The sequence below is a fragment of the Mobula birostris genome, chromosome 5 (assembly GCF_030028105.1).
Source record: "Mobula birostris isolate sMobBir1 chromosome 5, sMobBir1.hap1, whole genome shotgun sequence".
Taxonomy (NCBI): domain Eukaryota; kingdom Metazoa; phylum Chordata; class Chondrichthyes; order Myliobatiformes; family Myliobatidae; genus Mobula; species Mobula birostris.
In genome coordinates, this window is record NC_092374.1 from 125,232,947 (window position 1) to 126,386,379 (window position 1,153,433).

At 41.1% G+C, this 1,153,433-nt stretch overlaps 4 protein-coding genes across 14 annotated transcripts; 3 read left to right on the forward strand and 1 right to left on the reverse strand.

Moving 5' to 3' along the window:
• The first annotated feature begins 432,388 nt into the window (after positions 1-432,388).
• acvr2aa (activin A receptor type 2Aa) lies at positions 432,389-579,266 on the forward strand. Its single transcript, XM_072258626.1, has 11 exons — positions 432,389-432,855; positions 514,167-514,374; positions 517,904-518,013; positions 527,104-527,258; positions 548,835-548,978; positions 549,114-549,257; positions 552,482-552,627; positions 553,294-553,408; positions 557,839-557,977; positions 568,871-569,001; positions 573,463-579,266. Exons 1-11 carry the CDS (start codon positions 432,801-432,803, stop codon positions 573,655-573,657), a joined length of 1,542 nt encoding a protein of 513 aa, XP_072114727.1. The 5' UTR covers positions 432,389-432,800; the 3' UTR covers positions 573,658-579,266.
• An 18,210-nt stretch (positions 579,267-597,476) lies between these two features.
• Positions 597,477-727,807, reverse strand: orc4 (origin recognition complex, subunit 4). 4 transcript variants are annotated; one of them, XM_072258628.1, is made up of 15 exons: positions 727,730-727,802; positions 727,156-727,274; positions 707,185-707,260; positions 689,835-689,908; positions 667,859-667,949; positions 656,148-656,223; positions 650,351-650,436; positions 647,270-647,318; positions 635,077-635,228; positions 621,419-621,592; positions 617,128-617,214; positions 614,496-614,604; positions 608,830-608,925; positions 605,335-605,402; positions 597,477-597,771 (listed from the first exon to the last, which is right to left on the reverse strand). In XM_072258628.1, the coding sequence occupies exons 3-15, from the start codon at positions 707,239-707,241 to the stop codon at positions 597,589-597,591; spliced, it is 1,302 nt and encodes a 433-aa protein (XP_072114729.1). In that variant the 5' UTR covers positions 707,242-707,260; positions 727,156-727,274; positions 727,730-727,802; the 3' UTR covers positions 597,477-597,588. The 4 variants fall into 4 exon arrangements, with proteins under 4 accessions (XP_072114729.1, XP_072114730.1, XP_072114728.1 ...); XM_072258629.1 differs by having other exon boundaries at positions 727,156-727,277; XM_072258627.1 differs by lacking the exon at positions 727,156-727,274 and having other exon boundaries at positions 727,730-727,807.
• A 127-nt stretch (positions 727,808-727,934) lies between these two features.
• mbd5 (methyl-CpG binding domain protein 5) lies at positions 727,935-961,678 on the forward strand. 5 transcript variants are annotated; one of them, XM_072258631.1, is made up of 12 exons: positions 727,935-728,245; positions 752,902-753,134; positions 769,595-769,679; positions 866,105-866,797; positions 878,449-878,551; positions 881,515-881,695; positions 884,252-886,351; positions 887,538-887,609; positions 899,163-900,158; positions 916,556-916,770; positions 921,991-923,211; positions 960,484-961,678. In XM_072258631.1, the coding sequence occupies exons 4-12, from the start codon at positions 866,691-866,693 to the stop codon at positions 960,553-960,555; spliced, it is 5,067 nt and encodes a 1,688-aa protein (XP_072114732.1). In that variant the 5' UTR covers positions 727,935-728,245; positions 752,902-753,134; positions 769,595-769,679; positions 866,105-866,690; the 3' UTR covers positions 960,556-961,678. The 5 variants fall into 5 exon arrangements, with proteins under 5 accessions (XP_072114732.1, XP_072114736.1, XP_072114737.1 ...); XM_072258635.1 differs by having other exon boundaries at positions 921,991-923,199; XM_072258636.1 differs by lacking the exon at positions 887,538-887,609.
• A 68,886-nt stretch (positions 961,679-1,030,564) lies between these two features.
• Positions 1,030,565-1,091,983, forward strand: epc2 (enhancer of polycomb homolog 2 (Drosophila)). 4 transcript variants are annotated; one of them, XM_072258639.1, is made up of 15 exons: positions 1,030,974-1,031,061; positions 1,052,876-1,052,999; positions 1,054,566-1,054,725; positions 1,056,725-1,056,870; positions 1,060,777-1,060,983; positions 1,061,701-1,061,849; positions 1,061,989-1,062,124; positions 1,064,866-1,065,066; positions 1,065,805-1,065,894; positions 1,071,997-1,072,145; positions 1,074,133-1,074,473; positions 1,075,007-1,075,125; positions 1,083,429-1,083,591; positions 1,088,940-1,089,273; positions 1,091,062-1,091,983. In XM_072258639.1, the coding sequence occupies exons 3-15, from the start codon at positions 1,054,626-1,054,628 to the stop codon at positions 1,091,129-1,091,131; spliced, it is 2,205 nt and encodes a 734-aa protein (XP_072114740.1). In that variant the 5' UTR covers positions 1,030,974-1,031,061; positions 1,052,876-1,052,999; positions 1,054,566-1,054,625; the 3' UTR covers positions 1,091,132-1,091,983. The 4 variants fall into 4 exon arrangements, with proteins under 4 accessions (XP_072114738.1, XP_072114739.1, XP_072114741.1 ...); XM_072258637.1 differs by lacking the exon at positions 1,052,876-1,052,999 and having other exon boundaries at positions 1,030,565-1,031,061; XM_072258638.1 differs by lacking the exon at positions 1,052,876-1,052,999 and having other exon boundaries at positions 1,030,565-1,031,061; positions 1,064,869-1,065,066.
• The last annotated feature ends 61,450 nt before the right edge of the window (positions 1,091,984-1,153,433 follow it).

A 1,153,433-nucleotide genomic window follows, 5' to 3' on the forward strand; every position in this document is an offset into this window, starting at 1 on the left:
CAGGATAAAAAGGTTGGGGGAGGGAAAGGAGGATAGCTAGAAGGTTAGAGGTGAAGCCAGGTTGGTGGGAAAGGTAAAGGGATAGACAGGAAGGGATCTGATAGGAGAGGATAGCGGAGAAAGGGACGGAGGAGGGGTACTGTGAGAGAGGGGATAGGCAGGTGAAAAGAGGTAAGAGGCACGAGTGGGGAGTAGAAGAAGAAGGGAGGGGGAGGGAGTAATTGATATTCATGCCATCAGGTTGGAGGTTACCCATATGGAATACAAGTTGCTGCTCCTCCACCCTGAGGCTGGCCTCATCTTTGCACAAGAGGAAGCCATGGACTGACAAGTCGGAACGAGAATGGGAATTGGAATTAAAATACTGGTCCATCAGGATGTTTTGCTATTGGTGGATGGAGCAGAGGTGCTCGACGAAGCAGTCCAAAGTCTGATGGCTCAACAACTAATGACATGTCAATTGTGCAGCAATTTATTTTGGAGATATTTTTAAAAGTAGATTTGGAGATATACAAATAATATTCCAGAAGAAATTTAAGATGGACCAAAACTATTTAGGGAGAGGAATTTAAAAGAGGGTGAGAAATTTGAAGTAATAGCATTGCTTAAAACTGGAAGCCATTCTGTGCCAGTCAACACAAGGATGGTGATTAAACAAGGTGAACTGTGAGTCAGCACCTGAGGAATTATGGGTAATTTTGAGTACACAGAGGCTTGAGACTCTCCAATGGTCAGGGTCAACCATGGATGTTGTGACCCAGCTGTCTATGTGATACTCAGACCAGGGCAATACAATACAGAGAGCAAGCTGTCGCCCATGCAGCAGGCTCCCCCTCTCCACTCAGGTGATGAGCCCAAAGGAATGGCAGAGTCTGATATAGCTTGGCACCAGTGGTGTTGCAGGAGTTACCAGTCAGTGTTGAACCCAACTTCAAACTGCCTTAGGGACTCCAGCTCCAGGATTTTTCCTTGGGGTTTACTCCCGAAGCCTTCCATATGAGTGAGTATAGCAACAAGGCAGCGGAGGTTTGAGATCAGAGTTTTCCTTCTCCTAGATGAGCTGCCAACTACAGCTGATAAGCCCCTTCTGCCTGAAGCGACTGGTTTTAAGGCACCAGTCACCTGCCTTTGCCCTTCCCCCGTCTGCAGAAATAGTTCCACCAAGCTTAGCAGCTAAGCCACACATGAAGGCCAGGAGCTGGACTTGGTCGTCAGAAGCTATTTGAGACACTTGCCATTGGCAGCATTTAATAGGTAGTGGGAGCTTATCCCCAGCACCTCCCCCGGCTTTGACAACCTTAAGGCACCTCGCAGAGGCTAAAACTAGGAAATCCAAACAGAACTACCTTATAGGAGGCAACCCTGATGTTAACAAGAATACATATGTTAAAACAGTAGATGAACTGAGGTATGCAGAGTCCAGCAATGTTATGTGCAAGAGATTTTTCAGTGACAGTACAGAATATCTTTTGATCTTATATACCTCTCTCAAGTCACCACTCAACCTCTTAAAGTGAACAGGATAAAATCCTAGTCTGGATGAAGCTAAAATAGGATTTATCAGGATTGCAGTGGAGTAAATGGAATTACAGAGACATGAGAGGAGCTGGCCAAAAGTGATTGGAAGGGAACATTATTATAGATGGTAGCAGAGCCACAACGGCTGGTGTTTCTGGGGGAAACTTGGAAGGTGTAGGGCAGATACAACCCAAAGATGAAGAAGAATTCTAAAGGGAGGATGAGACAACTATATCTGACAAGGGAAGTCAAAGATTGCATAAAAACAAAAGAGAGAGCATATAATATTTGTAAAAATTAGTGGGATGATAGAGGACTGGGAAGCTTTTAAAAACCAAGAGAAGGTAATTAAAAAAGCCATAAAGAGAGAAAAGATGAAATATGAAGGTAAGCTAGCCAATAATATAAAAGAGGTTACAAAAAGATTTTTTAGAAACAGAAATAGTAAAAGAGAGATGAGAGTGGATATCTGACCCCTAGAAAATGACACTGGAGAGTTAGTAATGGGCACAAAGTTATTCAGAGGAATTCAGTAACTAATTTGTAACAGTCTTCACTGTGGAAGACAGTAGCAGAATGCCAGAAATTCAAGAGTGTCAGGGAGCAAAAGTGAGTGTCATTGCAATTACTAAGGAGAAGGTGTTTGGGAAGCTGAAAAGTCTGCAGTAGATAAGTCACCTGGACCATATGGACTACACCCCGGAGCTCTGAAGGAACTAGCTGAAGAGATTGCAGAGGCATTAGTGATGATTTTTCATGAATCACTAGATTCTGGAATGGCTCTTGAGGATTGAAAAATTGGAAATGTCACTCCACTCTTTAAGATAGGAGAGAGGCAGAAGAAAGGAAATTATAGACCAGTTAGCCTGACTTCAGTGGTTGAAAAGATGTTGGAGTCTCTGATTAAGAATGAGGTTTTAGGGTACCTGGAGGCACATGATAAAATAGGTAAAGTCAGCATGGGTTTCTCAATTGGAAACCTTGCCTGAAAAATTTGTTGGAGTACTTTGAGGAAATAACAGGCAAGATAGACAAAGGAGAGTCAGTGGATGGTCTCGGACCGAAACGTCGACTGTACCTCTTCCTAGAGATGCTGCCTAGTCTACTGTGTTCACCAGCAACTTTGATGTGTGTTGCTTGAATTTCCAGCATCTGCAGAGTTCCTCGCGTCAGTGGATGTTGTTTTCTTTGGGATTTTCAGAAAGCTTTTGACAAGGTGCCACACAGAGGCTGCTTAATAAGAAAGAGACCATAGTATTACAAGAAAGGCAGCTTCAGAAAAAGTGCCGGGAGCAACATCAGGACCTATTTATGGCCTTTGTCGACCTCTCCAAAGCATTCGACATTGTGCAAAGAGAGCTCTGATGGGATGTCCTCCTTAGGTTTGGTTGTCCCAATAAATTTGTTAACATCCTCCGCCAGTTCCACGATGGGATGATTGCCCAGGTGACCATAGGAGGACAAGAGTCCGAGCCCTTCCTTGTAGACACAGGGGTGAGGCAGGGGTGTGTAATAGCACCAGTGCTCTTTAACATCTTCCTCTTGTGTGTTACCAAGCTTCTCCACAATGAGATTGAAGACAGCAGCAGTGTGGCAGTGGATGTCAGATTAGATGGCAACCTCTTTGACATCAGGAGGCTCCACGCAACCACCAAACTCCGTAGGGGGCGGGTCCTGGAACTACAGTATACAGACGACTGTGCTTTTGTGGCCCATACTCCGGAGGATCTTCAGACTGTCCTTGCTGTGACGGTGAGAGTGTACAGCAGGATGGGGCTGACTGTCAATACCACCAAGACAGAAGTGGTTTGCCAATGGAGTACCAGCGTCCCACCCACTCTACCTGCCTTCATTGTTGGTGATGAAAAGCTGTCAGTAGTGCCATCTTTCAAATATCTGGGGAGCATTCTCTCTGAGGATAGCGGCATTGACAACGACATCCAGAGCCGCATTAAACAGGCATCAGCTGCCTTTGGGAGACTTTGGCGTAGAGTCTTTCAGAACAGGAGCCTTCGCCCCTCCACAAAGGTCGCCGTATACCAAGCCGTCTGTGTCACCACCCTCCTTTATAGCTGTGAAGCTTGGGTAACCTACAGCCGTCACATCAAGTCCTTGGAGCGCTTCCACATAAGCTGCCTTCAGTGCATCCTGGGAATTACCTGGCATGAGCGGGTGCCTCACACTGAAATACTTGTAAAGACCAACTGCAGAAGTATTGAGACCATGATCACCCAGTGTCAGCTGTAGTGGCTGGGGCACATGATAAGGATGCCCCCATGTTGGCTACCCCGTAGAGTGTTATACGGTCAGCTACATCATGGTCGAAGCTCAGCTGGAAGGCCGAAGAAGCACTGTAAGGATCAGGTGAAGAATGCTTTAAGGAAGTGCAAAATCAGGCCCGAAGACCTGGAACAGGTTGCTGCTGATCGTACCACTTGGCGACAGTTGTGTAGGGATGGGGTTTGTATTCTGGAGATGGAAAGAACAACCAGGAGACAGCAGAAGAGATCCAGGAGAAATGCAGCCATGGTTGCCACCACTACCACATATACATGTCCCATCTGCAATAGAGTTTGTGAGTCCAGGATAGGACTGTATAGTCATCAAAGATCTCACCGTTAAAGGAGTGGACATCGTTATCAGATTTCGATAGGCAACTGAAGAGAGAGACTAGCACGGATAGATTGGCTGACTAGCAGTCGGCAAACGGTGGGAATAAAAGGGGTTTTTTTCTAGTTGACTGCCAGCAGTGGCCAACGTCTTTCCAACCACTGAAGTCAGGCTTACTGGACAAGTGATGTGCAGCAAGGGTTACTGTTTGGACTGCTCTGTTTCTCATCCTATATCAGTGCTTTGGATGAAGAAATGGATGGTTTTGTGGCCAAGTTTGCAGATGATACAAAGTTAGGTGGAGTGGCAGGTAGTGTTGAGGAAGCAGGGGGTCCGCAGCAGGACTTGGACAGATTGGGGGTATGGGCAAAGAGGTGGCCGATGGAACATAGTGTAGGGAACTGCATGGGCAAGCACTTCGGTGAAAGGAATAAAGGTGTGGACTATATTCTAAATGGGAAAAAAAATCAAAACTCACAATTGCCAAGGGGTTCCTTGAAGGTTAACTTGAAGGTTGAATCAGTGGTAGGGAAGGCAAATGCAATGTTGGCATTCATTTCGAGAAGGCTAGAATATAAGAGCAAGGATGTAATGCTGAGGCTTTATAAGCCATTGGTCAAAGCACACTTGGAATATTGTGAACAATGTTTTACTCCTTATCTAAGAAAAGATGTGCTGGCATTGGAGATGATCCAGAGGAGGGTCCCAGAAATGATTCCGGGAATGAAAGCATTAATATATGAGGAGTATTTGATGACTCTGGGCCTGTACTCACCGGAGTTTAGAAGGGGGGATATAATTGAAACCTATTGAATATTGAAAGGCCTAGGTAGCATGGATGTGGAGAGGATGTTTCCTATAGTGGGTTTAGAACCAGAGGGCATAGCCCCAGAGTTGAGGGACATACATTTAGAGATGAGGAAAATTTTCTTTAGCCAGAGGGTGGTGAATCTGTGAAATTCTTTACCGCAGACAGCTGTGGAGGTCAAGTCATTGAGTATATCTATGGCAGAGGTTAATAGGTTCTTGATTAGTCAGTCATCAAAAGTTACAGAGAGAAGACAGAAGAATACGGTTGAGAGGGATAATAAATCAGCCATGATGGGATAGCAGAGCAGACTCAAAGGGCCGAATGGCCTAATTCTTCTCCTATGTCTTATGGTCTTATGATGTAAATATTCTCTCCTTGTAACTCAGGCTCCCAAGTCCAGACAACACCCTGGTAAATATTGCTGTTCTGTCTCTAGTTGACTAGCGTCTTTCCTATAATAGTGTGACCAAAACTGTACACCATACTCCAAGTGCAACCTCCTCTATGTCTTATCTAACTGAATCTTAACTTATCAGTCTATCTACCTGTGGCCCTGCTTTCAGTGTACTATGCTCTAGTGCCCCTAGGTTCCCTTGTTCCATAACATTCTCCACGAGTCTGATTTTCTCTGTACAAATCCTACCCTGGTTTGATTTCCCAAAATGCAATATCTCACATTTATCTGGATTGAATGCTATTTGCCAATACTCAGCCTACATAGCGAGCTGATCAAAATCTCCCTGTAATTTTTCATAACCTTCTATACTATATCAACTGCTACTAAAGTAATATCCGCAAGCTTACTTACCATTCCTTATACATTCACATCCAAATTGTTTATATAAATTACGAACAGCAAAGGCCTCAATATTGACCCCTGTGGCATGCCACTAGGCACAGTCTTCCAGTCTGAGAAGCAACACTCAACCATCAAACTCTGCTTCCAATCATTAAGCTAATTATGAATCCAGTCCACTATTTCCCCATGGATCCCATGCAATCTAACCTTTCAGACTAGTCTGCCATGGGGAACCTGGTAATGGCCTTGCTGATGTCCATTTAGACCATACCCTAATCTACCTTCTTCACTATCTCCTCATAGATCTCCTATCAATTTGTCAGACACAACTTCCCAGGCACAAAGCTGAGCTGCCTGTTCCAAATCCGACCAGTGTCTCCAAATGTTGTCCATTTTGCCCCTCAGAAATACCTCTGGAAATTTATCCACTACCAATGCCAGATTTACCAGCCTGTAGTCTCCTGACTTGTTTTTGCAATGGTATGGTAATAGCCACTCTTCAGTCATCCAGAATCTCACCTGTGGCCAGAGATGAAGCAAGGACCTCTGCAATTTCTTCTCTAGCTTCCAGCATTGTAATTTCGCCATGGACAGTCCCAAGCCTGGCTGCAAAAGGAGGAGGGTTGGGAATGGGGCTAGCAAACTCCATGTCATAAAAACCTAGTACCACAAAAATACCAACAGAAGCTCCAAAGATCTCATCCATGGGAGATGAAGGATCTTTGCCTAGAACATGCATGGGGTCATGTGATGAAAGCCACGTCCATAGAAGCCACAGGGCCAATCATCATTCCTTCATTCACAACCACCACCACTGGAAAATGGAACGTAAAGATCTTTTATGAAAGTGGAAAGACAGCGCAAGTGGGCGCTGAAATGAAGAACAAAAAATCTGAACTAGCACGGCACTGTGCAAAAATCTATCCAACCTTGTCTTAAATATATTTACTGAGGTAGCCTCCACTACTTCATTGGGCAGAGAATTCCACAGATTCACCACTGTCTGGGATAAGCAGTTCCTCCTCATCTCTGTCCTAAATTTACTCCCCCGAATCTTGAGGCTCTGTTCCCTAGATCTAGTCTCAACTACCTGTGGAAACAACTTTCCTGCCTCTATCTTATCTATCCTTTTCATAATTTTATATGTTTCTATAAGATCTCCTCTCATTCTTCTGAATTCCAGCGAGTACTGTCCCAGCTGACTCAATCTCTCCTCATAGTCTAATCCCCTCATCTCTGGAATCAACCTGGCAAACCTTCTCTGCACCGCCTCCAAAGCCAGTATATTGTTCTTCAAGTAAGGAGACCAGAACTGCATGCAGTACTGCAGGTGCAGTCTCACCAGCACCCTGTACAGTTGCAGCATAACCCCCCTGCTCTTAAATTCAATCCCTCTAGCAATGAAGGCCAACATTCCATCTGCCTTCTTGATAGCCTGCTGCACCTGCAAACCAACCTTTTGTGATTCAGGCACAAGCACTCCCAAGTCCCTCTGCACAGCAGCATGCTGTGATTTTTTACTATTTAAATAATAACCTGCTTTCATTTTCCCTTCCAAATTGGATGACCTTGAATTCATATGAACACCTAACAGAGAACGAAGTAGACCACTTCTGTATATTTAAGAAATTCAGGAGATCACTTCAAGATGTCAGAGTGAGGAGAGCAGCAGACCATTATTTCTTGGTTGCAAAGCTAAAACTCAAACTGAAAGAAAATTGAAGAAAAATTGGATGCAAATCAGTATCAACAAGGCAGAGATTCAATGTCAACCTTAACCTTCGAAGACACACAGACCCATTCAAAATTGGTCCTCAGCAACTTGTTCCAAATGCTACAGGAAATGCACGATGAAGAGGATCTACACAATGAATAGCAGAAAGTTGAGGAGACGACAGTCTCAGCATGTCCACAAGTACCAGGTGCCAAAAAGAACCAGCAGGAAGAATGGATCTCAGCTGAAACATTACGCTAGATCAAGGTGAGGAGGTCGAAGAAAGCAACCATGAATAACGGCAGGACTGAGCAGGAAAGACGAAAGCATGGGAAGAGCATGCGGCAGCTCAAAGGGCAGTGAAGAAGAGTGTAAAGCTGACGAGTGCAGTTATATAGACAGCCTCACAGAAGAAGCAGTAGGCTGTGGCAACATGAGGAAGCTGCATGACACCTCCAAGAAACTGTCCAGCAAATACAGACGGGCTTAGACACTTTGAAGATCTACTGAGCAAACCCCCACCTTTCCAACCCTGAATAAGGATCTTGGCCTGAAACGTCGACTATTTACTTATTCCCATAGATGATGCCTAACCCGCTGAGTTCCTCCAGCATTTTGTGTGTGTTGCTCTCAAGCGAAGTGGGAAGTCCACTTGAGTAGGTAGAAGCCATTACCTCCCTGGAAAGTGTCTGTGACAGACAAGGTGGCACTGATGCGGATGTCCAAACAAGGATCAGTTCAGCTGGGGCAGCCTTCATCCAGCTCAAGGACATCTGGTGCTCCAAGGAGCTGTCACAGCGCACTAAGATCAGGCTGTTCACGTCCAGCGTGAAGTCAGTTCTTCTGTACAGGGCAGAGACTTGGAGGACCCCACAAGGGCTATCATTAGGAAAGTGCAGACCTTTATTAATAGCTGACTGAGTAAAATCCTCTGGCTCCACTAACCAGAAATCATCAGTAACACCAATGTATGGCAGAGAACATACCAGCTAACTGCAAAAGAAGAATTAAGAAAAAGAAGGCGGGGATGGATAGGACACAAATACCAACATCGCTAGGCAAGCGCTCATGTGGAATCCCTAGGGAAAGTGAAAGAGAAACCAGCCAAAGAACACCTGGTTATGCGACCCTGAAGCTGACACCAAGAAGATGGGCTACACCTGGGAACAACTTGAAAGACCAGCCCAGGACAGAGGACTCTGGCAAGCTGCTGTCAGCGGCCTGTAGGGGTGATCGGCTTAACTTAACTAACTTCCCACAATGACCAAGAATGCACAAGATCAGGCCCTGGGGATTTATCCACCTTCATGAACTTTAAGGCCTCCAATACCTCCATGCTGCTTAATTGTATGTGGTCCAAGACAATGTCACTCATTTCCCATACCCACAGTAAAAACTGAAGAGAAATACTCATTAAAATCTCAACAATTTCCCCTGGTTCCACACATAGAAGGCCACGCTGACCTTCAAGGGGACTTACTTCTATTTATTTTATTTAGTTATTTAGTGATACAGCTCGGAGTCAGCTCTTCTGTCTCTTCAAGCCACACCACCCCAGCAACCCCCCGATTAACCCTAACCTAATCACGTGACAATTTACAATGATCAGTTAACCTACCCGTCTGCCTCAGGAATGTGGGAGGAAATCGGAGCCGCTGGGCAAAACCACACGTTCCACAGGGAGGGCATACAAAGACTCTTTACAGAATGGCGCTGGAATTGAACTCCAAGCTCCAGAATGCCCTGAGATGTAATAGCGGCGTGCTAACCGGTATGCTACCATTCTCTCCCTAGCCACCCCTTTTACTCTTATTATACCTATAGAATTCAGCCACTACAGTTGGATTAGTAACGTCAATCAATTGTCTTACTTTTGAATGGAGATCTTGCCAACTTTGAATTGACTGTTTTATTTTCAGCACTATAACAGCAGCTAAGTCGAACTTTAGAAATACTTCCTCATGATGTCATGAATTTTTAAAGAGGACCATAAAAGACTTCTTGATTTCTTGTTTACTGAATAGAATCGTATGCACTGTTGATAATTTTTTTCAGGTTTCCATGTAGAATTTTAACATAGTTGACAAGAACACAATTGTTACCTTAAAGAAGGGGTTCCCACCCTGGGGTCCACAGACTCCTTGCTTAATGGTATTGGTTCGTGGCATTAAAAAGCTTGGGGACCCCTGCCTTAAAAATAATGGGTGATGACTTCACAATCAGAGCCCAAAAAATCCTTCTGAAACGAGTCTGTGAGCCTCCTGCCAAACCTTGACAATTCAGATAAGACTCCAAATGTTCATGTGTAACCATTTTATAATTGAAGATTCACATTGTCCACTAATTAAGGATGCATGAAGTGAAAGCACAAAATAGTCATACAGAATGTGCTGAGATAGCAAATCTTGACTGAATTCTATTCAGCACATACCAGATTGTATAGATGAAGTAGAATAACAGAAGCTTTGTATATTGGCCAGCTAATGACTGCCCTCTCACAACTTGTCTAGAGCGTTAAACAAAAACCACTATAGACACTCGTGTGAACGTGGGATTGGTCAGCAGAACCATTTAACAGAATTAATTTTTTTCCCAGAAATGTTACAACTTTCTCAACCTTATCAATGTCTTTCTAAATGGATTAATTTCAACATGTGAGAAAAGCATAATCACAGAACAATTTTTTTTGTGCTTTCAGATTTAGGGTTCGAATAATGGACCTTGGTTTACATCAGATAAATGAGCATTTCATGAGGTTATATGGTATTAAGTATTCATTAATTGATCCATACCAACAGAGTTGTGGGAAAGTCTGTATGGATTGTAAAGGAGGGCTCAGCGGGGTATGCTTCCCAAGGTTGTTTGAGCCAAACTATGAATCATCGTTCAACTAAATGGTTATTCAAGTATTTTCAAGTGCCATGATCTACCACAAGATTCACTCCATCAAAAATTGCCATTTTTTTTTAAATTTGAGATTAAAACAGTACAACCTGAGGGAAGAGTGCCGGCACAGTGGATGAAACAAAATCTACATCAGATTTGCATCTCCTTGGGAACAGGGCGAGAGAAGCAGTTCAGCAGAACCAGAATCAGGTTTCTTGTCGCCTACATAAGTCATTAAATTTGTTGTTTTGTGGCAGCAGTAATGTGCAGAAATAACAATTAACTATAAGTTTTAATAAAAAATAAGTAGTGCAAAGGAGATAATCTTCGTGAGTTCTTGAGCTGTTCAGAAACCTGATGGCAGAGTGGTAAAAACTGTTGCTAAAGCATTGAGTGCTGGTCTCCAGGCTCCTGTACCTCCTACCGGATGGCAGCAATGAGAAGAAGGCATGTCCCAATGGTGATGGACCTGCATGATGGATGCCACCTTCTCGAGGCACCACCTTTTGAAGATGTTCTCGATGGTGGGGAGACTTGTGTCGGTGATGGAACTGACTAAGTCTACCGCACTCTGAAGCTTCTTATGAATTAGTGCTTTGGAGCCTCCATACCATTCAGAATGCTTTCCACAGAACCTTTGCAGAAACTTACTAGAGTCTTTGGTCTCATACCAAATCTCGTCAAACTCCTAATGAACTATTAGGAGGCACTGGCATGCATCTTTTGTGAAAAGAAATAAACCAGAGCTTACTTATGAAAGATGTGACAATGAACATGTACAAAGTGTGGATCTAGAACCAATTGCTGATGAGGAGAAATAAAGAAACCATGAATTAAGTCAGGATGTTACAAATGGTTCAGATCAAGAAATAACAACACTGTCAGAAAGCCTAGGTCCAAGAGTCTGAGAAAGTCAATTACAGACTAGACCTATAATTTCTATACAGATGTTAAATATCTATTAAAAGAGGAAAATCTTTGTCATATATTTGAAAACACATTTCAATGAGTCAAACGTGCTTATGAACATAGTGATGTTATCATGTGTGTAACATAAGTACAGATAACAATTCTGTTCTGTCCACTATAACATAAAATTGTAAAGTTCATGGTGTCTCCCAGAGAACTTTATGGGCAAGTCTTATCAGTTTTACAAGCCTGGCTCACACATCACAACCAAAGACATGACAGGGTGCTGTACAAAAGGCAAACTCAATCATTTCAATTGGATCACTAGCTGTGAAAAGAAAAGATAAATGCCGTGTCATCTCAGTCAGCCCTACAGATCCAGAAAAACAAGGCCAGGCAGCCAAGATCCACAAGCAGGGAGGCTGGGCAATCAGCCAAAATACAGGATGATCTGGACTAACATTCTCCACTTGTTTTTTTTTGAAGGAGATGTGATGGGCACCCTAAAGAATATAAAGAGTAATTTTCCAAGATTTTAACTAGATTGATCATTTTGTTTACAGAAGAAACGTATACTTATGTAACACAAGGAAGTGCAGCCTTTTAATTCAGGTAATCAGACACTGATTTCATATTTCTGACTTTAACCCTATCTCTAACTCTCTCTTCTCTTTAATTGACTTCATTTTTTTTATTGATCTCCAAATTCTGACCCCTTTCCAGGCTCCAATTTTGCTTAATTAGTATCCTTTACAGACATCTTTCAAATTTCACCAACTATATCTTTCAATCTCTTCTGGGATAGCATAGAGCACCTGGAAGATGTTCTGCCTAACAACACCAGAATCCTGGTTTCAAGTCTCACCTCCAATGTTGTCAGTATGGAGCTTGCACATTCTCATAAAAGCCTTATGAATTTCCCCAGCCACTCTAGTTTCCTGCCACAGTCCAAAGACATACAGGCTGATTGGCTAACTGGCTACTGAAAAATTGCCCTTAGTCTCTTGATGAATAGTAGAATTATAGGCAGAATAAGTTGCAGGAAAAATTTGAGGGGATTTTGAATTGGAATTGACTGCATGGGTTGAAATAGCCTCATTGGCATTTTAAATTCAAGAGATTACGCAGATGCTGGAAATCCAGAGTAACATATTAAAAATGCTCAAGGAACTCAGCAGGTCAGACAGAGAGGAATGAAGAGTTGATATTTCAGTCTGTGATTCTTCATCAGGTAAATGTAGATTCTTTTATCCTTTTGATAGATGCTGCCTGACCTGCTGAGTTCCTCTAGCATTTTGTATATGTTACTCTTCTATATTGTAACAATTTTCCCTTTTGCTCTCTCTCTTCAGCTTAAAAATTTGTTTTAACCCTACATTTTTCCAGTCATTGTGGAAGGTCATTGACTTGAAAGATTAACGCTACACAGCTGCCGCTTGATCTGCTAAGTATTTCCAACATTTCCCTTATAATTTAAACTATTTCACTATTTTATACGTATACACCAGTTGGACTTTCACCAGGTTGTTATTGAAAAGGCTCACATAAGACTGAATGCCAGTATAACTGAGTCATGATTACAAATTGTAACTGACTCCAAAAATACATCAAAGCATAGATTTCAAATGTGATTGGTGACAGGCAAACAAGGAGTCTTTGAACATATTAAATGATTTCAATACACTGTAAATCCTATGTTTGGCAGAGCTCCTCCACAGACCTATCAAAGTTCAACAATTTGATTACTGCTGGTCATACTCTGAGGAATTTACAGATGATTGATCTATCCTTCAAATTTAGACTTCTGGTGATAGAACTTCCATTAGTTTTCTCTCGGTCATTTATACAGCAATTTTTTGCATTTTTTGAGGCTTCAGTTGTTTGCTGTCATTTAACAAAACAGACAAAAGCAAAAATATTGTTGAACTGTAGATGAATCTTCGGCATTGTGTGAGAGAAGAAAGATTTGTGTGACTAGTTGATGAAAATAATTGTTTTACACATTACCTGATATCCTTTTCTATTGACAGATTACATAAAATAGGTATTTAGGGAACAAAATGAAATGCTATCAAATCAAATACCGAGAAGAGATTTGATAGAGGTATAAAAAATTATGAAGGGTATAGACAGGATAAATGCAAGCAGGCTTTTTGCACTGAAGTTGGTTGGGACTACAACCAGAAGTCATCATTTGACGGTGAAAGGGAAACATGAGAGTGTGGAAGGAGCTGCCAGCACAAGTGGTGGCGGTGAGCTTGATTTCAACTTTTCGGAAAAGTTTGGATACAGACATGAATGGTAGGGGTATGGAGGGCTGTGGTCTTGGTGAAGGTCGATTGGAATAGGCAGTTTAAATGGTTCAGCATGGTCTAGATGGGCCAAAGGGTTTGGTTCTGTGCTGCACTTTTCTCTGGATCAATGGACACCAGGAAATAAATTATGGAATATGGAAGAATCTTACTTAATCACAAACTGAACAGAATTTCAAACTGGCTACCACATGAAAGGTGAACATCGGTGTTAATATTAGAGGGTTAATGTAGGGGGAGCAATTAAAAGGCCAAGACAGAGGATAGGTGGAGAAGATGTTCCCTGTACTGGGGAGTCTAGGAGCAGAGGGCACAGCTTCAGAATAGAAGGACATCCCTTCAAAACATAGTTGAGATGAAATTTCTTCAGCCAGATTGTGGTGAATTTGTGGAATTCAATGCCACAAATGGCCTTGGAGTCCAGGTCACTGGGTATATTTAAAGTGGAGGCTCACACATTCCTGCTTAGCAAGGGCATCACGGGTTCCAGGGAGAAGGCAGGAGAATGGGATTGAGAGGGATAATAAATTGCAGACAGGCTCAATGGGCCGAATGGCCTAATTCTGCTCCTGTGGCTTATGGTCTCATCTTGCCTATGTTTAAGTGGGCACCAGATAAATATGAGGTGCAATGTCATGTTAAATACCAATCTGTAAACATTTTTTTTCCTTCAATGCTATCATTCCTTCAATAATTATTTTATTTCCCTAAGTGTTGACAGTACTTTGGGTGAAAAAGGTTCCAAAAGGATGCTGTTTCTAGAAAGAAACTGGGAGGATGCTGATTGGCCCATGACCTCTTTCATGCATAAAGTACTAGTATCTTAGAGGATAAGTAAGCTGAAATAAGTCTGTAAGAAGTGCTGGTTAAAGAGATTGTGAAATTTAAACACAGTGCCGAAATCAGAATGCTGAACACCAGTCTGGACTCTCCCAGCTGTGGTCACAAATTGAGATGTGGTGAGAGGCAGTGAGCCATGCAAGTCCATTCAGGAAGTATACAATAAGGGAATAAGGGCACCTGAGATGCTGCCTTTCCAGGCTAGAAAAGTGCAGCATATATTGTTTGAATGTACCTACAAGATGCATCTAATTTCCAAATTGAGATCTTTGGGACAGACACAGCTTAATTATTTATTTTTATTTACTTATTGAGATACAGTGTAGAGTAGCCCTTCAAACCACGCTGCCCAGAAATTCCCTCAATGAATCCTAGCCTAATCACAGGACAATTACAAGCCTAATACAATGACCAATTAACTTACCAACAGGTATCTCTTTGGACTGTGTGAGGATACCGGAGCTCCTGGAGGAAACCCATGCGGTCACAGGGAAGACATGCAAACTCCATACAGAGGGCGACAGGAATTGAACCTGGGTCACCTGTATTGTAAAGCATTGTGCTGCTCCAAACATGGGAAGCTTGTTAGGATATCACTGCCATCGTAATGTATATGTGTCCATTTGACTTTCTGAAAGGCATTAGACTTACTGATATTACTAAAAGATTTTTTTGGGGGGGGGGGCCAAATTTACTTGGTACTCTTCCTATCTCTTTGCTCCACACTCCAACTCAGTTGATGGCGGTCTGCCAAACACCATTGAACTTTACAAGAAAACTTGTATAAAGAATGGTGAGAGTTCACACTTCATGTGGAGTTGGCAACAGCAGATAAACCAGAGCAGACAAAGGGTAAAGATGTTACTGCACCTTATTGTTCAGAAAGGAAGAACTGTGATACCATAAATTCCTCAAATGGGCCCCAGAGAATGCATTAAGTGCATGAGTAGCACATTATAACCCACCTGAAAATGAAACCATTCAACGTTACGGGTGCTTTATCAAGCAGAGAACAGACTGAATACTTTTACAATTTATTGTCTGAGCGAAGATTGTTAGTAAATAATTTTATAAATCTGCTGGACAGACTGAGAGATGAGATTCTTCATGGCATCTGGGAGTGCAACTAAAGGAAAAGGACCCTACACTAAACACAATTAATAGATCAATTGCAGATCTATCGAGAACTAGACCAAAAAAATCAATAACTATCAAAAGGAAGGGCATACATTAAAGTGAAAGATAGTTTGCAGAACAGAAAATGTTCTCCAAGATGTGTGAGATGTTTCAGGTATTTTGAATGGAACAGGACATTGAATAAATGAAGGATCTCATCCAGAAATATGGACTGTTCGTTGCATTCCATAGATGCTACCTGACCTACTGGATACCTCCAGCATTTTGCATGTGCTGCTCTAGATTTCCATCATCTACAGAATCTCATGTGATTGAAAAATTGGGAAGCACTGTGCAGGAGTGGAGAAAGGATTTAGAACACCTGTTGAAAACAATTTACCTGGTGCTAGATTCTATGGAAGGAATACCTACCTGAACAATTGGTGCAAGGGCAACTTAAGATGGTTTAGCATGATTTGGGGCTGCATCCAGTCATATTTATCCATAAAATCAGTGTAGTGCTGCAGGTGTGGCTGGCTCAGGAGCACCATGACAGAATCATAATGATCAATTCCACAGGTGCCAATGCAAATATGTTACTCTCCCTACCTCCCACAGAACAAGGAAACTTTGCCTTCAAGAAAACATCTTATTGCACTGGACAGCACATTTGCTTCCTCAGAGTTTTTTTTTGTTTACGATAGACTGCTTGAAGCTAAACACAAATATAATCTTAAAACTACTTGTATTACGTAGGAAATAACTGGAATATAATGGTGCTGATGCTTTGTAATAGTTCAACTAGGTTAAAAACACTTTGTTGATGCTTTTCATTTGATTCAGTGTCTGAGGCTTCTCACTTAAGTGTCCAACAATAATCAGCCAGCATTAATAGGTTCCAATTGCCCTGATATCCATGTTCTGGTGAAACCTTTCACTGTGCTCATCACTGGCAGCTTTACAGGGAAGAAGTCTAAATAGGAATGCAGAAAAGTTCATCTTTAGTGACATGTTGCATTTCATGGTTTTGTATACTTGAAGCATGTTGTCAACCAGCTGCACATAGTTTACCATAAGACCATAAGGTATAGGAGCAGAATTAGGCCTTTTGGCCCTTTGAGTCTGCTTCACAATTTCATCATGGCTGATCCAATTTTCCTCTCAGCCCCAATCCCCTGCCTTCTCTCCACATCCCTTCATGCCATGACCAATCAAGTATCTATCAACCTCTGCCTTAAATATACATAAAGACTTGGCCTCCACAACTGCCTGTAGCAAAGAATTCCAGTTTCACCACTCTCTGGCTAAAGACATTCCTCCTCATCTCGATTCTAAAAGGACACCTCTCTATTCTGCAGCAATCCCTTTTAGTCTTAGACTCTCCCATCACGGGAAACATCTTCACAACATCCACTCTGTTGAGGTCTTTCACCATTCAGTAGGTTTCAATGAGGTCATCCCTCATTCTAGTGAATACAGGACTAGACCCTTCAAATGCTCGTCATATGACAAGCCATTCAATCAAGAAATTATTTTTGTGGACCTCCTTTGAATCATTTCCAGTTTCAGCACATCCCTTTTAAAATAAAAGGCCCAAACCTGCGCACAATACTGCAAGTGAGGCCTCACTCGTGCTTTTATAATGTTTCAACAATACATCCTTGCTTTTATATTCTAATCCTCTTCAAATAAATGCTAACATTGCAAATGCTTTCCTAACCACAGACTCAACCTGCAAATTAACCTTTAGGGAATCCTGCACAAAGATTCCTAAGTCACGTTGCAACTCAATTTTTTGTATTTTCTCTCCATTTAGAAAATAATCAACACTTTCATTTCTTCTACCAAAGTGCATGACCATACATTCCCCATCACTGTGTTCCATTTACAATTTCTTTACCCTAAGTCCTTCTGTAGCCTCTTTACTTCCTCAAAACTACATGCCTCCCCACCTATCTTCATATCATCTTAAACACGAAGAATTCTGCAGATGCTGGAAATTCAAGCAACACACTTCAAGGGTGCTGGTGAACACAGCAGGCCAGGCAGCATCTCTAGGAAGAGGTACAGTCCACGTTTCAGGCCGAGACCCTTCGTCAGGACTAACTGAAGGAAGAGTGAGTAAGAGATATGAACCTGTACCTCTTCCTAGAGGTGCTGCCTGACCTGCTGCGTTCACCAGCAACTTTGATGTGTTTTGCTTCATATCATCTGCAAACTTTGCAACAAAGCCATCAATTCCATTATCCAAATCATTCTCATATTAACATAAAAAGAATCGGTCTCAACACTGACCCTTATGGAACACCACTAGTCACTGGCAGTCAGTCAGAAAAGGTTCCCTTTATTCCCATTCTTTCCCTCCTGCCAATCAACCAATGGTTTATCCATGCTAGGATCTTTCTTGTAATACCATGGGCTCATAGCTTGTTAAGCAGCTTCATGTGTGACATCTTGTCAAAGGCCTTCTGAAAATCTAAGTACACAACATCAACCGATTCTCCATTGTCTATTCTGCTTTTTACTTCTTCAGAGAATTCCAGCAGATTTGACAGACAAGATTTTCCCTTCAGGAAACCATGCCAAGTACATACTATTTTATCATGAGCCTCCAAGTGCCCTAAGACTTCATCCTTAACAATTGACTCTAAGATCTTCACAACCACTGAGGAAAGACTAACTGGCCGGTAGTTTCCATTCTTCTGCCTCTCCTTCTTGGAATGACATTTACAATTTGTCAGTCTTCCTGAACCATTCCAGAATCTAGTGATTCTTGAAAGATCATTACTAATACCCCCACAACCTCTTCAGCCACCTCTTTCAAAACTCTGTGGTGTACATCATCTGGTCCAGGTGACTTATCTAGTTTCAGGCCTTTCAGTTTTCCAAGAACCTTCTCCCTAGTAATGGTAACTTCATATATTTCATGACCCCTGACACCTGGAACTTCCACCATACTGCTTGTGTCTTCCACAGTGAAGACTGATGCAAAATACTTATTCAGTTTGTCTGCTATTTTGTAGTACCCCATTACTACCTCTCCAACATCACTTTCTAGCATCCAGTAAACACACTTGCCTCTCTTTTACACTTTATGTATCTGAAGAAACTTATGGTATCCTCTTTAATATTATTGGCTAGCTTACTTTCATATTTCATCTTTACCTTCTTAATTACTTTTTGAGTTTCCTTCTGTTGGTTTTTAAAAGTGCTTCAAATTCTCTAACTTCCCACTAATTTTTGCTCTATTATATGTCCTCTCTTTGACCTTTATGTTGACTATCACTTCTATTGTTAGCCACTGTTGTGTCACATTTCCTTTAGAATACTTCTTCCTCTTTGGATATACATGTCTTGTGCCTTCCGAATTGCTTCGAGAAATTCCAAGCATTGCTGCTGTGCCGTCATCCCTGCCAGTGTTCTTTTCCAATCAATTTTGGCCATTTCCTCTCCCATACCTCTATAATTCCCTTTATTCCACTGTAATACTGATACATCTGACTTTAGCTTCTCCTTCTCAAATTTCAGGGTGAATTTGACATATTATGATCATTTGCCCCTAAGGATCCTTTTACTTTAACCTCTCTAATCAATTTTGGTTCATTGCACAACAATCAGTTGAGAATAGCTGATCCTCTAGTGACCTCAACTACAAGCTGCTCTAAAAATCCATCTCTTAGGAACCCTAGAAATTCTTGACATTGGCATGATGCAGAGCTGGGCTGAAAAGTGGCAGAGTTCAATTTGGGAAAGCATGAAGTGATTCACTTTGGAAAGGCAAACTTGAAGGCAAAATAAAGGATTCATGGCAGCATTCTTAGCGGCGTAGACGAACAATAAGATCTTGGGGTCCACTTCCATTGATTGTCAAAGATGTCATGCAAGTTGATCGGGTCAAATCTATGAACAAACAAGTCTTTGGACGTGGGAGGATGCTGAACACCCAGAGGAATACCACATGGTTACAAGGAGTAAGTGCAAACTCCACATATTCACCAAGGTCAGGATTGAACCTGGGTCTCTAGCGTTTTGAGGCAGCAGCTCGAATTGTGCCACTGAGCCATTTAGACTATTATCTAGCAACACACATCAAAGTTGCTGGTGAACGCAGCAGGCCAGGCAGCATCTCTAGGAACAGGTACAGTCGACGTCTCAGGCCGAGACCCTTCGTCAGGACTAACTGAAAGAAGAGCTAGTAAGAGATTTGAAAGTGGGAGGGGGAGGGGGAGATCCGTAATGATAGGAGAAGACAGGAGGGGGAGGAATGGAGCCAAGAGCTGGACAGGTGATTGGCAAAGGGGATATGAGAGGATCATGGGACAGGAGGTCCGGGGAGAAAGACAAGGGGGGGGGGAGCAGAGAATGGGCAAAGGGTATAGTCAGAGGGACAGAGGGAGAAAAAGGAGAGTGAGAGAAAGAATGTGTGTATAAAAATAAATAACGGATGGGGTACGAGGGGGAGGTGGGGCATTAGCAAAAGTTAGAGAAGTTGATGTTCATGCCATCAGGTTGGAGGCTACCCAGACGGAATATAAGGTGTGGCTCCTCCAACCTGAGTGTGGCTTCATCTTTACAGTAGAGGAGGCCGTGGATAGACATGTCAGAATGGGAATGGGATGTGGAATTAAAATGTGTGGCCACTGGCGGACAGAGCGTAGGCATTCAGCAAAGCGGTCTCTCAGTCTGCGTCGGGTCTCGCCAATATATATAGAAGGCCACATCGGGAGCACCAGACACAGTATATCACCCCAGTCGACTCACAGGTGAAGTGTCGCCTCACCTGGAAGAACTGTCTGGGGCCCTGAATGGTGGTAAGGGAGGAAGTGTAAGGTCATGTGTAGCACTTGTTCCGCTTAAACGGATAAGTGCCAAGAGGGAGATCAGTGGGGAGGGATGGGGGGGACGACGAATGGACAAGGGAGTTGCGTAGGGAGCGATCCCTGCAGAAAGCAGAGAGAGGGGGGAGGGAAAGATGTGTTTAGTGGTGGGATCCCGTTGGAGGTGGCGGAAGTTACGGAGAATAATATGTTGGACCCGGAGGCTGGTGGGGTGGTAGGTGAGGACCAGGGGAACCCCATTCCTAGTGGGGTGGCGGGAGGATGGAGTGAGAGCAGATGTGCGTGAAATGGGGGAGATGCGTTTGAGAGCAGAGTTGATAGTGGAGGAAGGGAAGCCTCTTTCTTTAAAAAAGGAGGACATCTCCCTCGTCCTAGAATGAAAAGCCTCATCCTGAGAGCAGGTGCGGCAGAGACGGAGGAATTGCGAGAAGGGGATGGCATTTTTGCAAGAGACAGAGTGAGAAGAGGAATAATCCAGATAGCTGTGAGAGTCAGTAGGCTTATAGTAGACATCAGTGGATAAGCTGTCTCCAGAGACAGAGACAGAAAGACCTAGAAAGGGGTGGGAGGTGTCGGAAATGGACCAGGTAAACTTGAGGGCAGGGTGAAAGTTGGAGGCAAAGTTAATAAAGTCAACGAGCTCAGAATGCGTGCAGGAAGCAGCGCCAACGCAGTCGTCGATGTAGCGAAGGAAAAGTGGGGGACAGATACCAGAATAGGCACGGAACATAGATTGTTCCACAAAGCCAACCAAAAGGCAGGCATAGCTAGGACCCATACGGGTGCCCATAGCTACACCTTTAGTTTGGAGGAAGTGGGAGGAGCCAAAGGAGAAATCATTAAGAGTAAGGACTAATTCCACTAGACGGAGCAGAGTGGTGGTAGAGGGGAACTGATTGGGTCTGGAATCCAAAAAGAAGCGGAGAGCTTTGAGACCTTCCTGATGGGGGATGGAAGTATAAAGGGACTGGACATCCATGGTGAAAATAAAGCGGTGGGGGCCAGGGGACTTAAAATCATCGAAAAGTTTAAAAGCGTGAGAAGTGTCACGAACATAGGTAGGAAGGGATTGAACAAGGGGGGGTAAAACCGTGTCAAGGTATGCAGAAACGAGTTCGGTGGGGCAGGAGCAAGCTGAGACAATAGGTCTGCCAGGACAGGCAGGTTTGTGGATCTTGGGTAGGAGGTAGAAACGGGAAGTGCGAGGTGTGGGAACTGTAACGTTGGTAGCAGTGGATGGGAGATCCCCTGAGCGGATAAAGTCGGTGATGGTGTGGGAGACAAGGGCCTGGTGCTCCTTAGTGGGGTCACGATCGAGGGGTAAATAAGAGGAGGTATCCGCGAGTTGTCGCTGTGCCTCGGCAAGGTAGAGGTCAGTACGCCAGACTACAACAGCACCCCCCTTATCGGCGGGTTTAATAATAAGGTTAGGATTAGTGCGGAGGGAGTGGAGAGCAGAGCGTTCCGAAGGAGTAAGGTTGGAATGGGGACAAGGTGCGGTGAAGTCGAGACGGTTGATGTCCCGTCGGCAATTAGCGATAAAGAGATCCAGAGCAGGCAGAAGACCAGAGCTGGGTGTCCATGAAGAAGAGGAGGGTTGAAGACGGGAGAAGGGGTCATCGGTGGGGGTGGAAGTCCGGTGGAGGAGCCGGCACAAGTCGCCAACCACTCGACCACGGCCCCGGCCACTGAAACCTACAGAGTGTTGAAAAGACTAGATAAGGTGGATGTGGAGAAGATGTTTCCTATGGTGGTGATATTCAGAACTAGAGGGCACAACCTCAAAATTGAAGTGCGACCTTTTAGAACAGAGGAAAGAAGGAACTTCTTTAGCCAGAGAGTAGTGAATCTGTGGAATGCTCTGCCACAGACTGTGGGAGAGCCCTAGTCCATGGGTATACTTAAGGCGGAAGTTGTTCGTTTCTTGATGAGTCAGGGCATCAAAGGATAAGGCAAGAAGGCAGGTGAATGGTGTTGAGTGAGGTCTGGGAGTAGCCATGATGGAATGGCACAGCAGCCGCAATGGGCTGAATGGCCTAATTCTGCTCCTATGTCTTATGGCCTTATAATCCTACCACTAATAAAACATGGATACCAGATGACAGAGAACGCTGTGTTCATGCAAAATTCTCACAGGTTACAGGAAATCACTACTGTTAAAGTTCTCCATGTGGCACCGAAGAGGGTGTAGCGTGAATATTAGGTGGATGCAGGTGTACAGTATAAAGATTGTAATGAATGAGGAGCATTTAACGTCTCTAGGCCCGTACTTGCTGGAGTTTAGAAGAATGAAGGGGGATCTCAATTAAGCCTATCGAATGTTGAAAAGCCTTAACGGAGCGGCCAGTGAAAGAATTTTTCCAATAGTGTGCGAGTCTAAGACCAGAGTGCACAGCCTTTCCGATAGAACAGTATTGAGAAGGAATTTCTTTAGCCAGAGGGTGGTGAATCATTGTAATTCATTGCAACAGATGCCTGTGGAGGCCAAATCATTGAGTATATTTAAGGCAGAGGTTGATAGGTTCTTGATTAGTCAGGGCATCAAAGATTACATGGAGCAGGCAGGAGAATGGGGTTGCGAGGAATAAAAAAATCAGTCATGATGAAATGGCAGAGCAACCTCAATGGGCTGAATGGCCTAATTCTGCTCCTATGTCTTATAGTCTAACTGGCCAAAACACCATTATCCTCTTCTATCAGATTACTTCATCTTGAACCCTTTACCTTTCCCATCCACTTGCCTTTACCTATCACATTCTAGCTATCCTCCTTTTCCCTTCCCCCCCACTTTTTTATTCTGGCATCTTCCCCCTTCCTTCCCAGTCTTGAAGAAACGTCAGCCACAAGTGTCATTTCCATAGATGCTGCCTAACCTGCTGAATTCTTCGAGAATTCTGTGTGTGTAGCTCTGGATTTTCAGCATCTGCAGCAGCTCTTGTGTTTGTAATTTGCTGTTCTACTTTCTCACCTATTGATGTACAAGATTTGGGAAACTACTAAATAAAATGATACAGAGTAAGATCTGAAGCAAAGAATTGCATCAAGGAAAAGGAGCTAAGACTTACCCATGAGAAGTTGGTTTTACACTCATGGTGCCCTGACCTTCAGTGATAAACTGTAATTGATTCAAAGCTACATCACAACAAGATGCTCATCCACAAATTTCTATGGGTGTTCTTGCAACCCTGATATAATTGAAAACCCATGGATGAATTCAAAGAGAAAGTAAATGGCAAGAGATAGTTTCAAATAAAATACTCACAAAGCCCCAAAAATTTAGCAATCACAGAAGTCCAACATTAAGAATTAATTTAGACTTTATTCAACACAAATCTATATCTTCCAAACATTATTCTTAATGTAACTATTTTTGCATCATTATCATTGACTGGACCTGGATTAAACTATGCCCAAGTCCCTCTTGCTACAAATTGCACAGAACTATGCATTCAGCTAAAACAAAAGGAAAATAAATACATATATGGGGAAAATCCAAATCCAAGTACTATCGAATGTTGAAAGGCCTTAACGGACATATCCACTTGGCAAAAGAAGAAAGGACTTGTAATTTTTATTGTGTCTCAGAATCCCAGACACTGGAAAATATTTCAAAGTTAATGAGTTACTCCTGAGATTTCTTTGCTGTGAACAAGCGTCATTCATCCATTCACTTATTCTGTTCAGACATAGCAAGGGCTAATAAGGCTTAAGACTTGTTGCAGATTTCATCTAGGAATTTTCCATTTTTGATGGTGATCTGGCCAGTATAATACTAAAGGGACCTTACAAAACTTATCATGCTGTTGGGTGTATTCAAGAGAAAAATCCTGCAGTGGCCAAAGATCACAATGGTGAGAAGTCAATCACTGCCACAGTTCTTGAGATCAAAAACACCTTTGCTCTAGTATATACAACTGTTTCATCAGTAAGCTTCAGCTTAATAGGAAAGCCAGGACACTTTGCTGATCTGATTTTGTATTCTATCCACAACAATCAAATGGACCATTTCATCTAAAAATATTCCGATAGCTGATAGCATTATGTTATGACATCTTGTGGACACAGTAGATGTGAAGTTTAGCTGAATCAACACAGCACTTGTAAAAGCAAATCTAAATCTAGGCATACCAGGTTAGCCAAGCTTCCTCCTGAAATTTCATTGCCTCGTCAACAACTACGGTATATGATACACAGACAGGAAGGTTTAGCACTCCCCCTGGGTCTAAGCAATCATCATCTTCATTATGTGCCCATGTTGTATGACATGGGCGATTGTGGTCTTTCCATCACCATGGTTGTTCTTGGTAAATTTTTCTACAGAACTGTTTTGTCACTGCCTTCTTCTGGGTGACCTCAGCTGCTATCAATACTCTTCAGAGAGTGTCTGTCTGGCATCAGTGGTCACATAACCAGGACTTGTGATATGCACCAGCTGTTCATATGACCATTCGCCACCTGCTCCCATGGCTTCAAGTGGCCCTGATTGGATTGGGTGGCAAAACAGGTACTACATCTTGCCCAAGGGTGACTGAAGTCTAGCAGAGGGAAAGAGCACTTCACATCTCCTTCAATACAGGCGCATCTCCACCCCGCCCCTCTAAGGAGTACAGCTTTGAAAATAATATTATCGACAAGACAAAGTCTATGTAAGTGTTACTCCACTCTCTGTACTATTTCCTTATGCTATCCTTCTGAAAATCAGCAAAACTAATTTAATAGCCCATTAGGTACAGCCGCAATGTTGAGGTGTAGTTTGTGAAATACAGTATACCCTTAAGGAAATGGCACGGACCAGAAACTCAGCTGAGCCAGTCTCACTGCTGCTGCTGCTACCACGAGAGCAGGTCAAGGCTAGGCATCTTCCAGCTGGTTATTCACTTCGTGAGTTTGATGGAATTCTCTGTAATCAACAGGAAACTGAACTGGTCTATCCATATAAACACCATGGCTCCCAGAGCAGGTCAAAGGCTAGGAACACTGTGGCATGTAACTCACCTCCTGACTCCCCAAAGCCTGTCCACCATCTACAAGACTCAGGTCAGGAGTGTAATGGAATACTCGCCACTCGCCTGGATGAATGCAGCTCCATCAACAACTAGTGCAAGGCAGCCCACTTGATTGGTACCCCTTCCACAAGCATCCTATCCCTCCACCATCGACAAACAGTTGCAGCAGAGTGTACTATCTACAAGATGCACAGCAACAGCACACCAAAGTTCCAAAGGCAGCACCTTCCAGACCCACGACCACTACCAGCAAGAACAGCAGATACCTGGGAACACCACCATCTGGAAATACCCCTCTGAGTCACTCACCATCCTGGCTTGGAAACATCGCTGTTCCTTCATTGTCGCTGGGTCAAAATCATGGAATTCCCTCCCTAACAGCACTGTGGGTGTACCCTCACCTCAGGGACTGCAGCGGTTCAAGAAGGCAGCTCATCACCACCTTCTCAAGGGCAGATAGGGATGGGCAATAAATGCTGGCTTAGCTGGTGATGCCCACATACCGTAATGAATATTTTTTTTAAAAAGCTGTTCAACAGCAGCTCCAGCAAACCTCAAAAAGCCAAAATGTTTGAAAACAAAACAATTCGTATTATTAGTATCCCACCCACCAATCTGACCATTCACGCTCTCCACCATCATTGTCAGCATTGTCCACCATCGACAAAATTCACCACAGTTACTTGCCAATTTATGTTATCAGTAACCCTGACAGATCTTAACATCAAGGACAATGGAACACCTATCACCCAGGACATGCCATCTCCTCATTGACACCATCATGGAGGTGGTACAGGAACCTGAAGACAAACACTCAACGCTTTATGAACAGTTTCTTCCCCATTGCAATCAGATTTCTGAACCCATGTACTCTAACATACTATCTTTTCACTTTTCTGTTGCTCTGTTTTTGCACTTCTCACTTAGTTTAATTTTTTAATGTATTTATATTTCTTTTTGTTTTATTACAAGTTGCACTGTACTGCTGCTGTAAAACAACCTATTTTATGACATATGCCAGTGGTATTAAACCTGATTCTGAAAGATCTCTCAAAGTTGCAGTCCAAGCTGAGAAGGTGGGTACGAAGGCATATAGTGTGTTGGCCTCCATTAATCAGGGAATTGAGGATAAGAGCTGGAAGGTAATGTTGCAGCTCTATAATACTCCGGTTTGACCACAGTTGGAATACTGTATTCATTTCTGGTCATCCCATTATAGGAAGGGTGTGGAAGCTTTAGAGAGGATGCAGGGGAGACTTACCAGGATGTTGACTGGATTAGAATGCATGTCTTATGAGGACAAGACATGTGCGTAGAGCTTCTTTTTCTTTAGAGTAGAAGAGGATGCGGGGTGACTGGATAGAAGTGTAAAGATGATAAGAGACAGAGATAAAGTGGACAGCCAGAGAGTTATTTCCAGTGCAGAAATGGCTAATGCAAGGAGGCATAACTTGAAGGTGTTGGGAGGAAAGTTTAGGGAAGATGTCAGAGGTAGTTTCCTCTTTTACACTGAGTAATGGGTGTGTAGAACTTGCATCCCAGAGTAGTGATAGAGGCAGATCCATTTAAGAGACTCTTAGATAGGCACATGGATGAAAGAAAAATTCAGATTCAGATTTATTTATCATATGTACATTGAAACACACAGTGAAATATGCCATTTGCATCAACAATGAACACACCCAAAGGTGTGCTGAGTGCTGCACACAAGTGTTTCCATACATTCATGTACCAATATAGCATGCCCACAAAATGGAGGGCTGTACATCAGGGAATGGCTATTTGATGTTCGAGTAGTTTTAAAGAGTTCGCACAATAATGTGGGCTGAAAAGCCTGTACTGCACTGTACTGGTTGTTCTATGTTCTACTACTAGATCTAAATCCTGACACCTTTGGAGGAGTACTTACACCAGCTGCAATTCTAGAAGCCAGCACATCACCACCACCACTTGAAAAATGGCAATAGTTTACTTGGATTTACTGAATAATGCTTACATTCAGTAAATCCAAACAAAAGAACAATCAATGAACAACTCCAACTCATGTGACTCCTGCATCATAACAGCTCAGCCATGCGTGTCCTTGTTACCCAAACTGCTATTGCTGTTTTCCTGCTGTCACAAAGCAATGATGCAAACTGGCACTCAAGAGAATCTCACCCAACCTAAAATAAAATAAGCAGTTTCAAGCAATTGCCTCAGACGTGTGAAGCAAGCAGGGCATGACCTGCTCTGGCAGCTACCCAAATGAAGTCAGAAGAGTAAAGAGGAAGAGTTTGTTAAGTGTGTCCAGGACGGATTCCTGTCACAGTAGGTTGACAGGCTGACTAGAGGGAATGCTGTACTAGATCTAGTATTAGGTAACGAACCAGGTCGGGTCACAGACCTCTCAATGGGTGAGCATCTGGAGGACAGTGACCACCGCTCCCTGGCCTTTAGCATTATCATGGAAAAGGATAGAATCAGAGAGAACAGAAAAATTTTTAATTGGGGAAGGGCAAATTATGAGGCTATAAGGCTAGAACTTGCGGGTGTGAATTGGGATGATGTTTTTGCAGGGAAGTGTACTGTGGACATGTATTCGATGTTTAGAGATCTCTTGCAGGATGTTAGGGATAAATTTGTCCCAGTGAGGAAGATAAAGAATGGTAGGGTGAAGGAACCATGGGTGACAAGTGAGGTGGAAAATCTAGTCAGGTGGAAGAAGGGAGCATACATGAGGCTTAGGAAGCAAGGATCAGATGGGTCTATTGAGGAATATAGGGTAGCAAGAAAGGAGCTTAAGAAGGGGCTGAGAAGAGCAAGAAGGGGGCATGAGAAGGCCTTGGTGAGTAGGGTAAAGGAAAACCACAAGGCATTCTTCAATTATGTGAAGAACAAAAAGATGACAGGAGTGAAGGTAGGACCGGTTAGAGATAAAGGTGGGAAGATGTGCCTGGAGGCTGTGGGAGTGAACAAGGTCCTCAATGAATACTTCTGTTTGGTATTCACCAGTGAGAGGGAACTTGATGACGGTGAGGACAATATGAGTGAGGTTGATGTTCTGGAGCATGTTGATATTAAGGGAGATGAGGTGTTGGAGTTGTTAAAATACATCAGGACGGATAAGTCCCCAGGGCCTGACGAAATATTCTCCAGGCTGCTCCACCAGGTGAGGGAAGAGATTGCTGAGCCTCTGACAAGGATCTTTATGTCCTCGTTGTCCACGGGAATGGTACCGGAGGATTGGAGGGAGGCGAATGTGGTCCCCTTTTTCAAAAAAGGTAGTAGGGATAGTCCGGGTAATTATAGACTAGTGAGCCTTACGTCTGTGGTGGGAAAGCTGTTGGAAAGGATTCTTAGAGATAGGACCTATGGGCATTTAGAGAATCATGGTCTGATCAGGGACAGTCAGCACGGCTTTGTGAAGGGTAGATCGTGTCTAACAAGACTGATAGAGCTCTTTGTGGAGGTGACCAGGTATAAAGATGAGGGTAGTGCAGTGGATGTGATCTACATGGATTTTAGTAAGGCATTTGACAAGGTTCCACATGGTAGGCTTATTCAGAAAGTCAGAAGGCATGGGATCCAGGGAAGTTTGGCCAGGTGGATTCAGAATTGGTTTGCCTGCAGAAGGCAGAGAGTCGTGGTGGAGGGAGTACATTCAGATTGGAGGATTGTGACTAGTCGTGTCCCACAAGGATCTGTTCTGGGACCTCTACCTTTCGTGATTTTTATTCATGACCTGGATGTGGGGGTAGAAGGGTGGGTTGGCAAGTTTGCAGATGACACAAAGGTTGGTGGTGTTGTAGATAGTGTAGAGGATTATCAAAGATTGCAGAGAGGCATTGATAGGATGCAGAAGTGGGCTGAGAAGTGGCAGATGGAGTTCAACCCGGAGAAGTGTGAGGTGGTACACTTTGGAAGGACAAACTCCAAGGCAGAGTACAAAGTAAATGGCAGGATACTTGGTAGTGTAGAGAAGCAGAGGGATCTGGGGGTACATGTCCACAGATCCCTGAAAGTTGCCTCACAGGTAGATAGGGTAGTTAAGAAAGCTTATGGGGTGTTAGCTTAAATAAGTCGAGGGATAGAGTTTAAGAGTCGCGATGTAATGATGCAGCTCTATAAAACTCTGGTTAGGCCACACTTGGAGTACTGTGTCCAGTTCTGGTCACCTCACTATAGGAAGGATGTGGAAGCATTGGAAAGGGTACAGAGGAGATTTACCAGGATGCTGCCTGGTTTAGAAAGTATGCATTATGATCAGAGATTAAGGGAGCTAGGGCTTTACTCTTTGGAGAGAAGGAGGATGAGAGGAGACATGATAGAGGTGTACAAGATAATAAGAGGAATAGATAGAGTGGATAGCCAGCGCCTCTTCCCTAGGGCACCACTGCTCAATACAAGAGGACAAGGCTTTAAGGTAAGGGGTGGGAAGTTCAAGGGGGATATTAGAGGAAGGTTTTTTACTCAGAGAGTGGTTGGTGCGTGGAATGCACTGCCTGAGTCAGTGGTGGAGGCAGATACACTAGTGAAATTTAAGAGACTATTAGGCAGATATATGGAGGAATTTAAGGTGGGGGGTTATATGGGAGGCAGGGTTTGAGGGTCGGCACAACATTGTGGGCCGAAGGGCCTGTACTGTGCTCTACAGTTCTATGTTCTATGTTCTAAAAGCATGGTGAAAGGGATGGTGGTGTGGTGGTTAGCACAAGACTTTACAGGATCAGCAACCTGGGTTCCATTCCTGCTGCTGTCTGTAAGGAGTTTGTACGTTCTCCCCATGACCACATGAGTTTCCTCTGGGTGTTTCCGTTTCATCCCACAGTCTAAAGATTTACTGGCTGGTACGTTAATTGGTCATTGTAAATTGTCCCATGATCAGGTTAGGATTAAATCGGGGGTTGCTTGGCGGCACGGTTTGAAGGCCAGAAGGGCCTGTTCCATGCTGTATCTCAATAAGTAAAATAAATAAATATATCTGTGGAATTTGTTGCCATAGATCAGGTCATTGGGTGTATTTAAAGCAGAGGATGATTGATTCTTGATTAACCAGGCATCAAAAAGTTATGGGAATAAGGCAGGAGAAAAGGGGTTGAGAGGGATAATAGGTCAGTCATGATGAAATGGTGGATCAGACTTGATGAGCTGAATGGTCTAATTCTGCTCCTACGTCTTATGCTCTCTTCTCAACACTGCTATCAATGAGGAGGTAAAGAAAGCTGAAAACCTAAACTCAATATTTTAGGAATAGCATCTTCCACTCCACCATCAGATTTCTGGGCCATCCATGAACACTGCCTCACTATTCCTCTTTTGCACAATTTACTGTATTTGTTTATTTCTGTTGTAACTTTATAATAATTTGTTATGCCTGCAGTTTATGCTGATGTGAAACAACATACTTCCTGACTTACAGTAGTAGTAATAAATCTGATCTGGATTCGGAGGAGGGAAAGGGCACATAGTAAATAGGTGGAAGCAGATAAGTGAGTGATGATGAGCAGATGAAACCAGGCAGAGGAGGGGATAGGAAAATGAAACAAGGGAGTAAAAACCCTAGGTGGATAGCTATGTGAGTAATGGACAAAGAGAACCAGGGCAGGGAAAGAAAATAAATAAAGAAGCACATGCAATTTGAGAAATGAAATTAGAGCTATTGCAGAGAAACAAAAACCAAGAGGAGGATGTTAGGAATGTCCAGTAGATCTGATAGCAACTATGGAGAGAGAAAAAAAAAACAGGGTTAACATTACAGCAGAATTAGCCAGTTTATAGCAGAAAAAGGAACTCTGAAATTATATTTCATAATTATGGCCAATTTACAGTTTTCAGGAAGACTCAGAGCAAGATATCAGAGTAAAAGTTAGATGGGGAATTAAAGTAGCGGTCACTAATCTTTTTAAGTCCAAGGTCCCCTACCTCAACCTCAGTGAAAGGCAAGATCTACCTACTAAATCGTTTAGAGAAAAAACAGCTCAGGTTGTACTTCCAATTTGAGGCCTTTTATTTGGATGAACTGTATTTGAATTACACAAAATACTTTTGTCAAACTTTCAAATTAATTCAAACAAGAAAACACTGTAACTAGCATATCAAACAGGCCATAGCTGTCTTTCTTTAAGAATATTACAATACTTCACACCTTTAATTCTAAGTTTCATTATTTAATTTTATTTCAACACGAAAAATAAATGAATAAAAATTGACTGTTGCACTCAGTGTGATGACTGGGGCTGAATACTTTCTGCTAGTTCCCTGAAATTTGGCGTTTAACTACAGACAGCCTGTCTGAGACAGTCTGTGAGGTGTAGGGTTGTCAACTGCCCCGTATTACTCCGCTAAGGTAGAACGTTCCTATGAAACCTTTCGTGCCGAAATGCTTTACGCCGAAGAAGCAATTACTATTAATTTATATGGAAAAAAATTTTGAGCGTTCCCAGACCCAAAAAATTAACCTACCAAATCATACCAAATAACACATAAAACCTAAAATAACACTAACATATAGTAAAAGCAGGAATGATATGATAAATGAGTCAAAGTGTGGACCTAACATGACAAAGTCAAAAAAACGGCGATTGCAGGCGTGAATCCGATGGAGGATGAAATAACGGGTAGGACAATTACAGACGGCGAAGCCTCTCAATTTGGACCTTCTGAGGATCCCAGGTACTCACATTTTATTGATTCTGCCTCTCGTCGCTTCTCCCATCAAGCTCTGAAGGCGACTCTCTCCGCCATGAGGAGGTAATTGGTGTCCCTATCCCAGACCCTTCCACACCTTCGGGACACCTTCTTCGCTGTTTGTAATGGTCCTACCCGTTATTTCATCCTCCGTCGGATTCACACCTGCAATCGCCGTTTTTTTGATTTTGTCATGTTAGGAGCTGAACATCTACGCTCTGTCCGCCAGAGAAAACAGGATCTCCCAGTGGCCACACATTTTAATTCCACATCCCATTCCCATTCTGACATGTCTATCCACGGCCTCCTCTACTGTAAAAATGAAGCCACACTCAGGTTGGAGGAACAACACCTTATATTCCGTCTGGGTAGCCTCCAACCTGATGGCATGAACATCGACTTCTCTAACTTCCGCTAATGCCCCACCTCCCCCTCGTACCCCATCTGTTACTTATTTTTATACACATAGTCTTTCTCTCACTCTCCTTTTTCTCCCTCTGTCCCTCTGAATATACCCCTTGCCCATCCTCTGGGTCCCCCCCCCCTTACCTTTCTTCCCGGACCTCCTGTCCCATGATCCTCTCCTATCACTTTTGCCTATCACCTGTCCAGCTCTTGGCCCTCCCCCTCCTGTCTTCCCCTATCATTTTGGATCTCCCCCTCCCCCTCCAACTTTCAAATTCCTTACTCACTCTTCCTTCAGTTAGTCTTGACGAAGGGTCTTGGCCTGAAACGTCGACTGCACCTCTTCCCAGAGATTCTGCCTGGCCTGCTGCGTTCAGCAGCAACTTTTATGTGTGTTGCATAATATGATAAATACACAGCCTATATAAAGTAGAAATAAAGAAAATTAAGCCAAAACTTATTCGTGGGGTAAAAAAAAATTGGCACGTATGAGCATGCGCACACAGGTGCCCGCGCAAGACTTCATGGTCACGGTAGTCTTTCTCGGGGTAAACACAAATGTCCCAGGATTTTACTGCTACTTTTGTCCATTATTTGGGAGTGAGAAATTTGGCAACCCTAGTGAGGTGTCTGTCAGTAAGTCAGCTCTTGTACTTAGATTTAATAATTTTAATAAGTTGACCCGAAGTAGGCACTGACCTTTAGTCGTATAAAACCAACGCGCACACCGCGCATTGCTCGGCCCCATCAGTAGTAATTGCCACCAGTTTATGAATGGGGATGTCATTTTCACGGACATATTTTTTTAAACTCATTGTAAATATCCTCACCTCTCATTCTTTCCTTTAATTACAAAAGAGTGAGGAAGTCCTCCTTTGTTGTAAAATCCTGGAAAGCCATTCTGACAAATACAACAAGCTGAGCTGTTTGCATTACATCCAGAGATTCATCGAACTGTAGTGAAAAATATTTACGTCCTCTGACGGTGACTCTACCCTCCTTGTCAGTGTTGTAGGGCCAAGCAGTATATTACGTATTGCGGTTGTGATGCCGTTTTTGTTTTTAAAGTCATTAAAAACAGTCTCTGCGGTAATGACCATTTCTTCCTTGAATAAATCGTCATCTGTAAAAGGCTTCTTGTGTTCAGCCAAAAGGTGCTTACACGAAATGATGCTTCAATAGCAGCCTTATTTTGAGCAGCATGTTTTGTGGAAAACGATTGCTGGGCCTTCAACCCCGATTTCAGCTCAACTTTCCAGGCACAAATTGCGGTCTTTGGGAGGTAGGTGTCTTTAAATTCCTGGTGGTTAGTGTTGTGGTGCCGTGCTAGATCCCCTCTTTTAGTCAGTGCTTGTGTTTGGTGGCACAACATGCATACACACTTGTCCTTCACCAAGGTAAATAGAAATTCCTCTTCCCATTCTGGATGGAATTTGTATGTTTTCGCCTTCTTTCGTGGAGCCTCCACTATGCTACCAGGATATCACGAGCGATTGCCGATTGCGTCGCCTCTGATCTGAGCCGACATTTACGTGCCAGGCGGCACCTAATTAATTAGCTTGTTTATTTTGGCTTTTTTTCTTAAAGATGTGCTGGGTGCATCCTGACTACCGCTGCACCACTGCATGCTTCGCGGCCCGGAGGTTGATGTTTGCAACAGTCTGTACTCTTATCTAATCTCATTGGTCACTTTGATGCAGCACAGGCTACGCTGAAAACGCGGTGTATGGTGGGGGAACTACACACATGCGCACTGGGCAGAAAGAACGGAACTAAACCCCCGCAACCCAGAAACAATCTCTCTTTACAAACAGCTTTTTAGCGAAAATATTGCCATATTACCATTATCCTAATTAGTATTACTTACTTTTATAATGCTCACATTACAACAGTATTTGTGTATTTATTTTTGATTTTTCTTCAGGATCTACAGGGAAAGCCTCAAAGATCGACTGGTCAATCACGATCGACGGGTTGGCGACCCCTAACTAAAGTGAAAGCCAAATTTAATCGCCCTTGTTAAGTGAATGAAGATGCTTGATAAAATGCTTACTCAATCTGCATCTGGTTTCTCATGATGTACAGTAGATTGGAGGCAATATACATTACTGTGCAGAAGTCTTAGGCACCTTAGCTTTATATATGTGCGTAAAATGTTTGCATAGTACTGTACCAAAGGCCATATACTAGATTGGAAGAAGTGCAAGTACATCTTTGCTTCATTTCAAAAGACTTTTTGGGAACCTGGATGAGATTCAAAGAGAAGTTACTGGATCTCCTGTAATCGTTTGTTTGTTCTTACATTATGTGCCATTATGTGATGTGGGCAATCATAGTCTTTCTATGACCATGATTATTCTTGGCAATTTTTTTCTACAGAAATAGTTTTCCATTGCCTTCTTATGGGCAGTGTCTTTACATGACAGGTGACCCCAGCCATTATCAATACTCTTCAGAGATTGTCTGCCTGTTGTCAGTGGTCGCATAGCCAGGACTTGTGATATGCTCATACGACCACCGGCCACCTGCTCCCATGGCTTCACATGACCCTGATCAGGGGGGCTAAGTAGGTGCTGCACCTTGCCTAGGGATGACCTGCAGGCTAGTGGAGAGAAGGAGCTCCTTACCCCTCCTTTGGTAGTGACATATCTCCACCCTTCTGTAACAGCAAGGGCAAATGCCCAAAAAGGAGAAATGGTTGGCCAGCACACAAGTGCCATTACCAAGAAGGCATGGCAGCATCTCTACTTCCGTAGGTGGTTGCGCAGATTTGGCACGTCATATAAAACTTTGACAAATTTCTATAGATGCACCGTGGAGAGTATCCTGACTGGTTGCATCACATTCTGGAATGAAAACACCAATACCCAGGAATGGAAAATGCTACAGATAGTAGTGGATGCAGCCTAGTTGATCACAGGAAAAGTCCTCTCCACCACCGTGCACATCTAAAGGAGCATTGCCATAATGAAACAGCATCTGTCATCAAGGACCCCGATCCAGGTCTTGATCTCTTCTTGCTGCTGCCAACTGGAAGGTGGTACAGGAGCCACAGGTCCAATACCTCCAGGTTCAGGAATAGTTTTACCTTTCAACCATCAGTCTCTTGAACCAGTGCGGATAACTCACGTCAACACTGAACTATACCTACAACCTATGGACTCACTTTCAAGACTCTACAACTCATGTTCTCAGTGTTATTCATTTACATATTTATTTATTACTATCATTATAATTTCTGTGTTTGCTCAATTTGTGTTCTTTTGCACATTGGTTGTTTCTCCATCTTTGTGCAGTTCTTCATTACTTTTTGTATTTCTTTGTTCTACCCTGAATGCCTGCAAGAAAATGAATCTCAAAGTTGTATATGGTGACATATATGTACTTCAATAATAAATTTACTTTGAAATTTGTGAAAGAAGAGTAGAACAGAGAGTTGTAGAGGTAATGTTCCCTTCAGAGTGCTATAAGTATTGAGAAAACAGAAGATCTATCAAGGTGCTGGAAAGAGCAAAGGGTAATGCATTGAATGCAAAGGCTGGTAGAATGAAAGAGGCATATGTTAGGTCCTAGGCCTGGAAGGAGAGGGGCTAAGAACAGAAATAGACGAAATGTAGTCAAGGGCCCTGTCAACATGGTGGACAGGAAACCATGGTTCGGAAAGGAAGATATCAGGAGGCACCTCTGTGGCAAATCTCATCTATAAGCAAATTGAAAGCTGTCAAAGTGGAGGAGAAACCTAGTGCTGTCAAAGATGTAAGCTAAAAGGAACTCAGCAAGGAAGAAAAGAGAAGAAGAAGAAGAAGAAGAAGAAGGTATAAGTTTGGCACGGAAACAGAAAGAATCGACAGTAAGGGATCTGTCTGGAACCTTGCTGTAAATCTAAATCTAAATCTAAACACTCCATTCCATTCCACTCTCCCAGTTCCTCTCTTTCCATTATATCTGCCATCTCCAGTACTTTCTCATGGATGGCTCCTACCATTAACTGCTGATAGATAGCACTATGGAATCAAGTTTAGCTAAGACATGTAAGTCGGCAGGAGGGGCTTTTATAATAAGGGCATTTGGACAAGTAGGTTAAGTGAGTGGCTGAAACTCTTTGATGAGGAATCTAAAGCCTATCTGATATCTAAAGGAAGAATCATTGGTAAATTGGTTAATTGTCTCATGTGGCAAGTTACATTGAAAATTTAGTTTTGTATGCTATCTATATGGGTAATTTCATCACATCAGTACATTAAGGTACAGTGGTTCAAGGGAAAAGCCATAAGAAAATGCAGAATAAAGTATTACATTTACAGAGAAAGTGCAATACAGGCAGACAATAAGATGCAAGGCCATGACAAGGTGGATTATAAGGTCAAGAGTCTGTCTTATTGTACAATTGTCTTATAATAGGGGGAGAAAAGTGAAACCTGAACCTGGCAGTACATGCTTTCAGGATTTAGTATCTTTCTCCCAGTAGGAAGAGGGAGAAGAGAGAATGTCCTGGGTGGGCAGGGCAATTGATTATGTTGCCTGCTTTTTAAAGATGAAAGTAACACAAATGAATCAAAATGTTTGTATGTACATTATTCAATATGCAAGCAGGTACAAAGTAGTTACAAAGATAGATGGCATATTGGACTTTATTTTAAAAAAGTTGGAGTTTCACAGTAGGGAGGTAGTGTTCTAATTTATTTAGGGAGCAGTGCCTGAGAAAGGCAGTGCCATTATTAAGGACCTCCAGTACCCAGGGCATGCCCTTTTCTCACTGCTACCATCAGGTAGGAGGTACAGAAGCCTGAAGGCACAAACTCAGCAATTCAGGAACAGCTTTTTCCCCTCTGCCATTCAATTCCTAAATGGACATTGAAGCTTTGGACACCACCTCACTTTTTATAACATACAGTATTTCTGTTTTTGCACATTCTTTTAACTCTATTCAATATAGCTAATTGGTTTACTTGTTTATTTATTATTATGTTTTATTTTATTTATTATTTTTTACTCTCTCTGCTGGATTATGTATTGCATTGAACTGCTGCTGCTAAGTTAACAAATCTCATGTCACACACCGGTGACAATAAACCTGATTCTGATTCTGATTCTGAATGTCTTACTTGCATTGCCAAAGTAATTCACGTGGCTAATTCCTGGAATGAGAAATAAGTACTATCACAAGCAGCTGAAGAAATTCAGTCACTACTCTTCGTAGTTGATAAGAATAAAGGGTTATAATACAAGATCCTGAGTGAGCACGACAGGCTCGATGTCAGGTTGTCTATATGATCAGAGAATCCAAATGACGGGACATAATTACAAGATTCAGGAGGGAGAATAGTCATTTAAAACAGAAGTACACAGGAGCTTTTTCTTACTAGGGTGGTTGATGTCCTATTCTGAAAGGTTGTTGAGCCTAGATTATTGTGATATTTAAAAAGGTAGCAGACAAATTTTGGAAATATCAGGGATCTGAGGACTATGTAGAATTGACACAATAATCAGCCTCAGCTTTAGTCATAGTCATAGTAGTCTTAGTCATATTTTATTAATCCTGAGGGAAATTGGTTTTCGTTACAGTTGCGCCAACCAAGAATACAGTATAAATATAGCAATATAAAACCATAAATAACTAAATAGCAATATGTAAGTTATGCAATGAAATAAGTCCAGGACCAGTCTATCGGCTCAGGGTGTCTGACCCTCCAAGGGAGGAGTTGTAAAGTTTGATGGCCACAGGCAGGAATGACTTCCTATGACGCTCTGTGTTGCATCTCGGTGGAATGAGTCTCTGGCTGAATGTACTTCTGTGCCCAACCAGTACATTATGTAGTGGATGGGAGACATTGTCCAAGATGGCATGCGACTTGGACAGCATCCTCTTTTCAGACACCACCGTCAGAGAGTTTATTACAACTTACATGAACCACAAGTTGTTTTGCATTAGCAGTTCTGTGCAGGAAGTATAAAGTTATTATAAATTATGAAAATAGTGCCAAAAGGAATAATGAGAAGAGCTCATGGACCACAGGGAAATCTAATGGTAGAGAGGAAGAGGCTGCTCCTGAACTGTTAGCTGTGGGTTTTCAGGCTCCTTACTGGCGGGAGTAGTAAGAGGGAAGCACGTCCTGAATGTTGATAGTGATGGATGCTCACTTCTTGAGGTGCTGCCTCCTGCACATGTCCTAGATGGTGGAGAGATGAGCCCTGAGACAGGTCAGTGATCATCTGACTCCTAACTAACACATTTCTCCCAGCTGAATGTTCTGTGCCAATTCATTATGTGATATACTAGAGTTATAGAGCATTATAGAGTACTACAGTATAGAAACAGTCCCTTTGGCTCATCTAGTGCATGCCGAACTATTAATCTGCCTATTCCCACTGGCTTCTACTTGGACCATAGCCCTCCATACTCCTCCTATCCATGTACTTATCCAAATTCCTCTTAATTGTTGAAATCGAACCTCCATCTACCAATTGCTGCTTGTTCTACGCTATCACCAGCCTTCATCTTCCCTTTAAACTTTTTACTTTTCACCCTTAACCCATGACCCATGACTGAGAAGGCAATAAAACATGCAAGACTCAATTTGACAGCTGCACTAACATATGTCTGCTCCCACTTTCTATGAAATCACCCCTAACTGCTCTACTTCAAACTACTGTTGCCATGTTTTGCACTGCAGCTCTTCAAAACATTGTCACCCCTACCTGTTTCGAATGGTGCATACAGGCTCAAAAGTGGTAGAAATACTGAACAATTAGATACTGTACGAAAGACAAAATCATCAGAATTCTTTTTAATTTGGATCAGTAAACAGCCACAAACCACCCACATCCTCAACAGTGGAAATAGTTCCAATTTAGCATTCTCTTCTGCATATTTTCCGTAAGTGCGGAAGCATTTTATGAACAAACAAGAATTCTTTGAAGAGATTAATGTATTTTAAATACAAAAAGAGTAGGAGTCAAGCATTCTCTTCAGCTTTGCAGATCAGTTATATTGAATTAAACCTCAATGAAGCCATCAATTTATGATTTAAAGTCTACACCAGCTGGAGCCAAACCTCAATTAAAGCTTCAATTTATGATTAAAGCTCGGTATACCTAAGAGAACTCTAACCAGTGTAGTCTATAATTCACCAGACAAAGCTGGCTTGATATCAAGTCCATCTTTGTCTGAAATATGTACTATTTGGGACAAACAACAGTAAGTTACAATTATAGAAGCAGGACTTAAATGATATATCCAAATATCATTTTGATTCTGACTTACTTGCTATATATTTCAAACAATATTTTAATTATTTAAACCCATATCAATCTGGAAAATGACCTTTTTGCATTTGCACATCTTAACTTAGTTACGTATGCCCATTATGCCACTGGTGTTTAGGGCCCTCCATCTCTGTCCATACTGGCGCACGTAGGTAGAGAAGGATTCTTCATTAATGTTTCCGTAACAAATTTTTTCGACCAGTCGTGCTTGTAAGCCCTGAGTTGAACCCTCCAAACCTGGAGGTCTGGTGGAAAACTCTTAGTTTGGCCTCTACCCTTTGACCTGTTTGGCATGAGTGATCCTAGCAAGAGCTGAAGTGCAAGGCCCTGATGCTAGCCAACATAGCTCTCTGGATCATTGAGGCATGCAAACCTCCAAACCCTATGATAAGGTTGTGATCCTCTTGGAGGATGTGTTCACCAGATGGGTTCTTATTACAACTACACGTCTTCCTTCTGCTTCAAGATTACAGAATCACAAAGGCATAGGAGGAGGCATTTGACCCATCAAGTCAAATTTGCAAAAAAGCAATAAGCTTCCCTTAGTTTTTTCTCAGCCTGCTCTTTCAAATACCTTTCAAGTTCCTTTTCGAAGGTGTAAATTGATTGCTCCACTAATGCTGGCAAAGGGTTCCTGTTCAGGTGGAATGAGGCAATAGTATTAGTAAGACAGGGGTTCCCAACTAGGGGTCCATAGACGAATTGGCTAATGGCATGGGTCATAGAACTTCGAATATAGAACAGGACAGCACAGGAACAGGCCCTTTGTCCCACAGTGCTGTGCCAAACTAGCTAAAAGATAAATCAAATCCCTCAAAAACTAATCCCTCCAACCAATACAAAGTCCATATCCTTCCATCTTCCTCACATTCATGTGCCCATCTAGATGTTTCTTAAAAGCCTCTAATGCATCTGCCTCTAACACCATACCAGGCAGCGCATTCCAGGCATCCACCACGCTCACTCACATCCCCTATGAAACAGCCTCTCACGTGGCTGGGAACCCCTTCAGTAAGAGGTCACTGATGGAAGTAGTATATCGGCCCAATAACATTTACTTTGTTGTAGAAGAGAGTCTACATCAAACATATGGTGGCATGTACAACAGATACAATGATGATAATCATTGGCAATGTTAATTATCATAACATTTGGAAATATCAAAGTAGTAGGAGTTGAGGCAAGATCATAGAGAATATGCAGGATGGTTTCTTGGAGCGTAGCACTGAGGAACTCAGGAGAGAGTGGGCTTAATTACTTCTGATATTGTGCAATGAGACAAGGTTAATTAATAATCTCATAGCAATGAATCCCTGAGGAAAGAGAGATCATGGATTGGTAAAATGTCAAATTCAGTTCAACAGGGAGAAACTTGGATCTGAAACCACTGCTTTAAATTTAAATACAGTCAATTACAAATGTATGAAGACATAATTGGGTAAAATGGAATGAGAATACAGATTGAAGGACAAGACTGTAGTGGTAGACATTTGAGAAGACATTTTAAATATCTCAGCTAAGTCATACTGCAGTGAGGAAGAACAAGAAGGAACTATCTCTGATAAGCTAAATATATTAAGGATGGAGTCATATTGAAAGAAAAATCATGCAATATATACACCAACTCATACAAGAGTGGGAAGCCCGAGGATTGTGTAATTTTTAGAAACCAGCAGAGAATGACTCAAAATATCATAAAGAGGGAGAAGTCAGAGTCTGAGAAGAAACTAGCAAATAATATAAAAATAGACACTGAAACATTCCAATGATAATAGAAAATCAAAGGGATGTAGAGGGAGGTAAGAACTTAAAACAATCTCTATTTCTGTTAACAGAAGTTCCAGGCAAACTAATGGCCCATAAGGCCAACAAGCCTCCTACTGCCACGATGAGGCACACTTAGGTTGAAGGAGCAACATTTTTTGTTCTGTCTGAGTAGCCTTCAACCCGATGGCATGAACATCAATTTCTCTAACTTCTGGTAATTGCCCCCTCTTTACCATTCCCGCCTGTTTCCTTATCTTCTGACCTAGCCATCATCTCCCTCTGATGCTCCTCCCCCTTCCCTTTCTTCCATGGTCTTCTACCCTCTCCTATCTAATTCCCCCTTCTCCAGCCCATTACCTCTTTCACCAAGCAACTCCCAGCTCCTTACTTCACCCCTTCCTCTTCTCTTAGTTTCACTTATCACTTACCACTTGTACTTCTTCCTCCCCTCATCCCTCATCCTTCTCACTCTGACTTCTCCCCTTCCTTTCCAGTCTTGATGAAGGGTCTCAGCCCAAACCGTTGACTGGTTACACTTTTCCATAGATACTGCCTGGCCTACAGAGTTCCTCCAGTAATTTATGTGTGTCACTTGGAATTCTGGCATCTCCAGATTTTGTTGTGTTTGAGGCAAACAAATCTCTCAGATTAAGTGCCTTAAACCCTATGGTCTGAAAAGTAGTGGCTGCAAAGAATGTAGATGCTTTGACTGTAAAGTATTAAAATTCTCTGGATTCTGGAAAGATTCCAGAGGAGCAAAAACCTGCAAACAAAATATAAATATTCAAGAAAAGCAGGGGCAGAAAGCTGGAAGCTATAGGCCTGTTGCGTGGCATTTGTTATCAGAGGAAAGGCTGTACTCTATCATTAAACAGCTAATAGAAGCATGTTTCAAAATCAAAAAATGGTTTTATGAAATGGAAAATTATGTTCACCAAATTTGCTAGAGTTCATTGAGAATATCATCATCATCATCATCATCATCATCATCATCAGGTGCCATGCCCAGTTTGAGCTTTGACTGCCAAGGCCCACATACTCCTGTTTCGGGTCAAGTGGATCAATTCATTGGTATTCATTTCCAGTTCTCTGGCTGCTGTCTCCATCATCATTTGTCTTTTCCTTCCTCTTGCTTTCTTCCCTTCAATCTTTCCCATAATTACCTTGCATTCTAACTCCTCTTTCCTAATCACATGTCCAATGAAGTTACGTTGCCTTTTCATGATCTCATACATTATTTCTCTTGTTGTGTTTGCTCTGTTCATGACATCCTCGTTAGATATTCGTTTCGTCCATGATATTCTTTGCATCCTCCTCAAAAACCACATCTCTGCTGCTACAATTCGTTTCCTCATGTTACTAGATATTGTCCAACATTCTGAGCCATATAACATAACTGGATAATTGTAACATTTCAGTACTCTGAGGCAGGTTGTCATGCCTAGTTTAGTACTGGTCACTATTCTCTTCATTCTCGTAAAGGTGTCTTTTGCCATCCCTATTCTTCTTTTGATGTCCATGTCACACCTGCCATCTGATGTCACCCAGCATCCTAAGTAGCAAAAGTTCTGTACTTGTTTTATGTCTTCCCCATTTATTCTCAGCCTGTAGATAGGATTCTCCTTCTTTTTGGATATCACCATACATTCTGTCTTTTTGCAATTGATTGAAGACCCATTTTTGCAATTTCTTCAACAATTATATCAATTAAGTTTTGTAGTTCTTCCTCCGTACTTGCAATTAACACAGTGTCATCTGCATATCTGAAATTACTGATGTTTTCACCGCCAACTTTGATTCTGAAGGTGTCTTTTATTTTTTGTAATATTGTTTCACTGTACACATTAAGTAAATCAGGGGAGAAAACAAGCCCTTGTCTAACACCTCTCTTGATTTTCGTAAACTGACTCACTTCTCCATCTATTCTTACAGCGGCAGTTTGTTCCCAGTACAGATTTCTGATTAGGCGGAGGTCTTTCGAATCTAGATCTAGAGTTTCCTGTAATATTTCAAATAACCTATTGTGCTTCACCTTATCAAATGCTTTTGTGTAGTCGATGAAACAAGTAAACAAATCTTTTTGCACTTGAATAGATCATTCTGATAGTATCCTTAATATCAATATTGTGTTTCTTGTACCTTTATCTTTCACAAAACCACATTGTTCTTTACCTATTTCAGCTTGTATCTTACTTTTAGCTCTTGTCATCAAAATTAGAATTAGACTTATGATCTTTAGTCTTTCCATTTCATTTATCACATTGTCCAATCTTCCTGCTTGATGTAGGGTTCCTCCATTCCAAGTGGTAATAATTTTCTTTTGTGTTACTTGAATTTTATGAGCAGTAGCTTGATGATGGTCAGGGATCCCCTGCTGACCAGAATCAACCCTACCGAGCGAAGCATCTTCAGAATTGTCTTGAAGATCCTCTTGACGCTGTTGTTGTGTGATACATTTTGTGAGTTTGACCATGGTTTTCTTAGCAAATAGATTCTAGGAAACCTAGTACCTAGCAACAGTGGTTTGCTATTGTCTTCCATTGGGTGAACTGAAGGAATCACCATTTCTCTTCCCAAATATTCATCCACCTGTACTATAGCCATTGACATTTGAGGTCCTAGCTCATCTGCCTTCTCTGTCATAAGTTCAGTTACTGAACCTGCCGAATCTGCTGTTGGCCCTCGCTCGTATCCTGAGCAGAAACCTTTGCAGGTGCTACTGTTCCAGGTCAGAACGGCCCTGGGAGCAATGAATGAATGACTATGGGGTAACTCCACTTTCCCCAAAGCTCTGAAAGTCCCCAATCAGAGCCTCATCACCGGTTGCAGTTTAGAGTCCTACCCAGGGCTAATTGAGAATATCACAGAATGGATAAAGGGGAATTAACAACTGTAGTATACTTGGATTTACAGAGAACTTTCTATAAAATGCCATAGAAAAGACAACATCACAACCTCAATAGGGGAACAGCTAAATAACAAAAGATGTAAAGTTAGGATGACTGTCTATGGAGATCAGTGCTGGGGCCTCAAATATTCACTATCTGTATTAATGACTTACTTCAAATGACTGAGCATAACGTAGCCTGTTTTGCTAATAATACAAAGATAAGTGCATCATCAGGTTGCAAGGAGAACAAAAAAGTTCAAAAGTTCAAAGTAAATTTATTGTCAAGGTACATATATGTCACCATTTATTACACTGAGATTCATTTTCTTGAGGGCATGCACAGTAAATCCAAGAAACACAAAAGAATCAGTGAAAGACAGCACTCAACAGAACAAACAATCTACGTGCAAATACAAAATATAATAAATAAATAAATAAACAAACAAACAAACAAATAAACAAACAAACAAACTATAGATATCAAGAATATGAGATGAGGAGTCCTTGAAAGTGTCCACAGTTTGTGGAAACAGTTCAACGATGGGGCAAGCGAAGTTGGTTCTTGGTTTAGGACCCTGATGCTTGAGGGGTGATAACTGTTCCTGAACCTGGTTCTTGTACATTCTTCTTGATGGCAGCAGCAAGAGAGTATGACCTGGGTGGTGAGGTTCCCTAATGATAGATGCTGATTTCCTGCAACAGTGTTTCATGCAGATCTGCTCAACAGTGGGAGGGCTTTACCCAGGATGGATTGGTCTGTATCCACTACTGTTTGTAGGATTTTCCATTCAAGGGCATTGGTGTTTCCATACCAGGCCGTAATGCAGCCACTCAATATACTCTCCACTACACATCTATAAAAGCTTGTTAAAGTTTTAAATGTCATGCCAAATCTTTGTAAACTTCGAAGAAAGTAGAGGTGCTGCCATGCTTCTTCATAATGGCACTTATGTGCTGGGCCCAAGACAAATCCTCTGAAATAACAACACCAAGGAACATAAATTTGATGAATTTCTCCATCTCTGATCTCCTGATGAGGACTGGCTCATGAACCTTCAGTTTCCTCGTACTGAACTCAATAATCAGCTCCTTGGTCTTGCTGACACTGATTGAGAGGTTGTTATTGTAGCACCACTCAGCCACATTTTCAGTCTCCTCTTCTATATGCTGGTTTGACCGATGACAGTGGCTTTGCAGCTGTGCTTAGCCACACAGTTGTAAGTATGAAGTGAGTAGAGCAGGGGGCTAAGCAATTTCGTAATGGTGCACCTGTGCTGATGGAGATCGGGGAGGAGATGTTGGTGCTAATCCAAACTGACTGGTGCCTGCAGATGAGGGGATTGAGGATCCAATTACACAAGGAGATATTGTAGCCAATGACTTCAAGCTTATTGATTAGTTTTGAGGGGATGATAGCAGACATTCCACCCTGCAAAAAACTCATTTCAGGGAGGTAGAACCCCTACCCCCCCCCCCCCCGGTCAACCTCCAAGGGTGTATGTAATACTTTGCTTAGTGATTTTGTCTAATCTGTAAACCAAGTTGGGTATATGCAGAAAATGTGACATTAAAATATGTACTTATATTATATTATCATGTTTATTCTATTACAACTTTAAGCAAGTCTACAGGGAGTTTGGCCTCATCATGTAGGACATCAATAGCATAGCTCCTTGGCAGCTAGCCAGCTAGTTTAAATCAGGGGTTAAGCTAAAAGGTTGGCACGTAAATGTCAGCCCAGATCAGAGGCGACGATCTGGGCTGACACTTACGTGCCGGGCAGTACCTAATTAATTAGCTTGTTTATTTTGGCTTTTTTATTAAAGATGTGCTGGGTGCGTTCCAGCCACCGCTGTATTCTTCGCGGCTTGGAGGTTGGGGACCACTGAATTGACCACTTATAAGTCAAGAGCATCATAACATTTTAAGTAACGTTTGGATATTAAACACACAGCGCATATTTTCCTCGTATGAACATATAAAATCATTGCAACACATCAATATTGCTGAATCAGTGGGAGCCCTGGGCTTGTTTTCCTGCAACAACACGATCCTATCAAGGGGTGATGGGAGACAGCGATACTCGAAGGGGGTTCCTTATGTCCAGCCTATTCCACAATTTTGTTTTCGTTGCATTCATTGCAAAAAACTCCGCTTCACAGCAATATGATGTTGGAAATGGAAGCAACGTTTTCAGTGCTTTCGTGGCTATCTCAGCATATTCAGCCTTGACTTTGATCCAGCATGCCAGCAGATATGTTATGTCAAACATACTTTTCAGCCCGCCGTCATTTGCAAGCTCGAGGAGTTGATCTTTTTCCTGCGCTGACGTGGATGATTCACCGGGGACATTCACAAATGGGTCAGAGACCCATTCCTTTGCACGTCTTGGGTCACTGATGACCTCGCGTGCGTTAAAATTCAACAGTGCGTGACAGGGAATGAGGAAAGGTGCAGCTGACTCATATCATTTCATATCGCCAAATCATATTGTTTCCTCGCGGCCTGGTGTTTGGGGACCACTCTTAGCACAAAAAGAGACCAATCAGGATGCTCGCTCTCCCTCTCCCTCTTCCTCTCAAAAAAATCAATTTCCTTGATATTGTATATAATTTCCGGGCGCCAGGGAGCCACTATCGATATGCGGGAGACTCCCAGAACTTCCGGGAGAGGTGGGATATCTGTGATAGTATTGAATGCTGGGCTGTAGTCAATAGAGAGCATCCTAATGTATGTGTCTTTGCTGTCCATATATTCCAGATTTGAGCGAAGACCCAATGAAATGGTATTTGTTGTGCAACTGTTGTGCAAATTGGAGTGAATTCAAGGCACTTCTCAGGCAGGAATTGATATAGGAGCAGAGCGAAGTCAAGATGGTGCTAAACAGTGACTGCTTGGCTTGCATTTTCGGAAACAGCTCTACTTCTGTCTTTGATATTTCTTTTTTTGCCTTTTCCAGGTTCTTTTGAGGACCCTGACTTGGAGTTACACTCTGACTTTGGTTCTTTGCAGGAATGGGACCCGCTCTCAGGGTCTCATGACCGACTGCTTTTTGATATCACAAGGACGTGGCCTGGAAAGCGAGTGCACCTTCAGGGTTCTGGATTTTCAAAGCTCTGGAGATGGGCTGATTCTAGGCCAGTGCCCCAGCTGAATCGTCACAGGAGAACACAAACATTGGGAGCAGCGGGTTGGCTGCCAGGGATTGTGAGTCCAGAGAGCTGCGCCTTTCTGGGGCCGACTCTCTGGGCACAGAGCTCAGAAGTGGGACCCGCTCAGAAAAGGCAACGCAACAGACTTCTAACATCGTAAATCAGTGAGTTGTTTGTTATGTTTCCGCTCTCACTGTGAAACAGCAACACCTCTTTTTCCCTTAATAGGAAGAGAGAGCCTGTGGTATATCAAACGAGTAGTTTTTGGAGTACTGCAAGTCTGTGTCTTTATTGATGCTTGCTGCCCCCTTGAGTGCACAATGGAGCACGTTAGCTGTTCGTGCTTTTTTGCTGGTCGGGGAGGCGGGAGGGTTGTTGCCTTGCTGCTGTTTGTGTGTGGGAGGGGGGAGCTGGGAGGGCCTTTGGGGTTCTAATGTTTAACTGTCATGCATTCTTTGGGGCACTTCTCTGTTTCTGTGGATGTTTGCAAAGAAAAAGAATTTCAGGATGTATATTGTACATACATCTCTGACATTAAATGTACCTATTGAAACCAGCCTCTCAAAGCACTTCATCACAGTAAACGTAAGTGCTACTGGATGATAGTCATTGAGGCAGGTTACCACGTTCTTATAACACACTGGTATAATTGCAGCCTGCTTGAAGCATGTGGGTACCTCAGACTGCTGAGGTGAGTGGTTAAAGATATGGGTTAACAGTCCAGCCAGTTGATCAGCACAGGTCTTTAGTAGTTATGTAGGTACCCCGCCTGGGCCAGATGCTTTCCATGGGTTCACCCTGTTGAAGGATGCTCTTACCTCAGCCTCAGAGACTGAAATCACAGGCTTTTCAGGGGCTGTGCGAGTTTGTGAAGGTTCCTTCATGTTTTGACGGTCAAAGCAAGCACAGAAGGCATTTAGCTCATCTGGAAGCGAAGACTTGTTGTCAGTTATGTCACTTGGTTTTACTTTGTGATAACATTCAAGCCCTGACACAGCTGTAGAGCATCCTCCAGTGATGGTCCAGAATTGCCACATCACTCATCAGATGGCTTTCTGGAGATCTTACCTGGACCTCTTGTATCTTACTTGGTCGCCAGACAAGAATACCATTGATCCGGTCCTCAGCGGAGTGCGGTTCTCCAGCAAGAACCTGCAAAGGGATTGCAAATAAATCCTATCCCATCTAAAAAATTGTGAAATGAGATAGAATGTTAGTAATTGAGAAGATGTTCATTTTGGAAAAAAATGTGTAATTACTTTATAATTCTCACAGAATGAGACTACAAAGTGTTGTGCCACAAGGGCAACTGAGGTTCTAATACAAGAAACAAGAATTTAGCATTTGCATTTGCTGCAAGTTTATTAAGGAGAATAAAATGTTGGCTTGAATTGTAAGGGAGTATGCAGTATGAATGTAGGGAAGTATTAATGCAACATTGCTGGGAAAAAACAATACTGATACTACTGCATATACTTTTAGTCTCCATATTTAAGGAAGATGCAGAGAATGCTCACTCAGATGATTCCTGAATGAAATGGGTTAATGTTCAAAGAGAGTTTGAGCATATTTGGAGTTTGGAAGTCATTACAGTTCAAAAGAATAAGAGGGGATCTTAGTGAAACAAAACATACTGAGGGGTATTGATAAGATGAATACTTAAAGAATAGTTATTCTCCTTGGGGCATCTGAAGCTTGGGGCATAGTTTCAGAAAATGCCTTTCCACTTCAGGCAAAGGGGAAAAATTTCCTCTTTCCATGGGTCGTAAATCTTTGGGTTTCTATATCCCAGGGAGCTATGGAGGCAGATTCATTGAAAGCATTCAAAACAGAAATTGATTGACAGAGCATTCAGCTACAAAAGAATCAAGAGGCATGGAAAAACAGCACTAAATGAGGTCACACTTGCATTAGCCATGATCTCATTAAATGTAGAATGCTCAAGGGGTTGATTGTCCTACTCATGTTCTTACATCTAATGTTCTTAAGTAGATCACTGTGTAAAAAACCTTCCTCATGTTCCTTTTTTTTTATCTTTTGTCCAAAACTTTAAACCCACTTCTCCTAATTCTTGAAATATCTGCCTCAGAAAAAAATTTTACTTCTTTAATTTATCCTATCAGAATCTTCTTTAATTATAAGATTTGGGATATTAACATAAAGTTTTATTGTAGAATAGGTTTTGTTGCTATTATTTAAAGCTTTTCTATTTTTTGTGATTTGTTTTTTTTGACTGTCAGAAGTTTATGTTGCATGTACATAGACAAGACATTCAGTCTAACTGTGTTCGTGCTATGCTCTGCAGGTCTTGTAATCTAACCTTTTTGTATATCAGTTTGCATTGCTTTCTCCTAGACACTAGACACTAGAATACTACGGCACAGTACAGGCCCTTCAGCCCTCAATGACCCATATATTCCTTAAAAGATAAGTACTAAACCCACACTACCCTGTAACCCTTTATTTTTCTTTCATCCATGTGCCTGTCCAAGAGGCTCTTAAATACCCCTAATGTTTTAGCCTCCACCACCATCCCTGGCAAGTCATTCCAGGCACCCACAACACTCTGTGTAAAAAAAACTTACCCCTGGTGTCTCCCCTAAACTTCCCTCCCTTTTTCCTACATTCATTTTCCTTCTAAATGCATCTATGTTACACATTCTTTCACTGCTGATAGCATGTTCCATTCCCAGGCATTCTATCAGTAAAGAAGCTTCTCCTGAATCCTTGACTGGATTTATTAGAATCTATTTCATATTCTTGAAGAAGAAATAAAATCATTATAGAAGGTAATAAAATTGAATTGCTTAGTGTGCAGGAGCAGGCAGAGGCAACTAAATTTTGTGCTGATTGACTGCATCCAGTCTATGATTTACCATCTATTAGACTCTGATTAATTATTAATATTGCTCTTCACATTTTCCTTTTAATACTGCGCACTGCATTATGAATTGGCTATTGCTCTGGCTGCTGTACAGTAACAATGGAGCCACCATTATGAATACATTAACAAATTGAAAACAGCTTTCAAAATAGAAAGTGTGAACAAAGGACTTAATTTACGTAGATAGATTGGAGAAGATGGAATTGCTCTCCATAAGGCTGAGAGAGCAGGAAGTGAATTTGGCAGTGGTGTTCAAAATCTCTACAAAGTGAATTAAGAGAAACAATTTTCATTTGTGGAAGGATCAAGATGCAGGAGTCTTAAGTCCGACACTAATAGGCTCATGAGCAGTTGTTGCCAGACAACCAGCATCGATGGTTTCACTCCCGTCAGCACTGAACTAACTACACAGCCCGTAGACTCACTTTCAAGGACTCTGTCTTTGTTGTATAAGGTTTCTCATGGATTCTATTTTATTTCTTTAATTTTCCTGTGACTGCTTGCAAGGAAATGAATCTCAGGGTAGTACATGGTATACACACTTTGATAATAAATTTACTTTGAATTTTGAACAAAAAGCACAAGCTTAAGGTGATTGGCAGATTAATCAAGAGTGGGAAGTATCTATTTAATGTTTCAGTAATATTGTATATCTATTGTTTGATTAAGCATTCTTGTTTGTTTAAATAATTTATTACAGTTTATATATGTAAATAGATTAAATGCATACATCATCATGTTACCATGTGATACATGCACCTCGCTTAAACACAAAGTTAGACTCACATTTCAAAGGTTCAAAGGTTAAATTTGATGTCAGAGAAATGTAGACAATATACATCCTGAAATGCTTTTTCTCCGCAAGCATTTCAGACTTCCGTGTCTTCCATCAAATTAGTTTAATGCTTTGAAGTTACAAAACATAACAGTGGCGACGAGATATTTTTAAAACAAACCTAAGATGGCTATGGACCTGTTTAAGCACAGCGAGGAATGACGAGTAAAAAACAGCGCAGCCCAGCATGTGCAGAGAATATCAATTTAAAACAAAAGGCGGAAAATAGATGAATTCACAGGTTCATAAATAGTGAATACTGGGTGATAATAATCATTTTCAAAATCAGAAATGGCTGGCTACATTAGAAAGATTGACGTGTTTCAAGACACAATGGATAACTGGCTCATGTATACTAAGTTAATTGAACAGTATTTTGAAGCAAATGACATAGCAAATGAGAAACAAGTACCAATTTTGCTGAATGTATTGTGTTGAACGGCATACAGTTTACTTTAAAGTTAAACTGTTCCAGCCAAACCAGCAGAAATGAGCTTTGTTGATAATGTCAAAGTAATGTAGGAATATTTAGAACCAAAATTATTGTTGATTGCAGAACATTTTAGGTTTCATAAGTGGAATCAAAAGGGAGTCCAATTCATCATAAATGACTGAATTGAAGAGATTGTCTGAGCATTGTCAGTTCAGTGATGGGCTTAATGATGCACTGGGAGATCATTTAATTTGTGGAATCTTACAATAAAGTATTTAAAAACAGCTCCCAACTGAAGCACAACTTACATTTATAAGAGCAGTTGAAATTGCTGTATCAATGGAAACAACAGACAGAGATGCAATTGAGTTGCAGTCAGGAATGGAAGTGAGTGTGAACAAAATTACAACACCTAAACAGAAACCTACCTGGATGAGCAAATTGTGTTACCATTGTGTCGGTGGTTCAACTACACCAGACCAATGCACACTTAAAGACAGTTTTAAATGCAACAAAGTAGGACGCATAAAAATAGCATGTTGGGCAGACAAAAGTAAAAGGACTACACAAGAAGAAAAAAAGTTTAAAAAGTTGCAGTTTCAAAAAGATCACTAATCTGCACACTGTTGATGAAAAATCTGATGATGATGAGAGTGACAGAAGATCTTGTAGCCTTGAGATTTGCGAAGTGAAAATCAGCAATAGACAAGCAATATGTCTTACACCAGAAATGAATGGCAAATTAATTAGAATGGAATTAGACATTGGTTCAGCTGTTTCATTCATTCCACAAGATAAGTTTGAGAGACATTTCAAAGATACTAAACTGAAGTCTGCAGATATGCAATTAAGAACTTATACTGGAGTAAAGATAACTCCTGTAAGAATGACGTTCATAACAATGAAATACAACCAATAAGTCACATTGAGTTTGTATGTGGTAAAAACTGGAGGACCAGCATTGTGGGGTCATGAATGGCTGAGATACCAACAATTTGATTGGAGATCCACCCAGAATTTGCATGTCAAATCCCCAAAAAAAAGCCAACTGAAAGCGAATTCAGAAAGTACTGGATGATGCCACAACTGTCTCCATGCTGTACACTATGAACCACTGGCCAACAGAGGACAAACAGGTTAAATGTATAAAGACATGAACTACATACGTCATCATGCTACCACATGATACGTGTCCACCTGCTTAAAGTAAACATGAAGCTAGACTTACTTGTCTGCCTTCAAATTAGTTTAATGCTTTGAAGTTACAAAAGAAAACAATAAGAGATGTAACGCTCAGCTATATTGGCTGCTATTTATCTAGGGGAAACACCGTCCGCCGCCCAACCTTGTCTCCCGGTTACATTGGTTGCTGTGCAATGCCACCTGATTCGGCCTCAAACATCAATCATCAGCCAGCACACAATGTACATTTTACAGATCACACTTTATAAATCTCACTAGGACTATGAGATTAATAGAGGTACAATACAAAAGAGAATGAAAAAGGCGCCAGACTTATCAAAGTTCAATTTCTTCATGCACACAGTTGGAGCTCGGGACCGTCTTTCTTCACCCTGCGATCCACTCCGACCCCCTCGACTCGCAGCTAGGGACCACCCGTAGTGATTGACCAGCGCACTCCCAGCATGTCCGTCGTCCTCCCGGTCTCCCCTCCAACTCCCCGCCAAAATCCCCGTTTCCCAGCCATATGAGACAGAATATCACCCCAGGAAAGAATAACATGGACACCCATTGGTTCATTAGCTCTCTTATCAATAAGATAACCCAAACAAGCTGCAGCAAGAGAACCTTCTCAGCATTTACCATAACAAAGAAGCCATTTTGATTAACATACGCAGTAACATAAAAGAAGAAACCCCTTACAGAGGAAAAAGCATTCATGTAACAATTTTGTCATGAATTGAAATTCACTGTCTTTCAAGATGGTGGAAGCAAATTTAGTTAGTGCTTTCAAATTGGAATTGGATGAGAATTTGAAGGACAAATGTTGCCAGGATATGCGGAAGAAGCTAAGGAATTGGGGCTAAGACAGTGTGCCTGGCTCAGTGGGCTGAATTGCCTTCTTCTGGGCCGTAACAATTGTATGACCCCATAAAATATAACCAAGAACTTTAAGTTCTGAGAATGAGAACAGTGCCTCACATCACTTATTAATATGCTGCAGAAGAAATACAAATGTGACAACCTCAATACATTTTCATTAATTTAGCAAGGCCCGTCATGATTCAGACCTTACCTGTTCCAGTTAATTTCCAAGCTCTCGACGTCTGGCATAATTTATGTGAAAGGAATTCTTAACGCAAGCTCATTAATGCAACAACACAGGGAACACTTAGAAATTCTCAGAAAAGGCAGTTCCATCAGCCTTCACATAATAGAACAAATGGGCACAGAAGAACAAGGATATTTAAAAGTTTGTCTCTCTCAGTTATTCATCACATAAAAGTCTTTTAAGAAAGAAGGTAATCTAAAAGCAGGGAGAGAAATTCTCCCATTAATGACAACTCTGGAAAACTGTAAGCTGCATTATTTGCTGCCTGTAGAGTCAGGAGCAGAATCAGAGTACAGCAGAGAAACAGGCCTTTTGGCCCAAATAATCCCTGCTGGCCACAGCATCTGCTCTGCTAGTCCCAATTACTGGAGAATGGCCTATAACCCTTCAAGCTCCATCCCTCCATGTACCTATCTAAATGCTTCTTAAATGTTGTAACTGTACCTCCCTTAACAGTTTCCTCTAGCAACTCATTCCAGGTACTGATTACCGGCTGTGTAAAGAAGTTGCCTCTCAGATCTCTTTTAAATCTCCCCCATCTTATCTTGCATCTGTGCCCTCAAGTTTTGGACTCTCCAACCCTGAGGAAAAAGACTACAGCTATGACTGTGATCTTTATCCACATTCCTCATGATTTCTACAAGGTCTCCACTCACTCTTTTGTGCTCCTGGGAATAAAGATCAAACATGGCCAACCACTCCTTATAAATTGTGTCCTCTAGTCTAGTCTTTTCTGCACTCTCTCCAGTTTAACAATGTCTTTCCTATAACAGAGTGATGAAAGGCGTAGACTATCTCCCCCTGAACCACATGCAATCTAACCTTACAGACTAGCCTGCCATGAGGGACCTTGTCAAAAGCCTTACTAAAATCTATAGAGGCCACATCGCTGTCCTACCTTCATCTATCTCCTTAGTTATCACTTTGAAAAACTCCAGAAGGTTCATTGGTTATGAACCTCCCGCAAACAAAAGCATGCCAACAATTCCTGATCAGGCCTTGACCATTCAAGAGATGGTAAATATTCTCCCAAAGAATTCCCTCCAATAATACCCCTTGCCCATCCTCTGGGTCCCTCCCCCCCGCTTGTCTTTCTTCCCGGACCTCCTGTCCCATGATCCTCTCTTATCCCTTTTGCCTATCACCTGTCCAGCTCTTGGCTCCATTCCTCCCCCTCCTGTCTTCTCCTATCATTTTTATCTCCCCCTCCCCCTCCAACTTTCAAATCCCTTACTCACTCTTCCTTCAGTTAGTCCTGACGAAGGGTCTCGGCCTGAAACGTCAACTGCACCTCTTCCTAGAGATGCTGCCTGGCCTGCTGCGTTCACCAGCAACTTTTATGTGTGTTCCTACAACTGTGTTAGGCTCACCAGCCTGTCACTTCCTAGCCTGTCCTCGCTACTCTTCTTAAACAATATTAACCACCCTCTCATATTTTGGAACTTCACCAGTGGCTAATGATGAAGCAAATATCCACAATTTTTTTACCTGCCTTCTCGTAAATCCAGGGATGCACTTGGGCCTTGGGGATGTGCTTAAGGCTACAAATACCTCCTTCATTATGAAATGCGGGTGTTCCAAAACTTTACTACTATTACCCTCATTTCTTTGGCACCTATGATATTCTCTCTGGTAAACACTGAAGAGAAATATACATTAAAAATTTAAAGGCAATCTCCTATGATTCCACACAGAGGTAGCCCTGATGGTCTTTAAGAAGAGTTAGAATTCCTGGTCACACTTTTACTGTTAACTTATTTAGCCTATCTGTCAAATCTATCTTGTATCCTCTTTTTGCCCTCCAGATTTCCCTCTTTATCCGGCTCTTAAAAAGGCATCCATTAGTCTTGCGAGACCATCAATCTGCACCTGGAAAGTCTTCACCCTCCAGGGAGCAAGTCTGGGCAAGGTTGTATGGAAGACCGGCAGTTGCCCATGCTGCAAGTCTCCCCTCTCCATGACACCGATGTTGTCCAACGGAAGGGCAAGGGCCGATACAGCTTGGTAGCAGTGGATAAGTGCCTTGCTCAAGGGACCAACACACTGCCTCGGCTGGGGCTCGAACTCATGACCTTCAGGTCGCTAGTCGAATGCCTTAACCACTTAGCCACGTGCCCACACAGCTTTTAATATTAAGATAAAGTGCAACACTTCATTAAGGTGTCACGTGACCGGCAACAATGAATATAGAAATGAGTCAGGTTTTATAAACAAATAAACATTTATTAAACTCTGCTCAACATTAGTAAAAAGATAAACAAACGAAAACCTTAACCGGAAGTAAACTGCTATGATACATTTAACAAACCGCCAATCTCAGTACTAGTTCTTAAAGCGGTAAATGCGAACACAGTATTAAAGTGGCAAATTGGAACATAGTTCTTAGAATGGTAAATTTTAAAATCCAAGAGATTTATACAGTCAATTAGGAGATACTTTCCTGAAGTAAAGAATTGCTTGAAGACTTGACATTACTGCTGATCCCAGCCGGATACTGCTTTGTCCGCAGGATTCACGACGACAGAAATAAAACGGTTTAAAGGAACTGACCTTTTCCTCTGTAGAATAGACACTGCACAACCTTTTCTGCTTTAGCAGAGGTTATTTCATGCAGATCACTCTTTCTTGAACGAAGATTCAATAATGGTCGATCCTCTCCAATACCGCCGAACGATATCAGCTTTACTCGACTCCTTCAGGTTCCATACCTTAGTAATGTCTTCACTCTCCAATACTACTGAAAAGGTACACCAACAAAGCTGGCAGCTGTTGGTGAAACTGCCGGCCCAACACTTTTGTACCTTACAATAGAAAGTAAAGCTCTATTTTAAAACTAAACTGTGTCATGGGACGAATACACAGCATAGCGGAGTATCTGACTGACAATCTAACTGAAAAACTAACTGCGTCACCAGGGGTCTCCCCTTTATAACCGTGGTGGACATGTTATCACGTGACCTCACATCGGTGGGAAAATTACATCCGGTGACCTCCAAAAGACCATTACCTCATGCTCATCAGCTACTCAATTACGTCATGGTCATAGGACAGTCACATGAGGTATGTAACGTAGATTTTTTCAACACTAGTTCTAAAATCTGTAAGCCACCACCATGAGGACCCAGTGGTTCAGTAAGAGTGCTCATCCCCACTTTCTGAAGAGCAGTTCGATATAGTCACTGTATGTGGACAAAGATGTTCATACCACCTGCATGACTACAGTGTAACTGAAATTCTCGGAAATTGTATTTTCTAATAAATTGGTTCTGAAATGCACCCATGTTTCACCTTCAATGACAAAGTTTGACATAAGCTGATAAATCTCAATAACCTAATGATCCACATCTCTGTAATGGCTATAGAGATAGTACTGGTACAGGTTTTCTAGTGTCAAATACATCAAGACACATTGAAAAGCTTGCCTTCCATATTGTTCATACAGATCAAATCCTTACCCAGTGCATTGAGGCAGGACGAGGTAAAACAATAACAATGCAGAATAAAGTAAAAGCTAAAGAGAAAATGCAATGTAGGCAAACAACAATGTGCAAGATCATATTCAGGTAGATTGCGAGGTCAAGAGTCCACTTATTGCACAAGAAGTCCATTCAAGTGTTTAGTAACAGCAGGATCTTTGCCTCCACATTGCTGCCTGACTTACTGAGTTCTTCCAGCAGTTTGTTCTTAGCAACCACGTTAATATCATGGCTGCAAAATCAGGACTGAGGCTGGTTATAGGAGCCTACAATACAGAAACAGGCTCTTCAGACAATAAGGTCATGCCACCCAAGATGCCCATCCCAACCCAAGATGTCATCCCATATCCTGTGCCAAGTGACCTACTCTACCAACACCCCAAGACATATCCACTATTTCTACTTAAGTAGAGGATCACAACTAAGCCTTCAAGCACAGAATGGATACAATCTCTCAGAAGTTTGCATAACCTCTTTGCCAAATGTTGGGCTATGACTCCAACTGATAACACTGATGGATGCAAATGTGATTCCCTACCTTTTTCTTTCCTTCTACACTCTGTGTTTTACATATCTTTACACAGTGTTTAGATAGCAGCTATATTTCATTAGGCGTTTGAGGAGATTAGGAATGCTACCTAAAACACTCAAGAATTTCTACAGATGTACTGCGGAGAACGTTCTAACTAGTTTGCCATCTGGTATGGGGGTGGGGCTACTGCTCAGGATCGAAGTAAGCTGCAGAGAGTTGTGAAATTACTCAGCTCCATCAAGGGCACTAGCTTCTGTATTATCCAAGACATCTTCAAGGAGCAGTGCCTCAAAAAGGCAGCATGCATTGTTAAGGACCCCCACCACCCAGGACATGCCCTCTTCTCATCATTACCAACAGCAAGAAGGTGTGGAAGCCTGAAGGCACACACTCAGTGACTCAGGAACAGCTTCTTTCCCCTCGGCTATCTGACTTCTGAATGGACATTGAAACCATGAACACTACCTCGCTTTTTTTAATTTATGGTTTGGCACTACTTACTTAATTTAACTATTTGATTTACATATATATAATGTAATCCAGTTTTTTCTCTATATTATCACGTACTGCTGCCACAAAGTTAACAGATTTCACGACATATGCCAGTGATATTAAACCTGATTCTGATTTCAACTCTTGTGGTATTCTTGTCTTTGAGTCCAAAGATTCAGGATTGAAATCCCAGCCTGAGCATTAAAGCCTAGACTGTTGTGCAGAGTGGTACTGAGAGATTGTTACTCTAATGGAGGTGCCATGTTTTACTTCAGACATCCTCTCTTTCAGACAGCTGTAATAGATGCCTTGGCATTACTTTAAAGAGCACAAGACCAGTTTCATACTGGGCTCATCAGGATTTACCCCAGAGCCAAATTGATTTTTAAAAAAATCACATAATTAGGTTACTTAAACATTGTAGGTTGCCCGGGTTTGCCGTGCACAAATTGACTGTTACATCTCCCATAATTCAGCAAAGATTACAACTGGGAAATGGTTAAGGAATGTGAAAAGCTTTGGACAAAGCTAAGTCTTTTTCATTCATTGCCAGTTTTATTTACAACAGATGTGCTGACAATGAACATTTGCATAACAAGACAAATTCCAGAAATCGAAACCATCACCTATTGCATTAGTGTTAAAGGCGCTACCTGAAACAGATGTTGAAACCAGTTTACAAAATCAAATCTATACTCTCTGTATTTATTTACATCTCATTATGCACTTCCTATGCAACCTTCAGGGTGATCATCCCTTAAAAAAGGGACATATCGGGTGATAATGCACATCTAATATTAAAGTGCACACATTTGCTTAAATAATCAAAAACTTCTATTTCATACATTTATTTCATATGTGTTACCAGGGAAAGAGATTCACTACTGGCAATGCTAAGCTTGAAAACAACACATTTAATTTTGTTGAATCACGGACAAGCGGAGATCTGCAAATGCTGGAAATCAAAGTAATACACGCAAATTGGCTACCTGGAGAAAAATCTCGAGTTGTATACTTTGATAGTAAATGATCCTTTGAAAGCGCTGGCGGAGCTCAGCAGGCCAGGCAGCATCTATGGAAAAGAGTAAACAGTCAACGTTTCAGGCTGAGACCCTTCATCAGGTCTTATTTACTCTTTTCCATAGATGCTGCCTGGCCTGCTGATTTCCTCCAGCATTTTGTGTGTTACAGTTAATTTTGTTATGGTGTTGAAAACAACCCAGCACTTTGCTTGATTTTAAAAGCAGCAGAGAATCCCTGACATTATCTGGGCCTTTGTATCAAATGAGTACATTGTGTTGCAATACATAATTCAACCACCATCACAGGAATTTGTTTAAACATCTTGTATCAAGGTACAGGGTAATCAGTTTGATTAAAACAGTTCTAAGCCATTTTCCTTGTGAATTCTGCTTCCAGTTCCAATCAGCCAATCTGTATTGAATATATTAGACAGAAGCTTGAAAAGAGTTATTTATCCATGAGGTAATCAGTCCACAGCACAGTAGCATAGTAGTTAGCACAATGGTTTACCGTACCAGCGACCTGGGTTCAATATCTGCGGCTGCCTGTGAGGATTTTCTACATTCACCCATGCCCAAACGGGTTTCCTTCAGATGCTCCGGCTTCCTCAAACATTCCAGAGGTGTTTCAGTTAGTGGGTTAATTGGTCATTGTAAATTGTCTGCGATTAGGCTAGGATTAAATCAGGGGCTGCTGGGCGGCATGGCCTGAAGGGCCTGAGGGACTTATTCCACTTTGTATCTCAAAAAATAAACAAGCGCTTTACATTGCTTCTGTGCAAGAAAGCAAAAAAAGTGTAAATAAATGAACTATGAGCATTGGAGCATTTTAAGACGATAAGATATAAGAGCAGAGTTCGCCCATTTGGCCTATCAATCATGGCTAATTTACTATCTCTCTCAACCACATTCTCCTGTCTTCTCCCCATAACCTTTGACACCCTGACTAATCCTCCAACCCCAACATCTCTTGACGGAAGGCGGCATGGTAGTGTAGCAGCGGGTGTCATGCTTTACAGTTCCATTGATCAGGGTTCAATTCCCACCACTGTCTGTAAGGAGTTTGTACGTTCTCTCCATTACCACGTGGGTTTCATCCGGTGCTCCAGTTCCCTCCCACCCTCCAAAGACGTCTGGATTAGTGAGGCTCAGTAAGCTGTGGGCACGCTGCACTGGTTCAGGAAGCATTGTGGCACTTGCAGACTCCATTGGTCTTTGACAGCAATGACGCATTTCACCATATGTTTTGATGTTTCGACGTACATGTGACAAATAAAGCTAATCTTTCGTCTTTAACTCAGTGGCTGGCTGAGCTATTTCACAGTCAACCATATAGTTGGGGTCTGGAGTCATACTTGCGCAAGCTTTGAATGCCACATATTCTCCTTAAAAGAACACTCTCGAGCCAATTTTACAGCAGTAGGGAAATGTGTGCTCATCATTGATATTGAAAGACTATTAAAGCCTAGAGCTACCCATGGTGGGATTTGAAATGCAGGTCTTCTGTAATGTAGCCCTACTGTATTGTAGTCTTGCACGTGTTCTGGCATGGAATAGTCCATAGAATGTTGCTTATATTGATCTATTACATCAGGGGTTCCCAACTTTTTTTTTTGCCATGGACCAATACCATTAACCAAGGAGTCCATGGACCCCAGGTTGAGAACGCCTATACTACATGATCAATATCATTGTATATTGTTACTCAGTTTTCATCAATTCAATGTTTAACAATTGTTATTACTTATCTGCAAGTAATTCCTGACAACATGAGCTCTTAAAATAGCCTGCTATCCATTGGCAAACGGAGCATATCAAACCAACTACTCATCATATACAATGCAAGCAAGAGAGCACAGTTTTCTTTAGCTCTCTCTCCTTCAAAAACTGAATAAATGATTACACAAAAACACAGATGCTGGAAATCCAGAATAACACACAAAAAGTTCTGGAGGAACCTCAGCAGGTCAGGCAGCATCTACGGAAAGAAATAAAGAGTCAACGTTTCAGGCCGAAATACTTGGTCGGGACTTCATCATGATCATTCAATCAACTTTAGCAGATAAAGTTACTGTTATTTGCTTGAAGCCAAGAAACAGATGTTGCCCAAGTTACAACAGTGACATTAATTTCTTCCAGACTAAATTGTGAATTCAAAGTTGAAACCTGCATCACCTAGTTACTCTCAAACAGTGTGTGATGGAGAGTTAGAATTCATAGCCCAGGAACAGTGTACTGCTCATATTTTAAGAACATGAGTCACATTGAATGAGAGTACAGGTCTTTTAAATTATAAATACTTTGACGATCGTGGTACCTTTTATTGAAAGTCATGGTTGTCTATAGAAGACCTGATGTAGTAGTAGCAGTCTTACATCAGAGTTAGCAGGATTCATAATAACCTCAGATTTAAACAAATTTAAACATCACCTGTCGTGGTTTAGTTTAACTTATCTAACTTACTTAAATCTCAGTGGAGGTTCTTTGCATCTCTCCCGCATCAACTAACCCAGCCCACTACTCCCACGCGCCCCCCCCCACCATTTTTGTGTTGACTTCTGACCTGGAAATGTAATAATTTGGTTATTCGTACACATCATAGATAAATATTGTAAATAGTTGGTCAAGGAATGATAACTGCAGAATGTCAATAGTCACTACCTTCAGAACATAGACTCCTCTATTCAGTTGTTGGTCTGCCCACCAGTTCTCAATCTATGCCTGGATCTCACCCCGAAGACATGAAGTTTAAATTCTGTAACTGAAATCTTATGTGGGATCTTATCAAAAGCCTTCACTAATTACAAATACAGCATATCGACGTGATCTTTCTTATTTATCCTACTTGTTATATCCTCGAAAAAACTTTTGTAGAACAGTTAAGCATGATATCCCTTTCATAAACTCACATGGACATTGTCCAATCCTGTTAATGCTTTCCATTGTAACATTGCTTATAATAATTGTCCAGCCTGCTGAAGTTAGACTTATCTGTAAATCTGTGTATGGCCCTCCTTGTCTTTTTAAACATTGAGATTATATTTGTTACCATGTAGAGTAGGAATTGATTTCCTTTATTTTCTCTCTCTCTGGACCTTTGATTACCTAATTAGGATATTATCTGTACCCTCCTTTGTGAAGACAGACTCAAATAAATGGTCAGTTATTCTCTCTTTCCTTTGTTGATTGTGGATTACAGGAGGAATGGAGACAGGCTAGCCCCTATTGACATCGATGGGACTGTAGTTGAGAGAGTGAGTAGCTTCAAGTTCCTCAGTATATACATCATTGAGGATCTCACCTGGACTGTACATAACAGCTGTGCAGTGAAAAAAAGCACAACAGTGCCTCATTCACCTCAGACGACTGAAGAAGTTCGGTGTGAGTCCCCAGATCCTCAGGACTCTCTACAGATGCACCTTCGAGAGTATCCTAATTGGCTGTGTCACAGCCTGGTACAGGAACCGTACTAGCCTCGATCGCAGGGCACTGCAGAGATTGGTGCGGACAACCCAGCACATCTGTGGATGTGAACTTCCCTCTATTTAGGACATATTCAGGTGCGTAAAAAGGGCCTGGGGGATCATCAGGGACTCCAGCCACCCCAACCACAGACTGTCTCAGCTGCTTCAGTCTGGCAGCATTAAGGCCAGGACCAATAGGCTTCATGACAGCTTCTTTCACTAGGCCATCAGGTTAATCAATACACATAGATCTGATTCCATAACTGCCTACATGGTATCTGACTGTACATACATGTATACAAAACAATTCTGTATATAATCCTAGTGTTTGGGCAGTATCCTCTCACATTTCCCTTCCTGGGGAAACATTCACAGTCAGTTTTTATGCTCCTTGCAAGTTTATTCTCTTTGCAAGTTGAGGCTCTATAAGGCACTAGTAAGACCTCACTTGGAGTACTGTGGGCAGTTTTGGGCTCCTTATTTAAGAAAGGATGTGCTGATGTTGGAGCGGGTACAGAGAAGATTCACTAGAATGATTCCGGGAATCAGAGGGTTAACATATGAAGAACATTTGTCCGCTCCTGGACTGTATTCCTTGGAGTTTAGAAGAATGAGGGGGGACCTCACAGAAACATTTCCAATGTTGAAAGGCATGGACAGAGTGGATGTGGCAAAGTTGTTTCCCATGATGGGGGAGTCTAGTATGAGAAGGCATGACTTTAGGATTGAAGGGTGCTCATTCAGAACAGAGATGCGAAGAAATTTTTTTAGCCAGAGGGTGGTGAATCTGTGGAATTTATTGCCACGGGCGGCAGTGAAGGCCAAGTCATTGGGTGTATTTAAGGCAGAGATTGATAAGTATCTGAGTATAACCATATAAACATATAACAATTACAGCACAGAAACAGGTCATCTCGGTCCTCCTAGTCCGTGCCGAACTCTTACTCTCATCTAGTCCCAACAACCTGCACTCAGCCCATAACCCTACATACCTTTCCTGTCCATATAGCTATCCAATTTAACTTTAAATGACAACATCGAACCTGCCTCAACCACTTCTGCTGGAAGCTCGTTCCACACAGCTACCACTATCTGAGTAAAGAAGTTCCCCCTCATGTTACCTCTAAACTTTTGCCCTTTAATTCTCAACTCATGTCCTCTTGTTTGAATCTCCCCCACTCTCAATAGAAAAAGCCTATCCACGTCAACTCTATCTATCCCTTTCATTATTTTAAATACCTTTATCAAGTCCCCCCTCAATCTTCTACATTCCAAAGAATAAAGACCTAACTTGTTCAATCTTTCTCTGTAACTTAGGTGATGAAACCCAGCCCAGGTAACATTCTAGTAAATCTTCTCTGTACTCTCTCTATTTTGTTGACATCTTTCCTATAATTCAGTGACCAAAACTGTACACAATACTCCAAATTTGCCCTCACCAATGCCTTGTACAATTTTAACATTACATCCCAATTTCTATACTCAATGCTCTGATTTATGAGGGCTAGCATACCAAAAGTTTTCTTCACCACCCTATCCACATGAGATTCCACCTTCAGGGAACTACGCACCATTGTTCCTAGATCCCTCTGTTCTACTGAATTCTTCAAGCCAGGGCATCAAAGGTTACGGTGAGAAGGCGGGGGAGTGGGACTAAATGGGAGAATGGATCAGCTCATGATAAAATGGCGGAGCAGACTCGATGAGCCAAATGGCCAACTTCCGCTCCTTTGTCTTATGGTCTCATATTACATCATCCTCTTCTTAGTCTTTTTCTTTTTCTTTGCTGAATTCTAAACTGCTTCCACTCCTCAGGCCCATAGCAATTTCTGTTTTTTTTATGTTTCTTTATCAGATCTAACACTATTCCTAATATGCTTTGTCAGCTGCCATTAAATATTATACAGAGCTAAATATTTATGTAGCATCGACCTATTTAGAAAAGTTTCCTGTACTACAATAGCCAGCTCCCTCTTCGTACTATTGTAATGTCCACTGTCCAGAATCAGGACCCTAGTGTGTGATTCTACTTCTTCATTCTCTGCCTAATGAAGAATCAGAATCAGGTTTAATATCACTGGCAAACGTTGTGAGATTTGTTGTTAACTTTGAAATAGCAGTACAATGAAATCCATGATAAATAAATATAAAAGAAACTATTACAGTAAGTATATACTGTATATATGTTTATTAACTAGTTAGGTTAAATAAGTAGTGCAAAAAAAACAAAAAGTAGTGAGGTAGTGTTCATGGGTTCAATGTTCATTGAGATATTGGATGATCAGATAGAATCATACAATATTATAATCACTCTTCCCAAAAGGACCACACACTGAAGAATTGTTAATTATTCCTTTCTCATCACACAATACCCTGTCAAAAATAGACAATTCCTCATTATTAATTTAAAAAACACACCATGTACACATTTCTGAAGATCCTTCTCCGCAATATTAATTATTGTTAATATGGTTTCACTAATCTATATGAGATTAAATTCACCCATGAGGATCCCAATTGCAAACATTTCTGACCTCCTGTTTAACTCCATCCTCGAGAACTCCAGTCCTGTTTGGGGGAGACCTTTAGACAACCCCCATAATGTTTTCTACACTTTCAAAGTTCCGAAGTTCAAAGTAAATTAATTCTAAAGTTCAGTACTGTGCAAAGTCTTAGGTACCCTAGATTCTTATATAAATTTTGGTTTTTTTAAGTCTTCTGTATTAGGGTGTCAATAGAAAAGCGCAAATTTTAGATTTCCAAACATTCGCTTTCCCCAAAAAATTTGGAATAATATATTATACATCTTTGTAGTATAATATTTTGGTATATGTCCTGTTTGTGATATATGTTGTGTGAATACACTGTGGTCTGGAGGAATGTTGTTTCATTTGGTTGTATATATGTACAGTCAAATAACAATAAACTTGAACTTAAATTAAAATTCAAATCCAGCACAACTTTTGTGGAATTGTTGATATACTTATATTGTATTCAAAGCAGTTCATTCTGAAGTTTTTAAAAGCCTTTATATTTTAATTGAAATGAAGTTAAATTTGGTCCGACATCAACTTTGTCTCTTTCATGCGTGATTACAAACTACTGCTACAAGACTATTTAATTTGTAAATTAAGATGCTACTAAAATTATCCTTTCTTACTAATCTTCTCTCTGTTTTGGTGGCTTTAGAATTAACTTAAACTTTTTGACAGCTATGTGGATCATGAACTGTAGCTCAGGAATACAAAGTTAGTGACCAATAAAGACAGAATAATGAATCAGAGATATGCAATTTTGCTGACCCAATCTTCAGATAAAATAAATCTAACCTCAAGTGCAATTATTCTTAAACCATTCTACAATTTACCTTGAATTTATATTCCCAAGTTAATGGCCTTCTCTGCTAAGCAAATCAGAAAAAAGTGCTATTTACACAATCTAGATTTATCCTTTCCTGTGCCTGATGTTCTTTTCACAAGATCACAAGACAAAGGAGCAGAAGTAGGCCATTCGGCCCATCGAGTCTGCTCTGCCACTCCACCATGAGCTAAACTATTCTCCCACCTAGTTCCAATTTCTGGTTACCCTTGATACCCTAACTAATTAGATACCTATCAAATCTCCTCCTTAAAACACCCTCAATGACCAGGTATTTTTTAGCCATGTTCGTTATTAAGAGTACATAACTTCAAAAGTTCACCTTAAATCATAGCTATTTCTCTCCGTCCCATATGTCTCCTTGAATATATTAATTATCTATATTGTTTCCTTTAGGCACTTTGTTTTAACACTCCCTCTTTTAACTCCCTCTTGTTTTAACATTTTAAATCTCTCCCTCTCCCAGTGTAGAGTGCCCTCCTGCTTCAAAACATCCACCATTGTTCCTGTACCAAAAAAGACCAAGGTAACAAGTCTGAACGACTGACGTCCTGTTGCGCTCACTTCAATAATAAGCAAATGATTTGAGATGCTGATCAAGGACTACATCTGCAGCTTCCTACCACCCACATGGGACTCCCTACAATGCACCTACTGACACAACCAATCAACAGAAGACACAATAGCCACAGCTCTACACACTGTCCTTACACATCTGGAGAAGAGGGATACTTATATGAGAATGCTGTTGTTGGACTACAGTTCAGCATTCAACACCATTAATTCCCTCTGGGCTTGACAAGAAGCTCAGAGACTTCAGCTTTCACCCTGCCTTGTGCAGTTGGATCCTGAACTTCTTGTCAGATCGCTGGCAGGTGGTAAGAGTTGGCTCCCTCACCTCTACCCTTGACCCTCAACACAGGAGGCCCCAAGAGCTGCGTCCTAAGCCCCCTCCTTTACTCTCTGTATACCCATGACTGTGTTGTCGCCCACAGCTCCAATCTGATAATTAAATTTGCAGATGATACTACATTGATTGGCCTTATTTCAAATAATAACGAGGCAGCCTACAGAGAAGAAGTCATCTCCCTGACTGAGTGGTGACAAGAAAACAACTTCTCCCTCAATGTCATAAAAACAAAGCAGCTGGTTGTGGACTACAGGAGGAATGGAGATCGGCTCACCCTTATTGACATCAATGGGTCTGGGGTTGAGAGGGTGAACAGCTTTAAGTTCCTTGGTATACACATCACCAAGGACCTCACTTGGTCTGTACATACCAGCTATGTGGTGAAAAAAGCACATCAGCGTCTCTTTCACCTCAGACAGTTGAAGAAGTTCGGCAGGAATCCCCAAATCCTAAGGACTTGTTGGAAAGTGTATTGTCATGCACTTTGGTGGGAGAAATAAACGAGCAGACTATTATTTAGATGGGAAAGAATTCAAAATGCCGAGATGCAAAGGGACTTGGGAGTCCTTGTGCAGGATACCCTAAAGTTTGCAGGATACCTCCAGGTTGAGTTGGTGGTGAAGAAGGCAAATGCAATGTTGGCATTCAGTTCCAGAGGTATTGAATAGGGATGTGATGTTGAGGCTCTATAAGGCACCCATGAGACCACACTTGGAGTATTGTGTGCAGTTTTGGGCTCCTTATTTTAGAAAGGCTATACTGACATTGGAGAGGATTCAGAGAAGATTCACGAGAATTATTCCAGGAGTGAAAGAGTTACCATATGAGGAATGTTTGGCAGCTCTTAGGCTGTATTCCCTGAAGTTCAGGAGAACAAGGAGGGATCTCATAGAAACATACCGAATGTTAAAAAGACTGAACAGATCAGATATGGCAAAGTTATTTCCCATGGTAGGGGAGCCTAGGACAAGAGGGAACGACTTCAGGATTGAAGGACATCCTTTTAGAACAGAAATGCAGAGAAATTATTTTAGTCAGAGGGTGGTAAATCTGTGGAATTAGTTGCCACGAGTGGCTGTGGAGGCCAAGCCATTGGGTGCATTTAAGGCAGAGATAGATAGGTTCTTGATTAGCCAGGGCATCAAAGGGTATGAGAGAAAGGCAGGGAAGGCTGTCAAACACCCAGTGTGCAGAGAGGGAAAAAACAAATTGTGCAAACAATAAAAGTAAGCAAATAGCATTCAGAATTCAGACATGAAGCCCAGTGTAGCGGAAGCAGGCCACTGAACATCAAATTCTGAATCAACTTTGGATCAACATTGTCATTTTTCTTTTGCTCTCATGAGCTATTTATCTAACGAGTTTGCCACTTGGAATCTTTTTAAATCTCTTGCTATGACCTGTGACAACTGCAAGACATGCTATCTCCCCAAACCTTTTTGCTACCTTCTCAAAAACAGTCAGAGGCTCAGAGCCTTCTCTCTGCTGTCTGCATTGACAGTCACTGATTGTCTAACCTTTTAGTATTTATACAGTATACTGTGGTCATCATAGTGAAGAATGCTAAACAGTCGCAAGTGCCCAGAATTATCAAAAACTGAGAAACATTGTAAGAAAGGCAATGTACTGAGGCAACAACATGCCTCCGCACCATAGCTTTCCTCTCTGCCATCATTCCCTAAGTGTCTTTCCCAGGTCAAATCAGATAACTGAATCAACACAGAACCCAGGATCGAGATCAAGGTATTGCTGATGGTGATTTCAAATTGAACATGCATTGCCAAAACCACAACTACAAATCGCATCACAGTTTGGCATGACAATTCTAATGCACAGGAACACTACAAGCTTCAGAGTGTGGCTGATAGAGCCCAGCTCCTCATGAAAACAGGCCTCACCCACCATTGAAAGCATCTACATGAAGTGTCGCATCAAGAAGGTGACGAAGTGTGGCATCAATGATCCCTATCTTTTAGACTATGCCACTTTTAGCTCCTATCATCAGGTAGGGGTTCAGAAACCTGAAGTCCCACACCACCAAATGCAAGGACAGCTACTTCCCTACAACCATCATGTTGCTGACTGACCTGCACAAACCTAATCCTACCTCAGCAACGGAGCATCATGGACCAGCTCTTGCATTACCATGGTTTTGTCTCCGATGTATTTTCCTTTGTACTGATGTTTTGTTTTACACAATCTTTTCTTATATAAATAATACACCAACTATTTTCTGAACAGTACATGCCTGGGATGCCATTGCAAGCAAGTTTTTCCATTCTATCTACATCTCCACATATTTGTGCATGTGACAATAAACTCAAGTTGATTTGAAACTACCTTCTTTACCTATCAACTGCATACTTTTAAAACAGTAATTAAATTAATGCTTAGGTTTTGTTGTTGCACGTGCCTGCAGTAGTCCTATAAATCAAAAACAGTTTCTGAAACTGAATCAAAATTTATTATCAAGGTACTTCTCTGTCACAATATACAACCCTGAGATTCATTTTCTTGCAGGTGTACTCAATAAATCCAACAACCGTATTGGAGTCAATGAAAGACTGCACCAGCAGAGTGGTAAACCAACGTACAAGAGACAGCAAACTGTGCAAGTGCAAAAAGAAGCAAATAATAATAAGTAAATAAGCAATAAATATTGAGAACATGAGATGAAACATCCTTCAAAGTGAGTCGATAGTTTGTGGGAACAGTTCAACGATATGGCAAGTGAAGTTGAGTGAAATTATGCCCTCTGGTTCAAGAGTCCGATGGTTGAGGGGTAATAAATGTTCCTGAAATTGGTGGTGTGATTTCTGTGGCACTTGCATCTTCGTCCTAATGGAGCAGCAGGCAAAGAACATGACCTGGATGGTGGGGGCCCCAGGTGATGGATGCTGCTTTGTTGCGACAATGCTCCATGTAGATGTGCTCAGTTAAATGGGGAGGGCTTTACCCGGGATGGACTGGGCCATATCCACTACTTTTTTTAGGATGCTCCATTCAGATTTGCTGTATGGAACGGTCTAAAGTAGTTCTGGTGTAAAACAGGGGAAATGTTTAGGTCAGTCTGAAGTTATACCTACCAACCCTTAGAAATACCACAGATGTCTTTCCAAACAAAACCAAAGTTGCCAGACCTCTGCTTTACTGATTATATTTGTCTAATTTCCAGAAACAGGAAAATTGCAGCAAAGACTTTCGTTTACTTCCCTAATCAAGACAGCTCTCCGATCAGCTCATTCTAAGGTGTAAAATTCGAAAATGTGCTTTTACAGCTCTTCTTAAAAATCACTGCACCAGATGGGCTGTTAAAAATCAATCCTAAATTTTTTAGAAAAAAAGCTAAAATAAATAACACCCAATAAAATAAATACATTGCTCATATAAAGAATCATTGAAGACCAATAAAATGAGCATCATTTAAATCATCATTACGTTAACTGGTATGCAAGCTACTTTTCCTGTGTAATAGGCATAATAAGAAAAGTTATGATTAATGCAAGACAACTAACCCACTCCACCATGAATTCAAACATAACTATTATGTACTGGGTTTAACAAGTTTAGTAATTTGTAGGATAACAGCGGATAATATAATCATAAAAGTTTTCTGTTTTTTGAAAACTCGTCTGCACCTTAAATGACATTCTGGCTGTTCAAATGGCCACCTCAGCCAACAGGCAGGCTCTAATCCACACCAAGTGATTGGTTCATATTGCACTGTCAAAGAGCCTTTAAATTTTATTAACGACTGCTAGGAGGAAGTCTCAGGGCAGCTACCAAAGAGAAAAGACGGATGTACGGTAAATCCAGTCTTGTCAGCTGCAACCATATACCAAGAATACTCATTTTTAAAATAGATTTCAAATCTGTTACTGCTACTAAATGGAAGACTCATGTGTCATACCAACTTCGCCATCAAAAATTCTTAGCAAAACCATCACCAACTCTGGAAAATGGCAGAAAGTACACCCACCACCTAAAGGGGAGGTATCAACTAATACAGGAAACAAAATCCCAACCATTAATCCCTACGTTAGGTTTTTTTCCTAGCCCTGGTTTCAACTACTCTTGGATACACTGCCCAGTTCTCAAAGGAGTCTGCAAGTAGTTGATCTTAGACTGCCCAAAGCATGGGCTCCCAATCTTGTTATGCCTTGGAACAGTACTATTAAGCAAGGGGTTTGTGGACCCCTGGCCTAACGTGTTAGCTTGGCCACATGCCCCAAACCTTAGACAACCTACCTTTGAAGATCTATTGCAGGAGACGCCTCATTTCTCCAGTGGCATATCTGCAGGTAGATTGAAAGACTGAACATCTGAGAGAGACTATTTTCATGTCATGTAAAAGAATCATATGAATACTTAGTCACAGATATGGAGTCATTGTTGGACATACAGCTTCTATCTCCAACTACACCAATTGCCAATTAAATTTTATAAGAATACAGAGCTGTTGGTGAAGTTGTGTGTTCACTAACTGAGCTTTTGGGCTCCCACTTTCATATCCAAAGGAGCAATAACAATTTTGGGCAGAATCTGTAAAAATATTTTCAACCGGCTAATATGTGATTGGTAACAGTTTGCAAAGGTGTGGGTTTAAAGCAAAAAGAATGAAAGGAGAGCCAATAGGTGTGGAAAAAAGATAAGTTGCAAGAGTATAGGGAAATGAAGAGGTGAAATGGGACTAGAGGCATCGCTTCACTGAGAACTGACAGGGGTCGTGGCCTTCACCTGTCAGATAAAGACAACAAACCAACTGATTGAAGAAGAGTTAATAGTTTAAAAATACTTGGCTAAATAGCATTGCCTGTGAGCTAACTACTTGTTGAAGACCATGTGAACTTATTTAAAAAGTATCTGGCTGTGTAGCATTGCCTGTGAGCTAACTACCTCTTGAAGACCATGCTGAGCTTATTTAAGATAGATTTTCTCTGTTGTTTATTTTCCACTTTGCTCAGCTCACATTTTTTTCTGAATGAAAGCACAATGATCTTTTTCATTTAATATCAGCTTGAAAGGACACTCAGGAGAATCACGGTGAATCATTTGGTCGGCTAAATAATTCATGAAGGTGCCACAAAGCTCGACAGATCTGGCAGCTTCCCTGCTGTCAATGTCCATACGTGGGCATTTGTAGATGGTGGTAGCATCACAGGATATAACCAGGTGCCTCATTTTAATATAGCCATCTCTGAACTGCTTGGCAGAATGCTCCCAACATTGCAACTGCTCATGTTTCCATGGATTACATGAATACTGTATTCACGTATTGTACTTCAATGAATACTGCTCCAATTTGAATAGAATAAAGAAAAAGGCAAGTTAACCATTAAAGAAAGACCAAATCCTACATGGGAAGAAGCTTCCTTATAAAATCAGAAATAAATTTATGGTTATTTTAAACAATTCGCACAGACAGAAATTTGCAATCAGAGATTATATTTGCCCTTAACTTTGATTTTACTGGGAAGGATTCCAGTGTGAGTTTTGAAACACAAGATCATTTAATATTGGAGATTATAGAATGGAACTGCATTCCAGTTAATGATGAAACCGGACACCACGGAGTGGTCACAACTACATCCGTATAAATGATCAAATTCCTCCATTTTTCTTCCTTTAAAAACATGTAATGGCTCATTTGCCACTACATTATTAACATATCTAAGACCTACAAAATTAAATTATGTCAGTGAATACCTAAAAATTTAAGCTCATTCCAATAAATCTGTTTACCAGGGAACCATAGTAGATCCATCAGATATAAGCATCTTCTTGAAGGATAAAATTAATTGAATGCCCATATGGGAGAGACATTAATCAAAATTCTTTGCTCCTCATTGTGACTGAAGTGCAATCAGGAATGTTTCCTCATTCAAAAGTGGCATTTCTTCCATTTAGTGAGACCAGTGAAATGCATTGTTAAATGAGCTCCCTGGACAGCAATCTACTTAAGTCCAACATTTAATATCTGAAAGTCTGGTATTCTATATATATATAAAATCAGGATTTGACTTGGGATTCTCTCACATCATCTCTTGTCAGCCTTTTCAATGTAACCTAAATTCCCACTTCATTACTGGATGTAGGTTAACATTTTAGACCTGATATAGATTAGAGCATAAGATTATAAGAAATAGGAGTAAAATTCTGTCATTTGGCCCATGGAGTCTGCTCCACCATTCCATCATGGCTGATTTATTTTCCCTCTCAACCCCATTCTCCTGCCTTCTTCCTGTAACCTTTGATGCCTTTGCTCCTCAAGAACCTACCAACATCTGCATTAATTATGCCTAATGATTGGGCACCCACAGGCAATGAATGCCACAGATTCACCACCATCCGGCTAAAGAAATTCCTCTTCATATTCTATTCTAAAGGAACATCCTTCTATTCTGAGGCTGTGCCCTCTGTTCCTAGACTCCCCCACTACAGGAAACATCCTCTCCGTATCCACGCTTTCTTGGCCTTTCAATATTCGATATGTTATGATGAGATCCCCACTCATTCTTCTAAACTCCAGCAAGTCGAGATCTAGAGCCACCAAACATTCCTCATATGTTAACCCTTTCATGCCTGGCATCATTCTGGTGACCATTCTCTGGACACTCTCCAAAGCCAGCACATCCTTTCTTAGATAAGAGGGCCAAAACTGCTCACAATACTTCAAGTATGGTCTGTCCAAAACCTAAGCATTACATCCTGGTTTTTTGTATTCTAGTCCTCTGAAAATGAATACTGACATTGCTTTTGCCTTCCTTATCACCAACTTAACCTCCAATTAAACTTTCAGGAATTCTGCACAAGGACTCCCAGGTCCCTTTGCACTACTGATTTCTGAATTTACTCTCCATTTAGAAAACAGTCTTTGCCTTTATTCTTTCTACCAATGTGCAATGTAATACACAAGGTGGAGCATTTTGATAAACAAGCTTGATGTTACCACGTCATTCATTATTCCGAAATAGTTTTACATTTATATTAGTGCTTTTTGTGATGTTTCACCCAGCCAATTACCTGATTCCCCTACCTCACTTCTATTAGTCTTAAGATCCATAATCACTTCTTCAGCTTTCTGCTTTAAAAAAGCACTTGCAAGCTTTGCAAATAGGCTCCATATTTTGAAGACACTCTGTCAGTATAGACTCACTGCGTTATTATTGCTTAAGTGCAGACTATGAGACAATGGGCTGTTTAACTTCAGTTGTTTTAAACAGACAAGCTGACTCTTAAGTTGCTTAGTTCAAAGTAACTTGCAGAACCAGGTGGATAATATCATTTAGCATATCATTGGAAGAGTTTTATGTACTCAGATGTTAGCTTTACAGCATTGATGATAACTAGCTGAGATCTGCATCTCCAAAAATGTTTTCAAACCATTTGTGTTGAAAGGATATCTGAGGAGATATCACAACTTTGTGAAGTCACCCATGTGCTGGAAAGGGTATAAATGTTTACGTCTCCGTGGATGTCACCTTGTCATGATGGAGAAGCTTGTGTGGTCCTGTGGTCCCGAGAGCAATGCCGTCTGGAGCTATGCTCCTGGTAGAGTCACCTATGGCAGTATTGTCGAGGGTGAGGTCCCTGACAAAGAACAATCCAACCAAGACCTCAACGGTGGAACAGGCGGACGAAGTTACTTTGACCTCAATGACTGTGAAGGCAGATGAAGGCTGCAACAAATCCATCAGCTCCAATCATCATGGTTTCCATGCCATTGGAATCAGTTGGTTGACTTGTGCAGTATCGTGTGCTTCTTGGAGTGAAACATCAAGTACATGCTAAACAAATACACACACAGGTGTTTTCACTCGGTGGGCCACTTCTTCAGAATAAAGACCATCATCCTCAACCTCGAGGGATAGCCACGACGATAACAATAAATGTGTAGAGTAGTTCAGACTTATTAGGAATGGGGTTAAGGGACATCAAGAAACAGGGAAGAAATGGAATCCATTCCTCTAGCTTCAGTTTCTGTGATGGATGACCTGTTTGTCCACACATCTTTGGTACCTCTTTCTAGTTTATAGGAATTGTACCTGTGTTTTGGAAATCCTTAATCCTTTTACGCTTGAGAAATGCTTTGTGCTTTGGAAATTATTCATGTTTTAGAAATGGTTTGTAATTGGGAAATGTTTAAGATAGAAACCCTCTGAGTTTTAAATGTGTTGTGTTATTTAAATGAGTATTACTGAAAATAATTGAACTGCATTTCAAACTAATTTGTTAGTTATAAGTATCTTCTCCTTGGCAGGGAGTGGGGACCCATCACTCGAATAGTGGATCTTGGCAGCTAAGCTCACTGGAGAGTAAAGAAGGAAGTGAACCAATCTTTGTACATCGGGTAGTAACAGTGTTATTTCCCTTTAGTGGAAGTACACATGGCTATCTATATTAGATAGAGCAGATGCCAAGTTTTCAAGCTTACCAGTGGGAGGTGGTGCTTTAGCACTGCTGGCCCACTACCTCGAGGGAGTCTTGATCATAAGCGGGCCGAAACTCCTGAAGACAGGTGGCAGATTAACTGATGATCCCACTGGTGATAGCACAGGACAGTTAACATCTTAGTCCATGTGTATTTTGTAACTCTAGGGTTTAAAGTCTTCAATCACAAACAAGAGAAGATCTACAAGTGCTGGAAATCCAAACCACACACATAAAATGCTGAAGGAACTCAGAAAGTCAGGCAGCATCTATGGAAAAGAGTACAGTCAACGTTTTAGGCAGAGACCCCTCTGCGGGACTCGAGAAAAGAAAGACAAGGACTCAGAGTTAGAGGGTCGGGGGGAGGGAAGGGAGAAACACAAGGTGAAAGTGACACCATGGGGGGGAGGGAGGGATGAAGTAAAGAGCTGGGAGATTGATTGGTGAAAGAGACGAAGGGCTGGAGAAGGGGGAATCTAATAGGAAAGGACAGAAGGCCATGGAAGAAAGAAAAGGGGGGAGTGGGAGGAGCACCAGAGGGAGGCGATAGGCAGGCAGGGAGATAAGGTCAGAGAGGGAAAAGGGGATGGGCAATGGTGAAGGAGAAGTGGGGAGGCATTACCAGAAGTTCGAGTAATCGATGTACGTGCCACGAGGTTGGAGGCTACCTAGACGGAACACAAGGTGTTGTGCTTCCAACCTGAATGTGGCCTCATCGTAGCAGTAGAGGAGACTATTGATTGACATGTCAGAATGGGAAGTGGCATTGAAATGGGTGGCCACTGGGAGATCCCACATTTTCCGGTGGACGGAGCATAGATGCTCAGCAGAGCAGTCTCCCAATCTACGTTGGGTCTCACTGATACACAGGAGACTACACCTGGAGCACTGAACACAGTAAATGACCCTAACAGACTCACAGGTGAAGTGTCGCCTCACGTAGAAGGACTGTTTAGGGCCCTGAATAGCTGTGAGAGAGGAGGTGTAAGGCAGGTGTAGCACTTGTTCCGCTTGCAAGGATAATTGCCAGGAGGGAGATCAGTGAGGAGGGATGAGTGGACAAGGGAGTCGCTTGGGGGTGATTCCTGTGGAAAGCAGGAGGGGGTGTGAAGGATGTGCTTGGTGGCAGGATCCTGTTGGAGATGGCGGAAGTTATGGAGAATTATGTGCTGGAGGGAGGTTTGGAAATGGACCAGGTAAAATTGAGAGAGAGGAAGGATTTACCTGGTCCATTTCCTACACCTCCCTCCCTTTTCTCAATCTCTCTGTCTCTGGAGACAGCTTATCCACTGATGTCTATTACAAACCTACTGACTCCCACAACCACTTGAACTATAACTCTTCCCACCAAGTTATTTGTAAAAATGCCATTCCCTTCTCTCAATTCCTCCATCTCCACCACATCTGCTCTCAGGATGAGGCTTTTCATTCCAGAATGAAGGGATTTCCCTTAATCACCATCAACGCTGCCCTCAACTGCATCTCTTGCATTTTGTGCACATCTGCCCTCAGTACATCCTCCTATGACCCCACTAAAGATAGCGTTCCTCTTGTCCTCACCTACCACCCTACCAGCCTCCGAGTCCAGCATATAATTCTCCGTAACTTCCATCCCACTTCCAGGAGAGGCAACACTTCACCTGTGAGACTGTTGGGATCATTTACCATGTTCGGTGCTCCCAGCGTAGCCTCCTGTATATCAGTGAGACCCAATGTAGGTTGGGAGACCGTTTCGCTGAACACCTACACTCTGTCTGCCAGAAAAAGCAGGATCTCCCAGTGGCCAACCATTTTAATTCCACTTCTGATTCCCATTCTGACATGTCAATCCGTGGCCTCCTCTACTGTTCTGATGAGGCCACATCCAGGTTGGAGGAGCAACACCTTATATTCTGTCTGGGTCGCCTCCAACCTGATGACATGAACATCAATTTCTCGAACTTCTGGTAATGGCCACCCCCCCCCCACCCCACTACCTTCCTTCACCATTTGCCATCCTCTTTTTCCTCTCTCACCTGATCTCCTTGCCTGCCCATCATCTCCCTCTGGTGCTTCTCCCCCTTTTTCTTTCTTCCATGGCTTTCTGTCCTCTTCTATTAGATTCCCCTTTCTCCACCCCTGTATCCTTTTCAGCTATCAACCTCCCAGCTCTTTACTTCACCCCTCCTCCCCTCAAGATTTCACCTATTTCCTTGTGTTTCTCCCTTCCCCCTCCCTCCGCTTTCTAACTCGGACTCCTCATCTTTTTTTCTCCAGTCCTGCTGAAAGGTCTCAGCCCAAAACGTCGATTGTTTACTCTTTTCGGTAGATGCTACCTGGCCTGCTGAGTTCCTCCAGCATTCTGTGTGTGTTGCTTAAAGTCTTCATTTGAGATTAGAACTTTGCGGTCAGCAAACCAAAGATCATCACATTGCCTCTGACAGAATTCCCAACCCATACCCAGATTATGGCCTGATCCCTCCTATTCTCTGGAGGTCCATAAAGTTACCTAACTAACTTGCTCTGCCAACTTCACACAAGAGGGAAGCAACAAAGGCAAAAATTTTGTGATTCACTAATAGGTGAGTCTCAGACAAGAGAATATGGTTGCATGATTAATTATTCATTTAAAACTGAGGAAAAATGTGGTGAATCTGCAGAAATCTCTACTCCTGAATTGTTTGGAAGGGTATTGAAAGAGGAAGTTGATGCATGTTTGAAAGATCGGGAATTTGAGGGTTCAGGGGAATTTACACAGAAGAGCAAGTGGGACTAGGAGACAGGATCACACTGAATTGTGGGACAGGCTTGAGGAGCCAGGTGACTTACTCATTCTATTCTCTTATGTAAAGTGTGCAAGGATTGTTCTTGGATAAAATTACACAATCAACAAGGGTAGCCCCCTTTTGTCGGACTGCATCATAATCCAAGTACAATATCTAGCATTTGTGCACATACCCACTTCTACCTTGAAGCGTGGGCTAAAACAAAAATGATGCATTAATCTCATGAAGCTTGTGTAAGGCAAAGGAGTTGGAACTGGTTGATATCGATTCAGCAATACCTACAGCACAGTTTTCACAAAAGGCTTCAGTCAGAAATGTTTTACAATTCAGAATCTGTCAGGTTGTACAAACATAAAGTGCAAAATATATACTTCACAGTGCATTTTCATCTTTTTTGATAAATTGCAAACTAAATATATTCCTCATTATTGTGACAGAATTATATTTTTCTACCAGCTCCCAATCATGATGATTCTAGTTAAATTTAACTAACAATATTTGGCAACAGTTTGCTGTTTGTATGATTATTATTCGAACTAAGATACTCTTTGACTATCATGTGGTCGTACCTAATTCCATGACATGCTAGAAAAAGTCATTGTGTTCTGATGTCTGTCTGTCATTCTTACCAATTACATTGTTACCAAGAGCAGATTGATTTGTCAAACAGAAATTGATCAAAACCCCAAATTATGCATGTATACAGATTCAGCCCAAGGTGATAGCAGAAACTCCAGCATAATCTAAATCAGAATGTATTCGTGCTGAGACAAGACAGCAAATGATTCTGAGCAACAAATAAAAACTTATTAGATAGAACAGTACAGCACAGTATGGGTTCTATAGCCCATAAAGTTCAGCCTACCTACCCCACAATCAATCCAACCCTTCCTTCATACGCAGTCCATGTGCCTATCTAAGAGATTCTTAAATGCTTTTATTGTACCTGCCTCTACCACCACCTGTGGCAGTGCATTCTTTGTGTAAAAAAATACCTTTGACATCTCTCCTAAATTTTCCTCTGCTCATCTTATTTATTTATTTATTTATTTACTGGGCTGCAACACAGAATAGGCCCTTCCATCCCACTGAGCTACACCGCCCAGCAATCCCTGGACTTAATTTTAGCCTCATCATGGGACAATTTACAATGACCAATTAACCTACTAACCCATATGTCTTTGGACCGTGGGAGGAAACCAGAGCACCTGGAGGAAACTCACACGGTCTCAGCAAGAACACACAAACTCCCTACAGTCAGAAGTGGGAATTGAACCTGGGTCGCTGGTAATGTAAAGCATTGTGCTAGCCACTATGCTACAGTGCCACCTTTAAACTGATGACCTCTGCTATTAGTTGTTCCTTCCCCTGGGAAAAGGGCACTGGCTGCCTATTCCGTCTATGCCTCTCATAATCTTATACGTCTCTATCAACTCACCTCTTATCCTCCTTTCCTCCAAATAGAAAATAAAACAGCTCGCTCAACCTTTCCTCATTAAGCATACTCTCTAATGCAGGCAGCATCCTGATAAATATCCTCTTCACTCTTGCTAAAGCTTCTAGATCCTTCCTATAATGAAGTGACCAGAATTAAACAGAATACTCCAAGTGTGGTCTAAGCAGAATTTTATAGAACTGCAACATTACCTCATGACTCTAGAACTAAATCCCCTGACATATGTCTACGTAACCACCTTGCATGTTTGAAGAACTTATGCAGCACTTTTGAAGGCTCTATGGACTTAGGCCCTAACATCCCTCTGTTCCACCACACAAATAAGAATCATACCATTAACCTTCTACTCCATCTTCCGAAATGCATCCCTTCACACCTTTCTGGACTGAACTGCATCTGCCACTTCTCTGCCCAGCTCTGCATCCTGCATAGATCTCACTGTGACCTACAACAGCTTCTTACACTATCCACGACACCACCAATCTTGATGTTGATACTATCCCTGATTAGCAATACCTCTCCCTGACACATCTCTTTTATCTTCTTTCCTATCCATTTTGAAGCATCTACACCCTGGAGCCAGTCCTGCCCTTCAAACAGCCTCTGTAATGGCTACAATATCATAATTCCATGTACCAATCAATACTTTCTTCATTACCTTTATTCTTAATACTTCTTGCATTAAAGTAAACACATTTCAACACATCCAACTGGCTGCATTTATGCCCGACATTGCCTGCCCTTCTTCACAGTCTCTCTGCAAATTGTATCTGCCTTTATGGCAAACAGGCATCATTTTAACTTAATTACTCTGTTTTGGTTAATGACACCTGAAGCAGTATCAATATCATCCTAACACTTGAATTTTATTATGTTTACAGCAATTAAGTTACTAACTGTACTTTTTTTTTGATGTGGAAACAGGGGTGTTTAAGCCAGTTCAGACGCTGTTAGTCCTAAAAAGTTAGTTGAGTGGTTTATTAACATTTGTCTGCAACAAGTATCACTGAAAACTAGAGCTGCAGTTTTCCATCTGGTGCAGCAAAATCTGACTGGCGACTTTACTGTTTTCTCTGTCTTTGGCTGATCCAAAGTATAACACACATTAGGCTTCACTCTCCATCCATACACTTGATGTCTATCTATTACATTTATTATTTTATTTTTATTTATTCAATGCAGAATAGGCCCTTCATGCTGCTGTCCAGGAATCCCCAATTTTACCCTTGGCTAATCACGACACAATTTACAATGACCTATTAACCTACCAACCAGTACGTCTTTTGACTGTGGGAAGAAACCAGAGAAGCCAGAGGAAACCCACGCGGTCATGGGCAAAAGGTAGAAACTCTTTACAGGGAGTGACGGGAATTGAATTCAGGTTGTTATCACTGTAAAGCGTTGTGCTATCCACTACGCTACAGTGCTACCCTGATGTACTTCAGTAACTTGTACCTGCTCTTGATATGCATGAAATTTCCTTAACCATAATAATAAAAATAATTGCTAAATACTATAGTAAAGGAACTATTATTTAACCACGGGAACGAATCTCAAGTAAAAACAGAAAATGTTCGATATGCTCAACAGGTCAGCCCTCACCTGTGTGAAGAGAAACGAAGTTAATGCTTCCAAGCGCAGATCGCTTTGCAGAACACCTGTATTCAATTTGCAGGTACACCCTTAAGTTCCCAGTGCCTATCACTTTAATTCTCCAATCCACTCCCACTCTGACCTATCAGGCCATACTGCTACAATGAGGCCCAATCTAAGCTTAAGCAACAGCAACTTGTGAGTGTTGCAGCCTTCAAAACTTAATATTGAATTCTTTCCTGATTACAGTACAGCATCTTGATATCCCTTTCAATTGTCCCTTTGTGATATTGGCTTAGTTCATTTTTCCCTCCTCCTTTTATCCTTCTCGCCCCCCCCACCCTTTCTGGAAGTAGCCAATATGCCCAGCTACACATGCCAATTGTGAATACCTGGCCTACAATTTCACAGCTTCTGCAATCTTTAGTCCATTCTCTTGTCTGCTCATTCATTTATTGACCAGTTAACCTTATTTAACAGTTATTTATTTTGTTCATTTAGAGATGCAGCATGTTAACAAGCCTGCACCACCTATTTCCAACCATGTGACCAATTAACCGACTGCTTAACAGGGTAGAGGGTAGTGGGTAGTGGCTCGTGGCTCCATATGTCACTACTACAGGGTGTGACGACCCTGCCTTACACAAGTCCTGGGCTCAGCTGGCTCCGGGTGACAGTACCCGGTACGGGTCCCTATCCAGGGTTATGGATCCCACTGCCTTGTGGGTATCTTTGAGAGAAGGCTAAGGAGTAAACCCAACACAAATCCGGAGTGGAGCCCCTAAGGCGGTTGGATGATGTATCACGTCACCTCACCTCCCAGCAGCTCCTGCAGCCAAGCTGATGCCAAACGTACCGCTTCGCTTCCTTTGGACCACATTATATATATATTTAAAAAATAGGTCTTTGGGCTGTGGGAGGAAACCGATTACCCTGAGAAAACTCGCACAGTCACAGGGAGAATGTACAATCTCTGTACAGACAACAGCGGGAATGGAACCTGGATCACTGGCACTTCAATAGCATTATGCAAACCATTATGCTCTGCGTCATCCCACACTCTCTCCAGTTTTACACTGTTAATGATGTCATCCCTCTGCAGTTTAAAAAACTGCTTTTATCTTCTTCCCAGCTCTGATGAAACAACCCTGACCAGAAGCTTAAACTCAGTTTCTCTTCCCACAGATACAACCTGACCTATGAAATATTTCCAGCAGTTTCTATCTTTATTTTAGATTCCTAGTGTCGGCCATTTTTTAAAATCTTCATTCAATGCTTGTACCTGCCAGTCTATTGGTCCAGAAACTAGACTGTGCAAGGGTAGAATTTACAATCCTAGCCCTAATAGGTCAGATCACAACCTGGTGCATCTAAAACCCTGCTATGTGCCTCTGGTGAAGAGTAAACCTGCAACCTCGAGGACAGTGAGAAAATGGTCGGAGGAGGCTTATGAGGCACTCCAGGGTTGTTTTGAGGTGACAGACTGGTAGGCACTCTGTGAGCCACATGGAGAGGATATTGATGGGCTCACAGAATGCATCACTGATTACATCAACTTCTGTGTGGACTGCAATGTTCCCACAAAAACTGTCCTTTGTTACTCAAATAACAAGCCATGGGTGACAAAGGACATTAAGGACATCCTGAACGCTAAAAAGAGGGTGTTTAGAGATGGAAATAGGGAGGAGCTGAGGGCAATACAGAGGGACCTGAAAGCCAGGATCAGGGAGGCTAAAGACAGGTACAGGAGGAAGCTTGAGTGGAAAATCCAGCAGAACAACATGAGAGAGGTCTGGAGGGGGATGATGACCATCACTGGGTTCCAGCAAACTAGCAACAGAGGAGCTGAAGGCAGTGTGGACAGGGCCAATGAACTTAACCTGTTCTTTAACAGATTTGTCATTGTGGCCCCTGCCCATCCCCCACATGAGCCATCTGTTGTCAGCCCCCAACCAACACATATTCCACTCTCCCCTCCTACCCCTCCTCACAGTGCCCCACCCTGCTCTCATGACTATACCCCTTCCCCACATGAAACCACCACAGTGGGCTTCACAGCTGAACAGGTGAGAAGACAGCTGAAACGTCTCAACCCAAGCAAGGCTGCAGGACCAGATGGTGTCAGTACCAGGGTGCTCAAAGCCTGTGCCCCTCAGCTATGTGGAGTACTTCGCCATGTATTCAACCTGTGCCTGAGGCTCCGGAGGGTTCCTGTACTGTGGAAGACGTCCTGCCTCGTCTCTGTGCCGAAGACGCTGCGCCCCAGCGGCCTCAATGACTACAGACCGGTGGCATTGACCTCCCACATCACGAAGACCCTGGAGAAACTTGTTCTGGAGCTGCTCCGGCCTATGGTCAGGCCACACTTAGATCCCCTCCAGTTCACCTACCAGCCCCGACTAGGAGTTGAGGATGCCATCATCTTCCTGCTGAACCGTGTCTACACCCACCTGGACAAGCCAGCGAGCACTGTGAAGGTCATGTTTTTTGACTTCTCCAGTGCATTCAACACCATCTGCCCTGCTCTGCTGGGGGAGAAGCTGACAGCGATGCAGGTGGATGCTTCCCTGGTATCATGGATTCTTGACTACCTGACTGGCAGACCACAGTACATGTGCTTGCAACACTGTGTGTCCGACAGAGTAATCAGCAGCACTGGGGCTCCACAGGGGACTGTCTTGTCTCCCTTTCTCTTCACCATTTACAACTTGGACGTCAACTACTGCACAGAGTCTTGTCATCTTCAGAAGTTTTCTGATGACTCTGCCATAGTTGGATGCATCAGCAAGGGAGATGAGGCTGAGTACAGGGCTACGGTAAGAAACTTTGTCACATGGTGTGAGCAGAATTATCTGCAGCTTAATGTGAAAAAGACTAAGGAGCTGGTGGTGGACCTGAGGAGAGCTAAGGTACCGGTGACCCCTGTTTCCATCCAGGGGATCAGTGTGGACATGGTGGAGGATTACAAATACCTGGGGATATGAATTGACAATAAACTGGACTGGTCAAAGAACACTGAGGCTGTCTACAAGAAAGGTCAGAGCCGTCTCTATTTCCTGAGGAGACTGAGGTCCTTTAACATCTGCCGGACGATGCTGAGGATGTTCTACGAGTCTGTGGTGGCCAGTGCTATCATGTTTGCTGTTGTGTGCTGGGGTAGTAGGCTGAGGATAGCAGACACCAACAGAATCAACAAACGCATTCGTAAGGCCAATGATGTTGTGGGGATGGAACTGGACTCTCTTATGGTGGTGTCTGAAAAGAGGGTGCTGTCCAAGTCACATGCCATCTTGGTCAGTGTCTCCCATCCACTACATAATGTACTGGGTGGGCACAGGAGTACATTCAGCCAGAGACTCATTCCACCGGGATGCAGCACAGAGCATCATAGGAAGTCATTCCTGCCTGTGGCCGTCAAACTTTACAACTCCTCCCTTGGAGGGTCAGACACCCTGAGCCAATAGGCTGGTCCTGGACTTATTTCATAATTTACTGGCATAATTTACATATTACTATTTAACTATTTATGTTTCTATTACTATTTATTATTTATGGTGTAACTGTAACGAAAAACAATTTCCCCCGGGATCAATAAAGTATGACTATGACTATGACTAATAACGTTAACGTAAGCTTAATCAAGAACTGAATTTTAAAAGTATGAAAGACATAAAAATTTATGTTTAGTGGGTCACACTTACGTTTTCTGAAGTGACAGGAAAAGTGCTGTAAAAGTTCAATGTTCAAAGTTCAAAGTACAAAGTACATATAAATTATGCAACTTGAGATTCAGCTGCTTACAGGCAGCCACAAAACGAGAATCCCAAATTACCCAATTTAAAAGAAGTCCAACACCCAATGCACAGAGAGAGAGAGAGAGAGAACAACAAACTGTGCAAACAATAAAAGTGGATGCCACAAACGCCAAGAACATCATTATGCCCCTAGTCAACACACCCCAATATGGTTTCAGCAGATTTCCCCTCAAAGTTAAATGACCAAAAATACTGGGGGGAGAAATCCAGCAGAGTAAGAAATGAGGAGATCAAATCAGAAAGGAGTACAATCATAGTCATAGTCATACTTTACCGATCCCAAGGGAAATTGGGTTTCGTTACAGTTGCACCGACCAAGAATAGAGTATAAATATAGCAATATAAAACCATAAAAAATTAAATAATAATATGTAAATTATGCTAGGAAATAAGTCCAGGACCAGCCTATTGGCTCAGGGTGTCTGATCCTCCAGGGGAGGAGTTGTAAAGTTTGATGGCCACAGGCAGGAATGAATTCCTATGACGCTCAGTGTTGCATCTCGGTGGAATGAGTCTCTGGCTGAATGTACTCCTGTGCCCACCCAGTACATTATGTAGTGGATGGGAGACATTGTCGAAGATGGTATGCAACTTGGACAGCATCCTTTTTTCAGACACCACCGTCAGAGAGTCCAGTTCCATCCCAACAACATCACTGGCCTTACGAATGAGTTTGTTGGTTCTGTTGGTGTCTGCTACCCTCAGCCTGCTGCCCCAGCACACAACAGCAAACATGATAGTACAGGCCACCACAGACTCATAGAACATCCTCAGCATCGTCCAACAGATGTTAAAAGACCTCAGTCTCCTCAGGAAATAGAGATGGCTCTGACCCTTCTTGTAGACAGCCTCAGTGTTCTTTGACCAGTCCAGTTTATTGTCAATTCGTATCCCCAGGTATTTGTAACTCTCCACCATGTCCTCACTGATCCCCTGGATGGAAACAGGGGTCACCGGTACCTTAGCCTTCCTCAGATCCACCACCAGCTCTTTAGTCTTTCTCACATTAAGCTGCAGATAATTCTGCTCACACCATGTGACAAAGTTTCCAACCGTAGCCCTGTACTCAGTCTCATCTCCCTTGCTGATGCATCCAACTATGGCAGGGTCATCAGAAAACTTCTGAAGATGACAAGACTCTGTGCAGTAGTTGAAGTCCAAGTTGTAAATAGTGAAGAGAAAGGGAGACAAGACAGTCCCCTGTGGAGCCCCAGTGCTGCTGATCACTCTGTTGGGCACACAGTGTTGCAAGTACACGTACTGTGGTTTGCCAGTCAGGTAATCAATAATCAATCAGTAAACAGAGAATAGGTAGGTACTTGTGCGAGTTAGTACTTATGGTTTTCGTAGAAACATCAAAATGCAAACAGATGGTAAGAGTCTGTATTGTAACCTTGTCTCCATAATAGCCGAAAAATTGTAGGTTTTATTGCAGTGTGATCCTTTATGACCACACACAAGTTCATGGATGTGAGGAAATGCTGTGACAACAAAGGAAATTTAACTCTCCTGCCTGCTGTCCCTGAAATTGAATAATGCTACACAAGGAAGCAATGTTTTAGAATATGTGCTAATAAATTTTATTATGTTTTCTTACTTTATTTAAATGACATAAAAGTAGGATGAATGCACTTTTAATAGAAAAGAACATGCCGATGAGTTTCCGGAGAATGACATGCTATGGTTCAAATTACACGTACTACTACATTACCGGGATGGCGGGGTGCAGACACTGCTATACCAAGGGAGGTGTAAGGTGCTCCTTTCCTCTTCTAGACTGTAGGTCATCCCTGAGTGAGGAGTAGCACCTGCTTAGCCCCCTCACCCCGATCAGGGTCACGTGAAGTCATGGGAGCAGGTGTCGGATGGTCTTATGAGCAGTTGGAGCATATCACAAGTCCTGGTTATGCGACCACTGATATCAGGCAGACAATCTCTAAAGAGTATTGATAATGGCTGGGGTCACCCATCTTGGAAAGACACTGCCCAGAAGAAGGCAATGTCAAACCACTTACGTTGAAAAATTTATCAAGAACAATCATGGTCACTAAAAGACCATGATTGCCCATGTCACACGACATGACTCATTACAAATGCACAAACTCTATTACTACTAACAGCATACAGACAGATTAAAGAATGTGAAAGTAGGCATGTCACTCTATTAGGATGAGAATGTTTATGCCTGGAATGTATCTATATTGTCTGCTCATTTTAGAATTGCACATTTATATTACCTCACTAATTTTGTCTAACCAAGACTTAAGACTGTTAGAATTAACTCTTAACAGCCCATTCCATTGGCTTTTTTTAGACCATAAGACATAACAAGTCCATGCAGGCTTTCCTTAATTATTCAGTCCCTAGTTTTTTCTGAAACTTTGTCTTGACTGCTTAGTAGGTGCTCAGTTCTTCCGGATATTTTTTATTGATCAAGGGTGTAATACTTACAATTTTCCAGTCCTTGACCACACTCTGAAATTAATATGTGGGGGGAGAAAAGGTCTGGGCCTCTGCAATTTCCCCATTTATTTCTTCCGGTAAACATGTGACATGGATCAGTAACTTTAAATTCCTGGGTGTTACTATCTCAGAGGACTTATCCTGGACCCATTATATAAATGTAATTGCACCGAGACCACAACAACACCTCTATTTCCTTAGGAATCTCTGGAGATTTGGCATGACTTCAAAAACTTTGACAAACTTCTATAGATGTGTGGTGAAAAGTGTATTGACTGGCTGCATTATGGCCCGGTAAGGGAATACCAATGCCTTTGAATAGAAAATTCTAAAAAAAGTAGTGGATTCAGCCCAGTATATCTCTGGAAAGGCCCTCCCAACCATTGAGCATCTCTACATGAAACACTTTGCAGGAAAGTAACATCCATCAACTAAGATCCTCACCAGCCAGGCCATGCTCTCTTCTCACTGTTGCCATCAGGTGGAAGGTACAAGTCCCTCAGGACTCGCACCGCCAGGTTCAAGATCAGTGACTACCCCTCAACCATCAGGACCTTGAACAAAAATGATACTTGTTCCTCTTTTATTTACACTCATCTATTGAAATGATCTCACTTTAAGGACTCTTGATCTTGTTGTTTCATGCTTTTGTTATTTATTCCTACTTGTTTACATTCGCATTGCACAGTTTGTTGTCTTCCAGGCTCCACTTGATCTTTCACTGATCCTGTTTACAGTTACTATTCTATGGATTAGCTGAGTATGCTGCAGGAAAATACATCTCAGGGTTGTATGTGGTGACATGTATGTTGAGGCATCAATTAGTCTTGTGAGACCATGGATCTGCAGCTGGAAAGTCATCACTCTCCAGGGCGCAGGCCTTGGCAAGGTTGTATGGAAGACCGGCAGTTGCCAATGCTGCAAGTCTCCCCTCTCCACGACACCGATGTTGTCTAAGGGAAGGGCAAGGGCTGATACAGCTTGGCACCAGTGTCGTCGCAGAGCACTGTGTGGTTAAGTGCCTTGCTCAAGGACACAACACACTGCCTTGGCTGGGGCTCGAACTCACGACCTTCAGATCGATAGTCAAATGCCTTAACCACTTGGCCACGTGCCCACACGACATGTAGCCTGATAATAAAACAAACTTTGAATGTGTGCTTTGCATTCCATTTGCACCAGTTGATCTATTCATTTTATGTGTAACTATCCTTTCAAATTATCGTCCTTGAAGATTATGGAATTGAAAAACTTACTGATTTAATCAATGACATTTATGGAACTGGAATAATACCAGAAGAGATGAAAAAAATCAGTATTTATCACTCTTCCTAAGAAACCTGGAGCAATAGAATGTGAATTACATAGTACCATAAGTTTAATGAGTCATGTCACTAAGACACTGCTAAGAATTTTGATGACAAGAGCTAAAAGTAAGCTACAAGCTGAAATAGGTAAAGGACAATGTGGTTTTGTGAAAGACAAAGGTACAAGAAACGTGATATTGATGTTAAGGATACTAACAGAATGAGCTATTCAAGTGCAAAAAGATTTGTTTGTTTTATCGACTATACAAAAGCATTTGATAAAGTGAAGCACAATAATTTATTCAAAATATTACAGAAAACTCTAGATCTAGTTTCGAAAGACCTCTGCCTAATCAGAAATCTGTACTGGGAACAAACTGCCGCTAAAAGAATAGATGGAGAAGTCAGTCAGTTTATGAAAATCAAGAGAGGCATTAGACAAGGGTATGTTTTCTCCCCTGATTTATTTAATATGTATAGTGAAACAATATTACAAAAAAATAAGAGACATCTTGGGTATGAAAGTTGGTGGTGAAAACATCAATAATTTTAGATATGTGGATGACACTGTGTTAATTGCAAGTACGGAGGAAGAACTACAAAACTTAATTGATATAGTTGTTGAAGAAAGTGCAAAAATGGGTCTATCTAACAATTGCAAAAAGACAATGTATGGTGATATCCAGAAAGAAGAATAATCCTATCTGCAGGCTGAGAATAAATGAGGAAGACATAAAACAAGTACAGAACTTTTGCTACTTAGGAAGCTGGGTGACATCAGATGGCAGGTGCAACATGACCATCAAAAGAAGAATAGGCTTGGCAAAAGACACCTTTACGAGAATGAAGACTATACTGACCAACACTAAACTAGGTATGACAACCCACCTCAGAGCACTGAAATGTTACGTTTATCCAGTTATGTTATTTGGCTCAGAATGTTGGACAATATCTAGTAACATGAGGAAACGAATTGAAGCAGCAGAGATGTGGTTGTTGAGGAGGATGTAAAGAATATCATGGATGAAATAAATATCTAAAGAGGATGTCATGAACAGAGCAAACACAAAAAGAGAAATAATGAAAAGGCAATGTGACTTCATTGGACATGTGATTAGGAAAGAGGAGTTAGAATGCATGGTAATTATGTGAAAGATTGAAGGGAAGAAAGCAAGAGAAAGACAAAGACAAATGATGATGGAGACAGCAGCCAGAGAACTGGAAATGAATACCAATGAATTGATCCACTTGACCCAAAACAGGAGTGTGTGGGCCTTGGCAGTCAAAGCTCAAACTGGGCATGGCACCTGATGATGATGATGATGATGATGATGATCCTTTCTGATCCTTTCTAGATCCTCCTCTTCAAAAATTTCTAAAAAAAATCTCAATTACATCATCCTTCTCTAAGATGTCAGTAATATTATCTTCCTGGATTTCATTTATTACCTCAGCCATGCTTCTGTGAGTAAATTTCCTTTTTTTTCTCTGATCCCTTACAATTCTTTTTCCTGACAGCCCTTTGTCTTCTCGCATAGGCAAATTTTTGAATTCATGTTTATGTTTTCTCCCTATCTTTCTCTTGCACATATTTTGCCTCCCTTGTTTCCTTTCCCACTTTTCATCTGAAATTGGTTCTCATTTGAATTAATGACATGGTCTCTTTCTTTTTCTCTGCCGTTTTACTGATATACACAGAGGTCTTTCTCATTCTCACACATGGAAATGCATTTGGACAGTAACTGAAGGTATCTCCAACTTAAAAGCTGCTGATTATTCAATTACATTTTTGTCTGACAAACTGTCATTTCATTTTACCTGGGCCAAATGTTTTCATTAAACCTGGCCCTTCTCCAGTTAACTAATTTTACCTTAGAGTGGTCTACGTTCTTTTCCTCTTATTCTAAACGTATGATGTGTAAAGGAGAACCACGATTAAAATGAATTCTGTTACATGCAACCTCAAACATTGTTTTTCTTTTACCCTTTAAGTTCAAATTTATATTAAAATGGGACATATGTTCTTCTTATTACTTGTATCTCATAGAAATTAATTATTTCACTGAGATGATCTCCACGGTCCTCTTTACCCTTTTCTGTTTTATAATAGGAGCATAATTTATACTTGCATCAAGGACATTTTTTAGCCCAATGAAAATCAGAGTCTTTATCATGCTAACATAGTGTGTAAGTATATTGAATCTTCATGTAGTGACGTGGGCTCTTGAGTTAAACTGAAGCACCCAATTCTTCAATCAGTTGCTTCAGTCCACAGGAAAATACTTAAAGGAATAAATCAAGCTTGCTTAACATCTCAATGGATTTACAGGCATAAAGTGTTTTCTCTAACATGGAGTATGTTAATCATGTCCTGCACAAACTTAACCATGCAGAGAAAGCACCACTTATAAGCTCCTACTGCATATCAGTTCTATAAAAACCTCAACCAATTCTTTATTTAATACATTAAGCCATAATATTTGAAAACAATAGATTTTCAAATGAATTTATGGATTATGCTTACAGACAACTGGATCCGCTAGCTCAACGCTATTACAGTTCAGGGCGGAGTTCAGAGTTCAATTCCAGCATCTTCTGTAAGGAGTTTCTATGTCCTCCCTGTGGAATGCTTGGGTTTCCTCTGGCTACTCCTGTTTCCTCCCAGAGTCCAAAGACATACTAGTAGGTAGTTTAATTAGTTATTGAAAATTGTCCTGTGAATAAGCTAAGGTTAAATTGTTGGTTGTTGGACAGAGTGACTGCAAGGGCCAGAAGGGGCCTATTCTGCACTGTGTCTGTAACTAAATCTTTACTCTAACTAATTAAATAAATCTTTACTCAACCTGGGCAGAAGTACAAATATCAAATAAAAGTTAGCAGTTTTAACCTTACCTCCTTCAAGCTTCAACGTTAGGGCTGCAAGATTACAGGATATGTAAATTCAATTTGGCCTATTCTGATTTCACCACAATGTATTTTAATATTACCACTCTAGAAGGTGATTCAATGTTCACCAGAGCACTCAAACACTCCACAATGGAGGAAGGAAGGTGTGGGGGTGGAGTCTGTGAATTCCTGCTGACCTTTTCTGTTAAAGCAGTCTCACACTGAATGTACATAGGACTCTCTATAATCTTCTTTGTGCTCTTTAAACTTACCCAAAACTGATTTAAATGCTTGAAGCATGCGTGCACGTCATCGAAATATTTAAAATTCAGCATTCAGGAGAGAATTCTGGACAAGTGTATTGCAATTGAAGATATGCATTATAAATGAGAAATTGCCTTGGTGGAATCAATACTTCAACTACTGATTTTCAAAGAAGTCTGAAGTACAAAAGTACAGCAACTTCACTGATTCAACCCCTTTAAAGGAGAATTATGCAACATCTGAAGCTATCCCCAGACATCCCTTGTCCTTCTTCAACCCCGTTTCTTTCTTTTTTTTTAAGATTTAAAGATTCAACCTGGTCCGATGGAAGATCCCCAGTTCTGATGCAAAATTCCCCGCACTGGATGCAGAAATCCCTGGTCCTGTTGCAAGATTTCCTGGTTGTTTTTATACCTAAGCTTGATATAAACGCACAAGTAATTTCAATCAGATCAAGTTAGGCCAGTAAGATTCTTTGCTCATTTGTAATTAAGCTTCTCTGTTGATATTGACACGATCACACTTGATGCTTAGACAGCCGGTGGTGTAGTGGCATCCACACCAGACTTGAAGGAGAGTGGTCCTGGGCTTGAATCTGGCCGGCTCCTTGCACGCTTACCATCTGTGCAAGGTTAAGCGTTGAGCTAGCAACTGGGCCTTGTAAAAAAAAAGACATGTGAAGAAGTGGAAAGGTTGCCACCTTGATGCACTACAAGGCCTGGAAAGGAACAGCACTTGGCGCTTGTTTAAGTATAGCCATTGTCTACAGTAGAATATTGGCAAATTTTGGAAACATAATATGATACATTCAACTAACATTTTGTTCCCTTCTATTTCAGGCTATTTAAAGCAAATTCAGTGAATGGCTCCACCACAGAAGAAGATCTAAAACAAGTCATTAAACATTCATACATACAAGAGATTCTGCAGATGCCAGAAATCCAGAGTAACATATAGAACATGGTGGAGGAAATCAGCAGGTCTGGCATCAACTATGGAAATGAATGAACAGTCAATGTTTCAGGCTGATATTGTTCATCAGGACTCAAATATTAAACATTTATAACTAATTTTTAAACTCTTATATTAGAGGTTCACTGGTATCACAGTTATGGTTCATTTTAAATTTGTTTTATTAGCCTACAGTCGGTAACAACCTTATTCCTAAGTGCCAAGAATTAATTAGCTCTGCTCTCAAAATTCTGGTGAGTGACAGAGAGTGAATTTATGTCCTCAATTTGGAAATGCTCACCCGCATACAGTACTATGCAAAAGTCTTGGGTGCATATATATATATAGCTATGGTGCCTTAGACTTTTGTAGAGTACTATATTAACTTTATAAATTGCACTGCAGTGTTGCAAAAAAAAAACTAATTTCATAACATATCTAAGTGATGACAAACCTGTTTCTGATATGAGTCTATTGGGAAAGGGGCAGGGAGAGGGAAAACATGGTTGGGAAAGGGTAAGGGAGAGGGGAGGGAGCGGGTAGCGGCAGAGACATTCTGTAGTGATCAGTAAGCTAATTGTTTGGAATCAAATGACCTTGCCTGGTGTCTCATGACTGGGTACGCCTACACCCGTACCACCTCCTGCCCCCGGCACTCCTTCTCTGCCACCTGTCCCACACCCCTCCTGCAGTGCTCCGCTCTTGCCATTCCCAACATCCTTTGTTCCCGCCGGATTTACAAACTTACTCTCTCCGCTCCACATTGACAAATACAGTACTGTGCAAAAGTCCTAGGTTCCCAGCTAGATATACATGCCTAGACTTTTGCACAGTACTGCGTATTTATATAATTATGGATTATTCTGGAGTTACAAAATTAGGTGAATATAGCCGATATTAATTCAAACAAGAACCTGTCTTCATTTCTTCAGGCCTAAGACTTTTACAAAGTACTGCATTTCCAGAGAAATTATTGGAAAGCATTGTTGTTATTTCTGCCAAATAATCTACTCTTTAAATAGACTCAGTTAAGAGCAAATTGCCTGTGGCTGTGAGCCTGGATATATGACCTATCCTGTAGCCAACTCATTTGCTAATATTGGTTTAACTACTGGAGAATGCTGTTATAATGACCGTAGCCGTGAAGGTCAGAGAGCCAATGTCACCATAATGGATAGTACGAAGTCTCTCAGCAGATCAGCATGGCCCAAATGTCATTTTGCATTTTTGGGCTCACTTGTTGTAACTCTCAGGGCGAAGGAGAATCCGCATCATGTTAATGGCGATGGCAGTGTAATAGAGCAGGGGAGGACGCCGCTCTGACATTACAAAGGCAAACATGGAGAGTGATCATAGCTTGGACATGGGAATAGAGAAGTTGTAGTGAGTAAAGTTGTGTGTTGAGTAATCTGGACCCTCAGGAGCTTAGTTGGAGGACTGAAGAAGGGAAAAAAAGGAATCAATATTTCAGAGAGTGGGTGGAGAGTTAGAAACCAGAGCAGATGCGTGCAGAGTGATATGCTGGTATGTGTGGCCTAGGGTCAGGATTTGTGGAGTCTTTGAAAGGGGACAGGAGTCTAAATGGTTTGATGAGCCAGGACAAACATATTGATCAGGAGTTGGAAGGAGTGGTCAGTAGTCGGGGAGCTGGAACCTGGAGCAAAAGGTTTGGAGTGTAGAAAGCAGGGTGATGGGTTCTGGAATGAATGCTGTAGACTTTTTCTTGATCGCTACCTTTCTTGCCCATTGAGGAAGAAGGCATTGCTGGATTTGGTTTGGGGAAATTCTATCCCGGATCAATCCAGTAGCAAAACATCCAAGAATATCTGCTGATAATAACATTAGGTATAGAATAGCAATAGAAAAGGACACAGAATAAAGTTAACATGCTTGTTTAGAATAGGATAAATTTCAATATAATGAAAACATTGGATCATGCACCCTGGGTTCCCTCCTCCCTCCCCGTCTCCTATAATCCACTTTCCTCTCCGATGAGATTCATTCCTCTCCAGCCCTTTATCTTTCCCACTCATCTGGCTTCACCCATCACCTTCTAGCTATCCTCCTTCCCCTCACACCACCTTTTTATTCTGACGTCCCCACCCAAACCTGAAGCTGAGTCTCAGCCCAAAACGCTGACTGTTCATTCGTTTCTATTGATGCTGAGTGACCTTTTCATTTCCTCCAGCATTTTGTGTGCATTTCATTGGAAATTCAAGCTTAGTAAGTGAAACTGTAATTGAACAGTGGAGACCTTTAAAAAGGTAAAACTGTTTTAGCTGCTATCTAAGTACATTTCCATGAGGCAGTGAGAAGGAAAATTGAATCTTGAACTCTGTAAGTGATCAAAACAAAGAGAGTAAAACAGAGCCGAGAAAAAGGCATAACAGTTCCAAGAGAATGTAAAAAAGAAAATGAGGAAGGCAAAGAGGGTGTTGTTATGTTTATTTTGCATGCATGTAAATTATGTGTAATTTATGTTAATTTAAGTTAATTTATGCACTTCCTCAACTTTTAATGTACTGTGCTGCTGCTGCAAAGCACTGATTTTCACGGCATTAATGACTTGAAAATTCTGGTGAAAAACAGAAAAAGGAATTCAAAAGTGCTCTGGAGACTTGTGAATAGGCAAACTGTTGGAAGAGAAGAAGTGGCAATGATCAGACATCTCAAAGGAAATCAACTTTTGGAAGTAGAGGGCAAAGCTGAGCTATTAAATAAGTACTTGATTAGATTCACAAAGGATAGAGTTCCAGCAATGTAATTGAGATCCTAGATGGGTTATAGGGCAACACAGTAGCGTAGTGGTTAGCGCAACACTTTACAGTACTGGCACCCATGTTCAATTCCCACCACTGCCTGTAAGGAGTTTGTACGTTCTCCCTGTGACTATGTGGATTTCCTCCGGGAGCTCCAGTTTCCTCCCACAGTCCAAAGATGTACGGATTGGTCATTCTAAATTGTCACATGATTAGGCCAGGGTTAAGACAGGGGATTGCTGGGCATTGTTCAGTTCAAAGTGCTGGAAGGATCTATTCTGTGCTGTATCTCAACAAATAAATAAATAAAACTTGTTAAGGAGAAGGTGCTTGAATGACAATAATGAGCCTGAAGTGGATGAATCAGCTGGGATACATCCAAAGTTATTGAGAGAAGTCAGCAAGGAAATTGCAAAGTTCGTGGTCATAATCTTCCAAACAGCTATATCTTCAGAGTGGTGGACTGCAAGCACTACATCCTTCAACTAAAAAAATGTGTAGAGATACACCCAGTGACAACAGAGCAGTCAGTTTAACCTCAGAAGTGAGGAAAGTTCTAGAAACAATATTCAAGGAAAGATTGATGATACATGATCATGGATTGATTAGGGAAAGCTGGCATAGATTCATTAAATATCAATCATGTTTAATAAACCTTAGTTTTTTTTATAAATAGAAAGTTTAATAAGGAAAATATATTTGATATTGTAAATATGGATTTCCAGGAAGCATTTGACAAAGTATCACAAAGCAGGCCTCTGTCAAGGTTGAAGACTTTGGAATAGGAGAGGCAGTAACAGATTAGCAGGATCTAAATACACTATCATAAGGTGAAACTAGATCTATAATAGAATATAGAGTATGGCACAAAAGCCTTAGGCATATATACATTTGTATTTTGCTAGGATGCCTAAGACTTTTGCAGAATAATGTATTTATCGATGTGGAATGGAGAGTGAGTTTGTAAAAATCTGGCAGGAGCAAAGGATGTTGAGAATGATGAGGGTGGAGCCACGGAGGTGTGGTACAGGTGACAGAGAAGGTGTGCCGGGGCAGGGGGTGGCGAAGGTACAGACGCACCCAGCCATGAGACACCAGGCAAGGCCATCTGATTCCAAACAGTTGCTTTGTTGATCATTATAGAATATCTCTCTGGTGCTTCCTGTTCCTTCCCCTCTCCCTTCCCCTTTTCCCAACCTGAATTCCCCTCTCCCTGCCCCTTTCCAATTCTCAGTCCACTATAGAGACCGACAAAAGATGTGGGGTTCTTTTGTGGCAGCAGTACCGTGCATTACATAAAAGCCACAGTACTGTGCAAAAGTCTTAGGTGAAATTTATACATGCCTGAGACTTCTACACAGAATTGTTGAACATAGAAGCATACAGCACAGTACAGACTCATTGGCCCACCATGTTTTGCCAACTTAACCTACTCCAAGGTCTATCTAACACTTTCCTCGCATAGAGTCCTCCATTACCCTTTCATCCATGTGCATACTCAAGTCAATTTTTCACTACATGCTGTATAAGCCATTTTAGATCATGATATCTCACTTAATCACAGACCTTCCATTAAAGGTTGTTCTAGAAAGATAATTCAATTTCCCATGTCGTGCTGCATGGAAGTGGCCAATGGAGTGTGGTTATCATCATCAACACTATGTGCCGTGTCATATGACATGGGCAAGCATGGTCTCATGACCATGATTGCTAGTGGCAAATTTTTCCGCAGTAATTCTTTTTCTGGGCAGTGTCTTTACAAGGCGAGTGACACCAGCCACTATCAATACTCTTCAGAGATTGTCTGACTGGTGCCGGTGGTCGCTTAACCAGGACTTGTGATATGCACCACCTGCACCCATGGCTTCACTTGACCCTGACTGGTAGGGCCAAGCAAGTGCTACACCTCACCCAAGGGTGACCTGCAGGCTAATGGAGGGAAGGAGCACCTTACATCTCTTTTGGTAGAGACATATCTCCACCCAACCACCCAAAGAGTGTGGTATATCCCAAGATAAATGAACTCATTATTGTTACTATGGAAGGGACTCCAATTTAAGGAAAGCCCTCCTAACCATTGCATCCAGATCTGACTCCTTAAAATCTGATTGCAGGACATTATCCCATTTTCTACCGATGTCACTAGTACCAGTGCAACGTGAATCACAACTTCAAGTTGTTAACCTTCTCCCCATCCAGAATCTTCTGCAGCTTTTCAGTGAAATCCTTAACCTTGGCAGATGCAACCTAACATCTTATATTAACATCTGTAATCTTCTCTCCGAGATTCAGAATCCCCTATTCACTCAAGGATATAAGCTTCGCAGGTTGAGCCACCAATGGCCCGTCCCGAACTGACCTAGGGAAGGTTGTGGTGAGCTGACCTTGGATGGCTGCAGACCTTGAACTGTGGATGTACCTACAATGCTCTTCAGCTAAGTTCCACGACTTTCTGCCAATGACAGTGAAGGAACTGCAATAGTGTTCCAAGTCAGCATGGTGTGCGACTTGGAGGGAAATTTAATCCTCCTGCTGAGACTGCGGGCAGTGGGAAAACTATCCCCCTTGTGTTTCTTGATCTCCTCACTGGAGATTCAGTGTTACTCAACCCTGCCTTTTGGATCTGGCTCACATCTTTATTAACTTGGTCCAACACTTGCCTTTATTGGGACCTTCTAGTCGGCGGGAGGAGAAGATGGCGGCGCGACGCAGCGCGCGTAGCCTCTCCGGTGAAATGATATCGTATTTGTTAAATAGGGTACCGTGCACAATTCTGATTTGATGGAGAAAGCCGTGAGAAGCACGGAGGAACATCTGGAGTAACTTCTGAAATGCCCGGCTCGCTGCCGCTGCTTCTGTGCGTTCAAGAATCTCCGGAGGGAAGGCCACAAAATCCTTGGCTTTGCCTGCTGCTGACGGCGGGGGCTGGGGTCGAAGCGCTTTGCAGAGATGGTGCTCGGTGCTCGGTGCTCGGTGTCGGAGGGCTAGTCGGAGCTTGAAGTTTTCAGAGGACTCAGAGTCGAACTGTGGTCGGGCATGGCAGGGAGAGTTTTCTTCCTTCTCCCATCTGCATGAGATGTGGGACTTTCGAGAGACTTTGAACTTTTTTACCGTGCTCATGGCCTGTTCTTCATCAAGTTACGGTATTGCTTGCACTGTTGTAACTATATGTTATAATTACGTGGTTTTTGTCAGTTTTTCAGTCTTGGTCTGTCCTGTGTTTCTATGATATCACACCGGAGGAATATTGTATCATTTCTTAATGCATGCACTACTAAATGACACTAAAAGAGGACTGCGTGTCCTCATAATCTAATCTAATCTTTACATCCATTTTAAGATTTAGGGCTATGAATATGCTAAGCACTAGTGGGGGTGGTGGGCTTGTTACATATGGTTGGTTTGGGAAGGGTGTTGAATTGTCGGGAATGTACGCTCAGATTTGGTGGATGTCAGACAGGGATCAAGGGGGCGTGTGGAGAGGCTGGTGGAGAGAGGGGTATGGATGTAAGGGTTTGGGAGTCCAGTTGGGAGGTGAGGGAATAGTGGGAAGAGAGAGAGAGGATTCTGGTGGGGAGAGGGAGGGGACCTGGCAGGAAGAGATGTAATCTTGCTACATTCCCCAGGAGAAATCTCTGCCCTATCAGTGCATAGAGAACAAGATATAGTCATCTCAGCAAACCCCTGCCCTCTTTTGTCAGTCTGGCAATCATTTCCAAATTAAACAAGTTGTTAAGTGCTTGAAACAATTGTTAATATATCCAGAGTAGAGTGACATCAATGAGCACCAGATTTTCTTTATCCCTGGGCCATGTTTTCATGAAGAATGCATCTTAAAATCTTGTGAACTCATGCTTTGAAATGATTTATTTTGACTGCTGTTTGTATAATGTAACTTATCATTAACTCAAAGATCTCAAAGACAATGTAGGACATGGCAGTTTAAATGACAATCTCATCATCACATTTTCTTATTATGTCTTTGATGATGTGATGGTAGATTGTGCACAACAAATTTACTGTGAAGAAAAGTCATACAATTTTGAAGAACTTTCAGCAGTGATACTGGATTATGACTCATCGGCATTATGAATTTGTTCAAAGTCCAGTATTATTGTAAGAAAACTAGCCCAGCATTGGGAATGACACTTTATAATTTAACATCCAATACACTAGATGTCAAACAGAATTCCTTCTTGTTGGGCATTGCATTCCACATTAAACACTTTGAACAGATTTGGGAAATGTAAAGACAGATATGTCAAACAACTGAATTAAAAACATTGCATAACAAGATGCAAGGAACAGTCTGTGTGACTTGTTTTCCAGCAGAGATCAACACATTTTAGATGCATTCACCACTCAAGCTGAGATAACACTATTTCCAATAAACAAGACCTGCTCAGAAATCAGTTGAATTTGCACAAATCCACCATGTCAACAATGAAAGGTTAAAATTCAAACAGGAGCTAATTAATGCAGCATCACATCTTCACAGCAATCATCATCATCATCATCAGGTGCCGTGCCCAGTTTGAGCTTTGACTGCCATGGCCCACACACTCCTGTTTCGGGTCAAGTGGATCAATTCATTGGTATTCATTTCCAGTTCTCTGGCTGCTGTCTCCATCATCATTTCTCTTTGTCTTCCTCTTGCTTTCTTCCCTTCAATCTTTCCCATAATTACTGTGCATTCTAACTCCTTTTTCCTAATCACATGTCCAATGAAGTTACGTTGCCTTTTCATGATCTCATACATTATTTCTCTTATTGTGTTTGCTCTGTTCATGACATCCTCGTTAGATATTTGTTTCGTCCATGATATTCTTTGCATCCTCCTCAAAAACCACATCTCTGCTGCTTCAATTCGTTTCCTCATGTTACTAGATATTGTCCAACATTCTGAGCCATATAACATAACTGAATAAACGTAACATTTCAGTACTCTGAAGCGAGTTGTCATGCCTAGTCTAGTATTGGTCAGTATGCTCCTCATTCTCGTAAAGGTGTGTGTCCATGTCGCACCTGCCATCTGATGTCACCCAGCTTCCTAAGTAGCAAAAGTTCTGTACTTGTTTTATGTCTTCCCCTTTTATTCCCAGCCTGCAGATAGGATTCTCCTTCTTTTTGGATATCACCATACGTTGTCTTTTTGCAATAGAGATGGCTAATGTGCAGAATAAAGATTCCACACATAGCTTGTTTTTAATGGCACCAGTTACCACAATCCATGGTAGACCGCTTCAGAAGATTTGAAGGAATGGAATATGGGGGGGTGGGGGGCATGCAGAATGGATCAATAATTGACACAATCAAATGAAGGAACAGTAGTTGTACGTCAACATGAGAAAGTCTGCAGTTGCTGGAAATCCAAAGCAACTCATACAAAATGCTAAAAGAACTCAGCAGGTCAGGCAGTGTCTATGGAAATGAAGAAGCAGTTGACATTTTGGCCTGAGGCCCTCCTTCAGGACTGGAAAGGACAAGGGAGGACGCCAGAATGAAAAGGTGGGGATTGGGGTTGGGGTTGGGGAAAGATGACAGCTAGAAAGTAATAGGTGAAGCCAGATGGGTAGGACAGATAAAGGGCTGGAGAGGAAGTAATATGATAGGAGAGGAGAGTGAAGCAAAGGAGAAAGGGAATGACAAGGTGACCCAGGGGCAGGTGATAGGCAGGTGAGAAGAGGCAAGAGGCTAAAGTGGTTAATAGAGGAAGAGGGAAGTGGGAGGGAATTTTTTTTTACCAGAAGGAGAAATCAATATTCATGCCATCGTTGGAGGCTACCTATACACAATATAAGATGTTGCTCCTCCACCCAAAGGATGACCTCATCTCGGCATAAGAGCAGGCCAAGGATGGACACATGGGAATGGGATTGAGAATCAGAATTAAAATGTTTCGCTTTTGGTCAAGGGAGCAATGGTGCTTAATGAAGCAGACCCTCAATTTACAATGGGTCTCACCAATGTGGAGGAGGCTGCACCAAGATGTTTTAGATGTAGTTCTATGTTTTCTATGTATCTGTACTAGAGTTGAATAATTCAATGAGCAGGAAAGTGCTTGAGACTTTATTATTTACACTGCATGTTAATAGCTTCAAAGTGGGGACGAAAGCTCTGTGTGTTTGAAGATAATGCAAGTAACAAGAGACAACTGAACCAAGCACAGCTGGATTTGAATAGGCTGGTGAATAGTGCTAGCATATTATTTGGCATGGAATACTAGACTAGTGCAAGTGTCAAGAAGGGGAATAAGACAGTAACCAGCATTACTTGTAACAATGGGTGGATAAACATAAAGAAATCATTTGTCATTCTGACATGTTATTCATAATATGCATTTCTTTATCCATAGAAAGGAAAAAAGGTGTAGAGTATTTTCCAAACAGCAAAACAAAAACAGAAATCAAAGGTGCAAAGAGAATTGGGAGTCCTCAAGTAGGATTTCCTAAAGGTTAACTTGCAGTTGAGTCAGTTGTAAGGAGGGCAAATGCAATATTAGCATTTATTTGCAGAGGACCAAAAGATAAAATGCTGAGTCTTTATAAGGCATTGGCCAGACCACACTTGGAGTATTGTGAGTAGGTTTGGGCTCATTATCTAAGAAAGGATGTGGTGGCAGAGGAGGTTTATGAGAAAGATCTGGGAATTACAGGGTTAATGTTTGAAGAGCATTTGATGGTTCTGGGAGATCTCATTGAAATCTATCGAACATGGACAGGCCTAGATAGAGTGGGTATGGAGAGGATGTTTCCTATACTGTAGTTAGGAGAGTCTAAGCCCAGAGGACACAGGCTCAGAATAGAAGGATAACACTGTAAAACAGAGATGAGGAGGAATTTCTTTAGCCAGAGAGTTGTGAATCGCTAGAATTAAGTGCCACAGATGGCTGTGGAGGCCAAGTCATTGGGTATATTTAAAGCGAATTTTGAGGTTTTCTTAACTAGTCAGAGTATCAAAGGTTACAGGTTAGGTGAATGGGGTTGAGAGGGATAATAAATCAGCCATGGTGGAATAGTGGAGCAGACCCGATGGGCCAAGTGGCCTAATTCGGCTCCTGTGTCTTATCAACAGAATATGGGTTTTGTGTTACAATGCAAACATATTAAATCATGCTCGTGTAAAGTTTTTCCAACTGAGGTTCACTGAGCAAAAGAATTCAAAATTTAAGTGAACTTTGGAGCCACTTTGAAGAGAATGAGGAAGATTTCTGGACCTGTTACTGCGAATTAACAAAGTGTCCATGGAAAATAAATAATATTCACTTTCCTAAGGTCTTTAAACATCTCTCTTTATCAAGTTTATTAACATTTCCCTTCCTATCTATCACCACTGGCTCTCTATTTCTCAGTGCAGTGGCATTAATAAGTTAGAGTAATTTATTTAGCAATACAGCGCTGAATAGGCCCTTCCCGCCGTTCGAGCCATGCCACAGCAGCCCCTGACAGCCCCGATTAACCCTAAACTAATCACAGGACAACTTTCAATGACCAATTGATTGACCTGATACACCATTGGACTATGGGAGGAAACCAGAGTACCCGAGGAAAACCCACGCATTCCACACGGAAAACCTCCGTACAGATGGCAATGGAATTGAACTCCGAACTCCAACGCTCCCTGCTGTAATAGAGTCACACTCACTGCTATGCTACCACAGCACCCACAGTGCAGAAGAGCCAGAGCCATTTAACAAATTTACAGGATTCACTTCCTACGGAGAAGCTAGAAGCGCTGGACAGTGGACCTGCAAAATATAAAGCGCCTTGGAGCAAGTGATAAAGATCCGCAATTTAATTTAGGACACAATTAAGATTAACTTGACCATGATGTGGGAGACACAGACCTTGCCAACCTGATCATTGTGGCTTCCCTAAAGGTCATAGCTGACGAGAGAAAGCAACCAGAATGATTGTTCTTGTGGAAGACCAAAATATGGGGAGTTTTAATCTTTCATGTCTTCTTCTTCTTAGGCCCTTAGCTCCCAGTGGAGCGTAGGCCATTACTGACCTCCCATCTCCATTATCCAAAGTCAATGGTATGACAGGAGTTCATCAACGTTTCTGTGATCCATTGTACCCACTCTACAGGGGATTGGCCTATACAGCTTCACCAGAGCCCTGTTGGCAGGCCTTACCTGTTTCTACCTCTCACGACGGAGACGTAGGTTTGGACGTTGAGAGGCAAGAACTTACATAGATTGGGAAGGATTAGAAGATGAGCAAGCTCAGCATCTGGCCAAAACGGCCTGATCACAAACAGAGATTCTGCAGATACATTGTTTGAATCGGTACGAGGGAAATGGAAGCTACACAGCAAGCATGAGCCATATCCAAAGAGGAAGGGAGCCAATGAATTGGTAAAGTTAGAATATATAAGTAAAGAGTATTTTAAACTAGCAAGGAATGAGGTGGGGATATCAAATCAGCCAGAAAGAGTAAAGAAGAAAAGGCAGGATTTTCTACAAGCTAAAGCTAAATTAGTGAATATACAGTAAATCCAACTAAACTGCAGAGGCATAAAATCAGATTAATTGCAAACAGTCAAGTTTTAGCATGCAAAATAATCTAGAGTAAATAAATTATGTTAATATAAGTGGGAGATGAACAGAGGGCATTCAAAGCAAAGAAGTCATGCGAAGGTGTGCGGTAGGATTGTGCTGCAGTCCTGCAGAGAGTGGCCAATGAGCTGCAGTACACACGCATCAGCAAACTCTGAAATCCCACAGCAGCAGACCGCAGCGCGGGGAAGGAGCATGATGGAGATCCTTTGCAGGCACAACTAATCACTTACTCTACATCTACTATATACTTTAGTCAGGATGAACGAAATGGACTAGCAGCAAGGCAGCTCGGTAGCAAATCGCTTGAACAAAAGAATACATCTCCACTCATCTATTGAGATGTTTACACAACCAATGATCTCACTTTAAGGACTCTTTTTCTTGTTATTCCATGCTCTTATTATTTATTGCTAGTTATTTAGATTCATATTTGAACATTTTGTTGTCTTCTGTGCTGTTGCTCTTTCATTAATCCTATTACAGTTACTATTCTATAGATTTGCTGAGTATGCTAGCAGGAAAAACAATCTCAGGGCTGTATGTGGTGACGTGTATGTACTCTGATATAAGTTTCACTTTGAACTTTAATATCAGTGACAGGAGAAACTTACAATGCATTCATTAAGCAAATAGGTTTAGGGGTTCCCAACCTGGAGTCCACAGACCCCTCGGCTAATGGTAGAGGTTCATGGCATAGAAAGTTTGGGAACACTTGCTTTAGACAGAGTTGATAGAGTGAGAAGTCAAAGATTTTAAAAAACATTTCTTATTTTGTTTAGCAACACACACAGACTGCTGGAGGAACTTAGTTGGTCAGGTAGTATTTATAAAGGAGAATAAACAGTTGATATTTCAGGCAGAGACCCTTCATCCGCACTGGAAAGGAAGGGGGCAGAGGCCAGAACAAGGAGATAGAAGTTTTGTTTCTACCCCTTCTTCAGCTATTCCAACTTCTATCCCTTTCCTTTCTAGTCCTGATGAAGTGTCTCTGCCCAAAAATGTCGACTGTTTATTCCATTCCAGAGATGACACCTGACCTGCTATGTTCCTCCATTATTCTGTGTGTGATGTTTAGGATTTCCAGCATTTGCAGAATCTCTTGTGCTTTTTATTTTATTTAGTTGTACTACAGATACATTAATTGTGGAAAAGAAATTAAAGAGATCTTGAAATACCTTTGTAAGGAATGAAGGACATTGCAACAGATTTCTTGTATTGTTTTGGTGCTTTGAACAGGGATGGAATAAGAGAAAAGACAGAATGGAATGTCATTAATATTTTGGAAGACACCTTAACCAAGATGGTTAGATGCATCAGTTAAACTGTATCATTAGGATGCTGCCCTCAACTGCATCTCCTCCATTTCCTGAACACCTGCACTCACCTCATCTTCCTGCCCCCTTAACAGTGATAGAATTCCTCTTGTCCTTACCTACCACCCCACGAGTCTCCATATCCCACACATCATCCACCGCAACTTCCACCATCTCCAAAGGAATCCTGCCACTAAACATATCCTTACCTCCCGCCCCTCCCCTCCACTTTCCGCTGGGTTCACTCCCTCCATTATTCCCTTGTCCACTTGTCCCTCCCCACTAATCTCACCCCCAGCCCTGAACCCTGCAAGCAGTTTAGATGCCCATTCACCTCCTCCCTCACTCCATTCAGGTCCCCAAAACAGTCCTTCCAGGTGAGGCAACATTTACCTGCAAATCTGCTAAGGTCATCCCCCTTTCCCATTCAAATATGTTGGTCAATTGCCTCCTCTTGCGTCAACATGAGGCTAACCTCAGGGTGGAGGAGCAACACCTTATATTTCGTCTGGATATCCTCCACCCTAATGGTACAAATATTTATTTCTCCTTCTAGTAAAAAATAATTCTCTCCCCCCCCCCCATCTTCTTCTATTCCCCATTCTGACTTTATACCGCTACTCACCTACCTATCACCTCCCCTTGGGTACCCTCCTCCTTCACTTTCTCCTATGGTGCACTCTCCTCTCCTATCAGATTCCTTCTTCTCCAGCCCTTTACTTTTCCTACCTACTTGGCTTCACCTATCACCTTCCAGCTAGCCTCCTTCCCCTCTCCCTGTATTTTTACTCTGGCATCTTCCCCCTTCCTCTGCAGTCCTGAAGAAAGATCTTGGTCTGAAACGTTGACTGTTTACTCTCTTCCATAGATGCTGCCTGACTGCTGAGTGCCTCCAGCATTTTATACGTGGCTGCTTTGGATTTCCAACATCTGCAGACTTTCTCTAGTTTGTCAAACTCCTTTGAACCTGCTCTATATTTACACATATAATCATCACTCTAACATTGCAAGGATTAGATTATTGATGCAGAGACATGAATTGGAATCCCACTGTGTGTAATTAAACAACTACAGGCATGAAGCCACCAGACAATTGCTTAAAAACCCATCCAAGTCGCTAATGTCCATCACAGAAGAAAATCTGCCATCTTTATCCAGTCTGCCCTGTACATGACTCTAGAGTCTTCCTTGTAGTTGAGTTTTAATTGCAACTTCATTTCATGGACAATTAATGTTGACATCTCCAGCAGCATTCAAATTCCATGCAAGAAGGTCAAAAACTACGGTATCTTTATTGTCGCCAAACTAGAGCCTACAATCATCACAGCCATATTTGATTCTGCACTTCGCGCTCCCTGGATTACAAATCAACAGTAAATATTAAAAATTTAAATCATAAATCATAAACAGAAAATAGAAAAGGGAAAGTGAGGTAGTGCAAAAAAAAACCAAGAGGCAGGTCCGGAAATTTGGAGGGTATGGCCCAGATCCGGGTCAGGATCCGCTCAGTAGTCTTATCACAGTTGGAAAAAAGCTGTTCCCAAATCTGGCCGTACGAGTCTTCAAGCTCCTGAGCCTTCTCCCCGAGGGAAGAGGGATGAAGAGGGTTGTCCACTGGAATGGTACAGAGGATTGGAGGGAGGCCAATGTTGTTCCCTTGTTCAAAAAAGGTAGTAGGGATTGTCTGGGTAATTATAGACCTGCGAGCCTTACATCCGTGGTGGGAAAGCTGTTGGAAAAGATTCTTAGAGATAGGATCTATGGGCATTTAGAGAATCATGGTCTGATCAGGGACAGTCAGCATGGCTTTGTGAAGGGCGGATCATGTCTAACAAGCCTGATAGAGTTCTTTGAGGAGGTGACCAGGCATATAGATGAGGGTAGTGCAGTGGATGTAATCTATATGGATTTTAGTAAGGCATTTGACAAGGTTCCACACAGTAGACTTATTCAGAAAGTCAGAAGGCATGGGATCCAGGGAAGTTTGGCCAGGTGGATTCAGAATTGGCTTGCCTGCAGAAGGCAGAGCGTCATGGTGGAGAAAGTACATTCAGATTGGAGGATTGTGACTAGTGGTGTCCCACAAGGATCTGTTTTGGGACCTCTACTTTCGTGATTTTTATTAACGGCCCGGATGTGGGGGCAGAAGGGTGTGTTGGCAAGTTTGCAGATGACAGAAAGGTTGGTGGTGTTGTAGATAGTGTAGAGGATTGTCAAAGATTGCAGAGAGACATTGATAGGATACAGAAGTGGGCTGAGAAGTGGCTGATGGAGTTCAACCCGGAAAAGTGTGAGGTGGTACACTTTGGAAGGACAAACTCCAAGGCAGAGTACAAAGTAAATGGCAGGATACTTGGTAGTGTGGAGGAGCAGAGGAATCTGGGGGTACATGTCCACAGATCCCTGAAAGTTGCCTCACAGGTAGATAAGGTAGTTAAGAAAGCTTATGGGATGTTAGCTTTCATAAGTTGAGGGATAGAGTTTAAGAGTTGCGATGTAATGATGGAGCTCTATAAAACTCTGGTTAGGCCACACTTGGAGTACCGTGTCCATTTCTGGTCGCCTCACTATAGGAAGGATGTGGAAGCATTGGAAAGGGTACAGAGGAGATTTACCAGGATGCTGCCTGGTTTAGAGAGTATGCATTATGATCAGAGATTAAGGGAGCTAGGGCTTTACTCTGTTACCTACCCCATAACTGGATTGCCAAACCAGCAGAAATGGACCACTTAGTTGGAGTCTGGATTACTAGTACTCTAATAGTAAGGATATAAATGCAACAGGTTAGCAATGAATAAACACACATGTACACAGAACTAGGATAATAGGATCAATCAAGCTCTATCGCAGTCTGGGGGTAAAATGATCAGTCTCAAGTGACGCAGAGTTCAGTTCAGTTTCAGTTCGCAGTAATCGCCGTCGTGCTGTTGGGGCGAGAGAGAGAGAGAGAGAGAGAGAGAGAGAGAGAGAGCGAATGCTGATATTCAAATCGGATTCAACAGACCTTTGATATTCCTTACAGTTAGCTTTCGGCGCGAGCCCTTTTTAATGTCTTCTGAGGTCACCGACTGTGACACCTCCGTTCCGGATACAGTCGTTCTTCTGCAGTGAACCCGACACCCAGTCAAGGGTGGACACACACACCAGGTTCCCGCCGATCGTCCCGTCTCACCCTGTGCGTCTAGGGTTGGTCCCACGACCAGACCTCCAAAACTCCCAACAACTTGTGGGGGCACACCACACTTCCAGGTTCTCGTTGTCTCGTGGTGTCGTGGTGTGTCTTAGCGAACTTGTCCCTTTTATCCCCCTGCTGGGGTATCGCCTGTCCATCAAACTTCAAACAGTTCAGGTTCAAAACAACCGGTCTTGACAATACTCGGAACTGTGTCTCCTTTTCGTTAATCTCTCTCGTCCCCCATTAACATTTCTGAATGTTCCCCCATTGTCCTCTTATCGGCATCAATCTTCTGATAATTTGGTCTGTTGTCACACCCCTATCCTTCAAGGATTTTTACCTGGGTGAAAATTATAGTCATGAATACACTATTAGATACACACAGATATACATGTTTATCAGCTATTTGGCTAATACAGAGAATTTTAAGTTGTCAACACCTGACAGACAGTCAGCAATCACATTTTCCGTTCCTTTTATATGTGTTATTTTAATAATCCTCTAAAACCAGGCTCCAACTTAGCAGACTTCATAGTGGCCGAAAACACTAATGAGTTGTGATCAGTGTAACTTCTCAGTGGTTTTCGTCCCGGACACAGATAACAAGGGTCGTCCCATACCAACTTAGCATTCTTTGGCAAGCACTTAGTAAGAGGGTGGGTAATATCCACAAAGTTCTTGCAAAACTTCCTATAGTACCCCCCCCCCCCATCTCCAAGAACGTTCTCAGGGCTCTCTTGTCTGTCGGGCTTGGGACGTCAGAGATAGCCCGCACCTTAACTTGCATCGGTGCCAGCTGCCCCTGTCTTACCACAAATCCCAGATAAGTGATTTTTCCGTGGCTGAATTCACTTTTTGTGAAGTTCACTGTCAGGCTGGCTTTAGACAGCCGTTTAAACAGTGCCACAATGTGCTCTTCCCACGTGTCACTCCAGACCACTACATCGCCAATATACACTTCTGTGTTCTTTAGCCCTTCTGTCACTGAATTAATCATTCTATAGGGGTGTTGCTCACTAGGTTGACCTGATGTGACAACAACTCCATGTCCCAGCTCTTGCATCGCCTCGGGACATCTGGACCTACGTGTGTGTGCCGTTTAATTAGCTCTCTTAACAGGTTGCTTTGTTCGGGGATTAAGGGAGAGACCTTATCAGCAAAACTGGTCAAAACAATAGACATCTCCCATCTGGTCAGCCCCATACTTATCTTTTCAAAATGGGTCCTCCCCTTATCAGGTGGCACCCTAGCCTCATTAATTTTCATGATATCACCAGCTAGATCTGTTTTCTGATCGTGGTGAGCTTTTAACATGTTAATAGCCTCTAACTGTGTTAACTCACGTCTACAATAGTCAATAACATCCTTCCTCCTGGGTGGCCAGTAAAACTCTTTCATGATTCCACCGACTGTTTTCCTCCCCCGAAAATGTCCACCGAGGGATATCTTGTGGGCCAGGTTAAGAATCTCATCCCCATAAATTTTTGGCATCATCCCCCATTCCTCATCTGCGGGTACGGTACTTGGTCTCCCTTTCTTCCTTAGCACTCCCTCCTCCACACAATAGCCTACTGGCTCCCTTTTTAATTCTGCTTCAGAGAGAGATGTCTCCGCCGAAACCCGCAGCTCCTCATCTCGCTTCTGCGCCTGTGCAAATTCCTTCCTGGCTAATGCTAAGTCTGCCTCAGCTCCCTCACTTCCTCCTGTTCCACTACACTCCTTCTTTTCACTTTCTACCTCCCCCTGGTACAAGGCCGGTAAAAACATCTCAGCCAATTCTTTATTTACGTCGGCAGCCTTTCTAGACATACGCCGAGTCACTGCGCAAACGGGATGAACCTGTGAGTCCATGGACGGGGCCTCAATGCTGGCAGGCTGGCTTGTCAGTTTTACTGCTGAGAACACATTTCCGCCGGTGAGGTCATTACCGAGTAAGACTTCCACGCCTTTCATCGGTAGTTCGGGCCTCACCCCAATCGTGACTGGTCCAGAGACCAAGTCGCTTTTTAGGTGTATCTGGTGCAAAGGTACTGCCTCAGTCCCTTTCTCAATGCCTTTTATGACCGACTTTTCCAGTCTCGGTCTCCGAACTAAAGTCTAACACACTCTTTAATATCAATGACTGACACGTTCCCGTGTCTCTCCAGATCCGTACTGGAACTGGGTTTAACCCCTCCTTCACTGACACCCATCCGGCCGAGATAAACCTCTCGCGCCCTTCCTGAACTTTGTCAGACCTCTTCTCTCCTAGCAGTTTGCTTACCAACTCAATACAGCCAGTCGGAACCGCCGTTTTTCCTTTCCCCGTCTCCTTCTTTGGGGCAAAGCACCTGGACGTAAAATGTCCGACTTTCCCACAATTATAACATACGACCCCAGGAGACTTCCTACCAAACTGCTCCCGGTCTACCTTATCCTTCTCACTAGCCCCCGGCTTACTTTCTGACTTTTCTGGCGGACTCTCCCCGCCGTCCTGACTACCCTTCTGGTAGCCTTTACTCGGGGCAAACTTCGTTTTATGTGTCAACGCGTACTCATCCGCTAACTTAGCAGTTGCGGCTAAAGTGTCTGCCTCTTTCTCATCTAGGTAGGGTCTCATACCTTCAGGGACACAACCTTTAAACTGCTCGATCAGGATTAGCTGTAGCAGTCTGTCATAATCCCCATTGACCACTTTCGAGGCACACCAACGCTCACAATATGTCTGCAGCTCCTGGGCAAACTCTAAATACGTGCGGCCCCACTGCTTCCTCGCATTCCGGAACCTCTGCCGGTATGCCTCCGGGACCAACTCATAAATCCTGAGTATGGCCTCTTTCACCACCTCATACCTCTGGGCATCTTCTGCGGACAAAGTCGAGTAAGCTTGTTGGGCTTTTCCTTTAAGTACACTCTGAAGCAAAACAGCCCACTTATACCTCGGCCAGTCCTGACTTGCAGCAACTTTTTCGAAATGGAGGAAGTACCGATCAACATCGGTATCATCAAATGGGGGAACCAGCCTAACCTCCTGGGTTGCCCTGAACCCTCCACCTTGGTTCGGCATGGGCTCCTGCGCTGCCGTCATCTTTAACCTCTCCAGCTCAAGTTCCCTTTCCCTCTGTTTCTCTTCTCTCTCCAACTGCCTCTCTCTCTCTTGCCATTCTAACTGTCTCTCTCTCTCTCTCTTCTCATTGTCGTTCTAACTGTTTCTCTTCATGTTCTAGCTGTCTTACCCGGAACTCGTGCTCGAGTCTCAATTTTTCAAGCTGCATCTGTACTGCGTCTCCACCAGGTTTTCCAATAGACATCACCACCAGCTCCCCTTGGGGAAACACACCTTTAGACACATAATGCTCTATGATAGCTCTGTGTATCTCCTCTCTCCTTATTGTCAACTTCCCCTTAACAAGATTCAACCATTTTACCACAGCTGCCAATTCCGCTTTCCTGGCATCCTCTAATGCCTCCAAGGTCGGCGCCTTTAGAAATTCCTCAATCTCCATTTCTGCCGTTTGCTTTTTCTTTCTTTCAGGAATTTTAACCCAATCAATTTACCCCGTCCCAAATTTAGCACTCAAAATCCCGGACGAGCCCCCACTTATGTTACGTACCCCGTAACTGGGTTGCCAAACCAGCAGAAATGGACCACTTAGTTGGAGTCTGGATTATTGGAACTAAGAAAGTTTTATTAAAGAAATAAGTAACACAGTACTCTAATAGTAAGGATATAAATGCAACGGGTTAGCAATGATAAAACACACATGTACACAGAATTAGGATAATAGGATCAATCAAGCTCTATCGCAGTCTAGGGGTAAAATGATCAGTCTCAAGTGATACAGAGTTCAGTTCAGTTTCAGTTCGCAGTAATTGCCGTCATGCCGTTGGGGAGAGAGAGAGAGAGGGAGAGAGAGGGAGAGAGAGGGAGAGAGAGGGAGAGAGAGGGAGAGAGAGGGAGAGAGAGGGAGAGAGAGGGAGAGAGAGGGAGAGAGAGGGAGAGAGAGGGAGAGAGAGGGAGAGAGAGGGAGAGAGAGGGAGAGAGAGGGAGAGAGAGAGAGAGAGAGAGAGAGAGAGAGAGAGAGAGAGAGAGAGAGAATGCTGATATTCAAATCGGCTTCAACAGACCTTTGATATTCCTCACAGTTAGCTTTTGGTGCGAGCCCTTTTTAATGTCTTCTGAGGTCACCGACTGACCGACTGTGACCCCTCCATTCCGGATTCAATCGTTCTTCTGCGGTGAACCCGGCACCCAGTCAAGGGTGGACACACACACCATGTTCCCGCCGATCGTACCGTCTCAGCCTGTGCGTCTATGGTTGGTCCCACGACCAGACCTCCAAAACTTCCACCAACTTGTGGGGGCACACCGCACTTCCAGGTTCTCGTTGTCTCGTGGTGTCGTGGTGTGTCTTAGCAAACTTGTCCCTTTTATCCCCCTGCTGGGGTATCGCCTGTCCATCAAACTTCAAACAGTTCAGGTTCAAAGCAACCGGTCTTGACAATACTCGGAACTGTGTCTCCTTTTCGTTAATCTCTCTTGTCCCCCATTAACATTTCTGAATGTTCCCCCATTGTCCTCTTATCGGCATCAATCTTCCGATAATTTGGTCTGTTGTCACAACTCTTTGGAGAGAACGAGGATGAGAGGAGACGTGATAGAGGTGTACAAGATAATAAGAGGAATCGATAGAGTGGATAGCCAGCGCCTCTTCCCCAGGGCACCACTGCTCAATACAAGAGGACATGGCTTTAAGGTAAGGGGTGGGAAGTTCAAGGGGGATATTAGAGGAAGGTTTTTTACTCAGAGAATGGTTGGTGCATGGAAAGCACTGCCTGAGTCAGTGGTGGCGGCAGATACACTCGTGAAGTTTAAGAGACTACTAGACAGGTATATGGAGGAATTTAAGGTGGGGGCTTATATGGGAGGCAGGGTTTGAGGGTCGGCACAACATTGTGGACCGAAGGGCCTGTACTGTGCTGTACTATTCTATGTTCTATGTTTTATGTTCTATAAAAGTGTGTTGGCTGGGTGGGTCGTGTCCTTGATTATCCTGGCAGCACTACTCCGACAGCGTGCGGTGTAAAGTGAGTCCAAGGACAGAAGATTGGTTTGTGTGATGTGCTGCGCTGTGTTCATGTTCTTCTGCAGCTTCTTCCGGTCTTGGACAGGACAACTTCCATACCAGGTTGTGATGCACCCTGGAAGAATGCTTTCTATGGTGTATCTATAAAAATTAGTGAGGGTTTTAGGGGACAGGCCAAATTTGTTTAGTTTTCTCAGGAAGTAAAGGCGCTGGTGGGCCTTCTTGGCAGTGGACTCTGCTTGGTTGGACCAAGTCAAGTCTTTTGTGATATTGACCCCGAGGAACATAAAGCTTTTGACCTGTTCCACTTGCACACCACCGATGTAAATTGGGTCGTGCGGTTCGCTACTCCTTCTGAAGTCAACAACCAATTTCTTCATCTTGCTGACGTTAAGGGATAGGTTATTGTCTTTGCACCATGCCACCAGGTTCTTAATTTCCTCTCTGTACGCAAACTCATCATTACCCGAAATACAGTCGACAATTGTTGTGTCATCTGCAAACTTATATATTGAGTTCGATGGAAACTTGGCTACACAATCATGGGTGTACAGTGAGTACAGCAGGGGGCTGAATACACAGCCTTGTGGGGCACCGGTGTTCAGAGTGATTGTAGAGGAGAGTTTGTCCCCTATTTTTACAGCCTGGGTCCTGTCTGTGAGGAAGTTGAAGATCCAGCTGCTGATGTGAGTGCTAAGGCCCAGGTTCCGGAGCTTAGGAATCAGTTTATTTGGAATGATGGTATTAAAGGCAGAGCTGTAGTCAATGAAAAGGAGCCTTACGTATGCATTTTTATTCTCCAGGTGTTCTAAGGAGGAATGTAGGGCCAGAGAGATGGCATCTGCCCTTGACTTGTTGCTCCAGTCGGTGAATTGCAAAGCGTCGAGGTTGACCAGTAGGCTGTGGTTGATGTGTGCCATAACCAATCGCTCAAAGCACTTCATAGCAATTGATATCAGAGCCACAGGTCGATAGTCATTCAGGCATGCCACCTTGCTCTTCTTCGGCACCGGGATTATCGATGCCTTCGTAAAACATGAAGGGATCTTAGACTGAAGCAAGGAGCAGTTGAAAATGTCAGCAAACACTCCAACTAGCTTGCTTGCACAGGCCCGGAGAACCCGTCCCAGGACACCATCTGGGCCTGTCGCCTTCCTTGGATTTATCTTCAGGAAGGCCCTTCTAATGTCCTCCTCCGTGACGATGAATCTCGATGCCAGCAGGTTCGGTTCATCCAGAGGGAGCGGGACGCTCCTCTTCTGTTTGAATCTTGCGTAGAATACGTTAAGTTCGTCAGGAAGAGAATCTGATTATTTACTACAAATCCACAGTCGTGCCCAGCCCCCATATCCTTTGGGTCTCCAAATTCTATTCACCTTAATCTTAGATTGTCAGAGTGTTCACTGCATCATGGTGGTGATTTCCAAACGTTCACCACTTTCACATTGTCTCAATCTGAAAATTCCGAGATTTTATTCTCAGCTCTAGACTCCTGAGCTCGAAAAAGCATCTTCACTGCATCTGTCCTGTCAACCCCTGCTGGTGTTTTGCAAGCTCAGTGTTTGTCCTCATTCTTCCAGCACTAGAGAATACAAACCTGCATCTTCAGCTTGTAGTAAACCACTTGAGTTTCTCATTTTCCCTTTGTATATTACTTCATCTAACCTTCCTTTGTCTCCTTGAAAGAACACAGGAAAATAGGAGTAGGCCATCTGGCCCCTCAATCCTGCCATGCCTTTCAATGTGACTATGGTTGATCTCCTCCAAGTCTCACTCTTCCTATCAACACATCAAAGTTGCTGGTGAACGCAGCAGGCCAGGCAGCAACTCTAGGAAGAGGTACAGTTGACGCTTTGGGCCGAGACCCTTCGTCAGGACTCTCACTCTTCCTATCTTTGGTGGGATGTTCGTATCCCGCCAAGAATTGAGAAAGAAACTTGATATCTTTGAATTGCTTTCCCTTTCTAGTTGTCAGCAGAAATTCTTTCATTGGAAACAAGGACTATTAAGTTTCAAATGTATCTATATATCAGGCTAAATAAAAACAGTTATGAAACATGAACACATGAACATTCAGCTAGCTGAACAGTGACAAAAACACTATAAACCTAAGAACGTGCTCTGATATCAGATAAAACCAAGAATATAAACCTTCATTTGGAATCTATGGGATACATCCAGATTTGCATGGAAACAGTTGTCAGGTTACATCCAGCATAAAATGTACAATAATAATTAAGTTCTGGATAATGTGGATTATTTCTTCACTTCCAGCTCCACTCTTCCCACAGCAACGCTCACAAAATGCAGGAGGAAATCAGCAAATCAGGTAGCATCCATGGAAAGAAATAAAAAGTCAACATTTCAGGCAAACACCTTCATCAGGGTCAACTGATTTCAACTCTTACTATCTTCTATAGTCTTGGTAGGCAACTTGACTTAAAATCAGTGAGCCTTCTGTCACAGTGCAAATGGCCTACCCTTTATTTCTGAGGTTTTAATCACTGTCTGGATCCTAGGCTCCTCAGTACAACCTATTCTACATCATATGTCTGCAACAACAAAGTGTTACAAGTAAGATGGCAACCTGATAGCACGAATATCGATTACTCCTCCCAGTCAAAAAAATCCCTCCCCCTCCCCTCTTCTTCCATTCCCCACTTTGGCCTCTTACCTCTTCTGTCACCTCCCCCTGTGTTCCCTCCTCCTTTCATTTCTCCTATGGTCCACTCTCCTCTCCTATCAGATTCCTTCTTCTCCAACACTTTATCTTTCTAACCCACCTGGTTCCACCTATCACCTTCCAGCTATCCTCCTTCCCCTTCCCTGCTTTTTTATCCTGCTGACTTCCTCCTTCCTTCTCAGTCCTGAAGGGTCTCAATCCAAAACATCAACTGTTTATTCATTCCCATGGATGCTGCCTCACTTGCTGAGTTCCTCCAGCATCTGCAGACTTTCTCATGTTTATTACAAGCAAGCTGTCTCTCCCAAGCAGGCAGTGTCCTCAATAATCTACGCCCATGAAAGCCCTTTGTCATATGCTCCATGTAGGACTGTTTCAACCTTTTCTCTCAGAAAAAAATTGACTTGAGGACACGAAACCTCGCATGAGAGAACCAAACCACCATCTGTGCTCATTGGTCATGGGTTTCAATGGCTGTGTGAGGCGGATCTCAGGCCACAAGGTCAGAGACCATATTTTCTGGCAAATGATGTCTCCTATGGCAATCCTGAAGCAGAGAAAGACCTAATGTTAAGAACTTCAGTATTCAAGATGACAATTGGGAAGTCACTGCCCAAATCAGATAAGACTGAAGGAGTTGGGCCAAGGCTAGTGTTAAGAACATAGACAGCCCTCTTCTGAGACCAGCAAGTTAGTCAGGAAGCAGTGTGCTCTCCAACCTCTGTCTGGAAAATAGGATTTCATACTTGTACTGCAAACTCTTCTCCCACACCAGTGGTATGTTGAACGTCCTTATATTCACCTTCCAAAGGATATTTTTGATGGGATTTCAAAGAGAACAATAACAATTCTGAGGTTAGCACATTTCAACGGAATGATTTATAATTTCTGAAGAACTGCCCAGATTGATATACTTTGCATTGATAATTAACACTGTCATTGTCAAAAGGATGAAAATAATCGATGGTACACATTCAAGGGGGTTGTTTAATCCAGGATATGAGTAATGGTGACATGCTTTGATCTGTGCTGTACAGCTATGTTTAAATATATGATTGACTTTTTAAAATTGATGGGCACTTTCTATTTTCAATATTGAAATGCCAGAAAGGCTGGCAGTTAACATGATGCCAGTCTAGGCAACAAAATACTTGGAACATCAAAAAGTACACTGTACCACTGTATCATCTCGCATTTAGGTTTAGACCAAAAGAAAGTCATAAAATTTTGAATTCACAAATTAACGATGAGGAAAGCAGCATTTGACAAAACACTTATTTTGTTTTATTGCATATTAAATCTGAATGTGTTAGGGAGATAATAACATAATTAACAAGTTCCAAGTAAGATTAGATTTTAAAATGTTTTCTATAGAAATGTGAATATGAAATTAATTATGTAGGAAAGGTTATACTAATGATATGTTGAAAATGCTATACAATGCAGCAGTTCCAATTCTATAAAATACATTATTAAAAGATGGTGTTGAAATTTAACATGATTTATCTTTGAAAGTGGAGGCTAAGAATTAGCCTTTTTTTTACGAATTCACCATCAAGATATTCATTTTGTTGGCCAGAAGCTAATATGTAAAAAAAAGACAGTCTTTTATTTCTTGACCATCTTTTATGAGCTTGGGATATTCTAAGTGCTCGACAACAAATGATGTACTTTTGAAGTGTAGTTACAGTTGTCATGTTTAAAATATTATTCTATACAATGCCACATTTGTTACAGGAGAATATTATATTATCCATGGCGAATAAACCAGGCTTTAATGGTGAGATGGCATTTTCTCACTCAGAGCACTTGCATTTTTAGTTAGTTGCAAACTTTCAGTGCGAGTTACTTCTTTCAAAGGACAAATTTTTCTGATTGTGTTTTGCTTTTGCTGCCACTTTCAATTCAACAATCCTTTATTGCAATCCTATTGAATCTTCTTTAATAATTTTCTGTTCCATTGGAGAAACAGACCACCAAAACTTCCCAGGGTCACATCTAACACTTGAGCAAGAAACTAAAGTAGCAACTGCCAATTGCAGAAAAATACAGCAAAGCAAAATGATGACTGTACGAATATGGAGCATTATGGAGAGGATTAAGAAAATAACAAAGCTTCCTCCTCTGGCAGGCCAATTAATTCTACAGCAAATATATGGTTTTCTTCAAACATGTAACTTTGTTCTGGCATTCAGAATTTATTATAAATGACAGAATCTGTCGCAATGAACTGATACATTACAAATGACCATCTAATCATAAATCATCCACCTTCACTTCTTTAACTAAAGGCCTTTGTTTTCAAACCAACTCATAATTTCAAAGTCATTCACACTTCACCGCATAAAGTGTTAATCCCATTATTAAAAAAAAACATTCCTACCTGAAAGGGCTCCCATTTACAAATATTGCTATGAAAGAAATTTGGAAGTAGACCTCAAGCATCAATTCTGAGATATCAAACTTCGCTATGAAATAAAGCATCAAGAAGTTCATCACCTCATAATGCCAGCTCCACCATTTTGAATATAAAACAGCCTGTCTAGGCAGATGGTTGGCGTGATGTCAGCCGAGCTAAAGCATTCAAAGGGAAGTATGTCACAAGTCATTTGCATTCAGAGATAAGAAACTTGTAAAATGGTGAACTTATGAATTATTCAATACTTGAGTGTGCACTGCACAGAGCATATCCACGTTATTTTATTTCCAATAGCATAAATCAATTGTAGCAAGAATTCCCAGTTGAACAACTTCAATCTAATGATTTGTTTATGCATATCATTTTTAAAATTTTTAATATTGATTTTAGACTTCAGGTAAAGTATGGATGAAAGCCTGAAATATAACTGTCAATCATGTTTGACACTGAATATGACCCTAGGAAGAGAAAAAAAAGGTAGCAATCAATTACCATTTTGTATTATTGTTCTGGGAGTCTTTGGTCTTTAAGATTTAAGATTTCGGCTTTCATGGAAATGATTAAGGCAGGGAAAATTTTTAAAAAATGGCAAATGACAGCTCTTCTGTTGAAAGCTAACATCTAGCAACAGAGACAAACACAAGATTAACTCATGCACAATGCTGAAGGAACTCATTAGGTCAGGTGGCATTTATGGTTTCGAGTCGATGTTTCGGGCCGAGACCCTTCATCAAGACTGGAAAGGAAGGGGGAAGATGCCAAAATAAGAAGGTTGGGGGAGGGGGGAATGAAGGGAATGAAGGAGGATAAGCTAGATGTTGTTAGGTGAAACCAGGTGGGTGGGCGAGAGGTGAAATAAGAAGCTGGGAGATGATAGGTGGAAAAGGTAAAGGACTGGAGAACAAGGAATCTGATAGGAGAGCAGAGAAAGGAGAGGAGGAGGGGCACTGGGGAAGGTGATAGGCAGGTCAGGAGAAGAGGTAAGAGGCCAGAGTTGAGAAGAAGGAAAGGGGTGTGAGAAAACTACTGTAAGTTGGAGAATGCAATGTTCATACCATCAGGTTGAAGGCTGGCTAAATGGAATATGAGGAGTTGCTCCTCCAACCCAAGAGTGGCCTCATCATGGAGGAAGAGGAGGTCATGGAACAACATGTTGAAATGGGAATGGGGATTGGAATTAAAAAGGTTGGCCACTAAAAAATCCTGGCTTCTTTTCTTGCACAGATGGAGCAAAGTTGCTCAAAGTGGTCCCCCAATTTAAATACAAGATTGCCGGGTCTTTTCCTATATATCATATAAAAAATGCATCTTCTGCATGTTTTAGGAAAGTCTTTACTGATCCTGAGTTCTAGTATCCTTTTGGGTAATGAAATCTGGATAGCATTGTTGGTAATATTCCAGATTCCTTCTCACCAATATACAGTAGAGGTTAGCTACATTAGCAATATTTGTATGCTCGATATAAGTCCCCAGAATAGATACACCATTCCAAGCTCTGTCATTAGTACAGGTGAATAGAAGGACAGCTTAAATGATATGCCCAAACCTTCCATGGAGAAATGTAACTTGATATAACACTTGGGAATCCATAGCCTGCAGCTACTGAAAGTTGGGAAGGAAAATTCCTTCACCCTATCAGCCATCAACTGTCTCAACTGCAAAAGTTTGCTATGTTTATCTCCATATACACTTCATTAACTACCTCTTAACAAACAAAAACAGAATGGAAATCAGTCATCTGCTCCAACAGGGAGAGTAGTTTCCTATTTCTGTTAGTTAATTATTTAGAGATAAGGTAACTAATGGGACAGTACTCCAATATTCCCATACAAAAAGATCTTCAATGAGAACATTAAATGCGAGGAAACTTAAATTCCTGGGCCATGTCATCAGAAAGGGAGAAATAGAATGCCTTACATTACAAGGCCATATGCCTGGGAAATGCAGAAGAGGAAGGCAAAGAAGAAAATATATGGACACTGTGAAAGAACTAACAGATGTGCGAGATATCATTGACGCTGCGAGGGATCATTTGATGTGGAGTGCCATGATCGCCCAAGCATGTAATGCACAAGGCACATAATGAAGAAGATTCTTCAGAAATATTCAGAAAATTCTAAAGAGTAATATTTACATTCTTGAATTGAAAAAGCAAACAATTAAACAAACTGCAGCTTTTGACATCAAAGCATAAACTAGACCAGTTTATCAAATGATGCAAACACTCTAGAGGTCATTTCATTACTTCCATGCTGAGTAATGAAAAATATTTTTATTTATTTTGCAGAATGTCTACTTTAAGATACAGTGAATATGTTACACTCCCAATTTACTATCTCAATTGGCTTCAGCTCATTCAATTCTACTGTCTTTACATGATACTCTATCAAAGTCTTAATCCGGCCACACATCAGGCTATAGAGTGTCTTCAGTGGGAAGGTAGGATCATCAACCATCATCAACCCTCCAACGTTCAAAGTAAATTTACTATCAAAGTAAGTATATGTCACCTTATACTCCTCTGAGATCCATCTTCTTTCAGGTATACACAGCAGAACAGGGACTCCCAACCTGGGGTCCACAGACTCCTTGCTTAATATATTGTTCCATGGCAAAAAAAAGGTTGGGAACCTCTACAGTAGAACAAAAAAATACGATAGAGTCAATGAAAAACTACACACAAGACTGACAAACAACCGATGTGCAAATGATAAACTGCAAGTACCAAAAAAATGAATAAATATTACTGAGAACACGAGTGTAGAAACCTTGAAAGCAAGTCCATAGATTGTGGAATCAGTTCAGCATCGAGGTGATTGAAGTTATCTATGTAGGTTCTGAAGCCTGATGGTTGAAGGGTATGGGCCTTAATTCTCCTTCCCACTGGAAGCAGTGAGAAGGGAGCATGGCCTGGATGGAGGGGGTCCTTGATGAAGGATGCTGCTTTCTTGTGGCAGAATTGAGACTGTTCACTAATAACTGTGCATTCAATTCTGTTCAGCAAATGAAGCAGTACATTCACGCGGGACAACTTACACACATTCAATCAGGAGCTGAAATAGTCATACACATGGGTATGAAAAGCCATCCTCTACTTTTGAGGAGTTACTGGTTTCTTTGTTGAATGTTTAGTACATTGCAGTATTAGTTTAGAAATTGACTCATGAAGTTGATTGTTACCCATTCTTTGTTAATAAGAAGATTGCATGTCATCAAATGACAACTTCCAAATACCAAGAGTGGGTGACAATGGTTCTCTGTTCAACCTTTCAGTGATACTACTTGTATAGAAAGTGTAATGGCAGAAAAGTGGCAGACAGCCTTACTATCATGAGCTGTCACCAGAAGTAATTTGATAAAGACTAGACAATCCAGTGAGGAGGTGCTGAAGAGACTTACCTAGATGATAACTGGATCAGATGGTATGTGCTATAAGGAGAGGTTAGACAAACTTGGGTTATATTCTTTGGAGCAGTGGAGGCTGAGGAGAAACCTCAATGAAGCTTGTATGTGTAATGCCCTGGTTCACATCTTTACTGTTATGCTGTAGGTTTTTCATTTAGCAGCTCTGTAAGAGCTGTTTATTCTGCGTTCAGCCTGTTTGGGTTATTGTTGAAGATAAGGGATGATGTGGAATGTATGCCATCCAATTAGCAGAAGGTTTTCTTAGTGAGGGACAATAAAGTCGGTCTTGGGTTTTTGTTCAGTGGGAGATGAAGAGAGAAGACGCTGGGGAGAACTGGTCGTAGCATATGATCCCTGGGAGATGCTTTAATTCGAGATGGGTTGTGAGCAACGGGTGGAAGGTGGTGTGTGCTTTCACGCTGACCGAGGGCCCAGAATGTGAGTGACAGAAGTTCAAGATGAGCTTCAACTTGTGCACGTTTGACTGTTTAATTAGAAACACAGAAGACATACAGCATAATACAGGCCCTTCAGCCCACAAAGCTGTGCCAAACACGTCCTTAATTTAGAAATTACCTAGGGCTACCCATAGCCCTCTATTTTTCTAAGCTCCATGTATCCATCCAGGAGTCCCTTAAAAGACCCAATCGTATCCGCCTCCACCACCATCGCCAGCAACCCATTCCACGCACTCACCACTCTCTGTAAAGAACTTACCCCTGACATCTCCTCTGTACCTACTTCCAAGCACCTTAACACTGTGCCCTTGCGTGCTAGCCATTTCAGCCCTGGGGAAAAGCCTCTGACTATCCACATGATCAATGCCTCTCATCATCTTATACACCTCTATCAGGTCACCTCTTATCCTCCATCGCTCCAAGGAGAAAAGGCCGAGTTCACTCAACCTGTTTTCATAAGGCATGCTCCCCAATCCAGGCAACATCCCTGTAAATCTCCTCTGCACCCTTTCTATGCTTTCCTTACTAGCCCTTCAGTTAAGTTCAGATTCATAAATATAATTCTTTTTATTGTATGCCATGTACTGTGTTACTTTGTGGCACTAATTTGTAACAGGGTAGCAAATTATACAGCATCCATACAAACCAGGGTTTGGAGTGGGATCGAGCAAACCCCAATCTCAGGAGTTTGGCAGGGCCGGAGGTTGTCTTCCCTAGACTTACACAGACAAGGAAACCAGGAAGTTTCATATGATTATGAGAGGCATAGAGAAGAGCTAGTATCCTTTATCCCCCAGAATCAAAACATCTCATACTAGAAAGCATTCACTTAAGAAGAGGGGTAAATTCGTGTTTTCCACACTGAGTGATGGGTGCATGGAATGCATTGCTAGGGGTGGTAGTGGAGACAAAAATATGAGTGGTATATAAGAGGCTCTTAGATGAGTATATTAATTTGCAGAGAATGGAGGAATACGGGCCTTACAGGACTAGTTCAGTTAGGTATTTAATTACTAATCTAATTAGTTTGGCACATCAGGGGCCAAAGAGCTATTCCTGTGCTGCAGTGTTCTAACCTATGATAATGTGGAATGAAAGGTATTTGGAAATAAATCAACAGCCCTTCTTCAAAACTCGTTTTGATTCATTTATGGCAGCGTGGGCATTGCTAACAAGACAAGGATTAATTGCCCACAATCATGTGCAAGAAGACAACTGTGAATGTGACTCATCTTCTCAAATCACTGCAAATCAAGATACTCACACAGTGCAGTTGGATAGGATAAAGCAGGATTTATACCTAGTGATAGCGATATTAAATACATTGGTGATGGTGATAGCAATATTAAAATCTGCAGTACTGTGCAGTACTGAAGCTCATATCTAGGGAGCCCAAGATTTTCGCTCATTACTGTAGTAATTTTATGTATTGCACTGTACTACTGCCGCACAAAAGAAAATACCTTTAACACATATATGAGTGATGATAAACCTGATTCTGATATGGGTCTCTACTGTGGACTGAGAGTGGGAAGGAGGCAGGGAAAGGGGAACCATGGTTGGGAAAGGGGGGGGTGGGGAGAAAGAGGGGAGGGAGCGGAAAGCACCAGAGGCATTCTATAATGATCAATAAACTAATTGTTCAGAATCAAGTGACCTTGCCTGGTGTCTCAGGGCTTGGGGTGTCTGCACCCACAACACTTCCCACACCCCCAACATCCCTTCTTTGCCACCTGTCCCACACCCCTCCCACAGCACTCCACCCTCACCATTCCATATATATATATATATATATACACACACACATATATACCCATGACATTTGCTCAGTACAGTAAATTAAACAAATTACATATAATTCTTTTTAACAAGAAATAACAATTAAAACAAAAAAAAACTTTAGTGCATAGTGAACAAAGTGCTCATTGTGTTGCTAAATTTCAGAGATTTGTGGTTGGTTCAAGACTGAGTGGGTGAAGAAAATTATCTGTTCTTGAACCTGATGGTGTGGAAACTCATGTATATGTACCACTTTCCATAAAAAGGCTGCAAACAGTTTCGGAGGGTAGATGAAGTCCAACACACTATCTTGGAAGTCTAATGTCACATTTATGCAGATGTATTACCATTTATAATAGATTATCAGCAGATATAAATATATTTTTAGATATTTTATCATCACCTGTTTCCCAGCTGGGATATGAACTCACAACTTTAGAATGTCAACTTAATACTTTACTAGTCCATGCAGCATAACCAATAAACCCAGTGCTCTTTATGTTGTCCCAGAGGATCTGTTATAAGAAGCTGAAAATTCTTCGCTTATCATTATTATCTATTACCTTATCCACAAAGTGACACCATTACAATACAAGTTGAAAACTATACTGACCAGCACAAGTTTTTCATATTCAACCCAGTTAATCTAAGTTATTGTCAGGACACTGGAGCAGAAATCCAATCGCAGACCCAGAACTGTGTACACAGTGATATTAATTGAGTAACAAATCCTGAGGTGCAAATAAAGTCAGCGTCAAAGTTCAGGCAGAGATCAAAACATCCAGAGAAGTCCAAACACCAGAACTGGGAAACAGGCAGAGTCAATATTCAGATGGACAAAATACAGATACAAATGCTGGAAAGGCTCAGGAAAATTCATTGGCACAATCCAGCAACAAACAGGTGAAAACACAGGACTAGAATACACTGAGCAATAAACAAAGAAGCAGGTGATGGGTGGAGCACAATGAGACAGAAGTGGCAGCTAAACAGGTAATAATGAGAAATAGGAGAGAGGCAGAGTACTCAGTAATACAGGGGCCGGAGTAGAGCAGGAGCGGGGACAGGAGCACATGGGGCATGAAAACAAACAAGAGCACATGGCAATACAAAACCATAGACTGACGGCTGGGGGAAAACACACAAAAAGACAAAGTTCAACTGGAGGTACTGACAGTTATTTATTTATTTATTAAGCTACAGAGTAGAATAGGCCCTTCAAGCCACACCACCCAGTGATCCCCCAATTTAATCCTTGCCTAATCAAACTGGAGCACCCAGAGCAAACCCATGTGGTCACAGGAAACTCCTTACAGGCAGCAGCTGGAATTGAACCCTGGTTGTAGAGAGTTGTGCTAATCACTATGCCACCGTGCCACCCAGATTCCGGCCTTGAGTTAACTGCTGCTGGTTTCTCTCAGCTCCACCGGCTTGTCTTTCCTCTCCCACATTTCCGACCTCCACACCCCCTTCCCTCCCCTCAGGAACGGACATCCTCATTATTGCTGACTGGAGCTACCTTACCTTAATGACCTCTTTGGCTCTCTTTAGTTGATAACCACTTACAAACATTTTCTAATCAATGCCTCTGCTCACAGCCCTACCATCAGCTGACTTCTCCCATGAAGGTTGTTAGTTGCCCATCCCTCACATCTGTTGCTTTTTCATCGTTCACTGAACAATTGTGAAAGACTATTCAATTATTCCAAGCTGCAGCCTACATCCATTCATGCCCCCTCCATCCATTGAACAGGCTATTTAATTGTCTGTCAGATCAGGGAGCTTTGAGCCATTGAAAACCAGGGAAATCATTTTAGCAGCAACAAAAACCTATTTTATCTGTTGGCTTTAACTTCATTTCTAACGCAGTTGCCTATTGTAAGTGATCATATAATAAATGCTTTGCACTGCCTCGGGTAATGTTGAAGGATTCACACTGTAACTCCATGCAATGTTTAACACATAAGAAAAACACATTTTGACTAGAGTTGGAATGAGTTGGCTGGGTTTAAGTTATCAATCACCAACAAAAGTTTGACATTTAGGAGAGGTAGGGAAAATTGCAATTCCTGGCATGTTTTGAATATCCAGTCTTCTTGTTGATCATGAAAAACAATCTTGCAAGCACGTACAAATGCATAATCTATGTGTTATGCATGAACCACCTTCAGGAGATAATAGTAAGTTTATTAAGTAGCATAAACTCACAGCAATACAAGAAAAAGGGAGCCTTTTCTGGTTGGCTGCCGGTGACCAGTGGTATTCCACAGGAGTCTGTTAGGACCACTTCTTTTCAAGTTATATGTCAATGATTTAGATGATAGAATTGATAGTTTTGTCTGAAATTTTGCAGACGATACAAAGTTAGGTGGAGGGGCAGGTAGTTTTGAGGAAGTAGAGATGTTACAGAAGGTCTTGGACAGTTTAGGAGAATGTTCAAGTAACTGGCAGATTGAATACAGTGATTGAAAGTGTATGGTCATGCAGTTTAAGAGAAGAAATAAAAGGGTAGACTATCTTCTAAATGCAGAAAAAATTCAAAGTTCTCAGGTGCAAACAGTCTTGGGAGTCTTCTGCAAGATTCCCTAAAGATTGATTTGCAGGTTGAGTCAGTGGTGAGAAAGGCACATGCAATGTTAGCATTAATTTCAAGAGGACTAAAATATTAAAGTAAGGATGTAACGATACAGCTTTTTAAAGCACTGATGAGACCTCACTTGGAGAATTGTGAGCAGTTTTGAGCCCGTTATCTTAGAAAGGATTTGCTAAAAACTGGAGGAGGTTCAAAGGAGGTTCATCAAAAATAATTCCATGATTGAATGGCTTGTCATATGAAAAGCATTTGATGGCTCTGGGCAGAAGAATGCAGGGTGGACTCATTGAAACCTACAGAATGTTGAAAGGCCTCAATAGAATGGATGTGGAGAGTATGTTTCCTATGGTGGCAGAGTTGAAGACCAGAGCACACAGTCTCAGAACAGAGGGGCGTCCTTTTAGAACAGTGATGAGCAGGAAGTTATTTAGCCAGAGAGTGGTGAACCTGCGAAATTCTTTGCCACAGACAGCTGTGAGGTGAAATCACTGGGTATATTTAAAGCGGAGGTTGATAGATTCTTGATTGGTCGGGGCACAAAGGGATATGGAGGGAAGGTCGGAAATTGTGGCTGAGAGAGAAAATGGTTCAGCCATGAAGAAGTTTGACTCAGTGGGACAAATGACTTAATTCTGCTCCTATATCTTATGGTCTCATGTTCTAAAATAGGATCAGGCATAGACCACAAGCTGATCAAGCCTGCCCTGCTAATCTAGCGTCCCTTGAGAAACTTTCTCCTTGGAGCGACGGAGGATGAGAAGTGACCTGATAGAGGTGTATAGGATGATGAGAGGCATTGATCATGTGGATAGGCAGAGGCTTTATCCCAAGGCTGAAATGGCTGCCACAAGAGCACATAGGTTTAAGGTGCTTGGGAGTAGGTACGGAGGAGATGTCAGGGGTAAGTTTTTTTTAACACAGAGAGTGGTGTGTGTGTGAAATGGGCTGCTGGCAATGGTGGTGGAGGCGGATACAATAGGGTCTTTTAAGAGACATTTAGATAGGTACATGGAGCTTAGAAAAATAGAGGACTATGGGTAACCCTAGTAATTTCTAAGGTTGGGACATGTTCGGCACAACCTTATGGGCCAAAGGGCCTGTATTGTGCTGTAGGCTTTCTATGTTTCTATAACATTCCAGTGTTTCCGAAATTATTACATACCTCAGTTTAACATTACTAATTGCTTATTTTGTAGATGTGTTCCTTTTGTTCATCGCTACTCTACTAATCGCCACATCTATAGGTTCCACTAGTTTTCAATAGGTGCACTTAATGTCAGAGGAATGTATACAACATACATCCTGAAATTCTTTTTCTTCGCAGACATCCATGAAAACAGAGGCTGGCCCCAAAGAATGAATGACAGTTCAACGTTAGGACACCAAACCCCACCCCCTATCTCCCCCTCCCACGCACAAGCAGCAGTAAGGCAACAACCCCACCCACCCCCACTAGCAAAAAAGCATCAGCCCCCTCCACCAAGCACTCAAGCGTGCAGCAAAGCATCAATAAAGACACAGATTTGCAGTACCCCAGAAGCTACTTGTTCACCCAATAATTTGAAATACCACAGACTCTCTCTCTCTCCCCCAATAAGAAAAAAAAGGTGTCCCCGTTTCACAGCAAAAGGTGAGACAAAACAAGCAACTGATTTATGATGCTAATAGTCTATTGCGTTGCTTTTTCCGAGCTCTGCCCGCAGAGAGATGGCACCAAAGTGCAGGTCTCTGGGTACACAACACCCAGCAGCTAACCCAATGTTCCGTGTTCTCCTGCAACACTTCAGTCAGGGGCATCGGCCTAGAATCAGCACGTCCCCTGAGCCACAAAATATCTCAAAACCCTGAAGGCGCTCGTCTGTATCACTGTCTGGTATGGGGGGGCTGCTACAGCACAGGACCAAAAGAAGTTGCAAAGGGTTATAAATTTAGTCATCCCCATCTTGGGTACTAGCCTACAAAGTACCCAGGACATCTTTAGGGAACGGTGTCTCTGCATCCATTATTAAGAACCTCCAGCACCCAGGGCATGCCCTTTTCTCACTGTTACCCTCAGGTAGGAGATACAGAAGCCAGATAGCACACACTCAGCGATTCAGGAACAGCTTCTTCCTCTCTGCCATCCAATTCCTAAATGGACATTGACATTGGACATTGAATCCTTGAACACTACGTCACTTTTTTAATATATATTATTTCTGTTTCTTTGCACGATTTTTCATCTATTCAATATACATATACTATAATTGATTTACTTATTATTTTTGTTTCTTCTATATTATGTATTACATTGAACTGCTGCTAAGTTAACAAATTTCATATCACATGCTGGTGATAATAAACCTGATTCTGATTCTTCCAGGAGGTGGCCTTGGGATATCAAAAAGTGGTCAGTCATGAGGCCTGAAAGAGGGTCCCATTCCCGCAAAGAACCAAAGTCAGAGAGTAGCTCCAGGTCAGGGTCTTCAAAAGAACCCCCCACACCCTGAAAAGGTAAAAAGGAGATCTCAAAGGTAGAAATAAAGCTGCTTCCAAAGATGCAAGCAAAGGAGTTGTCATTTAGCACCATCTTATCTTCGCCCTACCTTCCAACTACACCACTTTCCTCCACTTCACATCTATATCTACATTTACTCAACATCCTCTCCACTTTCCTCCACTTTAGCAACTCAGCATCTCAACATCTCCTCTCACTTTAGCTACTCTATATCTCAGCATCTCCTCCCATCTTAGCTACCAGTATATTTGAATAAGTTCATCCTCCATTCTATAAATTCAAAAGAATGCAGGCTCAAACTATCTAGCCTCTCTTGATTGGACAACCACACTCATTGCAGGAATTAGTCAAGTGAATTTCCTTTGGACTGACCCCAATGCTATTTTATCCTTTGTTTTAATTAACAGGACCAAAACTAGGTACAGTATTCCAGTTATGGTCTGAAAAACTCTGAGCAGAAATGTAACAAAATCTCCCTACACTTAAACTCCAACCTGAATGCAATACAGACCAAAATGTCATTTGTCTTCTTCACTACTTATTGGACCTACTTGTGATCTATGCACTGGAACAGTTAGATCCCTTTAAACCTCAATCATTTCCAGTTTCTCTCCACTTAGATAATAGCTTTGCCTTTTGATTCCTCTTACTAAATTACATGATCTCACACTAACTCATATTAAATATCATTTGCAAGGTTGTTACTCAATCTATATACTGTTGCAACTTGACAATGTCCTAATCACATCCTCCTCCTTTACACCTTGTAGCATTTCAATGGCAAGCTTATGTGAAGCTCTGGAAAGTATTGGGCCACAAGGTTTTCAAAGCATCATAAATAGTTAATTGCTATTTAATGAGATTGCTAATCATTTAGAGTTCCTTGTGCCTTTTCTCGGTTGACTCACCCTTTGTAATGAGGTCTCCAGGTGTTTCCTATTTAAACTTGATAAGTTTATTTTGATAGGCTCAGGGATTCTATGTTACTTGTGTTATTTAAGCAGATGTCCGATTAGAACTAATTGTGGGGTTCTAGTTTTGAGAATGTCATATCTCATGGTGTTGGTCTGCTGAGCCACTGATATTCTGTGGGAATTCTTATAAATAAACTCCAGTCACTGCCTCTCATCAGAGGGCAGCTAATAGTTAGCCACATTGCAGTGTGTCTGGGAACATGTAGGCCAGGCCAGATAGGAATAACAGATATCCTTCCCTATTAGTGAACCAGATGGAAGTGGTGCACTCTCAACAGAGTGAGAGCGGGAGTTTGTAGGACGGGAGACAATATGGTGAAGTGGGGTTTAAAGACCAGCGAATCCTGTGAGGGTGGCAAAAGGGTGCAAAACGTTGAACACGTTCTGTGCAACTGCCCACTCTCACCTGATTTAGCTGACACTGACCTGCTCAACATCAACCAAACAGCACTAGAGTGGCTGGCTGTCTGGTGTGACAAGCTATGATGATGAGTGAACCAGGTACAGTAGGTCTGTATATCAATTGACCATCATTGCCGTGATTATCACTAGACTTCTTAATTTCAGAAATTAAGTTCAAATTTATCACCATCAGCTATGGTGGGATTTTTACCCAGGTCCCCTCGATTTGCCTAAATATCAGGAATATCAATGATAATACCCCTGGCCACTGTTCCTTCTGAGCTGCTCAGGTACACGGCCACGCAGTAACTGAAAAGCTCCCACACACATAGACGTCTTGTCACGCAGCTGGAATTTTCTTATATATACAATGAAAGCATTGTCTCAGAAATATCGCAGCAATACTGTGATTTCAATTTTGTCATTTCTGAGAAAGTTAAGACCGGATCAATTAATACATTCACTGATATGTTGAACTACATGCTTAGAAATAAAGAATTTGAAGAACTGTCAATCCTTGTTGACATCATTGGAATATTTCAAGTTTCCAGTGCTGACTGCAAACGTGGATTTAGTCTTATGAGTTCAATGAAATGCAAATCCAGAAACAGACCAGAAGTGGAACATATGGATGACCTAATGAGGATTAAGACGTATCTTTCATCTGGATACGGAATTAATCTGGACAGTGTTTATAGGCAATGGATATACGTATAATAAAGACAGACAAGAAAAAGTTTCCAAAACATGGAAGATTTTCTTTGTTGTGCTGTATTTCATTATACCCTTCAATTAATAAATAAAATCAAAAGTACGTGACTTTTAAAAAATTTTCATTCTAAATATTCATAGAATGCATATTATATTTTTAAAAAATTTAAAGTGTGTGCAGTTTTCAGGCAATGTACAAATTTCCTGCTCAGAGCAATGGTTGGTCTTTGCGGCTCTAAAAAAAAATTAAAGGGAATATTGCAGGAGACATCTGCTGCTGGAAAATATTACAAATCTTGGGTAGAGCAAAGGATTCTGTATTATCTGTGCTGAAGACTAAAGATCACTGATAGGTGAATTGACCTATTTTTGGGATGGATTTTAGACAAATTAGGTGCTATGGTGACATCGGCACAGTGCAGGCACTTTGGTGAAGGTTGGACCCAGATGGGGATGAAGATCAGGAAATAGTGAAACATTTAGAAATGAGTGGTTCCATTAGACAGATGCAGCATGGATTCAGAAAGAGCAGGTCCGTTTGACAAACTTACTGGAGTTCTTTGAGGACATAATGAGTGCAGTGGATAGAGGGGAACAGATGGATGTTGTATACCTGGATTTCCAGAAGGCGTTTGATAAGGTGCCGCACAAGAGACTTATAAATAAGATACGAATACGTGGAGTCGGAGGAAGTGTATTGGCATGGATAGTGGATTGGTTAACCAATAGAAGGCAGAGAGTTGGTATAAATGGGTGTTTCTCTGGTTGGCAGTCAGTGGTGAGTGAGGTACTGCAGCTGCTGATGCTGGGCCCACAGCTGTTTATCATTTACATTGATGATTTAGAAGAGGGAACTGAATGTAGCGTGGCAAAATTTGCTGATGACACTAAACGGAGTGGAAAAGCAAATTGTACAGGGGATGTGGAGAGTCTGCAGAGGGATATAGATAGGTTAAGTGAGTGGGCTAAGTTCTGGCAGATGGAATACAACGTTGGTAAATGTGAGATCATCCACTTTGGAAGGAATAATAGAAGAGCAGATTAATATTTAAATGGTGAAAGATTGCAGCATGCTGCTGTGCAGAGGGACTTGGGAGTGCTTGTGCGTGAATTGCAAAATGTTGGCTTGCAGGTACAACAGGTTATTAAGAAGGCAAACAGAATGTTGGCCTTCATTGCTATAGGGATTGAATTCAAGAGCAGGGAGGTCATGCTGCAACTATACAGGGTACTGGTGAGGCCGCACCTGGAGTACTATGTGCAGTTCTGCTCTCCATACTTGAGGAAGGATTTTCTGTCTTTGGAGGCAGTGCAGAGGAGGTTCACTAGGTTGATTCCAGAGATAACGGGATTAACCTATGAAGATAGATTGAGTCACCTGAGACTATACTCTCTGGAATTCAGAAGAATGAGAGGGGATCTTATAGAAACATACAAAATTTTGAAAGGGATAGATAAGATAGAAGTTAGAAAGTTGTTTCCATTGGTAGATGAGACTAGAACAAGGGGACATTGCCTCAAGATTTAGGGAAGAAGATTTAGGACAGAGATGAGGAGAAACTGTTTTTCCCAGAGAGTGGTGAATCTGTGGAATTCTCTGCCCAGGGAAGCATTTGAGGCTTCTTCACTAAATATATTTAAGATACAGTTAGATAGCTTTTTATATAGTAAGGGAATTAAGGGTTATGGGGAAAAGGCAGGTAGATGGAGCTGAGTTTGTGGACAGATCAGCCATGATCTTATTGAATGGCGGGGAAAGCTCGACGGGCCATATGGCCTACTCCTGCTCCTATTTCCTATGTTCTTATGATTGTTTGAAGTGTTGAAAGTCCAAGTTAATATATTATCAAAGTACATATATATCACTATATATTACCATGAGATTCATTTTCTTGCAGGCATTTATAGGAAAATAAAGAAATAGAATATTATTTATGAAAGAACTGTATATACACAAAAGCAGACAAGCCATCACTGATGTCTGCAGTGACAAACAAAAACCCAGGGTTGAAACTTCCTTATGTATTTGCAGTCCACTCTGCAGCTGTTCACAAGAGGTCAATTAGTGCCATGAATGACTGGAAAAATATTTTGAGCTTACATCTTTACATGCTGAATAAATAATCAAGCAATAGCTCCAATAAAGCTTTTTAAGATCACTAACTTTTTGTGACCAGTGGTTGACTTTTAAAAAACAGGGATCCATTGTGACACAGATTGGGGAAGTTAAAATCATTTTCTAGTACTTTTGTTGATAAGTGGTTTCCTTCGATTTTTGGAGTGGATAACATCCCACCAAGTTAGAGCTTCTTCTGAAACTCAAATGATTATAACAGGCCAGTCTCTGTGCAAATAATATTTGTTCAAGGTGCAGCTTCAAGATCTCAATCACAATAATGCTGAAATACTGTGAATATAGGCCAGCAACTGACAACTTGAACCAACTGCTTATTAGTGATAAAAGTGATGGCAGGATGTGGAAAGTTGTCCAAAATGCTCTTCTTTATTCATAGTAATAGGATCATGTTAATTAAGGAAATAGAACACCAACTGCACAGTTTGGATTAATCAGGCTACTCAGAGTTATTTAAACCATCAGGCCCCATGAGTTCATTCTCCCGTACAATTTCTCAAAGTCGAGTCTATTGTCATATGCACAAGAGAAAAACTTATTTGAAGCAGCATCACAGGAACATAGCATCATATAAGCAACATCATCAGGGAAACAAATTATACCCAATTTTTACAAGAATGGATACAATTAGAACAAAAAGAGAAAGACCATTTCAGTGTAAAGTGACCAAAGGTGTCATAGTGTTGCTGAACTGGAGTGATTAGGGTTGGTTTAAGAACCAAATGGTTGAAGGGTAGTAGCTGTTCTTAAACCTGGTCTGGAGCAACAAACTTCTGTACCTCCTGATGAAGGGTCTTGGCCTGAAATATCGACTGTTTATTCCTCTCTGTAGATTCTCCTGGCCCACTGAGTTCCTTCAGTGGTTTAGGTTTTCAATTGGAGCTGACATCCACATCTGTAGACATTTGTTGGAGTCATTGGTGACATACCAAATCTCTTTAATCTCCTCAAACTCAAAGTTCAAGGTAAATTAATTTTCAAAGTATATGTATATCACTGTATACTACCTGGAGGTTCATTTTCTTGCAGGCATTCACAGTAAATACAAAAAAACACACTAGAGTTAATGAAAAACTCTACAGAACAAAGATGGACAAACAACCAATGTGCAAAATACAACATATATAAATACAGAAAGGCACAAAATAATAACAATAAATATTGAGAATATGAATTGTAGAATCCTTGAAAGTGAGTTCCTAGGTTGTGGAAACAGTTTAGTGTTGGAGTGAGTGAAGTAATCCACTCTGGTTCAAGAGCTTGACAGTTGAGGGGTAATAACTGTTCCTGAACGTGGTGGTGTGGGACCTAAGGCTGCTGTGCCTCCTTCCTAATGGCAGCAGAGAAAAGAAATTATAACCTGGATGGTGGAGATCCTTGATGATGGATGCCTCTTTCCTGCGAAAGTACTCCTTGTAGATGTGCTCAGAGATGGGGAGGGCTTTACCTGTGATGAACTGAGTTGTATTCACAACTTCTTGTAGGACTTGTCTGTCCAAGAGCATTGGCGTTTCCATACCAGGTCATACTACAAACAGTCAGTATACTCTCCACTGCTCTTCTATAGAAGTTTGTCAAAGTGTTAGATGTTATCTTCACAAATTTTTAAGAAAGTAGAGGCAATTCTATGCCTTCTTTGTAATGGCACTTCCATGCTGAACTCAGGACAGATCCTCTGAAATGATAACACTGAGGAATTTAAAGTTACTGACCCTCTCCACCTCTGATCTTCGGATAAGGACTGGCTCGTGGATGTCCAGTTTTCTTCTACTATAGTCAATAATCAGTTTTTTGGTTTTGCTGACATTGAGTGTTGATTCATCACCACCTTTGATTTAGCCTAAAACAGTGGTGTTTGTTGAAGCATCATTCAGCCAGATTTTTAATCTCCCTCCTGCAGCATATGCTGGTTCATCAACACCTTTGATTGTTCAAACAACAGCGGTGTCATCAGCAAACTTAAATATGGCAATGAAGCTGTACTTAGCCTCCTAGTGATAAGTATAAAGCGATTAGTACAGGGAGATATGCACACAGCCTTGTGGAGTACCTTTGCAGCTGATGATTGTGAAGAAGATTTTGTTGCCAATCCAAACTGACTGCGGTCTATAAGTGAGGAAATCAAGGATCCAGTTGCACAAGAGATATTGAGGCCTAGGCCTTGAAGCTTATTGATTAGTTTTGAGGGGATGATAGTGTTGAATGCTGATCTGTAGTCAATGAAGAGCATCCTGACGTATGCATCTTCACTATTCAGATGCAATATAGCCTTCTAATGAAATACAGTCACTGGCATGCCCTCTTCATAATTGCATCATTATGTTGGGCCCAGGAGAGATCTTCAGAGATGGAGACGTCCAGGACTCTGTGCTACACACAAAGAACATTGGGGACGATTTACAGTGGCAAATTAACCCACCGAACTAGCGAGTGTAGGTGCTGGAAATCTGGAGCGACACACAAGGTCAGGCAACATCTATAACTTTTCAGGTTAAGACACATTGTCTGGACTCTCCTTTCAATACTCGCTAACTCTCCTCTTTCCATTCCAGTTCAGGTGAAGGGTCTCAGCCTGAAATGGTGACTGTTAATTACTCTCCATGAATGTCACTTGCCCTGCTGAGTTCTTCCTGTGTGTTGAACCTACAAGCTATGTGTCTTTGGGTGTGGGATAAGACCGGACCTGCTGGAGGAAACCCACGTGGTCATAGAGAGAAGGTGGAAACTCATCACTGACAGCACAGGAGGTCAGGACTGACCCAGGTTGCGGGAGCCATGAGGCAGCAACTCTCCTATTGTACCTCTGTGTAGAGCAATACAGCTTGCAGTTTTTAATCCTTGAACCACTGCCAATGGAAGATGAATAAAAACAAGAGTTTGTCCTTAATCCAATATTAATTCTCAGCTCGTACACATAATTTCTCCTTGCGCAATGAATCAGTTGTCAGCAAACAGGGGAGCAAATTACATCAGACTTAACTGATTAAGGGAGGAATCTGGTATGTCATTCCAGAGCTTACCCTTGAGCATGCAAGAGCTAATTAGCACTTTGGACGAGGATTATTAAAAGTGATTTGGCTCAGGAGGTACAGTCTTTAAGTAGGGTGGAAGGCAGGATTGAACAAGTATTTAAATGTAGTTAATCATAAGAAACGTAGGTATTTTTGAGAATCGAAGGTCATTACAATCAAAGAAAATGTCAGGTTAGCTTTCACAAACAATATCAACCAAGTATTTGTTGCCAGCCATTTGCATTCCAGACCAATAGAAAAAAAGATCCCAATAATTAAGGAGGTTGAATATTTCCTTGTAGTCATCACTACCAAGAAAATAAGGAGCATCTCTCTTCCCGTGTGAGTGCAGGAGCTCAGGGTTAAAGGGTTTATTTAGCAGAATCATTCAGTTCAGTTTGTTTAATACTGTTACCACTCAGCTGTGCGGGTGTGCAGCCACACGGTAACTGAAATGCTCCCCTGCACATAGCCTCTGTGGCCACACAGCTGGAATTTTCTTTCTATATTTTTGTTGTTGTTCCTTTCTGCGCCTGGTGGTGCATCAGGCAGCAACCTTGCGATTTTTGTTTGGATCTTCGTCTGTTATTTACAAGGTTCACTCAACACTCAACCCAGAACAGACAGAAAGCATGCAAGAGATTCGAACATGGGATCACTCGCCTTGAAGTGATGCCACTACACCACCAGCTTGCTATTCTTTTATATAATATTTTATTAAAGTGCTGCAAAGTTTTCAGGCCATCTAAGAATTTCCTGCTCCAAGCAATGGGTAGTCCACACAGCTGTAAAAGTGTAAGAGGGAACATTGACTGTGACATCACCTTTTCATGCACTCCCACTTTTGCAAACACATCTTTTCTTCATTAAGAAGATCAGATTTGTACACATTATTTTTGTTGTGCCAGATTCAATGCAAATGAAGTAAGGTGTCCTGACCTTTGCACTCAAACTTTCTTGCAATAATGGCCAACTTACTGTTTGAAATTTTTATTACTTGCCTACTATTTGTGTGCAAGAATATACAGATCCTTTTAAACATTAATATCTTTCAATTTCTCACCTGCAGAAAAAACTACTCTCATTTTTTTTATTTCCAAATGGATGATCTAGCTTTTCTATATTATGTCCAATGCTAGGTCCTTGATCATTCACTTAGCCTGCCCTTCTCTCTTCATCTTATGGACCTCCTCTTTATTTTATCTTACCCATTTACTCGACTATATCCTCCCTCTGTGCAACACTGACAGCATTCTATTGTATTGACAAAACAAAGACAGTGGGCACATTCAATAACTCCGCCCAGCACCATCTCCCCGCCACTTCCCAACCACCACAAGACAATTATATAGATTAGAACCTCTGTTGGATAAGCAGGACTCTATATCATACCCTTTTCTGACAGCTTGGAAGTGGTAAAAGGGCTCTGAGGTGTCAGAAGGTAAGTCTTCATTAGACCCTGACTTACTTATATATTCACAATATCACACACAAAATGCTGGAGGAACTCAGCAGGTCAGGCAGCATCTATGGAAATTAATAAACAGCCAATGATTCTGACTGAGGCCCATCACCAGAACTGGAAAAGAAGGGGAAGTTGCCAGAATAAGAAGGTGGGGGGTAGGGGAAAGAGTTCAAGCTAGAAGGAGATATGTGAGCCCAAATGGGTGGGTTAGGGGAAATTATCACCTACCAGCTTCATTGTCACTCCCCCACCTATCTTCACCTACCTCCCTCCCATTTTGTACTCCTTTCCCTCCACTGCCTTCTTATTCTGGAATCTCCCCCCTAGCTGTCCAGATCGCATGACGAGCCTTAGCCCGAAACGATGACTGTGTATTCATTTCCATAAATTCTAACTGACCTGCTGAGTTCCTTCAGCGTTTTATGTGTGTTGCTCTGGATTTCCAGCATCCACAGAATCTCCTGTATTTATATATTCATAGCATTTATGGAGCTGAAGTTAACATTATTGGATATCAAGTAGAGGTAGTTAAATTTCCTTTTGTTGAGACTCTTGCTGGTAATTTTTTGAGGATGTAACTAGTAGAGTGGATAGGGGAGAACCAGTGGATGTGGTATATTTGGATTTTCAAAAGGCTTTTGACAAGGTCCCACACAGGAGATTAGTGTGCAAACATAAAGCACACAGTATTGGGGGTATGGTATTGACGTGGATAGAGAATTGGTTGGCAGACAGGAAGCAAAGAGTGGGAATAAAAGGGACCTTTTCAGAATGGCAGGCAGTGATTAGTGAGGTACCGCAAGGCTCAGTGCTGGGACCCCAGTTGTTTACAATATATATTAATGACTTAGACGAGGGAATTAAATGCAGCATCTCCAAGTTTGCGGATGACACGAAGCTGGGCGGCAGTGTTATCTGTGAGGAGGATGCTAAGAGGATGCAGGGTGACTTGGATAGGTTAGGTGAGTGGGCAAATTCATGGTAGATGCAATTTAATGTGGATAAACGTGAGACTATCCACTTTGGTGGCAAGAACAGGAAAACAAATTATTATCTGAATGGTGGCCAATTAGGAAAAGGGGAGATGCAACGAGACCTGGGTGTCATTGTACACCAGTCATTGAAAGTTGGCATGCAGGTACAGCAGGCGGTGAAAAAGGCGAATGGTATGCTGGCATTCATAGCAAGAGGATTCGAGTACAGGAGCAGGGAGGTTCTACTGCAGTTGTACAAAGCCTTGGTGAGACCACACCTGGAGTATTGTGTGCAGTTTTGGTCCCCTAATCTGAGGAAGGGCATTCTTGCCATAGAGGGGGTACAAAGAAGGTTCACCAGATTGATTCTTGGATGGCAGGACTTTCTTATGATGAAAGATTGGATCGACCAGGCTTATACTCTCTCGAATTTAGAAGATTGAGGGGGGATCTGATTGAAACGTATAAAATTCTAAAGGGATTGGACAGGCTAGGTGCAGGAAGATTGTTCCCGATTTTGGGGAAGTCCAGAACGAGGGGTCACAGTTTGAGGATAAAGGGGAAGCCTTTTAGGACTGAGATGAGGAAAAACTTCTTCACACAGAGAGTGGTGAATCTGTGGAATTGTCTGCCACTGGAAACAGCTGAGGCCAGTTCATTGGCTATATTTAAGAGGGAGTTAGATAAGGCCTTTGTGGCTAAAGGGATCGGGGGTATGGAGGGAAGGCAGGTATAGGGTTCTGAGTTGGATGATCAGCCATGATCGTAATGAATGGCAGGGCAGGCTCAAAGGGCCAAAAGGCCTACTCCTACACCTATTTTCTATGTTTCTATGATCACATTAGTTTGAATAGAACCTTACTTAAGTTTTTGCATTTTTAAATTTACTGACAACACCACTATTGTTGGCCAATTCAAAGGTCGTCATGAATTGGCAAATAGGAGGGAGATGGAAAATTTGGTGAATGATTCCACAATAACAACCTCTCTCTTAATGTCAGAAAGATCAAAGATCTTACTATCAACTTCAGGAGGAAAGAAGCTGGCAGTCCGTGATGCAGTCTTCATTAGGGGATCAGAGGTGGAGAGGGTCAGTAGCTTTAAATTCCTTTGCATTAATTTATCAGAAGACTTTTTTCTGGGACGAAAACATCATTACCATCACAAAGAAGGCACAATTTCTTAGAAGTTTGAGTAGATCTGACATGTCACCAAAAACATTGACCAACTTCTACAAATGCACAGTGGACAGCATTCTAACTGTGAACACAAAAAAAAGTCCACAGTTGCTGGAAGTTCGAAGCAAAACACACAAAATGGTGGAGGAACTCATGAATAAACTGCTGATGTATTGGGCCAAAACCCTTCTTCAGGACTGAGAAGGAAGGGGTAGGATGCCTGGATAAAAAGATGGGGAGAGGATAAGGGAGCTAGCTGGGAGGTGACAGGTGAAGCCAGATGGATGTGAAAGGTAAAGAGCTGGAGATGCAGGAATCTGATAAGAGAGGAGAATGGATCATACCAGAAAGGAAGGAGGAGAAGACCCAGGAAGAAGTGATAGGTAAATGAGAAGAGGTAAAAGATACCCTTCCCCATCCTCTCTTCCTCTATTCACCACTGATCTTTCCTTGTTTTTTTTTTATTTGCACAGTTTGTCATCTTTTGCACAATGGTTATCTGTCAGTCTTTACATATGGTTTTTCATAGATACTATTGTATCTCTTTATTTTTACTGTATGTGTCTGCAAGAAAATGCATCTCTAGATAATATATGGTATCATATATGTAATGTCCTGGGTAAGATTTCTACTGCTATGCTGTGAGGTATTTTTATTTTAGCAGTTCTCTATAAAGCAGTGTGTTCTGCTAGTCCTGACAAAAGGGCCTCGGCCCGAAATGTTGACCGTACCTCTTCCTGTAGATGCTGCCTGGCCTGCTGCATTCACCAGCATTTTGTGTGTGTTGCTTGAATTTCCAGCATCTGCAGATTTCCTCGTGTTTGTGTGTTCTGCTGGTAAGAATGTTTGGACTTCGGCTAAAAATGAGGAGCTATGTTGCCCAACTTATGAATGTTGTGTCAGCCAATCGGGATTGTCTGGGTATGTGTTGTAACTTTCTGCTCAGTGGGACGTGAAGGAAGGTTCTAGGGAGCTGGACAGGATGAGATTTCTGAAGGACAGTAGTCTGGTTTGGGGTCTTTTGGCAGGAGGTGTGGAGAGAAGAGCACCAGAGAAGATGGCTGGAGGACCCCATCGGAAGGGTAGACCCTAATGCAAGGAGTGCTTTGTGAGACGTTCTACCTGTGGTTGGTGATGGGAATTCAGCATTGTGAGTAAAGCAATGCACCCAGCTACTACAGAAACAAGCACCGTTTACATGCACATTTAGAATGGTGAACTGCAATGGGCCCTTTTAATTTTTTTCTTTCTTTTCCTATTAATCATTTGATGAAAATTGGTAAATATATTTTCTTTGTAATTTTATACTGGTGTATGATCTGTTATTTCTTGACAACCAATAATTGTGTATGGGCAGTATTTACCCAGCATTCGCTACAATCAATGTTCCTTAATTGGAACATCCCAACCTTCCAGCTTGGTTGAACCCCAAATCATACCGACCCTAGACGTATCTTGCTTACATAAAGTGGCCTTCTCACCGCTGAGTCACATGACTGTTAGCAGAGTTAGCCAATGAGCCAAGTTAGTATATGAGCCCTGGAGAGAGGATTGCAAATACATACTTGGATAATAAATGTACTTTGAACTTTGATTATGTGAATGGAACTGTGCAATCATGAACAAGCATCCATTATCACGAAATATTCAAGGTGATAAAGGTCACTGTTGAAACAGATTTCAATGGTTAGGCACAGGAAATTAGTCAGGTGAACTCTCTTAGTCCTGGGAGTTTGAACTCTAGCTTCTGACAAGTACAGCCATCTATCCTTGGGCTTGCTATAAGTCAATATAGTGTGAAGTTTTCCCCTTGATTTGATTCAATTGTTTTATCAGGACCCATTGATGTTATACCCCATCAGGTACTGCTTGACTAGCCATCACTCTCACTTCTCCTCAGTCCTGAAGATAAGTAGTTCTGAGGGAAACCCCAACTGAAAGCCAGGAAGCAAATCACTGCTGAATAAAAGCTTTGCCGAAGGATTGGTTGAGTTGTAGAAAGCGTAAAGGACTATCAGAGAATGCAGCAAGATATAGATCATTTACACCAGGGGCTCCAACCTTTATTATGCCATGGACCCCTACCATTAACCAAGGGGTCTGTGGACTGCAGGTTGGGAACCCTTGACTGCAGATATTGTGATGATATTGGGTTTGCTGGCCATGAAGACCTAAACTTAAATGAAGAATTTAAGCCCTATCGGATATAAAGAGCCATGAGTACTCTCACTAAAGGCAGATTATACTGTAACTTCCCAATCTTCAAAACCTGTTTTACTTCCCTGTTTATTCTCCACGGTGAGCTTAGCTACCAATGTCCATTACTTGAGTGGTGTGTTCCCTCTCCCTACCAAGCAGAAGGTACAACAAACAAAGTAGTTTAAAACACAGTTCATTTATTTACAGTGATGCATGTTTAAATCCACACATTCTTTAAACACATTTAAAACTCAGAGGGTTTCTATCTTATCATATATCATTGTACCATTACCTTGAATTTTGAATCTTTATAAAATAATACAAACACAGAAAATTCCAAAACAGAGAACATTTCTTAAGCACAGAGCATTAAGCATTAAGGACTTACAAAACACAAGTACAATTCCTATAACCTAAAAAGACACACCGAAGTTGAAGGAATGGATTCACATTCTTCTATGTTTCTTCTTGATGTTCTGTACTGCATTCCTATTAGGCCTGAACTGCTCTCTACATTTATACCCTTTTCTCCCACTTGGGTGCGTATGATATTTCCTCAGGAATCCTTTTAACACAAACTATGTATAGGTCCGTGGAAAGATAGTTCTTCAGCTAATGCTCTAAAGCCAACTTCCTTGAAAACATAAAACTCCCAACTATGAACATAGCAGTTATTGAGATATTACATGACATTAACCATCTGTCAACATGCTTCCTTGGACTAAGCAACTTAAGCGTTAGCTAGTCCCTTTGAAACAACCAAATTAAACTGCCATTTTCTTATACTCTACTATCAGCAGTAGTAAAGCAGGTGCAGTGACTAGCATCTGTTACTCACAGACAAAGTGCCTGCAAAATACAGAGATTGTTTACAAAGCTGTGTTTAACTTCAAGCCGATGACTGCTTTCCATTTACATTTTAAGAACTGAAGACTGACTTCCATTTTATGACAAGAAACTAAACAAACTGGTAATTGTAAGTTTATTTACATCTCAATCTGATTTTTCAAATTGCAGCTGTTATTTAAAAAACAAGCTTAGCAAAAAAAAACAGAAAACAAGAAAGATAGAAACATAGAAACATAGAAAATAGGTGCAGGAGTAGGCCATTCGGCCCTTCGAGCCTGCACCGCCATTTATTATGATCATGGCTGATCATCCAACTCAGAACCCCGCCCCAGCCTTCCCCCCATACCCCCTGATCCCCGTAGCCACAAGGGCCATATCTAACTCCCTCTTAAATATAGCCAATGAACTGGCCTCAACTGTTTCCTGTGGCAGAGAATTCCACAGATTCACCACTCTCTGTGTGAAGAAGTTTTTCCTAATCTCGGTCCTAAAAGGCTTCCCCTCTATCCTCAAACTGTGGCCCCTCGTTCTGGACTTCCCCAACATCGGGAACAATCTTCCTGCATCTAGCCTGTCCAATCCCTTTAGGATCTTATACGTTTCAATCAGATCCCCCCTCAATCTTCTAAATTCCAACGAGTACAAGCCCAGTTCATCCAGTCTTTCTTCATATGAAAGTCCTGCCATCCCAGGAATCAATCTGGTCAACCTTCTTTGTACTCCCTCTATGGCAAGGATGTCTTTCCTCAGATTAGGGGACCAAAACTGCACACAATACTCCAGGTGTGGTCTCACCAAGGCCTTGTACAACTGCAGTAGTACCTCCCTGCTCCTGTACTCGAATCCTCTCGCTATAAATGCCAGCATACCATTCGCCTTTTTCACCGCCTGCTGTACCTGCATGCCCACTTTCAATGACTGGTGTATAATGACACCCAGGTCTCGTTGCACCTCCCCTTTTCCTAATCGGCCACCATTCAGATAATAATCTGTTTTCCTATTTTTGCCACCAAAGTGGATAACTTCACATTTATCCACATTAAATTGCATCTGCCATAAATTTGCCCACTCACCCAACCTATCCAAGTCACCCTGCATCCTCTTAGCATCCTCCTCACAGCTAACACTGCCCCCAGCTTCGTGTCATCCGCAAACTTGGAGATGCTGCATTTAATTCCCTCATCCAAGTCATTAATATATATTGTAAACAACTGGGGTCCCAGCACTGAGCCTTGCGGTACCCAACTAGTCACCGCCTGCCATTCTGAAAAGGTCCCGTTTATTCCCACTCTTTGCTTCCTGTCTGCTAACCAACTCTCCACCCGCATCAATACCTTACCCGCAATACCGTGTGCTTTAAGTTTGCATACTAATCTCCTGTGTGGGACCTTGTCAAAAGCCTTTTGAAAATCCAAATATACCACATCCACTGGTTCTCCCCTATCCACTCTACTGGTTACATCCTCAAAAAATTCTATGAGATTCGTCAGACATGATTTTCCTTTCACAAATCCATGCTGACTTTGTCCGATCATTTCACCGCTTTCCAAATGTGCTGTTATCACATCCTTGATAACTGACTCCAGCAGTTTCCCCACCACCGACGTTAGGCTAACCGGTCTATAATTCCCCGGTTTCTCTCTCCCTCCTTTTTTAAAAAGTGGAGTTACATTAGCCACCCTCCAATCCTCAGGAACTAGTCCAGAATCTAACGAGTTTTGAAAAATTATCACTAATGCATCCACTATTTCTTGGGCTACTTCCTTAAGCACCCTGGGATGCAGACCATCTGGCCCTGGGGATTTATCTGCCTTCAATCCCTTCAATTTACCTAACACCACTTCCCTACTAACATGTATTTCACTCAGTTCCTCCATCTCACTGGACCCTCTGTCCCCTACTATTTCTGGAAGATTATTTATGTCCTCCTTAGTGAAGACAGAACCAAAGTAATTATTCAATTGGTCTGCCATGTCCTTGCTCCCCATAATCAATTCACCTGTTTCTGTCTGCAGGGGACCTACATTTGTCTTTACCAGTCTTTTCCTTTTTACATATCTATAAAAGCTTTTACAGTCCGTTTTTATGTTCCCTGCCAGTTTTCTCTCATAATCTTTTTTCCCCTTCCTAATTAAGCCCTTTGTCCTCCTCTGCTGAACTCTGAATTTCTCCCAGTCCTCAAGTGAGCCACTTTCTCTGGCTAATTTGTATGCTTCTTCTTTGGAATTGATAGATGCCCACTGGTCTACAATATGGGCTGAGAAGAAGTAGGTGGAGTTTAATCCAGGCAAGTGTGAGGTGTTTCACTTTGGGAAGCCAAATGAAAACAGAAGGTATACAGTAAATGGTAGACACTTTAATAATATTGAAGCACAGAGAAAGACTGGGCTCTAGGTCCATAGTTCATAATTCTAGGTCCAAAGTGGCTACATAAGTGGATAAGATAATAAAGAATGCATATGGCTTGCTTGGCTTTATTGGTAGGGTTTTTGAGTACTAGGATTAAAAAAAAATCATGCAACAGCTATATAAAACTTTAGCCAGCTCACATGGAGTACTGCATGCATTTCTGGTCATCCCATTACAGGAAGGATGTGGAGACTTTGGAGAGGATGCAGAAGAGGTTTACCAGAATGCTGCCTGGATTAGAGGGCAGGAGCTATATGGAAGGTTTGTTATCCTTGGAGTGTTAGAGGCTGAGGGGGTACTTGATAGGGGCACAGACAGAATCAGTTCCTGGGTAGAAATGTCAAACACCAGAGGATATGCTTTTAAGTTTAGAGGGGGAAAGATAAAAGGTGATGTGAGAGGTAAGTGTTTTTTTAATTATACAGAGAGTGGTAGATTCATGGAATAGGTTACCAGAGGTACTAGTGGAATCAGGCTGTCTGGGGATTTTAAGGGACTTGTAGATTGACACATGAGTATGAAGAGGATGGAGGGATATGGATGTTACACAGGAGGCAGATATCTAGCATATGTTGCATCAAGATTCGCACATCATTGGCTGAATGGCCAGTCCAGTGATGTACTGTTCTATGTTCTATGCTTAGGCAGGAGAGGGCTGTAATAGGGAGATGCAAGTGCAGGAGCTGTTGGCTGGATGGGAAAAAACCTTGAGCAATTTTCCATATTGTCAGATGAATATCTGTGCCCTAACTATACGAAAACAAATTAGTCAGAGACTCAGCCAATTTTGGAGCACAAGACTTCAAGCCAAAGTTTTGTTTGGGCCCATAGACTTTTTTAGATCAAATATTACACCAGCAACATGAAGGCGAACAGTAATATAGAAAAAAAGTTAATGTTAGACCCAAATGGTAGATTAGAGGTGCAGTAGCATAGTGATTAGCGCAACGCTTTACAGTACTAGTGACCTGGGCTCACTTCAGGGAGTTTGTATGTTCTCCCTGTGACCGCGTGGGTTTCCTGTGGGTGCCCCAACATTCCAAAGACCTACTGGTTAGTAGGTTAATTGGTGATTATAAATTGTTCTGTGATTAGTCTACGGTTAAATAGTTAGGTTGCTGGGCAGTGCGGCCCAAAGGGCTGGAAGGGCCTATTCCACGCCATATCTCAATAAGTAAAATAAACAGAATCTCTTTGGTTACTGAGGCACAATGAAAGCAGTAAAGCCTTTGTTTATAGTCTTCAGTGTAGCCATCGTTAAACCAATGTTAAAGTAGTATACCTACTCGTTGTGCTTCGAAACATGGGAAACAACAATCCATGGTCTGCCTTTTCAAAGTATTATTATTCATCAGAAAGTTACAGTTCATCTGAAGGTCAAATACTTCTGCCAAGAACTGCTTATACCCTCATTAATCTACAGAGATGTATAAACAGAAATAATTAATGTGCAACAATTATTTTGCTTCACACAATTCATAGCTTTTCAGTGTGCAGTTGAACCAGCACAGTGGTAACAGCAGAACAGCAGACTGCAGTGAGTTGTTTGTGCGTTAATGCATGATTAACTCATTAACGGAAAATCCTAGCATTTCAACCACCCAGTCCTGATGTACTGGGGGCACATAAGTGTTAAAGGGGTATGTACCTGGCACTGTCAACTATTAAAATAGTGTTTTAAAGTTAACACAGAAGAGGGAAACAGAAGACCTGTAGTAATACACACAAAATGGTGGAGGAACTCAGCAGGACAGGCAAAAAAATACAGTTGTCATTTCAGACCAAGCTCCTGCAGCATTTTGCGTATGTTGTTCGGTTTTCCAGCATCTGCAGATATTCTCTTGTTTGAGACCTGTAGCAGGGAAGGGGGGGTGAGGAAAGGGAGGGAACGCCGAGTCAGACCATGAGAGGCCTGCGTCGGGCATTATCATGCCTTACAAGGTGCACATTGGAAGTCTGTGTGGGGCGACACTCCTCGCACAGACACTAGAGCAATTTGTCGTTAAGTGCCTTGCTCAAGGACACAAACACACTGCCACAGCTGAGGCTCAAACTACGACCTTCAGATCACTAGATGAACGCCTTAACCACTTGGCCACGTGCCCAACACACCTGTAGCAAGATACGCATAAAATGGCTTCAACCGAATATAATGCGCCTGCCACTGAAACAGATCTATGGCAGGCATCACCACACTGGCCTTATACTTACCTTTGAAGCTTCTGTTAGCCTGTTGTTTATTAACTGCAGCTCTACCTTCAATACTATGATTCCAGAACAAACGCACCTGCAAGCTCCTCAGCGTGGGACTAAGCACCTCCCTTTGTAACAGGATCATTTACTTCCTGACCACAATCAGAAAGGATAGGTGGCAACACCTCTGCCATGATCATTGTCAATGCTGTGCCCCACAGAGCTGTGGTTTTAGCTCCCTAACGTAGTCTGTATATACTCACGACTGTGTGGCCAGAATCTGCTCTAACAAGTTTCCAGATGACACCAACATAGTGAGCCAAATCTCAGATAACAATGGATCAGCGTACTAGAGGGAGACAGGGAACTCAGTAACATGATGTCATGACAACAGCCTCTCCCTCAGTGTCAGCAAAACAAAAAAACTGGCCATTGGCTTCAGAAAGGGGGTCAGTGCACATCTTCTTGACACATCAATGGTGCCAAGTCAAGAGGATTAAGAGCGTTAAGGTCCTCGTCACAAGCATCATCAACATGTCCTGGTGCAACCATATGGTTGTCATGGTCAGGAAAGCTCTCCAACACCTCTTTTTCCTCAGAAGGCTAAAGAAATTTGACATGTCCTCTTCGAACCTCAGTAATTTTGACGGATGCACCACAGAATACATCCTATCCAGATCAACACACACAAAGTGCTGGAAAAACTCAGTGGGTCAGGTGGCATCTATGGAAGTGAATAAACAGTTGATGTTTTGGGTTGAGACTATTCTTTAAGACTGGAAAGGAAGGGGGAAGGTGCCAAAATAAGAAGGTGATAGGTGAAGCCAGGTGTATGGGAGAGGGGGGTGAAGTATGAAGCTGGGAGGTGATAGGTGGAAAAGGCAAAGGACTGGAAAAGAAGGAATCGGAGAAGCGAGTGGACTATTAGAGAAAGGGAAGGATGAGGAGCACCAGAGGCAGATGAGAAGAAATGATAAGAGGCCAGAGTGGGCAATAGAAAAAAGTGGGGGAGGGGGAAGAGAAATTACCGGAAGGTGGAGAAATCGATGTTCATGCCATCAGGTTGGAGGCTAACTAGACAGAATATGAAGTGTTGCTCCTTCAACCTGAGAGTGGCCTCACCTTGCCAGAAGACGTAATGAACTAACATATCAGAGTGGGAATGGGAATAGGAATTAAAATGGTTGACCACCAGGAAATTATGCTTTTACAGATGGAATGGAGTTTCTCTACAAAGTGGTCCCTAATTTACGTCAGGTCTCACCAATATTGAGAAGGCTGCATTGGGAGCACCTGGTACAATAGATGATTCCAACAGATTCGTAGGTGAACTGCTGCCTCACTTGGAAGGGAGGCGTGGGGGCCTCAATGGAAGTGTGGAAGGAGATGAATGGCAAGTGCAGCATTTTTGTTACTTGCAGGGATACCTGCCAGAGGAGCGAATACTGGGGAGGGATGAATGGACAACCATATCACAGAGCGAGCAACCCCTGCAGAAAGCAGAAAGTGGGGGGGGGGGAGGTAACGATATATTTGGTGGTAGGGTCTTGTTGAGGGTGGCAGAAGGAGCAGCGAATGATGTGTTGGATGCGGAGGCTCATGGGGTTGTAGTACAGGACAAGAGGAAGGAAGTGCAAAGAGTTCTAAACACAGCACAGTACCTCATGGAAATCAGTCGCTCCTCCATGGACTCTGCCTACACTTCTCCCTGCCTTGGAAAAGCAGTTAACGTAACCAAAGACCTTCAGCCACCCTAGACGTTCTCCCTTTTCCCCCTCTCATTGTGCAGAAGTTACAGAAGTCTGAAAGCACATACCACCAAGCTCAAGGATAGATTCTCTCTTGTAGTTCCAAAACTATGAAAGTCTCCAAGATGGACTGTTGACCTCACAATCTGCCTTGTTATCCTTCGCACCACATTGTATTCCTGCACTGCACATTCTCTGTAACTGTAATATTTTATTCTGCATTCTGGTTTTAACTCAATGCACTGAAGTGACGAAATGATCTGTATGGCTGGCGTGCAAAACAAGTTTTCCACTGTAGATCACCGCCTGTTACTGTAATAAACCAATTTACATTTTTATGCAACTCAAGTTAGAACAGGTTTGTTCAAGGATGGAATTAAATATATTTTATAGCAGAATATCCCAGTGAAAAGTGCAGTAATTTTGTAGCTGAGGTTGCAGAAGCACAGCATGCATTTATATCATAGTTCACAATAATTTATCTGACACACATTTCAACATAAGCTACATAATGAGTAAGTAAAGAATGCAAGCAAAAGTTTAGTCAAAGAGATTTTAACAAAGAAGAGGTAAAGAGGCAGAGGGAGGAGATTCCAGTGCTTGGCCAGTAACAAAGATCTGAAAATTATAGTTGTGGAAAAGGCCAGAAAATCAAAAACAAAGGAAAGTAAAGGTCATTACAGAGAGAGGAGTGAAGCTAGGGGATAGAAAGGGTTAAACTAATCCAGCTGGAGTTTGGGCACAAAGAAAGTGAAAAAATACAGAGGTCAAAGTATGACAGACATGGAGGCAAGAGAGAAGGGGGAAGTTGCACTATTGATTAGACAGGATCTCCTGGGTGTAACATCAAATGAGGCCATATTGATAGAATTTGGAAATAAGAAAGGAGCAAGAGGAGGAAATATTTAGGGAGATCATAGACAGCTGTAGGAAAAATAGAGTTGTAACAGCAGGGCATTTTATCTTCCCAAATATTGATTAGGACTGTCCTATTGCTAAGGGATTAGATGGGACAGAACTTATTGAGCTCAGCAGAGTATTCTGAGGCAATATCTAGACATGGTGAACATTTGCTTCCTGGGCCAGAGGTCCTCTTGTTTTTGCCAAGCTTCACTTTCTAAACAGAGCAGCTGCTTATTGTAAAGATCAAACAGTTGTAAATTAAACTTCCAACTGTATTCATTGCTTAGCTTCTGGTTGTAAACAGGAGCCAGTCTGCAGTCCTCAATGTAAATGAAAGACAGTAATCAGTTTGAAGTTAAAACACATCTTTGCAAATAGCCACTGCTTATAGCACCTGTTTCACTGCTAAAGAGGTGCAATTTTAGACAAAGGGTTATTTAATTGGGCTTGTTTCAAACAGGCAATGCCAGTTAAGTTGATTATTTCAATGAAGCTCACAGACCAGAAGGAGCACATCAATAACTGGTCAATTAATAAGTCAGAAGATTTGCATGTATACTCAAGGAAGTTAGCTTCACGGCATTAATTATGGGTAGCTGGGAACTGTGTTTGCAAAAAGCTTTTAGGCCATTTGTATTAATAGAGTATTTGAGGAAATATCAAATCGTGTGAAGTGGCAAAGAAACTACATAAATGAAGAGAGTAATTTAAGCTTATTTGGAATGGAATAAGGAATATCAAGAAACATGAAAGAAACACACAGTGAACTAGAGGTCCATTCCTCTACCTTTGATTTTTTGCAACAGACAACTGGTTTGGCTGCAACTAGGGGATATGTCTTTTTAGCTTTAATGAATTGTAGCTGTGCTTTGGAAATTCTTCGTGTTTTAGAAGTAGCTTGTAATTTGGAAGTCTTTTAGAGTCATAGGATTATAAAACACTACAATGCAAGAACAGGTCCTTTGGCCTATCTAGTCTGTGCTGAACCAGTAATCTGCGTGGTCCCATTGACATGCACCCGGACCATAGCCCTCCATACCCCTCCTATCCATGTACCTATCCAAATTTCTCTTAAATGTTGAAATTGTCCCCACATCCACAGCTTGCACTCTCACCACCTCTAGGTGAAGATGTTCCCTGATAGTCCGCTTAAAGGACCTTGCTAAAGTTCATGTAGACAACATCCACTGCCTTGCCTTCATCAACCTTCCTGGCAATTTCCTCAAAAAACATTAAATTTAGTTAGACACAAATTATCATGAACAAACCCATGTTGATTATCCCTAAGCAGTCCTTGTTTCTCCAAATTTTTATATATCCATTCCTTTAGAATACCTTCCAATAGCTTTCCCACCGTTGATGTCAGGATCGCCAGTCTATAATTTCCTGGATTATTCTTAGATCTTTTCTTAAACAACGGAAAAGTATTAACTGTCCTCCAATCCTCCTGCACCTCACCCATGGTTAAGGCTGTTTTAAGAGTTTCTGCTAAGGCCCCTGCATTTTCTACACTAGCCTCCCATAGGGTTCAAGGGAACACCTTGTCAGACTGGGGATGTATCCACGTTAATTTGCCTCCAAGGCAGCAAACACCTCCTCCTCTGTAATCTGTACAGTGTCCATGACCTTGTTACTGCAATTTCTCACATCTTTAGACTCTAGGCTTGTCTCCCAAGTAAATGCAGAGGCAAAAAAATTCATTTAAAATCTCCTCCATCTCTTTCAGCTCCAGGCATGGATTACCACTCTAATCTTCCAGAGGGCCAATTTTGCCCCTTGCTGTCATTTTGCTTTTAATATTTCTTTAGAAGTCCTCAGGATTATTCTTCACCTTGTCTGCTGGAGCAACTTCATGTCTTCTTATAGCCCCCAGATATCCATCTTAAATGTTCTCTTGCATTTCTTGTACTCCTCAAGTACCTCATTTGTTCCTATCTGCCTATATCTGCTATGTACATCATTCTTTTTCTTAACTAGGGCTTCAATATCTCTCAAAAAGCAAAGATTCAGAAACCTGTAATCCTTGCCTTTTATTCTGACAGGAACATACAAATTCTCAAATTTCACTTTTGAAGATCTCCCATTTACCAAGTTCATCTTTCCCAGAAAACAACCTATCCCATTCCACGCTTACCAGATCCTTTTCAATACCATCAAAATTGGCCTTTCTCTAATTTAGAGTCTCAATCTGAAAAGAAGACCTATCCTTTTCCATAACTACCTTGGAACGAATAGCATTACGATCACCAGGTAGAAAGTACACAAACTTCTGTCATCTGCCCTGTCTCATTTCCAAATAGAAGATTTAGTATTGCACTCTGTCTAATTGGGACTTCTATGTACTAATTAAGGAAGCTTTGCTGAACACATTTGAGAAACTCTTTCCCATCCAGCCCTTTTAAAGAATTGTAGTCTCAGTCAATATGTAGAAAGTTAAAATCACCTACTATCATGACCTTATGTTTCTTGCAAAAGTATGCAATCTCTCTGCAAACTTGCTCCTCTAAATCCCACGGACTGTTGTTTGGTCTATAATATAATTGCATTACTATGGTCATACCTTGGTTATTTCACAGTTCTACCCATAAAGCCTCACTAGACAAGCTCTTCAGTCTGCCCTGACTGTTCACTGCCATGACATTTTCCCTGACTAGTAATGTCATTCCTCCTCCTTTAATCCCTCCTGTTCTATCAAGTCCAAAGCAATGGAACCCTTGAATATTGAGCTGCCAGTTATGTCCCTCCTGCAACCAAGTCTCACCAATGGTTACAATGGCAGAAGTCAACATGCTGATCCATGACCTAAGCTCATTCACCTTTCCTACAATACTCCTTGCTTTGAAATATACGGAGCTCAAAACATTAGTCCCACTATTTTCATCATTTTGATTCTTGACCTTGTATGTAGACTTGACAACATCTTTCCCCACAACCGCTTCACTATCTTAAAAACGCAAACAACAGGAATTCACTATCTGTTCTGGAGCTCTGATTCTCATTCCCCGACAACTTTAATTTAAACCCCCCCCCCACCCCACCCCCCCCCCCCCCCCGTGTAGCACCAGCAAACCTTCCTGCTAGAATACTAGTCCCCCTCCAGATCAGGTGCAAACCATCTCTTCTGTATGGGTCTCACTTTCCCTGGAAGAGAGTCCAATGCTCCAAAGACTGAAGCCTTCTATCCTGCACCAACTCCTTAGCCATATGTTAAACTGTATGATCTTCCTATTTCTGACCTCACTAGCATGTGGTACAGGTAGCAATCCTGAGATCAACTCTGGAGGTCCTGTCCTGTAACTAAGCACCTAACTCCCTGAACTCACTTTGCAGAACCTCATCACCCATCCTACCCACGTCATTGGTACTGTCGTGAACTATGGCTGCTCATCCTACCACTTATGAATGCTGTGGAATTGATCCAAGATGCCCATGACCTTGGCACCTGGGAGGCAGCAAACCATCCAGAAATCCCATTCTCATCCATAGAACCTCCTTTCTGTTCCCCTAACCAACAAATCCCCAATCACTATGGATTACCTCTTCTCCACCCTTCCCTTCTGAGCCTCAGAGCTAGACTCATTGCCAGAGACTTGCTCACTGTGACTTCTCCCTGATAGGTCATTTCCACCCCCCCCCCCACCCGCCTTAACACAGTCTCTAAGGAGATGCAGTTCGGTGCAGCTCATGTAGATGTAGTTATCAGGAAGATTGGAGGTATCCCAAAATTCACACATCTCACACAAGGAACATACCATGAAATCTGGACCCATTGTCAGTGCAATAACTATATACAGACAGAAAAAAAAACTTGCTGGAAACTTACAGAGAACTTCCACCTGTGCTTGCCAAAGCCTGTTCTCGCCAAACCTATTGACTCAAAGCCAGACCACTTTATCACTGCACTCCAACAATAACTACTCCTTTATTTTTATTGTCTTAAATAAGACTCACTCCTGATGAAACTTGCAGTTTTCAAATGACTTCCATCCTGCAAGTTGTCGCTCTCTCACTCGCTACTTCAAAGAGTGACTTAAGCTTTTATAAGGTAGAAATCCTTAGATTTAAATGTGTACCACTGAAAGTAAATGAACTGTGTTTAAATTACTTTGTTAGCTGAAAGCATCTTTGCCTTGGTAGGGACCGGGGAGAGCTACTACTCATATAGTGGATGTTAGTAGCTAAACTCACTGTGAAGAATAACAGGGAAGTGAACTAGCTTTTGAAGATTGGGTAATGACTGTAAAACCTCTTTTTAGTGAGAGTACTTGTGACTACTTATATTGAATATGTCTTAAGGTCTTTGTTTGAGTTTAGAACTTAGCAGTCAGCAAACCCAATACCATCACACACTAATGGAGGAGCAGCTTAACTTGACATCCTCTTAGGAAATGAGGCTGAGCAAATTGTCAATATGTCAATAGAAGAGAACTTTGAAACCAATTATATTAATTCTATACGTTTGAGAATAATTATGAGGAAGTATAGGAATAGTTGTTGTTAAATTTATAAATTTGGGGAAGACAAGGTTCAAATGCATCTAACAGAAACTCACAAAAGAGTTTTCCCTCCCTTGAGTTTTTTATTTCTTCATCCTTCCCCCTTCTTTTCCAGTCCTGAAGAAGGGTCTCGGTCCAAAACATTGAATGTCAATTCATTTCCATAGATGCTGCCTGACCTGCTGAGTTCCCCTTGCATTTTGTGTGCATTGTTCTGGGAGGGGCTGTTTGCAGTTGAAGGTGTGCCAGGAATGTAGGAGACTTTTAAAAGTGTGTTAGAAGGATTTCAGGGCTGGGAAGGTTAGGGGCCATGGCTGACCAGAGACATTGAGCATCTGGTCAGAGAAAAGAAGAAGGAATCAGACTTATTATCTTTAAGGTGGTAAGATATAGGTTAAACAAAGAAGTGTCAGTGGATGTTATTTACTTGGAATCTTAGAGGGCATTTGACAAGGTGGCAAAAAGATTACGAGAGAAAACTGGCAGGGAACATAAAAACTGACTGTAAAAGCTTTTATAGGTATGTAAAAAGGAAAAGACTGGTAAAGACAAATGTAGGTACCCTACAGACAGAAACAGGTGAATTGATTATGGGGAGCAAGGACATGGCAGACCAATTGAATAATTACTTTGGTTCTGTCTTCACTAAGGAGGACATAAATAATCTTCCAGAAATAGTAGGGGACAGAGGGTCCAGTGAGATGGAGGAACTGAGTGAAATACTTGTTAGTAGGGAAGTGGTGTTAGGTAAACTGAAGGGATTGAAGGCAGATAATCCCCAGGGCCAGATGGTCTGCATCCTAGAGTGCTTAAGGAAGTAGCCCAAGAAATAGTGGATGCATTAGTGATAATTTTTCAAAACTCGTTAGATTCTGGACTAGTTCCTGAGGATTGGAGGGTGGCTAATGTAACCCCACTTTTTAAAAAAGGAGGGAGAGAGAAACCGAGGAATTATGGACCGGTTAGCCTAACATCGGTGGTGGGGAAACTGCTGGAGTCAGTTATCAAAGATGTGATAACAGCACATTTGGAAAGTGGTGAAATGATCGGACAAAGTCAGCATGGATTTGTGAAGGGAAAATCATGTCTGACGAATCTCATTGAATTTTTTGAGGATGTAACAAGTAGAGTGGATAGGGGAGAACCAGTGGATGTGGTATATTTGGATTTTCAAAAGGCTTTTGACAAGGTCCCACACAGGAGATTAGTGTGCAAACTTAAAGCACATGGTATTGCGGGTAAGGTATTGATGTGGATGGAGAATTGGTTGGCAGACAGGAAGCAAAGAGTGGGAATAAACGGGACCTTTTCAGAATGGCAGGCGGTGACTAGTGGGGTACCGCAAGGCTCAGTGCTGGGACCCCAGTTGTTTACAATATATATTAATGACTTGGATGAGGGAATTAAATGCAACATCTCCAAGTTTGCGGATGACACGAAGCTGGGTGGCAGTGTTAGCTGTGAGGAGGATGCTAAGAAGATGCAGAGTGACTTGGGTAGGTTGGGTGAGTGGGCAAATTCATGGCAGATGCAATTTAATGTGGATAAATGTGAAGTTATCCACTTTGGTAGCAAAAATAGGAAAACGGATTATTATCTGAATGGTGGCCGATTAGGAAAAGAGGAGGTGCAATGAGACCTGGGTGTCATTATACACCAGTCATTGAAAGTGGGCATGCAGGTACAGCAGGTGGTGAAAAAGGCGAATGGTATGCTGGCATTTATAGCGAGAGGATTTGAGTACAGGAGCAGGGAGGTACTACTGCAGTTGTACAAGGCCTTGGTGAGACCACACCTGGAGTATTGTGTGCAGTTTTGGTCCCCTAATCTGAGGAAAGACATCCTTGCCATAGAGGGAGTACAAAGAAGGTTCACCAGATTGATTCCTGGGATGGCAGGACTTTCATATGAAGAAAGACTGGATGAACTGGGCTTGTACTCGTCGGAATTTAGAAGATTGAGGGGGGATCTGATTGAAACGTATAAAATCCTAAAGGGATTGGACAGGCTAGATGCAGGAAGATTGTTCCCGATGTTGGAGAAGTCCAGAACAAGGGGTCACAGCTTGAGGATAAAGAGGAAGCCTTTTAGGACTGAGATTAGGAAAAACTTCTTCACTCAGAGAGTGTTGAATCTGTGGAATTCTCTGCCACAGGAAGCAGTTGAGGCCAGTACATTGGCTATATTTAAGAGGGAGTTAGATATGGCCCTTGTGGTTACGGGGATCAGGGGGTATGGAGGGAAGGCTGGGGCGGGGTTCTGAGTTGGATGATCAGCCATGATCATAATAAATGGCGGTGCAGGCTTGAAGGGCCGAATGGCCTACTCCTGCACCTATTTTCTATGTAAAACACAGATGGGCTTCAAATGGCACAAAAGTTGGTGGCATTGAAAGAGGTTGTCATATGTTATAGTGGGACATTGACAGGATGCAAAGATGGGCTGAGAAGTAACAAATGGAGTTCAACCCAGAGATTTTTGAAGAGATTCACCTTGTAAGGTCGAATTTGAAAGCAGAATATAGGGTTAATGACAGAATTATTAACAGTGCAGAAGAACAGAGGGACCTTGGGGTCCACATCCATCAATCTCTCAAACTTGCTGCACAAGTTGAGAGGGGTGTTATGAAGGTGTAGCCAGGGGATTGATTTCAGGAACTATGAAGTAATGTTGCAGCTGTCTATAATACATGTTGGACCACACTTGGTATATTGTGCTCACTTCTGGTTACCACATTATAGAAAGGATGTAGAAGCTTTAAAGAGGGTCCAGGGTAGATCTACCAGGTTGTTGCCTGGATTAGAGAGCATTCCTTATGAGGAGAGGTTGAGTGAGTTAGGGCTTTTGTCTTTGGAGCAAAGGAGGATGAGAGGTAATTTGATTGAGGTGTGCAAGGTGAAAAGAGGCATAGATCGAGTGGATAGGCAAAGACTTTTTCCCAGCGCAGAAATGGCTAATACCAGGGAGAATACTTTTAAAGTGATTGGAGGAAAGTATAGCAGGGATGTCAAAGGTAAGTTTTTATACAGAGAGTGATGTATGCACGAAACAGCTTGCCAGATGTGGGGGTAGAGGCTGATACATTCGGGACATTTAAGAAAATCTTCAGATAGGCACATGAATAATTGAAAACTGGAGGGCTCTGTAGGAGGGAAGAGTTAGATTGATCTTTGGTAGATTCAAATGTAGGCACAACATCGTGGGCTGAAGGGCCTGTACCGTGTTGTACTGTTCTATGTTCTATTATGATCAATTTGTGTCCCCTTTTTGAAGGAAAGGTATATTGACCTTGGAGAGGATCCATACGAGGTTCACAAGAAGGATCCCAGAAATAAAGGCTGAACATATGAGGAGTGACAGATGTCTCTTTGACTACACTTGATGGCGTCCAGAAAGATGAGGGAGGACCTCATTGAAACCAACCAGATAATAAAGGCCTGGATGCAACAGATGTGGGGAAGATTTTTCCATTATTAGGAGAACCTCAGAATTAATGGGTGTCCCTTTAAAACTGAGACGAGGAGGGATTTCTTCAGGCAGTGTAGCAAAGCTGTGGAATTCATTGGCACAGAGATGGTATATGGCAGTGATAATAAACCTGATTCATTCTATTATTGTGGCACATACGTTGACTTTATACACAATGTCATGCTTCAATTCACAGCAAACAAGTTTTCCCTTGAAAATGGATTTTTTTCTCACCAGGGAAAACTGGAATGCATTTTGCTTTTAGTTTGTAATAGAACCTTTCAATATGGATGGAAGATTCTAAGTTACTGATGAAACGTCATGATTGTTTTACCAAAAAAGGCATTTTACGACATAACTAATCTAATAGTTTAATAAAGGGCAAATCTGCTGGAAATATGCATCAAGTCGGGCTGCATCTGTGAGCCAGATCCTGCTCAGTGCTTACTGTTGGCCAAGGGATAATCCCATACTGGAACCTGTCTTTTTGCAGCAACTTTATGATATGCACTGTTGGAGGCTTCTCTCCCATGAAGTTCGAAGGCCAGTAGTTCGAAAGGCCAGCAATGTGGACATGGGACAAAAAACATTCGGAGTCCAGGCTGCCACTTCGCATTCGAAGGCCAGCAATGTGGATATGGGGACAAAGGACATTTGTGGTTGTCAGTCTGCCACAAGTTGGTGCATGTTCGTGCAAGCTGGCAGCGCAAGAAAAGCATGAGGGTTAGTCAACAATCGAATCCTGAAGGTCAATCAGAAGTCTGAACGTCATAGCCCAAACGACGAAAGCTGGAGGCCCTGGACCAGCTGGAGTGTGAGTGTGTGAGTGTGTGTGTGTGTGTGTGTGTGTGTGTGTGTGTGTGTGTGTGTGTGTGTGTGTGTGTGTGTGTTGTGGAAGAGGAAGGGGACTTGTTTTGCTGTTGTTGTTTTGTTGTTTGTTTGTTTTGCTGTTGTTGTCTTGTTGTTTGTTGTGTCCTGCCTTGTGTTGTTTTGCTGAGCGTTGTGACCATCCTAACTTGGCACTGAAACGTGTGGCAGCATTTGTGGGCTGCTCCCAGCACATCCCCAGCAGCGCTGTTTGGTAACACACATAACACATTTCACTGTATTTTCCGACGTATCCGTGATAAATAAATCTGAAGTTAAATCTAAATCTGAGAAATGCTGTAAAAGGTGACTAGCTCATGGTGGTGGAAGCTGAGGCTATATCTTCCTGATCATTGGTAGATCGCTCATGCTCAAAGATAGTTCAAAGGAATTTAAATGGATTCAAATAATAATTTAAATAACAAAAAGTGAATAACAACTAGTTTAATAGTTTAATTGAAAACACATCATTAGATGTTAATTAATTAATTACAAAGGTTAATGCTGAGTGAAATAAAGAGAAAAGCATAGTTGGCCTTGTCCTTTTAATGGATACAGCAACCCTATTCAGATGACTGGTGAGTTTGTTAGAACGGATAGCTTAGTTACATCACAACACTTAATTAACATTCATCGTCATCATTATGTGCCATGCCATATGATATGGGTGATCATGCTTTTGACCATGATTACTTTTGGCAAATTTTTCTACAGAAATGTTTTGCCATTATCATTCTTCTGGGCCGTGTCTTTGCAAGACAGGTGACCCCAGCTATTATCAATACTCTTCAGAGATTGTCTTCCTGGCATCAGTGGTTGCATAACCAGGGCATGTGATATGCACCAGCTACTCATATGACCATCCACCACCTGCTCCCTTGGTTTCACGTGACCCTGATAGGGGGCCTAAGCAGGTGCTACACCTTGCCCAAGGGTGACCCGCAGGCTAGCAGAGGGAAGGAGCAGCATACACCTCCTTTGGTACAGATGTATCTCTACCCCACCACTCATTACTTTGCATTAGTTTTATAAGTCTATCCATAAATAACTTAGGTTTGGTGCTTAGTCAGCCATGGCCATCAAAAAGTTGAGAGGCAAGAGGAAGGAAATTCTACTCCTCAGCTCAGTAAACTCGAGAGTTACTGCTGGGCTCAGAAGTATAACTTCCAGGTGAGACGTCAATAAGTACGAATAAGATTTATCATTCATTAACAACCACACTTATCAGGAGGTAGAAACGAGTCCTCAGTCACATGTGCTAAATTGCATGAGAGAAAACTTGCATTGTGTTTTGCTCCATTTGCATTGATTTTGGCTTATTATTGTCCCATGTTCTATGATACAGCAAAAAGCTTCACTTGTATACTGTTTATGCAGATCAAATTATTATACTGTGCGTTGAGTGGAAATAAGATAAAACAACAGCAATGCAGAATAAAGTGTAAAAGCTACAGAGAAAGTGCAGTGCGGGTAAACGATAAAAGTGCGAGATAATAACAAGGTAGATTGTGAGATCAGAATCTATCTTATACAAGAAGTCCCTGCAAGAGTCTGATAACAGTGGGATAGAAGCTGTTCTTCAGGCTGGTGGTACATGCTTTCATTCTATTGTATCTTGTTCTCAATGGGAGAGGGAATGTCTGATGTGAATGGGGTCTGTGATTACGCATGCTGCTTTATTACTTCACTGAGGCAGTGACAAGTACAGACAGAGTCCAAAGAGGGGAGGCTAGTTCATAGAAACATAGAAACATAGAAAACCTACAGCACAATACAGGCCCTTCGGCCCACAAAGTCGTACCGAACATGTTCCTAACTTAGAAATTACTAGGCTTACCTATAGCCCTCTATTTTACTAAGCTTCACGTACCTATCTAAAAGTCTCTTAAAAGACCCTATCATATCCGCCTCCACCACCGCTGCCAGCAGCCCATTCCACGCACTCACCACTCTCTAAGTAAAAAACTTACCCCTGACATCTCCTCTGTAGCTACCCCCCAGCACCTTAAACCTGTGTCCTCTTGTGGCAGCCATTTCAGCCCTGGGAAAAAGCCTCTGACTATCCACACGATCAATGCCTCTCAACCTGTGATGTGCTGAACTATATCCACAACTCTCTGCAGTTTCTTAGAGTCACTTGCAGAGCAGTTGGCATAACCAGGTATTATACATCCAGGCAGAATGCTTTCTATAGGGCATCAATAAAAATTAATAGGAGTCACCTTTGTAATTGCAGTGGGTCTTTTACTAGAAATGTTAACTCTGTCTCTCTTTCCACAGATGCTGCTTGAACTGTACTGTATTTCCAGCATTTTCTGATGTTATTTCCATTTCCAGTAGCTGTGTTTTCTTTTCTTTTATTTTCAGTTAACTTTTTGCCTGGACAGGAACAACCAAGGTAAACAATCCTTCTTACCACAACATTCTCTCTTCCTCCCTCTTCCATCAGGCCGAAGATACAAAAGCCTGAAAGCATGTACCACCATACTCAAGGACACTGTCATAAGACAATTAAATAGTTCCCTTGTACGATAACTTGGATATTTACCTCACAATCTACATCCTTTTCATCTTGCGCCTTATTGTTTACCTGAACTGCACTTTTTCTGTCGTTGTTACATATTATTATATATTATTGTTTTACAATGTTCTACCTGCCCTAGACCCATCATATAAATAAAATTGCAAAGAAAGCATGACAGTGCCTTTACTTCCCCAGGAGTCTGTGGAGATTCAGCATGTTATCAAAAACCTTGGGGAGCTTCTATAGATGTGTGATGGAAAGTGTGCTGACTGGCTGCATTATGGCATGGGATGGGAACACCAAAGCCTTTGAGTGGAAAATCCTACAGAAGGTAGTGGATTCAGCCCAGTACATCACAGGTAAAGCCTAGCAAACACTGAGCACATCTACATGAAATGTTGCCATATCATCCATCATCAAAGATCCTCACCACTCAGGCCATGCTTTTTTCTCGCTGCTGCGACTAGGTAGAATGTATAAGTCCTCAGGGCTCGCACCACCAGCTCCAAGAATAGGTACTGAATCTCAACCATCAGGCTCTTGAACAAAAGGGGTTAACTATCACTCATTCTTTTTCTGGTGTTCCCACAACCAATGGTCTCATTTTAAAGACTTTTTATCTTGTTATTTCATGCTCTTGTTATTTATTGCTATTTATTTATATTTGCATTTGCACAGTTTGTTGTTCATTGATCCTGTTTACAGTTACTGTTCTATAGATTTGCTAAGTATGCCTGCATGAAAAAGAACTTCAGGGTTGTATGTGGTGACATGTATGTACTCTGACAATAAATTTTACTTTGACTTTACCTCAATGATCTGCTCTGTATGAACAGTATGCAATACAATGTTTAACCCTCTCTTGCCCTTTGTGACAAGAATAAGGGTCGTGGTGGAGGGAGTACATTCAGATTGGAGGATTGTGACTAGTGGTGTCCCACAAGGATCGGTTCTGGGACCTCTACTTTTCGTGATTTTTATTAATGACCTGCATGTCGGGGTAGAAGGGTGGGTTGGCAAGTTTGCAGATGACACAAAGGTTGGTGGTGTTGTAGACAGTGCAGAGGATTGTCGAAGATTGCAGAGAGACATTGATAGGATGCAGAAGTGGGCTGAGAAGTGACAGATGGAGTTCAATCCGGAGAAGTGTGAGGTGGTACACTTTGGAAGGACAAACTCCAAGGCAGAGTACAAAGTGAATGGCAGGATACTTGGTAGTGTGGAGGAGCAGAGGGATCAGGGGGTACATGTCCACAGATCCCTGAAAGTTGCCTCACGGGTAGATAGGGTAGTTAAGAAAGCTTATGGATTGTTAGCTTTCATAAGTCGAGGGATAGAATTTAAGAGTTACAAGGTAATGGTGCAGCTCTATAAAACTCTGGTTAGGCCACACTTGGAGTACTGTGTCCAGTTCTGGTCGCCACAATATAGGAAGGATGTGGAAACATTGAAAAGGGTACAGAGGAGATTTACCAGGATACTGCCTGGTTTAGAGCGTATGCATTATGATCAAAGATTAATGGAGCTAGGGCTTTACTCTTTGGAGAGAAGGAGAATGAGAGGAGACATGATAGAGGTATACAAGATATTAAGAGGAATAGATAGAGTGGACAGCCAGTGCCTCTTCCCCAGGGCACCACTGCTCAATACAAGAGGACATGGCTTTAAGGTAAGGGGTGGGAAGTTCAAGGGGGATATTAGAGGAAGGTTTTTTGAGAGTGGTTGGTGCGTGGAATGCACTGCCTGAGTCAGCAGTGGAGGCAGATACACTAGTGAAATTTAAGAGACTACTAGACAGGTATATGGAGGAATTTAAGTTGGGGGGTTATATGGGAAGGCAGGGTTTAAGAGTCGGCACAACATTGTGGATCAAAGGGCCTGTACTGTGCTGTACTATTCTATGTTCTATGTTCCAAACCAATTTCATTGCCAATACAAAGATGGTTAAATTCCCGTACATAGAAGGACCAATGTGTGGTCTGCTGGAAATGCTGGTGAACTGTCAACTACTCCCAATGATTTGTGCTAATTGGTGTTGCCATAAAATACTTGGTTGACATTATACCTTTGGTTGGTCCCAAAGCCAAAAGAGATAAACTTCTTGATAAACTTGGCTCCACTTGTAAAATCGGAAATAATAAGCCTGGCTGTTATCTTTGATTCAGATTTGATTTTAAATCCCACATTTTTAAAAAAGTGACCAGAACAAAATTTCTACACTTTTTAAGAAATATTGCAAAGGTACACCCATTTCTGTCACGTAATGATGCTGAAAAACTGACTCACGCCTTTATATCGAATAGACTAGATTACTGCAATGCACTTTTTACTGGCCTTCCAAATCAATCTATTGACAAATTTCAATTTAATCAGAATGCCGCTGCTAGACTTTTTACCAAAACCAGGATAAGGGAATGTATCACTCCCATACTAGCTACTCTGCAATGGCTTTCTGTATCTTTTAGAATTGATTTTAAGGCTCTCTTACTTGTTTTTAAAGCTCTAAATGGTCTGAGACTGGAGTACACCACAGAAACATTTTCATTTTATAATCTTGCTCAACTTCACAAATCTTCATCCACTAGTATTTTAAATTTAAACAATCTCCCTCAAAAGATAATTGGCGGGTCAGCTTTTTCGAACTATGCACCTAAACTGTAGAACTCAATAGCTAAAACTATAAGGGATGCAGTCTCAGTTGAGACTTTTAAACACCAGCTCAGAACCTCACTAACATCTTTTTGTCTTTCATTTTCATGTTTATTTTTGTTATTATTTTATTTCATGTTTGTACATTTCTCCCATTGTAACACACTTTAAACTACATCGTCTGTATGAAAAGTGCTCTGTCAATAAAGTTATCATTATTACTATGATGAGTTTGGGAACAGCAGTCATGGTTGCTGAGAGATCACAATAAAACTCAGACTGAATGGAGTCAATATTAAGTTGGGAATGCAAATTAGAAAGTGATAGATTTCACTTTCGAAGCAGAAAACTGGACTCGTCTTGTTTTGGATATCATGAGTGTACATTTGTTTATGCTATGTAGCTGGATGTGATCCAGGGAACATACCCCAGACACATTACAATTATACTTGTTTTCTGTAATTTAATTTAACACTTTGAGCATGTTCCAAATCTACCACTTCTTGCCATACCCTGGCTCTTTACCTTTTATCCTTAATTTATCAGTTTCTGTCATTAGCTTAGTACCTTCGACAGCCCCGGGCTTTCGGTTAGCTGTTCATTGCCAATATCCTTAGCCTTAATTATTAAGTAGTCTCTCTGGCAGTGATAGTAGTCTTGTAGTTTCCAGACTGACGCTTGCTGTTTGAAGTAGTCATCACCTTTAGTGGAAGGTTTCAGATGGCAGGCAGTGAGGTATGAACAATTCTTCGGGGTTAAATGAGTTGCCTACCGTACCCTTCAAAACACTGTCAGCCAATTATCAAAGGCCTTCCCTCAGTCACACCCATGTTAATAGGACCAAAAAAAGTGGCTGCCGAGGATTTATGAGTCAGATGTAAATGCACGTAATGAGCCACAAGGGAGGGTTGAGTATCAGGGGAAAATCAACCATTTAGCAACAGCAGTATACAACAGGATCAGCTTTCAGTTTTCAGGTCTACAGCGATGTTATGCACAAAGAAAGAGAGGGTCCTTTACAGGGTTTCTTTGAAGTAAAAACCTAAAGCTACAGTTGTTATTTATTTTAAAAACACTTGGGCTAGGTATGGCTGTTGTGTTACACTGTGTCTGCATTTGTACTACACATAGATTTGATTTTCATATCAGGATGCTTAATGAATTTGTTTCTAAGATGAACACCTACATCAGAGTGCAATGCATAATAATGACTGCCACAGTAGCTTAGCTGTAGGAGTGATGCTGGGCAATGGGGTTCAGATTTCAATCCCAGCATCCTCTGTAAGGAGTTTGTATGTCCTTCCCAGGAGCACGTGGGTTTCTTCTGCATGCTCCGGTATCCTCCCACAATCTAAAGACATTCTGGTTAGTAAGTTAATTGGTCATTGTAAATTCCCCTGCGATTAGGCTCGGGTTAAAGAAGTGGATTGCTGGGCAGAGTGGCTTATTGGGCTGGAAGAGCTTGTTCCTCGTTGCACCTCTAAATAAATAAACAAACAAACCAATTGGAGAGGTGCTTACCCACCTTAAGGAAATGCAAAGGTAAAAAGACCCTGTAGGGAGTCATACACAGCAGCCAGATTTTGGGGTACAAATTATAATAAGAGAAAGTAAAGGCGTGTAAAAAGGGCAATGTTATGATAGTCATGCTGGATTTCAACACGCAGGTAAATTGGGAAAATCAGGTTAGTGCTGGATCCCAACAGAAGGTATTAGCAGAATGCCTATAAGATAGCTTTTTATAGTAGCTTTTTGAGACCATTAGAGAAAAGGCAATTCTGGATTGGATGTTATGTAATGAAACAGATTTGATTAGGGAGCTTAAGGTAAGGGAACACTTAGGAGACAATTATCATAATATGATAGAATTCACCCTGCAATTTGAGAAAGTGAAACTAAAATAGGATGTATCAGTTCCAAAGAAGAAGCATGCTAGAGTGAGTTTGAAACAGCTGTAGCTGACAAGAGAATTCAAAACCAGCATAATAGCAAAAGAGAGGGCATGCAATATATCAAAAAATAGTGGGAAGCTAGAGAATCGAGAAGCTTTTAAACACAAACAAAAGGCAAGTAAAAAAGCCATAAGGAGAGAAAAGATGAAATATGAAGGTAAGCTAGCCATTAATATTAAAGAAGATACCCAAAGTATTTTTCAGATATATAAAGAGTAGAAGAGAAGCAATAGTGGATATCAGGCCACCGGAAAATGACACTGGAGAGGTAGTAGTGGAGAACAAAGAAATGGTGGGCAAACTAAATAAGTGTTTTGAGTTAATCTTCACTGTGGAAGACAACAGCAGTAAGCCAGAAGTTCAAGAGTGTCAGTGGGCAGGAGTAAGTGTAGTTGCTATGACTAAAGAGAAGGTGCTTGGGAAGCTGAAAGGTCTGAAGGTAGATAAGTCAGTTGGACCAGATGGACTACATCCCAGGGTTCTGAAAGAGGTAGTTAAGAGATTGTGGAGATATTAGTAGTGATCTTTCAACAATTACTAGATTCCAGAATGGCTCTGGAGAAGTGGACAAGCACAATGTCACTCCACTCTTTAAGAAGAGATGAAGGAAAAAAAAAACAGGAAATTATAGACCAGTTGACAACATATTAATTATTACTATTAAGGATTATTATTCATTATTAAGGATGAGGTTTCAAGATTTTTGGAGACACACGGCAAAATGGGCCAAAGTCAGAATGGTTTCCTTCAGGGGAAATCTTGCCTGACAAATTTGTTGGAATTCTCTGAGGTATTAACAGGCAGGATAGACAAAGAAGAGTCAGCAGATGTAGTCAGCTTGGATTTTCAGAAGGCCTTTGACCAGATGCTGCACATGAAGCTGCTAAACAACGTAACAGCCTATGGTATTACAGGAAGGATACTAGTATGGAAAGCAGATTGCCTAGCAGAAGGCAAATAATGTGAATAAAGAGAGCCTTTTCTTATTAGCTACTGGTGACTAGTGGTATTCCACAGGGGTTTGTGTTGGATCTGCTAATTTTCACATTATCTGTTTATCATCTAGATGACAGAATAGATTGCCTTATGGCCAAGTTTGCAGATGATAGAAGGATACACGGAGGGGTATGTAGTGTTGAGGAAGCAGGGGGTCTGCAGAAGGACTTGGACAGATTAGGAGAATTGATAAAGAAGTATCAGATAGAATACAGTATATGAGACTGTATGCTTCTGCACTTTGGTAGAAGGAATAAAAGTGTAGACTATCTTCTTAAAGGGGAGTGAATTCAGAAATTGGAGGTACAAAAGGACTTGGTGCAGGGTTCCCTAAATGTTAACTTGCATGTTGAATTGGTTGTAAGGATTGTAAATGCAATGTTATTCATTTCAGTTGGACTGGAATATAAAACCAAGGATATAATGCTGAGGTTTTATAAGGCATTGGTCAGATCATATTTGGAGTATTGTAAACAATTTTGGGCCGTATATCTAAGAAATAAATGTTGGCAGTAGAGAGGGGCCAGAGGAGCCTCACGAGAATGATTCTGGGAATGACAGAGATAATGTATGAGGCATATTAAATGGCTCTAGTCTGTACTCATTGAAATTTAGTAGAATAAGGGGGGGATCTAATTGAAGTCTACCAAATATTGAAAGGCTTAGATTGAATAGATGCGGAGAGGATGTTTCCACTGGGGGAGAGTCTTGGACCAGGGAGAACAGACTCAAGCAGAAAGATGTCCCTTTAGAACAGAGATGAGAAAGAATTTCATTAGACAGGGGCGTTGAATCCGGAAAATACATTGCCAGATATGGCTGTTGATGCCAAGTCATTGGGTATATTTAAAGCAGAGATTGATTAGTGAGGCTGTGTCAAGTTATGGAGAGAAGGCAGGAAAATAGGCTTGAGAAGGAAAATAATAAGCCATGACGACATACCAAATCTCCTCAAACTGCTAATAAAGCATAGCTGTTAGCGTGCTTTCACATTCCATCAATATGTTGGACCCATGGTAGATCCTCAGAGATATTGACACCCAGGAACTTGAGATTGCTCACCTTTTCCACCGCTAATCCCTTGATGATGACTGGTGTGTGTTCCCTCAACTTCCCCTTCCTGAAGCTCATAATCGATTCCTTAATCTTTCTGACGTTGAGTGCAAGGTTGCTGTTGTGACATTACTCAACCAGCTGATCAATCTTTCTCCTGTCTTCCTCCTCGTTGCCATGTTGCATCAATATGTTGGACTCAGGATATATCCTCTGAGGCAGGAGAGGCAGAATTCAAACCAGGCTGAAGCACAGGGGGATGCGGCCTCCTCTGCGTACCATCTTGTTGGTAAAAATACAGTCACTTGAAAATAAGATTGATGATCTCAGGGCAAGGCTGCGGTATCGGAGGCAGATGAGGCAGATCTCAATTGTTTGTTGCATTGAGACTTGGTTAACGACGAACATGTCGGACGCAGCTATCCAACCAGAGGGTTTTTTCGATTTTCAGAATGGATCAACCTCGAATACTGGTAAGAAAAAAAGGTGGCTTTTTAGTCGAATCTTGTTGGAGCACAGATACTGGGGTTACGTCGACTTCTTGTTCCCCTGACTTAGAACAACTAACGATTAAATGTAGACCATTCTACTTGCCTCGAGAGTTTTCATCCGTGATTCTGACTGTAGTTTACATACCACCAACGGCCGATTATAAGCAAGCACTTGCAAAACTGTATGATGCTGTCTGTAAACAAGAATTAGTCCATCCCGACACATTTCAAATTATAGTTGGAATCTTTAACCAGACCTGTTTGAAGAAAACCTTGTCCTATTATTACCAGCATGTAACCTGTTGCATCAGAGGTCCCCACACACTAGACCACTGCTACACTACGATAAGGGATGCCTAACGTTCCTTCCCGAGATCATATTTTGGCAAGTTGCCTCATTTGGCTGTACTCCTACTACTTGCATACAGACAGAGCTTACAGAGCAAGGCTCCAGAGATCAAGACAACTAAGAGGTAGTCACGGGAGGCTGCGGAACGGTTACAGGATTGCCCTGAGTCAGTGGACTGATCTGTGTTCAAGGACTCATCTGAGGACCTGAATGACTACACCAGGGTCATTACAGACTTTATTAAAACAGCTGTGGGTGATTGTGTCCCTACAAAATCATTCAGGGTTTCTCCCAGCCAATGGATGAACAATGAAATCCATAATCTGCTGAGGGCCGCATCAGAGGCATTCAAGTCTGGAGTTCAAAAATGCTACAAGAGGTGCAGGTATGATGTCCAGAAAGCCATTTCTCAGACAAAGTGGAGATTCTGGACTAGACTGGAATCAATGAGGGACGCTCAAAAGTTTGACTGCCATAACCTCCTATGAAGTTAAATCTTGTGACATAGGGGACAGCAGAGCTTCACTTCCGGATGAGCTCAGTGTCTTCTATGTTTGCTTTGATCATCAGAACAGGAAGGAGCCATCGCACACCACATGTGTCCCAATGACATACGGGCTGCCTTGAAGAGATTGAATCCAAGGAAAGCATTTAGTTCAGAAAGAGTACCTGGCCAAGTACTAAAGACCTGTGCTGTCCAATGTCAGTTGTATTCACAGATATCCTTAACTTCTCAGTCTGGGGGTGTGTGGTACCCACCTGATTCAAGCAGGCTTCAATTATACTGGTGCCCAAGAAGAGCGTGGTAACTTGTGTAAATGACTATTGCCAGTGGCACATCCATTCACAGTGATGAAGTATTTTGAGAGGCTGGTGCTGAAGCATACCAGCTCCTGTCTGAATAGCGACTTGGATCTGCTGTATCGAAACAACGGGTCTACAGCAGATGCCATTTCGTTGGCTCTTCACACAACTCTTGAGCATCTGAAGAGCAAAGGTACGTACATCAGGATGCTCTTTATTGATTACAGCTCAGCATTTAACACCATCGTCCTCTCAAAACTAATTAGTGAAGTCCAAGAATTGGGCCTCAGTACCTACTTGTGCAATTGGATCCTGGGTTTCCTCACTGAAGACCCCAAAATCATCTCCTCCACAATCTCCATCAGCACAAGAGCACGATAGTGGTGTGTACTTAGTCCTCTGATCTACCAGTGACTGTGTGTCTAAGTACAGCTCCAACACCATATACAAGTTTGCTGATGACATCACTATTGCGGGCTGTATCAAAGGGACTGATGAATCAGTGTATGGGGGGGTGGTGGGAGATTGGAAACTTGGCTCAGTGGTGTAATAACAACAACTTCTCACTCAGTCTCAGTAAGACCAAGGAACTGATTGTAGACTTCAGGAGAAGGAAACCAGAGGTCCATGAGCCAGTAATCATCGGAGGGTCAGGGCCGGAGAGGGTCAGTAACTTTAAATTCCTGAGTGTCACTATCTCAGAGGATCTGTCCAGGACACGTCATATAAACATGATTGGGAAGAAAGCATGACAGTGCCTCTGCTTCGTCAGGAGTCTGCAGAGGCTTGGCATGTTGTTGAAAACCTTGGCAAACTTCTGTAGGTATGTGGTGGAAAGAGTGCTGACTGGCTGCATTACAGCCTGGTACGGGAACACCAATGCCTTTGAGCGGGAAATTCTACAAAAAGTAGTGGATTCAGCCCAGTACATCACAGGTAAACCCTCCCAACCACTAAGCACATGGAGCATTGCAGTAGAAAAGTAGCATCCATCATCAAAGATTCTCACCACCCAGGCCATGTTCTTTGCTCACTGCTGTCATCAGGTAGAAAGCACAGGTGCCTCAGGACTTGTACCACCAGGTTCAAGAACTGTTACTACCCCTCAACTATCAGGCTCTTGAACAAAAAGGAATAGCTACACTCATTTAACACCTCATTTAGGACTCTGATGTATTGTTATTTCGTGCTCGTTATTTATTGCTATTTATTTATTCCTTCGGAGGGGAAGGACCTGAATCCTCGGCTTTTCCTGTTGCTTGGCGGCCAGGGTTGGGGCCGAAGCGCTCAGCAAAGATGGTGCTCGGCGCTCGGTGCTCGGTTTTGGAGGGCTGGTCGGAGGCTCGAAGTTTTCGGATGGACTCAGAGTCGGCTGTAGCCGGGTGCTTCCAGGGTGCTGCATCGGCAAGTTTGCGGCACTGGAGGTCCATGGCAGGGAGAGTTTTTCTTCTTTCTACCGTCTGCATGAGATGATGGGGCTATTGGGACTTTGAGACTTTTTTTTACTGTGCCCATGGTCTGTTTTTTATCAAATTACGGTATTGCTTTGCATTGTTGTAACAATATGTTATAATTATGTGGTTTTGTCAGTTTTAGTCTTGTTCTGTCTTGTGTTTCTGTGATATCATACTGGAGGAACATTGTATCATTTCTTAATGCGTGCATTACTGAATGACAATAAACGAGGACTGAGTGTCCTCATAATCTAATCTAATATCTAATATCTAATAGTGTTAATAGAGAGACACCATCACCTGTTTTCATTAACAGTTCTGACCCTGCACAACATTTTGAGGAAGGCATATGGACACACTGGGAATAACATAAGTTATAAATTTCTACAGACATAATATTTGCACTCTTTATTTGTTTTTTTTAATTGTAAGTCATAGCTATCTTTTCTGTTTTGCACTGTACTGCTACCACAAAACAACAAACAAGCATATATAAGACAGAAAAGATTTAAAACATCTTAAAGGTGCCACAATAGTGTAGCGGTTAGCGTGACCCTATTACAGCTTGCAGTATTCCCAAGTACAGAGTTCATTTCCAGCACTGTTCAGTAAGGAGTTTGTACGTTCTCCCCATGGAATGTGTGGATTTTTCCTGGGTGTTCCAGTTTCCTCCCACAGTCTAAAGACATTCCAGTTTCGCCATCAGCTCTGTAGATTATGGCACCAAGGACTTTTAGGATGTTGGATCAATTGGCAATCTGTCCTCATAGAAACATTGAAACATAGAAAACCTACAGCACAATACAGGCCCTTCGGCCCACAATGCTGTGCCGAACATGTATTTACTTTAAAAATTACCTCAGGTTACCCGTACCTATTTTTCTAAGCTCCATGTACCTATCCAGGAGTCTCTTAAAAGACCTTATCATTTCTGCCTCCACCACCATCGCCGGCAGCCCATTCCATACACTCACCACTCTCTGCGTAAAAAGCATACCCGTGACATCTCCTCTGTACCTACTTCCAAGCACCTTAAGAACTGTGCCCTCTTGTGTTAGCCACTTCAGCCCTGGTAAAAAGCCTCCGACTAACCATACGATCAATGCCTCTCATCATCTTATACACCTCTATCAGGTCACTCCTCATCGATTGATGAAGGCCAATGCACTGTATCTCTTCTTAACCACAGAGTCAACCTGCGCAGCAGCTTTGAGTGTCCTATGGACTCAGACCCCAAGATCTCTCAGATCCTCCACACTGCCAAGAGTCTTACCATTAGTACTATATTCTGTCTTCAAATTTGGTCCTGTATAGCTGTAACATTACCTCTCGGCTCTTGAACTCAATCTCATGGTTGATGAAGGCCAATGCACTGTTTGCCTTCTTAAACATACAGTCCACCTGAATGTCTATGATTACTCAGGGGAATGGCAATTTACCAGAAAGCTACAATCTTCACTCAAGAAAACAGTGTTCAATCTACCACCTCTGAATCCACCCACCAGAGGCTTTGCTACTGATAACCTAGGCTATGATTGCTCATGCAGATATGTGTTGGATTAGACTGTTTAATTACTATTTTTGTTGCAGCTTAACAATTAATTACCTGCTTGTATTTTATAAAACTACTCGTATACATGTAACTGCTTGGTATGTTCCCTGCAGATCACAGTATGTATATGCAATTGTTCAACATATCCTCTAGTGGTTACATTTGTATTATTCTGGAAGCTTCTCGGGTGTTGCATTATTTGAACAGGGGCCAACTGGGATCGGTTAACAAATTTAAATGGAATGTTTCTTGTCTATGGGGGATAAGAAAGGTTGACCATACTGGTCCACCATCTTTTTAGTCTCTCTGTTCTGAACTGCTAGACTTCTCCATCTCTACATTTCCAATTCTCTTTTCCCTCTTTGCCTTAATAAAACAATTGCAAAGCAACAAGTTTTGTGCTTATTTCCTGACTTCCAAAAGAACATTAGATTAAAAACAGTTTGTAACTTCAAAACATTAAGCTAAAAAGGGAGACGTGGGGAGTCCAGGATTGCAGTTCTGACTTCAGCTTTTACTTTAAGCACGATGTGCACGTCTCACGAATGCTAGTGTGATGATGTACGCAATTCATGTTTATTTTACATACTGTATAACCCATTATTTAAACAAACATGAATACTTCACTAAACAATATATATACAAAATTACACAAATACTGTTGAAATGTCAAATACACAACACATCAGAATTCAACAAATTACACAGTCTTTTAGATCTAGAGTTCCTTCAAGTCATTCTCCTGGGTCAAAAGTAGTCACCTGCAATAAAAGCCAGCAACCCTTAAACAATATTCAGCTGTTACCAGAATAGCACTCTGTTGATGCCTTGGACAACCAAAGGCATACAGAAGACAGGGGCCATGGGAACAGTTACTCGGCTTCTGAATGTGACAAGTTTTCATTTAGAAATATGATTTGGAAAGTTTATTTTTGAGGTGACTTTGTGTGTTATGGCTAAATGACAACCTTTATAATCAGGTGACAGAGGCAAGGTCAGTGAGGAACTTCTGGTGAATTGGAACTGGGATTAGAATTGGTTTGTTGTTTTCATAGGCACCAAGATACAGTGAAAAGCTTGTCTTGCATACTGATCACATAGATCAAATCATTACAAAATCCATTAAAGTAGAACAGGCTAAAACAATAACAGAATGCTGAAATGAATTATGAATGAGGTGTTAAGGTAGTTATTACGTTGCACACTCCGTTAAGTTCATTATGGAAAGTCCAAATAGACAGAGGCGGGCCTAACTTGTCTTAATACTTTCCACTCTTCCCTCCATGATTTTAGTGTCCCTCTTCCTTACCCGCTCATTGTGCAACTGACAGTAAGGGCTTTCTCATCGCCACAGTGAGATCTTGTTCCATACTGCAATGCTCCTCCAAAAATTCTCTGTCAGAGGAATCACCTTTGCACTAACCCCAATGCACGTGGCTGTTATGTTTTGTAACTTCAAAATATTAAACTAATTCAAAGGAAGACACAAGAGTCTGAAATGCAGGTCTTACTTCGAGTTTACTTTATGTGAGGCGCACAAGTATCACATGGTAGCCTGATGACATATGCAGTGCACATATTTATGCATATAATCCATAATCAATTATTTAAAGGAACAATAATGATTAATCAAATATATATAGATACAGGATTACTCAAATATTATTTAATATTAAATACACAACAGTGGCAGCATGACGTAATTTGCATGTAGCATTGAATTCTTAGGCCAAATTACACAATACCATAAAAGTTAGCACAATCACTTTACAACACCAGCAACCACTAAATGGGTTTAATTCCTGCTGCTGTCTGTAAGGAGTTTGTACCTTCTGCCCGTAGCGGTGTGGGTTTCCTCCGGGTGCTCCAGTTTACATCCACATTCCAAATTTGTATGGTTAGGGTTTGGATTAGGGAGTTGTGGGCATGCTATGTCAGTGCCAAAACTTGGTGACTCTTGTAGGCTTCCCTCAGCGCAATCCTCATTGACACAAGAAGAAGCATTTTTTCAAAGTATGCTTCACAGTATGTACATATGATAAATAAAGCTAATCTTTAAATCATGAATAAATTTACCCTTAGCACACAGTGGCCAAACAATGGTTAGTACTCTTTGTTTAATTGTAGCTGTCACTCCCGTAAGACAGAGGAGCAGAATTAAGTCTTCAAGCCCATTGAGCTTGCTCTGCCATTCCAACATGGCTGGTTTATTATCCTGTTCTCCTGCGAACGAAGTCACTTGGTTGCTGCCAGCACACCAGACAATGACATGTGTATCCATGGTAATTCACAAGCTGACCCAAGGGAGCAGAGTCTTTCTTGGTTCCAGTACAGAGCAGTGGTAACAAATCAGGCTCAGAAAGAAAAATGTGGACAGTTAATGGAACTTTGTGCTACAAGAAATCCTGCAGTCTCAGAGAATTCATATACATAAGACCATAAGATACCGGAGGAGAATTAGGCCATTTGGCCCATTGACTCTGTTCCACCATTTCATCATGGCTGATCCATTTCCCTCTCAGCCCCAGTCTCCTGTCTTCTCCCTGTAACCCTTCATGCCCTGCCTAATCAAGAATCTATCAACTTCTGCCGTTAGTATACTCAATGACTTGGCCTCCACAGCCGCCTGTGGCAACAAATCCCACAGATTCACCTCTTTCTGACTAAGGAAATTCTTTCTCATCTTCTTTCTAAAAGGATGCCCCTCTGTTCAGAGGCTGTGCCCTCTGGTCTTAGACCACCACTACAGGAAACATCCTCTCCACATCCACTCTATCGAAGCTTTTCAACAATCAATAGGTTAAAGGAAGTCCCCCCTCACTCATGGAAGAATACAGCGCAAAATGGGCCCTTTGGCCCTTGATGTTGTACTGACCTATTAACCTACCCCACGAAAAATGAGCAAGATACACTCTGCCCATCAAAAGAGCATGAGACATAACAAGCACTGCATAATAAAGTTTGTCAAGTCAAGTCAAGTGAAGTTTATATTCATTTAACTATATACATGTATATAACGTATATAACCATATAATGTAAATAGAAATGAGACAATGTTTCTTCAAACCAAGGTGTAACGCATATAACACATGATAACTTATGAAGTTAAGGGTAAAATCTACAGATGAATCACACATAAATAACAAACTAAAATGCATTAATATTAAATATTGTAAGCTACGGAACAGATTAACCAGTGACACTTCGAATACAGTGCGGCCAGGAGTTCAGAAGCCTAATGACCTGGGAGATGTTTCTTATCCTGACCGTTCTTGCTTACATGCATTGTAGTCTCCTGCCTGATGGTAGAAAGTCAAAGAGGATGCTAGATGGATGGGCAAGAGATCCCTGTGGTTTGATTCACGACTAATCCCATATCAGATGGAGATGCAACTTGTCAGGATGCTCTCAGTGGTGCGCCTGCAAAATACAGTTAAGTTGGGCGTGGGGGGAATGGATGAGAGCCTTGTTTGCCTCAATCTTCTTAGAAAGTGGAGGGACTGCTGTGTCTTCTTATTCAAGGAGGTGACATTAAGGGACCAGGTGAGGTCATCTGTGACGTGAACTCCCAGGACCTTGGTGCACTTAACTCTCTGTACGGAGGAGCCATGTATTGGCAGAGAAGAATGGTTCGTCTGCGCCTTTCAGAGGTCCACAATCATTTCCTTTGTCTTCTCATGTCCAATCCCCTATGAGAAATCATCTTGAAACAATTGCCCCCAACTCATTCCTTGCTGTGTTCTGAAATTGCAAGAATGACTACACAACATGACAGAGTTCAATAGGAGTATGAGTACTTACTGGTCAGCAGGGTCGGTGTTGAGCTGCTGAGCCTGTTGAAAGCAGAGATAAATATGCCTTGAATATCCTATAAATTCTACTATTGAGGTCCTAACAGCCACCTCAGCTTCTCCATGTCTTGCAACCTCCAGGGCGCAGGCCTGGGCAAGATTGTATGGAAGACCGGCAGTTGCCTATGCAGCGTCTCCCCTCTCCACGACACCAATGTTGTCCAAGGGAAGGGCAAGGGCCGATACAGCTTGGCACCAGTGTCGTCGCAGGAGTTGTCAGAACAAGGTTGAAGGCAACGTTGGACTACCTTTGGGACTCCAGCTCTGGATTTGAGACCATTTAGTAAGTAGTTGATTTATCACAAGTTTGTCTTCTTTTGCACATTGGTTGTTTGTCAGTCTTTATTTGTGTGTAGTTCTTCATTGATTCTATTGTATTTCTCTGTTCTATTGTAAACGACCAAAAGAAAATGAATCTCAAGATAGTATATGGTGACATGTACCTACAGTCCTGTGATAATAAATCTACTTTGAACTTTGAATAAGAGACCGCAGATACTGGAATCTGGGGCAAAAGCAAACGACTGGAAGAACTCAGAGTCATAGATCATTACAGCAGGGAAACAGGCCCTTCAGCCCATATTGTCCATGCCAAACTATTAATCTGCCTAGTCCCATCGATCTGCATACACGCAATAGCCCTCCATGCCCCTCCCATGCATGCACCTATCCAAATTTCTGTTAAGTGTTTAAATTAAACCCGCCACCACCACTTCTACTGGCAGATCGTTCCAAACTCTCCCACTCTCTGAGTGAAGAAGATCCCCCTCATTTTCCCCTTAAACATTTCATCTTCCACCCTTAACCTATGACCCCTAGTTGTAGTCTCACTTAAACTCAGTGGGAAAAGCCTGCCTGCATTTACCTTATCTACCTGTCTGTCTAGGTACCACATCCGATGCGGACTTTGGTGACCATGGTTTTCCATATAGATCTATCCTTTGTTTTTGGATGACTTCCATTTCCTCGATGTGTAGCCACCTGGCTATGCTTTTGATGTACATAAGCCGAGATCTTCCTCTAGGTTTACTCCCCTCAATCTTTCCAGAGAGTATGAGTTTTTCGAGTTCATCTTTCCACATGGTGTATCCTAGGAATCTGAGTTGTCTTTCTCTTATTGTTAGTATGAATGATCGAACTGCTTGGGCTCTTCTGAGAACTTCTTCATTTGATGTGTGTGTGGTCCATGATATTTTTAACATTCTCCTGTAGAACCATAATTCAGCTGCTTCTCGTCTCTTTTCCATTGCTAGAGAAATGGTCCAGCATTCGCTTCCATAAGTCAGGATAGAATAAATGTAGCACTGCAGTATTCTGTTTTTAGTGTACTTGCTCATCTTTCTGCCTGTTAATATGGTCTTCGTTTTTTGGAAAGCTTCTTTCACCATTGCTATTCTGTATTTGATATCTGTGTTGCACCTGCCATTACTTGTTATTAGGCTGCCAAGATATTTGAATTTGTTGACTTGTTTGATGTTTGTATTTCCGATCTTGAGCACACATTGTGGGATGTTTGTCTTTCTGGAGATGACCATGCTTTCTGTCTTCTTGGTGTTGATTGAGGGGCCTCTGTGATTACTTTCTGCTGCCACTATAGTGAGTAGTTCTTGAAGTTTTGTTTCCTAGTCAGCTATTAGTACGATGTCATCAGCATATCTGATGTTATTTATATTATGGCCTCCAATTGTGAATCCTTTGATGTCTTTGATACTTCTCAAGATATTTTCACTATACAGGTTGAATAAGTCTGGTGAAAAGACACAACCTTGCCTGACTCCTCTCATGATATTCACATACTCACTCACTTCTCCTTCTATTCTGATGGATGCTGTCTGCTCCCAGTATAAGTTTCTTAAGAAACATATATCTTTCCCATCTATGTCAAGATCTTGAAGCATTTCCAGAAGATCTTGCTGTCTGACTGTGTCAAAAGCTTTTGTATAGTCAATGAAACATAGTTAGATGTCTTTTTGTACCTGGGTGGCTCATTCACAGATCATCCGTAGCATGAAAATTGCATTTCTGGTTCCAGTGTTTTCCACAAAGCCGCATTGTTCTTTACTGATTCCTGGTTTTATACAGCGTCTTGCTCTCATCATGATTACTCTGGGAATAATTTTTGCCATGTGGCTCATCAGGCTTATGGTACGATGTAACTCACATTCTGTTGCTCCCTCTTTCTTTGGAAGTGTGATGAACACTGATTTACTTAAATCATCATGTATCTCCCCATGATCATAGATTTCATTTATTATGAGGGGTATAGGTAGGGTAAATATAATCAGACTTTTGAGGGGTTAAGCAGCATCTGTGCAGAGTACGGAACTGTTCTTAGACCTAAAGCCCATGCCAAAAGAGAATGTCTCCCCCATGTAACAGGCCCAATAAATTCACCGCTCAATCAATCGGTCGCATGCGACATTTCAGGTCGATGCCCTGCACCAGGTCTGATGCAGTGTCATGACTTGAAATGCTGGCAATTTTTTTCACCCCATAGAAACCTCTTAACCTGTTTGCTTTTTGGAAATAGTTGATAGTTCCTTTAAATACCCCTGATAAATGTTGAGCTGTGCAAGGGCATTAGCTGAAGATTTCCACTCCAAAATAGCAACAGTCATATCAAAACAGCATTTTGTGTTGATTGACTTCAAGAATTGTTATGTCGACATACTTCAAGTGCAATTTTGCTAAAGCTCCTATCATTAAGGCACACTTGACATATAAATGTATAACACATTTTTGACACCATCCCATTGCTTGAAGTGCTTTCAGAGTGCTAGAAGGAATTGTTGTCAGAAAGCTCAATTCAACCTCCAAAATACACGCTTCATAAGTTCTAAATTACCTGTTGCCATTAGAAGTCTTGGTAGCGCAAAATTGTTTTTTTGTGTTTACTGCTTTGTATGCACGGAGAAAGAATGACAATGGAATGGTAGGATTACAGTTTTTACTGAGTGATATTAGTCATGGTGCTTGCTTGGAATCTTACAGTGTGGGAGCTACAATTTCAGCATGCCAAGATGAAAAAATATACGCGCTCGAAAACCCGCGCCAAAAGAGAGTGCCTCCCTTGTGTAGGAGGCCCAATTGGTTCACCATGTAACCATTCAGCTGCGTGCACACCCACAATCAATCTGATACTGTTCATTTGCTAATATTCAAATACAGAAATGTATTAATGTGGCCATTACATACGTGGAAAACCAGTGAAATGAAATATTTTCTATTTAGCCCTTTTAGAAAACTAGGGATCACTTTGCTGTTAGTGCATGTTATATCCTTATCAGGTCACCTTTACTTTTAATGACAGCCTTAATCTTTCTGCACATAGCTGGTGCATGATTCTTCCATACATTAGATAATATGCCATACTAGTCTGCAGTCAACTAATCCACTAGCTTGTGCAATGAATGTTAGCTCAAAGACTTGGCTCAGATCCACCTTTCAAGGACACACCACTGAAACTTAATGAAATTGTATCTGTGGAGGGCAACGTTATCATGCCAGACAGTTGAATTCTTTCTGTACAGTTCAAACTTCTGTTGATGAATGACAGAGGAACCTACATTTTTTTATGAAAGTTATGGCTGAATTCTGAATTCTTTAGAAATGTCTAAAACCTTACATAAAGTTTTTAGTATTGCCACATCTTGTTTCATAACATCATTGTCATTCAAGTTATAATAAAAATTATGAAGTAATCTCACAATAAATAGCAAGGGCACTGTTGTGAACTTATTAAGTTGCTAGCACATATCTTAAGGTGTTTTGTAATTTCACAATTCCTTCTGTGTTAAACGTTTCAATGAACTATCAATTACTAATTCTCCCTTAAAGTTTTGATGCTCAGTCCCATAGCTACACTGGAAGGCTCTGGCACCTTTTCAAGCAAAGTGAAGGTTGTAGAGATGCAGAGCTAGTGCGAACATCCAGAGAGTTAGAGTATCTTGAGATGTGACCATGCATTTAAATACTAGATGAACATCAATCACTGCATATTAATATGCAGTTTCAGCAAGTAATTAGGAGAGTACAAAGTATATTGACCTTTATTGTAAGAAGATCTGTATTACAAGAGTGGAAACATTTTCCTCCAATTATATAGAGCCTATGTGGAGCTCTGGTGCTATCACATATGGAATATTGTGCACACAAGAGATTGTGCGTAAATCTTTTACTTGCACTTAAGTTAAACTTATTTACTTACACTTTATTTAGCTATAATTAAAAGACGTAGTTGCAAGTCTTGTGTTAGGAAGAAAGAACTTAAAAAGCCTTTCTGTTGATCTTAGTTTTATAGTGTCCTTGATGGTATATTCATCTGGTTATTGGCTTAACATCTCACCTTTTCTCTGGCATTCCCTACTAATGTCTATATCTGAATCATGCTGTGCTCAAAGCCACGTTGCTATGGCAGAAGCTGAAAGGGATGAGTGAGCTAATTATTAAAGTGGCTATTGCTTGATTGCATATTGATCACCTTACTGACAGCTGTGAGGATGCTGATTGGTCAGCAACTGGCCAGAACAGAAACATTCAACATCTTTTTTTAATAGCAGTTACTAATATCTTTTTCAATGCCTCAGAAAAACGCTGATGACAATAAAGTCATGAAATTATTTGGCTGATTCTATTGTGAAGATATTCAACAACACAGATGGAATGTTATTGGTGTTCTTAGACTCAATGACATCAACACTGTGCAGTTTGATATGATATTTCAAACAGAGATTCACGGATCATCTCCTTTCAGTCAGTAAATGTAATCCTGACCGTGCAGATGCCTATCACTTGAATCATTGACCAGCTCCAACTTCTGGAGATTCCTTCCCCCTCCCTCATTTCTCTTTCTCTATTTCCCACTCTGGTTACCTCTCACCACTTTTCTTCTCCTCGCCTCCCTCTGGTTCCCCTCCTCCTTCCCTTTCTTCCATGGTCCACTGTCCTCTCTTATTAGATTCTTTCTTCATTTTTCCCCACCCTTTCACTTTCCTAGCTTCTGACTTCATCCTCCTTCTCCCACTCACCTACCTTCCCCTTCACCTGGTTCCAGCTTGTACTCCATCCCTTTCCTTCACCTTCTTCTCCCCCCTTCCTTTCCAGTCCTGATGTAGAGTCTTGGCCTGAAATTTCACCTGTTTATTCCCCTCCATAGATGCTGCCTGACTTGATGAGATCTTCCAGCATTTTATGTTTTGCTCAAAAATCTCATGTGTCCCATGACAATCTCACTGGTTTCGGCCTCTTACACTGTTACAGCTAAATACAAGCATGAGCAATGAAACTTTGTCATCTGACTGTCACATTAGAGTGTACGATATTGAATCAGCACTCAAAAAGCTGGAATAACTTAGCAGGTCAAGCAGCATCTGTAGAGGGAAATGGATAGTCAGGAATTCAGGTGGACAGCCTTCATGAGGACTGAACGCTGAGTTCAACAATTTCACAGAGTTAGGAACTCCAGGTTTGTGCTTCACCTGCTCAGCATTCATTGTCCTTTTTCCCCTCTTTTCTGCAATAACTTCACATATCTGTTCATCTTCTCTCCTCCAGGCCCATCTTTTGTTATTCAGCAATGCCTTCACTACCATCTTCATCTGGCTCTAGAATACATATGGCATCAGTGCCTCTAGCTTTCCACACAACTGCAGAACATCTGTGATGGTGTTGGGTTTGCTGACCACTAAGTTCTAAATGAAGCCCTATCCAATATAAATAGCTTTTATAAAACACTTCTGAAACTCAGAGAGGGTTTTCTTTCTTAAAAATCATTTCCAAATTACAAACAATGTCTAACATACAAAGGATTTCCAAAACACTAGTACAATTCCTTTAACCATTCCTACTAAGTCTGAACTGCTCTCTAAGTTTATGCTTTTTTTTCTGTCACTTAGGTGACTTCACACGTACAGCATATGATATTTCTTCGATACACTTTTTATACAAATGGTCTAAATGCTTCTTGGAGACACCGTTCCCAGTTTCCCACAATTAATGCTGTGAAGCTGACTCTGAGCATACAAACTTCCTAACTATTAACAGATCAGCTATTTGATATACCAAGTGACATTATCCATCTGGTCTGCAAGTTTCCTTGAACTAAATTACTTAACCACTGTCCTCTGATTTGAAACAAGCCAGATTAAATCACCTTTTGTCTTAGACGGCCTCCCCTACCACCCCCCCCCCCCTGCCCACCCCGGCCTGGCCCAGGAAGCAAATATCCATCTTATCCCCCTCTTGTTAAGTGAAGATTTCTAACCCAGATCCTCCCTATGGACCAGTTTTGAGATCAGACTCCTGCAAAGACTCCCTTTGAGAGTAGACTAACACTCTATCAGCCAGTCCAGTAGGTTAGAAGTGCTAGGAAACTCTCTTCAATCTGATGTTCAAATAACTCATTGAGTATTTCCTAGTGTATGAGGTTTCTGTGTAATTTTCATGTTAGAGCACTCACTCCGTTTATCTCAGCTCTACACATTTGTGAAACCTCAAAAGATTGTTACATTTATAACCTTCCCATAAACATGTGACAATAGTGCATCAACATCCATTTTATAAGTCCATTTAAGCCCATCTTTAAGATTTTCTCCTTCACAAACAGTTCTTGCTGTTTCCTTGAGGCAAGTGATGACTGTCTTTCTTAATGTTATGTCATCAGGTCAGTTAGCAATGTCTTTCACTGAGCTGGAGATAGTTAATTTCCTTCACAGGGGGTGTTCACATTGCTTTCAAAACCATGCACAATATTATTCAGGTTTTCTGAAAATGAGTCTTTTAAACAAGTTACTGATTGTGTATTGTTATGCATCTTCTTTTCTCTAAGGATTAGCAATATTACATTTTTATTATAGAAAATTATATTCATCAGCTACATGGTTTCACGATTTGACTACCAGGCAACAGGTCCGCTATAGGTGCCACCTCACTGGCTCTTCACTCAACACTTGACCATCTGGACAGCAATTATGCCTACATCAGGATGATCTTTATCGACTACAGCTCAGCATTCAATACCATCATCCTCCCTGTCCAGTTGGATCCACAATTTCCTCACTTGCAGACCCCAGTCAGTCGAGATTGGCAACAACAACTCCCCCACAATCTCCAACAGCACTGGTACATTGCAAGTCTGTGTGCTTAGCCCACTGCTCTACTCACTTTACACTTATGTCAAGTTTGCTAATGACGCCACTATCATAGGGCGAATCAAAGGTAATGACAACTCAGCATAGAAGGGAGATCAAAAATCTCGCTGAGTGGTGCTATAATGACTCCTCTTACACAATGTCAGCAAGATCAAGGAGCTGATTATTGACATCAGAAGGAGGAAATCGGAGGTCCATGATCCAGCCCTCATTGGGTGATCAGAGGTGGAGAGGGTCAGCAACTTTAAGTTCCTCAGTGTTATCATTTTAGAGGATCAGTCCTGGGCCCAGCACATAGTGCAATTACTTCCTTAAGAGTTTGCAAAGATTCAGCATGACATCTAAAACTTCGACAAACTTCCATAGATATGTAGTGGATAGTATATTGACTGGCCGCATCACAGCCTGGTATGGGAACACCAATGCCTTTGAATAGAAAATCCTATAAAAAGTAGTGGATACAGCTCAGTGCATCATGGGTAAAGCCCTGCCCACCATTGAGCACAGCTACATGAAGCATTGTCACAGGAAATCAGCATCTAACATCAGGGAACCACCACCCCCACCACCCAGGACATGCTCTCTTCTCTCTGCTGCCATCAGGAAGAAGATACATGAGCCTCAGGACTCACACCACCAGATTCAGAGACAGTTATTACCCCTCGATCATCAAGCTCTTGAACCAAAGGGGAAAACTTCACTCAACAAGTAACTGCCATTACATAGAAGGCATGGCAGGACCTCTAATTTCTTAAAAGTTTGTGCAGATTCAGCATATAATCTAAAACTTTGACAAACTTCTATAGGTGCACGGTGGAGAGTATGTGCACTGGTTGCATCATGGGATGGGAACACCAATGCCCTTGAATGGAAAAGAACTACATGAAGTAGCAGATCTGGCCCAGTCCATCACGTAAACCCCTTCCCCCCCATGGAGCACCGTTATAAGGAGCACTGTTGTAGGAAAGCAGCAACCATCATCAAGGACCCCCACAATTCTGGGTATGCACTCTTCCTATTACTGTGATTAGGAAGGAGGTAAAGGACCCTTAACTCACTGGGTAGTAAACCATATTGATACGTTCATTATTGGGGCACCGCAGTAGTGTAGCAGTTAGCACGACATTGTTACAGCTTGGGCCGTTGGCGTTTCAGAGTTCTATTCTTGCACCCTCTGTAAGAAAGTTTGTGCATTCTTCCCGTGTGCAAGCGATTTTCTTCTGGTGCTCCACAGTCCAAAGACGTACAAGTTAATAGGTTAATTGGTCATTGTAAATTGTCCTGTGATTAGGCTGGGGTGAAATCAGTGGGTTACTGGGCAGTGCAGCCCAGAGGGTCAGAAGGGCCTATTCTGCACTGTATCTCTGAATACTGAATACTGAACTTCACTCTCCCCATCATTGAACAGCTCCCACAATCCATAGACACACATTTAAGGATTCTTCATCTCATGCTTCGATATTTATTGCTCATTTATTCATTATTATTACTACTTTCTTCTTGTGTTTGCTCAGTTTGTTGTCTTTTACACACTGGTTAAATGCTCAAGTTGGTGTGGTCTTTCATTTAAGCTATTGTGGTGGTTCGCCCACGCGGCAAGCGAACCAGCTCCAGCAGTCACGGGCGAGTCCGCAGCCAGCGGCAACCGGAGAGCTCTGAGTGTCCAAAAGCCGACGTCACTTCCGCCCCGCAAAGACTGGGGGATGCTGGGAGCAGGCACTTAAGCGCACGCGGATTGAAACAGTAAACAGATTCAACCAGACCCTGCTCGACTCAGTGTGTTGCTTTCACTCATTGCGTATCAGCGTGACCACACTATTATGGTTATTAGATTTATTGAGTATGCCCACAAGAAAATGAATCTCAGTGTTGGATGGTGACATATGTGTACTTTGATAAGATATTTACTTTGAACTTTGAACTTTTAACCTCTTCCCCTAGATGATAATGTATATATGTGTAACACTTTGACCGGGTTCATATACAGACTTGGCTCGATAGCTAACACTGCTAACAGCCACGTGACTCAGCAGTGAGAAGGCCACCTTTCATAAACAATATATGTCTAGGGTTGGAATGATTTGAGGTTTGACCAAACAGGGACATTGTGATGTTCTGATTAAAGGAACCTCGATTTGAGCAAATGCTGTGTAAATACTGCCCGTACACAGTTATCAGTAGCCAAGAAATGACAGATCGCACACCACATAAAATTATAAAGAAAGATTATTTACCAAATTTGCAACTTTAACAAACAGTTACGGAAAAAGAAAAGAAAAATAAAAGAGCCTATTAAAGTTAAACCAGTTCAATACTGGAATATTCAGGGAGCTCATACTGGAATATTCAGGGTGTACCTCTTTACTCACATGCTCGACACATATTCTACATAAAAGCACCCATCATATTCCAAACTGCTATTGAAGACCATCTTAGACAAACTAGCACTCAATGGAGCATCGGCCTTTCCTGCTTTGAGCCATTCATCTGCACAAAGCACTTCTTGCAACTGGGACTCTCCTTCCAACAGCATTCTGCAGCATCTTTCCTTGTGCCCCCAGTCTGCAGCTCTCGATGAAAGACCCCAAACCAGACTACTACCCTTCAGAAAACTCTGCTCCACAGCTCTCCAGAACTTCCACTCGATCCCACCAACCTGATTGGCTGACACAACATTCCTAAGTTGAACAACATGTCTCCTCTGCCTTAGCTGAAATCAAAACATTCTACCAGCAGGACACACCGCTTCTACAGAAACTACTAAAGTGAAATACCTGGAAATATAAGGATGGAGTTAAAGGGAAAGTGAGAATAAGAAAAGTTAAGAAAGACAACAGAATCAATGGAGCAGAAAGCTCAAGAAGGGATCGTACAGTATGGCCAAGTGAAACAGGAATTAATATGGGAGGTGAGGGGAGTAATGAATTAAAAGTATTATACATGAATGCACGGAGTATATGAAATAAAGTGGATGAGCTTGAGGCACAGTTGGAAATTGGTAAGTGTGATGTTGTGGGAATAACAGAGACATGGCTTCAAGTGGACAGGGCCTGGGAAGTGAATATTCAAGGGTATACGTCCTATCGAAAGGACAGACTGATGGGCAGAGGGGGTGGGGTGGCTCTGTTGGTGAGGAATGATATTCAGTCCCTTGCAAGGGGGGACATAGAATCAGGAGACGTAGAGTCAGTATGGATAGAACTGAGAAATTCTAATGGTAGAAAGACCCCAATAGGAGTTACCTACAGGCCCCCAAACAGTATTCTGGATGTAGGGTGTAAGTTGAATCAAGAGTTAAAATTGACATGTCGCAAAGGTAATGCTACAGTTGTTATGGGGGATTTCAACATGCAGGTAGACTGGAAAAATCAGGTTGGTACTGAACCCCAAGAAAGGAAGTTTGTGGAGTGCCTCTGAGATGGATTCTTAGAACACCTTGTACTGGAGCCTACCAGAGAGAGGGCAATTCTAGATTTATGTTGTGCAATGAACCAGATTTGATCAGGGACCTCGAGGTAAAGGAACCATTAAGGACGTAGTGACCATAATATGGTAAGTTTTAATCTACAAATTGAGAGGGGGAAAGGAAAATCGGAAGTGTCAGTATTACAGTTGAACAAAGGGAACTATGGTGCTATGAGGGAGGAGCTGGCCAAAGTTCAATGGAACAATACCCCAGCAGGGATGACAGTGGAACAACAATGGCAGGTATTTCTGGGAATAATGCAGAAGGTGCAGGATCAGTTCATTCCAAAGAGGAAGAAGGATCCTAGGGGAAGTAAGGGGAGGCCGTGGCTGACAAGGGAAGTAAGGGACAGTATAAAAATAAAAGAGAGGAAGTATTACATAACAAAGGTGAGTGGGAAGCCGGAGGATTGGGAATCTTTTAAAGAGCAACAGAAGATAACTAAAAAGGCAATACACCGAGAAAAAATGAGGTACGAGGGTAAACTAGCCAAGAATATAAAGGAGAATAGTAAAAGCTTCTTTAGGTATGTGAAAAGGACCAAAATTGGGCCCTTGAAGACAGAAACGGGTGAATTTATTATGGGGAACAAGGAAATGGCAAACGAGTTGAACGGGTACTTTGGATCTGTCTTCACTAGGGAAGACACAAACAATCTCCCAGATATAATAGTGGCCAAAGGACCTAGGGTAATGGATGAACTGAAGGAAATTTATATTAGGCAGGAAATGGTGTTGGATAGACTGTTGGGTCTGAATGCTGATAAGTCCCCGGGACCTGATGGTCTGCATTCCAGGGTACTTAAGTAGGTGGCTTTAGAAATCGTGGACGCATTGGTAATCATTTTCCAATGTTCTACAGATTCGGGATCAGTTCCTGTAGATTGGAGGGTGGCTAATATTGTCCCACTTTTCAAGAAAGGAGGGAGAGAGAAAACGGAATTATAGACCAGTTAGCCTGACGTCAGTGGTGGGAAAGATGCTGGAGTCAATTATAAAAGATGAAATTACAACACATTTGGGTAGCAGTAACAGGACAGGTCTGAGTCAGCATGGATTTATGAAGGGGAAATCGTGCTCAACTAATTACTTGGAACTTTTTGAGGATGTATCTATGAAAATGGACAAGGGAGAGCCAGTGGATGTAGTGTACCTGGACTTTCAGAAAGCCTTTGATGAAGTCCCACATAGGAAATTAGTGGGCAAAATTAGGGCACATGGTATTGGGGGCAGAGTACTGACATGGATTGAAAATTGGCTGGCTGACAGAAAACAAAGAGTAGCGATTAACGGGTCCCTTTCTGAATGGCAGGCGGTGACCAGTGGGGTACCGCAGGGTTCAGTGCTGGGACCGCAGCTGTTTACAATATACATTATTGATTTAGATGAAGGGATTAAAAGTAACATTAGCAAATTTGCAGATGACAGAAAGCTGGGTTGCAGTGTGAAATGTGAGGAGGATGTTATGAGAATGCAGGGTGACTTGGACAGGCTGGGTGAGTAGGTGGATGGATGGCAGATGCAGTTTAATGTGGATAAATGTGAGTTTATCCACTTTGCTGGTAAGAACAGGAAGGTAGATTATTATCTAAATGGAGTCAAGTTAGGAAAAGGGGAAGCACAACAAGATCTAGGTGTTCTTATACATCAGTCACTGAAAGCAAGCATGCAAGTATAGCAGGCAGTGAAGAAAGCTAATGGCATGCTGGCCTTCATAACAAGGGGAATTAAGTATAAGAGCAAAGAGGTCCTTCTGCAGCTGTACAGGGCCCTGGTGAGACCACACCTGGAGTATTATGTGCAGTTTTGGTCTCCAAATTTGAGGAAGGACATTTTTGCTATTGAGGGAGTGCAGCGTAGGTTCACAAGGTTAATTCTCAGGATGGCGGGACTGTCATATGTTGAAAGATTGGAGTGACTGGGCTTGTATACACTGGAATTTAAAAGGATGAGAGGGGATCTGATTGAAACATATAAGATTATTAAGGGATTGGACACGCTGGAGGCAGGAAGCATGTTCCCGCTGATGGGTGAGTCCAGAACCAGAGGCCACAGTTTAAGAATTAGGGGTAGGCCATTTAGAACGGAGTTGAGGAAAAACTTTTTCACCCAGAGAGTGGTGGATATGTGGAATGCTCTGCCCCAGAAGGCTGTGGAGGCCAAGTCTCTGGATGCTTTCAAGAAAGAGATGGATAGAGCTCTTAAAGATAGTGGAATCCAAGGTTATGGGAATAAGGCAGGAACTGATTGTGGATGATCAGTCATGATCACAGTGAATGGCGGTGCTGGTTCGAAGGGCCAAATGGCCTACTCCTGCACCTATTGTCTATTGTCTATTGTCTATTGTCACAGCATTGCAGTAGAACTCTTAACCAGGGCATTACATATGGAATGAGCAGCCAGAGGAAAATGGTTGAAGCAGGTACAATAAAAACATTTAAAAGACATTTGAAGATTCAAATATTCAAATTGCATTTATTATCAAAGTATGCATATGAAGGGTGATTGATAAGTTCATGGCCTAAGGTAGAAGGAGTCAATTTTAAAAAACCTAGCACTTTATTGTCAACGTAGTCCCCTCCTGCATTTACACACTTAGTCCAGAGGTCGTGGAGCATACGGATCCCTTCTTTGTAGAAGTCGGTGACTTGGATCTCCAGAAAGTGGTCCACAGTAGGGGTGATTGATAAGTTTGTGGCCTGAGGTAGAAGGAGATGAGTTACACAGCTCTCGTTACATGCACGTGCAGTTCAACTCTTTGAGTGATTATGCAGAAAGTTTGAAGTTAATAACTCATCTCCTTCTACCTTAGGCCACGAACTTATCAATCATCCCTCGTACAACTCTGAGGTTCATCTTCCCCACAGATGGCCATGGAACAAAGACGACCATGGAACCTGTTCAAATAAAACAGCAACTGCACCCTACCCATGTGCAAAAAAAATTGCACAACTGTCAGCAAAAGAAGAGTGAAAAAACACACAATATATAACACATGAAAACGAAAGAGTCCAGGGATATTCAGTTCAGTTCAGCCACTGCAGGCCACTCTGATTCCAAGTCACCCCAAATACTTACAAAAAAAAGGAGTGACCAGAAACCAGAAACACATCATAATGTGAACTACAGAATCCAGTCCTCAAACTGCTCGTACATATCAGAAAGGTTTAGGGCAGGAGTTCCTAACCTTTTTTATGCATGGACCCCTACTATTAACCAAAGGGTCAGTGGACTGTTGTTAGAGGGATATAGGCAAAACACAGGCAAATGAAGCTAGCTTTGATGGCCATCTTTATCAGCACAGTTGAGTTGGAAAGAGTTGAGTCATTGGACTCAAAAATGGAGTTGAGACCTGTACTGTATCACTGTATGACTCTAACTCTGAGACTTACCTGAAACAGTCCCTTCAGAATAGAAAATTGTTCAGATCTTAAAAGTCATAACAATCCATTAGGTATAAAGAGGTTCATTCTGTAGTAGAAACCGTGGCGATTGCAAGATCCAAACCTCATTAAAAGTATGTTTTGCAAAAGCTTAGTGACAGTCTGAACAATGCTGTACCTCTCCTGAGCTTCGGTCCTTAGCTAATGTACTCCCACACGAAGGCTGCAGAACCAGATCCCTGAAAAGTACTTATTGGAATAAAGCTGTCGGTACTGAATGCTGTAAAAAAAAAGCAAGAGCATGTGATCAATATTCCTCCAAAATGGGAAAGTGGGGTGAGTGTAAGTGGATACGATGGCAGCTTGGAGCTTGTGGGCTCACCGATCTGCTTCCATATTGAATAACTCAGCAACTGTCGTGTTAGGGAACATTAACAGGCATAACTTTGCTGTACTTTTATTTGCAAGAGAACTTTTCCAATCCATGATTCAAGATGGGATGCGTAAGGAATATTTGTTCTTCCAGTATTTGCCTCAGTGATTGATATGAAATTCGGGAATCACATATCACGCATGAGTAAGGCAGTCCTGACATCCTTAAAGTAAATTTATGATCAAGGTACATATACTACCCTGAGACTCCTTTTCTTGCAGGCATTCACAGTAAGTACAAAGAATCACACTAGAATCAGTGAAAAAATGCATAACAAGATGGACAAACGGCCAATGTGCAAAAGGAAACAAACTGTGCAAATACAAGAAGAAGAAAGAAAAAAGCAAAATAATAATTTTGTTGTTCATTGTTGATATTCCGATTCTACTCCAACATCAGACGCCCCATTGTGCCTGTCAGCAACATCCTCCTTCCTGCTGGGAAGTCTGCCCACTGGAATCTGCCAGGCTTAATTTGATGTGGGTTCAATGACATTATACATGTTAATGGTGAGGAAGTATTTTGAGAAAGATAGAGAGAGGTAGAGGTCGAGATAGCAATAGAGATAGAGAGATAGAGATAGAGGGAGAGAGGGAGAAAAAGAGAGATTGCCAATAACTGGCATTTTCATTTAATTTAAGTAAATTGAATATATTTAATAATTCTCAATGTTTTCATGTCTTTATAAGTATTTTATTTCTTCAATTATGTTTTTTCATTTGAATAGTATTGTGAGGACCTGAGAGAGCGTGGTCGACAGCCCGCCCCTACATTTCTAATGACCAGTACTGTTTATTGTTCTTGTGTTAAAATGCTTTTGTGGGATTATGGTGGGAAGTACCAGTTCATTTATTGTTACATTTTAGCTTGGTTTATGCAGTTATTCACTTGTGTATTTGTGGGTCACCCTAACTGTAACCGGGTGTGTGATGGTCACTTCCCCCGTCTGTATGAGATTGGTTGGGTTCACTTTTCGGGTCATGGTGCCCGATCTGTTTTGAGTTTATCGCAATAGAACAGTTGCTGACTTAACGGGCTTCCTCGTCTGTCATTATGGACCAAATGATTGCCACAGTATCTATTTATTATAAGTTCACAGGATTTCATGTGGCAGAACCATATCTCCTCCATTAAAAAAATGCTCAGCAGAGGATGTACTGTTTGCAGTACTTGGTAAAATTCCACCTTCCCCAGAACATCCTGGAGCAATTCTACACTGCCTTCATAGAGAGCATCCTCGTGTTGGCCATTACCGTCTGGTTTCTTCTCATAATTTAAGAAAACTACAGTGAACTGTCAGGACAGCAGAAAAGGTCATTCTCTGCAGTCTACCATTACTGTAGAATTTGTATGTGTCCAAAATAAAGAAGCAGATGGAAAAAAATATCATTGCAGACATTACCCATCCAGCAAACTGCACCCAAAAGCTAATTTCTGGAAAGTGCCAGAGCTATTAGAACAAGAAAAATCACGCTATTTAAAAAGTTTCTTCCCTAAGGCAGTTAATCTGATCAACCATTCTAGTTAGCCACCCTCCCCCATCCTCTCTATCTATTACCTCAGTCACTCTAAAGCAGATTGTAAATGCATTCTGGTACATATGTAGTAATGCACATTGTAATTCATATCTGCACTTCTAACTTTATTTTTTATTCTTTATTCTCTATAATTGTTGGATTTCTTTTTGTTTCTTGCAGCATCAACACACAACAGCAATTTTCTAATACATGTAAATGTATTTTGCAAATAAGACCATAAGACCTTAAGATCATAAGACATAAAAGCTGGCCAGGAAGTCCAAGATGACAATGACTTTCACCTCCACATTCAGAGAAGTCACACATGAGTGAGTGAATTTAGATCTAGTAATAGTAATTCATAAGACCCCATTACAACTCTGTCTCACTAGTAAAATGAAAGAACTGATGGTGAACTTCAGAAGGTGTAAGATGAGGAACACTCACCAGTCCTCGAGGGATCAGAAGTGGAAAGAGTGAGTAATTTCAAGCTCCTGGGTGTTACTATCTCTGAGCATCTACCCTACACCCAACATATCCATGCAGCTACAAAGGAGGCACCACAGCAGCTATTAGGAGCGTTAGGAGTTTGAGGAGATTTGCTATGTCCCCCACAACACTCGAAAATTTCTATGGATGATCCGTGGAGAGCATTCTAACTGGCTGTATCACTGTCTCCTATGGAAGGGGTGGGTGGGGGTTGGGGGTGAACGCTACTGCAGAGGGTCGGAATAAGTTGCAGAGAGTTGTAAACTTAGTCAGCTCCATCTTGAGCTCTAGCCTCCAAAGTATCAAGGAAATCTTTGAGGAGCAATGAATCAAAAAGGTGCCATCCATCATTTAGAACCCCCATCACCCCAGGTCATGCCCTCTTCTCATTACTACCATCAGACAGGAGGTACAGGAGCCTGAAGGCCACACATTCAATGATGCAGGAATAGCTTTTTCCCTCTGCCATCAGACTTCTGAATGGACATTGAACCCATGAACACTACATCACTACTTCTTTTTAAATTTTATTTATGCATTATTTATGTAACTCAGCTATTTTATATATTTACTGTAATTCATAGGCTTTTTTTCTCTATTATTATGTATTGCATTGTACTGCTACTGCAAGGGCAACAAATTTCACAACATATGCAGGTGATTTTAAATTTGATTCTGATTCTGAACTGATTTAGAAATTTAATCTTTTGGATATATGAGCCTTCAGAGAACTGGAGAACTGGAGAATGGCTCCCTGACCATTCTCAGAGTTCACAATCATATAGGTGTGAGAACTTATCTTCTTTTCCATTGGGATGTCTGGGCATGCCCGCCCCCTCTCCAGCAGTTGCTTGGCAGCCGTAGTTCATACAGAATAGTCAGCAAGACTATCAAAGAAGTGGAGTGGTAAGTGGAGAAATGGCAGTGTGCCTCATCACCTTAACATGAAGCGGCCATCCAGTCGGGCATCAGAGGTGGCTACAGCAAAATAGAAGTAAAGGCTTATTATTCTTCTGAACAACATAACTGCAGTGAATTGGTGCTTTCAGAGCATCATCTCCAACAGTGTGATGGATACCCACTTTCCAGGCCCCAAAGGAGCTGGAAGTAGAGCGGCAAAACTAATCCTCAATCAAAACCGAAAACAATTGTCACTTGTGTGCGACCGTACGGACTGATACATTTGCATGACACACTCACAGATCCTATGGATGCTCCAAAAGTCAAATCCTTTATTTACAATTATCAAACATACAATTAAACACTGTTGAGCATTATCTCAGGGGTCAGCAAAAGATCTGACCTCCGCCGGTCCCAAACTGTAACGAAATATGTAAGAATCTGTAATTTATTCCCTTCGCTGTTACCACGTCCATCCACATGCCTAGTTACCATAATAAACATAATAAGTGTGCAATGCAGACAGAGAACAGATGCAAGGTCCCTGCAGAACTGGTTGCCAAACTCAGCTTTTTAGCACAGCAGCATGGGGTCCTCATTGACACAGACTTTAATCAAAGACAAATAATGGGGTCCACTAATTAAACATTGCATTCACTTGGCCTCATGAAGAGAATCAGAATTAACTTTAATACCACTGGCATTTGTTGTGAAATTTGTTATTATGTGGCAGCTGTACATTACAATACATAATAAAAACTGTAAATTACAGTAAGTGTATATACATTTACAGTTATTTACAGATTTTTATTATGCATTGCAATGTACTGCTGCAACATAAGTTTATGTTAATATATTGTGTGTGTGTGTGTGTATATATACACATACACTTAATTATATTTAAAAGTTAAATTAAGAAAGAAAAAAGAGAAAAAAAATAGTGAAGTAGTGCTCATGGGTTCCGTGTCCATTCAGAAATGAGATGGCAGAGGGGAAGAAGCTGTTTCTGAATCATTGAGTGTGAGCAGTCCGGTTCCTGTACCTTCTTCCTGATGCTAGCAATGAGAAGAAGGCAAGTCCTGGCTGGGCGATGGAGGTCCTTAATGGTGGGTGTCACCTTTTCGAGGTATCACTTCTTGAAGATGTTTTGGAAACTGGGGAAGCTACAGCAAAAGGTGGAGCTGAATGAGTTTACAACTTTCTGCAGCTTATTTTGATCCTGTGCAGTGTCCCCCTTCCCCAATACCAGATGGTGATGCAGCCAGTTAGAATGTTCTCCATGGTACATCTGTAGAAATTTGCGAGTGTCTTTGGTGACATACCAAATCTCCTCAAACTCGTAATGAAATATAGCCATTGTTGTGCCTCCTTTGGAGGAAAAAGGAAGTTGCCTTTTAAGTTCACGAGAGAGCATAGGCCATCAACTTTTTGCTGTTGATGTTTCTGTAGCAGGCAATTTCTTTTTTACGAGGTCGAGTTGCTAGCTTGACGCTCAACTCAGCACGGATGGAAAGCGTGCCAGGGAAGCCGGCTGGGTTCGAACTCGGGAGCCTTCGCTTCAAAGTCCAGCACTGACGCCACTACGCCACCAGCCAGCTGTGCCTTCTTTGTAACTGCATCAATATGTTGGGCTCAGGATAGATCCTCAGAGATGTTGACACCCAGGAGCCTGAAATTGTTCAATCTTTCCACTTCTGATCCTTTAATGAGGACTTACTCGTCTTACCCTTTCTGAAGTCATCAATATAACTAAAAATCTTCACATGCAGCTAATGTCAACCAACAGAAAAACAGTATAATATTTGTAAGTAGGCAAGATTGTGAGGAATGACAGAGAGAAGGAATGAGAATGCAAGAAGATTTGGAAGCCATTCCTCAGTCTTGGGTTTCTGTGACAGAGAACACTTTTGTCTGCAACTTGTTGTTATGTCTTTATAGTTTGTAAGAACAGTACTTGTGTTTGGAAATTCCTTGTAAGTTAGAATCCTCTGTGGGTTAGAAAACTTTTGTAAGTTTGGAATCTACTTGTCAAAATTAACGATGTCACTAAATTAAAGTAAGCTGTGTTTAAATTACTTAGTTAACTGGAAGTATATCCTCTTTAGTAGGGAGGAAGACCCACTATTTGAAATAGTAATTATTGATAGTTAGACCTTTCTAAAACAGTGAGGTAAACTAGCTCTTGAACCGTAAATTGGTACAGTATAATCTCCAATAGTAAGAGCGTTTGCATACACTTGTATCAGATAGGGCTTAAAGTCTTAATTTAAGTTTTGAGCTTAAGTTAAGCTCAAAATACTTTTGATGGTGCACCTAATATGATCACAAGAGCAGTCAACAGTCTTTCTAAAGGAAAAAATGTTTAGCTCTCCAAACAAACATGACATCATCCCCCCTCCCCCATCCAAGCCCTCACTTAGGATAGCAACTTAATAGTTCTGGCCCCAATTTCGTGAACAGCTTGGTTTAGACACAAAAACATGACAGTTCAATAGCACAAAAAAACTAAACAATCCAATTTCTAGGCCTTTATGTCTTTTGCAAAATTTAATTTTGAAAATAATCTTCTGTTGAGAAATAATGCCTGGTATTTCATTTCTTTGCAAGCTAGCTATCAGCACATGACAGAAGTGATAACAAAAGCAGCCAGTGAGTAAAGTGACAGGAATGAGAAGCAAAGCTTTAATTCAGGTTTTAAGTCCATATTAAATCTAATTACAAACCACTGAAAAATAACTTTTTAACACTTATTTCAGCATGTGCGGTGTCAGCTATCTGCTAGATCAAGCTCCCTCGCTGTTTTGTTGATTACACACCAACTGTCAGCATTTGATACCGAGAGTCAGCGCTTTGCAGACTCACTTTGCTGACACAAATCAACACAGCTAGACCACCTGTGCTTCACCAGCACAATCCTCCTCAATCCCTGCTGTCTCAGGATGGAAAGGAGTACTGAGCAGGAACAGGGCCTTTGACTATCATGTCTGTGCCAGCCGCGATGTCAGCTTTAAACTAATCCCATCTTGTTGCACGCAGTCTACGTCCCTCTCTCCCCTGCTTGTTCTCTAAATGTCTCTTAAACATCACTATCAGCTTCTGTCTCCTTCTCGGATGGTACTTTTCAGGCACCAGAAACACTTTGTGTTAAAGAACTTTCCCTTTAGACTTCAACCTCTCTAAACTTTCCCCCTCTTCCCTTACGTCTACAGTACTGGGCAGAAGTCCGACGCACATATATGTAGCTAGGGCGCCTAAGACTTTTGCACAGTTCTGTATTTGTCAATATGGAGCAGAGAGCGAGTTTGTAAATCTGGTGGGAGCGAAGGATGTTGGGAATGATGTGGGTGGAGTATTGTAGGAGGGATGTGGGCAGGTGGTAGAGAAGGAATGCCAGGGGCGCAGGCGTGGCACAGGTGCTGACCCAGCCCTAAGACACCTGGCAACGGCATTTGATTCCAGACGTTTGGTTCATACATCATTCAGAACGTCTCTTTAGTGCTACCCACTCCCCCCCTTCTCCTTCCCCTTTTCCAAACCATGACTCCTCTCTCCCTGCTCCTTTCCCACACTCAGTCCACAATAGAGACGATATCAGAATCAGGTTTATCGTTACCTACATATGCCATGAAATTTGTTTTTTGTGCAGCAGCAGCAACAGTACAGTGCGATGTATAAAATTACTACAGTACTATGCAAAAGTCTTCAGCACTCTTGTGTTAGGCTATATATATATGTGTGTGTGTGTGTGTGTGTGTGTGTGTGTGTGTGTGTGTCCAAGACTTTTGAACAGTACTGCATGTGTTCTAGTAACAGACCTTTCCAACATGGGAGAAAGATTCCAACAATCTACACTATATCTCTCATAATTTTATACTCTTCAATTCTGTCACCCCTCATCTTCTGATGTGCCAGAGAAAACAATTAAAATTTGCCCAAACTCTCCTTATAGCTACTGAACTCCATTTCAGGCAACATTCTTCCTAACCACTTCTGCACCCTCTTGAAAGCCACGACATCCTTCCTAGAGTGTTCAGACCTGCACATAACATTCTACATGTGACCTACAAAAAGTTTATGTACAGAGCTGCAATATGACTTCCTGACTTTTGTTATCAATGTTTCTAATGCTGGATCTATACACCTTCTTACCACCCTGTCCAATTGTGTTCCCACCTTCATAAGACCATATGACATAGAATTAGGCCATTAGCCCATTGATTCAAATTCAATCATGGCTTGTCCTTTTTTCCCCTCCTCAGCTCCACTCCCCGGCCTTCTCTCTGTAACCTTTGATAACATAACCAATCAAGAACCTATCAATCGCTGCCTTAAATACACCCAACGACCTGGCCTCCACAGATTGCATGTGGTAACAAATTCCACAGATTCACCTCCCACTGGCTAAAGAAATTTCTCTACTTCTCTGTATAATATGGATGCCCCTCTATCCTGAGGCTATGCCCTCTTGTCTCAGACTCACCCACCATGGGCAACATTCTTTCCACATCTACTCTATCTAAGCCTTACAATATTCAAAGGGTTTCAATGAGATCCCCTTTCATACTTCTAAAGTACAGCGAGTACATACCCAGAGCCATGAAATGTTCCTCGTATGATACCCTTTTCATTCCCAGAATCATCCTTGTGAACCTCCACTAAACCCTCTCCAATGCCAGCACATCGTTTCTTAGATGAGGAGCCCAAAACTGTTCACAATGCTCAAGGTGAGGCCTCACCAGTGCCTTATAAAGCCTCAGCATCACATCCCTGCTCTTGTATTCTAGACCTCTTGAAATGAATGCTAACATTGCATTTGTTCATCATTGACTCGACCTGCAAGTTAACGTCTAGAGTGTTCTGTACAAGGACTCCCAAGTACCTATGCATCTCAAATTTTTGGATTTTCTCCTCATTTAGAAAATAGTCTGCACATTTATTTCTACTACCAAAGTGCATGACCAGCCATTTTCCAACATTGTATTTCACTTGCCACTTTCTTGCCCGTCCTTCTAATCTGTCTAAGTCCTTCTGCGGCCTACCTGTTTCCTCAAAACTACCTGCCCTGTCACCAATCTTTGTATCATCTGCAAAATTGACAACAAAGCCATCTATTTCATCATCTATTTTAAATCATTGATATACAGCATAAAAATAAGTGGTCCCAACACCGACCCCTGTGGAATACCACTAGTCAACCAGTAAAGGATCCTTTTATTCCTACTCTCGACCTCCTACCAATCAGCCAATGCTCTAACCATGCCAGTAACTTTCCTGTAATACCATGGGCTCTTGACTTGGTCAGCAGACTCATGTGTGGCACCTTGTCAAAGGCCTTCTGAAAATCCAAATATACAGCATCCACTGCATCCCTTTTATCTATCCTACTTGTAATATCTTTAAAGAATTCCAACAGGTTCATCAAGTAAGATTTTCCCTGAAGAAAACCATGCTGACTCTGTCCTATCTTGTCCTATGTCACCAAGTACTCCATTACATCATCCTTAACCATTAACTCCAACAACTTCCCAATCACTGAGGTCAGGCTAACTGGTCTATAATTTCCCTTCTGCTGCCTTCTTTCTTTCTTAAAGAGTGGAGTGGCATTTGCAATTTTCCAGTGCTTTGGCCCTATACCAGAATCCAATGGTTTTTGAAAGATCATTCTTAATGCCTCCACAATCTCTACCGCTACCTCTTTCAGAACCCAAGGGTGCAGTTCATCTGGTCCAGGTAAGTTATTAATCCTTCAGTCTTTCAGCTTTTTGAGCACTTTCTCCCTTGAAATGGTAATTGCACTCATTTCTCTTCCCTCATACCCTTCAATATCTGGCAGACTGCTGGTGTTTTCCACAGTGAAGACTGATGCAAAATATTCATTTAGGCATCTGCCATCTCCTTGTCCCCCCTGTTATTATTTCTCTGGTCTTATTTTCTAGTGGTCCTATATCCACACTCATCGCACTTTTATTTTTTACATACTTCAAAAAGCTTTTACTATCCACTTTGATATTGTTTGCTAACTTGCTTTCATATTTCACCTTTTTCCTCCTAATGATACTTTTAATTGCTCTCTGTAGGTTTTTAAAAATTTCCTAACACTCTACCTTCCCACTAATTTGTTATATGCCAACTCTCTTGCTTTTACATTAGCTTTGACTTCCCTTGTCAACCATGGTTGTACTATTTTGCCAGCTGAGTATTTCTTTGTTTTTGGAATACATCTATCCTGCACCTTCCTAATTTTTCCCAGAAACTCATGCCATTGCTGTTCTGCTGTCACCCCTGCCCGCATCTCCTTCCAATTTACTTTGGCCAACTCCTCTCTCATATCACTGTAATTTTCTTTACTCCACTGAAATACTGCTACATCAGATTTTAATTTCTCCCTATCAAATTTCAAGTTGAACTCTTATCATATTGTGATCACTGTCTTCCAAGGGTTCTTCTACCTTAAGTTCCCTAATCACCTCCTGTTCATTACATAATACCCAATCCAGTATAGCTGATCTCCTAGTCGGCTTAACGATAAACTGCTCTAATAAGCCTTCTCATAGACATTAACAAACTCACTCTCTTGAGTTCCATTACCAACCTAATCTTTCCAACCAACCTGCATGTTAAAATCTCCCATGACTATCATACCATTGTCCTTTTGATGCGCCTTTTCTATTTCCCATTATAGTCTGCAGTCCACATCCCAGCTACTGTTGGGAGGCCTGTATATAGCTGTCATCAGGGTCCTTTTACCCTTGCAGTTTTGTAACTCAACCCACAAGTATTCTACACATTCCCATCCTATGTCACTTCTTTCTAATGATTTGATGCCATTCTTCTCCTGCAGAGTCGTGCCACCCCCTCTGCCTACCTTCCTATCCCTCTGATACAATGTCTTACCTTGGACATTCAGTTCCCAACTACAACCATCCTTCAGCTATGATTCAGTGATGGCCACAACATAATACCCAACAATCTGTAAAAGTGCAACAAGATCATCCACTTTATTTCTTATACTCCATGCACGGAGATATAACACTTTGAGTACTGTATTTGCTATCTTTTTTGATTCTGCATCCCTAATGCACTGATGCTCACCCTGCTGGCTGCAATTTTGCCCTCTCATCTGCCTGTCCTTCCTGACAGTCTAACTGCAGGCTATCTTTGCTTTTTCACCATCCATTCTATCCTGAGTTCCTTCACTCCAGTTCCCACCCACCCTTTAAATTAGTTTAAACCCTCCCCAACAGTTCCAACAAACCTGCCTGTGAGAATATTGGTCCACCTTGGGTTCAGGTGCAACCTGTCACTTTTGTACAGGTCATACCTCCCCCAGAAGAGATCTCAATGATCCAAGAACCTAAAACCCTCCCATCTGCACCAGTTTTCAGCACGCATTTACCTGCCAGATCATCCTGTTTCTACCCTCACTGGTGCCTGGCACAGGTAGTAATTCAGAAATTACTACTCTGGAAGTCTTGCTTCTGAACTTTCTACCCAGCTCTCTAAATTCTCTCTTCAGGACGTCATTGTTTTTTCTTCCTATGCCATTGGTACCAATATGTACCAAGACATCTGGCTGCTCTTCCTACCTTTCCAAAATGCTGTGGATTCAATCCAAGACATCCTTAACATATCATCCAGGTGTCCCGTTTATATCCACAGAAGCTCCTGTCTGTTCCCCTGACTATTGAGTCCCCTATCACTATTGCTCCCCTTTTCTCCCTCTTTCCCTTCTGCACCACGGACCCATGCTCAGCATCAGTAACCTAGTCTCCGTGGCATTCCCCTGGGAGATCATCCCCTGCAACAGTATCCTAAACTGTATACTTATTGTTGAGGGGAATGGCCACAGGGATGCTCTGTGCAAACTGCCTATTCATTCACATTTCCATTTCTCCTGACCGTCACCCAGCTACTCACCTCCTGCAACTTCGGGGTGACTACTTCCCTTTAACTCTGATTGATTATCTCCTCACTTTCCCGTACAAGCCGAAGGTCATCCAGCTGCTGCTCCAGAATCCTAACATGGTCTTCAAGGAGCTGCAGCTGGATATAATTCACACAGATGCAGTTCCCAGGGTGACTCTGGGTCTCCCAGGATTCCAACATCCAGCATGAAGAACACACAATTGCCATTTACGATGCTATGTTCGGCAAGAGAGAAAATAAAAGGGGACCTTAACAGAAACTTACCCAGAGCCAATGCCTCTTTTGAGCCAAAGTCTGACACGCCTACCCTCAACAATGGCCTACTCCCAACAATGGCCACCCCGCTTGTCCCTTCTTTACTTTTATTTAATTCACTCTGCTCTGCTCCTGCTGCTGATTTGATCGCCAGAATAAGCCCGAACACCCGTGAGGCTCTCCTTTTAAACAAGCGTTGCCAGCCTGTGAGAAACATCCTGCAGCTGATTGGGCCACCGGATACATTCCCCATGATCCCCCTGCAGATCAATGCTCCTAACAGACATTCCACTTATTGTGTACTTTCCTTATGCAGTTGACCTCCCAAACTGCCACAGCAGGACTTGTATGGATTAAGTTCCATCTGACATTTCTCTACACAAATTTACACCTGATTTATATTCCACTATATTGTTTACCAGTCTTATTCACTATCCACAGAACAATATTTGTGTTGTCTACAAACATTCTAATCAGACCAGCTACATTTTCATCCAGATAATATAAGGCCCCAGCAGTGATGCCTGCTATGCACCACTGATCACAACCTCCAGTCAAAGAAATACCCTCCACCACTTCCTTTTGCCTTCTATGATCAAGACGCCTCACCATGGATCCAAATGTGCCTTAGCCCTCTGGATTAGCCACCAATGAGGTAGCTTGTCAAATGCTCTACTGTAGACAACATCCACTGCCCTAGCCTCATCAACCATTTTCAACACTTTCTCAAAATAAACTCAGTCAAATCTGACAGCCAGGACCTCCCCCATACAAGTTCATCCTGATTTCTCTATGTTGCTGCTTTTCCAAATGCAAGTCCCAAAACCTCAGCAAAATTTTCCCTACCATTGCAATAAAGTTCAACAGCCTATAATTTTCCAGTCTGTCCCTGTTACCTTCTGAAACAAAGGAACAACATTTGCTATCCTCCAGTTTTCTAGGGACTTGCCTGGGCTAAAGATGATACAAAGTTCTCTCTCCCTGCTTTAGCAATCTCTTTCATTGCCTCTCTCAGTATCCTGGGATAGATTCCAACAGGCCCTGGGGACTTATTAACATTAACATTAGCACCTTTATGTTTCTCAATGCATTGGGTGTATCAGTACAACTCTCCCTAATCTTATTATCACCTGTGGCCTTCTCCTTGGCAAATACTGATATGAAGGACTTCATCCACTTCCTCTGACACCAGGCGTAAATCTCATCCATTGGCACCTATCCTTTCATTAGCTACCCTCTTACTCCTAATATCTATAAATGCTTTAGGGTTCTCCTACGCACTACTTGCCAAGGACATTTCTTAAATTCTTTTGGACTCTTACTTCCTTGCTAGGTTCTTTCCTGTTTTTCCTACATTATTGCATGAGTTAAGATAGCCAAGATTGAAACACAGCAGGCTGGAATATTCATAAAAATTAGAGGTCCAGCGTAAACCACACAGAAAGGCCAATTTTAATGAGAGCAATACAGATGAATTCTTCCAATTGTTAATTATTCCGAGGAAAGAATGGAAAGGAAATGGGTGGTTAAAGGAAACAGAAGTGAGTGGAAGCCAGTGCGAGTGAAGTTATCCATGCTGGTTGAGGAGCTTAATGGCATCCTGTAAGAAAGACTTTGCGGGAGAAGCCAGAGAGTGGTCATAGAGGGTTTCCTCTCTGACTGGAGACCTGTGGTTAGCAGTGTGCCATAGGGATTGGTGCTGGGTCCTTTATTGTTTGTCATCTGTATCAATGATCTGACTGATAATGTGGTTAACTTGATTAGCAAATTTTCAGATGACACCACGATTGGAGGTGTAATGGACTATGAAGAAGGCTATCATGGCTTGCGGAGGGATCTACATTAGCTAGAGAAATGGGCTGAAGAACGGCAGATGGAATTTAATGCACTTTAGTACTTTGGTAGCCCCAATGGTAGGGCACTGAGGAGTGTGGTAGAACAAAAAGATCTGGGAATACGGGTACATAATTTGTTGGAAGTGGTGTTACAGGTAGATAGGGTCATAAAGAAAGCTTTTGGCACATTGACCTTCATAAATCAATGTATTCAGTACAGAAGATGGGATGTTGATGAGGCTTAATTTGGAATATTGTGTGCACTTTTGGCCACCTACCGACAGGAAAGATGTAAGCAAAGTTGAAAGAGTGCAGAGAAAATTTACAAGGATGTTATCAGGTCTGGAGAACCTGAGTTATAAGGAAAGATTGAAAAAATTAGGATGGTGTTCTTTAGAACGTAGAAGATTGAAAGGAGATTTGATAGAGGTATACAAAATTATGAGGGGTATAGAAAGGGTAAACACAAGCAGGCTTTTTCCACTGAGATTGGGTGAGACGACAACAAGAGGTCACGGCTTAAGGGTGAAGGGTGAGAAGCTTAAAGGGAACATGAGGGGAAACTTCTTCATTCAGAGGGTCATGGGTGTGTGGAATGAGCTGCCAGCACAAGTGGTCCATGCGAGCTCAATTTCAATGTTTAAGAGAAGTTTGGACAGGTACACAGATGGTAGGGGTATGGAGGGCTATGGTTCCGGTGCAGGTTGATAGCAGTCGGTAGTTTGAGTGGTGTTCAGCATGGACTAGATGTGTCAAAAGGCTTGTTTCTCTGCTGTCCTTCTCTTTGACTTTCTATGACTCTGAAGATATGCAAAACAAAACTTATTTCTGTATCTCAGTACCTGAGATAATAATAAATCAATTACCAACTATCGCCAGGTTCAAACTCACAGACAACAAGTTAACCACATTACAGATACAAGAAAGTTCTCTTTCAGCCCTTGAATACCACGAACCAAAGCTGCTTAGACAGTTTTGTTTTGTTTTCCACAGAAGCATGAAGTCGGTTTCCTGGGTTCACTAATGATCCAGGAATGTGCTTATTCCTTACATAAACTGTTTAGCTAAGCACAAGTCATGGCACTTCCATTTAGGTATGGGAGTTCTCCAGATCAGCCATGTTCTAACTGCTGGGCAAAATAGTTTCAAGGTGAGTGTATGATCTGCCTCTATCTGTATCCTTAAGCGCCCATGCAAAAAGGGACTGTTCCACAAGCTAGCAACCTGTGCATGTCAAAGGTAGATGCTCCACCTTACTCATTTTTAATATCTTCTCATTACAGGATATGAATGACCCTAAAATATTACCCTAAACTTCTTTTTGTTTCTGACTTAGCTCCTCCATCCTACTCCCATGTCGTCCTGGGCTTCATCCACAGTTTCATCAAAGCCCAACGTGAGCTCAAGGACCAGTATGTTTTCTAACACATTACACGTTAATTACCTTCTCTGGCACAATGAGTTTTCTCATTTTCACTCCAATATTAAATATTGGAGTGAAATATTAAATATTAAAAAGGGAGGGTTTGTCCTCTTCATTTTGTGAACAATACTTTGAAATCTATAATCCTTTCATGTGGAACACAACAACAGAATAAGGAAGAAATTAGCATTTATATATCTTTCTCATGCTCAGGATGTTCCAAAGTAGTTTGCAGCCAGTGAATTAACATTAAATTGCAATTGCTCTTGCACAGAAGGTAAAGAAAGGCAGACAGTTGGCATACAGTTTATTTTACAAATTGTAGTAAAGTTAATGACTAATTAGTCTATTCAGTGGTGTTTGTTAAGGGGTGAATGAAGATGCAGATCCTGTTAAACTTCCTTTTTAAATGGTGCTGCTGAACACTTGTGACAGCTCACTGGTAGTTCAAAAGCCTGGAAATTTGACTAAAAACATTACTAATAACGTATTTTCTTAAGTAAATTGTCATAAATTACCATCGCAAAGAAGAGGCGATGAGAAACATAGCAACATAGAAACGTAGAAAATAGGTGCAGGAGTAGGCCATTCGGCCCTTCAAGCCTGCACCGCCATTTATTATGATCATGGCTGATCATCCAACTCAGAACCCCGCCCCAGCCTTCCCTCCATACCCCCTGATCCCCATAGCCACAAGGGCCATATCTAACTCCCTCTTAAATATAGCCAATGAACTGGCCTCAACTGTTTCCTGTGGCAGAGAATTCCACAGATTCACCACTCTCTGTGTGAAGAGGTTTTTCCTAATCTCGGTCCTAAAAGGCTTCCCCTTTATCCTCAAACTGTGACCCCTTGTTCTGGACTTCCCCAACATCGGGAACAATCTTCCTGCATCTAGCCTGTCCAATCCCTTTAGGATTTTATACGTTTCAATCAGATCCCCCCTCAATCTTCTAAATTCCAACGAGTACAAGCCCAGTTCATCCAGTCTTTCTTCATATGAAAGTCCTGCCATCCCAGGAATCAATCTGGTGAACCTTCTTTGTACTCCCTCTATGGCAAGGATGTCTTTCCTCAGATTAGGGGACCAAAACTGCACACAATACTCCAGGTGTGGTCTCCCCAAGGCCTTGTACAACTGCAGTAGTACCTCCCTGCTCCTGTACTCGAATCCTCTCGCTATAAATGCCAGCATACCATTCGCCTTTTTCACCACCTGCTGTACCTGCATGCCCACTTTCAATGACTGGTGTATAATGACACCCAGGTCTCGTTGCACCTCCCCTTTTCCTAATCGGCCACCATTCAGATAATAATCTGTTTTCCTATTTTTGCCACCAAAGTGGATAACTTCACATTTATCCACATTAAATTGCATCTGCCATGAATTTGCCCACTCACCTAACCTATCCAAGTCACTCTGCATCCTCTTAGCATCCTCCTCACAGATAACACTGCCACCCAGCTTCGTGTCATCCGCAAACTTGGAGATGCTGCATTTAATTCCCTCATCTAAGTCATTAATATATATTGTAAACAACTGGGGTCCCAGCATTGAGCCTTGCGGTACCCCACTAGTCACCACCTGCCATTCTGAAAAGGTCCCGTTTATTCCCACTCTTTGCTTCCTGTCTGCTAACCAATTCTCTATCCACATCAATACCTTACCCCCAATACCGTGTGCTTTAAGTTTGCACACTAATCTTTTTTGTGGGACCTTGTCAAAAGCCTTTTGAAAATCCAAATATACCACATCCACTGGTTCTCCCCTATCCACTCTACTAGTTACATCCTCAAAAAATTCTATGAGATTTGTCAGACATGATTTTCCTTTCACAAATCCATGCTGACTTTGTCCGATGATTTCACCGCTTTCCAAATGTGCTGTTATCACACCTTTGATAACTGACTCCAGCAGTTTCCCCACCACCGACGTTAGGCTAACCGGTGAAGGCAAGGTGAATTCGAGGGATGAATTCTGTTTCTGTTTCATAGCAAGAGGAGAGACATAGCAAACAACTCACTGGTTTACCATGTTAAAAGTCCATTGTGTCACTTTTTCCGAGCTCTGTACCCAAAGATCTCGGGTCTCTGGGCACACAGCCAGAGATCTTCCGTCTCCAATGACACACCGATTTCCTGCAGAAGAACCAACCTCCAATCCCCCTGTCTCCAGAGCCACGAGATCCCAGGCCTCCGAAGGCAAGCAGAGCTCTTAGGCCGAGCCCCAGGCATGCCAAACAATGGCAGGTTGTGAGACCCTGAGAACGGGTCCCATTCCCGCAAAGGACCGTAGTCAGCGTGTAACCCCAGGTCAGGGTCTTCAAAAGAGCCCTGAAAGGGAAAAATAGAGATATTAAAGATGGAAACAGAGCTGTTTCTGAAGATGCAAGCAAAGGAGTCACTGTTAGGTACTATTAACCCTCCTAAGCTACAAAAGTTGGCTGGTGGTGCAGTGGTATCTGCATCAAACTTCGAGGTGAGTAATCCCAGGTTCGAATCCAGACGGTTCCTTGCATGCTTTCCATCCGTACTGGGTGAAACGTCAAACTAGCAATTCAGCTTCATTAAAAAAAAGACAAAAATGCTAAAGAGATGGCAAGTTTGCCGCCCGATGCGCCACAAGGTGCGGAAAGGAACAACAACAACAACAATAACATTACAAAGCCATTATAAGAGTAACATCAACATCAGCCAAGCTAACATATCCAAAAAACTTGCAAGAACTCTCTTGGCTACAATAGCAGATAAACTAATGTTAGTTTAAAATACAAGACCAAAATGTATTCTCAATATATTGAATTGATTAGTATTTATATCATCATTGCATCCATGAATAAAAAATGCAGCTACAAAAATAGAAAATGACAATATTTATTATTATATACAATTACATCTAATTCCAGTGCCATAAGTTACCAGCTATTTCAAATCAATAACTTCTTCACTCACACATATAGTGATGCCACTATTATTATTGTTTCATTGGTCTGATTCCTAACAGTCAAAAACATAGCTTTGTTAATAACAGTAATTTTAGTGCAGGTAATTATAGCCCTGTCAGCCTAAATCGTTGAATTTTATTTACAATATTCATTTATTTGTTCAATCCATTTCCTAGAATTTATTGAGGTGCTTTTTTCTCAACTATATTTTACTGCAGAGGTATCGCAGCATATCATGTTTGCATGAAGTCAAAGCATAGTGGTTAGCACAACGCTTTACAGTTCCAGCGGCCCAGGTTCAATTCCCGCCACTGCCTGTAAGGAGTTTGAATGTTCTCCCTGTGGTTGCATGGGTTTCCTCCAGCAGCTCCAGTTTCATACCACAATCCAAAGGCATACCAGTCGGTTGGTTAATTGGTCATAATAAATTGTCCTCTGATTAGGCTAGGGTTAAATCGGCGGATTGAAGGACCAGAAGGGCCTATTCATGCTGTATCTCAATAAATAAACAAGCAAACAAACAAAGCTGTCAGCTTGGGGCTATGAAAATGAACCCCTGAAGGTTTAATTAGAGATGGACAATAAATGCTGTTGTTGTCAGCACGGCCCAAATCCTGAAAATAAATTAAAATAGAAAAAATAAGAAGTCTACTTTCCATTCATTGTAAGTGTGACTGTTGATTGAAAAGAGATTGCCTTTTTCTTTATTTAGATCACCTACGGCTGTGATTCTGTCTTGTGTGGAACTGGGTTGGCAAGGAATGGGAGGTGGTTCTTAGACCTATTTGAATTCCTCATGGATTAGGGATTAAGTTTTAGATTATTATACTGTCTCTAAAGATTGGACTTTCATCTTTATAACAATGTAGAAGAAGGTCATCTGGTCAATGCCAGCTCAAAGATCATTCCCACTTCCCCATTATTTTTTTCTTTACTTGCCATATTCCTCTAGATCCTGTCACTCACCTACACACAATGGGCAATTCAGAATGGATAACTCACTGCCAACCTGTCAATCTTTAGGTCATTGAAAAAAACCATAGCCCCTGGGAAAGACACAAGGAGTCATAGGTAGAATGTGCAAATTCCACACAAAACATGTCAGAGGTCAGGATTAAATCCAGATGTGAAGCTGGAGTGGTGGAGGCCCTGCCATATTCACACATACATGAATAATCTCTTCAATAATCTCTCATTTGATTCCTCCCACTCCCCGCAGGTAGAACACAGAACAGTACAGCACAGTATGCTCACTTTACTCCATAAAACCTTTCTCCATAATGAACTTTACTATTCCCTCCTACACAGCCCATAACCCTCTATTTTTCTTACATCCATATGCCTATCCAAGAGTCCCCGAAATGCCCTGTTGTATCAGCCTCAACCACCACCCCAGCAGTGTGTTCCGGGTACTTTCCACTCTCTGTAGTGACCACTCTCCGGTCACTACCCCTGACATCTCCCCTATACTTTCCTTCACTCACCTTAAGCAGATGTCCTCTGGTGTTGGCCCTCACTGTCCTAGGAAAAAGGCGCTGACTGTCCACTCTATCTTCTGTATAACTCTCGAAGGTGAGGCCATGGACCCTTGCATGAACCCTAACTACGCATGCCTTTGGTTGGCCGCAAGGAGGACTTTGTGTTCCAAGTCTATTTCAGCACAAACCTCCTCCCCCCAGACCTTTTCTCCACTACCCTGATGACTGTATTCGTGATGCGAGCTGAACTTGTGCACAAATCATTAACCTTTGAAACTTTCTTCCAGCCTACCTGCAAATTCACCTGAACTGACTGTAAAACCTATTCTTCTGGATCTCTTTGCCTCCAACTCAAGAGGTAGACTGCCACTGAGAGCTTCCATGAAGCCACTACTTCCCACGGCACATCTTCCCACCCAGCCTCCTGTCAGAATGCTATTCCTTTATCTTAGTTTCTCCGTCTCTGCTGTGTCTCTTCTCAAGATAAGATCTTCTACTGTTGGGCTTCTGTAATGTTCTCTTTCTGGTAATGTGGTTTCTCCTCTGCCACGGATAATGAAGCTCTCACACAATTCCCCTCCATTTCCCATACATCTGCTCTCATCTCCCAAACTCATCAAGCAGAGCAGAGCCAGAATTCCCATAGTCCTTGCCTTCTGCCCACTGGCCTTTGCATCTTGTGTATAATTTTCTCCATGACCCTTCCCCGTCCTGCCGAAGGGTTTCAGCCCGAAACATCAATTGTACTCTATTCCATAGCTGCTGCCTGGCCTGCTGAGTTCCTCTGGCATTTTGTATGTGTTGCTCCTTCCCTGTCCTTGGGCACTTCAATTGCGAATATAGAATGTGGAGCACCTGAATCTTCTCCTCCATCCTCAATACCATTCTAAGATCTAAACATCTCTTCCAAGTGGAATTTTCCCTGCACCTCTTCCAATCTCTTCTACTGCATTCAAAGTGGCCTAGGTGGCATTCTCTACATTGAAGACACCAAACAGAGCTCTGTCCATAACAGCAATGATAAACATCAGGTTGAATTTACTTTAACTCTCCTTCCCACTATCATACCAACATGCCTACCCTGGGCCTTCGCCGTTGCTATGGATATGCCAAGCACAAAGTAGAAGAGAGATATCTCATATTGCACTTGGGTGGGCTGGAAGCCAAAGAAATGAATATTGTGTTTTCCATTATCAGGTAATCCACTCCTTTAGTGTATTCTCCTAGACTCACTCATCCATCCAAAACATACAAAATGCAAATGTTACACCACTACTTAAGAAGGGTGGGAGGCAGCAGAAAGGAAACTATAGACCTGTTAGCCTGACAGCAGTGGTTGGGAAGTTGTTGGAATCGATTGTTAGAGATGAGATTACGGAGTTCCTGGAGGCACATGACAAGATAGGCCAAAGCCAGCATGGTTTCCTGAAAGGAAAGTCCTGCCTGACTAACCTACTGAATTTTTTGAGGAAATTACAAGCAGGATAGACAAAGGAGATGCAGTGGATGTGGTTTACTTGGATTTTCAGAAGGCCTTTGACAAGGTGCCGCATGTGAGCAACACTCACAACACGCTGGAGGAATTCAGCAGGTCAGGCAACATCCGTGGAAACAATCAGTCAACGTTTCAAGTCGGAACCCTTCATCAGGACAGGAGAAAGAAGGGGCAGAGGTCCTATAAAGAAGGTGGGGGGAGGGTGGGAAGGAGAAGGCTGGTAGGTTCCAGGTGAAAAACCAGTGGGGGAAGATAAAGGGGTGGGGAGGGGAGGCAGGGAGGTGATAGGCAGGAAAGGTGAAGAAGGAATAGGGGAAAACACAATGGGTAGTAGAAGGAGGTGGAACCATGAGGGAGGTGATAGGCAGCTGGGGGCAGAGTGAAATAGCGATAGGGGAAGGGAGGGGGAGGGAATTACTGGAAGTTGGAGAATTCTATGTTCATATCAAGGGGCTGGAGACTACACCGCACATGAGGCTGCTTAGTAAGATAAGAGCCCATGGAATTACAGGGAAGTTACTAGCATGGGTGGAGCATTGACTGATCAGCAGAAAACAGAGATTATGAATAAAGGGATCCTATTCTGGCTGGTTGCTGGTTACCAGTGGAGTTCCACAGGGGTCAGTGTTGGGACCGCTGCTTTTTACGATGTATGTCAATGATTTGGACTATGGTATTAATGGATTTGTGGCTAAATTTGCCGATGATACAAAGATAGGTGGAGGAGTGGGTAGGGTTGAGGAAACAGAGAGCCTGCAGACAGATTTAGATAGTTTAGGGGAATGGGCAAAGAAATGGCAAATGAAATATAATGTTACCAGGTTCGGATATGGCCCAAGTGCGGAGTGACAGACACTGAAGCAGGTCGATAGTTCACAAACTTTAATGTGAACAGTGTTAAAGGGAAAATAAACAATAAGCGCTAGGCTAAGTAAGGCCGTTAACTAAAACTCTCAAATGGGAAATGAAGCCTACACTGCAGCTGAAAAAAAAATCTAAACGTTAAACAAATACCGCTAGTCTTCAGAGTCAGTTGACTCAAAAGTTCAATTTGTCAGGGATGGCCAAAAGCAAACAGGCAGCGAAGCGTTACCATGCTCTGTCCAAGGCTCGACAAGCAGTACAAACACAAGTATGGAGTTAAATACTACCACAATTAAATAATAATTCACTGACACGTGCAAATTCACAAGCGCAATTGCCGTATCTACTGCGCTGCTGAATCCGTGGTAGTGACAAATACAATGTTGGAAAGTGTATGGTCATGGTGGAAGAAACAAACAGGCAGACTATTATTTAGATGGGAAAGAATTCAAAATGCAGAGATGCAAGGGGACTTGGGAGTCCTTGTACAGGATACCCTAAAGGTTGCAGGATACCTCCAGGTTGAGTCAATGCTGAAGAAGGCGAATGCAATGTTGGCATTTATTTCAAGAGGTATAGAATATAAGAGCAAGGATGTGATGTTGAGGCTCTATAAGACACTCATGAGACCACACTTGGAGTATTGTGTGCAGTTTTGGACTCCATATTTTAGAAAGCATATATTTACATTGGAGAGGGTTCAGAGAAGATTCACGAGAATGTTTCCAGGAATGAAAGGCTTACCGTATAAGGAACATCTGAAAGCTCTTGGGCTGTATACCCTGGAGTTCAGGAGAATGGGGGGGTGGGATCTCATAGAAACATTCCAAATGTTAAAAGGCCTAAGTAGATTAGATATGGCAAAGTTATTTCCCATGGTAGGGGAGTCTAGGACAAGAGGGCACGGCTTCAGGATTGAAAGACGCCCATTTAGAACAGAGATGGGGATAAATTACTCTAGTCTGAGGGTGGTAAATCTGTGGAATTTGTTGCCACAAGTGGTTGTGGAGGCCAAGTCATTGGGTGCATTTAAGGCAGATAGGTTCTTGATTAGACAAGGCATCAAAGGGTATGGGGAGAAGGCAGGGGAGTGGGAATGACTGGAAGAATTGGATCAGCCCCTGACTGACTGGTGGAGCAGACTCAATGGGCCGAATGGCCTATTTCTGTTCCTATAACTTGTGGTCTTATGGCCTAAAATGTTGAAAGAATTCAACCAGTCAGGCAGCACCAATGGATGGGAATAAACAATTGTCATTTTAGGTCAAGTGATGAAACATCTTGTCTCAAAATGCAAACTGTTTGTTTAACTCTACAGATGCTGCCTGACTTACAGAGTTCCTTCAGCATTTTGTATGTGTTGCTCAAGATTTTCAACATCTGCCGAATCTCTTGCATTCATTCATCCATCCACCTAGTTTTCTTCTCACTTCTATCATCTCTTCCATCTTCCTCCCCCCACCTGGTTCCATCTGCCATCATACCCTCCCCATGTCCTCATCAACTTTTATCCACCACCCCTACCCCAGCTACCACCCCTACCCCCCACACACACTGCCATACACTGACAGACATTCATCCTTCTTCTCAGTCCCGATGCAAAGTCTCAACATGAAATGTTCACTTCTTCAATATTTAATATTCAAGTTTGTTTAATGTAATTTCCTGTACACAAGTGTAAAGGAGAACTCAATAATTGTTACTCCAGATCCAATGCGGCACAAAAAGAGCACAATACTATATTTAAAAAACACAATAAAATTTAAAAAGACATAATAAATATAAAAGCATAAGTAAGTAAAGTAAAGGCATCAGTTAGTCTTGTGAGACCGTGGATCTACACCTGGAAAGACTTCACTCTCCAGGGCGCAGGCCTGGGCAGGGTTGTATGGAAGATGAGCAGTTGCCCATGCTGCAAGTCTCCCCTCCCCACGACACCAATGTTGTCCAAGAGAAGGGCATTAGGACCCATACAGTTGACACCAGTGTCGTCGCAGAGCAATGTGTGATTAAGTGCCTTGCTCAAGGACACAACACGTTCCCTCGGCTGGGGCTCAAACTCACAACCTTCAGGTCGCTAGTCCGGTGCCTTAACTACTTGGCCACGTGCCCACCATATATAAGACAGCTTATATACATAAATTGATTGTATGTTTATAAAGTGACGCTAGGCACGGAAAAGTCTGTACAAAAGGTGACTGACAAAAAAGGATAAAGTAGAGGTGGTCGTGATTGGGAGGTGTGGGTTAGTGTTGATCAGCCTTATGGCTTGGGGAAGTAACTCAACCTTACTGTTTGGGGAAGAGTCTGGTGGTCCTGGCATGATGCTACATACTGTAGTTCCTCCAAGATGGAAGTGGGACAAACAGTCCATGAGCATTTCTGTGCTTTTGTTATACATCCCAATGATTTAACAGTGAAGGTGACAGATAATGTCTAAAAGCTGCCTTAAAATGCCACAAAATTGAATATAAAATTGCATACATGGTTAACCCATGGCCTTTGATTGCTTCTCAGGCACTGGGCCAATTTGGTGTTTGCTCATTTTAATGATTTCTGCATCTGTCCCACACTAACCACATTTCCATTGCCTGTATTCAGTATTGTAACTTGCCCTCAGCAGTTGAGTTCAAGGCTCTCATATGCCCCTTAAAGGAAAGGCACAGAGGGGCCAGTATAGCTGCAGTTAACTCCTCCCACCCCCCGATGTTCCCTCCCCTAACTCAGCAAGTGAAATTGAGCCAGGAGCAGTGAGCAGTGACATGAGGTGGGTGGTGGGGAACTCCAAAGCTTTTGGATACCACACCTGAATTCTTGATGGAGTTGGTGAAAAGAAGGCGAGAGCTCTTGCGGTTAATGGAAGAGTCAAATAGGGGTCAATGCCTGAAGTCAACTCACATGATCAAGGATGCCGCATCACAAAACGTTCAATGATCTCATGTGAGGCTTCAAGGCTAATGAATATATCAAAGACCAAACCCTAGCAGCTATATCAAAATAGAAAATCACACATCTAAACTCAAGTTTATTATTCAGGCCTCATACCTATTATGTTCGAGTGGCGGGGTGGAGATACATCTCTACCATTACTATTACTACTACTCAGGCCTAGGGGGCCGCCGTTGGGCACGATGACAGACTCTCCACTTCTCCCTCTCCCTCATCGGTGTGTTCAGTTCATCTACATTTGCTGTGCCGCTGTCTTCTAGGAGCATGTTGACCATAGTCTTGGGAGAGGGCCCAGGGTTCATCCTGCCATATGATGACTAGGCTGGCAGGTAGCTCAGGGTGGCGTAGACAGTGCCCAGCTAGTTGCAGTCTTCTCACCTCGATTTTAGTGGTGAGCATCGGTAGGTCATCATAGAGCTCAATGTTTGTCATGTGCTATTGCCAATTCATGTCAAGAGCCATCCAGAGCATTCGTGTATAGCAACCATCTAGAGACTTTCGCATAGTCTTGATGAGTGTCCACGTCTCACATCCATACGTGAGAATGGACTCTATGACTGCTATGAAGATCCTCTTTTTAAGCCTCCTGGTCAAGTTCGACTTCCAGATTTCCTTCATGTCGTTCATAGCCCTCCACGCCAGTGCCTTCCGTATCTTTATGTCCTTCTCCGAACTCATCATTCTTGACCCGAGGTACTTGTAGTCAAAGACTTTCTTAATAGTATCATTCTTTACGGTCTAGAGAGTACCTTCGTCGCAGTTAAGCACAATGTACTCTGTCTTTTTAGCGTTTAGGTGAAGTCCAACTTTATTGCACTCAATTTCCACTTTTGTCAGTAGCTGCTGTGCTTCCTCCATCTGGTCAGGAATATCCAGCAGGACTATGTCATCTGCAAAATCGAGATCTGTGAGCGTAACTGGTCTGACCCTTTTGGTTCGCCCTGGTTTTATGGTAAAACCAAGCTTGTCATGATCTTTGGTAGCTTGACGCAGAGCGTAATCAAGGACGATTATAAAGATGTAGGGTGCCAAAGGAGGTGTAAGCCACTTCTTCCCTCTGCGAGCCTGTAAGTCATTCTTGGGCAAGGTGTAGTATCTACTTACCCCTCCCACCCCACTCCCAATCAGAGTCACGTGAAGCCATATGGATGGTCGTATGAGCAGCTGCTCCATATCTCAAGTCCTAGTTATGCAACCACTGACACCAGGCAATCTCTAAAGAGTATTGGTTACGACTGGGGTCTCCAAACTTGTAAAGACACTGCCAAGAAGAAGGCAATGGCAAAGCACCATTGTAGAAAAATTTGCCAAGAACATTATGGTCATACAGCCCATCAGCATCCACGTCATATGACACGTCACATAGCAATGATGATGATAACACAAAATACTCTGCAGATGCTGGGGTCAAAGCAACACTCACAAGACACTAGAGAAACTCAGCAGGTCAGGCATCATCCGTGGAAACAATCAGTCAATGTTTCCACGGATGCTGCCCGACCTGCTGAGTTCCTCCAGCGTGTTGTGAGTGTTGCAATGATGATGATGACCTATTGTATAAATATTGCATATTAAGAAGTAACAGGAAGTAACCTGTCCACTTGAATGATTGTAATTAGACAATGAGCCAGTCGTCATCAGGGGGTCAGAATAGGATAGGATCAGCAGGTTTAAATTCTTCACTATTACCACTTTTAATCAGAAGATGTAGAATCCTTGTGGGTAGAGTAAAGAAACTGAATTTTGGATATCGGGGAAATGACACTGGAAAGGTAGTAAGCGGGGACAAAGAAATGGCAGACAAGCATAATAAGTATTTTGCAACAGTCTTCACAGAAATGTGAAAGTGTCAGGGGGCAGAAGTGAGTGCCATTACTATTACTGAGGAGAAGGTGCTTAGGAAGCTGAAAAGTCAGAACGTTGAAAAATCAGCTGTACCAGATGGATTGCACCCCAGGGTTCTGAGAGAGGTAGCTGAAGGCATTAGTAATGGCCCTTCAAGAATCACTCGATTCTGGAGGTATTCCAGTGGACTGGAAAATTGCAAATGTCACTCCACTCTTCAAGAAGGGGGGAGGCAGAAGAAAGAAAATTATAGGCCAGTTATAGGTATTGAGCTCATCTGAAAGTGAAGCCCTGTTGTCGCCTATGGCATTTGATTTTACTACGTATGTAAGAGGTCCTGACGCAACCACCAAGCATCATTCGTCGATTCAAATTTAGCCCAGAATTGCCACTTCACCCATAAGATGACTTTCCGGAGATTGAACGTGGATCTCTTGGAACTTTCTTGGTCGCCAGACTTGAACACCTCTCATCTGGCCCTATGCAGATTGTGGATCTCATAGTTCATTCAGGGCTTCTGGTTGAGGAAGACTTTGAGTGATTTTGTGGAAACTCACTTGTCTACTTGTTTGTATAAAGTCCATGACAACCATGGTATGTTCATTCAGATCCACAAATGAGTCATTGGAATGCAGTCCAGTTCAACAACTTGAAGCAATCTCATAGCCACTCCTCTGCCTCCCATGATCTCCTCTTTGTTGTCCTAATCTCTGGAGCTTTGCTTTTTACGCCTTGCCTGTCTACAGGCAGGAGTAGGACAGCCAAATGATCGGATTTCCTGAAATGTGGTCTGGGCATGTAACAGCAGGTATTCCTTATCATAGTATGACAGTGGTCTAATATGTTGGGACCTCAAGTGCTACAGGTTATGTGCTGGGCAGGGTTTTCTGGTTGAAGTTTCCGATTATGATTTGAAATGTGTCAGGATGGGCTGCTTCTCGTTTGGAAACAGCATTATGCAGTATCTGAAGCGCTTGATTATAGTCAGCCAGTGGTATGTAAACTCTGGTGAGGATCATGGATATGGACTCCCTCGGCAAATAGAATAGGCAGCATTTGATAGCTAAGTGTTCAAGATCAGGGGAACACAAGTTCAATAAAACTGGCACATTGGAGTACCACTGAGAGTTTATCACGAAACACACACCTTCACCTTTTGCCTTTTCCAAAACATATGTTTGGTCCATCCTGTGAATCAGGAAGCCTTCGGGTCATATTGCTGTATCTGGAGTGCTGGGAGTGGGCAAACATGTCTCAAACGTAACAACTTCTCATTTCCCTCTGATACAGCAACCTCAGGTCCTCAACTTTGTTCTCCAGCAACTGTACATTTCTTAACAAGATGCTGAAAGAGGGGGTCTCATTCCTATGTGTTTCAGCCTGGCTTGGTGTCCCCCCCATCTCCTGCCTTGCTTCCTGCCATGGCAATAAACCTTCATCCACTTGAAGGTGCTGTACTTGCCTGAGTTAAGTCCATTGAGTCCTTTCAGAAGATCATGAAATCCGTACTTCATTAAGTCGACTTAAAAGTGCTTTGCTTAAAGGAAAATTACATGCTGCAGATTGAAGTGAGGGTAATTCAAAAGAGCTATATTTAGAAGTATTGCACGTAGCCTGCAGAATGTCGCTGTGGTTCACTGGCCCCATCTTATTCAATGTTCAAAGGTTCCAGAGCAGAGCATTTATTTTCTTTGTGGACTCCAATTTATGCATGAAAAATCAAACTGATCTTCTATTCAAGTACAAATTATGGAACTACTAAAATTATGGAAAATAGAATTTTGATTCCATCTTGAAAGAAAATCCATTCACTATCAATGTGTAAAATTTAATTCTAATTGACACAGAAAATATTACATTTCAGTTCTATCCAGCCAAATGTATACAATCATCCCTTGAAGCAATGTTGTTTTTTATCCTTTGATGATATCAAGGTCATGCAAACTGGTTTACAAGAGAATATTCATTTGCATGCAGAGCTGGAGAATGACTCAATACAACTTCTTCAAACAAATGATTAATAATAGCAATTTATTTCTGTGCAGTTGTTCTGCATGAGTATTGTCAGTTGAGATAAATCAAACAATGCATTTTTCTTCAAAACATCAAACATTTATTAAATTAAAAACTGAGAATCTAAAACAAAGAAAAAAATAAAATATTACTGGTCCGATGCAGCGGATTAGACCGAAATCAGGTTTTGCCAAGTGACCTTAACTAAATTAATCCAAATAGCTACAGTATGGACTCTTCAAGTATTTTGTCTCTAGATTATAAAATGGACAAATAAATGTATAAATTGCATTTGGTGTAAGTCAGTAACACAAGGAGAGCAATGCCACCAGGTTGTCCATATCATCTGTCTTTTTTCTGACAACTTTTGAGAAACCTGCTCGTATCTCTGATGAATCTTGCAACAAAATGTAATCTATCATGTTTATGGTAAAGAGAAGTTGTTACTTCAAGTCCTCCAAAGGCAAACGTGGGAAATTTGCGGGTGATTCTCTACTGAATCTCCTATGACACAAACTGGATAATCCGACTTACAGTGGAAATCCAAATTTTTCACTTGATAGTAATGAAGAGTCAGGCAGCTTTTTGTCAAATTCAGTTACTCTTTGTAACATAGAACACCGCAGCCTTTCATCCCATAACGTCTGCACTAAGTATGATGGGGAATTAAATCTCTTCTGCCTGTAGATGAGCCAATCCTTCCATTCTCTGTTTATCTAATAGCCGCTTAAACACCATTACTGCATTTGCTTCCACCATTCATTTACCCCCCCCACCCCACCCTCAGCAGCCAAGACACCTACCTCTTTGTGTAAAAAAAAGCTGCCCCACGTACTCCCTTTCACTTTAAATGCAAGACCTTTCATACTTGTACTTGATATTCCTACACTGGGATAAAGATTCTGCCTACCCTGTCTGCGCCTGTCCTAATCTTATGAACTTCTGTCCGTTCTCCCCTCAGCCTCCAATGTTCTAGAGAAAATAACCTAACTTCTTTTTATAGTTCATACCCTCCAAACTTCTCCCTCTGAATCATATCCTCTAAATTTAACCTAAAGTAAACCAAATTATAACTACATTCTACAAGTTACAAACTTATGTTGAAGACGTGTGTTAACTACCCACCCCTCCCAGTGAATTCAAAATACGTTTCAAACAATAAACAGTTCCTGCGGTTTTACACATAATTTGTGTGTTCTCTTTGATACAATCCCCATTCTGTCTCCAAGGTAATTGGAATTGTAATAGAAATTGTACCAAGATACAGTGAAAAGTTTGCCTTGGATGCTGTTCATACAGAATCAAATCATTACACAATGCATTGATGTAGAAAACAATAACAATGAGCAATAAAGTGTAACAACTACAGAAAAAGGGCAGTGCAGGTAAATAATAAGATGTAAGATCTTAACGAGTAGACTGTGAGGTCAAAAATCCATTTTATAAAACCACAAGACCATGAGATATAGGAGCAGAATTAGGCCATATGGCCCATCAAGTCTGCTCCACCATTTCATCAAGACTGATCCATTATCCCTCTCAACCCCAATCTCCTGCTTTTTCCCGGTAACCCTTCACGCCCTGACTAATCAAGAATCTCTCAGCCTTTGACTTTAATACATTCAACTACTTGACCTCCACAGCTACCTGTGGCAATGAATTCTACAGGTACATCACTCTCTGGCTAAAGAAATTCCTCCTCATCTTCATTTTAAAAAGATGCCACTCTATTCTGTGGCTCTGTCCTGTAGTCTTAGACTCCCCCATCATAGGAAACATCCTCTCCACATCTACTCTATCGAGCCCTTTCAAAATTCAACAGTTTTCAATGAGATCACCCCTCATTCTTCTGAATTCCAGTGAGTACAGCCATCAAACACTCTTCATATGAAAAGACTTTCAATTATGGAATCATTTTCATGAAACTCCTTGGAACTCTCTCTAATGTTAGCACATCCTTTTTTAGATAAGGAGCACAAAACTGCTCGCAATACTCCAAGTGAGGCCTCACCAGTGCTTTGAAAAGCCTCAACATTACATCCTTGCTTTTATATTCTAGTCCTCTTGAAATGAATGTGAACATCGTAATTGCCTTCCACACCACAGACACGACCTGCAAAGTAACCTTTAAGGAACCCTGCACAAGGGCTCCCAAGGCCCTTTGCACCTCAGATTTCAGAAATTATTCTACCCTTTTATTTCTTCTATCAAAGTCCATGACCATACACTTCCCAACACTGCATTCCATCTGCCACTTCTTTTCCCATTCTCCTAATCTGTCTAAGTCCTTTTGTAGCCTCTCTACTTCATCAAAATTGCCTGCCCCTCCACCTATCTTCCTATCATCACAAACTTTGCCACAACACCATCAATTCCATTATCTAAGTCATTGACATATAACATAAAAAGGAGTCCCAACACGGACCCCTGAGCAACACCACTCACTAACGGCAGCCAACAAGAAAAGGCTCCTTTATTCCCATTCCTGCCAATCAGCCACTGCTTTAACATGCTAGTATTTTTCCTGTAGTACCATGGGCTCTTCACTTGTCAAGCAGCCTTATGTGTGGCATCTTATCAAAGATGTTCTGAAAATCCAAGTACTCAACATCAACTGATTCACCTTTGTCTATCCTGCTTGTTATTTCTACAAAAAATTCCGACAGATTTGTCAGGAAAGATTTTCCCTTGAGGAAACTATGCTTACTAAGCCCTATTTTATCATGTGCCTCCAAGTATCCTGAGACATCATCCTTAACTATCAACTCCAACATCTTCCCAACCACTAAGGTCAGAGTCATTGGCCTATAGCTTCCTTCTTTCTGCCTTTCTCCCTTCTTGAGGAGTGGAGTGACATTTGCAATTTTCCATTCCTCCAGAACCATACCAGCTTCAAATGATTTCTGAAAGATCATGACTACTACCTCCACAATTTTTTCAAGCACCTTTTTCAGAACCCTGTGGTGTATACCATCTGGTCCAGGTGACTTATATACTTTCAGACCTTTCAGTTTCCCAATAAACTTCTCCCTAGCAATGGCAACTTCACATGTTTTTGCCGTCTGACACACTTGACCTTCCGGCATACTGCTAGTGTCTTCCACGTCAAAGATTGATGCAAAATACTTATTCAGCTTGTCTGCCATTTCCTTGTCCCCCATTACTACCACTCCAGCATTGTGTTCCCATGGTCTGATATATTACTTTCACCTTTCTTTTACCCTTTTTGCATCTGAAAAATCTCCTGGTATCCCCTTTAATATTATTGGCTAGCTTACCTCTGTAGTCCATCTTTTCTTTCTTAATTACTTTTTTAGTTGCCTTCTGTTGGTTTTTAAAAGTTTCCCAATCCACTGACTCCCCACAAATTTTTGCTCTATTACATGCCCTTTCTTTGGCTTTTATGTTGGCTTTGACTTCTCTTGTCAGCGAAGGTTATGTCATCTTTCCTTTAGAATACTTCTTCTTTGGGATGCATATATCTTGTGCCTTCTGAATAGTTATATTATAAGAGCGAGGTAGAGGCTATCCTTGAGCCTGGTGGCCTATGCTTTCAAGCTTATTGTGTCTTCCTCATTATGGAGGGGAGCCTGGTTTCCATTCTGTGCTGAGCTGTGTTCACAACTCTCTGCAGTTTCTTGTGGTCACAAGCCAAGCCATTGCCATAACAAGCTATTATGCTTCCAAACAGAATGCTTTCAATTGCTCATTGATAAAAATTAGTAAAGGCCAACGGGAAGATGGAAAATCTCTTGCGCCTCCTGAAGCAGTAGAGGCATTGGTGAATTTTCTTGGTCATGACGTTGGACTCAGACAGGCTAATGGTGATATTCAGTCCTAGGAACTTGAAGCTCTCAACCCTCTCAGCCTCAACGACATTGATATAACCAGGAGGACCATGAGCTCCATACCCTTTCTGATGTCAATGACCAGCCCTTTGGCTTTGCTGGCATCGAAGGAAAGTTATTGTCATCACACCAAGTTATTAAGCACTGTGACTTCTTCCTGTATGCCAACTACTTATTATTTCAGATACAGCTCACTATGTTGGTATCATCTGAAAACTTGCTGATGAAGTTACAGCTGAATCTGGACACGCAGTTCTGAGTGGACAGAGAATAGTGCACAAACCTCACTGAATTCAATTATGTGATGTGAGTTTCAATGCTGTGGCTGTAAGGTTTAGGACTGTTCTGTGGGTCATTAAAAGTCAAGTTGCAGTGAGTCTAGAGTAATATATAGACCAGATCAGGTAAAGAAACCAGATTTCCTTTCATGAATACCAATAATCAACAGTATGCATATTTTGTAGTGACAAATACTGAAGCAATTTTAGTATTCCAGATTTACATAATTAACTGAAGCTCAATGAATATGAATCGTGGAATGTCATAGGCTCATAGAGATAGACACAAGCAACAAGCCTTTAGGCCCAATTTGACGAGGCTAATCAAGCTGATCGAAATCTCCAGACTTCTAGATTTGTAAGAAAACTCCAGGGGTGTGCCACTTTCCCTCTTTTGTCCTACCTACGTAGAACTAGTTCATTCTTTACCTCAAGTTATGACCAGATTTAGGGTGGCATGCACAAAAAATCGATTTGATAACAAGCTTATAAGCAAGTTGATTAAGCAAATCAAGGAAAGGGGAGTTGATTCTTATTCTGCAGGCATTCTTCAGGTCCTGAGGTATAGTTCTTATATTTTCTACCTTTATTTTAAGTTTTCTACTTTCCCTTACTTTATTTTTCTTTCCTGATCTCCCAAGCATCTCCCTTGCCAAATGCTGCAAATTGAAATCTGCATATTGGTGGTATAGGAGTTGTCAATGAGTGCAGCTGGGTCCACTGAAATGTGGAGAGAACAAAACAAATGGTAAGTTGTCCAAAAGAAACATCTAAAGAAATCTAAATAGAACCAAAATCTATCCATTTGGAAAGATTTTTGATTTGAAATATCTAGAACAAGATTGCTATTATGGCTTCCTAGTAGGAAATATCAGGAATTCTGCAGGCACCAAAAACTCCTTGGAAATGCAGTAATGTAGTAACAAATAAAGTAACTTCAGTTGTGGTTAAAGGAAGTTAGGAAAGCTACAGCAAAGGTGTAGTAAATTAAACGGGAACAAAGAGCCGTGCCAGGTAACCAGTCGATAGATAATCTGTTTGCCATGTTTTAAAGGGAGAATGGAACTATACAGCTTTAGTATCTTTGGTAAAAAGACAATGAAACCTGTATTTTAGGTACAAACCAAAAACGCATTTGAAAACATCTGCAAATTGAAGATATCATAAAGAGTTGTCAGCACAAATTTTAAAAAAGGTCATCCTGATGCAAAGTAATTTAATTCTTACAAAGAGTAACAAAAAAAAGTTAATATATTTCAATTTTCAGAAGGTCTTCAATAAGTCATCTCATCATGAAATCAAGATTAACATCAGAACACACAGAGTCAAAACCAGATAACAGTACGGATTAGTACGCTGGTGTTAGTGCACCTGTCCTTCCAGCTGATCCTCAAAATCTTTCATAAGGATCCTTGATGGTATAGTTCCAGGGATTTCGGATGTCTACTGTAGATGGCTCATGATTCAGTTCCATTCAGTAATGCAGGAAGGATGATTGCTCTATAGACCAAAGTTTTATTTGGATATATAGGTCATGATCTTCAAAGATTCTTTTCCTTAATCCTGTGTAGGCTCCACTTGCACTACTTAGGCTGTGGATGATCCCTGAGTCAATATCTGCTTTTGAGGAGAGAATGATGTCAAGGTAGGGAAAGAGGTCTACATCATTAGGGGCGATATCACCAACTTTTATGGAGGTCCAGAATAGTACAGATTCAACAGTACTATTCTCAGCACGTCAGGGAGCAGTGAAAAACATTTAGGGTTTCAGTTTGATTGCCTTTCATCAGAACTGGAAAAAGTTGACGATAGACAATATCTACCCAATCTTACAGTTTTCTCAAGCAGCATACCAAGAAAGTTGACAAAGGTGATGGACATTGTCTACTTGGACTTTAGTGAAGCCTCTGATAAACTTCCACATCGTAACCTCATCCTGAAGAATAAGTCACTTGGCACTCGGGATGAAATAGCCAGTTGGATGCAACATTGGTTTAGCAGGAGAAGCTAGTGAGTTGTCTCTGATTGGAGGCTTGTAACTAGTGTGCCACAAGGACCATTGCTGGGTCTGTTGTTGTTTATCATCTATATTAATAAGTTAGATGATAAAGTGGTAAACTGCATCAGCAAATTTGCAGATGACACCAAGATTGAGGGTGAACCACACAGGAAATTCTGGAGGAACTCAGCAGCTCAGGCAGCATCTATGGAAAGGAATAAACAGTCAACGCTTTGGACAAAGACCCTTTATCAGGTCTTGGCTTAGAGCGTCAACTGTTAATTCCTTTCCATAGATGCTGCCTGAGCTTCTGAGATCCTCCAGCATTTTCTATGTGTTATGCTGGATTTCCGGCATCTACAGAATCTCATGTTTAAGATTGAGGGTATAGAGGACAGTGAGGTAAGCTATCGACACTTGCAGCGTGATCTTGACCAACTGGGAAAACGGAAGATGGAATTTAATGCAGAAAAGTGCAAGGAGTTGCATTTTGGGAAGACAAATCAGGTTAAGACTTACAATGTGAATGGTAGGGCTCTGAGATGTATGGTAGAACATTTGATCCTGGGAATACAGGTCTATAGTTCCTCAAAAGTGGTAGATAGGGTTACAAAAAGAGCTTTTGGCATATTGGCCTTCATAAATCAGTGCATTGAGTACTGGAGTTAGGATGTTGTGTCGAGGTTGTATAAGACCTTGGTGAATTTGGACTATTATGTATAGTTTGGGTAACCTACAGTACCTACAGGAAAGATATTAATAAGCTTAGAAGGGAGCAGAGAAAATTCATGATGATTTTGCTGGTAGTTAAGAGCCAGGGTTTTAGGAATGATTGAATAGGTTAGGACATTATTCCTTGGAGTGCAGGAGAATGGGAGGAGATCATATAGAGGTATACAAAATTATGAGGGGTGTAGATACAGTGAATGAATGCAGAATTTTTCCACTCAGGGTGAGTGAGACTAGACTAAAAATCATAGGCTCAAGGTAAAAGGTGAAATATGTAAGGGGAAACTGAGGGGGAGCTTCTTCACTCAATGTGTGGTGCGAGTGTGGAACGCGTTGCCACCAGAAGTGGTAGATGTGTCATGGTCCGGATCGGGGTCCCTTTAAATTTAGCTTGTTTATGTTACGATCCGGACCATTGATTCCTTATTTTCCCGTGTTCCGCGACTTTGGTGATTAGAGGCAATTAACACTCGGCTGAACCGGTAGTTTATAATCTCCGGCTTTCAGCTGTTCGGTGCAGGAGCGTCTGCAAAGTCACGGTGTGCCAATGTCATCTGGCTGGAGCAAGCCTTGTCTCCACTTGAAGCGAGTGCCGGTAATTCGCCTCTTCTCACTGGAGCAACCCTGTCCAGTTACCTCGCCGAAGCGAGCCTGCAAAGTTTCCTCATCAAGGTGGGTCCGTCAGTTAACCCGCCGGACAGAATCAAGAGCCGCTGTCTACCGTTCCCAGGCTGAGTCGAGAGCTCGGCACTACCCGGAGGTTCCAAGCACCACGTCCTGGCTCCGGCAGCATCCAAGTACCATGTTCATGTCTTGGCTCTGCGGCATCCAAGTACCATGTCAAGTCCTGTCCTCGGCAGCGTCCAAGTACCACATCCATGTCCTGGCTCCGGTGGCGTCCAAGTACCATGTCAAGTCCTGGCTCCGGTGGTGTCCAAGTACCATGTCAAGTTCTGGCCCCGGCAACGTTCAAGTACCATGTCAAGTCCTGGCCCTGGCGGCATTCAAGTGCCATGTCAAGTCCTGGCCCTGGCGGCATTCAAGTGCCATGTCAAGTCCTGGCCCTGGCGGCGTTCAAGTGCCATGTCAAGTCCTGGCCCTGGCGGCATTCAAGTACCATGTCAAGTCCTGGCCCTGGCGGCGTTCAAGTACCATGTCAAGTCCTGTCCCTGGTGGCGTTCAAGTACCATGTCAAGTCCTGTCCCTGGTGGCTTCCCAGTTCTGAGTCAAGTCCTGGCCCTGGCGGTCTGTGATTCCTGTCCTACCCCCTTGTCTGAATCCCTTCTCTGCCCCTCTCACCTCTAGCCCTCGTCTGCAGCCCCCACCTGCACTTCGGTCTAGTTCCATCACCGGAGCTAGATAGGTACTGTCTGGTGTTCATTCGTGTTGGTCTTGTCTTGTCCTCGCCTTCGTGGGGTAAGTCTGGCCGTCTTGCCATTGCCCCACGGGGGGTCATGTTCTGTCTTGTCTTGTCCTCGCTTCCGTGGAGTAAGTCAGGCTGTCTTGCCGTTGCCCCGCGGAGGGTCATGAGTCCCGGCCCTATGTCCTGTACCCAAGGAGGGGTCCCGGCTCTCTGTTCTGTGTGCGAGTCCTGGCCCTATGTCCTGTACCCAAGGAGGGGTCCCGGCTCTCTGTTCTGTGTGTGAGTCCCGACCCTATGTCCTATGTCCCAGCTCTCTGTTCTGTGTATGTGTCCATGGTTCCATGTACCTGCTCTCCCGAGACCGAGGCTCTGTTTTCCATGTTCTTCCTCTCCCTAGCCCATGTCATTGTCATGCCTGGTTCAGGGGTCCGAGCCCAAGGCAAGACCCAGGTACTGGGTCCTTGCCCAGTCTTGGGCTCGGAGTCCATACCCTAGCCTCTTCATGTCTCCTCTAGTTCCGGGAGCCGATTCTGAGTCCTAGCCTAGACCCTTGGTTCCAGCCGAGTCGTAGTCCTCAGCCCTTGTCTAGTTCGCTATTCCTACTCCTGCCTTGCTCTCCTAGTTTCCAACAATAAACTAAATTTAAGTAACCTCACAAGATGTGTCTTGCATTTGGGTCCACCCGAGCTCCCAATGCCCTGCCATTGTGACAGGATGCAAGTTCAATTGTAACATATAAGAGAAGTTTGGATAGGTACATGGATGGGGAGTTTTGACTGAATATGTTCTGGGTGCAGGTAGGTGGGACTAGGCAGAAGATCAGGTCGGCATGGACTAAATGGCCCAAAGGGTCTGCTTCTGTGCTCCAGCGCTCTACAGCTCAATGAACAATGTTTAAGGTTTACATACAGAAAGGGACAGAGGGAATAGAAAGCAATATCTATAATGGGGCAGTGAGCAGGAGTTTAAATAATGAATGGAATAACAGGGACAAGAGACAAAATATAATGATGCCTTTAATGAACAACAAAAGGTGGGTCCAGAAAATATGGGAATATGAGATGAATAACTCAATGAAACTACCATTGGGGAAAAAGACTAAATAATAAAAATGAATCAGAATCAGAATTAATGTCCTGGCAAACGTTGTGAAACTTGTTGTTTTGCAGCACCGGTACAGTGCAATATGTAACAGTTAAAGCTATAAGTTACAATAAGAAATACTGTATATATAAAAAAGAAAATTAGATTAAATAAGTAGTGCAAAAAGAGAGGGAAAAATACTGAGGTAGTGTTCATAGGCTCATTGTCCATTCAGAAATCCGATGGCCGAGGGGAAGAAGCTGTTCCTGAAACATTGAGTGTATGTCTTTGGGTTCCTATACCTCCTCCTTGAGGGTAGTAATGAGAAGAGGGCATGTCCTAGATGATGGCAGTCCTTAATGATGGATACCTCCTTTTTGAGGCTTCACCTGTTAAAGGCGTCCTGGATGCTGGGGAGGTTAGTGCCCATGATGGATCTGTCTAAGTTTACAACTCTCTGATACTGTGCAGAGGCCCCTCCATACAAGAAGATGATACACCCAGCTAGAATGTTCTTCACAGTGCATCTGTAGAAACCTGCGAGTATCTTTACCAATTCTCCTCAAACACCCAATGAAATGTACCCACTGTCAGACCTTCTTTGTAATTGCATCAATATGTTGGGCCCATGGCAAATCCTCAGAGATGTTGACACCTAAGAACTTAAAACTGCTCCCCCTTTCACTTCTGATCCCTTAATGAAGAATGGAGTGTGTTATATGTCCATGATTTAGATGATGGAATTGATGGCTTTGTTGCAAAGTTTGTAGACAATATGAAAATAGGTAGAGGGGCAGGCAGTTTTGAGGAAATGGAGAGGCAGATTAGGAGAATGGGCAAAGAAATGGCAGATGGAATGCAGTGGAAAGAAATGGAAGGGTTAACGATTTTCTAAATGGAGAGAAAATACAAAAAAAAATGAGGTACAAAGGGACTCAGAATAGAGGGAAGTCTTTTTAGAACGGAGGTGAGGAGGAATTTCTTTAGCCAAAGAGTAGTGAATCTGTGGAACTTTTTGACACAGGCAGCAGTGGAGGCCAAGTCTTTATGTATATTTAAGGCAGAGGTTGATAGATTCTTAACTGGTCAGGGCATAAAGGGATGGGGCTGAGAAGAAAATTGGATCAGCCATGATGAAATGACGAAGCAGATGTGTTGGTCCAAATGGCCTAGTTCTGTTCCTATATCTTATGGCCTTGTGGTCTTATGGTAGAAATTCACTGTGTCTGAAAACTCCTGTAGCTTCAAAGCAACTGCGTTGGCCAACATGTGTAATAACTCCGAAATCATCCTAGAGCATTGGGTAACCAATGTAGCTTTCCGCAAATAAAATGAAGTGAGGCATTTTATGTCTAATGAAACTCATAACACATTTGTTTGAACTCCAAAACCTACACAACAAAAGCATACTAAAACCTTTTATGTAATAACATCATCAGTTCAGACCAGCCTCTTAAAGTGAAACCCCAACTCAACATTGTTGGTGGTGAATTATATACATTTCTCCCAGTAACATTACTCTACAACCTGAATCACTCACAATACACAGAAGAACTTGATCAGAGTTTCACCAAACAAGGAACCACAATGACCAAGCAAAGAGGATCTGGCATGCAGCCCTACCGCTCCCCCCCACCCCGAAATACATCCTGGAGCAAGGAGGAGTGTAAGACATTGAAAATACCATGCTAATTAAATTATCCCAAATTGAATGAAAGTGATAAAGATAAAGTACACTTCAAAATCCCCATGATACCAAATGAGACGCCTGCAAAACAAAGTGAAAAACCAGAGCTGGTCCAAAGACAAACAATCAAACATAAAAGGTAAACAACCCAAGGAACACTTAATATCCATGAGGTGACACTGAGAAAATACAGCCCACATCCTAAATGAAAAAAAACTCTTCTTTTTCCTTAAAAATAATCACCCCTGGTTGTGACAGGCCTCTTGCTGACATAGGTTCACTGGGCCAAAGGGTCTGTTTTATGCTGCATTGCTCTTTGACTCCAGGAGAGCATGAGAAGCTCCTTAGCCCATTTCCAGGAGAATGCAAAGGGGTGAGAAGGGAAGTGTGGGAAATGGAACAGACAAAGGTGAGAGCCCCGTGAATGATGGTGAAGAAGGATGAGAGAGAAGGAGGACTTATGCAAGCACAGCTGATAGTATTGTCAGGAGAATGTTACAGAGACGGAGGAACTGAGACAATGGAATATTGTTCCTTAAAGAAAAAAAAATAGGAAATGAGGCTGTGGAGAAAATATTTGAAAATGGAAAGCTGAGATAGCACTAGCTAGTCAGAAAGACAAATTGGAAAGGAGCCGGTGTTCCATCACTACCAAGTACTAAACATTTATTGCATCAAATTCATGATGTAATCGTGTGACACAAAGTATGAATCATAATAGAAAAACATGTATAATTTTACAGAAAAGGAAAGCAACTGGCAAAACAATTTCAATGTAAAAGATTTTGAAGTGAAATATTTTGGAAGGAAAGATAAAGAGGCAACTGTATTGCTTGATTTATGAGTCTACTTGGGTTGGAGCAGAAAATACTTCAGAACATACATTCACAAGCCACCAAAAGTTAAAGTATTACACACATAACAGGTGCAAGTCAAGCACTGGAATTCAATCCTGCAGGGATAGAATAGGAAAATTGCCAAGCAAACTGACCTTACTTTGAACCTTAATGAGGCAATGCTTGGAGTCTAGTAATCTGTTCTGGTCTCCATGTTTGTGAGCCAAAATTCTATAACTCATTACCTATCAACGTTATGAAAACATATTTACTCTTCAATCATAGCTTGTTAAAAAGGATACTCACTGCCACATTTTCAAGAGAAGCTAAGGTGTAACAATAAGTGGGCAATGGACAAAATACCACAGAAGATTCAGATCCACAGTATTACACTCAAGATCTAATATTGGCAGGAAAGATTGAAAAGGCAGAGGCTTCTTGCCTTTAAAAAGACTGAAGAGTAATTGAGAGAGCTTTTCTAGATAAGAATGGATTTGATACAGTAGGTTACAAAAAATGTACAAAAAGTGCAAGAAAATACTTAAGAAAGAAATCAGGAGGGCTAAAAGAAGACATGAGGTTGCCTTGGCAGTCAAAGTGAAGGATAATCCAAAGAGCTTTTACGGGTATATTAAGAGCAAAAGGAATGTAAGGGATAAAATTGGTCCTCTTGAAGATCAGAGTGGTCGGCTATGTGTGGAACCAAAGGAAATGGGGGAGATCTTAAATAGGTTTTTTGCGTCTGTATTTACTAAGGAAACTGGCATGAAGTCTATGGAATTAAGGGAAACAAGTAGTGAGATCATGGAAACTGTACAGATTGAAAAGGAGGAGGTGCTTGCTGTCTTGAGGAAAATTAAAGTGGGTAAATCCCCGGGACCTGACAGGGTGTTCCCTCAGACCTTGAAGGAGACTAGTGTTGAAATTGCAGGGGCCCTGGCAGAAATATTTAAAATGTCGCTGTCTACAAGTGAGGTGCCGGAGGATCGGAGAGTGGCTCATGTTGTTCCGTTGTTTAAAAAAGGATTGAAAAGTAATCCGGGAAATTATAGGCTGGTAAGTTTAACGTCGGTAGTAGGTAAGTTATTGGAGGGAGTACTAAGAGACAGAATCTACAAACATTTGGATAGACAGGGACTTATTAGGGAGAGTCGACATGGCTTTGTGCATGGTAGGTCATGTTTGACCAATCTATTGGAGTTTTTCGAGGAGGTTACCAGGAAAGTGGATGAAGGGAAGGCAGTGGATGTTGTCTACATGGACTTCAGTAAGGCCTTTGACAAGGTCCTGCATGGGAGGTTAGTTAGGAAAATTCAGTCGCTAGGTATACATGGAGAGGTGGTAAATTGGATTAGACATTGGCTCAATGGAAGAAGCCAAAGAGTGGTAGTAGAGAATTGCTTCTCCGAGTGGAGGCCTGTGACTAGTGGTGTGCCACAGGGATCAGTGCTGGGTCCATTGTTATTTGTCATCTACATCAATGATCTGGATGATAATGTGATAAATTGGATCAGCAAATTTGCTGATGATACAAAGATTGGAGGTGTAGTAGACAGTGAGGAAGGTTTTCAGAGCCTGCAGAGGGACTTGGACCAGCTGGAAAAATGGGCTGAAAAATGGAAGATGGAGTTTAATACAGACAAGTGTGAGGTATTGCACGTTGGAAGGACAAACCAAGGTAGAACATACAGGGTTAATGGTAAGGCACTGAAGAGTGCAGTAGAACAGAGGGATCTGGGAATACAGATACAAAATTCCCTAAAAGTGGCGTCACAGGTAGATAGGGTTGTAAAGAGAGCTTTTGGTACATTGGCCTTTATTAATCAAAGTATTGAGTATAAGAGCTGGAATGTTATGATGAGGTTGTATAAGGCATTGGTGAGGCTGAATCTGGAGTATTGTGTTCAGATTTGGTCACCAAATTACAGGAAGGATATAAATAAGGTTGAAAGAGTGCAGAGAAGGTTTACAAGGATGTTGCCGGGACTTGAGAAACTCAGTTACAGAGAAAGGTTGAATAGGTTAGGACTTGATTCCCTGGAGTGTAGAAGAATGAGGGGAGATTTGATAGAGGTATATCAAATTATGATGGGTATAGATAGAGTGAATGCAAGCAGGCTTTTTCCACTGAGGCAAGGGGAGAAAAAAACCAGAGGACATGGGTTAAGGGTGAGGGGGGAAAAGTTTAAAGGGAACATTACGGGGGACTTCTTCACACAGAGAGTGGTGGGAGTATGGAATGAGCTGCCAGACGAGGTGGTAAATGCAGGTTCTTTATTAACATTTAAGAATAAATTGGACAGATACATGGATGGGAAGTGTATGGAGGGATATGGTCCGTGTGCAGGTCAGTGGGACTAGGCAGAAAATGGTTCGGCACAGCCAAGAAGGGCCAAAAGGCCTGTTTCTGTGCTGTAGTTTTTCTATGGTTTTCTATGGTTTTCTATTTAGAATAGTTGAGACATGACATAAAGTGATGATGATCTAAACAAAGTTTTCTAAACTTTGGGAAAACCACATAGCATGTTTCCATTGGTTTAAGCTAGACATGGTTAACTGTGTTACATTGGGAGGATTATTCTATAAATTATATTTGAAATTCTCACTTTGCATAAGAGGAACATTACAAGAGTAAAGGTATAGATGGGAAGAGGGTCTATTGCCTTTTGGTTTCACTTTTTTCTATAAATCAATTTAAAATCCCTCATTGTTCATTTTCAGGAAGGATGGACCCCTGGCAAAGCTAAAATTTATTGCCTCACCCAAATCAAAATGGAAAATCTGCCTAATTCTGTTCCTATGTCTTATGGTCTTATATGATAAAATGGGTTGTAGTCAACATGGTTTTCTTAAGGAAAAGTCTTGCCTGACAAATCTGTTGAAATTCTTTGAAGACATAACAAACAGGATAGACAAAGGAGAACTGGTGGATGTTATGTGCTTGGATTTTACAAAGGCATTTGACAAAGCAAAGAATAGGACTAAATAGAGTCTTTTCTGGTTGGCTGCTGGTGACAAATGGTGTTCCAAAGGTGTTTGTGTTGGGATCATTTCTGTTTGTGTTACATGTAAATGAATTGGATGACGGAATTAAACCAAAAGAAACTGTATGGGAGCAGAATTAGTCATTTGGCCCATCGAGTCTGTTCCATAATTCCATCACGGCTGACTCATTTTTTCCTCTCAGCCCCAATCTCCTGCCTTCCCCCTGTAACCCCTCAAGCCCTGGTCAATCAAGAATCCATCGAGCTCTACCTTAAATATTCATAAAGATTTGGGCTGCACAGCTGCCTGTGGCAATGAATGGCACTGATTCACCACTCGCCAACTAATGAAATTTCTTCTCATCTCCATTCTAAAAACGCACCACTCTACTTTGAGGCTGTGTCCTCTGCTCTTAGACACTCCGACCACAGGGAACATCCTCTCCACATCCACTCTATCAAGGCCTTTCACCATTTAATAGATTTCAATTAGATCACCCCTTAGTCTTCTAAATTCCAGTGAACACAGGCCCAGAGCCATCAAATATGCTTCACATGGCAAGCCATTCAATCCTGGAATCATTTTTGTGAGCCTCCATTGAACCCTCTCCAGTTTCAGTGCATCTTTTCTAAGATAAGAGGTCCAAAACTGCTCACAGTCTCCAAGTGAGGCCCCACCAGTGCTTTATAAAGTTTCAACATTACATCCTTGCTTTTATATTCTAGCCCTCTTGAAGTAAATGCTAGCATCACATTTGCCTTCCTCACCACAGACTCAACCTGCAAATTAACTTTGAGTGAATCCTGCACAAAGACTCCCAAATCTCTTTGCGCCTCAGATTTGTACATTTTCTCTCCACTTAGAAAATAGTCAACCATCCACCCTTTCATTTCTTCTACCAAAGTGCATGACCACACACTTCCCAGCATTGTATTCCATTTATCACTTCTTTGCCCATTCTCTTAATCTATCTAAATCCTTCTGTGGCCTCTCTATTTCTTCAAAACTACCTACCCCTCCACCTACCTTTTTATCATCTGCAAACTTTGCAACAAATCCATCAATTCCGTCATCCAAATCATTGACATATAACGTAAAAAGAATCGGTTGCAACGCAGATCCCTGTGGAACACCACTAGTCACCAGGAGGCATTCAGAAAAGGCTCACTTTATTCTCACTCTTTGCCTCCTGACAATGAGCCACTGCTTTATCCATGCTAGAATCTTTCCTGTAACACCACAGACTCATAGCTTGCTCAGCTGCCTTATGTTTGGCACCTTGTCAAAGGACTTCTGAAAATCCAAGTACATAACATCAGCCAATTCTACTTCGTCTATCCTGGCTGTTATTTCTTCAAATAATTCCAACAGTTTTGTCAGGCAAGGTTTTCTCTTGCCTTTTTTATCATGTGATTCCAAGTACCCTGAAACCACATCCTTAACAATCAACTCCAACACTTTTACAACCACTGAAGACAAACTAACTAGCTTATAATTTCCTTTCTTCTGCCTCCGTCCCTTCTTGAAGAGTGGGGTGACATTTGCAATTTTCCAGTCTTCCTGGTCCATTCCAGAACCTAGTGATCCTTGAAGGATCATTTAATAATGTCTCCACAATCTCTTCACCCACCTCTTTATGAACTCGGGTGTGTACATCATGTGGTCCAGGTGACTTATCTACTTTCAGACCTCTCTGTTTCCCAGGAGCCTGCTCTCTAGTAATGGTAGCTTCGCACACTTCATGACTCCTGATGTCTGGGACTTCCACCACACTGCTAGTGTCTTCCACAGTGAAGACTGATGCAAATCAGTTCATCCACCATTTCCTTATCCCCCATTACTACCTCTCCAGCATCATTTTCTAGGGGTCTGATATCTGCTCTTGCCTCTTTTTTACACCATGTATTTGAAGAAACTTTTGATATCCTCTTCAATATTATTGGCTAGCTTCCTTTTGTATTCTATCTTTACCTTCTTAATAATTTTTTGGTTGCCCTCTGTTAAAATTTAAAAACATCCCAGCCCCTTAACTTCCAGCTAATTTTTGCCCTATTATATGTCCTCTCTTTGATTTTGACTTCCCTTGTTAGACACAGTTGTGTCCTCTTTCCTTTAGAATACTTCTCCCTCTTTGGGGTGTATGTATCCTGTGCCTTCTGAATTGCTTCCAGAAATTCCAGCCACTGATGTTCTGCTGACATCCAGCCAGTGTTCTCTTCCTATTAATTCTGGCCAACTCCTCTCTCATGCCTCTGCAATTTCCTTTAATCCACTGTAATACTGATACATTTGACTTTATCTTCTCCTTATCAAATTCAGAGTGAATTTGATCATATAATGATCACTTTCCCTTAAGAGTTTTTTTTTTACCTTAAGCTCCCTGATCTATTCTGGTTCATTGCTCAACACCCAATCCAGAGTAACTGATCCTCTCGTGGGCTCAACCATGAGCTGCTCTGAAAAACCATCTCGTAGGCAGTCTAGAAAATCCTCCTCTTGGAATCACGCACCAACCTGATTTTCTCGATCTACCTGCATATTGAAATCCCCATGACAATTGTAATATTGCCCTTTTGGCATGCATTTTCTATATCCCATAGTAACTAGTAGACCACATCCTTACCACTGTTTATAACTCCTATCAGGGTCTTTTTACCCTCACAGTTCCTTAGCTCTATCCATAATGTTTCAACACCTTCTGATCTTATGTCACCTCTTTCTAATGATTTAATTTCATTTTTTACCAACAGATCCACGCCTCCCCCTCTGCCTTCCTGCTTACCTTTTGATACAGTGTGGATTGGTGGCTTTGTTGCAAGGTTGCAGATGATAGGAAGATAGGTGGACGGGCAGCTAGTTTTGAGGAAGTAGGGAGGCTACAATAGGACCTAAACAGATTAGGAGAATGAGGAAAGAAATGGCAGATGGAATGCAGTGTTGGGAAGTGTATGGTCATGGACTTTGGTAGAAGGAATAAAAGGGTGGACTATTTTCTAAATGGAGATAAAATTCAAAAATCTGAGGTCCTTCTACAGGATGCTCCAGAGGTAAAATTGCAGATTGAGTTGGTGGTGAGGAAGGCAAATGCAGTGTTAGCATTCATTTCAAGAGGACAAGAATATAAAAGCAAGGGTGTAATTTTGAGGCTTTACAAAGCACTGGTGAGGCCTCACTTGGAGTATTGTGAGCAGTTTTGAGCTCCTTACCTAAGAAAGGATGTGCTGACATTGGAGAGGGTCCAGAAGAGGTTCATGAAAATGATTCTGGGATTGAAAGGCTTGTCATATGAGAAGGGTTTGATGGCTCTGGCCCTGTACTCACTGGAATTCAGAAAAGTGAGGGGGTGAAATCCCATTTAAACCTATTGAATGCAGAAAGGCCTTGATAGAGTGGACGTGGAAAGGATGTTTCCTATGGTGAGGGAATCTAGGACCAGAGGACACAGCCTCAGAATAGAAGGAGGTCCATTTAGAACAGAGATGAGGAGGAATTTCTTTAGCCAGGGAGTGGTGAATCTGTGGAATTGGCAGCTATGGTGGCCAAGTCATTGAGTATATTTAAGGCAGAGGTTGATAGATTCTTGATTAGTCAGGGCATGAAGGGATACAGGGAGAAGGCAGGAGTCATAATGAAACAGAAGAGCAGGCTTGACGGGTCAAATGCCTAATTCTGCTTCTATATGTTACGATCTTATGGTATTAAGTAAAATACCTGGACAGGTGGTAACCCTGAAGTTATTTTTACAGTGTTAAGGTTTCAGAGTAATAACCATACTCTACAGTAAATGTTGACCATCCCCAATGGGACGAAGTATTCTTCAGCCAGAGCTGCTTTACAAAATAGGCAATAAGTATTTTGTGAGCATAAAAATAAATATCATGTGGTTTCCATATGTCAGTTAGTTATCATTTAGAGAATGAATTCTAAACCAACCATAATCTGGGGGCATGCCCAGATGAGTGCTTGATATTTATAATAATATTGATTTTCTGTTACAGGAAAACATTGCCTCAATGATTTTATCTTTTAATAACTTTGTTAATTGTGCTCTGCCTGTACTAGGAATATAATGGTTACACTCTGTTGTGCAGCAGTAGCATAACAGCAGTGACAACTTATTGAATAAATAATTCTTCACATTATTGGTAATGCCAAAGGGGTCTATTCAGAGCATGGACAAATATACTTGAAACCCGATAATGATTTTAATTATACTGGACAGTTAAGAGTTTGCTTCTTGAATACTTTTGGGTGTACCTTATGGATTTTGGGCTGCTGATCATGAAAATCAGCATGAAATTTCCCAAACATGGCATATTCTTTTTTTTCTCATGTTTATAAAAAATATTTGAGGATCGATTATATTATAATCGATCCTCGCTTCTTGCCTAGTGTTAAGAATTGTGAATATGACGCTATTGCTATATCTGATCATGTGCCCCTGAGTTTGTCTTTCGAATTTGATGATATCATTCTTGCCCGCCCACCATGGCGCATGTCTCAGACATTATTGCAGAACTCTGACTTTGTCAGCTTCATTGAAACCCAGATAAAAGATTTTTTTCTTTTTAATGATATAGGGGGTACATCTAAATTAATCATATGGGATACACTTAAAGCATTTTTACATGGTCAGATCATTTCTTATTCAGCTAAGCTTAAAAAACAGACTAAAGTAGAATTAGATAAGATTTCAAAGCAAATTAAAGACTTGGATAATATTTATGCAATCTCCCCTAATATTGATTTATTCAAACAAGGGGTGAAACTTCAATCACAATATAATCTATTATTAACTCATCCTATTGAAGGCTACTTGCTTAAGCTAAAGAGCCAATTTTATATGTTTGGAGATAAAAATAACAAACTGCTTGCATCTCAATTAAAAACGGCCAGAACCAAAAGGCAAATTTTGAAAATCCGTAGGAAAGATGGTACCCTGGCTTGAGAATATGAAGAAATTAATAAGATTTTTCAAGATTTTTATACTGAACTTTATAAATCTCAATGTCCAGTAGATTCTTCTAAAATAAATGCTTTCTTACAAAAGATTATTTTTCCTCAAATTTCTGTTGAGGATCAAAAAACCCTTGATGCCCAAATTACTGAAGCTGAAATTCATAAAGCTATTTTTTCAATGCAATCTGGTAAAGCCCCTGGACTTGATGGCTATCCTGTAGAATTTTATAAAAAATTTGAAAAATTGCTTTCTCCATATATGTTGAAAATGTTTAAGGATTCTTTTGTGAAAGGTGATTTACCCTCTACTTTTTATGAGGCTTCTATTTCTTTAATTCTTTAAAAGGATAAAGATCCTACTGATTGTGCCTCACATAGACCTATTTCATTATTGAATGTCGATGCTAAGATTCTGTCAAAGATAATGGCCAATCGGTTGGAGAATATTTTGGGTAAAATTATTTTTAAAGATCAAACAGGTTTTATAAAGTGTCATTATTCTTTTTCAAATGTTCAGAGATTATTTAACATTATATATTTGTCCTCTTTTAAAACTCCATAATGCATCGTCTCTTTGGATGCTGAAAAATCGTTCGATCGAGTCGAATGGAAATATTTATTTAATGTTTTAGAGAAATTTGGCTTTGGTGTTAATTTTAATAATTGGATTAGAATGATATGTAAAACCCCTATTGCTACTGTTATTACTAATAACTGTAGATCCCCTTTTTTCAGCTTTCACAGGGGACAAGACAAGGTTCTCCATTAAGTCCTTTGTTATTTAATTTAATACTAGAACTCCTTGCTATTGCTCTTCGTGAAGCTAAAGGTATTTATGGGGTTTTTATGAATGAGACCATTCATAAGATTTCTCTTTACGCTGATGATTTACTGGTTTATATATCCAAACCCGAGGAATCTATTCCTGCCTTACTAAAATTATTTAATGAATTTGGAGATTTTTGAGACTATAAAATAAATTTTAGTAAAAGTGAACTGCTTCCTTTAAATGAAGCTGTTTCTATATATGATAATACTCCTTTCAAAGTCACGGATTCCTTTAGATATTTAGGTGTTATAATCACTGAAAATTGTAAGGACCTTTATAAAGCTAATTTTTTCCCTTGGTAGATTCTATGAAGTATTTATTTAGTAGATGGAACCCACTTACATTTTCACTTGTTGGTCGCATCAAAATGATGATTTTGTCAAAATGATGATTTTACCAAAATTTTTATATTTATTTCAAAATATCCCTGTTTTTCTGACTAAGAAGTTTTTAGATCAGATTGATTTTATTATTTTATCTTTTATTTGGAATAATAAAAGACCAAGAATTACTAAATGTCACTTACAAAAGTTGAAAAAAGATGGAGGTCTCGCTTTGCCTAATTTGAGAATGTATTACTGGGCTGTTAATGCGCGATATGTGTTCTTTTGGTTACATTGGGTTGATAAAAATGATCGGCCAATTTGGGTAGATTTGGAATTGAAAGCTGTGAAACAGTTTTATTTAACCTCGTTATTGGGAGCTGCTTTACCTATACAATTAGCTGAAGTTGCTAATTTAAATTTATACCCTGTGATTAAGCATTCCTTACAAACTTGGCTCCAGTTCCATAATTTTTTTAATCTTAAAAAATTTAAACTTTGTAGTTTAAATTTAAATTAAGTAATTTTCCTTACATATTGGATGTCGACCTGTTAGATACTATTATGAGTATGAACCTTTTGATGAAGGGTTCCATTGGAAGAATTTATAATTTACTATTACAATGGGATAAGCATCCTTTATTTAAGATTAAACAAGATTGGGAAAAGGAACTTAATTTGACTTTTATACTGGAAGACTGGATGCGGATTCTGAAGTTGGTTAACTCTTCTTCAATCTGTGCTAGTCATTCACTGATTCAATTTAAAATTGTACATCGTTACTATTTGATGAAGGAGAGACTACCTAATGTTGATAGTTATTGTGATAGATGTAAAGCTAAGACAGCTAAACTGACACATATGTTTTGGTCCTGTTCTATACTGGAACAGTTCTGGAAGTCAGTTTTTTCAACAATTTCTAAGGCACTTAAAATTAATTTACAACTTAACAAATTAACTGTGCTTTTTGGAATAATTCCTCAAAATATCCACGGTATATATTTTTGTCTGACCAGCATGTTATTGTATTTGTTACATTGATAGCTAGGAGGGCCATTTTGTTGAAGGGGACGGATACGTCGGCTCCCATTTTGTCACAATGGTTCTCTCAAGTGATGTTATGCCTTAGTTTGGAGAAAATTAGAAGTCGAACCTTTGAATCTTTGTTTGATTTTGAGAAAAGATGGGATTCATTTGCTCGTTAATATCATTTGAGTTAATTGATAGATTTCCTCCACGATCTAATTGTAAATTTTTGGTTTTTTTTCTTGCTGGCAGTTTGATGTTTATCTTTAGAAGCTTTTTGTGTGACACATGCCTTCGGGGTTGAACACCTAATAGGGTTTTTTTTCTCACTTTTTCTTGCTTAGTAGGGGTTTTTTTTTTCTTTTTTTGTCACCAAAATTTTTTCAGTCTTTAAAACAATGTTTTTTTTCTTGAGACATTGTAAGTGTTGCCTACTTCAATGTACTCTTGTTAATTTCGGATAATAATAGTAATAAAAAGATTTGAAAAGAAAGAAATTTCCCAAACATGCACCATTTTTTGAAATCACCTATATTTGTTCTTTCAATTCATAATCCAAGTCAGAATAACTGATGCCAAGATTAAGGAAGGTATATTTTTTGTTGGTCCACAAATCAAGCAGGTCATCAATGACAGGTAATTCAAAGAACTTCTAGTTAGACTGGAGAAAATCGCTCGGAAGGTATTCAATTATATTGTTGAAAATTTTCTTGGCAACTACAGAGCACCGAACTGTCACTAAAGATACATTTGTCACTAAAGATACATTTTCTGCATTCCCATTTAGACTTCTTCCCTGCAAATCTTGGTGATGTCAGTGACGAACAGGGTAAAAGGTTTCACCAGGACATTGCAGTTGTGGAGAAATGGCGTCAGGGCAACTTCAATCTGGCTGATTATTGTTGGACACTAAAGCAAGAAGCCTCAGACACTGAGTACAAATGGAAATTATCAACAAAACATTTTTAGCTTACTTAAACTACTGCAAAGCATCAGCACCAATATGTAATTAAACAAATGAAAAAGTTAATTTCTTTCTTGTTTCTCCAAGTTCCTACATGATACAAGTAGTCTGAAATTATATTTGTGTTCAGTTTCAAGGGGTCTACCATGAGCAAAAAAAAAATTCAGAGGAAGCAACATTTTCGAATGTATTTGTTGGCCAGTGTTATTCCACGTTTGTGAGGGCAGTAGAAAAATGATGTGTTAAAAAGGCATGCACCTTAACTCCGTTGTATAGGATCACCATTGAGAGCATCCTGACAAGTTGCATCTCCATCTGATATGGGAGCAGCTGAGCATCAGACTGGAAGTCTCTACAAACCACTGTTAGAACAGCTGAGAGAATCATAGGGGTCTCCTTACCATTCATCGGGAACATTTATCAGAATCGCTGCGTATGGGGGCCTTAGTATTATTAAGGATTCCACTCATCCATCCAGCATCCTCTTTGACTTTCTACCATCTGGCATGAGACTTTGATTCATAAAAATAAGAACGGTCAGGATGGGAAACAGTTTCTTCCCTCAGGCCTTTGAGCTTCTCAGCTCCTTGCCACATCTCCTATGATGTGACACTGGTTAATCCGGTCCGTACCTTACAATATTTATTTATGCACTTTAGTTTGTTCTTTAAGCAGAATTCATCTGTAGATTTTATCCTTACCTTCATAAGTTTTTATGTCTTATGTGTGTTATGTGTACTATTGTGCTTTACACACTGGTTCAGAGAAACATTGTCTCGTTTCTACATGCATTACATGGTTATATACATTATATACATGTGTATAGTTAACTGACAATAAACCTGACTTGATGATAAGAATGTAAAGGGAAATGTAGAAGGGGAGAGCTACAGGCTGTCAAAGATAACTGTTGCAATCTCTACTCTTGGAATCTATGTAAAAGACGAAGACACTCCAGCTTCCCAAACAGATCAATAAGACTACTGAAAACTAGGGGAATAGAGCATTCAGCACTAATTGTCTGTGATTTTTGTAACCTATTTAACCTTGAGTGTTGAACATATCTCTGTAAAATTTATGAGAAGTTCAGATGCTAAAATCTCTATTGGTGTAAAATGAATCAAGCAGAAGCAAGCAATTTAATGTAACTCACTGCGTGTGAGCATCAGGGGGTATACATGTGAATCACAAATGGCTGATGAAAATGACTAAGTTATTCAAAGGTTAATTTATCATCAAAGCTCTGAAATTCTTCTTCTCCAGATAGCCACAAAACCAAGAAAAAAAAGTGCACGGCAACATGATCATCAACCCCTAAATTCCCCCTCCTCGCACAAGACACCACAAGAACATTGGCCTCCAAATCTCCCTCCCCCGCACAGAAAATGAGAAAGAATGGGTGAAAAACACACTGTATAAAAAAATCTATAAGACTGACAAAAAAAGTTCATAGTCAATAGTTCAAAATCATATCCATATCCATATCCACAACACAGAAAACCTCTACAACATTCTCCTTGCACAGTAGCAGGCCACATAGTCTCCCCTCACCAGCAGCAGAGCGAACCCACCAGCGATCAAAAGGCAGGCAGCTGGCGATCACCTTCCACATTCGCCTCAATGGCTCAATCTCCCTCGTCGCTTTAACTGGAGAACAATGGAAGCTTTATTCGGCTCGCATCCCCCACAGCCTCCTCACCGTGAGGCTCACGCTCATCCACCTTCCGGAATCCTATCAGAGACAGCATAGCGCTGGATCACCCAAACGATCTTCAAACTGCAAATCACGCGCTCCGACAGTCGCAGAAACACATTCAAGATGAAAAGCAGATGTAAAAGACATAAAAGAAGTGGAATAAATAGTTTTGCGGTCTATCCAGAAGATGTCGACCGTAAATTTCGAGAATGTGTTTGACCAAAGCCATTTGACCGCAAACCTATCCAGGATGCACACCCAGAAGTTAATATTTCAGACTTACACATTGGACAAAGGAAACTTATATTTTTAACGCAAGGTATGGTGCATCTGCTGAGCTGGTGTTTGTTTTCCTGGACCAGCCTTTAGCAGAACAAAAACACTCTTTGCACAGAATTTAAATTCCATTGCATGGTAAATCACTTGACTCACTTGATTCAGGCAAGTGGTTTAAGAAAAGTCCAAGCAAGGGTCCCAGTATACTTTCAAACCTTGCATTCTATTATTACACTGCCTGACAGCTAGTCCTTTTCAAACTATGAGCCTCTGTGACCAGCCTATCATCCTTTGTCATTTTCGCCAGCTGCAACCACCATCCACATCTTCTCCTTCCTCCTCCTCTCCACATTCTGCAGAGCCTGCTCCTTCTGTGATTCCTGAGTCCACTCATCTCTCCCCGAACCCTGCTGCTTTCTCCTGCAGTTGCAGGAGGTGTAATGCTTGTCCTTTCATCTCCTCTCCCACCACCATCCGGGGACATAAGCGGCTCTTCCAGGTGAGACACCACTTCCAACCTCACCTATTGCATTTGCCGATCACTATGTGGTATTCTCTACTTCAGTGAGAACACATGCTGACAGGGTGACCATTTTGCAGAGCACCTACACTCAGTCACGGTGGCTATCCTGAGTTTCCATTTGTATGCCACTTCAGGTCCCCTTCCCACTCCCACACTAATCTGATCCTAGGCCTTCTCCACTGCTGTGGTGAGGCCCAACTCAAACTGGGGGAAAAACACCTCATAATTTTGCCCAGGTAGTTCGCAATCTGATGGCATGAACATTGCTTATGCCATTCCTCAGGTGGGCTCTTGCCTCCGGTTCTAATTCCCATTCCTTCTCATCACCTTCTGCTCTACATGGATTGGTAATGTAATCTTGCGTTTTCCCGTTTATCCCATCTTCCAGCTGTCTCCACACCATCTTCCCCAAACTTGCTTCACCTGCCTTTCACTTCTCTCTTTCTCTGCCCTCATCTACCATTGACGTGCCACTGCTGTTTGCGCCACCCGTTCTCCTCCCCCATCGGTGTAACGTGCCCATCATCTTTCACCCTTCTGCATTCCACCAATCACCTTGTACTCTGTCTCACCACTTCCCTCCTCCTCTTGATATTGGCTCCTTTGCCTCTCTACTCAGTCATGCTGCAGGGTTTTGAACTGAAATGTTGACAATTCATTTCCTTCTTTAGATATTGCTGGACCTGTTGAGTTCATCCTGCATGCTGTTTGTTACTTACCATCACTCCAACCTCCTGTTTAAACTATCAAAATATTGAAATCTTCTACAGGTTCCATATCACCTCATACATTCTTCTTTTGCTATTCTCCTCTTGGTGATTGTGCAATAAACCTGTGCCCAGATCTCTATAGTTAATTCAGTGTACTAACTTGGCCAGTCTGACATAAAAAGCAGACGTTAGCCTTATCGGTCTTCTGTCCTGAAGAAGGTTCTCAGCCCAAAGTATTCATTTCTTTTGATGCTGCCTGACCTGCTGAGTTCCTCCAGCATTTAGTGTGTGTTACTTCAACTAGGTCAGTAGTTGTTGATGAACTGTGACAGTAATTGGACCAGTAGACAGCTCTGAAAAAGGTTATTATTGAAACCAATTGGATAACAACCATGTTCAAATTAAGCCAGGCTTTTATCCAAATGCACAGAAGTATTGCTTCATATCCTCAGAGTTGAAGCATGAAATAAAACAATGGGTTAATAATATTTGGTTCTGCTTTGTAGAGAAAAATATTCACACCTTTTTAATTCTTGGCATTCTGAAACACTTGGACTTGTCAGATTGTCTTAAAAATTTGAATAATTAGAAATCAATATTTCTCACTTTAATTTGCAGTCAAAGAAAAAGTCTCAGCATGCTGCCAGCCAACAAAACAAGCAGTATGTTCAGTATAAACCTTAAACCAGTTATACAAATAATAACACTCTTCATGTTCCGGGCTTCATACCAGTTCCATGTAAACAAGATGTTTAAAACTTCCCTTAAGTTAAACTAGAATTATTTAATATATCTCGTTCACACAAGTATATTGGAGAATATATTGAATTACCCATAAAAGGCTATGGAAAGTACTGGTTCATGTCTTTCCAAGAAGTATATTTCCAGAATTCCATTTTCTTTTACAATCTGGAGGGAAAGGTGCATATCCATATGTGCTTTATTCTCACCTTTCCAATCCTGGAGAAGGGTCTCAGCCAAAACATCAACTGTTTATTCCTCTCCATAGATGCTGCCTGACTTGTTGAGTTCCCTCAGTATTTTGTGTGTGTGTTACTCTGGACTTCCAGCATCTGTAGAATTTATTGTTATCATTTTGTTTTTTTTTCTCTTTTTTTTGTATTTGCACAGTTTGTCATCTTTTGCTCATTGGTTGTTTGTCAGTCTTTTATTGTGTGTGGTTTTTGATTGATTCTGTTGTATTTCTTTGTATGCGTACAAGAAAATGCAACTCAGGGTCGTATATGGTGAGATACTGTATATGTACTTTGACAATAAATTTTACTTTGAAATTTGTAATACCATGACCTCTTGTGTTCTTTAGCACTTCTTCCCCCCTGACACTTTCGAATTCCTGGCATGCTGCAGGCATCTTCCTCAGTGAAGACTGACACAAAGTACTTATTTCATTCATCTGATATTTCTTTGTTTCCCATAACTACGTCTCCAGTGCTATGTTCTAGCAGCCGAATGCCCATTCTTGCCTCTCTTTTACTCTTTATATATCTGAAAAATGCTGGGTAGATTCTAGATCATGGAGCGTATTTGACAAAAAGAAGCAGATTTTTTCTTGTAGGTCAGGGGGTTGAGAGCTACAGGGTCCAGAGGAGAGGGTGAGACTTGAGGCAGGTCAGTCATAACCATATTGAAATGCATAGCAGACATAATTGCCAAGTAGTTTATTCCTGATCCTATTTTCTCATGTTTTTCTGGAGTGGAAGATTGCAGTACTGCACTACATTTTATATAAGATGGCGCCGGTAACTGGCGACTCACACTACACCGCACGCTGTTGGAGCAGTGCTGCCAGGATAATCAAGGACAAGACCCACCCAGCCAACACAATTTTCATCCCTCTTCCTTCCGGGAGAAGGCTCAGGAGCTTGAAGACTCGTATGGACAGATTTAGAAACAGCTTCTTTTCAACTGTGATAAGACTGCTGAACGGATCCTGTCCTGGATCTGGGCCGTACCCTCCAAATATCTAGACCTGCATCTCAGTTTTTTTGCACTACCTTACTTTCTATTTTTCTATTTTCTATTTATGATTTATAATTTAAATTTCTAATATTTACTATCGATTTGTAATCCAGGGAGCGGGAAGCGCAGAATCAAATATCGCTGTGATGATTGTACATTCTAGTATCAATTGTTTGGCAACAATAAAGTATAAAGTATAATAGTCAGGCCCACCACTGTAGTTAGGTGATGTACTGCTGGGGAGACCATTTCTTGAATTCTAATCCCAACTACCTTCTGCTGTCTTACCAGTGAGCTTTCTTCCACTCCTCCACCATCGGAAACATCTTCTCCACATCCACTCTATTGAGGCCTTTCAACTTCCGATAGGATTCAGTGAGATCGCCCCTCATTCTTCTAAGTTCCAGCAAGTAGAGGCCCAGAACCATCAAACAGCCTTCATAAGCCTTCTGGTTGCAGAGTCATTTTCATAAACCTCCCTTGAATCCTCTCCACTGTCAGCACATTAAGTAGTCACAGTTTAGAAAATTAACGTCACTTTTTCTCTCAAGACGTTGAAGTAATAATTATTAGGGTAATTGAGGTTGGAGTGAATTTATGTCAAAGCAAAGGGAATCTCAGAGCATTACTCGTCCTTTATCTGATTTTCACAACAGGTGGCAAACTTACATAGTTATCGGTCATCACCTCATGAAGCATTACTATTTTATTACAAAACATCTGTGGTAAAGGACAAAACCGCATATTATTCTGCTGTGCATGACTTCACAGGAAATTGAGAAGTACAGCTAACATGGACTTCCCCATTTAAAAAAAAAGCTATATATTTATCCAATTCACTTCTACGAGAGACTCATTCTTTGCTATGGCTTCCACAGTAGAAATTTCTGTGCATTGTAACAGCTGTTTAGCAGTAGAATATTCAGCACCCTATCTATACAGGTGTTTTATATTATTCAGTCATGTGGACATTTCTGACATTTATTGCCTTTTCCCCATTGAGATAATCTGAGGAGTCAACTGCATTACTGGATCTAGAATTACATTTAGTCCATACTGAGGAAGGCTGATGGATTTTCTCCTCTGAAGGTCATCAATGAACCACACAGGTTTTGATGACAATCTGTAGTCTCATGGGTTCTCTTGATTACCAGCTCCTGACTTCTCAGCTTTGTTAAATTATGCAAATTTAAATTCCCCAGTGTCTGAGTGAGATCAGTAGTCTGCACCCCTGATATTTGGCCAGGTCCAGTAACTTAACTGTTCTGCTGCTGAGCACCATCGTATTCATTTATAAATTTTCAGAAACTTTCATTGCTACATCTCGAGTAGATGCTTAAATGAGATACAATACTGTGCAAAAGTCTTACTCACACTAGATATTTTATATGGTTTCAGATGGCATGGTCTCCACAGAGCCCAGATCGCAACATCATCAAAGCTGTCTGGGATTACCTGGAGAGACAGAAGCAAGCAAGACAGCCAAAGTCTGAAGAACTGTGGCAAGTTCGCCAAGATACTTAGACAATATACCAGCTGATTTCCTTATAAACAGCTCAACAGTGTACTTAAGGGAATTGATGTAATTTTAAAGTACACCAAATATTGATTTGATTTTGCCCTTTTTTTACTGTACACTGCTCTTTATAGAAAATATTTTGATATTTAGAAACTTATCATTTCATTATTTTTGAAAGCATCTTCACTCTATAGAATTTGACTTAGATGTGCCTAAGATTTTTGTACAGTACTGTATTAACTATCTCAGATATGTAAAGGGGAACATATGCCAGTGGAGAAGTCATTTTGAAAAGATGCTCCCAGTGAATGGCACAGATATACTGTAGGGGATGACACTTCCAGGAATTTGTCAGTGACACCAATGACTGCCTCTCAAATGTACCAAGCTGCCAAAAATGATATGGCTACAGTATAGCTATGGAATGGGAGGGATATCCATTTCCATAGGAGTCATAATCTTCTTGCCCTTCCACATATTGTCTATATTAATAGGTAATGGTGTAGTTTTAAGTATTATAGTCATCAATATGATGTGGGCATACATGATCTTGACCATGATTGTTCTTAGCAAATTTTTCTACAAAAGAGGTTTGCCATTGCCTTCCTCTGGGCAGTGTCTTTATAAGATGGGTGATCCCAGGCATTATCAATACTTTTCAGAGATGGTCTGCCTGGTATCAGTGGTCGCATAACCAGGACTTGTGATAAGCGCCATCATACGACCATCCACCACCTGCTCCCATGGTTTCATGAAACCCTGATCAGGGGGTCGGAGGGAAGGAGCGCCTTACACCTCCTCTTGTAGAGATGTATCTCCACCCTGCCACCCAGCTTTAGGTATAAACAATCAAAAGCTGTATATTTTCACCTTCATTGTGCAATGTGCAGAGCGATAAGAAATTGCAACTAAGTAATTCCTACATTGTTTACTCCTGTGCCTGCTTTCAATGTAGGTGGAAACAGTCTGACTGGCCTCTTTCAAAGAGAATAATTAAAACAGATATAGTTTGCTAAAATCAGATACAAAGGAATGGGGTTCTCTTTGTGGTGACTGCAGTAAGAATATAACATGTTTTAGATATTTAATTCATATAGGAAAACTTCAGTTATTTGTGCTAAAAACCTTTTCTCCAGTGTACATGAAACATTAAACAATTTGTAAAAGTTTCTGTCTTTAACTTTCAAGATTATTTCCCACTGTACCTCTTCAGACCCACAATATATCAAAGTGATGTGAGGGAAAAAAAATAAAATGATTGTTAATCTTTGGTGGTAACAAATCTGTGGTTTCTTGAATCCTGATCACCAGCACAACCATTGCTAAACTAATATAATCCTTCCCTAAACCATCTTTCATATTCCAATATATTTAAGTTTAAATAAAACTGAGTAATGCCCGCCAATGATGTAGTGGCATCTGCACCGCACTTTGAGGTGAATGGTCCTGGGTTCAAATCCGGTCAGCAACTTACACACTTCCCATACGTGCTGGGTTGAGCATCGAGCTCACTACTCAGCCTTATAAAAAAAAGACAAATGCTAAAGAGAAGACAAGGTTGCCACCCAATACGCCACAAGGCTGGAAAGGAATTCAATCAATAACTGAATAGTAGATAAATCCCAATTTCTAGATATTTCTATAAATTTCTAAATGTAAAGTCATTTTCTTAAAATAGCCAACACTTCATGATTGCAGGACCCTGTATTTAATGAGAATGATTTTATTTGTCTGCAATGTTCATACTTGTGCAGCTTATATCATAATTGAGCTCAGATGAGGTGAAAAATCCACTTCATGGTGATTTAGTTCCATGATCTACTCTGGATCCAAAATAGTTATATACTGTACATCTAGCTTTAACTAATTGAACACTAACAGAAGCACATGATGAATACCTAGAGAATATGATTTTGTTTTACACACTGCATTCAACCTCATTGCTCATTGCTGGTAGTCTAGCTCACTTATGGAGTATAAATCCAATCTGTGTCTCCTCATCATAAAACAATTCATTTTTGTTCCAGTCCTGCTCTTAAAAACATTATAGCAGAATGATTTTCCAATTTTCTTTTGGTTGGATAAATCACTATGTGTTTGTTTGTGTCAAGCTCAAAAATATTCAGAGATGAGCTTGGGATATCATGGGAAATAATGGCAAGAAACATGAATGAAAAGTGCCGTTTACTATTCTCTTCCAAATAACACAAATAAAGCCAGATTCCATAGCACTTCTCATTGCTCCATTTTTGTGATTAGTCTCTGATAAAAGCTTTCACAAACTTTGGAATATCACACCTCATAACTTCATATGGATACTTGTCATCTTAAATGAATACCTCAAGTTTTTTTTCTTGATGAATATTTATTTGTTTTAGAAAAACAGATTGTCGATTTTTCTCCTTTGCATTCCATGGAATCATATTGAGTGCAAATAGCCTGCTACAGTAAATGAAATTACATCCAAACTGGATTTCAAAGTCATTTAATAAAGTGTGAATCACTTCGCAACATCACAGACACATAAAAGTGCAAGACTTTTGTTTTTTTCTACTTCAAATGCATTTACACCAGAGCTGATGAAAAAATGGTGTGTAAATCTTTTTATGACTAATGTTGTAATGCAATTTAGACTTTTCACTCCACATTCAACACCATTTTCAAAATATTTATATTGTTGTGATGTGAAAAAAGTCACCTGAGAGACACGGAAGCTAGTGGATATAGAAGAGGCAGGAAATACTGGAAGATCGCCAGGCGAAATCTCGCGTACAAGTTGCCTTTATTCATATACCATGAAATGAACTGATTGTGTAGAGTTGACATTCTTTTTCTTGGCTTACTTGAGGGAATGGAGAGTAAGATTTCATTTTATGTAAAAATTCGTTCACTACTGGGTCCTCAGAATGTAATTTGACTGATTAATCACAATAATATATTCTGATAATCACTTCCACTTATGCATAAAGCTATTAGGGTTAAAAGGTAAAGATTTTATGTACCTTTGTTTCAAGATCTGTACACCACTAGCAAGGTCACATTTATTGCCCTTCTCTCCTCAAAGTTCAAAGTAAATTTATTATCAATGTGCATATTTAGAGATTCATTTTTTGTGGACATTCATAATAGGACAATGAAATACAACAGAATCTATGAAAAAAGTACACGTAAAGATTGAAAAGCAGTCAATGTACAAAAGAAGACAAACTGCAAATACAAAAATAATAAATAATAATAACAGACACAAATGAAGAAGTAAATAAATAATGTTGAGAACATGAGTTGCAGAGTCCTTAAAAATGAGTCCATTGTCATGCTTTTTATTTATTTATTAAGATACAGCGCGAAGTAGGCCATTCTGGCCTTCAAGCCATGTGCACTGGGCAATCCCCAATTTAATCCCAGTTTAATCATGGCATAATTCAGAAAGACTAATTAACCTACCAACCGGTACATCTTTGGACTGTGGAGGGAAACCAAAACACCTGAAGAAAACACGTGGTCACAGGAAAGACATACAAACTCCTTACAGACAGCGACGGGAATTGAACCCAGGTCACCTGTACTGTAAAGCCTTGTGCTAATCACAATGTTACCCTGCTTGACCTCCATGGTCCTTGAATTGAGCAACTGAGCATCAACCACATAAGGAGGATCTGCAATCATATTTAGGGCATCAGGAAAGTATGGCACATTTCCATCTTCAAGGACTTAGGTGACCCAGATGAAGTTTTACAAAAGTTCAGTAGGTTGTGGTCATCTTACAATGGTATTTTTGTTCTAAACTCTAGAATAACTGAACTTAAATTCCACAGCTGTCATTTATGGAAATTAACTAGGGTCACTGGATTAGTACATGTAGACTAATAATTTAACCATTGGACCACCACCTTACTTTCAGAGATTAAACATCTTAATTAGCTTTATTCGTCACCTGTACGTCAAAACATTGAAACATACAAATGAAATATGTCATTTGCTTCATCACAACTCTGTCACAATTTGTGTTGGGGGCAGCCCATTGGTGTCACCGTGCTTCTGACACCAACATTGCATGCTTACAACTTCATGGCCATAACCCTAACCATAGTTCTTTGGAATGTGGAAGGAAACCAAACCACTCAGAGAAAACCCATGCAGTCATGGGGAGATTTAAAAATTTCTTACAGAGAGCAACGGGAATTGAACCCCAGTCGCTGTAATAGCACACACTAACTGCTACACTGTCATGCTTTCCAATTTAGGAACCAATTTGAGCAATTGCTGTGTACACTCTATGCAGTTCTTTTGAAATATATTGCAGTTACATCAAACTTACATGCACTGTGAATCCCAGGATCTGTGCAACAAGAAATCTGCTGGAGGAACTCAGTGAGTCAAACAGCACCAGTGGGACAAAAGGAATTATTGACACTCCACGTCAGGATTGATACAGGATTTCAACCCAATAATTCAACAATTTTTCCCCAACTCCCCAGCACAGAGGCTGATCAATCCACTGAAATCCCCCAAAGGATTGATTGAACTTGCTAATTTATAGCAGCACATTCAAATCAAGCTGATAATTTAAAGAGTAAAATGTTGTATAATCTAAAGGCTTCCTCCTAAGAGCAAGATGACATTCTTGGCCTTTAATGATGGGTGATGTTTGCAGAATTAATTTTAAGACATCAAATCCTGTGACAGAATAGCAATTTTGTTTTAATGATTAGCTCTCAGTAGTAAGCTTGTTGGCATTTGCCAGCTTGGTGTTATTTCTATCTGCTGTACTGTGTTTCATTATTCTGCCATTGGATGTGGGATTTGCTGCCAACACAGAATGAATGGCAATCAATTAATGAATAACGGAATGGCAACAGCATAACGAGAGGCCATTGGGACCATCAAATCTGTATCATTTCCATGGAAAAGCAGTCCAGCTTATCCCATTCAGTGTAATAAGCTCTTCAGGCCTGTGAGGGGTGCTGGAGAGCACTGAGTGCCAAGGTTTTTAAAGCACCTGAGTTGGGCAATTGTTGTTTAATAAGAGTCGTTAGTCCATAAACATTCCTTGTGTTCTTCTCGATTGACTCGCTCTTTATATTGTAGTCTCCTGTCCTTTCTGTTTAAACTTGGTAAGTTTATTTTGATAGTCTTGGGGATTCCATGTTCCTTGTATTATTTAAGCAGACGCCCAATTAGCACTAATCATGGGGAGCTACTATTGAGAATGTTACTTCTCACAGTTTTGCTCAGCCGAGCCACTGATATTCTTTTGGAATTATTATGAATAAACTCAGATCAGGTCCACAACATTCTAAAGGGGAAGGTTAAGAAGCCAGAAGTCTTTGTACATAATGGAACCAATGATAAAGGGAGGGAAAACAAGGAGGTCCTGAAGAGAGAATTTAGGGAGCTAGGTAGAAAGCTGAAAAGCAGGAAGCTGAAATTGCCACCTCCAGGGTAGCAATCTTTAGATTGCTGCCTCTGCCACGTGCCATTGAGTGTAAGAATAGGATGATTTGGCAGATGAATGTATGGCTGAATAATTGGTGCTGGAGGGAGATTGTTCAAATTTCTGGATTATTGGGATCTTTTCTGGGGAAGATATGACCTGAACCCAAGGGAAACCAATACCCTTGCAGGCAGGTTTGCTAGAGCTGTTGAGGAGGGTTTAAACTAATTTCGCAGGGAGATAGGAACTGGAGAGATTGGGCTGAGGATGGGGCAGTTGGTATACAAGTAGATATAGTGTGTAGTGAGAATGTAAGGAAAGACAGGCAGATGATAGGGCAAAATTGCAGCCAGTGGGTTGAGTTAAAGTGCAACAGGGGGCGAAAATCATAAATAAGTGAATAAAACAAGACTGAAGGTGTTATATTTTACTAAGATAGACGATCTTGTAGAACATTTAGAGATTAGCAGTTTGAAGTTGTGGGCATCTCCAACTCGTGGCTGAAAGAAGATCACTGTTGGGAGCCTGGTATCCAAGGATACACGTTGTATCAAAAGGACAGGCAGGGAGGCAGAAGGGGATGGGGCAACTCCATTGGTAAAGAATGAAATCAAACCCTTAGATAAAGGTGACATTCTGTAGGGCCAGAGGATGGAGAATCCTTGTGGGTAGAGTTAAGAAACTGCAAGGGTAAAAAGACATTGATTGGAATTATATAAGGGTGTCCGAACCGTATCCAAGATGTGGGCTACCATTTACAGTGGGAGATAGAAAAGGCATATAAAAAGGTCAATATTGCAATAATCATGGGGGTTTTCACTATGCAGGTAGATTGTGAAAATCAGGTTGGTGATGGATCCCAAGAGAGAGAATTTGTAGAATGCCTATTGGAGTTTCTGGGGGATAGATACATCCCAAAGAAGAAGTAGTATTCTAAAGGGAGGTTGAGACAACAATGGCTGACCAGGGAAATCAAAGACAGCATAAAGGCAAAGAAAGGTTGTATAATATTGCAAATATTATGGGGATGGTAGAGGATTGGGAAAGCCAACAGAAGGCAACTAAAAAAGCAATAACTAGAGAAATCATGAAAGATGAAGGTAAGCTAGTCAATAATATTAAAGAAGGAACAAAAGATATTTTAGATGTAGGAGTAAAACAGAGAAGAAAGTAGATATTGGACCATTAGAAAATGATGCTGGAGAGGTAGTAATGGGGGATAAAGAAATGGCAGATGAACTGAAGAGGTATTTTGTGTCAGTCTTCACTATGGAAAACACTAGCAGAATGCCAGAAATGCGATGGTGTCAGGGGGGCAGAAATGAGTGTAAATGCTAATACTAGAGAGAAGTATTATGTTTTGTAACTCCAGAAATAAATTGGAAAAAAAAAAAGCCGGGATAACATGTCCTTAGTTCATTTTACTTTAATGGGTTGCACATTTATGACATGGTGGCATAATGACGTATGCCATTTACGTACTTTTACATATAACCTGTAATTAATTACATGAAGAACAAAGAATAGTTTATCAAATAATATATTTACAAACCGACAAAGTACCAAAGGTGTTTGGGAAGCTGAAAAGTCTGAAGGTAGATAAGTCATCTGGACCAAATGGACTATACCCCAGGGTTCTGAAAGAGGTAACTGAAGAGGCTTTAATAATGATCTTTGAAGAATCACCAGATTCTGGAATGGTTGCTGAGGACTGAGAAATGGCAAATGTCATTCCACACTTTAAGGGAGGAAGGCAGAAGAAAAGAAATTATAGACCAGTTAGTCTGACTTTAGTGGTTGGAAAGATGTTGCAGAATATTATTAAGGATGAGGTTTTGGGGTACTTGGAGACATGTGATAAAATAGGCCAAAGTCAGCATCTAAAGTTGAAATATTGCCTGACAAATCTGTTGGAATTATTTGAGGGGACAACAGACATGTTAGACAAAGGAGAGCCATTGTATGTTGTTAATTTGGATTTTCAGAAGGCCTTTGACAAGGTGCCACACATGAGGCTGTTTTAACAAAATAAGAGCCCATTGTATTATGGGACAGGTACTGCGCAGGCGCATGATGTAACAGGACAGCAAGGAGAGTTTAAAAAGGAAGGTTACTTCCAGTGGCTTTCTTCTGGATCGGGACTACAGAGCGGCGTGGGAGCTGGATTCTGAAGGAAGGCAGTTTTTTTAAAAACTTCTTTGAGTGTAAGAAGGACGAGACTGCGCAGGTGCGTGACGTGACAGGAAAGCGCAGAGAGTTTAAAAAGGAGACCACCCTATACAACGGGCAGCTGTCGGAGTGGGCAGTGGAGTGAATGGTAGCAGAGTGTAGGGCTTTGGCTTCAACGGGCTTCGGCAGTGAACAGGAAGAGGCGAGAGCGAGGCACCAATTTTTTTTTCTCCCCTCCCCCCTTCGCTAATCGGCCCGGACAGACAGGAGCAGCAGGGCTCTCACAGCTAACGGTACAAGCTAACGGTTTTAAAGTTCGTCTGTTTGGTGAGGTAAGTGGGTGAGTAGACTTACTCTTCCTGTTTCATTCCTGTAGAATTAGATAGCATGCCTACAGGGTTAGTGCTTTGTTCAGGGTGTCAGATGTGGGAATCCTGGGAGAACTCCAGCCTCCCTGATGGCCATATCTGCGCAAGGTGCACCGAGATGCAGCTCCTCAGAGACCGTATTAGGGATCTGGAGCTGCAGCTTGATGACCTACTGCTTATCAGGGAAAGTGATAGACAGGAGCTACAGGGATGTAGTCATCCCTAGGCTACAGGGGTCAGAAAACTGGGTCACTGTCAAGAGAGGGAAGAGAAATGGCCGGATAGTGGAGAGCACAACTGTGGCTGTCCCGCTCAGCAACAAATATCTTGTTCTAGATGCTGTTGAGGGGGATGACCTGACAGGGGACGCCCACAGTGACCGGGTCTCTGGCACTGAGCCTGGCGCTGTTGTGCAGAAGGGAAGGAGGGAGAAGAGGAATGTGGTAGTCATAAGGGATTCCATAGTCAGGGGAATGGACAGGAGATTCTTTGAGTCTGATAGAGACACCCGCATGGTGTGTTGCCTCCCAGGTGTCAGGGTACGGGATGTCTCGGATCGGGTCCAGAATATTCTGAAGGGGGAGGGTGAGCAGCCAGTTGTCTTGGTACATGTTGGTACCAATGACATAGATAGGACAAGGGAGGAGGTCCTGAAGAGAGATTTCTGGGAGTTAGGAAGGAAGCTGAGAAGCAGGACCTCCAGGGTAGTAATCTCAGGATTGCTACCTGTGCCACGTGCTAGCGAGGGCAAGAATAGTAGGATCAGGCAGATGAATGTGTGGCTGAGAGACTGGTGCAGGGGGCAGGGCTTCAGATTCTTGGATAATTGGGATCTCTTCTGGGGGAAGTATGACCTGTTCAAAATGGACAGGTTACAGCTGAACCCGAAGGGGACCAATATCCTGGCGGGAAGGTTTAATAGAGCTGTTAGGGAGGGTTTAAGCTAATTTGGCAGGGGGATGGGAACCGGAATGATAGAGTGGAGGAAGGGGAAAGCAGAAATAAATCTAAGATAGTGAGCAGTAAAGATGTCAGGAAAGACAGGCAGGTGATGGGGCAAATTTGTAGCCATTGGGATGAGTTGCAGTGCAATAAAGTTGCAGTGAAATCAAAGCAAAAAGTACCAAATACTGGTCTTAAGGTGTTATACTTAAATGCACGCAGCATAAGGAATAAGGTGGATGATCTTGTCGTACAGCTACAGATTGGCAGGTATGATATTGTGGCCATCACTGAGACCTGGCTAAAGGATGCACGTCTCTGGGAGCTGAACATCCAAGGGTACATGGTGTATCGGAAGGATAGGAAGGTAGGCAGAGGGGGAGGCGTGGCTTTATTCGTAAGAAATGATATTAAATCATTAGGGAGAGGTGATATAGGATCGGAAGGTGCAAAATCATTATGGGTTGAGCTAAGAAATTGCAGGAGTAAAAGGACCCTGATGGCAGTTACTTATAGGCCTCCAAACAGCTGCAGTGACGTGGACTACAAATTACAACAGGAAATAGAAAAAGCTTGTCAGAAGGGCAGTGTTATGATAATTGTGGGGGATTTTAACATGCGAGTGGATTGGGAAAATCAGGTCAGCACTGGATCTCAAGAGAGAGAATTTGTAGAATGTCTGCGAGATGGCTTTTTAGGACAGCTTGTTATTGAGCCCACTAGGGGATCGGCTGTACTGGATTGGGTATTGTGTAATGAACCGGAGGTGATTAGAGAGATTGAGGTGAAGGAACCCTTAGGAGACAGTGATCATAACATGATTGAGTTCACTGTGAAATTTGAAAAAGAGAAGCCGAAATCTGATGTGTCAGTATTTCGGTGGAGTAAAGGAAATTACAGTGGCATGAGAGAGGAACTGGCCAAAGTTGACTGGAAAGGGACACTGGCGGGAAAGACGGCAAAGCAGCAGTGGCTGGAGTTTATGCGAGAAGCGAGGAAGGTGCAAGACAGGTATATTCTAAAAAAGAATAAATTTCCGAATGGAAAAAGGATGCAACCGTGGTTGACAAGAGAAGTCAAAGCCAAAGTTAAAGCAAAGGAGAAGGCATACAAGGAAGCAAAAATTAGTGGGAAGACAGAGGATTGGGAAGTTTTTAAAAGCTTACAAAAGGAAACTAAAAAGGTCATTAAGTAGGAAAAGATTAACTATGAAAGGAAGCTAGCAAATAATATCAAAGAGGATACTAAAAGCTTTTTCAAGTATATAAAGAGTAAAAGACAGGTGAGAGTAGATATAGGACCGATAGAAAATGATGCTGGAGAAGTTGTAACGGTAGATAAGGAGATGGCGGAGGAACTGAACGAGTACTTTGCATCAGTTTTCACTGAGGAAAACATCAGCAGTATACCGGACACTCAAGGGTGGCAGGGAAGAGAAGTGTGCGCAGTCACAGTTACGACAGAGAAAGTACTCAGGAAGCTGAATAGGCTAAAGGTCGATAAATCTCCTGGACCAGATGGAATGCACCCTCAAGTTCTGAAGGAAGTAGCTGTGGAGATTGCGGAGGCATTAGTGATGATCTTTCAAAAGTCGATAGATACTGGCATGGTTCCGGAGGACTGGAAGATTGCAAATGTCACTCTGCTATTTAAGAAGGGGGCAAGGAAGCAAAAAGGAAATTATAGACCTGTTAGCTTGACATCGGTGGTTGGGAAGTTGTTGGAGTCGATTCTCAAGGATGAGGTTACAGAGTACCTGGAGGCATATGACAAGATAGGCAGAACTCAGCATGGATTCCTTAAAGGAAAATCCTGCTGACAAACCTATTACAATTTTTTTGAGGAAATTACAAGTAGGCTAGACAAGGGAGACGCAGTGGATATTGTATATTTGGATTTTCAGAAGGCCTTTGACAAGGTGCCACACATGAGGGTACTTAACAAGATAAGAGCCCATGGAATTACAGGAAAGTTACATACGTGGATAGAGCGTTGGCTGATTGGCAGGAAACAGAGAGTGGGAATAAAGGGATCCTATTCTGTTTGGCTGCTGGTTACCAGTTGTTTTCCACAGGGGTCTGTGTTGGGGCTGCTTCTTTTTACATTGTACGTCAACGATTTGGATTTTGGAATAGATGGCTTTGTGGCTTTGCTGACAATACGAAGATAGGTGGAGGGGCCAGTAGTGCTGAGGAAACAGAGAGTCTGCAGAGAGACTTGGATAGATAGGAAGAATGGACAAGGAAGTGGCAAATGAAATACAATGTTGGAAAGTGTATGGTTATGCACTTTGGCAGAAGAAATAAATCGGCAGACTATTATTTAAATGGGGAAAGAATTCAAAGTTCTGAGATGCAATGGGACTTGGGAGTCCTCGTACAGGATACCCTTAAGGTTAACCTCCAGGTTGAGTCAGTGGTGAAGAAGGCGAATGCAATGTTGGCATTCATTTCTAGAGGAATAGGGTTTCGGAGCAGGGATGTGACGTTGAGGCTGTATAAGGTGCTGGTAAGACCTCACTTGGAGAACTGTGGGCAGTTTTGGGCTCCTTATTTAGGAAAGGATGTGCTGATTTTGGAGAGGGTACAGAGAAAATTCACTAGAATGATTCCGGGAATGAGAGGGTTAACATATGAGGAACGTTTGTCCGCTCTTGGACTGTATTTCTTGGAGTTTAGAAGAATGAGGGGAGACCTCATAGAAACATTTCGAATGTTGAAAGGCATGGACAGAGTGGATGTGGCAAAGTTGTTTCCCATGATGGGGGAAGTCTAGTACGAGAGGGCATGACTTAAGGAGTGAAGGGCACCCATTCAGAACAGAAATGCGAAGAAATTTTTTTAGCCAGAGGGTGGTGAATCTATGGAATTTGTTGCCAAGGGCAGCAGTGAAGGCCAAATCATTGGGTGTATTTAAGGCAGAGGTTGATAGGTATCTGAGTAGCCAGGGCATCAAAGATTATTGGTGAGAAGGCGGGGGAGTGGGACTAAATGGGAGAATGGATCAGCTCATGATAAAATGGTGGAGCAGACTCAATGGGCCGAATGGTCGACTTCTGTTCCTTTGTCTTATGGTCTTATGGTCTAATAGATAGAAAATTGGCTAACTGGCAGGAGGCAAAGAAGGCCTTTTCTAATTGGCTGCCAGTGACTAATGGTGTTCCACAGGGGTCAGTGTTGGGTCCTGCTTCATTTCACATTGGAAGAAGTAATTGATGGCTTTGTGGCCAAGTCTGCTGGTTATACAAAGATAGGTGGAAGGGCAGGTAGTGTTGAAGAAGCAGGTTGTCTGCAGAAGGACTTGGACGGATTGAAGGAATGGGCAAAGAAGTGGCAGATGGAATATAATGTCGGGAGCTACATGGTCATGCAATTTGGCAGAAGAAATAATGGCATGGACTATTTGGTAAATGGGGAGAAAATTCAAAAATCAGAGGTGCAGAGGGACCTGGATGTCCTCGTGCAGGATTCCCTAAAGGTTAATTTGCAAGCTGAGTTGGTGGTAAGGATGGTAAATACAATGTTAACGTTCAATTCAAGTGGACTAGAATAAAAAAGCAAGGATGTGGTGCTGAGGCTTTGTAGGGCATTGGTCAGACCACACAGAGTATTGTGAGCAGTCTGGGGCCTCTGATCTACGAAAAGATTTAGCAAAAGGGTTGTGAATTTGTGGAATTTGTTGCCACATGCAGCTGTGGAGGCTGGGTTGCTGGATGTATTTAGGGCAGAGATTGGTAGGTTGATGATTGGACATGACATCAAAGGTTACAGGGGGAAGGCCTGGAATGGGGTTGAGGAGGAGACAGAAAAAAAGGATCAGCCATGATTGAATGGCGGAGCAGACTCAATGGGCCAGATGGCCTAATTCTGCACCTATGTCTTATGGTCTTATGGTCTACAAAATATGCTGGCATTGGAAAGAGTCCAGAAGAAGTACAGGAGAATTATCCCAGGAATGAAAGGGTTAACATATGAGGACTGTTTGATCGTCTGGGCCTGTACGTGGTGGACTTTGGAAGAATGAGGAGGATCTCATTCAAACCTTTCGAATATTGAAAGGTCTAGATAGAGTGGATGTGGAGAGTACGTTTCCTATAGTGGGGAGTCTAGGACCAGGGGGCACAGCCTCAGAATTGAGGGACATCCGTTTAGAACAGAGATGAGGAAACAATTTGCTTAGTCAGAGGTTGGTGAATTTATGGTACTGATTGCCAGAAACAGCTGTGCAGGTAAGTCATTGAGTGTACTTAAGGAGGAGTTTGATAGGTTCTTGATTAATCAGAGCAGCAAAGGTTACGCGGAGAAGACAGGAATATGGGTTTGAGAGGGTAATAAATCAGGCATGGTGGAATGGTGGAGCAGACTCGATGGGTCGAATGGCCTAATTCAGCTCCAGATCTTATGGTCTTATGGACATGAAGTTGGTATTGTCGTTGTTAGTGAGGAAGATCAACTTTGGCTACAGAGCAATACTGGTGCATTGTTAGGAAGGGCAGACTAATGACAGATAGGACGTACTCCTGAAAACAGAGTGGTCTTACTCTTCACAGGAGGAGTCACAGGGATCGGATTCACTGCACACAACGAAGACCCGAGGAGGTACAGAAAAACAGAGGACGTTAATGCACACATCCAAAGATCCTAAAAGCCAGCAGCACAGCTTGAGAAGGTGGTGAAAAATGCTTCTGGGATGCTCGCATCCTGTTAGTTAAGGATAGATTACAGGAGCAGGGAGGCCACAGTTCAAGAATATAAATCAGGCCCCGTTTGAAGACATATAGAAGGATGTGATTGCACTGAAGAGGGTGCAGAGGAGATTTACCAGGTGATTTTCAGCTATGAAGAGAGACTAATTATGCCAAGTTTGATTTCCTAGTAACAAAGAAGGATGAGGATTGATAAAATTGAAAGTAGGTTCAAATTTCAAAGTAAATATTATTACCAAAGAACATACATATCACCATATGCAACCTGAGATTCATTTTCCTGCGGGCATGCTCAACAAATCTATAGAATAGTAACTATAACAGTATCAATGAAAGATAACCAGAGTGCAGAAGACAACAAACTAAATAGCAATAAATACTGAGAACATGAGATAGAGTGAAATCATTGGTTGTGGGAATATTTTAATGATAACGCAAGTGAGTATAGTTATGCCTTGATGTACAAGAACCAGACGACTGTGGGGTAGTAACTGTTCTTGAATCAGGTAGTGCGAGTCCTGAGGCTCTTGCACCTTCTACTTAATTAATACAAAGTAATGTCATGCACAACTAAAATAGATTGTGAGGAAAATTTGTCCTTGGTGAGAGTATCAATTACCAAAGGACATAAGTTTAAAGTTCTGGATAGGAGGTGATTTGAGGGAGAATTTTCCAGAGTGGTTAACTCTGGAACACAATACCCAAGGGGATGATGAAGATAGGTAATCCCACAAAAGTGAAGAAGCACTTCAATAAGTAATTAGAATACCTTGGCAGGGAAGGTTAAAGGCCAAATGCTAAAAATTGAGATTAGAGTACTTGATGGCCAGCATGGACATGCTGGGGCTGATTGGCCTCTTTACTATTTGAACAATTCTATAGCACAATGTTCTGCAATAATCTTTCATATATCATCATAATAATTATCAGAGGATAATTTTGTATTTGCTACAGTGGTAACTTTAGCATGAAAAATATAAAGTTAACAGTTATAGGAGGGACATGACTCCAGAGATAAAAGAACCAGTCTCACAAAATTGCGCCGCTAATGCCACACATACATGAGGATAACTCATTTGAAAATCACAGCCATGCAGCTAATGACTTTCCAGCCATTCATTTCCATGTACTTTCTCAAGAAGTGATTCTTGTGAACTCCAATCATCTAGAGAGGGGCGAGTAAATATTCTCAAAGGTTTGAATTGAAAAAGCACCCCAGAAGGAATATGCAGTTTTAAAATCTAGTGAATGTATATTGAACAGCATCATTTGCCAAGAGGATGCAGGTAAAGTCCCACAAATGATAAGCACACGTGAGGAACAAGAAGAGAGTTAAGACTCCAACAGACTCCAAGCAGGAGACAGCATTATAAGTGCAAGACAACAAGTATAAATCCTCTCTGAAGAGAGACCGGTTAATTGGGCACTTATAAACACTAAGTAGTCAGCAAGACCCCGCCAATGGTTAGTACAAACCAATTGCTGAATAATTATCCGGATAAATAAAACAAGGCAGGTGCCAGATGATCTATAACTCAAGCCCTCTGGTCTAGCAGCATTATCATAAATCTCAGGATCAGAATCAGGTTTAACATCACTGACATATGTGGTAAAATTTGCTGCATCCTCACCAGACTGACAATGTCTTTCCTATAACTGGGTGACCAAAACTGTACATAACACTCCCACACAGAGCCTTATCAATGACTTACGTACTTAACTACATAACGTCCCTACTCCTGAACCCAATGGCTTGAATGCTAAATGTTTTCTTCACCACCCTGTCAATGTACTTACTGCTCGTTATGCCTGCTGCCATTTACAGCAGCACTGAAGGCCCTTCATCTGTCTGTCCTTGGCCAAACCATCACACATAGATGTAGAAGGATGTAGAACAATGCTTCATTGTTGTTTCCATAACAGTTTTGCTTTACCACTTCGGGTCGGTAGCCATGCTGAACAGGTCAAAGGTTAGAGGCCAGACTAATAGTGGTCCACCGCTCCCCCAGGTTCAGGAGTTCAGCTCAGGGCTAACAACCCTGACTGGTAAAACAAAACTGTTATGGAAACAGCAATGAAGAATCCTTTTACATCTGAGTGTGACGGTATTCCTGAGCCTCCACCCGGGACTAGGCTGACTGACAGTAGTGAAAACTGAGAGGAAGCTGTTGACATAATGATGGAAGCTTTGAACACCGTCAGAGATGGAGGGCCTTGATTGCTGCCCTAAACACCGGCGGCATAACGGCAGTATGTAAGTTTAGTTTTGTTGCTGTTATTGTGTTGTGTGGTTGTTCTGCTAAACTCGTGGGCGTGTTATGTTAACGCCCAAATATGTGGTGACACTTGTGGGCTTTCCCCAGTACATTCTCAGACACGTCGGTTGTTAACGCAAATGGCACATTTCAGTGTATGCTTCAATGTACGTCTGGTAAATAAATGAATCTGAACGTGCATCTTATGACAAGAGATGCCACTTCACCCATGCCTGCTCTTGGAGAATTCTCAGTGCCCCAGTAGTGTTCCCTGGAACCCTACATTCATATCGACACTATCCCGGAATCTGCCACTCAGCTACACACTAGCAGTGATTTTCAGTCACCACAGCTGGCAGGTCCTTGGGATGTGAGGAAGAACTGTCGGGGAGGGGGAGGGGGAGTGGAATCTATGTAGTCATAGGGAGGGGATGCAAATTCCACCACCGTCTGGTACTCAGGGGTCACCACACGGGGTCAGGAAAAGCTGCAGAGAGTAGTAAACTCAGCCAGCTCCATCACAGGCACTGAGCTCCCCGCCATCAAGGACATCTCCAACAGGTGAGGCCTCCTAAAGGTGGCATCCATCATTAAGACCCTCTCCATCCAGGACATGCTTCCTTCTCTGTACTACCATCAGAGAGAAGTACAGGAAGATGAAGACACACTCTCATTATTTCAGGACCAGCTTCTTCCTCTCCACCATCAGATTTCTGAATGGACAATAAATCCATGAAAGCAACTCACTATTTTTCTTCTTTTTTGGGGTTTATATATATATTCATTTCATATTTCTTACTATAATTTATAGTATATTTTATGTATTGCACTGTACTGCTGCTGCAGAACAGGTTTTATAACCTGCAGTGAGTCAGTGATAATAAACCGGATTCTGATTCTGATTCTGACATTTAACCGGGTTCAGGATTGAAACCAGATCACTGGAGATGTGAGGTCTGTTGAAATCTAATGCTCAAGCTCCAGAAGGCCACCCGGAGAAAGTCTTGAAGCGGGGTGGAATTACTAAATGCATCCTAGAGAGGTACAGGCGGGGAAGGCAATTAAAAGCCAGCATTAGCAGGGGTATAGAATATAACAGCAAGGAACTTAAGATAAAACAAAGCAGGTTATAAGGCAGGTTCTGCAAAATGGAACTGGTATATAGGTGCATTCAGTGGTCAGCATGAAAAGGGTGGGCTGAATGGCCTGTGCTGAAAGTTTCTAAGGCTTTAATAATTTTACAACTTAAAAATGCCAATTCCGTGATGGGAATGATCAGCAGAAATTCAAATGAGGAAGGCTGCAAAACCTCACAGATGGAAAACTGGACCCTGGTGAAAAGCATATTTCAATTCCTGACATTTATTCCTGTCACTGGGGGTGTGGAGGAGGTGCCGCAGTGAAATTCAGTCAGAATATTTACCCATATAAATGATTACTGTTCAGGATTTGTGGTGTAAGTGCTGATGTGCTCTTCACTGCTTTATCACAAAGAACTTAATCCTTCCCTGCATCCTTTCAACAACCCTCTCTCTCCACTCTGAACAAATCCTGAGTTAGATATTGAAGTATCAGGCAACTGGACAAATTGAGCAGGTTATTCCAATATATTCCAATAAACAACTTTCTTCTTTACAGAGAAATTGAGGTACACCCAGGGTTCCCAGGATGTGACATTAAAGAAGTATAAGAGGAGGAAGAAATATTACTGAAAATGTTTTAAACTTCAAGGAATTGTGTGAATTTTATTCGGTAAACACCTTTTCAAGCACAGCAAACTATGTTTTTAAAATGATTATAATCCTTTCTGGAAGAGTATCAAATTTCTCTGAAGCAAATTAACAGAGTGCATACTGTATAACTGTAAACTAAAAGCGCTCAGAGACTAATTACGGGGTTGACTTCATATGACGTGCTGTAAAATAACAAAGTTCTACGTCGAAGAAAGTACGTTCAATCCTTTATTAAGAAGCCAGCAAAGACGAAAAATCTTGTAATGATATAAAACTAACGAAATAAAAACTAGCGATGTAACGAAATAAGTGGTCTAAGAGTATGTAAGCATACTTAAGCATTCCAATTAGCATTAATAGAGAAATTAACGTTCTCAGGCAACAGGGGTCAACAAAAAATATCGTTACCCCAGCTCACTCCTTGCTCTAACCAGACTAAACCGACCTAAGACAACACGCGAACATACAGCTATACGCCTTGCCTCTATCATGTAGCAAATTATCCATAATAAACACACAACACAAACTACAATCCAGGCAGACAGAAAATAAATACACAGCTCCTACACATGGGTTTACTTCACAGTTCCAGCATGTCTTATGCAGAGAAGGAGAACAGTTGCACTGCAAAGCTCAGGAGCGATGGCAGACTGGACACAAATGGCACATGTCAGAAAATTTAGAAGTTATGATGACAGGAATCATTTAGAAACAACTTAGAAAGAATCTATATTCCTCACAGGTAATGACTTGCTGAATTGACAAAAGAGGTCAGAATTCAGCAAAATGTGACTATAGGAAACTCATTCCCTTGGGGAATGTTGGGTCAGGTATCTAGTCAACACTAGTTAACTCTTTGACATCACACAGTGTGAAGTTGGTGCCCCACTTGACAATGCTGTTGAATCATTCATGGCTCATGTTAATCCAGTAACATCTTCTAAATGTTCTAAATTATAAATCAGATGCTCACAATCAGAGCCTAGGAACCAGAGCCTATACAGAATTGGAAGGAAAAAATGTGCGAAACGGTGAAATTTTAGCGTTCATGGACTGCATGTCCTGAGACCTTGTGTGCCAGTTAATGGGCAGGTTCAGCCAAGTGTAAAACTTTAATATGCCCGAACTCATCTTTGATAAGCTGAGTCAGGTTGTCATGGTGATGGCATCATAAAATGGAACAAAGCCTCATCGGTTCAGAACACAGACCTGTGGCCATTCTGCAAAACATAAGGGGTAGTGCTTATTCTTCTTCTTCTTAAGTCCATTACCCCTACTGGGACATGGGCCACCAACAGCAGCTCCGTGTCCTGGCTCAGTCTTTCAAATTATCCCCAGGTGTAGCCCACCTTCTTAGATATTTCATCTCCCAGGGATGAGGTCTTTGGGGAGCCTGTTGGTGTTTCTGTAGCACTGAGATTTTTACCAATGGGGATGTTACCCCTATGTCCAACCCTCTTCTTTGCACAGCTTGACTTGGAACTGTCCATGGTGGAGCTGGCAGAATTTATGAAGATTTGCAGCATAAGGATTAGCTTTATTTGTCACATGTGCATCAATACATTCGTAGCAGCGACCAACACAATCCGAGGATGTGCTGAAGGCAGCCCACAAATTTCACCACGCTTCCAGTGCCAACGCAGCATTTGCAGCAACTTCCTAACCCTCACCAACTAAGCTGTGTGTCTTTGGGATGGTGTGATTTTGTTCTCACACTCAGCATGAATATTTGCTAATTAATTTGATGACAAAAAAAATTAATTGACATGATACACGCATGATACATCATTCATCAACTTTAACTATTTTTTTAAAGATTAGATGTATTTGCCACATGTCCATTGACTTATTTGAAATGTACACTGAAATACATTGTTTGCTCAACAAACAGCACAACCCGAGGATGAGCTGGGCACAGCCCACATGTGTCACCATCCTTTCAGTGCCAACAGCATGCCCACAACTCACTAACCCTAACTGGTACAGCCTTGGATGTGGAAGGAAACTGAAGCACCCGGAGGAAACCCACAAATCACAGAGAGATGGGACAAGCTCCTTGCTGGTGACATTGTCCTCTTCATCTGGCCTCAGACCCCTAAGAATGTAAAGGAATTTCATCAGCAAAATCACAGGTCACAGGACCGTGAAAGGTGGAAAACTTATTGCCAGTGTCAGTGTATTCATGCAGACGTCTGTCAACACACTATCCCAGGTGTGGCTATAATTTGTTAGGATAGTGATGGCACTGGTGCAATGGCTTAAATAGAATTTTAGAAAGGACATACTGACATTGGAGAGGGTTCAGAGAAGATTCACGAGAATGATTCCAGGAATGAAAGGGTTACTGCATGAGGAACGTCTGGCAGCTCTTGGGCTGTATTCCCTGGAGTTCAGGAGAATGTGGGGGGATCTCATAGAAACATTCCAAATGTTAAAAGGTCTAAACCTATTAGATATGGCAAAGTTATTTCCCATGGTAGGGGAGTCTAGGACAAGAGAGCATGAGTTCAGGATTAAAGAGTGTCCTTTTAGAACAGAGATGCGGAGAAATTACTTTAGTCAGAGGGTGGTAAATCTGTGGAATTTGTTGCCATGAGTGGCTGTGGAGGCCAAGTCATTGGGTGCAATTAAGGCAGAAATAGATATGTTCTTGATTAGCCAGGGCATCAAAGGGTAAGGGGAGAAGGCAGGGGAGTGGGGATGACTGGAAGAATTGGATCAGCCTACAATTGAATGGCAGAACAGACTCGATGGGCTGAATGGCCTACTTCTGCTCCTATATCTTATGCTCTTATGGTCTAAGTACTAGGCTGGTAATACAGAGGCCTAGAATATCTGCAGCGAATTCACCAGAGGTTTGATTGAAAGTTTTGAGTCTACTCTTTTAGCAACCAATATGAGGAGTGGAGGTACAATATGGCTATTTAGTAAAAATTGGAGTAACGCCACAGGGAGAGTTGCTGTAAGACACAGGAAAATCATATTTCCACCATCTCCCAGCTTCACAAATCCGCTCATTTCTATGGCAACACACACAAAATGCTGCAGGAACTCAACAAGTCACACAGCATCAGTGGACGTGACCCTTCTTCAGGACTGCAAAAGAAGGGAGAAGATGCCAGAATAAAAAGGTGGGAAGAGGGGAAGGTAGCTTCTGCTCTTGACCTTTCCCACCCACCTGGCTTTACCTATCACCTTCCAGCTAGACTCTTTCCACTCCCCATCTCCTCCTTCCTCTCCAGTCCTGATGAAGTGTCTCAGCCTGAAAGGTTGACCGTTTACCGTTCTCCATAGATGCTGCCTGACCTGTTGACTTTTTCCAGCATTTTGTGTGCGTTAGCTGGACAGTGATAGTGAAGATTGCGAGACTGCAGAAATGTTCACAGTGATATTTGAAGGAAAAAATAAATGGGTCAGGATGATATTCTCCAAATTGGTCAAATGTTTCTTCAGAGTTAATCAGGGTACTGAATCCTCTGAACTCTGATCAGATTTGAGTATTCATGCTCAAAATCACAAGAGGCCTGGTTGTGAAAATGAGCTTTCGATGTGGAATATCTAATGCTGCAGGCAAGGGACTGCAGATGGTGGAATTTAGAGAAACAATCTGTAGGGGAAAGGGAATTGTTGATGTATTTGGTCAAAACTGTATCAGGACGTGTATATCTCATGCTCCAATGTTTTTATATTTAGCCTGCCTTCTTTCGTTCTCCAACCATTTACATGCTGGATAACCACAGGATCATCTTTTAAACACAAGTGAGAACAAGAAAGCCATGAACCAGTTTTCAATATCCATGTCTCTCCACTGCACAATAAACAGAAGACACAACTGAATGACATATTTTAATTCATTCAGTAATTATGATTCTATTATTGCTTAAGCACACTGCACCATATTTAGCAGTAAGCCATGAACCAAAAAAACTCATATGCACCAAAGTGATTCAAACCCACACCATGCTGATATGAAATCAAACCCTTAGCTAATAGCTCACAACAGTATGTGATCATTTGCAAAGTTCAAAGTAAATTTATTATCAAAATACAGTACATATATGTCACCATATACCACCCTGAAATTCATTTTCTTGCAGAGGTACTCAATGAATCCATAATAAAGTAATTGCCATAATAGAATCAATGACAGACCACGTTAACTTGGGCATTCAACCAGTGAGCAAAGGACAGCAAACTGTGCAAATACAAAGAGAAATAAATAATAATAATAACAAAAAAATCAGCAATAAATATTGAGAACATGAGGTGAAGCATCCTGGAAAGTGAGTCCATAGGTTGTGGGTATATTTCAATGATGGGGCAAGTGAAGTTATCCCCTTTGGCTCAGCAAAACAATGTTAATTAAGAATGTAAGAAATAGGAGCATAGACTATTTAGCCCCTCAAGCCTGCTCTGCCATTCCAGAAGAACATACAGGAGTTAATCTTCCATTTCAATGCATACTGTATGCCTGTCCTGCACTCCTGGTCTTTCATTCTTCTAATATATAGAAGTCTATCAATGCTAATTTCCAATTCTTATTTACCACTCTTTGAAGAAATTTCTCATTTTATTTTTAAGTGACATACTTATTTTGATATTATGATCTATTGTACTAAACTCTGCCACCGGGGTACAATTATCTTCCCCATGCAGAGTCACAGACATACAGATTAGAAACAGGTTCTATAGCTTAATAACTACACAATATGAACATTCATTTACATAAATCCTACTTTAATCCCTCTTTATATTCTTCCCCCATGGAAATGATTCAGAAGATGTATAGCTCAGGTGGTTGATGGTTGGGTTGAGTTGTTTTCCAATCTTGGCAAGTTGCTTGCAAATTGCCAGGATCAGAGAACAACTCAACCCAATTCTCCTCCATATTCTCATCAACTACACCCCAACCCACACACACAGATTTTACCACACATCCAAACACTAAGGATTGGCCAATTAACCTACCAAACTGCACATGGTTTGAAGTGTAGGAGGAAACTAGAGCACCCAGTTTCCCATGTGGTCACAGGGAGAATGTCTAAACTCCAGCAAAATAGAACTTGAAGGCAAGATTGAACTGATTGAAAGCTACCTTATTGAGCCTTTCAGTGAAACGTTAATAGCCAAATAATCCACCCAACCCACAATGCACATAGTCCATTCTGGTATTATATTTCATATCTTGCTTTTCTCCATCCTTGTTTTCTTTCTTTATTACTCAATTTTCCCTGCAATTACTTTTGATGCATTTATCTTTTGACTTCCATTTCTGTTTAATAAGTTATGCTTGCACTTTAATCCTTTGCAAGTCTATTTAGATCTTATTCCTATCCCTTTCATTATCTCAGCTATCATATCTTTATTTTACATTTTACTCTATTTTTAATTTGCAGAATTTCCTTTCCCTCTTTTATTTATATCTGTCCTTTGAAACCTATCCTCTTTCCCTACTCAAGGACTCAATTCATCACTGAGCCATCCTTCCTTCTTGCATTTCATGAAATGCGTAAACTGGCAAAAGCTAAAGTTCATATTTACCTATGGATTATATTATTTAAAGCTATCATGACAGATCTGCGTCATATTTTTGCCATTAACCACCGCAATATATAATCTCACAGACATCAAGATCATTCCAAGGTATGATTTCAATAAACCTAAACTTAATACACTCAGTGGCCACTTTATTAGATACCTAAAAGTGGCCACTGAAAATGAATTCCCTGTCTTCTGCTGCTATAGTCCTTCCACTTCAAGGATTGTCATGTTGAGTGTCTTCTACGCACCACCGTTGTAACACTTGGTTATTTTAGTTACTGTCACCTTCTTGTAAGTTTGAACCAGTCTGGCCCTGATGAGTCTCATTAACAAGGCATTTTTACCACAGAAATGCTGCTCACTGGATTTTTTTCTGTTCTTTTCACCATTTTCTGTAAGCTCTAGAAACTGTGATGTGTGGGAAATCCCAGGAGATCAGCAGTTTCTGAGATAATCAAACCACCCTGGCTGGCACCAACAATCATTCCTTAGTCAAAGTCACTTAGATCACATTCCTTCCCCATTCTGATGTTTGGTTTGAACAGCAACTGAACCTTTTAATCATGTCTGCACGCTTTGAGTTGCTGCCACATGATTGGCTGATTAGATATTTCCATTATCAAGCAGGTGTACAGGTGTATCTAATAAAGTGGCCATTGAATGTACTTGCATCGGGAACAGTTCACCAGACAAAGTTCTGGAATGAAGGCGTTATAAAGAATGAGAAGTGACCTCACTGAAATAGAAGATTCTGAATTGTAAGACCAGGAGAAATACTACTGAGCAAGAATTTAGAACAGGATATCACCCACTTAAGATAAACATGAAGGAAAGTTTTTTATAGAGAGTGATGATCTTTAATTTTTTTTTTTGATTTCTCAACCCCAGGGATTTAAGGAGACTGAGCTATTGAATATTCAAGAATGATGTAGATTTTAGATTACGGAGCTGTCGGGAATTCTGGGAAACAGGAAAGGAAGTTGAGATCAGATCATCCACAACTTCATTCACTAGCTCACAAGCACCCCTGAGACTAGTGTTCAATGCATTCGGATTTTCCACCGCACTCTAGTTAACAATTGTTCTACTGAGTCTGCATCAGTCAAAACCCTATTCAAGTGATTATGAGATATTTGCATCTGGGTAAAAGCCAGTCATTATTTCAAAGTTCAAAATTCAAAGTAAATGTATTATCAAAATACATATGCAGCACTATATACAAAACCTGAGGTTCATTTTCTTGTGGGCATACACAGTAAATCCAAGAAACACAATAGAATCAATGAAAGACCACACCCAACTGAATGGACAACATGCACAAGTCAACAACTTGTGCAAATACAAAAGAAAAAATTAATAAATAACTAATAAATATTGAGAACATGAGATGAAGAGTCCTTGAAAGAGAGTCCATAGGTTGTGGGACATAGGATGCGGCAAGTGAAGTTATTCCTCTGGTTCAAGAGCCTAATGGTTGAGGGGTAATAACTGTTCCTGAACCGGTTTGGGTCCTGAGGCTCCTGTACCTTCTCCCTGGTGGCAGCAACGTGAAGAGTGCATGACATATTGTTTGCTTATTATTTGCTATTTCCATTAGTTTTAATTGATTTTAATGCATAGTTGCTAAAAATTACAGTAGTAAAAAAACAAAATGCACAAAAACAATCTATGCATTAAAAATCAACTGAGGACATTGAAACTAAAAAATAAATAATAAGATTTTTTAACATTACTAAGTATTAATGACACAAAAACTTTTGACAGGGAGAGGGTCATTCTGGGAGAGGGATCTCACTGGCAGTGTATAAGATTTCTCTGAGCTCAGGTTTTGCCTGTGCTGAGATGCCATCTCTGTTGTCCAGGGTCGCGGTGAAGTGCTGTATCCAAGCTCCCAATGGAAATTAGGCTCAGATGCCATGCTGAAGCAGGTAGAGAGGCCAATAACTTCAGAGTATTCTGGCCTGGTGTTTCATGAATAAACTTGCATTGTTGATTTGCCTCAGCATCATAATCAAGTCAAATATGTTCTGTCAAGCACAAAAAATGTGACTGGATAATTCCCTTAGAATACAGCAAGTGGCGTGCTGCAGTGTACCTGGTCAACGAGATACTGGAGAGGCTGCAGTGACATAGTGGTGAAACTTAGTTGGTAGGTGTGTCATTTACAATAGCACGTAAAAGACACCTGGAGAGAAACATTAATAGGAATGGTTTAGAGGGATAAAAGAACAAGCTTAGATAGGAATCTTGGTCCATAAGGACAAGTTGGGTCAAAGGTCCCATCTCCATGGCAAATTGCTCTATGACTCTAAATGGTTTCATAATATATCACTCAGAGTAAGTTCCATTCAACCAATGAAAGCATTACAAGTGACATCGTAACACAATGGTCAAAGTGCATTCAATATAGTAAGGATTAGGGAGTCTGATGATAAGCCAATTATAGCACCACTCTTCCTTGTCAAATCATGTTAGTACAGCTATGACTTTTATCAAGCAATATGGGATTAGTAATTTACTGCCTTATTGGCCAAGAACTAGTAAAAAGATGGGAGGAATCACCAGTTTGCTCTTATCACCGGGACTTTGCTCCCCAGTTCATATTTCATTAGAGGTACTCAGTTCCAAAACCCATCCTGACTTGGAGGCTTTAATTTAACTGTGAATATATGTGAAAAAATAAAAAAACACAAAACGCAAGAGCCCCTTATCTTAGAAAGGATGTGCTGACATTGGAAACGGTTCAAAGGAAGTTCACGAAAATGGATTGAATGGCTTGCCATATGAGGAGTATTTGACGGCTCTGGGCTTGAATTCAGTAGAATTCAGAAGAATGAGAGGTGACCTTATTCTTCTATTGAATCCTCCTCCTCTTTAGTTCTTTAATTCTTTAGTTCTTGATGATCCAGTCCTGGCTAAAAGGCGATGTGCATTCATTGTGTCCTTCATTTTATGATAAGCTCACCTATCATTCTCCTACACTTCAGTGAAAAGAGTCACAACCTGCTGGCAGTTAAGGTCAAGGCCCATTTTTGTATGACCCTGTACAGCAGCGGGGCCCTGTACAGCATAATACTGTAGAGTGGGCAGGTTAGAACAACCCTTGCTTATAAAATGGCTGAAATAAATCCATGCTGCCAAATTTAGCAACTGTTAAAGCTGTTGAGGATTTTGAATGTGTAACACATGTTAACTAAGCAAAATCCATGAAGCCATTAAAAATTATTTTTAAAAATTAACATGTTAAAATATATAAAAAATTAAAAGACAAAGCTTATAATACTGTACATATAGAACATAGAACACTACAGCACAGTACAGGCCCTTTGGCCCTTGATGTTGTGCTGAACTTTTAACCCACTCAAAAATTGATTTAACCCATCTGTCCTACATTGCCTTTTATTTTTCTATCACCCATGCACCTATCTAAGAGATTTTTAAATGCCACTAACGTACCTGCCTCTACCAACACCCTGGCAAGGTATTCTTCACATTCACCATTCTTTGTGGAAAAAGATATACCTCTGACATCCTCCACACCTTCTTGCGATAGCCTTAAAATTATGTCCCCCCTCATATTATCCAGTTCATCTCTAGGAAAGAACTCTCAGGCTGTCCACTCAGTCTACGCCTATCATCATCTTGTGCACTGCTATCAAGTGACCTCTCATCCTCCCTCTCTCCAGAGAGAAAAACCCTCACTCATTCAATCTGCCCTCACAAGACATGCTCTCTAACCTAAGCAGCATCCTGGAAAGTCTCCTCTGCACTGCACCTTCTCTGAACTCTTAAGCAATTAAAAACATCAAAGTAGTTTTAACTCAACTTAATTAGTTTATACCCATCAACCCCCCACCCTGACAGCTGTTTCTATCTATTCAAATGAATGTGCTGTCTGTCCCCGTTGCAAGTTGGGTGAAGATTCTCCAATAACAGGTATGCTGCACTCATGAACTTCATGTTTTCTGCAGCCAGGAAACTGTTGTTAGAGACCTCAAGTGGAAATCGACACTTGCGAATACTTGCAGTGAATAAATGTTTGAAGCTCCTCATGGAAATTCCAGGCAAGTTCCAGCCAATGAGTTACATCCTCCTACTTGCAAGTAACTGCTTCCAGCAACGTTGCATTCCTTCAGGATCATAGGTCACCTCCATAATAGGCATTATCCAATTTTATGGCTCCAGCTGAACGCTACCAAAAGATAGATTGGTTGTCACAACTAGCAAAGCTGCTGTTTCACTGCCCCAACAGCCTGCTTCAATCATCACCTCCACTGCCTTCTGTATGGAGAGTATATAATTTCCCTGTCATGATGGTGTTTACCTCTGGATGCTCCTGAAGAAATGTGGATTGGAAGATAAATTGGCGACAGTATATTGCCCCTTGGGTGAGTTGTAGGATCTTGGGAGAATTAACGAGAATAAATTAGGATTTGTGTTGGATTAGGATTGATATGCATGTGATTCACCGAAGAGCATGTTTCCTTGCTGCCTGACTTTATCAAATCTCAGGACTGCAAACAGTTGAGATAAATTGGCATTTTCCATTGATTAATCTTGCAAAAAATTCAAATTTAGTCATAATGAGTGTGCAATATTACAGACTAGACTCTGACACTGGGTGCCATAGCAGTGTAGCAGTTAGTGAGATGTTACTACAGCTCAGGGTGTCGGACGTTCGGAGTTCAATCCCACACTTTCCCATAAGGAGTCTCTGTACGTCCTCCACATGGATTGTGTGGGTTTCCTCTGGGTGCTCCAGTTTCCTGCCACAGTCCAAAGACGTACCAGTTATGTTAATTGGCCATTGTAAGTTGTCCCATCATAAGGTTACAGTTAAATCAGGGTTGTCAGGGCTTGCTGGGCGCACTGGCTTGACACAAAATGCTGGAGGAACTCAGCAAGTCAGGCAGCATCTATGGAAATAAATAGACAGTCAACATTTCGGGCCAAGACCCTTCTCAGGACTGAGAAGGAAGGGGGAAGATGCCAGAATTAAACAGTGAGGGGAGGGAAAGGAAGCTAGCTGGAAGGCGATAGGTCAAGCCGAAGCCAGGTGGATAAGAAAGGGCTGGAGAAGAAGGAATCCAATAAGAGAGGAAAGTGGACCATGGGAGAAAGGGAAGGAGGAGGGGACCCAGGGGGACGAGATAGGCAGGTGAGATGAAGTAAAAGGTCAGATTGGGGAATAGAGGAAAGGGCATAGAACTCCAAAACCTAAACTCAGAAGCACACTAAAAATCCTTACAGTGGTTGTGAATTATGTACATTTTTCCCAGTTATGTTGTATTATAAGCCCAATCATCTGAATGTGGTTGCCATATCAACTGAGAAGCTAAATGATGACAATTGATCCTTCTTAACTTTAATTTAACTAATATGAATGTTTAATTCATCTGTCTATTAAAACACTGTTATTAATATTTCATTATGTGTAAATGATTTGATTATTTAACAACTTACTGTAATCCCTGCTCATTGGCAAGGTTTAGGAACATTGCCAAATAATAACCTGCTGGAGGAATCTGGGGAGGCAAAGAGATGGTCGGTGAATTGGATCCTGGATTTCGTCTCTTGTAGACCCCAGTCAGCATCATCACAAGTGCGCCACAGGGCTGTGTGCTAAGCCCCTGCTCTTCTCACTTTACACTCATGACTAAAAGGCTAAGTGCAGTTCCAACACCATATTCAAGTTTGCTGACAACACCACTGTTGTGGGCCAAATCAAAGGTGGTGACGAATCAGCATACAGGAGGGAGATTGAAAATCCGGCTGAGTGGTGTCATAACAACCTCTCACTCAATATCAGCAAGATGAAGGAACTGATTGTAGACTTCAGGAAAGGGAATCCAGAGGTCCATGAGCCAGTCCTCATCAAAGGATCTGAGGTGGAGAGGGTTAGCAACTTTAAATTCCTGGGTGTTACTATTTCAGCTGAACTAGCTTGAACCCAGTACGTAAGTGCAATTACGAATAAAGCACGGCAGCACCTCTATTTCCTGAGGAGTTTGCAGAGATTTGGCATGGCATCTAAAACGTTGACAAACTTCTATAGACGTGTAATGGAAAGTGTTTTGATGGCCTGCATCACAGCCTGGTGTAGAAACACCAATGCCTTTGAATGGAAAATCCTATGAAAGGTAGTAGGTTCGGCCTAGTACATCACAGGTAAAGCCCTCCGAACCATTGAGCACATCTACATGAAACGATATCGTAGGAAAGCAGCATCCATCATCAGAGATCACCAACAGGTAGAAAATACAAGACTCACACCATCAGGTTCAAGAACAGTTACTACCCCACAACCATCAGGCCCTTGAAAATGGGGATAACTACACTCAATAGCCCATCCATTGAGACGTTCCAACAACCAGTGACATCACTTTAAGAATTCTTTTATCTCATGAGCTCATGTTCTCATTATTTATTTCTATTTATTTATTATTTCTGGTTGATATTTCATTTATCCTGTTATAGCTACTATTCTACAGATTTGTGGAGTATGCCCACAGGAAAATGAATCTCAGTTGAATATGGTGACATATATGTACTTTGATAATAAATTTACTAGGATGGAGGGTCTCATCTCAGCCACTCTTTTCACTTATCCTACATGGATACTATTTTACTTTCCTCAATTCCCATGAACTCCCCTCAGGTTCTGCCACTCGCCTGCACACTAGGGAAAATTCAGTGGCCAGCTGCCGTACCCTTCAGGACGTGTGAGGAAACCAGAGCACTTAGGGATAACTCACACGGTCACAGGGAGAATGCACAATATCCGTACAGGGTCCGGATTGAGCCTGGGTCTCTGGCACTGCAAGGCAGTGGTTCTACTGGTTGCATTACTGTTCTATCAAAAAGAAATGTCTCGAAGTCTGTTTGCTGTACATTGGAATTCAAAGGCTCTTGTAATAGATATATTACCAGACCTGGCTACACCTGCTTTGATTGCTATTTTGCCACACCTTGACCAGGGCACTTCAACACAGGCCTGCCATCAATGGATGACACAGCGCTAAATTGAACTGAACTGAATTGAATATTCCTCGACTGTTTCAAGAACTCTGTGGTTTGATGTTTGATATTCTGTGTGCTTCTCACTTGCTTTTTGCATTTGTGCGATGTCCTTTTTTTTAATGTTGGGTGTTTGATGTTTACTCTGAACGGATTCTATGGTGTTTCTTTGTTTCATGGCTGGCTGCAGGAGGATCAATCTCAAGGTTGTATAATAGGCATCCATTAGTCTCATGAGACCATGGATTTGCGCCTTTGAAGGTTTCCATGGGCAGTTGCCCATGCTGCAAGTCTCCCCTCTCCACGCCACCAATGTTGTCCAAGGGAAGTGCACTAGGGCCGATACAGCTTGGCATCGGTGTCGTCACAGAGCAATGTGTGGTTGAGTGCCTTGCTCAAGGACATAACATGCTGCCTCAGTTGAGGCTCGAACTAGCGACCTTCAGATCACTAGACCAACGCCTTAGCCATTTGGCCATGCGCCAACACTCAAGGTTGTATACTGCATACATATTTCGATAATAAATGTACTTTGAATCTTTTAATGTTATTTTATCAAATTCTATTTAACCATCCAGACCTCTTATACTTGGATCACCATTTATTCAAAATACTGCAAGGTGGTGGGGTGGAGATACGTGTCTATCAAAGGAGATGCAAAGGGTTCCATCCCTCTGCTAACCTGTAGGTCACCACTGGACAAGGTGTAGCACCTGCTTAGCTGCTGGATCAGGGTCACATGATGCCATGGGAGCAGATGGTGGAATGTCGTATGAGCAGCTGGTGCATATCATAAGTTCTGGTTATGCAACCACTGACGCTAGGCAGACAATCAATGACCATGATCACCTATGTCATACGACACAGCACATAATGATGATGTCATACGACACAGCACATAATGATGATGTCATATGACACAGCACATAATGATGATGTCATATGACACAGCACATAATGATGACTGCAGCACAACATCTGGATTTTTTTCCCATTTGCTAAGATTGGAAGAGAGGAAAATTTACATTCAAAATGACTTATTGCAACCAAATTGCAAAGACAGCATGGCCTCAGCTGGATTGAACGGTAACACATAATGATTGATATACCCAGAGAAGTATTGTCCATGGTGAATAATAAAATGCATTTTCACTTGCCACACGCTGGCAAGCTGTTGTTTAGTGTGCACGGGAGAATTATTGAATTACAGAACTGCATCAAAAATAAGAAAAGTTGTCATGATGAGCTGCAGAAAGTGATGGCTAGTTCACAATCACAATAAACAAATAAAAGTGACTGTGGCAATATATCTATCGTGTTTTACATGGATGTTATTTCCTACAAAATTTAATAATAACATTCATAATACCACAAAAGCTAACAATGCTTGTGAGGAATAGGTCAATAATATTAACATTTATCAGAACTAGAAGAAACAATCAGACTGCTACCATTCATTGAAATAACTTATTCAGTAGAATGGAATTATTCAAGATGCTGTCAGTGCAGTGAAAGAAGCAAGTAAACAGATACAACAATTGAATATACAACCTGAAATTCTTACTCTTCACGGGCATGAAGAACTCCATAGAATGAATGATAGAAACATTGAAGCTCCTGAAGCCCCTCTCTTTTCGCACAAGCAGAGGCAAAAACATCAACCCCCCTCACCCCCGCCAGCAGAAGCACTTACCCCCTCCCCCTCCCCCTGCCCAGCCCCATCATGCAAGCAACAGCAAAAGCCCCCATAGAGATCCCATTCCAGAATCCATCAAAACTACAATCCATAACCCAGCACTCTGGTATCTCAGATAAGCTCATCGACAGAGAGAGAGAGGTCGCTCTTGCAACGAGAGTGGAGACCAGCAGCTCGCCATTTCACTCTTGGTTCTATTTAACTTTTTTGAATATGATGTGCTCCTTCCCATTTCTGAAATGTCTACAAATTAGACTGTTTTGCACAAATAAAGCATTTTATGGATGTCTCCAATGTGATGAGGAAGAATTAATACCATCTATAAGATGACCAAAAACTGGCCAATGATGTAGTGGCATCAGCACCCGAATGGTTCCGGGTTCCAATCAGTTGGTTGCATAACCAGAACTTGTGATATGCACCAGCTTCTTGCACACTTTCCATCAGTGCTGGGTTGAGCGACAAGCTAACAACTCGGCCTTGTGAAAAAACAGATAAATATGCTAAAGAAATGGCAAGGTTGCCCCCTGATGCACCACAAGGTGCGGAAAAGAACAGCAACAATAAAATGGCAAACTACTCCTAATCCGTTCTCTATGGGTGTAACTTGGTTTATTTAAACAATTGATGTATGAATAGAATGCCTTGGAATTCTCTTTAAACCTGTTTGCCAAGGACTTGCAGAACAGACTTGATTGGCAGAATGACCGAATTCTGCTCCTAGGTCTTATGGTCTTATGGACATTCATGGCACCTCCTGGCTTTCCTATTTCAATTTGTTGTAGTCGGCAGGCAACAGGGAGGCTGAGCCTAACCCCAATGTGCAGTGGCACAGCTAGTGAAGCTTCTGCCTCTCAGCAACATCAGATGTGAGAACTGGACACGAGCTGAATGTGTGTATAATCTGTGCATTCTTCCTGTGGCGATGTGGACTTTCTCCAGGTGTTCCGTTTCCCTCCTCTATACCAAAATATGGAACATAGAACTGCACAGGACAGGAAGGTCCCACAATGTTATGCTCAATAAACTAACCCCTTCTTCCCATACAATGTCCAAATGGTTCCATTTCCTGTACTGTTGAACACCTCCTTCATATCTGCCTCCATCACCACCACAGACAGCACATTCCAAGCACCCACCACACACTGTGTAAAAACCTCACCCCTCTCATCTTAAATGCTCTCTGGTATTAGATATTTCAACCCTGGAAAATGGATACCACTTCCTCACGTTCAACTTCAGGCTTATTGCCATGCAGCAATTTACATATATACTGCCAAACTAGACAATGTTCCTCGGGGCCAAGTTGCACAACACAGTACAAATAAATTCCAGACGATTGGCATTTAGTGCAAGGTACATATGCGACATAAGTTAAAAAATAATAATCAGAATAACACAGCTGCTGTTTCATATGTGATGAGACCTGGATGGTGGCAGGGAGTTCCATAGTCTCACCACCTGGGGGAAGAAGTTGCTTCCCACCCCAACAGTTCTTGTTCTGATGCTACTGTTCCTCCTGCCTGATGGTAGGGGGTCAAAGATTGTGGGACATATGGTAGGGATCATTGGCAAAGCTAGGGCCCATGTATGCACAGCACTCCTGATAAATATCTCTAATGGGTGGAAGAAAGACCGCAGTGGTTCTCTCATCAGTAATCATAATCCTATGTCTGATGAATCTCATAGAATTTTTTGAGGATGTAACTAGTAGAGTGGATAGGGGAGAACCAGTGGATGTGGTATATTTGGATTTTCAGAAGGCTTTTGACAAGGTCCCACAGAGGAGATTAGTGTGCAAACTTAAAGCACACGGTATTGGGGGTAAGGTATTGGTGTGGGTGGAGAGTTGGTTAGCAGACAGGAAGCAAAGAGTGGGAATAAACGGGACCTTTTCAGAATGGCAGGCGGTGACTAGTGTGGTACCGCAAGGCTCAGTGCTGGGACCCCAGTTGTTTACAATATATATTAATGACTTGGATGAGGGAATTAAATGCAGCATCTCCAAGTTTGCGGATGACACGAAGCTGGGTGACAGTGTTAGCTGTGAGGAGGATGCTAAGAGGATGCAGAGTGACTTGGATAGGTTGGGTGAGTGGGCAAATTCATGGCAGATGCAATTTAATGTGGATAAATGTGAAGTTGTCCACTTTGGTGGCAAAAATAGGAAAACAGATTATTATCTGAATGGTGGCCGATTAGGAAAAGGGGAGGTGCAACGAGACCTGGGTGTCATTATACACCAGTCATTGAAAGTGGGCATGCAGGTACAGCAGGCGGTGAAAAAGGCGAATGGTATGCTGGCATTTATAGCGAGAGGATTCGAGTACAGGAGCAGGGAGGTACTACTGCAGTTGTACAAGGCCTTGGTAAGACCACACCTGGAGTATTGTGTGCAGTTTTGGTCCCCTAATCTGAGGAAAGACATCCTTGCCATAGAGGGAGTACAAAGAAGGTTCATCAGATTGATTCCTGGGATGGCAGGACTTTCATATGAAGAAAGACTGGATGAACTGGGCTTGTACTCGTTGGAATTTAGAAGATTGAGGGGGGATCTGATTGAAACGTATAAGATCCTAAAGGGATTGGACAGGCTAGATGCAGGAAGATTGTTCCCGATGTTGGGGAAGTCCAGAACGAGGGGCCACAGTTTGAGGATAGAGGGGAAGCCTTTTAGGACCGAGATTAGGAAAAACTTCTTCACACAGAGAGTGGTGAATCTGTGGAATTCTCTGCCACAGGAAACAGTTGAGGCCAGTTCATTGTTTATATTTAAGAGGGAGTTAGATATGGCCCTTGTGGCTACGGGGGTCATGGGGTATGGAGGGAAGGCTGGGGCGGGGTTCTGAGTTGGATGATCAGCCATGATCATAATAAATGGCGGTGCAGGTTCGAAGGGCCGAATGGCCTACTCCTGCACCTATTTTCTATGTTTCTATGTTTCTATTCAGTCAGATGCCTTACAGTTCCCATTTCAGATGGTGACGCAGCTTGTCAGGAGACCCAATGGCGCCCCCGTAAAAATTGGCTAGAATGTGGAGGGGGGGCCTCACTTACCTTAATCTCCTCAGAAAGTTGAGAATCTGTTGAGCTTTCTTGACTAAAGAGGTGGTGTTGAAGGACCAGGTGAGATTGTCCATTATGTGGACTCCCAGAAACTTGGTGCCCTAACCCTCTCCACGGAGGAGCCATGGATGTGCAATGAGGAGTGGTCAGACTGCTCCTTCCTAAAGTCCACAATCATCTCCTTGGTCTTGTCCACATTGAGGCTCAAGTTGTTATGCTCGCACCATTCTACAAGCTGCTCTATCTCCTCTCTGTACACAACTTGTCACCATTGTTGATGAGACCAACCACTCTTGTGTCATCAGCAAATTTGACGATTCACTTTGAGCTTGATTCTTGCAGAGGAGACATATGTCAGCAGTGCAAACAGCAACAGACTGTGCACGTAGCCCTAGGTGGTGGTGGGGGGGTGGGGGGGTGGGGGATGCTGGTGATCAACGTGATGGAGCTAGAGATGTTGCTGCCAACAAGGACTGTCTGTGGTCTTTCTGTCAATAGACAATAGGTGCAGGAGTAGGCCATTCGACCCTTCGAGCCAGCCCCGCCATTCACTGTGATCATGGCTGATCATCCACTATCAGTATCCAGTTCCTGCCTTATCCCCATAACCTTTGATTCCACTATCTTTAAGAGCTCTATCCATCTCTTTCTTGAGAGCATCCAGAGACTTGGCCTCCACAGCCTTCTGGGGCAGAGTATTCCATATATCCACCACTCTCTGTGTGAAAAAGTTTTTCCTCAACTCCGTTCTAAATGGCCTACCCCTAATTCTTAAACTGTGGCCTCTGGTTCTGGACTCACCCATCAGCGGGAACATGCATCCTGCCTGTAGCGTGTCCAATCCCCTAATAATCTTATATGTTTCAATAAGATCCCCTCTCAGCCTTCTAAATTCCAGAGTATACAAGACTAGTCGCTCCAATCTTTCAACATACGATAGTCCCGCCATCCCGGGAATTAACCTTGTGAACCTACGCTGCACTCCCTCAATGGCAAGAATGTCCTTCCTCAAATTTGGAGACCAAAACTGCACACAGTACTCCAGGTGTGGTCTCACCAGGGCCCTGGTCCTGGTCAAGATCCAGTTACAGAGAAAGGTGTTGAGACCCAATGAGAACCACTTACCCACCAGCTTCTGAGGGATGATCATATTTAGTGATGAGCTGAAGTCGATAAACAGCATCTTGGTGTATGAGGCACCATTTTCCAGGTGGGACAGGATGGAGTGGAGGACAGAAGCTATGGTATCATCAGTGGACTGATTTGAGCAATAAGCGAAAAAGAAGGGGTCCAATGCAGCAGGAAGATGCAATTTAATGCGATCCATAGCCAACATTTCAAAGCACCTCATTATTGTTGAGGTCAGACGTCATTAAGGCAGATTACCATCACCCTCCTGGGCACCAGGATGATGGTGGTGGTGGTGGTCTGCCTCTCATAATCTTACAAGCATCTATCAGATCTCCCCTCAGCCTCTGCAGCTCCAGAGAAAACAACCCAAGTTTGTTCAACCTCTCCTTATAATACATGCCCTCTAATCCAGGCAGCATCCTGGAAAACCTCTTCTACACCTCTCCAAAGCCTACACGTCCTTCCTATAATCGGCTGACTAGAACTGAATGCATAATTAAAAGTCTTTTAAAACTATAGAATAACATCCAGACTCAAACTCAATTTCTTGACTAATAAAGAATGTGCCATCTTTGCCACCATATCAAGCTGTGTAGCAATTTTCAGGGAACCGATGGAGTTAAACCCTCTGCACTTCAACACTGTTCAGAATCTTAACAGTTGAAGTTAAGGCTCTTCATTAAGGATGTTAAGGATATCAGCAGTGTACTGTCTTTTTACAATTGAAGTCCAAAAATACATTTCACATTTGGTTAGGTTAATTTCTACCTGCCATGTCTCCACCCTTATCTGAAACTGATCTACACTATATCCAACTGTATCCTTTGCCAATCTTCTACAATATCAACTAGCTTCTATGGGCAAGCCAATTCTGAATTTAAATGGCCAATTCACCTTGGATTTCATACATCTTAATCTTCTGGATGAGCCCCCATTTGATCAAACACTTTACTGAAATCCATGTAGACAACAGCCACAGCTCTAACTCCATTGTACATCTTCATTACCTCCTCAAAAACCTCAATCAAGTTAGTAAAACATAAAATGCCCCACACAAAGTCATGCTGACTGTCCTTAATTAGGCCATGGTTTTCCAAATGTGTGTAAATCCTATCCCTAAGAATCCTCTTCAGTATCTTCCCTACCACTGACATTAGACTCAACAGTCTATAGTTTCCAGATATATCCCTGGTTCCCTCCTTGAATAAAGGAACAACATTAGCTACTCACCAGACCTCATCTGCAGCAGAGAGGACACGAATTGAAGATATTGCTAAAATCCATAACAATCTCATCTCTTGCCTCCCTCAATAACTGGGAGCATATCCCATCAGACTCTATTGACTTATCCACCTTAATTTTCTTTAAGAGACCCTACACTGCTTTTTTTTCTAATTTTTAAGAGATACAGCACCAATACAGGTTCTTACAGTTCAACAATTCCACACCACCCGATTACACCTATGTGACCAATTAACCTACTAACCCATGCGTCTTTGGAATATGGGGAAAACCCTGGAGCAATCAGAGGAAACTCATGTGATCACAAACAGAATATACAAACTCCTTACAAGCTGTGGCAGGAATCACACCTGGATCTCCTGGTGCTGTAATAGTGTTAATCTAACCATTACTTCTTTATTTCATGGATGTTCTACGCTAATCTGCTTCTCCTACTGTGTAAAGTACTCATTTTTGACTTTTTCCTCCAAGCACATGGTCCCCCCTTTATCCCTGAGTGGTCCTATCCATGTCATTGTTAGAATCTTGCTTTTGATGTATGTATAGAATGCCTTGGAATTCTCTTTAAGCCTGTTTGCCAAGGACTTGCAAAACAGACTTGATTGGCTGAATGACCGAATTCTGCTCCTAGGTCTTATGGACTTTCATGGCACCTCCTGGCTTTCCTATTTCAATTTTTGAGTTATTTTCCTGGTTTCCTTATAATCCTCAGGAAGAGGAAGAGGCTATTTGCCTGGCAGTAGGCCTCAAGCTCTTCCACCTCGTCTCTGTATGCTGCTTCATCATTGTTGGTGATAGTCCTCACCACTGTCGTCTCATTGATGAGTTTGGCAATATAGTTACTCAATTGTTTAGTCATGTGTGAGCAGAGTGTACAGCAGTGGGCTCAACACACATCCCTGGGGCACCAATGTTGAAGACAATGGAAAGGGTAGGGTAGTTGCACATCCTGACCATTGAGGTCTGTTGGTTAGGAAGTCCATCACCCTGTTACAGAGGGGTGGACTCAGACCAAGGAGTAGGAGCTTAAGGTATCTAGAGAAATCTTAAAATGTAAGGAGTTGTGGTCACAGTTCCTAAAAAGGTGTGTGGGTTGGTAGATTAATTGGGCATGTAACTTGAAATTTAGTGAGTGGGTGAATCTAGGAGAGTTGATGGGAATGTGGGAAGAATATTAACAAATGAGATAAGTGTTAAATGGGTGCTTTATTGGACGTTGACTCAGAGGGCCAAATCAATTCTTTCTGTGCTGTATAACTGACATGAGCTCACCAAAACCTATTTATATACAAATTATGATTTGAATAGAGCAGGTTTAGTATTTTACTGAAACAATTAATTAAAAGACTGGAAGATTATGGTTTTCAACATCTGGCCATAAAACGAAAGAAACAACTATACTGACTATATAAATGATTAACAACTCATAAATCTCAGGGAATACAAAGTCCCCAAATTTATTGTTAGAAACAAGCCATCTATATCCATTGCTAACCACTGAAAAATGTTCAGGCTTAATTTGTGGTGTTCCCCCAGTAGGAACCTGCAATCCATAACTGTCTTGATCCTTCACAGCAAAGTTTGCATGTTTCAGGCCTTCTCCTGCTGACAACTCCCAGCCAGCACAATTAGTCTCCACCCAGTGAATGGGATTCACCTGCCACTCATTCCAGACTTACCTCTTGCAGCCTATTCACAGCCACTCATCAAACTAGCCAGCCTCAACCAGTTGCTCCTAGCTTTCACTCTCCCTGCCTAGGTTTATCTTGTTGCCTGTTTTGCTCAGTTTCTGTTTTCTCTTGTTTTGTGGCCCCTCATGGCTTGGTATTTTGTGGTCTATTATAAAAGTTATTGTTCACCGCTGACTAAAAGGTTGGAGATTCAGCCCAGTACTTGGCAGCCACTGAGCACATCTACATGAAGCACTGTCGTAGGAAAGCCGCATCCATCGTCAGAGATCCTCACTGCTCTGGTCATGCTCTCTTCTTGCTGCTGCCATCAGGTAGCCTCCGGACTTAGAACCCCAGGTTCAAGAACAATCGCTCCCTCACAACCAACAGACTCTTGAATAAAAGGAGATAACTACACTCACTTACCTCATCATTGAAATATTCCCACAAACAATAATCTCACTTTAAGGACTCTTTATCTCATGTTTTCATTACTTATTGCTATCTATTTTCATTTTCATTTGCATTTGCACAGTTTGTTGTCCTCTGCACTCTGGTTGCTCCTTCATTGATCCTGTTATAGTTATTATTCTATAGATTTGCTGGGTATGCCCACAGGAAGCTGGATCTCAGGACTGTATATGGTAGCATATATGTACTTTGACAGTAACGTTTCCTCTTACACTTCCTGACAGCATGATGATAAGACTTCCTGCAATGTAATGGGAACACATTGATGAAATGACAAAACAGCCACACACCATAAAATATTTACAAAAGACTTTGCAAGCTCAAGACAAAAATCCTGATGATGTTAATAATTACACGAGGAAATTGTGGAAATGTTATTGATTATTCAAGTTAACCACATCACTAACCAGCAACATTCAACGGTTGGAACTTTTAGCAATAAAATGAGTCATTTCAGAAAAAATGTAAATATAACTGAACATGGCATATTGGAGCAATATTATTTGAACTTCAAATATGAGATAGATTATTAATTGATATATACCACAGAAAAAAAAATCTGATGAGCAACATCTCCTTTTTAAAAATGTTATCTGAACTTAGTAGGCTTGCCAAGATTGATTTTTCAATGGTGAGGTGATGCCGGAGCCATAAACTAAATTAATTCATTGACCTCAATAGAAGCAAACTATGGAAGAAAAGTTCAAAGTTCCTAAGCTGATTCACTGCATGCTTAGGTTGTATCCCATGGCATTTTATCAAAGATTATTGATTCAAAACATTAGCTCTCTCAGATGCTATCTGACTTTTTTTTAGGTATTTCCTGTATTCTTTTATTTCTCATTGTGAAATTTACAATACCTTTCTGCTGCTTCATAGTTTCCTTGGATACTTCTTGCCTATTAAACAAATTGAAAATGGTTGATTGTGTTGACCTAGTGAAAAGGGATGAAAATCCCAAATTCTTTTCTGTTTTTTTTTGATGAAGGTCATCTACAACTGAAAGCTGTCACTAAGTTCATAATAAATCACTGCCATGAAATGTAATATAAGATGTGTATAGTTTCTATTATATGCATGAAGGTTTAAAGCAGATGAACTGCTTCTAAAATTGCTGAAGATGAATACATTAAATTCTGATCCTGATGCATTAAGGACATTTATAGGAATCATTGTTTTGAATTTTTAATGATAGCCTTGGAGATTAAATATTCTTGACAACTGCAGGTGTGCGCAGACTTGGAAAGGGTGCCAAGAAACTGCAACTGTAGCATTTAAGCACTTTTATTCTTCTGCTGGGAATCGAGAAGATTGACACAATGTCCAAATTTCACTGGTCTTTATATTACAGGTGTGTGTGTGTGTGTGTGTGTGTGTGTGTGTGTGTGTGTGTGTGTGTGTGTGTGTGTGTGTGTGTGTGTGTGTGAGAGAGAGAGAGAGAGAGAGAGAGTGATAGAATCATAGAGTCTTAGAAAAGTGCAGGACAGAAACAGGCCCTTCAGCCTATCAAGTCCATGCCAAACCATTTAAACTGCCGACTCCCATCGAGCTGCACCGGGACCATAGCCCTCCATTCCCCTACTGTCCATGTACCTATCCAAACTTCTCTTAAACGTTGAAATCGAGCTTGCATGCGCCACTTGTGCTGGCAGCTCATTCCACACTCACACAACCCTCTGAGTGAAGAAGTTTCCCTTCATGTTTCCCTTAAATCTAATAAGAAGAAAAACATAAGAAATAGGAGCAGGAGTAGGCCATCCGGCCCATCGAGCCTGCCCCACCATTTAATAAGATCATGGCTGATTTGTCCATAAACTCAGCTCCATCTACCTGCCTTTTCCCCATAACCCCCTACTATGTAAAAACCTACCTAACTGTATCTTAAATGTGAAGAAGTGTCTACTGCTTCCCTGGGCAGAGAATTCCACAGATTCACCGCTCTCTGGGAAAAACAGTTTCTTCTCATCTCCATCCTAAATCTTGTCCCCTGAATCTTGAGGCAATGTCCCATAGTTCTAGTCTCACCTACCAATGGAAACAACTTTCCTACTTCTATCTTATCTACCCTTTTCAAAATTTTGTATGTTTCTATAAGGTCCCCTCTCATTCTTCTGAATTCCATAGAGTGTAATCCCAGGTGACTCAATCTCTCCTCATAATCTTTCACCTTTCACACTTAACCCATGACCTCTGGTTGTCATCCCAACCTGTGTATGTGTGTTCCTATCAGAAGTTCAATAAGAAGAAGCTCATGTTTGTCAACCCATCGATTGCAAGGCAGATTTTGTAAAGATATACTTTAATATGCCACAAATTTTCTGTAATTTCCCTGTAAATTGTTTGTCCAGTAATTTGTTTATTTCACATTCCAATCTGCTTGCTTCATTTATAATCACAAAAAACAATCCGCTCCTTAAAGGAGAGCACTCTCTCTCATCCCATCTTATCATTTTAATACCCAACTGTGCAGCACAATCATGGATTACTTGACCTTAAGACCACATAAGCCACTCAGTCCATCGAGTCTGTTCCACCATTCCATCATGGCTGATTTATTATCCTTCACAACCCCGTTCTCCTGCCTTCTTCTTGTAACCTCTGATGCCCTGACTAATCAAGAACCTATCAACCTCCACTTTAAATATACCCAATGACTTGGCTACCACAGCCATCTGAATTCCACAAGTTCATCACCCTCTGGCTAAAGAAATTCCTCTTCATCTCTGTTCTAAAGGGAGGTCCTTCTGTCCCGAGACTGTGTTCGTCCAGTTCTAGACTCTCTCACGATAAGAAACATCCTCTCCACGTCCAGTCTATTCAGGTCTTTTAATATCCCCTTGCATTCTTCTAAACTCCTGTGAGTACAGGCCCAGCCATCAAATGCTCCTCATACATTAACCCTTTCATTCCTGAAATCACCCTTGTGAACCTCCTCTGGACCCTCTCCAATGCCAGCTCGTCCTTTCTCAAATAAGGGGCACAAAACTGCTTACAAATCTCCAAGTGTGGTCTGGCCCATGCCTCATAAAGCCTCAGAATTGAGTGCATCATGTGACTTGACTTCTAACACATTGTTGCACCAATCAGTTCCGTTGGTTGGAAGTTGACTGCCTTCAATAAAGGAAGTTTTGTTGCAAGTTTCATCTCAGGATCAGAATCAGAATCCAGTTTAATATCACTGGCATAGGTCATGAAATTTGTTGTTATGCAGCAGCAGTACATTCCACATATACTTTTTTTTTCTCATCCCTTGTGGGTGGTGTGTATGAGTATTTTTCCTTCAATCTACCAGAAGCCTGGAGCTTGAAGCTTTGGCACAGTATCCTTGCTGTTCCAAGTAGTGTGATCTACTGGACACAGATCTCAGCTGTCGTTCCCGGGATTTGTTGGAGCCACTCTCCCAGTCCAGGTGTCTCAGATGCAAGTGCTCCTGTCGGGATTACTCTGGCTTTAACCTTCCATATTCTTTCCACCTGCTCTGTCAAGTCCTGGCATTTCTCCAGCATCTCATATTCTTTCCTCCTGATGTTACCATCATCCGAGGTTACCACATCTATTACCATTGCTTTCTTCTGATCCTTGTCCAGTATTACTACATCTGACAGTTTACCTACTGACATATTTTACAAACTTGCAGCTACAGTTCCTGGTCTAAACTTATAAACATGACATCTGCTTCTCTCAGTTCCTCTGTCTTTGCTTTATCTGATCTCAGGGTGAGGCTTTTCATTCTCGAACTAATGATATGTCCTCCTTCCTCAAAGAAAGGGGCTTCCCTTCCTCCACCATCAACGCTACCCTCAACCGCATCTCTTCCATTTGGCACACGACTGCCCTCACTCCATCCTCCAGCCACCCTATCAGGGATGGGGTTCCTCTTGTCCTCATCCACCACCCTAGTAGCCTCCATGTCCAGCACATGATTCTCCGTAACTTCCACCATCTCCAACAGGATCCCTCCAGCAAACACATCATTCCCTCCCCCCCCACACTTTTCTCCTTCCACTGGGATCCTGATGTCACTCCCTTGTCCATTTTCCCTCCCCACTGATCTCCCTCTTGGCATTTATCCTTGTAAGCGGAACAAGTGCCACATCTGCCCCTACACCTCCTCCCTCACTACCATTCAGGGCCCCAAACAGTCCTTCCAGGCGAGGTGACACTTCGCCTGTGAGTCTGTTGGGGTCATCTACTCCAGCGGTCCCCAACCACTGGGCCGCAAGGCATGTGCTACTGGGCTGCAAGGAAACGATATGAGTCAGCTGCACCTTTCCTCATTCCGTCACGCACTGTTGAACTTGAACATAGGTTTGCCAACTGTCTCGTATTTGCTGGGACATCCCGGATATCGTGCTAAATTGGTTTGTCCCATACGGGACCGCCCTTGTCCCATATTTCCCCCACTAAGGTAGAGCGTTCCTATGAAACTGTTCGTGCCGAAATGGCATAAAGCGAAGAAGCAATTACCATTAATTTATATGGGAAAAATTTTGGAGCGTTTCCAGACCCAAAAAAAAACCTACCAAATCATACCAAATAACACATAAAACCTAAAATAACTCCAACATATAGTAAAAGCAGGAATAATATGATGAATACACAGCCTATATAAAGTAGAAATTATGTATGTACAGTGTAGTCGGGAAGATTAAGGCAAAACTGATGTGTGGAAAAAAATTGGCACGTACGCACATGTGCACGTCACATATGGGCACGTCACGCATGCGCACACAGGTGCTCATGCAAGGCTCCATGGTCATGGTAGTCTTTCCTGGGGTAAACTCAAGTGTCCTGAGATTTGACTGCTACATTTGTCCCTTATTTGGGAGTGAGAAAGTTGGCAACCCTAACTGTTGAGGTGAGATTAACCCTACTTGAACATGCCCACCCCCCCCCCCCCCGGTGGACGGTCCACAAGAATATTGTCAATATTAAACCCGACCACGGTGCAAAAAAAGTTGGGGACCCCTGATCTACTCTATCCAGTACTCCCAATGTGGCACCTGTATATCGGTGAGACCCGATGCAGTTTGGGAGACTGCTTCACCGAGGAACCTACATTCCGTCCGCCAGAGGGATCATTGCCAACAATAGTCCTTCCAGGTGAGGTAACATTTCACCTGTGAGTCTGTTGGGGTCATGTACTGTATCCAGTACTCCCAATGTGGCCTCCTGTATATAGGTGAGACCCAATGTAGATTGGGAGACCACTTTGCCAAGCACCTATGCTCCATCGGCCAGAAAATACAGGATCTCACTGTGGTCACCCATTTCAATTCTACTTCCCATTCCTATTCCGACATGTCAGTCCATGGCCTCCTCTACTGCCGCGATGAGCCCACACTCAGATTGGAAGAGCAGCATATCTGTGTAGCCGTTAAACTGATGGCATGAACATAGATTTCTCGAATTGCTGGTAATTGCCCCTACCCACTTCACCATTCCCATTTCAGTTACCCTCTCTTACCCCAGTTCCTTACTTGTCCATCACCTCCCTCTGGTGCTCCTGCCTCTTCCTTTTCTTCTGAGGTCATTTACACTCTCTTATCGGATTCCCCCTTGTCCAGCCCTTTATCACTTTCACCTGTCAGCTTCCCAGCCCTGTCCTTCAGCCCTTCCCCTCTCCCGGTTTCACCTATCATCTATCACCTTGTACTTCATCCTCCCCTCACCTCACCTTCTTGATCTAACTTCTCGTCTTTTTTTTCCGGTGCTGGTGAAGGGTCTCGGCCTGAAACATTGACTGTTTACTCTTTTCCGTAGGTGCTGCCTGGCCTGCTGAGTTCCTCCAGCATTTCCTGGGTGTTGCTTGGATTTCCAGCATCTGCAGATTTTTTCGTCTTATTACTATGTCTGGTTAGTTGACCGAAACCTGCTTATCAGTGTATATTTGGAAGTCCCACAGGATCTTATCTCTGTCATTCTCCACTGCTTTCTCAGGTGTTTCCCATCGGACTTGTGTCCAATCCATACTCAGCGCAGATGTTCCCGCACACAATTCCTGCAACTTGGTTCAGTGTATGCTGTCCCTGCCTGCATCCCACAGCCTGCTACTAAGTGCTGGATGGTTTCAGCGATTCCTCGCAGAGTCTGCATCTTGGGTAATGTCTGGTGTGATAGACCTCCACTTCTATTGCTCTTGTGCTCAGCGCCTGTTCCTGTGCAGCCATGAACAGTGCCTCTGTACTGTCCTTCAGCCCTGCCACTTCCAGCCACCAGTTGGACTTTCTTATGTCAGCCACCTCTGATATCTGGCGATGGTACATCCCCTGCAGGGGCTTGTCCTGCCACGGCTCTGGTCCTCTGGCTCTCCACCCACCTCCATTTCCATATCCCCTGCCTGCTGTCTGAGGTATTTTCCTAGCAGGTTGTCCCCAGGGGCCATCCTCCTGACATATTAGATTATGAGGACACCAAGTCCTCGTTTATTTGTCATTTAGAAATGCATGCATTAAAAAATGATACAACTTTCATCCAGAATGATATCACAAGAAGACACAGGACAAACCAAGACTAAAACTGACAAAACCACATAATTATAACATATAGTTACAACAGTGCAAAGCAATATCATAATTTGATAAAGAGTAGACCATGGGCATGGTAAAAAAAAAGTCTCAAAGTCCCGATAGACTCATCATTTCACACAGGCGGCAGAAGGGAGGAACTCTCCCCGCCATGAACCTCCAAGCGCTGCCAACTTGCCGATGCAGCACCATTGGAAGCACCCAACCGCAGCGGACTCTGAGTCCGTCCAAAAACGTCGAGTCTCCAATCAGCCCCCCTGACACAGCCTCTCTGAGCACCATCCTCTGCCAAGCGCTTCGACCCTGCCCCGGCCGCCAAGCAACAAGCAAAGCTGAGGACTCGGGGCCTTCTCCTCCGTAGATTCTGGACCACACAGTAGCAGCATCAGCGAAGCAGGCATTTCAGAAGTTTCTTCAGATGTTACTCTGTGCTCTCACGTCCGTCTCCATCAAATCAGCATTGTGCACGGCACTCTACTTGACAAATAATAGACATCACCACCGGAGTGGCCACTGCGAGCTGCGTCGCTCTGCCATCTTCCCCTCCCTCCATGGAGAAACATTCATGGATGTTTTATATTTCTTCTAGGACTGTGGCCTTTCTTCCAGGGGGCTTACAGCCACTTGATGTTCTGGGTCTTGCAGCCAGTTAGAATGCTCTCTATGATTCATCTGTAGAAATTTGCGAGCGTCTTTGGTGACATACCAAATCTCCTCAAGCTCCTAAAGAAGTATAGTTGTTGCCTTGCCTTATTGCCGCTGCATCGATATGTTGGATTTAGGATAGATCCTCAGAATATTGACACCCAGGGACTTGAAATTGCTCACTCTTTCCACTTCTGATCCCTCTATGAGGTCTGGTGTGTGTTCCCTCATCTTACCCTTCTGAAGCCCACAATCAGTTCTTTGGTCTTACCGATGATGAGTGCAAGGTTGTTTTCGTGACACCTCTCAACCACCTGATCTATCTCGCTACAGTACAGCTCCTCATCACCATCTGAAATTCTGCCAACAATGGTTGTGTCGTCAGCAAATTTATAGATGGGATTTTGTGCTGTGCCTTGTCACATAGTCATGGGTACAGAGAGAGTAGAGCAGTGGGCTAAGCACACATCCTTGAGAAAAATATTAAGAACAGAATATTGCAGCTAATCACAGCATGAGAAGGGTGATACCCATGTGAGTAGTAGCGATGGAGATATCTCTGGATCTGTTAGTGAACTAGGAACAAGATCTCTTGAGCAGATATGTAACATTCTGAAGAGACATTTTAATCCAGCGCTTTCAGAGATTTTCATGAGTTGTAAGTTTCGGCTCTTCAACCAGCGACACAGTACATAATGATGATGATGATGATGTCAATGGAGATACATGGGCCCAATGGCCTATATTTATCCTAGGGTTTGTGGTGTGGCCAGTAATCATTGGCATAAATTACATTGATCACTTGGTTTGAGGGAGTGTGTGTTTCAGAGAGCTATAGCTTTTGGCAAAGAAAAGATCCAGGAGCCACTTGGAATATACTGATCCCAAACAGAAATGTTTGAGAGAAACTAAGACATCTAGAGCTTACAAACCCTGGCAAAGCGGCTCACGGGCTGTAACTCCATCGAACCATCGTGAACAATGTAATCTAATCATCATACCATTGTAGTGAGGGAGAGTACTGTACATCTCTATGAAGACAGGTGTGGTGGTCAAAGCTCAGGCACCATTGGAGATGGAATCTTGCAATGGTCCATATGAAGAAGAAAGTGAATACATGATCTGTTTTGTTAAGATGTAAAAGAAAGGGCAGCTCAGTAGCGTAGTGGTGAGCTCAACACATTACAGTAATAGTGACCATGATCAGGGTTCAATTCCCTCTGCTGCCTTTAAGGAGTTTGTACGCTCTTCCCATTATCGCATGTGTTTCCACCAGGTGCTCCTGTTTCCTCCTACATTCCAAAGTCGAACAATCAGATTTTAGGTTAGTAAGTTGAGGCCTGCTATGTTGGCGACCAAAGCAGAGCGACACTTGAAGTTGCCCCCATCACAATCCTCAGACTGTGTTGGACGTTTGATGCAAACAACGAGCTCCACCGTATGTTCCAATGTTTTGATACCGTTCGTTCATTTTGTGCTGTATCGCATGACGTGGGCCACCATGGTCCATCCGTTATCATGATAGTTCCTTGCAAAATTTTCTGAAGAAGCGATTTGCCATTTCCTTCTTTTGGGCAGTGTCTTTACAAGACCAGTGAGCCCAGCCATTATCAATACTCTTCAAAGATTATCTGACTGGTGTCAGTGGTCACATAACCAGAACTTGGTGATACGCATCAACTGTTCATACAGCCATCCACCACTGGCTCCCATGCCTTCACATGATCTTGATTGAGAAGCTAAGTAGGTGCGCACCTTACCCAAGGGTGACCTGCAGGCTAGCAGAGGGAAGGGGTGACTTACAGCTCCTTTGGTAGAGATATATCTGCACCCCGCCACTCATGTTTCAATATACATGTGACAAATAAAGCTAATTTCTTTTTAAAGATTTCATAGGCAATGCTGGACTTTTGCAAGAAGCAATGCACACAAGATGCTGGAGGAACTCAGCAAGTCAGGCAGCAATCTATGGAAATGAAAAAGGAGTCAACATTTCAGGCTGAGGCCCCTCCTCTGGACTGCAAAGGAAAGGGGAGGGCGCCAGAATGCCGAAGTGGGGGGAATGGTAGGTGGCTAGCTAGAAGTTGATATGTGAAGCCTTGTGGAGGCGGGGTAGGAAAGGGGCTGGAGAAGAAGGAATCTTATAGGAGAGGTGAGTGGACCATAGGAGAAGGGGAAGGAGGAGGGAACCCAGGGGAAAGTGGTAGGCAAGCGAGAAGAGGTAAAAGGCCAGAGTGGGAATAGAAGAAGAGGGCAGGGAGACGGATAAAGTTTTTTTTACCGGAAGGAGGAATCAATAGGGATCCTTCCACTAAACATGTCTTTGCCTGCCACCCCATTTTCTGCAGGGATCACTCCCTCAGCGATCCCTTAGTCTGTTTGTCCCTCCCCACTGGTCTCTCTCCAGGCACTTAACCCTGCAAGCAGCTGAAGAGCTACACTTGTCCACTCACCTCCCTTCAGGGCCCCAAACTATCCATCCAGGTGAGACAACATTTCACCTGCAAATTTACTGGGGTTGTCTATTGCGTCCGGTGCTCCGGACGCGGGCTCCTCTACCTTGGTGAGACCTGACGTAAACTGAGGGACTGAAAACTTGCATTTGCCGCAAGTGGAGCTTCCTGGTGGCCAAACATTTTAATTCCGACATGGCCTCCTCTTGCACTGGGAAGGAGAAACGCTCGCTTGGGGTGGAGAAGCAACAACTATATTCCATCTGGGAGGCCTCCAGCGGGGTGGTACGAGTATAGATTTCTCCTTCCAGTAAAAAAATCTTTCTTGCTTAGTCCCCTAGAGTGAGGATGATTCGCATCTACACTAGTTCCACGTGTTCTGAGGTAGCTGATGAAGCTTACATGAGATCTACAGTTTAGCAGAAGTTGAAGAATACAGAATGGTGTACTGAAGGGAGGTAAATTCATTTCTGTCTATCACACACAACATGTTGCACAAGATGAGACCTAGGGAGTTCTGATTCAGTGCTTTGATTGTTTACGAAGTTACCGGTTGGTCTCAATAAAGTGAAGACTGAGCTGCATGCCTTAAGAGAGGACTGTGTTCCAATGTCCTCCACAACATTCCCGTAGTCTGGAGGTTTGTGTGCCTCAATGACCCAGCCAGCTCTGCTGGCTGGAGTCAGGGCTTCATGCTTTGGTGCTTATTAGGGTCACCCCATGCCAAACAGGTCAAAGTGCAGAGGCCAGACTAAAAATTGTCTACTGATCCTCGACGTTGGGGGGTTCAGCTCAGGGCCGCAAGCTTGACTGGTCAAACAAAACTATTAAAGAAACAGCAACGATGAATCCTTCTGAGAGAGGAGAAGATGGCGGCGTGACGCAGCTCACAGCGACCACTCCGGTGAATGATATCTGTTATCTGTCAAGTAGGGTACCATTCACAATCCTGATTTGATGGAGACAGACATGAGAGCACGGAGAAACATGCGGTGAAACTCCTGGAATGCCTGTTTTGCTGCTGCTGCTACTGTGTGATCCTGAATCTCCAGAGGAGAAGGTTCCGAGTCCTCGGCTTTGCTTGTTGCTCGGCGGCCGGGGCGGGGTCGAAGCACTCAGCAGAGATGGTGCTCGGTGTCAGAGGGCTGGTCGGAGGCTTGAAGTTTTCAGACAACTCAGAGTCGGCTGCGGTCAGGTGCTTCCAATGCATCAGCAAGTTTGCGGCACTTCCGTCTGCGTGAGATGATGAGGCTATCGGGACTTGAGACTTTTCTTTACCGTGCCCATGGTCTGCTCTTTATCAAATTATGGCAACTATATGTTATAATTATGTGGTTTTGTCAGTTTTAGTCCTGGTTTGTCCTATGTTTCTGTGATATCTTTCTGGAGGAACATTGTATCCATTTTTTAATGCATGTATTTCTAAATGACAATAAACGAGGACTGAGTGTCCTCATAATCTAATAATCTAATCTGTGTGTAATGGTATTCATGAGTCTCTGCCCAGGACTTGCGTGACTGATTGTAAATCGAGAAGAAGCTACTGACACATTAAAGGAAGCCATGAGCGCCGTCAGAGATGGAGGACCTTTATTGCTGCCCTAAGTGCCAAAGGGGTAACGGGAAAAAGAAGAAGAAGAATGTTCCAACATGGAAGCTGTTCAACATCTCCAAGAATCCTATGAGATATGCCACGGTAGGAATGGACTTACTGTCAAGTCCAAAGAGAATATCAAAGTAGTCATGGCAGAAATGCCAGTGTTGAAGTCAATCTAAAAAGGTGAATCCTGAAGAGCTGATTTCATGACTCCAAAAGAGACAGCAGGAAGGAGGAAAAGTCCAAATTGTACAAGGAGTCAAAGTGCAAGTCCTGGCGGAGGCAGAGCTGAATCACAAAAATGGAGTGCCCTTATGAAACAACCAAAGCTTTTACAGTTAACTTTATGGTGTCGAATAATGTACCAATGTTGGGCAATCAATTGGCAGTTGGAATGTAACCCTGGAAAGTACAAGATAATGCATTTTGAGAAGTCAGATAGGGGTAGCACATCTCAAGTAAATGGCAGAGTGTGAAAGAAAATTGCAAAACAGAGGGACCTTGCGGTTCAAGTCTATAATTCAAGTGGCAACACAGGAAGGTAGGATGATGAAAAATCATATGGCATTCTGATTTTCATAGAGCAGAACATAAAATATAGGAATTAGGATATTACAATACTGTGCAAAAGTCTTAGGCACATATATGTAGCTTTTGGACAGTTCTGTATTTGTCAACGTGGAGCAGAGAGCAAGTTTGTAAATCTGGCTGGAGCAAAGGATGTTGGGAATGGTGAGGGTGCAGCATCGCATGAGGGGCGTAGGACAGGTGGCAGAGGAGTGCCGTGGACAAGGGGTGATGCAGGTGCAGACACACCCAGCCCTGAGACACCAGCAAGGTCATTAGACTCCAAACAATTGGTTTATTAATCAATACACAATGTCTCTCTGGTGCTTCCTGCTCCCTCCCCTCTCCCTTCTCTTTTTCCCAATAATGATCTCTCCTGTCCCAGTCACAAGAGAGACCCATACCAGAATCAGGTTTATCATCACTCACGTATGTCATGAAATTTTCTTTTTTTGTGGCAGCAGTACAGAGCATGATATATAAAATAGATTTCTTTTTTTCCTGAAGCGAGGTAGCCTGAGGGATGATTTGATAGAGGTTTATAAAATTATCAGCAGCTTCTACAGGACAGATATATGCAATCTTATTCCCGTGGCAAGGGTATTAGACAAGTGGTTTATGTGAGAGGAAGGAGCTTTCATGGGGATTTGTGGGAAAGGGTTTTACAGACGATGATTGATATTTGGCACTTGCTATCAGAGGAGTTGAGGGACTCAGAGATGATCGGTACGTTTAAGGGGCAGTACTTACATAGGCAAGGCACAGAAGGACCAATGACTTCAGCAGAGGTGAGTAAGAAGGTCAGCAGACACGGTGAGCAGACAGTCGAGTTTCAGTATTGTCAAAATCCATGACTCAATGGTCCCATTATCAACGGTTGCAGCCAATGTGTTATTAGCTAGCCTGTATTAAATTTACAATTAGCATTTTATTTTTAGAAAATATTTATAATTATTCAGATATGCAGACAGTTACATCAAAGTAACATTTGAAAAGTAGGACATATGATCAGAGGCACATGAAGCCTAAACTAGTAATTAGAATCCCTAGTGCCTTGGTGGGTATTTAGAAATATTAAGTATGGTCCACAAGAGAAGAGTTTTGTAGCTGGAAAATAGTTGTTTGTATAGATTTATATCTGTGCCACTGTGTACTCTCAAAGGACTGGATCCAAGTGCGGAGGAATGGCAAGCTCTCGACTCGACCCAGGAGCGGAGGATCAGTAGATTCCCCAAGTGGTTAGACATGGGAAAACCAACACCCCCACCTCCTCTGACAGCAAGTGCCAAATATCAACCACTCTCATCCTCGGGAGAACGACTGGGCAACATCACAAAACAATTCATTCTCTTCAACACAACGACTCTACTAAGTGACTAAACAGGAGTCGTCTTTAAATAATCATAGAATGCAGGAAACCTGTGCCAGTCACAATTAATTTGACAAGATTAAATCAAAAGTAAAACGGCTTAAAATAATGATTGGTAAATACAGTTGCTTGAGAACTCTTAGAAGTTCAATGCTAAGGCAAGCCACTGAGACCACAAAGCTCATGACAAACTGTATATGACATATGCATATATTCTGTGAAAGTTATTGTCATAGAACATGCAGTGCAGAAACAGGTCTTTCAGCCTCTCTATTCCATGCTGAACTGTTATTCAGCTGAATCCCATCAACCCACACTTGAACCATATCCCTTCATACCCTCCACCCATCTATGTACTTACCCAAATTTCTCTAAAACAATCGAATTGCATCCACCAATGGTAAAAACCACTGCTATAATGTAATGTATGAAAATAAAAACTGGCTTACATGCATATTATTTCGGTTAATGCATGTTAGAGTGTTCTTAAAAGTGGAGTGTACTGTACTGTATGGTAGGACAATCACTGACATTAGTTGGGGGTTGGTTGTCTTCCATTAAGAGTTCTTTTTGGTGGCTCTATCTCTGTCCTCTGCCTAAGTAAGCAATAATAGTGAAGAGATTACAGATGGTACTGTACATGTAGCAGGCTTAAAGATAAAGTAGGGCATTGAATTACTCCATTTTCTACCTATTCAACCTTACGACTTTTAAGCCTGCCTGCGGATTTGTTGAATAAAAAACTTGCTCAATTTTTTGAGGTGCACCCAATATGTTCCATTTACTAAACCTATTACCCACTCTCCAGTTGTTCGCACCAGCTCTTGACAACCGTGGTACAATAAGTAGGCCTTTTACCTCTGAATAAGTCTGTGTGTTTAAAACCACTCTAGAGATTTAAGCACAAAAGTCTAGGTTAAAGCTGCAATGCAGTGTTGAAGGACTTGAAATGAGATCTCAGGTTTAAATGTTCCAATGGCACAGTTCAAATATGAGAGAATACCAGCAAGGATTTTTAAAATAGAGAAAAAAATATACTCAAGAATTAGTCAGCAGGTTTTTGGACAAAGAGGCAATCAAGGAAAGTGGTAAGAAGAACATGGTAATCTGCCTTAATGACAGTTGTTCAGTAGCACTTATCTCCACTGTGAAGGTATGCTTTGGGAGGTTGGTGACAACTCGTGTCAGCTCATGCTTGAGTAGTGACTTGGATCTGCTCCAATATGCCTACTGTCACAACAGGTACATAGTAGATGCAATTTCATTAGCTCCACACTCAATCCTGGAACATCTGGACAGCAACATCTCCTCCACAATCTCCATCTGCATAGATGCACCACAATGCTAATGCTGTGTGCTCAGCCGCCTACTGTACTCAATTTATACTTATGACTGTGAGGCTAAGCACAGCTTCAAAGCCATATTTATGTTTGCTGATGACACTACTATCTTTAGTCAAATCAAAGATGGTGACGGATCAGCACATAGGAGGGAGATTGAAAATCTGGCTGAATTCAAAGTAAAATATACCATCAGAGCACATATATGTCACCCAATACAACCATGAGATTTGTTTTACTGCAGGCATACTTAGCAAATCTATAGAATGGTAATTGTAAACAGGATCAATGAAAGAACAAGAGCATAGAAGACAACAAACTGTGCAAATGCAAATATAATAAATAGCAATAAATAAAATGAGCATGAAATAACAAGGTAAAGAGTCTTTAAAGTGAAATCATTGATTATGGGAACATCTCAATAGGTGACTTCAGCTATTGTCTTTTGTTCAAGTGCCTGACCGTTGAGGGGTAGTAACTGTTAGAACATAGAATAGTACAGCACAGTACAGGCCCTTCGGCCCACAATGTTGTGCCGACCCTTAAACCCTGCCTCCCATATAACCTCCCACCTTAAATTCCTCCATATACCTGTCTAACAGTCTCCTAAATTTCCCTAGTGTATCTGCCTCCACCACTGACTCAGGCAGTGCATTCCACACACCAACCACTTTACGAGTAAAAAACCTTCCTCTAATATCCCCCTTGAACTTTCCACCCCTTACCTTAAAGCTATGTCCTCTTGTACTGAGCAATGGTGCCCTGGGGAAGAGGCGCTGGCTGTCCACTCTATCTATTCCTCTTAATATCTTGTATACCTCTATCATGTCTCCTCTCATCCTCTTCCTCTCCAAAGAGTACAGCCCTAGCTCCCTTAATCTCTGATCATAATGCACACTCTCTAAACCAGGCAGCATCCTGGTAAATCTCCTCTGTACCCTTTCCAATGCTTCTACATCCTTCCTATAGTGAGGTGACCAGAACTGGACACAGTACTCCAAGTGTGGCCTAACCAGGGTTTTATAGAGCTGCATCATTACCCTGCGATTCTTAAACTCTATCCCTCAACTTATAAAAGCTAACACCTCATAAACTTTCTTAACTACCCTATCTACCTGTGAGGCAACTTTCAGGGATCTATGGACATGTACCCCCTGATCCCTCTGCTCCTCCACACTACCAAGTATCCTGCCATTTATTTTGGAGTTTGTCCTTCCAAAGTGTACCACCTCACACTTCTCTGGGTTGAACTCCATCTGCCACTTCTCAGCCCATTTCTGCATCCTATCAATGTATCTCTGCAATCTTCGACAATCCTCTACACTACCTACAACACCACCAACCTTTGTGTCATCTGCAAACTTGCCAACCCACCCTTGTACCCCCACATCCAGGTCGTTAATATCATGAAAAGTAGAGGTCCCAGAACCGATCCTTGTGGGACACCACTAGTCACAACCCTCCAATTCGAATGTACTCCCTCCACCACAAGCCAATTCTGAATCCAACTGGCCAAACCTGTTCTTGAACTTGGTGGTGTGAATCCTATGGCATTTGTACCTTCGACCTGATGTCAGTAGCGAGAAAAGAGCATGGTCTGAGTGATGAGGATCTTTGATGATGGATGCTGCTTTCCTACAACAGCATTTCATGTAGATGCGATCAATGGTTGGGAGGGCTTTACCCATGATGCATTAGGCTCAATCGTACCTTTGTAGGATTTTCCACTCAAGGGCATTGGTGTTCCCATACCAGGTCATAATGCAGCCAATCAGTACACTTCCCACAAAAAATATAAGTTTGTCAAAGTTTTGATGTCATGCAAATCTCCATAGACTCCTTAAGGAAGTAAAGGCGCTATTATGCTTTCTTTGTACTTATATTTATATGATTGGTCCAGGACAGCTCCTCTGAGATAGTGACACCCAAGAATTCAAAGTTACCGACCCTTCCACCTCTGATCATCCAATGTTTACTGTCTCATGGAACTCTGGTTTCCTTCTCCTGAAGTCTACAATCATTTCCTTCGTCTTGCTGGCGTTGAATGAGAGATTGCTGCTATGACACCACTCAGCCGAATTTTCAATCTCCCTCCTGAAAGATGATTCATCACCACCTTTGTTTCGACCCACAACAGTGGTGTCATCAACACACCCGAATACGGTGTTGGAGCTGTACTTAGCCACACAGTCATAGGTGTAAAGCGAGTTGCACAGGGGGCTAAGTGCACATCCCTGTGGTGCTCCTGCACTGATAGAGATTGCAGAGGATATGTTTTTGCCAATCCAAACTGACTGGGGTCTGAAAATGAGGAAATCCAGGATCTAATTGCACAAGGGGGTGTTGAGGCCAGGTCTTGGAATTTACTGATCAGTTTTGAGGGATTGATGGTATTAAATACCAAACTGTAATTGATAAAGGGTATCCTGATGTCTGTAGCCTTTGCTGTTCAGATGTTCCAGGGTTGAGTGAAGAGCTAATGAGATGGCACCTGCTGTTACCCGGTCAGCAAATTGGAGCGGATCTAAATGGCCAATCAGACAGGAGCTGATACGTTTCATCATCAGCCTCTCAAAACATTTCATCACCGTGGATGTAAGTACCACTAGGCAATAGTCATTTAGACAGATTACTATGCTCTTCTTGGGTACTGGTACGATTGAAGCCTGCTTGAAGCAGTTGGGTACCACTCACTGCCAGAGCAAGAGGTTGAAAATGTCCGTGAATACACCAGCCAGTTAGTTAGCACAGGTCTTCAGTACTCAACCAGGTACTCCATCTGGACCAGATGCTTTCCTTGGATTCACCCTCTTGAAAGCAGCCCATGTGCCATCTTCAGATACTGAGACCAAAGGATCATCGGGAGACGTGGGGGTGCACGATTGTTCCTCCTTGTTCTGGTGATCAAAGTGAGCATAGAAGGCACTGAGCTCACCTGGAAGCGAAGTTCTGCTGTCCCTTATGTCGCAAGATTTAACTTTGTGGGAGGTTATGGCAGTCAAACCCTGCCACGGCCGTCCAGCATCCCTCGTTGATCCCAGTCTAGTCCGGAATTTCCACTTCATCTGTGAGATGGCTTTCTGCAGATCATACCTGCACCTCTGTAGCACTCCAGATTTGACTGCCTCTGATCTGGCTTTCAGCAGGTTCTGGATTTCATTGTTCATTCAGGGCTTCTGATTGGGAAAAACCCTGAACGATTCTGTAGGGACACAATCATCCACAGCTGTTTTAATAAGGTCTGTAACAACCCTGGTGTAGTCATTCAGATCCTCAGATGAGTGCTTGAACACAGATTAGTCTACTGACTCAGGGCAATCCTGTAACTGTTCCGCAGCCTCCCGTGACTACCTCTTAGTTGTCTTGATCTCTGGAGCCTTGCTCTATAGGTTCTGTCTGTATGCAGGTAGTAGGAGTACAGCCAAATGATCTGACTTGCCAAACTGCAGCCTCAGGAAGGAATGACAGACATTCCTTTTCGTAGTGTAGCAGTGGTCTAGTGTGATGAAACCTCTGGTGCAACCAGTTACATGCTGGTGATAATTGGGCAGGGTTTTCTTCAAACAGGCCTGGTTGAAGTCACTGACTATAATTTTAAACGTGTCCGGATGGGCTGCTTCTTACCTGCAGACAACATCATACAGTGCCGCAGGTGCTAGCTTATAGTCTGCAACTGGTAGCATATAAACTGCTGCCAGGAACGCGAATGAGAACTCCCAAGGCAAAAAGAATGGTCTACATTTAATCATTAAGTGTTCCACTGTAAGTCAGGAGAACAAGAGGTTGACATAACCCCCATGTCTGAACACCAAAGAAAATTGATGTAAAAGCACACGCCACCATCCTTTTCCCTACCAGAGTTCACTGTTCGATCCATTCTGAAAATCGTAAAACCTTCTGGTCTTACTGCTGCCTCTGACATGTCCACTGATAGACAAGTTGCGGTGCAGCAAACAACTAAGATCTGCCTCATCTGCCTCTGATACAACAATCTTGCCCTGATATCGTCAATCTCATTTTCCAGCGACTGCACATTTGCCAACAAGATGCTGGGTAGAGGAGATCTCATCTCTCTGTGCTTCAGTCTAACTTGAATCCTACCTCTCCTGCCGTATTTTCAGCCATGGCAAAGACCCTTAAAGGTGCCATGCTTAACTGCTCCGCTGGAGCTCATGGCTTCTGTTCTGCATTCAATCATCGATCATGAGATCCGAACGCCACTGGTGTAATTTCAAATCCATTGTTAAGAGGAAATTTACATGCTGCAGATTGCAGTGAAAGTAATTCAAAAGAAGTATACTTAAGAGGAAAACTGATAGAATTTTCCGTAGCCCACAGAGAGTCACCGATGAACTCCGGGACCATTCAACCTCTCTCTCAGTGTTAGCAAGACCAAGGAGCTGATTATCGACTTCGGGAGGAGGAAACTGGAGGTCCATGAGCCAGTCCTCATTGGGGGATCAGAGATGGGGAGAGTCATCAACTTCAAATTCCTCTGCGTTATCATTTCAGAGGATCTGTCCTGGATCCAACATGTAAGAGTCATTACTTAGAAACTTGCGAAGATTTGGCATGTTACCTAAAACTTTGACAAACTTCTATATGTGTGGTGGTGAATATATGGACTCGTTGCATCATGGTCTGATGCCCTTCAACGGAAAAGCCTACAAAAGTAGTGGATATGGCCCAGTCCATCACGGATAAAGACTTCCCCAGTATTTATCACATTTACATGCAGCACTGTTGCAGGAAAGCCGCATCCACTATCCAGACCATGCTCTCTTCTCTCTGCCGCCATCAGGAAGAAGTTACAGGAGCCACAGGACTCACACCAGCAGGTTCAGGAACAGATTTTACCCCTCAGCCATCAGGCTCTTGAACCAGAGGGGATAACTTCACTCAACTTCACTTGCCCATCATTGAACTGTTCCCAAAACCTTTGGACAAATTATCAATGTCTCTCCAACATAAATTCTTGATATTTATTGCTTATTTATTATTAATATTACTATTATTATTGTATTTTTATGTTTTTCTCAGCTCAGGCTGATAAACACTGAGCTACAGGCATAGCCAATTACACTCATTTCTCAATTGTGAGGAACTTTCGGACAATTCTAGTGATATTTAGTAAACATAGAAACATAGAAAACCTACAGCGCAATACAGATACAGACGCTTCGGCCCACAAAGCTGTGCCGAACGTGTCCCTACCTTAGAACTACCTAGGCTTTACCCATAGCCCTCTATTTTTCTAAGCTCCATGTAGCCATCCAGGAGTCTGTTAAAAGACCCAATCATTTCCACCTTCACCACCACTGCCGGCAGCCCAATCCACACACTCAGCACTCTCTGCATAAAAAACTTGCCCCTAATATCTCCTCTGTACTTCCAAGCACCTAAAACTATGCCCTCTCGTGCTAGCCCTTCAGCCCTGGGAAAAGCCTCTGACTATCCATACAATCAGTGCCTCTCATTATCTTGTACACCTCTATCAGGTCACCTCTCATCCGCCGTCGCTCCAAGAAGAAAAGGCCAAGTTCACTCAACCTATTCTCACAAGACATGCTCCCCAATCCAGGCAACATCCTTGTAAATCTCTTCTGCACTCTTTGTATAGTTTCCTATTGTGGCTTCATGACGATTTTGTTAAATATTGCTGTGTAGGCCAAATTATTTAATGCTATTGTGTAGTACCTTTGAGATAATACCAGTTGTAGACATTACTATTGGGACAATCTATAACCTGTTCATGTTCTATAGTCTTTCAATCTCAGCATATTCACTTATTGATTTCTGTATGTTATGTGTATTTGAAATGTCTATATTTATTAAGTAAGTTATTTTTGCTTCTTTGTCCTGTAATATTATATCCAGGTGGTTATTATGGATTGTCCTATCTGTAATAAAGGATCAGTTGTAATATAATTTGTAGGACTCTGACTCTAAAACTTGTATTTATAGTAAGGTATTTTATGAGTTTGGATTTTAAAGCAAGATTTTGGTGAATGATGTTGGCCACTTGATTGTGTCTGTGTAAGTAATCAGATTGAGTTAAATTGCTGCAGGATCCTGTAATGTGTTGGATTGTTTCTGGTTTCTCTTGGCATTTTCTGCATTTATCATCTTGAATTTGTTGGTCTTTTATTATGTATTTTTGACTATTTGTATGTTAACCACCTGGAACAGTGTAGCCACAAGGAATCCTTCTGTTTCTGGGCAGAGGTCTTCAACTCTGACCCAGGCATTCAACGCCTCCTTGTCGACATCTAATCTGCTCAGATTGTGGGGATGTCTTCCATGGAGGGTCATGCTCCTCCATTGGTTAACTTTTTCTTCAATAATGATAATTTCATTTTTCTGGGTTGTGCTTTCATTTAATTTTAGTGGTGTGTACTTCTTATCAGAATTGCGTATGCTCACATGGAGTGCTGAACCCTGTTTTTGTTAATGAAAATATATCCTTAGAAGGTTTATCTGAGTGTTGTGTAAGTTTTGATGTTTATTATTCTTCTTCCTCCTTCTGTCCAAGGTAGTGTCAATCTAAGCATATTCAAGTATATGTAGTTTTTCTAAAATTTGTCATTCCAGTTCTTATTTTTCTTTATAAATTTTCTAGATCAGTTTTGGACCAAGATATCATGCCACAAGAATCCGTTAATATAGGTTTAGCGAAGGTGTTTATTGCCTTTGTTATATTTTTACTATTGAGCTCTGTATGACAGATTTTCTGAAGCCTTGAAGTAAATTCTATCAAAAGTTTTTTCCTTTATCGCACTATGATTTATTTTCTTTGCTTGTTGATATCCCAGATACATATACTGTGTGTTTCATATCCATCCATCAGTTAGATTGTACCCTGCTGCTGTTTTGTATTCTATCAGATCTATTGCACCTTTATTGTATTTAAGGTTCTGCACTCATCTCATCCAAAGTTCATATATATATCTTTTGAAAATTATTCTACGATTTCAATTAATTCCTTTAATTTTGCTGATGAAAGAGCATATGATTTCAAATCATCCATGTATAGAAGATGTGTCAAGGTATAGCTCATTTAATTATTTCTGATTTAATACCAAATTTTCATCTGATTCAGTAAATTAGAGAGTGGGTTTGTTAATCAAAACCATAGTGAGCTTTGAGAGTTGCCCTGTAAAATACCTCATTTTATTTTGAAAATGGTATTTTTTTGGATGTTAATAGATAGGGTGACTATAGTACCCTATTAATACCCTAATTATAATTATTATACTAATTATAATAATTTGTACCCTAATTATTATTATAATTTTTTTTCTCGCTGGTAAGACCTGAGGTACAGGCATAGCCAACCAGACTCATTTGTCAATTGTTAGGAACTTTCAGACTATTCTAATGGTATTTAGTGTTGTGGCTTTTTGAAGATTTACATAGATATTTTTATATAGTCCTAATTGTCTAATGCTATTGGGTCGAGCCTTTGGGATAACATCAGTTGTAGATATTACTATCTGGACAATATATACCTTGTTCATGTTCCAAAGTCTTACAATTTCCTCTTTTAATTCAGCATATTTCTGGTATTTTTCATTTATTGATTTCTGTAAGTTAAGTGTGTTTGGAATTATCTATTAAATAAATTGTTCTTGCTCATTTATCCTGTATTATTTTATTTGGACAGATATTATGAATTCTTATCTGTAATAACTGATGGGTCATAATATAGTTTGTGATATTCTGACTCTAAAGCTGGATCAGGCTTGTAAGGTGTGATTTCATTTATGAGTTTGTATTTTAAAGCAAGATTTTGATGAAGGATGTTTGCCACTTGATTGTGCCTGTGTAAGTAATTAAGTTAAACTGATACTATTATTTTTTTTCTTTTTAGAATTTACAGTTTGTTGCCTTTTGCACGTTGGTTGTTTGTCCAACCTGTTGGATGCGGTCTTTCATTGATTCTATTGTGTTTTTTGTATTTGCTGTGAGTGCCTGAAAGAAAATGAATCTCAGGGTTGTACATGGAGTCATGTGTACTTTGATAATAAATTTACTTTCAACTTTGTACTTTGAGAATTGAGCAGGAATGTGGCGATTAACAGGAACTGTTGACCAATCTCAAAGGTCTTTTTTGGCTTCTATTACCGTTTATGGGACCCTGTAATATACAAATTACAGCTTCTATATTTCAACAGTGACAACGGTTCAAATGAACTCTTTGAATATAAAGTACCTTAGGGCATCCTGCGGCAATAAAAGTCAGTATAAAAAATATATAGAACACCTTAGGAATTTTACGTGCTTGCTACTTACTTCATTTAAAAACAAACCTCTTAGCCTCTCTGAAAAACAATTTTACCTAAGAAATAACTATTTTCTAATTTTTCTGAGACACCAGAAAGAAAGCTAACTTAAATAAAAGGATAAAATCTAATTTGGATCCTTTTCAGGCACTAAAGTGTGTTATCATCCAAATGTCAATTAGAAGACGAAGACTGGATTCTCAGTCAAAGTTGGGCTTTCACTCAGTATAAACATACCATGCGTTGGCATGGATCTGGTGAATAGGTCCCACCACAGAAGACACAAAGACACAATATCATTTTAGATAGCAGGTGTGAGTGATGAATCCATCATTTTTGTCACTGGTTTCTCTCTGGAAATCTGACTAAGACAGGCAAATCAGAATGCACAATCCTAGTAGTGTTGTGGACATATCTGGGTGCTCTTGACAGGCAAGATTAACTGCTGCAGTATTATAAAATAGAACATAGACATTAGAACACTGTACAAGCTCTTTGGCCCAAGATGTTGGGCTGAATTTTTAATCTACTCTAAGATCAATCTGACCTTTCCTTCCTACATATTCCTCCATTTTTCTATCATCCACGAGCCTACCTAAGAGTTTCTTAAATGGCCCCAATGTATCTGCCTTGAACACGGCCCCTGGAAGGGCATTCCACATACCCACACCATCTGTGTAAAGAACTTACCTCTGGCATTCCTCCCTATACTTTGCTCCAAACACTTTAAAATTATTCCCCCTTGTATTAGTCATTTCTGTCCTGGCAATAATGTTATCATGTTGTACATCTCTATCATGTCACTTCCCATCCTCCTTGGCTCAAAGCCCCAGCTTGCTTGGACTAATTTCATTTGATGTTCCCTCTAGTCCATGCAGCATTCTGACAAATCTCCTCTGCACCCACTCTAAAGCTTCCAACTTCTTCCTATCATGAAGTGACCAGAACTGAACACAATATGATCTAATCAGGGTTTTATAGAGCTGTAACATTACTTCATTGCTATTGAATGCAACCCCATGACCAAGGAAGGCCAACACACCCATAGGTCTTCATAAAAACACTATCAATTTGTGTGACAACTTTGAGGGGTTTATAGACGTGGATCCCAGGATCCCTTGGTTCCTCTACACTGCTAAGAACCCTGCCATTAACCATGTAATTGCCTTCAAATTCAACCTTCGAAAATGAATCTCTTCACATTTTTCCGGGTTGAACTCTATCTGCCACTTCTCAACCAGACTCTCCATCTTGTTAATATCCCATTGCAACTTAAAAACCTGCACACTACACAGAACTCCAACAACCTTGGTGCCATCAGCAAACTTACTAACCCACCCTTCCACTTCCTCATCCAAGTCATTTATAAAAATCAGAAAGAGCAGGAGTGCCAGAACAGATTCCTGCAGAACATAACTGGTCACTGACCTCCAGGCAGAATATGCTCTACCTACAACAACCATCTATGAGCCAGCAAATTCTGAATCCACACAGAAAAGTTTCCCTGGATACCATGCCTCATGACTTTCTGAATGAACCTGCCACAAGGAACCTTATCAAACGCCTAACAAAAATTCATAGACACCACACTCACTGCTCTGCCTTCCTCAATGTGCTTTATCATATCTTCAAAGAATTCAACCATGAGGCACGTCCGTCACAGGGCTATGCTGACTATCCCCAATCACACTATGCTTCACCAAATACTCACAAATTCTGATTCTGAGGATCTTCTGCAATAATTTAGATTATGAGAACACTCAGTCCTCGTTTATTGTCATTTAGAAATGCATACATGCATTAAGAAATGATACGATGTTCCTCCAGAGTGATATCACAGAAAAACAGGACAAACCAAAGACTAACACTGACATAACCACATAATTATAACATATTGTCACAGCAGTGCAAAGCAATACCATAATTTGATAAAGAACAGACCATGGGCATGGTAAAAAAAAGTTTCAAGTCCTGATCAACTCCCGAGTCCCCGATAGCATGCGGCAAAAGGGAGAAACTCCCTGTCATAAACCTCCAGGCACCGACGACTGCCGATGCATTGGAGTCCATCCATCCGAAAACTTCGAGCCTCCGACCAGCCCCTCCGATACATTCCGAGCCTCCGACCAGCCCCTCCGATACATTCCGAGCGCCATCCTCTGCCGAGCGCCTTCGACCTCGCCCCGGCTGCCGAAACAAGCAAAGCCAAGGATTTGGGGCCTTCTACTCCGGAGATTCTGGACCACACAGTAGCAGCGGCAGCGAAGCAGGCATTTCAGAAGTTTCTCCAGATGTTCCTCCGTACTCTCACGTCTGTCTCCGTCAAATCAGAATTGTGCACAGTACCCTACTTGGTAGATTACAGATATCATTCACCGGAGAGGCCGCGCACGCGCTGTGTCACGCCGCCATCTTCTCCTGAAGTAAGACTTGCCGGTCTATAATTTGCTGGGTGATCTTGATTTTTTTCTTGAACAAAGGAATAACATTTGTCACTCTCCTATCATATGGTGCTAAAATCCTAGTTGTTAAATACAAATAGATGCTGGAAGCATTTGGCAGTTTAGCAGCATCTGTGGAAAGAAGAACAGTTCATATTCAAATCCAGAACTGTTCAGCCAAAAGATTCTGGGCCTGTAAATTAAGTTTTCCACAAATATTTCCAGCATTTTATGTTTTTAATTTAGATTTAATTTAACTTAGTTTTGTTAACTGCCCATTTCTTTCCGCAGATACTGGCTGACCCACAAAGCTCATCCAACTTTTGCTCCAGATTCCTGTATCTCCGGTCTCCGGTCTCTTGAGTCTTCATCTACAGCTTTTTGATTGTCATTGATTAGTGTAGTGTTAATTTCCTTATCTTATATTTTTCTAATACCCAGAATTATTTTTTAGCTGCAAATTCTATTTCAAACTGACATTGTTGTTATAGGTGAAAAACATTTTCTGTGTCATAAATGTGTCTGTGTTTCAATAATGTATGTCCCACAAACAGCTTGAGAACTTTTCCTATTAATGAATTTAGCAGATATGGGAAATGCTGACTAAAACACTGGAAGAGCATTTTCCTCTTTATAATGGACCCTGTAGATCATTCATTTTCATCTGAAATACTGCAATATGGAGACAAAGATTTAGAATAATATTATATATATAAATAATATAAACTTACTTTCTTCATTATATCTCGTTAGATGTGAGATGACATTTTTCCCAGTTGTCTTCAATTTACAAGGAAAAAACAGGGGGAAAATTACCACTTTCATAGGTCTTCTGTCATGATCCCTGTGGGTCTCTGCAGCTTGCTGTAGAACATTGGGCTTCTGGGTTTCTCAAGTACCCGTATTTACTAATTGTTAGAGCTGTTAAGCCCTGATGCTTTCTGTTTAATGGTTTCTGAAACACACTGATACCTCGGCTGCGTAAGTCTTGGGAAGACGACCTCCGGCCCACCAAACCCATGAGATTGAGGCACACTCCCACCCCAAACCCCAGTTTGTGTGGATGCTGTGTAATTCACTGCCCTGCTACAAATCAGTGCCACGAAATTACAGACAGTACACTGTATAAGACTAAAGGAATTATGAAGAGTTAGTAAAGAATAACAAAAAGAAAAGGGCCCATCCTAATCAAACAGTCAAATGTGCACAGGTTGGAGCTCATCTTGAAGTTCTCTGTCACTCACGCGCTGGGCCCTTGGTCAACATGAAAGCACACGCCACCTTCCGAATGTCACTCGTAATCCATCTCGAATAAACGGGTCTCCCACCGGACCGTATACTACGACCAGTTCTCCCCAGCATCATCTCCTGTCTAACCAAAGCCCCAAGCCCAACCTTCGTGTCCCTCACCAGAGAAACCTCCCCTTAATCCAACCATTCTAACTGGATGGCACACATTTCCCCGTATCTCTTATCTTCAACAATAAACCAAACAAGCATGAAAACAGAACAGGCTGCTCTTACAGAACTGCCAAAATGAAATACATACAGCACAACAGTAAAAGTATGAACATGTCAAATTAATTGTGACTGGCATGGGTTTCCAACATTCTATGGGGAGTTCTTGTTAAGTGCTGTTGTGAAGTCCTTGTGTGCTTATGGAGAATGAACTGTCTCGTGCCACTGATGCTCTGTTGGTATTCCTACGTCTAACTCTCTTCATGGTGAGTCTGCCGTTCCTTCTGGGTCAAGTCCTTGCCAGTGCTCACCGTGACAGGCTGTCGTTCCTCTGCTCCTGGTTGAGTTGCTACCAGCTCCCACTGTGACAGAGTTTGCCCTTCCTCCACACCTGCGTCCAGTCCTGTGAGTGTACTCTGTGGCATTTTCAGAATGAGTCCATTGCATTTTTATTACCCATTCCAAACCTTTGCAACCCGAGGACAAAGCTTCATTGTAATACTGCACCAAATAATTCACCAGCACTGTTCCACATTGTCAGGTAAGACTGCGCCCTTAAATCTCAGAGCTTGATTTAAATTGACAATATTCCCACTGGCAGTAAAAGTGCTACCAATTGAATCAACAATCAGAGGGAATGAAGCACAAAGAAAATTAGATCTAAGGTCCTGAAATTACTCTCAAGTGACCTTTTGTATGTAGTTATGGGATCCTAATGGCAGAGGCTTCTATTAACCACTATTTCTCAACCATTGTGCAGAAAATTCACTTAATGGAGAATATAAAATAATTTTAAACTCTTCAAATGAAAATGACAAACCTCTATGATACAATTTTCATAAAACTGGTATTTTGTCTGAAAGGGATGATTACTTGTGAATTTTTTTGCTCTGTTTTTGCACTACTTATTTAATTTAGTTTTATATATACTTATTGTAATTTATAGCTTTTTTTAATATTACATACAGTATTGCAACATACCACTTCCACAAAACAACAGATTTCTTCATATGTGGTATTAAACTTGATTCAGAGCAACACACACAAAATGCTGGAGGAACTCAGCAGGTCAGGTGGCATCTATGGAAGTCTTTTCCATGGATGCTGCCTGACCTGCTGAGTTGCTCCAGCATTTTGTGTGTGTTGCTTTGGATTTCCAGCCTCTACAGATTTCCTCATGTTTGTGAAACCTGATTCCGAATCGGAATCCTATACAGCAAATTAATAAAAACAGTTCTTTTATTATGATGTACCGTATTGCATTGTACTGCTGGCACAAAACAACACATTTCACGACATGTGCTAGTGATATTAAACCTGATTATGATTCTGAATCCAATGCAGCAAATTAATTTAAATAATTACACCAATATCCCGTAATTTGCATATAAACGCATTAAGACGTCATTGTGACAAATGGCATGCTGTTGTGGTAAATATGATGTACAGTTCTGCTTGTTTATTTGCCTTTCCAAACAAATCTGAAGCATTTTGCCAAACAGATTTTCAGAAGGATTCTGCTCCTTTTACTTCAATGAATTACTATTTGTGACAGTTCTATCTATAGACACAGAGCTTGGGGCAATTTACTATTTACTAACATTGGATTCCTATAATGTTGTCTTGAGCTCTGTCACTGTCATAATCCCTAATGACAGTACATAATCCGTTTCAAGTTGATCCACCCGTCACTTTAACTGACATGGCTCACTGAGTGCTGGCTGTAGCTATTTTTGTCTGCAGACCCAGTTTGCAGCACAGGCAGTGGATCATTCTTTTATCAGTGATTAAAGTGCTGTACTACCACCGCTTTGCAAAGATGCACGAGGAATAGATACAGATCACTTGTATTGTTAAAGAAATGGAAGAACTCAATCAATGCCTGAAGACCTGTAGCAAAACTTACTATTGCAGTAACCTCACTGGCCTGACCAGACCTCCCACAGCATTGGTCAGAGCAGGAAGAAAGACAACTCGGGTATCACGATTGTAAGCTCTGTTGACTAAGAAATGAGTCAAAAACATGGACAGGAGTCATAAAGCTACTCATGATTTTCCTGTTGAACTTCTCTTTATTAGTTCATCTGGGTCACAGTGATGTCAAAAATAAGCAAAATAGTATTTCATTTCTGTTAAATAGAACACTCCTATTGGGTTCCCCGGTATTGGGGTGGAGATATGTCTCTACCAAAGGAGGTGTGAGGCGCTCCCTCCTTCTGCTAGCCTGCAGGTTACCTTGAGCAAAGTGTAGCACCTCCTGATCTGGGTCACGTGAAGCCATGGGAGCAGGTGGTAGGTGGTCATATGAGCAGCTGGTGCATCTTGTAAAGCCACCGCCCAGAAGAAGACACTGGCAAAGAACAATCATGGTCATGGAAAGACCATGATCGTCTATGTCATATGACACAGCACACAATGAACAAATGGGCGATATTGGGTTCATTTGTCCCTTCCTTATCTGTGATTTCACTCCTTATTTCCCTCGCACACCTTTCTCTTTCTCTGTGCTCTCCCATTTCTAAGCTCTTTCATTTGATTTTGTTTCTGTCTCCACTATCAGTTTTTTAATGAATAGCTCTTAAACCAGAGGGAATAACTTCACTCAACTTCTCTCACCCCATCACTGAACTGTTCCCACAACCTATGGACCCACTTTCAAGAATTCTTCATCTCATCTTCTCGATATTTATTGATCATTAATTTCTTTGAGGCCTCCACTGGTCAGGGTCAACCATGGATATTGCAACCTAGCCATCGAGATATGCAGGCCAGGGTAGTACAATATGGAGAGCAAGCTGTTGCCCATGTAACAAGTTCCCCCTCTCCATGCACCTGATGAGCCGAAAGGAACAGCAGAGACTGATACAGTTTGGTACCAGAAGCACTGCAGGAATAGTCAGTCAGTGTTGAACACAATGTAAGACTGCCTTAGGGACTCCAGCTCCAGATTTTCCCATTGGCGTTTTCTCCCAGAGCCTTCCCCAGGAATGGGTATGGCCACAAGGTAGTGGAGATTTGAGATCAGAGTTTTCCTTCTCTTAGATGAGCTGCCAACCACGGCTGACAAGCCCCATCTGCCTGAAGCAACTGGTTTTAAAGTGCCAGTAACACGACTTTGCCCCTGCTCCTGTCAGTAGAAATGGTTCCACCAGGCTTAGTAGCTAAGCCACATGGGAAGGCCAGGAGCTGGACTTGCTTGTCAGGTTATTGGACACACACACCATTGGGAGCATTTAACAGGTAGTGGGAGCTTGTTCTCACGACTACCCCGGCTATAACAATCTTAAGGAACCCCTTATTTATTTATTATTATATTTCTCTTTTTTTATTTTTTTTTTGCAGTTGCACTGTGTGTTCTCTTTTGGACATTGGTTGTTCATCCGGCTTGCTCGGTGTGGTCTTTCATTGAAGCTGTTGTGTTTCTTGTCATTTCTGTGAATGCCCAAAAGAAAATGAATCTCAGGGTTGTATATGGTGTGGTATATGTACTTTGATAGTAAATTTGCTTTGAACTTTTAAGTTTGTACTTTGATTTTCGTTCGCCACTCTGTTTGAGTGACATGGTTGCTAGGTGTAAAAACATGAAGGATGCCTGGATTGAGGTGGGAGAGTGGAGCAGTGACATATCTAGTTCAATTACCCCCCCTCACCACACCAGTGACCTGGTTTCAACCCTAATCTCCGGTGTGCTGTCTTTGCAGATTTTTACTCATTCTCCTTGCAACCGTGGGGGGGTTTTCCAGGTGCTCCAGTTTTCTCTCACATTTCAATTGGCCGCTATAAGTTGCCCTTTTTGTGTATGTGAGTGGTATAATCAGAGACAGTTATTGGAACATGGGGAGACTATACTAATCTTGCACTAATCCCATTTTAAAGAGGTGCATGCTGATTATCGCATATTCAGTGAACTGAAGTGCCCATTTCAGTGTTCTGTGAAACCAAGTGCAACCTCCATGATTACCTGCATAAAACATCCAACATATCATCTATCTTAATAAAACAAAATTCAAGACAACTAGTCTAAGCTTAAATCTCTGCCTTCACAATTTTAACATGTTACATGGCACAGAGGTCACTCAAGCATGGTTCCAATGGTACAACATCATTATGTTCCACAAGATTTTAGATCCACATTGTTTATTATTCAAAGTCAAGGTAAGTACATCTTTGTCACTGTACATTACCCTTGAGATTCATTTTCTTGCAGACATTTACAGGAAAATAAAGAAATGCAATAGAATTATATATAGCAAAAACTAACAAATAGAAGCTGCTGGTGTGCAAAAGACAAATTATTCAAATAAACAAAAAAAATGAATAATTCTAATGGCATGAGTTGGAGAGTCCCTGAAAGTGAGCATGCAGGTTGTGGAATCAGTTCAGCATTGAGGTGAAAGAAATTATCCATGGTAGTACAGGAGCCGGATGTTTGAAAGGTATTAACTGTTCCTAAAGCTGCTGGTGTGGGACCCAAGGCTCCAGTACCACCTGCCCCATGGTAGTAGTGAGAGGAGTGTGTGGGGGCCCTTGATGTTGGATGCTGCTTTCTTGTGGAAGTACTCCTTGTAAATTTGCTCAATGGTGAAGATGATAGGCATCCGTTAGTCTCGTGAGACCATGGATTTGCGCCTTGGAAGGTTTCCAGGGCGCAGGCCTGGGCAAGGTTGTATGGAACACCAGCAGTTGCCCATGCTACAAGTCTCCCCTCGCCACACCACCGATGTAGTCCAAGGGAACAGAGCAAACTGTGGTTAAGTGCCTTGCTCAAGGACACAACACGCTGCCTCAGCCAAGGCTCAAACTAGCGACCTTCAGATCACTAGACGAACACCTTAACCACTTGGCCATGCGCCAACACATGGTGAAGATTATTAGCTTTATAATCATCAATCCAGTTGTTAGTAGTCTACTTCATTATTATGTAAAAGATAGAGCATTCAAGTATCAAATGTTTAATTCCAATATCAAATTATAAAATATAATGTCTGTATATATCTTAAGTGAATAGCAATATTTTTTAATATTTCAAGTGGTAGATGTTTGCAGTATATAATGTCATTCCATTGCAGTAAACATCAACTAACAGTTTTCTCTTGTGAAAAATAAGTGCTGAATGCAAAATACTGTTTTATAAAGTACATCAAACTTAAGCCATTAATCAGCTTCTAGAAATGTAGATTATTTAGATTTCATTTGGGAATCACAGAATTAAACTGAGTTGTTTTTAATATGAATTCATCAATTTCATCATGTTTGTTCATCCTAAAAATAATGATTGTAATTAAATGTGAAAGCTTTTACAAAAATCAGTGCATGGAAGTGAACTGACATGAAAATATTCAGAGCATCTCATGAAAAGATGCCAAACAGTAAGCACATCAACTGTATTATGCAGTATTCTCATTTCTTCAACCTGTGGTGTAAGAATTACCACAGGAGCACTGTCACAAGAAAGCAGTATGCATCATCAAGGACACTCAGCATCAGGAGCAAGCTCTCCATACAGAATACAAAGGAATCCACACTGATAGGTGTTCTGTCAGGAATACACCTAACTCGAGGTTCAGCTATCACTTCTGCGTGTAGTACTACTGGATGTTTATGCAAGGCTAGGTATGCAGCCTGGTGAAGAAAAGCTGAAATGGTTACTCAGCTAGCACTTCGCAATCTTTTATGGAAATGGCTCTCACGAATACTGTCTGTCAAGCAGAGATCATTCGACAGCAAAGGAATCATCGAAAGACTGCAGATTCTGGACATTTGAAACAAGAAGAGAAAGTGCAGGATACACTTCGCAAGTTGAGCAGCACCAGTAGGAAGCGAGACAGTCAATGATTCTGATCTAAGCCCCATCATCAGAAGTAGGAAAGAGAAAGCAAGTTAGTTCTCAGCAGCAGAAAAGGTGGGAGGGGGATAGCCAGAGCCAAAAGCATAGATCTGACAGGTTGAGACCAGATCACTTAATGTACAGTAGCAATGGGGCAAGCATTCTGGGATGATGCCTCTTTGCTTGTACAGTGTGCTGCTAATAACAAGGTGTGGGAACTGTCCAGCGATTCCTTACGGTTGTTACAGCTGGGGGTGATAGTGGGGATGAGCTCCCACTACATATTAAATAGTCCTAATGGCCTCTGACAACCAAGTCCAGCTCCTGGCCTTCACGTGTGGCTCAGTTACTAAGTCCGGTGGAACCATTTCTACTAACGGGAGAAGGGGCAAAGGCGGGTTACTGACGCCTTAAAACTGGTTGCTTTGGGCAGATGAGACTCGTCTGCTGTAGTTGGCAGCTCATCTGGGAGAAGCAAAATTCTGATCTCAAACCTTCATGGCCTTGTGCTGTACCCACTCATGGGGAAGGCTTCAGAAATAAACCCGGAGGGAAAATCCAGAGCTGGAGTCCCTAACGCAGTCCTACTTTGAGTTCAGCGTTGACTGGCAGCCCCTGAAATGCCACTGCATCGGTCTCTGCCGTTCCTTTGGATTCAATCGGCTGCATTGAGAGGGGCAGGCCTGCTACATGGGCAATAGGTTGCTCTCATATCGTACTGTCCTGCCTTCCACACTCGCTAGTACATCATGTCGACAGTTAGGATGCAACAGTCAGGGTTGACCCCCATGACCAACGGAGGGTCCCACAGGGACCTATCCAGCAGGCTTCTCTGTACTAAGAGGGAAGAGTAAGCCTCAGAATTACAATGGCAGGTAGGAAGCGTGACTTACCTCAGCATCGAGATTCAATGTTGATTCCAGAAGGTTGTAAAGTGCCCCCAGAGAGAAAATGTGGCACTGTTCCTCCAACGGAGCCTCCCAACGGTACAGGAGGTGAAACATGGAAAGGACAGTGAGGGAGTGGAATGACGAATGAGTTGGTAGACAACTGGAAGTTTAGGGTCGCACCTACGGATTAGCCAGAGGTGCTCCACATGCACCCAATCTGCAGCTGATTTCTCCAGTGTACAGGAGAACACACACACACACCTGGAGAAACTCAGCAGGTCAGGCAGCATCTATGGAGAGAAATAAAGAACTGACATTTTGGGCTGAGAAGTTACATTGGCCTGAAATATTAGCTCTTTATTTTTTTTTTTCCATAGGTGCTGCCTGACCTGCTGAATCCCTTCAGCATTTTGTGTGTGTTACTCTGGATTTCCAACATCTGCAGAATTTCTTGTGTTTAGATTGGAAGAAGTGCAAGTGATTTATTGCTTCATCTGAAAAACTTTGATTCCCTGGAAGGAGTGAAAAGGAGAAGGGAAATGGAAGGATTTTCATCTCCTGCAGTTGCATAGGAAATTATCAGGGTCACATAAAGCCATGGATGTCATAACAGGGGCACTGGGAGCAGACCCAAATGCAAGACACAGACACTGAAGTATTAGGAACAGGACTTGACTAGAGAGCTGGGACAAGAACATAGGCTTGGTCTAGGGCATTGGCTAGGCAAGCAGGACCAGGACAAGGGATTGGGAACTAAGAGCCTGGGCTTGGACTCTGAGCCAGAGACTGGACAAGGACCCAAACCCTTGGTCTTGACTCAGGCTCAGGCCCCAGAACTAAGTGAGGACATGATGTGGCTACAGGACTGGACATGGCTTGGGTATGATGAGGCTTGGGTTCCTCGAGGCAAGGATATGACAAGGCTTGGGTTCCTCGAGGCGAGGACATGACAAGGCTTGGGTTCTGACTCTGAGCCAGAGGCTGGACAAGGACCCAGAACCTGGGTCTTGACTCGGGCTTGAACTCCAGAACTAGGCAAAGACATGATGTGGCCTTGGGAGACAGGAAATGCAGAACACAAAGCCAGAAGCCTTGACTCAGTCTTGGAGAGGACAGGAACACAGATCCTTGGTCTAGAGCATGGGAAGACAGAGCCTTGGACTTCAGAGACAGGAATATGGAACACAGAGCCAGGACCCCTCCTTCAGAACAGGACTTGGGGCCAGGGCTCTACACAGAATGCTGAACACAACAAGACAGTTCCCAACACTAGGCAGCGGTAAACAGCCAGACCTACCTAGCAAAGGTGTGGACACAAAGACAGTTCCTAACTCAAGGTAGCAGCAAATGGCTGGACCTACCTAGTGAAGGCATGGACTCAGAGACAGTTCAAAACAACAATAGATAGTTCTTTATCTTGCTCCAGCAGTTGAACTTGACAGCAGCGCAGGCAAGGGTTACAGGCAAGGCAAGGCAAGGCAAGGCAAGGCAAGGCACGGCACGGCACGGCACGGCACGGCACGGCACGGCACAGATTGTAGGACAAGACTTCAGGCAGAAGGGGCAGAGAAGGGATTCAGTCTGGGGGTTTGGACAGGAACAATCCACCAAGTGAAGCTGACCCAAGGAGCTATTTATGTAGCCAGCCCAAAATGTGAATCAGCTGCTTCAATTAGAGCACCCAACAGAAAAAGGGAAAACCAGAAAACCTGGAATAAGAAATGATGGACCTGACCATGAACCGGAATCAGGACTTCATGAACCGGAATCAGGACTTCATGGACCAGACTATGACAATGGGAGCAGGTGGCAGGAGGTCAAATGAGCAGCTGGTGCACATCACAAGTCCTGGTTATGCGACCACTGCCACCAGACAGACAATCTCTGAAAAGTATTGATAATGGCTGGGGTCACACATCTCATAAAGACACTGCCCAGAAGAAGGCAATGGCAAACGACTTCTGAAGAAAAAGTTGCCAAGAACAATCATGGTCGTGGAAAAACTATGATCGCCTACATGATGCAACATAGCATGCAATGAACAACCTTTATGTTGCTATGACATACATGTAATATAGAACTCACCAAGCAATTGTTAAATCCACCAGTTCAGCATTGATCAAAAGAGCAGCTAGTTGTAATTCAAATAAATGCCTTGCTACACAAATTCCAACAAGCTAATTTTCACCCATCAGGTTATATTTAATCATCAGCACAGTGATGAAGAAGCCGTTAATGGCGTCATCAGCAGCACTTAGTAAACTGACAAGCTTTTCACATTTCCTGTCCACTTGACTCTGACTCTATTGCTCCAAAAAAGATTGTGCTGAATTTCATGCATAAAACAAATATTAGTGTTTGTTGGAGGCCATTACAGGAAAGACCATTTTTGCTTGCTTCACCATAGCCTTTCCTTGTCTCACAAGTGTAGTGGCTTGCTGACGACTGCATTATGTTTAGTCTTACTGAGTTCTGTGAGCAAAAATGCCTTATTAATAAGATAGATCAAAGGAGAATGGCCAGACTGGTTTAAGCTGACAGGAAGGTGACAGTCACTCAGATAGCTACTCGTTACAACAGCGGTGAGCAGACGAGCATCTCAGAATGCGCAACACATCAATACTGAAAGTATTTCTTCCCTCAGACATTTGGCTTCTGAACTCTCTTCTGCGTCGCATTCAAAGTGTCACCGGATTATTTATCCTGGACCTCACAATTTTGATGAAGCAACAGTCCTGAAGAAGAGTCTTGTCCCAAAATGTCAACTGTTTACTTTGTTCCACAGATGCTGCCCGACCTGCTGAGTTCCAGCAGCATCTTGTCTGTTGCTTTGGATTTCCAGAATCTGCAGATTTTCTTGTATTTGATTTATGCACTTTACTTTGTTTATTTATGTGTAAATCATCTGTAGATTTCATCCTTACTTTTCTAAGTTATTGTGTGTTATATGTGTGTTATGTGTACTATTGTGCTTTACACCCTGGTTCGGAGAAACGTTGTCTCATTTGACGGTATATATGTATATACTGTAGTTAAACGGCAATAATCTTGCCTTGACACTAGTGCACAATGTCAAATTAATCTAAGACCAAGTATAACAAAATTATATGTACATATACTGTATAAGTTTCCCCCGCCATCCGAAGGTAGAGAGTTCCCATGAAACGGTTCGTAAGCCAGAATGTCATAAAGCGAAGAAGCAATTACCATTTATTTATATGGGAAAAATTTGTGAGCATTCGCAGACCCAGAAATAACCTACCAAATCATGCCAAATAACACATAAAACCTAAAATAACAGTAACATATAGCAAAAGTAGAAATGATATGATAAATACACAGCCTATATAAATTAGAAATACTTCTCTACAATGATTGCCTGCACTGTTCCCATAGCGAAAATCTCACACAAGCGCTCTCAGCAAAACACTCTCTCCAGTAACCTTTAAGTTATGAAGCTGCCAAATCATACCAAATAACACGTAAAAATACACAGCCTATATAAAGTAGAAATAATATATGTACAGTGTAGTATCACTTGCCGGAATTGGGACAGCACAGAGCACACTGATGACGTGTTAGGCTAAGTCATCGCAGACTGGGGTGGTGCAGTGGCCCCCACCCTCCAGGCAGCGACCCGATACCAATCTTCGAAGCATGCAGCGGTACAGTGATAGTCGGGATGCACACAGCACATCTTTAAGAAAAAAGCCAAAACAAACCAGCACCTAATTAATTAGCATGTTTATTTTGGCTTTTTTCTTAAAGATGTGCTGTGTGCCTCCTGGCTACTGCTGCATTCTTCGCAAATCGGTATCAGTCCGCGGCCTGGGGGTTGGGGTGGTGGGACACTGAGGTGTCATCTCATCACCGTCTGTTTCCATTAGGGCAGGCAGCTCATCTTCTTCTATGTCTGCCCGCCTCGATGTCGAAGGTCAAGGTTCGTCATCTGCTGTGGCTAATGTGGAAGGCTTGCTTAACTGCTTAGCCTCGCACATTTTTCTATCATACAGTTCTTTGTAAGCACTCAAACTATCTTGCAAGTATGCCCTAAACTGACGTACCCTTTCAAAATTAAAGTCGTACTTTATCATTGCAGTGAAAATCTCGCACAGTTGCTTCACGTTCAGTTCCTGGACAACTTTACGTTCGCTACTACATTCGGTTTTGATTGTTATACTTTCCTCTTCCAATTGCATCAGCTCTTCGTTTATCAGTTCTTGGTCATGAGATGCCAAAACCTCTTCAACATCATCTTCGTTAACTTCCACAAGCCAAACTCACTTTGTCCTTACTTCACAAACAACAGGAATTCTGCAGATGCTGGAAATTCAAGCAACACACATAAAAGTTGCTGGTGAACGCAGCAGGCCAGGCAGCATCTCTAGGAAGAGGTGCAGTCGACGTTTCAGGCTGAGACCCTGCGTCAGTCCTGACGAAGGGTCTTGGCCTGAAACGTCGACTGCACCTCTTCCTAGAGATGTTGCCTGGCCTGCTGCGTTCACCAGCAACTTTTATGTGTGTTGCTTGTCCTTACTTCATTCACCACGATCGAAACGCTTAATTATGTCTAGTTTTACGCTAAGTGTAACACCCTTACGAGCTCTTTTAGGCTTTTCTGATACCTTAGAACTCATCTTGCTAACGGCTGCTCACAGGCGCGTGTTTAAGCAATGCCGGCTAGAATGCTGTTCCGAATCTGGGGGAGATGCGGCTGCTCGGGGCGCGCGCTGCCTTTTTTTGCGCACTGATTTTTTTTCACATGCTGCTTTTTTTCGTAACAGTGAAAACACCCTCTGTTAGCAAAAACAGGGAACTAATGTAGATCTGTCGTAACAGTGAGGTTTCATAAAGCGAACGTTCAAAAAGCAGAGGACACCTGTATAACGAAGGGTAATTCTATTAATCTACCATACCTTCAGGATGGGGACATGGGGAGATCGTGCAGACTCCTCTCAAACAGTAAATCAGGTCAGCATCCCTGTATCTGTGAGGTAGCAGCATTAACTGTTTCACCTATCATGCTGCCTACTCTTAACAATAGCAGGAACAAATCCTCAGAAAGCAGAAACAAGAGTTCATAAAGGATTTTATGATTTAGCTAAATTTAGTAAGATTGTGACATTAGTTGTTACTGATCCATGTGCTTCTCATTTTATCACCCAGTGATACTAGAATCAAGGGACCAGAGGACTATATTCAAACACGATTTTAGAAAATATAATGTCCTTTATCAGATATATAATAAGCAAAATAAGTACAATTTTAAACAAATTTCCTCTTTTAGCTCGATGAGGCCATTCTCGTGGTGGAAGAGAAACACCTCATATTCCATCTAGGTAGCTTCCAACCCGATGGCATAAACATCGATTTCTCTTTCCGGAGATTATTTTACCTCCACCTTCCCTCTTCTTTTATTCCCTTCTCTAGTCTTTTGTCTCTTCCCTCAGCTACTGATCACCTGCCCCTGGTGTCCCTCCTTCTTCTCCCTAGTCCATTCACCTCTCCTATTAGATTCCTTCTTCTCCATCCCTTGAGATTTCCCATCCACCTGGCTTCACCTTCACCCATCACCTTCTAGCCAGATCTCTTTTCCCTCCCCCCACCTTCTTATTCTGGCATCTTCCACCTTCCTTTCCAGTCTTGGCCTGAAGTGTCACCTATTTATTCATTTCCAGCTATGCTGCCTGATCTGTTGAGCTCCTCCAGCATTTTGTGTGTGATGCTCTGCATTTCTAGCATCTACAGAATTTTCTAGGCATCCGTTAGTCTCATGAGACCATGGATTTGCGCCTTGGAAGGTTTCCAGGGCGCAGGCCTGGGCAAGGTTGTATGGAAGACCAGCAGTTGCCCATGCTGCAAGTCTCCCCTCTCCACGCCACCAATGTTGTCCAAGAGAAGGGCATTAGGACCCATACAGCTTGGTACTGGTGTCGTCACAGAGCAATGCGTGGTTAAGTCCCTTGCTCAAGGACACTCACACTGCCTCAGCCAAGGCTCGAAACTAGTGACCTTCATATCACTAGACGAATGCCGTAACCATTTGGCCATGCGCCAACACAAGGAGCTGATTATTGACTTCAGGAGGAGGGAACCAGACGTCCATGAGTCAGTCCTCATCAGGGGATATAAGGTTGGAGAGGGCCAGCAACTTTAAATTCCTTGGTTATCATTTCAGAGGAGTTGTCTTGCGCCCAGCATGCAAGTCCAATTATGAAGAAAGCATGGCAGTGCCTCTACTTCCTTAGGAGTTTGAGAAAATTTGGCATGACATTAAAAACTTGGACAAACTTCTATAGATGTGTTCTGGGCAGTACAATGACTGGTTGCATCACAGCCTGGTATGGAAATACCAGTACCCTTGAAAATAAAATCCTACAAAAAGTAGCTGATTCAACCCCTTCATCGTACACCATTGTAGGCATCCGTTAGTCTCGTGAGACCATGGATTTGCGCCTTGGAAGGTTTCCAGGGTGCAGGCCTGGGCAAGTTTGTATGGAAGACCAGCAGTTGCCCATGCTGCAAGTCTCCCCTCTCCACGGCACTGATGTTGTCCAAGGGAAGGGCATCAGGACCCATACAGCTTGGCACCGGTGTCGTCGCAGAGCAATGTGTGGTTAAGTGCCTTGCTCAAGGACACTCACGCTGCCTCAGCCAAGGCTCGAACTAGTGACTTTAAAATCACTAGACAACTGCCTTAACCACTTGGTCACGCGCCAACACATGCAGAACTTATTGTATTTAAAATGTCACAGGAGCTGTGTTTCTAGCCAGGCTTAATAACTTGCAAGGAAGCAGTGAAATAAATCAAAATGAAGTGAAGTTATAAATATATTTTGTATGAATGATGCAGTCCTCATGTAGAGTCTTGAGCTGAAATGCCAACCATCACTCTGTCTCCACAGATGCTGCCGCACCCGCAGTGTTCTTCCAGCGCTTTGGATTTGTACTCCATATTACAGCATCTGACTCCTCTTGTGTGTCCTAGGGCTCAGGGCTCCCAAGCTGCTGTCCACACACTCCTTTGTTAACGGTAAGGCTCCATGGCATAAAGAAGGTTGGGAACCCCTGATCTAGATCATATATTAGTTCTTAGACTTCATTATTCTATTATTCCAATCTATGAAAGGAACGATTAATTTTACGCAGAATTAGATAAAACATCAAAGCAATTTGTTTGTGTAACATAAACACAAGAAAGTCTGTAGATGCTGGAAATCCAGAACAACAAACACAGAATGCTGGAGGAACTCAGCACGTCAGGCGGCATCGATGGAGATGATCAAACAGTCGACGTTTCGAGCTGAGACCATTCATCAGGACTAGAAAGAAAGGGGGAAGATGCCAGAATAAAAAGGTGGGGAGAGGGGAAGGAGGTTAGCGAGAAGATGGTAGGTGAGTCAGAGGGGTAGGAAAGATTAAAGGGCTAGAGAGGAAGGAATCTGATAGGAGAGGACAGAGGATAGGAGGAAGGGAAGGAGGAGGCGACCCAGGGGGAGGTGATCAGCAGGTGAGTAAGAGGTAGGAGGCCAGAGTGGGGAATAGAAGAACAGGTTAGAGGCCTTCCAGGCAGAATATATGATGTTGCTACCCAGACAGAATATACCCTCCCCAAATTCCCTACCTTGAGAAGGTATTTGTTGGACATTATAATGTAAAAGATGAGGAGAAAATCATGAATTAAGAATTAAACTAAATTTCTGAATTGTGTTTCAAGGATAGAATTAGGAGAGCACTGTGATGTGAAGGTGTGTTATGATGCCATGAGATTTGAAAGCAGTAGGGGGAAAATAATTACCAGCATGACATGACCACACTAGGTGAGACAAAGAGTAGAATGGAAGATTTTCAGGCAAACAATATCACTTAAGCCTTCAGCATTAGCAGCAGTATTTTTTCAGAATTATATTTTCAGATATTCTCTGATAAAATTTAGAAAAAGCCATACATATACCTATCTGATTCAATCAGGATTAACTGTGCTTTACTAAATTCTCATGTTAGACAGTTTATACTATTAATAGGATACCTGTGCTTCAGTTTAACTGCTTTACAATTCTGGCTCTGATAATAAAACAGCTACAAAATAAAGCCCCTAAGGTTTGGCAATAAACAGTATGTACGTACCTCGTAAGGCTTGATCAGATTAAAGGAGTTTATCATATTGTGGAAAGAATATGTCACCTCTAAGGGCTATTGCCAGCAGCTGTTGAGATTATCATTTCAGAAGCATGACTATTTTTTTCTATTGGTCTTATATAATATTAAGAAGTATTCATTTTTTATAGATAAACAATGATTCATTATCCACAATATGAAAGGTAAGATGCAAGTCTATATTTTATCACTGAAGTTAAGATCTTAATGCCTTTGTTAGAATACTGAAATATTACTCTCCACAATAGCAAATAAAATTGTTTTATGTTAAATAGATTTGAGTTGAATTTGTAATTTTGATATGTATCATTTAAAAGACAAAAAAGAGCAAAAGTAGATTATTTCATCCATGGCAGAGAGTTTTGATTTATTCTTAATTTTATTTGAGATTCTATCCACAGATCAGCTTGCTATTGATCAGCAACTATAATGCATCAGATAGCTCGTACAGAGTTGCCTGTCAGTAACAATATGTGACCCTGCTGAGGCTAAACAGATTAAAAGATCAATGAAAATACTGAATCAGAGCTTTTGCTAAATCATTAGTACATCATAGTGAAGCGAGCAAGAGATCAGTGAAACCTTTGCCAGTGGACAGATTAATGAATTCAAGTGCTCCAGAGATTAGGGATATGAATGAAATCCCACTTCCCCAATCAGATATATAAATAGCAGGGTACTATGCACAAATGCTTAATGTAAATACAAGCCTAGATGTTTAAAGAAGGTCAAAAATCTTCATCCTCAAATGATTACACAATAATTTTCCACTTAAGCTCGAAGGTTTGCTCCTGAAAATTGCAGTTCTAAGAAATACACTATTAACTAAATACATTTTCCCAAAAAGAATAATGGATAAGCTAGAGATATGACTTGTAGTATATTCCTTGCTAGAAAGATACTCATATGAAATACTGTACATTTGTAGAAAAGTGTATTTCTAAAGTAAGTAATATTTAATTAAGTAAATCTATAAATACAAAAAGATAAGTAACGCTCGCCAATGATGGCTGTAGGGATATTTGGTTTCTAGGGGTAGGGTAGAGGGACTTCTTCATGTTTCTTTTGAATCATGTATGAAAATGAAGCACTCTCCAGCATTTAAATCTTTTTTTTCTTTTCAATCGCCTTAAAGTTTTATCCACGGACCGTGGGGCAGCTTTTATTTTCCCTTTAAGTTGACCAAGCTATTCATAACAGTTAACTTCCCTGCTTGTGTTGGAATTGCCTTCTCCCCTCAGGCCATCGTTTTAGTCCGGCGTCTTCCTTCTGCCGTTCCAGTCTGGAAGAAGGGTCTCAGCCCGAAACGTCGACTCTTTATTCCTTTCCACAGATGCTGCTTGACCTGCTGAGTTCCTCCAGCATTTTGTGCATGTTGTTTTATCTTTGGTGAAGATTTACTTTGTATTTTCAACAGTTTGAGTAATTTTTGACAAAATATTTTTTGTTGACATTTATACAGGTGCAGTTTCAACAAGGTGCTTTTCTTTTTCGACTCACTGTCTTCCTGGTTCTATTAAATAATTCAACAATTCTTCTCTGTAGAATTAAATCAATTTGATCACATCAGACTCATCTACTTAGACCATAAGTCCTAAGAGCAGAATTAGGCCACTTGGCCCATCGAGTCTGCTCCATCATTCTACCATGGCTGATTTATTATCCCTCTCAACACATTCTCCTGCCTTCTCCCCCCACCCTATGACACCCTTACTAATCAAGGGCCTATCAATTTTTGTGTTAAATATACTCAATGACTTTGCCTCCACAGCTGTCCGTGGATATAAAATCCACAAATTCAGTACTATTTGCCTAAAGAAATTCCTCCTCATCTCTGATCTAATGGTCATCCCTCTATTCTGAGGCTGTGCCCTCTGGCCCTAGTCTCACCCATGACAGGAAATATTCACTCCACATCCACTCTATCTAGGCCTTTCAAAATTCGATAGGTTTCAATGAGATCCTCCCTCATTCTTCTCAACTCCAGTGAGTACAGGCCCAGAGCCATCAATAGCTCCTCAAATGTTAACCTTTTCATTGTCGCATCATTCTTATGAACCTCCCCGGACTGTCTCCAATGCTTGCACATCTTTTTCTTAGATAAGGAGCCCAAAACTCCTCACAATACTCCAAGTGTAGTCTGATCAATACCTTATAAAGCCCCAGTATTACATCTTTGCTCTTATATTTTAGTCCTTTTTAAATGAATACTAACATTAAATTTGCCTTCCTTACCACCAACTCAAACTTCAGGGAATCCTACAGAAAGACTCCCAAGTCCCTTGGTACTTCTAATTTTTGAATTTTCTTCTCCTTTAAAAAATAGTCTACACCCTCATTTCTTTTACCAAGGTGCATGACCACACGCTTCCCTGCACTATATTCCATCTGCCACTTCTTTGCCCATTTTCCCAATCTGTCTAAGTCCTTATGCAGGCTCATTGCTCCCTCTATACTACCCGCCCCTCCATCTTTCTTTGTACTATCTGCATACTTAGTCAAAAGTCCAATTCCACATGCAAATCATAGACATATACTGTAATGTGAAAAGAAGCAGTACTAATACCGATTGCTGCAGAAAACCACTAGTCACAGGCAGCCAACCAGAACAGCCCCCTGCCCACTTTATTCCCATTCTTTGCCTCCTGCCTGTCAGCCAATATTCTATCCATGCTAGTAACTTTCCTGTAATACCATAGGCTCTTAATTTGTTAAACAGCCTCATGTGCTGTACTTTGTTAAAGACCTTCTGAAAATCCAAGTAAGCAATATCCACAAACTCTCCTTTTTCTATCCTGCCTTTTCTATCTTCAACTCCAAAACAGTTGAGGCCAGTTCATTGGGTATATTTAAGAGGGAGTTAGATATGGCCCTTGTGGCTAAAGGGATCAGGGGGTATAGAGAGAACGCAGGTACGGGGTTCTGAGTTGGATGATCAGCCATGATCGTACTGAATGGCGATGCAGGCTCGAAGGGCTGAATGGCCTATTCCTGCACCTATTTTCTATGTTTCTATGTTTCTATATCAGACAAGATTTCCCCTCAAGGAAACCACAATGACTTTGGCCTACTTTATCATATGTCTGCAAGTACCCTAAAACCTCATCCTGAAGTTGGGCTAATTGGCCTACAATTACCTTTCTTCTGCCTTCCTCCCTTCTAAAAGAGTGGAGATCTGTTTGCAGTTTTCCAGTCCTCCAGAACCATTCCAGAATCTAGTGATTCTTGAAAGATCAATACTGAAGTCTCTCTTTAGCCACCTCTTTCAGAACCCTGGAATGCAGTCCAGCTGGTCCAGAACCTTAGACCTGGATCCTTATCTACCTTCAGACCTTTCAGCTTCCCAAGCACCTTCTCCTTAGTGATAGCATCAACACTCATTTCTGCCCCCAACACTCTCGAATCTCTGACGTACTACTCGTGAAAACTGATGCAAAGTACTCTTTAAAGTCATCTGCCATTTCTTTGCCCCTCCCCCCATTACTACCTCTCCAAAATCATTTTCCAGCAATCCAATATTTGCTCTCACCTCTTTCACTCTTTATATATCTATGCTCCGTACCCGCTAAAATGATGAACTGATACCAAGGCTGCTCTGGGGTTCGGATCTAAGGACTCGTTTTGGTTCCGAATGTTGTTGCTCACTTATATTGTTTGCATGATTTCTGTGGGGGTTTTTTTCCCCTTTCTTTGTGAAATATTTTTATTTTAACTGGGTTCTTTTGGGTTTCTTGTTTTGTGACTGCCTGTAAGCAAACAAATCTCTAGGTTTTATAATTTATGCATTCTTTGATAATAAGTATACTTTGAATCTTTGAATATATCTGAAAAAACTTCTTTATATTAATGGATAGCTTGCCTTCATTTTTCATCTTTTCTCTCCTTATTGCTTTTTTAGTTGCCTTCATTATGTTTTATAACTCCAAAACATAAAATCAATCGATAGATAAATACGGGAGCCCAAGATAAGCGTGTACTCTTGGTCTTTACTTTTCACGAGGCCTGCACTTATGATATGCCAGATGCTATTCACGTACTTTTACATATAGCCTGTAATTAAATATTTAAACAAACAAAGGATATTTAATTAAACAACAGTTACAACATTGCTCAAATATTACTGATATATTAAATACACAATACTCCTCCCTGCTTAGCTACAAACTCGAACTCCATATACACAGTATACTATATAATACAACAATTATACAGACATCCACAGCATAGTAAATTTTAAATTTTCCCATTCAGGCCTTAAGATTTAATGGCTGTGAAGAATTTCTTACTCTTGTGGGATTACATCTTTCCTGAGGGGGTGCTGGAGGGGGATCACTCTGCTTGGCAGATGAGACGTGTGGTTATGAAACAATCTTATGTTCTGGGGCCTCCTCCATGGTGGATGTAGGAATTGGCTTTGGGACTGTAGTCAATGTTTCTGACAGCTCAGGACACCTTTCTTCTCCAACCATTGACTTTGCCCTCCTGAACTGATCAATGTGTTGTCAGACACAATCTCCACTGTGTAGGAGAGTGATCCAGATCTGTCCTTAAACAGTCCAAGCACCCACTTTTGATCATCTTTGTAGTCCCTCACCAGGACTGCTTGTCAAGGAGTGAAACATCAAACCTCCTTGTTTGAGGAGCCCTCAGTTTGTCCTGGCTGTTTGTCCTGCATACTCCTTCTGTGACTGGGTTTGAGAAGATACAAGCATGAACGTAAGGAATGACCCAGGACCAGCTTGACTGGTGTGTTGTTTGTTGTGGAAAGTGCTGTTTTGTGATATGCAAAGGGGAAGATTCTGATTCAGTGTCAGTGTAGTGTGCTTTGCTGACATTGCTCACGATGCATTCTTTAGACTCTGGACAAACATTTCCACCAGGTGGTACGGGGCTGATGCAATATGGAACACCAGTCCTTGAGAAGAGGTTTATCAACACATCAACAGTGTTCAAGACAACAGTGGAGGCAATTGGGAACACTCCTGGCCATTTTATAGCTGCATCCACTGCTACCAAGGAACTTGTGTCCATGAAAGGTCCAGCAAAATCCACAAGAATCCTATGCCAGGGAAATGCAGGATGTAGCCAGCTATTTTGCTGGGTTTTTTTTTACTTATGATAATTATCAGCCGGTACTCACTGCTTATAAACCCATGAATTCTGCCCATTTTCAGCCTTTATTTTAACTTGACCATCTTTTTCTTCCCCTTGCGAAGAAACAAATATGTTGCACGTTTTTTTTTTAAACTCTTGCATCCTGCTGCACGTCAACAGTAATGGTCATCTCAGGTTTGTTTTAAAACTTGCTCATCACCGCTGTGCAGTTTTGTAACTCCAGAAACTAAGTGAAAGAAAATCATGGGGAGGCCAGGGATAAACACATGTAACGTGTTTTTTACTTTAGCATGGTGCGCACTTACGACGTGGTGATATAATGGTGATATGCATTTTTACATATAACCCATAATAAGTTATTTAAACAAAGAATGCTTAATCAAACAATATATTCACAATATTTCTCAAATATTACTGATATATTAAATACACAACAGCCTTCTGTTGGTTTTTTAAAGCTCCCCAATCCTCTAACTTCCTTTCTTTGTTTTTTTGTATGCCCACACTTCCGCTTTTATGTTATATTTGACTTCCCTTGTCAGCCATGGTTACTTCAGCCTCCCTTTAGAATACATCTTTATCTATCCTGCGCCTTCCAAAATACGCCCAGGAACTCCAGTCATTGTTGTTCTGCCGTCATTCCTGCTAACGTCCACTTCCAATCATCTTTGGCCAGCTCTACTCTCATGCCTCTGTAATCCCCTTTTCTCCACTGTACTATTGATTCAACTGACTTTATCTCCTTCTTCTCAAACTGCAGGGTAAATTATGATCACTGCCTCCTAAGAGTTCCTTTTCCTTAATCTCATTAATCAAATCTGGCTCATTATACAACACCCAATCCCGAATTTCCTTTCCCCTAGTAAAAGAAAATTTTCTTGATTAATTTGATGATTTCACATTGAACTTTTGTACAAGTTACCAGGTTCTTAGAAACCGTGGACATATCCAAGCCACGTGCTGACATAACTTCAACCCGCTGATCAACGATATTGTTGCTATCTCTCAGGATATTATACTAGAAACATAGAAACATAGAAAATAGGTGCAGGAGTAGGCCATTCGGCCCTTCGAGCCTGCACCGCCATTTATTATGATCATGGCTGATCATCCAACTCAGAACACCGCCCCAGCCTTCCCTCCATACCCCCTGACCCCCGTAGCCACAAGGGCCATATCTAACTCCCTCTTAAATATAGCCAATGAACTGGCCTCAACTGTTTCCTGTGGCAGAGAATTCCACAGATTCACCACTCTCTGTGTGAAGAAGTTTTTCCTAATCTCAGTCCTAAAAGGCTTCCCCTCTATCCTCAAACTGTGACCCCTCGTTCTGGACTTCCCCAACATCGGGAACAATCTTCCTGCATCTAGACTGTCCAATCCCTTTAGGATCTTATACGTTTCAATCAGATCCCCCCTCAATCTTCTAAATTCCAACGAGTACAAGCCCAGTTCATCCATTCTTTCTTCATATGAAAGTCCTGCCATCCCAGGAATCAATCTGGTGAACCTTCTCTGTACTCCCTCTATGGCAAGGATGTCTTTCCTCAGATTAGGGGACCAAAACTGCACACAATACTCCAGGTGCGGTCTCACCAAGGCCTTGTACAACTGCAGTAGTACCTCCCTGCTCCTGTACTCAAATCCTCTCGCTATAAATGCCAGCATACCATTCGCCTTTTTCACCGCCTGCTGTACCTGCATGCCCACTTTCAATGACTGGTGTATAATGACACCCAGGTCACGTTGCACCTCCCCTTTTCCTAATCGGCCACCATTCAGATAATAATCCGTTTTCCTATTTTTGCCACCAAAGTGGATAACTTCACATTTATCCACATTAAATTGCATCTGCCATGAATTTGCCCACTCACCCAACCTATCCAAGTCACTCTGCATCCTCTTAGCATCCTCCTCACAGCTAACACTGCCACCCAGCTTCGTGTCATCCGCAAACTTGGAGATGCTGCATTTAATTCCCTCATCCAAGTCATTAATATATATTGTAAACAACTGGGGTCCCAGCACTGAGCCTTGCGGTACCCCACTAGTCACCGCCTGCCATTCTGAAAAGGTCCCGTTTATTCCCACTCTTTGCTTCCTGTCTGCTAACCAACTCTCCACCCACACCAATACCTTACCCCCAATACCGTGTGCTTTAAGTTTGCACACTAATCTCCTGTGTGGGGCCTTGTCAAAAGCCTTCTGAAAATCCAAATATACCACATCCACTGGTTCTCCCCTATCCACTCTACTAGTTACATCCTCAAAAAATTCTGTGAGATTCGTCAGACATGATTTTCCTTTCACAAATCCATGCTGACTTTGTCCGATCATTTCACCGCTTTCCAAATGTGCTGTTATCACATCCTTGATAACTGACTCCAGCAGTTTCCCCACCACCAACGTTAGGCTAACCGGTCTATAATTCCCCGGTTTCTCTCTCCCTCCTTTTTTAAAAAGTGGAGTTACATTAGCCACCCTCCAATTCTCAGGAACGAGTCCAGAATCTAACGAGTTTTGAAAAATTATCACTAATGCATCCACTATTTCTTGGGCTACTTCCTTAAGCACCCTGGGATGCAGACCATCTGGCCCTGGGGATTTATCTGCCTTCAATCCCTTCAATTTACCTAACACCACTTCCCTACTAACATGTATTTCCCTCAGTTCCTCCATCTCACTGGACCCTCTGTCCCCTACTATTTCTGGAAGATTATTTATGTCCTCCTTAGTGAAGACAGAACCAAAGTAATTATTCAATTTGTCTGCCATGTCCTTGCTCCCCATAATCAACTCACCTGTTTCTGCCTGCAGGGGACCTACATTTGTCTTTACTAGTCTTTTCCTTTTTACATATCTATAAAAGCTTTTACAGTCCGTTTTTATGTTGCGTGCCAGTTTTCTCTCATAATCTTTGTTCCCCTTCCTAATTAAGCCCTTTGTCCTCCTCTGCTGAACTCTGAATTTCTCCCAGTCCTCAGGTGAGCCACTTTCTCTGGCTAATTTGTATGCTGCTTCTTTGGAATTGATACTATCCCTAATTTCTCTTGTCAGCCACGGGTGCACTACCTTCCTTGATTTATTCTTTTGCCAAACAGGGATGAACATTTGTTGCAGTTCATCCATGCAACCTTTAAATGCTTGCCATTGCATATCCACCGTCAATCCTTTAAGTGTCATTTGCCAGTCTATCTTAGCTAATTCACGTCTCATACCTTCAAAGTTACCCCTCTTTAAGTTCAGAACCTTTGTTTCTGAATTAACTATGTCACTCTCCATCTTAATGAAGAATTCCACCATATTATGGTCACTCTTACCCAAGGGGCCTCTCACAACAAGATCGCTAATTAACCCTTCTTCATTGCTCAAAACCCAGTCCAGAATAGCCTGCTCTCTAGTCGGTTCCTCGACATGTTGGTTCAAAAAACCATCCCGCATACATTCCAAGAAATCCTCTTCCTCAGCACCATTACCAATTTGGTTCACCCAATCTACATGTAGATTGAAGTCACCCATTATAACTGCTGTTCCTTTATTGCACACATTTCTAATTTCCTGTTTAATACCATCTCCGACCTCACTACTACTGTTAGGTGGCCTGTACACAACTCCCAGCAGCGTCTTCTGCCCCTTAGTGTTACGCAGCTCTACCCATATCGATTCCACATCTTCCCGGCTTATGTCCTTCCTTTCTATTGCGTTAATCTCTTCTTTAGTAATACTCTTACTAAAATTTTGGATTTTCACCATTTGTTTCCTTGATCGGCTGGGAGAAGATAAAACATGAATATTAAGCCTTCAACATATCTTGATCTATTATATAGGCACAGTCAATGAAAGACTTAATTACAGGAGCATCACAGGCAAATAGCATCCGATGCACAACATCCACAAGAAAGCCATAAACTATACAAAAAGTATACGAGGAAGAACAAAAAAAAGCAAAGTCCATTGCTATGCAAAGTGTTCAAAGTGATCATAATGTTGCTACACAGAGATAGTGATTACGGTTGTGCAATTTAGTTCAAGAATCAAATGGTTGAAGGGAAGTAGCTATTCTTGTGGCTTCCAGTCTTTCTGCTTGATGGTAGCTGTGAGAAAATGGCATGGCCTGGATGGTGGAGATCTTTGAGGATAAATGTTGCCACATGTACAGTATTGTGCAAAAGCTGTACACAAATATACAGTACTATGCAAAAGTCTTGGCACATATATGGTTAGGGTGCCTAAAACTTTTGCACAGTACTGTAGTAATTTTATGTATTGCACTGTATCTGATTTGGATATGGGTCCCTATTGTGGACTGAGAGTGGGAAGCAGGCAGGGAGAATGGAATCATGATTGGGAAAGGGGGAGAGGAGAGAGGAGGGAGTGGGAAACACCAGAAAGACATTCGGTAATGGTCAATAAACCAGCTGTTTGGAATCAAATCATTTTGTCTAGTGACTCAGGGCTGGGTGTGTCTGTACCTGCTCCCCCATCCCAGGTACTCCTCCGCCTCCCATCCCACAGCCGTCTCACTGCACTCCACTCTCACCATTCTCTACATCCTTTGCTCCCACCAGATTCATAAATTCACTCTCCACTCACAGTCACGAATACAGGACTGTGCACCCTAGCTACATATATTCCTAAGACTTCTGCACAGATCTTTCTTGAAGCAGCACCTCATCAAACAATGAAGATGTTTTAGGTGTTAGTAAAGCAGGGATGTATGGGGTGTCAGGGAGGGGTAGCACCTCTGGTGGGGGAACATGTTGCGTCCTTTTCAAGGCAGTTAGTCCGCCTTTTGTCCCCACCTGGCCCTCAGCTCTCACCTGTGGCTCCCCGTAGCTGTTTGCATGCGACAGTGGCCACACCCCGGGCAACAACTTCGACAAGCTGGCTAAACCAGGTGAGGGTAGCCGATGAGATCAGGAGTTGTCCATCCCAGCATGTGAAGACAGACTCCGGCAAATTGAGCGGATGAGACCAATGGAAGGTCCAACTGTCAAGAAGGCGGTCTCTGCAAGCATCGTGGAACGTGTAGAGCAGGACAAGACACAGAAGACATCCTGGTCATCCACTGCGCCTAGTCCATCTCCAACTGTCTTGACTCTGTCTTGCCACTGGATCCAAATGGGAATTGGGAAGACAGAGTGAGGTTGACGCTGCACAGCTCTCCCTCACTTAAATCCAAATCACGCGCTAGTCTGGACACCATCATAATGGTGTCGAGGTCCTCATTGACATCAACGATGGACAAACAACAACAAAGCAGCCTTAACTTCTACTGATGCATCAGAGTTCAAAAGTTGAAAGCAATTGTTAAAAATTAAATCAAATAAATGGTTATTTTGCTTAATTTATTAAGTTATTACTAACTAATTACAAAGTCAATAAAATATTTAATTGCAAAAGCATCAAGGCACATAGCAGCAGATGCACAACATTCAACAAAGGAGCTGAATTAGGCCATTCAGCCCATTGAGTCTGCTCCAGCATTCCATCATGGCTGATTTATTATTCTTTTCAAACCCATTCTCCAGCCTTCTTCCCGTAACCTTTGACGCCCTTACTAATCAGGAACCTATTGACCTTTGCTTGAATATATCTAATGAATACTCACAAGAAAAACTTAAATCCTACAAAAATTATACGAGGAACAGCAAACAAAAAACAAGTCCGTTGCATTGCAAAGTGGTCATAGTGTTGCTGTACTGGGAAGTTGGGCAGGTGAATTTCTTCTTCCATAAACTTCAACTAAGATAGAAGTTTTCCAACAGCTTCAACATCATAACTAGTAGAGCTTAAGCAAGTGCACTGGAGAATATAATCAAGGAACTCGAAGTGTGCAGTTCAGGGGTCAAAGTTCAAAGTTCAGTCCTGGCACCCTCTGTAAGCAGTCTCTATGTCTTCCCCATGGATTACGCAGGTTTCCTCCAGGTACTCCAATTTCATCCCACAGTCCAAAGATGTACCGGTTAGTAGGTTAATTGGTCATTGTAAGTTTTCCTGTGATTAGGCTAGGCTTAAATCGTGGGAGGGTAGCATAACGCAAAGGGCCGGTAAGGACTATTCATGTTGTATCTCAAACAATAAATAAACAAATAATTGTCACTCATCATTTACAAGCTATGTAAGCTACGTAATCTCTTAAAATAGAGAAATCGCACTGAAAATTATGATTGTGAGCTGTCACTCTATTCATACCATGCTTTCATAACCATTTTTCAGCCTTGGCTCAAATGACCATCTGTGTTCAAAATGACAAAGAATTTTTCTATAGTTTCCATATTTTCCCATGTTGTTTCTTCTGGTGCAACTTTCGTACCTAAAGTTGTGCAATATGAATGTATTGTTTGATTTTGTCAAAGTAATAACAAATTGTTCTTACGAATGTAGAAGTATGCCTAAGTGCTCTTCCAATGTAAACTGCTCATTTTCCAGCAGCAAAACCTTTTACACTTTCTCATCTAATTCGTAAAGTAATTGTTTACCATGCTTTCCTGTTAACAGCCTCACCAACATCACTTACAAGTCATTTCTCACTGATGTTTATCAGGATTGCAATAAAAGTTGTCAGTCTTGTGCTTCACAAATGATCATAGCCCAGTGACACGAGAGATTCTGGAGATGCTGGAAATCCAGAGCAACAGACAAAATTCTGGAGGAATTCAGCAGATCAGACAGCATCTATGGAGAGGGCTGAGATGACTCTTCAGGACTGGAAAGTAGTGGGAAAGTTGCCAGAGTAAAAAGGTGGGGGGATGGAAGGAGATACCTCAAAAGTGGTAGGTGAAGCCAGGTAGGTTGGATAAATATAAAGGGCTGGAGAGGAAGGAATCTGATATGAGACAAGTGTGGACGATAGGAGGAGGGGACCCAGGGGCAAATGATTGGCTGGACAGAAGAGGTCAGAGGCCAGAGTGGGGAATAGAGAAGAGGGGAGGAGGAAAGAAAACATTTTTTACTGGATGGAGAAATCGATAGTCCTGCCATCAGGTTGGAGGCAACCCGGATGGAATATAAGTTGCTGCACCCAGACACAAAGACTAAGAAATGGTAGGGATGCTGTATTGGGGTACAACATCTACAAATTCAAAGTTCAGAGATCAAAGTAAGTTTATTATCAATATATTAATCAATACTACCCTGATACTCAATTTCTTGCAAGCATTCACATCTCCACATCCACACAAAAGTAAGTTTGTATTCTGCTATGATGCACTGTTGAATGTCATGGTAGTGAACATTATGACATTAAAAGAACATACTATAGAGTACTGTGCAAAAGGCTTCAGCCACATACATGTATACAGTAACTAGGGTGTCTGAGACTTTTGCACAGTACTGTAGTAATTTTATGTATTGTACTGTACTGCTAACACAAAAAAAGTCATGACACATGTGAGTAATGATAGACCTGATTCTGATGTGGGTTGCTAGTGTGGAATGAGAGTGGAAAGGGGGTGGGGAGAGGGGAATCATGGTTGGGAAAAGGGGAAGACAGCAAGACATTCTGTAATGATCAATAAACCAACTGTTAGGAATCAAACAACCTTGCCTGGTGCCTCATGGCTGGCTGTGTCAGCACCCTTACCATTCCCACCCCCACCCCCACACCATCCTGGCTCTCCTTCTCTGTCACCTGTCTGCAGTGCTCCACCCTTGCCATTCCCACAATCCTTTCCTCCTGCCAGATTTATAAATTCACCCTCCGTGGATGATTATTGTACATTTGTACAATATTTGTGCAAATATCTTAGGCACCCTAGTTATATATATGTATGACTAAGAACTTTGTACAGTACTGTATGTTCCCTAATATGCCAATTTAACATAATAAAATTGACTGAATCATGAACAGGTAAGAGTTTACAGTGTAAACAATATTTCACAATGTTTTAAACCAAAAACTGAGAAGCTAATAAAACACTTTACTCTGCAATTTCTGTATAAAAGCAAATAAGTGCTGGAAATACATTTCCATTAATGTCTGTCAGAGAAAAGGTAACATCATATTTCAGATGTACAGATGTATTATTTTGATCTCCAGTATTTGCAGGATTTCAATTCCCTTTCCTTTTAATACTCTTTCTGCTTTTCTATTTATTGCATAAATGGTCTGTATAAACCTCTGGAAAAGAAATTATACAGTTTCAAAGGTACTGGTCTAATTAGCAACGGTGATTAAATGTTGTGCAATGTTATAATTATGTGAGTAACATGAAGTAACAACAGATGGTAGATAAGCAATGAAGTAATTAGATTTTAACAGTTTTTTTTAATCTGTGGGTCTTACGCAAGGGAATGGATTACTTTCAGTTTTCAAGCGCTAGCACAGAAACAAAATTCCGAGCTGCCTCTGACCTCAGTGCTCATTCCCAATGCTGTTTTTAACTTGGAACCTGGAACACATGCTCCGGTATCACTAACTCCACTCCAGCCTGTTGGAGGTGGGGTGCAAGCTCTGTCATGAGAAAGATTGCGAAATGTCTCGGGACAAATAGGCAGCCTTGCCTAGCACAAGCCCGAGCCAAGGTTGTGGACCTGTTGGTTCAGATTTCAGCATATATGTCATCAATGCAGCAGATGTAAGATGAAAATAAATTTCTATTGGCAATCTAATTTGAGAAGACACATACCTTCATGATTGATACCGTCAAGCGTGTTGTGTCAAAATCAACAGATTGATTTTGCTCTCTCGTTTCCGATGAAGACATGCATGCCACCATCTTGACCAGCAGGTCCACAAAAGACAAAATCTCATTTGTGAAGCAAAGGACCCAAACAACTATTTTCCCCAGGAGAGAGAGCCAGGAAACTAGAGTTGTCACAACTAAGTTCATTTCCTTTCTTGCAGATGAACTTGCACCTTCAGGGTTCCCTGGAATATCCTCCTCTTCCCAGACATGGAGGTGAGGAGCGTTTTGAAGAACTCCTCAACCATAACTTCTTGAGCAACACACGTGGAATGCTGAAGGAATTCAGCAGGTCATGCTGCCTCTGCAGAAAGGAATAAAGAGCCAATGTTTCAGGCCAAGACCCTCTATCAGGACCCATTACTTCTCTCCTTGATTCAAGCTCTTTCACTTCCATCCCTCAAGCAAATTATCTGATCTGGCATCACTGTCCCCTGAGATGAACAAGAATTTCAAAGTTCATAGTTCAACTGAAAAACAATAATCCTCGGGATCAGTTGGAGTCTCTGTCTGAGATTTATAACTTAACAGAGAGCTTCAGAATCTTTTCAAACTTTCTTTTCCTTACAACAAATTACCATCTTAGAGCAATTTTTATTCTTTGAAGCCTTGTCCACAAGGGACAGGATTAAGGCTAGATCAAATTCAGTTTGCGCTAACCTCTTGCAACCATCAGGGATAACATATGTTCATCTCATCAGTGTAGGTTGAATTCACAGGCAGGGTTCAGAGTAAAAGAAATGTTTTGCTGCAGCACTTAGTCAGGAAAGTTACACCACACACGACAAGCTGAAGGAGGGAGCAGGAGCTGCAATTCCAGCAAAATCAAAACACTGACTTCTCTGTCACCACTTCACATGGGTGTTTGTGTTCCTGCTGAGTCTTAAGTGTTGGCAAAGGCAGTTTAGATAATTGTGTAAAATGACAATTCTCCTTTGTTTAAGGCCCACTGCAAAGCATGCTACTATCCTGTACGTGAATTATTGATGAATGCAATATCTCCTATTTCCCAATTCTGAAATACTTACGATATTTCAAAAGGATGGCACAGCAGTGTAGTAGTTAGCGCAATTCTTTACAGCACCAGTGATCACTGATCAGGGTTACATTCCCACTGCCGACTCGAAGAAGCCTGCAGGAGCTCCCCGTGACTGCGTGGGTTTCCTCCAGGTGCTCTGGTTTCCTCCTACATTCCAAAGACTCACGGCTATGGTTAAGGTTGTTCATTTGGCACCAGATGCATGGAGACACTTGCTGATTGCCCCCACAATTCTCGTTGATTTGAGCTGACGCAAAACTCTGCAACTCACGGTATGTCTTGATGTTTCAATGTACCTACATAAGTAAATCATTAAAGGAAAACATTTCTATAGGTTTCAATAAGTTTCAATAGGTAACATTTAACGTCAGGGAAATCAGACAATATACATTCTGAAATCCTTTTTCTTCGCAAACATCAACAAGAACAGGTGAGTGTCCCAAAGAATGAATGACAGTTAAACGTTAGAAACCCAAAGCAACCCCCCAAGCTCCCCCTCCCACGCACAAGCAACAGCAAGGCAATGACCCCCCCACCAGTAAAAAAATCATCAGTGCAGCAAAACAGCAAAACATCAATAAAGACACAGACTCGCAGTACCCCAAAGACTACTTGTTCACCCAGTAATTTGAAATACCACTGGCTCTCTCTCTCTCTCCCTAAAAAGGGGAAAAGAGGTGTCCCTGTTTCACAGCAAGAGGGGAGACATAACAAACAACTCACTGACTTACACTGTTCAAAGTCTGTTCCGTCGCTTTTTCCGACATTTGCACCCAGAGAGTCAGCCCCAGAGCTCAGGTCTCTGGACACACAGCCCACGGCAGCTAACCCGCTGCCCCTGATGTTCCGTGTTCTCCCGCGATGCCTCAGTCAGGGACACTGACCTTGAATCAGCCTGTCTCCAGAGCGACAAAAATCCGGCACCCTGAACGTGCATGAGTCTTCCAGGCTGCGTCCTTGGGATATCGAAAAGCGGCTGGTCATGAGGCCCTGAGAGCCGGTCCCATTCCCACAAACAACCGAAGTCAGAATGTAACTCCAGGTCAGGGTCTTCAAAAGAACCTTGAAAAGGAAAAAAAAGACTTATGAAAGATAGAAATAGAGCTGTTTCCGAAGATGCAAGCAAAGGAATCACCATTTAGCGCCATCATTTATTTATTTGAAAGAAATATTCGACTATTATAAACACAAGAAACTCTGCAGATGCTGGAAATCCAAAGCAGCACACACAGAATGCTGGAGGAACTCAGCAGGTCAGGCAGCATCTATGGAAATAAATAAACAGTCAACATTTCAGGCTGAGACCCTTCTTTAGAACTCAGAGGGAAGGGTGCCTCAGATGCCTTAATTAAATGGTGAGGGGTGGGGAAGCAGGCCAACTGGTTAGTGATAGGTGAAGCCAGGTGGATGGCAAAGGCCAAGAGCTGGAGAACAAAGAATCCGATAGGAAAGGAGAGAAGACAATAGGAGAAAGAAAAAGAAAAGCGGAGACCCGGGGGGAGTAATAGACAGGTAAGAAGAAGCAAAAGTTCAGATTGGAGAATAGAGCAAGAGGTTGGGGACGGAAATTTAGTTCACCAGAAGGAGAAATTGATATTCATGCCATCAGGTTGGAGGCTACCCAGATGGAATATAGGGTGTTGCTCCTCCACCCTAAGGGTAGCCTCACCTTAACAAAGAGGACACTATGGATCAATACGTCAGAACAGCAATGGGAATCAGAATTAAAATGTTTGGCCACTGGGAAGTCCCGCTTGTGGCAGATAGTGCAGTGGTACTCGATGAAGCGGTCCCTCAGTTTATGATGGGTCTCACCAGTGTAGAGGTGGCGACATTGGGAGCACTGGACACAACGGGCTACCCCAACAGACCTGCAGGGGTGAAGTGTTGTCTCACTTGGAAGGACTGTTTGGGGCCCTGAGTGGAGGTGCAGAAGATGGTGAATGGACGGGAGTTGCAGTTGGGCCACTTGAAGGGATAAGTGCCTGAAGCGAGATTCGTGAGGAGAGACAAATGGACCAGGGAATCGTGGAGGGAGGGATTCCCATGGAAAGTGGGTGGGGGTAGGTAAAGATATGTTTACTAGTAGAGTCTCTTTGGAGGTAGTGGATGTTGCAAAGGATAATGTGTTGGATGCAGAAGCTGATGGGGTGATAGGTAAGGACAAGAGGGACTCTATCACTACTATGACAGCGGGAAGATGGGGTGAGTGTAGACGTATGGGACATGGAGGAGATGTAGGTGAAGGCAGCAGCAATGGTGGAGGAAGTGAGACCTCATTCTTTAAAGAAGGAGGACATCTCTGATGTCCTGGAATGGAAAGCTGCACCCTGAGAAGAGATGCGGTGGGTTCACTATTGTATCTAGCATTTGCTAATCCAAAAATAGAATTAATTATATAGTAATAATTCCACCTTCCAGTGAACATTTTCCATACTCCTACGATAGTTCACTTACTTTATCTCTTTACATGCTCTTTGTATTTCAGTAAATATTTCATTCCATGCAATTATTATCTATGTGTGGCAATTTATACAAAATTAGGTTAATCATCTTTTACATAGAGTTACAAGCTAAGTGTAATCCAAAGACTATTCAGCCCAACTAATTTGTGGCAAAGCTTTAAGTCTACACATGCCCTCCTGACCTTACATAATCTAATTCCTTAAGCTCATCATTCCTTTTCTATTTTCCTTATGTTGTTTTCTTGATTTTCCTCAAATACAACGACTCCAAAAACTTTATCTGAGTCATTACCTGATCCCTCAAGTCATCACAAGTTCCACATTCTGAAACTCCTTCCAGACAAGAAGGTAGCATCAAAGATAACTAGAACCGTAATACGTAGGAGCCACAAGGTTGGGTCAAGTTTGCAAGTTTTCTCATATTTTGTGTTCACTACACTGGAAAGACAAGTTTAGAAGTCCGATGATGAAACCTTGGGAATGTGCCTCCAGGCATTTTCCATTTCACTCTATAAATCTAATGGAGTTTTCAAATTCTGATTTTGTCTTTTCCTTTGTTTATTTTGGGGATCTTGTCACTGACAAGGCCAGATTTAGTGCTGGTCACTGACAATAAATCCCGAGGAAGTGGTAGTGAGCTGCATTCTTGAGTTGCTGCAGTCCCGATAGTTAACGTACTTCCATGAGTAGTGCCAGAACTTAGTCCCATTGACAATGGAGGGTCAGGGTCATGTTTGGGTGGGTCTCAGTGTTGTAACTGTGGTGGAACAGCTTGGATTGAAACACAGGTAGTCTGAAGCATAGGCCCTCAGTACCACATCTGGTAAGCTATCTGATCCCAAAGCATTGTTTATGCCATCAAAGTATGAGGTGTTGCTCTTCCACCTGGAGAATGGCCTCATCATGGCAAAAGAGAAGGCCATGGACCAACATATCAGAATGGAAATGGGGATAGAAATTAAAATGGTTGGACGCCAGGAAAATCCGCTTTTGGCGGATGGAGCAGAGGGCTCATCAAAGCGGATCCCCAATTTACATCAAAACGGACCAACATAGAGCAGGCCACATCAGGAGCACTGGATACAATAGGCAACCCCGGCAGTGAAGTGTTGCCTCACCTGGAAGAAGTGTTTGGGGCCCTGAATGGTGGCTACGGCAGGTGTAACATTTCTGTCACTTTCAGGGATACGCAACAGAAGGGTGATTCGTGGGGAGGAAGGAATGGACAAGGGAATCATGGAGGGAGCAGCGATCCCTACAGAAAGAAGAGAGTGGGGGAAAGGTAAAGATGTGTTTGGTGGTAGGATCCCATTGAAGATGGCAGAAGTTACGTATGCAGAGACTCATGGGGTGGCAGGTGAAGACAAGAGGAATTATATTCCTGTTAAGGTGGCCAAAAGTTGGAATGAGCACAGATGTCCGTGAAATGGAGGAGATGTGGGTGAGAGCAGCATGAATGGTGGAGGAGGGGAAGAAGGAGGACATCTCTGAGTTCAGGAAAGGACAGCCTCATCCTGGGAACAAATGCGATGGAGACAATGGAAATGAGAAAAGGGAATAGCATTTTTAAGGGAGTCAGAGTGGGAAGAGGTCTAATCAATATAGCTGTGGGAATCAGTAGGACTGTTCCACATGGCCAGTGAAAAGACCGACATAGCTACAGTTCTTGCAAGTGCTCTTGGCTATATCTTTGATTTGTAGAAAGTGAGTGGAGTAAAATGGAAACTGCACAGGATAATAGTAAGTTCAGCCCAAGTGGATGACTGTGAAAGGGAATTATTGGAGAGATGTGGAGAGCCCTTAGACCTTCCTGATGGGGAATGGGGATATTTTCAATCTGAATTGTTTGCAGATGGGATAAGTGATAATTTCCCTATAAGTACAGTAAATGTTTCCAGATGTTTCACCACAGATAATAGGGAAATGATAGATGACCCTCATCCTACCCTAACCCTCTGTTTGTTTACTTTATAGCAAAATCACAGAAGTAGCTCTTAGAAATAGGATAAATGACATTGTTTTTGTCCAAAAATATTGCAGTAAACCCACACTTCCTCAGTTGAAATGAAGTTCTCCAACTCAGAGCACATCCGGAATGAAATGTGCTAACTTGTATGGTGCTCTCCAACATAACACTATACACAAGGCCACCAGCAAGCCGAGAAAAAGCCATGGACCAACATATCGGAACAGGAATGGGAACGGGAATTAAAATGTTTGGCCACTGGGAATTCCCACTTTTGCCAGATGGAGAGGTGGTGCTCAATATCTGATATTGTCACAAAGATGCCTTAAGTAAAAACATGCATTAGGCAATTAAGTTTTTGAAATCTAAGAGCAAGTGACTGTTTTCCTTGCGTGCATTTAAATTTCGATCCCTATTTGATTCACATTCAAAGCAGAAGAATCAATAGCTCTGGATCTGCTATGCTTTTGTAAGTGAATAGATAATATTAGTATTGTAAAAAATGTGTCAAACTATGTATTAATATCACAAAATTGGATTACAAAGCTGTACTAAAATCCTTTCTCACAAATCCACAGGATAAGAATTAACTTTACTGCATTAATTAGATATTTCCCTTTTACTTAGTGTGCAAATGTTGTGATTACTTAAGAGCCTCCCTTCATACCTTGCTACTGGAATACATATGAGTCAAAGACTCAGTCTTTGAAAGTTTCTGTTGAAGTATACTGCTCCAAGACATACACCTAATACTTAGGGTATGCCAGAATAATGCTCTGTAGAATGCATGAATAATGCTCTCCAAAGAAGCTGCAGGAGGTTGTAAATCTACTCACCATCTTGGGCACTAGCCTACAAAGTACCCAGGACATCTTTAGGGAACGGTGTCTCAGAAAGGCAACATCCTTTATTAAAGACATCTAGCACCCAGGGCATGCCCTTTTCTCATTGTTACCATCAGGTAGGAGATACAGAAGCCTGAAGGCACACACTCAGCGATTCAGGAACAGCTTCTTACCCTCTGTCATCCAATTCCTGAATGGACTTTGAAGCTTTGGACACTACCTCACTTTTTTTAATATACAGTATTTCTGTTTTTGCACATTTTTTAACAATCTATTCAATATACATAATTGATTTACTTGTTTATTTATTATTATGTTTTATTTTATTTATTCTCTCTCTCTCTCTCTCTCTCTCTCTCTCTCTCTCTCTTTCTCTCTCTCTCTCTCTCTCTCTCTCTCTGCTAGATTATGAACTGCTGCTGCTAAGTTAACAAATTTCATGACACATGCCGGTGATAATAAACCTGATTCTGATTCTGAATGAGACAGACAACATTCACAAAACTACAGCACAGAAAAAGGCGCTTCAACCATCCAGCTCTTGCCGGACCATTTAAACTGCCCAGTCCCATCGACCTGCACCTGGACCATAGTCCTCCATCCATGTACCTACCCAAACTTCTCTTAAACATTGGAATCGAAATCGCATCCGCTACCTGCAGCTTGGTCCGCACTCTCACCACCCTCTGAGTGAAGAAGTTTCCCATCATGTTCCCCTGAAATATTTCACGTTTTATTTACAAGCCTGGTTCTTTTTCCTTCGCACCTTATGAAAAATACCATTTGATGAACAGTGCTGCTTGGGTATTTTTAAGTTTAGAATACAGTCTTGCTTTATCAAAGGGACATGGTTAGAAATTACATGGAACGATTCTTTTTTGAGAGGCGCTCCAAAGAGAAGATTACGTTTTTGGTATTTTGACACTTGAGCATCTTTAACCATTGTCATGGAGCCAAATACACAATTAAGTTAGTCTTAATAAACAATCTGCTACACTGTTAATAATAATAAGGTTTCACAGCATTTCACCCTTCTATCTTCCAGATACAATACACTTTCTATCATACGCTAGAACTTACATTTTGTAGAGCAAGTTTTAGAAAGCACGAAGTCTGAGCCTCATTAAAGGAGAGATTTTAATGAGAGATCAACTAGCCATGGGGGTGAAACTGGTGATACATACATAACTCTCAAAACCAGATACAAGCCAACTATAAAATATTTGTCATAGCTAGCGTAGTAACAAGTGTCTCACTGAGAATAAAGTCCATTTATTTTCCTTTCCTTCATCTTTAATAAAAATATTCCAAAACTTATAATTATGCATTTGCATTTCTTATATTATAAGTGAGGTACAATAACAATGCTGTTTGAAATTGTTATTTTACAATTGTCTTTTTAAAAGATTAATATTAATAATTTTTGAACAGCTGTTCTAATATTATTCACTTATTGCAATCTGTCTCTGCTATACTTTTATTAATAGCAAAACAATGAATATATGCAAATAAGCCACTGGCCTCACCCATCCTTTTTCCTTAAAAACATCTGTGTTTACAGTGCTGTTAGCAACTGGTTAATTGGCAATAATTTCTGCTCAGTATTACCATGGTACACAAGACGATTTTTAAGAAACTTATCGCCTGCAATGTAATTTTGCAGCTCTTTAAAACCCTGGTTTGGCCACACTTGGATTATTGTGTATTTCTGGCCGCCTCATTATATGAAGGATGTGAAAGTTTTAGAGAGGGTGCTGAGGAGATTTGTTTGGATGCTACCTAGATTAGAGAGAATATCTTATGAGGATAGGTTGAGTGAGGTAGGGCTTCTCTTTGGAGCAAAGGAGGATGAGAGATGGCTTGATAGAGGAGCATAAGATATGAGGCATTGATCGAATGGACAGCTAGCACCTTTTGCCCAGGGTGGAAATCGCTAACACAAGAGATCATAATTTTAAGGTGATTGGAGGAAAGTATAGCAAGGGAGAGGATATCAGAGGTAGGTTTTTCACACAGAGAGTAGTAGGTGCATGAAACGCACTGTTGGGGTGTTGGTAGAGACAGGTATATTAGATACATTGAAGAGTGTCTTAAATAAGCACATAGATGAAAGTTAGACCTTCCTGACTGCACTGTAGTCCTGGTCCTTTCTTGACACAGCTCAAGTTTGTAGCAATTCCACAAAACTGACAGTGGGGAAATCTTTCCAATGAATATATGCCAGATTAGACCTGGTGCAAGAACTGCAAATCCTTCCTTCTAAATAACAAAGAATATGAGTGGAGGGAACCATATTTTTGAATACATTTAATTAAAATTAATGCTGTTATTTTCTTTCAAGTATTATTAAGATGTTTCAAATACTCTATTTCTTCAATGTTTTACGAAAAATTATTTATCATTGCCTTTTAATTTTTTAGGTGTAGGTAAAATGGTATATTTTGACAAATAGCGACAGTAGATTTTCAATGTTTCTGTTTTATATATATATATAAAATACACAGGGAGAAATGTCCTCAGGAGGTTTTCATTCCTTAGATTAGGTTCGCTGTGGATATGGTAAGAATGAGACCAATTCGGTCTATTACTTGGATACCTTGTAACTGACTTGATTGCTCTAGGAAGCTAGGAAAGGATTACCTAGCAACTTTCTTTGAAACTACACTCAATTTTCTTGAAATTTAATTTGGCTTCCCAGGGGTTAGCAGCATTTTTAGTTAGAGGGTAAAAGAAAGGTAGGTTTTGTAAAGCTACTTTCAAAACCTGAGTAATAACCACTACAATAGAGAGAACACAGCAAGCTCCCAAAGATCTATATGATAAAGCATGTTAAATAGATTTAGTGAGATTGATTAAGAGGGGAACACTGATTGATACATGAATGATCACCACAGCTTGAAGTTGTGCCTGGATTTTTTTCATCCCATTTTAGAGAGCAGACAGGTCGAGGTCTCACTTCAAAGGCAAGACTTCTGACAGGACGGCACTGCTTAAATTCTCTGCTGAATTGTTTATGCTCGGTCTTCCTGATTGGAACTTGAATCTACAACAACCGAACTCAAAGTTCAAAGTAAACTTATAATCAGAGTGCATATATATCATCATATACAACCTTGAGATTAATTTTCTTGTGGGAACACTCAACAAATCCAAGCTAGAATAAAAACCATAATAGAATCAATGGAAAACCGCACCAACGTGGGCATTCAACCAGTGTGCAACAGTGTGCAAACTGTGCTAATACAAAAAGAAAGAAATAATAATATTAAATAAATAAGCAATAAATATTGAGAACATGAGATGAAGTGTCCTTGAAAGTGAGTTTGTTGGTTGTGGAAACATTTCAATAATGGGGCAAATGGGGCGAGTGAAGTTATCCCTTTTGGTACCAGAGCCTGATGGTTGTGGGGTAATAACTGCTCCTGATGCAGCAGTGAGAGAAGATCATGACTCAAGCATAAGAGTGCTGAGGCACAGAAATATGATGTTTAAAATATCACTGAATTTTTGGTAGTATGAACATTAATAGGTCAATTATTGTCCTCACCTCTCTCTGGAATATTTTTCTGGTGCATCTTTTCATAAGCAGAACCTTTTCACAATGTTTCAACTTTTGGAATTCACCACTTGACTGCAAATTAAACTTATTCATGCTATTAATGTATATATGTAATAACTGAGATATGTCAAATGGAAACAGATCTGACAAATTTAATGTAATTAAATCAGAATCAGTTTCAGGTTTATTATTACTGATGTACAGTATGTCATGAAATTTGTTCTTTTGCTGCAGCAGTACAATGCTGAGGAAGGTCTAAAGCCACTGGGGCACCAATGGTTTCAAATTCCAAATCGTTGTGAGGAAAAAGATACAACTGGTTTGAAAATAAATAATTTTGCTGGTATCAGGCCATATGAAATTCTTGCATATCAATGAATCCATTGGAATTTTCCATTACACACCAAAGTCTCTGGACAGTCAAATGATCTTCCAATTACTTTGAAAAAAAGCTAGGCATACTTTGTGAGTGAGTACAAGCCAGTTAATTCCTATTACTCTGGAACTGGGGGTACAATTACAAAAGAATGCGAGAATGCAAAATTAGGAACAGGAAAATGGCTTGCAGAACCCACTGGCCCTTATCACGTTTGATCTACAGTACTGAGCAAAAGTCTTGGACACAGAGACGATATAGCTAGGGTGCCTAAGACTTTTGCACAACACTGTATTTGTCAATGTGGAGTGGAAAGTGTTACGTACCCCGTAACTGGGTTGCCAAACCAGCAGAAATGGATCACTCAGTTGGAGTCTGGATTACTAGAACTAAGAAAGTTTTATTAAAGAAACAAGCAACACAGTACTCTAATCAAAAGGATAATGAATGCAACAGTTCAGCAATGATAAACATACATGTACACAGAATTCAGATAACAGGATCAATCAAGCTCTATCGTTGTCTAGGGGCAAATGACCAGTTTCAAAGTGACGCAAAGTTCAGTTCAGTTCGCAGTAATCGCTGCCGTGGGAGATGGACAGCGTGGGGGAAGGAGAGAGAGAGCAAAACGAATGAATATTCAAACGGCTTCCACACACAGACCTTCACAGTCAGCTTTCGGGCGAGTCCTTTGTGATGTCGTCTGAGGTCACCGACCGTGACCCCTCCGTTTCCAGATACGATCGTTTCCCTGTGCTGAACCTGGCACCCAGGCAAGGGTGGACACACACCAGGTTCCCGCTGATCGTGCCTTTCCACCCTGTGCATTTATAGCCCGATACTTCCCACTGACTTGTGAGAGACGCACCGCTTCCAGGGTCTTGTTACCTCGGGTGTCGTGTGTGTCCTGCCTTAGCAAACCTGTCCCTTTTTATCCCCCTGCTGGGGTATCGCCTGTCCATCACTTCAAACAGTTCAAGGTTCAAAGGGGGAGCCGCTCTTGACAGCTCTCCTTCCTTCATTAACATCACCACATGCTGCTCCATTGTTTTCCTTATCTCTCTCTCTCTCCTGAAGACAGGTGGCAGACCAACTGCTGATTCCACAGGACAGCTAACATCTTAATCTATGTGTATTCTTGTCACAAGAGCAAGATTGTAAATCTGGCAGGAGCAAAGGGCATTGGAAATGACGAAGGTGGAGGGGTGGGGGACAGGTGCTAGAGAAGGAACGTCGGGTGATTCAAAACAATTGGTTTATTGATTATTACCGAATATCTCTCTGGTACTTCCAGCTCCCTCCCCTCTCCCTTCCCCTTTTCACAGCCATGAGTCGCCTCTCCCTACCTCCCTCCCACTCTCAGTCCGCAATAGAGACCAATATCAGAATCGGGTTTATCATCACTCACATGACATGGAATGTGCTTTTTTTGCAGCAGCAGCAGCAGCAGTATAGTGTAATATCTAAAATTACTACAATACTGTGCAAATTCATAGGCACTTAAAGACTTTTTCACAGTATCGTCCCTCAGTGTAATTTCTTACAGTATTTTTTATTTCAGGTGATACAAACCTTGGCATAACTTGTTCTTATATAAAATAAATAAGAACTGAAATCAATAGATGTTACAGAGTGGCATGATGACATAACAATTGTTACCACTGCCTCCCAACTTGAGGAGCTAAGATGCATATCTAATCTGAGGTGCTATTTGTGTGGAGTTTACATGTTCGCTCAGTAACTACAGGCATTTCCCCTGGGTCCTCCAGAATGGATGAAATGATGGGCATATGAGAGGGAATAAGTTACAGTAAAGTAATTGGGAGGCATTTAAGGAATTGCTCTGAGAACTGACATAGGATTGAGAGGCCTAATAACCTCTGTCAGTGCTGTGTGAAATATTAAATGTCTCAGAATATCATTACAAAAGGAATGTGAATGTAAGTGAAACCTGCCCAACTTGATTTGGACAGGTTTCACGTGATGAGATACATTTTCAAAACAATTTTTTCAAGGAGGTAATAGTCATGATATTTTCCGTACATGTTGCAATGAGAGTATGAGCTTTATTTATTACTGGATGGAACAAATAACCTTAAATGTTAGATTGGAACTTAATATGTTTTTATAATGGAATCTTATGATATTAATTACTTATCATATTTAAAATTAAATCCATTTTAGGATGAATTTTGGCTTGGAAATTAAGTGTTAATTCAAAATGTTTGTTTCACCTGACATAGAGAGATTGTATTTATCCTAAAATCAACTTGCACATATACTCTGTGGCCACTTTGTTAGGTACACCTGTACACCTGCTCGTTAATGCAAATATCTAATCAGCCAATCATATGGCTGCAACCCAATTCATAAAAGCATGCTAATATTGTCAAGAGGTTCAGTTATTGTTCAGACCAATCAGGAGAAATCTGATCTGAGTGACTTTGATCGTGGAATGTTTGCTGGTGCCAGACGGGGTGGTTTGAATATTTCAGAAACTGCTGATCTCCTGGGATTTTCACATATAACAGCCCCTAGAGTTTACAGAGAATAGTGTGAAAAACAAAAAAATAAAATCCAGTGAGCAGCAGTTCTGTGAGGATAATGCCTTGTTAATGAGAGAGGTCAGGAGAATGGCCAAACTGGCTCAAGTTGGCAGGAAGAAGATAGCATCTCCAACTGCCACACATTACAACAGTGCTATGCAGAATAGCATGCCTGAATGCACAACACGCCAAACCTTGAAGTGGATGCGCTCTCTGACTGGGTAGAGATTACACTTATCCTAAAATCAACATACATATTTCCTGTAGATCTACAAACTGTACATTAAAAGTAAACAGGAGTTAATTATTTGCAAAAAAAATTTTAAACTGATTAGCATTTCATCAAGGAGGTGTGTTATTAGAGACAAAAATATTTTATTTGTCATGCAAACTTATTTTCTACAATTCCAAAACTCACATTATTGTACATTTGATTGACATATGGTTAAGTACAATTCATTTCCTGCAAGAACAGCCTTAGGCTTGTTTATAGCCTGAACTCGTTTTGATTTTCGAGCTCATATTTGTACCCACTACTAAATGAACTTTGTCATATCAGAAACCATAGCAAAAATGTACAAGGAATGGAGGAATTTATTGAAAATGAATAAAAATTTTGGCCTACTCCTGCACCTATTGTCCATTGTCTATAAAACTCTATCCATTCTATCCACAGCATGCAATTTGTATACACTTGAATTTTCTCCTTTTTGGCAACTAACCTGCACAATTTTAAGAGCTTAGTATTGAGGTAGTTTTTATTTGCCAAAATCTGGAATGAGTTTACAATGCTGGGCTGAGGGAGTGCTGTGCCATTGAATGCAATACATTTAGTCCTGATATTAGACTGACATATCTTTCCTTACAGGTGGATGCAAAAGCTGTAACAATAAAGATTTTAAAGGGGCATAACAATTAGAGTCATGGAATTACAGAGTACTAGGACACAGAAGGAAGACCTTCAGCCCATCTAATCCATGCCGAATTGTTACTTTGCCGAGTCCCATTGACTACCACCTGGACCATGGCCCTCTGCACCCCTCCATCCATGTACTTAACCAAGTTCCTCTTCAAAGTTGAAATTGGACCGCACCTATCATTCGTTCCACATTCTCACCACCATTCAGTGAAGGAGTTTTCCCTCAATTCCTCTTAAATATTTCACCTTTCACCTTAACCTATGACCTCCAGTAGATTGCATTTGAATGTTGCAAAAGTAAATAGTTTTAGTCTCACCCAACCTCAGTGGAAAAAGCCTGCATGCATTTACCCTATGCATACTCTCTCATAATTTTGTATACTTCTATCAAGTCTCCTTTCATTTTCCTACAGTCCAGCAATGTCATAAGGGGAGCATTGGGAGCGGACCCAAATGCAAGACACAGACACTGAAGTACTAGGAGCAGGACTTGACTAGAGAGCTGGGACAAGAGCACAGACTTGGGCTAGGACATTGGCTAGGCAAGCAGGACCAGGACTAGGAACCATGAACTAGGAGCCTGGGCTTGGACTCTGAGTCAAAGACTGGACAAGGACCCAGAACCTAGGTCTTGACTTGGGCTCGGACCCCATAACTAAGCAAGGACATGACGTGGCTACAGGACTGGACATGGCTTGGGTACTTCAAGGCGGGGACATGACGAGGCTTGGGTTTGGACTCCAAGCCAGAGACTCGACAAGGACTCAGAACCTGGGTCTTGACTCGGGCTCAGACTCCGGAACTAGGCGAAGACATGACGTGGTCTTGGGAGACAGGACTAGGCGAGGCTACAGGACAGAACAAGAGACTCCTGGGCAAGATGAGGGAACCCCAGCACAGGATGAAGCACAAGGACAGGATGAGGCACATGGACAGGACGAGAACACGAAGCCATAACTTGGTACTCACGAACGGCCGAGCCTTGGACTTGGGATGACAGGAACCTCGGAACCTTGGACTTGGGAGACGGGAACGCAGAACACAGAGCCTTGGTCTACAGCACGGGAACACGGGGCCTTGGACTTGAGAGACAGAAACACAGGAACATGGAACACAGAGCCAGGACCCCTCCTTGGGAACAGGACTTAGGGCCGGGACTCGTACACAGAATACAGAGCCAGGACTCCTCATTGGGAACAGGACTTGGGGTCGGGGCTCTACACAGAATGTTGAGCACGACGAGACATTTCCCAACACTAGGTAGCAGCAAACGGCTGGACCTACCTAGCAAAGGGGTGGACACAGAGATAGTTCCAACTCAACAATAGACAGTTCCTTATCTTGACACAGCAAGGCTCCAGTCTCGCTCCGGTGGTAAAACTTGACAAGGTTGCAGGGCAAGGCTCCAGACACAGGTTGCAGGCAAGGCTCCAGAAGGAAGGGGAAGGGAAGGGAAAGTCCAGCCTCAGGGTAATAGCAAAGATGGCCTGGCTTACCCAACAGAGGCAAGAATGGGATACTGACAAGATAAACCAGCAACCACACTCAAACCCAGGGCCACTTATATTCCCAGCCCCAAGACGAGCATCAGGTGCCTATAATTAAGCCAACTGAAACAACGGACAGTCGGAGGACAGTCTGGAGTCCACGGACCAGACCATGAACCAGAACGCGGACTTCACGGACCAGACCATTGACAAGGGATTAACGTCCTAGCCTGTTCAATTTTTCCCTATAATTCAGGTCTCGGCAACATCCTTGTACATTTTCCTGATACACTTTAAATCTTATTGTTATCTATCCTGTAGGATGGTAATGACCAGAATGGCACATAATACTTCAAATTAGGCCTTAACAAAGTATTATGCAACTTCAACATAACATCCCATCCCCTGCACTTAATACTTTGACTTATGACGGCTAATGAGCCAAATCCTTGTCATAAATAACACAAGCTTTCGTACCTACAAAGATTTGCTTGATCTATATGCTAGCCATATTACAGTATAAATATATGTGGTTACTGGTAATAGCCACAGCATTTCTTCACCTGCTTCTCTGTGATGAAGAATGATAATTTACCCTATTTGCTCATCATCCAATGTGCACCACTGCCTAAGCAATGTCTCAATTTTAAAATTAGCCTCACTATTAACAAGTTCCCTAATGGCCTCTTCACTTTTTGTATCTGTAAACTCTTCCAACCCTGCAGTCTTCTGGGACATCTGCACTCCTTCACTTCAACCTCTTAATCAGACCTAAATTTAGTCAGTCCACAGTTGATGTCGTACCTAATTATCTTCAAGAAGCGATGCCTCTAAAAGGCCGCATCCATCACTAGAGACCCCCATCACCCAGGACATGACCTCTCCTCATTGCTACCATCAGGATGGAGGTACAGAAGCCTGAAGACACACATTCAATGATTCAGGAACAGCTTCTTCCCCTCTGCCATCAGATTTTTGAATGGACATTGAACCTTTCTTTTAGAGCAATAACTCCCCTTAGCACTACGTATGCACTGATAACCTATGTATGTGCATTGATCTTCTCGCTCTCTCTCATAGGTGCCCTGTGAAAACAACCTCAGGTTCTGGGGCCTCCTCCATGGTGGTTGTGGGAGTTGATTCTGGGACTGCGGGAAGTCCTGACAAAGAGTCTCGGCCTGAAACGTCGACTGTACCTCTTCCTAGAGATGCTGCCTGGCCTGCTGCATTCATCAGCAACTTTGATGTGTGTTGCTTGAATTTCCAGCATCTGCAGAATTCCTGTTGTTTTAGTCCTTCTATTGCTCCCTTTCCAATCTGATCTCTTCTCTTGGCTTCTTCATCCACAACATCATATGATGAACCCTCTGCTTCCGTATCTCATTGACTCCTTTCTATTTGGCCTTCCATTCAACCACCTGTGCTTTGGTCTTTCCATCTACCTTTACAAGCAGCTTTCTGTCCCTCACTTGAAGTTCTTGCAATAACCATAATACGTGCAGAGAGGTTTCTAGTTCCATATACTCACAAAAACTGAATGCTTGCAAATTTCCTGAAGCTCCTTGAACTCTCTTCTAACTGAAAACCAAGCCACATTTTGCAATCAAGTGCCTGATTAACATATCAGAAGCTTTCTCAAAAATGTTGTCCACAAAAATACAAAAGCCATTGTAGTCAGACCACTGCTTTCATCATTTTCATGATCCCTCTGATCCTTTTCCAATATTGCTTTCCAACCAGAGGCACAGAGGTTGGAACCAATACCTACTTATGCTCTGTTGAGCAGTGGTTTATGGTTTACAGCATGAAGGTAGTTGTGGTATCATCTAATACCTTTTTTAATTAGCTTTGAGTTGACTCTGTTGCAGGGGATGTGGATGGATCTCTTCATCAGCAGCATTCAGATTAGTGCCCCTTTTGAAACTGCAACTTGAATTTTTAGTTTTTTCTCTTCCCTGTGCAATCCATTCATTTTCATTTGCCCGACATGTGTCCTACTTTGGTACATATTCTGCATGTTTTTAAATCTGAATTTTTTGGTGTATGTGGGACCCTGCCACAATGGTAATACAATTTGTTCAGCCTGACTAGTTTCTGTTCATATTTTGGAATTTGTTCATGCTCACTTTCATACATGACTAAAACTCAATTGTTTGTCTGTCTGCTGTTTCCATTGATACAGCTATTTCAACTGTTCTTTTAAATGTAAGATGTGCTACAGTTAAGAGCTGTTTTGATTGCTTTCTTGCAAGATTCCACAAGCTAAATAATCTCTCAGGACATCATTAAGCTCATTACTGAACTACCAATGCCAATGCTCAGACAACTTCTTCAATTCAGCCACATATGCTGAAATGGACACCCCTTCCTTTATATTCCACTTAAGATACCTAAGGTGTTCTGCAATTATCAATGGTTTGGGTTCTAAATGTTCTTGCATTACTTTCTAGATAGCATCAAAACTCACTTCAGCTAGTTTGGTTGGAGCAGCCAGATTTTTAAGCAAACTATATGCCTTTAAATCCAACGCACTCAGCAAAAAAAAGGCACCCTTCTCATCAGCTATTTCATTTGCTTCAAAATAATGCTCAATTTACTCAGTATACATATTCCAGTTATCTGTTGTGTAATCAAATGTGTCAATCTTTCTGATGCAGCTAGCCATTTTTGCTCTTTTTTATAATTATTTGCACCAGTTTATGAACCAGTGAGTTTGTCCATTTTCTGCCTTTTTTTTAACTCAACAGTCTATGCCCATTCCTGAAGAAGTACATGCTGCATTGTTTTCTTTTAAGTGAACCATTTTTCACTGTGTGTACTTTTAATATGAATGTCTCGCTGTACTTCAACAGGTACATAGTCGTCTTGGATTTATTATAAAACTTCCTGGCCAGCACTGTTATGTTTTGTAACTCTGAACCATTAAACTAATTAAAAGGAAAAGATGAAGAGTTCGAAATGTCAGTCTAGCTTAGTTTTTACTTGTAGCAAGGCACTCGCGTAACACATGATGGCGTGATGACGTATGTCATAGATATACTTTTACAGATAACCTGCAAAACATTATGTACACAATAAAGAATGCTTAATCAAATGATATATTTCCAATAGTACTCAAACATTAGTGAAATATTTATACTGAAATCAACATATAGGAGGGAGATTGTAAATCTGGCTAAGTGGTGCTACAACCACATCATACATGATGTCAGCAAGACCAAAGAGCTGATTATTGATTTCAGGAGGAGGAAACTAGAAGCCCATGAGCCAGTCCTCATTGAAGAATCAGAGGTGGAAAGGGTCAGCAACTTTAAGTTCCTTAGTGTTGTCATTTCAAAGGACCTGTTCTGAGCCCAGCTACATCACAGCCTGCTATGGAAACACCAATGCCCCTGAATGGAAAATCCTACAAAAAGTCATGGATAAAGCCCAGTCCATCACAGGTAAAGCCTCCCCACCACTGAGCACATTTACAGGAAGTGTTGTCACAGGAAAGCAGCTTTCATTATCAGGAACTCCCTCCACCCAGGTCATGCTTCCTTCTTGCTGCTGTTATCAGAAAGGTACAGGGGCCTCAGGACTCACACCATCAGGGTCAGGACCAGTTATTACCCCTCAACCATCAGGCACTTAAACCAAAGGGAATAACTTCACTCAACTTCACTTGGCCCATCATTGAAATGTTCCCACAATTTATGGATTCACTTTCAAGGACTCTTCATATCATGTTCTTGATATTCATTGCTTATTTATTTATTTATTTATTATTATTATTTCTTTCTTTTTGCATGTGTACACTTTTGCACACTGGTTGAACGCCGAAGTTGGTGTGATCTTTCATAGATTATATTATGGATTTTTTGAGCATGTCCACAAGAAAATGAATCACAGGGTTGTATATAGTGACATATATGCACTTTGATAATAAATTTACTTTGAACTTTGAACTACACAACAGAGGACATCTTCAAGAATGCGGCATCCATCATTAAGGCTGCTCACCATCCAGGACATGCCCTCTTCTCATGATTGATATCGGAAAGGAGGTACAGGAGCCTGAGGGTGCACCATCAACATTATAGGAACAGTGTTTCCCCTTTGTCATCAGATTTCTGAACTGTCCACGAATCCATGAAAACTACCTCACTATTTTGCTTTCTATTTGCACTATTTATATTTTTCTTATTGTAAATTACAGTAATTCTTTCACGCAATGCACCGTACAGTTACTGCAAAGCAACAAGTTTCACAGCATACAGCGCATCAGTGATAATCAACCTGATTCTGCTTCTAAGCAATGCTTTAGAAATTAGTGAGGTGCCCTTCAATGTACAGTTAAGTTGTAGACCAGAGAAACTGGATGAATGTCAATTCTGCTGATTTCAAACATGATATGCTCATAAACTGACCATACTGCCTGGAACAGGAGTACAGAGAAAAGGCACGGCTTTAAGGGAAAAAAACTGACAGATCAGCTGTTCGTGTTTCTGTGCAGTGTTTAATGGTCAGTAACAAAGGTCAGTGGTAGCGTACGAGGGAATTACCTTGCTGCCTGCTTTTCCACATAAAAGAATTGCAAATGAAACAGGCAGGGAACTAAAGGAGAGCAGAAACATAGATACTAAGGTCAGAAATTTCAGTATCTGTCCAACTCTATATACCCTCCACCTGTGCATTCTATATGAATAAAATTACATTAATTCGCATTAGTAGGGATGATTTAAATCACTTAGAAATCCTTTAAGTTTCCAAACTTAAGATGTAAACATCTACTACTCTTGACATTAGTAAGTAATTTGAAATAAACAATATCAACAAACTAATTAATCTTGGTTTTTGGTTCCATTTTCCTACTTCAGTCCTTTTATTTTACTTCTGATCAGAATGTGCCTTGTGTTATGTGAATCTCTATCACTTTTCCTCAGTGAAATATTTCAAAGCCTTCATTAGCACTCTAAGCCACCTCATCTGCCTCTCTCTACCCAAAGTTTTTATCTGCTAATTTATGTCAACAGTACAACTATCAGAAAATTTCAATTTGCCCTCTTTGAGGGTACATGTCAGATTGTTCCAAGCTGAGATCCTGCTTTTTTTCCATAGTAAAAATATTTTCACTGTCTCTCAATATGTCAGCCCAAGAACTAATTCTTCAACTAAATCTCTCAGGACTCTCTTTCAGAAAGTATTGAGTGCTCCATAGGATATCCTCTTAAAAGTTATACCATAAAAGCTCAAAAGATGAAGGTGCCTTTTGAAATGCATTGTAGCTTTCTGCATTGGCAGTTCTAAAACTTCCAGGTATTAACAGGTAAAAACAAACTGTTTAATGTAGAAAAATGACAGGTTTGCACAGTTTGGATTACCATGTGCCACTTTAGAAAAGTAAGAGAATGTTGATGTATTCTTTGGGAACATAATTTTGGATTGAAATATGGGAACGTAGGAAATGAAAGTAGGAGAAGGCAGTATGACCTTTAAACCAGCTGATCTTGTACATTATCTACTTTGCTGCTCAGTAGCCACTTCCCTTGATTTGGTCTATGTTAAAAATGCTATCAATCTCTTTTAATATACTCAACAATGGAACATCTACAACCATTGGGTGCAGAGAATTCCAAAGATTTATAATCTTCTGCTTAAAAGAAGTCTCTTCTTTTTGCAATTTTAAATGTCACCACCACCCCAACCAATAAATCTTAATACTGAATTGCTCGGTTTGAGTCAGCCACTCGGGGAAGTAGAGCACGATAATTTCTCCCATACCTGACTGGATGGTTTACTCCATCTATCTTCTGATTCTCAGATACAGGTTTTACAAGAAAAGCATTAAATGCCAGTTACTCTTGCAAAAGATCAACATCCTGAAACATCGACTTTGTGTTTTGCTCCACAAATGCTGCCTGTCACCAATATTTTTTGTTACTTCAGATCTCTCTACTTTGCAGAACTTTTTCTTTTCAACCACTTTGATATGAGTTTGCAATTAAAATAGTCCTAGTATATCACCATCATTGTCATTGTTATGTGCCATGTCATATGACGTAGGCGATCACAGTCTTTCCATGAACATCGGTAGTCACAAGACAAAGGAGCAGAAGTAGGCCATTTGGTCCATCGAGTCTGCTCCGCAGCTCCCCTATGAGCTAAACTATTCACCAATCTAGTTCCAATTTTCAGCTTTTTCCCCATATCCCTTGACACCCTGGCTAATTAGATACCTGTCAATCTCCTCCTTAATGATCGGGCCTCCACAGCTGTATGTGGCAACGAATTCCACAAATCCATGACCCCCTGGCTAAAAAAATTTCTCTTCATCTCTGTTTTAACTGGATACCCTCTAATTCTAAGACTATGGCCTCTTCTCCTGGACACACCCACCAAGGGAAACAACCTTTCCACATCTACTCTGTCCAACCCTTTCAACATTCAAGATATTTCTATGAGACCCCTTCTCATTCTTCTATACTCTAATGAATACAATCCAAGAGCCGACAAACGCTTCTCATATGTTAGCCCCTGCATTCCAGGAATCATCCTCATAAATCTTCTCTGAACTCTCTCCAACATCAGTACATCCTTTCTAAGATAGGGGGCCCATAACTGCACACAGTATTCCAAATGAGGTCTCACCAGTGCCTCATAGAGCCTCATCAACACCTCCTTACTCTTATACACTATTCCTCTTGAAATGAATGCCAACATAGCATTCGCTTTCCTTACCGCCGATCCAACTTGGTGGTTAAACTAACAAAAATAATGTAGCGATAATGATACAGGTGAAACAAGCAGAATAAGTGAAGTTAACATAACCAGATTAGTGATATAGCGAAATAACAAAGTATTCTTGGGAATTTTTTTCGCCAGAAGTGGTTTGCCATTGCGTTCTTCTGGGCAGTGTGCTTACAAGATTGTTAACCCCTGCCATTATCAATACTCTTTAGAGATTGTCTGTGTAGGACTTGTGATGTGCACCATATGACCATCCAACACCTGCTCCCTTGGCTTCACATGACCCTGATATCGGTGGGGGGGGAGGGGGGCGCTGGGAGCTAAGCAGGTCCTACACCTTGCCCATAGGTGATCTGCAAGCTAACAGAGGGAAGGAGCACCTTACACCTCCTTTGGTAGAGACATACTGCCACCCTGTTACCTATATATATATATATAAAACCACCAACATAAAAAAAATTCAGTCAATAGTGATTAATGTCTGGTTTAAGCATTCCATCAAGTTAATAAACCTGAACATTTCTGCATCGCTGAAAGCACCTTGGACTCTATGATTTCTCAACAGCTTTGTTTTTTTTTCCTTTTAAATTGAAAGCATCTGTTTGCTCTTCGAAAAGTATAATCACATTAAGCACATAAGTAGCATTATTATTTCTTCTGTGGGAAGTGCTCTAGGAACTTGTAAGAATCACAGTATCAGCATTACTAAAAGCAAATTTCTTTATTTAATTTTCTTTCTATCTTTCTGACTTGATTTTTAGTCTTACAGAAGCTTGATATACACAGTAGGAGCTATGTATCTATTTTCTGTCTGTATTGTATTTTGTGTTGTGCGTTTTTTATGGGTAATTTGTCATGTGGGTTGGGGCATGGTAGAGGCAAATGAGTATAATCACCCTTGGTGCCATTAGCTTTTAGTTATTAGTCAGCCAGGGAAATGGATATTATTTTGTTGACCACTATATTGCTAATCTCATTGCATTAATTTTGCTTATTTTGTTATTTCGCTATATCATTAACCTGGTTATGTTAACTTCACTCATTCTGCTTGTTTCACCTATATCATGGTCGCTACAATATTTTTGTTAGTTTTTATATCATTAAATAAAATCATTCATCTTTGCTGGTGTCATAACAAAGGATCAAACGTACTTTTTCCAAATTGGGTCTCAGTTATTTAGAAGCATGTCATACAGTGTCATGTCCCTCACTCAGTGTCTCACAGAACATAGAAATCTACAGCACATTACAGGCCCTTCGGCCCACAATGTTCAGTCGACCATGTAACCTACTCTAGAAACTGCCTAGAATTTCCCTAGCACATGGCCCTCTATTTTTCTATCTCCAAGTACCTATCTAAGAGGCTATTATAAAACCCTATTGTATCTGCTTCCACCACCGTCACCGGCCGTTCATTCCACACACCCACCACTCTCTGTGTGAAAAACTTACCCCTGACATCCCCTCAGTACCTACTTCCAAGCACCTTAAAACTATGCCCCCTCATGTTAGCCATTTCAGCCCTGAGAAAAAGCCTCTGACTATCCACACGTTCAATGCCTCTCATCATCTTATACACCTCTATCAGGTCACCTCTCATCCACTGTTGCTCCAAGAAGAAAAGGCCAAGTTCACTCAACCTATTCACATAAGGTATGCTCCCCAATCCAGGCAACATCCTTGTAAATCTCCTCTGTACTCTCTCTATAGTATCCACATCCTTCCTGTAGTGAAGTGACCAGAAATGAACACAGTACTCCGGGTGGGGTCTGAACCTAGTCTTATATAGCTGTAACATTACCTCATGGCTTTTGAACTCAATCCCATGGCTGATGAATACCAGCACACCATACGCCTTCTTAAGAACACTGTCAATCTGCGCAGCAGCTTTGAGTGTCCTATCGACACGGACCCCAAGATCTCTCAGATCTTCCACACTGCTTAGAGTTTTACCATTAATGTTATATTCTTTCTTCAAATTTGACCTATCAAAATGAACCACTATCACACTAATCTGGGTTGAAGTCCATCTGCCACTTCTCAGCCCACTTCTGCATCCTATCGATATCCTGTTGCAAACTCTGACAACCTCTGACAAAACTCTCAGGAGTTTTGGCTTATTGTTCAAGTGACCACTCCATACACATTCTCACAACTATTCTCCACTTTTGCATAATTTCTTTCAATGATATGATATTGTTTGTTCTATATTTAATTTATATAAGCAAATGTGAAAGCAAGATTAAAAGTTATTCATCTTTGGTCTTTGCATTTAATGAACATTTTTTCAGCTTTCTGCATATGACATTGAAATATATGTTTGCATGAAATTTATCAGTCCAAAACTGATATACTTCTATATTTACATAATGTTTAATTTGACAATGACACCTAAATCAAACTTCCAATGTATCAGCGTATTTGCCTTCTACTCAGAGGATCATGGACTACGTGACCACCCAGAAAACATGAGAATATTAAGCAACACACACAAAATGTTGGAGGAACTCAGCAGACCAGCAGCACCTTTGGAGATGAATAATCAGTCAAAAACCATCATCAGCAATGGCCGATGCATCGACTGTCTATTCCTCTCCTTGACCTGCTGAGTTCCTCCAGCATTTTGTGTGCGTTACTCTGCACTTCCAGCATCTGCAGAATCTCTGGCGTTTATGAGAATATAAATAGAGGATAATTCACTGTCACACTGGTGTATTTTCAGAGATGTCGACTTTCATATAAGACACTAAGACAAGTGTCATTTGTTTTCAAAAGTAACGCACCCAAAATGCTGGAGGAAATCTGCACTAATTATTCCAGGTAAACAACTCCAATGCATGACTGCTCTATTGAAAGAAATGTTGGGAAAATTCCTGACATCCTAGCCAATATTTGTCTCTCATTTAACAGCACTTAAAAATCACATTACTCTTTGTAGGATATTGCTATGCGCTGCTTGCCCGCCACATGCTCATATGTTACAATAATGACAATTCAAATTTATTTTTGGAGCTGAAATTGTGAAAGCTATCAGGTAAAATATGAAGCAACACACACAAAAAGTGCTGGAGGAAATCAGCAGGGCAGGCAGCGTGGAAGTGAATAAGCAGTCAATGTTTTGGGCCAAGAACCTTCTTCAGGACTGGAAAGGAGGGAGCGAAGATGCCAGAATAAAAAGGTGAGGGGAGGGGAAGGGGGCTAAATGGAAGATAATAGGTGAAGCCAGACCGTTGGGAAAGGAAACGGGCTGGAGAGAAAGGAATCTGATGGGAGAGGAGAATGAGCCATAGGAGAAAGGAGAGGAGGAGGGAACCCAGGAGGAGGTGATAGGCAAGTGAGAAGAGGGAAGAGGCCAGAATGGGGAACAGAAGAAGATGGGAGGAGGAGGGAAAAGTTTTTTACTGGAAGGAGAAATCGATATTCATGCCAACAAATTGGAGGCTACCCAGAGAGAATATAAGGTGTTGTTTTTTTTTATCCTGAGGGTGGCCTCATCTTGGCACAAGAGGAGGCCAGGGACCAACATGTGTGCTGTTTCTTCCTTCTTTCAAGATCTATGGATGTGAATTTGAATCTTATGTAGGAACTTAAGATTCAAAAATGAGGTCCATATTCCAATAAATCAGGAATAATTTGTTTTACATTCAGAGTTATTGTATACCAGATTTAGATTTTGTTCTGTACTTTACACGCCCCAAGTGGCCAGTCCTTATCATACCTCAAGATTTTTAATGCCAGTACAAAGAGTCATCTTTAACACTTCAACTCTGGTTGGTTACACTGAATGAACAAAGGGCAAGATCATGTGAATCTGGTCTGCTGCCCAAACTCACCAGCCTCACTGCCCACCCACATCAAACTCTTACCGTTGGAGAGTATAATCCCAGATCTTCCACAACCGAGAGTCCTCTGGCAAAGTGAAGTGGTCTGTGAACAGTATCCAGGCCTCAGACAACAGAACTTAAGGCCCTGTCCCAATACCATACGAACTGTCATTTAACATCTCTCTCAAAGATAGTTAAAGAGAACTCATGTCTTCTTTTTATTTAAAAGACTGTTGTGTATGTGGCCTGGTTACACACAATGTTATTAATAAAAACACTGGAGATGGGAGCTAAGTTTCATGGTTCTTTACTGGCATAATCCGAACTCAGCACACACGTACAGATCAATACGCGTCTAATAGTGCATGCTCAATATGTGCCTAATAGTGCATTCAACGATGTGTTACTGAAACATAAAGTAGTCCCTTATTATACTGTAGGCTATATGGTACACTCCTCCCCTCTTATTTTAATAGTTTATCAACTGTTTTTTTAAACTGGGAGACTATGCTAAACAAATATGTTTACCCTTAACATATAAACGCCTACCATTTGTTCACTTAGTAACTTAATAATATCAAACTATAACAAGACTTTGTTTTTTACTTTTGGTCTAAGCCCCATTTATAACTCAAGTCTCTTGGGGGGGGGGGGGGGCTTCTCAAGATTGTCCGGCGCTGAAGTAAATAGGTCTTCACTCTATTGTCTGGAATAAATTAAACAATCCACGAATTGGCAGGTTCCAGCCATAAAGAGTAGTCACCTCCTCTTGCAAAGATGGTGAAAGCAAAGTGAAATCTGTGAAACGGTGAATGTTATTCTTAAAAATATGTACAATCCTCAAAACTGAGATGGCATTGGAAAATGTCTTCAAATAGTGTGTTCTTCAGTCTGTCAATAAACTTGTTTGTTTTAATACAGATTTCCATATAAAAGTCATGAACAGTTGACCTCTGAGCATAAGGAGTTAAAAAGATGTGTGCCTCCAACATGCTAAGAGTTCTAGGTAGCAGATCGCCTCCATATAATGAAGACTCCTCTGTGCAGCTGTCCCAGATATATACGCATCTTTGTGCTATCACTTGTCTTCCTTACCCATATCTCATTTGTTCCAACTGAGCTAATTACATAGCCAATCTTCGTATTCTCCTTAGATTCCAAATAGATAGCCTGACCTTTATGATACCATCTCTTATCATAATATAACTTTCCATCTTCTATTCATGCTTCATATTTTTGTGCTGGTGATTCATCAGGAATGCTGGGAAAATGCTCAGGAGAAGATGGAGGTTCTGGTCCTTTCAGAGATTTAAGCTTATTGAGAGTTTGCAGATTTTCCATTATCTGTTCATCTGTTAAGAAGTAATTTAACTGTGTAGGTGCAGGTTTTCATCTTTTGTCTGTAATTGGAACAGGGTCATTAGGTCTCCTCCTTAGTTTCCTAGTTATTATTGGCTTTACCTCCATAGAGCCTCCTGTGAGTTCCATTGTTAGCCTTTCATTCTCAATAATCTTTTTCTTTTCTTCTAACTCCATCTTTTTACCTTCAGATTCCTTCACTGCTGCTTTCTTCTCTTTAACATAATTCCTTTCCACTTGTTCTGTCTCCAGTTGCAGAAAAAGCTCTGCATTTCATATTTTCCTTGTATTGTTGATCTAGTTTCTTCATCCTTTTCTGATACTCCTGCAAAGTGCCTTCCTGTAACTGTTGTAGCTGTCTTTCCAGAGATGTCAATTTCTCCTGGTACATCTGCTCTTTTACTTCCAGGTAGTCTTCATCGTCCTGCTTATTGGCAATATCTGTCTCCCTTTCATCCTCTGTATCTTCATCCGAGTCGTGCCCATGGATACTGCATTCATCTTCATCGTCGACGCTGTCTAGCTCCTCCTCATCATTGTAATAGTCGACAATTGGTGAGAGGAGAGCTGCAGACATCTTCCCCGCCGAGCTGCCCTCTTTTGTTGACACATCTAGTGCCTCGATGGTGTACCAATCCAACTGGATTTTCCTGAGCCATTCACGTCCCAGCAACAGTGGTCCTCCATTTTTCAGTACATAGAGATTCAGCTGCTGTATTTTGTCTCCAGAGGTCACTGTCACTTTAATTTTTCCTTTGGGACACACTTTCTGTCCTGTGTAAGTCTTTGGCAGGAGTTTAGTTCGTTTCAGAGGTATGTGAGAAAACAGTCATTTGTAGTCGTGTACAGAGATCACTGTTAAAGCTGAGCCTGTATCCAACTCCATTTTCAGTCTCACTCCCGGCACTTGTGGAGTGATTCATATTACTCTTCGATCATCTGTCTCTTTCACGCTGTGAAGTTGCCGACAAAATAATTCACTTTCATCAGTCGTTTTCATCAGAACTGCTTTCATCAGAACTGCCATCTTCCATTTTGTGCACATTGTTGTATTTTCCTTTCTGGGGTTTCTTGTTGCTCTGTATTTTGTCCTTTTTCTGCTGTTTACTAGCTTTGCATACTCTGCCAGTGTGGCCCTGTTTGCCACAGTTTCTGCATTCTTTGTCTTTAAACCAACAGTCATCAGGGTCATGTGACATGTTCCCACAACAGTACCAATTCCTTCATTCCTGTTCAGTGACATTTTATTTGTAGCATATTCCAGAGATTTTTGTTGTATCTCTGAAGCACCCCGTGCTGCTGTTTCCATTGATATTGCAATGTTCAGCACCTTCTCTAATGTCAGGTCTTTTTCACCCAGGAGCTTCTTCTGTGTGGTTTCACAGTACATGCCACACACTAACCTGTCCCACAATGTGTCCGATAGACCAGCTCCAAATTGACAATGTTCTAATAATTTGCGCATTCAGCACAATATTCAGAAATGCTTTCATTTTTGCTCTGATTCCGTTTGTGAAATTTAAATCTTTCTGTAATGACCAGCGGTTTGGGGTTTAAATGCTGTTGGAGAGTGTCTACTATTTGCTTGAATGTTTTGTCAGCTGGCTTTTCAGGGGTTAACAAGCTCCGTGGCAGCATGTATGTTTTTGCTCTCATAATACTGAGTAAGACGCTGGCTTTCTTTTCATACTTAACACTGTTACCTTCGCAATATAACTCCACTCTTTCAATGTAAGTTGCCCAGTCTTCAATGCCACTATCAAATACTGTAATGGTTCCAATCATCACCATCTTTGTTATATTAATTTAGCCCCATTTTCCCCTTGTTTTCTTTTTTTTGACTCACGTGTCCTTTTTGCTAGCACCACGAGCACACTCCATCTAGATGTGTGTGTGTCGCTCCTTTTTATCTCCCTTCTGGGGCAGGCAGACCCTCACTCCCGGGGGGTCAGCGCCAGCCGTGGTTTCGGCTGGACGTGCTGCGACTCCAACCGTGTCTCTTGGTCTCCAGGGGTGCAGTGCTGCCAGAGCTCACTGGAACACCGCTCCAGCACCTCTGTAAAAAAAAAGTCAAAATAAGCAAGCATGAAATTTAACAGCGGCCACATATTAAATAGAGGGAATTTTACAGAAGCGGGGGTTGGGGAGAGGGGGTGGTGACTGGTGGGAAAAATACCGCTAATAACATTAGGATATTTGATTGTTATTGTTGAAATCCTGGAGCTGTGACTGTTTTTTATTTAGGTATTTGTGAAATTCCTCCTCGCTCGACCCGTTGTCCCACCATACCCTGCAGTAGCTTCCCGCCATTTCACAGATCCTCAGTCTCTCTCCGGTACTCGTTGTTTGAGCATTGTTTGCCAAGAAAATATAAATCTTAGATCTTTTGAAAAGTGGCATGTTGCTTGCCGAAGTGGGCCGTAAGGTCAGTAAGAACGAATCGAGCATTCGCACAATAAAGCAGAAAGAAGCTGAAATTCGTGGAAGTGATAGTGCTACCCTTACAATGGTAAAAATGGTCTCTCTAGTTCGTGATAAAGTGCTCGCAAAGACTGAGAAAGCATTAAGTGTGTGGCTAGAGGACATGTCACAGAAGCATATCCCTGTTGATGGCAAAATTATGCGTGAAAAAGCACTTAGCCTCTATGAGCACTACTGTGAGGGGGTTGAGGAGAGCGAGAGGAAGGAGTTTAAGGCTAGTAATGGATGGCTGGCTAGCTATGTAAAGCGCTACAGCCTCAAGAACTTAAAGATCACGGGAGAATCAGCATTGGCATCAATACTGATTGCATCAGCATTAGTGAGTGCAACCGTGCAATACTTTGTCATATTATTAAATTAAGTATTATATGTTTTATTGTACCAGTTATACACTGAAATGTAGTGATAAGCTATAATCTTGTTAATGTCTTAATTATCACTATATTTCTGTGGAGCTCCGGAATTCATATATTTCTCTCATCTTAGTTTAGTGCTTGACTTTATAAGAAACCCTAGTACCCCCGTTGCTCTGCCGACGTTCCCAACCCCGGCTGTGCTCCCACTTCCTTTCAGACTCACGGCCTCACTCTGCCTCCTTCTCCCGCTCCTTGGCTCGTTCCTTGTGCTCTTCCTTCACATGTCATTATCAACTAAAACACAGCATTCCAATACAATGTAGGTTCATTAACCTCCTCGCCAATTTGTTGTGTATGTGGCCTGGTTACACGACAATGCTATTAATAAAAACGCTGGAGACAGGAGCTAAATTTCATGGTTCTTTACTGGCATAATCCGAACTCAGCGCACACGTACAGATCAATACGTGCCTAACAGTGCATTCAACGACTTGTTACCAAAACATAAAGTAGTCCCTTATTATACTGTAGGCTATATGGTACAAAGACAAGAGGCAAAAATAGGAACAGATGACTTACCTGCACTTACCATTCTAATTAGCTTGTCATCCATTTCATTATTTTCGGTGGGATTTGCTGACAAGGAATCCTGCCACATTTTTAAAATATCTGGATGAAAAATAGACATGGAAAATGCTGAAATATCTAAATGCTGGAACAGAGATTAGTATAGATATGCTTCTCATGGTCAGAATAAACATAGTGACTCAAAATCTGTTTTTGTTCTCTATAACTATTTAACTAGGCAGAATTGTGCACCTTCCAAACTCTAACCTATGGTTCCTAAGGTTTCTTCTATAAGACTTTAAGATAATAGACAATAGGTGCAGGAGTAGGCCATTCAGCCCTTCGAGCCAGCACCACCATTCACTGTGATCGTGGCTGCTCATCCACAATCAGTACCCTTTTCCTGCCTTCTCCATATATCCCTTCACTCCACTATCTTTAAGAGCTCTATCTAACTCTTTTCTGAAAGAATCCAGAGAATTGGCCTCCACTGCCTTCTGAGGCAGAGCATTCTACAGAACCACAACCCTCTGTGTGAAAAAGTTTTTCCTCAACTCCGTTCTAAATTGTCTACTCCTTATTCTTAAACTGTGGCCTCTGGTTCTGCACTCCCCCAATATTGGGAACATGTCTCCTGCCTCTAGCGTGTCCAATCCCTTAATAAGCTTATATACTTCAATCAGATCCCCTCTCATCCTTCTAAATTCAAGATTTATATGAGATTATCAGACTTATAAAACGTGTACACAAACTCCACAACGCTTTGTTCCACTGTGTGATGAACGAAGGCTGAGGCTGTGACTTGCTCCCGATGTTCCGGGTTTAATGTCTATGGACTCACTTTCATTTTGAATATTGTTACTTGTTTTTCCCTCTCTTTGCCCTTTGTGGGGGGGGGGCCGCATTTGTTGGTCTTTTTAAATGAGTTCTTTTTGGGCTTCTTGTTTAGTGGCTGCCTGTAAGGAGACAAATCTCAGGGTTGTATGTGTAACATGCTGTAAGGTTTCACTGCTAATGTAATGACCTCTCTGTAATGTTTCACTGCTAAGGCGAAGGTAATGGTTTCTCTGTAGCAGCAATATTTGGGTTATGACTAGAGATAGCGGCGACATTGGAATGTATGTTAGCCAATTCTTTCCTGTGGGGGTCTGGAAGAGGGATTTTCGCGGTCTTTTGCTGGCGAGAGAGGAAGAAGGAAGACGCGTGTGGAGAGAGCTGGTAGACCGCCATACGGAGTGAACCGGAAATGAGGCTCGAAGGTCAGTGACGCTCGGAGAGAGGTCAATGGTTGACGAATGGCCGTATCAGTGAGCTCTAACGTGCACTTCTGACTTTTTCCTTAAAATGGGCCCTTTATCTTTTTATTTTCTTTACTAACCCTATATTCAGGTTAAGGTTTGTAAAGTTAATCCGTTTAATCGCATACGGTGTACTGTCTGATATTTTGCGGTGCGGATTTGTAACCAGGCAACACATCACACAGCATCCACACAAATGAGATTTCTCAGTTTGATGGGGGCCAGAGGGTGGTCTTCCCCTAGACGAACACGTGCTGGCCGAGCCCGAGGGTTACGTATGATATATACATACTGTGATAATAAATGTACTTTGAACAATGAACTTTGAACTGTAAGACATAGGAGCAGAATTAGGCCAATCAGGCCCATCGAGACACTGCTCCACCATTTCATCATGGCTGATCTATTAATTCTGTTAACCCCATTCTCCTGCAATCTGCCTGTAATCTTTGAACACCTGACTAATCAAGAGCCTTTCAACCTCCACTTTAAGCATACTCAATGATTTGGCTTCGAGAGCCATCCATGTCAACGAATGTTAAATAAATCCCTCCTCATTTCTGTTCTAAATGAATATCTCTCTTTTCTGAGGCTGTGGACTTTAGTCCTAGACTTACCCACTATAGGAAACATCCTCCCCACATCAACCCCTTGCAATATTCAATAGGTTTCAGTGAGATCACCCCTCATTCTTCTAAACTCCAGTGAGTACAGGCTGCTGAAGAAATAAAGGTACTGGCTTGCTTTGAACTATAGGCATCTTTCCAGTTCCTTGGGAGATTTTTTTTCCCAAAGCCCTAATGGAAACATCTCTATCTGTGGGTTCAATCAAACTTCTCCCCTCTCTTTTAGCAGCTTCTCCCTCTCCTTGTGCTTCCTGCTTATTCTGCTGGGATTGCTGCAAGTCCAAAAAGACTCCCTATTAATGTATTCATGTCTGTGAACAACGGATTTGTATCGGAGGCCTGGAAGTTAACAGGAATTTCTTAGACACCTGGTACACCACTCCCTGGTGACTTTGGCTCCATTGACAATCATTAGGAGGCAGCAAAATACTTGCGGAGTTATAGAAATAACAAATAAAAATTGAACTGCCTGTGATTGGACCAAGCATCAAGGGTTGGATTAGTAATGTGGGCCAGCTGATGTGGTTTCTCATTTCAAACTTATGAAATGTGCAGAGCTCATGTTGAGGAAGCACATGCAACATAACATGTGATGGGAACAACACTGAGAAATGTGGCACTATCTGGGTCAGCTCAAGACATAGATAAGAGCATTGTCCAGAGCTACAGGGACAGTAGTGTAGACCATTGTGAAATGCTAAAGGGCTGTCTCTGCAAGAAACCAGCAACTCAGATGGACTGGAAAGATTGGTCACAGAGTTGTACAAGTCAGAAGGCCCCTCTGCTGACGTCAGGGAGATCACTCAGCCTAAATTTGTCCACTCAAAACAGCCCATTGCTACAATTGTGATAAAGTGGGATATCTTGCATAAACTGGAAAGACCAGCTGGAATGTTAAAAGCATTGAAACTTTTTGCCTATGTCTCATTAGCAGAGAGGTACAGGTAAAGATTTGCAAACTCAGTGGGGTGTCGTGGATGCATTAGAAATTAATAACAAAAATAAAGGAATATATGTCACTGTACTGAAACAGTACTCTGGCGTGTAAATACTGCTCCAACTTCAAATCATTATCATTAAAAATGGTCAGTGTTTTGAAACAGACAACAATACTACAGCAGAACAGTAATGTTTGTTTAATCCATAAAGTTCCTTCCCCTAACTTGTTTGATGATCTGAACTGGTTGGTATGTCTCTAAAACTCTACTTACATAAAACACAAGTTTCATTTTGTAGAGAGCATGAATTCCCATGTATATTTGAGAGTAATTGGACTTTTACCTACAAAAGCATGGTCCCCTGAAGCTGTACTGTATGAGCTTTGCCAAGCTTTTATTGCACACACTTTTCCAAAACAGGTATGGGAGAAAATTTAGAAGAAACCCAAGTTCTAAGCAATGCTTCATGGACAATTGGTCAACTTGCAGTGTCTGTGTTTCTTTTTGGTATATTAAAATCCATTGTGCATGAGGGCCCTTTAATTTGAAGACAAACTGGGCAGGGCAGCACAGTAGTGTAGTGGTTAGCACAAAGCTTTACAGTACCAGTGGCCAGCGTTCAATTCCCATCACTGTTTGTAAGGAGTTTGTACATTCTCCCCATCACCGCGTGAGTTTCTTCCCACAATCCAAAGATGTACCGGTTGGTAGGTTAATTGGTCATTGTAAGTTGTCCCATGATTAGGCTAGGGTTAAATCGGGGGATTGCTGGACAGCACAGTTCAAAGGGCCAGAAGGGTTTATTCCACACTGTATCTCAATAAACAAATAAAATAGATCAGACAGAGAAGGTACAATTTACCTACCAATCACAACTTCAGCTCTAGCCTGCTGACAAGATACATTACATAACTATACACATACTCAGCAAGTGTGTTCAGACAGAACTTAGAACATAGAACAGTACAGCACAGTACAGGCCATTCAACCCACCATGTTATGCTGGCCTTTTAACCTTCTCCAAGATCAGTATAACCCTTCCCTCCTACATTTTTCTTTCATCTATGCCCCTGTCTAAGGGTCTCTTAAATGTCCCTATGTATCCACCTCTACCACCATCTCTGGGACTGATTTCCATGCACACACCACTCTCCGTATAATAAAAGCTACCTTAGACATCCCCCTTTACTCTGCTCCAATCATTTTAAAAGTATGTCCTCTCATATGTGCTGGCTGTCCATTGTGTCTATGCCTGTTTACCATCATATACATTTGTATCAAGTCACCACACATCTTCCTTAGCTCCAAAGAGAAAAACCCTAGCTTGCTCAACCTTTCGTCATAGGACATGCTCTCTAATCCAGTAGAGGAAGATGAGGTGCACTGTTGCATAAGTGGGCAGGGAAATTGATTTGCTTATACCCTTGGTAACTAAGCCTAGGTACCAACAATACTAGGAAGGACAGAATGAAAGCAACTGAGGCAATTGCAAGCACCATTCCCAATGAGGAATAAGGGGCAAGGATGTAAACAGGTTAGTCCTGTTTACTTCAGTAGCACCCACTCCTCCTTTGATTATAGAAAGGAAAAAGACAGAGAAATAGTGACTCTTCACTCCAAGGTGAGCCATCGGGGTGGAGTGGAGACACTCTTCTCCACAAGATCACCCAACATGGTTAGAGTTGAGTCAGCCTTTGCCCCAAGGTCACCCACCGGAGCCAGTGGGGAGTCAGTGTAGAATCACCCACAGGGTGAATCACCAGGTCCATGCAACCGATTACTACTAGAAGGACCAGCAGTGGGGAAGTCAAGAAAATGCACAGTGAATCAGAGGTCAGGGACTGCCACCTATGTCACAGAGCATTGCAGAACCTGTTAAAGGTGCCTGAGAGCTTACAAAGAAACAACTGATAGAAAGGCTGTGTGAATTGAAGGGTCGTGATATGGAAATAATGAGAAGAGCTACAAGACAGAGAAAGCAGATCATATGAAGCTACGCAGAACTTGAAGAACATGGAGCCCTGAGCATTGCCCCAGTACCTGAGTGTTGTGTATTTAATATTTCAGTAATATTTGAGTCATCATAGGCATCCATTAGTCTCACGAGACCATGGATTTATGCCTTGGAAGGTTTCCAGGGTGCAGGCCTGGGCAAGGTTGTATGGAAGACCGGCAGTTGCCCATGCTGCAAGTCTCCCCTCTCCACGCCACCGATGTTGTCCAAGGGAAGGACATTAGGACCCATACAGCTTGGTACCAGTGTCGCCGCAGAGCAATGTGTGGTTAAGTGCCTTGCTCAAGGACACGCACGTTGCCTCAGCCAAGGCTCAAACTAGCGACTGTCAAATCACTAGACGAATGCCTTAACCACTCGGCCACGCGCCAACACAATATTTGAGTAATCTTGTGTGTATATTGGTTGATTAAGCATTCTTTTTTGTTTAAATAATTCACTATGGGTTATATGTATAAATACATGAATTGCTTATGTCATCGCACTACTATGTGATACATGTGGGCCTCTCTTAAAGTAAAACTTGAAGTTAGACTCACATTTCGGACTCCTGTGTCTTCCTTTGAATCAGTTTAATGTTTTGAAGTTACAGAACATAACATGGAGGAAAGGGTGTCATAGTCACAATAGAACATAAATGTTACAGAGAGTCAATAACTGTAATAACAATTTAAAATCAATCTTGAAAGAAAGAAGGGAACAGGTAGCCATAATTTGTAAGTACTCATTGGGTATCAGGGTAAAAGAGAAGGGTTCAAAGAGGTAAAGAAAGTGATAAACAATATAAGAGCACAAGAAACAGGAACCAGAATAGGTCCTTCGAACCCTCTACGCAGCTCTGTCATTTGGTAAATTCATGGGCCAGCCAATCTTGACCATAGCACCACTTTTCCTATTACCTTTAATTCCTGGTTGTGTTTTATTGCTATGTCCAATGATTGACTCCACACCTCTGTCATAAAGAGACTTCCATAGATTCATATCCCTTTGAAAGAAGAAATTCCTCCCCATCACCATGTGAAATGAGCAAAACCTTTTTATGAAACTATGACAGCAGCTCTAGGGGAACATTTTCTCATCACCCATTATGTCCATCTCCTATGATCTTATACATTCAGTGGCTACTGAGTCTATGTTCCTGGTCTTCAGCTGCTGAGGCCTATCCACTTCATGGTACGACGCGCTGGGTGTTCAGAGATGCTATTCTGCATACTACTGTTGTAGCATCTCTATCTATACAACACAGATAGAACATAGGACAGTACAGCACAGAAACAGGCCTCTTTGACCCACAATCTTGTGCTGAACCAGCTAAAAAATAAATCAAAAGCATCCAAAGACTAATCTCTTCTACCTACACAATGTCCATATCCCTCCATCTTCCTCATATTGTATTTGACTTGTATTGTAGCCTCTGATGTACTCGCCTCTTATTTTTCAATTTAATTGAATTGACTTTATTTCTTATATCCTTCATATACATGAGGAGTAAAAATCCTTACATTACGTTTCCATCTAAATGTGCAATGTGCAATTTATAGTAATTTAGTACAACGTGACAGTCACTATGACATAGAAATTACCATTGAATCAGTCTGATGGCCTGGTGGAAGAAGCTGTCCCAGAGCCTGTTGGTCCTGGCTTTTATGCTGCGGCACCGTTTCCCAGATGGTAGCAGCTGGAACAGTTTGTGCTCGGGGTGACTCAGGTTCCCAATGATCCTTCGGCTCTTTTTACACACCTCTCCTTGTAAATACCCTGAATAGTGGGAAGTTCACGTCTACAAATGCTCTGGGCTGTCCGAACCACTCTTTGCAGAGTCCTGTGATTGAGGGAAGTACAGTTCCCATACCAGGCAGTGATGCAGCCAGTCAGGATGCTCTCAATTGTGCCCCTATAGAAAGTTCTTAGGATCTGGGAGCCCATACCAAACTTCCTCAACCTTCTGAGGTGAAAGAGGCACTGTTATGCCTTTTTCACCATACTGCCGGTATGCACAGACCACGTGAGATCCTTCGTGATGTTTATGCCAAGGAACTTAAAGTTGTTCACCCTCTCAACCTACCACCATATCAGGCAGCACATTCCAGACATCCACCGCTCTTTGAATAAAAAACTTACCCCTCACATCCCCTTTGAACCTACCCCCTCTCACTTTCAATACATGCCCTCTGGTATTAGACATTTCTATCCTGGGAAAAGATACTGTCTGCCTGCTTTATCTATACCTTTCATAATCTTATGAACCTCTATCAGATCTCCCCTTAGCGTCCACCACTCCAAAGAAAATAATCCAGCCTCTCATGATAACACATGCCCTCTAAACCAGGCAGCATCCCGGTGAACCTCTTCTGCACCCTCTCCAAAGCATCAACATCCTTCCTATGGTGGGGTGACCAGAACGGTACACAATACTCCAGATGTGGCCTAACCAGCGTTTTATAAGTTTGCAATTTAACCTCTTGACTTGTGAACTCAGTGCCTCGAATAACAAAAGCAAGCATTCCATAAGCCTTCTTAACCAGTCCATCAGTCTATTCTAATAAATATTTGCTCTTGAATTCTTCCCTCCTATAGGATATTTTACCATGAGATCCTTAACCTGCAATTATGGCTATACAATGTGATACTGAGTTTGCGAAGTGATGAAAATTTATAGAATGTACTTGGATTCTGTCATAGAAATAAATGGAGATATGGAGTCAACTTCACCACGACATCAACAATAAAAAAATTCTCTTAGTGGGAAATAGAACAGAGGATAATCCTGGAACCCAAGGATATAAATGGAGGAGCCTGTGCTCACTGGAGTTCAGAAGAATGAGAGGAAATCTGGAGTGATCTGACAAGTTGCAATTCCATCTGGTATGGGAGCAGTCAAACATCAGACTAGAAGTCCCTACAAAAGACTGTGAGAACAGCTGAGAGGATCCTTGGGGTCTCCCTACCATCCACCAGGAACATTTATCAGGAACACTGCATAAGCAGGACCCTTAGTTTTATTGACGATCCCTCCCATCCACCTAGCATCATCTTTCACTTTCTACCAGCAGGCAGGAGACTACGATGCATAAAACAAGAATGGTCAGGATGGGAAACAGTTTCTTCCTCCAGGCCATTAGGTTTTTGACCTCCCTGCCGCATCGTACTCGAAGTGTCACTGGTTAGTCTGCCTGTACCTTACAATATTTAATACTAATGCACTTTAGTTTGTTATTTACGTGTGATTATGTAGATTTTATCCTTATCTTCATAAGTTATTGTCCGTAGATTGTCACCTTGTCATGGTGGAGAAGCTTGTGTGGTCCTGTAATCCCGAGAGCAATGCCGTCTGGAGCTATGCTCCTGGTAGGGTCACCCATGGTAGTAAGGCCGAGGGTGAGGTCCCTGACAAAGAACAATCCAACCAAGACCTCAACGGTGGAACAGGCGGACAAAGTTACTTTGTACTCAACAACTGTGAAGACAGATGAAGGCTGCAACAAATTCATCAGCTCTAATCGTCGTGGTTTCCATGCCATTGGAATCAGTTGGTTGATTTGTGAAGTATTGTGTGCTTCTTGGAGTGCAACATCAAGTACACGTTAAACAAATACACACACAGGCGCCTTTGCTCTGTGGACCACTTCTTCGGAATGAAGACCATCATCCTCGACCTCGAGGGATAGCCGCAACGATGACGATCATGTATTAATGCATGTTATGTGTAGTACTGTGCTTTACACCCTAGTTTGCAAATACATTGTCTCATTTCTACAAACGTATATACATTATATGGTTATATATGTCATTGGTCCCCAACTACCAAAGCATGTGCTACCGGGCCGCAAAGAAACAATATGATTTAACGATATGAGTCAGCTGCACCTTTCCTCAATCCTTGTCACGCCTACTGTTGGAACTTGAACACACGTGAGGTCATTACATAAGGAGCCTTCTTCAAGTATCATTGTCTCCCATCACCCCTCGATGGGACTGTCTTGTTGCAGGTAAACAAGCCCAGGGCTCCCACTGATTCAGTGATATTGGTGTGTTGCAATGATTTTATATGTTCATGCGGGGAAAATATGCACTGTGTGTTTACTAGCCAAACGTTACTTAAATGTTATGATGGTATTGACTTATAAAAGTGACTTATAATTAACTTATCACTATATTCATGCGAGGAAAATATACGCTGTGTGTTTAATATTAAATTTGTTAGATAAACCCTTTTAGAAACAAAATTGAGTGTATTAGTCACTTATAAGTGACTTATAGTTGACTCATCACCTATATTCTGGTCGTGATTAACACACCTCCCCCCGTCGGCCAGTCCGCAAGAATATTGTCAATATTAAACCGGTCCACGGTGCAAAAGAGGTTGGGGACCCCTGATATATGTTCTTTTTTTGAGGATACTTCCTATAGTGGGGGAATCTACGACTAAAGGCCACATCCTCAAAATATAGGGGTCCACTTAGAACAGAGATGAGGAGCTATTTCTTCAGCCATTGAGTGGTGAATCTACAGAATTCCTTGCCGCAGGCTGCTGTGGGGACCAAATCATTGAGTATGTTTCTTTTTTTTTTGGCGTATGCCTGCGTGCGTACGAGTCTGTGCATGTGCGTCTGCATGTGCATGCGTCCATGATGATGTCTTTTTCATGGCTCTTACAAGGCGCGGAGCGAGAGAGAGACTGTGTGGCACGCTACTCCCCGCACAGATATTTTCGCAGTATTTTTCCCCTTTTTATTTTACGAGGTCCAGTTGCGATCTCGACACTCAACCCAGCACGGATGGAAAATGTACTTGGGAGCGGACCCGACTGGCTTCGAACCCAGGAACATCCGTTCCCGGGTCTGGCGCCGATGTCATTGCGCCACCAGCCAGCCCCATTGAGTATGTTTCAAGCAGAAGTTGATAGGGAGAAGGCAGGAGAAAGGTTACAGGGAGGAGGCAGGAGAATGGGCTGAGAAGCTTAGTAAGTCAGCTATGATGGTATGGCGGAACAGACACAATATGCCAAATGGCTTAATATTGTTCCTATGTCTAATGGGCTTATGGAAGCTGCAGAGGTAACTCCCTGGATTTGGTGAGGTAAAGATTACTCCAACAAGAAAGTCTTCAGGTGTTCTTGCTCTTCCAAGGAGGATGAAGAGAGTCCAAAAGAGACTCAAGATTTCATAACCCTAAATGACCTGACCTGTCATGTATAATTTCTTTGTGTAATTATGTTTATCTTTGACTGTAGTGTCTTTGCATTTATTTCATATTAGTTCAGTACATCTATTTTGATTTCTAAAGGTCTACAAAAGAATGTAGCAATACTGTATCCTGGTACATGTGGCAATAATAACCCAATTCTAATTCCAATTCCATTTACTGTAACTAAAGGTTTAAATAAAGTAACAAAGTCAAATATTTTAAGCAATTATGTCATCTATGTCACATAACAGACAATTGCAACACTGTATGCATCCCGCCTCAGTGTCAGTCCAAAGCTGGTTATTAAAATAAAGAGATTAGTGCCTCCAGTGTGTGAATCAAAGTCACAGAGAAGGGTTGTCAGAGTAAGTGGTGGAAATAAGCAGAGTTACAACACTTAAAAGACATTTGGACAGTCACATGGACAAGCAAGGTTTAGAGTAGGGGTTCCCAAGCCGCGGTCCACAGACCACTCGGTTAATGGTAGGTGTCCATGGCATATAAAAGGTTGGGAACCCCTGTTGCAAAGGGTTATGGAACAAATCTGAGACTAGCTCAGATCAGCACACTGCTGTCATGAATGAGTTGTTCCAAAAGCCCTATTTCAATACGGTGTGACTCTATATAGATAAATGCTCCGTAGTACTTAAGACAACTTCAAGGAGCATGACTCAGAAAGGCAACATCCATTATTAAGGACCACCATCACCCAGGACATGCCCTCTTCTCGTTGTTACCATCAGGAAGGAGGTACAAAAGCTTGAAGGCACACACTCAGTGATTCAGGAACAGCTTCTTCCCCTCTGCCATCCGATTCTTAAATGGACATTGAACCCATGAACACTACCTCACTTTTTTATTATTTCTGTTTTTGCACTATTTTTAATTTAACTATTTGACATCCATATACTGTATTATAGGCATCCGTTAGTCTCATGAGACCATGGATTTGCACCTTTTAAGGTTTCTAGGGCGCAGGCCTGGGCAAGGTTGTATGGAAGACTGGCAGTTGCCCATGCTGCAAGTCTCCCCTCTCCACAGCACTGATGTTGTCCTAGGGAAGGACATTAGGATCCATACAGCTTGGCACCGGTGTCATCGCAGAGCAATGTGTGGTTAAGTGCCTTGCTCAAGGACACACTCGCTGTCTCAGCCAAGGCTCAAACTAGCGACCTTCAGATCACTAGATGAACGCCTTAACAACTTGGCCGCGCACCAACATATACTGTATATACTTACTGTAATTGATTTACTTTTTTCAATATTATCATGTATTGCAGGGGTCCCCAAGCATCTTTGCACCGCGGACCGGTTTAATATTGACAATATTCTTGCGGACCAGCCGACCGGGAGGGGGATGTTCAAGTAGGGTTAAACTCACCTCAACATGTCTTTTGACGTTAGGGTTGCCAACTTTCTCACTCCCAAATAAGGGACAAAAGTAGCAGTCAAATCCGGTACAGTGTTTACCCCGAGAAAGACTACCATGACCATGAAGCCTTGCGCGGGCACCTGTGTGCTCATTCGTGACATGCGCATATGAGCCGTGCGCATGCGCATACGTGCCAGTTTTTATCCACAAATCTGTTTTTGACAATCTTCCCGCTACACTGTGTATATGTTATTTTGACTTTATATCTACTGTGCATACATTATTTCTACTTTAATAAGGCTGTGTATTTATCATATCATTCCTGCTCTTACTATATGTTAGTGTTATTTTAGGTTTTATGTGTTATTTGGTATGATTTGGTAGGTTGTTTTTTGGGTCTGGGAACGCTCAAAAAATTTTCCCATATAAATTAATAGTAATTGCTTCTTCGCTTCACGCCATTTCAGCACAAAAGGTTTCATAGGAACGGCCTACCTTAGCAGGGGAAATACGGGACAAGGGCGGTCCTGTATGGGACAAGCCAATTTAGCCCAATATACAGGATGTCCCGGCAAATACAGGACAGTTGGCAACCCTATGTTCAAGTTCAACAGTGCGTGACAGGGAATGAGGAAAGGTGCAGCTGACTCATATCGTTTCCTCATGGCACAGCAGCACATGCTTTGCGGCCTGGTACCGGTCCATGTCCCGGTGGTTGGGGACCGCTGATGTATTGCATTGTACTGCTGCCGCTAAGTCAACAAATTTCACAACATATGCAGGTGATTTTAAACCTGATTCTGATTCCCAACTATCAGTTTATGTTATATTGCACAGTGCAGTATATATGTTATATTGCACAGTGCAAATATACTACAACTTGCAGTTAGTTTGTGATCACTTTAAGTAACGCTAGTGTGCAGTCCATCCTGCAGCTGAACAAGTGGGCTCTCATGAATGAGGTCAATTAGCATTAAATGTAGTGTTCTAATTGGCAGCAATAGCATCACATCGGTGATGCATTCTGATCAATATCATGATCTGTCTACTCTTCAAACATCCAGCAGGAGTTAACAGAGTTGAATACGACATTTATTGAAAAGATAAGTTCACCGAATCTGCATTCCCTGACCACAACTTGGAATGAAATATCAGTCTGCAAATTGTACTTAATTATTACCAAAATCTACATCTTGTCTTGTTGGTCCATCATCGTCGTCGATGAAGACCTCGACACTATTGACGATGTCGAGACTAGCGCATGATTTGGATTTAAGTGAGGGAGAGTTGCGCAGCATCAGCCTCACTTTCTCTTCCCAATTCCCGTCTGGATCCAGTGGCAAGACAGAATCGAGACGGCTGGAGATGGGACTAAGCGCAGTGGATGGCCAGGACATCTTCTGTGTCTTCTATGTATGGGGTGTCAGGGAGGGATAGCACCTCTGGTGGGGGAACATGTCACATCCTTTTCAAGGCGGTTAGTCCACCTTTGGTCCCACCTGGCACTCAGCTCCCACCTGTGACTCCTTGTAGTTGTTTGCATGTGACAGCGGCCATACCACAGGCAATGGCTTCGACAAGCTGGCTAAACCAGGTGAGGGCAGCTGACGGGTCTCAACCCCTCGGTGAGATAGGGAGATGTCTATCCCAGCATGTGGAGACAGACCTCAGCAGATTGAACGAATGAGACCAATGGAAGGTCCAACGGTCAAGAAGGTAGTCTCTGCAAGCTCGTGGAACGTGTAGAGCAGGACAAGACACAGAAGACGTCCCGGTCAAAATCTACATATAGTGTCAAGGAATCCAGGTTATGGTTTCCTTCTATCAGGGTCTCGTGGATATCTGATAGAAGGTGGCTTCTAGAAGATGAATACAGATGCATAATTCCTTGAAAGTGGTGTCACAGCTGGATAGGGCTGTAAAGAGACCTTTTAGCACATTGGCCTTCATAAACCAAAGTATCGAGTACAGGAGTTGGAATGTTCTGGTGAAGTTTCATAAGATGTTGGCGAGGCCTAATTTGGAATATTGTGTCACCTACCAACAAAAAAGTTATCAATAAGATTGAAAGAGTGCAGAGAAAGATTATAAGGATACTGCCAGATCTGGAGGATATGAGCTATGGGGAGAGGTTGACTAGTTAGGACTTTATTCCCTGGAGCACAGGAGAGAATGAAGAGAGATTTGATAGAGGTCTATAACATTATGAGGGGTAGTTATAGGGTAAATACAATGAAGCTTTTTCCCCTGAGGTTGGGTGAAACTGGAACTAGAGGTTATGGGTTAAGGATGAAAGATGAAAAGTATAAGGGAAACATGAGAGGAAATTCTTCACTCAGAGGGTACATGAAAGTGTGGAAGGAGCTTCCAGGGAAAGAGATGAATGTGAGTTTCAAAATACAGGAGAAGTATGGGTAAGTACATAGATGGGAGGAGTATGGAGAGCCATATTTCAGATGCATGTCTGTGGAACCATGCAGAATAATAGTTTGGCATGGGCTAGATGGGCTGAAGGGCCTGCTTTTATGCTGTAGTGCCCTAAGAACCTATGGATTCTAGAAAGTGCACAATTGACATGATTCACACCAGATCCTTTGTCAAAAAGTGGTGAGGATTCTTCAAAAACAAACCCCTATAACTCAGACACAGGCTTACGGCATGAGCCAGTGATAATTACAAAACAAAGCCAAGGAGAACAATGGTTGTCCTTGGAACAGCAGGAGGACAATCGGGTGCAGCAGGCACCAGTAGTAAGTCAAACAAGCAGCCATACAGCCAGATGCATGAGGATGTATCGCCTGGTATTTTGCCATGTTCGATAAGCTATGCAGTTGGTCAGTACAACAGACCAACATTTGAGATTGACAACTTTCCTTCTGCTTAGATTTCAAACATGAACTGGACAAAATGAGTTTACCTTATCTTTGGATTAGTATCATTTTTCTGCATAATGTATGAAAATCAAAACATTTTAATAAAACAATTTCTTACTAAATTCAAAAACTGGTTCAATGTTCTTATCTCCCATTGAGGAAAATTTATTCAGGATTCCCAGGTCAATGAATTAGGGCTCCAAAACTGACCAAATCTTGGACCAAAGCTCTGACCTTTCTCTTCCCCACACCTACCTATTACTTCCCCCTGGGTCCCCTCCTCCTTCCCTTTCTCCTATTGTCTAATCTTCTCTCCTTTCAGATTCTTTCTTCTCCAGCTCTTGACCTTGCCCATCCACCTGGATTCACCTATCACCTTCTTCCCTTTGCCCCCACCTTTTTATTCTGGCATCTTCCCCCTTCCTTCTCAGTTCTGAAGAAGGGTCTCGGCCCAAAATATCAACTGCTTATTTATTTCATTAAATGCTGCCTGGCCTGCTGAGTTCCTGCAGAATTTTGTGTATGCTGATTTATATTGAAAATAGTTTCTTTATTTGATTTACAAACACTCACTTACTTTCAAATTGTAGTTCCAGAATAAAACTCTTATTTGATTTACAAACACTCACTTACTTTCAAATTGTAGTTCCAGAATAAAACTCTTATTCTGGGTTCGAGGCAAGCATGGACCACCCTTGCCATAAATAGCAAACAGCAATTTCTTTGCAGGATGAGTTCCATAACAATATTTGGCTTGAATAAATAAGACAAGCTACCTGCTTTCATTGATCTATTAAACTAAATTAAAACCTTGACAAAACTTTTCTGCAAACTTTGACAAGATATGTTGAATATTGCCTTTTTTGCATGGATATTTAAATAGTTGCCCCATTAATATTTAAACTTATTAACTTCCTTTAAAAACATGCAGTGGCAAGAATCAATAAAAGTTATCGGCCTCTGAGATACCTAATAAAGACAAATAATGTTGAAGCAGAGTGATAATACCAACTCTGCTGACATAACTTCTGAACATTACTCAACAGAACCAAAGTCAAACCTGTGATTTTAGTCAGAATCAGGCTTAATATCATTGGCATACATCATAAAAATTTGCTGTTATGCAGCAGTAATTACAATATTACTATATGTAATAATAAAAACTGTAAATTATAGTACAGTACAGATTGAAGTCTGGACTCTGACTTAGCCACTCCAGGACATAACTTCGTTGTTTTTAAGCCATCCCTGTGTAGCTTTTGCTTTATGCTTGGGGTCAATGTCTTGCTGGAAAACAAATTTTCTCCCAAGTTGCAGTTCTCTTGCAGACTGCATCAGGTTTTCCTCAGGGTTTCCCTGTATTTTGCTGCATTGATTTTACCCTCTACCTTCACTAGCTTTCCAGGGTCTACTGCTGTGAAGCATCTACACAGCATGATGCAGCCAACATCATGCTTCATGGTAGGGATGGTGTGTTTTTTGGTGATGTGCAGTTTTTGGCTTACACCAAACATAGCATTTAGTCTGATGGCCAAAAAGCTTGATTTTGGATTCATCAAGCCGTAGAACTTTCTTCCAGCTAACTTCAGAGTCTCCCACATGCCTTCTGGCAAACTCAAGCTGAGATTTCACATGAGTTTTTCTTTTCAACAGTGGCTTTCTCTTTGCCACTCTCCCAATAAGTTGCAACTGGTGAAGCACCTGGATGACAGTTGTTGTATGCACGGTCTCTCACATCTCAGCCACTGAAGCATGTAACTCCTCCAGAGTTATCATCAGTCTCTTGCACAGTCACTCAGTTTTGAGGACAGCCTGCTCTAGGCAGGTTTATAGCTGTGCCATATTCTTCCATTTCTTGATCATTGACTTAACCCTACTCCAAGGGCTATTCAGTGACTTGGAAATGTTCTATATCCATCTCCTGACTTGTGCTTTTCAAGAACCTTTTCGCAGAGTTGCTTAAAGTGTTTGTTTGTCTTCAAGGTGTCGTTGTTGCCAGGATACTGGCTCACCAGCAGCTGGCCCTTCCCGATACAGGTATATTCTTACTACAATCAATTGAAGCACCCTAACTGCACACAGGTGATCTCCACTTCACTAATTACACGACTTTGAAAACCAATTGGCAGCACCAGTGATGATTTGATGTGTCATATTAAAGGGAGTGAATACTTATGCAATCAATTATTTTGTGTTTTATATTTGTAATTAATTTGGATCACTTTGTTTTCACTTTGACACGAAAGAGTCTTTTTCTGTTGATCAGTGTAAAAAAAGCAAATTAAATGTGATTCAATGTTGTAAAAGAATAAAACAGGAAAACTTACAAGGGGGAGAATATTTTTTATAGGCACTGTCTATATATTTAAAATGTTAAGTTCAATAAGTAGTGCAAGAAGAGAAAGGAAAAAATATAGTGAGGTGGTATTTATGAGTTCAACATCCATTCAGGAATCGGATGGCAGAGGGTAAGAAGCTATTCCTGAATCCTCCCTCATGGTAGCAATGTGAAGTGGGTATGTCTGGGTGATGGGGGCCCTTAATGATGGATTCTGCCTTTCTAAGTCATCGCTTCTTGAAGATGTCCTGGATACTGGGGGAGGGTAGTGCCCATGACAGAGCTGTCTGACTTTACAACTTCCTGCAGTTTATTTTAACCCTGTGCAGTGCCACCCCGCCCATAACTGGACTGTGATGCAGCCAATTGGAAGGCTCTCCATAGCATGCAACGTTTTGGCAATGGCTTAACTGGAATGAAAGTTAAACACAGTAATTGTAAAACATGAATTGGTAAGTAAACAATGACATGATGTAGAAAGTACATATGACATTTATAATCTTGGAAATGATCCTAAAAAAAGTTCAGCATTAACTGATCTAATAACAACCATTTGCAAATACACAGTCGAAGGGGCTTTCTCATGCATGAAACTACATGGAATGCTGCAAGCCTTAACAGATTATATACTCAACACACACACTTAAACTATCATCCATGTGACTTAGCATTACAAGAATTGATCATCTATTCATCATGCATGTGTTTCATGCATGAAAACGGCTATCAATACAAGGTTTACTTAAGTAACAAATGAATTTTTTTTCTATTCTATATTCAAAATAAAATAGTTTCTGACAATTGTATAAATGTGGGGACATTCCTCCTCCTTGTGCACAGGTTGAAAGGAGACTGCAGATGCTGGCATATTGAACAAAAATAGAACACAGTAAGAACTCAATGGGTCAAACCGCACCTGTAGAGACAAGTGCGTAAATTGCCATTTTAGGATGAGGATTGGAAGATTCAAAGTACAATTATTAACAAAGTATGTGTGCGGTATACAACCCGGAGATTTGCCTTCCCACAGACAGCTGCAAAACAACGAAATATCATGGAACCCATTCAAAGAAAACATCAAACACCCAACATGCAAAAGAAAGAGCAGATCACGCAAATGGCAAAATAAGAGCGAAACACACAGAACATAAAAAATCAAAGCACAGAGTCATTGAAACAATCTAGGAAAGTTCAGTTCAGTTTGATTTAGTGCTGTGTCGTTTGCTACCTGTGGGCTGCAGAGCCAGTCCACCCCAATCAAAATCACACAATAGGAGGATTGCAAGAGAAAAAGGAATGTGGTAAGGAGGAGTGGGACAGAGGTTAGTAGGTGACAAATGGAAACAGACAGCAGGGAAAAGGATTACATCTACAGTGTTTTTCTCTCACACATTGACCTGCCCACCTGTTTCTCTTCTCCATTTGTTTTACCTTTCCCATCCCCTCCTTCCTCTCACCCTCCCCCAACACATTCCCACTTTCCCTCTGCCCATCATCCAGCCTCTGTCCCACCCTCTCCTTGAACTGATGCATTATGGCAATCTTTCCTTCAGTCCTGGTGCAGAATCTCAACCCAAAACTTTGATTTAAAGCTTTTGTCTCCTCAGAGGCTGCTTGACTCGCTGGGTTCTTCTGGTGCTCTGACTTTTGTTTCTCCTCCATTTGTTCTTGCTTCTACCGTCAGCAAACTTGGCCACAAAGCCATCAATTCCATCATCAAAATCATTGATATATAATATGAAAAGAAGCAGTCCCTACACCAACCCCTGTGAACACCGCTAGACAGCAGCAGGCAGCCAAAAAAGGATACTTTATTCCCACTTTTTGCCTCCTGCCAGCCAGCCAATCTTCTTATCTATGCAACTATCAATCCTACAGGTCCCTGGGCTCTTATCTTGTTATAGAGCCCTTGTGTGTGGCACCTTGTCAAAGGCCTTCTGAAAAGCTAAACTCATAATGTCCACTGACTTTCCTTTGTCTACCCTGCATGTTAATTCCTTAAAGAATTCCAACAGACCTGTCAGGCAAGATTTCCCCTTAAGGAAATTATTCTGACTTTGAACAACAGGAATTCTGCAGATGCTGGAAATTGAAGCAACACACATAAAAGTTGCTGGTGAACGCAGCAGGCCAGGCAGCATCTGTAGGAAGAGGTACAGTTGACGTTTCAGGCCGAGACCCTTCGTCAGGACTAACTGAAGGAAGAGTGAGTAAGGGATTTGAAAGTTGGAGGGGGAGGGGGAGATCGGAAATGATAGGAGAAGACAGGAGGGGGAGGGATGGAGCCAAGAGCTGGACAGGTGATAGGCAAAAGGGATACGAGAGGATCATGGGACAGGAGGTTCGGGGAGAAAGACAAGGGGGGGGGTGACCCAGAGGATGGGCAAGGGTATATTCAGAGAGACAGAGGGAGAAAAAGTAGAGTGAGAGAAAGAATGTGTGTATAAAAATAAGTAACAGATGGGGTACAACGGGGAGGTGGGGCATTAGCGGAAGTTAGAGAAGTCGATGTTCATGCCATCAGGTTGGAGGCTACCCAGACGGAATATAAGGTGTTGTTCCTCCAACCTGAGTGTGGCTTCATCTTTACAGTAGAGGAGGCCATGGATAGACATGTCAGAATGGGAATGGGATGTGGAATTAAAATGTGTGGCCACTGGGAGATCCTGCTTTCTCTGGCGGACAGAGCGTAGATGTTCAGCAAAGCGGTCTCCCAGTCTGCGTCGGGTCTCGCCAATATATAAAAGGCCACATCGGGAGCACCGGATGCAGTATATCACCCCAGCCGACTCACAGGTGAAGTGTTGCCTCACCTGGAAGGACTGTTTGGGGCCCTGAATGGTGGTAAGGGAGGAAGTGTAAGGGCATGTGTAGCACTTGTTCCGCTTACACGGATAAGTGCCAGGAGGGAGATCAGTGGGGAGGGATGGGGGGGCGAATGGACAAGGGAGTTGCGTAGGGAGCGATCCCTGCGGAATGCAAGGGGGGGGAGGGAAAGATGTGCTTAGTGGTGGGATCCCGTTGGAGGTGGCGGAAGTTACGGAGAATAATATGTTGGACCCGGAGGCTGGTGGGGTGGTAGGTGAGGACCAGGGGAACCCTATTCCTAGTGGGGTTGGCGGGAGGATGGAGTGAGAGCAGATGTACGTGAAATGGGGGAGATGCGTTTAAGAGCAGAGTTGATAGTGGAGGAAGGGAAGCCCCTTTCTTTAAAAAAGGAAGACATCTCCCTCGTCCTAGAATGAAAAGCCTCATCCTGAGAGCAGATGCGGCGGAGACGGAGGAATTGCGAGAAGGGGATGGCGTTTTTGCAAGAGACAGGGTGAGAAGAGGAATAGTCCAGATAGCTGTGAGAGTCAGTAGGCTTATAGTAGACATCAGTGAATAAGCTGTCTCCAGAGACAGAGACAGAAAGATCTAGAAAGGGGAGGGAGGTGTCGGAAATGGACCAGGTAAACTTGAGGGCAGGGTGAAAGTTGGAGGCAAAGTTAATAAAGTCAACAAGGTCAGCATGCATGCAGGAAGCAGCGCCAATGCAGTCGTCGATGTAGCGAAGGAAAAGTGGGGGACAGATACCAGAATAGGCACGGAACATAGATTGTTCCACAAAGCCAACAAAAAGGCAGGCATAGCTAGGACCCATACGGGTGCCCATAGCTACACCTTTAGTTTGGAGGAAGTGGGAGGAGCCAAAGGAGAAATTATTACGAGTAAGGACTAATTCCGCTAGACGGAGCAGAGTGGTGGTAGAGGGGAACTGATTAGGTCTGGAATCCAAAAAGAAGCGTAGAGCTTTGAGACCTTCCTGATGGGGGATGGAAGTATATAGGGACTGGACATCCATGGTGAAAATAAAGCGGTGAGGGCCAGGGAACTTAAAATCATCAAAAAGTTTAAGAGCGTGAGAAGTGTCACGAACATAGGTCGGAAGGGATTAAACAAGGGGGGATAAAACCATGTCGAGGTATGCTGAAATGAGTTCGGTGGGGCAGGAGCAAGCTGAGACAATAGGTCTGCCAGGACAGGCAGGTTTGTGGATCTTGGGTAGGAGGTAGAAACGGGAAGTGCGAGGTGTGGGAACTATAACGTTGGTAGCAGTGGATGGGAGATCCCCTGAGCGGATAAAGTCGGTGATGGTGTGGGAGACAATGGCCTGGTGCTTCTTAGTGGGGTCACGATCGAGGGGTAAATAAGAGGAGGTATCCGCGAGCTGTCGCTGTGCCTCGGCAAGGTAGAGGTCAGTACGCCAGACTACAACAGCACCCCCCTTATCGGCGGGTTTAATAATAAGGTTAGGATTAGTGCGGAGGGAGTGGAGAGCAGAGCGTTCCGAAGGAGTGAGGTTGGAATGGGGGCAAGGTGCGGTGAAGTCGAGACGGTTGATGTCCTGTCGGCAGTTAGCGATAAGGAGATCCAGAGCAGGCAGAAGACCAGAGCAGGGTGTCCATGAAGAAGAGGAGGGTTGAAGACTGAAGAAGAGGAGGGTTGAAGACGGGAGAAGGGGTCATCGGTGGGGGTGGAAGAGTCCTTGCCAAAGAAGTAGGCTCAGAGACGGAGACGGCGGAAGAAAAGTTCCGCATCATGGCGAACACGGAACTCGCTGAGGTGTGGGCGAAGGGGGACAAAGGTGAGGCCCTTACTGAGGACAGAGCGTTCTGCCTCCGACAGTTGAAGGTCGAAGGGGATGGTAAAGACCCGGCACGGATGAGAGCTGGGATCAGAAGGGGGAGGGGGGAGGCTGGAGGTGTCAGTGGAGAGGGGAGGGTTGGGGTGAGAGGAAGATGGAGCCTCTGAGGGCCCAGGAGCTGACGGTGGGATCTGAGGGAGATGGGATTGCAGAGTATTGGTGGGGGAAGGGGAGACGGGAGTCACAATAGCAGCACATAAAGACCCGGCCTGGAGTTCAAGGCTGGAATCTTGAGAGCTGGGATCAGAGGCGGGAGGGGGGAGGCTGGGGGTGTCAGTGGAGAGGGGAGGGTTGGGGTGAGAGGAAGATGGAGCCTCTGAGGGCCCAGGAGTTCACGGTGGGATCTGAGGGAGACGGAGTTGCAGAGTGGTAGTGGGGGAAGAGGAGACAGGAGTCACAATAGCAGCACATAAAGACCCGGCCTGGAGTTCAAGGCTGGTGTCGCAGTTGGTGGTTGCACAATCGCTGTGAAGGTGTCCATGGTCGTTGCTGGAGTCCGGGTTTTGAATATGCCCTGAGGTGTTGGAGCCGGTGAGATCAATGGCAGGAGCCGCAATCTGAAGTTCATGCCTGCTAGTTTCATGGCCAACGGGCTCTGGAGTCTGTAGATGTAGGATCTTGCGATCTTTACCTAACATGACAAAGTCAAAAAAACGGCGATTGCAGGCGTGAATCCGACGGAGGATGAAATAACGGGTAGGACCATTACAGACGGCGAAGAAAGTGTCCCGAAGGTGTGGAAGGGTCTGAGATAGGGACACCAATTACCTCCTCATGGCGGAGAGAGTCGCCTTCAGAGCTTGACGGGAGAAGCGGCGAGAGGCAGAGTCAATAAAATGTGAGTACCTGGGATCCTCAGAAGGTCCAAATTAAGAGGCTTGGAAACGAATCCTAAAGCCAACTGGAGTAAGTTGGCGACGGAGGCACGTTCCAAGAAAGGATATATGGCTGTGATAGCGAGTCTGAGTCAAAGTGTGGTTGAAACGTTGAAGAGCCTTTTTTAAAGAAAGGGGCTTCCCTTCCTCCACTATCAACTCTGCTCTTAAACGCATCTCCCCCATTTCACGTACATCTGCTCTCACTCCATCCTCCCGCCAACCCCACTAGGAATAGGGTTCCCCTGGTCCTCACCTACCACCCCACCAGCCTCCGGGTCCAACATATTATTCTCCGTAACTTCCGCCACCTCCAACGGGATCCCACCACTAAGCACATCTTTCCCTCCTCCCCCCTCTGCATTCCGCAGGGATCGCTCCCTACGCAACTCCCTTGTCCCTTCATCCCCCCCATCCCTCCCCACTGATCTCCCTCCTGGCACTTATCCGTGTAAGCGGAACAAGTGCTACACATGCCCTTAAGCTTCCTCCCTTACCACCATTCAGGGCCCCAAACAGTCCTTCCAGGTGAGGCAACACTTCACCTGTGAATTGGCTGGGGTGATATACTGCATCCGATGCTCCCGATGTGGCCTTTTATATATTGGCGAGACCCAACGCAGACTGGGAGACCGCTTTGCTGAACGTCTACGCTCTGTCTGCCAGAGAAAGCAGGATCTCCCAGTGGCCACACATTTTAATTCCACATCCCATTCCCATTCTGACATGTCTATCCACGGCCTCCTCTACTGTAAAGATGAAGCCATACTCAGGTTGGAGGAACAACACCTTATATTCCGTCTGGGTAGCCTCCAACCTGATGGCATGAACATCGACTTCTCTAACTTCCGCTAATGCCCCACCTCCCTCTCGTACCCCATCTGTTACTTATTTTTATACACACATTCTTTCTCTCACTCTCCTTTTTCTCCCTCTGTCCCTCTGAATATACCCTTGCCCATCCTCTGGGCCCCCCCCTTGTCTTTCTCCCCGGACCTCCTGTCCCATGATCCTCTCGTATCCCCTTTTGCCTATCACCTGTCCAGCTCTTGGCTCCATCCCTCCCCCTCCTGTCTTCTCCTATCATTTTGGATCTCCCCCTCCCCCTCCAACTTTCAAATCCCTTACTCACTCTTCCTTCAGTTAGTCCTGACGAAGGGTCTTGGCCTGAAATGTCGACTACACCTCTTCCTAGAGATGCTGCCTGGCCTGCTGCGTTCACCAGCAACTTTTATGTGTATTCTGACTTTGGCCTCCAGGTACACCAAACCCTGTCCTTAATAATGGACTCCAACATCTTTCCAACGACTGAGGTCAGACTAATTTCCTTTCTTCAGCCTCCCTCCCTCCCTTCTTAAAGACTGGAGTGACATTTGCAATTTTCCATCCTCCAGAATCATTCCAAAATCTAGTGATTCTTGAAATATCATTACCAATGCCTCCATAATCTGTTCAGACACTTCTTTCAGAGCCCTGGGGTTGAGTCCATTATCTGGTCCGGGTGAATAATCTAACTTCGGACCATTCAGCTTCCCAAGCATGTTCTCCATCGTAATAGCATCTGCTCTCACTTCTGCCCCCAGACACTCTCACATTTCCAGAATACTGCTAGTATCTTCCACAGTGAAGACTATCCCGGTTCATCTGCCTTTTCTTTGTCCTTCATTACTACCATTCAAGTATCATTTTCCAGTGGTCTGATATCCACTCTTGCATCTCTTTTACTCTTTATATATCTGAAAAACCTTTGGGTATCCTTCTGTTATATTATTGGCCAGCTTATCTTCAGATTTCAACTTCTCCCTTAATATGACTTTTTAATTGCTTTCTGTTGGTTTTAAAAGCTTTCCAATCCTCTAACTTCCTTCTAATTTTTCCTGTATTAGAGGTAGGTTCAAAGGGGATATGACAGGTAAATTTTTTACTCAGAGAGGGCTTGGGTGCCTGGTATGGTGATAGAGGCAAATGCAATGGATGATTTAAAGAGGCATTTAGATAGGCACATGAATATGAGGAAGATGGAGAGATATGGACTATGGACATTTTATAGGTAGGAGGGATTAGTTTTAGGATTTTTCAATTTACTTTTTAGCTGGTTTGGTACAACATTGTAAGCCAAGGAGCCTGCTGTTGTACTGTACTGTTCTATGTTCTATGTCTTGTTTTTATGCTGTCTTTTACATCCCTTGTCAGCAATGGTTACATCATCCTCCCTTTAGAATACTTCTTCATCTTTGAGAAGTATCTATCCTGTGCCTTCAGAATTGCTCCCAGAAACTCCGCCATTATTATTCTGCCATCATCCATGCTAGTGTCCCCTTCCAATCAACTTTGGCAAGCTCCTCTCTCATGCTTCTGTAATTCCTTTTACCCCAGTGTAATACCAATATATTTAACTTTAACTTCTCCCTAACAAACTACAGGGTGAATTCTATCATATTATGGTTACTGGCTCCTAGCTGTTCGTTTACCTTAAGCTCCCTAATCAAACCTGGTTCAATACATAACACCCAATATGTCCTTGCTACTGAACCACTAGAAATGCTGCTTTAGAATGTGAATTATCTTTTCTGTGATGACTCTTCTCCCTGAGAAATTTTGGATTGGCAAAAGTGAGTGGGAAACTAAAGCAGATTCTTTCAAATGTAACATTAAACTTTGCAGCTGAGTCTGCATGTAGATATAAAATATTCCATGAATTCACCTCATGGCTTGATCAACATTTATTTTCTCATCAATACTATTAAAACACATGAATTGTTAATCAATTTCACTGATAGGAGATTTTCTCTGAAAACTATATTGTGATATTTCTCTACATAACAAGAGTGAGTACTCGTCGATGTACTTCATTGACCTTGCAGTGCTTTGAGATGAGGATATGATAGATGTTGTATTATTGCAAATTTCTTTTGAAAAATTAGTTCTCTCCCTTTTTATTAAGCATACAGTCCAGAAGTTGGCTCTACAACCCACCAAGTCCACACCACCCATTGAATACCTATCCAAAGTCGTCCCTTGCAGCAGCAGATTCATAACCTTCTCTGCCATATTGTTTTAAGTGCCCATGGATATACTCTTAATTCGTGTGAGTGTACCTGCCACGATCAGCCCTCAAAATGCATTGCACTCATCCTCTGGATAAAAAAAACTTTTTCAAATCCCTTCTAAGTCATGTACCCCTTTACTTCAACCTATATCTCTAGTTTCAGACATCTCAGTGAAAGGGAAAAGTTTCTCACATCTATCCTATCTATGCACATCATAAATTTATATACCTCAGGCATGTCTGTCCTTAGCTTTCTCTGTTCCCAGCTAAACATAACCAGTCCTCACAGCTGAAATGCTCCATCCCAGTGCCCTCTCCCACTTAATTCATTCTCTCGAGTGTCAACCAGAACTGTACCCATTTCTCCACCTATGCCTGAACTAAAGCTTTGTAGAGCTGTACCACCCTGCTCAAGTATATCCCAGCAAACAAAGGCAAGTATCCCATCAATCTTCTGAACAACTTGAATTACCCATGCTGTTTCCTGCTGGTTGTCGTCTCCGTGTTCCAGTTCCAGGCTCCGAGTCCAAGTCAAGTTCAAATCTGTCTCTGTGTCAAGTCTCCATGCCTGTGTCCTGCACTTGGGTTCTCCTCAGTCACTCCATGCAACAATGAATACTTTTACACTAGTGGCAGATGGAAAGTTTGTTATGCAAAGGGACCTTGGTGTTTTTCATATTACTGAAACCAACCTACAGACACAACAAACATTTAGAAAGGAAAATAAACACAAGAGCTTCTGCAGGTGTTGGAAATCCAGAGCAACACAAATCCTGATGAAGGGTGTCAGCCCAAAATGTCGACTGTTTATTCCTCTCCATAGATGCTTCCTGACCGGCTGAGTTTCTCTAGCATTTTGTGTGTGTGTGTTGCTCCAGAAGGAAATTGGTAATATTTGTCATCTTCAACAAGTTCCAGCACAGACGCTTCTTCTCTCCTCTCCTGTTTCACCATTCCAGTGGGAACACTTCGTCGAAAATTCATTCTTCCAACTTCACTAATCACTTCCCATTTCAAAGCATTTTCTTTCCCATATATCCGTAGGAAATGCAATATCTCAGAATCGGAATCAGAATCAGGTTTAATATCACTGGCATATGTCATGCAATTCGTTGTTTTGTGGCAGCAGTACATTGTAAGTTAAATAAAGTAGCACAAAAAGAGAGGGAAAAATCCTGAGGAAGTGTTCATGGGTTCATTGCCCATTCATAAATCTGATGGAAAGAGCTTCTCCTGAAGTGGTGAGTGTGTGTCTCTAGAGTCCTGTTCCTCCTCCTTGATGGTAGCAATGAGAAGAAGACATGTCCTGGGTGATGGGATCCCCTAATGATGGATGCCACCTTTCTGAGGCATGGTCTTTTGAAGATGTCCTTGATGCTGGGGAGCTTAGTGCCCATGATGGAGCTGGTAGAATTGAAAACTTCCTGCAGCTTTTTCCAATCCTGTGCAGTGGCCCATGCATACCAGATGGTGATACAAGAAGTTAAAATGCTCTTCGTGGCACATCTGTAGAAATTTGCTGGAGGCTTTGGTGACATACCATTGCTCCTCGAACTCCCAACAAATATAGCATCTGTCTTACCTTCCTTGTATTTGCATCAATATGTTGGGCTCAGGATAGATCCTCAGAAAAACCTTCCCTTCCAACTCTTCCCTGTCTACTGCCCAGAAGCCCAAACAGACCTCCCATTTGAAGCAGTAATTCACTTGTACTTCTTTCAAATGTATGTGTTGGTTACAATGTGGCCTCTTGACCTGACAGTCTATGTCATTATAATCTTGCACCTTATTGTCTACTTGCATTGCTCTTTTTCTGTAGCTGCTATGCTTTGTTCTGCATTCTGTTATTGTTTTACCTTGCACTACCTCAATGCACTTTGTAATGATTTTGATCTGTATAAACAGTATGTAAGACAAACTTTACACTTTATCTCGGTAGATGTGGCAATAATAAACCATTTCTCATTCCAAAGTACATTGGGAAAACCAAATACAGATTGGGCAACTGCTTTACAGAATTAACTCCAATCAGTCTGCAAGGAGGAACCTGTTACCTGTCATCTTAATTCTTCACTGTATTTCACTTTGACTTCTGTGTCTTTCAGCATCTTATACTTCTCAAATGATCCTCAATGAAAGCACCTCAAATTCCTTCTCGGCATGTTGTTGCCTTCAGGACTCATTGCTAAATTCAACAATTTTAGGCAGCTGATCTTCCTTTTTCATGTCATGGTTGGCTGGCACTGGTGTAAGACCATCCACCTGTGGCACAAACTTGTTTATCCTTTTTCCCCACAGAGGCTGCTGGATCTACTAGGTACTTCCCTATTTAATTCCCTTCAAATTTCCAGCAGTTGTCATGAGGATCCATATGTTGCTTTTCTCTTTCACCACCAGCATTAAAAGTAATTGTGACCTTAACGTGTATTTCTAGCTATTCTCCCCATCTCTAAAAGCACATCAATCTCCCCTTTTGAGTTCTGACGGAGAGTCGCTGACCTAAAACATTCATTTTGTTTCTCTCTCCCCAGATGGTGCCTTACCTGCTGAATATTCCTAGTATTTTCTATTGCTGTTTCAGATTTCCAGCATCTGTAATTTCATGCTTCAATGTAAGTGCTCTGTTCATGTTTATTATGAGAAGAGTTGATTTTAATAGTAAAGGCACCCTGCTGAAAAAAAAACATGGGAGCCTGGTGAGACTACAGTTGGAATATTGTGAGGAGAGGTTAAGCGGACTGAGCCTATATACTCCAGAGTTTAGAAAAACACGAAACTCTGAGAGATAATCTCAATTGAATTGTATAAATTTCTTACTGGGCTTGAAAAGATAGGTTCAGAGATAATGTGTTTCCTAGCTGAGACAACTAGAACCAAGGATCACCATCTCAAAATGATGGATCTGCTATTCAGGACAAAGATGAAGGAAATTCATTCACCTAGAAGTCATTGGAACCTTGTAGAGGCAAAGCTAAACTCATAAGAAAATTGGAGTGGAGACTAAATCACTCGACGTTCAACATGATTATTGAGTCACAGAGAACAGAAACTGCCTCATCAACCCAGTGGCTCTACTTCTTCAGGACCTGCCCTGGACCCATCATATAAATGCAATTGCAAAGAAAGCATGACAGCGCCTCTACTTCCTCAGGAGTCTGTGGAGATTTGGCATGTCATCAGAAACCTTGGAAAGTGTGCTGATTGGCTGCACTATGGCCTGGTATGGGAATACTCCTGCGTTTGAGGTGAAAATCCTACAAAAGGTAGTGCATTCAGCCCAGTACATCATGGGTACTGGGCATGTGTTGGGCACGTGGCCAAGTGGTTAAGACGTTTGTCTAGTGATCTAAAGGTCACTAGTTCGAGCCTCAGTTGTGGCAGTGTGTTTGTGTCCTTGAGTAAGGTACTTAACCACACATTGCTCTAGTGTCTGTGTGAGGAGTGGTGCCCCACACAGACTTCCAATCTGCACCTTGTAAGGCATGAAAATGCCCAACGCAGGCCTCTCATGGTCTGAGTCGACGTTCCCTCACCCCCACTCTCCACATCATGGGTAAAGTCCTCCCAACTATTGGACATATCTACGTGAAAAGCTGTCATAGAAAAGCAGCATCCATCATCAAAGATCCTCACCATCCAGACCATGCTCTTTTCTTACTGCTGCCATCAAGTAGAAGGTGCAAATGCCTCAAGACTCGCACCACCAGGTTCAAGAACAACTACTACCCCTGAAGTATCTGGCTCATGAACAAAAGGGGATAACTACACTCATTCTACTTCTGATGTTCCCATAACCAATGGTTGCACTTTAAGGCCACTTTATCTTGTTATTTTATGCCCGTTATTTATTTCATTATATTAGCCATCCCTCCCCACCATGGATCAGAGTCATGTGAACCCATGTGAGTAGGTGGTAGATGGTCTTATGAGCAGATGGTGCATATCACAAGTCCTAGTTATGCGACCACTGATGCCAGGCAGGCAATCTCTGAAGAATATCGATTCACAGCTGGTGTCACTTGTCTTGTAAAGACACTGTCCAGAAGAAGGCAATGGCAAACCACCTCTGTCGAAAACCATCATGTTCATGGAAAGACCATGATCACCCACATCACATGACACAGCACATAATGAACAAACGAGGCTCTTTACACAGAGTTTGGTAAGTGCCTGGAATGCACTGCCAGGGATGGTGGAAAAGGTTTATATAAAAGGGTAATTTAAGAGACTCTTAGATAGGCACATGGATTTTAAATCCGACGTAGATTGGGAGACCGCTTTGCCAAGAACCTACGCTCCATCTGCCAGAAAAAGTAGCATCTCCCAGTGGCCACCCATTTTAATTCCACTCCCATTCTGACGTGTCAGTCCATGGTCTCCTCGACTGTCACAAAGAGGCCGCTCTCAGGTTGGAGGAGCAACACCGTCTGGGTAGCCTCCAACCTGATGGCATGGACATCGATTTCTCAAACTTCCAGTAATGACCTCCCCCCTTCAGCATTCCTATTCACATTTCCCTCTCTCACCTTATCTCCTTATCTGCCCATCACCTCCCTTTGGTGCTCCTCCCCCTTTTCTTTCTTCCATGGCCTTCTGTCCTCTCCTATCAGATTCCCCCTTCTCCAGCCCTGTATCTCTTTCACCAATCAACTTCCCAGATCGTTACTTCAACCCCTCCCTCCCCTCCCAGTTTCACCCATCACCTTATGTATTTTCCTCCCCTTCCCTCCCCCACCTTCTTATCCTGACTCCTCATCTCTTTTTCTCCAGTCCTGATGAAAGGTCTCAGCCCGAAATGTCAACTGTACTCTTTTCTATTGATGGTCCCTGGGCTACTGAGTTCCTCCAGCATTTTGTGTGTGTTTCTTGGATTTCCAGAATCAGCAGATTTTCTCTTGTTTGTGTTTTAAGGTCTTGACTGAGCTTTGGAACATCTGGACAATGGAGATGCATACATCAGGATGCTCTTCACTGACTAGAGCTCAGCATTCAACACTATCATCATTCCCTCAAAGTTAATCAATAAGTTCCAAGACCTAGGCCTCAATATCTCCCTGCAAAACTGAATTCTCGATTTCCTCACTTTCAGACCCCAGATTAGCAACAACATCTCCTCCACAATCACCATCAGCACAGTTATACCACAAGGCTGTGGGCTTAGGCCTGTACTCTACTCAATTTATAGCTGAGATTGTGAGCCAATGCCACATTTAAGTTTGCTGATGACACCACTGTTGCTGGCCAGGTCAAAAGGTGGTGATGAATTAGCATTTAGGAGGGAAACTGAAAACCTTTCCTGGGAACAGGACAATCACAGAGAAGGTATGACCACACCTCTACTTTAATTTGCATAGATCCAGCATGTCATCTAAAACTTTGACAACCTTGTATAGATGCACAGTGGCGAGTTTCCTGACGGGTTGCATCGTGGCCTGAGATGGAAACTCCGATGCCAGGGAATGGAAATGTCTACGAAAAGTGGTGGATACGGCCCAGTCCATCACAGGAAACCCCTCTCCATCATTGAGGAGATTTACGAGGATGCCACAAGAAAGCAGCAGCCATCTTCAAGGACATAAGTATCCAGGGCATACTGTTTTCTCAATACTACCATGGGGCAAGAGGTAGAGAAGCCTTAGGTCCCACACCCTTCAGGTTCAGGAACAGACGTCCGGCTCTTGAACCAGCGTGAATAACTTCATTCACCTCAAAGCAGAACTGACTCCACAATCCAGATACTCACTTTCAAGGACTCTACAGCTCTAGTATTTTTTATCATTTGCATGCTTTGTCTTCTGTTTAACATTGTTAATCTTTGTTTATGCATAGTCTTTCATAAATTATATTGTATTTATTTTTTTTCCTCTCAACGCCTGATAGAAAATTTATCTCAAGGTGATGCGTGGTGACATATACAGTACATATTTTGATAATAATACACCAAATAGCACAGCAGTTAGTGCGACACTATTACACCTTGGGGCGTTCCGGAGATTGGAGTTCAATTCCGGTGCTGTTAGGTAAGGGTTCTCTGTATGTCCTCCCCCTAGAATGTGTGGGTTTTGTCCAAGTCTTTCGGTTTCCTGCAACAGTCCAAAGACGAACCCGATGGGTTAATTGGTCATTGTAAAGCGTCCCATGATTAGATTAGGGTTAAGATGGCACCAAGTGTCTGCCTCTTCGAGTTCGTGTGCAGAAACAGCTTAAATTCCTCTCGTTAGTGTCCCTTTTTTCTTCATTTCAAGGTGGTTGAGGTGCTGACCTGCAAGTGGCACTCAGACTGCAGTTTTTATTTACGGCGGATGAGCTCCCGTTCCCGGAGCACACTGGGCGGCCATTTTCCAACATTCTCTGGGCGCGGCTCGGAAGATAGCGCCTCTGGGGTGCATCCCTGTGCAGCCTTATGGATGACCAATTCCGGGCCGGATTGTGCCGACTGAGGCATCGCGGGAGACGGAACATCAGGGTTTTGCTGCGGCGGATGTACGGAAAAGCGACGCGACAGACTGTAATATCGTAACAGCGACTGTGAAAGTGGGTGATATCTCTCTGTCAGCTGTGAGTGAGAGAGAGAGAGGGGGTGAGCTGTTGGACAAACAGTTTTGTTGATTGCAGATCATGGTCTCTCTTTGGGCACTGCTGTTGCCTGGTGGGTGGTGGGCACTGACGCCTTTTTGGTGAAACGAGCAGCGGGGAAGGGGAGAGGCTGATGCCTGCTGCTTGCACAGGGGAGAGTGGAGAGGGGGCTTTGGGGTGCTAACGTTTTTCTGCCATTTATTCTTTTGGGCTTCTGTTTTTCGGTGACGTCTGTGAAGAGTAAGTATTTCAGGTTGTATTCTGTATAAATTCTCTGATAATAAACGGAACCACTTGAACCAAGTTTTTCAGAGTTTGCTGGGGTGGCGAGGCTCGAAGGACTGGAACAGCCTACTCCGTGCTGTATCTCTAAATAAATAAATAAATTTACTTTGATTGTGAAGTTCAAAGAGATTCTCCGGAGTTTCTTCAAGAGAGATAAATTTTCCAGAATGACTGCTCGTCATGTTGAATAAACCTTCCTGGAAAGTTGTGTTCACCACCATCTTGTTCCACATGGCTTTCAGCTCTTTTTTCAGATCTCTCAGTCTGGATCCCAGGTACTAGTAATTGATTGGTTGGCTGCTTCCACTTGCCTCTTCTCACTTGCCTACCACCTCACCCTGGGTCCCCTCCTCCTTCCCTTTCTCCCATGGTCCACTCTCCTCTCCTATCAGATTCCTTCCTCTCCAACCCTTTACCTTTCCCACCCACCTGGCTGCACCTATCACTTTCTAGTTAGCCTCCTTCCCCTTCCCTCACCTTTTCAGTCTTGCGTCTTCCCCCTTCCTTCTCAGTCCTGAAGGGTCTCGGCCCAAAGCACCAACTGTTTGATCATTTCCACAGTTGCTGCCTGGCTTGCTGAGTTCCTCCAGCATTCTGTACGTGTTGTCATTTTTTTTTTAAGTTCTCAGTTATAATCTCTTTTTGGTTCATTCACAGTCCCAAGGCCAAAGAACCTATGCTCTCTTCTGTCTCATGGAAGGATTAGGATGTTGAGGACTTTTGTTTTACAGTGGTGGAGGCAGAAACCTTCAAAATATTTTAAAAATTGTAACTTCCAAGGTTATAGACCAAATTTTAGGAACATTTTCTTTTTAGCCAACATCGTGAGAGGCTGAATGGTCTCTTCATATACTGTCCTGGAATTCCAAGATTCTAGTGGAGCTTTCCGACTTTTGATATGGATTGATAATCTTATAATGTAATTCTTGAAAGGGATTTAAGCAGGTCTAATTCAGAGGAATGCTAGCAACACACATCAAAGTTGCTGGTGAACGCAGCAGGCCAGACAGCATCTCTAGGAAGAGGTACAGTCAACGTTTCGGGCCGAGACCCTTCGTCAGGACTAACTGAAAGAAGAGCTAGTAAGAGATTTGAAAGTGGGAGGGGGAGGGGGAGATCCGAAATGATAGGAGAAGACAGGAGGGGGAGGGATGGAGCCAAGAGCTGGACAGTTGATTGGCAAAAGGGATATGAGAGGATCATGGGACAGGAGGCCCAGGGACAAAGGAAAGGGGAGGGGGGGAAAACCCAGAGGATGGGCAAGGGGTATAGTGAGTGGGACAGAGGGAGAAAAAGGAGAGAGAGAAAAAGAATGTGTGTATATAAATAAATAACGGATCGAAGCAGCTTATGGACAAATTGCTATGAAACAAAAGCTTTAAGATATTTTCCATTTATTCTGAAGAGATGATAATCCACCATAGCTGATGACCAGCTACTGGGTTTGGTTTTGACCTCTGGACTGCTTGCGTAGACTTTGCATGGTCTTTCTGCAATTGAGTTGCTTTCTCTTGTTGTCCAGTTTCCTCCATATCCAGGGGATGTGATAGCTGTTGGATAAATCAGCTGCTGCAAATTACCTCAGGTCTGAGCTTTCATGGGAAATTTAGGGTGGTGTTAATGGGCCTATGTGAAAGAAAGATTTGCAGGGAAACGAATGGGCGGATGGATTTACTCTTAGCACTGAATCAATAGGCTGAGTGAACTCTTTCTATAAGTAAATGTAATCACAGACGTGTCCTTAAAGACTACTATTGTCACAAGGTTTTTTGAGCAGACCTTGAAGTTACAAGCTCTAAGTGCAGCAGCAAGCACAAAGAGTGAATCAGTGTCAAATCTCATATCTGAATTCAAGCCCAATATAAATTACTTAAAAGAATTTCCTTAACTTTTACTTAAATGTTCTTTATTTCCTCTTCCTTGAAACTGGAAATTGTGTAAAACTAGGCTCTTTTCAGAAAGCGGGGACACCAGAATGCCTGACGAGAATCACTCTCAGAAACCAATTTTCAAAGGACTGCCAAGTGCAGCATTCAATGTCTATGTGTAACAACAAGGTGCTCGTTATGTCCTTTAAATTATGACATTTTACTCTCAGGGATAACCCACAGCAAGAATGGCTATAGCTGAGGTTTTGAACCTACGCTTCTGTTGGAAATGACAGAAGTTAATTGCAGGAATGCATCCTCAGTGTCAGCAGCATTCTACTGAGACAAGTGTCAGTAGAACATCTGAAGATATCATTTTAGCCTTGGGCATTAAGGGACTGGAGAATAGTGATTCTGGTGTTTGGAATTTATGCTGTGCTCCACCTCCTTCATGAATATTCGAAAGCCTTCCATTTTTTTTGTGTTTCCCTTCAGTGCTTAAGCACCTACACTTCTGCCATTACCATTTGTGCTTCAAGAAGACTGAACCTGATCCATTTTGTTCAATTTCTGCAGCAAGATGGCTGACTGATATCCTTCAAGCAAGTAGAAGACATCAAATTTGCAAAGCACTGCAGCAAGAATTGTCTTGAACATTTGAAAACACCCAGTGGTCATCAGCTGAAGTGAAGGATTACCTCTTCACAGTAAAAGGCAAGACAGTATTATCAGCTCCGCAAAGAAACAGATTAGACATTCAGCAATGCCTCTCGGACATTTCAGTAGTGCCTGTCAGGACTCAGTTAAAGAATGTGACAATTATATCTTAATGCTACTGGGTAACTGCTAATAAAGCCTCATCCACTGCAGTCCCTCTCTGGATTTCTCTTTCCTCTGGTCAATTTCTGCCAGTTCTATCTAATCATCATGATATTCGCTATGTCTCTCCCACCTGTTAGTTCATCTGTCAAGTAACATCCTGCATCATTCTGCGGTGCATGAAGTACCCTCTGAATGATGCAAAAACGGGAATATTGTCTTCCCAGGGATATCAAATTGTTGAGGAATAAGATCTGCTTTAGATGCAAGCTTCATTGCAGACACCATCCAGTCATGAGCTGAGGTGTAAGAGGATAACCAGGTGTATCCAGCACTGAACCTTCCAGCTTGTCCTTTCTCTCAAAGCTTTAGACAATGTCGAATATAAGAGTGATTAGGAATTCTGGATATTTTGCATTAACTTGGCTGTTGCACCAAGACCAAACACCAGATTATTAACTGGAGCATGTAAAATAGAGAGTACCGCCTAAGGGATTTAAACCCATTAAGCATTCATGCACTGAACAGTTAAAGAAGAAAGCAATGTGTTTAATTACTTCCACATTATTTAGAATTTATTTCTGCCGCTAGATACCAGAAAGCACATTCTTTGAGTGTATCAGTTTCAGCATGATACATTGACTGGGACTGGGACCAGCACTTAGGTCACAACAATTTTCTAAAGGCCGCTGAAGTCTCACTTTCAATCAGGTAGTTAATGATCTGATTAATGAAGTTCTGACACAAACAGCTGCAATAGGTATTTAAAGAAACGTGCTGTGGTTGTCACTATAATGGAATTGGTGGGGAAGTAGTTCAGCATTCCAGCTGTCCTCCCCATTCCCACACCAGTCTGTCTGTCCTCAGATTCCTCCACTGTCAGACTGAAGCCAAATGCACACTTAATGAACAGCGTTTCATATTCTGCCTGGAAATACAAACCAAAGGTATGAAAATTGACTTCTCCAATTTGGTTTAAGATGGCGCTGGTGAAATACAGTGACGACTTGCCGGCAGCAAACACAACTACTTTATTAAGCATACATTTTCTGGTGAATGATCGCTGCAATCAATGGTCTGTAACTTCCCCGTTGGAGTTGAGCTTCTGAACCGCACATCTGACTCGGCATTTTTGCAGTGTGAAGTCTCGAAGGTGCAGGATGGGTGGGGTGTGGCCATGGTATGGCCATTGCTGGAGCAGATTTGGAACCAATTCAAAGCAGCAGAACAGAGGTGAGGCAAGGCAGAGTTGAGACGACAGGGCCCATTTCCGCGAGTGAGGTTTGACCCGCTGTTTGGCTGATGTAAGCACTGGGCCAGACTGAAAAGATCTGGGTGATGCGGCTAGAGGAGAGGAATGGGGCAGTATTCAGCTTGCTGCTCGTGAAGTTTACGCATCTCTGCGCTGAACTGAAGCTGTGGCCTGCAACTAACAGGCTCCTGGATTGGCTGGGGACTCACTTCTGTGAACTTCAGTTCTTAATTTTATTTGCTTGTGTTTATTGTTTGCATGATTTATTTTTTATTTCTGCACATTGGGTGTTCAATGGTCTTTTTTTAATGGGTTCTATTTGGGTTTCTGTGTTTTGTGGCTGCCTGTAAGGAGATTAATCTCAAGATTGTATACAGTATAGGTCATCATCATCCTCATTATGTGTCATGTAATTTGATGTGGGCGATCATGGTCTTTCCATAACCATGATTGTTCTTGGCAAATTGTTCTACAGAAGTGGTTTGCCATTGCTGCCTTCTGGGCAGTATCCTTACAAGATAGGTGACCCCAGCCTTTATCAAAACTCTTCAGAGACTGCCTGGCGTCAGTGGTCACATAACCAGGACTTGTGATATGCACCCGGTGCTGATACAACCATCTCCCACCTGCTATTGGTGGCTTCACATGACTGATTGGGGTGAGGGGGGAGTTAAGCAGGTGCTACACCTTGCCCGAGGGTGACCTGCAGGCTAGCGGAGGGAAGGAGCACCTTACACCTCCTTAGGTCAAGGTGTATCGCCACCCTGCCACCCAATGGTGTACATACTCTGAAAAAAATAAACTTTGAATTTCTTTTCTCTCTCTCTTTGATTCACCTGGATCCTCTACACATCCAGTTCTTTCCAAATCCCACCCCCCCACCAGTCCCCTGTTTACCCTGTCTCTTTCCCCTCCCCCTCTGGATTCCATCTACCTGTCACCAACTCAACCCACTGGATCTGCTACCCTCCACCACTGTTCCCATCTGCCTCACGTCCCTCCTTGATCTCATTCCACTCACAGAAAAGGAACAATATTGAGTAGGATGGAGGTACGTACAGTATGTGCACATATTGTCAAAGGTAGAATAACAAGTCAAAAGATGGCTGAAGAGGCTTCCACATGCTATCCTTTGTTAGTGATATACGATCAGGGAGATTGTGCTAGAACCATATAATAGCTGTAATAGTATAATTAGATTGATTTGCTCTAAATACTTTATCTCATTTTCACATTAAGTTGATTTGGCCTTCTAAATACTTTATCTCATGACCTTGATTTTCCTTTTTGTTGTTGCTGATCGCTCCTGATTGAGTAAACAATACTGAATGAAAAATAAATCCAGGTGATATTTCACCCCATTTGTGGATTTTAAGAATCAAAGTGAAAAATAGGCGACCCTCACATTATAGAGGGCTGCGTCCTAAGCAAACAGTCCATATTGTGATTTTTCCATAATGTAAGGCCATGTCATCAAGAAACACATGCTTAAAAAATTAATGTTGTGATTATTTATTTATTTTTTAACTCACTGGACGTTTTCTCTTTGGAGTGAAGGAGGGTGAGAGTTGACTTGATTGAGGTGTACAAAATGATAAGAAGTATAGATCAGGCAGAGAGCCAGAGATTTTTCCCCAGGGCAGAAATGGCTAATACAAGTGGTCATAACTCTAAAGTGTTTGGAGGAAAGTCCGGGGGGGATGTCAGAAGTAAGTTTTTGGAGAGTGGAGAGTGGTAGGGGTATGGAACACACTGCCAATGGTGGTGGTAGAGGCAGATTCATTAGAGACATTTAGGAGACACCTAGATAGGCATGTGGATGACAGAAAAATGTAGGGAAATATGGGAGAGAAGGATTAGATTGATTTAGAGGTAGGTTAAAGGTTGGTACAATATTCTGAGCCGAAGTACTGTTCTGTGCCGTGCTATGCTGTTTTAAATTCTATGAATTTCACGACTTACTTATTTACTTCCAGTCCATTTCGCCACTGGCTCTTAGGGAAGCTATAAAGGTCCTCCAGCTTCATTGCTGTTTCCGTAACGATTTGTTTTACTAGTCAGGGTTGTTGGCCCTGAGCTGAACCCCCAAACCTGGAAGACCAGTGGACCACTCTTAGTCTGGCCTCTACCTTTTGACCTGTTTGGCATGGGTGACCCCAAAAAGAATCAGAGAACAAGGCCCTGACTCTAGCCGACATAGCTTTCTGGGTTATTGGGGTGTGCAAGCCTCCAAACCCTACAGCCAGGTTGTGGTCCTCTTGCAGGATACATTACATGAGTGCAAGGTTTGTCCTGGATCTCACCATTTTGTGTAGTGATTTGTAAATTCTGCAAGGGCAGGTTTCCATTATGTGAACAGTCGTAACGTGGAGCACAGAAACATGCCCTTTACTCAGCTGTATGAATTTTAAAAATCTGTACTTTCCAGTTTAATGTGATTCTGGCATCTTGACAAACTTCCTCTTCTACGTGTTCCTTCCCACAAGAGAATTGTCTGCAGCTGCATCAGTAATCATGTTAATATATAGTTTTGCATCACACAAAGGGGCAACATGGGTGGCAATACTGTTCTGTACAAACCGCAGGATGTGTTCGCACTGTAAGTGTATAGAACCAATAACACCATTATGTATGTATGTATGTATAGACTAAAAAATATCCCGGATGTAAAGTAAGCCGTACATTGTTTTTATCTATTCTTCTTCAGTATATATTTCTAAAAATAAAATTTATTTTGAAATAATCATGTTGATATTCTGATTATGAATTCTTATTCTAATTTTGAAAACTACTGGTTTTCTTTTATTACCACTAATGGCATACGAGTGGTGGCATCCGTTAGCCTCACGAGACCATGGATCTGCGCCTGGAAAGTCTTGCTTCAGGAGTGTCCTCTCCAGGGCACAGGCCTGGGCAAGGTTGTATGGAAGACCGACAGTTGCCCAAGCTGAAAGTCTTCCCTCTCCACGACACCGATGTTGTCCAAGGGAAGGGCAAGGGCTGATACAGCTTGGCACCGGTGTTGTCGCAGGAGTCGCTAGAATGAAGTTGAAGGCAACGTCAGACTGCCTTAGGGACTCCAGCTCAGGAATTGTCCTCAGGGTTTACTCCCAAAGCCTTTCCCATCAGTGGGTATGGCCGCGAGGCAGCAGAGGTTTGAAATCAGAGTTTTCCCTCTCTTAGATGGACTGCCTTCCCAGGCTGACGAGCTCCATCTACCCAAATGGCATACAACCTATATGTTTTCCATTATCCGTTCAACGCTTCGTATTGCTTCATTCCCTGTTCTCGTTGCTGGCCATCAGGAAGGAGGTACAGGATCCTGAAGGTAATGATTCAGGAACAGCTTCCTCCCCCTCTGCCATTCGGTTTCTGAATGGACATTGAATCCATGAATACGACCTCACTACTTTTCATTTTATTTTTGTTTTTGCACTTATTTAATTTAACTACTTAGTGTATATATATTACAATATATATATTTACTGTAATTCATGCTTTCTCTATTATTATGTATTGTATTGTACTGCTGCTGCAAAGACAACAAATTTCATGATATATTCTGGTGATATTAAACCTTATTCTGATTCTATGGCTTTCTACTGTAATTATTCCCTTCCCATTAGAACATTTTTTGAACACAGGCCAATCCTCATCAATGCGTCAGCAATAAAAACGGTGAGCAGCTTCAAGTTCTTGGGCATTGTCATCTCTGTAGATCTACCATGGGCCCGACAAATTTGATGCAATTACAAAGAAAGCACATCAGCGGCCATATTTCATTGGGAATCTGAGGAGATTTGATATGTCACCGAAGACTCCAGCAAGTTTCTACAGTGGAGAGCATTCTGACTGGTTGCATTACCATCTAGCACAGAATCAGAAAACCCTGCAGAGGGTTTAAGTTCAGCCAACTCCATCATTGGGACTAGCTGCCCCACCATTGAGGATGTCTTCTATAGGCAACGCCTCGAGAAGTTGCCATTCATCATGAAAGACCCTCACCGTCCAGGACATGCCTTCTTCTCATGGGAGAGGTACAGGAGCCTGAAGGCACAGTTTCTCCACTCCACCATCAGCTTGCTGAATGGAGCATGAAGCCATGAAAGCTACCTCATTTTTTGCTCTCTTTATGCACTATTTTTTTAAATTTCGTATTGTAACTCGTGGTAAACTTTTATGCCTTGCACTGTCTTGCTGCCACAAAGCAACTAATTTCTCAACATATGCTGGTGATAATGAACCTGCTGTGGCAGGCTTAATTGACTCTGTTCAGATTTGTATACAGCAACTGTGTACTCTTGCCTCTTATAAGTAATATATCTGTTAGAACTGGTACACCTGTGTTGAGTGATTGCCACAGCAAAAGCAACAGAGCTTCTCACCAGACCAATATGACCTGGGCTTGATGTTGGAGTTCTTGACACTAATCATCAATGGTTTGAGATATCCATATTACCTCTTTGACATTGAAAGAGGCCATGTCAGCCCACTGAACCAAAACTATTTTACAAAGTAATCCCACCTAATTTTCCCATAAAATATTCTCTCCACTTTCCCATCAAGTTCCCCTGATTTTATCACTCACATACACACTAGGGGCAATTTACAACAGCAATTAGCCTACCAACCTACACGAGTGTGAGCTGTGGGAGGATCTGGAGACCTGAGAGAAATCAGTCAAGGGGGATTGTTCAACCACCTCACACATGGTACTGAAGGTCATAGCTGATCCTGGTCTGTTGGCTGCCCCACCAACTATACCACCAGTCTCATTCTCCCATGGCTTCTATCACTGTATCTCTGCAAACTCACATATTCATTAGCCCGTTAGATTCTTTTGCCACTTAACAGTTGGTTAAACGGCCAGCAAGTCTTTGGGATGTGTGAGGAGACCAGAGTTCTTGGGAGAAAACCTTGAGATTAAGGGTGGAGTGTACAAATTCCACACCAAAAGCACCCAAGGTCAGGAATGAATCCAGGTCTGCTGAACTAATAGGTGGCTGAGCTAATTACCATGTCACAAATGATTTTGTAACTGCTTTAAATAAGACACTGATAAAGCCAGATGTGGGCCCGGCCCTTGTCAATCCACTAGTGTTAAGTATGTGCTACTTTCACCTGCATGAGGAGGTGAACACCCATGGCTGGAGTGTGCCCAACAATGTGGGTGTTCCTGGCTTGGTTAGAAAGATAGGCCTGTGTGTTTAAACAGTGCAGTATGGGTGTGAGTGCTGCAAAAGTGAGAAACATATGCAGGTGTCATGGGGACATAAATATTGGACTTTAATCATAATCTGAAAAGTTTGTTGTTAGGTGAACAACAAGGGCGGAACAGAGTTTGAGTTGATTTTGGGAGATGGAATTTGTTGATTTTATTTTAGTTATTTTGTGATACAGTATGGAGTAGGCCCTTCCAGCCCTTTGAGCCAGCAACCCCACAACTCTGATTAACCCTAACCTGGTCACGGGACAAATCACCTACCCAGTATGTCTTTGGACAGTGGTGGGAGCCTGGATCGCCCAGGGGAAGATGTACACAGACCCCTTATAGAATGACACTGGAATTGAACTCTGAACGCCAGAATATCCGCGCTGTAATAGCATCGTACTAACCGCCACACTACCATGGCTTCCCTAACTTTGAATTTGTGAGAAATCATTCAGCTTTCTTGAGCACTCAGAGTGCTTCGTTCAAAGTTCAAAGTAAATTTATTTCCAAAGTACATATATGTCACCTTATACAACCCTGACAACATTTTCTTGCGGGCATACTCAATAAATACACTATGGAATAATAACCATAACCAATGAAAGGCCACGCCAATTTGGGCATTCAACCAATGTGCAAAAGACAACAAACAGTGCAAATACAAAAAGAAAGAAATAATAATAATAATAAATAAATAAGCAATAAATATCAAGAACACAAGATGAAGAGTCCTTAAAAGTGAGTCCATAGGTTATGGGAACATTTCAAGGCAGGGTGAATGAAGTTATCCCCTTTGCTTCAAGAGCCTGATGGTTGAGGGATAATAACTATTTATGAACCTGATAGTGTGAGTCATCTGCAGATTATGATTTGAAATACATCAGGATGGACTATTTCCTTTTTTTTCTTTTCTTCTTTCTTTCATCCATGACATCCTGTCGTCAGCAACATCAATGGCTTCCAAGGCCCCTGGGCTGAGAGGACCTGCACCTGGCAATTGCCCCCCATACCCCTCCCATCCCCTTCCCATCCATGTATTTATCCAAGCTTCTCTTAAACGTGCAGTTGATCGCACATCCACCACTTACACTGGCAGCTCACTCCACACTCTCATGACCCTCTGAGTGAAGACGTTCTCCCTCTGGTCCCTATTAAATATTTGACCTTTCACTCTTAACCTGTGACCTCCAGCTCTAGTCTCACCGAACTTAAGTGGGAAACGCCTGCTCGTATTTACCCCTCGGAATGTTTGTAAGATATGATAAGGTCACAGTGGTGTTGAAATATTAAGCTGGCTGTTCTCTAACCTTTTTTCATTTTTACTCTTTAAACCTATGTCAAAACTTCTAGCTGTTTTTGGAACAATGAATACCCACTCCCCTTTAAAGCTACAGATGTGGATTCAATAAACAACAGTCTTATATGGTGCAAGCTATTCGCAAAATGACACCCAATGGATAAGTGCTAATGGGAATAATAACAGAACAGTGGCTGCTGGTTTCACACTAACTATCTTGAGAGTGAGCTGAAATAGTTGTATTATGTACAACCTGCACTGGGTCAATCAGACACAAGTGATTCACACATTGCAATTCCTATATAAATTTCCCAGCATTTTCAGTTTTTTCTCCAAGATCTCCAAAGGGTTACAGCAAAAAAACACAATTAGAAAAAGCTATTATGCAAAGCACAAAAATATTGGTAATACAGGGGAATTCTAAAAGCCTGCCTCACGCCAGAAATTTGTCTCAGAGGTTGCTTTCAGAGTCAGAATCAGGTTGAATATCATTGGCATATGTCATGAAATTTGTTGACTTAGCGGCACCAGCACAATGCAATACATGATAAATATAGATTGAAAAGTATGAATTACAGTAAGTATATATATGTATATTAAGTATCTAAATTAAATAAGCAGTGCAAAAACAGAAATTTTAAGGTAGTGTTCATGGGCTCAATGTCTATTTAGACGCCCAATGGCAGAGGAGCAGAAACTGTTCCTGGATCGTTGAGTGTGTGTCTTCAGGCTTTGTGCCTCCTTCTTGATGGTAACAGTGAGATCAGGGCATGTCCTGGGTGGTGGAGGTCCTTAGTGATGGACACCACCTTTCTGAGACACCGCTCCTTGAAGATGTCTTGGTTACTACGGAGGCTAGTACCAATGATGGAGCTGACTAATTTTACATCTCTCTGCAGCAAACTTCAGTGCTATGCAGTAGCCCCCCCTCCCCACCCCAGCCCCAGATCGGATGGTGATGCAGCCAATCAGAATGTCAGAATCTCTTAGAATGAGCAAAATACCAGCTCACTTTCAAGTTAAGCAACAGAAATTCACTTTGGGATTCTTTTAAAATTTCTAGAATGCTAGAATAATGCTTCCTTTTCAGCTAGGCCTACATTGTAGTAGTAATTAAAAGTCTGATTGATATAATTTCACTGATGTGTACACTTCAGTGTAAGAGTAGTAGCTTCCTCCCCTCCTCCATCGGATTCCTGAATGGTCCATGAACACCATCCCACTATTTTGCTTCCTTTTCAAAATTTTGGAGTTCAAAGTAAACTTATTATGAAAGTATGTATATGTCACCATATACTACCCTGAGGTTCATTTTCTTGCAGGTATTCACTGGGGAACAAAGAATCAGTGAAAAACTGTACACTAAGACTGACAAGCAACCAATCTACAAAGGAAGACAAACTGTGCAAATATAAAACAGAGAATAATAAATAAATAAACAAACAAACAAACAAACGGATAGATAGATTGTGTGACTATATGGAACATAACTGCTGAAAATAAAACCACACTAACAATTTAAAAACCATAAGGCTATATAATCAGTAAATCTTTCAAATATTTATTGCAATTTGTTCTTTGTAATAATTAAACAAAAATCACTAACCAGCTCCAAAATAAATATCATAACTTTTGTTATATTTCTAGTGATATAACTCTAACACTATCTACCATTGTTAGCTTTAACAATTGACGTTCAGCAATTCTGCTTCATATCTATGGGCCTCTCAATTTAATCATGTAGCACTTCTCTTTTCAGTGCCGTGAGTATGATGGTGGCTTTTTTTTTTCTGGAGCAGTAAGTGATTATGATTTTTAGGACAAACTGAATCACTCTGAAAATGTAAATTGGCACTTCTCATTATGAATCTGTTTCTGCTGCTAGCTGTGCACCTGGCTATGAAGTGTGCCTCTGATAGGCGATGTTTACGATGCCAAATACCCGAGTGCATTTCAGTTTAAAGGAGATTTACATGGTAAGATTTTTTTTTACACACAGAGAGTGGTGGCTGCCTGGAATGTGCAGCCAAGAGGAATGGCAAAAGCAAATGTAATGGCGACACTAAGGAGGGATTTAGATAGGCACATGAACAGGCAAGAAATGCAGGATATAAACCATGGGCAGGCAGAGGGAACATATTTGGATTGGCATAAGGTTGGCGCAGACTTTGTGGGCTGAAGGCTCCGTTTTTGTATTCACTCACCAACAACCAATCACAGGCTCGTGAGTCACCCTATCCAACCCCAACTATCAGTTGTAGTGACCATGTAGTGATCAATAACCCCCTAACACCAATAATAGATTCCCCTCCACCAATCACAGATCTCTGATTTGTTCCTCTGACCTCTGGAATGAGATCCATACCGATCTCTCCATCTTGGCCTTCCTCCTCTGTGCCCCAGCTAGATTACCTGTGTTCCTGTAAATGCTCTGCATTGCCACACAAAATGAAGGGATTAGAATCAGGATCAGGTTCATTATCACTGGCATGTGCTGTGAAGTATGTTGTCTTTCGGCAGCAGTACACCGCAATACATAAAAAATTACTGTAAGTTACAATAAGAATTATTTAAAAATAAGCAGTGCAAAGAGATCAAAATGTGAGATAATGTTCATGGGTTCATGCACAATACAGAACTCTGATGGTGGAGGGGAAGAATCTGTTCCTATGACATTACAGTCCATCACGGGTCAAGCTCTCCCCACCATTGAGCACATCTACATGAAACGTTGTTGCAGGAAAGCAGAGTCCATCATCGGGGACCCCCACAACACAGGACATGCTCTCTTCTCACTGCTGCCATCAGGAAGAAGGTACAGGAGCCTCAGAACTCACAACATCAGGTTCAGGAACAGTTATGACGCCCAGCCACTGGGCTCTTGGACAAAACAGGACCAAAGGGGATAACTTCACTCAACATCACTTCCTGCATTACTGAAATGTTCCCACAACCTGTAGATTCACTTTCGAGGGCTCTTCATCTCATATTCTCAACATGTACCGTTTATTTATTGATTTGCACAGTATGTTGTCTTTTGCACAGTGGTTGGATGCCATGTTGGTGTGATCTTTCATTGTTTATGTTATGGTGATTATTCAACGGATTTATTGAGTATGCTCACAAGAAAATGAATCTCAAGATTGTATATAGTCACATATATGTACTTAGATAATAAATTTCCTTTGAACTTTGAGCGTGCGTCTTCAGCCATCTGATTGCGAGGGTCCTTAATGATGGATGCAGCTTTCTTGCGAAATTGCCTATTACAGATGTCCTTGATGGCAGAGAGGCTAGGGTAGGGCCCATGATGGAACTGGCTGAGTCTACAGCCTCTGTAATATCTTCGATCCTGCGCATTGTTGTATCCATACCATACACTGATGCAACCAGTCAGAATTAAAAGTTTGTATTATTGTGGAAGGCCATTTTAATAGCACCTGACTTCTTGTATTCAGACTGCAGCGTGCAGCTGATTAACTTACCCAACTGGATGCCAATAATTTTCAATGCCATGTTACCTTGCGAACAACTTGTCGGTTTTAAATGACACGTTGTACAATTTTCTGTTCACGCGTTCCATTCAGTTAAATGTTCAGCTATTTTTATATACTCTGTTTGACGTATCTGTTGAAAATTAGGATAAATTAACACAAAAAACAAAGGTTGCTAAAATGCAATTAAGATTCTAATTAGCAATTTGTGGCGTCCCGAAGAAATCCTTTTGTAAAAAATCATTAGTTCTTTAACATATTCATGTGTTTGGTCTAATGTTAGTGGAACGTTTGGTGCAATCGTTCATATGAGACAAACTTTAGAAAAAGGTCAGAACACACAAAATTGAGGGCAACATACATATTTGCCACGTGTTGGTTAATTAATAGTAAACAAATAGTAGGAATAAATATTAGATGATTTCCATCGGAGCTGCTTGCAAGGGTTGCCTTCTTAATGGTGCCATCAGAAGTCTGTTCAGAAGGGGTTAAGTGAGGGGACACACACAGTCCTCAAGGAGGGATCAGCAGTGGAAAGAGCGAGCAGTTTCAAGTTCCTGCGTGTCAACATCTCTAAGGATGTATACTGGACCCAACATATCGATGCAGCTACAAATAAGGCATGACAGTGACTATGTTTCATTTTGAATCTGAGGAGATTTTGTATGACACCAATGACACCTGTAAAGTCCTACAGATGTACCATACAGAGCATTCTAACTGGCTGCATCACCATCTGGTATGAGGGGGCACTGCACAGGATCAAAATAAGCTGCAGGAAGTTGTAAACTCAGTCAGCTCCATCATGGGCACTAGCCTCCCCAGCATCCAGGACATCTTCAAGGAGCAAAGTGTCGAAAAGGCAGCATCCATCATTAAGGACCAATCAACAGATGACGCAATAGCCACAGCTCTATACACTGTCCTTACACATCTGGAGAAAAAGGATGCTTATGTGAGAATGCTTTTCCTGGACTACAGTTCAGCATTCAACACCATAATTCCCTCCAGGCTTGACAAGAAGCTCAATCTCAGCCTTCACCTGGATCCTGGAGTTCCTGTCAGATCGCTGGCAGATGGTAAGATTGGGCTCCCTCACCTCTGCCCCTCTGACCCTCAACAGAGGAGCCCCCGAGGGCTGTGTCCTAAGCCCCTTCCTTTATTCGCTGTATACCCATGATTGTATCACCACCCACAGCTCCAATCTACTAGTTAAATTTGCTAACGATGGTACACTATTGGCCTAATCTCAGCCTACAGAGAAGAGGCCATCACCTTGACATAGTGGTGTCAAGAAAACAATCTCTCCCTCAATGTCGCAAAGACAAAGGAGCTGGTTGTGGACTAAAGGAGGAATGGAGACAGGCTCACCCCTATTGACATCAATGTATCTGGAGTTGAGAGGGTGAACAGCTTTAAGTTCCTTGGCATACACATCATCAAGGATCTCATGTGGTCTATACATATTGGCTGTGTGGTGAAAAAGGCACAACAGCACCTCTTTCACCTCAGATGGTTGAGGAAGTTTGGTATGGGCCCCCAAATCCTAAGAACTTTCTACAGGGGCATAATTAAGAGCATCCTGACTGGCTGCATCACTGCCTGCTATGGAAATTGTACCTCCCTTAATCGCAGGACTCTACAGAAAGTGATGCGGACAGCCCAGCACATCTGTAGATGTAAACTTCCCACTATTCAGGACATTTACAAAGACAGGTGTGTAAAAAGGGCCCAAAGGATCATTGGGGACCTGAGTCACCCCAACCACAAACTGTTCCAACTGTACCATCTGGGAAATGGTACCACAGCATAAAAGCCAAGACCAACGGGCTCCGGGCCAACTTCTTCCACCAGACCATCAGAGTGCTTAATTCATGCTGACGCAACTGTAAATCTATGTTATATTGACTATCCTGTTGTACATACTACTTATCATAAATTACTATAAATTGCACAATGCACATTTAGACAGAGACGTAATGTAAAGATTTTTACTCCTCATGTATGTGAAGGATGTAAGTAATAAAGTTAATTCAATTACCCGGGACTTACCCTCTTCTTATTGCTACCATCAGGGTGGAGTTACAGGAGCCTGAAGGCACATGCTCAATGATTCCACCCTTCTGCCATCAGATTTCTGAATGGACATTGAACCCATGAACATTACCTCACTAATTTTTTTCTCTTTTTGTATTACTTATTTAATTTAACTTTGAAAATATATGTATGCTTCTTACTGTAATTTACAGTGTTTAAAATGATGTATTGTAATGTACTGCTGCCACATATCAACAATTTTCACAACATATTGCAGCAATATTAAACCTAATTCTTAATAAATGTGCCCTTTTCACACTGGCAGGCTGTGATTAATACATCATCACAGGGATCAGTGCTTGAGCACTAAATATTCAAAATCTTTAATAACAATTTGACTGAGAGGATCAAATGTAATAATTCCAGGTTTTATGATGACACAAAAACTACATGGGTAGCAATGAGGATGCAAAAAAAGTCTTTCAACTGGCCTTACCTATGGTTAAATTTGGTAACTTCAATTAGTTTGCATTGGGGTTGCATAGGCAATGAAAATAAAATAATTTCTTTGATACTGATATAAAGCAGCCCACGATACACTGTCTTAAATTAGGACAGCTTCGAAATACTAAATCCAGCCTTATGCTCCTGCCTGAGAGTAAGAGGGAAAAAGTATCAATGTTTCCGGCTCCTGATGATCATTTGTAATCTTGAAATAAAAGCACCTTTGACATAAAAGCAGCAATGTTTGGCTTGGGACTTGTGGTAAGGCATATTAAAGGATAGAGAGGGTAAATTCAAAGGGAATGTGCAGGACAATTTATTCAGACAGTGCTGGGTGCCTGGAGTGCACAGTCATGGGCAAATAGGAGGGATATTTAAGGGGCTTGTAGAAATGCAGCAATGGGGGGGGAGTGGTGTGGATGTAGACATTGTGTAAACAGAATCTATTCTGATGAAGTGCTTTGAGAGGTTGGTCTTGGCCAGAATCAACCCCTGCCTAAGTAAGGACCTGGACCCACTGCAATTTGCCACAAAAATTGAACTGAATTGGAATGGAATAGAATAGAATTGATCTGACTTTACATGCTTCACATACATGAGGACTAAAAATCTTTATGTTACATCTCCGTCTAAATGTGCATTGTGCAATTTATAGTAATTTATGATAAATAGTATGTACAACAGGATAGTCAATATAACATAGATTTACCGTTGCGTCAGCATGAATTAATCAGTCTGATGGTCTGGTGGAAGAAGCTGTCCCGGAGCCTGTTGGTCCTGGCTTTTATGCTACGGTACCGTTTCCTGGATGGTAGCAACTGGAACAGCTTGTGGTTGGAGTGAATTGGGTCCCCAATGATCCTTCAGGCCCGTTTTACACACCTGTCTCTGTAAATGTCCTGAATAGACCATAACTATAAGACATAGGAGCAGAATTAGGCCATTTGGCCCATCGAGTCTGCTCCATATTCAATCATGGCTGATCCTTTTATTTCTCCTCCTCAATCCTATTTCCCAGCCTTCCCAGGCGAAGACGTGGCGAGATTTGGGTTCCTGGAGACCAGGTGAAGGCGTGGCAAGGCTTGGGTCCCTGGAGACCAGGCGAAGACGTGGCGAGATTTGGGTTCCTGGAGACCAGGCGAAGACGTGGCGAGATTTGGGTTCCTGGAGACCAGGCGACCAGGTTCTTCGAGGCTAGACGAGGACATGACAGGGCAAGGGTACTTCGAGGGGACTCCTGGGCAGGGCGCGGGACTCCACCCCACAGAGGCAAGGACGGAGAGGGATAGGCCCAACCGCAGGGTAACGGCAAACGGCCTGGCTTACCCGACGGAGGCAAGGGACAGGACCAACCGCAGGGTAACAGCAAATGGCCTGGCTTACCCGACGGAGGCAAGGGACAGAATCAACCACAGGGTAATAGCAACCAGCTTGGCTTACGCGATAGAGGCAAGGGACAGGAAGGGACAGAACCTACCGCAGGGTAACAGCAAACAACCTGGCTTACCCGACGGAGGCAAAGGACAGGAAGGGAGCTAGGTCCAGTGTGGATCCAAGCCTCAAGGCAGCCAGTAACCTTGGCAGGCTATGGAGCAGCCAAATCCATATCTCGATGACTGCACTAGCCTTCCACTGGTTGGTTGCTGCAAGGGGAGAATGACAAGACAACCCAGCAACCACACATGATTCCAGGGCCACTTATATTCCCAGCCCCAAGATGAGCATCAGGTGCTTATGGTTAAGTCCAACTGAAACAAAGGACAGCCGGAACACCCACGGACCGGACCGTGAACTGGAATATGGACTTTGGACTGGACCATGACAAGAAATTTCTCTACATCTCTGTTTTGAATAGACGCCCCCTCTATCCTGAGGCTGTGCTCTCTTGTTCTAGACCCTCCCACCATGGGAAGCATCCTTTCCACACCTACTCTGTCTAGGTCTTTCAACATTCGAAAGATTTCAATGAGATCCCCACACATCCTTCTAAATTCCAGTGAGTACAGACCCAGAGCCATCAAACATTCCTCATATGATAACCCCTTCATTCCTGGAATCATCCTTGTGAACCTCCTCTGGACCCTCTCCCATTCCATCACATCTCTTCTAAGATGAGGAGCCTAAAACTCTACTCAATACTCAAGGTGAGGCTTCACCAGTGTCTTATAAAGCCTCAGCATCACATCCCTGCTCTTGTATTCAAGACCTCTTGAAATGAATGCTAACATTGCATTTGCCTTCCTCACCACTGACTCAACCTGCAAGTTAACCTTTAGGGTGTTCTGCACAAGGACTCCCAAGTCCCTTTGCATCTCAGATTTTTGGATTTTCTCCCATTTAGAAAATAGTTCGGACAGTTATTTCTACTACCAAAGTGCATAACCATGCATTTTCCAACATTATATTTCATTTGCCACTTTCTTGCTCAAACTCCTAATCTGTCTAAGTCCTTTTGCATCCTACCTGTTTCTTCAACACTACCTGCCCCTCCACCAATCTTCATATCATCTGCAAACTTGGCAACAAAGCTATCTATTTCATCCTCTAAATCATTTATATACAGCATAAAACGAAGTGGTCCCAACACCAACCCCTATGGAACACTACTAGTCGCTGGCAGCCAACCAGAGAAGGATCCTTTTATTCCCACTCACTGCCTTCTTCCAGTCAGCCAATGCTCTAGCCATGTTAGTAACTTTCCTGTAATACCATGGGCTCTTAACTTGGTAGGCAGCCTCATGTGTGGCACCTTGTCAAAGGCCTTCTGAAAGTCCAAATATACAACAACCACTGCATCCTTTATCTATCCTACTTTCAACAGGTTCGTCGGGCAGGACTTTCCCTGAAGGAAACAATGCTGACTTTGTCCTATCTTGTCCTGTATCACCAAGTACTCCATTACGTCATCTTTAACAATTGATTCTAACATCTTCCCAACCACTGAGGTCAGGCTAACTGGGCTATAATTTCCTTTCTGCTGCCTTCCTCCTTTCTTAAAAAGTGGAGTGACATTTGCAAATTTCCAGTCCTTTGGCACCATGCCAGAGTCCAATGATTTTTCAAAGATCATTTCTAATGCCGTCACAATCTCTAAAGCTACCTTCTGTCCAAGACCTCTTTCAGAGTCGATGCCTCCAGAAGACACGGTACATCATTAAAGACCCCTCACACCCTCTCCATGAATTGTTTGTTCTTCTGCCATCAGGCAAACGTTACAGGAGCATCAAAACTAAAACCACAAGGCTACTAAACAGCTTCCTCCCACAGGCAGTCCGACTGCTAAATAGCTGCTCCATCTGACTCTGCTTTGAACACTTTTAACTTGCACTGGACACTTATAACTGATTTTAACTGACATGTGGCAGTTGTGTTTTACTAAATATTGTTAGGTTCGTTATTTAAAGTTGCATTTATTATGTTATGATTGCACTGCCCCTGAGAAACGCTGTCTCATTCTGCCCTGCACAGCTGATGGATGGTTAGAATGACAATAAAGTTTTCTGAATCTTGAACCTTGCAGAACCCTAGAGTGCAGTTCATCTGGTGTGGGTGACTTATGTACTTATAGATCTTTCAGCTTTTTGAGTACCTTCTCCCTTGTAATAGTAACTGCACCCACTTCTCTTCCTTCACACATTACAACATCTGGCACACTGCTGGTGTCTTCCACAGTGAAGACTGATACAAAATACTCACTTAGTTCATCTGCTATCTTCTTGTCCCCTATTATTATTTCTCCTGCCTCATTTTCTAGAAATCTTATATCTACTCTCATCTCTCTTTTATTTTTTACATATTTGAAAAAGCTTTTACTGTCAACTTTATTGTTTGCTAGCTTGCTTTCATATTTCATCTTTTCCCTTCTAATGATTCTTTTAGTTGCTCCCCGTAGGTTTTTTAAAAACTACACAATTCTCTACCTTCCCACTAATTTTTGCTTTGTTGTATGCCCTCTCTTTTGTTTCCACATTAGCTTTGACTTCCCTCATCAGCCATGGTTGTACTATTTTGCCATTTGAGTATTTCTTCATTTTTGGAATACACATGTCCGGCACATTCCTCATTCTTCCCAGAAATATACGCCATTGCTGCTCTGCTGTCAAGCTGCCAGCAACTCCTTCCAATTTACTTTGGCCAATTTCTCTCTCATACCACAGTAATTTCCCTTACTCCATTGAAATACTGCTACGTCAGTCTTTAATTTCTCTCTGTCAAACTTCGAATTGAACTCAATCATATTGTAATCACTGTTCCTAAGGGTTCTTTTACCTTAACTTAATCGCCTCTGGTTCATTACATAACACCCAATCCAGTATAGCTAATCCCCTAGCAGGCTCAATGAAAAACTGCTCTAAAACGCCATCTCTTAGGCATTCAACAAACTCACTCTCTTGAGATCAATTACCAAGCTGATTTTCCCAATCGATCTGCATGTTAAAATATTCCATGACTATCATAACATTGCCCTTTTAACATGCCTGACACCAAATGTTGTTGCGTGAATGAAATCTCCGGATAGAGTTACTAGTAGATATGAAGCAGCTTCTTGATTCGACAAAACAAGGCATCATATGGAGACGTATTCGGTGGAAAGGTCTGCTGGCCCAGCGCAGGGCTCAGTATTTATTTGCTAAACACAAAGGACAATTCCATATTTACTAAGTGTAGATAATGCTTTCTTTGAAACTACATGCAAACTTCACACCTACTGATTCACATTCATCCCACAGAAGCCAGCATCATCTGTGGACTGAGATTAACAGCTTTTAGGAAATGCATTGTTCCAAATTAAATCCCCAATACATTTTCAAAGAACAGAAGACTGGTAGCCAAAGCCATTCTATTTCCTGTTGTAATCTGTGGTCCACCTCCTAGTTACTGTTGGGAGGCCTGTATATAACTGCCATCAGAGACCTTTTACCCTGCTTTTTATTAACTCAACCCACAAGGATTCAACATCTTCCAATCCTATGTCACATGCTTCTACAGATTTGATGTTATTCTTTACCAGTAGAGCCACACTCCCCCTCTGCCTACCTTCCTATACCACCGATACAACTTGTAATCTTGGACATTCAGCTCCCAACTACAACCATCCTTCAGCCACAATTCAGTGATGGCCACAACATCATACCTGAAGAGTGGGAAGTTCACATCTACAGATGCGCTGGTCTGTCCGCACCACTCTCTGTAGAGTCCTGCAATTGAGAGAAGCACAGTTCCCATACCAGGCAGTGATGCAGCTCGTCAGGATGCTCTCAATTGTGCTCCTGTAGAAATTTCTTAGGATTTGGGGACCCACATCAAACTTCTTCAACTGCCTGAGATGAAAGAGGTACTGTTGTGTTTTTTTTCACCACACAGCCAGTATGTACTTGAGGTCTACAGTGAATGCAATCATGTGTTATTGGGTTAGTAATAATCCATAGCATTGCATGGCCTGCTAGATCAACACTTATTTCCATTTATTCAACATCTATTTCCATCTTTAATATCTCTATTTTTCCCTTTCAGTGTTCTTTTGAAGATCCTGACCTGGAGCTACATGCTGACTACGGTTCTTTGTGGGAATAGGACCCACTCTCGGGGTTTCACAACTAGCTGTTGTTCGGCACGCCAAGGGCTCGGCCTAAGAGTTTAGCTTGCCTTTGGAGGCGTAGGATCTTGGGGCTCTGGAGACAGGCAGATCGAAAGTCAGTGTCACGGCAGGAGATCCGTGTGTCATCAGGGGAGTCGTAATATCTAAGGCTGTATGCCCAGAGACCCGAGATCTTTGGAGACAGAGCTTGAAAAAAGCAACAAAACGGACTTTTAACATCGTAAACCAATGGGTTGTTTGTCACGTCTCCCTGCTTGCTGGGAAAACGGGGACATCTGTTTTTTGGTAGAAATGGTTAAAACTAGTGACTGATGGGATATTTGACCATTCTGGGACAGTTGGGTTTAAGATTGCTGATGCATGTCGAGAATAACCTTGGATGATAAACACAGTACCAGGAACTCCAATTAATAAGATACCAGGCCCCTGGAACCGGGAGGGAGGATGCGTCTGGGGGTAAGTTATGAGCCCTGGTAACAGGGAACAAAGAAGACTGTTAGACTCGCGTTGAGAGAATAATTGACATGTCTTTTAAATGATTGATCTTGTACTGACCATGGGATACCAAACAAGGTTATGTGAAGTTGTTTGTCTTGCTGTATAAATATGAGCTCCGTACAACCTAAAATTGAAGTTCTGGTGGTGGTGGAGACTGCTGCAGACTCTCCATGATATCATGTTAATAAACTCTTGAAACAAAACTTGAAATCACGCTGGTGTTCTTAGTTAGTGTTTCCACGACATCTTTCTCCCTTATTAGGGAGAGAGAGAGCCTGTGGTATGTCGAATTCCGGGTGAACAATGTAGTCTTTGGGGTAACTGTAAGTGCTATTGCTTTGCTCACGCTTGAGTGCTCGGTAGCAGGTGCTGATGCTTTTTTTTGCCAGTGGGGAGAGGGGAAATTGTTGCTTGCTGCCGCTTATGCGTGGGACGGAGGGGAGCTGGGGGGGGCTTTGGGGTTCTAACATTTAACTGTCATTCTTTCTTTGGGGCACTCCTCTGTTTTTGTGGATGGTTGCGAAGAAAAAGAATTTCAGGATGTATATTGTATACATTTCTCTGACATTGAATATACCTATGAAACCTTTTACAGTATCTGTGACTTTGATAGCTATTTAGATTTTCAGAACCATGCGGATTAATCTTATTTTGCAAGAAACACGATGGAGAAAACAAAGTTACAAAGTACTCTCATGATTGTTTCTGAAACAAAATATAGATAGATAGGTAAACAAACAAACAAGAGATACATTAGCTGTCCCTTCCAGCCCAACTAGCCAGCATCACTTAATAACCTACTAACTGGTACGTCTTTGGACTGTGGGAGGAAACCAGAGCACCCAGAGGAAACCCACGCGGTCACGGGGAGAATTGTACAAACTCCTAAAAGAAAACAGCAGGAATCGATCGCTGGTCATTTGCGCAGTAATAACGTTATGTTAAGAGCAACTCTACCAAACTGCAAAATCCAGTATCACACAGATTACACTAACAAACAAATTTTCAAACTTTCCAATGATCTTATGAATGTGAAAAGTAACCAATGAGGTCTATAATCTATAGCGGTTCACAGATACAGGGACGTTTCTCCGTTCTCCTGGGAATTACACAACTACTGTAGGGTGGTGTCAGATAGCAACTGGAGGCGTTACGTGGAGCAACACTGCCTTTGAAGTGTAAAACGCTGAGGATGAGTGCAACAAAAGAACAATGATAACCCCGTTGGCCAACACTCATTTATTCCTCCATGAGGCTTTTCCCATGGTGGTTGCTCACATGTCCAGGCGCTGTGCCATCTAAGAGTCTAACCAGCTAGACTGCCTGCCTCTGTTCCAGATGTCCTCTCGGGAAGCACACGCTAATGGAGGAATTGGAGTGCATCGTCATCGATATCCAGCATAACACCTTAATACATTTTACGTTTTATTTTAGAAACTGCAGTGCAGAAAAAAAGGAACACTGTTCCAAACCTGTGCCTCTACACAGACTGAAATAATCTCTCCCATTCACTCCGTCAAAGAGTACAGTACCAGACCCGGGTAAACTGAGGAAATGGCTCCCTCTCAGGGATTCTAATTTATCTCCCCCATCACACGCACCCGTTCTCTTTGTTCAACAGACCTAGAGTCGGATCGCTTCCTAACACTTAAACCCGTGGTAAGCATTTTCGTTAAATATCTGTTTACGAGCTTTGAGAAATGTGTCCATAATTTCTCACCTGCACGGATCCTAACCAGCTATATTGATGTTTGGCTTTCAATTGCTCTCGGTACCCTTTGCTTCGAATTTTAAGAGCAGAAAATAAACTCAGAAGTTTGTGTTTGCATAAAAAAGCCGCAAAAACCTACAAACCTACCTAACCGGTGTATGGGAAATTTCGAGCTGGAGGTAGAAAATAGTAACGTATAACCTTCTGGTTACATCCTGCGCCAGAATGTCCAGTCTTGAAATCTAATAAAAATATTTTAAAACTCGGTCTGCTTTTCAATGTATATATTATTCTCGAACCCTTTCCTTCGTAAAGGAAAGCAACGTGTTGCGTTTAAAGCCAATGTACTGGCATTGAAAAAAATATACCGTATTTCGACAAGAGACAGCTAGTCGAGGAATCTTATTACTCTGAATGTTGATTTGGCTCAGCTCCTGACTCGGCAGGATGACAAAAATGTAACGTAGGAATAAACAGAACGCTAGCTATTGTGTTTTCAGGCTGGTCTAATAATAACCACGATGCAATAACTTTAACGATCTTTATTGCTAATACTTTGGAAAAAGTAGCAACTTCTTGATATTACGTTTGAGTAACAACAACACTTTCTTGAGGTAGCAACATTCCAATGTTCAGCACCAATCCCAAACATGTTTTGCAATCATTTCCTTCCAGTCATCAGATTCCTTTAATATTATCTTTATCGTAAATCTGGCATTTCCCGGCCCTCTCGCTCAGCCAATCCACTTCCACGAGTGTAAATCACAGTTCCCTGTGAAGGGATCACGTGAATGTCAATCACATTCACGGCTATCAAGTTCGGTTGAATTTGTCCGGTTAACATGACGACGCGGGGACACACACACACACACACACACACACACACACACACACACACACACACACACACACACACACACAAAGCCCCTCCCCATTATTGCCGGAAGGTGATTGGTCCGCTTCCAATAATAAACGCGCCTTTTGTCGACGATCTCGGGACGGAGCGAGCATGTCAATCAGAGTGACGTAAGGCGCAAGCAAGTCATTGAATGGTTTGATGCGAGTGTCAATCAAGACCACGGCCCCTTCTCTGATTGGGAGGCGAGCCTCCCTTCGTTAAAAAAAATCTCCAGGGTGAGTGTAAAGGGGGTGGGGGGAGGAAACAAAAACAAGTCAACGCCATTTTGGACTTAGGCCTACTTTGCTAATTATGAATTCCGGGAGACTTCGAGTACACCATTCCCATGAAAGGAGCTGAGGATTTGTACCGTGGCTTTTCTTCCATCCTTCCTCATCCATTTATACGAATTGCGTTTTTTTTTTGTTTTCACGGTGTTTGATCGACGCAACTAATTCTGTTGATTTTTTAAAAAAAAGAATAACCAAAGTGTGAGCTGCTCAAATTCCTATCTTTTGTGAATGAAGTTGCCCACTGAGGAAGAAAAAGGTGGATCGCAGCCAGTAACTAGTCAGGAGACGTGGTGGAGTCGCAAAGAATTTTCTCTGCTTTGGAAGCGAAACAGCGAACGTTGTTATTTCAATTAGTCTATTTTCTTAAAGCTGTCCAAAAACTCGAACCATGGGAGCTGGTACCAAGCTTGCGTTTGTTGTATTTTTGATATCGTGCTCTTCGGGTAAGTAGTTTGGACTGGTGGAGATTTCATTTTAATTAATCGGTTGCTTATAAATGTTACAAATAAGGGATTTTATCCCTTTTGGTTGCTAATATCAATGTCCTAGTTTTAGTGCAACGTGATTGCTGTTCAATGAGTAAATTCTGTCAAATTGTGGCGTACATGTGCGAGTTTTTGAAGCGCGGTGTTTGTGTGTTTTAATGATATGCATCCTCTATAGCTCAAAATGACTGTTCGTTGCCGGCAAATTTACTAAATGAGCACTGATATTTCGGTTATGCCAAATATATCTGAGAATAGTTGTTCTTATTCACAAAACGGTTCTGTTTTTGGTCATTGCCGTATTATCCATAAGAATACCCACCGTGCTTTCATAACCTGCTAAAGACAAATCTTTTTCCCATCACGCTGTCATCGATCTTCCTGATGGGTCTCATTGCAGAGTGAAGCATTTGATTTTTAATATCCAACATGCATTCTCATTTGATAAGGAACGCATTCGATCAGTTCTGTTTCATTGGTTATCAACATCTTCTTGCTTAATATTGGACTATCTACGGTTATAACCATTTCCTCTCCTTATTGAAACCCTATTCTGAAAAGTTTATATTTTTCCAGCCCCCCCCCCCGAGTGTAATCATTTTATGATTACTCGAGTTGTAAAATTTGATTGAGAGGAAGTGTTACAAAGCGTTTAGAGCTCCTCCTAGAAACTGCACTTTTACTAAAACCACATTAAAAATGTTATAATTATTTTAAATAAGTTAGTCTTCGGTATATTAGATGGTTTCTTCTTTTCATTAAAGGGATTTGTGCTGTTGTTCAAAGAAAGCTTCTCACGACCCGCATTGCAACTGGTCAGAATTAATTCATTGTTAATTTTAATATTTCAATAATTTTGCTTTGTAAATATCGCACTTTTTTCTGCTTAAAACGTGTGTTATGGTCTCGATCTGTCGTAGCGTAAACAGTCAAGGTTTTTTGTTGAATTTTATTAGGTCAGTGCTGAATGGGTGCAATGCCCCATTTGTATCAACATGTTTCATGTGTACATTAAATGCAAAAGAAATTGATGAGACGAAAGTCAGTATCAATACGCCGTTTAATGTTATATTCCCGGTACTTTTTTTTTGCTTCTCTGTAGTCCATTTGATCACTATTTGGAAGTACTTTTGAATCCCTAATTGTAAGACGATAGCCATAAATCCTTAAGAATTCCAGTTCCTGGCGTCTGCCAAAGAGATGAAGCCTCTGCAGTGTTTAGGGACGGGTCCACGCTCGGAAGAAAGCGTGGTTAAAACTAATTGTAGATGCTGACAGCGCACAAAATATCGCACGGATGCAATATTACAATATTTTAACTTTTAAAAATGGGCGTATCTGACTGCAACAGCTATTGAAGATTATTCCATTATTTGCGTGAGATCTAGAACATTTTTTGAAATACAAAGATAAATGTAAAATCACTACAAAACGAGGGGAGCCAAGTTTTTAGCGATCTGGATTTGCTTGCAATTCCAGTAGATTATTTGATTTATGGAAGTAACAATATCGTGTCCAGGTTGTCAGACCAAAACGATGATGATTTCCACACTTGTAGTTATTGAACTGAACAAAAAATTTACATTGGAAGTTTATGTTAATTATTATCTGTTTCATTCCACTTTTTAATGTTGGAGAACAGTTGTAACTTTTCGAGGTGGCGTATGCATAAATACTGTTTCGATTTAGGCCCTTCTGTTATACCTGGACAGTTTAAATATATAGCTTTTCGCTTGAGTAACGAAAATAGTAGGCCGCAGTTTTGATTTTAACTGAAAATTTGAAACGGAATATTCTGTGTAATTGATAATAAAGTTTGCATTATGTAGGGAGGGAGGGAAAGCAGGTCAGAGACATTTTAGTGCTTATGAAACGGATTCATTGCGTTGCATCATTTAATCTGGTTTACTTCGATAGCACTCTAAATCTGATCGACGAGTTAAGTGTCCGTGATTTACACTTTATGTAGATATTGTTTATCAGTGTTTAAATTGCTGTTAAACTTCTATGCATGTGCATTACATCCAGTTATTTTTAACTTGATTTAGTTGGCGTCTGGTGTTTTCCTGTATCATGTACCAGTTTTGAAAGATTCTTTGGCTCTGCTCTTGAATGAACGTGGAAATTTTAACTAAAGTTAGTCAGGTATATGAATGCAATTATGATATTGTGGTACCTTCGTGCAAATTTTCGTGTGAGTAATTAAAATCAGATCAAACTATATCCATCATGTTTATCTTTGTAATGAATGGCATTCTGTTTTAAAGCAACTTTAGTTACTGAAACTTCAAACTACACAGTTGAAATGGTGTCAAATTATGGCTCGCCAAGTAATGAAAGATGTGTTTGCACACTTTTCTATCTGTTGCAATTTATTGTATTACAAAACTCATAATGTTTTAAACTAAACTGATTAAGTACTTGTTTTGCCTCGGCATCTAATTTGTTTGAGTGGGAGAATGGGTAGCGTGTTGTGAAATTCTTATCAATGTAATTACAACAGTTGTCATAAGGAGTTAGACTAACAGATCTATAACTATCCATGGTAGTAGATACTTGTGTTCATCAAACATTGTTTGCTACCAGTTCCATTGCACGTATTAGTAATTTGCCTTTAGGGTTGGCTTTAGTTATGTCCTTGAAAAAGAGCTGTGTTTAGACTATAGTAGATTACCGTTAATCAGGGCAGCCACTTATTTCAGACAACTTTAAAGAACAAAAACTAATTGAGAAAATAGCCAGGATTCCCTTTGTTTATTTGGGACACTGTGTTGCTTAATTGGGACAGATACTGTTGCTGAAACAGTAGAAACAGTTAGAAAACTAGTGTCAGTCGCATGCCTGTGTGGCTAGTGGACACTACGCAGTGCTTAGAGCAAGCAGTTTCTAAGTAGAGATAGTTGCTTGTGTTTCTGTTCAAAAAGCAGTGATTTTTGTCACTGATAGTCAGCAAGAAATGAGCAGTAAGACAATTCAGAACTGTTCTTGCTCACTGCGGTTTCAAGCATTGAGGCTTGGAGGTGCCAGAAACTGCTGGGAGTGAAAATGAAACAATGTCACTATTTCAAGTTAGGAACTACAAAGAATTTGAAGGTATCAACAATCATCTCGAATGTTACAATGAAAATTAAGATTTGGACGATGCATTCGTTGAAAGCATTATATGAAGAGAGTCTGTACTAGATGTCTGTGCCTGTTCATTTACAGTTAACCAAAAGAACACTGTAGTGTGCTCACCTTCTATAACTGTTATGAATTAATACAATTTTATAGTACTGTAGTAGTATTGGTACTGTTCTAATTTGTTCTATATTTCATTTAATTACCTAGTTTGTTACTCATTTAAATGGTAGGTTGTCTTTTTTTATATGCTTTTTAAACTATTTCAATGAAACTTTGGCTAATTTGGGTAGCTGCTTAATTGGTCCAAAATTGTAGTGGTCCCCATGTGTCCCAATTAACTAGAATCCACTGTATTTAATGTTTACTTGTGAAATCTGAATTCAAATCATCCTAGTAAACTTCTTTTTTGCCCCTGCAGTCTGAGAGGTTTCCCAACTGCATTAGTAAAGTAACACACAAAAGTGCTGGAGGAACTCAGCAAGCCAGGTAGCATTTAAGGAAAAAAGTATAGTCCACTGTACTTTATTCCATAGCTGCTGCCTGGCCTGCTGAGTTCCTTCAGCATTTTGTGCATGTGTTGCTTGGATTTCTAGCATCTGTAGTTTCTCTCTTGTTTGCATTCATAAAGTATTCAATATAAAATCCAAAAATATCCCATATTTGATATGAAGTCAGAAATAAAAGTATGTAATCCACTGTTATAGAATTACATGATGAAATTCAAATTATAAACTTTTTTAGAAAAAAACAAAACTCGTAAAAAGTGTAGTCAGTGGAGAATTGCAGTGATCTTGCAGTGCCGCTGTCTGAACTGTGATGGAAACCTATACCAATTCTGTCTGCCTTCCTTTATTGTGGAGAGGTCCTATAATGTGTCAAAGGATTAAAATTGAGAGAGAATCTGTCACTAATTTAGAATGATGTATTCACAATTCAGTGGAAGTTCTTAATAAAAATGCACTTCTAAACTTTAAAGGTTGTGGCTTGCAGTTTCAATTTTTTAAATTAAAGATCTAGTTTCTCTTTTTTATGTATATTTTCAATTTTGACACTCTTCTCCAAAATGAGTTTCTTCCTAATCAATACTCATTAGTCCAACTAGACATTGCATACAATTCAAATTGTCCATGTGGAGGTTTTTGTGTGGGATACAACTTTTGACATCAGAAATGGCAAACTCTGTCCAGAACAAACGTGCAATATTAATGCAGAACAAGCTGAATTACAACAATGACTGCGCTTCAAAAAAAATTTGCATATGCTCTGAAACATATTGCAGTGACCGAAGCCCATGAAAGGTACTACTTAAGTGTAAAATAATAGTGATGGCAATTAAAACATTTTGTTGACTGTAAAGGCTCAAGGTTCTAGAATTTCAAAAACCCTTGTCTCTAGTCACAATGTCAAGAAGCTTTGAGAATTTTGTCACAAGACTGTGACTGTATAAACCTAATCTTTTAGTATTGACTGGCCTTGATTTCAAACTTGCCTTTCTCTCCTGTGTCCTTTCAGGCCCTTTCAGCTCGTCTGTAAGATCCACCTATCGCTTTGAGCTGCTTACGACTGAAATATTGAAGTTGCATCTTTCTATGATTTAGCAGCTTTCTATGATTCTTATGAACTGATATTAGTAGTGCTTGTCTCTCTTAAATCCTGTTGCTGCTGCTTGCATAACTCTTCAGGCCTTCATTCTACTAGCCCATTTTCAAACTCCCATCTGTAGGCCTTGAACATGTAACCTCCAACATTTCCTCTACTACAGCAGTATGGGAACTGCTCCAAAGTAAACCAGTAATGGCATCCTGTATGATTGTGATGAAATTAATTTATCCCTGCACTTTCTAAGACAATATCAATTTCCTCTGGTACAGCAAAATAGGATTTCACTTGTCTATTAGCATGGTTGTCATAGCTGGCATCTTTTCACAAGCTGTCATTATTAGCTCTGGTGCCCTAAAGAATTTGACTGTGGTCGGCTTTCTTATGTACACGCACTGTCAGCAGTATTATCCAAAAGTATATTTTTCATGTGTGCTAATGGTACCCAGATTTAACCTTCAATTGTTTCTCATGACCCTTCTGCAATCTTTCCAAATTATCAGACTGCTTGCTTATTAAATTCAGCACAGGATTTTGGACATGTCTTTCAAAGGAACACTGAGTATATTAAAATAGGGGTTTTTTGCCCCCGGAACAAACTTTGTGCCCTAAACACTGACTTGCTCCATCCCTATGAATGCAAAAGAGCCGGTGTGTTCACAACCTTGGTGTTAATTTAACACCAAGTTGTTTCAAAGCTAACACCTGTGCCATCACTAAGAGTATGTTTACCATCAGTATAACGTTGCCTGGTCCTGCTCTGAGTATCTTTTCCTGAATCGCTTTCCATGCCTTTGCTTCTAGCCTTGCTTATTCAAAAATTGCCCCCTTTCTATGCTTTTATAGCTTCATAGCTTCCCTCATTCAAAATCCAAAACCAGTGCTTTCAATCGCACCAAATTCCCCCATCAACTCAATGCCTTGGTTGTAAAATGACCATTCCTGTTTTCAGATCAAGTCATTGGCTCTTTGTCACTTTCAGATCTGTAGGTAGCTGTGGTCCTTTAATTTGATTTCTGTTTATAATAGCCAAGTCTTCTGTGCAAAGCTTTTTATGTGTTCCAACATCTTTAGTGGCTTATCACTTTTTTTTGTTAGCTAATACTGCTTTGTTCCTTGAACGCCGTATGCATGTTGAACGGTTTGCTCAATAGTTAAATATTGTTGAAAAATGCTATACAAGTACAGATCTATTTTCTCTATTGCCTTTGGTATAAATCCAGCAGAGTAAACAATTGATTGCAATAGAACATTCTAGAAAATCCTCAAACCCAAAATGATTTGCATTTAAACTACTAACATGCACAGTATATAGGTTAAATTCCCTCCTTCATGAATTTTAGGAATGGAATTTTATGTTTCAGTAGCAACTTGTATTTTAGATAGTCTAAGCTGCAAAAGTAAAGGTGTTTTTTTTCCCACCCTATTGTGTTACTTGGTGATCTTGTTTCACAACTGTAGGTGAGCATTAGCTCATGGTGGAAGTGGCTAAAGGAGCAAGTATCAAATAATGTTGACCATTTTGTAAATGAAAGAGGAACAGCAGCTGCTAGTAACTGAAAATGTTAGAACTTTCGGCAGGCCAGGTAGGATTTGAGGGAAGAAAAACAATTAAACTTTGAAGTAGAGGAACTTTCTCTTTCTGCAAATGTGTTTTTGGAACATTTTTCTTACGCTGGCAGTTCTTGTCGCATCTACTGAGATACAGAAGAAAAACTTTGTTTTGCATGTAATCCTTGCAGGTAATTTTAAAATGTATACATTGAGGTAATAATGTAGTGGAATGCAGAATGTAGTGCTACAATTAGAGAGAAATTGACATGCAGGTAGACAGTAAAGTGCAAGGACCATATCCAGTTAGATTATGAGGTCAAATGTTCAGAATCAGATTTATTATCATTGAAATGTCATGAAATTTGATTTGCAGTAGTGTGTGCAAGACACAAAACTTATGATAATCTACAAGTATAATTAGTGCAAAAGAGGAATAACAAAGTAATGTTCATTGGTTCATGGACTGTTCAGAAATCTGACGGTGGAGTGGAAGAAGTGGTTCCTAAAGCATTGAGTGTGGATCCTCGGGCTCTTGTACCTCCTCCCCAGTAGTAGTAGCGAGAAGGTATGTCCCATATAGTGAGGGTCCTTAGTAATGGGTGCCACATTCTTGAGACACTGTCTTTTCAAGATGTCCTCAGTGGAGGGGAGGGTGTTCTCATGATGGAGATGGCAGAATTTATAACCCTCTACAGCATCTTTTGATCCTGCATGTTGGATGTTTCATAGTAGGCAGTGATGTAGCCAATTAGAATACTCTCCACCATACATCTGTAGAAATCTACATGAATCTTTGATGACATACTGAATCTCGTTAAACTGCTCATGAAGTAGAGCTGCTGCTGTGCTACCTTTGTGATTATATCAATGTCTTGGGCCCAAGATGGTCCTCTGTGATGTTGATACCCAGGAACTTGAAGCTGCTCACCTTTTCCACCACAGATCCTTCAAGGAAGACTGTTGTGTGTTCTCCCAACTTCTTGAAATTCAGAATCGTATCTTGGGTCTTGCTGATTTTGAGTGTAAGCTTGTGGCAATACCATTTAACCAGCCAGTCTATTTCACTTGTTGTCATCTCTTCTTCAACAACGTTGATGAATTATACATGGTGTTTGTGCTGTGAGTTTAGAGAATGTAGAGTAGTGGCATAACAATATAACCTTGAAATGTGTCAGTGAGGAGAAAATGCTATTACTGATCTTCAGTGTGCAACAGTCTTATAAAAGTGGGATAGAAGCTGGACGTACATGCTTTAGGCTTTTGTATCTTCTGCTCAGTGGAAGGGGGAGCAGATAGAATGTATGGCGTGGAAGGAATCTACTGCCCTGAGGTACATTGCATACAAAGCCAAGTTGGGAATTGAATTCCTTCTCAAATATCACCTGAGCATCGGAAGCTTTCTTCTGGAGTTTTAAGGATTTTTCATGAGATACTTTGTGAAACTTCAGAAAGTTAAGTAAAATACAGATTAAATTCAATACAGAATCATGTCAAGCCTGAATATACCAATTATTGATTATTCTCATGATCAGCGTTAAACAAGTTGAGACACACATGCAACATTCTATAGTCATGGACTAGAGTGAAAAAGGGGCGCAACATTAGCCTAATAATGATAAACATAATACTTCCTTTATTTACATCTACCAAATATTTACCGATATTAAGATAACTTAAAACTCACAGGTATTGCTGTTTCAAGGGCAAATAAAGAGTGGATGGAGATGGATGTCTTTCTACTGTGTTTGCTTCAAGTCAAAATCCAAATTGACCCGTGCAGGGAATGATGTGGGGTGGAGAAGCTTACAAACAGCAAGTGATGTTTGCGCAAAATAAACTACATACAACATGAACGGCACCTCTAGAAGCAGAACGCTCTCTGCTTGACGTCTGTGATGTCAAACTCAACTACTGAAACTAAATATCAAATCCTCATTTCATTAAGTCTGTGGGAAAAGAATGGATGGTTTCAGAGACTGGTCTAAAAAAAAGTCTTACTATGCCATCTTTAATGTTCTCTCTTCAATTTTCCTAATTTTCCCATCTTCACTCGAAGATTTGTGTGACTAACCCTAATAGTTTTCCCATTTTCTCCGACTCTGGAGATTGGTAATGTTCTCTCTCCACCACTTTAGCCAAAGGGTTTTGGCCAAACTCTGGACCTCCCTCCCTTCCTGTCTGTATTGGTTAGCATTGTTAAAGTGACCTAGCGCAACAGGAGGAGCAGAGCAGGCATCAATATATGATGCTCGTCTGGATATGTACAGACTGAAGTTTACAGTAGCTGTAACCTCAGCCATGAAGGTTGTCAGGATTTAGCATGTGAGCTTCAAAGGCCCACTTTAAGGAGCATTGCATTGAAAATCCGACATGTGATGCTAGTTGTCCTTTCCTAAGAATCATCCTCTATGTGAAACTAGGTGGGGTGGGGGGGGGGTTTGAAAATCCATGTTTGACTTTGATTGGAAAGATAGTTACTCACATAGTTGTCTTTGCAGCATATGGGATCAATTTGAAGCTCTCTACCAGCTCCAGTGAAATTGGTCCCATGGTCAGACCTTAACTGCGTCACTGGTCCCCTGATTGTGAAGAGACAGCAGAGGGCATTGATGAAGCTGAATGAGTCCATTTATTTGATCACTTTGATGCGAATAGCGTGTGTGCTCGTGCATGTAAAAATAACAGCCCAATGTTTAGAATTTGCATGACCCTCGTGTTTTCTGTGAATTGATGGACTATGGGCCAAACACCTCTAAACTCACATGCTTAAACGCTGGGTCTGTGTTCAAATGAACCTTATGTTCCTGCTGTCTACCTCACAGCTTGTGATGTGTCACACAAATGTAGCCTAGGCTACTGATTGTTTGCTTTCCTCCAACAATCCGTAAACCTGCTGCTCTTACAGCTCCTTAGTAAAATGTCGGCCATGATGACATTCTTTTCCATGGTAAAATCTGATGGGCCAAAAGGTTACATGATGCTTACCCAAGATGATGAATGAATGAGTTTCCTCAGAAGTGAGTTGTGCCTTCTTAATATGTCCTCCAATGCACTGTAGCCCCTCAGATCCAATAAAGGGACAACATTTGCCAAGGAGACTTTGCTTTGTGAGAAGTTCCTGCTTTGTGATTTCTTTTCATACACCTGTCTTCGAACAAGAAGAATTCTAACCTCTAGCAATTCAAGCACTCTGTGCTGAGAGGTTGCCTACAAATGTGCCGAGCTCTGAAATGACTTAGGTGCCCATCCTTCAGGACGTTAGTCTTAAATGCAATGATAGTGGTCTGATGAGCACCGTCGTGGCAGGCTGTGATCCAACCCAGGTCCAGTCATTGGGCATAAGGTGTGTCGTGCTGACTGTTGTGCTGTTCACATACCTTATGTGCGCAGATAGTGTCTCTGCCCAGCAACAGGAGAATCTCAGTGGAAGAGTGAAGTAAGGGGATTTTGTCAACGATGTCCTTCAGATGTGAACAACTGTGTGCGGCTTAATGGGTTGGGATTTCATCCCTGTTGTTGGGACTACAATTGAAGTCAATGAGAGTCGGCAGGGGTAAGCAGACAACACACATCAAAGTTGCTGGTGAACGCAGCAGGCCAGGCAGCATCTGTAGGAAGAGGTGCAGTCGACGTTTCAGGCCGAGACACTTCGTCAGGACAGCAGACCTCCACTTTATTGACTCCGCAACAAATCTATTGGCTTTGTTTCCAGTAACTTCTGAAGTTTCTTTGGAACGTACGGGGAAGTATCTATATCTGATGGATGCTCAGCTTGGTCCCCGCGTGTTCTGCGGATGTGCTGGAACCAGTAGCCCAAGGTGTTGGCCCTGAATTTACAGCTGTATCTGGGTCTAGTTCTTCCGGTGTGTCAATAGTTTCTTGGCTCGGTTTCCTGGAGACCACCGCTGCTTGCTGCACTGTGTGCCCATCCTTGTTCTGCAAGATATTGTTACTGTTCTCCAGTTCTCCTTGCCACCTGTACAGATTCTCCACCGCTATACGGATGATTGTCAAGTCCACAAGTGGACTGACTCTGCCTCAGGGTTTCTCTGGTCAGACTTAGCATCTCACTCAAATTATTGTCCAACAGCGATTTATCACCACAGCCTGGTGCAGCGAGGGAGGGCTGTGCAGTTGGTTCTGTGGTAGCTTCTGTGGAAAGATGAACTACTGATGCATTCCGTGCACTGTTCAGTGCTCTTATTAAGTGGTGAACACCTGTGTATTTTCAAATTGGGTGATTTTAAACACGTCTCACTTTCCACCTTAAATGATGGTTCATTTTTCTTTAGGTTTGAATCTGAAGCAGAGGATGCAAGTTCAGGAGGAGAACTGGGTGAAGATCTGATGTGAAGCATCACAGGAAACTGGTTCTTATCTTTGGTACTTTGATTTCATCCTCTGTTGAGCAGCCATGTCATATTAGAGGGCTTGCACCATTGGTCAGTTCTTCAGTCACCTTCTCAGAGATGACCACCATTGTCTAAGGCTGCTGCTTCATACACCTTTGACTCTGCTACGGGCAGCCTCAGCTTCGTGCTCCTCCTTGAGTGCATTCAGTGTAGCCTCTGTACGTGCTTTCTCCATTAGCATTTCGATTTCATGCTTGGCATGTGATGCTCTTAATTTTTGCCACTTCAGCCTTGGCACAGAGTCTGGCCCTGTAGCTCAGAAGGGTAGGGCAAGGAAGAGGAGGGCAGTTGTGATAGGGAACTCGATAGTAAGGGGGTCAGATAGGCGATTCTGTGGACGCAGTCCAAAGACCCGGATGGTAGTTTGCCTCCCTGGTGCCAGGGTCCGGGATATTTCTGATCGTGTCCAAGATATCCTGAAGTGGGAGGGTGAAGAGCCAGAGGTCGTGGTACATATAGGTACCAATGACATAGGTAGGAAAAGGGATGAGGTCCTGAAAGGAGAATATAGGGAGCTAGGAAGGGAGTTGAGAAAAAGGACCGCAAAGGTAGTAATCTCGGGATTACTGCCTGTGCCGCGCGACAGTGAGAGTAGGAATGCGATGAGGTGGAGGATAAATGCGTGGTTGAGGGATTGGAGCAGGGGGCAGGGATTCAAGTTTTTGGATCATTGGGACCTCTTTTGGCGCAGGTGTGACCTGTACAAGAAGGACGGGTTACACTTGAATCCTAGGGGGACCAATATCCTGGCAGGGAGATTAGCGAGGGCTGCTGAGGTGACTTTAAACTAGGATGGTTGGGGGGTGGGAATCAAATTAAAGAGGCTAGGCGAGAGGAGGTTAGTTCACAACAGGGGGATGGGAACGAGTGCAGAGAGACAGAGGGGTGTAAAGTGAGGATGGAAGCAAAAAGTACTAAGGAGAAAAGTAAAAGTGGCAGGCCGACAAATCCAGGGCAAGCATTAAAAAGGGCCACTTTTCAACATAATTGTGTAAGGGCTAAGAGAGTTGTAAAAGAGCGCCTGAAGGCTTTGTGTGTCAATGCAAGGAGCATTCGTAACAAGGTGGATGAATTGAAAGTGCAGATTGTTATTAATGATTATGATATAGTTGGGATCACAGAGACATGGCTCCAGGGTGACCAAGGATGGGAGCTCAACGTTCAGGGATATTCAATATTCAGGAGGGATAGACATGAAAGAAAAGGAGGTGGGGTGGCGTTGCTGGTTAAAGATGAGATTAACGCAATAGAAAGGAAGGACATAAGCCGGGAAGATGTGGAATCGATATGGGTAGAGCTGCGTAACACTAAGGGGCAGAAAACGCTGGTGGGAGTTGTGTACAGGCCACCTAACAGTAGTAGTGAGGTCGGAGATGGTATTAAACAGGAAATTAGAAACGTGTGCAATAAAGGAACAGCAGTTATAATGGGTGACTTCAATCTACATGTAGATTGGGTGAACCAAATTGGTAAAGGTGCTGAGGAAGAGGATTTCTTGGAATGTATGCGGGATGGTTTTTTGAACCAACATGTGGAGGAACCAACTAGAGAGCAGGCTATTCTGGACTGGGTTTTGAGCAATGAGGAAGGGTTAATTAGCAATCTTGTCGTGAGAGGCCCCTTGGGTAAGAGTGACCATAATATGGTGGAATTCTTCATTAAGATGGAGAGTGACATAGTTAATTCAGAAACAAAGGTTCTGAACTTAAAGAGGGGTAACTTTGAAGGTATGAGACGTGAATTAGCTAAGATAGACTGGCAAATGACACTTAAAGGATTGACGGTGGATATGCAATGGCAAGCATTTAAAGATTGCATGGATGAACTACAACAATTGTTCATCCCAGTTTGGCAAAAGAATAAATCAAGGAAGATAGTGCACCCGTGGCTGACAAGAGAAATTAGGGATCGTATCAATTCCATAGAAGAAGCATACAAATTAGCCAGAAAAAGTGGCTCACCTGAGGACTGGGAGAAATTCAGAGTTCAGCAGAGGAGGACGAAGGGCTTAATTAGGAAGGGGAAAAAAGATTATGAGAGAAAACTGGCAGGGAACATAAAAACTGACTGTAAAAGCTTTTATAGATATGTAAAAAGAAAAAGACTGGTAAAGACAAATGTAGGTCCCCTACAGACAGAAACAGGTGAATTGATTATGGGGAGCAAGGACATGGCAGACCAATTGAATAATTACTTTGGTTCTGTCTTCACTAAGGAGGACATAAATAATCTTCCAGAAATAGTAGGGGACAGAGAGTCCAGTGAGATGGAGGAACTGAGCGAAATACATGTTAGTAGGAAAGTGGTGTTAGGTAAATTGAAGGGATTGAAGGCAGATAAATCCCCAGGGCCAGATGGTCTGCATCCCAGAGTGCTTAAGGAAGTAGCCCAAGAAATAGTGGATGCATTAGTGATAATTTTTCAACTCTCGTTAGATTCTGGACTAGTTCCTGAGGATTGGAGGGTGGCTAATGTAACCCCACTTTTTAAAAAAGGAGAGAGAGAGAAACCGGGGAATTATAGACTGGTTAGCCTAACGTCGGTGGTGGGGAAACTGCTGGAGTCAGTTATCAAAGATGTGATAACAGCACATTTGGAAAGCGGTGAAATCATCGGACAAAGTCAGCATGGATTTGTGAAAGGAAAGTCATGTCTGACGAATCTCATAGAATTTTTTGAGGATGTAACTAGTAGAGTGGATAGGGGAGAACCAGTGGATGTGGTATATTTGGATTTTCAGAAGGCTTTTGACAAGGTCCCACACAGGAGATTAGTGTGCAAACTTAAAGCACACGGTATTGGGGGTAAGGTATTGGTGTGGGTGGAGAGTTGGTTAGCAGACAGGAAGCAAAGAGTGGGAATAAACGAGACCTTTTCAGAATGGCAGGCGGTGACTAGTGGGGTACCGCAAGGCTCAGTGCTGGGACCCCAGTTGTTTACAATATGTATTAATGACTTGGATGAGGGAATTAAATGCAGCATCTCCAAGTTTGCGGATGACACGAAGCTGGGTGGCAGTGTTAGCTGTGAGGAGGATGCTAAGAGGATGCAGAGTGACTTGGATAGGTTGGGTGAGTGGGCAAATTCATGGCAGATGCAATTTAATGTGGATAAATGTGAAGTTATCCACTTTGGTGGCAAAAATAGGAAAACGGATTATTATCTGAATGGTGGCCGATTAGGAAAAGGGGAGGTGCAACGAGACCTGGGTGTCATTATACACCAGTCATTGAAAGTGACGAAAAAGGCGAATGATATGCTGGCATTTATAGCGAGAGGATTCGAGTACAGGAGCAGGGAGGTACTACTGCAGTTGTACAAGGCCTTGGTGAGACCACACCTGGAGTATTGTGTGCAGTTTTGGTCCCCTAATCTGAGGAAAGACATCCTTGCCATAGAGGGTGTACAAAGAAGGTTCACCAGATTGATTCCTGGGATGGCAGGACTTTCATATGAAGAAAGACTGGATGAACTGGGCTTGTACTTGTTGGAATTTAGAAGATTGAGGGGGGATCTGATTGAAACGTATAAAATCCTAAAGGGATTGGACAGGCTAGATGCAGGAAGGTTGTTCTCGATGTTGGGGAAGTCCAGAACAAGGGGTCACAGTTTGAGGATAAAGGGGAAGCCTTTTAGGACCGCGATTAGGAAAAACTTCTTCACACAGAGAGTGGTGAATCTGTGGAATTCTCTGCCACAGGAAACAGTTGAAGCCAGTTCATTGGCTAAATTTAAGAGGGAGTTAGATATGGCCCTTGTGGCTACGGGGATCAGGGGGTATGGAGGGAAGGCTGGGGCAGGGTCCTGAGTTGGATGATCAGCCATGATCATAATAAATGGCGGTGCAGGCTCGAAGGGCCGAATGGCCTACTCCTGCACCTATTTTCTATGTTTCTGTGACGAGTGTGTACTGTAGCTATGCTATTTGTAATTTTGCTAGAGTGCAACGAAGATGCGATGATGTGCCATATTCTGACCCGACTTCCAGGGTTCAGCAATCATTGAAGCTGATATTGTGGCGTATGGGTGACATGTCTCTAGTCCATGGACAATGCGTTTGAAGATTAGTTATCTTTTCACTCTACTGCCCTCAGAGTGCATTGCATACAAAGCTAGGCAGGGAGTTAAACACCTTTTCAAAAATCACCCAAGCCAGAAGCTTTCTTCAGGGTTTCTAATGAGAAAACTTGTGAAACTTGTGAAAAGGTTAAGTAAAATAACATGTTAAATTCAATACAGAAACATTGCATGAGTTAATATACTAATATTTTTGATTATTATCATGATCAGTGTTAAACAAGCTAATACCTGCACCTTTCTACAGCTATGTCATGGACTGGAGTGAATTCTTGCCACAACGATAGCTTAACAGTGATGAATAATAAACTTCCTTCAAAGTATATCTACCGAATGTTTACCAAAATTAAGAAAGCTGTAAGTTGCACATATGTTGCCTGTTTCAAGGGCAAATAAAAAGTGCATGTAGATAGATGTCTTTCAAGTTGAAATCCAAATTAACCTATGTGGATAGTTTACGAACCGGAAGTGACGTTGGTACAAAACAAACTGCATATAAAACAAACAGTACCTTTAGAGGCAGAATGAGGGATCTTTGATATTTTTGGCTACCTTTCTGTGGCAGCGGGAAGTGTAAACAGAGTCCATGGAGGGATGGCTGGTTTTCATAACACAACATATGATACGAATTATTTAGCCGTCAAAATATATTTGACATAAATAGGTATATGAGTTGAATTTAATTAATTACAAACCAGCACCATCAAAATCTGTTTTCTTAAACTCATTTAGTGAATACTGTCACGGGTACAGCTTCATGGGATATTGAGAACGGGAAACTATTCGAATGTATAGTTTGAAGTGAGCTCATTTTTTTAAAAAAAAAGTTCTTGTTATCATTCAGTTACAGATGTGACATTTGTATAAATTTCTGCTTCATTGCAAACAAAGTGTAATTTATTAGTTTAAAATTTTCTACATTTTAAATGTATTTCTGTGCATTTTCGTTAACTTGGCATGTTCTTATTGAAGACAGGAGTGAGAATATATGGCATTGGTAAAATACCAAATGTCTTGCCTATGGTTGATTTCTTCCTGTATATATTTAAAAGAATGTCATTGTTCTACAAGAAAGCCACATATTTTAGAAAGTATAATTGATAATTACTTTAAGATTTCCTTTGGAGAAAAAATATATGAACTGCTTTTAAATATAATTTTGATCCAGTTTGCAGTGTTTTTGGGAAGATTTAATACTTGGGGAAAATTGTACCACGGGTATTAATCAAACTAAATTTACAATTTTGATTTATTTTTGTTTGGTGTATCTGTATAATGTCTTCAGTTAGAACTTGATATCCTCACTATTTAGAACTTTCATTTGGCAGTGTCTTAGTGTTCCTGAAGACTGGGATACTTTATGTTGAATCTATTTTGATAAGTGTGAGGTGTTGCACTTTGGAAAATTAAATCCAGGTTGGACTTTAACATGGAACTGCAGGGTCCTAGGGATTGTTGTAGAATAGAGGAAATCTGGTGTACAAGTACATGATTCTCTGAAAGTAGAGTCACAGGTAGACTTTGTGGTGAAGAAGGCCTTCAAAGTCAGGGCATTGATTATTGAAGTTGGGAGGTAATCATGTGGTTGTACAGGACATTGGCGAGGCTGCACTTGAAGTATTGTGTTTAGGTTTGGTCACACTGCGAAAGGAAAGATGTTGTTTAAACTGGAAAGAATGGAGCAAAGATTTACAGGGATACTGCCAGGACTTGAGACACTAGGTTATATTATAGGGAGAAGTTGGACAGGCTAGGACTTTATTCCTTCAGTGTAGGGTACTGGGAGGTGATTTCATACAGATGTATAAATTCACGAGGAGCATAGGTAAGGTAACATAGAAACATAGAAAACCTACAGCACAATACAGGCCCTCAGCGCACAAAGCTGTGCCGAATATGTCCTTACCTTTAGAAATTACCTAAGGTTACCCATAGCCCTCTACTTTTCTGAGCTCCATGTACCTGTCCAGGAATCTCTTAAAAGACCCTATCATATCCACCTCCACCACCGCTGCTGGCAGCCCATTCCATGCACTCACCACTGTCTGCGTTTTGGGGGAAAAAAACAAAGCAATAACAATAAAAAAACGAACTTACCCTTGACATCTCCTCTGTACCTACTTACAAGCACCTTAAAACTGTGCCCCCTTGTGCTAGCCATTTCAGCCCTGGGAAAAAGCCTCTGACTATCCACCCGATCAATGCCTCTCATCATCTTATATACCTCTATCAAGTCACCTCTCATCCTCTGTCACTCCAAGGAAAAAAGGCAGAGTTCATTCAACCTGTTCTCACAAGGTATGCTCCCCAATCCAGGCAACATCCTTGTAAATCTCCTCTGCACCCTTTCTATGGTTTCCACATCCTTCCTGTAGTGAGGCAACCAGAACTTAACACAGTACTCCAAGTGGGGTCTGACCAGGGTCCTATATAGCTGCAGCATTAGCTCTTGGCTCCTAAACTCAGTCCTACAGTTGATGAAGGCCAATGCACTGTATGCTTTCTTAACCACAGAATCAACCTGCGCAGCAGTTTTTCAAATACCACAATGCACGTCAGTAATTTATGTCACCTCACCTATCCTGGTCTGGTTTGTACAGCTGTATCACGGCAGCTGCCATGTTTGGCAGACAGTGTTCCTATTGTAAAGTTTACAAAGGTCTGTTTCAAATCCTGTACATAGCTTACTAAATTTTTATTGGAAAAAATATCGATTCACTATGTCGAATTCAAAAGAAGTGAAGGGCGTGAAGCGCAAAAGAACTGCAAATTTGTTTGAAGTTGAATGGCTTAACAAAATAGTAGAAATTGTTATACCGAAAGCTCATGAAGTCATGAACGTTCAACTACGAGAAATATTTATGTATGATTCGGAAATTGGAGTTACCTGTTTGTATTGTTATGATGCAAAAGTTGCTGGAGAATTTGCTAGTGGAAAGAAGTGGGATGATATTTGGAACTTTGACTTTTTGAAGCATCATTTGGCAAGTAAATCATATTTGGACGGTGTGCAAAAGTTCAGGCGACAGAACCCACCATTACCCGTTACACGAGTGGGACGCATGTTACGGTTGAGTGCAGATGAGAGAGAGCAAAAACTGTCAAACCCAGAGGAGATCAAAGTTGAGGTACAAGAATGGTCAGCTTTTGATTTCTCCACGTTTGCAGATTGTGACTTCACATTTGGCGATGAACAAGTTAATGCCTTATGTCTAAAATATCATGATTTTCTAGCTGAAAATATTGTAATAGTTAGACAGTTTAATGATTTCAAATTTTCCGTGCAAGAAAAAATTAAATCCAAACCGATTTCAAACTTTGCTCAAATGGTGGCATTTGTATTTCAAAATGAACAGTTTTGCGACCTTGCACAGTTGGTGGACATTGGGGGAACCTTACATCTAGTGCGGACTGTGAACGAGGTTTTAGTCTAATCAATCAACTCAAAAACAAGCTGAGAAACTGTTTAGGTGAATGTTATTTGGATATGTTAATGAGAATGAAAAGCTATCAATAGGATGGAAGTTCTATTGGTCAAGATAGAGTTTACAAAGAACGAGTAAATGCCAAAGACAGGAGAGAGGAAAAAATAACTGAGTGACTTAAATATGATAAAAAAAAATTAAATATCTCCAATCTGATGGCATAAACATTGACTTTAACTTCTGTTAATGCCCCTCCTCCCCTTTGTACCCCATCCCTTATTTATTTATTCATTATTATTATTTTTTTTCTCTTTTCTCCCTCTGTCCCCCTCACTATAACTCCTTGCCCATCGTCTGGGCTCCCCCCCTTCCTTTTTCCCTAGGCCTCTGTCCCATGATCCTCTCCTTTCTCCAGCCTCGTATCCCTTTTGCCAAAACTTTCCAGCTCTTAGCTCCATCCCTCCCCCTCCTGTCTTCTCCTATCATTTTGGATCTCCCTCTCCCCCTCCCACTTTCAAATCTCTTACTAGCTCTTCTTTCAGTTAGTCCTGACGAAGGGTCTCTGCCAGAAACGTCGACTGTACCTCTTCCTAGAGATGCTGCCTGGCCTGCTGTGTTCACCAGCATTTTTTGTGTGTGTGACTTAAATATGTATGTTATTTTGTTGTTCAGTGCAGTTTTATTTTGTAAACCTACATAAACTGTCCCATGTGTGCATTCAGTGCGTACATGCTTTTGTGACAGGAAAAAAATTTGCACAAAAGATTTTTGCGCACACTGACTGCTAAAAATTAGAGGGAACATTGACAGCACTCCTGATAAGTGGCCCTGATGGATGGTAGGGAGACCTCTATGATTCTCTCAGCTGTTCTCATAGTCCTTTGTGGAGACTTCCGATGTGTTGCTCGACTGTTCCCTGGCTACCAGATGAAGATGCAACCAGGACACTCTCAATGGTCTTCCTGTAAAATACAGTTAAGGTGGAGGGGGGGCGGTTGTAGGGAATGGTAGTATGGGGTAGTTTAGCCAAAAGGTTTATTCTCAGTAAATTTTGGCAGAGAAAATTAAGCAGAAGGATTATTTGCAGCAAGAACAATGCATTCACAAATTAAATGAGGAAATAAAACTGTATCTTCTTGAAAAAGACAGTGTTTGGTGTTTAGCAAACTAGCATTAATGCTCCCCACCCCCCCCCCCCCAAACAATTGAGTGCCTTAGTAGTTGAAAACCACTTTGCACGTTTTATATTGAGAGGTCTGTGTTCACAGCAGGAAGTGGTATAGGCTTGGGGTTATTGATGTAATTTTGAGAAGCCCTATTAGAAGGCCTGTTATAAATGTTATGAATTTGTTTCTGGTTGGAATGAAATACAAATATCAGCTCATACATTTGTTTTGGTATGTATTTAAAACAAAAAAAATTATAGTAAGCATCTGCTTTATAGATTTATTTTCATTAAGTGCTTTTAAATGCTATTCAAGAATCATAATGCTTTAGTGATAGTGTAATATTTAGAAACAAGGTTAAATATTTCTGAATTGCATTATATAATCATTATAAGCAACAGAATTGCACTGATTAAGAACTGTGATAGCATTCTGTTTTTAGGTAAAATTATTTGACAGAGGCTTGACAGAGTATTGCTGGCCATTATTGTTCACCATAAACAGTAGAAGGGAGAGGCAAGTATTAGTTGACAGACATGTGTTGATTACTAAAGTACTATATTCAAAGTAGAACAATGTTAGCTCTCACTTAAGCAACCAACAGTGTTGGTTATGCACTCTGAAAGCAGTCCTCTGACCCAGCTCATCCAGACTAACCAAGCTGTCTGTTTTAGGTTGAGTCCTGATGAAGGTTCTCAGCGCAAAACATTGACTGTTGGCCTGCTGAGTTCCTGCAGCATTTTGTGTGTTTTGCCTTGAATTTCAAGCGTCTACTGATTTTCTCGTGTTTGTCTGTCTAAGTTAATCCCATTTGCCTGGGTTTCAACCAATTCCATCTAAACCTTTCCTATCCAAGTACCTGACTGAATGTTCTTTGCCATATTGTACCTCCCTTTATGACCTCCTGTGACTGCTCTTTCCACATGTCTACCAACCTCCCTGTAGGGAAAAAAAATTGCAGCTGCAGTCCCCATACAGTTTTCTGTAATGCTGTCCTCTGCTTTATAATGTATCTATTATATCTTTGATACTTTAAATTGTTTTATGTTAAAGATTATTTCAGAACAGTTAGTTTTGTAGTTTTCCCTACACTCTAAGTTATTTATAAAGCTTGTTGGATGCTATGCAGCATTCCCCTTCCATATGAATGGTCAGGCAGTGTTGTTACATTTGTACTGAATCAGAGCGGGGGTCTGCGAGTGGGGCAACATAAATATTATTTCTTCCCCCACCCCCATTTTATATTTGTAATATCAGCCCAATATCTGATCATTGCACAATATCTTACCAGTTCACCCTTTATCTGGTATAATGTGGGAGTTTGGCATTTGTAAATCGTGATACAAGGAGCAAAATTGCAATGCGATCCATTTGAAAAGCATTTAATTGGATTTGTTTTATGTCATTAGTGCAAAAAAAAAGTATAATCTAAGTTTAGCACACTGCCTGGTTATTTTTCAACTACAAATACTAAGAGATGAGCTTGAACACTGAAATTTCACATTAATCTGCAGAAATTGCTTTGAAAATCTATTGTAATATGTTGTATTGCATAATGTAGTTTCAGCTCGGTTATTGAGCATGTTACATTCTCCAAAATGATACTGGAACAATGTTAAAGGAGCACCTGGGCCGATGTTGTAAACTAGCATATTTGATTAACTTGTACCTGTTATATCTGACAATTTCTAATAACTGGGTTTTGCTGCAGTTAAATGTGATTTAAAAAAAATAGGAAATGTTTATTCCACCTAAAAAGATGAATTGTTGACTCTGGGAGTGTAAGCTGTTTGATCCCATTTCATGTCAGCTTAGTTTATTCCAGCAGGCCAAGCAGCATCTGTAGGAAGAGGTGCAGTCGACGTTTCAGGCCGAGACCCTTCGTCAGGACTGCTGCGTTCACCAGCAACTTTGATGTGTGTTGCTTGAATTTCCAGCATCTGCAGAATTCCTGTTGTTTTAGTTTATTCCATGTAGTTTTAATTCTCAATTTCAAAGATCTCAGTTAAAATATATGCTTGGAGACTAAAAAGATACTGGGTAATGAAATCTGAAGTAACAAACAATCTGCTGGAGGGACCCAGAGCTTCAAACAGCGTCTGTGGGAGGAAGAGAATTGTCTTTGTTTTAGGCCAAACCCCTACATTGGGATCTTAAATATTGTACGAATATCTACCTGAGGCAGAAATTTGTATAACATTTAATAGTACTAAATGAGCACTTGAAGAGTGGCATAGAAGGTTATATTGGGGAAATGAGATTAATATAAGGGAGTGGCCTGTATGGACAAGATGGGCCAAGGAATCTATTTCTGTGCTATGTTACTTTATGACTGTATGTTTCAAATGAAAGCATACAATGAGAAATGTGGAATTATAGTATGGTTAGGGCACAGAACTAGGCTATTTGGTTGCGCCTGCTTTTTTTCCTAAGTGATTCAGCAGTTTTACCCATGCCCCTATCTCCATAAGCTTGTAAATCGTTCTTCACTGTATGTTAGTCCACTTTCACAAGGGAACCTGGCACCACACAACTTCAGATTACAACGTGTGGTTAAATTTTAAAATCTTCAGGATGCTTTTAATTCTCTTTACAGCTTTGTCTTCCATGCAGTGATTCCTCAACCAAAGGGACAGCCTCCCAATATCTAATTTTCTGCACCTCTCATCAACTTTGTATGCTTTTTATTTGAAATCCCCACTCCCACTGTTTTCTCTTTAGCCATTCTTAATTTATCCATGTGATTATAGTTGTTTATTTCAGGAACCATTTTCTTGTAACTTTTTTGGATGCTCTAATGCCTTTACATACATCCTGTACGTGGTAACTTGGGGGGGGGGGTGTGAGTAAAAGCTCCAGTTGAGGCCAGCCAGTGTTTTATAAAAGATGAATAAAACTTTTCTGCATTCATACTTTGTCTGTGATAACGTTTAGAACTGTTTCCTCTATCTGTTCTGCTATTTTCAATGATTTGTGTCCCCAAATCTCAAGCCTTTCTGCTTTAACGTTCCTTTTAGAATAGTACCCTTTATTCTATATTGCCTGTCTTCATTTTTACCACCAAAATGTACATCGTCTAATTTCTCCACATTGAACTTCATCTACTTCACAGTGCATTGCATTTACTTTGTTAACACTGTACATAGATTTTAATCTATTTAGTTCTATCTTGTTGCAGAGAACTTTCTCCCTTGACATTTGTTTCTGTGTTCAATTTGCTGCCAAAATAGTTATTCCCAAAATATCATGAACAGACTTGACTGTTTCACAGCTAGTCATCATTCTTTGACATCTGAAAATTTTAGTCCATAATACATTTTGCCCAAATTTTACTGAACCGGCATCTGTGATCTTGCTGGTGAATGTTAGTTCTAATGCTTCTGCATACCAAATTTAAAACTCCTTTATGTTTGTGTTGAAATTGAACTTATTCCAAAATCACTTTTAAGGACTCTACAACTTGTGTTCTCAATATTTATTGCTTTTTTTTGTATTTGTATAGTTTCTTGCCTTTTACACATTGGTTTTGTCCATTTTTGTCATGTGTTTTTCATTGATTTTATTGCGTTTCTTTGCATCTAATGTGAATGCCTGCAAGAAAATGAATCTCATGGTTGTATATGGTGAGATGTATGTCCGTTGATAATAAATTTACTCAGAACTTTGAACTTTTCAAAGCTATGGACATTCGAAGCCTCATTATAGCATATTTCATCTAAAAAAAAATCCAATTCTTGAGCTTCCCTTCACTTTGGTCATTCGGTTACAAATCTTAAATCTACTATTCTCTCTATCTTTACCCAGCCCAAGACCTTTAAAGACGACATCTTTACCAGGTTTTGATTGCCCTCTTGGCATAGTGTTCATTTTCTAACTATACCTTTCATGTTACTGCATTGTTGGGAGTTGCTGCAGCCATGGCTGGCTCACTGTTGTATCCCTCTGCCATTACTCCACTTCCACTAACCATGAGCCCACCTGGCAAATGCCTACCACACCACCTTTTTTCCATGAAGCCCAATCCTCAAATCCAATCCCTTCTCCTGAAATCCCCACTTATAAAACTTGTCCTAATCCACAAGCTTTTTGGGCCAGGTGGGCCCTGAATTCACATGACCTTGGACTGAAAACAGCTTGGAAAAGGTAGGATATAGCTGTGATGCCATTCCAATCAATAACCAAATTTTATTGCCCCACAGTATTGAATGACTAAAAATAAAAGTTAGCAAACTATTGTTTCTTTTGCAGCAGCCTTGCATGTTGTTTGAGTGTAATGTTGTCCTCAGCTGTTAAATAATGACGGAGGGTCTCCCTGTCATCACAAATAAAATGGTTTGATGTAAGAGAGAAATATCCTGGAAGAATGCATGTCTGTTTACAAAATGGATTCAATAGAAAAAAGAGGATTTGTATTACAGAAAATTGTAATACAGAAGGATGTCTTGGAATACAATCCCTCATAATGTGCATGTTGCCTTTACAACATTCACCATTTAAGAAAATGATTCAAGTGTTTCTGAAAGGGAATTGTGCCTTCTTTAAAAATAAATACTGGCACTTCTTGTGAATTAGTACTGTACATAATGCTGCCAATATCTGAGTAGACTGGCCATAAAACCTCGGTTGTGTATTGGAACTGTGATGTTAAGATGGTTTGAATCCAAATATATTCAGTCATTATGGTGAACGTATGTGGTGTGCTTGCACTGTTTCTGTAGAACACAGTGCCTCTATATAGTAGGCTGTGTCTAGTATTCATAAGGTTAATAATTCATAAGACTTTTGTCAATGATGGTGAAATTCCATTGAAGAAACATGGGAATGAAGGGAAAAACAACATTTTCAAGCCAGAAAAGGTTTACAAACCACTGTCTCTTTGCAATGCATCACTCATTTACAACAAAGCAAGCAACTTGAAAACCTGAAATATCAGAATTAAGGAAAATCGAGATATCCACATTAAGAAAATGTCTGAACATAAGGTAGACAATTTTTGCAATCAGTGAAGAGATTTACTGAACGCACAAACTAGTTTGTGGTTTTTATCTACATGAAAATGTTTGATTGAAGAATTTACTGAGAACTATATTGCAGAATCGGCTGCAATTTTAGATCCAAATAACAAAAGTATTAAAACTAATTCTAATTTTGCATCTCATTACAAAAAGGTCTATCTCCCAAATCCATGCTGGTTTGAATTGAATTGACTTTATTACCTACAGCCTTCATATACATGAGGAGTAAAAATCTTTACGTTAGGTCTCCGTCTAAATGTGCAATTTATAGTAATTTATAATAGTATGTACAAAAGGATAGTCAGTATAACATAGAAATACAGTTGTGTCAGCATGAGTTAAGCAGCCTCATGGCTTGGTGGAAGAAGCATGTTGGTCCTGGCTTTTATGCTGCAGTACCGTTTCCCGGATTAGCAGCTGAAACAGTTGTGGTTGGGGTGACTCGGGTCCCCAATGATCCTTCGGGCCCTTTTTGCACACCTGTCTTTGTAAATGTCCTGAATAGTGGAAAGTTCATATCTACAGATGTGCTGGGCTGTCCGCACCACTCTCTGCAGAATCCTGCGATTGAGGGAAGTAGAATTCCCATACCAGGCAATGATGCAACCAGTCAGGATGCTCTCAATTGTGCCCCTGTAGAAAGTTCTTTGAATTTGGAGCCCCACACCAAACTTCTTCAACCATCTGGTGTGAAAGAGGCACTGTTGTGCCTTTTTCACCACACAGCTGGTATGCACAGACCAAGTACGATCCTCAGTGATATTTATGCCGAGGAACTTGAATCTGTTCACTCTTTCAACCCCAGATCCATTGATCTCTATAGGGGCGAGCCTATCTCCATTCCTCCTGTAGTCCACAACCAGCTCCTTTGTTTTTGCGACATTGAGGGAGAGGTTGTTTTCTTGATATCACTGTGTCAAGGTGATGACTTTTTCCCTGGCTGCATTATTATTCTTTGAGGTTAGGCCAATCAGTGTAGGATGCAGTGTAGGTTTGCAAGTAGGATGCCGTGGTCTCGAAGTCTACAAGCACAGTGACTTTCATGTTATGACTTACTCTTTTTCAAAACTGCTGAACTTTATTCAAAAACAAAAGGCAGCCCATGGTAGTGAGGTACTAAATGGTATTTCCCAACACTATGCCAAGTACAATGTGTGACTGTATATAACCATTTCAAAATTCTAATGGATAGCTGACAAATGAGCTCCTGAAACACAGTCCAAAATATTCAGTATTTCTTTTATCATCCATGAGCATTTTTAGGTAGATGCTTGGAGTGCGTAACTTAGGAAAACCCAAACAAAAGCTGTAATTTTCAGTCACATGGAAATGCTGATCATCAGTTCAGTAAACTTATGAAAGTGGAACTGAAGACAAATCTAAAGGACTCTCAGAATGTTTGCTGTAGGATTGTTATTCTTTAAATTGGCTTTTGTGAAAGTGTTTACTTTCTATTAAGAATAAGAAATATAGTATTAATGGTAAGGCTCTAGGCAGTGTTGAGGATCAGGGGGATCTTGGGGTCCAAGCCCGTAGGACACTCAAGGCTGCTGTGCGGGTTGACTCTGTGGTTAAGAAAGCATACGGTGCATTGGCCTTCATCAATCGTGGGATTAAGTTTAGGAGCTGAGAGGTAATCTTGCAGCTATATAGGACCCTGGTCAGACCCAGTTTGGAGTACTGTGCTCAGTTCTGGTTGCCTCATTATAGGAAGGATGTGGAAACCATAGAAAGGGTGCAGAGGAGATTTACAAGGATGTTGCCTGGATTGGGGAGCATGCCTTATGAGAATAGGTTGAGTTAACTCAGCCTTTTTTCCTTGGAGCGACAGAGGATGAGAGGTGACCTGATAGAGTTGTATAAGGTGATAAGAGGTATTGATCGTGTGGATAGTCAGAGGTTTTTTTTCCCCCAGGATTCAAATGGCTAGCACGAGAGGGCGTAGTTTTAAGATGCTTGGAAGTAGGTACAGAGGAGATATCAGGGGTAAGTTTTTTACGCAGAGGGTGGTGAGTGTGTGGAATGGGTTGCCAGCAATGTTGGTGGAAGCGGATACGATAGGGTCCTTTAAGAGACTCCTGGACGGGTATATGGAGCTCAGAAAAATAGAGGGAATGGGTAATCCTAGGTAACTTCTCACTTAAGGACATGGTTGGCACAGCTTTGTGGCTGAAGGGCCTGTATTGTGCTGTAGGTTTTCTATGTTTCTATGAAAAGGCTAATCTAGCCTGCAAAAGAACAATAGGTGCTGGATTTCTTTTCCACAAATGGACTCTTCAGGCTATTTGAAATGCAAAGGAAGTTGTAGTTTACATCTAACCTTATTGGTTGTTGGTCCAAATGAGTTAAAACAACTTCTGCAATCACAAATGTAAATTACCAAGAGCTAGACTTGGTTATCAGAGGCTATTTGAAATGCATGCTTTTGGGAGCATTTAATAGGTAGTGGGAGGTTATCCCCACTACTACTTCCCCCTCCCCCCCCAAAGGCCCTAAGGCTGTGACGGCCTTAAGGAGCTACAGTAGAAGTGGAATTGTTGGATTACAAAAGGACAAGTCAGTACTTAGTCGATGCACCTTTGGCAGCAATTATAGCCTTGAGTTTATGGGGGTTGTTCTATCAGCTTTACAAATCTGGACAGTGTAACTTTTTCCCCATTCTTTACAATATTGCTTAAACTCTGCCAGATTACATGGGGATCATGCGTGAACAGCCCTTTTCAAGTCCAGCCACAAGTTCTCAATTGGATTGAGGTCTGGACCCTGACTTAGCCACTCCAGGACATAACTTTGTTGTTTTTAAGGCATTCCTGTGTAGCTTTGGCTTTATTCTTGTGGTCATTGTCTTGCTGGAAAACGAATCTTCTCCTAAGTGGCAGTTCTCTTGCAGACAGTATCAGGTTTTCCTCCAGGATTTCCCTGTATTTTGCTGCATTCATTTTACACTCTACCTTCACAAGCTTTCCAGGGCCCGCTGTAGTGAAGCATCCCCATAACATGATGCAGCTACCACTATTCTTCACGGTAGGGATGATATGTTTTTTTATGATGTGCAGTGTTTGCCAACCACTGTGTTTAGTCTGGTCAAAAAACTCAATTTTGGTTTCATCAGACCATAGAACCTTCTCCCACATGCCTTCTTGCAAACTCTAGCTGAGGTTTCACATGAGTTGTTTTTCCAACAGTTGCCTTCTCCTTGCAACTCTCTCATAAAGCTGCAACTGGTGAAGCACCCAAGCAACAGTTGTTAGTATGCGCAGTCTCTCCCTTCTCAGCCACTGAAGCTTGTTACTCCTCCAGAATTGTCATGGGTCTCTTGGTGGCCTCCCTCACTAGTCCCCTTCATGCACAGTCACTCAGTTTTTGAGGACAGCCTGATCTCAGTAGATTTACAGCTGTGCCATATTTTTTCCATTGCTTCATGTTTGACTTAACTGTACTCTAATGGATATTCAGTGACTTGGGAAATTTTCTTGCATCCATCTCCTGACTTGTGATTTTCAATTACCTTTTCGCGGAGTTGCTTGGAGAGTATTTTGTCTTCATAATTTAGTTTTTTCCAGGATACTGACTCACCAACAGTTGGACCTTCCAGATAACAGGTGTATTTTTACTACAATCAATAGAACCCTTGACAACACACAGGTCTCCAAAAACATCTCCATTTAACTAATTATTTGATTTCTAAAACCAATTGGCTGCACCAGTGATGATTTGGTGTGTCATATTAAAGGGGGTGAATACTTGTGCAATCAATTATGTGTTTTATATTTGTAATTAATTTAGATCACTTTGTAGAGATCTATTTTTACTTTGACACGAGAGTCCTTTTCTGTTGATCTGTGTCAAAAAAGCCAAATTAAATCCACTGTGATTCAATGTTGTAAAACAATAAAACATGAAAACTTCCAAGGGGGGAGGGGTGAATACTTTTTATAGGTGCAGTATGCAGCTCTTGCATAAGTTGAGCTGTGACCAAGCTCTTCTGCGTCACAAGTTAGTTTTCCAATTACCTAGAACCAGAGCAGTGACCCCAACTCTATTGTTTTTCTAAGGTGGACTATGAGCAATGAAAATGTGTCCTACTGCACCATTCATTTGAAGGCTGTTGTATGTAATTCTAAGGCTCAGTACATTTAGATTTTCTTGGTTTCTAAAATTACCTACTCTGCAAAGATGTAAGATAGTCCAAAATACAAATGTTTCTTGGGTTCTTTCTTGGTTTTGAGCTGCCCTGTTACATTGGCAGGAAAGCTCGTTTCTTGGGTTAAATGATATTTGTTCCAGATTAGTTTGATATGTTTGAATACATGCATTCTTTTGAAAATGGGTCTTTATGATTGGTCTGTTCAGCTAGATGTAGCAAATGGAGATTCAGGTTAGCAGTAGTTAATGCTTGGGTGTTTGAAAGCAGTCTAATGGGATGTCTTCTAATGTGGCAGAGTTCTGACTTAAAATTACAATGGCAGTGTAAACACCTTTGTGGTTGTATTTGTCATTATTTAATGTAAAACATAAATGGGTATATCTATATCTCAAAATAACCTATTCTGCTGTTTGAAAAGATTGTTACCTTAATTAGATTTGTTGCTCATTTGGGAAAACAAGTAATTTGCGAGCAAGTTTTGAAAAACTTTCTGATGCATTTTTCAGCCAAAAAAAAATTTAAGAAAAATACGTGATGACTTATGGTTGCATGCTTGTTTGTTCCAGACACAGTCATACAGAAAATTGTGTTTGTAGTGTTTGGTTTCGGTATCTTTATTATTAACTATTTGAATTTGTTTTTAAACTCCATTGGAGTGAAATTTAAGCATATTCATTTTAATTGTATTTATTTGAACACACTTTTTTCCCAGGCGTCTCAGGAAATGGCTCGTTAGCCCTCACTGGCAGTCTCCCAACTCAGCACTGGGAAACCCACTATTCTATGGCCTCGTATGTCTAGGATATACACATTCTGGTTCCACCAAATCCATAAGATTGGGAGGTCTCTCCCATCCAAGCCTTGATTTGTGTGAATGCTGTGTGATTTGCTGCCCTGTTACAGCTCATTGGCAGGAAATAACAGACCACACACTGTATATAATTAAAGGAAGTATATTTATGAATATTAACTTAACTATAGAGTTAGTAAAGAAAAGGGGGGGGGGGAATGAAAAGGACCTATTATAATTAAACAGTCAAATGTGCGCAGTTTGGAGCTCAAATCTTCCAAAATGCATTTTCACCAATCCTCAGTAGATTCCCACACCTTGCTCCATCAAATCATGGTCCCCATTGGGTTGAATCCTATGACTGGTTCTTTCTACCGTCTACTCTCCATCTCCTGCCCAACCAAGAGCAAGGCTCACACTTGTGTCAGGCACAAAAACCCCCATTCCCCCAGCCTTCTCACCTGATTGGATGACCCACATTACTAAGCACCCGTTATCTCTAACACTTCTACAGAAAGTGTGAGGTGGTACACTTTGGAAGGACAAACTCCAAGGCAGAGTACAAAGTAAATGGCAGGATACTTGGTAGTGTGGAGGAGCAGAGGGATCTCGGGGTACATGTCCACAGATCCCTGAAAGTTGCCTCACAGGTGGATAGGGTAGTTAAGAAAGCTTATGGGGTGTTAGCTTTCATAAGTCGAGGGATAGAGTTTAAGAGTCGCGATGTAATGATGCAACTCTATAAAACTCTGGTTAGGCCACACTTGGAGTACTGTGTCCAGTTGTGGTTGCCTCACTATAGGAAGGATGTGGAAGCATTGGAAAGGGTACAGAGGAGATTTACCAGGATGCTGCCTGGTTTAGAGAGTATGCATTATGATCAGAGATTAAAGGAGCTAGGGCTTTACTCTTTGGAGAGAAGGAGGATGAGAGGAGACATGATAGAGGTGTACAAGATAGTAAGAGGAATAGATAAGAATGGATAGCCAGCGCCTCTTCCCCAGGGCACCACTGCTCAATACAAAAGGACATGGCTTTAAGGTGAGGGATGGGAAGTTCAAGGGGGATATTAGAGGAAGGTTTTTCAGTCAGTGGTTGGTGCGTGGAATGCACTGCCTGAGTCAGTGGTGGAGGCAGATACACTAGTGAAGTTTAAGAGACTACTAGACAGGTATATGGAGGAATTTAAGGTGGGGGCTTGTATGGGAGGCAGGGTTTAAGGGTTGGCACAACATTGTGGGCCGAAGAGCCTATACTGTGCTGTACTGTTCTATGTTCTATGAAACACTCTACTACGTTAGCAGTGAAACCTTTGCCACGCCGTTATATATTGTATTATTCCTTTTGATTACGTGGTATGATCAGAAATATTTCAAATGTGTGAAGGTCCTAGTAGTGTGTCCTTGTGTCACACATTACCAAATGAGTTTGATTTGGTTTTAGCATGGATCTACAACTGTTAACTTGAGAACTGAACTTTAAAGAAAGAAAATTATGGTACTACATCATGAAAACTTAACACATGCAGTAGAACAAGAAAGTTTGTGAACCCTGTAGAATTGTCTCTATTTCTACATAAATATGACCTAAAATGTGATCAGATCTTCACGCAAGTACTAAAACTAGATAAAAGAGAACCCAATTAAATAAATAACACAAAACATTATATTTGTTCATTTATTTATTGAGAAAAATGATCCAATATTACATGTTTTTCTTGGAAAAAGTATGTGAACCTTCGCTTTCAGTAACTGATGTGACCCGCTTGGAGTAATTTTAGGCCATTCCTCCTTACAGAACGGCTTCAACTCTGCGATGCTGCTGGATTTCCTTACATGAACTGCTTGCTACAGGTCCTTCCACAGCATTTCTATAGGATTAAAGTCAGGACTTTGACTCGGCCATTCCAAAGCAGGATCTTTTTTCTTTTGAAACCATCCTGTTGTTGATTTACTCTTGTGTTTCAGATCATTGTCTTGCATTATCCAACTTCTGCTTAGCTTCAGGTGATGGACTGCTACCCTGACATTCTCCTGTAAAATGTCTTGATAAAGTTTTGCATTTGTTGTTCCCTCAATGATTGCAAGCTGTCCAGGCCCAGAAGCAGCAAAGCAGCCATGAACTATGCTGCTCCTTCCACCATGCTTCACAGTCAGGATGAAGTTTTCATGTTGGTGTGCAGTGCCCTTTTTCCTCCAAGCATAGCACTGTGCATTTAGATTAGATTAGATTATGAGGACACTCAGTCCTCATTTATTCTCATTTAGAAATGCATGCATTAAAAAATAATACAACGTTCCTCCAGAATGATATCACAGAAACACAAGACAGACCAAGACTAAAACTGACAAAACCATGTAATTATAACATATAGTTTCAACAGTGCAAAGCAATACCGTAATTTGATAAAGAGCAGACCATGGGCACGGTTAAAAAAAAAAGTCTCCAGTCCCTATAGCCCCATCATCTCACGTAGAAGGGAGAAACTCTCCCTGCCACGAACCTCCAAGCGCTGCAAACTTGCAAATGCATTGGAAGCACCTGACAGCAGCCGACTCTTGAGTCCATCCGAAAACTTCGAGCCTCCAACCAGCCCTCCGATACCAAGCACCGAGCACCATCCTCTGCCGAGCGCTTTCGACCTCGCCCCGGCCGCTGAGCAACAAGCAAAGTCGAGGACTCAGGGCCTTCCCCACCGGAGATTCTGGATCACACAGTAGCAGTGGCAGCGAAGCAGGCACTCATCTGGTGAAACTTCTGTTCCTCCGTGCTCTCACGTGTGTCTCCATCAAATCAGCATTGTGCACGGCACCCTACTTGACAGATAACAGATATCTCCAATGGAGTGGCCGCTGCAAGCTGTGTCGCGTCACCATCTTCTCCTCCCAAAAAGTTCCAACTTTTATCTCATCTGTCCACAGAACATTGTTTCAGAAGCATTGTAGAACATCAAGGGGTCTTTTGCAACTTGAGACATTAACAATGCTTTTTTGAAGAGCAGTGGTATCCTTTATGGTGTCCTTCCATGAACACCATTCTTTTTCAGTGTATTTATTAGAGTGAACACATGAACAGACACTTTAGCAAGTTCTAGAGATTTCTGCAGGTCTTTTGTTGTTACCCTTGGGTTCTTTTTCACCTCCTTCAACATTGTACATTGTGCTCTTGGAGTGATCTTTGCAGGACACACACTGCTAGCAAGAGTAACAACAGTACTGATTTTCCTTCATTTGTAGACATTTTTCTTACTGTGGACTGATGAACTCTTAGGTCTTTAGAAATGCTTTGGTAATCTTTTCCAGCTTGATGTATCTCTACTATTCTTTTTCTGAGGTCCTCTGAAAGTTGTTTTGATCGAGGCACGGTGCACCTAAACAGAAATGTCTTGAAGAGCAGGTTGTCAGTAACCTGACTTTGTGTGTCTTTTTTTTATATCGGTCAGGGCACCTCTACAACCCACACTTCCAATCTCATCTCATTGATAGGAACACCTAACTCCTAAGAGCTTTTGTAGAAGGTATTATCCTAGAGGTTCACATACTTTTTTTTCCAAAAAGTAAGTGTAATATTGGGTCATTTTTCTCAATAAGTAAATGAACAAGTATAGTGCTTTTGTGTGATTTATTTAATTGGGTTCTCTTTATCTAATTTTATGAAGATCTGATCACAGTTTTGGTCATATTTATGCAGAATTAGAGAAAATCCTGCAGATTTCACAAACCTTCTAGCACCACTGTACCTATATTTTTAACTTTTTTATTTTCATACTTAATATAATTTGGGATAAGTAAATGCCATGAAGTATAATATCAGAACATGAAACATTAAATCATACACTCGTATCATTGAACCCTTATAAATAAATCATCCTTACAGGCACAAAGATGTCCCCACAGATTGGTAGAGAGTTGATTTCCTATTTGTAGGCTTTCTTAAAAGGGATAATTTATTTGTCTATTTTTTAATGTAGATTATACATCTGCAACACTGACCTTATTTGCTAAGCCCTTTCAAGCAGCTGTTATTGGAGAAAGAATATTGGAAAAGCTGCTTAGTTAGTTGTGAAAGCCAATACGTTATAACAGCATTTTCCAAGGCTCTAATGCATGGATTGTATTGAGTACCCCAGATATTTGAAATTCATTAGGTACAATTTATATTCTGGATTTTGAAATTCTGTAAATAGTTGCTTGCTTACCTTCTCTTTCGGCTTTGAAAAGGAAAGGTGTTTAAATTGTTTTGGAAAATCAAGATGATGACTCTGAAATCCTGGCCAAGCTCGTACTTGGTTATCAAGTTGTAATTCCTGTGGTTATGATCAATAATGTACCATTCAATGTAACAGACTAATTATGCTAAATCAGTAGGAAAATCCAATAGATTACATGCCTGAATCTTTGATCTGCAATGCTGCTGAACAAGGTTCCCCTGCAGAATTAGAGTTCAAATTTATTATCGAAATAAGTACACCATATGTAATCTTGCGATTAATCTTGCGATTCATCTTGCAGGCACTCATAAAACAAAGAAATGCAATTCAATTCTCTAAAAACACACACATATTCAATTTGCAAAAGAGGACAAGTTGCACAAATAGTTAAAAAAAAACAAAAGGAATACGAGCTGCAGAGCCCCTGAAAGTGAGTCCACAGCACAGAGCCATTTCAACGCTGAGGCGAGTTAACCCCATCCAAGAACCTTACGGCTGCTGGGAATAATTGCTCCCAAACTTAGTGTGTGGGAACCAAGACTCCTGCACCTCCCACCTGATGTATTAACAAGAAAAAGGAGAGACATGTCAAACAACACTGAGCACGAACAAGATGCTAGCAGTCCAAGCCACACATACAAAATGCTGGAGGAACTCAGCAGGCCAAGCAGCATCTATGGGAAAGAGTACAGTCAACGTTTTGAACCGAGACCATTCATCAGGTGCTAAGCACCTGTTTGTTTTCCGCTCTGGGGCCTTGACTATTTTAATATTGCTCATGCTTTAATTGGCACAAAGTAATGGAGCTGACCACGGGTCCATTGTCCGCTATCAGGTCTCAGCTTAGCATCCACCCACAGAAATGGCTGCCCCGGCCATACTTGCACTTTCAAGAATCTAGTTCACCAAATCCCCTGGAGATCGCAAAAGCACCAAGTCGTTTAGTTGTTTCAGAAGTACATCCTTAAAAGAGAAATTACAGGCTGCAGACTGCAGCGATCATAGTTCAGAAGAAGATTAGTATCTAGTAGTTTAGTGAGTCATCTGAAAAACATCAGCATTGGTTGCTGGTACCATTTTGGCAAGTATATAACTTTGGAGATGACTTTATTTGTTTCAACCGTATACTTTTTGAAATAGTAAACAAATTACAATACTATTTTCTGATTTCAAACCTATTCAATATTATTCCATTAATATATTCATAATTATATTATGGATCAATATAATTCTATCTCCCCGATTCCTTGTGTCTTAATGTTAACCAGACTGAGAGTTCTCCTGCTGCCAACTTCCTTCCATTATAATTTTACTGAGGTCAAATGTAGTCTTGAGTTATTTTATTTGACAGGAAAGTTGTTAATGCATATTACTAGTAATCTATTTAAATTCATTTCTAGTCTTGTGTCTAGAATTTATCATATTGCTTGCTTGATGTACAGAAAGTTTAGGAGGAAAAATCATTTTTGCTTTGTTTCTTGATGGGAGCACCTGGCATCTTGGTTAAGAAACTCAACCTATAACTAGCATCAGTTTGAACTTGATTACTTGTGTGTGCAATATAGAATGAAGCAATAAAATAATTAGAAATAATGAGATAGTTTTAACAACAATGCTTTTGTTTGATGTTGTTGTGGTGTTTGCTGACCCTGGCATTTAGCTTGCAGGTGTTTCATCACCAGTCGAGGTGACATCCTCAGTGCACATTTGTTTGTGTTTCTCTCTGGGAGTGCTGTTATTTTAAATAAGCCCCAGTTCGCTTGCTTCAGTCCTGATTGGCTTCCCACTCAGTTGACTTTTGAATTCTATAGCCCGCGGTTTTTTGGGGTTTGTAGATAGCATCATCCCGATCTACCAATGTTCAACACCATCCTCATGTTTTTGTTACAACTATATAGGCATCCGTTAGTCTCATGAGACCATGGATTTGTGCCTTGGAAGACCAGCAGTTGCCCATGCTGCAAGTCTCCCCTCTCCACGCCACCGATGTTATCCAAGGGAAGGGCATTAGGACCCATACAGCTTGGCACCAGTGTCGTCACAGAGCAATGTGTGGTTAAGTGCCTTGCTCAAGGACACACTCGCTGCCTCAGCCAAGGCTCGAACTAGCGACCTTCAAATCACTAGACGAACGCCTTATCCACTTGGCCACGCGCAACTATACATTACAACTATAGTGCATAGACAAAAGTAATAGTTGCATTTTCACTTGTATTCTTTCAAGCTTCTAGTTTATTGGTCTTCCAACTAATATTACACATAGTCTAATCAGATCCAATATTACCCATCATCTGTGTTTTACAATTCAAAAGACAAGCTTTCTGGTATCTCTGCACTTATGTTGCGGTCGAAGTGATCTGGATACAATATCATCGCTGATAAAATTTGGGGAATTTTGGGCATTTTAATGCCTGTAAATTATCTCTTGTAAGTGAATTTACCAAACCTTCTATTAAGTCACACATCCACCCGTAAAGCTGACTGTAATTGTCCAAAGATCTCTCAAAATTTTGTTCAGAGTTTTAGGTACATACATAAGAAAACTTTCTTTCTGGGCTTATAATATTTGTTTCTATTTTTTTAACTTAAGAACATAAGAAATAGGAGCAGGAGTAGGCCATCCGGCCCATTGAGCCTGCCCCGCCATTCAATAAGTTCATGGTTGATTTGTCCATAAACTCAGCTTCATCTACCTGCCTTTTTCCCATAACCCTTAATTCCCTTACTATGTAAAAACCTATCTAACTGTTTCTTAAATATATTTAGTGAGGAAGCCTCAACTGCTTCCCTGGGCAGAGAATTCCACAGATTCACCACTCTGGGGGAAAAACAATTTCTCCTCATCTCCGTCCTAAATCTTCTCCCCTGAATCTTGAGACAATGTCCCCTAGCTCTAGTCTCACCTACCAAAGGAAACAACTTTCCTACTTCTACCTTATCTATCCCTTTCAAAATTTTGTATGTTTCTGTAAGATCCCATCTCATTCTTCTGAACTCCAGAGAACATTAGAGAGACTACTCAGATTGCAAGTTCCTGAAATTGGTGCGTGTAATATTTAAAGTAAAACCAAAACCCAGCTAGTTCATTAGCAATGAATCCTGTCTGGGCTACATGCTTATGTAGTCCAGTTAACTGTGGATGATCTAGCTAATGGCCTTACCAGCCATTCCATTGTAAATAAATAAATAAATAGCAGCAGACCTACCAAGATCAAAACTAATACAAATGTCATCAATGGGTTAAGCATTATGCCAGTTCGCAAGTGAGGTTAGCATAATCTAGTTCATTCTAGAAGGTTTTATTGTCAACATTTCAACATGAAATGCTGCTTATGATCTCAGCCAACTTCCTGGAACCATCTTTGTCTCTCCTTGTCAAAGTAATAAGATGGAACTAAAAGTGAGGATGGAGCTCTACATTGGGTCATGTTGGAAGAGTCCTTATCTCTGAGCCTATATATGCCATTGAAAATCATCTGCTACTTGTTGTCTTTGTGCCATCATTATCTTTGAGTTTCGTATAGCATGGCCCAGGAGGACAGCTACAAGTCTGGCTGTTTGGGAGTTGGGGTTGGATCGATCTTCGTCTGGCATCTCATCCACAGCAGTTCCAACATAGGTGGGTCTGAGTTGGCATAGCCTGATGGAGTCCTTGAAGCATGCAAGCCTCTGTACGACATCAACGTATTGATCCTGGTTGTGGAGGATCATATTTGAGTTGGCCATGCAAAGTTCGTCTTTGCATGGAAAGCTAAAATAAAGAAGTAATTCATTTATTTGGCTCTCTCATCTTCTCTGTAAACATCACTAAGTCTTCCTCTTAGAATTCACTGCCCTGTGGAAGCAACACTGGAAGCATGCAATCAGTTTCTGAAAGATGGAAATAAATGCCTGCATTTTCAGTGTCACCTGCCTTCCAATGCATGAATTTGGGTAGAAATACAAAGAAATTAATGATTGTTCAAAGTAAATTTATTATCAAAGTGCATGTATGTCACCATGTACAACGCTGAGATTTGTTTTCTTGTCGGCATACTCAGTACATCCAGGAACCAATGAAAAATCAATGAAAAGCCACACCCTACAGGCTAGACAAAACAAACGGTGTGCAAAAGACGACAAATTGTGGAAATCCAAAAGAGGAAATAATAAATAACTAAGCAATAAAATATTGAGGACATGAAAGTGAGTCCATAGATTGTGAGAGCAGTTCAGTGATGGGATGAGTGAAGTTACTCCCACTAGCTCAAGAGCCTGATGGTTGAGGGGTAGTAACTGGTCCTGAATCTAGTAGCGGGAGTCCTGAGGACCCTGCACCACCTTTCTGATGGCAGCAGCAAGAAGAGAGTGTGACCTAGGTGGCAGGAGTCTCCGATGATAGATGTTGCTTTCCTGCACCAATGCTCTGTGTCGATGTGCTCAATAGTGGGGAGGGCTTTACCCTTCGTGGACTGGGTTGAATCGGCTACTTTTTGTAGGATTTTACTTTCAAGGGTACTGGTGTTTCCCTAGTAGGCTGTGATGCAACCAGTTGTTGTACTGTCCAGAACACATCTACAGAAGTTTGTCCAAGTTTTTAATGTCGTGGCAAATTTTCACAAACTCCCAAGGAAGTAGAGGCACTGCCATGCTTTCTTCATAATTGGACTTGCATGCTGGGCGCAGGACAACTCCTCTGAAGTGATAACCAAGGAATTTAAAGTTGCTGGCCCTCTCCAACCTTGTATCCCCTGATGAGGACTGACTCATGGATGTCTGGTTCCCTCCTCCTGAAGTCAATAATCAGCTCCTTGTGTTGGCGCATGGCCAAATGGTTAAGGCGTTCGTCTAGTGATTTGAAGGTCGCTAGTTCGAGCCTTGGCTGGGGCAGCGTGAATGTCTTTGAGCAAGGCACTTAACCACATATTGCTCTGCAACGACACCGGTGCCAAGCTGTATGGGTCCTAATGCCCTTCCCTTGGACAATATCGGTGGCATGGAGAGGGGAGACTTGCAGCATGGGCAACTGTTGGTCTTCCATACGACCTTGCCCAGGCCTGCGCCCTGGAAACCTTCCAAGGTGCAAATCTATGGTCTCATGAGACTAATGGATGTCTATATTAAGGTCCTGCTGAGTGAAAGGTTGTTGTGGCACCACTCAGCTAGATTTTTAATCTTCCTCCTCTATGCTGATTCAAAACCACCTTTGATTTGGCCTACAGTGGTGGTATTGTCAGCAAACTCAAGTAAGCCATTGAAGCTGTGCTTAGCTACACAGACATAAGTGTAAAGTGAGTAGAGGACGGGATTAAGCACACAGTCTTGTGGTGCATCTGTACTAATGGAGATTGTGGAGGAGATGTTGCCAATCCAAACTGACTGGTGTTTGCAAGTGAGGAAATTGTGGGTCATGTAGAACATGAGTTAGGATTTAGATGCAATGGCTAAGGAGTTTAAATTTGGCTAAATTAATAAACTGAAATTAAAAATAAAATCTTTGAAAGCAGCAGAATAAATTTACAAGGGTTTAATTGAGGATGTGTCTTAAATCATGATGTGGTTTCCTGTTTATGCTGGGGCAACCACATGCTGATTGGGTGACTGCTTTGCAGAGTGCTTCTGTTCATTCCATAAGAGTAACCCTATGTTTCCACGGAAAAGAATATAGTCGACTCAGGATGAAGGGTCTCAGCCTGAAACGTTGACTGTACTCTTTTCCATAGATGCTGCCTGTCCTACTGAGTTCCTCCAGCATTTTGTGTGAGTTTCTCTTGTCTATGTTTCCAGTTGTCTGTCACCTGTAATTGCCATCCCACTCTCACTCTGATCTCTATCTTTGGCCTTTATACTGTAACAATGAAATTCATTGTAAGCTTTATAACTACATATTTACTGGCACATTATAGTCTTCAGCCATCTATTACAATTTCAGATAAATAACCATCCCCAGTACTGTACCACAGATTGCCAGTATGGTTTGTTTCTGCCTCTCCTGTGACACTTAGACTTCATTTATCATCGCCTACATTCATCTTCAGATAGGCCTTTAGTCATTCAGTTATCTTTAATGCCAACTTTCAGTTACGTGTCATTTAATCTCTCTTGATTTCCACTGACCTTTTTTTTTCCCTCCAGTATTCCCCTCCCCTTTGCAACTGGTTGCATTTTTGACATTTTCTCAGTTCTGACAGAAGATCATTGGCCTGAAATCTTCTGTTTCCTAACCTGACTGTTTACAGCAGTTTCCGGTTTTACTTCAGGTAAGCAAGCTGTTGTTGTTTTTTTTGCATGAGTCTATGATGAAAATGCTTGGGGTAGGCAATAATTGTAAAGTAAGAAACTGCATTCGTATTTCTGGTTGATGATTGTATATTGCTGACTTTTATCAGTCTGAAGCAAGAACAGAAACAGGAGGAGGGGTAATAGCAAATAAAATAGAGAACGTAAGAGGTGGTCTGTTGTGCAGTGAAAGGCAAATTCAACACAGGAATTTAAAATAAGATTGAAGAATTGAATGTGTGGTTAAATGATTATGGTAGTATTGATTTACAGTTCCTTGGTGCATTATTACCTGTACCAGAGGAAAAAGAAAGTTGTTCTTCTAGAATAGATTCTGCTGGAATTAGGCTGGGACAAATGTACAGAACTAGTATTGTGCAGATTCACTTTTATAGATGCACAATGGAGAGTTTACTGACTGGTTGCATCATGGCCTGACATGAAAACATCAATGCCCAAAATGGGGAAAAATCTACAAAAAATGGTGGATACAGCCCAATCCATTGTAGGGAAAGCCCTTCGCACCGTTGAGCGTTGGCACAAGAAAGCAGCGTCCATCATTAAGGATTCACACCATGCTCTCTTCTTACTGCTGCCATCAGGAAGAAGGATACAGGAGCCTTGGGTCCCACGCCACTGGGTTTAGGAACAGTTATTACCCTTCAACTATCAGGCTCCTTAGCCAGTGTGGATAACAATGTGTAACTTTACAGTTTACAGTTACTGTTCTATAGATTTGCTAAGTATGCCCAAATAAAAGAATGTCAGGATTGTATGTGGTGACAAGTATGTACTCTGATGATAAATTTTACTTTGAACTTCACTCCCCCCAACCCTGTACTAATTCCACAACCTATGGACTCACTTTCAAGGGTTCAATGGCTCGTGCTGGAGGTGTTATAGTAGATACATTCATCATCATCATCATCATCTTCATTTGCCAGTATACATGCGTACAGTTGAATGGCAGTAAACTGAATTTGAATTAGATTAAGTTTTCTGTTGATTTTTTTTAAAAAAAAAGCTTTGATGATGAAAAGATATTTGAAGACAATAAAAATAGCCTAATGACCAACCACTAATGGAGTATACATATTCACAGAGATCTACAGGCCTTTCAGCCTATCTGCACTGACTATCATGCACTCATTTACACTAATCCTAGCCATATCATTTTCTCTCCACACTCCTAGGAGCTTCTCCAAAGTACATGCGTAGAGACTACTTAAACTACGTAGAGATCAATTAAACTACAGCTTGCGAGTTGTGAGGATGTTGATAAAGATGAGAGCAATTGAAGACCTTCCTGGTCACATGGAAGATGTGCAAATGCCACATAGATAGCACCAGAAATTCTGATCAAGCCTTTGTCACTGAAACTGTAAGCCAATGTGCTGCCCATGTGTGTAGCAATGTGGTTATCCCCCTAGGTTGAAAACAATTTAAAAAAATGTAGAGTGTTCTTTTTAATGATTAAAATGTGTTGGTCTTCAACACAACCTGGGTATTGTTGGCCCTAAATGTTAGCATGCAGATTTGACAATTTTTGCATATCAAGGAAATTTGAGGAGTATGAGTTAGTACAGGAAAATGGCACTCTGGTGACAAAATGGTGTGGGCATTGGGGTGGGGTGAGGTTGTGAAGTTTGAATGGCCAATGTGCTTTCCGCGTAGTTCTTGGTGGTGTTAAATGGTAGCCATAAGTGCTAACACAGCTGGGTGTTAGTGAAACAACAAAAGAACCAAAAAAATGTCTCAGTGATCTGTGAGTTGCAACTGCAAAACCATTACCAGTGCCAGCAGGCTGAAAAACAGTGGTTGTGAAGACCAGGTATATTTAAAGATTAGATTCGCCACATTTTGTTTTACTTTCTGCAGTCCTAGAGGGAACCTGGTGAACCATTTAGTATGAAACTAACTGTGTGTAGATCTTGTAATTTGATGTCAGTTTGGAGGTGTTAATTATCACTTTTCTAATGCTTTTTCCACTATGTTTCAAGCAACAACATGCACTGTTCTTCAGGAGACTGGTACTGATCTGCTCATGAGAGTGGCTCTGATGCAAGTTTTCAGTCCTTTTTTAGCTGTGCTGCACCAAAGGTTCCCAGACTGGGGTCCATGGACCCCTTGCTTGATGGTATTGGTCCACGGCATAAAGGTTGGGAACCCCTTTTGGAGTATATTCTTGCTTTACATTGATCTTATAGATTCTACAGATATTTGCAGTACAGAAGGAAACCGTTTGGCACTCTGTTTCCATGTTAACCAAAAAAACCATCTGAGTTAATCTCACTTCCCAGTTTTTGGTCAATGGACTTGTGGTTTATGTTTGGTGGAATAGTGGTCCACGTACTTTTGAAATGTTAGCGATTCTGTCTCAAGTTCCAAATCCTTTTGAAAGTTATTAAATGCATTGCTACCATGAGATGGAAAATTATTTTCATCACTAACTTATGGGGGGGAGAAAGGTGGGATAAGTAAGTCATTCAAGCTATCCACCCCTTGTAGTTTAGCTACACCCTCACTGAGTCAGTTGACCTTTGGAGAGGATAGAACCATGCATCCTTCATCCATTAAGTCTCTCTGCTAGCATTTAGTGCCTGGTCTTGCACATCAGCAATATTTCAGACTTAGCAAATTATTAAGAAATGCTGCAAATTTGATCTCTGTCAAATGTATTTTGGGATGTATTTAGAAATCCATTGAAAAGCAGAATGATGTGCATTTGGAGATGCAGAGCCAAAGCAAAAGAAACTTGATTTTAAGGAAGCTCATTTTAGTAGATGACCAAGGATACTCTAGAATAAATACTTGTACCAAAAATTGGACAGTCATTCATAATAATGATACCATGTAGGGAAGACTAAATTTGTATTTTTTTCTTTACATCTCCATCCAACTTGCAGTATCTGCAATGAACAAGTAGGATTTGTTATTTATTAAACAATCTAAATCCTGATTGGTTACATAGCTTTGTTTTGCATGCTTTATAGTATTGAAATTTTGTTCATAGAACATAGAATAGAACAGCGCAGGAACAGGCCCTTTGACTTACAATGTTATGCTATCAAAGGCATCCATTGGTCTCATGAGACCATGGATTTGCGCCTTGGAAGGATTCCAGGGCGCAGGCCTGAGCAAGGTTGTATGGAAGACCGGCAGTTGCCCATGCTGCAAGTCTCCCCTCGCCACGCTACGATGTTGTCCAAGGGAAGGGCATTAGGACCCATACAGCTTGGCACCGGTGTCGTTGCAGAGCAATGTGTAGTTAAGTGCCTTGCCCAAAGACACAATTGCTGCCTCAGCCAAGGCTCGAACTAGCGACCTTCAAATCACTAGGCGAATGCCTTACCAAACCAATTAAATTAATAATTAAATGGCCAACTAAACTCTTTGCTTACACAATGTCCATATCCCTCCAATTTCCTCACAGTCATGTGCCTATCAAAACATCTTAAAAGCCCCTAATGTATCTGCCTCTAACACCACGCCAGGCAGTGCTTTCCAGGCACCTACCACTCTGTCTATATTGGGGGAAAAGCTTTGTCCCTCATACCCCCTGACCTTAAATGAACGCCCTCTGGAGACCATGGAGACTGTTTTATTTATTTCTGCACATTGATCAATAAGCCTTTGCAAGCCCAATATATATTCTAATGTTACAGCGGTTTGAAAATTCCTTTGTGGACTCTTGTTACTTTTCATTTTATAATATAATAGCATTAGTCAAGATATTCTGTTTAACACTGCTGCTGCCAAAATTGATCCTCTTCCAATATGTGCAGATGGTGTGCTATACAGGGGATTTATGTGAATAATCAGTAACGTAGCTCCCAGTCTCTGAATGCACAGGCCAACACACAGTTCAAAGGAAGGCTTCTCATCCCACAACTCTAATCACATCAGAATCGTCATTCGCAGCATGTATTAAGTGGCCAGTTAATACGTGAATGGTAAATCAAACCTATGAATGTGGAGGTCAAGAACAAAGGATGTACCATATGATTACAAGTAGCATGAGTGTAAACCCCGCTCCGCCTTCTGAAAAGGTTGTCTTCTATCATATAAAATTAGAATAAGATTTATTATCACTGATGTATGTTATGAAATTGTTGTTTTGTGGCAGCAGTACACTGCAAGACATAAATTACTCTAAGTTTTATTAAGAAATAAAGTAAATAGTGGAAAAGAGGAACGTGAGGTAGTGTTCATGGATTATAAGTAGATTTATAAGTCTTGCAAGATTTCTTCCCCCATTGGTACTTGCCATTTGCATTTTAAATAAAATGTTAACTATATCTATAAACAGTGACTGCTTCATGATACCTTGCCATAAGTATTTATCACCTCAGAATTTTGGTCATGACTTTCTCAAATGAGTTAGAGCTCATTTAGAGTTTTTTAATGCTTCTTATCCATTGTAGTAATAGCTCCAAAAAAAAATGCAAGCCAACAGATTGATTTTTAAAAGACATTCCTTTCAATTCAAATTCAATAAAAAGTTGTCAGCTGTAGTTTGCCAAATACTGATATCAGCCAACTCAGTTTCTCACACTGAGCATGGCCTTTTAGCTCAGTTCAGTATAGAGATTAGTTGCTGTGGTGTTTTGTTGCATTATAGAATTGTCTGCTGCTCAAAAGAACTTAATTGGGTTATGAAATGATTTAGGGTGTTCAAGGTTGTGAAAGGGATTACACAAATGTGTTATTTCTTGCTCATTTGAAGTTGGACAGAATAAGATAGAACTGAATAAATGTTAATTTTCAAAAATTAGCTTGCATTCCTTGCAGAATTTAATCACCATAGTCCTTGAATGTGAAGTTAGATCACTAGTCAGCCATGATCTCTTTGAATTTGAGACTGGTCTGCTGAGGTAAACAGGTTACCATTTCTATATTCTTTATGTAATTAAAATGTAAAGTTAAGAAAACATCAGTCTATGTAATTCTGTCTATGCGTTGTAATGATTTCTCTATATACAAGTTTGATGGGCATCTTTTCTCTGTCATTGTAGACTTAAGAATAACAGAATGGCTACTCAGTGGAAGGAGAGCATTTGGCCTATCACGTCCTAACAAAATCTAATTCCACTTGTGCCAATGTCCTCCCATACATTTTTCTGCGAAATCCCAACGGATCTTTTCTATTTACATAATTATTTCAATAATCTGTGGCTGCCTGTAATGAAATGAATCTCAAGGTGTGTAATTTATACATTCTTGGTTAATAAATGTACAAACTGTACTTTGAATCCATTTCCTTTTAAACACTTCAAGTAAATCTGCTTCCATTTTTGCTCCTACCAGTGCATTTTGGACCCTTGCCAACTGTCATGTTAAAATTCATCATTTTTGCTTATGTCACTCTTAACACTCAATCAATAGGACTGTTTGCCATCTATTCTGTGATTTTTTTTTTAAGTCCCATGCAATTCCTTTGTTGCAACATGCTCCCTTGTTTCTTCAGTCTCTCTATAGATCTCAAGTTCTTCATATCTGGGATTACTCTGGGAATCCCTTCTACATCCTCGCTAATATGTTTCCATCTTTTCTTTTAGAGCGGCATCCAGGACTGGAAACAGTGCTGCTGTTGTGTCTGAATGATTATCAGGGTTGTTCATAATTTCCTTGCTCTTGCACTCTATATCCTTTTTTGTAAAGGCCAGAATTCTTTTGCTTTTATCTTTAATTACTTTCTTGATCTTCCCTGCCACTGCTCATGAACCTTGCACATTCACCTTCTGATTCTTTTCTTGAATCCTTTTTAGAATAGTACAACATTTTGTATTGTCTGTTACTCTCCTTGCCAAATTATAACTATTGTATTGACAATGAAATTCAAGCAGCTGCCAGTCAGTCCTTCTCACCAGCACGTGTTTTTCTCCTTGAAGTCACTTTCCATCTTCCTCATGATTGACTTCAGGTTCAAATTTTGTGTGATCTGTGCTCAAAAATTGTGTGGTCTGAAAAATTTAGCCTTCTACACTATTTCAGATTATTAGTATGTATTTAAAATGAAACAGTGGTCTTAAGAACTGACTCCTGGATAATTGTGCTGTTTATTTATTTAGAGATACAGCATGGAACAGGCCCTTCTGAACTAACAAGCCTTGCCAATCCAGCAAATCACCAATTTAACCCTAGCCTAATCACAGGACAATTACAATGACCAATTAGCCTGCTAACTGATATACCTTTGGACTGTGGGAGGAAACCAGAGCACCGTGAGGATGTTCATGTGGGGAACGTAAAAACTCCTTATAGATGGTACTAGAATTGAACTCCAGCCTCACCTTCAGCGCCCCAAGCTGTAATAGTGTCGTGTTAATCTTATACTTCTCTCCATTCTGAAAATCCATTGTTCACTTCTTCTTGTAACTGTCAGTTTTCTGTTTACACTGGCAGTGGCTTTATTCCATACACTTCCATCTTAACAACAAGCTCATTTTATGATCCTTTGTCAAAAATCTTGTTGGAAATTCTTACGTAGCACAACGACTGCATTTCCCTCATCAAATCTTTGTTAGTTTGTCAAAAAATACTCCCAAGTTAGTGATGATTTGGTTTAGCAAATGTACTGGTAAGTTCCAATTTGTCCAGATGGCTACTGATTCTGTTTTTGATAGTTTGTAGAACTTAATCCGGCATTGAGGTGAAACTGACTGACTTGTATCAATTTCTGGCTACGCTCTCGTGTTGGATGGCATGTCGAAGATCCTTCTCTACCAAAAGAGGTGTAAGGCACTCCTTCCTTCTGCTAGCCTGCAGGTCACCCTTGGGCAAGGTGTAGCATCTGCTTAGTTCCCCCCCCCCCCACAAACCCCCTCCCCAACCTCCTCCCAAAAAAAATCAGGATCACGTGTAGCCATGGAAGCAGGTGGTGGATAGTCGTATGAGCAGCTGGTGCATATCACAAGTCCTGGTTATGCCATTACTGATGCCAGGCAGATAATCTCTGAGTAATTATAATAGCTGAGGTTACTTGTCGTGTAAAGGCACTGCCCAGAAGAAGGCAATGGCAAACAACTTATGTAGATAAAAATTTGCCAAGAACAATTAAGGTCGTGAAAAGACCATGATTGTTCATGTCATATGACACGGCACATAACAAATGTACACACTCATGAACAAGGACTTAATATGTGCAGTATTGTAACTTTTTGACAGCATCCTTAAATTTAATTGTAGAGGCTTTGAATATATTCTTCCAATTTCCTCTCTTCAGGAATCTGGACCAAGTGATCTATCCACTTAAGTGTAACTCACCATTGCACTGCCTTTTCTCAGCCACCTCTTCCTTTTTTTGTTTGATAGTTAGCATTTTCCCTGAAGAGGACTGATGTAAAGAACTTAATAGTTATTCTGCTTTAATTGGATGATTAATCCCACCTCTCCTTGGAGAAATCCGGCATGTTCCATTGAAAATGAACAGGGAAGTTAGAGAAAGTAATTAAAGAAAACCAAAAGAATTACGTTTTCTGTGAATAAAGTTACACAGAAATGGACATTACTAACTGTGATAATTTAATGGTCAGGCCACAACTGGAGTACTGTACTGTGTTTGCATTAATGAAAAAAGATATAAAGACATTACCAAGGGTGCAGAAGAGATTCATCAAAATCTCTTCTTTGGCTATTTCTGTGGGGTTATTCTAAGCCATTTGGTGTTATGATTTCTGTTTCTTGGATGCTGTCCCGCTGATGCATGTTCCAGCCAGATGAACTCATTTCCCAGAATTATGTTCTTCAATTCTCTCTTCCTTGTTGGGTTCAAAACATGCTAATCATGGCCATTTTCCTGAGTGCATCTGACAAATTCCTCACCTTTTCTCTTTTTTGTTATTGGTATCCCAGTTCATATTTGGATAACTCTTCAATTATCACTACTTTAGTGGTGAGCAGAAATAGTTCCCCTGCAGGTTTTCTCAATATATTTCCCCCCTATTGGCAATCTGTAGAATAGTCCCAGTACTGTAACTGACACTCTCCTTAAATAAATGGAATCTGTCTTTGATTATTCCAACTCATTCTCTGACTCACTGCAATTCTAGCCTTTTGGCTGACTTCCCACCTCATTATTCTCCCCTGTCCTTTTATTCAGAAATAGTGAGAATTTGTTATTGTGGGGTTGTTTTAAACTAAGCCTCTCTTATGGCCAGAATATGGTTAATTGCACTTCTGACTCACCAATGTTAAGCATGCACCTTGTGGGGGTTACAAAGACATCTTAGACTTTGTGTATTTTATTGAGTTGGTACTGACTTTTAACAAGAATTATATTTTTTTAAACTTAGATCAGTTTATTTTCCCAATTCTTTTGGCATCTTTTATCTTCCGACTTCCTGTGCTCATCCCTTTGACAAACTGGATTTAAAATTCTCTAAACAGCACAAATATTAAATACATTTGCACTGTCGTCAGCTGTGTAGCAATAAGCAAACCAAAAGTAAATTTGTTAATCCTTTCGTTTCCTTTTGAATATGGGGTTGAAATGCTTGGGTTGTACTGATTGTCGGCAAAACTGATCAACATTTTTTGCCAGGAAGCTGCTTCAGGCTTGGGCAACAGATTAACTTTAATGACAATGTAAGATTTTGAAGATTTTGGAGTAGATTGGACAATGTGGATAGGAGAAGAAGAGGGCATGGTAAAACGATATGTTTAGTTGCAGCTTGTGGACTTGTCTGTATTGATGCATTATAATAAATGTTTGAGAATTTAACATTTAGAAATTGGGTTTAGCTGAGCATGTACATTAAACTAAACTCTATGGGAATTGTTCACCTCCACGAGGAGTCCAAATGTATTTTCACTTTAGTAAATATTTACTACTACTTGGGCAGGCCGGTAGTGCAGTGGCATCAGCACTGGACTTCGAGGCGGATGGTCCTGAGTTCGAATCCAGCTGGGTCCCACCCTGGGTAGCAGCAGTATCTGCATGGAGGAAAAGCCTAGCAATCTAGTTCCAGATCTTGCCATGAAAACCCTATGTGGACAGTAGTTTGACAACACTCAACAACAATAACAACAGCAAGTACTTACAAAAAAAAGAATGAGATGAGAAGGCAGCAAAAATGGATAAATGGAATGCAAAATTTAAAAAAAACAGAATTACTCTTTACATCAAAGTTGGCAGTAGAGAATGGTTGCATCAAAAGCAAATTTGTACTGACATACTGTGGACAGCACTCTGACTGGTTATTTAACAGCCTGGTATGGAGCTTCCAGTGCGGAGGATTGAAGAGGCTTCAGAGAGTTGTAAACTCATCCAGCTCTATCAGGGGCTCAGCCCTCCCTGCCATCAAGAATATCTTCAGAATGCAGTGCCCCAGGAAGGTGACGTCCATCATTAAAGTCCCTTGCATTCTGGTACATGCCCTCTCCCCATTACTACCATCGGGGAGGTGGTACAGGAGCCTGAAGACATACTTAATATTTCAGGAACAGCGTCCTCTACTCCATCAGATTTCTGAATGGTCCATGAACCCACAGACACTTTATAATACATTTTGTGTATTGCAGGTTTTTTTTTTGTAACCTATAGTAATTTTAAGGCTTGCATTGTACTGGCACCACAAAACAACAAATTTCATATGTCAGTAATAATAAGCCTGATTCTGATTCCAGAGCCTGATATTGTAGATTGTAGACTGGTGCTTGGAGTGGAAATCATTTTCTTTGAAGTATAGTTGAATGGTCTACTCACATATTGCATTTCATCATTGTTCTACATAGATGCATTATCGACATTTCCTTCAATTTAGCTGCAGTGGTATAATCTCTGGACTCATCTTTTTGTTTCAATACTAGTCCCAGTAGCACCTTTTTTTAACCATGCCCTTTGCTCTTCCTAACCTCCTTCCACTCCCCCAGTCCTGGCTTTTCATTTACTTAAGCTTCTTGTTGGAGTGAACAAGTCTTATCTACCACATGTTGCATAGTCTGTTGAAAGGTCATTGTCCTGCAATAGCTCTTCTATGTGATAAGTGCTGCTTGCTCATGCAAGTGCTTCTAGCATTTTTAAGTTTTTAAAAAAAAGTAAGATTGATAATGCTCCTCATTTTGTTAACTATTCATATGGCCATACAAATTCACATCCTAGAAGACTGTTCTGCCCCTTAAATGTATGACAGGTTTCCTTTATTCCTGCTTTCAGTGTATTGCTGTGGGTTACCATACTTCAATTGTTCATTCATGGAACTTTAAAAGATCTGTGGAATTCATTGCCACAGGTGGCCAAGTCATTGGATGTATTTAAGGCAGAGGTTGATAGAATCTTGGTCAGTCAGGGCATAAAGGGATATGAAGAGAAGGCCGGAGACAAGAACATAACATAAGAAATAGGAGTAAGCCATCTGGCCCGTAGAGCCTGTTACGCCATTCAATAAGATCATGGCTAATCTGGTCACGGGCTCATCTCCACCTACCTGCCTTTTCCTCAGAACCCTGAATTCCCCTACTATCCAAAAATCTATCCAACCTTGTCTTAAATCTATTTACTAAGCTAACCTCTACTGCTTCAAATTGGGCTGAGAGAGAGAATGAATCAGCCACGATAAAATAGCAGAGCAGACTCACTTGGCGGAATGATGTAATTCTGCTCCTATATCTTATGGTCTTAATTTTGGTTATTTTAAATCTGTGCCCCTCCCCCCACTTCTTGACCTCATTGTTAAAGAGGATTGAGTTCTTCCTATATAAACTTCTCAACATTTTATATACTTGAATTAAGTTTATCTTTTGCTTTCTGTTATTGTAAACAACCCCCAGCTTACCCATACTCATAACTAAAATGTAAAATAACAAATAACATCCTATTAATATCTACTGTGCCTTCTCTGGTTCATTTACTTCCTGTGGCATGGTAAGTTCCAGATGCCATACTGTGGCTGATTCCTGATAAGTGTTCTGCACACTTCAACATGAACAGTCAGCTCTTAATTCTGTCTTGACAGTAAGGATGACTATCCTATTTGCCACTTCAGCTTCAACCACATTCACTTTCTCCTGCTGTCTTCAGGGATTTATGATCATGCATTCCAGCATGGAGCAGCAGAGGGATCTTATTCAGCATCTTGCATATTATATATTTCCTTACCTTTCCCTTCGAAACCTTTCTGGGTCAAATTATATTTGCCATTTTATTGTGCACCTGAATCTTTCTCAATCATTTGCAACCTCTTGTATCTCCTACAACTTCCTTGTTTTTAAGTAGAATGCCACTTTAGGTGTCACTGGCAAAACTTAATTATGGTCCCTACATTTGTACGACCCTACAGTATTATAAGGTAAGATTACAAGATCATCTTTATTTGTCACATGTATATTGAAACATACAGTGAATTGTGTCATTTGTGTCAGTGACCAATACATCCAAGTATGTGCCGAGCATAGCCCATACGTCTTACCATGTCTGCTGTGGAGACCTTCAGATTTCTGGGTGTCACAATCTCCCAGGACCTGAAGTGGACACCCAACGTGGACACTCTTATCAAAAGGGCTCAGCAGAGGTTGTATTTCCTACGTCAACTCATGAAGTACAACCTGCCTCAGGAGCTGCTGATTCAATTCTATTCAGGAATAATCCAGTCTGTTCTCTGTTTCTCCATCACTGTCTGGTTTGGATCAGCTACCAAACAAGACCAGAATAGACTCCAAAGAACCGTCAGGGCTGCGGAAAGGATTATTAGTGTGAAGCTGCCCTCGATCCAGGACTTATTTGCATCTCGAGTCAGGAAGCGAGCAAGCAGCATCATTGTAGACCCATCACACCCTGGACATCACCTGTTTCAACTCCTTCCTTCTGGTAGGCACTTTAGATCACTGTATGCCAGGACAAATAGGTACAAGAACAGTTTCTTTCCATATGCCATCAGTCTTATGAACACTTGAATTTTAGTCTATTATAAACCAAGGCCACCTGTACATACATTGGTATACCTCATTGTATATAGTTCACAATTATTTATACTATTGTTTTGTTTGCTTTTTGATTCCGTACAAAGAGAGCTCAGGGAAACTGACATCAAATTCCCTGTATGTATCCACATACTTGGCGATAATAAAGGATTTTGATTCTGATTCTGACTTACTAACCCTAACCCTTTGGAATGTGGGAGGAAACCAGAACACCTGAAAGAAACTTGCCCTGTCTTGAGGAGAGTGTATGAACTTCCTGTAGATAGTGGTAAGAACTGAACCCTGATCACTAGCACTGTAAAGCGTTACACTAATGGTTACTCTACCTTGGCGCCTCACTGTGGCGTACGAGTGACACTGGCTGAACATCAGTGAAGTACGGTTGAGATTCGTTCTCTGGCAGGTCTAACCTAGCCGTGAAGGTGATGTTCCATCAGTATGCTACTAGACTAGATCTGTAGTAGGATCATGGCTGGCTAAGTCAAGGAGGTATGCATGCTTTTGCTACTTTGTAGGTTATGCCTCTTCAGGCAAAGGCTGCACCCAATGAGGATGCTGGCAGCAGGGCATCTGATGGTGTCTGTGGCAGATGGTCAACGGTACAGCCACCTTGGTGGCATGCGGAGGAACCAGAGTGCTGGACAATGGACGGCATCACTAGACTAGTTAGTTGTCACTGTGCGGTAGCTTCCTTATCAGCTAAGTCTGTTACTCTCCTGTGTACCGCTGAGCATCAGATTTGGAAGCCCAGGGAGACTGTATGGTGGGGGCATGACACGGTCTGTCTTATTAATGTGCAAGGCGTGTTACAGTCAATATCGAAATCGATGGACAGTCGAAGAAGAGAATGGTTACTCTATAGTGCTGCCCATATTACTGTGCGATTGACACTTGGGCTGAAGGAACTCAATTGCTTCTAGCCTTCATGTCATGGAAATTCCTGCCCAGCTTTATCTTTACTTTCCTGCCTCTGAGCTAATTTGTGATCCAGCTCTAGATCACCTGGCCTTTTTACTCTTACTCTTCTAATTAGTCTGTCATACGGATACTTGTGCCAAGACAAATATAGACTACGCTGCACAGTAGTTCAAGTGGTGTTTGTAAGGCTGACTGCTGTGGAATCTGGTTTAATTCCTTTGGATTCACCTGCACTTGATTATACAGTATGTGAGCTTGCATTGCACAGATGTGAGTAGTGATTTTTTTTAATTGTTAGCTTCTAGATATCATTTTTGATTGTCAGTGTTATTTGCCAATTTCTGAACATGTCAGACATGAAGTTCTCAAATGACCAAAAAGGGAAGATTATTAATGAAAAACATGCTGCTAGCTCATTTCAGAAGTTCTACTGAGAGATACAATTAGTTTGACTCTTCTCTAAGTGGCCTCCAACAAACGTTTTTACATTTTCATGGGGCTATCCAAGAAAATACAACCGCAACATTAACCGAAGGCCTCAAAGCTCTCAGTTTCTTTCTGGACACCAAACCCAACCACTTCCCCTCCACCACCACTCTCCTTCACTTAGTGAAATTTGTCCTCCCTCTAAATAATTTCGCCTTTGGCTCCACCCACTTCTTTCAAACAAAAGGTGTAGCCGTTGGGCACTCGCATGGGTCCCAGCTATGCCTGCCTGCTTGTCGACTACATGGAACAGTATATGTTCCAAGCCTACACTGGTGACCATTCCGCACTTCTCCCATGCTACATCGACTGCATCGGTGCTGCTTTCTGCGCCCATTTGGAACTCATCACTTCATCCACTTTGCCTTCAACTTCCACCCTGCCCTCAAATTTGCCTGGTCCATTTCCGACACCTCCATCCCCTTTCTCAATCTCTTTGTCTGGAGACAGCTTGTCTACTGATGTCTATTACAAACCCATGGACTCTCACAGCTACTTGGACTATACCTTCTCACACTCTGTTACTTGTAAAAATGCCATCCCCTTCTTTCAATTCCTCCATCTCCACCTAATCTGTGCTCAGGATGAAGCTTTTCATTCCAGAACAAAGGAGATGTCCTCCTCCTTCGAATAAAGGGGCTACCCTTCCTCCACCATCAATGCTGCCCTCAACCATATCTCTTCCATTTCAATCATGTCTGCTCCCACCCCATCCTGCTGTCACCCTACCAGGGATAGGTTTCCTCTTGTCCTTGACTACCACCCCACCAGGCTCCACATCCAGCACACCGTCCAGCATCTCTGCAACCAAGCACGTCTTTCCCTCTTCCAATCCTCCCGCCCCCCCCTCCCCCTCACCTTTTGCTTTATCTCCCTTTTGGCAATTATCCTTGCAAGCGGTGTCCCTATACCTCCACCCTCACTACCATTCAGGGCCCCAAACAGGACCCCACTAAGAAACACCAGGTCATTCTCTCCCACACCATCAGCAACCTTATTGACGCTGGGGATCTCCCATCCACGGCCACCAAGGTCATTATTCCCACACGCCACAACTCCCGTTTCTACCTCCTACCCAAGATTCACAAACCCGCTTGTCCAGGTAAACCCAGTTTCAGCTTGTTTCTGCCCCACTGAACTCCTATCTGCATAACTCAACTCTGTTTTATTTGCCCCCCCGCCTCCCCAGTTCAGTCCCTTCCTATCTACATCTGTGACACTTAACATGCCCTGGATCTTTTCAATGATTTCAGGTTCCCTGGCCCCCATCTTATTTTTACTATGGATGTCCAGTCGCTATACACCTTCATCCCCCATCAGGAAGGCCTCAAAGCTCTCCGTTTCTTCCTAGACACCAGACCCAACCAGTTCCTCTCCACCACCGCTCTCCCCTGTCTAGCAAAACTTGTCCTCACTCTAAATAATTTCTCCTTTGGGTCCTCCCACTTCCTTCACACAAAAGGTGTAGCTGTGTCACTCATATGGGTCTCCAGCTTTGCCTGCCTGTTTGTCGGCTGTGTGGAGCAGTCTATGTTCCAGGTGTACACTAGTGACCTTCCTGCACTTCTGCTACACTCCATTGATGACTGCATTGGTGCTGCTTCCTGCACCCATGCGGAACTTGTCGACTTCTTTAACTTTGCCTCCAACTTCCACCCTGCGCTCAAATTTATCTGGTCCATTTCCTACACCCCCCTCCCTTTTCTTGATCTTACTGTCTATATCTCTGGAGAGAGCTTATTTACTGATGTCTATTATAAACCCAGGGACTCTCACAGCTACCTAGACCATACCTCCTCCCACCCTGTTACTTGGAAAAATACCATCCCCACCTCTTAGTTCCTTCGTCCCTGCTGCACCTGCTCCCAGGATGAAGCTTTTCATTCCAGAACAAAAGAGATATCTTCCTCCTTCAAATAAAGTGACCTCCCTTCCTCCACCGTCAACGCTACCATCCACTGCACTTGTTCCGTTTCATACACTTCTGTTCTCACCCCACCCACCCGCCACCGTACCAGGGATAGGGTTCCTCTTGTCCTCACCTACCACCCCACCAGCCTCCATGTCCAGCACATCATTTTACCAAAGCTTCCACCATCTCCAATGGATCCCACTACCAAACATATATTTCCCTTCCCCCACCCCCACTTTCTGCTTTCCTCAGGGATCACTCCCTACGTGACACCCTTGTCCATTTGTCCCTCCCAGCTGATCTCCTTCCTGGCACTTCTCCTTGCAAGCTGAATAAATGCTACACCTGCCCCTACACCTCCTCCCTCACTACCATTCAGAGGCCCAAACAGTCCTTCCAGGTGAGGTGACACCTCACCTCTGAGTCTGTTGGTGTCATATCCTGTGTCCGGTACTCCTGGTGTGGCCTCCTGTCTATCGGTGAGACCCAACATAGATTGGGAGACCACTTCACTGAGTGCCTATGCTCCGTGTGCCAGAAAAAGCAGAATCTCCAAGTGGCCACAAATTTTAATTGTATTTCCCATTTCGTTATGTCATCCATGGCCTCCTCCACTGTCATGATGAGGCCACATTTGGGTTGGAGGAATAACACCTTGTATTCTGTCTGGGTAGCCTCCAACCTGATGGCATGAACATTGATTTCTCAAACATCCAGTAATACCACTCCGCCCCCCACCATTCCCCATCCCCTTCTCCCTCTCTCACTTTATCTCCTTGTCTGCTCATCGTCTCCCTCGAGTGCTCCTTCACCTCCTTTCCTTTCTTCCATGGTCTTCTGTCTCTTCTATCAGACTCCAGCCTTGTATTTCTTTGACCAATCAACTTTCCAGCTCTTTACTTTATTCTTCCCCTCCCACCCACCCCCTTTCAAACCTACTCCTCAGCTTTTTTTTCCCTCTCTAGTCCTGATGAAGGGTCTCAGCCTAAAACATTGACTGTAATTTTTTCCTTCGATACTGCCTGGCCTGCTGAGTTCCTCTAGCATTTTGTGTGTGTTGCTTGGGTTTCCAGCATCTACAGATTTTCTCTTGTTTGTTAACAATTCAGTTTTTTTTTGTAAGGTGATCTGAAATTAAGTAATGTGGAGTTTGTAATAACTGCTATCATGTAAACTTCATAACTATTCCCTTTTCTCAGTTTGTTAGCCTCCGCCACATCTGTTCCTGGAATGTAACTTTCCAGTCAAGGATATCAGCGATGTCCTCCTTTAAGGAATGGGGTTCCCCTTCCTCCAGCATTGATGCTGCACTCACCCCATCTTCCTGCTGCCATAATAGTGATAGGGTCCCTCATGTCCTTACCCAACATCCCATCAGCTTCTGCATTCAACTTCACAACCACTAAACATATCTTTACTCCCCAGCCTCCCCTTTCCGCAGGGATCGCTCTTCTTCTCCATTTGTCCCTCCCCACTGATCTCCTGCCAGACGCTTATTCCTGCAAGTGGCCCAAAATGTTCCACGTGCCCCTTCACCTCTTTCCTCACCTCCATTCTGGGACCTAAACAGTCTTTCCAGGTGAGGCAGCACTTAACTTATGAATCTGTTAGGGTCATCTATTGTGTCCAGTACTCACGATGCAGCCTCCTCTATAGTGGTGAGACCCACTGTAAATTGGGGGACCGCTTTGTCGAGGATCTCTGCACCATCCTCCGCAAGCAGGACTTCCCGGTGGATAAACATTTTATTTCTGATTCCCATTCCGACGCGTTGAACCATGGGCTCCTCATGTACCAAGATGAGGCCACCCTCGGGGTGAAAGAGCAACAACTTGTATTCTGTCTGGATAGCTTCCAACCTGATGATATGATTTTGATGATACCGATTTCTCCTTCTGGTGAACTGAGTTTACCTATTCCCCACTCAGACTTTTTACTACTTCTCGCCTGTCTATTACTTCCCCTGGCTCCCCTCCTCCTTTCCTTTATCCTATTGTCCACTCTCCTCTCCTATCAGGTTCTTTCTTCTCCAGCCCTTGACCTTTCCCACCCACCAGCTTCACTTGTTATCTTCCAGCCAGCCTCTTATCCCTATTCCCACCATTTAATTCAGGTATCTTCCCCCCTTCCCTCTCAGTCCTGAAGAAGGGTTTCAGCCCAGAATGTCAAATGTGTACTCTTTTTTTCCTATAGATGCTGCTGTGCCTGCTGAGTTCCTCCACCATTTGTGTGTATTGCTTTAGATTTCCAATATCTGCAGATTTTCTTGTGTTCATTAACAATTTAGTGTTTTTTTAATAAGGTGATCTGAAATTAAGTAAAGTGGAGTTTGTAATGACTTGTGTCACATAAACTTCATAACTGCAATAGAATGAGATAAGAATGTGAATCTAGACTAGTGAAGTACAAAGTCCATGAGCAGTGATTTTTGAATCTGGCAAGATTATCAGCTAGTTCAGTGAAGGTGGAGTAGAGCACAGTAGCTTAACATAAATTAAACAAAGTTATTTTACTAAGAAGTGAGTTGATCTGTTTAAAGAGTGGAGAGGCAGAAATTACAATTAAAATGCAGTGAGTGAAGGATAATCATGCACAAATTATGTTTAATTAGTTATGGTTTCATTACAGTGCAGCCACCTGGTTTGATAATGAAATTAATCAAATGTCTTCATTGTGTCTGGTAATATTGTTGCACTGCATGCAGTCTTTCATTAACATGATTTTGATTGAATAGGAAAGAATATTATATCTACTATGGATCCTTATTCAAAGTTCATGATGTCTTACTCTCTCTTGTTTTGTGTATTAAATCTTCATTTTGTAATCCTGTTATAGAAGAAGTAGAAATTCAGGTCAACTAGATCAGCGGTCCCCAACCTCCAGGCCGTGAGGAAACGATATGAGCCAGCTGCACCTTTCCTCATCCCTGTCACGCACTGTTGAACTTGAACATAGGGTTGCCAACTGTCCCGTATATTGGGCTAAATTGTTTTCTCCCATACGGGATTGCCCTTGTCCCGTATTTCCCCTGCTAAGGTAGAGCATTCCTATGAAACCTTCCGTGCTGAAATGGCGTAAAGCGAAGAAGCAATTACCATTAATTTATATGGGAAAAATTTTTGAGCGTTTCCAGACCCAAAAAATAACCTACCAAATCACACCAAATGACGTATAAAACTTAAAATAACACTAACATATAGTAAAAGCAGGAACGATATGATAAATACACAGCCTATATAAAGTAGAAATAATGTATGTACAGTATAGTTGGGAAGCCAAAACCGATTTGTGGAAAAAAAAATCGGCATGTATGCGCATGCGCACGTCAAGTCACGCAAGGCTTCATGGTCATGGTAGTCTTTCTCGGGGTAAACCCAGGTGTCCCGTATTTGACTGTTACTTTTGTCCCTTATTTGAGAGTGAGAAAGTTGGCAACCCTAACTGTAAAAGATGTTGAGGTGAGTTTAACCCTACTTGAACACCCTCCCCCCCGGAATATTGTCAATATTAAACCGGTCCGCGGTGACTGAGCTAGATGACTTCTCAAGCCTGTTCCACAATACAGCATATTTTTACAGATCAGGCTATCCCCATATTTCTTCAGAGCTCAAAAATCAAGTCAGTAATCTTAAAAATACTTAAATGGTTACCCTCAGCCTTCTGTGGAAGAACATTCTAAAGATGCCTGTTGGGATGATGCATATAAAAGGGTCATAAATTTTAACATTGCCCTTGTACTGGACCCTTTTATGTGAATACAGAAAATTGGAAAACCATGCCACAACATAATAAAGACACAAGAAAGTGCAGTTGCTGGCAGCTGGAGAAACAAACAATCTGAACCCAGGAGGCTGAGCAGCATCTTTGGGAGGAAATAAATTGTCATTGTTTTGGGTTGAAATCTTGAGATCCGAAAATTTCTTCCCTTCCACAGATGATACTTGATCTGGAGTTGTTTGTTGCTCAACAATCTAATGAAATGGTTGGCATTGGCAGCTTCTGTTTAGTATCACAACCCACCACATCTGATGATTTTGTCTTGGAAAGACTGTGAAGCTTTCCACTTTAGGTAGTAACATTCTTTATTGCCTTTGGGTCTAGATCCCGAGCTCCAGTGCGAGTGCCTTCTCATATAGTTTTGCAGCAGTTTCAGAAATGGGTCAGCTATCGCCTTCTCAGGGACAGGCAAAAATGCCACACCCTAAACAAAGAAATTAAAAAAAACAATTAAAAAAACATTTTACATTTTTAAAAAGTCTAACGTTATAGTAACTTAAATATCTTAAGTAGGTCACGTATTGTCTTTATGGTTTAATCTTCCTGCCTGTGAAATTTCTGCTTGTTTTGTGGTCATAATCCTTATACATTGAGGCTGGTACATAAAGGTGCAGTTTCAACTATGCTTGTCTTTAAAAAAAATTACTCATAGATAAAGCTATTTATAGAGCTTTCAATTCCAGTGTATTTGCCATAGTTGAGCTAAACTTTATTATCAGCTTATATCAAAATTCTTTGCTGCGTTCTAATTATATCAACAAGTATTTTTCTGCTATTTGTTTGCAAGTTCTGCCTTTGGTATTGCAATGAAGTGTTAAGTACTTCAGCAACTCAAACAGGGGAAGAAAGACCCATCTGGAGTCAGAAACCACACTCATTGCCTCCAGTGCATATTTAATTATATTGGGGTCAAAAGGCTTTTGATGACACTTTTTTTGAGTATTTGTTCCACACATCCATTAACCCATGTTTTTTTTCATCTCTAACTTTGTTCTTTGCTCCAGAATGAAAATGAATCTAAAACTTTTTTTACTTGTCACTGCTTGTTTCGACAAATATGGTTAAACCTATCAAGATCAGACCTGAACATTGATTAGTTAAGTTTTTACAGTTTTATGTACTTGATTTGCGTTGGTTCCCTGTTGCATGGCATGACAAAGAACTACTACATATTAGAAAGAGCATGTAAAATTGCTAGTCCTAGCAAATTTACAAATTAATTTATTGGATATTTCCTAACAATATTGACAATTGTATGGACTGTTTCAAGTTGAACTCTTGGATTGAATTGATCTGTGGGATATTTGGCTTGGAAGTTCTGAAAGTTATTTACAAAGTCGGCAGTGCTTTCTGATACAACAATTTTATTTGGAATTGTGATTACATTAACCTCCTTTCATTTCTAATTTAAGGTAAATCCTGTTTTGTGTGTCAAGTATAGTGTGCAGTAGAACATCTTTTGTATGTTTAATCTAAAAAATTATAATTAATACTTCAGAATATGATATATTTTTAAGACTGGAAGATTAGAATCATAGGACCAGTTTTTGGTTATATACCTTTGAACCAAATACCTTAAGATAATGTTTTATAAGGAAGAAAATGGTAAGGATGCGAAGATTTAATCTGATTACAATGTAAATCATCTTGCTAAATGCCTTTGGAAAAAGTTTTGATCTTCCCAAATTTTCTTCAAAACATTTTTGTATACAAACTTGTTTATTATATTTACAAATCTTTGTACAGAAATTTCTGAAGAAAGGTACAGTTATAGATCATTGACCTTTGGTTAAAATTAGGGTTAGATTGATCATATTTATTTATTTTTTAAGTATGACAAATATTTCACATAGGATGCCTAGTTCAGGGAAGGAACAGACATCGTATGTCACCCACATCATACCATTTCTCCTGATCCTCCTTGAACATCTGTAGCTTTTAACAGAGTTAATAATTATTGCTCATTAATACAGTCAAACAATTTGTAACTAATCTTGATATTTAAACACTTCATTTGCATCAATAGTTTTAAATACACAGAAGAGTAAGGAAATTTGCATTCATATGCAAATTAATGTAGGTTACTCTGTTTAGACTTCAATTTTAACATTATAAAGACCCCTTTGATAGCCTCATTTACTAATGTGGTTTAGGAAGATTCAGAGTAGGTTTTAGGACCTGCTGCTTTTAAAAATCTTAAAGAAATTCTCAGAAGATTGAAATAGCCATAACGAGAATTTGGTAATGTGGATATACAGGTCAACGTTCACTAATCCGACTACCTGTAATCTAGTTCCTTCGATAATCCGGCACTGATTTCAAGTTTTCCACGCAACTGTAATTTCAAATTTTCCGGGCCACCATACCAACCTGCTGCGCATTGTTTTGGTTGCGCTGGATCTGTTCACGTGTTGGCACGCGCTTGTAAGCACAGACAGGCGATTCCTGCTTGTTTTCCTGCATTTATTAATATCATTTGCGTGAGGGGCGGCTGCCCAGCACCCACCTGTCTCATCCGCCAGCGGCGAGGGAGCTGGCACATGCTGGGTCGGTCCGCCTTCTCGCCCGCCTGCCGGCCGGCAGTCACACACTACCCTCCAGCGTCACCCGGCTGGCACTCCGTTCTCTTCTGCCTACAATCTCAGATCAGACATGGTGGCCCACTGAATTTAAGCATATTGCTAAGCGGGGGAAAAGAAACTTAACGAGCATTCCCTCAGTAACTGCGAGTGCAGTGTAGTCTTTGGGGTAACTGCAAGTCTGTCTTTGCTATCGCTTAGCTCACGCTTGAGTGCTGGTAGTGGGTGCGCTTTATTTTTTGCCGGTGAGGAGAGGGGATTGTTGCTCGCTGGTGCTTTCGCTTGGGGGGGGGGGGGAGACGTTGGGGTTCTAATATTTAACTGTCGTTCATTCTTTGGGGCACTCCTCTGTTTTCGTAGATGGTTGTGAAGAAAAAGCATTTCAGGATGTATATTGTATACATTTCTCTGACATTAAATGAACCTTTGAATCCTTTGATATTTTAAAGTTATGATGAGGCAGTTAGCTATTGCTTAATATGATCCTTCTGTAATTCGGCATTTTCACTAATCCGGCACTCCTCAGGCCCCAGTGGTGCCGGATTATAGAAGGTTGACCTGTATAACTATGTAAATTAATACTGAGTAGTGTTTCCAACAACAGAATTAAAAATTTAAAAGTGTGGAATAAAATTGAAGTATTTTTAAAATACTGGGGCCAGGATATATTGGATGTATTACAACAGTATAATAAATGCCATGAAAGGAATTTATCAGACCAAAGATGAGTAGTGTTAAGGGTAGATATGCTGGATTTTTTGTTTTATTTGCTTACTAGAACATAGTTTAATTCTTTTGAAATTTTTAAATGGATTAGGTGAAGTTGATGGTACTAAATTGTATGAAGTCTGGTAATTGATGATGGAAAGAGTCGCTGACTAGTTTTGAATTATTCATATTGTGTTGGCTGATTTCCTGTAGTTTTATTTTCAAAGAATCAATTCTTTTTCATTTCATAAACCCTGTAGGAGGAGGTCCAGCTTAATAAAAGAAGTAGTACTATGTTTCCCCTCTGTCATTTTAAAATAGGACTATTCAAATGGAGGCTATTGTATAAGCTTATATGGTTTTTAGCAGTAATGTGTGAAGCACATTACAGCATGGACTGCATATTTAGGAAGGGTATGGATGACTACCACGTGGAATAGAAAATGGCAGGAAATGCAGGAATCACCTTTGCTCTTTCTCTTGTACTTTCAATACTGAAGAGGGAGAGGAGTGCTCTTGTGCACAGGAAAGGTGGTAGACTGTAGTGATAAGGAATTCAATGGCCATGTGAACAGATGGGCATTCCTAAACTAGCAAATGAGACTTCAGGATTGCATGTTGCCTCCCTGATGCTAGTGTTAAGGATGTCTTGGAATAGCTGTAGGTTGTCCTGGTGGGGAGGATGAACAACTAGTTAGGTTGTGATACCTTTGGTATCATTAAAATACCTAAGACAAAAGTATTGGTGTCCTACCATTTGAATATAGGTAGTTGAGCCAGTGGCTCTACTTAGTTAGGAGTTTGAGGAGATTACCTATGTCACCAAAGACTCTTACAAATTGCTATAGATCAAAGGTACTCGGCATTCTGACTGGTATGGAGGTTCAAATGTACAGGACCGCAAGAGACTGCAGAAGGTTATAGACTGAGCCACCTCCAGAATAGGCATAATCCTCTCCGCCATCATGAATATTTTCAAGAGGCAGTCTTGAAAACTCACTGATGGATGAGGCAGTGAAAAGGTGGCATCCATCACTGAGGACTCTACTACCAGTGGGTACAGGAGCCTGAGATTCGCACTCTGTGAATCAAGAACAACTTCTTCCCCTCTATCATCAGATTTCCTTGGGTCCATGAGCACCACCTCGATATTTTTCCTTGTACTTTTATTTTTGTGATTCATGGTAATTTTGTGTCTTTGCACTGTACTGCTGCTGCTAAATAACAAATTTCATCAATTAAGCTGGTGATAATAAATTTCATTCTGATTCTAAGAGGGAACTTTAAAAAGTAAGATCGTAAAGATATTAATCAGGATCACATTAAGGCCATATGCCAGTGGGAACATAACAAATGATGAACAAGATGAATTAATTATATTGCTTAGGAGTAAGGGAGGGGATTCCAACGGTACATCGGATCTGAGAGACAGAGAGAGAGAGAACTAGTACAAACTGGGCACATTATATCTGAGTGAGACTGAGGCCCAAGTCCTTGTAGGGGCATTTGCTACTGCTATATGAGACAGTTTAAATTAAATGGCAGGAAAGAAAGTCTTGAATTTGGAAGCAGGAAGGGAAAAGCAGACAAATAAAAGATTACTGAGCAAGGCAGAGAACTTGGATGAGAGGCAAATTGGGCCAGATGCAATAAAAAAAATTAGGACTAATATTGTTTCAAAAATTATTCTAAAGGCATTATGCTTTAATGCACAGAGCATTTGCAATAAGATAGATGAATGAACAGCACAGGTAGAGACTTAACAGTCACAATATTCTCACTATTGCACATTTAGAATGAGTAATGATGGGTGCTGAACATTAAGAGGTATTTAGGCAGGATGGGCAAAAGAACAAGAGTGTTATGAAGGAGAAAATCAATGCGATGGTGAGGAAGGACATTAGCTTGGAAATTCATCATATGGAATCTGAGCAGGTGAAACCAAGATACAGCAAGGGATATAAAATTTCCCAAATAATTGTGGGAATGCAGGAGATGGAATTAAACAGGAAATTAGAGATGCATGCAAGAAGGTTACAAATGTAAACGTGGGTGACTTTATGTAAGTTTAGATTGGCTGAATCAAATCAGTGATAGGGAGGAGCAAATCCTGGTGTGTGTCGATTTTTGTTTTTGGGCAAACACATTGAGGAATGAGCTGGAGAATAGACTATACTGGACTGGGTATTGTGCAAATGAGAAAGAATTAATTAACAATTCTTGTGCATGGTTCTCGAGGAAAGGCCAATCATAAGATTAAAGTATTCTTCGTTAAGATGGAGGTTGAAGCAGTAGAATTAGAAACTGGGGTTCTGGATCTGAACAAAACATACCACAAGGAGGTGAGGTCCAAATTGGTCATGAAAGCAAGGAGCTTGACTTGAGTTTATGGTGGAAAGGCAATGCGTAAACAGGTTGCATGCCCTTCTACAAGAAGCTTTGGGCCAAAAGTGTTTCAGATTTTGGATTTTTTTAAATTTTGGAATATATAATAAAATAGTTTTGGATCACCATTAATTTCTGACTGAATTTATGTGCTAGCAGTAAGCAGTCTTTGTCTTACACCCGTTCATCACACATATATACTTAACAGTAAAAATTATTACACACCATAAATATAATGTCAGTACGGTAACAAAAGCAGCACAGCAACATCGGGAGAATGCCTGAGTCAACTGTTCAACAACAACAAACTCAGTCTCCACCTACGATGCCGTGTTTTGATTAAACGTTTACAGCACTTTGTATTTGTATTTTACTTTGTTTTAATACCTTATATAAAACCTAAAAAATCAGCATTGTAGATTTGTTCTGGTGTTAGATTTTCACCAGCAACGATCTTCACAAATTTATCAATGAATTTCTCTGCCGTTTCCTGACTGGCAGTTTGCTTTATCTTGAAAAAAATTAAATCTTTAAAAATTTAATGATGTGCCTTTTCTTAAACTTCTGCAACCAGCCTGCTGAATATTCATAATTACATTCAATTTTCAGTTCGTCGTGATAGATCCTGGCTTGTTTCATGATCAGCATATCATTAAGCGGCATATGTTCACACCGCTGACATTCACGCTTTCAATACATGATCGAAATCTTCATTTTTCACTTTATGCAGTGCTTTTCTATTAACTTCTGTTTATTACATTTGTGAGGTCACTCCTCAGAAATGTCTGTTGTGTGCAGAACCTTCCCAGCACCTTGTAGAATTTTGCATTTGTGACTTCATGTCAGTGCTCAAAAAAAATTCAGTTTCGGAGGTTTTCAGATTTTGGGATTTCGGATAAGGTATAATCATTCTGTACTTAAATAATGCATATTAAATTATAAAAAATAATTAGTGGTCTCTGCCACAAAAATAAGTCATAAAGGAAGATTTGTGATAATATTTGATACAAGGGGATGTATAAAATTGTCAGTGAAAGCTACAAATCTAAGAATTGGAAACAGTTTAGAATTCGGCATAGAAGGGCAATCAGGAAAGATGAAATACAAAAGTAAAGTTGCAAAGGACATTTAAAAAAAAACGGAAAGTTTCTATGGAAGTGTGAAGGTAAAATGTTATTGAAAGCAGATGTAGTGTCCTCTAGCCAGAAATGGGAGAAAAGTAGGAACAAAGAAGTGACAGAACAATAAACACTTGGCCTCCTTTGTAAAGACAGAACCACAAATAACCTCCGTGGATGTTTGCAAACCAAGGTTCCAGGGAGGTGGAACTGAAGAAAACCAGTAACAGTAAAGAAACAGTGATAAGTAAAGTAATGAAGTTAAATGCTGACAAATCCTCGGATCATGATAATCTATGTTTCAGGGTAGAAATAACCTTGGAATTAGTGGTTGCATTAGCAATCAAATTGCAGAATTCTTCAGACCCTGAAGCAGTTCCTACAGACACAATGGAACCTCACTAATTTAAAAAAAATCAGAAAGAGGAAAAAGTGAGGAATTACAGACCAATAATTCAAGCATCACTCATGGAGAAGATCTTAGAATCTATAACTGAAGTGACAGTGTTTGGAAAAAAATACGCTAAAAGATTAAACTGTCCTTCATTGAAATAATCGTTCACCTTCTTTAGGGTTACTGGGCCAGAATGAATCTGAGCTGTCCTGTAGTTAAGATTGACTGAGAAATGCAGCTCAAACAGACTAATTATGTTTTATTGTGTAAATAAAATTTGCAGAAACTATTTAACATGATGAGTCTACTGGCCTAGGATCATCACATGAAATTGATACCTGCAGTTCTCTGGTCTGGATCCAGAGAGCTAATCTCACTTCTCTGAAATATCCTGACCTTCATAGGCATGGCCTGTGAACAACACCAGAGGTAAATGGCATCTTGAAATCTTTTCAGAGCCAGCAAAGTCCTTCCCCCTTTTTGCTAATTGTGAAAGCTGTGATGCTTTAATAATAGCAACACACATCAAAGTTGCTGGTGAACGCAGCAGGCCAGGCAGCATCTCTAGGAAGAGGTGCAGTCGACATTTCAGGCCGAGACTCTTCGTCAGGACTAACTTTGGATTCTGACACAACAAAAATCAAGCCAATATGTGTGATCCATCTGTTTAATTCCTTATAAATGATTTTGATTTCAAGAAAGAAGGTGAGAATGTGGGTCTAATGTCAAACCCAGAAACATAACGCATGAATACAAGAAGTTCTGAAATGCTAATTCGCTAATAAACAACAGTATGGTAGATGCATTTTCAAATTGAGCTAGGGATTTAGATTTCATGGAAGTGATTTTGCAAACTGGGGAGGTAAGTGAATAAAAGTCAGTTTTCAGATGCAAGGAAGCTGTGGATTTATTCATGCAATAGTTACAACATAGTAGTTCTTTGCTTTTAGTTTGTTTTTGTTGGGCTAACTTTTTAATTGGATTATTTAGTTCTTGTTTAGTTGCTCCACCCAAGGAAAGATGCACTCTGTTTCAGTAATTGTCAGGATAGTCTCCCAGAAATGAAAGTGACAGTAGAATTGACAGAGAAAGTGGTCATTATAGCATTTCGCATGTGCATCACTGATACTGCTGCTATGCTAGGGACCTCATGCAACTCCCTGTCCTGCCTGCTGCTTTGCTGAGAGCCAAATTGAGGGCCTAGCTCTCTGCTGGCATTACAGCAAAGATAAAACAATTGAAATGTTTTCACTGGATTAAGAGTTGCACAGAGTGAACCATCAAGAATGCCTACCGTGCTATTTCACGCCCTCACTTCGGGAAGTCTGATCACCTAGCTGTACTTCTACTCCCTGAGTACAGGCAGAGACTAAAGTCTGCAGCATCAGCAGTAAGGACCAAGAAGGTATGGACAAGGGAAGCACAGGAGCACCTACAGAACTGCTTTGAATCGGTGGACAGGACTGTATTGAGGAATTCATCTTCAAACCTGGATGAGTATGCTGCAGTTGTTACCGACTTCATTAAAACCTGTGTGGATGAGTGTGTGCCCATGCTGAAGGCTACATCTGTGCATTCAAGTCTGGCTCCCAGGCCTGTACCAGAAAACCAGGTATGATTTGCGGAGGGCTATTTCAAGGGTGAAGAGACAATTTCAAACAAGGTTGGAGGTGACATCAGATGCACAGCAACTCTGGCAGGGTCTGCGAGACATTACTTCCTACAAAGCGAAACCCAATAACATGAATGGCAGCGATGCTTCACTACCAGATGAACTCAATGCCTTCTATGCACGCTTTGAAAGGGAGAACACAACTACAGCTGTGAAGATCCCTGCTGCACCTGATGACCCTGTGATCTCCATCTCAGAGGCCGATGTTAGGCTGTCTTTAAAGAGAGTGAACCCGCGCAAGGAGGAAGGTCCCGATGGAGTACCTAGTAAGGCTCTGAAAACGTGCCCACTGATATTTTCAACTTCTCACTGCTACGGGTGGAAGTTCCCACTTGCTTCAAAAAGGCAACAATTATGCCCGTGCCTAAGAATAATAATGTGGGCTGCTTAAATGACTCTCACCCAGTAGCACTGACATCAACAGTTTTGAAATGCTTTGAGAGGTTGATCATGACTAGACTGAACTCCTGCCTCAGCAAGGACCTGGACCCATTGCAATTTGCCTATCGCCACAATAGGTCAATGGCAGACGCAATCTCAGTGGCTCTCCACACGGCTTTAGACCACCTGGACAACACGAACACCTACGTCAGGATGCTGTTCATCAGCTATAGCTCAGCATTTAACACCATCATTCCCACAATCCTGATTGAGAAGTTGCAGAACCCGGGCCTCTGTACCTCCCTCTGCAATTGGATCCTCGACTTCCTAACCAGAAGACCACAATCTCTCCAGATTGGTGATAAAATATCCCCCTTGCTGACGATCGACACTGGTGCACCTCAGGGGTGTGTGCGTAGCCCACTGTTCTACTCTCTATATACACATGACTGTGTGGCTAGGCATAGCTCAAATACCAGCTATAAATTTGCTGACGATATAACCATTGTTGGTAGAATCTCAAGTGATGACGAGAGGGCGTTCAGGAGTGAGATATGCCAACTAGTGGAGTGGTGCTGCAGCAACAACCTGGCACTCAATGTTAGTAAGATGAAAGAGCTGATTGTGGACTTCAGGAAGAGTAAGACGAAGGAACACATACCAATCCTCAGAGTGGGATCTGAAGTGGAGAGAGTGAGCAGCATCAAGATGTCTGAGGAGCTAACCTGGTCTCAACATAGCGATGTAGTTATAAAGAAGGCAAGACAGCGGCTATACATTATTAGAAATTTGAGGAGATTTGGCATGTCAACAAATACTCAAAAAGTTCTATATTTGTACCGTGGAGAGCATTCTGACAGGCTGCATCACTGTCTGGTATGGAGGGGCTACTGCACAGGACTGAAAGAAGCTACAGAAGGTTGTAAATCTAGTCAGCTCCATCTTGGGTACTAACCTACAAAGTACCCAGGACATCTTCAGGGCGTGTCTCAGAAAGGCAGCGTCCATTATTAAGGACCTCCAGCACCCAGGGCATGCCCTTTTCTCACTGTTACCATCAGGTTGGAGGTACAGAAGCCTGAAGGTACACACTCAGTGATTCAGGACCAACTTCTTCCTCTCTGCCGTTCGATTCCTAAATGGACATTGAATCTTTGGACACTGCCTCACTTTTTTAAATATACAGTATTTCTGTTTTTGCACATTTTCAAAAATCTATTCACTATACGTAATTGATTTACTTGTTTATTATTTTTTATTTTATTATTTTTTCTCTCTGCTAGATTATGTATTGCATTGAACTGATGCTGCTAAGTTAACAAATTTCACATCACATGCCATTGATAATAAACCTGCTTCTGATTCTGTTGAAAGAATTTGCATTCAATTTGCATTCATGAGGCTTGGGTGACTGTGACAACATACAGCTACTTGGAGCTTGGGTGCAAGCATAGGGCTGCTCCCAGAGTGACACAGTGAGTGTGGGCCATTACAAACGATTAGCAGTGGCTGCTCCTTGTGTTGACAGACCAGATGCTGTGGTCTCTGTCATCACCTACTTTTTGATGTGATGGAAGCTGCAATGAGATCACTGTTTCATTGCTGTGAAAGTGCGAGTAGAAGCAAGAGCTTGTGCCAGATTCCTGGTATGTCTTTTTTAAACTGTAGCAGTCATATTTGAATTTAAAGACCAAATGCACTGCAATCGTGCTCTGCAGGATAGTGCAAAAATATATTGGCATTGAAGAAAGTGCAGCAAGGTTCACAAGATCAAGAGGATTTAGCAGAGTTAAGCGACTGAGTGAGTTTCCCAGTTCTGTTTTGGTTTTGAGAAGGCTCAGCATGTTAAATTGAGATATCTGTGCTTTTGGGTGGCCTATGCTGAACTGTTCATTTAAAATGCAAATCAAAGATGCCTCAGGCATGCAGTCACTTGGTATATTACACTAAGCAGTATGCGACATCAGTTTGAATTGCTCCCTGGAGCATAGAAGATTGAGGGGAGATTTGCTAAAGGTGTACAAAATTATGAGTGGTATAGATGGGGTAAATGCAAGCAGGCTTTTTCCACTGAGGTGGGTGAGACTACAGTTAGAGGTCATGGGTTAAGGGTGAAAAGTGAAATGTTTCTGGGGGGGCACAAGGGGGAATTTCTTCATTCAGAGGGTGGTGAGAGTGTGGAATGAGCTGCCAGTGGGAAGTGGTGGAGAGAAATTTGGATAGATACATGATTGGATGGGAGGAGTATGGAGGGCAGTGGTTTGGGTGCAGGTCAATGGGACTAGCAGATTAATAGCTTGGCATAGGCTAGATGGGCCAAAGGGCCTGTTTCTGTGCTGTAGTGTTGTTTGATTCTATTTAGTGTTTTTTTTTCCATTAGTGCACATGAAATGAAAGCCATTTGTTCCAAATTTTGCACTAGGTGTTTGTTTTTCCTGCAACAGAAAATTCTGAATCATACGATAATGACTAAGTGCAACTTAAATCATGTTTCAAATAGTAATCAGTATTTTTGAACTAGGAAAAGTAGTGGTATCTTATTATTTGCTTGAGGGCTGTGGGAACACTGATGGGGATTAGGAAATGCTGTGAGAAATAGAAACTGGGTACCAGGCTAAATGTTGTAGGTGTCTCTGTCTCTTGTGTAATGGAATGCTAGACGACTTCGGCACCCTCCCATATCCATTACTTGAAGTTTTAAACTAAATGTAATTGAGTACTGCAGGTGAAGACTGCCCTGAGCTAGGGGAATAATTTCCGGTAAGATTTTATCTGGCATTTTCAAATTTCCAGAACAGAAAATCAGTTGCATTCATAAACATTTAGTCTATGATCATGTTTTCATAAGGGTGTATACTTCTGACTGTAGAAGAAGCATTTGCTGAGGAATTTCCCCTTTCTAGTCTGATACCATGCAATGTTTACCAGGTATATCCAGTCAAAAGTCCATTGAACATAACACTTCAGAAATTTGCAGCACAGAAGAAACCCATTTAGCCAATTATATCTACGTTGTGTGGTTGGGTGTAGAAAGGTAGGTGGCAGGGTGAAAGAGATGTGATTCTTGGCCTTCACCCTTGAAGTTCAAGGTGTTTAAAGTGTTCATAGAACAGTACAGCACATGATGGGCCAATTAGCCCACAATATTGAAGATTATGTTGATATCCTTCTGTATATCATCCATATCACTCCATTCCTTTCATATTTATATGTCCATCGAAAACCCTCTTAAACTTCACTAAACTGACTGCTTCCAGTATACTACAGTAAGCTATTCCAAGCACCCACTCTGTGTTTCTAGAAAAAAACTAAAGGTATCCCCTCTAACCTGAAAAGAATGTCCTCTGGTTCTGATACTTACTCCCTGGGGAACAGATTCTGACTGTCTGATCTATCTATTGCCTTTATAATTTTGAAAACCTCTATCAGGTCTCCCTTTAGCCTCTCTTCCAAGGAGAACAACCCAAGGTTGTCCAACCTGCCTTTGTAGCTCATATCATCTTCCTTGGGCAGCATCCCAAACTCTTGTGCACGTTCTCCACATCCTTCCTATAATGGGATGACCAGAACTGGATACAATATTCCAAGTGCATGCTGACTAGAGTTTAACTCCAGCATGACTTCCTTATTCTTATAGCAACACTCCCATCAATGGAGGCAAGTATTTACGACCTTCTAGTTGTGTAGCCACTTTTAGCGAACTATGGACCTGGACCTCGACCTCAAGATCCTTCTTTACCTCAGTGATGTTAAGGAGTCTATCATTAACTGTCTACTTTCTCCTTTCATTTGATCTCCCAAAGTGCAACACTTAACACATGCCCAGATTATATTCCATCTGCCCATATCTGTAACTGATACGTATTCGACTGTATTTTTTGATGGTTCTTAACACTGTCCACAACTCCACCAGTTTTGGTGTCATCCGCAAACTTGCACATCCACAGCTTCATCCAAGTCTTTGATGTATATCACAAACAACAGAGGTTGCAGCACTGATCCTAATGGAACAGCACTGATCACAGTCTTCCAGCCAGCATAACAACCTTCCAAACCTATTCGCTGTCTTCTATAAGTCATTTCTGAGTTCAAACTTGCAATGCATACTTCATCTTTTGAATCAACCTACCATGAAGGATCTTATCAAATGACTTATTGAAATCTATGTAGATAACATCCACTGTTTTGGCTTCATCAAACTCTTTTGTCACCTTGCAGATACTTTTTAAATGTACTGAGGGGTTTTGATTCTACCATCTGTTTAAGCATTTAGTTTCAGGATCCTGTCTTCTAATCTAATCTGTCTATGGAGGGAAATGAACAGTTGAGCTCTAGGGCCAAGACTTCATCAGAAATGGAAATGAAGGGGACAGAAGCCAGAATAAAATTGTGGGTAGGAGCACAGGCTGGTAGGTGATAGGGAAAGGTAGATGTGTGTGGGAGTGGTGATGAAAGGAAATGATGTGACTTGTTAGAAGATGATAGATGTAAGATGTAAAGAGCTGAAGAAGGAGGATTCTGATAGGAGAGGGCAGTAGACCATGGAATAAGAGGGAAGGATGTGGGAGCCAGAGGGAAGTGATGGGCAGGTCATGGGGGGGGAGGGGAAGAAAAAGAATAAGAGGGCCTCTGTAACGAGGGGGAAATAAAGGGGGGTTCAGGGGAATGATAACCTTTCATTTCCTTCCATAGCTGCTACCTGACCTGCTGAGTTCCTCCCCTCCAGCATTTTGTGTATTGTTCAAGATTTCCAGCATCTGCAGAATCTCATGTGTCTTCTAATCCTTTTACCAGTTTCCTTGTTATATAGGGACAAGGAACAATACATAGAACAGCTATTGCAGTATTGCTAGAGTTGGATCCCTAGTCCTTACAAGTGCTTTGCACTAATTGAACCAAAAAAGGAAAACCATAACAAATTATAACTACATTCCTGTCTGTTGTATAGAGATTAGCTTGTCCTGGTTAATCAAATAACTTGTAGTAGTGGCATATAAGACATAAATCATTATTAAAGGCAGCTTCTTCCTGTATCCTATAAAGAACCGGTTTTCACAGGCTGATTTTTTTCTAGGCAGATAGTACCTGAAGTACTGAACTGGTGCATACTAAGAATATTGAGTTGAAATCCATCACAAGAGCATTAATTTTTGTTTTAAAATTATGTTCTCCAATTCATAGTGGAACTTGTGGACAAGTCAGTATTGTTCCATTAAAGCTTTACAAGTAACAAGTTGTATGCGAATAAACCAAAAAAATAGTTCATCCAGAATTTAAATTTCCTGATGAAGCGGTGACTGAGCAATTAGATTTGTGATGCATGTTTTATGTTACAATCCTATCCTTGATATCAGCAGGTGACATGAGAGTTTAAAATCAATTTCATTTTGTTTAGATGCTAATTGTTAACCACTTCCCACTTTTTAAATGGCTCAGCCATTAGGTTATTTTGTCTTGTTAATGGTTGCTCAATTATTTAGTGTTTGATTAAGTTATTTTAGTTATCTATCAATTCTAACATTATCTTTGTGCAGAAACAAAATCATTTTGGGCTAGGCATATCTGCAACTCATATTTTCAGTATTTATTATTATTTTGTTTTTCTCTTTTTTTGTACTTGCACAGTTTATTGTCTTTTGCAGATAGGTTGTCTGTCTTTGTGTGTAGTTTCTCATTGATTCTGTTGTGTTTCTCTGTTTTGCTGTGAATGCCTACAAGAAAATGAATTTCTAGATAGAATATGGTGATGTATATGTACTTTGTTAATAATTTTACTTTGAACTTTGAGGCATTTTTAGTATGTCTTGTTGAGTATGCAATCTTTTAAATTTGGTTATAGCCATCAACCATTGCAAAGATTATGTTAGTTAAACTCCGGATTTGAACATATGTTTTATAGATTTTATCTGCATCCATGCTTAAGTGCTTTGTTTTACAAAGATCACCATTGGTGGCTCATCTCTCATTGCTTGAACAACACTGGTTTCCAAAGCTTGCTTTTCTACAATAAAAAAAAGGAACATGTTTGGAGACAGTCTTTGAACACAAGTCAGTATTAAAATGAGAAAGCATTCCTGAGAGTCTATTTTTAATATACGTTTGTATTTGGCAAAAAATGGCCGTTGGATAATTGACTTGTACATTTTATCCTTTGTATTTGGTCTTGTCAAAACCATTGTGGCTTGCTTTTAATTCATTGCATCTTTAATGGGAGGGGATTGATTACCTTCTGGCTTACAACAATGTGAAAGTTAAAAACTGTCTGACAGGAATTTTCAAATAAATGCTCTTTAGGAATTTAACCCCTTCTTTAACGAAATGAGATTTGTAGATTCACTATCTTGTATTTTCCTCTCTTAGGAACATCCTGCAGGTTTAACTGTTCCCTTCCTTAGACCTTGCCTCTTAATATAGTTCATGCTTGCACCCATCTTGATTCTATTCTTTGGAAATCCATTTCTGTGCAGAAATGTCCTCCGTAAGTTCTAAAAATCATCATATATCTGTACCATAACTTGATGCAATGATTTTTCATTTGTAGCTCTGCAGTCTCTTGAATGTAATCATTATTAAATAACCTTACTTTGTTTTAGCTGCTCATTCTAATCATCTTCAATGTTGTTTATTGATTCATTTGTACAGCGCAGAGCAGGCCCTTCTGGCCCAAACAAGCCGTGCTGCCCAGCAATCCGCCTATTTAACCCTAGCCCATTCACAGTGTAATTTACGATAACCAAATAACCTACTAATCAGTACATCTTTAGAAGGTGGGAGGAAACTGGAGCACCTAGGGGAAACTCATCGGAAAGATGTACAAACTACTGACAGGCAGCATAGGAACTGAACTCTGAACTTCGATAACTTGAGTTGTACTACAGGGGTCCCCAACCTTTTTTGCATTGCGGACCGGTTTAATATTGACAATATTCCTGCGGACCGGCCGACCGGGGGCGGGGGGGGGGGGGGGTAGGGTTGCCAACGGACAAGAGTAGCAGTCAAATACGTTGTTTACCAGAAAGACTACAATGACCATGAAGCCTTGCGCGGGCACCAGTGTGCATGTGCATCGTGACCCGCCGATTCCACCCCCCCCCCCCCCCCAGCAAATCCTTTTTGGCGATTCTGTTTGTGGGGATGGGTGTTAATCACTACTGGAATATAGGCAATAAGTGGGTAATACACTTAATTTTGTATCTAAAAGGGTTTATCTAACGAATTTAATATTAAACACACAGCGCATATTTTCCTCGCATGAATACAGTGATAAGTCAATTATCAGGGGAGGACAGGGGAGCTTGAAGTAAGTGTTGAACAAACTTCCAGTAGAAGTGGTAGAGGCAGGTTCGATATTATCATTTAAGGAAAAATTGGATAGGTACATGGACAGGAAAGGAATGGAGGGTTATGGGCTGTGTGCAGGTCGGCGGGAGTTGGTGAGAGTAGCGTTCGGCACGGACTAGAAGGGCCGAGATGGCCTGTTTCCGTGCTGTAATTGTTATACAGTCACTTATAAGTCAATAGCATCATAACATTTTAAGTAACATTTGGATATTAAACACACAGCACATATTTTCCCCGTATAAATATATAAAATTATTGCAACACACAATATCGCTGAATCAGTGGGAGCCCTGGGCTTGTTTCCCTGCAACAACACGGTCCTATTGAGGGGTGATAGGAGACAGCGATACTCGAACTGGGTTCCTTATGTCCAGTCTATTCCGCAGTTTAGTTTTCGTTGCATTCATTGCAGAAAACTCCGCTTCGCAGAAAAATGTTGGAAATGAAAGCAACGTTTTCAGTGCTTTCGTGGCTATCTCAGGATATTTAGCCTTGACTTTGATCCAAAATGCTGACAGAGATGTTATGTCAAACATATTTTTCAGCCCGTCGTTATTTGCAAGCTCGAGGAGTTGATCTCCTTCCCACCCTGACACGGATGACGCGTGGGTCATGACCTCGCATGCGTAATGGCTGATCAGTGGCCGTGACAGGGAATGAGGAGAGGTGCAGCTGACTCATATCGCCGACTCATATCGCCAAATCATATCGCTTCCTCGCGGCCCGGTAGCGCATGCTCTGCGGCCTGGTAGCGGTCCGCGGCCCGGTGGTTGGGAACCGCTGTTGTACTACACTGCTTTGGCACACTGTATGGTGATTGAATTAGTACAGAAGACATTAATATTCCTGTATATTGAAAATAATTGAATTTTGGTATCTGTTGCGAAGCTATATGTATTTGTTTAATACTTGTTTCAGTAGCATTGGTGCATTAATATTGGCTCTGCCTTTTTGATCTTGGCACACAGAATTAGACATACTCTAAAGTTACAGATGCATCAGCTAAACAAAGCAGCAACAATGAAAATTTTGGGAATGAAATGTTAAGTGGTTTAAACCAGAATGTAGCAGTAAAAACAAATACTAAAAAAGAAGGAAAGGCTTGCAGTTTTATACAGTGTATTCAGTCTTGTGACATTCCAAATCCCTTGCAGCCAGTGAATTGCTAGATAAGTGCTGTCACTTGAAATGTAGGAACTACGGCATTGAATCTTTCCACAGCAACTCATAAACAGTGATACAGTAATGGTCAAGTAGTCTAGGGTAATAATTATTGAAGGATAGTTATGCCTCATTGTCTTGTCCAAAAGCCGGCATTAATGTGATGTATTACTTTTTGTGCTCAATTATCTAGAGTGGGTCTTGAATCCACAATTATTATTTCAGATTAACATATTTAACAAGCAATGCAGTTAAATTTTATCTACTGAGATCTAATTAATACTGATTAATAAATGCTAACATTAAAGTATTTGGGATCCCATTAAATATCTGGTATAGGATTAGGAATGAAGGGATTTCCTATAGCAGTAACCAAAGGGCAACTGTTTTATTTCCTTCCACAATATGCATTGCCATCTGAGGGTATGCAGCCTGAATGATTAATAGAAGCAGATTGAATAATAACTTAGGACAATTAATTTAATATTTCTCGGAATTTGCCTTTCAATTTAAGGGAATGTGGGGGAAATGTAGAATTATAACGACAGAGAATGAATGTAGGTTATATTGAACATGTGATTCCTACACATCAAGAAAGTTGGTTCCAATTTTTAAGCAGATTCTATAGAGGATGTAATTAAATACAAAATATAATCATGACTGTCTGAAAACAGTTTCTGTCTGGATGATTTATGTATGCTGCGAGTTGCACAACCAGTCTCTCTATCCTAAATGAAAATAAGTTCTTGTGCAATATATTGAAAGTTTGGTTGTGTTCCTGTGTTCTGTGACTAGCATCATGATGCCAATTACAGAATGGCTCCCATGCAATTTACATTCTAATGTGTTTTTTATTATTTTACAATAATCAATGCAGTTCTGCTTATCCCCTAGTTCATCTTTTCTGCTGCTGGGTCTATCACTCAATCTTCATTATTAGTAGATTTGACTGTTTTTAATACATATTTCCACTTGGTTTCACATATTCGTACTCATTCAATATCTTGAGTTTCTTCAAAGAATTTGGTTCTTGTGACTTGCTGCACCCATATGCTCATGAGCTTGCGAGTTGTTTTACGGTATACTTTGATGCTTTTTCAATGCTTGTTCTCTTTTCCAGATATCTCTTTGGCCTTCTTCCTCCCTGTTTACTTAATCATGTTCCTCATATTATAGGTTTTGCCATTCCTTCATTTACCTCTTTCTTAGATCTGTCCCTTCAATACATTTGCCCAGAAACCTCATTCTCTAGCACTTAGATTTTAGAATCTAGAACATAGAACAATATAGCACAGGAGCGGGCTCTTCGGTCCATTATATTATGCCAAACTAGTTAAACTGGTAATTCAATGCATAACTAAATTAATCCCTTCTGCTACGTTATATTCATAACCTTCAATTCTTGAAAGGTCGAGATGGAATGGGTATGGAGGGTGTTTCAGTTAGTGTGTGAGAGGGCACAGCCTCAGAATAGAATAGAAGGACATTCCTTCAGAACAGAGACAAGAAGGAATTGCTGTACCAAACCATAAGACAACCAATCAGGATACTTTGAACATTAAGTTATCTGTCGAAGTTTGTTGATGATGTGCCCAAACTACTTAACCCATTAAGAAAGTAAGGATACTCATGCTCCTTTAGGGTAGTGAATATATAAAAGATTGAAGGTTATGGAAAGAGGCTATCTGAGACTAGCCACGATCATACAAAGAATGGTGGGTGAGTGGAATGCACTGCCAGCGAAGGTAGAGGCAGATACAATAGGGTCTTTTAAGAGACTGTAGGAAGCTTGTCGAGTAGGTTACATGGTGGGCACAGCATTATGGGCCGAAGGGCCTGTAATGTTCTGTAGATTTTCTGTGTTCTATGGGGCAACCTTTGGGGTCCTTGAGGAATTGAGGATATAAAAAAAATCATCTTGAACCTCTGTAACCTCTGTCTAAAAGAATAATTGGGACTGAATAGGAATTTTTGAACTGAAGTAAACTCTGTCTTCAGCAGTGAGCTAAAACAAGCTCATTACCAGTTCTCTTTGGTTTGCAGAGAGACATTAAGAGTTAGATTATATTGTACATTGTACCGTCATTTGAGTGGGGGAGGAGGGCTCACCGATAAGGACAGGAATGAACATCCATCTGTAATTAAGTCAGGGCCTAGCAAAAGGAATAACTGATAAGAACTGGACAGCACATCCATCTGTCATTAAGCCTTGATTTGGCAGACTCTCTTATCTAAGAAATTAAGTTTTGCACCAACAGACTTGGGCGTACCAGTTCAAATGACATCCTGCAACAGTAACGTATGGGGCTTACTATGTATAAATATATCGCTGTAACCTGACTAAGGGAGCCCACTTGTTGGATGGTGGCAGTACTTATGTGCCTTCCCTTCGACAACTGGGTTTCAAACTCCTGCAGGAGGGTGCGCAATAAACTGTTGTCACTATAAGAAGCTGGTCTCCTGCGTTTTATTCAGATTCAGCTTTAACATCCTGGTGGCCTACTTCTATTTTCTTCAGTGTTTCAAGGCCACTTTTTTTTTGTCTTTGTTAATTGATAAGTGAAATTGCTTGTACTTGTCTGGACTTGACCACAACCACTGTAAATAAACACGAAATACCTGAATTTGTTGTCTGAACTGCATGATTTCCTGCCTACAGCCCACCGTTAGCACTTAGGACCCTGCTGAATTTCTGTGGTAAATTATGATCATCAACCTGTAATGTTAACTCTTTTTCTCTGCAATCATACTCTGCCTGCTTTTAGCATTTCCAGCAATTTTTCCTGCCTTGTTTCATTACAAAGTCATTTGCAGCTGGTAAAGACTAGGCCAAAGCTTCAATGACAACAGCTTTTTTTCCCCCCTCACTTTTCTTCTGTCCTAAATCCTGCACCCTGTCTATCAGCACTTTGTTGCATAAGACCCCACCACTTTACAAAGCCTCTATATTGTGGATGAAACTGTACCTACCTTTAAATTCACGGTGAGAGTAAGCAATCGGCAAGGCTCATGCATTTTCTATATATTATCTGTGAACTTCAATGACACCTCTTTTGACAAGCTGTGGTGTGCAGTGCTTCTATTGTGCCTGGAAGCAGTAGGCAGGTATATACACATTTCCAATTTATTCATTCGGATGGTGTTAGAAATGCCATAAAAGGAACATAATCAGAATCAGGTTTATTATTGGTGACTAGCGTGACATGAAGTTTGTTTTGTGGCAGAAGAACAGTAAAGAGACACAAATTTACTATAAATTAAAAAAACGATATTGTGGGGGGAGAAAAAAGGATTAATAACAAGCTAGTGTTCTTGGGTTAGTGGACCATTCAGAAACCTAATGTTGGAGGGGGAAGAAACTGGTTTTGAATCACTGAGTATGGGCCTTCAGGCTCCTCGACAACCAGTAGTGAGAAGAGGGTATGTCCCAGATGATGAGGATTCTTTGTAGTGAATGCTGCCTTCTTGAATCTTTGCCTCTTGTAGATGTCCTCAGTGGTGAGAAGGGTTGTGCCTACGGCGATTGAGTCTGTAATCTACCATAGTCTCTTGGAGTTCCAGGAGAATCTATTTTGGGCCCAACACAATGATATAATTGTGAAGCCTTTGGTATGTCTCCAAAGATTTGCAGATTTCGGCAGCAGTGGAGAACATTCTGGCTTGTTGCATCACTGCCTGCTATGGAGGCTCCATGTGTACATGCTGTACCAATAAAGACTGAGATCGCATAATATAATGTTGTTTGTTGTTTTTTTTTTACAATTTTGTATCAAAGAATCATTCCCAGTTCATTTGGGTTTCCAGTCTGATATATGTGCCCGATAGATTTTTTTTCTAGGCACTTAGCTTACTGTCAAATTACTTGCATATCTCTATCATTCTTGCTTTTTGCATAATTATGCATTTAACAGGGGTTCTATGTAAAAAAAGAGTGGTTTGTAGATCTCCTTTCCTAATAAAAAGAACGATTGCTGCAAGTCCTCAGTTGTTGCCATACCAAGGTGGGGAGTTCATATTTGAATTAATATCTTGTTTTGAGTAATATAAATAATGAACCACTTGGGGTGCACCAGAAATAGGAATTCCGTTTACACAAAAACACAGCCTGTCCTGGTCCAACCAGGATAATCAAAGGTGCCACTCACCCCGAGCATTCTCTTTTATACTCCCTCCCACCAGGCAAAACATGCAAAACCCTGAAAGGATGCATCACCAGACTCAGATGGCTACTGTCTTGCTGTTTTGACTACTTACTGAATGTTTCCTTGGTAGATAAAATAGATTCTTGACCTGCACTGCAGTCTCTCGGTATTGTAACAATTCATTCTGCACTCTGGTATTGTTTTTACGATGCGCTACCTCAGTCCACCATTGTAATGAATTGATCTTTATGGACAGTATATGAAAGACAAATTTTTCTGAGAACCTCGGTACATGTGATAATAATAAATCAATTTACCACAGCATTGATTAACTATATTTGCTTTTGTAAATGTTAGTGTACTGTATTCAGTTTTTTCCATCATTGTTATTTATGCTTAATCATTCCATATGTTTTAATTGTGTAATCAATCTGAGTGGAAAAATACTGTACCTAGTGTGCACGCTTTTTTTTTACCTGAATTGTCATAGATTTAGACAGTATTTGGTGCAATATGCTATTGATATGATTTTTTTATATAAATGTTTAAATTGGATTTTTTCAATTTATCATAATAAATCCAACCAAAATTTTCTTTAAGGTGCTATACTTGGTCGATCCGAGAAGCAAGTATGCATTATCTATAATGCCAGTAGGGATAAAGATCGAGCAAATAACACTGCGATTGAGAACTGCGTTGAAGAAAAGGATAAACGGGGACACTGTTATGCCACCTGGAAGAACAACTCTGGTTCAGTAGAAATTGTAAAAGGAGGCTGCTGGCTGGATGATTGGAACTGCTATGACAAGTAGGCAAAAAATTGTTACTCCTATCTTTTTTTCACAGAATCCTCTAAATTTTCTGTGGTTATGTAAAAAGGAAAAAACTAAAAGTTAATATGGATACCTTCCAGACTGATACTGAAGAAATTGTATTGGGGAATAAAGAAATGGTATAGAAATTAAATGAATATATTGTATCAGTCACAGAAGAAAGCACAAATAATCTGGAAATGGTGGAGAAAGAAACAAATTTAGAGAGGATGGCAAGCTGAAAGAAATTACAATTGGTTTTAAAAAATTGTATCAGAGAAAATAATGGGACTGAGTGAGAAATCCCCAAGAGCTTATAATTTCCATTACAAGCTTTTGAAAGGGGAGGGGGACAATAAAAATAGAAGGTACATGGGTTATCATCTTCAAAAATTACAGATTTCTGGAATGGATTAACAAGGTAGTAAACATAATCACTCTATATCCCTCTATTTAAGAAGAGGGATTTAAAAAAACTCAGAACTATGTGCCAGTTAGCTTGACATCAGAAGTAGGGAAATTGTTGAAATCAATTAATACTGGAGTAGTAACAGGACACTTTTTTTTAAAACAGAAATTGTAATAGGGCTAGACAAAGTCAATATGAATTGGTGAAAAGTCAGTAATGTTCAGCGTGCATGCACACACAAAAAAATTCTACAATGCCGGAAATCCAGATTAACTCATACAAGATGCTGGAGGAACTCAGCAGGGCAGGCAGTGTCTGTGGAGAGGGATTAAACAGTCTGACATTTCATATCAGGACTGGAAAGGAAGAAAGAAGTCGTCAGACCAAGGTGGAGGAAGGGGAAGAAGTACAAGCTGGCAGGTGATAGTTGGAGACCAGGTGAGGGGGAAGGTGGGTGGGGGAGTAGAGATGAAGTAAGAAGCTGGGGGGTAATAGGTGGAAAAGGTAAAGGGCCGATGGAGGAGGAATCTGATCGGAGAGGAGAGTGGACCATGGGAGAAAGGGAAGGAGAAGGAGCACTAGAGGGAGGTGATAGGCAGGTGAGCAGAAGTGAAGAGGTTGGAGGGGAACCAGAATAGAGAATGGAGAAAGGGAGGCAGAAGAAATTACTGTAAGTTAGTGAAGTTGATGCTTATGCCATCAGGTTGGAGGCTACCCAGATGGAATATAAGGTGTTGCTCCTCGAATGGGAAAGTGGCGTCATTGTGACCATGGACCAACATGCCAGAGTGGGATACTGTACTGATGTGAATAATGGATTAATTGTTGGTTAGAAATAATCAGTGGTGGAAAATAGGTCTTCTGGGTTGGAGAGTTCGTATTCATGATATGTAGCAAATCTTGGTACAGAACCTCAGGCTATTGACCATCTCTATCTTTGTGATAAAGGAGACCACAAAACTAATTCATCTGAATTCATGAACATCGATGGCATGAACCTCAATTGCTCAAACATCCAGTAATGCCTCCTGCCCTCCTTGCAGCATTTCCCATCCCCTTGTCCCCCTGTCAAGTTACCTCCTTGCCTGCCCATCACCTCACTCTGGTGCTCCTTTTTTCTTTTTTCTGCCCCTTTTTTCTTTCTTCCATGGCCTTCTGTCTTTTTCACTAGTCAACTTCCTAGCTCCTTGCTTCATCCCTCCCCCTTTAAGTTTCACCTATCACCTGGCATTTCTCTCTTACCCCCCCCCCCCAAACTCCTTTGGCATTTCAAATCTACTTTTCAGCATTTTTTTCTCTAGTGCTGCCAAAGGGTTTCAGCCGAAACGTTGACTACTTTTTTTTCATAGATGTTGCCTGGCCTGCTGAGTTCCTCCAGCATTTTGTGTGTGTTGCTCATCAAGATTCTGATCTAGACTAATGATAAAAAGATTGGTGACAGTATGAGATGAGAGGAAGATGTGCAGGAACTTCAGTGGGATATAGGAAGGGTGAGTGAATGTGAGAGCACAGCAAATGGAATTTAATGTGAAAAATAAAGTTACCAGTTTTGATGGAGAGAAAAGGGAAAGATGGAGCATTTTGAAATGGTGAGCAATTGAGGGGTGATTGATATTTGAAGAGATCTGAGTATCCATATGCACCAAACACTGAAACTTAGTGTTCAGGTACAGCAAAACAGCAGAAAAACTTCAGAGCAGAGTTTCCCACCTTTTTTTTTAAAATGCCGTGGACCAATACCATTAAGCAAGGGGTCTGTGGACCCCAGGTTGGGAACCCCTGCTTTAGAGTGAGAAAGAGTAGGCTAGTTAGCCCCTTGGACCTAATTAATTATTCAATAAGAGCATGGCTGATCCAGTCTCCCCTCACATAACCCATGACTGCTAGTTATATGCACTACAACATCCATGCCACAGAAGTGTCGCGGGAAAAGTCATCTCTCATAAAAGAGAATCCAACCAACTACCTTTGACATTCAATGGTATTGTCATTTGCAAAACTCCCGCCACCAGTATCTTGGTGGTGACAATTATGCAGAAGTGCAGGATCAGCTATTTAAATGGTCTGGCATCAAGAGCAGACCAGAATTTGCATTGAGTAACTCACCTCCTGACATCTCTGCTCCTTTCCATAATCTACAAGGCACAACTCAGGAGCATGATGGAATACCCTCCTGTCACATAGATGACTGCAGTTCCAGATTTCTCAAAGAAGCTTGACAGCATGCAAGTCAAAGTAGCTGATTGGTTGGTGCATTATCCATCTCCCTGAACATTCATTCTCTCCAATACCACTGCGCTGTGGTGGCAGTCCATACCTACTACAAAATGCACTGCAGTTACTTGCCCAAATGCTCCAACACCACCTTCCAAGTATACCACTTCTACCATCAAGAAGTGTGCGCAAGAGCAAAATGTGCATGGTAATACCACAACCTGCATGTCCCATCGAAGTTGTACACAGTGCATTTTTCCAATAAGAAATTAAGCTGGCTGGACCTATGCTCTCAGGTTTAGAAGAATGAGAAGTTATTTCGCTAAAGCCTGTAGAATTTTTATTGACAGAGTAAATACAGGGATGGTTATACTCTGATTGTGGAGGTTCCATCACGGAGTATATTGAAGATAGAGATTGATGGAATGATTGATTGATATAGCTGGGCCTATGCATTTGTTCCCTGTAGTACCTAATTAGTTACAGTTTGCCAACCTGAGAAAGATCTAGTTATTCCCAATCTTTGCTTTCTGTCTGTTTAAAACAATTCTCAGCTCATGCCAGTAGATAACCCCCATTTCCAAGTACCTTTGTGTAAATTCTTTAAAGTCTGCTGGAAAAAGTAGATGCATCATATTAATTTATTCTCCCCTATCTTTGGTCATGTACTCAAAGAATTTATTCAGTTAGTCAAATGTGATAACCCTTTCACATATTCCTGATTACTGTACTCAGTCTTATTAAATATATAGCTTCTGTTTCTTAAACCCTTTTGTGCACTTGAATTTTGAAAGGTTTAAATCATACTTCACCATTTAAATTTAAGGTCCATTGTAACTTCTTGACTGAACATATATCAAGCATTCCATATAATTTTGTCTCCATATAACTTTATTTTATAGAGGTGAATGTATCGAAACAAAAGAGAGCCCTGAGGTGTTTTTCTGTTGTTGTGAAGGAAGCAAGTGTAATGAGAAGATTTTTTACGTTCCGATCATTCAGGATGTACCATGTAAGTTTTGACTTGTTTGATTTTTATATTTAAGTGTCCTAAAATTTTTTGCAATAGATTGGTTTTTATCAAGAAATAATAAAATAATGGAAATTGTCTATTTCTGTGTAACTGGATATTTTGGAGTCTATGCTACATATTTGAATGCTATTAAATTAATAGTTTTACAAGGAGGCTGATGAAGCAAAGGTAGTCAACGTCGTCTACATGGGCTTTAGCAAGGCTTTTGACAAAGTCCTGCAAGGGAGGTTGATCAAGAAGGTTCAGTGGCTTGGCATTCAGAATAAAGTAGTAAATTGGATTCAACGTTGGCTTCGTGGGAGAATCCAGAGTGGTACTAGGTGATGTCTCTCTGACAGGAGGCCTTGGCTAGCTATATACCGCAGGGATTGGTGCTGGGTTTTTTGTTGTTTGTCATCTATATCAACGATCTGGATGATAAAATGGTAAACTGGATCAGCATATTTGCAAGTAACACTAAGATTGGGCATAGTGGATAGTGAGGAAGGTTGTGAAAGCTTACAGCGTGATCTGGAATAGCTGGTGAAATGGGCTGAAAAAATGGCAGATGGAATTTAATGCAGGCAAGTATAAAGTGTTGCACTTTGGGAGGATAAGACTTGCACAGTGAATGAATGGTAGGGCACTGAGGAGTGCAGTAGAACAGAGGGATCTGGGAATACATATTTATAATTCCTCAGAGGTGATGTCACAGATAGGTAGGGTCATAAAAAGAACTTTTGGTGCATTGGCCTTCATAAGTCAAAGTATTGAGTACAAGAGTTGGATGTTATGTTGAAGTTTTGTAAGATGTTGGAAAGATTAAATTTGGAATATTGTATGCAGTTCTCATTACTACAGAAAATATATCAAGAAAATTGAAAGGGCACAGAGAAAATTTACAAAGGTGTTGCCAGGATTTGAGAATCTGAGTTAGAGGGAAAGGTTGAATAGGCTAGTACATTATTCTCTGGAACATAGGAGAACGAGAGGGGTGGTTTGATAGAGGTATATAAAAATAATGCAAGATATGAATAGGGTTAATGCAAGCAGGCTTTTTCCACTGAGGTTGGTTGAGACTCGAACTAGAGGTTATAGGTTAAGGGTGAAAGGTGAAATATATAAGGGCAACCTGAAGGTGGTGCGAGTGTGGAATGAGCTGCCACAAAAGTGGTGGATACAGGTTCAATTGCCACATTTAAGAGAAGATTGGATGAGTACATGAACGGGCGGTGGGGGTACGGAGGGCCATGATCCAGGTGTTGGTTTATGGGACAAGGCAGAATAACAGTTCCAGATCAGTGTGTTGTGTGAATCTGACTCTACTAAACTTGTATGTAAAAGATGCAAATAATGGTGCTTTTCACAGTGCCTCTTGGATGTAACTTCAGTTCGCACTTCATTTACAGAGGTTTTAATAACTTTGATTTGAGCATTATGGGGTAGAAATGTTTTTTACTATATGGAAATGTGGCAGCAAATTTTAATATGGCAAACTCCCTTTATCAGGTAAGTTCAATAATCAGAAATATCTACCAATATCAGTTTTGTTTTTTTTGCAAAGGCATAGAATCTTTTGCTTCTTTTTTCTTCAAGTTGTGTTATAAGACCTCTTCTGGGTGGATGGAGGAAATAAGGATAGATGGTTGCTTCAGCTTCTCATTCATAGGCAGAACCATTAACTGTTGAGCATTCCCTTAGATGTAAGACTACAACTAGCAAACCAAATGAGAATATTCCCTCTTTGGAATTTACACATATCGAATGTGTCCCTCATCCTTGGTATTAACAATGTGGATAAAATGATGGAGACATGTAGGACAATCAGAGGTTTGAGAATAGTAGTAGGAGATTCAATTTCCCCGGTATTAACTGACATTACCTCAGCATGAAAGGCCTGAGTAGTATGTTTATAACAGTATGTTTAAAGGGTATCCATGAGAACTTTTTGAGCCAGTGTTACTTGAAGAGGCAGTATTGGATCTAATATTTAAAGCATATAGCCAAGGAAATGGATGGAATGTTGATTGGTGAGTGTTCTGGCAAAAGTAACAATAATTTTAAATTTCAAGATGATGATTGAAATGGATGAGGAAGGCTAGATCAGAATTTAAAGTCATGAACTGGGGAAAGGCTGATTTCAATATTGCAAGCTCAGGCCTGACAAAAATGCACTAGGGTCAGCCAGTTGCTCTTAAGCCACATCCAACAAATCCAACAAGAGTGAGAATTCAGGGCTTGAGGTGTTACCATAAGTGTGAATGGCAAGGACCAGAAGTCTAAGGAATAGTAGGTGTGGAGTGATGCTGGTGTTTGGGAGGAAAAAAGCAAGCATATGGAAATATTTGAGGCATAACATTATTGAGTAAACATAGTAAGGAACTAGTTAAGAAGAAATTGGGAAGGCAAAGAGAAATTGACTGGCAGATAAGATTAAGGAAAATCCCAAAGCAAATAATCATGTAAGTGTGGCTCTATGAGGGACCACAAGAACAATCTGTCGCAGAGCCAGAGGTCACAAATGAAGTCTTTATTATGATTGTAGTTTGACAATTTAGGATGGTGGAGAGTAAAAAATATTTTTTATTATAAATGTGTTATTAGATGTCTTAGATTTAAAAATTAGATCTGATGAAATGTATCCAAGCTGCTATGGAAAGCAGAGACAGATTTTTAAATCCTTGCTGCACTTGAGGTACCAGAGAGCTGGAAAGCAACAAACGTGGCAAAAGGAAATAGATAAGTTGAGATTGTTATCATAAGCAGAAGACAGATACAGTAGTGTCACAAAATGTAAATTCATATAAGCAGTATTCATATAAACATTATACAATTTTTGCAAGAAAATGCAATTTGAACAAAATAAAAACAAAGTCAATTTTTGGTGCAAAGTGGTCCTTGTGTTGCCAAACTGTAGTAATTTGGGTTTTGCCAATTCCTTCGAGAATCAAATAGTTGAAGGGAATTACCTGTACAGTACTAGAACCTGGTGGTGTGAGACATCAGGTTTTTCTATTTCTTACTCAATGGTAGTTGTGAAAAGGTGGCATGGCTTGGATGGTGGGGTAATTTTGATAGATGTTCCCTTCTTGAGACAGCGCTTCCTGTAGATGGTGCAGAATAATGTGTCCGTGATATACCCATTGGACTTGCTTTCCTGAGCATTTGAGTTGCTGTAGCAGACTGATGCAACCAGTCAGAATACGTTCAACGGTACATCTGTGAAAGATTGTTAAGAGCGATGACAATCCGAATCTCCTTAACCTCTTATGGAAGTAAAGACTCTAGTGCACTTTCCTTATGATTGCATCTCTGTGCAAGGCCCAGGACTGGTCATCTGATATGGAACAGCCAGGAATCTAAAGCTGCTGACCATCCACTGCTGATCTGCCCAATTTAGATTGGTGTATGTAGATCCCTTCCCTTCCTGAAATCAACAATCAAGTCTTCAGTTTTGGTGGCATTGAATGAGAGGTTATTTTTGCAGAACCAATCGACTATCTCACTCCAGTAAGCTGATTCATCACCACCTGTGATTTGTCCAACAACAGTATTATCATCAACAAATTTGAAGACTGCATTGGAGCTGTGTGTAATAGTGACCAAGGGGCTAAGCACACAGGCCTGATTTGCACCTGTTTTGAAGGTCGGTGAGGGATAATTGTGTTGAATGCTGAGCTGTAGTCAACAACCAGCAGCCTGACCTATGAATTCCTATTTCCCTGATGGTCCAGAGCAGGGAGAAGACACAGAGAAATCATGTCTGCTGTTGACCTGTTGTGGTGGTAGGCAAATGTGAGACAGACATTAATTTGTGCTCTAACCAACCTCTTTTTAAAAAAAAAAGTTCAAAATACATTTATTGTCAAAGTATGCATGTATGCTATATATACAACCATGAGAGTCATTGCTTTACAAACTGCCACAAAACAAAGAAACCCTATGGAACCTGTTTTTTTTTAAAATAGTCTATCAAACACCCAACGTGCAGAAAAAAAATAAGTAGTGCCAACAATAAAAGTAAGGAAATAACTTTCAGAACTGGCGTTCACAAAAGTGAGTCCACAGCCACGAAGCTAGTCATCACTGAAGCCAATCCAGGTGCCTGTTAGTTGTAGGCTATAGTCTCAGTTCAGCACAGAGACAAGTAAATCTCACAGAGCAGCGAGCTGAGCACTGACCCATCCTTTGCCTCCAGCCAGCACCCTGATCTTTACAATCTGGCCAGGTGCTTAAATCGTGCAAACCTTGTTGTTCCTCGCTCTCAATCCTGGGCCCTGCCACTTTGATATACCCTTGGACCCAGTGTTTAAATCGATCAAACCTCTAGTCTTTCTTTGTTCTTGGGCCCAGGCTCTGCCGTCATGACTCTGCATCACCTCACCTCTCCTCAGTTCTGCTACACCAAATTGTTTCTAAACGTCTGCTCCAGCGATGGCCAAACATTGGATCAATCATCGCTCTCATGTCCAAGCCTTGCCGCCTCAATTCAGCCCGTACGTGCTGCATCACAACCATCCTACACCTTCAAGACCAGTTCACACTGCAAAAATGCCAGGTCATACAGGCAGTGCAACAGCTCAGCTCCAAAAGGGAAGTTGCAGGCTATTGATTACAGTGATCATATCCAAGAAAAAGTGTGATTAATACAGTAATTCGAAGGGTCTCGGTCCGAAGCGTCGACTGTACCTCTTCCTAGAGATGCTGCCTGGCCTGCTGCATTCACCAGCAACTTTGATGTGTGTTGCTTGAATTTCTAGCACCTGCAGAATTCCCCGTGTTTACAGTAATTTTTTTTGTTTTGTTTGCTACCAGCAAGTGGTTGATGTGCCAGGACCATCTTAAACCGGAAGGTTTTAAAGCACCTCTTGGGAAATGAGCCTGACTAGGTGCTGATGATTCAGTACTTACAGTTCAGGTATTAAAATGGTTATGAATACGGATAAGTCTGAACATGGAGGGAGCATTAAGATAGGTTATGGCAAATTGTGGCATCTCACTTCCAGCAAGTCTCTTAATGTAGTAAACAAACAAGGAAACTTCGAATTTCAATGCCTTTAGTTTCAAATTAACATGAATGTAATTTCAATCATTGAGCTGCAGGATGCAGATGATGCTGAGCTTTGTGCATGCTTGCAGGCTGAATTTCATTTACATAATACTGAAACACATGAGAGAATGAATACTGTATTAAATACAAGACAACACAGAATCTGCACCAGCTTCCTCATCCTTAAACAAGAAAGATCATAGGCAAGATGTTAGTAAATGTGGATTTCATCCCAAATCTTGGAAATCGTATTTCACCATTGGCAAGATTCACAGAATTCACCACTGCGTCCAGTGTGCCAGCACTTTCTTCAGTCATCTGAGCTGCAGCTACCTCGAATGTTCTCAGAACCTCGTGGGGAAATAATTATACCATGCCCATTGACTTGTATCCTGTGATCACTCAAAATATTGAAGTGTCTGGAAGACAGGTTGTAAAGTTTATTCAGGAGTATATGAAGTGTAGAAACTCCCAACTCTCTGCACCATCTGCGTGAGCTTTTGCAGATTTTGCGTAATACATAATGGCTACAGAGGTGGAGTCGGCCTAGCAAGAAGAACCAGCGATTCTGAGAAACAGTTGAAGTGGTTAATACAATCAAGCTACCTATGGAAACCTCAGATTCAGAAATGTATGGTGCACCACTGGAAAAACTGTGCGCTGGTTAGTTTTAATATGATTATGTGTGTTTGGCATCATTTTCTTCTCCAAAATATTTGGATATGCTTTGTCATATAATGAAGTGCTAGTTTAATCTAGGTTTGGATTGTGCATTTTGGTTTGTGGATTTGATAACATTGTCAACAGTGCTGTTGCTATGGATGCTTCATGATGGTAAGATTAAAACCTGCATATTTTTCTTGTAGTGCAACTTGTAGGAAATTACTAGGGAAAACAGAATGTATATTTTTATTTACTAAGTGTCACAAAGGCATTGTCAGTCTGTTTGTGAGTGACCTTTCTATTTTCAAAGGAGTAAATGGTATGAGAAAATTCTACACTTTTTCTAAAAGGGAAGGAGCTCTTTTCTCTTTTACAAGGGAAACCATTTAAGATGATTCTGGAACAATTCTTTTTGAAGTGAAAATAGAGTATCTTGGGGGAAAAAAAATAAGCAGTCCAAGGTCTTCTATATGTACCTGTTAGGCTGTGTTGGATTCTTATTTATTCGAATTTCAGAGTGATTAAGTATAGGGCATGTATATACATTTCAATTGTTAGGTTAATATTGAGAATTAGGTGATGTTATCCATAAGATTGGAAGTACAAGATGCAGAATATTGATTGGTCATTTGCTTGTATTATGGGCTGTTTGAGAAAGGATGTAGCATGAATAATTAATAACTTCTCAGACAGCTTGGTAACAACTGATCCTGAATCACTTGGGGTTACAATTATTTTTTTCAGAATCTAGAATTCTAAATTCTAACTTTGCCAGGTGTGACTTGAATGTGCAAACTACTCAGTACTTCAGATGTTCTGTTCTACTTTTAGTTTTGTCTGCAGTGATCTCTTTTTTTGGTGCTGTAAAATAATGTCAAATGTTTTGCAGTAAGTTTATGTAATATCATTATAGTTGTTTCCCAGAGAGTCCAGGATCTTGTGTTCTTTTTGGAATAGTGTATTCAAATTTTTTCTTCTTTCATTACATAATTCATAGAGAGAATTGATACTGTACAATTGTAGACCCAGTATTTGGGTCTTTTATTTCTCACTCTGTTCCAAGCAAAAAGCAAATGCAAGTGGATTCTGAGGGATGATGTAAGCTGTAGAAAGGTGCAGATTAAGGAAGGATAGGTAATCTTGGATTTGTTAAAGGTGGCTGAAGTGATTGTGGAGACATTAATAATGATCTTTCAAGAATCACTAGATTTTGGAATGGTTCCAGAAGACTGCAAGATTGCAAATGTCACTCCACGCTTCAAGAAGGGAGAGAAGCAGAAGAAAAGAAAACTAGGCCAGTTAGTCTGACCTCAGTGGTTGGGAAGATGTAGAGTTGATCATTAAGGATGAGGTCTCAGGGTACTTGGAGGCACATGATAAAACAGGCCACAGTCAACATGGTTTTCTCAAGGGAAAATCTTGCCTGACAAATCTGTTGGAATTCTTTGAAGAAATAACAAGCAAGATAGGCAAAGGAGAATTTGTTAATGTTGTGTACTTAGATTTTCTGAAGGCCTTTGACAAGGTGCTACACATGAGGCTGATTAACAAGCTATGAGCCCATGGTATGGCAGGAAATATTCTAGCATGGATAAAGTAGTGGCTGATTGGCAGGAAGCAAAGAGTAGGAATAAAGGGAGCCTTTTCTGGTTGGCTGCAGTGACTAGGGGTGTTCCACAGGTGTCTGTGTTGGGAGCGATTCTTTTTATGTTATATGTCAAATATTTGGATAATGGAATTGATGGCTTGGGTACAAAGTTTGCAGACAATATGAAGGTAGGTGGTGAAGCAGCTAGTTTTGAGGAAATAGGTTACAGAAGGACTTGGACAGATTCAGAGAATGGACAAAGAAGTGGCAGATGGAGTGCAGTGTCAGGAAGTGTATGTTCATGCACTTTGGTAGAAGAAATGAAAGTGTAGACTATTTTCTGAGTGGTGAGAAAATGCGAAAAACTGAGATGCAAAGGGACTTGGGAGTCCTTGAGGAGGATTCCCTAAAGGTTAATTTGTAGGTTGAGTCTGTGGTGAGGAAGATAAATGTGATGTTGGCATTCATTTCAAAAGGACTAGAATATAAATGCAAGGATGTAATGTTGAAACTTTATAAAGCACTGGTGGGGCTTCACTTCGAGTATTGTGAGCAAGTTTGGGCCCCTTAGAAAAGATGTGCTGAAACTGAAGCCGGTTCAAAGGAGGTTCACGAAAATGATTCCAGGATTGAATGGCTTGCCATATCAAGAGCATTTGATGGCTCTGGCCTGTATTCACTAGAACTCAGAAGAATAAGGGGTGACCTAATTGAAACTTAACGAATGGAGAAAGGCCTCGATAAGGTGTGGAGAACAAGTCTTTATGTAAATTTAAGGCAGAGGTTGATAGATTTTTGATTGGTCAGGGCATGATGGATACAGGGGGAAGGCAGGAGATTGGGGCTGAGAGGAACATTGGATCAGGCATGATAAAGTGGCAGAGCAGACTCAATGGGCCAAATGGCATAATTCAGCTCTTGTGGTCTTATGGAATACTTACGACCTTCCACAGATGTGCATTGTTACATGTTGCATCACTGGATGGTACAGAAACTGCACTGTGTTGGACAGGAAGGCTTTATAATGGGTAGTTAGAACTGCCCAATGCATCACCAGCAGAAGCCTACTGCCATCAATGTGATGAAGAACCTCACTCACCCTGCTCATGGACTGTTTGTCCGACGCCCATCAGGAGGAAGGCTGTGTAACATCCACATTAGGACCACCTGACTTAAAAACAGTTACTTTCCCCAAGCAGTAAAGTTAATCAACACCCCTCCAATCAATCCATGTACCTGTCCAAATTCTCTTAAATGTTAAAATCTGCCCCGTATCCACCACTTGCATTGGCAGCTTGCTCCACGCTCTCACCATCCTCTGAGTTTAGAAGATGCCCCTCATGTTCCTCATTAACATTTGATCTTTCACCCAAAGCTGGTATTCATGGATTATTGATTATTGTTCATTTACAATCAATAAAAATGTATGAATTCCTCAATTGATTACTATTAGGTGCTAATACACAGTTTTATAGTACTATAGTAATATTGGTAATGTTCTAATTTGTTCTGTATTTAATATACATATATAATTTGTTAATGATCTGTTTCTATGAAACTTCGGCTAATTGAGAAAGCCAGTTAATTGGGCCAAAATGTACTGGTCCCGACATGTCCTAATTAATCGGAATTATGTGTGTCTTTTATTTCTGAGTAGCTTTGAATCTAATTTATTCTAGTGCTGAGAGCTCTTGAAAGTAATCAAATCATTAGAACTTTCTTTGTGAGCATGGCTATGATGTAAATTGCATCCCACAAAACCCTTAATTATTTTCTCTTTTCTCCACAGCAACGTTAAATCCCTTTACAACAAGGCAACCACTCTTCAATACTTTGCTTTATTCACTAGTGCCCATTATGGGATTTGCTGTGGTTGTGTTGTTCTCTTTCTGGATGTACAGGCATCACAAGTTGGCATATCCACCAGTACTTGTACCAACACAGGTATGGTTCCAAACTTATTTGTTTAATATTTATATTTTTGCATGCTCTGATTGACAGAGGCTGTAAGTATACCTTAAGTAATTTTATGCATTAGTGCAACTGACTTGAATTGGTGTCTGATTAAATTATCTATCAGCAATTCTTGTGTATATCTTCCGTCACTAACAGAGACAGAAATCAATGGCATGCTGAATTGCTTTTCAAATTCACGATCAAATACTTTGAAGTACATTTCTGCACTAGAATTAATATTCTTGAAATCAATACCCAAACCCATTTTGAATTTCTGTTCTGTAATATGTAGTCTTTTGCTTTCTTTTGACCATTCTTTACTGTAGCTGTAATGAGGGTTGAGAGCTATTTAAGGATATAGATGCAAGTTAACATGAAGTTGAGGTCATAAGTTTATTGCACTGTAAAACTAGGTCAGAGTGCCAAATGGCTACTCTTGTCTAGTATTACCGCATGTACCTTCATTATTATCATATCATCATCATCGTCGTCAGCTGTGTCATATGACATGGGTGATCATGGTTTTATCCATGACCATGATTGTTCTTGGCAATTTTTTTCTATTGAAGTGGTTTGCCATTGCATTCTTCTGGGCAGCGCCACAAGACGCGTGACTGCCTCTCCCCCCCAACCATTATCGAACTCTTCAGAGATTGTCTGCCTGGCATCAGTGGTCACATAAGCAGGACCTGTAATGTGCACCAGCTGCTCATACGACCATCCACCACGTGCTCCTATAGCTTCACATGACCCTGATCGTGGGGGCTAAGCAAGTGTTACACCTTGGGTGACCTGCAGGCCGGCAGAGGGAAGGAGTACCTTACACCTCCTTTGGTGGAAAATGCTGAAAAACATGAGGTCAGGTAGCGTGTAGAACATAGAATAGGGGTGGATGGGTGTGTTTTTTAACATGTGATGAAGAGTCCTTAAAAGAGAGTCCAAAGGCTCTGGGAACAGTTCAGTGATGAGGGTAAGTACAGTTCAGTGAAGTTAACCCCACTAATTAAGAGCCTGATGGTTGAGGTGTAATAACTTCCTGAACCTGGTGGTGTGGTTCCTGTGTTGTCTTCCTGGTGGCAGCAGTGAGAGGAGAGCATGACCTGGGTGGTGGGGTCCTTGATAATGGATGTTGCTTTCCTGCAGCAACGCTCTGTATAGATGTGCTCAATGGTGGGGAGGGTTTTACCAGTGCTAGACCACACCATATCCACTACTTTTTGTAGCATTTTCTATTTAAGGGCATTGGTGGTTTCTATAGCAAGCCGTGATGCAATCAGTCAATATACTCTTCACCACACATCTATAGAGATTTGTCAAAGTATTAGGTGTCATGCCAAATTTTCACAAACTTCTAAGGAAGTAGAGGTGCTGCCATGCTTTCTTCGTAATTGTACTTAACACACTGGGTCAATGACAGATCCTGTGAAACAAAAACACCAAGGAATTTAAAGTTGCTGATCCTCTCCACCCCAATTCTCTGGATTAAGACTTGCTTATGGACCTTCAGTTTCTTCCTCCTGAAATCAATAATCAGATCCTTTGGTCTTGCTGAAATTGAAAATCTGGCTAAGTGGTGCCAGACTCAATCTCCCTCCTATTTGCTGATTCGTCACCACCTTTGATTTGGCCAATGACAGTGGTGTCGTCAGCAAACATAAGTATGGGATTGGGGCTGTGCTTAGCCTCACGGTCATAAGTATACTGCAAGTAGAGCAGGGGGCTAAGCACACAGCCTTGTGGTGTACCTGTGTTGATGGAGATCATATAACCAATGCAACTGACTGGGGTCTGCAAGTGGGAAATCAAGGATCCAATTGCAGAAGGAAGTACTGAGACCAAGGTTTTGCAGCTTATTGATTAGTTCTGAGGGATGATAGTATTGAATGCCAAGCTGAAGAGCATCCTGATGTATGCATTTTTGCTGTCCAGATTTTCCAGGGTTGAGTGAAGAGCAAATGAAATAGCATCTGCTGTAGACCTGTTATGATGGTAGGCAAATTGGAGTGGATCCAAGTCACTTCTTAGGCAGGATTTGATATGTTTCATCATCCACCTCTCAGAGCACTTCATCGCAGTGGATGTAAGTGCTTCTGGACGATAGTCATTGAGATTGGTTACCACGTTCTTCTTGGGCACCAGTATAATTGAAGCCTGCTTGAAGCAGGTATGTACCTCAAACTGCCGAAGCAAGAGGTTTAACATATCAGTGAACACTCCTGCCAGTTAATCAGCACAGGTATCCCATCTGGGCGGGATGCTTTCCATGGATTCACCCTCATGAAGGATACACTCATGTTCTCCTCAGATACTGAAATCAGAGTCATCAAGGGCTGTGGGAGTTCATGTTTCAACAGTTAAAGTGAGCATTGAGGTCATCTGATAGCAAAGCCTTGTTGTCACCTTTGTCACTTGATTTTACTTTATAAGAAGTGATAGCATTCAAGCCCCGCCACAACTATTGAGCTTCCTTCCGTAATTCAAGTTTAGTCCAGAGTTTATGCCTGCAAGATATCTTTACACAGATCGTATCTGAATGACTTAAATCTTGCGTGGTCACCAGACCTGAATGCCACTAATCTGGTTTTCAGTAAATTGTGGATCTTATGATTTATCGAGGGCTTTTGGTTGAGGAAAGCACCGAATGATTTTTGTGGCAATACATTCATCCACGACTGTTTGTATAAAGACCATGACAACTGTAGTGTATTCATTCAGATCCTCTGAGCCCTTGAACACGCCCCAGTCTACCATCTTGAAGCAATCCCATTACCGCTTCTCTGCCTCGCACGACCACCTCTTTGTTGTTCGAATCAAAGTACCTTTCCTCTTTAGCATCTGCCTGTATGCGGGTAGGAGAAGGACAGCCTAATGATCAGATTTCTGAAATGTGGTCTGGGCATTAGGGCATGGAATGGTTGGCATTCCTTAATGTAATATAGCATGTTATAACGTGTTAGAACCCCTGGTGCTGCAGGTTGTATGAAAATGGTATATAGGCAGAGATTTCTTCAGAAAAGCCTAATTGAAGTCCCCAACTATGATTTAAAATGTATTGGGGTGGACTGTTTTTTGTTTGGTGATGCCAAAGCTACAATCAGGATTACGGAGCAGAACTCTCTTGGTAAGTAGAATGGTTGGCACTTAATCATTAGATGTTTTTGAGGTTGGGGGAACAGAAGCACAACAAAACCACCACATGGCGAGCATCACGGAGAATTTATCATGAAACTCAGATGCCTCACCTCTTGTCCTCTTTGAAACAGCAGTTTGAGCCATCCTGTGTATTGAAAAGCTTTTGGATCTTGCCAGTGCATCTGGAGTGTTCATAGTAAGCCATGTCTCAGCAAAACACAAACTCAGCAATTTCTCATTTTCCTCTGATACAGCAATTTTACCCTTGTATTCTCCAGTGACTGTGCATTTGCTAACAAGATGCTGGGCAGAGGGTTCTCATTCCTCTGCATTTCATCCTGGCTTGGAGTTCATCTCTCTTGCCTCTTTCAGCTGTGGTGATTACTTTCGTCATCTTAAAGGTGTTATACCTGCAGGATTGAGAGTTAAGTCCACCGAATCCTTCTGAAGACTGTGAAATCAGTAGTTCAGTAAGACGTGTTAAAAGTACATTCCTTAAAGGGAAACTATATGCTGCAGATTGCGGTGAGATTAAATCAAAAGAATTATATTTAGAAGTTTTGTAAGCAGCCTGCAGCACATCGCTGTAGTTTACCAGCACTATCTTGACCACTCTATCTATGCCTCTTTTACACCTTCATCAAGTTGCCTCTCATCTTCTTTTGTTCCAAAGAACAAAGCCCTAGCTCACTCAACTCTTCTACATAAGTTGTGTTCTCTAATCCAAGGAGCATCCTGATAAATCCAGTTTAAAACCCCTCTCTAAAGCTTCCACATCCTTCCTATAATGAAGTGACCAGAACTGAACACAATACTCCAAGTGTGGTCTAACCAGAGTTTTATAGAACTGCAACGTTACCCTGCAGATCTTGAACTCAATCCCCTGAATAATGAAGGTCAGTACACCATATGTCTTCTCAGCATCCTATCAATTTGTGTGGCAGCTTGTGGGATCTATGGACTTGGACCCCAAGATCCTTCTGTTCCACTGCACTTCTAAAAATCCTTCCGTAAAACTTTGTATTTTGTCTTCAAGTGCGACCTTCCAAACTGTGTAACTTTGTCTATTTCTTGTAACCTATTTCAAACTCCTACACGATCCACAACTCCACTGACCTCTGTTTACTCTGCAGACTTACTAACCCACCCTTCCACTGCCTCATCCAAGGTCATTTACAAAAAGCACAGAGCAGGGGCCCCAGAACAGATAGCTGCAGACCACCACTATCTCCAAGCTGAATGTACACTCCATCTACTATGATCTTCTGCTTTCTGTGAGCTAGCCAGTTCTGAATCCACACTGCCAAGTTCTATGGATCCCATGTCTCATGACTCTCTGGATGAGCCTTCCATGGAGACATGGCAAGCGTCTTACTAACATCCATGTACACCACATCCACCACTCTACCTTCATTAATTTATTTTGTTGCCTTTTAAAAGTCATAAGTTTCATGAAGCATGATTTGCCCCTCCCAAAGACACACTGACTGTTTCTAATAAGACTCTGCTTTTCCAAATGCTAGTGAAATAATTTGGATGATGAGTTATAAGGAACACAGATAAAGGATGGGAAGAGCTATGAAGTGAGGACATTTGGAGAAAGATCTGAATCAAAGAAACCATGTAGTCAAATACAGAACGATGGGAAATGCCCAGTACCACATGCTGCGCTAATGTTCTGGAGGGAGAAGTGGGGAAGCAGACCCAAATTTGGTTCTGATTTCACAGAAAAAGTGAGTTGCCTGATGTAGGTATCGAGTCCAGAAGGCTGCGATGTACGTAAATGATCGATAAGGTGCTGTTCCTCCAGTGCACATTGCACCTTGTTATTACAGTGTAGGAGACCAGAACACAGGAATCGGAGTAGATCGGACAATTAAAGTGACAGGCAACAAGAAGCTCTGGGCCTTACAGTGCAGCTGCTATGCAAAGCACTCATCCATTCTGCTTTTTGTTTCTGTAATATTGTGTTCAGCAAATGTCATACACGATATGGGAAGAAGTAGAGGCAAATTGCTGTTACCTGGAAGGATTATTTGGGTCCCCAGAAGGAAACTGTATCACCTAATGCTTTTTCATGGGCAAACACTGTGGGAAGGGGAATAGTTGATGGAGGTAGCAGGGCAAACCGAGGAATCTAAAAGAATGAAGACTTTGGAATGCTAGAGGGGAAGATGCATCTGGTAGTGGAATCTCACGGAATTGTTTGAAATTATATTGAAATGGTTAATAACCATTCTGCTGATCTCAAAAAAACACTCATCAGTCAAAAGCTAAATTTATTTCTTCCCAAAATCTAGAGCAGAAAGGACATTTTTTTGGTAATAATAGGTTGTCTGGCACAGGTAAACATTAATGTGTTCATATACTAGACCTACATATTCATCATTTTTCTTGTCTTTTAACTCTTGTTTGCTCCTTTATGGGATCTGTGCCATGTAAATCATAATTATGGTACTTGTGCCACTAAAAAGCAAAGACAGCAGAACTGATACTGATTCATTTAAAAATTGGAAATGGAGATCCGAATTTCAACTTAAATTTGAATAGTAGGTTTTTTGGCAGTTCTAAAAGAAAGTTCTATCAATGTTTTGTTGGAAGCTTTTGAAATGGATGGATAAAATGTAATCTTAAAATGATAGATGCTTTTGTGTTTACCTTGTGTCAAATTCCCAGAATGTGGTCACTAATGTGCAAATTAAGATTAACATTGCAAGGTGTTACTGCCATCTGCTGTTCATAAGGGTATATTTATTTGACTTAGACCACAGACCATAAAACATAGAAGCAGAATTAGGCCATTCAGCCCATTGAGTCTGCTTCACCATTCCATCAAGGCTGATCCTGGATTCCACTCAATCCCATACACCTGCTTTCTCGCCATAACCTTTGATGCCCTAACCAATCAGGAAAACTATCAATTTTTGCTTTAAATATACCTATGGACTTGGCCTCCACAGCTTTCTGTGACAGAGCATACCACAGATTCACTACTCTCTGGCTAAATAAGTTCTTCCTTACCTATGTTCTAAAGGGTCACCCTCAATTTTGATGCTGTGCCCTCTAGTTCTGACGCCTCCACCATAGGAAACATCCTCTACACATCCACCTTATCTAGGCCTTTCATCATTCAGCAGGTTTCAGTGAGATCACCCTGCACCCCCACCACCACATTCTTCTAAATTCCAGTGGGTCCAGGCCCAAAACTGCTAAACGTTCCTCGTATGCTAACCCCTTTATTGCTGGAATCACCTCGTGAACCTCATCTGTCAAATGATAGCACATCCTTTTTGCGATATGGAGCCCAAAACTATTGACAGTACTCCAAGTGCGGCCTGACCAGTGTCTTATAAAGCCTCAGCATTATCTCCTTGTTTTTATATGCTATTCCCCTCGAAATGAATGGCAACATTATGTTTGCCGCCTTGATCACAGACTAAACCTATAAATTAACCTTCTGGGAGTCTTGCATGAGAATTCCGAAGTCCCTCTGCATCTCTGATGTTTGAATTTTCTCTCCATTTAGATAACAGCCTGTACTTTTGTTCCTTTTACCAAAATACGTCGTCATACATTTCCCAATATTGTATTCCATCTGCCGATATTTTGCCCATTCTTCCAATTTTTCTAAGTCCTTCTGCTATCACATTGCTTCCTCAGCACTACTGACCCTTCCACTTATCTTCGTATCATCTGCAAACATTGCCATAGAGCTATCAATTCCACTTTCTAAATCACAACAATGTGAAAAGTAGCAGTCCCAGTACTGACCTCAGAGGAACATCAGTAGTCACCAGCATCCAGCCAGAAAAGGCCCCTTTTATTCCCACTTGCTGCCTTCTACCTGTCAGCCATTCTGCTGTCCATGCCAGTATAGAACATAGAATAGTACAGCATAGTACAGGCCCTTTGGCCCACATTGTTGTGCTGACCCTGAAACACTGCCTCCTATATAACCCCCCCCACCTTAAATTCCTCCATATACCTGTCTAGTAGTCTCTTAAATTTCACTCGTGTATCTGCCTCCACCACTGATTTAGGCAGTGCATTCCATGCACCAACCACTCCCTGAGTAAGAAAACCTTCCTCTAATATCCCCCCTTGAACTTCCCACCCCTTACCTTAAAGGCATGTCCCTTTGTGTTGAGCAGTGGTGCCCTGGGGAAGAGGTGCTGGCTATCCACGCTATCTATTCCTCTTAATATCTTGTATACCTCTATCATGTCTCCTCTCATCCTTCTTCTCTCCAAAGAGTAAAGCCCTAGCTCCTTTAATCTCTGATCATAATCCATACTCTCTAAACCAGGCAGCATCCTGGTAAATCTCCTCTGTACCCTTTCCAATGCTTCCACATCCTTCCTATAGTCACACCACCAGAACTAGACACAGTACTCCAAGTGTGGCCTAACCAGAGTTTTATAGAGCCGCATCTTTACCTCGCGACTCTTAAACTCTATTCCTCGACTTATGAATGCTGACACCCCATAAGCTTTCTTAACTACCCTATCTACCTGTGAGGCAACTTTCAGAGATCTATGGCCATGTACCCCCAGATCCCTCTGCTCCTCCACACTACCAAGTATCCTGCCATTTACTTTGTACTCTGCATTGGAGTTTGTCTTCCAAAGTGTACCACCTCACACTTCTCCAGGTTGAACTCCGTCTGCCACTTCTCAGCCCACTTCTGCAACCTATCAATGTCTATGTCTCTCTGCAGTCTTTGACAATCCTCTACACTAACTACAACACCACCAACCTTTGCGTCGTCTGCAAACTTGCCAACCCACCCTTCTACCCCTACATCCAGGTCGTTAATAAAAATCACGAAAAGTACAGGTCCCAGAACAGATCCTTGTGGGACACCACTAGTCACAACCCTCCAATCTGAATGTACTCCCTCCACCACGACCCTCTGCCTTCTGCAGGCAAGCCAATTCTGAATCCTCCTGGCCAAACTTCCCTGGATCCCATCTCTTCTGACTTTCTGAATAAGTCTGCCGTGTGGAACCTTGTCAAGTGCCTTACTAAAATCCATGTAGATCACGACCACTGCACTACCCTCATCTATATGAGCGGTCCCCAACCACCGGGCCGCAGATCATGCGCTACCGGGCCGCGAGGAAGCGATATGATTTGGTCAGCTGCACCTTTTCTCATTCCCTGTCATGGCCACTGATCAGCCATTACGCATACGAGGTCATGACCCGTGCGTCATCCGTGTCAGAGCGGGAAGGCGATGAACTCCTCGAGCTTGCAAATGACGACGGGCTGAAAAGTATGTTTGACATCACATCTCCGTCGGCATTTTGGATCAAAGTCAAGGCTGAATATCCTGAGATAGCCACGAAAGCACTGAAAACGTTGCTTTCATTTCCAACATTTTTCTGCTAAGCGGAGTTTTCTGAAATGAATGCAACGAAAACTATATTGCGGAATAGACTGGACATAAGGAACACCCTTCGAGTATCGATGTCTCCCATCACCCCTCGATAGGACGGTGTTGTTGCAGGGAAACAAGCCCAGGGCTCCCACTGATTCAGCGATATTGTGTGTTGCAATGATTTTATATATTCATACGGGGAAAATATGTGCTGTGCGTTCAATATCCAAATATTACTTAAAATGTTATGATGCTATTGACTTATAAGTGACCTATATAACCATATAACAATTACAGCATGGAAACGGACGATCTCTGCCCTTCTAGTCCGTGCCGAACGCTACTCTCACCTAGTCCCGCCGACCTGCACTCAGCCCATAACCCTCCATTCCTTTCCTGTCCATATACCTATTCAATTTTTCTTTAATGATAATATCAAACCTGCCTCTACCACTTCTACTGGAAGTTCGTTCAACACTTCAAGCTCCCCTGATAATTGACTTATCACTGTACTCATGCGAGGAAAATATGCGCTGTGTGTTTAATATTAAATTCGTTAGATAAACCCTTTTAGAAACAAAATTGAGTGTATTACCTACTTATCACCTATATTCCGGTAGTGACTAACACCCACTCCCACGAACAGAATCGCCAAAAAGGATTTGCTTGGGGGGAGGGGGGGAAATCGGCAGGTCACGACGGGCATGAGCATTTGTGCCCGCGCAAGGCTTCATGGTCATTGTAGTCTTTTGGGTAAACAACATATTTGACTGCTACTCTTGTTCGTTGGCAACCCTACGCCGCCCGCCCCCCCGGTCGGCCGGTCCGCAAGAATATTGTCAATATTAAACCGGACTGCAGTGCAAAAAAGGTTGGGGACCCCTGATCTACATGCCTGATCACCTCCTCAAAGAACTCTTATCAGGCTTGTTAGACACGATCTGCCCTTCACAAAGCCATGCTGACTGTCCCTGATCAGACCATGATTTTCTAAATGCCCATAGATCCTATCTCTAAGAACCTTTTCCAGCAGCTTTCCCAGCACAGACGTAAGGCTCACTGGTCTATAATTACCCGGACTAACCCTACTACCTTTTTTGAACAAAGGGACAACATTCGCCTCCCTCCAATCCTCCAGTACCATTCCTGTGGACAACGAGGACATAAAGATCCTAGCCAGAGGCTCAGCAGTCTCTTCCCTCGCCTCGTGGAGCAGCCTGGGGAATATTCCGTCAGGCCCCGGGGACTTATCCGTCCTAATGTATTTTAACAACTCCAACACCACCTCTCCCTTAATATCAACATGTTCCAGAACATCAACCTCACTCATATTGTCCTCATCATCATCAAGTTCCCTCTCATTGGTGAATACCGAAGAGAAGTATTCATTGAGGACCTCGCTCACTTCCACAGCCACCAGGCACATCTTCCCATCTTTATCTCTAATTGGTCCTATCTTTACTCCTGTCATCCTTTTGTTCTTCACATAATAGAAGAATGCCTTGGGATTTTCCTTTACCCTACTTGCCAAGGCCTTCTCATGCCCCCTTCTTGCTCTCCTTGGCCCCTTCTTAAGCTCCTTTCCTGCTACCCTATATTCCTCGAAAGACCCATCTGATCCTTGCTTCCTAAACCTCATGTATGCTGCCTTCTTCCACCTGACTAGATTTTCCACCTCACTTGTCACCCATGGTTCCTTCACCCTATCATTCTTTATCTTCCTCACCGGGACAAATATATCCCTAACATCCTGCAAGAAATCCCTAAACATCGGCCACATGTCTGTAGTACGTTTCCCTGCAACATCATCATCCCAATTCACAGCTGCAAGTTCTAGCCTTATAGCCTCATAATTTGCCCTTCCCCAATTAAAAATTTTCCTGTCCTCTCTGATTCTGTCCTTTTCCATGATGATGCTGAAGGCCAGGGAGGGGTGATCACTGTCCCCCAGATGTTCACCCACTGAGAGATCTGTGACCTGACCCAGTTCGTTACCTAATACTAGATCTAGTATGGCATTCCTCTTAGTCGGCCTGTCAACATACTGTGACAGGAATCCATCCTGGACCCACTTAACAAACTCTGCCCCATCCAAACTCTTGGAACTAATCAGGTGCCAATCAATATTAGGGAAGTTAAAGTCACCCATGATAACAACCCTGTTATTTTTGCACCTTTCCAAAATCTGCCTCCCAGTCTGCTCCTCTGTGTCTCTGCTGCTACTGGGGGGGGGGGGGGGGGGGCCTATGGAATACTCCCAATAGAGTAATTGCTCCCTTTCTGTTCCTGACTTCTACCCATACTGACTCAAAAGAGGATCCTACTACATTACCCACCCTTTCTGTAGCTGTAATAGCAGGCATCCCACTCTGCAAAAACTCATTTCAGTGAGGTAGCACCATCAATTTGCGGGAGACTCCCGGAACTTCCGGGAGAGTTGGGATGTCTGCAATAGAGTAGCTCCTTAGCTGCTAGCCAGCTAGTTTAAATAACGTTAGCTATGCTAATGAATGAATGACACCTGTTAAACTCACCTCAACATGTCTTTTACAGTCTTAACCCACCGTGGGCAATAGAAAAGTCACTGTTGCAAACAGTGCAGCGAGCAACACTGTCATTATTTTTGATCCCTATTAGGCAGGGGTACACTTTAGGGTAGTCTGGGGTGACGTACGTTTTATATTTTCTTTTTTTGGAACACTCTGCCATGACGTGCGCGCTCTCGCTCTCTCGTGGTCGCTCTTGCGCGCTCTCTCACTCTCTCCCTCTCTCTCGCACTCTCAAAAAAATTGGTTTCCAGGACATTGTATATAATTTGCTGGCATCAGGGAGCCGCTATTAATATGCGGGAGACTCCCAGAACTTCCGGGAGAGGTTGGATGTCTGTAATAGTATCCCTGACCAGTAATGCCACCCCTCCTCCCCTTTTACCCCCTCTCTATCCCTTTTAAAACACTGAAATCCAGGAATATTCAGAATCCATTCCTGCCCTGGTGCCAGCCAAGGCTCTGTAATGGCCACTACATCATAATTCCATGTATGTATCCAAGCTCTCAGTTCATCACCTTTGTTCCTGATGCTTCTTGCATTGAAGTACACGCACTTTAGCCCTTCTACCTTCCTACCTTTACACCCTTTATTCTGCTTCTCTTTCCTCAAAGCCTCTTTATATGTTAGATCTGGCTTTACTCCATGCACTTCTTTCGCTGCTCTATCGCTCCGGATCCCGAGTTTAAACCCTCCCGAGCCTAAACCCTCCCGAGCCATGCTAGCAAACCTACCTGCAAGGATATTGCTCCCCCTTGAGTTCAGGTGCAACCCATCCAATCTGTACAGGTCCCAGCTTCCCCAGAAGAGATCCAAATGATCCAAAAATCTAAAACCCTGCTCCCTGCACCAACTCCTCAGCCACGCATTCAACTGCCATCTCTTCCAATTCTTACCATCACTGTCATGTAGCACTGGCAGCAATCCTGAGAGCGCCACCGTTGAGGTCCTGTTCTTCAGCCTTCTGCCTAGTTCTTGAAACTCACACTTCAGGACCTCATCTCTCTTCCTGCCTCTTCCAACATGTATCCTTCCTGTAACACCATAGGCTTTTATCTTCTTAAGCAGTCTCTTGTGGCACCTTATCAAGTGCCTTCTGAAAACCCAAGTAAATGACATCCACTTCCTCTCCTTTGTCCAACCTACACTTCCTCAAAGAACTCTAACAGATTTGTCGGGCAAGGTTTCCCTTTACAGAAACTATGCTGACTTTCACTTATTTTATCATTGGTCTCCAAGTACCTCAAAACTTCATCCATAATAATGGACTCCAACATTTTCCCAACCACTGAGGTTAGGCTAACTGGCCTATAATTTCCTTTTGTCTTCTTCGCTTCTTACTGAGTGGAGTGATATTTGCAATTGTCCAGTCCTCTTAAACCGTGCCAGAATGAAGTGATTCTTGAAAGATCATAACCAATGCATCTGCTATCTCTTCAGCAACCTACAAACGTATTTCAGAACTCTAGGATGTAGTCCATCTGGTCCAGGTGACTTATCCAGCTCCGTGGCCAAATCAGCCATGATATTATTGAACAGTAGAGCAAGCTTGACGAGCTATATGGCCTTCTACTCCTATTGCTCATGTTCTTATGTTCTTCAGCCCTTTGAATTTGCCTTGCACTTTTTCCTTTGTAATAGGATGGCACTCAGTCCTGATCCCTGATGCTCACAGACGTCTGGCGCACTGCTGGTGTCTTCCACAGTGGAGACTGATGCAAAGTATTTAATAAATTCATCTGCCATTTCCTTTCTTCCCCATTACTATCTCACCAGTATCATTTTCCAGTGGTCCAATATCAACTGTCACCTCCCTTTTACTCTTTATATAATTGAAAACACTTCTGGTATCCTGCTTTATATTATTGGCTAGTTTGCCCTTGTATTTCATCTTTTCCCTTGTGGCTTTTTTTAGTTGCTTTTTGTTGGATTTTTAAAAACTTCCCAATCATCCAACTTCCCACTCCCTTTTGCTACATTACATGCTCTTTCCTTGGTTTTTATGCAGTCTTTAACTTCCCTTGTCAGCTATGGTTGCCTACCCCTACCATTTGAGAACTACTTCTGTGGGATATGACTATCCTGTGCATTGTAAATTATTCCCAGAAACTTCAGCCATCTCTGCTCTACTGTAATCCCCTTTATTCCATAGCGATACTAATACATCTGACGTACTTCTCTCTCTTAAATTGCAGTATGAATTCAATCATATTATGATCAGTCTCATAAGGGTCCCTTTACCTTAAGCCCCCAATAATATCTGGATTATTACACAACGCACAATCTAAGATGGTTTTTCCCCAATTATGCTCAAGCACAAGCTGCTCTAAAAAGCCATCTCGTAGACATTTAACAAATTCCCTCTCTTGCGATCTGACACCAACCTGACTTTCCATTGCATATTGAAGTCTCCCATTACAATTGTGACATTACCCTTATTAAATGCCCTTTCCAGCTCCCTTTGCAATCTCAACCCCACATCTTGGCCGCTGTTTAGAGGCCTATATATGATTCCCAAAATGTTGTTTTTTAACCTTACAGTTTCATAATTCCACCCACAAAGATTCAACATTTTCTGACCTTATGTCACCTCTTTCTAAGGATGTAGTTCCACCTCTTGCCAACAGAGGCACACCACTGCCTATGCCTTCCTGCCTGTCCTTTCGATACAAAATATATCCTTTGGCTTAAAGCTCCCAACTTTGACCTTCTTTCAGCCACGACTCAGTGGTGCTCAGAACGCCATACCAACCAGTCTTCAATTGTGCCACAAGTTCATCCACCTTATTCTGAATACAGGTCCACAATCAAGTCCCTTATTTAACCTGTCTGAGTGCGGTGGACTTTAGGACCCGGCGGAGCTCCGGACCTGCGCACATCCTCCTCTATACTTTAAATCATCTCTAGGTTACTCATAATACCTAATACAATGTAAATGCTATGTAAATAGTTGTTATACTGTATTGTTTAGGGAATAATGACAAGAAAAAAATTTATTTCCAACAAAAACATAAAAATATACAGCTTCAAACGAACCGAATCAAACACATGGTAAATGATTTATTGGAATAAATGTAGAACGTTGTTGTCACTATAAAACTCCAGTAACTTGTCTTTCTGTTTATTTAAATCATATACAGTGGTAGTCCCAACACTATTTTCTTCAGTAAGACGCCGCACAGACACACCACGATCAAGCTTCTGCAATAACTCCACTTTCTGCATTATTGATAATGATAGATGCTTCCTTCTCTTTTTCTCACTGTAGCCCATAGGGGTATCTGCAGCTTTTTTTGACATTTTCACAGTGAAATTAAACACAAAGTCAACAGTGAACACAAAATATCAGCGAACAGCAAATGCACGTGTAACCAGTACGAGCGCTGAGCCACAACTGACGTCTGGCGGCCTCTGCTAGTGCTGCCACGTCACACCTGAGTGTCGTCAGCTGTTGGCAAAAAAGACTTCGGTTTTCAAAGCTTTTTGGATTTCAGAACTTCGGATAAAGGAATGTGCACTTGTACTATGTATTTAAATACAGTACTTAAGTCTTGCATTCTTCGCCCTTTTGAATTTTGCCTCAGTGGTACAATTTAACTCTTTGCTCTGTCTGCATTTGTACCCAATCATTGGCTTGTCCTTCCTTACATTCACATTACACCCATCATCTGCTTGTAAACCTGCTGGCTCACCCTCAGCTCTACCATACTGGTTCCCATCCCTCCCCCTATTACTTTTTTTAACCACTCCCAACAACTATGAAACCTGCCCAAAGGATATTGGTCCCCCTCGGATTCAAGTGCAATCCGTCCCTTTTGTACAGGTCACACCTGCCCCAGAAGTGGTCCCAATGATCCAAAAATCTGAATGCCTGCCCCTTACTCCAATTCTTCAGCCAGGCAGTTAAGTGCCACCTCATTCTATTGCTATCCTCATTGTCATGTGGCACAGACAACAATTCCAAGATTACTACCCTTGAAGTCTTGCTTCTCAACTTCCTTCCTAACTCCCTGTATTCTGTTTTCAAGACATCCTCCCTTTTTCTACCTATGTCTTTGGTACCACTATGTACCACATCTTCTGGGTGCTCACCCTCCCTTTGCTTAGAGCTATATTTGCAAAACAAGTTTATCATACAGTTTGGATTACTATGGGGTTTGGTTCTTTCCTTTAATTTGCAATGCCTCAATTTGCTTTAAAACAAAATCCTATATTATTTAATATTACCATAAAATTTTCTTCCAGCTAACTTTGTGTAACATTCATCTAAAGTTGTTATAGCTTAGATTTTCCTCTTGGTTATTTTTTATTCAATCAATTTGTATATGATTTGTTTTGAAGTGTTCATTTTTCAAATTGAATGTCATAGACTTTAATTTCAACTTAAGCTGCTAAATTGGACAGGATGAGCCATTTACCTTTAATATTAGACAGTGATCAACTACTGCCATTCCAAAGAAACCAATTTGTTTGCATACACATTTAGAGGATTTTTGTTGGTGTTATTCTATGAGTAGAAGATAGCTAGTGTGATTGGTGGAAGTATTGATGGATTCTTAAATAAATCTGGTATTTCTTCAGCATAGAGAAAAGGGTAAGGTTAGTACTATTAAGCATGGAAGGGGCATGGGTGATGCAAGAAAGGCACGACTTTGCTTGAGTTTGGAGCCAGTCAGGATTACAAGACTGCTGGGAAAAGTCATTGATGCATTACAGCATGGTAGGACTTCTCTTAAAAGTGAAATAGAAAGTAACAAAAACTTGAAATCTCACTTATAATTTTGGTTGTATCTTTTAAAATAAGGTGACTTTTTGATTGGGATCCGCCCTTGCCTTAGTTTACCGTCATAGAGCAAAGTACAACAGGCCCTTGGGTCATGGCCTGCCAAATTTAATGAAGCTGATCTGCTCTGCGTGTACATGATATATATTCCTCCATATACAGTATTTACATAGATATAATTACATAAATATTTGTGGTTTCTACTAATATTGGGAAGATGAACCTGAAACCATGTATGAAAGAAATAATGTCCAATTCATATCATTCACAACCACACCTCCAGTTGTGCTATGATACGTTGGACAGTCTGTGTACATACTATGTAGATACTGCTTGGCATAAGCAGGCATCAAAGAAAGATCTAAAGTTTGATAAGACCATAAGGCATAGGAGGAGAGTTAAGACGTTCAGCCCATCGAGTCCACTTTAATTATACCCAATGACTTGGCCTCCACAGATGCCTGTGGCAATGAAGTCTACAGATTCACCACTCTCTGGCTAAAGAAATTCTTCTTCATTCTCTTCTAAAGGGACGTCCTTCTATTCTGAGGCTGTGCCCTCTGGTCTAAGATTCCCCCACTACAAGAAGCTTCCTCTCTATGGCTACTCTATCTAGGCTTTTCAGTATTTGATAGGTTTCAATGAGATTCCCATCCCAGGGGCTCCTACACTTACAAATCCTGTGCTTTCTCTGCCTGTTGTGTTTTGGTAATCCATTAAATAGGTGAGATATGCCCTATTGGATACCGATGACACTTACATATATTAAAAGGATATTTGTAGCTGAATGATGTACAGACATTTGTAGATTGGACCTGAAATGTTATTCTCAGTGACTCAGTTCAAACTGCAAAGTACACCCACAACTGCAAGTTCTGCATTGGCATTTCTTCGGAGTTTTAGGGTGAAGATAAAATCAGCTCTCTTAAATATCATATAGTTAAACCCATTTATTGCCTGAGTTATTGTGCCTTGAGAAGCACTAGCCTTTGGCTGTGTACACCCTGTCCTTCCGCAAGTAAGTGTGATGCAAATATCCTGTTCAAGAAGTAACTGTAAATAATCCAACTGCAAGCAGGGATAAAAGTTGTAATTCTTTCACACTTTACAAATTTTCCAAAAAATATTGGACAGAGAAATACTCTTAAGAAAGATGACCCAAAAACATCTATAGCACAAAGTCATTTAAGAAGAACTAAATTTAGTATTAATTAGTTGGTGAGGAAAAATCCAGGCAAATATCTATCTCCAGCCCTGAGGCACACAGAGCTAGAGCACCAAAGGTTCACCAGCCTCTGGCTGAAGAGATCCTTCTTATCCTGGTTCTAAAGGGAGGCCCTTCTATTCTAAGGCTGTGTCTCTGGTCCTCAACTTGCCCACTACAGGAAACATCCTCTCCACATCCACTCTGTCTAGGCCTTTCAGTATTTGATAGGTTTCAATAAAATTCACTATAATTCTTCAAAGTTACAGTGAGTACAGGCCCAGAGCCATCAAACACTCCTCATTCACTTACCATTTCATTCTTGGGATCATTCTCGTGAACCTCCTCTGGACCCTCTCCAATGCTAACACACCCTTTCTTGGATAAGGGGTCCAAAATTGCTCACGGTACTCCCAAGTGCAGTCTGACCAATGTCTTGTAAAGCCTCAGCATTATATCTTTAACCTCATTATTACATTTTCTAGTCCTTTTGAAATGAATGCCAACATTGCACTTGCTTTCCTTACAACCAACTCAATCTGCAAGTTAACCTTTTGGGAATCATGCATAAGGACTTCCAAGTCCCTTTGCACCTCTGATTTTTGAATTTTCTCCCTGTTTAGTAAATAGTCTTTGCCTTTATTCCTTCTACCAAAGTGTATGACATACACTTCCCTACACTATATTCCATCTGCCACTTCTTTGCCCATTCGCTTAACCTGTCTAAATCATTCTGCAGACTACCTCACTACTCCCTGTCCCTCCACCTGCCTTTGTATCATCCACAAACGGCCGCAAAGCCATCAGATCTATGATCCAAATCATTGACATGTAATATCAACATTTGTTGACTATGTTTTAATAATGCGGTCGTAGAGCAGAGAAACATAACTCCCTTCAGCTCATCATTTTCCTGGTAATAATCAATACCTATCCATGTTCCAACTCTCAGTGATTTAAGTACCCATCCAGGTACTTAAATATTATAAGAGTGTTGCACTCCATTCCCCTCTAAAGTAGTGCATTCCAGATTATAGCCACTCCCTGAGTCAAAAAATAATCTTCTTTGGGTCACCTCTAAACTTCCTACCCTTTGCTTTGTATCTGTACCCTCTTTTAGATGACCTTGCTTTGGAGAAAAGCTTCTTAAAATACACCATACCTATATCCTTCAATCAGGTCCCCACTCTGAGTTTGTTTTCCATGGTGCAGAGAAAACGATCTTATCTAGTCATTCTTTATAACTGAAATATTCCACCTCAGGAAGCACCCCGGTGAATTTCTTCTGCACTCTGAAATTCTCTCTCATCAGCAAAGTAACAAAATGTCATCAACTCTACTACCAAGTGGCACTTCCCTGGTAGCCCTTGCCTTGTCAGAATTTTACCAGGACCAAGAAGTTGAATTCCAGAGGATGTTAAGTTAACAGGATGTCATAGTCATTGTCATAGTCATACTTTATTGTTCCCGAGGGAAATTGGTTAAATTGTTAAGACTGTTTATGACATCAGGAAGCCTTGGTCAAACTAAATGAGTGAGTCGTGTTCTCATGATTAACACAAAGGAAGATGGTTGTGGATGTTAGTGTCCATTGACCAGTCCTCAAGACATTGCAGCAGGTAGTATCTCAGGCCCAGTGATCTCCAGCTGTTTCATTGAATTGAATGATCTTTATTGTCATTATGCATAGGTACAATGAAACTCTGTTTGGCTTCCTCTCAGGCAATTAAATAAAGCAGTGGATAAAAACAAGACAGTAATAGAAAAACAGTATTAAATAGATAAGTAGCAGAAAATAAGTTGCAGCAGCACCAGAATATCACAGTAATGCACAAAGTGCCAATTCCACGTCAAGGTCAAAAGTAGGGACATTAGCTGATGATTGTACAATATAGAATTTCATTTTCAGCCCCTTAGGAGTAAAACAACGCGGATCTGCATTTAATGGAACCTCATGACTCTTTCTGATCTATTGTGGCATTTAAAAAAAACATAATTCGGCACTATTGTATAAGATAATGACCATCTCTAATGAGAGGCTAATGAGAAAGCCATCATCGTGTTCTCTGCCATCTTCATGTTAGAGCAGGGGTTCCCAACCTTTTTTATGCCATAGACCAATACTATTAAGTAGAGGGTCCCCGGTCCCCAGGCTGGGAGGTCCTTCCTAATGTTTGAAACTTTAGGAATGACATCTTCCAACCAGGGTCATTCCAACATCCATGGTATGTTGGTTCTGTAGCACAGCTATATGAGCATTTGAATTCCATCTCGTTTGGCATCAGTAAAAGTGACTAAGTGGATTGTAATAAAAACAATGTTAGGTCTTTAATCTTCTTACAGTTATCCTAATTTGGCCTGTTCTACATGTTCACACCAGGATGGTTGGCATTCAACTGGTGTTTGAAGGGATCTTTTAATTAGCAATTTAAAATCAAGATTGCTGGAAGATTGCAATAAATTTTGTCCGCACCAACAATATTCAGGTTGTGAGAGCGGTTGATATAAAAATGTTGGTTGCAATCAATTGACAAATTCTTTAAGAGAAATCTGTTACTAAGTCAGGCTAGTTGAAATTGGTTGCTGAAATACCAACTTTGCATTCCAACTAATTGTGTGAAGACACATCAGAAATATACATTAGTTTCTTAAAGATAAAGGACTAGCACCAGTCAGTTAATAAAGTGTTACAGGATCTCTCAACATGAAGGTTTTGACCTGGGCTTCCTTTTTGTATGCTCTTTAAATTTTGTGAGCACTTAGATCATTTTGTTTTTGCTCATGTCATTTCCACTGAGATGGTTTTCACTCACAACTGTGACTATTAATCTGGCAACCACTTGTTTGTGCCAGTAATTCAGTTGCACATTTTACTTTTGGAGTCACCAAAAAAAAGTGTAGTTATCACTTGTGAATCATTTCATGAAATTTAAACAGTATGAAATCAGCATTACTAAATTTCCAATACAGTCACAATTTAGAGCTGCAATTTTATTTCTGTTTGGGTAAAGTTTAATTTGTTTAACTATTTCAACCTTAAAATCTGCTAGTAAAGCAAACTTCCAGAAATGATTAGGTACTTCTGTTAATTCTGGCACTTCAGAGAGTGTTTCTGTCCACTATAGTACGTAATACTGGGGCAGCTTTTAACAATATTATAGCATGATTAGAAGTTAAAAATATTTAAAATGGGTCTGCATATTTGCTTGTGCCAGGTACTGAATCTAAATAGGCATTGATAGTAAGCATATCAATATCACATGGCCATCCAGAACATTCATCATTTGCTCAAACTACTTTTATCTGTTTCAGCTTCATGCTTTCTCCAAATGGTAATTTCTTTTGCTTTTCTTTTCTCAAGCATGCCTTTCATATAGAGATAGAGGTAAGGTAACTTGGAGCCATTGCAGCATTCACTTTTTATATCTCACTAATTTTTTTAAAAGGTAGTTCTGCATGAACCCATTCTCTGCATGAAATGCTAATATGGATTTTAATAAAGAAAAAAATAGTATTTAATAAACTTGTTTATAATGTTGCAATGTTTCTTTCTGAAACTGTTTACAGCAGCTGAATTACATACACTTTAACCTCTACTACAGTTTTGAAAACATTTTTGATTGTTTAATTAGTAAATATTAATTTAACAGTTGCAATAATTAATGCCATACTAGACAGAAATTAGAGCATGCAATAAAATGCTGTGCATTGCCCATATTTTTTTTAAAAGTTTCTGCCATGCGCAAATTACTTTAGTCATATTTTGCTGAGTTTTTTTCCAACTTTTCTGCATTGACCATAACATGTTGAACATGTTAGAGAATACAATAATTTGTTATGTTTGATTTTAATTGATTAGATCTTTGAGATTTGTTGTAAAGCTTTCTATTAAGTTGAATTATTGGATTGTTCTGCAATAAAGTTTAAATTGTATAATAATTCCTTCTGTTCTGGTTGGCTCACTTTTAATGAGATAGCCAAAGTCCTGAAAACTGCTTAACAGGTTTTGTGTGGATATTTTCCAGTACATTCATTCAGGTTTTTACTGTAAAATACTATCTCATATCTTTAGCTTCATTCCTCAAAATAAATACAGCATGGAAAATTTCTAGTCTGTTTTATAATTTCTTAGGACCAATTTAATGTACTGTGGTGAACCCTTGATTTCTGAAAATAATAAAATTGCATAATATTTTAAGTATTTGCAGTTTAAAATGTCACTTTTAGTTCAGTTCTTGAATGTAATCTTCACTAGAGAAAACACAATGTAAGTTAGATGAACTGTAGTAAATATTAATTGCTAGCATGACCTTGTTGAACCGAAAATATTTACATTGGATTTCTGTTTAAAAAAATCAGTGCGGTATTCATAATTATTAAATGTTATTTTTTCACATTCAAATAATATGAAGCAGAAATCTGAAATTTATTAGATGAATTTTCATGTTTGTTTTTCTCAGCTCTAATGCTTTCAGGTGAAATCTGCTGCTCAAACTATATTGAAATCTTACTTTGTAGGACCCGGGGCCAATACCACCCTCTCCACTGCTTGGTTTAAAGCCTTTGCAGTTACTAGAGGTCAAGGCTAGAGGGCGCTTTGGTTGTGTCTGGAAGGCTCAGCTGCTTAATGAGTATGTGGCAGTTAAAATATTCCCAGCTCAGGTACAGTGCTTTTATTATTCACTTCCCGCATATTAGGGAGATGGGCAATCATTTTTCAGCAATATTTACCTTTTGCTTGTTTGATTAATTTCTCAGCAATATTTTGTAATGCTATGGTGTTTCTGTTTATTGTAGGATAGACAGTCCTGGCAAAATGAATATGAAATATACTCTCTACCGGGAATGAACCATGAAAATATTTTGCACTTCATTGGGGCAGAGAAAAGAGGTTCAAATATTGATGTGGAGTTGTGGTTAATAACATCATTTCATGAAAAGGTAAAGTTTTATGTTTAAGGAAACTTCTTTTGTCTGATTCTTCAGAATTTGAATTTTTTTGGGCTGAATCACCACTAAAATATCCTTACCCCTTCCAGCACTAGTACTGAATTTGTTCTGGACAAAACAGTGATTTTAAAATAGATGAACATCTTTATTCGGCTTATTCTTGTTTGCTCGAGTAAGCTGGTGATTTGATGCATTAAAAGTGGTGATGGATTATTCTGATCATATTAGCTCTTTTAAAGATTGCTTTCAACAAAGTGAATAAAGATCTACAGCAAAATCAATTTGAAGATTCAGATTAAAATAGATGAGTTTATTTAAATCAGCAACATTTTTTACTGTTTGATTTAATTATGTTGTTATTTCCATGACTAAATGAATCTTGGCACTGAGTTGTTATTTTTCTTAATCATGAGTTTCATTTCATTATTCTGATAAGTGAGCTGTAATCAAGCCTAAACTTCAAAAACCTCAAATATGATTAAGAGAAATGCACAGTTAATGAGAATGAAGTACATGTAGGATATTGTGCCTTGGGATTTGGTGCTATTTTGCAGTGGTACTTATGAAATTTGATTTTGTCTGCTTAGCCACCACAAAAATAATTTTAACCTTACCAGCACCATTGCTGTATTTACTCCAGACAATATAAAATAGATCAGGGTGCTTGCCAAGTTGGTCAGAACAAAGTTGGTAACGGATAAAACTTCCCATATACATATCTTAAAAGCTCGTCAATTTTACAATTAACTGATGGAAAACGCTAAACAAAAAATAGTAACATAGAACATAGAATAGTACAGCATAGTACAGGCCTTTCAGCCCACAATGTTGTGCCGACCCTCAAACCCTGCCTCCCATATAACCCCCCACCTTAAATTCCTCCATATACCTTTCACTAGTGTATCTGCCTCCACCACTGATTCAGGCAGTGCATTCCAAGCACCAACCACTCTCTGAGTAAAAATCCTTCCTCTAATATCCCCCTTGAACTTCTCACCCCTTACCTTAAAGCCATGTCTTCTTGTATTGAGCAGTGGTGCCCTGGGGAAGAGGCGCTGGTTATCCACGCTATCTATTCCTCTTAATATCTTGTATACCTCTATCATGTCTCCTCTCATCCTCCTTCTCTCCAAAGAGTAAAGCCCTAGCTCCCTTAATCTCTGATCATAATGCATACTCTCTAAACCAGGCAGCATCCTGGTAAATCTCCTCTGTACCCTTTCCAATGTTTCCACATCCTTACTATAGTGAGGCGACCAGAAATGGACACAGTACTCCCAAGTGTTGCCTAACCAGAGTTTTATAGAGCTGCATCATTACCTCACGACTCTTAAATTCTATCCCTCGACTTATGAAAGCTAACACCTCATAAGCTTTCTTAACTACCCTATCTACCTGTGAGGCAACTTTCAGGGATCTGTGGACATGTACCCCGAGATCCCTCTGCTCCTCCACACTACCAAGTATCCTGCCATTTACTTTGTACTCTGCCTTGGAGTTTGTCCTTCCAAAGTGTACCACCTCACACTTGTCCGGGTTGAATTCCATCTGCACTTCTCAGCCCACTTCTGTATCCTATCATTTCCTATGAAATCCTATAGATTTGGCTTCTGGATCATATTTTAATAGGCAGGTGGCCATGTTTAAAATATAGCTCAGGAAGAATAAGTTTCTTTTCAGATGTTCCTAGTTGTTCCTAGGTTGAAATTATACAAGTATAGTAAACACTTCAAAAGTTTGCAAAATTTGAAGTGCAAGCTGTCTCGGTTACAAAGGCAAGTTTCTGTTCAGTCTGTTAGAAGCCCAGGTGAAAAGTTGTTAAAATTCAACACTTTTTAAAATGAGGGCATTAATGGTCACATTTGGCAAGATTTAACATTTACTAAGAAATTAACTTTTCCAGTAAAGCTAGTGTAGTTCCTCATATATTCTTTGTTCAGTTCTTTGTATTACTCACACTGGCATTGTTACCACATTTACATATATCAAGGAATATATTTGAAAGCAAAGAGATAATATAAACTGATTTTATTTCATTGATCTATGGAAGATTTTAAGTGTGTGCAAATGAATTTGAACGCCAAACTTAACCTAAACCTGACTTTGCAGAATGTGTACAGTGGCACGTGTTGTCTTTTGCATCCAAATCTGAAGCTCTCCTTGATGTTCAACTTGTGTGATTTATTATTTATTTTGAATTTCCTTCCTCTACCTTTTTATCAATAGTGATCTAATATTATGGAAACACTGTAACCCCAACACTTGTGGGCTTGCGTCTTATGTTTAATGTTTAATGGTGTGTCTGCTGGAAGTAAGATATTTTCTATTGGAAGGAGAGTTGCTCTGGAGCTAAACTAGAATAGTTGTTTCATGAATGATTGAGATCTTTTATCATACATGCATAGAAAGTAGTCTGTATGGCTTGGGTATACTTTTCGATCACTGATGGAGAGTGAGGTGATTAATTTTTTACACAAAATTTGGAAATTTATATTTGATTATAAGGCAGAATTGGATAAACTTAGTAGTTAGCTTTTGGCCTGTGAACATAGGAATGATTCTGTTATGGGAAACCTAAATAGGGAGGTGCTGAGAACTTTTTTAAGTTGGATTCACAAAAATGTCACTGGGTTTAGGGAATTTGAGTTATAAGAAGAGGCTAGATGGGCTGGGACTTCTCTTTCCTGGAGCATACGAGGCTGAGGAGTGACAATGGAAGTATATAAAATCATAAAAGGTACAGTTAAGGTGAATGGCCTCAGTCTGTTTCCCAGACCAGGGAAGAGAATTAAAAAGGGATCCGAGGGGCAGGTTTTTAAAAGGGTATAGTTAAAACATTTAAAAGACATTTATACAGATAAATGGATAAAGTTTAATTGGAATATGGGCCAACTTAAGACAAGAGGGGCAAACTCAGGTAGACAAATTGGTCAGCACAGACTAATTGTTTCAATGCTGTGTGATTCTTTATCTCTATTAATGGCACACACATTTTACTCGTTCTGAGTGACTGACTGAAATGTTAACTTCTGGTTCTCTCTCCACAGATATAGCCAGAGTACTTCCAGAATATTTAGTTTTGTTTCAGATTTCCAATACTTGAGTTAAGGAAACAAAATAACACATTTCCTGCTAGTTTCATAATTCTATTTATAGTTCTTAAATTCCTTTTATGTGGATCCTTCCAAAATTGTTTTTCCTCATCTTCCTTTCAGGGTTCTCTGACAGACTATCTGAAGGCCAATGTAGTTTCCTGGAATGAACTGTGTCATATTGCTGAGAGCATGGCAAGAGGACTAGCTTATCTTCACGAAGATAAACCTGGTTTAAAAGATGGACATAAGCCAGCCATTGCTCATAGGTATGATCCATGGAAGTTTATATAACTTCTTTTAAGGTTCATTAAATAAGCAGTTGAATTTAGACTCTGGTCCAGAATGGAAAATTCTGACAATTTAAGATGCATTTAGATAGCCACATAGAGAGGAAGGGTTTGGCAGATTATGGACTGAACACAGGCAACTGGGACGAGCAGGAAGAATGCTGTGATTGGCATGAACCATTTCGGCCAGCGGGCCTGTTCCTGTGCTGAGTGATATATGAAATTTTGTTCTTGTTGAGCTGCCATTATTCTTTACCTGTTTTTCTATCTAGCTGCATGTTTACCTCTGAGTTACAAGCTTATATTTCCAAATGTTGCAGATTTTGACCATAGATCTAGATTTTCTATTTTATAATCGCGTTATCATTAACTGACACAGTACAAAAAAGGCCCTTTAGAACTGATTCTAAAAGGTTTAGGACCTAGATGGACATTATGGCATTACTCAAAAGTAATTCTGGCTAACATTTGTTTTCCAAAAAAAAACAAACTTCAGCTGGTCATTGATTTTGCAGTGTATGAAATGGCTGCTTCAGTTACCAGTGCAAGTTACTAATTTTTTTTTAAATTATGCATTGTAAATGAACTGACTTAGATCTATGATCTGTATCTATATTGAGGAGTGTGTATTTCTTGTCTGAACAGGGACTTCAAGAGTAAAAATGTGCTGCTGAAAAACAATCTCACTGCCTGTATAGGAGATTTTGGTTTAGCTTTGAGATTTGAAGCTGGGAAGTCAGCAGGTGATACACATGGCCAGGTATGAGTTGCTAAAGCATGATTTAGTCAAGATTTTCTCTTGATATATTTTTTAAAAAGCTATTTTGTGTGTGTTACTTGTACCTTAGATATTCTTAAAGGAATTACAAATACGATGAATTTGGTACAAAATACCACGCACATGCATACCAGCCTGCATCACAGCCTGGTATGGAAATACCAATGCCCTTCAATGGAAAATCCTACAAAAAGTAGTTGATATGGCCCAGTCCATCACAAGCAAAGGCCTCCCCATGGTTGAACACATCTACACTGAGTGTTGTCGTAGGAAAGCAGAATCCATCATCGGGGTCCCCACAATCCAGGTCATGCTCTCTTCTCACTGTTGCCATCAGGAAGGTGCAGGAGCCTCAAGACTCACACCACCAGGTTCAGGAACAATTACTACCCCACAACCATCAGGCTCTTGAACTAAAGGGGATAACCTCAGTCAATTTCACTTGCCCTATCACTGAAATATTCCCACAACCTATGGACTCACGTTCAAGGACTTATTTATTTAATGCTTATTGATTTATTAGTATTATTTTGTTCTTTTTTCTATTTGCAGTTTGTTGTCTTTTGTACACTGCTTGTACTCCCAGTTGGTGTGGTCTTTCATTGATTCTGTTATGGTTATTGGATTTATTGAGTATACCCACAAGGTAATGAACCTCAGGGGTCATATGGTGACATATATGTACTTTGATAATAAATTTGCTTTGAACTTTGAAATCTTAAATTTCAGTTTAAGATCTTAATTTCAGTTTAAAATCATAAATTTTTGGTTAAAGATGTCACTTGTAACAAGGTACAGTACAAAATTTTTGTTTAGTATGCAATTATATAGACCATTCCATTTCATTGAGGTTGTACAACGGAAAGCAATGACGAAGTGCAGAATAAATTGTTGAGTTACAAATGAAGTGCAGTGCAGGCAGGCAGTTTGGTGCAAGGTTTTACTTTACTAGGTTGATAATGAGGTCAAAAGTGCATCTTATCGTATTAGGGGCTGTTCTCACAATTACAGAATAGAAGTTGTCCTAGAGCCTGGTGGTATGTACCTAATGGGAGGTGAATTTGATTCATAATCAGAATCACCTTTAATATCACTGGCTTATGCCGTGAAATTTGTTTTGTAGCGGCAGTATAGTGCAATACATAATTTTAAAAAAACTATAAATTACATTAAAAATACAGTATTGTGCAGAAATCTTGGGCACATATATATGTAGCTAGGGTGCCTGAGACTTTTAGACAGTGCTGTATTTGTTAATATGAAACTGAGAGCGAGTTTGCGAATCTGGCAGGAGCAAAGGATGTTGGGAATGGTGAGGGTGGTACGCATTAGGAGGGGTGTGGAACAGGTGGCAGAAAAGGAGTGCCAGGACAGGGATGGCACAGGTGTACATACCAGCCCTAGGACTCCAGGCAAGGTCATCTGATTCCAAAAAACTGATTTATTAATCATTACAGAACGTCTCTCTAGTGCTTCCTGATCCCCTTCCCTCTCCCCTCCCCTTTTCTCTGTCTTCTTTCCCACTCTGAGTCCACAATAGAGACCCATATCAGAATCAGGTTTATCATCACTCACATATGTCATGACTTTTTTTGTGACGGCAGTACAGTGCAATACATAAAATTACTGCAGTACTGTACAAAAGTGTTGGGCATCCTATATGTGCCTAAGACTTTTACACAGCTCTCTATGTATGTGTGTCTACATTTACAGAATAGGTAATGTAAAAAGAGAACAAAAAAAAATGGTGAGGTAGTGTACATGGCTTCATTGTCCATTCAGAAATGGAAGGTGAAAAAGCTGTTCCTGCAACATTGTGTGTGTCTTCAGGCTCTATATCTCCTCCCTGATGTAGACATTTCAGTGGAAATGATGCAAGCCCTAGAAGATCTGGGCATAGGTATTCTTTTTGAACTGTTTAATGGCATTTATGAGTCTGGTGTATTGCCTGGCAATCTCTTGAAATCAGTGTTTATAACTCTGCCAAAAATTCCTGGAACTATTGACTGTGAAAATTCTAGAACAATCAGTCTTATGAGTCACATAATAAAGATTTTGTTCAGAATTGTTCTGAGTCAAATTAAAAATAAGTTAAGGCCAGAAACTTCTAAACTGCAATATGGGTTTATTGAGGATAGAGGAACTAGGAACGCAATTTTCATACTACGAATGCTTTCAGAAAGAGCAATTCAATATCAAAATGATGTCTTTTTATGTTTTATTAATTTCACTAAAGCATTCAACAAAATGCAACGTGAAGAATTATTTCAAATTCTCACTAAACTAAACATAGACAGAAGGGACCAAGAACTGCTTCAAAATTTATATTGGAATCAAACGGTGGCGGTAAAAATTGATGATAATATAAGCTGTTGGACTAAAATTCAAAGCGGAGTTAGATAGGATGCATTACCTCACCGGAATTATTTAATAGCTAGAGCGAAATGATTCTCAGAGAAATAGAAGATCTAGATTGTTAACGTCAACAATATAAGATGTGCAGACAATACCACCCGAATAGCAAGTGCTGCAGAAGACCCTACAAATCCTCCTAGACAAAGTAGTACAAACAAGTGCAGATTTTGGTCTAACCATCAACTGTTATAGATAAAAAAAAATATGGTAATATCTAAACAGCAGGATACTCCCAACTGCCAATTGTACATCGGTAACCAAGTGATTGAACAAAAGACCAGCTTTAATTACCTTGGTAGTTTTATATTACAAGATGCTAGAAGTAAAGTAGAAATAAAAAGAAGAATTGCCATTGCCAAAACCAACTTCCAAAAAGTGAAACCCATTTTTACCAACAGACACATTTCTATGACAACAAGGCTGAGGCTACTAAAATATTACATCTGGTCAATCTTGCTGTATGCTTCTGAAACATGGACTATAACACCAGAACTCCAAAGAAACTTAGAAGCAACAGAAATGTGGTTTCTTAGGAGAATGCTGAAAATACCATATAGAGATAGGGTAACTAATGAGACAGTATTCCAACGTGCCCATACAAAAAGATCTTTAATGAGAACATTAAATGAGAGGAAACTTAAATTTCCTGGGCAATGTCATCAGAAAGGGAGAAATAGAATGCCTTACATTACAAGGCCATATGCCTGGGAAACGCGATAGAGGAAGGCAAAAAAGAAAATATATGGACACTGTGAAAGAACTAACAGATCTAAATGTGCGAGATATCATTGACGCTGCAAGGGATCATTCGATGTGGAGAGCCATGATCACCCAAGCATGTAACACGCAAGGCACATAAAGAAGAAGAAGAAAATGTAGTAATAAGAAGTCCTGGGTGATGGGAGTCCTTAATGATGGGTACCACCTTTCCGAGGCATCACCTTTTGGAGATGTCCTCGATGTAAAGGAGTCTAATGGCCATGATGGAGTTGGCTGAGTGTATAATTTTTGCAGCTTTTTCTGATCCCGTGCAGTAGTCCCTCCATACCAGACAGGGTGGATGGGGCAGTTGGTTATGTTGATTGCTTTACTGGCGCAGTAAGAAATGTTGAGAGTCCATGGAGGGAAGGTTGGTTTTGTGATGTGTTGAGCTGTGTCCACAACTATCAGAATCAGCTTTATTATTACTGACTTATGTAGCATGAGATGTATTGCTTTGTAGAGCAGTACAGTGCAGAAAAAAATTACTATGCATTACAAACTTAATTAATGCAAAAAAAAGGAATGGAGGATATGGACTATTCAGAAATCTGATGGCAGAAGGAGAGCAGCTGTTCCTAAATTGCTGAGTGAGGGTCTTCCAGCTCCTGTAACTGTCTCTCCAATGGTAGTAATAAGAGAGCATGTCCCAATTGGTGAGGATCCTTACTAATGATGCTGCTTTCTTAAGGCATCGTCTTTTAAAGAGGTCTTCAGTGGTGGTGAGGGTTGTATCCTTGATGGAGCTGCCTGAGACTACCTATCTCTTCAGCCTCTTGCGATACTGGGGATTTAAGCTTCCATACCAGGTTGTGATGCATCCAGTCAGAATGCTCTCCACTGCACATCAATAGAAATTTACAACAAAAACTTACAAAATTTCAAGGCTCAGCATGTTGATCAGCATCTGCAAGGGTGGGGAGGGGGAAAGGAATTGCAGAGATTGAGTGCAGATCTATCTATCTTTTATCTCCCATTGAACTAAGAACCTACCATAGAACATTAGGTCTATATTTTGCATTTGGACAAATGTTCATAACATAGCTCCTTATTGGAATAATGATGTGGCTGGTTTAGCTGTTACATTTGCTACAATATTATGATTACATTTAAAAGCAAATGGAGAGCTTTGTGAATGCTGAAAGGTCTTGAGAAGCTATGTAAGACACATTACTCTTTCTTCAACAAAAATTGTATATTTAAGATTTTTAAATACATGTACTTCTGCTTCTTTCAAGGTTGGCACCAGAAGGTACATGGCTCCAGAGGTCTTGGAAGGTGCCATTAACTTTCAACGTGATGCATTCCTCAGGATAGATATGTATTCAGTGGGTCTTGTGCTCTGGGAATTGGCATCAAGGTGCACAGCTACTGATGGTAAGTGTGGCTTTAATCATAACAATTGTGAAAAGGTACGTGGTTGCCTCTCAATACAGTTAAAATTTACAAGTGGCAATTTACAATAAGCTTTTTATTTTGCTGGAACTTTGGAAATCTAATGCTGGTTTGGTGGTTGTCTTAAAAACTATTATTTTGAACTTAGTGCATGGAACTGAGCTGTTCTCATCTGATCTTTGCTGCAGCTTGCACTTATCCCATCAACAGCTGTGCCTTCCACCACATCTAGTTTTACAATTTATTTCCCTGGGTTTGGCCAGCTGTCTTTCAAGTTCTTCCATTCTATTAAGCACAACTGCTTCCTGTGTCAAAAATGCCTTTCTCTCAAAAAAAAGAGATAAGATCTGACTGCATGGAAATGGCTTTAACATTAACCATAAAGCATCCATCTATACTAATAATATTTTAAACTTTTTGCATCTTCATCTACGTACTTTGGGCAATCATACAGACTCCCTTGATGCTCAATTGGAAACTCACTCACGTGTCAAAAATGTTGAGGTTTCAAATCTCACTGAAGAGCCTTGAACACCAGGGTTGAGTTTGAGGCCAGTTCTCCATTATGATGATGAGGAAGTACTGCACTGATAATTGTTTTACTGATTGAGTCATGTTTGTTCCACTTAGATGAAGTAGGGCAATTATTCCTGGCTAATATTTAGTATTCAATTGTTCTTAAAAAAAATGACTGTCATTACTTGGTGAGTATCAAAAGTCAGCAGAAGGTTGTCATATAGAAATTCATAGTCATATATATTATGTTTCCAAAAATGATTGCATGTTAACAGCGAATGCACTTAAGAATGTAGTTTTATTAGCTACAGTGCACATTGGGATAATTAAGGGTTGTGAAATAAGCAAGAGTAATGGAAATTTTTCTTTCTTGGCTCAAGCCCATGTCAACAGAATGTTCCTGCACAGAAAGCTACTAGGACAGCACTGCAATTAACTTGGCGTATTCATCAAAATATTGAAAAACAGACAGTCAGTTTCACAGTTTATCTCTTATTCAGCAAGTTCTTTCACTTCCTTCACAGAATTATACAGCTTGAAGAGCCATCCAACAAGCAAATAGTTTCCCTACCCCCATCCCAACCACTATCTAAGAATTTAAGAATTATTGCTAAACACAACCTTCTGTATTAGGTAATGAAAGTTGTTCAGTTTAGTTATTGGTATCCCAAGTTACGTTCGTTCTTTTGCTTGTCATCATGTTTAAACTTGAAGCATTTTTGTAAATTGTCTTAAGTGTGAGCTGTTGTTGACCTGTGAAATATACCAAGTACTACCATTTGACAACAATAATATAGCATGCTTGAGGTCAATTTCATGTTAAAGTAATCACATCTCTAGTGCATTTACCTTTGTAAGCAGTTTCTCACCAGTTAGTTTTGGAAAGCAAGCTGGAGAGGCTCATGACTGAGGTCATTTTATGACCTTGGAAAGGCATAGGTAGAGTAAACATGGGTCCTGTAATGGGAGAGTCGAGGGCCCGAGGGCACAGCCTCAGATATCCCCTTAGAACAGAAATGAGGAATTTCTTTAGCGGAAAGGTGGTGAATCTTTGCAGTTCATTGTTACAGACAGCTGTGGAGCCCAGCTCATTACGTATATTTAAAGTGGAGGTTGATAAGTTCTTGATTAGTAAGAACGCCAAGGAGAGAAAGCAGGAGAATGAGGTTGAGAGGGATAATAGTAAGCCATGATAGAATGATGGAACAGACTCGATGGGCCAAATGGCCTAATTCTGCTCTTGTGTCTTATGCCTTGTGGTCTTATTCCAGCAAGAAAGAAAAATTCCTTCAGAGTAGAGTTTTTTTAATATACGGACTCTGTCATCAATTATCACTTCATTACTTCCTTGATTTTAGCTGTGCATTTTCCAGAGTATAAATAGGAAGTTATCAATTAATGTGTTTTGAAAGGAGAATTATACTGTTTACTTTTTAACTTGTTTTGTAAATGCACCTTATTATTTATTAGTATAATTTATTTGTTGTGATATTATTTTGTGTTGTGTGGGTGAGTTATATCTACTGTCTGGTGCACCTTGGTCCGGAGGAACAGTGTTTTGTTTGGCGGTATACATGTATATGGTTGAATGGCAATGCACTGAACTTGAGCTAGTACTATTATTTTAGATTTCCAATTATCTACAAATACTCAGTAAGCAAGCATTCAAGAAATTTGTGGCATCTTTTGTAAGTATACCTCTTTGAACTTGATGAAGACAGGTCAAAATAGCATAACTGCTTTATTTCCCAACTTGTTGAGCAAATGAACCTCGGTTGTGACTAGATTCAGTAAGCTCACTTAGTACAAACATCTAATCAAAGTAAAATGCAAAATCTGTGAAAATAATCAGGTTTCAAAATGCTTTGACAGTGATTTGAATACTGGTCACCAAGAAGCTGGAGGAATGATGCAGCAGCAGTGAGAAAGGAAATAACAATAAATTTTCAAGGGAAATGGCAAGTGACTTGGAAGATGCTTGCAGGTGATCCAAGGTGATCTGTCCAATTGGATGCAAAATCAGCATAAAGTTAGACAGAGGATAGTTGTGGAGGGATGTCTTTCCGGTTGAACATATATGACCATTGGTTTTGTAACTCCAAAACATTAAACTAATTCAAAGGTAGACACAGGAGTCTGATATGCGAGTCTCACTTTGTGTTTATTTTAAGCAAGGTGTGCATGTTTCGGATGCTAATGCGATAACGTATGTAAGTCATGTATTTATACATATAACCTGTAATGAATTGCTTAAACAATGCTTAATAAATATATATCTCACACACACACACACACACACACACACACACACACACACACACACACACACACGACAATAAACTGGACTGGTCAAAGTACACTGAAGCTGTCCACAAGAAGGGTCAGAGCTGACTCTATTTCCTGAGGAGACTGAGGTCCTTTAACATCAGTTGGACGATGCTGAAGATGTTCACGAGTCTGATGGCCAGTGCTATCATGTTTGCTGTTGTGTGCTGGGGCAGCAGGCTGAGGATAGCAGACACCAACAGAATCAACAAACTCATTCATAAGGCCAGTGATGCTGTGGGGATGGAACTGGACTCTCTGACGGTGGTGTCTGAAAAGAGGATGCTGTCCAAGTTGCATGCCATCCTGGACAACGTCTCCCATCCACAACATAATGTACTGGGTCGGGCACAGGAGTACCATTCCACCGAGATGCAACACAGAGCGTCATAGGAAGTCATTCCTGCCTGTGGCCATCAAACTTTACAACTCCTCTCTTGGAGGGTCAGTCACTCTGAGCCAATAGGCTGGTCCTGGACTTATTTCCTGGAAAAATTTACATATTACTATATAATTATTTATGGTGCAACTGTAATGAAAACCTATTTCCCCCAGGATCAATAAAGTATGACTATGACACACACACACACACACACACACACACACACACACACACACACACACACACACACCCCTTACTCATAATACTGAAATATTAAATGCACAACAGTATAAAAAGGGATTGTCGTTGAGACCTTTTGTTGTTTGTGACGGTGGATATGCAATGGCAAGCGTTTAAAGATCACATGGATGAACTACAACAATTGTTCATCCCAGTTTGGCAAAAGAATAAATCAAGGAAGGTAGTGCACCCGTGGCTGACAAGGGAAATTAGGGATAGTATCATTTCCAAAGGAGAAGCATACAAATTAGCCAGAGAAAGCAGCTCACCTGAGGACTGGGAGAAATTCAGAGTCCAGCAGAGGAGGACAAAGGACTTAATTAGGAAAGGGAAAAAAGATTATGAGAGAAAACTGGCAGGGAACATAAAAACTGACTGTAAAAGCTTTATAGATATGTGAAAAGAAAAAGATTGGTTAAGACAAATGTAGGTCCCCTACAGACAGAAACAGGTGAATTGATTATGGGGAACAAGGACATGGCAGACCAATTGAATAACTATTTTGGTTCTGTCTTCACTAAGGAGAACATAAATAATCTTCCGGAAATAGTAGGGGACAGAGGGTCTAGTGAGGTGGTGGAACTGAGGGAAATATGTTAGTAGGGAAGTGGTATTAGGTAAATTGAGGAGATTAAAGGCAGATAAATCCTCAGGGCCAGATGGTCTGCATCCCAGAGTGCTTAAGGAAGTAGCCCAAGAAATAGTGGATGCATTAGTGATAATTTTTCAAAACTCTTTAGATTCTGGACTAGTTCCCGAGGATTGGAGGGTGGCTAATGTAACCCCGCTTTTAAAAACAGAGGGAGAGAGAAACCAGGGAATTATAGACCGGTTAGCCTAACATCGGTGGTGGGGAAAATGCTGGAGTCAGTTATCAAAGATGTGATAACAGCGCATTTGGAAAGCGGTGAAATCATCGGACAAAATCATATGGATTTGTGAAAGGAAAATCATGTCTGACAAATCTCATAAAATTTTTTGAGGATGTAACTAGTAGAGTGGATAGGGGAGAACCAGTGGATGTGGTATATTTGGATTTTCAAAAGGCCTTTGACGAGGTCCCACACAGGAGATTAGTGTGCAAACTTAAAGCACACGGTATTGGGGGTAAGGTATTGATGTGGATAGAGAATTGGTTGGCAGACAGGAAACGAAGAGTGGGAATAAACGGGACCTTTTCAGAATGGCAGGCAGTGACTAGTGGGTACCGCAAGGCTCAGTGCTGGGACCCCAGTTGTTTACAATATATATTAATGACTTGGATGAGGGAATTAAATGCAGCATCTCCAAGTTTGCGGATGACACGAAGCTGGGCGGCAGTGTTAGCTGTAAGGAGGATGCTAAGAGGATGCAGGGTGACTTAGATAGAAACATAGAAAATAGGTGCAGGAGTAGGCCATTTGGCCCTTCGAGCCTGCACCGCCATTTATTATGATCATGGCTGATCATCCAACTCAGAACCCCACCCCAGCCTTCCCTCCATACCCCCTGATCCCCATAGCCACAAGGGCCATATCTAACTCCCTCTTAAATATAGCCAATGAACTGGCCTCAACTGTTTCCTGTGGCAGAGAATTCCACAGATTCACCACTCTCTGTGTGAAGAAGTTTTTCCTAATCTCGGTCCTAAAAGGCTTCTCATTTGTCCTCAAACTGTGACCCCTTGTTCTGGACTTCCCCAACATCGGCAACAATCTTCCTGCATCTAGCCTGTCCAATCCCTTTAGGATTTTATACGTTTCAATCAGATCCCCCCTCAGTCTTCTAAATTCCAACGAGTACAAGCCCAGTTCATCCAGTCTTTCTTCATATGAAAGTCCTGCCATCCAGGAATCAATCTGGTGAACCTTCTTTGTACTCCCTCTATGGCAAGGATGTCTTTCCTCAGATTAGGGGACCAAAACTGCACACAATACTCCAGGTGTGGTCTCCTCAAGGCCTTGTACAACTGCAGTAGTACCTCCCTGCTCCTGTACTCGAATCCTCTCGCTATAAATGCCAGCATACCATTCGCCTTTTTCACCACCTGCTGTACCTGCATGCCCACTTTCAATGACTGGTGTATAATGACACCCAGGTCTCGTTGCACCTCCCCTTTTCCTAATCGGCCACCATTCAGATAATCTGTTTTCCTATTTTTGCCACCAAAGTGGATAACTTCACATTTATCCACATTAAATTGCATCTGCCATGAATTTGCCCACTCACCCAACCTATCCAAGTCACTCTGCATCCTCTTAGCATCCTCCTCACAGCTAACACTGCCACCCAGCTTCGTGTCATTCGCAAACTTGGAGATGCTGCATTTAATTCCCTCATCCAAGTCATTAATATATATTGTAAACAACTGGGGTCCCAGCACTGAGCCTTGCGGTACCCCACTAAGTCACCGCCTGCCATTCTGAAAAGGTCCCGTTTATTCCCACTCTTTGCTTCCTGTCTGCTAACCAATTCTCCATCCACATCAATACCTTACCCCCAATACCGTGTGCTTTAAGTTTGCACACTAATCTCCTGTGTGGGACCTTGTCAAAAGCCTTTTGAAAATCCAAATATACCACATCCACTGGTTCTCCCCTATCCACTCTACTAGTTACATCCTCAAAAAATTCTATGAGATTCATCAGACATGATTTTCCTTTCACAAATCCATGTTGACTTTGTCCGATGATTTCACCGCTTTCCAAATGTGCTGTTATCACATCTTTGATAACTGACTCCAGCAGTTTCCCCACCACTGACGTTAGGTTAGGTGAGTGGGCAAATTCATGGCAGATGCAATTTAATGTGGATAAATGTGAGGTTATCCACTTTGGTGGCAAAAACAGGAAAACAGATTATTATCTGAATGGTGGCTGATTAGGAAAAGGGGAGGTGCAACGAGACCTGGGTGTCATTATACACCAGTCATTGAAAGTGGGCATGCAGGTACAGCAGGCGGTGAAAAAGGCGAATGGTATGCTGGCATTTATAGCAAGAGGATTCGAGTACAGGAGCAGGGAGGTACTACTGCAGTTGTACAAGGCTTTGGTGAGACCACACCTGGAGTATTGTGTGCAGTTTTGGTCCCCTAATCTGAGGAAAGACATCCTTGCCATAGAGGGAGTACAAAGAAGGTTCACCAGATTGATTCCTGGGAAGGCAGGACTTTCATATGATGAAAGACTGGATCGACTTAGGCTTATACTCATTGGAATTTAGAAGATTGAGGGGGGATCTGATTGAAACGTATAAGATTCTAAAGGGATTGGACAGGCTAGATGCAGGAAGATTGTTCCTGATGTTGGGGAAGTCCAGGACAAGGGTCACAGTTTGAGGATAAATGAGAAGCCTTTTAGGACCGAGATTAGGAAAAACTTCTTCACACACAGAGTGGTGAATCTGTGGAATTCTCTGCCACAGGAAACAGTTGAGGCCAGTTCATTGGCTATATTTAAGAGGGAGTTAGATATGGCCCTTGTGGCTACGGGGGTCAGGGGGTATGGAGGGAAGGCTGGTGCAGGGTTCTGAGTTGGATGATGAGCCATGATCATAATAAATGGCGGTGCAGGCTCGAAGGGCCGAATGGCCTATTCCTGCACCTATTTTCTATGTTTCTATATTATCAACTTAAACTTGAGTGCAGGAGATGTGGTTAGTACGTTTTGTGAATGATCCAAAAATTGTTGGTGTTACAGATAGCAAGAACGGTTGTCTTAAGGCAATAAGATATACCTTGTATAGGATAACAGGATATAGATCAGGTGAAAAATGGCTGGAGAATAGGCTGAAGTAATTTTTAGCCTACCAGTGTACAGTGATACATTTTCCAATGTCAAATATGGGTAGAACATGCACACTAAATGATAGGACACGAGGTGATGAACAATGATATATGCATGCTAGTCTTCATAGGTTAGGGCACAGAATGTGAATTGAGATATTATATGGCAACTTTACTAAATACTGGTTATGCTGTACTTGTAGTATTGTGTGTAGCTTTGGCTGCTACACGATAGGAATAATGTGTTTGTGCTGGAGAGAGAGGCAGAGAAGACTTAGCAGGGCGTTGTGAGTAAAGGAGGTTAAGAGTGAGCTGCCAGAAAATTATCAGAAGCATAAATAAGGTAGCTAAGGAGGTTCCTATGGTAGGTAGTGCAGCAAAATGCTTTACCATCCACCGGGGTTCAATTCCCACCACTGACTGTAAGGAATTTGTATATTCTCCCCTGACCATGTCTGTTTCCTCCAAGTGCTCCAGTTTCCTCCCACGGTCCAAAGACATACTGGTTGGTAGGGTAATCAGCCATCGTGAATTGTCCCATAAGTAGGCTAAGGTTAGATTGGGGGACTGCTGGGCAATGCGGCTCTAAGGGCCAGAAGGACCTATTCCGTGCTGTCTCTCAGTAACTAAATAGATAAGCAAACAAACAAAGCTATCAAAAAATTAGAGCACAGATGAGAAGATTTTTTAAATGGGATCTGAGGGGAATATTTTTACACAGTGGTTGATGCCTGGCACTTGGTGCTGGAGGATTATGGTGGAGTTGGATTGAATGTTTGAGGCATTTACACCGGCAAAGAAGGACCCAAACCTAATGCAAATGGGTCAAAGCAGCGGGTATGAATGTGGTGTGTCAAAGCTGTGTTAGTTGTTGTTAGAGCTTTATTGTCATTGTGAGGACAATGAGATTGCAGTGCTCCTCCATTCAGTGTAAAATAGCATACTGGCAATTCAATTACTAAAAACACAATGACTGCATTTAAACTAAGGTCAGAGTTATTTAGCATGACATCTAAGTTACAACTGAATTAAAAGCAAACAATTCTAAAATTAACAGCAACAGAAGCTGCCAGTTTTGAGTATTGCACATGCCCATGTTATAAAATGCAATGATTAAATATGAAATAGCATCAGGAATTAAAGCTGATATTTAAAAAAGTTCTGAAATCAAAGGAAGGTAGCTGCCACATTAAATCTAAATATCGCACATACACCTATATTGTGCTTTCAAATTGTTCGTAGTGCCTTGAACTATCCATGGTTGGGGGACGGCATTGTTCAGTTGCATGGCTATCATTGGGGAAAAAGCTGTTTTTCAATCTGCATATCTGCAGAGGTATTTCTGTCAATCCTGCCAGATGGTAGAAGATTGAATAAGGCTCGTTTCTATGCTGTGTATCTGTCCCTTTAGTGATAGACTCATTAAGTATACGATAGCCTTCTCTGTCCTGGTTGTAGAGGTAGCTGGTCAGAGATGTTGAAGTCTTGATAGATTACTCCAATAGGTCTTGTGAATGATATACGTTTTATCCAAATGCCAGTTCTGGGTAGTGGTATGGTGTTGAAGTTAGTTGGGTAAATTGAGTTATTCTCTCACAGTCTGTAGATGCTGAAGAGGCCTCCTGAAATGGCAGCTGCCTTACACAGTGCCGAAAGTGCAGGCTCGGAGCAGTTGACACAGTATTTATGGTTATTATGACTGACACCCACCTTAGCTGATTGGCAAGGCACTCTATAATGATGCAGGGTGCAGTGAAGGAACAACAGTTAAGTTGCCCTGAGTAGTAGCCCAGAGGCCAGGGTCCAAGTCTCTGGCCTGGGGGAAATTTAAATTCCTCAGTTGCAGCTGAAGAATTTAAATTATTTAATAATATAGAATTTTGCAAAGCAATGTCTCATTCTGATCGCCACACAACAACAAAGATGTGATATCACCGGAGAGGTTACAGAGGAGATTCACCAGGATGTTGCCCTGAATGGAGCATTTTGGTTGTGCGAGGCTGCAGAGGCCAGGTCAATTTTCCCCAGAGCAGCGGAGGTTAAGAGGAGTTGTAATTAATGTATACATTAGTTATGAGGGGGTATAGAAAGGATGGACTGCAGGAAATCACAGTAGATAAAGCTAGAGGACATTGGAATTGGTTTATTATTGTCACATGTACAGAGTTAAAGAGAAAACCTTGTCTTATAGGGCAAGAGTTAGGAAATTTAGAAAGGATCTGAGGGAGATCCCAGAACGTCCTGGGATGCACTGCTTAAGAGTTCAAAGTAAATTTATTAATCAAAGTACATGTATGCTATGATATACTACCTTGAGATTCATTTTCTTTAAGGCATTTACAGGAAAAATAAAAGAATACAATAGAATTAACACAAAGCAATAGATAAACAAAGACTAACAAACAACCAATGTGCAAAAGAAAACAAACTGCAGATAAAAAAATAATGCTGAGAACATGAGTTATGAAGAGGAGATGTTCTCTGTTTTCGGAAAAATGCACAGTCAAAGGGCTGCCTGAAAATTGAATCTAATGAGTGAAGTTTTCCAAAGTGCCCCCAGCTTGTATTGCCTGTATAGGAAATATCAAGGGTCTGACAGGTTAGAATCCCTTGACCAACTGACAGAGCAGAATTGAGCAAGAAGGTGAGGGGAGGGATGGGGAAAGGCATGGCAAAAGTGAAAAAGAAAAATCAACTCTAACAAGTCATTGACATAAATGCAACCTTCATAATGTCACAGAAAAAAAATCAGATCCATGAAACTGCAGTATTTACTTTGGGTAGGTAAATATTAAAGGATAAAGGGTAGTGCAGCTGGTAGAGCTGCTGCCCGGTAGTTCCACTGACCTAGGTTTGATTCCAACCTACAGATTGTGTATTTTTGTTGTGACTATGTGTTTCATCCAGTTGCTCCTGTTTCCTCCACATCTCGAATGTGAGTGGGTTGCTAGGTTGAGTGGCCATCATAAATTGCCCCTATTGTAGCTGGATGATAGAATCTGGGGACAGTTGATGGAAAAATGTGGAGAGAATAAAAAATGGGATTAGTAGAAATGCATGCTTAATGGTTGATGTTGGCTCAGGGTAGATGGGTCTGTTTCCATGCTGGGTATTTTCTCACTTGTAGTTGATATTTCCCTTTTCATTTTTTGCCATGTCTGCCTTTTGCTCAATTTTGTCCTTTCAGTTGTTCAGAGGATATTAAGCTGTCAGTACCTGTGTATTTACCCACAAACACATAACTACATTTTGCTTATTAGCAAGTTATGCATACTTTATATATATTTTGCATCTTGGTATTTTTTGCTTGAGTATATTCAAATCTGATATTAGCAGTCATGATTTTCAAATTCAGGCTTAAAACCTCCTCATGATTGCTAAGTAGTTTTTTTGTTAAAAGTGCTAAATACATTCTTGGATTCACTTAAAAATATTTCCTTTGCAAGTTCATTATGATAAGGATTTTTCAGGACATCATCTTCATTTATCCAGAGATATTCTATTTTGAAGTTTGCTAAATGGTTTCAAGATCTGGTTAAGTATTACTGCATTACTTTAATTACTATATTACTAATCCTTAAACCAGCATAAATGTAATCCTGCTTTCATTTAGAACTATCAATGAACGTACTTCTTATTTGACCCTTAGGGCCAGTAGATGAATATATGTTGCCATTTGAAGAAGAAGTGGGACAGCATCCATCCCTTGAAGATATGCAAGAGGTGGTTGTGCACAAGAAGATGAGGCCTGTTTTTAGAGAATATTGGCAAAAGCATGCTGTAAGTGTATTTATCTGTAGATCATCAGAATCAGGTTTAACATCACTGGCATAAGTTGTTGCTTTTGTGGCGACAGTACAATGCAATACATAATAGAAAATAGCGCAAATTACAGTAAATATATATATTACAAAAATAGAAATAAAAATTGGTGAGCTACTGTTCAAGGGTTCAATGTCCATTCCAAAACTGGATGGCAGAAGCTGTTTCTGAATCGCTGAGTGTGTGCCTTCGGGCTTTTGTACCTCCTCCCTGATGATAGCAATGAGAAGAGGGTATGTCATGGATGGATGGGGCCCTTAATGATGGATGCCGTCTTTTTGAGGCATTACTCCTTGAAGCTGCCCTGGATACTACGGAGCCCAGTCCCATGATGGATCTTACTAGTTTACAACTTTCTGCAGCTTATTTCAATCCTAAGCAGTAGCCCCCCAACTCCCCTCTGTAGATGCTGCTTGACTTGCTAAGGTCCTCCAACATTTTGTGTTGTCTCATATGCCTCAAAAATTTTAAGTGCTGCAGCACTCATAAGTCTTGTTCCCTGCCATTTAAAAGAAGCTCAGTCTGAATATTTTTAGTTGTATGTTTTGGAAGTAATAGGCAGCATTATGGAAGATGAGCTGATGCTATTTAATAATGTCTTAGCGCTGTCTGCAGTCCTGGACAAATATTCATGAGACATGAGTTCAGTTCCCTCCATGACAGCTAGAGAGTCAAAACTCTGTTAATTAAATCATTTTGGATACCAAGGTGTTGTGTTTTGTATTCCAAAACACAAAACTAATTGAAAGATAACATGGAACCAGGAATAACAACATATGTATTCTAGTTTCATTTTTACTTTAGCAAGGCGTGCACTTGTGATGTGGAGACATGATGATGTATGCCATTCATGTACTTTTACATATAACCCATAAAGAATTATGTAAACAACAGAGTGCTTAATCAAACAATATATTTACTATGTTACTGAAATATTGAATACACAGCACTCCTCCCTGCCTAACTATAAACTCCAACAAAATATAGATTGCATCACAATTTGTATACATATATAACATATACAGAATACTATAAAATACAACTACTATTAAGGCATCTACGGTATAGTAAACTTTAAGTTGTCCTATTCTGGCCTAAAGATTAAATTGCTGTGGAGGGTGTCTTCCTCTTGTGAGATGTCTTCTTTTGTGATAAGGGGGTCAATCTGCTTGGCAGGTGAGAGTTGTGTCTGTGAAACAATCTTGGGCACTAGTTTCCTCTGTAGTGGTTGTAGGAGTTGACTCTGGAACTGCAGAAAGTGATTCTGACAGTTCTGGATGTTTTGGCATCCCAAACAGTGCATTGCAAACTCCTCCATTTGCTAATCTGTCCCAGGCCACTAGACAAACTTTTGAGCCAATGCTTTCATTTTGCCCACACCTAGATGACTGGCATGTAGCTCCTCCAACACTTTAGCTCTCAGTTTGGATGGTACAATAACACTCAATCCCCACATAATGCAACACCCGACTAGGTCAAGTTCCTTCTGACACTGGTAAAAATGGGGGAACTGTAATTTCTGTTGTACATTCCAACTGTTTCGAGTTGCTATGTGCACCTGAGACAGTGTGGACTCTTTTCTGTTTCCCTTTGGATCATCTCTGCTGTAATAGGGAGACTATCAACTTGCATTAGAGAGAATACATCAGAGGAGTGTCGTCTTAAGTAAATTTTTCAGGTATTTCCTTTTCCAAAGGTAAATGGGACAATCCACCAGCATTTCTATGATTGGTTGCCCTTTTGAATTCCATCTTGTTATTCCCACTTGTTTCCTCACGCTGTAAGCCATAATCGTCAAATCTTTTTCACGCTGTCTTGAGATTTTGGAGATGTTTCTTGCCACCCTTAACGATAACAATGAACACCAAGCGCCTGGGCCAATATCTACTTTGCCGAAGTGTTTCTCTCCAGAAAAGTTTGCATAGACAGCCTCAATCCTGGGCTATTTTCAGTACTGGGTTGATGGTGACCCTGAAAATCACTACAGATCATGACAGATCTATTCTTCTTGGCTACTTGGAACCACTGGTGTTGCCCATGGGCACCACTCAATTTTGGAAAGAATTCATTCAGCCTCCATACAATCTAGCTCACTGGCTACTCTATCATGGATGATATAAGGAAGTGCATAGGCTTTGTATTTGTAAAACTTGGGTATTTTATTTTCATTTAGCACTATTTTACCCTTGATATGTTTGAGTTTTCCAAAGCCATCTTTGCACACTGCTGTGGCATCATCCAGTACCTTTCTTAATTCACTTTCAATTGACTCTATTGCAGAGGATACGAATAGTGGATGGATCTCCAGTTAAGTTGTAGTTGTTTCAGCCAGTCACAGCCCCACAATGCTGGCCCTCCTGTTTTACCGCATACAAACTTGTTTTGTGTTTATTTCGCTGTTATGAATGTCATTCCCACAGGCGTTACCTTTTCTCTAGTATAAGTTCTTAGTTGGATATGTGCAGGCTTCAGTTCAGTATCTTTGAAATACTGTTCAAATACATTTTGTGGAATAACTGAAATAGCCGAGCCAGTGTCCATTCCATTATAATTAACTTGCTGTTCACTTCTGTTGTAAGCCATACTGCTTGTCACATGCAGATTCTCATATTGTAAATCTCAAGGCTACTCAGTTCTGTGTCACTCTCATCATTATCAGACTTTTCATCAATTCCATGCAGATTAGTGCTCTTTTTCTTTTCCCCGTGCAGCCTATTTATCTTTGTCTACCTGACATACTGTTTGTATGTGTCACTGTTTTGTTGCACTTTCTGCAATTTTCACCTTTAAACCTGCATTGGTCTGATGTATGGGAGCCCCTGCCACAATGGTAACACTATTTGTTCAGTCAAGCAAGTTTCTGTTTAGACATTACAATTTCTGACTGCAACTCAACTGCGCCTGTACCTGCGGTTTCCATTGATACAGTAATTTTAACTGCTTCTTTAAATGAGTTGTACTTCAGTTAGGAGCTGTTTTTGAATGCTGTCTTGCAAGATTCCACAAACTAAGCAACCTCTTAGTGCAGTGGTCCCCAACCTCCGGGCTACGGACTGATACCGATCCGCGAAACATGCAGGGGTGCCGTGGTAGCCAGGACGCACCCAGCAGATCTTTAAGAAAAAAGCCGAAATTAACAACCGTTGTTTATTTCGGCTTTTTTCTTAAAGCTGTGCTGGGTGCATCCGGGCTACTGCGGCACCCCTGCATGCTTCGCAGATCGGTATCAGTCCGCGGCCCGGAGGTTGGGGACCACTGTCTTAGTGCAACAATCACTGAACTGAACTCAGACAACTTGTTCAATTCAGGCGGATACGCTGAAATGGACTCTCCTTCCTTTTTGGTTCACTTATGAAACCTAAAGCATTCTGCAATCAACAGTGGTTTTGGTTTTTAAATGTTCCTGCATTATTTTCATGATATCAGCAAAGCTCATTTTGGCTGATTTGATTGGAGCAGTTAAACTTCTAAGCAAAGTGTATTCTCTTCCACCTTGTACACTCAGCAAAACTGGCATTCACTTCTCATTAGCTATTGTAATTTGCTTGAACGTACTGCTCAGTTAGTTTCATATACAGCAGCCAGTTATCTTTTGTGCAGCTGAACACATCCATCTTTCTGATGTAGCCAGCTATCTTGGCTTTTTAAAAAAAAAAGCATTATTATTATCAGCCAGTATTCACTGTTTATGAACCTATGGATTCGTACATTTTCTGCCTTTTTTTAAACTTGACCTGCTTTGTCCCCCTCCAAGTAAACCAAATACTGTGTTTTTAACTCAAATGTCTCGCTTTGCTTTTATTTTACTCTTAATGTGTCACTGCACTTCAACAGGAAGGTAGGTAGTCATCTTAGGTTCACTTAAAACTTCCTTATCGCCACTGTTATGCTTGTAATTCCAAAACATATAACTAATTAAAAGAAAACATGGAACCGGGAATAAGGTGTGTACTCTAGTTTTGTTTTTACTGGTGGCATGATGACATGCCATTCATGTAAACAATGAAGAATGCTTAACCAAAATTTACAGTATTACTCAAATTACTGAAATATTAAATACACAACATAAGGTAGTATCAATAGTAGTGACTGTGAAACAAGTATATGTTATAAAACCTAATCTGGTTCAGCATACTTTGGATAGATTTTGCTGCCCTTTTTTCTCACCCCTCATATTTATGCCTGTATTGCATTATATGACTCCTATAATTTATCTATATGGGAGTCTTTTTGAGGCATTGCAAAGTGATTTATATTGGAACCCATTGGGACCTTTTTTTAACTACAGTAAGCTGAACTTTTTTCCTCAGGATGACCAATTTAGTCTTGTATTACTGTATTTATAATACTTCCAGTTTTTTTCCTGAGTTTGTTCATTCATTGAAAATTTTTCCAATGTGTTTATTTTTCCTGTCATAGGGAATGGCCATGTTGTGTGAGACAATAGAAGAATGTTGGGATCATGATGCAGAAGCAAGACTGTCGGCAGGTTGTGTTGCAGAACGTATCACTCAGATGCGAAGACTTATGAGCACAATTACTACAGACAACATAGTGACAGTAGTCACTATGGTTACAAATGTTGACTTTCCACCCAAAGAATCTAGTCTATGATGGTTTCAGATGTCATAAACCAGACCATCAGACTCTGCAGTAGAGCTGCTATCTCCTGAATTTATTTCACTGGTTACAACAAACAATTCAGTATCTTGTCCTTACGCACTTAACAGAACTGATAGCCATTGCAGTGGCAAGTGGACAATGGAGGCAACAGGTACTACAGTCAGTGAGTCAGTCAGAGGTGATGTTGAAGATAAGTGATTGTTGGAAAGATCACTTACTAATTCATTACATGCATCACTCGGGATACTGGAAGGTAACTCTTACTTCCAGCAAATAAAGCTAAGCATGCGTCAAACGTCGCTCTCAAATTTGACAGCGTGCGCTTAAGTAAAAGGAGTGCATCAGATAACTGGCTTATCATGAAGATGTCTCAGTCACTCAGATGGGTTACTGTTAATTTTTAACAATAGTACATTTGATTTCAGAAAGAAGTGCGATTCATTTTTATTGCATTTAATATTTGCGTTCACAAAGAACTATTGTAATGCCAATATGACATAGCTTGTGAATGTTCAGTGTGCTGCTGTTATATGTATAAACAAATCAAGGTTTTTTGGGACATAGCAAAGAAGCTTCAAGCATTACATTGTAACCATAAACCTCCCTCAACCAGGTATACCTCAGTTTCCATATTTGATAAACTATATTAGAAATTTTAGTTTAACACTAACTGACTTTAATTGACAGTTGACCTTAATGTGATTTGTGTATTAATTCACTACAATTTAAAAAGAGTAAACTATACCTTTCTATGCCAATGGGAGAAGGCTGTTCAAAAAAGTGCTTCTGCCTTGTTGTACATGCTCCAGGTAATTTTTATCATGCAGTTGTCTGCTTTTAATAGCTCCTTTGCTACGCGAAGCTTTGGAAATATCTTTTTGCCCAAAATTGGCTTTCATAAGCACTTATTTTAGATTTGCTGTGTCTATAGAGAGTTGGAAGATTTACGCATGCTGTTCTGTTTTTAAATTTGCAAGATATAGTTAACACTGGAGGTGTTTTTTAAAAATTTGAATGCTTTTATTTTGGAAAGTAATATATCCTTTTTTCTTTTATTACACATGTAAAGTGATTTTGCATACCTATTATAAATGCAGTCATTAATCTACTGTGTCACTGTACCAACATAACCTCAGGAATTTGTTACCTGAAACCCTCTCTGTTTTGAGTTGTGGTGACAATCCTACACTAATCTCAGTGCCATTTCAGTAAACCTAGGAAAACTTACAAGGCAACAGAGGTTTTTGTTTTAAAGAAATAATATATGCAATGGATACGTAAACAACTGACAGGTACTAACTTCTGTTCCTCTGTAATACAACAGTTTTATACTTATTGCAAACTGACATGTCAAAATTCACCACTGCATTTGCTGCTCAGATTACCTATTTCAGGGCCAGGGTTCAATTACATTTAACCAAGTGTAAACCATGCATTGCATTGTTACAGGTCACCTAAATGCCTCAGTACAAAACTGTATAATGTGGGTGATCACCAAGACCAATAAACCTCCACCGACTGCAAGTAGTGATTAGGTGCCAAATATTCTGGATAGATGACACTAAAGTCTTTCCTACATTTCTGCCAACTTTACATTAGGATCACTCATCAGGCTATACTTGAGTATTATAACAAATGTCCTCAATTATGGTTAACTTCATTTTGAGAATAATTATTGTAAATGAATGGGAAAAAAGTCATGTTTTAAAAAGTCTCAATATTCTAAAGAGAGCGAGTAACCAGCTAGAGGTTAAACACAATGGTACCAGTGATATTGTAGAGAGAAGGATGAGATCCTGCAAAGTAAATTAAGGGATGTAGGTAGTAGATTAAATATCAGAGTCTGTAAGGTTGTAAACTCTGGGTTGCTTCCAGTGTCTTGCACTACTGAGTGGAGGAATAGGAGAGTATGTCAGAAGAATGGATAGCTAAAGGGAGGAGGGAGGTCTTTGGATTTTTGGATCATTGGGAGCATTTTTAACATATGTGGGATCTGTACAGGAGGATGGGTTGCACCTGAATCAGAATGGGCCCAAAATCCTTGTGGGAGTTCTGCTCATGCTGTAGGAGAGGTCCTAAACTAATTTAGTAGGAGAATGGAATGCAAAAGGATTGTGGAGCTGGGAGAGAATATACAAGAATAACTAGATCGGCCTTGTAGGTTGAAGGTCTGGTGAGTTAAATTGCATTGATTTTACTGTAAGGAGTTTAACTGGTACTTGGGGTTGCAGTATTGTAGCTATCACCGGAACATTGTTGAAGTAGGAGCAAAATTGGTGTCTCCATGTTCCAGGGTATAGAATCTTCAGGCGTGGTGAGGTGCAGAGGGGGATATAAAAGAGGAGTTGGTATTGCAGTGATGATTAATGACACTGTCACAGCAGTAACAAGGCAGGATATCCTAGGGAAATCTGCAAAAGGGGCTCTGTGGGCCATAGAGCCAAAGAGTGACACAGCATGGAAGCATTCCAACCACAGTATCCTCTCTGCAAGCGCCTCTCCTCTGTGTAGCTATCAGAGTGCCTCTGGAATTGTAGAATTGTGCAATTGTAACCTCCTTGACCATTTCCTAGGGCTGCTGTTACCAGATACCCACTACCCTCTGTGTAAAGAAGCGACTTCTCAGGTTTCTTTTTAAATCTCTCCCTTATCTTGTATCTGTGCCCTCTAGTTTTGAACTAAAAAATGCAGAATATTTTAATCCAAAACATAAACTTTTGGGAGAAAATATTGTGACTGCTTACCTTGCACATTCCCCTCATAATCTAATAAGTTTCTGCGGTCACTGCCCCCCCCCCCCATTCTCCTGCACTGCAGGAATTAAAGATCCAGCATGGTCAACCTCTCCATCTTGTCCAAGCAGCATCCTTGTAAATTTCTTCTGCAGTCTCTCCAGCTTGACGATGTCTTTCCTACAACAGGGTGATCAAAACTCTTCACAATGCTCCTTGTGCGACCTCACCGAAGACTTGTATAACTGCAACATACTGTCTGTATTCTTGAACCTGATGCCCTGACCGGTGAAGGCCAGCAAGCTAAATCCTTTCATTGCTGCATTCAACTTTTGCTCTTCTACTCCCAGGTTCCTCTAGTCCGCAACACGTGGAACCCTATCATTCATTGTATAAATAAAACACTGGTTTGACTGTCCAAAATGCAACACCTCACAGTTGGATAAGTTTAAAATCCTCTTGCCATTCCTTAGCCGATCTCCCAAACTGATCAAGATCTCTGTTCATTGTAACCTACTTCACTATCAATACATCCCAGTTTAGCTTGCTAATCATGCCATATGATGCAAGTCATTTACATAAATAATAACCAGTCAAACACTGAGACCTGGGGCACTTCACTAGTCACAGGCTTCTGTCAGAGATTCAAAATTCAACCATCAACTTCTGCTTCCAATAATCAATCCACTTTTGAATGCACCTTGCTAGCTCCCCCCGAATCCCAGGGAACCTAACCCTCCTGAGCAACACAATCAAAATGCTGGAAGAACTCAGCAGGTCAGGCAGCGTCTATGGAAAAGAGTACTTATGGAAATGAGTCCTGAAGAAGGGTCTTGGCCGGAATTGTCGCCTGTTTACTCTTTTCCGTAGATGCTGCCTGACTTGCTGAGTTCCCACAGCATTTTTTGTGTGCTGCTCTGGAGTTCCAACCTCTGCAGATTTTCTTGTCATCGTCATTCTCCTATATGATGAAGCTGGGCAATTGGATGAAGTATCAGTGGACACAATGACAACTATACAAGTTTTAAATTAATTATGGAAAGAAGCAAAATTTCTGGCCCTAAATTAGGGGAAAGTTAATTTCAACAAAAATGCTATTTGTGGGTTGGTCTACACCTGACAAATGGCATCATAAAAATGAGTCAAAGTTCAAGGTCAACATGTTACTGTAAAAGTGAGTGTGGAATTCTAGATGTGAATGGACATCAAAGATTTTATGAAGAAAGAAAAGGTAGGGTAGGGTAGTTTTAGAGTATAGAAAATAGGGAAGGCTCTTTGGGAGAATGTGAATGTAGCAATGGTGGTTAAGAAGAATTTTTGAGGATCACTGGCAAATGAGATCAAGGAAAAACCCTAAAGCATCTTTAAGCATATTTAGATTAAGACCATAGCCAGTGACGTTCACCAGAATGGAACTGAGGATGGGGTGTCTCAGGTGTCTCAGGTATTGAATAAGACTGATAGTCTAGGTTTGTTTTCCTTGCTGCAAAGAAGGCTGAGTGGAGATTAATAGAGAGGAAGACAGTAGTAACTTTCTCCCCAGTGTAAAGATATCTATAACCAGAAGGCACAGAGAAGCAAGAGTTTTAGAGGGGATCTTTCCATCCAGTGAGCTGTTACCTTTTGGAAGCGATTGCCTGAGAGGGTGGTCCAAGAGTCATACAATCTTATAATTCCAAAGCACCTGATTTTTTAAAAACTTGAGCACAAGCTAATATTTTCTCAAGTTCCTCAAGTGTTTTTTTTAAAATATTCTTGGTACTTGCTATCATTAGTCCCTGAATTTTAGCACCAGTGACTGCTCTCACAAGCTTGCTTCAGTTGGTGTACTGTAAACAGCAACATTGCAGAACAGCAATAACCTTCAGGTATCTCAGATTACAAGATAAGGCTATGCAAACTTTAAAAAAAATCAAAAATTTTGCTGTACATGTGTTTTATTATAAACGGGTTATTCACCAATGAAAATTTAGGAATAACATTTCTAACTTTCAGGTAATTTCAATTTATTTTTGCAACAGTTTTTTCTCCCTATTGTAATTTTTTTTTTCACCAGAAGTACAAAACAGTTTTTAATTTAAAAATCAAGCACTCACTGGATTAATATGCATAAAACAAGTGCTTGTTTTTAACATTAAATTGCTTAATGTACTGAAAATTTTATGCATAGGCTCAGACAAGAAAATTGTATCAATACAGGAAAATCTGTCCCCATACCTCAAACAGAGAGGGAATAAAGGGCAAATGCAATGGTGTATATATTCTACATGCCCACTTGTACAGCCATCGTCCACTGGTGCCCATCTCAAAAAACACAAGTTGATTTTTTGCCAGGGAGATTTTTCTCTACTGGGCACTTGTTCTACAGAGTGTGGTTTGTATCATTCATCCACATAGAAATTGCAATTACTTACATAGCTGTGATTTGGTAATATTTTAAGTGTCAAATCTTTCCCTGCAGCCTATGATGTTGCCTGAAAGGGGGTGAATTTGTTAATTATGCAATATAATCATTATTAGTATGTTTAAATATTTTTTGACCTCTCAATTTGTGGAGCGAATGATACAAATGCCATTCTATTATTAAGTGTTGCTTACCTCAGAACTTGCCAACACGGTTCTTTAAGCAGTTTGTGATACACATACCTCTAAACAGTTGTTTGTTTTTGTCTGTATCAATGTACTGTGCATTTGTGGGCACAAATTACTGTAATTCTGGATATGTACTTGGGGTTTTTGTTTTGAAATTATCCAGCAAATGGAGGCCTAGGAAAGGCCTGGTTGGAAAGATGGGAGAAAGTGTTGAATATTGTACAGAAATACTCGCTGTTCCCCCTAAGAATAAACTATATAGTGACTGCTGTGTGACATGCATACGTTCTATCCATGAAATGAAGTGTACTTGCTGATATCTAATGTGTTTTTAAAATTTTATTATATTGGAGTACGTTTAATTTCCACAGGAGACAATCCAGTGGTTATGCTGTGTTGATTTGGCATTCTTGTTCATTTTGTGTCCTTCACAGATTAGTAAAGAACTATTTGCAAAACATGTTAATTGCATACAGTCAATGGCTACTTTATTAGGTACCTCCTATGACTAATAAAGTTGCTAGTGAGTGTACTGTATGTTCATGGCTGTGCTGTAGTGCATCCACTTCAAAGTTCGAGGTGTGCTTTGAGAGGTGATCTTCTGAACACCACTGCTGTAACGTATACTGTCACCTTCCTGTCAGTTTGAACTGGCCAGACCATTCTCCTCTGACCTCTCCCAGTAACATTTAGTCACCCACAGAACCACTGATCACCAGGTTTTTTTTTTCCCACACTATTCTCCAGAAACTCTAGAGACTCGTGCGTGAAAATCCCAAGAGATCAGCAGTTTTGGAGATACTCAAATAGCCAACAATCATTCCATGGTCAAAGTCACTTAGAGCACATTGCTTCCCCATTCTGATGCTTGGTCTGAACAACAACTGGACCCCTTGACCATGTCTGCATGTTTTTATGCATTGAGTTGCTTCCACGCGATTTGCTGATTAGATACTTGCATTAATGAGCAGGTCTACCTAATAAAGTGGCTATTGTGTGTATGTGCCTGAAGTGCAGATCAAGGACCACTTATAACAAAGAAGTGACTGACTATGTCCTCTTTATGTTCAGTAACTTTTAAGGTTGTCAATTTTCCCCCACTGTCAGCTCTCTGGGAGTTATTGACCAGAGATCCAACTGAGGCATCCACATGCAATCGTAGCAGTAGCAATTTACAGTCCCAATATGTAATATTGATGCAAAAACTTTTCTTCATTTAAAAGGCACAAGAGAGTGATCGACTGTTCTCCACTTGCCTGAAAGAGCGCAGTTCCAATGACCATCAAAGGTCAATGGATGTGGGTTTGAAAAGAAATTTGGATAAATATATGGATGGAAAGTGCAGGCTGATGGGGTTAGGCAGAATAACAGTATGGCACAGACTAGATGGGCCGTAGGACTGTGCTGTGCTGTGGTACTCAATGACTAAAGCTCAGCATCATCCAGAACAAAGCTGCACATTATGTTCTTGCCTTGTTCACCATCTTAAAATTCACCTCTTACATCACTGGCTACAGCATGTACTATCCTCGAAGTGCATTGCAGAAAATAGTTGGGTTCTTTTCACAGCATCCTCCAAACATGGGACTGCTGCTGGGGATGATGGTGGCAGGTTTATGGAGCACCCAAAGCTGGAAAGCTCAACTTGTATCCTCCACAGCGATTTGCACATTGTCACCTCTTGGAAATATGTTATCATTCCTTCACTGTCACTACATCAAAACCTTGGAACTTCTTACCCAAAGCAACACACATGGGCTTCTTACCTAGTAATGTTTGTAAATCCCTTCATCCCACAGACCGTGGCAGTTCAGAGGCAATTGGGATGGGCTAGAAATACCTGTGATTATAAACATCTCAAAAAAACATTTTAAGGGGGAAAAAATCAGCAGTTAAACTCCAAAACACTTGGACTTGTTCTCAAAAGGTTCTTTAAAAAATCTAACAATCATAAAATTAAAATCTGAAACTCTATTTTGGCCCTATAATGCCTGTCGAAACTTTGTTGTACAGGAGTTTGGAGCTGAGAGGGAAAATGGATCAGCCATGATGAAATGACAAAGCAGACTCGATGGGCCAAATGGCCTAATTCTCCTATAGCTTTGGTCTGGTGGTCTAAAATCAAGTAAATGCATTTATTCACCCCTATCATATTTGAACTGCTATACAACTTAACCATTCTAGTTTGCAGTTTTTTTTTAAAAAAGACTACCATAGCATAGCAGTTTGTGTGCTGCTATTACAGCTTGGGGCTTTGGAGTTCTGAGTTCATTTCCAGCACCCTCTATAAGGAGTCTCTGTTCCTCCCCATGGAATGCATAGGTTTCTCCCCCAGTGCTCCAGTTTCCACCCACAGTCCAAAGTCGTACCGGGTAGATTAATTGGTCATTATAAATTGTCCTGTGATTTGGTTAGGGTTAGATCAGGGTTGTCAGGCAGAAGGGCCTATTCTGCATGTCATACTCCTGTAAGATGCAGCAGTATTCAGATTTATTAACATTGACATATATCATGAAATTTGTTGTTTTACAGCAACCATAGGGTGTAATACATAACTATTAAGAAAAATACATCTAAAAATTAAATTAAGTAGTGCAAAAAGAGCACATATAGAGTGGAAGTGTTCATGGACTGGTTTGTTGTTGGTTCAGAAATTTGATGGCCAAGGAGGTAGCTATTCCTAAAACACTTGAGTTTGTGTCTTTAGGCTCCTGTACCTCCTCTCCAGTGGGAGTAATAAGAAAAGAGGACATCCTGGATGATGGAGATCCATAATGATTAACGCTATCTTTTTAAGGCATTGCCTTTTAAACAGGTCCTGGATGGTGGGGAAGCTGGTGCTCATGATGGCGCTTGCTGGCTGGGTCTTCAACCATTCTTTAAAAAAAGGTTCTACAGACACTGCTATATTACAGCCAAGAAAGATTTGAACTGATTTTGTTAATAAGAAACCTTGGCAATAGAGAATTGTAAAATTACAGATGGCTTGTGGCATGCATGGAGAGAACGTTGGCATGTGGGAGAATCTACAACTTTGGCACACAAATGCAATACACTAAAATACAAAAGGGAAATGTGATATTTGTATACGGATGACAGCACTTGATTCAACTGAACTGGGCTAAACTGAACATGCCTCCTTCAATGACTTTGGGAGTTGGAGTTTTATATTGTGTTTTTCACTCGTTACTATTTTGCCGTTTATGTGATTTTTATTTTACATGCATTGAGAATTTGATGTTTTTCTTTGAATAGGTTCCATAGTGTTTCTCTGTTCCAAGGCTGTCTGTGGAAAGGTGAACCTCAGGTTTGTATACCTGCATATATACTTTGAAAATAAATATAACAGTACTTTGAATCAACATAACTGACATGTATATTCACTTGCAGGAAGAAACTGGGGAAAATGCTTATTATGCTATTAATGCACAATCAGTGCATTATTAGATAATTCACTAATCAGTGAACAGGATCTTCACTGCTGACCAGGTCTAGTCTTCCACTGTGACCACTGAATTCAAATTGTTGAAGCTAGTGCCCTCTCCTGTCTCTCGGTTGGTTTTTACTTCTGGTAATTTCAATAAATAAATAAGTTTTCACATTTTGTTGTCACCTATTTGCACCATTTTCTCAGATACACTAATTCATTATATAAATATACATATTGTAATTTATAGTTTTAAATTGCTATGCATTGCGTAGTACTGCCACAAAACAACAAATTTCATGACATATTCTGGTGATATTAAACCTGATTCTGATTCTGCTTTTATTCACTTCTATCACCCAAAAACAATGTCAGCACTTGTATCATTCTGCCCGTTTGTCACTGACACCATTATCGTCACCATCCCTGCCCCGGCTTTGACGTGTATGTTAAAACGTGCTTGATTAATTGATTCATCACTGTGCAGGTCCCATTGTTACTCGTACATTGCCTGGCTGCAAGTTACTCGGATTATTATAAATCTTTAATTGGAATTGCATATTCCATTGATTATGGTAATAAATTATACATATAACTGTGCCAGTGTAATGGAAATAGTCTTGGGCAGAATTTCTCAAGTTCAAGTTTATTGTCATCTGACTGTACATGTTCATTTGTTTATTGAGATGCACAGCCCTTCAAGCCACTCCACCCAGCAATCCCCCGATTTAACCCTAGCCTAGTCATGGGACAGTTTACAATGACCAAATAACCTACCAATCGGCAGGTCTTTGGACTATGGGAGGAAACCCACATGGTCATGGCAAGTATGTACAAACGCCTTTCAGGCAGCAGTGGAAATTGAACCCAGGTCACCTGTACTGTGAAGTGTTGTGCTGCCCCACATATGCAACCAATCATCATTGCTCTGAACCACAAAACATTTAGCACAGCACATAAAACAAAATATTACCACAAATTAGTTAATAAAATATCATTCAAGTATGCATGTGGTGCGCAGTACAGGCAAACAATACAGAAAACTAATGACAAGACCTCAGTGGTGGCAGGATGTTCATTAGTCTCATAACCTAGGAGAAGAAGCTATTACCCTGTCTGGCAGTCCTAGTCCTGATGCTACTGTACCTCCTTCCTGACAGTACTGTATCGATGGTGGGGATCCTTTCTTAAATTTCCCCATCCCCTCCCACCACTGCGTAGTATGATACAGTTTGCTGTTATCAGGATTGGGTTTAAATCTCACATACGTTGTGAAATTTTCTGTTATGTAGCAGCAGTACAATGCAATACATAATAAAAACTACGTTACAATAGGAAGTGTGTTTGTGTATATAGAAGTTAAATTAAGTAGTCCAAAAAGAAAAAAAAAGTAGTGAGGTAGTGTCCATACCTTCAATGTCCATTCAGAAATCTGATGGCAAAGGGGAAGAAGCTGTTCCTGTCCCTGTATCTGCTCCCCGATGGTAGCAATGAGACGTGGGTATGTCCTGGGTGATGAGGCTCCTTAATGACGGATGCCACCTTTTTGAAGATGTCCTGGATGCTGGGGAAGCCAGTGTCCATGATGGATCTGACTGAGTTTACAAAGGTCTGGAGCTTATTTCAATCATGCGTAGTGCTAAACTACCACCTCCCCCCCACCTACAATACCAGATGTTGATGCAGCCAGTTAAAATGCTCTCCTCAGTACATTTGTAGAAATTTGCATTCTAAATCTGCTCAATTTCGTAATGAAATATAGTTGCTGCCGTGCCTTCTTTGTAACTGCATCGATATATTGGGCCTGGGATAGATCCTCTGAGATATTGACACCCAGGAACATCAATGACTTGTATCACCCAAATACTTAATTCCCATGCACACTTGAGAAGGCGGGTATTCTGTGTGATAACAAACTAGGTTCTCAAGTAATAAAGTTATTTTGTTACTTCTAATTTCCCCTACCACTTGACTTTTATTTGCTTCACCTTGGAAAAGCATGATTAAATCTTGTAATGTTTTAAATTTTCTATGGAATACTTTATACTTTATTGTCACCAATCAATTGATACTAGAACGTACAATCATCACAGCGATATTTGAATGCATATATTTAAGAAAATGTGGTCCTACATATGAAACTGAGACCCTAAGTATCACTGCAAACTTGCTTCTTTCATGCAATGATGTTAGAATATCTGTTAACGTAGGCAGCAACAAAGGTCTTGGCATGTTTGCTCAACTGTCTTTGCAGCTTCTGTGATGGAAGGTGCTACTGAAATGAGTTGATAGTTGGATAAAGCTTGTTAAACTCGTACAATTAACAGAAGCAGTTTGACATTTGCATCGAGAGATCAGCAAGAAGAATGGGTTTATTTTTGATAGTTGAGCAACTCCTCATCTTGAACAAATGCAGCTGTTCCATTTTCTGGAGTAATATTAACTAAATTTAAGGGGAGAAGAGAGACATCCTTGAAATCGGCAATAAAAACAAAATCAGAACAAGTTAGATAACAGGAAGAATTTCACGGTGGCCAATCATTTTAATTACAGGAGGATTTCCTGGTGGTCAGCCACTTTAATTCTCCTTTCCATTCTGACATGTCGGTCCATGGCCTCCTCTTGCACCACGATGAGGCCACTCTCGGGTTTGAGGAGCATCAGCTCATATTCCAAAGCAGTACACACAAAATGCAGGAGGAACTCAATAGGCCAGGCAGCATCTATGGCAAAGAGAAAACAGTTCACAATTCAGGCCAAGACCCTATTTGTGATTTTACTTCATATTCCATCTGGGTAGCCTCTAACCTGATGGCATGAACATCAGTTTCTCTAACTTTCCTCCCATCCCCTTTCTCTCCTTCTCTATTCGGGCTCCCCTCTTACCCTTCCCATCTGCCCATTGCCTTCCTCTGGTGCCCTTCCTTCCTTTTCTCCCATAGTTCACTCTCTTCTATCAGACTCCTTCTGCAGCCCATTGCCTTGTCCTCCTATCACCTTCCAGCTTCTTCTCCCCCCACCTGGTTTCACCTATCACCTTCTAGTGTATATCCCTTCCCCCCTTTCTTATTCTGGCTTCTTCATTTGTGCTACATAACCATTTCATGTACTGGAAGACTCCATAAACAATGTAATAATGCCAAGCAATCTGTTTAACAGAGTTTTGTTGAAGGATAAATATTGTCCAGTGCTCAAAATAAATCTAGTATTGAGATTTGAAAGTAGGGTTGCCAACTTTCTCACTCCCAAGTAAGGGACAAAAGTAGCAGTCAAATACGAGACACTTGTGTTTACCCCGAGAAAGACTACCATGACCATGGACCCTTGCACGGGCACCTGTGTGTGCATGCGTGTATGTGCCGAATTTCTTTCTACAAATCGGTTTTGGCTTAATGTTCCCAATTCTATTGAGTGAAACTATACTGTACATACATTATTTCTACTTTATAAGGCTGTGTATTTATCATATCATTCCTGCTTTTACTATATGTTAGTGTTAGTTGGTATGATTTGGTAGGTTATTTTCTGGGTCTGGGAACTCTCAAAAAATTTTCCCATATAAATTAATGGTAATTGCTTCTTCGCTTTACGCCATTTCGGCACGAACAGTTTTATAGGAACGCCCTACCTTAGCGGGGGAAATACGGGACAAGGGCGGTCCCATATGGGACAAACCAATTTAGCCCAATCTACGGGATGTCCCGGCAAATACGGGACAGTTGGCAACCCTATTTGGAAGAGGCCTCTCAAATGAGGTCTGAAATTGCAAGTGCAAAGGGACTTAGGAGTTCAAGTTCAGGATTCCCTTAAGGTTAACTTGCAGGTTGATCTGGTAAAGAAGGCAGACAAAATACAGAGCAGTATAGCACAAGAACAGGCCCTTTGGCCGACAGTGTTATGCTGAACTAACTAAATCAGAAATCAAAGGCCCAATTATACTAATCCCTTCTACCTACACAGTGTCCATGTCCTTCTCTTTCCATGTGCCTATTCAAGTGCCTCTGGAATACCTCTATCGCATTTGCCTCCACGACCAACCCAGGAAGCACTTTCTAGACACCCATCACTCTTTGTGTAAAATCAATTGCCTTGTACTTCTCCTTTGAACTTACTCCCTCTCACCTTAAATGCATGCTCTCTATATTAGTTATTTCCACTCTGGGAAAAACATGTTCGTTGTCTATCTATGCATCTGATAATCTTACAAATCTTCCAAAAGATCTCCACTCAGCCTCCGCGTCCCAGAGATAACAACCCAACACTGGCCAACCTTCCCGTATAGAACATCACTTTTAATCCAGACAGCATCCTAGTAAACCTCATGCATCCTCTCCAAGGCCTCCAATACTCTAGATGCAGTCTAACTAGACTTTTATAGACCTGCTACATAACTTCCTGACTCTCGAACTGAGTTTCTTAATGATAAATGAAAATAATCCATATGCCACCTTTACTACCCTAACAAACTGTGCAGCCACTTTCAGGAAGCTATGGGCTTGTTCCTCCTGCATGCACATCAATACTGTTAAGGTATAGAGTACTGTCCCTTTACACTTGATCTCCTATAAAGTAACACTACGTATTTGGCTGGGTTAAGCAACTGATCTGTGTCCTGCTGTATTCTTTACTAGTCTTCTACGCTATCCATAACATCAATCTTCATATCATCTGCAAACTTTCTTCCCTACCTGTATTTTCATCCAGGTCATTTCTACACATCACAAAGACCAGATCCCAGTACAGATCCCTGCTAGTGGCGCAGAACGCTACTAGTGAATATGGATTTATTCTGGCTGGAAGACCATGACTTGTAGTGTTCTGCACTTCCATCTTCTAAGTGCAGGGCAATTCTGAATCCAAAAGGTATTTCATTGTGGATCCCATGTATCTTAATCTTCTGGGTAAGCCTCCCATGAGAGACCTTGTCAAATACCTCACTAAAATCCATATAGACAACATCCACATCCCTACCTTCTTCAATCATCTTCATCACCTTGAAAGACTCAGTGACTTGGATAAATAAGTGGAAGGGTGGGTTAGTAAGTTTGCAGATGACATGAAAGTTGGTAGAGTTGTAGATGGTGTGGAAAGTTGTCACAGATTACAATGGGACATTGACTGGATGCAGAGCTGGGATGAGAAGTGGCAAATGGAGTTCAACTTGAAAAAAGTGTGAAGTGATTCATTTTGGAAGGTCAAATTTGAAGGTTGGCAAGGTGAAGGAATAGAGGGATTTTGGAGTTCATGTCCATAAATCCCTCAAAGCTGTTGCAGAAATCGATAGGGTAGTTAAGAAAGTGCACGGCATGTTGGCCAACATTAGTCAGGAAATTGAGTTTAAGAGCTGTGAAGTAATGTTGCAGCTGTATAAAACTTAATTTTTGTAACTTCAGAAACTATTGGGAGAAAAACACAAGAGCCAGGTTAATGTATGGATCTATTTCACTTAGAGCAATGACTCACCTTAGCACAACGTATAGACTGATAATTTACCTATGCACGTTGATCTGTTGTCTACACATGCACATTGCTGTCTTTCTCTCTCCCTGCAATGTAAATACCCAAGTTAGAACCAACTTCCGCCACCTCTAACAGGATCCTACCACGACGCACAGCTTTACCTCTCCCCCTCTTCCTGCTTTCCACAGGGATTGCTCCCTACGCGACACCCTTGTCCATTCGTCCCTCTCCACTGATCTCCCTCCTGGCACTTACCCTTGCAAGCGGAACAAGTGCTACACATTCCCCTACACCACCTCTCTCACTACCATCCAGGACCCTAAACAGTCCTTCCAGGTGAGGTGACACTTCATCTGTGAGTCTGTTGGGGTCATTTACTGTGTTTGGTGCTCCCGGTGTGGTCTCCAGTACATCAGTGAGACCCGACGTAGACTGAGAGACCGCTTTGCCAAGTATCTACCTCCATCCACCAGAACAACTAGGATTTCCCAGCGGCCACCCATTTTGATTCCACTTCCCATTCCCATTCCAATATGTCCATCCATGGCTTCCTCCACTGTTGGGATAAGGCCAGACTTAGGTTGGAGGAATAACACCTAATATTCTGTTTGGGTACCCTCCAACCTGATAGCCTCCAACCATTCCACCCCCCCATTTCCCATCCCCTTTTTCCTCTCTCACCTCATCTCACTGATCAACTTCCCAGCTCTTTTCTGCATCCCTCCCCCTTCAGGTTTCACCTATCACCTGGTGCTTCTCGCCCCTCTCCCTTCCCCCCTCCTCTTAAATCTACTCCCCAGCACCTTCTGCCACAAGGTTTCAGCCTGAAACGTCAAATGTACTTTTTTCCATAGATTCTGCCTGGCCTGCTGAGTTCCCCCAGCATTGTCTGTGTGTGTGTTTTGCTCAGATGAGAGGTGCTGCACCCATTGAGCACTGTTACAGACAGGAGCAAAGTGGGAATGGTCAGAAAGATGTGAAAGAGCATTCAAGGAAACAAAGAGCCATAGAACATTACAGCACAGAAATTGGCTGTTTGACCCATCTAGTCTGGCCTAACCATTAATCTACTAGTGCAATCGATCTGCACCTGAACCAGAGCCCTCCATACCCCTCTCATCCATGTACCTATCCAAATTTCCCTTAAATGTTGAACCATAGAAACTACAGCACAGAAACAGGCCCTTTGGCCCTTCTTGGCTGTGCTGAACCATTTTCTGCCTAGTCCCACTGACCTGCACACGGACCATATCCCTCCATAACCTCCCATCCATGTATCTGTCGAATTTATTCTTAAATGTTAAAAAAGAACCGCATTTACCACCTCGTCTGGCAGCTCATTCCATACTCCCACCACTCTCTGTGTGAAGAAGCCCCCCCTAATGTTCCCTTTAAACTTTTCCCCCCTCACCCTTAACCCATGTCCTCTGGTTTTTTTCTCCCCTTGCCTCAGTGGAAAAAGCCTGCTTGCATTCACTCTATCTATACCCGTCATAATTTTATATACCTCTATCAAATCTCCCCTCATTCTTCTACGCTCCAGGGAATAAAGTCCCAACCTATTCAACCTTTCTCTGTAACTGAGTTTCTCAGGTCCCGGCAACGTCCTTGTAAACCTTCTCTGCACTCTTTCAACCTTATTTATATCCTTCCTGTAATTTGGTGACCAAAACTGAACACAATACTCCAGATTCGGCCTCACCAATGCCTTATACAACCTCATCATAACATTCCAGCTCTTATACTCAATACTTTGAGTAATAAAGGCCAATGTACCAAAAGCTCTCTTTACGACTCTATCTACCTGTGACGCCACTTTTAGGGAATTTTGTATCTGTATTCCCAGATCCCTCTGTTCCACTGCACTCCTCAGTGCCTTACCATGAACCCTATATGTTCTACGTTGGTTTGTCCTTCCAATGTGCAATACCTCACACTTGTCAGTATTAAACTCCATCTGCCATTTTTTAGCCCATTTTTCCAGCTGGTCCAAGTCCCTCTGCAGGCTCTGAAAACCTTCCTCACTGTCTACTACACCTCCAATCTTTGTATCATCAGCAAACTTGCTGATCCAATTTACCACATTATCATCCAGATCATTGATATAGATGACAAATAACAATGGACCAGCACTGATCCCTGTGGCACACCACTAGTCACAGGCCTCCACTCAGAGAAGCAATTCTCTACCACCACTCTCTGGCTTCTTCCATCGAGCCAATGTCTAATCCAATTTACCACCTCTCCATGTATACCTAGCGACTGAATTTTCCTAACTAACCTCCCATGCAGGACCTTGTCAAAGAACCTTGAAGTCGAACCTGCATCCACCACTTGCGATGGCAGCTCGTTCCACACCCTCAGCACCCTCTGAGTGAAGAAATTCCCTCTCATGGTCCCCTTAAACATTTCACCTTTCACCCGTAACCCATGACCTCTAGTTGTAATCTTGTCCAACCTCAGTGTAAAAAGCCTGCTTACATTTACTCTATCTATACCTTTCATAATTCTGTATACCTCTATCAAATCTCCCCTCAATCTTCTACATTCCAGGAATAATGTCCTAACCTATTCCTTATAACTCAGGTCCTCAAGTTCTGGCAACTCCCTTGTAAATTTTCTCAGCACTTTTTCAATTGTATTTACGTTTCTTGTAGGTAAGTGATGCACAATACTCCAATTAGGCTTCACCAATGTCTCATACAATATTGACATAACTTCCCATCTCCTGTACTCAATACTTTGATTTATGAAGGTTAGTTTGCCAAAAGGATTCTTTACTCTGTCTACATGTGAAGGAATTATGTAACTGTATTTGCAGATCCCCCTGTTCTACCACACTCCGCAGTGCCCTACTGCTCACCATGTACATAGAACATAGAAATCTATAGCACATGACAGGCCCTTCAGCCCACAATGTTGTGCCAACCATGTAACCTACTCTAGAAATGGCCTAGAATTTCCCTACTGCTTACCCCTCTATTTTTCTAAGCTTCATGGACCTATCTAGGAGTCTCTTAAAAGATCCTATTGTATCTGTCTCTACCACTATTGCTGGCAATGCATTCCACGCACCCACCACTCTCTGGGTGAAAAATGTACCCCTGACATCTCCTCTGTACTTACTTCCAAGTGCCTTAAAACTATGCCCCCTCATGTTAGCCATTTCAGCCCTGGGAAAAAATTGCCTCTGGCTATCCCACACAATCAATGTCTCATCATCTTATACACGTCTATCAGGTCACCTCTCATCCTCCGTTGCTCCAAGGAGAAAAGGCCAAATACACTCAACCTATTCTCATAAGGCATTCCCTCCAATCCAGGTAACGTCCTTGTAAATCTCCTCTGCACTCTCTCTGTAGTATCCACATCCTTCCTGTAGTGAGGTGACCAGAACTGGACACAGTACTCCAAGTGGGGTCTGGTCTTATATAACTGTAACATTACCTCTCGTCTCTTGAACTCAATCCCACGGTTGATGAGTGCTAACACACCATTTGCCTTCCCAACAAAACTGTCAAACCGCGCAGCAGCTTTGAGTATCCTATGGACATGAACCCCAAGATCTCTCTGATTCTCCACACTGCCAAGAGTCTTACTATTAATACTATATTCTGCCTTCAAATTTGATCTACCAAAATGAACCACTTCACATTTATATCTGGGCTGAATTCCATCAGCCACTTCTCAGCACAGTTCTGCATCCTATCAATGTCACGTTGTAACCTCTGACAACCCTGCATACTATCCACAACACCTCCAACCCTTGTGCCATCAACAAACTTACTAAATCACCCTTCGACTTCTTCATCCGGGTCATTTATAAAAATCATAAAGAGGAGGGGTCCCAGAACAGATCCCTACAGAACACCACATGCAAGACCTGCCCTGGCTGGTCCTCCCAAAGTACAACACCTCAAACATGTTTGAATTAAATTCCATCTGCCATTTGTCGGTTCATTTTTTCAGCAGGCCCAAATCCTACTGCAATCTTTGATAGTCCACTGCACCCCCAATCTTGGTGTTATCCGCAAACTTGCTGATCTAGTTGACCACATTATCATCCACATTATCGATAAGGATGACAAACAACAATGGAGCCAGCTCCGATCCCTGCGGAACATCTCTTGTCACAGGCCTCCAGTCGGAGAGGCAACCCTTAACAACCATCCTCTGGCCTTTTCTGTAAGGCCAATGTCTAATCCAATTTGCTACCTCATCTTGAATGCCAACTTCCCATGAGGGTCCTTGTCAAAGGCCTTGCTAAAGGCAACAGAGAGGTCCACGTAGACAACGCCTGCTGTTTTGCCTTCATCAGCTTTCTTGGTAACTTCCTTGAAAAACTTGATAAGATTGGTTAGATGCAACGTACCACACACAAAGCTGTGTTGACAATCCCTAATCAGTCCCTGTCTTTTCAAATAGTCCTATAACTAGTCCCTTAGAATACCTTCCAATAACTTTCCCATAACTGATGTTGGGCTCACCGGTCTATAATTTCCTGGCTTATTCTTAAACAACAGAACAACATTAGCTATTGTCCCATCCTCCAGCACATCACCCAAGGCTAAGGATAAGGATGTTTTAAATATCTCCGCCAGGGCCTCTGCAACTTCTGCACTTTCTGTAATCTGTATATTGTCTCACATCTATAAACTCTCTGTCCGTCTCCAAAGGAAATACAGGTGCAAAAAATCCATTTAATATCTTCCCCATCTCTTTCAGCTCCATACATAGATTACTACTCTGATCTTTCAGAGGACCAATTTTGTTCCTTGCTGTCCTTTTGCTCCTAATACACCTATAGAGGCCCTTAGGATTCTCGTTCACCTGGTCTGCTAGGGCAACTTTGTGCTTTCTTTTAGCCCCCCTGATTTCTTTTCTCAAGTGTTCTCTTGCATTTCTTATACTCCTCAAGAACCTAGTTCATTCCTGCCAGCCTAAACCTGCTCTGTGACTCCTTTTTGTTAACAGGGCCTCCATATCACTTGAAAATCAAGGTTACATAAACCTGTTACCTTGTCTTTTATTCTGATAGGAACATAACAACTGCATTCTCAAAATTTCACTATTGAAGATCTCCCACTTACCCAAGTACACCATTGCCAGAAAACAAACTACCCCAATCCACATTTACCAGATCCTTTCTGATACCATTAAAATTGGCTTTCTCCAATTTAGAACCTCAACCCGAGGACCAGATCTATCCCTTTTTGTAATTACCTTGCAACTGAAGGCACTATGATCTCTAAATGCAAAGTGTTGCCCTGCACAAACTTCTGTGACCTACCCTGTCTCATTTCCTAACAGGAGATCAAGTATCACGATACCTCTAGTTGGTGATTCCATATACTGATTAAAGAAACTTTCCTGAATACATTTGACAAACTTTTCTCCATACAGCTCTTTTACAGTATGGGATTCCCAATCAATAAGTGGAAAGTTACTATCACCTGCTACCACAATCCTAAGTTTTTCGTAACAGTCTGTAATTTCCCTACAAATTTGCTCCACAAAATCCCAAGGACTGTTGGGTGGTCTAGAATATAATCCTATTAATGCGGTCATACCTTTCTTATTCTTCAGTTCTATCAATAAAGCCTCACTAGACGAGCCCTCAAGTCTGCACTGACTGTGCCCTTCTGTGACCTTTTTTTCTGACTAGTAATGCCATGCCTCCCCTGCTACTCCCTCTCACTGAATCACATCGAAACCTGGAACACTGTGCTGCTAATCCTGCAATCAAGTCTCACCCTCACCAAAAATAAGGGTGTGATTTAATTATTCTGGATGCTTTACTGAGACAGCTGGAAGTATAGACATGAATCCACAGAGGGGAGGTTGGTTTCTGTGACATGGTGAACTGTGTCTATAATTCTCTGCAGTTTCTTGCTGTCATAGGCAGAGCAGTCACCATAGCAAGCTGTGATGCATCGATAAAAATTGGGAATGGTCAACAGGGATATGCTAATTTGCTTTAGCCTCCTGAGGAAGCAGAGGCAGGTTGAGGCATCCTTTCCCGGTTAAGGCATCTACATGCTTGGACCAAGACAGGCTATTGGTGATGCTCACAGCGAGGAATTTGAAGCTCTCAACCTGCTCAAACTCAGCATCGTTGATGTAGACAGGAGCATATGCACTCACCCCAACCCACCCTTCCTGAAGTCAATGACTAGCTCTTTTGTTCTACTGACATTGATTTGAATTGAATTGACTTTATTACTTACATCCTTCATATACACGAGGAGTAAAAATCTTTTATGTCTCTGTTCAAATGTGAAATGTGCAATTATAGTAATTTATAATAAATACTATGAACAACAGGATAGTCAGTATAACATGGAAATACAGTGGCATCAGCATGATTTAAGCAGTTTGATTGTCTGGTGGAAGAAGCTGTCCCAGAGCCTGTTGGTCCTGGCTTTTATGCTGTGGTACCATTTCCCAGATGGTAGCAGCTGTGGTTGGGGTGACTCGGATCCCCAGTGATCCTTCGGGCCCATTTTATACCCGTCTTTGTAAATACCCTGAATAGTGGGAAGTTCACAACTACAGATGTGCTGGGCTGTCCGCACCACTCTCTGCAGAGTCCTGCAGTTGAGGGAAGTACAGTTCCCATACCAGGCAGTGATGCAGCCAGTCAGGATGCTCTCAATTGTGCCCCTGTAAAAAGTACTTAGGATTTGGGGGCCCACACTGAACTTCTTCAGCCGTCTGAGGTGAAAGAGGTGCTGTTGTGCCTTTTTCACCACACAGCCAATATGTACAGACCATATGAGATCCTCGGTGATGTTTATGCCAAGAAACTTAAAGCTGTTCACCCTCTCAACCCCAGATCCATTGATCTCTATAGGAGTTAGCCTGTCTCCATTCCTCCTGTAGTCCACAACCAGCTCCTTTGTTTTTGTGATGTTGAGGAGGAGGTTGTTTTCTTGACACCACTGTGTCAGGGAGATGACTCCTTCTCTGTAGACTGCCTCATTATTATTTGAGATTAGGCCAGTAAATGTCATGTCATCAGAAAATTTAATTAGCAGATTAGAGCTGTGGGTGGCAACACAGTCATGGGTATATAGAGAGTAAATGAGGGGGTTTAGTATACAGCCCTGAGGGGTACCTGTATTGAGGGTCAGAGGGTTGGAGATGAGGGAGCCCACTCTTACCACCTGCTGGCAATCTGACAGCAAGTCCAGGATCCAGCTGCACAAGGAAGGTTGAAGGCCGAGGTCTCTGAGCTTCTTGTTGAGTCTGGAGGGAATTATGGTGTTGAATGCTCAACTGTAGTCCAAGAACTGAATTTTCAAATAAGCATCCCTCTTCTCCAGATGTGTAAGGACGGTGTGTAGAGCTGTGGCTACTGCATTGTCTGTCGATCAGTTGTGTCAGTAGGCAAATTGTAGGGGGTCCAGTGTGGGTGGCGGCACGTTGCAGATGTACTCCTTGACCAGCCTCTCATAGCAGTTGCTTATTACTGAGGTGGGTGCATTGAGGAAAAGGCTCTGCCATCCACTGCCACCAACCTCTAGTTCCCACAACCCGCACCTCCCATTTCTACCTCCTACCCAAATCCACAAAATCATTGTTTCAGCTTGTTCCTGCCCCACTGAACCCATATCTGCATACCCTGACTCTGTTTTTATCCCACTGCAGTTCGGTCCCTATCCTACCTACATCCATGACACTTCACACACTCTGGATCTTTTCATTAATTTCAGGTTCCCTGGTCCCCATCATCATTTTTGCTATCCCTATACACTTCCATCCCCCACCAGGAAGGCCTCAAATCTGTTTCTTTCTGGACACCAGATCCAACCAGTTCCCCTCCACCACCACTTTTCTCCATCTAGCAGAACATGTCCTTACTCTAAATAATTTCTCCTTTGGAGCAAGTGAAACAAGTGCTACACCTGCCCCTACACATCCTCCCTCACTTCCTTCAAACAAAAGGTGTAGTCATAGGCACTTGCATGGGTCCCAGCTATACCTGCCTTTTTGTTGGCTATGTTGAAGTTCATGTCCCAAGCCTACACTGGTGTCTGTCCCCCACTTTCCCTACTCTACATCAGTGGCTGCATTGGTGCTGCTTCCTACACCCATGTGAAGCTCATCCACTTCATCAACTTTGCCTCCAACTTCCACCCTGCCTTCAAATTTATCTGGTCCATTTCCTATTCCTCCCTTTTCTCACTCTCTCTGTCTTTATCTCTGGAGACAGATTATCTACTGATGTTTATTATAAACCTATGGACTCTCACAGCTTCCTACACCTCCCATCCTGTTACTTGTAAAAGTGTAACTCCCTTCTCTCAATTCCTGCTCTCAGGATGAGGCTTCTCATTCCAGAACAAAAGAGATGTCCTCCTTTTACAAAGAAAGGGACTTCCCTTCCTCCACCATCAACGCTGTCCTCAGCTGCATCGCTACCATTTCACGCACGTCTGCTCTTATTCCATTCTCCTGCCACCCAACCAGGGATAGGGTTCCTCTGGTCCTCACCTACCACCCACCAGCCTCCACGTCCAGCACATAATTCTCTGCAACTTCCGCCATCTCCAACAGGATCCCACCACCAAGCACATCTTTCCCTCTCCCCACTTTCTGCAGGGATCACTCTCTACATGACTCCCTTGTCCATTCATCCCATCCACTAATCTCCCTCCTGGAGCTTATCCTTGCAAGTGGAACAAGAGCTACACCTGCCCCTACACATCCTCCTCACTACTATTCAGGGCCCCAAACAGTCCTGGGTGAAGCGACACTTCACCTGAGAGTCTGTTGGGGTCATATACTGTGTCTGGTGTTCCCGGTGTATTGGTGAAACCCGACGTAGGTGAGTTGCATTGGATTGACGTTGACTGGGAGGTTGGAGTTAATGGATGCTGTGACTAGCCTCTCAAAACATTTCATGACAGTGGATGGCAGAACCACTCGGTGGTAGGCAGGTTACCTTGCTTTTCTTATGTACTAGCATGGTCCTTTTAAAGCAGGTAGGAACCTCAGATTGAAGCAGGGAAAGTTAAAAATATCTGTAAATACCCCTGTCAGATGATCTGTGTAGGATCTCAGGACACAGTCAGGGACACCATCCAGGCTAGACGTTTTCCACGTGTTAAATCTCAATAAGAATGATCTTACATCAGCAATAGAGATTGCAATGGAGGTGTTTTGAATGCTGTTGGGATGGCTGGTGATAAACCGATCCCTTTCTATTCAAAGTGTGCAGAGAATGCCGATGACACTAAATTGAGTGGAAAGGAAAATTGTGCAGAGGATACGTAGAGCCTGCAGACAGATACAGATAGGTTGAGTAAGTGGGCATGGGTCTGGCAGATGGAGTACAGCACTGGTAAACATGAGGAACTCAGCAGGTCAGGCAGCGTCTATGGAAATAAATAAACAGATGACTTTTCAGGCCCAGATCTTTCTTCAGGACTGGAAAGAAAGGAGGAAGATGACAGAATTAAAAGATGGAGGAGAGGGAAGGGGAAAGTGTATAGCTGGAGGGTGATAGGTGAAGCCAGGTGGGTAGAAAAGGTAATGAACACTAATTTCTTCATGAGGACAAGTGCATATTCATGAAACTAGGATATTTTTCTGGCATTTTATTAGCAAATAATTTTCATTTACTGCCATAAGTCTCTTTAATTTTTCCAGTAAAAATGTATAAACAAACATAAATTCCTTAATTTACAAATTCCAATTTGAAGTGGCTTATTCCAGAGGAGATGATGCCCAGAGACGGACGTCTGTTGGACAATGTGGATACTTATGCAGTGCATCCATTATCTGACTGCTGTCCAGTAGTAGTTTCACCAGCTGAAATTCTTTCTGGGTTCGGACTGATAAACCTTCCATTGGTTTGATCAACTCCAGTTGATGTAGGTGTTCAAATGCCTATCGTAAGTAAAAGAAAAAATATTTGGTCATCTTCTAACAAGAGGGAAGTAAAATGAAGTAAAGTAAGACAATATTGATAGAATGGTGTTGGAAAGGGGTAAACACCTTCTGTGTCAACTGATGCAAATTTTAGCTGAACTCTGCAGACTAGCAAAAATGAATCACGAGGTATTAATAGCTGTTGGCAGTTTATAACTTACCTTCAATTGAAATTGATATACTGAAGAAATGTGATTGTCACAGTATGACTGAAATGTTTAAGAATTCTAAAATTCAGCACTGCATTGTTGACAATAATTCATTTTTAAACAGATTGTATTTTTATGAGCTTTCTTTCTAGGGAAAGAAATCCTCTCATAAAAGCATGTTCAGACTAAATGATCTGTCCAGTACATGCAGGCGATGAAAATTCCACAGATTTCCCATGCACAATTCTTTTTCTCTAATAAGTTTTAAGTGTTTGACATTTGAAGTGGGCAAAACTGACAATTCTTCCAAGTAATTGGTGCCAATGGTAAGAGCAAATCAGTGAATTCAGTGATTTGGACTGAACTTGCATGGCAATTTAAAGTGGATTGCTAAGTGGAGATAATACAGACAATACTTTTTGAAAAGGAATGTTGAAGCAGACAGACTCAGAATTAAGATGCACAAGTTACTGAAAATTGCAAGGGCAGTCTGAAGAAGTGGCTGATAGGGTTTTATCAATAGGACATAAAGTAATAAAGCAGGGAAATCTGTCTAGACCATTGCTTTACAATGAGTTTGGTTCTGGTCACCTCATTGAAGCAAAGCTGTGAAAGCATGAGAGAGTCCTGAAAAGATTAATGAGAATAGAGTGCAGGTGCAGAGTTATAAGGGTAGAAGGGAGAGACAGGAAGGGGGAAGTGATATTCCATAACAGTACACAAACTGATCTGGAGATGGTGGATAATGGCAGGCTGCAGAGCGGTTAAGGACTAAAGTAGACACAGCTGTAAAATAAAATGGAATCCGTTTTAAAATTATGATTTGCATCTGGAATGCACTGCCTGCTGACATAGTCGAGGCAAATTCCATTATGCCCTTCAAGATAGAATTGGAAAATAAAACGTTCATAACTGGGAGGCAGAACTGATAGCGATCTGGTATGAAAACAGCAGCCAAGTTGCCTCCTATGTTGTAATCCATTTCATCAGCAGGAACTGAATTTTTACTGTCTCTTTTCCCATTCTGGTGAATGGAGTTCATTTGATGTCAAGATTTTAGTTCCCAAATGTTACTTAAATGAATTTTGATATTTGTTTCTCAACCAATCCCACATCATATTCTACGCATTCTGACGAATGCGTCAGTGTGTCTGATCAGTCTGCCTGCAATCATCCAAACCTGACTACATTGGCCCCTGTTTATCATGCAAGTTCAAAGCACTAAGACATTGTGAATAACTTTTTAAAGCAAAGGCAAGCATTGTTCATTTGCTATTGACTGTAATATACAGAATATTGCAATAACTGAGGTCCATGTCAGTCCTCACACTGTTAACAACTGCAGAATAAAGTCAGGGTAGCATTTAGATTACAGTGGTTAGTTCCATAGGTGAATGCTTATCATATAATCACATATATTAAAGAATGAAAAGTTTATTGGATTATCCAAAATATCTGGCGCCTCAACATTATAGGCAGAGCCTTTGTGTCTCACTTTATTGGAAACTGCTCCGTTGAAGGCTGGATGTGTAAATAATGTTCACTCTGGTGCCTTCAATATGCAGAGTTCTGAGCTTCACAGAAGCTTTAAGATTTACCAGAATGAGGGAAGAAAAACAGATCTTATTTTACTAAGACAGCGAAGTTACAAGAACAACATTATTGAAGCACTTAAAATTATGCAAGGCAAAGCCAGAAATGGATGATTCTTTTGCGGATGTGATCATGAAACTTCCCAAAATGCATTCTTGTACATTAAGGAATTAGATTTGATTGAAATGTTACATACTTTCACTTTAAAATCAAATTGAATACAGTGGTGCTAGAAAATTTGTGAACCCTGTAGAACTTCCTCTATTTCTGCATAAATATGAACTAAAATGTGATCAGATTTTCACGTTAAGTCCTAAAACTAGTTAAAAAGAACTCAACTAAATGAATAACACAAAAAACATCATACTTGTTCACTTACTTGAGAAAAATGATCCAATATTACATGTATTTGTTGGAAAAAATATGTGAACCTTTGCTTTCAGAACCTGGTGTGAACCCCTTGTACAGCAATAACTTCAACCAAATGTTTCCAGTAACCATTGAGCAGTCCTGTACATCGGCTTGGAGAAATTTTAGGCCATTCCTCCTTATAAAACTGCTTCAACTCTGGGATATTGGTGGGCTACCTTGCATACACTGCTTGCTTCAGGTCATTCCACAACATTTCTATAGGATTAAGGTCAGGACTTTGAGTCGGCCATTCCAAAACACAAATTTTCTTCTTTTTAAATCATTCTGTTTTGATTTATTCTCATCTTTCAGACCATTGTCTTGTTGCATTATCCAACTATTAAGCTTCAGGAGACAGACTGCTATCCCAACATTCTCCTGTAAAATGCTTTGATACAATTTTAAATCCATTGTTCCCTCAGTGATTGCAAGCCCCGAAACAGCCCCAAACAATGACGCTCCTTCCACCATGCTTCACAGTTGAGATAAGGTTATGGTGTCCTGCGCAGTGCCCTTTATCCTCCAAACATAACAGTGTGCATTTTTCCCAAGAAGTTAAAACTTTTGTCTCATCTGTCCACAGAACATTGTCCCAGAAGAGTTGTAGAACATCCACATGGTTTCCTTCCACGAACACCATTCTTGTTCAGTGGTTTTCTTAAAGTGGACACATGAACCAAGACTTTGGCAAGTTCTAGAGATTTCTGAAGGTCTTTTGCTGTTACCGTTGGGTTCTTTTTCACCTCCTTCAGCACTGCACATTGTGTTCTTGCTGTGATCTTTTCAGGACACACACTCCTGGGGAGAGTAGCAACAGTACTGATTTTCCCCCATTTGTAGACATTTTCTCTTACTGTGGACTGATGAACACTCAGGTCTTTAGAAATGCTCTTGTAGCCTTTTCCAGCTTCGTGCATCTCTACAATTCTTCTTCTAAGGTCCTCTGAAAGTTGATTTGGTCGAGGAACAGGGCACATAAACATCTTGCTTGACAAGAGCAGGCTCTGCCAGTAACCTTAACTTTGTGCATCTATTTTATAGGGTAGGGCACCCCTACGACCCACACATCCAATCTTATCTCATTGATTGGAACACCTGACTTTAGTTTTTGTAAAAGGTATTACCCCGAGGGTCACATACGTCTTCCAACAAATACATGTCATAACAAATCATTTTTCTCAATAAATAAATGAACAAGTATAATGTTTTTTGTGTTATTTATTTAATTTGGCTCTTTTTATCTCGTTTTAGGACTTGGGTGAAGATCTGATCACATTTTAGGTCATATTTATGCAGAAATAGAGAAAACTCTACAGGGTTTACAAACTTCTTTTGCACCACCGCAAGTAAAAGAATTAGCTTCAATTCCTAATTTGTTTCCATGGAGAGATTGCTCCCCATGCAACAAGTATCAATTATTTAAATTGATGCACTGATGTCGAAAGCAACAGTTGACAGTAGAAATGTAACTGATATCGAAATATATCGCCACCAAATGCATGGGTTTTTTTTTCTTATTTTTTAAACCATAAAAGACAGATGGGGTTTAGCGGAGCAGCTACCATCAGAGTGGGAATTTAGAGGCTGAGGCTAGGGAAACAGGCAAGAAGGGTAGGTTTTTCATTTTGTTGTTGCTGGTTTGGTCTTGGTTGCCCATAGTACAGTACAGATAGGATGGCAGTGAAACGCTGCTCCTGTAGGATGTGGGAATGCATGGAACCTGATGACTACACCTGCTGGAAGTGCAGCCAACCCCAGCTCCTGAAAGACTGCATTTAGGAGCTGGGTGAACCAAGGATCATCCGGGAGGCAGAGCAATTGATAGATAAGACTTTTGAGCAGGTGGTTACACCCAGAGTGCAAAATTCAGGGAGTATGTGGGTGAACAGAGAGAGGTAAGAGGAGAAGGAAGTCAGTGCAGGGTCCCCCGAGGCCATTCCCCTCTGCAACAGGTATATCCCTTTGGATAGTGATGAGGCAGGTGGCAAGGCAGAAGCAGCCAGACCAATAGCACTCTGGTTGGCTCTGAGTCCCAGGAGGGTAGAATGATGTCAGGCAGAGCAACAGTTTGCAGGATTAAGGAAAACCCCAAGGCATTCTACAAGTATGTGAAGAGCAAGAGGATGAGCCATGTGAGAACAGGACCAATTAGGTATGATAGTGGAAACATGTGCATGGAGTCGAAGAAGACAACAGAGGTACTTAAAGAATACTTTGCTTCAGTATTCACCAGGGAAAAGGACCTTGGCAATTGTGGGGATCACTTACAGTGGACTGAAACACTTGAGTATATAGAAATTAAGAAAGATGATGTGCTGGGGCTTTTGAAAGATATTAAATTAGATAAGTTGCCGGGTCCGGATGAGATATACCCCCAGGCTACTGTGGGAAGCGAGGGAGAAGATTGCTGAGCCTCTGGCGATGATTTTTGCATCATCAATAGGAACAGGAAAAGTACCAGAAGATTGGAGGGTTGCAAATGTTGGTCCTTTGTTCAAGAAAGGGAGTAGAGATAACCCAGGAAATTATGGACCAGTGAGTCTTACTTCAGTAGTGGGCAAATTGTTGGAGAAGATACTGAGAGGCAGGATTTATGAGCATTTGGAGAGACATAATCTGATTAGGGATAGTCAGCATGGCTTTGTCAAGGGCAGGTCATGCCTTATGAGCTTGATTGAATTCTTTGACGATGTAACAAAACACATTAATGAAGGTAGCGCAGTGGATGCAGTGAATATGGATTTCAGTAAGGCATTTGATAAAGTTCCCCACGCAAAGCTCATTCAGAAAGTCAGAAAGTGTGGAATCCAAGGAGACCTTGCTTTGTGGATCCAGAATTGGCTTGCCTACAGAAGGCAAAGGGTGGTTGTAGATGCTTCGTATTCTGGATAGAGGTCAGAGACCATGGTGTTCCGCAGGGATCTGTTCTGGGACCCCTCCTCTTTGAGATTTTTATAAATGGCCTGGATGAGGAAGTAGAAGGGTGGGTTAGTAAGTTTGCTGATGACACAAAAGTTGGAGGAGTTGTGGATAGTTTGGAGGGTTGTCAGAGGTTACAGTGAGACATTGATAGAATGCACAACTGGGTTGAGAAATGGCGGATGGAGTTCAACCCAGATAAGCGTGAAGTGGTTCATTTTGGTAGGTCAAATTTGAAGACAGAATATAACATTAATGGTAAGACTCTTGGCAGTGTGGAGAATCAGAGAGATCTTGGGGTCCGTGTCCATAGGACACTCAAAACTGCTGCGCAGGTTGACAGTGTTGTTAAGAAGGCGTATGATGTGTTGGCCTTCATCAATCATGGGATTGAGTTCAAGAGCCGTGGAGTAATGTTACAGCTATAGTTATACCCCACTTGGAGTACAGTGTGCAGTTCTGGTCACCTCACTACAGGAAGGATGAGGATACTATAGAGAGTGCAGAGGAGATTTACAAGGATGTTGCCTGGATTGGAGAGCATGCCATATGAAAATAAGTTGAGTGAACTTGGCCTTTTCTGCTTGGAGCAATGGAGAGGTAACCTGATAGAGGTGTACAAGATGATGAGAGGCATTGATCTTGTGGAAAGCCAGAGGCTTTTTCCCAGGACTGAAATGGCTAAAACAAGGGGGAGTATTTTTAAGGTGCTTAGAAGTAGGTACAGGAGGATGTTAGAGGTAAGTTTTTCACACAGAGAGTGGTGGGTGCGTGGAATGCACTGCCAATGGTGGTGGTAGAGGCAGATACAATAGGGTCTCTTAAGAGATTTTTAGATAGGTACACGGAGCTTAAAATATAGGGGTCTATGTGGCAGGGAAATTCTACGTAGTTTTTAGAGTAGGTTACATGGTCGGCACAACATTGTGGGCTGAAGGGCCTGTCATGTGCTGTAGATTTCTACATTCTAAATATATTAGCAGGTATTTGGAAGAGATTCTATTCAAAGGGAGTTGGTGTTTATTTTTTTTCCACTATCTTCCAAATTTGTTACATATGTTAATGTAATAATGCTATACAGCATGAAAGTAAATATAATCCAGATTGCTTCAAATAGGTCAATTCTTTATCCTCTCATTTAGCAACCCTGGAAAGACAGGTTATGAGTTAGCTACGAGTATAGATATATACTGAACCCATATGCTTCAAACATTGTTCTATAGAAAATAAAATGGCCAAGAAAATACTGCAGCTGTTTGAAGGCTGTAGGGAAGTCAGCCAGGGTTCTTATTCTTGAATACAATCTAGTAAAGTTTACTAGAAAAAGGCTTTCCTTATAATTAGATTAGGACTTGTCACTGATCCACACAAATCACACACAATGCCCATGAAATTCAGAATGCAAGTTTACTAATGTGTGAGATTCCATCTTCAGGGGAGTGTGCAGATTGAGAGTGTCAGGAAAAAGTAGTCAAAGGAAAAATAATTTTTTAATGTCATAATGGAAACAGAGACAGGAGTAGGTGCCTGGGCCCATCTAATCTACCCCACTATTTAATATGATCATAGCTAACCTATGCTGATCTCAATTCCTTTCCTGTACCTGTTCCTTATAATTCTCTATCTTTTAAAGATCTATCTCCACCTTAAATACACCCAGTGACCTGGCTGCCATAAGCATCGGGGCAGAAAATTCTGGAGACTCGCCATCGTCACAGAATGAATTTCTACGCATCTCGGTTTTGAAAGACAGGCCATTACTTTGTAGTTGTATCCCTTTGTTGGTAATTCTCTCAATAGTAACAACACCTTTTCCAAAGGTTGTGACACACACAGGTTGGTGAAGGCGGCACTGGGTATCCCTGTCTTCAAACATTGAGGCATTCAGTTAAAGCATTGGGATGTTCAATTAGAGCTATATAAAATGTTTACACTTGGAGTATTGTGTGCAATTCTGATCACCTTACTAGAGGGGAGGATGTGATTCAGCTAGAGAGGGTGCAGAAAAAATTCACAGGCATGTCAAAGGGAGCAGAAGGCTAGTTACAAGGAGAGATTTGACAGGCTAGGACAGGTTTCTCTGGGGTAAAAGGTGGAGGAATGACCTTATGGAAGTTTTAAAAAACCACAGGGGGCATAGATAAGGTCCATGGTCACAGCCTTTCCTAGGGCAGGAGAGCCTAAAACTAGAAGACAGAGGTTTAAGGTGAGAAGGGAAAGATTGAAAGGGGCAGGCTTTTTCCTCAATATAGGAGGTGGGTATATGGAACTCTGGATTTGATCAGTGTTACATACTTTCACTTACATTTTCCGCTCCAACCTGTGCCACTTATTGATTTCCTGCTCATATCACCACTCTCTCACTTCCTCTTTATTAGACATTCCAGCATTGGAGCTCCCCGCCCTGCCCCTGTCCTATTTAATTCAAAGTTCACATAAGCTTTCTTACCTTCAAAATTACAGGCTTCTCAAAATAATGCAAAGAGTTAGATTTCCTTTGTACAAACTTCTGAAATTCTGTAATGCAAGAACAAGTGTAATGACATATTTTTCAGTACATCTTTCAAAATGAATGTTTACATGCAGATAACTGTTTAAGCATTTAATTTTTCAAGACATTTTTGAACAGCTTATTGCCCTTCAATCTCATGTCATCTTCTTGGATCGAAGAAGAACTTCTCAACATTTGTATTTTTAAAATTTTAAGTCTTCAAATTATCCACTGCAGTTATTAGCCTGAAATTTAGTATATGCAAAACAGAACAAAAATATTCTGCTATAAGTTGATCAGATCAACCTTTTGCCAAGAGGCCTAAGTTTTGTAAATATAATCTGGTTAAATTTTCAACATACATTTCTGTGTAATACAGTCTACTGCTTAAATTTGCAGAAATATAATAATCCTATTTATTAATGAAAAGCTGTATTGTGTATTTTACAACACATTCACTCGACAAAGATGAATTGTAGTTTGAAAAGAAAGAACTATGGCTGTAAGCTGTTTTTATTTACTTATTCCCTCTCTGGATCTGGGCACTCTTGACAAGGCCAACGTTTATTAGGAATCCCAAAATGGCCTTGAAGGTGATGATCCACTGTCTTCCTGAGTCACCATTTGTGCTGTTGTATACGGATTTCTAAGATTTAGATCCAGAAATATCTTAGTGTGATTTGCAAGTGAACCTGCAGATGGCAGTGTTCCCATGCACCTGTGCCCTTAACATCTTGGTTGAAAAGAATGAAACTTGGGAGGATCCCACCTAATTAACTGTTGACGAGACAGATCACAGCCACGCATTTTTCCTTGCACTAAGGTATCTTTAACCTACCTTAATTGATTTCAGATTGGACAACGAACCCATGAATACTAGCTCAGTATTTTCCTCTCATTTTGCACTACTTCTTTAATTTAAAAAATATTAGTTTCTATTATTATGTATTGCATTGTACTGCTGCCGCAAAACAACAAATTTCACGACACATACTGGCGATATTGAACCAGATTCTGGTAACTACAATTGCATCACCTTTCCGGCTTGGTATTTTGCCTTTAAAACACAATGTTAATTCAGTGACCCACTGCATGTTTTCTGTCTTAACTTTTAATATAGTTTCCCATTTTACTTAATCTTTTTGAATTCAGATTTAAGACCTTTGTTTTATTTTAATCCAAGTCTCTTCCAATTATTAAATAAAATTCTATCACATCTACTGTTCCCTAACCTCCCTGCCATATTTTCAATTAAACCCCTTATATTACAAATTTCTGCTCCAAACCGTTGCAGCTAAGCACATCTTTCCCTCCCGCCCTCCCTCTGCATTCCGCAGGGATCGCTCCCTACACAACTCCCTTGTCCATTCGTCCCCCCCATCCCTCCCCACTGATCTCCCTCCTGGCACTTATCCGTGTAAGCGGAACAAGTGCTACACATGCCCTTACACTTCCTCCCTTACCACCATTCAGGGCCCCAAACAGTCCTTCCAGGTGAGGCAACACTTCACCTGTGAGTCGACTGGGGTGATATACTGCGTCCGGTGCTCCCGATGTGGCCTTTTATATATTGGCGAGACCCGACGCAGACTGGGAGACCGCTTTGCTGAACATCTACGCTCTGTCCGCCAGAGAAAGCAGGATCTCCCAGTGGCCACACATTTTAATTCCACATCCCATTCCCATTCTGACATGTCTATCCACAGCCTCCTCTACTGTAAAGATGAAGCCACACTCAGGTTGGAGGAACAACACCCTATATTCCGTCTGGGTAGCCTCCAACCTGATGGCATGAACATCGACTTCTCTAACTTCCGCTAGGCCCCACCTCCCCCTCGTACCCCATCTGTTACTATTTTTATGCACACATTCTTTCTCTCACTCTCCTTTTTCTCCCTCTGTCCCTCTGAATATACCTCTTGCCCATCCTCTAGGTCCACCTTGTCTTTCTTCCCGGACCTCCTGTCCCATGATCCTCTCATATCCCCTTTTGCGAATCACCTGTCCAGCTCTTGGCTCCATCCCTCCCCCTCCTGTCTTCTCCTATCATTTTGGATCTCCCCCTCCCCCTCCAACTTTCAAATCCCTTACTCACTCTTCCTTCAGTTAGTCCTGACGAAGGGTCTCGGCCTGAAACGTCGACTGTACCTCTTCTTAGAGATGCTGCCTGGCCTGCTGCGTTCACCAGCAACTTTGATGTGTGTTGCTTGAATTTCCAGCATCTGCAGAATTCCTGTTGTTTGCAGCTAGTTTGGTTTGTCCAAATTTTATGAATTCCATTATTACTTTTATTATACGTAATAGGTCATGCATTACACTACTGCTTGGGGGGGTTGTACAACTAACTCTCACCAATATCTATCTCTTGCTGTCTTCACCAAGATTGGTCTTCTGAGCTATGATTAGCCTCCATTATTGAATTTATCCAATTTTTCATACAATTGGTTTCTTTCATCTTTTGTTCCTTTCTCCTCAATGTTAAAATCTTGTAATATTGAATTCCCAATCTAGTTATTTTACAATCTTATCTCTATCAGCTATTAGAATACACCACTTATACTCATTCCTGCCACAAATTCACATATTTTCTCTGAGGGCTATATGCATTCAGATAAAGAGCCCTTATTTACCATCATTTCCTGTTCTGACCCCCACTGCAGGTCTTTTTTGTGCTCTATCCATTTCTGACAGACTTTGGTTTCACTACCCTATTCAATCTTGTTCATTCTCCTTAACTCTAAGCAAAATAACTTGGGTTAAGTTCGAGTGACAAGAAATTTAAACCCAATATCTGAAACCCTAGTTAATTCAATTGGTTCCTTACAGTCGTCATAGCTGGGGGTGCAGTAGTGAGGATAAGCTCCCTCTACCTATTAAATGCTCCGAATGGCATGTATCTCGAATAGCCTGTCCAGCTGTCCAGCTTCTGATCTTCACATGTGGCCTAGCTACTAAGCCTGGTAGAAGTGTTTCTATTGACCGGAGAACGGCTCGAGGAAGGTCAGTGGTGCCTTAAAACAGTCGCTTCGGACAGAGAAGGCGCGTCAGCCATGACTGGCAGCTCATCTAGGAGAAGGAAAACTGATCTCAAACCTCTGCTGCCTTTGGCCTATACCCGCTCATGGGGAGGGCTTCAGGAGTAAACCCTGGGGAATAATACAGAGCTGGAACCCTAAGGCAGTCTGATGTTGAATTCAATGCTGACTGGCAACTCCCACTGGTGCCAAACTGTATCAGTCCCTGCCGTTCCTTTGGATTTATCAGCTGCTGTGGAAAGGGGAAGCCTGCTACATGGGCGGCAGCTTGCTCTCCATAACCTACCGCCCTGGCTTGTGTATCATGTGGACAGCTCGAATGCAATATTCACATTCGACTCTGACTGATGGAGGGCCTCATAGTTATTCATTTTGTTAGGTCACTGGTCCCATTTGCTTTCTGTAAAAACAAACTCACCATTGTAAACCATTTCAAAGTTAAATGGCTGTCCTTCATAAATGGAATTCAAGTGCTTCATGGCAATAATTAGGCAGAATTCCAGCACAGACAGACCTACAAGAAAAAATGGGCCAGATATTAATATTAAAATTCACAAGCTGATTTCAACTGAAGACTGCTTTAAGAATCAAAGTAATTCCCCCAATTGACTGCAGTATATGAGGGGTGATTGATAAGTTCATGGCCTAAGGTAGGAGGAGTCAATTTTAGAAAACCTAGCACGTTTATTTTTCAACATAGTCCCCTCCTGCATTTACACACTTAGTCCAGCGGTTGTGGGGCATACGGATCCCTTTTTTGTAAAAGTCAGTGTCTTGGACCTCCAGAAAGTGTCCACAGCAGGGATGATTGATAAGTTCATGCCCTAAGGTAGAAGGAGATGAATTATACAGCTCTCGTTACACGCATATGCAGTTCAACTCTTTGAGTGATTATGCAGAAAGTTTGAAGTTAATAACTCATCTCATTCTACCTTAGGACACAAACTTATCAATCACCCCTCGTATTCCCACAATGCTCAAAGACTTCCTCAGCTATCTGAAAAAATTAGAGCATCTGTGCTAAAATGAGATTGGTGTGGGGGGGGGGAACAAGCAAAGATGAGAGAAATATTGTGCATTTGCACAAGGCCTTCAATTGAGAGTTAATCATGAAATGTACTAAGTTATAATTTCTGATCACAAAATTGCTCTGCAGTGCTATATAATTTTTCTACCCAATGACCAGCAATTTTCTGAGGAAGCAATTTAGTACTAAAAGAAGAAAAATAGAAAAAAAAACAAGCAAACTAAAGCTGCAACATATAAAGAAATTTTAATGTGGTAATAAAATACAGGATTCAAAATATCTTCCTCTAGGAGCGAAACAGCAAACCCTATATTACACTTTTTAAAATGTTTTATAATTACCCCATTTACATTGTAAATTTATGAAGGTATTTATATATTTATGCACATTTTGTTCCATATCTCTAATGTGGAAATTAACTTTGAAGTGGGCTACTGGGGTTTCACCGGACAGTCTCTTCACAGGGCCCTCAGCACATTGGGTATTGCTGGTATAAGGAGGCATTGAACCATCGGGGCAGCAGAGAAAGCCCAGAGAGCGAGTCCATGTGAATCTGTGGCACATGCTACCTGAACACAAGTTGAAGTTTGATTAGCCACTCACGATGATTCCAAGTTACATCACTGATGATGTGTTCAGAGCATTGTAAGATGTATCCTTCAAAACTTCTTATAATTCTTTATTCTTATAACTGTTCAATGTCATTATTTTCTGTTTTATGTCATGCCAACACACCACAGCAAATTCCTAACACATGTAAATGTATATGATGAAAAAAGTAGATCCTTAACCGGGTTACAGAGCTATGGAAGGGAATTATGAAGACATAAAAAGCCTTATCCAGTCCAATGGGTACATCCCACTTCAATTCACCGTGTCTTTCCACTTCAAATTCCAGAAAGAGTTTATGGTTAAATTTATGCTATCAAGCATGGTGCAAAAGAACTAGGAATGTCCGTGTTAAAATTCTGAGCTTTATAGTCCAAGACCACACAGGCACTTATTCAGGATGGGCCAGTAGAAGGTATTACCAGCATGTTACCTGTTATTCATGACACATCTAAAAATGTAATTGTTGTCAAGTTATTACCTAACAGCTAAATGGGACAATACCATAAAATTACAATATAACAGAATTGCAAACTCCTAAAATAAATGCAGCACCCAGCCATGGACAATATTAGGTTCAATTCCCTTCCTTACGATTGTTGAAAACTGACCAGCTCATTATGTTTGGATATTGCGTTTTCAACTGCTGCAATATATGACCAATAAGATGCTAACACTTACTTTGGTATTTGTCACAAACTCCATTCCCAAGTACCCACTCCATGTCAGCTGTCTAAAACTGAAACTGACCAGGTTTCACTATGTCTACAATATGTTCAGATTATAAACTGGACTGGTCAAAGAACACTGAGGCTGTCTACAAGAAGGGTCAGAGCCATCTCTATTTCCTGAGGAGACTGAGGTCCTTTAACATCTGCTGGACGATGCTGAGGATGTTCTACGAGTCTGTGGTGGCCAGTGCTATCATGTTTGCTGTTGTGTGCTGGGGCAGCAGGCTGAGGGTAGCAGACACCAACAGAATCAACAAACTCATTCGTAAGGCCAGTGATGTTGTGGGGATGGAACTGGACTCCCTGACGGTGGTGTCTGAAAAAAGGATGCTGTCTAAGTTGCATGCCATCTTGGACAACGTCTCCCATCCACTACATAATGTACTGGTCGGGCACAGGAGTACATTCAGCCAGAGACTCATTCCACCGAGATGCAACACAGAGCGTCATAGGAAGTCATTCCTGCCTGTGGCCATCAAACTTTACAACTCCTCCCTTGGAGGGTCAGACACCCTGAGCCAATAGGCTGGTCCTGGACTTATTTCCTGGCATAATTTATATATTACTATTTAACTATTTATGGTTTTATTACTATTTATTATTTATGGTGCAACTGTAACGAAAACCAGTTTCCCCCGGGATCAATAAAGTATGACTATGATAATGTCATTACTTAAACCACTGAGTTCAACCTGTATTACTTCTCCTGACCCTGCTCCTGCTTCAGCTCATATGCTGCTGAAAATTTCATCCATGCCTATTCCATACCGATGACTACATATGTGGACTATAGATTACAATGGGAAATAGAAAAAATGTGTTAAAAAGGCAATATTATGACAGTCATGGGAGATTTTAACATGCAGGTAGATTGGAAAAAATCAGATGGGTAATGGATCTTCAGATAGTAAATTTGTTGAATGCTTGCGAGATGGCTTTTTATTAGTTTGTCGCTCAGCCTACTAGGGGATCAGCTATACTGGATTGGGTGTTATGTAATGAACCAGAGGCGATTAGGGAGCTAAAGGTAAAGGAACCCTTAGGAGGCAGTGATCACAATAAGATTGAGTTCAATTTGAAATTTGATAGGGAGAAAGTAAAGTCTGACATAGCAGTATTTCAGTGGAGTAAAGGAAATTACAGTGGTATGAGAGAGGAGTCGGCCAAAGTAAATTGGAAGGAGATGCTGGCAGGGATGACAGCAGAGCAGCAATGGCTTGAGTTTCTGGGAAAAATGAGGAAGTTGCAGGATAGATGTATTCCAAAACCACAGAAATACTTAAAAGGCAAAATAGTACAACTGTGGCTGACAAGGGAAATTGAAGCTAATGTAAAAGCAAAAGAGAGGGCATACGAGCGGACTTGATGGACCAAATGGCCTAATTCTTCTCCTATGTCTTATGGTCTTATAGAACAAAGCAAAAATTAGTGGGAAAGTAGAGGGTTAAAAACCTACAGACAGCAACTAAAAGAAGCATTAGGAGGGAAAAGATTAACTATGAAAGCAAGCTAGCAAACAATATCAAAGTGGATAGGAAAAGCTTTTTCAAGTATATAAAAAATAAGAGAGATGAGAGTATAGGATCGCCAGAATATGGGGCTGGAGAAATAACAACGGGGGACAAGGTTATGGCAGATGAAATAAATGAGTATTTTGCAACAGTCTTCACTGTGGAAGACACTAACAATGTGCCTGATGTTGGAGAGTGTGAAGGAAGAAAAGTGACTGCAGCTATAAGGGAAAAGGTGGTCAAAAAGCTGTAAGTTTTAAAGGTACATAAGTCAGCTGGACCAGATGAACTGCACCCTAGGGTTCTGAAAGAGGTGACGGTAGAGATTGTGGAGGCATTAGTAATGATCTTTCAAGAATTGTTGGACTCTGGCATGGTTCTGGAGGACTGGTAAATTGCAAATGTCACTCCACTCTTTAAGAGGAGTCAATTGTTAAGGATAAGATCATGGAGTACTCTGTGACACAGGACATGATGGGACAAAGTCAGCATGGTTTCCTTAAGGGAAATTCTTGCCTGATGAGCCTGCTGGAATTCTTTGAGGACATTACAAGTAGGATAGATAAAGTGGATGCAGTGGATGTTGTATAATTGGACTTTCAGAAGGCCTTTGACAAGGCGCTACACATGAGGCTGCTTACCAATTTAAGAACCCATGGTAATGCAGGAAGGTTATTGGCATGGTTAGAGCATTGGCTGGTTAGTAGGAGGCAGTGAGTGGGAACAACAGGATCCTTTTCCGGTTGGCTGCTAGTGACTAGTGGTGTTCCACAAGGGTCGGTGTTGGGACCGCTTCTTTTTATGCTGCATATCAATGATTTGGATGATGGAATAGATGGCTTTGTTGCCATGTTTACAGATGATACGTGGAGCGGCAGGTAGTGTTGAGGAAACAGGAAGGCTGCAGAAGGATTTAGAGAGATTAGTGGCAAACGAAATACAATGTTGGAAAATGCATGGTCATGCACTTTGGTTGGAGAAATAAGTGTGCAGACTATTTTCTAAATGGAGAGAAAATCCACAAATCTGAGATACAAAGGGACTTGGGTGTCCTTGTGCAGAACACCCTAAAGGTTAACTTGCAGGCTGAGTCAGTGCTGAGGAAGGCAAATGCAATGCTAACATTCATTTCAAGAGGTCTAGAATATAAGAGCAGGGATGTGATGCTGAGGCTTTATAAGGCACTAGTAAGGCCTTATCTTGAGTATTGTGAACAGTTTTGGGCTCCTGTTTGTAAGAAAAGATGTGCTGGCATTGGAAAGGGTTCAGTGGAGGTTCACAGCGATGATTCCGGGAGTGAAAGGGTTATCATATGAGGAACGTTTAATCGCTCTGGGCCTTTAATCGCTGGAATTTGGAAGGATAGAGAGGATCTCAATAAATCCTTTTGAATATTGAAAGGCTTAGACAGAGTAGATGTGGAAGGGATGTTTCCCATGTTGGGGGAGTCCAGGACACGAGGACACAGCCTCAGGATAGAGGTACATCCACGCAAAATACAGATGCGGAGAAATTTCTTTAACCAGAGGGTGGTGAATTTGTGGAATTTGTTACCCCAGGCAGCTGTGGAGGTGAGGTCACTGGGTATATTTAAGGCGGAGATTGATAGGTTTTTGATTGATTGGCAACGGCATCAAAGGTTACAGGGAGAAGACTGGGAAGTGGGGCAGAGGAGGGGAAAAAAGGATTAGCCATGATTGAATAGCAGAGCACACTCGATAGGCCAAATGGACTTATTCTCCTCCTATGTCTTATGGTCTTTGGACTAATCTTTCTCTAAAATGAAGGTCTTCACATTAAACCACCTTCCACTCATCCATCAGCTCGATACTCACCATTGCCTTCATTTCAAAATTTCTCATCAGCTTTTGAATTTTCCCATGACTTTCAGTATTTAACCCTATCTTCCTGTTGCTCTACAGCTTTCTGACTTGTCAGCATGTCTCCAGTTTTGATTTTACCCAAATCACCCCTTTCATGTTTACTAAAAAAAAAAAAGCCTGCCTTTTATCAAGCTTTGGATTTCTGCCCCATTATCATTTTGTCACTCGAACAGGTTTTGATAACACTACTGGAAAAGCACATTTGAAAATTTTGCTGAATTAGAAAGCTTGCTTTACAAGTTGCCACTGTATTTTTAACTGCTGCAATGAACAGTATTAGTCCTTTAATCTCTGGTTTCTGGATTAAACAATATTCTTCCTACCATGTAGTATATTTGCTTTGGAATCCATTGTGCATTGTCTACTGGCATCCAGAAGATCCATGGATCGGATACTTGGCTTGGAAATGGTCACATGTCTAAGAGCAAGCATCTGAAAGCAAACAAAATAACTAGAGATTATTTGTAGTTAATACAAAATATTTCCATTATATCACAGAGAAATGACAAAAAGCTTTTCTGTGCAGTTAATGACCGTTTGTTAATCACTGCTCAGTAAAATAGCAGTTTTATTTAAATAATGGGCCAGAAGGGTTAATGGAATATGATTTAAATCATACTTAATAATTGCAGTTCATGACAAATTAGGCAAGATAAAATTCTACAGAACAAGGTCAAGAACAGCTCAAGAGTCAACTTGCCTCAGGTTTGAAATGTGTCCTAGCTCTGCTGAATGGATACGGATGAAAATGGAACCTGCAGTAGACTGTTTACTACCAACTGTTATACATCAGTTCCTGAAATTAGGAGACGTTTCCCTTTATAATTCCATTTTTAATCAGAAAGCATAGGTTTAAGGTAAGAAGTAGATTTTAAAGAAATTGGAATTTTTTTTTGAATAAGATGGCATTTGAAACTTGGAATACGTTATCTGAGTGGGCAGTGGAGGCAGGTATTCTCATAAGAGACAAGTATTCAGATATGCAATTAAAACATCAGTGTTATAGAAGTTTACAAGCCAAGTATTGGTAAATTGAATTAGTAGAGACAGGTACTTGATGCCTGACGTAGACGTGATGAGCTGAAGAGCCTGTTTCCGAGCTGGATGACTCTACGCTTAATAAACTGAGAACAAGTTTATTGGAGGAAATTAACATTTAAGTAAAATTCTTCATGTCCTCACCCCAAAATGTTTCAAGAACATAAAAACATATCAAGCAGTACACACTTGTTATGTAGGGAAGTAAACACACAAGAAGGTTTCAAAAAATATCAGTGAGGTGGATAAGTATATCATATTTTTTAATATTATTGATTGAGAGATAAATGTTGGTCAACTCCTGAGACATTTTACATCTCCATGCTGGTTGATGCTGGCTACAGACCTAGAGTCCGTTCACGTATTTCAATAGTTTTCTTCAATTTTGTTCAGTGAGAGTTAAAAGGCAAAACAGCATTTAATTTTATGTTTCCAAGTAAAGATTTCTCCATATTTACAGCACCAAAAGATTACATTTAAAGATTTGAACTAAGAATGCCTCCCTTGTACTTCATACAACATTTCAACGAAGAAGGCCATAAATTTTAATAAAATGTCACTCTTTTAATATTATTAGAAACTAAAATAGAAATGGAACGACCTTATATTTTGAACCAGAGTTTTTAAGAGAAGCACACCAAATATTGAAACTGAAGTTAATTACAAACTTCAAATTATACTATGCAAGCTTCCTCAAAACCACCTTTCTTTTGGAAACTTACAGTTAATATTACTTCTTGGGGACTTAAATATTAACTAGAATTACATAATTGGCTGAAGTTACAGTAATCACATACAGTTCTACAATATTATCTATACTGCCAGAACAGGCTATGAACAGATACGGTAATGCTGTTAAGTATTTAGCAGATCAGGCAACACTCTAAAAAGAGAGATATAATGTTGATGTAATGTTAACTATTTGTCTCCACAGAATGCTGCCTAATCAGCTGAATAGTCCCAGAACTTTGCTTTGTTTCACAGTTACAGCATCTGTAATTTATAAATTTTCTTGGATGATAATCCTTTGAAAAGTCACCCGTGATCAAATGATTTTTTTTCCAAGAGAAAAATAGGAAGTTTTTCAAATCATAAGTTCAGCGCTCCAAAAACCATTTTGTACTGTTTCAATAACAAACTGCCTTTGAGAGTTGCAAACTGCAATCAGAAACCTAAAAACAGACACCTCTGGTTCAAGAACACTTCTAAATACAGGAGCCTCAGGACTCACACGACCAGGTTCAGGAACATTTATTACCCCTCAACTATCAGGCTCTTCAACCAGAGGGGGTAACTTCACTCACTCCATCACTGAACTGTTCCTATAACCTTTGGACTCACTTTCAAGGACTCTTCTTCCCATGTCCTCGATATTTTATTGCTAATTTATTTATTATTATTTCTTGTCCGTCCTATTGGGTGCAGTCTTTCATTGACTCTATTATGTTTGTTGGATTTATTGAATGTGCCCAGAAGAAAACAAATCTCAGGGCTGTATATGGTGACATATATGTAGTTTACTTTGAACTTTGACAACCAACATCTTTGTCTCAGGGTGACAATAGCTAATACCAGAGTGCAGTCCTTTAAGGTGAGTGAAGGGATGTTCAGAGATGTCGGAGGTAGTTCTTTTTATACAGAGAGTGGTAAGTGCTTTAAACTTTGAAGTTGGTAAGATTATAAAACAATCAATACTACCCGCTAGTTACCTTGACACCGATGGAGCGCATAATCAAGTCGAGAGAGGTAAGAATTTTTCCTATCCAGTCCCATCAAATAAGAAGACATTAAATCTGTTCTAGTGAAAAAATAAAATTCCTTTGTGCAGCACCAGTAATTATAATCTTACCAAGAAAATTAGTAAATTGCTATTTTAAACCTGCATGAAGTATGATTTTGTGTTAATGAAACTCTTACCAATAGCATATGCAGAGAGCAGAAATCCTTGCTGGAGTTGAAGTGCTTCTGAAGAATATCCACCACAGTTTTGTCTTTGCACAGTGACTAATAAGGGAGTAATATTTCAGAGGGTGTTAAATAACCTGGCAAATACTTCAGGCAGATTGAAAAACAGATAATACACTGAAGGAAAGGTCATTAAATTGACTTGCTTGGGAAGAATTGACAGCGTTACTCATTGCACCCTGTTCATTACAAGCTGAACATTACCAGAAAGTGCCAGATTACTAAAAATAAGATAAAGAGCCATGATAGTTACTCTGTAACCATGTCAAAAACAGCCAAACTTTTAAAGCATTACTTAGCAATTGTGCTATTGATATCTATATACCATACAAAAGAAATGTTCAAAAATAATATTTCTTACTCTATAAATCCATTATTTTATTATCATTGAAATTTGTCATGAAATTTGTTGTTTAGCAGCAACAGTGCAATACATAAATTATAATTATAAATTACAAAAAGAAACATATGTAAGAAAGAAATAAGTAACACAAAAAGAGCAAAAACAGTGATGTAGTGTAATATAATTTTTTTACACTTATTCAATTTGCTCAACAAATAAATATTTAAGTAAGTGAATAAAGCCATTGTTGTCATTGCTAGATTCTCTTTTGGGGCTCAGTTACAGTAATGGTTATCATATATTTTCTGCCAAAATCTCACTGACAATCAAATTACTGATAAGATAAAGCACGTGTAATTCTCAGCAACAGAAGGAAACCCTTCTATAGGTGGTATCAGAAATGGAATAAAGACAAGCAACAATATCTATGGTTAATGTGGCAACAAAATGACAATATCGTCAATGATTGCAACTGGATCCTTGACTTCCCTATAGGGGGACCACTGTAAGTGTGGATTGAAAATAGCATCTTCTCCACGCTGACAATCAAGGTGCATGCTTAGCCCACTACTCTACACTCTCTACAATCATGACTGTGTGGCTAGGCTCAGCTTAAACAGCATCTGTAAATTCGCTGACGACACCACTGTTATTGGCAGAATCTCAAATGGCGCTGAGAAGGCATACAGGAGCACAAAAGATCAGATGGTTGAGTGCTGTTGCAACAACAACATTGCACTCAACATCATTAAGACCAAGGAATTGATTATAGACTTCAGGAAGGTTACATCAGGAGAGCACACACCAGTCCTCATTGAGTGGAAAGAGTGAGCAGCTTCAAGTTCCTCCGTGCCAACATTTTAGAGGATCTATCCTGGGCCAAACACATTGCTACAATCATGAAGACGACAACCCAGTGGCTATGCTTCATTAGGAGTTTTATATTTGGTATGTCATCAAAACTCTAGCGAATTTTACAGGTGTACCAGGGAGAGCACTCTAACTGGGTGCATTACTGTCTGGTAAAGAGGCTCCAATGCGCAGGATAGTAAAAAGCTGCTGAGTAGAGTCATGGGCATAACCCATCACGTCTGTCAATGGTAATAAACCTGTTTCTGACTTTGGAATCCAAGTTACTCTGCAGATACAGATTTGAATGAGGTACCCTAGGAGGTAGGCCTGTAGTATCCAGTGCTTTTTTGATTGATTGATAACCCAGCAAAACTCAAGTAAGACCAGGATTGGTTAATTTTGTAATAAGTAGCTGAGACTGGAATCAAGTAATCCTGCAAATTACTGCTTTGAATAAACAAAATGTACAAATAAATTTGAGTGAACAGCAAAATTGAGTGAAAATCATTAAAAAAATCAACAGTACTTTTACTTTTTTTCTTAGGCATACAATTTCTTCCAAACATTTTTTTCATTACTTCAGCATTTTCCTTGAAGATCACCTTACAAAGGCAGTTGTAAGACCTAATCTTATACCTCTTTTTGTTTAGTACTTATTATTGGCTGGTTATGCCTCTGAAACAATTTGCTTGGAAATCTGTTCTGTTATGTTAAATGTGACACGTAAAAACAATTTGTCATTGTGACTCTTAACATATGGTAAAAAGATATAAACCCATTAATAGTTAGAATTGAGAAACAGGATAAACATGGTATTTTCACTTCCAAAATTTAAGTGCAACATTAAAATAAATTGTGAGAGAGTTGTACATAACATTTGTTAACTAATGAAATCTAATTTCTTGAACCAAAGACCAATACCACAGACGTAGAAGGTCACTCGGATAATCTTTATTCATCTGTCCAGAAACGAACATCATATGCTCAGTCAAGGAAAACTGACAAATTGGATCTGAAATTGGTTCAGAAAAGGGTAATGATTGGCCTGTGTTTTTGTGACAGGATGTTTGTTATTGAACCTAAGTAGTTCCACAAGGCTCAGCAGTCATTTTTAACATTTTGCAATGTAAATTAATGACTGTAATGGTGGAGGTTGGGGATGGGGGAGGTGCACTCTCTTAAGAACAAAGTTTGCAAATTATTTAAGAAATGGGCTCTGTGATTGAAAGTGAGAAGGGAAGTATTAAAACTTCAGGAAAATACAGATGACCTGGTCAATTAGGAATTAAGAAATCGAATTTAATCCATGGGAGTGTGAAATTACAGTTGATTCTGGTTAACTGGGACACCTTGGGACCTGTCAGTTTTGGCCCAATTTAGCAGCTGCCCCAATTAGCCGAAGATTGTATAAAAAAGACCATTTAATTGAGTTTCAAATTATGTATGTAAATAAAATACAGAACTAATCAGAACAATACCAATACTACTACAGTACTATTAAACTGCACATTTGTTCCTAATATTTATCGACAGAGGAATTCATGCAGCATATGCTGCCATGTCCTTTTGATTGACAATAACTGAACAAAATCATCTCTGCCATGGATGGTCTGAAGTCTGGCTGTGAAAGGAGGAAGGCTGGCTATCCCATCCTGTAAAAACCCAGAGCAACAGAAACGCCATTAGAAGCTCCAAAGACCTCATTCCTGGGAGAGGAAGAATCTTCGGAGATGGGCAACTTGAAAGACTGGCTTAGGACAGTGGATTCTGACAAGCTGCTGTTGGCAGCCAATGTCTCAGCAGGGGTGGTGATCTTGAATAAGTAAAAACAAAATCAGCACAGACACCCAGCGCAGATAATGGACTGTCTTCATTCATTAAGTATTGTCATAATCCAACAATAAATTTTCCACTTGAAAGATTGCAAGAAAAGACTGGATTGCTTTATATGCATATATGAATTAACATATACATTGGAAACAACATTTACTTTATCTATATACTACTAAAATTCTCATGCTCTGTTTGTCTGTTTGTGACCTCCAATTAGCCCAAACGGTGCATTACAGCGGCACTTTTTTTGTCTAAGTCAACTTAAAATGCGCTAACTTACAGGATCCACGCAAAGTTCAGGGTTATATATTCGTATAAAATCGCTCACTCGTCAATCAACAAGCCCCACTTTCCACAACCCCGAGCCGATTCCAGCTTTAATGGAAACCACGATGTAACACTATGACACATGTGCACAGCCAGCCTCAGCAGCACCTCACAATGCTCACAGAGCCAATTCCAGCTTTAATGGAAACCACGATGTAACACTACGACATGTGCACGGCCAGCCTCAGCAGCACCTCACGATGCTCACAGCAGCGACGCCAACTGCAGCAAAAAGGCAGGGTTATCACGTCCACATCATCAAGAAAAATCAGCAACCTGGAAGGTTTGGTGTTACTGCTTCGTACCTTCTATCAAGCATTAGGGTAAAAAAGATATGGACAGCCTAATTACGCATGTGGAAAGAGCATGGGGACATTATGGTCAAGAGATGATGCCAAGCATCATTGGGAAGCAACAAGCAGAGGGACAGAACAAGAATTGGATGAGGCCAGGGCCTCACGACTCCAGGATCAAAGAGTCAGGACAAAAAAGATGAGAGAAGAAGAGACAGAGGAGGAGAGGCATGCACATCTCCGAAATGACAACAATAGGCACAGAAGGAGGAAAGAACAAGAATCGGATCAAGCCAGGGCCGCATGACTCCAGGATAGGGTGCCCCTACAGATCACCAGGTTGTCTAGTTTGCACTATTTTTAAATAAGGTACCTAGAATGAACATTACAGTACAACAAAAGATAACAGCAACCAACCTTAGGACATCAAATTATTAATACCAATTATTTTATCTTTCACATGGATGAAGTTTTATATTCCTGGGTCCTGATGCATTGCTTAATGTTAATGTGGAATCCATACTTAAGATTTTATACAGCAATATTTATCCATTGTAATTAGTAAGCAGAATTGATATTTTAAGAAAAAAAATACCTCAATATTTTGATTCCATTCTTGTGCGAATCTCCCATCAGGAAATTCTTTTGGTAAACTAAGTTGTTGCTGGAACACTTCCATATATTGCCTGAAGCTAAATGCATTGAGCAAATGAATTTGTCTGTGGGAAAATCTGGACTTCACCCGCTTCTCTAGCAATTCCAAAACATCCTGAAGTGGAGAGAAATATATAAAATGTCAAAGTCTGTAGGATTAAAATTACTGAGAATTAATCTATCAGCACTGTTGTAACATGGTTGTTGAGAGTATCAGTAGTTTATAGTGATTCCCTTCTGACATTTGGATGCAATGACTATTTTGTTACAACTTTTATAATGTTTTAAAAAAACTCTTTCAGAGACTTCAGATGATTTTATCATCTATGTAGCTGTCCAATTGTTAATTTCTATCTGGCTCAATGTTCTTTTTTTTTAATTTTATTTGGATAAGGAATTCACAAATATCATGTACTTTTTTCACACATATAACCTTTTCCATTTTTTTATATGTATAAAACTACAATTATTTATACATTCTTAAGTACACATTGAGATGATATAAAAGGAAAATAAACATTTAAATAGATAATTATGTACTGTGGTAAATCTAACCTATTAGGCTAAGTAATGGAATTAGTTGTTAAGAAAAATGGTAATAATAGTTTCCATATAACCCTTCTGGACCATTTCCACTGGTCCAAAATGTTGTATATAAACCTATGTATCAACCATTGTAGGTGTTTATATCCTAATTTGTTCATGCTTGCTCCTGCCCGCAGACATAATTATCCAATCCCTATGTACTTATTTACTTAATTTTTTCATTTTTTTATCCCTTTCCCAAATCTTTCCCTTTACTTGTGTTAATTCTCTATTTTCCAAAAGAAAACAAAAAAAAAACAAACATTTAGACTAGGGGTGCTTATGTTAGCAATATTACTGTGTTGATGGGAAGAGCAGTATAAATCATTAGGAGAGTCATCTAAAGTCTGCTCGCATTGGGGTTATATATTCAATCCATTTAATTCAGATTTGATAAAATTTTTCTTTTAGAGTTCTCAGGGAATAAGTCAACTTTTCCATTTTAAATATTTCCAAGATAATTTCGTACCGATCTTCTAATGTAGGTGGTATTAGATTTAGCCATCTTCTAGTGATTGATTTCTTACTTGCCGCTAAGAGGGCCTGCAGCAACTTTATATCTTCCTTCTTTTCAAGAAACAATACATGCCCCAAATAGAGCGTCTCAAAGTTCAGAGGTATCTGGGACCTAAGTACCTTAACTAATGTTCTATGAATACCTTCCCAAAATAGACTTAATTTAGGGCAATCCCAAAAAATATGAAAATGATTTGCCTCCTTGGAGCCGCACCTTCTCCAACACATCACATTTGTATCTTTATATTTTTCCTGATATGGGGTCTTGAAGTATCTTATAATGTTTTTCCAACAATGTTCTCTCCAAGTCAAAGAATTAGTCGAGGACCATTGAAAGCTGCAGATTTTCTCCCAAGCCTCCTCTGAAAGTACCAACCCCGCTTCTTTCTCCCACTTCTCTTTAATATACAGTGTATTTACATTTTTAGCATGGGAGAGTGCATTATATAATCGAGAAACTGATTTACTAGGTATTGAACTGCAAGCCGAATTCAGAATCTTGAAAAATTCTAATTCTACTGTTGATAGGTCTGTATATCTACAGCTCTGGTTAACATAGTTTCGTACTTGAAGGTACCTAAAAAAGTCATTATGTTCTAGGCCATGTTTGTCCTGCAGGATTTGGAAACTTTGTAATACTCTTTTATCTATAAATGAGAGGTAGGTTGTAAGACCTTTCTTTATCCATAGCTCAAATCTTTTATCTCCTCTGTTGGGAAGGAATTCGGTATCATATGCACACCATCTAAAGAGTTTTAACATGTTATTAATTCCACATGAATTAACCACCTTCTGCCATACTTTTAATGTAAGATTTATCCAAGCGTTTTTAAATTTTTCCAACTGGGCCATCAATCCTTTGTCAGCTATTGAGGCCTGAAGAGGAAAACTGTCAACTAATCCAAATTCTATTTCCTTCCATCTAGCCTTATATTCCCTATTACACCAATATAACAGAGGGGTTATCTGTGAGACATAAAAATAATTTCTCAGGCAAGGAAGAACCATACCTCCTCCTTCCTTCCCTAACTGTAAGGTGTTATATCGAATTCTAGGTTTCTTTCCTTGCCAAATGAAGCGGGAAATCCATTTGTCCCATTCCCTGAATTGATTATCATCCACTTCCACCAGTAAAGTACGGAAAAGATACAATAACCGAGGAAGAATATTCATTTTTATAGTATTTATCCTTGAATTTGAACTTAAAAAGGGGATAAGATTCCATCTATGCATATCTGCTTTTATCTCTGAGATTAATGGCCCATAACTTACCTGTGACAGTGTTGAAAGATCCTTCGGCAGGGTTATTCCTAAATATTTTAATGATTTAGTTTCCCACTTAAGATCATAAGTATCCTACAATTTTTTGGATGGTGTATAATTTAGGGACATAACCTGCGCTTTCTTTACATTTATTTTATAACCTGATATTTTCCCAAAGTCATCCACCAGTGTAAACAATCCTATAAATGATTTTTCTGGTTCACTCAGATAGACCAAAACATCATCTGCGAATAACGCCACTTTCTGTTCAATCCCTGCCACCTTGATACCTTTTACGATTTCGCTCTGTCTTATTAGTTGGGCAAGCGGTTCAATATATAGCGCAAAAAGGAGAGGAGAAATTGGGCATCCCTGTCTAGTGCCTCTCTCTAAGATGAAGGAGTCAGAGAGGTCCCCATTTATCTTAATTCGGGCTGTAGGGCTGTCATATAGAGTCTGAATTACTTTAATAAACTTTTCTTGAAAGCCGAATCTTCCTAACACTCTGTATAGGAATGCCCAACTAACCGAATCAAAAGCTTTCTCAGCGTCCAATCCTACTACCATTGTCTCTGTCTCGTTCTTATTAACCTGTTCTAATATGTGCAGAGTTCTCCTTATGTTGTCCTGTGTTTGTCTTTGTTGAATAAATCCAGTCTGGTCTAAGTGGATTAGGCCAGGTAAAAGCTTTTCCAATCTGCGCGCTAATATAGATGTAAATAGTTTGTAATCTAAATTAAGAACACTAATTGGCCGATAATTGCCACATTCTAGTTTATCTTTACCCTCTTTAGGAATAACTGAAATAATCGCTTCTCTCCAGGAAGGTGGAGTTTCTCCTCTCTGCAAGATCCAATTAAAGGTGTTAAGTAGTAATGGGGCTAACTGTGTCTTCAGGGACTTGTACCACTCTGAGGTAAACCCATCAGAACCCGGGGACTTTCCAGCCTTTAACCTAGAGATGGCCACGTTCAGTTCTTTGACAGTTACTGGTTCTAATAAACTTACATTTTGTAAAACTGTAAGTTTAGGTAGATCTAAAAAATTCAATACACTGTCTATATAGGGCTCATTGGGGGCCCGGGGTTGGGAGTACAGCTCTTGATAATATGTTTCAAAACTCTCTTGAATTTTCCCTATTGTACTCTCCACAAGCTTTGTCTTTGGATTCTTTATTTTATGAATTGTATTGTCTGCTTGTTGTTTTCATAATTTATATGCTAATAATCTAGCTGATTTACCTCCTACTTCATAGTTCTTTTGTCTCAGGTGAAGAAAATTTCTTTGAGTTTCCAACGTATAAATATCGTCAATTTCACTTTGCAATTTCCTAGTTGCCTGTTTTCGATTTGAATTACTTTTGTTGCTATCTACAACTTGAAGTTGTTTTAATTTTCCTTGAAGGTCTGCTAATTTTTGTGCATTGATTTTTTTCATGTGAGTGGTAATGGAAATAATTTTCCCTCTCAGTACAGCTTTCAATGTATCCCATAAGATCACTGGTGATGTTTCTCCCGTGTCACTAAGGTCTAGATATTTTTTGATTTCTCCCCTTAATCTCTCCATTACTTTCGGGTTATTGAGTATATGTGAGTTTAGCCTCCATAGTGTTTTCCTCATTTTCCTTTCCAGGATTAGAGACATAGGGACTGGGCTATGATCCGACAGATCAATTGTTGCAATATTACAGTTTTTTATCCTGAGTCTATCTGTATTAAAGATAAAGAAATAGTCTATCCCTGAATAGGCTGAATGAGGGAAAGAGTAATATGTATAATCTTTACTAGTAGGGTGTAATTCCCTCCAGACATCTATAATTCCCAACTCCTCCATTAATGAATTCACTTTCCGAGTCAGAGGTTTATTCTGAGTAACTATTCTTGAAGAATCTAATATAGGATTTAATCTAATATTAAAATCCCCTCCACAAATTACTACCCCTTGAGAACCGACCATTAGGTCAAAAATGTGTCTATAAAATGACCATTCACAACCTGGAGGAGCATAAGCATTCAGCAATGTTATTTCTGTACCTTCTATTCTTCCTGTGATTTTTACGAACCGTCCTTCTTTGTCTCTAGTCTCTGAAATATGTTCATAATTAAGAGTACTTGATATTAAAGTAGCTACCCCTCTTTTGTGACTCAATTTATATGATGAATAAAATACATGCTTAAAGCCCATTCTTTTTAATTTTCCATGTTCAGATTGGCTCATATGTGTTTCCTGGAGGAAAGCTATTTGTGCCCTCTCTTTTTTCAATTTAGACATAATTTTATTTCTTTTAATTGGATTCAAAACCCCATTAACATTATAGAAAATTATTTTTACCAATTCAGTTTGCATTTTTCTCTAATAGAAAAAAAAACACTCTCCTTTTCTAACCAAACAGTAAGCAATCCCTTCTCAACAGTAAACCAAGACATATAACCACACCCTAGACATTTTTGAACGTGTAACATTTGAAAATTTTTCCCGACTTCCCACAGTGAGGCCTGAGCACCGACCCGCCTCAGTTCAGAGGGATAACCTCTATCTTCACCCTGTGTTAGAGGGCCCTCAACAGTTTGAATAATCATAGAGAATTTTCTCCTATTTATGTCTCGACCATATTGCTATCATTCAAGTTATTCCGTCTGGTTTATTTTCAGTTACCAGTTTTCATTTTACCTTTAAGTCCGATTTACTCTTTTCAGTCATTTCTCTTAATTAATCTGTGTTCTCTGTACATTCGCGCCTGAATATTTGCAGCTTTTCCTTGTAGTTTGACACTCTGGTTCGAGTGGAGCATCCTCGCCCCACTAACTGCCACGACTTCTGCCCAATCCTCTCCAGTAGCGACTCCGGTTGGGTGATAACTTTAGTAGGTAGTCCCCGGTCCGCCAGGTCCAATGTTGCCTCCTCCACCGTAGCGTAAGTTTTTGTCCCTTCGTCGTAAAAGACTCTCAGCCGAGCTGGATACAGGGTCTGGAATCTGATGTTATTTTCCTTCAGGACTCTCCGTGTTTCCGTATATTCCTTCCGTCTGGCAAGAATCACCGGTGCTTCGTCGTGGTCTAAACTGATTTTACAGTTGTTCCACATGAAACCTTTCTTTTGCCATGCCCTTTTAAGCACCTCTTCCTTCGTTCTGTAACTGAGAAATCTGACCAGAATCGATCTGGGCTGGGCGCCTGCCGGAGACTGTGGTGCCAACGCACGGTGAGCTCTTTCTATCTGTAGGTCTTTTGCGGCCGGTATATCAAGGTTCTCTCTAAGTAGCTTCTCCACGAAGGGAATCATCAATCTGGGTTTACCTTCAGTTCTTTCGGGAACTCCGTAAATCCTCACATTTTCCCTTCTCGAGCGGCCTTCTTGATCTATTAGTTTCCACTGGAGCTAGTCTTGCAGCTTCAGCATTTCTGCTATCACCTCCTCTGCGTTTTGTAGCTTCTCTTCAATTCCAACAATCCTCGCTTCGGCTTCATCTATCTGCGAGTTAGTTTTTACTATTTCTCCTTTAATATCTTCCAGCTGTTTGCTGTTATCTTGTCGGAACTCGCGAATCTCTCCGAGAATCAAGCACAGAGTCACCGATTCCCCCTCATTATCTCCGTCCTGGCTTGCTGTGGGGGAGCTAGGCCCGTCGCCTTGCTGCGTCTCTTTATGTTTATCAGCCTTCGGAGCGGACTTTTTAATCTTGTTCTTAGACATCATCCTTGCCCCTTTTATTAATATAGTTATGCAATATTAAGTATTTGTCTAAATTTGATTATGGGGCAGTTTACCTTCTTTTTTGTCAAGAGACCTTTTCCTTACGCCGCCATTCCCTTGATGACCCGGAAGTCAAGTGGCTCAATGTTCTTAATTCAAATATTTTTATTGGTTTTTTTAAATAAAGAGAACATAGTATAAAGGAGGTTTGTACAGTTCATAACAAATGTATCAAATGTACAATTCACATCTATGAAAGAGATGCACCCATTGTACAATCATGCTTTGGTTGCCTCCCTGCCCTGATCCACCCCTCCCAATCCCAATCTCCAAGCCATCAATGCATTAGCAAAAAGGGTTAAACAGAACCTTTGTCCCCACACAGCTGCATTGGTATAGAGAAGGTGTATTTTCCTAATACACAGACTGTTGAATGTTTACAAGTCTGGGTCCGTAGAATTTACCGGGAAATGCTGGAAGTCAGGGATTTATGTGCAGAGGAAAGGGAGAAAGGATGGACCTTTAGTTTGGCTGGGAATTCTGAAAATGTTCAAGAAAAGGTCCCTACACCTTTTGGAACTTTATGTCTGAGTTGAGAATTGAATAATGGATCTTTTCAAGGTATAGTCTGGACATGATATCCCTGAGCCACTGAGCATGGGTGGGCGGGGCAGCATCCCTCCACCTGAGCAAGACTGCGCGCCTGGCCAACAGAGAGGCAAAAGACTGTGCGACATTTGGTTGGACTTAGGTGTGTGTCCCCCTCCCTGGAGGTGCCGAAAACAGCAATCAAAGGGTTAGGTTCCAAATTATAATTAAGTATTGGGGTAGAGTTTGGAAAACATCTTTCCAGTATTTCTCCAAGCTAGGACATGTCCAGTACATGTGAATAAGGGGAGCCTTGTCCCTTTTGCATTTGCCACAGCAGGGATTAACATCTGTGTACCTTAGCGAGATAACTTAGTTATAGACATATGGGCCCTGTGTACCACCTTGAACTGTAACAAACAGTGGCGGGCACATGAAGAGGTTGAGTTAACTAACTTAAGAACTGAATCCTATACATCATCTGACAGTGAGAAGTTTAAATCTTGCTCCCAGGCAGTTTTAATTTTGTCAAGGGGAGCTCACCTCAGGACCACTAGCTTGTCGCAAATAGTAGATATTAGACCTTTGCACAATGGATTCATGCAGAGAAACATATCAATGACGTTTGTGTCGGGTGCCTCAGGGAAGTCTGATATCAAAGGGCTGATAAAATGTCTAATTTGCAAATATCTGAAGAAATGAGTGTTGGGTAGGTTAAACTTTGCAGACAGTTGTTCAAATGATGCAAAGCAGTTGTCTATAAAAAGATCTTTAAAGCATCTGATGCCCTTTCTGTACCAGTCTTGAAACGTTGGATCATGTATAGAAGGCTGGAATCGATGATTATATAGAATAGGACTCGAAAGAGAGAAGCCATGGAGACCACTATGCTTTCTGAACTGAGCCCATACTCTCAGGGTGTGCCTGATAACAGGATTAACAATTGGTTTAGGCATAAGAAAAGGGAGTGTGGATCCAAGAAGTGCGGAGATGGAGAAACTCTTAATAAATTTCAGTTCCACTGCCACCCATATTGGGCAGTCAGATTGGTCATAAAAATGAGACCAATAGATGAGACAGCGTATGTTAGCTGCCCAGTAATATATGTGAAAATTGGGCAAAGACATGCCCCCACACTTTTAGATTTTTGAAGATGGACTTTATTCAGTCGGGGATGCTTGCCCTTCCATAAGTAGGATGATATGACTGAGCCTAGCAAGTCAAAGAAGGCTTTAGGAATGAAAGTTGGTACGGATTGAAAAGGGTATAAGAATTTAGGAAGGATGTTCATTTTGACAACATTAATTCAGCCCATCAGGGACATGGACAGGGGTGACCACTGTGCTAGGCTCTGTTTTGTATGATTTAACAAATTAATGATATTTTCTCCAAAAAGACACTTATGTTTCCTTGTTACTGTGACTCCAAGGTAAGTAAATTGATTATTCACTATACATTATACGTTTGTTTCCTGAAAACTGGCTGAATTTGTTAAGGAGTGAGAACATGGGGGGTAAGGAGGTGATCGGGTTTGATATAAAAAGTAAGAGATCGTCAGCATAAAGGGAGACTTTGTGCTCAACTCCCTCCCTTCAAATCCCCATCAGACCTGCACAACTGCAGAATGCAATCACCAGTGTCTCTATGACCAGATCGAAAAGTAAGGGGCTTAAAGGGCACCCTTGGCGAGTTCCACGTTTGAGGTTGAAAGGTTGGGATTGCTGAGAGTTGGTCAAAACAGAGGCGGTGGGACGCGAATATGACAGTTTAATCCACGTGATAAAACTTGGTCCAAAATCAAATTTTTCTAAAACAGCAAAGAGGTAATTCCATTCCATATGGTCGAACGCTTTCTCTGCGTCTAAGGAGATGACACATTCAAGGATCCCAACTGAAGGTGAATATAAAATATTTAATAGACGGCGTATGTTAAAAAAGGGTAGGCGGTTTTTGAGAAAACCAGTTTGGTCTTCAGAAATAATTAAGGGTAGGATGTTCTCCAGTCTACAGGCCAAAACTTTAGCTAAGATTTTGACATCGACATTTAACAGAGAGATTGGCCTGTATTAAGGAGCACTCTGTTGGATCTTTGCTTCTCTTCGCTAGAAGAATGACGCATATCTCATTAAATGATGCTGGCAGTTTCCTTGTTTAAACGAATCAGATAGAATCAAGGTTAGTTGAGGTAACAGCAGTGATGAAAATGATTTAAAGAATTCTACAGGGAACCCGTCAGGTCCTGGAGATTTAACAGTCTGCTGTAACGAGATGGCTGAGGATATTTCCTCTAATGATATTGGCTCATTCAGTCTCATTTTGAGATCAGGAGAAAATGTGGGGATATTTAAGCTGTTTAAGAAATTCTCAACTGAAATGTTATCATTTGGGGATTCAGAAGTGTAAAGTAGGGAGTAAAAATTCCTGAATGTGTCGTTGGTTTCAGAATGATTCGAGGTGATGCTTTCATTTTCCATTCGAATTTTTGTAATGTGTTGTTTGGCTTTGAGGCCCCTTAATTATCTGACAGTAAGATCGAATTAAAACCCCAATGCTTATGGGCCAGGAAGAATTACAGACAGGACAACCAGAGCGTGGTCTGATATCACTATACTCTGATAAACACAGGAACGGACTGCTGGTTATCGATTAGAAAGTAGTCAATTCTAGAAAAGGTGTGATGAACGTGTGCGAAGAAAGAATATTCTCTTTTATTTGGGTGGAGAAAGCGCCATACATCAGAGATGCCATAGTTGGGGAGGAAGGACTGAATTAATGAGGCAGATTTGCTTAGCACTCTGGAAATAGGAGATGATCAGTCCAGCACTGGATCTAACCAACAGTTGAAGTCTCCACCTAGTATGAAAGAGTATGAACTCAGATCAGGAAGCACAGAAAAAAAAACGCTCAAAGAAGTCCACATCATCCGAGTTCGGAGTATATGTTAACCAACACTACCAATGTATTGTATAATTTCCACTAGACAATAACAAAACACCCATTTGTATCTGATATTGTATTGTGGAGCTCAAAGAGAACATTTTGATTTATGAGAATTGAGACCCCACCCCCCCAGCCCAGCTTTAGCCTGAAAAGTGGAGTGGAAGTGCTGCCCACCCATCGTGACATAAGACGAGAATTGTCTGCGAAGACAATTGTCTCCTTGTAGAAATGCAATTGCTGTAGTAAACTGTGAGATGTGAGAACACCTTCCTTCTTATAACAGGGTGATTCAGCCTCTTGACATTGCAGCTTACAAAATTTAATGGACTAACCATTCTCGTTTAACAGAGATACAGGTTGATAGGCACAAGTGGTGTCAAGATTTCAGGTATCAGCTCTGAGGCAAAAGTGTAAAACAAAAAGAAACAGGGCAGAAATAAATCCTGTATAACAAGGACTTCTAAGGGTTCTTAAAACAGTACCAGCATTGGAGTACCCTCCCCCCATCCCCCCCCCCAACTCACAAGACAGCTGCCAGGGAGCATAGCGGCAAGCTCTTAAGAACAATAATCACCCAACAGTACAGCTTCCTGTCACTCGTAGCATCATCTTCAACTCCGTTATTGATACTTAAAAGAAACAGAAAGCATTCAACACTCCTAAACTGACATTGTGCTTAGTGAGAGACAAAACAATTCCCCCAGAGTTTATTAAACATGGCTCTAAAAAATGAACCATAAAACAGGAATATAAACTGATATTTGAAGAAAAATAAAAAATAAACAGACTTTACCCAATACTCTTCCCACGAAAGGTTGTAGAGTTCACTGAATTAAAGGTAAAAGGAAATACTCTTGAGAGAGAGCAGTCTGAGTGAATATTGTTCCACCTATCGTGATAGTCAGTACCTAACCCGGCCAAATCAGACCAGATCTCACTATCCAAGCACTGCTAACGTTACCTGGCAGAGGGTATGGGAGAAAAGTATTTTATGAAGAACTCAGTGGAGTGGGGAGGCTGTTGATGCATTTCCATACTTCGTCTACCGAGCGTAGCCACTTCTTGTTACCGCTGGGAAGTGTGATACGGAGCCATGCAGGGTATAGTAGGGAAGGCCTGAGTCCTCGGTTGTACAGCTCCATCATTATTTCTCTGTACTTGGCTCGGGAGAGTAGTCCTCCACAACCCGAATCTGCTGGCCACGGTATTCTAGCTTCCCCCTCCACCGGGCCTCTCTAACCAGGAGATCTTTAATCTGGTAGCAGTGCAGGCGAAGAATGACCGGGCGCGGTCTCTGTCCTGGGGCTGGTTTAGCTGCTAGTGAACGGTGGGCTCTACCAATCTCCGGCAGGGATGGGAACGCCTCCTTCTCAAAGATCTCACAAAGCAAACTGGAAAAAAATTCAATAGGATGCCTGCCTTCAATAGATTCCGGCAGGCCCAGGATGCGTAGGTTCTGCCGTCTGCTCCGGCCCTCCAGGTCAGTAACTTTAGCCATTAGCTTGATATTGTTTTCAAGCAAGTTGGAGCAGATGTTTTCCAGCTCACTGACACGCTCGATCAGGTCATCCGTAGCGAGCTTGAGAAAGGGTAGGCGTTGGCCATGGTCCTCCACTTTGTATTGGATTTGGTCGAGTTTTGTTTCCAGCAGGCTGAAAGAAGATTTAAATTTAGCTACTAATGCCTCACAGTGTTGGTCTAGTAGCGTAGAGATAGCCTCTACCGTCAAGCCAGCGCCGAATTGCCTTTTTTCCCGAATTTAGTACTCTTTGAGGTCATTGTGAAGCGAGCATAGTTGTAGGCAGGGGGAAGAGCAAGAAGTCCAACAGTTTGGTATGAGAAAAGGGGGAAGAAGGAGTGTGCAGATAACAAGTAGGATGGAACGCCCATTCTCTGCAACTGCTCCATATGGCTTCTCAATGTTTTGAAACAAAATTCTTATTGTAACATACCTTAACTTATAAATAAAACCTGATAAGTATGACAAACATTTTTCAATAAACTTTTCTGAAATAATTTTTCTGAATCCAACATTTTCAATTCCTGCTGTCAGTTCTAAACTTAACCATTAATTCTATTCCAACTTATGATTTCTCCCAATTTCCTTAAAATATTCCTTCGGCATGTTTTCTGACCAAAAGGGATCTTTGCCCATGGTAGTCTTTAGGAGATGATTTCTAACGTCTGCAGATAATATCCATTCCAGCACAGTTAATGTACAAAGATCATTGCCTCGATTCTGGTGATAACGGCTTTAGTAAGGAAATTGTCATCAGAGCAAGGACTTCCTTAAGGATCTTCAAGGTGGTGTTGTGATTCACTATGTACAAGGCATAAGGCAAGTTGATGTTTAGCGAAAATCCCATAGTGCAGTTAATTTTCTGCAAAAAGATTTCATGTACACTGAAGGTCATTCTCAGTTTGTGAGAAGATTGCACACCCCCAAGTCTGTCTACATTAGGTACACAAGATGATGCAGGTTTAAGAGGGAAATTATCTGGCAAGGTGGTGCGGTTCTCCTCTTCCTTCTTTGATAATTGAAAAAACCCTCTCATGAATCTTGCAATGGGCCTGCAGATGAGGAATTGATGAATCAGAAAGAAGAAAATTCTTTGCATACAAAGGCAGCAGCATGTGGAGAATTCCAATTTGCCTCACACTGCACAACACTGGGCTAACATGCACGATTGTCAAGTTTGTGGGGTGATGTGTGACAGCTTCTTAATATTAAATTGCAGACAGTACTGATGGCCGCTGGATTAATAGTTTTGGTACTTTGACAATGGCATCAAAAACTGGACCACATCCAGTCTCTAACTCAGATGGTAGTTGGATGATCACCAAGTACCTGGAGGTAGGGGAAATTTTAATAGCTGCTATTGCTAGTAAGATTTCTTCCTTCAAATATTCTCTGCACATCTTAAATGGGGATGATGTGAGAAAGAGTTCCCTAAACTTAAGTTGTCTCATCCATCTTAGACTGGAGTTCCAAGTCCATGGGAATTACCCTTCCTGTAATTTGAAACCACAGACAGTGCAACTCTTACAAAGTAGAATTCTTGTATTTTGTACGGAAGTGCTGAGAGTATTTTTTTTACAGGGAAAGCCTGCAGCAGCTGAATACATCAAAGGTAAAGGCTTTAAACTCCCAAGGAGGACAGGTCATTCAATAACCAGAGTCAGACAAATACCATACCTCCAGGACAGTGCTTTTTTGGAAAATGAATAGGAAAAGCATGCTTTTATCTATGGGCTAAATTTTAAATCTCTAGCTTTGAATAAGGTATTTTATCAAATGCAGAGCAACATTCTCAGGATTTTAAATAATTTTAAGTTAAAATAATTGCTCAGCATGTATATGGCAGTCAAAAGGCTATTAATGCTATAATTCCAATACCACATTCTGAATGCCACTGATCAATTCAATATGGTACCATGGTTTCAAATGTGCTGCTCATTACCAATTCTTGGTTAAAGAGATACAGTTTTTATTCCAGGTCAGAGCACTTGCTGAGGTTATGCTTTCTGTTCTTATCCCTAAATTTTAAAGCTAGTTCCAGAGACAAGTGTCCACAGAAAGACAATCTGCAAATGGAAATGTGACAAATTCCTGGTCTCAAGTCATTTGTGCTGAAAGCAAGATGTTGGATTTGATATGCTAATATAGTGCTGCTTTAAAGACATAAAAGATTGGAGTTGTTTCACAAAAACAAAACTGCTGGAGGAAGTCAGCAGGTCAAGCAGCAACTATGGAGGCAAAGGGGTACTCTCTCTGTTCCTTTCTGGTCTTGACTTTGCATCATAACTGCTAATTCTGCTTGGAATTTTGCATCCTATTACTTTGTTTTTACTTCACCATAAGTACCCTGATAATTTCAATTTTAACAATCTCCAGCAGTAACAGATGGCAACAATAAAAAAACTGGATAAAAACAAAGGAAGTATCTCTTTAATTTGTGTTTTTGAGAGCTGAATCTGCTCGAGAAAACAAAAAGGAATTTCTTGTACACTTACCAGTCGACAAGTTAGGCCTACTACAGCGACAGGTGTCTGGGCAGCCTGAGCAATATCGAAGAGGTTATAAAGCAATGTCTGATTCTTGTGATGAGCAAACAGGTCAAATTCATCCAAAATAAAAAGTACTGGTCTACTGCTGCTGCGGTTTCCTAGAAATACGAGTATCAAATATTAATTTTAAAAAACACTTGCAGTTTTCCACAACACTTTTTGTAGTAGTCGTATTTTCTCAGTTTTTTTCCTTCCTTTATCACTCCGAAAGCTTAATACTCTCTTTAGTTTTAAACACAAAAGATTCTACTGATGCTGTAAATCCAGAGTAACACATAAAAAATGCTGGAGAAACTCAACAGATCAGGCAGCCTCTATGAGGTTTATTTTCTTTTGTGCTTTTTCCAAGCTACTACCTTCCATACATTCATTTTTCTAAATGATCTTTTACATTCTTCCTAAACGCTTTCAAAATGATCTTCATATCTTGAGACTGTGGAACTGCTCTATAGCTAGACTCAAATCTAATGGTAGAACTGAAAGTCAGATGGCATCTGACTACTACATCTAGATAAAGGGTCTCTACCCAAAAGGTTAATTGTTCAATTCCCTCTCTAGTTGCTGCCTGACCCACTGAGTTTCACCAGCAATTTGTTTGTTATTCTGGATTCCAGCATCTGCAGTTTCTTGCAGGTCTGACCTCTAGATTATTCTCGACTTCGACTGTGCTCATACAAGTGTTGGAGATAGCTGAGCCATGAAAAGATCCCTGCAGCACTGCCTGTTATCAGCCTTCGCTGACAATGATCATCTTCAGTTATTGAAGCCATCCTGGAAATACCCCAGTGTAAACACAACAGTGGTTTCCATGGAGATCACAATGAAACTTGTGCCAATCTTCAACTAACACTTCCCACCCAAAAAAGCCATTAGCGATCCAGAGATGATGTACTTAGTAGTGCACATTTGTTTTTCCAAATAAAACAACAGTTTAAGACTTTTTTATTAAGATCTATTATATAAAACAAAATCTCTTCAGATATAATGCTTTATATATATCATTTAACAGAAGATAATGCTGTGGTATTTTCAGCTTTACTTTTAAAGGCAAAATGAAATGCAGGTTATTTTCTTCTATAACGAAGATTTTTCAAATCATATTGAAGATAAAACTAATTCAAATTGGGAAAAATCCATTGTGTTTACTGCTCTTATATCCAGAAATTCAGCTTGTGGTAACATTTGTGATTCATGAACAACTACAAGCAAAAAGTAAAATAAATTAGCTTGATCTATCCAAAAATTTGAGTCCCTAGAGTTGAACCTGTCCCTGTTTTCTGTGACACTTGTACTTATGCTTGGTGTATATAGTTTGCCCCATTTGAAAATATATAATCTCATTTAGTTGAATTACTGAGCACAAGCTGATCCCTACAGTACATATGCAAAAATTCTGTAGAACATGCTTGACTCTATACAAGTGATGTAGAAATTGACCCAGGCCCTGAAAATCAATAAAGAAATACAGTACTGCAGATGACAGATAGTTGAAATAAAAACAGAGCATTAGAAATACACAGCAAACCAAGTAGCGTTTGTGGAACATTTAAGCCTATGTCATGGTCAAATGAATTACCAATTTCTGCACTGGAAAAAATAATGAGACCCAAGCCCAAAGAACCTACAATTCCAAAAAACGTAAAACAAAAAGCTTTGCCCAATGCTGAATGACCATAAGAAACAGGAGCAGAATTAGGCCATTTGGTCCATTGACTCTGCTCTGTCATTCAATCATGGTTGAGTATTTTCTATCTCAATCCCATTCTCCCGCTTTCTCCCTGTAACCTTTCATCATTCATTCAGGTGCCTTGCCGTTCAGCGTGGGCAATCACGTCTCTCCATCCACCACAGACCCTGACACCTCTGAATTGTAGTTGTTGCCTCCCCTATTTCTAACCATGATGCTATTCCATCTATCATTTTCATTCTCTGTCTGCCTCTGCTTCTTTTTACTTCCAGCTTTCCAGTTGTAACTAAATGTTCTAATGTCTCTCTTTGCATGATGTGTCCAAACAATTTTGATTGCTGTTTTCTGATTTTTTTTTAAAGTAATGTACGTTTTGTTTTCGTTCTTCGTTGGTTATCCTGTCCGTATATGATATGCATAGCATTCTTCTGAGGAACTACACCTCTGCTGCATTGATTCTTTTTTCCATTGCATTTGTGATGGCCCATGACTCTCAGCCATACATCGATATAGGAAGAATGTAGCAGCTGAAAGTTCTAAGGCAGATGTCAACTGCTATTTTCTTGTTTGTTAGGATGTTTCTCATTTCTGTAAATGCTATTTTTGCCATTGCTATTCTTGTTTTTATGTCTGTTTTGCATTTGCTATCAGATGTTACCCATGATCCAAGGTAACCTTTCACACCCCTACTAATCAGGAACCTAGTAACTTCCACTTCAAATATACTTAATGACTTGGGTTCCACAGGCATCCGTGGCAATGAATTCTACAGATTCACCACCCTCTAGTTAAAGAAATTTCTTCTCATCACTGTGGTTGATACTGAGTGGTTGATATTGTATGGTTGATATTGAGGCAAAGCAGATTCTAAGCAGATGTACAGCTCCAGGAGAAAAAATATACAGAAGAGGAAAAGACCAGTTTCAGTGCTCGCACCCCTCCATCAGCAATTTTTAAAACCCTCTTTTCATTAAAGATATAATCGTACTTGTTTCAGGGAAGCTATCTATGAAGGAAAAAAAATCCTTTGTGAATACCTTTATATAATCACGATATAAAATGTTACTGGATGTGTAGCTGCAGCATGAACTTACTCAGTGCTGTTTCCACAGAACTCACGAGTTCAAGTTCAACTTTATTATCATTTGAATGAACATATATACAACGAACGAAACAACGTTCCTCCAGACCATGGTGCACCCACACAACGTACATCACACGTAGCACATAAAATAAATAAGTTAATAAAAGACAGTTCAAAATGCAGCACAGGTAAACAGTAAACAGCTCACCAGACCTAGTGACGAGACTAAGTGGTGTCAGCCTGAGAGAAGATGATGTTACCCAGTCTGGCAGTCCTAGCCGTGATGCTTCCGTACCTCCTTCCTGATAATATTGGGCCAAAGAGCTTGTGGGATGAGTGGTTGGGATACTCAACAATGCTCTGGGCCCTTCGTCTGCAATGCTCCCGGTAAGTGTCATAATGGGGGTGGGGGAGGGAGACCCTGATGATCTTTTACTGTCCTCTGTAGAGTCTTGCGTCTGATGCCTTCCAGCTTCCGTACCACACTATGGTGCAGTCAGAAAGAATGTTTTCAGCGGTGCTCCTGTAGAAAGCTGTCGTGAGGGGGCAGGGAGCTATGATGAGCGTCAATCCCCTTAGAAAGTGTAGACATTGCTCTGCCTTCTTGAAGAGTGAGAAAGTATTGTGTGTACAGGTTAGATTGCCCATTACGTGCACACTAAGGAACTTTGTGCTCTTCACTCTCTCCACGGCAGAGCCATTGATGTGTAATGGAGAGTGGTTGACCTATGTCTTCTCCATTTGATAAGCCTCTCTACCTCGTTCCTGTATTCCAACTCATCATTGTTGCTGATGAGGCCAATCACTGTAGTACCATCAGCGAACTTGATGATGCAGTTTGAGCTGAAGCTGGCAGTGCATTTGTGAGTCGGCAGCATGAACAGCAGTGGACTGAACACACAACCCTGGCAGGCACCAGTGCTTAGCATGGTGGAGCTTGAGATGTTGCTGCCAACTCAGATAGACTGACCGGATTCTTTCCCTGAAGAAGTCCAAGATCCAGTTATAGAGAGCAGTGTTGAGTCCCAATTAGGACAGTTTACCCATCAGCCTCCGAGGGATGATTGTGCTAAATGCCGAGCTGAAGTGGATGAATAGCATCTTAGTGTACGAGGTATTGCCTTCTAGGTGGAACAGGACAGAGTGAAGGACTGAGGCTAAGTGCACCAGTTTGAATGGTCAGCAAACTGGAAATGACCCAATGTAGCTGAAAGGTGGGATTTTATATGATCCATTACCAGTTGCTCAAAACATTTCATGAATTTTTGATGTCAGTGCCACAGGGTGGTAATCATTTAGCCCAGTTACCATTGCTCTCTTGAGCATTGGAATGATGCCTTGAAGCCTGCAGGGACAGTGGACTGTTTCAGAGAGGATTAAAGATGTCTGTTAAGACCTGTCAGCTGGGCCACACAGTCCCTTAGCACCTGACTAGGTATGTTGTCCAGCCCTTCTGCTTTGCGTGGTTTACTCTGGCTAGGGTACGCCTCACATCGGCTGCAGCCAGACAGGGTGCCTGCTGTTCAGAAAGAGAGGGGGTTTTCCACAATGTCAGATCATTCAACTGGTTAAATTGTGCATAGAAAACATTCAACCTATCAGGAAAGGAGGCATTGCTGTTGCTGATGTACAGTGTGGACTAATTATCAGTTATGGTTCGTACACCTTGCCTCTGCGCCACGTGTCCCTAGCGTCACAAAGGTGTCTTTAGATTTTCTGTGTGTATGCACATTTTGCCTTCCTGATGACATGGGAAAATGCAGCTCGTGCTTACCTTAGTTCTGAAAGCAGTGCCACGATCCTTAAGCAGAGCTTGAATCTCCACAGTCAGCCATGGCTTCTAGTTTGTCCTGTGCTTAATCACAGTAACATCCTGCTATGTAGCCAGTCACCGATCCCACATATTTATTAATTTTGACGTGATGATCGTACGTAGTGGCCTTCCTAAATAGTAGTCCTGCAGCGCTGAGGTGGCATCTTCTGGCCAGGTCCTGATCTCCCTGTGAACTGGTTTGACTCATTTAACCAATGGTCTGTATGCATGGATTAGTAAAAGGGACAAGTAGTCTGAGTATCCGTGATGAGGGCTGAGGATAGCCTTGTCGGCTCCACGAACGTTAGTATAGACCAGGTCTAACATATTCTCTCCACTGGTTGCGATGTTGACATGCTGGTAGAACTTTGGCAGCTTTGTCTTGAAGTTGGCATGATTGAAGCCACCAGCAAAAATGAAGATACCATCAGGGTGACAGGCTTTGAGGTAAAACTCCTGCAGTGTTTCCCAGCACTAGCACAGGGGTGGGGGGAATGTAAACTGCAATAATTACAAAGGCAGTGAACTCCCTGGTCTACAGTTCACCATTAAAATCTCTATCTGCAGTGAGCCGTTACTACCGAGGCATTCACATACCAGTTCTTACTGATGTAGATACACAGACTTCCTCCATGGGTCTTGCCAGAGATCACAGCATTTCTGTCTGCCTGAAGAAAGATTAGGCCTTCTGGCTGGATGGTGGAGTCTGGAATGGTGTCTTGAAGCCACGTTTTTGTCAGGGCAAACGTGCAATAGTCCCTCATCTCCCGCTGGTTCAGACGCAAATGGAAGTAATCCATTTATTCTCCAGCAATTGAACGTTAACAACTAGAATTGACAGGAGCATGGGCTTGCAAAGGTCTGCTTTTAGCCTCACTTCAATACTTGCGCACTTACCGTACTTCTGTGTTCAAGCACACCACTTCTAACAGCCACTTCCCCAAATACCTGTAGTAGACCACAGTACCTAGAAAGAGCCTGTTCCTTGTGTTAGTCTGTAACTGTGCACCTTCATTATTCCCCTTGCTAGTGAGGTAGACTTGTAGATTTTAGTATTTCTCGGTCACAGAAAAGATGAACAAGACATGAAATTTCACCATTGGCTGGAGCCACCATGTGTGCTGCCATCTTGGAATAGATCCAATTGATTGACACAAGTAGTGGTTTTGTATTACATGTTACAATGAAATAAATCAGAGATGCCAGCATGAGATCTACTGGCACAAGAGACAAAAATAGGGAAAAGTGAAAAGCAATCTTCACAAGATAAATGGGAACAGAATAACTTTCATCAAATTATTTCAGCTTACATGAATATTTTATGAATTTTACAGACAAAAATGTCTTTATTTTATGAGAGTGGCAAATGTTTACTCCATCCTCAGCTTTCAATGCTTACTTTTCAAATAAAATGTGCATCCATTTGATATATTTTGTGTTTCTATTTACTGTTACATTTTTGGATTCACTCCAGGTACAAGTTAGGCTTTATAAATTGACATATGACTTTACAGTAAACACACCAGAAATTAGAGCAGCTCCACTTTATTAAGTCTGATAAAAACATTGCAGCTAACTTTTATAAATGCCAAAATATTTATTTTTTTCACTCAGCATAGGGGCCACTTTACCCCATACTGTTTTAAGATGTTGTATGGTCCAAATTCAGAGAGGCTATGATTCATAACTTTGTTTTTGTAACTTATTAACATTAAACATTTGGGACTTTGGGTAAAACTCTGATAAAAAATGAAATACTTCTAGTACCTGATTGTTCAAAGTTTAACTTAGCACAGCCAAACTAACCAAGGAAAACAAATCCTAATTTAGATTCCCAGGTGGGAGAAACACCTGAACAATTGAACTCTGAAAGATTACAATGTCTCTTTAACTTACTATTCATAGGTTTACCTACAAGATTGCAAAAACTAAAATGGAGCAATGTAATTTATGTTCAAATGGCTGAGTGCATTGGCTTTGTCCTAGTGATCTCAGCTAGAGCAGCAGTGAGGCAGGAACAGGGTCACCACAACTGGCATCCATGTCTTCATGCAGGGAAGGAGAGCAAACCAGCTGGACTTCTGCTCTCAAATGACCCTGTGGAGACATTTCAAGGGGTTTGCGCTCTTGTTCAGCCAAATGTTTCAGTCGTATTGTCACTGTATCTTATTGTCCAAACTTAAACATCAAAACCAGTCACCTGAATGATTCAGAGTTGCACAACACCTACGAGTCCCTGAGCCCTTCTTTGTTAATCACTTATCTGTATTAAATCTGTATCCTTCTATGTTTTGACTATTTTAAAGTGTCTAAATGCTGTAATTGTATCTCATTTCATCACCTCCCTTGGCAGTGAGTTCAAGATATCAACAACTCTGTAAAAAAAACAGCTCTGTGATCCTCCTTAAAATTCCATTCTGCCTCTTAAGCCTTCTGTCACAACCACGGAATCAGGTGGCAGCAACCTCTGCTCTCACAGCCGCAGTCCACAGACCTGCGTCAGCTTGACAGCCATTAGCATTCTTCAAAACGTGATTCGGCAGCCTTTGGCCACGCCAGTCCCATTCCCAGCATCTCGCATATCCTCCATTTCTGTGCCCCAACAAACTCGGCCACTAATGCACCAACTTCTGCATCCGTACTGGAACTGAGTATTCCTCCATTGCGTGGATACTCTGGTAACCCTGATGGCTGCAGGAATCCTGTTACCCAGAGTAAGCTGACTTTCTAAGCCCAACCTAGTTGGTTTGGTGATGATGCTGTAAACTGGTGTACATAGTAAATCTCCTGGATGGACCTCCACTCAGCCTGTTCAATGCACTATGTGAGCAAGGTTTCCCCGCGGCCAGTCTTTTTGACGTTTTGTTGTCCAGTTAAGAATTGTTTCTGACCTGCCAGTATGAGGTCAAGAGGTTGCCCACCAACTCCTGGACCAATGCTAGGATGGAAGGACAATGAGACACTACGCAGTAAAATTCTCCATACCTGCAGTGGAAGCGGGATGGAATGAGAGATCCTTCATCACTGCCTTTCTGTGTGGACTAAATGCAGGGGTCTGGCATGAGACGCTATCTGTGATGGGCAGGACAGTCTGGACAGCTTGATTAATCTGGCCATTTGAGTTGACAACCAGGCAACGGACTGGCACAAGGAAAAGAATGTCTTGAGTTTTCTACTCTTTGGATCACTGCCTGTCATCATCCAGTATTCAGCCTTTGGAGGAGTCAATGCAAGTGGGGCACGTGCACCTATCTCAAGAGGAACGAGATCGGCGCTGAAAAGGGTCCTGTCTCTTTTGTGGTGATCCAGGACATTTACAGGTGTCATGTCTCAAGTGCCCAGTAAAAGAGGGTACCCATCAGCAGGGAGGGGAGTTCTTGTGGGTTTGTTCTCCCAGAAATCAGCTTCCCCTAATTGTGTGATGCACCCAGCTTCCTTCTCATGGGAGACTCAGACCCATGAACTTCAGCATTCATCAACTCCAGAGCAGCCGGGAATCTCACGTCAATATTTTCTCTCAATCTCTGGCTCAAAAATGGGGAGTTCTGACTCGGCGATTGAGAGAAAATATTGACATCAAGGCCCTGGATGGTCAACTTCTGGGTACCTGTAAGATCCACCTTTCAACTGAACACTTCCAACATGCTTGGCCAACCATAGGGAACAACTCTGCTTCTATCTGGCTGATTTGCCTGAACTACTGTTGGTGTTTGGTCTCCCCGGTTATCCCGACATAACCCACAAATTGATTGGTTGCTTAAAGCACGCCAAGGGCGGGAACCGGCATATCTGTCTACCTGTCTGGGTCCAGTTCAAGGTCTAGTCTGTGAATCACCTCCTGTGTCAACTACAGGTGTGGGTGTGTCTGGCATTCAGGCGGGATATGCAGATTTTCTTGAGGTTTTCAGTAAAAAGAAGGCCTCCACACTGGGTATATGACTGCGCCATTGACCTCTTATCCAATACTAGTCTTCCCCGCTTCCCCACAGTCGGTCTTGCCAATGAACCAAACTTGCACTGTTTTGCAATACCAATATCCGATAGGATCTTGCCATCACAAGAAAGATGTTTAAAACAAACCATTTCATGATTTGTTGAAAACTGAGAGGCTGTGGCAACCAAGTACACCACTATCTTAACCACTGTCTATTCTCTCCCTATAGAGAAAGACTTCCAGTCTATACAACATCCTGATCAATCTTTTACTTGCTAGTAACATGTCAATACCCACAGAACCACAGATTTCAAGTAAAAAAAAATGCAGAAAAGTTTCCAAAAATTAAAGTGAAGAAAAGCAACAGAGTAGAATTGGAATGACAAATTGCTGGTAATCTAAAGGAACACACACAAAATGATGGAACTTAGAAGGTTAGGCAACATCCACAGTGAACCCTGTAGAATTTCCTCTAGTTCTGAATAAATGTGACCAGATCTTCATGCAAGTCCTAAAACTAGATAAACAGAACCCAATTAAATAAATAATATAAAAACATTATACTTATTCATTTATTTATTGAAAAAATGATCTAATATTACATGTATATGTTTCAAGAAGTATGTGAACCTCTGGGGTAATGCCTTCTATAAAAGCTACTTAGAGTCAGGTGTTCCAATGAGATTGGAGGGGTGGGTTGTAGAGGTACTCTGTCCGAAAAAGAGACACGCAAAGTCAGCTTACTGACAGAGCCTGCTCTTCTCAAAAAATATTTGTTTATGTGCACCATGCCTCAATCAAAACAAATTTTTAGAGGAACTTAGAAGAATTGTTGAGCAGTATCAATCTGGAAAAGGCTATAAAAGCATTTCTAAAGACCTGAGTGTTCCTCAGTCCACAGTAAGAGAAATTGTCTACAAATGGAGGAAACTCAGCACTGTTGCTACTCCTCCTGGCAGTAGGTGTACTGCAAAGATCACACCAAGAGCACAACATGCAATGCTAAAGGAGTTGAAAAAGAACCCGGGTAACCAAAAAAGACCTGCAGAAATCTTTAGAACTTGATGAAGTCTCTGTTCATATGTCCATTATAAGAAAAACACTGAACAAAAATGCCGTTTATGGAAAGACACCACGGATGAAGCCACTGCTCTCCAAAAGACAAAAAACATTGCCACACGTCTCATGTTTGAAAAAGACCACCTGGATGTTCTACTATGCTTCTGGGACGATGTTCTGTGGACAGATGAGACAAAAATTGAACTTTACGGCAGAAATGCACATTGCTGTGTTTGGAGGAGGAAGGACACTATGACCAACACCAAAACCTCATCACAACTGTGAAGCATGATGGAAGGAGCACCATGGTTTGGGGCTGCTTTTCTGCCTCAGGCCTTCGACAGCCAAGGGAATAATAAATTCAAAATAGTATCAGGACAGTATCAAGACATTTTACAGGCGAATATCAGGATAGCAGTCTGATAATAGATTAATAGAAGTTGGATAATACAACAAGGCAATGATCCAAAAAACAAGAGTAAATCAACAATGAAATGGTTTAAAAAAAAGAAAATTTGTGTGCTGGAATAAGACCATAAGACAAAGGAGCAGAAGTCGGCCATTCGGCCCATCGAGTCTGCTCCACCATTTTATCATGAGCTGATCCATTCTCCCATTTAGTCTCATTCCCCTGCCTTCTCACCATAACCTTTGATGCCCTGGCTACTCAGATACCTATCAATCTCTGCTTTAAATACACCCAATGACCTGGCCTCCACTGCCGCCCATGGCAACAAATTCCATAGATTCACCACCCTCTGGCTAAAAAAATTTCTTCGCATCTCTGTTCTGAATGGGCGCCCTTCAATCCTTAAGTCATGCCCTCTCGTACTAGACTCCCCCATCATGGGGAACAACTTTGCCACATCCACTCTGTCCATGCCTTTCAACATTCAAAATGTTTCTATGAGGTCTCCCCTCATTCTTCTAAACTCCAAGGAATACAGTCCAAGAGCAGACAAACGTTCCTCTTATGTTAACCTTCTCATTCCCGGAATCATTCTACTGAATCTTCTCTGTACCCTCTCCAACGTCAGCACATCCTTAAATAAGGAGACCAAAACTGCCCACAGTACTCCAAGTGAGGTCTCACCAACGCCTTATAGAGCCTCAACATCACATCCCTGCTCCTATACTCTATTCCTCTAGAAATGAATGCCAACATTGCATTCACCTTCTTCACCAACAAACTCAACCTGGAGGTTAACCTTAAGGGTATCCCGTACGAGGACTCCCAAGTCCCGTTGCATCTCAGAACTTTGAATTCTCTCCCCATTTAAATAATAGTCTGCTCATTTATTTCTTCTGCCAAAGTGCATGACCATACACTTTCCAACATTGTATTTCATTTGCCATTTCTTTGCCCATTCTTCCAATCTATCCAAGTCTCTCTGCAGACTGTCTGTTTCCTCAGCACTACCGGCCCCTCCACCTATCTTCATATCATCAGCAAACTTAGCCACAAAGCCATAATCCAAATCGTTGAAGTACAATGTAAAAAGAAGCGGCCCCAACACAGGCCCCTGTGGAACACCACTGGTAACTGGCAGCCAACCAGAATAGGATCCCTTTATTCCCACTCTCTGTTTCCTGCCAATCAGCCAACGCTCTATCCACGTATGTAACTTGCCCGTAATTCCATGGGCTCTTATCTTGTTAAGTAGCCTCATGCGTGGCACCTTGTCAAAGGCCTTCTGAAAACGACTGAAATTACTTTCTGGAATGACTGAGTCAAAGTCCTCAGCCTAAGGAAATGTGGAAGGACCTGAAGCAAGCAATTCATGCAAGGAAGCCCACCAACATCCAGCCATTTGGTAAGGAGGAATGGCCTACAATTCCTCCAAGCTGATGTGCAGGACTGACTAACAGTTACTGGAAACATTTGGTTGAAGTTATTGCTGTACAAAAGGATCACACCAGTTACTGAAAGCAAAGGTTCACATACTTTTTCCAACAAATACATGCAATATTGGATTATTTTTCCTCAATAAATAAATGAACAAGTAAAATGTTTTTTGTGTTATTTATTTAATGGGGTTCTCTTTATCTAGTTAGAAGACGTGTGAAGATCTGATCACATTTTATGTCATATTTATGTAGAAACTGAGAAATTCCTACAGGGTTCACAAACTTTCTAGCACCACTGTATGGAGGGTAATAAAATCCCTTCATTAGGACTGGAAAGAAATCTGGAAGAAGCTACTAGAATTGGAATTGGTTTATTATTTTCACATGTACTGAGATAAAGCGAAAAGCTAGTCTTCCATATAATTACTCAGTATAATGAGATACAACAAGGTAGAAAAAACAGAAGTATAACAGCTACAGAGAAAGTGCATTGCAGGTAAACAATAAGGTGTAAGATCATAACAAGGTAGATAGGGAGGTCAAGGGTCTATCTTATTGTACTGGGGAACCATTTAATAATCATTAACACGGGGGTTGAAACAATAACAAGACAATGAAATCTGACCCATGTAGTTTAATGTAATTAAAAAACAATTATCTTAATCAAAAACTACCAAGTGATGAATGTTAGAACAATCAACAAAAAGTCAGTACCTTTCTTCAAAGCTTCAAGAAGAAAAGAAAGATTTTCAGCAAAACTGCCCTGTAATTACAACATAAATATAATCAAGTGAGTTTTATTCAATTGTCATGGACTCTGTGCAAATATTTAAAAAAATAAGATTAGATTTCAATCAAATCCTCCAGATGTTCTGCATGTTGAATAAGATGTTTTTGCAATTTATCTACTTGCCATTGCATCAATTCAGTATTAACAGCCCAAGTTAGCCTTTCATTAGTGCTCCTAGGAAAGTATGTATAGAACTTTCAGCATCAAAAAAAAACAGTAATAGCTGAATGCAAAACAAATAAAAAGGAATGAAAGGGATATTCAGCAGATGAGGCACATCTGAAACAGAGTTAAGGTTTCAGGTCACTGACCAGATATCATGAAAGAATCATAATTAGCCTGACGTGTTACCTAGGTTTCTTTCTCTAAAGATGCTTTTGAATTTCCTGTGAGCCCCTCAGCAGTTTCTCTTTTATTTTGGTACTTCAAAAAGAAAATCGATTGTATTAATAATAACCTTCAAGAACACTCTCCAAAGTATTGTTTAATACTATAGTCATACTAAATGGGAAAGGCTCAGAAACATCTGGCAACTCAAAATTGGGCATCCATAAAGCACAGTAGCAGGTGAAATACACATCACCACATGAAGCAACCTCACTGCCCACCTAGGAATCTATCCTAGTACAACAGAAGCAGAAGGACAAGCTGGGCACAGCAGCAAGCACACTTAAATGCTAATCCACTCAAGCCTCAACAGGACTTGTCAAGTTATACTTGAACAGTCCACTGGAATTGAGGATGATGATCATCAGGTTCATGTAGCTCTTCAGATACATGAGGGGTCCATATTTGGATGCAAATATTCTTTGGCAAGGCACATTAGGATGCAGATGAGAACAATTTGTAGCCCTGTTTGACTTCTTTCCCCTTTCTTCACCACAACATTCTACCACTGCATTAAGACATTCAGCTTTGAATTGCTGTGTGCTTTGATGAAGCACGTAGCACGATGCTGAGCAGTTCAGAGTTTGAGCCTTCCACACAGAGTATGCCCACAAGAAAATGAATCTCAGGGTTTATATAGTGACCTACATGTATTTTGATAATAGATTTACTTTTGAACCTTGATGAATTTGAAAATTCACGTACATCTTAATGCAATGACTTATCTATGTGATCTTATTCTTCAAGAAGTACGTGTACTAAATAACAACAATGCCATGCATAGACAGAGCTAAGATATCTCATGAAGAAACTGATTAAATCAGATCTCTGTATTCCTTCTATATCTATTCATGATTCGTGAGGGACAAACAATGAATGGAGGCACTAACACATTAACTCTAGCCTCCCAGACAACATTGACCCACAACGATTTGCCTAACAACGATTCAGGCCTATAGCAGATGCCATCTGCTAGGCCCTAAATTCAGCTCTGAGCATCTGGACAATTAGATATTGTTTATTGAATACAGCTCCACTTTCAATGCTACAATTCCAAACAAACTCATCTCCAAATTGCCAGATCCGGGATTCAACACGTCCCTTTGCATGGCCAGTCTCAACACCCTACTCTACTCCATGTACACTTACCATTGCATGGCCAGTCTCAACACCCTACTCTACTCCATGTACACTTACCATTGCATGGCCTGTTTCTGCTCTAACTCCATCTTCAGATAACGCCGTCATAGGCCATTTCTCAAATAACAAGTCAGAGGAGAGGAAAGAGCTAGAGAACGAAGTGAAATGGTATCTATGCAATCTCCTAAACTCCCAAGAACACAGGCTTGATTAACTCATGTCTGTTCGTACATTAGTCTTGCCATCCTAGGAAAGACTCCCTTCAGAAAAGGAGACCATGAGCTACAAAACAGCTGCAAAGTTCCAAGGAGAAGGTCTCGTTAGAACCTGTGCAGCTGCAGTCATGCCTCTGTATCCAAATCCTCTCACAATGGAAGGCCAACAGACCATTCGTCTTCCTGATTGCTTCCTCCTGCATCTGAAAATTGGTGCAATTGGTGCAAAAGAATATCCAAATCTCATATTACCTTCTCTTTTTCCAATCTGTCACCTTTTAAATAATAATGTCTTTTGAACCAAAGTGAATAACCTCCCGGGTATCTATGTTAAATGCATTTGTCATTCGTTTACTCACTCATACAACTTGCCTACATCAAATTGCATCCTCTACCTTAGTTCACAATCACACTCACAGTCCTACTCTATCCACAATAACTACGTGTTAACTGCAAGTGTGGAGAGTTTACTTAACTTTTATTTCCCTTAAATAAATCTTTGATATGCATGTTAGGAATAACTAGAGCCCAAGCAATGATCATTGTGCTACTCATTAGTTACCACCTACCATCTGCAAAGAGACCTGTTTATTCCTCCTCTGCTTCCTGCCTGCCAACCAATTTTCAATCATGTTAGTATTTAACCTCAAAACACATCATCACCAACATCAATGTCCTGGAACTTGCTGTCATAATGCCAAGGGAGTAACTCCAGTAAAAGGACTGTAGCATTTAGAGATGTATATCAAAAATGTATAAACGTAATAATTTGACATTTGTGATTTTACACATGCACTGAGAGTTCCAATATGTGGAAGAAGCATCACATTTGGATGCTTCTGAAATTTTTAAGTTAAAAATTGATGATAAAGAACAGACCAGGTTTACAGTCAACACACACAAAAAATGCTGGTGGAACGCAGCAGGTCAGGCAGCATCTCTAGGAAGCAGTACAGTCGACGTTTCGGTCGGTTAGTTCTGACGAAGGGTCTCGGCCCGAAACGTCGACTGTACCTCTTCCTAGAGATGCTGCCTGGCCTGCTGCGTTCACCAGCAACTTTGATGTGTGTTGCTTGAATTTCCAGCATCTGCAGAATTCCTCGTGTTTGCAGGTTTACAGAAAAATTATTGACTTACAGGAGTTAACTCATACTGAAAGAAACATTGGTTTTAAGACTTTCATTCCAATTGAAAATGCCATTGTAATATTAGGTACAAAAACATGCATAATGTCACAATTGAACTATCAAATAAAAAACTCACAAAAACTTTATCTCCAACAACATTCTCAAGCTGAAGCTGCCTTGTGATTTCTTTCAGTGCAACCTTGTCATCTGTTTGCAATAACCCTAAAATGGGAAAAAAAAACATGATTACAATAGTTTTATTACTTCAACTGTTGGACAAAAATAAAGCTATTTCCCAAAAGAAAATATCTCCGATTTTGTTATGATATAGACCGCTACTTGGCCCATTAAAACAGAGCATTCCTGTCAATCCTGTTCAAGTACTGTATTTATTTCTCTGTAACTCTCACATATCGAGAGAGTGGGTGGGGACAGAGCGGGGGGAGAGAGTAAGGGGAGGGAGAGAGTAAGGCAGGGAGAGGGAGTAGGGGAGGGCAGATGTAAAACAGAGTGCTGAACAAATTCTCCTGAGATCCCTTGATAGTCGGACCACATTTAAATCTGAAGAGACTAATTTTGCTGATGATCATAAGAAAAAGCACAAAAGATGATCATCAACAGCAAAGTTTGCTTTTTGAAGGTTTCTTAAAAATAATATAAAAATGAAAACAAGTGAAATTAGTTGAAGACAACAAAATGGACACACACTTATTTAACAAAAGAAAGCTATCGTTCTTTTAAACATAGCAAATGTTTTCAATCCAACCTATTCTTCTTGATACTGTATTATTAACTGGAAATAAAGAGTGGAAATCATATGATGGTGTAATTAGACATTCACAACAAGCCTTCAATAGAGAACTGCATGAAAAAAATTGATGAATAAAGCGGGGTATAGTGGAATATAATAGAGTGGTAATTGTAGTCAAAAAGCGGTCATCAATTACTATTTATTGTACTGAAGGAAGAAAGTAATGGAAGAAAAATATGATTTATCCATTCATGTTCCTGATATGTTTTAATTACTTTGGAATTCTGTCAGTCCAATTTTAAATATAGCTAGGGAGAAAAGTCTAGAGAAAATTGTCATGGTCTAACCAAACGACTTCATCAAATTGGCACCTGCATTAATCGCGATCAACTTCCATGCAATTTGAAAACTTGGCATGTGGTTTATAAACAAAGGTTATTTACTTAATTAAACACTGTGGTAAACCAAATACTATGTCCTCGTACTGTCAGTTCAGTACTTCTTTCCCCATGGAGAATGTTCACTACTTCAGAATTTATTACAGATCCGTAGCTGAGTTTATCCATCATCTTTTTTAAAAAAACGTTGAATGTCTATAAGATGCCTTTTTGAATGTTGAAGTAAAACATTGTCAAAGATTCTTTCCACAGTCCAGAAAATAGTGACATTCTATCAATGTATGAATGCTTTGATAACCAAGACCACCTCCTGCAAATGCAGATGTACAACTATACAGATGATACTTATAGGAGATAATTAACTTGGTAACTAAAATAATTATTCTGCTATTACCCATGTGCATTTTGAGCCATCTTTTGAACACAGGCACCAAGTAAAGTTGTACCCAATCTCCTTGAACCTCACTAGAGTCTGGCTCATTGTAACAGCCCCGAGCTCACAAATTCCTCCCAAAGGCTCAATATTAGACTATCACTGGTCCCTAGGGTATTATTTGCTTAATGCACTTTCAGTTCATATGAATTGATATCAGCTGCATAACAAATAAATCAATATTGCTTGGTTTAGCACTACTTCAGGTAAGATCATTGGTTTTAACTTGTTTAGTAAACACAAGTAAATATTCCAGCTATCTAGCATATTCATCATAAATTGAATATACTTAAATCGATTTTTAAAATACTCTCTGACTTACTGATTGTGAGTCAGTAAATTTTTAACTTTGCACATAACCATTGCTGCAATACTTTTCCAAATTCCCCTTTGCTCCCACTTTCAGCATGTTATATTTTTGTTTATCCATCCCAGGGAACCTTTCCCTGCCAGATCTGTAGGAAGTTGAGTTTCCTCTAAATTTGAATTTTAAAAGTATTAATTTGAGACACACTTTATTTAAGTTTGGGCTTGTGTTCTAGGTGGTTAAACATTACTCTTTATAAACTACCAACTTCTAGCCTCAAATTAAGAGAAGGATATGCTGTTAACAGTCAGGTCAAATAACGAAGGATAACATAGGGTCTCTGAATTGAACCAGTAACTCTTTTTCTCTCCACAAATGCTGTCTGAACTGACTAGCTGCATCACTTTCTTACTTTTGTTTCCAGATTTCCAGCATCTGTATGATTTTGGTACTACTCTGAAAGCTGACATAGTCCTGATTGTCTCCTTCTGTTTAAAGGAAGTTTGAGAAATGTCTCATATGATTCCATGGCGCAACACAGACAGCTATATTAAACCTGATTCTGATTCACAAGCACAAGGGTAGAACTTTTCTACAGGGGATCAAAGCAAGTAAAGGGTAATGTTAAGTATAGTTTGTAGGTTAGTGATAGACATAGACATAGAATAGTACAGCACAGTACAGGCCCTTCGGCCCACAATGTTGTGCCAACCCTCAAACCCTGCCTCCCATATAAGCCCCCACCTTAAATTCCTCCATATACCTGTCTAGTAGTCTCTTAAACTTCACTAGTGTATCTGCCTCCACCACTGACTCAGGTAGTGCATTCCACACACCAACCACTCTCTGAGTAAAAAAACCTTCCTCTAATATCCCCCTTGAACTTCCCACCCCTTACCTTAAAGGCATGTCCTCTTGTATTGAGCAGTGGTGCCCTGGGGAAGAGGCGCTGGCTATCCACTCTATCTATTCCTCTTATTATCTTGTACACCTCTATCATGTCTCCTCTCATCCTCCTTCTCTCCAAAGAGTAAAGCCCTAGCTCCCTTAATCTCTGATCATAATGCATACTTTCTAAACCAGGCAGCATCCTGGTAAATCTCCTCTGTACCCTTTCCAATGCTTCCACATCCTCCCTATAGTGAGGTGACCAGAACTGGACACAGTACTCCACGTGTGGCCTAACCAGAGTTTTATAGAGCTGCATCATTACATCGCGACTCTTAAACTCTATCCCTCGACTTATGAAAGCTAACACCCCATAAGCTTCCTTAACTACCCTATCCACCTGTGAGGCAACTTTCAGGGATCTGTGGACATGTACCACCAGATCCCTCTCCTCCTCCACACTACCAAGTATCCTGCCATTTACTTTGTACTCTGCCTTGGAGTTTGTCCTCCCAAAGTGCACCACCTCACACTTCTCTGGGTTGAACTCCATCTGCCACTTCTCAGCCCACTTCTGCATCCTATCAATGTCTCTCTGCAATCTTTGACAATCCTCTACACTATCTACAACACCACCAACCTTTGTGTCGTCTGCAAACTTGCCAACCCACCCTTCTACCCCCCACATCCAGGTCGTTAATAAAAATCACAAAAAGTAGAGGTCCCAGAACAGATCCTTGTGGGACACCACTAGTCACAATCCTCCAATCTGAATGTACTCCCTCCACCACCACCCTCTGCCTTCTGCAGGCAAGCCAATTCTGAATCCACCTGGTCAAACTTCCCTGGATCCCATGCCTTCTAACTTTCTGGATAAGCCTACCGTGTGGAACCTTGTTAAATGCCTTACTAAAATCCATATAGATCACATCCACTGCACTACCCTCATCTATATGCCTGGTCACCTCCTCAAAGAACTCTATCAGGCTTGTTAGACACCATCTGCCCTTCACAAAGCCATGCTGACAGTCCCTGATCAGACCATGATTCTCTAAATGCCTATAGATCCTATCTCTGAGAATCTTTTCCAACAGCTTTCCCACCACAGACGTAAGACTCACTGGTCTATAATTACCCGGACTATACCTACTACCTTTTTTGAACAAGGGGACAACATTCGCCAACATAAAGATCCTAGCCAGAGGCTCAGCAATCTCTTCTCCTGCCTCGTGGAGCAGCCTGGGGAGTAATCCGTCAGGCCCCGGGGACTTATCCCTCCTAATGTATTTTAACAACTCCAACACCTCCGCTCCCTTAATATCAACATCCTCCAGAACATCAACCTCACTCATATTGTCCTCACCATCATCAAGTTCCCTCTCATTGGTGAATACCGAAGAGAAGTATTCATTGAGAACCTCGCTCACTTCCAAAGCCTCCAGGCACATCTTCCCACCTTTATCTCTAATCGGTCCTATCTTCACTCCTGTCATCCTTTTTTTCTTCACATAATTGAAGAATGCCTTGGGTTTTCCTTTACCCTACTTGCCAAGGCCTTCTCATGCCCCCTTCTTGCTCTTCTCAGCCCCTTCTTAAGCTCCTTTCTTGCTTCCCTATATTCCTCAATAGGCCCATCTGATCCTTGCTTCCTAAACCTCATGTATGCTGCCTTCTTCCACCTGACTAGATTTTCCACCTCACTTGTCACCCATGGTTCCTTCACCCTACCATTCTTTATCTTCCTCACCGGGACAAATTTATCCCTAACATCCCGCAAGAGATCTCTACACATCGACCACATGTCCATAGTACATTTCCCTGCAAAAACATCATCCCAATTCACACCCGCAAGTTCTAGCCTTATAGCCTCATAATTTGCCTTTCCCCAATTAAAAATTTTCCTGTGCTCTCTTATTCTATCCTTTTCCATGATAATGCTAAAGGCCAGGGAGTGGTGGTCACTGTCCCCCAGATGCTCACCCACTGAGAGATCTGTGACCTGACCTAGTTCATTACCTAGTACTAGATCTAGTATGGCATTCCCCCTGATCAGCCTGTCCACATACTGTGACAGGAATTCGTCCTGGACACACTTAACAAACTCTGCCACATCTAAACCCTTGGAACTAATCAGGTGCCAATCAAAGGTGATTCTCAGTTTATGTTGCAGTACCATGGTAAAATTAGATTTAACTTTTTAATTCAAAGTTGCTTCTCCTGAACTGCAGCGGGATGCAATAGAGACAATAAAAAATAGAACACAGAACATTATAGCTCGGAACAGGCCATTTGGCCCACAATGTTGTGTTAATCTGGATGCCAATTTATGCTAAATATCCTCTATTTGTGTATCATTCATATCCCTCCATTTCCTTAACATTTATATGTCTATTTGAAAGCTTCCTAAAATCCACCAAACTGCTCGTTTCAACTACTACCCTATTCCAGGTACCTACCTATTCTCTAAGTAACCAAGGAGATTTATCAGATAACATCTTTTTCTCTTCCTCACTCCTTGCCCTCAATTCTTTCCAATAAAGACAGCAAAGTCTTTTTCTTATAAATAAACCAGTAGTAATTTGTCATTTGCAGCACGAGAGGGCATAGTTTTAAGGTGCTTGGAAGCAGGTACAGAGGAAATGTCAGGGATAAGTTTTTTTTTTTACGCAGAGAGTGGTGAGTGTGTGGAATGGGCTGCCGGCGGTGGTGGTGGACGCAGAAACGATAGGCTCTTTTAAGAGACTCCTGGATGGCTACATGGAGCTCAGAAAAATAGAGGGCTATGGGTAAGCCTAGGTAATTCTACGGTAAGAACATGTTTGGCACAGCTTTGTGAACCGAGGCCAAGCAGCATCTATGGGGAAGAGTAAACACTCGATGTTTTAGGCCAAGACCCTTCATCAGGACCAATCTGTCTAATTTTCCACATCAATGTAAAAAAAAATAGTATTTACTGCAGACACCAGTCTGACAATTCTAATTTTATGTATTTGCATCAACCGGAAATTACTAAAATCATTTCAGATTTCACTATTTACGCTTAAATTTAATTTTTTTCCAAAATCAGATTAAAAAAAGAGCTTCACTCCATACAAAGCCCTGTTACGGATCTATAGGTAAAAGATACACTGCATCCTGTTGGAAAATGCTACTCACCATTTAAGTGCACTTGCAGAAGGTTTTCCTCAATTTGCTTTCTTTCCTTCAGTTCATTTAACACACTCTTCAGCAGCTAAAACAATAAAATAAAATAAGGGTTCAACACTTCAGGAGCAAAAGCTCCTTTTTTGACATTAACTTCCAGAGATACAAGATGAAAAACTTATAGCACAGCAGCAGATACAGAAAAAAGACAAATAACTTGCATCTATTTGAACCAGTGGAGCATGGACAACGATTCGTCAAGGCATTGCTTCTGATCTTGGAGACTCAGTTTTTGGAATCGCTAGTATCAGTTGAGGCTGGTCAAGAGAAGATGCTATGTGTCAGAAAATGATGCTGGAAATCCTTCTGTAGATGACAGCTTATTTGAAAGGGCAAGTATGAAAGGGAATAAGCAACTCATTCTAGAGATAATATGGAGAGGAACAGAATCATAATTGAACACAGATGGTCAGGAAAACTCTTGAGGTAGACACATGAACAGCATCAGCAGGTAACCAGAAATCATGACACTGGATTCTCTTGTAGTCAGTAATTTACTGACTGCACCAGCATAACTATTCAGTGAAGGCAACTTCTTCCTTTTCCTCTTTCCACTCCGCTAGCTCCATCAATTCCAATAACCACACAAACCCTTCTAAAAGAAATACATCTCAAAAAATTTCCTCAGAAAGATTCTCTATTAATCAAATCACAAAAGTATCATGCATTTGTACCAAAATATCCCCAGGCACTTCAGAAACATTTTGCTGGTATGAAAGACTGCCAATCATGCACTCATAATGAACACATTAACCAAATATTACAAGAACTCATCTCTCACTTGAATGTGGTACAGAGTCATTAACAACATTGAATTATAAAGTACTCAGAAACAGAGAACCCTCTCTATCACATGGTGCTGACATGGCTACAGGCAGACAAGATCCAGAGATTACAGAAGATGACAACATACTTAAATGACTAATCCCCTCATATTCCCTTCTTTATTTTTCATAATTTACAAACTACATACACTATAAGCATGTAATTCTTGATTTTACTTTCACTACTGTTAACTGAATGTTCAACATGTGGAAAATGCTAGTATGAATAGAATGCAGCAAGGTCAGAGAATATGTGTACTCAAAAAAGCCAACTCCAGCAATAAAAAAGGAGGAAGAGGTTCTACACAAGTTCTGGAAGACAGATCTTAGGTGTGGAACATATGTGAAAATGTCCACAGTGGAAAGCCGAAGGGCATGTGGAAGAAGCTGTGTTGACATCTGCCATAGGCTGTCTTCTTGCTTGAGTACAAAGGCAAGAAGTCAAGGAAAGTCTGGTTTCAACCTTATAAAGCACTCTGCACAGTCCTTGAAGTCTACCCTTTCCAGCAAAATAGCAAAACCCAGTCCTTTTCAACAATACTATATCTAATGATTAAAAATTGCATGCGCAATAATGGAAGAATAGATGTCAGCAATCAAGAGTCATATGCATTACTTTTTACTTATTCATAATAGGATGTCATTGTCATAGCTTATGACCACATTACAGTTTATATTCCTTCAGGTTGAACATGGGTGTTGAAAAAGCTTCTGATTTTGGACAACATTAAATTTTCCAAATCCCAGAAAAAACATGTCCCACAAGTTAATTTGACAATTCAATCCTAACTCCAACATTCATACATTAATAAGTATAATGTCTGTCCACAGCAAAATAACCTTGAGTTTAAAAAAGAATAAGCTTAGATGATGGAAATCTGAAATAAAAACAGAAAATGCTGGACACATTCAACAGGTCAGACACCATATATGGAAAGAAAAATAATGTTATTGGTCCAGAATCCTTCATCTTACCAATGGCCTCATTTAAATTTCAGACAAAATCTTCAAAACAGATTGTCCTTTTCACTACAACAACATAATTGAACGTATCTTTTGTTGCAGCTAATGGGGAAAAGAAATAGTTCAGAGTATGTATTACTATCAGAGTATGTATACTATATACAATCTTGAGATTCGTCTCCTTACAGGCAGCCACAAAACAAAGAACCCTTTAAAACAGGGCAGTTGAACACCCAATGTGCAGACAGAAAAAAAACAAGCTCTGCAAATAACAGTCAGCAGAGTGTATACAATAGTATGGAGACCAGGAGACCTGAATGAAGCAATAATAAAAATATCATAGCACAAAACAATGTTCTCTCTTCACAATGTATCTTGATCCATAGAGCATTTCTGGATAACTTGGGCATTTAACATCCTAACCTATTCTGAGCCAAAGTCGGGTTACATACATTTCTTATCTTAACTTGTCCCGTTGTCCCTCTTTGTTCCATTGAAATGAAGTGGGTCTTAATAATTAGGCTATTTAAAGAGTAATCTCCATTTCAAATCCTGGCTCATGGAAACCATTTAAAAATAGATAATTATTACTTTTGACAAGTACGCAACTGTTGTGATTGCATTAAAGCAACTCAGACTTATGTTTTGCTGAATTTTTCAGTACTGCCATTAGAAGCCTCAATCCAACTCCCAGCACCTCAGGAATTTAAAATCTAGAAATTTAAGCAGAACTTTCCCACTTTTTATTCCACTGTAGGCAGTTCAGTATTCTACATGCTTAGTAAATTGCTTTAGTAGTAATCAGCCACATCAAATACAATTTACTAATATTCCTGGATCTCTTCCAACTTGATTCTTACTCAACCAATGATACAACAGTTTTTCATTTAAACATAACTTTATCTTTATTTGTTCACACAACTGCAGTTACGTCCAACACAAAGTCTAAATCCTAGGCTGCTTCCTCAGCTTAATTCAACTGTGTTTCGTCTGGCTCCCCAACCCCCCACACCCCGCCAGACATTTTGGATTTTTGAACATCTGAGCAGTCTGCGCTGAATCCAGTGTAGCAATATACACTATATATAGTGGACGCATCGGGACCCATACATTTCGGCCCAATTAACCAGCTGCTTCTATTAGCTGAAGTTTCATGGAAATAGGTAGAAAGGTATGAAAAAGGTAAACTGAGTAACTAATGATGTACTTAAATCATTATTATATATCATCATTATTGTATATTAGATCCTAATAGTTATTGATGGAGAAATTCATCCAGTATATGCTGTCATGTTCCTTTGATTGAATGTAAATGAACAAAATCAGCACAGACACCCAGTGCAGACAATAGTCTACAGTCATACAATGGTAGATGATTGCATCTACCAAATCTTATAATATTCCAGATAACTGTCGATATCTTCAAATTCTTTGTAGTTCCGAACATGCTTAAATAGTAAAATCACTGCATCTTCACTCCTGGCTGTTTCTGGCATCTCCAAGCCTGAGTGCTTGAAATCCAGTGAGCAAACAGTTCTGACTGCTTATTTCTCGCCATCTATCAGTACCAAAAATCACTGCGTATTGAACACACTCACAACTACATTATTTTAAAACTGTTCTCTCTAAGTACGGAGTAGTGTCTAATGGCCACATAAATGCATGCAACTGATGCTAGTTAAAAACTGCTTGGCAACAGTCTCCTGTCCCAATTAAGAGGCATAGAGTCCCAAATAAATTAAGAGAATCCCAGCTATTTTCTTCATTCGCTTTTGTTCTTCAAGAGCTGTCCCAAATAAATGGCTGTGCTGCTTAACCAATGGCCCAACTAACCAGAATTCACTGTATTTGAAACATTACTGGTTCTAATAATATCTATGACAACATAGGTAGTGCATTTCTCCAGCTCAACATGATTCCCTTATCAAGTACTGGCCAAAAGATAAAAATAATTAAGGCTGTTCAGCAATTTAAAAACAGTAATTATAATGTAATCACACTGTTAATTGCCCATTAACCATGCTGGAGCAACCCACTCTTTGCGTAGGTTGTAATGTGATGCTTTATGGTTTATTAGGTTTAATCATTTGTTTGCAAACACTGAAACTGGCTTTATCCCAAATCCTTTCCTGGGCTTTTGTTAACAAAAAATGGATCCCCTTGCCTGGGACTGGACAGTTGATTCATAGCCTTGGCAACGATGATACTGGCAGTAGTAGTGGTGATTGGAGGAACATCAGAACATCAGACTTATTTCCATTAGGGCAAGTTTTAAAAACATACTGTTCTTATTATTGAACATGGACAGTTTAGAACCACAAGACATCCTTAGTTAAAATAGCTTGTAAGGATGGAGTTGAGGATCAAGAGGAAGCCTCTTGCTATAGCCGGATCACAGATTCAGAATAAAACAAATTCTAAAACAATTTCCTTATTTTAGTTTTAAAAAACAATTTATGTCTTATTTTTTTTCAAATACCCATGCTCAGTAACTGCAATTTATCAGACCCTATGAGAACCCAGGGGGTATAGAACACAGAGAATAAAACAGTACTGTACAGCGCAGGCCCAATGATGTTCTGCTGACCTTTTAAACTACTCCAAGACCTATCTAGACCTTCCCTCCCACATAGCTCTCCATTTTTATTTTATCTAAGTGCCTATCTACGTGTCTTAAATATCCGTAATATATCACCTCTGGCAGTGTGTTCTATGCACTTACCAATCACTGTGTAAAAAAACCAACCTCTAACATCTCCTATACTTTCCTCAAATCACCTTAAGAGTACTTCCCTTCTTATTTCCCATTTCCACGCTAGAAAAAGGCACTGGTGTCCACTTTAACTATGCTTCTTATCACTATCAAGACACCTATCATCCTGCTTCGCTCCAAAAGGAAAAGACCTAGCTTGCTCAACCTTTCCTCTCAAGACATGCTCTCTAATCCAGGCAGCACCTGGGTAAACCTTCTCTGCACCTTCTCTAATGCTCCCACATCCTTCCCATAACTGAACACAATACTCAAGTGTGGCTATCTATGGGGAAGACTAATCTCAGAGTTGTATACTGCATACATACTTTAATAATAGATGTACTTTGAATCTTTGGACATGTTCAGAAATTGAGGGGTCTATGGACGTGGTCCCCAAGATCCTTCTGTACCTCTAAATTGCTAAAAATCCAGTCATTAACCTTGTGTCCTCCTTCAATTTTGTCCTTCTAAACTGTATCACCTTTCCAGATTGAAATTGATCTGCCACTTCTCAGCCCACCTACAGTTGCAAGAAAACGTTTGTGAACCCTTTCCAATTACCTAGTTTTATGCATTAATTAGTAATAAAATGTGGTCTGATCTTCAACTAATTCACTATAATAGACAGGCACAATCTGCCTAAACTAATAACACACAACCAATTTACTTTTAATGTATTTTTTGAACATATTGCTTAATCATTCACAATGCAGGCTGGAAAACATATGTGAACCCTTGTATTTAATAACCGGTAGAACCTCCTTTATCAGCAGTAACCTCCACCAAACGTTTCCTGTAGCTGCTGATCAGACTTGCATAATGGCGAGGAGGAATGTTAGACTATTCCTCCATACAAAACTGTTTCAGTTCATCAATATTTCTGGAATACCTTGCATAAACAACCCTCTTCGGGTCATGCCACAGCATCTCAATTGTGTTAGGGTCTGAACTCTGACTTGGCCATTAAAAAACATGAGTTTTCTTCTTTTTAAACCATCCTGTTGTTGATTTACTCTTGTGTTTTTGATCATTGCATCATCCAACTTCTATTAAGCTTCAAGTGACAGACCACTACCTTGACATCCGCCAGTAAAATGCCTTGATATAATTTTGAATACATTGTTCCCTCAACGATTAGAAACTGTCCAGGCCCCGAGACAGCAAAGCAGTGCCAAACCATGATGCTCCTTCCACCATGCTTCACAGTTGTGATGAGGTTTTTGTGTTGATGTGCAGTGCCCTTTTTCCTTCAAACATAGTAGTGTGTATTTCTGCCAAAAAGTTCAACTTTTGTCTCATCTGTCCACAGAACATTGTCCCAGAAGCATTATGGAACATCCAGGTGGTCTTTTGCAAACTTGAGATGTGTAGCAATGTATTTTTTTAGAGCAGTGGTTTTCTCCTTGGTGTCCTTCTATGAACACCATTCTTGTTCAGTGCTTTTCTTATCAGGGATACATGAACAGAAACTTCAGCATTTTCTAGAGATTTCTGCAGGTCTTTTACTATTACCTTTGTGTTCTTTTTCATCTCCTTCAGCAATGCACATTGTACTGTTTGTGTGATCTTTACTGGACACCCACTCCTAGGGAGAGTACAAACTATACTGAATTTCTTCCATTTATAGACATTTTCTCTTACTGTGCACTAATGAACACTCAGGTCTTTAGAAATGCTTTTGTAGTCTTTTCCAGCTTCATGCATCTCTACAATTCTTCTTTCTCTAAGGTCCTTAGAAATTTGTTTTGATCGAGGCATAGTGCACAGAAACAGATCTTTCCTGAGAAGAGCAGGCTCTGTCAGTAATCTGACTTTGGGTGTCTCAGTTTTAAACAGGGTTGGGCACCTCTACAACCCACACCTCCAATCTCATTTCATTGATTGGAATCCTGACTCCAAATAGCTTTTGTAGAAGGCATTACACCAGGGATTCAGATACTTTTTTGAACCTGCACTGTGATTGTTTAAATGGTATACTCAGTATCAACAAGAAGCAAAGGGTTCACAAACCCTTTCTTGCAACTCTATGCATTCTATCACTGTCCCATTGTAACCCACAACACCTCCAATCTTATGTCATCTGCAAACTTCCTCATCTAAGCTAATTATAAAAATCACAAAGAGTAAGGGTCACAGAAGAGATCCTGTAAACAGGGGTCCCCAACCATTTTTGCACCGCAGACCCGCCGACGGGGGGAGGGAGGGTCAAGTTCAAAAGTACGTGACAGGGAATGGGGAAAGGTGCAGCTAACCCATATTGTTTCATATTGCCAAATCATATCGTTTCCTCGCCGTCCAGTGGTTGGGGACCACTGCTGTAGAACACCCGTAGTCATGAAGCCCCAGGCAGAATGCACTCCATCTACTACCAACCACTACCTTCTGTGAGTCAATCAATTCTGAACCCATGCAGTCAGATGGATTCCAAGTCTCCTAACTTTCTTAAGGAACCTGCCTGGGAGAAACTTGTCGAATGCCTTTGTAAAATCCATAATCCCCCACCATCCAGGTCATGCGCTCTTCTCACCTGCTGCTGTCAGGAGGGAAGCAAAGGAGTCTCAAGACCCACACCACCAGGTTCAGGAAGAGTTATTACCCCTCAACCATCAGGCTCTTGAACCAGATGGGATAACTTCACCCCAATACCGAACTGAACATGACTGGACTCATTTTCAAGGACTCTTCATCTTATGTTCTTGATATTTATTGTTCTTTTATTATTAATATTTTTCTTTTCATATTTTCAGAGTTGTCTTTTGCATGTTCGTTGTTTGTCCAACTGTTGTGAGCAGTCTTTCATTGATTCCATTGTGTTTCTTTGTATTTACTGTGATTGCCCACAAGAAAATTCTCACATTTATGTACTTCAATAAAAAATTATTTTGAACTTTTAAGTATACACCACATTAGCCAGTCTACCTTCATTACTTTGATTTGTCACTTCCTTGGAAAAATCAATCAGGCTGATGAGGCTGTGATGGTATTGGACTCACTGACTGCAAAGGCCTAAACCCAAAATGATATTTCAAACTTTATCACATACACTGTAGCTATTTAGAGTGCCCTCACTGAAGGGAGGCTTTTCTGTATCCAGTACTCTCCAGGGGCTAGCTTACTTTCCTGTCTAGTCTCTGCGGCAAGATCTAGCTGTCTATACCCATTGCTTGATTGGTGGGTTCTCCCTCCCTACCAAAGAGTTAATGAAGAAGCTAATGAGACAGTACTCCAACATGCCCATACAAAAAGATCTTTAATGAGAACATCAAATGAGAGGAAACTTAAATTCCTGGGCTATGTCATCAGAAAGGGAGAAATAGAATGCCTTACATTACAAGGCCGTATGCCTGGGAAATGTGGAAGAGGAAGGCAAAGAAGAAAATATATGGACTCTGTGAAAGAACTAACAGATAAGTGTGCAAGATATCATTGACACTGCATGGGATCGTTCGATATGGAAAGCCATGATCACCCAAGCGTATAACGCACAAGGCACATGAAGAAGAAGTAGTTTATTTTATTTTTATAATACACATTTAAATTTAGACAAATTGTTCTTAACACATTTAACACTCACAAAAAATTCTGATTTATAAAAGATTTCTGAATTACAAAGGGTTTCCAAACACAGGTACAATTTTTGCATACTAGAAGAACAAAGAACAAGTTGCATACAAATGAGTATTCTTTGCAGAAACTAAATGTTGAGAAATGAATTCTATTTCTTCTTTCTGTCACCCCGTCTTTCTGTCATTCTCCTCATTCCTAACAATTCCCAATGTTTTTTAATATTTATACTGTTCTGCTACCAATTGATATTATTTGCATGTAATGTTTCTCAGATACCTTTGCTGTGAGAAAGTAATTCATCCAGATGGTCTAAAAGCTTCTGAAGACAGAAATCCCAGACTTTAAAAAAAATAAATGCTGTGAGTGCTGAAACTCTGAGTACACAAACATAACAACCATTAATAGATTAGCTACAACTCAGACCATGTTTGATATGCTTGGTTAATGCAGACAAGAGGATTCATGGTCACTGCACTTTGTCAGCCATTATTTCTTCAGCAGCTAATGGGGTTAGCATAGAAAGGCATGGAAGAACTTGGTCACAAAGACCCATTTCTGTGCTGTGTGTTTCTATAATAAATTCAGAACTGAACAAAGAACCATACAGCACAGGAACACTATGTGGTGAATTTAACTAAATCTCTATTGCCTGTACATGATATCTCTCCATTCACTGCATATTCATATGTTTAAAGCCATTTAAGTATCTACCTCCTTCACTACCCCATTCCATGAAAATTTTCTTTTGAATCAAGCATTAATCTTTGTACAGTCTTCATGAATGGGTCACTTTTTTTAATAATGACCAATGAAGGTTAAACGTTTGAAATACTGGATTAAAACTTTACTTAGTTAGGGAATTAAAAGTCGACACATTGGTGGTCTGTGCCAAGAACGGATATGTTAAATCAGGCATGACCTGAAACACAATTTTTTATTCCAATAAAATGCAGTTTTAATAAAAGTATACCGTATTTCACCATTCTTCTCCCCATTCCCCCCACCCCAAGGCTAATTCAAGTAACTCATTTCCCCACAATGCTGCCCAGCTCCTTCATGGAAAAGCACTACATTTCTACTATTGAAGGCTATTAAAAACTATGATGGTGCACTTTTTTATGCAATAAGTGACAAGCAAAATATTTCATGCCAACATCAACTTTTACCAATGTTAATCTGGATTCCTCAAGCAAAAGGATTATACAAATTCAAAAGTCTCTTCATTGCTGAAAAACTTAGGAAACAATAATTGTTAACTTCAAATGACTCTTTCATTGCAGATATTAATATTTTAAAGCTTTTTTTATTTTCTGAATGCCTTCCACTTTAAAGATATGCTATTTAAATGGTTAATAATTTCTTAGAGGATCGGCCGTGATCACATCTAATGATAAGACTAGCCACAAAGGGCCAAATCACCTGCTCTTGCTCCTATTTTCTATGTTTCTATCCACAATATTTGCCCTTTCAACCAGGTTTGAAATACATGTCACTAGCAGAATTTAGTGTTGAGGAGAGAATGATAATACAATGTCAGATCCAATTGCTGAGGAATGCCCATTGGTTGTTCAGGGTCCACATGTTTATCTGCTTGGAAACTCAAATGCAGTTGAGTAGTTTCAAAAGTGGATGCAAATACTTGTAATGAAGCCATCATGATGCTTTAAGTAAAATCTACAGACATCAGGTTTTATTAAAAAGTGATCAACACGCTAAATTTCACTAGTGAGTTATCTAATCAGAAATCAGCATAGCACATTATTCCATTGTAGTGACTGCAAAGCATGAATGATTCTAAACCACCTGGTGACAAACATATGCATACTTTTCTGCAGATAACAAAGATTAGTTAGTTTAAAAATTGGACTATAGAAATTAAAGGGACTACCCTCTGATAAACTGCTACAGCTGATGACATGGACATAATGATGTTAAAAGTCCTCATGGATTTGAGAAGGGCAAACATAACTGAGTTCCAATGGGGATGTGGAAGATGGATAAATTTTACATATTGCAGGGCTCTGTCATTTACTGTGCAAGTCTCACCCTGGTTCAACTTCCTAAAATGCATGATCTAGCACTTGATTGAGTTAAGTTTCATCTGCTATTTCTTTTCTAGATCCTGTTATCTTCAACAAGCTTCTTCCCTGTCAACTAAACCACCTTTTTTATTGTCAGTTGCAAACTTAATAATCACACCACTTACATTCTCATCCAAACCGCTAATATACCATACATGACAAACAGCAGCAGACCAACTGATCTCTGCAGTATACCATGGATCACAGGCGTACAATCTGAAAAACAACCCTCCACTACCACTCTCTGTATCTAACTGCCAGGCTCACCCTGGATTCCATACAAGCTTAGCTTCTGAACTGGCCTACAAAGTAAGACCTTGTCAAAGGACTTACTAATGTCCACATAGACAACATCTACCACCTTGTCCACTTCAATACCTTTGGTTGCCTCTCAAAAAACTCAATCAACTTCATGAGACGCAGTTTCCAAACACAATAGCATGCTGTCTATCTTCAATCAGACATTGCCATTCCAAATGTAGAGAATCTCCTGCATTAAATTAATGCACCATAGCTTGTTGGCTAACCAGCCCATATTCCCCTGGTTTGGCCTTTCAGCCCTTCTTAAATAAAGGTACAACATTAGTCACGTTCCAGTCTTCGCTCATGTCTACGGAAGTACAAAAATCTCAACTAGGGCCTCAACAACTTTCCCTTTGCTTCTCTCAACATCATAGGATACACTTGGCCAGTCCCTGGGGATTTACCTGCCTTAATGCAGCTCAAGACCATCATCACCTCCTTTTTTGTAATATTGCAACTTCTCAGTTAACTCATAATGTTCAAGACTCTAACACAATTGTGCCAGAACAGATGAACTGAGCAATTTTGTTCTAATTGCAAACTGATATTGGACCTTTCTTATCATTCAGCAACAGAGCACCAGCCTGCTGCAGCATCCAAATCTGCCTTCTGAACCTGTCTGTGGCTTCAGCAATACCAGTCAGCTCTACAGAAAATAAGGGAGGGAAAGTGCAAGTATTTAATTTTTTTCAGTTCACTGAGTTAATAAATCTATTGAACTGTCATAAATGTTTTCAAGTGTATAACAGCATTTAGATTTTAAAATAATCTTTTAAACAATTTGTTATGAATGACACTTTTAAGAGTTGACTATTTTTGAATGTTTCTAAATGCCAGACATTCACAACATTAAAACTCTGACACCCTTGACAGACTGTAGGCCTGCAGATATGGCTTAGGCAGCTGTGAAAGCATTTCTGTGCACAGAACCTGTTATTTATGGTTGAAAGGTCCTCTTCAATATGGATAACAAAATATTTTACCTTCTACCAGCGGTTAGTAATGGCTCAAAACAGAAAATAAAGAACAAAACTCAGAGCTTTCTTCTATGGATTATCAGACTATCTCCAAATACTTCACCCCCACCTCTCCATCCCAGCCTAAAATAAAGCCTAAAATTTCTCTTCACTGAGAGTCCCACAATGAAGAACAAGTTGCTCAAGAAACTCATACCATAGTTTTTCCTGCTCCTCGGGGACCAACAATTAGGACAGAGTTGCTTTCCCCATGAACAGCTGTTTGTTTCAGAAGATCCATCAAATTTCTGAAAAACAGTGAAGTAGCAAATAGCAAAGTTACATGCATTAACAAAAAAAAAGTGTTTTACAATACATTTGTTTTTCCTAGAATGGAACACTACATGCTCACTCGTTACACTGTATTTTTCTTGTTATCCTGCTTAAATTCAATTCTGTTTTTATTTCTTTGCACATCAGTCACTTGGGATAAACACAAGCCTAGTGGTGGCTGTAAATCCACCATAAAGTACCAAATAAGGACAATCATGGAGGCAGAGATTCAAAATCAGTTCTTTATATCAGCCTTCACCAAAGAAAATACTACTACAGCCTCAGCAACGATGTAGTCCATATTCTGCTGACCCAAACATTGACAAAGAGCAAGCACTATAAAGGCTTGCTGTTTTTAAAGTGGATAGAATACCTAGTCCAGATATCAAGAGAGCAAGGATAGAAACTGGAAAGGTGCTGGTCGTGATACTCAAAACATCTATTGTTTCAGGGACATTGGTTAAGGACTGGAAAATTGACAATGGTACAGCCTTGTTCAGAAGAGGTGCAGAGATAAATCACCAGTGAATCAGTCAGATTTTCCTGAGTGTCACAGAGTTAAACTTGCATGGTCCTTTGGCTTACCATGTCCTGAAATTGACTCTTTGGCCTTTCATGTTCTGATGGAACTTCATGCTCAAAAACACTAATCCCATTGGCCCATATTACAACTATTTTATTTTATGCCTTACCTTATTTTAAGTGCCCTTCTTAATACCTCGAAGTAGTAATTATATCTTACGTTAAGAAAGAGGGCAAGCTGGAACTTTTGAAAAACATCACGAAAGATAAATCCCTGGAACTGGGTGGGATATACTCTGGGTTACCATAGAAACTACAGCACAGAAACAGGCCTTTTGGCCCTTCTTGGCTGTGCCGAACCATTTTCTGCCTAGTCCCACTGACTTGCACACGGACCATATCCCTCCATACACCTCCCATCCATGTATCTGTCCAATTTATTCTTAAATGTTAAAAAAGAACCCGCATTTACCACCTCGTCTGGCAGCTCATTCCACACTCCCACCACTCTCTGTGTGAAGAAGCCCCCCCCAATGTTCCCTTTAAACTTTTCCCCCCTCACCCTTAAGCCATGTCCTCTGGTTTTTTTCTCCCCTTGCCTCAGTGGAAAAAGCCTGCTTGCATTCACTCTATCTATACCCATCATAATTTTATATACCTCTATCAAATCTCCCCTCATTCTTCTACGCTCCAGGGAATAAAGTCCTAACCTATTCAACCTTTCTCTGTAACTGAGTTTCTCAAGTCCCGGCAACATCCTTGTAAACCTTCTCTGCACTCTTTCAAACTTATTTATATCCTTCCTGTAATTTGGTGACCAAAACTGAACACAATACTCCAGATTCAGCCTCACCAATGCCTTATACAACCTCATCATAACATTCCAGCTCTTACGCTCAATACTTTGATTAATAAAGGCCAATGTACCAAAAGCTCTCTTTACGACTCTATCTACCTGTGACGCCACTTTTAGGGAATTTTGTATCTGTATTCCCAAACCCTTCTGTTCCACTGCACTCCTCAGTGCCTTACCATTAACCCTGTATGTTCTACCTTGGTTTGTCCTTCCAACGTGCAATACCTCACGCTTGTCTGTATTAAACTCCATCTGCCATTTTTCAGCCCATTTTTCCAGCTGGTCCAAGTCCCTCTGCAGGCTCTGAAAACCTTCCTCACTGTCTACTACACCTCCAATCTTTGTATCATCAGCAAATTTGCTGATCCAATTTACCACATTATCATCCAGATCATTGATACAGATGACAAATAACAATGGACCCAGCACTGATCCCTGTGGCACACCACCAGTCACAGGCCTCCACTCAGAGAAGCAATTCTCTACTACCACTCTTTGGCTTCTTCCATTGAGCCAATGTCTAATCCAATTTACCACCTCTCCATGTACACCTAGCAACTGAATTTTCCTAACTAACCTCCCATGCGGGACCTTGTCAAAGGCCTTACTGAAGTCCATGTAGACAATATCCACTGCCTTCCCTTATCCACTTTCCTGGTAACCTCCTCGAAGAACTCCAATAGATTGGTCAAACATGACCTACCGCGCACAAAGCCATGTTGACTCTCCCTAATAAGTCCCTGTCTATCCAATGCTTGTAGATTCTATCTCTTAGTACTCCCTCCAATAACTTACCTACAGCCGACATTAAACTTACCAGCCTATAATTTCCCGGATTACTTTTCAATCCTTTTTTAAACAACGGAACAACATGAGCCGCTCTCCAATCCTCCGGCACCTCACCTGTAGACAGCAACATTTTAAATATTTCTGCCAGGGCCCCTGCAATTTCAACACTAGTCTCCTTCAAGGTCCGAGGGAACACCCTGTCAGGTCCCGGGGATTTATCCACTTTAATTTTCCTCAAGACAGTAAGGACCTCCTCCTTTTCGATCTGTACAGTTTCCATGATCTCACTACTTGTTTCCCTTAATTCCATAGACTTCATGCCAGTTTCCTTAGCAAATACAGACACAAAAAACCTATTTAAGATCTCCCCCATTTCCTTTGGTTCCGCACATAGCCAACCACTCTGATCTTCAAGAGGACCAATTTTATCCCTTACAATCCTTTTGCTCTTAATATACCTGTAAAAGCTCTTTGGATTATCCTTCACTTTGACTGCCAAGGCAACCTCATGTCTTCTTTTAGCCCTCCTGATTTCTTTCTTAAGTATTTTCTTGCACTTCTTATACTCCTCAAGCACCTTATTTACTCCCTGCTTCTTATACATGTCATACAACTCCCTCTTCTTCTTTATCAGAGTTGCAATATCCCTTGAGATCCAAGGTTCCTAATTCCTATTCACTTTGCCTTTAATCCTGACAGGAACATACAAATTCTGCACTCTCAAAATTTCTCCTTTGAAGGCTTCCCACCTACCGATCACATCCTTGCCAGAGAACAACCTGTCCCAACCCACGCTTTTTAGATCCTTTCTCATTTCTTCAAATTTGGCCTTCTTCCAGTTAAGAACCTCAACCCTAGGACCAGATCTATCCTTGTCCATGATCAAGTTGGGTTACTACAGGAAATAGTGGGAAGAGATCATTGTGCCTTTGGCGATGATCTTTGCATCCTCTCTTGTAGTACTCGAAGATTGGAGGGGACCAAACATTATTCCTTTGTTTAAGAAAGGTAATAGGGATATTTCTGGGAATTAAAGACCAGTGAGTCTTATGTCAGTGATGGTTAAACTACTGGAGAGGATCCTGCCATATAGAGACAGGACTTACAAGCATTTGGGGAAGCTTAATCTGACTAGGAATAGTTGGCATAACTATGTGAGGGGCAGGTCATGTCTCATGAACCTGACTGAATTCTTTGAGGAAATCTGTGTTGGCAGCAACATCTCTAGCTCCAACACATTGAGCACTGGCAAACCTCCAGGGATTCTTTGAGAAAGTGACAAAACAGATTGATGAAGGTACAGTTGTATATGTGTTGTCCACTACCTTAATGACTACCACACAGTAGCACTGACCTCAACAAAAATGAAGTGCTTTGAGTTGCTGGCTATGTTTTGCATTAAATTGCATCTTTCTGTTACATTGGACCCTTTCTAATTCACATTGCTCAAATTGGTCCACCGATGATGCCATAGCTTCTGCAGTCCACTTCGTCTTGTCCCATCTGGAAAAAGGTGCCTCATATGCCAACATGCTGTTTACCAACTTCAGTTCGGCATTTAGTCTGATCATTGCTCAGAAGCTGGTGGGTAAATTGTCCTCATTGGGTCTCAACACCTCTCTCTGTAACTGAACCTTGGACTTCTTGACAGAAAGGCCGAAGTCTGTGTTGGCAGCAACATCTCTAGCTCCAACACACTGAACACTGGCAAACCTCCAGGGATACATGCTCAGCCCGCTGCTGAATATGGCCATATTGTTAGGGCCAGTTCAAATGAAATCATCAAATTCAATGATGACACAACAGTGGTTGGCCTCATCAACAATGATAATGAGATTGGTTGAGAGAGGAGGCAGAGCAGCTGGTAGAATGATGCGAGCACAGCAACTTGAGTCTCAACATGAACAAGACTAAAGGCATGACTGTGGACTTTAGGAAGGTGCAAGCTGATCACTCTTCAATGCACATAAACTGCTCCTCCATGGAGAGAATTCAGAGCATCGTGTTTCTGCGAGTGCACTGAATGGATGATCTCACTTAGTCTCTCAACACCACCTCTTCGGCCAAGAAAGCACAGCAGTGTCTCCAGGTCGCGAGGCTCCCCCGCTCCCATTCTAACCAACTTTTATAAGAGCAGCATTGTGATGACCAGTTGCTTCACTGGCTGGCATGGAAATTGCAAGGCATCTTACCATAAGACCCTATAAAGGATTACAAGGACTAATGAAAGGATCATTAGGGTCTCTTTTCCACCCATCCATCCAACAATCTCTTTGAGCCCCTACCATCAGGCAAGAGGTACTGTAGCATGAGGACAAGGACTACTGAACCCCTCTGTCACCACCCAGGTCTCAACACTCATTAAGTTCTAGTAGTGTATACTATTAACTTTTCGACTTGTGTCATAAATGCACCTTATTATTTGTTAATTTATTTGTGGTAATATTACCTTGTGTTGAGTTTAAGTGATGTGTACTGTGTTGTGCACCTTGGTCTGGAGGAACACCATTTCGTTTGGCGGAATGACAGTAAACTTGAACTTGAATTTGATATGGATGCATATCAATTTTAGTAAGACACTTGACAAGGTTCTACATGGAAGACTCATTTAGAAAGTCAGGAGGCATAGGATCCAGGGAAACGGCTGCAAAGATTCAGAAATGGTTTGCCCTCAGAAATCAGAATGTGGGAGTAGATTGAGAGAATTCTGCCTGGAGGTCAGTGACTAGTGGTGTTTCACATGAATCTGTTCTGTGACTCCTGCTTTTACTGGTTTTTATAAATTACTTGGATGAAGAAGCAGAAAAGTGGCTTACTATGTCTGCAGATGATACAAATGTTGCTGTTGTGAATAGTGTAAGTTGTCATTGGTTACAAAGAGGGCAATGGTAGGATGCAGAGGGGGCAGGGAAGTGGCAGATGAAGTTCAATCCAGAAAAGTAGAGGCAGAGTACAAGATTAATGGCAGGATTCTTAGCAGGGTGGAGGAACAGAGGGATCTTGGGGTCCATCTCTATAGATCCCTCAAAGCTGACATGCAAGTTGATAGGACGGTTAAGAAGACATGCAGGTTTCCCCCGCCATCCGAAGGTAGAGCGTTCCTATGAAACAGTTCATAAGCCGAAATGTCGTAAAGTGAAGAAGCAATTACCATTTATTTATATGGGAAATTTTGTGAGCGTTCGCAGACCCAAAAATAACCTACCAAGTCATGCCAAATAACACATAAAACCTAAAATAACAGTAACATATAGTAAAAGCGGGAATGATATGATAAATACACAGCCTGTATAAAGTAGAAATACTTTTCCACAATTATTGCCAGCACTGTCCTCCAAAGCGAAAATCTCACGCAAGTGCTCTCAGCAGAAATTCTCACTCAAGCGCTGTTGGTAAAAACACTCTCTCCAGTAACCTTTAAGCTATGAAGCTGCCAAATCATACCAAATAACACGTAAAAATACACAGCCAATATAAAGTAGAAATAATGTATGTACAGTGTAGTATCACTTACGGGAATCGAGACGACAGCTTGCCAAGCACACTGATGATGGTGTGTTAGGCTGAGTCGTTGCAGATTGGGGTGGTGCAGTGGCCCCCACCCTCCGGGCCACCGACCGATACCGATTCGCGGAGCATGCAAGGGTGCAATGGTAGCCGGGACGCATCCAGCACATCTTTAAGAAAAAAGCCGAAATAAACATACTAATTAATTAGGTGCTGCCCGACACGTAATCGTCAGCCCAGATCGGTGCCGATTACCCATTGCCTCGCCTCTGATCTGGGCCGACAATTATGTGTTGGGCGACACCTAATTAATTAGCATGTTTATTTTGGCTTTTTTCTTAAAGATGTGCTGTGTGCCTCCCGGCTACCGCTGCATTCTCTGTAAATCAGTATCACTCCGCGGCCTGGGTGTTGGGGTGGTGGGACACTGGGGTGTCATCTCATCGTCTGTGTCGATTGGAGCAGGCAGCTCATCTTCTCCTATGACTGCCCGCCTCGATGTCGAAGGTCGAGGTTCGTCGTCTGCTGTGACTGATGTGGAAGGCCTGCTTGACTGCTGAGCCTCACGCATTTTTCTATCATACAGTTCTTTGTAAGCACTCAAACCATCTTGCAAATACTATATGCCCTAAACCTATGTACCCTTTCAAAATTAGTCGTACTTTATCATTGCAGCGAAAATCTCATGCAGTTGCTTCATGTTCATTTCGCTACTGCATTCAGTTTCGATTGTTATCTTTTCCTCTTCCAATTCCATCAGCTCTTCATCTATCAGTTCTTGGTCATGGGATGCCAAAACCTCTTCAACATCATCTTCGTCAGCTTCCACAAGCCAAACTCACTTAGTCCTTACTTCGTTCACCACGATCGGAACGCTTAATTATGTCTAGTTTTACGCTAAGTGTAACACCCTTACAAGCTCTTTCAGGCTTTTCCGATACCTCAGAACTCATCTTGCAAACGGCTGCTCACAGGCACATGTTTAAGCAATGCTGGCGAGAATACCGTTCCGAATCCGGGGAAGAACGGCTGCTCAGGGCGCGCTGCCTTTTATCACGTGCTGATTTTTTACCTAACAGTGAAAACACCTTCTGTTAGCAAAAATAGGGTACTAATGTAGGTCTTTCGTAACAGTGAGGTTTCGTAAAGCGAACGTTCGAAAAGCGGGGGACACCTGTATAGTGTGTTTGTTTTTATTAGTTGGAGGGATTGACTTGAAGAGCTGCAAGGTAATGTTGATGTGGCAGCTCAAGTCACCTCATTATAGAAAGGATATGGAAGATTTAGAGAGGGTGCAGGGGTGATTTACCAGGAACAGCTTCTTCCCCTCTGCCCTATATATAGCAATTACACCTAAGATGCAGGACCCAGGAAACTGAAAGAGGAGAGGGTTTAAGGAGCCAGTGTAGAGTACGGTTGTGGCCAGCCCCACCCCCCCCCCCACTCCCAACAACAGGTATATCACTTTGGATGCTGTTGGGGGGGGGGGGGGATAACCTAACAGAGGAAAGTCACAGTGTTTGTGTCCCTGGCACTAAGTCTGCCTCTGGGACACAGAAGGGAAGGTGGAAGAAGAGGCACACTGTGGTGATCTCAGGGTTGCTGTCCTTGTCACATGCTAGTGAGGACAAACTAGGAAGATTATACAGTTTAATACATGTCTAAGGAGTTGGTGTAAGAGGGAGGGCATAAGATTTTTGGATCATTGGGCTCTCTTCCAGGGCAGGTAGGACCTGTACAGAAGGGATCTGTACCAAACTGGAAGGGGACTCATATCCTAGTGGGAAGGTTTGTTAATGCTGTACATTGGGGTTTAAACTAGATGGGAACAAGAATGCCAGTACATTTAGTGGACAGGTTGTTGAGACAGATGTTGGTAAGACCTCAAACAAAGTCAGGAAACAAAAGATTGAGCATTGTACGAATAGTGTCGAGAGTTGCGTATGTATCATTGCAAGAAATATCGTAGGAAAGGCAGATGAGATCAGAGCATGGATTAACATCTGCAATTATGATGTTGTAGCCGTTAGTGAGACTTTTGGTTGCTGGAGGGCCAGGACTAGCAGCTCAAAATTCTGGGGTTCAGTTGTTTTAGATGTGACAGAGTGGGAGGGATTAGAGGAGGAGGGGTCGAGTTATTATATTAGTCAGGGAAAATATCTCAGCAGTGCGCCAACAGGACAGACTGGAGAACTTGACTAGTGGGGTGTAACGAGTGGATCTGAGGAGTAAGAAAGGTACATTAATGGGGTTATTACTGACCACCCAACAGTCCTAGGAATTTAGATGAACAAATTTGTAAAGATATCGCAGACTGTTGCAAGAAGTATAAAGCTATCATAGTAGGTGATTTTAACTTTCCACATATTGACTGGAATCCCATACTGTAAAAGGACGAGATGGGACAGAGTTTGTCTATTGTGCTCTTGAAAGTTTCCTTCATCAGAACACAGAAGTCCTAATGAGAGAGCACGCGATCCTGGATCTGTTGTTAGGGAATGAGACAGAGTAGGTGACAGAAGTTTGTGTAGGAGAACACGTTGCATCCAGTGACCACAATGCCATTAGTTTCAAAATAAATAGGTCTGGTCCGCAGGTTGAAATTTCAAATTGGAGAAAGGCCAATTTTGATGGTATCACAAATAACTTGGCAAGTGTGGAATGGGACAGGCTTTTTTATGGAAACGGTGTTCTTGGAATGTGGGAGGCCTTCATAGAGGAAATTTCATGAGTACAAAGCTTGTACATCCCTGTCAGAATAAAAGGTAAAGATAACAAGTGTGGGGAACCCTGGTTTTCAAGAGATATTGAGGCCCTGATTAAGGGAAAAAAGGTGGTGCATAGCAGGTATAGGCCAGTAGGAACAAATGAAGTACAGAGTACAAGAAATGCAAGAAAGCACAAAGAAATCAGGGAGGCCAAAGGAAGGCATGAAGTTGCTCTAACAGACAAGGTGAAGAAAAATCTTAGGGTATTCTACAGATGTATTAAGTGCAAAAGAACTGCAAGGGACAAAATTGGTCCTCTGGAAGATCAGAATGGTAAATCTAAGCATGCAGCCAAAAGAGATGGGGGATATCTTAAATGGATTTTTTGTATCTGTATTTATTCAGGAGACAGACACAGAGTCTATAGAAGGGAGGCAAAGTAGAAGCGAGGTCATATACCCTATACAGATTATAGAGCAGGAGGTGATTGCTGTCCTGAGGCAAATTAGGATAGATAAATCCCCAGGGCCTCACAAGGTGTTCCCTTGGACCCTGTGGAAAGAAATTACAAGGGTCCCAGCAGAGATGGATAAATCATCCTGAGTGACAGACAACATACCAGAGGATTGGAGGATAGCTAATGTTGTTCCGCTGTTTAAGAAAGGCTCTAAAAATAAACCAGGAAGTTACAGGACGGGGAGCCTGACATCAGTAGTGAGAAAGTTAATGAAAGGTATTCTTTGAGTATTTGGATGGACAGGGGCACATTAGGGATTATTAGTATGGCTTTATGCATGATAGGTCATGTCTAACCAATCTAATAAGTTTTTCAAGGAAGTTACCAGGAAAGTTGATGAAGGCAAGGCAGTAGATGTCGTCTACATGGAATTCAGCAAGGCATTTGACAAGGACCCGATGGGAGGTTGGTCAGGAAGTTTCATTCATTTGGCATTCAAGATGAGGTAGTAAATTGGATTAGACATTGGCTTTGTGGGAGAAGCCAGAGAATGGTAGTAGATGGTTGCCTCTCTGACTGGAGACCTGTGGGGTGCCACAGGGATCGGTGCCGGGTCCATTGTTGTTTGCCACCTACATCAACAATCTGGATGATAATGTGGTTAACTGGATCAGCAAACTTGCAGATGACACCAAGATTGAGGATATAGTAGGCAGCGATTGAGACCATCAGAGATTGCAGTGGGACCTGGGCCAGATGGAAAAAATGAGATGAGAAATGGCATATGGAATTTAATGCAGACATGTGCGAGGTGTTGCACCAACCAGAATAGGTCTTGGATAGTGAACAGTAGGGCCCCGAGGAATGCCGTGGAACAAAAGGGATCTGGGAATACAGGTCCATAATTCATTGAAAGTGGTGTCACAGATAAATGGGGTTATAAAGAAAGCTTTTGGCATATTGGCCTTCATATTCAAAGTACTGAGTATAGGAGATGTTATGCTGAAGTTGGATGTTGCTGTTGGTGAGGCCTAATTTGGAGTATCGTGTACAGTTTTGGTCACCTACCTACAAAAAAGAGAAAATTTACAATTATGTTGCTGGGATAAAGGACCTGAGTTACAAGGAAAGACCAAATAGGTTAGGAATTTAATCCTTGGAGTGGAACATGAAAGACTGAAAGATTTGATGGCGGTATACAAAATTATGAGGGGTTTAGATAGGGTAAACGCAAGCAGGTTTTTTGGGTGGGACAACAACTAAAGGTCATCGGTAAAGGGTGAAAGCTGAAAAATTTAAGGGGACTATGAGGGGTAACTTCTTCAGAGGGTCATGAGAGTGTGGAACGAGCTGCCAGTGCAAGTGGAGCATGCGAGCTCAATTTCAATGTTTAAGAGAAATTTGGATAGGTATGTTAATGGCAGGGCTATGGAGAACTATGGTCCAGGTGCAGGTCGATGGGACTAGGCAGTTTAAATGGCATGGAGTGGATGGGCCAAATGGTCTGTTTCTGTGCTGTACTATTCTATGACTTTATTGGGAGTCACCTGGACAAGTATGAAATGATTCAAGAAAGACTGGATTTGTTGAAGGCAGGTCAGGTCTAACAAACATTACTATGTTTTTTGGATGAACTAATGGAGAAATTACAGAAAGATGATTGGTGTGCTTTATATGGATGTCTTTAAGGTGTTTGATCAGGTGTCACACAACTGATTTAACATCAAAAATGAAGGCTATGGAATAAAAACTGCTGCATCAAGAATGTAAAGGGGATCAGATAAGACAGAGAAAACAGAGAGAATTAACTGAAGTTTGTTATCCAGACAGACAGAAATACACAAAATTTCTCAGGTGTTACTATTAGGACAACTACTTTTCTTAGTGTATTGAAGATTTGGACATAGGTACACTGGGCGCACTTTCCAAACTTGCATAATGAATTATGCACAGGATAGAAATAGACTTCAAACATATAGCAATGCTGGTGACACGGGCAGAAAGGCAGCAGCTGAAATTTCTTCTTCAAACTGTTACATTTTACTAGAAGGAATGAGAAGAGTTGATTTAAGTCAAAGGGCAATGATAGACAGATAGATAGATAGACTTTATTGATCCCGAGGGAAATTGAGTTTCATTACAGCCACACCAACCAAGAATAGAGCATAAATATAGCAATACAGAAACCACAAACAATCAAACAACAAAATGCAAACTATACCAGATGGAAGTAAGTCCAGGACCAGCCTATTGGCTGAGGATGTCTGACCCTCCACGGGAGGAGCTGCAAAGTTCGATGGCCACAGGCAGGAACAACCTCCCGTGACGCCCAGTGTTGTATCTCGGTGGAATATGGCCAGGGTCCAACAGCAAAAAGTTCAATATCTGGTCTACAAACATGTTCCTCGATCATAATATGACCCGGATTGCACCATCCGTTGTTAACCAGAACAGTAAGCACCCAACTCCTTTACGCTTACCGCTCTCAGTGCACTTCCGGTCAGCCCGAACGGTCTGGAAGCCGTCCATGGAAAAGATTTGATCGGTATGTCCTCTTGCAGCCCCGTTTCAGTAAAACACATAACACTACACTCCCGAAATGTTCTCTGACGTCTGGCTAGTGCCGTCAACTCGTCCATTTTATTACCCACCAAACTCCTCTTCTCCATAAGTCTCTGTTGTCTCGATCTGGTCCTCTTTCCTCACCTTTGTGATCCCCCTCTGCATTCTCTGTGTGTTTTCCTCCAGATTTCAGCTGGGGTGTCTGCCGCTCTGCTCACTAAACCGGCCAGCATAAGCTCAATCAGCTGGTCCCTGGAATAAACAATGTGACCATGCTTCTGCCCCGCTAATGAAACATGTCGGAATGTAACTATTTCCAGTGCTAAAAACCCAAATAAAACTCTCTCCACCAGCATGTTAGAGAGTTGAGGTGCATCATTTGTTGAAAATGGTTGTAAAGAAATTGAATATGAAGCATACAAAATCTTGGGCCTTAGGTGAATCATATCAAAGCACTGATTCAGCCTCAGAGTACAGTGCCTAGATAGACTAGAATAACTAATACATTTGCCTTAGAACAGGAGATATAGCAAAGTATTTAAAAATCAAAAGAACAGATAGAGTCAAAATTCCGATACTCTCCTATTATCAGAGAGACCTTGAACTAAGGAAGATAGAATGAAGGTGATTGGCAAAAGAACTAATATCAACAGGAGGAAAGTCATTTTAGATTTCATGTAGCAAGTGATTAGGGTCAAAAGGGAGCAGTTCAAGTATTTGAAAGGAACAATTGGCACTGCAACAGGGAGAGGGTAGGTGTGAAATTTGCTAGATTGCTCTTGAATAGAATTTCTGCAGATATGACAGTAATCATTCTGCAATTCTACCTTTCACTCGTCTTAAATCAACAGAACTCAATTTATTCAAATTCTAGAAGCAGAATATCAATCACAATGACTTCTATTTTTGAACCTTCTCCTCTAAATGTCAGTGCCAAGACAACACTGAAAACCTAAGATTGTATTTTAATGAAGTATAGAAATATTACTGATGTTTCGTAAATAGAAGTTGCTATGCAATTGAATAATCCAAATGTCAAAATTTATGATTGGTTATTAGATCTGATTAATCTACATACACTTATTGAAAAGGTCACTGGCATATCCCAGGAAAAATACACAAATTAAAAATAGAAAATCCTGGGAATACTCAAAATGTCACGCACACTTGCAAGGAGGAAGTTGAAACTTAAGGTTGGTGTCTTCAGCCATTGTCATTAAAAATAATCAATTTAGACATCCATTTTGATAAAAAAAACATTGCAGTAAGAATACAAGTTAATAAAAATGTACATTAATGGGTGTGCACTGAGGCAGGATCTGACTATAAGTAAATCTCATCTCAAAATCAGTATTGGGACCAAAATGCTCAGTATTAATAATGTCAATGAAGAGGTGAATTTTTAAGTATATTAGTTAGGAGGCAAAGCAGATATCCTCCTCAGGTTATGAACTCCAGAAATAATGACACTCCACATATATTAATGAGCATTTGAAAAGACAGAGATGGATTGGGCTGCTGCTGGGTGGTAAAGATCTTCTGCAGAGTGCGAATGACAGTCCCATGTGTTCCTCTCCCCACCACACCCCTCACACTAATTATTGACTGTAATAATAGAGGGCTAGGTGGAGCTAAGCAGAGTTGGGAGTGCTGTTGCAGGAAAGCAGAATCTATCATCAAGGGCCTCCTCCACCTAAGTCATGCTCTCTTCTCATTGCTGCCATCAGGAAAAAGGTACAGGAGCTTCAGAGCCCATACCACAAGGTTCAGAAATAGTATTACCCCTCAAACATCAGGCTCTTGAACCAGAACCGATAACTTCACTCGCCCCATCACTAAGCTGTTTCCACAACCTATGGACTCACTTTCAAGGATTCTTTATCTCATATTCTCGATATTTATTGCTTGTTTATTTATTTATAGAAAACATAGAAAACCTACAGCACAATACAGGCCCTTCGGCCCACAAAGTTGTGCCGAACATGTCCCTACCTTAGAAATGACTAGGCTTACCCATACCCCTCTATTTTTCTAAGCTCCATGTACCTATCCAAAATCTCTTAAAAGACCCTATTATATCCACCTCCACCACAGTAGCCTGCAGCCCATTCCACACACTCACCACTCTGAGTAAAAAGCTCATCCCTGACATCTCCTCTGTACCTACTCCCCAGCACCTTAAATCCATGTCCTCTTGTGGTAACCATTTCAGATCTGGGAAAAAGCCTCTGACTATCCACATGATCAATGCCTCTCATCATCTTATACACCTCTATCAGGCCACCTCTCATCCTCCATCGCTCCAAGGAGAAAAGGCAGAGTTCACTCAACCTGTTTTCATTAGCCATGCTCCCCAATCCAGGCAACATCCTCGTAAATCTCCTCTGCACCCTTTCTACAGCCTTCACATCCTTCCTGTAGTGAGGCGACCAGAACTGAGCACAGTACTCCAAGTAGGGTCTGACCACGGTCTTGTACAGCTGCAACATTACCCCTTGGCTCCTACATTCGACTCCACGATTAATGAAGGCCAATACACCGTATGCCTTCTTAACCACAGAGTCAACCTGCGCAGCAGCTTTGAGCGCCCTATGGACTCGGACCCCAAGATCCCTCTGATTCTCCACACTGCCAAGAGTCTTACAATTAATACTATATTCTGCCATCATATGACCTACCAAAATGAGCCACTTCACACTTCTCTGGGTTGAACTCCATCTGCCACTTCTCAGCCCAGTTTTGCATCCTATCACTGTCCCACTGTAACCTCTGACAGCCCTCCATACTATCCACAACACCTCCAACTTTTGTGTCATCAGCAAACTTACTAACCCACCCTCCACTTCCTCATCTAAGTCATTTATAAAAATCACAAAGAGTAAAGGTCCCTGAGGCACACCACTGGTCACCGACCTCCATGTAGAATATGAACCGGCTACAACCACTCTTTGCCTTCTGTGGGCAAGCCAGTTCTGGATCCACAAAGCAATGTCCCCTTGGATCCCATGCCTCCTTACTTTCTCAATAAGCCTTGCATTGGGTATCTTATCAAATGCCTTTCTGAAATCCATATACACTACATCCACTGTTCTTCCTTCATCAATGTGTTTAGTTAACATCTTCAAAAAATTCAATCAGGCTCATAAGGCACGACCTGCCCTTGACAAAGCCATGCTGACGATTCCTAATCATATTATACCTCTCCAAATGTTCATAAATCCTGCCTCTCAGGATCTTCTCCACCAACTTACCAACCACTGAAGTAAGACTCACTGGTCTATAATTTCCTGGGCTATCTCTACTCCCTTTCTTCAATAAAGAAAAAACATCAGCAATCCTCCGGAACCTTTCCCGTCCCCATTGATGATTCAAAGATAATCGCCAGAGGCGCATCAATCTCCTCCCTCACTTCCCACAGTAGCCTGGGTACATCTCATCCGGTCCCGGCAACTTATCCAATTTGATTCTTTCCAAAAGCTCCAGCACATCCTCTTTCTTAATAGCTACATGCTCAAGCTTTTCAGTCTGCTGCAGGTCAGCACTACAATCACCAAGATCCTTTTCCATAGTGAATACTGAAGTATTCATTAAGTACCTCTTCTATTTCCTCCGGTTCCATACATACTTTCCCAATGTCACACTTGATAGGTCCTATTCTTTCATGTCTTATCTTCTTGCTTTTCACATACTTGTAGAATGCCTTGGGGTTTTCCTTAATCCTGCCTTCCAAGGCCTTCTCATGGCCCTCCTAATTTCCTTTTTAAGCTCCTTCCTGTTAACCCTATAATCTTCTAGATCTCTAACATTACCTAGCTCTCTGAACCTTCTGTAAGCTTTTCTTTTCTTCTTGACTAGATTTATTACAGCCTTTGTACACCACAGTTCCTGTACCCTACCATAACTTCCCTGCCTTATTGGAATGTATCTATGCAGAACTCCACACAAATATCCCCTGAACACTTACCACATTTCTTCTGTACTTTTCCCTGAGAACATCTGTTCCCAATTTAGCTTCCAATTTCCTGCCTGATAACCTCATAATTCCCCTTACTCCAATTAAACACTTTTCTAACTTGTCTGTTCCTATCTCTCTCCAATGCTATTGTAAAGGAGATAGAATTATGATCACTATCTCCAAAATGCTCTCCCACTGAGAGACTTGACACCTGACCAGGTTCATTTCCCAATACCAAATCAAGTACAGCCTCTCCTCTTGTAGGCTAATCTACATATTGTGTGAAGAAACCTTCCTAAACACACCTAACAAACTCCACCCCATCTAAACTCCTCGCTCTAGGGAGATGCCAATCAATATTTGGGCAATTAAAATCTCCCATCACGACAACTCTGTTATTATTACACCTTTCCAGGATCTATTTCCCGATCTGCTTCTCGATATCCCTGTTACTATTGGGCAGCCTATAAAAAACACCCAGTAAAGTTATTGACCCCTTCCTGTTCCTAACCTCCACCCAGAGATTCTGTAGACAATCCCTCCATGACGTCCACCTTTTCTGCAGCCATGACACCATCTCTGATCAATTGTGCCACACCCCCACCTCTTATGCCTCCCTCCTTATCCTTTCTGAAACATCCAAAACCTGGCACTTCAAGTAACCATTCCTATCCCTGAGCCATCCAAGTTTCTGTAATGGCCACCATATCATATCTCCAAGTACTGGTCCACACTCTAAACTCATCCGCTTTGTTCATAATACTCCTTGCATTAAAATAAACACATCTCAAACCATCCGTCTTAGCGCGTCCCTTCTCTATCACCTGCCTATCCTCCCTCTTGCACTGTCTACAAGCTTTCTCTATTTGTGAGCCAACCGCCTTTTCCCCAGTCTCTTCAGTTCAGTTCCCACCCAACAATTCTAGTTTAAACTCTCCCCAGTAGCGTTAGCAAACCTCCCCGCCAGGATATTGGTCCCCCTGGGATTCAACTGCAACCCGTTCTTTTTGTATAGGTCACACCTGCCCCAAAAGAGGTCCCAATGATCCAGAAATCTGAATCCCTGCCCCCTGCTCCAATCCCTCAGCCACGCATTTATCCTCCAACTCATTCTATTCCTATACCCACTGTTGTGTGGCACAGGCAGTAATCCTGAGATTACTACCTTTGCGGTCCTGCTTCTCAACTTTCTTCCTAACTCCCTGTAGTGTTTTTTCAGGACCTCTTCCCTTTTCCTACCTAAGTCATTGGTACCAATATGTACCATGACCTCTGGCTGTTCTCTCTCCCACTGCAGGATATCTTGGACGCCATCTGAAACATCCCGGACCCTGGCACCTGGAAGGCAAACTACCATCCGAGTTTCTTTCCTGCGTCCACAGAACCGCCTGTCTGCCCCCTAACTATAGAGTTCCCTATCACTGCTGCCTTCCTCTTCCTTTCCCTACCCTTCTGAGCCACAGGGCCGGACTCTGTGCCAGAGTCACGGCCACTATCGCTTCCCCCAAATAGGCAGTTCCCCCCCCCCACCTCGACCCCCAACAGTACTCAAACAGGAATACTTATTGTCAAGGGGTACAGCCACAGGGGTACTCTCTAGTACCTGACTCTTGCCCTTCTCTCTCCTGATTGTTACCCATTTGTCTGTCTCCCGTGGCCCCGGTGTGACCACCTGCTCTATCACCTCCTCGCTCTCCCTGACCAGATGAAGATAATTGAGCTGCATCTCCAGTTCCCTAACCCAGTCCTTTAGAAGCTGCAGCTCGACACACCGGGTGCAGATATGGCCATCCAGGAGGCTGGGAGACTCCAGGACCTCTCACATCTGACACCGAGCACAGAAAACCGGCCTCACACACATAATACTTCCTTTCCGCAATTAACACAGGGAAACCTACCTCGTCTCGTTACCGTCTAAGCCCGTTGAGCCAAAGCACTATCACTCTGCAACCTCTCACTCCGCTGTCCGCTGGATATGGCGGTGTTCTTTTTAAACTTTTCCCGCTCTACTGGCTGATGTCACGCGTGTGCGCAGTCTTACCTCTCTTTTACCCCGAGTAGTAAAATGCCTTTGCTCCGAAATCCTTTGCCATTCCACCTGCAGCCTTCTTGCTCTGAATCAAAATCCACTCATAATATATTTATTATTCTTTACTTTTTGTGTTTGCACAGTTCATTGTCTTTTGTACAATGATTATTTGTCCATGCTGTTGAGAGTTGTCTTTATTTTCTTATATTTTATTTATTGAGATACAGCACAAAATAGGCCCTTCTGACGCCTTTGAGCCACGCCGCCCTGCAATCCCCTGATTTAATCCTAGCCTAATCATGGGATAATTTACAATGACCAATTAGCCTACAAACTGGTACATCTTTGGACAGTGGGAGGAAACCCACGCGGTCATGGGGAGAGCATACAAACTCCTTACAGGCAGCAGTAGGAATTGAACCTAGGTCGCCTCTAACACAAAGTATTGTGCTAACCACTATGCTACTGTGTCACTTTAATTGATTCTATTGTGTTTCTTGCATTTCCTGTGAATGCCTGCAAAAAGTAAATCTCAGGGTTGTATGTGGTGACATATATGTACTTTGACTATAAAATTACTTTGAACAGGCTCTTTCACTCACTGATTGAGGATAGCTGGCAACTGCTCTTCCCATTCCTACTCACACTCCCTTCCAAACTATTTCCATTAGCCTCTCCCATACCTTTTGTTTATTTTTGACTTATGAATGGGTCCCAGGAAAGCAACCCTGTCATAATCTGGGGACTGCCTGTAAACTATCAAGATGGTAGTGGGATCTTGGTTGGGCAAAGCCATGGGAATGAAAAGAAATGCAAGTCTCCATCCATTAGGTCAGGGAATGAATAATATTTTTAATGGTAGTGGCTAGGAATAATGGCAGTGCAACAGTGATGCCCAAGTGTACCAACTATAAAATGTTAATGCATGATCAAAAAGATTGGGAAGTGCATGGGTTTTTATTTCCAGATATTTTCTTTCATAAAACCATTCTATTTAGTAGAATTTAATATAAACAGCCAAACAGTATTTTAAATTTATGAGTGAAATCAGGATCCAAGCAATGGGAAGTAAAAGTCAGTAACATTTCCATCAAAGGGTTGCAAACTTTGACATAAATTAAACTGCAAACACATCAAGAACAATGGTGAAAATAAAGCAGACAAATGGGGTTGAAATACTGGTCTATCATGATTTAATTGGATGGTAGAACAGATTTAGCAGCCATTATGGCTATTTCTTTTTCAATGCAAGCTGACACATGAAGACAAGTTAGGCGAAGTATTGGTGGGTTTTGTAACATTAATGTTGAATCAGTTTGTGGGAAAGAAGACAACGAATTAAAGACATTAAACTGGAAAGGATCACTGAAGTCTAAAAAAGTTATTTATTGTACATAAAAATCACTATGTAAATTTAATCGTTTGAAATCCTAGAGCTTTATTTCTTTCAGCACAAAGATACAATTTACAGTGCAAAGTTACATTATAATTACACAATACCTAAAAAAAACTTTCCTGGGAACAAAAATATAAATATTCCAAACCAGTTAATAAAATCATTGTTTCCTCTAGATATTTTAAACAAATTTCAAACACTATATACAGTCAGCCCTCCTTATCCGTGAGTTCCGCATGCGCGAATTCAACCAACCAGGAATCGAGAAAACCCGTAAGTGCTCTTCCAGCACTTGTTGTTCGAGCATGTATAGAGTTTTTTTTTTCTTGTCATTATTCCCTAAACAATGCAGTATAACAATTATTTTACATGGCATTTACATTGTATTAGGTATTATAAGTAATCTAGAGATGATTTAAAGTATACGGGAGGATGAGCGTAGGTTATCATGGATCGGGAAAAAAAAACGTAAATTCCCTTACTAAGTTAGTCGGAACAGGTACATCTGATATTATTTAGCGTCAGTTAGTCAAACGTTTGATTTAGTATACAGTATATATTTTACCTTTCTATGTATATAAAACACTTAAGAAACGTAAGTTTCAGCGCCGGGTCGGGAATGGAAGTTCCCGAGTTCGATCCAGTGACAGACCGCTCCCGAGCACGCTCTCCATCCCTGCTGGGTTGATGTGAAGGATCAAAACCCAAAAATTAAACCACTGTGTTGCTTAGTAATAATTGTAGCTTTCCATCGGGGCAGGGCCCTTTCTCACTTTATCCTTTAAAATTGTTCCGATCGTTGACTGACTATAGCCTAACACTTTGCCAATGACCGACAGCGTTTCACCTCTTTCTGATCGCTTTATTATTTCCACTTTATTTTCAATCGTGATCCTGATTATTTTTGAGAACAGAAACACTGCGGATTCAGAGCTCCTCCGCCGGGTCCTAATGTCCACCACATTGAAACAAGTTAAATAAGGTCCGGGGTTCTGCTGGGTCCAAAGGTCAAATGTAAATAATATCGGATGTACCTGTTCTGACTTATTTAGTAAGAGAACTTCTGTTTTTTATCGATCCCGATCCACGATAACCTAAGCACATCCTCCTGTATACTTTAAATCATCTCTAGATTACTTATAATACCTAAAACAACATTAAGACAGGTTGAATAAGGGACTTGAGCATCCGTGTTTTTTAGTATCCGTGAGGGGTCCTGGAACCAATCCCTTACGGATAAGGAGGGCCAACTGTACTACTCACAAAATATTCTTAAACTGGATTGCAGTTTAAGATGCATGAGATCAATGGTGAATTGGCCATTTAGGTTCAGAACAGGCTTCCCCATAGAAGACAGAGTAGTGGTCAAAGGACCACTACCCTCTGGACATCAGTGATTTGTGGTGTTCTGCAGAGATCTGTAATGGGACTTTTGACCTGGATGAAAATGTAGATGGGTGGGTTAGTAAGTCTGCAGATGATACGAGATAGATGTGTTGTGGATCGTGTACAAGATTGGCAAAGAATACAGCAGGATATAGATCAGTTGCAGATATGAACGGAAAAAGTGGCAGATGAGGTTTAACCTGGACAAATATGAAATGTTGAACCTTGGTAGATCAAATGTAAAGAGAGAGTACACTGTTAAGGGCAAGTCACTTAATAGTATTGATGAGCAGAGCTATCTTGGCGTCCAAGTTCTTAAGTCCTTAAAAGTAACTATACAGGTTGATAGGATGGTTAAGAAGGTATGTGGCATACTTGCTTGTATTAGTAAAGGCACTGAGTTCAAAAGTCAGGAAATTATGTTGCAGCTTAATAAAACTCTAGTTCGGCTGCATCTAGAGAATTGCATAAAGCTCTGGTCACCCCCTTATAGGAAGGATATCGAGACATTGGAGAAGCTGCAGAAGAGGTTTACCAGGATGCTGCCTGGATTAGAGGGCATGTGCTCTAATAAGAGGTTGGACAAACTAAGGTTATTTTCTCTGGAGTGGCAGAGGCTGAGGGGAGATCTGATAAGGATTTATAAGGTTATGAGAGGCATAGATAGAGTAGGCAGACAGTATTTCCTCCCCCCAACATTGAAATGCCTAATACCAGAAGGCGTGCATTTATAGTGAGACAGGGTAACTTCAAAGGAGATGTGAAGGAAATTTTTTTTTGTTTGTGTTTTTTTTTAAACACAGAGAGTAGTTGGTGCCTGGAGTGCACTGCCTGGGACAGTGGTAAAGACTTTTAAGAGATGTTTAGATAGGCATATGAATGAGGAAAATGGAAGGATAGGGACATTGTGTAGGCAGAAGAGATTAGTTTAGTTACCTACTGGGTAGTAATTTATTTAGCTCGTAACAAGATTATGAGCTGAAGCTCCTGTTCCTGTGCTGTACCTTCCAACTTAGTATTCCAAAAATTTCTTTACCCTGACCAACCTCCTTACCGTTCCATGCAATGACTGAAGCAGTGACATTCTATTGAATGAAATTGTTAGTATTAGATCCTAGATTTGTTGCACTGCTAAATTTGTTGAATACATACATTCAACCAACCAAAAGCACTCTCAATAAGAAATTATAGCTTACAACCAGGAAAGAAAAATATCAAGCTTCATCAAAGCTGCAGATATACAGAATGACACTGAATAATTATCCTATTGACCACATAAAGCAAATATCTGAGGGGTTGGATTCTATTTTACACAGAACCACAGAAGTGTCTACAAGTGCTAGCTGCAAAACGTCACAATCAAAAAAAGAGCAAATTCTGGAAATAATTAGTTCTGTCAAAAGGTCATTAACCCAAAACATCCACTCTCTCTTTTGCAGCAGATACTGAATGAATTGCTAAGTATTTTCAGCTTTTTCTCTTTTTTAAAAAAAATATTTAGTTTTCTTGTGTTTCTATTAACAAGAAGTTTTAGTGTTAGAAATTTTAAAAATACATATGCAAGAAATTTATCCAAAACAAAAGACATATCAAGTTACAAGTACTTCAAAAGAAATTTTCCATTTTTAGGTTAGTTACTTAAAGTGTGGCAAGTGCAGCACATTGCAATCATGCTGATTCATTAATCACTTACTTGTACTGAACTTCTACTCCAAATGGTTTACCAGGGAGATGGTGGCAGAATCGTTTTCTCAATGTCATGTGAACCTGTATAACCAATGTAAAATAAGTAAATAAAGTTATGGGCAACCAGCATTGCACAACTCTACATATTTTGTCAAAAGCAAAAACCATTTTGCTTTTATTTTGACTTAATTGAGCTATAAGTGTTTACTAATGCTTATCAGAAAGCAGAAAGTTTACAATCAAAGTGCTCCTCATTACTGGACTGGAAAAAGAACGTTAGAAGCAAAACTGTTTCTAGCTGTCTCGCACTGCTGGGAAGAAAAAGTACAAAAAGGATTTTTAAAAAAACAAAGTTTTGGCAAGAAGTAGTAGAGAGTCCCAATCATGATGGCAATTCTTGGGTTAAGGATTGCTTTGCTGAACATTTTATTTTCAGTCCAAGTGGCATTAATTGCAAATAAGATAGCAATGAAGGTAATTTGTAATTTTTTTTCTACAAACTTATGGTTACAGGCCACTGCCACATTACGAAAGGACTGTGTTTCTAGAAAACTCTCTGCATCCTATTTTCCAAAATGCAAACCTTATTTTCCTTTTAACTTCAAATGTTAAAAGTGGATATGCATTCTTTCAAAATGTTTTTGTCTCAGTAGTAATGATGAGTACCACAGCTGCTGGTTCACACAGGGGCTACAAAAAGATTGCCTTGTCAGTTTCCAAAGTAAATCTATTAAGAGACCAATAGCTGCAGATGCTTATTACCCTCCAGGCTTCAGTCTGAATGGAGACATGCACATTTAAAAGTTTATCACATTATCAATAATATTTAAATGATAATTATTACTGGTGTTTTCAGAACACAGTATTCTAGTTAAGTTCTAGTTAACCACTCTAGTTAATTTCTTATCCACTAAATCCATTTAAGACATTTAAAGCTATTTGCAGAGAAGTTCTACAGGACTCAGTGATATGTCATTAAAAAAAAAACTACAAAAGCTGGAAGTTGAAAAAAATAACAGAATATGCTAGAAACACACAGCATTTGTGGATAGATACTTTAAGATTGGTTTTAAGGTCCTTAATTTGGAAAATGTATAAGCTTGTCCACCATGCAGGGATGGCACTACAGCATAAGGGCTAGCATAATACTTTGCCAGTGCACATGATTGGGATTGAATTCTGCTACTGTCTGTATGGTGTTCGTACATTCTCCCCATGACTGTGAGGTTTTCCTCCAGGTGCTCCAGTTTACTCACATATTTCAAAGACATACAGGTTAGTAAGTTGTGGCTATGCTTTGCTGGTACTGAAAGCATGGTAATACTTACAGGCTGCCCCAACACATCCTTGAACTGTGTTTGTCATTAATGCAAGACAAGGCATTTCACTGTATGCCTTGATGTACATTTGGCAAATAAAGCTAATCTTTTTAATATTTTATCTTTTATTTGGGAAGGACAAATGAAATGAAGGTTGGAAAGTGCAAAGAAGGCACGCAGAGTCACTGATCCCTTTGTGAAGCTAGTCAGGTAATGAAGCTAGTCAGATGGTCAAAAAACCTCTTTTTGGTCAGACCACAGATAATAAAAGCAAAGAGTCTTTGCTGGAATTGTAGTAAATATAGCTATCAACATGTGGCTACTGTTCCCTTTCCACTGACACTGCCTGACCAGCTTCCCACTAACACTTCAGTACAGGTTGTGGATAACCCCCCCTTACAGAATTTACAAATTACCAACCAAAATGTTTAGATATCAAATAAAATTCACTCTCACAAAGTTTGTGTGGGGAAAAAAGATTTAACACAAAAATGACTCTTCTATTTTCCAATCAGAGTTCCATGTTACAGAAAATAGTGATATGGACCATTTTATAGGAACCCCTTAATATCAGCCGCTCCCAAGAGTTAGCTGTAAATAGATGGCATCCAATCTGCATTCAACAGCAGCACAAAGCTGACCTTACCAAATGGAGTTGCTTCTATTCACTTAACATTTTCCTTGAGCCATACACAAGCCTTACTTTAACATAATATCCCACCAGTGAGATGTGATATGAAGTATTATACTAACCCCTTCCCAAGCATCTTCTGTTCATCATTCCCAGATATCCTAACAAACTTCAACAGACACACTGTTGAAAGCATGATAGTCTGGTACAGCAATTCAAATGCACAGGAATGCAAGAGGTTGCACAGAATAATGGCTGTCCAACACACTACTATTGATAATATCGACAGGAGGCACTGCCTCAAGAAAGCAAAATCCAACAAAGATCCCCACCATCCAGGCTATGCTATCTTTACGCACCTTCGGGCAGAAGGTACTGAAGCCTGAAGTTCCACACCACCAGATTCATTCCTTCAACCACTCATTTCTTGAACCAATTGGCAAAACCCTAGTTACTACAGCAAAGTGGCCAGCTATACAGTTTAGCAATACTTTGTCAACTTTGTACTGTTTAACTTTCTGAAATTCTAATTGCTTTTTTCTTGTAAAATTCTGTATAATTTGTTTAATTTGCTACCCTCTCTATATACCCATGACTGTGCAGCTAGGTATAGCTCAAATGCTAACTTTAAATTTGCTGATAATATAACCACTGTTGCTAGAATCTCAGATGGACATGAGATTGCATACAGGAGCGAGATATACCAGCTAATTAAGTGGCGTCGCAGCAACAACCTTGCACTCAACCTCTGCAAGATCAGAACTGTTTGTGGACTTCAGGAAGAGTAAAACGAAGGAACACGAACCAATCTTATAGAGGGATCTCAAGCGGAGAGAGTGAGCAATTTCAAGTTCCTGGATGTCAAGATCTCTGATAATCTAACCAGGTCCCACTATTATCGGTGCAGCTATAAAGAGGGCAAGACAGCGACCATATTTCATTAGGGGTTTGAAGAGATTGGGTTTGTTACCTAAACCACACAAACTTCTATAGATGCACTGTAGAGAGCATTCTAACAGATACATCACTGTCTGGTGGAGGGGGGGAGGGGGCTACTGTACAGGATTGAAAAAAGCTTCAGGAAGTTGTAAAGTTAGTCAGCTCCACCTTGGGTATTAGCCTCCGTAGTATCCACGATATCTTCAAGAGGAGCAGTGCCTCAGAAAGGCAGAGTTCATTATTAAGGACCTCCATCATCCAGGACATGATCTCTTCTCACCCTTACTGTCAGGAAGGAGATACAGAAGCCTAAAAGCACATACTCAGTGATTCAGGAACAGCTTTTCTATCCGATTTCTAAATGGACATTGAACCCGTAAACAGTACTCACTTTTTAAAAAATATATTATAAATGATGCAAAACAGAGATAATCTAATTTTATATACACACACACATATTTACTGTAATCGATTTACTTATTCTTTTTGTTTCTGTAATATCATGTATTGCATTGAACTGCTGCTGCTGATGCTGCTAAGTTAATACATTTCATGACACATGCTAGTGATAATAAACCTGATTCTGATTCTGAATTCAGCTGGCCAGGCATCGTCTAGGGAAAAGAGCAAAAACAGTCGACGTTTCCGGCTGAGACTCTACATCAGAACTCAAGTTTAATTTGTGTTTTTCAGGAGACTGCTGTGTATCTGATGGTGCGTACCTGTGAAGCTGCTGCAAGTAATTTTTTTCATTGCACCTGTGCACGACAATAAACTCAACTCTGACAGATTCGCAATTTTGAAAAGCTATTTATTTCAATTATCTTGTCTCACACCTGATGAACAGCTACAAAACCACCCCCAATCTTAGAACTGAAATGCCTTCCATTAACTAGTTTTACTGATCAGTCTTCCCATTACCATGCAGTTTATAAAAATATTGTTTTGCAGCTAACAATATTTTACAATGACATATCACCTGAGAGTTATACTAATGCAGTAAGTTAAATGTACTGCTCAATTCAAAACTCTGAGAAATTCATATTTAGCACTTCATACCATTAAAGCCCTGACAATACCTTAACTCCATTGTTCTCTTGCACCTTCTCAACACCCCAACTCAGAACAAATTGGCAAAAAAATTCAAATCCAGTTTGTTTTTGACTTCATGAAAGAACATGTGGGAATACTCTTGGAAGTAGAGAGAATTATGGGTCTCCAAGTAACAAGTATTAGTAAAAAAAAATCAGACCAACAGAAAATTAATAAAACGCAGTAAGCTGAAAGAGCTGGCCATGGAGATGTTAGATGTTTTGGCAGTCATCTTCCAACACTCCAGATTTTACTTAATTTGGATTGTATGGTAGTAAGTATAATAACATTATTCAAGAAAACAGAAAACAAAGAAAAAGAAAAAGAGATTGAATTAACTTATAGTCATCTGTAGGGAAAATGCTAGAATACATTAAAGAAAGTTTGTGAACCCTGTAGAATGTTCTCTATTTCTGCATATGATCTAAAATGTGATCAGATCTTCATGCAAGTCCTAAAACTAGATATAAAGAACCAAATTAAATAAATAACACAAAAACAAAGGTCATACCAGAAGCACAACATGTAATGCGGAAGGAAGTGAAAAAGAACCCAAGGGTACAGCAAAAGACCTCCTTGTACAGCAATAACTTCAACCAAGCGTTTTTGGTCTTGTTGATCAGTCCTGCACATCCGCTTGGAGGAGTTTTAGGCCATTCCTCCGTACAAAACTGCTTCAACTCTGGGATGTTGGTGGGCTTCCTTTCCATGAACTGCTTGATTCTGGTCCTTCCACAACATTTCTAAAAAAGTTAGGACTTAAGACTCTGCCATTCCAAAGCACAAATGTTCTTCTTTTGAAACCATTCTGTTGTTTACTCTTGTCTTTCGGATCATTGCCTTGTTGCATTTTCCAACTTCTATTAAGCTTCAGGTGACAGACTGCTACCCTGACATTGTCCTATAAAATGTCTTGATACATATTTGAATTCATTGCTCCTTGAACGATTGTAAGCTGTCCAGGCCTTGAGGCAGTAAAGCAGCCCCAAACTACGATGCTCCTTGACCAGAAGAGCCAAATATATAGGAGCAGAATTAGGCCATTTGGCTCATCGAGTCTGCTCCGCCCTTTTATCATGGCTGATCCATTTCTTTCTTAACCCCAATCTCCTGACTTCTTCCCATATCCCTTCATGCCCTGACTAATCAAAAAATAGAACAAACTCTGCCTTAAGTATACGTGGCAATGAATTCCACAGATCCACCACTCTCTAGCTGAAGAAATTCCTCCTCTCCGTTCTAAGTGGACATCCCTCTATTCTGACGCTGTGTCCTCTGGTCTTTGGCTCCCCCACTACAGGAAACATGATCTCCATATGCACTCTATTGAGGCCTTCCAACATTCAGTAAGTTTCAATGGGATCCCCACCCTCATTCTTCTGAATTCCAGTGAGTACAGGCCCAGAGGCATCAAATACTCCTCACTGGATAAGGTTAATTGATCATTTTAAACTGGCACATGATTAGGCTATGTTTAAGTTGGGGGATTGCTGGGTGGCACAGCTTGAAGGGCTTATTCTGCACTGTATCTCAATAAATAAATAGATAAATAAATAAATGTATATGCCTCTCATAACTGTAAACATTTCTATAAGGTTGCTCCACCTTTCCTATGTTCTAAGGAATAATGAACTAGTCCAGCCAAACTTATCCCATAATTCAGGCACTCTAGTCCTGGTATTAAATCTTTAATGTAAAAGATCCAATTCAAAAGGATCTTTGTAAATCACTCACTAAAGATGTGTTTTTCTTTGGATGGTCTTAATTCTGATGTCAAATGCCTGCCAAAGGTTTATTTGAATGTTGCTTGGTGACTCCAAGATGCTGAGAATTTTACAAGGATACAGTCAAAACCTGAAAAAGCTTTCACTCAAAAACTGCAGGGAGAACCTTTTGCACAATAAATTAAATTAAGCAACACATACACACAGACAATGCTGGAGGAACTCATCATGCCAGGCAGTATCTACGGAAATGAATAAACAGTGATTGTTTCGGGCCAAGACCCTTCCTCAGGACTGACTCAGGATGGTCATTTATCAAGAGTTAAACCAGTCCAGTCAACACCGGGGCCTTAGGATGAGGTATAAAAAAAATAGTCGTTAGTCAAGAAAGGGGGAGACAAGAAGTGAGCTAGTCGGCCCAGCAGCTTTTAATGGGAAAACGTTAAAATCCAATTTTAGAAGGTAACAGCAAAACAATTGAGTAGAGTTAATATGACTATATGAAAGGAAGATTTCGTTGTACAGTCAGCTAGACTTCCGAGGGGAAACAAAGAACTGCAGAAACAGTGCATTTCAGTTTCTAGAGGAAATTTCTTGAAGTGGAAATAATTCAGAAAATGTGTAGCTTGGGTGGTTGATAGTTGGTTTGAGTTGTTCTCCGATCTTGGCAATTTACATACACACATTACAACCCACTGATGATGTCTCCTCTCATGGTTCACAAGTAAATTGCCAAGATCAGAGAACAACTCAACCCAACCATTTGCTGAAGTGTTAATTGCCTATAGTACATTACCCCGGTGGTGGTAGGTGTAGAAGAACTGCGGGTTGTTGAAGGATAAACGAGCGAGAACAAGTTACAGAGAAACAAGCAGGGATATGGGGCTGATGGAAAGAGCTAGTAGAGCATTAATGGGACAAATAGTCTCCTTCCACCATGATTCACAGTTGGGATGAGATTTTGGTGTTGATGTGCACTGCCTTTTGACCTCCAAACACAGCAATGTGCAGTTTCTGACAAAAAGTTAAACTTTCATCTCATCTGTCCACAGAACATTGTCCCAAATGCGTCATAGAACATCTAGGTGGCTTTTTTGCAAACCTGAGATGTCAGGATGAGAATCCTTTATTATCGCCAAGTATGTGGACACATACAGGGAATTTGATGCCAGTTTCTCTGAGCTCGCTGTACAGAATCAAAAAGCAAACAAAACAATAGTGCAAATAATCGTGAACTATATACAATGAGGTGTACCTGTGTATGTACAGGTGGACTTGGTTTATAATAGACTAAAATTCAAGTGTTCATAAGACTGATGGCATACGGAAAGAAACTGTTCTTGTACCTATTTGTCCTGGCATACAGTGATCTAAAGCACCTACCAGAAGGAAGGAGTTGAAACAGGTGATGTCCAGGGTGTGATGGGTCTACAATGATGCTGCTTGCTCGCTTCCTGACTCTAGACGCATACAAGTCCTGGATCGAGGGCAGCTTCACACCAATAATCCTTTCCGCAGCCCTGACGGTTCTTTGGAGTCTATTCTCGTCTTGTTTAGTAGCTGATCCAAACCAGAAAGTGATCGACGAACAGAGAACAGACTGGATTATTCCCGAATAGAATTGAATCAGCAGCTCCTGAGGCAGGTTGTACTTCATGAGTTGACGTAGGAAATACAACCTCTGCTGAGCCTTTTTAATAAGAGTGTCTGCGTTGGGTGTCCACTTCAGGTCCCTGGAGATTGTGACACCCAGAAACCTGAACCTGAAGGTCTCCACAGCAGACACAATACTGTTGAGTATAGTGAGTGCAGGGGAGGAGTATTGGGGAGCTCCTCCTGAAGTCCACTGTCATCTCCACAGTCTTAAGCGTATTTAGCTCCAGATTGTTCTGACCACACCACACACCAGAGGGCCAGCCGTTCCACCACCCGTCTGTATGCAGACTCATCACCATCTCGGATAAGGCCAATGACAGTTGTGTCCTCTGCAAACTTCAGGAGTTTAACAGATGGATCCTGTGAGGTGCAGTCATTAGTGTAAAGGGAGAAGAGCAGTGGGGAGAGCACACATCCCTGGTGGGCACCGGTACTGATTGTCCGGGTGCTAGATGTGCAGCAATGTTTTTGCTGTTTCCTCCTTGGTGTCCTTACATGAACACTGTTCTTGTTTTTCTTATAATGGACACATGAACAGGGACTTCAGGAAGTTAAAGAGATGTCTGCAGGTATTTTGCTGTTACCCAGGTTCTTTTCCACCTCCTTTAGCATCGCATGTTGTGCTCTTGGTGTGATCTTTGCAGGATGCTCACTCCTAAGGAGATCAGCAACAGTACTGAGTTTCCACCATTTGTAGACAATTTCTCTTACTGTGGACTGATAAACATTTAGGTCTTTAGAAATGCTCTTCCAACTTCATGCATCTCTAAATTCTTCTAAGGTCCTCTGAAAGTTGTTTTAATCGAGGCATGGTGCACATAAACAGATCTGTCTCAAGAAGAGCAGGCTTTGTCAGTAATCTGTCTTGTAGAGGGCACCTCTACAACTCACACCTCCAATCTCATCTCACTGATCGAAACACCTAACTCCAAGAAGCTTTTGTAGAAGGCATTACACCAGAGGTTCACATACTTTTTCCAACAAATACATGTAATATTGCATCATTTTTCTCAATAAATAAATGAAGAATTTTTTGTGTTATCTATTTATTTAATAGAGTTCTCTATCTAGTTTTAGGATTTACATGATGATTTGACAGACATCCTACCCTGCAAAAACTCATTTCAGGGAGGTAGCATCCCAGCCCCCTGCAACCCCATATCCTCCCCCCCACCACCCGGTCGACCTCAGAGGGTACATGTATACAGGACATTTGATTATGAAAGAACACAACAATTTATTGGTTGGAGGAACAACACCTTATATTCCGTCTGGGTAGCCTCCAACCTGATGGCATGATCATTGACTTCTCTAACTTCCGCTAATGCCTCACCTCCCCCTCATACCCCATCTGTTATTTATTTATATACACACATTCTTTCTCTCATTCTCCTTTTTCTCCCTCTGACTATACTTCTTGCCCATCCTCTGGGTTCCCCCCCCCCCCGTCCTTCTCCCTGGGACTCCTGTCCCATGATCCTCTCATATCCCTTTTGCCAATCACCTGTCCAGCTCTTGGCTCCATCCCTCCCCCTCCTGTCTTCTCCTATCATTTTGGATCTCCTCCTCCCACTTTCAAATCTCTTACTAGCTCTTCCTTCAGTTAGTCCTGACGAAGGGTCTCAGCCTGAAACGTCGACTGACCCTCTTCCTAGAGATGCTGCCTGGCCTGCTGCGTTCACCAGCAACTTTGATGTGTGTTACAACAATTTATTTGATCACATATTGAAGCTATTTACATATACAGTGGCAAGCAAAAGTTTGGGCACCCCTGGTCAAAATTTCTGTTACTGTGAATAGCTAAGCGAGTAAAAGATGAACTGATTTCCAAAAAGCATAAAGTTAAAGATGACACATTTCTTTAATATTTTAAGCAAGAAAACTTTTTTTATTTCCATCTTTTACAGTTTCAAAATAACAAAAAAAGAAAAGGGCCCAAAGCAAAAGTTTGGGCGCCCTGCATGGCAGTACTTAGTAACACCCCCCTTGGCAAGTATCACAGCTTGTAAATGCTTTTTGTAGCCAGCTAAGAGTCTTTCAATTCTTGTTTGGGGGATTTTCACCCATTCTTCATTGCAAAAGGCTTCTAGTTCTGTGAAATTCTTGGGCCGTCTTGCATGCACTGTTCTTTTGAGGTCTATCTACAGATTCTCGATGATGTTTAGGTCAGGGGACTGTGAGGGCCATAGTAAAACCTTCAGCTTGCACCTCTTGAGGTAGTCCATTGTGGATTTTGTGGTGTGTTTAGGTTCATTACCCTGTTGTAGAAGCCATCCTCTTTTCATCTTGGACTTTTTTTTTCTTACAGATGCTGTGAAGTTTGCTTCCAGAATTTGCTAGTATTTAATTGAATTCATTCCTCCCTCTACCAGTAAATGTTCCCCGTGCCACTGGCTGCAACAGAAGCCTAAAGCATGAACGATCCACCCCTGTGTTTAACAGTTGGAGAGGTGTTCTTTTCATGAAATTCTGCACCCTTTTTTCTCCAAACATACCTTTGCTCATTGCGGTCAATAAGTTCTATTCAAAAAGTTCAAAGGAACATCTAAACAAGCCTGATGTATTTTGGAAACAAAGTCCTGTGGACTGATGAAGCTAAAATAGAACTTTTTGGCTGTAATGAGCAAAGGTATGTTTGGAGAAAAAAGGGTGCAGAATTTCATGAAAAGAACCCCTCTCCAACTGTTAATCACGGGGGTGGATCGATCATGCTTTGGGTTTGTGTTGCAGCCAGTGGCATGGGGAAAATTTCTTCCAGTCCTACATTGTCTTTTTCGAAGGATTTGATTTCAGTTTTTACCAACAGAGCCACTCCACTCTCTGCCTATCTGCTTGTCCTTTCAATACAATGTGCATCCCTGGATGTTTGGTTCCCAACTAATATCTTCTTTTAGCCACAACTCAGTGATGCCCACAAAGTTATACCTGCCAATCTCCAACTGCGCTACAAGATAATCTACCTTATCACATATATTGTATCCAATTTAATATAATGGCTTCAGTCCTGCATTCATCACCCTTTTTGATTTTGCCCCATGTTACACTTCAGCACATCCCACTGACTGCAATTTTGCCCCATCATCTACGTGTCCTTCCTCAGACTTACTACACAATGTATTGACTTGAATACTAACGACCCCTTCCTCAGCTCTATTTCTCTGGTTCCTATCCCATTGCTAAATTAGTTTAGACCCTCCCCAACAGCTCTAGAAAACCTGCCCACAAGGATATTGGTCCCCCAAGGATTCAGATGTAACCCATCCTATTTGTACAGGTTATACCTTGCCCTGAAGGGAATTCAATAATGCAGAAATATAAAACACTGCCCCTGCACTGTTTCCTCAGCCCTCATTCAACTGTACTATCATTCTATTTTTGTCCTAACACTGAGTAATCCAGAGGCAACTACCTTGGAGGTCCTGCTCTTCAGCCCTTTCCTTAACACCCTATACTCACTGCGCAGGACCTCTTCCCCCTTTCTCCCCGAGTCATTGGTGCTAATGTACACTATGACCTCTGGCTGCTCATTCTCCTTCTTAAGAATCTCCTGCAGCTGCTCTGAGACATCCTGAACCCTAGAACCTGTGAAGCAACACACCAGCATGGTGTCCCTTTTACTACCACAGAATCTACTGTTAGTTCCCCTAACTTTTGAGTTTCCTACCACTATCGCGCTGCCTGACTTTACTCTTCTCTTCTGAGCTTCACAGCCAGCCACAATACCACTGACCTGGCTGTTGCTGATGCGTCCTGCTATGTCACCCCTCCCACCCCCAACAGTATCCAAAGAGGTACAGTATACTTGTTGCTGAGGGGAGTAGCCACAGGGAAACCCTGCACTGACTGCATACTCCCATTACTTTTTCTGATGGTCACCCATCTGCCATCTCAAACCTGCACTCTGGATGTGACCACCTCAGTAAAAATTTTCAACCCCCCAGATGGACCAGAGTACATTCAGCTCCAGCTTCAGTTCTTTGACCCTGTCAGTCAGGAGCTGCAGCTGGATGTACTTCAAGTTCAAAGTTGAAATTCAACAGACAATTATCAAAGTATATTTACAGTATACAACCTTGAGATTTGTCTTTTTACAGGCAGCAACAAAACAAAGAAAAAACAATAGAAGCAATACACACAAAATGCTGGAGGAGCATCTAAGGAAAAGAGTACAGTCGACATTTCGGGCCAAAAGCCTTCATCAGGCCTGCTGTGTTCCTTCAGCATTTTGTGTGAGTTGCTTGGATTTGCAGATTTTCTCTTGTTTTTGATTGAAAAACAATAGAACCCATTTTTAAAAAAACCCACACAAAACTGCCAAGCACTAAATGAGTGAAAAAAAGAACAAATTATACATAGACCCTGTTCACAGCTGCACAGCCAGTTCAGCACTAAGGCGAGTGAAGTCCGTCCAGGAGCTCAATGCTTTAAATCGGCATGGAGTAATAGAGCCAACCATGAGTTCCACTTCTGCCATGAGGCGTCAAAGCAATGTACATCCCCAGCGATGGCCACACTCTCCAGAGACTAGAACATTGAATCCCTTAGGAAACTGCAAAAACGTCCAATCATTTAGTCAGCTCAAAAGAACATCCTTAAAAAGGAAATTACAGGCTGCACCCAATCACAGTTCAGAAGTATACAGAGCCTTGTAAAGGTATTCAGCACCCAACCCTTTGTTCAGATAAAAGAGTATTACAACCAGGGATTTTGATCAATTTAACTAAGAATTTTTATTTGTGAATTACATGCTCCTTCTTTTTCCATAGCTAGAATCTAAAAAAAAGGTGAAACCGTAAAGCATGAAAAGCTAAAAATTCAAAAACTGAAATGTCAGCAGTTCAAAAGTATTCATTCCCCACCGCTCAGTATTTAGTTGAACCAGCTCTCACAGTTATTACAGCTAATAGTCTTTTTGGATAGGTCTTTATTAAATTTTCACAATATGATGGCGCAAGATTTGCTCATTCCTCCTTGAAAATTGCTCAAGCTGTGCCAGGTTAGTTGAGGAGTAGCGGTGGACAGCTACTTGAGGTCTTGCCAGAGATGTTTGATCGGGTTAAAGTCAGGACTCTGATTGGGCTACTCAAGTACATCAATTTTCTTCATTTGAAGCCACTCCACGGTTGCTTTGGCAGTGTGCTTTAGTTTGTTGTCCTGCTGAAAGATGAACTTTAAGCTTTCTGGCAGAGGCTAGCAGGCTTTTATGTATTTAGCAGCATTCATCTCCCCATCAATGCTGAACAGATTTGCCAGTCACTGCTGTGAAAAGCATTCCAATAGCATGACACTACCTCTACCATACTTTACAGTAGGGAAGGTGTTACCTGGCTGATGTGCAGTATTAGATTTACACTACATGACCCACTTAGTGTTGAGGCCAAAAAAGTTCCACCTTAGTCTCATCCAACCACAAGACTTTCTTCCACATCTTCACAGTTTCTTCTAAGTGACGTTTTGCTAAGTCTTTACGGGCAAAGACATGCTTTCTTGTTTAGCCAAAGCTTGTGCTCGTCGCTTTTCCATAAATATTCTTTTTGTGCAAAGCCTGAGAGATTGTGGAGCCATGAACTTCATCTTCAGTTGCAGCCAATGACATCTGCAGCTCACTCAAAGTCTGTTGGCATCACAGTAGCCTCTGTTACAAACACAATTCTTCTCCAGTGACTAAGTTTAGAGGAGTGACCTGACCTAGGCAGTATGGCAGTGGTTTCATATTTTTTTCCCAACATTTTTCACAATGGGCTGTACTGAGTCCTGAGGTACGTTCAGTGCCTTTGAGTTGGTCTTCCCCAGATTTGTACTTCTCTATTATCACTTCCCTGTCTTACCTCAAATACTTTTTTGTCTTCATTTTGGTTTGGTCTGTTGAAAATCTACCATACTATTGCACCTTACAGAGAGAGGTCTTTTTTATACGAATTCTTTGAAAACAGATGATCTCCAATTTTCTACATCCACAAACTAAGTGAGTTGATAAGGTAATACAATATATTGTACCCGAAGAAAGGAGGTGACTACTTTATCAGCCTCACAATTTTGTAAATTGCTGACAAGTTTTAGTATTTTTCTTTTGATTTGATATGATGCACAATGTTTTGTAGATTAGCTAAAAAATCCTCTTCAATGTATTTTAAGTTTTGGAAAGTGAGACATCAAAATATGAAAATAGTTGAGGGCTGAATACTTTTTCAAGACACTGTATCTAAAAAAAAAAAAAAAAGAAAGAGTATCTTCTAGCTTTGTGAGCTATCTGCAACATGTCACCAATGGTCACTGGCGCCATCTTGCACTTCCTGCAGACCTAGTCATCAGAGAGACTGTCAGGTACCCTGAAATCCTACATTTCACAGAGGATGCTTTCCATTGCCTTAACTACCATCCTGCCTACAATTGTTGTAACTCTAAACTCTCAAGTTCCAGCCTGTGCCTGTTTTCGCCCAAGCTTGTTGAATTATTCTAACACTGGCCGAATCCCAGAATGGCTACTGTGCCTACACCTTGCTTTTTTTATTGATCTCTGTTGAGTGTCTAAGAGATCATTATGATTGAAGCCTGCCAAAAAGTTCCAAAAGGCATGGAGCTCTTTCTCTTTCTTTTCAAATCTTTTCATTATTTTTTTTCCAAAATAAACACGAGTACGTCGAAGCAAACAACACTTACAATGTCTCAAGAAAAAAAAATTATATAAAGATTGAAAAAATTTTGTGATGGAAAAAACCCCTACTAAGCAAGAAAAGTGGGGAAAAAAGAAAAGTCCCATTAGGTGTTCAACCCCACAGCCATGCGTCATACATAAAGCTTCTAAAGATAAACATCAAACCACCAGCAGAAAAAGTACCAAAAAAAATTTACAATTAGATCGTGGAGAATCCATCAATTAACTCAAATGATAATAACGGGCAAATGAACCCCATCTTTTCTCAAAATCAAACATTAGGTTCGACTTCTAATTTTCTCCAAACTAAGACATAGCATCACTTAAGAGACCCATTGTGACAAAGTGGGAGCCGTTGTATCCTTCCACTTCAACAAAATGGCCCTCCTAGCTACCAATGTACAAATGTAATAACATGTTGGTCAGACACAGATATACCATGGATATTTTGAGGAATTATTCCAAAAAGCAGTTAATTTGTTGGTTGTAAATTAATTTTAAGTGCTTTAGAAATTGTCGAAAAAACTGACTTCCAGAACTGTTCCAGTATAGAACAAGACCAAAACATATGTGTCAGTGTAGCTATCTCAGTTTTACATCTACCACAATAACTATCAACATTAGGGAATATTTTAAACAATCTCTCCTTTGAACAATTAGTTGATAAATACTCTTTCATACTCACACTTTTTACAATATCTCCAACTTAGACATTTCTTACAAAAATATTTAAGTAATTTTCCTTACATATTGGATGCTAACCTGTTAGATACTATTATGAGTATGAACCCTTCAATGAAGGGTTCCATTGGAAGAACTTATCATTTACTATTACAATGGAATAAGCATCCTTCAAGATTAAACAAGATTGGGAAAAGGAACTCAATTTGACTATTATGACAGACGACTGGATGTGGATTCTGAAGCTGGTTAACTCTTCTTTGATCTGTGCTAGTCATTCATAGATTCAATTTAAAATTGTACATTGTTACCATTTGACGATGAGAGCTCTTTTTAAACCCTGCACTGTCTCACCAACAACCGACTTCTTGTGATGATGGCAGCCCACCAAAAATTTCAAAAGACCAAGTTACTTTTAATTCTTTCATTCCTGCATTTTTCAAAATGTTCTCAGAAACTTCTACCATTGCTGTTCTCACTGCTTGCATCCACTTCTAATCAACTCCGGCCAGTTGTTCTGTCATGCCTCTGTAGTTACTTTACTCAACTGCAATACCGGTACACCGATTTTAGCTTCCCCCTCTCAAGATGCAGGATAAATCCTACCATATTATAATCACTGTCCCCTAAGGGCTCCTTTACCTTAAGCTCCCCAATCAGATCTAGTTCATTGCACAATACCAAATTTTCAAACCCATGTCCCCTAGTTTTAGACTCCCTTGCCTGGGAAAAACTGTCATAATCCATCTTGTCTATACATATCATTTTATAAACCTCTATAAAATACATGGGTGCCACAGTAGCGCAGCAGTTAGTGTGACGCTATTACAGCTTGGGGCATTCCGAGTTCAGAACTCAATTCTGGCATTTTCTGTACATTCTCTCCGTGACCGTGTGAGTTTCCTCCGGGTGCTCCAGTTTCCTCCCACAGTTTCTTCACAAAGTTAAACCAGTTAGTAGGTTAGTTGGTCATTGCAAATTAATTTGCAATTAGGGTAGTGTTAAGTAGGTGAGTTGCTGGACGATGTGGCTTGTTGAGCCAGAAGGGCCTGTTCCATGCTGTATCTCTAAATAAATATAGGGTCACCCCCTCAGCCTTCTTCGCTCCAAGAAAATCAGGGCCAGCCTATCCAACCCATTCTAATAATTCAAGTCCTCCTGTTCCATTGGCTTCTTGAATTATTTCTTTCAATCAAACTGAAGTATTGGAATATGGAATTAAAAATTTTGTTACAAGTTTAACTTCTCCAAATCAAACTATCAAGAAAAAAAACTTGGCTCACTTAACAATGACAATGTCAGATCATGGGCTCCAGTCTTATACTGCAATTTCATTAAACCTCATTACAATTTTTAAAAAATGGATTTAAATGTCATTTTGCAACTGAAAGTTAAATCTGTAAAGTATTTCCAGCATATCTTCTATTTCACATTTCCAGCAACTAGTGTTATGAATCTCAATGCTCCAGCATTGTTTGTTTCTTTCCTTTGTCCTGTGACTATATTCGTCTGTGAACTACTCCTCCAAAACACTAGCAATTAAAAAGCTTTCAATCCCTCTGCCAGCACTATCGCCAACTGTACCACATCTCTCATGTTCTTCACCCTTTGTTCTCTGCCACTCAAAGTGTTCTTGTTTTCCAACTTAACCTGGTTCATACCTGGCTATTGTGCCGTAATAATAAACACACTTATATTGTCTTTTGGGTACATTTGAAAGATCAGACACAAGACTCAGGTAAATTGAGGCAGGTGTAGGCCACCAAGCCGCTCAAGACTTCCCCACCATATAATATTGTGGAGGCTGAAAATAAGACCATAAGGTAACAGGAACAGAATAAAGCCATACAGCCCCTCAAATCTGCTCTTGCATTTAATCATGGTTGTTTTTTTTTCAACCCAACTTTCCTGACTTCCCCTTGAAATCATTTATACCCCTACCAATCCCAAACCTATCAATCTCTACCTTAAAGACTTGGCCTCCACAGCCCCCTTTAGCAACAAAATCCAGATTCATCACCACCTGACTGAAGAAATTCTCCTGGGCTAAACTCCACTTCTGCCACTGATCTATCTCTACCTTAAACATATGTAATGATCTGCTCTATCACCCTCAGGGACAGTGAATACTGGACTAGAAATCTCCTTGCATCAGTTTTAAATGTCCAGCCCCTTACTTTGTGGTAATACTGTCTTGTCTGTGATCCGCCCATTAGTGAAATCATCTCAACATCTACAGTGTCAAGCTCTCTTAGGATATTATATATTTTGATATGGTCAAACCACATTCATTTAAACAACGTACATTTGATGAGCTGACATGTTCTACTTGTATCCATGCCATCTTTGAACCAACATTAACTGTTGCCCTAACTTTTTTTTGGAATTTGTTGTGTGTTAATTGGTCACTACATTAGTTTTAATACAAAACAACAAATGATATGAAAGATGTTCCAAAGACACAAGTTATTCCTGCAGCAAACTATACTTCTACCATTACTATATTAGTTGGGGAGGATTGGGGGCAAACATGGAACACCATGAAATATATTGCACTCATTTGTTTTTAACAACAATTTTTCAGTGAAAATCTTGTATACACACAAAGCCAATTTTTGTATCACATACAAAAACATACAAATTAATTTGTAAATACAAACCTCGGCAATACACTCTCCTACAGATAAACTGCTGTCCTTTGTTCTTCTTTTGTTCATGATGGAAATTATTCACAAACTGTAAAACAAGTCAAGAATAAATAGGATCCAATCATTTGAAGTGTTTCACAACTAAATGGTGACTACTTTATCAGAACAGTGAATGATGTTCTCAAAGTACTTCCTGCAGACAAGTTTTTATTGACAATATCATCTGCGCCATGTGACATGGGCAATCATGGTCTTTCCTTGAGCAAAATTGTACTTGGCAAATTTTTCTAGAAAAGCAGTTTGCCATTGCCTTCATCTGGGCAATGACTTTACAAGATGGGTGTCGCCAGCCATTATCAATACTCTTCAGAGTATTCAGTCATCATATAACCAGGACTTGTAATACGTATCAGCAGTTCATATGACCATTCCCCACTTACTCCCATGACTCTATGCGACCCTAAGTGGAAGGGGACTCACCCAAGGGTGAGCTGAAGGCTAGCAGAGGGGAGAAGCACCTTACACCTCCTTTGGTAGGGATGCATCATTGAGGTTAAATGACTAAAATAAATTCCTGGTTTTGAAAAGTAAGGTTTGCGGTTGTGACAAATTACTTACCTGAGAGCTTCTTAGTTTATTATGCAAGCGTAGTAGGTTTGCTGGCAAAGTTGTGCATCCTAAACTGTCCTTCTAAATATTGCAAGGACAGTAATCAATGACATACATAAAACTAAACTTCATCCTCAAACCCCAGAAAGCAACATTGGCTCTATTTCAACTGATACCATATAGCCCATAGACTCATGCTCCAGTAAATAGGAAAGCAAGACGGAAAAGAGGGAGGATGGATCATTCCAATTTCAATTCATTTAGATACACACAAAAATTAGATTGAAATATGATGAAAGAATTAAAATACCTTCCAACTGAAGCATACTGAAAGTAACATCATATAATCATATACTTATGGTAAAATGGCATCACGTGTGAATGCAACAGCCTTTCAGGAGCCAACCAAAGGTGATTTTTTCTTTGTAAAATGTGTTTTTCATGAATGCAAGACAACTCTAGTCCAAGAAGAAGGGGTACTGCAGGAATACTCCATCAGTGAGCTGCTCACTGATTGGAGTAGCTGGACTGGTGTTGGAGGAGCTGGCCGAGATGTCGAAGGAACTGGTTGGGTTATCGGGCTGTCAGAGGAGCTGGTTTGGGTTCAGAGGACCTGGCCTGACTGCCACTACTTGGAAGTATTGAAGTAGGGTAGATTGTCTCAGATATTTCACTTGCCATCACAAGACTCTGTTGGACAGTGATAACGTAAGTTACTGCAGGCCTGTTATCCTTGCCTAGTGGAGAGACAGTCAACATGGGAGATGTACAGCTTCAGTTGTAGTGAGAACTAGGCCTCAAGTCTCAGCTTGCCTGTTGCTGCAGACCAGGTGAGGGATGTGGAAGCGCTACAGCGTGGTTGAGCTCGGCTGGGTCCTGGTCTCTCCCATTGGTGCTGCCCTCCCATGTTCGAACTGTGGAATGACAGACTGGATTGCGTACTTCCATATACTGCCGGGAGACGGTACCGTCGATTGCTAGACATTGTCGCTCAGGGTCTTGGACTATATAGTTTTTTGTTTTTTTTTTTTTTTTGAGTGAATATACGTTTCTTTGCTCGATATTTTGAATTATGTTAATTGCTATTTTTGATTGTTTGAACTCAGCATGTCGGGCAGCATCAGTGGAAATGATGAGTCGACGTTTCGGGCCGGAACCCTCCATCAGGACTGAAGAATAAAGGAGGGGGAAGGATTTGAAGAATGCTTATAGGTTCAGTTGAAAGACCAGTAATTTGAAAGACAAAGGGGTGGGGAAGGGGAAGCATTGACCTCATAGGCAGGAAAACAATGAGTAGTAGAAGAAGGAGGCGGAACCATGAGGGAAGTGATAGGCAGCTGGGGGAGGGGGCACAGTGAAATAGGGATAGGGGAAGGAAGGGCGAGGGAATTACCAGAAGTTGGAGAACTCTATGTTCATACCAAGGGGCTGGAGACTACCGAGATGGTACATGAGGTGTTGCTCCTTCAACCTGAGTTTAGCCTCATTATGGCAGTACAGGAGGCCATGTATGGACATATCTGAATGGGAATGGGAAGCAGAGCTGAAGTGGGTGGCTACCAGGAGATCCTGTCTGTTGTGGCGGACGGAGTGCAGGTGCTGGACGAAACGGTCCCCCAATCTGCGTCAGGTTTCACCGATGTACAGGAGGCCACACCGGGAGCACCGGATGCAATAGATGACCCCAACAGACTCAGAAGTGAGTCCAACAGACCCCCAACACCTCATATACCGTCTGGGTAGTCTCCAGCCCCTTGGTATGAACATAGAATTCTCAAACTTCCGATAATTCCCCCCCCTCCCTTTCTCTATCCCTATTTCACTCTGCCCCCTCCCCCAGCTGCCTATAACCTACTTCATGGTTCCACCTCCTTGTTCTACTACCCATTGTTTTCCTGCCTATGATGTCGCTGCTTCCCCTTCCCCACCCCTTTGTCTTTCAAACTACCGGTCTTTCAACTGAACCAACAAGCATTCTTCAAATCCTACCCCCTCCTTCATTCTTCAGTCCTGACGAAGGGTTCCAGCCCGAAACGTCGACTCATCATTTCCACTGATACTGCCTGACCTGCTGAGTTCCTCCAGCCCACCATATCTATGCCATTGACTTTACTGACTCTATCTTCCAACACTTGCTTTGTTGACTTCCATGCCTTAGCAATTTAAATGCTTGTCTAGATACATTCTAAATGTTGTGAGGAGGTGTGCGTTCACCACTCCATTAAGCAATATGTTCGAGATTCCAAATATTTTTTGATAAAGAAAAAGACCTTCTTACTCATATATCCTGTTAACCTCCGAGCCTCTGATTTATCATTCCTGATATCAGGAAAAGTTTTATACTATCTATATAATACCTACATAATTATCCTCATAATTTTGTCTACTTGAATCCAGTCTCCCTCGCTCAGCCTTCCCTTCTCCTAGGATGACAAACCGAGGCTATCCAATCCAGCAGAATATCCTGTGCCCTCTCCAGAGCCATAATGTCCTTCCTTACATTGTGGCAACAAGAATGACCCAGAGAATGACCTGAAAGAGGTTTATAACATCATGGTGGACATTGATAAGTGAATCATCACTGTTTTCTCCCCCTTCAAGGCGGTGGAGTCTAAAACAAGAGAAGGGGAGAGGTTTAGTGGGGAGACACAAGAGACCGCAAGTGCTGGAATCTGGAGCACCAAAGAAAATGCTGGAGGAACTCAGCAGGTCAAACAGCATCTGTAGAGGTTGACATTTCAGGCTGAAAACTTTAATCTGAATTGAAATATTACAGGATAGATAGCTGGTGTAAAGTGGAGAGGGGAAGGGGTTGTGTAGGGGCTGGTGAGTAATTGGTGGATGCAGGTACAGAGAGGTGATAGGAAGACAGAGGAGGGAACAGTAGAAATAGCAACAGAAGCTGGGAGACGGTAGCTGGAGGCAACCAAGGAGTACAGTCGACGGAACTAGATAGGAAAGGAACAGAACACACAAGGCACTTCGGATGTGAGGTGGAGCATTGAACCAAATAAGAGAGGTGGGATAGACAGATGGGAACAGTAGGATGACGGCCACATGGGTGTAATAGGTAGAATTTGTGGGTGGTGGAGGAGGAGAAGAAAGTCATGATAGGAGACTGGAATGGGTTTTGATGGAACTGGTTAGATCAGGAGGAGAGACAATTTAATAGCATGGCATTCAGTTGTAGACTACCTAGACAGAATATGAGGTGCTACTCCCTTAGATTACATTTGCCCTCAATGGCCATAGAGAAGACTGAGGTCAGACAAGTGGGTAGGGAAATGGGGGGGGGGGGGGGGGAAGAGAGGGATTAAAATAGCTTGCAACTGGGAGTGCCAGATGGCCAAGGTGGATGGAGGGCAGGCGGTCAGCAAAATGGTCACTTAGCCTGCGCCCGGTTTCCCTCATATAGATGGTGCCATATCAAGAGTACGGAATGAAATAAACAAAGATTTGAGGAGGTGGAAGTGAATCTCTGCCTGATCCGGAAGGATTATTTAGGTCAATGGATGGTAGTGTGAGGAGAAAGTGTAGGTGACGGACAAGTGTTACATCTCCTACGGTTGCAGGGAAAAGTGCCCGGGGTGAGGGAAGGAAAAACAAACCAGGGAATCATAGAGAGAGTTGTCCCAGTAGAAAGCAGAAAAGGGGTAGGGAAGGGAAGATGTGGCTTGTGGTGGGATCATATTGTATCTAGTGGAAATACCATAGAAGAATGTGCTGGACATATTGGCTAATGCGGTGAAAGATAGGGACCAAGGGAACACTATCCCTTATCTCTCTGGTAGGAGGTGGGATGAGAGCAGAAGTGCAGGAAATAGAGGAAATGTGAGTGAGAGGTCCATCAAGCAGAATGTGGATCTTCACACAGAGGCTGGTAGAATGAGCTGCCAGACCAAGCAGTAGAGGCAAGTACAATTAAAACATTTAAAAGACATTTAGACAAGTACATGGACAGGAAAGATTAAAAGCAATTTTGGCCAAATGGTGAGAGGATGGGGTACCAAGGAGTCTCACAGCTACCTGGACTGTACCTTGTCCCACCTTGTTATTTGTAAAAACGCCATCCCCTTCTTTCAATTCCTCCGTCTCTGCCACATCTGCTCTCAGGATGAGGCTTTTCATTCTAGAACGAAAGAGATGCCCTCCTTTTTCAAAGAAAGGGGTTTCCCTTCCTCCACCATCAATGCTGCCCTGAACTGCATTTCTTTCATTTCATTCAAGTCTGTTCTTACCCATCCTCCCACCACCCTAATGGGATAGGGTTCCTCTTGTCCTCACCCACCACCCCATCAGCCTCCACGTCCAGCACATAACTTCCACCATCTCCAATGGGATCATATCACCAAGCACATCTTTCCCTCCCCCCTCCCACTTCCTGATTTCCACAGGGATTGCTCCCTACGCCACTCCCTTGTCCATTCGTCCCTCCCACTGATTGCCCGCCTGGCACTTATCCTTGCAAGCGGAACAAGTGCTACACCTGCCCCTACACCTCCTCCCTCACTACCATTCAGGGCCCCAAACAGTCCTTCCAGGTGAGGCAACACTTCTCCTGTGAGTCTGTTGGGGTTATATACTGTGTTTGGTGCTCCTGGTGTGGCCTCCTGTATATTGGTGAGACTCACCTGGAACAGGTTGGAGGAACAGCACTTTATATTCCATTTGGGTAACCACCAAGCTGATGGCATGAACATCGATTTCTGAAACTTCCAGTAATGCCTCCCACCCACCCCCCCTTCACCATTTCCCATACCCTTTTCCATCTCTCATCTTATCTCCTTGCCCACTCATCACCTCCTTCTGGTGCTCCTCCCTCCTTTTCTTTCTTCCATGGTCTTCTGTCTTTATCACCAATCAACTTCCCAGCTCTTCACTTCCCCCTCTAGGTTTCACCTATCACTGTATGGTTCTCTCTCCCCTCCCCCCACCTTTTAAATCTACTCCTCAGCTTTTTTCTCCAGCCCTGCCGAAGGGTTTCAGCCCAAAATGTCGACTGTACTCTTCCATAGATACTGCCTGGCCTGCTGAGTTCCCACAGCATTTTGTGTGTGTTGAATAAATATAAATACATAAGATAGCTTACATACATAGATTGTATGTACATAAATTGACACTAGGTATAGGAGTGTCTGTACACAAGGTGCCCCTGACAGGAACTGATAAAAAAGTCATAATGAGGGAGGGGGAGAAGGGGAAGGGGTGGGTTAGTGGTTGGAGGTGTTAAACAGCCTTACTGCTTAGGGGAAGAAACTATTTTTGAGTTTGGTGGTCCTGGCATGGATGCTATGCAGCCTCATCCTTGATGGAAGCGGGACAAACAGTCCATGGGGGGGGGGGGGGGGGGAGAAGACAACCAAGTTGAGGATGTTGGGGGTGGGAAGGGTGGGAAGAGTGGTTGTGCAATGTGAATATCTGAGATCTCCATGAACCACATAAATGTTTTGACCAATTTCCCGCGTGGAATCTTGTCGATGGCCTGACTGATGTTCATGGAGACAACAACAACTGCACTGGGAACATCAATATATTTTATTTCCCCTTTGAAAAACCAGATCGATCAAACAACATTTTCCCCAACCAGACAATGTTGACCATCTTTGATTAATCTTTGCCTCTTGAAATGCAGATTAATCCTATCTCTCACATTCCTGTCCCAGCCCATGTCTTTCCAGCACAGACATTAGACTCACAGGCCTGTAATTATCTAGCTGTCCTCACCTCCTTACATGAATAACAGTATCACATTTACTGTCCTCTACTTGACATCTCCTTGGCCACGAAACACCAAAATATCTGTCAGAGCCCCAGCAATCAGTTCCTATCCCTCCACACTGCGTGGGATACATCCCATCAAGCTGTAGCAATTCATTCAACTTTACCTCCAAAATATCTTGTACCTCCTATTTCATTGAGGGGAACGTGCTCTTGAATTTTGCTGCCCTTCTCTGACTTGTCCAGTTACAAAATCCATTCATTTTAAAGCATACACTGTTCAGCTCCCTGCACAGATTATACTTTGGTTCCAAATGGGCTCTACCATTTCCTTTAACATACCTCAAAAATGTTCAAGGGCATTCCTTAATCTTGCCAGTGATATTTGATGCCATCCACCTCCTTTTGCCCTCCAGTTTTTTTCCAGCTAAAGTACCTCTTACACTTTTTATGTATCTGTATCTGTCAGGGCTCCCCATCTTCAGTTTTCTAATTTGTTTCCTCCTATCCCTCACCCTTTATTTACCCAACCCACAATATCGCTTCCTGTCCAAAGTTCCTTAGACTGGGAAAAGGATGGACTACAAGTTAAAGTTCTGAAATGGGCATGCGGTGGTGGAAGGTCGTGTTGGGGGGTGGGGGGGGAGAAACAGATAAACTGATACCAATTTTGTCAGAGCTGAGAAAAGTATTCCTGGAGTCTCTGTCTGCAGAGTCTACATCTGACAAATGGGAACCATTCAGTAAAAGAGAGAGAGCAGAGCCAATGTGGTTCTGCACATGTAAAAGGAATAGATTGGACCTGCCCAATTTCAAATGAAAAATGAAGCTGAAGAAACAATTAATAGTTGACAAAGTAAAGGGAGGAAGTTAAAAGTACTTTGCATCAGCTTTTATGGCAAAAAGCATTACAAACATCCTAGTAATCATAATCATGGGAATTAATATTATCATAATCACTACAGAATTAGTCTAGAAAAACTCAGACTGCAAAGTTCCTAGGACCTGATTTTTTGCATCTCAGCATCATCATGTGCCGTGTCTATGATTTGGGCAATCATGGTCTTTCCATGTTTTCCATGTTCCATGTTCTCTATGTTTTCTATGATCATAACTGTTCCTGGCAAATTTTGCCATTGCCTTCTTTTGAGCAGTGCCTTTACAAGTCAGGTGACCGTAGCCATTATCAATAATCTTCAGAGATTGTCCGTCTGGCATCAGTATGACCATCCACCACCTGCTCCCACGGCTTCATTTGACCCTGATCAGGGGGCTAAGCAGGAACTACACCTTGCCCAAGTGTGACTTGCAGGCTAGCAGAGGGACGGAGCACCTTATACCTTTGGTAGAGACATATTTCCCCTCACTACCCATTTTTGCATTTAATGATTCTCAAAGTGGCAGCTATAGGGAAAATTTGTCAAGGGGCAGAAGTGAGTGTTATTGTTACTACTAAGGAGAAGGTCCCTGGGAAGTTGAAAGGATTGAAGATATGCAAGTCACCTGGACTACACCCCAGGGTTCTGATAAAGGGAGTTGAAGAGATTGTGGAGGCATTAGCAATGATCTTTCACAAGGTCGGCTGGTGGCACAGTGAGATCAGCGCCGGGCTCGAGAACGGAGGTTCCCGAGTTCAATCCAGTGACACACCGCCCTCGTGCATGCTCTCCATCTGTGCCGGGTTGACGTCGAACTCGCAACTCAGCCTCATGAAAATAATACTGCGAAATGTCTGCGCGAGGAGTGGCGTCCCACACAGCCTTTCGAACTGCGCCTTGTAAGGCATGAAAATACCCAACACTGGTCTCTCAGGTCTGAGTCGACATCATCATTCACAAATCAACAGATTCTGAAGTAGTTCCAAGGACTGGAAAATTGCAAATGTCACTCCACTCCTTAAGAAGGGAGGGAGGCAGACAGAAGAAAGAAAATTATAAGCCAGTTAACCTGACTTACGTTAGTGGTTGGGAAGATGTTAGAATCTATTAACATAGAAAATAGGTGCAGGAGTAGGCCATTTGGCCCTTCGAGCCTACACCGCCATTCAGTATGATCATGGTTGATCATCCAACTCAGAACCCTGTACCTGCCTTCTCTCCATACCCCCGATCCCTTTAGCCACAAGCGCCATATCTAACTCCCTCTTAAATATAGCCAATGAACTGGCCTCAACTGTTTCCTGTGGCAGAGAATTCCACAGATTCACCACTCCGTGTGAAGAAGTTTTTCCTCATCTCGGTCCTAAAAGGCTTCCCCTTTATCCTTAAACTGTGACCCCTCGTTCTGGACTTCCCCAACATCGGGAACAATCTTCCTGCATCTAGCCTGTCCAATCCCTTTAGGATTTTATACGTTTCAATAAGATCCCCCCTCAATCTTCTAAATTCCAGCAAGTATAAGCCTAGTCGATCCAGTCTTTCATCATATGAAAGTCTTGCCATCCCAGGAATCAACCTGGTGAACCTTCTTTCTACTCCCTCTATGGCAACAATGTCTTTCCTCAGATTAGGGGACCAAAACTGCACACAATACTCCAGGTGTGGTCTCACCAAGGCCTTGTACAACTGCAGTAGTACCTCCCTGCTCCTGTACTCGAATCCTCTTGCTATGAATGCCAGCATACCATTCGCCTTTTTCACCGCCTGCTGTGCCTGCATGCCCACTTTCAATGACTGGTGTATAATGACACCAAGGTCTCGTTGCACCTCCCCCTTTCCTAATCAGCCACCATTCAGATAATAAACTGTTTTCCTGTTTTTGCCACCAAAGTGGATAACCTCCCATTTATCCACAGTAAATTGCATCTGCCATGAATTTGCCCACACACCTAACCTATCTAAGACACCTTGCATCCTCTTAGCATCCTCCTCACAGCTAACACTGCCGCCCAGCTTCGTGTCATCCGCAAACTTGGAGATGCTGCATTTAATTCCCTCATCCAAGTCATTAATATATATTGTAAACAACTGGGGTCCCAGCACTGAGCCTTGCGGTACCCCACTAGTCACCGCCTGCCATTCTGAAAAGGTCCTGTTTATTCCCACTCTTTGCTTCCTGTCTGCCAACCAATTCTCTATCCACATCAATAACATACCCTCAATACCGTGTGCTTTAAGTTTACACACTAATCTCCTGTGTGGGACCTTGTCAAAAGCCTTTTGAAAATCCAAATATACCACATCCACTGGTTCTCCCCTATCCACTCTACTAGTTACATCCTCAAAAAATTCTATAAGATTTGTCAGACATGATTTTCCTTTCATAAATCTATGCTGACTTTGTCCGATGATTTCACCGTTTTCCAAATGTGCTGTTATCACATCTTTGAGAACTGGGTCTAGCATTTTCCCCACCACCGATGTTAGGCTAACCGGTCTATAATTCCCTGGTTTCTCTCTCCCTCCTTTTTTAAAAAGCGGGGTTACATTAGCCACTCTCCAATCCTCAGGAACTAGTCCAGAATCTGAAGAGTTTTGAAAAATTATCACTAATGCATCCACTATTTCTTGGGCTACTTCCTTAAGCACTCTGGGTTGCAGACCATCTGGCCCTGTGGATTTATCTGCCTTTAATCCCTTCAATTTACCTAACACCACTTCCCTACTAACATATTTCCCTCAGTTCCTCCATCTCACTAGACCCTCTGTCCCCTACTATTTCCAGAAGATTATTTATGCTCTCCTTAGTGAAGGCAGAACCAAAGTAGTTATTCAATTGGTCTGCCATGTCCTTGTTCCCCATAATCAATTCACCTGTTTCTGTCTGTAGGGGACCTACATTTGTCTTAACCAAACTTTTTCTTTTCACATATCTATAAAAGCTTTTACAGTCAGTTTTTATGTTCCCTGCCAGTTTTCTCTCAATCTTTTTTCCCTTTCCTAATTAAGCCCTTTGTCCTCCTCTGCTGGACTCTGAATTTCTCCCAGTCCTCAGGTATGCCGCTTTTTCTGGCTAATTTGTATGTTTCTTCTTTGGAATTGATATTATCCCTAATTTCCCTTGTCAGCCCCAAGTGCGCTACCTTCCCTGGTTTATTCTTTTGCCAAACTGGGATGAACAATTGTTGTAGTTCATCCATGCGATCTTTAAATGCTTGCCATTGCATATCCACTGTGGTAAGGATGACTTTTCAGAGTACTTGGCCAAAGGTGTCCTTCAGGGGATTCCCTGCCTGACAAATCTGTAGAAATTCTTTGAGGAAGTAACAGACGTAATAGACAAAGGAGAATCAGCTGATGTTGCTTACTTGGATTTTCAGAAGGCCTTTGAAAAGGTGCCATACATGAGTCTGCTTAACAAGATAAGAGCCCATGGTATTACAGGGAAGATATTAGCATGGACAGAAGGCTGGCTGACTGGTAGGCGGTAAAGAGTTGGAATAAAGGGGACCTGTTCTGGTTGCCTGCCAGTGACTAGTGGTGTTTCACAGGGATCAGTATTGGGACTGCTTATTTTCACGTTATACGTCAACGATATATACCGTGAAAAGGGCAGGTAGTGTTGAGAAAGCAGGAGTCTGCAGAAAGACCTCAACAGATCGGGAGAATGGACTAAGAAGCAGCAGATGGAATATAGTGCACTTTGGTATAAGGATTAAGAGCGTAGACTCTTTTCTAAACAGGGAGAAAATTCAAAAGTCAGAAGTGCAAAGGAACTTGAAATCCTTGTGCAGATTCCTGAAAGGTTACCTTGCAGTTTGAGTCAGTGCTAAGGACGGTAAATGCAATATTAGCTTTTGTTTTGGGAGGACTGAAATACAAGAGCAAGGATGTAATGCTGACGCTTTATAAGCATTTGTCCAACTGCACTGGGAGGATTGTGAGCAGTTTTTTGCCTCTTATCTAAGAAAAGATGTGCTAGTGTTGGAGAGGGTTCAGACGAGGTTCAGGAAATGATTCTGGAAATGAAAGGGTTAACATATGAGGAGCATTTAATGGTTTTGGACCTGTACTCACTGGAGCTTAGAAGAATAGGGGAGCGGGGAGGGGGAATCTCATTGAAATCTTCTGCATATTGAAAAGCTTAGTTAGAGTGGATGTGGGGAGGATGTTTCCAATAGTAGGTGAATCTGGGACGAGAAGGTACAGAATAGAGGGACACCCATTTAGAACAGATGAAAAGTAATTTGCTTAGCTAGAGGGTGGCGAATCTGTGGAATTCACTGTCACAGAGGGCTGAGAAGGTCAAGTCAATGAGTATATTTAAGCAGAGGTTGATAGGTTCGTGATTAGTCAGGGTGCCTAAGGATACAGGCAGAAGGCAGGAGAATAGGTTTGAGAAGGATAATAAATCAGCCATGATGCAATAGCAGAGCAGACTCAGTTGGCCAAGTGGCCTAATTCAGCTCCTATATCTTATGGTCTAAAACTTACCCCTAACATTTCCTAAAATGGATAGTGGATGTAATCTCCCAAAACCTGAGAATACATAGAGGTGCTTGATTGGAAAATTATTAATGTAATATCCTTTTTCATAAAAGATGGATGACAAACAGCCGCTTTGCCTAAAGTCTATCACTGGATACAGAATCAATTATATTTGGAAAGTCCTAATCTGATCAGGCAGATTCAACAAAACTTCATGAAAATGAAACAGCATCTGAAACTTATGCCTGAGTTCATTGAGAGGGTGCCAGCCAGAATAGAAAGAGGGAAAACCAGTAAATGTAACATGGATTAGAAAACATAGAAAACCTACAGCACAATACAGGCCCTTTGGCCCACAAAGCTGTGCCAAACATGTCCCTACCTTAGAAATTACCTAGGGTTACCCATAGCCCTCTATTTTTCTTTTTCAATATTTTTATTGATATTACATGACTACAAATACAAAATTCATCAGGATACAAATAATATGAATTACATTACATTTAAATCACACTAATATTATCACAGTATCCCATATTCCAAATCAATCATGTATAAAAAAATTGAATTATGAAATGAAACAGAATAAAATAATTGTATTTTATTTTAAAAAATCTATCCCCACTACCAAAATGAGCTGGTTGGTTAAAAAAAAAGAAAAATACCTTACCATATGATATTATAATAAGAATGGCTCAGATCCATACTTTAATAACAGTTCAAAGATTGTGAAAATAATTCAGAAAGGATCCTGTTTAGAATCAGAAATGGAACAATGAATCTTCTCTAGATCAAGGCACAACATAATGTCAGATAGCCATTGAGCATGAGTGGGTGGGGCAGCCTCCTTCCACTTGAGCAAGATTATCCTCCTGGCCATAAGAGACATAAAGGCCAATATCCGCAAATTAGATGGCTTCAGTTTTGTTGCACTATCCTCAACAATACCAAACATGGCAGTCAAGGGATTGGGCTTTAAAGCTGACATTGAAAAGTGCAGAAAAAGTTTGAAATACATCTTTCCAGAATTTTTCAAGGCTCAGACATGTCCAAAACATATGAATTAGAGTGGCCACTCCATTAGTACATCTATCACAGTAAGGGGAAATAACTGCGTAGAAATGGGAAAGCTTGTCTTCAGACATATGAACTCTATGTACCACTTTGAATTGTAATAAAGAATGATGAGTACATAATGAAGAATTAATCAATTTTAAAATAATCTTCCAGCTCTCATCAGATATGAAAATCTGTAAATCCTTTTCCCAATCTCCTTTAATTTTATCTAAAGAGGCCTTTTTCAGTCCTAAAAGTAGACAATAAATGTAAGATATTGAACCATTATCAAAGGGTTTCAGATTAAAAATTCTATCTATTATATTCTTATCTGGACTTGTAGGAAATGTAAGTAATTGAGATCTTAAAAAATCTCTAATCTGTAAGTATCGAAAAAAGTGTGTGGGAAAGATTAAATGTCGTTGAAAGTTGCACAAAAGAAGAAAGATTTCCTCCCTCAAACAAATCCTGAAATCGTTTAATACCCAATCTATCCCATTCTTTAAAAGATAAGTCAATTAAAGATGGTTTAAAAAAACAATTAGAAAATATGGGACTTGAGAGGGAGAACCTCAATAAACTGTTTTCTAAACTGTAACCATATCCTCAATGTATGTTTGACCACATTGTCAATTAGTTTATTTAAAGATAAAGGAAGCGAGGATCCAAGTAAAGAAATAATGGAAAATTTTATAACAGAGTTGACTTCCAAAGAAACCCACATAGGGCAATTCTCATGGTTAATGTAATATATCCAGAACGTAATATTACGTATATTAACTGCTCAATAACATAACCTAAAATTGGGTAAGGCAACTCCTCCGTTCTGTTTGGTTTTTTGAAGGTGAGCTTCATTTATAAGAGGTTTTTTATTCTTCCATATATAGGAAGAAAGAATTGAATCCAGAGTCAAAAAAAGATTTAGGAATAAAAACAGGCACAGCTTGAAAAAGGTATATAAATTTAGGTAAGATATTCATTTTAATAGAATTGATTCGGGCACTCAGTGATAAAGAGACAGGCGACCAATTAGAAAGTGTTTTTTAACATAATTCAATAAACTTAAAACATTTTCCTTAAATAAATCTTTATATTTCTTAGTAACTGTTATTCCTAAACACGTAAATTGTTTTCTTAAAATTTTAAAAGGAAGGTTAATATTAGTTGGTATTAAATTGTTTGAAGGAAACAGTTCACTCTTCTGTAAATTTAATTTATATCCTGAGAACTGACTAAAATTAGTCAGTAAACGGAACACAAATGGCAAGGAGGTTGTAACATTAGATATAAAAAGCAATAAGTCATCAGTATAGAGCGACACTTTATGAATAGTACCTCTCCTTAAAATACCAGTAATCTCTTTAGACTCTCGAAAAGCAATTAATAAGGGTTCTAATACCAAATCAAAAAGCAGAGGGCTCAAAGGACAACCTTGTCTAGTTCTACATTGGAGTTTAAAGGGTTTAGAATTCTGAAAATTAGTAAGAACCCGAGCAGAGGGAGATAAATAAATTTAATCCAATCAATAAAATTAGGTCCAAAATTAAATTTTTCTAAGATTGCAAATAGAAAGTTCCATTCAACTCTGTCAAAAGCCTTTTCCACATCCAAAGATATCACACATTCTGATATTTCCTTAGATGGAGAGTACATAACATTTAACAAACGCCATATATTAAAATGGGAATATCGATTTTTAATAAATCCTGTCTGATCATCCAAAACTATAGAAGATGTAATATTTTCAAGTCTGCGAGCCAACATTTTAGATAAAATTTTAGTATCAAAATTGAGTAAAGAGATAGGTCTATACGAAGAATATTCAGTAGGATTCTTATTCTTTTTGAGAATGAGCGAAATGGAAGCTTTGTAAAAAGACTGCGGTAGTCTTCCCAGCTTAAAGGAATCAGTAAGGGTAGAGCATAAGTGTGGTATAAGCAAGGAGGAAAAAGCCTTATAAAACTCTCCAGAGAATCCATCGGGTCCTGGGGATTTCCCAGAATGCAATTCTCAAATAGCCTGAGCAATTTCCTCCTGGGAAATAGATTGATCCAGCTGCCTATGATCATTTAATGAAAGATTAGGAATATTTAATTGACCTAAAAAATTATTCATTGCAATATTATCATTAACAGAGTCAGAACTATAGAATTTAGAATAAAGTTCCCTAAAAGTGTCATTAATTTGAAGATGGTCAGTTGTCATGTCTCCATTAATTTTACGTATTTCTTTAATTTGCCGCTTCGCCGTAAATGGCTTCAATTGATTAGCCAGTAGCTTACCAGTTTTATCTCTGTGAATATAAAATTGACTTCTATCTTTTCAAAGTTGGCTTTCAATTAGATACGTTAAAAGAAGATCATATTTAGTTTTAATTTCAATACATCTCTTATAGGTTTCAGTATCAGGTACTGAAGCATATTTATGGTCCAGCTGTTTTAACTGATTGGCTAGTTCATTTCTTTCTTTGCTAGCTTTTTTAATGATGTTTGCAGTATAAGAAATAATTTGACCCCGGATGTACACCTTAAAACAGCGGTCCCCAACCACTGGGCCGCAGACCGGTACCGGGCCACAAAGTATGTGCTACTGGGCCGTGAGGAAATGATATGAGGCAGCTGCACCTTTCCTCATTCCCTGTCATGCACTGTTGAACTTAAACATAGGGTTGCCAACTGTTCCGTTATTGCCAGGACATCCCGTATGTTGGGCTAAGTTGGTTTGTCCTGCATTTCCCCTGCTAAGGTAGAGCGTTCCTATGAAACCTTTCGTGCCGAAATGGCGTGAAGCGAAGAAGCAATTACCATTAATTTATATGGGAAAAATTTTTGAGCGTTCCCAGACCCAAAAAATAATCAAACAAATCATACCAAATAACACATAAAACCAAAAATAAATAACACTAATATATAGTAAAAGCAAGAATGATATGATAAATACATAGCCTACATAAAGTGGAAATAATGTATGTACAGTAGTCAGGAGGATGAGGGCAAAACAGATTTGTGGGGGGAAATCGGCATGTACGCACATGTGCAAAGCACATACACATGTCACGCATGTGCACACAGGTGCCCGCGCAGGCTTCATGGTCATGGTAGCCTTTCCTGGGGTAAAGTGTCCCGGAATTTGACTGCTACTTTTGTCCCTTATTTGGGAGTGAAAAAGTTAGCAACCCTAACTGTAAAAGACATGTTGAGATGAGTTTAACCCTACTTGAACACTCCCCCCACCGCTGGTCGGCTGGTCCGCAAGAATATTGTCAATATTAAACCGGTCCACGGTACCAAAAAGATTGGGGACCCTCTTCCAACGTATTTTCTTCAAAAAAGAGTATTTTGATTCTCCATAAATTTTAAAAAGTCCTCATATGATAACAGAATTAAATTAAATCGCCAAAATCTGCTCATATGGACAGGAGCAGGAAGATTTAAAGACAGAAGTACAGGAGAGTGGTCAGAAATAGCAATCCCTTTATATTCGATCAATCGAACTAATGGAATCATTTGACTCAACAACAGGAATTCTGAGATGCTGGAAATTCAAGCAACTTTGATGAATCATTTGACTATCAGTAAAAATATAACCAATTCTGGTATAAGAACGATGAACATGAGAAAAAAAAAGAATACTCCCTGTCCATCAGATGGAGAAAACGCCAAGCATCAACTATACCACATTTAGTTAGAAAGGATTGAATAAACAAAGCTGATTTATTAAGTGTGGCTGGTTTGACAGATGAGCGATCTAATACTGGATCTAACCAGCAATTAAAATCTCCTCCCATCACAAGGGAGTAAGTACTCAAATCTGGCAAAAATGAAAATAGATGTTCAAAAATTCCTGCATCATCTACATTGGGGGCATATACATTAGCAAAAACAATCAATTTACTGTCTAAACTCCCTGATACAATAACAAATCGACCATTAGGGTCTGAAACAACCTTATGCTGAACGAAGGAAACTGTATTATCTACAAAAATTGAAACTCCACGTGATTTTGCATTAAACAAAGAATGGAATTGCATACCCTTTCACCGAGTAAAAAAAACGTAAGCTACCACAGCTATCATGTGCGTTTCTTGTAAGAAAATAATGGGTGCTTTTAATTTTTTAATATAAGCAAACACTTTGTCCCTTTTGATGGGGTGATTCAGCCCTTTCACATTCAAACTAAGTTAATATTTCAAACCATTTTAAATATCAATCAAAATGTAATTAAAAGATCTGGCCATTAGTTATTAAACCGAGAAAGCAAACCGTAAGGTAAGGTATTCAACCCAACACAGCTCCCAGAGAAAAATAGGCCCTACTCCCTGCCCCACCCAAAGCGAGAAAGCTGACCAATAGACAGTCAATGAGCTAAGAACTGAGTTCCCTCCCCAAAAAATCCTGTTGACAGAAAAAACTCCGGTCCTACAAGGTCATTATGTCCTCACCAAGACACAACAGAAAAAGAAAAATAACTCAGTATTCGAAAATATGAAAGGATCAGTTTGAACATATTCAACGAAAGCTGTATTAAAGTAAAGCCTCAAAAAGGGATAAAATAAAAAAGTATCAAAAAAACAAAAGACAATATATGAACAGCCAAAAATAAGCTTAATGACACCTTATTTCAAATTCATATTAACAGAAGAAAAAATTGATCAATACGAAATATAACAGTGTTAGGCTTCATCCTTCAGAAACTCTTTTGCTTCTTCAACCGACTTTATTCTTTTTTGCAATCCGTTCTTCAAAACAATACTCAGACGGGCGGGGAACCGAAGGGATGGTTTATACCCTTTATTGTAAAATTCCGACATAACTTCTTTATACTTCATGCGATCAGCCATAACTTCAGGTGAATAGTCTTCCACTAATCTAACCTTGTAATTTTGGAACTCAATCGTTCCTTGTCGACAGGTATGGCGAATTAAAAGGTCCTTAATTCGAAATTCATGAAAGCTTAGTATGACCAATTTGGGTTTCGCCAACGACGACAATGGCTTCTAAGTCAGAGATCGATATGCTCGATTGAGCTTCGGCTTGGAAGTGAATAAAGCAGGGAAAAGCTGTTTCAGAAAGTTTGCAAAAAACTTCGTAGCGTCAGCGCCTTCAATTGATTCTTCGAGGCTCAGAATTCGCAAGTTATTTCTCCTGTTTCTATTTTCGAGACTGATGATCCTTTTCAGCATTTTATCATTGGATAAAGATAACTCTTTGCAGAGTTTAATCGTATCTTGAACGTCCTCTTCAAGTGTCATCAGCTTCGCAGTATTTTCCTGAATACGGTTCCCATGCTCAGATAAAGCTTGTTGAATTGTACCCAATTTGCCGTTAAGTCGTTGAAACTCCTCAGAAAATTACAATTTTTGCTGTTTAAGGAAGTCACTGATTGAATCCAAAGTGACTGGGGATTCATCTTCTGTTTCTCTTTCTTTTACAGATGCTTTGGTTCTTTTCCCAGCCACAGTAAAGCAGTATTAAAGTATTATAAGGTTTCAAAAAAAAAGACTGGTAGGAGACAATTAAGTAAACAGGGTAGGAGCACTCTGAAATGATGTTACTCCATCATCTGCCAACAGGGCTCTGCCCTCTATTTTTCTAAGCTCCATGTACCTATCCAGGAGTCTCTTAAAAGACCCTGTTGTATCCACCTCCACTACCATTGCCAGCAGCTGATTCCACACACTCACCACTCGCTGCGTAAAAAACTTACCCCTGACATCTCCTCTGTACCTACTAAATTAAATGCCATTCGATAAAGAGATCACTTTGCCAGAAAAGACCTTATGGTGTAGAAAGTATTATACAGTATGGATAGAGGTGTTGAACAGATTGAAGGTTGTTTGCTAGCAAGAAGTAGTGATAAGGGAGTCATTTTCACATTGGTAATCTGTAACTGGCAGGGTGCCACAGAGATCAGTGCTGGGACCACAACTGTTTACAATACAGGTTAGTAACTTAGTGGGAATAAACCAATGTGCTGTAGCCATATTTGTAAATGTGCTCATGAAGGTAAACTGTGAGGTGAATAGAATTTGCAGACAAATATTGATAAATTGATAAATGTGAATTTGGAAGGAAGAATACAATTTAAGTGAAAAAAAGATTGCGGAAGGCTACGGCAGAAAGGAATCTGTGTGTTATCATACACGAAACACACATTTTAAGGGAACTGGAGTTCTACTGTAATAACCTATTATAATTGTACAATGCCCCAACAAGGCCAAAAATGGATTATTTTCAACAATTTTACTCTCCTCATTTAAGAATTAATTTATAACTACATATTATAATTGGATACAATTTAGCCATGATTGCAAAGGAAAAGATTGTCATAAGTTGAACAGGTTGGATCTCTACTTGGTGAGGCAACCTTATTGAAACATATCTGACTCTTTTAGGGGGCTGTTGTTTCTCTTCCTGGACAATACTCATGGCTGAAGGAATAGTGGGTGGTGTGTGACTTACATAAGACAATGTGGAAGCATTTCACCTCTCAAAGGATTGCAACTCTTTGGAATTAGTTGTCCCAGTAAACCATGTTGGCTGAATCCTTGAATGTGTTCAAAGACGAGGTACATTATTTCATTAGTTAGTAAGGGAATCAAACATTATGCGACAGGGGCAGAAACATCCAATGAATATTATTGAAAAGTGGAGCCAGTTTAAGAGGGCAAGTGGCCAGCCTGCTGTTATCTCTTATAGTCTAATGATGGATATGTTGCATAAGTGATTGAATTGACAGGCTTTCTTTCCTTAAAGTTTAGAAGAATGAGAGGTGACAATACAATGAGGATGTTTCCTCTACTGTACAAGCTCAGAACTAGGGGTCACTGCTTTCAAAATACATGGATTTTTGGAATTCTGGAGGCTAGGTCATTCAATGAATTCAAACTAAAGATCGATAGATTTCTGTATCTCGGAGGAAGCATGGGATACAGGAAATTGGCAGCAAGTAGATCTTCTATGATACTATTGAATGGCGGAGTAGAGTCCAGGGGCCTATTCCTGCACCTGTTTCTGATGATTCTGTTATCCTGTTATACAATGAAAGTGACTGCACCCCAAACTGAATAACTTAATTCGCTCCCTTCCATAATACATTATTTTCCATTCTCTTAAATGATGTTATTGACAAATAAGCAGCGAATTTTGAGATCTACCCGGCACTCTCATTCATCGGCCATCAAACCACTCGCTCTACAAATTTAATCCGTACTAGCCCAAGCTGGTATACTAACCAGTTTTCATAATGCAGCACAGACCGCAGGGAAGCCTCAAAACTCCCCTACCTACACAGAAGTGCCCATCTCCAGGAGCGGAATCCTCCAAAGCTGCAGCATCAGCATAGGCCTTTGATCTACTTAAAAGACACAGAGACTCCGATCAAAAACTATGCAACTTCAGGGCTTGAAAAAAAAAACAAATCTCAGAAACTGCGGTTGTTTGGCGCTCATCCGACACCTTGCTCACGGGATGAATCCGGCGTCCCAAACCAGTGGGAACTGTAGCATCAGCAAGGTCGGGCAGCACCAGTCATCAACTTCTACCGCCTGAAAGTCAATGGGAAGCCCAGTCTTTCTCACACTCGATAGCGGGAAGATCAAGAAACATCTCTAAGGAAGCTTTCCGATGAAACAAAGCAGCTGAAATTGTCACGAGCTGACTTTTTACTTAAAACTAACAATGCATTTCACCCGGCAAAATGCTAAAAATTCGCAAAAGATGCGCAGAGGAAAGACTGATAGCCACAAAACATCTGTGTTCTTTAAATCTTAAGGTCACATCAAACGAATCAAAAGACCCTCGTCTTACCTCAGCCAGGCCCGACTATCGTGCAGGTAACCGAGACGTGCTTTCATTTATCTCCGCCCTGCACCCTTTCCCCTCTGACCCCCTGAGACCTCCCTACTTCGCACGTCACTCGGTTAGCAACCTTCTCCCCCCACCCGCTCCCCCCTCCTTCTGCCACCCCCGGAGCATTTTGGGTAATCTCCGTCTTGGGACATGCGCAGTGCACTGGGTATTTTCAGCTGCAGGTTTTTTTTCTCTCTTGCCCCTGTCCCTCTCTCTCTGTTCCTCTGTGCAAAAGCTTCCACAAAAGTCTCCAGAAATAAAGCAGCCGTTTCCCTTTTTTATTGTTGTGATCTCACATTCCCAACCGGATACATCCCGAGCGTCTGAAAAACTTCCTGGATACCTCCTTAACAACAAGCCGACCTCCGGGGCCTGGCCAGCAGCCTTTTAAGTGCCATTTCAACCCTTTATTACCCTTTGTTTTTGACTCTTTTTAAAATAAAAAAGAAAAACTCGGAGAGGAAGAAGTTGAAGGTAAGTGATTGCAAAGCAATTCCAGCCTCTTCTTTAATTAAAATATCTTATTTTTTAATGAACTGTAATTTTTTACAGTGCAATATATAAATATTTCTCAGTGTTAAAATGCACTCTTAATAGAGTTGGGAGTTTGGATGGTTTTGTTCAGCATTTTAGAGAGGAAGAACGTTACCGTTTCGTGAAAATGGGGTTTAATCTGGTTTAAAGGTTTCTATTTATCCGCCCCCTCTTTGCTGCTGCTGCTGATGATGATGATGCTACGTTGCAGGCCACGGCCATGCGTGACTGCTGTTTACAACAGTCCAACTTCAGATCTTGTCGGTATCAGCCCCGCAATGTTAAGAACGTTTGTTCCTTCTCGATGGAAAGATATTTTTTGCAATTGAAAATATCTGGAGATAGTTTCGGGTAGTGTTTGAGTATATTATGCAGTATTTTTCTCAATGTATTTAAAATGTGAATTATCTGCTAGTCAATATTGAGTCATGTTTTTGCTTTTTCATATTTTACATAATTATAGGCCCGATCCACAGAATGTAGAAGTTAAGTTTTGCATGATGTTCAAGTATTTAAATGTTGAGTTTTTCTCTCACTTCAGTATTATTTTGATAAAATGGAATAGTAGCTTTTTTCAAAAAATTAAATGTACAAAATAGTTAAGTAGTTGTTAAATGGATGCATACATTCAGAGCTTAAATTCTATCCATAGTTAAATACTAAATTAATTTCCTAAAAACATTTATACAAATTTGAAGAGATGGGAACTGTGATGTATGTTGAGTTTACAAGTTCAGCATAGGGCAGCATGTTATTCAATGCTTGGTTTGCAGTTTCTGTTTAATGTTTTGTGCTTTCATTTTTGTTTCATAGCTATAAAAATTCTGACTATATTGTTGGAGAATTTTCTTTAAAATGTTAAATATTTTCCAGTATATGAGGCTGTTGTCCAAAGTCAAGGATCTGCATCTCTCTAGGCTTGTGTTGAACTCTGTTCTATAATTGCATACCATTGTTAACATTTTGAGGATATACTTCGACTGTTTTTATGATTCATATTGCCTGATAGATTCTTCATTGCTTTCTTTGAGAATAATCTGGTTTCAGCAGAATGTACAAGAACCAAATGAATGCTATATGATAGATATGTTTCGATCAGGCAGATTATTGAAGGGCTCTTGACAGTTGACCAGTTTTTCTAACTAATAGAACCAAAATTTTTGTCATCTTCATGTCTCCATCCTAATGTGTTGCCCATCTTGATGACCAGCTCTAATAAGCTGTGACCATTTAACTAGTTTAGCAGTACCCCTGCAAATGAGGCCTGTAATCTTTAATTTTCATATTCTGCATCTACATATTTCATTTGTCCAACTCTATTAAATTTAAATGTTTTATGTATCTGAGCTGCAAGTATTGAATCCACAGAAGCTCTCCTAGTTAATTTGTATTTCTTAATAACCTGATTTGTAGCCTCTTTAGTTCAACTTGTCTATTTCTGGATACCTTGATAACTTTAAAAATACAATTTTTTTGTTTTTATTTCTTTAAGATTGTTGGACACTTTTAGAAAATGGATGTTAGCAATTGACTTGTAGAGTATATGAAAGTATTATTTGTATAGGTGCTTTGCTTTAAAATTTCCTTAACTAAAATAAGTTTAAGTCAAATGGCATTATTTATTGTAGCTTTGGCTGTCCTTTATTGTTCTTACTGGGAAAACGAGTTTCCTTTTATGTTGTGTGTTATCAAAGTTTAGGACTATTTAAAAAAAGAATTGAAACGATTGGCCAGTCTTCAAACTATATCCATAAGTCTTATAGAATAAAATATGCATGGTCTCAATACATATTGTTCCCGAAGTGTTTGGCAGAAGAATATTTTTAAAAAATGGAAATATGTAAAATATTAAATAATTTTGTTCTAAATTAGGGAAGGGGTGAATGTAAATGATCAAGAAGAGTGTTGCTCTTTTGACTTTCAATGCATATCAGAATCAGGTGTAAAATCATATGTTGTGAAATTTGTTTTGCGGCAGTGATATAGTGCAATACACCAAAAAAACTATAAATTGCACTGTGTATACTATATATTTAAAAAAATTAATGAAGTAAGTAGTGCAGAAAGAGAACAAAAAATATAGTGAGGTAGAGTTCATGGGTTGATGTCTTTTCAAAAATCGGATGGTGAAGGGGAAGAAGTTATTCCTAAAATATTGAGTGTGTGTCCTCATGCTCCTGTACCACCACCCTGATGTGTTTAGCCATGGTAGCCATCTCTATGCTATACCAAACATGCCATACATGGCTTACAAATTAAAATTCCTGTTTTGAAATGAGCGTTGTTCAATTTTTTTTGTCATGTTAATTTTACGTTAGTGATACGCTATCTGGCTGCAATAATACTGTTCCTTGGGGTTGGATTGTTACTTTGACTGACTTGCCTTGCAACTAAATCGAGTGTGGTTGTTTAGAACTGATCACTCCCCCACCCCCGCCCATTTAAAGGAAAAAATGTGTTTTACTGTAGAAATGAGTTTTGTGCTTTTGAGTAGAAATCATTTGACACAACAGTTGTATTGCTAAATGGTTTATGATTTGCATGTTGTCTGACTGCCTCAAAGATTTATGAAGGTAAATCAAAATTGCATGTCACCTTTTTAAAAAAAATGTATTACTTGATCAGTTTGCCAAGTTCTTATCTATAAAATTGCATTTGATAATTGTACAAATTTAAAATGATTTAGAGAATATTGGCAAAAGCACACTCTAAGTCTATTTCTCTGAAGATAATCAGAACCGGGTTTAATATCACTGGCATATGTCGTGGAACTTGTTGTTTTGTAGCAGCAGTGCACTCCAGTACATAATAAACATATAAATCTTGGCCGCGGGGGGGAGGGGAGAAGAAGTTGTTCCTGCAGTGTTGAGTGAGTATCTTCAGACTCCTGTATCACCACTTTAATGGTAGCAATGAGAAAAGGACATGTCCTGGACAATGGGGGGTCCATAATGATGGATGTTGCCTTCTTGAGGCATCATCTTTTATGACGGCTGAGTTTACAACTTTCCGCAGCTTTTCCTGATCCTGCAGTTGTCTAACTCTTACATGCCTACATCCAAATTTTGAATGGCTTGCTGATGTACTGAATTGATGTACTGATGTACTTGAGTATTAAGAATTTTCAAAGTCCCTTCTGACATGTGTAGGCAGGAACCTTTATAGAAAAAAAAACTTGATAAAACAGTATCACAGCAACAATTTATTGTGTTGCCAAATGCAAATATTTCACTTTCGCCAATGCCAATGACTGGTGGTCTGGTTGGAAGCATGTTCTGTAAACAGTTTCCATTTGAGAGATACTTTACACAAACAAGATCTTGAGAAACAAGAATCACTTGCTAAAGGTCCATTGAGTTCTTTGTAATAGTACAAGCTCAAACAAAGCAAAATTCCAAATTCAGATTATTAAAGATTGTACTTATTTTTGTGTTTCAAGAGACTGGCTGATTATCTTGACAAAATAGTTACAGAGCTTTTACAAATAATTGGGTTCTAAAACACTGAAAGTTGCTATAATTACAAGCATATATTTTTATAAATATACCCATTATGAAGCAGATCACTGGAGCAAAGTATTTTAAGGTGTAAGGCATGTGGGTGGTTTCTGAAACTCTCCTGTCTTTTATATGAAATGGGCAATATATTAATATTTTGTCACAGAAGACAATTGTTGCGCAGAAAATATGAGCATATTCAATCCTTTGCTAATGTCACCAAAGCAAATGGAAATTAATAGCATCAGTGAAATAAAACTTGACATGTAATGGGACTTTTGGGTGTCTTCTATGTGGAGCATGAACGTGTGGTTCAGAATCATTTTAATTACCTGCTCATAAGATAAACATGAAATTTGTCCTTTTAATGTAATGTGCTTTGTATTTTTTTCTGTCAAAAATCTGCTTAATTAGTATTTCGGCTTATAAAATCAACTTCAGATTTGTTTTGTGTAGTCTTGGAATAATACAAGCAATTAAATCAGAGATAGAAGGAGAAAAGTCTACATTTGTTTGAAAGAAACAGAAATTTTTGTTTCTTGTATGAATGAGTGAAGTTGAATTATTAAATGAATAAATGACATGGCAAGGAAGACTTCAGATTTTGTGTAAATCTCAATAGGAACCATTGTACTGAGAAGTTAAATCTTAAGCAAGGAAATTTGGGGGAAAAAAAAGGGGAAATGCTGGAAGTCCTCAGGTCAACCAGCATCTGTGTAGAAAGAATTGAGAGTTTAGAATAAGTTTTTGGATCAAGCGCATTCTAAGTTGCATGGAGAACAAAAGAGCAAAGGGAATGTCTGTGACAGGTCACCACCAAGGGAATTAACTAGAAGCTCAGGGTCACCTTCGTGGCCTACCACAGTGCTCACTTTTGTTCCACCCTATCCTTCTCTGCAACTTAAACATTTCTGGTTTTATGAATTGTTATTGGCCTGAAACATCAACCGTCTCATCACAGATGACATCTGACCTATGACTATTTTCAGAATTTTCAACTTATAAGTGCCATAGCCACTTACTGCACTGAAGGAATATTTGCAGCCCAGTGTGTTCACTTAGACCAGGGGTTCCCAACCTTTTTTGTGCTGTGGACCAATACCATTAAGTAAGGGGTCTGTGGACCCCAGGTTGGGAACTCCTGATTTAGATGAAAAGTGGCTGCTTAGATTAAATCTGTTTTCTAGCTTTAGGTAGTCAACAAGTGATACTTTATGAATGGTGATCAATGTAATTTTCCATTCTGAGGGTTCTGGCTTCACCTATCAGGGAGTGAATGCTAGAAGGTCCAGTGGGGCTAGTTGCAACGTTTTGATATATGTAGATTATCTACACCTCCTTGTGGTCCCTATATTTATTGCATTTGGGGAGTTACATGACAATTTAAACAATCATTGATTTCAGAATGCACACCCACAGGTCCCTGAAGGCAACGGTTCAGGCAGATATGATGAAGACTACGTGCAGTATATTTGTGTTTATTGACCAAGAAATAGGATACAGGGACATTGAGGTTCTACTGGACAGTAAAGTATTCGTTTGGCCACAGCTGGAGTACATCACCAGGCTGCAGGAAGAATTTGATAGTGCTGCATAAATTGATAAGGGTGTTGCCAGGGCTGGAGGAATATAGTTATGAAGAGAGACTTATTATGGTAGGATTGTTTCCCTTGGAACAAAGAACTGAGGGGAAAAGTGTGGTCTATAAAACTTGAGGGGCCCGAATGGGTTGAAAGGGCAGGATCTATTTTCTTTAGCAGAAAGGACTCGGACCAAATTTGAATAAATTGATAGAAGAGAGAGTAAAACATTCTATTAAGCAGCGAGGTTTGAAGGTGTTTTAAGTATGGTACATAGCACAAAAACAGGTCATTTGACCCAATTAATCCATTCTGGTACTTATTCTTCATTTAGTTTCCTTCCCTAGCACCTCATTCATTCTTTATCTAAAGCTTTTTGTGGAGCTCTCTATTCCCTTCTGTTTCATATGCTTGTCCCACTTCCACTTTAATGTATGTATTTGTACTAATCACTTGAGAATCCTTTCAACCACTTGCTGTGGTAGTGTGATCCACATTATCACTACTTTAGGTACAAGTATTCTTCCATTCCTAATTAGATTTCTTGTTCATCATTTTATAATGGTGGATTTTAATTGTGCGTTTTCCCCCACATTTGGAATTATTTTCTGTGCGTCTACCTGTTAAACCTTCCACTAATTTTAAGACTTCTATAGGATCACTCCTCAGTTGCCTTTTCTCAAAAGATGATCCATTCTCTTCATATTTGTGAAACTAAATATGTACTGTAATGATTAGAAGTATATTCATCAAAACACTCATAGTCTAATCATTCTGTTTGCATTATTTCAGCATGACATCACATTTCTTTTACATAAATTTCTTGGGCAGAAGTCCAGAGATCTTTATAAATACAAATTTGGTCACCTCTGCAATGTTGAAGATGAGGGAGGCAGTCTACCAGAATTCGGTGGTTTCTGAATAAGTGGCTAATTTTATTCACTTTCATTCTCAAGATCTATTTTATCTTTAACATCATAATTGTGTACTTTTATTGCAATGATATGAAATCATAGGTTACCAGGCAATTGACTATCCAGCCAGAAGTAGTTGACTGAAGTCGGTAATGGGGTACTTTTAATGTGGACACAAATAAGGTAAGGGTGACAATGAAAATTAAAATAAATGTTAAATATCACCTGCCTTGTCATGAATGTGTTAGAACTGTAATGTTTGGAAGTCAATATAAACTTTTTCTGGAGTAAGTCTTGGAGCTTGAGGATTGGTGAGCTGGGGTTGGACATTTGGATGCTGCATTTAAGGGGGGGAAAGTTGCCTGGAAATTTTCACACCCTTTCAAATATTGCATAATTGGTTAGTCAAGAGGAATAAGGATGGAAGTACATGCAAGGCAAATGTGAGCAGGAACCTTAGCTGCTGCCCATAAGCGACAGGTATGTACTACTTGCAGCCAGAGTGGATGAATGCAGATGTTATGGGGTAGATTAACTACTGACTATCACCATGATACAATAGGATATTCATGTTGGGCGAGTGACAACGAATGTATTGTGAATGGGACAGTATAGTTCAGGCGAAAGTTGAAAGTTGCTAGTATAAAGGCAAAGAAGAAACTTGAAGGGAAAGGTGGTTATTTGGATCTATGTGGTAACCAATAGGATAAAGAAGAACAATTTGTTTAGAGGCTATAACAAGATGGGATCCAAAGTTAGGGAGAACTAGAAATATAATTATTTCTGGATTGCTGTATAATCCAGATGCCAATTTGGGTAGGATCGTTAATATTGAAGAATTGTATAAAGTGCAAGAAATGGGTGTCAATTTATGGGGCACTAGAGAGTGGTTCTATTTGGATGGGCTCCATTGAATCAGCCTGGTCCTACTGTCTTAGCAAATCAAATATTTAAACTGGATGGCAGGTACTTTAGAATCACTGACATATGTTGTGAAATTTGTTATTTTGCAGCTGCATTATAGTGCAAGACGTAATTACTGTAAGTTGTAAAATAAGTAGTGCAAAAGATGAATACTGAGGTAATTATTCATAAATCTGACAGAAGAAGCTGTTCTTAAAGCTTTATGTGGGTCTTTATTAACTTTTATTAAATGTTGAGTTCCTGATTCTGCCACCCCCTCAAACAATTTGTTTCAGATTCTAGCTACCCTTTGTGTGACAAGAAAAATTCTTAGTTTCCCTCTTTTTTTAAAAAAAAACTCTTACCCTTGCCTTTTCCCTGAAGTTTTAGAACTCTTAGTGGGGAAAAATGTCTATACTCTGTGCCTATCATAATTTTGCACTTGTCAATCGGGTCCTTCCTCTGCTCTTAAGGAAAGCATATACAATTTCTCCTCAAAGTGAAACAACCCATCCCAAGAAATTTTATGAATCTTCCATCCTTCCTATAGTGTGGCAATTGGAATTGCAATAGTACTCCAGTTCAGTGTAACAAAAATGTTATAAAAGCTGTGCCATAACCATTGTAACAAAGGCAGGTATCTCATATGCCTTCCACACCATCTTAAGGTTCTGTACTGTAGTCTTTTGGGATCTCTGGGTATGATGTTATGTGCCTGTAATGCTACCATAAGTAAGTTTTTCATGTATTTGTGCGTATGACAATAAACAGAACTTCGGACTTTGCAGCAAAGTTCCTCCTTTATTAATACTCCCCAGGTAGACCCGTATCTTTTATTATGTAACCCTTATTAGCCTTCTGAAAGTTATCAGGGTTAAATTGCTCTGTCCATTCTACCAACTGATTAATGTCATTCTGATGCCCAAAATAATCCTCATAATCAACAACTCCATTTGCAAACATAACTAATCAAACATCCCATATTCATACCCAAGTTGTTGAAGTACGTAACAAATTGCAAGGGTCCTAGTGCTGATCCTTGTGTGTGCCATCTAATGAAGACTCCAGGCAGAAAAAAATATCTTTATTATCAGCCACTATCTCCTATTACTCGGCCATGTTTGGGTCAAATTTGCCAACTTGCTTTGGATCCTATGGGCTTTACCCTTCGGGATCATTCTCCTCTTTGAGGCGGTATTAAAGGCCATACTGAAGGTCCATGTGGATTACATCAACTGTGTTGCCGGCATCTTGTTGACTCAGATTGGTCAGACAGCGTCTTCCCCAGGCAAAGCCACTCTCTCTCTTTGATTAATCACTCTTTCCATATGTACTTAATCGAGTTTAAATTCGTCCCATTAGCTTCCTTACTACTAATGTTAGGTTTGCAGATCTATTTGGAGGCTTTTAGAGGTTGTAACTTGCAGAATAGTGTATAGAAAAAATTATTGGAAGAAATTTTGAATGCATTTTATTTGTGATAATGTACCAGCATGGCTGAAGTTGATTGGCTAACAGACGGAGAACAGGAGGAATTTGTAGGTCATTTTCAAATTGGGAAAGTGTGACTAGTGGGATCAGTACCAGCAACTCAGCTGCTCAGTCTATAACAGTGATTTGGAATAAGGCATAAAGAATACTGTATCCAAATTTGCTTCAGCTATGAAGCAAAGTAGCACTGTGAACTAGAAGAAAACAAGTTTTTGGGGTCCATTAACCATTAAGGTAAATGATAGGAATATGGCAGATGGAATATAAACTGTAAAAAATGTTATATTTAGTTTGGTAGGGGGAAAGAAAAGCGAAGTATGTTTTTAAATTGAGACATTTTGTACAGAGATCACTGAAATTTAATTTCTAGGTACTACAGGCAGTCCCCAGGTTATGAGGAGGCTCCATTCCAAAAACCTGTTTATAAGTTGGAAATGAACAAAAGCAGTGTGTGGCAGAGGACACGAGGAAATCTGCAGATGCTGGAAATCCATTTACTTAATATATATTTTTATTTTTTCCCCCTTTTTTCTCCCTCTGTCCCCCTCATTATAACTCCTTGCCTTGCCTGCTCTCCACCCTCCAGGCTCCCCTCCCCTCCTCCCTTCTCTCTCTCTCCCCAGGCTTCCCATCCCATGATCCTCTTCCTTCTCCAGCCTGTTATCCCTTCTGCCAATCACCTGTCCAGCTCTTAGAAACACCCCTACCCTCCGTCTTCTCCTATCATTTCGTATCTCCCCCCCCCACTTTCAAATCTCTCTCTATCTCTTCTTTCAGTTAGTCCTGACGAAGGGTCCCGGCCCGAAACATCGACTGTACCTCTTCCTATAGATGCTGCCTGACCTGCTGCGTTCCATCAGCATTTTTTGTGTGTGTGTTGATAGAAGAGGAAGCAGGTCTGGGAAGAATGGTTGTTTGTAGTGAGTGAGTCTGCTCGGCATTTACAATTCTTGATTCAACCCAGCCCCTGATCAGGTGGTGGTGGGGCGCCGGGAAATGCACACAGGAATGTCTTGTATCTACCCAGTAGAAGCCGTCTGCAGCCCCACAGCTGTCAACAAATCCTCACGCTCATTTCCAAATACATATTGATATGTATGGACTGTCCATAACTTGGATGTTCATAACCTGGAGAGTACCTGTACTTAGACTTGTGATGAGTCTTTAATTTCAGTCAATAATCACCCAAATACAACCCATAACTAAACTACTGTCACATACGCTATATCTAGACATTAATGAATACCATGAAACATTATTAATATTAGCTTGAAAAGTTGCTTTAAAATATATGGGAGAATTTGCAATTTTAATTTCTGAAATTTGGGTTATTTGTAGCCCTGGAAGCCCCTGTAACAGCAATTGGGAGGGCAAATAATATATTGGACTGTCTTGCAAGACGATCTGAACATTCTTAGCTTCAATTATATAATCATAAACAAGAGAAAATCTGCAGATGCTGAAAATCTGAGGAACGCGGATTCAGTCCGAAAGGTCAACGGTATTTTTTTCATTCATATTGTGCCTTAGTGAGACCATACCTGGGTATGGTCTGAAATATGTGTGTATATCTGCTATTTTGCAAGATTCAAGTGTACTTGAAATACAGGAAACATTGTGGAAGGTCACCAAATTATCTTGTGAGGATCCTAAGCTGACTAGATCTATGCTGTTAAATTCAGAAGAATGAGATGGAAAGTGAATGTACAATTCTAAGGGACTTGACAAAGCAGCTGCAGAGTTTGGGTTTCCTCTGGTTGTGTTGCCTGGAACTACCAAGCAAGGAGTTAGCAAGAGCTGAAATTCCTACACCCAGAACCTAATGACTCTTGAGAGTTCTTTTCCCAAGAAGACTTGACATTCAATCACTGAGTGTGTTAAAGCCAAAGATGGTTACGTTTTGTGATATTCAGTGATCTAGAGTTACTGCAGGAAATTAGAGCTAAATTAGTAGTTGTTGAATCATGATCTGAGTGGTGGTGGAGTAGCTGGGAGAGGATGAATAATCCTACACCTGCATTTGTTACCTTTGTTCACGTGCAAGGGCTTGAAAGGCCTTTCTGCATTCTTATTGCAGCAACTACACCAAGCTTCAGTGAATCTCTCAAAGTGTAACCCTAAGCTATGGAATGTGCCATTCCACAACATGAGAATAGGACCAATCAGGAGCAATAGTGGAAACGTGTGCATGAAATCAGAGGAGGTAGCAGAGGCACATCATGAATACTTTGCTTCAGTATTCACTAGTGGAAAGGACTTTGGCATTTGTGGGGATGACTTGGCAGTGGACTGAATCGCTTGAGCATATAGACATCAAGAATGTGGATATGCTGGAGCTGTTGACAGATATTAAGTGGGATAAGTCGCTGGGACCTGACGAGCTATATCCCAGGCTACTGTGGGAAGCGAGGGAGGAGATTGCTGAGCCTCTGGCGATTATCTTTCCATCATCAATAGGGATGGGAGAAGTAACAGAGGATTGGAGGGTTGCAAATGTTGTTTCCTTGTTCAATAAAGGAAGTAGGGATAACCCAGGAAATTATAGGCCAATGAGTCTTACTTCAGTGGTGGGCAAGTTGTTGAAGATCTTGAGAGGTAGGATTTATGAGCATTTGGAGAGACTTAATCTGATTAGGGATAGTCAGCATGGCTTTGTCAAGGGCAGGTCAAGCCTTACAAGCCTGACTGAATTCTTTGAAAATGTAACAAAACCCAGTGATGAAGGTAGAGCAGTGGATGTATTGTATATGGATTTCAGTAAGGCATTTGATAAGGTTCCCCATGCCATGCTTATTCAGAAAGTAAGGAGACATGGGATCCAAGGAAGCCTTGCTTTGTGGAACCAGAATTGGCCTGCCTACAGAAGGCAAAGGATAGTTGTAGATGGTTCATATTCTGTTGCAGGACAGTGATCAGTGGTGTTCCACAGGGATCTGTTCTGGGACCCCTCCTCTTTGTGATTTGTATAAATAACCTGGATGAGGAAGTAGAAGGGTGGGCTAGTAAGTTTGATGACACAAAAGTTGGGGCTATTGTAGATGGTCTGGAGGGTTGTCAGAGGTTACAGCGGGACATCAATAAGATGCAGAACTAGGCTGAGAAGTGGCAGATGGAGTTCAACCCAGATAAGTGTGAGGTGTTTCATCTTGGTAGGACAAATTTGAAGACAGTATATAATATTAATGGTAAGACTCTTAGCAATATGGAGGATCAGAGAGATCTTCGGGACAGTCGAAGTTGCTGCACAGGTTGACAGTGTTGTTAAGAAGGTATTTGGTGTGATGGCCTTCAACTGTATTTGGTGTGATGGCCTTCAACTGTGGGATTGAGCTCAAGAGCCCTGAGGTAATGTTACAGCCATATAAGACCTTGGTCAGACCCCACTTGGATTATTGTGTTCAGTTCTGGTCACCTCACTACAGGAAGGATGAGGATACTATGGAGAGAGTGCTGAGGAGATTGACAAGGATTTGCTTGGATTGAAGAGCGTGCATTATGAGATTAGGTTGAACGAACTTGGCTTTTCTCCTTGGAGCAGCAGAAGATGAGAGATGACCTGATAAGTTGTATAAGATGACGAGAGGCATCGATTGTGTGGATGGCCAAAGGCTTTTTCCCAGAGCTGAAATGACTAGCACAAGGGGGCACGGTTTTAAAGTGCTTCGAAGTAGGTACCAGGTGGATGTCAGGTTAGTTGTGCACAGAGAGAGTAGTGGGCACATGGAATGCACTGCCAGTGACGGTGGTAGAGGCAGATACAATAGGGCCTTTTAAGCGTCTCTTAGATAGGTACATGCAGCTTAGAAAAATAGAGGGCTTTTCAGGAGGGAAATTCTAGGCCGTTTCTAGAGTAGGTTACATGATCAGCACAGCATTGTGGGCCGAAGGACCTGTAATGTGCTGTAAATTTTTATGTTCTATTTAGTCATGGACAACACCTTGTCCTGGAAGCCCAGCGATTTTGGGCAGAGTAGGTATCTTACACAAAATTGATAATGTTTCAGTGTCATTGTGTTTCTCTTAGTGGCCTAGAGACACAACTAGTAAGTGCAGAGCTGTTCAACATGTACTTTGACAAAGCCACCTGATTCAGGCGAAGGGTCTTCAACCTGGAACACCAGCTTTCTTTTCTCACAGGTAGATCTTGCTGCGTATTTCTAGCACTTTCAGATTTCCAGTTTCAAAATCCAACTCATTGCTTTCAGAACTTCAGGCATGTTCCAAAAATAGATGAATGACAGTCCCAGACACAATCCAGGCATCTTAAAGGAAGAGAGTGGTGCTCCCGAGATAAGGACCTTCCCATGACTAATCAAGGAAGGCCTTGAGTGTTTAAAAAGTTCTCATGTGAGGTATTCTGGTAAATGACCTTGCACCATACTCTGGGAACCATTTGACTAAATATTTTCTTTCAGGGTTGATCAGTTGGACTTCTCCAACAAGGACCAAACTGCTGTGAGAACTCAGTAGGTCAAGCAGCATCTGCAGGACCAGAAGCTTTGTCCCCACAGGTGCTGTCTGACCCAATGAGTTCCTTCAGCAGGATGGAGATGAGGAGAAACTGTTTTTCCCAGAGAGTGGTGAATCTGTGGAATTCTCTGCCCAGGGAAGCAGTTGAGGCTTCTTCATGAAATATATTTAAGAAACAGATAGGTTTTTACATAGTTAGGAAATTAAGGGTTATGGGGAAAATGCAGACAGATGGAGCTGAGTTTATGGACAGATCAGCCATGATCTTATTGAATGGTGGGGCAGGCTTGATGGGCCGGATGGCCTTCTCCTGCTCCTATTTCTTATGTTCTTTTGTTTGTTGTTCGAAATCTCAGCACCCTTTCTCCTGTCATCAGTCTACTATCTGATTGACCTAAGAATGAAGGACATTGAGGATGAACTTTTCACCTTGTTTCTATAAAGACCTAAGACCACAAAACTATAAGACATAGCAGACTGAGGTCATTTGGCCCATCAGGTCTGCTCTGCCATTCAATCATGGCTGATCCTTCTCAGCCCCACTCCCTGGCCTTCTCCCCACCACCTTTGCTGCCAAGACCAGTCAAAAAGCTATCAGTCTCCACCTTAAGTACACCCAACGACCTGACTTCCACAGCTGACTGGTAACATATACCACAAATTCACCACCCTCTGGCTAAAGAAATTTCTTCACATCTGTTTTAAATGGACGACCCTCTTGTCCTGGGCTCCCCCACCATGGGAAATATCCTTTCCATACCTATTCTGTCTAGGCCTCTCAACATTCGATAGGTTTCAATGAGATTTCCCCCCCCCCCCCCGTCTCATGTGGCACCTTATCGAAGGTCTTCTGAAAATCCAAATGTACAGCACCCACTGCATCCCCTTTAATCATCCTACTTGTAATCTCCTCAAACAACTCCAACAGGTTCATCAGGCAAGATTTTCCCTGTCTTGTCCTGTGTCACCCAGGTACTCCAAAACCTCATTCTTTACAATTGACTCCAACATCTCAACCATTGAGGTCAGGCTTTGTAATTTCTTTTCTGTTGCCTCCCTCCTTTCTTAGAGTGCAGTGACATTTGCAGTTCTCCAGTCCCCTGGAAACATGCCTGAGTCCAACGATTCTTGTAAGATTATTATTAATGCCTGCACAATCTCTACTTCTACCTCTTTCAGAACCCTAGGGTGTAGTTCATCTGGTCCAGGTGACTTGTGTACCTTTAGGTCTTTCAGTTTTTTGAGTACCTTTTCCCTTGTAATAGTAACTGCACTCACTTCTCTTCCCTCACACCCTTCAACATCTAGCACATTGCTAGTATCTTCCACAGTGAAGACTGATACAAAATACTTACTTAGTTCATCTGCCATCTCCTTATTCCCTGATATTATTTCTCTGGCCTCATTTTCTAGTGGTCCTATATCCACTCTAATCTCTTTTATTTTTTTATATATACTTGAAAAGATTTTTCTCTCCACCTTGATAGTGTTTGTTTGCTTGCTTGCTTTCATGTTTCATCTTTTCCCTCCTAATGACTCTTATAGCTGCTTTCTGTAGGTTTTTAAAATTTCCCATCCTCTATCTTCCCACTAATTTTTGCTTTGCTGTATGCCCTCTCTTTTGCTTTTATATTAGCTTCGTCTTCCCTTGTCAGCCACAGTTGTACTATTTTGCCATTTGAGTATTTCTTTGTTTTTGTAATACATCTATCTTGTACCTTCCTCATTCTTCCTAGAAACTCAAGTCATTGCTGCTCTGCTGCTATCCCTGTCAGTATCTCCTTCCTGTTTACTTTGGCCGACTCCTCTCTCGTACCACTGTGATTTCCGTCACCACTGATATACTGCTACATCAGACTTCACTTTCTCCCTATCAATCCTGAAGTTAAACAGAGCCATGGCACCCCCTCTGCCTACCTTCCTACCCTCCGATACAATGTGTAACCTTGGACATTCACCTCCCAACTGTAGCCATTGTTCAGCCACGATTCAGTGATAGCCACCATATCATACTCGACAATCTAAAAGTGCAACAAGATCATCCACCTTATTTCTTATCTCAATGACTGGAGTATGTAACTTTGAATTTGCTTTTTTTGATTCTGCATCCCTAATGCACCGATACTCTCCCTGCTGGCTGCAGTTTTGTCCTATCATCTGCCTGCCCTTCCGGACAGTCTGATTTCACGCTGCCTTTGCTTTTCTTCACCATCTGTCCTATCCTGAGTGCCTTCACTCTGGTTCCCAACCCCCTTCCCCCGCCAAATTAGTTTAAACCCTCCCCAACAACTTTTAACAAACCTGCCTGCAAGAACATTGGTTCCCTTCGGGTTCAGGTGCACCCTGTCCCTTTTGTACAGGTAATACCTCCCCCAGAAGTGATCCCAATAATCCAAGAACCTGAAGCCCTTCCCCCAGCACCAACTGCTCAGCCACACATTAATCTACCGAATCATCCTGTTTCTACTCTCACTGGCATGCGGCACAGGTAGCAATCTAGAAATTACGACAGAGGAGGTCATGCTTCTCAGTTTTCTGCGTAGGTCTAAATTCTCTCTTTAGGACCTCTGCTTTTCTTTCCATGTCATTGCTTCCAATATGTGCCAAGGGATCTGGCTGCTCTGCCTCTCTCTCCAAAACGCTGTGAACGTGATCCAAGACGTCCCTGAGCGTGGAACCTGGAAGCAACGTGCCATCAGGGTATCCTGTTCACGTGCACAGAATCTCTTGTCTGTTCCCCTGACAGCTGAGTCCCCTATCAGTACGGTTCCCCTCTTTTCCCTCCTTCCCTTCTGCACCACGGCCCTATGCTCTGTGCTAGTAACCCAGTCTCTGTGGCATTCCCCTGGGAGGTCAACCCATACAACATTATCCAAAACGGTATACTTATTGAGTGAAATGACCACAGAGGTGCTCTGTGCTAACTACCTATTTACCTTCCATTCCTTCTCCTAACAGCCACCCAGCTACCCGCCTCCTCCAACTTAGGAGTGACTACTTTCCTGCAACTCCGATCGATGATCTTCTCACTTTCCTGTACAAGCTGAAGGTCAAGCATTTGCTGCTGCAGATCTCCAACACTGCCTTCAAGGAGCTGCAGCTGGATCCGCTTCACGCAGATGTAGTTCCCTGGGTCTCCCAGGACTCTAACATCTGGCATGAAGAACACACAACGGCCATTTAAACTACACTAAGTACCCCTGACACATGTACATCATCTCTCTCCAGATGCAGTCCATCTAAAATCTCTTTCTTCCCCCCCCCCCCCCACCCCCCAGTATAACACTTGGCCTACTGCTACAATAGGAGCATCAGAATAGGGGATCGATCTGCACTTCCAAGAGCACCTTGCACATGATTACCAGGAACTTTGTGGTATTGAGAGATTGTTTTGTATTGACTAGTATTCCAGGTCATGGTTCATGACACAGCTTTTGTGTATGATATTTCTACACCTTTCATTTATCAGACCTGGTGGTGAAGTTGACAGAAGAATGTTTGGATCATAAATATTTCATCTGATCTTGTTATTTCTCTGATTATTCCTGGTGGATATTCTTTGCACACTTAATAGTGTGTTTATCTCTACGATGTGTAAAGAGCTCGATGCTGTAATAAAGTATGGTTTAACCAAGATTACATAAGAATTCAGCATTTCTCCATTTTTGATTCTGTTCCTCTTGTAATAATTCCCAGTGCTTGATTATGTCTTCAAAAGTTCTTTTAAACTGTGGTAGAACTTTGAGCATTAATGTATTTTGTATGATAAGATTCTTGTTGTATTTCAGATGCAACCCCAAATTTGAATTATAACTTACCTCCCAATTCTTTGTACCATCACTTATTTCCTTGTTATTCTTTATCTCTGAAATTCATGATTCTTTCTGTAGTTTGTTGTGGTCTGCCAAATTTCATCCCCACAACCAACCCCAAATTTCATATGATCTGTAAAGTTAAACTTGTGTTTTGATTAATAAGTCTAATTCATGAATGTAATTTACACGAATAAACATGGTCCAGGATGATTGGTAGGGCTACTACCCTACATCCATTGCAAATGCTTACCCTTTATTCCAAATTTCTGATAATGGCAGAAGCCCTCATTATCAGCGTTTTAAAAACTACTTGAATCAAAATTTGGAGAGCTGTGGACCAAAGGCTCGAAGATGGGATTAATCTAAATAATCCACTTTTTGTGAGATGAACAAAATGACTTTCTCCTGAGCTATATGTTTCAAAGATCTGGTTCCCTGAGAGAGAAAATGGTTTCCAGCTTTCATACTACCAATTCCTTAGATTCGTGTTGCTTGTTTATTCAACAGCTGCTATCTGGGGGGAGGGAAATCCCAAATTAACATGTTTTCCTCCAAACTAAATTCTCCAACTAATCCTGGTATTCCTAACTGAATCCTGACACTGATAAATCTCACTTGTATCTGATAATCTAAACCATAGCAGTGCTCCAGCTAAAGTCCAATGGTTTGTGCAATTCTAGACCGACCTCCTTGATTTTGCATTCAATGTCTTGCTCACTGAAAACTACTACTCTGTATTTCTTCTTGACTATTTTGTTCATCTTTGCTACCTTAAATCTCTGTGTACGCTTTCCAAATTCTCTTTTGCTCAAGATTGTTCAGCACGTATATATTTTGTATTTCTTTGCTTTGTTTGGCCTTTCCATCTTTGTACTTCTCCAGTCCATTTCCATTTGCTTCTGGTGCATAACTGACTGGTTAATATGTCCCTGCAAACTAGCTTCAAAATCAAAACCTGGCTGTATGGTTGACAATGTGTAAAATATACCCTGAAAAACAAAAAGCCCAGCGTTCTGTCTTGAGGAGCTCTACTGCAAGTTTTCAGCCATCGCCATGGATCCAGTTTTGTATTTCACTTGCCACTTTCCATTTAAAGCCCAGATTTAATTTTAATGGCTAGTAAAGCAAGTCGGACCTGGCAGATGCATATTAATGGAATAAAGGTAACATGTACAATATGCTGGAGGAACTCAGCAAGTCAGGCAACATCTATAGAGGGGAATAAGTGGGATGAGCAGGGAGAAAGGAAGGACAACATAGATTGGGAGACAAAGTGGTCCCCCAATTATGCCAGATACTGTATCCAGTACTCCCATGTAACCTATTTTACATTGGTATGATCCAATGTAGATTGTGGGACCACTTTGTTGTGCACCCCTGTTCCATCTGCAAAAAGTAGGACTTCCCAATGGCCAACCATTTTAATTTCTCTTCCCATTCCAACATGTCAGTCCATGGCTTCCTCTACTGCCACGATAAGACAGCTCTCAAGTTGGAGAGGCAACACCTCATATTCCATCTTGGTAACCTCCAACCTAGTGATATGAACATCGACTTCTCCAACTTCTGGTAATTTTTCTCCTCCCTGTTCCCTCTTTTATTCCCCACTCTGGACTCTTTCCTCTCTCGTTGACTATCACTTACCCTGGTACTCACCCTCCTTCCCTTTCTCCCATGGTCCACTCTCCATCTTGTCCAGCCCTTATACTTTCCTCATCACCTCCCAGTTAATTCATCCCCCTTCCCTACCCACCTGTTCTCACCTATCAGTGACTAGCTTATTCTTCTTCCACACTCCTCACCTTATTCTGGATTCTTCCTGTTTTCCAGTCCTGATGAAGGGTCTTAGCCCAAAACATCAACTGATTATTCATTTCCATAGATGCTGCCTGACCTGCTGAGTTCAACATTTTGTGTGTGTTTTTCTAGTTTGTTCCAAGTGTAATTAATTTGTTTGGCTTAAAATTATAAAGTAGTAGCCTCAGATTCTTGGATTCTTAGTCTGAATGTGTTTGTCTCTTAAAGAGCATAAAGGTGAATAAATTTCTAGGGCGTGGTAGGATTCATCTCAGGTTATTAAAAGGCAAGAGGAGATTGCTGGGAAGAAAAATTGTTTATGAAGTAAAGTTGGAATTCAGGAAATTATTGGTTATTGAGCCTTGATTCACTGTTAGGAAAGCTATTGAGAGCATTCAGAGGGACAGAATTTACTCATATTTGGAAAAGCAGGCTAATTAGGAACAGTCAGTGTGGCTTTGTGGGGTAGTTTGTGTCTTACAAATTTGATTGAATTTTTTCAGAAGGTGACCAAAGTGATTGAGGTGGATTTTACCTATATAGACTTTAAGACATTTGACAAGGTCCCATGTGGTAGGTTGCTTTTAGAATTGGCATACCCATAGAACACTGTAGTGGTGGGAGAGTATTATTCTGGCTCACTGGTGTTCCACAGCAATTATTGCAGTACCTTTGTTAATTGTAATATATAATGCATTGGATGAAAGTGTGGACAGGTTGGTCAGTAAATTTTCAGGCAACAGTAAAATTGGTAGCGCTTTGGACGGCAAAGGAGTTTGCTAAAGAGTCAGTTCCAGCGAAGTACAGTGAAATAGCAAGTAGTTTAAATCGGGCAAGTGTGAGCCTGGTTTGTACTTTGTAAGGGGAGGTCAAATGTAAGGGGAAATGGCAGAGCCCTGAACAGCATTGATGTACAGAGGAATCTTTGGGTCCAAGTTCATCCCTCCCTAAAAGCGGCAACACAAATAGATTGGTAAAGATGAGGTACAGCATGCTTGCCTTTATTGGTTAGGGCATGGAGGAAGAGTTAAAAGTCATGAAGTTGTATAAATCTTTGAGGCAGTAGTTGAAGCCTTGTATGCAGTTCTAGTTTCCCCATTGCAGAGAGGATGTGGAGGCTTTGGAGAGGGTTCAGATGAAGTTTACCTGAATGTCTGTTGGTCAAGTTTGGATTGTTTCTCTGATGCTTCAGAGGCTGGAGGGAGATCTAATAGAAATTTATAAAATGAGAAGTATAGATCGGGAAGATGACCAGAATCTTTTTACCATTTGGAATTGTTGAGTACTAGAGGACCTAGCATTAAGGTGAGAGAGGGGAAAAGTTTAAAGGGGTTTTGAGGCAAGGATTTTTTTTTTGCACAATGGTAGGTACTAAAACGCGGTAATGGGGACGTAGTGGAAGCAAATACAATGGCAATGTTTGAGGTATTTAGACAGGCACATGAACAGAGAATAAATATATGTGTATGGATGTGTGCCAGCAAGTGGGATGGTGTGGATTGGCATCATGATCAGCACAACCATTGTGGACAGAAGCACCTGTTCTTGAGCTGTATGTTTTACGGTATGTCCTTGTCGTCCAGGCCTCTGCTACCAAGCCAGTTGTTCGATTATTTCGCCACCTGGTTTCTGATTTTTTTTTCCCTGCACTATTTTCTATCTATTTTAGAAGACACAGTTACAAAGGGAGAATATTTTTTGCTGATATATTTGTAAAATACTAAATTGCTCTCTCTCTGTGCTGTAGGGAGCTTCTTATTTGTTTTATTTTATCTTAATTTCATGACCGTGCTCCTTTAGTTCTCTAATATTTTTCTCTGAATTTTTAACTACATTGTTGAGAAATGAAGCAGTTTCCTTTTCTAATTTTGGAAATTAAGGGCAGGCCATTTAGTAGTTAAATCAAGAAATTAATTTTTTTCTCCCCCTACACATGGTTATTGAAGTTTCCCCAAAGAAGCATCAACAACAATCATTGAAGCATTAAAGGAATAGTTTTATCCAAGTTATGCAATGGAGATACAGTTGGGCTGCAGATCATCCATCATTTGTTTTGAGAGCCATAATTATATTGCCATTTCAAGATGTAAAAGTAATATGTCATTTTGCCAAAGGATTGTTCTTTGGGTATTGGAAGCTGAAATACATTGTTGGAGAAGAATAGAGATTTTATCTCATAAAATGGATAACTTTCTTGGAGTTAGCACATAATGTTTGCCTTAGCTCAAAACGTTTCCTTTGTAAAATAAAATTAATCCAGGTGGAAATGTAATTTCAAATGTTGAGAAGTTTAAAACTTCTAAATAAGATGTTTCTTATCACAGATAGTTTCGAGGCTTGAAGTGAAAAGTTTGTAAAGGAAATGCTGTTTTTTTTTCTCTTTTTTTGTTATTTATGGAACTATTTTTTTTCCTTTAATACTGATGTAAACGAGTTACGTTTAGTATTAGATTTATGAAAACGTAGCAGATTTTCTGTAAATTACTAGGATACTTGAGTACATTGACTTGTTCGTACCAGGACTAAACTGCTTTTAATGCAGGATTAATGGTAGTTTGGTATGGTATTGGTTTACTATTGTCACATGCATGGAGAAGTGTGGAAAAACTTTTATTTTCCACATCCTCCAGACAGTTCATGCCATTCATCATTACACTGAGGTGGAATACAAAATACTGTGCAAAAGTAGGCACATTTATGGTGCCTAGGACTTTTGCACAGTACCATAGTAATTTTACGTATTGCACTGTACTGCTGCCTTAAAAAAAACAAATTTCATGACATATGTGAGTAGTGACAATAAACCTGATTCTGATATGGGTTTCTATTGTGGACTGACAGTGGGAAGGGGCCAAGGAGAGGGGGTTGTAGTTGGGGAAGGGAGAGGAGCGGAAAGCGTAAGAGAGAACTTCTGAAACGATCAGTAAGCCAATTGTTTGGGATCAGATTGCCGTGCCTGGTGTCTCAGGGTAGTGTGTATCTGAATCCATGCCACTCCTGCCCTTGGCAGTGCTTCTCTGCCACCCGTCGAGCATCCCTCCCGCAGCACAACATCCTCTGCTGTCACCAAGTCTACAAATTCTCTTTCCGCTCCATGTTTGCAGATACAGTATTGTAAAAGTCTAAGCCATGCTATATATGTAAAATATGATTTTTGCACAGTACTGTAGAATTTTCAACGATATAGAATAAAGTGTTGCACCTTACAGGGGAAGTGCAGTGCATGTAGGCAAATAAAGTACATGGGCTATATGAGATGGATTGGAAGATGGGATTCATCTTTTAGTGTACTGATAGTCCATCCAACATTCTGATAACAGAGGAATAAAAGCTGTCTTTGAGAGGAAAGAAGGGAGAACAACCAAGATAGAGAGGTCCTTGATTATTTTTACCCATTTTCCCAAGTCAACAGAAGATGTAGACGGCTGGTGGAGAGTAAGCTTGTTCATATGATGGACTGTACTACGCTAACAATTCTCTGTAATTTCTTGTGGTCTTGGGCAGAGCAGTTGCCATACAAAGCTGTGATGCATCTATAAAAATTTCGATGATTCATTGATAAAGTTGTAAGAATTTCCTCGGCCTTTGAAGTAGAGGTGTTAGTCTGCTTTCCATGTGGCTGGTCCAGGGCAATTTGGTGTTATTTAGACCCAATGAGTTTGAAGTTCTCAACCACCTCCACAACAATACCATTAATGCAAACAAGGTAAGTACTTCATCCCTCCTTCTGAAGTCAGTGACCTAGCTCCCTGGTTTTGCTGGCACCATGCCACTAAATTCTCCATCTCCTTCCTGTGCTATTATTATTGTACTGTTATTTTGCAATTTGTGGTACACAATGTAGAGTATTTTGGTTGCTGCATAGTTTTGCTAGAACATCAGTCTTGTGAAGGAATATACTTGCAGCTTGGTTTAGATTAAATACTTTCAGATCGGGTGCAATCAAATGAATGGAATATGGCCAATGAAGCATCTCTTTTGAAATATTACTAAAAGGATGTGCAGAAAGTTCAGTTACAAATTTATAGCATGTTTGACCTAATATGACACTGGTGTAACAATATGATGCTGTGCTAGATATGTATAATTCTTCGCTGAATGTATTAAAATAAATTTACTGATAGAACTGCTGTCCTAGAACTAGAGTATGACACTTTACGAGATGTGAGCTTTAAAATGTACTTTGATATTTCAATTTAGTGTTAATTTACAACAATCACTCTACCTTCTAGTTATTGTGTTGGCCTCAAATGGTCTAGATAAAGTTTGTCCACATTCACAAACCCTCTTTATTCTCTTTAGAGGACAGTCTCTAGGAGATGGTTTGCAAGACTCAATATTTAGTATTTTGTTTTTTTTCTTTGTGATAAATAAAATCGTCCAATCGTAAGTATTGGTCAGGGGGGTAGTGGAAATCTGAGCATTGCTGTTACTTACTGCCTTTGAAAGATGATGGTGAGCCACCATCTGCTGAAGAAGGTACTTTCACTGTGCTGTTGCGTGAGGCAATTCAGGGATTTTAAATATGGTGAAGGACTGCTGCAATTAGTAGTGGTGTATGGCTTGCAGGCTGCTAGTCCACCACCTCGAGGGAGTCTTGATCATAAGCGGGCCGAAACTCCTGAAGACAGGTGGCAGATCAACTGCTGATCCCACTGGTGATAGCACAGGACAGTTAACATCTTAGTCCACATGTATTCTGTAACTCTGGTGAAGGACTGCTGCAATTGGTAGTGGTGTATGGCTTGCAGGCAAATGTATCTGTTGCCCTTTGCCCTTGGAGGTCGAGGTTGCAGACTTGAGAGGTGTGGTCAGAGAATCTACAATGAAAGATAAATATTAGCTTTATTTATCACATGTACATTGAAATGTCAAAACTTAGTGTCATTTACATGGAGGATGTGTAAAGGCCAATTTATACTTGTTCGTCAAATCAACGCCGTAGGTATGGTGTAGCCTGACACGCATCTCCCCAAAAATGTAACTATGCGTTGCGGCGACACAGACCGCAACAACTGTGATTGGTCCACTTGGTAGCATTGCATTTCCTCCTACGCTGCAATAACTTCCCATTGGACGATTGAAGGGCAAAGAAGGAACTCTGGTTGCAATGCTTTCCATAAAGCTTTACAGACCTCTAAAATTATGGAGGACCCTGTGCTTGACGCCAGTTTGTAGCTAGCTGCTACAGCCTGTTGACTTCCACCTGAAGCTGAAACTCGAATGGTGATTGCCAGTCTCTGAGTATACTGTGCGTACACTGATGAGAAATAAATGGTTGGAGACAATGAACCAAATTGTCAAATCTACCTGCAGATGTCTGAAAATATTTGAAATGCATTTCCTTGTCCATGTCTCTCAGTGGTCAGACAAGCACAGAAAATTCACCCTCCTTCAGTTTCAGTCGCCATTGTTTGAAGTTCGAGTTTCTTCGTGTTGAGTTTCAATACAAAGAAACTCAGCACAGTGACATAGAAACCCCACCGCCAACTAGCGTTGTGGCGGTGAATTGCAGAGCGATGCAGACGCACGAACGCATAAGTATAAATGCTCACAATGGCGTAGCCCACTTGCGTAGGCTACGGCATAAGCTAGTATGCACAAGTATAAATCAGCCTTCAGCCTGCAAGTGTCACCATGCTTCTGACACCAGCATAGCATGCCCTCTTTGGAATGTGGGAGAAAACCAGAGCACGTCATGACATGTCACCTTGTCATCTGATGGCATTCAGTTGCTGTTTGCTAGTAGTATAATTTAGAGTATGTCAAACAAGTGAGATGTTTGTGCTGTGTCAAGTGTTTTGAGAGTTGTTGGAACTCATCAAAGTAAATAGAGAATATTCCATCTTGTGTTAGACTTGCATCTTGTAAATGGTGAAAAAGAATTAAGAGTGTCAGTAAGCAAACTACTTACTGCAGATACCCAACCAATGAACAGCTATATTTATCTGGCTTGTTTAGTTGTATTTTTGTTTAGTAGTAACCCCCAGGATGTTAATGGTTGAGCACTTGGTGTTGAATGTCAAGGATAGGTTATATTGTCTTGTTATTGGAGATTTTCATTTTCTGGCACTTTTATGCTGCAAATATTACTTGCCACTTATCAGTCCATGCCTGAATGTTTTCTAGGTCTTTCTGCATGCAGGTATGGAGTGCTTCATTTACTGAGGAGTTGCAAATCAAATTGAAAACTGGGCAGTCACCAACCATCCCCACTCTGACCTTTATGATGGAAGAAAGGTTATTGATGAAACAGCTGAAGGTGGTTGGGCCTAGAACACTGCCCTGAGGAACTCCCCCATTGATGTCCTGGGCCAGGATGATTGACCTTCAACAGTCTCAGCCATCTTCCTTTGTGCAAGGTATGACTCCATCCATTGGAGCATTTTCCTTTTGATGCCCATTGACATGAGTGCTTAAGTGTAACCAGGGCTGTTAGGTGCCGCACTGATTGCCTTGAAATCTCAGGTAGTTACAGCGACGATGTGTGAGGCTACCTGATCCTGGTAAAATCCAAATGGGGCTTCCACATGTAGATTGTAGTGAACCAATCAGATTTTTGTCACTGCTTTGTTTGATTTGTTTTTCAACAGCAGTACTGTGGAAAAACTTAAAATTACAATGAATAGCAAATTACATAGTGTTCATCAAAAAAAAGAGGAATAATGAAATTGTGTTCATGGACCATTCATAAATCTGGTGGTGGAAGAGAAGAAGCCATTCCTGTATCATTGAGTATGAGTTTTCAGACTCCAGTGCCTCTTCCTAATGAGAAAGGAGCATGTCCTGTACGATGACCGTCCTTAGTGATGGATGCCTCATTTGATAGTAGCATCAATGGCATTTCCATCACAACTGATAACTGAAAGTAAACTGGGTGGTAATTACCCGATCTTGATATGCCCTACTTTTGTGAGCAGGCCATCAAAAGTGGAATGGTGGAAGATTCATTTGGAAAAAAAATAATTGCGGTAATGGGTAAATGCAGCCTTCAAGCGATGAGGGTATAGCTGATAAAGTTTGGAAACAGACCTGGAAAAAATTACAGCAGGAAAAGACGATATTGATGTTGTATTCTCTTTGTTAACTTGCAGTTGCAAGAAATTGGGGAAAGATGATGAAAGGTTTGCAGAAAATATCTGCCCTTTATCATTGCTTAATGTTATCTGCATTACTCTTTACAGAAGCAGAAGTAAATAGCTAAACTAGTTTCGTGATCTTTATTCTCAGGGGAAATGCTCTCATACTATTCACTAATCTGGTCCAATTGTCTTGAACTTTTTTTTCTACATTTAGTTTCTTAATTCTTATGAAAAAAGTGAGCATCTTAGCTGAACATTTATGCAATATTTACCATGCTCCCGATCCAAATTTCCTTCAGAACTGGCATCCATGCAAATCAGGCAAGAGTGGGTAACACAATGATGTAACTAATAGTAGGTGCTTTGCACCATAGTCCTGAGTTCATTTTTTTTTCATGCTATTTATGTGAATTTGTGCTTCCTCCCTGTGGCTGTTTGTCGTCTTTGGGTACTTAGAGATGTGCAGACTGGTAGATCACTTGTGGCACATACTATGTGATAGGTAGAATACAAGGGGCAGTATGAAAGTGGGATCAGTGTAAATGAGTGATTGGTTGGCATGGAACTGGCTGGCCAAAGATCCTCTTTCCATGCTAGTGAAGATCCATAAAAGCACTAGTTCATTTTATCCTTATTGTAGTTAAGGATAATATTGCTATTCATTTAGCCACCATCCTTGAGATCATCTGACTATAGAAATAAAAGGTCAGGCTGGAGACTTATCTGGACCATGAATGACTCAATGGCTAGTTCAGCAGAAGCTTTAGATTTAGTATCCCGTTATGTATGAGTTTAGTCATATCCTAATATCACCACAAGGATGATCATTGTGGGTTCCTACGAAAGATCCATTCTTGAGAAACTTTTTGCAGACACTTCCAGTGGAAATTCCTGAAAAAATTATGCATACTTTTGGTGATGTTATTTTGCTCTTCTGTCTCGCTTACTGTCTCCTTGCATTGGAATCAGAGGCTGCCTTATTCTGCATGGTTTAGTCTCTAGCTTTACAGATTGGTAATGAGCTTGAAGTCGTATGTGGTCCGATACTCAATCAAAGAATCAAGAAGTTTCTTTGTTGTGAATTCCAGTAGCTCATATTCCTAAGCCAAGTAAGGAATGTTCATTGGCTTGTGATATATGCTTGACAGCAGGATACCACCAATCAACTAAGATATGCAGCAGGACCTTTACCACTATTATCCTCAGCTTCACAAAGCATGTCCTTGGCTCCCAGTGTTACTCCCTGTACATTCATGACAAAATTCTGCAGATTTTTGTAAGCTTGCAGATGGCACCATCCATAGTGGACTGAATCTCAATTAAAGATGAGTCCAAGTGCAGGAAGGGCATAGTTTTATTAACAAGGTATTGTAACAGCAACCTTTCCCTCAATTTCAGCAAAACAAAAGAGATAGTTATTGACTTCAAAGCAGGGCAGTGCAGATGATCCCATTTACATCAGCAATGCTAAGGTGGAGATGGTTTAGAGCCTCAAGTTCCTAGGTGTAAACATCACCAGTATCTTGTCCAGCCACATTATTGCCAAAAAGACATACTGGCACCTCTGCTTCCTCAGGACACTAAGGAAATTCAGTATGTCTCCACTGACCCTTGTCAATCCTTATACTTATTTTATTTAGTCATGCAGCATGGAATAGGCTCTTCCGACCATTCGAGCCATGCTGCCCCAACAACCTCCCAAAAAAACGTTTTAACCCTGACAAATCATGGGACAATTTACAATGTACCCGGTATGTCCTTGGACTGTGAGGGGGGAAAAAAAGCAGTGCAGTTGAGGAAAACCCACACATTCCACAAGGAGATCATTCAGATCCTTACAGTAAACGCTGGAATTCAACTCTGAACTCCAGAATGCCCGAGCTGTAATAGCGTTGTGCTAACCACGACGCTACCGTGTTGCACCATAGAAAGCATCTTATCCAGATGCACAATGACTTAGTCGCAACTGCTCTGACCAGTACTACAAAAAAAACTGCTGAGAGTTGTGAACACAGCTCAGAACGTCAAAAACCTGCCTCCTACGATGCAGCAAGAAGAAAAGTGGAGAGGCAGTCTTGTTTCTGCCAAAATCAAAGACACTTCCCGCCCCAGTAATTCTGTTCATCCTCAACCCTCGCATTGGGCCAAAGTTACAAAAGTCTAAAAATATTCAACACCACACTTTGGGCAGCTTTTGTCCCACAGTTAAGACTATTGAACAATCCACTTGTATGATAAAATGAACTCTTGACCTTGCAATCCACCTTGTCATGGCTTGCACTTTATTGTCTGTCTGCACATATTTTTTCTGTAACAAGCACTATTTTGCATTGTTTCTGTTTTCCCTCATACAGACTCAATGTACTAATCTAGTGAAATGATATGTATGAATGGTATGCAAAGCAAAGTTTTTTTACTGTACATCTGTACATGTGACAATAAAGTTCAAAGTGAACTTATTATCACCATATACAATCCTGAGATTGGTTTTCTTGTGGCCATTCTCAGTAAATCTAAGAACCATAATAAAATGAATGAAAAACCACAAGGCGGACAAACAACCAATGTGCAAAAGACAACCTGTACAAATACAAAAGAGGAAATATAATAATAAATAAATAAGCAAGCAATAGTTATTGGGAACATGAGACAGTGAGTCCATAGTATGTGGGAAGAGTTCAATGATGGGGCAAGTGAAGTTCAATGAAGTTATCCCCACTGGATCAAGAGCCTGATGGTTGAACTATTAACTATTCCCAAATCTGGCAGTGCGAGCCCTGAGGCTCCTCTATCACCTTCCTGATGTGGCAGCAGCTAAAAGAGAGCATGACCTGAGTGATGTGCATCCCTTTTGATGGATGCTGCTTTCCTGCAACAGTGCTCCATATAGATGTGCTCAGTGGAGGGGAGGGCTTTACTCTGATGGACCAGGCTGTATCCACTATTTGTGGGATTTTCCATTCAAGGGCATTGGTGTTACCATACAAGGCTGTGATGCAGCCAGTCTATAGACTCTCCATAACACATTTACAGAAGTTTGTCAAGGTGTTAGATTCCTTTCTAGCATCTTCACCTTCTTTTCTGGTTCTGAAAAAGGGTCTCAACCGGAAACATTAACTATTCGTTTAACAGTTGAGTTCCTCCAGCATTTTGTGTGCGTTGCTTTGGATTTCCAGCATCTGCAGAATTTCTCATGTATGTCAAAGTATTAGATGTCATGCTGAATCTTCGCAAACTTCCAAGGAAGTAAAGGTGCTGCCGTGCTTTCTTTGCAATTGCGCTTACGTGCTGCACCCAGGACAGGTCCTCTGAAATGATAACATCAAGGAATTTAAAGTTGTTGATCCTCCAATGTGGACTGGCTGATGAACCTCTGATTTCCTCCTCCTGAAGTCAGTGATCAGCTTCTTGGTCTTGCTGACATTGAGTGAGAAGTTGTTGTGGCATCACTCAGCCAGATTTTCAATCTCCCTGCTATATGCTGATTCTTCACCAACTTTGATTCGGCCACTGGCAGCAGTGTCATCAGCGAACTTAAATATGGCACTGGAGTTATGCTTAGCCTCACAGTCTTAAGTATAAAGTGAGTAGAGCAGGAGGCTAAGCACACAGCCTTGCCGTGCACCTGTGCTGATGGAGATTGTGGAGAAGATGTTGTTGCTAATCCAGACTGATCAGGGTCTGCAAGTGATGAAATTGAGGATGCAATTGCACAAGGAGATATTGAGCTATAATCTTGAAGCTTCTTGATTGGTTTTGAGGGGATGATGGTATTGAATATCAAGCTGTATTCGATAAAGAGCATCCTGACATATGTATCTTTTGCTGTCCAGATGTTTCAGAATTGAGTGAAGGGGCAATGAAATGGCATCTGCAAATTGGAGCAGTCCCAGGTCACTTCTCAGGCGACATTTGGTATGTTTCATCACGAAGCACTTCATCACAGTGGATGCAAGTGCTTCTGGACAATATTCAGGCAATATTGAGGCAGCTTACTATATTTTTCTCAGGCACCGATATGATTAAGGCCTGCTTGAAGCAGGTAGGTACCTCAGACTGCCAAAGCGAAAGGTTGAAGATATCGGTGAACACTCCAGCTAGTTGATCAGCACAGGTCTTTAGTACTCCGCCAGGTACCCCATCTCAGGGGGAGGGGGGGGAGTTTTCCAAGGGTTCACTCTTCTGAAGAATGCTCACATGTTGACCTCAGACTGAAATCACAGCGCCATCGGGGGCTGTAGGAGCTTGCGAAGGTTCCTCCATGTTTTGATAATCAGTGTGAGAATAGAAGGCATTGAACTCAATTGGAAGTGAAGCTTTTTCACCTGTGTCACTTGATTTCACTTTGTAAGAGGTAATGGCATTCAGGCCCTGACACAGCTGTCAAGTATTCTTCAATTAAGCTCAATTGGGAGTATTGGCTTAACCATGTTATTTGCATATCTGACACCAGACTCCTGGAACTGACACACTGTACCTGGCACTTTCACATGTGAAGAGTTTACCAGATGGACAAAGGAAAAGATTTGAGGATGTACTCAAACCACTCGAAGAAATGGAATATCCCCACAAATCCGTGGGAATTTCTGGGCATGGTCCCTTAAAGCAGAGGAGGAGTATACAGAAGGAAATTGCGAACCTCAAGTCCATGAATGAGGAGTACATCGAAACCCTGTGTAAGTCACCTTGCAATCTACCCACCCATCCTTGCTATCGAGCACAGAAGAAACTAGTCATAAATGCAAGAGATTCTGCAGATTAAGGAAATCTTAAGCAGCACATATGCAAACGTTTGTAGAATGTTGGTGGAACTTATCAAAGGTTATGAGGAAGAATTAGGAGAATGGGGTTGCGAATGAAAATAAATCGGCCATGATTGAACAGCAGAGCAAACTCGATGGATCAAATGGCCTAAGTCTGCTCCTATGTCTTATGGAATAAATAGTTAACATTTCAGGCTAAAGCCCTTCAGGACTGATAAAGGGGACAAAAGCCAAAATAAGATGGTGAGGGAAGTTCCAAAGGTACTGCTTTAGGAAATCAAGCCGGTCACCTTTCCCAATTGCAAAAGCACACAAAATGACATAGGTGCTTATGCTTAATGTTTGATGTAAAAGGTTACATCATCTATGAAGCTGTTCTGTTCAACGTCAGTGGATCGAGTAAATGAGGAAGTAAGCAGATTGTTTCAAGTCAAGCAATTTATTTTGAAACTGAGTTGGCTGAATTGAAGTGTTGCATGGGCTTACAGAACTATACATACTAGTAGTGATTGTCAAATGATATTCCAGATCTGTTAATGTTTATTGTTGAACTTCATTCAGCTCTAATTAGAAATTTAAATTTAACAATTTATTAGCTATATTCAAACCTATTAATTGGAAGGGTTTGCTTCAGTGGAAAGTGTGTAACTTATTTGTGCTTTTTCCTCATTTGCCCAAATCCATTTCAAAGATGCTTTACCTTTGTTAAATTTGGGATCTAAGTATATTCTGCACCACCAGTATCTGTGTTGAAAAGTATCAAACTATAATAGTGGGAAAATTGTGTCTGTAGCTGTATACAAAGCATTTTGTGAGCAAAAGGTTTGGTAACAGTGTGCCTTTGGTCTTCCAAGTATGTCTTCATAAGATTGTAATTTGACCAGCATTTCTCATTCACCAGTTTGATTGTGCACTTTTCATTGTCACAAGCAATAAAATGTGTGTGTGACAATTCCTGAAGCAATTGCAAATTTCTGTGGTACTTTTCAAATAACAGTTCAGATATGAGCAAAGTCCAACGAGAAGTCTTCATGATTTTAAATGGTGGTGACAAATTTGTCAAATGGAGGCCAATGTGACTAAAACAGTGAAACATTCCCAGTATATAACAGAGACATTTATGTAATGATCTACTTGTATTGGACTACAAAATAGGCATTTGTATAATACTATGCAGTGCCTTGTAAAATTATTCAGCCTCCAACCCTTTGTTCACATAAATAAGTATTACAACTGGAGATGTTGATCAATTTAACTGAGAATTTTTATTTGTGAATCACATCCTCCTTCCCCACCACCCCACAATAGAGCTCTAAAAAACAGGGAAAATTGTAAAGCATAAGGCGCTAAAAATTCCAAAATGGAAGCATCAGCAATTCAAAAGTATTCATCCCCCGCTTTGCTCAGTACTTAAACCACCTCTTGCAGCTATTACAGCCAGTAGTCTTTTTGGATAAGTCTCTATTAGCTTTGCACAACTTGATGGAGCAAGATTTGTCCATTCCTCCTGTGCTCAAGTTGTGCCAGGTTAGTTTGTGAGTGGCAGTGGACAGCAATCTTGAGGTCGTGCTGGAGAAGTTTCATCAGGTTAAGATCAGGATTCTGGACTACTGAAGGACATCAATTTTCTTTATTTGAAGCTACTTCATGGTTACTCTGGCAATGTGCTTTGGCTCATTATCCTGCTGAAAGACTTAACTTCTACCACAGCTTATGCTTTCTGGAAGAGGCTTGCAGATTTTTATCTAGGATCTCTCTGTTTAGCAGCATTCATCTTCCCATCAATCTGGACCAAATCTTCAGTCCACTGCTGGAAAGCATCCCCATAGCATAATGCTATTTCCACATTACTTTACAGTAGGGATGGTGTTACCTGGCTGATGTGCAGTGTTAGATTTTTGCCACACCTACTGGTTAGTGTTGAGGCCAAAAGAGTTCCACTTCAGTCGCATCCGACCACAAGGCCTTCTTCAACATCTTCACGGTATCTTCTAAGTGACGCTTTGCAAAGTCTTTTTGGGCAACGACATGCTTATGCTTTTGTTAGTGGTACCTGAAATCACCAAATTCAGCTGCCTTTCCCATTCGCTCCTTCTCACATCTGTACTTCCTAATTTACATTGAATCCTGGTGGGTATCGTCTTGATTCTGAAATTCTCTCCCCTTCAAATCAATTCATTGTCTCACCACATTCTGTCCCTGTATTCTGCAGCATAATTTTCCAAGATACATGTTCCACTTCAACCCTAAATTTAATTGTTCTAGTATCAGAAATTGTGGTTTCAACTGGTAATCTTTATTCATTAGGTTTAATGTCACTGGCAGATGTTGTGCAATTTTGTTAACTTTATGGCAGCAGCGCAAAGAAGTACATGATAAATATAGAGGGAAAAACCTGAATCACGATAAGTTAAAATGAGTAGTGCAAAAAGAAGTGCTGTAGTGTTCATGTGTTCAATGTCCATTTAGAAAACGGATAGCAGGGGGAAGAAGCTGTTACTGAATTGCTGAGTGTGCCTTCAAGCTTCTGTACCTTCCCGATGGCAACAATGAGAGGAGGGTAGATCCTGAGTGGTGGGGATCATTAATGATGGACACCACCTTCCTGAGGCACTGCTCCTTGAAGGTGTCTTGGACATCATCTTTCACATATTCTTCCCTGCCCTGTTATTAATTTTTGTTTGGTAACATTGACATGGAGCACTTGATGGTGCTATATAAATGGATGTTGTCTTTTTTCCCCTCATTGCAAGTCATTCTTTGAGCAAGGTTGTGTGACTTTAAATTGCCATTAAGATTAATCTTAAAGTAATCGTAAGGAATTAAAGATTGTTTAATGGCATATCCAATACATAACTGCAAAAGAGAACAAAATAATTGTTACTCCAGTTCTGATGCAGCAGAAAAAAAACACTAAAAGAACACAATAATGAAAACACAGTAAGTATAAATACGTAAGATAGAATCAATGCATGTAAGCTATGTTCATAAAGTGACGCAGCCAAAAGAGTGTCTGTACTTAAGGTGACTGATGGGAAAGGATAAAGTAGTTGTGGTTTGGGGTGTGGAGAGGTTGATTAGTGGGTGGAGGTGCTAATCAGCTTCACTGCTTAGGGAAAGTAACTTTTTGGGTCTGGTGGCCCTGGCGTGGATGCTATGCAGCCTCCTCCCTGGTGGGAATGGGACAAACAGTCTTTGAGAAGGTTGAGTGGGACCCTTTATGATGTTACTGGAGACTACAAGTCCTTTCCTCCTAGTCTCACCAATCATAAGCCATTGCCCCTCTTAACAAAAACAACAACAATCCTTGGAGCAAATTTGGAGAATTACATGATAAACAATATGTATTTTCTAGAATGAGATTTATTTTGCCTGACATATGATGTGAAATTTGTTTCCTGACAGCATAACAGTACAATGATAAAAATCTATAAGTTACTGAACTATAAATATATTTTTTTATAAAGGGATAACTTGGTAGTGTTCATGGACCATTCAGAAATATGAAGATGGGGAAGAAGCTATTTCTAGATTGAGTATTGGTCTTCAGACTCCTGTACCTGTTGCCTGATGGGAGTAATGTGAAGTGGCACATGCCAAAGCTGAGCATCCTTCATGATAGATGCCATTTTCCTGAGGCCCTGCCTCTTGAAGATGCCCTTGATGGTGGGGAGAGTTATGCTCATGATGGAGCTGGCTGAGTGCAGCCTCTCCATACCAGGCACTGACACAACCAGTCAGAATGTTCTCCACCATAAGTCTATAGAAATTTGTAAGTCTTTGGTGATTAAATCTCCTCAAACTCCAGATGATGTAGAGCCACTGGCGTTCACTGGCTGTTCAGGAGTAGCTTTATTACCCTTCAACCATCACGCTCCTAAACCATTTTTCACTCACCTCAGCACTGAACTGATCACTAAACACAACCTATGGACTCCTTTTCATAGACTCTATCAATCATATTCTATGGGTTATTTATTTACTTATTTTTATTTGCACAGTTTTTTTTGCACAATAGTTGTCAGTTTTGTGTGTAGTTTTTATTGATTCTGTTCTATTTATTTGTTTTACTGTGATTGCCTGCAAGAATATGAATCTTGCAGTAGTACATGATGACGTATATGTGCTTCGATAATAAATCCACTTTGAAATTTGAATTTTGATTGCATTGATGTGTTGGGCCCATTATAGATCCTCTGTTGTACCTGAGAACTTGAAGTTGTTCACCCTTTCCACTGCTGACCCATCAATGAGGACTAGTGTGTGTTTTCCTGACTTGCCTTCCTGAAATTCACAATTGAAGGGCATGCAGTTGCAAGAAAAAGCTTGTGAACCCTTTGCAAATACAGGTTGACTTTCACTAATCTGACTACCTGTAATCCTGTTCCTTCGATAATCTCGCACTGATTTCAAATTTTCCAGGCCACCGTACCAATCTGCTGCGCATTGTTTTGGTTGCGCTAGATCTGTTCACTTGTTGTCGTGTGCTTATTAGCACAGACAGTGATTCTTGCTTGTTTTCCTGCATTTATTAATATCATTTGTGTGAGACATGGCAGCCTGGCACCTGCCCGTCTCACCCGCCAGCGATGGAGCTGGCGCGTGCTGGGTCGGTCTGCCTTCTCGCCCACCTGCCGGCAGTCACGCACTACCCTCTGGTGTCACCTGGCCGGCGCTCCGTTCTCTTCTGCCTATGATCTCAGATCAGACATGGTGGCCCGCTGAATTTAAGCATATTACTAAGCGGAGGAAAAGAAACTAAAGAGGATTCCCTCAGTAACTGCGAGTGCAATGTAGTCTTTGGGGTAACTGCAAGTCTGTGTCTTTGCTATCGCTTAGCTCACACTTGAGTGCTGGTAGTGGGTGCGCTTTATTTTTTGCCAGCAGGGAGGGGTGATTGTTGCTTTCTGCCGCTTACGCGCGGAGGGGGGAGCTTAGCGGTTCTAACATTTCACTGTCGTTCATTCTTTGGGGCACTTCTGGTTTTGTAGATGGTTGTGAAGAAAAAGCATTTCAGGATATATATTGTTTATGTTTCTCTGACATTAAATGAACCTTTGAATCCTTTGATATTTTAAAGGTATGATGAGGCAGTTAGCTATTGCTTAATATGATCCTTCTGTAATTCGGCATTTTCACTAATCTGGCACTCCTCAGGTCCCAGTGGTGCCAGATTATAGAAGGTCGACCTGTACCTGTTTTTCCTCATTAGTTACGCATAAAATGTGATCTGATCTTCATCTGTCACAATGATACACAAACACAATCTGCCTAATCAAAAACAAGAGAAAATCTCCAGATGCTGGAAATCCAAAATGCTGAAGGAACTAGCAGCAACTTTGATGTGTGTTGCTGAAGGAACTCAGCAGGCCAGGCAATATCTATGGAAAAGAAACTATGTTTCAGGTCAAGACCCTTCATCAGGACTGGAGAGAAAAAAGATGAAGAGTCAGAGTAAGAAAGTGGGGGGGAGGGAAGAAAGAAACACAAGGTGATGGGTGAAACCAAGTGGAGGAGGAGGGGTGAAGTAAAGAGCTGGAAAGTTGAATGATGGAAGAAATACAGGGTTGGAGAAGGGTGAATGTGATAAGAAAGAACAGAAGGCCATGGAAGAGAGAAAAGGGGGAGGTGTACCAGAGGAGCTGATGACCAGTTAAGGAGATAAGGTGAGAGAGGGAAATGGGAATGGCGAAGGAATTGCCAGGGAGCATTGCAGGAAGTTCAAGAAATTGATGTTCATGCCATCAGGTTAGAAGTTACCCAGACAGAATATAGTGTTGTTTCTCCAACCTGAGTGTGGCTTAATCGATACAGTAGTGGAATTAAAATGGGTGTCCACTGGGAGATCTTGCTTTTTCTGGCACAGTTCCTCCAGCATTTTGTATGTGTTGCCTGCACAATCAAATAACACAAACAATTGTACTTTTCATGTCTTTTTGTTCAGTGTTTTTCTTTTAATGGACACATGAACACAGACTTTAGCAAGTTCCAGAGATTTCTGCACCTTTTTTCCACCTTCTTCAGCATTGCACGTTATGTTCTTGGTGTGATCTTTGCAGGAAGTCCATTCCTAAGGAGAGTAGCAACAGTGCTGAATTTCCTCCATTTGTAGTCAATTTCTGTTGTGGACTGATGAATACACGGGTCTTTAGAAATACTTTTGTAGCCTTTTTCCAGCTTCATGTATCTTCACAATTCTTCTAAGGTTCTCTGAAAGTTGTTTTGATCGAGGCATGGTACACATAAACAGATCTTGCGAAGAGCAAGCTCTGTTAGTAAGCTGACTTTGTGTGTCTTTTGTAGGGCAGGGCACCTCTGCAACCCACACCTCCAATTTCATCTCATTGTTTAGAGCACCTGACTCCAAATAGCTTTTGTAGAAGGCTGGGGGTGAAAATGGTGTACTCATTATTGACAAGAAGTTCAGTTGTTTGTGTTATTAGTTTAGACGGGTTGTGTTTGTCTGTTATGACTTTAATTAAAGATCAGACCACAATTTATGAGTAATTAATGCAGAAAACTAGTTAATTGTAAACGGTTCACAATTTTTTTTCTTGCAACTGTATAAGGAGTGAAACCACATTTTATTTTCACATGGTTGTGGAGTCCTAGAATGTTCTTGGCTTAAACAAGGAGAGAGATTCAATAGGGCCTGAGGGGCAACTTTTACCCCCAGTGGGTGGTCTGAACTGCCAGTGGAAATGGTTGAGAAAGAAAGTGCCTATATATAAAAAAAAATTACCAGCCCTTCCCCCTCACCCCCCGGAAATTTCCATGTATTACTATTTTACACCATTGCGTCACAGTGGATTTGGTTTTACATTTTGGTGCAGATCAACAGAAAAGTCTCTTTTGTGTCAAAGTGAAAATAAATTTCTACAAATTCGTCGAAGTTTATTACAATTGCTAATGACAAATAATTGATTACAAAGTTACTCACCCCCTTCAAGTCCGTATTTAGTAGGTGTACCTTTAGCAGCAGTTACAGCCTTGAGTCTGTGTGGATAGGTCTCCATCAGCTTTGCACATCTGGACACTGCAACTTTTCCCCATTCTTTATAAAACTGCTCAAGCTCTGTCAGATTGCTTGGGGATTGTGAGTGAACAGCCCTTTTCAAGTCCAGCCACAAATTCTCAATTGGGTTGAGGTTTGGACTCTAACTTGGCCACTCCTGGGTATTAACTTGTTTTTAAGCCATTCCTGTGTAGCTTTGGGTTTAATCTTGGGGTCATTGGCTTGTTGGAAAACAAATCTTTTCCCAAGTCGCAGTTCTTTTGCAGACTGCATCAGGTTTACCGACAGGATTTCCCTATATTTTGCTGCATTCATTTGCCCTCTATCTTCACTAGCCTTGCAAGGCCTGCAGCAGTGAAGCGTCCTCAGAGCATGATACAGCTACTACCATGCTTCATGGTAGGGGTGGTGTGTTTTTGATTATGTGCAGTGTTTGGCTTATGCCAAATAGCGTTTAGTCTGCTGGCCAAAAGCTCAATTTTGGTTTTATCAGACTTCATCAGAACCTTCTTCCAACTGACTTCAGAGTTTCCCTCATGCCTTCTGACAAACTGTAGCTGAGATTTCATGTGTATCTTTTCCCCAAGAGTGGCTTTTTCTTTGCCATTCTCCCATAAAGCGAGACTGGTGAAACACCCAGGCAACAGTTGTATGCACAGTGTCTCCCATCTCAGCCACTGAAGCTTGTAACTCCTCCAGAGTTAACATAAGTGCCCCCCCCACTAGTTCCCTTCTTGCACAGTCACTGGGCAAATTTACGGCTTTGCCATATTTTTTTTTTGATGATTGACTTAACTGTACTCCAAGGGATATTCAGTGACTTGGAAATTTTCTTGTATCCATTTTCTGACTTGTGATTCTCAATAACCTTTTCACGGAGTTGCTGCTTGGAGTGATTTTTTGTCGTGATGAAGCAGTTTTTGCCAAGACACTGACTCACCAGCAGTTGGGCCTTCCAGATACATGTGTATTTTTACTACAATCAATTGAAATATATTGACTGCACACGGTGATCTCCATTTAATTAATTATGTGACTTCTAAAACCAATTGGCTGCACCACTGATGATTTGGTGTGTCATATTAAAAGGGGTGAATACTTATGCAATCAATTATTTTGTGTTTTATATTTGTAAGTAATTTAGATCACTTTGTAGAGATCTGTTTTCACTTTGACACAAAGTCTTTTTCCGTTGGTGAGTGTCAAAAAAAAGCCAAATTAAATCCACTGTGATTCAATGTTGTAAAATAATAAAACATGAAGACTTCTGGGGGGGGGGGGGTTGAATACTTTTTATAGACACTGTACATGGAACAAAATTAAAAGATGCTTGGACAGGTACATGGGATATGGACCCAACCTGGCCAAGTGGTACAAGTTTTGATCAATATTGACCCATCAGGCCACAGGGCCTGTTCCCTTGCTCTATGACTAACATTGTGTCTTTTGAGATTCAGACATCTAAAAGCACTGTAAACCCAACTGGAGGACAGTAGCAAAAAATGAGCAATGGAGTGCAAAAATTCTATTTACTGCAAATACAGTAAATTTCAGATATTTAGCCTGGTGTTTATCTCATTTATATAATGTTGTGGAATTGCAAACCTAAAGGAATGCAACAAATTTTGAAAGATTTTGGACAAGTTAGAATGTGTTGTCTATGTACAATGGATTCTGGTTAATTAGGGCACATCAGGACCAGTACAATTTGGCCCAATAAACCAGTATAGTTAAAAAAAAGTATATAAAAGAAAATACAAACCAAGGAACAAATTATGTACTTAAATGAAATATAGAACAAATTAGAACATTACCAATACTACCACAGTACTATACAACTAATGTTCGAAGTAGTTCATCCAGTGTTTGCTGCCGTGTTCTTTTGATTTGACTAGAAATGAACAAAATCAGTGCACTTAGTGAAAATAATGAACTGCCTTCATGCAATGCTTTCAATGATTGCATCCTTGAAATCTTCGTTTTAGTTGTAACTTTCAAGATGATTGTCGATATCTTCCAAGTTTTGTTTTTCCTAACTTGTTGAAGTAGTGCAATTGTTTCATTTTCACTCCCGGCTATTTCTGGCATCTTTAAGCCTGAATGCTTGAAACCACAATGAGCAAAACAGTTATGAATTGTCTTAATGCTTGTCTCTTGCCAGCTATCAATGACAGAAATTGCTGCTTTTTTAACACAAACAAACCCAACTGACAATATTTAAAAACCGTTCACTCCAAGCACGTAGTAGTGTCCAACAGCCACACAAGTGAATTGGCAGATGTTCATTAAAACTGTATGGCAACAGTCTGGTGCCCCAGTTAATACCATAAGACATGGGAGCAGAATTACGCCATTCAACCTTTAGTCTTCTCTGCCATATCATCATGGCTGATTTATTATCCACCTCAACCCCTTTCTCCTGCTTATCCCCATAACCTTTGATGCCCCAATTGATCAAGAACCTATCAACATCTGCCTTAAGTGTATCCAGTTATGTGGCCTGCACATCTATCTGTGGCAATGAATTCTGTTGGTTCACCACTCTCTGGGTAAAGAAATTTTTCTTCATCCCTGTTCTAAATGGATATTCCTCTATACTGAGGCTGTGCTTTCTGGTCCTAGACTTCACCACTGTAGAAAACATTGTATTCACATCCACTCTATTAAGGCCTTTCAATATTTGATAGGTTTCGGTGAGCGACACAGACACTTTAAACTTCAGTGAGTACAGGCCCAGAGCCATCCAATGTTCTTCATATGTTAACCCTTTCATTCTCAGACTTATTCTTGTGAACCTCATCTGGACACTCTTCAATATCAGCACATCTTTTCTTAGATAAAGGAGACCCGAAACTACTCTCAATACTCCAGTATAGTCTGACCAATTCCTTATAAAGCCTCAGCATTGTATTCTTGTTTCTGTATTCTGGCCCCCTCAATGTGAATGCAGATATTAAGCGGCATAGTGTCCCAGATAAATGATGAGGATCCTGGCAATTTTCCTGATTAATTTTTTTAAATAATTGTCCCAAATAAGTGGCTGGCCCGACTAACCGATGGTCCAGTTAACTGAAATCCACTGTATTTCACCTATCATTATTTTGCAGTATTAGCTAAGGAAATGGAAATATAGATTTGCAATTGGTTGAGCTGCATTGCCATTAATATTTCAGTAAAATACATGAATAAAACTCTCAAATGATCAAGTTCCACATTCTGAGCTCAACTTGATGAAAAATCTTTCTTGCTGGTCTATTATCATGCACCCATTGTAAACTTGAGCTTATAGAGTATGCTGCTATATTTGTCCCAGCTTGCACTTTAACCTATTTACATGTTATCCCTGTACGCACTGATCTAAATGGTCCCAGAACCCTAAAAAGCCTTACTCATTCCTCTTACTATAGTGTTCATTCCTAAATCTTGCATAACCTTTGTCCATCTCAAGTTCTGTCTGGCAAATAAGGAATTTTCATAGCCCCTAGACCAGAGGTGGATCAAACCTTTTCCATCTCCTCGTTAATATACTTAAAACTTGCCCCTCTGACTAGCCTGATGCATATATTAATATCTCCTTCCATGGTCTATCATGAGATCTTAATACCAATGATGAAATATTATCCTTTTAAGATTTGTCTTAATGTTAATAGCAAGAATTTCAGTTTTTAAATTACGAAGCATGCCAACACACTTTAAATGCACGTGCTTAATCATTAAAGATGCAATACACTATTCAAAGAAGGATGTAAGTTTGTTTTTTTTCTTTAAGTAGATAATTTAGTGAGTCTTGGCTAAATAGATTCATGAGGTGTTTCATTCATATTTTGTTTTGCTAATGCAGTAATCAGCAGTTTGAATCTATATAAATTGACCTGTACAATTGTCCAGTAACAAGAAATTTAATTAAGACCTGTGCTGCTTTTAAAATTGGCAAATCCTGTCATTTTCTCCCCTCACTCCAGCTGTAGGTTGTCTCTTACGACGAAAATGTTCCAGTTATCCTCTGGTATCTCACCCATCTGGCTGATACTTGTCTAAGCCTGAAATGTAAGTAAAGAATGTTTGGCTATTTCCCTTGGCTCTAGTTGCTGATCCTGTCCTTGGCTAATAGTGGTAATCCTGGCTCCAAGTCAAATGTGGGAGCATTTTCCCTGCCTGTTTTGTGAAAGGGCATGTGAAGTCCTAACTTGACCTTGGCTATACCAAGTTTACTTACTCGATCCTCTTTGTGTAATAAACATAGAACAGCACAGTATAGGCCCTTTGGCCCATGATGTTGTTTCAACCTTATAACCTTTTCTGAGATCAATCTAACCTTTCACCACTACATAGACCTCCATTTTTCTATCAGTCATCCATTTAAGAGTTTCTTAGATATCCTTAAAATATCTGCCTTCACCACCCTTGACAAGAGCATTCGTGCAGCCATCACTGCACCATTCTGTGTATTTTTAAAATAAAAACCCTGCCTCTGACATTCTTTCTCCTCTCCCCCCCCCCCCCCAAACTTCCCTCCAGTCACCTTAAAATTATACACCCCTCCATATTAATCATTTCCTCCTTTGGAAAATGTGTACAACTATTGATCCGTGGGAGAATTTTCAAAAGTTTTGAGTACTGACAAAGTAAAAGGAAGTTAAGCACAAAATACTCTGCAGATGCTGGGGTCAAAGCAACACTCACAACATTCTGGAGGAACTCAGCAGATCGGGCAGCATCCGTGGAAATGATCAGTCAACGTTTCGGGCCGGAACCCTTCGTCAGGACTGAAGAGGGAAGGGGCAGGGACCCTATAAAGAAGGTGGGAGGAGGGTGGGAAGGAGAAGGCTCGTAGGTTCCAGGTGAAAAACCAGTAAGGGGAAAGATAGAGGGGAGGCAGGGAGGTGATAGGCAGGAAAGATGAAGAAGGAATGGGGGAAAACACAATGGGTAGTAGAAGGAGGTGGAACCATGAGGGAGGTGATAGGCAGCTGGGGGAGGGGGCAGAGTGAGACAGGGATAGGGGAAGGGAGGGGGAGGAAATTACCAGAAGTTGGAGAATTCTATGTTCATACCAAGGGGCTGGAGACGACCTAGATGGTATATGAGGTGTTAGAAACCATAGAAACTACAGCCCTTCTTGGCTGTGCCAAACCATTTTCTGCCTAGTCCCACTGATCTGCACACGGACCATATCCCTCCATACACCTCCCATCCATGTATCTGTCCAATTTGTTCTTAAATGTTAAAAAAGAACCCGCATTTACCACCTCGTCTGGCAGCTCATTCCATACTCCCACCACTCTCTGTGTGAAGAGGCCCCCCCTAATGTTCCCTTTAAACTTTTCCCCCCTCACCCTTAAGCCATGTCCTCTGGTTTTTTTTTCCCCTTCCCTCAGTGGAAAAAGCCTGCTTGCATTCACTCTATCTATACTCATCATAATCTTATATACCTCTATCAAATCTCCCCTCATTCTTCTACGCTCCAGGGAATAAAGTCCCAACCTATTCAACCTTTCTCTGTAACTCAGTTTCTCAAGTCTCGGCAACATCCTTGTAAACCTTCCCTGCACTCTTTCAGCCTTATTTATATCCTTCCTGTAATTTGGTGACCAAAACTGAACACAATACTCCAGATTCGGCCTCACCAATGCCTTATACAACCTCATCATAACATTCCAGCTCTTACGCTCAATACTTTGATTAATAAAGGCCAATGTACCAAAAGCTCTCTTTACGACCCTATCTACCTGTGACGCCACTTTTAGGGAATTTTGTATCTGTATTCCCAGATCCCTCTGTTCCACTGCACTCCTCAGTGCCTTACCATTAACCCTGTATGTTCTACGTTGATTTGTCCTTCCAACGTGCAATACCTCACACTTGTCACTATTAAACTCCCATCTGCCATTTTTCAGCCCATTTTTCCAGCTGGTCCAAGTCCCTCTGCAGGCTCTGAAAACCTTCCTCACTGTCTACTACACCTCCAATCTTTGTATCATCAGCAAATTTGCTGATCCAATTTACCACATTATCATCCAGATCATTGATATAGATGACAAATAACAATGGACCCAGCACTGATCCCTGTGGCACACCACTAGTCACAGGCCTCCACTCAGAGACGCAACCTGAGTTTAGCCTCATCATGGCAGTAGAGGAAGCCATGTATGGACATATCTGAATGGGAATGTGAAGCAGAGTTGAAGTGGGTGGCAACCAGGAGATCCTGTCTGTTGTGGCAGACGGAGCGGAGGTGCTTGACGAAGCGGTCCCCCAATCTGCATTGGGTTTCACCAATGTAGATGAGGCTGCACTGGGAGCACCGGATGCAATAGATGACCCCAACAGACTCACAAGTGAATTGTTGCCTCACCTGGAAGGACTGTTTGGGGCCCTGAATGGTGGCAAGAGAGGAGGTGTAGGGACAGGTGTAGCACTTACGCTTACAGGGATAAGTGCCAGATGGGAGATCCATGGGGAGGGACGTGTGGATCAGGTAGTCATGGAGGGACTGATCCCTGCGGAAAGCGGAGAGGAGTATAGAGGGAAAGATGTGCTTAGTGGTGGGGTCCTGTTGAAGGTGGTGGAAGTTGCGGAGGATAATGTGCTGGATCCGGAGGCTGGTGGGGTGGTAGGTGAGGACAAGGGGAACTCTGTCCCTGTTGTGGTGCCGGGAGGATGGGGTGAGGGCCAAAGTGCGGGAAATGGAGGAGATGCGGGTGAGGGCATCATTGATGATGGCAGAAGGGAAACCAGGATCCTTAAAGAAAGAGGACATTTGAGACATCCTGGAACAGAAAACCTCATCCTGGGAGCAGATGTGGCGGAGAGGGAGGAACTGGGAATAGGGAATGGCATTTTTGCATGTAGCAGGGTGGGAAGAGATATCGTTGAGGTAGTTATGAGAGTCAGTGGGCTTGTAGAAGATGTCAGTGGACAGTCTGTCTCCAGAGATGGAGACTGAGAGATCGAGAAAGGGGAGAGAAGTGTCCGAGATAGACCAAGTGAATTTGAGGACTGGGTGGAAGTTTGAAGTAAAGTTGATATAATTGACGAGCTCAGCATGGGTGCAGGAAGCAGCACCAATATAGTCGTCAATGTAGCGAAAGTAGAGTTGGGGAGCAGTCCCAGAATAGATTTGGAACACAGACTGTTCCACATAACCAACAAAGAAGCAGGCATAGCTGGGGCCCCATGCGAGTGCCCATAGCTACACCCTTGGTCTGAAGAAAGTGGGAAGAGCTAAAAGAGAAGTTATTAAGTGTGAGTACCAGTTCCGCCAACCAGAGGAGGGTAGTGGTGGTGGGGAACTGGTGATGTCTATTGTCCAGAAAGTAGCGGAGGGCTTTGAGGCCTTCTTGACGGGGAATGGGTTCATTTTCATTATGGATGTCCAATCCTTATACACCTCCATTGACTGATTGTTTCCACGGATGCTGCCCGACCTCCTGAGTTCCTCCAGGGTGTTGTAAGGGGAAGTTAATGTTGACTGAAAGCAAAGTTGAAGTTTTTAATGAATGCTTCAAAAGAGAATGCAGGGTGAGGATTCAGAATCAGGTTTAATATCACTGACATAACGTGCCTATTAAAAATAAATTTACCTCCATTGGAAGTTTTCATGTTTTATTGCTTTACAACATTGAATCACAGTGGATTTAATTTGGCTTTTTTGACCCTTATCGACAGAAAAAGACTTGTGTCAAAATGAATCAAATCTCTACAAAGTGATCGAAATTAATTGCAAACATAAAACACAAAATAATTAATTGCATAAGTATTCACCCCCTTCAAGTCAGTATTTTGTAGGTACACCTTCGGCAGCCATTACAGCCTTGAGTCTGTGTGAATAGGTTTCCATCAGTTTTTCACATCTGGACATTGCAATTTCTCCCAATTCTTCTTTACAGAACTGCTCAAGCTCTGTCAGATTGCATTGAGATCGTGAGTGAAAAGCCCTTTTCAAGTCCAGCCACAAATTCTCAATTGGATTGAGCTCTGGACTCTGACTTGGCCATCCTGGGACATTAACTTAGTTTTTAAGCTATTTCTGTGTAGCTTTGGCTTTATGCTTGGGGTCGTTCTCATTCTGGAGATCAGATCTTCTCCCAAGCTGGTGGTCTCTTGCAGACTGCATCAGGTTTTCCTCCAGTTTTCTGCTGTATTTTGCTGCGTTCATTTTACCCTCTACATTCACAAGTCTTCCAGGGCGTGCTGCGGTGAAGCAACTGTGTAGCATGATGCAGCCACTGTGGGGATGGTGTGTCTTTGATGTGCAGTATTTGGCTTACGCCAAACATGGCGTTTAGTCTAATCGCCAGAAAGATCAAATTTGATTTCATTAGACCATAGAACCTTCTTCCAGCTGACTTCAGAGTCTCCCACATGCCTTCTGGCAAACTAACTGAGATTGCATGAGCTTTTTTCAACAGCGACTTTCTCTTTGCCATGTCCGATAAAGCCGTGACTGGTGAAGCAACTGGGAAACAGTTGTATGTGCAGTTCCTCCCATCTCAGCCACTCCTCCAGAGTAGTCATAGGTCCCTTGGTGGCCTCCCTCACTAGTGCAGATCACTCAGTTTTTGAGGATTTACAGCTGTGCCATATTCTTTCCATTTCTTAGTTGACTTAACTGTACTCTAAGGGATATTCAGCGACTTGGAAATTTTTTTGTATCCATCTCCTGACTTGTGATTCTGAATAACCTTTTCATGTAGTTGCTGCTTGGAGTGTTCTTTTGTCTTCAGGATGTAGTTTTTGCCAGGATACTGACTTGCCAGTGGTTGCACCTTCCAGATACAGGTGTATTTTACTACAATCGATTGAAACACCTTGACTGCACACAGGTCTCCAAAAGCAGATCTCCATTTAACTAATTATGTGACTTTAAAACCAATTGGCTGCACCAGTGATGATTTGATATGTCATATTGAAGGGGGTGAATACTTAAGCAATCAATTGCTTAAGTGTTTTACATTTGTGATGAATTTAGATCACTTCGTAGAGATCTGTTTTCACTTTGACATGAAAGAGCCTTTTTCTGTTGATCAGTGTAAAAATAGCCAAATTAGATCCACTGTGATTCAATGTTGTAAAACAATAAAACATGAAAACTTTCAAGGAGGGGTAAGTACTTTTTATAGGCACTGTATGTTGTGCAATTAGTTGCATTTCAGCCTCAGTACAGTGCAATACATAAAACATACTGTTATAATAACAATATGCATTAAAATTAGGTAGCATATAAAGAGCTGAAAAAATAGCAAGGTCATGTTCATGGGTGCATTTTCTGTTCAGAAATTGGATGGAGGAGGGGAAGAAGCTGTTCTTGAGTTTCAGGCCTCTGTACCTTCTCTCTGGTAGTAATGAGAAATGAGTATATCCCTTGTAGTGGGGACTGCATTTCAGCAAATGAGATGTTATTTACTTGAATGCTCCTTGGTGAACCACGAATTACAGATAGCTCCTCAAATATTCAGCTTGCAGAGAGGAAAGGTCACAGGTTCACCATAAATGCATTGAAATAGCTGAATCTGAAGGTGACAGATGCATTTAAGTGATCTGATTGTTGGTGTTCTAGCTCAAAAGGTGAGTGTAGATCAAAGAGAACTCTACAGGTTGGAACATAATTATTAAGTCAGGAACATTGAGAAAGACTCAATGATAATCCTGACACCAAAGGAGGTCATTTAGTTCATCTTGTGTGTTATTAGGGGAAAAAGCTTCATTCTTTATTTCCAAATATATGGCTGTTCAAGAACACATCCAAGTATTTTTAAATGAGATGAATGCTTCAGCATCCAGCACCATTTTAGGCAAGCTCCAGACTGCTACCATCCTCCAGGCTGAAAAATGTTTTCATTCTCCAGCTCCTTATCTTTAGTACTATTGTAGTACTACTGTTAACAGTTGTTTTTAATCGTATGTCCATGATTTTTTTTCTGATTCTTTGCTTCGACTTTGCTAAGAGTAAAAGATGCTTCCTATTTATCATATATAGTTCATGGGTTTGGTGTCCATTCAGAAAACAGATGGCAGAAAGGAAGGTGTTCCTGAATCATTGAGTGTGTGCCTTCACACTCTGTACCTCCTTCCTTATGGTAGCAGTAAGAACAAGGCATGACCTGGATGATGGGGTCCTTAATGATGACTGCTGCCTTTTTAGAGGCATTGTTCCTTGAAGGTGTTCTGGAAACTATGGAAGCTAATGCTCATGTTGAAGCTGACTATATTTACAATTTTCTACAGTTTGCTTTGATCCTGTGCAGTAGCCCCCCACCATATAGTGATGCGGCCAATTAGAATACTCTTCAGAGTAAATCTGTAGAAATTTTCGAGTGTTTTTGACAAATCGAATCTTCTCAAATTCCTAATGAAATATAGCCACTGTTGTGCCTCCATTCCAAGATGTATATGAATGCATACAAGAAAAGAATCTCTGAGTAGTGTATGGTGACATACATGTACAGTTGCAAGAAAAGGTTTGTGAACCCTTTGCAATAACCTGGTTTTCTGCATTAATTCCTCATAAAATGTGGTCTGATCTTCATCTAAGTCACAATGATAGACAAACAGAATCTGCCTAAACAAATAAAACACAAACAATTGTACTTTTCATGGCTTAATTGAACTCATTGTTTAATCATCCATAGTCCAAGCAAGATAAAGTATATGAACCCTTGTAATTAATAACTGGTAGAATCTCCTTTAGTAGCAATAACCTCCTCCAAACATCTCCTGTAGCTGCTGATCAGACTTGCATAGCGGTGAAGAGGAATTTTAGACCATTCCTCCATACACATCTGTTTCATTTAATCAATATTTCTGGGATACCTTGCACGAGCAGCCCTCTTCAGATCATGCCATAGCATCTCGGTTGGGTTAAGGTCTGGACTTTGGCTTGGCTATTTCAAAACATGAACTTTCTTCTTTTGAAACCATTCTGTTGTTGATTTACTCTTGTCTTTTGGATCAGTGTCTAGTTACATCATCCAACTTCTATTAAGCTTCAGGTGTCAGACTGCTACCCTGACATTCTCCTGTAAAATGGCTTGATACAGTTTTGAATTCTTTGCTCCTTCAACGATTGTAAATTAGCCAGACCCTGAGGCAGCAAAACAGCCCGAACCATGATACTCCTTCCACCATGCTTCATAGTTAGAATGAGGTTTTGGTGTTGGTGTGCAGCACCCTTTTTCCTCCAAACATTGTGGTGCGCATTTCTGATTTTAAAAGTTCAGCTTTTATCTCATCTGTCCACAGAACATTGTACCAGAAGCGTTTTGGAACATACAAGTGGTCTTTTGCAAACTTGATACATCAGTTAGTTCTGACGAAGGGTCTCGGCCTGAAACGTCGACTGTACCTCTTCCTAGAGATGCTGCCTGACCTGCTGCGTTCACCAGCAACTTTGATGTGTGTTACGTGTGGCAATGTTGTGTTTATTTTGGGAGAACAGTGGCTTCCTCCATGGTGTTCCTCCATGAGCACTGTTCTTGTTCAGTGTTTTTCTTATAGTGGACAAATTAACAGAAACCTTTAGCAAGTTCTAGAGATTTCTGCAGGTCTTTTTTTACCCTTGGGTTCTTTTTTGCCTCCTTCAGCATTGCATATTGTTGTGATCTTTGCAGGACACTCACTCCTGGGGAGAGCAGCAACAATATTGAATTTCCTCCATTTATAGGCACTTTCTCTTACTGAGTGTTTGTCAGTCCACAGGTCTTTAGAAATGCTTTTATGGCCTTTTCCAGCTTTGTGGATCTCTGCAATTCTTCTGAAAGTTGTTATATCGAGGCATGATGCACATAAACAGATCTTTCTTGAAGAGTAGGCTCTGACAGTAACCTGATTTTGTATGTCCTTTTTATAGGGCAGGGCATCTTTACAACTCACACCTGCAATCTCATCTCATTGATTGGAACACCTGATTCCAAATAGCTTTGTAGAAGGCATTACCCCAGAGATTTACATACGTTTTTGAACCTAGACTGTGATTGTTTAAATGGTTATACTCAGTATTGATGAAAGGTACAATTTTTTGTGTGTTATTAGTTTAGGCATTTTGTGTTTGTCTCTTACTGTAACTAAGGAAAAGATCAGACTGCATTTTGAGTAATTAATGCAAAAAACTGGTAATTGCAAAGGGTTAACAATTTTTTTTCTTGCAACTACTTTGTTATTAAATTTACTTTGAATTTTGAGAACAACCTTTCTCTTCACCACTCAACCCCATCATTCTGCCAACAGGTTTTTGAATTTGGCCAATTTCATGATGTGGCAGGAAAGGTGGACACATGACTCTAATGAGCCACAACAGGGTTGAGGAATTATGAAAAGCAAAGGATTTATTTGCAATAATGGAATCAGAATCAGGTTTAATATCACTGGCATGTGTTGTAAAATGTGTTGTTTTTTTGGCGGCATTGCAGTGCAATACATAATGATATCAATTTTTAAATTAAATAATGCAAAGAGCAAAAAAAAAATGCTGAGGTAGTGTACATGGAGGCCAGTAGCTGTGATGGAGCCCACTGAATTTGTAACTTTCTGCAGCTTTTACAATCCTGTGCAATGACCCCTCCATACCAGATGGTGATGCAACCAGTTAAAATGCTGTCCATGGTACATCTGTAGGAACTTGGTAGTCTTTGGTGGCATACCAAATCTCCTGAAATTCCTAAAGAAATATAACCACTGTCATTCCATTTTTGTAATTACATCAGGTTATTGGGCCCAGGATAGATGTTCAGAGATGTTGACACCCAAGAAGTTGAAACTGCTCACCCTTCCCACTGCTGAACTCTCCACAAGGACTAGTGCCTATTCCCTCAACTTCAGCTTCCTGAAGTGCACAATTGATTCCTAAGTCTTACTGATGTTGAGATAAATGTTTTTATGATGCCATCAACTAACTGACCTTTCTCACTCTTGTACACTTCCTCGTCGCTGTATGAAATTCTGCCAACAACAGCTGTGTCATTGGCAAATCTATATATGCTTTGCCACACAGTCATGGGTGTAGAGAGAGGAGAGCAGTGGGCAAAGCATGGATCTTCGTGATGCACTGGTGTGAATTGTCAGTAAGGAAGAGATGTTATTCTTGATCGGCATGAACTGTGGTTTCCTTTTGAGGAATTAAAGGACCCAGTTGTAAAAGGAGGTTTCTAAGGTCCAGGCTTCAGAACTTGTTGATTAGTTTTGAGAATGTGGAAGTGTTGAATGCTGAGTTGTAATCAACAACCAGCAGCCTAATGTAGATATTGGTCAAGAGACCAAACATCAGAATGGGGAAGAAATGTGATCTAAATGAATAACCCTGGAATGATTGTTGGTGCTCAACATGGTTGTTTGAGCCTCTCAGAAACTGCTATCTTCTGGGACGTTTCACGCACAAGTCTCTAGAGTTTACTGAAAATGGTGTGGAAAACAAAAAAAGCATCTAGTCGTCAGCAGTTCTGCGGCAAAACACCAGTTAATGAGAGGTCAGAGGAGAATAACCATACAGATTTAAGCTGACAAGAAGGTGACTCAAATAAACTTAATAGTTGTGTGCAGAAGAGCAGCTGTGAATGCACAGCATGTCAAACCTTGAAGTGAAAGTGCTACAGCAGCAGAAGACCCACAGTGGTACCCAATATAGTGGCCATTGAGTGAAAATAAATTGATTTTGTATTATATATATGACACATTTGATATTCGTAAATATCAAATGAAGTAGAGGTGCTGCCATGCTGCCTGTGTAATGGCACTTGCATGCTGGACCCAGGACAGATGCTTACTTTCAGCAAACTTAAAATATGACATTGAAGCTGTGCTTAGCTTCACAGTCATAAGTATAATGCCAGTAGAGCAGAAAGCTAAGAGGTCTTGCAGCTGATTAGTTTTGACAGAATTATGTTGAATACTGAGCTGCATTTGAAGGAGACCATCCTGATGTATGCATCTTGAATACCTGGATGTTCTGGGATTGAGTGAAGAGCCAATGAAATCTATTGTTGACCTGTTATGGCGGTAGATAAATTGGATCTGCTCCAAGTCATTCCTCAGGCAGGAGCTGATGTGTTTCATTACCAGCCTCTCAGACCTCTTCAGTGTCTCACTGAAGCCTGCTTGAAGCAAGTGGGTTCCTCAGACTGCAAAGCAAGAGCTTAACAATATCAGTAAATACTTCAGCCAGTTGATTGACACAGGTCTGTTGTACTTGGCCAGATGTTTTCCATGGATTTAACCTCCTGGAGGATGTTCTCGTATCAGCCTCAGAGACTGAAATCATATGGTCATTTGGGACTGTGAGAATTCGTGAAGGTGCCTCTATCTTCTGTTGGTCAAAACTAGTTTAAAAGACATCGAGTTCATCTGGTAGTGAAATCTTCTTGTCTTATGTCACTTGGTTTTATTTTGTAGAAGGTAATAGCATTCAAGCCTTGCCTCAGCTGTCATTCGTCCTTATGGGATTGTTACTTCATATGTGAGAGATAAAGTCCATGACAACAGTTGCGTATTTGTTCAGATTCTTTGAGTCCTTAAATGTGGCCCAGTCTACTGACTTGAAGCAATCCTATAGCTACTTTTCTACCTCCCACGACCTTGATGTCCTTGCCTCTTTAGCCTTTGTCTGTATTCAGGTAGGAGGAGGACAGACGTGATCAGATTTCTCATAATGCAGTGCAGGGATGGAACAGTAGGTGTTCTTGATCATAGTGTTAATAGTAGTGCTGCAGGTAATATGTTGGTGATAGTTGGACAGAGATTTATTCAGGCAAGCCTGATTGAAGTCCCGGGCAATGATGTGAAAGGCGTTGAGGTAGGCTGTTTCTTGTTTGCTAATCACGGTGTTCAGTACATTGAGTGCTTGCTTAACATCTACCGTTGGCAGTATGTAAATTGTGGTTAGGATCACAGAAGGGATTTCTCGGTAAGTAGAACAGACACTTAATAGATGTTCCATGCTGGGGAGAGCGAGAGGATGACAAGGCCACTGTGAACGAGTGCTACCAAGTTTATCATGAAACACAGACCCCACCTCTCCTTTCTCTGAATCAGCAGTTCAATCCATCCAATGAATCAAGAAGCCCCGAAGTATTACTGCTATATCAAAGATGTCTGAAGTGAGCCATGTGTCCATTTAAAAAAAACAACACAGTAATCCCTCTGTTCCCTCCAATACAGCATCTGACATAAAGTCCTCTGTCTCGTTTTCCAGTGATGGTACATTTGCTAATATGATACTAGGTAGAGAAAGTTTTACATTCTGACTCTTTAGTCTGGTTTCAGGTCCTCCCCTCCTCCCTCTCTTCAGCAATGGCCGACCTTCGCCCTCGTGCAGGTGCCGTCCTTGTATTCCCGAGATTCAAGTCTATCGTCCATTAGGGGATTGTAAAATTGCTAGTTCATTCAGACGGTTCAAAAGTACATTTCTCAAGGTGGAATTACAGTCTGCAAATTGGAGTGATATAGTTTAGAAGAAATGTATCTAGAAGGTTTATGAGCTGCCAGCAAAATATCACTGTGTATTGCCAGTGCCATTGTGCTGCATATACAGTGGATTCTGGTTAATTAGGACTCATTGGGGCCAGTATATTTTTACCCAATTAAGCGGCTGTCCCAATTATCCAAAGTTTCATGGAAATAGCTAAAAAGGTATAAAAAGAGACAAACTGAGTTTTAAAAAAAATGTATATTTAAATGAAATCCAGAACAAATTAGAACACAACCAATATTACTGAAGTACTGTAAAACTGTGTTTTAGTTCATAATGGTTACTGACAGGAATTCGAATGTACACTGGTGTGTTCTTTTCGACTATAAATGACCAAGATCAGTGCAGACACGTAGTGCAGATAATAGACTACCTTCATTGCCTTCCTGTACGCAGTAATGTCATAATCGAACAATAAATTTCCCTGTGCAGTCACTAGCTCAGGCTCAATTGTATCATTCTCATCACTTTCCTCATCTTCATATTCCCTGCCTTGATGTTTAGGTACAATGCTTTTGACAGCTGCATCCCCCAAATTTTCATTTTCATTTTCATTGTAACATTCAAGATGATTGTTGACTCCTTCAAATTCTCTGTTGTTCCTAACTTGGTTAATTAGTCACATTGTTTCATTTTTCCTCCCGGCCATTTTCAGCATTTCCTAGCCTGAATGCTTGAAACTGCAGTGAGGACAACAGTTCTGAATTGCCTCACTTATTTCTCATCAGCTGTCAGTCCTCGCCATATCTATTGGCTGCCAAGGATGGTGTATTCAGCAGCAGAAATTTGTGTTGGATGTTTCTCAAACATTTTGCATTAGGGTGTGCCGCACAATTGTCAACAAGCAGAAGAATTTTGCTTGATTTCTGTTGTATTACAACTCATCAGCCATTTCTTAAATTTCAGAAGTTGTCCATAAATTCTTAATTGACATTATAGTTGATTGGTAAATTATCAATTCTTAGCCCTTTAAAGTATTGAAGTTTTTAACACTTTTCCCAATAACCAGCAGTTTCTTTTTTATCAGTTCCTAACTTATTTGAACAACACAACATAGTTATGCGATCCATCGCTTTCTTTGAATCTGATGGTGTGTGTTTATAGTAAAGGGAACCAACCAGTGTGACACAATTTAAAATAGGGCTGTTTCATCAGCACTGTAGATATCATCCGCACAAAATTTTTTAAGCAAGTTGGGATTTCCATGTTTATCCACTTACAGCATCAGCGCTACCTTTCTCATCATGTGCTTTCTTGAATTTAATGTGGTACCTACATTTCCATTGAAACAATCAACCATCTGTTGCTTTAAAATCTTTGCAACTGAGCTTCTTGGCTAGCTTCTTTGACTTGTATTTTCAACATGGTCTACTGATACGCACAGTTACAATGGAAACTTGTAGGAAGAGTGCTTCTTCCTTCACGCTTTCGCTTTTGGAATTTTTCACATTATCCTTTGCATAATGCATACTCTTACAGCTTATCTAGTTGATATATCAAGTATGCAGTTGTGGAATTTGGTATTCCAGTTGTCTGTGCCAGCTGACGATGAGTGGTGTTAGGTGGATGGGTTTTAATTTGGTCCAGTAGGGTAATTTTTGCAGATGGTGTCAAATCTTTTAGTGGCATCTTGGCAACGGATTTTAAGTCAAAATTTTAGGAAGTTATCAAAAATTACTGTTCTTTGAATTGGCGTCCATTGGTCCAAATGGATAATATAACACAAGCACATGCAACTGACGCAACTGTTCACTCTAAGTACATCGTAGTGCCCAGCTGACCATCTCCTGCCCCAATTAAACAGCATAGTCTTCCAAATAAACAAGGGAGCTATTTTCTCGATTTGTGCTTTGTTCTTTAAAAGTTGCCCCAAATAAGCAGCTGCCCTGATTAACCGATGGTCCAATTAACCAGAATCCACTGTATGTGTATGCATTGTTATAGCTATATATATTTTTTAAATGTGCAGAAAGAGGAAAAAATGGTGACGTAATGTTTTGAAGACAAATATGAACAGACAGAATAGAGTAATGTGCAAGTAGATGAGATTAATTTGGGGGTTTAGTCAGCAAAGATCATGTTCCAAAAACATTCAGCCCTGTTCCGGTGCTGTTCAATTCTGTTCTCATGGTGGGAAGCAGAAGATGTTATCTTTCCGACCTCCCCACACCAAACACTCAGTGAATATTAAATTTCCACCCTTCTAAGAAATATTTTCTGTGGTGATTTTTTTTTAATAACGGCGCAAGTTGAGTGATAGTGAAAAATGTTCATGCATCTTGGAAAAAGGCAGTCTTCTCAATCACAGCAAACATCTAGCATCCAAAATGCTTTGTTGGCGTTGAATACATGCCTTGCAGGCCTGCATAACAGATAAGATTAACAGTTGTACAGAATTAAATGTAGCTATTGTTCAATAAATACAGGTATTATAAAATTTATCTTTTTGCATTTCACTTTTATTACAAAATCATTGTTTCCTCTCCTCTGTTCCTGAAAACAACAATTTGTGTTAGATTATGACTATATAGAATCTCAGCCCTCATATACCTATATCAAGAGGGCAAAGTATTTAATAATGATTTGTTACTCATTTGGGTTTAGATAGTACTTCAGCTGTGCCTCATTTGCTTGCTCAACATGTTTATTTTTAAGTGGTGTTTATCAGGTAGTGACTACTGTTTACATTTTCAGAATCAGATTTATTATCACTGACATGTTGTGAAATTTGTTTTGCAGTAGCAGTACAGTGCAAGCCATAAAAAAATTAGTATAATTTAGAAAATAGTTCAAAATTAGTAGTGTTAGTGTCTGTGGGTTCTTGGACCATTCAGAAATCTGATTGCGGAAGGTGAGAGACTGTTCTTAAACCTTTGAATGTTGGTCTGCAGGCCCCTGTACCTCCTGCCTGACAGTGGTTACAGGATGGGAGTGTGTCCTGGTGGCTGAGGGTTTTCAATGATTGGTGTCCCTGCTTTGTGATTTGTGTCAGTGTCTTGGGCCAAGAATAGATCGTTTGAGATATTGGTGCCCAGGAACTTGAAGTGGCTCTTTCCACTGCTGCTCTCTTCATGAGTACTTGTGTGTGTTCTCCTGACTTCCACTTTTGAAGTCCACAGTCAGTTCCTGGATCTTGCTTAACCTTAAGTGGAAGGTTGTTCTTGCAGCACTGCTCAACCAGCTGATCTACCGCACTCTTACTGGCTCCAGAGCCAGCCCAACCAGCTGATCTACCGCTTGCATGCGGCTTTACTGGCTCCAGAGCCAGCTCAACCAGCTGATCTACTGCACTCCTGCATGCGGCTTTACTGGCTCCAGAGCCAGAGCTATTGTAAGTCACACTCAAAGGAGGTAAAGATGTATTTGCATTTGTTAGGAGTATAATTTATATTGTTTGGACAAAAGTGGATAGGGACTGCAATAGAAAGGCTGACATTTTGGAGGGTTGCAGGCAATAGCAATAACTATCGGACAAACCCATCTTGAGTCTTAAGAGAATTAGTATTTTGTCTTCGAATTGTTTATTTTGACAGACATTTTAGAATTCAATCTTGTAATGATGTTTCTACTTCCAATATACCTTAAAGGCCTGATTGTTTTAAAGTAAATCTTGTTTTATATCTACACTTGCATTTTGTGTTAATATTTTTGTGTACATGGACTGGAATTCTAAATCTTAGTCAAGTATCTAACTTTTCATTTGCAGAAACCAATTAATAAATATTTTGTTTTGCAGGCAATACAAGTAATTTCATGTTAACTAACTTACCAAGTTTTTCTAATAGTATCTATGATACTTGGATATTAGAACCTAATGTGCAGCACATGGTATACACAACTTATTTTTAAATTGAGACTGGTAAGCCAGTTCCAAATTTCATTTTATTTCACATGTTCATGTTGTAGCAATATATCCATAATTTTAATTTAACTTTATACTGTCCTAGAAAGTAATTGGACCACACATGAATTATCAATTAACTTCCTTGGCGAAACAAAATTTGGAATTGTATTGCACCAATGTTTTGCTTATTCTAAAAGTATGCTAATCATTAACAAAGGAATATGTTGTAATCATTATCAACGCTAGGTCCATGCTTAAAGAACGTAGTAGCTTGTTATCTCAAGTCTAAATGAAATTTGAACGTTTCTAATTTCTAAATTTTTAACCCTAAGTCCAGAATCAGCTTTACCAGTTAAATCAGGATTTCTTTATCTCCCTATAGTTGGTGATTAGAAATAAACAGTATTCAAGGTGTAGTTGCAGTCTGATTTCAATATTTGTTGCCTTAAATTACCATTCTGCTTGTATGAGAGTATTAATTCAACATTTTATTGGATTTGTTGCTCCATTATGACTTGTGGTATTCATCAGCTTCTACCCAAGTGAATTTAAGGATGTTCTCCATTCATGTTTTATTATATGCTGGTCTCATCTGGGCTAAGTTTTTCGGTAATGTGCCACAAACAGAATCCAGGATCCAGGTGTGCAGTGGGAGACAGACCTCCTACTTATGTGCCCAAGTGTTGGAAACCTGGACAGATACATGGCTGAACTGGGGGTGTGGCAGGTGTGGAGGGGGGTCAGGAGCACATTCAGGATGGGGTAGGTGTGTTGGCCAGAGAATGGATAGGGAGCGTGGTGAATATGTGGGTAGACATGCAGCCACACTCAGGAGTCAAGTGTGTGGTGGGAATGTGGTTCTGGTGTTTCGCTGGCCCAGAGGTGGGGGAATGTGTATCATGGAGATGAGTAGGTTCTGGAGCTAAGTGTTAGTTGTATATTTGGAATCTGGACCAACAGTATAACTGGAGCTGGTGTTAGTAATATGGTGGAAAAAGTGATTAGTTATGTGGCTGAAATAGTATTATGGACCATACCTGTTGGAAAAGAATGTGGGTTTGTGTCCAGTTGATCTTATTTTTTTGCCTTTAATAAACACCACTGTAATGTAGCGGCAAACGTAATGCTATTTAGAGCACCAGCGACCCAAGTTCAACTCTGCTCTCTTTAAGGAGTTTGTTCGCTCTACCCGAGACCATGTGGGTTTCTTTACATGTTCCAAAGACATACAGGTTATTAGGTTAATTGGTCACATAGATGTAACTGAACACATAAATTGTTGGGCTGAAAGAGCCTGTTACTGCTGTTATTCTAAATAAAATACAAATAATAAATAATTTTTCTACTGAGGACAGTTGTGTCTGCAGTTCACTGTTGGGTCGAAAACGACTGCGCTCAGCATGTCTTCTAAAATGCTAAATTTAAATAGGACATTATTTTGTTGGTGTGATATGAGATGAGATTCCAATTATTCAATTTACTTACATCTCTTCTGGCAGTTTATGCACCAATGAACCATCCAATTTCAAAAGCCCTCAGTTTAAATTTTTGATCTTTAGATTTTTTAGTGAGATTGTGTAGTTATCCCATATGACCATTCCCAGTCCTTGTCATTCTTTTTTCCTTCGAAAAAGAAGACCGAAATTAGTAGGTAAAGAATGCTTCTGACACTTCCTATTGGGTTTAATTTCTGTGCTTAGGTCTAATAATGCTAATAACTAATGTGACCATAATTGTTTGAACTAATTTACTTTTGCACCTACCCATCAAATATGCTTAGCTTTTTTTTGTATTTAATCAGTTTATTATTGTCACATATACCAAGATACAGTGAAAACCTTTGCAGTAGTTCATGCAACAAGAGATTCCGACAGTTCATTTCACAAGTACAAAAGGAAAAACATGTCGAATAACATTGCAGACTGTAGTGTTACAGTTGGAAGAAAATGCAGTGCAAATAGTCAGATAAGATGCAAAGGCTCTAATGGCTAAACTGAAAAATCAGGATTGCTTTGGTTCTTTTCTGTTTAAGATTTCACTGATCACTTTTGTTCAAACCGTTCCCATGCTTGGGGAAAAGCTCCGGTGTAGTTGCGCAACTGATAGAATCAGTTTTGTTTACCATTCATAACCTGATCTTCGTATCCGGAATAAGTTTTAAGGAATCTAGGTGGATTGATGTTGTGAATGAGTATCTAATCTGTTTGCTGATAAGATTTGAAGAACATGATATCCATAGTTCTGGTGGAAATGTGTGAAATTTGTGAAAGAGTAGTATAATCCCACCTCTTGCAGGATTTTATAAAACCATTGATTATATTCTCCAGTGTGGTCTTCAAAGTGGTGACACTATTATGGGTATGTTTTATTGATAATACTATTCCACTTCCTTATCAATAAGTGTATTGTTCAAGACATTTCCCATACCTGAATCACCATTAGTTAGTAAAATTATTGATGTATAATAATTTATTACAGACAGCAGTGGGAATTGAACCCTGGTCACTGATATGCAAGTTTTTATTTACAAGATAGGAACCCCAGCATCAAAATGAGGGTCGGTATGGTAACGTAACACTATTACAGCACCATTTACCTGGGTTCAATTCCCACTGCTGTCTATAAGGAGTTTGTTTGTTCTTCATGTGACTGTGTTGGTTTCGTCCGGGTTCTCCGGTTTCCTCCCACATTGCAAAGACATACAGGTTAGCAGGTCAATTGGTCATATTTGTGTAACTGGGTGGTGCAAGCTCATTGGACTGGAAGGGCCTCTGATCATGCTGTATTTCTAAATAAAAATGTTATGTCTTAGTTTGGAGAAAATCAGTAGTCGAACCTTTGAACCTATGTTTGATTTTGAGAAAAGATGGGGTTCATTTGCTCGTTATTATCATTTGAGTTAACTGATAGATTTCCTCCACGATCTAATTGTAAATTTTTGTTACTTTTTTTTTCTTGCTGGTGGTTTGATGTTTATCTTTAATAGTTATTTGTATGACGTATGGCTCCGGGGTTGAACACTTAGTGGTTTTTCCCCCACTTTTTCTTGCTTAGTAGGGTTTTTTTAATCACCAAAATTTTTTCAATCTTTAAAATGTTTTTTTTTTCTTGAGACATTGTAAGTGTTGCTTACTTCGATGTGCTCGTGTTAATTTTGGATAATAATAAAAGATTTGAAAAGAAAAAAAAATTTTAAATGTTTACATGTAAGTATTTTGTACAGTACAGGTTTCCCCTGCCATCCGAAGGTAGAGCGTTCCTATGAAACCGTTTGTAAGCCGAAATGTCATAAAGCGAAGAAGCAATTACCATTTATTCATATGTGGAAATTTTGTGAGCGTTCACAGACCCAAAAATAACCTACCAAATCATGCTAAATAACACATAAAACCTAAAATAACAGTAACGTATAGTAAAAGCAGGAATTATATGATAAATACACAGCTTATATAAAGTAGAAATACTCTTCCACAATCATTGCCTGAACTGTTCTCTGTAGCGAAGATCTCATGCAAGCGTGGTCGGCAAAACTCGGTGCAAGCGCTCTTCAGTAACCTTTAAGTTATGAAGCTGCCAAATCATACCAAATAACACGTAAAAATACACAGCCTATATAAAGTAGAAATAATGTATGTACAGTGTAGTATCACTTACCGGAATTGGGACAGTGTCGAGTACATTGATGATGGTGTGTTAGGCTGAGTCGGAGGTTGGGGTAGTGCAGTGGCCCCCCACCCTCTGGGCAGCGGCCCGATACATTGCTGCGAAGCCGGGCGGCACCTAATTAATTAGCTTGTTTATTTCGGCTTTTTTGTTAAAGATGTGCTTTGTGCCTCCCGGGTACCGCTGCATTCTCTGCGAATGGGTATCTGTCCGTGGCCTGGGTGTTGGGGTGGTGGGACACTGGGGTGTCATCTCATCGTCGTCTGTTTCCATTAGGGCAGACGGCTCATCTTCTTCTATCTCTGCCGGCCTCGATGTCGAAGGTTGAGGTTCGTCGTCTGCTGTGGCTGATGTGGAAGGCTTGCTTGATTGCTGAGCCTTGCGCGTTTTTCTATCATACAGTTCTTTGTAAGCACTCAAACCATCCTGCAAATATCCCGTAAGCCTACGTACCCTTTCAAAATTAAAGTCGTACTAACCTCTTCAACATCATCTTTGTCAGCTCCCACAAGCCAAACTCACTTTGTCCTTACTTCGTTCACCACAATCAAAATGCTAAATTATGTCTAGTTTTACAGTAAGTGTAACACCCTTACGAGCTCTTTCAGGCTTTTCCGATACTTTAGAATTCATCTTGCAAACGGCTGCTCACAGGCATGTGTTTAAGCAATGCCGGCGAGAATGCCGTTCCAAATCTGGGGGAGAGCGGCTGCTCGGGGGGGCGCGCTGCCTTTTTCGTAACAGTGAAAACAGCTTCTGTTAGCCAAAACAGGGTACCAATGTAGGTCTTTCGTAACAGTGAGGTTTCGTAAAACGAACGTTCGAAAAGTGGGGGACACCTGTATTGTGCAAAAGTCTGAGTGTGTCTGTCCATCTATATATGTGTGTGTACGCGCGTGCGCACACACACACACACACACACACACAGTAATGTATTTGTCAACGTAGAGTGGCAAATCTGGTAGGAGCAAAGAATGTTGGGAGCACCACAGGAAGGGTGTCGGGCAGGTGGTAGAGGGGTGCTGTGGGAGGAGGTGGGGTGGCAAAAGTGCAGACACACACAGCCCTGGGACACCAGGCAAGGTGACTTGATTCCAAACAATTGGTTTATTGATCATAACAGAATGTCTCTCTGATGCTTCCTGCCCTCTCCCCTCTTCCTGTTCCGTTCCCACTCTCAGTCCACAATAGAAACCCACATCTGAATCAAGTTTATCATCATCACTCACATTAGTCCAAAATAAAAAAGTTATGGCAACACTACAGCACAATACATAAAATAGCTACAGTACTGTGCAAAAGACTTGGGCACTTGGGCACCCTAGCATGTGCACAGTATTGTATATAAAATTTTTATAAATGATTGAAAGGATGTATCTGGCTAAAGTATGAGTGGCTTGAATACCTATCTTAAATTGATATGAATGTAATTTAATACTCTGGTTGGGTAAACAGTGTCTTGATAGTATTAGTTTTCCCCAAGGCCACTTCAGCTTTTCCATTTTTTTGCTGTTAATGGTTACATTTTAAATACCTCATTGTACATTTGTTCAAGAAATCTCATGTATACCTAGACAAAGTATTGATAGGTATCGATGTTTGCATCCCTTATTCACCAGAATAATCAATTTTGTCAAAATTCCAGCATTGATCAACAAAAAAATAATCAGTTTGCTGTACGGTAGCTTTATTAAGGAACTATGTTACTTTGACAGTTATTCTAAGGAGAAACTACATTTTGTAGTGATATCTCATTAATGGTTATTGTCACTTTCTGGTGTATAAATTGAGATTAACAACAAAGAGGAACAATAAATGGTTTAACCATTTTTTAAAATTTCAAGTTTCTAGCATCTGCATTTTTTAAAATTTAGTTCTGAAATAAACCCATCTGGATTTAGTGTTAAACAAAATCTATCAAGAAGATTCAAAAATATTTGTGGGATACTTTAGTTATAGAGCACCACAGCACAGAAATAGATCCTTCGACTCATCTGGTCTATGCCACTCTAATATTCAGCCTAGTCCCATCCACAAACAACTGGACCATAGCCTCCATTAACTCTCTCATCCATGCACTGTACCTATCCGAACTCCTCAAATATTACAATTAAAGTTGCATCGACTACTTCCACTGGCAGCTCATTCCACATTTTCCAACATCTACTGATTAGAGGGGGAGTAATCTGTGTCTCACTGTTGCTATTTAATTGTTTCTAGAACAAAAATGCTTGTTCTAGCAGTTTCCAGTGTTTCAATGTGTTCTGGTAATATCTGTTTGTCATGCAGTTGCTGTTGCATTAAAGACATTACTGTGCATCATTTAGAATATATAATAATCTCAAAGCATCAGTATTTAAATATTCCATATTCCTCAATGCGAGGGAACTTTATTCTCTCCCCTGTTCAAAAATCTGTTGATTTGCACAATTGACACACATCAAAGTTGCTGGTGAACGCAGCAGCCCAGGCAGCATCTGTAGGAAGAGGTGCAGTTGACGTTTCAGGCCGAGACCCTTCGTCAGGACTAACTGAAGGAAGAGTGAGTAAGGGATTTGAAAGTTGGAGGGGGAGGGATGGAGCCAAGAGCTGGACAGGTGATTGGCAAAAGGGGATACGAGAGGATCATGGGACAGGAGGTCCGGGAAGAAAGACCGGGGGGGGGGGGACCCAGAGGATGGGCAAGAGGTATATTCAGAGGGACAGAGGGAGAAAAAGGAGAGTGAGAGAAAGAATGTGTGCATAAAAATAAGTAACAGATGGGGTACGAGGGGGAGGTGAGGTTTTTCATTCTAGGACGAGGGAGATGTCTTCATTTTTTAAAGAAAGGGGCTCCCCTTCCTCCATTATCAACTCTGCTCTTAAACGTATCTCCCCCATTTCACGTACATCTGCTCTCACTCCATCCTCCCGCCACCCCACTAGGAATAGGGTTCCCCTGGTCCTCACCTACCACCCCACCAGCCTCCGGGTCCAACATATTATTCTCCGTAACTTCCGCCACCTCCAATGGGATCCCACCACTAAGCACATCTTTCCCTCCCCCCCCCCCCCCCCGCATTCCGCAGAGATCGCTCCCTACACAACTCCCTTGTCCATTCGTCCCCCCCATCCCTCCCCACTGATCTCCCTCCTGGCACTTATCCGTGTAAGCAGAACAAGTGCTACACATGCCCTGACACTTCCTCCCTTACCACCATTCAGGGCCCCAAACAGTCCTTCCAGGTGAGGCAACACTTCACCTGTGAGTCGACTGGGGTGATATACTGCGTCCGGTGCTCCCGATGTGGCCTTTTATATATTGGCGAGACCCGACGCAGACTGGGAGACCGCTTTGCTGAACATCTACGCTCTGTCCGCCAGAGAAAGCAGGATCTCCCAGTGGCCACACATTTTAATTCCACATCCCATTCCCATTCTGACAGGTCTATCCACAGCCTCCTCTACTGTAAAGATGAAGCCACACTCAGGTTGGAGGAACAACACTATATTCCGTCTGGGTAGCCTCCAACCTGATGGCATGAACATCGACTTCTCTAACTTCCGCTAGGCCCCACCTCCCCCTCGTACCCCATCTGTTACTTATTTTTATGCACACATTCTTTCTCTCACTCTCCTTTTTCTCCCTTTGTCCCTCTGAATATACCTCTTGCCCATCCTCTGGGTCCCCCCCCCCCCCCCCGTCTTTCTTCCCGGACCTCCTGTCCCATGATCCTCTCATATCCCCTTTTGCCAATCACCTGTCCAACTCTTGGCTCCATCCCTCCCCCTCCTGTCTTCTATCATTTTGGATCTCCCCCTCCCCCTCCAACTTTCAAATCCCTTACTCACTCTTCCTTCAATTAGTCCTGACGAAGGGTCTCGGCCTGAAACGTCGACTGCACCTCTTCCTACAGATGCTGCCTGGCCTGCTGCGTTCACCAGCAGCTTTGATGTGTGCTGCTTGAATTTCCAGCATCTGCAGAATTCCTGTTGATTTGCACAATTGGTTCATTTCGATTGCATCCTTTTACTCTTCATGTTGATCTGTCCTGTAAAGGCTTTTACTATCAAGAAAATTATTATTAAGTTACAATTATTTTTGTATTGAACATTTAGAGAAATGGGGATGCCAGGCAGGATTGTGGAATGCTTCTTTTGCACCTCCAGTGTCCCTGATGACTATACCTGCAAGAAGTGCATCCAGCTGCAGCAGCTTCCAACAGCCTGTGTTAAGGAGTTGGAGCTGGAAATGGACAAAGTCTGCATCGTTTGGGAGGTTGAGGGGTTGATAGACAGGGCACACAGGGAGGTAGTTACACCCAAACTGCAGAATATAGGTAAGTGGGTGACCATCAGAAGGGGCAGGGGAGCCAGTGCAGAGTATCCCTATAGCTGTTCACCTCAGCAACAGATACACTGCTTTTAATACTGTTGGGGGGAACAACATAGTAAAGGAAAACTACAGAGGTCAAGTCTCTGGCATGGAGTCTGGTTTTGTTGCTCAGAAGGGAAGTGTGGAAGAAGAGGCAAGCTGCAGTGATAGGGGATTCATTGAATGGGAACAAAAAGAAGGCTTGATGGATGAGAACAAGATCCCCAGATGGTACGTTGTCTCCTGGATGCCAGGGCCAGGGATATCTTGGATCGAGTCCACAATATTTTTAAGTGGAAGGGCAAGTAGTCAGAGGTCATTGCCCATGTTGGGACCAATGACATGAATAGGAGGGGTGACAAGGTCCTGCAAAGTGAGTTCAAGAGTTGTGTGCCTGGACCTCCAGAGTTGTGATCCCAGAATTGCTACCCATGTCACGTGCCAGTGAGGCCAGAAATGGGAAGATCGTAGAGTGTAATACATGACTAAAGAGTTGTGCAGGATCATTGGGTTCTTCCAGGCAAGGTAAGCCCTGTACAGAAGGGACAGCTTGCACCTAAACTGGAGGGAGACTAATATCCTAGTGGGAATATTTGCTAGTGTTGCATGGGGTATTGAAACTAAAGATGTGGGGGATGGGACCCAGAGTGCCAGAACAAATAATGGAGTGGTTATGGAGAAAGGTATTGTTAAGCTCATATACAAAGAAAGGAATCAAAAGGTTGAGCGTGATGGGACTAATGTTCTGAGCTGTATATATTTCAATATAAGGAATGTTGTAGGAAAGGTGGATGAGCTCAGGGCATGGATCAACACATGGAATTATGATATTGTAGCTGTTAGTGAGGCTTGGTGGGAGGAGGGGTAGGACTGGCAGCTCAATGATCTGGATCCTGTTTTTTTTCCCTGACATGATAAAGCTGGCTGGATTAAAGTAAGAGTGGTGAAATTCCTAGTCAGAAAATGTCACGGCAGTGCAGTCAGGACAGACTGGTGAGCTCGTCAAGTGAAGCTTTGTGGGTAGAACTGAGGAATAAGAAAGGGATGACCATATTATTGGGATTGTATTATAGACTTGGCAACAGTCCCAGGATATTGAGCAGCAAATCTGTAAAAAGATGCAGACTATTGCATGAAACAGAAGGTTGTGATCGTAGGGGATTTTAACTTTCCTATTCAGCCCTTTTACAGTATGAATCCCTGTCAAGATGCAGAAAGAGTTTGTCAAATGTCTTCAGGAAAGTTTCTTTAATTGGTACGTGGAATTCCCAAATAAACAAGTGTGATGCTAGATCACATATTAGAGACTAAGTTAGGGCAGGTGACAGAAGTTTGTATAGGGAACACTTTGCATCTAGTGATCATGCCATTAGTTTCAAGGAAAAGGATAGGTCTGGACCTCAGGTTGAGATTCTAAATTGGAGAAAGGTCAATTTTGAAGGTATCGGATAGATCTGGAAAGTGTGAATTAGGATAGGTTGTTTTCTGGCAAAGGTGTACTTGGTAATCGGGAGTCCTTCAAAGGGAAATTTTGGGAGTGCCGAGTTTGTATGTTCCTGTTTGAATAAAAGACAAGGATAACAGGTTTGGGGAACATTGGTTTTCGAGAGATATTGAGGACCTGGTTAAGAAAAAGAAAGAAGTACATAGCAGATATAGACAAGTAGGAACAAATGAGTTACTTGATTATAACAAATTCAAGGAAACATTTAAGAAGGAAATCAAGGAGGCTTAAGACATGAGGTTGCTGTAGTAGGCAAGATGAAGGAGAATCCAACCAACACACATCAAAGTTGCTGGTGAATGCAGCAGGCCAGGCAGCATCTCTAGGAAGAGGTACAGTTGACATTTCGGGCCAAAGGGTGTCTGTTTGATGTGTGTTGCTTGAATTTCCAGCATCTGTAGAATTCCTCGTGTGAAGGAGAATCCAAAGGGTTTCTTTGGATATATTAAGAGCAAAAGGAGAGCAGGGGACAAAACTGGTCTTCTGGAAGATCAGAGTGGTTTGCGTGGAGCTGAAAGAAATGGGGGAGATCTTAAATGGATTTTTTGTATCTGTATTTCCTTCGGAGATAGACACAGAGTCTATAGATGTGAGGTAATGTAGCAATGAGGTCATGAGCTGTATACAGAGAAAGTGTTTGGTATCTTGAGGTAAATTAGGGTTGGTAAATCCCCAGGGCCTGACAAGGTGTTCCCCCAGATCCTGTGGGAGACGAGTGCAGAAATTGCAGGAGCCCAAGCAGAGATATTTAAAGCAACCTTAGCTACGGGTGAGGTGCCAGAGGATTGGATGATAGAGCCTTTCTCAAACAATGGGACAAAATTGGCTAAGAATAAGCTAGGAATTTATGAACTGGTGTGCCTGACATCAGTAGTGGGAAAGTTATTAAAAGGTATTCTAAGGGACTGGAGATATGAATATTTCTATAGACAGGGACTGATTAGGGATAGTCACTTGGCGTTAAGGTGAAGTTGTAAATTGGATGAGACATTGGATTCGCGGAAGAAGCCAGAGAGTGATCATAGATGTTTACTACTTTGGAGGCTCGTGACTACTGGTGTGCTGCAGAATCAGTGCTGGGTCTGTTATTTGTAATCAGTGTCAACAATCTGGATGACAATGTGGTAAACTGGATCAGCAATTTGAAGATGACACCTAAGTTTGGAGCTGTAGTGGATCATGAGGGGAAACTTGATAGGTTGGCATGAATTAGATAGGCTGAAGCTCCTGTTGCTGTGCTGCAATGTTGTATGGTTATATGTCAACATGATACGAAGAGTGGCGGGGCAGGTAGTGTTGAGGAAACGGGTAGGATGCAGAAACAGATTAGGCAAATGGGCAAGAAAATAGCAAATAGAAACATAGAAAATAGGTGCAGGAGTAGGCCATTTGGCCCTTCGAGCCTGCACCGCCATTTATTATGATCATGGCTGATCATCCAACTCAGAACCCTGCCCCAGCCTTCCCTCCATACCCCCTGATCCCCGTAGCCACAAGGGCCATATCTAACTCCCTCTTAAATATAGCCAATGAACTGGCCTCAACTGTTTCCTGTGGCAGAGAATTCCACAGATTCACCACTTTCTGTGTAAAGAAGTTTTTCCTAATCTCGGTCCTAAAAGGCTTCCCCTTTATCCTCAAACTGTGACCCCTCGTTCTGGACTTCCCCAACATCGGAAACAATCTTCCTGCATCTAGCCTGTCCAATCCCTTTAGGATTTTATACGTTTCAATCAGATCCCCCCCTCAATCTTCTAAATTCCAACGAGTACAAGCCCAGTTCATCCAGTCTTTCTTCATATGAAAGTCCTGCCATCCCAGGAATCAATCTGGTGAACCTTCTTTGTACTCCCTCTATGGCAAGGATGTCTTTCCTCAGATTAGGGAACCAAAACTGCACACAATACTCCAGGTATGGTCTCACCAAAGCCTTGTACAACTGCAGTAGTACCTCCCTGCTCCTGTACTCGAATCCTCTTGCTATAAATGCCAGCATACCATTCGCCTTTTTCACCGCAAACTTGGAGATGCTGCATTTAATTCCCTCATCCAAGTCATTAATATATATTGTAAACAACTGGGGTCCCAGCACTGAGCCTACTGGGGTACCCCACTAGTTACCGCCTGCCATTCTGAAAAGGTCCCATTTATTCCCACTCTTTGCTTCCTGTCTGCTAACCAATTCTCTATCCACATCAATACCCTACCCCCAATACCGTGTGCTTTAAGTTTGCACACTAATCTCCTGTGTGGGACCTTGTCAAAAGCCTTTTGAAAATCCAAATATACCACATCCACTGGCTCTCCCCTATCCACTCTACTAGTTACATCCTCAAAAAATTCTATGAGATTCGTCAGACATGGTTTTCCTTTCACAAATCCATGCTGACTTTGTCCGATGATTTCACCGCTTTCCAAATGTGCTGTTATCACTTCTTTGATAACTGACTCCAGCAGTTTCCCCACCACCGACGATAGGCTAACCGGTCTATAATTCCCCGGTTTCTCTCTCCCTCCTTTTTTAAAAAGTGGGGTTACATTAGCCACCCTCCAATCCTCAGGAACTAGTCCAGAATCTAACGAGTTTTGAAAAATTATCACTAATGCATCCACTATGTCTTGGGCTACTTCCTTAAGCACTCTGGGATGCAGACCATCTGGCCCTGGGGATTTATCTGCCTTCAATCCCTTCAATTTACCTAACACCACTTCCCTACTAACATGTATTTCGCTCAGTTCCTCCATCTCACTGGACCCTCTGTCCCCTACTATTTTTGGAAGATTATTTATGTCCTCCTTAGTGAAGACAGAACCAAAGTAATTATTCAATTGGTCTGCCATGTCCTTGCTCCCCATAATCAATTCACCTGTTTCTGTCTGTAGGGGACCTACATTTGTCTTTACTAGTCTTTTCCTTTTTACATATCTATAAAAGCTTTTACAGTCAGTTTTTATGTTCCCCGCCAATTTTCTCTCATAATCTTTTTTCCCCTTCCTAATTAAGCCCTTTATCCTCCTCTGCTGAACTCTGAATTTCTCCCAGTCCTTAGGTGAGCCACTTTTTCTGGCTAATTTGTATGCTTCTTCTTTGGAATTGATACTATCCCTAATTTCTCTTGTCAGCCACGGGTGCACTACCTTCCTTGATTTAATCTTTTGCCAAACTGGGATGAACAATTGTTGTAGTTCATCCATGCAACCTTTAAATGCTTGCCATTGCATATCCACCGTCAATCCTTTAAGTGTCATTTGCCAGTCTATCTTAGCTAATTCACGTCTCATACCTTCAAAGTTACCCCTCTTTAAGTTCAGAACCTTTGTTTCTGAATTAACTATGTCACTCTCCATCTTAATGAAGAATTCCACCATATTATGGTCACTCTTACCCAAGGGGCCTCTCATGACAAGATTGCTAATTAACCCTTCCTCATTGCTCAAAACCCAGTCCAGAATAGCCTGCTCTCTAGTTGGTTCCTCGACATGTTGGTTCAAAAAACCATCCCGCATACATTCCAAGAAATCCTCTTCCTCAGCACCTTTACCAATTTGGTTCACCCAATCTACATGTAGATTGAAGTCACCCATTATAACTGCTGTTCCTTTATTGCACACATTTCTAATTTCCTGTTTAATACCATCTCCGACCTCACTACTACTGTTAGGTGGCCTGTACACAACTCCCACCAGCGTTTTCTGCCCCTTAGTGTTACGCAGCTCTACCCATATTGATTCCACATCTTCCCGGCTTATGTCCTTCCTTTCTATTGTGTTAATCTCCTCTTTAACCAGCAACGCCACCCCACCTCCTTTTCTTTCATGTCTATCCCTCCTGAATATTGAATATCCCTAAACGTTGAGCTCTCATCCTTGGTCACCCTGGAGCCATGTCTCTGTGATCCCAACTATATCATAATCATTAATAACAATCTGCACTTTCAATTCATCCACCTTATTACAAATGCTCCTTGCATTGACACACAAAGCCTTCAGACGCTCTTTTACAACTCTCTTAGCCCTTATACAATTATGTTGAAAAATGGCCCTTTTTAATGCTTGCCCTGGATTTGTCGGCCTGCCACTTTTACTTTTCTCCTTAGTACTTTTTGCTTCTACCCTCACTTTACACCCCTCTGTCTCTCTGCACTCGTTCCCATCCCCCTGTTGTGAACTAACCTCCTCTCGCCTAGCCTCTTTAATTTGATTCCCACCCCCCCAACCATTCTAGTTTAAATGAAACACAATGTTGGAAAATGCATAGTCATGCACTTTGGTGGTAGAAATAGATGTACGAACTATTTTCTAAATGGGGAGAAAATCCAAAAATCTGAGATGCAAAGGAACTTGGGAGTCCTTGTGCAGAACACCCTAAAGGTTAACTTGCAGGTTGATTCAGTGGTGAGGAAGCCAAATGCGATGTTAGCGTTCATTTCAAGAGGTCTCGAATACAAGAGCAGAAATGTGATGCTGAGGTTTTATAAGGCACTGATGAGGTCTCACCTTGAATATCGTGTACAGTTTTGGGCTGCTCATCTTAGAAGAGATGTGCTGGCATTGGAGATGATCCAGAGGAGATTCACAAGGATGGTTCCAGGAATGAAAGGGTTATCATACGAGGATCGTTTGATTGCTCTGAGTCTGTACTCACTGGAATTTAGAAAGATGGGGGGGTGGGGGGTGGGATCTCATTGAAACCTTTCGAATGTTGAAAGGCCCAGACAGAGTCGAAGTGGAAAGGATATTTCCCATGGTGGGAGAGTTTAGGACAAGAGGGCACAGCCTCAGGATAGGGGAGCATCCATTCAAATCGGAGATGGGATGCGGAGAAATTTCTTTAGCCAGAGGGTGGTGAATTTGTTGCCACGTGCAGCTGTGGAGGCCAGGTCATTGGGTGTATTTAAGGCAGATGTTGATAGGTTCTTGATTGGACATGGCATCAAAGGTTATGGGGAGAAGGCTGGGAAATGGGGTTAAGGAGGAGGAGAAAAAAAGGATCAGCCATGACTCGATGGGCCAAATGGCCTAATTCTGCTGCTGTCTTATAGTCTTGTCTTGATGCCATAAGTGCAGTTTGGATATCCCTTCATTTTATCCTGTGAATAAGGTAATTAGTTTAAGTGCCAATAGCACTGAATTACATTGTACAAAACTTTTCCTTTTAACAAAGAAAATCTCCACCAACAGACCAGTGTTGCACAAGAAAATGCAAAAAGAACTTTCTCCAAATAGTGGAAATATCCAGGCTTTAATGTTATCTTCATAATTGTACCAAATATTAAATGCTGTAAAACATGTCTTTAAACACGAAGCAGATTAAAAATTCATTATTTTAAGTAATTTATATGTATTTATGGAAGGACAGATCCTGACATTAATTCTTGCCTATTGTTCATTTTAATGTATAAATTACAATAATGTATGAATTTTGATTGGTAATATTTTTCCCTACAACCTTAAAAGTTTGTTTTATAAAGTAATTATTTTAAGAATGAAAGCCTTCAGTGATATAAATGAGTCTACTTTATTTGTCTAGTGTTATGCCTTAATTACCAGCAACATATTAAGAAGTTTAATCCTTTGATATGACCCATAAATGTTTCCAATTCTCTGAAAGTTCCATGACTCCTCCGCACTACCGTTATGCATACTTTTGTTCATGGTTCTCCCACTCATTAATCCCCAGATGGATTGAAATATTGCACGAGACAGTATTTTGCTTGTATTGGCATTCAAAACTTTAAATCATGCACTATAACATAACTCTTAAATATGCTGTCTGTTTTGTTGCAGTTTTCTTGGCAACTGCGAAGAGTCAGGAGTTGGGTTTAAAAGAAATTGACATGCTATCTGAGCCTTAAGATGTATTCAAAAGGTAGCTTATTCAGACTTAATATAAACCTATTGCCCAAGTTTACTCCAATTTGATTTAATTTTGCTTCAATTATTTTTTTAAAATCCTTTTGAACATTTATTGGCATTAATGTCAAATTATTGTCTTCCGGTATCTAGCTGTAGAGAATGTGAATTGGAGAACTTTATTTGTTCATTACAGCAGAAATATAAGTATTCAGAAGATGGAGCAATACAGCTCTTGACTGCCCATTTGGATCACAAGATCCTATCTTAACAGTAATTGATAGTAATGGTCCTTTTCCTATGTATTATCCACATCCCTCCTTTCCCTTCATATTCATGTGTCTATCTAAAAGCCTCTTAAACTCTGCCAATCTACTTGAATTCTGAACTACCCATGGTAACCATGCCTAGGCATCAACTGCTGTGTTTTTTTTTAATTTCTCCCTCATGTCATCTTTAAGTTGTTCCCATCCACCTCCAACTAACTAACCAGCCATAAAAACATTTCAACCCATTTGGTCTGTTCTATCTATGTCTTTTGTAATCTTAAGACTCTTAATTTCAGGCTGAAACCCTACATCAAGACTAAGAGTGGAGAACTAAAATGACCCATATAAAGAGAAAGAAAGGCAAGAAAGATTGAGGCGATTGGTAGACTGAGCAGGAGTTTTTGTATTGCTGGGATTTCCAGCATCTGCAGATTTTCTCTTGTTTGAGGAGGAGTGTGGGTAGTGCCAGAAAGGTGAGAGGAGCAGGGGTGAAGCTGAGGGACAGTGACAGGTGAATGATACTTGCAGACAGACAGAGGAAAAGTGCGGGGAGGGGGAGGGGGTGTTGGATCAAATGGAACAATGTGCTGAGAGGAGAGTGTGAAGATGTGAGATAACTGCTAGAGGGAGATGAGCAGGAGCACAAAACACTACTGGTACTGGATTTTGATAAGTAAAGGTGGTGTGAATGGAACCATTAGGGGAGAGGTGAATGGCAATTGAAACCAGTTTGGTGGGGGAGGGGGAACAATTGGGATGGTTTGTCCTTTGAAGTGGGTGAATGGAACTGGGAGGGTGAAGGAGAGATGTGCGAAAATGGGAGAACCTTTTTGAAGATGAGAAGAAGGAGACGGGGGAATGGGTTACCCGAAATTTTGTATTTGTACGCTTAGATTGCAGACTATCCAAGCAGATTGTAAACTGTTATTTCTCCAATTTGCAAACAAGACAAAATCTACAGATGCTGGAAATCCAAACAACACACGCACAATGCTGGAGGAACTCAGCAGGTTAGGCAGTGTCTATGGAAAACAGTACAGTCGGCATTTCGGGCCAAGACCATTCAGCATGACTGGAGGAAAAAAGGATGAGTGGAGTTAAAAGGTGGGGGGAGGGGAGAGAGAAATGCAAGGTGATAGAAAAACCGAGAGGGGGAGTGGTAAAGTAAAGAGGTGGGAACTTGATTGGTAAAAGAGATACAGGGCTGGAGGAGGGGGAATCTAATAGGAGAAGACAGAAGGCCATGGAAGAAAGAAAAAGGGGATGAGCACCAGTGGGAGGTGATGAGTGGACAAGGAGATAAGGTGAGAGAGGGAAAAGGAGATGTGGAATGATGAAGGGGGAGAGAGGCATTACTGGAAGTTTGGGAAATAGATGTTCATGCCTTCAGGTTGGAGGCTACCCAGATAGAATATTAAGGTGTTGTTCCTCCAACCTGAGTGTGGCCTCATCACAACAGTAGAGGAGGCTGGGGAGTGGAATTTAAATGGGTGGCTATTGGGAGATCCCACTTTCTCCCAGTCTGTGTCGGGCCTCACCAATATATAGGAGGCCACACGGGGACACCGAACACAGTACTTCATTGGTAGGCAATCCTGAGAAGCAGGATTTATGAGCAGTTGGAGAGATATAATCTGAGTAGGGATTGTCAGCATGGCTTTGACAAGAGCAGGTCATGCCTTACAAATCTGATTGGATTCTTTGAGGATGTAACAAAACACATTGAAGCAGGTAGACCAGTGGATGTAGTGTACATAGATTTTAGTAAGGTATTTGATAAGGATCCCCGTGCGAGGCTCATTCAGAAAGTAATGAGGCATGGGATCCAAGTAGACCTTGCTTTCTGGATCCAGAAATGGCTTCACCACAGGAAGCAAAGTGGTTGTAGATGGTTTGTATTCTGCTTGGAGGACTTTGACCAGTGATGTTCCTCAGGGATCTGTTCTGGGTCCCCTCCTTTTTGTGATTTGTATAAATGACCTGGCTGAGAAGGGTGGGTTAGTAAGTTTGCTGATGGTATAAAAGTTTGACATAAAAGTTGGCCATAAAAGTTGTGGATAGTCTGGAGGGTTATTCAAGGTTAAGTGGGACATTGATGGGATGCAGAACTGGGCTGAGAAGTGGCATGTGGAGTGTGAAGTGGTTCATTTTGGTAAGTCAAATTTGAAGACATAATATAAAATTAATGGTAAGACTCTTGGCGGTGTTGAGGATCAGAGAGACCTCGGGGTCTGTCTCCATAGGACACTCAAAAGCTGCTGCGCAGCTAGACTGTTGTTAAGAAGGAGTATGGTGTGTTGGCCTTTGTGAACTGTGGACTAAGTCGAAGAGCCATGAGGTAATGTTACAGCTATATAAGACCTTAGTTATACCCCTGTTGGAGTACTGTGTACTGTTCTGGTCACCTCACTACAGGAAGGATGATACTATAGAGAGTGCAGAGGAGATTTACAAGGATGTTGCCTGGATTGGTGAGAATGCCTTATGAGAATAGGTTGAGTGAACTCGGCCTTTTCTCCTTGGAGCAATGGAGGATGAGAGGTGACCTGATAGAGGTCTATTCAATGATGAGAGGGTATTGATCATGTGAATAGTCAGATGCTTTTTCCCAGGGCTGAAAGGGCTAACACAAGGGGCATAGTTTTAAGGTGCTTGAAAATAGGTACGGGGGGATATCAGGGGTAATTTTTTCACACAGAGAATGGCAGGTGCGTGGAATGCACTGTCAATGATGTTGGTAGAGGAGGATATATTAGGGTTTTTTAAGAGGCTCTTAGTTGGGTACATGGAGCTTAGAAAAATTCTAAGGAATTCTAGGCAGCTCCTAGAGTAGGTTACGTGGTTGGCACAACATTGTGGTCCAAAGGGCCTGTAACATGCTATGGATTTCCATGTTCTATGACCCCCCCCCCAACAGACTTGCAGGTGAAACGTTGCCTCACCTGGATGGACCGTTTGGGGTCCTGTATGGTAGTAAGGGAGGAGGTGTAGGGGCAGGTGTAGCACTTGTTCTGCTTGCAAGTATAAGTGCCAGGAGGGAGATCAGTGGGAAGGAACAAATGGACAAAAGTTGTGTGGTGAGAAATCCCTGCATAAAGCAAAATGTGGGGGAGAGGGGAAGATGTGTTTGGTGGTGGGATCCTTTTTGGAGATGGTGGAAATTCTGCACAATTACGTACTGGACGCGGAGGCTGGTGGGGTGGTAGTTGAGAACAAAAGGAACCCTATCCCTTGTAGGGTGGCGGGAGGTTTGGGTGAGAGCAGACATGCGTGAAATGCAAGAGATGCGGTTGAGGGTAGCATTGATGGTGACGCAAAGGAAGGAGGAGGAGATCTCCTTCGATCTGGAATGAGAGCAGGTGCGGTGGGGTTGGAAGAATTGACAGAAGGGGGTGGCGATTTTGCTAGTAACAGGGTGGGAGGAGGTATATTTGAGGTAGCTGTCAGAGTCCGTGGGTTTATAATAGACATCAGTAGGTAAGTTGTTTCCAGAGATCAAGCAAAGGGATTACGAATGGGGAGGGAGATGTCAGAAATGGATCAGGTAAATTTGGGGGCAGGTTGGAAGTTGGAGGCAAAGTGGATGAAGTCAATGAGTTCACATAGGTGCAGGAAGCAGCACCAGTGCAGTTGTCAATGTAGCTTAGGTAAAGTGACTGTTCAACGTAGATGACAAAAAGGCAGGCACAGCTGGGACCCATGTGAGTGCCCACAGCTACACCTTTTGTTTGGAGGAAGCGGTAGGAACCAAAGGATAAATTTTTATGAGTGAGGACAAGTTCTGCGAGATGGAGGAGAGTGGTGGTGGAGGGGAACTGGTTGGGTCTGGTGTCCAGAAAGAAACTGAGAGCTTTGAGGTCTAAGCAACACTCAACACACTGGAGGAACTCAGCAGATCGGGCAGCATCCGTGGAAACGATCAGTCAACATTTCGGGCCGGAACCCTTCGTCAAGACTGAAGAGGGAAGGGGCAGAGTCCCTATAAAGAAGGAGGGGGGAGGGTGGGAAGGAGTAGGGGTAGAAGGACACGGAACCATGAGGGAGATCATAGGCAGCTGGGGGAGGGGGCAGAGTGAGATAGGGATAGGGGAAGGGAGGGGTAGGGAATTACTGGAAGTTGGAGAATTCTATGTTCATACCAAGGGGCTGGAGACGGTATATGAGGTGTTGCTCCTCCAACCTGAGTTTAGCCTCATCATGGCAGTAGAGGAAGCCATGTATGGACATATCCGAACGGGAAGCAGAGTTGAAGTGGGTGGCATCCAGGAGATCCTGTCTGTTGTGGCAGACGGAGCGGAGGTGCTCGAGCTTTGAAGTCTTCCTGGTGGAGGAAGGACATCCACAGTAAAAATAAGGGGCCAGGGAAATTGAAATCATTGAAAAGATCCAGAGCTTGTTACGTGTCACGGATATGGGTAGGGTGGGACTGACCTGGGGGTGGGGGGATATAATAGTCATAGTATGCAGATATGAGTTCAGTGGGGCAGAAACAAGATGAAACAATGGGTCTACCTGGACAAGCGGGTTTATGAATATTGGGCAGAAGGTGCGGGGTGCGTCAACTGTGAGGTTGGTGGCAGTGGATGGGAGATCCCTAGAGCTAAATAAGGTCTGTGATGGTGTGGGAGACAAAAGGCCTGGTGCTCCTTAGTGGGGTCCTGTTCAAGGGGTAAGTAAGAGGAGGCATCTGAGAGTTGGTGCTGGGCTCAGCAAAGTAGAAGTCAGAACACCAGACTACCACAGCACCTTCCTTATCTGTGGGTTTGATGGTGGGGTTAGGATTAGTGTGGAGGGAGTGGAAAGCAGAGTGTTCAGGAAGGGTAAGGTTGGAATTGGAGAGAGGAGTGTTGAAGTCAGGACAGTTGATGTCCCATCAGCAGTTGGCAATGAAAAAATCCAGAGCAGGCAGACGACCAGAAAGAGGCGGAGGACTGAAGATGGGAGAAAGTCATTGGTGCTGGATAGAGAGTCCTTGCCAAAGAAGTAGGCTCGGAGATAGCTGAAGAAAAGCTCGACGTCATGGCGGATGCAGAAGTCACTGAGGTGTGGGCACGGGGACAAATGTGAGGACCTTACTGATGACAAAACATCTTGCCTCAGAGCAAGGAAGGTCAGGGGAAATTGTGAAGACCCAGCACAGATGAGAGCTGGGTTGGGGGTAGGGGGTTGGTAGTGTCTGAAAAGAAGGGAGGTTTGGAGTGTCCAGGGATGGTGGATTGAGAGGAAGGTGGAGTTTCTGAGGGCCTAAGAGCTGGTGGTGGGGAAAGGGGAGACAGGTGGCAGTGATAGTGTGTGAAGACCCAGCCTGGAGGTCAAGGCTGGACTCAGAGTTGGAAGTTGCGTAATCGGCACTTTGGAGCTGTCCGAGGTCCTTGGGACTCACATTGATGGCAATGGAGTATGGGTTTAGAATCTGCTCTGGATCGTTAGAGCTGTTCAGGTTGGTAACAAGGATCATAGTCTGGAGACATCCAGGCCTGCCAGCGTTGGAGACGGCAGGTTCTGTGGTCTAAGGATGGGCAATCTTCCGATCCTTGCAGGACATGAGAAAGGCAAAGAACCGATAATTGAAAGCGTGGAAAAAGCGGAGGATAAAGTAGCAGACAGGTCCATTGCAGGCAGCGGAGAAAGAGTCCCAGTTTTGTGGAAGTGACTGGGATAGGGGCTCCAGGTACCTCCTCATGGCAGAAAGTGTGGTGTGTAGAATGCAGTGGGAAAAGCAGCAGGAGAAGCAGTCAATTGAATGTGAGCACCTGAGGTCTTCAGGGGATACAAATCAAGAAGCTTGAAAACAAATCTGGATCACAAACAAGAGAAAATCTGCAGATTCTGGAAATCGAAGCAACCCACACAAAATACTGGAGGAACTCAGCAGGCCAGGCAGCATCTATGGAAAAGAGTACAGTCATCATTTCGGGCCGAGACATTTCAGCAGGATTGGAGAAAAAAAGCTGAGCAGATTTAAAAGGTGAGGGGAGGAGAGAGAGAAACACAAGGTGATGGGTAAACCTGAAGGGGGAGGGATGAAATAAAGAGCTGGGAAGTTGATTGGTGAAAGAGACAGAAGGCTGTGGAAGAAAGAAAAAGGGAGATGAGCACCAGAGAAAGGTGATGGACGGACAAGGAGATAAGCAGGAGAGAGAAAAGGGATGAGGAATGGTGAAGGCGAGCGGACATTACCGGAAGCTTGAGAAATCTAAGTTCATGCCATTACTTTGAAGGCTACCCAGATGGAATATAAGGTGGTGTTCCTCCAACCTGAGTGTGGCCTCATCATGACAGTGGAGGAGGCCATGGATAGATATATCAGAATGGGAATGGGAAGTGGAATTAAAGTAGATGTCCACTGGGAAATCCTGCTTTTTTTGATGGACGGAGCTTAGGTGCTCGGCGAAGCGGTCTCCCGATCTGCGTTGGGTCTCACTGATATACAGGAGGCCACACTAGGAGCACCAGACACAGTATATGACCCCAGCAGTTTCACAGGTAACGTGTCACCTCATCTAGAAGGATTGTTTGGGGCCCTGAATGGTGGTGAGGGAGGAGATATAGGGGCAGGTGTAACACTGGTTCTGCTTGCAAGGTTAAGTGACAGGAGAGGTATCAGTGGGGAGGGACGAATGGACAAGGGGGTTGTGTTAGGAATGATCTCTGCAGAAAGCAGCAAGTGGGGGTGTGGGGGTAGGGAAAGATGTGCTTGGTGGTGCGATCCCTTTGGAGATGGCAGAAGTTTCGGAGAATTATGTGCTGGATGCAGAGGCTGGTGGGGGTGGTAGGTGAGGACAAGAGGAACCCTATTCCTCGTAAGATGGCGGAAGGATAGGGCGAGAGCAGACATGCGTGGAATGGAAGAGATGCGGTTGAGGGCAGCGTTGATGGTGGAGGAAGGGAAGCCCCTTTCTTTGAAGGGGGACGTCGTCTTCTTTCTGGAATGAAAAGCCTCATCCTGAGAGCAGTTGCGTCAGAGATGGAGGAATTGAGAGAAGGGAATGACGTTTTCACAAGTAACCGTGGGAAGAAGTATAATCCAGGTAGCTGTGAGAGTCTGTGGGTTTATAATAGATATCAATAGATAAGCTGTCTCCAGAGACAGCCAGATTGAGAATGGGGAGGGAAGTGTTGGAAGTGGACCAGGTAAACTTGAGGGCAGGTTGGAAGTTGGAGGCAAAGTAGATGAAGTCAGCAAGTTCAACATGGGTGCAGGAAGCAGCACCAATGCAGTCACCGATGTAGCATATGGAATGTGCAGGACAGTGTAGGCTTGGAACATAGACTCTACCATGTTGCCAAAAAACAAGCAGGCATAGCTGGGATCCATGCGAGTGCTCTATGGCTACACTTTTTGTTTGAAGGAAGTGGGAGGAGCCAAAGGAAAAATTATTTCAAGTTCTGCTAGACAGAGGGGAGTGGTGGTGGAGGGGAATTGGTTAGGTCTGGTGTCCAGAAAGAAACGGTGAGCTTGAAGTCTTCCTGGTGGGTGATGGAGGTGTATAAAGACTGGACATCCATGGTAAAAATAAGATGATGGTGACCAGGGAATCTGAAATCATTGAAAGGATCCAAAGTGTGTGAAGTATCACGGATGCAGGTAGGAAAGGACTGACCTGGGCGGGGAGATAAAACAGAAACGAGGTATGTCGAGACATCACCATTCTTTATCCCCTTTTCTCTCTCTCTCACTTTATCTCTTTGCCCTCCCATTGCCTCTCTCTGGTGTTCCTCCCCATTTTTTTTTCTTCCATGGCCTTCTGTCCTCTTCTATCAGACTCCCCTTTTCTAGCCCTGTATCCCTTTCACCAATCAACTTCACAGCTCTTTATGTCATCCCTCCCCCTTCAGGTTTCACCTGTCACCATGTGTTTCTCTCTCAATCTCCCCCCCCCCCCCCGCCACCACCACCACCAATTAAATCTACTCCTCAGCATTTTTCTCCAGTTCTGCTGATGGACCTCAGCCCGAAGCATCAACTGTGCTCTTTTCCATAGATGCTGCCTGGCTTGCTGAGCTCCTCCATCATTTTGTGTGTGTTAAACAAATCAAGAAGCCAATTGGTACAAGTTGGCAGCGAAGACATGTTCCCAGGAAGGATACATGGCTGTGGTAGCACATGGTTGAAGAATCAAGCTTCCTCCAGTTTTCACTGAGTTTCATCCTAGCAGTACAGAAGGCCAAGGATAGACAGGTCAATGCTGGAATGGGAAGAGAATTTGGAATGGTCCACAGATGAGAGCTGAGGATGGTCATTGTGGACTGAGTGTAGTTGCCTGGTCAGTGCTTAGTCTTGGCAATAGGAAGCCGCACTGGGAGTACCAAAAGTAAAACACAAGATTGGAGGAGGTGCATTTGAACTTTGCCTCATCTGGAAGGGCTGTTTAGATTCCTGGATGGTGGCGAGGAGGTTTAAGGAGTTGCTATATTTACTGCAAAGACAGGAGAAATACTGGAGCTCAGGGATGAGTGGTTATGGAGGAATGAGCAGATTAGGCAGTCATGGAGGGGAATGTTCCCTGCAGCAGGTAGATAGTATTAGGGAGATGAACCCGTAGGTGGTGGTGAGTTCTCATCGCAGCTTGCTGAAAGGATAATGTGCTGAATGCAGATGTTCATGAGGTGAAAGGTGAGGACCAGAGGAAATCTATCTCTGTTCTGTTTAGGAGTAGGCCTCTTTTGTCTTCATTAAGTTGTATCTTTTATACTTAGTAATGAAACAATATAACCCATTGGGTTTGCCATCTCCCAAGTGATTTGCCCCATTCCCCTTCTCACTTACTTTCCTACACCCCTGTAAGTCTTCTCTCTCATACATATCCATGAACACCCATTATTTCTTCTTTCCTTTCCATTAAACATTTTACTTAGTGCAGGTGACAGTTGTCAACTAACTTGCCAGCAAGCTTTTTGGCACGATGGTGGAATCCAGAGCACCAAAGGGAATTCCACATAATCATGGGAGAACATAAACACAAAAAAAAATGCAGATGCTTGCAATCCAGAGCAACACACAAAATGCCAGAGGAACTTAACAGGTCAGGCAGCATCTGTGGAGGGGAATAAACAGTCGGCATTCTGGGCCAACACAGAAATGTCAACTGTTTATTGCTCTCCATAGGTACTGCCTGTCCTGCTGAGTTTCCCCAGCATTTTTTTGTGTTCCTCCAAGAGAATTTGCAAACTCTGCAAACAACAACAAAGTTCAGAATTGGATCCTGGAGCAGTGAGGCAGCGGTATTATCTGTTGCACCTTCATGCCCCCGTTATACTGTATTTTCAGAAGTGTTTAGATGCGTGGAGTAAAATATTAACTTGATTAATTTAGAAGTCTGTTTATTTTTGCTTGCCCATTTGAATTTTCTATTTGATTTTCATTCTTTTCTTATGTTGTCTCGATTCCTGCTCAGCTACAACCTTTCCAGAATGTAAACTTTAAACAAATCTAAGTAAAACACACTTTCATATAAAGTGCCTGTGTTATATGACTCAAGAAGTGCATACATTATGTTATGTGATAATGCAAGTTGTTTGCATTTAGAATTCTTTCTCCTTTTGATACTCCTGTTTTTTTTTAATGTGAACAGACTCCAGGGATGGAGCAAAGGTTGTTTTTGGTTTGTTGTATTTTAGCTGATTAGAAAAATGGTAAAATTCTGTTCTGGGGAAAAACAGTAGAGATACATTTATTGATCTTCAACTTTTATTTTTCCGTACTAAGTCCGACTTATCTGTATAATTAACATTTAGGATTCTCTCTATGATATTTTTCTTAAGAGCTTAAGTTCTTCCTAATGTGTTCACATAGTTAAGATTTTCCAACTCAAAATTAACAGTTATGGAAATACTAAATAGCTTTGTTAAAATGGGTATCAGTCGTTTGATTCTGCTGTATTTTAGCATTGTGTTCCAATAATAGATATATTGTGTTGATTTGCTTTTGAGCATTAATTTAGAATTCAGTTGTGAAAGTGAGCAATCACACTATGATTTCTGTCGTCATTGTTCTGAAACACGGCAGGCTACTTTCTTTTAGAATTTTTTTTAATGTATAGTTTAATCCCATACCACTTGTTCAAACAGTGGAATGAGTACGAGAAAGGAGGAAATATGAATTTGTAGAGCATGGGGAAGCTGAAAATTTTATTCAGTTCCATTATGCTAGCACAGCTGTCTTGAATAAAGAAGTATTTTTAAATCCTCTGCACTTTCTACCTGACGCAATTCTCCCATTCCACCCTGACAAAATAATAAGTGATGTACAGCAATTAAATATCATTATTTGAGGTAGGAATAAGTGAGATGTGTAGTTAATTATGGAATTATTTAACAGGTGTAATTGAGTGCTTGGAAATAAAATTTAGTCTTTTGTCTTTAAAAGCAAAAAGCATTAAAATATCACCAGTAGTCTGGTTGAAGATGTAGCACAACAGGGATGTATAAAGAATTGTATCACAACATAACATTTCATGGTAAGCTTATGCTGCTGGTTAAGGCTCTGAAATATGGCAATTCCAGTTTTATTTGAGTGAAAGGTTTTTTTTCCCTCTATTGGAAGACGAGTGATCCAGAATCCTACAAGTCCAGATATGACCTGTGGAAGGCCATTGTGAGAGTGAAAAGGCAACTCTGAGAGAAGCTAGAGACACAATTGGATGCGCAACAGCCGTTGCAGGGTTTGCATGCCATTACTTCCTGTAAGGCAAAACCTAACAGCATAAATGTCATTGATGTCCTTGCCTGCCTTATTAGGATACTGTAGTCATTCTACTCTCTACACATGACTCTGTGGCTAAGCACAGCTCAAAAGCATTTATAAATTTGCTGATGACACTGCTATTGTTGGTCGAATCTCAGATGGCAATGAGACGGCTTATAGGAGTAAGATCAGCTGGTTGACTAATGTCACAATAACCTTGCACTCAATGTCAGCAAGAACAAAGAATTGATTGTGGGCTTCAGGAAGGGGAAGTTGGGAGAACACAGCCAGTCCTCATTGAGGGGTCAGTGGTGGAAAGGGTGAGCATCTTAAAGTTTCTGGGTGTCAACATCTCAGGATCCCAGGACCAACACATTGTTGCAGTCATGAAGGAGGCATGCCAGCAGCTATAATGAGGAGATTTAGACTGAGATGCGATTTGGGATAATGCTGCTGGTGCTTTGAAAAACCCAAATCATCGGATTATACACTTGAAATTTTGTCATAGAGCATATTTAACACCGAGAATTAGACATCAAATGGAACTGGTTCCTGACCCATATTGACCCCATGGAACTGTTGGATCTTTTATACATGTTGTATGGGAATGTCCAGGGGTTTTTTGTTTGTAGGGGAAGGTTGCCAGTACTCTTACAGAAGTAACAGGGATACAATTACCAATGGACCCCAAACACAAAGTAACCTGCAGATGCTGGAGTCAAAGCAACATTCACAACATGCTGGAGGAACTCAGCAGGTCGGACAGCATCCGTAGAAACGATCAGTCAACGTTTCGGGCCGGAACCCTTCGTCAGGACTACCAATGGACCCCGCTGTACATCTTCTAAATGATGACTCCCACCTTTCCCTTACGGAAAAAACATGCAAAGTCTGGCTGGCAGGCCTGACTGCCGCTAAGAAGATTGTAGTCCAGCGTTGGAAACCTCCCCATGATATTTCAAATACTCACTGGCTTCGGAGCTTTTTGGACATTTCTTACCTGGAACTTTCATCAGCAAGAGTAAATGATGCACGACCAAACACAATCTTAATGTGGACAAATTTGATATCTAATTTAAAAGATCTTCTGTTAAAATAGGAATGCTTTGTCTGTGTATGCACTACTATTCAGTTGGTTGGTGGAGGTTAGAGGGATGGAGGGGGAATGGTGATGAAGGCTGGGGGTTAAGCAGTCAAAATGTAATTGGCAATTGGTTGTATTGAATGTAATTTGTTGGTGTTGCAATAAAAAATTAGTAATAAAAAAAAGTGTGAGGAGATCTGATATGCCATTGAAGACTTGAAAATTTCATTCGATGTTTGGTGGAGACCGCACTGAATAGTCTCATCACAGTTTAGAATGGAGCCTCAAATGCACAAGATCGCAAGAGGCTGCAGAGAGGTGTAAGCTCTACCAGTTCCATCATAGGCATGATTCTCCACCATTAAGAACATCCTCAAGAAAGTGATGTCCTCTCCATCTGAAATAGAGAAAATTTGCAGGTGCTGGAAATCTGAGCAACACACATAAAATGCTGCTGGAACTCAGCAGGCTAGGCAGCATCAATGGAGAAAAGTACAGTTGACGTTTTGTGTCGAAACCCTTCAGCAGGACTGGAGAGGAAAAAAAGCTGAGGAGTAGATTTGAAAGGTGGGGGGAGGGGAGAGAGAATCGCCAAGTAGTAGGTGAAACTTTGAGGGGGTGGGGATGAAGCAAAGAGCTAGGGAGTTGAATGGTGAAAGAGACAAAGGCCATGGAAGAAAGAAAAAATGGGGGAGGAGTATCAGAGGGAGGTGCTGGGCGGGTAGGGAGATAACACGAGAGAGGGACAAGGGGATGGGAAATGGTAAAGAGGGTGGGGATGCATTAGTGGAAGTTTGAGAAATCTATGTTCATGCCATCAGGTTGGAAGGTACCCAAACGGAATATAGGGTGTTGTTCCTTCAGCCTAAATGTGGCCTTATCCCAACAGTGGAGAAGGCTATGGATGGACATATCGGAATGGAAAGTGGAATTAAAATGGGTGGCCACTGGGAGATCCTGCTTGTTCTGGCAGACAGTGTAGATGTTTGGTGAAGCAGTCTCCCAATCTACGTTGGGTCTCACTGATACAGTAGAGGCCACACCGGGAGTACTAGACACAGTATATGACCCCAACAGACTCACAGGTGAAGTGTCGCCTCACCTGGAAGTTCTCTTTGGGGCCCTGAATGGGAGTGAGGGAGTAGGTATAGAGGCAGGTTCACTTGTTCCACTTGCAAGGATAAGTGCTAGGAGGGAGATCAATGGGGAGGGATAAATGGACATGGGAGTCGTGTAGGGAGCTATCTCCGAAACATACACCACCTCCAACTGGATCCCACCGCCAAACGCATCTTTCCCTCCCTTTCTCCCCCCTCCCCCCACTTTCTGCTGGGATTGCATCCCTACGCTTCCCCCCCCTCACCATTTCCCATCCCTTTGTCCCACTCTCATGTTATCTACGTGCCCGCCCTTCACCTCCCTCAGATGCTCCTCCCCTTTTTTCTTTCTTCCCTGGCCTTCTTTCTCTTTCACCAATCAACTTCCTAGCTCCTTGCTTCATCAGTCCCCCTCCAAGTTTCACCCATCGCCTGCGTTTTTCTCTCCCCTCCCCCCACCTTTCAAATCTACTCCTCAGCTTTGCTTCTCCAGTCCTGCTGAAGGGTTTTGGCCCGAAACATCAACTGTATTTTTTTCCACAGATGCTGCCTGGCCTGCTGAGTTCCTCCAGCATTTTATGTGTGTTCCTCTCCGTCTCGGATATGCATTGTTCTCGTACCAGCAACGAAAAGGTACAGGAGCCTGAAGACCACACTCAGTGGTTTAGGAATAGATCCTTCCCCTCTCCATCAGATCTTAAAATGGTCCATGGGTATAACTTCATGATTCATTTTTTTCCACCTTAGTTTTAGATTTTTTTCTTTGCACCGAGGCCCTTCATTGGTTGGGGTTGACCACGAGTATTGCATCCTAATTGTCTGTGTGATGAGCAAGCCTGGGCAGTATGATATTGAGAGCAAGTTGTTGCCCCTGCAGCAGGCTCCCCCTCTCCATGCAGCTGATGAATCCAAAGGAACAGCAGAGACGGATACAGTTTGGCACCAGCAGAGTCACAGGAGTTGCCTATCAACATTGAACTTAATGTAGGACTGTGCTAGGGACTCCAACTCTGGATTTACTTCCAAAACCTTCCTTATGAGTGGGTATAGCCACAAGGCAGCGAAGGTTTGAGATCAGTGTTCCTTTGCACTGTACTGCTGTTTTAAAAAAAAGCGCGCAACGGATTTCCTATCAGTGAAAATAAATCTGATTCTAAGTTCTGATTCAAAATGCAGCATAGCAAATACATTTCTAATTCCTGAAAGTGCATATAAGGCTAAATCTGCTCCAATATTACAGAAGAAATGTGGTGGTTCATTTGGTTATTCATTTCTGTTAATTTTTTTTTTTGAACAATTCATGTCCACAAAAGAGTCGTATTTCTGCCCACCCTTTTCCCCATGAGAAAAATAATGTGATTCCGCATTGAACTACTTTCAGCTAAGATACTCACACAATGACTTTGGGTAGGGAGTCACAAGTCTGGCTAGTTTGAAATGGAATGAATGTGTCGTTGCGTTCCTGCAATCTGCCTGTCCTTGTTTCTCAATGACACAGGTTGTAGGTTGAGAGGATCTGTGGGAGTAGCCAAAGGAAAAATTGCAATGCTTTTTGTAAGTGCCACACAAAGCAGCCAAAGGTCATGGTGGAGGGAACGTATGTTTTTTGTTAGTGGATGAAATATCCTGGGTGATGTTGCACTGCTGGAATGTTGCTGATTGTACAATCATACAATCAAAATGAAGGTAGTGCATCACACAGAGGACCTGTGTTGTTTACCAATGATAGAAAGACTTAATGGTGTTAGGACACGAGTCATTCACCACAGGATGCCCAGTCTTTGACCTAGTCTTCTAGGTACAAGATGTGTTTAGAAGTTGGGACTACAACAAGAGATCATGGGTTAAGGGTGAAAGATGAAAAGTGTAAGGGGAACATGAAGGGGAACTTTGTTTAGAGGGTCATGAGAGTGTGGAGCGAGCTGCCAGTGCAGGTGGTGCATGCAAGCTTGATTTCAATGTTCAAAAGAAGTTACGGTAGGTACATGAATGGTGGGAGTATGGAGGGCTGTGGTCACGGTATAGGTCGATGGGAGTAGGCAGGTTAAATGGCTTGGCATTTACTGGATGAACCAAAGGGTCTGTTTCTGTGCTGTACTTTTCTATAACTCTTGAGGTTTTGTTTTATTGTGATACAGCACAGAATAGGCCCTTCCAACCATGCCATCCAGCAATTTCTGGATTTAGGCTTCGCCTAATCACGGGGCAGTTAACAATGACCAATTAACCTACCAACCGGGACTACTTTGGCCTGTGGGAGGAAACCCATGTGGTCATGGGCAGAATGAACAAACTCCTTACAGCTAGCTTCAGAAATTGAACCTGGTCGCCTCTACTGTGTTGCTCAGTTGATGGTGATCCCAAGTTGTTGATGCTTGCAGTTCAAGTACAGTAACCCACTGAATGTCAAAGGTAGGTTTTTTTTGTCAAATCATCACCTGTGACACATGTTATTCGGCATTTACCAGCACATACATGAATGCAGCTTAGATAATAATATGACTATGTACAAGCAGGGACAGTTTCATCTTTTTTGAAGATTTGCAAAAGGAATTGAATCCTGACCAATTATCAGCACATATTCATATTTCTTACCTGTAGGAAGAATTATCACTGAAGGTAATTAGTCCTGGAAAAACTTTCCTGCAACAACACCCTGGGGTTAGAATGTCTTCCAAAGACCACATAGGCTCAAATTGTTAAAGATTTCCTCTTTGTGACTAGTGACTTGAATTTTGTTGGGGTTTTGTTGAAGCTGCACTTAGTCTAATATTGCTTTGATATCAAGGTCACTCTCATCTCAGCTGTGGAATTTATCTTTTGGTTTATGGGTTGGAGTATGACTGTTGGGTTGCTTGATTTGCCTGTTCAACTATTCTGCTAATTTGGACACCATATTGTTTGCTTGAGTTTTAAGTATTAATTGCATTGGTGAGTATTTGAATTTACGTTTCGGCCAGATTTGGTGAGGATGGCATATTTCCATTTGGTGGGTTTTTATTGTAATCCAGTACGTTTACAATTGTCATTACTAAGAATTTCTTTCAATATCAATTCTATAACTGCCAAAGTTGAATTTAAATATAACACAGAGGTCTTGAGTATCATTTCTCAGACACATGTATATTGTGTTGACACGTTCATTAGTTTGAGTCCTGGAAAAAAAAAGTGGTGTGTACTTATACTGCAGACATAAAGTCCACCACTGGGTTTGACCTTGCCTTAGGCTATTTTGTTGACAGACAGGGTGGTTAATTGCCATTGGACAAAACAAATTCTTCCACGATCATTGTCATTTGATTGCACGGATGGCGGAGTGAAACATTTCAACTGTGGACTTTCATTTGTAATTGTAGTTCTTATTTTCCTCAATCTTGGCTTTTGCTTTTCCAGCAAATTGAAATGACTGAGATGTTCAAGTAACATGTCATTACCTTTTAAATCTGATACTTTTTTAATATATAAAACATTATTAAAGCTTTCTTGTGTTGAAAAAGTCTAAAAAGAAAGATTGCACTTCAGTTAACTAATTAGGCATCCCAATTTACTTGAAAGGAATCTTTGAAGACTGCCATTATCTGGTCACTTTTATACAGGAAAGTCTCAAACAGGAGATCACAGACAAGCCAATTGGTTGTCTCGGCCTGAAACGTCGACTGTACCTCTTCCTAGGGATGCTGCCTGGCTTGCTGCATTCACCAGCAACTTTTATGTGTGTTGCTTGAAATTCCAGCATCTGCAGATTTCCTCGTGTTTACTTTTTTTATTTTGGTTGGCTGTTGACCAAAGGTATGCCATGCTATTTGAAGAGTGCCATGGTACAGTTCACATTAAGTCGAGCAGAAACATGGGACGCCTGTCCAAAAAAAATAACAGGCAGAAATTCAGTGATTAGAAAATGAACATTATAAGACGTAAGAGCCGATTGTGGACTTCAGGAAGGGTAAGACGAAGGAACACATACCAATCCTCTAGAGGGATCAGAAGTGGAAGGAGTGAGCAGTTTCAAGTTCCTGGGTGTGAAGTTATCTTAGAACCTAACTTGGTCCCAACATATCGATGCAATTATAAAGAAGGCAAGACAGCGACTATACTTCATTAGGAGTTTGAAGAGATATGGTATGTCAACAAATACACTCAAAAACTTCTATAGATGTACTGTGGACAGCATTCTGACAGGCTGCATCACTGTCTGGTATGGGGGAGCTGCTGCACAGGACTGAAAGAAGCTGCAGAGGGTTGTAAATTTAGTTGCCTCCATCTTGGGTACAAGCCAACAAAGTACCCAGGACATCTTCAAGGAGCGATGTCTCAAAAAGGCAGCGTCTGTTATTAAGGACATCCAGCACCCAGGACATGCCCTTTTCTTACTGTTACCATCAGGTAGGAGGTACAGAAGACTGAAGGCATACACTCAGCAATTCAGGAACATCATCTTCCCCTCTGCCATCTGATTCCTAAATGGATATTTAACCCTTGGACACTACCTTACTTTTTTTAATATACAGTATTTCTGTTTTTTGCACTTTTTTAATCTATTCAATATATAGTGGATGACCTTGCTGCACAGCTGCAGGTTAAAAGATATGACATTGTGGCCATCACCAAGTCATGGCTAAATGATGGATGTGATTGGGAGCTGAATATCCAAGGATACACAGTGTATAGGAAAGATAGGGAGGTAGGTAAAAGGAGGTGGTGTGGCCCTGATGGTAAGTAACGATATCAAATCAATAGAAAGAAGGGACATAGGATCAGAAGAGGTAGAATCCTTATAGGTAGAATTAAGAAGTGGCCAGGGTAAAAAGACACTACTAGCAGTTATATACAGGCCTCCAAACAGCAACCAGGATGTAGACTACAAGTTGCAGCTGGAAATAGACAGAGCGTGTCAGAAGGAAAATGTCAAGGTAATTATGGGGGATTGTAATATGAAAGTGGATTGGGAAAGTCAGGAAGGTAATGAATCTCAGGAGAGGGAGTTTGTAGAATGCCTACAGGATGGCTTTTTGGAGCAGCTTGTCCAGAGGCCCACCAGGGGACCGGCTGTTTTGGATTGGGTGCTGTGTAACGAACCTGAGGCGATTGGGGAGCTGGAGGTAAAGGAACCCCTTGGAGGAAGTGATCATAATATGATTGAGTTCAGTTTCAAATTTGAAAAGGAGAAGCTGGTATCAGGTGTATCGATATTTCAGTGGAACAGGGGAAATTACAGTGGTATGAGAGAGGAACTGACCCAAGTGGACTGGAAAAGTAAGCTGAATGGAGGGACGGCAGAGCAGAATTGGATGAAATTCCTACAAGAAATAAGGAAAATGCAGGAGAAATATATTCCAAGAAAAAAGAAAATCATGAATGGAAAAATGGCACAAATGTGGCTAACGAGAGAGGTTAAGGCAAAAATAAAAGCAAAAGAAACGGCGTACAAGGAAGCAAAAATTAGTGGGAAAAATGAGGACTGGAAGACTTTTAAAAACTTATAGAAGGAAACTAATAGTCATTACGAAAGAAAAGATGAATTATGAAAGGAAGTTGGCGATTAACATAAAGAATACTAAGAGTTTTTTTTTAAATATATGAAGAGTAAAAGAGTGACAAGGGTAGATACAGGACCGATTGAAAATGATGCTGGAGAAATTATAATGGATAACAAAGAGATGGCGGAGGAACTGAGTGAGTATTTTGCATCAGTCTTCACAGTGGAAGACATGAGCAATATACCTGATAGCCAAAGGTATCAGGGAATAGAATTAGGTACAGTCAAGATTACTAGAGAGAAAGTGCTTGGGAAGCTAAGTGGACTAAGAATAGATAAGTCTCCCGGTCCGGATGAGGTGCACCCAAGGGTTCTGAAGGAGGTGGCTTTGGAGATTGTGGAAGCATTGGAAATGATCTTCCAGGAATCAATAGACTCTGGCATGGTTCCGGAGGACTGGAAGGTCGCAAATTTAGTTCCGCTATTTAAGAAAGGAAGGAGGCAACAAAAAGAAAATTACAGACCTATTAGTCTGACATTGGTAGTTGGAAAGATATTGGAGTCAATTCTCAAGGACGAGGTTATGAAATACCTCGAGGAGCATGACAAGATAGGCCGAAGCCAGCACGGTTTCATGAAGGGAAGATCCTGCTTCACCAACCTATTGGAATTTTTTGAGGTAATCTCGAATAAGATTGACAGGGGAGAGGCTGTGGTTGTTGTGTATTTGGATTTTCAAAAGGCCTTCGATAAGGTGCCGCATATGAGGCTGCTTTATAAGATGAGAACCCATGGAATTGCAGGAAAGATATTGAAATGGGTGGAGCATTGGCTGATAGGCAGAAAGCAAAGGGTGGGAATAAAGGGATCCTATTCTGATTGGTTGCCGGTTACTAGTGGTGTTCCGCAGGGGTCGGTGTTGGGGCCGCTTCTTTTTATGGTGTATATCGATGAATTGGATTATGGATTAAATGGTTTTGTGGCTAAGTTTGCGGATGACACCAAGATAGGTGGAGGAGCAGGAAATGTTGAAGAAACAGAAAGGTTGCAGAGAGACTTAGTTAGTTTAGGAGAGTGGGCGAAGAAATGGCAGATGAGATACAACGTTGACAAATGTACGGTTGTACATTTCGGAAGAAGAAATAATCGGGCAGATTATTATTTAGATGGGGAGAAAATTCAAAAATCGAAATTGCAAAGGGACTTGGGGGTCCTCGTGCAGGATACCCTAAAGTTTAACCACCAAGTTGGATCGGCGGTAAGGAAAGCGAATGCTATGTTGGCATTCATTTCAAGAGGAATAGTGTATAAGAGTAAGGAGGTGTTGATGAGGCTCTATGGGGCATTAGTGAGATCTTATTTGGAATACTGTGTGCAGTTTTGGGCCCCCTATCTTAGAAAGGATATACTGATGTTGGAGAGAGTTCAGAGAAGATTTACGAGGATGATTCCTGGAATGCAGGAGCTAACATATGAGGAGCGTTTGTCGGCTCTTGGATTGTATTCATTAGAGTATAGAAGAATGAGAGGGGATTTCATAGAAACGTTTTGAATGTTGAAAGGGTTGGACAGAGTAGATGTGGAAAGGTTGTTTCCCTTGGTGGGTGATTCCAGGACAAGAGGCCATAGTCTTAGAATTAGAGGGTACCCAGTTAAAACAGAGATGAGGAGAAATTTTTTTAGCCAGAGGGTCGTGGATTTGTGGAATTCGTTGCCACATACAGCTGTGGAGGCCCAATCATTGAGGGTGTTTAAGGAGGAGATTGACAGGTATCTAATTAGTCAGGGTATCAAGGGATATGGGGAAAAAGCCAGAAATTGGAACTAGATGGGTGAATAGTTTAGCTTATGGGGGAGCTGCGGAGCAGACTCGATGAGCCGAATGGCCTACTTCTGCTCCTTTGTCTTGTGATTTTGTGATATATACTGTAATTGATTTACTTATTATTATTTTATTTTTTCTCCGATATTATGTATTGCATTGAACTGCTGCTGCTAAGTTAACAAATTTCATTTCACATGCCGGTGATAATAAACCTGATTCTGATCCTGTAATATTTTGGTATAACATTTATGAACTATCTGCATTATTAAAGAAAAGCTTTTGGCAGTCTTGACGCTAATGCCTTGAAGATAAATCGCTGGGCGCCTGTCCAAGTTATCCTAGAACATTATGGGAAGCAAGAGAAGAAATTGCTGGAGCCATTTTAGAGATATTTGTATTATCTTTAGCCATTAGTATGGTACCAGAAGACTTATGTTGAAGGTGTCAAATAGTCTGCCGTTATTTAAAAATAAATAGAAGAGCAATCTAGAGAACTGTGGGTTAATGAGCCTAACATTAGTAGTGGGAAAGTTACCAGAGAGCATTCTGAAAAATGGGATCTATTTTCATTTGAAAATGCAAAGTTGATTAAGGATGGTCAGCAGGACTTGGTGCATGGGAAAAAATTTTAATTTTGAAAAGGTGACCAAGGTGAATGCTAAGGACAGGCAGGAAGGTGTTGTCTGTAAGGGACTTCGGCAAAGCCTTGGATAAGGTCCCACGGTCGGCTGATCCAGAAGGTAACATCTCAGGGGATCCAGAGGGAACTAGCCAATTGGACACAAAGTGAGAATGAGCGTTTTTTTTTGGAGTATCACCTTTATAAGGCTGACATTATAAAGGTGTATAAAATCATGGTAGATCACAGCATGTGTAAGAAGACAGGATTAACTATCAGTGTCGTATAAAGAATACCCTGGATAAGGGTGAATATAGGAGAGGATTTTATTGGTTTGAATGGGAAAATCTTCAATCTGAAACTGGTGTAAGAGAAATTATCAGTTATACTGCATGATCTAGGAAAGGAAATTTTTAAGATGAGCAGCAGCATGTACTTAAAGAACTACAGAACTCCGCAAGAATGTATTCCATTCAGAAGCAGAAAACTCCATGAGAAAAATGATTCTTGACTAATTAAGGAGGGAGAAGATGGATTATGAAAGAAATCCAGCAAGAGAGCAAGGAGCTTATGCAGTATATTTATAAATAAAGCAAGCACCCGAGATAAACATTGGCCCTTCAGAGAATGAAACTGAGGAATTAATGCAATTGAAGGAAACATTGAGCAAGTATTTCCTATCTTTGCTGCAGAAGATATTAAAAAAAAATCCAATAGTAGAAAATTCAGGAACAAAAAAGGAAGAACTTAGAGTACAAACAAAAGAAAATAGTCACTTGAGAAAAGGCTTCTGCAACCTAAGAAGATGGCTGTAGAGCATGTGGGTGGTTTTGTTGTAACCTTACAAAATTGAGTGTTTGGAAAGATGAAAATTGTTTTGAAAAATTAAAGATGTAATTCTTTTCAGAAAGGAAAAAAGATGGCAGAGAAGCGTGAGATCACATAGCCTGGTATTGTTAATTGAGGAAAATGTTAGAATACAAGCAGTCAATGTACAAGCGTTTGTAATTTTAGAAAGGACAATCATTTATTCAGAATTCTTGGGGTGAATAAAGGGAAATATGCATATGTGCCGTACATAGAAAATGCTGGAGCTATTTGGATCTTACAGCATCTGCCGAGAGGGAAACAGTTAACATTTCAGATCAGCAGACTAGTTGAAATTTCCTCCCTGGCTTCTGCCTTTGGCCTAAACTGTGTGAAAAGTACAGTTAGTCAAAAGGCCCTATATGACTTAAAAGCACAGAGGCCTATCATCCAAATATCAACTGTGTACATTATCAAATTTGTCCCTTAGCTGCAAAACCCAGCAAAATTTACCTTGTGTATAATGTTTTCATTTGCTTTAGTATTGAAGAGTAAGAGCTAAGTGTTAGAAGTTAGATCCTGCACATTCACACTTATGAATGATTTGAAAATGAAAATTTGAAATGTTTGATTCAAAATGCAAGTAAGTGGTTTCTGTTAAGTATTCACATTCCTCAAGAGCTCAAGTTTAATATATCAATTGGAATAAATTGAATTGGTATTTTGAATTGTGTGAAATTCCCTAAAGCTTGTTGAAGAAGCATAATTGTACACTTAAATTACACAGTTGAAACTCTGTTTATTGAAAAAGAAATCCGTTTCCAATTTACAACATGAGAATAAGAGTAGGCCATCTAGCTCCTTCAACCTGTTGAGAAAGATCAGTGACACAAGTGCATACACCTACCTTTTTCCCCAATTACTTGACACTTTGGTTAACTGTTGGATCTGCCTGTTTAATTGTCATTTTCTTGACAAGTCAACAATTAATTCTGCTTTCATTTTATATAATTATATATGTAACTGCTTACTATGAATCCTAATGCCTATTGCAGGGGTCCCCGACCTTTTTTGCACCACAGACCTGTTTAATATTGACAATATTCTTGTGGACCGACTGATTGGGGGGGGGGGGGGGGCGGGGGTTCAAGTTCAACAGTGTGTGACAGGGAATGAAGAAAGGTGCAGCTGATCGTATCGTTTCATATCACCAAATCATATAATCATATTGTTTCCTTGCGGCCAGGTGGCACATGCTTTGCGGCTGGGTGGTTAGGGACCACTGGCCTATAGTATGCATATGCTTCTAGTGGTTAATCGAAGTATAGTTATGGAAAGCACTGGAAGCTTTACATAAAGTGAGAATTTTCTCATTGATTAATTTGTTACTGCAGTATCATTTAAGTATTTTCTAATTGGATAATTGTTATCTATGAAATGTTAATACCTTTGGCTTTAACAGTTAGCAGTTTTATGCTAGGTACCGCCTTTAGATCAAGAGCCACATCACTGTTGGGTGCCTGTTCTTTGTTCTATCAGCTCTTAATAAAATGATTGTAAAATAAGTTTTATGCCTTGTTCTTGACTTCTGAAAGCACCTTGATTCCAAGTCAATTTTAGATGTAAAATGAACAATTGATTGCAATAACTAGTTTGAAATCTTTATCTCACTGTACCTGTATTTACTAATTTCATTCTGAAAGACTTGACTCTAGTTCTTTTGAAAGCTCTCCCCCCGCCCCCAACCTGTTTCTCTCTGCGTCATATCAGTTTCTCTTGGGGGACATTCATCAACTGCTTTTGAGTAGCGAGTTCCAATGATTCACCACCTTCTGAAGAACTTGTCTGGTCTTTTACAAATGGCTAATCACTTCTTCTTTCAAGATTGTGACTTCTAGTTATAGACATTGTAATCAGTAGAATCTGACTCTCTATCTATGTGGTTTGATAAGATTGTCTCTCATTCCTCTAAATTCTATTGAATGATATCCCAATTTGATTAACCTTACCTCCAAGCAGTCACTCCATACCTGAAATTGTCCAAGATAACCTTTCTGAACCAATGAAATAATTTCTTAAATATTGTAGGTGAACCAAGTATCTGGTACTATGTATGCAAGTGTCTTGTACAGTTACAGTAAAATGTCCTTGCTTTTATATTCAAATTCCCTTGATGACCAAATTTCCTGTGTGGCCTACTCCTTTATCTACAGCCTCCCAGCCGAAAGCAACGTGCTAATTTCTACTCTGTTCCCCGTTCATTCTCTGTATTGTATTGTTTACAGTTCATGGTACGTTTTACTTTGTACATGTATTTTACAAAGTCTGTCCTCAAACGGCTTTGTTTCACGAACGTTTCAGTGTATATTTGTAATTGTTTAATTTGTAATATTCATTTAGCATGAAAGTAGGAAGTGACATCTTGCAGGGAGTTTTAGTAATGGCAATGAGGAAGATCTTTTTGAGTAAATTTAGTGCAGAAACATCCACAGATGAAGCAAACTTGGAAGAGCAGCAATCAAAAATCATGTGAGATTAAGCTGAGTTGAGAAGTGAGTTGGCAAATTTGTCTAATCCATGAGCAAGCATTAAGATCATATTTGCCAGCTCTAAAAAATCTGTTAGTTTTATTCCTCCTCGCTGGGAATATTGCAGGGACGTCAAATTGTAGTATGCTTATTCTGTGTTGAGGTGAGGAAATGTCAGGTTTTTAATATTGTCCAAAAATGTGCCAACCTCATACCTATTTTTGTAATTGTAGTACAGGTGTCCCCCGCTTTTTGAACGTTCGCTTTACGAAACCTCACTGTTACGAAAAAAAATTCAGCGTGCGATAAAAAATCAGCACGCGATAAAAGGCAGAGCGCGCCCCGAGCAGCCGCTCTCCCCCGGATTCGGAACTGCATTGCTTTAACACGTGCCTGTGAGCAGCCGTTTGCAAGATGAGTTCTATGGTATCGGAAAAGCCTGAAAGAGCTCATAAGGGTGTTACACTTACGATAAAACTAGACATAATTAAGCATTTTGATCGTGGTGAGTTTGACTTGTGGAAGTTGACGAAGATGATGTTGAAGAGGTTTTGGCATCCCATCACCAAGAACTGACAGATGAAGAGCTGATGCAATTGGAAGAAAAAAAGATAACAATGGAAACCGAATGAGTAATGATAAAGTACGACTTTAATTTTGAAAGGGTACGTCAGTTTAGGAGATATTTGCAGGATGGTTTGAGTCCTTATTAAAGAACTGTGTGATAGAAAAATGCGTGAGGCTCAGCAATCAAGCAAGCCTTCCACATCAGCCACAGCAGACGGCGAACCTCGACCTTTGACATTGAGGCGGGCAGTCATAGGAGAAGGTGAGCTACCTGCTCTAATGGAAACAGACGACGAGATGACACCCCAGTGTCCCACCACCCCAACCCCCCAGGCCACAGACAGATACTGATTCGTGGAGAATGCAACGGTAGCCGGGAGACGCACAGCACATCTTTAAGAAAAAAGCCGAAGTAAACATGCTAATTAATTAGGTGCCACCGACACGTAATTGTCAGCCCAGATCAGAGATGACACAATCAGAAATCGGCACTGATCTGGGCCGACAATTACGTGCTGGGCGGCACCTAATTAATTAGCTTGTTTATTTCGGCTTTTTTCTTAAAGGGTGCTGTGTGCTTCCCGGCTACCGCTGGACCCCTGCGTGCTTCGCGGCAACGTATCGGTTGGTGGCCCGGAGGGTGGGGGCCACTACACCACCCAAACTGCGACGACTCAGTCTAACACACCATCATCAGTGTGCTCGGCAAGCTATTTTCCCGATTCCCGTAAGTGATACTACACTGTACATACATTATTTCTACTTTATATACGCTGTGTATTTTTACATGTTATTTGGTATGATTTGGCAGCTTCATAGCTTAAAGGTTACCAGAGAGAGTGTTCTTGCCAACAGCGCTTGCGTGAGATTTTCTGCCAACGGCGCTTGCATGAGATTTTCGTTACGGAGAACAGTTCAGTAATGATTGTGGAAAAGTATTTCTACTTTATATAGGCTGTGTATTTATCATATCATTCCTGCTTTTACTATATGTTACTGTTATTTTAGGTTTTATGTGTTATTTGGTGTGATTTGGTAGGTTATTTTTGGGTCTGCGAACGCTCACAAAATTTTCCCATATTAATAAATGGTATTTGTTTCTTTGCTTTACAACATTTCGGCTTACGAACCGTTTCATGGGAGCGCTGTACCTTCAGATGGCGGGGGAAACCTGTAGTTCAATTTTTTGTCATAAACTGACCATCCCTCCTATTCAGATTGTTCAGTGTTTAATACACTTTCAAACTAGAAATATGTATTGTAGTAGTTTATGAGAAAGCAAGTAATTGGTGTGGTGAACAATGAATTTGTGTGTAAATTGGTAATTTTTGGTTCATAAATAGTTATTTTCCAATATCAGCATTTTCTAAATACAGTACTGAATGAAAGTGATTTCAGTCACAATCCTGAAAAGTCGGTTGTGAATATGTGAATGCTATTTTGCATGTTTGTATAATATATATCTGAGTTGGCTTCATTAGTTCAGTGTAGGGAAAACTATAATCGCTGAGTGTTTCCACAATTCTGACATTGATTTTTTCTTATTGATAATCCAGTGCTGGGATCTTTTAAAGCAGCGGTTTTGAGAACCACAACAAAAAAATAACAGCCCTTCTCCCTCTGTCATTCCAGCCATTAACACTTATTCATTGGCAAGTCCACTTCTCTGCATATTCCTCATTCAAATATTTATCCCCTTTTCCTTTAAAATATATAACAACTCTACCTCATCTCCTCCAGAGTGCTAATCATCAAGAAATTGCTTGTCATTGTGCCTTTGGCTAAATGACCATTTGATTCCTTAGTATTAGAATGGTACAATAGGGACAACAACATGGGTAGAAAAAGGGAAGAGGTTCTGAAAACAGAATACAGAGAGTTAGGAAGAAAGTTGAGAAGCAGGACCTCAAGGGTTGTATTTCTTGGGATTGCTGCTTTTGCTGCTCAAAGGTTAGGATAGCAATAGAATGAGGTGGCAGATAAATGCATGACTGAAGGACTGAAGCAGGGGGCAACCATTCAGATTTCTGGATCATTGGGATCTCTCCTGGGGCAGGTGTGACCTGTACAAAAGGGACGGGTTCCACTTGAATCTGATGGGGACCAATATCCTTGCAGGCAGGTCTGCTAGAGCTGTTGGGAGTGGTTATAACTAATGGGATAGGACCCAGTATGATAGAGCTGAGGAAGAGCCAGCAGTTTACAAGTAGATAATGGATGTAGCATGAATGTAAGGAAGGACAAGTGAATGATTGGGTACAAATGCAGACAGTGCAATGTGTTAAGTTGTACCACAGATGCAAAATTCAAAATGGCGAAGAATACAGGAGTGAAAGTCCTGTATTTAAGTGCACGTAGCATTCGGAGTAAGGTGGATGAACTTGTGGCACAGTTAGAGATTAGTCGGTATAATGTTGTGGGCACCACTGAGTTGTGGCTGAAAGAAGGTCATGGTTGGGAGCTTAATATCAAATGATATACCTTGTATCGAAAGGACATGCAGGAAGGCATAGGCGGTGGTGTGGCTCTGGTAAGACAGAATTACATCTTTAGAAAGAGGTGACATAGGCTCAGAGAAAGTTGAATTTTTGTGGGTGGAGTTAAGAAATTGCAATTGTTTAAAAAAAACCATTATGGGAATCATATATAGGCCTCAAAATAGTAGCCAAGCTGTGGCATTGAGATTGCAGAGGGAGCTGGAAAGGACGTGTAATTAGGGTAATTTCACAATTGTAATGGGGAGCTTCAATATGCAAGGAGAATGGGAAAATTAAGTTAGTGTCAGATTGCAAGAGAGGAAATTTGTTGAATGCCTACAAGATGGCTACTAAGAACAGCTTGTGATTGAGCCTACACCGGGAAATGCTAGTTTAGATTGGGTGTTGTGTAATAATCCAGATTTTTTATTTAGGAGCTTAAGGTAAAGGAACCCATAGGAGGTAGTGATCTTAATATGATTGAATTCATACACCAATTTGAGAGGGAGAAGCACAAGTCAGAGGTATCAGTATCACAGTGGAATAAAGGAAATTACAGAGGCATGAGAGAAGAGCTTACCTAGGTGGATTCAAGGGGATTCTGTCCGGGATGATGGCAGTGCAGAGGTGGCTGAAGTATCTGGGAATATTTCATAAGGCGCAGGATAGATATTGGCAGAAGTAGTAGTTCTCAAGTGGCAGGGATAGAAACTGTGGCTGACAAGGGAAGTTGAGGACTGTGTAAAAGCCAAGGAAAGGCCATATAATGAAGCAAAAGTGAATGGGAAATTCAATTGGGAAGTTTTAAAAAATCCAACAAAAGGCAACTGAAAAGTCATAAGAAGGGAAAGGATAAAATATGGGGGCAAACTAGCCAATAATATAAAGCAGGATACTGAAGGTTTTTTGTTATATAAAGAATAAAAGGTAGGTGAGAGTTGATATTGGACCACTGCAAAACAATGTTGGTGAGCTGGTAATGGGAGACAAAGAAATGGCAGATGAACTTAATAAGTACTTAGCTGTATCTTCCACAGTGAAGACTAATGCAATGTACCAGAGGTCCATGAGTGTCAGGGAGCAGGAATGAGTGCCATTGCTAGTACAAAGGAAAAAGTGCTAGGCAAATTGAAAGGTCTTAAGGTGCATAAGTCACCTGGACCAGATGGACTACATCCCAGAGTTCTGAAGGAGGTTGCTGAAGAGATAACAGATGCATTGGTTATGATCTTTCAAGAACCAATTGATCCTTACATGGTTCCGGAGAACTGGAAAATTGCAAATGACATTCCACTTTTTAAGAAGGGAGAAAAGCAAAAGAAAGGGAATTATCGGCCAGTTAGCTTAACCTCAGTGGTTGAAAAAGTGTGTAGTCCATTATTAAGGATGAGGTTTTGAGGTACTTGGAGACCAATGATAAAATAAGTCAAAGTCAGCATGGTTTCCTTAAAGAGAAATCTTGTCTGACAAATCTGTTAGTTCTTTTTGGAAGTAACAAGCAGGGTGGACAAAGAGGCACTGGATGTCATTTACTTGGATTTTCAGAAGGCGTTTGGTAAGGTGCCGCACATGAGGCTACTTAAGATAAAACTCCATGGCATTACAGGAGAGAGAGTGGCATGGATAGAGGAATGGCTGACAGGCAGGAGGCTGTCTTCCCTACTGTCCTCTCAGCAGCTTCCGCCAAAATGACCATGAACCCCATCAGTGTCTGTCACAGATCTCTCCCCACTCAGCTTTCTTCAGAATCTTCTCCCAATTCCACCATCCTGATTGGCTGACCCACACATTCCTAAGTTGAACATCATGGTCCTTATTTTTAGCCAAAAACCCAAACATGCTAAAAGCAGAACACACTGCTTTTACAGAACTGCTGTAATGGAATACCTACAGCATAGTAGTAAAAATCTTAACCAGGGCATTACATATAAACAATTTTTTTTCTCTTGTATTAAAACGAGAACTGCTTGAGTAATAGAAAATACCTTAATCAAAACTACCAGAGGCTTTGTGGAGTCTGCATTTGTCAAGTAATTGAGAATTACATTTTTTCCTTTTCAAATATTCATGATAAAAGTAGAAGGAATCTTGGGGTCCATTATCTAAATTAAGTGACATGTATTTATGCATTGTGCTAAAATTTGGTGAGATACAGCTCTTCCTGCCTCTTGATATTGGATGTCCTGTAAAAATTCTCCAACTAGACTCTCAGAATGGGATGACACACAAGAATTCTCTATTTCTACCTTGTACTTGAATCTAGAATATTCTCATGTAAATATTCCTTTTAAAACAAATTTAATCAAAAGAAATGTAGAATTTGTTTTAATCATTCATTGCAAGTGAATTTTATTATCAGTGTACCCATTTGTCACCAAATACTATCCTGAGATTTATTTTCTTGTAGACATTCACACTAGAACAAAGAAATACAGGTTTCCCCCGCCATCTGAAGGTAGAGCATTCCTATGAAGCGGTTCGTAAGCCAGAATGTCGTAAGGTGAAGAAGCAATTACTATTTATTTATATGGGGAAATTTTGTGAGCATTCGCAGACCCAAAAAATAACCTAGCAAATCATGCCAAATAACACATGAAACCTAAAATAACAGTAACATATAGCAAAAGCAGGAATGATATGATAAATACACAGCCTATATAAAGTAGAAATACTTTTCCACAATCATTGCCTGTGCTGTTGTTCGTAGCGAAAACCTCACGCAAACGCCATCGGCAGGAAATCTCACGCAAACGCTGTTGACAGAAACACTCTCTGCAGTAACCTTTAAGCTATAAAGCTGCCAAATCATACCAAATAACACGTAAAAATACACAGCCTGTATAAAGTAGAAATAATGTATGTACAGCGTAGTATCACGGGAATTGGGAAGACATCGAGCACACTGATGATGGTGTGTTAGACTGAGTCGTCGGAGTTTGAGTGGTGCAGTGGTCCCCACCCTCCGGGCAGCAAACTGATACCGATCCGCGAAGAATGCAGCAATGCAGCGGTAGCCAGGAGGCACACAGCACATCTTTAAGAAAAAGACCGAAGCAAACATGCTAATTAATTAGGTGCCGCCCGTAATTGTCGGCCCAGATCAGTGCCGATTTCCGATTGCGTCATCTCTGATCTGGGCTGACAATTATGTGTCGGCGGCACATAATTAATTAGCATGTTTATTTCGGCTTTTTTCTTAAAGATGTGCTGTGTGCCTCCTGGCTACCGCTGCATTCTCCGCGAATCGGTATCTGTCCACGGCCTGGGAGTTGGAGTGGTGGGACACTGGGGTGTCATCTGGTCGTCTGTTTCCATTAGAGCAGGTAGCTCATCTTCTCCTATGACTGCCCACCTCAATGTCGAAGGTCGAGGTTCGTCGTCTGCTGTGGCTGATGTGGAAGGCCTGCTTGACTGCTGAGCCTCATGCATTTTTCTATCGTACAGTTCTTTGTAAGGACTTAAATCATCCTGCAAATACCCCTAAACCTACGTACCCTTTCAAAATTAAAGTCGTACTTTATCATTACTCATTCGGTTTCAATTGTTATCCTTTACTCTTCCAATTGCATCAGCTCGTCATCTATCAGTTCTTGGTCATGAGATGCCAAAACCTCTTCAAAATCATCTTCGTCAGCTTCCTTACTTCGTTCACCACGCTTAATTATGTCTAGTTTTACGCTAAGTGTAACACCCTTATGAGCCCTTTCAGGCTCTTCTAATACCTTAGAACTTATTTTGCTAACGGCTGCTCACAGGCATATGTTTAAGCAATGTCGGCGAGAATGCCGTTCTCAATCCAGGGGAGAACGGCTGCTCGGGGCGCGTGCTGCCTTTTATTGTACGCTGATTTTTTTTGTAACAGTGAAAACACCTTCTGTTAGCGAAAACAGGGAACTAATGTAGGTCTTTCATAACAGTGAGGTTTTGTAAAGCGAACGTTCAAAAAGCGGGGGACACCTGTACAATTGAATCAGTGGAAAAACTACACACAAAAACTGACAAGATTGTGCAAATAGATAAAGAACCAAGTAAATAACAAATAAAACTGAGAACATGAGTTGTAGAATCCTTGAAAGTGAGTCCAAAGGTTGTGTTCAATCATCAGTTCGGTGTTGTGCTGAGTGAAATTATCTACCCTGAATCAGTAACCTGATGATTGAAAGGTAATAACTGTTCCTGAACCTGGTGGTATAGAGCCCAACGCTCTTGTACCTTTTTCCCAATGGCAGCAGCAAAAAGAAGAGCACAGCCTGGATGTTGCATCCTTGACGGATGCTGCTTTTTTGTAGTAGTATTCTTTGTAGATATGCTCAGTGCTGGGGAGAGCTTTTCCTGTGATGTACTTGGCTGTGCCCACCACTTTAGTTTGATTGAATTAATAACTAAACTGGATGGCAAGCAAATGTTAGTTATTTTTATTGCAGACATTTAAATCTGCAGAAAACTTTTTAAAAAAAAAAAATAGTTGATGGGCAAGTTTTCACCATTTAGCTCCTGCATAATGATGACTATAAAGTGGATGGGCAATTTTCCAAGTAGCTATGTGATGCAAGCTGCATTCATCACTTGCAATCTCTTTACCACTGCATATCTCTTTGGTATTCAAAAATGTAATAATTTAAATCTTGCAGAATACATGCTGCCACAAATCCAGAAATATTAATGATCATTTATGCAGCTGATTCTTTGACACTGCTGTTGAGTTAAATGCAATTATATCTGTTCACTCCATTATGCCTGAACACATGTTGACAAATCTCTACATATAACAACTACTGAAATTTTTTTTTAAACTTCACATTATAGACTCAGAGTAAGACACAACTAGTGGTGATGTGGCACCAGCACTGGACTTCAAGGCGAATGGTACTGAGTTTGAATCAGGCCGGCTCCTTGCACGCTTGCCATCCATGCTGAGTTAAGCGTGGAGCTAGCAACTTGGCTTTGTAAACAAAACCGTTCAATGCTACGAAACAGCAAAGATGCCACTTGATGTGCCACAAGGCGTGTAAGGGAACAACAAGAAGCAATACAACATGGAAACAAACCCTTTGGCCCAACTCAGACATGCTACCTACCCACATTCAGCCTATCCTTCTAAATTCCTCTGATCCATGTATTTACGAATGTTGTTGCATATCGTTCAATTGCATTCATAGGTAGTACATTCCATATACCCTTGACCCTCTGTGAAGTAATGTTTTTAGTGTTATTTATTTAATTCTTTATCTCGTTATCTAGATATTTAACTCTTTAGTTTTTGGACTTGCGTGAAAATCTGATCATATTATGGGTCATGCTTATGCAGAAATAGTGAAAATTCGACAGGGTTCACAAACTTTCTAGCACCACTGTATATATGCACGCACATATGCGCATGTGAATCTTTTGCACAATATCGTATTTATAATGGAGTTCCTACAAGCCCATAATTTTTCAGTGAGTCCCGTGAAAATATTTTCAATTATGCATACAAGTTTCCACGAAAGCTTGATATTTATAAATTACTGAATTGTCTTTTAGGTGCATAAAATTCCAAATTACAAAAGTATTTTTTACTTTTGAAATATTTAATGGTTTTTTAAAATTATTTTACATCATCCCCAAGGAATAAATTCCATGTAGTAAACATTGCCTTATGGTTTTATTTGCCATGTAATGAAAGACAGGTGCAGCAATAGGATTGTTAGGTCTATTGCATATTTGAATTATATTGTTTTTATATTTTGACCTGATGGTGTGGCATAATAAATCCTGTCAAATTTTCTTTCAACTAATCTGTCCTTGATCATGGTGTTGGAAGCTATTTAAGTAAATAAAAATTAAAAGTAAATAATGTAAATATTAAGGTTATTCAGCATCAGATTTATCACTGCCTTATATGGCATGACGTGTTGTTTTGCAGCAAGAGTATAGTGCACAGACATAAAATTACTGTAAATTACAAATAAAAAGCTGGTGTTCACGGACCATTCAGAAACCTGATGACAGAAAGCAGCTGTTTCTGAATCATTGAATTTGGGTCTTCAGGCTCCTGTATCACCTTCCTGATGGTGGTAACAGGCAGAGGGCATGTTCCAGATGATTAGGATCTTTAATGATATAAGCTACCTTCTTGAGTTTCTGCTTCTTGATGTTCTCATTGGTGTGCTAGAGTTGGCTGAGTCTACAATCCACTGCAGCCTCTTTTGATTTTGTGTATTGGAACCTCCATACCAGCTTATGGTGCAATGAATCAGAATGGCCTCCACCATACATCTTTGGAAATTTGCCAGAGTCTTTGACATACAAAATCTCCTCAAACTCCGCATAGAGTGGGCATGGCTTCTTCATGATTCAACCAATGTGTTGGATCCAGAATAGATCCTCTGTGATACTGACATCCAGCAACTAAAAACTGATCCTTCTTTCTACTCACCTCAACTTTGAATTGATTCCGCAACCTTCAGACTCATTTTCAAGGATTCTACAGTTCAGGTTCTCAGTATTTTTTTATTTGCATAATTTGTTCTTTGCACACCAGTTGTTCCAATCTTTGGGTATAGTTGTTATAAATAGTATTTCTCTATTTTCCTGTAAATGCTTGCAAAAAAATTAATCTCAAGATTGCATATGGTGACGTATGCATACTTTGATAAATTTACTTCGATTTTTGAGTGAATTAGTTTAAATGAATGGTAGCACTTGATCCAGGACAAAAGATGACAAATGTATTCCTCTTAAAGTTATGTATTGGTGACCTTGTTCAAAACTAGTTATGTACTGCTGAACAGAACTGTCAAAGTTACACAATTAATGAATTATGTAAAGCTTACCTCTGAATTGTATTTAACTCTGAATCTTTTCTCTGCTATAAGAGAGCATCAGATGGGCTCTTTGACTGTAGGGTGGAAAAAGTTCCAAGGGTCTTGTGCACATGCGTAGCTTGGATTCCTAAGACTATGGCACAGCACTGTAATTGTCAACGTGGAGCGGACAGCATGTTTGTAAATCTAGTGGGAGTAAAGGATGTTGGGAATGGCAGAAGTGGGGCATTCTGGGAGGGGTGTGGGACGGGTGGCAGAGAAGGAGTGCCGGGGCAATGGGGCGTGGCATGAGTGTTAGCATATGTAGCCCTGAGGCATCAGGCAAGGTCATTTGTTTCAAAACAATTGGTTTATTGATTATTACAGAATGTCTGTCTGGAGTTTCCCACTCCCTCCTCTCTCCCTTCCTCTTTCCCCAACCATGATTCCCCTCCTCCTGCCTCCGTCCCACTCTGATAAGGACCCATATCAGAATCTGGTTTATCATCATTCACGTATGTCATGAAATTTATTTTTGCGGCAGCAGTACAGTTCAATGCATAAAGTTACTATAGTACTATATAAAAGTCGTATATTTGTGTGTGCCTAAGACTTTCATACAGTACTGTAGTTTCTTTGTAATTAGTTTGATATAACATTCAGATGTCTCTGTCATATACTAACAGTTAATGATTTCTATCAGCAGTAACAACATTTAAGCAAGAGGAGGTATTTTTTCCATTAAGAAAAAAGCAGTGGTAACAACTTGGAATGCTTTTTGGTCTACCAATTCATTTTGCATTCTTCTCCTGGACTCTTGATCAGCTATGCCCCCTTGTTTTTTTTTTTTGCAATACAGGTGTCCCCCGCTTTTCGAACGTTCGCTTTACGAAACCCCACTGTTACGAAAGGCCTACATTAGTACCCTATTTTCACTTTCAGAAGGTGTTTTCACTGTTATGAAAAAAAAATTCAGCGCGCGATAAAAGGCAGAGCGCCCCGAGCAACCGCTCTCCCCCGGATCCAGAACTGCTTTGCTTTAACACGTGCCTGTGAGCAGCCATTTGCAAGATGAGTTCTATGGTATCGGAAAAGCCTGAAAGAGCTTGTAAGGGTGTTACGGTAAAACTAGACATAATTAAGCATTTCGATTGTGGTGAACAAAGTAAGGACAACGTGAGTTTGGCTTGTGGAAGCTGACGAACATGATATTGAAGAGGTTTTGGCATCCCATGACCAAGAACTGACAGATGAAGAGCTGATGCAATTGGAAGAAAAAAGGATAACAATGGAAACCGAATGAGTAATGATAAAGTACGACTTTAATTTTGAAAGGGTACGTCAGTGTAGGGGATATTTGCAGGATGGTTTGAGTCCTTACAAAGAACTGTGTGATAGAAAAATGCATGAGGCTCAGCAGTCAAGCAAGCCTTCCACATCAGCCACAGCAGACGACGAACCTCAACCTTCGACATCGAGGTGGGCAGAGATAGAAGAAGATGAGCTGCCTGCTCTAATGGAAACAGGCGACGAGATGACACCCCAGTGTCCCACCACCCCAACCCCCAGGCCACGGACAGACACCGATTCACGGAGAATGCAAAGGTAGCTGGGAGGCACATAGCACATCTTTAAGAAAAAAGCCGAAATAAACATGCTAATTAATTAGGAGCCGCTAACACATAATTGTCGGCCCAGATCAGAGACGACGCAATCGGAAATCGGCACTGATCTGGGCCGACAGTTACAGGCGGCAGCTAATTAATTAGCATGTTTGCTTCGGCTTTTTTCTTAAAGATGTGCTGTGTACCTCCCAGCTACCGCTGGATCCCTGTGTTCTTCGCGGCAATGTATCGCTCAGCGGCCCGGAGGGTGGGGGCCACTGCACCACCCAAACTCCGGCAAGCCTAACACACCATCGTGTGCTTGGCGCTGTCTTCCCAATTCCGTTAAGTGATACTACACTGTACATACATTATTTCTACTTTATATTGGCAGTGTATTTTTAGGTTATTTGGTATGATTTGGCAGCTTCATAGCTTAAAGGTTACTGGAGAGAGTGATCTTGCCAACAGCACTTGCGTGAGATTTTCTGCTGACGGCGCTTGCGTGAGATTTTCGCTTCGGCGAACAGTTCAGTAATGATTGTGGAAAAGTATTTCTACTTTATATAGGCTGTGTATTTATCATATCATTCCTGCTTTTATTATATGTTACTGTTATTTTAGGTTTTATGTGTTATTTGGCATGATTTGGTAGGTTATTTTTGGATCTGCGAATGCACACAAGATTTTCCCATATAAATAAATGGTAATTGCTTCTTCGCCTTACGACATTTCGGCTTACGAACTGTTTTGTAGGAGCACTCTACCTTCAGATGGTGGGGGAAACCTGTATACCAGAACTACTATATATATATATATATATATATATAGTAGTACTACACATGCCCTTACACTTCCTCCCTTACCACCATTCAGGGCCCCAAACAGACCTTCCAGGTGAGGCAACACTTCACCTGTGAGTCGACTGGGGTGATATACTGCGTCTGGTGCTCCCGATGTGGCCTTTTATATATTGGCGAGACCCGACGCAGACTGGGAGACCGCTTTGCTGAACATCTACGCTCTGTCCGCCAGAGAAAGCAGGATCTCCTAGTGGCCACACATTTTAATTCCACATCCCATTCCCGTTCTGACAGGTCTATCCACGGCCTCCTCTACTGTAAAGATGAAGCCACACTCAGGTTGGAGGAACAACACCTTATATTCCGTCTGGGTAGCCTCCAACCTGATGGCATGAACATCGACTTCTCTAACTTCCGCTAGGCCCCACCTCCCCCTCGTACCCCATCTGTTACTTATTTTTATACACACATTCTTTCTCTCACTCTCCTTTTTCTCCCTCTGTCCCTCTGAATATACCTCTTGCCCATCCTTTGGGTCCCCCCCCCCCCGCCGTCTTTCTTTCCGGACCTCCTGTCCCATGATCCTCTCGTATCCCCTTTTGCCTATCACCTGTCCAGCTCTTGGCTCTATCCCTCCCCCTCCTGTCTTCTCCTATCATTTTGGATCTCCCCCTCCCCCTCCAACTTTCAAATCCCTTACTCACTCTTCCTTCAGTTAGTCCTGACGAAGGGTCTCGGCCTGAAATGTCGACTGCACCTCTTCCTACAGATGCTGCCTGGCCTGCTGCGTTCACCAGCAACTTTGATGTGTGTTGCTTGAATTTCCAGCATCTGCAGAATTCCTGTTGTTTACCAGAACTAGTTTTTGTTTTCAAGTACAGAAAATAAAACATGACATTGAAAGAAACTTGATTGAGAAGTGATATTTATGATTTGAACAGTTCCTGAATGAATTTGCTTGTGTGCTGTTTGGTTCATGATATAATGAAATACCTGGAGTATTATATTGTTTCCAGATTTGAAGTCATTTTCAACAGATGCTATTCCTTATTGCGATTCTTTTGGGGATGACAGTAAAACCATTCTACTTGAGGGTGATTGCAAAGCAATATTCAACTCTACTAATGTAGAATAACTATGCAGCATTAGAGAATATACAGTATAATTTTAACCCTTTATCTTCTCGTTAGAGGCTATGCATGAATTTTTATATTAGAATATTCTTCTCGTATTATGATAAATGCTTTAGTTTTTATTAACTTGTTACTGTTTCCATAGCCTTGAATGCCACCTAACATTTTTAGAAAACAATTTTTGGTTCAAGTGGACTAAACTGTATATTATTAGAGCTAAAACAACCTTGTTTTTCCATCTTCTTATTTCCATAGTTAATATTTCACGCATTTCACAAATTTTCCAAACTTCTAATCTACAATATGTTATGGTAAAATAAGATATACAGACCTTAAAGGAGGGGAAAAATGCAGATTAAATTAATGAGGAATTAATTTGTAGTTGATGCAGAATTCTTAAATGAAGCAATGGGAAGGCAGGATGTTGATTCTATTGTTTTAAAACCTGGTGGTGACTTGCGTAGACTCGAGATTACATTGAATGTTCAAAGCTATAGAAATCAATACATCAATAATCATACAGCAATATAAACAGCATATTTGTACGTGGATGCATCTCTGAAGCAGAATGTACACTTGAAGTTGGTTATTAGAGGGAAAATCTTAATTGAGGTATAGAGTACAAAATCAGGGAGGTAAGCAGTCTGTAGGACATTAGTATCATCAGCTAAGTATGAAACATTAATAGAAAGGTTTACAAAAATAAATGGGTGCACACAAAAGTGAATGTTGCAACAACATGGTTGTGTGTACTCAAGGTTAGAAACATAATGTTCTCGGATAATCAAGTTTTAAAGGAGATAGCTGAGGGTGGTAGTGGGGATAAGATTCCACTATATATTAAATGGTGTGCACTTCAAATAGCTTCTGACATCCAAGTCCAGCTCCTGGCCTTCATGTGTGGCTTAGTTGTTAAACTCAGCTGAATTGTTTCTACTGACATGAGAAGGGGTTATTGATGTTCTAAAACCAGTTGTTTCAGGCAAATAGGACTCGTCAGCCATGGTTGGCAGCTCATCTACAAGAAGGAAAACTTTAATCTCAAATCTCTGCTGCCATGCAGCTATACCTACTCATGGGATGGCTTTGGGAGTTAAGTCCAATGAAAAATCCAAAACTGGTGTCCCTAAGGCAGTCCAATATGGAGTTCAATACTAGCAGGCAACTCCTGCAATGCCACTGGTGCTAAAGTTAATCGATCTCTGCCATTCCTTTGGATTCATCAGCAGCATGTAGGAGCAGCCTGCTGCATTGGCAACAGCTTGTTCTTCATATCTTGCTGCGCTGGCTTGCATATTAAGAAGACAGCTAGGACGCAATATCCATGGTCAACATCGACCAATGGAGGCCCTTAAAAAAGGAGTCAAAATTGAAAGTGAATGGGTTGGTCATAATATTGGATGAAATAAAGACAGTAGGAAGGGAATATTATATTTTATTGTTTTGAGCAACTGAAGTGGATAGTCTGGCAACTTTTCACATTGTACTTCATATGACATCTTACTCAACATGTCTATGACTTCTGAAGCCTCTATAAATCCTCATTGCCACTTGCATTCGCACTTAGTTTTGTGTGATCAGCTAACTTGGAAATGTTGCCTTTGATCCTGAGCAAAATCATTGACAGGGATTGTGAATAGATGGAAGTCAAGCACCTAACCTTGTGAAAACTGATTAGTTACAACATGCCAACATGAGAAGTCTGTTCATTCCTATTCTTTTTATTTTCTCTGTAAATCAACTCTCAATCCAAGCTAGTTCATGACCCCAATTCAATTCTGTATACTGTGAACTTGTTGAGCAACCTTTTGTTTAGACCTTCATAAGATGCCTTCTGAAGATCCACATTCTCTTGTTCTCACCTCATGTACTGGACTAGATAGGTTCTCAATCCCATTAATTCATGAAACAGTATTTCCTTTTCATATATTCATGTTAACGCTAATCAAATGTTATTTTTTTTTTCCTTTCAATCCTTTATTATAGATTCTAGCATTTGACAGGGACCAATACCATACTCATGGGTCCATAGACCATTGGACATAGCAGAGTTAGACCAGTCAGTGAGGCTACTCTGCTATTTCATCATGGCTGATTTATTTTCCCTCTCATTCCCAATCTTCTGTCTTCTCACCGTAACCTTTGTCCTGACTAATCAAGAACCTAGCAACTTCTGATTTAAATGTACTCAATGACTTGACCTCCACGGCCATCTGTGGCAATGAATTCTACAGATTCAACAACCACAGGCTAAAGAAATTCCTCCTCATCTGTTTTAAAAGTACTTCCCTCTATTCTGAGGCTATGCCCTCTGGTCCTAGGCTCCCCCACTATAGAAAGCACCACATCCATTCTTACTAAGCCTTTCAATATTTAGTAAGTTTTAGTGAGGTACTCCCTCATTCTTCAAAACTCAAGTGAGCACAGGCCCAGAGCTATCAAACACTCCTTGTACATTAACACCTTCATTCACGGAATCACGCTTTGAACCTCCTCTGGACTGTCTCCAATGTTAGTACATCCTTTCTTGGATGAATGGCCCAAAATTGCTCAGCATTACGTCCTTCCTCTTGCATTCTAGTTTTCATGAAATGAATGCTAACATTGCAGTTGCCTTCCTTTCCACTGTCTCAGCCTGCAAGTTAGCCTTTAGGGAATCCTGTACAAAGACTTGCAAGTCCCTTTGCACATCTGATTTTTGAATTTTCTCCCCCTTTCAAATATAGTCGACACCTTTATTCCTTCTACCGAAGTGCATGACTGTACACTTCCCTACACTATATTCCAGCTGCCACTTCAATACCCATTCTCCCAATCTCTCTAAGTACTTCCCTGCATCCTCAAAACCACCTGCCCCTCCACCTATCTTCGTATCATCCACAAACTTGGCCACAAAGCCATCTATTTCATCATCCAAATCATTTTCCTATAACATGAAAAGAGGTAGTCCCAAATCGAACCCCTGCGGAATTCTACTAGTCACCGACTGGCAGCCAGAATAGGCCCTATTTATTCCCACTCTTTGGCTCCTCCCAGTCAGCCAATCTTCCATCCATTGTAGTATCTTTCCTGTAATGCCATGGGCTTTTATCTTGTTTAAAAAGCCTCATGCAGCACCTTGTCAAAGGTCTTCTAAAAATCCAAATAAACAGCTTCCACTGACTCTCTTTTGTCTATCCTGCCTCTTATTTCCTCAACAAATTCCAACAAGTCTGTCAGGCAAGATTACCCCTTCAGGAAACCATGCTGTCTTTGGCTTATTATGCATCTCCAAGTACCCTGAAACCTCATCCTTAACAATCAACTCCCAACAGCTTCCCAACCACTGGGGTCAGGTTAACTGGCCTATAATTTCCTTTTTCCTTCAATGTTATATTTGTTTGCTGATGATACAACTCTTGTTGGCCAAATCAAAGGTTATGATATATCAGCATATAGGAGGGAGATTGAAAATCTGGCTGATTGGTACCACAACAGCCTCTCACTCAATGTCAGCAAGACCAAAGAGATGATAATGGACTTCAGAAGGAGCAAACCAGAGTTCCATGAGCCAGCCTTCGTCGGGGAATCAGAGATGGCGAATGTCAGCAACTTTAGATTAATTTCAGTGTTATCATTTCAGAGGATCTGTCGTAGGTCAAGCACGTACAGTGACGTGCAAAAGTTTGGGCATCCCGGTCAAAATTTCTGTTACTGTGAATAGCTAATCAAGATGACTTTATTTCCAGAGGGCATAAAGTTAAAGAAGACACATTTCTTTAGTATTTTAAGCAAAATCACTTTTTTATTTCCATCTTTTATAGTTTCAAAATAACAAAAAAGGAAAAGGGCCCGAAGCAAAAGTTTGGGCACCCTGCATGGTCAGTACTTAGTAACACCCCCTTTGGCAAGTATCACAGCTTGTAAATGCTTTCTGTAGCCAGCTAAGAGTCTTTCAATTCTTGTTTGGGGGATTTTCGCCCATTCTTCCTTGCAAAAAGCTTCTAGTTCTGTGAGATTCTTGGGCTGTCTTGCATGCACTGCTCTTTTGAGGTCTATCAATAAATTTTTGATGATGTTTAGGTCAGGGGACTGTGAGGGCCATGGCAAAACCTTCAGCTTGCGCCTCTTGAGGTAGTCCATTGTGGATTTTGAGGTGTGTTTAGGATCATTATCCTGTTGTAGAAGCCATCTTCTTTTCATCTTCAGCTTCTTTACAGACAGTGTGATATTTGCTTCCAGAATTTGCTGGTATTTAATTGAATTCATTCTTCCCTCTACCAGTGAAATGTTCCCCATGCCACTGGCTGCAACACAAACCCAAAGCATGTTCGATCCACCCCCATGCTTAACAGTTGGAGAGGTGTTCTTTTCATGAAATTCTGCACCCTTTTGTCTCCAAACATATCTTTGCTGATTGAGGCCAAAAAGTTCTATTTTAACTTCATCAGTCCACCGGACTTGTTTCCAAAATGCATCAGGCTTGTTTAGATGTTCCTTTGCAAACTTCTGATGCTGAATTTTGTGGTGAGGGCACAGGAAAGGTTTTCTTCTGATGACTCTTCCATGGAGGTCATATTTGTGCAGGTGTCGCTGCACAGTAGAACAGTGCACCACCGCTCCAGAGTCTGCTAAATCTTCCTGAAGGTCTTTTGCAGCCAAACGGGGGTTTTTATTTGCCTTCCTAGCACTCCTATCAGCAGTTCTCTCGAAAAGTTTTCTTGGTCTTCCAGACCTCAACTTGACCTCCACCATTCCTGTTAACCGCCATTTCTTAATTACATTACGAACTGAGGAAACAGCTATCTGAAAACGCTTTGCTATCTTCTTATAGCCTTCTCCTCCTTTGTGGGCATCATTTATTTTAATTTTCAGAGTGCTAGGCAGCTGCTTAGAGGAGCCCATGGCTGCTGATTGTTGGGACAAGGTTTGAGGAGGCAGGGTATTTATAGAGCTTTGAAATTTGCATCACCTGGCCTTTCCTAACCATGGCTGTGAACAAGCCATAGCCCTAACAAGCTAATTAAGGTATGAGACCTTGGTAAAAGTTATCTGAGAGCTCAACTCTCTTGGGGTGCCCAAACTTTTGCATGGTGTGCCTTTCCTCTTTTCACTCTAAAATTGTACAAAACAATACACTAATCTTGCTTAAAATGTTGAAAAGAATGTTTCATCTTTAACATTATGACTTTTGGAGATCAATTCATTTTCCACTCACTTAACTATTCACAGTAACAGAAATTTTGATTAGGGTTGCCCAAACTTTTGCATGCCACTGTAAATGCTATTCTGAAGAAAGCACGGCAGTGCCTCTGCTTCCTTAGAAGTTTGTGATGATTTGGCATATCTAATACTTCGAGAAACTTCTGTAGATGTTTGGTGGAGAATATATTGACTGAAACATAGAAACATAGAAAACCTACAGCACAATCCAGGCCCTTCGACCGATAATGGTGTGCCAAACATGTACTTACTTTAGAAATTACCTAGGGTTACCCATAGCCCTCTATTTTTCTAAGCTCCATGTACCTATCCAGAAGTCTTTTGAAAGACCCTATTGTATCCGCCTCCACCACTGTCACTGGCAGCCTATTCCACGCACTCACCACTCTCTGTGTAAAAAAAAAATAATAATTTAATTAATTAATTTAATTTAAAAAATTACCCCTGACATCTTCTCTGTACCTACTTTCAAGCACCTTAAAATTATGCCTTCTTGTGTTAGCCATTTCGGCCTTGGGGAAAAAGCTTCCGACTATCCACACGATCAATGCCTCTCATCATCTTATACACCTCTATCAGGTCACCTCTCATCCGCTGTCAATCCAAGGAGAAAAGACCAAGTTAACTCAACCTATTTTCATAAGGCATGCTCCCCAATCCAGGCAACATCCTTGTAAATCTCCTCTGCACCCTTTCTATAGTTTCCACATCATTCCTGTAGTGAGGTGACCAGAATTGAGCACAGTACTCCAGGTGGGGTCTGACCAGGGTCCTATATAGCTGCAACATTATATCTTGGCTCTTAAACTCAATCCCATGATTGATGAAGGCCAATGCACCATATGCTGCCATAACCACAGCATCTTTGAGTGTCCTATGGACTCGAACCCCAAGATCCTCTGATCCTCCGCACTGCCAAGAGTCTTGCCATTAATGCTATATTCTGCCATCATATTTAACCTACCAAAATGAACCACCTCACACTTATCTGGGTTGAACTCCATCTGCCACTTCTCAGTACAGTTTTGCAATGTCCCACTGTAACCTCTGACAGCCCTTCACACTATCCAGAACACCCCCAACCTTTGTGTCATCAACAAATTTACTTACCCATCCCTACACTTCCTCATCCAGGTCATTTATAAAAATCACAAAGACTCGGGGTCCCAGAACAGATCCCTGAGGCACACCATTGGTCATTACCTTCCATGCAGTATATAACCTGTCTACAACCACTGTTTGCCTTCTGTGAGCAAGCCTTTTCTGGATCCACAAAGCAAGGTCCCCATGAATCCCATGCCTCCATACTTTCTCAATAACCCTTGCATGGGGTACCTTATCAAGTGCCTTGCTGAAATCCATATACACTACATCTACTGCCCTATCTTCATCAACGTATTTAGTCACATCCTCAAAAAATTCAACCAGACTCGTAAGGCATGACCTACCTTTGACAAAGCCATGCTGACTATTCCTAATCATATTATGTCTCACCAAATGTTCATAAATCCTGCCTCTCAGGATCTTTTCTATCAACTTACCAACCACTGCAATAAGACTCACTGGTCTATAATTTCCTAGGCTCTCACTACTCCCTTTCTTGAATAAGGGAAAAACATCTGCAACCCTCCAAACCTGTGGAACCTCTCCTGTCCCCATTGATGATGCAAAGATCATCGCCAGAGGCTCAGCAATCTCCTCCCTCACCTCCCACAGTAGCCTGGGGTACATCTTGTCTGGTTCCGGTGACTTATCCAACTTGATGGTTTCCAAAAGCTCCAGCACATTCTCTTTCTTAATGTCTGCACGCTCAGGTTTTTCAATCCGCTGTAAGTCATCCCTACAATCACCAAGATCCTTTTTCGTAGTGAATATTGAAGCAAAGTACTCATTAAGTACCTCTGCTATCTCCTCCGGTTCCATACACACTTTTCCACTGTCACATTTGATTGGTCCTATTCTGTCACGTCTTATCCTCTTGCTGTTCACATACTTGTAGAATGCCTGAGGGGGTTTCTTAATCCTGCTCACTAAGGCCTCATGGACCTTCTGACTCTCCTAATTTCACTCTTAAGCTCCTTCCTGCTAGCCCTATAATCTTCTAGATCTCTATCATTACCTAGTTTTTTTTAACCTTTCGTAAGCTTTCCTTCAGGACTAGGTTTTCAACAGCCTTTGTACACCACGGTTCCTGTACCCTACCATTCCTTTCCTGTTTCATTCGAACATACCTATGCAGAATGCCACTCAAATATCCCCGAACATTTGCCACCTTTCTGCTGTACATTTCCCTGAGAACATCTGTTCCCAATTTATGCTTCAAAGTTCCTGCCTGATAGCTTCATATTTCCCCTTATTTCAGTTAAACACTTTCCTAACTTGTCTGTTCCTATCCCTCTCCAATGCTATGGTAAAGGAGATAGAATTGTGATCACTATCTCCAATATGCTCTACCACTGAGAGACCTGACACCTTACCAGGTTCACTTCTCCTCCTCTAGGCTTATCTACATATTGTGTCAGGAAACCTTCCTGATCACACTTAACAAACTCCACCCCATCTAAGCCCCTTGCTCTAGAGAGATGCCAACCAATATTTGGGAAATTGAAATCTTCCCCCATGAGAATCCTGTTGTTATTATTATACCTTTCCAGTATCTGTCTCCCTAGCATGGTTGCATCACAGCCTGGTATTGAAATACCAATGGCCTTGTATGGAAAAGCCAACAAAAATTAGTGGATATATCCCTGTTAAGCCCTCTCCACCTTTGAGCATATTTACACAGAGCTCAGTTGCAGGAAAACAGCATCCATCATCAAAGACCTCCACCATCCAGACCAAGGTCTCTTCTTGCTGTTGCCATCAGGAAGAAGGTACAGGAGCCTCAGGACCCACACCATCAGGTTCGGGAGCAGTTATCAGGAAGAGCCTCAATCATCAGGTTCTTGCACTAGAAGGGATAACTTCACTCAGCATCACTTGCCCCATCACTGAACTGTTCCCACAACATATGCAGTCACTTTCAAGGACTCCATCTCATGTTCCTGATATCCATTGTTTATTGATTATTATTATTTTCTTTCTTTGTGTATTTGCGCAATGTGTTTTTTTTTGTTCATTGGTTGTTTGGCTGTCCTATTGGGTGCGGTCTTGCATTGATTCTTATCGTGTTCTTGGATATACTTTGAATGCCCGCAAGAAAATTAAGCTCAGGGTTGTATATGGTGATGTGTGCTTTGATAAATTTAAAAAGCTTCAGCCTCCCTCCCTTCTTAGAATGGAGTTACATTTACAATTTTCCAGCCCTCCAGGACCACTCCAGGACCGAAGTTCCTTTCTCTCTCCTCCATTTTTAACTGTTAACTTTCAATCTGTGGGAGCCATTTCCAACTGCATTACATTTTGGAAGGTGAGAACCAGAGTGCCTATGAACTCCAGAGCCATCTTTCAAAACACTGCAATGTTAGATTATATCTTTGCTTTATCATTTTTCAGGTTGGTTGATTGTTCTGTTAATGTTTATTTAGAAAACTAATTTTCTACCTGCCCTTTGCATTGAATCCTTCATTCTCCAGTGCAGTCTATAGCCGCATGACAGAGGTCATGGTACAAGGAAAGTATCTGCATCACAATTTTCTGTAAAGTAAACCTTTGTTTTTTGCACCATTTCAAATCCATGTTCTGAGTGAGCTGCATTCCTATGGAAAATTTTGCGTGGTCGGTAGGCATGGATACTCTGATTGTATTGTAGGCAGAAAAGAAACAGCTGCTTATTTAACCTGAAATAGATATTACATTGTTTGATGAAGTATCATTGTGTAAACGCCATCAGTTCCCAAAGCAAATCTCAAGTATCTTCCTGCTGTGACCCAACAGCTTACAATCATTGTCATTGGTAAACTAATTGAGTTTTCTGTATATGTTCAGTTTAATTTTGCTAATACATTCTGTTTGGAGCAAAGATTGATTCAGTTACCCGAACTGCCATAACATGGTAACAACATGCACTTCAGGTCCAGGTGGTGAATCTGTGGAATTTGTTGCCATGGGCTGCAGTGGAGGCCAACTCATTGGGTGTATTTAAGGCAGAGATTGATAGGTATCTGAGTAGCCAGGGCATCAAAGGTTATGGTGAGAAGGCGGGGCAGTGGGACTAAATAGGATAAAATGGATCAGCTCATGATAAAATGACAGAGCAGACCCGATGGGCTGAATGGCCTACTTCTGCTCCTTTGTCTTATGGTCTTATGGTCTACGTACTATATGCCAAACAATGATAACTGTTTTCCAAAGGAATACTAATGTTGTAGATTGATGAAAAGATGCAGAGTGGAAACAGGCCCGCTATTGCACTGTCTGCACTGACCATCAACTAACTAGTTAAACTGATCCACATTAATCCTAGTTTCTTTATTCTCACCACATTCGCATCATCTTTCACAGATACAACCACTCACATCCACACTAGGGGCAATTTACAGTTGTCAATTAATCTACCAACCTGAATGTCTTTGGCATGTGGGCAGAAACTGGAAAGTGTTGGAGAAGCTCTCACAGATACAGGTAGAATGTGCAATTTTCACACAAACAGCACCAGAGGTCAGGATGAACCCAGGTCTTCAACGCTCTGAGGCCACCACTACACCACTGGTCATAGAGCATTGCAGCACAGAAACAGGCCTTTTCTCCCATCTAGTCCCTAGTGATACGTTTTTCTGCTTCATCCCATTTACCAGCATCATGCCTCACTCGTCCAAATGCCTATCCGAACTTCTGCTAAATACTGTATTTGATCCTGCATCCTTCTGGCAGCGAGTTCTACACAGACATCACCACCTGAGTGAGGAAGTTCCCTCCTCAGGTTCCCCTTAAATATTTCGCCTTTCATCCCATCATCCAAGTCATTAATATAGGTCGTAAATAACAACAGACCCAGAACCAATCCTGTGCCACGCCGCTAGTCACAGACCTCCAGTCAGAGAGAGAGAACCATCTATTCCCACTCATTATCTTCTCTTGCTAAGTTAATGGTGAATCCAGTTTATTCTTTCATACTGAGTGCCAGGTGACTTGACCTTCTGGACCAGCCTCCCATGCGGGACTTTGCCTTGCTAAAATCCAGATATACAATATTCACTGCCTTTTCTTCATCAGCTTTCATCATAACACCGAAATAAACTCCATGAGATTAGTTAGATGTGACATTTTACACACAATTGTTTTATTATTCTATTAATTTATCTAATTATTTTTCTAGTCCTGTTAATTTCTATCTAATTAGTTAGAAGTGTATTACTAAATGACAGACATTATTGTAAGCAAATGCATCCATGGGCATAATATGCCATTCTCGTGCCATTCTCCTGTCATCAAGGCATTTGACCAACTGTATCATTAAGAAGTCTTTATACAGACTGAAACCAGTAAGTGTTTAAGGGAAAAAATACTTCAGAGGTTAGAATCATACTTCACAGAAATGTGATTGGCAGTTCAGTGTCCGTAATCCTGATGCCAGGATATGTTTGCAGAGATTCCTCAGCACAGGCATGTAATACTTTTGAGTCAAAAGTGCCAACCAATAACCATTTGCGACAAGAGACTCTGTCCTCCAAGTATTATAATTGCTGGTTCTGAGTTTTCAGCATATGGAAAGTAAATCACTGCCTGTCACCCCAAGGCTCTTCCATCAACTGAAGCTGATAGAATATTCTCTACCTGCATGGATTAGTAAATTTGAAAAAGCTTCACATCAACCAGAGCAAGCCAACTCACTCAATTGGTACCCCATCGTCACCCCAAACACCAGCATTAAATATTTGCAGTAAACTACTACCTTACCATGGAATGAAGTATTTTCATGTCAATGAACTGTTCTATTTTTGATTGTAATGTATCTGCATTACAAGTATGTTAATTCCTCACAGGCTTTAAGTTGCTGCCTGTTGCAGATGTTTGTACAGAATCAGGTTTAGTATCACCAGCATATGCAATGAAATTTGTTGCTTTCCACCAGCAGTGCAGTGCAATATATAAAAAAATAAGAAATATACATGCATTCCAGTTAATTGGGCCACCCATTAATTGGGGTAGCCATTTATTTGGGGCAACGCTTCAAGAACAAAAACAAATGAAGAAAATAGCCAGAATTCCCTTTGTATATTTGTGGCAGGAGATTGTTGCCAAACATTTTCTAACTAGCTTCGGCCGCATGCATGTCATGCGGCTGTTAGACACCACACCGTGCTTCAAGCGAACAGTTTTTAAATAGCGTCAGTTACATGTGTGTTGTGTTCAAAAAGCAGTAAGACAATTCTGAATTGTTTTGCTCACTGCAGTTTTAAGTGTTCAGATTTGGAAATGCCAAAAATAGCTGGGAGTGAAAATAAAATGTCATTGCTTCGTTAGTAACTGCAAAGAATTTGAAGGTATTGACAATCATCTTGAATGCTACCTTTGATCCCTACCAGGCACCAAGTTCTCAGCTGTGGCACAGAAGTCATGGTCATCCAGTGCAACCAGGGAAGATCCCAGTTGTGATAACTGCCTGTCCCACTGGACTCTGACTTCCAAGGGTGAAAGAATGGAACTGCCCCAGTGCAACAACTTTTGCACTTAAAACTCTCCCACGCAAATTTCTTGTCATTGTCAGATATGACAGATGACTACTGGTAGTGTTCTAATTCATTCTGTATTTCATTTAAATACATAATTTTTTACTTGGTTAAATGGTAGTTTGTCTTTTTTTTTATGCCTTTTTAACTATTTCCATGAAACCAGCTAATTGGGGCAGCTGCTTAATTGGCCAAAATGTACTGGTCCCGATGTGTCCCAATTAACTGTAAATCACTATAAAAATTAAATAGGTAGTGCGAAATGAGCAAAAGGAAATAGTGAGGTAGTGTATGTGGATTCATTCTCTGTTCAGAAATCTGATGGTAGAGGGGAAGATGATGTTACTGAAAAATTCTCTCTCCCCCTCTCTCTCCCCCTCTCTCTCCCCCTCTCTCTCCCCCTCCCTCTCCCCCTCTCTCTCCCCCTCTCTCTCCCCCTCTCTCTCCCCCTCTCTCTCCCCCTCTCTCTCCCCCTCTCTCTCCCCCTCTCTCTCCCCCTCTCTCTCCCCCTCTCTCTCCCCCTCTCTCTCCCCCTCTCTCTCCCCCTCTCTCTCCCCCTCTCTCTCCCCCTCTCTCTCCCCCTCTCTCTCCCCCCTCTCTCCCCCCTCTCTCCCCCCTCTCTCCCCCCTCTCTCCCCCCTCTCTCCCCCCTCCCTCTCCCCCCTCCCTCTCCCCCCTCCCTCTCCCCCCTCCCTCTCCCCCCTCCCTCTCCCCCCTCCCTCTCCCCCCCCTCCCTCTCCCCCCCCTCCCTCTCCCCCCCCTCCCTCTCCCCTCGTCCCCTCCTCCCTCCTCCCATATCACCACCTTGATGGTAGCAATGCGAAGAGGGCATGCCCTGGGTGAAGGGGGTCCTTGCTGATGGATGCCACCTTTTTAAGGCATCGCTTTTTGAAGATGTCCTCAATGCTGCAAAGGCTAGTGCCCATGATGGAGCTGGCCAAGTTTGCAAGCTTCTGCAGCTTTTTCCAGTTCTGCGCAGTGACCCCTCTGTACAAGATGGTGGTGCAACCAGTTAGAATGCTGTCCGCAGTACATGTGTAGAAACTTGCTGGAGTTTGGTGAGACACCGAATCTCCTCAAGCTCCTAACAAAGAATAGCCACCGTTGTGCCTTCTTTGTAATTACATCAATTATGTTGGCACCAGGATAGATCGTCAGAGACGTTGACACGCAGGAACTTGAAACTGCTCACTCTTTCCACTTCCAATCACTCTGAGGACTGGAGTGCATTTCCTTGACTTCCCCTTAATGAAGACCACAATCAGTTCTTTGGTCATACTGACGTTGAGTACAAGGTTGTTGTTGTGACACCCCTCAATCAGCTGCTCTCTTCTGAATGCCTCCTCATCTGAAATTCTGCTAGCAATTGTTGTGTAGTGGACTAATTTATGGATAGCGTTTGAGCTGTTCCTTCCATACAGTCATTCGTGTAGAGAGTAGAGCAGTAGGCTAAAGGCATCTTTAAGGTGTACTGGTGTTGTCAGCAAGGAGATGTTATTTTCGATTCACGCTATTAATTCCGATAATGAAAATCATAAAGAACATTAAGGACTGATTTTTCCTGACAAAACTGTTCGAATTCTTTCAAGTAACAAGTAGATTTAGGCATGATCTAAGGAAAGATGTGTTGGCCATATTCATAAAATTGATTCCAAGAAGGAAAGGCTTAATGATGAGTTGTTTGAGCTTGCACTTAAATAAAAGTAACCCATCTTTACTATCATCCTCCTGTCCCATGATCCTCTTGTATCCCCTTTTGCCAATCACCTGTCCAGCTCTTGGCTCCATCCCTCCCCCTCCTGTCTTCTCCTATCATTTTGGATCTCCCCCTCCCCCTCCAACTTTCAAATCCCTTACTCACTCTTCCTTCAGTTAGTCCTGACGAAGGGTCTCGGCCTGAAACGTCGACAGCACCTCTTCCTACAGATGCTGCCTGGCCTGCTGCGTTCACCAGCAGCTTTGATGTGTGTTGCTTGAATTTCCAGCATCTGCAGAATTCCTGTTGTTTCCATCTTTACTATTGTACATTTACTGTTTACAATGCATGCTTGAGGGAAGGCTGATAGTTCTATTATGCTGTTCACAATCAGGATTTCTCACACCTACAATTAATGAAATGTTTTTGAAGTATACTTACTTTTGTAATCTAGAAAATGTAAGAGCCAATCTGCATACAGCAAGCTCCAACCATTTCATCCTTACCCCGGTGATCAAATTTTCAGCTGTTTGTTACATATTGTCTTGAAAACCTAGAATAACTCATTTGTTTGTCTAAAATAGTGTTCTAGAATTTTTGTATTTATTGTGAAGGCATGTTTGCATTTGATAGGTGGTGCAGGAAAAACAATGCGGTAAATTAGGTTTGCAGCTGAAGGCAGATCCAAAATTAGGTTGTTCTTCCAAATTGATAACCTAAGAGAAGATTCTGTAATGTTCTACATCATCTACATTATGTTCTACCCTGGCCTTTAGCATTATCATGGAAAAGGATAAAATCAGACAGGACAGGAAAATTTTTAATTGGGGAAGGGCAAATTATGAGGTTATAAGGCTAGAACTTGCAGGTGTGAATTGGGATGATATTTTTGCAGGGAAATATACTATGGACATGTGGTCGATGTTTAGAGATCTCTTGCAGGATGTTAGGGATAAATTTGTCCCGGTGAGGAAGATAAAGAATGGTAGGGTGAAGAAACCATGGGTGACAAGTGAGTTGGAAAATTTAGTTAGGTGGAAGAAGGCAGCATACATGAGTTTTAGGAAGCAAGGATCAGATGGGTCTATTGAGGAATATAGGGAAGCAAGAAAGGAGTTTAAGGGGCTGAGAAGAGCAAGAAGGGGGCACGAGAAGGCCTTGGCGAGTAGGGTAAAGGAAAACCCCAAGGCATTCTTCAATTATGTGAAGAACAAAAGGATGACAGGAGTGAATATAGGACCAATTAGAGGTAAAGGTGGGAAGATGTGCCTGGAGGCTGTGGAAGTGAGTAAGGTCCTCAATGAATACTTCTCTTCGGTATTCACCAATGAGAGGGAACTTGATGATGGTGAGGACGATATGAGTGAGGTTGATGTTCTGGAGCATGTTGATAGTAAGGGAGAGGAGGTGTTGGAGTTGTTAAAATACATTAGGATGGATAAGTCCCCGGGGCCTGACTGAATATTCCCCAAGCTGCTCCACGAGGCAAGGGAAGAGATTGCTGAGCCTCTGGCTAGGATCTTTATGTCCTCGTTGTCCACGGAAATGGTACCGGAGGATTGGAGGGAGGCGAATGTTGTCCCTTTGTTCAAAAAAGGTGGTAGGGATAGTCTGGGTAATTATAGACCAGTGAGCCTTACGTCTGTGGTGGGAAAGCTGTTGGAAAAGATTCTTAGAGATAGGATCTATGGGCATTTAGAGAATCATGGTCTGATCAGGGACAGTCAGCATGGCTTTGTGAAGGGCAGATCATGTCTAACAAGCCTGATAGAGTTCTTTGAGGAGGTGACCAGGTATATAGATGAGGGTAGTGCAGTGGATGTGATCTATATGGATTTTAGTAAGGCATTTGACAAGGTTCCACACGGTAGGCTTATTCAGAAAGTCAGAAGGCATGGGATCCAGGGAAGTTTGGCCAGGTGGGTTCAGAATTGGCTTGCCTGCAGAAGGCAGGGGGTCGTGGTGGAGGGAGTACATTCAGCTTGGAGGATTGTGATTAGTGGTGTCCCACAAGGATCTGTTCTGGAACCTCTACTTTTCGTGATTTTTATTAACGACCTGGATGTAGGGGTAGAAGGGTGGGTTGGCAAGTTTGCAGACGACGCAAAGGTTGGTGGTGTTGTAGATAGTGTAGAGGATTGTCGAAGATTGCAGAGAGACATTGATAGGATACAGAAGTGGCAGATAGAATTCAACCCAAAGTAGTGTGAGGTGGTACACTTTGGAAGGACAAACTCCAAAGCAGAGTACAAAGTAAATGGCAGGGTACTTGGTAGTGTGGAGGAGCAGAGGGATCTGGGGGTACATGCCCACAGATCCCTGAAAGTTGCCTCACAGGTAGACAGGGTAATTAGGAAAGCTTATGGGGTGTTAGCTTTCATAAGTCAAGGGATAGAGTTTAGGAGTCGCAATGTAATGATGCAGCTCTATAAAACTCTGGTTCAGCCACACTTGGAGTACTGTGTCCAGTTCTGGTCACCTCACTATAGGAAGGATGTGGAAGCATTGGAAAGGGTACAGAGGAGATTTGCTGAGATGCTGCCTGGTTTAGAAAGTATGTATTATGATCAGAGATTAAGGGAGCTAGGGCTTTACTCTTTGGAGAGGAGGAGGATAAGAGGAGATATAATAGAGGTGTACGAGATAATGAGAGGAATCGATAGAGTGGATAGCCAGCGCCTCTTCCCCAGGGCACCACTGCTCAATACAAGAGGACATGGCTTTAAGGTAAGGGGTGGGAAGTTCAAGGGGGATATTAGAGGAAGGTTTTTTACTCAGAGAGTGGTTGGTGTGTGGAATGCACTGCCTGAGTCAGTGGTGGAGGCAGATACACTAATGAAGTTTAAGAGACTACTAGACAGGTATATGGAGGAATTTAAGGTGGGGGGGTTATATGGGAGGCAGGTTTTGAGGGTCGGCACAACATTGTGGGCCGAAAGGCCTGTAATGTGCTGTACTGTTTCTATGTCCTATCAGTGAAAATTGTTTTAAAAATACCTTTTTAATTTTGCTACAACATAAGTAATCCGAAGTTTTGCAAACCAAGGTTATATTTAGACTTCCTCAAGAACAATTTTGAAGGGCCAAAGAAATCGTTCAAGATGCCCTTACCAGATTCTGGTTTTAAAACTCATCATTGTAAGGACTTTCTCCTTTACAAAACAAGGTAACCGGTTTGTTTACAATGTGTTCATTTCTGTATTTGGCAAATTCTGCCAAATGTTTTGTAATACCAAAACATAATTAGCTTGAAATTACCTGTCATTGAGTACAATACCAGCCTGGAGATTTTAAATATACCCAGCAAAGTTATTAGTGCCTTATCCATGAGGTAATTGTAAACATTGGTATCTATTTAATAATAGATTGTCCTAGTTCAGTATTTGATACCATTCTTATTTAATGGAAGAGGTAAGGAAAACTAAATGCTTATTAAAAGCTGAGAAAATCTATTTCCTAGAGCTCATTTTTATAACTCAAACTAAAATTCAATATATCATTGGAGTTCTCACAATTGATGTGCATTTGCTAGAGTTATAAAACATATTAATGTCTGGAAAACAGTTCATTTTGTTAAATTGGTATTGTATGCTTAACGTTTCTGTGAACGAAAGGTTATTTTCAGAAGTTCCGTATGCTGATTATTTTTGGTGTGTCCCAGCATTATTTTAGTAATGATTTTTTTTCTTGTAATAATACATCCTTAGCAAGAATTTCCAACGATAATAGACTATTTTGCAGTACTAAAGAAATATCTGGCAAGCCTTCAGGGATCTTTAACATTTTAAACTAGTGGAACTAAAAACTCATTGGGAAGAGATTCTGTACAGGTGTTCCCTGCTTTTTGAAGGTTCACTTTACGAAACCTCACTATTACGAAAGACCCACATTAGTTCCCTGTTTTTGCTGACAGAACGTGTTTTCACTGTTACGAATAAAGGTAGTGCGTGATAAAAAGCAACACGCGCCCCAAGCAGCCGCTCTCCCCCGGATTCGGAACAGCATTCTCGCCAGCATTGCTTAAACACGTGCCTGTGAGCAGTCGTTAGCAAGATGAGTTCTAAGGTATCAGAAAAGCCTAAAAGAGCTCGTAAGGGTGTTGCACTTACTGTAAAACTAGACATAATTAAGCATTTCGATCGTGGTGAACGAAGTAAGGACAAAGTGAGTTTGGCTTGTGGAAGTTGATGAAGATGATGTTGAAGAGGTTTTGGCATCCCATGACCAAGAACTGATAGATGAAGAGCTGATGCAATTGGAAGAGGAAAGGATAACAATCGAAACCAAATGAGTAATGATAAAGTACGACTTTAATTTTGAAAGGGTACGTCGGTTTAGGGCATATTTGCAAGATGGTTTGAGTCCTTACAAAGAACTGTATGATCTAAAAATGCGCGAGGCTGAGCAGTCAAGCAAGCCTTCCACATCAGCCACAGCAGACGACGAACCTCGACCTTCGACTTCGAGGCAGGCAGTCAGGAGAAGATGACCTGCCTGCCCTAATGGAAACAGACAACGATGAGATGACACCCCAGTGTCCCACCACCCCAACCCCCAGGCCGTGGGTCGGTATTGGTTCGCTGGAGGGTGGGGGCACTGCACCACCCCAGACTCCAACGACTCAGCCTAACACACCATCATCAGTGTGCTCGATGTCTTCCCAATTCCCGTAAGTGATACTACACTGTACATACATTATTTGTACTTTATATCGGCTGTGTTATTTGGTGTGATTCGGCAGCTTCATAGCTTAAAAGTTGCTGGGGAGAGTGTTTTTGCTGACGGCACTTGCGCGTGTTTCTGCGGAGAGCGCTTGCATGAGATTTTCGCTACGGCAAACAGTTCAGGCAATGATTGTGGAGAAGTATTTCTACTTTATATAGGCTGTGTATTTATCATATCATTCCTGCTTTTACTATGTGTTACTGTTATTTTAGTTTTATGTGTTATTTGGTATGATTTGGTAGATTATTTTTGGGTCTACGAACGCTCACAAAATTTTCCCATATAAATTAATGGTAATTGCTTCTTCGCTTTATGACATTCTGGCTTACGAACCGTTTCATAGGAACGCTGTACCTTCGGATGGCGGGGGAAACCTGTACTTTGCAAGAAAGGTTTGTATGATATTTATCTTGCTGTTCAAATATATATGCATATTAATTTCTGAACTTTCTGTGGCAAGTTAGTAGACCTCATCAGCCACATTGAAACACTTTAAAGTGAAGTGAAAGTAAGTCATCTTCAACACTGAGGGACTGCCTAAGAGGAGGAAGATTGGGCAGTCATTCTGCAAAACAAGCAACCCAGAAAATCTGAATATGTGTTTTTTTTTCCAAAATTAATGTTGGAGAGGCATAAATCAGCCAGCAAGTTGTACCGTATGGGGTATCTCTTATCCACAAGTTTCTGAAAAAATAGTGCATTAATGATAGTGGGTTTCAAACACCTTTTGTTTTAAACTGCAGATCATATAGGAAAAGACAGTGATTTCTGCATTTCATCACTAGGTCTCTCTAGAGTGATATTGTTTTTCAAATTGATGACTTGTAAGCCTGTAATATATACTGAAGAATATGCAGCATCTTTGTGAACTAACTATCTTGGTCCTTACTATCTCTTTGGCAACCGGTTTTGTCTGAATGTTAGTCTGATTTGGGATATGATCCTTAGGACTGACAGGAGAAAATAGGAGGGAATCCATGTAAATTCTATGCAATTTTTTAATAGTTAAAATTGGTAGCCAATAGCAGGTAATTTTGAACATTGCGCAAGAAAGAGAATGGATTTCTTTTGAATAAAATGTATTTCTTGTGTGATGCCAGAGTGGTTTGGGGGTGTTGATTACTCTGTTAAATATATAGCGTCTACAGTGGTCTCATCTTTACTGTATTTTTTAAGGAAAAGCTGCTTTTCTGAGGTTTTCAGCTATTTGTTACCAGGGGTTCTTTTTAATTTCACATAACAGTATCTACAATGGTCATTTATATGGCATCCTTTCTGATTGCAAAATATTATTAACACTGGTGCCATGCATCTTGTAAAATTGCATTTGGATCAAAGATAATTTTGAACAGGTAAGCTTGGCCAGAATTAAGTAAGACTAAATATGGAATTCTGGAGGATGGAGTTCGATTGCTGAATGCACACTTAACAATGTGGGGATGATAAAATTTTTAGATTAGATTCAGTATGTGGTGGTACACAAACATTTTTACTTGTCAATATTGAGTGCGCCATTTAGACGATCACAGTCTAGGTTTAAAAAAAAAACCTCTGGAGTAATGCCTTCTCCAAAAGCTATTTGGGGTCGGGTGTTCCAATCAATGAGATCAGGTTGGAGGTGTGGTTGTAGAGGTGCCTGCCCTATTTAAAAAAAAAGACACACAAAGTCAGGTTACTGACAGAGCCTGCTCTTCTCAAGAAAGATCTGCTTATATGCACCATGCCTCAATCAAAACAACTTTGAACAAGGATCCCCAACCTTTTTTGCACTGCAGACTGGTTTAATATTGACAATATCCTTGCGGACCGGCCAACCGGTGGGGGGGAGGGGTGTTCAAGTAGGGTTAAACTCACCTCAACGTGTCTTTTACAGTTAGGGTTGCCAACTTTCTCACTCCCTAATAAGGGACAAAAGCAGCAATCAAATCCCGGCACACTTGTGTTTACCCGAGGAAAGACTATCATGACCATGAAGCCTTGCACGGGCACCTGTGTGCGCATGCACGTACATCCCCATTTTTTTTTTGTCCACAAATCGGTTTTGGCTTAATCTTCCCGACTATACTGTACGTGCATTATTTCTACTTTATATAGGCTGTGTATTTATCATATCATTCCTGCGTTTACTATATGTTAGTGTTATTTTCGGTTTTACATGTTATTTGGTATGATTTGGTAAGTTATTTTTTGGGACTGGGAACGCTCAAAAATTTTTCCCATATAAATTAATGGTAATCGCTTCTTCACTTTACGCCACTTCAGCACGAATGGTTTCATAGGAAAGCTCTACCTTAGTGGCAGAAATACGGAAGGTGGACGGTCTCTTATGGGAGAAACCAATTTAACCCAATATACAGGATGTCCCGGCAAATACGGGACAGTTGGCAGCCCTATGTTCAAGTTCAACAGTGCGTGACAGGGAATGAGGAAAGGTGCAGCTGGCTCATATCGTTTCCTTGCAGCCCGGTAGCACATGCTTTGCGGCCCAGTGCTTGGGGACCGCTGGCTTTGAAGACCTTAGAAGAAGAATTGTAGAGATGCACGAAATTGGAAAAGGCTCCAAAAAGACTGCTCCGTTTTTGTTAGTATTTTGTGTGGGAGAAGGGATTTGGGATCAATGTGCCTGATTTGTTTTGCTCAGTTTTTGTGTAGGAGGAAGGATTTGGGGGTTGATGATTGTGCTGCATTTCTTTCTTGGATTCATAACTACCTGGAGAATTGAAGAATTTCAGAGTTGTATACTTTGAAAATAAATGAACCTTTGAATCTCTGAAAAGCATTTCTGAAGCCCTGAATGCTCATCAGTGCACAGTAAGAGAAATTGCCTACAAATGGAAGAAATTCAGAACTGTTGCTACTCCCCCTCAGAGTGCGTGTCCTGCAAAGATCAGACCAAGAGCACAGTGTACAATGCTGAAGGAGGTGGAAAAGAATCCAAGGGCAGCAAAAGACCTGCAGACATCTCTAGAACTTGCTAAAGTCTCTGTTCATGTGTCCACTATAAGAAATACACTGAACATGAATGATGTTCATGGAAGGACACCACAGAGAAAACCACTACTCTCCAAAAAGAAACATTGTATCTCTCAAGTTTGCAAAAGACCACTTGGGTGTTCCACGCTTCTGGGACAATGTTCTGGGCACCGATGAGACAAAAGTTCAACTTTTTGACAGAAATGCATACTGCTGTGTTTGGGGAGAGAAAGGATACTGTACACCAACACCAAAACCTCATCCCAACTGTGAAGCATGATGAAAGGAGCATCATAGTCTGGGGCTGCTTTACTGCCTCAGGGCCTAGAAAGCTTGCAATCTTTGAGGGAATAATGAATTCAAACTTGTATCTAGACCTTTTACAGGAGAATGTCAGGGTAGCAGACCATCACCTGAAGCTTAATAGAAGTTGGATAATGCAACAAGACACTGATCTAAGAGAAAAGAGTAAATCAACAACAGAATGGTTTAAAAAGGAAATTTGTTTTTTGTAATGGCCAAGTCAGAGTCCAGATCTTAACCCAATTGAGAAGCTGTAGCATGACCTGAAGAGGGCTGTTCCTGTAAGGTATCCCAGAAATATTGATGAACTGAAACAGTTTTGTATGGAGGAATGGTCTAAAATTCCTCCTTGCCATTGTGCAAGTCTGATCAGCAGCTACAGGAAACGTTTGGAGGTTATTGCTGCTAAAGGAGGCTCTACCAGTTATTAAATACAAGAGTTCACATATTTTATCCAGCTTGAACTGTGAAAGATTAAACAATGAGTTCAGTAAACACATGAAAAGTACAATTGTTTGTGTTTTACTAGTTTAGGCAGCTTGTGTTTGTCTATTATTGTGACTTGGATGAAGATCAGACCACATTTTATGAGTAACTAATGCAGAAAACTGGGTAATCGCACCGGATTCATGAACTTCTTCAGATTGAAGGTTCAGAGGAAATATTGAAGAGAAGAAGGGGGTGACACTAGGAAATTTGAAAATGAGGATAAGAATTGGAAGAAGGGCAGTAAGGCTTTTTGTTCTGAAGAATAAAATGTGGGAATCCAGCCAGAAGTGTGATGGGTTAGTCATATAAACAATGAAACATTGAGCTTTTGTTCCTTCAAACTGGAGATTTCACATTTCCTCTAGGAAGCAAGTAGCCTGGCTGAAAGTGAATAGTTTTTATCTTGTATTGGTTGATTAACAGCTTATTCTTTAATTCATGCAGTTGTTCCTGATCTTTCAAGCTGTCTCCTTGTATTTTTAAATCAATACTTGGTTCTACAGTTACGTAGTCCTTTGATCCTTCTTCCTCAGTGTCACTCTTGCATTCTTCGATTCCTATGATTATTTTCCTTTTGTTCAATTAATATAATCCTTCTTGGCAATTACTCTTGTCCTGAATGTTTGATGTTTTTCATCCATTAAAAAGCATAATGTTAATTTTGTAAAACTCCATTCAAAACTTTAAAGTTTGCTTTAATGTTAAACTCATACAAAGAGAAAGATGGTACACTGTTTAGAAGTCAGTATTTTCTTTCATGCAAATATTAAGAAGGGCAGAGATATGTGAAAAACCTTATTATCTTCTGTTTTGAAAATATTCTTGAGCAACGTAGATTGAAACAGAAACCCCTCAGCACAATACAGGCCCTTCGGCCCAGAATGCTGTGCCAAACATTTACCTACTTTAGAAATTACCCAGGGTTACCCATAGACCTTTATTTTTCTAAGCTCCATGTACCTATCCAGGAGTCTCTTAAAGGACACTATCGTATCCGCCTCTACCACTATCACTGTCAGCCCATTCCATGCACTCACCACTCTCTGCTTTAAAAAAAAATTACCCCTGACATCTCTGTATCTACTTCCCTTTTCTTGGTCTGTGCTTGCGTGCGTGCGAGTGTGCATGCGTGCGCGTCTGCATGCGTGCGCGTCTGTGCGTGCGTCCGTGATGATGTCTTTTTCATGACTTTTTTTTTAACAAGGCAGGGAACCAGGGAGAGTGAAAGACTGTGTGGCGTGCCACTCCTCACACAGACATTTTTTCGCAATATTTTCCCTTTGTTTTACGAGGTCGAGTTGCGATCTCGACACTCAACCCGGCACGGATGGAAAGCGTACTCAGGAGCAGACCCGACTGGTTTCAAACCCAGGAACCTCCGCTCCCGGGTCCAGCGCCGATGTCATTGCGCCACCAGGCGGCCCCCTCTGTATCTACTTTCAAGCACCTTAAAACTGTGCCCTCTCGTGTTAGCCATTTCAGCCCTGGGAAAAAGCCTCTGACCATCCACACGATGTGCCCCAGGCTACTGTGGGAGGCGAGGGAGGAGATTGCTGAGCCTCTGGCAATGGTCTTTGCATCATCAATGGGGATGGGAGCGGTTCCGGAGGATTGGAGGGTTGCAGATGTTGTTCCCTTATTCAAGAAAGAGAGTAGAGATAGCTCAGGAAATTATAGACTAGTGAGTCTTACTTCAGTGGTTGGTAAGTCGATGGAAAGGATCCTGAGAGGCAGGATTTATGAACGTTTGGAGAGGCAAATAATATGATTAAGAATAGTTAGCATGGCTTTGTCAAAGGCAGGTCTTATGAGCCTGATTGAATTTTTGAGGATGCCGACAACACATTGATGAAGGTAGAGCAGTAGATGTAGTGTATGTGGATTTCAGCAAGGCATTTAATAAGGTACCCCATGCAAGTCTTATTGAGTAAGTAAGGAAACATGGGATTCAAGGGGACATTGCTTTGTGGATCTGGAATTGGCTTGCTCACAGAAGACAAATAGTGGTTGTAGACCGGTCATATTCTGCATGGAGGTCGGTGACCAGTGGTATGCCTCAGGGATCTGTTCTGGGACCCCTTCTCTTCATGATTTTCATAAATAACCTGGATGAGGAAGTGGAGGGATGGGTAAGTAAATCTGCTGATGACACAAAGGTTGGGGGTGTTGTGGATAGTGTGGAGGGCTGTCAGAGGTTACAACGGGACATTGATAGGATGCAAAACTGGACTGAGAAGTGGCAGATGGAGTTTAATCCAGATAAGTGTGAGTTGGTTCATTTTGGTAGGTCAAATATGATGGCGGAATAATGGTCAGACTCTTGGCAGTGTGGAGGATCAGAGGGATCTTGGAGTCCGAGTCATTAAGACACTCAAAGCTGCTGTGCTGGTTAACTCTGTGGTTAAGAAGGCATACGGTGCATTCGCCTTCTTCAACTGTGGGATTGAGTTTAAGAGACGAGAGGTGATGTTACACCTATATAGGACCCTGGTCATATTCCACTTGGAGTACTGTGCTCAGTTCTGGTCACCTCATAGGAACATAGAAAACCCACAGCACAATACAGGCCCTTCGGCCCACAAAGCTGCACCGAACATGCCCCCACCCCAGAACCACCTAGGCTTACCCGTAGCCCTCTACCCCTCCGAGCTCCATGCACCCATCCAGGAGTCCCCAAAAAGACCCCACTGCCTCTACTGCTGCTGGCAATCCACTCCACGCACTCACAACTCACCACTCTTCGCGCAAAAAAATTACCCCTGACAACCCCTCCGCACCCACCTCTGAGCACCCCAAAACTATGCCCTCCCGTGCCAGCCACTTCAACCCTGGGAAAAAACCTTTTGACCATCCACACGACCAATGCCTCCCACCATCCGGCACACCTCCACCAGGCCACCTCACATCCCCCGTCGCTCCCAGAAGACAGAAAAATCATTGCAGTTAAAAGAAAATGTATTGCAGAACTGCTAAGTGGAAATAATAGTCTGCTGGAGGAACTCAAAGGATCCAGCAGCATCTTCAGAGTAGTTTAAGGGGGGAGAGAAGGAATTTCTGGCTGAAACCTTGCATCAATCATGATACAGATCAACCAGAAACCATCCTGATGAAGGGTCTTGGTCCACAACCTAGGCTGTTTATTCATCTCTATGGATGTTGCATGACTCGATGAGTTCCTCCAGCATTTTGTTTGTTGCTCAAGATAGGAGCCCTTCCCTCTCTTCCCCCCCGCCTCTCTTCCCCCCTCCTCTCTCCCCCCCCCTCTCTTCCCCCCACCTCTCTTCCCCCCACCTCTCTTCCCCCCACCTCTCTTCCCCCCACCTCTCTTCCCCCCACCTCTCTTCCCCCCACCTCTCTTCCCCCCCTCGAAGTGATCCCTGATCTGTTGAGCTCCTCCTATAGACTGTTACTTCTAGTACCTGCAGTATCTTCTCATTCCCTTTGGGCTTTCATTTTCACTTTTCCCAGTTTCTTTGATCACCAAATGTTATATTTTTACAGAAGAAATTAGCATGTTTAAATCCATTGTCTTTAAGCACAAGTTTAGGTCCTCAGTAGCTAACATGAAAGAGCATACATTCTTGAAAATGCAGATTGCCAATTGATTGTGCAGGAAGTTGAATATGAAGCCACTTATGCAAACTTTGCCGTAAATCACAAGAAAAACATTATTTTGTGAACATATAAATTTAAATCTTAATTTATTGTTACAAGAAGTTTGTGAATTAATTATTACACAAGGAAATTAGCTTAATTGTAAAAGTTCATGCATCAGTTAAATATTGAGTGCATTAGCACTTTGTGTTAACATTTATTAAAATTGCTTTTGCCTTTTGACGTTTAATTCTGAGTACTAAGTGCAAAACAAAATAAGTGTTTTTAAATTTACTATTTTAATTATATACAGAACTTAATTTAAAATCAAGCAATCTTTCCATTAGAAATCCTTAACTAAATTTGATTAATATCTTTTTTTTGTTGCTCCTTAGAAAGCCACTGACATCAACTTTACCAAATGCAGGAGAAATTCATAAGGGCTGGTTAATATAAATAGCTAAAGTAACACGTACTTGCTGGTTAACTTTGGTAACAAGTTTAAGCTCAGTACTGTGGAAGATGCCTGTATTTATGCTAAAGCATTCAGAAGTTGCTGATTTTATTTTTTTACCTGTTTATTTAGAGCTGCAGCGTGGAACAGAGCATTCCGGAACAATGAAGCCGCATGGTCCAGCAACCCATCTACTTAGCACTAGCTTAATCGCAGGGTAATTTTTAGTGGCCAGTTAACCTACTGACTAGTTTATCTTTGAGCTGTGGGAGGAAACCAGAGTATCTGGCGCCTATGCAGTCACTGGGAGAATATTCAAATTCCTTACAGACAGCGCCGGAATTGAACTCCGATTTTGAGCACCCTGAACTGTAATAGCATCATGCTAAGCACTATACTATTGTAGTGCCAGTATGGGTAAATTGGTTTATTTTCCTGTACTGAGGCAGAGTAGAAAATCTTTGTTTTGCATAGTACCCATACTGGTCATTTCATTTTGTCAATTGAAAACAATAACAGAATGCACAGTAGTGTTACAGTTGCAGCCAAAGTTCAGTACAGGCAGATATTAACGTGCAAGGCCATATGAGGTAGTTTGTGACATCAAGAGTCCTCCGTCTTGTGGGGCACCATTGAGGACAACCATGGCAGAGATGCTACTGGGTAACCTTACTGATTGTGATCTGTTGGTCTGAAAGAATCCAGTTTGCAAAATGAGATGTTGAGTCTCAAGTCTTGGAGTTTAGAGATGAGTTTGATTGAAACTACACCATTGAAAGCAGAGCTGTCATCAATAAACAGTAGTGAACAGTCGGCACTAACAGTGAATTCATGTGTTCTGGTATAGTAAAATATGGTCTGCATCTAAATGATGTTTGACAAGTACTAAATATTGTGATTTGCTCTGTTTGTAGTGTTACCTTAAAGAAGTTGTAAATGAAGGCCAGTAGTAATTCTCTTCAGTATACTTCTCATTTCATCTAACCTATTTCATTAAATGCTGCAAACAGGCTGTGGGTTCACTCTCCACCTTTTATTATTTAATGAAACGTAATCCATTTCAAGAAATCACATTTATCAAGTCAAGTTTATTGTCATTTAACTATATGCATGATTTCTGCCAAATGAGATCACTATTTCTCCAGACCAGGGTGTAAAACACAGTAGTACACATTACATACATATAACACACAATAGCTTGGGAAAGTAAATATTAAATCTGCAAATGAATTACACATAGAATAATTGCATAAATTAAATATAGGATACAGTACAAATTATCCGGTGACTCTGAATGCATTGTAGCAGGGAGTTCAGAAGCCTAATGGCCTGAGGGAAGAAGCAGTTTCCCATCCTGACTGTTCTTGTCTTCATGCAGTTATTTCATAAATAACTCAGTTGTTTTTTGACTTCTCGCTGACTTCCTTTTGTTTCTTTCTCATGAAATGTTCCTTTACGAAATGCAGAAACATGGCAAGCAATTTAACCAATATTTTGCTCAAATAACAGCACGTAATCCTTGCATGCACCTAAGTGGTTTAAAATGTATAATACTCTATCTCACAATGCAGTGTGTCTTTTAGAGCATTTGGTAATGTGCAATAAATGTGTGTTGACTGCTGATGTCATTTTTTTATATGGATTACTGGGGCTGAGTCACAACTTGAATTTGGAGAAATTTAATTACTGTTTCAAATTACAGATGATCTTCAAGCAATTTCAAGGACAAATGTTGACATCAGTCAATTTATCTTAAATCTGCTGTGTTATTGTTTAAAACAAAAACTCTTATTTCATCATAATTCAAATTTTTTTTTTAATTTGGTTCACGTTTCCATTAGTATTACTGTTTCATTAGAATCCGTGACTTTAAATGTCACTGTATAATATATGTATGGTGAATGGTATGTTATTTATTTGATTAGTTCTTTGCTAATTTTGCACAGTGAATTAATTTTCAGTTATCTAATCTAAATTTGTATATTTACAGGATTTTGTATGAAGAATGAATTGTTCAAAACTTTGGAGATAATGAGAAATGAATTTGGAAGGTTGCTTCGTTAAATGCGAGAACCACCTGCATTTGGATTTGCGTAAGAAATAGAAATTATGTTCATTGAAAAATGTGGCCTTCTATGGATTCAATTAGAAGAAGATTATATTGGTTTTGAAAATCAACACTAGTCTGTAGGAATAAGTGGAACTGAAAAAAAAACTAATTTCAAAACATAATTTATCTTGAAGCTCAGAACGGATTTGAGGATTTTTGTGAATCATGTACAACGTGATCAAGAAGCAGCTGGTTCTCTCCATGTAGCACTACTGTACAACTCCAAACACTCTGAATCATCCAACAGCATTAAATGAATGTGGATTATTATGAGACAGTGACTTTATACAAAATGGTGGTTTTTGAAGAAATGGTTCCTCACTGAGCCCAAACATCACCTCCAGTACTTTTACAGTGGGCAAGCACTGTACCATATGGTCACGTTTCAGAGACCATGATGACATGAAATCCAAAGATATCATTTGACTTTTGATATCTTTGGTGTGTCACAAGCAGAAACGTGAAAATGAATGGAGGAAATGAAAATGATGGTGAAAAAGATGGAGGAGCAGCAGTCCAAGTTCCAATAGGATGGCAGCGGCAAGTTGATCAGAATGGAGTGCTATACATGAGGTATGTTCTGCATTTACTTTTATGTGCTAAACACAGGAAACAGTAGGTGGAGGAGAGAATGACTTTCAAATTTATTTCTGGGTCAAACACAGAGTGAATTTAAAATGTCAGTTTGCTTTATAGTTCTGTATTATGTCATTTAATTGTTCACTGATTTTTTTTCCACAATTGAAACTGAATTCCAATGTATCGATCCTGAAATTCATCATTGTGTGATCTATTTAGAGGTCAACAGTATATTAATTTTCAACAAAAATAATTTTTGAGGTGATTGAAATAAAAGTATAGCAGTTTTCAAGACTTTCTATGAAAAACTTTCCCGAATGTTCAGTTATAAATTAATTTTGAGATTTAGCGATTTAACTATACGATAGAGGAAGGCTTCTGATTTAGTCTGTAATTAATGTGGAATTAGAAAGACCTGTAAGATACTAGTGAGAAATAAGGAAATTACAGTAGGTTTGCTTTTGAAAAATAAGTGGGAAAAACTGGACAAGGTATATTCTTCCTGTTAAAATTGTGCAATGGGATCTAATTTGAAAGTTGTGTTCAAGTTTAATTGTCATTCAACCATACACATGTATACAGCTAAATGAAACAGTATTCCTCCACGGCCAAGGTGTAAATCACAGTACATACGGTCAAACATAGTACACACGTATAGTTATGATAGCACATACAGTCACAAAATAATATGAGTGCAACTCCCAGAATATTGGGGTTTTCTACAATATTACTTGGTCAACAATCTATTTTACAAACAGATTCATTTAAAGAAAGGTTACGACCAATCGAATTGAAGTGATCTGTCAGCACATGCATACTTAAAAGTGGTGACTGGAGTAAGTTTTACAGCAAAAATTGACAGATGGAGTTCTTGTATTGAATGCATCTTTTGCGACTTTGATTAGAATGATACATGTAGACAGCATATTATGCAGTGATTATGAACATTTGAGCACTGTTCCACTTGGATTGAAAATTGGCTGGCTGACAGAAAACAAAGAGTAGCGATTAACGGGTCCCTTTCGGAATGGCAGGGGGTGACCAGTGGGGTACCGCAGGGTTCAGTGCTGGGACCGCAGCTGTTTACAATATATATTAATGATTTAGATGAGGGAATTAAAAGTAACATTAGCAAATTTGCCGATGACACAAAGCTGGGTGGCAGTGTGAAATGTGAGGAGGATGTTATGAGAATGCAGGGTGACTTGGACAGGCTGGGTGAGTGGGCAGATGCATGGCAGATGCAGTTTAATGTGGATAAATGTGAGGTTATCCACTTTGGTGGTAAGAACGAGAAGGCAGATTATCTCAATGGAGTCAAGTTCGGAAAAGGGGAAGCACAACGAGATCTAGGTGTTTTTGTACATCAGTGGCTGAAAGCAAGCATGCAAGTACAGCAGGCAGTGAAGAAAGCTAATGGCATGCTGGCCTTCATAACAAGGGGAATTGAGCATAAGAGCAAAGAGGTCCTTCTGCAGTTGTACAGGGCCCTGGTGAGACCACACCTGGAGTACTGTGTGCAGTTTTGGTCTCCAAATTTGAGGAAGGACATTCTTGCTATTGAGGGAGAGTAACGTAGGTTCACAAGGTTAATTCCCGGGATGGTGGGACTGTCATATGTTGAAAGATTGGAGCGTTGGGGCTTGTATACTCTGGAATTTAGAAGGCTGAGAGGGGATCTTATTGAAACATAAGATTATTAAGGGATTGGACACGCTGGAAGCAGGAAGCATGTTCCCGCTGATGGGTGAGTCCAGAACCAGAGGCCACAGTTTTAAGAATTAGGGGTAGGCCATTTAGAACAGAGTTGAGGGAAAACTTTTTCACCCAGAGAGTGGTGGATATATGGAATGCTGTGCCCCAGAAGGCTGTGGAGGCCAAGTCTCTGGATGCTTTCAAAAAAGAGATGGATAGAGCTCTTAAAGATAGCGGAATCAAAGGTTATGGGGATAAGGCAGGAACTGGATACTGATTGTGGATGATCAGCCATGATCACAGTGAATGACAGTGCTGGCTCGAAGGGCCGAATGGCCTACTCCTGCACCTATTGTCTATTGTAACAGTTCTTTGTAAATCTACAAGTCTTGGCTTCAGTGGTGTTGGACTGTGTAGTAGTAAAAGATAGCTGCCATAGCAGAGATGTTAGGTCTGTCCTGTACCAAAAACAGAAAGAATTTTATTAATCCCTGCTGAAAAGTGGGCATGTGTAAAGGTTGCATGGCTGATGTTACCCACAGCCTGATAACATAGGGTGAATCTGTGGAATTCATTGCAGGCCTAGTCATTGGGTATACTTAAGGTGGAGATTGCTAGGTTCTTGATTAATCAGGACGTCAATTGTTACAGGGAGAAGGCAATTGGGGTTGTGAGGGATAATAAATCAGTCACGATGGAATGGCAGAACAGACTCTATGAACCAAATAGCTTAATTTTGCTCCTATGACTTATGCTCTAGCATAGGCAGGCAGTGACTGAATAAGAATTTTCTAGATTTTTCATTAATTCAGCAGGTTGATTTTGGGTTTCAAAGTTTAGGAGGTGATTTTTTTATATCTATATCTATATCTATCTATCTATCTATCTCAATGCTGTGCCTAAACTTCCACCAATTTATTTGGGATTTATTTAATTTACCATTTGGACTTCATTTGCTTGAAACTCAGCTTTAAAGATCATTTACACAAGAGATTCTGCAGATACTGAAAATCTAAAGCAACACACAAAATGCTGGAGGAACTGAGCAGGTCAGGCAGCATCTGTGGAAATGAATAAACAGTCGATGTTTATTCAAGTGTCTGGGCCCGAAACATCAACTGTTTATTCAGTTCCATCGATGCTGCCTGGCCTACTGAATTCCTCTAGCATTTTGTATGTGCTGTTAAAGATCATTTACTAACTAGTACAATTTCAGAAAGGTAACCCATTCCACTTCAGTTTCAATAAAGATCATGCAGTCAAAGCTCAACCAAAAATGATGCAATCCTAAATTTGCAATGTTTCAAGATGTGTAGATGAACAAATCTGAACAGCTTTTAGTGGATGAACAGTTTCAATGGATAAATAGTTGGACAAAATTATCATTGGTATTCATTGATCCAGAGCTGTCTGTTTCTGAATTATTTATGGTCATATAACCTACAGCACATTTCTGTGCCTAACTATTTTGCAGCCTAGTCCCGTTGACCTGCACCTGTACCACAGCACTCCATACCCCTCCCATCAATGTTTTATCCAAATTTCTCTTAAATGTTGAAATCAAATCTGTATTCACCACTTCTGGCAGCTTGTTCCACACTCTCACCACCCTCTGAGTGATGGAGTTTCCCCTTAAACTTCTCACCTTTCACCCTTAATCCAGGATCTCTAGTTATCTCACTAGAAAAACAAGTACGAGAAAATCTGCAGATGCTGGAAATCCAAGGCAACACACACAAAATACTGGAAGAACTCAGCAGGCCAGTCAGCATCTATGGAAAGGAATAATCAGTCAACATTTCGGGCCAAGACCCTCCAGTTCCTCCAGTGTGTGCATTGCCTCACTGGAGAAAGCCTTCTTGCCATATCTATACCTCTCATAATTTTCTGTACCTTGATCAAATCTCCCCTCAATCCTTTACCTTCTAGAGAATAAAGTCCTAACTATTCAACCTTTCCCTATAACTCAGGTCCTCAAGTCCCAGCAACATTCTTGTAAATGTTCTCTTTTCTCTGCACCTTTTCAGTGTTATTTACTTCTTTCCTGGAGGCAGCTGCCCAGGACTGCACACAATACTCCAAATTAGGCCTCACCAATGTCTTGAACAACTTCAACATAACATTCCCACTCCTGTACTGACTACTTTGATTTATGAAGGTCAATGTACCAAAAGCTCTCTTTATGACCCTATCTACTTTTGATGCCATTTTCAAGTAATTATGGATCTGTATTTTCTGATCCCTCTGTTTTACCACATTCCTCAGTGCCGTCCCATTCACTGTGTAGGTCCTACTCTGGTTTATCCTCCCAAAGTGCAACATCTCACACTTGTCTGCATTAAATTCTGTCTGCCATTTTCATCCCATTACTCTAGCTGGTCCAGATCCCACTGCAAGATTTGGTAACCTTTTTTGCTGTCCATTATGCTATCAATCTTGCTGTCATCCACAAATTTACTGATCCGGTTTACCACTTTATCATCAGATTGTTGGTTTTAGATAACAAACAATGGACCCAGCATTGGTCCCTGCGGCACACCACTAGTCATAGGCTTCCAGTCAAAGAGACAAATATCTATTACCACTCATTGTCTTCTCGCGCTGAGGCAATGCTGAATCCAATTTCCTCTTTCACCCTGAATGCCAAGCAACTTAACCTTCTGGACCAGCCTTCAATCCGGGACTTTGTCAAAGGCCTTGCTAAAATCCATGTGGGCAACAAACTCTGCCTTTCCTTCGTCAACCTTCCTGGTAACTTCCTCAAAAACCTCTCCATGTATTTATCCTCAAAGCTCAATTCTATGTGCACATGTAAAATCTATATTTACATTCATGATGTTCTTTGCTGTTGATTATATTTGTAACTGTGTGATGCCTCTAAAAGAATACGCATAGCTCCAAAAAAACAGCATTTAAGAGATTTTCTTTTATATCTGTGTCAAATATGAGGTAAATTATTTACAAGGAGGTCTTTTCTCTGTAGCATTACTTGCAAATTATTAGAGTTGTTATTGTTATGCAAACTGACTTTCTATGTGATGGTTGTAGTTTCAGCAGTGCAGCTTTAATTCTCTGAAAGCGTACCAGATCCAGAGAATTTTTCTGAATAATGTAGAAGCCATTTAAAGAGCTGTACAAGTCATGTGAACAAACTGCAAGGAGATGTGAGGTGAATTTTACAGGTTTTAATTTGCAATTAGACCTCAAGACTTATGAGCAGAATTAGGCTATTCGGCCTGTTGAATCTACTGGCTGATTTATTATCCCTTTCATCTCCATTCTCCTGCCTTCTCCCCATAAACTTTAATGCCCTTACTAATCAACCTCTACTTTAAATATGCCCAATGACTTTGCTTCCATAGCCTTCTGTGGGAATGAATTCCACAGATTGGCCACCCTCTGGCTAAAGAAATTTCTCCTCATCTCTATTCTAAAGGGATGTCCTTCTATTATGAGGTTGTGCCATCGAACCTTTGACTCCCCCCACTATAGGAACTATTCTCTCATGTCCACTCTATTTAGGCCTTGCAGTATTCAATAATAACTTCAAGCAGAATCCCCTTATTCTTCTATTCTCCTGGTACAGAGGGCCACCAAATGCTCCTCATATATTAACCCTTCTATTTCTGGGATCATTCTTAAGAACCTCCCCTGGACCCTTGCCAATGACAGCACATTCTTTCTTCAATAAAGGGCCCAAAACTGCTCACTGTACTCCTTGTGACCTGACCAATGCCTAACAAAACTTCAACATTATATCCTTGCTTTTATATTCTAGTCCTCTTGAAATAAATGCTAGCATTGTACTTGACTTCCTTACCACCAATTCAGCCTGCAAGTTAACCTTCAGGAAATCCTGCACGAGGACTCCCAAGTCCCCTTGCACCTCTGATTTCTGAATTTGTTCCTCATTTAGAAAATAGTTTTTGACTTTATTCCTTCTACCAATATGCATGACCATACACTTCCCTACACTGTAATTCCATCTGCCACTTCACCTATTTCCCTAATCTAAGACCTGCAAGTTGTACAAATGCATTAAAAATGTGGACACTTTGGAGGTCTGGATGTTTGCCAAAATACTTAGTTCACCCTTTAACACACAGCTCAATATTAGAAGATCTTTTTTAGACAGTTTTTAAATGCAAATCATATCCACAATCTACAAACCCCATTTCCAGAAAATTTGGGATATTTTCCAAAATGCAATAAAAACACAATCTGTGATATGTTAATTCACGTGAACCTTTATTTAACTGACAAAAGTACAAAGAAAAGATTTTCAATAGTTTTACTGACCAACTTAATTGTATTTTGTAAATATACACAAATTTAGAATTTGATGGCTACAACACACTCAACAAAAGTTGGGACAGAGTTAAAATAAGATTGAAAAGTGCGCAGAATATTCAAGTAACACTGGTTTGGAAGACTCCACATTAAGCAGGCTAATTGGTAGCAGGTGAGGTATCATGACTGGGTATAAAAGTAGCGTCCATCAAAGGCTCAGTCTTTGCAAGCAAGGATGGGTCGTGGCTCACTCCTTTGTGCCAAAATTCGTGAGAGAATTGTTAGTCAGTTCAAAAGGAACATTTCTCAATGCAAGATTGCAGAGAATTTAGGTCTTTCAACATCTACAGTACATAATATTATGAAAAGATTCAGAGAATTTCAGAGACATAGTGCGTAAAGGGCAAGGTCAGAAACGACGGTTGAATGTGCGTGATCTTCGAGCCCTCAGGCAGCACTGCCTAAGAAACCGTCATGCTACTGTGACAATTATAGCCACCTGGGCTCGGGAGTACTTCGGAAGACTATTGTCACTCAACACAGTCCATCGCTGCATCCAGAAATGCAGCTTGAAACTGTATTACGCAAGGAGAAAGCCATACATCAACTCTATGCAGAAACGCCGGTGAGTTCTCTGGGCCTGAGCTCATCTCAGATGGACCGAAAGACTGTGGAACCGTGTGCTGTGCTCAGATGAGTCCACATTTCAGCTAGTTTTCGGAAAAATGGGCGTTGAGTTCTCCATGCCAAAGATGAAAACGACCATCCAGATTGTTATCAGCGAAAGGTGCAAAAGCCAGCATCTGTGATGGTATGGGGGTGCATCAGTGCCCACGACATGGGTGAGTTGCATGTATGTGAAGGTACCATTGACTCTGAGGCGTATATTAGGATTTTAGAGAGAAATATGTTGCCATCAAGGCAACGTCACTTCCCAGGACGTCCATGCTTATTTCAGCAGGACAATGCCAGACCACATTCTGCACAGGCTACAACAGCGTGGCTTTGTAGGCACAGAGTGCGTGTGCTTGACTGGCCTGCTGCCAGTCCAGATCTATCTCCTATTGAAAATGTATGGCGCATCATGAAGAGGAGAATCAGACAACGGAGACCACGGACTGTTGAGCAGCTGAAGTCTTATATCAAGCAAGAATGGACAAAATTTCCAATTGCAAATCTACTACAATTAGTATCCTCAGTTCCAAAACGATTAAAAAGTGTTATTAGAAGATGTAACACAATGGTCAACATGCCTCTGTCCCAACTTTTGTTGAGTGTGTTGCAGCCATCAAATTCTAAATTTGTGTATGTTTACAAAATACAATTTAGTTGGTCGGGAAAACTATTGAAAATCTTTTCTTTGTACTTGTGTCAGTTAAATAAAGGTTCATGTGAATTAACATATCACAAAATTTTGTTTTTATTGCATTTTGGAAAATATTCCAACTTTTCTGGAAATGGGGTTTGTACTTTACCTGCTGGAAGTTTTATCTAACTGGCAAAGACCTGCCCCTTACATTGAAATATGCTCTCTTGATTGCTCTAGGCTAACTGGGAACTGACTTCTGGCTGTCAGAAGGATGTATCAAAGATGTGATAACAGCACATTTGGAAAGCAGTGAAATCATCGGACAAAGTCAGCGTGGATCTGTGAAGAGAAAATCATGTCTGACGAATCTTATAGAATTTTTTGAGGATGTAACTAGTAGAGTGGATAGGGGAGAACCAGTGGATGTGGTATATTTGGATTTTCAAAAGGCTTTTGACAAGGTCCCACATAAGGAGATTAGTGTGTAAACTTAAAGCACACGGTATTGGGGATATGGTATTGATGTGGATAGAATTGGTTGGCAGACAGGAAGCAAGGAGTGGGAATAAACGGGACCTTTTCAGAATGGCAGGCGGTGACTAGTGGGGTACCGCAAGGCTCAGTGCTGGGACCCCAGTTGTTTACAATATATATTAATGATTTAGACGAGGGAATTAAATGCAGCATCTCCAAGTTTGCATATGGCGCAAAGCTGAGCGGCAGTGTTAGCTGTGAGGAGGATGCTAAGAGGATGCAGGGTGACTTGGATAGATTAGGTGAGTGGGCAAATTCATGGCAGATGCAATTTAATGTGGATAAATGTGAGGTTATCCACTCTGCTGGCAAGAACAGGAAAACAGATTATTATCTGAATGGGGCCGATTAGGAAAAGGGGAGGTGCAACGAGACCTGGGTGTCATTATACACCAGTCATTGAAAGTGGGCATGCAGGTACAGCAGGGGGTGAAAAAAGCAAATAGTATGTTGGCATTCATAGCAAGAGGATTCGAGTACTGGAGCAGGGAGGTTCTACTGCAATTGTACAAGGCCTTGGTGAGACCACACCTGGAGTATTGTGTGCAGATTTGGTCCCCTAATCTGAGGAAAGACATCCTTGCCATAGAGGGAGTACAAAGAAGGTTCACCAGATTGATTCCTGGGATGGCAGGACTTTCATATGAAGAAAGACTGGATGAACTGGGCTTGTACTCGTTGGAATTTAGAAGATTGAGGGGGGATCTGATTGAAACGTATAAAATCCTAAAGGGATTGGACAGGCTAGATGCAGGAAGATTGTTCCTGATGTTGGGGAACTCCGGAACGAGTGGTCACAGTTTGAGGATAAAGGGGAAGCCTATTAGGAGCAAGATGAGGAAAAATTTCTTCACACAGAGAGTGGTGAATCTGTGGAATTCTCTGCCACAGGAAACAGTTGAGGCCAGTTCATTGGCTATATTTAAGAGGGAGTTAGATATGGCCCTTGTGACTAAAGGGATCAGAGGGTATGGAGAGAAAGCAGGTACAGGGTTCTGAGTTGGGATGATCAGTCATGATCATACTGAATGGCAGTGCAGGCTCGAAGGGCCGAATGGCCTACTCCTGCACCTATTTTCTATGTTTCTATGTCTAAGGAAGTTCCTTTGTTTTGGCAACCAACCCTGTTCAAGTAACTAAAGTAAAATGATAGGAGGAAGAATAAAGTCCGTATGGTGGACTTCCTAAATAATCCCTGCCTTATGTTGATTCCAGTCTCTTTCCCCTAACTCTTTTCCTCAGCCATTAACAGAAGCAAGAAAATTGATAATAAATAAAGTAGGTTGACTTGTGGCTGAATGCTGCTGCTGTATGCAGTGGTACATCTATTTGGACAAGCTAATGTCTCACTGCCAGTTATAGTATCAGTGTCTCCAAAAAAGCAATAGGCAGCAGATTCCACAAACATTTTTTACACACAGGTATCAACTTAAATGACATGCTTGAGCCTTTCTGTAGACCTTGAAGCTTCAATTGTAAAGTGTTACTACTGAGCCAAGGATTGACACTAAACTTGCCATCCACCTTTATCATTAGAGAGAGCAGTGTTTCTGGATCTGGAACTTACATTGTGTAGCATTAATCAATATGAAACTCTTCTTTCCCAGCATATGAAAAAATACAACTCAATTTTATTTGAATTCAGACATATTACACTTTGCCACATCAGTGGGTGTAATGAATGTAACAGCAGTTTAGCTGTCATTGATTTTTAATGTTAATCTTTGTAGTAATATAGACATGAGTGCCATAGTAATTAATATGGCTATTTAGTGTACAATGAAAGGTATATTTTGTCAAATGGATGTACTACTGATTGCCACACATGAACAAGTTGCTTCTAAGATTAATGTGATAAGCAGTAAACAGATTTCTTATCAATAAAACTTCAAGTGTTGATGGATCACCAAACTGTCCTCATTACTGATTACAAATATATGACACTTACCTCTTCTCCTTCAATAATTAAGTGAGCATATTGTATTCTCAATTATTAATTATTAATTCATAAATTATTAATTATCCTCTATTAATATGTATCAAACTGACACAAGATCCTTTGCTTCAATGGCTTTCAATTCACTTTGTCATCTTTAGAAAAGATACAACATACAGTTTTAGTACTTGAATCTGAACTGCTGTAGAACTAGTTAATTATTTTGTGGTGCAGGTGCCATCTTGTTTTGAAGTGCTGTTGTCGTCTTGGTAAAACTGTTTCAAAAGCAGTAGGAAAAATGTAAATCCATTTCAACTTCTGTGATACTGCTTGCAGAAAGAATTTGTATTCGTCAGAGTCCACAAGGACCTCCCACTCTCCTCTCAGCCCCGAGCCTTTGAACAGTGCTATAGGATCTTTGGCTGCTTGTGTCAATGGTATATCATTGATAATACAAATGCAAAGTGACACCATCAACGTAACATTTGCTCAAGACTGTAGTAACACCAACTGAACAAGTCCTGCAAGTTTCTGGTTTAAAAGAGAATATTACTGAAGTCCAGTTTACAGTGACATTTGTTTGAAAACAAGCATATAGCAGTTATTCTTCAGTTGAATTATTTTGTTCTCAACCACTGAATTTCCAAGTCAAATTCATAAGCTTGACAAAAACAGCTTGAAATAATGCAGTTAATTTATGCTTCTAAGATGCTTTGTAAATCCAAATTATGACATTAGTGATAGTGATTGCTGCTTCACAAATAATCACTGATTTGTGGCCTGAAGTTGATAAGCCACTAACTGACGTGAGGTTGCACTAGCAGCAGCAAGTCATTGATCTGATGTACATTCAAGAGTTTGGTTTGGTACAATGCCAAAACCGTATGAATTTCTGAAGTGAATGGGGAAAAGGCCACTTGGCTGCTCAAACCTGCTGTGCTATTAAATAAGATAATGGCTGATGTGACTACAATCTCCGCTGCATATCCTTGTTTAATCGTGATAACCTTTTGCCTCATGTGAAGAACCTACCTACACCTGTGTTAAAACTACTCGGTATCTAATTCAGCCCACTGATAGAAAATAAAATTCGCCTCACCTCTGGTGATCCTTCTTTTTTAAACAGGAACCTCTAGTTCTAGACTTCTTCACAAAAGTAGGCATTCTCCTTATCAAAACCTCAGGTTCCTGCATGTTGCAGCTGAGTCCTCTCTTGTTCATCTGAACTCTTGCAGAGCAAACTTAGCCTTTCCTACCGCCTATTTTGATAATCGGCCTAGCTTATCTTAGACTGCAGTGTTTTCCAACAGGAGGGCCTTTAACAATGTCCAGATGTAAACAAACACAACTAGAATTATCTGGAAGTTTGTAGTGAATGCAAGCAGGAGAGGGGATGGGAAAAGTATCACACTTACACTGCCAACGTGATTTGCTTGATCTGAAAGCAAAGAGGGAATATAGTTCCTTTTTATGGTAAACTAAATATCTTACTATTTGACTCCATATTCTATGCTATTCTCTTTCAAGTGATAATGTGCTATTTAATCCTGTTTGAACTTTTGGGTGCTTTGCCTTCCATTCTATGGTTATAGGGCCTCAGAACTCAAAATGGTGTAGAATTCTATGACATCTGTCTGTTCCCACCTTTAATCCACTTCCTTTTTATCCTGTTTGCTTTGATTTTACTGGGTTCAACCTTCAGCATTTTAATCCACCTTGGCTCTGCAAACTTCTCTGTCTCACATTCACAACTCAAAACAGTTTTCAAGTGAGACATTTAGGCCATCAAGACCTAATTTTGGTTAAAATAGATTAGCATCAAGCTCTTAGTTGTAACTTGTATATGTGCAGAGCTTTACAATATCTTTGTTTTTCCTTTAGTCCAAGTGGCTCTGTATTGGCCTGCATCGAGCAAGTAAAAACATATCTACTTACTGATGGAACTTGCAAGTGTGGCTTGGAGTGTCCTCTTATTCTTTCAAAGGTAATAGGAAGTTGGAAAGTATTTCTGTATAATATGAACTATAACAAAAAGCAATGTCTTTATTTGTTTATCATTGCATATTATTAAGCACCATAAGAGTATATGCATGGTCTGCAGTAACACACACCAAATGTGTAGTTAAAATAGTGTCATATCAGGCAGAGCCTAAGTTTAAAAGAAGCACAGAATCAAAATACTGAGCTGTCGGACCATGTTGCTTTTTAAAGAATTGAGAAACTTGACAGTGAAAGGTATAAGTGCCATAAATCTTTTCAGGTCAACGGTGATGAGAAAATATTGATATAGAATGTTTCATCGAGTTGAATATACTAGAAGTAAGAGATGAACAAGGAAGTTGAAGTCTGTAAATGTTACATGCCTCAGCCAAGAAAGTCTGTAGAATATATGCAATGGATCTCAATCTTTTTAAACATGGCACAGCTCAGCCATAGGCATGGAAGAAAATTTGGAATAGGACTGACATAAATGCTGTGATACACTATGGAAAAATAAATAATTATAGAAAGAGCTTTGCAGGTAAAGGCAAGTGATTATTTCAAACTGAAACTTCTAATGCTACCTAGTGTAGAGAAGTGATTTCTTGTTTGTAGGATTTAGAAGGACCTCCATGGTCAAGGTTCCAGTGCCAAGCTTTAGTGATGAATAGATGTAGTCCTGCACAAGATAGTCCGCTTCCTTGTGGCTAAGTGAATTTTCTCAGTAATTCACTTAATGTTAAATCTAAGGATTACTGGCTGGAATTGATTCAGCCAGACTAAAATTTTAACTGCTTGTGGATTCCTCTTTCTTTGCAAGCTCTTTTCCTTTGTCCTTTTGAGGTAAGAAATAATGTTTTGAATAATATTTTAATAGTATGTTGAAAACTTGTTTTTGTGTGCAGTAGTCCAAATGTCAGCTTCACTGAAGATTCTATTGCACTATTAAAGGCAGAACAACCAACTTCAGTTCCTCTTTTGTTTTTAAAAAAAAGTGTTAGTTGATCATTTACCTCATTACTCAGTTATTCTGATGGGTATAAATTGGCGGTTTTGTTTTTCTTCATTACAACAGGGAGTTGTTTCATTCACCAAGAAGAGCTTTATCAATATGCACTTTATTTTTTCTGGAATTAATAATATTTGAAATGCTTTCACCTTGTGTTGGTAAACTTGCTTTAAAACCTGGAGCAGTCTTGCCAAGACCACCAGGGCTATAACAGTTCCAGAAATCACCCTATTAACTAGCTTATTAGAAGAAATGGAGATATTCAATGAATATAGCTTTTCTGGTGTTAGCTATAATCCTACAGGCTATTTTTTAAATTAAGGGTAACCACCAGAAATACTGAATTCAGTTTACTTCATGAACAATCTTGAAGTTATTACTATGTTACTTAAGAAATAATTCAACCACCAAGCTAAACTGGTTGAATAACAAACACTTTGTATCTATACTGTACATCAAAGTGATAACTTTTATACTGCTTTTTGTTGTAATCGAAATTGAACAGATTAGAGTTATAACAGATATTAGGTTGCATCATAGTCTTAGTTTTTTTAAAATTCATTTTCATCTGCAAAGTTACATTACAAACATCGTATTACTTCCATTGGCCTTGTCTTTTTTTTTTGAAGTGGTTCCCCACAGTAGGCGCATTCAGAAAGTCAGGGGGCATGGCATCGAGGGAAACTTAGCAGTGTGGATTTGAAGCTGATTTGAGTGTGGTTGTAGATGGAGCATATTCTGCCTGGAGGTTTGTGATGAGTGGTGTTCCATAAGGATCTGTTCTGAGGTTCCTGCTCTTTATAATTTTAATGAGGAATTGGAAGAATGGATTAGTAAGTTTGCAGACGACATGAAGTTTAGAAGGTTGTCTTAGGTTACAACAGGACATTGATAGGATGTAGAGCTGGAATGAGAAGTGGAGAATTGAGATGATTCACTTTGAAGGGTCAAACTTGAAGGCAGAGTAGAAGGTTAAAGGCAGGATTCTTAGCAGGCTAGAGGAACAAACATATCTTGGGGTCCACCTCAATAGATCCTTCTAATTTTCTGGGCAATTTTATATTGTCGTTAAGAAGGTGTATGGTGTGTTGGCGTTCAGTAGTTAGGGGACTGAGTTTAAGAGCCACGAGGTAATGTTATAGTTCTATAAAACTCTGGTTAGATCACACTTGGAATATTGTGTTCAGTTCTCGTTGCCTCATTATTGGAAGAATGTGGAAGCTTTGGAGAGGGTGCAGAGGAGATTTGCCAGAATGCTGTCTGGATTAGGAGCATGTCTTATGGTTGAAGGCTGAGTGAACTAGGATTCTTTAGAATGAAGGAGAATGATAGAGGTGTATAAAGTTAGTGAGCAGCCAGCGCTCCCCCTCCCATGGTGACAATGGCTAATATGAGAGGGCATAATTTAAAGGTGATTGGAGAAAAGTATATGGGGATGTCAGAGTGGTGAATGCATGGAATGCAGTCCAAGGTGGTGAAGGTAGAAGCATTAGGGACACTTAAGAGACTTGGATAGGCACATTGATGAAAGAAAAATGGAGGAAAGGGTGAGATTGATCTTTGAGTAGGCTGAAGGGTTAGCACAACGTCAACAGCTAAGGGCCCTGGACTTGCTATAGTGCCCTATGTTCTAGTTGATCTGCATCCTGTTCTACAGTTTTACTTTGGTTAATTAATATGCAGCAGAGAAGAGATTCCTTTAGTTATGGCCACGAGCCAGAACTGAATGTTGAAAAGAAATGGGACACGAGGAGCATCTGTTGGAATATTTTAAAATTAGCAATTTCATTATGCATCTCTATAGCAGAGTGAAGGGCCGATATGTTGAGTGAATGTGTTATATCCTGGTATAAAAGTGCTAGTCCCCGTAATGAATTACGTTTCTCTGACAATATCACTACATTCAAAGTTAATGTTGTAACAGTGAAGTAATAAAAGAAGTTTTGCCTTGATTTAAGGTGTTCACTTTTGATCCTGGAGCAACTGTCAAGCAAAGAACAGCAGAGGATGTCAAAGCTGATGAAGATTTGACAAAACTTTGCATCCATAAGCGAAAAATCATTGCTGTAGCTACACTACATAAAAGTATTGAGACACCACATCCTTCCTTGCTTTTAACAAGCCCGGGTGGTGGAACAAGTAAGTCTTCAGAAACTGAAATATTCAATCTGTTTAGGACTCAGTGTGGTTTGTGTTTTGTGTTATTTGCAAGTTGCAGAGTCTCTTTTTTTGACTTTTTTTTTTACTTCAATGTTTTTTATTCTTTACTGCTAGTTACTAAAACATCGCGCAGTCAAAGAATTCTGATTCCTTAAAACTGCAATGGTGAAAGACCATTTTCAATTGAGTAACATACACAGTTATTAGCTGATAATTAAAATAAAATGTTCAATGATTTAAACTGCTATTCAAATGGGATGAGTGAATGAGGGGGGAAAAAAATCAACGTGTTATTCCAGATTATATTCAATGTTGGCAACTGGGTAGATGGGAATATCTAATACTGGTTTGTGTCTCAGTATGGATAGAGGTGCTTTTATTAGCATAAGTGACCACTGGCATTGAAGAAAAATTGTAGAGTGTAATGATTAGTGGGCAGTAAAACTATGGTAAAGTTACTGGATGAGTAACCAGTAGCTTGGGCCATTGATATAGAGACACAAATTTGAGTCCCATCACAGTACTTGGGAAATTTAAGTTCAGATAAATAAGTACCCTTAAAAAGGGGGAAAAGGGTCAGGTAACCATGAAACCATGGTTTGTTATTATTAATTTTCGGGTAGCAGCTAGTAGAGCTGCTGCCTCAGCGCCAAGTTCATCCTGATCTTTAGCACAGCTTGTATGGGGTTTGCACGTTCTCCTTATAAATGTGTCTTTCTTTCAAGTGCTGCATTTTCCTACCACATCCCAAATATGTGCTGATCAGATAGTAGATTAATTGGCTGTTATAAATTAACTGTGTGTATGTGGATGGTGGAAGGAAAGTAAGTTCTTAAGAATATTCTTGGGGATAATAAATTAACCATGAAGGAATGGTGGAGAAGATATGATGGGCTAATTCTGCTCCTGTCCCTTATGGTCTTAGGATGTGGGGAGAATGAGGTGGGGTTAGTGAGAAAGGGCACAATTAGGTGGTGTGGGCCTCTCTGTGCTGTCTGATTTTAGTTTCTATGATTATGCTGAGTTCAGTTTTCAGTTTCTTGTCTTATTCTGTAGAAGGCTCTGCTGGTTTTAAGTTTTATGTGGAGGAAAATATTACAAGCTGTTGGAAAACAGAATTTAGAAAAATCTGGAAATATGTCAGCAGATAACTAAAACTATCCATACTTGTGTGCTTCCAGCTTTTTTCTGTTTTTATTTAAGTTTCTTAAATTCACTCCAGGTATATTTTAGTACAAATTGTGTTTAAGAATTTTTATCCTTCAATGGCTGGGCTGCCCCACAGGGACAGAAACTAAATTTTCATTTTTTCTACAGTACTGGCAGTATCAACCTGCAGTTAAATGCCTTGGTTAAATTTTTGCTTTTCAGGTACAGGTAACATTGATTTGGCTTTTGTCTCCCATTTATACTTAGACCTGCAGCATTGCAAATAAACTCCAAAGTTAGTAATTGAATTCACATTAGTGCCAGATTTTTAACATGGTAGCAGTTTGCTTCTCTAAAGGACATAAATAATCTAAAAGGGTTTTCAGAACAACCCATTGACTGTTGTGCTTACGTATGGCAAATACAAGGGTTTCTGGAGTTTTGTTATTTTGCCATTTACCCCTCTGGCACTTGAACTTATGACGTCCAGGATAATGACGAAGCTATTGTAGCCACATTGACCGATGAGGAGTTTATGACAGCATACAGCAGCTGGTAATACAAAATACATTCTGTGCAGCTGGCAATAGACATACAGGAAAATCTACCCCTTGTTTTTTTTAATCATGTCTGGATAGGTTGGGGCTTTATTAAGTCAAGAGTCTGTTTTATTGTAGATAAATTGGAGAAGAATGATTGTGCTAACTTAAAATCTTAATTTGTGCATTTTTAGAATATTGTTTTATGTGTAAGTTTATTTATCTAACCTTGAGTTATAAACATAGATGTGAAAAGATTTATTGAAGTTACCAAAAGTGGAATTTTGTTTTAAAGCTGTATGTTAATATTTCTATTCATTTCCCTACATCAAAGGGATTATTTAACAGCCATTTTCACTTTTTATGTGAAAGTTTTTCAAATACTGGCCCGTTCTGGTTATTTCAGCAAAACTTTTTGGTGTGTTTTCTTCTTTTTAATTGTTCTTCATATAATAACCAAGTCTATCATGTCATGAATTGTTTGAACCTCCTGTAACACTGACAGGAGGCTGTCACAGCTACACACACTCCTGTCTTTGACAGCTGTTCATACACCTGTGACCCAACCAAATTCATCAGCCAGTAGTGATTGGTGGTTATCTGTCTGTTTCTTTCTTAGCGTCCTTCAATTTCTGTACTTTTCCCACCAAACCCCTCTCTTTTTGACTCCCCCAATCCCCAGTACACCCAGATTTTTCATTTTTAGCTCAATTTTAACTGGGGCATGGCTAGGCAAGGTAATTATTGAGGTGGTAAGTAGAAGCAGCAAAGTGAAGATTATAATCCGTTTCCTTAGTAGAGTGATCAACCTTATTCTTTGCTCATGATTATGCCTTTTCCCCCCCAGGTGGAGCACCTATGGTTCAATCACGGGCCGCAACTCCTAGAGCAATGAGAAATAAGTCACAAGAAGTAATAACAAACTCTGCAGTGCCAGACTATAAGAATACATTTCTGCCTAAATTGATGGGGGGCCCAAATGCTGCAGCACGGCTTTATCAACAGGACCTGTGTGGAAGTCCCCAGCAAGAACTTCATGGTTACTCTAGGCAAAGACTGGGTAGCAATGATCAAGGGCAAAAGTCTCCATATCGTGGAAGTCATGGTGGTCTGTCCAGTCCAGCATCATCAGGATCACAGATCTACGGAGATGGTTCTATATCTCCCAGGACTGATACAATGGGAAGTCCTGATGTGTTTACAAGAAGTAATCCAGGCTTTCATGCAGGGCCAAACTCCAGTCCTATTCACGTAAATAGAATTCCCCATTCCCCGCCCACAGTTCTGATACAGAATTCTTCATCCCACTCATCCTGTGCAATGGCTGGTAGGACTTCTATACCTCTTTCACCGACAATGACTACAAAAAGTCCAGTAATGAAAAAACCCTCTTGTAATTATTCATCAAATATGGATATGCCACGAATTATGTTTCACAAACCTCCCCAAGGACCCCCAACATCATGTGCTCTCCAGAAAAAGCCATTGCCCTCAGAAAAAGATCCATTAGGTATCCTTGACCCTATACCAAGTAAACCTAATCCAGTACTTATTAATACATCAAATTTCCAGACAACCATGCACTCTCAGGTACCTATGATGAATGTAAACATGCCTCCTGCTGTTGTCCCTCTGCCAAGCAATCTACCATTGCCAACAGTTAAGCCTGGCCCAGTAAATCATGGAACTCATGTACCACGGGTTCAACATTCAACTTCCACATCTGTGTCTCCTGCTCCAGTTACCTCTCCAGTACATATGATTGGACCTGTAATGGGAAGAATTGAGGCATCTCCACAAAGGTCACGGTCATCATCCACATCCTCTGATCATGGAAGCTTAATGATGCCACCTGCAGGACCCCAGTCAAGCTGCAGTGGAATAAAAGTCCCTCCAAGATCGCCAAGGTCATCCATGGGTTCTCCAAGACCATCTATGCCATCCAGTCCATCTACCAAGCCTGATGGACTACTTCATCAATACAAAGATATTTCTAATCCACTGTTGGTTGGAATGAACAATGTTTTAAATCCTCAAAATAACCCTTTATTTCCATCTGTCTCTGTTGGAAGTGTACAACAACAACAAAAGGGTCAGCCTGGTTTGCTAGGTATGCCCTTGAATCAAATTTTGAACCAGCATAATGCTGCCTCCTTTCCAGCAAGCAGTTTACTTTCAGCAGCAGCCAAAGCACAGCTAGCTAATCAAAACAAACTGTCTGGTAGTAGCAGTAGTGGTGGAGTTAGCAGTGGTGGCAATAGTGAAGGACACAGCACTTTAAATACCATGTTTCCACCAACTACAAATATGCTGCTTTCAGTTAATGAAGGTCAAAGTGGACGTGCAGCACTGAGAGACAAATTAATGGCACAGCAAAAGGACCCTTTAAGAAAGCGAAAGCAAGCTACCCCTACAGTATTGAGTATGCTGAAACAGTCTCAGATGAGCAGCTCAGGAGTTCCAAAGTCTGTGATCGACTCTCTAAGGAAACAAGGACAGAATTCATCTGTGTCTATGAATAACACCATGTCTCAGTTACTTCAGTCTATGAGTTCACAGAGTTCTCAAATAAGTGGCAATAGCAGTGCTAATTGTGGTGGTTCCACTACAGGTATTTCGTGTTCATCCAACCAACATAACTTTTCAAATACCAGTCTGAACTCAGGTTCCATTCATAACCTATCAGCTCAAAATTTAACGAGAGGGGAAAGTATTCCTTGCCAGAATACAAGTAGTAATTTAATCCACAGTTGTCAGGGCCTAAACAATCAATTTGTTGGGTTAGTCGGACAGCCCCATGATGGTGGCAATTGTGGGCTTCTTCATCAATCTGGAATGACTTTGGGAAATAGTTTGCATTCCAACCATCATTCAAGAATTGCAGCCTCTTCAGCAGTAATGGTACCAAACAGTAGTGGCATTTGTAGCCAAACCAGTGCTGACACAGGTATGGTTTTACACTAATCCATTGAATTTTGTTTTATTAGACCTTTATTATCAAATTTTGTCACAAACTTCAACTCTGGGCACATGTTTTGACACGTTTATCATTTTTGGTTCAAGGATTGAAATGTTTTCTATATGGCAAGGTTCCTCGGATATTTACCAAGTACTATTATGTAAATTGCAAATAACTTGCAGATGCAGTCATCTCACTGACACAGATACACGTAGCCAAATAGCTTGAGCAGGAAGTAACTTCTATATCATTTTAAATGTTCTTCAAGATTAAAATGCCGAGTTCTAATATGGCTCATGCTTTAATGGTTTCATTCATTAATTTAATTTTCTTTTAATCATAACACATTCATTTTTCATTTCATGTGACTATATGCTTGGTGTATGATGAATTAAAACTTAACCAATACTTGCTAAATTTTAATTTGTTTGAATCCTTATGAAGGTCATTTCCACCTTTGCTAATGTGAATTTTTGAGTAGGAAAAGAAATGAAAACAAGCATGTGTTTCAATCGAACTTTTGATTCACAGTACCCTTTTAATTTAAATTAATGTATTTCTTTTTATTCATATGTCCTTTGAAACCAAGTGTTTAACAAAGTACCTCCATTTGTTTTCTATCCATTTTGCTTGTAAAGGGGAGAGGATGAAGCAAAAATGTTCATGGTCTTTATAGAAGTTGAATATTTCTGAGACTTTATGAAGCGCAAGTTGAATTGTTAACCAGTTTGCCCCATGCTTTCTAGGAAGGATGATTATGTACAAAGAATTTTGTTGTAATTGTTGTACAACCTTTAAAACTGCATTTAGTCTCAAATAAGCGAGCTGTTAGAGGGACGTATTTTAGGCAGACTGGTTGTATTTTTCTGCAGAAAGAAACGGCGACAAGTAAAATTGCAGGAATCTGCATTTCATTCTCATAGATTTTCAACTGAAACCAGCAACAAAGCTGATCAAAATGAACAGAACAATGTACTCTTAATCTACATACAGTGTTGCCCGAATTGAATTACATCTGCATGACAATAAATGAAGAGAATCCACAGTGTGGTGGTGGGGGGGTTTATCTGTGTATTTATTATCATTGGTTTTTTGCTATGTGTATGTTGGTTTTTAAACTTGTAACAACTTTTTCCTCAATTTTCTTGCCCTCATCAATGCTATCCTCTGTCAGGAGGGCAGGATGGTCCATCCCATGGACATCTCCACAGACGACAGCGTTGTTCCTTGGTCAACCTTTCAGGAGGTATGCTTGTGTGCTGTAGGAACTGGGCCCGTTTACCTTTCCCCATCACACAAACCAAATAAATAATTATAGACTGCACAGAATTCAAACAAAGTAAATTGTACTCCCATATAGAACAAATTCTAACTGTGAAAATGTCAGTGAAAATGTGCTTGCTGCATGTCTCATCAATACCTCAAGAACCTTTGGCATTGTAATTGATGTTTGCATTTTCTATTAATCTCTTCAACATGTTTTGATACCATCGTACATCTTCATTTCCTATCCAGAGCCTAGATTTAATTTGGAAGAGAATCTCATTAAAAAATAATTTGTTTTGTGGGGAATATGAAAGGATTTTTTCCTGCAAGTATTTGCATCTTGCCTTTACTTGAGCGTTCAAAATGGTAACTGAATCTCAGTGAAGAATGTTATCTGACACAGTCTTGTGACCCAATGAAACCACGGGAGAAGATAAAAGCACGTAAGTGACAACGGTAACTAAAAATCCTGGATTATTTTATTTTTATCCATCAATACATGCGAAGGATTGATGGCTCAAACAAAATGACATAGTGGTAATCGGAGCTGAGTTTTGACAAATGCAACCCAGTGGTTTGTTTGTGTCAACTAAGGGCATCTTGTACCTTATTTGAAAATTAATGTGGACAATTATCATTATAAATGAATTATTTTTTAGAGTTCAAATGAGTGTCACCTGCCTCATCAAGTATAAGATCATTTTGCAGTGAGCTGTGTGGATGACGTACATTAAGATGTGATGTACTACTGTCTGACATCTTTCTCCAGGTGCTGTATTGTAATATGGAGGCGGAAGCTTGAAGAATGATTTTCATAAGACTGCCAAAATGCAGTCCTAGTATGTTTTCTACTTAAGGTTAGCATAAACTTCATAAACTAAGGGTTATTCAGGATTCTATGAGGAAAATGAATATCGAAAGTTACAGGTGGATTGGGAACCGGAGTAGGCCACATGGCCTCTTTAGTCTATGCTACCATTCAACAAGATCAACTCTGCATACCTGCCTATCAAGCAGTAATCATATACCCCCTTAACAAGGGTCAGTCTGCCTCTACTTCAGAAATATTCACAGATCCTGTTTCTACTGCCTTGGAAAAAGAAAGTTGGAAGAACTAATAATATTATGAAAAACATATCACAATTTTTTTTTGTCTAAAATGGCTCCTCCCCCTTTCTAAATACACTCACAAGATGAAACTGCCCTTTCCACATCCACTGTTAAAACTCCTCAAGATCTTGTAAGCTTCAGCCAAGTCCCCTCTTGTCCTTTTAAACTCCCAAAGATAAAACCTACAAAGCCTTTCTAACCTTGTAAGACAGCCCGCCAATTCATGGTACTACATTGAATTGCAACGAATAGTTTGGCATATTTCCTTAAAATGGAGGGACAAAGTGTACACAGTACTCTGGATATTGTTTCAGCAGTGCTCTATATAATCTGTAATATGTTCCCTACTTTAGCATATATAATTCTCCTTCCAGTAAACAATATTCCATGTTATGTATTGATTGTTGAAAGTGGCTTAGAATAGTTTTGGTGCAAGCAAAGTGTGATATAAACCCCCTTACACAAATTAAATACTTTGCCAAGATGGTGACGGCAGAAGTGATTTGTTAGCACATAAGTTTAATCAAGCTGTTATATTTACTACTTGCTTGATTCAAGAATGCTGAACTGTCTGTAGTCCAAAATAGGCTATAGAGTATTTAATGCACAAGTGAAAATATCCATATTCAAATCATGTGCCACTATGATAATTCCACAACTTTACAGAGTTCTAAATAACTTTTCTTAGTCTTAAATGCAAACAGAATTATTTAAAATCATAAACTAGAATTTATTGTTTATCCCATGTATTTTATGGCTCCACATTCAAAATGTCTAAATTAATCCTCATATTCTGTATTCATTTCTTCCATTAGTAGAGCAGGTAACTTGATTTTGGATGCATTTCCACTTTTGTGTAATGGTTTTCATTTTGTATTACTGGCCAACATCTAGGAAAGTGTGTGCTCACTTGTTACCATAATGGTTCCATTTGTGTTGCTCAATATAATGACATTCGAAAATATCATAGGATTAGTTGTTGCTCTGGACAATTGGAAAAAAATTATAATAAAGTATATGTGTATATATTTTTGTATACAACCTCTTTTATTTTGTATAGTTAACATATTTGTACATTTAAAAAAAATTATATAAGTTCTGAAAAGAAAAATTAACTAGTTTTTACACTTAATTTGTCAACTGGATCACTACAATTCTGAATTATAACCCTTAAGTTTAGTTTAGTCTCCAGATAATTTGTGATGAATGTGTACACTATTTACTTTGTCTCATTAATTAATTGATTTAAGTTCATGATGCATTTGGTGGCCTATGATTGTAATATTTCCAGGCAGGTGCTCATGTACTTACAAAATTGACATTTGTTTAAACATTTCAATAAAATATTATTGAATATGGGCTGTTGACAGAAAACCATAAAACTCCTCTGCACTTATGCTGTTTGATTAGAATTTGATGCATGCAGTTTGTTTGGCTGTGGTTATCTAGTAATTGTAAAAATGGAATGTGATTAAAGAAAAAGTTGTTAATGAGGTGAATTTTGTCAGCACATATTTGACATACTTGTATCAACATTTTGTTTTGGAAAAGGCCTACTTAAGCCATGCACTTAAATGCTTCTTAGAATTGTGTACCAGTGCTCTCCATTGAGAATGATCAGTGTGAGAGCTAGAAGCACTGACATTTGATGCAAAATGTTATCCAGGATAAAAGAAAATTAAGAAAAAATTGTATGATTGTATGCCTCAACAAAATGTCTCTTCTGTTATAAGTAAACAGCACTCTAACGAAAAGAGATGAAAACTATTTAACTGAGTAAAATGCACTATAAAATAAATATTATGAAGATTAAACATGATTTTAATAAATTTCTTTAACATAGCTAAAAAATCAAATGGTTTCAAGCACATTTTGGCTGAAGACAGTGCCTCAGAAATGTGAACGTAGTAATGAAGTTTAATGTTATTGATCTGTTATTTTGGAGCCTTTGGTGATGCTGTGAGTTCAACAAACTCTGCAGGTCTGGCTGGTTTGATGTGGAGATCTGCCTTGATCTATTGTTCTGATTCTACAGTATATGATAAACTGTTCGGAAGTATTTGATAAATAGAAATGTGCTTCGCAACTGATTCTAGCTGTGTTGATACTATGTAAGCTGGTGACCGAACCTCTTGGGATTCTAGTGTCAATATTCTGTTTTGTTTCAAATATACAAAATTTGCAACTTGTGTTTAATTTTTATGATGCCTTCATCACAAAGCAAAATGTCCTAAGGTGACTCACAGTTGGGGAAAATGAATATTGTGACTGGCTAAATAAAATAGGCATTGCCCGGGATGCTTTATGTCGTTCTGAATTCCTGATATTTTTAATTACCTCAGATTATTGATCTATTGTTAAGATATACAGCTGGAATGAGCTCCCGTCTGTAACTGGAGACAGTATTTGGACATAAAGTATCAATTGTCTAAAAGCAAAGTGATGATTTTTTGTGTTTCATATTTAATCTTGTGTGGAATGGATTTCTACGTCCTCTTTATCCTCCTGTTCCATGAACTACATTGAAATGAAGATGCAGTGGAATGTCAACTCCTAAATGTATAAAATAGACTTTTTACTATTCAATCAAATAATGTTTATGATTTGCTATTCCACTGCAAAGTCTCTTTGAGCCATGCCCTGAAGAAGTTTAAATCTTCACTTAGGGAGTTCATTGGGACTCTCTGTCACCACTCAACCTCTGTGATCACTGCTGTAATCTGACTCTTTCGCCATTAGCTCAACCAGGCCCACAAACCCCTCCCCCTTTTCCATTTCCTTCTTGCTCCTTCTCACCTATCTGTACCTCTCTCTAGCACCCTTCCTTCTTCCCATGGACCATTGTCCTTCCTATCAGATTACTACTTCAGCCTTTTGCCACTTCCACCTATCCCTTCCCAGCTTCTCACTTCATTTCCCCCTCCTCACCCACCCATTTACCCCCAGGTGAGGGAAATCAGATTACCATCAGATCAAAGTAGTAATTTGATAGGAGAGGGCAATGGTCCATGGGAGAATGGGAAGGAGGAGAGGTACTAGAGTGAGGTACTGATAGATGAGAAGGGGCAAAAGGGAAATAGAAAGAGAAATGGGGGAGGGGTTTGAGAGTCTGGTCACCTATCACTTGCTTACTTGTTCTCCTTCCCCTCCCCCACCACCTTATTCTGGTTTTTTCCCCCTTCCTTTCCAATCCAGTTTATTAGCCCATAATGTTGACAGTTTATTCCTCTCTATTGATGCTGCCTGAGCTGCTGAGATCTTCCAGCATTCTGTGTGTATTGCTCCTATTCAATCATGTTTATTTTTCAATAAGCTTTGCTGAACCAGGAAATTAGAAACCAGAGAGACAAAGAAATTTCCTGAACGGCTCCATTTTTTAAAAGTATATCTGGCTCACAAAATACCATCCAATTTGGTCTTGAATCTTCCCTTCAATAGATTTTACACGTAAGACTGTGTAATAAACTGAAGAATGTTGTAAGAAGGACCTCTCTCATGATATTCATCTTGGAATTATCATGAAATTATAAAATTTTGCAGCACAATTAAAGGTATTTGAGCTAACTGCACATATTCCAGGTTTCTGAATATTATCCTTTTAAGTGCTGTTTAACATGAAAGTTTTTGTTCAAGTAAAAGCTACTATAATTTAATTTCCATCATATAGTATATAGTATGATATATCATCTCTTTGTTAACAAGTTAATTTCATCCTTAATGATCTAATGAACAACTCACCAACTAAAAATATCTTCTGATTTTAAACAACCTTCGCATCTTTGAACATCTCCACCAGATATTCCCAAAATTCTCTTGAATTCAATTTCCATAATATTTCCTTTTTTTGACCACAGCCTCTCAGCAAACTCCTCATGCCTACAATCTTCCAAAGTAAGATGTCCAGGATAAGCATAATTTCCTGACAACACATTAACTGGTGATTCGTATTTATTCAGTGTTCCGTATTCCAAACTATAAAAATGTAGGTCAACATGTATTGAAATTTAATAAATTATAATTCAAAGCAATAAGGAGTAATCTGATGAAATAGGAAGGTAAGTTATCCAATAATATAAGAGATACCAAAGGTTTTTTTTAGATATATAAAGAGTAAAAGGAAGGCATGAGTGGATAATGAACTGCTGGAAAATGATCCTAGAGAGGTAGTAATGGAGGACTAAGAAATGGCAGGTGAACTGTAAGTATTTTCTGTTAGTCTTCACTGTGGAAAGCGCCGGCAGTATTCTGGAAATTGGAGTGTCAGGGAGCAGAAGTGCTTGTAGTCGCTATTACTAAGGAGAAGGTGCTAGGGAAACTGAAAGGTTGGAAGGCAGCTAAATCGCCTGTACCAGGATTCAAAAAGATGTAGCTGAAAAGATTGTGATTCCATTAGTAATGATCTTTAAAGAAATTCTAGATTCTGGAATAGTTCCGGAGGACTGGAAAATTGCAAATGTTGCTCCCCTCTTCAAGAAGGAAGGGAAGCAAAAGACAGGAAATTATAGGCCAGTTAGGCTGACTTCAGTGGTTGGGGAGATGTTGGAGCCCATAATTAAGAATGAGGTTTCAGGGTATTTGTAGGATTATGATAAAATAGGCTGAGTTCAGCATTGTTTCCTTAAAGGAAAATCTTGCCTGACAAATATGTTGGTATTCTTTGAAGAAATAACAGGCAAGATAGTCAAAGGAGAGTCAGTAGATATTGTTTACTTGGATTTTCAGAAGACCTTTGACAAGGTGCCTCACACGAGACTACTAATCAAGATAAGAACCCGAGCTATTGCAGAAATGATTCTAGCATGAATAAAAGATTGACTGAGTGGAATAAAGGGGACCTTTTCTGGGCACCTGCCACTGGTGACTGGTTTTCCACATGGGCTGATGTTGGGAATATTTCTTTTCATGTTATATTCACTAATTTGGTTAACAGAATTGATGACTTTGTGACCAAGTTTGCAGATGATACAAAGATAGGTGGAGGTGCAGGTAGTGTAGAAGAAGCAGGGAATCTGCAGGAGGAGTTGCATAGATTAGGAGAATGGGCAAAATAGTGACAGATGGAATGCTTTGTAGGGAAGTCTATGGCTATGTACTTTGGTAGAAGGAATAAAGACATAGACTATTTTCTAAATGAGGAGAGAATGCAGAATTCAGAGGTGCAGAAGGATTTGGAAGTCCTCGTGCAGAATTCTCTAAAGATTAACTTACAGGTTGTGTCAGTGGTAAAGAAGACAAATGCAATGTTAACATTCATTTTGAGAGGACTAGAATACAAAAGCAAGGGTGTAATTCTGAGGCCTTACATGGCATTGGTCTGACCATACTTGAAGTATGGTGAATAGTTTTAGGCCCCTTATTTAAGAAGGAATCATCCAGAGAAGGTTCACCAGGATATCTCTGGGAATATATGAGGAGCATTTGATAGTCTGCTGATTTTCTGGGTCTGCACTGACTGGAATTTAGAAGAATGAGGTTTCAATGAGATTCTCTCCCCCCCCCCCCCTCTTTTTATCAAATATTGAAAGGCTTGGGTAGAGTGAACATGAAGAGGATGTTTCCTGGTAGGGGAGTGTAGGACCAGAGGGCACAGCATGAGAATGCAAGGATGTCCCTTTAGAACAGATGAGGAGGAATTTATTTTAGCCAGAGGATGGTAAATCTGTGTAATTCGTCACCTTGGACAGCTGTAGAAGCTAAGTCATTGGATATATTTAAAGCAGTGGTTGATGGCTTTTGATTAGAAAGGGCATCAAAAGTTATGGGGAGAAAGCAGGGGAATGGGGTTGAAAGGGATAATTATCAGTCATGATGAAATGGAACAACATGGTGGGCCAAATGGTCTAATTCTTTTGCTGTCTTATGGTCTTAATAGCATGTCCACTCAACTTCAATTTTTGTTCCTCTCTACTCTTTGTGATCAGTTGCTGTACATTTTATTTTCTCCCTTGCCATCCCCAAAATGTATTCCCTTTGCATTAAATTTGATGTGATAACTACTGCGTATGAAGATTGAGCAGTCTTTCAAGTGATCTGCAGCTCATTGTCTGAAAATTTTGAAGTTGCAACATACAGGTAATCTAAATTAGGGCATGTTTTGAGAAGGACAAAAGTCCCAGTGAAGTATGATATATGGTATCTATTCCAGGTGGGAAAAATATTTACTAACCACTTTTCTAGGCTTCCTGTTTTAAACTTCAAGTCCTTGCTACTTTTGAATAAATGCAATTGTTTAATTTTCCTTTGTAGTGCCCTAACAAATGCTATTATAAATTTATGTATAATATTAATTACATTGTTTATTTGAAAACACCTCTTTAAATTACCCAACTGTGTCCATTTTCAAAGAGATTCTATTTCAACAGACACAGCTAGTTCCCCTCTACCACCATCCTCCTGTATCTGGCAGAACTGATCCTCACCCTTAATAATCTGTCTTTTGGGGCTTCCACTTACTTCAGGTTCTAGGTGTAGTCATGGGCACTTGCATGGGTCCCAGCAATGACTTCCTTTTTGTTGCCTACGTAGAACAGTCCATGTTCCAAGCTTTCCCTAGTAATACTCACCAACTCTTCCTGTACTACATTGACACCTGCATTGGTGCTGCTTCATACACCCATGTTGAGCTCATCAATTTCATCAACTTTGCCTCCATCTTCCACCCTACCCTTAGGTTCACTTGGTCCATTTCTGACACCTCTCTCTCCTTTCTTGATCTGTCTCCATCACTCTTCTCACCCTGTCTCTTGTAAAAAGGCCATCCCAGTTCTTTTCATCTCTTCTGCATCTTGATCCCAGGATGAGGGTTTCCTTTCCAGGTCATCAGAAATGTCCTCCCCCTTCATAGAATGCGGGTTTCCTTTCTCTGCCATTGATGCTGTACTCACACCCATCTCCAATTCCCGGACATCCACACTAACCCATTGTTCCACCTTTAAACAGGGTGAGTTCCTCTTGTTCTCCTATCATTTCATGAGTCTCCACATCTAACACATCATTCTCTCCAACTCCTTCAACATGACCCTACCACCAAATACATCCTTACCTTCCCCCCACCCCCACTCTCTGCCTTCCACAGGAATTGCACAACCGTAATTCCCTTATCCATTCTACCCTCCCTGTTAATCTCCTCCCTGCAAGCAGCAGAGGTGCTTCACCTCCCTCACCTCCATTCAAGGCCCCAAACAGTCCTTCCAGGTGAGGCAACTCTTCATCTGTGAATCTGTTGGGGTTGCCGCTGTATCCAATACTCCCAATGCAGCCTCCTCTATACTGGTGAGACCTGAAGTAGATTGGGGGACAGCTTTGTCGTACACCTCGGTCAGCTCCATCTGCAAAAAGAGGAATTACCTGATGGCACACCATTTCAATTCCTATCCCCATTCCCATTTTGACATGTCAGTCCATAGCCGCCTCATCTGCCATTGAGGTCACTCTTGGGTTGAAGAAACAACACCTCATATTCCATCTAGGTGACCTCCAACCTGATGACATGAACATTGATTTCTCCAACTTCTGGTAATTCCCCTTCCCCTTCCTTCCTTCCTTCTATTCCCTACTCTGGCCTCTTGCTACTTCTCTTCTCCTGCCTATCCTCTCCCCCTCATGCCCTTCCTATTTCCCATCCTCCCATGATCCACACTGCTCTCCTATCAGATTCCTTCTTCTCCAACCCTTTGCTTTTTCATTTTATCATCTCCCATCTTCTTACTTCATCCCCCACCCCTCCCCATCCATCTGGCTTCACCTATCACCTTCTAACTTGTCCTCCTCTGACCTCCCCCCACCATCTTATTCTAGCTTCTTCCCCTTACTTTCCAATCCTGATGAAGGACCTCAGCTGGAAACGTTGACTTTTTATTCGTATCCATAGATGCTGCCTGACCTGCTGAGTTCTGCTAGCATTTTACGTGTGCTACTCTGGATTTCCAGCATCCGCAGAAACTCTTCAATTTCCTATTTCAACAACTGATTCACAAGTTAAGGCTGTGAGCTTTCTGAAAGGAACGAAATTTCCCTCAAGAGTAGGGTCTCAAGTGGTTATTAAAGCTTAATGTTAATTCAAGTGCAAAGCTATTCAGAAGCATTGAGATGTATGTGATCTGGGGTGAACTGATCTATGTATTAGTGATTTGTATGTGATTTGTAATTGATCTCAATTGTGATTTATTCTTCTCCATTCTGTTAAGCCTTACTAGTTTGCATTGTGTAGCCCCTGGAGACGATGTGTATCTCTGCATTATAAGCAGCCAGACCATTGTGTTCAAACTGTCATTAGGCAGGTTTTTTGTTTGTGGAAAAGTTTTGTGGTAATTTCAATAAATCACTTTTCCATTTTTACTTAGGAAATACTATAATTCTTTCTGTGTGTAAAAGCTATTCAACATTCAAATATTGTAACAGTTACTAATTTTTAAATGGAATTATGGAATAAACGTTTGGATCTCATCCCACTAATGTAATAAATTTTATCCTGCTGTTAAGTTATAGCATCGTGAAAAATATAATTGGTAAATTGCCTTCAAATAACCAGGAAAAAAAACATTGGGCCAATAAATACTGGTATCAGATTGCTTGGCTACTTTCAAAAGCATTTATTTTGGTTGATGCTGCAGATTTGTCATTTTAAGTTGAAACATAAGATCCATCATGGTGTAACTTAATTGGGGAAACTTGCAGCACAAGTGTTACTTAATTGGGGAAACTTTTAACACTGAAATTCTTGAGTATGTTTTCCATGTGTAGTAGATCAGAGATTCTGGTGTATATAATTTGCCAATCTTTATGAAGATTCAAACTATGCTTTTTCCTAGTTAAAAGTAAAAGTTTATTCTTAATATTCTAACCGGGTTATTTTAGATGTGCTTTATATTATTCTAGCAGTTAAAATATGAAGTGCATATACAACTGAAGAACTGGAAGCGCGTATACAACTGAAGAACTTGAAGCTGATTGTCACAAATTGTTATTAATCAAATGCTATAAACTAATTAGTTATTCTGTTTTTAAGTGCCATAATGTTGTTGATTTAAATAGATGAAAATATTTTTGCAGTGTCTTTAATATTATTGCAGTTGAAGTTGTGTTGAATCATCAAATTGATGCTGATAACATTTTATTGCTCTGGCTGATTACATGTGCAATCTTTTTTAAACCATCACAATTCTTGGTTCCTCTGAAAAGGAAGTTTTAGCATTTTGTGTGGAGTTTTGTTTGCAAATAATTTGGGCAAATGCACATAATTTAGTTCCCAGGTGAATTCTTCTTCTACTCCAAAATATTGATAGAACCTTCAAGAAGCCAAGGAGAAAAAGATCTGTCCATTGGCCACCCTCATTATACTTAATGCAAACATTCAACATGATGCCAAAACTTGAGTTGTGTTTGACTTTAACCAATGGCAAATCCATCTTCTGATCCACTTAAATATTTGTGAAATGTTTGTATTAATGCATTGACATTTTCCCCATTGTAGTGAACTAGTGTAATGAACAGGCTTCCAAAGGCAGCTCAGAATATCAGTGACTTTAATTTCACTTTTATCTTCAAGTACAGATTTCAGGAATAACATTTTTGCCTTGTGTGTTTCGGGTAGATTATAATGGAAATGATTAACAGCAATGCAACAACTTAACAGCAGTTGACAGCAACATAAAGTTTAAAAAATGTAAATTGGTCAGCTGAAATACAAAAACAAATCATTTAAAGTCAATATGAAGAATTGACCACACAAAAAAAATTAGTTGCTTTCAAAATTTTTGACTTTATTTCATCCCAAATTTATTTTGGAACCTGCTTTCATTTTTAAAAACACGAACAAGAGAAAATCTGCAGGTGCTGGAAATCCAAGCAACACACACAAAATGCTGCAGGAACTCAGCAGGCCAGGCAGCATCTATGGGGGGAAAAATACAGTCAACGGTCTCAGCCCGAAACATCAACTGTACTTTTTTCCATAGATGCTGCCTGGCCCACTGAGTTCCTACAGCATTTTGTGTGCGTTTCATTTTTAAAAAACATGTTTTGGTTCTACAATTTATAATTGCTGTTAATCATTCTGTTTTGACTATACTGTTGATTTGAATTTGGATGTCTTGTATTCTTACATTTATTGGAAGTGAAAGTGTTTTTTTTTCATTGTATTTAATGGTCTTTTGTTCACAGCTTATTAGGTTTAAATGTTTTAAGAATGGATTTAATATACTCAAGTTTTAACAGACAAAGTGAAGAGCTGACCATTGTGACAGTTCTCCCCTTGAACTCATTTGAGAAATAATCAAGCCTTCCAGTAATTAATCTCTGTGCAATCTTGATTCCTGTGTTGAATTGTTAATGTAAAAAATCGTTTGTGAACTGCATTCGCTGTAAATGTTAAAACAACAAATTAAGATATTTTGCTCATCTTTAACCTGTCTGTGGGTTTCAGGTAGTTCTGGCCAGTCAGCATCCATGGCCGTTGCTGGCACCAACCAACTTGCCATTACCAAGACAACATCCGTTCTGCAAGATGGAGTTATAGTTACAACAGCAGCTGGAAATGCATTGCATAGTCAGATCCCCATGGGCAGCACACTTCCTGTCATTGGTCAGAACCAGGCTTTTCAGTTTGGACATGCTGTCCCTACAAGCAGCAATCATACCCATCCTGTGAACCCAAATCTCCTTGGCTCTCTGTCCATTCCTCTAACAATGAACCAGCAACAGCTCCTGAACCAGAATATGTTGAACATGTTACCTACATCAGGAGATGGCAAGGGAGAAGTCTCTGTTAATCCTTTGGGAATTCTGAACCCAAATTTAAATGCAGCTTTGACTTTGCTTCCCGGTGATTTGGCTGGACAGACTTTGCAACCTGTTCAACTTTTGGCAACATTGTTTCAAAACCAGACACAGACTACAATGCTACCCCTTACATCTTTTAACTTGACTCTCCCAGATTTATTACAGCAACAAAGCCACCCTTCACCTTCAGTGACACAGATCCAACCCCTGCCAGATCATTTACATAGCAATCAATTAGTTAGTAACAGACCAGAAACCCTTTTGACAAACCCTCTGGGGAACCCTTTACCAAGCCTTTCAAGCAATGACACTACTACAAACCCTCTCCTCCTCCCAGCTGTCACAGCAGCCCCGGGACTAATGGCCCTGAATCCCCATCTGCTGAGAAGTGTTCTGCACTCTCCTTTGGACCATGGTACTAATCATTCTGAGGTTTCCATAGCAACCTCATCCCAAGCAACCACTACCACTACCACATCATCAGTAGCAGCACTTGCTGTCTCAACTCTTGGTGGGACAGCAGTCATGTCAATGGCAGAATCGTTGCTACCTATTTCAGCTGCTGGGCATGCAACAGGACCTACAAAATTGAACAACTCCTTGCTACCACACCTCCCTTTGCTAGGAGCCAACCTTCTTGGTAAGTTTTGAATTGGCGAGTGATTAATACATTATTTAATTGTGTTAATTCAAAAGACATTTCTGCAATGTAAATTTTGCTCCCTGTTTAAAGTGTTCCTTGAAAAATTTTGAGAGTATTGGAAGGAATGTATTGCTCAGAAAAATTCCTCTTCACCTACATTTTGAATTGTAGTTATTGAGATACTCCATTTTTTAACATTTCAACTTCACAGAAAAGCAGTTGGTACATGTATAATAGACTGTAATGTAAATTTTTCTCCCTATTTAAATAAGGAAGTCCGTGGACGATGGATTAATATTTTGATCAGGAAATTTCCCCTTCTGATATCTAGGATATTGAGAAATGAATGGAAAGTGTAATTGTTTTGGGAAGCTCCATTTACTTATTTTTCAGGTACTTCTACTGCCATCTCCAAATTTTGTATGCAGAGTTCCTGGCAAATTTATTTTGGGGTGAAATTAATATTGAATCACATGTAAAGATGAGATTTTTTTCAGTAAAACTGAATCACCTGGATTGACCCATGAAGGCAGTGTGCGACATATTTAGTGACATGAAATATAAAATAACAAGCTTTTGGTTCAGGATATGAAGAGACACTGTTTACACTCTGAATGAATTGTGGAAACTGGCATTATTTAGTCTGTTTAGTTTCAACAGGTATTTTGCACTGAGAACTATTGATTTGAGAGCAGGAAATTGTGGCAAGTGAAATAGGGTATCTAGGATCTGAGTGACCACGAACAGTAGTTGGATATCCTCAGCCAATCAGAATAATGGGTTCCAAAATAGCTAGCACAAGGCATGACGACAAAAATTTAAATGAGTTCAATGTGATATTAATAAAGACTGAAATAAGCATGAAAAGAAGCAGGGGTTAATACTAAATATCATATTTTAACCTCACGAAATGCTACACCACATTTGTGACATTTGGTGTAAATTGGGAGGATGTAACAATGAGATCATTAAGATAATCTAATTGACTATTCTGGATTTCATTATATATGTTTGAACCTTGCTGCTTTTCCGACTAGGTGTAGATGTGACAAATGTAGACCATATCTTGTATTACTCAATACACATCAGAAGTGAGCTAAACTAATTGTTGCCATTTTCACACACACTGTATGGTATCTCAGTGAGAAACACTGGATCTCCATGTTTACTTCACATAGTTTTTCACCCAATGAGCTGTAGCATTTGCACATGCTCAACGATGAACCTCACTGTTACTTGGACACAAAATTATGAGCCAAGGTAAAGAACAGAGGGACTTGGCATTTTCAAGAAATTTATTTCTGGTCTAATATGCATCTGCTTTTCAATGAATTGCCATGAATGATAAATAGAATTTTTGACTTGTTTAGTTGTCAGCTAACATTTTTCCTTGAAATATAGTTAACAAAAGCCTTTCTAACATCTGCCCTTGTGTCTGTACTTAACAAAACTGAAATGTAATTGAGTTTTTGAAATGATATGCAAGTGGCAACACTCTCAAATTTAAAAGCACACTGTCTTTCAAATGTGCTAAATAATGTAGCTTTCATTTTATGATCCAAAACATTTTGATGATCTTAATGCACTATCCAAACAATTTAAAGTCAGAATTATTATACAAGTAAAAGGGATCTGTAGTACTGCTTTGGCTGCATACAGTACTATACCAAAGTATTAGGCACATGTAAATAAAATTATGGTAAACCGAAGATGCTTTCAAAGATGATCAAAGTTAAGTTCCTAAATATCAAAAACTTTTACTCTAAAGAGCAGTGAATGGTTAAAATAAAACTAAATCAAAGCAATGTATGGTTTGACCACCCTTTACCTTTAAAAATGCATCAATTTTCTTAGATACACTGTCATGCAGGTATATAAGAAAATCAGCTGGTAGGTTGCTCCAAGCATCTTACAGAACTTGGCACAGTTCTGCAGATTTTGGCTGTCTCGCTTGCTTCTGTCTCTCCAGGTAATCCCAGACAGCCTCAATGATATTGAGATCAGGGTTCTGTGGAGACCATACCATCTGAAACCCATATTTTAAAAATATGGGATGCCTAAGACTTTTACACAGTACTATAGATGTTAGTAATGTATTGTAAGTGTTTATTAGAGGAGTATAATTGGATATCTACTTGTTCTCAAACATATATTTTAGATTTTTTTTCAAAAACCACTTCCACTTGCAGCATTTATTGACTATAGGACCTTGATTAGTGAAAATGTATTAAATTTTCATCCACAGTCATATTGCCTCAGGTTTTGCTTTCCTGGCAAAATGCACTGATGTCTTCTCATTGATGACTGTTTTAAAATGATGTGGTGATATGTTCTGTTTTGCTTCCAACCTATTTTTTTAATCATGTGTACTGCCACTACCATGGCTAGCAAAGAGCTGTAAATATTATTTGTTCTACAGCAGGAAAAATAATTGACAACAAATCCAAAAAGTTAACCAACCACGGAAGTAAACTGAGGTTTTTTTTCTGCTGCAGCTTTGCTTTTTAAACATGGAAACTTGTTCCTCAATCAATTAAAACTTGCTGAATTGGTGGTGTAATGTATTGAATTTAGCAATGAAAAATTATTACTTTCTACAGTACAATATACATCAATGAGTATACTTTAAATCTGTTTGTGGATTAATATAGCAAACTCTTTGCTCCAGTTTCCTCTACAGTCCAAAGATCTTAATAGGTTAATTGTTCATTGTAAATTTTCCTGTGATTAGGTTAGAGTTAATTGGGTTTGTCGGGGTTTGCTGAGGTGGCGTGGCTCGAAGGGCTGAGAAGGCCTAATCCGTGATGTATTGCTAAAATAAAATAGAATAAAACAACTTTCCCCAGTCTAGCACAGTAATTTCCTATTTCTTAGTTAAGTTGCAAACATTGTTGGTTTTAATATATGCGTATTACTTTTATGAATATTGCTCTCAGCACAAGAACTATTCCAAATTGTTTCTAGCATAACTTTTATCCATATCTTTTGAATCTTCTATAATTCACTATGTCGGAGAAGGCAAACAAGGAACTGCATTTTGTTTTGTTTTTGCAGAGCGATTTGAAATTATAATGGAGTACAATAAGCAGTTTTGTCTCAATACCTGAGAGAATATATTTGTTTTGGAGGTGCTACAAAGCAGTTTCATCATATTGCTTGCCAGATGTTATCCTGTGAGAAGATTTTGCCTGGCTCAGACCTGTATTCAATTCAGTTATTGAAGTGCATGTGATCTGAGAAGCTGCTTCCTTTGTCTGGAGAATCCACAATTAGGGAACAGAAATATAGAGGAAGGGGTTGGAATATAATTCCTATAATTCTTAACCCAAAGGCTACAGATTCTTAGTGATTGAGAATATTAAGTCAAAGATTGAAAGTTTTGAATGCCAGTGAAATTAAGAATATGAACGTGCCTTCGAAATAGAGCACCTGCAATGATGTCATTGACTGAGGATTCTGCACAGGCCTTGTGGGTTCTTCTTGCTCATATTTTTACTGTGTAAACTTGAGCAGCAGAATTTTCAGTGAACTAGCCCCATTTCCTGCACTGTCCTAACTATTATCCTTTCATTCACTGATTCCAATTTTTAAAAATTTATTATATTCTTTGAATCACTTGATTACTTCCTTGGCTGTGTCATTTTTCACCTTGTGTTACGATTCTGGACCATCTCAACTCTTCAAATCTACCTTTGCCTTCCGTTGTCTGCCATAGCTTCTGCCTTGCAATAGTCCACACATAGTTGGAATTCTTTCAATAAAATCCCTCTGCTGCTTATCTCCCATTTGTACAACAAAAGGTGCATATCACAAGTCCTAGTTATGTGACCACTGACACTAGGCAGACAATCTCCGAAGAGTGTCGATCATGGCTGGGGTCACTTGTCTTCTAAAGACACTGTCCAGAAGAAGGCAATGGCAAACAACTTCTGTAGAAAGATTTGCCAAGAGCTATCATTGTCTTGGAAAGACCATGATTGCCCACGTCATGCAACATGGCACAAAATGATGATGACATATCTGAAATGGCATGGGGCAATTATTGTATCGTAAAGGATCAATATAAATGCAGGTTATTGTTTTATTGCCAAGTCCATGGCGATATATATGGACATTTTGCACTAGCTTTGCTACAGCATTGTAGGGTTAATGATAGAAAAACTAGAAATGTCTTCAGCCAAAACAATTAATTTACGCTAAACCATTGGTAATACAGCTGGTGCCAACCAATTGACAAAATGGCTGTAAGTCAATCTTTTAATTAAACATTGTTTATCCATTTGAGTTTACTTTATATATTAAGAAGTCTGAGTGAGGAGTGAAAATCTACAGGCAAACTAAAGTATATTGGCCATTCAGTGCCAATTCTTTTAAGTATTTTTATGAGATGTTCAGTTTTGGATATCAGGTGCATTCAACAGAACAGGTGGCATCTGTGGAAAGAGAAAGTTATCATTTCAAGTTGAAGACCCTTCATTTCCCATGATGTTCTGATGAAATAGTGACTGAAAAGTTAGTTGTGCTTTTCAGTAGATGGAGCCTGACCTGTTGAATATTTACAGCCTTCTCCCTCGAAATGATGCTAGTAGATGTCTTCTATTTTAAATTTGGAAGAAGATGGAGCCTTTGGATGGAACAAGATGGAGTGTGAGGGAGCAATAGTCTTGGAAGGAAAAACAGCAAAGTTATCTTGTGCTAGCAAGCATCAGTAAGGTGATTGGAGTGTGTATAATTGGGCTCATGGCTGAATAATAAAACGAGATGGTTTTCTATTGAAGGCAAAACTGTGTTGCTCTTTTAAAATTTAGGAATGTATGTAGAGCAATCCTTGTACACATTTTTGCAGCTGGATGCAATAGTGTATTAATGAGTGTGATTTTTGGCTCAGGTCTTTGGATAAAATGAGTTACATGAAATGATTTTGGGTTATCTCAGCTAATTTGTGAAGAATATATCCAAAGCATCTAATTGCAGCAACTAAAAAGATGCAGCTTCACTTGGCAGCAAAACTGCCAACTGTTGGAGAAAATGAAAATCTCACTGTATCATCAGATGTGAGGTTAATGAGGTACAAAGAGCAGGGAGCATGAAAGGAGATATTTTTATAAAGATAAAAGATTCTTGAGATTCTTGCACAATGTGGTTCATTGAGATACATTTAAAAACATACTGAGTTTATTAAAAGTAAATATCAAAAAGACCTAAATAATTGTACAAGAACACAACTTCCACTCCTTAGCCGCCCATATCAGTCCATTTGACAACTAAGTTTATCTTGGACTGTCCAGTCTCCTATTGCATTTGACTCCCAAAATGAATTTCCAGTTGCATGTCCATCCTACTTAGTAATATTGCCCAACTCCATCTGGTCTAAACTGCCGAAATTGCCATTCATACTTTTTGCTTCTTGACATTTTCAAACTGTTTTTTTGACTGATATATTTTTGAGACAAACAAGGGACCCTACAACTAATCAAGTCCATGTCTTTTTGACATTGCCATTTGTTAGGTACCCTTTAGTTATGATGCTGCGCGTGTTCACTTAGATGTGCGTGTTCACTTAAATGTGTTAAAAATTTCTAGTTTCACCTTCTATTTAGATAAAATCCTCATCATTATTTGGGTAAAATATTTTTTCTCAATTCCCTTTATAATTCTTCTGCCTCTTCTTAAAATAGCCCCCTAATTATTGAAATCCTTCCTGTCAACCCATTATAAGCCTTCTATACTTTTATACACCTTAATTGAATCTCTTCTCAGCATCCGAAAGAAAAGAACACTAGCCCAATCAATCTCCTTACAACTGTCATTTTCCCCTCTAGTAACAACCTAATTAATCTTATAAGCACCTTTCCTCAGACTATTGCATTCTTTCTGTATTGCATTATATGCAGAGCAATAATTAGCCATGCAATGGTGAGTATAGTACATTATATAAAAGTTCCACCTTGGCTTTCCTGCTGGAATAAATAATATTTTGGTCAATAAGGGCAGGTATCTTGTATGCTGCCTTACCAACTTTTGTATCTGTAACCTTCAGGACACTGGATACTAGGCTCTCAAGATCTTTATCCTTGTACATTATGACAAGCTAATGAACAAAGACAAGAAAAAGAAGACATTCTCCATGGGTGCAATTACAGAGGTCTCAATCCTGTCATTCATTCTGATGAAGTGTCACAGCCCAAAACATCAATTCTTTATCCTTTTCCATAGATGATGCCTGATCTGAGTTCCTCCTCCAGTATTTTGTGTGTTACATAAGAAACAGAAGCATGAGGTGGCTATTCGACCTCACGTGCCTGCTATTCATTAAGATCGTGCATGGATATCTATTATCCCACGTGTCTTCCTTGTGCTCCTGTTTCTCATATTTATTGATTCCCTTCATATTATGAAATATATTGCTCCAATTTTTGTATGTACTCAGCTGGCCTCTTAATGAAGAGATAATTTTTGTATGATTTCTGTCACCGCGTTTGCCCACCCTAACTTCATTGTCTCACAATTATTTGGATTGAATTACATTTTCACACCAAACTAATCCATTAATTATACTGAAAATGTTGGTGTCATCTGCAAACTTAACGTACAAATCACAGATTAGCAGGAGCTTGGCATTGAGACTTTTGAAATCTCTCCTACGTAGAATGCATCAAGTACACCCACGGAGCTCATTCTGACCATCAAGCTTCCATTTGAATAAGAACTAGGGTATATGGGTTTAGGGTGAGAGGGGAGAGATTTAATCAGAACTGAGTCTTCACCCAGATGGTGATTGTAAATAGAAGAAATGGTTGAGGTAAATACATGAGCATTTGAAAGCCACTTAGTAAAGTGTAGAGGAACACAAACCAAACACAAGTAAATAGAACGAGGTAATACTCAAAGAATTGGCAATCTTCTAGTTCCCTGACCCTGTGCTTGCAGCCAAAGAGAATTGGCTGACTACCCTCCCATAAGCATGAATAGAATAGAACTTCAGTGTCATTACTCAAAGCAGCGAGATTGCGGTGCTACTCCAGTCCGTTCAAAACAAATCTTACAATGCTTGCGGCGTGGCTTGATTTTTTTTTAATTCTCATATTTTCTCTACCACGAAAGTTCTCTGGGGTCATTTTGGTAGCGGTTTACATTCCACCTCAGGCCAATGTCAAGCAAGTTTTTGATGATCTGAGTAATGGGATCAAGATGCAAGAAACAGCGCACCCTAACTCCTTCACCATCGTTTTGGGAGATTTTAACCAGGCCAGTCTGTAAAATTCACTAAGCAACTACCATCAACAGATCACTTGCAATACCGGAGGAAACAACACACTGGACCATTGCTACACCACCATCAAGAATGCCTACCGTACTATTCCGCACCCTCACTTCGGGAAGTCTGATCACCTGGCTGTACTTCTGCTCCCTGAGTATAGGCAGAGACTGAAGACTGCAGTACCAGCAGTGAGGACCAAGAAGGTATGGACAAGGGAAGCACAAGGGTGCCTACTGGACTGTATTCAGGGATTCATCTTTGAACCTGGATGAGTATGCTGCAGTTGTTACTGACTTCATTAAAACCTGTGCAGATGAGTGTGTGCCCACAGACTTACTGTACATTCCCAAACCAAAAGCTGTGGATGAACCAGGAGGTGCGTCGTCTGCTGAAGGCTAGATCTGTGGCTTTCAAGTCTGACAACCCAGGCCTATACCAGAAAACCAGGTATGATTTGCGGACGGCTATTTCAAGGGTGAAGTGACAATTAGGAACAAGGTTGGAGGTGACATTGGATGCACGGCAACTCTGGCAGGGTCTGCAAGACATTACTTCCTACAAAGCAAAACCGAATAGCATGAATGGAAGCAATGATTCGCTACCAGATGAACTCAGCACCTTCTATGCAGGCTTTGAAAGGGGAACACAACTACAGCTGTGAAGATCCCTGTTGCACCTGATGATCCTGTGATCTTCGTCTCAGAGGCTGATGTTAGACTGTCTTTAAAGAGAGTAAACCCTCGCAAGGCGGAAGGCCCTGATGGAGTACCTGGTGAGGCTCTGAAAACCTGTGCCAACCAACTACCAGGAGTATTCAAGGACACTTTCAACCTCTCACTGCTACAGGTGTAAGTCCCCACTTCTTTCAAAAAGGCAACAATTATATCAGAAGAAGAATAATGTGGACTGCCTTAATGACTATCGCCCGGTAGCATTCACATCGACAGTGATGAATGTTTTGAGAGGTTGATCATGACTAGACTGAACTCCTGCCTCAGCAAGGACCTGGACCCATTGCAATTTGCCTGTCGCCACAATAGATCAATGGCTGTCCACATGGCTTTAGACCACCTGGACAGGACAGACACCTACGTCAGGATGCTGTTCATTGACCATAGCTCAGCATTTAATACCATCATTGCCACAATCCTGATTGAGAAGTTGCAGAACCTGGGCCTCTACAATTGGATCCTCATCTTCCTAAACAGAAGACCACAGTCTGTGCGGATTGGTGAAAACATCTCCTCACTGACAATCAACACTGGCGCACCTCAGGGGTGTGTGCTTAGTCCACTGCTCTACTTTCTATATGTACATGACTGTGTGGCTAGGCATAGCCCAAATGCCATCTATAAATTTGCTGATGATACAACCATTGTTGGTAGAATCTCAAGTGGTGATGAGAGGGTGTACAGGAGTGAGATACGCCAACTAGTGGAATGGTGCTGCAGCAACAACCCGGCACTCAAAGTCAGTAAGACGAAAGAGCTGATTGTGGACTTCAGGAAGGATAAGACGAAGGAACACATACCAATCCTCATAGAAGAATCAGAAGTGGAGAGAGTGCGCAGCTTCAAGTTCCTCGGTGTCAAGATCTCTGGGGATCTAACCTGGTCCCAACATATGGATGAAGTTATAAAGAAGGCAAGACAGCAGCTATACTTTATTAGAAGTTTGAAGAGATTTGGCATGTCAACAAATACACTCAAAAACTTCTATAGTTGTACACTGGAGAGCATTCTGACAGACTGCATCACTGTCTGGTATGGAGTGGCTACTGCACAGGACCAAAAGAAGCTGCAGAAGGTTGTAAATCTTGTCAGCTCCATCTTGGGTACTAACCTACTAACTACCCAGGACATCTTTAGGGAGCTGTGTCTCAGAAAGACAGTGTCTATTACTAGGGACCTCCAGTACCCAGGGCATACCCTTTTCTCACTGTTACCATCAGGTAGGAGGTACAGAAGCCTGAAGGCACACACTCAGTGATTCAGGAGCAGCTTCTTCTCCTCTGCCATCCCATTCCTAAATGAACATTGAATCTTTGGGCACTACCTCACTCTTTTCTAAAAATATACAGTATTTGTTTTTTGCACATTTTTTAATAATTACTCAATATATGTAATTGATTTACTTGTTTATTATTATTTTTCTCTGCTAGATTATGTATCGCATTGAACTGCTGCTGCAGCGTTAACAAATTTCATGTCACGTGCTGGTGATAATAATTCTGATTCTTATTTTCATGCAGTGAGTACGTTTGATAGTCCATAACACTTGAAGGTCATTGGCAAGTCAGATTATTCAGCTGCACTACAGACCTCAGGAAGAAACTGTTTTTCCTATCTTACTGTCTTGGCTAAGATGTCTCAGTATCTCCTTCCACATGTCCGGAGATTGAACAAACAGTGTCCGGGATGGGATGGGTATTTAAATATGTTACAAATGCACTGTAGACATCGAGAGTTGCAGATTGTCTCCAGGTCTGGTAGTTGAATCCCAATGATGTGCTGAGCTGTCCTAATCACCTGTTGGTGTGCTTTGTGAGCTTGCAGCTACAGTACCATACTGTCATTCCATTGTCAGTATGCTTTCTATTGCACATCAATAAAAGTTGGCTGCAAATTTTTGGGGCAGTTTAGCTCTCCTTTCCCATGTATTGAACATAGCTTCCTATTGAGCAGTCTCTTACAGGGGAAAAAATGAGAATTCAAGTCCAGGGCTTTTCCATCTACATCCCCACCTCCAAACTTATATGATTTAGGGATATTCATGCTCTTCCACATTTTGGCCTTTCTGCATGACTCTTAATTTTAAATGTTCCACCACTGCTAAGCACAGCCTTCAGCTGCTAAGACACTGAATACTGGAATTCCATCCTAATCTGCTTTTAGTATTGGTTTTTCCTTCTCTAGGGTGCTGTTAAAACCTAATTCCTTAATGAAACTTTAGCTGGCCTTTGCTTTTATATCCTTGTGTAGCTCTGTCAAATTGTTTTGACAATGCTTCATTCAAGTATGTTTACTTAAATTCACGCATTGAGTAAATGCAAATTATTGCTAAAATTATATAAACTAGTTTGTTAATAAAATTCTATTTTCTGAAATGACTTTGTGGATAAATGCATCATCTATATCATGCTGAAACATAGATGGAAAGAATGCTTAGGGTTCTGAATTACTTGATTAGTTGTTTAGCTCCAGTATCTTGAGCATGAGAATGAAAAATGCTCAACTAAATGTTCCGGTCCTGATTGCTGATTAAATAGCCTGCTGATTAAGTAGTCCAGGCTCTCTCACCAAAAGTCATTTTGTGGTAGGCAACTGCTCAACGGCTCCAGCAATGTGCCAGCAAAGAGAGAATACCATCAGGAGATAAAATCTTTCATGGAAGGAGGATAGCAAAAGAGCAGTTGGCAATTTCTATGACCATGTGGGTTTCCTTCCACATGTTAAATGTGCTGGTAGGTTATTTGCCCCCAGTAAATTATCCCTCACTAAACATTCATCACAAAAAGAATCTTAGGGTTATTGTTGGGCATGTCAGAGGGAATAAGTGCAGGGAAATAAGACTACCAATGGGATTGCTGTCCTAGCTTCCTTGTGTCCTTGCGCAACAGTTTATAATTTTAAAAATGTTTTTAAAAGTTCTGTCTTCGATCCAGGTTTTTTTTTACCATTTTGATTGTTTTCTTTCAAATGATAACATAAGCAATTCAAAATTTAATTTTGCCTTATTAATTTCAAACATCAATATTACAAATTTTGCTTTGCAAGTTGATCTCTGCCAAACTAAATGGATTTACAATTTAAAGCCACTGGATTGGAATTGGGTTGTTCTAGAGTACATTAACAAGTGGAAGAATGAAGTCATTTGTGAGATGGATTGATATTTTCAATAGCCCATTGCTGACTTTAATAGTTCCTAAATATCAGATCACTTCTTACAATCCTGATTGGATGTAGGTGGTTTTGAAATGGGGAAGGTAGTTAATAGTGGAAATTGAACCTTGAGAGCTGCAGGATAATAAGTTTAATTTTGGGAAATTATGTTAATGTATGTCACATTAATACTTGCATGGTGCTGCAATCAGTTGAAGTTCATGATTTACTAATTTTAGTGAATATTTTGAGATCACTTAAAAGATGAATGAAATCCAGAAATGGCCTGTTTACTTTAATGTCTAGAATATTATCAAGAGAAAACTATAGTATATCAGAAGAGGTTGTAGTGGATTGATTAATTGTATCACACACTTCGTTATCTTTGTCTTTTAACTTTCCTGATTAGTTACATCTCTAATTTTAACTTTTCTGACTAATTCATTGACTATGATACTGCTGTGATCAGTTCTCTTGTCAATGCTTTCACGTGAGAATATAAGATTATTACTGTTACCCAGTTGTACTCTATTCTGTTCTATTGGTGGAATACAATTCCCCTTTGTGCTCAACAGGATTCAAGTGCTGCAACCTTGAGCATCTCTGGTGCATAGTGGAATTAGCTAAACATAAGATCTGACCAGATCGTATTTGGACACTTTCTCCTCTGCATAACTAAACTGTATTCCAGATTAACATGGGGAAAATGTGATTTCTACCCATTTGTTTTTCTTCCACCTCTTATGGACACTTTTTTCTCTTCAAGTATTCTCAAAACTCATCCCATTTAAAAACGCACCTCTTGCACCCAACTGCTATTGGCAGCAGAATAGATGACAAGAAAATATTTTGAAATACTTATCTAATCCAAATTACAGTCTTTTCATCCCCCAGATTTTTGAATATGGTGTCACTCTCAATCTGCCTGCATCCACCACAGCTTCTAAACAAAGTCTTCCCTAATCAAGTTTCCATAATGGTCACGACATTTAAACTGTCTTGCCTTAGTGCCTTAAATGATCTTTTCACAAAATCGTCCTGCTGTTTCTGATCTGCTGCTTTTGACATTTTAGACATTATCTTTTTCTGATGTTTTTTCCCAATTTAGTCCATGTCAAAGAGTTCCTTACTTCCACTTCTGGTTGGAAGTATTTTAATGTTAGTTTCTTTTCTGTCCCTACATACAACGTGAAACCTAAGAAATGAAAGCAGAGCAAACAATTCTTTCAAGCATTATTCAAGATTATGGATGATGTTCCATCATAATACCATTTTCCAGGACTGTGCCCTTATCTGGCAATTTGTTTTATGCCCAGATAGTTATCAATCTGTTTAAAATGAACATGACTTGGTTTCCACTACCACCTAGTGTAGAAAATTCCGAAGCTAAGTGATGCCAATTCTCCTCATCTTAGTCTTAAACAACCTACCCCTTTATTTGGTGTGTTCTGGAACTTGACTTGTCAGCCAGGGGAAACATTTCAAACCCCCCCCCCCCCCCCCACATTTAGCCTGTCAAGATCTATTCTTGATCTACTGAACATGATACTCCTGTGCAGAACCATCCCTGCATTGCCACATTAGAACTGTGCACTGTTGTTATCAGGGTGTACGTCTGATAATCTTGCAAGAATCACATTTCACTTTAAATAGACCTTTAAGTCTTGTATCTATCTTTGGACCCAGGAACTGTTTTAGGTTAATTTAAATTTGCCCACAGGATCTGTGTTTTCATTTCAGGCAAGTTTCTGACTTACTCCATCATTATAACTTCCATTCCTTCCTCTGCCCTTATGCTGAGATATTCGTACGTAACTCTGTTACCTTCAGACTTGACTCTGTATGTCTTGACTCCAAATACCCTTAACCAAAACTCTGGCCTTTTAATTCCCTCAGCTTCAGAACTAAATCCAATGCGTTGCAATAGCCCATGCACCTTTCTCTTCCTCCCAAATGAAATAATTTATCATTCAATTTATCTCTTGAAGTCATATTTCCTTTGCACGGATATATAGGTTTATTTAAAGACTTTTTTGATGGCGTGTAAGCTAATAGAGCAACAGGAGGCATATAGAATATAGACCAATACAGTACAAGCCTTTCAGCCCATAATGCTGTGTCAACCATTTAACCGACTCTGAGATCAATCTAACCCTTCCTTCCTACATAGCCCTCCATTTTTCTAACATCAATGTGCCTATTTAGAGTTTCTTAAATGCCCCTAATGTATTTGCCTCTACCACCAGCCCTGGCAGTGTGCTTCATACACTCATCACTTTCAAAGTAAGATATAAAGGCTTACTTCTGATATCCCCTATACTTTTCTCCAGCCACCTTAAATTTGGCCCTCTCTTTAGCCATTTCTGCCCTGGGGAAAAAGTGGCTACCTACTTAATCTACGCCTCTTATCATCTTGTACACCTCAATCAAGTTACCTGTCATCCTCCTTCACTCCAGCAAGAAAAGGCTGAGCTTGAACTATCCTCACTTCTCAAATTATTTGGAAACTGCTGAAGGATTGTTCTGCTCAAAACCTCTCATGTCCTATTAATATAATACACAAATATTTCAGTAAAGTTCAGAGGAATTGAATGGAGTTTGTGCTGATTTGAAATTATCCAGATTATTTAATGAATGTCTGAAGTTGTTTAATGTAGCAAGTTCTATAATGTAGCACTAATTCAGAGATTTTTGAGAACTTCCTCATTTAAGAAACCAGATTAGAGCCATTGTATTGAACAAAGCATTCCAGTGTGAGGCAAGATCAGGGAAAGTACCCAGAGAGCCAGTTTAGACTACGACCATTAAATATACGTAATGGAGAAGAAAAGAATAATTTGACAGAATTACAAAGAAAGCAGTTTAGGTTCTCATAATTTGTGAAATTTGTATGGAAAATTGCACTGGGAATTTAAACTGATTATATAGAAACTTGAGTATAATCTGATTTTTGAACACTTTGTCAGGTGGTGCTTGGTGGTGGATATCAAATTAATTGATACATAAATTTAGATATTTTGTGGATGCTTATAAATATTTGTAAAACTAGCCTTATGAATATGCTGTGTTTCAAAATTTCAGAAAACTGATTTCAAAGCAGCAAGATTGTAGGATAAAGTAGGGTGAGTGCCAGAGTTATTTTCTGTGATAGTTAAGACAGCCTGCAAAGGTAGTGCAGCATGGTGTCTAACTTTTTTTTAAAGATGAGCTTTATGATATTTTGGGGTAATAGGCACTTGATCTTAACTGGCACATTACAATAGCCACAATATCATCAACCTTGATAATTTTTTCAAGATTTGTCTCACTGACCTCTCTTTACTGATTCTTTTTTGTCCACTCATAACTTAAGTACATTTGTCTTGATTTACAAGCAGTACAATTCAAACAGTCAGCAGTTGATATTTCTTGTACCCTCTTTTCATATCCTTATAATAGGAATGGGAAATATGGCAAAGGAGATACTTCACAGCCTTTGTCGAGTAACTCCGCTTTATCCGCCAAAAGTGGAATTTGCCGATGGCCAAATGTTTTAATTCCTATCCCCATTCCCATTCAGACATGTCACTCCATGGCATCATTTTTTGCCACGATGAGGCCTCTCTCAGGGTGGAGGAGCAGCACCTCATATTCCTTCTATTTAGCCTCTTACCTGATAGCATGAACATCGATTTCTCCAAGTAAATTTTTTCCCTCCCCGGTGCCCCTCCTTCTCCTCTTCCCCCTCATTGTCCTCTCTTCTCTCCTATCAAATTTCTTCTTCTTCAGCCCTTTACTTTTTCCACCCTCCATGCTTCACCTATCAGTGCCTAGCTAGTCCTTCTTCCACACCCACCCCCCTTCCTTCCAGCCCTGAAGAAGAGTCTTCGCCCACTACCTGACCTGCTGAGTTTCTCCAGCATTTTGTGTGTGCTGTTTGGTCTTTTATGTTCTGATTTTTTAATATGAGCTTTAGGAGGATTAGAGCTTGTCTTTTACATTTATTTGTACCAGTAGTCCAGGAGTTATTTATACTTATATATATACTTTATTGTCGCCAAACAATTGATACTAGAACGTACAATCATCACAGCGATATTTGATTTTGCGCTTCCCGCTCCCTAGATTACAAATCAATAGTAAATATTAAAAATTTAAATTAAAGATCATAAATAGAAAATAGAAAAATGGAAGTAAGGTAGTGCAAAAAAAACGAGAGGCAGGTCCGGATATTTGGAGGGTACGGCCCAGATCCGGGTCAGGATCCGTTCAGCAGTCTTATCACAGTTGGAAAGAAGCTGTTCCCAAATCTGACCGTACGAGTCTTCAAGCACCTGAGCCTTCTCCCGGAGGGAAGAGGGACGAAAAGTGTGTTGGCTGGGTGGGTCCTGTCCTTGATTATCCTGGCAGCACTGCTCCGACAGCATGCGGTGTAAAGTGAGTTCAAGGACGGAAGATTGGTTTGTGTGATGTGCCGCGCTGTGTTCATGATCTTCTGCAGCTTCTTCCGGTCTTGGACAGGACAACTTCCATACCAGGTTGTGATGCACCCTAGAAGAATGCTTTCTATGGTGTATCTATAAAAATTAGTGAGGGTTTTAGGGGACAGGCCAAATCTCTTTAGTTTTCTCAGGAAGTAAAGGCACTGGTGGGCCTTCTTGGCAGTGGTCTCTGCTTGGTATGTCCTGAAGTATCCTTTGACACTGTCAATAATCCTTATTGTGAGTTTGGATCCAGAAACAGAATCCCTTCAAGCGAATCACTGGAAATAAAACTACCTAAATTATTTTAAACCTATTGAAAAGTTAACTAATTTTCTTGAATTAACTTATTGGTAGAAACCATCATACCTGAAATGAAAGGGCAAATTCAGTGTTAAATTAACATTGTTAAATTCAGTTCTTAATTACTAAATGATTCCATGTACTTCATTCATTAATGAGTGTTCTGTGTGTTTTGAATCCCTGAAAGATGTAATTCACATTAAGGTCTTTCATTGATAGCCTTCCTATGTGCAAGGTGAGTTTATCAAAATAATTTTTTTTACTGTTGAGAGTACGATCAATCAGCACAGCTTCCCACGAACACAGGGATTAGAAGATTACATTTTGATTAATTGTTCTAAATTTGTCTGTAATGTCGTTACTACAAAGCCAAGTTGACTTTTTAATCTATTTTTCTTTAATTGATTACTTGTGTATTTGTTTCAGAATTGTGCAGCTGATGCTTGTAGATTTCACCACTTAATCATGTTTATATTTTATTATATCCAGGTGATCCAAGTTCATTCAACAATACTTTGAACAACCCACAGTTAAGCCATCTCCAGACCTTGATCAATACCAATCAAATGCTTCCTCAGACTAATCATCAACTTTTGCAAGGTCTGCAAGGGACTCAGGGTCTTCAGGGGTTTCAGGGTCACTCTTCACTTTCGGGCCCAAGCAACCCTCTAAACCCCATGGCATGTGTTTTTCAAAACTTTCAGGTAAGTAATTTGCATATTATCTTTTAATCTTACAGATAATTGCTGAAATGAAAACAAAAGCTGGTCAAAACTCAGCAGATCAGGCACCATCTGTGGGAAGAGTGAATGGTTCAGGTTGAAGACCCTCAGAGCTTTCAACGTTAGCAAAACAAAAAAAAGCTGGCCATTGACATCAGAAAAGGGCACTGCACATGATCATCACTATATCAATAAAGTTGAAGCTGAGAGCTTCAAGTTACTAGGAGTTAATTCCACTAATCTGTCCTGGCCAAACTACGTAGACACCATGACCAAGAAAGTTCACCAATACCTCTACTCCCTCAATAAGCTAAATAGATTGATCCTTACCAACTTCTATCAATGAACCATAGAAAGCATTCTATCTGGATGCATAATGACTTGGTATGTCAACTGCTTTGCTTGTGCCAGTAATTAACTGAAAACAGTTGAGGACACAGTTCAGCACATCACAGAAACCCTACCCACACTGGACGTTCTCTCTCCTCCCCTCCTCCATCAGCCAGAAGATACAAAAGCCTGAATGGACATACTACCAGGTTTAAGGATAGCTTCTGCCCCACTGTTATAAGACTATTAAATGGCTTACTAGCATGATAAAATGGACTGTTGATCTCACAGTCTACTTCATTATGATCTTGTACATTATTTAGTTGCTTTGCATTTTCTCTGTAGCTGTTCCATTTTATTCAGCATTGTCATTATTTTACCTTGTCAAGGGTCAATTTTTATTGGCCATATTTACATGTAGTGGGAATTTACTGTGGTGTGTTGGTCAGGGTGTGACATGCAACGAAAAACAACATTCAACAATAAGGAATAAAGAATGATATAAAAAACAAAGTTGCAAGTTAAAGTATGGATATAGAATAAAATTGTTTAATGTGAAATGATTTGATCTGTATAAACAGTATGCAAGGCAAGCTTTTTACTGTATCTCAGTACACGTGACAGTAAACCACTTGTACTCCACTTTAATCAGAAATGGGAAAGAGAAAACAAGTTAGTCTAAGTAGGAGAGATGGTGGTGGATGGCAGTGGGTGAAACAAAGCAATGTCTGTATCCAGTTGAAATAACCTAGTTATTAATCAGCTATTTAAGCATAATGTTGTTAATGTTGTGGAGTCTGAGTGATGTATAGTCTGACCTACAGGGATTGCCCAGTTGGCCAAAATATACAAATGAATGAAAAAACGAATAGAGGAAAGGAAATCTAAAATGGCAAGCTTTATACAAACAGAACTATTAAATTCCCCAACTTCAGATCACTTAGCTGAATTTGGGGAATTCAATATTGAGCATGACAGGCTAAAATGTGCCCTGAGGGTAAAATGAGGCACTGTTCCTCAAGTTTATGCTACACCTCATTGCAACAATGCAGGAGGCCACAGATGTCAGAGTGAGATTCCAGGTTCTTCAGAACTTTGTTTTTATTTCAAATTTTCCCGCAATTGCAATTTTTACATTTTTGTTTACTACTGAATTGCTCAACTGAAGACAAATAATATCTCGTGGGCAGTTACCTGATGGCATACTTAAAATATGACAATCCCCCCTCACCCATTCCATCCTCAATAGTAATTCAAAAAATACATGTTAAGATTCTTTATGTACATGTACACCTTTGCCTTCTAACATTTAAGAATATTTTCATGTACATCTCTAAAATTTAACTTTTTACACATGCCTTCAACAGTAGATTTTACACAGTTTTTATTCAATTTTGCACCATCACTGAAACTCCACATTTTTACTTGACAACCACAAGCTACTTAGTGGTTGGCAGCATATTATACCCAGGATCTCCCACCCTTTGTTCCCTTTGCTTCCCTCCATCTGCCCATCATTTCACTGGCCTGTCAATATCCTTACGTTTCCTGTTCTCCGACTCATCTACTTCACAAGGTCACAAGACAAAGGAGCAGAAGTAGGACATTCGGCCCATCGATTCTGCTCTGCCACTCCACCATGAGCTAAACTATTCTCCCATCTAGTTCCAATTTCCAACTTTTTCCCCATATCTCTTGATACTCTGACTAATTAGATACCTATCAATCTCCTCCTTAAACACCCTCAAAGATCGGGCCTCCACAGCTGTATGTGGCAACGAATTCCATAAATCCACAACCCTCTGGCTAAAAAAAATTCTTTTCATCCCTGTTTTAAATGGGTACCCTCTAGTTCTAAGACTGTGGCCTTTTGTCCTGGACTCACCCACCAAGGGAAACAGCCTTTCCACATCTACTCTGTCCAACCCTTTCAACATTCGAAATGTTTCTATGCGATCCCCTCTCATTCTTCTATACTCTAATGAATACAGTCCAAGAGCCGACAAACGCTGTTAATATGTTAGCCCCTGAATTCCAGGAATCATCCTCATAAATCTTCTCTGAACTCTCTCCAACATCAGTACATCCTTTCTAAGATAGGGGCCCCAAAACTGCACACAGTATTCCAAATGAGGTCTCACCAGTGCCCCATAGAGCCTCATCAACACCTCCTTACGCTTATACACTATTCCTCTTGAAATGAATGCCAACATAGCATTCGCTTTCCTTACTGCTGATCCAACCTGGTGGTTAACCTTTAGGGTATGCTGTACGAGGACCCCCATCTCCCTTTGCACTTCCGATTTTTGATTTTTCTCCCCATCTAAATAGTAATCTGCCTGATTATTTCTTTCTCCAAAATGTACAACCATACATTTCTCAACATTGTATCTCATCTGCCATTTCTTTGCCCAGTCTCCTAAACTGACCAAGTCTCTCTGCAACCTTTCCGTTTCTTCAACACTTCCTGCTCCTCCACCTATCTTGGTGTCATCTGCAAACTTAGCCACAAAACCATTTAATCCATAATCCAAATCATCGATATACATCGTAAAAAGAAGCAGCCCCAACACCAACCCCTGCGGAACACCACTAGTAACCGGCAACCAATCAGAATAGGATCCCTTTATTCCCACCCTTTGCTTTCTGCCTATCAGCCAATGCTCCACCCATTCCAATATCTTTCCTGTAATTCCATGGGCTGTCATCTTATTAAGCAGCCTCTTATGCAGCACCCTATCGAAGGCCTTTTGAAAATCCAAATACATAACATCCACAGCCTCTCCCTTGTCAATCTTATTTCAGATTACCTCAAAAAATTCCAATAAGTTGGTGAGGCAGGATCTTCTCTTCATGAAACCATGCTGGCTTGGGCCTATCTTGTCATGCACCTCGAGGTATTTCATAACCTCATCCTTGAGGATCAACTCCAATAACTTTCCAACTACTGATGTCAAACTAGTAGGTCTGTAATTTTCTTTTTGCTGCTTCCCTCCTTTCTTAAACAGCGGAACTACATCTGCAACCTTCCAGTCCTCCGGAACCATGCCAGAGTCTATTGATTCCTGGAAGATCATTTCCAATGCCTCCACAATCTCCAAACCCACCTCCTTCAGAACCCTTGGGTGCACCTCATCCGGGCCGGGAGACTTATCTATTCCTAGTCCATTGAGCTTCCCAAGCACTTTCTCTCTAGTAATCTTGACTGTATCTAGTTCTATTCCCTGAGACCTCTGGCTATCAGGTATATTGCTAATGTCTTTCACTGTGAAGGCTGATGCAAAATACTCATTTAGTTCCTCTGCCATCTCTGTTACCCATTATAATTTCTCCAGCATCATTTTCAATCGGTCCTTTATCTACCCGTGTCGCACTGTTATTCTTCATATATTTAAAAAAAACTCTTAGTATCCTTTTTTATGTTAATCGCCAACTTCCTTTCATAATTCATCTTTTCTTTCCTAATGACTATTAGTTTCCTTCTGTAAGTTTTTAAAAGTTGTCCAGTCCTCAGTTTTCCCACTAATTTTTGCTTCCCTGTACGCCATCTCTTTTGCTTTTATTTTAGCTTTAACCTTTCTTGTTAGCCACATTTGTGCCATTTTTCCATTTATGATTTTCTTTTTTCTTGGAATATATTTTTCCTGCACTTTCCATATTTCTTCTAGGAATTTCATCCAATTCTGCTCTCCCATCCCTCCATCTAGCTTACTTTTCCAATCGACTTGGGCCAGTTCCTCTCTCATACCATTGTAATTTCGTTTGTTCCACTGAAATATCAATACACCTGATATCAGCTCTCCTTTTCAAATTTGAAACTGAACTCAATCATATTATGATCACTACCTATAAGGGTTTCCATTACCTCCAGCTCCCTAATTGCCTCAGGTTCATTACACAGCACCCAATCCAAAACAGCCGATCCCCTGGTGGGCTTATGGACAAGCTGCTCCAAAAAGCCATCCCATAGGCATTCTACAAACTCCCTCTCCTGAGATACAGTACCTTCTTGACTTTCCCAATCCACTTTCATATTAAAATCTCCCATAATTATTTTGACATTTTCCTTCTAACATGCTTTTTCTATTTCCAGCTGTAATTTGTAGTCCTCATCCCGGCTGCTGTTTGGAGGCTTGTATATAACTGCTATTAGTGTCTTTTTACCCTTGCCATTTCTTAACTCGACCCATAAGGATTCTACCTTTTCTGATCCTATGTCCCTTCTTTCTAGTGATTTGATATTATTGCTTAGCATCAGGGCCATGCCACCCCCTTTATCTATCTTCCTATATTTCCTTATATCCAAAATATTTTTTCTCTATGAGTTACCGCCATCACTACCTATCTGCCCATGTCTCCATACTTGTATATACTGGCAGTCCTCCCTCTACACCAGGGGTTCCTTTTTTATACCACGGAGCCTTACCATTAACTGAGGAGTCTGTGGACCCCAGGTTAGGAACTGCTGCTCTACGCTGTCAGTTCTGATGTAGGGTCTTAACCTGAATGTTGACTGTCCATCTGTGGAAGCAAAGGTTGCTTTACCCTTTGAGTTCTTCCAGCAATTTAGTTTTGAAGTGCTGATAAAGGTGTGTCTTAATTCTGTAATGGAGTAGCAACTTGAAAACCATCTCTTTTATAAACAAAAGGGCATCATTTCCTGGATCAACTGGGACTAAAGAAAAACTACAGTAATAAAATAAAACTGTTCCAAATAGATGTCTTAAACATTTTGAAAGAATTACTCAGTACAATTTTGTGGCTTGTTCTCACTAAAGTTTAGGGTTAATTAGTACAGTTGAAAATATGCCTAATGCGTGTGTAATCAAATATTTGAAAGCTAATGCTGCAGTTGATTTAAATTTCTTCCAGGTGAGCCCAGCCCACGATGTCTCACTTCCAAATGCACCTGTAAACTCTGAACCAGGGACTATATTACTCCCCGAGGCCTCCCATACTGCACCTCCTGCTTTTCATGAGCTTCCTGGTGACCAACATCGAATAGAACAGATTCAAGCAAAGCAGGACAGGGAACAGGCGCCAACTGTGGGTCCTCACGACCCCTCCGTTGATGCTATATACAAAGCCGTGGTGGATGCTGCAAGCAAAGGAATGCAAGTTGTGATCACCACAGCAGTGAGTAGTACTTCGCAAATGAGCCCCATCCCAGCCCTGAGTGCCATGAGTGCCTTTACTGCCTCCATTGCAAACCCTGTGAATCTTTCCAATGCAGTCAATGCAGTGATTCATGGGAAAAGACTTTCCAGCATGGAGAATGACAGTCGACTCAACAATCAAAATATCCTGGCAAACAGGCATGCCAGAGGAGTGAGGTTGCGCAAAAATTCTGGGCAAAAATTCACCGCTGAGGGGGAAGGATTTGAATACTTCAAATCACCAGGTCGCAACACTCCAAAAAAACAATGGGAAACTGAACAACAGCCAGTTGATGCAACGTTGTGGAAATGTGAGAAGTTTCTAGAACACTCTGGCCAAGTAAATCACAGTCCTTCAGCAGAAAGGATGCCTTCCTTTCAGGGAGATCAGACTGATGCAGGATTACAGCAGAAAAACTGCCAGTTAGACAAAAGATTTCATGAGGACAGCTTTAGGTTTAATAGTCAAAAAAGACACATTGTTAACATTAAGGAAAAACTCGACAGCACTGTGGAACGATGCACACATATCAACGGAAACCGGTCTCAGCAGAACAGGAACTTTGAGCTGCTGGCAGCCCCCAAACAGGAACTTGCCATAGAGGAGCAATCTCCAAGTTCGTCAGCTAGTTTGGAGGGAATGCCAGGTGCTTTGACACATGAGTATATTTACAATGGAGACTATAATTCAGAAAACATTAATGGATGTGCTCCAAGTCCGTCAGACACTAAAAGCATAAGCAGTGATGATGATTTGAGAATTCCAGATTCACCATCTAATGAATTAATACACTACAGACCAAGGACGTTTAATGTTGGTGACTTGGTCTGGAGTCAAATAAAGGGATTTCCTTCCTGGCCTGGTAAGCTGGTGAGAGAAGATGAAGTACACAGTTCTTGTCAACAAAACACTGAAGAGGGGAAGGTAAATAATACAGTAAGCATCAATTTTTATATTTATTTTCTCTTATTTAAGTGAGAAAATGCTAACCTGCAGTTGACTCTTATTTGTTTTATGTTATCTAAAATTAAAAGTAAAAAGAACTAATACCTGTTTTGGTTACATTAAAATCGTTTATAGAGTAATTAATCATATTTTGATGCAGTATATAGAACTTCATAATTTGCTGGAGGGTTTTCATGACTCAACTGAAATGTTAAAAACACTCTGCTCTGCAATAATTAATGCAGGCTTTACTAAATGTGGTACCCACAGTATTTACTGCTCATTACACCATTAGTGTTTAGGGCAACAGTGAAGGTCATACATTTCTGGCAGTGTTCATGGATTCTTTCGTCGTGCCAGTAGCTTTCTTTTTGGTTTTCACTACTGTCTGCCATGCTCATCCCAGATGGAGACTCAGAAATATCGTTGCACACAGATGCAGAAGGGTTCTTCATTGTTGTCTCCATAAGGGCTTTTAGTCTCAAGCTGAATGCCCGATCCTGGAGGACTTTTAAGCAACACACATCAAAGTTGCTGGTGAACACAGCAGGCCAGGCAGCATCTCTAGGAAGAGGTACAGTCGACATTTCGGGCCAAGACTCTTCGTCAGGACTAACTGAAGGAAGAGCTAGTTAAGAGATTTGAAAGTGGGAGGGGGAGGGGGAGATCCAAAATGATAGGAGAAGACAGGAGGGGGAGGGATGGAGCCAAGAGCTGGACAGGTGATTGGCAAAAGGGATATGAGAGGCTCATGGGACAGGAGGTCCAGGGAGAAGGAAAAGGGGAGGGGGTGGGAAAAAAAACCCAGAAGATGGGCAAGGCGTATATTCAGAGGGACAGAGGGAGAAAAAGGAGAGAGAGAGAGAGAAAGAATGTGTGTATATAAATAAATAACGGATGGGGTATGAGGGAGAGGAGGGGCATTAACGGAAGTTAGAGAAGTCAATGTTCATTGCATCAGGTTGGAGGCTACCCAGACAGAATATAAGGTGTTGTTCCTCCAACCTGAGTGTGGCTTCATCTTTACAGTAGAGGAGGCTGTGGACGGACATATCAGAATGGGATGTGGAATTAAAATGTGTGGCCACTGGGAGATCCTGCTTTCTCTGGCGGACAGAGCATAGGTGTTCAGCAAAACAATTTCCCAATCTGCGTCGGGTCTTGCCAATATATAGAAGGTCACATCAGGAGCACCGGACACAGTATATCACCCCAGCCGACTCACAGGTGAAGTGTCGCCTCACCTGGAAGGACTGTCTGGGGCCCTGAATGGTGGTAAGGGAGGAAGTGTAAGGGCATGTGTAGTACTTGTTCTGCTCCCAATGTGGCCTTCTATATATTGGCAAGACCCGACGCAGACTGGGAGATCGTTTTGCTGAACACCTACGCTCTGTCCGCCAGAGAAAGCAGGATCTCCCAGTGGCCACACATTTTAATTCCACATTCCATTCCCATTCCGATATGTCTGTCCATGGCCTCCTGTACTGTAAAGATGAAGCCACACTCAGGTTGGAGGAATAACACCTTGTATTCCGTCTGGGTAGCCTCCAATCTGATGCAATGAACATTGACTTCTCTAATTTCTGCTAATGCCCCACCTCCCCCTCATACCCCATCCGTTATTTATTTATATACACACATTCTTTCTTTCTCTCTCTCTCTCTCTCTCTCTCTCTCTCTCTCTCTCTCTCCTTCCTCCTTCCCTCCTTCTCTCCTTCTCTCCTTCTCTCCTTCTCTCCTTCTCTCCTTCTCTCCTTCTCTCCTTCTCTCCTTCTCTCCTTCTCTCCTTCTCTCCTTCTCTCCTTCTCTCCTTCTCTCCTTCTTCTCTCCTTCTTCTCTCCTTCTCTCCTTCTCTCCTTCTCTCCTTCTCTCCTTCTCTCCTTCTCTCCTTCTCTCCTTCTCTCCTTCTCTCCTTCTCTCCTTCTCTCCTTCTCTCCTTCTCTCCTTCTCTCCTTCTCTCCTTCTCTCCTTCTCTCCTTCTCTCCTTCTCTCCTTCTCTCCTTCTCTCCTTCTCTCCTTCTCTCCTTCTCTCCTTCTCTCCTTCTCTCCTTCTCTCCTTCTCTCCTTCTCTCCTTCTCTCCTTCTCTCCTTCTCTCCTTCTCTCCTTCTTCTCCCTCTGTCCCTCTGAATATACGCCTTGCCCATCCTCTGGGTTTTCTTCCCACCCCCTCCCTCTTTTCCTTCTCCCTGGGCTTCCTGTCCCATGATTCTCTCATATCCCTTTTGCCAACCACCTGTCCAGCTCTTGGCTCCATCCCTCCCCCTCCTGTCTTCTCCTATCATTTTGGATCCCCCCCTCCCCCTCCCACTTTCAAATCTCTTACTAGCTCTTCCTTCAAGTTAGTCCTGATGAAGGGTCTCGGCCTGAAACGTCGACTGTACCTCTTCCTAGAGATGATGCCTGGCCTGCTGCATTCACCAGTAACTTTGTTGTGTGTTGCTTGAATTTCCAACATTTGCAGAATTCCTCGTGTTTACTGGAGGACTTTTAGACTGGTCTCTACCCTTTGATCTGTTTGGCATGGTTGATCCTACTAAGAGCCAAAGCATAAAACCTTGACTCCAGCCAACATAGGGGCACGCAAACTTCCAAACCATGACAAGATTGTGGTCCTTTTGGAGGACTAAATGTGATATCGTGATACCACCAGTTTATTCTTTAAGAAATATTGAATATAACTTATAAATCTGGGTTTGTTTTAACTGTTTTCTTAAATAATTCATTGTACAGTGTGCTCGTAACCCAGATATGGAAACATACAAGAATGTTTCAGTATAATAAACCTGCCAAAGCACAACAAAAAAAATGGACTGTTAAATACTTTTGAGAAGTGTATATATTGCAGCAGGACAGAGCTGTGGAGCAGGTAACAATGTTATCTTACCCTTCTAAGAAGCTGCGATCAATTCCAACTCTGGTGTTCTCCATGCAGAGACTGTGCATTCATTCTGTGACTACACGGATTTCCACTGGATGTTTTTATTTCTTCTGACAACTCAGAGATATGTTTGAGAATTAATTAGCTACTGTGTGGTGAGGCAAGGTAGTGTAGCTGTTTGAGCAACACTTTACAGAGCCAGTGATTGGGATTCTATTTCTGCCACTGTCTGTAAAGAATTTTTATGTTCTTCCCATGACCACGTGTGTTTCCTCTGAATGCACCAGTTTCTTCCCACGTTCCAAAGACATACAGATTAGGTCTAGTAAGTTGTGGGCGTGCTTGTTGGTGCCAGAAGCACGGCTGACCCCAGCACATCCAGACTGTGTTGCTGATTGATACAAAAAACACATTTCACTGTATATTTTGATTTTCTGATGTACATGTGACAGATAAAGTTAATCTTTATCTTTCAGTTGTCTCTGATTAGTGATCATTGAGAAAGAATAAGTTACAAGGAGAGTAGGTGGAGCTAGCATAGACAAGAGCTGAATGCCCTCAGTTGTGAGAAAATATGAATATGTAAGTGTTTGTTTAGAACACTATCCATGTTCTGTCAACAGGGTACAGCCTGACTCAAAGAATTTAAATTGTCTTTTTATTTGAGAAATGGAACTGTATTGTGTTTGAGCTGAGGAGAGAAATGGATATGAGTTCTAATTGTTGGAAATGATGGGAAAATGAGCTTTAACATTTTAAAGGGTGATTAATCGAAGAGGGAGTAGACCTAAGCAAGTATTACTGTAGCAATTTAATTAGTAGTTAAGTAATCTGGCACTGGCATCTTCACTGTCTTTGATTTGTAGTTGGATATATAGGAATCCGATGGATGTAGTCTATTTGCATTCTCAGAAGACATTTGATTATTTGGCTTATAAAAGGCTCGTTAAATAAATTAAAAGTCCAGATATACCACATCAAATGGTTCTCACTCATCCATGCTGCTCATTAAACTTCAAAAGCTCTCACAGTAATGTAAAATGAGTTCTCTTTCATGGGTCTATGTTGACACTGCCCAAACATATTATTTTCATGGTACAGTTACCACTTCCTTATCAATTGCAGCATTTTTCCCTAGTGCAGATGTCATATTAACAGGTCTTAATTATATTTTTATTTTCTCCCTTCTCCATCAGTGAAGTTATATTTCCGTTAAACAGTACAGCACAGGAACAGGCTCTTTAGCCAACAATATTCTGTCGAACCAGCTAAAAGGCAAATCAAAAACACCCAAACACCAGTTCCTCCTACCTACACAACGTCCATGTCCCTCCATCTTCCTTGCATCCATGAGCTTATCTAAACATTTCTTAAAAACCTCTAATGTATTTGCCTCTACCGCCATACCAGGCAGCGCATTCCAGGAATCCATGACTCTTGAGTAATAAGAAACTTAACCCTCACATCTTCTTTGAACCTACCCCTTCTCACCTTCAATGTATGCCCTCTGGCATTAGACATTTCTACCCTGGGACACAGATTCTTACCGTCTACTCTATCACTATCTCATAATCTTATAGATCTCTGTCAGATCACCCCTCAGCCTCTGCTGCTCCAGAGAAAACAATCCAAATTTATCCAGCCTGTCATGATAGCATATGCCCTCTAAACCAGACAGCATCCTGGTAACCCCTTCTGCACCCTCTCCAAAACCTCAACATCCTTCCTAGAGTGGGGCGACCAGAAACGTATGCAGTACTCCAGATGTGGCCTAAGCAGAGTTTTATAAAGTTGTAACATGTTTTGAACTCAGTGCCTCGACTGATAAGAGCAATTATTCCATAAGCTTCCTTAACCACCTTATCGACCTGCCCTCTCACCATATCCCTTGAGCCCCAACCAATCAGGAATCTATCAGCTTCCACTTTGAATGTACCTGTGGACTTGACCTCCACCACAGTTTGTGACTGAGCATACCACAGATTCACCACTCTTTGACTTTAAAAAAAAAGCCTCCTTACTCCTGTTGTAAAAGGTTGCCTTTCAATTCTGAGGCTTCTGAGAGGCTTACTCAAGGACTCCTAAGTCCCTTTGCACCTCTGATATTTGAATTTTCTCCCCATTTAGATAATAGTCTGCACTATTTTTCCTTTTATCAAAATGCCTATCATACATTTCCCAACACTGTAATCCATCTGCCACTTTTTTGTCTATTCTTCCAATTTGTCTGAGTCCTGCTGCAATCTCATTGCTTCCTCAGCATTACCTACCCCTCCACCTGTCTTCATATCATCTGCTAACTTTGCCACAAAGCAATCAATTCCATTATTTAAATCACTGACAAACAATGTGAAAAGTAGCAGTCCCAATACTGACCCTTGAGGAACACCACTTGTTACTGGCAGCCAACTGGAAATGGAACCCTTTATTCCCACTTGCTGCCTTCTGCCTGTCAGCCATTCTTCTATCCATCCTAGTATATTTCCTGTAACACTATAGGATTTCATCTTGTTAAGCAGCCTCATGTGAGGCACTTTATGAGATGCCTTCTGAAAATCTACAAAGTGTAAGTAAATGATATCCATTGCCTCTCCTTTGTCCACCACGCTTGTTACTTCCTCAAAGAATTCTAACAGATTTGTCAGACAAGATTTCCCTTGACAGAAACCATGCTGACTTTGACTTATTTTGTAATTAGTCTCGAAGTACCCTGAAACCTTATCCTTAATAATGGACTCCAACACTTTCTCAATCAGAGGTTAGGCTAACTGGTCTATAATTTCCTCTCTTAAAGAGTGGAGTGACATCTGCAATTTTCCAGTCCTCCAAGACCATGCCAGAATCAAGTGATTCTTGAAAGATCATGACCAATACATCTTTTATCTCGTCAGCAAACTCTCTTGGGACTCTGGGATGTAGTCCATCTAGTCCAGGTGGCTTGTCCACCTCAAGACCTTTCAGTTTGCCTTGCACTTTTTCCTTTGTAATAGCAATGGCACTCACTCCTGCTCCCAGATACTCAAGGACCTGTAGCATACAGCTAGTATCTTCCACAGTAAAGACTGAAGCAAAGTACTTATTAAGTTCATCTGCTATTTATTTGTCCCCCCATTACTACCTCACCAGCATCATTTTCCTGTGGTCCAATATCAACTCTCACCGCCCTTTTATTCTTTACATAATTGAAAAAACTTTTAGTATCCTGCTGTATATTATCGGCTAGCTTGCCCTCGTATTTCATCTTTTCCCTTGTAGCTTTTTTAGTTGCCTTTTGTTGGATTTTAAAAGCTTCCAAATCATCCAACTTCCCATTCACTTCCTGGCACTTTACTCCATTTGCCACTTTTTTGCTCATTCTCCCAATCTCCCTTCTGCAGCCTCCCTGCTTCCTCAACACTACCTGCACCTCCATCTACCTTCGCATCGTCCAGAAACTTGGCCACAAAGCCATCAATTCCATCATCCAAATCGTTGGCTACAATGTAAAAGGAAGCAATCCCAACACCAAACCCTACAGAATGCTAATAGTCACAGGCAGTCAATCAGAATAGGCTCCCTTTATTCCCACTCTTTGTCTCCTGCCAATCAACCAGTGCTTTATCCATGTTAGTATCTTTCCTGTAATACTCTGGGCTCTCAGCCTCATGGTCAAGAGGACCAATGCCATTCACACCAACTGTCAGAATGGGGAAGAAATGTAATTTTCTCTGTGAAATGATTGTTGGTGCCAGATGGAGTGGTTTGAGTATCTCAAGTGCTGATCTTCTGAGAGTTTCACGCACAACGGTCTCTGGAGTTTACAGAGAATGGTGTGAGAAATAAAAAAACAACCAGTAAGTAGCAGGTCTGCGGGCAAAAATGCCTTCTTAATGAAAGAGGTCGGAGGGAAATAGCCAGACTTGTTTAAGCTGACAGGAAGGCGATAGTAGCTCAAATAACCTCATGTTACAACAATGGTGTGCAGAAGGGCATCTCAAAATGCATGACAAATCATACCTTGAAGTGGATAAGTTACAGCAGCAGAAGACCATGAATATAAATGCAGTGTCCACTTTATTCAGTCCAAGAGGTACCTGAGTGAGTGCTTCAATGTACATGTGACAAATAAGCTTGAATCTGTGCCAGAGCCCCCTTTGTTCCCACTCTAACTTTTGAACCATGTATTCAGTTGTCTGATATTATTTACCCAATGTAAAATTGCACATGGTTCAAAAGGTAACCTGAAAATGGAAAACAAATAAAACTATATGCTAGAATCTGAAACAAACCTTCTGCGGATACTGCTTGATGTTCTTGTAACATTTCATTTCTTCCCCCCCCCCCCCCGGTAGCCCAAAGCCTTTTATGGTTTTGTTAAATTTGAACCCAAACTGCACTTATTCCCTCAGAACTCCTCCTTTGTCCTGTCATTTATCAATGAAAATGCAGGTGTACTAAACAGGAAAATGGACTGATGTGGCATTGTCTTTTAGATCCTAGCCCACGTTAAAATAATGAAAAATTTGGTTAATGAGCAAAACATGATTGGAGAAGATAGTCCAATCAGAACTCAGAAATCAGTTGATCAGTCTTATAGAAATACAAGTATACTTGTGAAGTTTGTTTGCATTGGTGAGTTTGTGACTGGAGAATGATGACCCTAGGCCCAGGGACTCTCAGTAAATTGTTGAAGATGAAAGCAGAAATAGAGCCTATTGACGTTGCTGTCAAAGTAAGCAGTGTTGTGACAAAGGACGTATGGGTGAAAAGAATATTCGGCTTGGGTGGCATTGTGAGGAGCTGACATGTTTCTTTCTGGGACAGAAGGTATAAAACTTCATGGTGGTGGGTCTGAAGGTGAGGTACTTTATAGGAAATGTCAATGCAGGGAATTTGCATCATAAGTGCCTCTGGTTAATAATCAAACACTGATGTTAGTGAGGGATTTAACTTTCAAAATGAAGAGAAGAATTAGCAAATTTTGGAGAAAACAGTACCTGTACTTACTTGGTATTAAAAGCTAAGTTTGTGTTTTGGAAATTATTTAATCATTGGAGAATTATTCAAGATTAAAAGACTTAAATTATAAAGTACAAGCTCTTATCTCTAAATGGAAATACAGCAAATGCTTCAAATATGGCGAACGAAACATTTTTTCCTTGCTTTAAAAATGAAGATGATTTTGTGAATTTATTCTTCAGGTGTGATCAAGTTTTATGTTTATATTATGTAACCTCAAATATTTTGATTCCATTTCTATAATTTTTAATATCTGCAGTAATGAAAATGTGCTACAAAAGTTGTTTTTGAATGCCATTCACACTTCAGAAATTAATTTCAATTTTTGCATGATTAAAATTATGCATTGTACATGCAAATTATTCACAAGATAATGGCAAAAGTTAACAGTCAAGGTGGAGATTTTCAACATTGATTGTCATAATGTAAATACTGCGTGTCCCTTTTGTTTGCAAATATGTAATTGATTGCAGTTGAATTATTAATTGACAGCAAACAAGATTAAGGTGTTAGAAAAACAAATGACTACAGGTGCTGGAAACCTACTCGAAATGGAAAATGCTAGAAGCACTCAGCTGGACTAGAAGTACCAATGGAGAGAGTTAACATTTCAAGTCAATTCATCAGAACTGAAGGATTATCAGCCTGAAATAGTAACTTCTCTCCATGGATGTTGCCTAACCTGATAGATATTTCTGGCTTTATTTCTGATTCCCAGTTTTTGCTGTCAGTTAAATAACATTGAATAATTTTGCATCATCTGTGTTGAATTGGTTTTATATATTTTTGAATGAGTTATGCTCAAACTGAAATTCTATATCTCCAAATATTAAATCATCAATATTTTAGAACACTTTTTCAGTCAACAGCAGGTAAGTTTGCCATTCAGGATAAAGAACCCTGTTTGATTTGCACCCCATTTCCATTCAGACATTCCACCATAGTGCAGTGGCTGCAGGTGTGTATAGTCTACAAAATGCAATGCATTTTACTGACTTGGGTTATTCCAGTAGCACCTCCCCAAACTGCAATCTCTGTCACCACGATGGTCTTTGGGTAGCATTCTCATCACTTGCTGGTTTCATTCAAGGAAATAGCTCTTGTTTTAATTGTACTGTATTTGAATCCTGCACACTCTTCCTGAGAGGCACTGAGTGCAGTGGTTGAAGAAAGCATCTCATGATCACATGCTCAATAGCAGACAAGGTTAGGTAATAAATGCTAGCATTTCAATAAAAATGAATAAATAAAAAGTAATTGGAATATTTTTGTGTGGGTATCTGAAGTAATGTTGATGCAATTAGAAATAACTTATCAGGAAAGATGAGCATTTTTATTTCACATCTATTCACCTCAAAGTCACATTTTAAATATTTTTAAAAGTTTATTATTTTTAAACTGAAGTTTTTTTTGTGTACTTACTAGAGAGCTTATGCCAAAAAAATTTAGTTTGAGATATAATTAAAAAAGATATAATTACCAAACAATTGAGATTAATCCAATCAAACTTTTAAGTGGGACTGACTTCTAGTCTACTTCAAAATATCACAGAAGATCAAAGAAATGAAATTTTCATTAAACACAATAAGAAAGTTTGTTGCAAACTTAGTAAATGTGAACAAGTGTGTAAAATCTCAGAAACGTGTCTCAGGTCAGCCAGGAAAAGTTAATTTGTCATTGGTTCTTGTGCAAAATAGTTTTCATTGAACATATTATTGTATTGGTATTTGATTTGTTCATGGTACATAGACATTGAATATTTGTCAGTTGACCTTCTGATTCTGAGTAAAAATAACATGCTCATATGAATTGCAAAGCAGTCTGGTAGAATAAGTTGGAATGGTCGTTTACATTTAATTCTGACTCACTTGCATAGAATGTGCTGATAGTTTCTAAAAAAGCAGGAATCATTTTATCTGATCTAGCACTGTGTTCTAAATTTTTTTCCAATTTCTTTATTGTATAATTTGCAATAAGTTTCATCAGGATTTGCCAGGTTTGATCTTGCTTTTTGTTCCACAAAATCTATTTCCTCAATTCATATTTGACACCTTTTACTTATAGGTTATTTTCAATTGAACTTCAATCATTTGAAGTTCACTTGAAGGACTGCCACATTTTATCACAGGCAATCAGAAATGGCCAATAAATGCAGGCCTTCCCAGAAGTGACCTCATCCTGTAATTGAATCATAAAAGTAATCTCTTTTATTAAGTTATGTCTGTCAAAAAGACAGCTAATTGGAAATTTCTAAGTATATTTCTGGCAAAGACTAAAGTTGTTATCAGTGTTGCTTACGTGGAAATTCAGAGATTTAAAGCACAGCTGCAGACTGCTAGGCCCACCAGCTGTATTTTTCATGGCTTTGGAGAGCATTAAATGAAGTTGGAAAATTCACATGATTATGACAGTTTGCAAAGTCGGCAAGTTTATTCCACACATTCAACTCCACTGGCATGTTCATTGGTCCCAAATAGACATCTCCTGTAATATGTGTTCATTAATTCCACAGTTTGAATGTTATTTCCATATCTCTGACCAGCTTTTTGCCAATCCTTCAGGCAAAAACCTATGTAATCTTGTGTTAAGAGTAAGTTCACACGTCAAGTATCAGTGTCCCATTGAACTTCAGTCCAGAACTTGGAGCAGGATAGGAGGGATCTATTTGTTCTAGTCAGATTTGGTAACTGCATTTTCTAACTTATAGGTGGAATTGCAGCTACTAATGCTAAGTTCACTCATTGACTCTTCAATTATTAGGTGCTTTTTGCAGTTCACCCATTGCAGAAATGGCCAGGACTTGCTATAGAATTCATGGCTTTTGGGACAACACAGTGGCACATCTTGTGTGTTATCTGTAGAGTTTGTGCATTCTTCCTAAGACCATGTAGGTTTGCTCCACTTTCTTTCCACATCTCAAATATGTACAGGGTGGTAGGTATTTGGGCTCTGTTTATAGGTGAGTGGCAGAAGCTACAGAAAGTTAATGAGAATGTGGGGACAGTATAAAATTGTGTGAGTGTAACTGGATACTGAATAGTTGGCATGGACTCAACCAAAGGTCTGTTTTTGTGCTGTATGTCTCTGGACAGTTTCTTGTACAACCTATGTTCTTGGAAGCCAGTGATTTTTAAGGTTTTGACAAGATGCTTAACAATCATGTAAGTTTGGATGTATTTAATTATTAGTATTGAAGATTTTGTACTTTTTCTATGCATTCTGCATTTCACTTGTATGCATTGCCTTCTGAGCAAAGGTTTGGGAGGTTTGGTTTGTATCACCAAAGTTTCGAAGGCACCTAGCCTCAGGATTTACCGGAGTCCAAAATTGAGGGCTCTGCTTGCTTCTGTAAAAACGGGCCAAGCACCGAACAGAGGCCCACTCTGAATTTTCCACACATTTATTTGCTGGAAACTAGCATTACAATTACTAATCACTTCTCCTCAAGCTCCAGATTTTCGAACTTCTCAGTTTTGTTCACTGCCATCAACCTATAAAAGTGCTGTTATCAACTTTAACAAAGTTGACTCCACTGCTCCACTCTTGCCACATAGCATCTTGTTCCTAAGCAGTTGAATACATTTGGAAGAGCACTGTCAGCCATCAGCAGTAACAGAATTGTATTTCTCTACAATCTGTAACCACCAAGCTTTGGAATGCATGCAGCGCCTTAACATGTTTGGGGACTATCCTGGTTCAGGAAACAATATAGTGATAGTAGCAGCACAAGATGCACGTAAACATGTTGACCGCTTTGCCGAGCACCTCAGCTCCATTTGCAAAAAGGTGGAATTTCCCAGTGGCCAACTATTTCTATTCCTTTCTCCATTCCCGTTCCAATATGTACAGGAGGTCCACAGCGTCCCCTTCTGCCACAATGAGGCTACTCTCAGGTCTGAGGAGCATCTAGGTAGTCTCCAACCTAATGGTAGAACATTGATTTCTCCAACTTCAAGTAAATTTTTCCCTCCCCTTTCATACCTCATTTCCCCACTCTTTCTCCAGCCCTTTGCTTTTCTCCCCACTTATCACCTCCCAGCTTCTCCACTCCACTCACATGGCTTCACCCATCTCCTTGCAGCTTGTCCTCCTCCCTCTCCACCCCCATCTTCTTATGTCTCCTTTCCCCTTCCTTTCCAGTCCTGATGAAGGGTCTTGACCCAAAACATCGATTGTTTATTCATTTCTATTTCTATGGATGTTGCCTGACCTGCTGAGTTCCTCCAGCATTTTGTGTGTGTTACTCTGGATTTCGAGCAATCTGCAGGATTTCTTGTGTTTAATCTTAGGAAGCTCCAACTTGGGATGTAAACGTAAGCAAAGCATCAGCATCATGCATTTGGACAGAAGCTGGTTACAGGGACACAGTTTTTAGAAATTCTTTGCAATCCTGATGTACAATTATAAACCATGGTTTTTAAAGAAGATTAGCTTTATTTATTGCATCAAAACATGCAGTGATATGCGTTGTTTTGCATCAATGACCAACAGAGTCTGAGGATTGTGCTGGGGGGCAACCCACAAAAGTGTTCACCACAGTTTTGATGCTAACATAGCCTGCCCTCAGCTCACTAACATTAACTGAATGTCTGGAATATGGGAGGAAACCGGAGCATCTGGAAGAAACGTGGTCACAGGGAGAACGTAAAGGCAGTAGTGGGAATCTAATCCCTGTCAGTGCTTACTGGTACTGCAAAGTGATTGCACTAACTGCTATGCTACTGCAATGCACTAAGAAGTTCTGAGAAGTTGATTCCATGAACATCTCCATCTATTGTGTTAGTGGAGCTCTGTGCTTAATCTATCTTTGCTTCACAAACACAAGAAAATCTGCAGGTGCTGGAAATCCAAAGCAACACAGTTGGAAAAGAGTAAACAGTCAATGCTTCAGGCCAAGACCCTTCATCAAAACTCATGAAGAAGTACTGATGAAGGACCTCATCCCAAAACTGTTTACTCTTTTCAATAGATGCTACCTGGTCTGCTGAGTTCCTCCAGCATTTTGTGTGTGTGTGTGTGTGCCTTTGCTTCATCCTGATATCATCACCATTTGCTAATCTTAAAGTACACCATGAATACCCTGCTTCAGCTGTTCTCCAGTAGTAGTCATCCTTCTAACCAGGCTACACCAATGCAGCTGCAGTATTTGGAATAGCATAACTAAATAAGTGCTTATGTTAACCATGAAGAGCAGGACATTCAGTTCAACTATTCATAGCCCTATCAGTTTAAAAATAGTGATAGAAGGTGTGTAGGTGGAGAGTAGGGGAATTCAATGCTGTCAAGTAGCAGTTACTCAAGAACCTGATCACTAAAGCTGAGGAGGAGTTCTGTCGTAGCCATTCAGCTCCAAGCTTCATTGTGGCTTTAGTATAAAAATGAACAAACAAGATGAACTCCAGAGGCAGGGTGAGAGTGAGCGACCTTGATATCAAACAGCACTCATTCAAATCTGGTGTTATGAAACATAATTTTCTTACATAAAATTAAGGGTAGAGATGTGCGATACAGAGAGAAGGGGGAGGGTACTAGGAGTGGAGGTGGCACTCTGGCTGAAGTCCTAACTAGCACGAAGAATGTTGATTATGGTTGCTGGATACCAGTTATTTAGCCCCAAGATTATATTGTGATGTTTCTATCGGCAAGTTTTTGAACATCTTTATTTTATCATGTGCTGTAAAGTAGGAGTATTTTGTACTTGCACAATGCTTATTTCAAGACATAATTCTTCAGTCAACTCCGCCTGCAGGGAGTATGACATGGGCAATGTTCAGGTTTGGGCTGATGAGTGTAAAGTAGCATTCAAACCACACAACAGGAATTCTGCAGATGCTGGAAATTCAAGCAACACACATCAAATTTGCTGGTGAACACAGCAGGTCAGGCAGCATCTCTAGGAAGAGGTACAGTCGTAGCTATGGGTCCTGGCTATGCCTGCCTTTCTGTTGGCTTTGTGGAACAATCTATGTTCCATGTCTATTCTGGTATCTGTCCCCCACTTTTCCTTTGCTACATCGATGACTGCATTGGCGCTGCTTCCTGCACGCATGCTGAGCTCGTTGACTTTATTAATTTTGCCTCCAACTTTTACCCTGTCCTCAAGTTTACCTGGTCCATTTCTGACACCACCCTCCCCTTTCTAGATCTTTCTGTCTCTGGAGACAGCTTATCCACTGATGTCTACTATAAGCCTACTGACTCTCACAGCTATCTGGACTATTCCTCTTCTCACCCTGTCTCTTGCAAAAATGCCATCCCCTTCTCGCAATTCCTCCGTCTCCGCCACATCGGCTCTCAGGATGAGGCTTTTCATTCCAGGACGAGGGAGATGGCCTCCTTTTTTAAAGAAAGGGGCTTCCCTTCCTCCACTATCAACTCTGCTCTCAAACGCATCTCCCCCATTTCACGTACATCTGCTCTCACTCCATCCTCCCGCCACCCCACTAGGAATAGGGTTCCCCTGGTCCTCACCTACCACCCCACCAGCCTCCGGGTCCAACATATTATTCTCAGTAACTTCCGCCACCTCCAACGGGATCTCACCACTAAGCACATCTTTCCCTCCCCCCCCCCTTCTCTCTGCTTTCAGCAGGGATCGCTCCTTATGCGACTCCCTTGTCCATTCGTCCCCCCCATCCCTCCCCACTGATCTCCCTCGTGGCACTTATCCTTGTAAGTGGAACAAGTGCTACACATGCCCTTACACTTCCTCCTTTACCACCATTCAGGGCCCCAGACAGTCCTTCCAGGTGAGGCAACACTTCACCTGTGAGTCGGCTGGGGTGATATACTGCGTCCGGTGCTCCCGATGTGGCCTTCTATATATTAGCGAGACCCGACGCAGACTGGGAGATCATTTTGCTGAACACCTACACTCTATCCACCAGAGAAAGCAGGATCTCCCAGTGGCCACACATTTTAATTCCACATCCCATTCCCATTCTGACATGTCTATCCACGGCCTCCTCTACTGTAAAGATGAAGCCACACTCAGGTTGGAGGAACAATACCTTATATTCCGTCTGGGTAGCCTCCAACCTGATGGCATGAACATCGACTTCTCTAACTTCCGCTAATGCCCCGCCTCCCCCTCGTACCTCATCTGTTATTTATTTATATACACACATTCTTTCTCTCACTCTCCTTTTTCTCCCACTCTCCTTTTTCTCCCTCTGTCCCTCTGACTATACCCCTTGCCCATCCTCTGGTTCCCCCCCCCACCGTCTTTCTTCCTGGACCTCCTGTCCCATGATCCTCTCATATCCCTTTTGCCAATCAACTGTCCAGCTCTTGGCTCCATCCCTCCCCCTCCTGTCTTCTCCTATCATTTCGGATCTCCCCCTCCCCCTCCCACTTTCAAATCTCTTACTAGCTCTTCTTTCAGTTAGTCCTGACGAAGGGTCTCAGCCCGAAACGTCGACTGCACCTCTTCCTAGAGATGCTGCCTGGCCTGCTGCGTTCACCAGCAACTTTGATGTGTGTTATTCAAACCACACAAGTGATTAGGCAATAATTGGCTCCAGTTGAATATCACATCATCAATTTCTAAAAAAAAACTAACAGACAATATTCTAAGAAAATCATAGAGGCCATTGTTTGCAATATTTGGGTGAATTTAGATTACAGTAACTAATCTAATAGCAATAGGGGCCTTTGCTGTTTATATCTTGACCATTTGTTTTGCTGCTTTGAAATATAGCTATCTCCATACGCCACTAAATATGTTGCAAATACATTGGGGACTTCCATGATTTGTTCACTTCCATGTGCTCATTTTTTACACAAGTTTCAGTAATGAACAATTTGGCATCTTGCCCTTCAAAATGTGCTGTGTCATGCATCCCAAGGACTGTTCTTTTGGTAGGACTCCCTCTACAGGGCTGTATTATTTTATGTGCAAAACTATTTGCTTATATCATATTCAAACATGTTTTATTCAAAATAATCTAGAGACAGTCTTTTATTTCTGGTATTCATCTTAAATCTTATTCTCAGATCTTCCAATTGCCAGGTTCCTATTTGATTCTATCAATTTGGAAACAAAACAAGAAAACTGAGTGCTTCTCAGTGACCAAAATTGTCACTTTTTGATTGTATTTGAAATGATGGATTGCAACATTACCTTTTACTCCTTCTGAAATAAAGAACACATTTGATGAGAAATGTTGGAGCTAGATTAGGAATGTACCCTACACTGGACTAAAAACATGATCAATAGGTTTGACCCTTTTTAGATTTTGTACTTCTATGTTTATGATCAGTCTATACTGCTTATTGTAAATATATTTTTGTGGGTAAGGGAGTTATTCGGTGGTTTTATAATCTCTCATAGTAGCGTGGCAATTAGCACGACACTATTACAGCTTGACCGTCGGAGTTTGGAGTTCAGTCCCACTGTTTGTAAGGAGTCTCTATACGTCCTCCCCGTGCAATGTGTGGGTTTCCCCGGGTCCTCTGGTTTCCTCTCTGTCCAAAAGTGTATTGGGTAGGTTAATTGGTTATTGTAAATTACCCTGTAATTGGGTTAGGGTTAAATCAGGGTTGTTGGGGATTGCTGGGCAGTGTAGCTTGAAGGGTCGGAACGGCCTATTCCACTCTGTATCTCTAAATTAATAAATACTTTATGGTTCAATTATTTGCATTTTACATAATGCTTAAATACCTAAATATTTAACAATACAGATTTGCCATGTCCTTTTTCTCTGGCCTTGTATGTTTTAATTGTTCGTGGCTTGCCTTGTCCTTTTCATAGTTTCCCCTGGATTCTCCCTTTATTCCATGTAAAGTTACATGCATGGACATCAATGACATGGTCTTGATGTAAGTGATTTTGTGACAGCAACTTGTCAATGGAATGCTTCATGAAAATAACTGATCAATTCAGAGAGAGGATACACTGAAAGGACTGGAAGAATTACGTGTACACAGAGGACACATGTTCCCTCCTGTACTTCCTTCAGTCAATGGAATCCAAGTAACTGACTGAAATACAAAATATTGCAAATTCTTTAGCATGGGGATTTTTGTAGGACTGTTTATTGTGGTAAGGCAATAAGTTGTGATGAAAACTTAGTTTTGTCAGGCTAAACTAGTATGCTAGTTAAAAGTCGTCTCAAACTTGGCAACATTGCACACATAAGCGGCTATTATAATCGACTTAAATGTCAGTCTTTTCTCCACAAACATTGATGAAAGTGAAGGTCAAATGGATGCTGATTTTTATACAATGTTCTTAATATCAGGTTCTTCCATTCCGTTATGAAATTATTGAAGCATGATATAGTTTGATTATCTTAGTACTTTTTCTGACCTACTGTGTGTGTGTGTGTGTATATATATATATATATACACACACACACACACACACACACACATACACATACACATACACACACATACACACACAGTATATATAGATATTGTTCAGGTGGATGGTACCAGTCTTTTCCTCTGAGAGTAGTGGAGACCACAATTGGAAGAGCAGACTTTGGGACAAGAGGGGAAAAATTTAAGAAGAACCCAAGGGGCAACTTCTTCACACAGAGGATAGTGAGCGTGTAGGATGAGTTCCCAGAGGATGTAATAGAGGCAGGTGCAGTAGTTTGATTTAAGAAGCACTAGGATTGGTACTTGAAGGGATGAGACAGAGTAAATTGGAACCAGCTGGGTGGGCACCATGGACTGATTGAACCAAAGGGCCTGTATCCGTGCTGTGTTGCTCTATGACTGGCATTGCAGATAAAGTGATAGCTAGAGAATGTTTGCTGGCATAATGACTTGACCTGCACCAGATGAGAACTGAATAAGAGCAGAAGCATGAAGTTTAATGAAATCCATTGTGTCAGAAGTACTAAACAAAACTAGCATGGTCATTTGCATAGCATCATGCATTGTAACACACCATTGCAATTTTTGGATGTCATGGGATATCGCTGTTAATTTCAAGTGTTTGTGAAGCTTCAGTCACTGCTATCTTATTTAAAAGGCAAAATTAGTATTGATTTCTGTTCTTGGAAGTTTGGTTTGGTAAGCAGAAACTGCTGAAATTAGTGACTACTATACACATGGACCCTTGCATGTATGATGTACAAAAAGATTCATTGATGGATCCCACCTTTAATGCAGGTTGATATTTAACAGTTATTTGCAACTGGATTTCAAGCTTCAAGACAAAGTAAATCCCATGTCTGAGGCATACCTTTCAAACAGAATTTTATCTGAGTTGGGGAGAATGAAGTTTGTACATTGTCCAGGCCTGACATGATTTTGTTAAAATTGAAATGTGCAAAAGGAGCAATGCTGATAATTGGCGATTTTCTGTCATAGTTCACCAGTTTCTCCACACTTTTAACACGTGCTGAAGGGCCAGTGATGCCTTATTAGAAGTTTATTGAAATTTCAGAGGCGAATGTACTCGCCAAAAAGCAATTGCCAATGTTCTAAATTACTTATTGCATGGTCCGATATTCAACACATTTCACTATTTGGAAGCATGTACATTTGCGACTAGGTATTCTCAATTGAGAGGCAAACAAAATCTAAGCATTTGTTATCACAAATGTCAGACATGAAAGTCTGTCAACCCCCACATTACTCTGATCATGAACATTATGGCATCAATATTGTTCTTCATATTGGTTAATGCTTAATTGCTCAGTAATGAATACGCTAATTCAGTAAATGTAGTCTTGACTTTAATGAAATATTTATGAAGTGGATCTTATAACAGTTTATATAATAAGCAATTTAAGTATCTGTCAAAACCTGCCTGTCATTCCAAAGCAGTACACAGTTCCTTCATACCATTTCCCTCATGAGGAATGTCTAGTCTAAATTTTAACTCCAAATTGTATTAGTACAACTTCATGAACCCCAGTGATACGATCATAGGATTAGACTTTTAGCAACAGTCCAGTTACAATATTGTATATGCTTTAGTCAGTTGTACTGAAATAGTTAATTGAAGTAGTATTCATTGAGGAATATTTAACATAGGAAGTGCACAAGATCCGAAGTCATCTTTGATTTTCCTCTGTGAATCCACCTTGCATTGTATAGATAGTGTTCAAAAAGCCTAAAAATCCAGTGGTTCGCTTACCTCTGGGTAAATGGATAAGCCTCTGGGTGCCTTCTCATCTCTGTTCTGAATGGTTGACATCTAATATGAAGCATCTAACCTTGGTTCTTGATGGCCCAGCCAAGTGAAACCTGAACTGCACAATAGACCTGTTGAGCTTGCCCAGAATTTGTGTGTCTCTGAGATCACCTCCCATTCTGCTGAATGCGAGAGAGTAAAAGCTTGTCTGTTTAATTCTTCCTTTTCCATAATCATCTTGGCAAACATTCATGACATTCACTTTATCACAGGTATGTCCTTATGGAGCAACACAAAACCCTATAGATAATATTCCATATGTACTTTCACCAATAACAGCCAACAAAAAGAATGAGGAGAGATAAACTTCAACCGCTAGTTAAACAAAGCTTCACCAGATGTTCAGCTGGCCTGTGAAGAGGCACCAGCAAGTTACAGATGTACATTTACAGTACTCTGCAAATCTCTTACGCACATATACAGCTAGGGTACCTAAGACATTTGAGAGGTACTGTAGTAATTCTATATATTACACTGTACTGCCACAAAAATGAATTTCATAACTTGTGGGTGTTGATAAACCTGATTTTGATAGGGGTCTCAGCATTTTCTATTTCTGTGTATGTATTATGCCTTAAGAAAGAGATATAGAGCAATCTGAAGGTGGAAGAAGTAACTGAGAACAGTTCTTTTCAAAAGATCTACTAAACTGAATTTCAACAAAAAGTTCAATATGCTTACTAAATGGCCACTGTTTAGACTGAACACAAATTTCTGCAGATGCTGGAAATCCAGAATACCACAAAATGCTGGAGGAATTCAGCAGGTCAGGTAGCATCTATGAAAATGAATAAATCGTCAGTATTTCGGGCCAAGACCGGTCCTGATAATGTGTCTCGGCCCAAAATGTCATTTGTTTATTCATTTCCATAGATGCTGCCTGACCTGCTGAGTTCCTCCATCATTTTGTGACTATTTAGACTGAGTTGGGTCCATTAATCAGTTTGTTCACTCTATAAGTGTTATGAAGAAGTGTTTATTTTTGTACAGTTATTTACTAGAAGGCATGCCACAACTTTTCCAACTTCTACTTCACTAATACTAGTCAGCCAGTTGATAGCATTGGTCATTTTCACAAAGGGAAGATCATGTAAATGCTCTGTAGTGCAGTGTCTGTGTGTGTAAACATTAAAAAGATAATTGACCCAATTTGTGGGAGCAGGAATTATGAAGCAGGTGACATAAATAGTATAATGGATAATGTTATTTCGAAAGCTGGGCCAATAAGTTTGATTTGGGTTTCTGAGCAGAAGTAATCAAAAAAGGAGTAAGTGGTTAGAATAATCTACCTGAGTTGTAGATTAGAATAAATACACAACTGCATGCAAAGCTGATCTATTGAAAAGGATTAGCATGGATAGGATCAGGAGATGAGGTTTCTTGTCTTTCCATGTCCTTATATGGTAGATATTGTGCACAGAGATTGAGATTCAATTGACGCACAGTCACCATCTTTCAAATTTAAGCTTTTTCTCATATATAGAATTAGATTTCTAATCCAATAGCAGTTAAATAACTGGGAGACATCCCATTAGACTGAAACGCTAAATAATTGCTCTACTGATCATTTTAGACATTCACTTATTTTTTAAAATGGACGGCTTATTTATTTAGTAAATATACTATGTATGGAGATGGCAGGTTTTTGTAACTTATAAAATTTAAGTTTTTCATTTCTCAAGATTCTGAATTATAAGACCATAAGATATAAGAGTAGAAGCAGGCCATTTGGCCCATCGAGTCTGCTCCGCCAGTCATCCTTCCAGTCATCCGCGCTCCCCCAGCTTCACCCCATACCCTTTGATGCCCTGGCTAATCAAGAACCTATCTATCTCTGCCTTAAATATACTCAATGACTTGGCCTCCACAGCCACTCATGGCAACAAGTTCCACAGATTTACCACCCCCTGACTAAAGTAATTTCTCCACATCTCAGTTCTAAAAGGACGTCCTTTAATCCTGAAGTTGTGCCCGCTTGTCCGAGAATCCCCTACCATGGGAAATAACTTTGCCATAGCTAATCTGTTCAGGCCTTTTAACATTCAGAATGTTTCAATCAGATCCCCCCCCTCATTCTCCTGAACTCCAGGGAATACAGCCCAAGAGCTGCTAGACGTTCTACATATGGTAACCCTTTCATTCCTGGAGTCAGTCTTGTGAATTGTTTTCTCAATGGGTGAACTAGAGGCTCTATTTTACACACAGCCTGCCTTTATGCTGGACTTTGTAAGATTTAAGTACCTCTTACTATTGAGTACATTGAGAAAAAACGCCACTAACCTGAGTATTTTAAGTATATACATCTTCTGCATTGATGAAGCACTTAGTTTAAAAGACAGTCAACAAATATAAGTCGCAAACAACAGGAATTCTGCAGATGCCGGAAATTCAAGCAACACACATCAAAGTTGCAGCTGAACGCAGCAGGCCAGGCAGCATCTCTAGGAAGAGGTACAGTCAACATTTCAGGCCGAGACCCTTCGTCAGGACTAACTGAAGAAAGAGTTAGTAAGAGATTTGAAAGGGGGAGGGGGAGATCCAAAATGATAGGAGAAGACAGGAGGGGGAGGGATGGAGCAAAGAGCTGGACAGGTGATTGGCAAAAGGGATATGAGAGGATCATGGGACAGGAGGTCTGGGGAGAAAGACGGGGGGGGGGAACCCAGAGGATGGGCAAGGGGTATAGTCAGAGGGACAGAGGGAGAAGAAGGAGAGTGAGGGAAAGAATATGTGTATAAAAATAAATAACGGATGGGGTACGAGGGGGAGGTGGGGCATTAGCCACCCTTCCCCACTGATCTCCTTCCTGGCACTTATCCTTGTAAGCGGAACAAGTGCTACACATGCCCTTACGCTTCCTCCCTTACCACCATTCAGGGCCCCAGACAGTCCTTCCGGGTGAGGCGACACTTCACCTGTGAGTTGGCTGGGGTGATATACTGTGTCCGGTGCTCCCGATGTGGCCTTCTATATATTGGCGAGACCCGACGCAGACTGGGAGACTGCTTTGCTGAACACCTACGCTCTGTCCGCCAGAGAAAGCAGGATCTCCCAGTGGCCACACATTTTAATTTCACATCCCATTCCCATTCTGACATGTCTATCCATGGCCTCCTCTGCTGTAAAGATGAAGCCACACTCAGGTTGGAGGAACAACACCTTATATTCCGTCTGGGTAGCCTCTAACCTGATGGCATGAACATCGACTTTTCTAGCTTCCACTAATGCCCCACCTCCCCCTCGTACCCCATCTGTTACTTATTTTTATACACACATTCTTTCTCTCGCTCTCCTTTTTCTCCCTCTGTCCCTCTGACTATACCCCTTGCCCATCCTCTGGTTCCCCCCCCCCTTGTCTTTCTCCCCGGACCTCCTGTCCCATGATCCTCTCATATCCCTTTTGCCAATCACCTGTCCAGCTCTTGGCTCCATTCCTCCCCCTCCTATCTTCTCCTATCATTTTGGACCTCCCCCTCCCCTCCCTCCCCTCCCTCCCCTCCCTCCCCCCTTCCCCCCCTTCCCCCTCCCCCCTCCCCCCTCCCCCCTACCCCTACCCCTCCCCCTACCCCTCCCCCTTCCTCCCTCCCCTTCCCCCCTTCCCCCCTCCCCATCCCTCTCCCTACCCCCCTTCCCCCTTCCCCTTCCCTCCTTCCCCCTCCCCCTCCCTCCCTTCCCCCTCCCCCTTCCCCCTCTCCCCTCTCCCCCTCTCCCCTCTCCCCCTTCCCCTCTCCCCCTTCCCCTCTCCCCCTTCCCCCCTCCCCCTTCCCCCCTCCCCCTCCCCCTCCCCCTTCCCCCCTCCCCTTCCCCCTTCCCCCTCCCCCTTCCCCCCTCCCCCTTCCCCCTCTCCCCTCTCCCCCTTCCCCTCTCCCCCTTCCCCTCTCCCCCTTCCCCTCCCCTTCCCTTTCAAATCTCTTACTAACTCTTCCTTCAGATAGTCCTGACGAAGGATCTCTGCCCAAAACGTCGACTGCACCTCTTCCTACAGATGCTGCTTGGCCTGCTGCGTTCACCAGCAACTTTGATGTGTGTTGCAACAAATATAAGTGATGACATTATTAGTAACTTAAATAATAGCCAATTATTGAATTAAACATTATAAATAACTGCAAAATTTAATCAGCAATTTTCAATTGAATAATTGTATAGGTTGAACAGCAAATCAGTAATCAGCAATTTTCAGTTGAATAATTGTATAGGTTTAACTGCAGATAAGTAAAATTATACACTGCAGATGATTAAAAAGGAAAAAAGCATTTGAATATTTAAGTATAGAAATTCCTCAAACTGTGCTTGCATTACTTTATAATTTTCACTAAAAGCTAAATCAAGCAAACCTTTTTTTTTAAGCAGACTGGCTGTACTGTGAACCCAATTATCACTAAAAATAATTTTTCTCTGAGAAATACTGTTCAATAAGGGGTGAGAGCAGATGTGCGTGAAAGGAAGAGATGGGTTTCAGGGCAGTGTTGATGGTGAAGGAAGGGAAGCTCTTTTCTTTGAAAAGGAGGCCATCTCATTTGATCTGGAATGAAAAGCCTCATCCTGAGAGCAGATGCAGTGGAGATGGAGGAATTGAGAGAAGGGGATGGCATTTTTACAAGTAACAGGGTGGAAGAGGTATAGTCCAGGTAGCTGTGAGAGTCAGTGGGTTTATAATAGACATCAATAGATTAGCTGTCTCCAGAGATAGGAACAGAGATTGAGAAAGGGGAGGAGGTGTCGGAAATGGACCACGTAAATTTGAGGGCAGGGTGAAAGTTGGAGGCAAAGTTGATGAAGTCGATGAGCTCTGCATGGGTGCAGGGAGCAGCACCAGTGCAGTCGTCGATGTAGCGTAAGAGAAGTGGGCATGGACACCAGTGTAGGCTTGGAACATAGACTGTTGCGTGTAGCCAACAAACCGGCAGGCATAGCTGGTACCCCTGCGAGTGCCCGTGGCTACACCTTTTGTTTGAAGGACGTGTGAGGACCCAAAGGAGATATTATTAAGAGGGCAAGTTCTACTAGACAGTGGAGAGTGGTGGTGGAGAGGAACTGGTTAGGTCTGGTGCCCGGAAAGAAATGGAAAGCTTTGAGGCTTCCTGGTGGGGGATGGAGGTGTATATGGACTTAACATCAATAGTGAAGAAAGATAATGGGGGCCAGGGAACTTGAAATCATTGAAAAGATCCAGAGTGTGTGAAGTGTCACAGATGTAGATAGGAACGGACTGAACTAGGGGGATAAAACAGCGCCAAGGTATGCAGATAGGAGTTCAGTGGGGCAGGAACAAACTGAAACAATGGTTCTACCTGAATAAGTGGGTTGGATCTTGGGTGGGAGGTAGAAACAGGAGGTGTGGGAACTATGTTGTTGGTGGTAGTGGATGTGAGATTCCCAGAGCTAATAAGGGCTGTGATCACGTGGAAGACAAGGGCCTGGTGCTCCTTAGTGGGATCCTGTTCGAGGGGCAAGTAAGAGGTGTCTGAGAGTTGTTACTGGGCCTCAGCAAGGTAGAGGTCAGTCCATCAGACTACTGCAGCACCCCCTTTATCTGCGGGTTTGATGGTGAGGTTAGGATTAGTGCGGAGGGAGTGGAGAGCAGAGCGTTCGGAAGGGGTGAGGTTGGAATTGGGGAGAAGAGTGTTGAAGTCGAGATGGTTGATGTCCCATTGTCAGATGGCAATGAAAAGGTCCAGATCAGGGAAAAGACCAGGGTGGGGTATCCAGGAAGAGGAGGAGGGTTGAAAGCAGGAGAAGGGGTCATTGGTACAGGATAGAGAGGTTGCCAAGCGGAGCAAGTGCTACACCTGCCCCGACACCACCTCCCTCATTACCATTCAAGGCTCCAAACAGTCCTTCCAGGTGATGTAACATTTCACCTGTGAGTCGGTTGGAGTCTTGTACTGTGTCCAGTGCTCCCAGTGTGACCTCCTGTATGTCGGTGAGACCCTGTGTAGGTTGGGAGTGCGCTTCACTGAGCACCTACACTTCATCCGCTAGAAGAAGCAGGATCTCCTAGTGGCCACCCATTTTAATTCCACGTCCCATTCCCATTCCGAGACGTCAATTGATGCCCTCCTTTATTGTCTCGATGAGGCCACACTCGGGTTGGAGGAACAACATCTTATATTCTGTCTGGGTTGCCTCCAACCTGTTAGCATGAATATCGATTTCTTGAACTTCCGATAATGCGCCCTCTTCACCATTCCCCATCCCCTTTTTCCTCTTTCACCTTACCTCCTTGCTTGGCCATTGCCTCCCTCTGATAATCCCCCCCACCCCTTTTCTGTGGCCTTCTGTCTTTTCTTGTCAGACTCCCCCTTCTAGTTTCACCTATCACATTGTGTTTCTCTCTTCCCCCCCACCACCTTTTAAATCTACTCATCTTTTTTTCTCCAATTCTGCCGAAGAGTCTCGACCTGAAATGTCAACTGTACTTTTTCCCATAAATGCTGCCTGACCTTCTGAGTTCCTCCAGCATTTTGTGTATGTTGCTTGAACTTCTAGCATCTGCAGATTTTCTCTTGTTAGAAATAAATAAAATAGCCTAGATTCCATTCGTTTGTTTGGGACACTATGCTACTCATTGGGACAGCAGACTGTTGCCAAACATTTTCTAACTAGTGTCAGTCATGTGGAGTTGCATGTGTTTGGCTTCAAAAAGCATTGATTTTTATCACTGATAGTTGACGAGAAATAAGCAGTAAGTCAAGTTAGAACTGTTTTGCTCACCGTGGTTTTGAGCACTCAGGCTTGGAGATGTCAGAATTGACGAGGACTGAAAATAATGATTTCACTACTTCAAGTTAGGAAGGACAGGGAATTTGAAGATATCGACAATCATCTTGAATGTTACAATTAAAATAGATTTGTTGGATGCAATCATCAACGGTATTGTATGAAAGCAGTCCATTGTCAGCACTAGGAGTTTCTACTGATTTTGTTCATTTTCCGTCAAAACAGTGCGATGCAGTTGGGTTCCTCCATCAATAACTATTAGGAACTAATACAGTTTTATAGTGCTGTAGTAGTATTTATAGTGTTCTAATTTGTTCTGTATTTCATTTCAATACATAATGTGTTACTCAGTTTGTCTTTTTTATACCTTTTTAATTCTTTTCATGAAAGTTTGGCTAATTGGGCAGTTGCTTAATTGGGTGATAAGGTACTCATCCTGATGTATCCCAGTTAACCAGTGTTAACTATTAAAGAGTCAACAACTTAATTATGAAGCATTGTTCCTTTGAATTGAATCACAGAATGGATGGACCATGTGAGGAGGGCAGTCAGCCCTTCAGTTTCATACCAGTTCGACATAAGAGCAATTTAATGTCTCCCATTCAATGGCCTTGCAGATTATTTTTCCTATCAAATACTTATCAAGCTTCCTTTGACGTGCTTCAATTGCCATCATGACAGCCCTTGCAGTGCATTCTGTAGCTAGCTGTGTAATAAAATCATGTGATTTTATCATCTTTTACCATAATAAATTTATGTCTCCGGGCACTTGATCTCTCAGCAAATATTTCATCCCATCTGGACTCTCAGTTTTAAATCAGATCTGCTCACAACCTCACTTCCAAGGAGAACAAATTCTACACTTAGTCTGTACATATAACTAAGTCTCTTATTCCTGGTTAAATCTCTTTCTTGTTCTTGGGTTTGCACCCCATTTTAAAGCACTGGTTCCATTATACTTTTGTAGCTGCTTTCTCAGTTTCTCCTGCCACTTTTAATATTGGCTTGTCTGTTTTATGACATCTTATCAAATACCTTTTGATATTTCACTTAATTGGAGGCTATTTGTTCAAAGGAAATTGAAGCTATCCTTTTGTAATCAATCCATGCTTGTCCCATTGATGCACAAAGTACTGGAGGAGCTCAGCGAGTCAGGCATCATCTATGGAGGGAAATGGTCAGTTGGTGTTTTGTGTCAAGATCCTTCATCTGGACTGAAAGAGGAGAGATGGCCAGTGCAAAAACATGGTGGGAAGAGTGGAGCGCGAGCTGCCACATGATAGGTGGATTCAGATGAGGGGGGGGAGAATGTGAAATAATGCAAGAAACTGGGAGGTGACCATTGTAAGTGACAAAGGGCTGAGATAATGGGAAGGTGGAAGGTGAATAAAGGGACAAACTAAAGGCAAGACAGCGGCTATATTTCATTTGGAGTTTGAGGAGATTTGGCTTGTCATTTAAGACACTCGTAAATTTCTACAGATATACAGTGGCGAGCACTCTGACAGGCTGCATCACTGTCTGGTGGGGGGTCCTACTTCACAGAATCGAAGGAAGCTACAGAAAGTTGTAAAATTAGTGGGCTCCATCTTGAGTACTAGCCTCTGTAGAATCCAAGACATCTTCAAGGAGCAGTGCCACAGAAAGGTAGCATCCATCACTCAGAGCACCCATCACCCACAACATGCCTTCTTCTCATTGTTACTGTCAGGAGAGAGGCATCCAATCAGCAATCCAGGAACAGTTTCTTCCTCTCTGCCATCACTTTTGTTATTTCTGTTCTTGCACTGTTTTTAATTTAATTTACTGTAATTTATTTACTTTCTATATTATCATGTATTGTACTGCTGCCTGTAAGTTAACAAATTTCACAACGCATATGGGTGATATTAAACCTGATTCTGATTACAAGACAATATGAAATGCTGATTACTTGTCCAAGTAATGATGAATTTTGTCCCTCATGTTTGTTTATTGTTAACAATTTTCTATGTCACCCAAGTGAAAATGACTTCTGTAATTGGGGTTATCCTACATCCTTTATTTAAAAAAGGCTGCAACATTTGAGTTTCTCTAATCCTTGGGTTCCACCTTCTGTACCTGCTGTGATTCCTCTAAATTACATTGATAGATTCTACAGTAGAAAATTTTTACTTGAGTTATAAAAGAAAATCTCAGTTGAATTCACTGCCTAATTGTATGCTTGCTTCTAATATTTTTAGCTACAGTGACATTAACATATCTGTATTTTTCTTGTCATCACACTTCAGTTTTGTTTTAATTAAGTCTTCCAAGAAAGATGAAGTACTACACATCAGTTCTGAGAATACTTTACCAAATGTACTTTCATCAGATATTTGCTTGAACAATTTTTGGACAAGATTCAAAAAGGGCTCATAGAGCAATAAAAAATATTATTTAAAGAAACCAGTGTAGAAAAGCTTAAAACTGTGAACACAGCTATCATGTAAATGAGCAGATGATTATTTCTTTAATCACAGCCATTGTGCTTCCCTTCCCCTTAACCGAAAGATGAGGCATTTATGAACTCGTGTGAACTGACGAAAATGTCCATAAATGCATTTTCACAAATGAATGCTGCATAAAACTAGTAAAGTTCACCTGGGTGGTGAGGAAAGTTCTAGTTACAATAAACAAATCTCAGGGACAAAATCCATCAAATATGGATTGCTTGCATTGCAAATGCGATATTATAAAGAAAGAATAGTAATGTTGAATTGTTCCTCAATTGCCATTCCTGCCTTACATTACAAGCAGTGATATCTCTGCATTCGTTTGCACTGCCTCAGTTAGAAAGTCATCAAGCAGTACCCAGGCCGCTTGGCCCACCCAATGAGTCCATGCCAGCCACAGTGCCCACCCTCCAAGGTGCTGTATTTGGTGCTCATATTTGGAGTTGGTTGTGTTGTTGTCACATGTACCAAAGTAGAGTGGAAAAAACTTCAATGTAGTGTTCCCTACATGCACATTTGTGGAGCACCTGTAAGGGCAAATGAGTGTCAGATACCCATTATTTTTATTTTCCTTCCCACTCCTGTGCTGATTGTCTGAAGTGTTTGGACATTGACCATTGTATGCTTGAGAACCAGTACTTCGTTTTGTTCTTTTTGTATCAGAATTGGCCATTTCTGAAGAACTGTAACGTTTCATGACTATACCACTTCCCCACACGAAACCACCACGGTGGGCTTCACAGCTGAACCGGTGAGAAGACAGCTGAAACGTCTCAACCCAAGCAAGGCTGCGGGACCGGATGGTGTCAGTACCAGGGTGCTCAAAGCCTGTGCCCCTCAGCTATGTGGAGTACTTTGCCATGTATTCAACCTGAGCCTGAGGCTCCGGAGGGTTCCTGTACTGTGGAAGACGTCCTGCCTCGTCCCTGTGCCGAAGACGCTGCGCCCCAGTGGCCTCAATGACTACAGACTGGTGGCATTGACCTCCCACATCATAAAGACCCTGGAGGGACTTGTTCTGGAGCTGCTCTGGCCTATGGTCAGGCCACACTTAGATCCCCTCCAGTTCGCCTACCAGCCCCGACTAGGAGTTGAGGATGCCATCGTCTACCTGCTGAACCGTGTCGACGCCCACCTGGACAAGCCAGCGAGCACTGTTGAGGGTCATGTTTTTTGACTTCTCCAGCGCGTTCAACACCATCAGCCCTGCTCTGCTGGGGGAGAAGCTGACAGTGATGCAGATGGATGCTTTCCCCCAAGAGAGGGCTAAGAGAGTTGTAAAAGAGCGCCTGAAGGCTTTGTGTGTCAATGCAAGGAGTATTCGTAATAAGGTGGATGAATTGAAAGTGCAGATTGTTATTAATGATTATGATATAGTTGGGATCACAGAGACATGGCTCCAGGGTGACCAGGGATGGGAGCTCAACGTTCAGGGATATTCAATATTCAGGAGGGATAGGCATGAAGGAAGGGGAGGTGAGGTGGCGTTGCTGGTTAAGGAAGAGATTAACGCAATAGAAAGGAAGGACATAAGCCGGGAAGATGTGGAATCGATATGGGTAGAGCTGCGTAACACTAAGGGGCAGAAGACGCTGGTGGGAGTTGTGTACAGGCCACCTAACAGTAGTAGTGAGGTCGGAGATGGTATTAAACAGGAAATTAGAAATGTGTGCAATAAAGGAACAGCAGTTATAATGGGTGACTTCAATCTACATGTAGATTGGGTGAACCAAATTGGTAAAGGTGCTGAGGAAGAGGATTTCTTGGAATGTATGCGGGATGGTTTTTTGAACCAACATGTGGAGGAACCAACTAGAGAGCAGGCTATTCTGGACTGGGTTTTGAGCAATGAGGAAGGGTTAATTAGCAATCTTGTCGTGAGAGGCCCCTTGGGTAAGAGTGACCATAATATGGTGGAATTCTTCATTAAGATGGAGAGTGACATAGTTAATTCAGAAACAAAGGTTCTGAACTTAAAGAGGGGTAACTTTGAAGGTATGAGACGTGAATTAGCTAAGATAGACTGGCAAATGACACTTAAAGGATTGACGGTGGATATGCAATGGCAAGCATTTAAAGGTTGCATTGATGAACTACAACAATTGTTCATCCCAGTTTGGCAAAAGAATAAATCAAGGAAGGTAGTGCACCCGTGGCTGACAAGAGAAATTAGGGATAGTATCAATTCCAAAGAAGCAGCATACAAATTAGCCAGAGAAAGTGGCTCACCTGAGGACTGGGAGAAATTCAGAGTTCAGCAGAGGAGGACAAAGGGCTTAATTAGGAAGGGGAAAAAAGATTGAGAGAAAACTGGCGGGGAACATAAAAACTGACTGTAAAAGCTTGTATAGATATGTAAAAAGGAAAAGACTGGTAAAGACAAATGTAGGTCCCCTACAGACAGAAACAGGTGAATTGATTATGGGGAGCAAGGACATGGCAGACCAATTGAATAATTACTTTGATTCTGTCTTCACTAAGGAGGACATAAATAATCTTCCAGAAATAGGGGACAGAGGGTCCAGTGAGATGGAGGAACTGAGCGAAATACATGTTAGGGAAGTGGTGTTAGGTAAATTGAAGGGATTGAAGGCAGATAAATCCCCTGGGCCAGATGGCCTGCATCCTAGAGTGCTTAAGGAAGTAGCCCAAGAAATAGTGGATGCATTAGTGATAATTTTTCAAAACTCGTTAGATTCTGGACTAGTTCCTGAGGATTGGAGGGTGGCTAATGTAACCCCACTTTTTAAAAAAGGAGGGAGAGAGAATCCGGGGAATTATAGACCGGTTAGCCTAACGTCGGTGGTGGGGAAACTGCTGGAGTCAGTTATCAAAGATGTGATAACAGCACATTTGGAAAGCAGTGAAATCATCGGACAAAGTCAGCATGGATTTGTGAAAGGAAAATCATGTCTGACAAATCTCATAGAATTTTTTGAGGATGTAACTAGTAGAGTGGATAGGGGAGAACCAGTGGATGTGGTATATTTGGATTTTCAAAAGGCTTTTGACAAGGTCCCACACAGGAGATTAGTGTGCAAACTTAAAGCACATGGTATTGGGGGTAGGGTATTGATGTGGATGGAGAATTGGTTAGCAGACAGGAAGCAAAGAGTGGGAATAAACGGGACCTTTTCAGAATGGCAGGTGGTGACTAGTGGGGTACCGCAAGGCTCAGTGCTGGGACCTCAGTTGTTTACAATATATATTAATGACTTGGATGAGGGAATTAAATGCAGCATCTCCAAGTTTGCGGATGACACGAAGCTGGGTGGCAGTGTTAGCTGTGAGGAGGATGCTAAGAGGATGCAGAGTGACTTGGATAGGTTGGGTGAGTGGGCAAATTCATGGCAGATGCAATTTAATGTGGATAAATGTGAAGTTATCCACTTTGGTGGCAAAAATAGGAAAACAGATTATTATCTGAATGGTGGCCGATTAGGAAAAGGGGAGGTGCAACGAGACCTGGGTGTCATTATACACCAGTCATTGAAAGTGGGCATGCAGGCACAGCAGGCGGTGAAAAAGGCGAATGGTATGCTGGCATTTATAGCGAGAGGATTCGAGTACAGGAGCAGGGAGGTACTACTGCAGTTGTACAAGGCCATGGTGAGACCACACCTGGAGTATTGTGTGCAGTTTTGGTCCCCTAATCTGAGGAAAGACATCCTTGCCATAGAGGGAGTACAAAGAAGGTTCACCAGATTGATTCCTGGGTTGGCAGGACTTTCATATGACGAAAGGCTGGATGAACTGGGCTTGTACTCGTTGGAACTTAGAAGATTGAGGGGGGATCTGATTGAAACGTATAAAATCCTAAAGGGATTGGACAGGCTAGATGCAGGAAGATTGTTCCCGATGTTGGGGAAGTCCAGAACAAGGGGTCACAGTTTGAGGCTAAAGGGGAAGCCTTTTAGGATCGAGATGAGGAAAAACTTCTTCACACAGAGAGTGGTGAATCTGTGGAATTCTCTGCCACAGGAAACAGTTGAGGCCAGTTCATTGGCTATATTTAAGAGGGAGTTAGATATGGCCTTTGTGGCTACGGGGATCAGGGGGTATGGAGGGAAGGCTGGGGCGGGGTTCTGAGTTGGATGATCAGCCATGATCATAATAAATGGCGGTGCAGGCTCGAAGAGCCGAATGGCCTACTCCTGCACCTATTTTCTATGTTTCTATGTTTCCTGGTGTCATGGATTCTTGATTACCTGACTGGCAGACCACAGTACGTGTGCTTGCAACACTGTGTGTCCGACAGAGTGATCAGCAGCACTGGGGCTCCACAGGAGACTGTCTTGTCTCCCTTTCTCTTCACCATTTACACCTTGGACTTCAGCTACTGCACAGAGTCTTGTCATCTTCAGAAGTTTTTGAATGACTCTTCCATAGCTGGATGCGTCAGCAAGGGAGATGAGGCTGAGTACAGGGCTACGGTAGGAAAATTTATCACATGGTGCGAGCAGAATCATCTGCAGCTTAATGTGAAAAAGACTAAGGAACTGGTGGTAGACCTGAGGAGAGCTAAGGTACCGGTGACCCCTGTTTCCATCCAGGGGGTCGGTGTGGACATGGTGGAGGATTACAAATACCTGGGGATACGAATTGACAATAAACTGGACTGGTCAAAGAACACTGAGGCTGCCTACAAGAAGGGTCAGAGCTGCCTCTATTTCCTGAGGAGACTGAGGTCCTTTAACATCTGCCGGACGATGCTGAAGATGTTCTACGAGTCTGTGGTGGCCAGTACTATCATGTTTGCTGTTGTGTGCTGGAGCAGCAGGCTGAGGGTAGCAGACACCAACAGAATCAACAAACTCATTCGTAAGGCCAGTGATGTTGTGGGGATGGAACTGGACTCTCTGACGGTGGTGTCTGAAAAAAGGATGCTGTCCAAGTTGCATGCCATCTTGGTCAATGTCTCCCATCCACTACATAATGTACTGGTTGGGCACAGGAGTACATTCAGCCAGAGAATCATTCCACCGAGATGCAACACAGAGCGTCATAGGAAGTCATTCCTGCCTGTGGCCATCAAACTATACAACTCCTCCCTTGGAGGGTCAGACACCCTGAGCCAATAGGCTGGTCCTGGACTTATTTCATAATTTACTGGCATAATTTACATATTACTATTTAACTATTTATGGTTTTATTACTATTTGTTATTTATGGTGCAACTGTAACAAAAACCAATTTCCCCCGGGATCAATAAAGTATGACTATGACTAAACTCAATTTTTTTCCTTCCATTAACATTGTGGAGAGAGTCTGCAACAGAGGCAACCCCACCCACCCTGGACATTATCTCTTCACCCCTCTTCCATCGGACAAAAGATACGAATGCCTGAAATTCTTCACACTAGACTGAAGGAAAACTTATTCCCCCCAGCTGTTATAAAACTATTAAACATTTCCCCAGTACGATAAGATGGACTCTTGACTTCTATAAACTTGCATCTTATTGTTTACCTGCATTGCACTTTCTCTGTAGCTGTTACTTTTTCTGTATTTTTATTGTTTTTACCTTATTCTACCTTAATGCTCTGTGTATTGATCTATTTGTATGAACATTTTACAAAACAATCTTCACTGTATCTCAGTACTTAGGAGCGGCTGAACACCATAAGATGTATTTCAGACTGCTGTTTATTGATTACTGCTCAGTGTTTTATACCACCATTCACTCAGTGCTAACAACCAAGCTTCAAATCCTGGGCCTCTGTACCTGGATCCTCCACTTCCTGTCGGGAACCACAGGTTGTGTGTGTGTGTGGCTAAGCACAGCTCAAACAGCATCTATAAATTTGTCAATGATACCACTATTGGTAAAATCTCAGGGTTTCCTGAGTAGTAGTTGAATTTATTTGCTAAGAACAATCATGGTCAAAGACCATGATCACCCGTGTCATACGACACAGCACATGATGCTGAGTTGACTTTCAACTTAACTGCATTCTTGGCTTCAGATTGTGAGCCTGAAATTAACTGAGCTACCTATCAAAAAAAAGACCTTGCTCCTGTGGTGCATTCTTGCAGCTGAATTGAAATGAACCTTTATAAGAAGTAAATTTACGAAATAAACTAAGTGTGCAGACAAGTTAAGTGCATTATGACTGACGCACTCCTCTGATTTTTCTGAGATAAATGCTGAAAGGTTAGCACCTGGATTTTCACAATGTGAGAACAGTTCTGTTGTGATGTGAGTATTAATTCATTCAGTTCCATGGTAAATGAATTAAAAAATTGCAAATACTTCCCTAACATGAAACATACCAAATCTATTGGTTTGAAATATAGGAAGTATTTCTAAGGAACAAGACCTGTAAACTAGACGTATAATGCTTCATGCTGCTGGCCATGGTGGCATGGTATTTATAATATAAACTCAGAAATATCTGCTAATGTTTAAAATGTGTACTGAACTTTGCATTGTAACGGAATGTTGCACATTCTTTATGTTTGAGTCATAGCCTAAATGTGCTCATCTTTATTTGTTTTAAATCACTTTCAAGCTTGCTAAAAGCAAGTGTTTGTTTATTTGTTGAGATGCAGCAGAGAATAAACCTTTTCAGCCCTTCGAACTGTGCCGCCTAGCAAACCCCAATTAACCATTTAACCCTCGCCTAATCACAGTACAATTTATAATAACCAACAGATATATCTTTTGACTGTGGGTGGAAATCAGAGCACCCAGAGGAAACCCACACACTCACGAGGAGAGCATACAGACTCCTTACAGTAAGCAATGGGGATTGATCCCAAGTCGCTGATACTTTGAAGCATTATGTCAACCACTACACCACTGTACTGCCCCACCACACCAGTAGAGAAAACCCTGATACTTAAGAATGTGAAAGTAATTTGTTTATTCAAAGATTCAAAGTACATTTATTATCAAGGTATGTATACAGAATACAGCTCTGAGATTTGGCCTCCCGCGGGCAGCTGCAAAACAGAGAAACATCATGGAACCTGTTCAAGAAAACGTCAGGTATCTAATATGTGGGGGAAGAAAAAACATTGTGCAAACAGCAAAAACCGCATGAACAACACATAGAATATCAAACATTAAACCAGGAGTCCAGTTTTCAATTTGGTTTAGTTCAGTCCAGCACCGAGCTGCTAGCCAATGCAGGACCCGGGGCCATTCTGCAGTGTGCTTGTGATATTCTGAAAACTAGCCTTTAAGCTAAAGGCAACACGACTGAAGGGCATGTAACCGGGATTCAATTCCTGCCGCTGTCTGTAAAGAGCTTGTATGTTTTCTCCGTGACCAGCTGAGTTTCCTCCAGGTGCTGCAGTTTCCCCTCCACATTCTGTCGATGCATAGGTTAGTGGGTCACATGCTTGTAGTTTGGCTCATTGGGCTGGAGGGGCTTGTTAGTGTTCTGAATCTCCAAGTAAAAAGATAAACATTTTTAAACTTCTGTTTGCTGAAATATGCATCTTTGATATAACTGAATAGAGTGCCAATTCTTATTTCAAACATATCAGTAAGTCATTGAAGGAAATATTTCATCTTCCAGCTACTTATGGCTCTAGCTGAACAGTACTGTCATTTAGAAACCATGTATAAAATCAAAAAGACAGCTTAGTAACTGAGACAAAATCATTCATAAAGCTGTCTAAAACATTACAATCATGGCTTTTTTTTGTTTTATCGTTTTTGTAATGGTCATAGATAACAGGTTATGTACCTTGGTCTCCTGGATTGTTTGTGTAGCTTACTCCAGGTCATAAGTTTGTTATAGTTCAACTCAGCTCCACTCCTAACTCTGTGTAAGCGTACAAGTTGCTATTGTGTTGGAATGTTCAACCAAAAGCTTATCTAGTTTTTTCAATGGTTCACATATTAAGCATTTAGCGTAAGAATTTCCAGTAGGTGATCAGCCTCACAGTTTAACCAAAAGCAAAATAACATGTCTTACCATTGTTGATTGCAGGATCTTCCAGTTTACAAAGTTTTGTTGTTGTCAGAAACATATATTCTTCAAAGTAATACTTTATTTTGAATTCTGTCAGAATGATAATAAGTCAACAAGTCTGATCTTGCTGCTTTGGATATGTTATCTTTCCAAGTCCAGAAAAAGAATGTAAAAGTTATTTATTTGATTCCTTTCACAATCAGAGTATACCCAAGCGCTATTTTTTTCATATCAGTATTTTGTTTTTGACTGATTCATGATGCTCATCCAGTAATACAGAATCCATTAAATAGATGGACTTGAATGGCCTTTTTAAACATGGGCATGAGCTGGGTACAAGGAAACCACAGGGATTCCCTCACATCATTCTATTGTCCATCTGAAGCTACAATAATGGTATAATTGTTGCCTGCTGAAGTGTTCATCTTATTATTAATGCTTCATTCACTTCTAAATTGTGACATTGAGTTATGAAACTGATTTCACTAATCTTAAGCAGATACCTTAAGTACCTTGTATTCATTTTAATTCCAGTAAGTGTTAAATTTTCAAGACTTGTTTTGCTTGGATCAAGATTTTCATTAAACTTGATAAAATAGCCAATGTTTTAGATATTTTTCCCAATGGAATATTCAATCAACAATTTTGTTCAAAAATCATAATGCAAAATGAATAGATTCCTGAATGTATAACTATAATCAAAGTATTTAATACTTAAATTGATGAGAAATTAATTTAATGTTTGGGCCAGGTATTGTACTTGAGTGATCATCTGCCTTCAATAAATTATTTATGAACTATTGGCTACAGAATTCCATGCTTCAGATTTGTGTTGTCTAGCCTCTCCACAATCTGCAGAAAGTTTGAGACCATGCTTTTGACAATGCAACCACCTCAAAATTTGTTTGAGAGTCAAAGGCAGTGAACTATTGTTCCAATTTCCTACTGAAAATTGGCCACAATACGCAGGGTTCTGATCATGACTTAATCCAGGCACCCAAAATAATTTTGTTTTTAGTATTGATGTATAGTTTTGTATCTTATTTTAATGTCATTCAGAAATCTTGTTACATTTCATGGAGTTAATCTACAGTTTATTTTGCATTAAACAGGTCCACCAGACACAACAGAAGGAAAGACAAGTCAAGTCACCAAAAGCCAAGAGGCGAAAAATTTCTAGATAACGTTCAATGTCCTCATCACTGCTATAGTTATAGGGTGGAACTGTATGTATATAGAGTCTTAATTATCCACGACGCTACAAGGTGCTAATGAACCGTGGTACAGTGTTTCTTCAATAATGAGCAAAGATTATATCCTGGATAGCTCATCAGAAACCTTGTGAGATCATGGTTACAGTTTATCTACTGCTTGCCTAAAACAAAATGACATTTTCTACAATACTAAAATCAAGAATATCAAAAGTTGAACAGTCCAAATGTTTCTGACAAATTTTCAAATGTATATAGATTATGCAAAATTTCATGGTAATATCAAATTGTAAATACTGTATAAAGTCGTCATGTACAAGCATACTTAATGCACAGTTTATCTTTTTCTTGTACAAAATAGTGTACAAAATCTTTGGTTTCTATTGAGTACACATACAAGAGATTACCAGTGTAAAGAGGATAAATAAAAAATGCCGCTTAAAGCTTTTATATGCAAGATGCTGTTTTTGTATTTAACAGCAGATGAGGCATGGTTATGTGATAATTTGATAATGGCAGACACTTCACACCACCAATGTTCATTTCTATTCTGTTTAGAATTCTGTCCTTTGTGCAATGGCATGGAGGTCTGCTGCAGTCCGACATGCAAACTTCATGTAAAATTAAGTCTCTATTCCCTCACTTTTTCACCATTCTGAATTGGTGTGTACTGTTTTAATGGAATTGTCTGTGTTTTCTTATCAGTCAACTTTTTTGCTGTTTTATGTCAAAACAAATGTTTTACTCATCAAAAATGTGTGCTTTTATATTTAATTTTGCTTTTCTTTGCTTTATTCCTGAACTGTCTTGTAATGACCAACTTTGCTCTTTGTTTTGACATTGATTTGTATTTTCTCATGTATACTTTACATTAGTAGAACATGTAAAGTATGTTGTGCACTTGATTTTAATTGGTTGATGGCATTTATGTGGGTGATAGGACTAGTTTGTTCCAGTCCATGCAAGTTCTATAGGGTTTTATGGTTTCATGTAAAGGACAGTAATTGTAAATATTGTGAACATTACAGGTCGTGCAGTGTTGTAACATTTTTAATAATGTTGCACCTACTTTACAATTAAAAACTGGTCACTCATACTTGAATTTCTGCTTGTTGAGCCATTCTTTACCAACATTTCAAGGTGAACTAGAAATCCTAATGCAGTGTGGCAGGCCAATTTTGACTACTTTTTCCATGATTTTTTTTAACCTTTCCTGTTTATAAAGATAATTATATTTCTTTTTGGAGGTGGTCGTCACATTTTTTTCTACACTGAGTAATTGATTTCATAAAATAAGTACAAAAGAGTATTTTTTTTGTGTATTGATTTACTTGTTTGAACCTCTTGGCCAGGCAAATGAAAGGTAATATCAAACCAATACTGGATTTTTAGTTTAACTGTTTTCCTTCCTGGTACTGAATTGGCCAAGGGCATTTGCTGATTTTTCAAAGCTTTTGTGGACTAGTTACTGAATTCAAGTACAAATTAGAGCAGCATAATTGGTGAAAGAGAGTGGATTCATGGATAGCACAAACACTGATGGTAGTCCAGGTTTTCATTAGCTCTCACTTTGGTTAGTTTAACCTGCAAGCATGTAGGCCAAGCCCAATTGTTCTGAAGGCAAAGTCCAGTTTCAGCTACTTCTCTAGGATGCATGTATGCAATTAAAAACAAAAAAAAATCTGGCTTTTCCTGTCAGTGATTCCCTGCTCTTCTAAAGGCTGCAGTTTGCAGTGTTCCTCTGCACAATCGTAAGTTTCAATGAAAACATATAAACTTAAATTGTTTGAATTATGATCACTGTAAAACATCTTAAATATACTTCATTGTTGAATCTATGAACTTTTAATAGTGCACTAAACCATTATTACTGCTTAGTAAAAAATGTGCCCCTTTAAAGAGCTAATTTGATGCGTATTGTAATTCCCTCAGATAAATATTTCAAAAACTTATGGATTTTATTTTTTTATTATTTTAAAATATTTGATATTTCAAATGCTACATTAATTGTGCATACATGTGCCTTTATCTTCTCTATAAAATATTTTTAAATGTTAGTAAATTTTTTTTTAAGTGTTCTTCAATGTGATAGGCTGCTCAGCCGGTTTGATGACATCATGTGGATAATAAGGTCTCCAATAATGACAGCATTGATGGATCATGTATATATGAACCTGAGATTATTTCACCTTTTTACAATGGTGAACATCATAAAATCTTAAAATATAAAATTATTTTTATGGTATACATACCTTCAAGATTTTAAAATTAAATTTTCAAATATCGGTAGCCTATAACCTTAAAAATCGCTTTCAGGGCACTGTGGCTACATTTGGATGTTACACTTGAGTTCTTTGTAACCATTGTGATTCTGGAGCAAATACAGCGCTGGAAGTTCAAAGCAAAAACAGGATATTGGAAGTACAGAGCTGGTCAAACAGCAACAATGGTGAGAGGAACAGTCAATGTTTTGATTCAAGAGGCCTTCAATAAACATGGGAAAAAAAGAGAAAATAAGTGGTAAGTTACAAAATGGACCAGGTGTGGAGAGAAAGGAAGACGTCCGCAAGAGGGTCGGGGAAAAATCTGTCAAGGTAGGATGGATACTGGGAAGGGAAGAGGTGCTGAATCTTCAGTTGCACAGCAGAATGGTGTGAGAGGGGTTGGTTGCTGAAGGTATAAGTGTGGAGTAAAGAGAGGTGGAAGATAATCGTTTGTTCAGAATGGTGGGAATGGAAGAATTCACCATGAGTGTTCAATTCTTCAGCGCCAATATCTTTATAAATAGAGACCAGATGGGTTCCCTTCCATGACCATTCCCTTGGGCTAAAAATGAGCAACTCCTGCTTCAACTGCTCTCCTTTTGTCCAAGCCAAAGGTGTAACTATGAGGCTTACATGAGCAACCCCTACCCCTTCCCCCCCCCCCCCCACCGCATCATATCAGCAAAGGTCATTTAGCAAAGACTCGTCTCTAATTAAGATCTTGCACAAGGCTGTCATAAAGATAATCTCAGGATTGGCACAAAGAAACTTCATTTGTATATGATACATGAAATCCCTTAGAGGAAGCAAAAATTATGTCTTGGAAATTGATAAAGATATGAGTGTCTATCAAAGTATTTTTATTTTTTCAATATGTGTTGTTTTTCCACTTGTTGTTTAGAGGCAGAGCATAAGGAATAATTGAGGTCAAACCCTAGCAATTTTTTCACTACCTTTTAATAGTATTAGAACATTGTTTTGTACCACCCTAATATTGCTGAAGTAAGTTCCCCTATATTTTGTAAATTATAAAAACTACAATTTTTTAATTTTGTGTTTCAAAGAACATTTTGCCCATATAATAATTTGTTTCAGTGTCTGTTAATGTACTGATCTATGGACTCGTTGAAGCTGTAACTACATGGACTAGCATCTCACATCTCAATTAGCCAGCATTGCTGCCAGTGAGTGGAGAGTGTTGCCGCTTAAAGAATGTCTACTGCAATGACACAAGGCTGATGAGTAAGGACAAAGCAGCATACTTAATTGACACTCCAGCATTGATGCACTTTGGCTGCAGTGTGTGGCATTTACAAACTGCACCGTACTTCCATACCAGGACTCTAAAACTCTGCAACCTCAAGCTCAATGGAATTGCCATGATCTTCAAGTGCACATCATTCTGAATGGGGATTATATTATCTTTCCTTCAACTTTGCTTTGTCTAAATCTTGGAACTCTTTGCCTTATAGAAAGTGTATTTTCCAGAAGAACAGCAGGAGTTTGCCATCACCTTGGCGGAAGTTAAAGTTGGGCATCATTACTAATGATGCCTGATTCCAGTAGAGTGAGTTTTTAAAATGTGCGTTATCTAGAAATAACGGCATCCTGGGGGAAAAACCAGGTCTAGCAAACTGCATGTCAGTACTGCCTGGTCCTGCCTTCTCTGCTTAAGTGCAGAGTTTAATGACTTACCTAAAATGGTGAGCTCTGAGGTGTTGCATGGTTTGGTGCCAGCAGTCTAAATAATCCTGAGGCCAGGAAGCAGGGAGTGATTGTGATCTTGACATCCGTTTACAAAAGTCCAGGTGCCAAGTCAGCTTGCATTTAATGTCACATTGGGTCACAGGAACACTACATGTATTGATAATCACCTTTAATATAGCAGAATGAATGTTATTTTATTCTGGAGGTGGAAATAAGTGGCATTAACATGGATATCTGATTCAAAAGTCATCATCTGGAAAAATATGCCACCAAGCTTAAAGAGCCTGATATTGTTTCATGCAAAAGTCAGAAAAGAATGAGGGTGGGAAAAGAAATCAAACTGAAACGATCCCAGAGCAAGGATTTTAAACTAGTCTCCATAAAATGAAAAGAGGGTTACGATTTTGTAAATCTAGAAAATGTAATCAAAAGTATAAACATGAAAATCTTTGTGTTAACTCCTGTTAGAAGTGGATGGTAATGATGGAACTGTGCCTTAAGGAAGAAAATTATTTGGTTACAAATTGATCAAGACTAAAGTTTTGTTTCTGGAACCACAAAGAGCCAAGGCCAATCCGATATATGTTGGTTTCAAGGATGCCATTAAGCAGTCACTCATTTAAAAGCAACAAATATATAATTTTCAATTATCATTTTAACAAATCTTAAAATACTTCATTTCTTGCTTATCTTTTTTGTGAAAGCTATCTTTTTGCAATTGTTATGAAAGTATTTAAAAACCTACATCAAACTTTTTCAGTTTTAGCTCTTTACAACAATTTGTTGGTTACAGAGGACACTTCTCTATAATTTTTAATACTTATTCATGTGTTTTATTTCCATTTTTTCTATTGGTTCTTCCCAATAATTCATCAAGTATTTTTGTCTTTTCTTTGTGCTTAATTCAAATAGCCATATCAAAGGACAAAGATCTGTTTCCAAAGTCATTGTTATCTTGTTTGTGAAATGAATGATGGGTTTTAGCCGTAAATTTTCTATCCAATGTCTGATAAGTTTTTATTGCAGTTTCTTCATCATTGTTTTGAAACACCCTCCCTTAAGATAATAATCCTATGAGTCTTTGAATCATCGTAGTTCCTTGTTGTCATTGTCATTCCTTCAGAGTATTTTCATCAATTAATGTAGACACTCTACATAATCCCTCCTCGTTGATGTTAATGTGTGAAGAACAGTGGCCCCAGGACCATTCCCTGAGGATTCTATGAGTCAGTTACCCAGCTGGAACCACTTACTTGTGTTATTACTCTCTGCTTTCTATTAGCAAAACATTTTTGGCCAAACCTATTAAACCTACACAAAGGGTTGCTAGAAATGACTGTAACGTTTGAGGCTTATAATATCCTTGATTCCAAAAATTAAAAATTGCATTCATATGCAGCTACCTTCTGTGATCCAAAAGTGTTTTTCCAATAATACTTATCAAGCCCAATTGCCACAAAAGTGTAGATAATCGTGGAGGCAGCTTGTCCTCAGCAGTGATATGTTCTATTACGATAGTGGATGGAGATACCAAAACCACTTGTTCTACTTTAGCCCTTGTTTTGATGACTTTTATAATCTGATTGTTGTTGACTCAATTACTTTTTTTTTTACCTGATTAGACTTGGAGCCATTGACGAAGCATATTTCTAACTTTACCAGGAATCCAGATATCTTGAGAGCATTCTAGTATATACTGATGTGTTTGGATATCTACAAAAGGTGCTTAATTTGATTGAAAGATAACTCAACTGAAGGACAGCCCAGTGTTGCAGGTAAGGACAGAAAACCTGAGATTACATCTCTCAGCAACCTATTAAACATACACTTTAAAAGCAAAATTGTAAATGCTTATTTTGAAGTTATTGAACATAGTTGGATTAACATAGCATACACAGAGAACAGATTCTGTCGGATAGTTTCTGATGGGATGCCTCAAGGATCAGTACTGAACCTTCAGCCACATACGAGATGTTTTGCTTCATTGAAATCAGACATTCAACTATTTTGGATTCATGAAAGCCATGTACACAAGTTGGGCATAGTCTAAGAAAGCTTGTGTTTCTTTTAGCAAAATCATCAAGTACGCCACCTTAAGTGATAATCATGGTACTTGGATTTATGTCAATTCATCAAAGCTGTTACAGGACGTAATGTGGAATATGCTTAAAACCACTAGAAGAGATCTACCTTCATCCTTACACATTAACCAAATCAGTATTAAACTGCAAATGTATCAGATGATCAAGTTCAATCTGCAGGTTTCTGACAAAATGTTTAATAAACACTGTGATGCAAGATTAGATGTTGCCCAATGACTCTATTTTTGATGTAAATTGGTGGATTTGTGGCCAGAAGTGTTTCTTAAACCAACCAACGATTTTGTAGGTGGATGGTAAAGTAATAATGTATTCAGAATCAGCCATGATCTTTACTTTTTTTCTTTGACCCACTACCATCAGGCAGGAGGTACGGTGACATTAGGATAAAGACTGTTAGGAGGGGAAACAGCTTCCTCCTCCATTGCTTTTTGGTCATTATAAATGCACCTTATCATTTATTAATTTATTTGTGGGACTATTACTTTGTGCTGTGTGTGAGAGATATCTACTGTGTTGTGCAATTTGGTCCGGAGGAATGTTGTTTCATTTGGTGTTAAATGGCAATAAACTTGAATTTAAATATAGAGAAAAGAAAAGTCACCAAGAGGAAACATTGATAGATAACAGAGGCAGCGAAGGGAGCGTCTAAAATCTGTGAGGATCGTTTATTTCTTACATGCAGGCATAATCTAATGAGTGAGACACTGGAACAGTGAGAATGCTGGGAATGAAAAGTTGCTAACAAGAAAAGCTGTTGTCAACAATTCCTTAACTAGTATTAAACTTCATGACCCCTGAACATTGACTACACAAAACAAGTAAGCATGGATGAACTTAACGTAATTATTTGTTGTAGTTATGGAATAGACTGCCATCTAGTGCAGTAAAAAAATGCGGAAATGAATGAAATCTTAACTGAAAATAATGGAATATGAAAAATTGAGAGTGTTTATTGAACTATTAGAAAACTTATGACACTGAAGTCTGTCAAAGTCAAATTTATTTACATGTACAAAGACATATTTGCAATCCTTTCTGCCTCCTCTGGTCCAAAGAAAATTACCCCAGCCTATTCAATATTTCCTCATAGCTTCCAGTTCTGGCAACATCTTTGTCAAAGTACAGATATGTCACCATATGACAACTCTGAGATTAGTTTTCTTGTGGGCATACCCAGTAAATCCAAGAGAAACCATCTATAAATTTGCTGATAATACAACCATTGTTGGCAGAACTTCTGAGGGGTCAAAGGGGCATACAGGAGCGAGATATAGCAGTTAGTGGTGTCACAACAACAACATTGCACTCAACCTCCACAAGACCAAAGAGCTGATTGTGAAGGGTAAGATGAGGGAACACAAACCAATCCCCTCATTGAGGGATCAGAGTGGAGAGAGTGAGCAATTTCAAGTTCCTGAGTGTCAGTATCTCTGAGGACCTAACCTGAATGCAACGTATTTGTGCAGCTATAAAGAAGGCAAGGCAGTAGCTATTTCGTCTAGAGTTTGAGGAGATTTGGTTTGTCAACTAAACCACTCAAAAAGTCCTACAGATGTACTGTGGAGTGCATTCTGACAGGCTGCATCACAGTCTGCTACTGAATAAGATCGAAGTCAGTTGCAGAAACTTGTAAAATATCTTGGACTGAGTTCTCAGTATTCTCAAGAGGGAGGGTGAGCAGCCAGGTGTCGTGGTCCATGTAGGGATGAATGGCGTGGATAGAAAGGAGGAGGAGGTCCTGCAAAGAGAGTTTAAGGAGTGAGGTGCAAAGTTGAAGGACAGGACCTCCAGGGTTGCAATCTCAGGATTGCTACCCATGTCGCATGCTAGTGAGGCTAGAAATAGGAAGATAATGCAGCTAAATATGTGGCGAAGGAGTTGGTGCAGGACGGAGGGCTTCATCTTTCTTGGCAATTGGGCCTTGTTCCAGGGAAGGTGGGACCTGTTCCGTCGGGATGGGTTGCACCTGAACTGGAGGGGGACTAACATCCTTGCGGAAAGGTTTGCTAGTGCTGCTCCTGGGGGTTAAACTAGATTTGCAGGGGGAGGGGAACCAGAGTGTTAGAGCAGATAATGAGGTGGAGGAGGATAAAGGTCATGCAAGAACTGCAAGCATAGTGCATGGAATAAAGCCAGCTCTAACATATAAAGAGGCTTTGAGGAAAGAGAAACAGAATAAAGGGTGTAAAGGTAGTAAGACAGAAGGGCTAAAGTATGTGTACTTCAATGCAAGAAGCATCAGGAACAAAGGTGATGAACTGAGAGCTTGGATACACACATGGAATTATGATGTAGTGGCCATTACAGAGATTTGGCTGGCACCAGAGCAGGAATGGATTCTCAATATTCCTGGATTTCAGTGCTTTAAAAGGGATAGACAGGGGGGAAAAAGGAAGGAGGGATGAGATTTCTGGTCAGGGATACTATTACAGTTACAGAAAGGGTGGGTAATGTAGCAGGATCCTCTTTTGGGTCAGTATGGGTAGAAGTCAGGAACAGGAAGGGAGCAGTTACTCGGAGTATTCTATAGACTCCCTGGTAGCAGCAGAGATACCGAGGAGCAGATTGGGAGGCAGTTTTTGGAAAGGTGCAAAAATAACAAGGTTGTTATCATGGGTGGCTTTAACTTCCCTAACATTGATTGGCACCTGATTAGTTCCAATGGATTAGTTGGGGCAGAGTTTGTTAAGTGGGTCCAGGACTGATTTCTGTCACAGTATGTTGACAGGCTGACTAGGAGGAATGCCATACTAGATCTAGTATTAGGTAATGAACCGGGTCAGGTCACAGATCTCTCAGTGGGTGAGCATCTGGGGGAATGTGACCACCACTCCCTGGCCTTTAGCATTATCATGGAAAAGGATAGAATCAGGGAGGATAGGAACATTTTTAATTGGGGAAGGGAAAATTATGAGGCTATAAGGCTAGAACTTGCAGGTGTGAATTGGGATGATGTTTTTTGCAGGGAAATGTACTATGGACATGTGGTCGATGTTTAGAGATCTCTTGCAGGATATTAGGGATAAATTTGTCCAGTGAGGAAGATAAAGAATGGTAGGAACCATGGGTGACAAGTGAGGTGGAAAATCTAGTCAGGTGGAAGAAGGCAGCATACATGAGGTTTAGGAAGCAAGGATCAGATGGGTCTATTGAGGAATATAGGGTAGCAAGAAAGAAGCTTAAGAAGGGGCTGAGGAGAGCAAGAAGGGGGCATGAGAAGGCCTTGGTGAGTAGGGTAAAGGAAAACCCCAAGGCATTCTTCAATTATGTGAAGAACAAAAGGATGACAGGAGTGAGGGTAGGACTGATTAGAGATAAAGATGGGAAGATGTGCCTGGAGGCTTTGGAAGTGAGCGAGGTTCTCAATGAATACTTCTCTTCGGTATTCACCAATGAGAGGGAACTTGATGACGGTGAGGACAACATGAGTAAGGTTGATGTTCTGGAGCATGTTGATATTAAGGGAGAGGAGGTGTTGGAGTTGTTAAAGTGCATTAGGACGGATAAGTCCCCGGGGCCTGACGGCGAGGGAAGAGATTGCTGAGCCTCTGGCTAGGATCTTTATCTCCTCGTTGTCCACGGGAATGGTACCGGAGGAATGGAGGGAGGGGAATGTTGTCCCCTTGTTCAAAAAAGGTAATAGGGATAGTCCGGGTAATTATAGACCAGTGAGCCTTACATCTGTGGTGGGAAAGCTGTTGGAAAAGATTCTTAGAGATAGGATCTATTGGCATTTAGAGAATTATGGTCTGGTCAGGGACAGTCAGCATGGCTTTGTGAGGGGCAGATCGTATCTAACAAGCCTGATAGAGTTCTTTGAGGAGGTAACCGGGCATATAGATGAGGGTAGTGCAGTAGATGTGATCTATATGAATTTTAGTAAGGCATTTGACAAGGTTCCACACGGTAAGCTTATTCAGAAAGTCAGAAGGCATGGGATCCAGGGAAGTTTGGCCTGGTGGATTCAGAATTGGCTTGCCTACAGGAAGCAGTGTGTCGTGGTGGAGGGTTGTGACTAGTGGTGTCCCACAAGGATCGGTTCTGGAACCTCTACTTTTCGTGATTTTTATTAACGACCTGGATGTGGGGGTAGAAGGGTGGGTTGGCAAGTTTGCAGATGACACAAAGGTTAGTGGTGTTGTAGATAGTGTAGATGATTGTCAAAGATTGCAGAGTGACATTGATGGAATGCAGAAGTGGGCTGGGAAGTGGCAGATGGAGTTCAACCTGGAGAAGTGTGAGGTGGTACACTTTGGAAGGACAAACTCCAAGGCAGAGTACAAAGTAAATGGCAGGATACTTGGTAGTGTGGAGGAGCAGAGGGATCTGGGGGTGCATGTCCACAGTTCCCTGAAAGTTGCCTCACAGGTAGATAGGGTAGTTAAGAAAACCTATGGGGTATTAGCTTTCATAAGTTGAGGGATAGAGTTTAAGAGTCATGAGGTAATGATGCAGCTATATAAAACTCTGGTTAGGCCACACTTGGAGTACTGTGTCCAGTTCTGGTCGCCCCACTATAGGAAGGATGTGGAAGCATTGGAAAGGGTACAGAGGAGATTTACCAGGATGCTGGCAACACACATCAAAGTTGCTGGTGAACGCAGCAGGCCAGGCAGCATCTCTAGCAAGAGGTACAGTCGACATTTCAGGCCGAGACCCTTCATCAGGACTAACTGAAGAAAGAGCTAGTAAGAGATTTGAAAGTGGGAGGGAGAGGGGGAGATCCAAAATGATCGGAGAAGACAGGAGGGGGAGGGATGGAGCCAAGAGCTGGACATGTGATTGGCAAAAGGGATATGAGAGGATCATGGGACAGGAGGCCCAGGGAGAAGGAAAAGGGGGAGGTGGGGGAAAACCCAGAGGATGGGTAAGGGGTATAGTTAGAGGGACAGAGGGAGGAAAAGGAGAGTGAGAGAAAGAATGTGTGTATATAAATAATGGATGGGGTGCAAGGGGGAGGTGGGGCATTAGTGGAAGTTAGAGAAGTCAATGTTCATGCCATCAGGTTGGAGGCTACCCAGACAGAATACAAGGTGTTATTCCTCCAACCTGAGTGTGGCTTCATCTTTACAGTAGAGGAGGCCGTGGATAGACATGTCAGAATGTGAATGGGATGTGGAATTAAACTGTGTGGCCACTGGGAGATCCTGCTTTCTCTGGTGGACAGAGCGTAAGTGTTCAGCAAAATGATCTCCCAGTCTGCGTCAGGTCTCGCCAATATATAGAAGGCCACATCAGGAGCACTGGATGCAGTATATCACCCCAACTGACTCACAGGTGAAGTGTCGCCTCACCTGGAAGGACTGTCTGGGGCCCTGAATGGTGGTGAGGGAGGAAGTGTAAGGGCATGTGTAGCACTTGTTCCGCTTACAAGGGTAAGTGCCAGGAGGGAGATCAGTGGGGAGGGATGGGGGGGACGAATGGACAAGGGAGTCACGTAGGGAGCGATCCCTGTAGAAAGCAGACAGAGGGGAGGAGGGAAAGATGTGCTTAGTGGTGGGATCCCGTTGGAGGTGGCGGAAGTTACTGAGAATAATACATTGGACCCGGAGGCTGGTGGGGTGGTAGGTGAGGACCAGGGGAACCCTATTCCTAGTGGGGTGGCGGGAGGATGGAGTGAGAGCAGATGTACGTGAAATGGGGGAGATGCATTTAAGAGCAGAGTTGACAGTGGAGGAAGGGAAGCCCCTTTCTTTAAAAAAGGAGGACATCTCCCTCGTCCTGGAATGAAAAGCCGCATCCTGAGAGCAGATGCGGCGGAGATGGAGGAATTGCGAGAAGGGGATGGTATTTTTGCAAGAGACGGTGAGAAGAGGAATAGTCCAGATAGCTGTGAGAGTCAGTAGGCTTATAGTAGACATCAGTAGATAAGTTGTCTCCAGGGACCGAGACAGAAAGATCTAGAAAGGGGAGAGAGGTGTCGGAAATGGACCAGGTAAACTTGAGGGCAGGGTGAAAGTTGGAGGCAAAGTTAATAAAGTCAACGAGCTCAGCATGCGTGCAGGAAGCAACGCCAATGCAGTCGTCAATGTAGCGAAGGAAAAGTGGGGGACAGATACCAGAATAGGTTCAGAACATAGATTGTTCCACAAACCCAACAAAAAGGCAGGCATAGCTAGGACCCATACGGGTGCCCATAGCTACACCTTTAGTTTGGAGGAAGTAGGAGGAGCCAAAGGAGAAATTATTAAGAGTAAGGACTAATTCCGCTAGATGGAGCAGAGTGATGGTAGAGAGGAACTAATTAGGTCTGGAATCCAAAAAGAAGCGGAGAGCTTTGAGACCTTCCTGATGGGGGATGGAAATATATAGGGACTGGACATCCATGGTGACAATAAAGCGGTGGGGGCCAGGGAACTTAATATCATCGAAAAGTTTAAGAGCGTGAGAAGTGTCACGAACATAGATAGGAAGGGATTGAACAAGGGGGGATAAAACCGCGTCGAGGTATGCAGAAACGAGTTCGGTGGGGCAGGATGTTGCCTGGTTTAGAGAGTATGCATTATGATCAGAGATTAAGGGAGCTAGGGCTTTACTCTTTGGAGAGAAGGAGGATGAGAGGAGACATGATAGAGGTATACATGATATTAAGAGGACTAAATAGCGTGGATAGCCAGCGCCTCTTCCCCAGGGCACCACTGCTCAGTACAAGAGGACATGGCTTTCAGGTAAGGGGTGGGAAGTTCAAGGGGGATATTAGAGGAAGGTTTTTTACTCAGGGAGTGGTTGGTGTGTAGAATGCACTGCCTGAGTCAGTGGTGGAGGAAGATACACTAGTGAAATTTAAGAGACGACTAGACAGGTATATGGAGGACTTTAAGGTGGGGGCTTATATGGGAGGCAGGGTTAAGGGTCGGCACAACCTTGTGGGCCGAAGGGCCTACTATTCTATGTTCTATGTAGTCAGTTCCATCGTGGATGCTAGCCTCTGTAGCATCCAAAACATCTTCAAGGAGCGGTGCCTTAGGAATGCAGCATCCATCATTAAGGAACCCCACCACCCAAGACATCCCCTCTTCTCATTGCTACCATCAGGAAGGGGGTTCAAAAGCCTAAAGGCACACACTCAGTGACTCAGGAACAACTTCTTCCCCTCTGCCATCAGACTTCTGAACGGACATTGAACCCATGAACACTACCTCGCTGCTTTTTATTTGTTTACTTCTGCACTACTTATTTTAACTGAAATAGACATCTATATACTTGGTGTCATTCAGTTTTTTCTCTATATTTATTGTGTATTTCATTGTACTGCTACCATGAAGTTAACAAATTTCACCTCATGCCCGTGATATTAAACCTGATTCTGATTCTGAATAATGGAATCAACAAAGACTGCACCCAACAGAGTGAACAAACAACCAATGTGCAAAAGACAACAAAATGTGTAAATACAAACAAAAAAAAATTAAATAAATAAGCGATAAATATTGCGAGCATGAGATGAAGATTCCCTGAAAGTGATAAGTTGTGGAACATTTCAGTGATGGGGCAAGTGAAGTTGTCCCATCTGGTTTAAGGGCCTAATGATTGAGGGGTAATGACTGTTTCTGAACATAGTGGTGTGAGTCCTGAGGCTCCTGTACCCTCTTCCTGAATGCAGCAGAGGGAAGACAGCATGTCCTGATTATGTACTCCACCAATGTCGAGATAACCAGCAACTAGTATTGATCTATATTCTTACCAACATCAAAGTGCAAAGTAAATTTATTATCAAAGTACATATATGTCACCATATACAACCCTGAGATTCATTTTCTTGTGGGAAGTTCTGTCAACATCTTTGCAAATCTTCTCTGCAGACTCTATGTAATCACATTTTTCCTGTAATGTGATCATAACGGTATGCAGTGCTGAAACTATGGCGTAACACTTGCCTATGTAGTTCTAGCATGATGCCTCTGCTCTTATAATCTATGCCTTGGCTAAAGAGAGAGGGCATTCTGCTTGGCTTTATAGCCACCTTGTTGACCTGTCATGCTACCTTTATGAATCTGTGGAGAAGCCCTCCAAGGTTCTCCAGATCTCCTAAAATCTCCAACTGTGTCTTACCTTGCCAAGCTACTTTTAAGTGCATTATCTCATTTCTCCAGGTTGAATTCCATTTGCCATTTTTCTGCCCAAACAACCAATGTCTCCAGCTGTTTAAATAGTTTTCCTCCACACTGTCAACAATATATTATTGTATTATCCGCAAATACACTTTACCATGTTTTGCCTCTCCCCCTCCCCCTTTCATTTGGCCAGTCTGCCATGTGGGAAGCCTCGATGAAATCCTTTAAACCAGGGGAGAGAGAAAAAAAAATCAAATGGAATTGTGGTGACTGCCTTGTACTTGTGAACGTAATGACAGTACGTGTTTGTTAAACTGCTGGGACAACTGCTGAAATCAAGGTAATTTGGGTTGCCTGCTAGTGCTTCTGTACAACCAGCAGATCAAAATTATTTATTATTTCTGAAACTCTCATCTTACAGCCTTGCTCTGATCAGCTTCAACAAGTAAGGAAGCTCTTTAAAACTCATCCCCATAGCCCGTAACAATACAGCTCACCAGGACCAAATGGCATTCCTGCTGTAGGAAAGAGTTGGAGGGTTCAAAGTACCTTTGTTTTTCTTGTCATGTACGTAAAATTGCAGTGCAGCACACGTGTATTTGAGAAGGAGATACGAGAGACTGCAGATACTGGGATTAGGAGCAGCGACAATCTGCTGGAGGAACTCAGCGAGTCGGGCAGCATCTGTGGGAGGAGAGGAATTGTCAACATTTTGGCCTGAAACCCTGTATCAGGACTGAGAAAGACAATATAAAGTGAAGTGTAGTATAAAGAAAGGAATCCAAAGCATATTTGAGAATTCATGACTCCATGTCTAATTTCCATCAATAAAATTACAGGACGAGGACCTTCGGCTCATTGGTGTTTGTCTTTGTTGTTTCTTTTATTCCATCCTTCTATCTTTCTCTGCAACTTCTGAACTTCTGAAGATAACAATTCAATCATCTTGCAACACACACAAAAAATGCTGGTGAATGCAGCAGGCCAGGCAGCATCTATAGGAAGAGGTACAGTCGACGTTTCGGGCTGGGACCCTTCGTCAGGACCAACAGAAAGAAGAGAGGGTAGGAGGTAAAAACGGGAAGTGCGGGGTGTGGGAACTATAAGGTTGGTAGCATTGGATGGGAGATCCCCTGAGCAGATAAAGTCGGTGATGGTGTGGGAGACAATGGCCTGGTGCTCCTCAGTGGGGTCATGATCGAGGGGTAAATAAGAAGAAGTATCTGCGAGTTGACGCTGTGCCTCGGCAAGGTAGAGGTCAGTATGCCAGACTACAACAGCACCCCCTTATCGGCGGGTTTTATAGTAAGATTAGGATTAGTGCGGAGGGAGTGGAGAGCAGAGCGTTTGGAAGGAGTGAGATTGGAATTGGAACAAAGTGTGGTGAAGTCGAGTCGGTTGATGTCCTGTCAGCAGTTAGCAATAAAGAGATCCAGAGCAGGCAGAAGACCAGAGCAGGGTGTCCATGAAGAGGAGGAGGGTTGAAGGCGGGAGAAGGGGTCATCGGTGGGGGTGGGAGTGTCCTTGCCAAAGAAGTAGGCTCGAAGACGGAGCTAGCAGAAGAAGAATTCAGTGTCATGGCGCACGCGGAACTCGCTGAGGTGTGGGTGAAGGGGGACAAAGGTGAGGCCCTTACTGAGGACAGGGCATTCTGCCTCAGAGAGTGGAGGGTCAGAGGGGATGGTAAAGACCCAGCGCGGATGAGAGCTGGGATCAGAGGGGAGAGGGGGGAGGCTGGAGGTGTCAGTGGGGAGGGGAGGGTTGGGGTGAGAGGAAGATGGAGCCTCTGAGGGCCCAGGAGCTGACGGTGGGATCTGAGGGAGACGGGGTTGCAGAGTGGTGGTGGGGGAAGGGGAGACGGGAGTCACAATCGCAGCACATAAAAGACCCGGTCTGGAGTTCAAGGCTGGAGTCGCAGTTGGTGGTTGCGCAATCGCTGTGAAGGTGTCCATGGTCGTTGCTGGAGTCCGGGTTTTGAATATGCCCTGAGGTGTTGGAGCCGCCGAGATCAGTGGCAGGGGCCGCAATCTGAAGTTCATGTCTGCTAGCGTCGGGGCCGGCAGGCTCTGGGGCCTGCAGATGTAAGATCTTGTGATGCTTGCCTAACATGACAAAGCCCAAGAAACGGCGTTTGCACTTATGGATCCGACAGAGGATGAAATAACGGGTAGGACCATTACAAACAGCGAAGAAAGTGTCCCTGAGGTGTGGAAGGGTCTGGGATAGAGACGCCAAGTACCTCCTCATGGCGGAGTGGGTCGCCTTCAGAGCTTGACGGGAGAAGTGACGACAGGCAGAGTCAATAAAATGTGAGTACCTGGGATCCTCAGAAGATCCAAATTGAGAGGCTCGAAAACGAACCCTGAAGCCAACTGGAGTAAGTTGGTGGTGGAGACACATTCCAAGGAAGGGTATATGGCTGTAGTAGCAAGTCTGAGTCAAAGTGTGGTCGAAAAGTTGAAGGGCTGAAGAAATTATAGATGGGGAGCAGTGAGAGATGGTTTCACTAAACTCCCGTCGAAAAGAAGATCTAAACTTCTTCAGTGTAGGCATCACGGAAGAGGCTTCGCAGTAGTGAATTCAAAAATGCAGACACGAGGAAATCTGCAGATGCTGGAAATTCAAACAACACACACAAAAAGTGCTGGTGAACGCAGCAGGCCAGGCAGCATCTATAGGAAGAGGTACAGTTGACGTTTCAGGCCGAGACCCTTCGTCAGGACTAACTGAAAGAAGAGATTCATTCTTCTTCCTGTCTTTCAGGCAGTGCATTCCAGGCAGCAGTAAATTTCCTCTTGCTGCCTCAAGATCTTCTCACATTTACTCTAAATCTGTTACCCTAATGCAATTGGAATAAAACTCCGTACCTGCTGTGAACTCTCCTTGATTTGCGATATCAAGTCTCATCTTTAAATAGCTGAGCTTCCTCCTTATGGAAAAAAAAACCTCAACCTGGATCCCCAGGCTAAATTCTGTATTTGTGCAGATTGTACACTTCTGTGATTGGGCGGGTAGTTCTGTGGCTTCACCCCGTAGGGTCTGTCAATGTACCGGGGGGGGCGGTCAATGGTCATGTGAGAGAGTGGCTCCAGGGAAATGGAGTATGATACTTGTTCTCTATTTAATATTTCAGTAATCTGGTAAATATAATATTTGATTAACCATTCATGTTTGTTTAATTTCTTACAAGTTACATGTATAAATAAGTGAATGGATTACATCATCATGCTACCATGTAATATGTGCATGCTTCACTTAAAGTAAAACACAAAGTTAGACCCACACTCCCAGACTCCCGTATCTTCCTTTAAATTAATTTAATGTTTTAAAGCTACAAAACATAGCAGTACTGATGGAATTATTCTGCTGGTAGCCAGCATAGGTCTCATGGGATGAATAGCTCCTGTCTCTGAAATAAGAAGCAAGTATTTCAACCCTGTGACTAAAGGTCTTTATTCCTGGTACCACATTTATACCCTCTTTGACATTCTTCCTCAGATGTAGTCCTAAGGGGTGGATACAATACTCAAAATGTTGAGATAAGATCTGATATGCCAAACCAAGAATAGTCCACAGCGTTAGACCATAAGACGCAGGAGCAGAATTCGGCCATTTGGCCTGTCAAGTCTGCTCTGTCATTCAGTCATGGCTGGCACTTTGTCCCCTCCTTGGCCCCACAGATTTATGGTAATTCAATTGGCTTAACAGAAACCTTTAGTAGAATGTCTTTGTTTTTCCATTAATAAAGCCAGAAATTTCAAATGCTGTTTAACATCTTTCTCAATTTATTTGTTCTGCTGGCCACCATTTTGTGTACCTAAACTACCCAGATCATTATGTTTCTGCATTTCCTTTACTTTCTACAACGGCGTTCTGTACTTGTGAGCACGGGCATTATTGGCAAATACTGCATTTTGTTTTTTTTTTAACTCCCTGACCCAGGTCAAGTTCTGAGGAGTAAACATCGCCAGTAGTCTGTCGTAGTCCAACCGAGGGCAAGAAACCTCACCAGACAGGTACTACTTTCTCAGGAGGTTAAAGAAATTTGGCATATTCCCTTCAACCTTTACCAATTTTACTGACACACTATAGAAACCATCCTGTCTTGTATCACTGCTTGGTAAGGTACCTGTCTGCATGTGACCTCAAGAAACTGTAGAGAGTTGTGGGCTCTGTTCAATACATCATGGAAACCAATCTCCCCTCCATGGACTCTGTCAATACTTCTCACTGCCTCAGTAAAGCAGCCGGCAGAATCAAAGACTGCTCCCACGCCAGCTATTCTCTCTTCTCCCATCTTCCATCAGGCAGGAGATACAAAAGCCTGAAACCACGTACTACCAGGCTCAGGGACAGCTTCTACTCTGTTCTCCAGATCATTCAATGGTTCACTGGTTCTATAGATGGACTGTTTATCTCTCACCGATCTTGCACCTTATTGTTTTTCTGCACTGCCCTTTCTCTGTAGCCATTGCACTTTATTTTGCAACATGTTATTGCTTCACTTTGTGTCTCAAAGTACTGTGTAATGACCAACTTATATCTGTATGATCGGTATGCAAGACAAGTTTCTTTGTATGTGGCAATAATAAATTACTTCCAATTCTCTCAAATATTTCAGTTGTGATCATTAATAATTTCATATCAGTGGTGAATTTCAGATAAGCTATCCTCCTGACTAAACAATCAACATAGTGTCCATTAAGGTTCATTAGGATGTGTTTTGGAATGAAACCTGATTGTTTAAATATTTAAAATAATTCAATTAAAGCAAGCTCAATTTGCAAGGGACAAAAAAAATTTTCTTATCACAAATCTTCAGTGGCTTATTTTTAAATTACATGTGTATATAATGTTAAACTGAAATAGACAGTTTTGAAATGACTTTAAATTGCTTCTGCAAAATGATTTGGTAAGGGGGAAGTAACCATTTAAGAGCCTCTAAGAAAAATAATTCACAATTGGGAGAAACAAATTTAGTTCAGATGCACTTCAAAGAGGAAAACACGAACATAACCATGTATGCACAATATATGCAAATATCTTACTTGCTTTCAGGTGCCAGGTACATTGTGCCAGGGAGTTCTGCACTGTTGGGAATGCCATCTTTTGGATGAAACATTAAACTGCAGTTCCTTCTACCAGGTCGGAAGGAAGTAAACAATTCCCTATCAGATCTGAAGGAGCACAACATTGTTTACCCTGAGTTCATCCACTGACACACTGACCAGATCTGCATCAAATATGAGACTGAAAACCCCAGAAGAGTAATGGTCACAAGGAGCAATTGTCCTACTGCCCACAAATTCACATTCTGACTCTACAAAGAGTTGAGATCAGCTGGCTGCTCCTTATGGAATCCTTCACCCAATTTTTCTTTTTCTCTTCTCTCCCCCACCCCCATTGATATTGCCAAAGATGAAAGTTCCTGTACTATCTTTGTGATTTCTGTTATCTATATGGAATTATATTGCCTTCTATCACATTCCTTTCAATCACTTTTATCATCCCACCCCCCTTTATCAATGCTCTCCAGCTCTCCTGTGTTCGAATTGGACTTGGTGGCCTCAAAATTATTCAAACATATAATTAATAATTCATCACATTGAGTCTACCTTTCCTCCTTCAGAACAATCCAAACAATAACACTCCTCTACCCAGATCACAGCAAATTTTTTTCACCTTTATAACATATCCAATTCTCCTTTCAAGGCCGTTATTGTATCTATATTTCAATCAGTGAGTCCCTAATCCTAACCATCTCCTCCTCTCCCTTTGGCAGAAGGAGCTGTTTCCACTCTGTGGTCTCTCAGTTGGTTACTGACAGCAGATGGAGACACTTTCACAGGTGAGACAAATGTGCTTGATGGACAGGTAGCATGGTAGGTGTGTACTTTTACCATCAATTTATTTTTGGACTTCTAATGAATAAACTTGAGGTATTCAGTATCATCCCAACTGTTCCTCCATTTTGAGTGATCCGTGCCCAGGGATTCCCTTGAGCATGGATGTGTAGTGGAGAGTATGTTGACTGTCTGCATCACAGCCTGGTATGGAAACACCAATGCCCTTGAGTGGAAAATCCTACAAAACATAGCGGATATATTCCAGTCCATCATGGGCAAAGCCCTCCCCACCATTGAGCACATTTACATGAAACGCAGTTGCAGGAAATCAGTACCCATCATCGAGGACCCCCACCACCTAGGTCTGACTCTCTTCTCGCTGCTGTCATCAGAAAGAAGGTACAGGAGCCCCAGGACCTGTATCACTAGCTTCAGGAACAGTTATTACCTTCTCAACCATGAGCCTCTTGAAGTAGAAGGGATAACTTCACTCGCCCCATCACTGAAATGTTCCCACAACTTATGGACTCACTTTCAAGGACTCTTCATCTCAGGTTTTTGATATTTGTTCCGTACTTATTATTATTTCTTTCTTGTTTTGTGTGCACAGTTTGTTTTCTTCTGCAGTCTGGCTGAATGTCCAAGATTGGCATTTTTTCATTGATTTCGTTATAGTTATTATTCTATAGATATATTATATATGCCCACAGGAAAATGAATCTCAGGGTTGTATATGGTGACATATAGGTACTTTGATAATAAGTTTTCTTAGCGATGTATTTTTGTTATGGCAGCATAATGGTTGTTATGGAATTACCAATTGGAATTCTGAATCACTGATCCAGAAATAGATGTTCCCAATACTTAGCCATCTACCTTGAGTGGCGGGGTGGAGATACGTCTCTACCAAAGGAGGTGTAAGGTGCTCCTTCGCTCCACTAGTCTGTAGGTCACTCTTAGGCAAGGTGTAGCACCTGCTTAGCCCCCCCGATCAGGGTCACGTGATGCCATGGGAGCAGGTGGTTCATATCACAAGCCCTGGTTATGCGACCACTGACACCAGGCAGACAATCTCTGAAGAGTATTGATAATGGTTGGGGCCACCTGTCTTGTAAGGACACTGCCCCTAAGAAGGCAATGTCAAACCACTTCTGTAGAGGAAGTTGGCCGAGAACAATCATGGTGATGGAAAGCCCATGATGGCCCATGTCATATGGCACGGTGCAGAATGATGGTGATGGCCACCCTGTGTATGGAATAACTTGTTCCCTCTGGGCCCTTCTCACCTCAGACATATGCATTCTGGTTTTAGATTCCCCTGCCCTGTGACCGTCTATCTTACCTACGTTCCTCATGATTTTATAAACATTTCCCAGGTCACCCCCCTCAGCCTCCTACAAAGAAAATAGCTGCAGCCTATCCAATCTCTCCCTATAATTCAATCTGCCCAGTCTCAGCAACATGCTGGTCAATCTTTCCTGCTCTCTTTTCGGCTTTGTGCCATTCTTCCTATATACGTGACTGGAGCTGCACATATTGCTCCAAGTGTGATCTCTCAAACATGTGGTATAAAGTTCAAAATTACATTTATTATCAAAGTATGTATACTTTATACAACCTTGAGAGTTGTTTTCTCATGGGCAGCTACAAAACACAAAAATCCGATAGAACCCATTAAAACAAGAAAAGACCATGAAAACATCCAGTCTGCAGAGGAAAAGAACAAATCGTGCAGACAACAGAGGCAAGCGAATAGCATTCAGAATGAAGTTCACAAAGCCAGGCATCACTGCAGCTGACTTAGATATCAGCTATAACATGATATCCCAACCCTTGTACTCAATGCCTTTGCCAATGGAGGCAAACATAACATTTATTTTCTTCACCATCCTGTCTAGCTATGTATCAGAATCAGGTTTAATATCACTGGCATACATCGTGAAATTTGTTATCTTTGCAACAACAGTACAATGCAATACATGCAATGCAATAAAAACTGAGAATTTAGAATAAATCAATAATGAAAAAAGCAGTGAGGTAGTGTTCATGGGTTCCATGTCCATTCAGAAGTCTGATGGCAGAGGGGAGGAAGCTGTTCCTGATTCACTGAGTGTGTTCCTTCAGGCTTCTGTACCTCCTTCCTGAAGATAGCAGTGAGAACGGGGCACATTCCTGGGTGATGGGGGTCCTTAATGATGAATGCCTCCTTATTGAGACATCGCTCGTTGAAGATGTTCTGGATGCTGCGGAGACTAGTGTCCATGATGGAGCTGACTGAGTTTACAACTTTATGCAGCTTCTTTCGATCCTGTGCAGTAGCCCCCTCCCCACCCCCCCACCCCATCAAACAGTGATGCAGCCAGTTAGAAAATTCTTAATGATACGTCTATAGAAATTGAGAGTATCTTTGGTGAGATACCAAATTTCCTCAAACTCCTATTGAAGTGTAGCCACTGTCATGCCTTCTTTGTAATTGCATTAATATGTAGCTGTGTTGCCACTTTTTGAGAACAATCTACTTGTACCCCTAGGTCTCTCTGTTCTGCGAGAGTTCCCAGGGCTCTGCCATTTACTAAGTATATTTTGACCTGGTCTAACTTCATAAAAGTGCACTACTTCACACTTATCTGAGTTAACTTTATCTGTGATTTTTTTTGCCTATTTTCCTAGTTGATGTTGTAACCTTAAAAGCAACCTTCTTCACTCCCCACTACACCACCTGTTTGGTGACATCTGCATTCTCATTCAAATTTTTAACATAACTCTATAACCAACATTAGCTGGTCAGTGGATCTTAAAAGACATCTGAAACTTAGTTTTCCGTACACATTGCTATTACCAATAAACTGAGCTGTTATAACATCCTCTTCTTCGGATTGAGGAAGGTTTGCATCCACTCTGATTTTATAGGTTCTGAGATGACCAACAAGTCCCACAGACCAGGATATAATTGATGAGATGGGTGGATATTTGTCAGGTAGTGTGCCCCTTCCACCGTTTATGCTGAACTTCTATGCTCCCATCACATGGGCTTGTGGTTCTCAATGTCTTCCCAAATGTCCCTTCTCCATCCAAGAATACCAAGAAATTGCACGTTTTCAAAGAGACTTGAAGAACATCAAAAGAATCCCTTCCCTTGACAGAGCTCAGGACAGTGTGCCTGCCTTGGGAGTCCAATCAGTATAGCTTGCCAAACAGAGTCAACAAGTATAATTGAGACCTCAGTGCTGGGCATGTTGGTCTGAGAGGAATCTCTGATGTCATCTTACTAATGGTTTTGAATAATCTGGTCGACACTATGTTGGTGGCTCTTTCTATCCAGTCACTTGAGGTGCCTGCAGTGAACAGTCCAAATCTCCAAAACATGTGGAAGTGCAGTGGCACACCGCCCAAGTACAGAGAGAGACAGAGAGGGAGAGACTGAAGCAGGTCAACAGTTCACTCACTTTAATGAGAACTGCAGCAGAATTTAAAGGAAAAGAAAAACAATAAACACTAGGCCAACAGGGTCATTAACTAAAACTCTCAAGCTGAAAGTTAAATGCCAACACTGCGGCTGGAAGCAATAACTGAATACTAAATGGATTCTGCTCTTTGACGGCGTCAGTTGAAACGGTAATCTTCTTTCCCAGACAAGGATGAGGGTAAGCAGGGAGGATAATGTTGCTGTGGTTTTGGTCAAGTCTCAACAAGACTAGAACGAAAGGAAGGGAGTTAAATACCATCAAAATGCAACATTAATGTGCGTACTTACGAGCGAGCTTGCTGAACCTATTCTGCACCACGACTACATGGGCGCATAAACCACGTAGCAGGGTCCATGGTTGTGACAGACAGATCACTGTTGTCCAGTAGATCGAGCTCAGTGCTCAGTCTTGAGGTCCTGATCATCAGTCTCCCAGATGGCGAAGGGCTCTGCTGGTTTACTGAAGGTGAAGGCATTCTTCTTACCATCACAGTCATGATATAGTATCATAACATATTACAGGTATCTGACCATCAATTCAGGGGGTAATATTAACAGAGCTGATTTCTGGAATGATTTAACTCTCAAATCTGCACAATTTCACTCCACCAATTTCATTCCAATCTGATTTTTTTTTCCCCACAGCATAATAGAGGGGGATCATTTTAACAAAAAAATGATAGTTATATTCATGATGAATAATAAACTTCCAAAACTGATTGGTACTAGTTATTGGCGAGTGATTGCTATCTACTGAAAATTAAAAATTACTACCTTTTCAGTTAGAAAGAAAGAAAAACAGAAATAGCAGTCAAGAATCAATCACATTGGTAGCCTCGTGTTAAATTTAGCCAAAATGGGTACTGTTAGAAACTTTCCTGAATATTACTGACCCAAAGGTGTTTTAATACAGTAATTTAATAGTGTCACAGTAGCCATTACTTGTTTCATAATTACGGTTTTTATTTAATTACATGAATTTAAATGTCCCACCTCTCATGAATGTAGGACTTGAACACGTATTTGGACCCCAGTTCCAGCTTTCTGTATAGAAAAGCTTTCTCTACAAGGGGCATTTGGCATTCTCATGAACTCTGAGCAGGGTTCCCAACCTTGAGTCCATGGACCCCTCGGTGAATGGTAAGGGTCCATGGCATAAAAATGGTTGGAAACCCCTGACTCAGAGGCATGTGGAAAACAAATGTTTTTAAATGAGGCATACCATCTGTGTCCCCCCTCCCCTACTCCCGTATTTGACAGAGATTGGATGCCTGTTCCCAGTTCTGGCAAGGAATCCTGCAAGATGCGTCAGGGTGCCTAATATGCTTAGTCGTCAATTTTATTCTAACTCTCAGAGAAATTTGTCCCCCAACCTCTCTCAATAAGTAATTAAAATTAGTGAGTCAGTGAATTCTTCTAATCTGGACATAGAGTGGTTCAGAAAAATATTGAGTTCACAGTCTTTGCTGTTGGTCGTTTAGGCTCATCTCAGAAATAGTGTTCATTATTTAGACACTTAAACACTTGCAGAATGGGGGTGGCCACATATCAAAGACTGCATTCACGATGAGAAATATGAGGTACTATAAACACAAGAAATTCTGCAGATGCTGGAAATCCAGAGCAATGCACACAAAATGCTGGAGGAACTCGGCAGGTCAGGCAGCATCTATGGAAATGAATAAACGGTCGACGTTTCGGTCCAAGACCCTTCTTCAGGACTGGAAAAGAAGATGCCAGAAGAGAAAGGTGGGGTGGAGGGGAAAGAGGATAGATGGTAGATGATAGGTGATGCCAGGGGGGGTTACTAAAATATCATTTCTGACTAGTACGTGATCTGCTTCAGAGACTTGGCAGGACAGGAAGTAAAGTACAGCTTGGATTTGGGACAGCAAGTCTGCAGAATCCAGAAACACTGTTTCACAACCATCTTCATCCACATGAAAGTACCAAGATTTCCCCCAGCTCATCCTGGGGAGAATAATCAGAGCACTGTTCGAACAGTCAGATGAGCTTTCACGGACACCAGTGATACCCTGGTAAACCAGAATACAAGCAGATTCCAGCAGATTTTAGAACATAAAATATAGATCAATACAGCTCAGGGACAAGCCCTTCAGCCCACAATGTTGTGCCAAACTGATTAAATTAGTAATCAAATGCCCAATTAAACTATTCCCTTCGGCATACACAATGTCTGTTTCCTTCCATTTCCTTCACTTTCACGTGCCTAAAAAGCCTCTTCGATGTTGCTATCATATTTGTGTCCATTCCCACCCCAGGTAACAGAGTCCAGGTACCCATCACTCTCTGTGTTTTTAAAAATAACTTCCCTACACATCTCCCTTGCACCTAACTCCTCCCACCGTTAATGCATGCCCTCTATCATTTCAAATTTCAGGAAAAAAGATGCTGGCTGTCTAATCTATCAATGCCTCTCATAATCTTATAAACATCTATCGAATCTCCCTTAAATCTCCACTGCTCCAGAGAAAACAACTCAAGTTTACCCAACTTCTCCTTACTAGCATGTGCCCTCTTGGTAAAGCCTTTTCTGTACCCTCTCCAAAGCCTTCACATCCTTCTTATAATCCGATGACCAGAACTGAAAGCAATACTCCAGATGCGGCCTAACTAGAGATTTATAAAGCTGCATCATAACTACCCTACTCTTGAATTCAATTCCTCAATAATTTTTGCGCCACAGTTGTGTAGTTGTTAGCTTGACTATTACAGTTCAGAGTTCAGAATTCAATTCTGGTGCCATCAGTAAGGAGTTTGTATGTTCTCCCCATGGGGGGGGGGGGGTGTTCCTCCCACAGCAGGTTAACGGGTCATTGTAAATTGTCCTGTGATTAGGCTTGTGTTTTAATGGGTGAGTTGCTGGGTGGTGCGGTTCATCGTGCCAGAAGGGTTTGTTCCGTGCTGCACTCCTACAGAAATAAATAAATGCAAGCAGGCCATTTGTCATCTTCCAACAATTACAAAGAAAGCCAAGCAGCGACTCTACTACTTTAGGAGTTTGAGAAGATTCAGCGTGACATCTAAGACCTTGAGAAACTTCTACAGATGTGCAGTGGAGAGTATATTGCCTGGCTGCAATTCCCTGGTATGGAAGCACTAATGCCCTCGAATGGAAAATTATGCAAAAAGTAATCGATATGGCCCAGTCCATCACCATTGAGCACATCTACATGAAATGCTGTTGCAGGAAAGCAGCAACCATCATCAGGGACCCCCACCACCCGGGACATGCTCCCTTCTCGCTGCTGCCATCAGGAAGAAGGTACAAGAGCCTCAGGACTCACACTGCCAGGTTCAGGAACAGTTACTACCCCTCGAAAATCAGGCTCTTGAACCAAAAGGCACAATTCCACTCAACTTCACTTTCTCCATCATTGAAATATTCCAATGAAAGTGAGCTAATGGACTCACTTTCAAGGTCTCTTAATCTTATGTTCTTGATATTTATTGCTTATTTATTTATTATTATTATTTCTTTCTTTTTGTATTTGTACAGTTGTCTTTTGTACACTGGTTGATCACTGGTTGGTTAGTCTTTCATTGATTCTGTTATGGTTATTATTCTATGGATTATTGAATATGTCTGCAAGAAAATAAATCTCAGGGTTGTATATGGTGACATGTATGTACTTTAATAATAAATTTATTTTGAACAATGTATGGGCCCTTTACATTTGATTTCTCAAAGAGCAGCACTTCACATTTGTCTGGATTAGAGACCATCTCTTATTTTCTGCTCGTATCTGCAGTTAATTTATATTCCAATGAATCCTTTGCCAGGTGGTTACCCTATCTACACCACCAATCTTCATATTATCTGCAAACTTACATAGCCAGCCATCAGTGTTCTTATCCAGGTCATTGATAAATATCACAAGCAGCAGTGGTCCCAGTAAAGATCACTGTAGAACACCATTAGTCACAAACTTCCAGCTAGAATAAATCCCATCAACCACTCCTATTGGAAAGACAATTCTGAATCCAAATGGCCAATTCACCATGGATTCCGTGCATTTTAATCTTCTGAGTGAGCCTCGTGTGAGGGACCTTGTCAAGCGCCTTCCTAAAATGCACGTAGACAATGTTCACAGCACCATCTTCATCAATCACCTTCATTATCTCCTAGAAACTCAGTCAAGTTGGTAAGATATGACTTGCTCTACACAAAGCCATGCTAACTGCTACTTCCAGTAAGATGGCGATGTGCTTGGACACAGTGGCTTCTACGGGGTCAACGAAAGGTCTTATTGCCTTTTTTAAATGTACTTTTTACGATTGCGAGATCCTACTGGACTCTAAGAAGCTGAAGTACTGCAGGTCTACCCCATCTGCGAGTTGCTCGTTGGCGGAGAAACTGAAGGAACCGGACTTGGCGCCGACTGCGATGCTGCCAGCAATGGAGGAGTCGCTGTGCAAAGGAGGTGTGCAGTTTAACAGCTACCTGGACTATTCCTCTTCTCACCCTGTCTCTTGCAAAAATGACATCCCCTTCTCGCAATTCCTCCTTCTCCGCCTCATCTGCTCTCAGGATGAGACTTTTCATTCTAGGACGAGGGAGATGTCTTCCTTTTTTAAAGAAAGGGGCTTCCCTTCCTCCACTATCAACTCTACTCTCAAACGCATCTCCCCCATTTCACGTACATCTGCTCTCACTCCATCCTCCCGCCACCCCACTAGGAATAGGGTTCCCCTGGTCCTCACCTACCACCCCACCAGCCTCTAGGTCCAACATATAATTCTTCGTAACTTCCACCACCTCCAACGGGATCCCACCACTAAGCACATCTTTGCCTCCCCCCCCCCCACTTTCCGCAGGGATCGCTCCCTACACGGCTCCCTCCTCCATTCGTCCCCCCCATCCCTTCCCACCAATCTCCCTCCCGGCACTTATCCTTGTAAGCGGAACAAGTGCTACACATGCTCTTACACTTCCTCCCTTACCACCATTCAGGGCCCCAGACAGTCCTTCCAGGTGAGGCGACACTTCACTTGTGATAGACTGCGTCCGGTGCTCCCGATGTGGCCTTCTATATATTGGCGAGACCCGATGCAAGCTGGGAGATTGTTTCGCTGAACACCTACGCTCTGTCCGCCAGAGAAAGCAGGATCCCCCAGTGGCCACACATTTTAATTCCACCTCCCATTCCCATTCTGCTATGTCTATCCACGGCCTCCTCTACTGTCAAGATGAAGCCACACTCAGGTTGGAGGAACAACACCTTATATTCCGTCTGGGTAGCCTCCAACCTGATGGCATGAACATTGACCTAACTTCCGCTAATGCCCCACCTCCCCTTCGTACCCTATCTGTTATTTATTTATTATTATTATTATTATTAATTTTTTTTCTCTCTCTCCTTTTTCTCCCTCTGTCCCTCTCACTATACTCTTGCCCATCCTCTGGGCATCCCCCCTCCCTCTTTTCTTTCTCCCTGGGCCTCCTGTCCCATGATCCTCTCATATCCCTTATGCCAATTACCTGTCCAGCTCTTGTCTCCATCCCTCCCCCTCCTGTCTTCTATCATTTTGGATCTCCCCCTCCCCCTCCCACTTTCAAATCTCTTACTAGCTCTTCCTTCAGTTAGTCCTGACGAAGGGTCTCGGCCCAAAACGTCGACTGTACCTCTTCCTAGAGATGCTGCCTGGCCTGCTGCATTCACCAGCAACTTTTATGTGTGTTGCTTGAAATTCCAGCATCTGCAGATTTACTCGTGCTTACTGGTCTACTGTTTCCAGAGGATTTCCCTGTTTCACTTCTTGAATAATGGAACAACATTTGCTATTCAGTAGTCTTCTGAGACTTTGTCTTTGGTTAGAGAGGCCCCAGCAATCTCTTGTCATGCCTCTCTCAATAACCTGGGGTATATCCAGCTTAACGCTCTTTGAGAGGCCGGACACCGCTACCTTCTTTATTTCCAAATGCCCTAGAAAATTAGCATGCTCCACACTGATCTCCTTATCCTCCATGTTCTTCTCCTCAGTCAACACTAATGCAAAGCCTCTGTCTCCAAGCATACTGTATGTTCTGTCCATTTCTGAGTGGTCCTACCTGCTCTGTCGGTATCCTGTTGCTCTTGATGTATGTATAGATTGCCTTGGGATTCACTGTAATGCTACTATTTTAGGGCTTTAATGGCCCAACCTGGCTTTCTTAATTCCTTTTTTGAGCTTTTGTTTTTGCTTCCCTATAATCCTCAAGGGTTTTGTTTTATATTAATTTCCAAAAATTTGCATACATTTCCTTTTTCTTCTTTACTAAATTCACCATCTATCTTGGCATCCAAAGTCCCTTGTCCTTTGCCACCCTTGCCCTTCCTTCTTACCTACACAGACCTGTCCTGTGCTCTGTGTACTTGCCCAAAAGCAGCTGCTCCTAATTAACTCTCCCTAGTTCCTGCCTAATGCTCTCACAATTTGCCTGCTTCAATTCAATACTCTTAGGCAAAGTCTATACTTAACCTTAACCATAGCTACCTAAAAAGTTAAGGAGTTGTGATTACTGTTCCCTAACTGTTCTCGGATTGAAAAGCTGGTCACCTGGCCAGGCTCATTACCCAGCACCAGGTCCAGTATGCCCCCTCCTCTTGTTGGATTGCCTACATGTTAATTTAAGAAACTGTCCTGGATGCACCTAACAAATTCTGCCCCATCTAAACCTTTTGCACTAAGGTGGTCTCAGTCTATATTAAGAAAGTTGAAGTCTCCATTACAACAATGCTATTTTACTCCCTTCCCTTATCTGCCTGAATATCTGTTCTTCAATGTGCTGCTGGCTATGGAGATCTGTAGTATAATCCTATCAGAGTGATTGCACATTTCTTATATTTGAGTTCTACCCATATACCTTAGTGGACGAGAGCTCCGTTATGTCCTGCTCAAGTGCAGCTGTGATATTGTTCCTGACTCCCCAACACTCCTTTCCCTCACCCAAAATCTTGACTTCCTTTTCTACCTTTCATAAACCACCAACACTCTGGAACATTAAGCTTCTGGTCCTATCCCTCACTCAGTTCTGTTGTGATATTTTAAGAGAAATATTTTGGGAGATGTATAAAGTTTTTTCCGCCCATTACATTGCTGGCATTTAGGGTAGCAATAAAAGTCCTCCACCTCCGTTGGTCTTCAGGGTTTCCTTCATTGTGTCAGTAGCTCGGTTTTCACTACTGTCAGTCATGCAAGTTCCAGAGAGAGTCTCAGGAAAGCCGTCACACTCAGATGTAGAAGGACTCTTCATTGCTGTTTCCATAACAATTTTGTTTGACCAGTCAGGTTGCTAGCCCTGAGCTGAACCCCCAAACTTGGAGGACCTGTGGACCACTCTTAGTCTGCCCTCTACCCTTTGACCTGTTTGGCACAGGTAATCCTACCAAAAGCCAAAGTATAAAGCCTTGACTCCAGCCAATGTAGCTAGCTCAGATTTAAATATTTCCAACTGATCTCTGATTGAAATGGAATTAAATTGACCAAAGGTTTCCAAAAGAAACATGCCATGCTGAAATGAAAAAATAATGAATATCAGATATATTTTGCTTGATAGATCCCCCCCACACTTTTTAAAAATTTAACCTAACTATCTATGCAAAGCAGATTTATAATTAATGTTTTCTATCCCTCAGATGGTCCAGGGTTTAGTGAATCTTGTACTGGGGTAAAAACAGTATCCATCTTTGAGAAGTAACATGCACAAAACGCTAGCAGAGCTCGTTTAACCTCCAACCCGATGGCATCAATATCGATTTCTCCTTCCGGTGAACAAAAATCCCCCTCCCCTTCCTCTATTCCTCACTCTGGCCTTCTCACCTGCCTATTACTTCCCTCTGGGTCCTCTCCTCATTCCCTTTCTCCTATTGTCCACTCTCCTCTCCTATCAGATTCCTTCCTCTCCAACCCTTGACCTTTCCCACCAACCTGTCTTCACCTATCACCTTTTCCCCTCCCCCCACAGTTTAATTCAGGCATCTTCTCCCTTCCTTCTCAGTCTTGAAGAAGGACTCAGCCCAAAATGCCAACTGTTTATTCATTTCCATAGCTGCTAGCTGACTGCTAAGTTCCTCCACCGTTTTGTGTGTGTTGCTCTGCATTACCAGAGCTGCAGAAATTTCATGTTTGTTATCTTTGAGAAGCTTGATAGAAGTAAAGTTCCAAAGAGTTACCAGTAAGAAGAGAATCTGAATCTTCAATTCCACTGCAATTAATCTTCTTCTGTATATTGTGGAGTGTCAAATAGTTTGAAGGAAGTTGAAGATTCTGATGGCTTAAAGTAAATCGGGACTCATCTTGAAAAGTTACCAGAGCAAGTTGTGACACAATTGTCACAATATTATTTGCTTGCTTTGCTTTAAAAAGAACACACAAAACTGTTCAACAACAGAAACACACACACAAAAAAACTAAATGCTCGAAATACTCAGCATGCCAGACTTCAGATTTCACCACAAGAAAAAAATTCAGTACAATGACCCAGTTAATTTACTTGAAATACAGTGTAACTGCTTGTGAAAACTGCTTCCTCTTCCAAAGGCTGTACTTATCTGAATATAAATCCAGTAATAATATTTTGTGAACTCAACTCAATTCAAGATTCTGTCAAAGTGCTGCATGTAGTTTTGTAGAAATAGAATTTTTCAGTGTAAAATTCAGCATTATCTGTATTGTTTTTCATTTCTGAAGGACGAGGTTGCAATAATCTCTAGATTGTATAAAAATATAGTGGTTTTGCTGAAGGTGAAAGTATGTTTATAAAGATAATAACAGAAGTTTTCTCCTGAGAAGCAGACGTTGAGAATGAAAATCAAAAGGGGGAAAGAAACTGCTGATGTTGGAAATGTGAAATAAAAACCAAAAATGCTGATTAGACCACATCTGGGGGAAGAGAAAAGAGAGTTAACTTCTCAAGTTAAAGATCTTTCATCAGAACTTGGAAGGAGATAAAAGAAGCTGTAGGCAGTGTGAAGGGCAGGGGATGTCACTGGGGTGACACTGGATATAAACTGTAAACAGACTATATGATCAATGGGTGAATGGCAGCCGTTGGAGAGTGAGAACTACAAAGGACTTAGGAGATGTGAAATGCAGTGCTGGAGCTTCAGTCCATGCATGACCCCCAATTCCAGAAAGAAAGGAAACAAGCAAGCTAAGGCAGCATCACAGGTTGATAACTGATAACAGACAGATAAATTAGCTAAAGTTGTAGAATTCAGTACTGAGCCCAGAAGTCAGAAATATGCCTAGATGAGATGTTATTCCTCAACTATGAACTGGGCCTCACTATATCAGTGCTGAAGTGCAGAAGGTCATGGTGCAAATGGGGTGGAGATATGAAGTGGTAGATAACTAGAAACTAAGGATCTGCCCTCCAGACTTAATGCAGGTACTCTACATAAACAATCACCCAATTTACCATGGACCCTGAGACCACAGACACTAGAGCCACCTGGCTTCACCATTCCATCATGGCTGACTTATCACCCATCTCAACCCCATCCTCCTGTCTTCTCCCCATAATCTTTGACGTCCTTACTAATCAAGAACCTACCAACCTCTGCCTTAAATATATCAAATGACTTGGCCTTCACAGCCGTCTGCGCCAATAAATTCTACAGATTCACCACCGTCAGCTAAAGAAACTCCACATCTCTAACAACAGGAATTCTGCAGATGCTGGAAATTCAGGCAACACACATAAAAGTTGCTGGTGAACACAGCAGGCTGACGAAGGGTCTCGGCCTGAAATGTCGACTGCACCTCTTCCTAGAGATGCTGCCTGGCCTGCTGCGTTCACCAGCAGCTTTTATGTGTGTTCCTCCACATCTCTGTTCTATAGGGACTACAGGGGATAAAACACATCAACTCCTGCTTGAAAAGCAACTTGGATCCACTCAGGTTTGCCCACCGGAGCAAGAGGTCTACATCGGCTCTTCACCCAGCCCTGGGACATCTGGTATGTTTGGTTGCTCCAATGTGGAAGAGACCACTGTGTGTGGAAGAGAGTCTCGAGAGACTGCAGGTGCTGCAATCTGGAGCAGGTGATCCAATTCCAGCTGTTGTAGCCTTTGTGTCTTCACTCATCGTCCTCCAGCCTGTCTCTGTCTTCAACACAGCTGAAGCTTCCAGTGGGAAATGACCTGACTGGAAGTCACGAGGTTATGAAAGTGCTTGACAGAATGGCAAAGGTGCCTCCGCTGTGAGCACCACCAGTAGCCTCTACTAACAAATCCAATAAGGAATTCAGGAACATTTCCTTTACCATAATGTGGGAGAAGTCTCAGACAGAACATTGAAAATATGCAGGAGGCAGCATAAACACTCGTATGTAAAGGCTGTCAGTGCCTGGACGTTTATGGCAGAGAGAGTTTCTCCCTTCTGCCGCCTGCTATCGGGGACTATCAGGAGTCGATCGGGACTTTGAGACTTTTTACCACTCCCATGGTCTGCTCTTTATCAAATTATGGTATTGCTTTGCACTGCTGTAACTATATGTTATAATTATGTAGTTCTGTCATTGTTAGTCTTGTTTTTTTTGTGATATCACTCTGGAGGAACATTGTATCATTTCTTAATACATGCATGCATTTCTAAATGACAATAAACGAGGACTGAGTGTCCTCATAATCTAAATCTAAATCTAAAAAAAAAGTAGGGAGCAAATTACCTGTTTATGTACTATGCACTCGACAGCAGCCAATTCTAACCAAGCCAATTGCCACTGCTGTGACCCCCACAGATACACCCTCGGCTCCATTAGTGGTTCCAAAGTTGAACATATGTATTTGATCCTTGATTAGCAATTAGCAAACGTACAATCTTGAAGTGGTGAAAATAGGGGAAAGTAAGTGTGATTCAGCAGTCAACAAAAGACATGACATCCGTCAGCCGCTAGTACTGAACAAAGCACAACTATGTAACCAAACCCTTTATTTTTACCTACATGACTAGCTACCATAATAAAGACACAACACAGAATGCAATGCAGATAGAAAACAGATGCATGACTTCTACGCATTTCATGCAAATCTAAAAAGGCTGACCAGAAATCACAAGTGTTAAATGATGGGGCAGGATGTGAGTGGGAATATATCTTATAGAGGAGTGACAAATATTAAAGTAATTTATATCACCTGAAAGAATTTCTGAGAATCAGCAATTTGAACTTTATCCATATGTAACCCTTGGTTCAGCTAGCGGCTTAATCCAGGGGGTGATAGCCCCTGGCTCAGCCATGTTTAAAAAATCTCGTTTGGGTGGATGCTGCGCGATGTGTCCCCTGTTAGAAATCAGTACCATGAAATAACAAACAGTGCACAATATGCGATTAAATGATTGAGCTTTATAATTCTTAATTTGACTATATGGTTAGTAAAGAAACAAAAAAATGAAAAGGGCCCATTTTCATGAAACAGTCTAATGTGGAAACGTTGGAACTCACGGTTTTGTCCATTTGTTCCCGTCGACCTCCTCCAAGCGTAGCCGACCCTCGGACCGTCACTCCTCAGTCCACCCCGTCCGGTGGTCTTCCGACTCTCTCCATTCACGTCCTCTCTCTTCACCTCTCCCCGACAAAAGACCGTGAAATCCCTTCTTCCAAACCCACAAAAAGAACACCATCCCGCTCATTGGCTAACATACATTCCAAAGGCCCCATTATCTCTAGTCAAAACCCAAACATTGCTGCTACAGAGAAACCATTACCTGAGCAGTGGAACAGTACAGAGCGGCCATTACATTAGCAGTGAAACCTTACAGCGTGTTGCATATGTAATAAAATAAGCATACCTGACAGGCCCATAACTCCTCAGACACAATGCTCTGTGAAGCTGTTGCCTTATTTCTATAGTGACTCACTAATGAATCTATGGAGCTTCAGTTGATATCAGTCCAATGTTCTAAGGAGAACATTTGATGTGTCACAGAGTACTGTGCAAAAGTCTTAGGCACATATGTTTTTGTAATATGTATGTATAGCTAGGGTGCCTGAGATTTTTGCACAGTACTGTATTTGTCAACATGGAGCAGAGAGCGAGTTTGTAAATCTGGAGGGAGCAAAGGATGTTGGGAATGGCGAGGGTGGAGTGCCTCGGGAGGGGTGAGGGACAATTGGTAGAGAAGGAGTGTTGGGGTGGTGGATGGCACAGGTTGCAGACACACCTAGCCCTGAGACACCAGGCAGGGTGATCTGACTCCAAACAGTTGGTTTGTTGAACATTAGCGAATGTCTCGTCCGTTCCCTTCCATCTCCCTTCCCCTTTTCCCAATCACGATTCCCCGCTCCCTCCCCCTTCCAACTCTCAGTCCACAGTAGAGGCCCGTATCAGAATCCGGTTTATCGTCACTCACGTGAGTCATGAAATTTGTTTTTTTTCCATAGCAACAGTACAGTGCGATACACGAAATTACTGCAGTTCTGTGCAAAGGTCTTGGCCCCCTAGCTACATATATATGTGCCCCTTTTGCACAGTACTATATGTGTATTTAACTAATTCTGCATTGTGTAAATTGTTTTAGCTAATTAGTTCAAATTGTAATATGTAACTTTGTACAATTTGACAATTTCACTGTGTTGCTGATGTAGGCAACACTTATTTTAGGATTAGAGTCAATCTGACCTGGTGTTCATGACCCTGTAAATACAATCCCCACCAACTCATTATCATTTTGCAACCCCACGGTTCCAAATCAGTTGGATGCCTTGCTGCGGTGGCCATTCCACACAGAGTGTCATGAACAACAGCCAGGCGATGAATCTGGTGCACTCTTCCTCAGACCAACCTTCTGAGCTTCTGGTGGTTGGACATGGAATTTATCCTGCCCCTCAGTTCAGCACAATTGATTTGGTCTTCAATGCACACTGCAATCTACTGCAACGTGCAAGCACAAAAGTCAGAAATGCACTGACCCGGGCAGTGTCTGTACTAAACGAGCTTTGACTTGCAAAAAAGAAATGAAAAGAGATCATTGATCTATCAGTCTCCGAACAGTATGAGAAGAGGAAAGAAAGGAGATGTAATGTTAGGTTATAGCCAAATGAAATCACCTTCATCCCCAAAGATTTTACAAAGTTGTGTTTTGATCCGACCTAGGAAGCCAATTGGGATAAAATTTAGGTTAATATGTTTGAGAGTCATCCGTAACAAGACAGTTAAATCAGAAGCACCAATCAAAAAATGATCTAACATGTGTGGTTGAAAAATGATCAAAGCTATTAATTATTTGAATTATTATAACTATTATTTGAGATACTTTTAGAAGGGAAAAATACATGAATTAAAAAATTGAAATCCTTTTCTTGTTCAGTGATATCTCAAAAGATGAAACAAAAATGTTGCAAAGCATTTTGAAATGGTTGGGAAGATGGCAGCACGACGCAGCTCTCAGCGGCCACTCCGGTGGTGATGTCTTTTATTTGTCAAGTAGGGTGCCGTGCACAATCCTGATTTGATGGAGACGGAGGTGAGAGCACAGAGGAACATCTGGTGAAACTTCTGAAATGCCTGCTTCGCTGCTGCTGCTATTGTGTGGTCCAGAATCTCCGCAGAAGGCCCTGAGTTCTTGGCTTTGCTTGTTGCTCGGCAGCCGGTGCGGGGTCGAAACGCTCAGCAGAGGATGGTGCTCAGAGAGGCTGTGTCGGAGGGCTGGTGGGAGGCTCGAAGTTTTCAGATGGACTCAGAGTCCGCTGCGGTCGGGTGCTTCCAATGGTGCTGCATCGGTGAGTTGGCGGCGCTTTGAGGTTCATGGCGGGGAGAGCTCCTCCCTTCTGCCGCCTGCGTGAGATGATGAGTCTATCGGAACTTTGAGACTTTTTTTACCGTGCCCATGGTCTGCTCTTTATCAAATTATGGTATTGTTTGGCATTGTTGCAACTATATGTTATAATTATGTGGTTTTGTCAGTTTTAGTCTTGGTTTGTCTTGTGTTTTCTTGTGATATCATTCTGGATGAACGTTGTATCATTTTTTAATGTGTGCATGACAATAAGTGAAGGCTGAGTGTCCTCATAATCTAAATATCTTGATGATTTTGATGAACAAGGTGAGTGACAAATATGGGAAGTACAGGGACTGGATGGCATGGGAGGCAAGAAGCCCAGATTCAACAAAAATGAAAGGTGCACAAAAACATTAGAAAAGAGATAGTAGGATATCTTCTGACAGAAAATATAGAGGTTGGGAAGCAAAGAGACAATGATGTTTTGAGCAAGTGGAATGAAATAATTCTGTGCATTTGGAATTGCACATTGGATGAGTTATGAGTGAGGTTGATGTTCTGGAGCATGTTGATTTTAAGGGAGAGGAGGTGTTGGAGTTGTTAAAATACATTAGGACAGATAAGTCCCCGGGGCCTGACGGAATATTCTCTAGCCTGCTCCACGAGGCAAGGGAAGAGATTGCTGAGCCTCTGGCTGGGATCTTTATGTCCTCGTTGTCCACAGGAATGGTACCGGAGGATTGGAGGGAGGTGAATGTTGTTCCCTTGTTCAAAAAAGGTAGTAGGGATAGTCCGGGTAATTATAGACCAGTGAGCCTTACGTCTGTGGTGGGAAAGCTGCTGGAAAAGATTCTTAGAGATAAGATCTCTGGGCATTTAGAGAATCATGGTCTGATCAGGGACAGTCAGCATGGCTTTGTGAAGGGCAGATGGTGTCTAACAAGCCTGATAGAGTTCTTTGAGGAGGTGACCAGGTATATAGATGAAGGTAGTGCAGTAGATGTGATCTATATGGATTTTAGTAAGGCATTTGACATGGTTCCACATGGTAGGCTTATTCAGAAAGTCAGAAGGCATGGGATCCAGGGAAGTTTGGCCAGGTGGATTCAGAATTGGCTTGCCTGCAGAAGGCAGAGGGTGGTGGTGGAGGGAGTACATTCAGATTGGAGGATTGTGACTAGTGGTGTCCCACAAGGATCTGTTCTGGGACCTCTACGTTTCGTGATTTTTATTAACGACCTGGATGTAGGGGTAGAAGGGTGGTTTGGCAAGTTTGCAGTCGACACAAAGATTGGTGGTGTTGTAGATAGTGTAGAGGATTATCAAAGATTGCAGAGAGACATTGATAGGATGCAGAAGTGGGCTGAGAAGTGGCAGATGGAGTCCAACCCGGAGAAGTGTGAGGTGGTACACTTTGGAAGGACAAACTCCAAGGCAGAGTACAAAGTAAATGGCAGGATACTTGGTAGTGTGGAGGAGCAGAGGGATCTGGGGTACATGTCCACAGATCCCTGAAAGTTGCCTCACAGGTGGATAGGGTAGTTAAGAAAGCTTATGGGGTGTTAGCTTTCATAAGTCGAGGGATAGAGTTTAAGAGTCGTGATGTAATGATGCAGCTCTATAAAACACTGGTTAGGCCACACTTGGAGTACTGTGTCCAGTTCTGGTTGCCTCACTGTAGGAAGGATGTGGAAGCATTGGAAAGGGTACAGAGGAGATTTACCAGGATGCTGCCTGGTTTAGAGAGTATGCATTATGATCAGAGATTAAGGGAGCTAGGGATTTACTCTTTGGAGAGAAGGAGGATGAGAGGAGACATGATAGAGGTATACAAGATGATAAGAAGAATAGATAGAGTGGATAGCCAGCGCCTCTTCCCCAGGGCACCACTGCTCAATACAAGAGGACATGGCTTTAAGGTAAGGGGTGGGAAGTTCAAGGGGGATATTAGAGGAAGGTTTTTTACTCAGAGAGTGGTTGGTGTGTGGAATGCACTGTCTGAGTCAGTGGTGGAGGCAGATACACTCGTGAAGTTTAAGAGACTACTAGACAGGTATATGGAGGAATTTAAGGTGGGGGCTTATATGGGAGGCAGTGTTTGAGGATCGGCACAACATTGTGGGCCGAAGGGCCTGTACTGTGCTGTACTATTCTAGGTTCTATTAATGTTTCTAAAGTTTCATGTTAGGAAACCTGCATTCAGCCTACTTCCCCTTTTCTCATTTCTTAAATTCTACTGGTTATGGAGCTTTGGTTGTCCCAGGTCCACCACTGGTGTGGCAGCATTGCTTGTCCAATTCCAGCAACTTGCAGGGGAATCTACATTCAATGGCCACCATGTTAGGTACAGCAGGCACCCAGTGTGGTCTCCTGCTGCTGGAGCCCATCCACTTCGAGGCTTCAGTGAGTTGTGCTCTTCTGCACACCTCTGTTGTAACACGTGGTTATATGAGTTACTGTCACTATCCTGTCAGCTTGAACCAGTCTGGCCATTCTCCTCTGACCTCTCTCATTAACAAGGCATTTTTGTCCACAGAACTGCCACTCACTGGCTGTTTTTTTTTGCTTTATGCACCATTCTTTATAAAATCTGGAGACTTGTGTGTGAAAATCCCAGGAGATCAGCAGTTTATGAAATATTCAAACCACCCTGTCTGGCACCAATAATTATTCCACAATCAAAGTCACTTAGATCACATTGCTTCCCCATTCTGATGTTTGGGTGGAATAACAATTGAAACTCTCGACCATTCTTTTATGCACCAATACCTGCCATATGTCTGGCAGATTAGATATTTACATTAACAAGCAGCTGTATAGGTGTACCTAATAAAGTGGCCAAAGAGTGTACTTTGGAACAAAAGGGTCCAAGAAATACATTTAAGTAATTAAGCACACATAGCGAAGACCCACTACAACAAATCCTGTTTGAAAGTTTTACGTGATCATTCATTGGAAGCTTACCTTTGCTAATCATGACAAGCTGGTGCTGGTGATCATTGACAGCGTTCTGTGGTCTGCAGACAATAGTACTAAATATACTTTTAATTATACCTCTTTCAAATTACTCTCACTGCAATCTGCGGCATGTTACTTCCCTCTAAGCAATTTAACCTAACAACGGTCTGCAGATCTCACAATCATCTGAAGGATTCGGCGGACCAGGCAGGTATGGGGACCTGAGGGCAAGATTGTTGTACCGATCAGAAATGAGAGAATGTCATTTTCTATGTTTGTCCGAGGCATGGCTTTCTCCATGCATGCCAGGTGCAGTGATCAGACCTGAAGGCTTCTCGATTTACAGAATAGACCAAACTGCTGATTCAGAAAAGGCAACAGGAGGAGGTGTGTGTTTCATTATAACTCTAGGTGTTTATAACTCCAATGTGGCGGTTTTGTCAAACTCTTGTTTCCCTGACCCAACAGTCAAATGCCGTCCATTCTGTTTACCGAGGGAGTTCTCATCCATGATCCTGACCACAGTTTACTTACCACCTGCCACCGACTATAGTCTAGCACTTGCGATACTACGTGACGCTGTCTCCAAACAAGAAACAGTCCATCCTGACATATTTCAAATCGTAGTTGGAGACTTCAACCAGGCTCGCTTGAAGAAATCTCTGTCCAATTACCATCAGCATATAACCTGTAGCACCAGAGGTCCCAGCACACTGGATCACAGTTATACTGAGATAAGGAATGCCCACCTCTTTGTGCCGGTAAATAGAATTTCGGTAAATAGGATCACTTACTTGTCCTGCATAAGCAGAGGCTAAAGAGCAAAACTCCAGAGATAAGGAAAACAAAGAGGTGGTCATGGGAAGCTGAGGAATGGCTATGGGTTTTGTTTTGAGTCAGTAGACTGGGCCATGTTCAAGGTCTCATCCGGGGATCTGAATGAATCCCCGGATGGTTATAACGGACTTCATTAAAACAGACTTTACTCACTAAATCATTCAGAGTCTTCCTCAATCAGAAGCCCTGGATGAACCATGAGATCCGAAATCTGCTGATGGCCAGATCACAGGCATTCAAGTCTGGTGACCAAGAAAGTTACAGGAGGTCTAGATACAACCTCCAAAAAGCCATCTCACAGGCAAAATGGCAAATTTGGACCAAACTTGAATCAACGAAGGATATTCAATATTTGTGACAGGGCTTGAATACAATCACCTCTTATAAAGTTAAATCAAGTGACATAGGAGACAGCAGGGCTTTGCTTCCAGATGAGCTCAATGCCTTCTATGCACTCTTTGACTGTCAAAACATGGAGGAGCCATCACACACCCCCTCATCCCTCAATGATCTTATAACTTCAATCTCTGAGGCTGACATCCGAGCAGCCTTCAGGAGTGTGAACCCACGAAAAGCATCTGGCCCAGAAGGGGTACTTGACCAAGTACTAAAGACCTGTGCTGATAAACTGGCTGGAGTGTTCACTGAGATCTTTAACCTCTCACTTCAGCAGTGTCTTGTACCTGCCTGCTTCAATTATACTAGTGCGCAAGAAGAACATGGTGACCTCCCTCAGTTACTATCACCCAGTAGCACTTACATCCACAGTGATGAAACATATCAACTCTTGCCTGAGGAACGACTTAGATCCACTCCAATTTGTCTACTGGCACAACAGGTCCACCTCAGAAGCCATCTCATTGACTTTTCACTCAACCCTGGAGCATCTGGCCAGCAAAGATGCATATATCAGGATGCACTTTATCAACTACAGCTCTGCGTTCAATACCATCACCCCCTCAAGACTAATCGATAAGGTCCAAGACCTTAACCTCAATACCTCCTTGTGTAACTGAATCTTGGATTTCCTCACTTGCAGACCCCAGTCAGTTCAGATTGGCAACAACATCTCCTCCACAATGTCCATCAGCACAGGTGCACCACAAGGCTGTGTGCTTAGCCCCCTGCTCTACTCGCTTTACAATTATGACTATGTATCTAAGGACAGTTCCAATGCCATATTCAAGTTTGCTGATGACACCACTGTCATGGACTGAATCAAAGGTGGTGATGAGTCAGCATGTAGGAGGAAGATTGAAAATCTGGCTGAGCAGTGGCATCCGGTCCTGTGCAATGAGACAGGTAAGTTTAACGATCTTGTAGTCAGGGATCCTCTTGGAATTTTGCATATAGATGGAGGATGAGAACTGGGGGCACAGGCTATTTGGTAGGACAGTTGAGGAACAGTGGAATACTTCCAAAGAGATTTTTCACAGTGCTCAACGAAAGTATATTCCAGTCAAAAGTAAGGACAGTAAGTGTGGGGAGAGCCAGCCTTGGATAACTAAGGAAATAAAAGATAGTATCAAATTAAAAGCTCACGTGTACAAAGTCACAAGGAGTAGTGGGAGACTGGAGGATTGGGAAAACTTTAAAGAGCAACAAAGAACAACTAAACAAGAAATAAGGAAAAGGAAGATAGAGTATGAAAGTTAATTAACTCAAAATATAAAAACAGATAGCAAAAGTTTTTATAAATATATAAAGCGGAAGAAGATGGCTAAAGTCAACGTAGGTCCCTTGGAAGACGAGAAGGGGAAATCGATATTGGGTGATAAGGAAATGACTGAGGCATTGAACGACTATTTTGTGTCAGTGTTCACAGTGGAGGACATGTCTAATATGCCAAAGAAGGATGTTATGGATGAAATGGGAGTTGAGGACCTCGATAAAATCACTGTCACTAAAGAGATAGTGATGAGCAAACTAGAGGGCCTGAAGGTAGATAAGTCCCCTGGTCCTGATGGGATGTATCCCAGGGTGCTGAAGGAATTGGCAGTGGTTATACTAGACACGTTAGTAATCATTTATCAAAACTCTCTAGACTCTGGGCAGGTCCCAGCGGATTGGAAGACAACAAATGTCACACCACTTTTTAAAAAAGGATGTAGGCAAAAGACGGGAACTATGGGCCAGTTAGCTTAACATCTGTAGTCGGGAAAATGCTTGAAGCTGTCATTAAGGAAGAAATAGCGAAACATTTAGAAAGGAGTGGTTCCATTAGACAGACGCAGCATGGATTCAGAAAGGGCAGGTCCTGTTCGACAAACTTACTGGAGTTCTTTGAGGACATAATGAGTGCAGTGGATAGAGGGGAACAGGTGGATGTCGTATACTTGGATTTCCAGAAGGCGTTCAATAAGGTGCCACACAAGAGACTTATAAATAAGATATGGATGCATGGAGTCGGAGGAAGTGTATTGGCATGGATAGTGGATTGGTTAACCAATAGAAGGCAGAGAGTTGGAATAAATGGGTGTTTCTCCGGTTGGCAGTCAGTGGTGAGTAGGGTGCCGCAGGGGTCGGTGCTGGGCCTGCAGCTGTTAACTATTTACATTGATGATTTGGAAGAGGGGACTGAGTGTAACGTAGCAAAACTTGCTGATGACACTAAACTGAGTGGAAAAGCAAATTGTACAGAGAATGTGGAGAGTCTGCAGAGGGATATAGATAGGTTAAGTGAGTGGGCCAAGGTCTGGCAGATGGAATACAACATTGGTAAATGCGAGATCATCCACTTTGGAAGGAATAATAGAAGAGCAGATTATTATTTAAATGGTGAAAGATTGCAACATGCTGTTGTGCAGAAGGACTTGGAAGTGCTTGTTCATGAATCGCTAAAAATTGGCTTGCAGGTACAACAGGTTATTAAGAAGGCAAATGGAATGTTGGCCTTTATTGCTAAAGGGATTGAATTCAAGAGCAGGGAGGTCATACTGCAATTATACAGAGTACTAGTGAGGCCGCATCTGGAGTGCTGTGTGCAGTTCTCGTCTCCATACTTGAGGAAGGATATATTGGCTTTGGAGGCAGTGCAGAGGAGGTTCACCAGGTTGATTCCAAAGATGAAGGGGTTAACCTATGAGGAGAGATTGAGTCGCCTGGGACTATACTCTCTGGAATTCAGAAGAATGAGAGGGGAACTTATACCAAATTTTGAAAGGGATAGATAAGATAGAAGTAGAAAAGTTGTTTCCATTGGTAGGTGAGACTAGAACTAGGGGACTAATCCCCTCAAGATTCAGGGGAGAAGGTTTAGGACGGAGATGAGGAGAAACTGTTTTCCCCAGAGAGTGGTGAATCTATGGAATTCTCTGCCCAGGGAAGCAGTTGAGGCTTCTTCACTAAATATACTTGGGGTATATGGGGTGTCGGGGGGGGAGTAGCACCTCTGGTGGGGGAACATGTCGTGTCCTTTTTAAGGCGGTTAGTCCACCTTTGGTCCCCACCTGGCACTCAACTCTCACTTGTGGCTCCCCGTAGCTGTTTGCATGCGACAGAGGCCACACCCCGGGCAACGGCTTCGACAAGCCGGCTAAACCAGGTGAGGGTAGCCGACGGGTCTCAAACCCTCAGTGAGATAGGGAGTTGTCTATCCCAGCATGCGAAGACAGACTCCAGCGGATTGAGTGGACGAGACCTATGGAAGGTCCAACGGTCAAGAAGGTGGTCTCTGCAAGCGTCGTGGAACGTGTAGAGCAGGACAAGACACAAAAGATGTCCTGGTCATCCACTGCGCCTAGTCCCATCTCCAGCCATCTAGACTCTGTCTTGCCACTGGACCCAGATGGGAATTGGGAAGAGAGAGTGAGGCTGACACTGTGCAACTCTCCCTCACTTAAATCCAAATCACGCGCTAGTCTCGACGCCATCATAATGGTGTCGAGGTCCTCATCGACGTTAACAATGGACGAACAACTGAAATATATTTAAGATACAGTTAAATAGATTTTTACGTAGTAGGGGAATTAAGGGTTATGGGGAATTAAGGGTTATGGGGAAAAGGCAGGTAGATGGAGCTGAGTTTATGGACAGATCAGCCATGATCTTATTAAATGGTGGGGCAGTCTCAATGGGCTGGATGGCCTACTCCTGCTCCTATTTCTTATGTTCTTATAACATCAACCTTTTACTCAATGTCAACAAGACCACCGAGCTGACTCCAGTAGAGGAGGACTGCCATGATGGGGTTAAGCTCAGGTTGGAGGAGCAACACCTCATATACCGTCTAGGTAGTCTCCAGCCCCTTGGTATGAACATAGAATTCTCCAACTTCTGGTAATTCCCTCCCTCTCCCTTCCCCTATCCCTAGGTCACTCTGCCCCCCTCCCCCCAGCTACCTACCACCTCCCTCTTGGTTCCGCCTCCTTCTACTACCCTTTGTGTTTTCCCCTATTCTTTCTTCACCTTTCCTGCCTATCACCTCCCTGCCTCCCTTCCCTCACCCCTTTATCTTTCCCCTTACTGGTTCTTCACCTGGAACCTACCAGCCTTCTCCTTCCCACCCTCCCCCCACCTTCTTTATAGGGCCCCTGCCCCTTCCCCCTACAGTCCTGACGAAGGGTTCCGGCCCGAAACGTTGACCGATCTTTTCCACTACTCTTCATAAGCTACTTGGGTAGGAATTTCATCAGTACTAGTTTGTATAAATATACGCACTTTTGATTGACAGAGCTTTAAACAAGTCCAAAGGCAACTCCATATGATTAAAATCATATTAAGAAATATAAAGAATATGTGAACATTTGTGTAACAATTAGGAAATACCTTGGCACTGATATAGATAAAAACATTAATAACAAATGTTTCATGTCATCATTTCCCATAACAGGACTTTTGGAAATGTTAAAAGGGAAATTGCAGAAGCACTAATCAGGCGCAATTGTACAATGGTTAAGATCTGGACTAAATAGTTCGAATGTTATCTAGGTGACTAAGAAATTTAAATTTGCAATTAAAATAAACATTTGGATCAGTCATTTTGACCATATTACCTTAAAAACCAAGAGAGACACAAGAGACTGCAGGTGCTTTACCCACTGGGTATACATACACACACACACACACACACACACACACACACACACACACACACACACACACACACACACACACACACACATATATATATCTACCTCAGACATCTCCACTAAACTTTCCTCCATTCAACTTAAACAGATATCCTTCGGTGTTGGCCACAGGCATTCAGGAAAAAGGTGTGAGCTCACTCTCTCCATGCCTCTCATAACCATGTAACCTCAACACCTCTATCAAGTCACCGCTCATCCTCCTTTGAGAGATAAACCCTATCTCATGGCTCAACCTTTCCTCATAACACTTGCTCTCTAATTCAGCCAGCATCCTGGTAAATCTCCTCTGCTTCCAGTCCTTCCTATAATGAGGTGACCAGAAGTGAACACAATATTCTGTGTGGTTTAACCAGAGTTTTAAAGAGATGTAACATTACCTCATGGCTTGTAAATTCAATATCTTGACCAACAAAGGCCAGCACACCATACACCTTCTTAACTGCCCCATCAACTAATGTGGCAACTTGAGGGATCCAAGGGTGTGGACTCCAAGATCCCGCTGTTCCTCCACACTGCTAAGGACTCTGCCATTAACCTTGTACCCTGCCTTCAAGTTCAATCTTCCAAAGTGTATCAGTTCACACTTTTCTGGAATGAACTTCATCTGCCACTTCTCTACCCAACTCTGCATCCTGTCTATATTCCATTGTAAGTTACGGCAATAACCACACTGCTAACCTTTGTGCCATCTGCAAATTTAATCACCAACCCTTTCACTTCCTCATCCAAGTCATTTATAAAAATCACAAAGAGCAGGCGAACAGATCCTTACAGAACACGAGTAGTCACCATCGTCCTGGCAGTATACATCAGCTACCATCCCCTGCCTTCTGTGGGCAAGCTAATCCCGAATTGCCACAGCTAATTTTCTGTGCATCAGCATCTGGAACAGGAACTGCAAGGCCACTGACTGCAAGTCCCAACAAAGCATTGCGAGGACTGCTGAGAGGATCATTTGGGTCTATCTTCCATCCATTGGAGATGCTTACCAGGACCGCTGTGTATTAGCATTGTCAATGATCCCTCCCATCTGCCCAACAATCTCTTCGACACCCTAGCATCAGGCAGGAGGGACTGTCGCATTAGGACAAGAACTGTGATGGGAAACAGCTTCTTCACCCAGTCTGTAAGACTACTGAACTCCCTGTCACCATCCAGGATTCATCACATACGAAGTGCCAATAGCATTGTACTGTTTACTGAGTTATATATATTGTGCTGCACACTTAAGTCAGAAGAATGTTGCCTCTTTTAGCTGTATACCTTTGTGTGGTTGAATGACAATAAACTTGAACTTGCTGTATCCCATGTCTTATGACTTCCTGGGTGAGCCTCCCATAGGGAACCACGTCAAATACCTTACTAAGATCCACCACTCCACCTTCATCAATTTGTTTTGTCACCTCTTCAAAAAAATCAATTAGCCTCGTGAGGCATGACCTTTCCCTCACAAAACCATACTAATAATCAAAGCCAAACTTAATTAGACTATAATTTTCCAAAAGCTCATAAATCCTGTCTTTAAGAATCTTCTCTTTGAGTTTGCCCACCACTAATGTAAGTTTCACTGATCTATAATTCCCAGGATTATCCCTATTTCCTTTCTTGAACAACAGAAGATTTGTCAACTTCCAATTCCAAGGAGAACAGGAAGATCATTGTCAATGCCCCAGCAATCTCTTCCCTCACTTCCCGTAGTAACCTGGAGTTTATCCTGTCTAGCCTCAGGGATTTCTCTATCCTAATGTTTTCCAGAAGCTCCAACACTGCTTCTTCCTTAATCTTGATAATAGCCTGTTGTATCCTTACATTTGTCAAAGTTTTCTCTTTGGTGAATATTGAAGTAAAGTATTCATTAAGGACCTCCGCTACCTCCTCTGCTTCCAGGCACATGCTTCCTCCTTTATCCCAGATTGGCCCTACCCTCATTCTAGTCATCTTCCTGTTCTTTACATCGATATAGAATACCTTGGGATTTCCTTAATCTTACTTGCCAAGGCTTTCTCATGTCCGTGTCTAGCACTCTTCAATCCCTTCTTTAGCTCCTTCCTGGCTACTTTATAATTCTCAGGTGCCCTGCCTGATTTTTTACTTATTAAACCTTAGTATGCGTCCTTCTTTCTCTTGACTAAATGTTCCACCTTTCTTGGCAACCATGGTTCCTGTACCCTACCACCCTTTTCATGTTTCATTGGGACAATCCTATCCAAAACCCCATGTAAGTGCTCCCTAAACCTCCACGTTTCTGCTGTGCATTTCCCTAAGTTTACCTGCTCCCAAATGATGCCCCAAGTTCCTGCCTAATAGCATCATGATTAGACCTCCTCAAATTAAATACTTCCACATGTTGCTTGTTCCTGTTCTTGTCCGTGACCATGCTAAAAACCAGAGAACTGTGGTCACTATCTCTGAAATGCTTGTGCACTGAGAGGCCTATCACCTGACCAGGTTAATTGCCAAATACTAGATCCAGTTTGGCCTCTCCTCTAGTTGGTCTGTGCACATTTTATACCAGGAATTCTTCTTGGACACACTGAAGAAATTCAATCCCATCCAACATTTTTGCTGTAAGGAGGTGTCAATCAATATTAGGGAAGTTAAAGTACCCATGACAAACAGTCCAGTTATTTTATCATTTTTTCAAAATCTGCCTATTTATCTGTTCTTTGGTGTCCCATTAATGGAGGGCCTACAGGATACTTCCAATTGAGTGACTGCTTCCTACCTGTTTCTGACTTCCACCCAGACTCTTTCTGTTGACAATCTGTCCACAATGTCCTCTCTTTTTGCAGCTGTGATACTACCTCTGATTTACCTCCCTCACTATCCCTTTGGAAACATCCAAAACTCAGAATATCAAGCAGCCAATCCTACACTTGCAACAGCCAGGTCTCTCTAATGGCCACAACATAGTAATTCCAGGTATTGATCTAAGCTCTAAGTTCATGACCCTTAGTCTCAATACTTCTTGCATTAAAGAACAGATTTCAACCAATCCAAGTGGCTGCATTTATGCCCTATCCACTGTTAATTATTCCACATAGTTGTGCTGCAGAATACTTGAAATACTTAGCTAGCATCTTTCCACAGACTTCCAACAGATTCAGTTTTTGATTTTTAAACAAGTCGTGTTATAGAAATGGTAATGGGTGCCATGATTTCTCTGTTTGACACAAAAGACAGATTGATGTCTGTTTAAGAGGCTCTTCTGTGGGCATGAGGTCAATTTTTCTCAGGTTTTATGAGTCACTTAGGACATTCTCTACACATATTATTATTATACTTAAATGTAAATTAATCCTCTTCACTGTTGGAATCCTGGTGTTCTTCACCTCTCAGTATCTACCCTTGTTTTCATATGATAGCTGGAAAATTGATTGAAAGTTTCAGAAGGTAATTATGAAAATATATAGGCACAAAATGCTTATCCATAATGGAGAAAGGTTACATCTGTGGTGACCTTTATTATTATTGACTCCAGGGCGAGGAAACAGGAGGTCTATGAGCCAGTCCTCATTGGAGATCAGAGGTGGGGAGGGTCAGCAACTTTACATTCCTTAGTGTTATCATTTCAGGGATCTGTCCTGGGTCCAGAAAGTAAGTACCATTATGAAGAAACTCTTAACATTCCCCCAACAGTTCTATTTTCTTAGAAGTTTGTGAAGATTCAGCATGTTATCTTTGGTGGAGAGTATATTGACTGGTTGCATCATGGCCTTGTATGGAAATACCAATGCCCTTGAACAGAAAAGTCTGCAAAAATCAGTGGACATGTCCCAGTCAATCACAGGTAAAGCCCTCCCCACCATTGAGCCCACCTACATGAAACGCTATCGCTGGAAAGCTGCATCCATCATCAAGGACCCCTACCACCCAGGTCATGCTCTCTTCTCACTGCTGCCATCAGGAAGTATGCGCAGGAACAGTTATTACCCCTCAAACACCAGGAGCCTCAGGACACACACCACCAGGTTCGGGAACAGTTATTACCCCTCAACCATCAGGCTCTTGAACCAGAAGGGATAACTTCACCTGCCCCGTCACTGAACTGTTCCTACAGACTCACTTTCAGTGACTCCTCATCTCTGATTCTCGAAATTTGTTGCGTTTTTGTTTATTATTGCCATTTCATCTTTTTAATTTTTGTATTTGCACAGTTCGTTGTCTTTTGCACACTGGTTGTTTGTCTGTGCTGTTGGATGCAGTCTTTTATTGACTCTATTGTGTTTCTTGTATCTACTGTGAATGCCTCCATGGGAAGTATATGATGATATATATGTACTTTGATAATAAATTGGCTTTGTAATTGGAATATTCCCGGAACATTTCTGTCAGTCGGGTAGCACAAGCACTCAAGCTCCAGGGGGAGACAATGAGTTGAAGTTACTGGGAAAGAGAGGGACAATGTCAGATGGACATCTTGTTTCCAGCTTTGGGAAGGAAGTTGTTATCATTGATGGCAATAAAAATGTTTCTTTACCTTTAGGGGGAAAACTCATACTCCTCTGCTTCCATCTGAGAGCTTATTTCCTTTCATCCCAAGAGAGCAATTTATTTTGAATTGTAGAACAAGTTTATTTAGATGGGATCAAAGGAAAGGACATTCAATTATTAAGTCTCTGTTAGCACAATAGATGGAAATTGCACAACCCTTTTTTTCAGGAAAAGCTCTGCAAAGTTCCTCCTAATCCCATGGGTACCTGAGTAAAACACACTTCTTACTTACTACTAATATTATTCATATTTCCTGAATTGTTTTCCCACACGTAACTCCCATATTTGTTTTTATTTCTCCTTACTAAATATATTCCATTTTTTAATAATAATCAATTTGGGTTTCTGCATGATGCCTATTTTCAGATATTGGGATGAGCCGCAAAGAACTGCTGAGATTCCAGACACGTATCACCGATCTCACAAGTCGGTAGTGAGGAAGGCAAATGTGATATGAGCATCCATTTTGAAGGGATAGAATATACAGTATCTATAAGAAGTATTCACCCCCCACCCCCCCGCCCAAGTAAGTTTTCATGTTTTACTGTTTTATGACATTGAATCATAGTGGATTTAATTTGGGTTTTTTGATACTGATCAACAGAAAAAAAACCTTTGTTGTCAAAGTGAAAACAGATCTCTACAAAGTGATCAAAATTAATTACAAATATAAAACACAAATACAGTAATTGATTGCATAAGTATTCACCCCCTTCAAGTCAGTATTTAGTAGATGCACCTTTGGCAGCAATTACAGCCTTGAGTCTGTGTGGATAGGTCTTTTTCAGCTTTGCACATCTGGACACTGCAACTTTTCCCCATCCTTCTTTACGAAACTGCTCAAGTTCTGTCTGATTGCAAGGGGATTGTGAGTGAACAGACCTTTTCAAGCCCAGCCACAAATTCTCAATTGGTTCAAGGTCTGAACTCTGACTAGGCCACTCCAGGACATTGACTTTGTTCTTTTTAAGCCATTCCTGTATTGCTTTGGCTTTATGCTTGAGGTCATTGTCTTGCTGAAAAACAAAACTTCTCCCAAGTCACAGTTCTCTTGCAGACTGCATCAGGTTTCCTGCAGTATCTCCCTGCATTCATTTTACCCTCTATCTTCACTAGCCTTCCAGGGCCTGCTGCAGTGAAGCATCGTCACAGAATGATGCAGTCGCCACCATGCTTCATGGTAGGGATGGTATGTTTTTGATGATGTGCAGTGTTTGGTTTACGCCAAACATGGTGTTTAATCTGATGACCAAAAAGCTCAATTTTGGTTTCATCAGACCATAGAACCTTCATCCAGCTGATTTCAGAACCTCCCATGTGCCTTCCGGCAACTCTAATTGAGATTTTGTGTGAGTTTTCTTCATCAGTGGCTTTCTCTTTGCAACTCTCCCATAAACCTGTGGCTGGTGAAGCACCCAGTTGACAGTTGTTGTATGCACAGTCTCTCCCATCTCAGCCACTCCTCTAGAGTAGTCATATGTTTCTTGGTGACCTCCCTCACTAGTCCCCTCCCTGCTCAGTCACTCAGTTTTTGAGGATGGTCTGCTCTAGGCAGCTTTACAGCTGTGTCATATTCTTTCCATCTCTTAATGATTGACATAACTGTACTCCAAAGGATATTCAGTGACTTGGAAATTTTCTAGTATCCATCTTCTGACTTGTGCTTTTCAATAACCTTTTCGTAGAGCTGCTTTAAGTGTTCTTTTGTCCTCAAGGTGTAGTTTTTGCCAGGATACTGACTCACCAGCAGTTGGAGCTTCCAGATACAAGTGTATTTTACTACAATCGATTGAAACACCTTGACTGCACACAGGTCTTTAAAAACAGATCTCCATGCAGCTAATTATGTGACTCTTAAAACCAATTGGCTGCACCGGTGATGATTTGGTGTGTCACATTAAAAGGGATGAATACTTATGCAATCAATTATTTTGTGTTTATATTTGCAATTAATTTAGATCACATTGTAGAGTTTTTTTTGTCAAAAAAGCCAAATTAAATCAACTGTGATTCAATGTTGTAAAACAATAAAACTTGAAAACCTCCAAGGAGGTTGAATACTTTTTAAGGACACTGTAAAGCAAGCATGTAATGTTGAGGCTTTATAAAGCACTAGTGAGGCATTACTTGGAGTTCTGTGAGCAGTTTTAGGCCTCTGATTTAAGAAAAGATGTGTTGACATTGGACAGGGTTCTAAGGAAGTTCACGAAAATGATTCTGAGACTGAAAGTCAAATCATATGAGGAGTGTTTGGTTGCCCTCGTCATACGACACGGCACATAATGACATTGACAAATATTCCAAGAGCAAGTCCACTTCAAAGGCTTCATGTTTGGAAGGTACAGACGTGAAGAGTCTTGTCCTTCTAGTTTTACAAAAACTGATAGTCTTGTTGTACAATTTCCATGCTTTTTGTATAGCAGACTTTCAGCCTTATAATTCTTCTATTCATTTCATATTTGTGGATCAGACAAATGCCTAGAATGCTGACCCACTGTTCATCTGGACTACAGAGCTCTGAGATACAACGGGATCTGGGAGTCCTCATGCATGTCAGGCAATGGGATGGTATACAGGTACAGCAGGTAAATCATGGAGACTTTCAACACTTAAGCATGCTTTTTGGCCCAGAAGAAGGGAGATTTTACTTCTGTTTCATTTGACTTTATTGAGATTACACCTGGAATATTGTGTGTAGTATGTTCTATTTATGGTAAGATGCACATGAATTGGAAGCATATCTGTTAAGGTTTAGAAGACTAATACTTGGAATGTAAAATGAAAACAAAAATTGGCAGAAGTACTTAACGAATCACAGACTCATAGAGGAATGCAGGCCCTTTGGCCCAAAGAATCCATGCTATGCAGCTGGTCCCAATTTCCTGCGTTCAGTCCATATCCTTCCAACTCCTATCCTTCCTATATCTATATGAGTGCTTCATAAATGATACTATTGTGCCTGTCTCAACCCCTTCTCTGGCAACTCTTTCTATATACGCGTCAGTATGAAAGGTTGCCCCTCAGGTTCCTTTTAAATATCTCCCCCCTCACATTGAATCTATGTCCTTTGGCTTTGGTCTCCCCTCCCCGAGTAAAAGACTGTTACCATCTGCTTTATCTATTCCTCTCATAGATTTAAACATTTCAATAAGGCCATCCTCATTCTTTCATGTTCCAAGGACTAGTTAACCTCTCAGATCACATCTGGGAGAAAAGAAAAAGGGCTGAATTCTGATCAGGGGGTCTTCAAACTGATCTGTTTATTTTCCCAGAGATGTGGAGTGGCCTGAGTATATCCAGTATTTTTTTATTTTAGGTTTCTAGCATTGGCAGGTTTCTTTGGGAGTTTCACATTTTTATTTTTAATACCTAGAATGGACAAGTTGTCTAATAAAGAAAAAACGGATAGTCTAGGCTTATGATAGCTGGAGTTCAAAAGTGAGAGAATTCTGAATAACAGTGTTGGGACCTCTATTGTTTGTAACATGTATAATGACTTGGATGAGAATGTCAGTGGTCTAATTAGTAAGCTTGTAGATGATACAAAAATTGGTGGAGTCTTATAGAGAGTGAAGAGGATTGTCCGCAGATACAGTGTTGTGTGTGAAAATCCCAGGAAATCACCTGTTTCTGAGATACTCAATCCAGCCTGTCTGGCGTCAACAATCATTCCACAATCAAAGTCACTTAGATCACATTTCTTCTCTATTCTGATGGTTGCTCTGAACAACAACTGAACCCCTTGACCGTGTCTGCATGCTTTTATGCATTGAGTTGCTACCACATGATTGGTCGATTAGATATTTGCATTAACAAGGGGGTGTGTCTAATAAAGTGGCCAGTGAGTGTTTGAAAAAATTGTAAATACCACTTTTATGTAAGAAATCAAAAAAGGGTCAGTACACGACTTAGGTAATGTATAATCAATAATAATAATGTAATGTTGTTAATAAACTTGTCTAACTATATGGTGATAAAGACAATGATAATATGTTCAGGTTACTGCCCTTCAACAAGGTCATCATAGCTGAGATGTAAATCAGCTGGTTGCTTTGCATACCAAAATACTTCAATGAGTTTTGGCAAGTCCTGGCCAGCTTCTCCCATTTTCTTATCTACTTCTTTGTCACTTTTTAAAAATCAATTTCTTCTGTTTCTGCAGTCAGTTCTACCCGTTACGTGCTGTAACTCCAAAAACTAACCAAAAGAAAAACACAAAGAGCCCAGGGATGAATGTCTGTACTTGGTTTTACTTTTAGTGAGATGCACACTTATGATGTGGCAGCGTAATGACAGATGCCATTCATGTACTTTTACATATAACCCATAATGAATAATATAATAACAAAAATTGCTGAATTAAGCAATACATTTACAATATTACTAAAATATTACCTGAATATTAAATACATAGAAATCCTCCCTGCTTAGCTGTAAACTCAACTTAGAATGTTTCTCAACTCAAATATGTCATGTATTGCTCTCTAGTCCATATATATATATACACACACACACACACACACAGACACACACAAGTATACTATATAATACAACGATTATACAGACATCAACAGTATAAATTTTAAATTGTCCCATTCAGGCCTACAGATTTAATTGCTGTGCATTTTTTTTAATCTCAGCCAACTTTCTCTCTTGTGAAGAAAAAAAGCATGCGGCGCTTTTTTAAACTAACTTTTTTTAACTCGAATGTGTCACTGTGCTTTATTTTATAACTGGAGTATCTACAATCTTACTGAAATATCACATACACAACACTTCCTTTTCCTCAATAGTACTGAAATCTTAACCTTCCATTTAACACATCAGACTTTGCACTTCAGTATCTCACCAAGTGAAGGAAATCCGATGAAATTATTGACCACTTCCTTCTGCAGCTTTTGTTAACATGCATTTATTCTCTGTAGTTCTGATGCATCTCTGCATTCGTTTCTGCTTGTGATGGGGTTGTCAATATCATTGTCTTTCCAGCACTGAAGAACAATGAGATCCAGATTAGCGTCCATTGCACTACTAATCTGGTCAAAAATGTATCTGGTTTAATAGGCTTTTAAGGTGTTTAATGCATCCTGGACCACAGAATTGATGAGGGATTTGAATTTGCTTATGATCAGCAGAGCTTTGACTGGCAGGAGGATGTCTGTCCTGCTCTTTTCACAATGAGGAAGTTGTGGAAGCAGTAGGTCATACACATGCCTTTCTTTCAAACACAAGGCTTCTTTGAAAATTTAAACAAACTGCAGATGCTGTAAATCTGAAACAAAAATAGAAAATGCTGGAAACTCTCAGGCAACATATGTGCAAAGGGAAATTGAGGTTAATGTCTCAAGTCAAATACTTTTTGTCAGCGATGGAAAGTTATTATTATGTTACTGTGAAAGGAGGATGAGTAGAACAAAGGGTATATAGGGTATATAGGGTATAAAGGGTATAAAGTGAGACTAAATTTCTTAATATGCACAGTTAAAGTAGAACCAGATTATGATTCTTGTCTGTGAAAAGCATTCTTTAATCCAGAGGTTCTGGGACATGCCCAGGAAACCAGACTACCTTAGAAAAGCTGATGACAGGCAGAATTGGCTAGTTCTAATAAAGTGAAAGAAAGTGTGAGCTACCTGAAGCTGAAGCATTCAATATTGAGTCCAAAAACCTGCAATGTGCCCAAATAGAAGATGAGGGGCTGGCCTCATTGTAAAAGTCACAGAGGAAAATCACAGTAGCAGAAAAATGCTGAACTGAAGAAGTCACAGTGAAGGTGCTAAAAGCAATTATATAAGATACCCATAACAGAAAAGAACTGCCAGTGATAATATCAGTGACAATATTCATAATTATTGGTATAAAAAATTTACTTGTCTTCATCTGTACCTATTACTACACATCAACAATTTTCTTAAAAATCCTGAAAAACTACCTGAACTTTTTACAGAAGGTAAAACATATCTCTTACCTAAAGGAGAGATCAGAAAATGACCCATCAAAATATCGTCCTATTATTTGTTTACAAACTATATATAAAATTGTAACATCTTGCAACTAAACACCACTCACGAAGATAACCACAATATATACTTCCAGGAGAGCAAAAGGGATGCTGTAAGGGTATGAAAGGATGTAAAGAACAACTGATAATAGGTTCTGTAATTCTAAGTCAAGCCCGGAGGAAAAGCAGAAATCTTTCATGTTGTTATCTTGACTACCTATCAAAAAACAGTTGATTCTGTCCCACACTCAAGGTTAATAGAAGTCCTTAATACACATAAACTACACCCAATACTTGTGAAGTTCCTGCAACATCTGATGAAGCACTGGTGTACTATAATCACCCTATCTATTAACAACCAAAAAAGAACTACCATGGTAATTAAAATAAACTAAGCCATTTTCCAGGGATAATCTCTAAGCCCACTATAGTTTTATCCAGCTTTCAATTCGCTCTCTAATTTACCGAATTGTACAAAAACTGGGTATCAAGTCAGAAACAAGAAAATGAATTATGCTTTCACACACCTTCTGAAGGTCGCTAGTTCGAGCCTCAGTTGTGGCAGCATGTTTGTGTCCTTGAGCAAGGCACTTAACCACATATTGCTCTAGTGTCTGTGCGAGGAGTGGCGCCCACACAGACTTCCAACCTGTGCCTTTGTAAGGCATGAAAATGTGCGATGCAGGCCCCTCATGGTCTGAGTCGATGTTCCCTCCCCTCCCTCCACCTTCTATACATGGATGATTTGAAATTATACACTTCGTCATCAGTAAAGCTAAAGCAATTAATTCGAAAAGTAGAACTATTTTCGAAAGATATAAACATGTACTTTGGACTGGATAAATGCAGAACATTAAACATAAAGAAAGGTGCGATAGAGCTAATAGAATACAAAAGAGAGCATCAGGATACAACACAACTGATGGATGAGGATGAAACATATAAATATCTGGGATATCAACAAGCAAAGAAAATAGATCATAGTGTGATAAAGGGGAAACTTTCGGCAGAATTTACTTCAAGGCTTAAAAAAATCTGCCAAACCGAGCTCAATAGCAAAAATCTAGCAAAGGCTGTAAACACTTTCATAATACCCATATTACTGTATTCTTTTGGCAGAATATCTTGGGCTGAAACTGATCTGGAAAATTTACAAAGAAAAATAAGAACTGAAACGACACATTTTAGAAACAACTATCTACACTCAATCGTGCTTAGATTGACACTACCTAGAACCGAAGGAGGAAGAGGAATAACAGGCAGAAAAAATTACGTGTAGCCCCCCTGACTACGCAATAGTCAGATAAGATATATTTTCATCAATAAAAACAGGATTCAGAACTCCATGTGAGCAAATGCAATTCCAAAAAGAAGTACACATCACTAAAGTTAAATGGAAGCACAACCCAGAAAAATGAAGAAATTATCACTACGGAAGAAAAAGTTAACCAATAGAGGAGCATGACCCTCCACAGAAGATATCCCCACGATCTGAGCAGATTGGATGTTGTCAAGAAGGTGTCAAATGCCTGGCTCAGAGTTGGAGACTTCTTCCCAGAAATAGAAGGGTTCCTTGAGGCGATACAGGACCAGATGGATAACACAAAAGATATCGAAAATACATAATAAAAGATCGACAAATTCAAGATGATAAATGCAGAAAATGCCAAGAGAAACTAAAAGCAATCTAACATATTACCGGATCCTGCAGCAGTTTGACTCAGTCTGATTACTTACACAGGCACAATCAAGTGGTTTACATCATTCACTAGTCTTGCTTTAAAATACAAGTTCATAAAAGAAACTGTACCTTACTATAACTACAAATGTGATCCAGTTTTAGAGTCAGCGTCCCACAAATTATATATGACCGATCTGTTACAACAGATAGGACAATCCATAATAACCATCTGGATATAATAATACAGGATTAACAAGCAAGAAGAACTTACTTAATAGATATCACCATTCCAAATATACGTAACTTACAGAAATCAATAAGTGAAAAACACCAAAAATATGCTGAATTAAAAGAGGAAATTGAAAGACTATGGTATCTGAACAGGGTACACATTGTCCCAGTAATAATATGGACAACTGTTTTCACCCCAAAGTCACTACATAATAGCATTAAATAATTAGGCCTACACAGCAATACTTATGCAAATCTCCAGAAAGGCACAATACTAAACACCACTGGAATAGTTGAAAGATCCTACCAATTGACAAATGAGTGTGCTTGGCTATCGCAGTACCTCATATTTTACCAACTTGAGCTAAGAAAGAATTAAAATACAATAAAAATAACTGAGCTGCTGCCCTCGTAGTGCATTGTATACAAAGCTAGGCAGGGAGTTAAACACCCTCTCAAAAATCACCCGAGCCAGAAGATTCCTTCAAGGTTTTCAACAAGAAAACTTTTTGAAACTGCAGGAAGTTAAGTAAAACACATATTAGATTCAATACAGAATCATCACACACCTGAATTTACTAATATTATTGATTATTCTCAGGATCACCATTAAACAAGGTAATATACATGTGACACATTCTATAGCTAAGCCATGAACGAGAGTGAACTGATGAAGCAACTATAGTTTAATAGTGATGAACGATAAACATAACACTTCCTTCAAATAAAGAGTAGATATAGATGGACGTCTTTCAACCATGTTTGGTCCAAGTTGAAATCCAAATTAACCCGTGCAGGAAATGTTGTAAAAAAGCAGCCTACGAACCGGATGTGATGTTTGTACAAAATGAACTGCATACAGAACAGCCAGAGCCTGATATCCATGATGCCAGATCTAACCTCTGAAACCAGAAGTCAAATGATCATTTCACTAAGTCTTTGGCTAAAGAAGGACAGTGTCAGAGACCAGTCTTGAAGCAGTTGTACTGGACAGTCTTTAACCATCGTTGCTTCGAACATGTCATTCTAGATGACATACTTGCTCCCGGTAATGTCTGATGAGTAGACTGGTGACACGGTGCTCAACCAGAATGACTATTTGGTGAGGTGCCTCCAACGTGAATTGTGCCTTACTAAAACATCCTTCAACTCGCTGTAGCCCCTCAGAGTTAAGAAAGGGATGGAGTTCACTAAGGTAACCTTCGATTAGAAGAGGGTCCGGCTATGTGATGCACTGCACTTCCTCTGCATACACCTTATGTGCGTAGATGGTGTCTCGCCAAGCAAAAGGAGAATCTCAGCAGAAGAGTCAAGTGGGGGGAGGGGGAAGGGGGGAATCTCCCCTCCTATTGGCTCTGTGCCAAATCCACTTCCAGTAACTTCTGAAGTTCCAGAACATGTCTTTAGAACGTACGGGGAAGTATCTATATCTGATGGATGCTCAGCTTGCTTCCCGTGTGCTCTGCTGCGGATGTGCTGGAACCAGTAGCCTAAGGTGTTGGCCCTGAATTTACAGCTGTATCTGGCTCTAGTTCTTCCGGTGTGTCAATAGTTTCTTGGCTCTGACTTTTATGACAGAGGATTGGATGCGGATTTTGAAGTTAATTAACTCTTCTTCAATTTGTGCTAGCCACTCATTGATTCAATTTAAAATTGTACATCGTTATCATTTGACAAAGGAGAGATTTTCTAAAACCTTTTCTAATATTGATAGTCATTGTGATAGATGTAAAACTGAGCTACACTGACACATATGTTTTGGTCTTGTTCTATATTGGAACAGTTCTGGAAGTCGTTTTTTTCAACAATTTCTAAAGCACTTTAAATTAATCTACAACCTAATAAATTAACTGTGCTTTTTGGAATAATTCCTCAAAATATTCATGGTATTTCCGTGTCTGACCAAAATGTTATTGCATTTGCTACATTGATAGCTAAGAGGGCCATTTTGTTGAAGTGGAAGGATACATCAGCTCCTACTTTGTCACAGTGGTTCTCTCAAGTGATGCTATATCTTAGTTTGGAGAAAATTAGAAGTCGAACCTTTGAACCTTTATTTGATTTTGAGAAAAGATGGGGCTCATTTGCTCGTTATTATCATTTGAGCTAATTGAAAGATTTTTTCCACGATCTAATTGTAAATTTTTTGGTATATTTTCTTTTCTTGCTGGCGGTTTGATGTTTATTTTTAGAAGCTTTTTGTATGAGGCATGGCTCTGGGGTTGTACACCTAATGGGTTCTATTTTTTTCCTCACTTTTTCTGCTTAGTAGGTTTTTTTTGTAATCACAAATTTTTTTTTCAATCTTTAAGATAATGTCTTTTTTGAGACATTGTAAGTGTTGTTACTTCAATGTACTCGTGTTATTTCTTTTGTATAATATAACAATAAAAAGATTTGAAAAGAGAAAGAATAGTTTCTTGGCTCGGTTTCCTGGAGACCACCGCTGCTTGCTGCACTGTGTGCCCATCCTTGTTCTGCAAGATATTGTTACTGTTCTCCAGTTCTCCTTGCCACCTGTACAGATTCTCCACCGCTATACGGATGATTGTTAAGTCCACAAGTGGACTGACTCTGCCTCAGGGTTTCTCTGGCCAGACTTAGCATCTCACTCAAACTATTGTCCAACAGGGATTTATCACCACAGCCTGGTGCAGCGAGGGAGGGCTGTGCAGTTGGTTCTGTGGTAGCTTCTGTAGAAAGATGAACTACTGATGCATTCCGTGCACTGTTCAGTGCTCTTATTAAGTGGTGAACACCTTTGTATTTTCAAATTGGGTGATTTTAAACACGTCTCACTTTCCACCTTAAATGATGGTTCATTTTTCTTTAGGTTTGAATCTGAAGCAGAGGATGCAAGTTCAGGAACAGGACTGGGTAAAAATTTGGTGTGAAGCTTCACAAGCAGTTGGTTCCTATCTTTATCTCCTGCTTCAATTTCACCCCTGTTGAGCAACCATGTCATATTAGAGGGCTTGTACCACTGGTCAGTTCTTTAGTCACCTTCCCACTATCTAAGTCAGCTGCTGCCTTATACACCCTGAGGCAGTCTCAGCCTCTGGGTCCTCCTTGAGCACACTCAATGGAACTTCTATAAGTTCTTTCTCCATGTCAGTATGAGTTTTCTCCATTAGCATTTCGACTTTGCACTTATTCTCTCATTCTTGCCATGTCAGCTTTGGTGTGGGCTCGTGCTGCAACTATGCTAATTGTGGTGCAAAATTGTGACACAAAAGCCTGCTGATACATACTTTCAGGTTTTTGTATCTTCCACCTGATGGGAAGGGGCGAAGGGAGAATGTCCAAGTGGGTGGGTTCTTCTATTATGTAGGCTGCTTTACTGAGACTATGAGAAATGTAAATAGAGTCCATGGAGGGGAAATTGGTTTCCATGAGATGCTGACTGCGTTCACAACTCTGCAGTTTCTTCTGGTTATATGCAAAATAGTTGTCATACCAAGCCGCAATGCAGCAAGATAGGATGCTTTCAATGGTGCATCAATAAAAATTGGTGAGTGTCAAAGAGGACATGCCAATTATTTTATGCTCCTGAGGAAGTAGAGGTGCTGGTGAGCTTTCTTAGTCATGGCATCTACACATTGGACTAGGACAGACAATTGGTGATGGTTCCTCCTAAGAACTTGAAGATCTTAACCCTTTTGACCTCCACATCATTGATATAAACAGAACCATGTGCACCACCCCCCTTCTTGATATCAACGATCAGGGCTTTAGTTTTGCTGACATTGAGGGAAAGGTTGTTGTCATGACATCATGCCACGAGGCTCTCCCATTTCCTTCTCAATGTCAATTGAGAATCAGTTCACAATGCTGGTATCATGTGCAAACTTCTAGATTGAGTTAGAGCAGAATCCAGCCAGACAGCCATGAGTGAATAATAAGTAGAGTAGGGTGCTGTGGAAGCAGACACGTGGGGCACCAGTGTTAAGAATAATTGTGTTGCTACCTACCCTTACTAGTTGTGGTCTTTTGGTCAGGATATCAAGAATCCATTTGCAAGTGGAAGTGTGAGACCTAGGTTGAGGAGTTTAGACAGGCTTGCTTGGAATTATAGTACTGAAGGTGAAACTGTAATCCATAAACAAGTTGAATATAATCTTTACTGTCCAGATGCTCCAGATTTGAGCATAGTGCCAGGGAGATGGCATCCGCTGTAGAGTGGTTTTGGTGATAGGTGAATTGCAGTGGATTGAGGTTATCTTGAGAGCTGAAGTTGATATGTGCCCTGACCAACTTCTTGAATCACTTCATAATGGTGAATGTCAGAGTGACCATGCCATAATCATTAAGGCATGTTAACTCGTTTGCTTTGTTACAGGGAGGATGGTGGTCTTCTTAAAGCGAGTGAAACCTCATATTAAAGCAAAGAGAGGTGCAAATATCCCCACCCACTGCTCTGAGTAAAATCTAAGGACAATGACACCATTTGGGCAGCTTTGCATGGGTATTGTCCCTTGGTTCAATCTTTGTCCTCCAAGAGGACCACAACCTTGTTGTAGTGTTTGGAGACTTGCGTGCCTCAATGACCCAGAGAGCTTTGTTGACTAGAGTCAGGGACTTGTGTTTTGGCTCTTGGTAGGGTCAACCATGCTAAACGGGTCAAAGGGTAGAGGCCAGACTAAGAGTAGTTCACCGATCCTCCAGGTTCAGGGGTTCAACTCAGGGTTAAAATTGTTACGGAAACAGCAATGAAGAATCCTTCTAGTGTCTGTGTGTGACAGTATGGACAGACAGAGATGAAGGATCTTCATTGCTGGAGCTTTATGAAGATCATATCTCAATTTCCTGCATTGGTCTGGGTCACCTGATTTGAATGTCGCAACCCTGGAAATTAGTAGGGAGCGGAGCTCATCATTCATCCACGGTTTCCAGTTTGGATTGACTTCTTTCGGACACAGTCCTCGACAATCTGCTGATGGTGGGGACATACTCATTTAGGCTCGTTGTTGAGTCTTTGAACATGGGCCAATCTACTGACTCAAAGAAGTTGCATAGAAGCTTACCTGTTTCCCCAGACCAGCACCGTACGTATGACTTTCTGTGTTGGATCCTTACATTTCAGCTTTTGTTTGTATGCTAGGAGGAGCACAGCCTGGTGGTCTGATTAACCAAAGTGTGAGCGGGGAATGATCAAGGGTGTTTGGGCCCCTGGTGGAACAGGAGACACGCTAACAGTATTTTTGTAGCACGCTCTTGAAGTTAGCCTGATTGACGTTACTGGTCATGATGAGGAGAGCCCGAAAGTATCCCATTTCAAGCCCTGTTGATCACAGAGTTTAGTTCATTGAGTGCAGGCTTCATATCCGCCCAAGGTGGGATGTAGACTGTCGTCGGGATAGCAGAAGTAAACTACCATGGCAAGTATTATTGAAATGTTGCCGGGACTTGAGAAACTCAGTTACAGAGAAAGGTTGAATAGGTTAGGACTTTATTCCCTGGAGCGTAGAAGAATGAGGGGAGATTTGATAGAGGTATATAAAATTATGATGGGTATAGATAGAGTGAATGCAAGCAGGCTTTTTCCACTGAGGCAAGGGGAGAAAAAAACCAGAGGACATGGGTTAAGGGTGAGGGGGGAAAAGTTTAAAGGGAACATTAGGGGGGGCTTCTTCACACAGAGAGTGGTGGGAGTATGGAATGAGCTGCCAGACGAGGTGGTAAATGCGGGTTTTTTTTTAACATTTAAGAATAAATTGGACAGATACATGGATGGGACGTGTATGAAGGGATATGGTCCATGTGCAGGTCAGTGGGACTAGGCAGAAAATGGTTCGGCACAGCCAAGAAGGGCCAAGAGGCCTGTTTCTGTGCTGTAGTTTCTATGGTTCTATGATAGATGTTAACTCTCAGCAAAGTGTAGGGTGGGAAGTGATTGGTGAGGGCCAACAAAATGATCAGGGACTAGCTTCAGCGTATAGCTCACAGTGTTGTCACAAAGAAATAGCCAATCTTTGGCTACCTTGAACCCTGATATTCTCTTTGCTTCCTGAGGTATACTATTGTCAGCATTCTTCTCCATCATAAGGGAGTCTCGTTAGCAATGAGGACCTGCTCCGGAAAATATAATCTTTTTCATCTGTTAATTTTATATTCTAGGCATCAATTTTTCATGCTGCATGCTGGTCCACAGATATAACCCTGCTACTTAGTTTTGCTTGTTGAGGACAGAAGATCTTACAGCTCTCAAGCCACTCTTTTCTTGTACTGAAGGATGCTTCACACCATTCCACCACCTTTTGCATACTGAAAAAATTTGCATACAATTTTCTCCAAGGTAACCACCCCATCCTCAGACATGTTTCCTATGCATGTCTTCAATCTCTAGGTATAATGGCTTAAAGATGAGAACATCTGCCGATGCAGGAAATCCAACCAACACATGCCAAAATGCTGGAGGAACTCAGCAGGTCAGGCAGCATCTATGGAAAGGAGTAAACAGTCGATATTTCGGGCTGAGACCCTTCATCAGTGCTGGAAAAAAAGATGAGAAGCAATAGCAAGAAGGTGGGGGGGGGGTGGAGAGGAGGAAGTACAAGGTTGTAGGTGAAACCGGAAGACGGGGAGGGATGAACTAAAGAGCTGAGAAGTCAATTGGTGAAAGAGATAATGGGGAATCTGATAGGAAAGAACAAAACACCATGGAAGAAAGGGAAGGAGGAGGAGCACCCAAGGGAAGTGATGGGCAGGTAAGGAGATGAGGTGAGAGAGGGAAACAGGAATGAGAATGGTGAAGGGGAGAGGGGAAAATACTGGAAGTTTGAGAAATCGTTATTTTTGCCATCATGTTGTATGCTACCCGGAAGGAATATAATGTGTTTCTCCTCCAACCCGAGTGTGGCTTCATCGCGGCAATAAAGGAACCATATGAAGGCTGCAGAAACTGTGGGAAGAGGGTGGTTGTAGTACGGGACATGGATGTGACTTGTACTAGTTTTCCAGCAATCCTCCAGGCATGCAGCTACCTCAGCAGGAAAACCAGGTGTATTTCAACTGAGAATTTGTGTCTGTTAAATGTGTAGACATTTTGGATTTACTGTAACATTAAATTCTACATTTAAGTAGCATGTTTAATGTGGAAAATATGTCAAGGTGTTTTAAAGAAATATACTCACACATAGCTAGCACACACATGATGGTTTAGTTCCCTTCTATATAATAATATAAATAGGAAAATATTTTAAAAATGGGTATTTGGCCAGGTAGGTGGGTTATAAGGAGAGTTATGTTTTATTTTTATCACAATCCGAGTATTGCTGACAAGGCTTAATTGCCTTTGTGAAGGCAGTATTCCTTGTGAACTGCTCTACTCCTTCTGATGAGGGTTCTCACAGGTTAGACATCAGGAAAGGTCATTTGATTCCAAACGATTGGTTTATTGATCATTACAGAATGTCTCACTGGTGCTTCTCACTCCCTCCCCTCTCCCTTCTGCTTTTCCCAATCATGATTCCCCGCTCCCTACCCCCTTCCCACTTTCAGTTGACAACAGAGACCCATACCAGAGTCAGGTTTATCATCACTCATATAAGCCACGAAATTGTGTTTTTTGTGGGAGAAGAGCAGTGCAATACATAAAGTTACCACAGTATTGTGCAAAAGTCTTAGGCACCCTAGTTTATATATATATATGTAAAAGAGTACTTGCATATAGTGGACATGCTTTAGGATGTCACAACTGAGTCATTCCCTGCAGGTTGCTCTTATAGCCATTGTACTACAGCCAGTTCGGCTGAGATTTGAAACTCAAAAATTGCATTGTCATTAACTGTCACAGGTGAATGGTTAGATTTTCTTTGGTGATGGTCACTTTTGTGGCATTGATGCTACCTGTCCATGTCAAAGCGTGACTTCAACACAGTCTGCTTTCTTAAAGGGAGGAGTCAGGAAGAGATTGAAGATGGCATCCAAATGGTGGAGCAGATCATAGAAGATGTAACAGTTGACATTGACACAAAGGAAGAATGGAGCACAATTTGTAGTGGTCATATTACCAGCTATGAAGTGATTTAAACATGGGACTGAGAATCTTAAATTTAAGCCTTTGGAAAATCATAACAGAAGAACCATACCTAGCTCTACAGCCTGATTATATAAAATATAGAAGATATATAACTTATTTTCCCACCTAGGTCCCATATTCCTCAACAAACAAAACTGAAAATTTCAATTAAAACAGTTTCAACTTGAAAATGAAAGTCCAGATATCCACTGTCCTGCTTTGTAATTTGATCACTCTAACTCTGGGGTTTAAAACTTTTTTGGCTTCCCAGCCAGAAAAAAATTTTAATCCTTTAATCAATCGAAACAACTCAATTGATTAATCACCCCATAATCTAATCAACTGAAATAATAAATGTCTAAAATTTCACCATGGATTTCTATTCAATATTTGCAACCTCTTCCACCCCTACAACCATCATCCCCAGAGTGCTCTATTCTATCTTCTTTAACTATGGACATTATCTCCTTTTTTGCCCCATTGTCATCTATCACACCTTCAGTTACCAAATTCCACATTTACAATTCTATCTCGACTCTTGTCCTGGGACTCAACATGTCCTTTTGCAAACGAATCCTTGACATCCTGACCAACAGACCACAATCAGTAAAGGCAGGCAGGGATACCTCCACCATGAATATAAACACGAAATAATCTGCAGATGCTATAAAAGATCAAAGCAACACTTTCAGTATGCTGGATGAACTCAGCAGGTCGGGCAGCATTCAGTCAGAAACGATGAGTCAACGTTTCGGGCCAGAACCCTTCGTCAGGACTGAAGAATGGAAGACGGGGAAGGATTTGAAGAATGCTTGTAGCATCAGTTGATAGACCAGTAATTTGAAAGACAAAGGGGTGGGGGAGGGGAAGCATTGACGTCATAGCCCTGAAAACAATGGGTAATAGAAGAAGGAGGCAGAACCATGAGGGAGCTGGGGGAGGGGGTAGACTGAAATAGGGATAGGGGAAGGGAGGGGGAGGGAATTACCAGAAGTTGGAGAATTCTATGTTCATACCAAGGGGCTGGAGACTACCTAGACGGTATATGAGGTGTTGCTCCTCCAACCTGAGTTTAGCCTCGTCATGGCAATAGAGGAGGCCATGTTTGGACATATCTGAACGGGAGTGGGAAGCAGAGTTGAAGCGGGTGGCTACTGGGAGATCCTGTCTGTTTTGGCGGACAGAGCAGAGGTGCTCGACGAAGCGGTCCCCCAATCTGCGTCGGGTTTCACCGATGTAGAGGAGGCCGCATCGGGAGCACCGGATGCAATAGGTGACCCCAACAGACTCAAAAGTAAAGTGTTGTCTCACCTGGAAGGACTATTTGGGGCCCTGAATGGTTGCAAGAGAGGTGTAGGGACAGGTGTAGCACTTACGCTTACAGGGATAAGTGCTGGGTGGGAGATCAGTGGGGATGGACGTGTGGATAAGGGAGTTGCGGAGGGACCGATCCCTGCGGAAAGTGGAGAGGGGTGGAGAGGGAAAGATGTGCTTAGTGGTGGGGTTCTGTTGAAGGTGGTGGAAGTTGCGGAGGATAATGTGCTGGATCCGGAGGCTGGTGGGGTGGTAGGTAAGGACAAGGGAAACTCTGTCCCTGTTGTGGTTGTGGGAGGATGGAGTGAGGGCCAAAGTGCGGGAAATGGAGGAGATGCGGGTGAGGGCATCATTGATGACGGTAGAAGGGAAACCACGATCCTTAAAGAAAGATGACATTTGAGATGTCCTGGAAAGGACATCTTTCATTCTTCAGTCCTGACGAAGGGTTCTGGCCTGAAACGTCAACTCATTGTTTCTGACCGATGCTGCCCGACCTGCTGAGTTCATCCAGCATACTGAAAGTGTTGCTTCCACCATGAATATTCTCGATCTAGTGTTCCGCAAAGCGATGCCATTAGCCCCCTACCCTACTCCCTGTATAGTTATGCCTGCATTGCCAGATTCAGCTCTGATTCCATCTACAACAGGGGTTCCTAATCTGGGGTCTACAAGACCCCTCGGTTAATGGTAAGGCTCCATGTCATAAAAAAACGGCTGGAACCCCTGATCTATAAAATTGCATATGACACCATCTTTATGGTTGAATCTCTAATCATGATATGTCCAAACATGTGACACCACATGCAGGAAAGTGTTCCCGCTCCTTTGCTTCCTCAGGAGGCTAAAGAAATTTAGCATGTCCCCTTTGTCACTTGTCAATTTTTTTATAGCTATGCCACAGACAGCGTCCTATCTGGATGCATCACGTAATAGAAACTGGAGTTTGCCAACACAGCTGGGCAGATCATGAAAAGCAGCTTCCACTTGAGACTCTCTTACAATTCTCACTGCAGCAAGCATAATAAAGGCTCCACCCACCCTGGACATTCTTCTCTTCTCACCCCTCCCATCGCCAAAATTTTAAAAAGCCCGACAGCACTTGGAAGTACCGCCTGGCTCAAGGACAGCTTCTAACCTGCTATTTTCAAACCATTGAAGTCTCCTTGTACAATAAGATGGACTCTTGATCTCACAGCCTACCTGGTTATGCCCTTATTGTCTCCTGCACTGCATTTTCTCTATAAATACTATTAAGCTCTTAACGATACCATAAGGACATGAAAGGCACTATTAATGGGAACTGTTTTCTTTTTAATAAGACCACAGGACACATCAGATGTGACGACAGGAAACGGAGGGAAATGGATGGTCAGTGTTTCAAGCCAAGACCCTTTACTGTATATGGACTGGATGTAGTAGTATAGTTACATGGGTCTTTGGGGGAGGCACGATAGCATTGTGATTAGCACAACGATTTCCAATACCAGCGAACTGGGTTCAATTTCCACCTCTGCCTTCAAGGCATTTGTACATTCTCCCCATGACCGTGTGGGTTTCCCCCCACAATCCGAAGACGTGCCAGTTGGTAGGTTAATTTGGTTTGTAAATTGTTCCATAATTGAAAAAGGGGTTACTGGGCAGCGGGGCTCAACAAAATGAAATAAAGAAAATGCTCCATAGTGGTCATATCTCATTCTCTTCTGTTTAAAATGAGGCATACTTTGTAACTTTCAATAAGAAGTTCATTAGTGACATCAAATTTTTAGCAGGGTTAATTTTTGACCAAAAGAAAAAAGCGTATACTCCGAAGCGTTTGAAAAAAAAACTAAGCCGTATTTGGTTTAAAACATAGTAATTTCTTGACGAATTATTACCGCCTAACATTTCCTGTGCTTTTTATGACGAATCTTGACTTCGGGGGGGGGGGGAGAGAATGACTCAACCACAAGTTGCAGGTGCCCAGGTAATGGACATTTTGTTGAACAGACAGACTGCTTCGCGGTCTCCTGCCTGCAGATGCATCTTCCGTGCAGCGGAGTAGCTGGGCTGCAGAGAGCGCGGGGGAAGTGGTCCGGCCAGCGGACGAAGGCTGTCGAGATGCTCTCGGCGTGCACCGCAGCCGAAATCCTGCACCGCACTTGACTGGGTCGCGAGGGTGCGCGCGCAACCCCTCCCCCCACGTTGCCGGAGGCGCGCGCGGCTCCCTGGGATTGCTGCTTTAATGTCCGCCATGTTTGCCGTGGCGCATGTCGCGGACCGACGGCTAAATTTCGGTTTCTCGGGCTGCGCTCGGTCGGCATGAGGGGCATTTCGAGGAGCGCCCGACCGATCCAGCGGACGGACTCCTTAACTCGCATCCATGAGCGGCTGCGGGCGCCCGGCCGCCGATTTAAGACTGCTTTTGAAGCGCCATCTTTGTGCCAGTGAGGACCGCTTTTTGTGTATGTGTGTGTGAAAAAAAATCATCCTCGCCGCGGATAACAGAAGGGGAGGGATCCCGTTTTCTCTCCCTCTTCGCTCTCTGCGCACAACGATGAGTAAACTCTCGTTCCGGGCGCGGGCCCTGGACGCCGCCAAGCCGCTGCCCATTTACCGGGCGAAGGATCTGCCGGATCTTCAGGACTGCGTGTCCATCAACAGGGCCGTGCCGCAGATGCCGACCGGGATGGAAAAAGAAGAGGAGTCGGTGAGTGAGTGGGGAGGGGGGCGGGGAGACAGGGTAGAGCGGCCGCTCGCGCTCCACTCACTGCGCAAGCCACAGCCTCCGCCCGCCGCCGCCGGCCGCCATTGTTGTCATTTCCAGCGAGCGGACTTTTGGCGCGGAAATTTGAAAACAAAAAACCGAACTTTCCTTACTTCCATAAATAGACCTCTTCTCGCGGAAACCAAGTGAACTGGGGTGATTATGGGTTTGTTCGCACGGAGGGTGACGTTTACAGGGAAGGGGGAAATGGCACAACAAAGTTTCCATTTCTTATCCTATACAGCCGATTTGACGGTTTTTGGTTGAGGGGAAATGAAGTCCCGCCTTTCCCCTTCGCCAATTGGCCAAGTGCCCCCGTCAGTCTAGGTGGTTTGCCGGCTTCCCGAGCGATTCTGGCCGCTGATTGGGTGTTTCCCCCATGACGTTCAACTCGTGTGGTGCCGGTGTTGTAATAAACACAGATTGCATGCCGTATGGGATGACAAGTTTCTTGTCATCGCCAGTTTGCATGTGGGGTGCAGCAACATTAATTTGTTAAAGAGAAGGGGCTCGGCCTGAAGCGCCGATAGTTTATTCATTTCCCGAGATGCTGCCTAACCTGAGTTCCTCCAGAATTTTGTGTGTGTTGCTTTGGTATCTGCAAGTAGCTTTAACATTTCCTCCAGGAGTATTTTTGGAGAAATTTGGCCGCGAAATCATTGCCATTCACTGACAGTCACGTAGTAGAGAAGATTGCATGTCCTTTTATATTGTCAATAAATTATTTACTTCACAATAGAGCAGGGCTTTCCCTATCTGGGGTCCATAGACCCCTTGCTTAATTTTATTGGTCCATGCAATGACACAGGCTTCGAATCCTTGTTTTAGAGCTTCAACATAGAGTGAATTTCACGAAGAATGGCATTGGCTAACACTACTTAAAAATATTAAACCAAGATGCAGACCAGTGGAGTGATGTTTCTGTGAAGGAATTCTTCTTTTATTCACGCATATTTTGCAAATTTGTAGCAGGGTTGTTTGAGAAATTAATGTAAGGGAAACTTTCCAACAATTAGTCCAGTATTGAAAACTTGATAGAGAAGATCACTAGTTATCCTGGAACTCATGACCTATGAGGATTTACACAGGTGGATAAGTGTGAAGAAAATATCTTTGCACTTCTAATTTGCCTTATGTAGACTATATATTTGTGCAGAGACTAATATTATTGTGATAAGCTGAACAAGTCAAGAACTGAATTTTTGCAGTTTTTCCTTAAATTATAAGGCTTTATGAATGGTTATTTAAATATGCTTTTCCTGAGTTTACATTGAATTCAAGAAGATTTCTCCAAAAGAGGTGCTTAGGTGTAGAAATAGGTATTTTAATGGACATTTTAAAAGCTGTAGTTAAATATTGGTGAGGGTTATTGATTCAGGTTAATTTATATCATCTCACAAAGTAAACACAGTGAAGAGCATAAACCAGACCAATGATTTTTTTTTGCAAATTCAAGAATATTAATTTCTTTGCTTTCTTACAAGCCACTATCTCATTCTCTCTGCCCTATGACATCCTCTCCCGTTTGCCTACTTTATGATTTGCAGATGGCTGTACGTACTACTTTTATGAAACTTAAATACAGGTCGACCTTCACTAATCCGGCACCACTGGGGCCTGAGGAATGCCGGATTAGTGAAAATGCCGAATTACAGAAGGATCACATTAAGCATAATCAGTGCTGGATTATCGAAGGAACTGGATTACAGGTAGTCGGATTAGTGAAGGTGGATTTGAACTAGGGACAGGTGTAAGTCTGTCACTTCTTCAAGCTTGTTCTGTATATAGTTCTGTCTCAATAGTTTTCCTACGCTATGGCATACCCTGATTGCACCCCAATATCTGCTTTGAATGCAGACAATGACTGAGGTTCCACACTCTTCATTTTAATCCTAAATTGATTACCCCATACTGTAGCACTATAATTCCTGGATGAAATACCTACTCCATGCCTGGATGTGGAGATTACAGATTTGTTTCCACAAATGTGGCTTGGCCTACGGTGTTCCAGTACTCTTTGTTGATCCTCTTCACATTCATCCTGGAAAACCCTCTAAGACATTGAAGTCCTCTCTTATTCTTCTAAACTACACAATGACAGCATAGCCTATTTGATCTCCTCTCATGCAACAGACCATCACCTCAAGAATAAACCTGGTGATTTCACTGCATTCTCCCCCCCCATAGTAATCGGAGACCAAAAATTGTGTGGCTTACTCATGATCTTATATAATTATACTAAGGCATTTCTATCTGTGTTGAAAATATTTTAACCATAAACTGCAGAAATATAAAATTCAAACAGTGCTGGAAATGCTCAGCACATTTGGCACTATCGAACATTAAAAATAGAAGGAAGGCTCATCTGACTTGTAAGTCTGACATGCCGTTCATCAAGATCTGCGACCTCAGCACCATTGATTTATTTGAAGTAAGCGCAACTATTGCACTTCCAAGAGTTGCTCAAGTTCACCATCCTCTGAGGGTAGAAACTTCTCATCTGGTCCAAGGTTCCTCCATCAGGAGAAACATTCAACCTGCATTTTTCTTAAGAAATTTAAAATTTACTGAGATCTCCTATTGTTCTAAACTCTGAGAGGGCTCGGATTATATTAATTAACGTCTCATGATATAGCAAGCCGGGAATCAATCAACTTGAAATCAATTCAGTAAACTCCCATGACACTTCCTTTTTGATGTATATAATTTCTTGGTTAAGGAGACCAAAGTTGGCCACAATACTGCAGATGAAGTCTTGCTGTTCAGTTAAAGTAAGACTTCCTTTCTGCCATAAAGCCTCTTGAAATAAAGGCTAACACATTATTTATCTTAATTCGAAATTATACTTGCACAATAGCCTTTAGAGAATTGTACACAAACACATCTTGTTCTCTTTGAGCATCAACACTGCCTGGCCTCTTGACATTTCATAAACTGCTTTTCTATTATGTCGATGACCTTGTATTTACCACAATATTTAAAAAAAAGAATCTCGTGCTTTCCTAGCATACATGATGAATGAGCTCTTCTTGGATTTCCAGCCAGGTACAGGTGTAGATTTGAACTGGCGTTTTGATGACAAACTGCATTCTTCATCAAGGATGATGCCGAGGCTTGTCTAGTTTGGTGGTATATATACCCCAGTAGTCCATTCCTCCTGATTGGTTAGTCCTCATCCAATCAGGTTTCCGCTGTCCCACATTGTTTACAATCAAATTCCAGTTCTTATTTAGAGCGAGACCTTAGTCTTTGTTAAAGTACTTTTTCTCTAGTTTTATTTCAATGCCTTCCTTCATCAGGCAGTCCCAAAGATCATTGGTGACCTCAGAGAAAAAGTATTTTAACAAAGGCAAAGGTCTTGCTCCAAGTAAGAACTGGAATTTGATTGTAAACAAGGTGGGACAGTGGAAACCTATTTGGTTAGTCCTCATCCAATCAGAAGTAATGGACGACTGGGGTATATATACCCCCAGACTAGACACATCTAAGCATCATCCCTGATGAAGATGGCAAAGTTTGACATGGAAACTTCGATTAAAATTGATACCTGTATCTGGCTGGAAGCCTGAGGAGAGTTTATTGACACATTATATTTTATTTTTCCTCAATCAGTCTTCCATATTCCTTTGAAGACTCTTTGTACTCAGAATCCCATGTAGTTTTGTGTTCTTGGCAAATTTAGGAAGATCCCATTTTGTTCGCTCATGCAAATTGTTAATGTAGGCCATGAGTATTAGGCCCTACTGTTCCATATAGTCACAGTCTGCCAACGTGAGAAGGACTTTGTATTTATTCCCACTCTGTGCTCCTGTCTAATAATCAGTTCTCAATCCATGTCAATGCATTGCCCTTAATTTCATGTGTTCTAACTTTGTTAACCCAAAACCTTCTGGAAATTCCCTTAACTATTCTGCTTGCTATACTTTCGGAGAAGTCCATCAAATTACTCATTCAAGATTTTTCCCCTTCGCGACTCTGTTGATTCTATTCAGCCCTTTTCTGTGAGGGTGCTTTGTTACTTGTGAAGAGTGTCTTGATGAAGGGTCATTAATCTGAAACAATAATTGTTTCCTTCAGAGATGCTGCTTGACCTGCTGAGTTTTTGAAGTAATTTTTTTATTCTTGTTCTGCAGTCCTCTGCCAGGTGAAGGCCAAGATATTAATATAAATGCCTGCTGCATTTGCATGTTGTTTTCAATTTCTTTATCAAGAGCACATGGTTCTCTTTTCTTTTGCCTTCCACTGTAAATCTCATTCCAGATTCCACGTTTTTAGGAGGAAATTGATTTGAAGATTGTTTTGCTTACTTAAATTAGAGTTAGAGCACTGAAATATGCCCTTCGTTTTTACTATCCCACACAGCCCAAGATTGCTGACTGGTGGTGTAGTATCATCCACACCAGACTTCGAGGCCAGTGGTTCTGGGTTCAAATCCAGATGGCTTCTAGCACGCTTTCCATAGGTGCTAGGTTGAGCGTCGAGCTAGCAACTCAGCATCATGGAAAAAAAACAAATGCTAAAGAAATGGCAAGATTGCCATCTGATGTACCACAAGCCACTGAGAGGGGGGAAAATGCTGATCAAGATGCGTCCTCATGGTAATTCCATTTGCCTGTGTTTGGCTCATATCCCTGTTCACCTTTCCTATTCATATACCTGTCCAGACTTCTTTTAAACATTGTAATTGTGCGTGCATACCTGTACTACCCCTTCTTGTAGCTGTTCCAAATATCCACTGCCCTCTGTGTGGTGGATAAAAACTTGCCCGTTAGATCTCTTTAAAATCTTTCTCATTGCACTTTCAGCCTATCTGTGCCCTTCATAATTTTCTGAACATCTATAGGATCACCCCTTGGCGTCCTCTCCACTGAAAACAGTCTATTCAATCTCCTTGTAACTAAAGCCTTGCAGTTTAAGCATGAATTTTTCTCGGCACATCTTTTAATAATATTTGGTTAAGTCATTAATACAAATACAGTTGACGTCCTTAACTCTGCTTCATACTACAGACTATGTGGAGCCTATCTGAGTATGTGTAGAATAATGTTTAGAGTGACTATTCTTAAACTTGTTCACTTTGTGGTGAAGGCTTAGGCCAGTGTTTATTGCCCAAGCATAAATGACATTAGGAAAGTGTTATGAGACTACTCTGATAGCATTTGCTCATGTGCATGACACACACCTCTTCCTTCAAAGTTGGTTTTCTGTAGTTTATTTTGTAATTAGCAATGACTTCCTGTGTTACAGGGTACTTCTTGAAAGTGTAGTCGTTGCTTCCGTCAATATTTTCCTTTCTCCTGTTGCACGTACCCGTTGCAGTGGAAATTTATTCACTGACTTGTATGTAAAAGCCTAATCATTTACTTGAATAATCTGTATATTAGTATTCACAGTAGATGTTGGAATTGTTCAGTAATATGCCACCATAATAATAGAAGATGGGTGCAAAATAATACATTATCATTCATCATTTCTGATGGATTTGTTTTTTGAGAAATAGTCATTCTTTGATTTCAATGGTATGGTATAGTAAACCATGCAGTTATTTGAATTTCCATTTGCTTGAATTTCCAGCATCTGCAGAACTCCTGTTGTTTGCAGTTATTTTCTGGTTTTTCCATGTCAAATTTTTGAAAGATCAATCTGTGGTCAGATTCTCTATGCATCCATTTTTCTTTTGTTTAAAATGCAGGCAGTTTATTGCCCGAGCATAAATGACATTAGGGAAGTGTTATGAAACTTCTCTGATAGCAGAATTTACCTGATTTACCTGTTGGAATGGTTTAAATTGGTAATTCAGATGATTTTGAAATCTAAGCTCTTATTGTTTGATAGTTAATTTTTTTAAAAAAAAATGCGGAGTACTTGACAAACCAGGAGATGCCGGCAGAGAGAAAAAGCGTTGATGTTTCGGGTCAATGACCTTTCACTGGGACTGTTAGTGGTATTTATAGAAGTATTTGTGGAACTAAAGAGCTGTAATTTGCTTTTAAGAAGGGTTAAAGGGTCAACACTACATTGTGGGCTGTACTGTTCTACATTCTGTGATATTTAAATACAAACTAATTTGCCAAATCAGTTTATTGCTTACAGAAATTTTTAGTCACAGTTAAGTAGTATTGAATTTTTAGATGGTAGTGATTTAACTTTTTAACACCATGACATGCAGGTCTGTTTTGAATGACATGCATACTCAGTGAAGTTTCAATGTTATTGAAGGATCTTCAGTCTGGTCACTTGAAACATACATGCTGCTAAGCAGCAGTTCTGAATTTCTGTACAGAAAACTTCAAACAGTGTAGGGTCAGGCCCTTTGGCCCACATTATCTGTGCTGGCCTGATGATCTAAACTCATCTCATCTGCCTGTACAAACTTAGTCTGTATCTCCCTATTCCCATCCATTTCATGTGTCTGTCCAAATGCTTAAATGGTGCTATTGTATCTGCTTCTACCACTTTCCCAATCAGAATTGGGTTTAATATCACTGGCATATGTCATGAAATATGTTGTTTTGTGGCAGCAATACAAACTTACAAGAACCTAAATTAGAATAAGAAATGTATGTGTGTGTGTGCATGCGCACACTTGCCCTCTTCTCTCCCCCCGCCCTCCGCACCCCCACCCCCACCCATTGGTTAATTGGGCTGCTGCTTATTTGGGACAACTCAAATGAAAATAATCCCACAGAAATGGGAGTGAAAAGGAAACAATTTCACTGCTCTCTAGTATTCAATCATTCAAGCTTGGGAAAGAGATGTTGACTATTCTACCCCATTTATGTTTCTCATAATTCTATATGCGCCTCACAGTCTCCTGATCTCCAATGAAAAATCCCACTGAGCTCCTCTTTAGCTAAAGCTCTCCAATCCATGCAACGTCCTGGTGAACCTCTTTTGCACCCTCTCCAAAGTTTCCATATACTTCCTGTAATGTGATATCAATATGGCACACCAAAGTCCATTTCTGGTGCAACCAAGGGTTTATATACTTGTAATTTTGCTTGCCAGTTTTTATGCCCAGAAGGCAAGAATGCCTTACTGCTTTATCGTACTGTGTACTTGTATTTCCACTTTCAGTGAGCTATGGACTTGCACCCTAAATCCTTTTGTACATCAATGCTCTTATGGGCCCTGACATTATATACTTTATTCCAATATTTGGTTTCCCAAAATGCATCACCTCAATTAGCCCAGATTAAAATTAATCTGCTATTTTGCCACCCAAATTCGCAACTGATTTCCTCCTGTATTCTTTGACAAAGTGGAATCTAATAAAGAGGAATTCTGCAGATGCTGGAAATTGAAGCAACCCACATCAAAGTTGCTGGTGAACGCAGCAGGCCAGGCAGCATCTCTAGGAAGAAGTACAGTCGACGTTTCAGGCAGAGACCCTCCTAGTCCTGACGAAGGGTCTCTGTCTGAAACGTCGACTGTACCTCTTCCTAGAGATGCTGCTTGGCCTGCTGCGTTCACCAGCATCTTTGATGTGTGTTGGTGGAATCTAATAATTGGTTTTGATTTGAAACTTGCAGGGATTGATGATGAGATATTATTTATAAAATAATATCTCATCATCAATCCCTGCAAGTTTCAAATCAATGGTGAAGACAACAAAAATTGACTAAATGGTGATTTTAAAAAATGTGGGTCATTTGCACAATATTTCATGTGCAGTTAAATTTGCCTTAGTTTTGATTTTTCTTCAGTGTAGGTTAAATTAATATGACATTTACACTTGAAATTTGAAGGCTAACATTTTTATTACACCTGGAAAATATTAATAAAACTATTTCTATAGTTTCTACAAAACATACCTGATTGGCTCCTTTCAGACAAACACTCAATGGTCACTTTATTAGGTACATCTGTACATCTTGTTAATGCAAATGTCTAATCAACTAATAATGTGGCAGCAACTCAATACAGAAGGTTCTGTTGTTCAGACCAAACATCAGAACAGGGAAGAAATGTGATCTAAGTGACTGACTGTGGAATAATTGTTGGAGCCAGATGAGATGATTTGAGTATTTCAGAACTGCTGATCTGGGATTTTTCATACAAAACAGCCTCTAGAGTTTACAGAGTGCAGCAAAAGAAAAAATTCAGTGAGTGGCAGATCTGTGGGTGAAAACGCCTTGTTAATGAGACGTCAGACACGAGAATGGTCAACCTGACAGGAGGGCAACAATGACTCAAGTAACCATGTGTTACAACAGTGGTGAGTAGAAGAGCATTTGAACACACAATGCATTGAACCTTGAAGTTGATGGGCATACAACAACTGATGACTGTGAACATACAGAGTGGTCACTTTAATAGGTATAAGAGGTATCTAATAAAGTGGCTACTGAGTGTAAATTCCAAATAATGAGTGCTGTTTTATGAGTTCCTACATTCTGATCTTTATGAAGTTAGTTCCATACACATATTCACTGAATATCTTGACCGCTTAATTAGAAGTTAGTACATCTATATAGTGTAATATGCTTGGTCCAAAATTTGTAACTCACTATTGTAATCCATAAGACCATAATCTGGTGATACTTATTTCTTAGCAGCCATTCACAATATATTCTGAAGTAAAACCGAGGATGAGTAAATGAGTCTGTCTTTGAAAGTAGTGATCAATGTTTGCAGATTATTCTGGAAGGAAGCTTGCCTTTCAGTCCCATATTGTTCATCTAGGAAAGAAAGGTCAGCTGTATTAATAGTGCTTTCTTCCAAAGTATAAAAGTATATAGAACAACTCAAAAGAGTTACTGGTTTTCTCTGTTTTCCCGGTGTGCATGTGTAGAATGTTACAGCTCAAAGGAAGTTAATTTGTGCTAATTCTTGTCTTGGCCTGATTTTGCAAAATCCAACAGTCTCTTTAGGAATGTATACAATTGTATTGGAAAGCAGCTGTTCAATCGCTTGCCATTCTTTCAGCCAAGTTAAAGCGATCTGCACCAAAAAGAAAAATTTTAGTCGTTTTGGTTATTCTTTAAATCTAGTTGCCTACGCTGAAAGGTGACATCTATTGTTTCTAAAAGTCCTTAGCTTTCAAGTATCTCTAATAAATCTACCCCTCTCAGTGATAAAGAGGAAACCTAACTTTTCTAATTTCATCAGAGCATATGGAATGTTGGACTATATGGATCGGACCAAAGAGCATAAACCCAATGATGTTACATCAAGCATTTATACTTTGCTATATATACAGTGCCTAAGACTTGGACAGTACTCCAAAATGGAGTGGAGAGTGAGTTTGCAAACCTGGAGGGAGCTGAGGATATTGGGAATGACGAGGGTTAAGCACTGTGAGAGGGTGTGGGACAGGTGGCAAGGAATGCTGGGACAGGGGGTGGTATGGGTGCGGCAGACACATCCAGCTCTGGGACACCAGGCAAGGTCATTTGATTCCAAACAATTGGTTTATTGCTCATTACTGAATATCTCTCTGGTGCTTCCAGCTTCCTCCCCTCTCCCTTCCCTTTCCCAACCATGATTTCCTTTTCTCTGCCTCTTTCCTACTTTCAGTCCACAATAGGGACCCATTATCAGAATCAGGCTTATCATCTCTTACAGATGTCATGAAACTTTGTTTTTTTTTTGTGACAGCAGTACAGTGTAATACATAAGATTACTACAGTACTGTCTCCTTTGGACAGGTTGTAAATATTTAAGCTGCTACATTTATGTTTCATGAATCATCTTTCTGATCCTGTATCCCACTACACTTAATCTATAACCCAATTCATGCTTAGGGGGAGAAGCTAGTATTTTTCTTTTTCAGTTGCTATATCTTGCATGTATGACTGTATTTCATCTACGTATTTGGGGGAAAGGTGTGCTTTTTCACAATTTCTATATTCTTGCCTGTGGTGATTATAGATCATTATTTTTTTAAATCAGAAATACTGCTGAATTTCCTGTGGCAGTGGCTTCAATGCCTTTGTGCACAAAATCCTGGTTGATAAGATGATGTGCCATTTAAAAGTCATCTTTAAGTTGATATAATGAAGTTATTGCTCTAGACTGGTATGCAGCCTTTATGTGGGAATGGTCAGATTGCCAATCCAAATTATTTTTGACAGCAGTTGTATGAAATGTTATGTTTTAACTGTACGTAACTGGCTACTGATGTTTTTCATTGCATCTAAAAACATACAAAACTTTAACAATAACTCTGTTTTTACATTTTCACCAAACAGCTTTCTTCCTTTTCATCGTTTCAAACTTTGGAGGAAGAGGTTGTTGAAATTTTGGCTGATGACACCATTTGCATGAATATATTATTAATGCCCTTACAAATTCTGGAGATTGTATGTAATAATTTCGATACTTAATCTTATCTATATCTTGTCATTGATTTTAAAACATCCACTCTATAATTCTGTATAGGTTGTTTAATTTTACTGTTTTGATTTGCTGTTTCAAAAATCACACCACTCCAATTGCCATCTCCAGATTGTATTGAGGTAATAGTGGGTTTATTTGGTTCATATCCCTCTAAACCTATCTATTTACTGGTTTTCATTTAGAAAAGGATTAAAATTTTTATAGCAGTCTATTCCAGATACTTGCTGTAGTATATTGGAGAAAGCATTGGGTTTCCAATGCTTGCTAAGCTTTTAAAAATTGTGATTTACAGACACAGTTGCAATTTTAATTTAGAGTTTTCAAGATAATGTGAATTGTATTTCAGTTTTTGTGGGGCCTTCTAAAAAGGAATGTGTGTTAGGTTTTGGAAAGAAGATGCTATATTACTTTAGGCCGCAATTTCTCTTGTTCTCATTCTGGGCATCAGTCGGAGTTGGTATTTTGGTTAATTGATTGTCTCATCACGAAGAAGCTGCTGTCATCATGGAGTTTACAATGGGGGGGGGAGAAGGAAATGTTCAGAATTTCTATTCACCTTAAAGTACATATCATAAGTCCTTAATTGTTCATTTTAGGTCAGTAATTTTACCGACTTTAGTGCTCTGTGCTAGTACATGTGTTGACTGAAAAGTCAGGGACTGTCACATAATCACAGGTGGAATTTAACTTGTAGCTTTGTAAAAAGTGGCCAAAGTGCAGTTAATGCCCAGTTCTTGGCAATAGCATTACTGTGTTTAGAACAGACCACAAAGATAAACTTGTGAGATATATTTTGGAAGTGTTGGTTTAAAGGATCCCACAGTATTGAAATGTCTAGCGAAACTTCCTCTAAAGCATCAGCGAACTTAGACATAACGACTTGTAGTAGGATTTCTTTTCCACCATAACAAAAACACTGAATCTGTGGGTTCAGACTATCATCACTGGATTCACTTCAATTTGTTCTTTTGGGTCCTCTCAGATTTAGACAAGGTTCATTTCCTGTCACGTGCCTCCAAGTACCCTGAAACCCCGTCCTTACTAATGGACTCCAGCATCTTCCCAGGCTAGCTGGCCTATAGTTTCCCATCTTTTGTCTTCCTCCTGGAGTGAAGTTTGCGATTTTGAAGTCCTCCAGAATTATTCCAGAATCCAGTGATTCTTGGAAGCATACTACTAATACCTCCACAATCTTTTCAGCTGCCTCTTTCAGAACCCTGGGCTGTATTCCCTCTGGTCCAGATGACTTATCTACCTTCAAACCTTCCTGGTGCTGTCTATCAGCTACAGCTATTGCTGTGCACTGTTTCATCTAAGCTGTGCGGGTGTCCTGCTTGCAGTAACCAAAATGCTCTCGTGCACATAGCTGTTGTTGCACAGCTGCAATTTTCCTTTGTATAATGTGTTAATATAATTTTGAAATGATTCTTATATTACTGTGATATACTTTGTAATTAATTGTGTTAATGAATAAAATCCATAAATTTTCCAAACAGTAAATGTACCACAACCTCTACTTTGGAGCATTTTAGACCAGGTGTTCCCAACTTAGGGCCCACTTACCCCTTGCTTAATGGTATTGGTCCATGGCGTTTTTTAAAAAAAGGTTGGGAACTCCTGTTTTAGAGCTTCAATGTACAGGTTTCCCCCGCTATCCGAAAGTAGAGTGTTCCTATGAAACCTTTTGTAAGCCGAAATGGCGTAAAGCGAAGAAGCAATTACCATTAATTTATATGGGAAAAATTTTTGAGTGTTGCCAGACCCAAAAAATAACCTACCAATTCATACCAAATAGCACATAAAACCTACAAAAACGGCACGTACACGCATGTGTGCACACAGCTGCCCGCGCAAGGGTTCATGGTCCTGGTAGTCTTTCTCGGGGTAAACACAAGTTTAAAGCGGCGCCCTTTTTTGTAAAAGCGAAAATCCTCCGGATTTCTTTCAGTTAGCGAAAACAGGTAGTAATGTAGGTCTTTTGTAAAAGCGAACTTCCATAAAGTGGGGGACTCCTGTATTCACATTGTCAGTGTTTCAAGTTACAACATTGTTACAAATTGTAACAATAAACACAGAATGGATGTCGGTGGTTCATTGTTAATAAACCACAGGCCCGCTGAGTGCAATGTGAGAGATTTTCTTTGTTGATTTTGCTGAATAGTCTTGATATATTTTTAGTGCTTTAGGGTGTTTATTGCAGGTTGATCATGTCTCAGAAGCATTCTTTAAAGCGGGGTTCATTACTATTTAGTAAACCTTTGGCTTTATGACCATGCTGGTGTGAATTTCATCATTGATGTCTGCCTGCCTTGGGAGAGGCTCAAGTTGTTAAAAAGTTGTCCAGGATCTTTTTGTGAACCTATATTGTCAGAAGATAGACTTATAGATTAGTAGACTTCCTTTTTACAAATTCACTGCAGTTTCAAGCATTCTGGTTTTGAGATGCCAGAAATAACCAGTAGTGAAAATGAAATAGTTTCAATACTTCAAGTTAGGAACTCTGGGGAATTTAAAGGTTTCAACAATCATCTTGAATATTACAATTAAAATAAAGATTTGGAGGATGTAATCATCAACAGCATTGTATGAAAGCAGTCCATAATCTGCACTAGGTATCTGCTGATTTTGTTTATTTACGGTCAAAAGAACGTAATGAAGATTAATTCCTCCAGTAAGTATTGGGATTTAATACAGTTTTCTAGTACTGTATTAGTATTGATAGTGTTCTCATTTGTTCTGTATTTCATTTAAATACGTAATTTGTTACTCAGTTTGTTTTTAGTGACTTTTTAACTATTTCTATGAAACTTTGGCTAATTGGGACAGCAACTTAATTAGGCCAAAATGTACGAGTCCTAATGTTTCCCAGTTAACCAGAATCCACTGTATTTTGTTCCAACATCTTGGTGTACCAAAATCTGAGGACTGCTAGTTCGCTATTAGAAAGTGTTGAGTGTAGAATTGTATCATAACCAAAATATGAGAGAAGTGGTTTATCAGCTGAGTTGTGTAGTATGAGTTCAAGTCAGAATTGGAAAATGTATCTTCTGCTGTCAAAACAAAACTGTCATTAATTAAATGTGTTGCTTCTGATCATTCTTACTGTGACTCTTGTGTGAATGTGATGGCACTTTATATTTCTTTTGCTAAACAAATTAATTTTAATTAAGATTAATTGTACAGAAGGTCCCTTTATGATTGAATTTTACAATGTACTGAATTGTATCTGGTTATTCTCCTTGTTGGTATTCAACACTGTAATTGCATTTTTTAACTAAATGTTATACCATAATGATAAGAAATTGGGGTTAGTAATCTAATTTTGTTTATTCTGAAATAATGAAGGTGGTTAATTGGGATAGGTGGCATAGGACAAATTATTAATAGTTTAAAAGATCAATGGTAATATGCTGCATTAAGGTACATTTGAACTTTTAAAGTGATTTTGTTTTGAAGATTGGAATTGAGTGTTATTTATTGAATGTTAATGTTGCAAATGCAGTATGATCAAAATTACTGGGTTAGGGGATATTCATGCCACACTTGGAGTACTGTGTCCAGTTCTGGTCGCCTCACTATAAGAAGGATGTGGAAGCATTGGAAAGGGTACAGAGGAGATTTACCAGGATGCTGCCTGGTTTAGAGCGTATGCATTATGATCAGAGATTAAGGGAGCTAGGGCTTTACTCTCTGGAGAGGAGGAGGATAAGAGGAGACTTGATAGAGGTATACAAGATATTATGAGGAATAGATAGAGTGGACAGCCAGCACCTCTTCCCCAGGGCACCACTGCTTAGAGGTAAGGCTTTAAGTTAAGGGGTGGGAAGTTCAAGGCGGGTATTAGAGGAAGGTTTTTTACTCAGAGTGGTTGGTGCGTGGAATGCACTGCCTGAGTCAGTGGTGGAGGCAGATACAGTAGTGAAATTGATGAGACTACTAGACAGGTATATGGAGGAATTTAAGGTGGGGGTGTTATATAGGAGGCAGGGTTTAAGGGTCGAATATTGTGGGCCGAAGGGCCTGTACTGTGCTGTACTATTCTGTGTTCTATGTAAAACTGCTTGCAATACTCCCAAGTGTGGTCTGACCAGTGCCGTATATAGTCTCACTATTGCAACTTTGCTTTTATATTCCAGTCCCCTCGAAATGAATGCTGACATTGCATTTGCTTTCCTTGCCATTGACTCAACCTTTAGGAAATTCTACACGAGGGCTCCAGAATCTCTTTGCACCTCTGATTTCTGAATTTTCTGTCCATTTAGAAACTAGTCTATGCCTTTATTCCTTCTACCAAAGTGTATGAGCATATACTTCTCTACACTATGTTCCATCTGCCACTTTGCCCATTCTCTTAATCTAAATCCTTCTGGAGACTCCCTGCTTCCTCGATACTACCTGCCTCTTCATCTCTTTTTGTATTGTTTATAAACTTGGCCACAAAGCCATCAATTTTGCCATCCAAATAACATTCAATTTACAGTGTTCGGTGCTTGGAATGTGCTTGCAGATGAAGTGGTAGAAGTAGATAGAAAAACAAAATTTAAAACACTTAGACAGGTGGTGAATGAGAGATATAGACCATGTGCCAGCAGGTAGGATAAAGTTGTCGTCATAGTTGACAGAGACATGGTGGGCCAAAGGGCCTGTACTTGTGCAGTACTTTTCTGTAATCTAAATATTACTTTACAAAGAGGCTGTTTGGTCAGGTGTATCAAAGGCGGCTCCCAGAAACAGAGCTTAGTCTCGGACTAGCGCATTATGTGTAACTTTTCTTCAAATGTTCACATTCTTTTTTTAAAAACTATTGTAGGTTTATGTTCTACGCTTTTGAAAATAGTGATGTTAAAATGCCATTTTAGTCTTTTCAGCTCTGCTTTTATTTGCTTAATCTTGATCAGTGTTACTACTTTTATTTAAGTATAGGTTTCCCTTTTCAAATCCAAAGGCATACTTGTTAGTAGGTTAATTGGTCTTTGTAAATTGTCCTATATTAGGCTAAGGTTAAATCAGTGGGTTGCTGGGCACTGCGCTTGGTGAGCTGGAAGGGCCTCTTCTCTGCTGTATCTCTAAATAAAGTAAAAATGAACATGGTAAACTATGACAAGATCAATAGAATCATCATGTACATGCAAATTAAAGAGCCATTGATCTTTGCACTAAATTATTACTTTCCAAAATATAAATTCTTGCCTCTTAGTATACAGACAGTTTGATCTTCTAAAGACTTTCTGAGTCAGTTTGCTTTTGCCAGTATGTTGTACAACTGCTAATTTTTCAGCTCTATGTTTAGTCTACATCTGGTAGTTCACTATTTTTTTGCTGCAAATATTTTTGTTATAGAATGTTTATTAAGTTTCTCTGTCACTTGCTTATTTTTCTTGCCTCAGTGTAAGGGACCAAAATTGTAACTTTTAGCTATTTTCCTTTTTCTTATCTGTAAATGCTCTTGTAGTCTGCTTTTATTTCTTGTTAGCCTGCTTTTCAATTGTCTTGGCCCTTTTTTTTGCTGAACTTTGAAATATTTTGCGGTCCATAAGCTTATTGCTGCTCTGCAACATGTGAAACCTCCACTATTTATGTGGTACTGTCTGTAACTTTCCTGTTTTGTTTCTATGTACTAACGAACTACATTATTACCTTGCATGTTAGTGATTGAGTTTTTACTTTTACACCTTTTTAATGTTGCTAACTAACCCACCAATAGACAACTTTCCCTTGTGCCTTTTATTGTTTTATTCAGATTTAAAACCTTAGTTTCAGATTGAGTAAGGTCTTTTTCAGTTAATGTAAAATGCTGTCATGATGGTAACTCTTCCTATGTCTATTCCACGTCCCATTCCCATTCTGATATGTCTATCCACAGCCTCCTCTACTGTAAAGATGTAGCCACACTCAGGTTGGAGGAACAACACCTTATATTCCGCCTGGGTAGCCTCCAACCTGATGGCATGAACATTGACTTCTCAAACTTCCGCTAATGCCCCACCTCCCCCTCGTACCCCATCCGTTATTTATTTATATATACATTTTCTTTCTCTCGCTCTCTCTTTCTCTTTCTCTCTCTCCCCCCCCCCCCCTTTTCTCCTTCTGACTATACCTCTTGCCCATTCTCTGGGTTCTCCCCCCCCCCCTTTTCCTTCTCCCTGGGCCTCCTGTCCCATGATCCTCTCATATCCCTTTTGCCAATCAACTGTCCAGCTCTTGGCTCCATCCCTCCCCGTCCTGTCTTCTCCTATCATTTCGGATCTCTCCCTCCCCCTCCCACTTTCAAATCTCTTACTAGCTCTTCCTTCAGTTAGTCCTGACGAAGGGTCTTGGCCCGAAACGTCAACTGTACCTCTTCTTAGAGATACTGCCTGGCCTGCTGCGTTCACCAGCAACTTTTATGTGTGTTGCTTGGATTCAAGGTAGTTTATTCCCACTTTAGCTTCTCAATGTACTTGTCTTAAGTTATCTCAAACACTCGATGAATTCATCCTCCACTCTATTGTGATTTGATTCATGTGAGAATAAAAGCCCTTCTTGACTTAATTACATACATTTCTGATTTCTAATTTATACTGTGTCCAGCATTACCAGCATTGATTGGGGCTGGTAACTACTAATGCTCTTATCTCCTTTATGGAATTACCTATTTTGCTACCTGTTTTTTGTTTTGAGTCGAATCAAAAATCTTTCCTTCTTATTTGCGTATTGCCTGTCTTGCTAGGCATATTCTTTTGCTCACTCGATATTTTGTGCGGCAATGTGATCTTCTTCTGTGCAAACTAGGAACTCTTGTCTTATTTCACTATCTCTGCAATTTCATCATTGTCCATGGGATTTCCCTTTTCTTTCACTCTGTTTTGCTTCAGGCCTAGAAATTCTTTATTATCTAAAGCAGTACATTAAGCAAAATTAGACCAACACCTGTCTACCCCCGGGAGCTAAGTTCTGTCGAACAATAGGCCAAGCAATTATGCATAATGCCTTCCACACAATGCAGACAGATATCTTTTTCTTGTGCTAGTCCTGGAAGAAGTTATGAAGGAAATCTGGTAAACTGGAAATCATTGGAGTAGAGATGTGGTTAGGATGGTAAATCTCATTGAACAATCTGACATGAATAGAAAATCAGCAAAAGAGTGGAAATAAAGGGGACCTTTTCTGTTTGGCTGCTGGTGACTCGTGATGTTCTGCAGATGCCTGTGTTGGGATGGCTGCTTTTCATGTTACATGGCGATAATTTAGATGACTTAATTGATGGCTTTGTGGCCAAGTTTGCGGATGATAGGAAGATAGGTGGAAGGGCCAGTCGTGTTGAGGAAGCATGAAGACTGCAGAAGGATTTAAACAGATTAGAGGGGTGGACAAAGAAGTGGCAAGTGGAATATAGTGTAGGGACGTGTACGTTCATGCACTTCAGTATAAGTAATAAGGCGTAGACTATTTTCTAAACAGGCAAAAAACTCAGAAATCAGGGATGAAAAGAGACATGGGAGTCCTTGTACAGGATTCCCTAAAGGTTATCTTGTGGATTGATTATCAGTGGTAAGGAAGACAAATGCAGTGTCAGCATTCATTTAGAGAGGACGAGAATATAAAAGCAAGGATGTAGTGCTGAGACTTTATAAGGCATTGGTCAGACTGGACAGAGTATAGTAAGCAGTCTTGGGCCTATTATCTAAGAAAGGATATGCTGGCATGGGAAAGGGTCCAGAGAAGGTTTGCGCGAATACTTCCAGGAGTAAAAAGGGTTAAAGTATGAAGAGCATTTGATGGCTTTGGGCCTGTACTTGCTGGAACCTAGAAGAATGGACAAGGGAGTTTCATTGAAATATACCGAATACTGAAAGGCCTAGACAGAGTGGATGTGAAGAGGATGTTTCGTATAGTGGGGAGGTCTAGGAACAGGGGCATAGCCTCAGAGTAGAGGGATGCTCCTTTAGAACAAAGTGAGGAATTGCTTTTGTCAGAGGGTGGTGCATCTTTGCAATTCATTGTCACAGATTGCTGTGGAATCCAAATCATTGGGTATATTTAAAGCAGAAGTTGATAGGCTGTTGATTAGTAAGGGAGTCAAAAGTTATTTGGAGAAAGCAAGAGAATGGGGTTGAGAGGGATAATAAATCAGCCATGATGGAATGGCAGAGCAGGTTCAGTGTGCTGAATGGCCTAATTCTCCTATGTCTTATGGTCTTATGAATATCAGATGCCATTGCCCAGAAAGTTAGAAGGCATGGGATCCAGGGAAGTTTGGCCAGGTGGATTCAGAATTGGCTTGCCTGCAGAAGGCAGAGGGTGGTGGTGGAGGGAGTACATTCAGATTGGAGGATTGTGACTAGTGGTGTCCCACAAGGATCTGTTCTGGGACCTCTACTTTTTGTGATTTTTATTAATGACCTAGATGTGGGGGTAGAAGGGTGGGTTGGCAAGTTTGCAGACAACACAAAGGTTGGTGGTGTTGTAGATAGTGTAGAGGATTGTCAAAGATTGCAGAGAGACATTGATAGGATGCAGAAGTGGGCTGAGAAGTGGCAGATGGAGTTCAACCGGGAGAAGTGTGAGGTGGTACGCTTTGGAAGGACAAACTCCAAGGCAGAGTACAAAATGAATGGCAGGATACTTGGTAGTGTGGAGGAGCAGAGGGATCTCGGGGTACATGTCCACAGATCCCTGAAAGTTGCCTCACAGGTAGATAGGGTAGTTAAGAAAGCTTATGGGGTGTTAGCTTTCATAAGTCGAGGGATAGAGTTTAAGAGTTGCGATGTAATGATGCAGCTCTATAAACTCTGGTTAGGCCACACTTGGAGTACTGTGTGCAGTTCTGGTTGCCTTCCTATAGGAAGGATGTGGAAGCATTGGAAAGGGTACAGAGGAGATTTACCAGGATGCTGCCTGGTTTAGAGAGTATGCATTATGATCAGAGATTAAGGGAGCTAGGGCTTTACTCTTTGGAGAGAAGGAGAAGGAGAGGAGACATGATAGAGGTGTACAAGATAGTAAGAAGAATAGATAGAGTGGATAGCCAGCACCTCTTCCCCAGGGCGCCACTGCTCAATACAAGAGGACTGGCTTTAAGGTAAGGGGTGGGAAGTTCAAGGGGGATATTAGAGGAAGGTTTTTTACTCAGAGAGTGGTTGGTGCGTGGACTGTGCTGCCTGAGTCAGTGGTGGAGGCAGGTACACTCGTGAAGTTTAAGAGACTACTAGACAGGTATATGGAGGAATTTAAGGTGGGGGCTTATATGGGAGGCAGGGTTTGAGGGTCGGCACAACATTGTGGGCCGAAGGGCCTGTACTGTGCTGTACTATTCTATGTTCTATGTTAACATTTTGGAAGGGGGTGATGTGATAGAGTTGTGACTGGGATTTGGGTCTAATTTATGGCAACATGGAACGTGATTGTCAGCAAGAATAGGGGTTGGGGGGTGGAATTTAGCTAGTGGTTAATGAAAGCTTGGCTTGGTCTCTGTCCATTGCTGACATACGCGAAGTTATCTTTCTTCATGTGGGAACAGAAGACCACACTCTAATTTTGGCATGTGTATTTTTGCACCCTGAGTGTATTTCAAGTATGTGTTAACGAAACAAAAATTTTACTTTACTGAATGTACCCTGTAGCTGCTTGCTACTTTTATTTTAAAAACCTTTAACTAATACTACTTTGTCCCTTACAAAATGGTTACTTTTCTTCTCACATGGTGTAGTTACTGGTGGGGTAAGGGGAGCAAAGGAACAAAAGAGAGGAAAGAAGGTGGGAATGGAAATGTACCTTGTGATTTTGAAAAGAATATAAGATTTGAGAAGGTTAATACTTGAAAGGATAATTTGAGCTATGAATGTGGCAGAGGATATAGTCCAATCAATATCAGGACAACAAATTGTTTTAAACACTTGCTAAGATTAAAAACTACAGAAGAAACTTGGGAATAGGACTTAGTATTTAGAGTTGCCCTTATGTAAAGAATACTGTATGTTTATGAAAAAGTATTGTGTTTCATTGAAAAGTAAAGGCAGAAAGGTATTACTTAAATTATAGGGAAAATCTTGGTAAATTCATATTAGTGAGGAAGGCAAAATACTTCATTTCTACATTGCAAGAAATTGATTCTTTTTGAAAACTTACTCAAATGGGAAACATTTTTGAACATTAATTGTGTGTGCAAAGAACTGGGCATACAAGAGAAAATAATAGGTCAGGCTTAACTGGTTTTGCTAGCAACAAATCTGAGAATTTTATGCAAGTCAAATGTGTAAGACCTTGAACTTACCAATATATTTGACCTGGCTCATGACTGAAACCCCTATTTTGATGAGGACTGTTCTCAACTTATTTTGCCTCACCTTAATGTTTTAAATTTTGTTTAAATACTTACACAGATTTCAATATGACTTCATTAAATTTACTGTTCATGAAAAATCCCTCAGAATTTTACAGCTGGCTAACGTTGCTGCTGCTTTTAGCCACTCAGTTCTCAGAGCAGCTATGTGAGGTTGGGCACAATCAGAATGCTGCCGGGGTGCTACCGCCATCTAAAATGCTTCAGGTCAGCAAATTGCATTTTCTTCATCAAGACTAGGTAGTTATAAAGTGGCGAGACTGCAGGTAGTTGATCCAGATGTGGAGACCAGATTAACATCGTCTGGTCCATACTATAGATTAATTTAGAATGGTTTCATGCGCACCATCTATGCACATCATAAAAATTGGCAACTTAATTTTGTTTTGGTGATAGTGGAATAAAGTGCTTAAGTAATTGAGATTTTCTTTTTGCCATTTGCTTCGGATGTAGTTTTGCAGGAGCAGTGTATAATCTGCAAATTCCACAATGTAGCTGTGCAATTGTATGCAAGGCAAAACTTAGTTTTTTCATGGTTTTAAGCCATATTTTTGAAAATGAATAACAAAATATAATTAGCTGTGTTTGTATAATTTCCAGCAATGTCTCATTATGTAAAGATGATATGCTAAGATGGTATCTAGATGATTAGAATCATGGGCTTTAATTGAATTTCAATCTCTCCCTTTTTTTAAAAACATTCTTCATCTTTTCTTCTTCTGTCCCCCCATCTCTTTCTCTTGCCCCATTCTGCTTCTGTGAAGAGAACTCCTTTATATTCAAGAGTAAGGTGGGGGTTCTAAGACCCCAAGTGCCCCAAGAAAACCTTTGTTAGACATTTTTGTAATATCGTATTCTGTGGTAGCACTAGAAAACACGCACTTGAATGATAAAGAATAACATTTGTGTAACCTCTCTTGTGAACAAAGTATTAAAAAGCTTTACCTTGAGGTAAAGGTTGGTGTAGATTTGTGAATATCTGACTTTAGAAAGTGGGATGCTATGGATGTGCATTAGATGCAAAACTTTTACCTCACATATTTGGGCCGCCACCTTGTAATCATTCACTTTGCCTGTTTACTTCCCATTTTACAGGGCTGCTCAGTTTATATTATAAAAGACAATTATGTGGGACCTTTTGGTGCTCTGGTGCTTATGAGCTGCTTTCAAGCCAATCCCTTCACAGCACACGAGCTAGGAAACACCTTTCAAATTTCAGGTACAGTTGAAACCCACTAATTTAGACTCCCTTTTAAAATGATCCTGTTTATCAAATTGCTGCCATAAGCAAAGATACTGATTGAATTAGATACAATGCAGTTTTCTGAAGTTGGAAAAGAGTGGTGTGGCATTGTGGGGAATAGTTATTGAGAGGACTCCCAGTGACTTGTAAATATGTACCAAACTAAATATCACTGGAATAACATTCACTAATTACATAGCTACAGCTCCCACCTGCAAAATGAAGCAGCAAATTTCATCCGACTTTGGCATTTTTTTGACTTTGGTATATCAGTTTCATTGGATTTACATTGTACATCAAAGCTCTTGGATAAGATTTGTAATAGGGTTGAAAGTCAACAGCCTAGATTTTGCAGAGTGAAGTCCCACTAATAACATTGAAGTACTTAAGTAAATAATCTAATTTCTAGATATACGTGCTATTGTTTTTGGGGGGGGGGGGAATCTTTCACGTGCTGATTTAAATAATGTGAGACATCTTTTATGTATGTCCATGAGGTGGTCCTTGTTTTCACTGCAGATGAGTTACTTACTTTTTGTTTGTACAGCAAATACCACTTCATTTTGCCTCCACCTCTGCCAAGTGTTTTAAAAGGAAGGCCCATTCACTTGTGCTCTCTTCAGTGATCATAACTGACCCTTTTGCCACATTCTCATCAGTGATGTGACTCAACCCATGCTGTATTCTGTCTTTGACAGTCAACCAGGAGTCCTGTACAATTGGGCATTTTTAGACTTGTATTCAAAGTGCTTCGTACCCCACTATTCTCTTCATTAGTTGGTCCTGATCCAGTTTTCTGTACAATCGACCCCATACAAATCAAGCAGAGACTAAACAGAAAGAGGTAACTGAAGGACTTTATGTCTACTTTGTAATAAGCTTCAGCTCTGTTGTCGACAGTATTTCAAAGCCTTTTCCATTCTTTGGAACTTCAGCTCTGCTACATTTTTATCTATGTGCACCAGAAGGTGAGAAGGCAGCTTGTGCATAAACTTGATGTTGTCTTGAGAGAATGGTAATAATGAATGATTTGATTGTCTTGAATGAAATTGATAGCATTCATGTCCATTGCTGTACTGGAATGCTATTTAAGTGTTTGCCTCCATTTCCCAAACTTTTCTTGTATTGCGTACATATAGGAAAATCCAATTTTCTTCTTCCCCTTCCTGAAGGTGATTTGCGCTGTGATGCATTTACAAAGGCTGCATAATTATTTTGTGACTGTTAAGCCTGCTTTCTAGGAATGTGCCCATAATTTATCTAGCTGTTCTAAAATAGGTTATTACAATAATTCCAAATCTTCATCTCTCCAGATGTCTGCATGTGGATGTGTATACACTTTAAGGACAATAGGATATGAGTTTTTTTCTCTACTCTTCATTCGTAGCTAGGAAGTGCCATTTGTCATTGCCTACTAGAATTCTGCAACATTGCAATATGCTAAGGATGACATTTATAATTTTACAGTTTTGTGCTACTCATTTTTTGGGTAACCCTGCATTTCTTTTCCTTGCTATAAAATAATTTACTTTTTTTCCTTAGGAACATCATTTGCAGAGAGCAATTTCAGCCCAGCAGGTCTTCAGAGAAAAAAGGGAGAATATGGTTATTCCAGTGCCTGAAGCAGAGAGTAATGTCTCTTACTATGATCGTCTATACAGGGGTGAATTCAAGGTTCCTAAGCAACTCATTCATATTCAACGTAAGTCGTAATCATATTATTTAATGATTGACAAATCATCCTCACCATTAGTGTTTTGAAGCTCTAGAACAGTTAAGATCTGATTTTGATATATAAGAGGTATTGTTTTCTGTGATCACAATTTTATGTAACATTCAGTGTGATGGTAAAGAATATATTTGTATGCTTTAAAATTATATCACATTTTAAACTTTTCAAGTTCATGATTATATTTGTCATTGGAAGTATTCATTAATGTGCTTCATATTTTATTTTAATTTTTCTAACTGTACTGTAGCAAAGCTTAGAGTGAGGTGTTTGCAGTTCCTTAAAATTTCGTGTTATTTTAGCCCCTCACTAGAATATAGATTCAAACATGTAATTGTGGGTATGTCATATGATACTCCCAAGATTTTAACAATCTGCAGTAGATATGTTTGCATATCTGGTTTTAGAAGGAATCAGTGCAGTGAAATTTAAAAATGTAAAACTGGAAGAGATATGGTTTAGCTTAGTCCATAAAACCATAAGATACAGGAGCAGAATTAGGCCATTTGGCCCATTGAGTCTGTTCCACTATTTCATCATGGTTGATCCAATTTTCCTCACAGCCCCAGTTTCCGGCCTTCTCCCTGTATCCCTTCATGCCCTGACCAGTCAAGAATCTATCAACCTCTGCCTTAAATATACATAAAGACTGTGGCAAAGAATTCCACAGATATACCACCCTCTGGCTAAAGAAATTCCTTCTCATCTTCGTTCTAAAAGGTCTCTCTTCTATTCTGAGGCGGTCTCCTCTGGTCCTAGACTCTCTCACCACAGGAAACGTCCTCACTGCATCCACTCTATCAAAGTCTTTCACCATTCAATAGGCTTCAATGAGGTCACTCCTCATTCTTCTGAATTCTAGTGAATCAGAGGCTCTTCACATGACAAACCATTCAATCATGGAATCATTTTCGTGACCTCCTTTGAACTTTTTCTAGTTTCAACACATCCTTTCTAAGATAAGGGCCCCAAATCTGCTCACAATACTCCCAAGTGAGGCCTCAATAGTGCTTTATAAAGTTTCAACATTACATTCTTTCTTTTATATTCCCGTCCTTTTGAAATGAATGCTAACCTTGCATTTGCCTTCCTCACCACATATTCAAATTAACTTTTGGGAAATCCTCCACAAGGACTCCCAAGTCCCTTTGCACCTCGGTGTTTTATATTTTCTCTCCATTTAGAAAATAGTCAACTCTATAATTTCTTCTACCAAAGTGCATGACCATACACTTCCCAGCACTACTCCATCTGCTATTTTTTGCCCATTCTCCTGCGTTGTCGTAAGTTTCTCTGTAGCTTACTTCCTCAAAACTACTTGCCCCTCCAGCTATCTTCATAACGCCTGCAAACTTTGCAACAAAGCTATCAATTCTTTTATCCATATAATGTAAAAAGTATTGGCCCACTAGTCACCAGCAGTCAGTCAGAAAAGGCTCTCCTTATTCCAACTCTTTGTCTCTTGCCAGTCAGCCACTGATTAATCCATGGTAAAATCTTTCCTCTAATACTATGGGCTCTTGACCTTGTGTGGCACCTTGTCAATGGCCTTCTGAAAATCCAAGTATATAACATCAGCCAATTTTCCCCTTGCTTGTGACTTCTTCAAAGAATTCCAATAGATCCGTCGGGCAAGATTTTCCCTTGAGGTCACCATACCTGTGGCCTATTTTATCATGTGCTTCCTAGTACTTTGAAAGGTCATCCTTAATAATCAACTCCGGCCGCTGAGGCCTGACTATTGGGCCTATAGTTTCCTTTCTTCTGCCTCAGTCCCTTCTTGTAGACCATTGGAGTCAATGTAGTCCATTGATTATATCTTGGCCTTTAAATATAAGGAGAGGTTTTAATGTAAATATTACAAAATTAGCGAGTTTGTGTAATTCTTAGCAAATTTTGTGTCTTGTTAAATGTCTTAAATTGGTTTAAAAATATTTTTAAATTTGAAGATTTAAAAAAATCATTTTTCTAGCTATTAATTTAGATAGTGAACAACCTGATTATGACATGGATTCTGAAGATGAGATCTTATTCAATCGTCTGAATAGAAAAGTAGAGATTAAACCATTACAGTTTGAAGAAATGTTTGACCGATTGGAAAAGGCTAGTGGAAATCAGGTACAGCGCTGCATCATTTATCATTGAGTAATGGTACAGATTTTGTATTGTTATCTTAATTTTAAATTATTTAGTGCCATACCTGGCAGCTGTATGATTTCTCAGTATGTCCTGCCACTTGCTCCATCTGTATTTATACCACTTCTAGCTATTCTTTTAGAAATCTAGAATTTCCTGCTGTGCCCTGTTAAGCAATTCTTGGAGAGTGCGTTTTGTGATGCTAGTGAATAAACAGTTAAAGCCACACTGGCAGGCTTCATGGCCCACATGCCATCATACCAGTAGTAGTGTACATTCCATCTCAGGCCAACATCAGACAGGTACTGGAGGAGCTGAGCAACGTAATCATCTGTGCACTGTGATTTTTGTGGGAGATTTCAACCAGGCCAGCTTGAAGAAGTCCTCCAAAGAAACTACCACCAAACCAGAGGAGCCAACACAATTACCATTGTTGTAGCACCATCAGGAGCGCTTACCGTGCCATCCCACACCCACATTTTGGAAAGTCTCATCACCAGGCTGTACTTCTCTTAACGTAGAGGCAGAGACTAAAGACTGCAGCACCACTGGTGAGGACCAGCAGAGTATGGTCAGGGGAGGTGGAGGAGAGCTTACAAGATTGCTTTAGTCGGTGGACTGGGCAATATTCAGAGATTCATCTTTGGGCATGAATGAATACTCCACAGTTGTCCTGATTTCATCAAGACCCATGTGGATGAGTGTCTGCCGTCAGGAACATACCAGGCATACCCAAACCAAAAGCCTTGAATGAACCAGGAGATTTTCAGTCTGCTAAAGGTTAGAACAGTGACATTCAAGACTGGTGATTCAGAACTATACAAAAAGTCCAGGTACAACCTATGGTGGAGAGTGGGGAGAAAGGATTCCAGTTGACATTAGCGTCAGAGTTGGTTCATGTCAGCTCTGGCAGGATTTGCAGGGCATTACTTTCTACCATAGTGAAACCTAACACCATGAACGGCTGTGATGCTTCACTCCCAGCTGAGCTCAATGCCTTTTATGCACGCTTTGAAAGGGGGAATAAAACTACACTTTAACAAATCCCAGCAGCATCTGGTGACCCTATGATCTGTCTTGGAGACCTACATCAGGACATCTTTCAAGAATCCTCACAAGGTATCATCCCAGATGGCATATCTGGTAGGGCTCTGAAAACCTGTGCCAACCAACTGGCGGGAATGTTCAGGGGTAACTTCAATCTCTCACTGCTGCAGACAGAGATTCCCACCTGCTTCATAAGGGTGCAATTCATACCAGTGTCCAAGAAGGGCAGGGTGAGTTGCTTTAATGACTATTGTCCAGTGGTATTCAATTCTAATCTGATGAAGTGTTTGAGAGGTCAGTTGTGGCTAGGATCAACTCCTGCCTAAGAAAGGATCTTTATCTGCTGTAATTTGCCTTTAGACAATAGGTCTACAGGGGATACAAACTCACTGGCTCTCCACTTGGCCTTGGATCATTGGGACAATAGTGAAAAAATTCCCTATGTCAGGCTGCTGTTTATTGATTATTGCTCAGTGTTCAACATAGTCATACCCTCAGTCCTAATCAACAAGTTCCAAAATCTGGACCACTATCTCCCTCTGTAACTGGGTCCTTGTCTTCCTCACCAGGAGACCACAGTCCATGTGAATTGGAAATAACATCTCCTCGCTGGCAATCAATACTGGCGTGCCTCGAGGATGCGTGTTTAGCCCACTGCTCTACTATCTCCACACCTACAATTGTGGCTATACACAGCTCAAACACCATCTATAAATTTGCCAATTACAACTATTGTTGGCAGAATTTCAGATGGTGACAAGAAGGCACACAACAGCGAGACAGATCAGCTGGTTGAATGGTGTCACAGCAACATCCTTGCATTCGATGTCAGTAAGTCCAAGGAATTGATTGTGGACCTCGGGAAAGGGAAGTTGAGGAAACACACTAGTCCTCATCAAGGGATCAGCAGTGGAAAGGGTGAGCAGTTTCACATTCCTGGATGTCAGCAGCTCTGAAGATCTATCCTGGGCCCAACATATTGATGCAATTACAAAGAAACAACGGCAGTGGCTATATTTCATTAGGAATTTGAGGAGAATTTGTGTGTCACGAAAGATACTCGCAAATTTTTACAAATGTACCATGGTGAGCATTCTAATTGGTATTTCTGTCTGGTATGGAACAGCCACTGCACAGGATTGGAAAAAGGTGCAATAAGGTGTAAACTCTGTGAGCTACGTCATGGACACTAGCCTCCCAAGCATCCAGGACATCTTCAAAAGGTGGCATCCATCTTTAAGGACTCCCATCAGCCAGGACGTGCCCTCTTTTCATTATTACCATCAAGGAGAAGGAACAGAAGCCTGAAGACACACATTCAGTGTTTCAGGAGCAGTTTCTTCCCTACCACCATCAAATTTCTGAATGGATAATGAACCCATGAACACCTCAGTATTTATTTTCATTCTCTATTTGCACTACTTATTCAATTTGATTTTTTTATATACTTGTAATATATAGTTTTTATTATGTGTTACAATGTACTGCTGCTGCAGAACAACATATTTCATAACATATGCCAGTGATATTAAACCTGATTCTAAGGCTTTTCTATTATCAATTTAAAACTTGATCTGTGTTGCAAAATGAGACCAGTAATAACCTACATGTGTCAAATATCAGATGGTTGAAATGATCAAGTTAAGTAAAATGCAAACAACAGGAATTCTGCAGATGCTGGAAATTCAAGCAACACACATAAAAGTTGCTGGTGAACGCAGCAGGCCAGGCAGCATCTCTGGGAAGAGGTGCCCTTGACGTTTCAGGCCGAGACCCTTCATCAGGACTAACTGAAGGAAGAGTGAGTAAGGGATTTGAAAGTTGGAGGGGGAGGGGGAGATCCAAAATGATAGGAGAAGACAGGAGGGGGAGAGATGGAACCAAGAGCTGGACAGGTGATAGGCAAAAGGGATACGAGAGGATCATGGGACAGGAGGTCCAGGAAGAAAGACGGGGGGGGGGGGGGGGACCCAGAGGATGGGCAAAGGGTCCCATTCTGACATGTCTGTCCACGGCCTCCTCTACTGTAAAGACGAAGCCACACTCTGGTTGGAGGAGCAACACCTTATATTCTGTCTGGGTAGCCTCCAACCTGATGGCGTGAACATCGACTTCTCTAACTTCCGCTAATGCCCCACCTCCCCCTCGTACCCCGTCTGTTACTTATTTTTATACACACATTCTTTCTCTCACTCTCCTTTTTCTCCCTCTGTCCCTCTGAATATACCCCTTGCCCATCCTCTGCCCCCCCCCCCCCCCGTCTTTCTTCCCGGACCTCCTGTCCCATGATCCTCTCGTATCCCTTTTGCCTATCACCTGTCCAGCTCTTGGCTCCATCCCTCCCCCTCCTGTCTTCTCCTATCATTTTGGATCTCCCCCTCCCCCTCCAACTTTCAAATCCCTTACTCACTCTTCCTTCAGTTAGTCCTGACGAAGGGTCTCGGCCTGAAACGTTGACTGCAGCTCTTCCTAGAGATGCTGCCTGGCCTGCTGCGTTCACCAGCAACTTTTAAGTTAAGTAAAATAATTTGATTCATTTAAACTTTTTTCTAAAATGTATGAATCTTATTTTAAAACCATCTAAACTGTACATGTGCAGGCCATGATGATGGCTGGTGTGAAAGTTGTAAAATGAGGGAGTATTGTGTAATCTATTCTTTGTGGTTGGAATTAAAATGTATTGGTACGGTAACGTGAAGGTGTCTCGATATGAAGATTAATATTGACATAGAGTTTAGAGTTGTATTTATTTCAATAGATAAGTAAAGAAATCATAAACTGTAATCTCATCAATTTCTGCAAATAGATTCATTAAATTATTTTTATTACCTTATTTTTCAGCTTGTATCTATTCAAGAGGCCAAACTGCTTTTGAAGGAAGATGATTACCTAATAAAAGCAGTCCATGATTACTGGGCAAGGAAGCGCAAAAACTGTAGGGCACCCTCTCTTATCCCCTGGGTTAAACAGGAGAAAAGAGATGGTTCCACTAACAATGATCCATATGTTGCCTTTCGGAGGAGAACTGAGAAGATGCAGACCAGGAAGGTGAGCATTTTATGTTACTCATTCATGCAGCATAAACTACCGATTTCTTTGGAAGTGAAGACTGTTCCTGTGTGAATGGAAAGTAGATGATGTCTTGCCTAGCTACCTTTATGCATCCATATGTAATTGTCTTACTGGAGTATTCCAAAGCACTGGTTAGGCCACAGCTGGTGTAGTATGTGCAACATCTTTGGAAGGATGTGATTGCATTTGAGAGGGCACAGAGACAATTCACAAAAATGCTGCCTGGATTGTAATTTTTCAGGTGGAAGGAGAGTTTCAGTAGCTTGTTTTTTTCCTGCAATAGAGGAGTCTGAAGGATAGTACAAAAAGAGGCAGCTGAAGAGTTATACAGAATTATTAGAATAGATTGTAAGAATCTTTTCCTTGGTTGGAGTATATAACAAGAGTGCATAGATATAAAGTGAGTGTTAGGAGGTTTAAAGCAACATTGAAGGGGGGAATTGTTTTTTCCACACGGAATGATTGGCATTTGTAATGCACTGCCTGAGAAAGTGGTAGAGGCAAGTACAGTCACAGTATTTCAAGGAGCACCTAGAATGAGTACAAAGTGACTTGTAAGTTTTTGTTTCATTGGGATTTTTTTATTATTGCCTTATAATTGAATGGAAAAAACATTGTCTGAAAACGTTTGTCTTTTGTTTCTGGTAAAATGTGATGGCTCGTATAAAACTAATGGTTTTAATTTGTTGGCAGAATCGTAAAAATGATGAAGCTTCATATGAGAAAATGTTGAAGCTGCGTAGAGAGTTCAGTCGGGCAGTTACCATCCTAGAAATGATTAAAAGGCGGGAAAAAACCAAAAGGGATTTGCTTCATCTTACTCTGGGTGTGGTTGAAAAGAGGTATGATCATGAGAATTTATTATGGTTACATAAATGTTGCCATAGTCACTTGCTGATTTGAATTCTGATTTACTGGTTGATTATTGCACAAAAGCAGCTTAAAATGGTAGGAGATGCTGAAGTTATTCTGTTTAAATAGGTACCACATGGGCGACTTTGGTGGAGAAGTTATGAGTGAGCTGAAGACTCTCAAGCAAGAAAAGGTAGTCTCCAACACTCCAGCATCTCTTCACAATGGCAATCATTACAAAGCACCAGAAAACAAGATTGTTAAGGTAAAAACAAAACCTCACCAAATATTTCCTTGTGGATTCAGCATTTGAGTTTGCATTAATTGCTACTGAAATATTTGTATTGAACCTTTTTGTTTATATTTTGTTGACCAAATCTATATCCAAAATATGGGACATTTTAAAACTTGGAACCAACTTGTAATTTTCCAATTAGTGGGAACACAGCAAGGATGTGTTCAGTTATTATTTTAAAATTAAGCAGATTGTTGGGAAACAGTGGTTAATTGGCCTAACTACCTTTTTCAGAGTTGGGCTGCTCTTCAACCTGTACCAAAAAAAAATGAAATGTAGGTTAATACTTAAGTTCCAGTACCTTTAGGACCTGACCGATGCCAGACCACAGAAATTTTCTGTGTAAATGTAACTCCTTCTCTATGTAAATATACACCTAAACCCTAAACTTTCCAATTAACTGCTTTGACCCAGAAGGTAGAATAAAGCTTTGATTTTAAAGCTGTTGAAAAGATTAAAACAGAAAACTAAATTTACTTTTAATTCTGCCATACATCAACCTCCTTTTTTCCCGATGGTTAAAGCAAACTCAGATTGTGTCAGGATTATCAGATTCCTGTACATCATTAGAAGAGGTGGTGGAGGAAAGTCTTCTCTACTGTTCCAAAGTAGCTTGCTTTATATGTACTGTATTTTCTCTTTAATTTTGTTAAAATCAACAAAACTGATATTATCTCTTGTTTTGTAGTAAGGACCAATTTGTTCCAGTCCTGTAGTTAAGGTTTCAGTCAATTAGATACAGGTTTCAATAGAAATTCTTCCAACTTACTTCATTTTCTTCTTGCTCCTCACCTTGCTGAATCACTTCCATAATCTCTTTATCAGAGGATGATAAGCAATTGGCACTTCATCATTGACATTCATCCACTCCTAGAATTTCTTCTGTCACACCTCAAAACGCTTTGGGTCACTCATACTTTTGGCATACTCCACCAATTCTCAAGTAATTTTCTTTTTACTAGAAGCTCTAAATCCAATGAGGTTAGGATCTTTGCCTTTCTCTTCCTCAAGCATTAAGGTTAGTTACAGTATGTACCAGGAACATTCTTTGTTCAGCTTTATCCCAGGTTGATACAAGTGACCAGGTGGCATCCTTAAGTTAACTTCTTTAAGAATGAAACAACAGGCTTCTCATTTTTAACTGCAACACACAAATGATGTATGAACTCCTTGTATTTACTTTTCTGCAACTGCAGTATGCTCTGGTCAAAGGGCTGAATCAGAAGTGCACAGCCTACTAGCATTACCTTAACTAAAAGATTTGCTTTGGAGTTGGCTGAGTAGAAGCAAAGTATTCTGCACTGTGGATTGCAAGGCATCTGACTGCAAGACCCTACACAGGATTGCGTGGTCTACTGAGAGAGTCATTGAGGTCTCTCTTCCACCCTTTACAGATAGTTATCATGAGTGGTGTACATAGGACATTAGCATTGTCAGTGATCTCTCCCATCCATCCAGCAATCTTGTGATTCCCTACTGCCAGGTCCATAGCATTAGAAACAGCTTCTTGCTCAGGTCATAAGTCTACTGAACTCCCTGTCACCACACAGTTCTCATCCTATATGAAGTGCAAGTAGCAGTATACTATTTACTTTTTAACTTGTGCATGCACCTTATCATTTGTTAATTTATTTGTGGTAATATTACTTGTATGTGTAATGCGTGAGTTATATGTATTGTATTCTGCACCTTGGACCTGAGGAACATTGTTTCATTTGGTGGTATACATGTGTACAGTTGAATGACAATAAATGAATTTGAACTTGACCCTGAGGTCAATAGTTTCCAATTGAAAATTATTTTCAAATGATTTCATTGTTATCCACACTTGTTAGCTCTTTTAAAGGCCCTCGAGGGCACATTTTTACTGATTTACAATAGCTTGCCCATGTATGTGCAGCGGAAATTTAAGTCTATCCTGAGAATCCTTTACCCCAGTTTGAGCTGCCTGAACATTTTGTGTAAAAGATTTTTGTGACTTGCAATGCTAATACTAGACTGTATCAGCAGCATTATGCACGCATTTTGGAGATAAATTTTCGAGATAAATTTTCCATTACCACTGACTGAAAATTCATCAATGAACTTTGCCATGGTTTCAGTGTCATCATTTTTTTTCCGCACGCACTATGTAATGAAATGCTTTGCCTACCTTTAAATCTTTGTAGCCATCCATTTGAATATTCTCATTTGTATTCTGGGTTCAGCTCTTGATGAAATATTTTTGTTGCTGCGAATTGTTTCACCTGAAGTGCTCACACCATTGTTAACTAAGCGTAAGTTGCTTTATAAGTGCACCAACTATAATGTTTCCAGTTTTCAAAGTTCTTTGGCATCTTAAGCTTTTCTGACTTATTCTTGGCAAAAACATTTTTAACAAAAGTACTTCTTTTGTGTCTTTAAGACAATACCAGATTACTTGTATAATATCCTTGCCAAAATTGGTTTATCTAATTTCTTCAGTATTTCAACCTTTCAAAACACTTGATCGGCTTGGGCAAAAGGGCTGTATGACTATTGTGTAAAAAAAAATAAGGAAATAATTTTAGTTCTAGATTGTTAATTAAAAAGTCTTCCATCATAATATTTCTGTGGTTAAAGATAACATGAATGCAGTATTTTAATAAACAACTGCTGTAGTTTACATTTAACGTGTATACAGTACATGGAAATAACTTGCTTAATTTAGTTTTGCCATGTTTCCTTTAAAGCAGCAGGCACCACATCTGATGACACTTAAAGAGGAAGTTACTGATGCTGTTCGTGTAAAGAAGAAATATGTGAAGAAGAAACATAAAGCTTCAGAGTGTATTGTTCTACACCATCAGCCTAGCACAGAATCACAACCACCCTTAAAGAGGGATATTAAGCAGTATGACTTTCTCAGTTCTGATGAAGAGTCTTACACCCAGGTACAGAAAATCTTTAGTAAGCAAGATGACAGTTAGTTTGAAATAGGATTGAGATGATGTTCTGCTCTGAGCTTTACAACCTGTTTTAAATCAGGAGTGGGATAATGTTAACTTTGCTTGTATCTATAATTTTTAGAATTGATGGTTTTTTTACAGTGTTAAGCATCAAGGAAAGTGGTTTAAATGGATACATGAACAGGCAGGTAATGGAGCGATGCTGACCCCATGCAGAAAGGTGGGATTAGTTTTGATTGGCATCATAGTCAATACAGATAACAGAGATTGAAGGACCTGTTTCTGTGTTGTGCATTCTGCGTTTATTTATAGACAAGTTTCAGCCCTGTCACGTGAACTCCATATAACCATGTTCTTTAATGTGGTGACCAGAACAGCATACAGTGTGTTCAAATGTGTGTTTCTCACCCTGCAGCTGACACACACATTTGCTTTCCTTTCCAGTAACTTAAAAACCACATTAATAAGATTATGAATTTCTGTTCCGCCATGATCAAATGGCGAAGCAGACTCAAATGGCCAAATTCTGTTCCTATGTCTGATTGTGCCATGATTATAAGGGAATAATGATAATATGCTATGTCTTGAAGCTGTCAATTTGCAGCACTTTAGTTTCAGACAAGGAAATTTGCAAGTTGAATCTATTAACAGAATTAATTTCTACACACATAACTTGACACATAATGATGCTAACTTAGTATTGACATATTTTGTTTTTGACAGGTTCCTTCTCCAGTATCAGAGACTGAGGAAGACAGTGACCCTGATGGGCTTTTTGCTTTCAAGAGGAAAGCTGGTTGCCAGTACTATGCTGTAAGTAATTGTCTCATATGCAACTTCTGAGTTTAAAGCAAAGCTTTCAAAAGTTGTGTATTTTTATCTGTTGTCTCAGTTATTTCAATTTTGTAAGTATGTGAAACAAAATCTCCAAATGCGCTTTGTTAAATTAGATTTTTTTTTGGGAATTTTGTATATATGATATATTTCCTCATGAGTGAATGAGTCTTCCATGGCATAAAACTGAGGTGTTGATTGAATGGTGTACTGCTGATTTGGACCTTGTGTTTGACCAATCATGATAGTTCTCTGTTTTCCAAGTCTCCTTTTAGCAAAGTGCATCAGGTTGCATGCAGGAATAGTTTGCCTATGGCTCCATCTTAGTTTACCTAATATTTAAGTGTTAAATGCATTTTTTCTTCAACAATGGGTTGAAGGGAAAAAGAATTTGAAATGCCACAAGTTTTTTTAAGAAATTGTTTTAATACATATTCTCATTTCTTTTTAAATATGAAAATAATTAAATCTCAGTAGAGCTGCTGTATTCTCGTTTTCAAATTTGATTCTTTTAGAGGGTTGGGTGTATGCATAATTAAGAAACTAACAAAAATACAGAATTGGGGCTGAAGAAATAGCTGTTTCAGGTAACTTTTACCAATTTGAGTTCTGTATTTTTGAATGACAGAAGAGAATTTCAGACAAAAGTATTGTTTTTCTGCCTGCTTTTATTTATAAACTAAAATGCCAAAGGGTGCTGGAAAAAGAATGACCTTTTAACATTAGCAATGCTTATTGAAGTCTAATTATGCTAAATCTCAAATTAATCAGATTTATAACCAAAATGACCGACCGATACTTGATCATGCGGGGATTAATCAAACCTTCTGTGATTTTTATTCTTCCTTATATCAATCAGAGTCTCCTCGAGACTCTAAATATATGAATGATTTTTTAGATAACCTAGATTTCCCTGAGATTTCACAGGATATGTCTTCTATGCTAGATACTCCCATTACCACTGATGAGATTAAGAATGTTATTTCCTCTATGAATTTGGGGAAAGCTCCTGGCCCTGATGGGTTTACCGTAGAATTTTATAAATGTTTTACACCTTCATTAATCCCTTGGTTCTGTAGGGTTTTTGAGGCTTCATTAAAACTTGGTAAACTTCCCGAATCTTTCAATAGAGCGTCAATTTCTCTAATATTAAAGAAGGATAAAGATCCTGCTCAATGTGCATCTTATAGACCAATATCTTTATTAAATGTTGATTCTAAAGTGTTTTCTAAGTTATTAGCAAACTGATTAGAAAAAGTACTTCCTTTTATTATTTCGGAAGACCAAATGGGTTTTATTAAAGGTCGTTACTCTTTTTATAACATTCGCACACTGTTAAATATTGTTTATACCCCCTCACAAAATGTTCCTGAATGTGTTATCTCTTTAGATGCTGAGAAAGCTTTTGATAGAGTAGAATGGCCTTACTTATTTAAGGTGCTTGAAATGTTTAATTTTAGCTCAAAATTTATATCTTGGATCAAACTGTTACATCATTCTCCTGTGGCCTCGGTCTGTACTAACTCTCTAAGCTCACCTTTTTCCCCTCTTTTTCGAGGAACTCGACAAGGTTGTCCTCTTAGTCCTTTATTATTTGATATTGCATTAGAACCGCTTGCAATTGCCATTCGAGGATCTCCAAATATTACTGGGATAACTAAGTCCCATAAAATATCACTCTATGCTGATGACTTACTTTTATATATTTCTAATCCTCAAAAATCCATCCCTGCTGTTTTAGAGTTATTAGCACAATTTAGTCTCTTTTCAGGTTATAAATTAAATCTTAGTAAGAGTGAACTTTTCCCGATTAATAAACAACTTCCCTTATATCGTAACTTTCCATTTAAATTAATAATTATTTTTCATATCTTGGGATTAAAATTACTTGTAAATACAAAGATTTATTTAAGATTAACTTTTTACCCTTAATTGACCATATTATTCAACTTTCATCTAAATGGTTTCCTTTATATTTAACTTTGATTGGTGGTATTAATGCAGTTAAGATGTTTTTTTTGCCAAAATTTCTATATATATTTCAGGCATTACCAATCTTTGTTCCAAAATCTTTTTTTGATAAAGTTGACTCAAAAATTTCTTCATTTTATTTGGCAAAATAAAAACCCGAGGCTGGGTAAAATACATTTACAGAAAGCTAAGAGAGATGGAGGTTTAGCATTACCTAACTTTAGATTCTATTATTGGACAATTAATATTTGACATATGAAATTTTGGTTACTTGACCAGGATATACTATCTATTCCTAAATGGGTAGCATTGGAATTACAATCTGTTCAGGGTTATTCACTTGGCTCTATTTTAGGTTCCTCTCTTCCTTTTGATTTGAAACGCCTTAAACAGGTATCTAACCCGATAGTTAAATATACCTTACGTATTTGGTTTCAATTCAGAAAATTTTTTGATCTTAACCAATTTGGGCTAGCGATTCCTATTTTAGGTAATATATTTTTTCCTCCCTCTTTTACGGATCGTGCTTTTCAAATTTGGAAGACTAAGGGTATTTCACGGTTTTTGGATTTATTTTTAGATGGTCCCCTTATGTCTTTTGAACAATTATCTAATAAATATAGTTTATCAAGAATACATTTTTTTAGATATCTACAAGTTAGAAATTTCCTAAGTACTATACTTTCTTCTTTTCCTATGCTTCCTCCACATACATTTTAGATACTATAATTAACCTTAATCCATGTCAGAAAGGTGCATCGGCTATGATTTATAATATTATTATGAAACTTAGGAAAGCTCCATTTGATAAGATTAGGGTAGATTGGGAACAGGAATTGGGGTCTATCATTTCCATGGATGACTGGGGGCAGATTTTACAATTAGTCAATACTTCCTCTATATGTGCTAAACATTCCCTAATTCAATTTAAAGTTGTTCATAGAGCACATATGTCCAAAGATAAATTAGCTCGCTTTTATTCTCATATTAATCCTTTTTGTGATAGATGTCCGGGGCAGATAGCCTCTTTAACTCATATGTTTTGGTCTTGTCCTACTCTGGAAACTTTTTGGAGAGACATTTTTAATATTATCTCCAAGGTATTGAACATAGATATCTCTCCTCACCCTATTACTGCTATCTTTGGACTACTTAAAATTTCTAGTAATCTTTCTCCTTCAGCCCGTAGAATGATTGCATTTCTTACTTTAATGGCGAAAAGATGTATCTTACAACATTGGAAAGAGCTTAATGCTCCAACTACCTTTTTTTGGTTTTCTCAGAGGATATTATGCTTGAATTTGGAGAAAATTAGAAGCAATCTTTATGATTCCTCACTTAAATTTGAACAGACCTGGAGATCTTTTATTCAATATTTTCATTTAATGTAATTTTTTTTCTCTCCTCTTTTTTTTGCTCCATATTTATATACCCTTCTTGTGTTTTTTTTTACCGTTTTTAATGGAGGTCAGGATTGAGGACATGATTTTAAGTTTTTTTTTAACTCTGCTTGGTTCCAAGTTAGCCCATTGCTTTGCTTTTAGTTAGTTGCACGGTGGTTTTTTTTGGGGGGGGGGGGTTCTTTTTCTCTATTGAGATATATATATATATATATATATATATAAATAAAAATTAGTATACTATTATGTTAGTTTAAATTACATTGTTTGTATCATTTTTTTTGTATTAATATCTCCTGTAATTTTATTATATTCTAACAGTGTATTAGTGCTTATATGGCTTACCTTTTTGTATACTTATTCAATAAAAAGATTTAAAAAGAAAGAAAGCAATGCTTGAGGGACTTAGTACAGCCAAATTGACACCCATATTTTCTCAAACTTTGAAATAACTGAGGTTTTGCAGATTGTTGCTCGGCATTCTCCTGGATTCAATTACTCCAATGAATGTGGAGAAGTACTTGAGCCTGTGTTATTGAATGTGTATAAATTCATACTGCATGGAAGCTGGCCATTCAGCCCTCCATGTCCATGCTGCTGGGCATGTAGTATGAATCCCAACTTCCAGCGTTTGGCCCATAGCAGCCTTGTTTTAACTCTTCTTAGATGCTGTCAGCAGCTCTTTTCACTACTCTGAGGTAGTGCATTCCAGGTACTGATCACTCTCTGGTTAGTAAAAGTACTCCTCAGATCCCTTCTAAATAGCTTGCCTCTTACCCTAAATCTATATCTTTCAGTGCCTATAAAAAGTGTTCAGCACCTGCCCCCCCCCAGAAGTTTTCATGTTTTAATGTTTTACAACATTGAATCACAGTGGATTTAATTTGGCTTTCTCTGATACTGATCAACAGAAAGACTTTACTGTCAAAGTGAGAACAGATCTCTACAAAATGATCTAAATTAATTACAAATATGAAACACAGAATTCATTAGTATTCATCAGTCCCCCTTTAATGTGACACACCAAATCATACTGATGCAGTCAGTTGCTTTAGAAGTCACATAATTGGTTAGATGGAGATCACCTGTGTGCAGTGAAGCTGTTTCAATTGATTGCAGTAAAAATACACTGGTATTTGGAAGGTCCAACTGCTGGTGAGTCAAAAACTACACCATGAAGACAAAAGAACACTTCAAGCAACTCCACGAAAAGGTTATTGAAAAGCATAAGTCAGGGAATAAATACAAGAACATTTCCAACTCATTGAATATCCCTTGGTGTAAGGTCAATCATCAAGAAATGGAAAGAATATGACACAGCTGTAAATCTGCCTAGAATAGACGGTCCTCAAAAACTGAGTCACCATGCAAGAAGGGGACTAGTGAGGGAGACCACCAAGAATCCTATGACAACTCTGGAGGAGTTACAAGCTTCAGTGGCTGAAATGGGAGAAACTGCGCAAACAACAGCTATTGCCCGGATGCTTCACTAGTTGCAGATTTATGGGGGAATGGCAAAGAGAAAGCCACTGTTTGTTGGGGGGGGGGGAACTCACGTGAAAACTGACTAGAGTTTGCCAGAAGGCATGTGGGAGACTGAAGTAAGCTCAAAGAAGGTTTGATGAGGTTCTGTGGTCTAATGAAACCAAATTTGAGCTTTTTGGCTATCAGACTAAACGCTAAATTTGGCGTAAGTCAAACACCGCACATAATCAAAATCATCATCTTTACGTGAAGCATGGTGGTGGCTGCACAATGTTGTGGGGATGCTTCACTGCAGCAGGCCCTGGAAGGCTTGTGAAGGTAGAGGGTAAAGTGAACGCAGCGAAGTACTGGAGGAAAACCTGATGTAGTCTGCAAGAGACTGCCAGTTGGGAGAAAAACTGTTTTCCAACAAGACATGACCTGAAGCATTAAAACCAAAACTACATAGGAATGCCTTAAAAACAACAAAGTTAATGTCCTGGAGTGGCCAAATCAGAGTCCAGACCTTAAATCAATTGAGAATTTGAGGCTGGACTTAAAAAGAACTTTTCGCTCATGATCCCCATGCAGTCTGACAGAGCATGAGCAATTTTGTAAAGAGCAATGGGGAAAAATTGCAGTGTCCAGATGTGCAAAACTGATGGAGACCTATCCACACAGACTCAAGGCTGTAATAGCTGCAAAAGGTGTATCTATTAAATACTGACTTGAAGGGTGTGTGTATACTTATGCAATCAATTATTTTGTGTTTTATACTTGTAATTAATTTAGATGACTTTTGTAGAGATTTGTTTTCACTTTGTTGCAAAAGATTATTTTTCTGTTGATCAGTGTCCAAAAAAGCCAAATTAAATCCACTGTGATTCACTATTGTAAAACAATGAAACATAAAAACTTTTCTAAGGGAGTTGAATACACTTTATAGGCATCATACCTCTGATATGGGGTAATACTACTGTCTGCCGTATTTGTATCCCTCATAAATTTATATATCTGTTTTATCCCCTTTTAACCAACTCTGCTCCAGGAAAACAGACTGGCCTTTCCAGTATAACTGAAGTGTTACGTAGCATTTCAATTATACCAACCTAGTGAACCTCCTTTGCAACCTCTCCATCACCATGGTGACTCTACCTCAAGGATGCTCAACAAAATGAGGGAATAGGGTAAAATAATTAATATTTACAGATTTCCTCATTTTTACATAACTTTTGGCCTATTCTAGCCTCATTTGGATCAGATGAGTTCCAGTCCATGTCAGACTGCAGAACCAGCTGGGTTAAGTGAGTCGCGTTATAGATACTGTTTGACAACACTCACCGTTCCAAGAAGGTGCATAGGTTTAGCACGGAGGCGCATAGGCCGTGGGGGAAGGTAAGCAAACACTTTTATGGGCAACAGCAAAGTGCTTAATTGTGCCAGAGAATTATTCACTTAGTATCTTTGTAATATAGTTCAATGAAAGAAACTTCATTTGTGTAATGCTGATCATTTATTATGAGGTCTCAGAATGGCAATAGTTTTATTTAAACTTTTAATATAGAAGAACTTTTGATGAAATATCACAATACTTAATAATAAAAGCACTATAGATGGAGGAAATCTGAGTAATTACAGAAAATGGTGGAAATACTTGACCTGAATATTTGTTGTATTGCTGTTTATAATACATGTAATTTTAGACTTGTGTAGAAACAGATTTGGTACCCAGTGCCCTCTTTTGTTTTGCACCTTGCTGCCTTTTGAAAAGTATACTGAGCAGTGCTGAAAACTTAAGCTATTTTTGCTTTGATTTTTAAAAAGTTATTTGCTCCTTTTCTGCAATAAGCAGTAGCACTTCTGAGACAAATATAGCATAGTGGGCTACAGTGTAGAATTCCATTAAATAAAGTTATGGCTTCTATGTCCCATTTTAACCCTGAGCAGAACCACCTATTTGATGAACATCATCCATCCCTATTCTTGCCATCCCTCTTCTTGACTCGATCCCATTTTTTTGCTGAGTATCTTGGCCATGGTTTAGTTACCTTTGGTCATTTCATTGCCTTATTGCCCATTCTCCCATCATTTGCTTTCAATTAATTACTAAATTCATCCAAAAAAATCCCCATTTTCTAGCATATGAATTATTATTTGCCCAGCTTGTATTTGCTGCCCTAATTGGCTGTCAGTCCATCAGCATCTTCAATGATTTTGCCCCCTCTTAAAATTTTATCCTTAATTCTGGACCCTTCCCTCAAATCTACCATTCTAAATTTTCCTGCCTGCTTTGTTATTGAAGTGCCACAGAGAGATGGTCTGTTTTATGCACTAGGACTTGACTGCTCCTCGTCTGCTTTAAAACAGATTTTGTTAGGTCAGATTGGTTGTGACTAACAGTCACTGTGGCTGATCTTAAGATTGGACAGCAGTTAAATATAAACTACAGTGCATAGAAAATATTTTCATGCTTACCAGCTTGTGGTAGGTTGAAATGACACCTCTGAAATTGCTGTAGTAAAACTGTTGCTTGTTCAATTTGCGTACGATTATAGTCCTGTGCATGAGTTTTCTCATTTGTGTAATTATAAATTAATGTAATTATTAAAAGAAGAAAATCAGATGCATTATAAATTGCGTAGTTAGTACTGCTTAAAATTTGGTTGTGTGTTATATTCAGTGACAACTTGCAGTGTAAGAAAAGGCCATTCAGCTCAATGTGTTCATGCCAGGTATAAAAGTGCACTTTTACATAATCCCACCTAACACTTGATCATGACTTTTCAAGTGCAGATTCAAACATCTTTTAAATATGTTGCTGGTTTCTGTCTCTTATCACCCTTGTCATCATAATCATAAAGCACAGAAACAGGCCCATGTGGATGCTCGTCATCAACTACTTACTATTCTAATCCTACTTACTTTCTATCTTCTGGGTAAAAATCTATTTTTTTATTTTCTCTGATCCTTCCAATTACATTAAATCTCTGCCTCTCTTTCAGTCTCTCAATTGTTCTGTCTTGCTCCATCATAATTTGCAGTTCAGTTAAGTTTTCCTCTTGGCCTTCTATGTTCCAGTTTATATTATGACAAAAGTAATGCTGACTTATTTTAAGGTGACAGTGGTGCTATGTTATGCTTAGGGAAGAAATTTAAAAAAACAGATTTTCAAAGGTTCTGTTAATGAGATAGAATTTTGAAGTTCCTATTACAAAATGCAGTGGAACTCGGTCTATGAAAAGTCTAAAGAAAGTCAGAATTCATCGGGAGTGCTAAATTCAAGCCTGTGAAAATAAAATGCAACCAATCTAGCATTGTTCTTTGCCCATGTTGTGATTGTATCAACAGTGGAAATGTAAGCAAAGCTGTCTTTTCCTTTAAGGTTTTTGCTAGATCGCTTATCCACAGATCATGATCACATTTTACGGCAAATTGACCCAGAAATGCTGTCATCTCCGTGCTCCCCAGCTGCTTTTACATCTGATGACCCATGGACCATTTCTTCCAATAAGGACTTTACAAATAGACTGTCACTTAGTGAGATACTAAGCAATATTAAAGCTTGCCGATTACGGCACTTCCAGCCTCGATTAACCCAGCTTCAGGACAGTGATAATCGCTGTACTTCCAAAACGTTAGGACCGAATGTGAATAAAAGGAGAATTCCAATGTCTTCTATTTTATCATCAAGTAGCATGATCACCAGCAGGAATAGGATATCTGGTAAGCAAGTGGTTCATTTTCATTTATTATTGCCGTGTTTGCTGATCCCAAGTAACTCACTATCTGACTTGCTGCATTTTTGTTTCTATTTAATGGTGTTTCTACAATGAAGTAGCTTGTGAGGTTTTTGTTATAACAGAGATGCTTTGAGATTTGGGTATTATTGTAACTGTTTTATGATTTATTACTTCTTTTAGCCTAATAATGGCATCCGATTAGTTGGTTGTAATGCTCAAATTTGAAAGTGTGTGATATTTTTCTCTTTTCATTGATTGTAATCCTTATGTTTCATGATATAAATGCAAGCAAGAATACATATAATTCACTTCAGAGGTACAGAATGGTCAACCAGCAAGGGGGGAATAAAAGAAGTAAAAGTTACCTCAGGTCCACCATGTAGGCTAATGTTTTTTTCTGAACTTTGATTTTTTTTCTACTCATTCGTTTGCTAGCTTTACAAAATATATGTAAAAGGTTATTTTAGCTTTCAACTAATATTATTAGACCATAATATTAAGATATTTACTTAACAGGTGGCATAACGGAAGAACAGTACCACACCCATCAACAACAACTTGTTCAGATGCAAAGGCAGCAGTTAGCACAGATGCAGCGACAACATTCCTCAAATATCTCACATGGAAGTTCGCAGGTAATATAGGCTTATGTGGCAAATTTGACTTTGCTTTTATGCACTGTGGTACTTCACGTGACAGGAGGAATATAACATGGCTGGGAAAGAATGTTACAATTCCAGTATTTCTTTATCAGTTGACAGCTGTTACAGGTGTGTTACAGGGCAGATGTTAGTGCCTGTATCTTGTCTCCCGCACTGTAAGCCCAAGAGGACTTTGTTCGTCATCGATGTGTGGCACCGCTTGACTAAGTCATCGTAATGCATTAGCTTTCTTTGGAACATGGAACTAGAACAGTACAGCACAGGCACAGGCCATTTGGCCCACAATGTTGTGCCAAACCAGCTAAAAAGCAAATCAAAGACACCCAAACACTAATCCCTCCTACCTACACCATGTCCATGTCCCTCCATTTTCTTTGCATTCATGTGTTTGTCTAAGAGTCTGTTAAAAGTCACTAATGTATGTGCCTCTATCACAATCACAGGCAGAACAGTCCATGACTCTGAGTTAATAAGAAAAACTTTTATGATTATGAAGACATGCAGTCCTCTTTTATTGTCATTTAGTAATGCATGCATTAAGAAATGATACATTATTTCCTCTGGTGTGATATCACAAGACACAGGACAAACCAAGACTGAAAAAACTGACAAAACCACATAATTATAACATATAGTTGCAAACAGTGTAACAATACCATAACCTGATGAAGAAGTCTGTGAGCACAGTAAAGTTCAAAGTTTCTCAAATGTCCCACATCTCACGCAGACGGGAGAAGGAAGAAAAACTCTCTCTGCCATGCCGACCACGGTCCGACTCTGAGTCATCCGAAAACTTCGAGCTCTGATCAGCTCTCCGATACCAAGTAGTGAGCGCCATCTCTATCCGAATGATTCGACCTCCTTCTCGGTGGCCAAAAACAGGCAAGGCCGGGGATTTTGAGGCCTACCCTCCGAAAGATTCACGACCACACAGTAACGACAGCAGCGAACAGGTGTTTCAGAAATTTCTCCAGATGTTCCTCTGTGCTTTCACGTCCATTCTCCATCAAATCAGAATTGTTCACGGCCCCTATTTAACAGATACAATATCATTTTTCATCGGAGGGTTGTACACGTGTGGCGCGTTGCCATCTTCTCCTTACCCCTCACATCCCCCTTGAACCTTCCCCCTCACCTTCAATGCATACCCTCTGGTATTAGACATTTTAACACTGGAAAACAGATACTCTCTGTCTATTCTCTTTGCTCCTCATAATCTTATAAACCTCTCTCATATCTCCCTTCGGCCTTCAGCGTTCATAACTTTAACCAAGCTTAAAATTCAAAAGAGCGCTTCCATGTTTCATGTGATTTCCTTATACTGAATGCCTCCCTGCATTTAAAAATGTTTCATTCTTTCATGTCTGTCATATGACTGAAAGTTTGTTTTTATCTGCACTTATCTAGGTATGTGTCATGACAACTCCTAAGTCCTGATGTCTTGACCCGAAATGTTAACTTTCACCTTTGCCTCTGCAACATTTTAAGATAGTAACATAGAGATCAAACGCAAGAGACTTTCAATGAATAGATATATCATTGGGATCAAAGTGGTGAAGACATCATTCTTTTGTTAGCCTTTTAACAAACAAACTGTCTTAAGATATGGTTTAAGGCAAGTGCTCTTAGTGTAAGCATCAACATTCTCTTTTGTCTTCTGAGACAACTATTGTACTTGCATATTTAAGTACAGTGCACTGCTTTGTAATCTCACTTTTCAAAGAGCATTTGTAAATCAGGTAATAGATTCCAGAAATAGGCCTTTTATTCCCCCACTTTTCCACAAAACATGAAATCATCTTCTATTTACTAGCACTTAATCTGTATCCATCTGTTTCTTAGTGACTCAAGCTCTCATCTAAATACTACTTAAATCTGGTGAGAGTAGTTGCCTCTATCATTCATGCAATCAATACGTTTCAGGTTGCAGCCACCCTCATTTCAATTTATTTTTCCTAAGATCTCTAAAGTTCACCCATCACCTTAAGTCTGTGCTCTCTGGTTATAGTCACCTCTCGATTGGGAAAAGTTCCCTGCTATCTGCATAATTCTGTATGGCTAAAAATATTGAAGGCGAAAAGCATAAATAAGCCAACTACAAGAGATTTTCAATGGATAGAATCATCTTACTTTTGATAACAAAAATATGGTTGAAAGCAGTTGTAAATGTCTGTAACCTTGCTGTAACGCCACCTGGTACAAATTTGGTAGCATTCCATATTTATTGAAGATGTTCCAGGACAAACGGTACCAAGCAATTTCGCATTGTTCGTAATAACTGGAGATCACAGTAGCTAAATGGAACTTGATGGCTGAATTTAAATGGGCAGCCACTATGTAGTGCAAACAATCTCAAGCAGTGAGTATTATTAAAGCAAGATGACTTGATACCTTCAGTTGTTTTTAACAATTTGAGTAATTCAAGATGGATGTCTGTACCATGAGTGGCCACCTGTTGTAGATCCCCATCTATTATCAAAGATCTCTGCAAGTTAGTTAAGCAATAGATATTAGTGCCAGGAGCATTGTATATCTAATGTGTATCTCCAAATCATCAAACAGTACTGGTTTTTAAGAGTAGCAGCTTGAAAGGAGTTTGTATGTTCTCCCAGTGACTGCTTGGGTTTCTTTCAGGTGTTCCAGTTTCCTCCTACCATCCAAAGACATATGTTTGGTAGGTTAATTGGCCGTTGTAAATAGTCTCATGATTAGGCAGAGGCAGAGGAGGGGGGGGAAGAAAAAAAATATCAAAGAATATCCCTTATGAATAACTGGAGTCGCCTAGTATGGAAACTGTAGTGCCCATGCATGGAAAAGGCTTAGAGACAAAGCCCTCCCCACCATTGTGCACATTTACAAGGAGCACCATCATAAGAAAGCAGCATCCATCATCACGAATCCCCATCGTCCAGGCCATACACTCTTCTTGCTGCTGCTGCCATTGGGAAGGAAGGTGCAGGGTCCTTGGGTCCCTCACCATTGTTATTTTCCTTTAATCACCATGCTGCTGAATCAACGTAGAAAACTTCACTCACCTTATCTCTGAACTTATTCCACAAATTGCAGGCTCACTATTAAAGACTGTACAAGTCACGTTACCAGTATTACAGTGCCTTGTAAAAAGTATTCAGCCCTCAACCCTTTGTTCATATAAGTGAGTATTACAGGGATTTTGAATTGAGAATATTATTTGTGAATCACATGCTCCTTCTCTTCTTTACCGCCCCTGCCCCCCCCCCCCCGTCACAGTGGAGCTTAAAAAAAAACGGGAAATTGCAAGGCATGAAAAATAAAAAAAATCAAGAAGTGAAATGTCAGCAGTTCAAAAAATATTCATCCCCTCATTCCCCTTTGCTCAGTACTTAGTTGAACCACCTCTGGCAGCTATTACAAAGAGTAGTCTTAGTTGGGGAGCAGCGGTGGACCCCAGTTGTGAAATCTTGCCAGAGATGTTCGATCAGGTTGAGTTTAGGACTCTGGGCCACTCGGGCATCAAATTTCTTCATTTGAAGCCATTCCATAGCTGCTCTGGCAGTGTGCTTTGGGTCATTGTCCTGCTGAAGGACAAACTTCTTCCCTAGTTAAAGCTCTCTGTCAGAGACTAGTGGGCTTTTATCGAGGATCTCTACACTTAGTAGCATTCATTTTCCCATCAATCCTGACCAGATTTCCAGTCCCTAGTGCTGAAAAGCATGATGCTACCTCCACCATACTTTACAGTAGGGGTGGTATCACCTGGCTGAAACGCAGTATTAGATTCGCGCCACAGGTACTGCTTAGTGTTGAGGCCAGAAATTGTATTTTAGTCTCATCCAACAACAAAGCATTCTTTAGCATGTTTATAGTATTTTCTAAGTGACACTTTGCGAAGTCTTTACAGGCAAGGATATGTTTTTTTTAATCTAGGGATTCTTCCTTGCCACTCTTCTATAAATACCCCTTTTCTGCAAGGCCGTGGCGATTGTGAAGCCATGAACTTCATCTCCAGTTTCAGCCACTAACTTCTGCAGATCACTCAGAATGATTGTTGGCATCACAGTAGCCTCTCCTATAAGTGTTTTTCTTCTGTAGTGACTAAATTTAGAGGGGTAGCCTGAGCTCGGCAGTATAGCTGAGGTTTCATATCTTTTCCACTTTTCACGTTAGTCTTGTACCCTTCCTCAGATCTGCGTTTCTCTGTTATCGTTTCCCTGACCTGAATGCAGTTCTGTCTTCATTTTGGTTTGGTCTGTTGAAAATTTACCATACTGTTGGACCTTGCAGAGACAAGTCCTTGGGAATTCATTGAAAACAGGTGATCTTCCAATTTTCTGCATTAACAAATTGGGTGAGTTGGTATGATAATACAGAATATTGCACCTGAGGGAAGTTAGATTAGTGATTATAAAGGGGATGAATAATTTTTCAGCCTCACAATTTTGGGGTTTTAATTGTTGACCGGTTTTGGAATTTTTCTTTTGATTTCACATGATGCTCAATGTTTGGTAGATTAGCTCAAATCCTACTTCCAAGATATTTTAAATTTAGAAAATGAAACATTAATGTGAAGATAGTTGTGGATGCTGAATACTTTTTCAAGGCAGTGTATATTTCTTTCTGCAAAATTTGTCTTTTGCACATTGGTTGTTTGTCAGTCTTTGTGTATTGTTAATTAATAGAAATTCTACTGTTTTTCTTTTTCCTGAAAATACCTGCAAGAAAATGAATCTCAATATAGTTTATGGTGACATATGCGTACTTTGATAATAAACTTGACTTTGATCTGAAAGTTGTAATAAAATTAGTACTTTTATAAATTAAATAATGTGCAATTGGAAAAGAAAACTCTTTTTGTCACACATAGTAATCTATACCCTCAAAAGATAACGAATGTGGAAGACTAACAAATGGATTATTAGTCATTTTTACCAATGGTTCAGACAAAGTTTGCCAATAGATGCTTTTTTCTATCACTTTGTGTGGTGGTGAGGATGTGCTTTTCTATATAGTTACTGTTTTTGCATGGGTGGGAAAAATGCATGTTAGGTGTTTGATTCCTATTAATTTTTTGAGTAGTAATCCAACCTCCATTTGGCACAGTGAAGAGCAATAGTCAACTGTTAAGAAACCCATATGTTTTGCTTCCCTTGGTGCACCTGAGTAACTTCGCCTATTGTTTCTCTCATCTTTTCCATAAGTAATGAATAATTCTTGTGTTGTAACTGGCCATACTTACTAACTAAAATTCACTAAGTACTTTGCTTTCATTCATTGAATTAGAATTGGGATGACTAGTTCACTAGTTGTTTTATTGACCTTAACTCTTGAGGTTACTTTAATTTCTTATAAAATCAGCACTAGTTGCAAGTACTGTGGATTTCATTGATCTTAACTGCAATGAAAACTTATTAAAATATCCATTGTCTTTTATTTTATTTTATTTTATTTTAGTCTTGGGGTTAAAAGAGCTGACTTTGCCCAGTGTCATTCTTGGATATCTATATATTTGTAAAGTAGTGCCAAAACACCTTACACAGTTTATCTAGCGATGTATTACTGGAGTGTGCAGCCATTAAATATCATTTTGACATCTGAAATAATGAGGCATAAATTTAACTGGCAGTTTATTGTCTGAGGCTAAACAAAACTGCCTTTGACTTCTTTGATTCTAATGTCAGTTGTGGATCCCATTTCTACAATAAATTTGCCAATATTCAATTCTGTAAAATCAATGACGTAATTCCTGCCTTATGTATGGCTGAATTCCTCATCCAGGCATTGTTATCTTGATTTGGCTCTTACTGTGCATCCCTAGGCCTTCTGCATTGTTCTGCACTACTTAAATTTCTAAGCCATCTAAAACTCTGTATGTGGAATGGCCTACTCCTGGTCCTGCTCAGCCACCATCCTTTTGTTGCTTATTTAACATGAGAAGTACAGGATTTCAACTATTCTGAATTCTCCGCTTAAACACTATTAAATCCTTATTCTTGTTTTAAAATATTGGCCTTGTCCTCCACCGTCTAATAACGTTCAGCACTACAGCACTCTTATGGTGTGTGAACTACACTTCTGTCTCTAGAACATCACTAATTTTAATTTTACAAGTGGTAAAATTTACCTTTTGTCTCTTAGACTCAAGTTTCAGAATTCTCTTCTTAATTCCTGCCTGTCTATTCTCTTCTTCTTTCAGATGCCCCTTAAAAGCTATAATTTTACCCAAGTTTTTGATCATCTACACTTGCATTGCTTTGTGACCTGGTGTTAGATTTTGTTGAAAAATATAACTGAGTTGCACTGTGTAAGATTTTCTTATGTGAAATAAATGTACATTGTGCACGTTGAGACCTTTGATTCCATGACCTTCTGATTCAGAATTGAGTCCCATTCTAGAGAATTGAGCACTAGAGATCTGGGCTGCTAATCTAGTGCAATCAGTGTTGATCTTTCAAATGAGATACGAAACTGAGGCACTATCTTCTCTTGTGCATAAAGCACCCAGTGGCACAGTGAGCTTGCCTGCATTTTTATGAGAAATAAAATTCCTAAAATGCATCATCTGTGTCTTGCCAGTTTGCTGTTTGAAGAATCCTCCCGTGTGCAAATTAGCTGCATTTACTAAACAATAACTACATTTCAGAAGTACATTATTAATTGCTTTGGTAGATCGAGGCTGTAAAAATATTAGGCTTTTTGTTTGTGCAAGAAATCTGGATAAAGTTGGCAGTGCTACCATTTGCTGTCTACTCTTCGTTACACTTGAACATTTGGTCTGGAGTTAAGTAATCTTGGTGAGAACAGCAAATGTTCTTCCCTGAGGAATGTTTTGAACTAAGTGGGTTGCTGACATTCTGGCAGTTTCTTGGCTGATGTTACTGAGACTAGCTCCCCCCCCCACCCCCATTTTAGATATTACTCATTTATTTCACCCAATCAATTAAATCAGTGACTGATAGCTGTGGTTAGATCAAGTAACTAAACCTCTATACTGCTGTACAAAAGCAGCTCCATCACAGCTCATTAATAAACCTCCATTAATTTTTTTGTCTGCCAATTATTTTGCATTTTAATATTTTAAGGACAAATCATAATTTTTAAATATTGTATCATTTGACTTTTTAAGCACTTCTAACCAAGTTACATACATGAAGTGGCAGGGTTTTTCTTTTGGATTGTTTCTATACGTTAATTCGTGTGGCATAGCTGACCTTCAAGTGAAGGGAAATTTGTGATGGGTATTTGTTTTTGTATGTAATTAATTAGAATATTTTTCTGAAAAGTTAATTGTACCCAGGGTGGAATTGATAAGACTATATTTAGTGCTGGAATCTTGGAAAGACAAAACTGTGGAATAATGAACTCTCTTCTTTCAATCCGTCTTGTAAATTTTGTTATGATGTTGTGAATTATCTTTCTTTTTAAATCTTTTTATTGAATAAGTATACAAAAAGGTAAGCCATAAAGGCACTAATACACTGTTAGAATATAATAAAATTACAAGAGATATTAATACAAAAAAAGATACAAACAATGTAATTTAAACATAACATACTAAGGTAACATAATAGTATACTAATTTTTATATTATCAATAGAGAAAAGGAAAAAAAAACCCACCGTGCAACTAACTAAAAGCAAAGCAAAGCAATGGGCTAACTTGGAACCAAGCAGAGTTAAAAAACTTAAAATCACGTCCTCAATCCCAACCTCCATTAAAAACAGTAAAAAAAACAAGAAGGGTATATAAATATGGAGCAAAAAAAGAGGAGAAAAAAAATTACATTAAATGAAAATATTGAATAAAAGATCTCCAGGTCTGTTCAAATTTAAGTGAGGAATCATAAAGATTGCTTCTAATTTTCTCCAAATTCAAGCATAATATCCTCTGAGAAAACCAAAAAAAGGTAGTTGGAGCATTAAGCTCTTTCCAATGTTGTAAGATACATCTTTTCGCCATTAAAGTAAGAAATGCAATCATCCTACGGGCTGAAGGGGAAAGATTACTGGAAATTTTAGGTAGTCCAAAGATAGCAGTAATAGAGTGAGGAGAGATATCTATATTCAATACCTTGGAGATAATATTAAAAATGTCTCTCCAAAAAGTTTCCAGAGTAGGACAAGACCAAAACATATGAGTTAAAGAGGCTATCTGCCCCGGACATCTAGATGTTGTGAATTATCAAGTTATGTGCCCAATACCATGGCTAGTTTCTGTCTCATTCTAGCAGGGTATCTCCTATTCTTTCCTGTATTTATCTGGCCTTTTCTGGAAAATTCATTTATGAAATATCTTTTCAGGGATCCAGGATATCCGACTGCTCCTCAAAAACGCTAGATTCAGCTAGTGCACACTTTGCAGCATCAGCTGTTGTTAGTGCTCCTGGACCAAGTCAGTCGGAAGTTTCCAAGGATGCTGTTGCAGGTCAGACTGCAAACATCAATGGTGTTGTTCAGTCTGCAGGTGAGACTAAATTATGTCAAAATCTTATGAATGATTTTGGGAAAATAATTCTGTTTCTTTTTCTTCAGTGTGTTTATAGAGTTACACAATGAGAATACCTAGTAATTTACGGTTAGTATTGCTAGTAGTTTGCTGTTAAGAGGAAGGACCTGCATTGTTTTGTAATAAAGCAGACTCCATTGAATAGGTAAGTTAAACATTAATTATAATATTTTATTTACTTAAATATTCAATTATTCAAGTAGCAGAAAATATTCATAAGCAGTTAGTTCTGGGGGTGTCATATGTATTCACTTTTGATTTAAACAAATATGAATGAATTCATTGCTTATTGACCACTGTGAATGCAGCAGATGGCCCAAATGTTTTTTGTAATCCTTAGTGATATTGGACAGGTTTTCAATTCTATAGGTTCACCTCCACCAACAAAATTCCACTGAACTTATACAAACATGTCACTTTTTTAAAAAATAAAATCTGTTGGGCACAGATTTTTTCAGTAGTTTTGCTCTTAAAGTATGTTTTTTTTTAGCAGAAATTCGAAATTCATTTCTTTGAATTAGCTGATTTTTTATAATTTGATTTCTTTTGTTTATGTGGCTTTTGAAGATAACTAATTTGTACTTTTGTCTTGGCTGCTGAAGTTCATTCTTTTGCAAAACTCTGAAACTATGCTTATTTTTATTTAAGTCAACTATGCTCATAAAATTTGCTTGAATGGTTTCAGAAATGAGCACTTGCGGATCTATTGTTGGGCACAACGTTCTTGCAAACAGAAGGTTAGGAAGAAATTTTATGGTTATTGCAAGATTTATATAATTTTCTATTTGGAACCAACTGCTAGTGGAGATGATGTAGCAAATATAAGTGTGTTTAAACTGCATTTGAAAGGTGTAGGAGGATGCAGGTGTAATGTAACCAAATATGCATAAGGTAGATTGGTATCACAGTTGCAATGGATAAGGCTGAAAGGGCCTGTTTCTCGTGTCGTATGACTCTACAACGATGGAGTTAGATAAGGTAAATAGCTGTTTCCATTAGTGGCTGGTTCAAGACCCAGGGTCAGAGATACAACTACGTGGATAAAAGCTGTTAAAATATGAGGAAAAGATTCTTTAAATGGGCTAGTTTTAATTTGAAACTTGGAAGTAACTACAGCAAAGATAGGAATACATATGTTGGACAATGTATGTGCGGAGAGAAAAAGAGTTAATGTTTTAGGTTGACAACCAGTGTTTTATATATTTATCATTACTAAATCCAGCATTCTGTTCTACGTTACTTAATTTATATTAAATTTTACAGAAGCATTGGCACAAAATCCTTGATTTGCAGATGATTAGTACAGATGTCTAAGCCACTAAACTCTGATTACCTTTGTGTAAACCTGACTTAAAAGCATGAAATTATAGTGAAGTAGGGAATGAGTGCAAAATTCTCATTATGTGGACAATCGTAACATTAAACATTAATCACTTGGACTAATGTCTATGGTTGTGTTTCAGATTTACAGTTGGGTTTTTAATTTAAAATGTTTAATATTTCTTTTAATAACGGGCATGATTTTCATTTGGTGATCATTTTAGTTAGTGAAACAAAGAAGTTTAATCATCACAACACAACCAGAGCAAAATAGTGCAAAATTGGGAAATGTGAATTAAAAAATACAAAAATGGCAGACCTTTGAGCAGGACAAGCAGTAATTATGGAAAGAGAAACAGTTCATGTCTCAGATGATTATCCTCCCCACTGGAAATGAGGGATTTGCGATTAATTCTAGTTCTTAGCTTTGCTTCTGGTTTGAGTGGGTCATCTGATAATCTGCAAGAGAAACTTTCTTGTGTGTGATCGAGAAAGCAATTACTTCATTATCTAATACTTGAAGCCGATATTACGTTTAAGAACATAAGACACAGGAGCAGGAGTAGGCCATTTGAGGCTTCAATTGTGCCCAGCCATTCAACACAATGTTTCTTCAGGGGCATTGTCTTGCACGGCTTCCAGTACCTTAATTCCCTGAATGCCTAGAAATCTCTTGATTAATTTTGAATGAAGTGAGATTATGACCACAGGTTCTAAAATTTTTGGGCAGGGTATTGCACACTGTCCATCCAGCCTTTTGAGACCTGTAAGAATTTTGTAATTTGGAGTATTGTGAGCAGTTTTGGCCCCCTATCTAAGAAAGGATGACCTGCCATTGGAGGGGTCTGAAGTATATTTGCCAGATTGATTCCAGAAATGAAAGGGTTAATGTATGAGGAGCATTTGATGGCTTGAGGCCTATAATTGCTAGAGTTTAGATAAATTGGTGGGAGGGATCTCATTAAAACCAATTGAATATTGAAAGGCCAGGATAGAGTGGATGTTGCGAAGATCTTTCCTGTATTGAGAGAGCCTAGGACTAGAGGGCACAGACTTAGAATGTAAGAACGTCCCTTTAGAAGAGATGATTAGGAACTTCTTGAGCAGAAGGGCTGCTGAGTCTATGCTGCAGACCGCTATGGAGGCGTCATACGTCATTGGATATATTTAAAGTGGAGGTTCAAAGTAAATTTATTATCAAAGAACATGTGTCACCATATACTACCCTAATATTCATTTTCTTATGGGCATTACCAGTAAATAGAAAGAAACACAATAGAATCAATAAAAGTTGATAAGGTCTTGATTAATAGGGGAAGATTATGGTGTTGAAGGTTATGGGGTGAAGACAGGAGAATGGAGCTAAGAGGAAAAAATCAGCCACAATCGAATGGTGGAGCAGGCTGGATAGGTTGAATGCCCTAATTCTGCTCCTATGTCTTTGGTCTTATCCTATATCATTCCTAATTCAGCTATGCTCTAATGAATGAGGTCCCAGCTACATCGTCAAATCTCACTTCTGCTCTCTCTGTCTTATTATCAGCTTTCCTATAGCAGGATGACCAAAACTGAACACAATATTCTAAATGCAGCCTACCAATGTCTTGTACAACTGCAGCATAACATCCCAACTTCTACACTTGGTGCCCTGACTGATGAAACATGTCAAAAACTGCCTTCAGCACCTTATCTACTTGTGATGCTACATTCAGGGAGCCATGTAGTAGTATCCCTAGGTCTCTACAACACTACCCAGGACCCTACAGTTCACTGTGAAAATCCTGAAGTAATTTGTCTTCCCAAAATGCAACACTTCCCACTTGAATTCAACTCCATTTACTATTCCTTAGCCCACTTTAAGAATCCTCTGGAATTCCTGATAACTATTCTCACTTACTACTACACTTCCTATTTTAGTGCTATCTGCTAAATTAACCATGCCTCATAACGTTCTCATCCAAATCACTGATACAGATGACAAATAGTAGTGGGCCTAGCTCTGACCCCTGGTGCGCACTACTAGTTATGACCTCCATTCTGAAAAATGCCCTCACACCATCACCCTTAAGTCAATAGTGTATACATTTAACTTGCTCACTTGAGATCCCATGTAACCTAACTTTCCACAGCAGCTTACTATGTGGAACTGGCCTGCCCTTATTGACCATCTCGCTTACTGCTTCAAAAAAAAACAATCAAATTTGTGAAACAAGATCTCTGCACGTAAAGCCATGCTGACTATACCTAATCAACCTCTTGACTTTCCAAGTGCATGTACATTTTATCTCCTCAGAATCACATCCAATAACTTACCTAAATAGATGTTGGACTTGTGGTCTATAGTTCCCAGGTTTTCTTTTGCAACTCTTCTTAAATAAAGGCACAACGTTAGCCACCCTCCAATCCTCTTAACACTTCACCTATTGCTAATAATGGATATATCTCAACCAAGGCTCCTGCAGTTTTATTTTTCTCTAGCTTCTCACTATGGTCTAGAATATATCTGATCTGGATGTGTTTTCATGCTTTTTAAGACATCCGGTACCTCCTCTTCCCTAATGAAGACAGCCCCATTAACTATCTCAAGTTCCAGGATCTTTATGCATATATAGTAAATATAGGGGAAAACATTCATTAAGAAAGTCAGCCATCTTACGTGGGTGCAGACAAAGTTATCCACTTTGGTCTTTGAGGAGCCTGTTCTCTCTTTAGCTACTCTTTTTTCCTAATGTACATAAAATATCTTTGGTTTCTCCTTAATCTTCTCTGCCAAAGCTATCTCATTTTCCCCTTTTTGTCCTTATGATTTTCTTTTTAAGAATACTCCTGAATACCTATGCTCCTCCAGGGGTTTATTTGATCCCAGCTGCCTGTACCTGACCCATGCTGCCTCCTTTTGCCTGACCCAGAGCATCAGAATCTGTAGTCATCAGTGTTCCCTACTCCTGCCAGCTGTGTCCTTCAGCCCAGTAGGAATGTGCACATCTTGAACTCTCATTATTCCACTTTGCAAAGCTTCCCGCTTTCCAGACAAGCTCAATGTTGCAATTGAATTTGCCTTCACTACTACTCTGGTAATGCATTCCAGGCTCCAAGTCTCACTGAATTAGGAAAAAAAAACTTTCCTTGTCCTACTTTGTTCTTTTCTCTTCCATTCTGTCCTGTTCGTGGTTTTTAATATGTCTGTCAATTCTCCTCTCAACTTCCTCTGCTCCAAGGAGGAAAATCTCAATTTCACTAGTCTATTCACATTACCAAAGACCCTCATCCTTGGAAACTGCATTTTTACCAAAGTAATAAAATCTTTGTGTCTTTCCTAAAATGCATTCTATAAAACTGAATACACGTGGCCAAGTCAGTGTTTTGTGAAGATTCATGACTTCCTTGCTTATGTACTCTTAAGTCCAGGGTTTTTCTTTTACAGTGAACATTGCACATATTCCCTTGAACTCTTATGCTTCCTACCAAAAACTAATATTTTGTATTTCTCTGCATTAAATTTTGACTGAAACTTCATTGACTTTCATCAAAATATCTGTCCAGTTAGATATTATTTACCTTTGAGGAAAGTCAACATGGATATGTTAATCAATTCACATTTGTCCCGATAAAGATTAATAAATTTGGGTCTATAACTCATTTAGAACCTCATTTATGCTTTCTGTCTAATAAGGCAAAAATCGATCCAATATCCCTCTATCTTGTGCTCAGAGTTACACTGTTGTCCCACATGACCATCTCCCTCCCTCAGTAACCTTTTGGATGATCTTCCCCTAATGTTTAAAAAAAATCCAGTTAATCTAATTCCGATTGCAAGCTTTTGAAACTTTTACTACATATTTGTATCAGCAAAGAGATTTTTGATCCTCTTTTGTATTTAAAGACTTGAACATTGATCATTTGGAAAATTATTCAGGAAGTAAATTATCTCAGCGTTTTGATGTGTGAAGTCTATTCTTAATTGATTTTCATGCTTATCTTCGCAGGCACCTATAAAAATCTTCAACCTTCGAATGTTACTTCATCCTCCAGTCCTGGATTATCTACTGTACAACTTATAAGAACTGTCAATCGCACCTCAGCAAATCATGTGTTCCCTGCATTGCGCACAAGCAGTCCTCAGTCATTTCCTGTGAACAATTCCTGCATAGGAACTGCTGTGCGTCTGAACAGTATGAATGTGGTTACTCCTGTCAATGTGCATCTCAGTGCAAGGACTTCAGCACCTTCTCCTTCTGCCTTAAAGCTGGCCACAGCAGCTACTAGCCTTGACAGGGTGCCAAAGGTGACCCCCGGTAGTGCCATCAGTAGCTTGGCTAGGTAAGTAAAGATAAACACATTCAACGTGAATGTGATTAGGGTGAACTACTTGTGCTCTTCGTTGTGTGTAGATCAAGATGCTTCCTGCATATTTGAATGTGGATATTGTAAAAATATGTTAAATGTTTTGAAATCTGCCAGGTTAGCTTTGTGGCTGGGGAATCTGTACTGTCATGGTTGTTCAGCAAAGAACAAACCTGTTGAGCTTATTGAGTCTAAGTTGAGTCAACCAGCCATTTACACTTAATGCAATTTTTCCCTACATTCTGACCAGCTCTTCCGCTTCCAGATTTTACCACTCCCCTACACACTGTGGGATAAATTCAAGTGCTCATTTAACCTACCAGCCTGCATCTCTGGGATGTGGGAAGAAAATAGAGCAGTGGGAAATCTTCATGGTCACTGGGAGAACATGCAAATTCCTTGAGCTGTGACACATCAGATGTATAGTAGCTAACTGCTGTGGGACCCCATGTCTTTCCTCCTTCACCCCTCAGGTCACAGAAGGAAGGAGAGTGGCTATATAGGATGGCAAGAAGGAGAAAACCATTCAGTTGAAATTAAGTTAAATGTTTAACTTCTTGAGGTTATCCTCAACAATATTAAAAGATCTGTTGCTATTTGAAGTATATTTAGGTTCCTGAAAATGCATAGCCAGATTGTTGTTGCTGTTAAACAGGTTTCAATTTTATTTTCATTTTATCTATTGCCCTTGAAGGTCCTTTAAAACAATGGAAGGTTAATAGCTGTAACTTGGAATTATTCAAAGATTATAAATCATATCCTGAAATAGATATTTTTGAGGCTTTCAGATAACATGCAAATCCTGAGCTGAGTTTTAGGTTTGAAATCAGAATCGGGTTTATTATCACTGTCATACAGTATGTCTTGAAATTTGTTATTTTGCAGCAGCAGTAGAGTGTAATACATGAAATATATAGTCTATAATAAATATGTAAAAGATAGAATAGTGCAATGGGGAGCAAAATCGGTGAGGTATCATTCGTGGGTCTGTTTAGAAATCTGATGACGGAGGGGAAGAAGCTGTTCCTAAAATATTGTGTGTGTCTTCAGTCTCCTTCCTGTACCACCTCCTTGATGGTTGCAATGAGAAGAAGGCACATCCTTGGGTGGTGGGAGTCCTTAATGATGAATACTACCATTTAGAGGCATCACCTTTTGCACATGTCCTCAGCAGTGGGGAGGCTTGTGCCCATGGAGCTGGTTGAGTTCTCAACTCTCTGCAGCTTATTCCAATCCTATGCAGTGTTCCCTCCATACCAGAATGCCCTCCACTGTACATTTGTAGAAATTTAGTAGTCCTTGGTGTCATACCAAATCTCCTCAAACTCCTAATGAAATACAGCCACTGATTAATGAATTTGCCCATTTAAGACCAATGATTAATTTTTTTTTTCCTTTCTGGAAATGATTCTTTGGAGCACTTCTTCAAGGTGGTGAGAATCTTTGAATATTTTTAAGTAAAAGTTGGATAACTTTAAGTCAAAAGTTAGCAGGGATGGCAGGAACGTGGCATTGAAATTATAATGAAATCGGACGTAACCGATTTGAATTGCAGAGTCGGCCAGGTAGCCTATTCCTGTCCCTTGGTTATCTGTTTGTATGGAAAGTGCAATGATCAATTGTAATTATTTATGTCATTAGAAATAGGCCAAACAGTAATCAAAGTTAAAAATTGGGATCATTTTAAAGTAAATTTAATGTTTCCTTTATATTTTTTATGCTATATGGAGGGCACAAATATAAACATGTTTTTTTAAATTACAGGGAGAGCAGCGAACCAGAGAGATTATTGAACGGTATTGCAGACAAGACGGTAGCTATGGAGGTGACATAATGATGTCCAAAGTGCTTCATCTAAGATGTACGGTGATGGAAGCCTTGTATTCCAGCCAGAATTTGGAATAAGGCATCTGATTGATTACAGTTAAATGTGGACCTGAATGGTGTCATTATCATAAATGTATAAAAATTGTCTATATAAATGTAAATTTTGTAAAGTTCAGGTGATCACTACCTTGTACAATAGTTTATTTGTATCATCATATGTATTTCTGTTACTTGAATACTAGATATTCATCATGCTTTGCACTTGAAATTACAACAGAATGAAAATGACACAAATCTATGGGATCATGAGCATGAAATTGGGATCCTTTTGTCACTTGTTTTAACTATTTATTTTGCCATGTTTACATTTTGTAACTTGTACAAATCAACTTTGTGCTTTTAAAAAAAAAAATTTAAAGATATTTAGGTAGGCCATGTAAATCCTTGTCATTTTTTGTACATTGTAAAGTTTTCACTCAATTTTTTTTCTCTCAAATTGAATAGATTGATGTTTGGTAAATATTAAGTGACATTTCTTTATCAGACATTTAAGTCAAGACAAAAAAAATAGTATTTTCTATTGTTTTGGAGGGCGAGGGTAGTGAAACAGAATTGAAGATTATCAACTTCCATTTTGCTCCTTTTCCTGTGGCTGCAAGGCAAGTAACAGGTTAGAAAGACTGTCTGACTTTTATGTTTGGACTAGTGTTTTTATGAGTTTATACAATTACTATTACATAGGCCTTTTCAACAGTATTAGTATTGGAATGTTAGTGTCAGCACTACATCAGACAACTTCCTTGTTACTTGATCTTGTTAAGTGAAAAAAATGCAGGGAAATTAAACATACATATCAGAATATTTGTTTTGTCTAGAATTATTTCTCAAAGCAAAAGATGCATAGTTATCATAAAACTGACATATATTGATCACTGTGTCACAGTAATGGTTTTGATGCAACAGAACCTAAAAGTAAAATAACCAATTCTGTAATTCTTTACAGCTTTGCAGGAAAGGTTTTGATGCTGTTTGACCCTTTCATATGTGCTACTGTGCAAAATCTGCACTTGTTTCTGGAATAGTGTGAAACAAATACTTTGATGTCGGTGATATTTGAGATAAAGGTGTGGGATTTCCGAAAGGAACAATTGTTGGCACAGCTGCCTGTGACTTGCTAGGGTGATGTGTTCAAATTTCTAGGCAAACCACCAGCAAAATGAGACTTAACAATGAATCCACATGGTCATGGTTTATTGAACCAAACCAGCCATTTTGTATTGGTAAACTGGTTTCTTATTGCCATATGTACGGAGTACTGCTTTTCATGCCATCCATACAGATCATTTCATTGGAACATTTATACTGAAGTAGTACAGGGAAAAACATTAATAGAATGCAGAAGGTATATACAGTGGCATGCAAAAGTTTGAGCACCCCTGGTCAAAATTTCTGTTACGGTGAATTGTTAACTGAGTAGAAGATAAACTGATCTCCAAAAGTCATGAAATTAAAGATGAAACATTCTTTTCAACATCTTAAGTATTATTTTTGTTCTGTACAATGTTAGCGTGGAAAATAAGGAAAGTAGCACCATGCAAAAGTTTGGGCACCCCAAGAGATTTGAGCTCTCAGATAACTTTTACCAAGGTCTCAGACCTTCATTAGCTTGTTAGGGCTGTGGCTTGTTCACAATCATCATTAGGAAAGGCCAGGGGATGCAAATTTCAAAGCTTTATAAATATCTTGACTCCTCAAACTTTGTCCCAACAATCAGCAGCTATGGGCTCCTCTAAGCAGCTGCCTAGTGAAAATTAAAATAATTCATGCCCACAAAGCAGGAGAAGGCTATAAGAAGATAGCAAAGCGTTTTCAGGTAGCTGTTTCCTCAGTTCGTAATGTAATTAAGAAATGGCAATTAATAGGAACGGTTGAGGTCTGGAAGACCAAGAAAACTTTCTGAGAGAACTGCTCGTGGGATTGCTAGAAAGGCAAATCAAGACACCTGTTTGACTACAAAAGGCCTCCAGGAAGATTTAGCACACTGGTGCACTGTTGTACTGTGCAGTGACACCTGCACAAATATGACCTTCATGGAAGACTCATCAGAGGAAACCTTTCCTGCGTCCTCACCACAAAATTCAGCATCAGAGGTTTGCAAAGGAACATCTCAACAAGCTTGATGCATTTTGGAAACAAGAACACCTCTCCAACTGTTAAGCATGAGGGTGGATCGATCATGCTTTGGCCTTGTGTTGCAGCCAGTGGCACGGGGAACATTTCACTGGTAAAGGGAAGAGTGAATTCAATTAAATACCAGCAAATTCTGGAAGCAAACATCACACCGTTGTAAAAAAAAGCTGAAGATGAAGAGGATGGCTTCTACAACAGGATAATGATACTAAATACAACTCAAAATCCACAATGGACTATCTCAAGAGGCACAAGCTGAAGGTTTTGCCACGGCCCTCACAGTCCTCCAACCTAAACATCATCGAAAATCTGTGGATAGACCTCAAAAGAGCAGTGCATGCAAGATGGCCCAAGAATCTCAGAACTAGAAACCTTTTACAGGGAAGAATGGGTGAAAATCCCCCAAGCAAGAGTTGAAAGACTCAGCTGGCTGCAAAAAACGTTTACAAGCTGTGATACTTGCCAAAGAGGGTGTTACTAAGTACTGACCATGCAGGGTGCCCAAACTTTTGCTTCAGGCCCTTGTCCTTTTTTCTGTTATTTTGAAACTGTAAAAGATGGAAATAAAAAAAAGTAATCTTGCTTAAAAATATTAAAGAAATGTGCCATCTTTAACTTTATGCCTTTTGGAAATCAGGTCATCTTTTACTTGCTTAGTTGCTCACAGTAACAGAAATTTTGACCAGGGGTGCCCAAACTTTTGCATGCCACTGTAGCTGCAGACAAAATGGAGTACCCTAATGAAGTAGGTTGTGAAATTAAGACTGCATTCTAGGCAACCATTCAGTGAGATAGAAGCTGTTGTTGAGCCTGGTGGTATGTGCATTCAGGCTTTTGTATTTTCCGTCCAATAGGAGGGGATAGAAGAGAACATTGTTCGGGGTGAGTAGAATCTTTGATTATGTTGACTGCTTTATCAAGAAGTGTAGACAGTCTATGGAGGGGAGACAGATTTCTCTGATATGCTGAGCTATGTCCACAACCCTGCAGTTTCTTGTGGTCATAGGCAGAACAACTGCAACACCAAGCTGAGATTAATCTAGAGAAGATTCTTTCTATGGTGCATTGATAAAAATTTTTGAGAGTCAAGGGGGGCATGCCAAATTTCTTTAGCCTCCTGAGGAAGTAGCAACAGTGGCCATGACATCTTCATGGTTGGCCCAGTACTGGCAGTTGGTGTACATCCCTAGGAATTTAAGCTGTCAGCCTTCTTGATCTCAGCACAGTTGATGTAAATGGGAGCATGTGCACCACCCCCAACTTCCTGGAATCAATGACCATCTCTTTTGCTTGCTCACATTGAGGAAAAGTTTGTTGTCAAGCCAGGTCACTAGGCTCTGTGTCCTTGACGTAATGTCATTTAAGATCTGCTGCACTACAGTGCTGTCACCTACAAGCTTATATCACTGAAGTGTGAAGAGCACCAGGATATAAATACAATGATATCTGCTTGGAACAGAAGAAATAGAGATCACATCTATGCCCTAATCTGCTATAATTGACTGAAGTTAAACTGAATCTTAACTAATTTCAGCTGAGATTCAGTTGACTGTAGGCTGATTCATATGGAGGTGGAAACAGCTGGATTTGCAAAAATATGTAATTATTTTGCAAGAATAAAATGACAGAGCACTTCTGAGCAATCAGGATAAAGTTCATATTAACCATATAACAATTACAGCACGGAAACAGGCCATCTCGGTCTTTCTAGTCCATGCCGAACTCAATCTGGTGTTACTCTTACATTTAGTCTGGTGTGACAGTTTTCATGGGAGAATGCATTGAGCAAGGAGAATTTGAACCAGTATAAAATATTATGGAATCAACAGTTATGGCACACTGTTCAAAATTCTACAATCTTCATCTTATTTTACTATTCCACTTGTATGTGGCTGGAAAATTATACTGATGTTGGTTTACATCTGTTACTGGGCTTGTCTCTTGATTCAAAGAAGCTGTGTCATTTCTAGCCTGTCCCTGCATTCAGACATATCTATACAACATAAAAGACTCACTTTTTATATTTTCTGTAACTTCATTCGTAAAACTTACTTGTGTGTTGCTGGTAATGTCCTGTATACCTTTGCTACCTTTTGTGATCACATTGATATTTTCTTGGACAGCTTCAAATTCTTCACGATGCTAGTTCATGTAAGATGCTTTTATCCTACCCAATTTCCAGACTCTCCTTTCAATTTATTAGTACAACTTTAAATTAAATATACAAAGGACTTTTTCAACCAGCAGTTTTCAATTTGGTGAAACAAATTGTGTCAGATTGACAAATTACTAGCTTGTATGAAATGCGTTTGTTTAAAAGTCACATTTCTAGCTTTTCAAGTGTCACTTTACTTGGAACCACAAAAATCCAGTGGTACAATTTCTGGTCTATAAAATTACTTCCAGCTTTTGTGACTGTACTGAAAATATTGGGTTGGAAGGCTGACAAGAAATGCAGTTAATATTTATAAAATTGTATGTCCTAAATTTCATAAATCAATCTTTCAGCATTCATCATTATCTTTAATCATAAATGTGAATGCATTTTCGTTCAAGCAACACATAAAAATTGCTGGTTTTATGTGTGTTGCTTGAAATTCCAGCATCTGCAGCTTTCCTCGTGTTTGTGCATTTTTATTCGGGCTTTTTTTTAAATGTGCAATTGTACATTGAAACAATTCAGGAAATTGCAAATTGGGCAGTGACAGTGTGGAAGAAAATCAATGCAAAGTCACTTTCTCCACATAATTCCTGACCTGCTGAGTATTTTCTGTTTTACTACGGATTTCCAACAGTCATGAATTTTGGACTTCTAGACAAAATTTGTTAAACATATCCCTATGTTCCCACCAAAAATCCTCTGAAAATCATTAAAATGAGGTTCAGCGTCAGCAAGTTCTTTGGATTTTATAGTCCAGTAGTGTGGTATTTGAAGATTGCTTCAACTTAATATGCAATGTTAATGGAATACTGCAGCACAGAAACAGGCCCTTCTAGTCCAAGCCAACTTGATCTGCCTCGTCTCAACTGCCTGCATCTGGTCCATATCCAAGCCCCTCCTAACATTGTACTTATCCAAACTTCTCTTAAGTGTTACTATTGAGCTCACATGTACCACTTATACTGGCAGCTCGTTTCACATTCTCACCTCCCTCTGAGTGAAGAGGTTTGTCCTCAGATTCCCCTTAAATATTTCACCTTTCACCCTTGACCTCTAGTTCTGGTCTCACTCAACATGAGGAAAAGCCTGCATGTATTTTCCCTATAATATACCCCCCTCATAATTTTGTGTAACTATAAGATTTCTTCCCTCATTCTCCTGCGCTCCAGGGCATAAGCCTTTCCTGAAATATCAGGTCCTCGAGACTCAACAACATCTTTTGTAGATTTTCTCTGCACACTTCCAAACTTATATATTTCTTGTGGTTAGGTGGCCAGAACTGTAAACAATACTCTAAATTCTGCCTCACGAACTTACAACTTCAACATAACAGCCCAACTTTATTCGGTGTGCTGATTTATGAAGGCCAATGTGCTACTATATCTGTGATGCCACTTTCAAGAAATTATAGATCTGTATTGCTAGGTCCCTTCGTTCTATGGCATACCTCACTGTGTACGTCACTTCATGGTCCCAAAGTGCAAACTTCAAACTTGCTGCATTAGACTATTTCTGCCATTTTTCAGCCCATTTTCCCAACTGGTCAAGATCATGCTGCAAACATTGATAGCCTTCCTCGCTGTCCACTACACCCCATCCCACCTGGAATCATGGTGTTATCTGCAAATTTGCTGATCCAGTTTACCATATTATCACCTAAATCACTTAAACAGACCCAGCACTGATACCTGTGGCACACTATTAGTCACAGATCCCCTGTGACTAACCAGCAGAGTGTGTTCAAAAATTTCTCAGGTAAAGAATGTTTTTGTAAGCATTATAGAATGTGTTCCACAGCATAGCCTTTTTTCTGTATTCACTTTTGTAATTAATGGTAGCTCATGCTGTTCATTGCCCTTTTTCCAGAATACAGAAAATCATGCTGGAGATTAAAAACTCAATTGAAATGGAAAATATTACTATTTGGCATTGGAGTGTTCAATTAATGTTCATCAATTTAGTTCTGAGGCTTTTGATCAAGCAATGCTGAGAAGGGTAACAAGTATGTGTTTACCTCCTTTATGGATTGATGAATTAACCCTGAGGTAAATACTCTAGAATGACTTTAGTACTGTGGAAGTACAGCATTTCTGTGTGGAAATGAGCTAATGATTTTCATATCCTGATTTTAAAATTGCCATGTGTTGCTTAAAATTTTCAGCTATTTCAAGATTTCGTAATGATTTATTCCATATGTATCCCTGAACCAACGCAACACTCTTAGTTTGCAGTGTTCGCACTGTTATAGTAGAAGCGGCAGCCCATTTGTGTAGTGCCTCGCAACAGATGGTAATGTGATAGCCAGTTACATTTGTAATGACGATTGAGGGATAAATCTTAAGTTCTACTGCTCTAGTTTGACGTGATGTGTTTTACCTGTAATCGGAAAGTAAAGTAACGTGTATTTACCATTCCATCCAAGAGATCTTGCTCCTGTCAATGCAGCACTTGAGTTCTGCATTTGAACATTTGGTGTTCTATACTGAGTAGTTAATACATACCAAATGATTTGGATAATTGTTGTTAAAAGTATGTTGTTGAACAAGGAATGTGGATGCTGCATGACTCCTGTGTACCTTCACGTTATTGACATGGATTTAATTTTCATAATTGGGCAGAACTTAGACAAAATATTCTACGTGTATTTGTAAGATTATGCAGAAACTTGAGTTAAAAAATCTGTCCAGGTAATGTTTCCTGGGGTTTTCAGAATTGTACACGGGGACATTTTTCTCCTTTATAAGCATCATCAGGTCCAGAACTAGTCTTCTTGGATCTTTTAGTTTTCTCGATAGTCTAGTAATATCTGGACTACTCTGATTGTAACATCAGCCCCGCATCCTTATCTACCATGTTAACCTTTCAACCCTTATCAAATATCTACTTGGCCTTTAATATTATTAAAAGGTCTGCTTTAATTATCCTCAGGAAGTGCTCCAAAGAATTATGACTCAGAAAAAGTTTTGGCTTGTGTTTCTTTAAATGGGTGACTCTTATTTCTAGATTCTGGGCCAGCTTGAAAAATGGCAGATGGAATTCAATGAAGACAAATGTGAGGTGTTGTAAATGGTGGACAAACAAGGGTAAAACTTCTACATTGAGCAGCAGAGCACTGAGGACTGTGATAGAATAAAGGGATCTGGAAATACAGATCCCTAATTCCTTAAGAGGTGTCACAGAGATAGGTTTGTAAAGAGAGCTTTTGTCACACTGGCCTTCATAAATCAGAAGTATTTGGTACAGGAGTTGGAATTATTATGTTGAAGTTGTATAGGATGTTGGAGAGGCCTAATTGGGAGTATTGTGTGCAGTTGCAGTCACCTACCTGCAGGAAAGATATTAATAAGATTGAAAGAGTGCAGAGAAAATTTACAAGTATGTGGGAGGGCTTGAGGACCTGAGTTATAGAAAAAGATTGAATAGTTTAGGACTTTATTCCCTAGAGCAAAGGAAAATAAGAGAAAATTTGATAGAGATGTACAAAATTATGAGGGGTATAGATAGGGTCAATCAAACAGGCTTTCTTCATTGAGGTTGGGTGAGACTAGAACTAGAGATCATGGGTTAATGGTGAAAGGGGAACATGAGGGGGAACTTCTTCACTCATTGGGTGGTGAGGATGTGGAACGGGTTGCCAGCAGAAGTGGTGGATGTGGGTTTCATTTCAACATTTAAGGGAAACTTACATGGGTACGTGGATGGGACGGGTATGGTCTGAGTGCATGTTGATGACTAGGCAGATTAGTAGTTCAGCATGGACTGAAGGAACTTTCTGTGCTGTGGTGTTCTACGATGCTATGATTCTTGTAAAAGGACAAACATCCTGTTAGATCCCTTGGGACCTTGCACTTGATCAGGTCTTGCTCTCTTAAACTCCATAGCAAGTTTAGTCTGTTCAACCTTTCCTCACAAGACTGCCTTCATGTCTTAGGTCCAGAAATCCCTGAAATGGTCAGACGGAGCTAAAACTGCACTACTGCAGATAAGATCCATTGTTACTGCTGCAAAACATTGTGTTCTTTATTCTTCTAGCAATAAGTAAAGGTATTTTGCTAGCTTTTCTAATTACATGCTGTACCTGTATTCTGGCCTTTTGCAAATCTGTAATAATGCCTTGAAGCAAACGTGCTATTCTGACTGCTATCAGGGGAGAGAATTCCTGTGTGGACAGAGAAATATATTCAAGGATGTGCTCAAAGCCTCCTTGAAGGAATGCATCATCTTCACTGATGCCCGAAACTCTAGACAATGTCAGTCTAAAGTGACGGAGAAGCATTCAGAGTGGTCGTGAGAACCTTGCATGGGAACAAGCACCTCCAGCATGTAACAGCAGGAGCATGCCACCTTGCAAACTGCTCACCTGCCAGCCACGTTTGCCACCTGCTCTCCCATCTGTGGAATTCTGGATTCCCAATACTTGCCCCATCAGCCTGTTCATGAAACAGAAGTCAGTTCCAAAGGACTGCTGAGAAACAAAAGTAATTTGAATGTGGGATGTGGATATGAACAGGACCAGAAAGTAGTTTAGACTTAGTAGTAAACTATTAGTTTAGACCTAGTAGTTTAGGTTAGACCTCTCTTCCAGGCATAATTGTGAGTCAAATATTTAGCCGAGAAATTGATCATATTTTTATAGATATCAATGAAGGTGCATTAATATTTAAGTTCAGAATAATAGCTTCTTTTTAGTTCATAATTTACAAACTTGCAGTTTTTATTTCAACCTTTGGAGGAGAGAATACCACAAGATGGCACTCCAAACTATATTGATCTCAGCAGGTTTGTATAGCTGTAACACAATAGTTCGTGAAATTACAGGTCTATATATGGAAAATCAATATACATCTAAGGGTTTATTACCATTTTAGCCATTTAGTTTTGCACAGAAGCATTTTGGAATATTGTGGTCCTTCCTGCTTAGAATAGCCTCTTCCAGGAATGGTCCATGTCCTAATAGAAACTATATTCAGGTACATAGGCATAGTACATTTAAGACTAGAAACTCAATGTCTCAATATCAGTAGAAAAATGGTTATCCACCCTAATCCCATTTCCAAGCACTAGATCTATCTATGTATGATATACAATGCCTATAAAAAGTATTCACCCCTATAAGATTTCCTGTTTTATTCTTTTACATGAATCACAGTGGATTTAATTTTTTTTTGGCACTAATCAACAGAAAAACTCTAGTGTCAAATTGAAAGCAGATCTCTACAAAGTGACCTAAATTAATTACAAATATAAAACGCAAATAATTGATTGCATAACTATTCACCCCCTTCAAGTCAGTATTTAGTAGGTGCACCTTTAGCAGCCACTATAGCCTTGAGTCTGTGTGGATAGGTCTCCATTATTTTTGCACATCTGGACATTGCAATTTTCCCCAATTCTTCTTTACAGAACTGCTCAAGCATCTGTCTAATTGCATGGGGATCATGAGTGAACAGCCCTTTTCAAGTCCAGCCACAGATTCTCAATTCATTTGGATTGAGGTCTGAACTCTGACTTGGCCACTCCAGGACATTGTTGCTTTTAAGCCATTCCTGTGTAGCTTTGGCTTTATGCTTAGGGTCATTGTCTCACTGGAAAACAAATTTTCTTCCAAGTCGCAGTTCTCTTGCAGACTGTATCAGGTTTTCCTCCAGGATTTCCTTGTATTTTGCTGCATTCATTAAGGTGGAAGTGGATAGTTTCCTGATTGGTCAGAGCATCGAAGGATATGGCAAGAAGGCAGGTGTATGGGATTGAATGGGATCTGGGATCAGCCATGATGGAATGGCAGAACAGACTTGATGGGCTGAATGGCTGAATTCTGCTCCTGTGTCTTATGGTCTTGTGTTTATTGACATATATGTACTTCAATAATAAAATTTACTTTACATTTTTGAATTACCATCTACCTTTTCTGCCACAGGATGTTAGCTGCAATGTGCATTGTTAGACTTTCCTGCAATTGCTACCATTGAGATGCAAGGCGAGATATCTGTGATCTCAGGCCTGTATATCACATGACCTGGAAAACACACACACGCTAAATGCTGGAGGATGCTGGAGGATCTCAGCAAGTCAGGCAGCATGTATGACAGGGAATAAACAGTTTGGACCAAGACACTTCATTGGGACAGGTATAGTTCTCATGACGGTCTCTGTCCAACATGTTGACTGTTTGCTAAAGTTCATTCAACCATATATGAATACCCATGAACTCAGCCAAATGAAACAGTGTTATCCTGGGGCCAAGGTACAAAACCCTCCAGTTTCAGCTCTGGGCTAACAATCCTGACTGGTCTAAAAAAAAGTTACAGAATCAGCAATGAAAAATCCTTCTTTATCTGTGTGTGACTGTCTGGACAGACAGCGATGGAGGACCTTCATTGCTGCCCTAAACACTAGTGGTGTAACAGGCAAGACACAGTATGAACAGTCTTGCACAGCACATGTTATATATAGAACTTGTAGGACACCAAGCATATAAGGTAGCAGTAAAATACAGTCACACAAAGTCAAGACCCTGAGTCCATGTATGTTGCAGCAGTCTACAGCCAAACACAATATGCCTTGTCCTGTGCTGAGCAAACACTAGAATGGGGAGTAGGGGGGCAAAACCCACTCCAGCATGGATGCCACACTACACTGCCTCTGGCACTCTGGTAGAGTCCACTGACTTTGTCACCTCTGGCTCTCCTGGGCAGCTGTAACAGGCAACCCTTCAGCTTGAGGCCTTGTCCTTGCTACGGTTGAGACCACGCATCTCCCACGCTGTCAGTCAATAGATACTGCCCCACATAGATGCTGCCTGACTTGATGAGTTCCTCCATTATTTTGTTGTGCTGCTCTGGATTTCCAGCACCTGCAAAATTTCTTGTGTACATGACCCCTGGAAAGCTGGTACCATTCTTTTAATCTACAATAAGTTTGCAAAAATGAATTTCCTGTGACATGCAATTTCAAAATGCACTTTCATGCAGATATCGCTAACTCCGTGTCCGCAGTGGTTTCACAATGCAGTGTCATCAGCCTTTGCTTCATATATAAAAAATATTTTAGACCAAGCTTAATGAGCAAGAACAGTAACAGTTCATGACTTTCCCCAGACAACTTGACTGTTAATGACATAAATATTAAATCTAATGAATGCGATTCCTAAATCCAGTGCACAAACTGATAGTGCTGCTTAATTTTATTTATTTGATGATACAGCATGGAGTAGACACTTTGAGCAACCCCCAACAAACCTGATTTAACCCAAATCTAGTCATGGGACAATTTACAATGATCCGAATCTACCTGAAACATCTTTAGTCTGTGGGAGGAAACTGGAGCACCCGGGGAAAACCCACACATTCCATGGGAAGAAGTACAGGGACTCCACTCATAATTAAAGACTACTTAACTCAGAATTATGATTTATAAAATGAACTTTACATTGTTAGCTTAAAAAAACAACATATATTGGAAGGCACATTTCTTTGTAAAGTTTTCTAGGAAACTGATTAAGTAGCATTCAGTGAGCCAGCATTAAGTGCATATTGAATTACATTGGAAATTAAATTGTTTCTTTCCATTTTGTAAGTAGGAGCAACCATACTCTGCTTTTTCTAGTTCAGTTTCCATTGTAGCATTCAGACCATTTTAAAAAATGTCATTCATTGTTTTAATTGAACTAAATGATTTTTTAAATGTGTATAATTCAAGATAGGTCTGGTCATAGGGTTGACGTAGTCATGTGCTTTGGGAATAATTAACTGTGTTACTTTATCATGGTTAGCAGAAAGGCAATTTACAGCATTAGCATTATTATTTATTTAGCGATACAAAGTTTTATCTAAAACTTTGACAAACTTCTATAGATATGTGGATGAGAATATATTGAGGCTGCATCACAGCCTGGTATGGAAAGACCAAATCCCTTGAATGGAAAATCCTACAAAAAAAATAGTGGATACGGCCTATTCCATCATGGGTAAAGCCCTTCCCATTCCCCCTCCCACCCCCACTATTGAGCACATCTACAAGGAGCATTTTCACAGGATAGCAACATTCGTCATCAGGGTCCCCCATGGCCCAAGTGTTGCTCTCTTTTCATTGCTGCCATCGGGAAGGAGGTACAGGAGCCTCAGGATCCACACCGCCAGGTTCAGGAACAGTTATTACTCCTCAACCATCAGACTCTTGAACCAGAGGAGGTAACTTCACCTGCCCCGTAACTGAACTGTTCCCATAACCTATGGACTCACTTTCAAGGACTCTTCATCTCATTTATCATTATTTCTTTCTTTTTATACTTGCATAGTTTGTTGTCTTGCACACTGGTTCAATTCCCGGTTGGTGCGGTCTTTCTTTGATTCTATTCTGGTTGTTACATTATACCCGCAAGAGAATGAATCTCGGGGTAGTATACAGTGATTGTACATGTACTTTGATAATGAATTTACTGTGAACTTTGAGATGCATTGCAGAACGAGTCCCTCCAGCCCTTTGAGCCGTGCCACCCAGCAACCCCCGATTTAACCCTAGCCTGATCACGGGACAATTTACAATGACCAATTAGCCTACTGGTCGGTAGGTCTTTGGACTGTGGGAGGAATCCAACACTTTGCACAGGGAGGATGTACAGTCTCCTTAGAGATGACGTCGGAATTGAAATCTGAACTCTGACGCCCTGAGCTGTAATTGCCACACTACACTGTTGTGGCATCCTCCAGTGTAATTTCCATTTGAGTGTCAGGAGTTCATGACTGGCTGGGCAAGTTGTGTTAGTGGTACCCAAAAGGCTCACAGTAGTGCTGGGGGTGATTAAGCAGTGTTACTTTTCTCTTAATCACATTTACAACGTTCACTGGGCTAATTCAGCATGACTTCTGACAATCATTCCAGCAGTTGAAATGTTCATGCCATTAGGTTACGTCTGTGCAACCAAATCTAAACACTACAACTCACTCACAGATGGGGAAGGCATAAGCTATCAGCTTGCTTCCCTGCTCTACCAAGCATGAAGTCTAGCAGTGAGGTCCTGTCTCTGCCATTGTGCTGGGGAGATGCCACTCATTTTCTAGGCAGAATTAAGGAATGACTCATGAGCTAAAAACCATTGATATAAGAGTGACTGAAGGGTACAAATTTGGATGCCAAAGAAAAAGCTAGGGGCTTCCTTTCACCTCAAAGCAAGTAACTATAAATACTTACTGCCCATTACACCATTAGACATGGGAGCAGAATTAGGCTATTTAACCCTTCCAGTCTGCTCTACCCTTTCATCATGGCTGATCCAGGATCCCACTCAACTCCATACACCTGCCCCCTCACCATATCCCTTGATGCCCCAACCAATCAGGATTCTATCAACTTCTGCTTTAAATATACCCGTGGATTTGGCCTCCACCGTAGGCTGTGGCAGAGCATTCCACAGATTCACCACTCTTTGGCCAAAAAAAATTCCTCCTTATTTCTGTTCTAAAAGGTTGCCCCTCAGTTTTGAGACTGTGCCCTCCAGTTGTGGATACCCCCACCAGAGGAAACATCCTCTCCACGTCCACCTTACCTGGTCCTTTCAACATTTGATAGGTTTCAATGAGACTCACCCCCCCCCCCCCAATACACATTCTTCTAAATTCCGGTGAGTACAGGTCCAAAGCTGCCAAACACTCCTCATATGTTAACCCCTTCATTCCTGGAATCATCCTCCTGAACCTCCTCAGGATCTCTCCAATGAGAATACATCCTTTCTGAGATATGGGGCCCAAAACTGTTGACAGTACTCCAAGTGTGGCCCGACTAGTATCTTATAAAGCTTCAGCATTATCTCCTTGTTTTTATATTCTATTCCCCCCGAAATAAATGTCAACATTGCATTTGCCTTCTTGACCACAGACTCAACCTGTAAATTAACCTTCTGGGAGTCTTGCACTTCACACTTCCGATGTTTGAATTTTCTGCCTATTTAGATAATAGTCCACACTATTATTTCTTTTACCAAAGTGCATTATCATACATTTTCCAACATGATATTCCATCTGCTACTTTTATTCCCATTCTTCTAATTTGTCTAAGACCTACTGTAATCGCATTGCTTCCACTGCACTAACTACTCCTCCACCTATTTTTGTATTATCCACCAACTTTGCCACAAAGCCATCAATTCCACTATCTAAATCATTGATAAACAACATGAAAAGTAGCAGTCATAATACTGACACCTGAGGAAAACCACTCGTCACTGGCAGCCAACTAGAAAAGGCCCCCTTTATTCCCACTCACCTGCCTCCTGCCTGTCAGCCATTCCTCTATCCATGTCAGTATCTTTCCTGTAACACCATAGGATTTTATCTTGTTAAGCAGCCTCATGTAAGGCACCTTATGAAATGCCTTCTGAAAATCCACTGCCTCTCCTGTGTCCACCCTGCTTGTTATTTCCTTGAAGAACTCTAACAGATTTATCTGGCAAAATTTCCCTTGACAGAAACTATGCTGACTTTGACTTACTTTATCATTAGGGAAGCAATGTAGGTCCTCCATCTCTGGCAGTGTTCAGGGCTTCCTTCATCATGTCAGTAGCTTCCTATCAGTTTCACACGTCCAGGGTGGGGACTCAAATGCCATTGCACTCAGATGTAGAGGGATGCTTAGTTGCTGTTTCCGTAACAATTTTGTTTCACCAGTCAGAGTTGTTAGCCCTGAGATGAAACTCCAAACCCGGAAGACCAGTGGACTGCTCTTAGTCTGGTGCCTACCCTTTGACCTATTTGACATGGGTGACCCTACCAAGAGCCAAAGCAGAAAGCCGTGACTCCAGCCAACACAGCTCTCCAGGTCATTGAGACACGTAAGCCTCCAAACCCAAAAAAAGTTTGTGGTTCCCTAGGAGGGTCAGTAAATAGGCATTGATAATTTTGATTGATGAGAAAGAGTCCTTAGTGCATTTTATTCAAAATTAGAATTTTAGATGAGGGCATGTGGAGCTTGGAATTTGACAAAGACAAACTGAATTCTTCAAGATCGCCTCCAGGTTAAAATTTGAATTGTTTATTATTGTCACAAGAACCAAGATACAGTGGTAGGCTTGTCTTGCACACTGTTTATGCAGATCAAATCATTACATGGTGCATTGAGCTAGAACAAGGTCTAATAAGACAGTGCAGAAAGAAGTGTAACAGCTACAGAGGAAGTGCAGGTAAACAATAAGGTGCACGTTCATAGCGAGGTAGATTGTGAGGTCGCTATTACAAGACAGTGAGAGCGGTAGAGGCCGTGCAGCAGGCTGGATCTCGGCTGTGCCACAATGTCCTGGTGGGTTTGGTGACCCAAGGAAGAGCTGGCCTGGGAAGCTTCCCAGTCCTCAGGTATGATACGGCTGAGGGGAGAGAGAAGCACAGGCTCATCCAGGTGGAAGGTAGAGCAGCCGTGGCTGAAGAGAGATCCACCAAAGCAGTGGGCGTGAAGCAGCAGGGAGCAGGCCATGGGAAGGGGAGTGACGTGGACTGACCTCTAGTGAGCAGAGCCACACAGAATCAAGTTCCTTGGCCAGGCAGTTTACGACATCTTGCCCAGCCCATCCAACCTGCATAACTGGGGGAAGGTTGATGCCCCAGATCGTCTGTTGTGTTCTGGGAGAGGAAACTTGAAGCTCATCCTGAGCTACTGCCTGAAAGCTCTCGGAGAGGGCCAATACCCCTGGAGGCACAACGAGGCACCAAATACCCTGGTGGAAGCAAACTTCTTAAGAATCAGTAACAGCAAACGAGCTCGACCCTGCATCAAACCATCACCATCACATATGTGAGAGTTGAGAGCAAGAGTAAAGCCACCCACAGGGATCCTGGCTCCCACTCACGAATGGCAGATCATGTCTAAACTGGTGAAGCAACTAAAGTTCCCGCAGCACATTGTCAAGACCAGACATCCTCCTGGTCTCAGAGGCAGTAAAACATATCATCCTGCTGGAAACGACAGTGCCATGGGAGGAGTGTCTGGAGGGAGCCTGTGAGAGGAAGCTGGCCAGATATGAGGAACTGGTCGGTGACTGTCGGAGGCAGGGATGGAAGGGACAAGGAGACAGAGAGCCATCGGCAACATCAGCGGGGCAGCAGAGAAGGCCTTGAGATGGCGCTGGATGAAGAGAGCACGTCCATGGGGATCTACAGCACATGCTACCTGAACACAAGTCGTGGCTTGACCAAACACGGCTGGGCTGCCTGGGTGAGGGTGTCTGATGCTGAAAGACCCAAAACACCGGATCAGCCCAGGTTATATCACCGATGATGTGTTCAGAGCACGGTGACGTGTATTCTTCTGATCAAAGTCTTCAGTTCTCACTGCAAGTGCATACCCAAATTGCTGAAAACACAAAAACCCAAAGGACAGTGACTAAAACAAATCTTGCAAAAAAAGCCCCTAGTATCTTGCCTTGTGGCTTCATGACTTACTCTGGCTGTGCCTGGTACCATTGACCATCTGAAGCCTTGACAGCTGATGAGTCTGGATGCCATTGAGGCCCCAAGCCAGCCACTGATTCACTGGCATCCTGGTGCTTATAGTTCAGTACACTGGTAGAAATGGTATGCTTCAGAAGACACGTGACTGGAGAACTCAGATGGTATACCAGTCACTGGAGATCTGCCCACTGTGGCAATCATGCCATTAACACGTCTTTAAGTTGCGGAAATTTCTTTTTCACTGGAGAGGCTGCACCATACACAGGCAGGGGAGTTCCATAGAAACATCAATGAACGATGAAAACAATGGAATAGAATGCACGCCTGGTGAGTTAAAAGTTTAAAATGGCATGATGCTCCACTCCCCAATGTGTTCAATGTCTTTTATGCCCACATTGAAAGGGGTAAAAAAACCCAACACCTTTATGATGCCCCATGGCATCTGGCAACCCTGTAATCTCTGCCTACGAGTCAATGTCAGAACATCCTTAACAGGATGAACCCTTGCAAGGCATCAGGCATTGATGGTGTACCTGCCAGGGTACAGAAAGCCTGCACTGACCAACTGACAGGAGTACTCAAGAACATTTTCAACCTCTCAATGCTGCAGTCGGATGTTCCCACCTGCTTCAAAACAGCATCAGTACCAGTGCCCAGGAAGAGCAGGGGGAGCTGCCTCAGTGACTATCACCCAGTGGCACTCACATCTACTGTGAGGAAGTGCTTTCAGAGGTCGGCCATGTCCAGAACTAACAACTGCCTGAGCAAGGATATGCATGCTGCAATTTGTCTATTGCCATAACAGATCTACACAGAATACAAAGTCACCAGCTCTCCACTTGGCTTTGGTGCACGTAGACGACAGCAGAATATATGTCAAGCTGCTGCTTATCAATTATGGCTTGGTGTTCCTCAGTACCAGTCAACAAGCTTCAAAACCTGGGTGTCTGCTTCTCCCTCTACAACTGGATCCTCAGCTTCCTTATCGGGAGACCTCAGGCAGTGTGCATCGGAAATAACACCTCCTCCCCGCTGGCAGTCAACCTCAAGGATGTGTGCTTTGCTCACTGCACCACACTCTCTATACTCATGACTTTGTGGTTAGGCACAGCTCAAACACCATCTATAAATTTGCAAATGTCACTGCTGTTGCTAATAGAATCTCGTTTGGTGAATGTCAGGCATACAGGAACAAGACAGATTGGCTGGTTGAGTGGTGTCACAACAAAAGGCTCGCACTCAGCATCAGCAGACTAAAGAATTGATGGTGGACAACAGGAAGGGGAAGTCAAGAGAACATACACCAATTGAGGAGTCAGTGATAGAAAGAGTGAGCATTTTCGAGTTCCTTGGTGTCAGCATCTCAGAGGATCTACACATTGATGCAATCACGAAGGAAGCAAGGTAATGGCTCTACGCCATCAGGAGTTTGAGGAGATGTGGTATGCTACCAAAGGCTCTAGCAAATAGTTACAGATGTAGGGTGGAGAGCATTCTGACTGGTTGCATCACAGCCTGGTACGAAGGCTCCAATGCAGATGATCGCAGGCACCCGCAGAGTGTGGTCAATGCTGCCAGCTCCCTCACGGGCCAAGCCGCCCCACAGCAGGAACAGCTTTAAGAGGCAGTTCCTCAAGAGGTTGGCATCCATCATTAAAGACTCTCACCATTTATAGAATGTTCTCTTTGAGTTACTGCCACCAGGAGCAGAGGTACAGGAACCTGAAAACCCACACTCAACACTTGAAGAACAGCTTCTTCCCCTCTACCACTACGTTTCTGAATGGTCCATGAACACTACCTGGCTATTCATCATTTGCACTGTTCGCTTATTTTGTAACTTACAGTAAATTTAATGTATTGCACTACACTGCTGCCACAAAACAGCAAATTTAAAAGCATCCTGTCAGGGATAATAATCCTGATTCTGAAATTCTTTGATCGTGGTAAATAGTATAGTCAATTTCCCTGTACCATGCAGTGACATTACCTTCACCATGAAAGTGAGAACTTCAGAGGGAGGAATATTGGACATACGGTAGGAATAAGGGTGTGATTTACTTGATAATCACCAGTCAGGTTCTCTTGGTTAAGTAATCCATTGCAATAGCTGTAGGAATTTTAAGTAGTGGAAATAGTGAAGCACGAATAGAACCTAACAGTATACCGAACTAATCATCTGAAATTATTGGATTTGTTTTCTGTAACTCCTGAATAGATAAGTTTGATGGTGGTTAACAGCTACTCTTTTGAGCTCATCTGCAGAAACAGCTTAATTTCTACCTTTGATGTCTCTCTTTTTCCTTTTCAGGGTGGATGGGGTTCTGTTGAAGACTCTGACCTGGAGTTACTCTCAGTCTTCGATTCTTTGTGGTGGTGGGACACGCTCCTGGGGGCTCATGACCGGGTGCTTTTCAAAAGCCCAAGGACGCAGCCTGGAAGACGAGCGCGTGCTCAGAGGTCTGAGGCTTTGCAGCCCTGTGCACAAGCCGACTCCATGCTGGTGCCAGAGACTGAAGCATTGCGGGAGGAAACGGAACGTCAGGAGCAGCTGTCTATACTTGGCAATACGTGCTTTCTCTCGCCCTCTCTCTCGTTGACGAGGGAGAATTTATTGCCAATTCTCAAGTCGGAGAACTCAGAAAAAAGTGACGCAATAGATTTTATCATCACAAAGCAGCAAGTTGTTTTGTTATGCCTCCCCCCTTGCTGTGACAGGGGGACACATCTCTTCCCCTTTATTAGGGAGAGAGAGAGCCAGTGGGATGCCGAATTGTCAGGTGAACGATTAGATTTTGTTGTATTGCAGATCATGGTCTTTCTCAGGGGCTTTGCTAATGCTTGCTTAATGGGCGGACTGTGCTGATGCTTTTTTTTTTGCAGAAGTGGGTGGGGGTGGCAGGCTCGTTGGTTTGCTGGTGTTTGTGCGTGGGAGGGGGACTTTGGGGTAAGAACGTTTTTACTGTCATTCATTCTTTGGGACACCTCTGTTTTTGTGGATGTCTGCGAAGAACAAGAGTTTCAGGATGTATATGACACACATTCTCTGATGTTAAATGGAACTATTGAAGTATTGAACAATCGGAATGAACTTCACTCAATGGCCTGGGTTCCAAACTGGCCAGTGTAAAGAGTTTTGAAATTGCTTTGATTAGGAACCATTTCTGCAAAGGAATACTTGTGCGCTTCTATGGTGATGGAAGTGAATTCTTCACAGTTCAACAAATATATTGCTATGCAGATGGGGAAAATCGGACCATTGAACGATTTGTTGTGAAGAGTGTTTTTCATATATTGTCTCTCCTTGGGGAGCAATGTGTATTGTGCCATATTGCTTTGTTATAATGATGCTCTTTCAAATAAATCAAACAGATATGGTAGTTTATTCTTTAACTCAGAAAATATATCACCTCACGTTTCATGTCAATAAATCAACACGAGAGATTCTGCAGATGCTGTAAATCTCAGCTCCTTCTCTTTTTCCCCGGTCCACTCTTCTGCCTTATCAGATTCTTTCTTCTCCAGCTCATTACCTGTTCCACCTATCATCTCCCAGCTTCTCAACCCCCTGATCCCACCCACCTACCTTCCCTCTCACCTGGTTTCACCTATCACTTTCTATCTTATACTCCTTCCCCTCCCCCCCACCTTCTTACTCTGTCTTCCTCCCCCTTCCTTTCTCGTGCTGACGAAGGGTCTTGGCCTGAAACATTGTCTGCTTATTATATAGATGCTGTCTGACCTGCTGAGGTTCTCCGGCATTTTATGCATGTTAAGAACTCTTTCATCTTGTTATTTCATGCCAGTTATTTCTTGCTGGGGATGGGTGAGTCCTGGGCTGGACTCCCTGCTCACTTAAGGAAGGTGAAGTGTCTCCCGTAGCCTTTCCTTTCCAGGTGTAGTGAGGTCACTTGCATATTGCCTCTCCTACACTACTGTGCCCATGGCAACACCTTCACATGGCGTCCCTGTTCTTACTGTATTCGCTATCTCAACTCTGCATGTAGGCAGCTCAGGCCCATGTCTGTTGGCCGGAGGAAAAGCAAGATAAATCAAAGAAGTCAACATTTCCGAATGGTGTGCTGGAATGTACACACGATGCAGGACTCTACCCAAGGTGACTGACCCCAAAGATGCTCTGCACTTGTGGCATGATAACTAGCTTGGCTGGACATTGGCATCGCTGTTATTAGTGAAGTACGTTTTGCAGATCGAGGGTCTTTGGCAGGGCATGGTGCAGGTGACACTCTCCTCTGGTCAGGCAGAGGCAGCAATGAGAGCAGACTCTCAGGTGGGCTTCATGATCAAAAACACCATCGAAAATAAACTTCAGAGCCTACCGGTTGGACACTCAGATCAATTTATGTCCAAGTGACTCCTGCTGGAAGACAACTAATTTGTCACCCTTGTAAGTGTCTATGCCCTCCCACTGTAAGCAGACCCTGCTGTCAAAGAAGCGTTCTATGGGGAGCTGAAGTCCTTCCTATTGGAAACAGATAAGGAGACAAGATCACCATCTGAGGCCACTTCAATGTGTAGAGATGTTGAGGTACAAATTGAATTGAATTGAATTGATTTTATTTCTTACATCCTTCACATACATGAGGAGTAAAAATCTTTATGTTATATCCCCATCTAAATGTGCCATGCGCAATCATAGTAATTTATAATAATTTATAATAAATAGAACAGTTAGTGTAACATGGGGTACACTCGAATCCGCATGAATTCATCAGTCTGATGGCCTGGTGGAAGAAGCTGTCCCGGAGCCTGTTGGTCCTGGCTATTATGCTGTGGTACCTTTTCCCAGAATAGATTATGTTTGGGGTGACTTGGGTCCCCAATGATCCTACGGGCCCTTTTTACACACCTGTACTTGTAAATGTCCTGAATCATGGGAAGTTCACAACTACAGATGCACTGGGCTGTCTGCACTACCTTCTGCAGAGTCCTGCGATTAAGGGAAGTACAGTTCCCATTCCAGGCAGTGATGCAGCCAGTCAGGATGCTCTCAGTTGTGCCCCTGTAGAAAGTTCTTAGGATCTGGGGGCCCATACCAAACTTCCTCAACCTTCTGAGGTGAAAGATTAGATTAGATTAGATTATGAGGACACGCAGTCCTTGTTTATTGTCATTTAGTAATGCATGCATTAAGAAATGATACAATGTTCCTCCAGTATGATATCACAGAAACACAAGACAGACCAAGACTAAAACTGAGAAAACCACATAATTATAACATATAGTTACAACAGTGCAAAGCCATACTGCAATTTGATAAAGAACAGACCATGGGCACAGTTAAAAAAAAGTCTCAAAGTCTTGAAAGTCCCATCATCTCACGCAGACGGTAGAAGGAAGAAAACTCTCCCTGCCATGAGCTTCCAGCACCACAAACTTGCCGATGCAGCACCCTGGAAGCACCCGACCACAGTCGACCCTTGAATCCGTCCAAAAACTTTAAGCCTCCGACCAACCCTCCGACACTGAGCACCGAGCACCATCTCTGCTGAGCGCTTTGACCTCTGCCCCGGCTGCCAAGCCACAGGCAAAGCTGAGGATTCGGGGCCTTCCCCTCTGGAGATTCTCGATCGCACAGTAGCAGCGGCAGTGAAGCAGGCATTTCAGAAGTTTCTCCAGATGTTCCTCTGTGCTTCTCATGTCTGTCTCCATCAAATCAGGATTGTGCATGGCATCCTACTTGACAAATACAGATACCATTCACCAGAGAGGCCGTGCGCGCTGTGTCGCGCTGCCATCTTCTCCTCCCCCTTTGAAAGAGGTGCTGTTGTGTCTTTCTCACCACACAGCTGGTGCGTACAGACCACGTGAGGTCCTCGGTGATGTGGATGCCAAGGAACTTAAAGCTGTTCACCCTCTCAACTCCAGATCCATTGATGTCAATAGGGCTTAGCCCATCTCCATTCCTCCTATAATCCACAACCAGCTCCTTTGTTTTTGCAACATTGAGAGAGAGGTTGTTGTCCTGACACCACTGTGTCAGAGAGATGACTTCTTCCCTGTAGGCCACCTCGTTATTGTTTGAGATAAGGCCAATCAATGTAGTGTTGTCAGTAAATTTAATTAGCAGATTGGAGCTATGGGTGGCGACACAGTCATGGGTATACAGGGAGTGAAGGAGGGGACTCAGTACACAGCCCTGAGGGGCTCCTGTATTGAGAGTCAGAGGGTTGGAGGTGAGGGACCCTACCCTTACCACCTGCTGGCAATCTGACACTAAGTCCAGGATCCAGCTGCACGAAGCAGGGTCAAGGATGATGTCTCTGATCTTCTTGTCAAGCCTGGAAGAAACTATGGTGTTGAATGCTGAACTGTAGTCCAAGAACAGCGTTCTCACATAAGCATCCCTCTTCTTCAGATGTGAAAGGACGGTATGTAGAGTAGTGGCTATTGCATAGTCTGTCGATCGGTTGTGTCACTAGGTGAATTGTGGGGGGTCCAGTTTGGGTGGTAGCAAGCTGCAGATGTAATCTTTGACCATTTGCTTATTATTGAGGTGAGTATGACAGGACACCAGCCATTCAGGCACATAACCTTGGTCTTTTTTGGTACAGGGACAATGGTGGATAATTTGAAGCAGGAGGGCACTCTACACTGGGGGACGGAGAGATTAAAAATGTCTGTAAACACACCTGCCAGTTGTGCTGTGCACATCCTGAGTACTCACCCTGGGATGCCGTCCGGTCCCGCAGCCTTGTGACTGTCCACTCGTTGGAAACATCTGCTTACATCAGCCTCAGAGATGACCAGGTTGCAGGTTGTAGTGGTGGCTTTCCTCAGAGGCTCAGAATTAGCGACATTGAACCGAACATAAAAGCGATTGAGCTCATCTGAGACAGAGGCCGCGATGTTGGTGGCACCACAACGTTTGGCTTTGACTTCTGCGATGGTATGCAGCTCTTGCCACAAGTCACATGTGTTATTCATTGTGAATCTTGACTCACTCTTGTCCCTTTATTGTTGTTTCGCAGCCCTGATAGCTTTGTGTAGATCATAGCTGATTTTCTTGAGCTCCAGCTGATCGCCAGCAATGTAAGCTTGATGTCATGCTGTAAGTGCTGCTCGCATGGAACTATTGATCCAGGGTTTCTGGTTCGGGAAGACCCTGATGGACTTCTGACCAGGAGCCTTAGGTCATCATGGTGTTGGGAACTGCAATGACAACAGGAGAATGCTCCTGGAGCTCTGCACAGAATTAGACCTGGTTCTAGGCCTAGAAGTACGCCATTGCAACAGAAAGCCAGGTTCAAGGCAACTTGGAGACAGTCCAGTCCAAACACTGGGATGTCCTGGACTACATCCTGGTGCGCCAAAAAGATGTGTAGAACGTCCCAGGGTGATGCTGAGTGCAGACTGTTATACCGATCACAGACTGGTCAGGGGCTGCCAAGCCAGCAATAAGGAAAAGGGGACCACGGCAGAAGAGACTCCAGGTGGACAAGCTCTTTGTCCTCAGTAATGTATTCCGGATCGAGCCAAGGGAGAAGGTGGACAACAAAGGCACCCAAGTGTAGACTCCAACACAGGAAAGAAATGGGAGCACCTGAAGACTGCCATCCACGAAGTGGCTGCTGAGGCAACTGAGTACTCCTCAAGAAGAAACAAGGGCTGGTTTGATAAAATCGACCCTGAAATCCAGAACTTGTTGCAGAAGAAACACTCCTTCCATCATGCGGTGCTGTCTAGTCCCAGTGACCGAGTGGCCAAGGCAGAACACAGGGCTGCGAGCAGCACCCTCCAAGCCAAACAATTGGCGGACAGCCTGAGAAGAACGAAGGCAGCACTACACAGACACCTGCACCATGCGCGCCTCCTGTGAATCGCTACGCACAGTGCATGGTCCGACTTGTCAGATTCAACCCCTCTACACACATCCAGCTGTTCCCGCCTGCTGACAGACAAGGAAGCCATCATGAGGTGATGGACAGAGCACCACGAGAGCCTTTTTGGGGGATAATCCTCAAGTACAAGAAGCTTCCAGTGAAATGATCCCCCAGCATGGGGTCAGGCTTAAGCTTGATGGCCCGCCAACTTCTGGCGAGGTCAAAGCTGCTATTTCCAAGCTGAAATGCCGCAAGCCCCAGGCTTGGATGTGATCCTAGTGGAAGCATACAAAATGGGCACAGACATTCTCCTGAGCGAACTCTGTTGGGAGAAAGGTTCAGTCCCAAATGTGATTGTCTCCCTGTACAAGAATAAAGGGGACAGATCAGATTGCTCAAACCACAGAAGTACTACTCTACTGTCCCCGGCCAGGAAGATCCTCACCAGCATTCTCTCAGACAGAATCATTCCTGCCTTTGAAGACGGCAACCTCAGTCAATGGGACTGTACACACCGTTCATTGACCTGACCACGGCCTTTGATACAGACAGCCTCAATGGTCTCTGGAAGATCCTGTCAAAGCTCAGCTGTCTCCCAAAGTTTCTCACCATCCTGCAGCAGCTCCATGAAGGCCAAAGCGGTCAGGTTCAACACAACAGTGACCTGTGACCCATCCCCCATCAGTACCGGTGTGAAACAAGGCTGTGTTTTGGCACCTGTGCTCTTTGCCACCTTTTTCAGCTTGATGCTACGGGAAGCAAAGAGACCATCTCAGAGAGCATTTACATTCAGTTCCACACTGACAGAAACACCTTCAACCTCCACTGCCTTCTTGCCCGAATAAATAACCCGCCAGAGGCCATTCTCGAGCTACTATGTACGAATGACCGAGCTCTTCTCACGCACACAGAGGCTGCAGTCACTCAGTTTGCCAAGGCTGCAAGGGCTTTCGGGTGAATGGTCAGTCTGAAGGAAACAATGATCCTCCATGAAAAGCCCCCTTGTGGGGTTCACAACCCACCTCGGATCACCATTGACAACCACCCTCTCACCACGGTTGAGCAGTTCGCCTACCTGGGCAGCGTCATCTCCAACTACGCTACGGTAGTAAGGGACATTGACAATTGACTCGTCAGACCCAGCAGTGCCTTTGGGCGCCTGCAGAAATGTGTGGAAGAGCCACCAGCTGCGTCTGTCCACAAAAATCCAGGTGTGCAGGGCTGCCGTTGTCACAACACTGCTACACGGCTCCGAAGCCTGGGTCTTGTACCGTAAACAAATCCGGTTGCTCGAGCACTTTCATCAGCGCTGCCTCCGCTCCATCATGGGTATCAGCTGACAGGATCGTGTCTCCAACAACAAGGTCCTGGGGAAGGCTCAACCTCCAAGCATTGAATCCACTTTGCTGCTCAGGCAGTTCCACCAGCCAGGCCGCGTGTCTCGCACAGACAGCTCCAGGTTACCGAAAGCAGTCCTCTACAGAGAACTCTCTCAGGGCAAGAGAGATCATGGTGCCCCGTGCAAAAGGTACAAAGACCAACTTAAGTAGCAGCTCTCAGCCAAATATTGAGGTCAACGAATGGCAGCAGCTGACTTGTGACAGACACCACTGGAGAACGCTGATCCATGGAGCAGCCAGGAATGTTGAGGTATCTAGAAGAGCAACTGCTGAAGATAAGAGGAGATGCAGGAAGGATCCTACTACCCAGCTGTTCCCGTGTCTCTACTGTTCCAGAGTCTGCAGATCCAGAACTGGCCTCTACACTCACCAATGATCGTGTCCGCTCTCCTGAGGACTCTTCTTCCCCCCTGATCTTCGCAAGTGAAGAACCAGCCATCACATCACATTTACAACTGAACTTTCACAGTCTGTTGTCCATTGATCCTGTTTACAGTTACTGTTCCACAGATTTGCAATGTATGCCTGCAGAAGAAGAATCTCAGGGTTGTATGTAGTGACATATATATACTCTGACAATACATTTTACATTGAACGTAAGTTTGCAGTGTACTGTGCTCGCCTGTTCATTCATTATGTGCCATGTTGTATGATGTGGGCAATCATGGTCTTTTCTTGCCAAATTTTCCTACAGAAGTGGTTTGCCATTGTCTTCATCTGAGCAGTGTCTTTACCATGCAGGTGACCCCAGCCATTATCAACATTTTTAAGAGATTGTCTGCCTGGTGTCAGTGGTCGAATAGCCAGGACCTGTCATATGCACCAGCTGCTCACGCAACCATCCACCACCGGCTCCCAGGGCTTCATGTGACCCTGATCGGGGTGGGGGAGGGGTGCTCAGCAGGCCCAATGGTGACCTGAAGGCCAGCGGAGAGAAGGAGTGCCCCACTCCTCTTTTGGTAGAGGTGTATCTCTGCCCCACCACCCAATAGTACTGTGCTGCTATCATAAAAAGCCGACTTTCCTGGCATGTATCATCTGCAGATGTATGACCATGACAATAAACTTGAGGATAAGCCAGGAAGTCAGAACAGCTATCCAAAGCCAGCCAGTAATTACTGGCATTGTGATAACACCACTGGGAAAATGACTGAGTCATTGTTCCAAGGAGCATTGGTAAGCAGTAGAAATGTTTTTTTTGTTTGCAGGACTGGACAGATCTGGAAAATGTTAACCATAAAACAGGTTATTTTTCAAGCATTGTGAATCAAGGGTTTCGCAGCCAACTTTTACACTCTGATAAATTGCATGCAACACATTCAACAAATGTTATTATGATAGAAAATAGACAAACACATCGCATTCATCCTTTTGCACTAATCTCCCTTCCTGTACTTATCCGTGCCCTGCAAGCTGCAGAAGGGTTACACCTACCAACTCACCTCTTCCCTCGCCTCCATTCAGGACCAAAAACAGTTCTTCCAGATGAGACAACACTTCACATGTGGATCTGTTGGGGTTGTCTGCATTTCATGGCGCTCCTGATCCGGCCTCCTCTACATTGGTGAGAACCGATGTAGACTGGGGGGACAGCTTTGTTGAACACCTCAGCTCCATCCGCAAAGAGCAGAATTTCCCGGTGGCCAACCATTTCAATTCCTACCACCATTCCTGTTACGACATGTTGGTCCAAGGCCTCCTCTTCTGCCATGATGAGGCCACTTTCAGGCTTATTTTCTGTCTGGGAGGCCTCCAACCTCATAGCATGAAGATCAATTTCACCATCTTCTGATCATTTTTCCCCCCTCCCACTTCCCCTCTCTGGACTCTTTCCTCTCTCCTCAGCTGCCTATTACCTCCTATGGTGCCCCTCCTCCTTCCTTTTCTCCCATGGTCTAATCTCCTCTCCTATCAGATTCCTTCTTTTCCAGCTCTTTGCCTTTTCCACTTATCACCCAGCTTCTCACTTCATCACCCCTCTCCCACCCACCTGGCTTCACATGTCACCTTCTAACTTGTCCTCCTCTCCTTCCCCTCACCTTCTTAATCTGGCTTCATTCCCACAGAAGCTGCCTGACCAGCTGAGTTCCACCAGCATTTTCTGTGTGTGTTGCTCTGGATTTCCGATATCTGCAGAATCTCTTGAGTTTACATTTCTAACAATGCAGCCTTAACCTCCTAAGGCATGTTTCAGGAGTGCTGTCAAACAAAAGTTCGAAGGGCCACGTAAGCAAATGTTTGGTAAGGAAGGTAAATTTCTCCAGCATTTTGTGAGTGTTACTCCTTATGGAGAAGATGTAGAGAAATAGGATAGTTTAGAGAAAGCAGTAATCCAGGTTTGCCTAACATCTCCTTGCTGGAAAGAGACAGGTCAGAGGGAGGAAGGTGAAGAGCCAGATATCCCTGGAAGTGATTAAGGAATTGAGTACTTAAGCTTATGAAATTAATGTAAGCAGAATAATGGCAATAACTAAAATGCAAGCTGAAAAGAGAGTGGATTGCAGATACAGATGGTGTCCAGCTGAGGGTTTGAAGGAAACAGGGTCTCACTCTGCAGTACTGTGCAAAGATTTAAGCACATACCAGTATATATAGCTAGGGTGCCCAAGACTTTTGCACAGTATTTTATGTTAACATAATAGCTCAAGAACATCTTCTATCCCATGGTTATCAGACTCCTGAATGTACTTCTGAATCATAAGATGGACTCTAGGCCTCACAATCTACCTTGTGATGACTTTACACTTTATTGTTTACCAGCATTGCACTCTTTCAGTAGCATTTACATTTCTTTCTGCATTGTAATTGTTTTATCTTGTTCTACCTCATTGTACCATGTAATGATCCGATCTGTATGAACAGTGTGCAAGACATTCTTTTCATTTTATATTGGTACATGTGACAATAATAAACCAATGCCAATACAAATAATTGTAGTGCACACAAGGAGATGATAATTATTAGATTATCGAGATACAACATGGAATAATCTCTTCCAGCTCTTCAAGCCTTGCTGCTCTGTAAACCCTGATTTAACCCTAACCTAATCACGGGACAATTTACAATGACCAATTAATCTACCAGCTTTTGGACTGTGGGAGGAAGCTGGAGCACGCGGAGGAAACCCACACGGTCACGGGGAGAGTGTATAAACTCCTACAGGCCCCAGTGGGATTGATCCATTGAATCTGATAAGGGTGTTGAAATTATCTCAGTGCTCTGTAAACTAGAGTAGACATTTGCCAATTTTGACCCAGAATTACTTGGTCCATAGCCCTGTGCAACGTAACTCAATATAGTTTATTCTGTAGTCAGCTTGTTGGTGACTAAAACAATACCCCCATCTGAGTCAGTCAGATTAGTGAGTTATTAGACACTCAACAAGACTTGGTTGATTAAGTATTCTTGTTCATTTAAATAATGAATTATGGGTTACATGTAAAAATATGTGAATTGCATATGGCATCACACTGCCACATGATGTATGCGTGCCTCGCTTAAAGTAAACAAGAAGTTAGACGTGCATTCCTGGCCTCTTGTCACTTCCTTCGAATTGGGTTAATGTTTTGAAGTTACAAAATATAATACCTGGCAGCTCTTGTCTCACCTCCTTACACAGCTATCTTCCCTCCATACTTTCATTCCCAAATGCAGGATTTCACTTCGTTCCCCCTCCCCCACCCACTCACTGTCCTCCTCACCTGGCTTCACCTATCGCCTGCTAGTTTGTACTCCTTCCCCCCCAGCTCCCCCACCCCGACCTTCGTGTTCTGACTTCCTCCCTCTTCCCTTACAGTCCTGGTGAAGAAATGACGAGCAGCGGATACCTGAAGGATAGCCAGGAGTACAGGCCAGCGGGGATCTCTCAGCTCTCCGGTTGGCCGGGCCCCAGCATAGACTAGCAGCCAGCGCGACGGCTAACCAATCAGCCAGACCAGGGTAAACATGACCACTCCAGAAAAACAACACTCAGCTGCGCACTGATGATGTCAGCTCGACTGCTTTGCGACTAACTTCCAGGCTTGGCGAACATGTTGACTCCATAGACACTGCCTGACCTCCAGCATTTTGTATGTGTTGCTTTGGATTTCCAGCATCTGCAGAATCTCTTGTGTTTATTAAGTTGAAACATTGACCATCCCTTTGCTTCCACAGATGTTGCCCGACCTGCTGGTTTCCTCCAGTAGTTTTGTTTTGCTCCAGATTCCATCAACGGCAGTCTCTCGTGTCTCCCGTTGTTGGCCTCTGATCAGTACCCCATTTGCTGAATTGAACAACCCATGGAGTGTTATCACTGAAACAGATTTGGGTATTATAAAATACCAATTCATTTTAATGAAGGAGTTGAAAGAACAGATAGCTTCACTCTTCCCTTGAATTGCAATATTAGATGGTTCTCAACTACAGTATACCATATGCCACTTCTCACTTCTGCTTAAATTATACCAACCCCGTGCAGGGCTGCCGCGGTAGTGTAGTGGTTCGTGTGACACTATCACAGCTCAGGGCGTTCTGCACTTCACAGTTCAATTCTGGCGCCGTCTGTAAGGAATCTGTATGTCCTTCCCATGGAACTTGTGGTGTTAGACACCTGGGTTATGACCAAAGCTAAAATGGCTGGAGTTGCCAAGCACTGTAGTGCAAGGTTGTTTGTTAGGTGTGTCAAAAATGAAACATACAAAATTAGCAAAAATAGCAAAAAGAAAACTGCAAATATTTACAGTGAGATATCTACTAAAAAGCCCAACAATAGCTCCATACTTTGTCAAGTGTGAACTCCTGACAGCCCTGATCTCTCTCTCCCAATGAGAATGAACGGTTCCATTCTAAAGGCACCAGGACATGCCATCTTTAATGACCCACAAAGTTAACTTAAGACTACTCATGAATTAGAATATGTTGCACCCCACAATGTAGTTACAATCATATTACAAAATAAACAGAAGAACCTACATTAGATCCAGTATACAAACAACATATACACATCTTCATTACTAAAGACCTGGAATATTCCGCCGTGTATGGCGGGAAAGTCACTGTGAAGCAAGTGCATCAGCGCGAATTAGGACCCATCATGAGAAAGTACCAGGGAAGGCATTGATGTGAGCACATGCAGCGCAACGACAGCAGAATGACAAGGCATTGTTTGTGTGTGAATGCACGTGTGTAAAGAGTGCTTTCTATCACACGAGTTGTCTCTGGGTGCTCCAGTTTTCTCCCATGAGTACCGGTTAGTAGGCTAATTTGTCATTTTAAATGATCCTGTGATTAGGCTAGTGTTTAAATAGGGGGGTTGCTGGGCCGTGTGAGTCGTTGGGCCGGTTCCTCACTGAATCACTGAATAAATAAATAAATAAGTACATAATTAAATGGCATTTGACACACTTACATTCATAATATGGTCTAAGCTACAATTATATCAGTAAAAATGAAAATAAGCTGTAAGGTTGTACATTGCTATACTTGAGACAAGACCCCATCTTATCATCCACAAAGAGCAGATGAAACCTCAGCATGAACAGCAGTTGACGAAGCAAGAAATGTTGAGTTAATGCCAAAAAGGACATTCCACTGTAGCTATGATTAGAGTGCAATTTGCATTTGTTTTAGGACAAAATATCAGAGGAAGTTTGCAAAGAACCCATATGCAACTCAATCTCCCTCTTCTGCCTGTTACACCGCTGGCATTTAGGGCAGCAAGGAAAGAAGTCCATCCCTGGCAGTGTTCAGGGCTTCCTTCATTGTGTCAGTAGCTTGGTTTTCATTACTGTCAGTCATGCAAGTTCCAGTTGGAGACTCAGGAATACCATCACACTCAGAAGCAGAAGGATTCTTCATTGCTGCTTCCATAACAGTTTTGTTCTATCAATCAGGGTTGTTAGCCCTGAGCTGAACCCCCAAACCTGGAGGACAAGTGGACCACTCTTAGTCTGGCCTCTACCCTCTGACCTTTTTGGCATGGGTGAACCTACTAAGAGCCAAAGCATAAAGCCCTGACTCCAGCAAACATAGCTCTCTGGGGCATTGAGGCATGCAAGCCTCTAAACCCTACGACAAGCTGGTGGAGGAGAGCTGATCGAGTGACTGAGGAACCGATGGCACTAGGTAAACAGAGGCAAAAATTGGAGGAAGATGAGTTGCCTTAGGGTTAAAGCTGCACCACATGTTCATTGTATGACATACTGAAACCAGTTGCAGTCATGAAACTCCTGCTGTAGACTTCAATGGTGTCGGAAGACCGGCTATATACAGAAAATGCACTGCAATGGACAGGAAGGCTCTACAACGGACAGTCAGAACTGCCCAACACATCACAGGCACCAGCCTACGCACAGAAAGGACATTCATACAGAAAGATGGCAGAACATGGCCAATCACATCATAAAGGATCCCACCCACCCAGCTCACGGACTGTTTGTCCCACTCCCATCAGGGAGGAGGCCACGTAGCACCCACGCCAGGACCACCGGACTCAAAAACAGTTACTTTCCCCAAACAATAAGGCTCCACAGCTCAACATCTCCACCCACCAACTCCACCACTACTTCACTATTTCCTGTCAGTCACCTTACGTACAGCCCAGCATCACTTTATGGGCATACAATCAATCTATCTTATGGATTTATATTTATTATATTTACTTTATTATTTTCTTTATCTTTTGTATTTTTTGTGCTACATCAGATCCAGAGTAATTATTATTTTGTTCTCCTTTATACTCAGGTACAGGAAATGACTGTATAATGTCTTGAATCTTGCAGTAGGGGGATGAAATTTAATACAGAGAAGTGCATCAGGATCTGTCCAGAAGGTGCCACCTCAGCGCTGCAGGACTGCTTCGAAATCACGGACTGGAGCTTATTCAGGGAAGTGGCTACCTATGATCATCAGATCAATCAGATCACCACTGATGAATATGTGGGATTGGTGCCTGGTTACGTAGGAAAATACATTGAGGATGTTACTGTGATGAAACACTACACTGTCAGGGCAAACCAGAAACCGTGACTGACTGCACAGGCTCATGCACTGCTTTGGAATCGGGATGCTGCCCTCAGAATGGGGGACAGGACGACTCTAAAGTCAGCAGGAGCCGTGCTCTCCCGTGCCATCTGGAAGACAAAGCGGGAGTGTGCACAGAAAATTCACAAACACCTCTGTGACACCAGGAACATGCGGTGCAATGTAGGGGTCTAGTTCTTTTAGCACAATGACTCCCCTAGCACTGCTTATTGACTGATGCACATTGATCTGTTGTTGTCCATTCTCTTCCTCTGCAAGGTGAATACACCAGTTAACCTCACCTCTGTGTGTGTGTTTTTATTTAATTGATATGCAATTGTACAGATACAACAAAATTGACAACAAGTACAAACCTGAATGTCAGTAAATATCAGCAACTGCACCAACAGTTACGAGGAAGGGAGGGAAACGGTGAAAGGAAAGAGCGAATCAGTATGGAGAAGGCCATCAGAGACATTAACAAAGGCATGTATGAGTAATGGTTCATGGTACACAGTGAGAGACGCATAACTAGCAGAGATAAAGTGAAATAACATGACAATAGCCTTTGTCGGGAGAATTGACAAATTTGATTGTGCTACCGAGGACTGGGATTTGTATACTGAGAGAGTGGAACTGTATTATAATGCGAAAGACATGCATGAGGAAAAGAAAGTCTCCTTAGCCTAATGGATGCTAAAATGTACAGGCCCTTATGCAACTTAGTAACTCCTGAAAAGCCAGCAAGCAAGATGTTCGACAAAATTGTTGCAATTTTACAAACTCACTTGAGCCCTAAACTGCTAGCAATATCTGAGATATTTAGATTTCACAAAAGGAAACAGTCAAAGGATGAAAGCATTTCTGAATACATTGCAGAACTATGCAAACTTTCCCAGTACTGTGACTTTGGAGATGGACTTTCTGATGCATTAAGTGACAGGCTTGTATGTAGCATGCATTGTCAAAGCATTCAAAGAGGCTACTGTCAGAAAGAGACCTAACTTTAGAATGGTCATTAACTGTTGCAATATCATTGGAGACAGAAGAAAAGTAGGTGTCAGAATAGCAGAAAAGGAGGATAGAATGTGAAACTCGCAAAATGTCCTTGAATGTAAAAAGCCAAAAATGTTATTGATGTGGCAAATCCTCCCATGATGCAAATAACTGTTGGTTCAAACAAAAAGTTTGCAGACGGTGTCACAGACAAGGCCACATAGAGAGAGTGTACAAGTCAAAGTAAAAGCACAACCGAAGAGAAAAACCACACAGAGTGAAAGTTTCAAACGCAAAACTGAACAAATGCACAGAGTAAGTGAATGTGAAACTGAATCCGACAACACAGTGTCTGACAGAGGTGAGCTGTTATACGAGAACTGCATAGCATTACTGAAGCAGATCGCAAAATCTTATGAATCACAAAGATGTTTCCGGTGTAAAACTAAAAATGGAGCTGGAAAGAGGGTCAGTTTTGCTTATAATTTCAGAGGATGACTACAACAGACTGTTTTCTAAGCTGCCATTAGAACAGAGCTCAGTGATGCTAAAGGCATATACTAGGTCAGGCAAGCTGTTTACTTTACTGTTTACCTGTGCTGAGCACTGCATGCACGTTGAATTGTATTTTATTACCTTATTGATAATATGTTTATTTATGACATGGATAGATAGATACTTTATTGATCCCAAAGGAAATTACAGTATCACAGTAGCATTACAAGTGCACAGATACACAAATATTAGAAGAGAAGTTAGAAAGAATAAAAAATAAGTTACTTCAAACAGTCTAATAGGAGGGGGGTCATCACTTCCCTGGCTAGAGGTTGACTCATTATAGAGCCCAATGGCCGAGGGTAAGAATAACCTTATATAGCGCTCTTTGGAGCAGTGCAGTTGTCTGCGTCTATTACTGGAAGTGCTCTTCTGTTCAGCCAAGGTGGCACGCAGAGGGTGAGAAACATTGTCCAGAACTGCCAGGATTTCCCGGAGGGTCCTTTGTTCTACCACAGCCTCCAGTGTGTCCAGTTTGACTTGTATAACAGAGCCAGCCTTTCTAATCAGTTTACTGAACCTGTTGGCATCACCCGTGTTGATGTCATTGCTCCAGCACACCACGGCATAGAAGATCGTACTGGCAACAACAGACTGGTAAAAATGTGAAGGAGAGGCTTGCAAACTCCAAAGAACCTCAGTCTCCTCAGGAAGTAGAGGAGACTCTGGCCCTTCTTGTACACAGCCTCTGTGTTGGTGCTCCACTCAAGTCTGTCATCCAGGTGCACCCCCAGGTACCTGTAGGTCCTCACTACATCCATGTCCTCACCATCAATAGTAACAGGGAGCAATACAGGCTTAGTCTTTCTAAAGTCTATCACCAGCTCCTTTGTCTTACTGATGTTGAGCTGCAGATGATTCAGCTTGCACCATTTGACAAAGTCCTCCACTAGGGTCTAGTATTCATCCTCCTATCCTCCCTTTATACACTCAACTATTACTGAGTCATCGGAGAGTTCTTGCAAATGACATGACTCAGTGTTGTACTTAAAGCCTGAGGTATACAGGGTAAACAGGAAGGGGGCTAATACACTCCCTTATGGGGCCCCAGTGCTGCTTATAGCCATGTCTGACACACCGTTCTGAAGCCGCACAAACTGTGGTCTGCCAGTCAGGTAGTCCGTTATCCAGGATACAATGGAAGTGCCAACCTGCAATGAATGGAAACTTTTTCCCCAACAATGAAGACCTTATGGTATTGAAGGCACAAGAAAAATCAAAAAGCATGATCCTCACAGTGCTGCCCTGCTTATCCAAATGGGAGTAGGCTCAGTTCAACAACGTCGTCGACTCCAATGTGCTCCTGGTAGGCAGCTGTAGGGGATTGAGGGCTGATCTGACCAGAGGTCAGAGGTGAGCCAGGACCAGCCTCTCTAGGGTCTTCATGATGTGTGGGTCAGGGCCACTGAATGCTGCTGAAGGTGAGTTACCAAAACAAGAAATACAACTAAATACTTTATTGGTAAGACTTCTCTGTAAAAGAAAATATAGTAAACAATCACCACAAATAATGAAGGGACATGTGAAGGCGAGGCAAGAGTCAAAGCACTGGGGTGTGAGGAGAAGTCGGAGCGAGGGAAGGCATGCTTAGGATGGAGTCGGGGTGAGTGGAAAGGAGAGAAGGAGGAGAGGCAGATTCTGGGCCTGTCCACCTAAACCAAGAGTGAGGTTTGATCGATCTAAGCCCCGGGCCGATTTGGGAAGGTTGGATGTGGGGTGAAACGTGGCTGTGGGGCCCAGCTAACTGTGTGTCGATGTGACAGGACCCAGTTCTTACAGCGAGAAACGACCCGATGTCTGAACAATGTTACAACGTGGTGGTGGAGCCCAGCTAATTGTGTGTCGATGTGACAGGACCCAGTTCTTACAGCGAGAAACGACCCGATGTCTGAACAATGTTACAACTTGAACTTGTAAAATGATACTGTTCGCAGAGCAAATAATGATAAAGAATGTAATATCTCTGTTCTAAAGGATATGCAAAGTATATATCTCGGGGCAGAAGTGAGTGTAGCTGTTATTACTAAGGAGAAGGCACTTGGGAAACTGAAAGGTCTGAACCGGAGAAGTCACCGGACCAGATGGACTACACTCCAGGGTTCTGAAAGAGGCAGCTGAAGAGATTGTGGAGGCATTAGTAGTGATTCTGGAACGGTTCCAGAGAACTGGAAGGCTGCAAATGTCACTCCACTTGTTAAGAAGGGAGAGAAGCAAAAGACAGGAAATTATAGGCCTGACTTCAGTCGTTAGCAAGATGTTGGAGTCCATTATTAAGGATGAGGTTTCAGGATACTTGGAGGCACATTATAAAATAGACTGAAGTTAGCATGGTTTCTGATATGCTTTGTAACTTCAAAACATTAAACTAGTTAAAGAAAAATGTGGGAAGTCCGAAATATGGGCGTGACTTTGTCATTTTTTTTAAGCGAATGTGATGATGCATGCAATGAACGTATTTTTATATATAACACATAATGAATTATTTAAACAAACAAGAATATGTAATCAAACAATATATAAACAAGATTACTCAAATATTATTGAAATATTAAATACACAACACAACACTCCTCCCTGCTTAGCTATAAACTCCAACTCAATAAGAAAATGTATCTCAATGATATACACAGTATATAATAGAACTACTGCATACAGACATCCACGGCATAGTAAATTTTAAATTGTCCCATTCAGTTCTAAAGATTTAGTCACTGTGGAGGGTTTCTTACTCTTGTGGGATAACTTCTTTCCTGACAAGGTGGAATCACTCTGCTTGGCATGTCAGACTTGTGGCTGTGAAAAAATCTCATGTTCTGGGTCCTCCTCTGTGGTGGTTGTAGAAGTTGACTCTGGGACTGCAAGAAGTGATTCTAACAGCTCTGGACATCTTTCTTCTCCTTTTCTCTCTCTGAATCTATGTACTTCAATCCCTTTCTTTTTCTTTCTCACACTCTTTCTCTCTTTCACACCTTTCTCTTTCGTGTTCACATTCTTTCTCTTCATCTCTTCCCTCTTTTTTCTTCCTCCATTTTGATCTTGGGAAGGTACATTTAGTTCACTGGAGTATTCTCTTATTAGTCCTTCTATTGCTGTCTTTACAATCTGATCTCTTCTCTTGGTTTCCTCATCCATAGCATCATCTGACAAGTCCTCTGTTCTCATATCTCCACTGATCTCCAATCAGGTTTCAGCCAATCATATCCCCACCATGGTGGTCTTCCTGTTTTTACCACATACAAGCTCAATGTGGCTCATTGGTTATTGCATTTCACTGTTACAGATGTCATTCCCACAAAAGTTACCTTTTCTCCAGTATAAATTCTTAGTTGGATATCTGCAGGCTTCAGGTCAGTATCTGTGAAATGCTGTTCAAACTCATTTTGTGGAATGACTGGAACAGCTGCACCAATGTCCAATTCAATTTTAATTAATTATAGTGTAAGCCATATTGCTTGTCTATTGTTAGTTTTCACATTATAAATCTCAAGGCTACACAATTCTGTGTCACTCTCATCACTATCAGATTTTTCATCAACAGTGTGCAGATTAGTGCTCTTTTTGAATCAGAATTGTGATTTTCTATCTTTTTCTCTTCCCTAAGAAGTCTATTTAGTTTTTTCTTCCTGACATGCTCTTGGTATGTGTCCTACTTTGTTGCAATTTTTTTGCAAGTTTCACCTTTAAATCTACATTAGTCTGCTCTATGTGAACCCCTGCCACAACGGTAAAACAATTTATTGAGCCTGACCAGTTTCTGTTTAGACAATGAAATTTTATTCACACTCACTGTAACTCAATTGCATCTCTGTCTGCGGTTTCCATTGAAACAGTGATTTCCACTGCTCATTTGAATGTAAGCCATGATTCAGTTAGGAGCCATTTTTGAATGCATTCTTTTAAGTGTATCATTAAGTCCATTACCAAACTTACATGCTCAATCTTTTCAATTCAGCCAAATACACTGAAATGGACTCCCTTACTTTTTGATTCCACTTATCAAAACTAAAGCGTTCTGCAATCCACAATGGCTTTGGTTCTAAGTGTTCCTACATCACTTTTACAATAACAGCAAAGCTAGTTTCTGATGGTTTGCTTGGAGCAGTCGAACCTTGAATCAAACTGCATGCCTTTAAACCCAATGAATTCAGCAAATTTGGCAATCACTTGTATTGGTTATTTCATTTGCTTCAAAATACTGTTCCAGTAGTTCAGTATACATGAGACAATTACCTGTTGTGTAATTAAACTCATTAATCTTTCCAATGTAGGCAGCCATTTCTGCTTTTATTTATAATTATCATCACCTGGTACTCTTACCTTATGACGCATGAGTTCCTCCGTCTTCTGACTTAATAAAAACTCCATCATGTCTTCCCTTTCGAAAACCTTTCTCTCCACGTGCCGGGCTGTGCTAATCTGTTTTCTGCCTTCAAATGTCTCGCACCACTTTAACAGGTCGGTAGCTGTCTCGGGTTCTTTTTAGAAATCTCATCCTCATCGCCAGTGTTATGTTTTGTCACTGCAAAGTATTAAACTAATTCAAGGAAAATGTGGGTGTAGCTTCATCTTTTACTTTAAGTGAGGCAGGCAATTATCACATGGTAGCATGATGCCAGATGCAATTAATGTACTTTTATATATAGCCCATAATTAATTATTTAAACAAACAAGGATGCTTAATCAAACAATAATATACAAGATTACTCAAATATTATTGAAATGTTAAATACACAACAGTCTCCTTAAGAAGAAAGGTTGGTGGTGTTGTGGATAGTGTAGAGGATTGTCGAAGATTGCAGAGAGACATTGATAGGATGCAGAAGTGGGCTGAGAAGTGGCAGATAGAGTTCAACCCAGAGAAGTGTGAGGTGGTACACTTTGGAAGGACAAACTCCAAGGCAGAGCACAAAGTAGTCCTTACTCTTAATAATTTCTCCTTTGGCTCCTCCTACTTCCTCCAAACTAAAAGTGTAGCTATGGGCACCCGTATGGGTCGTAGCTATGCCTGCCTTTTTGTTGGCTTTGTGGAACAATCTATGTTCCAAACCTATTCTGGTATCTGTCCCCCACTTTTCCTTCGCTACATCGACGACTGTATTGGCGCTGCTTCCTGCACGCAAGCTGAGTTCGTTGACTTCATTAACATTGCCTCTAACTTTCACCCTGCCCTCAAGTTTACCTGGTCCATTTCCGACACCTCCCTCCCCTTTCTAGATCTTTCTGTCTCTGTCTCTGGAGACAGCTTATCTACTGGTGTCTACTATAAGCCTACTGACTCTCACAGCTATCTGGACTATTCCTCTTCTCACCCTGTCTCTTGCAAAAATGCCATCCCCTTCTCACAATTCCTCTGTCTCTGCCGCATCTGCTCTCAGGATGAGGCTTTTCATTCCAGGATGAGGGAGATGTCCTCCTTTTTTAAAGAAAGGGGCTTCCCTTCCTCCACCATCAACTCTGCTCTCAAATGCACCTCCCCCATTTCACGCACATCTGCTCTCACTCCATCCTCCCGCCACCCCACTAGGAATAGGGTTCCCCTGGTCCTCACCTACCACCCTACCAGCCTCCGGGTCCAACATATTATTCTCCGTAACTTCCACCACCTCCAACGGGATCCCACAACTAAGCACATCTTTCCCTCCCCCTCTCTCTGCTTTCCGCAGGGATCGCTCCCTACGCGACTCCCTTGTCCATTCATCCCCCCCATCCCTCCCCACCAATCTCCCTCCTGGCACTTATCCTTGTAAGCGGAACAAGTGCTACACATGCCCTTACACTTCCTCCCTTACCACCATTCAGGGCCCCAGGCAGTCCTTCCAGGTGAGGCAACACTTCACCTGTGAGTCGGCTGGGGTGATATACTGTGTCTGGTGCTCCCGATGTGGCCTTCTATATATTGGCGAGACCTGACACAGACTGGGAGATCGTTTCCCTGAACACCTACGCTCTGTCCGCCAAAGAAACCAGGATCTCCCAGTGGCCACCCTTTTTATTTCTACGTCCCATTCCCATTCTGATATGTCTATCCATGGCCTCCTCAACTGTAAAGATGAAGCCACACTCAGGTTGGAGGAACAACACCTTATATTCCGTCTGGGTAGCCTCCAACCTGATGGCATGAACACTGACTTCTCAAACTTCCGCTAATGCCCCACCTCCCCCTCGTACCCCATCCGTTATTTATATACATACATTCTTTTTCTCTCTCTCCTTTTTCTCCCTCTGTCCCTCTCACAATACCCCTTGCCCATCCTCTGGGTTCCCCCCTGCTTTTCTTTCTCCCTGGGCCTCCTGTCCCATGATCCTCTTATATCCCTTTTGCCAATCACCTGTCCAGCTCTTGGCTCCATCCCTCCCCCTCCTGTCTTCTCCTATCATTTTGGATCTCCCCCTCCCCCTCCCACTTTCAAATCTCTTACTAGCTCTTATTTTAGTTAGTCCTGACGAAGGGTCTCGGCCCGAAACGTTGACTGTACCTCTTCGTAGAGATGCTGCCTGGCCTGCTGCGTTCACCAGCAACTTTTATGTGTGTTGCTTGAAATTCCAGTATCTGCAGATTTCCTTGTGTTTGCGCACAAAGTAAATGGCAGGATACTTGGAAGTGTGGAGGAGCAGAGGGATCTGGGTGTACCTGTCCACAGATCCCTGTAAGTTGCCTCACAGGTAGATAGGTTAGTTAAGAAAGCTTATGGAGTGTTAGCTTTCATAAGTCGAGGGATAGAGTTTAAGAGTCGTGGGGTAATGATGCAGGTCTATAAAACTCTGGTTAGGCCACACTTGGAGTACTGTGTCCATTTCTGGTCACCTCACTATAGGAAGGATGTGGAAGCATTGGAAAGGGTACAGAGGAGATTTACCAGGATGCTGCCTGGTTTAGAGAGCTTGCATTATGATCAGAAATTAAGGGAGCTAGGACTTTACTCTCTGGAGAGAAGGAGGATGAGAGGAGACATGATAGAGGTGTACAAGATAATAAGAGGGATAGATAGAGTGGACAGCCAGCGCCCCTTCCCCAGGGCACCACTGCTCAGTACAAGAGGACTTGGCTTTAAGATAAAGGGTGGGAAGTTCAAGGGGGATATTAGAGGAAGGTTTTTTACTCAGAGAGTGGTTGGTGCATGGAATGCACTGCCTGAGTCAGTGGTGGAGGCAGATACACTAGTGAAATTTAAGAGACTACTAGACAGGTATATGGAGGAATTTAAGGTGGGGGGGTGTTATATGGGAGGCATGGTTTAAGGGTCGGCACAACATTGTGGGCCGAAGGGCCTGTACTGAGCTGTACTGTTCTATGTTCTATGTTCTAAATCATAGTGAGGGGATCAAAGGTTACGGGGAGAAGGCAGGAGAATGAGGTTGAGAGGGATAATATATCAACCATGGTTGAATGGAAGAGCATGCTGCTCCCCTGTCTTACATGAACATAAACCTTTGAAAATTGTGGGGCAAAATGCATAAGCAGGGAACTGTTCTTGAACCAGCACAACCACTGAATTGGCCATGCAGAATAACAGAATTGTGTTCAGTTCTGGTCATCTCATTGTAGGAAGGATGTGGAAGCTTTAGAGGGGGTACAGGCGAGATTTGCCAGGATACTGTCTGGATTAGAAAGCATGTCTTAAAAGTAAAGACTGAGTGCGTTAGGACTTTTGTCTTTGGAGCAAAGGAGAATCAGACATCCCACCTCTCCCGGAACTTCCGGGAGTCTCCCGCATATTAATAGTGGCTCCCTGATGCCCGCAAATTATATACAATATCACAGAAATCAATTTTTTTGAGAGTGAGCGAGAGAGTGAGAGAGAGCGAGCGAGCGAGAAAGCAAGTGAGAGTGCTTGAGAGTGTGCGAGTGACCATGAGAGAGAGAGCGTGAGCAAGAGCGCGCCATTGCAGAGTGTTCCAAAAACAATATAAAACATACGTCACCCCAGACTACACTAAAGTGTACCCCTGCCTAATAGGGGTGAAAATAATGACAATGTTGCTCGCTGCACTGTTTGCAACAGTGACTTTTCTATTGCCCATGGTGGGTTAAGACTGTAAAAGACATGTTGAGGTGAGTTTGACAGGTGTCATTCGTTCATTAGCATAGCTAACGTTATTTAAACTAGCTGGCTAGCTGCTAAGGAGCTACTCTATTGCAGACATCCCACCTCTCCCAGAAGTCTCCCGCAAACTGATGGTGCTACCTCCCTGAAGTGAGTTTTTGCAGGGTGGGATGTCTGGAGAATGATATGTGACTTGATAGAGGCGTATAAGATAAACGTGGGGGGGGGGGGATGTCACATGTAGGTTTTTTATGCAGCCAGTAGCAGGTGATTTGAATGCACTGCCAGGGGTGGTGTTAGAGGCAGATACATTAGCAACATTTAAGAAACTCTTAGATAGGCCATGGATAAAGGAAAACTGGAGGGCAATATCAGAGGGAAGCATTAGATTAATCTAGGAGTGAGTTAAGAAGTCAGTACAACATCATGGGCTGAAGGGCCTCTACTGATTTATTTAAAAGCTATGAAGTGGTTTCAGCACTTTAGGTTAGGAACAAGCTTTGCGTCCTATGTTAGTAGTGCTAATAAAGACCTTAATTGACTTACATTCTGTGGAGATGGCGCATCCACGAGTGCCTTCACCTTTGTTGGTACTTTTTGAAGCCCTGGGTTGATGATCACATGGCTCAAATATTCAAAAGAACTCACACTTGCCCTTCTGGACCCTTATCCCATATTCCTTGAGCCTTTGTAGCGTGGCATCCAAGTTTTGTAGGTGCTCATGCTCACTTTTCCCAGTGAGTCATCCAAGTAGCATTCCACCCCTGTCAACCCACTCAGGAGCTGGTCCATTCCTCACTGAAAAAGTGCCGGAGCTGAGGTGATGTCAAAAGGAAGCCTTCAGTGCCTGAATATTCCTTTGTGAGTCACTATGGTCAACAGTTCCTGTGACTCTGTCTCCACATGCATCTGTAAGTATGCTTGACACAAGCCAATCTTACTAAATGTTTGTGCTCTGGCCGACCCTGCAAGATGGTCATCAGCGAAGGGAAGAAGGTATTGTTTAGTTGCAAGAACCAGGTTAATGGTTACCTTGATGTCTCCACAAAGTCTTAAAGACCCATCCCTTTTTAGGACAGAAACCGCTGGAGTTACCCATTTACTTACACACAGAGATTCCAATACCTTACTCTGCGTCACTCTTTTCAGTTCAGCCTCTACCTTTGACTTGAGTGTATATAGAACAGGTCTTGCCTTCACCTGGGTGTTGTGTCAAGCTTAACAGTCAGCATGACAATGATCCATTTCATACTGCCCAGTTCTCCATTGAATACTTCTGTGTGGTTCTTCGATACCTCTTCTGTCGATCAAGTACACTTTGTGCCAATTGAGTTTGAGCTGCTCCAAACATGAGCAGCCCAGAAGCACTGGAAAACTACCTTTAACAACGTACTGTGGAAGTTTATTTCTCTGTTTGGTAATCTCCATTGTAACATAAGACCATAAGAGATAGGAGCAAATTAGGCCATTTCTGTCCCAATATCTATCCAAGTTCTTGCCTCAACCACTTCGCTGGCAACTCATTCCATATAATGACCAACCTCTGAGTGAAAGGGTTTCCCCTCCGGCTCCTATTAAAGCTTTCTGCTCTCACCCTAAATCAGTTTCATTTCTTGATTTCCATTCTTGGGAAAACATCCATGCACACTCACTCTATTTATGCCTCTTATGATTTTATACACCTCTGCAAGACCACCCCTCATTCTCCTACAATCCAGTAAATAAAATCCCAATTTTCTCAATCTCTCTCCATATTCAGACCCTCAAGTCCCAGCATCATTCTTGTAAATCTCCTCTGCACTTTCTTCAGTTTAATGACACCTAGCCTCTGGTTTGTACATTATGTGCCGTGTTGTATGACATGGTGATCATGGTCTTTCCATGACTATAACTGTTCTTGGCAAATTTATTACTGAAGTAGTTTACCGTTGCCTTCTTTTGGGCAGTGTCTTTGTAAAATAGGTGATCTGATCTATTATCAATACTATTCAGAGATTGTCTGCCTGGTGTCAGTGGTCACATAACCAGGAGTTGCGATATGCACCAGCTGCTCATACAGCCATCCACCACCTGCTCCCAGGGCTTCACGTGACCCTGATCGGGGGCTAAGCAGGTGCTACACCTTGCCCAGGGGTGACCTGCAGGCTAGTGGAGGGAAGGAGTGTTTAGATTTCATAAGAGGAATGAAGAGGAAGGTGAGTCTATTTCATAGTTTGTGGTGGTGCTGAAGCAATTATCTGAGCGCTGTATTTTTGGACAGTCGCTGAATGACACATTACGTGATAAACATGTATGCGGTTTGCATAGTGTGCCAATTCAAAACCATTTGCTTCCAGAAGACAGACTAACATTGCAGAAGGCAATTGAGATTAGTACAGCTATGGAGATGGCAGCTAAAGAAGCACAACTATTAAGTGCATCTTCCCAAGTTCATAAAGTTTCTACTGACTTTCAGAATAAGACACCTATTGGCAATCAATATTACAGTATGGCAAAACTGGGCATTGAAAATACACTTGGACTAAGATGTTAACTGCCCTGTGCTATCACCAGTGGGATCATCAGTTGATCTGCCACCTGTCTTCAGGAGTTTCAGCCCGCTTATGATCAAGACTCCCTCGAGGTGGTGGGCCAGCAGTGCTAAAGCACCACCTCCCACTGGTGAGCTTAAAAACTTGGCATCTGCCTCTATCAGAGTTGTTGGTCGCTTCCATCCAACAGATAGTCTACTTCAGGTGTCTAGAACGGAGATGAGAAGGAATTTTTTTAACCAGAGGGTGATGAATCTGTGAAATTCATTGCCACAGACAGCTGTGGAGGTCAAGTCATTGGATATATTTAAAGCAGAGGTTCCTTGGTACTTGATTAATCAGGGCATGAAAGGTTATGGAGAGAAGACAGGAGAATGGGGTTGAGAGGGAAACTGGATCAGTCATGATGAAATGATGGAGCAGACTCAGCAATAATCAAAGGTTTGGGTTAATAGTTGTCCTATAAAACTTTAACTCCGTCCTTGTTAGGCTTATTGCCAGGCTTAGCAGGTTGCACTAGACTGCGTAATAAATTAAATGTTTTTGCACCCATCACAGTTAGATAAGTTGAACACAGCTATCACATGAAATTTGATTTGCCAGTGCAAAATATTCAAATCTTTCAGTATATAAACTCCACTGCTCTATCATTTCATCATGTGGTCTCATTCTTCCTAACATTGTCACCATTTCCAAACAGTCATGTTTCATAAAAGTTAACTAGTCTTGTCCGTGTCTCTCTCTCCCTCTCAAATTTTATTTAACCATCCCATTCTCGTTCTCTCTCTTTGGTTTCTTCACTCACCGCTCTTCCTGAGACCGTTTTCCCGTGGCGTGCGATGCCTTCTTTTGGCTCACCCATAGCAGTACACCGCCAGTGTTGCTCATGGACTTTTCTTGCCAAAGGGAACAAAACTATAAATATCGTGTGAGAACTTGTCATCTCATTGCCAGTTGTTACGTGTGTGGTACTGGGAAGCTAGGTGACTGTAAATAACACACTCGAGAGACGGAGAGCTGAGAAACAAACGTGCTGCTGTTTATTTCACTTGTAAGTCATCTACCCAGAATTCCCTCCCATGTTATGTTCAGTACGTAAGACACAGGGAAGTTTGACAGCAACCCTTATGGGTCAAAGTACATATGAATACATAACAGTACTGTTCTGTGTTCTATATTGTGTCCAATTCTGGTCACCACACTTTCAAAGGATGTAGAGATCTTTGAGAGAGCATAAAGAAAATTATTTGAATATTTCCGGGTGTGATGTCTTTAGCTCGCGACTCGAGATTGGACTGGAGAAACCGAGGTTTTCCTCTTGGAGCAAGGAAGTTCATGGGAATATTTGAGAGTAGAAGATAGAGAAAATCTGTTTGCAGTGGCAGACAAATTAGCATTGACATTTGAGCAGCAGATATAAAAAGGGTATAAGGAGTATCATTTTACTGAGAGAGGATTTAGGAAATGTAATGCATTACCTGTGATGGAGGCAGAAACTGAATCAACCAGGACAGTCAGTGTGGGAATGGAAACCATATTCTCTGGAAGGAGCTGACAAAGACTCAATGGCCAAATGGTCTCCTGTTCAGACAAAATGATCCTCTGATTCCCTGATGCAGTAGGTTCCCATTGCCCAGTGCTTGATGAATGTAGGTGTTATGGTACATGCTTGACCATGCCAGCCTCTGGGGTTTGGATGCCCTGACTCTCCAGAGTATGGTTAGCTGGTGCGGTCCCTTTAATGATTCTGGCCTGCTCTGCTAATTGGCGGCCATGATTTGGCGCCAAAATTTGGATATTTAAAGAGCACCTGAAGTCCGGGTTCAATGCTCGATCATCAGCTCAATTTTGGTTCTGTCTGCAATTGCATTTAGGATTTCTGTCTCATTTGGATTCTCGTTTATTCTCATCGGATCCTCATCTACATCTAGTCAAGAACCTTGTTCCCGTCTCAGTCTCAAAATCGTGTCTTGATTCTAGTCTCAGATATTCCAGCACCTGGGCCCTTACCACCCTTGCCTAGGCCTCTTGTCACAGGAGGTACATCCCAGAGGCACACACCAGATACTGTCTAACTCAGTCACACATCTCCCCACCAAAAAACTGTGGAAAATGCACATCAGCCGCCAGCCTAAGTTCTCTGAAAATACGTTCACTGTGAGGAAGCTTGTCTATTTTCAGTGAAAAACTGCAGACTATGACCAACAATATTTCAATGCATGTTGGAGCAAGACAAACATCCTTATCACCAGTGCATGTCACACCTCATGCAGCAGAGTGCAGTTGTTTATTTCTGCAAGTGAGCAGAAAGGAAACTGAGAGCGTGGTCTCAGTGACTGGGCTTTCTAGTAACTTTTCAAATGAACAAAATAATTATATAGTCCACAGAAAGAAACATTGGACTGAAAGTTTTTTTTTACATAGCACAATTTTTTTCCCATTATCCAAAAAACTACTTAATCTAAAGCATGAGCATCGAGTTTTAAAAAGTAATCTTTTCATATGATCAGAGATGCTTGGGTGTTGTGTACTGATGACAAATGGTGCATGCTACATACTCTGACGTCAAATGCACAAATTTATTTGCACATTTGAGGTTCACAAATGGAGTGGATCACACATCAGCAGGACTGGGAGGTGACACCAGCTTTTGCTTTGGTTAAGGGAAGCCATGCAGCAACCATACCTAAGTGGTCTAAGGTATTGAACTTCTGCTGGGTATATCCTCCCGAAGAACATTACTTGCTGTTTTCTACCCATTTTCACCCCTCCTCCTGCTGCCTACTATTGATTTTATTTAGATCTATGATCAGATTTCCGAACAGCCACCTTGCCACCTGCCTCTATCCCATTCCAAGATGTTATTTCGCCTTCCCTTGCTAAAATAGCAGAGGAGTGTTCCTCTGTGCAATAGACCTTAGGTGTTGCAAAATATAGGAAGTGAATATCCAGCACAAAGTTGGTGCACAGCATTGGTTTAACATTCCTTTGAGGATGCCTAGCTATCTCTAATGCTTTATTGAAGGAGCGCACTGCTCCTGGATAAGCCCTTGCAGAGTAATGCAGATGAAAATGCGATGAATTTAAAAGCCATCGAGAATCTATTGTTCATCTCAAATACTGAGAAAAGTGTCTTTGGTGTTAAGATGTCAGATCTGAGAATGTACTTTTGTTACCAAAGCAGCCCCAGCTGTGGACTTGGGAAAGTTTACACCCAGGTTAAGACCATAAGGACCATCTGGCCCATTGCGTCTGCTCTACATTTCATCATGGTTGATCAATTCTCCTCTAAGCTCCAATCTCCTGCCTTATCCCTGCAAGCCCTCATGCTCTGACTAATCAAGAAACTATTAAACTCTGCCTTAAATATACCCAATGACTTGGCCTCCACAGCCGCCTGTGGCAACGAATTCCACAGAGTCGCCACTCTCTAGCTAAAGAAATTCCTTCTCATCTCCATTCTAAATGAATGTCCCTCTATTCTGAGGCTCTTCCCTCTAGTGCTAGACTCCCCCACCACAGAAAACACCCTCTCCACATCCACTCTATCGAGGCCTTTCAGCACTCGATAGGTTTCAATGAGATCCCCTCTCACTCTTCTGAATTCCAGTGAGTACAGTCCCAGAGCCAATAAACGCTCACAACAGGAATTCTGCAGGTGCTTGAAATTCAAGCAACACACATCAAAGTTGCTGGTGAACGCAGCAGGCCAGGCAGCATCTCTAGGAAGAGGTACAGTCAACGTTTCAGCTTGAGACCCTTCGTCAGGACTAACTGAAGGAAGAGTGAGTAAGAGATTTGAAAGTTGGAGGGGGAGGGGGAGATCCAAAATGATAGGAGAAGACAGGATGGGGAGGGATGGAGCCAAGAGCTGGACAGGTGATTGCCATGGGCAACGGTATATTCAGAGGGACAGAGGGAGAAAAAGGAGAGTGAGAGAAAGAATGTGTATATAAAAGTAAGTAACAGATATACCCCTTGCCCATCCTCTGGGTCCCCCCCCCCTTGTCTTTCTTCCTGGACCTCCTGTCCCATGATTCTCTCGTATCCCTTTTGCCTATCACCTGTCCAGCTCTTGGCTCCATCCCTCCCCCTCCTGTCTTCGCCTATCATTTTCGATCTCCCCCTCCCCCTCCAACTTTCAAATCCCTTACTCACTCTTCCTTCAGTTAGTCCTGACGAAGGGTCTCGGCCTGAAACGTCGACTGCACCTCTTCCTAGAGATGCTGCCTGGCCTGCTGCATTCACCAGCAACTTTGATGTGTGTTGCCAATAAATGCTCCTCTTGTGATAAGCCTTTCAATCCTGGAATAATTTTTATGAACTTCCTTTGAACCCTCTCCAATGTCAGCACATCCTTTCTTCGATAACAGGCCCAAATCTGCCTACAATACTCCAAGTGAGTTCTCACCTGTGCCTTATAAAGCCTCATCATTCTGTGTCTGTGTTCTATGTCTCCAGGGTTCTTGAGGACATTGTTAATATGCCAGACTCTCAAATACAAGGCAAGAAGGGGCAGATCCTGCATCTGCAGTGTTCCCACCAAGCTCCAGGCAATTCCGTCAGCTAACAAACCAGTAGCCACTGATGACTGATGGATGTTGGTATCAATGGGTGATAGACCCCAACCCAATGTGAATATGTTTGATTTAAATGCTATTTGCCACTCATTGTGACTACAAAGATAGGAGGGTTTTAATGGATTAATATAAAGGAACAAAAAATGCTAATCCTATATAAAAGTAATGGTAATTTCCATCAGTCAATATCTTCAAAACCCATGAAATATTCAAGAATTAAGGATCAACTTTATTCACCATTTACATACATTTACTTGCATTAGGAATTTGTTGTGGTGTGTTGGCAATACATGTAAAAAAAAACAGCAAAGTTCAACAATTATAAATAATTATATAAAATAAGCTGGAAGCACAGATATGGAATAAATATGCATAAATATATAAATGCAGTATGGATTTACAATGTTCATTTGATCATTGTGTGCTGCGTCATATTACGTGGGCGATCATGGTCTTTCTATGATCATGATTATTCTTGGCAAATAGTTCGACAGAAGTTGTTTGCCTTACTCCTCCTTTGGTAGAGGTATATCCCCACCCCACCACCCAGTAACCTCAGTATCATTATCAACATTATGTACCGTGTCCTATGACATGGGCAATCATGGTCTTCCTCCTGTCTTTAATCTGATCTCTATCCATCACCATGATTGTGTTCTTCGCAAATTTTTCTACAGAAGTGGTTTGCCATTGCCTTCTTCTGGGCAGTGTCTTTACAAGATGGGTGACCGCAGCCGTTATCAATACTCTTCAGAGATTGTCTGCCTGGCGTCAGTGGTCACATAACCAGGATTTGTGATATGCGCCAGCTGCTCATACAACCATCCACCACCTGCTGCCATGGCTTCATGTGACCCTGATCCGGGGGCTAAGCAGGTCTACACCTTGCCCAAGTGTGACCTGCAGGCTAGCAGAGGGAAGGAGCGCCTTACAATTCCTTTGCTATTTACATATCTCCATCCTGCCACCATTTACAATATAAACAACGTTATAAAATTTGCTTACCATGTTTCAAACTTAGGTTTTTGCATTTCTGTTATGCACGAGATTTATCTATGTGATGGTTTTTAGAAAGGTGTATACAGTTTGGTGGATATGCTACTAGATGAAGAGAGTACAAAATACCTCCGCCATCTAATTGTTCTCAGTATGATCTATGCAACGATGGTGTCCTGTCAGGAAAATTTTAGGGATGCATAGATAAATCATAAAGTAAATTTTGTGCCTCTGTCATCACCAAACATTGCTTTGTGCTTATTCAACATGACATTTTATTTTCTTTTCCCACATGTGATCTGAAAATTGATGAGCAATTCACATTGCCTTTGTTGTTCACAGGCCAGAAAATACCCTGCAGCTTCTGGGAGTAATGCACCATGATTTTCTTTCTGACAATGATTGAGTTTCAAGAGAATTCTGAATGTAATGAATTATTTGGCTACTTCCTAACTATACATTTCTGTTTTCTACTAAAATTAAAATATTTCATGTTCTGAATCAGATTAATAAGGAATCTTGTGTTTTTAAATATTGATAATTGTTTCCACAGAGACCATTATATGCAGAAATCAGTCCATCTGATACTCTCAGCTGAGAATAGGGCAGCACAATAGCGTAGTGGTTAGCACAGTGCTTTAGAGTACCAGCACCTGGGTTCAATTCCTGCCACTGTCTGTAAGGAGTTTATACGTTCACTCTGTGATCGCGTGGGTTTCTTCCAAGTGTTCTAGTTTCCTCCCACAGTCCAAAGGTGTACCAGTTGGTAGGTTAATTGGTCATTGTAAATTGTCCTGTGATTAGGCTGGGGTTAAATTGGGGGTTGTTTTGCAATGTGGGTCGAAGGACTGCAAGTGCCTATTCCACACTGTATATGAATAATATGAAAAATAAAAAAATATTCCACGAGTGGGACACTGAATAAGCAGGATTCCAAAATCCAACATTGCACAAAATGTTATTAGCATCATAATGTACTTCAGACGCAACCTAAAGACACAGTCCTTCCAATTATGAAAAACAAAATCAGATTTCTGATGTTATCTAAGAAACATTATCATGCATACTATATCTTGGTAATTATCTTAACACAACTCAGTAATCGGTGTACTTCACTGTTAGATCCATTTATATGGATGCTTGAGGAACGTTGTCTCTATTTACTCTTACATGGGTTGTGGGTGGTAATTCTTTGTCTGTTGGGTGAGAATTTTACAAGAAACATTCACACTTCAACAGTCCCAGGCAGTGACCATCTCCAGTATGAAACACTAAAGTGATTTTAATATTGGTACAATTTCTTAAAGAAACAATCAAGTTCCTTGCATGTTAAGGGTTTTATCTACAGACTTCTCATTGTAATACACCATAAAATACATGTGTACTTTGTATATGTTACTTTTTATTCTGGGAAGTGTCCACTTACTATTTTCTGCGCTCTCCAGCCTTCTCCTTTTGATGCCTCTACACTGCTACCTCAACATCTGCTCAAGTTCAGACTTGGTGGTCTCTTCTCCACTCATTGTTTGGTGAAGCTTTTATTTCTTGCATTTACTGTCCATCCCAAGAGGTCAATTCTATAATGTTAGAATATTCTCTTTATATTAAATGATGATTACTTCGATATTAAGGAAAATTATTTATTAACTTGGTAACATGCTTGCCTGTGCTGTTTCTGACTGAGGCTCAGTGACATACAAGACCAAAGTCTGATACTTTGAAGTATGTTACAGCTTCCCATTTTTTTAAAAATTTAATTTCATTTAAAAGCAGCTTGTACTGTTTACTACCGGGAATATATTTATTGGGGAATTCTTAGCTGTAACCTTTGTACCAAAACGTTTTTTTTGCATAGTGTGCATTTTTTTTAATGGAATCTAATTTAATTTCTGGAAAAAATATCAAACTGAAGGTGTGCAGAACACTATATTTGGAGGAATACAGAGAATTCCAAAAGAATATTTGGTTCTGACTATCTGATCCTCACAGAAAATCTGCTAAAATATTTCAGTTCTACCAGATCTCTATAGCCAGATAGCTTGGGTAGCACACACAAAACGCTGGAGGAACTCAGCAGGTGAGCAGCATCTATGGAAAAGAATACAGTCGACATTTCAGGCCAAAACCCTTCAGCAGGAAGGGTTACATTCCCTATAATCATATACTGTATGTGCAAACATATGTACTTGCCATATTAAATAGGTTAAAAATACTTTGATTACAAATAATTGATTCTATCCTTCAATTCAAGATATTGCATAAATAAGGTTTTACCTAAATCTAATCAGCCAATCATATGGCAGCAACTCGATGTATAAAAGCATTCAGACATGGTCAAGAAGTTCAGTTACAAATCTGTAGATGCTGGAAATCCAAGCAACACAGACAAAATGCTGGAGGAACCCAACAGGCCAGGCAGCATCTATGGGAAAGAGTACAGTCGACATTTCGGGCTGAGTCTATTCCAGTATTTTGTGTGTGTTGTCAAGAGGTTCAGTTGTTGTTCAGACCAAACTTCAGAATGGTGAAAAATGTGATCTAAATGACTGACTGTGAAATCATTGTTGTTGCAAGACAGGGTGGTTTGAGTATCTCAGAAACTGCTGATCTCCTGCGATTTTCGTGCACAACGGTCTCTGGAGCTTACACAGAATGGTGCAAAAAACAAGAAAAAAAAATTCAGTGAGCGACAGTTCTGTGGGTGAAAATTCCTTGTTAATGGAAAGGTCAGAGGAGAATTGTCAGACTGGTTCAAACTGACAGGAAGGCAACAATAACTCAAATAACCACACGTTACAACAGTGGTGTGCAGAAGAGTATCTCTGATCGCACAACACATCAAGCAGCAAACTGGATGCTCTACAGCAGGAGACCACGAACAAACTCCCAGTGGCCACTTTATTAGGTACAAGTTATTATCCTTTCAAGTTCCAGAAACTAATCAGAAGAAAAATACAAGAGCCAGGATACTGGTCTACTTAGTTTCTTTTTGTTTATTTTTAGTGAGGCGCTCATATATGACATGGTAATGTAATGATGTCTGTCATTCATGCACTTCTTACATATCACCCATTATAAATTATGTGAACAAATAAAAAATTCTTAATCAAACAATATATTTACAATATTACTGAAATATTGAATACACCACACAAGGTACCTAATAAAGTAACCATTGAGTGTATAACAGTTGGCCTCTGTGCAATTTTGCACAACATAAAAAATGGTTGCCTCAGGAATGGTCATTCCCTGCATAATTTGCACTGATTTTCCCAGCATTACTCCACAAAGGAAGTGACATCATCAGATGCTGAAATTGCGTCAGAAGCACGGCAGCTATGTCTGCCATGTTGCTCACACAAATCTTCAGAATGACTGAAGATGATCTGAAATAAGGTCATTATTGAATTACATCCAAGAAAAAGTTCAAAGTTCAAAGTAAATTTATTATTAAAGTACATATATATCACTATATACAACCCTGATATTAATTTTCTTGTGGGCATACTTAATAAATCCGTAATAGAATAAAAACTATAATCGAATCAATGAAAGATCGCGCCAACTTGGGCATTCAACTAGTGTACAAAAGACAACAAACTGTGCAAATACAATACGAAAGAAATAATAATAGTAAGTATATATCAAGAATATGAGACAAAAGAATCCTTGAAAGTGAGTCCATAGATTGTGGGAACATTTCAATGATGAGGCAAGTGAAGTTATCCCCTTCGGTTCAAGCGCTTGATGGTTGAGGGTTAGTAACTGTTCCTGAACCTTGTGGTGTGAGTCCTGAGGCTCTTGTACCTTCTTCCTGATGGCAGCAGTGAGAAGAGAGCATGTCCTGGGTGGAGGGGGTCTCTGACGATGGACACTGCTTTTCTGTGACAGCGTTTTGTGTAGATGTGCTCAATCGTCGGGAGGGTTTTACTCCTGATGGACTGTGCCGTATCCATTACTTTTTGTAGGAATATCCATTCAAGGGCATTGGTGTTTCCATACCAGAATCAGAATTGGGTCTATTATCATTGGCATGTGTTGTGAAATTTTTTAATTTAGAAGCAACAGTTCAATGCAATACATGATAATAGAGAGAGAAAAAAAAATCAATTACAGTGAGTAAATATATATATATATGTATATAAATGTGTGTGTGTATGTGTATATGTGTGTGTGTGTATATATATATAAAGAGATCAAAAATCATGCAAAAACAGAAATAATATATAAAAAAAACGAGATAGTGTTTATGGGTCAAAATCCATTTAGGAATGTGATGGCAGAGGGGAAGAAGCTGTTCCTGAATTGCTGAATGTGTGCCTTCAGGCTTCTGTATCTCCTTCCTGACGGTAACAGTGAGAGGAAGGCATGTTCTGGATGATGGGGGTCCTTAATAATGGATGATGCCTTTCTGAAGCATCGCTCCTTAAATACGTCTTAGAAACTACAGAAGCTAGTACCCAAGACGGAGCTGAGTAATTTTATAACTTTCTGAAGCTTCTTTCGTTCCTGTACAGCAGCACCTCCTCCTCCCATCCCAGACAGTGACGCAGCCTGTCAGACTACTCTCCATGGTACATCGATAGAAGTTTTCTGAGTGTTTTAGGTGACAAACCAAATCTCTTCAAACTCCTAATGAAATATAGCTGCTGTCTTGCCTTCTTTATAGCTGCATCGATATGTTGAGACCAAGTTAAATCCTCAGAGATCTTTATACCCAGGAACTTGAAATTGCTCACTTTTGATCCCTCAATGTGTCCCCTTGTCTCACCCTTCCTGAAGTCCACAATCAGTTCTTCGATCTTACTGACGTTGAATGCGACACCACTCAACTATCTGGTATATCTCACTCCTGTACGCCCTGTCAGCTCCATCTGAGATTCTACCAACAATAGTTGTATCATTAGCAAATTTATAGGTGGCATTTGAGCTATACCTAGCCACACAGTCATTGGTATAGATGGAGTACTGCAGTGGGCTAAGCACACACCCCTGAGGTGCGATAGTGCTGATGAGGAGGAGGTATTATTACCAACCCACACAGATTGGTAATAATCTGTGATGTAGCCAGTCAAGAATAGTGCTGAAGTAAATAGTGTTATAAAATTGTATTTCCAGATCTGTGCATTTTGAGTGCAAAAAGTGGTTACCTTCAGTGTTTATGAATTTAAGACAAAATTATCATTGGAAAAATGTATATTGACAATTTCATTTGTCAAGAACGAATATCTTGGAGAACTTGTTATTTCCTTGATCTGAATTAAATATATGGATGGACTGTACTGTCCTACATTCACGTCAACAGGAAAATCTCATGAGACTTTCCCTCAACACAAGTACGTTTGGGAAACGAGTTGTGTGGATGGCAATCAGTATTTATCCCAAATGGATAGTTAAGTGACAGCAAGCAGCAAAGGCCATTGGTAGCCATAGCAACAAATAATCACCACATTGAAAGTGGGTATCCGGTCTGGCAATATCATAATTGTGTGGTTAACTAGGGGAAAGAAAATACAAGATCTCTGCTGTTTTAAAGCACCAGGATTGTGCATGCTGCCTTTTAGATGCAAGTATAAAGTCAGTGTGCTGGCAAAGGGGACATAGTGAATTAGAGCCCAGAATTATCGAGGATGCTATAATTAACTCCAGGTGTTCTAATGCAGAATGAAACCTCCAGGTTTATACCCTGCAGTCATTAAGGGATTGATTAATGCACAATCCCTTTGACATTTCATCCAGTGTTGCTTCTGAAATATTAATTTAAGTTCTGTGAGTATATGACTGCATCTGGGAATTAGTATCTACACGGCAGCTAACCTGCGTCATCGCTACGACCTATCTAATTAACCATAAGCACGTAGGCAATGTTCTCCAACAGCAAATTTATAGGAACCGTGAGCAGTAGCTCTGTGGCAAAATAGTTAGATATTCAGAGTGGAACTCTATTTAAACTGAGTGCTACGGTGAGCACAGATATTTAGTGTTATGTGAAGAGCTTATTCCTTTGTTAGCCCTGATGTAGGATGAGTCATGGCAATTTGAAGGAAATGAAGCAAGCATATTTTCTCTAATGCAATATGAATAATGATTTCATTTCAGTCTCCTTGCTGCTCATAAATTATGAAGTGTTACAATGGTACTTTGAAGAGAGAGAAATCAAGGTGATATTCCTGTGTCATTCTTCACTTCATTCAATTTCCACATAAACATTATAAATCTGAGATTTTTTTTAAATGCAGTGTGTTAGACATAGTGCACAATTCATCCAGGTTGATGCAAAGGAAGTTTTAGCTGTTTGCAGTGTAGGGTTCACTCAGGAAGACATTTTGAAGACATTCTAATGGAATCTTACAGATCACAGGCCAATAGCCACAAAATGGCTCCAGTTCAACATCTGAAAAACAAAACAATGCAGATGCTACGTATCTGAAATAAAAACTGAAAATACTGTAAAATATCAGTAGATCAAGCAGTATTTGCAGGTAGAGAAATAATTAAGGTATCAGGAAAACAATTAACATTATGAACACCAGGACATCTTCAGGGAGCAATGCCTCAAAAAAGTGGTGTCCATCATTAAGGACCCCCTGCACCTAGGTCATGTGCTCCTCTCATTGCTACATCAGGAAGCAGGTACAGAAGCTTGAAGACACACACTCAACAATTCTGGAACAGCTTCTTTGATTCTGCCATCCAATTTCTGAACTGAAGTCGCCACTTCTTTAAAATTTCTATTTTTGAACTAATTTAATTTAAATATTTAATGTAAGTACTTACTGTAATTCACAATTTTCTCTATTATGTATTGCATTGTACTGCTGCCACAAAGTTAACAAATTTGCTGATCCAGTTAATCACATTGTTGATATAGATGACAAATAACAATGGAACCAGCCCTAATCTCTGTGGCACACCATTAGGCACAGGTCTCCAGTCAGACAGGCAACCATCTACTACCACCCTCTAGCTTCTCCCACAAAGCCAATGTCTAATCCAATTTACTACCTCATCTTGAATGCTGAGCAACTGAACCTTCTCGACCAACCTCTCATGCGGGACCTTGTCAATAGAGTCCTGATGAGCAGTTCTAGCCTTTCCTGTTTTAATTCCAAATGAATGTTATTTGTGTTACACTACATAACATATTTTATGTTCCTTTCTGACAGTGAAGGTGTTGATGCATCCTTTCTCAGGATAACATCTGAACACTTACTGTTGTACTGTTTTCTGCCTGCATTCTCTCACTTCGTGTCCACTTTAACAGAGAGATCTTTACCCAAAGTGCAGCTGGGAGCGTCATGGAACAATCTGATTATAGCCACACTTTTTCCTATCATCAAGATGCTCTCAAATAAGCAGCAGCAGTTCTGGTTAAAAGGTCACATTGAAAAGGATACTGACTGAGAAATATTTTTTCAGAAAATATGCTTTTATGTCCAAAATTTTTTTTCCATTTTCGTTGCTGATTACATCTTTTTTTTAATTTAAGTGCAGAGACATTTAGAAATACAATACTGTGCACAAGTCTTATATATAGCTAGAGTGCCTGAGAACTTTGCACAGTACTGTAGTAATTTAATGTATTGCTTTGTGGTGCTGGGTCTCCATTTTGTGGACTGAGAGTGGGAAGGGGCCAGAGAGAGGGGAGTCATGGTTGGGAAAAGGGGGAGTGGGAAACACCAGACATTCAGAAACGATCAATAAACCAATTGTATGGAATGAAGTGACCTTGCCTGGTGTCTCAGGACTGGGTGTGTCTGCACCTACAGCACCCCCAGCCCCTGGCACTTTCTCTGTCACTTGTCCCTCACCCCTCCCGCGGCGCTCCACCCTCGCCATTCCCAACACCCTTTGCTCCCTCCAGATTTACAAACTCGCTCTCTGCGCCATGTTGAAAAATACAGTACTGTGCAAAAGTCTCAGACACCCTAGCTATATATATATGTATCTAAAACTTTTGCAGAGCACTGTACACAAACAAATGCTTTGAGAGGGAGACTGAATAGCAGATAGATCCATCACTGATTACCTCATCTAACTGTTCCCCTATACCTCTCTCTCCTCCTCTAGTACCCAAATTTATTTTGTTCTCAATCTCATAATCTTAACCATAGCTCCTCGTTTGGCACATTTCTGCTGCTACCAGTCTGCTCAGCTGCAACCTTCCTTCTATCTTTAAAATCCTGATCCCCATTAAAACAATTATTCTTAGGATGACCCTGAACGACGAGTCCGACAGCCGTTTAATTATTTACTACGTACATTATCTGCTGGAACGTATAAAACCACACTCTCATTTAATATATGGGTTACAATGGAATGCAGAAACGTTCACCACCTTCCTTTCTCAGCTCTAAATAAATTATCGTTTTTAAAAAGCTTCCCCCTATTTTCTCCGCCATCATTCTGTCCAATGAGTGTTAGGAGCCTTTCAACTTCATTGTGACGAAGAATTAGACCACCTGGTCATCTGTATTTACCAAACCAGACATCTGAGGTCGAACACCTCCGCACCATCCGCCACAAGCAGGACTTACTGGGGGCCAAACATTTTATTTGTGATTTGCGATGCCTGTTCCAGTTCCGACGTGTCGGTCCACGGCCTCCTTTTGTACCAAGATGAGGCCACCCTCAGGGTGGAGAAGCAATGTTTTATATTCCGTCTGGGTACCCTCCAACATGATGGTATGAATATTGTTTTCTCCTTCCGGTGAACGAATTTCACCCCCCCCCCATCACCCCACCGTCCCCCACCCTACCCTCCCCCACCCCACCCTCTGACCCATCACTTCTTCTCACCTGGCTATCACCTCCCCCTGGGTCCCTTCCTCCTATTGTCCACTCTCCTGTCCTATCTGATTCTTTCCTCTCCAGCTCTTGACCTTTCCCACCCACCCAGCCTCACCTATCACCTTACTGCTAGCCTCTTTCCCCACATCCCTCTCAGTCCTAGAGAAGAGTGTGTGTGTCTGTCTGTGCGTGCGCGCCCTTAACTCCTGGTGGAGTCGTTGGGGCGCCGTCATGACAAGCTTTTTTTTGGCATGCTCATCGTACGGCGTGTCTTGGGCATCTGAAACCTGGCAGAGCCCATCCCCCCCCAGGTTTTTTTTTATGAGGTCGGGTTGATAGAGCATGCAAGGCATTCGGCCGGATTCGAACTCTGGACCTCTCGCCCCAAAGTCCAGTGCTGATGCCACTAAACCACCAGCCGGGAGTAAGGGTACCAACCTGACATGTTTACTCTTATCCACAGAGCAACACCCCCAATTAACCCTAGCCTCATCACAGGGCAGTTTACATTGACCAATTAACCAGGCAACCGGTACGACTTTGGGCTGTGGGAGGAAACCAGAGCAGCAGGAGGAAGCCCACACAACCACAGGGAGAGCGTACAAACTCCGTACAGCAGCGGTCAGTCGCTGGTGTGGTTCTGTGATCAGTGTGGGCACCCTGTGTTGGTACTGGAATGTGTGGTGACACTAGCGGGCAGCCCCAACACGTCCTGAGCTTGTGTTGTTAATGCAGCTGACTCATCTCACTGTCTGCTTGTTAATGCAGCTGACTCATCTCACTGTCTGCGTCAATGGTCAAGTGACAAATAAACAAATCCAAATCTGAATCTGAGTAGACTATATTATGTCGATGCTTCATTAATTCCTTAATAAACAGATTTTTCGGTTTGGAACTGGAACTGTAGTCCAGTGGAGCGTGTATTCTATTGCGGTTTAGGTTCAAGGACAGAATTTTTTTGGTCACAGTGTAACAAATTATAGTATAGAGTGTTTCTCTTCAATTGCTGGAATTCTCAATGAACTCCTAGGATGTTGTGCATATATTGCGGGGCGCCATGGTACGTTAGCAGTTGGCGTAATGCTGTTGCAGCTCAGGGTGTTGGAATTTGGAATTAATTTCCGACATTGTCTGTAAGGAGTCTATACATCCTCCCTGTGGAATGTGTGCGTTTTCTCTGCTATGTAGTAATTTAAGATGGCAGTTCACCACTGCATTCTTAAGGGCGAATCACCAGCAGCATTACGTGCTGTGTTGTATGGCGTCAGTGAGCGTGCTCTTTGACCATGATTGTTCTTGGCAAATTTTTCTACAGAAGGGGGTTGCCATTGCCTTCTTCTGGGCAGCGTCTTTACAAGACAGACCACCCCAGCCATGAATCAATACTCTTCAGAGATTGTCTGCCTGGCGTCAGTGGTCGCATAACCAGGACTTGTGATGTGTACCAGCTGCTGGTTCGACCATTCACCACTGGCTCCCATAGCTTCATGTGACCCTGAGCAGGGGGTTAAGCAGGTGCTACACCTGGCCCAAGGGTGCTACACCCTGCAGGCTAGTGGAGGGAAGGAGCACCTTACACCTTCTTTGGTAGAGACATATCTCACCCTGGCACTCACAAAGGCAAAAAGAGATGTCTAATCAATGTTAGTGCCACTAATGAAAAATTCTTGTGGCCAAATTCAAGGATGTAACTTGAAGATTTTAACTGTTTCAGTGGTGGGATTCTGCTACGGGGCCAGCAAACCACCCCGCCCCCCCGGAGTATGGCAGCTGTTTTAGTGACAATTAGTCAGTCTATAGATTCTGGCCTCTTACCTCTTCTCACATGCCTATCACCTCCCCCTGGTGACCCTCCTTCTTCCCTTTCTCCCTCTGTCCTCTCTCCTCTCCTGTCAGATTCCTTCTTTTCCAGCTCTTTACCTTTCCCACCTGCCTGGCTTCACCTATCACCTTCTAGATAGTCCATCCTTCCCCTCACCCATCCTTTTATTCTGGCATCTTCCCCCTTCCTTTCTCGTCCTAAAGAAGGGTCTCGGCCTGAAACCTCAGCTGTTTATTCATTTCCATAGAAGCTGCCCGACCTGCTGAGGTCCTCCAGAATTTTGTGTGTCTTGCTCTTTAGCAGGGGTTCCCAATCCTTTTTACGCCCCTGGACACGTACCATTAAGCAAGGGGTCTGTGGACCCAGGGCTGGGATCTCTGGGTCTTTCATCTCTGATCGTGGGATCACCCTCTCTTCACTTTCCCAATCCTGTTTAGATTAGATTGACTTTAAGGTTCGGAGCTCGATATTGCTCCCTGGGGAGACTATTCTCTGTCGAACAACCCAAGTGATTTATGCCAACATTGGCTTCATCTGTGACAGGCCCATTTCCATGGCCCGCCTGAATTTCTGCTTTTAGTTTACGTGCAGTTTCACATTGGTGTCAATGTCGCATCAACTTCATTATTGCAGTAATGTAGCAGTTAGTGCGACGCTATTACAGCTCGGGCTGTCGGTGTTTGGAGTTCAATCCCAGCATCCTCTGTAAGGAGTCTCTGTACGTCCTCCCTGTGGAATGTGTGGGTTTCCTCCAGGTGCTCTGGTTTCCTCCACTGTCCAAAGGCATACCGGGCAGGTCGACTGATCATTGGAAATTGTCCCGTGATGAGGTTAGGGTTAAATTGAGGTTGTCAAGGATTGCTGGGCGGTGCAGCTTGAGGAGTCAGAAGGGCCTACTCCATCCTGTATCGCTCAATAAATAAATACTAAATTGGCATTACAACCTGCCTAGTTCACTTAAAT

What these genes read in the sequence shown, in the direction of transcription:
- mbd5 (XM_072258631.1), top strand. Translation starts at nt 866,691, where the DNA reads ATGAATGGAGGAAATGAAAATGATGGTGAAAAAGATGGAGGAGCAGCA. An exon ending in CTTGGTCAACCTTTCAGGAG is followed by an intron (nt 887,610 to 899,162) that starts GTATGCTTGTGT and finishes TGTGGGTTTCAG; the next exon opens with GTAGTTCTGGCCAGTCAGCA. An exon ending in GTGTTTTTCAAAACTTTCAG is followed by an intron (nt 916,771 to 921,990) that starts GTAAGTAATTTG and finishes AATTTCTTCCAG; the next exon opens with GTGAGCCCAGCCCACGATGT.
- acvr2aa (XM_072258626.1), top strand. Translation starts at nt 432,801, where the DNA reads ATGGGAGCTGGTACCAAGCTTGCGTTTGTTGTATTTTTGATATCGTGC. An exon ending in TAACATCATTTCATGAAAAG is followed by an intron (nt 549,258 to 552,481) that starts GTAAAGTTTTAT and finishes TCTTCCTTTCAG; the next exon opens with GGTTCTCTGACAGACTATCT. An exon ending in AATATTGGCAAAAGCATGCT is followed by an intron (nt 569,002 to 573,462) that starts GTAAGTGTATTT and finishes TTCCTGTCATAG; the next exon opens with GGAATGGCCATGTTGTGTGA.
- epc2 (XM_072258637.1), top strand. Translation starts at nt 1,030,909, where the DNA reads ATGAGTAAACTCTCGTTCCGGGCGCGGGCCCTGGACGCCGCCAAGCCG. An exon ending in TGGAAAAAGAAGAGGAGTCG is followed by an intron (nt 1,031,062 to 1,054,565) that starts GTGAGTGAGTGG and finishes TTTTTTCCTTAG; the next exon opens with GAACATCATTTGCAGAGAGC. An exon ending in TCTCACATGGAAGTTCGCAG is followed by an intron (nt 1,075,126 to 1,083,428) that starts GTAATATAGGCT and finishes ATATCTTTTCAG; the next exon opens with GGATCCAGGATATCCGACTG.
- orc4 (XM_072258627.1), bottom strand. Translation starts at nt 707,241, where the DNA reads ATGAACAAAAGAAGAACAAAGGACAGCAGTTTATCTGTAGGAGAGTGT. An exon ending in TAGGAGAGTGTATTGCCGAG is followed by an intron (nt 689,909 to 707,184) that starts GTTTGTATTTAC and finishes TTGGTTATACAG; the next exon opens with GTTCACATGACATTGAGAAA. An exon ending in TCTGCAAGTGCACTTAAATG is followed by an intron (nt 650,437 to 656,147) that starts GTGAGTAGCATT and finishes TTCCCATTTTAG; the next exon opens with GGTTATTGCAAACAGATGAC.